General features: G+C 38.1%; 4 protein-coding genes, 1 long non-coding RNA gene and 1 other non-coding gene across 15 annotated transcripts; 1 reads left to right on the top strand and 5 right to left on the bottom strand.

Moving 5' to 3' along the window:
• Window positions 1-224,167: 224,167 nt before the first annotated feature.
• Window positions 224,168-241,917, bottom strand: WNT5A (Wnt family member 5A). 3 transcript variants are annotated; one of them, XM_014072530.2, is made up of 5 exons: window positions 241,183-241,917; window positions 236,620-236,747; window positions 235,321-235,586; window positions 231,212-231,504; window positions 224,168-227,268 (listed from the first exon to the last, which is right to left on the bottom strand). In XM_014072530.2, exons 1-5 carry the CDS (start codon window positions 241,186-241,188, stop codon window positions 226,810-226,812), a joined length of 1,152 nt encoding a protein of 383 aa, XP_013928005.2. In that variant the 5' UTR covers window positions 241,189-241,917; the 3' UTR covers window positions 224,168-226,809. The 3 variants fall into 3 exon arrangements, with proteins under 3 accessions (XP_013928005.2, XP_087565170.1, XP_087565169.1); XM_087709044.1 differs by lacking the exon at window positions 241,183-241,917 and adding an exon at window positions 238,895-239,008; XM_087709043.1 differs by lacking the exon at window positions 241,183-241,917 and adding an exon at window positions 236,886-237,252.
• Window positions 224,780-224,885, bottom strand: LOC148047991 (U6 spliceosomal RNA). The gene has a single exon (XR_015696207.1). It is a non-coding gene; the product is annotated as a U6 spliceosomal RNA (small nuclear RNA).
• Window positions 241,918-274,272: 32,355 nt separating the features above from the next.
• Window positions 274,273-882,689, bottom strand: ERC2 (ELKS/RAB6-interacting/CAST family member 2). 3 transcript variants are annotated; one of them, XR_015695894.1, is made up of 20 exons: window positions 882,467-882,689; window positions 863,881-864,694; window positions 777,467-777,490; window positions 776,494-776,910; window positions 712,089-712,163; window positions 701,555-701,710; window positions 695,424-695,591; window positions 636,560-636,727; window positions 611,575-611,712; window positions 606,168-606,308; window positions 604,329-604,469; window positions 601,358-601,393; window positions 589,609-589,802; window positions 567,056-567,191; window positions 518,463-518,623; window positions 447,791-447,938; window positions 424,930-425,061; window positions 418,125-418,191; window positions 359,516-359,703; window positions 274,273-277,432 (listed from the first exon to the last, which is right to left on the bottom strand). XR_015695894.1 is itself a non-coding variant. In XM_087709041.1 (19 exons), the coding sequence occupies exons 2-18, from the start codon at window positions 864,535-864,537 to the stop codon at window positions 418,165-418,167; spliced, it is 2,919 nt and encodes a 972-aa protein (XP_087565167.1). In that variant the 5' UTR covers window positions 864,538-864,694; window positions 882,467-882,689; the 3' UTR covers window positions 404,561-404,688; window positions 418,125-418,164. The 3 variants fall into 3 exon arrangements, 1 of the variants encoding a protein (XP_087565167.1); XR_015695895.1 differs by lacking the exon at window positions 777,467-777,490 and having other exon boundaries at window positions 882,467-882,688; XM_087709041.1 differs by lacking the exons at window positions 274,273-277,432; window positions 359,516-359,703 and adding an exon at window positions 404,561-404,688.
• A 34,481-nt stretch (window positions 882,690-917,170) lies between these two features.
• On the top strand, window positions 917,171-948,713 carry CCDC66 (coiled-coil domain containing 66). Its single transcript, XM_087709040.1, has 19 exons — window positions 917,171-917,343; window positions 921,674-921,738; window positions 924,047-924,072; window positions 925,350-925,791; window positions 926,857-927,007; window positions 927,817-927,917; window positions 929,819-929,889; window positions 931,164-931,337; window positions 932,548-932,679; window positions 933,714-933,946; window positions 934,992-935,076; window positions 936,228-936,389; window positions 937,813-937,960; window positions 939,347-939,499; window positions 940,870-941,345; window positions 944,446-944,480; window positions 944,853-945,127; window positions 945,790-945,911; window positions 948,392-948,713. Exons 1-19 carry the CDS (start codon window positions 917,333-917,335, stop codon window positions 948,476-948,478), a joined length of 2,949 nt encoding a protein of 982 aa, XP_087565166.1. The 5' UTR covers window positions 917,171-917,332; the 3' UTR covers window positions 948,479-948,713.
• On the bottom strand, window positions 940,329-944,438 carry LOC148047990 (uncharacterized). Its single transcript, XR_015695893.1, has 2 exons — window positions 943,448-944,438; window positions 940,329-942,718 (listed from the first exon to the last, which is right to left on the bottom strand). It is a non-coding gene; the product is annotated as an uncharacterized LOC148047990 (long non-coding RNA).
• TASOR (transcription activation suppressor) lies at window positions 945,906-1,009,509 on the bottom strand. 6 transcript variants are annotated; one of them, XR_015695891.1, is made up of 26 exons: window positions 1,009,029-1,009,509; window positions 1,003,569-1,003,714; window positions 1,002,572-1,002,664; window positions 1,001,050-1,001,122; window positions 1,000,193-1,000,284; window positions 999,506-999,673; window positions 995,658-995,779; window positions 994,452-994,483; window positions 992,784-992,889; window positions 991,007-991,110; window positions 989,710-989,813; window positions 989,484-989,556; window positions 989,300-989,374; window positions 986,903-987,583; window positions 985,810-986,213; window positions 984,168-984,315; window positions 979,863-979,919; window positions 974,934-975,895; window positions 974,511-974,633; window positions 973,898-974,057; window positions 972,420-972,528; window positions 971,888-972,066; window positions 971,637-971,792; window positions 950,724-950,841; window positions 946,422-946,508; window positions 945,906-946,035 (listed from the first exon to the last, which is right to left on the bottom strand). XR_015695891.1 is itself a non-coding variant. In XM_014065584.2 (25 exons), the coding sequence occupies exons 1-25, from the start codon at window positions 1,009,393-1,009,395 to the stop codon at window positions 971,024-971,026; spliced, it is 4,605 nt and encodes a 1,534-aa protein (XP_013921059.2). In that variant the 5' UTR covers window positions 1,009,396-1,009,509; the 3' UTR covers window positions 970,891-971,023. The 6 variants fall into 6 exon arrangements, 4 of the variants coding, with proteins under 4 accessions (XP_013921057.2, XP_013921058.2, XP_013921059.2 ...); XR_015695892.1 differs by having other exon boundaries at window positions 946,422-946,505; XM_014065584.2 differs by lacking the exons at window positions 945,906-946,035; window positions 946,422-946,508; window positions 950,724-950,841 and adding exons at window positions 970,891-971,042; window positions 971,265-971,316.
• Between the last annotated feature and the right edge of the window lie 5,395 nt (window positions 1,009,510-1,014,904).

Raw genomic sequence — 1,014,904 nt, 5'->3', positions numbered from 1 at the left:
AATTTTAGAAGTGCTGTTTAGAAAGTAAAAGAATAATGCCAGGTGAATGAATAATTTTAAAACGGGTTCTTTAAAAAGCTAATAAAAAGAAAAGGTAGAAAAACATCAATCTATTAGCTCTTCACTGAGGACAGCAAAATGTGAAAAGATAAATATAGTGAGTATCAGAAGTCAGAATAGAAAAAAATCTCGCCACCCCAAAGGTATCTCAATTTTTGATGGAACTCTTTATTATATTGTTGAAACACTGAGAATGTACTTTTAGCAAAGCTATGATATCCCCATGACATTCTGATTAGCTGGGTAATTTACATGTGGCTTGCTGACATGACAAGTAAATGAATACCAACCTGGTTTTAAAATTATACTCAAAGGATACTCATCAATGGTTCCTCATTAGATTGGACAGGTATCAAATGAGGTGCCATAAGAATCAATCTTCGGTTTGCTAGTCTTCAATATTTTTATTAATGGTTTGAATAAAAGTGAAAGAACTGCTCAGGTTTCCAAAAATCACAAAAATGGTTGGGATAATAGCTGAAAAGAATTAAACTTCAAAACAATCCTGAAAGGAACAGAATGAAATATAATGGAAAAAAGTGCAAAATTATTACTTATGAACCAAAAATCAAATGAACAGATATATAGGGTGCTTGACTTAGTAACAATGGTTGCCATAAACAAAAAAAAAATAGATCAATGTGGAATGGCTGCATAGAAAGTAAATGCAAGTTTAGAGAACATTAACAGTTGTACAGTTTCTAAATCTTGAAAAATAATTAGAGAAACCAGTTGATATAAAGTCAATGAAGACAATCAAGAGATCAGAAATTAAGTCTAAGGAAGAGCGACTGAATCAGCTACATTGATTATATGATAATACTTTTCCAATACTTACTAGGAACTGTTCTTTCTTGTTTCAGAGGGCAAGATCCAAAATAATGGAAGTTACAAACCAGCAGAGAGAAAAACTTAGATTCTGACCTTTTTTTTAAAGCTTGGATTAGCAACATATCTAGGTGTACATATATTGTTCCTCTCCAAATTAGTAATTTCTATTGTTAAAGTACACATGAAGTTATATTTTTTGGTTTTTATATTTCTAATATACAGTCTTAGTTCAATAAGTTACACATTTGTATACCAAATTTTTGTAGGGTTTTTTTGTGGCTTAAATATTTCCTCTCTTACTTTACAGTACATGGATGCTCTTCTCAATCACTGAGTTATTAACTTTCTTTAGGCACATGAGTAGTACTTTCATCTTCTCTTCTTACCTTACAGAAACAGAAAGATGTTTTTTTCTTTTTTTGAACTTCATGGGAATGGTCATGTTTTCCTGGACTGTCTTCTCTGGTTTAGGCCCAGTCCTTTCGGCAAGGAGACGGCTCTGGAGATCTTCCTTTCTGATTCTGCTTGTTCCTGTTGAGTTCCTCAGTCATTTTTCCTTCTTTCTCCAATGATCCTCTCCCCTTCTGTCTTGTCTGCTTTCCACCAATGATTTAAGTCCTCACTCCTTGAAATATACGGCACTCCAGGTCACCCAGAAATATGCAACAAAAACACAACTTTCCTTGACAAATCTGTTCCATATAAATGTGCAGTAGGAGACAGATGTTCATGCTCAAAGATGTCTTAATTAAGAACCTTCTAGCTAAGTACAGCACTCTTTTCATGCAAAATGCAGACTACAATCCTAACCTTGAAATCAATTACAATCCAGGTCCAAGTACAGCAATTCAAAGCCTTCCAACATCATGATTCTGCAATGTCTGCTAAATTCTTCAATACTTCACATAGGTAAGATAATAGCTACAATATATGTAAGCCCTCTAAACATGTCACATTGCTTATCTATTTTCTCATATTTCGAACTAAGACAACCTTCAGCCATGTCTTTTCAATTACCAGGAGTTATGTCCTTTCTTATTTTCAGACTTGTACTGAGTTGCCCAAATGTCTTTTGCAGCTGTCTCCCCACACACCCACACATTACATGCAGACACATTCAAACATCTGCCAATGACCATTTCTGATTTATGATCATCAAAACAAGTATTGTAATAAATAGTAACATATGCAAAACAACAACTCCCCTAAACTCATATATTCCAATGAAACTGTGTGCTTTACTTTATGGATTCTCGGTGTTCCTCAAAACATTGTAAATCAAAGCATCTTGTTCTCAGAAGAGGGTTGTGCTATTTTGACAGCAATGGAAGGGGGAGAGGGGACACTAAAATTCCAAGCAATAAAACTGATCCACTTTATTGTCACTTGAATATTCAGCATTTTGGCATTTTCTTGTAATTTTGGAAGAGGAGAAGGAGATGATAAAGAAGGAAATGGTGAAGAAAATGTTACCCCTCTCCAGTATTCTGCCCATTTTTGCCCATACTTCCTAAAAAAAAAAATTCCCCTCATGAGAGAAAGCTAGTTATAAAATCTTAGACTTGGAAAGGATATCAAGGGTCATCTATTCAAATAATCTTAGTGCAGATCTAACTAGAGGATTTCTGACAGATGATCATCTTCTGCTTGATGACCAGAGGAGAAAGGATATCTGAGGGGCTGCCACAAAGAAGAGGGAGTCCAGCTATTCTCCAAAGCACCTGATGGCAGGACAAGCAGTAATGGATGGAAACTAATCAAAGAGAGAAGCAACTTAGAATTAGGAAGAAATTTCCTGACAATTGGAACAATTAATAAGTGGAACAACTTGCCTCCAGAAGTTGTGAATGCTCCAACACTGAGACTTTTTAAGAAGAGATTGGACAACCATTTGTCTAAAATGGCATAAGGTTTTCTGCCTAAGCAGGGAGATGGACTAGAAGACCTCCAAGGTTCCTTCCAACTCTGCTATTCTCTTCTACTTTAATTCATCACTACCCTTGGCAGCTAGCTGGCAGTTCATACATGCAGATGTCACTCCTCAGCTCTAGACAAATCTACTAATAAGAGTTTAATTCATTGGTTCTGAATTTGCCCTCTGCTATAACAGACAATAAGCTCATTCCTTCTTCTTTCTGATGACCTTTCAGTTTTTTGAAGATATGCTATGATATTTTCTCTCAATCTTCTCTAGGCTAACCATACTGAAACCTTTGAATCATTCTGCCCAGGAAGTTGCTTCTGGATCCTTTACCACTTTGATAGCCTTCTCCTGAAGTTGGCCCAATTTGTCACTATCTTTTCTGGACTCTGGTGCCCAGATCTGATCAGGAACAGAATAGAGTGGAATAGTTGCTACCAGAGATCTGGCTTCTACGCTTCTGTTAGCCTTTGCTTTTCAGAAGCTACATCACCCTGCTAGCTCCTGATTATTTTGTGACTGACAAGAGTATCCAGATTCCTTTCACATATATTACTGTTAAGCCGGATCTCTCGCATCCTATACTTTTGCCTTACATTCTCCTTACCCAGATACAGAACTTCAAATTTCTCCCTGCTAAATTCCATTTTCTTCATTTTAGTCAGCTCCTAAAAAAAATAAAATGTTGAGTAACTGTCTAGAATTGTCCTGATTAATATCACATTATCAGAGACTCAAAGGCCAAGATTATGAGTGTGTGTATGTGTGTGTCTACGTATATATGTATGTGTGTGTGTATATATGTGTGGATGTGTATGTATGTATATGTATATATGTATGTATATATGTATGTATGTATATATATATATATGTGTGTGTGTGTATATATGTATATGTGTATATGTATACGTATACGTATACACACACACACTGTGGAAATCTACAGAAGTCTCTTGCTAAATTATGATGATGAAGTGCTATTAACAAACTAAAATGAAATGTGGCATGCATATGTGAATTGAAAATAAAAGACATTTAAATTCTTAATCAGATGGAGATGGAGATAAGTGGAGATGGAAACAAGAAGTATTTTTCAGCAAAATGACAGCCAGTATTTTAATACATTAAAATCATTGAGAGAATACAGATCATCACACACACAAAAAAGAACCACATAAAGCAAAAAGCTAAGGGCAGCATTTAAATTCATACAAGAGTGCCATAAAAGCTTTTAGTAATGGTTCACTTTAGATTCTTAAAGAGGGGTTTTAGAGAATTATTGGAGGGAGAGAAATGAGTATGTGATGATAAATGTGGAAGGATAGAAATGAGATGGTTCAACTTTCTCCCAATGAAAGAGTAAACTTTTATCAAGCAATGCAAAAGGATAGTTCTAAGGTATTTTCCAAAAAAGGTGAAGAGATTCACTTAAACCCTCCGTAGAGAACCACCTAGATTAAAGAGTTGTCATACTCACTTCCAATTCATTGCCCACATGCTTCAGTGTCACTTTCTTGAGAATGACATCACTAGGCACATTGTCTGAGGAAAGGCACATTGATGTATGTAAAAATGGGATTGTGTCAGGTGTGCCTTCTTCAATATCCAAGAAGGAAAAACCTCAACTCCATTTGAATAGAGATAAAGGTACTTTTACTAGATATGAAATGAAAGCAGCAAAAGAAAAGCAAGATCTGAACCAAAAAGGCCTGAACATGTACATATCAAACGTTTACCCAGAACCCTCCCCACAATTACCCCAACCCAATGTCCAATCTGCAACTCCTAGAAGTGTCATGTGGAGTGCATCTTCAAGAGGCCTCATTCAGTGGGTATGCAGAGATGGTTGACCTTGACCAAGCCCAAACACGAGCCATCAGCATGCACAGAAGATGGTGAGAACCAAAACTCCATCATGATAACTCCTCCAGTACCAGCAATTCCCCTCTCAAATACCACAAGTCACCACCCTCCCCATTTCTATGGCAGCCGATAGCAATCAAGCAAAAGTAAAGGCTGACAAATTGCATTATAAATCTTGTAGGAATGGGCAAAAAGGAAAAAAAACCCAATGAAGACTGCTCCTTCCTGACTTAGCAGACCACTGGCAAGAAGAAGGCACTCCAAGATAAAGAGCACTATAGCAGATAGTCTAATGCCTACTTGGAAAAGAGAACATTGTAAGAAATAAAGGTAAGTTATTTAACTGACTTCAAACTGCGCTATGCATGCTTGACTGCCTTCCTTGGCACAAAGGACCCTCAAATCCACACAGAAAGTCCAGGGTGCCGATGAAAAAAGTCAGGAGGGCAGTTATGACACTATAGCCAGACACCCCTTTGCAGCCCACAAGGAGGATTTTGATAACACAATCACAGATTCCACCTTTACTTTCTTTAGAACCCCATTTTTCCTTCTGAAAGCCTCGGAACATAAATAAAGTGAATATACCCTTACAGTACAGAAGAACTAAATATTCTAAGTTGAGTTGGTCAAGTGTCTTCGGACTGATGCGAGCACTGAGCTCTTTTTAAAAATCAGTTTAGGAAAATACCCTGAACTCTGATACCACAGACAAATCTCAGACACGCTCTTCTCATTTTGTTATTTTATTATTTAGTACTCATTCCTTTGCAAAAACATAACTTTCAACACCATAAAAGCCACATGATTGGAAGACCCCAGAGCAAGTAGGAGAGCAAAAATACTACAATACTACAAATACATGGTAAAATTAAGAAGCACTTCATACAGTCTTTCCTGGTAGGTTTGTCAATACCTGGGTCAAACAGAGTGGAAGGAACAAACTGCCAGGGTGTTACAAGACAGAACTGAAATAAACAATGAAATGCTCTGAACACACCTTGCTCACTGATCCACAGAGAATGTTTTCTCACCTGCTTCCTTCCAATCATCCTCTCCTTGGAGCGTGACATTTTGCCTGTTCTTTGTACTGGGTGTGCCCGGATCATTCAATCATACTCCAGCTAGAACCATCTGTCTTCAGAAAACACAGGGCACACCGCAAAGGGTGAAGATTGTCCCACAGCTCAGGAGCCATATCTGGGTCAGAAAATTTTGAACAAACCCAAAAGGCAGCTAAACAAAGGCTACTTATTTGATGCATGATTTACCAGCAGCAATTCTACTTCCTTACGGAAGCTCCATATACCAAAAAAAGGAAAGTTATCAGCCAGCTGGGTAAAACTCCAGAATTTGTAGAAACAGAAAAATGGTGACCAAAGAAAACTAAAAGTTGGGTTACTGTGGGCAGTACTTGCTTGTTGAACTCAAAATGTTGATAAACTGCTGACAAAGACCACGATCACTTGGAGGGGGAAGGGGGGACACAGGGAAATGGAGTGAATCACCCTAAAAAAGTATATTGATTCCTGGCAGATTCCTGGCAGATGATACCCTGAAACAGATATTTCATAAATATCTATCTTCTTGCATGTTTAAATTGTATATATTTAAAAGATGGGGAATAAGGGAGAGAAATGAAATGGAGACAAACAAAAATGTGCATTTACTATCCAATTTAATACTGATTCATATGCTGTCAATATGCTGGGGATTTTAGGGCCCAACTACAAAGACTACAGGCCAGATCCCCTGCTTTCCATACCACAACACCCTCCCTGCCACTTTATGAATGGTAGGAAGAAAAATGGCTTCTTGTGCTGTAGAGCTTTCCTAGTTTTGCAAAAAGAATTTAGGGGAGTCCAACACTACTATGACACTGTATTCTTTCAGACTGTATCACAGAGCTTTTTGCTACCAATTTCAGTTTTTTCCAGAATAGAGATCACCTGGGACAAACTGAGCCAAGGAAAGCAATAATGGTTTCATTGTTAAGAAACTAGAAAAGTTTGTTTCCGGAATAGAAATCCAACAAGGTCTTAGCATTTTTAGTCTTCCACTTTTCTGATTTGGAGATTAGGGTAGAAGACAGAATAAGAAAATACCTACAGGGTTATATTTCATTGGTTTTGTTTACTCTCCAAAAGACATTTTTAAATATCTTCATTCAGAATTATTTGCTGTACAGCTTGATCCCTGTATAAGTGCATATGTATAAACAATGCACACATTTCATTTATTTTATTACCTTTATAAGACATCATAATCACCAGAAACATATATCATGAAAGAAGAGAACAGAAACCAAGACTAATTTTTTTTTTCTTGGGGAATTACAAAAAGTAAATCAACAAACCTTCATCTTTGCCATAGTGAACAGTTCTTAAAGTTTTCTTAAAGACCAGCAGGTTGAAGGCCAGATGGTCCATGATAGATTGTGGGTGGTGGTAGTGGGATACTTTTCCAGATCCTAGGGGCAGTGACAGAGAAAACAGGTTCCTGGAGTCCCTAAGATGACACAAATTTGTTGAGGGGATCTGGAGCATGCCAGTCCTTCTCAATGATGGTCCTGCATATTTTTCTCCATGATGACCCTTTACAATATGTGATGTTTTACTAACAACATAATACACAGACTTACATATACATGGCCATTAAAGAAAAAAATAAGAATAATCTCAGAAGACCTTACAATGTTACTTTGTGGCTGTTTTATCACCAAATATGCCCAGCTTGTTTAGAAAAGAAAATGGAGAACTTAAAAATAAGATAATAGACAAGCTCCAGTTTTGGAACTGATAAAAAAGGCCATATTCTGCATGACTTGCAAATTTAATTTGGATTCTATTCTTGGGTTTTTCCAAAAGATTCTTTCGATATTAGAATCAATTAATTAAAGAACCAGCCATTGTGTGGAGATTTTAAAAGACCTAAAGTGACGAAGAGATTCTTGTTCTGGAAAATAGCTAAAATTTGCAAATAGGTAAAATTTAAGTATCCACAATTTATTTTTTAAAGAAAAGATTTTCTATTTTTGCTGTTCTGTGCAATCTATGTTGTTCTTGCAGTTTGGTAGAACAGGCACCAAGATAAAATATTTTGTGGGCAATAATAATTCCCCCACTCCTCAAATGCATGCACATATACACTCTTCCTGTCCTAGTGGGGAAATTGTAACAGCCTAGGAAAGTGTTGAATTTGTAGGAAATGAAAAAAATAACATTTTCCAAGTCTTACCCTTGAGAATCCTCATCACAGGCTCTTTTTTCTTCTTTTTTTTAAAAAAAAAGTAATTTAATTTTTTTTTACATATGGCAGTTATTACATCTCTGAGTCTGTCTGTCTTTGAAAGGAAAGACATGTACTGAACATATTTAGCACTAATCACTTATGGTCTCCTTAAAGAGTAAACAAGGATCTTAAATAGCCTTATGAAGGATGTAAATGATCTGCAGTTCAGGCACCTTACTTCCAGCTCCGTCTTTGAGGCCTCCAGGCAATTCTGTTTCAGATTAGAACCTAGCAGGAACCTCCAAAGATGCATTTCACTTGACTGGAGAAAGTCTGAAACTCATAGCCGTGAAGTCAGAAATGTGCCTGTTCAGTCTTTTCCCTTCTCGTTGGAAAGATCTGGCAGATTTAAGGTTAATATAGACAGGATACCCTAAGGAGATGCTAATGGCCTCAAAGGGAAAAATGAAGGGACCACCCCCGTCCCAGGCTGGCCACCAATTATATTATATAGGTACAGAGGGAAGCTTAGGTTACAATTTAGCCCAACAGAGAAGCAGTGCTGTCTGGTGGCTTTTCTTTTTAATTATTTATTTTCTTCCCTTCGGTCTTTTAATGGCTAAGGTAGTGGCTTGAATCTCCGGAAGAAAACAAGCTGATCCTTTCAGAAAGGATTAAATGTAAGAAATCCAAAACAAAAACAAAGTAACAAAAAAAAGCTTTTATGGAAACAGGGGGTGGGGGGAGAAGCAATGTCTTGAAATAAAGTTCCGGTTCCTCCAGGGAGTAGCTGGAATGGATACAGCCTAAGTACAGAAGCAGCCGTTTCAACAAACCTTTCTTGAGTCCACAAACATCTCTTTTGTGGAGCCAGGAAAGAGACACAGCACTTTAATTGACCAAAGTGAGCAAACCTGCTCAGTGGGACCACTGGAGCCCATTATTGAGCAAGCCATGTATTGCATCGATACCAAATATGGTGCAACAGTATGTTCTTGTTTTGAAATTGTATACTATTACAGACTACTTGAAAATGAATTATTAATATGCCTTGTCCATATTTTACTATGCAAGATGGATCACTACCTGGAGTCATAACTAAGGTTCTCAACTCATATTCATGCCCACACAAGATGGCTTTTGGGGGAAGGAGGAGGTGGGGTGCAGCGGTGAATTTCACATTTTGTTACCACTGGTTTGCCTTCCGCGCATGCACCGGCCTGAAAAATGTACCTAAATAGGATGGAATAGAGACAGGGCAGGTGGGCCAAACCACCAGCAATTTCCGCTACCAGTTTAGCCGAACCAGTCTGAACTGGATGAATACCACCTCTGGTGGGATGTTGTCTTATTGACAAACAGCTTTCACTCTTGCATAAACTCTTATTTTCTTCTTATAACTCATATGTCAAAAAGAATAGCATATTCTATCCTTTCTGTGTAGTGGTCTGAGACATGGTTATACTATAATTTATTACATTTCTATGCCTTCTGACACCTAACAACTCTGGATGGCTCACAATGAAAGTATAATATAATTAAGATTAGATAAAAGAAGGCAAGTGTGAAAGACCAGAATGAAGCAGAAGGTCTCTCTCCCTTTCTTCCTCTCTCCCTCCCTCCCTCCCTCTCTCTCTCTCTCTCTCTCTCTCTCTCTCTCACACACACACACACACACACATACAAACACAAACACAAACACAAACACATACTCACTCACTGGAGGCTGGGCGGGAAGATCCATATTTTCCTGACTCTTCTGAAAAACAGCAGAGTGGACACCATTTGAATCTTGGGGAGGACATCATTCCAAAGGGTAAATGCTGCTGTGCTGTTTCCTGGATCCCAATAGGTGACAAGGTTTAAATGAAGAAACCTGAAGTGTGGCAAACTTGCAAGTTCAAATTGTCCAGGCAGATATTATGGGAGTCAGTGGTCCCTCAAATAACCAGGCTTTGTGCAATGAGGGGATTAATACTTTATGATCAGCACCATGACTTGCATCCAGAAGCAAACTGGCAACCACTGAAGTTCATGAAGAAGAGTGTTACTTAGGCATACTGAACCATACCTATCCCTGCTTGTATTGCTGCATTTTGGACCAATTTAAGTTTCTGGGTGTTCTTCAAGGGCAGATGCATGTAAAGCATGTTTTAATAGTCAAACTATGTGTTGTGTTATGTTGTCATTTTTAAAATCCTGAGATGTTTATCCATCTGGTCATAGTAACCTACCCATTCCATATCTGCAATCTGCCACAAGTCTATCATATTGTATCCATGCAGACTTCCTTTCCTCTGATTGGTTCTCTTTGTCAGTGAGCTTTCAGCACTTTTTCAGAAATGTTGTGTTTATCTTAATAGTGCTCTCATGATTATCGGTAACCCATGGGTTATGTGGGTTATTTCACACCATGACTTTCTTATCCCCGGTTCATATCCATTCTCCTTGTCTATCAGTATCTTTAGTCTTGCTTCAACTTATTTGAAAAATTTCATGCATTTTTCCCAAGCATTGAGTAAAATAACTTACCCATGACCTATACTTAGTGTAAGGTAAAGGTCCCCATTGCACATATGTGCTAGTCATTCCCAACTCTAGGGGGTGGTGCTCATGTCCATTTCAAAGCTGAAGAGCCAGCGCTGTCTGAAGACGTCTCTGTGGTCATGCGGCCTACATGACTAAATGCCGAAGGCTCATGGACCGCTGTTACCTTCCCACCAAAGGTGGTTGTTATTTTTCTACTTGCATTTTTTACATGCTTTCGAACTGCTAGGTTGGCAGAAGCTGGGACAAGTAACAGGAGATCACCCCATTATGTTACGCTAGGAATTTGAACCTCCGAATGGCTGAACTTTCTGATTGACAAGCTCAGCATCTTAGTCACTGAGCCACCGTGTCTCTTACTTAGTATAAATATACTAAATTATAACTTGCCCTCTAATTTTGATAATATTTGCTACTGGCATCCATAGTACATAAAGAAATTCTGATTATATATGAGAATTTTTGTAGTAATCCAGTCAGGCTTTTTTAAAAACATGTGTTAACAAATATAAGTAGCATATACGTTAATTTTATTTCATTTCTCAGCACCATTGGAAAATAAGAAGAATTTGGTATTAACTATATTTTCCACTAGTGGGGAAAAAAATAAGAGTGTTTATCCCGTGGCTTGGTCTCCATTAAGAAGTAAAATACTAAATTCTCCTTTCTGCAAAATTGCTATGTAATTGGCTGCTGCTGTTGATGTTGTTTAGTTTTTAGTTGTTTCTGACTCTTCATGACCTAAGAGATACCAGTTCACCAGAATTGTCTGTCAGTTATAAAAAGCTCATGCTGGTGTCTCAGTGATAATATCTAGCCACTTTATCTTCTGCTGGCCTCTTTTCCAATTGCCTTGGGATTTTTCAAACATCACAATCTCCTCCAATGACTTTTGCTGATGTCAATTTTGCCGTAATATTCAGATGATGGAAATTTTATCTAAAAGTACCCAGAAATTGTAGGGAAGGATGCCACTCTTGTCTAAACAGTAGGCTTATTGTTTGTTCAGCTAATCCATCTTGAATTCCCTACTCATATCTTCTCAAAACAACAAGAAAGAGACCTTAGTACCCAGAAAGGGGGATTACATATCACTAAGAAGGCATTTGTACAAGGTTGTAACTAAAAGTAGAATTACAGTAGATGCGCAAGGTCATTTGAGTTCTTAGACAGTAGATATTTTATGCTCTAAAACAGATTTGTTACTGAAATGTTTAACTGGGAAAGTAGGCCCATGAATGGTTTCCAATTCCAGTGAAGACAGGATTTCTTTTGTGGAGGTTGGCAAGGGCTGGGCATTCTTTTGATACAGGTTTCACTGCAATCCCTATAAGAATTTGAAAGCTGCCTTCGGAAATCAGTCTAATAACCAGCCTTCTGCCCAAAATGACTTTTTAAAATAACCCCCAAAGCTCAACATGCACAGAGCAGCACAGATTCATTTCCAAAAGTTACGATAACAACATTATGGCAGAATATATAAAATATGGAGAAATTATGGAGGATGTGATACTTTCTTCTGCTACCGCATCCTTTACTGACCTGGAATGGGAGTTTGGTTCCTTCCTAGTTTTACCCTGATGCTCTGTACACTGAAGGGTTTAGCTTTCCTGGGGTGCTCCACATTCAAAGATTTTGGCATTGTTTGGCCAAGTGACAATCCACTACCGGTGTTCAAGCTGTATTTGAAACTTTTCTTTCCCATAATTTATGCCATCTTCCTTACCTCTTTCCCGCTTGCTCTCAGCTAATCAAAGTTTGCTAAAAGGCAGATAGTGTCATTTTTGGATAGCAGAAAACAAATGTTGCTTAGACATTGCCTCTTTTCCAGAAGTTGTTGAGATGAAACAAGGTAAGAAAGGAGAAAAAATAAATTTTCTTTTTGTCTAGATCATTGTTTCCCAACCTTAACCTCTAAAATAGATATCTGGACTTCAGCTTCTAGCATGTCGGCTGGGGAATTCCAAGATTGCCAAAGTTGACGAACATGGTCTAGGCAATTAACTGTCTTAATACAGCGGTTTCATGGTTTACTGTGGTGGGGAAAAAAAGTATGTTTGTATGGATTACACAAATGAAAACAATTTTTTCATTTAAGATTTTCATTTCTAGCTAGGAATGGGGAAGAAACTCATTTGCTTTGCATCTGAATATCTAAAAAACACAAATTTCTTGTCAAAGAAACAGTTACACAATTTTCAACATTTTTCAATCCACTTTTCTAATAAAATACATACTGTATATATAATATAAAAGTCGGCACAAAACTAATCTATTCATGAAAATATTATATAAAAAGTGCAATATTTCTGAAAATTGTTTGCAAAATCTATATACATTTAGGAAAATGTTAATAAACATGTTAATATGGAAGAAATACTTATTCAAAATATACATCCAAGTTTACCCTGTCTGAATTAAAAAAAAACCCAAACAAGTTTTATTTTATTTGTAAAAAAATAGCTACATGTATATCACCTAACTGAATAAAATGCATTGATATATTGATTTATTATATAAGTGTACATTAGGATACATTTGTCTCCCCTTGTTTAATTTTCTTCAGATTGAAAAATTATTTTATTTTGAAATAACTTGAATAAGCTTAGCACTGATTATTGAATTCAATATTTGTTAGTTTTTCCTGCATCTTAATGCAGTATTTTCAGCCCTCCATATGAAAGATCAGATTTGCTATTCCAGAAAGCACATTTTTAGTCTAGATAACTCATGTTGCAAAGAGGGATTTCTGTTAAATTGTTTTTGTTAATGATAAGAAAAACATAAACATATTTTCTGTTTCTAATTATTCCTCATTATTTTAGACAGCAGGACTTTGGTGCAATAATTCACAACATAAAGACTTTCCTGATGGCAAAATCTCTTTCAATCTTCTGCAACCATTTTCAACAGAAAATATTATGCTCTTCTTTTTTGCATTTTGGTGCTATATTTTAGAAAGCACTCGATGATATTACTTTAGGAGTTATCAAAGTTTTTCACCACTGAAACAGTGGGGTTGAATGCTAGAAGTATGATTTTGCTAGGAAAGTAGTTGGAAAAAATGGAAGAGAATTGTCATGGGGTGTGAAACGTTTCCTACCATTTGTAGAAATTTCTTTGCAGTTAGCATTCTTGTCCATTGTTTTTGGATACTCCACCTCTGTTCTTATTTTATTTATTGCATTTATATAAATTCTCTGGGCCATAAAACAGATTAAAGTGATAATTAACAAGCAAATAAAGCAACAAAGAAAATTAAGCAATCATACAGAAGCAGAGACTTAGCAAACAAAAATATCACAAGAAGAAACCGTAAATGCAAGTACGGAAGAAAACTTTCCTCAAAATCTATCCAAGATCCTCATTTATATATGTTCGATGGCACCTTCGGTGATAATCCTGCACTTTATAACTTTTTTTAAAATTAGCTATATTTAACTATAAATTAGCAATATTGAACTGTATATTTACAGAGGACTGTATGATATTGAAAAACTGATTGATACTTACTAATCGTCAAAGCTTTTGCAAAGTTTTGCTCTTCCAGTAGCTGTTTTAATTACTTTATGTTCTCATTTGAAAGGATACAAACATCAATGTTCCTTAAAAGCCGGGCAAATCTTGATTTGCTTTTTTAAATCCCCTTCTTCCTGATTCCAACTTGGTCTGATCTTTTATCTTCCGCAGCATCCACCTAATTTGGAACAGATTCTGATTTACTCAAGGCAATGCTGTAAAAGCTGTACCAGAAAGAAAAGGTTTTCATTGTTTATGTCACACATCATGGGAGCAAGGAAGAGAAAATATTAGATTCTATGATTTACAAGAACTAACCCCAAAATATGATGCTTTTTTTTCCAATCAGGTCACCACCAATAACCAACTTCTTTGGAGGGAAAGAGGTTTTCAAAAGTCAAATGGATCCTTAGTGATTTCTGTTACTCCACCATTCTGAGTATAAGGGATCCACAGTTTTATTGTTCAATGCACCTTCTTGTGAGTGAGGAATCGAATAACCCCAGTATCTACTTAGATCAAACTGAATCCTATTTTAAAAATGAAACATACTGTATGAACCCACGTCTCATTTAGAATTTAGAAGAAGACATCCAAGGATTGGAATTCTTCTTAAAAGGCTGTTAACCAACTTATAAAGAATAGGGGTGCATAGTTTACTTTGACCCAGATCAAGAATCTTTGGAGAGATTATTACTGGGATCCCCCCCCCCCAAAAAAAGGCAAACTGAGACTGCATGCATTGAGTGCATGCAAACTAAGTACAAACATGAGCATTACTAGACATGTGTCCAAAGGTTCTCTTAATGGTGGGATGATATGCACAGTCTGGATTGTTAACTTAATGCAATGGGTTGGTTTTGTATTTAACCATAAACTAACCATGCTGGCTTTGTTCACAAAAGACCATGAGCCGCAAAACCTCCATAGTGCATTTAAGCCTAACATTTTGTATAAGCCCAGCCTCTCTAAGTTTTGTTATTTGAGAAATAGTTATTCCTGCTTCACTAATTTGGAAAAAAATAGCTCAAAATTATACTCAGAATCGCTAGAAGGGGAGTAGAAAGAGCTGAACAAGCATACCGCAATCATTTATTTTTAGAAAGGAAAAAGATTTATATGATCTGAAGAAAAACCACAGTGATTGTTGCCGAGTTTCCTGTAATAGGTTTTTAGCACCCCTTATTAAAACTTTTCCTGGGTTACCAAATGAATTCTGTGTTTGTTATCTTTTATCTGAGCAGCACTCAAATAGTTTTAATGTAGCCAATATTTCTGTGATGGCTTGAAGACTCTGCCTGCAGACAGTTAACAGCTGATTAATTTAACTTTGGTTATTCTAGCTTAATATTTGACACTTTTGGGGGTATTCTAAATAAATGCATGTCCTTTGGCTTGATATCAATTTTTAGTGTTTTTATTCTTCTCTCCTCCCCCTCTTTTTTGATTGTGCAAACACAGTTTGTTCTTCTTTAGTATGGTTTATCTGCATATTGAATAGTGTAATTGCAGTAACCATAATGAAAAGTTGAAGTGAATTTTAAAAAGAAAGAAAATGGTATGGCTGGCTTGCCAGACTGTAATTCTTCAGCCACACTGCTTCAACACATACTTTGAAACCCAGGACTCCAAGTCATGTCAGAAAAATACATACAAATGAAAATGGGGGAAAAAATATTTTCATCCTAGAAATGTGATGCTTGATTTTCACTATGGACATTCAATTTTGATTGGTTTATGCTCCAATGTGTTCTGGGAATGAAAACGTGAGTATGATAAAGGCACAACCACCTTAGTACCTCCAAAATCCCTGCATCATCTGATTGTTTTAAAAAAACATTTGATTTCTTTAAAAAAAATAGAAAAAGACTGCTGCAAAGCAGTTTGAAAAATAGCTTTTTGGCTAGGTAAGCGAATGGTACCCACTTTATGGGCACACCCATTGTGTCCTCATTCAGATATGTCTCTCATCTTAACAAGACGTATTCCTACGAGTTCCAAACCAAAGCATTTCAAAATTTAATTTCAGGGTAGTCACGGGAAATATTTTTCTTCAAATAAAAATGCATATGCTTATTTTTTTTCACCCACAACTGGAATAAAAACCTATCTCAAAAGATCAAGCTTAATTTTTCCCATTCCAATTATCTTTGGTTATGCTAATAATTTAATGATGTAAAATCTATTTGCCTATAAAAATTTCTAAAATATTAGAAAATAACCGGGTAGGCACTTAAATGTGTACTACTTACTTACTTACTAAATTTATGTACCACCCATCTCACATATATGTGGTTTTCCTGGAGAAATAGGAAACCCTGAAAAAATGTTTCACAACTCCCCTAAATTGTTTACAACCACCAACATTACAGCTATACTCAATGGACATTCATCACTTTATTTTGGACACGTGGAAGAGAGCCATGCTATGCCACGGAGAGCCGTGGTGTTGCAATGATTAGAATGCAGTACTGCAAGCTACTTCTGCTAACTACTGGCTGCCAGCAGTTTGGCAGTTTGATTGTCACCAACTCAAGGTTGACTCAGCCTCCCATCTTTCCAAGGTTGATAAAATGAGGACCCAGATTGTTGGGGGCAATAAGCTGACTCTGTAAACCACTTAGAAAGGGCTGTAAAGCACTGTGAAGCAGTATATAAGTCTAAGTGCTATTGCTATATGCTAGCCTACAGGCAGTCGTTTGGTGGCACCTTTTTAGACTAGCAAATGTTATCAAAGACATAGATTTTGCAAGTTCCTTATTGTTCTTTATTGTATCCTTTTCATTTATGGAAAGATTTTAATCGTTTTAAAAATATTATTGTTGTCAGTATTAAAATATGCACTTTATGAACACAGTTACGGTAGCATTTAAATGAATTTTAAAAAAGTCTACCTTTTTTTATAATCAGTAAAAAGATTTAGGTCAAACTCTAAAAACTTTTTCAGTGTTTATACATGTTCATTTTGCAAACCAAGAGAAGCCATTTAAGATTCCAAATTCTATGGGTGCTCTGTCAAAATAAATAAGGGTAGCCTTAGATTGTCATTAGATGTTTGCCAGTGTTCTCAAGCACATGGTGTCTTCTACTATCATATCACAGAAGTAATGCAAGAGAACACATGGTTGGTTGTATTAAATATCGTTGAGAGACCACAGAGAAACAACAGGGTGCTTCTTCTTTTTCATATCATTATAAAATTATCTCCAGACTGGAATTAAATGACATATTCCTCTAATAGTATTTATCTTGGTCTTAAGCACCTTCATCAAGAATGAAGTATTTGTAAATGAAGGGTGACTAATGCCAAGGCTTCTTTCTTTAGGAAGAACTGCTGTGCTGTACAAACCAACTTTTGTTTCCTAGATAGTAGTAAATCTTAAGGATCTGAAACCATAGATCTAGTACTTTCAAAAAGGTTGATTCCATTCCATATTAATGGAATCCTTCTGACTATATTTGAAGATCTGGGACTTCTGTCTTGTTTTTTTTTTGGGGGGGGGGGTATATTCAACTTCTTCCATTTTACCACTGCCATCAATCACCCAATACTGAAGTTCAACTGGGATTAGTATCACGAAAAGCAATAGTCGAAAGGCATTGTCTACTTTTACCTATTGGTAACATTGAAGACCAAACAACTTCTTCCATTGGATTTATTACAAATGTCGTAATTTTCTGCATTCTTGATATTCACAGTGAACTACAATTCAACAAGTAAGCAGTCCCATCCCTACTTATCTTCTGAACCCAGGTAAGGTTAGCCAGCTGCTGCCATCTGTTGGTTCCCAAATCCCATTATTTTAACATAAATCCATCTCTCTCTTTCTCTCTCTTTCTCTCTCACTCTCTCACACACACATGGGTTTTATAGGTTTTATACTCAGAGAAGTGTGCATAGTACTGCAGCCTAAGTGCTTTCCTGGATTGCAGCCTAATTGCTGATGAGAACAGATAAGTTCCTAGTTTTATAAATGTTTTCATGTATTTTCTTCTAAGATTAAATCATGGCAGATTGTTTCTGTTTTGATTTGGTTTGACTGGGTACTTTTTTTTAAAAAAGGAATTTTATGAATGGGGCAAAAGGCTTTTACAATAAACTAATTTTGTTATCAAGCTGTTTTCTAAAAGGGATACTAAAATATTTTGAACCTACATTGGAAGGCATTTATCAATACCATCAGCTTATCATGATGAACATAGGGCATTTCAGATGTTAAGTGCAATTCAGCCAAGGGAGGGGAAAAATAGAGAGCCTTAACTGTAAAATTTAGCAGCAGGGCTTCTAGAGTACTCTTTTCCCAAATAAAAGCAACAGCAGCATCAAGTCTGCATCGCCTACAATTCCATTTCAGTGGGAAAGCAAATGTATTTGTTGAGGGACAGATGGAAACTCCATGACAGACGATCCCTTCCAGTCAAAAGCTCCATCCGCTCACAACAGCTAGGAAAAAAAGGTTAGTGGGACTTCAGTATTTCGCGAGCAGGAATAGCAAAGAAGACCTTGTTGAGAATCATGTCTGGGTATAGTAAGGTTTTAGATCCTGATCATTTAAAACAGTTCCAACACCCACCTTCCTTGCTATGAAATCTATCAAGATCAGAGGATTACTTGCAATGGGGTGGGTGGGTGGGTTTCCAGTTCTGCAGCAAGGCAGATTTCTGGATACACATACATCTGTGGTATCTCAACAGTCCTGGTCACCCTTCAAGTAAATCAGAGGTATTTCCACAGAGCCATCAGAATCACCTTTCAAACTATCAGAAACAGCCTCTCACAACCCTTCTGAGCATCTGCATCATTGCCCTAGTCATCGGAGACATATCTCCCTACCAGGTGGACAGAAGCCTCTCCCGGTGGCCAAGGCTGAGGGAAAAGATGTAGAAGTGGCCGAAGCTCTAAATTCTGTCCTCATTGCTCCATCAATGTTGATATGGGCCAGTGGATTCACTGCTTCATTTACCTTACAAGGGAAGGGAGGTATTAAATGGTTAGATGTTTGTAACTGTGATCATAACCTTTAAAAAAGGATTTTTAAGGACAATCATATTGAAAGCTGCTACCCTCCAAGGGTACCCTCAATTATCATGATCCCTAGCAAGCACAATGTGGGATTATAGATGTTGGCTGAAAAACTCTGGATATCAACTCCCAAATTCTAGAATCTTAGCAAATTGTAATTTTGTAATTTTCAAGATGAATACTAATTGAAACCAAATTTCCTATTGGAAGCAAAGTAAATTGCAAGGAGTGAGGAAGCAATCAATGAGGTTTCTACTCATTTAGTCAAGAAGAGGACCTGCTCTGCTTGATAGAGATTCGAGAAAAACAAGAATGTTCTGATTCTCAATGAGAGAATTTGAAGGGTCCAGAGAGGAGAGGGAGAGAGAGGAGGGTGGGGGGACTTTCTGCCACAAGATAATAATTTTTTCTCACAACTCTGGAAGGAAAGCTGCAGTGTGGCTTTTGCTTTGTTTCTTCTGGAGCAGTAGCATGATGTGCCATCTGGGAACAATTTGCCACAGCTCCAGTTCATTTGCTTCTTTTTGCTCCTTGTGTGTTACCAAAGGTATTGGTAGGACTTTGCAAAAAAAAAAAGTTTTCCCCACCCCAGCCTTGAAAATTACTCTTCTTTTGTGTTATTTACTGATATATAAATCCTGAGCAAGTGATCTCAATGTTATAATATTTTTGTTCCTTCTTATCTATAAAAGGTGGGAAAGTTAGACAAGTTGCAATAAATCTTTAGGTGACCTATTAAAATATTTATATTTGTAACAGAGAATCTTAGTTTTATAAATGGAAAGTTTTTCATCTTTTTTCCCATCTTTCCCTCTCACATCATGGGAGGCAAATACGACTCTTACAATTGTCAAGTTCCTCTTTACTTTATCAGGTGATGTTTCTCACTATAGCTATATTGACAGCCATGTTTTAAAATGGAGAGGGGTGAAGAAAAGAGAATTCCCTCCCTTTTAACTCTCCTCAGGAGCTTCAAAATGTTCAACACTCTGCCTGCCCGTAATAGCTAATGTGTCTTACCAGTTTCAAAGCCAGAAACAAAATAGTTACAAAATGGATTAAGAATGCATGGAAAAAGTGATGGAGCAGGGAGTGAGGGCAAAATTAGCTGCTCTAATTAAAGAAAAGAACAGTGTTGTTTCTACTTGGAAACCACTTCTGGACTTTATCCTTGAGGAAGAAAAAAAAGGAAACTTTGATCTTAGGTTTTGATAATTAGATTAATTTGTTGTTATAGAAAGAGCTAGAATTTACTAAATATAAAACACAAAACGTTGATGTAACTGTATTATATATTCTACTACACCCCAAAAGTTGGAAGTCACTGCTTTTTTTTCTTTTTCTTTTATCTTGAAACCCCTTTCCCTTATTTTCCATCCCCTATTCCATTAATATTTTTGTTTCTATCTGCATTTTATATTATAATAAACTTTAATAAAATTTTAAAACAAAATGGATTTGTTAGAACTATCGAGAAAAGGCACTGAGCAGATTGATTTGCAGTATTTACTCAAGACAAGTCACTCATTTGGAGACATGAAGGCATATACTGTGTGAAACTAAAGATAGTTGTGGAATGCGGTACACACAAGACAATTAAAACAATCAGATCAGGAGTGGACTCACAATACTTTAATTCTATTGTACTTTGGAACAATAGTCTTGTCTCAGCAGGTTGAAGTTTATCCAAAAGCAGAGGTATCCAAAAGACCAACAAACAAAACAGGGCTTTGCCTACTGTTTGCACAGAAAAAACAGAAAAAAGTGAAATTCAAAGAAAACAATTATAATCATCCTTCATCAAGATACTGTCAGCATTCTGAGTAACGCACCCAAAGAAATCAGAACTCCAAGGCAAGCATGTCCTTCAAAGACCCTAACCCTAACCAACTTGGAAGTTTGCCATGTTAATACCATAATTAAAAGAATAACTCTTTCCCTCCCCCAGTGAACCAAATCATATTGTCCAATTAAAATAGTCACTGGCTTCCCTGGTCACTTCTCTCCTCCTTCAACTGCCACCTGTTGGGATGGCTTTGGCTCCCACAGGAAGGCTCCTTATTTTGTCTATGAGACAGTCTACCTACTTCCCCAAGTACATGGAAACTATGAGTTTCCAAAAGATGGCTTCAGCCAGGGTTGATTCAGAGTTGAGAGTTACAGTCTTCCAGTTACAAAGGTTGGATGAAATGCATTTTGTCAGGGGTTTCAATTAGAGATAGCAATAGCAATAGCAGTAGACTTATATACCGCTTCATAGGCCTTTCAGGCCTCTCTAAGCGGTTTACAGAGAGTCAGCATATTGCCCCCAACAATCTGGGTCCTCATTTTACCCACCTCGGAAGGATGGAAGGCTGAGTCAACCCTGAGCCGGTGAGATTTGAACCGCTGACCTGCTGATCTAGCAGTAGCCTGCAGTGCTGCATTTAACCACTGCGCCACCTTGGCTCATGCAAAGATCATGCAAAGACAGGATATTTTGGATAGGAGAACTGCACAGTCAGTGTTCAATGGATTGTAATGGCAGACTTTTCAGTTTATTTAGAAACATTTACATAAGGAAGTGAGTTACACTGGCTACCTGAGAGACCGCCTCCTGCCAATTACCTCCCAAAGACCGATTAGATCGCACAGACTAGGCTTTCTCCGGATTCCATCTGCCAGCCAATGTCAGCTGGCGACTCCCCAGGGGAGGGCCTTCTCTGTTGCAGTTCTGGCCCTCTGGAACGAGCTCCCTGTTGAGATCCGGACCCTTATTACCCTTCCGGCCTTCCGTAAAGCTATTAAGACCTGGCTGTTCCGGCAGGCCTGGGGCTGTTGAAGTATCCAGCCCCACTTTAAGTTATGAATGTTGCTGTACATTTACATTGTTGTATTGTCTTATACGTCCCCCCTCCCTTTTTATTGTAAGCCGCCCGGAGTCTTCCGAGAGCGGGCGGCATACCAAACTAATAAATACAAATACAAATACACTCAGCAGATCATGTCTCTCACAGTCCTAGCCTATCTTCCCTCCCTGCTACCTAAGTGGCCAACATTTGGTCAAGGGTATATTATTGTCCCCCAAGGATATCTCAGTTGTCATTTTGTAATACCAAGTTTTCCTTGCTAATGTATACCATCAAGCAGCAAAATATTTTGAGCCACTTCTATTCATGGTACTCAAAAATAAGATGGATTGGGGTCTTTCTTTCTTGGAATTTCTATAAATAGCCATTTAAAAGTTATTGGGAAAATATTTTAGAATTACAGTGCCTGAGCATGTGGGATTAATTACTTCTCCAAATCATGTGAACTACTGTATTACTAGCTGCTTTAGCTTCCCTGTAGCTAATGAACCATATCATTAATTACAGGCTTTCCAAACAGGGGGAAAATGCTGCAGGGCATGTCCAATACTGTCAATAAATGGAAGGGTCAAGAAACTACAAAGTAGCCCCTTCATTCTAACCCAATTGTGGTTAATATTTACCCTCATCTTTCTTTATACTTAATTGGAAACAGATGGGATGATTTGATACATCAGGTGTGACAGCTTCACACAATTTCCTGATTTTATTGGCACTTGGTAGTTTTCTGCAAATGGATACTTTTTCTCTGGATTTAAACCAGTTAACTCACAAGACCCTGGTACTTCCCTGGTTTGACCAGGTTAGGGTCAATGTTATATGATGATTACTCAAGATGTTTTGACTTTTTAAAATCACTGTTATTAATATCCCAGCAGTTTGGAACCCTGCCCTTGTAAAGTCAGTATCTGAAAGGGTCAGGTAAATGATTCTATTCAGTATTTAAGAAAGCTTACATCAACCAAGTTTACCTCTTCAGTAGAATGCTTTAATCAGTGGTGGGAAACATCTGGATCCTAGCATGTGCTAGTTCCTAGCATCTCTTTTCTTCTTTTTTCTTCTTCCAATTGACCCACAAAGTCTTTTTAAACTTTGTGCATCGAAAGGACACCAGTACTATTACTTGGGTTAATGAACCTCATGTTCAATAAACTTAGCATTAGCAATAGCAATAGCACTTAGACTTCATATGCTGCTTCATAGTACTTCTACACCCACCTCTAAGCGGTTTACAGTGTCAGCATATTGCCCCTGGTAATCTGGGCCTCATTTTACCAACCTCGGAAGGATGAAAGGCTGAGTCAACCTTGATCCAGTGAGATTTGAACTGCCAAACTCCAGCTAGAAGTCAGCTGAAGTAGCCTGGAGTACTGCACTCTAACCACTGTGCCACCTTGGCACTAAAAAACAAATGGAAGATCTTTACTTAAGGAAGGGGGGAAATCAATGTGAGGATCATACAGATGTGTAGGATAGATATCTTTCTTAAAACATGAGTGCAAATTATTCTATTTTATCCATTGATTAAATGTATTTATTTAACATATATAATATCCCACCACCTTTTAAAGAGTCTACTCGAAGACTAGCCAACATCCTTAATTAAGGATCTCCTTTCCTTCCATCAATAATTCAAATGTTGATGTTTTAGATTACCTAAATCTGATCAAAGTAGGATGCTTTGTGATTGAAGTTAGTGTGAAGTGATAGAATAATTATATACTTATAATTAAGTATAAGAAGAGAAGTCTCCTTGCCAAGTATGCAAGTACTTGGAAACATTTATTTACAATTAAAATGAATTCTACAAATTGTTCATTTTGCTTTGTTCCCATATTGAAAACTTTTTTTTTGTGCAAAATTGGTAGCATTTTTGTCATGATATGAGTCAGAAACCAGTGAAAGCAGAGAATACTCAGCTAACATCATGATGGACAGGCTCGGGACTGTATTTCTTTTACTGATGTTTTTTTGGTGCACACACTACAGTTTGGTAATGGCAATCAACTGGGACCTGGCATTTCTCCTCTCTTGGCAGCTGTGTGCATAGCAGGAATTTACATAATTATAGTTCTGTCCATTGTATGCATAAGCTTTCCTTTTTAATGAAAAAAACCCTATCAAAATGTGTGTGCATGTTTAATGGAGTTCAAAGGACCTGTTCTTGTACAATAACCCAAATATAGACCAGACATTCAAATACATTCTAAGGGTTAACATGTATTTTGCTCTCTATTTGGCTTTGCATGAATACACACATAGATATATTTGGGCTTTTTCTTACTGATTGATATACCCACGTGAAATTTGCTGCCCCTCTCCTCCCTCTTTTATGACTCATTGCTATCTTGATTTTGCATATTCAATATGTTTCAGCCCAAATTATTGAGCATTCTAGATTTACTTTCCTGCTTTCCTCCATTGGCGGAAGAAGCATCTACCAATCCCAGCATTGCAACAGGAAATTGATAGGTCTTTATTTATTACAGTGCTCTCATCCCTCGTTATAGCTGGTGTCCCACTTCCTACTCTCTATTTTATCTGAATTGAATAAAGTTTTCCATCTGCTAACAGATTGGTGTCCCCCCAAAAAATCTGAGTTACAAGCAGCACTCTGTGTTACAATTTATTTTTCTTTCCTTTATTCAGGCAACAGATACCAACTTCCAGATTTGTCTATGTTCTGATTGGAAGGCAAGGAACATGGAGTGGGTTCTGTCATTCCATTATTTGTTATTTTAGTCTTGCACTAAACATTGATGTCCATGGAGTTAAAGCCTTTATAGTTCTTTGGCTGATAGTTCACTGGAATTGTCTGCTGTAGCCAACTCTTTCAGAGAATGGTGAAAGATGAGCCTAACCACAGACTGATGGGGAGAGAGCTTGCCACTAATGTGCATGGCTTTGTTCACATCCTTAACCAACTGATTTTGCTTCTGATATAATGGGTGGAGAAGTGTAACAAATTGTACACATCTTGTGGCTATCCTTGGCCTAAGGGGGAAGCCACTACCTTAATACTGGACAGATAAGGGCAGCTGTTTGGAGAAACCACATTGTTCAGAATACAGAAAGAGAGTATGACATGTCTCTATATCTGTTTCATTTATGCAGCATTTATATTATAAGAATGGCTCAACAAGAAGAGATAGGAGAATCAAAATAGGAAGTCGAAACATTAGCCATTTGAGATATGCAGGCAAGACCACTTTGCTAGCTAAACCGATACTACCCTTAAAAGAACTTGTTACGAAAGTTTAAAAAAAATACAAAGTGGAAGAAAAACTGGGTTTAAGTTAAATATTAAGTCAGATACAATACCAACAAAAATGCTTAGTGAATTTGCAGTTGATGGTGATGAAGTGGAAGTGGAAGTGGAAGACAGTTTGGTTTTCTTGTCCGAAGAGTAGATAAAAACTAATGTAACAGAGTAATAAAGAAGAGATTAATCCTAGAAAGGAAGACAATGACAAACTTAAAGTCATGAAGAATTAAGTATATCTCTATGACAACAAAGATCAAAATAGTTTGTCTTTCCCCTAGTAATGGATGGCTGCGAAAGCTTCACATTGAGAGAAAGCAAGAGAAATATACAGTATAATGGATTTTGAGACAGTTACTTGTGAACTGCAAGAAGAATGAATTAGCCAGCCCTAGATGAAATAATGACTGACTATAGCCTTGAGGCAATGATCAAACAGCAGAATTTCATGTACTTTGGACATGTAATGTAAGCAGACAATTGACTAGGGAAAAAAACCAACAATGCTTGAAAGAACTGAAGTTATTGCTTGGAGACAAGTCAAGATGGCAAGCATTGGTCCATGCAGAACAGACCATGAAATCAGCTCCACAGGAAGCTTTAAACTACTTTTATTGAGATTGGCTATAATAACAGAACTTTGCAAGTGTGGTTGTGCTGTATGTCCTCCTCCTCATAGTTCAGCAAATTAGAAAGCCATTTAACCTGAGCTGCTTCCAAATGTTATCTGGACGTTCCGGTCTTTATCCCAAAGGTGCTTTTTCCAAAAGGCAACTGGATTTTCTTGGGGTTTTTTCTTTGAAAACATTTTTCTTCTTGTTCAAAGAAGCTTCCTTCAGTTCTGAAACACCTTTGGGACAACCATGACCTGGGTGACTGAGAATCCCTATAGACGTTCTGGTCTTTAAAAATGGCTTCATCCTCTTTCGTCTAGGCAACCGTTTCACATATCTCTTTTTTTGTCTTTTATTTTTCTATTTTGAATCAACCACTCATGGTGGTTTAAAAAACATTGCCAAAACAGTATGGCCCTAATAGTTCAATGTCTACAGAAAATATGGATTAAAACAACTAATACCTACAATACAAGTATAAATTATAGTAAGTATAGTAGTAATGAACATAATACAAGGTCAAATGAAATAATATCTATCTATCTATATCTATATCTATATCTATATCTATATCTATATCTATATCTATATCTATATCTATATCTATATCTATATCTATATCTATATCTATATCTATATCTATATCTATATCTATATCTATATCTATATCTATATCTATATCTATATCTATATCTATATCTATATCTATATCTATATCTATATCTATATCTATATCTATATCTATATCTATATCTATATCTATATCTATCTATCTATAGATATAGATATAGATATAGATATAGATATAGATATAGACATAGACATAGACATAGACATAGACATAGGAATAGATATAGGAATAGATATAGATTAGATATAGATTTGATTTAGATTAGATATAGATATAGATATATAGATATATATGTTTGTGTATGTTCCAGAATAACTCTGGAACGCCTCAAGCAATTTCAACCAAACTTGGTACACAGATGACTTACTCTCTGGAAATAAATACTGTGGGAGTAAGAGACTCCTAAAACCCCTCGGGGTGGGTGTTCTGTTGAGATACAGCCTGTTGTGGCTGAAAATGGATTTTACTGTAGTGCCGTAAAATGGCTTCTACTGTGCAGCACAGTGGAGTTGCCATGGTAATGGCTTCACAGTACTGCACAAGGGGGCTCCCTTTGGTAAGAGGGAAAATCCAACATTAGAAATTATGTTTGGTCCAGATATTTTCCCCCTATAAATAAATACCCAGGCAATACCGGGTTATCGGCTAGTACTTAAATAAAAACAAAAAATTCAAGAAGACAAAACTGAAAGATGGTGATAAGAAGTTCTGTCTTCAGTGGCTACCATAACTATCCAATGCAAGTTTATAAAAGCTATCCTAGCAGGTCTGTGATGCAACAAGAATGCTGCCGTGGGGTTAGAGGCAGATTTGGTTTGCATGGCTGCCAGATTCCTGCTATTATCTCATTAATTTCTGCCTAAAATTATTATTTTTTACCCCTGTGAGTCTGGCCCCACTGATTTTCATGGACCATTATAAATCAGTTTTGCTAAAAAGAGCTGATAGCAAGCACCAGTCTTTAGGTCTGTCTTTGGAAACCCTCTACCTCTTAGGGTACAGAAACACCAGGAGTCATCTTAACTTGCATATCTAGAATATTGATTTGCAAACTATTCTAAGCCTATTATCTAATGTCACATTGGAATTTTTAAATTGGCATACACCACCATCCTCTCTTTCCTCCATCCCTCTTCTGAAACTTGGCAAAACTTCACTGTGGCCACGTTGAATGCACTACTGAGGTCATTAAAAAAGATCTCCCTCTGCATAAGCATAAATGCCCTTGTGGAGAAATCTCTGGGGAATGCATGAGCCACATGGTGCTCTGTTTGTTTTATAGGGAATATTAGATGAGAGTAATCCATTCCATTTGGAAGAAATACCCTGGCAAAGAATAAGAACCTTATTTATCTCTTCTTCTGTCTGACCAGGAGCCTGATGTACTTTCCCAGGTTGATTGATTCTTGTCTAAATTGTTTTACTTGTCCCATTTATGACTGAATAATAATATTAATCACGGTAATCACCAGGGTTATATGCATTATTTGTTCTATTACTTTATATAATTTTACCTTTGGGGTACAACTATATATTATAGATGTACATGATTCTTTATATATCTAATATACGTGTTGGATATATATTGCATTTTCCATCTTTAAAGCTATAATAAAGGTTAAGAGCTTCCAGAATGATAGAAGAGATAGAACAAGTATTAATTTTAAGGGGTGGGTATTCCATGAGGTTGAGACAGCAGCAGCAGTTCTGGCTTCTATTCCCCTTACTTCATAAAATATGATATGACCAAAAGTTGTTCCTGAGAAGAATGCACTGAATGAGCTGATTCAGATGGGAGAAAGTGGTTCTGTAGGTGCCTAGGCACCAAGCCATAGAGGCTTTTAAAGGTCAAAACCAATCTATTATTGACTAATATAAGGCCAAAAGCATACCTACAATGTGCTTTTGGTAGGTAACACCTCCTACTACCTGCGTCGCTGTGTTTTCCATCAATTCAGGTTTCCAGGAGGTCTTCAAAGACAGCCCCATACAGAATGTATTGCAGTAGTCTAGTCAATAATGTGATAGGTTCCGTTGCATTTGGAAAATTCTTTTACTATTACTTCCTACTCCTCTTTTTAAAAAACATCTCAAGTTTTAGATACTACGTGAAAGAGAAATTAAAAAGAATTATAAGTAATTTCTTACACTGGTTTTAATGTTCTTATTTAAGCCAAAGTGGGAGATTGTTATAAGCCAATTTTACAAAGAGTAAGCATTTGCGTGTTCATGAGTAAGTATACATATATTTGTATATTGTTTTCACCTGGAGTTCTTGTTTTGATTTCTCTGTTCTGTTTGTTTGATTGGACTTTTATGGTCTTATTTTTCAAAGTTTGAATTGGAAAGAGTAAAACCCCAGCACTTGAAGCATAGGAATAATTTGTCATTCCCAAATTTACCTCAATACATCCTGTTAATGTCACCAGAACTGGTTACTAAAAGTTTCTGTTTCTCATTGAAACAGAACGCTGTGTGACATTTGGATGGTAAATAATTTATTTCCTAAATCCAACGAGATTTCCCAACCTGAGAATTTGGTTTTCTTTTAATTTAATTTCCTAAATTCACCAGAGAATAAGTGAAAGAATAGAAAATACTTTCCCTTCCTTTTTCAGGATTTTAGAAAGAAGATTCCTGCCATCTAGGAAGGTCTGTTGCTGTTCATCAGGCACACATCCCATCCCCCTTCCCAATCTCTGCTTTTTTCCTTCTTTAGAATAAATTAAGGCAACTTCCCATGACATCCTAGCCAGCAGGGCAGTTACATTTTGCCCTAACTTAGTCCATAAATCAATTAACCTCTTTTCCATATGTCTTTTCTTATTTTTTTTTCACAATGGGCACATTTGCAAAGCCTCCCACATTTTATTCAACTAGCTACACATAGTTAAATTGGATCCCAGTTCTGTTTTAAGTTGTTAGCATCCTTTTTTTCCCCATCGTATGTCTCAAAAGCTAGACAATCCTTGGTTTTACTCCTAATTTCTCTCTTTTCTACAATAAAGATTTCCTCTTTCAACTTATTATTATTATTTTTATTCTAATTCCTCAAATAAATTAATATCCTTAATTTAATATGTAAATTTGCTTTCTCCAATGGGTGTTTTGAATTTGCTTCAGTTTTTCTTTAGTGAATATAATCACTATTTCCCATAAATTTGCTTAAGATCTTTTGGAGTGAGGGCAGAAGACTTTTTAAGTGACCATGGTTTAACAGTCTGCATGTTGTTCTGTATGTGTGCATTCAATTTACAAACACATAGATATGATTTAACATATACTGCTACACCTGCCACACAAAAGCCTAACTGAACTGAACCCCATAATCCTGGACCATCAGCTTGAACTTGCTTTAAAGAATGTAGTAAATCTTGAGAAAATGGTAATGTAGCATTTCTACAGCCCTTTTGAACCTTCTGTCATCCTGATTGCTATTCTGCTGTAATTAATCATCATTGCTTATATATTCTTGCCATTTTTCTTTGGTTATACTGATGGGATTAATTCATTGCATCAAGGAATTTCATTTATGATCTTTGCGTGACTTTCTAACAGTATTCCTCTCATTCCTGCATACGCTGCTTCACATAATGTCTCTCTTCACCATAGCCACCTCTCTGAAAGGCAGATCAGTTGAGATATTGAACATATGGATACCAAGCTAGTGCCTTTTCTCAATGGAAATGAAAACAGGAAAGCACTACATGCTTTCTTCATTACATTTGTAACTTTTTAGTGATTGAAATAATGGAGATAGTAGGAATGATAAGGGTACACTCTACATTTATTTCAGGAGATAAAATCAGCCAAAGACATAAAACATTATGGCTATAAGAAAACAAAATAAAATGCCCCATTTTACTATGAGTCCAAAATGTTTTCATTTCATTCCTTATTATGTTAGGGACTATTTATCCAAAATTCAAAATTATTCATATACATGGAGAGAGGGGGGGGAGGAATGGAGGGAGGGAGGGGATATGGGGGGGAGAGAGAAGGGGGAGGGAGGGAGGGAGGGAGGGAGAGAGATGATATTTCAAATAGGCTTCTAAGTCAATGGCCAGAATCCAGAAGAGGGTTAGACATGCTTAATATCATTGAAATAAAAACATTTAAGCATGCCTAACTCTTTACTGGATCCTGGCCAATGTATTAAAGATGCTAAGTGCTGAATTAAATCCAAACGTTTCTTTCCTGTAATTGCAATCCTGCAATTGGAGGCGGCATAGTTTTAAATAAAGCTGTGATTCTGCTTAATTTTAAACTCCGAGCTGCAATGCTCCCTTCATGAGTGGGATCTGTTTTAATGCAGACACATCAGGCAGCAGTGTACCAAAGGTGAGGGTATCCATTTCAATTGCAGGCAAAGATGGGGTGCTGCCAGTGACAACTAGTGTGGAATTGGTTGTTATTGGTGGTATCTCAATCTGCTTATTAGTGGTCAGCGTAAAACATTTATGCCTTCAAATCAGTTTTGACTCATGAGAACTATCTTTGCATTCCTCTTGGCAACATATTTCAAAAATGACTTGCCACTGCTTTCTTCATAGGGCTGGGAGAGAGTATCTGGCTTCAAGATATCCCCCACCCCCTGCAAGCTGGCTTTGCGCCTATGGCAGGACTAGAACTTACAGTCTTCTTTTTTCTAGTCTGGTGCCTTAAAAACACTACATCAAACAGGATCTTGATTGTGGAGGAGGGGGTGTTAACAAATGAATTGCTTTGGGTTTCAGATTGGATGGGTCCCAGCTTCTTCTACTGCCGGTTCACTCAGCGACACACTTCAGGCCCACTCTTGATGCATGCTACACGGGCATGCACAGTAGTAAAAAAAATAATGCTCCTGTGAATGCCTATAGAACCAGTTTGGGGGTGTGGCAGGCAAGTTACTACCTACTTATCCGAACTGGTAGGTTCTTCTAAGACCTTATCTTTTAAACTCTCATTGGCAATACCAAAATGGCAAAGAACCTTAACCTCTAGACCAAGGTTTGATGGCCACATTGCTATAGCAACTCAACATCTAACAGTCTAAATTGAATTGACCTAATTTCTGAATTTGGTCCCAGATTACCTCCTGTGGTCTGTACTCAACTCTAATATTACCGTGGCTACAAAATTCAATCATTAGGCAAGATTATCTGAACAAATTGGCCAAATCCAGTTGGTTAGTGAGAATCCAAGAACAATGCACATTGATCTTGTCCATGCATAGTACTTATATTGTTTGCAAAAATATGCAAAAAAAAATCCCCCAAACCTATGATTACCCCCAGTTCTCTTTATTCTAGATGATAGAAAAGTCATCTTGGAAATTGTATTTCCCAAAAGGAGAAATGAATTAATCTTTTTTAAAAAGATAACTTAAACAGGTTGTAGCTCCCTTGTCTTTTCTCATTTCTATTAAATCCCAGGAGCAGATATTTCAAGAAAACTTTTCTCATGAAGATTTCTTTGCTTGTTTGTTTGGTATGAAAAATAGGGGCAGCTAAGGAAATTTCAGAGAGCAGAACAGAAGATAACAGAAGATAGTAACAGATCATATTTATGTAGGGCTACCAGATGTAAACTGCAATAATCTAACTTGTGGTTCATGTGTTGTCTTGATGTTGAGAATATTGTAGGAAAACAGAAGCCTCTTTCGCATATTTGAAAAACTGAATGGCAAATTTCAGCACAATTATTTGTTTTTTTTCTTGGCATTTTGCTTAAACCCAATGATCACTATTTAGCATGATGTTTGAACTAGTATATGATGGCTTAAGGTTGCATCTAATGCAAACTAATGTACAACCCCTATTATAGTAGATGCTCAAGGCAAATTTCCTTATTTCTAGCTAGTTGTTATGCAATGTGGAAATATAGGCCCCAAACAAGTCTGCACTCTGAGTGAACTCTCTTATTATATTTGAAAGACAAAGGTGAAAATTATCTTTAAGTTTGCTCCTTCTTGCAGCTATGCTATATTAAAATAGAACTTCCTAGCAAGAGATCCTCTTTAGGGGCTCCTAAATATGTTTTGCAATCCAGAAAGAAAAGAGATCCAACAAAGTGTGGAGGCTGATATCTCCTCCACCGCCCCCAATTCTGGCTTCTGCTTTGTTAGCAGCAATGCAGTGCTTTGTTTATCTCATTTTGGTATGTTTTTCAAGCCACTGCGTGGTCTTGCCAGTAATAATGGTAAATAATAAAACAACTGATTTTCACTGTTACTATCACATATTAACATCTGTTAGTGGTACTTTTTTTTTAAAGCATTCCACATCAGTTTACAACACTTTCCTAATTATATTAGGAAAAAGAAATAAGAAAAATGTCCATGGCATGCATTAGATTTATTTATTAAATTTATGTGCTACCGTTATCGCTGGTAGGGCGACTCTTGTTGAAAATTATGACTATAATGCTTATTTCAGTTAAAGAAATATCATTTTTAGGTTTCTTCTTCAGTTAAAGGAATAATTTCTACAGATTCTACTGGGAAGACTGTGTATTACTAGCTTTTGACATTTTCCTCTCTATACATAAAACTTACTTCATAGAAGGAGCTAAATTAATGGGTCAAATGACAAAATTGGGGATTTTCCCCACTGAGAATTTTAAATAGCTGAGGGAAGGGTTTTTCTCACCAGGAAGGATAATTAATGGAGACCTAATTGATGTTTTGCAGTATTTGAAAAGGGCTGATAGCATTGATCTAGACAAATTTTCCCCACTGGCAAAAACTCAGAAAATGAGATGACATTATGCACGACATAGGAAATTAGGAGCAGATAGAAACTTAACACAAAACTACTGTCTCCCATCCAAGGAGAAGTTCACATATTGAACGGTTTACAAAGAGTCACCACTAAAGCTGGCAAAATCAATTCATTAAAGAGATAGCTAAAGAGTTGTAGACAGAGGGCACAGTCCACAGCACACTCCAACTGGACATCTGCAATGAATTTAAAACTTGCTGCCGCTGGTCTCATACACCACATCTGTTCAAATGAAAGGGGGCAGGATTGGTGGCTGTGAGTCAATTCTTTATTAGTATTACCATGGAGGAAATAGTAATAACCTTTTGAACATTCCTTCAGGAGTAAAACCTTCTATTTTATTTTTCAGTCTTTCACAATAACACAGAGGGATGAATCTGGAATATCTGTATATTTTCTACTGACACTAATCTACTTATGACACTAATCTCCAAACCAATGACAGCTACAGAAATTATGGCACTTTAAAGAAAACAGTCATCAGAGTTATTCATGACTACTACAAGTGTTTATCTCCACAGATTTTAAATATGAAGCCAAGGTACCTGGAAGTTGAAGAGCTAACCCTATCCAAAGCCTGATTTCAATCATCGCCAATGGGAATAAATGCTTGGCTGATCATAATTATGTGCTGTCCAGGCAAAGGAGGATTGGAATAAACAAATTGCATTACTTCTCATCAGATCATCTGCACTATCACACACAAAAAAATTGGAAGCATCTAGCTGGACTGGTAACAAGTTTGAAATAAAATAAGTCATGCTTTTTGGAGACACCAGCAAGAAACACAGCAATTTGGTGTTGCAAGTTTTTGCAAACCACATCTGCAAAGTGCTTTTAAATGGACAACCGCCATATCCTGTTTTGTTCTAGAGAAATAAATATTTCTTCCTCTGTGAGAGCAAAATATTGGATTCATCTCATCACTAATAGAAGTTCAAGGTGGGCATATCAGGGAATTCTTTGACTCTGAGCCAACATGTAACCAGTAAAGAAGCTTTGCCTAACATTCTTATGGACAAAATTCATACTGCATGTTTCCCTTTGCCAAAATTCTGAAATTCAACATAATACCTATCATTTTTATGGATAATAGTAATTTCTTTAATGGATTCATTGTGTTATTTTTGCTCCATATTTAGTACCCCTTTTAAAATCTTGACATTAATAGAAAATGCAAAAATCTTGCTTTCCATGGCACTTTAACCCTTTTATATCAATATAAAAACATACCACATTAATATTTCAAGTATTCCTGATATATGATTTGATAGAGTGAGCTATAGCCTTCTGGTAGTAATCTGTGATTAAACATTTGAAATTGCAATATTACATTGTATCTGTTTCCGTTTCCTTTTTGCGGTTGGGAGTGGGTGGGCAAAGTAGCCTGTACGATAAATGGTTATGAAACTCAATAGCAAATCTTAAAAATGCTGAGGCTCTTTCTTTTCTTATTATTTTCACATGCTGACTGGGGAATTCTGGGAATCGAAGTCCATACATCTTAAAGTTGTTAAGTTTGAAAAACACTGCTTTAGAGAATGTGTTTCCTCAGAGCGGTCCCTTTTGGAAATGCAGAATTGTCTTATGTTTTGCCACCCTGTTTTTGCTATTCAAGGACAAATTAAAGAGACCAAAAACAAAGAGTCAGGGTCTCTTACCACCAGTTCCTGCCCCACCCAACCAGAACTGTCCAAGTTTATCATGGTTTCTTATTTTATTCCCCCAAGGAGAATTGCAAGAGAAATGCCAAAAGAGAAAATGGAAAGCATTCCTGGATTAACCATTACAAAAAATAAGTATGTGCTTGGGGCACTAAATGAAAGGGGGCATCCCAGAGCTATTATGACCTTAACCATTTCACTGTTACATTCACCTCTACTTTTCAGCATTTGAGTTTTAAAGTTTTGTCAGTTAAACAATGTAAGGGCTGAGGGATATCAGTAATCCTTAATCTATCCTGGACACCCTTTTTCTTTCTCCTACATGAGAAATCCTAAACTAGTATCCCATAAGCAATATAATCTGCCTGGAGACATCTCAGTTATGAGAGGTGGAATTCCAGTTTCCAACTCTTTCAGGGGACAAACTGGAAATAAAAATGACTGCTTGAAAGTTTAATAGAATCCCAAATAGATAATAGGCTCAGGGCAAATATTCTGACTTTAGCATGACTCGAGTACATTTTTCAAGGACAAGTAGCTACTGTATCTTCCTCTATGCATCCTCAGACAAACAGGAAGGAAGTCTTTGGTCATCTTTTTCTGTTGTATATCAAAAGTTTTCTGTTTTATGTCTTTTGCTGGCTCATATGAGCTTCATTTTGTTATAAGTGAATAGCTTCACTCCAATTAGTTATTGTCATGCCAAATGACCCTCCCTTCCAGCTATGGTCATTCCTATGCTCTCCAGCCCTTAATTTACAAGTTCACCAATGGAAGGTGTAAAACTGGGCTTTGTTGTGGCCTGCTGGCAGCCTGTAGAGCTCGCAGCAGAGTCAGACAGTGAGGAGTTTGGGGGAGGAACATGGGCCAGTCTTGAGGACTGAGGAAAGTTCAGATGAGGGCTCTGCATTAGAGGCAGAGAGGAGCTAGATAGCAGCAAGGCAGAGGAACAGCTGGAGAATGTTCCCAGGGTGTGCATGCGCAGAGCTGCCAGAAGACAAGAACAATTAAGAAAGCAGGGTCGAATTAAGAATAAAGCCACACCTTTGAGGTGATTGGCTCCTCCCATAGGAAACAAAAGAGGAGCAAACAGGGAGTGGGCTTTTGCAGAAAACAATAAGTTTATTTGGTCATGTCAAGAGAGAAAAGTTCTGTTTGTAACTATAAGAGACTCTGTGTCAAGTTTTGCCTTGCCCTGCATTTGGAACTAGTTATCTGGCAGCTCACCAAGCGAGATAAGGTTCATATTTGATAAACAACCCTCTTAAAGACTGTTTGCTAAGCCTTGTGGACTGTGAATGAAAGGAGTTCACAGTCATGTAAATAAAAGGGGGTTTGCTGGGACTAAGACTCTGCTTCTTGCTTGTTAAGGAAGCTTGGGTCAGAACAGGCTTTTTAAAGTAAACCATTTACTGTTGAGACAGTGAAGTTAGATCCTTGCATTTCGGTTTTTATTACTGGTTCATAGATAGAATAGTGGATTGATGAAAGTTTAATATAACCTTTTTCTTCAACACCCAACTATGAAAAATTGATAAGAATTCTGCCATTTCCCCTTTCTAGCCCAAGTGAGAGGAAAAATGGTGAAACTGTGCACTTTTCCTGATCCATGAGGGATAGATGATAAAAAGAATTCAGCAACCAAAGGCCATGTAAAATAAGGTTGGATCTGGAAAAACATAAGGCCACCAACATGACCAAAGTGGAGAAGAGACTGAAATCCAGAAAGAGAGTTCTTAAGGCAGGTTTACTTCCAGACAGTTAATGCACTTAATATTGCAATGTGGAAAAACCCTTAGAGAATAAGGATCAGGATTTGTTAAAAATAGAATTAAAATAAAGGCCAAAAAAAAAAAAAGGTTGAAATAATTCAGGTAAGATTTTCACCACGTCCCAAAAATTTAAAAACAAACAAAAAACAATTTTCTGTCACTTGATATCTGATTGTTCCTGCATCTAGAAGTCTGAATGCATTGGATTTCTTTTGCTGTCCTTGAAGATTTAATTCCACAATGAATGAAGTAAAATGAATGAAACTAAATTCCTTCCATCCCTTGCAACCAACTGCTGCTCTCCCAGGAAGATTTAAAAAATAAAAGCATCCAGGAAATTCTTCCAGTAACTTAAGGGAGGTATTTATCTAACTAGAAATAGAGGCTATAGGTTCACAGGTCATATGTAGCTGTGCTGCTGCTTTAACAGAAATATCTGTAGCTTCCACTTCTAACAGAGTGAAATTTTTGACTGAACAGGATCTATAGGTAAATAAAAATAAAAATAACCTTTCCCATATCATCTGAAGTGAATTAATGTACTCAATATGTTTTTGAATTTGCGTTTACATGGTATAAATTCTTTTTTGTCCACATATTCTAGCAGCATAGATTTACACATTTAAAATGGGATAGATCAGAGGTGTCAACTGGCAGCCCCTGGGCTGGATGCATCATGTGCAGGATATACTCAACCCAGCTCCATGAAAGGAAAAACTGTTGCAAAACATCACATGATAGCAACATGATGCTGCAAGTTTGACACCCGTGGGATAGATGAATGATAGATGGATGTGTGTGTGTGTGTGTGTGTATGTATATGTATATATGATAGATAGATGACCGATGATGCATAGATAAATATATAGATGATGATGATATAGATAGATAGATAGATAGATAGATAGATAGATAGATAGATAGATAGATAGATGGATGGATGGATGGATGGATGGATGGATGGATGGATGGATGGATGGATGGATGGATGGATGGATAGATGGATGGTGTGTGTGTGTGTGTATGTGCATGCGCGTGTGTGTGTGTGCATGTGTGTGCATATGTGTGCATTTGTGTGCATGCTTATATCTGTTTCTCGTGGATCTGCCCCTGGACCATCTCCAGATGCAAGTTTAGAGTCCAGATTGGGAGTAGCTGTTGTCTGTTAGTATTTGGCTTTGGCTTAGCATGATCTATCAACCCAATCATGTGCATATAATTGTTCAGAAATTTCCATGTTTTATGTAATTCTAGCCAATGGTGGCTTATTCAAAAAAAAAAAATCAAGGTTGAGAAAACCATGTCATTATTTTGTATGAACACAGCCTCAGGAACTACCCTTCCTTTAAGGTGCCCACTTCAGTCTAAGAGCTCCTACACATTCTGTATCTCTGAATGGTTGCCTTCAGAACCCCTGAAGATGCAGAGTAGATATACTGAAACATACAATGGAATAACTTCAGGAATTTGCTAAATTTAAATTTGTGCTCTATTCGCAATGGAGAGAAAGTGTGTATTGGAAAGATCTTCATATCCTATCCCCGTTACTACAGTTTATGAACCCTTTTTTCAGAACAAAGCGACAGAAATCTGGCTTTTGAATAGCTTTGCAAACATCAGACCACAAAAGTGAAACCATTCAGGTTTAAGGTTAACAATCCACATAGTTTGCACACCACGGTGGTTTCTTTTTTTCCATCATGGTATGAGTTTGGGATGATTTGTCAGGCATTCTGTGGCTTTGGGATGGGGGGTAGGAGATTGTATAGCTATGTGGGATGTGAATGAAATCTTTTTTTTTCAATGTTTTATTAGGAACATTATTTGCCATCTTTCCATTCAACCTTGAAAGTATTGGCTAAAATTCAAAACCCTCCAGTTAAAACAAGATCTATAGTACGCTGGGAGAAGGGAAATTATGATATCATTTTAGCTTATATATATATTGAAGTCTTTAGTCATGTTTCTACATTTGATATTTGGCCAATTCAAATGAAACCAAAAGTTTATGTGTTGGAATCCAGATTTGGAGATGGTAGTAGTTCTGGGGAATGATAAAAATTGAAGGAGATGAGCAATGCCAAACAGTGTGAATAGGCAAAAGCCCTGAATTGAAAGTGAGAGGTGTTTGCGTATGAATATTTTGGTAGATGCCAGAAGATGGAAGTAAAGAGCAAAGAGGATGTCTTTAAAGGAGACAGAGAGAGAGAGAGAGAGGAAAACCATTAAAAAGACAGAAGGGAGAAAATAGATGAAGCCTGGACATATAGAAAAGTATGCAGAGACATGTCCCTAAATTCACAGTTATAAAAGGAAAAGGAGTGCAATCAGTCTTGCAAGATTTAGCCAATATAAATAAAAATAGTTTTAATCTAAATAGTCTAAACTAGAAATAATCTTTCATTTATTTAGCCTAAATAAAAATAATATTTAGACTAAGTTAATTTCATGGTCTGGTCTGCCTCATAGGGATGCCAGTGGCTGCCTATAATCTGCCAAATAAAATAGAGCTTCAGTTGTCATGGTCAACATCTTGAATTTATTGACCATATCTTGAGGACACTTTTTAGTGTAAATCAGGAAGTGATAATTGCATTTTATGGTTTTCTACCCATCCTGTCTAAAAATCCCTTTCCATACTTATTAGCTGTACTCCAAAGAAGAGTTTGCACCATGATAACTGGTTCATTATTTAGGTGACATCAGACTCTCTATGGCACTTCCTGCAGTGACCACCTATCTGTAAGTTTACCTCCAAATAATGGGGATAATTTTTCATTTATTCTATGGTAAAAAGAAAAAAATGACTTCCTTCCTTCCTTCCTTCCTTCCTTCCTTCCTTCCTTCCTTCCTTCCTTCCTTCCTTCCTTCCTTCCTATAAAAATCAAATCCTTATAAAGGTAATAACTTTTTGATGCCATCTGCAAACAAAGGTTTACAAAAACAGTTACAATTTATGCAAATTCTTCATCCTGTACGAGAACAATCCATAAATAAATACAAAGAAAGATAAAAGTGGGGGAAGGGTAGCTGGAAAAGGAATATAAAACTGGGGAAGGTATTGTCAATGACAATGAATTATGTAGAAGCTTTTGGAAGTTTATTTTCACCTTAAAGGGTAAGACAATAAGCCTGTAAACAATCTGGAAATATTTTGGAAACAGCACATAGAGGGAATGGTAGTGAAAGCCTCACTTCTTCCTGTATGACTGCTTTTCTGTTTGTTTTTGGACTTGTTTGCTTTGGCTAGTTTGAGATGAAATCTTGCTGATAGAATTACTTTGACATGGAGATAATTCCATTTCCTGTGTCTCCTTCTGTTCTCCTTGTCACTAAAGCCTGCTGGGCTTCTTTAGATTGCAAGTGTATATTTGCACATGGACATCTGCCAAAGCGAGTTACAACCTTGAGATTTGCTGGTAAGCAGCAAATGCTAATAGACTGATCTTCTGTTTCAAAAATAAGCTCCTTGTCCCCACCCATTGTTGTTACATGTTGTCAGTCTAGAGTTGAAAGGCTGTGCAATGGGAAATTTGCTTCAGCATTCCTTTTGATAATGCAGTAGACTGACATAAGCCACCTGGTCTTCTACTAGGGAATAGTTAAGTTTCAATTTTCTCTGCATTGGAGTTTCTTCTGCCTAGACAATATTTTGATGCAATATGTAGTACTACTTTCTTGCATTTATGTTAAATTCATAAAATTGATTGATTCATCTTTGCTATAGCTTTACACCCAGAATACCATATTTGCACACAAAATTGTCAACTGTCCACAGATTAGTTGTCTCAGTAGGATTTGGGGGATATCCTTTAGTTTTAAGTAAATAACTAGTCATTCCTGGGAATGTTAATTTATACCTCAAAACATGTATCCCAACCTTTGGAATATAAAATAAAGAAGAAAAAATATGTAAACCATACAATTTAAAATTATATATAAAAATTATATAAAAATTATATAAAAATTATATAAAAATTATATAAAATTATATAAAATTATAAAATTATATAAAATTATAAAAAATATATAAAATTATAAAATTATAAAAAATTATATAAAAATTATATCTAAATTAAAAGGAAGAAACAGCTGAGATCTCACATTGCTCACATTGCTCCTGGAAGCACGAAGCCTGAAGATGATGAATGAGACTTCATCGAAACGTTGCCAAGATACCTCCAATTTTACGCGGGAGAAAACCCGAATAACCAAAGACCTACATACTAACACCCGCGAAAACCTCAGAAAACACACGCACGCGTGCGCACACACACACACACACACACACACACACACACACATATTTTCTGAGGTTTTCGCGGGTGTTAGTATGTAGGTCTCTAGTTGTTCAGGTTTTCTCCCACGTAGAATTGGAGATGTCTTGGCGACGTTGCTGTTGCATCTATTTTCTCCCTGCAGACAGAGCGGGATTAATAATATTAATATTAATAATGGTCATAGAGAGAAGTTGAATCGATGTAATATGTAATATGTCTAAAGACATGTAAAATTAGAAATTCAACCTTGGAACTGTGTAATTTGAATCTCATGCCCACTCTAATTCTTTTTGCTTTTTATTTTTTTTTCTTATTTTTTGTCTTCAAGGCACTATCAACTTGTGATCTAATCCCTGCACTTTTCTTGGAAAGATTTTCATTACTGTTTTCTATTGTCTCCTTCCTAGGGCTGATGATGAGTTACTGGCCCAAGATCACCCAGCTGCTTTGCACCTAAGAGAAGACTAGAAATCGTGGTCTTCTGGTTTCTAACCAGTACACCAAACTCTGGAAGCATTTTTTGTGTCAAAGAAATGTAGTCTTCCACTCTCTATTTTGAAGATGTATGTATGTATGTATGTATGTATGTGTGTATGTGTATGTGTATGTGTATGTGTATGTGTATGTGTATGTGTATATGTATATGTATATGTATATATGTGTATGTGTGTACACACTCACAATATTATGTGAAGAACAAAATAACAACAACAACATTACCAAAGCTTTTTAGCTTGCTTTAGGATTAAATTAATGATACATATGTGAGAATCAGTTACTGGTTAAGTTATTGGGCTACAAAAAGGGAGACTGTGAGTTCTAATCCCACCTAAGGCACAAAGCTGTTGCTTTTTTAATTCATATTTATATTTGCTTCCTCGGAATTTATTATTTTTCTTATTTTACTCTTTGAGACAATACTTTCAGCAGGAGAGGGAAAGGGGGGGGGGTGATCCCTGATTTTGGATTGAATTGGATTTCTGTGGACATTTCCATATCTGTGGCACTACCTTTTAACTGTCTATAAAAGTTCCTTAGAAATCTTGTGGTAAAACAAGTAACCACAGATGGAAACCATAGTTAAGATATCCCCAAACCTTCCCACATGAGCTAAATCAATAATGTCAAGATTAATTGCAATTTTGAAAAAATATGGCTTTCCTAATAGCACTCTTGAATCCAGACTTCAATTCGTGTAATGCTTTCAGAAAACTTTGCTATCAGCTGAATTAACATTATAATAAAGGTTATAACAAAATGGTAAAAAATTTAATGACCCCTATCAAATTCAAGACATTTCTGTAGACTGTTCCCTGCAGAACTATTTCAGAATAAATCAAATCCAGCAATACGATGTTGTATTGTTTGCTTTATTTTAATTTATCTAAAGATAGCTTTACATTAGGTTTCTCTATGATGTTTCTCTTGGGCCAAGATATGGTGGATTATTAAATAATGTAAAGTAATGTTGTTTTCCCTGTATTGCCCCAAATGCCACTGTCTTAACACTACGATTATGAAGGAATCAACATCGGTTCATAGATTCTGGATATAAGAGGGGAGGGGGGAATAAAGAAAATGTTGCTATCCTTACCAGTTCATTCTCTTGAAGGAAGGCACACTTTTGGCAGAAAAAGCCAAAAGTGGGAATAGGGTAGTCTTTGCTCTTAAACATCAGGAAATCTCTTCCAATTGATGTTACAGACAGCTATCAAGCCAGAAAATGAATTCCCAAGCACACTTTTGATAGCTGAATAATATCCCAATGATAATAAGAGATTCTGGGTGAGGTGATAGAAACCTGGAAAGATCTTTGTCTAATGCTCAACATTTTCCCCCACAAGATGCATAGTTAAGGACACAAACATGAAATCTCTGTCCTTTACAAAGAAAGAAGGGAACAAATTCCTGGCTATCTCTGTAGAAAGACCAGCTGCATCATTGCATTAAGGAGAGAACACTCACCGGAATGGGGGGAAAATTACCTTTCAACTTTACTAATATTATTTAAATTGCTTCCTTCTTTTAAAATGAATGGTCTACAGTCAGGAATGTGAGAGCTAGACCGGGAAGAAAGCCATAAACATGGGATGGTAACAGCTGAAAAGTGTCACTAATATTTCCGAGACTAAATCAGATGCAAAACATTTGGATAAGGGGTAGAGCGCTAACAAAAAACAACCTTAATAAATAAATAGTTTCCTCAGCAGGAAGCTATGTCATTTATGTTTTAAGGTATTTCTTGTTGTTAGTTGCAAAGTCATATCCGACCCATTGCGATCCCATGGACAATGTTCTTCCAGGGCTACCATCCCCTGGAGTCCATTTAAGCTCACACTGACTGCTTCAGTGACTCCATCCAGCCACCTCATTCTCTGCCGTCCCCTTCTTCTTTTGCCCTCAGTCTTTCCCAGCATCAGGCTCTTCTCCAGGGAGTCCTTCCTTCTCATTAAGTGGCCAAAGTATTTGGGTTTTAAGGTACATTTACTAATAAAGGTCTTATCTGGTTTATCTACTATGATTTAGAATACATTTTATAAAACATACATGACACTTTTCTGATGTGTTCTTCTTTAAGCTATTAGGGCAGGGATGTCAAACTGGAGGCCTGTGGGCCGTATGCATCACATACAAGCCATGTCTATCCCAGCTCCACAAAGGGGAAAAGTCATCGTGAAACATGCACTACTGCAATGCGCTCTACATGGGGCAGCCCTTGAAGAGCATTCGGAGACTTCAACTTGTCCAGAATGCAGCCGCGCGAGCGATTGTGGGTGTACCTCGATACACCCACGTTACACCTATCCTCCGCGAGCTGCACTGGCTTCCAATCGGTCTCCAGATACGCTTCAAGGTGCTAGTTATTACTTATAAAGCCCTTCATGGTATTGGACTTGGGTACTTGAGAGACCGTCTGCTGCCAATTACCTCCCACAGACCCATTAGATCTCACAGGGTTGGTCTCCTCCGGGTTCCATCCACCAGCCAATGCCATCTGGCTATGACCCAGGGGAGGGCCTTCTTTGTTGCAGCTCCAGCCCTTTGGAACGAACTCCCCGCGGAGATTTGGACCCTCACCTCTCTCCTGGCCTTCCGAAAAGCCGTTAAAACCTGGCTGTGTTGGCAGGCCTGGGGTTGATGAGCTCCCTTCCACTCTCGACAGGTGTGGTTGTTGGTTATTTTAAATGCCTGTTTTGTATTTGTATGTTCCCTTTCCCGTTTGAGTTGTTCGCCGCCCTGAGTCCCTATAGGGAATAGGGCGGCATATAAATAAAATAAAACTTCAAACTAAAACTTCAAACTTCAAACATCAAATGACATGACATGGCGAGTTTGACACCCATGTATTAAAATGTATAGTAGTACAGGTAGTCCCCAATTTACAACAGTTCATTCAGTTACCACACTGAAAAAGTGACTTATGACTTTCACACTTACAACCATTGCAATATGCTTGGCAACTGACTCATATTTATGATAGTTGCAGTGTCCCAATGTCGGGTCATCCCCTTCTGCAATCCTCTGACAAGCAAAGCCAATGAGGAAGCCAGATTCACTTAAGAACCATGCTATTAACTTAACAAGTGCAGTGATTTCCTTAACAACTGTGGCAGGAAAGTTTGTAACGTAGGGCAAAACTCAGTAAACAAATATCTCACTCAGAAATATTGGGCTGAATTGTGGCCATAAGCCAAGGACTACTTATACACCACTTTATGTTGAGGACACATCTGGGGAAGCAGGAAACCATTTAGAAAATGCAACACTTGAGTTCATCTGAAGCACTAGTGTATTTTTTCAGTAGGCAACACTTATCCTTAATTGCCACATCCTTCCGTAGTTCCACCAGCTGACTCACCTTTCTCCAAGCTGCCTTGATCTTAGCCTCCAACCTTATTTCATAGGGGATGGTAGTGGTATGTACTGCTGTTCTTGACTGTGTAGCCAAGATCTCCAGGATTACAGCACATGGCAGCTATAGAATATACCAGCTTGGTTTGAGTTATGGTGGTAATAGGGATTGTTGTGAGGGCTCTATTGGCATCTTCTAGGATACTATCTGATGGTAATCACCATTCAGCCTTGGTGATCAACCTTGACGGTTGGTTGTAGCTAGCTTAGGCATGATCTTATGTCTCATATCAGCTGCTTTGCTCTGTACTGGAAGGGATGACAATGATGTTCCAGCTTCAGATGTGGGCTTACATCCAGTTGTGCTTCCAGGCCTTTTTTAGTCCTTAATATAATGTGTAATTGATCTAGATCAAACTGGAGAGCAGCTTCCTCTTTCACAATGTTGAAAAGTTGGGCAACTAGCTGTTTTTCAGTTAGTGTAGATGAAGGTCTTCTGTCCATGCATAGTTCTGTCATATGTTTTCTATATCCCCTCTCACTGGTCTATTGTTGTAATAGCAATCCCAGCAATCTCGTATCTCTTCCATGTATAATTTGTTCCAGTAGCTGATGTACCATCTGAGTGTTCTGGTTGTCCAACATCAATGTGGACCTTGTTAATCCAGGCGACATCTGAACTGGCATGACTCTCTTAGTTTGTATCACTCTCATATCTGAGATAAGTAAGCAAGTGAGTTAGGGGGTCTTTGTCGAAGGAGAAAATTGGTAAGGCAGATATCAGTTTAGGATTTGAACTCTGGTTTCCTGTATCAAAGGGCAATGCTTCCACTACAATGCTATCCAGCCCCACTCTTTTAAATATACATGTGTATACATGTACACTCACATAATTGCAAATTAGGTTTTCTCTACCTTCTATTCTCAAATTTAGGAGTAACACAAATTGTCCTAAAAAGCGCATCTAGTGAAATAAAATGTATCTTTGTCTATGTGAAAATATTGTTTCTAACACTGTGTCTGGTACTTATAAATCTGGATCACCAGAAACAACTTATAATGACTTAAACAGTATACCAAACAAGAAATTCTGTGGGGTGAGGATTGGGATATAATGTCAACTCTTCATATGGCTGAACCGTCTGCTTTAGCTACTGCAATAATCTGGTCAGACATCCGTAGTGATAATGAGTAAAACTGTATTACACTACAGTCAAACAAAAATTGAGGCAGAAAAAATATGAACTTGATTGCTAGGAGAAACATTGACTTTCTTGATGGACAAAAAAGGTTTTTTTTTTTTAAAAAAAACTAAGAGTGTTGGATATCTACCTATTGCCTGTAGTATGGCAACCAGCTGTTCTCCTATTACCAGAGAGGGTTTATAACTGATTTCCTTTATCATATGGTTTTTATCATTCTGCAAAAGATCAAGTTTCTATATTACATCACAAAGACTAAAGCAAACAGTTGCCTACTTTGCTAATGGAATCAGAGAAATACGGTAGAAGATCCATATATTGTAGCATATCTTAAGAGAATAACTCGGAAGGGATCTTGAAGGTATTCTAGTCCAAACCTCCTCCACTAGTATTAGAAAACAAAAATCTAGCTAGAATTTTTACTGGCATTATGTCATTTGCAACGCAGAGAACAAAGCTTAGCTGGAGGAACATGTCCTTATATAATGTGCATGGAGTTGTGTTTGATGATGATGATGATGGTGATGAAATGTGTTTGTCGTAGTTCATTAATATGTTTAACATATGAACAACTTTAACAAAATAGATTAATATACTCAGAGCTTTTCTGCTAGCACATACAAGAGCAATATAAAAGCTACCATACAGCTACCAGCTTTCTACTCAATGTGCCAGAAGCAGTTTTGTGTTGCTATGAATATCCTCAACGTTGTTGTCCTTGTGTTGTGCCTGAATCCCACAAACTGACTAGAACTCCATCCAAATGGCCAATGGGAGAGTGCCAAAGTCAGCTTCCAGCCAGCATCCCTCTCTCTCTCTCCATCATTGCTTCACTGTCATTTTTTCAGCCAGTGTAAACAGAAGTCACTATACTGGGGGAGGAGGGGGGAAGAAACACTAAAATAGTGGGTCAACTTTATGGTGTCTTACTTTCAGTGATGAGGAGGAAAGAAGGCCAAGAAGCTAAGAAGTTGAACAGTGTTCCTCACTGAAGGAAAACAGTTTGCCTAACAATTTCAGAACAGATGTCACAGCACAGTTGTGCTCTTGTGCAGCTACAGAGCTCAGTTGCAGAAAGCCAACAACGCTGGGGGAAAGAGGCGGCATGTCACAGTGGTTAGACTGGACAAGTATGACCTGTGGACGATGTCCTAAGACATCTGCCTTGTGCTCCATGTTACTTTGTGCTAGGCAAGGCCTGTATACATTATTTATTGCACTCAGAGGATTCTGCTAACAACATACATACACACTGTCTTTCTTGCTCTTTCATTTCTCAACATTCATTTTTCATGGTCTGTCAGCTGCTTGTAAGTAGGGAAAGAAGGAAGGAAAAAGGAAGGAAGGAAGGAAGGAAGAAAGGTAAGTAGGTAGGTCCAGGTACTGAAAGGACACATTAGTTTTATATGGCCACAAGGTATTGTACATTTCAATGACACAGATAATAAGTTTATCTAATCTTCTGCTTCTGTCTGGTTCTTTTATTCTCATTAATGTATTTGCTCTCTGGTGCTGTAGTATCGGTATAAGTGGGACAGCAAGAAGATTGGCTCTGTATCTGTACCACAATGGTAATGGTAGTAAAGAAGAGGCCGAAACGAGAAATAAATGACAAAATATCCAAGATGGTTGGAGAAGAAAGAAAGAAAGAAAGAAAGAAAGAAAGAAAGAAAGAAAGAAAGAAAGAAAGAAAGAAAGAAAGATATTAAATAAGGTAAAGAAAATAATTGGGAAGCCAGGTCAAGCCATGTGAAACCTTCTATTTTGTTCTGGACTCAACCATCAGTATGCCGAAGCTTTTTCTTACAGGAGTGTGTGTGTGTGTGTGTGTGTGTGTGTGTGTGTGTGTATGTTAGGATGCTATTCTGAAAATAAATGTTTTCTGAATTATTTCAAAGGCAGAAGGTGAGCTGAGCAAAGACAAGTATGGAATGACAAAAATAGGGGAAAGAGGGAGGGGCAAACTAGAGGAGCTTCACCTGACAAAGGAAGATCAGGGGTTTTGTTAGAAGTCTATGGCTCATGGTCGTTGTCAGCCATTCAGTCATGTCTGACCTTGGCCACTCTATAGATCAGCACTCTCCATGCCCCTCTGTCTCACCACCTCCTTTGGATCTGCCATGGTCAGCCTGGTATCATGCTTTATAGCAGTGGTCCCCAACCTTTCTGGCTTGGTGGTCCAGTCGGGGGGGGAGAGGGGGTGGTTCGTTGTGAGCAATAGATGCATATGCACATGCACAGCTCCATTTGCATGAGCCTTGAGTATGGACACCTGGCGCTTGCACAAATGGAGATTTGCACATGAGCACAAGCTCCTGCCGCTCACACAAGTGGATCTGGGCGTGTGCACATGTGTTTACCCATCATTCGTGCAGCCTGGTTCCAAATGGAACATGGCCCACTAGTGGGCGGCAGCCCAAAGGTTGAGGACCCCTGCTTTGTAGCATCCAGTCAGCAAGTATTAGGGTTGTCCCTTCTCTTTTTGTTGCTGATCACTCCCAGCATAATTGACTTTTTCAATGAGTCAGCTCTCATGACATGACCAAAGTATGACAGCCTCTATTTGGTGATTGTGGCTTCAAGTGATATTTTTGATGAGGTTTAGTCTAGGACCGTGATGACAAACCAATGGCATGTGGGCACATGGAGGCACATGAGCTGTCACCCCTGCTCTGTTCCACTTTGCATGTATGCACACCAGCCGCCAGCTAGCTGGTTTTTGGGTCTCCCACACATGCATGGGAGGTGGCCCACATATGGGGGCAGTCATGCACACATGCATGCTAAGGTGAGGGAGCACAGAGGTTCATGCGCGCATTCACAGGGCAGGATGTATGTGGGGAGCAGGGGTGGGTTTCAACCAGTTCGCGGCGGTCCCCGCGAACCGGTTGGTCGGCGAACCCGGAAGTAAGTAACTTCCGGGAACGGCGAAGGGTGCGCCCGCCAGCCCACGCTCCTTACCCGGTTTTGACGAGTTCTGCGCTTCCACGCATGCGCAGGACGCATACAGCACCTGCGCGATCCTCCAGGAGCAGCTGGAGCGTCGCGCAGACGCTAGTACACATGCGTGCACCGCGGGCGTGCACGAGGATGCCGGCGGCCCCGTTCCAACCGAACCAGTTGGAACGGGGTGAGAAACCCACCCCTGGTGGGGAGGTTGCATGCACATACACCAGGATTGCATGTGCATTAGTGAGGGGCACAGGGGGAGCTCAGGGGGTCATACATACATTCGCAGGGCACAGCACACAGGGGGTTCACATGTGCATGCACGGAGAGCAGGGTGCACAGGGGGTTGCATATGCATTGCATTATGCGCTTTCGGCACGCAGAGATGAAAAGTCAGCCATCACTTGTCTAGGACTTTGTTATTTGTGCTTTGTTTGTTCTTATCTCTGCCTAGCAGGGTGTATTTTAAATCCCCTGCCTACCGACCATTCCAGCATTCCCATTTGACCCTCCCCTTGGTTTAATATCTTCCACCTTGTCAGATATCCTGTAAGGTATTCAAAACCTTCTTGCTTCTCCACTGTGGTGTTCAAGTCAGGAGCAACGTTTGGTCTCTGCTCCAACTCTTCTTTTTTTGGCTTGCACAAACATAATCCTCTACAATGGTTTCAAGAAGGGTTTTAAGCACCACCCATCTTCCATTTTTCTTCTTTCATTTCTGATTCTGCCTGATTTCAGAGTTTCCCCCCTCTCTTTTCTTTTTTTGTACTTTAAATCTGTTCTTGTTTCTTCACTACAATTCCCCTTCGTTCCCCCATCTTTGACAAGCCCATCAACTGCAACAGTCTGCATTCTTCCATTCTAAATCACACACAAACTTTAAAGATGCTGTTAGTTCGGTGTTGACAGAAGCAGTCGTCTATCCTAATTTACCTTCTTTCTCTGTTTTTATTAGAGCTGTGAGAGCATGCATAAACCAAGTGGGAGGACAATCTCACCAATCTCTTCCTTCCCTTCCCCCTTTCGCAGAATTTAAGCTTTCCCGGTTGCTGGAGTGATATTGGGAGAGTGGGGGAGGGAGGGGGAAGATGATATAGTAAATTTCATGGGACATTTTTGGCAATACCACTGGGAAACTTCTGCCCATTTATTATCCTAGTTTGTGCTAGATTTTAACCCCTGCTTGAAAGTTATAATAAAATTATATATGGAAGAAAAAGAAAGAAAGAATGCTATTTGGAATGGGAAACATGATTGATACAAACTCAGAGTTGCTAACCAGAACCTTCACACCAGGAGTGGGTTTCAAAAATGTTTACTACCAGTTCTGTGCTTGCTTGGCTTCTGCCCCCTCCCCCCGGAGCTCACAGGCAGCAAACAAAACTGCTGCCTCCTGCCTCTGTGCATCGAGGAAGTGGGAAGGTGTGATCCCACTTAGGTGGTGGTGATTGTGAAGCGTAAGGGCTCCCTGAGCAGCCCATGCTGCTTACCTGTGTGTAGGCACTAGGACGCTCTTGTGTGGCTCCACATGGCGAAGACGAATCAAGCCGAGCGTCAGAGCGAGCCGGTTCGGGGCCATGGCCAGCCAACCAACCATCACTACCGGTTCAGCGACCCATGCCCAATTACCACTACTGGTTCTCCCGAACTGATCTGAACCAGGAGCAATCCACCCCTGCTTCACAAGAACAGCAAAACCTGGCAAAGACCTAAACAGAATTGCACAACGAGGTCCTTGCATCCTGCTGTTTGGTCAGCATTTCATCCAGAGAAAGATTTGCATTTATGGGACTGCTGGGAAGAGGACTGTGGATTCCCCCCCCAAATTCATCTAATTCACTGTTACAAAACAGAATGCTGGACTGTATGAACCTTTTGCCTGGTTCAACAGGTCTTCTCTTTGGTTCTTCTGTTATTTTGCTAAGATGATAGGTGCCGGCAGGGGTGGGATGCTGAGGGTTTGCACAGGTTCGGGAGAACCTCTAGCTAAGAATCTGCCCAGTTCGTAGAACCCAAAAAATCCCAACCCTGGCTGGTCCCTCCCACCCTGCCACATCCCTCCCACCATGCCCCTCTTAGGAGTCCCCATGTGGCCTGTTTGGAATGGCGGGTAAGTACAGGGCCTGGGGAGGGTGAAAAACAGAGCTCCTGGAAGTTCTGGAGGGCCAGAAATCGGCCCGTTTCCAGCCCCCGGAGTGACTCCAGAACCTGGCTAAGGCCTCATGGAGGCCTGAGAAAAGCCTCCAGAGCCTGGGGAAGGTGAAAACACCCCCCACCATGGTGCACAAGATCGACTAGGCCACACCAACCCAGCAACAGGGCAGAGAACCTGTTGCTAAACTTTTTGAAGCCCAGCCCTAGGTGCATGGGTCAAATGAGCTACATCTGTGATGAATGGCCAGTTTTCCCAATCTAGTAATGGCCAGCAAAGTATCCAAATAATTAAAAGAAGGCACTGTAGTTTTGATGTAGTGGCTAAGTCACCAGGTCAAGTTCAATGATTTGGGACTAGTCCTTCTCTCCTTCAGTCCTAGCAAGCAGTCGAGGGCAAACCGCTTCCAAGGATTTTGCCAAGAAAACTGCAGGGATTGGTCCAGGCAGTTGCCAGGAGTCAACACTGACTCAAAAGCACCGAAATAAATAAATAAATAAATTAACATTTTAAAAAGTTTACTCATTGCATAGATTTTTTTTAAAAACACCAAAACTCTAAAAGGGCAAATGAAACTTCCAATGCTGGAAAAGGGAGTCAGGCAAGAAGACATTAAAATAATAACTGTAGAAGTTATTATGATGAGTAATGCCTCCCATCCCAGGTCATACCACATTGGTGTCTCTCCCTGGAATCTCCTTTCACCATGTCAGCTGCAATAACAACGACTGTGCTTTCTTGGAGGAGAATCAAACAATTCCCTTTTTCCCCCTTTTAGTGCATAATAAGAAAGCTTTGCTATCCTAGACTAGTTTTTCTGGAATCCAAGTCTGGATTCCGAGCATTGGTTTTCAATTTGTTGCCACTATATGACGTTTTAGGAAAAATGTTCCAACTGGTAATTATTTGTAAATATCGTCATTTACGACTATTTTATTCATTATGCTTCTTACCTTTTTAAAAGGGGTAACAAAGAAGTAATTATACTACAGTTCCAACACAACTCCACAAATGCCATAGAGTAATGACTCCATTTTCCACACATAATTTGCTTTTGGAGCAGTCAGCCAAACTGATTAATAGGTGGGCTTCATTGGGGTGGGCTGAGGGAAGCCCCCTCTCGGATCAGTGCCTGCCTGAGTTCTGGTTTGGCATCAGCCACAAAACCCCAGATGAAAGAGAAGAGTAGCAATTGTCATCTGGACAGCTTTGGTGACTTTCAGAGGCTCTATAGGACAGGTAACAAGATATGAGACCTTCTGGTCAACGTTGAGCTCTGGAGACCTGTCTCCTTGCTATGCAGTGGTTTCTGCTTCAGCTGCTTGATTCCATCACTGGGTCAGCATATGACTACCTGATTAGCTTTCCCCTGGGTGTATTGAGTCTGGGGAACCTCAGATGTTCATGGCCACCATGACAACCATGGACCTGTCTCAAATAACTGAAACTCTGTTGTCGTTGTTAGCTAAATCTTTTATAGATTTTTCACTTGCTAATGTTGCCTTTGTTCCTGTTGGCTCAGCCTAATATAGAATAATCCAGAAAAATTCCGTTCTTTATTTGCATACATCCTATCGACAGAATCTTGCCAGACTAAACCCTTACTATTTTCATCTTAATGAATATAACCTAAGGAATGACCATCCTAACTCTTTCCCTCTATCTCCTATCCAGATCCAGGCTGTGCTGCCTCTTCTCTCTCCCCCTTCCTTGGAATGTTCTCTCTCCTTCCTGGGAAACTGCTGCTTCCTTGCAGTCCATCACACCCCATCCTCCTCCACAGGCATCTTTCCTCACAGTTGCCCCATGCCCTTTCTAGCAGTTAGATAGGCTTATTGTATTTCTCTGCACCAGGAACTCTAGAAATTTCAGAGGGATTTTGGAGGTTTCCTGAGGATCTGAGAGGCTTCATCTTTGATGCCATCGTTTCTCCCTTGAATGGATAGTGACAAGGTTCTTCGATTGGACTGCTCTTAAGTAGCCTCTCATTGTACATCAGTCCTGTAGGAGCTGCTTGGTTTTTCAAAGAACTTCAAGAGATGAAACGTAAGAATAGATGTTTAGAACATTATTGGTGAAAGATAAAGTGTCAATCTGACCTAGCACATGTAAGAACCCAAAGTAGAGGTTACATTGTATAAGAAGAGCAGTAGTTATTTCCTACTGCATCTATTGACAGCCAACCAATGACCATTCCTTCTTGGGAAAATTATCAACCTTTCGGGATGGTATGAGGATTCTGGGTTGGAAGGTAGGGGGTTAAAATAGAAAAGCTCCAATTTTTATAAGGTTTGGTTGTTAGATCATCTTTATCATTTTTTTTCTGCATGCGTTCTAATTTCTCGATATTTTTCTTATTTCAGCCAAACCAGAATAACATGGTACCCTCAGTCCCTATAACCTTAATACTGTATTTCTTTGATGCAAACTACATAGAATTACATTTAGGTTTTCTTTTATTATGTTATTATGTCATGTCTGAGTGCTTAGATTAGGAACTGACTGAACACTTTGTGAGATCTATGCAGTCTCCAGCCCATTTTTGTGGCTCATGAATCCTCAGGACCTCAGTTTTGAAACAGTGGCAAAAAATTTCTGCAGCAATTTTTTTTAAAGTGTTGCAATGCAGATAGGTGTATTACATTTCCTCTTGGATTAATGAACTGATTCAGGATATCATTGATATCCTAGCAATAGTCTCCAAATTTCAACTCTAGTGATCTCCAAGGCATCAGCCAAGGCCATCAACCAAATGCCAAAAACTAGAACTAATCAGGAGTACTCTATTGAGTTATATAAGTACTAGCTGGATACCTGTGCTTCACTACTAAACTATGTGATCGAGCTTGATACATTGACACTTAAAGCTTGAAAATTAATGTAGAATGTGTAACTCCTTAGCATTAGAGCATGTTAATATAAGGCAACTGGGAGTTGGAACAGAGTTCTTTTCAGGTGGGGAGGGGGACTGGAACTCCCAGCCTGCAGGCCAGATGAGTCACACACTGGTCATGCTCATATAAGGCAACTGGCAATTGGAACAGAGTTCCTTTCAGGTGGGGAGGGAGAGTAGAACATCTAACTCCTTAGCATCAATGCATGTTAATATAATACTGTATAAGAAATTCAGATAATCTGATGGTCATTTCAAAAAATACTTTCTTAGTAAACACCTAGAAGCCAAGAGGAACATATGTGCCAAATTTCAAGTTTGTAGGCTTTACAATTCTGGAGATTTTGTGATGAGTGAATGGCATTTGGCTTTTATATATATAGATTGGGCTTGGGTGAAGAAACCTGGGTTTATATAATCCTTATATATACTGACATTCAGTAGGATAATCTTGGATCAGATGCTACTTTCACTCTATCCTACATCATGCTGTTGTTATAAAGATACGAAGAGCAATGTCAATTGCTAAGTGCATTGGATGTTTCTTCATAATTATGATTTAAATGAATTTCAAATTCCACACTTTTAAGAATTTCTAGAGCAAAATAATATTTGGGAGGTTTCTGAACGAAGCAACTGGATTATATGGAGTGAAAGAGACCCTATAGGTCAGGGCTGTCAAACCCGTCGCCCACGGGCGGGGTGCGTCACATGATGGCCATGCCAGTTTCGCAAAGGGGGAAAACATCCTGATACGTCATGTGACACTACCGTGACATTGCGAGTTTGACACCCCTGCTGTCGGTGCTTCAAAGCCTTTATTATTTACATTTCATGTTTCTAGACCATCCATTACTCTTAAGGAAGGGCTCTAAATGAGATGTTTTGGAAAAATACATGTGATAACAGCAAATCAAGCAAAGGGAATCTACTGCAAAGATAGTGCTTAAGCAAGGTACCTGGACTACAGACACTCAGCTCAGATCCATCTTCACTTATAGAATGAATTACACTCTCTCACTCCAACTTATTTCAAGGACTGTTGGGGAGAAACTGGAAAAAATCATAAATACACTGCCTGGAGCCTCAGAGAAAATTCAGAATATCAGTTGATAAACCATTCTGCTCAAAATTTGTGTTAAGAAAAGAACTGAATGGAGCTCATTGTCTTTGTATGGAAACAAACACTAAAGAGCCAAGCTGGCGCAGTGGTTAGAGTGTACTCCTGCAGTCTACTTCAGCTGACTGCTAGCTGCAGTTTGACAGTTCAAATCTCAGTGACTCAAGGTTGACTCAGCCTTCCATCCTTCCGAGATGGGTAAAATGAGGACCCAGATTAGGGGGGGGGGCGGAATATGTTGACTCTGTAAAACTGCTTAGAGAGATCTGTAAAACCACTATGGTATATGGTATATAAGCCTAAGTACTATTGCTATGTGAATGTCCATATGTTATGCAAGCAACATATAACCCAAGCATGGAGTTATTTCTGTTGTTCAAAGGGACTTACTGGAAGAGACATCCTGTATAAAAATTTCATTTAGTGCCTGAGAATGGGAGGAAAATTTAAAGAATAAATTAAAAAAGAATATCAATGTTTATTTGATTGAGTTGCATTGCTTCCTAGAGGGAATATGGTAGGTCTATTAATTTTTTTCATTGCCCATAGATGCTGTTGCATGTGCCTCACATGTCAATAAATGACTAATTTCCAACAACTCCCTTTCAACATTTTTTGGCATTTGGATAAATTCTTGTAGATAAGATCCATAAACTATGCACATTACCTCACCAGGCAGGAGAAACAGTAGCATATAAGTCAGTCAAATGGTTCTCCCTTTTTCCTACTTCTGCATAACATGAAGGGTGGATTTATAGCAAGACAAATGCCTGGGTTTCTATATATTTGAAATGCCCATGGAGATTCTGTGAGATCCAAAAATGATTCAACACAGGAATCCTGGAAGCTCAGACCAAATGATGGTAACTGGAGATAGCACCTGGCTTTTCTCTATATTAGTCAACAGTCAAGAATAATATTGTGTTGGGAGGAACAGTGGTCAGATATGATTTGCAGATCTAGTGTCTGAATGTTGGCAGGGAATTTATAGTTGCAATAATCTTGAAACCTGAGCTTTTAATAAGTGTATGCGAAAGAGATCAACTGTCAGATTTGGGTTTGTCTCTGCTGAAACCAGCTGTGCTAATATCATTGAAAATATTAGGCAACTGTTGTGAGTTGTCCAAACCTCAGCTAAAAATGATTTTCTCCCAATAGACATAGTGTGAGAGTAATCACTGCCACCTTTGCAGAATTAGGATTAAATATCTTGACTTCTCTGTCATTCACTTTCCAACAAGTAACAAGAAAATAGGTTAACTCTTCTAAATGAAAACATAAGCAGAATCTGTGACATTTCATAGAGTCACATAAATAAGAAATCAAATATTTCATGAGGAAACTGGTTCAAAATGAGCAGATGGATACAAAGTAAATGGAACCAAGATGGATCGCTTCTGCATTTGTGTATTCTTGAAATGTTTTGTTTTGTTTTCCATTTTAGATGGAGTAAGACAGACTTCCTTGACTGGTCTTATGCTTTCATATGATGCCGTACAACCTTCCAGATGTTGATCTACAACTGGCAGAGTTCCCAATGGTCATGCTAGCTAAACATTGTGGAAGTTATAACGTAACATATTAAAAGAACACATATTTGAATTTAGGCATGGATATCAGATAGCCAATGCTTGCAAGGCAGATCCAAGACTAATAGTAGGTGAAATGTTGCTAGTTTGGCCTGGTAGTAGTGGTTCAGCAACATCCAGATAAGTGAAGGATTAGATGAGTAGAGAGACAAATTCTTCTTTTGCTCAACTACAGTTCAAGCAGTAGAAGCATCATAGTAGAACCACTCTATAATTCAGTCATCACTGTATTTTCAGCAACATATCTAACTGAAATATATACTTACAGAATTGCCAGGAAATATATATTAGCTGAAAGTAAGGACAATGCCAGAAGTCTCAGCAACTTCTGACCATGGAAAACATCAAATAAAATATTGTTCATCTAAACTCTGAATTTCTGAGAAAAATAAAAAAGGCAAGAAGTTGATTGATTATGTGCCCTTATTGACGTTGATTCATAGCAACCACATAGATAAACTTACTCCAGGATGATCTATTCCCAATCTGGAACTTCAGATCTTCCAATTGTGCATATACTACCCCTGTAATCAAGTCCATCCCCCTCATTGCTGATCATCCCCCCTCTTTTCTTCTACATTTCCCAGAATTGTAAACTTTTCCAGAGAACTAGGTCTTTGCATAATGTGTTTAGAATATGATACTTTGAGCTTGGCCATTTGTGCTCCAAGTGAGAACTCAGGATTAATGTGTTCTACTGACATGATCTATCAGTTTGTTTTCTTGGCTACACATGACAGCTCAGGAGTTGTCTCAAATATAAATTGGATCAGTTCTGTTTTTACCCTTCAAAGTCCAACTTTAATTTCCATAGATCGTCACAGAGAAAAACAGTGTCTGAATGACACTGATCTTTGTAGAAACGGAGATATCCACCAGATGTGTGTGTGTGTGTGTATGTTTGTGTATCTTTCTCAAAGTCTCCACTGCTGTCCTATCAATTGCTAGTCTATGGAATATGTCTTGATTGCTAGTCTCTTTATTGTTGAAAGTCAATCCTACAAAGGCAAATATATCTGCCATGAAGGCAAAATGCTATCCTGTTTTTGAATAAACTTGGATATTGTATAGATTTACTCCTCCCACCATCATTGTCTTTGAAATCAGTACACTAGCTTGAGTTATAAAAATAAAGATGGGATATAATCAAAATAATAGTAATCATCAAAACCTGTCCCCTGGCATACTTTAATATACCAAATTAAGACTGAATCCCATTCTTTAGAGATTTTGGAAAACTTCCCTTCTTTTCTGTTGGTTTTCATCTTTTTTATCTTTTCAATATCACAGTAATATTGCTTCTTCCTCTTCTGTGTGTTATCTAAAATCCTTTGTAAAGTTTCTTCCTGAGATCTTTCTCTTTCTTGGCTTTGGCTTCTCTTCTGGCAATTCCCACTGTCTGTTTTGATATCCAGTTTGTTTTCTTCTGTTTCTTGGTCTTTGACAATCTCTTTTCACATTCTTCGTTAACAACCTCTTTGATTTCATTCTGTGATTTCTCTGGTTCCCGATCAATAAGGTTCAGGACTTATTAAAGTGATTGTTAGTGTTAACCTGGAAGAGATAAGTATATACTCGCGAACTATCATGGAAACTGATTCGGCTGATTTGGCTCTTTAGTTTGACTTGGAACTTACAAATGAATAGTGCGTGGTCTGTTCCATAGTTGATCACTGGCCATGTCTTTGTTATTACAGTTGAGATGTTCCATGCTCTTCCACCCAGCATATAGTCAATTTAATTTCTGTGTACTCTTTCTGATAATCTTCATGTATATAGACATTGTTTTGATTGAAGGCTGTGTTAGCACTAGATTGGCAGAAGCTAATGTCACCATTCTCCTTCATTTCTGGCCAGCCAAATGCATTTCCTTCTTAACATTTCCAACTTGTGAACCACAAGCAGCATATCTTGTTTGCCTGTTATGTTGATTTCAGATCGAGTTTTATTGTAAAACCTGTCAATGTCTTCTTCTTCTGCATCAGTGTTTAGACCGTAAACCTGAATTGGATAATAAAGTTTTGTCCATGACATCTAACTTATATTATTTGATTATTGACTGCAAATACTTTCTTTACAATATCTTTCATGACTATGAAAGTAACACCACTCCTTTATTATTCAAGTTCTAAGAAGTAAACAAGAAGATTGTCTGACTTCCTATCCAATTCCGGTCCATTTCAATCCCCTAATGTCAACGTGCAGTCAATTCATTTCATCTTTCGCTATGTAAAAGTTTCCTATGTTGGCAAGGAGAAAATAAATAAACAATGCAAAGAAGACAAGAATAATAATCAAATGCCTGGAACAAGAGATGTATTAAAGAAAATTACAGAAATCAAAGAAACCGTTTATGCAAACGTGAGCATGAAAAATTCAAGGAAAGACATACTGGGGAAAGAAAATATAAATAAGAGGTAGTAAGCATGTACATAAAATTTGTACATAATTATTTCCAAATCAAGGCTATGTACAAAGGTTTGATCACCGAACTAGAACCAAGCATTCTGGAAAGTGACGCTCTTGAAAATATTGCTAACAACAAAGCCACAGGAACTGATGAAATATCTCTTTGAGACCTGTTTTGAATTTTAAAAAGGATGCAGTTAAAATGCTGTGTATATTTTGTAAGCAAGAATGGAAAACACATCAGTGGCATAGAGACTAGAACAATCCATTTAAAAAAAGAAACTTGGGCAATTGTGAAGAATACTACTGAAGTATTGCACTTATCTCATATGCCCATAAGATAATTTTGCAGTTTAGGATTTTAATGATATATGGAATGAGGACTACCAGATGTACAGATTGAATTTAGGGTATTCAAAGATGCCTGCAGTCGCATCATTTATATGTGATGGATTATGGTAAAGGTCAGGGTATTCCAAAAGGAACTGTATTTTAACTTTATGGGTTATATAAAGACTTCATTGTGCAGACATAACAAATGATCAATAGCCCTTATCAGATCACCTCATCTGCCTATTGCATAATGATCAAGAAGTAACAGAACAGAATACAGAATGACTAAGGTTACTTTGGAGAGTACCAAGATTGTAATTAGTACAAATGAAATTAAATGTACCTCTTTATGATGTTTTGTGAATATATGTTTATTAAAATACTACATCTCTGTACATTTTATTCACTTATGATTTATAGGGGGTTGGTTGTATATGAGCCAGAAAGCTGTGTGTGTGTGTGTGTGTGTGTGTGTGTGTGTGTGTGTGTTATATAAAATCTCACAGACAAACCAAATCTATGGTAGAATAAATTTCTGAGACCATAAATGAAGAGTATGGGAAAAATTCTTTGTCCATAGCTGGGGGACTTACAGGTCAACAGTCATTGTCATCAATCATTGCATTGTTCCTTAACTCGGTCCTTTCAGATTTGCAGGGATTCAATCCCAATTAGTACTGCCACACTGGCTGACAATGATTAAGCAATCATCCATTACATTTAGGGAAGATCAGGTTAGAGAAGTCTTACATAGAAGAGTAAATATTGTTCCTAATGCCAACTTATTTACTAGAAAGATCACTGACTCCACTAAGCAATTGAAGGAGCCTATGGAAACCTGCCTTGAAATTAATATGTGTGTAGCAGCAATACTCTCAGCTTTTCATATTTCTAACACTAATTGGTTCTCAAAGAAATTGCATTGAACATAGCAGTCCATAGTGTGCTTTAAAAGGAAAGTAGTTGTTTCTGTGCAGAAGCTCATAATGGCCCTTATGGTCTAGGATTCTGAAATATTTAATACAGCTTTAATCCATGCCATTAAAAAAGTAGAGTGACCTCTTGTGGCCAGCTCAAAAATATGTCAGTTCTACTTTATCTCATGAATCAGGTTGTTTACATAGTAAAATGTTCTTTTATGGTATCTTCTTTATAAGTTTTAAATATGTTATATATTCTAACACTATCCCTACATGTTTGTTATCTTACTTAGATGCCTTGTCCATCAAAACTCAAGTCTAGAGAGCTAAAAAGAATAGTATTAAATGTGATGCAATTTCAACTGTATTCTTAAAGGCCAAAGTAATAGAAGAAACACAGTAAAATAAACAAATGCAATAGAGGTAGTTCAGTTTATCCATACCCTTAAATCACATAATGAGAAATTTAGGATTGTTTTTCCCTTAAAACATCTTCATTGAAATTATATTTATGAGTATACAAAAATGTAAGGAGGTAGCCAATTTGTTTGTCCCCCTTATTATTGTCCATTCCGACTGGTACACAGTTTTCCAAAGTTTCAGAGAAAAAGTTTTCCCAGCACCTGCTATCTGTTCTTCTACTTGGAAAGGTCATGAGATTGATTTGGGATTTTCTGATTACCAGACTTCTCCAAATAATAGATGGTTTAGAACAAATCCCACATTTCTGGGAATTTAAAATGAAGATATGTTTAAGAGACTTTATTTTTTCATTGCATATCATGAACAGATGCTGATATTTCTTGAACTCGATAAGAAATTGTGTAGAGCAACAGTTTCAGCCAGGTATGCATTTTCTTTGCCTCGTTTAACAGTTGGGGCAGGCAAAATATTACTTAAGCACTATTGGAGCATAATTAAGTATTAATTATAATTAATTAACCAAAGTACAAATATGTGGATTTAGGCTGCTGTCCATCAAAATAATAGCAATAGCACTTAGACTTATATGCAGCTTCAGAGTGCTTTACAGCCTTCTCTAAGCAGTTTACAGAGTTAGCATATTGTCCCCAAAAATCTGGATCCTCATTTTACCAAAATGGAAGGATGAAATAGGAAGGATGGAAGGCTGAGTCAACCTTGAGCTGGTGAGATTAGAACTGCTAAACTGCTGGCAGCCAGTAGTCAGCAGAAGTAGCCTGCAGTACTGCATTCTAACCACTATGCCACCACAGCTCAAAATGCTTATAGTTTGATTTATTATTATACTACAATTCTTTTTGTTTTCTTTTTACAATCCTGTAATCCCCTAATTTGGGGGAGAGTCAGGGTGACTGAATGGCACCGAGCATTAACTAGCCAGATGCCCATCCTAATGCCTACATGGAATTTGTAGCAGATATTTTCTGTTTATACCCCAAGAGAGAAACATCTGCTGCTACCTAGGATTGAACTCTCAACTTTCTGAGTTGGAGACAAGTGTCTTTACCACTAGGCCACCACACTGCTCATTATACTATAGTTCATTGTTCTATGCTTGAAAGCCAATTTTGTCTAGTGTTTAAAATGATGGACTATGAGTAGGGAAACACGCACACAAACACACACACATACACACACACACACACACACACACACACACACACACACACACACACACACGATAAACTTTCCTATCTTTCACTTTCAGTCCTTTCCAGGTGAGACAGAACAGAATAAATAATCAAACAAATAGCAAAATCATAGATCCAGCAATACAACCTAATCCTCAGAAGTAGTTACCTGCTATAACTACTTCATTTCTTCCAATATATCTTTTGTATCCCTCAAATGCATCAAAACTTAGTTTCAGTTAATATTTCATATCAGGGGTTTCAATGCATTTTTAAAGTCAAATGTTCAGGATTAAAAGGGTGATTTAACTTCACTAACATCTAGCAGGAAGTTACGACAGCACTGAGAAATAGCCACATGTCCATTGAACCCCAGTCTTCCCAAAGAGGAAAAGCACTAGCGGACCATATTTTGACGAATTTTCTGTTAGAATTCAAAAAAGAATAAATGAAAAAAGAAAGCAGGTATTTTGGAACATATGATCATAAATGGCTAATTTGAGAGACAGAGGAGTGGACTGAATAAATATAGAAGGGATTTATTATAAAATTCTTTAGTGTTGTTGGCAACAGAATCAAATTGCTGGGCAATCTTATATCACCAAAATCCAGGAAAAAGCACAAGCACCAAACCACGATATTTTCAATGACAATAATGAGAGACGCTTTAGCATTTGGTTGGCATAGCCAGAAACAGCACATGTTGGCATGTTCAGGAGCCCGAATGATAGATTTGCTGTTCGACACTTGTAATTATTTAATCAACTCCAGATTGTGGAACCTGGAGGAATATCAGGCATCTTTGTCAAAGGAGCAAAAAAGGAAAACGAAACCAGAATATCTTCATAAGGATGGAATAAATTGTTCCCCAGGGTGTTCACTGTCCCGCATGTGAAATTGGTGGAGCGATAGCTCGGCATTTTATTTTTTTTCCTTTGGGTGATTTTTAGGGTTTAATATGGTAATGTATGTTAAGTGTTAATGAAAAAAGGGGGTGAAAAAAGAAAGAAAGAATGCTTGGCAACTGTTGCTGTATCTAGATGTATTTTTTTTTTTTTTGCAGAGTAAATGAAACACTCAAAAAAGAACATTACTCTTTTTAAGCAAGGAGTTTGTAAGTCTCACAAGGAAAAACAAAACAGAACACAAGCAAGTTGTTTCAGATTTCCCAGGATGATATTTCATTACAGCAGTGGTGTATTATAGCACTTTTCATCTTCTCTCTTTAAATACAACAGATATGTACTTTCAGAAATAAATAACTGCAGTACTGTATATTTTCCATTTTATAACAAACAGGAGAATTTGCACGTCTGTTCTGCTCCGAAGCCATGATATTCTATTTTAGAACACTTCGATGGAGAAGAGTAAGGTTTTTTTTAAAAAAAGGCAAATATATATTTTAAAATGTCAAAAAGTAAAAACAAATTGGCAAATTACATTAATGTTGGATATATTCCCAGAATTTTACAGAAATAGACATTGATTGCTTCGTCTATATTCTTGGTTAATATTAATATTAGTACATAATCCACCAAACATTAAGTCTTTTATTATGAATCCATCTCCATCTCCTATTAAAATTACTGAGATTTAAAAATACATAAAAATGACCTTTCAGATAAAATCCTAAAAATAACGAACTGCATAGTATAGTTAACAAAATACATTTACAAGATATTTTCTCCCAAGCTACTCAAAATTTAATTTTCATGAGTTAAATATAATTTATGTGTCCATATTTTACTTCATACTTGCAATTTAGTTATGATAGCTGATCCTGATCAATTTTGGATATTTATTTTTTTATGGATTGAACCTTTGGCAAATGCTGAAAATGAGCCTATTGTTAATGCATTTATCTTTTATTTATTGTATTGCTTTAAATTGTGACAAAAATAAATGTAAAATATAAATAAAAATGCATATATTGGCAAAGGAAAGAAATTTTAAAGTGTGTTTTTAAAAGAAAGTAAAAAAACCAAAGGAAAAAGAATATAATAATATATAATTTTAACAATAGTTACAATTATTTTACATTAAATTACCTGAAAAAATTTAAGTATTTAACTTTTTAAAAGTTTAATATTTTATACAATTAAAAAAATATTTCGAGTAGCTTTTTTGGTTTAATAAACAATTCGCTTGCATTATCTTTTTAATAGATCTCATTCTACATTCATTTATAGCTTCACAAGACTGCATATTTCTCTAATAGTTATTTCCATTTGCACTTTTTAATTAATATATCATATAAGTCACAGACTAATTCCAGATATTAAACAAAAGCTGTGAAATAGTGGTCATTGTAATTCATGTTAAAAACTAATCTGAAAATTTAGGGATTTCATACTTACAGTAAATGCTCTAATTGGAGTTTCCCACAAGAACATAATATTAATTTTGTACGGTAGTTATAATATTTTGTATGGTAGTTTAAATATTTGGATAATGAAAATGTTCTGGCCAAATGTACCAAATCAAGTATAATTTTGCAATTACATAAATCAGTGAGCTGTTCACTGGCATACAATTGACATGTAGTCACACAATAAGATCAAATTTTGCCCATTCACACTGAAAATAATTGACAATATACACTTATAGCATATTTTAAACAAGCCTATACAAGAATACATTCCATATCTGAGTTAAACTAATTACCAAATAATTTTTTAGGTAGAATGCTTTTTCAGCTAAATCTGTTTTTTAATGATATCCTTGCATCTGAATATAATTACGTATAGACAGATATAATTATATATAGGTAGTTCACTTAATTGTGGAAAAGAAAACTATTTAAATAAATAATGATCTTCAGTGAGTAGTTCTGATCTTGTTATATGGAAATTCTTATTAACTCTTTGTTATCGAACCTAATTTCTTATGTTTTCCCTATTCATTTCCAAGTTTTAATAACTCCCGTTCAAAGGTACAAGTTCAAGCTGGTTTGCTTATGCTCAGAGCTAGGAATATTCTCAATATTTATATTTGGGATATTTCCCTTAGGTTTTAATGAAAATATTGTTACTGCTTCTGAAAAGGATTTCATCTCAAATAATTTAAAACTCCTTTCTATAGCACTAAATCAGATCGGTATTCTGTATCTGAGCCTGTTCAGAAAACGATAGGTTTTTTTTTTTTTACTATTTGAAATAAATGAATGACACGAGAAGAAATACTCAAAGAATAAAGTTGTCTAATAACCAGCCTAAGATAAAGGTAAAGGTTCCCTTTGCACATATGTTCTAGTCTTTCCCGACTCTAGGGGGTGGTGCTCATCTCTGTTTCAAAGCCGAAGAGCCAGCGTTGTCCAAAGACGTCTCCATGGTCATGTGGCCGGCATGACTAAACCAGAGGTGAGTTTCTGCTGGTTCGCCCTAGATCAGGCGAACTGGTAGTGGTGGTGGCGGGAGGCTCCATCCACCCACCCAGACACATGAGTGAACTCGTAGTAAAATAAATTGAAACCTACTGTTGAACTAAACACTGAAGGCACATAGAACACTGTTATCTTCCTACCAAAGGTGATCCCTATTTTTCTATTTGCATTTTTACATACTTTCGAACTGCTAGGTTGGCAGAAGCTGGGACAAGTAACGGGAGCTCACTCCATTATGTGGCGCTAGGGATTCAAACTGCCACACTTTCTGAATGATAAGGTCAGCCACTGAGCCACCACGTTCCTCTAATAACCAGCCTACTTCTATCTAATTATCAAGACCAATCAACTTTAGTCAGGATGTCTAGCAGAGAGGGATGATAGCGAATTATAAACCATCAACATCTGGAGAGCTCCAGGTTGCTCCTCTTGTCCTTTAAAAATGCAAATAGGAAGGAAAAATAGAGAAGCAGACAGGAAACCCCAAACACCAAGTCTACCAATGTGGACTCTTTTAAAGTAATTCACATTGTCTCTGAAATAACATCTCCAACCTATCCCAGAAGGAAATTTACCTCACTGTTTTTTGGAACATCTCTTTTTGGGACTAAAATATTATGCTGCTCAATAGTGCCAGCATTAGTTATGCTGTTTTCTCTTAAGACTTAGTCAGTGCCGAACAAGGCTGCCTTTGCTATCTGAACATGCATTAGTTTACGGATCTTTGTAAAGATGATGACCTTCCCTTAACCCCAAATTCTCCTACACAAAATGATAATCCTTGATTATATTTGTGGGATAGCTCTGAATGTCTTTTTGTCAGCCAACAGTTGACCCCCCCTTCCCCAAAATTAGGCAAGGTAGGCAATGATTGAAGCACATTAATCCTCCTTTAGTTATGGCTTCTGCTGGATATTGAGGCAGGGATCATGACTGGTTCAGTTACAACCATCCAGATTGACAAGATGAACTCCTTATCTCTGGAAGGCCTTCCAACTTGGAAAAGACTTTTAGAAATCAGCCTCATCCATTGTTTTGCTCAGGTATCATTTAGGGAAGGGAAGTGAGAGCATAACAACTGGAGATAGAGGCACAAAGCTAAATAATGCTCCCCTTTCAACAACATCATTAGCAAAACAGCAGCAATTTCAAAGTGGATGAATCATCTCAGTTGTCTCCAATCTGACAAAAGCTAGCAAACAAAAGGCATGTTCAGCCTAAAAGCTCTGCCCAAACTTGTTGATGGGTAAATAAATGATTGTTAGATACCTCTCAATAAAATGCAAACTCGTTTTGGGAAGTGCTGCTGAAAATGAAAGATATTTCCACTGGGAAAACTTAGCTAAGAAGAATTAATTTTACTGAGGATTCTGTTGATAATTTTTTCCACAGTTTCTTTAAGGAGGAGAGTTTGAGTCATTCAAAAAGGCTTTTGCCACACTAAGAAACCACTAATGTTCAATAGTAATGTTCAAAATTCAAACTTTAACACACACAAATAAATGCTATTAAAATGTTATAATGAGGAACATTATATTACTCTCAATTCAATGTCTGCAGTCCTCAACTTGATACTTCAAATAAAAATAGGAACTGCTTAGCCCAGGTCCTCGTATTTCTCACCCTTGCTACTCTTAAGATGTATATTATCAAGATCAGAACGGCATTAAGTGCCCCCTTTTCTTTTAGACATCTCACAGCATATTGCTTGTGAGAGCTGATTAATGTCGCTGTTATTAGCAAAGCATCTATTTGACTCTATTTTTATCAAGGAAGAAAAAAAAGATGGAGTGTAAGCCAACTCCCGACAGCCAACACACTTTGGCCAGCTCAACATCGCCAACTCACCACAGCGAACTCACCACACGACAATTTGCCATGGCCAATTTGCCACGGCCAACTCGCAATGAGACAATTTGCCATGGCCAACTCACCACGAGACAATTTGCCATGGCCAACTTGTCATGAGATAATTCGCCATGGCCAACTCGCCATGAGACCATTTGCCATGGCCTACTCGCTCCAAGTCCATTGGCCATGGCCAACTCACCATGGCCAATTTGCCATGGCCAACTCGCCATGAGACAATTTGCCATGGACAACTCGCCAGGAGACAATTTGCCATGGACAACTCACCATGGCCAATTTGCCATGGCCCACTCACCACAAGACAATTTGCTATGGCCAACTCACCACAAGACAATTCACCAATGCCCTCGCCACAAGACAATTTGCCATGGCCAACTCACCACGAGACAATTTGCCATGGCCAACTTGTCATGAGATAATTCGCCATGGCCAACTCGCCATGAGACCATTTGCCATGGCCTACTCGCTCCAAGTCCATTGGCCATGGCCAACTCACCATGGCCAATTTGCCATGGCCAACTTGCCACGAGATAATTCGCCATGGCCAACTCTCCACGAGACAATTCGCCAATGCCAACTCGCCATGAAACAATTTTCCATGGCCAACTCACCATGGCCAATTTGCCATGGCTAACTCACCATGGCCAATTTGCCATGGCCAACTCGCCATGAGACAATTTGCCATGGCCAAGTCACCACGAGACAATTTGCCATGGCCAACTTGTCACAAGATAATTTACCATGGCCAACTCACCACAAGACAATTTGCCATGGCCAACTCACTATGAGATAATTTGCCATGGCCAACTCGCCATGAGACAATTTGCCAGGGCCAACTCGCCGCAAGACAATTCGCCATGGCCAACTTTCCACGAGACAATTTGCCATGGCCAACTCGCCATGAGATAATTTGCCATGGCCAACTCACCATGAGACAATTTGCCATGGCGAATGCACCATGGCAAATTTGCCATGGCCAACTCAACACGAGACAATTTGCCATGGCCAACTCGCCCCAAGTCAATTTGTCATGGCCAACTCGCCATGAGACAATTTGCCATGGCCAACTTGCCACAAGACAACTTACTGCAGGATAAAAGTTACATAATATTGAAAAAAATTGTAAAATAGAATCATTAAAGAAAGAATGAAAAAGCAGGGACAAAATTAAATTTGAATGACAAAAGTTAAAGTAGTTTTTAAAAATTATTTTAAATAATTAAATAAAATTATTGAGTTGTCCTGCAGTGAGTTTTCCCGTGGCAAATTGGCCACAGCAAATTGTCTCATGGTGAGTTGACCATGGTGAACTCTCAGTGTTGAATTGTTTGAGACAAATTGGCTGTGGCAAGTTGTCCCATTGTGAGAAAGATGAATAAATGTAGGAGGAGAAAGGATTGGGATACCCATTAGTTTTATTAAATGTGATTTGCCATTATTTAAATAGAAACCTGTAGCCTATATTATATTATAAAATAATTATGGGCTTGGACCTACTTGTTCTAATTTCTACACATTTCCTTTGATATAATAGGAATATCCATTTTTTAATTATTATTATACAATTGTATCACAGCGGCCAGTTGTTTCGCCGGATTTGGCATTGGTTATTAGTCGGGTTACTTGGTTGGTTACTTATCAATTTTTAACTGTTTTAAATGTAATTCCCGTGCTTTTGGAATAGCACCCTGTGTGCCAATTACCACTGGAATTACCAATGCTGGTTTGTGCCATAGTCGTTGAATTTCGATTTTTAAGTCCTGGTATTTTGCGATTTTTTCATGTTCCTTCTCGGCGACCCTGCTATCACCTGGTATTGTGATGCCTATGATTGTGACCTTATTTTTCTCAACCAGTGTGATGTCTGGTGTATTATGCGCCAGTATATTGTCCGTTTGTATACGGAAATCCCACAAGATCTTGACCATCTGATTTTCAGTGACTTTTTCAGGCTGATGTTCCCACCAGTTTGTTGCTGTTTTAATATTATAATTTTTGCACAAATTCCAATGGATCATTTGTGCTACTGAATTGTGCCGCAATTTATAATCAGTCTGCGCAATTTTTTTACAGCAGCTGAGTATGTGATCAACAGTTTCATCAGCTTCTTTGCAAAGTCTGCATTTGGCATCATCAGAGGATTTTTCGATTTTGGCCTTAATGACATTTGTGCGGATAGGTTGTTCTTGCACAGCCAGGATTAGTGACTCTGTTTCTTTCTTTAATGTACCTGTTGTTAACCATAAGTTATTATTATTATACAATTGTATAATAATAATAATAATAATAATAATAATAATAATAATAATAATAAGTAGTAGTAGTAGTAGTAGTAGTAGTAGTAGTAGTAGTAGTAAGCATTCCCTTTTCTTTATGAGAAGTTTCATTTGATTTATTCCTACTGCATTAGAATTACATTTTTTCATTACAATTTTTTTTTCAGTTCCTAATTTGTCTTTTGTTTATCATTGATTTTAATAGAAAATCCCACTTGTCTTCAAATGCCTGTTGGGTTAACATGGCATCATTTCAGAATTCGTAATCTTCACTGATGCATCAGATTTGCCAGATGACCTAAGAACAGCACAACCATCGCTCATTTTATAAGCTGTCTTGGAAAATTATTCTCTTTGTAAACCATACCTGCTGTTCCAGGAGGTTTGTAATAGAATTAAATGAGGAATGAATAGGATTTCATTTAGCACTGATGTGATTGAATTCAATCAGTTCCACAGGAATGAAATGAATGAATTTATGTTTAATTTTGCATTCATTAACAAAAATAGAAGAGACATATACTGTACCAGTTACAGCTGGGCATTTTAGAATACCTTTTCCATTCTTGAAAACAGTCTAGGGATTTTTTCATGAATTTAAGTCTTCTTGTGGAAACCTTGATTGCAGTAAGCAGTTGTTTCTCCAGAATTAGATGTAGTGTCAACATTTTACTAATATAGAAGCTAGACTGGGCTTTTTTGTAGCTACTTCAATCCTTTGAAAAACATCAATACGTTTTTATTGATTTAAGAGATGCAACATGGTTGGATCAAAGCTCATAGAATTTCCAAATGATTACCCAGCCCATCAACATCTAGGTTGGCATGAACATGCTATGACCTGCTAGGGCTGATAAGTATTCATTACACATCACACAATATAGGTTGGGATATAATCAACCAGGTTCATTACTAATGCTCATTGTTTACACATACACACATATGGTTTGCCTCAAGTGAACGTGTTTATCACAGGTCTAGGAGAAGTTTCAAACTCCGATCATGATCATGACAATGACATAAGTTGGGTCGCAACACAAGTCTCATGTCTTCAACTCAATGAAGCGGTGGACGTGATGAACCAGGGCCTTGAGGCCGTTAAGAACTGGATGAGAGCTAACAAACTGGTACTCAACCCAGACAAGACCGAGTGGCTGTTGTGCTTCCCTCCCAACAATTTGGCCAGCGTTCCATCACTCAGGCTGGGGGGTCAAAATTTACACCCCTCAGATAGGGTCCGCAACTTGGGAGTCCTCCTGGACCCACAGCTGACTTTTGACCATCATTTGTCAGCTGTGACCAGGGGGGCATTTGCCCAGGTTCGCCTGGTACGCCAGTTGCGGCCCTACCTGAATCGGGAGGCCCTCACAACAGTCACTCGAGCCCTTGTGATCTCTAGGCTGGAATATTGCAATGTGCTCTACATGGGGCTGCCCTTGAAGAGCATCCGGCGACTTCAGCTAGTCCAGAATGCGGCCACGCGAGTAATCGTGGGCGCACCACGGTTCGCCCACATAACACCGATCCTCCGTGAGCTGCGCTGGCTACCTGTTGATCTCCGGGTGCGCTTCAAGGTGCTACTTACCATTCATAAAGCCCTCCATGGTAGTGGATCTGACTATTTGAGAGACCGCCTTCTGCCGATTACCTCCCTTCGTCCCATCAGATCGCATAGAGTAGGCCTCCTCCGAATTCCATCCGCCAGTCAGTGCCGACTGGCGACTACGTGGAGGAGAGCCTTCTCAGTAGCAGCTCCGACGCTTTGGAACGATCTCCCCGTGGAGATTCATACCCTCACCACCGTCCAGACCTTCCGCACAGCCCTCAAGATCTGGCTATCCCGTCAGGCCTGGGGATAAGACCCTAATCTCGCCCCACCCGAATGCTGAATGAATGTTGTGTTTTATTGTTTTATTTTATTATACTCCACATTTTCTTTTTGTGTTTTGTCTTGCACTCCCTTCCTACAAATTGTAAGCCGCCCTGAGTCCCCTCAGGGAAAAGGGCGGCCTATAAATGTCAAATAAAATAAAAAAAATGAAAAATGGCCAGAAAGAAGACTATTATTTGCTTCTATCCCTACAATTCAAGTAGAGGTGGCATCTTCTGTCCAGGAGAGTTGCCTTGTGGGAGTTCTTGTACTAGAATGTGCAGAATCTGGGGAGAAGAATGTCTTTAGAATTCAGCTGTAATCAATGTACACCAGTGGTTCCCAAACTTGGCAACTTTAAGATTTGTGGACTTCAACTCCAGAGCTCTGCTGGCTGGAGAATTCTGGGAGTTGAAGTCCACAAGTCTTAAAGTTGCCAAGTTTGGGAACCACTGATGTACACCATAATAATGCTAAGTAATCATTCATTTTTAAAAAATTTGTCCTGATAAAGATTTGAAGTCACTACTTTATTATTTCTTTCTTTATCATATTCTTACTTTTTCTAAGTACATCCTTTCTGCACTTATGCACAGCTTGTATCAGTCCTCTCAGGAGCCTTTGTTGCCCCCCACCACCACTATGGTACCTTCATGCTCCTTACCTGGGACTCCCAGTGCTTCCCAAGTAATGACTTGCTCATCTTGGCATTACAATAGCCAATGGTAGGTTGCTGCTGGTTTTACTACCAATTCGCTTCGCACACATTTTGTGCACACGCGCTTGCTTTACTTGCGCCTACGTGCACAGTTCAATGTAAATTGTTCTTTGCGCATACACAGAACAATTTACAGTGAACTATGCACCCACAGTCACTACAAAAGAGCATGGCGGTGACATCAGCGGCAGCGATAAAACTGGTTCGGGCATGTGGCAAGCCTAGGTCGCTGCCGGTTCTGCGACCCAGAAAAACACCATTACTGGTTTGACTGAACCAGGCCAAACTGGGAACAACCCACCTCTGGATTGCCAGGATTGTTATTGCTAAGTAATGCAATCACATAATATCTCACATTATTGATGGCAATCCTAGTTCCCATTGTAACCCAAGGACTACCTGTATAGCATTTTTCTACTCAAGAAGCTTGATTCCTGAAATTTTTATCTGAACAAGTCAGATGGTAGAATAAACAGCAGAAAAGTACTGTATTACACAAATGTAAATTCCAAAGTATCTCTTCTGCATCTTTTTGAAAGCATATTCATCAATAATAGTTCCATTCTTTGGCATATGGGAGCTTAGGAGACTACTTGTGGGGCAAAGAACAATATAACAATGGCCTTTAAGCTTATTTACAGCACTCCCTGGGTGGTTTACAATATTGAAGCATTACTTGCATATTGCCCCAACAATCTGGGTCCTCATTTTATTGACCTCAGAAAAATGGAAAGCTAAGTCACCCTTGAGCCCCATCAGGATCGAACTCTAGGTTGTGGGCAGAGTTTGCCTGCAATGCTGCACTTTAACCACTGTGTTGTCTAAATTTCTCCAGGGGTTATGTGCTAATGTAAACATACTAATCTTGATTCCCTTTTTACAATGTCTCAGTTGGAAAAAAAATTAGCAAGGTACTGCTGGGGGATTTTTTTTTTAACAAATTGAATAGAAAACAAATTGAATTGCAGATAAACTAGATAGCTTCATGCACCGTAATATATGTGAAGTTAGTCCAATGTTGTATTATGAGCAGTGTCTTGTTTCAAATATCCAATCCTGCTCTTGAAGGGCTGCTATGAAAAATAATAAGCTGTTTTCTTCTTGATTGAAGAAATGGCCGCTAATTCTGGATCTGTTTCCCAGTGTAGAGATCACATAAGCTAAAAAGTTCCAAAGTTTCGTATAAACAGTTTTGTATAACATCCATTCAAGTTGGATAAGGATTGGGAAAATAGTTATAAAGCTATTTGTGTAATTGCCACAATTGCTTACAAAGAACGGTAGAATGAAATCTCCAGCAAGCAGGAATGGTATTTTTGTCTCTTTTGGTGCAATTGCTGGGGTGTGTGTGTGTGTATGGTTTGGGATATTTGTATTATGAGCCTTGTTTGCTGATGCAAGTGAAAGGGTAAAAAAGAATTGGAAACTAAGTGTAGCAGCTGAGAAATGCAGGCAAATGGTTTATGGCATTCAGAGTAAAATGTACTCAGTATCTCAGAGAATAAATTACATTTCAGAAGAAATCTTATGCACACACAAGCTACTTAATTCTGCCAGCATTTATATCACAGTTAATTTCATTCTTAGCATGGCAAAGTTCAAAATGTGTAAGCTCTTAGAAATGTTTTTTTTTTCCTCATAGTTCTGCTTTGGCATTTCTTTTTCCAAATTATATGAGAATGGAAATCTCTCTTTCCCTCTCTCCCTCCCTCCCTCCTCTCTCTCTCTCTCTCTCCCTCTCCCTCCCTCCCTCTCTCCCTCTCTCCCTCTCTCCCTCTCTCTTTCTCTCTCCCTCCCTCCCTCCCTCTCTCTCCCTTTCCGTCTTTCAACTGGACAGATCTCTGTTGTTTGTTTTATTGCTTTTAACCTAGCCTCCTTTTTACATTTACCATTTAAAAATCAGAATAGGAAACCCCTTCTTATGGCAAAGCCTCCGGTAACATGAAAGTGTTTTATACTGAACATTTGATTAAGAGAAAATGGGGTTTGATGTTTTACAAGTTGACTGGAAGGCAGGGAAAAATTAAAATACAGGAGGAATATTGAATGAATGAAAAACAGACTTATTTTGGAAGATGCCCGAAAGCATTGTTTCATCTGTAGGGATCACTCAGCACCATATAGGGAAGTTACATACCTAGTGTACATGTGCTCCTGTAGAACAGACTTGGTTTCTTTTTTTTTCCTTCAGCAGTTTAAGTGGCAAAAATCCATCTAATTTCTATAGCTCATTCATTTTTTTTCTAAGGGAATAGCCGCATTTTAATAGTCATTTATCCTTCTAATGTTGATACTCATGGGACATAGGGTAAAATGTACTTTGTTAATAGGAGCATGTTGAGCAAGGGATATATACTCATTAATTTAAAAAAGTGTCTGGAACATCTGAACTGGGCCTGTATAAGAAGAGAAGAGTTTTCATAGGCCCATGACGGTGGACCTATGGCGCATGTGCACAGGTGGCACACATTGTCCCAGCTCAGCTCCAACATGCATGTGCGCAGTCTTCTCACCGGCCAGCTGCTTTTTGGGTCTCTGTCACATATGCGCAGGGGGTGGGGTGCATGTGGAAGATGTGCGCACATGTGTGGGGGACACACATGCAGGGTCACACATGCATGCACAGAGGACACAGTACGTAGGGGACATGGAGGGTCACACATGCATGCATGGGTTTTAAGCGTGCATGCGCAAGGGGGCAGGGGTCATTCACACATTTCATTATGGGTGCATGTGCATGAGCACACTTTTGACATCACTTTCATGGGCTTTATTTTCTTTACTTTTGTTACTTTCTAAGGAAATATATAATATGGAACTTTAAAAAAAACACCCTTGTCCACAATCCAAGTCTTCACAAAGTTATCCACATGGTTTTCTTGGCAAGTATATAGAAATGGGTGTCACTGCTGCCTCTTGAATTGATTTTAGACTAACCTACAACAGTGGTCATCTCCCATTCAAGTAGTACCCTGGTCTGATCCTGCTTAGCTTTTCGAGGTTAGCCATTGCACTTACAATCTGCAAGTGCTTATAAATATTACATACAGGACTCCTTGAGTTACAACTGTAATTGAGCTCCACAATTATGGGCATGGGTAGTGACAGTTATAAAGCAAGTCATCTTATCACAGATTCAATTGCAGAGATTATTAAGCAAACATGGCAATCATTCAACAAATGTCTGCTATGGGTGGGCTTTGCCAGAAGTCAGAAGTTATAATGTGAGGACCACCTGATATGTACTGTATTCCAAAATGGTGAACGAACATACATACATACATACATACATACATACATACATACATACATACATACATATGATTGCAATGGAGCAGTTGAGCATGAAAAGCTCTTGTTTGGATAGGGAAAATATTTCCATTTTCTCCAGCTGATGCCGTTTAGATATGCAAGTCCCGTTATTCTCAGGAACATAGCCACCTCAGCTGTGTTGGTTTGAAATTTCGGAGTCAACAAATCTGCAAGGCAACAGGTTGGGAGAAGTTGGCTTAACTTTGACAGCATGGCTGAAAGTAGCTGCTGGAAGAGGAATTCTTCTGCATTTTACCGCTGCCAGTTCTCATACAATTTGATGAATTGCTTTAGAAAGGAGAAGAGTATTTTAGACAAATTCCTGTGGGCAGAATGCGGTCTACTTGCACCTATTTAGTTAAGAAGTGGTCAAAGGGTGTGTCTTGGATGATATAATTATCTCTCCAGCAGTCTACAGCCTTTCTGACTTCCTAGGCTTCAATTATATCCCAGGGAAAGACCTCATGAGGAAACTTCTCTCATGGGCTTTTTTCTTAGTAGTGGTGCTGAGGCTCCTATGGCTATGGAAGAGGCTGCCCATGAGAAATTGTTGAAGAATATATTCAGGCAATGGAAACTTTCAGAGAAATCACCCATCCAATTCACAGTTCTGGCATGGCAGAAGAACTGAAAAGAATCAACCAAACCTCAGCCAGCACTAGATAATTTGAGATCCTAGAATGGAACTTGTCTCTTCCTTTTCACTCTAGATAGCTACTTTTGTCATTTCTTTGACCAGAATGATCCTGCTCTTCCTCTTTTCCCTCTTCTCTTCCCAGTAGGTAAAATATTTTCTCTATAATTTTCTCCATCTTTCTTCTCCCAACCCAGTTAGTATGAAGGAGCACCTGGTTTCTGATATTCACAACCATCATAACTTTGTCCTTTTTTGCTTTAACTCATGGGTGTCAAACTCATGTTGTCACATTGCCATCACATGATGTTTCCCCTTCACAGAGCTGGGGTGGGCGTGGCCTGTGTGTGTGACACATCTGGCCTGCAGGCCACCAGTTTGACACCCCTGCAAACTGAACAATGGAATGATGACCAGATGTCAGGCAGCCATGCTTCCATACACAGTATTCATTGGTGCTGAAACTGTTGGGAGGTGTGGAGAGAGCAAAGAATATTTCTTGTAAGCTCAGGATTTGTCACTAGGAAGTGATCATAATAAAAGGAAGAAGCCAGCAAAGGCAATCATAACAAATGTTAGAAGATGATAAAGAGGCAATAGCAATAGCAGTTAGACTTATATACCGCTTCATAGGGCTTTCAGCCCTCTCTAAGCAGTTTACAGAGTCAGCATATTGCCCCCAACAACAGTCCGGGTCCTCATTTTACCCACCTCGGAAGGATGGAAGGCTGAGTCAACCCTGAGCCGATGAGATTTGAACAGCCGAACTGCAGAACTGCAGTCAGCTGAAGTAGCCTGCAGTGCTGCATTTAACCGCTGTGCCACCTCGGCTCTTTTTAAGTGGCAAAGCTTTGGTTTCTTAAAAAGGCTGACTCCTAATGCTTAACACATATTGGCCAGACTAACACCATCTTGCACACATCTTTAGATTAAATCCGCAATGGTGCAGTGAAAGAGCCCATTTGTACAGCGGCTTATCCTATGTTTTAAATAAGACCAATGCATTTTGCGCAGACATTGATTAACAAGTACCATACTGCTAAATAATCACCAAGTCCATGAATGGACTCTAGGGATATTATCTGTGCAATGGGAGCTGGTGGAATGTTTGGCCATTGATGAGCTATGATGATGGTTGCTGACCTTTTCATCCAGACACAACAAAAACCTTCCAGTTTAACCGAGCAATAGAAAAGCAAGCTGGACAAATTGTGGAAGCTATCTCCCTTTGAAATATGCCAGGAGGTTAGTGAAATAGTTTTCTGACATAATGGAGTAGGCATCTCATCTCAACTTCTCAGATCTGTTCTAACTTACTTTACTCTGATTCTGCGAGAACAGTGCCATACTACAGTCTAGATGCCCTGGGAGTACAGAATTTTGAATCCTGCTATTTATCTGAATGATATCATTTATATGATTGATGGCAGATTCTGTTAAGTGAGTCCAATTAGACTCTGGCATTCTGTTTTGAATACCGATGTAATATATTAGTGTTACAATACAGCCTCCATATTGTCATCTTCATAGATATGCTGAGACTCAATGTCCTTCCAGATTTTCAGCCTTCATCCTGAGCACGTAATAAAGCTTTATTCCCAAGTATTTTAGCTGCCCCAGACAAGAATATCAGCATTCTGCTCAGCCAATTGGAACAAAAGATCGTGTGTGTGGCTAACTCTGTAGCCAATGCTCGGTCCAGATGTTCTCCCAAAATAATATATTGATGTGAGCAGACAACCAGGGGAAAAAAGGTTCCTAGTCTGTGGTCAAACTCAAAATGACTTTTTGGTGTCCACAGCTGGAAGCCTGCCTTGGACAATAAAAAGGAGCAGAAAAATCTTGAGGAACTAATTGCATAAAAATGTTTACTTTTATATACTTTTGTCTCTCATTGAAGCACACATGACATTTCCTTTCGGAAATCTCCAAACTGTTTTCAGTCCGGCATAATTATAGACCCATCGTTCTACATGCAAAAGGACATGTTTATATAGATGTGCACATCTGTAGCCAAACAAACATATAAAGAAGGTTTATGAACGAAGCGATTCACACACTTTTAACACAATGCTGGCCCACTGCTGCAGCAAGGAATACACTTCTTTGTACTACAGAACCTCCATTTATGGAAACAGACAATTGCTGTAATATAGAATCAAAAGTTGGAATTGAGACTGCGGGAAGAAATACCAACAACCAAAGATATGCAGATACCACTCTAATGGCAGAAAGTGAAGAGGAACTAAAGAGCCTCTTGATGTGGGTGAAGGAGAGTGCAAAAGTTGGCTTGAAACCCAACATTAAGAAAACTAAGATCATGGCATCCGCCCCTCTCAATTCCTGGCAAATAGATGGGGAAGAAACGGAGATAGTGACAGATTTCATTTTCCTGGGCTCCAAGATCATTGCAGATGGGGACTACAGCCAAGAAATTAAAAGATGCTTGCTCCTGGGAAAGGAAAGCTATGGCAAATCTAGACAGCATACTAAAAAGTAGCAACATCTCCCTGCCAACAAAAATGTGTATAGTCAAGGCTATGGTTTTCATAGTTGCAATGTATGGCTGTGAAAGTTGGACCATAAGAAAGGCTGAGCACCAAATAATTGAGGCCTCTGAGCTATGGTGCTGGAGAAGACTCCTGCATGTCCCTTGGACTGCAAGGCAATCAAACCAGTCAGTCCTAGAGGAGATCAACCCTGACTGCTCTATAGAAGGCCAGAGCCTGAAGATGAAACTCAAGTACTTTGGCCACCTAATGAGAAGAAAAGACTCACTGGAGAAGAGTCTAATGCTGGGAAAGATTGAGGGCAAAAGAAGAAGGGGACGACAGAGAATGAGGTGGCTGGATGGAGTCACTGAAGCAGTCAATGTGAGCTTAAATGGATTCCAGAGGATGGTAGAGGACAGGAAGGCCTGAAAGAATGTTGTCTATTGAGCCGTGATGGGTTGGATATGACTTTGCAACTAACAACAACAAAGCTTTATAGCACATTCAGGATAGATATCAATTATGTTCCAAGCAGGCAGGCTCTTGCCTCAAGGATTAGTTTACTTTTCCATATCCTGCTAAGCCATAGCTCAGTTAGCAAGGAAACGGTTGAATTGCTAAACTTCATTCATGGTTTTCAAACTGCAGTAGCTTGGGTTAGTACAACATACAGAGCCAATCCAAACCAATCATATTATAGCTTGGGGTGATGTGAAGTTTGGAATGGTTAGAAAATCCCTGATGTAGCATTATGAGAATTATTTAAGTGGACCAGAGCACTGTTTGAGTTGCAGGTTGAAAAAAAAAACTTGCTGACGTTTTTTCTCAAAGGAAGAACAGGGTACTAAGATAGCAATAACTGTGAGACTGACATCAAGGGAATTTGCAGGACAGTTTGGTCTGCTAGCTGCTACATCTGTTTGGCCTATTTTTTTTTTTTTTGGACACAAGTGCCTTTGAGGCAGATAATCATTCAAGGAGATGATCATTGCGTCTTTGTCTACCGTAGCTAGTGGTTCAGTGGTGAGTTATGACCGGTACTCTCACCCGCCCACCCATGCTCCTTACTGGTATTTCAGGTTTGGGGGGTTTGGGGGGCTTCCACGCCTGTGCACCGATCATACGGCGCCTGCGCGATGCTCCGCTGAGCAGCTGGGGCGTCGTGGAAAGTCGCGGGTGGTAAGTACTCATGCGCATACGCTGCGCATGTTCATGTGGTGGACACGTGGCCCCGTTGCACCGTATTGGTTGCAACGGGATCCGGAACCCACCACTGCTGTGGTTTCTCTGAAGAGCAGACTCTTCTCCAGCACTTATTCCAACTTACATACCTTGGGATTTGGAAACAATAGGACAGGAAGAGTGAGCAATTCAATTTCAAAAACTCTAAAGGTGTATGTAGATAAGAAAGTCTGTTAATCATCCAGTGCAGAGGAAATGAACAAATGAAGTTGCATAGTCTTTAGTTTGGTTCAATGACCCCAATAATATTAGAATATTATTAAATTAGAATTTAATATTAACTTAACACTCAGAGTTGACAGCTTTTCTTTCTTTTATGACATAACTTCCTTCCCTGACGTATAGACATGCAAAAGGACTATGCACATTCTCAGATTTACCTGACATTGTTTTGACAGAAAATGATGAATGGCATCATTAGAAGCAAAATGAATCTAGCACCTTTAAAAAAAAAAAGGTGCAGTTGCAGCAATTACTGCCAAATTACTTCTAAATTATAGCTTCCAAAGCCACAACTGCAGGCAAACAATTGACAGCAATGGTTTTCTGGAGCCCTTTTCAGTTGTCTCCATGCCCAGGGCCTTCCCTCTACCTAGGGATGCCCTGACTTCTAAAACCGCTTCCAGAAGTCAGTGATTAGATCCCAACGTTGGGGAATAGGGCATAAATGTTCCTCGCAGCTCAGCATTACCTTTCTCTTGTCTATGGAAGCTGATCAGCTAGATAAGCTTAGAAGAGCCGAGGTGGCACAGTGGGTAGAGTGCAATACTGCAGGCCACTTCAGCGACTACTATCTGCAGTTCAGTGGTTTAAATCTCACCGGCTCAGGGTTGACTCAGCCTTCCATCCTTCCGAGGTGGGTAAAATGAGGACCCAGATTGTGGGGGCGATATGCTGACTCTGTAAACCGCTTAGAGAGGGCTGAAAGCTCTATGAAGCGGTATATAAGTCTAACTGCTATTGCTATTGCTATAATAAAATGGATCTTAGCCCTGCTGAGATTGACACTTTTGGTAGCTCTTCGCTACTTCTATGTCATACTGTTTTATCCTGGACTTATTTGAAAATAAAGGGTGCGTGGGCAAATAGAAGCCACTCATGGGACATATACACTAGAGGTGGGTTTCACAGAAGTCTAGCACCAGTTTGCCACATGCTTTGTAAGCATGGCTTCGAAAACATGGCTAAATAGGATGGCATAGAGCTGGGGCGGGTGGTGTCCCCATGGGCCCATTCACAGGTTGTCCCTACCAGTTTGCCTGAATCGGTCCAAACCGGCTGAATACCACCTGTGATATACCAGCATCAAAATCTTTTTCTCTTTGCAGCTGGCCTTTTGACTAATAGTTTGCTCCTAGAATTCCCCCCCCCTTTTTTTAAAGTAAGTGGTTTCCTCTTCTTAGGTACTGTTTGTTTAATGATGGTTTTCTTCCTATTCTTTTGCAGAGCCATAACATGCCTGGATTGCAAAGGTAAGGGTTTATTGCTATTTCCCTTTTTGTCTCCAAAACAACTTCCTGTTCATTAATTTTATTATTTGTGTTTATTTTTAAAAATGCACTGGCATATGGCCTTTTAGCTGTCTTTTCCATTTAAAAAAAATGAACAAAAATATGAATGATCCATTGCTTTGGCTACAAAGAGAAAACAATCTGTGTATGAGCAAGGAGCTGCCACTCCATCGGTCAACCTTTCCAAATGAGGTCAGAGTGAAGAAAATACTGTGCAGCTGAAACTGTCCTTTGACTTCACAGAGAATGTCAGATGAGAAAGTCTTGATCATTTCCTCCTTTTCCACCTCTGCTTTGTATACAGTGAGATACCAGAGAGCTTGATGTTTGCCTTCATCTTGATATCTGATCATCAAAGAGAAGGACAAGGATAAATAAAGCAAAGCCAGCCTTCTATCTAGGGAAGCCAAGAAATAGCTAAACAGACTTCTTCCGTCACAATGAAAAGAGGTTATTGGTTTCCTTCTTTTCTGTCATTCAGTGGGTGGAAAGCAGTTGGTCACTCTTGGATTGTCTGAATGGAAACCCAGACAAAACATTCAGTTCAATTTCTCATTGTTAGCTTTCTTGGAATTATTTTTCATACGTTAGGAAAAGAGGTGATGAGGAAGGTTGCAGAGGGATGAGGGGACAGGTGTCAAACAAACCAATGCTTCAACCCATGTGTAAGGAAGCCTTTGTGTGTACACGAAGGTTCCCCAGAACTGATTTTGCATTGTGTAGAGGGATGTTTGGTTCCTTGTTGATATCACAGTACTACTTGCTCAGAGTGATCAGTCTTCTTGATAGGTTGAGCCAGAGGTGGTATTCAGCAGGTACTGACTGGTTCTGGAGAACCGGTAGCAAAAATTCTGAGTAGTTCAGACAACTAGTAAATACCACCTCTGACTGGTCCTGCCCCAGTTGTGAAATTCATTTTTTTAGTATTGGTTCTGTGGGCGTGGCTTGGTGGGCGTGGCAGGGGAAGGAAACTGCAAAATCTCCATTCCCACCCTACTCTGGGGGCAAGCCAGAGGTGGTATCTGCCAGTTCTCGGAACTCCTCAAAATTTCTGCTACCAGTTCTCCAGAACCTGTCAGAACCTGCTGAATTTCACCCATGCTCTGCCCCCATCTACTCTCTGCCTCCCGAGTCCCAGCTGATCGGGAAGAAATGGGGATTTTGCAGTAACCTTCCCCTGGAGTGAGGAGGGAATGGAGATTTTACAGTATCCTTCCCTTGCCATGCCCACCAAGCCATGCCCACAGAACCATAGTAAAATCTTTTGATTCCCACCACTGGGTTGGGCTCTACATATACAATTATGGGCAGATATATGCATAGCAAAGGCTGCACATGGCTCATTTTTTCATCTAGACATGCATATGAAGTTTAAAGTATAATAATCTGCTTTGAATTGCACATAATTCTATCCTAGTTTAAAGGGTTAAAAAAACCCAGCCTCAGTAGCATTTCTCTTATGTAGTCTTAAAAATACGTCCTATTATTTAGCCAATATATACTGTTCTCTCAACTGTAGAGCTACTATGTTCGCAGACCATCTTCCTGATGGAGAAATGTTCTATTCTAACCCATCAGCCTTTTTATCTCCTTTCCTCTCTGGTTTCACAGGGGTATGATATTTCATAAGCACCTGGTGATTCAGTTAAAATAAGGAACCGGGTGCTTTTTACAAGCTAACATTCTTGAAAGCTTGGCATTCAGATACAAAACAGATGTTTAGTGTGCATCTCGGGGAGGGCAGGCTGTCTTTCCAGGAAATCTTACTGGCACAATCCCGCACATTCAATGCTTTTTATGTAAAATGGCAGATAATTTTTTTAAAAACACAGTAGCATGTAAGTTTGCCTCTTAAATAAATACTCCTCTTCTTGGAGAACAGATCTGGGTAGGGACGCTAAGGTTCGAGTGTTTAGAAGTGTTTGAATCAGACTTCTCCTGGAGGCTTATTGCTTATTAACAAATTTAATAAAAGAATTGCTGATTGATGCAAAGCATCTGTCATGCAGAGAACATTTAAGATTTACCTATGCCTTCTGGAGCCTAGATTTACCAATGCCCAATGTGCATCAGGCAGGTAGCCCTCCCAAGCTCTGTTTTTGCTGGCAGAGGCACAGTGGGCCGGTCCTTCGTTATTTCTAGGACAGCCCCACGGGCCAGATCTAAGTACCCCGTGGTCTGGATGCGGCTCCCGGGCCTTGAGTTTGACACTCCTGGGTTAGATGGAAAGGAACGAACATCCATGCACTTATGCATCTGAAATGTGTCTGGACCTGATTAACATCCCTTTAATATTTAGGAGCATTTATTTTTTAGCTAGACAATTAATATGAATGGTCCAATAGCTTATAAAGCCATTTTATATAGGAAGCTATCAGTCTTTTAACAAAGGCCAGGTCAAGACAAGGCACTGTATGGCATCCAGGAATACTACTTTATTTTTACAGGGTGTGTTAATAAAATGCTGCAGAGCCTACCCTGCTTCCTTATTAAGGGTAATAAGTGCCATTGGACATAGACAGTCACTAAATGAATGGTTGTAAGTTGAGGAGTAACTGTAGATAAATACCAAGTATATTAAACATTTGCCTTTAAGAACAAATTAAACTAATAATTATAGTTGCATTTCTATATATGCTTTCCCAGCTCCGTTTTAAAAAAATCTTTTAAAACTAGATTTATACCAGAAAAAGCAATTGTAAATTTAAAAATGTATCTGGTACTTGAATTATTTAATGCACCATATAGAACAAAAGCAACATTTTTTGTTAGCTTGTTACTAATGTTCTTTAGAAGAAATCTCTACCAAAGCAGAGGGCTTAAAGGGTAAAGAGAGTTCCATCTTAATTAAATCCAATTTTAGATATTCTTCATCCTATTTTCTATCCATACTTTTTTCTATCCATACTTGTCTGCAATCACAGTTCCATTAAACCCAGTATATGTATCTTACATCCACAAATGCACTTCAGACCCATTTCCCTAGGTTTAGAATATTCATTTTACTGCTTATATTATCACTTGCATCTACTCTGTTTCCCTTAAAATAAGACTCAAAGGGAAAATAAGACCTAGTATGATTTTTCAGGATGCTTGTAATGTAAACCCATACCCCACAAATAAGCCCCAGTTAAGATTGTCAGCCGGACAGATGCATTTAGTACCTGCATTTAGTACCATATTTTCACAAAACTAAGACCTAACTGGAAAATAAGCTTTAATGCATCTTTTGTAGCAAAAATTAACATAAGACCCAGTCTTGTTTTGGGGAAAACATGGTAGCATTCAGCCACTGACTTATTCATATGTTCCTGATTAATTGAACATGGAGGCAGCCAAAACTAAGTGATTGGTTTGGTTTGGTTTGTTTGTTTATTGGATTTATATGATGAATGGGTTCACTCTGATCAGGAGTGGGTTCTGAATTCTTTTACTGACGGTTCGCTCAGGGACGTGTTTTGTGCGTGCTTGATGCGCATTCTTGATGCATGCTACATGCACATGCTCAGTAGTGGAAAAATTGCTTCTGTGCAGGCATAGTCCAAACCAGTGGGAACCCATCTTTGCCTCTGATGGTGCAGATGGGGACATGATGGTGGTAAGCAGACCTTTGCACATTCTGGGAGCTGAAAAACACACAAAGAAATGGACTAAGAGTTAAGCAGGCTCTCACCAACTGAATGCTGGCACACACGAAGAGGCTATTTTAAGGAGCAAGCTGGCTCTGATCCATGAACGTGAGGAGGCTGCAAATCATCAGTCATCCATGACTGCACTTGAGGATCACAAAGTTGAAAATAGCTAGTTTCAGTGGCTAAGGATGCATTTAGTTGGAGTTGAGAGATCAATAAAGGAGAACCAAATAGGGGCTCCAGGAATGTTTGAGGAGGATTATTTTTTATTTCGTTGTTTCTTTTTTTACACTGTTAAAACTATTTGGAAATTCATTGTGAGTATGTGTATTTAATCTCTCAAACTAACAGGAAGTTGTGATGCAATATTCTTGAATTTGATGTGGTTTCAACAACCATAAAAAGCAGTTCCGACCCACATATAAATTAAGTATCCGTCTCTTAACTAAATGTAGCATGCAGCTAATGTTGCTTCTTTTGGCAAAGTGAACACTTGCACAGCATGGGCAATCAGTTACTCACCTTGTTGACTGACAATGATTTTCAGGAGTTAGAACTGTAGCTCTATGGGCTTTCAGCAGCCCATGTCACAATCTGGCATTGGGACAACATTCTAAAGCTGTTGAGAATCTTCTGATCTACAATTGTTAGTTGACTTAATGCAACTCTTACTCAATAACTCATTAAAAGTTTTTTTGAATAGTGCCTTGAGGCAACAATTGAATAGCTTTTTAATACTGCATATTTACAACCTGTAGAACATACAATCAAGTTCTTTGTATAAAATGGCTTTCCCTGCTCTTACATATTATCTATTTTCTTTCCCAGTTTAGCATCTCCAGAAGCACTGGATTTGGGTAAACCAGTTTAAAGGGAAAAGGTGGAACTATCTAAATTTTGTTCTGTAGCAGAGGTGGGGAATGATGGTCCTTTTATTACTTGTGGACTCGAACTCCCAGAATTCTGAGCCAACCATTTTTGCTCAGGAATTCTGGGAGTTGAAGTCATAAAGGGACCATCGTTCTCCACCCCTATTCCAGAGGAAGGGGATTTCCTACTGTGCCTCACCCAGATTCCATGTGTGAAGGACAACTGCCTATTCAAGAACAGGATTATCTATCATTCTAGCTCTCTGAGTCATTGGAAATTTTTTACTTGGGGAAATAGCTATAACCAGGCTCCTAAGAACTCAAGTAGGGGAGATGTTAGGATGGAGATCCCAGTGAGGGGTTTGGCAGGCCGATGTGAGTGTTGATGATGGACAATCCACTTGTATATTTTCCCTGCAATGTGAGCTTTTTTTGCATTCAGCTGCAAACTTCAGTTTTTCTAAGTGGTAGGTGATGCAAGAAGGGGAAAAAACATACCTCCTTAAGACCAACTACTTTTCTATGTGCATAAACCAATACTAAACATCACCTCAAAACATCTGTCTGAACACACAAAAAGGTATCTACTCCCATAATGATGGATCTCAAAACAATATTGAAAATATTACATATAAAATTGGACAACATGGTTGAATTTGAACAATATTCTTAATATTGGAAGGATTAGAGTTTCCCTGCAAACATAAATTCCAGTCAGTGAAGCGGAAGAATCTTAGGCTTAACCCTGAAAAGCCTGGCATAGCAACAGCACTTAGACTTATATACCACTTCACTGTGCTTTAAAGCCCTCTCTGAGCAGTTTACAGAGTTGGCATACTGCCCCCCACAATCTGGATCCTCATTTTACTGATCTCAGAAGGATGGAAGGCTGAGTCAACCTTGAGCCGGTGAGAATTGAACTGCTAGCAGTTGGCAGAATTAGCCTCCAATTCTGCATTCTAACCACTGCATCACCATGGCATTGTTGTTGGTTCATCTCTCTCTCTCTCTCTCTCTCTCTCTCTCTCTCTCTCTCTCTCTCTCTCTCTCCTCCTCCTCCTCCTCCTCCTCCTCCTCCTCCCTCCCTCCCTCCCTCCCTCCCTCTCTCTGTGTATACTGGTTCAAATCCCAGTAAGGGTATGGCTAGCTGATGAGAGCTGAATAGCTTAAAATAGATCTATACTAGTCTCCCTTTATTTATTTATTAGCACAAATGCAACACAAAAATGGTTTCTTGCCTGGAAAACTCCTAGGGTGGAGCTGAAAGGCAAAAGGGAAGCAGTATGCTCCCTCTCATATTTGGGCATACCAGGTGCTTTGACATAACAGAGAGAGAGAGAGGGAGAGAGGGAGGAAGGGAGGGACGGACGGAGAGGGAGAGAGAGGGAGAGAGAGAGAGTTCACCAGCATGACCTAACAAGCTGTTTCTAAACCCAGTCAATAAGGAAAGTAGTTTGATAGAGAGACTGGCTGAAAAACTCCCTGCCAAGGTCAGGCAGCAGAGGGCATACCATTCAAAACCCCAAGCCATGCCTATTGTTGTCTGATAGACAATTGAGAAAGGGGCCACTGCATTTTTCTGAATTTTTCTTGATGCTTCTTAGTATAAGATATCAGGGAATGGGCTGGAAAGCACGGTTGCTTATATCAATTATAACCCAGAATTACAAAGCTGGTATCCATAAAGTTGCACTCGTAACAAATTGAGATTGATGAACGATGCTAATGCTAGCTTTCAAAGCAGCACTCAACTCTTCAGAGCCTTAATCCTTTATTCAGTTCACTTGGATGAAAAATCTCAGATATGACTTGGCTAGAATAAAATTTTTACAGCAGACAAGAATGAGATCTTCAGTGCAACAGTTAATAGCCTACAGCCTACTGCAGAGCAAAGCATTTAGAATCTTGGCCTAAACAGTTGGGTTTAAACTCTATGTTTATTTGTCTAGCTTTCCAAAAAAGTAGACATGTAGTAGTATAAGTCACCAAGCTAGACGATGGGATTCTCTTCATTGTATCTTTCCTTGCAGAGAGTATCAGGATTCCTGCATTGAACAGTAAGGGGGCTTGATAATCCCTTCCAACACTAGCCTTTTTCTGATTCTATGGCATGACCAAGATTTCTTTGTTCCCTTAAAATGGCAATTTTTAGCCAAGGTTGTTCAGACTATATGCACCTGAGCAGCCAAAGCTATATGACTAGGTAATTTTTTAAAATTATTATAGCATACCTCCGCATACCAACTGAAGACTTTTAAAAATGCAAAACACATTGAGCATAGATTGGAGCCTAAGAGAAAATAATTTTGTTTGTGCTATATGATTGACTCAAAATGTTTTATATAAAAAGAAAACAGTATACAGGCTGTTTTTTGCCAATGTGGAGCTGATTCCGTGTTGGAAGTTCTGCTGTCAATTAAGCTTCCCTAGTATATTTATGAATATGCAGAGCAGTAGGTTTGCGTACATTTTATATATTATTTACAGAAGGTTGCCATGCCTGCTGAAGAATTGCTGAGTGGAAGCAGTAACTGGCATATGTTCTGGATTGAGCAATGTCAGCCTCTCCCCACATACCAGTCACCACCAGAGGCATTGAAATTTAGCCTGCATGTCCTTTACTTTAGAGTTGTTCTACTCTTTCGAATCCTCTGACTTCAGAGTTGGGAATGTGAGGATCAGAGCCCTACATTCACTTGATGCAACCCATTTAAAGTTTACAAGTATGACTGCTCTATCTCTTCCAGGAAGGGAAATTAAAGAGCAAAGGAAGAATGTGACTGTTCACTTCTTTTAGTTTATGATGTACAATAAGATGCAGGCTTCTCCTAGTCCCTTGGGGCAAGTCACAAACACAGATTAGCAAAGCATTGATTTAATTGTCTCTTCCCCCAGGAAAACTGCAGCATGCCTGTTTAAAGTTAACCTTAACAAGGATTCTTATATCAAAGGAGCATCACCCCTACATTTACAGAGTACTTTTGAAATATTTTACAGATGGATCAAAAAGGCCAAGCTAATGTTGTTTAATAAGCTCTCTGACTTTTGAAGTTTCTTTCACACAACTGAGATTGTAGCTAGATTTTTGCTCAAATGTCAGAGTCTGTAGTAGGCTTTTCAGAAGTAGTGTTATACATGCACAATATTCGGTATTTGTGATAACAGTTGTTCTTGTAGGAAGTGGCAAGGGATGAGTGGGCTGGCCAAGTGGTGAAGTGTGTGTTTGTGTGTTGTTTTGTTTTATTTATTTTATCAAGCATGAATTAGATAACAGATGTAAGTATAAAGATGATTATGAATACACAAAATGGATATGAAAACAAGGAAATATTAGCACAGGTGTACTAAGGCGTACTAAGCACGTTGGTGTGCTTAAGTGCGCACCTTAAAGACCTCTTAAGAATAGGGTGAATTCAACAATAGACTGTCTAAGGTTAAAGTTTTGGGGGTTTGGGGATGTAACCACAGAGTCAGGTAGTGCATTCCAGGCATTGACCACTCTGTTGCTGAAGTCGTATTTTCTGCAATCAACTTTGGAGCGGTTTACCATAAGTTTATAGCTATTGTGAGCTTGTGTGTTGTTGTTGAAGCTGAAGTATTCATTGACAGGTGTTCCTTATATTTCTGTGTATACCATAGTGCAAGTACAAAAGGATAAAACTTGCATCACAACATCATGACATATCTTTCTACATTTTTCTCATTGTGGTCAGGAACAGACACCTATGATTCCATTTTTGGAAAGGCTCATAAGCTAAACATAATAGCCCATTTGATATTGTGGATGAATATCATTTAACTCCAATGTTTTTATAGTTCTTTTTTCAATCTGATCAATTCTCTTTTTAAATACTATGAAATTCAGCACTCTCAACTCTGGAACTATACTACTTATCTTGGTTTGGCTGATAGCCATAATAGGCCAGATCAATAGCATATCTTATTCCTGTAATAGAAGAAAAGTTTTGGACCAGCAGACGTCCATTTAGGTTAATCCAAAGAAGAACTGGGGTATAACACCAGATTATTACACTTTTTAAACTACTCATGCTAATGGAATGCAACTGTATTTTTAAAAAGTCTCTCTCACGCAGGCATATCAAGGAAGGGGTGTTGGGGCTAACTAGTTGTTGGAATAGCTGTTTATTCTGGGACTAGTAAGTGGTTATATTCATTTTTAAGGTGGATTTATCTTTGATAAGAAACTGTTAATGAGAGGTAGAGAGTCACCTATCAAGAATGGTGAATCAATTTAATTCCTGTATCAGCATGTTGATTTCAGGACCTTTAAAATATCTTTTAAATAGATGATCTTATAACTAACTTCCACCTTAGTTCTATTTTTGTACCCACAATTCATTCTCATTTGGATTCTTATGATCTGCATTTCTTTAAAAAAAACCACCCAAAACTTTATTTCCTTTCTAAAGAATATTCTACTGTAAGCATTTTGCACTCCTTTCTGGGTATTTTTTTTAATCAACTACAATTAGTTGGTTGTAGTTGACTTTGGAGGGGGGGGGGCTTTCTACTTTTCTTTTATTAATCTTGAATTAGGGCAGGATAATTTTAGAGTATTTTATTTATTTTTTATCCCACCATTATTATTATTACAAATAACTTAAGGTTGCAAAATATACTTAATATTGCTTCCTCCTCTGATTTTATCCACTATAACAATCCTGTAAGCAGATTGGGCTGTGACCAATCAGTTTTCATACCAAAGGCAGGACTAGAAGTCATAGTCTCCCAATTTCTAGCCTAGTGCCTTAACCAATGGGCAAAGTAGAAAAGATATTGCTAGATGCTAGAGTGATCAGTGTAACCAAAACACAGTGTAATTATTCTCTTCTATTGTTACTACAGTACATACGGACATCAAACATGTAATTATTTAGTAAAAGCATATTATATGTGATCAGCTTGGAAATTTTTAAGTGATGTGCAATGCATATGCATATACTTTTCTGTTGCAGTTATGTGATTCTTAATATTTTTACTAATTTGCAAATTTGCTTAATAAATACACCACACTCAAATTTGGTCCTAATCCAAATATATTTTTAAAACTTAAAATATTTTTAAATTTTTAAGACTAAACTTTATTTCTGACTTTTGAGAAACCCTTAGGAAATCTATTCTTCAAATAGCACTAAAACAGTACATAAATCTACTATGTGGATGCTAAATTTCAGTTACATGATTGTTCCACATACATATAATATCTGTTTTGGGGTTGGAGGAAACATGTTAAGACTTGCATCATGATGATACTCTATGTTGTAAAATAATGTGGACAGCATGTCACAAATTATATAATCCTATCATTTTTATGACATCATATGTGTCACTTTAATGTTATTATGCCTATAGTATGTACATCTATGGCAACTATTGCAGTAATTTATTCACTGTAAATAAAATTTAGTTCAATAAGTAAAGTTGGCCTGCTATTTCTGGCCACCCATTATTTTTGAACAATTGGCAAACTCTTTATTATAAATGTTAGGAATATAATCTACCGGTTGGGTTGGCAATATATAAATCATGTAACAATGCTGTACCTGTTTCTTTAAAGCATACTGTAAAATGTGATTGGTTGCTGTTTCCTCAATTGGCCATAAGAGGGAGCCAGAATCACTGTTAGCTGTCTGTTTGTTAGATGCTGGGCTGATCTGATCTGAGTGTTTTGGAAGCTGGCTGTTAGAAAGTGCCGTGAGCTATTGAAAGTTTTTGCAACTGCTAGCAAACTTTGAGTACTGAACTGATTATATGATACTGGACTATGTTATTTGGATTATCCCTTAACTGAAAGACATAGATGACTGTCTAATCCGTGTATGACTTGGACTGTTTGATGGACTCTGATACCTCTATTTCCACGAAAGTAAAAGTCTATTTAAATTGCAGTGTCTCTGAATGCTGGTTTGTGTGTTTTCCAACATAACTCTCACAACGCTTCTCTGAACGCACTTGCTCTCCCAACGGGGAGCTCACCTAACAATAAAAACAAATGAAATATTATCCTTGATCTGAAAAACAAATGTATAGAAACTGCAATGCAATCAGCTATACTTATGCAAAGTGCTATACATAAGATATGTGGAAGATACCTTTGATATGTTCCTGTTTATATTGTGCAGGTCTTGACAGATGAGCAGTCAAGCTATCCATTTTTCAATCCCAGGATTTAGATTCTTCTTACTAGTGTTGGATTTAGAGCATCAAAGGCTTCACTGTACTGAGTACAGTTTGGATTATTTAAAACACGCACATAGATGCATTTTATAGTTGTACTGGTGTAATAGGTCCCAAATAGCAGGCAAAATCTTCATATTTTAGTCACATTCAGATCTATTTAAACTGTGTAGACCTGAAAAACTTTTTCATAATTTGAATGGGCAAAACTGATTTTTAAAATGTTAAAAACATAATAGAGCCTGAAGTCCAAAGTATGCCGTATTTATCAGTTGATCTATTATAATTTTAGGAAATGAATATTAAGAAGTACAAATAACGGTACAGTTATATACAACTAAAGACTTACAAGTCAACTTGCAAAACATCCTTGGTCTGCTCCCGAGTTACAATTAGGGCATCTGTCAGAACAGACAGTACAGTTGTGATTTGTAAATCTTCTGTTCCCCAAGATTCCAATAAATAGAAATCTTGGACTCAGTTTTTTGGATCTATAAAAAAATCAATACTCAGAGACTCATTATTTCCCCAAATATATGGGGAATTACGCTTAGTAGCAATTATAACAGATACACTGACTTAATGCAACCCAATATTTGTTCTAAAATATGTTCCACTATATTATAAATAGGAAATATTTATTCAATAGTATCCACATTGCTCTGGACATCTATGGAAGATCTATTATTGCACTTGTTGCAAGAAGATCTGATCTTCCAGTGACATGGAAAGTAACATAAATTTATCTAACCCAAATATCATGGGTATTTTAAGTTCACTTCCTTATCAGTATGTGCACTTAAATCCAAGATGATACTTATTTATATACCATGATATATAATCTGACCATCCAGTCATACAGAGTGAGTTTCCAAGTTTTCTTTGTGCCTATGTATATTTTTGTATTATTAAAAATACTGTGCATGCTATTACAAAAAGGAGTGAAGGCAAAATTATAAGGTTAAAAAAGAAATAACCAATTTTAGAAATTAAACACAAGAGCTCAGACCACCAGAATACAAAACTATCCCTTTGGCTTTGCCAGAAAACCTATTTTGCAAACATGAGCATGAATGAAGCTAAAAGACCATTTGATTGTACACTGGAAAAAAAAAATCATGCACATGTACAAATCAATACTGCTGTATCAGAGGAATGGTTTCCTACAGAGAATATGCATCTATATACAGAAGCCACTGTGTGTGTGCACACATTGCATGAAGTATAACAGCAGAAACAGAGACCCTCAAAATACACCAATACTTTTCTCTTATACCCATGATGGCAAACCTATGGCACAGGTGGCACGCAGAGCCCTGTCTGCAGGCACGCAAGCCATCGCCGCAACTCAGTTCCACCATGCATGCACGCAGACTTCTCACTGGCCAGCTGGCTTTCAGGTCTCTGCTGTGCATGCGCAGGGGGTAGGGGGCATGTGGGAGATGTACATGCATACATGGAGGGTGGAACACACATGTGGGGGTTGTGCGGAGTGTCACACGTGCATGTGTGGGTGTCATTTGCATGTGTGTGTGGGACTGTGGGGGGTCACGTGTGCACGCATGGGAGGTGGGGTGCACACAGAGGGCAGGCATGCATAGGGGTGCAGGAAGTCATGCATGGGTGGATGTGCATCTGCATGCTGTAATGTGCACACTTTTGGCACGCGATGACAAAAAGGGTAGCCATCACTGTCTTACACCAATGTCTTCCTACCCACCCATCACACTAGCCTTCACATTCAGTCCTCATCCCTTGATGGCATCCTTGAACACCTTAACCATTCATTACTATTGCTACCCCCTCCCTACTTTTCCAGAGGGTTGGAGTTGGAGGGGTCCCTTTCCTGGCACCTGGAAAGTTTTGCTTCCAATCAAACTTACATCTAAAGAAACACTCTGGTCTCATCTTGATGTGAAAGACATTAACGGGATTTCATGATGAAAGGTGGAGGATTTGGTTGCATTTAGAAGACACCACTGCTCATTGAAATATTTGGGGTTTTTCCTTTATACAATTTGAAAGCTTAAAAAGGAAAGGGACCCAATGACTATTCAGGCATTGCTACCTAAAGCATATGTATTGCGTATTTCAGAGGCTTCAGTGTATCACATACAGCAAGCAATGAATGTAGAGAGCTACGTGAGGCCCAGCTTTCTTGATCTGAAGACATTTCTGAATTTATGTAAGATTCATATGTTGTACAATTGCCATGTTCAAATAAGAGCTTTCAAATAATGATCCATATTTGTAACAAGATCTCTTGAGACACTAGAACACAGTTGTAGGGTATTCAAGGACATTCTTAAACCCTGTTCTGAATCATACAGTACTTACTGAAGCAGTGTAACTACTAATAGGGAAAAAAAAATCCTGTCCTCCATTTCTCTTTTATGAGCTGCCAAATACCTTAGCCTGTGGGTCTCATTTGTTTTTGTTTGTGTAATCATTAAGTGTTGGCCTTTTTAATCCTTCTTTAATCAACATGGCAGAAGTATCTTCATGCTACATGTGGTACTCATGTGCTGTCCTTTCCCTCTTCCATAAAATGGAACAAAACAAAATGCCAGCCAGACAATGGAACCAATTCAAGTTCAGCTGCACAAGTTCACCAATTATGTTGTCTGTACACTATCCCTTTCTGTATCAGTGCTTCAGTGCTTCTCAAACTTGGCAACTTTCAGACCTATAGACTTCAACTCCCAGATTTCTGGGACCAAAATATACGTCCTCATTCAACTATATTACCATACTCAGTGGTGGGATTCAGCCAGTAGCACTACTTTGGGAAAACTGGTTGTTAACGTTATCAGCAGTCTAATCATTAGGGCAGAGAACTGGTTGTTAAATTATTTGAATCCCACCACTGGCCAGACCTTTAACCTGAATGCAGAAGATCCCATCTTAAATATAAGCAGCTGATTTCTTTAACTACTTTAATTCTTTGTTTAGGCATTAATGTATTGAGGCGTTCATCAAAAATGATGATCATTAGTTGACAGTGGTTTATTTGCTTAGCAGCCCTGATAATCAATCATCAGGTTTCACCACTTGTCTTGTGGCATTTTATTTCATCACTAGGTACACTATGTAATAGTATAATTCCTTACACAAGTTTATTAATGGCATATTTATTTGAGTGGGTTCCACTATAAATAGAATCTATATATTTTTTAGCAAGAGGGTTTATTATTCCATTAGCTGTTTGCTTTCCTTTCCAAAAATCTCAGTCAAAGAAAAACTAAGATTGGGGAATCATGAAAACAGTATTCTTTCTTCCTTCCCTAGAATAGCTGATCTTTCAAGGTCAAATGAAGGGCTTTGGATGAGATATTGCATCTGTCCTTCTAATCCAAGAGAACTTGTTTACCTTCGGCCTCATCTGACTTGTGCACAGAGATACTGAAACTATTAAAATGCTGCCACATTACAGTAAATAGATATTTGATACTTGGTATACTCGTAATCTCCACTTTGATTATTTATGGGATGGGGTCGAAAAGAAGAGTCATCATCAGTATTTTATCATTCATCCAATGGTTGCAGCCAAAGTAATAGAAGATCCTTTGACAGACTTCACACATATCATTTTGCTAAATCAATATAATATTATCCGTCTATCCATATAATTTTTAATCTACTAATTGATTTCACTTCTATTATTCAACTTCTCTGTCTTCATATCTCCTCCTTCTTTAAATACTTTACCTCCATATCTCATTTTTTGTTTTACTTTCTCAATAAAATACCCCTTTCCTAAAAAAAAAAAAAGATTGGCTATATTTACAGTGTACTAATCCTAAAGCCAAAATGGGACTTCTATAATCACATAACAAGTTATGTTCAAACAATATGATTTAATATGATTATCAAGTTGTGCTTGGGCACAACATGGTTGATGTGATAGTGTTTGGGTTCTCACAGCATGCAGAACCAAACACTTCCCAACCCATTTTAGCCTAAGCTAGCAATTTGTGTGAGCCAGGTCATTGTGTTTCTTTCTCTGGCTCCCTCATGAAAAACCTTACTAGAGCTTCCACTCTTTGATAAAATTATCAGAGCTGCATTTCTTAACTTTTGATTTTCCTCCCAGGTTTAATTCTGAAATATCAGGACCACAACATCTTGTGTTATTACGAGCAAAACCAGCTCAAGAGAAGTGAAGGCATCACCCAGACTCATATAAGTAGCTTTCAGAGACCTGTTTTCAGAGTAGGTGTGGGGTCTTGGAAGCCTTGGGATGTGAGCAAAGATGCAAATTATACTAGTCCTTATTGTGCTTGCCTGGCATGGATAGTGCCATATATATTCTCAGCAGTGAGACTATAATTTCTGGTGGAAGTCTCTCCCTTCCTGTGATTGAATTAAGCTCAGATCACAGAATAAAAGAGATGCATTAAAAACTAAGAAAGAACATATGTTTGGAGGCACAAGGCCCATATACAGCTGAACTGTATATGGGCCTTCACATACTTTAATAATCCTAAGATTAGAAATGGGGGAATTCCACTGGCAGCTAAGAACAAATATCTGCTTGTAGAATGCAAGAATATGTTATATACATATTAAATAGAACATAGCTGCTAAGGGCAGTGTAAAGTTTTGTAGATATCATTAGCATGCCTTGGCCCTGTATTTTCTTCATCTAATTTTGTCATTTCAGATTTTACATTCAAATGTTGGGGAGGAAAAAAATTGGTGACTTATTAGATCTTAATATGATCCTCTATGCCTTCGGGCATATTTCAAAATGTAAATTTCTATGCTTTTTAATTCTGAGCCTAAAACCTTTTTCCAAAACAAATGGTGTAGCTATTGATTGCCCTGAGTCAACCACATACTGTATACTCATGATTAAACTAGGGTTTGGACTCTTAAAAATGCAAAATTTAGTCCATGAATAAACAATAATCATGCACTTTTCTTCACTAGAGTAGCTTCATTTACAGCACAGTAAATTAAGACAGAAAACCTAAGTTGGATAAATGTTATTAATAACCTAATTTCTTAACTTTGTGCGAAATGTTGTACTGTAAGACGGCCTTCCATTACCTCAGCAGGAGCTGTTCCAGAATGTCCGAAACAAGTAAGAGACCATTAAGGTCATAATTTGTGTGCCTGAAATCTTTGCTTGGCTGGAAATATGATAACTTCCACAGTTTTATTATGATAGCTGCAACATTACAATGTGCAACAAGTCCATCTTGTGGAAATGGAGAGGTCTCCTTTATTAAACTCTTCTTCAAGCCAGGGACTTATCCTTGAGAAAACACTAACTGAATTAAAAGTGTAATATTTTTAGGTCCAGTATGACTGATTCTGTATAATCGCACTGCTAACACATAGCAAAAAAGGTCAATCACTTTATTTGGCAGAAGTTAACGTGCAGAATGGCAAACTAAATCTACCCACAGCCTGGAGCTCATTCCCGACGGGGCTCAAGGTTGACTAAGCTTTCCATCCTTCCAAGATTTGTAAAATGAGGCCTCGGTTTTTGAGGGGCAATATGCAAATAATGCTTCTACATTGCAAACCACCCAGTCAGTGCTATAAAGAGCTAATGGATGGTATGTAAGCCTAAATGCTATTGTTAGTGCTATTTCTGATTGCTGATCCAGCGTTAGTGGAGCTAACTCATATTGTTATGATGAACTGGGTTTACTTATAGCCAGGATGGTTTCTTCAGATTGAGTTTTCTGGCTGGAACTGCCAAAACTGTAGCTCAGGAAGAATTTGAAGGCCATATCTGAGTTACTGAAGTGGCAGATGAACATTATTATGACAGACTATGAATTACAGTTCATTTCTTCCACTCGGCTGAGCCTTAGATCCTACTATTTGAAATCTCTGGACAGTATCAACTACTTAAAAATGATACTTCTTGCATATGTACAAAGGCTTCCCATCACTTCTGTCCTCTTTTATCCAGACTTGAGTTTAGATTTAAGATTTCCAGAGACATTGGTTTAACTTTAAGATGGCCTTAGGCAGTAATAGATATATCATACCAAAAACACATTTACTGAGTCAGGAATGCGAAGGATTTGCCTGCTATGATGGAATCAAATAGTAAAATAAACAGGAGGGTGCTGCTGAAAATGGCTGCCCTGTATCACATTTCTCTTCCATTTGATGCTTGCCATAATATACAGTACCTCACATTTTGGCAATGTTCCAATGTTCTAGTTGTCAACAGCAGCCAATTATATGGACATGTGCACAGTTAACACTGCAATAATGTCATCTGGGGAAAGTTGTCTTAGACCACTTCAAGCCTACATCTGAAAGGTTACAGATATGGCTGTGGAAAGCTGTCCTAGATATTAGAGAAGAAAGAAGACAATTTAGCACAGCTTCAGCATCATATAGGAGAGGAGGCAACAAACACATACTGTTTGAAGCACACCAGTTTACTTTTGATCTCTGTATTTCAGGAGTAAAAGATAGTTCATAGTTCAGTATTGAAGGAAAACATTGCAGTTAATACATGCCATAATGTTTATTTCCATCTGATTGAAGCATAGTATATTCAATTCCCCCTCCTCTTCTTAATCAATTTATTTAGGCAAGCATTACATAATTATCTTTACCTTCCAACAAGAGTCATATACAGCCTTTCATTAGATTATGACTTCTGAGACAGTGACTTGCTCTTCATAATGACCTGTGGGATGTTATAAATCTGGCTATAGTTATACAGTCACCTTGTCTGACTGAATTTAAATTTTGAAAAGGCTGGCTCCAGTTAATCATGTTGACTGCCTCTGTTTCCTATCTGTTTTCATCATAAGGCAGCACCTGTTCTCAATAAATTATACAGAGTATCTCCTTGAAAACAGCCCTCTCTCCCCACATCCCTGTCAAACATTCATTCTCTCTCTCGCTCCCTCCCCCCTCCATCTCTCACACACAGAGAGCGAGAGAGCGAGCAAAATGCTATTGTCTCAAGCGCTCGTTATCATTTGGAATCTGATCTGCAAAATTATTTAGAGTATTAATATACATGCACCTAAGAGCAGAATAGAAACACCATAAGAGGGAAACAGTTCATGCTAAATATTATGGAAAAAAAGTTTTCCTTCTATACTCCAATCAGATTTGGTTATGTGACAGGCTAATATAAACAATTAATACCCTCTAGATTTGCCAGCCATTGGAGGTAGGCCAAGTGAAGAAACAGACACCACATGGAATCCTGGAATGCTTGATTGATCAATTAATGCTATTAAGTCATTTCTGGCTCTTAGCAACCATATAAACAGATTCTTAATATTTTCTATCCATATGGTTTTCTTGTTAAAATAGCATTTGCCATTGCTTTCGCTCTGTATGAATTTATGTTTTTGCCGTTATCACCAAAGTGATCATCCCCCTCCCCCTCCAGCATCTTCTTACAACATAGGCCCCTGCTTGCTTTAGCTGGGCAGCTGCTTATGACCTTCATATTGTGGATGATTCTGCTCAGAATATATACACTTGGCATACACTTGGCATACACTTCCAATGCTTTTTTCCCCATCCCTCCCAGGAACAAACTCTCGTCACAATGAGACAGTATAGCAGATACTGGTAGGGAGTGGTTTGGGGGGGCTGGAATTCTACCTTATTGTTGTAAGATATAGTAGCAGAATCTTGAAGTTCTGTCCACGTTCTCTGTCCCATCACATACTAAACAAAATCTAGGTGAGGTTATTTTGAGTTTCTTTCTCAAGCTTCATTCACTTCTTAATATCCCTTCTTAACAGCTTATTCCTTTCCTTTTCCTCCCATTAATCTTTCATACATGCCCCAAGGTAATCTCTAAATTTCTTTACAAGATTGATCTACTTTCCATTTGAAGGTTGTGATTCTTATACCACACAGACAAGCAGATGGTGTCTACAGAGGCCACCTGATTGTGTTTAATCAGAACTCCGGAAATGGGCCACTCTTGCTACGTATGATTGATGGTGGAATCTTGTAGTCATTTAATCATAGTAGAAATCAAAGTTGGGAGTATTAGGGAGAGAGGAAACTAATGACAGGTTGCCTGAAGAAGGGGGTGGTTCCATTTACCTTGAAAGAGATGATAGTGCCTTCTCAATAAGACTTTGCTGAATCCAATGATTCTCAACAACTGTTGAAGGGCTTCAACTTTCCTTTCTGAGGAAGTGACTGGGAAAGTAGCTGGGTTGCAGTTTCAGAGAATCCTGCATTATCTACAGCTTTTTAATTTGGGTTTCGGGCTAGAAGGTAGTTGCAGAGCCTGCACTGATTGCATTTATTTATGATCATGAAGGAGCTGAGATTGAGCCATATAGCCACGCTGGCCTTTCTTGGATTCTCAGTAGATTTTTGATGCCATAAATCATGGTATACTTCTGGACTAGTGGGAAGTCAGAATGGGAAGCCCTTGCCTTTTGTTTTTTGGTGGTGGTTGTCTCCAAGTGTGCTTTGAGTCTATGATGATAGGAGGAGAAAGATCAAGTCCAAAGTTCCTGATTCTTCACACTCTTCCTATTTAACATCAATCTGAGGCTGCTGGTCAAAGTCATCTCTTGGTTCAGACTCGGGTATCAGCAATATGTAGAAAATACTCACTTGTATATCTCAACTTCAAGATGGCCAACTGATGCTTAGCAAGATCAATTCTAAGAAGACTGAATAGGTATTGGGGGGGGGCTGATCTGGAGAACTTTCAGCTTTAGTATTGGATGGGATCATGTTTCCCGGTTCAGTCTTGTTCAATGAGCAGGTGATAACTGTAGCCAGAATGGCCTTTGCACACACCTTCTGTATGCTAGTTATGTTTATTCCTCATGATCACTGTCCACCCCTTTATTATGTCTTATAATGTGCAGAGAAGAGTAACAAAGATGATCAGAGGACTGGAGGTTAAAACATATGAAGAACAGTTGCAGGAATTGGATATGTCTAGTTTGATGAAAAGAAGGACTAGGGGAGAGATGATAGCAATGCTCCAATATCTCAGGGGTTGCCACAAAGAAGAGGGAGTCAACCTGTTCTCTAAAGCACCTGAAGACAGGACAAGAAGCAATGGATGGAAACTCTTCTTTTTAAGAAGAGATCGGACAACCATTTGTCTGAAATGGTATAGGATTTCTTGCTTGAGCAGGGAGTTAGACTAGAAAACCTCCAAGTTCCCTTCCTACTCTGTAATTCTGCATTCTGTATGTGGACTACTGCAACATGCTCAACATGGAGTTCCTCTTGAAGATTTTGACCTGAGGTGTGTGAAGGGATATTTTGGAATGGAAAGGATTGTGGGCTCTCCTTCCAAATATGTTTTTCTTGATTTGTAATTTCATGCTTTTTTATTGTTGTTTATTACCCATAGGAGATAGGCAGCATTATAGAAATAATAAACAAACAAACAAAGCAAAACAAATAACAAAAGAGTATTGAAATAAATAAAGGATTTTTTTCTAAAAACACTGAAACTGTTTTCTACATTGCTTGACATATGTGTATGCTTTGTCTTGCTGCCAGATAAAGCCAGGCCCTTTCATTGGTTATTTGTATGTGGTTATACAAATAACTAAATAAAAATTATTCACAAATGTGTTTCTTTTGACATCAATACAGAAATGCAAAAGAAAAGTCAAGGCTTTGGAATGTAAGCCTAATCTTTCTTTGCCCCTTTTCAAAAGGTTTTCATTCAACTTGCTATTTGATTTATATTTTATTGAGGAAAAATGCACACCTGTAAATTAGCACTTGTGGTCAAGAAGTTTTATTAGCAAAGGAATGTCTGACTAGTTACTGGAACCCCATATGAATTTCGCCATGTTTTTGTGTTAAAATTCCCCCCTCTCTGTGGTATTAAATCCCATCAAATTGCTTGATGGTAGGGCAAGGAGGGAGAGTTGAGAGAGAACAATAAGACTGGTGTAAAGAGCCTGTTAAAATATTCCTAGGGTTTGTTTGGTAATTTCACGGAAAGTGATTGTTAAAAAAGAAAGTAAAGTAGATTTATTAGGGATGTGACTTTGAAATATTGAGTCAGCTTCTGTTTTCTGTATGACAATCTGTTCCTTACTGTGAGAAAAAGTGAATGAGCCTTAGTTGTATCACTCAGGAGGAAGAACAAAGAATTAGCATTTGCTGTGATATGTCCATATGGAAAGTTTACTATGAAATGGTCATGGGTCCCTCCTTCATTCTTATTTGGCATCTTCACAACTTCATTAGAAAACCATTTTTCTCTTTGTAAATTTTGTTGTCTCCTTCCAAAGTGCAGATAATGAAACTTTGGTGGGGGAGGGATGAATAGTAATACAATCACCACTACTATAGATTACCTGTTTCCAATCTTTCCTTCATTTAAGGATATTGATTTTTCTTTTATGTATTTCTGGTAGATGAGTTCACCATTTCTGTTGAAGCCTTAGCACACTTTCATCAATCAGCTTATTGCCTTTATTTATTTTATTTATTAAACCTCCATTTTTCTACATTTTTAACAATGAAAACTGTTCCTTTGTTGAGACATTAAATCAAGTACACATTTGTAACCTAACCTTTCTTTTAGTAATATATTATTTTCTATTACTAATATCTATGTGTGTGTATTTTATATGTGTGTGTGTATTAATTATATAAGAGTATGTGTGGGTATAGATGAATGTGATATATATATATATATATATATATATATATATATATATATATATATATATATATATATGTGTGTGTGTGTGTGTGTGTGTGTGTGTGTGTGTGTGTGTGTGCGCGCGCGCGCGCGCTTTCTAAGGTATTCATGGGTGTTAGTATGTAGGTCTTTGGTTATTCGGGTTTTCTCCTGCGTAAAATTGGAAGTGTCTTGGCGACGTTTCGACGAAGTCTCATTCGTCATCTTCAGGCTTCGTGCTTCCAGGAGCAATGTGAGATCTTGGCTGTTTCTTCCTTTTAACTGCCAGTGGGGGTTTGAGCTGATTGGGTGGGAGCTTGGCTGTGTTCTGATTGGGTGGAGGTGTGTTCTGATTGGTTGGGGGTTTGTGTTTCATGTAAGGATAGGAGGGGTTTAAAGTGGCTAATGGTGAAGTTGCAGTCTGGCTTTTGGTCCTTCTGACTGTGGGCCTGGTGTCATTCATCATGTTAGGGACTCGTTTATCAATAAAGGCAGGCTTCCAAATGGCTGGCAGGCGGGAACTCACACAGCATGAACAGGCGGAATGATATCTCCCGCCTGCCAGCCATTTGGAAGCCTGCCCTTATTGATAAACAAGTCCCTAACGTGATGAATGACACCAGGCCCACACTCAGAAGGACCAAGAAGTTTTTCCCCCAAAAAAACCTGAGACACAGAACAGGACAACGGCATCGCTCTCCTCCCTTACATCAAAGGCACCACAGATAAAATCAGCAAAATTCTCCACAAACACAATATCAAGACAGCCTTCAACACTGACCAAAAAGTAGCCAACATCTTAAGAAACCCCAAAGACAAAATCCAGCTAGAAAACCAAGGAGTCTACAAAATACCATGCAAAATCTGCCCCGCAACATACATCTCCTTCTATGAGCAGGCCTTGACCAAGGGAAGGGATTTGTGTGGGTAAATGAAATTGTGGACTATGTTGTTAAACATGTATATATCCAGAAGGGTCACCAAAGGTGAAGTGGCCATAACACAGATCACATTGACCAGTATGGCAGATTATAGTCTATTCCTTCAACATATCAATACAACCTAAAAAAAATGGCCCTCATTCCTTTTTATCATTTATGATGGTAAAGCAAAGAAATTTTGGAATAAGATTCATATTGTAATACAGAAAATTCTTAATATGAAGATAAAAATGAAACCAGAAACTTTTCTTTTTGATTTAATGGAAAAAGACTTGGAGAAAAAATTTGGAACTTTGATTTTATATATCTTGACAGCAATGACTACTGTACACACAAAAATGGAAGGACATTTTGATTCCCACCATGGATGAATGGCTGCAGAAGCTGATGGAGTTGGCAGAAATGGCTAAACTGACCATTTTGATTTTTAAAAAAGAATATAAGTACCTTTGTGGCCACATGAAGACTGGCGACCGCGTCTGGACTTTTTCCTTGAGGTGGAAAAAAAAATGAAACTTTGGTTTTGGGTTTAACTGATTAGATTGATCGGTGTTTATAGAAATGGCTAGTTTATATTACTATGGAAAAGCAAAAAAAATGTGGTTTGATGTTAATGCTTTATTTTACTGCAACAGAGGGAGTTGGAAGTCAGTGCTGTTTTTTTTCTTTTCCCCAGTCTTTCCTCACGTCTCTTCCCCCCCCCACTGTCTTCCTATTTACTTTTGCATTTTGTATCATTTTAAAACATAATAAAAACATTTTTTTAAAAAATGCCCATCATTCCTCAGAGGCCCTAGCACAACAAGCCATGGCAGTGGGAAGACCTGCCCAAAGGCAGAGGGTGCTAAGAATCACAGGGCTAAATCAGGCTGCCTTGGGACTTTGGACATAGGAATGCTCAACAAGCAAGTATTGCATGGCCATCTAGCAAAGGAAGCTCAAGACCATATTGGCTAGAAACATGCAGGAGAGGCTTTCATCCTGCAGTGGATAAACAATGGCTGTAATGATGACGATGACATACATATACATGTATGTATGTATGTGCTGTTTTCGCCCCCCTTTGGAGCAGAAATCCTTTGCTAGTCGTCACTTATAAAGCCCTTCATGGTATTGGACCTGGGTACTTGAGAGACCGCCTGCTGCCAATTACCTCCCAAAGACCCATTAGATCACACAGGGTTGGCCTCCTCCGGGTTCCGTCTACCAGCCAATGCCATCTGGCTACTACCCGGGGGAGGGCCTTCTCTGTGGCAGCCCTGGCCCTGTGGAACGAACTCCCCGCAGAGATTCGGATCCTACCTCTCTCCAGGCCTTCCGAAAAGCCGTTAAAACCTGGCTGTGTCGGCAGGCCTGGGGTTGATGAGTTCCCTTCCCCTCTCGATTTGTGTGTCTGTGGCTTACTTTTAAATGCTTGTATTTGTAGTTTTTGTGTTTCCCTTCCCCGCCTTGGGTTTGTGAGCTGCCCTGAGTCCCGCTGGGAATAGGGCGGCATATAAATAAAATGAAACCTAAACCTAAACCTAAAGACAGGGTTCTCAGGTAAAGACAGCATAGGTAGTCCTCGCTTAACAATAGGTCACTTAGCAACCAAAACTATGACAGACCTCTCCAGAGCTACTTATGACCCGCGTTCAAAGTTTTAGCAGCCACAAAACCCTCCCATGGTCACATGATTGCATTTTGGTTTCAGTATTTTATGAGTTAATCAAAATATAAAATGCACAGATACAAAGAAAAAAATGAAAATAATGGGAAAACAGGAGGAAAGGGGGAGGAGGAAAAAGTAAAGGGGAAAAGAAAAAAAACATTGACTTCCAACTCCTTTTGGTGCAATAGAATAACCTCAACTTTTTACTTCTACATAATAATAGACACTAGCTATTTCTATAACAACAAACCTATCTAATCAGAAAAACCCAAAAACAAAGTTTCATTTTTTCCACCTCAACCACAAGATCCCAAAGCGGTTTCCAAGTAGAAACAAAATCGATTGTATTCTTTTCTTCAATCAAAGCTGTCAATTTAGCGCTCTCTGCTAAGTCTATCAAGTTTTGCAGCCATTCATCCATTGTGGGAATCAAGTATCCTTCCCTTTTTGTGCATAAAGTATTCTTGCTGCTGTCAGCATATATAGCATCAAAGTTCAATTTTTGTTCAAGTTCTTTATCCATTAAGCCTAAAAGAAAAGTCTCTGGTTTTATCTTTATATTCACTTTAAGAATCTTCTGTATTAAGATGTGAATCCTACACCAATATTTCTTTGCTTTGTCACACATCCACCATAAATGGTAAAAAATCCTCCTTTACATTTACATTTACAACATACGGTTGAAGTACATAAAATGTACATAAAGTACATTTATACATTCTTGTCAATTTATCCAGTGTTAAATACCAGCTACACATCATCTTACAAATATTTTCTTTTAAATTATAATTTAATGTAAATTTTAAACCTTTTGTCCACATGTTTTTCCACAGTTATTTGCCCTACAGTTCTTTATGTACTCATTCTCCAAGTTAATTTCAATACCAATTGATAAATCTTTGCAATAATACTTTCATCACTACCACACCATAAAATTTCCAGCTCATTTTTATAAGAACAAATCCACAGGTTTTTTAAATCTAGTTTACTTAAAATATTTCTTTTATTTGTAAATCTGGCAAATACATCCTTTAATTCCAACTCCTCTTAGATTTGAGAATAAGTTCACCATAATTGAAAAATATGATTTCACCATAAATCCACTTAATCTGGTCTTGCCATGGTTTCTTTTCAAAAGAAAAGCTTTCAGTGGGTGACACTCAAGGAGGCCTCTTCACAGAGAATCTTATTTTGCATTTATTCCAAACTCTTAGGATAGCACATCTAACAAAGTGGTTGTCGAATTCAACATTTACTTTAAATAGGCATGCCATTTGAATCTTAATTCATTGCCATCCAGCTCACATAACGTCTTATTTTGGAGAGTCACCCACTCTTTTGGCCAAACTGTTTTGACTGAGGCTTCCCAAGAACATGAAGCAAACTCCTGGTCCTGACAAAAACCTCTTTTATTAATTTCCTGTGAATTCTGTTCATTCACAGACAGCAAAGTCTTTCAAGGGAAAATTTACATTCACAGACTTTATCTGGCATAGAGAGATACCAGGCCAATATCTCCAAACTTGACAAGGAGTCTCGGAGAGTCACGAGCCAATTAATCGAACTAACTGTGTCCTGCAAACTTCACTCCCTTTCGCTCCTCTTGTATTTCCTCTGGGAGGGGCCATTCATCATCCACCTGTGGCCTTACTCCCAAGCCGGCCCCTGTTCTTTCCCTTCATCTGGCAACTCTGCATATGCACACACTGGGAAAAGGCTCGAGCTGTTTGTCTGCCTTAGACTGATGTCTGAATCTGAATGCAGCTGATAACTAGCATATGGCTCTGACCCCCTCTCTGCCTCCGACACAGATCCCTCATCAGAGCCTTCCCCTGACTCCAGGACTTGCCCATGTTCCTCCCCAACCATTTCACTATCCCGAATCTGGTGGGCCACAACACAAACAACAGGCATCAAAATACAATTTCAGATCTGGCAAACTTCTTTCTTTAGCACATGATTGCATTTGGGGAGCATGGCACATGCTTTTGCCAGAGACTGCTATTGACTCCAAATTTCCAGTCAAAAACAAAATCCATTGCATGCAATGGGGTTTCTTAATAATCACCACAAAAAAGGATCATAAGATTGGGTGCAGTGATATGGTGACCCACTTAATGACCAGCATAACTTTTAACCATAATTCTGAGCTCAATTATGATCATGCATTGAAGGATACCTGTATTTTCTCACTCAAGTCTCAGCAGTGAATGCCATTTGCCCCATTAAATCAATCAGCCTTGTTTCTGGAGGCTTTTCCAGACAACCAATCTGGGCGTCTGCGTGAGTTAAAAATGCAACAAACTCTGTACATGCCAGAACAACCCAAGGGGAAAGAAATGATAGAGGAAGTTGTGTTGCTTTGTGAAAGCTTCTGGTAGGACCACTTTGCTCAAAGCATCATTGAAACAAAGCAGCCCTTCATGGCTCTGCACAGATGTAATCCTGAATCTCCTTGTGTGGCATCTCTCCAGTTGTCTGCAGCCTCCCTAGCTTGCAGGGCTTCAGTTAAATCCCAGGGGAAGACGTGGCCTTTTAAAAATTGAAAATGGGAAACAGCGTCAGCCAAGAAGGCTGTAGGATAAGGAAATGTATTGGAATAGGGGGAAAAAACAGCCAGAACTTCCAGTCCCTTGAGACAAAAAAGAGAACAAAACAAAACAGGTAAACACAGTTAAAATCTATTATCAAACATCCTGAGGAGAAGGTAGAAAACAGAAACTTCTTTTTTTTTTTTGCAGTGGAACAAAATTGTAAAGAAGATGTAAGATTTCAGTACAAGAATAGATTGTTGTAGATCTGTAATACTTTGTTTTCCATATTTCATGAATTACAGAGGGTATGTTTAAATATTTGCTTATCACATTCAAAAGTAGACTATCCTGACTGGAAGACTGCTGTGTTTCCTTATGTTTCCATTTTAAGTCAAAAATAATCCCCCTTTTTAAGTCTGGCCTCTCACAGGATTGCATGACAAAGAATAATTTCCTATGTATGGGCTGATTAGTACTCTATCTCGATAACATTTTGCCTCCTAGTACCACTTTGAGGTTCTACTTAGTCCTTTGGTTAATCACCTTTTTTGGCTTTTATTTTAAACCAAGTGCCCCCGAGTCAGGAATGTTCAAATGAAATCCTGTGTATTTTGTTGCTCTTGAAACCTGGTAAATTAATTATGGGAGGTATTTTCTTTTAATCAAATCCTCCTGTACAGTAGTTCTCAGACAACTGCACAACAACTAAAGCTTCTGTTTGGACAATATATCAAAGAGCCAAGATAGAAAAACTGAGAGAATTTAAGAAGCCGAGTACAGATTGAAGAAGGAAACCTTCATACATATGACAGATTTGAGGAAGGAGAATTAAAACAAGTAAACAAATAAACATATCCATAAGAGCCTCAATTCTTGTTTTTGCTTGAACTTTAGCCTTCCAGTGAAGGGACAGTGAGAATCCCTTTACTGTTTGTGAGCTTCTCCCAAATGTTGCAAAAACATTGGGTGCTTCCAAAATATTTCCCAATATGTTTTTCACCAGCTACCTCCAGGGGCTTGTGCCTCCAATGCTAATGATTCTCCAACAACTCTGAAGCTGCATTCCTGTTACTCTTACCCTAAGCTTGGCATTTGAATTGGCTCATGGAAATGTCTACTGCTTCAATCTGGATCACTACAAGACAGCTCTGCCTCTGCTTCTCTCTGGCTAACAGGTCACTAATTAAATTACAAAGCAAGTAATAGACTGTGAACTTTTGAAATCTTAGTTATTCTATTATCAGGAAGTTTATGACATGGTAATAAAGCCTGCCTCAACTGGTACAGGGTAGATTTCTTCTAACCCATATAAGAAGGGGCTTTCCTCCTCTCTGCCTTTAAATCCTAAACAGAGACTCTACAGGATGAACATGTGCAGTTAATGGAGACCTTTTTCAAGTTGCCCAGTCATATTGATGGTTTTTTATTCCATGAAAACAAGTCCATTGTTTTACCCCTCTTCCTCCCATCCATTATACGAAGAGAAATTAAATGGATCTTTAGAAATTAAATGGATCTAGTTTCTAGCATTCCTGGACATGTTTATATAAGTCTTCTGCTTGAAGATTTTCTAACACTGGTCAGATCAAAATAAGATTCATTAATTAATTTGCTATCTGGACCAGCAATGCAGTAGGCTCCTGTTCTGCCGCTATAACAAAACCATAATTTTAATGAGCTTATAAATAATTAAAATTAATGTGTGAATATCCCATCAAGACTTCCTCTACCAAGCATATCAATAGCTACATTATGGGCCTATCATCTCTCTCCCCTCTCCCTCTCCCTCTCCCTCCCTCCCTCCCTCCCTCCCCCCCTCTCTCTGTGTGTGTTTGTGTGTGTGTCTCTGTCTGTCTGTCTATCATCTACCATATACTTTTACTAACTAGACTTTAGTGTATCAAAAACTAACACAGGTGTGCGTGTGAGAGAGAGAGGGCGGGAGGAAGTACTGCTTCCTATTTATTTATTTACTTATAGAATCTGTTGACCTGTCTAAAATCTTGCCATAAAACATCTATTACTAACCATAATTTATTGGTTCTAATTATTTTCCTTCCCCCCATATTAGTCTTATTTCAAAAGATCAGTGATCACAATAACCAAAACCAGATACAGAGGATGTATCAAATATTTATCTTTCATTGTGGAATCCAGTTTGCTCAACTCCTTCTACTCATATTTTGCTTTTTTCCCCCTCCTTCTGAACTCTTCTGGATATTCTTACATTTTACTAGACTATTTAGGTGACCTTTCCACATGGAAGTCCCATAATCTAGCTGTTACCTTGTCTGCTAAGTTTATATAAGCTTTCATAGCTCTAATAAAAATACCATACATGAGGGTATTGCAAAACAACAATGGTTTTGCTGTAAAAATGCCATGTCTGTGCTTTTAGGTATGGGGGTGTAAGGGAAGATCTTCTTGTATGTGTGGAGTCACTTGTATGCAGGGAATATTTCAATGCAACAAAGGAGTCAATGAAAATGCTTGCACGATCTGACAGTTCCATAATCTACTTCTCTGGTTACACATCCTGATTCCATAAACACTGGAACTGCAGTTGTTTGTGCTTTGCAAAGCTCATTTGGCATTATTTATCTGTCTGCTCCAAGGGATACAGTTGGAGAATTTTAAAGCTCTTAAATCCTTTGGTAGGTGTACCTTGTCAGTCTCCATAAGCATTTTGGATTTTTTTTTTAAAGGAAATCTAATTGCTCATTCCAATTTGTCACTAAGCACTTATTAACAGAACTCTATTTTGTGTGACTTGCATACTGAAGAAAATCCTAAATGGTGCCATCACAGCAGGGCATAGAAAGTCAGTGAACAAGATATAGTGCTCTAGTGGTTGAAAAAGAATGTGCATTTTCAGTACTACTACAGACACTCCTAGTTTAGAAACTATTTTGGTTAACAACCATTTGGAAATATGACTATAATGGAAAAAGAAATTAAGCAATCCATGCATTTACTGCCAAATTGGGTGCCCCTGACAACAACACTCACCAAAATGAGAGCAACTCTGGCATAGCTGTATGAGAGGGCTTTAACTGAATAGCCAGCAACCACTGATCTCTCAGTCACTTTGTCAGTCACATGTTCACTTAATGACCATTTTGTTTAATAACCTGATCGTTGGACAAGAACTTTGGTTGCTAAACAAGAGTAGTCAAACTTAGATTTGGCAATACCAAATCAAGGTTCTACATCTACATGTGGTTTAATAACACAGTACAGCATGGCACATTCAGGCTACAATCCCTTGTTTTTATTATATTTCTAAGAAAGCAAAACAACAACAAGAGAATTTATCAACCAGAGGGCCACTTGGCATTATTAGCTTCAATAGACCAAGCTGAACATTTCTACAAACAGGTACTCGAACAGCCAAGCCATAAGCAGTTCATCTAAATAGGCCAGAAGTAAAGCACTATTTACTTGTTGGACAAAGAGAATAGTGCAAATATCCAAGATATGAGTTGTGGCATAAATGTATGTGATGGCTTTCTCAGGTGCTTCTCTGGATGCCTTTCTGGATGCCAGCATGGAGGAGGATGAGCTACTCCCAGACATGTCAGGTGGGGGAGGCAGAGCATGCTCGGAGGTGGTCAGTGGCCTCAAGCTAGGATCAGCAAGACCATGAGTGATGGAGTGGTAGGGGGGGGGGAATGACTGGATGAGCAGCTCATTGAGTGTGGGATAGTCAAGACACAGCTGCAGCAGAACTGCCCTCTCTGCCTGATCTAAGAGTATGCAAAGTGGTGAAAAGACAGGAGCAATGGCGTTCAGCCCAGCTACTTGTGAGGCACCAACCTCACCCCGCTTGATGGACTGTATCAGGCAATGACTATTTAGTGTAGCAAAATTAGGGGAACGATACTGAGAACAATGTGTCCATTTTGGTGCCTATACTTTTTGCTAGTTTCTTCACTTATGTATCTGACCCAGACTGTGGACTTAGATCCTGGATTTGACTCTTGGATCTACTTCTCAGACTTGCCTTTGCCTTAGACCTTGATGATAGACTTCAGTGTGTGTGTGCCTTGCTTGCCTGTACTTTTATCCTTGCCATGTGAATTGTTCCAGCTTCGTTGATTAGTGCGGGAATCATTTTGGAACTGAACTGGGAAACTCATTGGGGGCCCCTTGTCACTGGACTGGAATTCCCTGAGGAAGATTTTTCGAGGGCTTCAAAAGCCTCAATAAACCCCTTGAATCCTCCATGGTATGTGCATTGTGAGCAGAACAATGTATTTTTTTTTTTGCTTCAATGAGCTGAACATCAAACATTATTATATGGCACTCTTTATTAACATCAGGAATGGGTCCACATTATCTGAGGAACTGTCTCACTGCAATGGGATTGGCCAACCTTGCCTGCTGCGGCAAAAGGGGAATGCTATGGACCTTGTCAGTCAAGGAATTCTGGATGGTGGGATCCAAGAGAAGAAACTTTTCTGCCATGGCTCCCAGCCTTTAGAACATTGTGCCTCCCAAGGTGAGATCCACACCCACCCTTTTGGCATGAATTGGTCTGCCAAATGGCTTGAGGCCCCAGTGGGAGCTTGTTTTTCTGAAGGTGATTAATGGATTAGGATTAATCCCAGGGATTCTCCCTGTGTTCATCTGCCTTCCTTTGTCAATTTTAAATAGATTTTTGTATAACAATTTATGATTTTAATGTTTCATATTGTTATTTCTATTGAATGTAAGCTGCCTAGAGTTGCTTCTAAGAGAGACTGGAAGCATATAAGTGTAATACATAGTAAATAAATAAATATTGCCTTCCCACAGACTGCGAATAGTGGAAACCCCACTCAGTTATTCCTGTTATCTTTATGGTGTGTAATACCTACTCCTGGACAAGGCAAGGAATTCTTTTTTTGCATCATAACGTCTCAAACTAAAAACTGTGGGAGGGGGGAGCTACATCATTTATCTGTTTGTTGAAATTGAGAAAGTTTGAATAACATGCCATGGATACTTCAATCTGTTAAAGGTTGCTAAAAGGCAAAAAATTATGCCCACTTTCAAATGTTTGTCAATAAATTCAGAGATGGAATCTGGGACCATTCCAGTGTACGAAAATACAGTATGTTGTATGTAAAGAAAAAGCTATATGAATGATAATAAATATGAATGAGATGTGCAGTTATACATATCTATTTGATTTTTTACAGGAGCTGGATATTTATCCAATTTTCAGATTCTGGTCTTTTAAATAAAATGAATATTTAAGTTCACTAGATAAAACATTAACATTTATTTTGGCCTCATGATTTGTTTGCATGTCTTGTCCATTCACCCCTAAGGAACAGCTCATGAGTGATTCAAAAAGTTATTTTTAAAAAAAAAATGAAACCAGATGAAACGTGATAACAAGTACAAGTTTTTCACTTCATATTTCCACCAAATGTCACCAAATGTCAGCCAAGATGAAAATAAAAGAAACATTAAAATCTTTTACTGTTCCAAAAACCTACTTAGACTAAGTCATGCACTAACCATTCTGGTGAGTCCTTCTTATGTACACTATGTCATGTGTGAAATAAGCAAAGTGTGTGATCCCCATTATTCCCAATAATTAAAATCCTAGAACTCTAACACAGCAGAAATAGGATTCCAAGTCTCATTTTGTTTCTATCCATGAAACAGGATCAAATGGAACAGTTTTCCATAAAGCTACTATTTTAGATGGATACGAGGCCAAGAGAGATTAAATGTCATTGTGGTTCTCTTCAACAATATTTAGTGAAGATCAATCTATAAATGGCTAGCATTCACAATGCCTGTATTGTAAGTCTAAAAGCAAGACAATACATATTTGTATTTATCTGCTTGCTTAAAAGGCTGCTAAAGCATCTGGGTGACAAACAACAACAAAAACCAAGGTAATAAAAACCAAAACTACACCTCACTCTTCTTTCTTCTATGCATGCAGCAAAATTGCATCTGAGCTGTGACCATCCCTAGCCATTTGACAATTCCCTAGGTGCTGAAGAGTAGCAAAGGAAATATACCAAAAAGAATAATCATCCTTCTCCTCTGCTTCTGAACATCCTGGGTGCAACTGGCTGGCCACTTTGTGACACAACATTAGCCCACATCGGAGCCAAATTTGGTCAAAATGACCCACTTTTAAATTGGGAAAGGATATGACTAGATTGAATATTTTACATGTGGGTAAGCCTAATTGAATCTGATAGAAGTTAAAGTTCTGAATGTCAAAGAATTACGATATAAGCAATCACAGCACTTTCTATCCTGTTATTCAGAAATTAAAGATTTATTAAAAGTTTGTTCAGTTTAGATGGTGGCCTGTTTGCCAAATGATTCTGTCATTTGGAGCAGATGAAACTGTTTGCCACCCACATTTTCTCATTGTTAGCTTGTCTTTTCACAGCATCAGTCAGCCTTTTTTGAAGTGATATTCAGCCTGTACCATTACTGTACTATTATTTTGGCAAAACAATTGTTGGATGATTCTAAAAGATGCTGTAAGTCACTAGTGGGGAAATGGCCAAAGATAAGCAATCCTCTTAGGGATTAATAAGTGAATGCAGGAAGAAAATCCAATGATGAGACAAGACTCAAAGGAAAAGCTTCCCTGTTGATAGAAAGCAGCAGAGCTATTAATTCCAGATCATTCTTCCTCCTTAAAAACTATCCATTCTTGCTTGGACCATGCATGTATGAATATCTTCGGATCTGAAAAAGCCTAAAATGTTTGAAGAGAACTATTAGCATGCATGTTTTAGCTTAATGTCTTTTTCATGTTTAGCTCTTAAGAGGGAAAGAAACATCATATTTTGATATAAACATCTGTTTTATGTTTCCCTAAATGCTCACTTAGCATGATGAGCATTAACTCTAGAGGATTCTGACTATGCAAGATTTTTAGACCAACCCAGATAGATACATTATTATGGCACCAACTGAACAGATGACTTATGCATGTTGAAACCCATATCTATATATTGTGGAGAAGGAGGGGAGTAGAATGATGATGAAAAGATTGGAGAATCCTCAGACATTTGATTACATGACCTCCCTGAACATGCTCAAAAGGCCAATTTCCTGCACTCTTAAACATTTAAAAAGGAAGAAAATGGGAACTGAATCATATATGTCCCATCTACCACCTCCAGCCTCTCCTCATAAAAATCAGTTCTGCAGCGTTAACATCTTTTTCTTTGTGTTGTTGTTGCTCTGTCTGCCATATTCAATGGTTTAAGCTAACCAAGCAACTTGTTTTTTACATACTGGAACTCATTAATACAGGGAGTTACCCCATGCCCAATAATTCTTGCTCAGTTAATGAACAAACCTTCTTTGGGCCAGAAATATTTTTTGCACATATTATACATTCATATTATTGAACTGCGATACCGGAGGATGGAAGTTAAGAATACCTGTTTTTCTAAACCATACACCCAAGAGGAAACTCAGGAATTGAGAGTTGAAGTCCACAGATTATAAAGGGGCCTAGTTGTCAACCCCTGCCCAAGAGATCCAACTAATTCTTCTTCTTTTTTTTGCTAAGAATTTGCTCTGTGGTATCATAGCAATTATGATGCTTAAACCAATGCAACCTTCAGATGCATTGAATCATCAATTTCCAATTTCACTGTCATATTACCAACATCAAGTGATGAAAACCATGAGAACTGTAGCCCTAGTACAGCTGGAAGATGCCAAGTTGCCTTCCAATGGCTTCCCAAACTATATAGAAGGGTGGTGGAAAAAGCTTCTTGGTTCTTGGCATTCTTCAGATCAGTGGTGGGCTCCTACTAGTTCAGCAAAATGCCCTCCCAGTGAGCTGGTAGTAAACCAGTTAGGAACCCACCACTGTTTTAGATGCCAAAATAAAGAGCATCTCGGCACCAAAAAGCTAAGGAAGCTGGAAAACAGGGGCCAGTTTTGGTATAGGCTAAAAAGTAGAGTAAAGAATGCGAAGCAATTTCATTTACAATGAATAAAATGAGTTTTGGTTAATATGATTATATTGTTCATATTTTTCCTCAAATTGCAAGTTACAATTTGGTGACAAACTGAGGGAAGAGGGGGCATGTTCAAAGCAAAATTTCTGATGTATCTGTGCAAGTCTCAGGTTTTGTACCTGTAAATGTATTGTCTTATCCATCTTGCTCAATAATTGCCTAATACAATTATAAAAAACTCTATCAGGTCTCTAAAAAAAAGTTAATTATATTATCTGATATCTGATTGTTTTAATCAAGCCCTTCTGCACGGCATAGGGAAAATTCAGAGGTTCTTCCTTTCCATCCATATTCTTCTTTTTCTAATAGCCTTGTCCCTGTTGCTTCTTTATAGTATTTTAGATCTTTAGATTTCAAATTAATATTTCAACTGCATATTTTTTTTCATGAACTGCCATCCATGACAATGCGGCATCTACTGATTAGATGAACCGCAGTCTTCTGCAGAGGCAATGTTTCCTTTCCTGATGGTCGTGATTTTCCACTCCATACTTATTTCTGTCCTTGCTGTTGTCTTATACGTATTCTAGGTTCTTTATGTCATTGTGCCGTTAAATCTTATAACAGTAAGATAAAGGTAAATGTTCCCCTTGCACATATGTTCTAGTTGTTCCCAACTGTAGGGGTCAGTGCTCATCTCCGTTTCAAAGCCGAAGAGCCAGCGCTATCCAAAGATGTCTCCATAGTCATGTGGCCGACATAACTAAATGGTGCATGGAACACTGTTATCTTCACACCAAAGGTGATCCCTATTTTTCTACTTGCATTTTTTCATGCTTTTGAACTGCTAGGTTGGCAGAAGCTGGGACAAGTAACAGGAGCTCACTCCGTTATGTAATGCTATGGATTCGAACTGCTGAACTGCTGATCTTTCTGATCAACAAGCTTAGCATCTTAACCACTGAGCCACCATGTCCCTCCCTTATAACAGTACAAGTCCCAAAATAATTTTGCTGACTGGTCCTCACAGGGGGTAGCTTTACACTTAATTTACTTTTACATGTAAGTCCCATCAGAATGGCTGCCAGCTTTACTACTGAACCTGCCAGCAAGTAATTTTTTTGTACTAAAGTGTAGCATTCTACAACTCATGATCTTCCTATTGAATAAGCCAAAAATAACTCTAGAGTGGGGACAGCCAGAAATGGCAGCTAGCCACATCTCTGACCCCTTCTTTATTCTTTTGTTCCTGCACTGGCTTTTCAATGTGTTTTTTTAAAGGGGGACATAAGAAAGACTCCCCTCCAAGTGGTCAGAAAACCATGAGGTAGCAAAGCACAGAGCACTTTGCTTCAGACAGGTGGGGACATTCCAGGAGGCTCGGCTGGGTGGGAGTTCCTGCCGACAGCCTCAGAGTCACAGAGGAAAGATTGCAAATCTCTTTGCTGCCTGTTCTCTGGAACAGTAAATTAACTGAATCAGTGTACAAAGATTGACATAAAAACCATGGTATCATAGGGTTCAGCACCGCTCTGGCATGCAGAAGAGGAATAATAACATTAATGGTGTGAAATAAAAATCCTCAGTCTCCTTTTTAATACAACATGCTGTGTTGAGCATTTGGAAATGAAAGAAACTACATTCCAAATGTGCAGATTAACACTCCTTGTATCAGCAGTGTTTTATTTTGCAATGGTCTGTCTGTCTGTCTGTCTGTCTTTCTTTCTTTCTTTCTTTCTTCTCTTTCTTCCTTTCTTCTTCTTTATTCTTAATTCTTCTTTCTTTCTTTCTTTCTTCTCTTTCTTCTTTTCTTCTTCTTTATTCTTAATTCTTCTTTCTTTCTTTCTTTCTTTCTTTCTTTCTTCTCTTTCTTCTCTTTCTTCTCTTTCTTCTCTTTCTTCCTTTCTTCTTCTTTATTCTTAATTCTTCTTTCTTTCTTTCTTTCTTTCTTTCTTTCTTTCTTTCTTTCTTTCTTTCTTAAAAACAGGTAACATAGATTGTCTTCAAGGACTTTAAGAGAAAATTCTTTTTAACAAACAGAACTGAACTACCATTCAGTCTTTGGGCAGAGTGTTAGTGTGATTGTGATTTGTTATCATTGTTGCTGTTCTGGCTTATCACAACTGACATATTTCCACTTGGTTTCACCCCTCTTTCCCTTGTGATAAATTGAATTTGTGTGCCTTATGGGGTAGGGAAGATTCTGAAATGATTTTCAATAAGTCGTCCAGTGGCTGCCTGCCAGCCTGAAAAACTCCATGAATGTAAAGCAAACCTCAGTGGTCTCCATAACAGACAAGGCAGAATCCAAAAAGCATTTTGTAATATTTATTTATACAGTCTGAATGAGAAAAACATTCCATAATGTGGTGATGGGGCCCTAATTCTCCATCAAACAGATAGATATTCAGGACTTCTTTCCTCCACCCCCTCCCCATGTGGTCCTATTGTGCCAGAATAGTCAAGGGAAAAAGAACAGAGTCTTTGGTTTATGCACCATGTAAATTATAGGAAATGTCTCTGTTTAATTTGCATTATGTAATGGCTTTTGGGAAAGTGATATTAGCTTTATGTCACAATGTAACATTTTAATTTAATTATTAGCAGGCCTAAATTAAAATGTAATAAAAAAAGGACTGAGAGTTACCCACAATTCTTGGTTTGGTCTCTTCCGTTGGCCAGAAGAGCACATTGAGCCAAAAATGAATTTAGGCTGTGGCTTGAGGGGAGTTCAAATATCTGTATGTTGTTGAAGAGCAGTGAGGACAAAGGTTGTTGAGTTTGGCTTGCATTTTTTTTTCCAGTTGAAAAGAACTGGAAGGGGGTGAGAAAAGGGGGGAAGGGGTGAAAAGTCTAGTCAGAGAGACTACTCCTGGAAGAAGGTAGAATGACAGCCTTTTAAACCTTTGAGAAAAGGCTTATACAGAGAGCAAGAGAAGCCAAGCAGCCATTTTAGGGCGCACAATAGAGGTACAATAAGAAAGATCTCTTCCTGTACTGTAAGGATTCTTTTTTAAAAAAAATGAAAAAATGTTAAGGCACAGTTTATATATAGAATGAAGTGGAAAGAGATGGTGCATCATGTCTTTGGAGTTTCCAGGTTTATCCTTGCTTCATATATTTTTGGCTAAACTTTTATCTTTCTTGAACTACAAAACAGACACTTAAATCTGCCAGGAGACATGATTAGAAGTTAGATAGGCTAGACAGAATTTTTTTTAATAAAGTGTAACATGATTAAAAGCTAGAATAAGTGATAGAAATAAGAGAAGGGGGAATATTAGTGTATACACTTTATAATAATAAAATAATAATAACAAGATATGGAATAATTGAATAATGATGGACCATAAACTAATATAAATGTGTATTACTATTAGAAATACATAAGTTGACCGAATGTAATAATTATAATACAATACAATACAATACAATACAATAGCAAGTTGGAAGGGACCTTGGAGGTCTTCTAGTCCAACCCCCTGCCTAGGCAGGAAACCCTATACCATTTCAGACAAATGGCTATCGAACATCTTCTTAAAGACTTCCAGTGTTGGGGCATTCACAACTTCACAACTTCACAAAAAGCTGATTCTCATCTGCTATTGAAACAACAATATTTCACTGGATGCACAAATGTCATTCTGCAGAAAATGAAGCTTGTTTAATCAAGAAGACAGACTGGGCACAAAGTCTAATAGAACTTCTATTCTGAATCTGGGACATTTCATCAAGTGGAGAAAAGAAACCATGGACACTTGGTCCTTAGCTTTTAAACTGTATCTAGAAGTTATATTGCAGCTCATCTCCACATAGCGATTCTGGGTAACTGACAAACATATCATGTCTGTATCTCCTGAGGTAATTCTATCTTGCCTTTCTCTAAGAAGCTCAAGGCTGCATAAAAGGTTCTCCCCACCCCCCACCCCCATTCCCTCATTATAGCTCTACAAGGCAGGTTTGATTATGCTATAGTGGATATCATAATAATGACTTCCTTGACCCTCTTTCTTATGAATGGATGTAAACCTTTCCAGTGAACAGCATAACTGTATGATGCTTTGAATCTATACAAGTCCTACTCTGGCATTATGATAACCCACACTCAGAAAATCAGATTTCTGGGTTTTTTCCCCCCCAGAAATGTTATAAATATTTTTATAATCTTTTTCTTTATACTTATAAATAAATGGAGAATGAGGCATTTTTTGAAAAAAAAATCTGTTGTCCCATATTATTGTCATTGGGTAATATTTTCACAGAGTTAATAGTGAGTATGAAACAAAGGACATTGAATACTACTGAGTGCAAATTTACTACTTATTTGTAATGCTGGCAGGTATTCAACATTTTTATACTAGCATAAATGACTAGACAGAGACTTCAATAAAACAGATATGAATTGTGTTTTATTTTGTGCTTATGGAGCAAATGCACTTTAGAAGCAAATTACTCATTACACCATTTTTATTAGACCCCATAGGCATAACATTTATTATGTTACTCATTTTCTTTCAGAATGGGAAATGCTGGTTCTAGTTTCTCTCTATATTTGGGTTTTTATGAGTGTTGTACTTCATTAGAGTTTATCCGGAAAGAAAACTTTTATTCTAAGTTTATTTCTTTTAAACAGAGTAATGAAAGTGAGTGGCTTGTAATAAAATTCTCAGTGATGATTTCCCATAAGTTAGGTTCAGATGAACAAAATATATATATTTATAATATAAGAGCCAAGGTGGCGCAGTGGTTAAATGCAGCACTGCAGGCTACTGCTAGATCAGCAGGTCAGCGGTTCAAATCTCACCGGCTCAGGGTTGACTCAGCCTTCCATCCTTCCGAGGTGGGTAAAATGAGGACCCAGATTGTTGGGGGCAATATGCTGACTCTCTGTAAACCGCTTAGAGAGGCCTGTAAGGCCTATGAAGCGGTATATAAGTCTACTGCTATTGCTATTGCTATTGCTATAATATGAACCCTTCCCATCAGTTCAACTACAGTAAAATTAACATATTACAAGATTAAACACCAGTTCAAATTGCACACAAAGAATGAAAGCAATGCATTTACCATTATAGCTATTGTACCATAAATCTGCTTAAGATCTTCCTTTATTCATGTAATGTACAGTAAACCACCCTACTGCCATCCTGGGACAATCCTAAGCCCTGTCAGCCGAAGGTCTTTAGGAAACCATGGAGGAAATTCTGCCTCTCTGTCTTCCACATTTCTGATCCAGATTAATTGAAGAGATAGTCTTGCTTTGTCAATATAACACCTCTGCTGGATACTATAAAATATTTGATATAACAAATGTCATTTAGACTTTACAGTGAATATAAGTGTATTAAGTTGTAAGAGAAGGAGAATACACAAATGCTGTTGGCTTGTGGTTTTTACACTTCTCCCTAATACAAAAACCAAGCAGAGCTGCTGGGGCAGAGTTGCTGGTAGGCAGTATTCCAAGACCACACTTGGATTATTGCATCCAGTTCTGGTCACCACAATATAAAAAAGATGTTGAGATTCTGGAAAGAGTGCAGAGAAGGGCAACAAGAATAATTGGGAGCTGGAGGCTAAAGCATACAAAAAACAGTTCTAGGAATTGGGTATGTCTAGTCTTATGAAAGAAGAACTAGGGGAGACACGATAGCAGTGTTTCAATATTTGAGGGGCTCCTCCAAAGGCAAAAGGTTCAAACTATTTTCCAAAGCACCAAAAGGCAAGATGAGAAACAATGGATGGAAGCAACCAAGGAGAGAAGCAACCTAGAACTAAGGAGAAATTTCTTAATGGTGAGAGCAATCAAGCAAAGCTTGCCTTCAGAAGTTGTGGGTGCTTCATCATGGGAGGCTTTCAGAAAGAGACTGGACAACCATTTATCTGAAATGGTATATGGTCTCCTGCTAAGAAGGAGATTGGACTAGAAGATGTCCAAGATCCCTTCCAACTCTACTATTCTATGTTTTTTGTATAACCTTTCTGACATCCACATTGGCAGCTTGGTTTAGTTTGGGGTTTCCTGAAGAGCCAGGAGCACCTTTATTCAATTTCAGTTACTACACCAAGTCCAATTCTGGGAAACTTATTTGATCCCAGTAATTATCTCTCATTTTGCCTGTGGTGCTCTTTTATAAAAACCTTTGAGATTTCTTTTCTTTTATTGGGAAGCAGTACAAATGGCTTAAAAAAAAGCTAACACAAAACTCAATGACTGCACTGCTATATGGTGTACCATTTATAAAACCTGCAACGTCTGTTTTAATCTATTATCCTGACTTCCCATCTGCCTCCAAGTCTAGTTCACTAAAATGCCCAGTGTGGCTCTGGATTTAGATGGTTTTCTCTCTTTCTTTCCAAAATGCAACTTAACCAAGGAACCTGTTGCTTGTCTCACCTATGAAGAGAAATTAGAGAATAAAATTACTAGAGATGGATAGTTTTTTTTATGTCAGTACCCTTCACCTTTACTAATCGCACCAGGTCTTTGAAGGATTTGAATACAGCTTTCTAAATTATCTGTAAAGATATTCAGTTTTGGTTTTCATCTTGTTATCGAGATGTTGTAATATTATTATACTCCTTTGTGTTTTACATTGACCAAAGACTCCTGGAGGTACAAAAATGATTTCTAGATGTTATTCATTCTTGCATATATGTCTGTGATTGAAACATTGCATCTTCTGGTCACATTGAACCCAGGGTTGCAAATCCTAGTGCTACTAGTTTACTCTTGCTCGTGCATGCACTCATGCATGGACGCAATATTACTGCACATGCGTAGAAGCGTCCTGGCAGGTGGGCAGACCCTCCCGAAGCTGCCACTACCGGTTTGCCCAAACCGGGCTGAACCGGGAGCAACCCACCCCTGATTGAACTTTTATAAAGTAGCACACTTAGGAAGGCAACAAATATTTAATCTGATGCAGCCCATGCGTGTTCTTTTTTATTTCCTACAACAAAAACTATGCTTTAACTGGTCTTTGTCCTTCGAATATATATGCTGCGTGAGATCATAGCAAGAAGCCTTCTTAAATGTTTTCTCAACAAAAATAATTTTAATCGCTGTTTGATTCCAAGGTATTGTAGTGAATTCTAAATGGGTTGCTGCTAAACAATAAATCTATTTTCGCCTTATAAATTCCCCGAATTTATTTTTGGCAACCCAAATCTAGCATTTTCAACTCAGGGGAAGCTTGCTTGTTTAAAAAGAAGCAGCCAAGTTAAACTGAATAGTTAGGAATTTTAAAAAAAACATTTCCTTCTGTTTGCAAGCAGCGGGTTGGTTCCTTTGTGGATATTGTATGAAACATATAGTGAAGTGCAGTGAAGTCTAACTTTTTCAATAAAAAAGAGGAGGGGACCATCCACACAGATTATGGAAGTCAGCAGGTTTCTTAGCAGCTAGACATCCTCCTTAGAGAAGTTGATAATGCCCAAACACTCTTGATTCAGTAATGCCAAATCATAATCCCAGAACAGACTTCTATGGGGTGATTTGAATGGATCCACAGGAGCCTATTCCCTGCTGGATAGAAGAAAAGGAGGAAGGAGGCGGCAGTGCAGGGGAGAAAGCTTTCTCTTAAAACATTCATTCTGGATTCAAGAATTAAACATTGTCTCTGTTATTTGAGATTCCAAAATGAAAAGGACAACTATTGAGTTCACCCCACATTTCAAAGAGGTTCTCTAAAGAGTTAGCTGCATGCTTTGGCGCAAGCGCAAAACATGTATCAAAGCCTAGAAAAAGCACTATAACCAGAGTTGGTGAAATAGTGTTACACCCTCCTTTCTGTTAACCAACACAAGCCATCTGTGACTACAGTTTGGGATGCCCCACATGACATTCGTGATTTATGTGGTGACTGTTTTTCCTAGGGAATACAGGACACCTATTTTTACAGCAGCTGGGGTAGCCTGCAGGGTGTTCTGTGGTAGAGTGATAGAACAAACTGTTGACATAAGGAACTGTCCCGGTTCAATCTCTGGCTGTAAAAACTTCTGCCTACAGTCCTGGAAAGCAACTGCCAATACATGTTACCAATAGCAGGCAAATGGACAAATGGTCGCTGACCCCAATCTAAAACAAAACCCTAATCAGCATGCTGGTCATGAATATAATAAAATAGAATAGAATTCTTTATTGGCCAAGTGTGATTGGACACACAGGAAATTTCCCTTTGGTGCACATGCTCTTGTTGTACATAAAAAGACAAGATGCATTCGTCAAGAATCATAAGGTATAACACTTAATAATGGTTGGTTGGTTAGTCATAGGCTACAAATAAGCAATCAAATCATACCAGGAAACAAGCAATATAAATCATAAGGATACATGCAACAAAGTTACAGTCCTGCAGTCATACTTTGGGTGAGATGGGTGACAGGAACAATGAGAAGATTAATAGTAATAGTAATGCATTGAGATTTTCCATTCCCATCTGAGCCTCCCTGCTCTTTAAACTCTCTCCAGAGGTGCTGTGCCTGAGTCTGCACTTAGATGAAGGAAATCAGTATCACAGAATTACAGCTGACCTTTCATTGGTCCTTCTGCTCTTGTGTGAAAATTCAACAGGTTTTGAAATCAGCCTTTCAATGGATGTCTACGAAGGTTCTCATTCATGCAGCTCATAATTGTCCCAAAGGGGCTTTTATTCCAGTTCAGTTGCCTTTAAAATAAAAGGGCCTTTCAATGGATGTTTCTTTATATTTTAAACTCTGCAGATAAGTTGTGCAACTCTCTTTCTTACCAAAACTTGATGTTGGGATTCCTTAATCATCATCATCATCATCCCTCCATTCAAAAAAAAAATTTACATTTTATCCAGTGGTAGGATTCAATTTTTTTTTACTGCCGGTTCTGTGGGCATGGCTTGGTGGGAATGGCAGGGAAGGATACCCCATTCCCACCCCACTCCAGGGGAAGAATACTGTAAAATCTCTGTTTTCCCTCCCCTCACTCTGGGGAAAAGTTACTGCAAAATCTCCATTCCTACCCAATCAGTTAGGACTCAGAGAATAGGGAGATAGAATCAGAGGTGGTATTTACTGGTTCTCCAAACTACTCAAAATTTCCGTGGCACAACATAACCGTGAACGTCAAAAGCGCGCCGACAACACTGCGGCGCTAAAACCGCGATGTCAAAAGCGCGCCGACAACAGCACGCCGACAACAGTGTGCCGACAGAAGCGCGATTTAACTTAAGGTAAGGTTTAGGGTTAGGTTTAGGGTTAGGTTTAGGGTTAGGGTTAGGGTTAGGTTTAGGGTTAGGTTTAGGGTTAGGTTTAGGTTTAGGGTTAGGTTTAGGGTTAGGTTACAGCGCGCTTCTGTCGGCGCGCTGTTGTCGGTGCGCTGTTGTCGCGCGGTTTTGACGGCGCGGTTTTGTCACCGCGCTTTAGTCACACGCGCTTTAGTCGACTGCGGTTTTGTGGTGGAACCAAAATTTCCACCACCAGTTCTCCAGAACTGGTCAGAACCTGCTGAATACCACCTCTGATTCTATCTCCCTGAGTAATATGTTGACAGTAGAAGAGTAGATTGTAAGCCCTCTTTAAATATAATCTGAAAAATGAATTTACCACCAGATGCTTTAAAGAAAGGCTCTTAGAAAGGAGAAGGAATCAAGCAGAGATGTCTTAGGAAAGCTGTGGACTTGAAACACAAAAACAATGTGATTGTTAAATGAAGACATACAAGTGCTGGCTTTCATTTCATATAGCCTGTTGGGTTAATCCCAACATTTCTTGTATATGTGGATCTGTGGATCTGTCACAGGGAGACTCTATTTGCCAAATGTTTTGTTCCATTGCTTTGGACTAAGGACTCTGTAATAGCTACCACAGTTATTGAATAGACTGAAGTTTGGACAGAAGCTATATATGACTTTATACCTCCTGTAGTTTCATACACCACCTGAAAATGTTTTGTGCTGACAACACAGAGACATGCAATCGCCATTACAGAACTATTGATGGACTAGCCTGTCCAGAGCAGATAAAACTGCCTCCATCATGGCCATAACTTTGGTAATGTACCCATCCATTACACTATTTTATTTCGGTACAAGCAATGTTATGTAAAAGACAGAAAAGGAGCAGGGATGCCAAAGAAGACTATATTTCTCTTAATTTAAAAGAAATAGTCAGACTAGTTATATATCAGTATATTCATTATACTTTTTCACAGCTTTTTATCCTTTCAAAATGTTATTGCTTCCACCACATTCATACATTTCTTCACATGTTGCCTCTACCATGAACTTTAAACTTTTGATCATTTTCTCTTTCAGGATTTTATCAACTCCACCCAATCAGTCTTCCCTTTCCTTTCAACCCATTCATATATTTGTTATGCAATTCTGCTTCCTTTATTTTGTCCCTATGACCTAACCACTTCAACATACCTCTTTTATATAGGTTATATATCTTTGTATTCGGTCCGCATTCATTCTTAAACCAGTTTCTTGTTTGACTACACACACCTTAGTTATTCATCCACTGCATTCAACTTATTTTTAAGCTGACACACTCAACTCTTACTTCCATATAAGGAAAAAAATCATGGTGTTATATACAGTCATTTTCATTTCTTTCTGCAAACATTCATTCCTTGCAATAACTCATATACAATTCATTATGTTCTATCAGAATTTGGCCATCTTAAGTTTCCTGTGTACATTTTCTCACCTTAAGGAAACATTCTGCTAGATACATAAATTCATATATAGTACATGCTTTTTACAAATATTTATGTACAACTTTTATTTCTTTCCTTCATTTTAGGTTAAACAAAGTTTAACCTTGCTCTTTGGTACAGCAATTGTCAGAATTTTACTTTCTCTAGGATAATCAGAGTTTGGTCCAATGTTTGTTGCAAATCATTTGTGTTCTCAGCCAATAACATTGAATCACTTGCGCACAAAATTATATATAACATTGCATCAATCTTCCTTTTTACAATTATCAATAAATATATTAAATAGCCAGGGGAACATTCTTCCCTCTTAAGTGTTTACCCATTTAAGTAATTCAAATTCAAATATTTTTATCATACATTTATTGCATTTAGGAATCAAACTTTAACACCATATATCCAAAATCAGGCTTCATAGATAACATCAGGATCATACACAATCTATTATATAAATTAAATTAAAAATCTGAATTGCTTGCATTTTCTTCTAAGCATTTTCTTACTTGATGCATGACCTTTGAACTTTTCTAAGTGCATTATTTTCTCTGAAAAAAAAATGAAACGAAACCTATTCTTATTGGCCTATGGGACCTGTCTTTGAATATATCTTGTTTAAAATGCTTTGACAATACTACAAAAAAAGTTGTTACTCACATTCATCATTTCCCATTCATCTCCTGAAGAGCAAAAATATGGCATACACACATGCCATACTTAGCATAATGCCAAACTTCATTTTGCTTATTGTTAGCTCTTGTCCCCTATATAGAGTACAGAGAAGAGCAACAAAGATGATTAGGGAACTGGAGGCTAAAACATAAAGAATGGAAGCAGGAATGGGGTATGGCTTGTCTAGTGAAAAGAAGGACTAGGGGTGACATGATAGCAATGTTCCAGTATTTGAGGGGCTGTCACAAAGAAGAGGGAATCTATTTATTTTCCAAAGCACCTGAAGGCAGGACGCAATTGATGGAAACTCATCAAGGAAAGATCCAATCTAAAACTAAGCAGAAACATCCTGACAGTGAGAACAATTAATCAGTGGGATGACTCCAGAAGTTGAGGTTTTTAAGAAGAGATTAGACAACCATTTGTCTGAAATGGTCTAGGGTTTCCTGTCTGAGTAGGGGTTGGACTAAAAGACTTCCAAGGTCCCTTCCAACTCTGTTATTCTGTTATTCAATCAGAATTATCCCAAACACGTTCCTAGGCACACTCACTAAACTTAATCTTTTTTATTTATTTATACTATTATCCCCATTTATTTATTTAATCTTTCCTCATGCCATCATTCTCTTTAACTATAAGGGCATTCTTTTAACCACCTCACACAGATGCAATCTTCAGACACCGTCACACAGTCACCATTACACAAGCAATTCTCCATTATATACCACTTACAATTGCAGCCTTACCATTTTTCAACATTTTTTCCAGTTTTTGTGGCTTCCTTTTCATTATTTCTCTTCTTGAATAATAACAATTATTGCATTTATATCAGTCCTACTTTCTGTCATATAATCCCCATACAAAATTTCTAAAATATTCCTTCTGGACTTCCATCACTTCAGTCTCATCTCAAATAATTCAATTGCCTTTATTTTTAATTCCACACATTTTAATTCCTGGAAGCTCCTTTTCACGCTCTTTCAGAACATTTTTAAAAATCTTTATCAAAATTCCTTTCTAGATTCTCTGTCCCTTTTAATTTTACCATTCCTTGCTCTTTGTGACTATATACTATATACTTTTCTCTATAAATTTATTATACAATATTTATGGTCATTTTGATTTTTTTTTTTTTGCAGGAATTATTTTCTTATACAGGTAGACTTAGACTCCAATCATTCATTTTCTGATTTGTTATGATGGCCTTGGAAAAAATGACTTACAATTTGTCCTTGCACTTATGAGCTTGTAACCCCATGCAGAGTTCACATGACTGCAATTTGGGCACTTATCAACCACCTCACATTTATGACTGGTTGCAGTGCCCTGTGATCACATGATTGTGATGTTTCTACTTTTTTCTGGTGAAAAAATGCCCATTAGGGAAGCTGGGTTTACTTAACAACCATGTGATTTGTTTAAGGTTGGCATGATTTACTGAACAATTGCTGTAAAAACTGTCACAAAATCAGATCTGACTCCCAGTAGCATATTGCATGGTTAGTACTCTCTAACATACTTGTTTTTACTCTGATCCAAGCAACATTCACATCCCCTTTCCTCACAGGCAGCTTCCATTCGCTCCATCTTCTAATATTTTTTTAATATGTGTTTTGTGCTTTCTGTGACTACAGCTGTTCTGCTTTTACTCTAATTTCTTTCACTTGTTTCATTGTCTTTTGCATCTTTTTTGTAAGATTGTCTATTGACATGTTGTGGTCTGTCCTGTAGTCAGAAACTCTCATCAGTCTTATATCCTTCATTAATTTTTTTTCAACCTTCCATCATACATAATCAAATTAATCATATATTTAGTTTAAAATTTATTCCTTTGCCATGTTCACATATAAATAGATTTACCCTTAAGCTATACATTCAAAACAAATGCTGTTTTGGACTTCTTTTCTCTTCACTTTTTTTAACATTGAAGTTATTTTAAGCAAACTCCCCTGATTGTTTTTATTCACATTTGGCAAAAGGGGAGCTTTTCAAACACAATATGTGTATGTGTTTGTCATAAATAAACTACACATGGGCAAAATGTAAGTCTCTTTAAAAAAAACCAATATTTTTCATTGTGTTGCATGCATGGTATATTCTTGATCTACATTTTCTGTCTGAATTTACCTAAAAATATGGCTGCTCTGTACAAAGCCTTAGTATAAATCTATGCCCTTGCTTTTATAATCATGCATACCTTAGACCTTCTACCTTTATTCGTAAAGAGCCATGTTGAAATGTTCAGTTTGCAAAAAAAAAAAAACACCTGGATTCAGCGTTTCCTCAAGGAATCTTCTGAAATGGGGTGATTTTTGCCAAAATGTCATGAAGATTTATGGCTTAACATTTGTGGATTAAATTGAGGACAGGTGGGAGAACATTCAAGCATGCAGAAGAATGATAGCAAAGCTATACGTAAGAAAAGGGTAGTTATTCTGTTAGATAAATGGATACATGTTTTCCCTGGGAAAAGCAAAGGGAAAACACCATGCTCAAAAAACAACACTTCAACAGACAGATAATTACCAGTGAGCCAGTCTTTCACCAAAACTAAAAAGCACACCAGATCTGAAGACACAGTCTGTATTCCACATAACCGCAAACGCTAAAAAAGCCACTCAGATGGCTTTTAGCTCTGCTGCACAGATGTTTCAAGGTAAGTGAGCCGCTGACATATTGCATCTCCAGAGCTCTGGTATCCTACCACTATGCAGACAAATACTGATGCTCAACTGATATCCCAGTTCTCAAGGAAACCTGAAATATGGAGACAATAAATTGCATTTTCTTTGGAATTGTATTTACAGGGTATTTGTTTTTAATGTACTTTAAAAAAACCTGAACTTTTTATGCTGCATTAGTATAGAAGGCTGCTTTTGCTTGCCCTCTGCATGGGTTAATCCAGTGTTCCTGAATAGAAATGGAAAAGTTTGAAATGTCCATTTCCTATGTGGGTTAATATTTCCCATGTAGCTTTCTTTCTTCTTAGTTGCCCTTTGATCTTTTATGCCTATGATGGACGATGGTTTCTTATGAACTCTCCCCAACATGGTGTTCCCCAGATGTTCTGGACTACAGCATCTATAATCCTCAGACAGCATTAGCTACTGTAGTTCAATAAACCCAGAGAACATCAGATCATGTTAATGGCTTATCTCCTCTATTATCTGCAATTATTTATTTGTCTCTATTTTATGGCTCTGAAGGTTGGACCATAAGAAAGGCTGAGCACCAAAGAATTGAGGCCTTTGAACTATGGTGCTGGAGAAGACCCCTGCCAATCCCTTGGACAGCAAGGTGATCAAACCAGTCAGTCCTAAAGGAGATCAACCCTGACTGCTCTTTAGAAGGCCAGATCCTGAAGATGAAACTCAAATACTTTCACCACCTAATGAGTAGGAAGGACTCACTGGAGAAGAGCCTAATGCTGGGAAAGATTGAGGGCAAAATAAGAATGGAGCGACAAAGAATGAGATGACTGGATGGAGTCATTGAAGCAGTAGGCGTGAGCGTCAATGGACTCCAGAGGATGGTAGAGGACAGGAAGGCCTGGAGGAATGTTGGCCATGGGGCCGTGATTGGTCGGACATGACTTTACAACTAACAACTCAATTTTAAAGAAGGATATTTAGATTGATCTCCCCACATCTTTATCTTTAACACCATATGATTCAAAAAAGTTAGACTTCATTGCACTTCACTATATGTTTCATACAATATCCACAAGAGTTGAGTGTGTCAGAACTATACATCACACCAAAATTCAAAGGGCAAAATATAATTTGGAGTATTACTTAGCCCCATGTATCATTTACACATTTATTTAAATGGCTTCCCTTCCCACCACAGAAATTCTGGGTGGTGAACAGCATGTAAAATTAAAACAATACTATACCTAGAAAAATGCAACATATCATCAAAGAAAAGAAATGGGAGCCAACAACAAAAGTAGAACCTTAGAATAATAACAAACCACCCAGGTTTTCCCTAACTTCCCGACCTCCCACAATAGGCCTTAAGTGCTTTTTTTTTCTGAAGGACCAGGAGGTTTAGGACCAATTTAATCTCAGGTAGTAAGGTATTCCCTCAGTAAATCAAGGATATCTGCAACTGGAAGCTGATTTGAGACAATGTTTAGTCTATATCTTTTGTTTTTTCATATACTGTATAAATCCTACAGAATTATCACCATCATATGGGGATTATGCATAGAGACATTACTGATATACATAAATTAACTAAGAAAAGATTAAATTAGTCCTCTCCAATAATTCCCCCCCAAAACCATAGAATCCTTGAGTGGAAAAGGAGCTTGGAAGTCTTTTAGTTCCACCTCCTACCTAAGGCAGAATCTCTCAGATAGTCCGGTGACTGCTCAACTTCACTTGAAAACCTCTACTGGTGGAGTACCAATGACTCCAGAAGGCAGTCCCCTGCTTAACAACACTCACAATCAGGAAATTCCTTTCTATTTTGATTCTGTTAAGTTTCCACCCATTGGGTTTTGTCCTACTATAGGGTAGTCCAGAAAATAAATCTACTTTTTCTCCTCTATGATAATCCTTCAGGTATTGGAAGACTGCTATCAGCACTCCTCTTAGCTATCTCTTCTTTAGGAATTGTACCCAATTCCTTCAATGATTAATTTTGTAGGTTTTAGCCTTCAAGCCTCTCACCATCTTCATTGCTTTTCCCTGAATTCTTTCTACTTCCTCGGCATCAATGTTTTATTGTGGTGATTAAAACCGGTCACAGCATTCCAGGTACAGTGTGACCAGATCACAGCAATCACTTCTCAACATTGTTCCTTTGTTAATTCAACCCAGGATTGCATCAGCCTTTTTTTTCTTTTGATAGCTGCAGACACTGGTGGGACATGGTTAATCTATGGTCTACCAGGATACTCAGATCTTTCTTATAAGTACCCACTGCTGAGCTTATATTTTTACCTGTACACCTGCTTTCTCTTACCACTAAACAGGTTTTTGCTGTATATAGTCTTATCAAGATCCTTGATTAAGTTCATTAAATATCTTACCAATATCTAGATACAGTACATCTGCAGCATCCCTTGGTCTATGATTCTGGTTGCTTTGTAAAAAAACATGAATGAGATTTGTCTGGCATGACCTATTTTTTAACCAACCCATAGTAATCATGATGTTCCTTTCTCAAAGCTTGAAAATGCATTGCTTGGTTGTCTGTTCTAGGATTTTTCCAGGTAGCTGATTGGAATGAGCTGCCCCCAGAGATCCGGGCCCTGCCCACTCTCATGGCCTTCTGCAAAGCTATTAAAACCTGGCTTTTTTCTGGCAGGCCTGGGGCTCTTGACCCCTTGACTGAGGTCCAGCCCCCCCCCCCCCCCCCGATTGGGTGTATGTCGTCCTTCTTTTTAACTTTGTTGTGTCTCATCATTTTTTTAATTCTTTTTTAATATTTTCATTTCTGTAAGCCTAGAAATTCAATAAATGAAATCAAATGAATGAATGAAATTTCCCTTTATAAAAGATTGGAATAACCAAATCTCATAAAATTCTAATTTTCTGATACTTCTCCTGTGGGCCAGGAGTTTTCAAAGATATACTGAAATCACATTCTAATTCTAATTCTGAATTCTAATTCTTAATTTCAATACATTATGTTAAAACCAGATTAATTGTGAAGTGTTGTGCGTGGCATCAGTTTCTGACTCCTGGCAACTGCCTGTACTAGTTCCTGAAGATTTCTTGTCAAGGATTTCAGAAGTACGATATTTTGCTGTTGTCTCCTGTCTAGGGCCAAGAGGGAACAACTGGCCCAAGGCCACCCAGCTGGCTTTGTGCTCAGGAGAGACTAGAACACATGTTCTCCTACTTCCTAACCTGATATCTTATCCACTGTACCTAACTGGTTCTCAATTCTGAAATAAGCTGAACTTTTTATTCTTTCACGTATTGATAATAATTGTGGTTGTATGCATTCTAGTATAGTCAAATATTATACAGTTGATTGGGACTGATGTCCTTAGAGAAAATGTTTATGAGTTCTTTCAATCTTAGGTCAGTTTCTTCTGCAGATGGACAAAGAGTAACAAGTTGAGTGAGGGCCCTTTATAAATAGGATTTGTAGGGAATTAATGATTTGTTTAGATAAGTTAAAGTCAGAAAGCCAAGAGGAATTATAATATGACTAAGGACTTAAACAAAATTCTGTTGAAGAAAAAATACAAATGAGACTTCCAAAGTCAGATTCTGATATTGCATTTGGGTAGTATCATGTTCCATTTTCCAGATCTCAGAGCATCAGTAGAGAATCAAAAGAAAGTGTTTGCATCAGAATGTGATCTTGATCACTTATTCTACTTTGTTCTAACTTTGTGGAATGCTGTATTATAGTCTTCCCTTATCCCAGATCCCATTATTTCCAGCCACAGATCTGGAAGACATTATCTTGGGGAAAAATAGCCTTCAAGAATGTTCCATAGGCTTTACTTGCAATTCGGTTCAGATGCTAGATGTAACAAGTACCTACGGCAGAGTAGACAACTCTTTCTTTATCTTCACTTGACCTGACATACCTATTTTAGAGGAAATTGTTGAGAAGGGAGATTAGAGTTGAACATCTTAATGCATTCTTATGCTTTCCCCGAACCTCTGAACCAAATGAGACTCCACATGAAGGGGTACAATGATCAGGGTCTCTTTTTAACTAGTCAAGCAATGCTGTACCTGAGAAGGTATTCTCTCAAGTATCTGAGCCCCACAAATGTGTGTGTGTGTGTGTGTGTGTGTGTAGGTATGTCAGGGGTGGGTGTTCCGGCTTCTTTTACTGCCGGTTCACTCAGAGACGCACTTCAGGCGTGCGTGCGCACTTGATGTGTGCTATGCGTGCATGCACAGTAGTCAAAAAAATGCTTCTATGCATGCGCCTAGATGGCGGCGCCTAGAACTGGTTCAGGTGCGTGGGCGGCCGACTTACTATCTACTCAGCCGAACCAGTACGAACCGGTAGGAACCCACTTCTGATGTATATGTGTATGTATATGTTAGGGATTAAAGGGAGATGGTACCCAGAACAGTTCTTTTAAGATATGGTAGCAGTTTGGCATACCCTTCAACAACCTTGCCCATGTATTTTAGATATGCTGCACAATAAGTACTATGCTTAAAGACAGCTCTACATAGAGCATTGTAGCAAATTAGGTTTGGCATTCACAGTGACCATCCTACTACTACTCCAGTCAAGTTGTTAAAAAGTGTGACTTGGGCCTGCAGACCTGGGCTCACTGTTATAGTTCTATGAATGCCACTAAGCAATATACTTTGTTTCCTTCAGGAAAATGCAATCCAGGCTATTCTCTGATGACAGACAACTAGAACTAAGTGACCTAATGCTACTGACGGCACAAAACTCCAAAAGCTCTAAATAATATTCAGACCCAAGTGATACCTTGTGATTCTTCTTGGCACAATTACTTTTGGCTGTAAGATTCACCTGAGTCTTTAATATATTACTCCATTTCTATTGTGATCATTCATTTTTTAGAAAAGATAGAGCTACAGGTTGTGTTTGCATACAAAAATCTTCCAAGATCCATGGCAAATTAAAAGATATGTCCCTCTATTTCCTTATTGTGTAATTTTTACACAGCTATCATTTTTGTCCAAAGACTCTTATGTAACACCATTATATTTTTCTTCTAATATACAGATTCTTATTTTTATGTTGTAGGAAGTTATCACCCACCCTCTCCCAGAAAAATGAAATATCCTAGGAAATATTGAAAAGGCAGAATATTATGTTTCCCTGGATGTGAAAAAGCAGAAACATTTTAAGAGAAACATCCCGCAGCTTCTTGTCCCCACCCATTTTGTCAGTGGGCCATTAAGAAGGCCAAGCCAGTCATTTACATAATAAAGAGTTCTCCCCTTCAGCTCCAGGGGAATGGGATTAAGGGATGATAATATTGGTCCTTTACTCAACTGACCACATGGCATCTGAGAATTCAACCAAACCTGGACTCAGCCTAGAGAGTTGCCCCTGCATGGCCCCATGTGAGTCTGACAACCAATCAGAATACATTTCTTACACAGGAACAGGAAACAGATAGGTGGGGCCCCTCCCTCAGCCCTTTCTTCTTCTTCACCTAACACCTGGAAGCATGTGATCACCTTTTCCCCCAGGACCTCAAGCCATGTGGTCCTGTCCACCATTAAACATTAAACCATCTTTCTAAGCAGCCTCCATGCCTCCAGTGTCTTTTTCGCCACTTGGAAATGAACCCAGAAGGACATTTCTTCCAACAATATCTTATAATGTCCTCCCAGATTCTTATTTGTAGCATGAATTTCCTTCATCTGTATATTTTTCCTCTCTCATCCTTACACCTACTGTTACAGTGATACTTAGTCTGTGGTCAGGTATTCCAATTAGTATTTTTTTCTCTTTTACCATAAATAACATAAAGTATATACTTTGTTTCTTAAACATAGCTTTTTGTGCTAACTTATCATAATTCTAGACATTATCTATCCACTGCAGGATGAAGGCCTCTTCTGCATGTTTCTAACCAATATGGTCTTGAGCTTTGCTTTGCAGCTGGACCCACAATACTTCCCATGTCCAAAGGCAGCCTGATATGGCCTGGCAATACTTAGCAACCTCTGCCTTCATGCAGGTCTTCCTCCCATTGCCATGGGGAATTGCCCTAGGACCTCCAGGGAACGAGGCCTGGTTTTGAGATTGTATTGATATGTGGAAGGAGAGCGGTGCAGTGGCCTAGAGGTGGAGCTCTTGCCTCACAATCAGGAGGCTGTGAGTTCGATCCTGGTAGAGGCAGATATTTCTCTCTCTGGGCACAATGAGAATATATCTCCTCAAAAAAAATCTTCTGCATTGATGACAGGAAGGGCATCTGGCCAGTAATCACTCAGCTCCATTCAGTTGCCCAGACTCCACCCCTCAAGGGATGATTGGGTCATTAAAAGAAGATTGACATGTGGAAGGAATAGACTATAATCTGCCATGCTGTGGACAGATGTGATCGGTGTTAATTTGGGGTATCCATCATGGCCTGTTCACCTTGGATGATCCTTCAGGACATATACAAGTCCAACATCATAGCCTATTATTCATTTACCTACACAAGTCCCTTTGCTTCATCAAGGCCCCAATCATAGAAAGGGTTTTTGAGCTAATTATTGTGAGAATTATTCCCCGTTCTACAGTGACATGCAGTGAGGTTTATGGCTAGTGAGGCACTGACGCAGGGGTTTCAAATTTTTTTAGACTTATGGACTTCAACTCCCAGAATTCCACAGCCAGGCATGCTCAGTTACAATTTAAAGCGACAGCATTTGTTCTCCTTTACAAAATAAGTTTTCCTTCATTCTTTTTCTTCTCCCTCCCCCTCCTTCCTCCCTCTCTCCCTCCCTCCCCCCTCTTTCAAACAGATACACGCAAACAGAGAAGATGGATCCCTCTCTCACTCACTCACTCTCAAACAAACACAAGCACAGAAGTTGGATTGGATATATTTTCCAATGGCTTGAAAGCAGCTCCTCTGCCATACCCCCCTCCTCCCCATTCCCTGCTGCCTTCTGATCCGAGCCTTTGATTTCAGGTGGAGTCATGTTGCCTTTTCAAACTTGTAATCAGTGAATCTGGGCTTATATACTTTTATCCAGGTTTGTGTGTGTGTGTGTGTTTGAAAAGGCAACATGGCTCTGCATGCAATCAAACTTTTGAATTCCTCCGCCCTCCCCACACGCACCTTTTCCAGCTGTTTCAGAGAGGATTTCAACTCTGCTCAGCCTTTTTCCTTTTACATTTTTTTTCTTTTCATGATGACAGTGGTGAGGCTCTGCCTCCCCTGTCTCCCCTGACTGCACGTCCCTGCCGTTCTATTGAAATACATGTCATAAATCCATTGCATATATGCTCCATCTCATGGGAAGTATTCTCTCTTCCTATATTCAACATGATTGGTTGATTGGTTTATTTATTTACATGTGGATTAGGATTTACAGCAATAGCAGCCAGCAATATCCAGCAGCCCGTGTGGGCTTCATAGATTTGTAACCTCACAATACATTTATTGAGGACACGATAGAGAATGAACTGTAAAATTCCTTGACTGAAAGTAGAGGTTTAGGGTTTTGGAGTGGTCCTCTAATTTCATTTGATTGTCAGCACTTCTTGGAGACAGCATTCTGAACATTAGCTGTGAACTGAAGACTGCCTGCAGACACCATATGCCTTTATTTCACTTTCTGGTCATTACTTTCACTTAGTAATAGTTCCCAGCCAATTCTCACTCACTAGGCAGCAAACATAAATTATAGTGTCTGCTGGCTGCTGAAATACAGATAAACTTTCTAGTTGGGCTAATACAAACAGACCCCTTGTCATACTGCTGAAGAATTAGTGTTCATTGCTCTTACAACTGAATTCTTTTTGCAAATATTTACCAGCATTCTCATTTCAGTCAAGTACATGCAAATTATGTAGAGAAATAATTGGCATAAATTTCAATTGCCAGGGTTTGTCTGAATTCAGTGAATTTGGAGGAGCCTGCCAAGACACTCCATGAAATGTACTCTATGTAGTTTAAAATGTAATACAGAGTTATGCAGATTTAAACCACCTGATATTGGTCAATTTAAGATCACATAATTCTATGCTGGCTTGAAGCCATGATGTTTCTACACAGATCATTTATAATTTCTTTTTTCTTTTGTATGTAGGGCATGGTTCTCTCCCCACAGATCAACTGGCAGAAAGGCTCCCCCCTCTCCCCATAATTAACCTCACTTCCTTCTAACTCCTAATGTTGCACAACCAGAAAAGCAACTTATTTGTCTTCTGTGGACAAAAAAGAGTGAAGTGTTTGAAGATAATGAACATTTTTTTAAAAAAAAAGTCTACCTTTTTTGCAAATCTTTTTTTCCCTTAAAGAACTATTTTTTATCATTCGATAAGGAATGCTTCGTAATGATGCTAGTTTAACTTTAGACAGATATACATTTTGACTCTCATGCAGTGCCCATTAAATTGTATTTAATTTGGATAGAGAGATACATTCTGTTCTGGAGTTGGACACCAAGCATTATATTGGTTCAATATAAAAATACAGCAAAGTCCAGCTGCAAATGTGATGCATGATATTACATTTCATTGTAAAAATATATTTTGTCAAATGTATTTAACAGAAGTTTTGAACATGTTTTTAAAGCAGTGTCTGTTTATCAGGGGCACTTTTTTGACAGAAGTTGTCTTTCAAATAAGTTCTAGAGTGCTGGAGAAGATCTTAACTGTCTATCACCTCTCTCTCTCTCTCTCTCTCTCTCTCTCTCTCTCTCTCTCTCTCTCTCTCTCTCTCTCTCTCTCTCTCTCTCTCTCTCTCTCTCGTATCTATCCGTCTCTCTTCTATCTATCATCTGACAGTCAAAAATGGTGTCTCACAAACATGAGCTATTGATCTTCCATGGATCACCATGTCTATATATATATAGTGTCACAACCCCTGGTAAGCCCCAATTATGGGAGGAAGCTAACTGCTTCCATTATCTGTCAATCGGCTCGTCACAAGAGTCCATCACAACAGAAACCCAATATTTTTACTGTTGCCTTTGTTATATTAGTGTTTTCAGCACAAATAAAACACACACACACACACACACACATATATGCATGTGCATATTTCTGCAACAACTAGATATGCCTAGTATCAGTTGCTCATACAAATATGTCAGAGATTTATTTCTGGTAAAGTCTTTGAAATGTGGTTACATACAAAGCATTTATAGCCCCTCTAAACTTCAAGAAGATATCATATTCATGTTTGGTTTAGAAGTTAGAGTCAAATTCTGTTCATGTTTAATATCTGTTCATGTTTAGAAAAATCAGGAAAATTGTACATAAATGATAAAAAACACATATATTTCAATGAGTCATTTTAATCCCCATGGATATAAAGGATATAAAGGTTCAACATATATGATGACGGAATAATAAACAGTGAGAATATATTTGCTTTATATTTTACTGAGATGAGTAATGGATAACTCTAGGCCTTTATAGTTTGGATGCCAAAGATTTCTCACTATTATTTAATTACTTTGTTTTTCTTGCAAAATCTACCAAATTCTGGTGTGTGGAACCAGAAATTATAGCTGGATCAATGTCTTGAACTCCAAAGCAAATACCTTTTGGGATTGTTTCTACACACGTAATTGCATGTGATTTATAGTTGTATACATACATTTATGATAAAACCTCATTAATCACAAATTCATCAATGCAAAGAGAAAAAAAATGGGATAATGTTACAAACTTTAGGCACAAATGAAAATGGAAAGAAGCCAGGATCCCCATCTTTATCTGGCATCTACAGTTACATAAATGACCGAGTTGTCACATCAATGGTTTTGTATGGAAATATAAACACTACTGTAATCTCATATGCCATCAATGGCTACAGCTCTGGAGGATTTAAAATTACCAAGAATTGTATATGAGCACTGCACATCCATGAACAGAACAAAACAGCTGTACAATTTGTGCAACACACACTGAAGGTTAAAATAGTGGGGATACACTCAGCCACTAAGATATTTTATAGACTTGGGCAAGGTGCATTATTTTCTTGTTTTGTGAAAATTCTGCAGTTACATCAGTGAGTAGTTCAAGATGAAAATCATCATCTTAATAAAATGTGCATTTAGGAACCTTTAAATGCACATGTACTGATCTGTTCTTTAATACAACCTAAAATGGCCCAAATGGAAATGATCAATCTAAACACAGAGTCATGTGTCAACTTAGAAGTTATCATATGTATAATGTCATAAACATGGATTAGCACTGTATTATCATCACAACCAAATTGATTGTGCCCAATTGGATATTCAGCACAGATCAGAAGTCAGATTATAGCAATGCTATTGTTATACTCAATAGGAAATGTTCATTTGTCTCCGTTGCCTGTCTATATAGAGCCAAGGTAGCACCGTGGTTACAGTGCAGTTCTGCAGGCTACTTCAGCTGATTGTTAGCTGCAATTCGGCAGATCAAATCTCACCAGGCTCAGGGTTGAGTTAGCCTTCCATCCTTCCAAGGTGGGTAAATGAGGACCCAGATTGTTGGGGGCAATAGGCTGACTCTGTAAACTGCTTAAAACGGCTGTAAAAGCACTGTGAAGTGGTGTATATAAGTCTAAGTGCTATTGTTATGAATAGTGCTTTTATTTGGTGTTGTGTGCTCAAAAGAGACTGGGAATTTTGTTGGGTAAGAACACCCACTACATTGCTCTGTAGCTTCCCCATCAAGGCTTCTTGCTTAGGTTCCCACAAATAGTGAATCTGGGATTTCAGCATCCATGCTGGAAACCCTTAGGATCTATTTTTTTTTTTGTAGAGGAGGATGTTCACAGTTGTTCCCTTTTCATGAACAGGTTTCAGAACAGCTACTAATCTATGTGTTAAGATTCTGTTAGGAAATCAAGAACGGAATTCTGAATACATTGTTCTTCCTCATCCTTGAGCTTAGCCTGATGATCCTGCATATGCACTCTTTTAGATCACCATTTGAATTTTTTGCAAACTTCTCAAGTTCTAAGACAGGAACACAACTGAAATCATGTAATTAAATAAATACATAAATAAAATCTCTAATGCTCTGCATACAGCAGAAATTTAGAAAAATGTGTGTTTCGTTGGCAGGTGAATAATAAAATGGCTGAACTAGTTACTAGATTAGGTGGACAAAGATCCTGACCTGATGAAAATCATTTTTGAACATGCACTTTTGTGCTTGCTGCTTTTCATTCTATCAGTTTCCTTATCTTGAACAGCTCCACATCTTGCATCATTCTCAGCCTTGTCTATTTGAAATGCTTAGGAATGCTACTGTTATAATAATAATGAGTAAACTCTGGAGATTTCCTTCCCTTCCTCAGATATTTGTGAAAAGGAACAGGGCAGCCAACAGGCTTTAAGGGGGTGAAACTAATTCATTAGAATCAGCCCACCCAGGGAGAAAGATCTATGACATTTGTTATTTGTTCCCACCATTTTCAAACTTCATTCATTGCTGTATTGGAGATAGGACAAACACAAATATACCAGAAACTGCTATTTTAGCTGTGGTAAGATACACTAGCAGAAAAAAAAGATGAATCTCTCAAAGAGAAAATTTTAATTTCCTTAATTTATCCACAGTTTTCCTCAGTGGAGATGTAACAACTTACTTGGCACACAGGAAAGACCTGGAAGGCATCTGAATAGGACGCTCTGCAGTTTCTATTTCCATCTTTCATGCACTGGGAAGGAAGAAGGAGCCAGAGGGTTAGGTGGAGTAGGGAGTCAAAAACATCAAGATGATGATTCTGCCTATACAACTGAAGTTCATTTTTGTTTTTCTTTTAACATCGTCATTGCTGATTGCCTTGCCCATGTCTTTTGAAAAGAATGACAAACTGATCAGAATGACATCCCTTGATTTCAATTTCCCTTCATTCTTAGAGAACAATTTTGTACTAATAAAACAATTCCTACCTGCGTGGATAACCGTTGAGGACAAGCTTATTGGCTTACTAATGTAAACCCCTGGACCCAAGAGTACAGGTCTTTTCTATAGATTTAGATCCATCCAGGGATACCACAATGACTCTCTTTTGGAGGACAATATCACAGCAAGACTCCAATCTGGTGCTGCTATTGATTTTCTCTGTTTTCTGTCATAATGTAATGTAACCAAAACATTAAGCACATGGACTCAAGTTGATGAGATACTTGGATGGCTCTCTATGGCTGGTACACTTCCTTGGAAGGGTCCTGCTCCAGGAAGAGGAGCACATTCAACAAAATACAGAGTAGGAGACAGCCAGATCCAGGACTCCATTCCCATGTTCTATGGATGGACTAGATGGATAGGCATTTTAACTGAAAAGAAATCAAAAAAGGCCTTGGAGACCATCTAAAGGACTTGGTCTCTCTGACTAAATCTATATGCCACTACAGGTTTAATCACAATTCATGGGATTACTGAGTAGGATTGAAGTTGTGACTCAGTGACAGTGTTAGCGCAACACTGGGAAAAGATCAACCCCCATAGAACTCAAACTTTATTGCAGCTTGAAAGTAGTAACACATATGTTCTCTTTGTCTAAAACAATACATAAAAATCGTGTTTTTTTTTTCCCCACTTGCAGTCAGGTAAATCTCTCTTTTTTATTTATACACCTATAAATGCTTAGTCATGGTGAGGGATTATGAGAAATATTCCTATAAATAATTACTCATGTTTAAGATAATGCAGGCAGGAATGTGCTTCCAAGGCACATTTGTGACAATCTACCACTTTTAATTATAGCTTATATGGACATAAAAAAAGATAGGATTTTGTGACTACTCCTCACACAAGCTCTTGATAATCCCTGTGAACTTTTAAATGTCAAATAATGGGCCACTCCCTTTCCAGCACAATTATATTCCCTTGTCAAGGAAATAGATCTTTAAAGAAATTATGTTCCTATCCCTTTTGTAATAGGTCTTGTGGTTCTAGGTTTTATACCAGGAGGCTTGTAGGGGGAAAAAAGAGAAAGACTTGGTGGCTGTATGTGGTTTTCAGAACAGGAATGCAGCCAAAATGTTTTGCTACGCTGTCTTATTTTATCAGGGTTGAACTCAGATGGAGAGTAAAACTATTTTATGGACAGATGTACCTATATAAATGTCAGATTATGCTATCAAGGATCACAGCTGTAATCATTTGGAGTGTGTTTGCAGGTTTAGCGTTATCTAGTCTAATAAACAGCACAGTCAGACTTATCAACAACTCTGTGTGAATAATAATTCCACAAAACCTCAATGGATAATGCTGTACTGGAAGGCAAAAGTGAAAACTATTTCAGAATATATGTGTTCTGAGCCCTTAAGCTGCTCCTGTCCCGTGTTAATGCTAGCCTAAACTTAAGCCATTTTAAGAAAAACCTGTGCAGAGTCAGTGGCTTTGGCAGTATTGACAGTTCTGTTGTCCTACCTTCTCGCTAAACAATCTAGACACAAAGTGCAAGCACAACACCCTTTTTTAAAAAAATAAAAAATAAAACTTGCATTTCCCAACTTTTCTTCAAAAAGGTCTGCAGCTGTCTTGTAGAACCACCAAACTACCAGGAAAGATCTCTAACATTTACCCAACACACTGAACATCACTGAAAATCAAGCAACATTTTTTTCCAATTGCTATTTTTTCTTTCCTAAGCTATCCACTGTTGCACTGGGATCTTTTTTATAAATAAAAAAAAAACAAGCCTACTGAGATATTGTTCCATTTTTTTCCAGTGATGTCAGAGGAACGCTTGCATAATCATAATAGCTTACATAGTTAGCATAGGCAGTTGGACCTGCATCTGAAAAACAAATAGATGTAATAACTAGGAGGTTATACCTTTCTACCTGCCAGTGCTTTCTGATATCAAAGGAACGCTTAATTAAAATCACCATCATCCAATTAAAACAAAATGCTACAATCATGGATTTGATCTGAAATATTTCCCCCCGCACACACACACACAATTCCCTGCATTTGAAAATTCCATATGATTCAGTAAAGTGTGCAGGGTATGCATGAACAAAAGTATACTGGACTTCTAAATTTGTTCTCAATCTGATTCTAAGGTGCCTGATGTCATTGAATGTGCTTTGAAGATGTGACTCAAGGGACTGATTGGCTTTTTCAAACGAAGCCTTGGCTGTTAGCCAGCATCCATTATTTTGTTCCAAAGATTTCTATGGGCTTTAGGTAACACCCTAAAACATTCCTGTGCGTAGAGACAATACAGAGAGCTACTGCCTTGTTTTGGAAATTTGTATCTGTTTGAAAGATTAATGTAAGAATTAAAATCGGTTGAGAAGTTGGAACCTGGAAGGCAGCAAGGGGAATATCCGCAGGCCCATTTAGGCAGATGGGCACCACATTGCCTACCTCTGAGCTATAGGAGGATCGACTTTTAAGCCCCTCCAACCAGAATGTATAAACCTGGCTGCAAATCTGCAGTTCATCTGGCTAGTAGGCAAGATCGATGGAGGTTGCTTCCAAGCACATATTTGTGATTGAATAGCATTCACACAAGCAGTCCAAGCTGCCAGGAACTTTTCATCAGCCTTTTGCAGAAAAGCCCGTCAGCTTGATTTGTTGGGCCTTGAGCCAAGTTGTCAGGTTTTGGGCCTCCAGCCAGACTGTCATGGTCTCAGGCTGGTAGCCAAGCAGTAACTTTGAAGTTGAAAGGGTTAGCCAACTGGTATGCGAGGGTGGCCTATCTGCTTAGAAGTAATATACCACACTCAGAGGTTACAAATCTGGAACTGAATCTGTCTGTTGCGTGTCCTTAAATTTAAGGTGTGCATGTTAAATTGTGTTGCTTTTTTTGCTTTTTTTTAAAATATTCAAATCATTCCAGTTTGGCTTTGTTTATGGTTTCTATGACACCTGCTTTTCATTAGGCAGTTCAATTAGTGCATAAAAGATTTTCTGTTTCAGAATGTTCAAATGAGCATAATTGTTCAATTTATGAGATTACAATGCTTTTATTTAATGAATACTGCAATAAATACCACTCCCTAATGAGCCCCATACTTGGGAGCCATTAGCTATTCCATAAATTTACAGCATGAAGTATTTTTTGTGTGATCAAGAAGATAAATACAACTATTTAAATGATTATGGTACAATTATGATGGGAAGCAGCAAAGTAGCTTTTTTCTTCCCATTCACTACAGTTGTAGTTGCAATTATGAACATCTGGAAACTTAATAAACCCTATTTGTTTCAATTACTGCTTTCAGTATGAATCTGTGAAGTTTGCATCCCCATAATGCATCTTGCATTCTGGGGCAGAAAACAAACATCAAGCTCCCATCCCTTCTGATGTGAAGTCATGTTGGGCACTCATACAGATTTTGCTATGATTTATAGGACTGTGGACTTTTGCAAACAATCACAAGGAGAGGGAAATTAACCCAATGAGATCAACCTAACCTCTCACATGGAAGTCAGTGGAGATCATTTAATTCTATGGCAAAGGGATGTTCATTGCAGACATCTATATGGAATCCAAGAATCAAGGGATTCTTAGTGTAGACCTCCACATGATAGACATAAATGTCATAGGCAACATGCCAGGAGAGATGAACCTATCTCATAAATTCTGAATAGGAGAGGAAAGTGGAGGGAAAGAGAGAAAAAAGAGAGAGGACATAAAGGAAAAAGGAAATGGGTGAGAGAAGGATTTCAAACAGCATTTTTCTGCTGTACTGTTATATTGGGTAACATTAACAGTCTTATTTTTGTCTTCTTTTCTCTTTGATACTGACACAATCGTATTGGTGGTCCTCAAAGAATATTACTTATTAGCTCTTGACTCATTGGGTTATGCATTGAGGGAATCAAAATGTTGTTACTTCATCAAATGCATGGATAAAAAGAAGATTCATCTCTATATCAGCAGGTCACTGAAAGAAAAACTCCTGAATTTGCCTAGTCCTGACTTTGCAGTATTACTCTATGTGTCATTCTAATTAATGATCAGGATTCCATCAGAATAACCAGGAGCTCAGAAGTGCTTTCTTATTTGAGGGCATAAATTTGATTAAATGTTTCAGCCATAATTATACAGTTTTCTTAGCAAAAACTTTATAACTGTTGGCAAAAAAAGTCGTTTTGGTCATGTCTATATATTTAAAAACCTTGCCAAGAATATTTGCCATTGTCTTATTGTAGGTTTGATTACGGACGTCCTTATTCCTACTTCCCTCATAACTGCAAAGTCTCATTTGTCCTCAACATAGTTGCGGATTATCCTTAGTTTCATTCCCTTCTTCTGAGCTTTAAAGCTCAAAAGAAATCCAAAGTAGTTGTCAGTGTTGTTCTCAAGTTTATTGGGCTGTCCTTAGGAGGCAATATCCACAGCCACTCAGTCTTGTCAGGATTGAGTGCAAGCTTGTTCACTCCCATCTAAAGGATATAAAGCAGATATACAGCATCTTATACACTAAATAACATTTCTTAATCATATGCATCATTTGAAAGTGTGTGTGAGTATGTATGTATGTATGTATGTATGTATGTATGTATGTATGTTGAAAGTTAATTATTTAACTTTTGGCTCTGGATATTCTCTGAAATTGTCTCCTCTGGGAATAAGTGGTTTCTGAATTTCCCTCCCCACCCCCACACCATGCCCCATTTTGGCTTGCAAAGGAAGTTGTCCAGGCTAAAAAAGGGATGGAGGGGGCTTCACACATGGTCCAGGGGTGAAATCCAGCAGGTTCCGACAGGTCCTGAAGAACCGGTAGTGCAAATTTTTGAGTAGTTCAGAGAATTGACAAATACCACCTCTGACTGGTCTCAGAGTGGGGTGGGAATGGAGATTTTACAATATTCTTCCCCCAAGAGTGGGGAGGGAATGGGAATTTTTCAGTATCCATCCTATGCCATGTCTACCAAGCCACACCCACAGAACCGGTAGTAAAAAAATAATTGAATTTCACCACTGACATGTCCCTCCGCCTCCTCTTTTTGGCTGCCAGAAGCAGGTCCTTTGCTATTTCAGGTCAGCCCCACAGGCCAGATTTAAGCAGTCTGCGGGCCTTGAGTTTGATACCTCTGCTTCAGACCCACTTTATCTCCTGGGCCAAATTTAATCTCAGAGAAATCCTTTTTATGGACCGCATTCATATTTATTTCAATGAAATAAGTTGCTTGCTCATTAATTTCCCAGAAATAATTCCATCATTATTTATATAAAAATCTGTGAAACAATATCCATCAAATATCCATTATATGTGCTGTGGATTGCAATTTTTTTTAAAATGATGGTTCACATTTCTCTTTGAAAGGAGAATATATTTTACTTCAGATTTTATACCGTAACATGACTTTGTAGTCAGGATTTTTATCACTTGAAAAGGTATTGACTCAATATAATTAACTTTTGCTGTAATTTGATCTTGAAATTAAAAAGAATATTAGCAAGTGCTAAGAAGAAGCTTCTGTTATATTTTTTAAAAGAAACCAATCCTTTGGCAGTCTGTGTGACTAACTATAGAGTTCTTAGACTGTTCCACATTCCTAAGTACACCTGAAAAAAATGTTTAAAATGAAATTCCTCAGGAGGTCCAGCCACCTGTTTTTATAAATACGCAGGAAAGGAGGAGGGGAAACAGACTCCTGTTGTGCAAAACTGAATTGTGCCGTCGGTTGGTGTTTTATTAAAGATGAGTAATATAACGGCAGTGTCACATAAATGTTTTAACACCAGTCTCCCTCCCTTCCTCTTCTCTTTCTTTTCTGAAGGATGTTTGAATAACAACACGCTTGGTTTCAAACTCTGTTGATTTACCCCAGGAAAAGAAGTAGAGCAGGTTTGAAATATCTACCTTATGAGCTGGCTGATGAAAACATTAAAGATGAGATAAAAATTCAGCAAGCAAGCTTCTTTGGGAAGCTAGTTGCTGCTTTTGTTATGTCTGATTAGTCCAACTATCATAATTTTCTAAGGCTTGCTGGAGAATGTGTCTCTGAATTCATTGCAGGCAGTTTATGAACTTAGATATGACCCTTTTAATTTGAATAATCTACTTAAAACTTTCAATTTCAATTTCAATTTCAATTTGTTTATTTATAGGCCGCCCTTTTCCCTGAGGGGACTCAGGGCGGCTTACAGTCACAAAGGGAAAGGAAGTGTGGGACAATAACAAAAAAGAAATGTGCACAAAGTAAAGATTAGATAATAAAACTCAACATTCACTCAACATTCGGGGGGGGCAAAAACAAATTATCCCCAGGCCTGACGGGCTAGCCAGTTCTTGAGGGCTGTGCGGAAGGCCTGGACGGTGGTGAGGGTACGAATCTCCACGGGGAGATTGTTCCATAGTGTCGGAGCCGCAACAGAGAAGGCTCTCCTCCGAGTAGTCGCCAGTCGGCACTGACTGGCGGATGGAATACGGAGGAGGCCAGCTCTATGCGATCTGATGGGGCGCAGGGAGGTAATCGGCAGAAGGCGGTCTCTCAAATAGCCAGATCCACTACCATGGAGCGCTTTATAGGTGGTGAGTAAGACCTTGAAGTGCACCCGGAGACCAACAGGTAGCCAGTGCAGCTCACGGAGGATCGGTGTTATATGGGCGAACCGTGGTGCGCCCACGATCACTCGCGCGGCCGCGTTCTGGACTAGCTGTAGTCTTCGGATGCTCTTCAAGGGCAGCCCCATGTAGAGCACATTACAGTATTCCAGCCTAGAGATCACAAGGGCTCGAGTGACTGTTGTGAGGGCCTCCCGATTCAGGTAGGGCCGCAACTGGTGCACCAGGCGAACCTGGGCAAATGCCCCCCTGGTCACAGCTGAAAGATGGTGGTCAAAAGTTAGCTGTGAATCCAGGAGGACTCCCAAGTTGCGGGCCCTTTCTGAGGGGTTTAAATTTTGTCCCCCCAGCCTGAGTGATGGTATGGTGGTCAAATTTTTGGGAGGGAAACACAACAGCCACTCGGTCTTGTCTGGGTTGAGTATCAGCTTGTTTGCTCTCATCCAGTCTTTAACGGCATCCAGTCCCCGGCTCATCACGTCTACCGCTTCATTGAGTTGGCACGGGGCGGACAGATACAACTGAGTATCGTCCGCATATTGATGATATTTTATCCCGTGCCTTCGGATGATCTCGCCCAGCGGTTTCATGTAAATGTTAAATAGTAGGGGGGATAGGACCGACCCCTGCGGCACCCCATAAGTTAGGGGCCTCAGGGACGATCTCTGCCCCCCCACTAACACCGACTGCGACCTGTCCGAGAGATAGGAGGAGAACCACTGCAAAACAGTGCCGCCCACCCCTATCTCCCGCAGTCGTCGCAGAAGGATACCATGGTCGATGGTATCGAAAGCCGCTGAGAGGTCCAGGAGAACCAGGATGGAAGCATGGCCTCCATCCCTAGCCCTCCAGAGATCATCAGTCAATGCGACCAAAGCGGTTTCTGTGCTGTAACCGGGTCTGAAGCCAGACTGGAAGGGGTCAAGATAGTTAGCTTCCTCCAAGGTACGCTGAAGCTGGAGAGCCACCACCTTCTCAACAACCTTCCCTACAAAGGGGAGGTTGGAGACTGGACGATAGTTGTTTAAAACAGCTGGATCCAAAGACGGCTTCTTCAGGAGGGGTCTTACCACCGCTGTCTTAAGCGCGGTGGGAAAGCACCCCTCCCGAAGAGATGCAGTAACAACCGCCTGGATCCAGCCTCGTGTCACCTCACTGCTGTTGGCAACCAGCCAGGAGGGACACGGGTCCAGTATGCAGGTGGAGGCACTCACAGCTCGCATAGCCTTGTCCACATCCCCAGAGGCAACTTCCTGAAACTCAACCCAGAGATGGTTTGCCAAGTTTTCTCCCTGTGTCTCGGCTGGATCTACTGGGGTGGAGTCTAGGTCCGCTCGAAACCGGGCAACTTTGTCCGCCAAGAACTGGACATACTCCTCACCCTTACCCTGTAGGGAGTCCCCCGTCTCCCTCCTATTTAGGAGGGAGCGGGTTATCCTAAACAGGGCAGCTGGGCGTGACTCGGCGGACGCTACCAAGGAGGCAATATATGTTCTTTTTGTTGTTCTTAAAGTCCGAATATACTCCTTGGTGCATGCTGTCAAAAGTGCCCGTTTCGACTCGGACCTATCAGACCTCCACGAGTGCTCTAGGCGTCTCCTCCGGCGCTTTACCTCCCGGAGCTCCTCAGTAAACCAAGGAGGCCTCCGGGGGCCGCTGACCCGGAGGGGCCGTAGCGGCGCAATCCGGTCAAGAGACTCCGAAGCTGCCGAGTGCCAGGCAGCGACGAGGGTCTCCGCCGAACTGTGGGCGAGGGTATCAGGAATAACCCCAAGCTCCGTCTGGAACCTAACAGGATCCATCAGTCGCCTGGGGCGGAACCAGCTGGTCGGTTCCTCCTCCCTACGGTGGGGGTTTGGCCTCCGGAAGTCTAGCCTCAGTAGGTAGTGGTCTGACCACGACAGGGGTATGATCTCATTACCCCTCAGACCAAGATCGTAACTCCACTGCTCCGAGAGGAATACGAGGTCAAGCGTGTGACCCGCTAAGTGAGTTGGGCCTCGAATTACTTGAGTCAAGCCCATGGCTGTCATGGAAGCCATGAACTCCTGCGCTCCATCAGAGTGTTCACCGAGCGAAGGCAAGTTAAAGTCCCCCAGAACTATAAGTCTAGGGAACTCAACCGCTAGCTCGGCTACTGACTCGAGGAGCGAGGGGAGGGCTGCTGCAACGTAGTTGGGAGGCAGGTACGTAAGCAGCAACCCCACTTGACCCTTGAGGTCCAGCTTCACTAGCAGGGACTCACACCCGACAAGCTCCGGAGCAGGGATCCTACGAGGTACTAAAGACTCCCGGACTACAATAGCCACACCGCCACCCCTTCCCTGGGCTCTCGGCTGGTGTAGCACCTGAAATCCGGCTGGGCACATCTCGACGAGGGGGACTCCTCCCTCAGGGCCCAGCCATGTTTCAGTAATACATGCCAGGTCTGCGCCCTCATCAGTTATCAAGTCCCGGATGAGGGGGGCCTTATGAACAACAGACCTGGCATTTAGCGACAGCAGCCTGAGACCAGGGTCCTGAACACCCGCGCCATCTGACCTTGGAGTGGGACTCCTAGGGCCGGAAGGAGGGATCTCTATGACACAGCGAGCCCTCCTTCCCCGATGATGGCCTGCCCTAAAGTCCCCGCCATATCTGCCTCTCCCTGTCATGACCGCAATGCTCCGACCCTCACCCGTGGGCATAGTCCCCCCAACCACCCCAATGGCCCCCACTTTCCCCGCCAGGTCCTCCGAATCAGACATACTCATTCACTCACCCAAGCAGTCCCCACATAAAAGTTAAAACATATAAAATACAATGGTAACAAATAGTAAAAGTGGGACATTCACTCAATCGCATACAATCTCATGCACTCATCATACCAATTTAAAAATTGCGCAAGAGAGGGGAGCTTAATATTTCGAACTTCTCCTCTGTAGAGTCCAGCGACAGGGGGCAGAGCCCCAGAGTTTAAAAAAGCTTAAAATAGTTAGAGGACTAATGTCAGTTGAGAGAAGGTGCCAAGCAGGCCCCCCTGTCCATGTCCTATTCGTCCCCTGCCTTCTTCTTTCTGCAAAGTTCAAGTGCAGGATGGTATACAGGAAAATGACTGGGAGAGATGGATTCAAATAACCCAGTTTGTTCCAAAATATTGGTCTTAAGGGTGAAGGTAGGGGTAAAGCCAATCGAAAGGCAAGGACAGTCAAGCGTCTAAGATGGGGGTTCCTAAAGCAGCCACGGATAGCAGCGGCAACAGCAACATAAGCCAAAGAACAGGCCATGATAGTCAAAAGTTCAAAGGGTGAAATGGAAGAGGGGGTGCGTTTGGTCGGCAACAGTAACAGCAACACGCCAAACCTTTCAGCCCACGGCGTCTCAAGAACAAACTCCCCAACCACCCTGAGGACAGTTCACCCAGCGTCTCAGCAACATGAATAAAATAGGACCATGACAATCTGGGTCCAAAGCTGAGCGCTGCATCCACGATGGAGGGTGGAAAAGGGGGGGGGGGGCGTCCAGTTCGAAGGCCCAGCGGCGCCACGCAAAACAAAGGCAGGACCGCAGCAATCTGATAATACAGCGCTGGAACTGCCATCCACCAAAAACCGCCGTCCACAGAAGGAGGGAGGGGAGGCTTCACGTTCCAGCAGCTCCGTTGTTTCGCACGGGAAGGTAAGCTGCGGCGGTCCGTCAGCTGGAAGCCGCCGCCCACGCCGTCTGTAGGGGGGGGGGGAGACCGCCTGCAGGCTTCTCAACACCACCCGATATCGCGTCGCCCACAGAAGGAGGGAGGGGAGGCCTCACGTTCCAGCAGCTCCGTTGTTCCTCCGTTGTTTCGCATGGGTAGGCAAGCTGCGGCGGTCCGTCAGCTGGAAGCCGCCGCCCACGCCGTCTGTAGGGGGGGGGGGAGTCTGCCTGTAGGCTTCTCAGCACCGCCCGATATCGCGTCGCCCAAAGCCGTCCGGGCAGCGTTTTTCCAGGTGCTCGTTTTTCCAGCACCCTCTCAAGATCCTCATATCCAGGCTTCGCCCTTCAGTAGTCTGGCTACAGAAGAGGGTCGATTTTTTTCAGGTTTCTTTCTCCTCAAACCCCGAGCGAAAAACTCAGGAAGCCATCTTCCTCGCACATGCGCACCTCACATTTCGTCACATTAGAATGGCCAATGTTAAATGTTAAAAGCCCCTCAGCTTCCATTTTGACAGGTCTCCATTTTCAGATATTCGGTAATTTGCTGCACCCACATCCATTTTATATGATATTTCAGTCATAATTTAAATTGTTAAATAAGAAAAATAGTAGCTAACAAAAACTAATACTTAGAATAAAGCGAAAAGACGAAAAGAAAGAACTAAAAAGATAAAATCAAACATTCGAAAGAAAGAGAAGTCGCTTATTTTTTTACAACAGCTATCGATAAAAATGTGAATTAACCTCTTACTCTATGGTTACAATATAACTTACATTTTTTTCTACAATCCACTTTTTTTCAAATTATCAAAACCATATGTCAAATTTCATTTTCTTTCTTTTTTTTTTACACAAAAAGTCTATAAGGGGTTTCAGTCAATATTAAACTTAGATAATGTCTTTTCTCTGATCAAAGCTGTCATTTTGGCCATCTCAGCAAGTTTGTTTGTTTGTTTATATCCCACTTTTATTATGCTTACAAAAACCTCAAAGTAGCAAACATATCTAACACTTCCTGGTCTTATTTTCCCCACAATAACCCTGTGAGGTGAGAAAGAGTGACTGTCTCAAGGGTGCCCACTGGTATTTGTAGCTAAGGCAGAACTAGAACTCACAGGCTCCTCTAGCCTGATGCTTAACCACTAGACCAAACTATGTCTCCAGCATGTTTAGCATCCATTCCTCCATTGAGATTAATGTCAGATCTTTCCACCTTCATGCATATGATATGCTCACTGCCATTATCAACAAAGTCCAATGTCTTTTTCCCAACTGTTTATTGTCAGTCCCAAAAGAAAATTCACTGGTTTCAATTGTATATTGATTTTAAAAATCTTCTGAATTAATATATGTAATTAAGTCCAAAGTTTCTAACTTTTTGCACATCTCCCAAGCATGGTAATATATCTTCTCATACTAATTATACTTCCACAAAACTGAAGTACCTTTGTACATTCTAGACAATTTTTCTGATGGGATTTATCAGCAGCACATCATTTAACTAAAATTTATCTTTAAAATTATAGCATATAAATTTCAATCCTTTCAATCACATATTATCCCACTGTTACATTTCTGTATTGTAGCCAACCAGTTCTTTCATAATCCTTTCACTTTTTCTTTTTCTGTTTCAAATTTCAGTCAATGTTTATTCATTTTAGTGATGACATGTTCATCATTTCCACAGTTCTGTTTCAAACTCACCTTATCATGTTCAACATCAAAAGTTATTTTAGCTAATTTAAATCTTTCTAATACATATAGATTAGAAAACCATTGACAAGTATGTCCTTTTTACATCAGTTCTTCTCTTGATTTTATTTTGCAATCTCCTTGACAAGTTCTAATATGTCACCATAAGTGAGACATTTGTGTTTACTTACCATTCCTGTTCTATAGTATGCTTTTTATGCTGAGAGCTATAATTCGTTTTGGGGCTGGGATTTAGTAAGAGGTAGCTTCTAGTCAACCTTGGCTGATTCAGAAAAAAGTAAGTAAGCTTGGTCACTGCTTGGATGGAGAACTGCTAGGAAATGATGCACTTGCTGTTCTTGTCTTTCTTTCTTTTTCAGGAAAGACTTTCAGTCATGGCATCTTCTTAACCTTGGCTACTGGCTGCCATTTTTTGTTTAGGAAGTTTCCAGTAACTTATGTAAAACTTATGTCTTCCCTCAGACATACCCCTTCTTAGTATATGTGCCCTTGCCATGGACTAAACAGCTCTGGTTATTATCCATATCTGAAACAAGTCTCTTCTGAGCCTCATTTCCAAATGGTTTGCATATGACACCTATAGGCAACATATATCATCCATGAATACTGTTGAGTTCAATAAAACACAAATTAGGCCGATACCCATTATGTAGAAAATATACTGATTATTGTTTTAGTTACTTTATGGTAAGATTGCACTCATATTTCTACTGGTTAACTATTACAATTCTGATGAGCATAACATATTATAAGTACAGACATAAAAACAAAAAACTAGATCCTTCCTTTATTGCTCTTCAACCACTTTCATTTTTCTCAAAAGATGACTAGGGTAGAAATATCTCCAAAATAGAGTTCATTGTGGGATATGCTAGAATTACCCTTTAATCAGGGATACAAAATCTACTTGTGTTCCCTCAGCATCACTTTTATTTCTCCAGAACTCTGTTTCTTAATCGGTGAGCAAACAATTTCATCATTTATTATGTTTTGGAATAGGAGATGGTTAAAGAGAAAACTTGTCCTACGTCTTGCAGAGATTTAACACACTCATTTCATTCTGAAGCACCTAAAAAAATATTGTTGGCCCTGCCAACTTCTGGGGTACAGCCTTTGACATGCTGCACGAGGCCTGGTGTGCACCTCATGCTGACTGAAATTGCACATTCCTGCTGTAAATCCTGTTCTGGTTATGTATTTGAACTAGTCAGGTCAACTTCATTCTGTTTAACTTCTAGGCCTTGAAACATGAAAAAAGATATATTACATTTTTGGTGAAACAAAATTCAACATAATTTGAGAAGTATTTACAGTATTTTTGCTTCAGTCTTCTGTACTGCAAGGAAAATGAAATGATGTCATTAATTATACTAAGTTGTGGAAGATGATTTGAAGGACCATTGTCTCTTAGGAATGTATTTATCTTTTAAAAACATGTTTTAGAAACTTCAGAAGTGTCTTGCTTCCTCTAGATTCTTCCTATCTTGACAATTTATGTTCTTGTGTAACTTTCTTACTGATTGGAAGACATCCAACCCCCAGGGGTGGTGGCACTGTTCTATGCATGATCAGCTCTTCTCTCACATTGCAAAGAGTATCAATTTTGGAGTGATTTATAATACAATCCTTTCATGTTCCTTCAAAAGTAAGCTCTGGTGGAAATCTATAGGACTTGTTCCGAAGTCAGTTTGCATAGCATTGCAGCCTGGGGCGACTAATCTTCAAAGTCAACACCTTATACCATATCACAAATGATAACCCTAGAGCAATGTTGTGTTCGTTTCTAAACTTCTTAATAAAGAAAACAAATTTGTTGGCAGCTGTTAAAAACAAAATTAAAAGATAGGGTGATAAATCCAAAGGGTGGCTGGCTGGGGGAAGGGAAGTAGTACAGATAATGAAACTATTTTCCCTGAAGTTAGATCAGTTCATCTATTTATCTTTCTCTGCGGTTTAATTTCAATTATTAAGTCAATATAGGAAGATCTGAAAAACCATGTGTGTCTCAGATAACAAACTCTTGGAGATGAGCAGCAAAGCCAAGTGAATTAAGATGGGAAAATAATTTGTGTTGTCTGTTCAACTTATTCCAATGGATTACTGTAAACTAGAACACTAAGGAATTAGGGAAAGTGCCTCCTCTTCACTCTGCTACAAATTATTCTTCAGAAACAAACAAGTGAGTGTTTTGCTTTTTTTTTCTGGACACCATCACATACATTAGAAAGGACACCCATCCCCTCAAGGAAGCAAAGCAAAGCTTCTCCATTCCTCAAGACACTTCATATGCAGAGATCTTTTTCCTAGCCAGCTGAATTCCAGGCATACACTATACAACCCAGGCTAGTGCACAATTTGGCAGAGGGGACCGATTGAGTAGTCATGTTTTGCCCAGTGCCCTGAAGGGCAGCAGCTTGAGATTCCTTTTCAACTTAGGTGGTAAGGAAATACTAGAGGCAAAAGACCTACTTAAAAATGTGTGCATGTTACATCTTGTTATGGTATTAAAGATCAAGTTTCGCTATACATTAACACATATGTGTACCCACATTATTTAAAAAATGAATTATTAGATTTATGATTTACTTCAACTGCTTTGAGATGGACGTTCCTGGATTTGGGATGGATTGTATTCCAGTTGTTATGACAGATTTTCTCAACTTGGACAACTTCCAGATACGTGGACCCCATTTTCTTAAAATTATCAGCAATAGTTATTACAGAATGACAGATTCGGAAGAGAGCGTGGAGGTCTTCTAATCAGAACTGGCTGAATACCACCTCTGGTATTATTCTTCCCTTGGTTTGCTTGTCTGCATCCTATTACCTGGGAAAGCAAATATCTCTGACTAAAGGGACGGGATGTTCAGAATCTGGTTATGTGTAGAATTGAAGTAAGCCTATAAGGAAAGGAAAAGGCAAAAAGCAAAAATCATTCTGAACTTTCTAAAGCAAATAATTGAACAGTTTTAAATGGCTAGGCTCAGGTGCACTTTGCTCCTGTATCCTTCTGCAAAGAAACCCAGATAATTGGCTTGTTTCAGTATTCAGCAGCTGCAAGGATTGGCCCTTTACATGGAAAAGCAGCCTGATGAAATGATAAGCACTGGAATGTTTCATAAGAGGAAAAAATGGGCACTGGCAACAGGTGTGCATTAATACTGAAAAAGGGCTTGGATTCCAACATGATCTCAACACTTTTGAGACATCCTCCAGTTTCTCACTTTTCAGTCTTCCCTCCTCCTTGCTATTTTTCTCAATGCCTCTCAGTCATGCGGTCCTTGTAACCATGCAAAACCCACATTTGCTAAGGAATCTCAATTCCTCTTGGGTCCAGTAATGTCTTTCTTGTATTCCGTGTTGTACATTCCACTGTAAAAAACCTGGATAATTCAGCAATAGATTACATAAAAATTATTATATTTCAGATCTGGATTGTATGTGAACGATGTACATGTATATGGAGAAATATTTAGTGAAGGGTGACTTTTCATAAAGCACCCAAATATATTATATATTTAATGACTTCTGCATGACCACAATGTTGCTGAAGAGTTGAATGAAAAGATGTCCCACATGGCTTTAGACTAGTGATCATAGCAAATGAATAAAAAAATAAGCACACGTCTTCTGGATCTACTCACAAGAACTACACACTGAAATCTGCACACAAGATTATTTAGGCAGGGTCATGGGTTCTAAACTATTCATAAAGTTATCTGGTGTTAAGGAATCTTTGTGTCAGCTTAATTTCATTATTATGACAAGAGTTGTGGTGCTCTTACAGCATGTGAGAATAAAATGCAGGCATGCCACAAATACATAAGTAGAATTTCATGATGCTCTCAAATCTTGTAGGAAAATAAATACTGTTGTTCTTGGTTTTGATTCACTACCACAAGTTCTGGAAAAATGTGTGATTCAAAAGGTTTCTTAGTTGAGCTGATCTATGATGTCATATTGTCAAGATTGCTAAGAATTTAAGTGATTCATATGTTGCAGATATTTCCATCATTTAAGGATATACCACATTTCCCCTAAAATAAGACTCAACCTGAAAAAAAGCTCCAGCATGATTTTTCAGAATACTCATAATATAAGCCCTACCCCCAAAATAAGCCTTAGTCAGCCATGCGGATGCATTTAATACCATATTTTCCCAAAATAAGACATCACCTGAAAATAAGTCCTAATAATTCTTTTGGAGCAAAAATTAATATAAGACCTGGTCTTATTTTGGGGGAAACACTGGTAGTAGTTAACTGTTGTGGCCCAGCAGGAGCCGTTGGAGCTGCCGCCAGACTCCGACAGCAAGGGGTCTTATGAGTCGGCCCTGGAGGAGGTGGAAGACCCTGGACAGGGTGCCGACTCCGAGAGGGTGAGGAGAGACTGGTTGGCTACTAGGTGGTGGCAGAGCCTTGGATCAGAGGGAGTGTTCAGGAAAACACTTGTGAGTTGTTTCAGGATGCACGCCGTCGAAGGACTACTTGGGGGAAGGAACAACTGTGTAATTGTAGGAGATGATTGCCCTTAGCTGATGCTGATTAAGATCCTCTCCTGATTATAAAAGAGATTGTTTGTGCCACGCCCTGTTTGCAGGATTCAACGTTCACGATTCAGAGAAACCAACTTGGAGAAGTGGTTTGCTGTGAGAGCTTGTTTGCATTGCCTAGGTTTGTAAGAATTACTGCCAGAGTGCTTATCTCTTTGTTTATTTTGGGCTTGCAGCCAACGAGAGTCTGGACTGATTAAAAGTATTCTTATTTACGTTTGCTTGTGGCTTTCGTTTCTGGATGGAGAAGAGGGGTCAGAACAGTTAACTATCATTATAAATGTTGGATAACAGGTTATGGATTAGAGCAAATAAATTCATAAATAATACATAAGTGATACAAGCAGTTCTAATAATGATGAAAATCAGTTTCTATATACTAAGCATCTAGCATATATGTAGATGTAAGTTCAGAGCTTCTTTTTCTCATCCTTTTATTGAAGCAAGTGCTTGCATCCCATTTCCCTACCTGGGATGTTGATAGCATCAGAAAAGGCCTTAAATTTTCTCAGCTGTTTGTTCCCTGCTTTGATAGTTCCATCCCTACACAAAATGTGTAACTTCTTATTCAACTTCTTGAATACAGCTCTTCTGTCTGGAACCCACACTGCATATCAGACATAAATACAATCAAACAAGTCCGGAGATATTTCACAAGAAGAGTCCTCCACTCCTCTGCTCTCAGCAGAATACCTTATGCCACCAGACTTGAAATTTTGGGCTTAGACAATTTAGAACTTCGCTATCTTCAATCCAAACTAAGAGTAATACATAAAATTATCTGCTACAATGTCCTACCTGTCAATGACTTCTTCAGCTTCAACCACAACAACACATGAGCAGAGAATAGATACAAACGTATGGTAAACTGCTCCAAACTTGTTTGCAGAAAATATGATTTCAGTAACAGTGTTGTCAATGCCTGGAATGCACTACCTGATACTGTGGTTTCTTCCCCAAATCCTCAAAACTTTAACCTTAGACTGTCTACTGTCCTCACCCCATTCCTAAGAGGTCTTTAAGGGGCATGCATAAGTGCACCAGCGTGCCTACTGTCCCTATCCTAATATTCTCTTGTATTCATATTCATTTCATGTAAATCATGTCTATACTTATATCTGTTATCTAATTCATATTTGATGAAATAAATAAAATAAAAATAAAATAAACTTCCCAGTTTAGCTTATTACTAAATCTCACTTTCCGAATCATTGACCATTCTTGTATGAACAAGAGCCAAAACTGTAAAAAAAAAATGTGCTCTTTTCTCAAGCTAAAAACCCTAGAGATTTTGAATTAAAACCACTATAATTTCCAGCTGTTATGACCAATAGGCATGGATGTGGGTAGCTGTGGTTCATCATTTTGAGAAGTACTAGCTTGGGGAAACAACACACAATTGTCATCTAATTTCCCTGAACCAAAAGTTAAACATTTAGTGCCCACCTGTTGTTTCTTTTCAACTGAAGGATGGGAAAGCATCAAGTTCAAAGCTAACCTTGAATCTTTGTTTTCTCCTGTGAAATCTTTGAGAGGTGAATTCCTGTGATTCAAACATGGCTTCAGTACGATCTTAAAATTAATACCGGGTGAAGCATGTCATGCTTTTCAGATACACAAACATATATTTGGAATGAAAATAACAAAGAGCAAACATTGAAAGTTCATGGTACAGGGATTATGTAGAAACAAAGTATTAAAGATATACAGTGCCCAAGAATTTCCTATATAATTTATTTTAAACAATGTTCTCCCCTTACAGGAAAAGAGGGGAAAAGTTATAGCTGGTTAAAAAAAAATCCTCCGTTTTATGTCTCCTGGAGTCCTGACATAATCTTCACAGTAAAGGATTTGACTGCATGCCCCATTAAGTAAAACTTGATTATTTGTACAATCCCATCCTGACCCACCTATTCTAGGCTGCACCATGCAACTCCTGACTTACTTAACCCCTATGAAGTTTTCCAGCACACTTTCTTAAATTTGAATGCCAGCTGTCTCCAACATGGAATTAATACAAGCAATTTAAATAATCTTAACAGTAACTAGGCAGAATAAATGCTTGAATAGATATGCAGTAACAGAATAGGGCTTAACTCTACAGTTATACAGGTGGGTTATAATTAATGTGAGCTTGAGTAGCAATATTTGATTTAGTGCAAGTTATAAATTGATACCATGTTTTGTTTATTGCAAGTCAAAATTCAGTTAATGCAAGGTTAGCCAATGTGTGGTCCAGGCCAGCACTTGCATGGTGTGCTTTTAAACACTAATTGTCATGTGTGCAAAATGGAGAAAAGTTCTGTCTGAATAAAGTTTTAAAAAGAACAGGTTCAGTTTGAAGACCTACAGCGAAATGCAGTAGAATACAAGACATAGCAGGTACACTTTGGATATTGGTTTTAGAACTTCTTTTACTTTCATTTCATTAATAAATGTATAAAAACATGTGTTTAAAATTTTTAATTGCCTATTTCCATCAAGCTGCAAACAACGACCCTATTTTCCATGGAAATATCACATTGAATAATGCAAATTCAATAATGTGACCATTTCATGGGATTCATTAACCACACTAATTGAGACCTGACTGTATAGAGGATCTCAGCAATTGTAGAATTTTTAGTAGGGAAAAAAATCTTTTTTTTTGTCTTCTAGGCAAAAATCATTAAAACAGTAATTACAACCCTCTCCAATTCCATGAGAAGTTCCCCATCTGCTTCTGTTCTTAAAACACATTATTCTTTTAAGACCAGTCATATGCACTGCTTTATTGTATGTGGGAAGTATATTTATTAAAGTATATTTATCAGTCCATCAACCTCAGCTTTAGATTGAAAGATTGAGAGTTTAATTATCATTAAGAGCTATACATTATAATTCAATTAATACTTTCCCAGACACTGTTTACAATTTAATTACAGCAGAAATATTTGTCTGAGGCCAAAATACAGGTTCTGTCTAAAAAATTAAGAAGCTACATTATTTTTTAATGATTTCTCAATTATTTCTTCACAAAAAATGTTTATCCTCTTCCTTTAAAGTAAAAGTTCCCTCAAGACAGTTTCCAAATTAAATTAACCATAAATTCCAAACATGAATATGAATCAGTGGGTTGGGGGGGGGGAGTGAAACTAATACATAACCCAGCAATTTTATCTGCTCAATAAAACCTCTCCTATGTAAAGGGGACAGAAAACAAGTTTTCAAGATTTTTACAAAGGCCATAAGATGAAGGTCAGCCGAGCACAGGTGATGTTGCATTCCACAAATGGAACTGTCGCAAAGACAACTATTTCTTTATGTTCATAAACCAGGTGCTCTTACTGGCAGACCAAGAAGGAGGTTCTCACCTGTTGATCTTACAAATGTGGACAGAGTCGTATGAAGAAGGAAATGAGGGCAGTTATTTGATCTGAAACCACAGAAGATTTTAAAGGTTGAAGATGGCACATTGTTGTGCTGAATGGGGCATCACAACTGATTAACTATACAATAATAATACAATAATACAATAGCAGAGTTGGAAGGGACGTTGGAGGTCTTCTAATCCAACCCCTTGGCATTTCAGACAAATGGCTATCCAACATCTTCTTAAATACTTCCAGTGTTGAAGCATTCACAGCTTCTGGAGGCAAGCTGTTCCACTGATTAATTGTTCTAACTGTCAGGAAATTTCTCCTCAGTTCTAAGTTGCTTCTCTCCTTGATTGGTTTCCACCGATTGCTTCTTGTTCTGTCCTCTTGTTCTGCTTTGGAGAATAGTTTGACTCCCTCTTCTTTGTGGCAACCCCTGAGATATTGGAACACTGCTATCATGTCTCCCCTAGTTCTTCTTTTCATCAAACTAGGCATACCCAATTCCACAACTGTTCTTCATATGTTTTAGCCTCCAGTCCCCTAATCATATTTGTTGCTCTTCTCTGCACTCTTTCTAGAGTCTCCACATCTTTTCTACATCGTGGTGACCAAAACTGAATGCAGTATTCCAAGTGTGGCCTTACCAAGGCATTATAAAGTGGTATTAACACTCACGTGATCTTGATTCTATCTTCTAGCAATAACTAGTCAGCCACCTTCTTCCCAGTTATGACTTCTGAACCACCCTTGGTGACTATCCTGCAACAACTGTCACTAGTGGAAAGATAAAATTAACCCTAACCATTAAAAAGTGCTGTCTGTTACCAAAACCACTGGATCTTCCCCATTTGCAGGGAAAGGATCTTGATGGTACAGTTAAAAAAAAAAAAAAGTAAAATAAATAGGCAAAATTTTTATTGCAGCTGCAGGGTTGAATTTCACTTTACCTTGAAAACCTCCCTTCCCAAAAGCAAAAAGGTTTTGGGCAAAAATGAGGTATGTGGTTAGAAAAATGTTAAAACAGCATATAGATTTTAATCCAGAACTATGTTTGTTAGGCATAATACCAGAAAAGGTATGACAAAGAGAATGTATATTTGATACTACATGTTTTAACAATGATAAGAATTGTATTTCCACAACATTGGAAAAGCAAGGAAAGACCTAGAGAAGAAGATGTAATTAAAAAAATATTAGACTGTGCAGAAATGGACAGATTAACACTGAAGATAAAAGAAAAAGAAGACATAGAATACTTTCAGACTTGGGAGTTATTTTATCAATGATTGAACAATAGAGAGAGAAATTAGGAACTTAAATGAATTGACCCTCTCTGCTCAATTGGCATAGACCATATTAGTCTGCAGACATTGTCTCTGCCTTAGCTTTGTATACATGATGAGGGAGAAGAGAGGATGAGAGTACCATTTAATCCCCTTCCTTCATTGGTCTTTCCACTTACTAGGGAGATTGTTTAAAATGAAGAATTTCTACTTATGGAATCCCTTTCTTTCCCTGAGGTATAAAAACATTATTCTGCTTTCACTTGTAGATAGTTGCCAACTATGGAATGAGGATAAAGAAAAGATGAGATGATCTGAAGCTAGTAGGCTTGTTTCTGTTTACCCTTTTAGGTGAGCACACATAGCTTTTGTATAAATCCCAGAGAACTTCAAAATTGCACACTTGGGCCTTTGGGGGTGTGCTTTGCCACCTAAGATAAGTGCTTACTTCTCTATCCAGTAAATTTATTTTCTCACATCATCTCCATCTGGTGTGAACTAAATGGAAAGTTCACAAAGATCAGTAAACTCCTTTGAGCTCCTGGTGCCACAGTAGAGTTATGCAAAAATTTTATTTAACCAATTTTGTTGTATTTAAGTACAATGACAATAAAGATTATACTTATACTTAAACACAGTGTAGCTTTTTAGTTTAGATTCTATGGCAGCAGCGTTGTCTGATCAATGTGTAACACAGCCAAGCAGTTTTGATGCAGAAGTAGTACTACAGTGTTTCTCACTTGTTTAAGGACAAATTTATTTTTAGAAATAAAAGGGAACAGAGCGTTTCATAGAAAAATGACAGGAAGGAAAAACCACCACAAAATGGCTGCCCATCAAAACAAGTTTGAGATGGAGCCTAAATGTAATTTGCTCATTTTAAAAGTCAAATAGTCTGACTAGAAAGAATTGGACTTCAATGTGCATAGATGTAAAGTTCTGTGGCAAGCTGGGGATTATATTTTAAAAGTTAGTAGGACCTTGATAAAAATTAATACAAATTTTAATTTAACATTAAATAGTCAGTTTAATTAATATAAATTGCCCAAGTTCATATCCCATGAATTACAAAGTATGATAGTTGATTATAATATATAACATTATACTATATAGTGCAATATTTTAAAAACATATTTATTTCTTGACATGTAGAGACACTCATTCAAACATACCACCACACAAATATCCTAACTGTAGAATAGCTCATGTCATGGAGTGTCAGTTTGGTGAGTTCTAGCCTGCCTTAGCTATGAAAGCTGGCTGGGTGACTTTGAACCAGTTATTCTTTCTCAGTCTATGATGTCAGGCTCTGGCAACAAACCAGTCAGAGAATTCCTGTCAGAACCAATGGATCAAAAGTCAGCTGATGCCAAAAAATTGGACTCAGGACTTGTGGGAAAATGCTAGGAACTAACATAAAAAGAATAGCTCACCACATACATACCTCATAAAGTGTTTGCAAGTTTCTATGGAGATTCTCAGTCATCCAGGTCATGGTTGTCCCTAGCTTTTTCAAGAGACAACTGGACTTTCTGGTTTTTCTTTGAAGATGTTTCACTTCTCATCCAAGAAGCTTCTTGGAAAAACCAGAAAGTCCAATTGCCGCTTGAAAAAGCACCTTTGAGATGGTTGTAGTTTTCACCTAGTAACTGTCTATAAATCTCACAATGGAAAACCAATTATTATTTAATTGGTATGATATGAATAACATTGATGTCTGTCTCCCTCTGCCTATCACCCTAACCCTAACCTTTAAAATAATCTGGATGAGAATTACATATTTCTGAATGGTGAAAAATACTGTGCTAAAGTAAATCCTAGGATTTGACAATATAACTCTGTATGATTCAGAACAAAATAATCTGTACGATTCCAACATTCTTTCTGTTTTCTGCTTGGAATACCTTGGGAATGGCCAAATAAGAAACAGTATAGTTTCTTATATAACCCTGAGACCCTTGGGAATAGGGCGGCATACAAGTATAATAAACATATAAACATACAACATACAATATGAAAAAAATCGCGAAATACCAGGACTTAAAAATTGAAATTCAACGATTATGGCACAAACCAGCAGTGGTAATTCCAGTGGTAATTGGCACACTGGGTGCTATTCCAAAAGCACTGGAATTACATTTAAAACAGTTAAAAATTGACAAAATCACCATCAGTCAAATGCAAAAAGCCACATTGCTTGGATCTGCACGCATATTACGAAAATACATTACAACGTCCTAGGCCCCTGGGTGGCGAAACAACTGGCCACTGTGATACAATTCTGTTGTTGCGAATAATAATATAGTTTACTAAACTTTATATGGTATTCTGAGGGATGAACTTCAAAAATACATGTGTGTTTTTCCTTAAGTAATAAAATGACAAATAAAATATTATGCTTTTTAAAAATGTTACATTACTTTTGTGTCTGGAGCTTTTGATAATAGAAAAAACTTCTTCCACCTACAGTATATTATGAAAGACTCTTGGGCAAAGGAAAGGGATGTACTGCATATGATTTATAAGCCACACTTCTCGTATCCTGACCTTCCATAAATCATTAAGAGATGTATTTCAAGGCTTTAAATTAGATTAATCATCTATATGCAGATAATAGCCAATCTAACATCTCATTTCTCTCTAACTATCCATAGGATTTTATGAAACTTTTAAATAAATGTTTGGGAATTTGTTTAGGATAGTTAAGTACAAAGTAAGAAGTCCTGTAGATTAGATAGAATACTGTAGGAAGAATAAGTATTCTAGATGGAATCTTACAACTAGCATTGGATAGGATTACATTTCTTCTAAAATTTCATATCAGGGAGGCTTTGTGGTCTATCCACAGAAAACCCAAGCAGTTACATTCAACATGCCTGCTTTTTACCATTAGAAGCTGCTATACCAACGTCTGCCCAGTTTTGTAAGAATGGACTTCCTTTCCTTTATGTAGGAGATTGGATAGTGCTGCCTGCATCACTTGTTCAAAACATTATATCAGATCTTTGCTTATAATAATTGCTGTATATTTCATGTTGTTGTTTTATTTGGTTTGGTTCTTTTGCATATTGTGAGTTCTAATTCTGGAGGGATCCAATAACTTCAATAAAAACTCCAACAAACTAAAAAAACGGACTCAGAGCTGATGTTTCAGACATTTTATTTTGAAAAGCTATGCCAATCTGCAAGCTAACATCTGCATCAGATTAAACCTGTGTGTCCTACATGTGTGTATGGGTGTGGCTGAATATCCTGATTGTGAACTAGGAAAGGAAGTATTTATGTGCTTCTAAACTAGAACTTTATTCTAATTTCCTTTTTTTCTGCCACTGAAAGAAGAAAATAGGATTTGCTAAGGGTGATGTAATTATGAACAATGGAACGTGATTACACTTGGCAAATAAAAAAGGGAAGAAATGATTATAACAGCCAAAGATATAGCTTCCAAATACACACACACACACACACACACACACACACATCCTTACTCTCACAATATAATTGTCCTATGATTATCAAAAGTTATAGCATGGACCTCCCCAATTTTGTGATTACCCAATGTTCTGGACTACCTATTCCTTTCATTTGATCTACTATGAACTACCCTTGTTCACTTGGAATTAAATATATATAATCAAAACTCAGAGGCTAATAGTTGGAGGAGGTTTGTTTAAACTATGGCTTTAAACTTAAACACACAAAATTAAATGCCAAATTTGTCTGTATTGCTTACAAGCAGTTTTGGAGTAATCCATTTCCTTCTTTCTTTATTTTTAAAACTTAAACTAAAAATCTTACACTGTTATTGTACAAATATTGTTTCCAGATTCTGATAATAAGAAAGAGGTATGCAAGAAACAATGGCCAAAAAAAAGAGAATGCATTCTTGCTAAGAATCAGTTGAATGTATTTTTTTTCCTGTAATAAAATTACACCAATTTGAAGTCATCATCTTAATGCATTTAATACTTTAATGCTTTACTGGTATGTAACTTTTCACTTTAGGTAATAGAACCTAAATCTCTTTAGTGGAAAATAGGGGATGGCCTGCGTTTTGGATCTAAAGCTATGAAAGTGATTGTGCACACCACGGCAATGACAGACACAATATGTGTAGTCATACCCATTCTAAACCATCTTTTCAGTTTTGGTTCCAAAGAACAGTACATTCCTAGTAGAAAAGTAGGTATACATACTTGAATAAATGATAAACTCATCCTTGCTTTTCTGATTTTTCTTATCATTCTGTGACAAGGTTATTCAGCCAATGTATTTTTGTGTAGCCAGAACCCACATACACATGGTTTTGTGTTGTACATTATTTTCTTCAACACACATCCTGTCAACCATACAAAATGGATTTGAATAGTCTCTTTTTCCCACTTTCCCACTCTAGTTGAAAGCACATGAATGCTTTCAACTAGAGTACCTAAAAGAGAAATAAAGGAACAAAATCATCAAAAACTCTCAAGGATGTATAATAATGTGTATTATCAGGAATAAATGCTATTATTTAAATTCATAAATAAATCATTTAATGTAAGTAGGCACTATACCTGAAGCCATGAGGAAGTCTGTGAACTTTTACTTTCTGAGTTTATTTCTGTTCATGGATTAGCTGCTGGTGAGCAGCTTCAAGATCCATTGGAGTGTTACTACATGGTCACAAAAGAACATAATGGCAAGTGAAAATAGGGAAAGAAAATTACTGGTGTCAGAACTGTTGTAGGATACTTTGCTGATGCCAAAGCAATGCAGCTATTTTCTGTCCCACACCTGTAGTTATATATAGCTTATTTCCATTTCATGTTGCATTGTATTCCTATGGCTGTGTTCCATTAAATGTTATGTATAGTACATACTACGAAGTATGAAGGCTTCTTCATATGAATATGACATTTTGTCAGAAGTTTGGCACATGCAACTCAGTAGGTAGTCAGGTGGCTGAGAACATGAGCAATAGGCAAGCTCAAAGATATTCTGTGAAGGCACACAGTCAAACACCTGATTAAATTAAGCATGACTTGGTACAAATGTTATTGAGCCATATACTACCAAGGAAACTTTCCAATTATTTGAATAAAGGCTTTAATTCTATTCTGGGAGAAAGACGTAATGTAAAAATATTTTAAAATAGGGATATTTATTGACTTCAGAGCTCAACACAATTGTTGAATTCTTGGCTAAATTATATAGTATGTTATTCACAAGTTTTAAATGATCACTTTTGAATTGAAGTATTTACTTATTAAATGTGCCTGGCACCTGACTCCATATGAATCTGGGCAGTTCCCAACAATCAAAATAAAACCAATTAAAAGAAATGAAAAAAGGGAAAAGATGGCAAGAACGACAGACCATATGGAAATCAAGCAAAAGGTTTCAATCTCCTTCATCAAAAGTCTGGAAGATGATCAAGTCTCCATGGCTCTTCTAAGCAAAAGCTGTGTAGAGTCCATCAGGATTTCAAGAATAACCTCATCCCAGAGGGAGTAAGGCTAGTATGGCCTCCCCCTTTGAATGCCTGTTATTTCTGTCTACTTCTGCCTTACTGAATTGCATTAGGAGATGGATCTGGGCTTTTCTAAATACACCTCTCCTTAGTATATTTTGAGAAAATTGTTTTTCTATAAAGCTGTATTACAAAAATGCTGTTGGCTTAAGTCCCATTTTCAGAAGAAAGGTAAAAAAGCTGTAGTGTGATATTTTTCTTCAAGATGGCACTATAAACCTTAAGTGTGCAATAAATAATGGAATAATGGAAAATGCTTATTGGGAAATGTTAATTGGTGCCCACTGATTAATTCACATTGACCTGCTGAATTTAAATCGATATTGGTCCACCAGGTATCTGTGGAAACTTTTCACTTTGTTTCGCTGCAACCGCTCCCTAATCTGCTCCAAAGATTTAATTCCTTCTGGCAGCAAATATCAAGCTGGGCTCAGTGATGTTGGTCTGCAAAGCTTTGTGAAACTCCTCCATAGTTCTTCCTTTCTTCAACCAACTCTGCTGAAAAGCAAAGCTGACATGCAATACTTCATCTCTTTAGAATGATCTCCCTTCATCAGTGTATGCTTTATATAATAGACATTAGGCAATAATCATCATTTAAAACAACAACACTTATCATACCTTCCCAATACAAACATGACATCAAGCAATAATGTTTTCGACAAAACTTTAATCCTAAATTAACCCCATGTTACATGAACTGTTCAGTCCTCACCAGAATCTACAATATTATTATACAGTATTTTCTTTTCCCCCCCTAAAGGAAATCAACCCTAACTGTTTGTAGGAAGGGCAGATACTGAAGATGAAGCTCATACTTTGGGTACCTAATAAGAAGAGAGGACTCATTGGAAAAGGTCCTTACATTGAGAAAGGAGATGGAGACAGCAAAGAGTTAGATGGTTAGATAGTCTAATCCTGTGATAGGAGCCCTCTCTGCTGGAACATGAGCTGTCACCCCAGCTCAGCTGCACCACGCATACGCGTGTGCCTCCCACTGGCCAGCTGATTTTTGGATCGTGGTCACCCATGTGCAGGGGGAAGGGCACATGCAGGAGATGCAAGCTCATGAGCGGGAGGGATGGTGGCACAAGTGCATATGTTTGGGGAGTGTGGGAGCACAGGGGGTTGCACAGGCATGCACAGGGGGTTGCGCAGGCATTGTATTATGGGTGTGGACACACAACAACAAAAAGGTTAGTCATCACTGGTCTAATCTATGCAATGAATTTGGGCAAATTCCAGGAGAGACTGGAGGACAGGAGACCATGGGGTGCTATGGTGCATGGGATTGCAGACATGACTTAGGAAATGAACAACATCAACAACAATACTTTCCTTTTTTTACTATTATAGTATATAAAAAGGAACATAGTAAGTAGAAAATATGTGGACCCTTAAGAAATTTATGAGTTGCCTAGAGAACCTATAGAAGTCAGCAAGAATACTTTGCAAGGATTATGCTATCACAGTTAGCTATATCTACTATTGTTTCTAAATGAATGGAGAGTAGATTAATTATACAGCCTACATTACGGAGAAGAGAACTGAGTTTGGAGGCATAGTTGGTAGCTGATCTTGACTAAGATAACTGTGAAATTGGGAAAAATTATGCTTATCTGGAAGTCTTTAGGAACCTTAGGCAATCCTAGTAATTTAAGTTGGACTGGGAAGTCAAAATAACCTGGAATGCTGCCTTTATTGCTTCTGCCTTCATTGAATTGTCTGATCTCTGAGGACAAATGGCATAGCTTCAAGCTATGATATGTTCTGAAAGATCTACTACTTGTGTACAACTTGTTTTATGAAATATTTAACAGGTTAAATTTAATTATTCATATGAATGGATGATTTGGGCAGCTTTAGTGTAAAAATCAGTTTATCTTGCAAAGTGCTTTTACCACCAAAATTGGACTTTTAGTAAAAAAACTTACTTTTAGAAAGTAAAAGAATCTTATGCATTATTTTAAAATAAGGAAATCTGATTTCTAAGCCTTGAATGTAATTCTTGACCAAATTTTAACTAAATCAGGGCTGCTATTATCCATCTCTATAAACTGAAAATACACTCATATTTTCCAAATCATTTTCTTGCTCTTAAAAACATCCAAAGAAAGTACAGGAGAAATATATGAGTAATATGTTAACTTGTTTTTATTAAATAAAAAACCTTTTGTAGCAAAAAAAAAACACATTTCCATCAATCTTATCTCTGATTTAAAAAATGTGTTTGCAGTGGATAAAACTGCTTCACTTTGCATCTGTTTCACATACACAAATGTGTCAGGCTTACATAAACCATCCTGATAAAAATGAAAAATAAGGGAAGAAAATGATAAAAATTGCACATACTGTTTCAGTAACACATATTTTATTATAATCATCTGTGATACAGTTTCATTCCTTCTCATTATTTTTCTTGTCTATTTAACACTCTTAGGTTAAAGTAGAAGGCTCAGGAGCAAAAATCAATGCAAAACAGAGATGGTTAGCATTTTTTTCTGAAAAAACACATTTTAATAGAAGTAAACTAATGGAAGTTGCAAAAATTTGTAGAATCTGACACTACAGTTGTACATACTGTATATGTTTGCTGAATAAACTGAATATAATAGATTCAACTTTTGTAAGTTCAAATTAGTATACTTCAGATGTAACCAAGAGTCTGTTTATTTCTATTTTATTTTTCCTCCTTTACTAGTTCTCTTTTTCATTTTACTACTAACACTTTAAATTCTCTCCCCTCACCCACCCTTCAAAAAACCCTATTTCTGTTGTTGTTGTCCTTCAGAACTATTAGGTTTGGAAATTGATATAAAGAGCAGTTGGAAAGTAATAGGTTTTTATGATTTGAACCAAATTTCTTTTGAACTTTGCTAATAAAACCAGGCCATTGTGACTTAATCTACATCTATCCATCCAATGTCCCATGTTTTGCAACTAACACTTTAAAAGTGTGGAAAGTGGCTTAAAGACACTATTCCTTTTAAGGCCATTGATTATTCTGAATGAATGCTGGTTCCAGCCACCCAGGCTGCCAAACCACAACTGGTTCGGCCAAACCAGTCCAAACCGGTAGGAAACCACCACTGGTCCAGTTTTTTAATGGGTCTCCTCTTGCGCATTACCTGATTCATCAAGTGGAATCAATCAAAAAGAAGCAAATTGTAACTCTACCTTTATCATTGCATTGAAGTTTCTGTGGAATTTCTTTAAGTACCCTTTACCATAATGATCTCCCCATTCTTCCTGCTGGAAAAATAATATTTTAGATTTAGCAGTCAATTTTGAGTCCCACTGAAAGCTTAATGCAGAAAATTCAGAATATATTCTTTTCCTGTTTTCTATTTATGCATCCTCATTTGTCTCTTTTTGCTGAATTGCAAGTTTCGGCAGAGACATTGAGGTATTTCAAAGCTCAAAATTACCTTCCTTCCTGCAAGGCCCCTAATAATAAATGCTTCCCACTTCATTAGTTGCCACTGAGGTGGATAAGAGTCAAAGTAAGTACTTCTTAATGTTACAGCAACCACAAGACCAGGATTAGCAATGGGTATTCCACCTAATGAATAACAATTACTCTTACTTTTTTATTTTGATTTTATCTAAGATTCCTTTGATCTTATGCATGGCATTGTATTCCTTATGTTGTTCCCATGAGAGAGATTCTATCAGCAGATCTTGAATTTTCTTTTTAAGACAATTTAAATTTATCTTAATCTTTTTGTTTCTTTTTCATCTTTGTCCATCTTTTATTAATACTGCATAATATTTTATATCCCAGTCAACATATTATGTTTAATATCCTCTATATTAAAACTTTAATTTATGATCAGATTTATATATCTGTTCACAGCTTTGTCCACATTAGACATATTATTTTCCTATTGCTTTATGCATAATTTATGCAAGTAATTCCTAACATACTGTCACCTAGATCTACAACCATTGTGGCCAGCTTAATCATGGTGATTGGGTATTATAAGAATGAAACATAACAGGTGGGAGAAAATCACCTCACTCTTCAGGCTATATGTATTAGCAACTTTTATTTCACATATTCAAGGGTTCTACATTATAGATTCTGCAAGATTATGTATCCCCAATTAAACTTACATAATGTTGCAGTCTTAAGTGTGCCTTTACTATATAATATATAGTGTTCTATCAACAAATGACAGTAACAACCACAGAAAAGTTTGCCATGATAACTATTTATCAACTGCAATGTGCTACTCTGTGAATTATTACAATTAAATAGCATGTGTTCAGAATATATCATTCTCCTTTGTCAAAAGTCTGCAAAGTATTATAAATAAATTAAGTATCTACACCAATATTTTTCTGAATAACATTTTAATTAAAACATTTTACTATGCTACATGCTTCTGGATATCAGTACAAAAACTTGGCACAAGAAACAAATATAAGAGGACACAGATAAAATGAAATATTAATATTTTGGTAACGAAGTCATGCGTACTAAGTTATTGACTGTGCATGACTTAATGGTTACTCCCCTTTTTCATAATGCTTTGAGTATCTGGCATAGTAAAAAGCAGTTTATATCCAACATTTGCAATTACAACTTAAGAAACATACTTGCTGTCATGAGAAACTCCTATATTATTCCATGTGCTTTGAAAAGAAATAGAATTAGATGCAGAAATCATTTTCAAAAATTTAGGCATTGCCTGTCTCACATACAGTATCATCCATTAATAACAATAGTGCATTATTTTGGCTATCACCATATTCTCTTAAATTTTAAAAGAACATTGGATTCTAAATTAATTCTCAATCAAAAAAATAATGAATAAGTTATGAATCAAATCTATGTAATATGTGCATGCAATTGCAATCTAGATTTTTATAAGTTGCCATATACCACCAATTGTGACATACAAGCAGTATTCCAATTCAAACTTAGAAAGTGCTCATCCTGATATAAATGAGTGTTACTATAACAGTAGCGATAGTCAAAAGTAGATAAATAACTTATTTATCCACTGGGATTGCTCCAAGAGATTTTGCTGTCCTAATCATTAGTCAGTGATTTTCCCATTCTCCAGTGGTGGATTACTATCCAAAGTTAATGAAATTAATTTATTATCTGATGCAAAATAGCAGTAGACTTGTGTCATGGATAGCCATGAGCCAACAAATTATATATTTATATAGTTAGTATAATTATTATTATTTATATAATTAGTATATAATTGGGTAACTAGTATTTTGTTGCTCATTTATGATACCAAAAATTAGCAACTTCAGATGTTTACTCATATTGCCTCATGGTAGAAATATCCCACATATCTGTCCCTGTGAACAGATGAAAATAATTTGATGAGGCATATGACTCTTTGGGGTCCTCTGATCAAATTGAAGTAGCCACAATTGCTTAAAGACTCAGTGTAGCTACCTTGAGGTTTTCTTGAGGTCAATTGGGTATAAAAGAATTTGGTTTCTTTTCCTGTTACATACAATGGCTTCCTCTAGATCAGGGGTGTCAAACTCATGTCATTATGTGACGTAGCAGACTTTTTTCCCCTTCACTAAACCGGGCATGCATGTAGGCATGATCAGCACACGACACATCCGGCCCATGGCCTGGGAGTTTGACAGCCCTGCTCTAGATGCTACAATGATTAAATCTAACATATGTGATATAATTATTTCTCTAGAATTTCTACTCTAGTTTGAATAGGAAAGAAACATGAGGCAACAGTGAAAAGACATTGAGGGGAAAGTATTAGCTGCTAGCAAGGTAATGGTTGTTACAGCTGCAGATTTCCACTTCAATTTATTGGCCATCACACTTCTTTCAGAAAAGATATCTTCCAAGGAAGAGCAGGCTCTGGATGAAGATAAGAGTCCAATGAAACTGATAGTCAGAAACCAGGCCATGGCTCTGAGGCCTAGCATAATCACTTTTTTCCTACCACTGCCATCCTCAGTTCCGATTCTGAAACAAGTGCACAGTCTCTAAGCTGCTCAGAGCACTTCTGCCTCCAACTCCAGCACCACAGACCAAAGACAAAGAATGCCAAATAGCTGGGAAGGCTGCCTTGGAAGAAGTGGTTAACTTGGAAATAGCCTATTGCTGCTGAGTAGGCTGTGGGACCAAAGTAGCCCAACAACATCCATCCAACCTAACCAGCAGCAGCTGTGCTTGGAGGGAGATCAGAAGCTTCTGGGATAAAAGTCTTTGTCTAGGCTCATTCAAATACTGAAATAACATTTGCAATGGCTTGATTCAGACTATTTGATTCTTAAAACCAGCCTTCGCTTTTACTGCCAGAACTTGGACAGTGTGTCCTTCCTAACCTTCTAAATGTTACTATATGTACTGGAACTATTCTCCTTGAACTCTTCCTCAATGTTTCCAGTTGTGTTTTTGATGTTTCAGGAGCTGCCCTTGCCAAAATTCATTTAAAAATATATAACCATAAAATGAAATCGGAGTGTTGATGTTGTCGCTCTATAATGGGCCTGTTCTCATATCCAGGACCTAGCTAGTTCCCGACCCAATCAACTTTTCTTATTGTTGGACTTCTCCATTTATCATCCCAAAAGGAAGTGATCAGAGAAAAGGTACAATTAATATCATGGGAACTCCCTCAATTGCCTTCTTTGCAGGAACCTAATGGCCAAGACCAAGAAGCACCAAGGAGCTGGCACAGTTGCTATATTCAGAACAAATCCAGACTTTGCTTCATGGAGTATTGCTGTAGCAGTATTCAGGAATCTTGACATTTCTGATGTCTGAATGGGAAGCTCACACTTTAGTCCATCTGTCTTTGATGTCAGCATGGGTGCTACAATATATTAGGGCTAGTTGGAGACTGCTTCTGCAGCGTGGACATCACTTAACTGGTGACTTTTACTAAGGTCTACAAGTCCATACAGTATGCAAAAGAATGAGAGAATGAATGCTTCTAGATGTCTTACAATATATTTAAGCACCTGAGAGAAGTCTCACTCTAAAGGCCAACTGTAGCAGCAGCCACCATTCCTTCCCTTTCCCACAAACATAGGAGTGTGCAGCTTGCAGAATGGGGCCTAGATATGGGTAGTAGATCGATGGCACTTATCTCTTTTTTTCTTCTGAAATCTCTCTCTCTCTCTCTTTTCTTCTAAGCTCTCTTTTTTTCTGAAAACGTAACGTCTTGAATTAATCTTCTCAAGTGCTGCTGCCCATGGGGTCTCTTATGTTGGTGAGTTGAGGTTGCCTCATCCAATATTGCTTCAGACAGTGCATTCTGTTATTCAGGCTCTAACTTCTGTGTTTCTGTCAGGCTGCTACATGATCAGGCATGCCTAACCTGTGGCCTTGAGTGACATGTGGTCCTGGACAGCTAGTAATCTACAAATAATAGATTTTTTACATTAGTATATGAATTATATACATTAACTATATTTTATATGTGGCCCAAGATAATTCCTCTACACTCAGTGCAGCCCACGGAAGCCAAAAGTTTGGCACCCATGATCTAGATAGATAACAACACTATTCCTTGTGTTAAGTTTACTATATGAAATATGGAAATCTTTGGTGCTACCAACTATAGAGAAATGACTGGTAAAGTTAACAAATTTTGTTGAAAGGAAAAATTGACTTCTATATTAGAGAAAAGACATTATCAACATTTATTGGTGACTGGAAGCCTCTTATGAACTTTTTGCGGAAAAATAAAAAAATGAACATATGATCTACGGTTTTGATCATTAGTGAAGACAGATTACAAATAGATAAGTAAAATGATGTAACTTTAGAGAAAGAGGTTAAAATATTTTTGTATTTACAATGCAGCAAAGAATATCGGAAGCTACCTTTTCTATCATTTCTATTTTTCGTCAACTTTTTTTCTTTCCTTGCACTTTTACTTTTCCTTTTATTTCTTTTTTCTTTTCATTTTTCTTTTTCTACTTTACGTTACTTGATATTAGTTATTAAACTTGTTTAATAATTTTAAAGCAAATTATAGAAAGAAAAAAGTGAAACTGCTGTTGGTGTATAATGTTCTCTGCTAAGCCAAGATTTGCACAATGTTTTCCAAGGCAAATTGTCGATCGCAGAAACCAATGTGACTTTGAAAGAAAGGAAACTAAAGACAAGTTCAGCTAAATGTATACCTTGGATGGATATCCCAAATGAAAAGTAGACAGTCTCAATAGGTTAGCAAACTGGCCAGAATGTAATAGAATGAAATTTAACATAGATAAACATAAATAAATTAAATGCATATTGACTTTGCAATTATACCGGTGAAAGAGAAGGCAAGCTGATTGCAAATAGAATATGATTCAAATGAGTAATGTAGATGCACAAAAGGCAAATACAGTCCAGGCTGCTTCAACAAGAAGAACATGCTTTGCAAATCCCAGTAAGTCATATTTCTATTTTATTCTACCTTGATCAGACACCACCGTAAGCAGTGTGTACAGTGGAGAAAATTCTCTGAAAAGATTCCGTGGGATGCAATAGTATTTTTCAAATGCCTGAAGGACTGTAACACGGAAAAAAGCCAAGATTTATTTGGTATTGTTCCAAAGCATTATTATCCATGGGTGGGATGAAATGGCATGGTATGGAATAAAAATACTGCTAGTGATCATGGTTTAGATTCTTATGAACATTGATTTATCTGTCTCTCAAGAACCGTTTAGGAGCATCTGGGAATTGTGTGATTATTTCAGAGAGTTAGGCATGAATGGTTCCACTGGGAGATTTCCTTTTTAATTTCACTGCTGGCTGTAAGTCTCTGTAAGAGTTTCACTGATGAGGACTTGGTTGTTCCTGTCGGCAGTGGTCATTTTGGAGAGATATTCAGTAGTTGCAGAATTCCAACTATGTAATTCTAAAGAATGACTGGGGCTTTTTCAGTTACTCCATCTCCTTAGCTTTTTTTTTCTTGAAAAGCTATGTAGGCAAAATTGATTAGGTTTAAGTGTTTCAAAAACTGACTGATAAGTTAGTTAAACGGTTTAATGTGTCTGTGTTCATTTTGGGTTAAATTTAATCCCCTAGATTAATTGGGTGAATTTTCTTTTGATAACATAATAACTTTTCTTTCCCTGTATAGACCCAATTAAGCATTTCATTCTTCTAGGGTCAGAACAATCACACAACTAATTTGCTTGAAAACATCTTACTGAAAGTAGCATTGCAGAGATGGTATTCAGCAGATTTTGACCAGTTCTAGAGAACCGGTAGCAGAAATTTTGTGTAGTTCGAAGAACCGGTAAATACTACCTCTGACCGACCCCACCCCCATCTATTCTCTGCCTCCCAATTCCCAAATGATTGGGAAATGGAGATTTTACAGTATCCTTTCTCTGCCATGCCCACCAAGCCATACCACATCCACCAAGCCACACCCACAAAACCGGCAGCATAAAAATTTCAATTCCACCACTGCTGCATTGCTATATAACAGTAGAATGTTACTTAAATCTGTGCCTTTTATATAGTTTGTTGGTTGCTACAGTGATCATTATAGTAGTCATATGATTTTCTAAAGACTGTGGAGGCTGATAGTTACAGAGAATCAGCATTGCATGAAAGATATACATTAGAGTTCCTCTTATAACTACATAAGTTATGGTTGGAGCTCCTTCAGAGGCTGACCTTGCCTAACTCTTAGAAAACACTGTACTCCTATAATGAAATTGTGAAAATTACAACTTCAATGTCTGAAAAAAATAGCTGAAAAAAATTTCAGTAGATCTTGAGGTTTCTGCTACTTTGAGCTTTACTGATATATCTTTTTGTCTAGTATATTCCAAGGACCTATAATATTTTTCAGTACAAAGGATTTAAGCACTCTGCAAATGTTGCTAAACTAAAGACAGTTTGGATAATGTAATCCAAAGTCCAACAAAGAAATAACATGAAACCAGCTAAAGAAAGGATATGAAGATGGAGAAGGGAAGAATGGGAATACGAACAAGTAAAATCCAGCAAAAGAAACCACACAAGCTGCAGGGAAAAACTGACAAACAACTAATTCGTTGACAGTTGGCACAGGGATAGAGTGCATTCATGTCAGTGGGATGCATTCAGATGGATTTGGGAATTCCTTTTAAGTAGGAGCCCAGACAGGCAGTTAACTGTCAACCTGACATAAATGACAGAACTCTGAAGAGAAAAAATGTTTAAATGATAAAGAAATTAGCTCCATCTCAAAGGAGGTAGGGTGGAGCCAGTAGGTTTATTAAAGGTCTCTCTTCCTTGTCCCTTATTATTCAAGCACTGACAGGAAATCAACAGCTCCTTATATAGAAGCTTTCACCAACGTGTGTTGTCCCATTGTCATCAAGGTACAAGCCTCGGCCCCACCTGCACCGCCTCCATTAGCAAAAGGGAACTGACAATACAGCATTTGTCTTGCTGCCGAGTTTCTTCATCTTTAGTGGCAACAGTATTTAATTGGGGAAAATAACTCATTCTTGCAGAATTTAAATAGAAACTATAGGAGCTGAGACCTATCTGAATTGGAAGCAGAGTAAAGGCCAAATCTAGATCAAACCCTCTGCTGTTTTTGAAGTGATGGGAAACAAATGAATATTGTTTTAAAGCTTTAAAATAATTAACAGGTTGACTCTCACTGGAAAAACTTTAGATTGGAATTTGAAATTTTAGGAAAGCATTGAGATCCTCCACAATGTAGCTAATCTCACTTGGCTAATCCATTGAGGGAATTGCTAATAGTTGCCTTGGAAAAATCAAGATCAACTCTTATACCTTTTTAAATAATACCTAGATTATCATTTTCTCTACTGTATTTATTGCTAAAAAATCTCAACTGTATTTATTCTCCAAAAATAGATATGAATTTTTCTTTATGGGGAAGAATTTTTTTTTAAATGGGAGAAACCATAAGAAACCATCCATATAGATGCCCATATTTTTCTCTTTTAAGGTGCTATTTTCCAGTACAAAGTTTTGACACAAAAATATTTTTCCCCTTTCCAAATTATTTAAATAAGTTGAAATGCCTGTTATTTCCCAGTGTTTCTCAATATTGGCAATTTTAAGATGTGTGGACTTCAACTCTGAAAATACCCCAGGCAGCATGCTGGCTGAGGAATTCTGGGAGTTGAAGTCCGCACATCTTAAAGTTGCCTAGATGGACAAACCCTGCTCTAGAATCAACATGTCAACTGCCAAATAATGAGTGTCTTTTCAGATATTATTAAGTTATGCCCCTTGTCAAATGATGTCAAGTACTATAAACATTGAAAGGCAATTTCCTAAATAAATAAAATATTAGCTATCAAAGTATGTTGACTGCAAATGTCAGATAAAAATATATTGCCAGTAAGTGGTTTTGAAGGCAGAAGAGGGCTCTACACCCCAACCGCAGATAAAGCAGCAGAACCATCTTCTAGGAGAAGCAAAACTCTGATTACAAACCTCCACTGCCTTGTGGCTATATCCACTACTGGAAAAGGCTTCAGGAATTAACCTCGAGGCAAAATCTGGAGCCAGAGTCCCAGAGCAGTTTGTGACCATGTTCTTGTAACTCCTGTGATGCAGCTGGAACCAATCATATCGGCTCTGTCATTGCATTGGACTATTTCAGTAATGTGGAGAGGGGGGGGGATCTGCTGCTTGGTAGCAGTCTATGCTCCATATAAATCTACCCAGGCTTTGTGCTGGAGAGGACACTCCAGCTTTGACTTCTTTTCAGAGCACGATACCATAGTCTTTTGAGACTGAAAGTGCCAATGAAGTGGCAAAATTTTCCCAAACTCACTGAGGAAGGTGGGATGTAACACAATGTCATTCACTTCAGTTCCATTTTACTTTGGATTATAATTACAATTAATTTCAATTTGAAAAAAAAAATATTAACCTGGTAGATAAATTGGGTTATCTGCTTAAAAATAAGTTTACCAAAGCTCTGCTTGTGGAATATTCTTTGGCAAACTTAAAATGGAAATAGATGCTTTCCTGATCTCACATATCAGTCTGCTGAAAATATGAGTGCTGAAAATTTTACTGATCTAGTTGCATAATGAAATGAAATTGATGTCAGTTGCTAAAGGGCTGCAGAGAAAGGAAGACCTAGTTTGATTTGCTGTGACCTTCACAGAAACATTTGGCTAACCACTATTAGAAAAAAAGCATGATGGACAGAACCAGGAGTTGCTCTAATAAAGCAAAGTGGCTGGGGCTGTTCTTTTTCTTTGACAGATTGATTGTTACTTTAATCCAGTCATAAAGCATATCTTTATTCTGTCCACAAAACACACCTTTATACTGCGTAGAATGGTGGGGAGAGATGATTTAGTATATGTGAAGTCCACTAGCTGTTATACTTAAATTTTCTCCTAAAATATTGTGGTGCAGATCTTCAGCAAAAGGTATATATGTAGGGAGAATCTACATGAATCTATAATGAAGAGACACATGCTTGAAAAATATGTGTTTGTTGGAAGAAATCACAAATTGATGCAGAAACAAGAACATTAACTTAAGACTGGAGAAATAAGAAACCCAAACTTACAAAAACTGACAGATTTATCCACCTTCAAATGAGACATGAGGCAAATTCACCCAGGGAAAAGTGGTTTTCCTCATGCAGTCTATCATCTTGTTGTTCACTGATTTCAGAAGTTGAATCTTGGAGAATTTCTTAACTTTTCCAGAACTCCTTTAATAACTCGCACCACATTTTACAATGTAAGAGTTGATATTTGATGCAACCTTCAGCTACGGGACAGCTGGTTCTTGCCAAAACCTGTCAAACTAAGTTGCTTATTCACAAAGTGATTATACAATGGCCACTTGAAAGCAATTTATTCTAAGTTGTTCTCTCCATAATGTGCTGTCAGTAATGCACCCTGATTCTCCCCTGAATAACCTCGTTCACTTGCAGCTGGGAAACAAAATCCAAGTTCTTAGTCCTCTTTCACGCTTATACTATATACTTAACAGATCATTCTAGTTCAAACGTTTTTCACTTCTGAACAGTTTCTCCTCCATTCCCCAAGCCTTTAATGGTAAAATATTTTGATATAAGGGCAAACTAACTTCTCTTTTTAAAAAGTAAGGTAAGTCAGGAGAAAGAGACTATCAAATTCCCAACAGAAAATAATGTTTGGGGTGTTAAAGTATAACAGATAGTATTAAAATCCAGTCTTTAACAATGGTTTGACTTATCACATTCTCTTTCCTACATTCTCTCCAGCTCTGTCTTCTCTGATAGACACAAATTCTTTCTCCAGACAGTCCTCTTGTTGACTTCCCAACCAAGATTTTGGCTTATTTTGTACATCAGCTCTCATAATAAAAAGATCTACAGGGATTTCTTATACATGGTCACCGACTGAGAAGAGGTCTGCATTTATCATCATTCATTTTTGTATAGTTTGAGAGTTTCTAAAGGGGTGTTGTATTTCTTTAAAGGGAAGTGCTGACAGCTGCCTTAACCATAACCAGATAAAGTGCAGGAAGGAAGGAAAGAGTCATAGAGGTGGCTAACAACTGCTACATGAGGACTATTTTTGCCAAAATAATAGTTCTTGGACTCTGGCAGGCTCTATAAATTGGATGACCAATATATTACAAGATATGTTGTCAGAAAGAGTGACATTTTCCAACAATCCTCTAGTAATCCATCAAACCTGAACAGAGCAATATCCAGTCAAGTTCCAAAGCAAAATAGCTCTCTGAGAATTGCTGTACTGTTGTGTCTCTCAACCTGCCAGACACAAGCAACCAGATCCACATGTGTAGAGTTCAAGTAAACTATTTTATTGTATTCTGCCTATAATACAGGAATTTTCCACAGACTGCTTGCCAACCCTTGGGAACAGGTAGCTAAAGTTCCATGGAGCTGAGGGGGGATGGGGTAGATCCTGAATCTCTTGTGGCGACGCAACAATTCAAGGTTAATTCCTCACCTTATCTCTACTCCTTGTCTGGTTGAGCATTTCCCAACACAACCTCAGCAATTTTAATATGTACAAACAGCAGGTCTCAGAATTCTCCAGCCAGCTAGTTGGAATCCATACATCTTCAAGTTGCTGAGGTTGAGAAACTACTGTAATGGGCACATCATCATCAAGATCAGCTCTCAATCCTCCCAATACTACTTAAGCTAATATTTCATATTGTGACAGCTTTTCTTTTAACAATAGGCTCCCCCACACACACACCACTTTTTCAAGTTGTATTTTAAAATGTTAGCTTATGTTTCCTTCAAAATAGACACAAAGTGAGATACTGATGTAAAACTTAACTAATTAAAAACATACAATATTAAAAGAGAACCATGTAAGTAGCAAATACGATGTGGGTTTGTGATAAAATTAGCCTGTAATTGGTACCAAAAACTCATAAAATTTGGTTTCAACCACAACTAAACAGAAAGCCAATTCTATAATTTTGCTAAGCATATCAAAAGTAACTTTTTGGGGATTGATTGCCATACCACAAATTTCCGAGGCAAGAAAAATTGTTTAGCATCACTCCCATTCATTTTTAATAAATGAATATGTGCATAACAGAAAAGATACTCTCTCAAAAATCACATTATGTTGAGTGGTTGTATGTCCACATACAGATCATTCGGCATCCACATCATGTTGAATAATTGCATGTAGCAGGTAGTCCTCACTTAATAACCATAATTGGAACGGGAAACTCCACCCTAAGTGATGTGGTTGTTAAGTGAGACATTGTGTAACTTGCTATTTTGATGCGAGCTTCTCCATTGACTCTGCTTCTTGAAAGCTACCTGTGAAGATCATAAATGGTGATCACATGGCTGCAGAAATGCAACAACAGTCATTAGTGCAATTGTATGGTATTGGCCAGAGTTAGAATTAAATAGGTTTCTTTGAGGACCTCTGAAAGGAAAATGGAAGAGAAGCCTATGGACATTCCACAGTATCAAAAAGATTTGTTTGTCCCAGTTATTTGGAGCATTTGTAGAATTCCTCTCCAATGAGCTGAATTTACAGAGATCAAACATTTTCAAACAACCTCAAAAGGCCTGAACAAAAACAATGGGATTTTAACCCATTTTAATTGTAAACCAATGTCTCCCTTTTCTGTTCCCCTTTTGCCCCTTCCTTTCCTGGTCCACATCTCTATGCATTTTAATCCCACCTCACATCAGTGAAGTCATTTTGTGCATTCCGTGGTGTTATTTCAGGAAACTTTACAATTTAACATAAAAATAAATCAGTCTAAGGAGTGCTACAAGACTCTTTCTGTCGTTTCTGATGTTTGATGAAAAGAAAGATTTGGGGTGACATGTTAGCGGTATTCCAATATTTGAGGGAATGCCACAAAAAAAGAAGGAGCCAAGCTTTTCTCCAAAGCACCTCAGGGCAGGACAAGAAGCAATGGGTGCAAACTAATCAAGGAGAGAAGCAACCTAAAACTAAGGGGAAATTTCCTGACAGTTGGAACAATTAATCAGTGGAACAACTTGCCTCCAGAAGTTCTAAATGTTCCAATACTGGAAGTTTTTAAGATGTTGGATAACCATTTGTCTGAAATGGATTTCCTGCCTAAGCAGGGGATTGGACTAGAAGACCTCCAAGGTCATTTTTTTTTGAGACATTTTATTAAGATTTATAGGCCGCCCTTCTCCCTGAGGGGACTCAGGGCGGCTTACAATCATGAGGGAAGGGGGTGCAATAACGAAAGACAAACAATAAGTGAACAAAATAAAATAAAATGGTAAAACACAACATGCATTCAACAGTCAACACTCGGGCGGGTAAATTGGAAACCTATCCCCAGGCCTGCTGGGAGAGCCAGATCTTGAGGGCTGCGCGGAAGGTCTGGATGGTGGTGAGGGTACGAATCTCAACGGGGAGGTCGTTCCACAGGGTCGGAGCTGCAACAGAAAAGGCTCTCCTCCGTGTAGTCGCCAGTCGACATTGACTGGCAGATGGAATTCGGAGGAGGCCCAGCCTGTGCGATCTAATCGGTCGGAGGGAGGTAATCGGCAGAAGGCGGTCTCTCAAGTATCCAGATCCACTACCATGGAGTGCTTTAAAGGTGGTCATCAGTACCCTGAAGCGCACCCGGAGACCGACAGGTAGCCAGTGCAGCTCGCGGAGGATGGGTGTAATGTGGGCGAACCGTGGTGCGCCCACTATCACTCGCGCGGCTGCATTCTGGACTAACTGCAGTTGCCAGATGCTCTTCAAGGGCAACCCCATGTAGAGCCCATTGCAGTATTCCAGCCTAGAGATCACAAGGGCTCGAGTGACTGTTGCGAGAGCCTCCCGGTTCAGGTAGGGCCGTAACTGACGGACCAGGCGAACCTGGGCAAATGCCCCCCTGGTCACAGCCGACAACTGATGGTCAAAAGTCAGCTGTGGATCCAGGAGGACTCCTAAGTTACAGACCCTGTCTGAGGGGTATAAAATTTGACCCCCCAGCCTGAGTGTTGGAATATCGGCCAAATTATTGGGAGGGAAGCACAACAGCCACTCGGTCTTGTCTGGGTTGAGTACCAGTTTGTTAGCGCTCATCCAGCTCTTAACGGCCTCAAGACCCTGGTTCATCACGTCCACCGCTTCATTGAGTTGGCACGGGGCGGACAGATACAATTGTGTATCGTCCGCGTATTGATGGTATTTTATCCCGTGCCTCCGAATGATCTCGCCCAGCGGTTTCATGTATATGTTAAATAGTAGGGGGGATAAGAACGAACCCTGTGGCACCCCATATGTTAGGGGCCTCAGGGACGATCTCTGCCCCCCCGACCAACACCGACTGCGACCTGTCCGAGAGGTAAGAGGAGAACCACTGCAAAACAGTGCCTCCCACCCCCACCTCCCGCAGTCGTCGCAGAAGGATACCATGGTCGATGGTATCGAAAGCCGCTGAGAGGTCAAGGAGAACCAGGATGGACGCATGGCCTCCATCTCTGGCCCTCCAGAGATCATCGGTCAATGCGACCAAAGCGGTTTCTGTGCTGTAACCAGGTCTGAAGCCAGACTGGAAGGGGTCAAGATAACTAGCTTCCTCCAAGGCCCGTTGAAGCTGGAAGGCCACCACCTTCTCAACAACCTTCCCAATAAAGGGGAGGTTGGAGACAGGACGATAGTTGTTTAAAATGGCTGGATCCAAGGATGGTTTCTTCAGGAGGGGTCTCACCACCGCCGTTTTAAGTGCGGCGGGGAAGTGCCCCTCCCGAAGGGAGGCGGTCACGACCGCCTGGATCCAGCCGTGTGTCACCTCACTGCTGTTGCAACCAGCCAGGAGGGACACGGGTCCAGAATACAGGTGGAGGCACTTACAGCTCGAATGGCCTTGTCCACATCCCCGGAGGCAACATCCTGGAACTCAACCCAGAGATGGTTTGCCAAGTAATCTCCCTGTGTCCCGGCTGGATCTACTGCGGTGGAGTCCAAGTCCGACCGAAACCGAGCAACTTTGTCCGCCAAGAACTGGGCATAGTCCTCAGCCCTACCCTACAAGGGGTCTCCCACATCCCTCCTATTAAGGAGGGAGCGGGTGATCTTAAACAGGGCGGCTGGGCGTGACTCGGCAGATGCTACCAAGGCGGAGATATGCATTCTTTTGGCAGCTCTTAGTGCCCGGATGTAATCCTTGGTGCAGGTAGTCAGAAGTGCTCGGTTCGCCTCGGACTTATCGGACCTCCACAGGTGCTCTAGGCGTCTCCTCCGGCGCTTCTTCTCCTGGAGTTCCTCAGTGAACCAAGGAGGTCTCCGGGATCCGCTGACCCGGAGGGGCCGTAGTGGCGCAATCCGGTCAAGAGACTCCGATGCCGCCGAATACCAGGCGGCAACCAGAGCCTCCGCCGAACTGTGGGCGAGAGCGTCAGGAATTACCCCAAGCTCCGTCTGGAACCTCAAGGGGTCCATAAGTCGCCTGGGGCGGAACCACCTGGTCGGTTCCTCCTCCCTACGGTGGGGTTTTGGCCTCCGGAAGTCAAGCCTCAGTAGGCAGTGGTCTGACCATGACAGGGGTATGATCTCATTACCCCTCAGACCAAGATCACACATCCACTGCTCCGAGAGGAATACGAGGTCGAGCATGTGACCCGCTGTGTGGGTTGGCCCCCGAATTACCAGGTCTCTGTTATTCTATTCTATTTCACTGTCAAAAAAAAAGAATTAACAATAGTAGCATTATTAAACTGTTGACCTATAGTATTCCTCCTCAACCTGCATTTTCCACTTGTATTAATTTGCTACTCCCAATGATCATGGTCAACCTCTGTAGTGGTAAGGAATAATAAGTGTTAAATTCCAAGGTTTCTGAAGATCATCTGACTGGGGAAGGCTGGCTTACACATGCAGAATTATGTATAGTATATAATTAGAACTATTGTGGAGTCAAATGATATCAACAAAGACTATCCCAACTGAAGACCTGGATGGTCAACAGTCCCTTAACATTACCTACTTTAGATAGTTTTTGGAAAATAAATAGACTTCTTCCATGCCCTTTCTCTAAGTGTTTTTGACAGAATAAAAAAGAAAATAACTATCAAAGGAGAAATATGTTTCACCTTATACAGAAGCCGTATACACAGAAATCTGGTTCTACACATTAGTTGCCCTTATTGTTCTATGGATATTATGTGAAAACTGGTGCTATTAAATGTTATAGGTGTGTATTGTATACTTAGCTCTGTGCATAATTATAGTTTACAGTGTACAAAAGAAGAATGTAAATTCAAGTGTTACCATTTCTCCAGATACGATGGAACTGAACTACCCACACCTAACTTACTTTAGGTTTTAACAGATAAGAAGATGTTCAACTTTCATCACTTCTATACTTCTCAGTCAATTACCAAATTTTAGGCTCAGCTTGAAATATTGTAGTGTAGTCCCACCCTGGCTCCCTTTTTAACAAAAATGCAAAACTTGCTAAACAACAGAGACCTGTAGACTGCCAAAAGAATTCAATAATATTGTAAGTTGACACTGGAAAGTGAAAGTGGTACACCTTTCTCATTACATCAGTTGTTGCTAAGGCTGTCACTATCACCTTGTCTTAGTAGTGGATCATAGCCCTAAAAATCAAAATTATTGCATCTGAAACATTGGAATGGAAATAACCAGTTCTAAAGTCAGCCCCTTATCCTGGTCTAAAGTCCAGCCCCCTGGAAATGATCCATCATTAACTTTGGTCATGAGTGTCAAACTTTAGACAGGTTCTAATCAACTTAAATACTTTACTGCAACATTAATCTTTTTGGAGGAGAATAAAATTAAATTCGACTTAAAACAAATGGCCGTATCATCTGTTGTAGGACTTCCAGGAATAATTATTGGAAACCTGAGGAATAAGAACCCTTTCACTTTTATGACCTAATGTCCCAAATTTACTAAACTCATCTCACCTATAGTTTACAGTGTAGAAAATGTAAATTCAAGTTTTACAGTTTCTTCAGATATGATGGAACTGGAACAATCATAATAACAATTAATAATAAGTAAAATAATATTTTGCACTGTTGTCAGTATATGATAGAGTTCAGCCTCCTTATCTATTTAGTTTTTTAAATAATCTTGGGTAGTAGAAAAAGGAAAAGAATATTTTAACGTACACTGACATGTATTTTATTAAATATAAGAACATATGCATAAGATTAAGTAATGCAGCATTTTACATTATAGAGAAAAATTGTGGAATGATACGGTGACTAGGTAAAAATTATTTTCTTCATTTATTAAGTTATAGCAGCCACATTTCTGCATCACTGAAATTCTGCTTGAAATTATGCAAGGACTTTTTCTCCAAGTATAGAGAGATTTTCAGGATGTTCATGGGAATATTCATAATAACATTAATGATTGCTCAGCTGTTTGATGGACAAACTATTGTAGGAAGTTAAAATCCACCCCTCTCCTAGAAAATGAAATATTTTAGGAAATATTAAATGGGCAGAATATTTCCTCCTGAAGGGGAGGCATATACTCAGCCTCTCTTTGTCAATGGGCCATTAAGGCCTGAGCCGGTCTATTCTACATAACAAAGATCTACCTCCTTCAGGCAGAGCCATAATAGGAATCCTAAAGCCCTTTCATTACATCATCGCCCAGCAACAGCTCAACCAAACTTGGGACTCAAAAGACAACCTACAGTTGCCCCTGCATGACTCCATGGGAGTTTGACAACCAATCAGAATATAAATTCAAATCCAAAAGCTCAGAGAGGGCATAAAACCCAGGGACTCTCGGCATCTCTGCCCTTTTTCTTCAAGATCTTCAAAGCATGTGATCCCTTTTTCCCCAGGACCTCAAATCATCTGGTCCTATCCACTATTAAAACCAACTTTCCAAGTAGCCACCATGTTTCCCGTGCCTTTGTCCCCACTTGGAACTGAACCCAGAAGGACATCTCTTCAAATACTATAGACTTGCACATTGTCATATGGTACTTTCTAGCAATCTGTCCTATCACTTTAGCATTAAGCATCATCTGATTTTCTGCAGAGAAATCTGGACTGAATCACATGAAAGGAAAACAAATCTATTGTAGCATGAAATACTTTTAAAAGACTGTGTCGTGGCAGAAAACATTCATTTTTACTTCCACCGAATCTGTTAAATATAATTCAGTGTAACTGTTATGAGCTGTGAATGGGCAGATAAGTGTCTCTGCTCTGATTAATTTGTTTAGATTTAACTTGGAATATCAAAGCTAGAGGCATCATAAACACAGGCTTCTTCCAGTAATTTACATGTTGGCCAGGTTTCCAATCTAAATCTAGCTAGAAAAAGTCTTGATTGGGTTCATGCATTGTGGCAGGCTGTTTCTTCCCTGCTGCTCTAAGCCTTGAACAGAACTTTCCAGGGAATGAAATTGGACTTTTAACATACCGGTATCCACAAATGTGTTTTCTACCACTGAATTTCCATATACTAGGATTGTAGAGGGGGATTCTTCCATAACTCTGTTGCTCTACCAAATTCAGACAGCAAAAATATACCTAAAATGAGATCCAATGTGAGTACAGATTTCCTTCTCTTTGGGATTTCAAAACCTGAAATTTTCTTGCAAGAATTAGAGATTCATGTCTTTGGTAGAGATATGGGATCTGGGTGTTTAAAAAATGCACTAGAGAGCAAAAAGTTGGTTGCTTGAATCTCTTTGCTGCCATCTAGTGATTATCTGGATTTGTGCACCCCATATCTACTTTTTGGAGTCACTTATATAAATCAAGGAGATATGGTAGCTCATTGGCTAAGACGCTGAGCTTGTCGATCAGAGTGAGCTCCTGTTACTTGTCCCAGCTTCTGCCAACTTAGCAGTCCGAAAGCATGTAAAAATGCAAGTAGAAAAAATAGGAACCACCATTGGTGGGAAGGTAACAATGTTGCGTTCGCCTTCGGCATTAGTCATGCCATCCACATGACCATGGAGACATCTTTGGATAGCACTGGCTCTTTGGCTTTGAAATGGAGATGAGCACTGCCCCCTAGAGTCGGGAATGACTAGCACATATGTGCAAGGGGAACCTTTACCTTTTTATATAACTCAAAGTTGAGCAAGCCAAGGGGGTCCATAATTTATATCTTGGGTTGCACTTCATTCTGCCTCAATTAACCAGACTGGAAGGCAATAAAAGAGTTATAAATTTAAATGCCTAAATATTCATTAAAAATAACAACAGCCTATTCCTTTGAACTGTCTGAAGCCAAGAAAACTTATGCACCACAGGTGTTTTCCTTTTCAATCCAACTTTGTTTCAGGAGAAAAAGAAATCTGCACCTGTGAAATGTTTGCATTCCTAAAAGGACTGAAGACATTTCTTGCTTGGATCACTGTCTTCTTAATTGGCCAAGCAGCAAACAGCTTGTCTGAACTGCCTTGGAAATGCTTATCTAGAACGGAGAGGTTAGCCAATTATCTGGAGGAAATTAAGGATGTTTTCTTAAAAAATAAAAATCCTACTGTTGAAAAAGAGTTGTCCAACACAACTTGGCCTCTTTTTAAACAGCAGTCTCAGTTCCATGCTCAAAAATAGGATTGCCTTTGCTACTGTGGTTTTAGTTGCGGCTTGGAGAGAGATTGTTGATCCAGGCTTTAGTCTTTGGTATTTGGCCTGCAGGTGTGTGGGGAGCAATCCTTGCTTAGATCACTAGACTCTGCGAAGTAGTGGGTGGCAATGGCCATGTCTTATTTGATCTCAAGCAACCACCTTATTTTAGTCTGAAAAACCACCTCTTTGTGGTTTTCAAATTACGGAATGGGCTTAATTAAACTTTAAAACATTAAGCAGCAAGAGGAAAGAGGATATCGGTGTGGGAACAGAGGGGGAACAGGCAGTGGCCTTCATGACTTGGACAAAATAAATATAAACTGGTGGTAAAAATAAACTATTTATTTTTAGTTCCACCCGGTGACCTTCTGGTTGACATAGGTACAAATTGTCTCCCCCAGAAAAGATTCATCTTAAGGCCACATGAAAATTAGTGTACATAATCATCTACAGTTATGCTCTCTTTTCTGGATGAAATGGACTTATCTGGACTGGACTGTATTTGTTCAACTCTGTTTTGATACTTTCAGAATAATTATCATCTAAGATATTAGCAATTGGAAACATAGAATTATAGTTGGGCACACAACCAGATGTTTAGACTGCATTTGGCATTTTTTGTCCACCTATCAAGTCCCTCCAAGAACCTGGGATAGGCAGATGTTTGATCCAGTAAAGCTGGATTCAGTAAAGCACTAAAGCTGTCCAGTCCCCACAAGGAAGGAAAGTGTGGAATTGGCACATGTTTATGTTTATTTCCTAACAGCATAAACAGAACTTTAGATCTGAAACTTGGATTCTCCTTTCCCATTCCCATAAGACTAACTACCGTATTTCATCCATAATTAGTCCATGTGAGATTATTGTCAGTATAGGGACAGAGGCATTACCTTCTGGATTAAACCAAGACATATCTAAATCAATCATCTTTGTATGAATTCAACCAGGAGCATGTAGTTGCAAAGTTGTGTCTGACCCCATCGTGACCCCAACATTCCTCCAGGCCATCCTGTCCTCTACTATTGTCTGGAGTCCATTTAAGCTCACACCCACTGCTTTGGTGAATTCATCCAGCCACCTTATTCCCTGTCATCCCCTTCTTCTTTTGCCCTCAATCTTTCTCAGCATTAGGCTCTTCTCCAGTGAGTCCTTCCTTCTCATTAGTTGGCCAAAGAATTTGAGTTTCATCTTCAGGATCTGGCCTTCTAAAAAGCAGTCAGGGTTGATCTCCTCTAGCACTGATCAGTTTGATCGCCTTGCAGTCCAAGAGACTCACATAGTTCAAAGGTCTCAATTCTTTGGCGCTCAGCCTTTTTTATGATCCAACTTTCATAGCCATGCATTGCAACTGGGAAAAACATACCCTTGACTATATGCACTTTTGTTGGCAGGGTGATGTCTCTGCTTTTTATTATGCTGTCCAGATTTACCATAGCTTTCCTCCACAGGAACCAGCAGTACACTGCTACATAATTCATTCTAAATTAGTTACTGGTTCATCAGAGCAGCTCATCTAGTGCATCATAATATTCAATCTGTTATGTTAATGTAAGCATAATGTCCTAGGTATAATGGGTTCATATTACAGAACCATAATGTCTTTTTAAACTCTGGTTTCAAAAGAAAATTAAACATTATTCCTTTTAATATTGCTTGGGACTCTGCATGTTGTAACAAGTGAAACATAAATCACATTCTTAGTTATTTAATTGCTGAAGTGTAGATTCTAAAGACTTTCACATCATGCATAAACTCACCATATGAATTGGCCAAATAGATCCCTTAAAGAAGATAAGTTTATTTATTTATTTAACAAATTCCCAAGGTACATTGCAAGGTGTGTTGCAGTCAGGTGCAAAAAAGAATCCCCATCCAAAGTTCTGAGAAGAGGCTCTGCATAAATTAGATTTGCAAGAAATGTGTATATTAATTTCAGATGAAAATGGTTTAGAAAGTATTCAGATCAGAAAGCAGTAAATTTGTCTTCAGAATACTTTCTTTAGTCTCCACTACAAGACACCTAAAATATTAGCTTTTTCATTACCAAGTGGACAGATGAAATTTGGTAATATTGTTGCATTGCTTGAAAGTCCAGGTTCTAAGCTACTAAAAAATAAAAAGGGATACAATAATTAACTAAGAATTATTTAAATAATTAATAATTAATGCCTAGACTCTACAATAATATGCCTGTAGATGTATTTAGTTAATTAAGTAATGTCAATATTTGTCGCTTGCTCAATTGTCGACATGGGCATCCATTTCTAATCACAATTATGACAAAATATCATATCAAGATGACATTGCCATAACATTAGTCACAATGCTATATTTAAGAGCCGAAGTCAGGTGTATAGTTTGTTATTTGCTATCTTCCACCCTGTGGGCACCTCTGATGAACCAATAAATAAATAAATAATATAGCTATGCACACTTTGAAAATGATTTGGAAGTGCTTCATACAAACACCCAATCTTCTTGCTATTCATTTAGAGGATTCTGACTGCATGTAGTTCTGAAAGAAATACATAGACTATATTACCAAAAGTATTCGCTCATCCATCCATATAATCAGAAGCAGTTGTGAGCGAATACTTTTGGCAATGTAGTGTATGTAGGACGGGGGTGTCAAGCTCGCATCGTCACGGTGGCATCATGTGATGTATCTTGACTTAAGCACAACAATGATGAGAACTACCTTGAATGCATTTGGGTCAATATTAAAGGTTGGGGGAAAATGACATTGCCATAGGTCTATACTACATGCCACCAAACCAAGCAGAGGAAGTAGATGAACTTTTTGCTAGTCAGCTAACTAAGGTATGTAGTAAGCACACCACAATAGTAATGGGAGATTTTAACTACCTTGACATCAACTGGGAAACAAACTCTGCACCAAGTGGAAGATCCAACAGGTTCCTAACAAACCTAGCAGACAACTTTGTTTCCCAAAAAGTAGAGAAGGGAACAAGGGGATCAGTCATATATATTGGACTTAATTCTCACTAACAGAGAGGAAATGATAGAAGGTGTTGAAGCCACAAGAAACCTGGGAGCAAGTGACCATGCAATATTGGAATTCAACATTATGTAATTACAAGTAGTAGAACAAAGTCAAACTACAGTCTTGGATTTTAAGAAAGCTAATTTCAAAAAACTTAGAGAAAGCTTGGGAAAAAATCCATGGATGAGAATCCTCAAGGGGAAAATAACTAAAGAAGCTTGGGAAATTTTGAAAAATGAGATTACAAAAGCCCAGTCTAGCACAATACCAATGAAGAAGAAAAACAACAGCTCCCAAAAGAAACCAGCATGGCTGCATAAAGAACTCTCTGACAAATTGAAAGACAAAAAAGATAAGTATAAAAAGTGGAAAGAGGAGGACATAACTAAGGCAGAATATCAGCAAATAGCCCAAGCCTGTAAAGATGAAGTGAGGAAAGCTAAGGCTCACCATGAATAAAGGCTTGCCACAAAAGTAAAAATTAACAACAAAAAAAGCTTCTTCCAACATGTTAAAAACAAGAAAAAAGTTAAGGAAACAATTGGTCCATTGCTGGGAGAAAGTGGCAAGAAGGTGACAAGCAACAGGGAGAAAACAGAACTATTTAACTCATGTTTTGCATCTGTCCTTACACAAAGGGATAAAACAGTCCAACCTAGCAAAAACAACACAAAAATCAGATTAGGAACACAAATTGAAATAGGGAAGAAAATGATAAGTGAGCACCTGTCTACCCTAGATGAGTTCAAATCACCAGGACCAGATGGATTACACCCCAAGGTTCTGAAGGAACTGGCAGACGAGATCTCAGAACCACTGAATTATATCTTTCAGAGATCCTAGAACACTGGGGAACTACCAGAGGACTGGAAAAGAGCTGATGTGGTTCCCATCTTCAAAAAAGGGAAAAAAATAGATCCAGGAAACTACAGACCTATCAGCCTGACCTCAATACCAGGAAAAATTCTGGAAAAAATAATCAAGCAACGAATTAGCGTACACCTAGAAGCAAACAAAGTAATAGCCAAAAGCCAACATGGGTTTGTCAAAAACAGATCATGCCAGACTAATCTTATTGCATTCTTTGATAATGTGACAAACTTAGTGGACCAGAGGAATGCTGTCGATATAATTTACTTGGACTTCAGTAAGGCATTTGATAAGGTAGACCATAACCTACTACTAGATAAAGTAGAAGACTGTTGGTTAGACAGCATCACCACCAGATGGATTCGTAATTGGCTGACCAACCGCACTCAACGTGTAGTCCTCAATGGAACTGCATCTACATGGAGGGAAGTATGCAGTGGAGTACCCCAAGGCTCTGTTTTAGGCCCAGTACTTTTCAACATCTTCATCATGGATGAGGGAATAAATGGGGAACTTATCAAATTTGCAGATGACACCAAGCTGGCAGGAGTAGCCAACACTCCAGAAGATAGGCTCAAGATACAGAAGGATCTTGACAAACTTGAACATTGGGCACTATCTAATAAAATGAAATTCAACGATGAAAAGAGTAAGGTTCTACATTTAGGCAACAAAAATGAAATGCACAGGTACAGTATAGGTGGTACGTTGCCCAATAATAGTAACTGTGAAAGGGATCTTGGAGTCCTAGTGGACAACCATTTAAATATGAGCCAGTAGTGTGCAGCAGCTGCCAAAAAAGCCAATATATTTCTAGGCTGCATAAATAGAGGGATAGAATCAAGATCATGTGAAGTGTTAATACCACTTTATAATGCCTTGGTAAGGCCACACTTGAAATACTGCATTCAGTTCTGGTCGCCACAATGTAGAAAAGATGTGGAGACTCTGGAAAAAGTGCAGAGAAGAGCAACAAAGATGATTAGGGGACTGGAGACTAAAACATATGAAAAACAGTTGCAGGAACTGGGTATGTCTAGTTTAAGAGAAAGAAGTACTAGGAGAGATATGATAGCAGTATTCCAATATCTCAGGGGTTGCCACAAAGAAGAGGAAGTCAAACTATTCCCCAAAGCACCTGAGGGCAGAACAAGAAGCAATGGGTGGAAACTGATCAAGGAGAGAAGCAACTTAAAACTGAGGAGAAATTTCCTGACAGTTAGAACGATTAATCAGTGGAACAGTTTGCCTCCAGAAGTTGTGAATGTCCCAACACTGCAAGTCTTTAAGAAGATGTTGGATAGCCATCTGTCTGAAACAGTATAGGGTTTCCTGCCTAGGCAGGGGGTTGGACTAGAAGACTCCGAGGTCCCTTCCAACTCTGCTATTGTATTGTATTATTGTATTTGTGGGCATGGGCAACATGTGATGCATTCAGCCCACGGGCCATGAGTTTGACAGATCTGATCTAGGACCTCATTCATAAATGTAACTTTTAAGGCAGCAACAGTCTTCTTCCCTCAAAAGCAAAAGTAATAACCCCATCCCAATCAGTGATGTCATATTATTACATAGACTCTTTCATCTCTCTAAAATATTAAGAGGCTGAATTGCAAGCCCCACTCAACATATATCCCAGCAACATATATCCAAAATTGTATTGTATTGACACAACTTTATTAATTGTAGCAAATGCAAGTTTGGATCATCCTAAAACCAGATTCAAATTCTAATTTGGCAGGTATTTTGTTCCCCTGATGCATGCAAAAACTAATCTCAGTCTCTTTGCATTTTTGTGTCCCTCATCATTCTTCCTGGGCAAGCAAATCTGACTAAGGTGGTGTACAATTTTGCAAATGCAGCTTTCATCTCTCAAAGTTCCAACATAGCTACAGCTTTAATGTTGGAGAATGAAGCATTATGTAATGTGCGTTAGAGAGAGAGCAATAATTAGGGATTATTATAACTATAATACAAGGAGATTTATTTACAGTAAATACATGTTAGATATAAGCATACTACTTAACAAAACCAGCAGGGGAGCCCAACAGCACGTGTTCCATGCATGTGTGTCTCAGAAGAAAGGCAGAAGGAAATAAAGATAGATTATAGAATGATAGACAAAGAGTGGTCACAGAGTAAATCCTTAATGCTCTAGCCCATGGGTGTCAAACACAAGGTCCACAGGCCAGATCCGGCCCATGATGTTGTAGGATCTGGCCAGCAGGGCCATCCTGGAAAATGTAAGGGGTTGGCCCACATCATTTTGGGCCAGTCTACCCAATGCAAAGAGGAAGCATGTCAGCAGTTTGGAGAGTGTCATCAAGCTGGCAATCCCCATCCAGTTGGCCATGCCCAGTGAGTGACATCAAGTGGGCCATGCCCACCCAGTTGGCCACATCCACCCAGCTGGCCATATCTGCCCAGTACCCTAAGGTCAACCACAACCCTGATGAATGAAATTGAGTTTGACACCCCTGCTCTAGCCCTTTATGATCAGAATTCAGTGTCAACATTTAATAGTTACAGCCTTCTGCTCATCTAGGTTATTCTTACTTAGGTGAACCACCAATGTATTAGAAGTGCCTTAAATGGGATTAATTGCCCAATCCAGATCTGTAATTTCACCTAACAAACTGTGCATGTTAATCACATAACCCCCCAATGCAGTCCATCTAACAGTTGGCCTTCAAGCCCAACAGAAAATTCTATAGCCACATTTCAATCTCTAGGCAGATCATGCCTAGGGATACCAGGTGGGGGACAACATGTTAGCAGTAAGTGGTTAGGATTGGTTGACGTGATTGCTAGGCCTCAGAGTACAATCTGAGCTCTTATGCAACTGCCATGCAACACAGATTCAATGTGAATACATAGGTAGCTGTCCCCTTCTAAAAGTATGAATACCAGATTGTTTTACCCCAAAACCATTTGGTTGCTATGCCAGTCTGAAAAATTATCATAAACCAAAAATCCAGTGAGGGAATGAATATGTTGGTAGATTATGAAGGGACCATGTCGAATAGGCAATTTGAAATGAATGTTCTGGTCACCTGAATAAGGCAAGGCTTTCAGATGAAAATGAAATAATAATTATGTACTGTACATTCTTTACCCTCTGCATGTTGTTTTAGAATGGATCATCTGTCTGTCCCATTTTAATTATACATTATACTAAACTTCTAAGGCCTAAAATTGTCTTAAATAGAAAAAGCAGTTCAAGAGCTTGTTTTCCTGGTTTTAAGTTTAATTTCTAAAACTGAGATAGTGAGTGAAACATACTTTACATAGAATAATAAAATTATAGAAAAGATGTAAGCATTACATAGGAACCCCATTCTTTCTATGATAAACACTAGAATATGAAATAATGAGTTGCAGCTGACCATGAATTTGACATTGGTGAATAGTGAAATAGTTCAGAGCTTCACAACAGCTTACAAACAAAAGCAATTTTAAAACCGTTTGATTAATTGCCAGTGTCGTTTTCCCCTTTAAGTACATTAAACACATATGTGTCATAAGAAACATAGCATTTCTATTTTGTTTAAGCTGTGTTAAGACCACAATTTTCCCAACCTAAACAAATACATAGCCATCCTTATAAGTAGCTTCAGTGTACTTCTTATAGTTTCATCCTTACCTCCATGAAGGTAGATGATTTAATAAAGAATTTACAGGAATAGTTTACAAATTGCACTCTTGAAAGAATGAAAAATAATGTAATTAGAAAGATAATTAGGTCTTTTGGGTCTTCAGCAAGGCTCCTTTTGTCAATTCTATCAAGGATACAACAGTCAATTTTCAAACAAGCATTGAAAACAAACAAGGTGATTACCAGAAGCCAGCATATAAAGCAAAAATCATGAAAGATAAATCTTATTGTTTCTATGACAGTGTGACTAGGTTAGTTGGCCAAGGAAATGCTGTAGATTTGGTATACTTAGACTTCAATAAGGCATTTGATAAAGTAGATTATAGCCTCTGATAAAATGGAACAATGTGTATGGTTAGTCTCGCTACCAGATGAGTCACTGTTGGATGAACAACCATCTTCACACAGGGTTCTATATCCACATGTAGTAGGGCATCTACTAGCATTCAGTGTTGGACTCTGCACTCTTCAACATCTTCATAAATTACTTAATTAAGGAATACAAGGAGCGCTCATAAAATGTGCAGGTTACACAAAGCTGGTATGCAAAATTGATTTGTAATATCTTAGAAGATAAGCTGAAGATTCAGATCCTTGGTAAATTTTAATGGTGAGGGCGCCCCAAATGTTGTTCAAAGGGGAGGAATGTAAAATGTGGGCCTAAATAAGAAAAATCAGCTGTACAGGTACAAAATAGGTGATATCTGTAATATTTGTAAGAGAATCTGTGTGCCTTGGTGGGCCACAGATTAGGCATGAGCTAGCCATATAACACAGCTGCCAAAACAGCCAATACAGTTTTGATCAATAATGGCATAGTGTAAAGACCTTGGAAATTGATACTATGTATGTATTATGTCAGATCACACTTATAATACTATGTCAGGTCCTGTCACCAGAGTACAAAAAGAATGCTGAAGATCCACAAAGAATGCAAAAAGTGTGAAGGATAATAAGAAAGTTTGGGGCTAAATGATACAAAGAAAATTTAAAGGAAAGTTTAACCTAAAGAAAAGACTCAGAAGATAATGATGTTGATAGCAGTTACCCCATGATAGCAGTGTTCCAATATGAGGATGTCACAGAGAAGAGAATGTAGATTTATTGTCCACAGCAATCAAGATAAAGCATTAGAGGAAAGCTTTACAGGGAATGTTCCAGTGGTGGTTTGCAGGCGGTATGCCCAGGTATGGGCATACCGGAGCCAGCCCAGAGCACCAGATACTGTTCCAGTATGGTGCTCCAGAGGACCCACCTGCCCACTCTTGTTTCTTACCAGGCTTTTATGTCTTCAGCGCTTCCGCGCACGTGCACAGCACATACAGCACCTGCGTGATGTTCCGCTGAGCAGCTGGAGCATCACGGAGGGTCGCAGAAGTGCCAAGATGCATGTGCGTGTTGCACGTGTGTACACGTGTGCTGCATGCATCCATGTGGATGCCAGCAAGCCCGGTTGGAACGGAATCTGCAACCCACCACTGGAAACATCCAAAATTGAAATAAGGAGAAATTTCATGAATGAGAGCTATTAAGCACTGGAACAGCCTCTCGCCTAAAGTTATGAGTGTCCCATCACTGGATGTTTTCAGGAAAAGATTTGACAGAGATATGTCTGAGATGATACAAGGATATCTGCTGTGGGTACAGCATTGGACTAAAAGACTTTCAAGGTCCTTGCAACCTTAGGTTTCTATTATTCTAGTACAAGGCCTGGAGGCCGGATATGGCCCGCGGGATGTTTAGATCTGATCCACATGGCTGTCCTGAAAAACCAAAGGACTAGCCCATAGTGCCTCTGCCAGTGAAAATGGTCTCCCGCGCTCCATTTTTGACTGCCATAACCTGCAACCCTCTGCCAGCGAAAAGAGAACTCAAGAGGACTGCATGGCCCTCCCGAGCTCTCTTTTCGCCGGCAGAGGGTTGCAGGAGGCTGTCAAAGGAAAAAAGGAGCTTGGGAGACTGTTTTCACTGGCAGAGCGCTTGGGCCACAATAGGTACCTCTGACACAGTGACATCAAGGTGGCCATGCCCACCTCCGCCATGCCCCCCACTCCCCCCCCAAGGTCAAACATAACCCTAATGCAGCCCACAATGAAATCGACTTTGACACCCCTCTTCTAGTAGTCCTTTTTCTAAAGTAATTTGCCACTTCTATGGAATAAACTGTTGCTGTAGCTGGTGCTTGCTGCTACTTACAACTTAGAGAGAAGCTCAACACATTTGTATTCAACTCCCTAAAGTTTTAGAAAGTTTTAGGTTGCTATGTAGTTTTCACAGTTATACTGTATTTTCATAAATTCCCCAGATCCTTTCTTTCATTCATTCATTCATTCATTCATTCATACATACATACATACATACATACATACATACATACATACATACACACACATGCACACACATACAAGCACTAATCATCTTCTGCTATCTGTCCTTGTAATTCTTTGCCAACACACATTCTTTTTTACTACAACTACACCCTTATAAGGACATAAGGAAAAAGCTTATAGATCCACTATTTCTGAGGTTTCCAGGAAGAAATGACTTTTTTAAACCTGCTGTTTTCCAGATGTGAGCCTGGATATAACTAAAGAAGTTGCAATGGCTTTTTTTTCATACTGCTATTAAAAAGATAATTCAGTCTCTGTTAAACCAGCCACACTGACTATGTTAAGCTAATTTTATTTATTTTAAGACAACACTCTGATTGTGATATTTATTATATTTGCTGATTGGCCAGAGGCCATAATAAAAATTCATTCACAGTCATAGATTTGTAATAAATAAATAAATAAAATCTCCTCTATGCTCATTCATGCAGTTTGATTTTTTAAAATAATAGCTCAAAAATACGTCTAATTAAATTCAATGTTGCTTCCTCCAAGCTAAACATGAAGATGATTGAAGTCTTAGAATATTAATGTGAGTTCACAAATAATGGATAAAAGCTGTACCATTTCTATTTCTAAATGTGTGTGTTTGTGTGTGTTTGTGTGCCAAATATTTTCAAAGAGGTCTTGAAGAAGGGGTCTTGAAGAGGAATATGTTATTTGTATAAACCTGCAAGAATCCTTCAGCAGACTATTTTCCTTTCGTGTTTCTGAACACTAGGAAGAACAAGCATGGATAAAAATAGTGGTAAATAGTAATATTTGTGTTTAGCACAATTCTCCAATCTTGCACTTCTTAAAGATCAGGTTAACAACTGAAACAAACCTGCATTTCCCACATATAGTGTAATTAACATTTAATTTTTCATAGTACCCAATCTTTTATATACAGAGCAGACCATATACACTGATCCAGATCTTGCTAAATTTTAATTTCCATTATGTAACTGATGGAATCTGAACTTCAACAGGATGCTACCCTCCCAACATTAATAGAATGAAGGTTAGGATCCCATTGAATTTCAAAAACTAATTACAGTATACACTAGGAAGAAGCAGAGTTGGGGAAACTAAAAGCATACATAATCTATTTTATATCACAAATGTTTTTTACACAGTTATGCAAATACTGTGCAGAGCGATTTATGTACCGCATATAGAAAGTTGTCATTGTTAAACAGATGGTTTGTACTTTCTTTCATACTGTGTGATTAAACATTGAAGGATTGAATTTTATTGAAGGACTAAGCTCCTAGTCTTACAAAGTTTGAGTACAGTCTACAAGATAAAAACACTGAATGTTTGTGCAGTGATTGGGAATTAGCATTCTCTTGATAGTCAGCAAGATTAATAGGAAGACACAAGTAGGTTTTAGAGGCAAGTTAAGTAGGTGGATAGAGAGAGAATGAATGCCAAGAAGGAAATTGGAAAAAAAATAACATTTGAGGTGATGAATATTAATTTCATTTGGATGAAGAACATCATTTTTCCTAATATCATTTTGATTTCTAGCTTTTGTGCCATCATAACAGTTTGGGTGGTTTTCAAAAGCCAGTTAATTTTTTTTCTAAGTTAAACATAATTACTCAAAGTAGCAGCTTTGTAAAAAAAAAAATGAAATTAAAATAATGCATTTGATGTTGTTATATTCTTATTTATTTCAATTTATATGTCCACCCATGTCATTATTATGACTCTGAGCATATAGCGTAATATTGTTCGAAACTACCTTCCTTAGAGAAAAGAGTGCTGTTTTCACTTAAAATTGGTATTGTCAATTGTCAATAATTTTGACTCCTGGAAAGCAAAGAAACTTGAAGTAAGGGCAGGGGTGGGTTCCTGCCAGTTTTAATCTCTTCTATAGAAGAGGTTCCACAATTCTACTATGTCGTTTAGAAGCGGTTCCAGCTCCCTTCCCCTGCTCGTCCGCAGGAAGAATATTTTGTTCAAGGTGAAACCAATAAGAGTATTTTAATACTTTACATAGTTAAACGACGAGAGAGATGGCAGGCTCTCCTTCATTGGATCTGGTCAAAGGGAGGCTAGACAGCCATCAATCTTTGATGCTTTAATGTTGCTCCTGTACTGAGCAAAGAGTTAAATTCAATGGCCTTCTAATTCCATGATTTTTGTGATTGCTCAATCAGATTTATAGCCAAATAGCCACAGGAGAATTTCATTGTCCATTCTTACCAACATGCCATTTTTGCTGTCATCAAATATCATTGAACCAAATGACTATTGTAAGGAAGCAAAAGCCAGTTATTCAACTTCACTTAAGCAGAAGCAAATGCATCAAGTTGAAAATAAACAGATCCCCTTAGTCTCACCAGGACAATTTGGAATAGGTCAATAAAGGAAGAAGAGTTTAACAGGAAGATAGATTGTATTTCCAGATGGGTGATCAATGGGGGAAATGTGTTTTATTGCATTCTCTTGGAATTAGACCTGCAGTCATTGGCCCGAAGAGTTGATCTGATATAGATATATTACAAAATGAATCAGTTCTGAAATAAGTAATAAAAAAGAGGATATGCTTGAAAATAGAAATGTACATTGTTTCAAATTGAATGTGTGTGTGTGTGTGTGTGTGTGTATACATACATATAGTTATATATAAAGTTAGTAAAAATAAAAAATTATATGACTAAAAACTGGTGAGAAAGAGTGAGAGAAAGAAGAGAGTTATGTTTAAGTAATTGGAACTGAGATCATTATTAAATATGGGAATGGCTTCTAAAAGCATCATGGGCTGCAAAAACCAAAAGTCCCAATCAGTCTTCAACTATTTTAAGTATGTGACTATTCCTTTAAAAATAAAGAACAAACAACTAAGAAAATAGTATGGGTAATTTTTATTGGCTGGGAAAAAATGGCTAAAATGTAACATTTACAAAAGTAAAAGGAAGAAAAGTCAACAGGATTAAGTAAATTATAGAACCGAGCTATATTCACTGATAGTCTCTTTTTAAACGAACATCTTGTGTTTAGAGTCTGCAAGACAAACTGTCTAAGGATTTATATTGCAGATGTTTCACAGTCAACAACTTTATCTATATTGATCAAATAGTCTGAAACTTAAAATTAAAAAGTTTATAGACCCAAAGTGCAAAAGTTAAGTTTATACTAAACAATCTATGATCCCTTGGGTCATTGTCAAAAATAAGTCAATATTTACTTATATAAACAGATAAGCAAAATCTGTCACATGTGAGCAAAAAAGTGGAAGAATGAACAACTTCCAACTTTCTGCCAGATTCTTCATTGACTTTGCTTGTGAGAAGTTGGCAGGAAGCATTGAAAATCACAATCACGTGACTGAAAGAATCTGCAGTGGCCACAACCTTGTGATTAAAAGTGATCTGAAGATTCTTGAAAATCCAGTGGAGTAATATGTCCTGAGTTTTCACATATTCTTTAAGTTAGTGGATATCATATACCTTGATTCAAAAATTGAAGCTCTATGATGCATCATACATACATACACACACACACACACACACACGTGTGTGTGTGTGTGTGTGTGTGTACATATATATATATATATATATATATATATATATATATATATATATATATATATATATATATATATATATATATATATATATATATATATATATATATATATATATATATAGCGAAAGCCCATAGAGTGGGATGGAAATATTATTCATATTTTACCACTTTTCCTTTTGAAAGTGCACAGTATCATGCACAACCCTACCCAATAATATTAAATATATGTAACAGTCAAAAATCAAAGTACACACCATAAAAATTAAATAAACAAAAAAAATGATAATTGAAATAATTAATCTTACAAAAGCAATCTAAAAGATTGTCACTGAAGCAATTGCTACCCTTCAAATGCCTGGTGAACAAGTATATTACCCGTTGTTATTTAAAATAATAAAACATGGGGGCCAACTATATCTCCCTTGTAGAAGACCAGAATGCTGCCACCAAAAATCTCTCGTTCTTACACATTGGATCTAGTAGTGGGACCACAAGCAAGATCTTTACAATTAACTGGAGTAAGGATACAAAGCATTGTGATTTTATTATTTTTAAAACATTGTATATAATAATTGAAAGCATAATGGAGGTTTTTACCATGTGACAATACTTCGGTAATTCACAATGAAGGACATGCAGCTTCTGAAGAAAGATTTTCTGTAGTGAGAGTTTCTGATGTTCATAAAGTGATGTTTGTTTTACTTTAAAGTTTGATTTTTTTAATGTTGGCATTTTGCACAACGTCATCTGTGGATTATGCTCTCCAGTGACATTTCTGTATCAAATATAAATGATTTGGGGGGGGGGGGGGCAACACTATGAAATAAAAAGGCTTTATGTCATTGCTAAGTTAATTTTTCCTGACAACCTGAAGACAACAATTATATTGTACAGATACAATTCTAATTTAGACCCAACATACAAATTGGCCTCAGAAGTCATTGAGAGAATCAAGATACCCAACCATATTCCATGAACAAAGAGGATAGAATTGTTAACTCTGCCTCCATAAGAACTTTTAGCTACATCTACTTAGTCACGTGGTGGCTCAGTGGCTAAGACGCTGAGTTTGTCGATCAGAAAGGTGGCTCGAATCCCTAGCACTGCATAATGGAGTGAGCTCCCATTACTTGTTCCAGCTTCTGCCAACCTAGCAGTTCGAAAGTACATATAAAAATGCAAGTAGAAAAATAAGGACCACCTTTGCTGGGAAGGTAGTAGCGTTCCATGTGCCTTTGGTGTTTAGTCATGCTGGCCACATGGAGACATCTTCAGATAGCGCTGGCTCTTCACCTTTGAAATGGAGATGAGCACCTCCCCCTAGAATTGGGAACGACTAGAGTGCGAGGGGAAACCTTACCTTTACTTTATCTAGTCTAATATGAAGATACTAGAACTTCAATTCTATTTCTGAACTGGATATAATAAAAGATGGTTTGGAATCAAAAATGAAACTTGTAACCCATTTTCTCTGAATCAGAAGGAAGTAGGGGTAAGAGAGGAAAAGGGGAAATTTGGAATCCTCTTGAAAATTATGAAGATTAGTACAAAACCAAAGTTTCTCTCCTATGGATACTTTCCAGCAGACATCTCAAATCTAAAAATGTTATGCAGGCCATTCATTGCAATTCAAACAGTTCTAAATATAGTAAAGTTCTTTGGTCTCTCAGAAAAAGAAAGATGTGAGGGAGGGCCATGGGGGGGGAGCATCTAACAAAGCCAAAAAAGGCATTAAGAAATATTGTGATCTCATACCTTAAAAATACAGCAAAGTCTCCACATGGACAGCATTGTAAAGGAAAGGCAGAATGGACTGATATTACTTTTGAAGTAATATACTTCTGTTGATCTCCTCCATATATCTCCTATAAATGATTTCCTCAAAGTCAACATCTTACTAAAGTCATGGCCACAAATCTCCAGCCAGGTTTAAGTCCCTTCTGATTTGAAGGAAAGTTATTCTTATGCAGCTGAGTGTGCACTGTTGTTAACATTATTATTAGTCCTCTGTTCTTATTATTAAACCATTTGGAAAAAGTGTATACATGAATACACATTCTTTCTATGGTATCTTAGTCAGTGTTGAATACTACCCATCTGCTGTTTTTACTATTTATTTATTTTTACTACAATGAGCCATAGTGGGACAGTGGTTAGAATGCAAAATGCATTATTGCAGGTTAATTCAGCTCACTGTCAGGAGTTCGATCCTCACTGGCTCAAGGTTGACTCAGCTTCCATCCTTCTGAGGTTGGCAAAATGAGGACCCAGATTGTTGGGGGCAATATGCTGGCTCCACTTGGAGAGGGATGTTTAGACTTATATCCTGCTCTATGAAGCGGGATAAAAGTCTAAATGCTATTGCTATTTAGTAAAATTATATACCGTAGTAAATCTTATATTCTCAGGGCTGCTTGAGCGATGGCTGTGGATGTTCTGTTCTAGTGCCTGGAGGCTATCAGGCTCTCGTTGAAGTGCAATGGGCTTGTATTGTAATTCAACACACTACTATTCACACTTATAATATACTGTTTTTGCAGAATATCTGCATTCAAGTATTGTTTTTATTTCTCACTATTATTCAGAATTTATTCAGTAATTGTCTCACTGATGACAGTTGTGGTTTCACAAAAAGAGGAATTTATATACAATAATTTTCTGTATAAAACCGCTTTTTTTCTTACATATGACTGGTGCCACAACAGAAAATGTCTTGCCGGATGGAACTTAGAACATGCTCCTCCTGCCAAACCTCCTGAGACAGATAAATGTAAGCATTTTAAATGGTGGCGTCTATTATATTTTGTGAATGGGTGTGTGGGTGTGCGCATGCACATGCACATATGTGTTTGTGTGTCTGCCTTTGAGTCACAGTTGACTCCTGGTGACTGCCTAGAGAAGTCCCTGAAGTTTTCTTGGTAAAATTTCAGAAGTAGTTCGGGTTCAGCTATTTCCTAGGATGAGTGAAAGTGACTAGTTGGAGGTCCTCCAGCCGGCTTCTTCAGACCCATGTTTAACATTCTCTCATCAGTACTCCTGCAAGACAGGTATAATAAAATCCCCATAGATGAGCGAATATGTACATGTGGCAATATGGAGATTGAAAACATCGGACATGTTTCATTACATTGCAAGTATTATAGGGCTATTATAACGGTATGCATCCTCTCCCTAATAGAGAGATTTTCCAGGGAGAGCAGATAATGTGTATGTGAACCATCTTTTGCAAGACTTAAATTCGTGCCATCACTCGTGCCAAATTTTATGCTGCTGCAATGAAAATTAAGCAAAACCGTTTAAAGAACTAATGGCCCATATTTTCATTAATATCTTCTTTTAGTAATTTTTGGAAAATGTATATCTTGGTATACAATTTAAATATATCTGTCTTATTAGTGTTTAGGTGAATAAATACAATATCGTTATAAGAGGCTTGTTAAAGGTATACTATATTTGAGCTACTCACAGGGGGCATCTGATTTCACTTGTTATCTTTTATTTCTTTTTGTGTGTTTTATGTTGCTTGTCACTGAGCAAAATAAATCCCTCTCTTTTCTTTTCCAGCTGGCTTTGTTCTTAAGGTGGGACTTAAACAGTCTCCCAGTTTCTAGCCTGGTGCCTTAACCATTATACCAAACTGCTTCTCATATTATTATTTACAATAGTGGAAGAGGTTCAAGTGTGGCCAGCTTAGCAGTTAATTTCCATTAACAGAAATTATATATATATATAATGTATGTATGTATGTATGTATGTATGTATGTATGTATGTATGTATGTTTGTATGTTTGTATGTTTGTATGTTTGTATGTATGTATCACCACCATTCACACTGATGTAAAAATATAGCAGCCAGTTCACCACACTAGGTAGAATATTCCCTGATGCTTTCCTTCAAAATGATGTATCTACCTTCTCATACAATCATTTTTGTTTTGTCAGCCATCACAATGTGTGCATATATTTTTCACAATCATATTAAAATGTCTCTTTCCCCATATGTTTGAAACTTGTCTTCTATGTAGTCCAAACTATATTTCCTCTCCTCTCACAAAAAACTACAGTAGGGTAAGATGTTATCTTTAATATCTTATTCAATGTATTATTCCAACTTCTCAATGAAAAATGGGCTGCTAATTCAATTTTCTAGCATTACAAATCATTTACCTTTTGTAATGAAAATAAAATCCAAGGCCCCAAAAACCTCTAACATACTGAGATATGAGAAACACAGCAGGAACTGAGGCAAATTATGAAGGCTGACAGAATTTCACCAGAAATGATTAATGATAAAAAGAATATGTCCATGCAAGTAAATTATAGCCTGAAATGACATTGACATAGAGCTATTGTAAATATTTCTTTTGCTAATTAAATATTTTTTGTTGCAATACAAAACTCTACATAAAGACAGTTTTAAAAAAAGAACCCACACAGACTGAGATTCAAAGAGTTACAGAGTGTTTCAACATACAGAATCCTTTAGAGGCATTCTCTGTAAGATTTGACAACTGTGTCACAAAGCCCCAAGGGATATTCTGGGTGGCCTGAAGACTTTTAAGTGAGGAACAGTTGTACAAAGATGGGATGTCTTCAGATCCCAGACATTGTTAGCCATCAGTTGAGTGCATTTGAACCCAGCAACCAGAATTAAAATCAATAGCATACAGTGCACACAATTTTTTTTGAAGATCCTGTTGCACAGCAAATCTTGCAAGGATCCAGGGGAAATTTTAAATCTAATTCAAGAAATTCAGTTTGTGTAGCTGACATCATGGTCAAGGCCAGAACTATTTCAAGAAGAAATAGTTTTTTTTTTCAAAGATACTAGCCCCTTCTAGTGTTCTAGGCATTCTAGATATGGAATTCACTTTATGTCCAGTTACTGTTGGCATTTAATTTATCTGAGTATTCACTTCTGGTTCTCCCAGATAGTATTTATGACTTTAGTTTATGCTGATATTAACACAGTGTGTTTCTGGTGTTATTAAAGGTAAAAGTTCCCTGCACATGGATGCTAGTAGTTTCTGGCTCTAGTGGGCGGTGCTCATTTCCGTTTCAAAGCCAAAGAGCCAGTACTGTCCAAAGACGTCTCCATGGTCATGTGGCTGGCATGACTCAATGCTGAAAGCACACAGAACACTGTTATCTTCCCACCAAAGGTGGTCCCTATTTTTTTACTTGCATTTTTTATGTGCTTTCGAACTGCTAGGTTGGCAGAAGCTGGGACAAGTAATGGAACCTCACTTGATTTCGCGGCGCTAGGGATTTGAACTGCTGAACTGCTGACCTTCTGATTGATAAGCTCAGCGTCTTAGCCACTGAGCCACCACTGGTGTTATAGATAGGACTTATTTTCAAGTTTTGCACTTTAGGATCTACCACCAATAGTAATACAACAAGTACTCAAGAAATATGAATATCCCTCAGTAGATTAGCCATAAAACCTTTGAAAATGAAATATATTTTCACAAACATTTGAAAAGATATTCAAATGTGGTGATTTATCTATATCTGCAAAAATCATAAATGTTCAGGTAATGGTGTTCACTTTAACTTCTATGGAAGCAGAATAGGAAGTGTATTTATGCTTTTGAACTTTAGTGTTGGAGATTACTATTAAGAATACTACTGATAGCCAAGAAAACAAACAAATGCTGTTCAAACAAATTAACCCAGAGATTTCACTTGTGACAAATAAAATCAAACACAAATAAATTATTTTGGACACATTGTGCAAAATATCTCCCTGGAAAAATCCATTTTGCTGGGGATGGTGGAAGAAAAGAGAACAAGAAGATGTCCCATAGCAAGGGGGAGGGACTCAGTTACAGTAATAATAAAGGTTGCACAGAGGATCAGGCTAAGGATAGATTGTCATAGGAAAAGAAAAAATATTTACATGGTCCCTAACAGTCAACGCCAAGTTGATGGCACATAATAAATTAATCAATTGTTATACATGAAGCAATATTGTGTAACCATGATATTTGTTATCTATCCTTTCTTCAGCAATTCATGAAATGACCAGCCATTTGTATCACCAAGTTCTTTTTTCTTGATTTGCTATATTCAGGCGGGAAAGAACCCAGTACATTTACAGTATAGAAAGAAGTATTTTTTGGAGTATTTTCCCCCCAAAAAGTGGTGAAAATCTGGGTGCATCTTATACACTGAATACAGCATTTCTGGCCTTCTGAAACCCTCCCCCTTTGCAAAAATGGATGTGCAGAGGGTTGGGGAGGCTTGCAAAGTGCTCCTGGGGGCAGGGGAGGGCAAAAATAAGCAAAAAATGGGCTGGTTTGCTCATTTTTGCCCTCCTCCCAGCCCTCAGGAACACTCTACAAGCCTCCCAAAGCTCGCATGGGTTTTTTTTTTTTGCAAAAAAGGGGCCATTTTTTGCTCGTTTCCCCCCTCCCCCAATCCCCCAGGAGCACTCTACAAGCTTCCCAAAGCTCTGCAAACCCCTTTTTTTTCCAAAAAAACCAGGCATGCAGAGGGTTTGGGAAGCCTGCAGAATGCTAAAACTTTTTTAAATTTACCTCTTCAAAATCATGGTGCGTCTTATACTCCGGTGCATCTTATAGTCTGAAAAATATGGTATATATTGGAACTTGTCTTCTTATAAGCAATTTCTATTTTTTTCAAGGCTTTTCCCCTATCCCCCAGCTGAATTAAAGTGCTTTCCACTCATTTTTGAGTCAGCAGAAAATTATACTGGGATGAATTTTGTTATCCCAATTGTGGCACCCATCCTATGACTGTTGCTTTCATTATTGGGCAGTCTTGATTTCACATGTGCACAGTTAAGGGATTACTTGATCTCTGGGATTGTGTTGTCCATTTTCTTCTGTAGAACAATTACTAGTGGCAAAATTCCATCAACGTTAGCAGTGCAGCAGGAATAGGGCAAGCCTAACCCTAGTAATCAGTCAGTCATTCAATCTATCTGTCTGTCATTGATAGACTGCTTCTTCTGCCCCTCCTTTTCTGCCCCATCTTGTAATCCAAGTTAAAGTTGTCGAAAAACAAGAGGAAAGTTATGGAAGTTTTTTATAGGGTGCCATATGAACTAACCCTGGAGAATTCTGAATGCTGTGAAATGCAGAAAGAATCAGTGTTATCGGAGCAGAGGGTTGTTTCAGCTGTAATTATACATGGAAAAGGATGACATTTCCAAACATCATGTTGTGGGAAAGCAAAATTATTCAGATAAAGCCTTTCCCATAGGAAATCTAATCTGCTTACAGAACACACCCATATGTCCCACTAGCTTTTTCTTCCATGATGCGTCTACCTGGAAGCAGTTTGTTGAAAGGAGCTGAAACATTTGTGAAGTGCTTTCGCCTTAGATTTAGATGGTTTAGAATTGCCTTGGGCCCGGAGAAACATATTTTTGGAAAGCTTTTAAAGAACAGGGGAAGCTTTGAACTTTCCATCTATATGCAAAGCCTAAATTAAAGCCAACCAGTAATGATAGTTTGCAAGACTTAGTGTACTTTGTTTTGACAACTATACTTCCTGAGCATGCATATTAATATTAATAAAATACAGCAGTTTAATGTTGCAATCCTGTGTGCTTGCTTAGCTGGGAGTAAGCCCCCTGAATACTGTCTGGCTTCTGGATAAAATGCATAATATAGGTAGGATTGGCTCTTCAGCAGACTTCAACTCGAAATTTAAGGCACTCCCCCCCACCCAAGAATCGGACTGGTGCTGATGGACCATTGCTAGAGGACTCCAAATTTTGACAAATGATATAAGAGGAGTATAGAATGATATACTACTAATATTCATGGTTTAAACTCCCTTGTTTTACTATGTTAAGGCTCTGTCAGTAACATCTGTGTAATTCAGCCTTACTGAAAGTGGCCCATAATAATATCAAGATCACCAATTAAGAGGAAGATGTGTTGGTATAATTTAAAGTCATAAAAAGGTCTCATATTCATTCAGCACTGTAATGAGTTATTATGTGTGTATTTATCCTTGTAATTTACTGAGGCATTCCAAACTATTGCTGTGATTTATTGCTGTGGTAACACTGAAGATCATACTGGTTAGAATTTAGTATCGGGCTCTTGAATAAAACATCAGCTGCACCATGATAGTGTTGCCAGTTCAGATTTCCCTGCTATTATTTTGCTGTCTTCTGCCTGTAAGCTATCTAACTGGAATTGGCCCAATGAACCTGAAGGGATTTTTCTTGGGCACCATATTCTGGTGCTCAAGAATTGAAACAAAGGAGCATGAAGGGGAGCAACAAAGATCCAGGCAAAAAATAAAAGTTTTGCAGGAGAAAGAGAAGATAGATGAGGTCTTCAGATAGACTAGTTTGGTCCCTTTTAACTTCTGGGAATCTAGTAACTATTTGTTGAGAGTGGCGATTCTCCGAGATAGTAAAATGGAAACCGAAGAACAAGTTTACCACTCAGGCTGAGTGCACATTATACCATGGCCAGGAGATCAGAAGGAGACTTCAGCAAGGAAGCATGGTCCAATGTCCCTTCACCTAAGCAAAATGAAATAGTTTGTCACAGGTTCTTCTGTCTGCCCAGGTTACTGTGCTCCAAAATCTCAGAAAACCAATACAGCCTCCATCTGGCCTCTAGGCAAACAGACCCACAAGTACCCAAAGGGTAGGACTCCCAGTTTATAACATATTTCCCTAATCTACTTCAACTCCGGTTCCTTCACTATTTCACTTTGTGAGTCCTACTTCCTTTTATAGCCACCAGTGCTGGGCTGGCTAGGGAGAGATCTTAAAGGGACAGGGCACCAGGTGCTGGCCATTTTGCAGGCAGCCTGTCCTTTCACACAGGGCTTGTTTCAATTTATTCCACAAACCAGTAAAGCTTTATTTAGTAATTGTTTTGGGGTTGTTTTGTTTTGCCAAGATCTTTCCATGGAAGTAGCTCCCCATGCAAATCCATGAGTTTTGCTTAAAAATAAGCATGTGTCTTAAAAAGCAAGACAAGTCTCCCCCCTCCCACTCTTTTTTACCTCTACAAAAATGCTGGAATTAGCCTCACCCTGCTTCCAGGCGCTGGTACATACAGCTTTCCATCAATTCCTAACTAGCAAATAATTGTATTTAGTAGAATGGAAAACTACTAAGAAACAACTCCCAACTATTTATTCTTTGTTTTGATTTATATCTATGGAAAATGGACAAATAGTTATATTCCTTCTGAATATACTGCTGTCGATATACAGCTATTAGTAAAAGGAATATTTGTCTACTGCAAATTACATTTGTTTTGCTAAAAAAAGGCTCTCCTCTCCTTTTGTTTTCTTTTAGTTATACTTCCAGTTTGTGAGTCTGTATGTTTGTTGGTTGTTGTTGTTTTAAAGATCTCTTATTTATTGGTGTACTGCAGTGGTGGTATTCCAAAATTTTTGGTTTGGTGCGCGTGGCATGGCTTGGTTGGTGTGGCTTGGTGGGCATGGCAGGGGAAGGATACTGTAAAATCCCCATTTCCTCCTGATCAGCTAGGACTCGGGAGGCAGAGAATAGATGGGTTGGGGACAGTCAGATGTGGTATTTACCAGTTCTCTGAACTACTCAAAATGTCCACTACCGGTTCTTCAGAACTGGTCAGAATCTGCTGAATACCAACTCTGGTGTACTGGAAATGAGAAAGGGAGGTATTTTTTCCCACTTTTGCAGCACAACCAAAAAGACTCACAAGCAAGTCACTGTGAAGATGTAACCACCAGAATAGTCAAGGACAGCACAGCTAATGTGACTGAAAAAGAAATCTCTCTTGATCCAGAGCAAACTCTAAAACAGAACAAGAATATGGTATTTACAGTAGGTTCTTATCTGTCTTGGAAGTTAGGCTGATTAAACTCAATTTAATGTACAGTTGGGTAGACATGTATTGAATCATATCAAATCAAATTTATTATTACTTTCCTAAAAATAGATAAAAATAAATAATAGCAGTATCACATCTGTGTATATGTGTATAGGTATATGTATAACAAAAACAATATAGTAAAATCTAAGAACAGTTCAGGACAATGATATTAACATACATTCAAATAAAAATACTACTATAAGAAACTCTAGATCTAAATAATAGTATTAAACAGAATACCAGAGTTGGAAGGAACCTTGGAGGTCTTCTAGTCCAACCCCCTGCTCAGGCAGGAAAGCCTATACCATTTCAGACAAATAGTTGTCCAATCTCTTCTTAAAAACTTCCAGTCTTTGAGCATTCACAACTTCTGGAGGCAAGTTGTTCCACTGGTTAATTCTTTCAACTGAAATTTCTCCTTAGTTCTAGGTTGCTTCTCTCCTTGATTAGTTTCCATCTATTGCTTCTTGTCCTGCCTTCAAGTATTTTGGAGAATAGGTTAACTCCCTCTTCTTTGTGGTATGGCATATCGTACAAATGCTAGCACAAACTGGGTGATATGGGGGGTTATTCTCAACTTCCTGTCTGAAAAAAAACCTAATATTTCCCTTCCTGGAAATTTCTTCACATAAGGATCTATCAGATCCCTTATATAAGGAACAGCATAATAGCATATAGCTTAGAGATTCCATTCATGATTCAAAGTTATCAATATTATATATTGCTGGAAAAAAAGACCTGACTTTAAGTAGGCCTTAAACATTAGTTCAAATATGTTTCATATCAGCTGTGGTTTTAATAATACATTTCATGACTCTTGTGTGTTAAATAAGAAATGGGTGATACCATGAAGCGGCATTATCAACAGAAAATACAATGTTGTGATTATTTTCAGTTAAGCAAATAAAGATGTAAACTACTAAAACAAGCAATGGATATTTTAAAATTATGAAATAATATCTTTGCTTTCTTCATCATGAAAAGGTTGAAAATTCAGTTTTTTCATAATTTACAATATTCAATAGTACAATCAGATAAAGATAAAGGTTCCCCTCACACATATGTGCTAGTTGTTCCTGACTCTAGGGGGTGGTGTTCATCTCCATTTCAAAGCCAAAGAGCCAGAAATGTCCGAAGATATCTCCATGGTCATGTGGCAGGCACGACTAAAAGCCGAAGACACATGGAACACTGTTACCTTCCCACCAAAGGTGGTTCCTATTTTTCTACTTGCATTTTTACATGCTTTCAAACTGCTAGGTTGGCAGAAGCTGGGACAAGTAACAGGAGCTCACTTCATTACATGGTGCTAGAGATTCAAACCGCTGAACGGCCGACCTTCTGATCGACAAGCTCAGCGTTTTAGCCACTGAGCCACTGCGTTCCTGAGTACAACCAGATAGATGTGATTAATTAAAACTCTCGTTTTTATTTACCAATAAATCTAATTTCTTGCCTATTTCTTTTTCTGAGTCTCTAGCCTTTCTCATGCATTAGGAAATAAGAAACACTTCTCTCTCTCTCTCTCTCTCTCTCTCTCTCTCTCTCTCTCTCTCTCCCTCTCTCTACCCCTCCCTCCCTCCCTCTCTCTCTCCCTCTCTCCCCCTGATGTTATAGTTTAAGAAAGAAATGCATGACAGAAAAAAGGACCTTGGATTGCTAAGTCTAGCCTCTGAACTTCTGCCTTACTAGCAATCAGTTCACATTTGATCAAAGATTTATTGAAGTCTGCCAGTTCACCTTAAGGAAACTTAAGATATCCAAATACTGTTTGTTTAGTTAGTAATATCTTTGTTGCTGTTAGGATCCAATGAAAGCAAAATCTGCAAAGAGGAAAATGAGACTAAGCAGTTTTTCAGTGGGAAGAAGGGAAAGAGATGCATTTACCCAGTCATAAAGGATCAGAGCCAAAGCCCCAGGACTTTAACATTGCCAGAATTTTTTTAAAAAAACTGTATCAAAATAACACACTGAGTGGGGAAAAAAGAGGCAGGAACGTTATAGTAGGGATATGGAAACTCAGCCACATGTGCACAGGATCACATGATCCGGTGTACGGCTCACTTCCTAATCTGAGACAAGACCATAAAATGAGGCACTGGGTAATACAACATTCACAATTAAAAAGAGAAAAATATTAAACTACAATATCCAAGAATTCTAGTAGAATAGCAAGGCCTTAATTCTTTTGTCCACCTTCCCTTTTATTATTTACTTTTTTCAAAAATCATTTCACACAATTGCTGATTACATGAAAATCAGCAACTTCAAAAAATAATTGAAGAAGCTAGTATGTCTGTAAATCTTGCTGTGTAACTTGCTTCTTAGTTTAATTTGAATATTAACTCCAATTTTAATTGGATAGAATTTAGCTTTGCTTTTTTTCTATCCGAGAAAAGCATTTGTTGTTGAGCCCAAGTACTCTAATTAATTTTACACGGCTGCCTTGAAACCTGTCCAAAAGCTGCATCAGTTTTTCTGTCTGAAAAAATACTATATGGGCCTTCTGAAACCAACCAGAGCATGGTGTCATGTCTCTAAGCCATCTTTTGCACTGGGCCTTCAGGCCTGCCACATTCAATGCTGTGGGAAAATGGGATGATAACATCAAGCAGGTTGGTCAGGATATTCAGGATTTTTTTTTCTGAGGCAAAAAATTGTGGTACTTCCATTTCATATACAAAAATGGACTAGAGGGGAAGGTAAACCATTGGTAATGAGACAGCATCTTCTATTATTGAAGGCAGCATGGAGACCCAGGACTTGTCTAATGACTAATAGACTGTATCTTCCAAAATCCTGCTTTAATCTTTCTCTATCTCCTAGCTTTTGCCAAGTGAAGCAAGCATCTCATTTTGTATAATGGTGGAGTCCGTTTAGGAATCAGTGCTCAGTTTGTTTCAAAAAACAGTTCAGTATAATAGTATCAAATATCAGGTTCTTTGGATCTCTGTGTCTCAGGGAATCTTCCTCAGAAAGCCTCAATTCTCACTTCATTCCATAGAATTTGGGGGGAGGGGGGGATTTCCCAGGCATGGAACACATTTGTTCCTCTTTAGCAATTTCGTGAACACATCAGTCTTGTCTGCCATACTTTGAGGAATACTTAACTACAGTATGCTTTTTGGTGGCTCTTCCTTCCAGTGATATACCCATCCTTCCAGTGATATGGAATAGAATAAAGGTATTCTTCAAAGGCAGTGTCTTATTTGATTATACATCCATTTATAGCTGCCCAATAGGCTATTGAAATAAAAGAAGGCATTTGGTCCCCGTTCAAGCCTTTTGAAGCAATTTTACATTACTGCTGGGTCTTGTCTCCTGCCAGTAGCCCTTCTTCTTTGTTGACATTATCTGTTAAAAAGAAAAACAAAAACAAAAGAACCCTTCCACCTAGCCACTGTGAAAGGGGAGCAGTAAATCTGCTCCTGGGAATTGACGAAAAGAAGGCATAATGGTGACAAGACAGCATGGCCCAGCAAGGGGATGGGAGCAAGAGTGAAATTCAGGAGGTTCTGGAGAACTAGTAGCAGAAATTCTGAGTAGTTTAGAAAACTGACAAATACCCCCTCTGGCTGGCCCTAGAGTGGGGTGGGAATGGAGATTTTGCAGTATCCTTCACCCAGGAGTGGAGTGGGAATGGAGATTTTGCAGTATCCTTTCCTAGGAGTGGGGTGGGAATGGAGATTTTGCAGTATCCTTTCCCAGGAGTGGGGTGGGAATGGAGATTTTGCAGTATCCTTTCCCTGGAGTGGAGTGGGAATGGAGATTTTGCAGTATCCTTCCCCTGGAGTGGAGAGGGAATGGAGATTTTCCAGTATCCTTTCCCTGGAGTGGGGTGGGAATGAGATTTTGCAGTATCCTTTCCCTGGAGTGGAGAGAGAATGGAGAATTTGCAGTATCCTTTCCCTGGAGTGGGGTGGGAATGGAAATTTTGCAGTATCCTTTCCCTGCCAGGCTCACCAAGCCACACTGACAGAACTGGTAGTAAAAAAAAATGAATTTCACTACTGAAATGGTAGGACTTGGAGGAGAAACAAAATATAGCAAAGTTAAGAGTTCCTTTCTATGGGAAGCCACCCACCTGCAGATCTAGAGGAAACACTGCAAAATTATCTTCACAGCATTTATTCTGGAACAGGAGTGGGCTGGTATTTAAATGACTCAATTTTCTAAGATGAAAGACATTATGGGAACACAGGGACATAGCCGTGATCTCAGACCATCCTATCATTAAGTATAGAAATAACCCAATGCAATACTGTAATCCTTTTGTTTTCAATGGCTGTGGTAACAGTTTTCAGCACCTATAATGATGATATAATCACATCATTTTGCAAACTTACCTAGGAGTGCCAAAAATTGCAAAGAGAATTCTAACATAATTGCCTTCATAGAATCTAGAGTTGAGGATTTCCCAAAACCTACATATGTTACAATTCTGTGCATTTCGCTTAGATCCATAATTTTTTCCTCCTAAAATAGCATGTTGGAACATCCAATAACAATAACATTACTTACCGTAGCTATTACAATTCAATTCAACTTTTTCTTAACCAGATAATATGGTTGTTTGTGCCTCACAATCCATGTTTAGGGGAAGCCCATAGCTTGGTGTTTATTCTTTTCATAAAGAAAATCGTACTCTCATTATTTAGAATATTAAGATCAAGAAAAGACTTTCTATAAAAATTCTGACAGTACAAGGCAATGGATTCCAGAGTAACCATAGTCCATCACTGAAACTATTATCAATCCAAAAACTGAATTCTTGCCCAAGATACTTTCTGAGATATAGGAGAGGTTAGAGAAACACTCCTTCCATTCGCAATCCTTCCTTTTCTTCAGCTTACTACCTGGTCCCTCAGGAAAGTAGCACCCTGGAAGTCTATGGAGATTCTCAGTTATCTGGGTCGTGGTTGTCTCAAAGGTATAGGAACCATTTGCGCTTCAGTTTGAGATGCAGACAACACAACATCATCTCCAACAGCCCACGCCTGTGTTCAACAGTGAAGGGACAGAGGGCAGAAAACATTCTGAAGAAAGCACAGTTCCACAACAGTCCTTTCAGCAGTTCCAAGGCGGCTCCACACCCATTTGCAGTAGTCAGATCATCAGACAAACCTCCAAGTGGCCTCAACCACTCTCTAAGAGAATGTAAATGATCAGCTGACTGCAAAGAATATAAATCCTTCCATTCCCCACCATCCATCAGTGCTGAAGTAGCTTCTTGGATGAGAAGCGAAACATCTTCAGAGAAAAACCAGAAAGTCCAGTTGCCTCTTGAAAAAGCACCTTTGGGACTAGCAGCCTGGTAAAAATTGGCCAGAATTATGGTACTGCAGGGCAATGAAGTCTAACCATTTCCTCAGTGCACCAATCCACGCTGAAGCATTCATGACAAACAGCTGTCTGATCTAATTTGAAGATATCCAGTGACTGGGAATGCATCTCTGTGTAATTGGTTGGCAATCCTTCTTGTACCCCAAGAAAATTAGACAACATTCTCAGCCTCTCAGAAAAACGTTTGCCAGAATGGTAGGATATTGTGGGAGATTTCAAAGGTTCAGAAGGAGATGATTTCAGAGCAGGGGAGGACACTCTAAAAAAACATCACTCAGTAGGGATCATTCATTTCCAAAAGCCTTTTAAAAGGGAGTTTCTACAAATGAAATGGCACAGAATCTTTTGCTGAACCAGTTGGTTTTTGAAAATTATTTCAGGCTTCCTAACTGCCCATTCTTTATCGAGCTTTGGCTTAACTAGCCACAGTGTTGATTTCAAACTAATTTAAGGGCAATTCCCATACTTCTTTTTAACATAGCGGTTTTAGGATGAAATCAACATAAATTGAGTTTTTCCAGGGGATTTTGCCACAATGAACTAAGCTTGTGGTTGAATACAACACTTCACATCTTTTAAAAAATGTTTGAGGCCAGAGATGAGCTGCATTGTTACACTCCAAAGATTTGCTTGCTCTACTGAGAGAAAAAGAGAAAAACCCTTTGATAAAAATGAATGGATGGATGGATGAATGAATGAATGAATGAAGTTACAATTATTAAACAAATCTAATTTTTAGTTTATTCTCTATTACCCAATGTTATTTAATTCACAGCCCTATCAGTATAATAGTACAATATATATACCAAATCAGCCGGGGCTCTGTTATAGTCAGCTTTGGTAACTTTTACTACATAGTTACAAGAGGTAACTGACATTGACAGCTATCAATATTGATGTAAACTGGAGGAATGGAATCTTTATGTGAGAAGCTGCAGCATCTCCAGGCTCACTGCTTCTGTCAAAAAATCCCGCTAGAACAGAAATTCCCATCATAGCAGGGACCAAGACAGTTTCCTGGGACAGTTAGCTAGAATTGCAAAGATGAAAATTTCTGCCTTAGATCATATACCTACCAACACAACTACATAACAAAAATGCTGAGTCAACTTTGAACTTATTATATTATATACAGAACCATACATACAGTACATTAGTCAATTTTTCAAGCAACTAATCATAGCCATGGGAGGAAGTATAACACCACATTGATTTTCTGTAACAAAGGCAGGATATTAATTAAAAAATATAGAAACACTCAGTGGAATTTACTTACAGGAGATAATAAATTCTGCAATAGAGCTATCAGATTTGGGATGCAAAATTCTGGGTGATCCATAGATTGCAGCAAAAGGATACAAAAACCTCTCACTCTTTGGTGCCATCTAGAGGCAGCCTAGATATAGTAACCCTGGTTTATAAACTTCTGAGACTGACAGTTAGTCTGTGTGGGGGGGGGGAGGGACGACAGAGGGTGGGGGGAGATCTTATGTTCACTGAGAATTAAAAGAAAGGTGGTGTTGAAATTTGAGGAATTATCAAGAGGTGTAAATGGCCAAGAACATTACTGTTACATGAAGAAGGAAGTTTAGCTGCTCTTTGGGAGATAATGGCCTAGTAAATTTAACCCTTTTTGTCATACCTATACAGGCAGTCCTCAACTTATGACTACAATTGTGCCCAAAATGTGTGTTGCTAAGTGAAACATTTAAATGAGTTTTGCCCCATTTTACGGCCTTTCTTGCCACAGTTGTTAAGTGAATCACTGCAGTTAATGTAATAACATGGTTGTCAAGTGAATCTGGCTTTCCTATTCACTTTGCTTAACAGAAGACCAGAAAAAGGGGATCACATCAGCGGTGGGTTGGTACCGGTTCGGCCCGGTTCAGCTGAACCGGTAGTGGTTTTGCAGTCTGGGTCACTGGAACTGGTAGTGACCCAGGCCTGCCATGCCCCTGAACTGGTTCTCCGGTTTGTTTTTTGCTTCTGCGCATGCACGGAAAATGTTTTATTGTTTATTTTATTGTAGTGCCTGCTGAAACCTATCCCTGGATCACATGATCCTGGCACATTGAAACTGGCATAAATATGACTCATTGCCAACTGTCTGAATTTTTATTGTGTAACCTTGGAGATGCTACAATGGTCATAAGTGTGAAAAATGGTCATAAGTCACTTTTTTCAGTGATGTGACTTTGAACAGTCCCTAAATGAACTGTTGTTGGTCAAGGACTACCTGTATAACCCCCCCCCCTTTAGCAAGTTTCTACTTTGTGTGTCTTCTCCATCCATTTTATTCTATATTCCCATGTAGATACTCCACTCCTTCATCCCATGTCATTCCTCTCCCCATCCTTTTTCCTTCCAACTGCTTCTACTTTAAGAGGGACAATGTGTTCATGTGTGTGTGTGTGTGTGTGTGTGTGTGTGTGTGTGTGTGTGTGTGTGTGTACAGAGTATATATAGTTATATACTCTGTGAGACAATGGTGAGTGTATGCAAATATGAGATCTATTTTTTTTTGTAAATCATAAATTGGAAACCTTTTATAGACAGCCCTATATGTGCATGTATTAGATGGAGAATTTGGGGAATGGAACAAAATGATCTCCAGGGCTGGCTTCAGGTTATTTTCCACACAGGAGCAAGGGTGTTAGTAACAAGGTGAGCAAACTGGGGACTCCACAGAATTATGACCTCTTCCCCCAATTTCACCTTTTTGGGGAGCGGGTAAAATTTAGGAGTAAATATGGTAAATATATTTTAACTTCCCTGTTATTGGAAAGAATTTCACCATATTCCACTCCAAAGAAATGCTGACCTATACAAGTGGAGGTCAGAGTTTTAGCAATAAAGAATACTGGTCAATATACAAGTGAAGGAAAATGAAACCATATGTGAGTAATTAGACCACAGAAATTGCATTTACCCAGAAGTGCTATTTTAAAGCATGCTCCATGTTGATCTTCTACTTTTGTGGCATATTACATTCTTGGCACCCAAGAAGAGATTCAGTACATTAAGCTGGCCTCTCAAATGAAAGAGAGCGTGCAAATAAGCAATCTATTACATTTGCTGATGTTGCAAAGTTTTCTTTGATCAGATGTGATTAGTCTCAATTTCTCCTGGTATTTTTTTATTACACACATTGTTCAATAAAATCCACTTTGTTTCCTGACTGTATTCTGTCCAAAAAAAAAGGGGGGGGATCTCTTATGTTGTCAGAAATGCTGCTTTCCAAAATATAAAAATTGCCTCAAAAGTCAAAGGACCTGTTTATAAGGCAATACAACTCACCTGTGGATTCATGTGGTTTCTGTATTAAATGTACTTCTTCATACAGAGCATGGAATTTAGTTGGGGAAAACAACAGGGAACACAAATCAATACCAAAACACGAGCCACTTTGATTTATGAGATTTGATCAACTGAGTTGCTTCTGTCTTTTTCCCTCACAAAGGGCATCATTCCCAAATGCTGTGAGGATATAGCAGCCAAATTAACTGCCATTTCCTCTTGCTGTTCTGCTCTTATTATTAGCTAGATTTCCTTTTGCCTTCTCTGCTGGAAGGATTTGCAGGACCATCTGTTCAAATCACCTGGGTGGGGAGGCTATATGGGAACAGCATGATTTGAGTGATCAACAAGTGGCAAGGAAAGTCAAGCTAGGCCAGAGAAGACAATCCTCCAGCTTTTCATTTTAAGGAAATCTGGATCATCACTGGCCACCAAACTTAACAGGCCTCTTGGAGTTGTCAGCAATCCATTTCTGCCCCAAGAGGTGGAAACCCTAAGAACTAGCATCTGAACTGACTTTTTCTTTGTCTTCTAGCCCTGGGCATGCAGTTTGAGCCAGGTGAGTAGCCGCTGCCCTTTTTAAAGTCACCCTGCTTCTGAACTTCATGGATTTGACTCCTCTGTCTGGGTCTGCAGGAAAAATCCAGGCTGACATGAGGCTATACAGCACAAAGGAAGGAACTGCTTGGCATTGTTGGTGAAGTGAGAACAGCATACAATTGTACAATATGAACACATTTTCTGGATTTTCTTTCTCAAAATCTTGGCAACTTTTAAGTCCTGTGGACTTCAACTCCCAGAATCCCCCAGCCAGCTGGGGAATTCTGGGAGTTGAAGTCCACAGGACCTAAAGTCACCAAGGTTGAGAAACACTGCTCCAAACCAAGGTCTGAACCATTTCCAATGTTTAAGGGATGCCTCTGGTTTTTGAGAATAATTTACAGGGTTGCACATACTTCAGAAAGTTAGGAGTGGTTCAAAACTGAACTGCTGTTAAAATTAATGAACATTTAAGCATTTTTATGAAAACCTGTACGGATTTTTCTCTTCTATAACTTTCAAAAGTACAAGTGGGTGAGAACTTTTTCAGGCTCCTTCCAACTAGTTTTGGGTGGAAGAAAAGGTTCTTAATTATATGCTTGAGTTCTATATACTTGTTTCTATCTTATAAGCCACAGTGTTAGCTTTTTGAAGAGGTCCTTCCATGAGGAGGTTAAATACCGCAAGCTGACAGCAAGGTTTTAATTGCATCAAGGCTATATCAACTTTTTTGACCCTACCCCCATCCTGTTAACAATGCTCCTAGTTAATAAAATAATGGAGCCCTAATGAATACCCTTGATTTTAAAGCGGAATGCATTATGATCCTTCCCCTTTTATATTTTAAAATATGGCTGTTATGGCAGTGTGGCCTTCCTATTAATAAAATGGCTAACAACAACACCTATCACAAATCAGAAACACACATTTAATTGAAACATGTATGCTTTCCATATGAGTAAGGGATATTAATGACAAAACACGTCACATTGCAAACACTATTTCTTTCAAGCTTCCAAGTGAAGCTACAATGCAAATATTAAATAATAAAAAAATAGTTAGGGATGACCTCTGCTACTTTTTGTCTTATCCCTGGCTTCAGTCATTCATGAATTATTTTCTAAGGATACCTGTAAGACCTATGTGGAATGAAAAAGTCTTCTCAGGGTTTTGTTCTGTTAGCTTTTTTGCGTAAAAGCAAAGGGCTTAGAGATATCTACTTAACTGCGTATAGATCTTTTGGAGAATATTAAAAATGAGAGTTCAGTATTATCAATATTTTGTAGAACTTAATTGCAGCTTCAAGCTTCCATTAAGAATCTCTATACTTATTGTTATACTGATAAAGAATCCATCTGAGAACATTGTCTGCTTTACAATAAAACTCTCAGCCTCACCCACCTCAGAGAGTTGTTGTAGGAAAAAAAGGAGGAGGGATGAGCATTAAAAGTAGGTTTGCTGGCTTGATTTATTTATAAAAATAGCACAGGCAGAATAAAGTATTTTTTTTAAAAAAAAAACCTCTCCTGAAAGAATTAAAATAATCTCCCCATATATAACCAACATTTTATTTTATAGTCTATCTTCCAATATGGCATAAGCCTTTAAAAAACCCAAGGAAATATACAAATCACACGAGACAAAATTATGTACATTAAATGTACAGAACGAAGAGAACATAGTAGATTTACATAGTATCTGAAGAATATAAAGTGAAATATTTTACATTAAATAGCATCTCTAATAGCTAGGATCATTTGACCTCTCTGCTCATAGGCAGAAGTCATGATAAAGGATAAGTGTTCAACATAATTTTAAAATGTGGTTTTTGTATAATAAAAACCAAAAGTGACGTATTCAAGGAACTAGTGCTTTATTTATTTATGAAAGTTATTGTCGCCATTGGTTTGCAAATACTAGGAACCATGGAAGTAAATATTTCCTTGCACAATAAATTAAGAGCAATCATCATTGTAAAAGCTGATAATCATGATGGCATTAATGAAAAAGCTCACAGCCCGTGAGAAATGAAACTTCTGGTATGTTAATGGAAGGTGGAAGTCTGGCATTAATTCAAATCTGCTTATATTTATTGGGGTGGGTGAATTTGGGTGAGGTCTTGGAAGCTGAAGAATGCATTAAATTAGTTTCAAGGGAAAAAAGATTCTCTCCTTACATGAAAACTAGCATGTTATCCCTATACAACGGGCCATACTAATTTTCTCTGTATTGTTCCAATTCTACTAAATATCTTGCCAAAACATGCTTCAATATCACATGTACTAAAATTGAAACAATACAGAGATTTACTATAGCTTCTGTGCCTGTATAATACGCTAGTTTACCACAAAATTTATTTATTTATAAAAAAAGAGGAGAAGGTATAATTTGTCTTAAGAAAACTTGTTTCCATTACTAGCAACAATGAACTTGCAATAAATCTGTTTCAGCTCATCCCAACTAAGTGTTGGGCCATTAAGGATAGCATAGTGTCGGACATTAGGTTGAGAACCAGGCTGAGCAAGGCTGTTATAAACCATACATTAAACTTTCTAGAATTTTGAGCTCAAGTGCACAACCAACAATTCAGATCATGCCAAATCTTTCACTCAACCAAGTTGAAAAATCCAATACTTTCTGAAAGGAAAAAGAGAAAGTTAAATTGTGATTGACTTGCCCTTCAACAATTTTCAAGCCCTAGAAAAAGGAGGCCAGCGTCCAACCCAAATAAAGCCCCTTAAGTGAATTGACAGTGTTTTTAAAAATGGGGGAGGATAATAATATGCTTAGTCTAAACAAAGAAACTGTCTGGTAATTTGAACAGACTTTATGTTCTTTTTTTTCTTAAAGAAATCATTGGTTTGTAGTTTGTACTGACAACATATATGTATGAGAAAAGGTTTGAGATACTAGACACCAACAGACCAGAGTTTTCCCATATACAAGTAACTGCTCGAATATAGTCTGAGCAGTTTGTGCATAGCCACAATATATTTTTAAAGCATTGTGTATTAAAACAAACAAAAGTAGCACAAGATGATGAAGAAGATATTGCTTGCCACACTGTCCATTTTTAAATTATCAAGCTGTTCTACAGGACAGCCAAGAGTTCTCAATTCCACAATGCTATCAGCCAACTTCCATTTCTGAAAAGAAATAAACTACTACCCATAGCGCTTTAAAAATAAAGAATCTTGTCTTTGTAATGCACAATAGATTCAGTTTCCAGCATTATTTAGCACACACACTTCAGGAAATCCCGAAGTTAATTCATTAATATTCTTTTAAACGAAGGCAGAAGGCTGTCTAAACATGCATGTGACGTGCTTATTTCACTGCAACTTGCAGTATTCCAAATATTGCTTTGATCTACAAAGAGTAGTTAAAGTAAGGTTTTTTTCCTCTTGATTTTGTTTGTAATTTTTAAGAAATGGCATTTGTTAATTCAAATATTTTATCTTCTGAAAAATGAATTATGTGAATGATGGTGAAAGAACTGCATGTTTCCTTCCTAGCATCTTTACACACCCAGTCCTCACTCAGTGCATGTTCATATGTAGGCCAGAATAAATGAACAAACTCAAATTGATTTAATGGATTTTTTGAAGTTACCTAGCAGCACAACAGTAATTTAGGGACCTTATGCTTTTACCCATCCATGCAAATAAATTTGAAGAATGTTGTGCTAAAATTTTACAGATCAACTAATCATTACCATTAGAACATTGTTGTTTTTATTATTTTTGGTCACTAAAGTTATGAACAAAAGCCTTGTTCAGATTTTTTTATATTACCAAGTCCAGTCATGCTCTGATCTAAAGCATGTGACACAAATACCTCATATCTACTGCATTTATACCATGTTTCTTGTAACTGTTTTCACATAGAATGGATATCCTTTTAAGCTATCCTATTTTCATTGCTATTGTTAAATCTTAATCCCAAATATGCAAATAAATATTCGGTCAATTCCCTACCCCCCCCCCACCCCACCCCATTATTGCAAAAAATATAAAACTATGCACAATCAGAGCTGGATGTAACAAGATTTCCCCATCATTTCTCTTTGCAAAAGATTTAACATATAAACAAGGAAAGCAACCCATTGGGCACTATAAATAAGAACTGAGATCATTTAGGGCAATTCCCCTGCTGGTGGACTGGAAGAGGTTCTCCTACCCAGCCCACTTATTTGCAGACAAATTGGTCCACAATCTCTGTGCATTTCTTGCATTTCACGTAGCAGCACCAATGGAACTTGCAATGGCAGCGTTCTGTCTGCACGGTCTTGAACTGGTCATAGCCCCGGCCACAGCACATAAGTTCACAGCCATCCATGCCTTCTGAAGTCTTATTGCAGAGTCGGCCCTGGGTGCCCAGAGACCCAGTGCTCTCGTTGCGCACGCAGTAATCAGGACTAGGGTCAATGTACACCAGGTCATAAATAGTCGGTGCATTGAAGCGGCTGTTCACCTGAACCAGTTTGCCACGGAGATTGAGCTTCATAGCGGCAGCACTGTCATATTTTTCCTTCAGAGCATCGCCCACCTTGCGAAAGTCAGCCAATTGCAGCCAACAGGTCTTCAAGCTGCATGATCCGGACACACCGTGACATTTGCAGGCTACGTCTGCCAAGTTATACACTGTCTGTAGGAATCAGAAGAAGAAAAGTGAGTCCTATTGTCGCAAAATATAAACAAGTGTAAAATAAACAAAACAACTGCTTTTCTATGCACTAGCCTTTGGGGAAAGAACTGCAAATGACAGCATCTCTTCACTTCCTCATCCTCCAGAATGCCTATCTGCTTTGAAATCTCCTGTTAGCCTGCAGCTAAGTCACAATTTTCATTATTTTATTTATTTAATTTCTGAAGCAGCTCATCTCAAACAAGTGATTCTGGGCAGCTTACAAATTCTAAAACTATAAAACAGTTAAAACAATTTAAACCAATAAAAGTTAAAACATCCAGAAAACACTCATTTGGAAAGCTGATTAAGATTTCATTTACCTTGTTTCATTGTGTTTTCCCCCCCCAAAAAAACTCCCCCAGACTTAACGGTGGGTTGTCACATCATACCCAATATAAAAAGAATCTTTTGACGGATTTGTCTGACAATATATTTTATCTGCTTCTTTATTTATAGGACCATTTATCATTTTTGTATAAAAATGGAGGAAAAGATACATAAAATATAGACGTCCAAGTTACTATGACCTGCACCTCCATATTTAGTAGAAAACCTTCACACCATTATCAGTTACAAAATTAAGAAAGTTACTTTAAGCAGCAATGTTGACAGTAAAATATTTTTAAAAAATGCTGAAATATAAAGACTGCCCTATCAGCACTGATAAAGAAATCTGATTAATTTGATATCTTACCAACATTCTATGACATGATACTGCCACCTCACAAATTTCATTAAAAATGAATCTACGAAAAGACAATTGTCCACAGCAATTGTATGCAGTTTGTGTTGTTCAGTTGCTAAGTTGTGTTTGATACTTTGCGACCTCATGGACCATAGTATGGCGGGCCCCTCCCCCCATTCTCCACTGTCTCCGAGCCTGCCCAAACTCATGTTCATTGCATTGATGACAGTATTTAACCATCTCATTCTCTGCTGTTCCCCTTTTCCTTTTAATCTTTCCCAACATTAATATCTTTTCCAATAAGTTCTTCTCACTGGTGGCCAAAGAATATATGCAGTAGTTCATTGCATTAGTTGAATGAATTTTCCCACATCTCTGGAGTTTTTTCTTCTTAGGCTTTTTGATTAGCATTAAAAATATGGAAATCATTCACTCACTCACAAATTTTACATGCAAACTGGAACTCTTTTTAATGTGTAAATGATCCCAGAAAGCAACAACACTGGGATAAATAATCATGGTCATCTCTTTATGTCATCTCCAACTTGTCTGCAAACAGTTCACCATATGCGGATGATCAGGATCAAAGAATATTCCATCCTATGCTACAAAATTATACTAAGCTAGCAAGATCAGAGAGTATGAAGAAGTGCTAGCAAAGTTGATGGACCCACTTACACCTGTAGGTATTAATGAGCTTAAGTCACCATCGAACACTTTGTTGTGTTTGTTCAAGGATATTATGTAAGATTAAAGATTGTTTTATGTTTCCTTGGCATGCTGGATGGGACAGGAAAAAAAGAATGCAACCTGATCACACTTTTCAAATCAATACCCATCTGTGGCTGCTGAATAGCCACAAATGTCTTAGAGTTAAACAAATTATACCAGTCTAAAATCTCATATGCTCATACCTGATCCAAGCATACACAGATCTCCAATTCCAGTCCAATAATATATCAGTTTTATCTCAGTCCTCCTACATAACTGCATGAAGCAGCTTTCTGGATATTTAGATTTTTTACAGTAGGTTAACCTAGATAAATAGCTTTCTCTCTTTCAACAATGGCTGTCCATTAAATCCTTAGAATTCCATCTTATTTTATCTGAACCACAAATAGTCGCTTAGATATCTAATATTGGCTGATTCCAAAAAAGTTGAGAAGAATGAGGCCTAGTATTGATGAGAGACTACCCAAAAATTCCAAGGCTGTTAGCCAGAAGAAGGCAGTGGCACACTTATTTCCATGTATATAGTCCAATAGGAGTTGAGCTTGATTTGAGGACATCTTTGCCTTTATTTTAATATTATTTGAAACTATTTCAAAAACCAGTACAATAGGCAAGAACTTGAAGAATGAAAGGATTATTCTGAGCAATTATGTTTCAGGTACATAGATTTTGTTTTTCTTCTCTTTTCTACTTCCTGATTTGCAACAACCAAACAATGCAGCAATAACAGAAAATGAGCAGGATCAGAGGCCACTTATCCATGGCTGATAAATGGGTCGTCATCCTCAAGAGAGCACAAGCCCAAGCTCACTCCTTGCATAAATACTAACTGGTGTCGCCTATCTGCATCACTGCCTCCTGGCTCACCAAGGTGACAAGGTATCCAGTCCCTCCCTTCCCTATTCAATTCGAAGTTTCTTGGTGCCCAGCAATCTGCAGCTTTGTGATGTCCACTCTCCCAATAACAAAAAGAAAGAGCGATAGAAAGAAGGAAACCAACTTTGGCAGGTAATATTTCAAGAAGGAAAACTGGAAAAAATTGAACCTATGAAAAGCCAGATTTCCAGCAAAAAAAAAACTTACAAGTGGTATATACAAGTTGGTTTTACCTACCACCTTTAGACTGAAGAGGGGGGATCCATGATACTTGACTAATCAGTTGACTGGTTCATTGATAGTAGAATTGCATCAGATTTTTCTTTTCAACCCCCCCCATTTTCATACTGGAAAGATGTTCTGCTCCTAGAGCACATTTTCCATTCCAGTTCAGCATCTCCCTCCCACACTAGTCTCTATGCACAGCCAAGTGACTCCATCCAAGAGAGAAAACCCCAGAACACCTCTGGGTGGGGGACAAGCCCACACCGCAATATCCTCTTTGTAAAGTCTTGGCAAGGAGACCTTGATAATTTACCCTGTATAAATAGACATGAGTCAGTGTTGACACAGTCCCAAAAATCCTGGGGTCTGACACATTAGGTAGATGCTGAATGCCATTTCCACCCAGCATTAAAGAGGAGGGAGTTCAAACCCTGCCAAATGGCAAGGCAGGAAGGCGGCTTAAAAGGGGTGGTAGCAGGGAACCACTCAAAGCCAACACAGGCAACTGTGAAAAGTCATTTTTCTTCTTTCTAGCAGCAAGTTGGCCTTCCCAAGGCTTTCAGATGCCTTCTTGTCACATTTAAATGTTATTAATTTTCAATTATCCTTCATCTTAATTCACCTTGAAACACAAGTGTAAAGTCTCTAGCCGATTTCTCCTGGCACCGTCAGTTGTAGGAAAAATAATGATTTTGGCTCCTTCCACTTCAGGGCAATAAAATTAAGTTTACACTCATTCGTTTAAAAGATTTTGAAGATTAAAAAAGCCATAAAAACCAACTTCCACCACAGAAAAGCCTGTTCTCTAATAATACCGAGAGGGTGGCACCTTTTTTTTTTCCACAGCCTTATAAGGAAGACTGAAAATAGTCCCACACAAGAACATTTCGCTCTAGTAAATATGCTTCTTCTTTCGTCCCTTCCAAAGAAAACTGGATGAGTAGGAAATATAATCTAATAAAACTCTATTCTGCAGAAAATTTACTGTGACTTGCACAATTTTACCAGGAGAATCTGAAAAAGTATAATTTCAGTCCCATGTATAGGAAAGAAATCAAGCATTAGCTGTTGCATTGCCATTCAGATTGCAAACTCTTGGTTGTTTTTTTAGTTAATTAAAATGGGCTATTTGTCTTTATCTAAATTGAGATATCCTGTCTAGTCTACCTCGAGCAGTAGTGATATTAATAAAGATTATAATAATCATTTCTGCACTTATTCATCAGGTCAAATACAAAAACAAGACTGCTTAAGGGGAAAAAACAATGTATGAATAGGAATTAATGAAAAGTCAGCTTTTCTGTAAATTATGCAGCAACACTAATGTTTACAATATCAGTTAAGAGCAAATAGATGAAAAGAATCCCCATTTGAGCTACTTACTCTTCTTCCTGCCTCATTGTTATGTATGTTCATCAAAATTCTCGCGCTCTCATAAGATCCTTTCTGATAAATCCGCTCTCGCTCACGGGCATCCACAAACTCCTTGGCAAAACGGTAGCCATAATCAAGGTTATCTCCACAGCCCCCCCACAGCCAGTCCCGAGGTAGATCTTTTGGCCGGGCAGCCCTGCTGCAGCCACAGGAAGAGAGCTCTCCCTCTCGGCAGGCCCGGCTCATGGCATTCACCACGCCAGCAGCACTGACAGCATAGGTAAAAGCAGTTTCCCGGCTGCCTATAAAAGAAGAAAGGAGAAAGAGAAGCTGCTCAGCATTGGAGACCGGGGTGCATGTATTTATTTGTCAAAGAAGATATATTACTTTTACAATGGAAGAACTTTCCCCAACGGATTAATGTACTTTTGAAAAATAGGATATATCAAGTGAATGTTAAGTATAATATTTGACCAAACTTGTTGATATTGGATGAAGTTCCTATTTTTTTTTTAAAAAAAAAAAAAACTTTGGGAAAATCCTTTTGACTTGCTCCAAAATTTATCCTTTTGAGGTATCTGATAAATTAACAACAATTTTATACTGGAAAAGAAGGTTCTGATCTAATGACGAGGTTCACAAACCGATCAAGAAATGGTTGAGATGTTTTCTAGAAATGTACTCTATACAAATTGTCCTGTGTGAAAAATGTAAAAAGTTTAAGGGATGCTTTCAAGGCAAGTAAGAGATTTATGCTACCAAAATGAGCTAGGTATTTGAATAGCCTGAAGGAAAATTCATTAGTTAATAGGTTACTCAAATCCATAGAGACTTAATAAAACTGGCAAGTCCCATGCTGATTTCTTCCAAGTTTAGACATATTGGGCAACTGTCTATAACTTTTTAAAATTATAACTAAGGGGACTGTCACAAAAGATAAAACACGGCCTTACAAAATGATTTGAATGTCAATCCTTTACAGTGCTGTGTCCTAAATTCTAAAATCCTCTCATTCCAGGTTTTTCCAAATAAAGATTATTTAGTTTAAAAATATATAGATACATTTTTAAAAGCCAAAGGATTATATTTAAAACAAAAGTTTTAAAATTATATTATCTCAAATAAGTTTGCTGTCAGTTTTGCGCCAGTCAGGAATTTATTCCAAATTAATTTTTTGTAGTATGCTAAAATCTGATTTATTTTAATATACCTATATGAATGAACGGAGAAGCCCTATGACTTTTACACTAGTATGGTTCAGATTAAGTTCATAAACACTTTACTTCCTTTTGCATACATATGGCGATTATATATATTTTAGTAGCATTTAGGTTTTATGTTTTCCCCCAAAAGTGTATTTTAAGAGAAAATTTTCGACTGTGGCATGGAAAAAAAAAGTCAGAGATGGTATACTTTAAGAAAAACAACAGATGGAATAAATTTATTTGTGGTATGTTTAAGACAAATATCATCAACTTTGACAATATTAGAAATCTCTCTGCCAGCAACAGAGTGTTGGTTTGTTTGGAAGTTCTCTATCCTGTGCTAAGCATAAACACAATACCTTTTACATCAGAAAAAGATGACATGTTAATCTTTGTCCATTTCAAACAAGAAAAATCCTTTCCTCCATATACGTAATTTTGAAAGAAAGTCTTCAGACCAAGTAAGAGCATTTGCTTACATGGCTCAAAAGTTAGTTTAAAATGTAATCTTACTCAGAGTTTAGCTTTTTAAATACCACTGATTTAGTGGTTTCCATGATTTAAGTGAATACCAAATACAGGACTTTTTTTAATCATATACTTTTATTCAAGTATATGGTAGGGTAATAAGCTATATTGATTTCGAAGAACATTCTCAGCTCCCGACAAAAAGACCGCTTTTTTAACTTTTGGAGATCAAGTCATAGACAAAATTTTCAGAAAATGTTTGGTTTGCTTTTAATCTAGTATTTTATCTAGCCAGGGCGAAACTACCCAAATATTACACAACTAACTTTCCAGGATTGTTCAGAAAACGAAAAAATACTTGTGCCAGCAGTAATGTATGCTGATTCATATCTCATTGCACTTAATGCCAAAGCTTGTGCTATTTCACAAATAAAAATCATAATGTAAGAGATATTCTACCCTGAGAGCCAACTCTTAAAGCGACACCACCAATATACTTCATCGATATCTGATTTGTTAATTTCAGCAATGAATATATAAATCAAATCATTAGACTTTTACTCTTTACTTAAACTTAGATAAAGAAATATTTTAATACACTACAAAAAATCTTCGAAGTATTCTTTCAAGTCAAATCAGCTAAGAAATTCTGAGAAACACAAAGAAAGAGAGCCAATAGGCTCTATCTTTTGTAACAAGTACACTCATTGTAGCTGGATTTATAGTACGGTAGAACAGTATTTAAGCAAGAAACAGGTGTCTGGATAAAGAGAAACAACAACCTATCTTATAATTCACTTGAAGTAGGCTGAAGTATGAAATGACAATTTCTCACTGCCTTGAAGACATTTCTCACACTACTTGTTCTCACTAATGTTTTCATGATCTGAAAAGTTGGATGCACACATCCTGACTTGTAATTAACCTAAACAGGCTATTGCCATTTTAAATCAAATGAAATAAATGCAGATATATTATGAGCAGGAATCAAAGGCCTGAAACTAAAATGGGAAGTAGTTCTAGCACTGATGGTTGCAAAATTTGTATAAAGAGGTTGTGTTAGCTCAGATATTATAAAACCAATCTTCAAGTGCTAGACACATATATCTATTCTAATATCTGAAATAAATTTCAGGCTTTTAGCACACCTTATCTATGGAATACATACCATAGTAGTCCAAGCAGAATACTAACAATTAACTATTTTATTCTAAGCCTCCCTCAACAGCAATTATAATGCAAAGCTGCAGGAGAATATTTAAGTCTTCAAAAGGCAAGTGTTTCCACTTACTTCATTAAAAAGGGCATGGAAAAGGTTTGAGATTTTGTAAAGGTTATTTTACATAAAATTAACTTTTAGAGTAAATGTGACTTAACAGCATCCCTTCAAGCAAAGCAGAAGCCTACTCAATTCTTAAATGAAGTTATTTTTAATCTAATTTTAAAGTCATTCCAATCCTTTCCTATCCTGTTTCAAAAAGAGGAATGTAAAATTAGATTTAGATCTCAGTATTCTGAAATGATATTATACACAAGCTGTGAGTTAAATGGGGGAAAGGGCTAGACCGGAGGTACAGGCTTAGATATTCAGATGTCATTACTGCAAGCGGATAAGGGGAGAAAACCACAATCCACCAGTCAACCAACAGCAACTTATTATGATGATGTGAACTGAGCCCATCAAACTCAATGGGGATATCAGAGGTAAGACCTCTGTAAAGCATAAAATGGAATTCTGCTGATAAGTTTGTCAGCAAAATATATATCAAAATGAAATTGACAAAAGATATACTCCTACTAAAGAGATATTTTATGAAGATAGCAATTGCTTAAGTATATGTATCATCTATGTATCTATGGGTGCATATACACACAGACACACATTTGGCCTTATTCAAAGTATTCTGACTGCAAACACCAACGTAATTCACATCATAGCTTAAATTTCTTTAATGAAAATTAGCTTATTTTCAGAAAACTATAATCCTGAACTTGCTTTTCCTGAGTTCCTTTAAATGTAATGGATTTCAATATTAGTATATATACAAGCTTGCATTGAGAAATTATGTATTAAAATAATAATCCAGTAGACTTGATATGATATGAAAAATTAAGGTGATTAATCTAAAGACAAATCTCAAACGTTACATGGTTTTGATTTGAAAATGATCCTAGGCCAGCCAAATGCTACCTGCTTCTAATCTCCTGACCTAAAAACAGGTTTATTTTAGGGATGGGATGAGAAATTTAGCATTATTCTTCTTTTCTATATAACCGTCAGTCTCACAATGGCTGCTTGCTTGCCAAAAGGATTATGTTTTTTTGCCAAAGGCATTTTAATGTTTCCATTCTTGATAATTTTCAGTGGCACATAAAGAACCTGGCAAAGTTTCCTAGCACATAACATACAGAAATACTTCATGTAGATTCTAAAGCACTTCCTACCTATCTGCATGACTCTGCCAAAGACAGAGTTATTATCCACAGTACTACAATTCCATCTTCTGTGGCGGAACTGATACTGGCATTCTTTGATCCCTGTCTTTGCACCTTCTCCAATATATTGCATGTGATCCTGGTACAAATGGCAGAGTTTCTTTTGTCCTTGAGACAGCCCTGCCAATTGGCTACAGAGAGGTTGGGCTCCAATTATATACACCTCTGGCATCTGGACAGGGTTCATAGGATTCATGTGGTTCATACCTAGAGACCTGTAAAAGGAGAAGAGTTATATTAATAAGAGGCAGTTCAAATACAGAAACTGAACATGCAGGCCCCAGTTTTATAGCAGGTTTACTTGGAAGTAAGATTCAGTGATATTCTAGGCATAGGGGCCAAAGTCGATAGAAAGACTTGTTGAATATTTGAAATACTAAAGTAAAACCATATGCACGAAGTTAGGAAGACAAAAATCAAGTTATGCATTTATCTAAATACATATTCCCCCTTACCTGTAAAATATTGCGCTCTCCCTACATTTTTGAGAACCTATTAAACACACACACAGACATACTCTGAAGGTATTTAAATCCAAACCTACTGTACCATATACTTTTTAAAACATCCTGTAATATCAGTGTATTACTACCTAAAACATATTGAATAGCAATAAAATTAACAAGCAACACAAAATATCTATTTTGTATGTAAACTAGTGAACTATATGAACATATATCTGAATTACACAATTTCTAGGGGCATCATGAAATAAATGCCTTAATTTAACATCCACAACTTCAACCAAATATTTTTCTAAGTCAACTGTGTGTTTTAATGATAAATGTCTGTTAATCAGACAGCAGAACTGTTTCCAGAAATTAAATTCCATAAAGATCAACAGGGCTTACCCTTATATGTCTACAGAATCTTGTATTCTTTTGGGGAGAAAAAAATAACATAAAGTTACTAAACCCATTATTTTAAAGTAGTTCCCATGATTCACTTTTGTGTATGTGTGCTTATGTTGCAAGCTGAATACTCTCATTTCAACTTCACATTTTATTTTGTTTCTACTAACAGTTGATTCCATAGAGAATTCAAATTATTACATATATGTGGCAGAGTTCACTGAAGGAACAGAATGAGAAAAAAAATTGTTAGGGATTCATAAATCAAGTAATTACATTTTCCAGGAACTATCTGGGCCTTCCTTCTTCATATTATCTGGAAACTGAAGACAGACATACCTATATATTGTGTGTATGGATGATTAGAAAGTGATAAAAATAGAATTAAAAAGCTTACCACCAAGAGCTGCCTTCTATCATGATTTGGAGAAGCGAAGAGAAGATGGTCAGACCCAACAAAAGGTAGTTGGAAGTCATTGCCCCTGTCCACAAAGCTCCACTTTGCATTATTGCTCCCATGGACTTCTGTAGGGGAGGAAAGAGGAAAGAGACTGATTTGACTGTTATTGCGTGGCTCAGATCATTTCAAAAGTGAACAAAGTCCATGGGGGGGGGGGGTTCTCTGCAAAGCAGCAGCAGCCCTTCTCCCCAATGAGTTCTTACAGGGTAATGGCCAAGCCACTGCTTGCTGCTGCTCCAAGTGCATTCATCCGCCCAAGTGCCCCACTGTTGGATCTCAGTGTTTGACTAACTCTCAAAGCAGCCCAGATACTGAAGGAAAGCTGAGCGGTACCCAGCCCACGGTCCTCCCTCTCTTCCTCCTCCTCCTTCTCCTCCCAGACTCCAGTAGACTAGACCTTGGCTTTGGGGCACAACCCAGCCCTGCCATGAGCTGGAGGCTGCTGGGTTCCACAGCCGGACATCCTGTCAGGAGAAGCAGGTGGGCTGAGACAGGGAAGAGATTAAACAGTCAACAAATAGCCACACCAGCACTACACAATCCTTCAAAGAACCCCAGAAGGAGGGAGGGGGGACAAAGCAAATGCTGTCAGAGTAAGCAAAGGCCTTACTTTGAGGAAGAATCCTCAAGTGAATTCTGGAGTGATGGGGTAGAAGGAGTTGGGCTCAAGGGCTGTGACTAGCCTTCTCAATGGAAGGAGAGGAGCTCTCCTCATTTCTGCATCACTGGCGGGAACGGAAGACAATGTAAATCTCCGACGGCGTAACCGAAAGCAATTAGCATCCCTTTCCCCACTTGCAGAAATGTCACGAACGCTTCTATCCAGATTTTCGTGATTCACGGCCAGAAGTGACTCCCTCTCGTTTTTCTGGCACGCTTTAAATCATTTACACCGTAGCAATTCCTGTGACACCGGATTTGAGAACCGGGCAGCTTCAGAGCCGCTCCCCCGATGAAGCAGAAAACTCCCGGAACCACCTCAGACCGCGCCCGTGGAGGGCTGGTGTGCCTTTCACGCGCAACCTCGGGCTTCCGCGCGCGCAAACGCCGCGAATTCGTCGGAGGGCGCCGAGCGAGCAACTTTCGCTCGCTCGCTCGCCGCTTAGGTATGACTGGGTTGGGAAGGCTCCTTCCGCGAGTAGTCTAGGAGGGGGGGGGTCCGAAGGGTTTCAGGCATACCAGTTGGTTTAAAAACGGAAAAAATAGCCCTTCGACGGGCATTTCCATTTGCAAGTTTTAAAAAAAGAGCAGCACAATCCAGGGTTGCTTCTCTGCACTCCCGGGCTAACGGACATTGATGTTTCCAACCTGGTCGGTAGGGTTGCAATATTATTGTCCTGAACAGAACACAATTCCATTCACCAATCTTAACCGCGTCTACTCGGAAGCCCATTCTGCAGATTTCCAATGGGATTACCCCCCCCCAAAAAAAAACCCGGTCTGCCTTTATCTACCACCCAAGAGATTTGGAGGGGGGGGGTGTAATACACTCTGAAGGTAGAGTGGTCCGCCAAGGAAGAAGGCGGGAACGCGTTTGGCACGTCTCCGACTGCAAATCTCCTTCAAGGTTTGACTTGCAAAAAGCTCTTGGGGAACTTTTGGTTTATTCCCCTGGGAAGGAATCCCCCACCCGCTCGTATTGCTCGGCGGGCTCTTCCACACAGGGATTCTCCTCGGCCTCGTGCTGGGTAAAAAGGAAAATGGCTTTCCAGACGAGCGGGCCAGAACGGCTGCTTCAAGAAGCGGGGAGATGGAGCTGGCCCGCGAGTCACATTTTAACACGCTTGAACTCTCGCCGACGGGAGACTTGGCACCGGGAATTCTCCCGGAGGACTTATTCTGGCCCATTCCGATCCCCTTCCAGTTTGCCCTAGCGCCGCTTTGTTTTGCTTCAATCCCACGGAAAACAAGGCGCGCCCCGCTAAGCGGTCTCCCTAAACGCAGCGTGACAGAAGGCTGTTAGAATTTCGGGGGAAACAACCGGAGAGGCTAATGACGGACGCCTGATTAAATTTCTCCATCAGACTGAAGCGCCCCATAAAGCCGTCCACGCTCCAGCAAAAGAGGGGGAAAGAGGCCGGGGAGACCGCGAAAGCTATTGCAGAGCCTCCCCTCGTCGAAGGCGAACAGCGTGCGGACACACCCGAAGATGGAAAGGAAGGAAGGCTCCGTTAGCCATTGCCCATCGGGGCGATTTAATCGCTTCTCCTACCTCCGACCTAAAGCTTCCCGTGTGGCCTTGGGCCCGTTCCCTTCGTCTCGTGTGACCTTTCGCTGTGGTGCATCCATGCAGCTCGCAGCTCAGGATTTCAGGCCGCAGTTTCGCCTTGCCGCTCGAGAGCTGCTGGGCTTTGCAAGGTGCAATTTGGTGGTGCTAATCCAAGAACAAACCAGTGGCGATAAAGTTGAATCTGAGGGTCACAGCGGTCAGGATCTAGGGCGGGACATTTCCCGAGGCTTATTATTAAAACGCGGAATGGGGTGGGTCAAAGAAGGGCTTTTTGGGAAAGGGGGTAAAGTGCCAATGTTGAAAATCCCAGACGGTCCGATGGAGCTGCTTTTTCTGATGCAAACTTTCGATTGTACTATTTTGCTGACACCGGGGGGGGGGGAACCTTGTTACGACATCCTACGTCCTTCACTGAATGCTCGCAATATGATTCATGCAAACTCCGCTAGCAGAATCCGCTTGCTTTACTGCATTTTATATAGAAAACCCCTTTTTTGCTGGAAAATAAGCATAAGGGACGAAGGAGTTCCACAGGTCGAAGAGACGAGAGCTTTAAATACCTTAGGCACGGAAGTCAGTCGCCTGGCTAAAGCTCCGTCGAGTTGCTCTAAGGAGGCATTTTCCTCCTTCCCCGATAGAGGGCGATCGCAACCGCGAAACGTAAGGTCCAGACGAAAGGCGGCTGATCTGGAGTTGTCGCCTTCCTCTCTCGGCTTTTGGGGACATTCATTACTTTTGAGTTTATTCAGGGCGCCCTAGCAGAGCAGGAAGGACCTCAGAGCAGAAGGGACCCTCCCCCCAACCCGGGCGAGGCACCCAAGAAAATTGCCCCGCGCTCAAGCAGATCCTTCCACTCATTTCGGGACGGAACCGTTTTCTGTATCTGCAGAAGGGACCGATATCTTGGAGTCGAACGTCTTTGGGGCACTGACGAAGATGAACCTTTTTAAACATTTTCTCCTCTCTGCAATGGAGCGTGCCAGTCTCCGAGCTTCTCCTCTTGCGACCTTGTCTCGTTTTTTTGTTGTTGTTTTTTAATGCAAGGGATCTGTTAAGTCTGTTAGTGCATCTAGTTTTATGGCCGCTGCTTTAAGGCTCAGTCTGGGCTACTGGGGGTAAAGCTTACAGACTGGGTTGCAAAATGCAGCGAGAATTGCTGCGAGGGGCCGGCTCGGATTTTGAGGGCCGATACTAGACAACCCACCAATTGTCCCATAGGTTTGATGGGGATATATTTAAAAAAAGGCGAAGCGACCCAAAGTTTGATTGCAGTAGCTTCCAGGTTTTCAACAAAGGGAGCAAGTGAAGCGCTGCAAAGCAGACGGTGGGCTAAAGCGACTGTTTCGGCTAACCCAAACGCAAGAAAATCGCCGGACTTTCTCTCGGTTTATGCAATTTGCCTACCCCACCCGCCGGGAGAAAAGGCTGAACTTTTCCTTGCTGAAGCTGAACTTTCACTGACCCCACGACTGTAACTAATTTAGCATACAATTGACAATTAAAAACAAACATTACTTTTTGAACACGGAACATTTGGAGCATCAAAGGGCCTGGGGGAGCGGGTGGAGACAAAACCCTTCCATCCTCCCTCGCGAGTAAAAGCGGGACCCTTTACAGATGCAAAGTGACAACATGCAGAACCCGAGAACAAAAACTGAGGGATCGAGATGGAGTAGGAGGAGAAAGTCGTCCAGGGATTTATTTATTTTTTACCCACTGGCCACCAGCCAAAACCCCTTAAAGGTACAGGCCTTTCCAAGGCTGCCATTAAGTCCCGTTTCTTCAATCCCCACGGATTATAAAGTGTGACATAAATTGTCCTTTTAAAATCCACTAGACAGGAAAAGCATGTGGATTTAGGGAGGAATTAAAACAGCTTTCCAAGGAAATCGACCACTCACTCCAAAAGCAGAAATCCTTTGGAAACAACAGGTTTCTGAGAAAACTAAAAGTTTTGATTGAGGCGCGCGTGTCCTAACGCATAATGCATTTAATATTATGAGAGCAATAGAGAAAAATATGCTTTACCCTTTCTCATCAGCTCCACCATAAACCTAATATTTTTGGGGAGGGGGAATCAAGTAGCTCTGGTTAAGCTCTTCTTTCCCAAGAAGGGAAAAAAGTTATGTTTTCGTCTCAGATTTTCCTGACCATCCCTAAAACCGGGATGGTTGGGAAGAAACCATCATTATAACCATACCCCTCCCCGTGTCTCGAGCAAACGGGCTCCAAGCAGAACCCCCCCCCTCTCATTTTCAAAAGCTACTTACCTCCATTGTGGGGAGGAGGGGGAGGGAGGAAGAGACGACGACCGAGGGGACCAGAAGAGAACCAGGAAACTGTCTAGTTTAGCAGCCAAGTAATCCAATCGAGGAAGCCCAAAACTCAACTTCTCGTAATTTTCTCCGGCGACAAATGACAGGGTTGTTCTGGTCGGAGGGGGCAGGGGGGGAGACCCGCTCCAGCGCTGGAGCGAACAAGCCTCCTTCGCAAGGTCCATCCGCGATCGAACCGGGACAATCGCAGCGTGTTAAGCTTCAGATCAGTCCAGCCAGGTAGCGCTGCCACGGCGCCTCCGCCTCCCGCGCGAGGCTCGACGCCTCCCGAACACGCCTTGCAGACTTCCTTCCCCTGCCGTCTACCTACCCGCTGCCACGGGTGCCCGGCACCGGCAAGCTTTGCCCCAGCGGAGCCCCTCCATTGCGAGAGAGCGAGCGAGAGACGGGCAAGGGGCGAACAACTCCTCCGGCATCAAAGCGCAGGACGGTGGCGGCGGCGGAGGCTACGGCAGCTGCTCCAATCCATGTCCCGCGGTGGCGCAAAGAAAGAAAAAAGTGCCGTTCTCCCTTGCCCTTCCCCTCACAGTCCCGGCTTCATTCTGTGCCGCGCGGGCACAAGGTAGCAGCTCCTTTTCTCTTTTTCCTCTCCGCACTAGTTGCTGCGCGGCCGACGCGGGCGCGCTTCTGCTCCCCTCGCCTGGCGCGAAGTGCGAGAAAAGTTGCAGAGGCGACGGAGTCTGCAGGGAAAGAACCGGGAGGGGAGGAGGGAAGAAGAGGAGGAGGAGGCGAAGGAAGAGCTCGCGGAGACGCGCCTGCGCCGTGTGCTCAACCTATTGCAACCCAGAGCGAGCTTTTAAGCTGCACCTCAGGCGGCAGCCTCTGGACTCAGCGCCCGAGCTGCTGGCTGGCTGGGTGGGATAACGCGGCAGCGCCAATGCCAGCCAGCCAGCCAGCCAGCGGAGAGGGCGGCATTCTTGGAATTTACACCCGCGTGAAAGGACGACGTTAATCTGGAATTGCTCATCGCCCCGACATCTGTTCATTGTTTTCCACGCCCGTAGAGGGGGTGGGGGTGGAGTCGGATTTGTACTTAGTTAGACTAAACTTGGGGAGGCTCGAGTTCGAATCTTTCGCTCGGCCTTGATGTTCACTTTAGTGCTCTCGACCAAGTCTGTCCTACACAAACTATTGTTGGGAGAGGAAAGTGTCTTGACCTTCTTAAAAGAAAATAATAGGAATGAAACTCCACACACACACACACACACACACACACACACCCGCTGGCCAATCTTCAGGTGCTGCACTTTTACTTTCTGTTGTCCTGTCCTGAATAGAGATGACCACGGTTCGCTTACTTTCAGCACAAATTCATTTTAGAGCCAGAAATCACACTATTCAATTTTTAATTCCTCACTTTAAAAAAAAAAATTCGACAACATCGTTTGATTTAGAACCCGCCTAACTACGTAAATTAGCAATAGATATAACTTCTGTTGTGTTGTGCAAGTTTTTCTCAGAGGGAACCTTCGTTTTTTAAATTCCAGCTTGCAACGTGGCTGTCGGGTTTTGATTTTGGTGAAAGGCAGAAATATGGCTTTCTCTAAAACGGAGATTTGCACGAGATACCAATCTTAGGTCAGGGTAGACCAGCTGTGCAGACTAGTCTATTCCTGTGCATGTTTACTCAGGCTGGCAATGGCTCAATAGGCTTTATTCCCAAATAAAGGAGTGTGCATATGATTTCAACCCTACAGGCAAAATTGGAGTGAGTGTATGGGCTCGGGTCCATGGTTTCATTAATGCCAAAATTCAGCGCTGCAACTCACGGAATTAATAAAACAAGCCTCTGCGCATGACCAGAGTGGCTTTATCTCGATATATAACGACGCCCGCGATCAACACAGAGGCATGACGTTTGCAGTTTAAGTTTAGAGCTTAATCCTGTTCTGCGCACGATCAAATGGACGGGGCTGACCGGGACCTTCACGTGGCTCTCTCCTATCTAATAATACTGTAGTTGGGATACTGAGCTGACGAACGGCTCCAAACAGCCAGCCTGCAAACATTTAAACGTGTGCAAATGAACACTCGCTCCCTCTCATGAGCGGGCAAAAGAAGTGACAAGCTATACCGTATTTCTACAAGGGGGAAATATCTCTGGACAACTCGCAAAGAAAACGCAACCCAAAGGAAAGCAAACTTTTCAATAACTCATTCCCCGTATTTAGTCCCCCTTACAGTTTCCTGGGGAATCAGTCAGCGAGATTCCATTAGGTAGCCCGCCCCATTAATAGACCATCAATGTGTCCAAGTTTTAAAACGGCTGCTGAATAATATGATTGCTTTATAATTACTGTCAGACATAAAAGGTTATTCAAGGAACCTACCCAGATGACGCCTGCCCCATTCTGCCAGAAATGATACTTCTCTGTTGCATAGAGAGAAGAAAAACTTTGTGGATAGTTTAGGAAGTCTCTCGGGAAACCTGTCAATTTCTCCCGATTTCAGAACGGTGGTAATATACATCTAACTTCCTAATCGGTCTTTAACTCCATGCAGAGCGCTCGGTCCTAGCCTCCGAGGATACAAGAAAGTCCAAACCTCCGTAATTTATTATGTTTATGAGTGCCTAACTTGTTGCCTTCTCAGTGAATTGGGATTCCCGGAATCAGACGAAAAATAATGGAAATTAGACTATAATCTCAAAACATCTGGAAAAATACTAGATTGGAAATGCATCATAATCCAAACAAGAGTTCGGACAACGGCCAAAAGCAAGGTTGGAAACTTGTAGCATTGCAGACATAACTGGCCGACGACGAGAAACGTTAGGAATGATGGTTCAGCAACATCGGATTGTTCCCCCTACCCATCCTATGGGCTCATATCAATAATATAGTAGTTTCTCACTGACGGAGGGTATTGGACTTTATCACGAGCTACGGGGAAGCAGCTGGGTTTTCTTAATATAATAATTTTAAATTAAATAATTAAAATATCTTTTTAGCCGCTCATTAGAGAAAAACGTTTAAAGGAGGGAGAGAAAGGAAGCAGGAAAGAAATATTAGAACAAATGAGGATATGGTGGAAATCGCTTATTCAAAGCACTACTTAGATGCCTATTCATACTACTTGCATAGAAAAAAAAAACTTTTCGTACGGTGCGAATCCATCAAGGTTAGCTTAGCGGGCTGCGCTCCTAAACACACTGGCGAAGAAGTCAAGTTACAAGTCCCAGCCTTGAACTCCCTGGGCCTGCGGAGCCAAAGTGCCGGAGAGCTATCCCCACCCACCCACCCGTCCACCACCATCCGCCTGAGCTGGAGATCCTTTTTTCCGTCTGGCAGTATTATTTCAACTCAAACTTACTTCGATCTCAACGCGCGGTCCCCTCCCCCATCTCTTACTCGATCTTCCTTCTCCTTCGAGTCCAGCGAAAAGGAGCGAGTGAGCCTGCGAAGGTCGCTCTTGGCAGAGGCGGCCGATTCAGGACACGGGCAGTTGTGCGGGGGGAGGGGGGCGAGGAAGGAGATTTTCCTCCCCTTCGGGCAAGGATGCCTGCCGGCTGGCAGGGGCTGCTCGCCTGCTCAGACTCAGCGGGCTTCCGTTGTCAATTAGGCAGAAGGATCTGGACGCAGGGTCCTTTTGTCCTCCTCGACCTTCAATAAGGCTCTCCCAAAGTCATTGTCAGCTCTTTCTCCCACATGGTGCCAGCAGGTCAGAAGGAGAAGGACCAACAGGCCTCGAGAACACAATCTGCTTTGAGTCTCCGGGAATCCAGCCCATCTGGATCCTGCTCTTCAACCCTGCCAAAACGGGAATTAGGGAGAACTGTCTCCTTCCCCAGCCAGATGTTCTTCAAATGGTTGGATCCCAACTCCCATCCACCCCAAACTATGGCCATGCTGTTCAAGAATGGGGATTATTATCCCCATAATAAGTCTGGTTTACTGCAAGTGGGGAAAAGCACAGTTCTCTAGATCCAGTGGTCCCTTTGCAGGAAATAATGTGACCTGCTCCCAAGTAAGTGTGCATGGCAGCCATTTAGTTTGAGTTCGCAAACTATACAGTGATGGGTTCACCAATGGACAGCCATAATTCTAACATTATCAACTAAGGAAGCAATCCCTTTAGGGCCTTTTCCCACTGCAGAGTTAGTACTCTTCACCCATGGAAGGGGTGGGGGAGAAATGCACTGTCTTTATTTCCACTTCCTGACCTGCCTTGGACCTTTTGGTCTGACCTGCTAAGAAAAGGGGGAAAAACAGTTGATGAATTCTCCATCTTTGCTGACCTTCATATCACCAACCAGTGGGACAAACATTTGCCAATCATGAAGTTGTGACAAAAAATTAAGTGGGCCAGGCTGCAGGAGTCTCTAAGCTCCACTCTATCCTTCTACTGCTTAGGAAGTTGAAACACAAGCAGTACTCTTGCTAAGGATTTTTCCCTCATATTTTCCTTTCTCTGCATAGGTCAAATAAATGCTGACTTTCAGGCTTCTTTGTAAGGGTTGAGGGGTTTCCTATACATTTCGCCATGTTGCTCTATTACCCTTGCTGATAAAAAAGTTCCTACTGATAAAGCACTTACAATTCCACTGGCTGAGTAGTTTTTAAATTACAAAATTTTGATAGCTATTTTCACTCTTTAAGAGACAACAGAGTATTACTATTATCTTCGGTTGCATAGTCAAACAGATACTTAGACTGGATTTGGCATTTTATCCCTCTGTTGAGTTCTTTCCAAAGACTTAGGATAAGCAGATTGTGTTGTTTGATGGTGTTAAAGGTATCCACGCAGAATGTAAGCCTTTTTCTGAATAAAACTGCCTTTTGCAATTGACTTGAGGTGATTTTCGTCAATGCCAATGGTATGTAAGCAGTTTTCCATATGTTTTCGACTTACACCTAAGGGACTGCACCTATCACTATTGGTACTATTGTTATTATCATTATAACTTCAAATAAAAGTAACCAAGAGACTGTATGTATCGGATTACATCTGAGTGAAATTTGATACACCACTTTGATTTTGCTTCTGACTTTATCTCCCATCCCATATAGTTACGGTACAAAACATCACCTATCTTACATACTTTGTGATGAGGCTGTGGCTGAGATAACATTGTCATGAAAACATGACAGAAAAAAAGATGTTGGTAGGTCATCTAGGTATTATGATTGGATAGTAGGGTGGGGGAAAGAAAAGATTTTGGATATAAACCAAAGAAAATGTTGAGTGGATTATTGTCTTCTCATCCATTAATTCATTTAGATAAGATGAATCTTACTGCACCAGCAAGAAAAGTTACTCTGTGTTTTTTAAAAACATTTTGTTTTAAGGCAAAATGCAAGTCCTTTAATGTTAACAACTATGCTTGTAAAGCAAAGTTACTGTTTTATAAATGTACATTCCTGTGTGACATTAACATCAGTAAAAACAATTAAAGCCTGTTGGCACAAAGACACAGAAAAGTGCTTTGGTCTAAACTGAAGCAGATTAGCATCCATTTCATCAGGTTCAAGTAAATGGATCTGTAAATACATTAAATATGTTTAAGATCGTTGAGCCATTTATTAAGATCTATTGGTCCCCCTGATATTGATGTAATTGCTTACAAATTAAAAAGGCTGAAATGCAGTCCAAACAATTTGAACTATTCTGATGGAAACTCTACACCTGACCTTATTCTTGGTGTGGATATCTTCAGAGGCTGTGATCCAGAGACTTTAGCTCAGAAGTAATACACATGGTTCCATCTCTGCCCTTACACACACACACACGTTGTGTGTGTGTGTGTGTGTGTGTGTGCATACAGTGTATATATACATAAGTATGTATGTATATGTATATATGTATGTATGTGTGTGTATATATATATATATACATACATACATACACACACACACACAGTATACATATACTGTACGTAAGGGGAGAGAGAGAGAGAGAGGGGGGGGGAGAGAGAGAGGGAGAGAGAGAGGGAGAGAGAGAGGGAGAGAGAGAGAGAGAACCCTGCGTTGCCCAGACCAAACCTAATTTGTAATGTTGGATTTACCAGAAGGAACCCCCTTGTGGATTACTGTGAAGCCGTTACCATGGCAACTGCACTGTGCTGTACAGTAGAAGCCATTCTACGGCAGTATAGTAGAAGCCATTTGAAGGCACAACAGGCTGTATCTTAACAGAGCACACACTGCGAGGGGTTTTAGGGGTGTCTTACTCCCACAGTATTGTTGCCAGAGAGTAAGTCATCTGTGTACCAAGTTTGGTTGAAATTTCTCAAGGCATTCTAGAGTTATGTTGGAACATTCACACACACAGCCACACACAAAGAAAGTGATTTTAAACCAGTCCTCGCACTTATGATCACTGCAGCATTCCCAGAGTTATATGCATAATCAAAATTTGAGCACTTGGCAACAGATAGTTGCTGTGTCTTGGGGTAATGTGATCACCATTTGTGTCTTTCTAGGGCACTTTTCAATGGGGGAAGCTGGATTTGCTTAACCACCAGGGCAAAAAAGTCATAAAATTGTGTTTGATTCACTTAACAACCAAATTGCTTAGCAACAGGAGTTCCAATCCTAATTATGATCATAAGCCAAGGACTACCTGTACCATACATCTCATTGTATTTATTTATAACATCTACATAATGAATATAAAATCTGTATGTATTAATCTTAAGTACAAGCAACAAAACACACTTGTATCACTTCTCTCCTTATTCCTGCTTCCACTTCCTCTTACTCCCTTTGTCATTTTTTTTCTGCCTTGTTTTTTTTGTCTGCAAGCTCTTTGTTTGAAGGAGGCAGAGGCCTGTTATCTTATATTCGGTGCTGTTCCCAGCATATTTACTTGGAAATACCCATAGACCTCTTTGCTGTCAGGCAGCTGGTTGCGTTTCCCACAGCTTTTTCTCTCTGTGCCCTGCTGCCATGAACTGTAGTTTGAAATCCAGGAAGAGCAGTTGAGCCCACTGCACACTTGGCACAAGGCAGATTTAGAGGGCCCATTCAAACAGCCAAGATCCCAAGGCCCACCAGTTTTCCCACCTCTCTTCTTTAGTTTTCCAAACAGGTGTGGCTGTCTGAGAATCTAGAAAAGTGTATTGAGTGGGTGGCCCTGACTTTGAATAGGCACTGGTACCTTTCTACTTTGTGAGCTGCTTGAAATGTGATCGCAAAGATTAGCTTTTGCAGTTCTACAATGGGCCTCTCTCTTTTGTGTCATGTTCAAAGGGAATGTGCAGAACTACAATAAACATCTCCACAAACCCAGGGATTGGCTGAGTCTCTAGCCTGATTCCTACAAAGAGCAGATGTGGTTGGGAAGACAAATATTTGCAAATTATGCCATTTTGGGCTATAGGGCTAAACCATTAGAAAGATCATGTTCAGTTTCCTCAAGGCTACAAGGAACTCTGCAAATTTTACAAAATCCCAATTTCCTTCAGAAATCTACTTCTTTTCCATTTCTGTTTTTTCTGGACATTTTCTGACCTGGGTGGGATTCACGAAACCAGTATCTTTGTTTGTTTGGGCAGGTTGGTCCAGATGTGCTCTAGGCATCTGGAAAGCTGTTCATTTGTTTTACAACAGCAATAACACTTCCCCCCCTCCCAAAATAGGAGGGGAAAATGAAGAGAGGTAATGGGGGGATAAACATTTGTGAGAAAAATCAACAAACCAAATTCATTTAATTTTAGTATTGAAGTCCTGAACTGAGAAAGGATTCCAGAAGGCACCCTGCTCCTTAATTTTATATACAGGTCATTCTTGCACATTTGTTATTCCATTTAAAAGGTTATAATATACAGTTTGGGTTGCTTTGTTTACTATTCCATTTGCCTGTTTTAACACCACCTTATTTCTTTTCTCCTTCCCTCCCTTCTCTACTTCCTTCCTTCCTCCTCTCCTCTCCCTTCCTTCTTCCCTTACATCTCCCCTACTCCTCTGTGTATATGTATACCTAAAATTGTATGTAAGAGAATTAAAAAAAAACTTTTCATAATTTTATATATATATACAGGCCCTTCACACCCAGCCTTTTAAAATAGATTTTGGATTCTAGTAAAATAGCAAAAAAAAAGTTGACAAGCCTGGAGCTGGCACTTCCCCTAATCCTGGTTTGTTCAGTTCTCCTGGCTCAAACTAAGCCGTCTTCTGCCAAGGAGAGGAATCCACCTCCACCCAAGGAAATTCCTCACCTGAAATCTGAAGGGATCTTGGAATGTTGGTCCTGAAAAGAAAGAGAAAGGCAACCTCCTGGAATCACCCAGAGAAAAATGGGAATTGCCAACCCTGAAAGAAGAGAGAGGAGGGAATACAGAAAAAGACCCCGGCTACAGCCACCCTCGATATGTGTTTAAATCCCCTGCCCTCCCCCCCTCCCGTACGACTCTTAAGTACAGCGCGAGCGCCCTTCCTGTTTGCACTCGCCTCTTTAAGTGCAGGATCAAACGAGGCCCGCCCAATGGGTCAAACCGCACAGCTCGTACATTCCTGGCTGGATGAGGCTCCAGGGACAATAAAATCTTCCCGATTGCCCTTCCCCGCCTTAACTCTTATCTCAGCCCCAGAGCGGCTTCTTATCGGGACATTTTATGTATTTAGCAATCCTCCCCGGGGTGGTGTGTGTGTGTGTGTTGGAAACGGAGGATCTTCTCAATCCCACAACAAAGAGCCCGCAAAGGCGATCAATTTGCATCCAAGAGGAGAGCCAGAGTGTTCCGAGCAGCCTTCGCTTCCCTCCCCCCACCGCCTTCCCAGCTCTTCGGAGGACAAGAGTGACGGTCAACAGGCAACGGTGAAAGTTGGAGAGCAGATCAATCAAAGGGAAGGTGCGAGTCCTCCCCCTGGGGGAAACAATTCCAACGGCATCACGGATGGGGATGGGCGGGGGGGACTGGGTGAGGTACGGGGCAAACTCCGATCACACATGCCTCGGTTCTGTCCCGAAACCGGTGGCGCTGTGCCATTGATTGTTCAGGTGAAGGCAAGCAGAAACTGAAGCCACCATCCAGCGAAAGTTGGGCATTTCAAGGTGAGCTCCAGACATTGTGGCACCAAAAGTATAAAACCCAAATGGTTCTTTTAAAATCATATTCATGAAATCGTTGGCCATTTGCAAGCTTTTGAGGGCACTAGAATTGGAATCTAGATTTCAATGTTCCTCTGATGGGTGCTTCAGCAATTTAGTTCAGACTTTGGATGACATGGTCAACAAATGTTATGGATCAGCCACTGGGAAAATTTGCTGCCTTCATCAGAGAATAAAATAAGAGAGTTGGAAGGGACCTTGGAGGTTTTATAGTCCAACCCCCTCTCACGCTTTTCTGTGGAGTGGGGCAGTGGCCTGTCAGACCTGGAAGTCATCTTTTACATTGGGCCTTCAGGCCTGCCACATTTTCTGCTGTGGGGAAATGGGAGGTGGGATTATATGGAGTATGGATGATATATAATCAAAGTAACATTCCTTTCTCAGAGAATCAAAGACATCTTGCTCTGCAGCTGCGATGGTGTGACTGGGCGGCATCTCCAGTTTTGGATGGGGCCTGATTGGATCATGTGATAGACATGTGGGTGCTGGGCATGGACTTGAACTTTCATTTGGGTGGGGGAAACCTGGAAACTTTCAGACGTGAGTTTTCCCAGATGTGCCAATATGACATCTCTAATAAAATGGAACTTTGAGGAAATTCAAGCCTCGGAGTCTTCTTTCGTTGGGGGTGTTACTTGGAACTCTGACACAGAAACCGGCCTATACCATTGCAGTTAGGTGGCTGTCCAATCTCTTCTTAAAAGCTTCCCCGGAGGAAGAACCCACAACTTCTGAAGGCAAACCCTTCCACTGGTTAATTGTTCTCACTGTTAGAAAATTTGTCCTTAGTTCTAGGCTGCTCCTCTCCTTGATTAGTTTCCATCCATAATTTCTTGTCCTGCCTTCTGGTGCTTTGGAAAATAGGTTACCCCCTCTTCTTGGTAACAGCCCCTCAAAGGACTAAAAAAAAGCCCTTAGAAGCCCCTCAACCTTGAATTGGTATCCAATCCAAGGCACAAATCACATCTTGAGAACCAATTGATAGCTACACATGGCCAGCTGTAGGTGCTAAAGTGATCACCCCTAATCTCATGGTGTATGAGCTTGCCAAATGGAATTGGAACCCAATTCAATACAACAGCTAAAATACATGCATTTCTCACAAGCACAAATGAATCTGCTGTTAAATGTTGCTACCAAGGAGCTGCTGGGTTCAACAATCAAATTGTCTATTGATTTGATTTGCCCATGGACTCTGTTGTTCTAGCTTCATGTCTAAATTTCAGTTGTGTTTAGAGCGCACCCAGGGTTTGTGCATTTGTAATGTTTAAATGCTTTCTCAGGCAGCTTTCATTTTTCATATAAGCATTATATTTATTTACTAGTTATTTCATTTTAAACCCTGCCTTCCTAACTACAGGGCAGTCAAGATATTAGTCATAAACAAAAATATGAAATACTTAAAATCTAATAAAAAGCTAAACTTATTGGTCATTTATACTCATTTGCTGTATAATATCTACACATCTGTGATATTCACACCATGCACTGTACAAATAGAAAACAGTGAGACCTCTTTTATGATTATTGACAGATCTACCTTAATTGTGATGAATCCTATCTTTGATGCCCGAGTGAGGAACACACACCAGATGGGAAGAGGAAGATCCTATTCCATCCATTTTCTTTCCTGCATTTTAATAGTGTAGTAATCAGGATATACCATCTACCAGAATCATCAAACCAACTAAAACTAAAACATTTGTGGAGCAATTCTTTTTCTGTCACAATCCCAAATGACACAGCCTTATGTTACAAGTTTGGACGGAAAGGACATAGTTTGAGGAGAATTCAATTAGTTTCTGTTATGGCTAAACCACTGTTTGAACTCCATGAACTCCATGGAGTTCCACATGTACAGTGCTTTCTGATGTGTGTGTGTGTGTGTGTGTGTGTGTGTGTGTGTGTGTGTGCGTGCGTCTCAAAAATTAGGAGTCTGGTAGCATCTCTTCAAACTAACTACTTTTATAAAATCTTACAGCCTTTTAATAAAATTGGTTAGTCTGAAGAAGTGTTATCAGATTCCTTTAGATGTTTGGCTACTATAAACTAAACAATTATCTTCCTATAATATTGTGGTAATTGAGGGGCACAGTAGCTTAGTGGTTAAGATGTTGAGCTTGTTGATCAAAAGTTTGGCAGTTCGGTAGTTCGAATCCCTAGTGCCGTATAAGGGGGTGAGCTCCCATTACTTGTCCCAGCTTCTGCCAACCTAGCAGTTCGAAAGGATGTAAAAAATGCAAGTAGAAAAATAGGAATCACCTTTGGTGGGAATGCACCTTCGGTGTTTAGTCATGCCAGCCACCTGACCACAGAGACGTCTTCAGACAGCGCTGGCTCTTCGGCTTTGAAATGGAAATGAGCACAGCCCCCTAGAGTCAGGAACGATTAGCACATATGTGTGAGGGGAACTTTTACCTTAATATTGTGTGAGAGACAGGGGGGGGCAGGGAGGGGGAGGGAGGGAGAGAAAGAGATCCAGTTAACTTTGAAGAAAAATTATCAAACTGGAAGAGGCTACATGCCTCCAATCCAATACGAGAGATTCTTCCATGTCTACTTAAAGACATCATCTTCTCTAGATAATTAGGTCTATTGTTTCACTGCTATTGTTGTAAGGAAGGTTTTTCTAAGATCCATCATAAGTAATAATCATTAATAGGAGCACAATAAATCCAACTTTTGCAAAAAATAAAATAAAAGGTTCACCTGGGATCTGTCTTACAGCACCCTGTGCGGATACAGGACAGTCCAGCAGAAAGAAACTTCTGGGGTGGTCTTATACCTTTCTCCTCCGGGTCTTATTCTTTGCTTCAAAAGCAAAGAGGTCGTGGCCTCCTTCTGTGCGACTCCCTTCAGATATATGTCACAAGAAGCGGGCACCAACATCCTCTCTTGGTCTTCTCAACTCAGCCAGTTCAGAATTGCGCTACCCTTACAACAAGCAGTTAATTTGAGATCATGTGAAAGGAAATCCAAAGTTTAATTATTTAATTTACTAATAGTGCATTTTTACAGTTGGAGACAAGTATTTCTGTGGGATCCAAGCACAAAGGTGCCTTGAATTCCAGCGCCGGTTCAGAATAGAGAGGTATCATTTGCCTTGGCTATCAAAATAGTTCCACCATGGAGACTTAAAAATACAAAGATTCCACACTAAATGAAGTTTTTTTCTTCTTAAACTTCTACTTAAAAAAAAAGTTCATTAGAAGTAGATATAAATGATGCTCAAGAACAATCAGTTATGGTTTGAAACAATGCCCTTCCTACTCCAGCTCAGACGTGGCCTCTGGCATACCCATATATAGGCATATGAGAAATATACTAAATTATAATCTGTGATATTTCTGTGAGAGGCAGAAAGATAGGTACTGAATTATATGTCTCATATATATAATGTTGTGGATGAGATGTTAAAATACTCTGGTTATGTGCTTCATGGGGAGTAAATCGAGCCCTATATGAAGCTTTTATTCATAGAAATCATGATAAAAATGCATAAATTAAGCTATCTTTAAAAGAGGGAGAGTAATTTTTCTTTTCTTTTTCTTTCCTCTTTTCTTTTTCTTTCCTCTTTTCTTTTTCTTTCCTCTTTTCTTTTTCTTTCCTCTTTTCTTTTTCTTTCCTTTTTTTCTTTCCTTTTTCTTTCTTTTTTTCTTTTTTTTCTTTCCTTTTTTCTTTCCTTTTTCTTTTCTTTTTTTTTGGAGCAACCCAGGTTTAATGCCCAGTAAATGATATTTTATTGTCTTTCCTTTACTGTGGCATTTCAATGATCCCCTTTAGGAGCCTGCAAATGGCACAGGTTAAAGGTCATTTCTCAAATCACTGGAATTAGTAAAGAATCGCAAAAAAACTGTAAAGAGGGGGAAGGGTTGGGGCAATAAAACAAGCCAGCCTGCCTGAAATAAACCCATAAAGAGTCTGTTTGCTTGGATGTTTCTCAGGGTGTACCGTAATTGACCAATGCCATTGGGGGAAAGGAAAACACCTTTGGGGGTGGGAAGGAAGGCCATCAACAGGCAGGAGGAAGGAGGCCAGCAGGCGCAGGATATTTATAAAAACAAGCCCAGGTTTCATCTTAAGGGGGCATTGCAAGCTGCTCCTTTTCCCCCCATTTCAGAAATGTGGGGGGGAGAGAAATCACACACACCCTCCCCCCCCCCTGGTCATTTGAAAACAAGGCTCATGCAGGAGAACTGCAAGACAGGCTTCAAGATTGGGAACGTTTCCTTAGCAATCCCACCCCCACTTGCCCCAATGTCCCCTTCCCATTAAAACAACTCGGGAGGCAAAAGGGGTGGAGAGAAAGGGGTCAATAATGCTTCAAGCACTCAGGTTTCCATAGCTTTTGTTTTCTACCTCTTTTCTTTTATTAAAAGGGATGGGGGGGAGGAGGAACTGAGATCTGGAGTAACAGAGAACTCATTTTCCAGGCTTTAACTGCAGAGCTTTCAAAGGGGCTGCAACAGCAAAAGTGCTAATTAAGGCACCAGGACAAAGAACTGCCAATGGAGGGCTGCATTTCATTCTTTTGATATCATTTATTGTCTAAATAACAATAAAACAGAAACACCCTACTATATATACATTTGGACCCTGGTCTGTGTTGATCAACTGATCACTAGAACCACTCTGGGCTGATTGTTGGGGCTATTCCGACCACAAATAAGAGTGCCAAAAGATGCCAGTCCACACCAGTGAGACTAGGATTCAGCTGACTTAATAGCCAAAGGCTATTCACAACAAACTAAACTAGTCCTTGACTTACAGCAATTCACTTAGTGACTGTTCAAAGGTACAGCATCACTGAAAAAAGTGACTTATGAGTTAGTATTTCAATTTTTCACACTTGCAAGCATTGCAGCCTCCCCCCCGGATGCATGTTCAAAATTCAGATGCTTGGCAACTGACTCATATTTGTGAGTTTGTTTGTTAGATTTCTATCTCACTTTTCCTCCTTGATAAAGTATATTGTCACCCTTCTCCCAATATTATCCCTTGAACATTGTTCAGTTTGATAGAGAGTAACTTGGCTCAAGTCTCCCAATATCAGTATATCCACATGGCTGAATTTAGATTAAACATTGGGTCTTTCTCAGTCTTACCTGTTTTTCTGTTTAGACAAATCATTGGCTGCCTCATTTGCCAAAGCAACTCAAAGCAGTGTGCAATATGGAATTGAAATAGGCTAAAAACCAGCACATTAGAAAAAAAATCCAACAAAGGGTGGGAGTGATAGGGGAGAAGAAATAACTGATTACACATTGTATAACATTTCAATCTTTGGTTTAATATTGACTTATCGTTTACACATTTACAGTACTTTTATCATACTGTTGAATATCCTGTGAATATTTACATTAAGGAGAAGCATATAAATATTATTATTTGATTTAATGATTTCATTATTTAGTCTAGGGCCATAAAATGTTGTTGTTGTCTGTTGTTCCAGTTGTGTTATTTAACACTCACAATGAACAAACTAATGGACATCCATGAGCCTTAGCACTTCCTGTTAATTTGTCATTGGATTAAAGGGCTTTGTGTTTTCAGAACTTGGGTGGAGAGGGGAAAAAACCCAGCGATTATTCTTTATCTCCAAAAGCTAGGTATTATCTGCCAATGACAACACCTATTACTGACTAATGCATTTATTCTACCATCCCCATCCTGATTCTGACTTTGAACTAGATATGACATGGCTGATAATTCTTGCCTAGGCTTTTGACTTTTGCTTCTTTCCACCCAATATCTTGGGTGATAAAGAGATCTACGAGTTTTGAAAACTTAGAACCATTTTCTTAGCCTTAAGAAAGTTATTACCTTACTATGTAATTGTGTGTGTGTGTGTTTGTGTGTGTTTGTTCTTTTTCATGGCTATTTTAAAAAAAGAATTGTAATGTTTGCATTAATTACAAATTTGGCGTCTGTGATGGCTTCAGTCCAGAATAAGTCATACCAAGATTGAAAACAATGAGACTTAAGTCACAACTAAGTTAATTTTTAAATGATTTTCATGAATAAAGTTAAGTTTGGATATATTCCATGTTTGGTCACTGATTTAGAAAGGCTCCTTTATGAATGGCAATGCTCTCTCTGTTTTCAACAGCTAGTCCTGGAACCATACCATCTAGTAGCCCATTGTTCTTCAACATGCAATCTCTTCTTGCAATCTCTTCTTGCATTCATGGAATCCTCTTGGATGCATTTTATTACAAAGGAGAGCAATGTGTGGACACTGCTCCCCTTTGCACTAACTCTTATTGATATCTGTTTGAGACTAGAGTGGAAGTCAACACCGGAAGTTCCACATGGCTGAAGTTAAGACTATTTTCAGAAAACATACAATGCAGCAGTCTTGCTAAAGCTACATATATTGTATCTGGGAAGTACTGCATTGTATCATCATCATCCATTATTCTAGCCATTGTTTATCCACTGCAGGGATGTATGGGGTGGTGAGGGAGGAGTAGCAGCTCTGGTATAGAGGCATGTCATGTCCTTTTAGGGCAGCTCATTTTAGGGCAGCTTTTTGGGCAGCTCGTCCACCTTTGGTCCCCACCTGTCACTCAGCTCTCACCTGTGGTTCCTAATAGCTATAGTATGTGTAGCAGCCACTCCCCAGGCAACAACTTCAACAGGTTAGCCAAACCAGGTTGGGAGTAGCTGTTGGGTCATTGACCTTTGGTGAAATAGGGACTTGTCATGAAGATGGTCTCTGCAAGTGATATTGTATGCTAAGAGCACAAAAGACAAGACACAAAAGATGCCCTGGTCAACCACTGCGTCCAGCCCATCTCCAACTGTCTTGACTCTTGTCCTGTTATTGGAGCAAGATGGAATCTGGGAAGAGACAGTGAGGCTCATTCATTTCATTTCATTTCATTTCATTTAATGAATGTATAGGCCGCCCAATCCTGAAGGACTCCGGGCGGCTTACAACAAGTACATTTTAAAAGTAGAAAGTTAAAAAACCGAGGAAACACAGATTAAAAGAAAACCACACCATGCACCCAGTCTAATCGGGGCTGGACCTCAGTCATGAGGTCAACAGCCCCAGGCCTGCTGGAATAGCCAGGTTTTAATAGCCTTTCGGAAGGCCATGAGAGTGGGTAGGGTCCGGATCTCTGGGGGTAGTTCGTTCCATAGGGTCGGAGCGGCTACAGAGAAGGCCCTCCCCCGGGTAGTTGCCAGCCGACATTGTCTGGCTGACGGTACTTGGAGAAGGCCCATTCTGTGTGATCTTATCGGTCGTTGGGAGGTATGTGGCAGAAGACGGTCTGCGCACCTCTCCCTCACTTTAATCCAATTTACGCACAAGTCTTGACATGCCAGATGTCAAGGTCCTCTTCAAATACGATGGACGAACATCATCATCCACTGCAGGATGAAGGCCTCTTCTGCATATTTCTAACCAATACAGTCTTGATCTTTTCTTTGCCAATTGGGCCTGCAATATTTGCCAGTGTCATCGCTCCATACTGCATTGTATGCATTGGAAGAAAGGAAAGGCCAGAAATGTGGTAAATAATATTGTATGAAAACAACAACAACAACAACAGTTTAAAAGCTGTAAATGAAGTACTTTTATAAGTGGATATGCAATGTATTTTCTGAAAGTTGGACTAGGTGGTCATTCAGGTGTCTTCTATTCTAGGGTGCCAAAATAAGTATGTAAGTGTTCAGGTACTGCAGACTTAGAGAAAAATGAAACATAATTAAACATATTTTCCCATTCTGCCTCCCTTCCTCTCCCCCCACCCCCGTTTCCTTCTTTGTGTGTGCTTTATTGGCACAGGTTCCACAAGGAATAAAATACTGATGATGAATAATTTTCTAGCAAACATACAGGTTTTTTTGTACTGAGTATATTTAGCAACCTTGGGAATTGGCTGTTTCTCATTTCTTTTGTCAAACTGCATACAAATCCATTAATAATATCAAATCCCATGTAACTATTTTAGCTGTGACAGCACTACAAGCAATGTGTTCTGTTATCATGGTTTAGCTAAAGCAGAATCCCAAGACTTTGACAGACAAAAGCAAGGTGAAAGTCTGTGCTTTAATAAACAGTGCAGTTTTCTCTCGATAGTACAAAAATGCTGGATCAGGATAACATTTGGTAGTTATGTAATATGAGGTTCATATAATGTGAAACCATCTTATGTCCCAATAAAGGTATATAACAGAATACACACAACGCCCAAAATATTTTCTTTTTAGATTATTTTATATATATATATATACACACACACACACACACAAACAAAAAGTGATGAGTATCAGAGTATTTCCTTTAGGAGTAAGCAATATGTACAAAGGCCCCATTTCCTGACTGTATTGCTAACAGTTCTTAATGATCTTGTGTATCTTGAATTGGATGGTTTTGATATTTTTTACTGGTTTCACTGTTTTTATTCTTTTTAAATGTTTTCAAAAATTTTAATTGTAATATATTTTATGAACTGTAAGTTGCCCAAGTCATTGATTGAGATGAGCGGCCATAGAAATGGAATAAATAACAAAATAAACAAACTCCACCCAACCATGTCATTTTGGTCTTTCCCTTCCTCTCAGTCCAAAACATTTGTTTTGGAATCCACTTCTTATTTTGTATGGCCAAACCACTTCAACATATATCTTTCACACCAGTTACTCTTTTTGGTATTTAATATGCATTTACTCAGCACTGATTTCTTGATTATATATCTTCTCTCTGTCTGTCTTCCTCTCTTTCTCTTACCTCCTCCCCCACGCACATCCCATACTTCGTAAGGACTCTACTATCACTACTTTTAATTTTTTCTTATGTTTCTCTTCACCTATCCAATTCCCACTTTCTTATAACAAAGTGGGGAGAAGCATGTTTCAGAATTGACTTCTTTCAACAGACTGTATATTGCCTATTAGTTTTCTGTTAGAAGTAAGCCTAAAGTGTCCACCCATTTCTCCAATCTTTAATACATATTTTCCATTATGTATTTATATATGTATATTGTGTCACAACCCCTGGTATGCCCAAATATGGGAGGAAGCATATTGCTTCCTTTCTCTATCGGCTCATCCCAAGAGACCATCCAGACAGAAAGCCATTATTTTTACTGTTGCCTTTTTGTTACATTTGTGTTGCATTTGTGCTGATAAATAAATAAAGGGAGACTAGTATAGATCTATTTTAAGCTATTTAACTTTCATCAGCTAGTCAAATCCCAGTAAGGAAATATCTAGCTGATGAGAGCTATGTCTTATTATTTTTGCAAGTAACTCAAAGCAATGAACATATGCAATACAGCTTCCTCCTCCTGTTTTCACCACAACAACAATGCTGTGAAGTAGGTTGGGCTTTAGGTAGGTTGGGCTGAGAGAAAGGCCCAGAATCACCCAGTATATCCTAAATAAATAGAATACAATTTTTTAAAAAGAATTTAGCTCTTTGAGCAAATTGCTTCTTTACTTAAGAAGTGTTTCTGCTGTGTACATATCCCACACTTCTGGAAATGATGCCACATTCCTATATCGACTTAGAGGCATGCAGATATGAGAACTGGACCCAATATGCACTTCATCCTTCATCCTTCAATATACACACATTGTTGTCACGGTACAAAAGGCTTTAGAGGTATAAAATGGCTTTTATAAGGTATAGTATGGATGCTCTTTGGACAAAAATATTCTTGTTAAAATTATCCACTTGGATTACTGTAATGAATGATAAACAAATTGAACAATCTGGGGCTTCCATATATCCAAAACAAAGTAATAAGGTCACCAAGTGGAACCCGAGGTGGTAAACTGCACAGAATTGCATGATTTCATTCTGAAATCTGCAAAGACCTGGAGTTTGGCATATAAAGTTAACAAACTTAGCAAACACGGTAAATAAATAACTCCCTGTTTTCATTGCACCCCAATGTTTTAGTTAATATAGGCTGTTTCAAATCCACTTCAAAATGGTGATTTCAGCTTATAAATTTTTAAACTAGATTATAGGAAGTCTTCATTTTATTATCAAATAATAATCAATTTATTTCGTGTTGATTCAACTTGACCATTATCTTCAGGGTTTTTTCTCTGAATGAAGTTTGTATGGCAGCAGAACAAGATGAGACAAAAGGCTTTTTTTTGCAATTTTAACTATAATACTTATAGTCTTTTTAGCACTAGGTAAAGGTCTTTCTTATACTGTATTTAAAGAGCTTTAAAGTTCATTCTGAAATCTGCAAAGACGGGGAGTTTTAATTTTCTGGTAGAGATAGTGTTTCATTTTTGTATTTTAAAAGAAAAGCTGCATTGTCTTTTGTTTTCCAAGGTTATGGCTTTAAATTATGTGAGGACTCTGTAAAGTGCATAATATATGTGTTGAGAATAAGTACTGTATATGAATATACAAATATGAATACATGATTTCATAAATAAAAAATTCAAAGGTGGAAATAAATATTCTTATGGGAGATATGTTGGTGGGGTGGAAAGCATGTTGGAAATGATCTCATGCAGGTTACACAGTCCAGAATTTCTTACCAAAGATTTATCATTCATAGTGCCATATTTCAGAGCCTGAGAAGTAGCAGGAAGAGACAAAGTAGAGTGATTGCATGCCAGTTGCAGCAGAACTCAACAAAAACGGTGCTCTTCTTCTTCTTCATCATCATCATCCCTCACCCCCAGGGATGCAACTTGGTAAGCTATGCATGACTCCATCTAGTCTGGGTTCCATCCTCCCTTATCCCCTGGCCAAGTAAGTGATTGCCTAGGGTTACACCATATCATTGTAATTCCTGGCTTACATTAAAATAGAATAGATCATACCAGACTGGTGCTCCTTAATTCTACAACTCAGTGTAAAACGGGCAGGGAGGAAATACTCTAGAAATAATGCATACATCTAATCCAGATGTTAAATCAGAAGTAAGCCTTGTCATGTGTGCATATATATCCTTTTATTCCAGTGGGGAGATCACAGTCTATGGGATTTGTTCTATTCATTGGAGTATCTTTCTTTCTTGTCCTTAATTTTTTAATATGAAACTAGTTGATAACATGGCATTGCCTGGGTATTTATTTATAGGGAGGAAATGTCCAGACCAAGCATAATTTCTAATGTTGCATTTTCCCCATTACCAGAGAGAGGCCCCTTGTGGAGAACTGTGAAACTGTTATCATGGCAAATCCACTGCGCTGTATAGTAGAAGCCATTTTATGGCAGTACGATAGAAGCCATTTTAAACATAACAGGCTGTATCTTAACAGAATAAACCCCAACCCCCAGGGGGGTGTTAGGGATGTTTTACCCCCACAGTATTTATTTCCAGAAAGTAAGTCGTCCGTGTACCAAGTTTGGTTGAAATTGCTCGAGGCATTCCAGAGTTATGCTGGAGCATACACACACACACACACACACACACACAGCAATACACACACAAACATACTGTGTGTGTGTATGTGTGTATGTTGTATTTGTGCTGCTAAATAAATAAAGGGAGACTAGTATAGATCTATTTCAAGCTAGTCTCCCTTTATTTATTTATCAGCACAAATACAACACAAATGTAACAAAGGCAACAGTAAAAATATTGGGTTTCTGTCTGGATGGTCTCTTGTGACGAGCCAATAGACAGATAATGGAAGCAGTTAGCTTCCTCCCATATTTGGGCACACCAGGGGTTGTGACACACACACACACACACACACACACACACACACATATACATATACATATATACATATATACATATATACATATATACATACATACATACATACATACATGTTGTATTTGTGCTGAGAAATAAATAAAGGGAGACTAGTATAGATCTATTTCAAGCTATTTAGCTCTCATCAGCTAGCCATACCCTTACTGGGATTTGAATATATATATATATATTGTGTATGTGTATATATATATATATATAGTGTATATATATATATATAGTGTGTATATATATATATATATATATATATATATAGTGTGTATATATATATATATATATATATATATATATATATATATATATATATATATATATACACTGTATATATATATATGTGTGTGTGTGTATATATATATATATATATATATACACACTGTATATATATATATATATGTGTGTGTGTATATATATATATATATATATATATATATATATATATATATATATATATACTGTATATATATATATACTGTATATATGTGTGTGTGTGTGTGTGTGTGTGTGTGTGTGTGTGTGTGTATTTGTACAGTATATGTATACGTATACATATACGTATATGTATACATATATGTATGGATCAGTATAAACGTAGTTAGCAATCAATACGGCGCTCATACTGGGGTATTTCCCAGATGCTTCATCAGTTGCTCTCTAGTTGCTATTTTTATATGTTGGCGTCTTTGACTCAGTCCTTGACTAGTCCCTGCAGTTGACAAGGTTTCTTGGAAGTGGTTTGCCTTTACCTCCTTCTTAGGTCTCAGAGGGTATCATCGGCCCAAGGTCACCCAGTTGGCTTTGTTCCTAAGGCAGGAGTAGAATTCATGATCTCCTGTATCTAGCCTGATACTTTTAACCATTACATCAAACTGGTCCTCTTCTTCCTCTCTGCTTCAGTATATAGTGATTTGGAAAGCATTTGCTTTCACAGACAAAATGTGGTGGACATGACCAGCTCTTGAATAATAATATATTTGGAGGCACTTCATCTTTTTTTTAAGGAAGACAAAGCAAGAAAGCAGGAAAGAAATCAAACTGAAACTGATTGAGCGTCATTTAAAAAGCTGCCAGTAATGTATCATTTTTTTCTTTCATTGCTCAGCTACTTAAAAATGACGTAAAAATCTGCAGGGTTCTGTTGCATTCCCCTGCACCCCTCTGCATGCCCCCCTTCCTTCCCAGACTGTAATCTAAAAGCTAACCTAAAGTGAAATCAGATTGCTTGAAACATTGGTTAAAGTTTCTTCCTACCAATGTGGTATTCATTTGGACTTGGTCTCCTGTATTTAATCATAGCTGTTAAGCTGCCCTTTGTAGTGTAATTGCAAAATTGTACTAAGAATCTCTACTGGGAGGGAGGGGGAGGAGGAAAGTTAAGTGTACCTTGCATTTCAATTCCTGCAGTGTAAATCAAAATGTGTATAAGATCAAAACTGTCTCATTGGCTATTGACTTTCGGCTAACATATGGATTATGCAAGCTGCTTCCAAATATCTTGAATATGCAGATAGGACAGAAGTTAGCAGAACAGTTGAGTCTTTAAAGTCTTTCTTTCAAAACTTAAGATACTTCCTAACTCTACACATGGCTGAGCTGCATAAAAACACAAGGTTTTTATCATAGCACCAAGTGAAGGCATGATGCTTGATTGGTTTCATCTGTTTTACCTAAATTGAAATCGAATAAGCAATTATTTATCTTATCCATCTGTATTTTCAGTGTCTTTGATTTGGAAATAAGCTGTGCTTTTACTAGAATTGAGAATGCAATCTTAAATTCAACAAGTCACTATCAAGAGGGAAAAATGCCTTCCCAGAGCAGTCAGTTTCTCCTTAATTCCTCTTTAGGGATTTCTAGTTGAACAAATGGATGAGGTCATGTGTGTCACAGGGAGCATTTAGAAGAAGTAAGGATGAAGAAAGGGGGATGTAATCCTCAGAACCAACTGATTAGAAAATGAAATCCTTTGAAGAATGGCTCTTTCAGAATAATCTTCTTGGAATCCTGTGATGTGCTTCCATCATTTTAGACACCTTAACAAATAGAACATAATCCCTTTGTCCAGAACATCAAACAGGCACGGTACTTAGAGACCAGCCTTGGGAAGTGTTAAGGACCCTTTGCTACTACTCCTGCAGATGGTTGGAGCAGGGAGCACTCCCTCAACAAAAAATCCTAAAGCAATCAGACAATTTTTTTAATGCAATAGCTTATTAGCTTAATTGTATTATCAGCTTAATATAACTATCATCAACTTGTTTTACTACTATGAATATATTCAGTTTATGTAACCTTATTTTCATTCATTATTATTTTCATTTACATTACCAATGTAGGTATAGAAAATAAGCTTCCAAAGTATTGGTTGTTTTGGCCCAAATTCATTTGGAAACCTTCTGTATATGTGTTTTCTTCCAACATCCCAAAGGCTAAATGCCTAAAATGCCTTAAATTTTAATAGAGGCAGGATAGATAGGATAGGATAGGATAGGATAGGATAGGATAGGATAGGATAGGATAGATAGATAGATAGATAGATAGATAGAGATAGATAGATAGATAGATAGATAGATAGATAGATAGATAGATAGATAGATAGATAGATAGACAGACAGACAGATCAACAGACCTATTAGATCCCACAGATTAGGTCTCCTCCAAGTTCCATCAACTGGTCAATGCTGATTGGCTACCACCCGGAGGAGGGCCTTCTCTGTGGCTGCTCCGGCCCTCTGGAACGAGCTCCCTGTGGAGATTCGGACCCTCACCACCCTTCAGGCTTTCCACAAAGTCCTTAAAACCTGGTTGTTCCGGCAGGCCTGGGGCTGACGAGTTTCCCCGCCCCCGCTCAAATTGTGTGGTTGTTGAGTGTTTTTAAACTGTTGTAGTTGTTTGTCTGTTTTTTTCCTCCTGTTTGTATTCCCCTCCCCCTTACTTTGGTTTGTGAGCCGCCCTGAGTCCTTCTGGGAATAGGGCGGCATAGAAATGCAATAAATCAAATCAAATCAATCAATCAATCAAATCAGATAGATAGATAGAAGCAGAGGCAGAGGTAGATAGAGATTTAAAGATAGAGATACAAATGTATTTTTGGTAGGTGGAGTCTAAGGCAGGATGGGCATCTATGGCACCTTTATGACCTGTGGACTTCAACACCCAGAATTTCTGATCCAGTGCTGGCTCTGGAATTCTGGGAGTTGAAATCCTCAGGTCATAACAGTGTCATAGTTGCCCACCTCTGATCTAAGGACTTCAGTGAACTGACCTCTAGACTTGGAAGTGAGGTATTTGGCTTAGAGGAGGGGACAAGCTTCCAAATTATGCCCTTCCATCTCTTGTAACCACCCACAAAAATGTGTGTCCAACCATATTAGACTGGGCGCATCGCTACCAAATTCTGTTCATTCCATTCCTCTCCTATACGGCCCCAAGCTACAGTATATCTCTAGTATATTGTGTAGTCCTGTGGCTGCACAGGACATATACAACTCTGATCCAATGTACATATATAAATATAATCCAAACCATTAAACCATAGGTCACATTACCCTTGTTGAATTGGAAACCTGATCAAGTGACTCTAGCCCATGTACCAGTCTTTCAAAATAGGAAGCATGTAATGCTCATCTCTTACATTTATTAGATTTTTAAAATCTCATTTTTTATTATTTTATAAAGAATTCGAGGTGACAAACATATATCATTCTCTTTCTTTTTCTTCTTTTTTTTCCACAACAAAAACCCTGTGAAGTGGGCTGAGAGAATGCAACCGGCCCAAAATCACCCAACCAGTTTCATGCAGGATTAGAACTCTCAGTCTCCAGCATCCGAACCACTAACTAAACTAGCTCTCTTAAACCTATGTTACAGGCGACCTCATAGGATTCATTTAGTTAGTTTGACTATTGATGAAATGATAGCTCTTTAGTTCAGTGGTTGCTACTAATGTTGGCTGCGTTTGGGATGTGTGTTCAGACTACTTGTAGAAAAGCAATTATGGGAGGGGATTGTTACATCATGAATGCTAATGTCACTGTTCAATATTTTTTGTTCGATAAGTATAATTCCTTTTGCTTATCGATCTCAGTTTTGGAGGCTGCTAATTTACTTGGGAAATATATTATATGTTATTTGTTGTTGCTGGTAGTTGATCTTTTTTTCCAATGAGACACTTCTCTTAATATGCAATTAACAAAATGCCTGTAAATTAGAAACTCATTTTTATATTAGGTCCCCCCTTATTTCTTAATATTTCATATAAAACATTAGACACAATGACACTGTCTTTTCTTTTACAGTTAAAGTATGCCATATTATTAAGATATGGTAACATAGCATCTATTGTTTACATATCCAGGGAATTATATATCACAGCACACTGATTTGTAGCTTGATGGTTTCAAACTTATAATTCAAACATAATTCTGAAGCGCCTGATTTAAGAACGGAAAGATTAAAAATTGAAATCTTTATGAAAAGCAATGCTAAAATATACTAATATAGGCTACCTTTCATTCCTATATTCCATTCTACCATTGTTTAGCATCTTCCTCCCTATTAAAAATTTCAGTTCTAACAGCTATGCATTGTTCCTATTCTCTCTGTTCTGTGGTGAATTTCTTGAGGAGATCTATGTTCTTCTGCTCAATAACAAAAACCTCATTTTTTGATGCTATGCCTCACGGTCTTCAACAAACACCTCACGGTTCCTGACTTTTAACTGATGTTTGGAGAGACTCCTGGCTTCTGCAATTCCTGAGAAGGCAATGACAAATCACTTCCAGGTTGTTGCCAAAAATACTTCATGATCATGTCCATGAAACAGTCAGGAGCCAAGCCCAATATAAACTCTTGCTTACGGTTATTTTGTGTGGCTCCCTCAACAGCAGCCAGAGCGAAAAGCCAAACAAACCAAGTTGAACTTTCATACTGTGGTTTTTACACCAGAGTTTCCATATTTCATCTGTTTTACTACGTATGTTATATAAAGTCTAAGTGAGATGTCCTCACTTCACCTTGAGGTACTTCACCACATGACAGTGTCATTATTGACATAATGAAGACATAAGGCTGCAATCCATCTCATCGAAATATTTTGTGTTGCTCTGAGACCTCCTCAGGCACTTGCATCGGCATATATGGAAACCTATTCCAACTTTCGAAAGTGCTGGAAAGTCCCCAGAAGCTTTGCTGGATTCTTTAGAAGCAGAGAGAGACACATGTGCTTCATAAGGCAGCTTCAAAGCCCTGCTTCACTTGAAGCTTCATTGAAATGACGAACTCCAAGGAAGCTACTTTGTAAAGCAATGCCACCCCCCCCCCTCCTCAGTTGTTAAAAACAAAGGAAACTGCCAGCTTGCTTTGCTTTGCATTACCTAGGTATTGTCTGGCTGTTCAGCTGCACCCTTCCTTTCCCTCCCGGGAGCAGAATGTAATTCATTGCCAAGGTGTTTGTCTTGGCTTCTGGCTGCAATTGAAGTCACAGTGATATATGTGAGCAAGGGTCATCATCATGCCACAAGTAGTCTCTGCCACTAGCGGGATAATGGCAATGTGGAGCATACCAACAAAAGGGTAGGAACATGCTCATAGCAGTCACGTACAATTTGCTTTTCAGGAAAAATAAAAGACCCATAAAAATGTGCCAGCTCAGGCCTTTCCGTTGCCTAGCAAGATGGAGCCTGCCTCCCAGGCTCCAAACAAAAGCTGACTAGACTGGCAGTTGACTCTTTCTTTAACACTGAAGATGAATCAGAATTCTCGAGAACACCTGAAGGAAAACAGGCTCTGAGTGACACACACACAAGAAACAGGTGTGTGACCTGTTTCTTGTGGCTGCCATCTTGACTTTCTTTTAAAACCCATTCCCCATTGGCACCCCTGAAGCTGGTGTGCCACAAACTAGCTCTCTACAGTTTTGGCTGAATTGGTGCAAGCTCATCTTCTGGGCTTGCATCTATTGATTGGATAATTTAGAATTACGGCTTTCAAGCAGGCAGAGGGGTAAGAGTACAGAATCTCACCTCACGAAAGTACAAATTACTCTGTTTTTTCCTGATCTGTGAGGAAAGACCGGTCAGTCTTCTTTAATTCAACAGCATTAGAATGAGGCTTGCAAAAGCGGCCTCTTTATCACCTGCTGTTTTGTTAACCTGGAACACACTTCTTATCACCGGGGCCAAGCAGGTCTTTCTTGAATTTTTCAAAACCCAGTGTTTTTTTTTTAAATCAGGTTCTTTGCTTCCTGCTGGGCTGGTTTAGGAAGTACAATCAGTAGCTATTCAAGGTTTTCCTTCTTTCCTTGACAACATTCACTGAGGAAATTTATAGAGCTCACCTTTCAGATATAAAGGGGAAAATGCTATTTAGCTTGACAGAGAATAAATTCTGACATGGGAGAGCAGCCCAAATTTAAACACATGATTTCAGAGCTAGCCATTTACATGATTTAATAATATGATTTAATAATTACAGTGTCACCTTTGGAATTCCATGCTACAATTAGCTGGTGGCATACCGAACTTGAGAAATTCTACTTTGAAAAATTCTATAAACTCTGCTATTGTATTGTATTACATTGTAATTCTTAGAATTTAGTGGGGAAGTTGTCATGATATCACCAGGGGTCTCACATCCTTGCTACTGTAAGTGAATTTACAGACAAAAGTATCTGGTGCTTTATTATTTAATATTAATCATATCTTAGAATAGAATAGAATCAAATAACAGAGTTGGAAGGGACCTTGGAGGTCTTCTAATCCAACCCCCTGCTTAGGCGTGAAAGCCTACACCACTTCAGACAAATGGATATCCAACATCTTCTTTAAAACTTTCAGTGTTGGAGCATCCACAACTTTCCCTTCTCAATATATTTATATAGTCATATTAAGAACACATCACTTTTAATGTGTTTGTGGCAGTGGTGGGTTCCAGATCCCATTGCAACTGGTATGGTGCAACAGGGCCGCGCATCCACCACATGCACATGTGCATGCGTACTTACCGCCCCCAATGCTCCACGACGCAATGCTCCAGCTGCTTGGCAGAGCATCGTGCAGGCACCGTACGCTCCATGCGCACGCGTGAAAGCCCTGATCGGCTCAAATACAGGTAAGAGTGCAGGCGGACGAGCCCTCCGAGCACCATACCGGAATGGTACCTGGTGCTCCCAGCAGACACCAGTATGCCTGTACTCCACCACTGGTTTGTGAGAACAATTATTCAGTGAAAAGACTTACCTCCAGACATTATGAATTCTCCATCAGTGGAGATTTTAAAGACGAGATTGGACAGCCATTTCCCTGGAATCGTATAGGACCTTCTGCTTAAGCAGGGATTTGGACTAGAAAATCTTCAAAGTTCTTTCCAACTTTGTTATTCTGTTTCTGTTATTTTATTTATTATTTATTGTGAAATTGATTTGCCGCCATCTCGTATCCAACAACTGTGGGCAGGTTATTCTTGACTATCTTATCAGAGGGATCAATCCCTACTTCCAAATCCAGCAAGCATGAAGAAATAATTAAAGGGGCAAAATTGGGATTCATGATTCATAAATACGTAGTTTTAATTTTCCCTGACATAGACTATCTTATAAGAACTCGCTATACAGTGATATGAAGTTTATCAATAAAAACCTGACAAGGCCACATAAGATGAGCATTGAATGGCCACATTTTCCATTTTCCAGAAGTCAGTTTCAAATTCCCAGCCTACTGCAATTTTCTTCGTATTTCAGCTTCAGATTTAAACTTCCACAGATAAAGTGGTTGGCATTAGAGGCTGGTAAAGCATTATTGCAACATCTCCTGGCATTGAGGATATCCTTTCCTGACAGGCACAGCATCCATATCTTTATCTTGTACATGTAAATTATCAATCTGCATCTTTCTTGAGTTTGAAGATCATGGACAATCATGCTCATTAACTGATATTAATTAATGTAAACTCACTCAATTAAAAACAAAGTTTAATTTGTACACAAACTATTTGTCTTGAATAATTTTCCAGTTGGAAACATAAAGTAGCTCCCATTTTGCCGATATTTTTATAATTGTCTGGAAATAGGCAGGCATTCTGTTTTTACAATCATATGTTCAAAATGTAGACAGGAACTAAAATGTGTCAAAAATTGTGTAAAACAACAAACAAAAATCATTTGTCATGTTCTTTGGTAACTACCTGCTTATAGAACTATGTCCTAAGAAAAATCTGACTGTTCCAGTCTTGAACTGGTTTCAAACAGGCAGCGGAGATCTTTGTTTTGCCCACTTTCATGCTTGTTATAGGGGGGAAAATTCCCTTCAAATTAAACACATTTTAAACACTTTCTCGACTTTATATTTTACTGTATATACCGTATTTTTCATAGTATAAGACGCACTATAGTATAAGACGCACTATAGTATAAGACAAACCTTAGTTTTTGGGGTCAAAAATAGGGGGGGGGGGATTCTGCCTATCAATTATTCATCTGGCTAACGTCCTTAGTCTGTTCAGCTTCAGCACATAAATTTGCTGGTTTTGAATATCTGCACATGCACTTTTTCTCCCTGCTTGGGGATAAAAAAAACAGCTTCTAAAGCACAGCAGATCATCAGAGAGAGAAGCAAAGAGAAAAGTAGGCAAGGCACGAAAGATCGCTTCACTCGTTAGCGCCTCATTAGGGCTGAAAAAAAAGCTTCAAAAAAGCTTCATTTGGAGCACTTAAATTTTCAGTCTCTTTTAGGGAGAAAAGTGTGTCTTATATTCTGAAAAATACCGTATTTAACAGTTTTTTTTAAAATAAACAATTAAAAATTAAATCTGAATCATTCAGCGATACATTATATTCAGGTCTAAATTATTTTGGGACAGACATAGATAAAACAGCTTTCTGTAATTTTTATATAGCTTCCCACACAAAATGAAGTAAAACTAAGGGGGAATTTTTTAAAAAAGCCCACCAAAATGGTGGCTGAAAATGTGGGTAAAGCCCAGTTCCTTTTTTCACATGGGGTCAGAGATGTGAAAGTAAGGGACACATTGAATTATATAGTTATGGCTGACATCTTGATTTTTTTGACCATCCTCCCACCTCGTGTGATGCCATGTCTAGTCAATTTAGTGTCTTCCAGAGTTTTTCAAAGATTCTGAAATCCGAAGGCCAGAGCATTAATTGGGATACTTTTCTGTCACCTCTTCTCTCACTGCATCTTACACAAATACCATTTTTCTCCACTTTCTTTTCAATTGAAATCAGCAGTCCAGCATGTAAGAGTTCTTGGAAATATCTTAAAGAGAATATTGACAATTTAATTAATCCATTAGTTTTAGTAGTTTGAATTAAAGTTATCAGTCCAATAGTTGAATCTCATTTTGAATGCCCCCTTTCCCCCTCCATTTGTTTCTATTGGTACCCCTACTCTTGGAAAAGTTCCTGGAGCTTTCTTCAAGTTGCTAACTGTTCCTTCCCATGCATTCATTTTTACATCTGGAATTGCCAGATTGCTCATCTTTGCATCATAAGGAGAATGAAGACCTAGTATAACTGCTAGTGCCAGAACATCTGGAGACCACTTACTTCTTTGGGATGGGAACCTGGAACAGTTTTTAAGCAGCTGGCCTTATGGCTTCATTGTTCAAAATTGTGTTTATCTAGAGTTGTTAGGTTTTTCACACAAGAGCTTTCGATGTAGCTGAAAAGGGACTATACACTTCTCCATTCCAAATTTACACATCACGGGCATTGACCTTATATCACCTTTAAAGATCTCATAAACAAATTTCTAAACAAGTGGTTGGAAAACTTTAAGACTGCAGGATCATATTGCTGTTTGAGTTACTAGAATTCTGTTTTGTCACTCCCATGGCATCTAAATGTTACACCATGTCATTTAGGAGGAAGAAATGAATAAGGGAGGAAAAAGAAATGTGTAAAGCTATGCTTGATGTGGAAAGATTGGCCAAAGGCAAAACCTTTCTCCCCGTCTCACAATATTAACACTATGGATCATCCAATCAAAATAGGTTGTGAGTGCTGTGATGGATAAAAGGAATTGCTTTTTGTACAGCCTTCAGCTTAAACTATGGATTTCACTACCACGAGTGATTGTTAGTAGTGACTAGCAATTTGGACAGTTTTAATTGGAGAATAAAGAAATTAATGACCATCATAGTTATTAGGATTCCATGGGACTTTCAGTTCTGAATAAATTATAGCACAGAAATTCCATATTCATCTTAGATGTAACACTGTGCCCTCTTTTAACTATCAGTGGTGTGAGTTTTACAAATTTCGTCTAAGTGAGAAGCTGCCAACAGCATCTGGCTGAACTCTGAGACAATAAAGACCTGGACTCGCTATCGTTTGGTCTGACCCAGCAGGATCCTTCTTATGTACTTAACTGATGCTGCCATTTGTTTCAATGTCTCACATATTTTACCCTCAAAGATATTTATTTATCCTTAAATTATCCTCTTTTTTTTTGCTATTCATCAATTTAATCCTCTCCCTCCGCATAGGTCAATTATAAGCAGAAAAAGAGTTTTATGGCATCCACCCAGTAAGTTTTTAATCTGCTTTCACAACTTGCTTTTTTTTTGCAGAATTAGAAAGCATTTCTTTCTCTGCCAGGAATTCTGGGAAAATGAGAGAGAGCTATTGAACTTTGTGGTGAGAATAAGAGCAATCCTGTTGGATCACATCAGAAACCCAATTAATCTGGCATCCAGCAGTGGTCAAATGGGTTCTTCTGGAAAGCACTGGAGGCAGCAGCGTTGTGCAACTGAATAGAGATAGCCTACATAGGACAAAAGATGTTAGGAGGAGGTGGAGTTCCCAGTTTTCCAATGACAAGAGAAACAACCCTCCATATTTCTACATGATTGGAAAGGCTAATCATGCACAACCAGGGGTCTTTTTGAAGTATGGGAACCAGAAATAATAAGTATCTGTTTGTGATTCTCATTTTCTTCTTGCAAAAAGTTTGAGAATAATTCATAAACACAGAGAAAGTTTGAATAATTCATAAACACAGAGAATTTCATGGGGTTTTTTTAAAAGAAAAAAATGCTTGATATTCTGCTACAATTCTGAAGGATCAACTTATTTATATAAAAATTACTCAGAAATTCATCACTGTGCGTGGAACATTCAATGACTAGACCAGAATTGTATCTTATCCATCAAGCTGGATCTTGTTTTAGCATAACACAAACATAGGATATTTTCAGACTTGAATAATGTGACGAAAATAAAGTCCATATCATGTGACTATGATCTGTACACATGTACCTGTAAAAATGCTTTTTGTATATGTTGTGGACTTGTACTGAAAATTCCTTATTGTGGTATCAGATTCTTTGACCGCAAAAGAATTTATCTTTGAGTTGATGTTGCATATCTATATGTATATTTTCTTCATATTATTATGTAGAGTATTTTGGAAGTCATTCTGAAGTAGCTAGCATGTTCTGGTAAGAAGAATTCTGGGATTTCTGGTATGGAAAACAATGAGGAGTATGGTAGAAAATTATTCTCCTTTTTCAATATAAGAACTTTCAAAGATCATTCTTTGAAGATAATCTTCCCTCCACTCTGCCATGAATTAGAATGTTCTGGTCAGATTACAATTGTTACATGTAGGAAGACTAGGGCTGTTTTGAAAAAAAAGTATTATTTTCCCCTACATCCATGAAATTTGCTGCATATGGCCAACAATTAAGAATCTTTATATTAAGCCATGGCTGGTGGCTACAAATACCCAGCAAGCACCTGTTTTGCAGGTGCTTCCTAAAAGATATCCAGCTTTTGCCACCAACATTTAGAAGAAAAATTGCTGAGTTTCATCCATGGGATTTTTTCATTTTTTTTTAAAAAAAGCAAATGTTTTCATTAAATACATGAGACATTGGCTATGCTTCTTGTGCTCTTTATGAGCAAAATTGTTGTGTTAAGGTGCAGTCTGTGTTTGTAGGAAAGTATCCAACTGTCCAACTCTTTTGAACTAGTCAGGGAGTACTCTGCATGGCTAGGAATATTCATAACTGTAGATGGGCTTCAGGAGCCGAGGACATAAACCATGACTAGCATTTCCTATTGAGTAACAGAGGAAAAATAAATAATTTGAAATGATATTGCACATTGTTCAGAAAGAAACCAGATTTATTTGATGAATATAAACAAGCCAATCAACATCAAGCACTTCTCATACACATGATAACAGTGTTATACCGTAGTACTTAACACTTCTACAAGACATTAATATTACAATGACTGCTCTAAAACATGCCCACTGATAATTTCTAAGGATTCCTTAGTTTCATATCAATATCCTTAACCACATGTCAAGTTCACAATCCAGAACATGCCGCTCACTTGAAGAAAATTATTACAAGAAGCACTATCAAATGAGGCTCAAAGATAAATAGGGAACACGGACCCCTTGTTGCATAACATTACATTCAAACAATCACTCTACACCAAAGGAAAATACAGGTACATGTTGTGACACGTTGGAAGTCTTTTTAGAGTACTACTTCAAAAGAAAATCAAAACCCACTTTCAAATAAAGGTCAATGTGCATTTACATGCATACTGGTTACATAAAATTCATTTAAATACAAAATTCATTCTGTACATGTAAATGAAAGAATGTGCAGTACAAGCTTGATCCTACAAGAAAACAAGACTACTCTTAAATATTAACCAAAAGGTTTGATTTTTTAAAACATTTTAAGGGGGAAGTAAACTACCAAACATTGCTCAAATAAAATCTCTGTCCAATGTCACAGTGTTTATTGTAAACCCAGAGATTCTTTTTATATATATATACATATATATCTGAAAAGATCCCTCCCCCACATTGTAGAATTCCATGACAAATGGAAAAAAAACCCAAAATAATACGAGACAAAATTTTCTTACACTGGGTCTAAGTCTTAGACCTTGATAAAAGTTAGGATCAATAACCCCAAATAATATTTGAGACAAATTTGGCACACACACACACACGCACACACACATACATACATACATATATGTATATATAAATATTTAGCTATACAGTTTTGTTTTTAAGGACCCTATGTTTTCCTAGTTTATTTCCTACTTCAAGTATTCAGTTGCAGATTAAGGTAAAGACCTGACAGTAAAAGACCGAGAAGGCACAATTTTCCTTAAAGCTCTTTGTGCACACGGCATAGAAATAAGTATTCTACTTCATAGTCTTTTTCTTCCATTTACTTGGTGCAGGTACCAAAGAACATTGCAGAAGATTGTGTCCAGACCCTGGTCCCTTACTAGGACAACAACTTTGTTAAAAGAAACACGTTGAGTTGTCCAAGTTCACAAGTGCAACATTTGTCATATGTGCTAAAGAAACTCTCAGGAGTTTTGTTTTTTGAACAAACAAACAAACAAACTCAAACAGTTGAAAAATTCATTGGTAGTTAAAGGACAAACTTTTAAAATCATATATGAACATGGATTATCTACGCTATACAGATTTTGTACAGATTTATTATTCCATGTTATTAAATGGAATGAAAATCAAGCAGAGATTCTACTTGCATTCAGTGGCTCCTTAATTTCATCAAGAATGATGGTGCAACCAACTAATAGCTTACTGTTTTCTAGAGAAATCATAATGTCTAGAAGGATTGTTAGTATGTATGGCTCATACAGGATACATAGATTTAATTGCACCAACCATTCAAAAATAATGCCAACATATTTTCTAAATTCAGTGCAAGGATTTAGGAATATCCGGTTCAGAAACTGTTTTCCTCAAAGAAGCAGAGCGAGAGAGAAAGAAAATAAACCACTAAGATTTAAGGCCACACATGTTTAATTTCATGGGGAAACAGCCTACCAAGCATGACTGCTGCATGACTTCCATTCATTTTAACAAAGCCCAGCACATATCATATGAAATGAATGGAAGTTTCACAACAGATGTGAATGGTGGATTGCACGCTTTTTTTAAAAAAAGTATCTGTAGATAGTCAGTATTCACTTAACATGAGCCATGAAATGTTCTTCCCACTGGCAAAAAGGTGTGCCAGCCAATGAACTAAACGTTTGCCTGCACATATGTGCTAGGTAGAAGGAATATGTTCGTTAAAGAAAGAGCTTTACTTTGGGGATTCAGCACGTATTTAACCATAAATAATAATCTCTCACTACATAAAATAGTTTCAAGGTGGGTCCTTCAGCCCACCTTATTTCTCCCTCCTGGCATGTGCTTTAACATGTTCACATCTATCAAAACCCGTTAAATGATGGAGATCCATTTTAAGTTAATAACACTTTTTTTTGTCAATATTGAAAATGCACTATCAGTTATGAAAAGCATTGCTTCCCTTTTTCATGAAACAATGTGGAATGCTCCTTTCTGGTAAAGGAGACTCACTGCATATATTTAAATAATCATGATTTCCTTATTTCAATTATAAAAAGTAAGAGTCCCAGCTTTTATATAAAAGACTGTTGTGCTGTGCCTTTGGATGACTAAGGGTTGATGTATCTCCTTAGATGCTTGTGCATAAAAGTATGCACACATGCTCCCTTCAAGCTTCTATCATCCAGGTATACAATGACCCCCTGCATAAATAATTTTTCACCAGCTTAACTGACAATCCTATACATGATTCTCTGGAAGTAAGCTCCATTCAATTCAATGGAAATTACTTCTAAATAGTTATGTATAAGGGTTTCATTATTAGATGCTCCATACATTGTAAGAGACACATACCATGTTTGTATGTATATATTTTTCATTTCCAACCTGGCCCAGAGCTTAATACTGGCGGTTACAGTATCAAAATCGGTAACTACAATAAGAAAGAAAAGGAAAATAAAAATATAGTTTTTGTTACCCTGAAAAACAATATTACTGGGCACATGATAGTTTGAACATCATTATGCAACAGTTTTCTAATACTTATAATAATTGAATGCTAAATGATACTCAAGAAGAAATCAGCTAAAGATTTCAACAAATGAAATTTGCTACATTACAAATTTCATTACAACAAATGAAATTCTAACTGCATATTAAAAAAAAATAGAAATCAAATGAAACCTCACATCTCAATGAACTGTTTTAGTAATGTTCAGAGCAGATGGTAACTCAGTTAAAAATAGTGAAATAATTCATGTGACCCCCATGAAAGGAAATGAAGTTCTTCTGGTTTCCGATCAAGCCCCTTAATTGTTTTCCAAAGTATCTGACTTCATAGTAGATTGCAAGAAATAATGGAGAAGACATTTATTTATGCAGCATATTTTTAAGGGTAACCTTTTGGGCTCCCTCCCCACATCTGTAGTCTTGCTGTGACAGTGTTCCAAAAGTGGCATTCACATCCAGAATCTGGTAAATCACACTTTTTTTCTTCTTATCTTTCAGTGCTGCATATGCTTCTTTCTCCAGCTCCTCTGATAACTGTAGGAAAACAAAAAAAAAATCATCCAAAATGTTAGTTTTCATGGTGTTGAATGATTTAGTTGCCGGTTGTCTTCTGGGGGCGATTCAAGGTACTAATTATGACCTTTAAAGCGCTCCATGGCTTAGGTCCAGGCTACCTGCAAGACCACCTACTGCCACCGGTAGCCTCCCATTGTCCAGTGCGATTCCACAGAGTTGGCCTCCTCTGGGTGCCATCGGCCAGTGTCGGCTCTAGTGTCAGCTAGTGACACTAGAGCCTTCTCTGTGAGAGCGCCTTCCCTCTGGAATGAGCTGCCCCCGGAGCTTGTATAATCCCTGACCTCCAGTCCTTCCGACACGCCCTAAAAAGTTGGCTTTTCCAGCAAGCCAACAAAACAAAATAAATTATTGATCACTGTTAATTTTAATTCACATTTTTTTTTCAAAAAATGTCATTGTCAATTTTAATTGGGTTTGGGATATTCTATTTTTTTTAAAACTTTTGTATTATGTGTTTCTTTTAATGTTGTATGCCGTCCTGAGTCCTTGGAAGAAGGGCGGCATATAAATCTAATAAACCTAAACCTAAACCTAGTTCAGCATAGAGAAGGTTGTCTGAAGCTGCAACTTTACATAACTTACATTTGTCTCTGAGTCAGATGGGATTGGCCATTATCATCATGTAGGAATTTATAATGAATATCAGCAATACCCATAACAGAATTACAGAATAACAGAAGGAACCTTGGAGGCAGTGGTGGTATTCAGCTGGTTTGCACCGGTTCTAGAGAGCCGGTAGCGGAAATTTTGAGTAGTTCGGAGAACTGATAAATACCACCTCGGATTGGCCCTGCTCCCTTCTATTCTCTGCCTCCCGAGTCCCAGCTGATTGGGAGAAAATGGGGATTTTGCAGTAACCTTTCCCTGGAGTGGGGAGGGAATGGAGATTTTACAGTATCCTTCCCCTGCCACACCCACCAAGCCTTGCCCACCAAGCCACGCCCACAGAACCAGTAGTAAAAATGTTTTGTGCCAACAAAATAAACCTTCAATGATAGAAATTATTAACTTAGAAGAAGAATCTGTAAAGTACTCTTTAACAAAGAGAAATCTAACTTTAAGACTAATCTTCACAACTGATGTTCACTGAGAACAGGAGAATTTAACATAAATTAACATAAAAAGTATTTTAATAAGTTGTTAATCTGTCATACAGAAAAAGTTCAGCCTCATCATGTTCAACAGTAGCAGAATAACTGTAATTCTTTGTTTCATTTGTTTGTTGTTTTTAGACAGAAGGAATATATGTTCCTTCCACAATTTCCCGACGGCTTTGTAAAATACAGAATATGCATGACTAAATCATAGTTTAAGAATATATCTAAAAGTAAATGATTAGAAAGCTGAGGAATTTTTATTTTTAGGAGAAAGCACTTGCAGGTTGAAATACATACATTTAGTATAGAATGGATACACTATATTAGATTCAATGATAGAATGAAGTTAGGCTGTAATCTCTGAATACTTATGGTTCAATAGTGAACACTCAAACTGCAATAAATGCTTTGGTGAAAAAGACTAGTACTATTAACTTTGGGAAGGCTGAAGACACAAACACCAGTCAAATCTGTTGATAATTTTCTCACTAATAATTCCAACACATACTGTGTAACATATTGCACAGGATTTATTCAAACATATCTAGACATCACTAAACTCTTGTTGTCATTACCTTTATCTGAGTGAAATGGTGCATCATAGGGCAACATTTTTTGAATCAAGGTCCCTCAAATGAGGTAACTTACATAATGTATCCAAAATACATACTCATAAACCCTGAGGGAATGAAATTTGTGATGTAGCAATAGCAATAGCAGTTAGACTTATATACTACTTCATAGGGCTTTCAGCCCTCTCTAAGCGGTTTACAGAGTCAGCATATTGCCCCCACAGTCGGGGTCCTCATTTTACCCACCTCGGAAGGATGGAAGCTGAGTCAACCTTGAGCTGGTGAGATTAGAACCGCTGAACTGCAGATAACATCAGCTGAAGTGGCCTGCAGTACTGCACCCTAACCACTGCACCACCTCGGCACTGCTTCAGTGCTACTGGATTCTGCTCAGGGGTAGGATTCAGCCAGTTCGGACTGGTTCAGGCAAACTGGATGTTAATTTTACATCTGGTTTGCTGAACCAGTAGTTGTAAGGACTGGCTGGGACACCCGGCCCCTCTCAGAAATCTCCACGCAGCCCGTTCATCATGCCAGGTGAGTTCAGGGCCCGCATGGAAGCTCTGAGAGGGTGAAAAATGGGCCTCCTGGAAGTCCCGGAAGTCCTGAAACAGGCCTGTTTCCGGCCTCTGTGGGCCTCCAGAACCTGAGGGAGTTTTCACCCTCCCGGAGGCTCAAAGAAAGCCTCCAGAATCTGGGAAGGGTGAAAACGCCCCACCCCCAGCCATGGTGCAGGAGCAATAGTAGGCCATGCCTTCCATGGGCAGAGAACTGGTTGCTAACATTTTTCAATCCTATTTACAAAAAAATCTATCTCTGTAATACCATCCTAAATTATATCATATAAATTACAGTAACATCTATTCACAAATCCATATCATATATTTCTTATACATTTTATACTATACATTTTATATTATACTTTTAATATTTATACCTTAAGTTTTACATTTACTCTCAAGCCAGGAATACTATCTATTCCAAATTTGATAATACTCAGATTCTTCCCTCTCCTTCATTTCCATAGACACTCTATCCATTTCTGCACATTCATAGATTTTCCTTCTTATAATTGGGTCTGGAGGAGTATCAGCTTGTTTCTAGTTCCGTGCTAAAATGATTCTACTTGCCGTTAATATATGTAATGTTATGTATTGTAATTTTTCCCCCATTTTCCCATAAGAAATACCCAATAGAAACAACTCTATCCTCTGTTCAGTTATCTCTTCCAGCCATCACAGCAGGGATTCTAAATTGTCCTGAGTTGCGAATGGCAACATACAACATTGTGATTTAAAAAAATGATTAAATGAAAACATCATTAGCATAATTGTGCCATAGTGGGGAGAGAGGAGGGAGGTCATGATCAAGAGATGACACCAACATCATTGGGATGTAGCAAAAAGGAGGAGAGATGAAAAAACGAAGGAATGGAAGGGGTGCATGTCTTCAGAATCAAAAGGAAATGTACAGAATGAGGAGACAAGAAAAGATGGAGGAAGAAAGGGAAGTTATGTGGCAAACACTAATTATTGCAACAATTTTTTGACATAGTAACATCTGCCTTCAACAACAAAACTTCAACAGAGGAAGAGTTGCAGAATGCAATATTTCTTCTATGTGGTGCCACGGCCAAAGTTTTCCTTCACTAGCCTGTGTTCTATTCCTTAAAGAAGCCACCAGTTTTGCTGTATGAAGGGTAGTCAGAATAGGCAGGTTGCAACCTAATGAACTCTTCAATTCTGATAGCAATGATGAACCTGTTGCAAATGAGTTCTAGAAGAACAAAGAATTGTCTCTTCAAATGACATCCTTTGATGCCAAAGAAGTCTTCCAACGAGGAAAGGTTAGAATCCTTCTATGATTGTACAAGGGCAAATTCAACATTACATCAGACCTTTAATGCCAGATCCCAACCTGCAAAACAAATGTATTTAAATTTACTTCACGGATTCTCAAGACAGTGCAGAATTGAGAATGGTATGTTCTGCAATGATGGAAATTGTTGAATTGTTGGAGGAACTACAAAGACAACAACATTCTACCTTACATCCCTTTTACTTGCAAAATAACAAATTTGAGACATGCCAGAGACTAGGATTTAAATATGAGAGAAGATTTAATGCACAAATTGCCAGTGGAATCATCACAATTACACCAAACAACACCAAAACTGACCCAATATCAGAGCACAATATGCTGAACAAACATTGCTCCTATGACATCTTTCAATATACTTTTCTTTCCTCTTGGAGCTTATGCAGAGCTTATCATCAGCTCTGAATGAGGAACAATAAGAAACTAACAGCAATGTCCACAGTACACATATACATCAATTAGTCTGTCCATGGAAAGGCTGTATGTGTACACCCTTATCTTTTGTCCCTGATCTATCCAAGTCCATAGTTTAAAATATCTGGGCCTATATTGATGTTAATTGCTTTTGTTGGAGTTTCAGATTGGTTGGGAGTTTCTAAAGTAGATCGGATTACTAGTTCTGGCACATAAAATCTTTTCAGGCTTTTTATGAAAACTGTAAGTCATGCCTTGCAGTTTGTGAAGGCACATAGCTCCCATTCCTTTGTGTGCTGTGTATTGCTCAAAGAGATATATAGACACAGGAAGCCCTCACGTGAAATAACAAGAAGCACATGTTCCAACTATAAGAAGGATCTATGAGCCAGTTCCCGACATTTTGGCACAGGTTGGGAACTAAATAAAACTGGTTTACAATTCCCTGATGTTCTTGATATTTTACCATGTGGACTAATTCAATAACTTACACTCTGATACTGTTAACATTAACTTTCTTCTCAGCTAAACAATCAAGGAGGTTATACAATTGCAATTGAAATATATAGGTTTATGCTTCAGCATTCTCACTAGCCTCAAGAAGAGTGGCAAAATTGTTGTTGTTTTGCAAAACTCTCCATCATTTGATTCGTTAATCAGGGCATAGCATAAATATTTTTATTTTTAAACAAAAGAAAACAATTCTTAGAGAAATGAAGGAGAAAATGTTTTCCACCTGCTAAAATTGAACGACACATATTTGTCTTTTTGAAAGTACAGTATAAAGAACCTACCTATACATAGCCATAAACACAATCATAGCCATGAACAATCTCTATCTATACAGAGAGAGCATTTGTCTGAAAAGTAACTGCAACTCTAAGTGCAGTATTCTCTAAGCATCCATACAAAAGCAGAATATGGAAGCTGAATTTAAAAAAAAAATGAAGATATGACACAAGGACTTTAAAAAAATCTTTTTAGCTCTTGGATCACATTTCCATGGATAGCCAAGAGATCCTCATATTGGCTAGGATTCTGGATTTTATTTATTTATTAAATGTACATGTTGCCATATCACAATGGAGCGATTCTAACTAAGTAGCCACTATGACTCTTAGGTCCTTTGAAAGAATCCAAAAAATAAATACCACTAGAGGACCTAAAGAGGCAAAAGATTTAGTAGTTTGTAACTATTTTTTGGGTTGTTTTTCTTTTGAGTGAAGGCCTGCTACACAGACTTTGACTTCCTGCCCTTCTCCTTTCCAGAGTGATTTGCAGAAAGACACTGAGAGAGAGAGAGAGAGAATCAACAGAAAGGGCAAATGGGGAAACTGTTTAATAACGGTAGTAAAATGCAAGCTATTTTTGACATCTGTGTTCATGTCCATTTGGTTCCAGATGCTTTCCAAATGTTTGCAGAAAGCACACGGGCTCAAAAACATATCCACTCACCAAATCTTAAAGTGCTCCTTTTAAAAAAAAAAACAGGTTTCACATGGACATGCAATACAGGCAAATAACTGACATAATATGATGAATGTGTAAGAGAAGAAAAACAAGAGAAGAATGAGGAAAAAAAAGAAAGTGGCTGCATTCGGAAGATAATATCTCCCCTTCATAAACTGAACTATGAATGAGATCTAGGCCAAAGTATGCAACCTTCTTATTTTGCCCTTAAAACTTCTTTTTCTTCTTTATTTCCTCTTAACTACTTCAGGTATCGAGAGTGATACAAAGTTCTGGTTTTTGCTCCTTAAAACACCAAGACTTAAAAAAAAAAAATCTAAAGATCCTTACTCTCGTCTTTATCAAAATGGGTAAACAATAATTACCAGCCTGCTAATAAGCTACGGTTGTTCTAATTTGGTCCACAGAGTTTCCAGTTTAGAGAGCTCTAGATTTAATTCTATAGAGTACTACTCATTCTTACGTTTAAATCATAAAATCATTGTGTTCGAGATCTGTCTCTGAAAGACATGGAAGCAGAACAGGGTCTTACTTATCTAATAGACTGTGTATCTACAGTTTAGTCTCTTGCCCAGGTGCCACTCTCCTTTTATTCCTCCTACCAACTTCTTCTAAGGCATGACCTGATATAACAGTGTGGAATATATTTCAGTGGAACCCCAATATTGTCATTTAAAACTTCCTGCAAGTATTAGGGAGAAAAATGGTCCTCTTGGGGTTTTTTCACCAATCCCTTTGTTTTTTAAAAGTTTCTCTTTTTGTAATCAAATGGGAATGTGTTGAATCTGGCTGGCAATTTTGCACCAGACCTTAATTCTGTCAACATTTCTTGTTAAACCTCTGGTTGTCCCTCTTCACTCAGCTCCAAAGCCATCTGTTTAAAGGCCAATCATTTAAAGTACCTAGAAATTTGGTTTTCTTTGTCATGGCCTGGGCATTAATGTCTCAGTCTAATAAAAATATACCATCAGAGCTAGATATAATCAGAAAAGGGTTGGCCTGTGCGGAAGCAGATAGGCTCACTCTTGAACTTAAAAATAAAGGGGAATCAGAATATTTTGAAGACTGGAACAGATTTTATGATTGGTATAAGACAAGTGACAAGACTGGAACAAACTGTATATATTGTGATTGGACAGAAGGATAGACAATGTATTAAGTAGGCTAATTGTTAATGGTTGAGACTAGTTGTACATAATGTGAATGTATGGTCAGACTTCGCAGTACTGCATTGTTTTAAATATAAAAATAATAAAAATATACTCAAAAAATGTCTCAGTCTAATAATAATTGAAGTCCTCTATTATTAGAAGATCCTCTTCTTTATATGCTTCCCTAAATACATTCACCTCAAATTGTATCCAATTAAGGAGAGCTGACCAACTCCCTTGGTAATTGTTTCTAACTTGTAGAAACTTGTAGAAATGTTTGCATTTTTGTAAACATTCAAACAGAAGCTACCTTCATGTAAATCCATTATTTCATCCCTTGATTGGGGGAATGTGGCATATCACATTCACTTTCTTGACAAAGTTTATAATTCCCTTCATCAGTCATAATTTCCTGACGTTCACCATACCCAACTCCTCTGATCTCTGTTCATGGGATTTAGTGTCTAGTCCCCAATCATCCTTCTGGCCTTTTTAAAAATACTGTTTCCAATTTCTCTGAATTTTAAAATGTGGTACCCCAATTTTGATACAGTTCTCAGAATAGTACAGGTAGTCCTCAACGTACAACAGTTCATTTAGCGAGTGTTCAAAATTAAAATGGCATTAGAAAAAAAGGGAATTATGATAGTTTTTTTACACTTAATGACCGTCGAAGCATCCCCATGGTCAAATGACAGAAATTCTGACAAGCAAAGACTATGGGGAAGGCAGAGTCACTTAACAACCATTTTACTAATGTAACAATTGCAGTGGTTCATTTAACAATGGTAGCAAATTGTAAACGAGGCAAAACTCTTTAAAAACATGTTTGATTTAGCAACAGAAATGTTGGACTTAATTGTGCTCATAAGTCGAGGACTACCTGTACTAGATAAATTTGTAAAATGTATTTATATTAATAATGCAGCCCAAACTTGCATTTGACTTTTATCAGTTTGTGAGCAACTATAGTTTCAATATTCTACTGACCCAAACTGTTTCAAAGCCAAAGGTTAACATCATGTTATCTATGCCTTTCATTTCTCCTTTGAACTTCCTTACTAAAGGAGATTTGAGGGGTATGAATTTCAGGCCTAAACTTTATCATACTTGACACCTACTTCTCATATGATGAAGAGGTCTAGTGAAGCACTTCTGAGTGCAGTTTTCAATTGTGAATTCACCCAATATAGCAAATAGATTATTTGGCTCAATACTTAATAAAAACAGTATGTTACAGGGTTAGCAAATGCTGTGCTGAAACCAATATAAGCCTACAGAATTCTCACAGTCCATTAAAGAGCTTGCTTTTTAAAAAGGTGTAAAAGTTAGTCTGCCAGCACAGGTAATTCTGAGGTTGCAATGGCAATTGACCAGGATTTCTGTCACCGACTGATTTTTAAAAATTAGTTTAAAATAAGTTTCAAATTAAGCACAACTTTTGGTTATTCTGCCAGATATTTACAAAGTTGCTGAACCACTGCAGTTATGCATGACATACATCATAGTATTCTTAAAAATAGTTAATTAATTTTTTTTGTCTTCATTATACAAATTTTATTGTCTTAAATCAGAGTTCTCCAACGTTTCTGGCTTTGTGGACCAGTGAGAGGGGAGAGAAGATGGTTCCATGTGAGCAGCTGGCAAGTGTGTTTGCGTCTGTGTGTGTGTGTGTGTGTGTGTGTGTGTGTGTGTGTGTGTGAGAGAGAGAGAGAGAGAGAGAGAGAGAGAGAGGAGCTCGTGCAAGTGGAGTGCACATGCATGCACTTGTCCACTGCTTGTGCAAGGGAGGATGTGGGTGTGCACATGTGCTCACCGGCCATTTCTGAAGCCCAGCTGCAAACCTCTCATGGATGACTGGTGGTCCATGACCAACAGGTTGGGGATCTTTGCCTTAAATCAGGGGTGTCAAACTCAAGGCCCACAGGGTGCATAGATATGGCCTTCAACACCATAAAGGACCAGCTCATGGTGCCTCTGCCAATGAAAATGGTGCTTGAAAGTTTAGTTTAGTTTTAGTTTAGTTTTATTGAACTTGTATGCCGCCCTATTCTCCCGAGCTCTGTTTTTGTCTGCAATGGCCTCCTGCAGCCCTCTGCCGACAAAAAAGGAGTTTGGGAGGGCTGCGCACAGTCCTCCCAAGCTCCATTTTTGCTGTCAGAATGCTTGGACCACCACAGGTGCCCCCAACACAAGTGTCATTGAGCTGGCCATGCCCACAGTCCTCCGACCCACCGAGGTCAAATATAACCCTGATGCAGCCCTCAATGAAATCTGACACCCCTGCCTTAAATGATTGCCTCCCATTAGAATTTGTAATGAACGAGGAACATTGTAACAAATTCATGCCAAATATATTTAACACATTTTTAACAAGGAACACTGGCAAGAAGCCAATCTCCTAGACGGACACTGAAAGGATACTATACATTTAAAATGGATCTTACCTTTTCATATAGCTCACTAAGTGTCTTAGATGTCTTTGGCATCTTAGTATTTTGCAGCTTTTCCATTATAGTGCAATTGCAAAGTTTATATATTTTCACATTCTTATTTATGGCTTACTCAATATTTTTAAATGTCTGTGACCTGACAATGAGCTCTAATAATTCATTTGAATTTTGATTACAGTCTCATTTTCTATTTTATATATATTTTAGAAAACCACCATAACAATTGTAAAGTTCTGGCTATAGCAAGCAAAAAGTTCACTGTGACTTATTGTGTTATATCATAAATTGGTATTATAAAATTATAGTATATTTGTAAATATTATCATTACATTAGTATAATCATGATATTATTAAATGGTAATTTTTCTGGGGTGTTCACAGCAATACATTTCTTTTATTAAATCTTCAATGTCTGAAACTATTTAAACATTATAGTGTTAATAAGTTTAACCAGCACTGAATAAATAGCACTATATCAAAATAATATTTAATTTTTTGTCACAAAATAGTATTTGAAAGTAGAGTTTGCTTTGGTGGGAATACTCCTTCGCTACTCATTAGTGATAATGACGGTTAAAATATGGCAACTTTTATTTTTCAACATTAATTGACAATTTGGATGAAGAACTGCTTCTCAGATTTTCCAGACTTATAGCAATAGCAATAGCAGTAGACTTATATACCGCTTCATAGGGCTTTCAGGCCTCTCTAAGCGGTTTACAGAGAGTCAGCATATTGCCCCCAACAATCTGGGTCCTCATTTTACCCACCTCGGAAGGATGGAAGGCTGAGTCAACCCTGAGCCGGTGAGATTTGAACCGCTGAACTGCTGATCTAGCAGTAGCCTGCAGTGCTGCATTTAACCACTGCGCCACCTTGGCTCTTATAAAATTAGATGGGACAAAAGGCCGACATAAAATTACAATGAGGAATTAAATAAATGAATGAGATAAAAATAAAACAAAATGTAAATAAAATTCATCGATAAATACAATTCAGATAGATAAACACAAAGTGGTTATACACATGAAATGTCCAGCTACAGAATGGGGAAATCCAGCTTGACAATACCATGGCTATGTCAGAAAAAATATACTGCAAGAGTGGTTAATCACAAACCGAATATGAATCATATAAACTGTGTCTAGTTCTAGGCATGACACTTTAAGCAGGATTCAGATAAGGATGATTCAAAGACCACAAGGATAATCAGTGAATTAGAAGCTAAGTCCAATGAAGACAGACAAATGAATAAAGGGATGTTTACCTTCGGAATGTGGAGAATGAGTTAAGATATGACAGTACCTGAAAGGATGTCACACAGAAAAAGGCCAAGATTTATTATTTATCATTCCAGAAGAAAGGATACAACAATAATGAATGTGAATTGCACAAAAGTGCATGCTGACTGAATGTTAGGGAAGTTCCCATCTGTAAGGGAGTAGTTTGACAGTAGAATTAATTACTAAGTAAGTTGGCAAGCTTTCTTCCTCTGAATGTGTACAAGTACAGACCAGGTAGCCACTCTAAACTCTGTATCTCTACAAAATATGGAACCAGTAATAACTAGCTATGTAGCTTTTCATTTTCATTTTCATTCATCTGTATAGACTTGCAATTGACTTCTGACTGCTGGATATCAGACATGTCCGCAAATCTATTGGATGAGTCAGTGGTATCTCAAATCTTTCATGAACTTTTATGGAATTAAAATAAAGAGTGTTTTCAAAATATATTTTGTGAATGGAAATTGGTAATTCATCTTCGGGTTTTGTTATAACAGATAGCAGACAAAGGATACTTGACATGGCCTACATAGATAAAGGTAAAAGTTCTCTTCGCATATATGTGGTGGTTGTTCCTGACTCTAAGGGGCGGTGCTCATCTCTGTTTCAAAGCCGAAGTGCCGATGCTGTCCGAAGACGTCTCTGTGGTCATGTAGCCAGCATGTACACATAACACTGTTACCACCAAAGTGGTCCCTATTTTTCTACTTGCATTTTTACATGCTTTCAAATTGCTAGGTTGGCAGAGGCTGGGACAAGTAACAGGAGCTCACTCCATTATGCAGCGCTAGGGATTCAAACCGCCGAACTGCCAACCTTTCTGATTGACAAGTTTAGCGTCTTAGCCACTGAGCCACCGCATCTATATAGGGATATAAAAAAGAAGGAGTTCCTAAATCCTAGTTTGAAGCTTGAAACTCAATATAAATTAATGTGGTAGATAAACCATATCTTTCTAAATATTTGGATTAACAAATGATCATAGTCGCACAAACCCAGTGTGCCCAATCTGGACATACACTATCCCACTTCGTTATTTTTGTTTTGTTTTATTAAAATACATGGTGCAATAATGTTTGTCTGCACAATAGATCTAAAACTGAAATTGCAGCTGGTGTCTCAATTACTGTCTAGATTTGATGAACTTCCCAGCTTGCCAAAAGAGTTAGAAATCACTACATAGACTTACAAATAACAGCAAATGCCCCAAGGATTCATAAAAGGAAATGGATGAACCCTTGGGGTAATGAGTGTCCTTGAAAGTTACCATACAACACCATGACAGGCCTAGATGAAAATGTTAACTCTTGTCTATCTAGACAGGATGCTTCCCCCACTGAGAATGGCTGTAGATCAAACCTGCAAAATGAATACCCATTTATTTTATCTCTTACATTTATATGTATATATCAAGGGCCTGAACACAAGTCATGGAAATGTTAGCCGTTTCAAGGCATATTTTTCAAGATGTCATTTTCATGTTGAATTCCAAATGGAAGTTTATGTTACAAAACCCATACATTGGTCAGAAGGAGCATGAATCGGATCCCATGATTGCTCATGAAATGTCTCTCCTGGTTTTCCTGTTTGCAGGGCAGAATGAGGAACAAACTGTGTCAACAAGCAATCATTTATATTTCTCCCTTTCACCATATGGCTTGTTTATCAATGCATCAACCTCTCCTCTCAAGTGTTAGTGGATGAAGGGTCCTAGAATATATTCCTAAGCATGGAGCTCAAAATGAGTCAAATAACAAAGCAGCCCCTTCAGGTTTCTGAGAAACAAGTCAACATTACTAATCACTTAATGAAATCCGAAGGAGGCTCTTCCCTCCCACCCCATCCCCTGTTGATGTGGAATGCCATTTATTCTCAAACTAGGAGTTAATTATGGAGCTTTATGAGAACATCAAAGTTTTGTGATCTCTGCTTCTCAATAACATGGTTGGCCTGGGTGCCACTTGGGATATAAGTAAGGAAATTCTTTTTTCACTCCTAAACAGCAGGCACCAGTGCTGTAGGCCAAGGCAAGCGAAGGGAAACCAGCAATATCCAAGTCTGTTAACCACTTCAGGGCTGGCATTCCATCACCAGAAACTGTGCGCTGAGCTAGCCACCAGGCAACCGTAGGAGCAAATTCTTTCCCTGTGTAGCAAGGATACTATGACCAGAAAATCACAAGGGGCCCTAGCAGACTTTCATTGAAGTAATAAAAAGGTTCTTTTGTTTGGGGTCAATTTTGGAATTGCAAGCCATAGTTATATCTGGAATCTTGAGAAGGGAAGCGATTAGATCAATACCTTTGTGGAGCCCTGTTCCCTTCTTACCTACTTCCATTTAGTAAGTTTTATTAGGAAGTGGTGATGCCCTCTTTGCCCTGGACTCAAGCTTGTCTCTTCCAGGAAAGAGATCCTGCTGGGACCTTTGCGGTAAAACTGGAGGTAGGGAAGTCTGCTATACTATACTCATACTATATGAGCCCTGGCTTGGAGCAGCCAAAACAGCAGGAGAACTGAATTGCAAAGAATTAGACATATAACAATTTAGTAAAAGCACAGGCAGTGATGGAGGTTGGCCCTTTTTTGCTGTTGACACATGCTGGCCCCTGTAGGTTGTGGTCAGTAAGCCCATTAGAGCTGCAGCGTGGCAACAGCTTACAACACGAGCACCATGTGTTTCTGTTTTATTTCCAAATACTGGGCAAGAACGGAATGACACAAGTCTGAAGAAATGCATCACAAACACAGCGGTGATTATCAGTGAAGCACAGTTAATTCTCAAACTATTTTTGGCAGATGGGGGGCAGAATTTGCAATGCACACTGTGTGTGTCTAATTAAAAAAAAAAAAAGGAGAACAGCAGCCCAAGTATAAGGTTTCCTTTTGTAGGACAGAAAAAGTATTCAGTTTAAAGTGATCCTAAAGTTACTGGAAAACAAAAAACAGAGAGCAGGATCCCACTCAGTTCTCATTTACAGTCAACTCCTGCCACTGGCAAATGTGGTAATAAAATCCACACTGTCCAATGACGGGGGATTTTGCAGAAAAATTCTCTATGGGGGAAGAGGAAACAAATGTAGAGAAATAAAAGAAGCAATTAGGAAGACAAAGGAGATAATCAAATCAATCCAGACTGATGAAGTTAATCTCCCCTCCCCACCCCCAGCTCTCTCTCACTCTTTATTTCAAAAAAGAGCCCACGCTTGAAAGCAGACACCACATTTAATATTTCTATTCAAAACTGTTTATTTTCAAGCTTCTTAGGGATCATATAGATTGGGAATAGTAGCAGTTTCCTCTTACCTGACAGTTAGGGCAGTCATTCCTATAAAGAGGGAGCATTCTGTGCATTTCGTAGGTATGTGAGATATACTGTATACGCTCGATATTTGGCCCCATATTCTGAATGTATTTACCATGGAGAACCATTAGCCAATTCATCTATGCAAGGCAATTTATTCTTCAGAAAAAGCAATTCTCCAGAATTGTTTGTTTGTTTGTTTCCCCGCGACTATTCTTCAGCCGGGATTGCTGAAGGTCTGTCGTACATTTCTTGCCATTTTTGAAATGTACAAAAATTGTAGGATGAGCTTGAAAACAGATGTAACAGATTAAAAAACTCAGCCCTTTTTATGTTTGCAATATATTCCTATCTCACAAACATAAATATATATTCTACTCATCCTGATGTAACTACCGGCACATTTTTGGAGATAACCAGAATACATTGTATGAGAGTGATTCTGCGAGGATAAGAAGATATTTACATACCAGTTGTTAAGAGTTTCAACAAGCACCTGACCTATCAGTATAAAGTAGTAAAAGTGGCTAAGACTCTTGTAGTCAACTCTCTTTTGCCTATTTTGAGTTAAGGTTAAAATGCTTGTGAAGTTCTTATTATGGAGATCTATATATGCAAGTTCAAAAATTTAAAAAGTAATGTAAAGTTTGCTTAGGATCTAATTTGACCCCTGCTGACATCAGACATATCCAAAGTTGTTTTCTTGGCAATGATGTTGAAGAGGTTTCTATTGCTCTCTGCCAGAACATTCATGCAACTACGCAATATAGTCTACAGCCCTATAATTCCTTAGTGGTTCCTCACCAAAGTACTGTGGACATTTCTTCGTGTTTTCAAGTTCTGCCAAGGTCAGCTAGGTAAACTTCCTGGTAGATCACATTTGCATCTTTACATAAGTTGGCTGGATTGCCCTAAAGACCTCAAGTAAGCTTCATCAGTTTTCTGCAAGATTCTTTAAATGGTGACTACAGTATGTAAATAAAATGGATTCTCCTTTCTTGGTTTAATGCCAAGTAAAAGGGATCTAGGAATCCTAGTGGACAATCACTTAAATATGAGTGATGTCAATGCCAAAAAGTGCCAAGAAAAGTCAATACAGTCCTAAGCTGCATTAATAGAGGATTAGAATCAAGATCACATTAAGTTCTAGCGCTGCTTTACAAAGACTTGGTAAGACCATACTTGGAATACTTTATCCAATTATGGTCACCACAATATTTTTTTAAAAAAGTTGAAATTCTGAAAAGAATGCAGAGAAGTACAACAAAAATAATTAGGGAGCTGGAGGCTAAAACATACAAAGAGCAGTTACAAGAATTTGGTATGTCTAGTCAAATGAAAAGAAGGACTAGGGGTGGGGGGGACATGATAGCACTGTTCCAATGTTTCCAAGGCTTCTACAAAGATGAGGATGTCAAACTAGTTTCCAAAGCATCAAAAGGCAAAATAAGAAACAATGGTTGGAAACTAACCAAGGAGAGAAGCAACCTGGAACTAAGGAGAAATTTCCTAATGTGAGAGCAAATAAACTAATGGAAAAGCTTGACTTCAGAAGTTGTGGATGCTCCATCACTTTCAAAAAGAGACTGGACAACCATTTGTCTGAAAAGGTAGAGGGTCTGCTGCTTGAGCAGGGGGTTGAATTAGAAGACCTTTAAGGTCCCTTCCACCTCCATTATTCTATGTTCTATATTCCACTTCTGGAATTCAAAAGTGCCTTTCTTAACATGCTTTCTATTATTATTCAGTGATCATTTTAATAAAGAATGTGTTAATTTTAAACAACATACATATTATACATTTTAACCTTTTCCTTCCTTCCTTCCTTCCTTCCTTCCTTCCTTCCTTCCTTCCTTCCTTCCTTCCTTCCATCCATCCATCCATCCATCCATCCATCCATCCATCCATCCATCCATCCATCCATTTGTTTTAAACAGCCATAAAAACAGTGTTTCTTTATTTGAAAGTTCTTTGGTTGTGGGTTTCTATTAAGAATTAATGATAGCATTAAATTATGAAAATTATACTCTCTCTGTTTCTCAGTTCCACTCTATTAGGAGAATTTCCTTCTGCTTCAAATGTAAGTCTGCATTACAACATTTCAGTTGATGTTCTTGTTGCTCCAAATGTTAGGTAAATTTTCAAGGATATTTTAGTGACATTTGTATCTATAGAGAAAAGCTTTTAAAAAAATCCTAAATTACTTATATGCCAACAATCAAATCACAAGAAGGAGTAATTGTCATAAATTTTTGAAGATTAGAAATCAGTTTTAATCCTAGGGAGTCTGGATTCCCCCCCTCCCCCCACAAATCTGTTGACTCACTTCCAAGCTAGTGCCAATAAAATATATATTCTTGAACAGTTTGTTTTGGCTAAGAACAGGGAAAAATATTATGATTTCTCCTCTTCAGAAAAAATGAATCATATAAAATAACCAAAGGTAACTTACAATATGCCAGATTCTATGATACCGCGTTTTCCCCAAAATAAGACAGGGTCTTATTTTCTTTTGACCCCCCAAAATAAGCACTTGGCCTCATTTTCGGGGAGATCTTATTATTTTTGAGGGGCAGGAGCATGGCGGTGAGCATGGTCACTTCATGGCTGCTGCTGTGTTGCAATATTTTTGGGGAGGACTTATTTTAGCGCATATGCTCAAAAACCCGATTGGGCTTATTATCCAGGGAGGTCTTACTTTCCAGGAAATAGGGTATTACAGGAACCTTTGTGTCAGCCAGTGGTGTATTAACCATTAAGCAGAATAAGTACGTGCTTAGGGGACCAGGCCCAAAAAGGACACCACAAAGTTGAGAAAAAAAATTAATGAAGATTTGTACAGTATATACAAAGGAGGGGGGCACCAAGATTTGTCAGTGCTTAGGGCACCAGTGAGCATTAATCCGCCATTGCTTTGAAGGACTAATGCTTGGACTTTTCGGTGGGTGAATGCAATTAATTCACAAGAGGAAAATAAAGAGGTTTTTTTGTGACAAGGAATCTGTTTCTTATTTCTGCTAAGGCTGGATCAGAACAGTAAGAGAAATGGTTAGATTGATGTTATGCAAAATAGAAATACTTGGCTTTTCAGGTCATGTGTTGGAGGTTATGACATAATTATGGTTTGTGATGAACCTTGTGAACAACCTATATATATATATATATATATATATATATATATATATATATATATATATATATATATATATATATATATATATATATATATATATATATATATACAATTTTTCACAATTCATAACGCTTATTGATCATTTTGGGGACACAGTGGCTCAGAGACTAAAATTAGATAGGCAGTTCGGCGGTTCGAATCCCTAGTGCTGCGTAACAGAGTAAGCTCCCATTACTTGTCTCAGCTTCTGCAACCTAGCAGTTCGAAAGCACATAAAAATATAAGTAGAAAAATAGGGACCACTTTGGTGGGAAGGTAACAGCACTCCATGCGCCTTTGGCGTTTAGTCATGCCGGCCACATGACCATGGAGATGTCTTTCGACAGGCTGGCTCTTTGGCTTTGAAATGGAGATAAGCACTGCCCCCTAGAGTTGGGAACGACTAGCACATATGTGCAAGGGGAACCTTTATCTATTGATCATTTGCAGTTCTTGGAAGGAACACTGATTGAACATAGTGAAAAAGCAAGACAGGCATTCCCTATAACTGATAAAATAACATCGCTAGCTAGGAAGCAATTCCAAGAAAAAGAAAGTTATTTTTTTTCTCCCCCAAGTAGTTCACTATTCATTGATCATTCATTTAATTTAGGAGATGCCTCTGCTTAGCCTGTAGATGGCTAGACAGATAGACATAGAATGACATGCCTCAGTAGCTTACTGTGGTAGATCAACATCAGGCAAACTGACATAAATTATCAGGAAAAGACATCTGGAACCACTAGGCAAATTTTACTGAAAAGATTGGGACATATTTTTCAGAAACATTGTGGATATGTTTTATAACATTATTTAGATTTATATTCCACACTGGGGATTTATTTATTTATTTTCCCTCATAGCTGGGAATTCATAATCTAAGTAATATGGTTTGTAATGTGTTCTTTCAATTGTCTTCCAGCACCTTTTTGACAATGTTTCTATAGTGTAGAAGGTTTTGTGCCTTTGTTCTTGTATATGAAGGTTGAGTTAAAAGTAGATCTCTTGAAATCCTTAGTGGTTGGCTCACATGCTTCCTTATTCCATGAATTAGAAGAGATCTAGACATGCTTAATGTGGTTGGATTAAGGGAGACCCTGGCATAGTGAACATTGGACATGATGTAGAACATTTGATCAGTAAAGCTTCCAGCTGTTCATTGGAACTTATGAAATTCATTGCTGAGAAAAGCTTTTAACTTTATAAAGGTTTTTATCCATTCAAGATGCATAAAAAATGTGCCAAGATCTTTCAAGATTTATGATTGTCCTTTCTTTTGTCACAAACTTTGCAGACAATTGCCATTTTTCCCTATTTTTCTTTTGCAAAACATTTCTAAGAGAGTGGCACTGCTGTACTGTAGAAATATTTGCTTTTGATCTATGATCCGTTAATTAGTATTTTATGAGTAGGGAAACAATGAAGTTGAGCCTCCCTTTTCCCATTTTTAAAATATGGTTGACATTTCAGAACCATTACTTCCACTTCTAGTATGGTTGAATAAACAGATTATGAAACAACAAGAAGTGATCTCTCCTTCATTAGTTGTCAATTTTTTCAAATATTTGTACCCTCAAACCCCCTGCCAGAGATTCTAGTTCCTGATTCCAAGCTCCTGAGTTAGGTCAAAACATACATTTTTTCCAGATATTTAAACCTAATGTATGTTTTATATATTCATTAGTGTCTAAATAATATTCTGAGTATAAATTCACTACAATGTTCTCCATATGAAAGTTCTAGAAATTTCACCTAGAATAGCAGTCCTGAGTGATGTCAGTTCAGATATGTTTTGTTCATCCCATTATCACCAAAAAATGGACTTCCCTTATAAGTGCAGAGTGAAGATGGAATTTTGGACTTATTTTATTAAATAAGTGAGTAATTTTACACCTTGACCATTTTAATGCAGAAGGGCCTACGTGCTATATGCAATAAAAAAGGATTATAGAATGAAATTGGGAAAATAGGAGTTGAAGTTAAAACCAAAGATCAATAGACATGATATGAATTCTCTCCCCCCCCTTCTCTTTCCAAAATAACACAAAGCCTATATGCCTTGGCACAACTTAAATCTGTATGCATAATTTAGGGCTATGACCCATGAAAACGTTCAGGGTGATAGAATGAATTTTAGAGGAGGGGGGGCAGCCACACATCTGTTCTTATTTATAGATTGTGGTCCTAGCCAATCAGGAATCACATAGGCATTGCCATGTAATAATCAAAACCATTCATTTTTGGCTATGTAACATTTTTTTTAAAAAAAAAACTCAAACAGGAAGGATGGTAATGCTTCCTGATTTCTTTGAACAGGTAAATATTTTCAACTCATTTTTATAATTTCATTTCTCTAGTGTAGTAAAATAAATATATGTGATGTTACGAATAACCCTGCTTTTACACTATGACCTATGGTTTAATTCAAGCCAAAGCACCCCCTATTCATCAAGAGATTTTATTTGTCAATATGTAGTTTTTAATTCATTAGCCAATGTAAGTTAATTTTGCTTAGAAGGTATGACACCAATAAATTAATTTTGTTATGGAGCCTTTAAAATGTTTTAAAGTAAGGGTCCTATAAGGGACTTAACTTAGCTCACTGCATGAATGTTGTCATTTGGGTCATACACCTGATTGTTTGGCATTGTATATTATATAGTTTTTAGTTTTTCTTATATTTCTGTATTTTGCTTTATGTTTTGCTTTATTTTAAGCCACCAAGAGTCTGGGGGATTGTGGGACTTTAACTCTAATAAAAACCCAAATTATCCAGGAAGCTCAGCAAATTCTGGATCTACATTTATAGTATTGAATATAAATATTATTAGTTGATTTGAATTCTGTCTGCTGGAATGATTTTAAAATATTTTGTTTTGTTTTGTTTTGACTCTACTGAAGATGTTAAACTTCTGATTCAAATAAATTTTGGCAAAAATTTACTAGGCTTACACTGCAACACATATAATTCAGGTCAGGCATTAAACAAGTCAACTATTCTTTCTCAGTGGTTCTGGAAATATACAGCTTGCCTAACTCAGGGTCAAAAATTACAATTGCGGTGGAGGAAAAAAATCCTTACTCGTTTTTTTCCAGAAATGTCTGGTATCTGAAATGGTATAGGTCAGTGGTGGTGTGCACTTGTCTGGGTTACAACCCAAAAAAGGAGCTGTCCAGAGGGCATGTGCATACCAGAAAGTGAACTTCTGGTTTCTGGCACACGCACGCGCACCAGCCAGCTAGTCTTACGGTTACTGGCACGCATGCGCACATGATAATCAGTTGGCCGACACACATGCTCACACCAGAAAATTGAAGACCAGCTCTTCCAGTTTCCAGCACTGCCACACACACAAAGGCTGGCTGATTGTCATGTGTGCATGTGTGACATAAACCCAGAAGAGGAATGGGGACGATGCACATGCCAGGCAACATGGCTCCATGTGCCACTTCGGACATGCATGCCATAGGTTCACCATTACGGTTATAGGTTCTTCTGCTTGAGCAGAAGACCTCCAAGGTCCCTTCCAGTTCCTATCCTATCCTATCCTATCCTATCCTATCCTATCCTATCCTATCCTATCCTATCCTATGGTTGACAACAATGCCTTTGTAAACTTTTTCCAAGGTGCTCAATAAGCAAAAAAAAAAAGTTTATTGAATTATTCTCATTTTAAGATGATAGGAAATATATGTGCTGTTTTAAATCCTGTGTTAATATGGAGAAATCCACTTCTTTAAAAAAAAAATCTTGCAAATCACTTATACCCCGTTTACCAATATGTTTTAATTGCCTATAAAAGGACACCATGGATTTTCAACTGTACAGAACACATTTGGATGCTGAAAGTATCTCCTGAGTTTTAGATATGGCTAGTGTATTTGGAAGAATCAGTTTGATGGTATGATTAAGACATGGAAAACAGGAGAGCATGAGTTCTAGTCCCATTTTAGGCATAAAACCATCTGGATAACCTTAGGCGAATCATTCTCTCTCAGCCTTAGGAAGGCGGCAACCCCCACCACCAAACATTGCCCACAAAACTGCAAGGATAAATGTAGACAGTCTCCAGGAGATAAGCCTAACTCTGAAGCATAAAAAAAAAACAGATCTTAGGCCACTTTATTTTGACATCCCATCCCCTCAAAAACATATGCACAGAACACATGATTTTTTTAAACAAAATCTGGGTAGTTACAGTAAATTGATACTAGACTTTGCTTATTCCTATACTACATTTCTTGTAATTAAATGTTCTTGGTTATAGTTATTAAAAATGTGTCACCATTCACTGTTCAAAACTAGATTCCCACTCCAGAAAGTTCATAATCATCTGCAAATGTTTTTCCCTACAACAGTAGGAATAGGACAGTCATCTGCTCATTCAGAGCTTTCTAACACTTCTAGCAGAATCAGTGAATGCATCTTTCAATCATCTGCAGGAAGTTCCAGAAAAGGTTTCTTCTAGATGGTGATTGGAAACACAATAAAAGGTGTCAGCCCCCCTCTCCCCTTTTTGGCTTCTGAATTGCTAGATGAGATTTTAAGGTGACAAAGATACCAGCAACCCTCTAGGGTTTTGATAGTTGAGCAGCTACCTTTGGTCAAGATAGCCTTGACAACAGCCCATTTTAGTCCCTCTACATATCAAGCAAAAATGTTATCAGGATCACGGACATGTGAAACTCAATCCATGATCAATGCAGATGCTATTCCAAGGAAGTCAACACCCCCTCCAAAAGAAAAAAAAAAACCAGGACAGCACGGCTAATATTAGTCGAACTGCTAGAATTACCATTCAGTGCCTACACATAAAAAGATCTAGAGCTTCACTGACAAGTTTATTCAAGGATAGATGTGAAAGGGTTTTTTTTTTTTTTTTTTGCTTTCTGACCTAATCAAATCTCACTCAAGGGAGGGAAGATAAGAATCTCCATTCCTTTTAGGGAAGTTTGCAGCAAAATCTGAGCAGTCTTCACTACAGGCTAATACATGCAGTTTGTACTTTTGATCTTTGTCTCCTTTTGCAGAGAGAGTGAGTGAGGAAGGGAGGGAGGGAGGGAGAGAGGGAGGGAGGGAGGGAGGGAGAGAGGGAGGGAGGGAGGGAGGGAGAGAAGAATTTAGGAGGTGCCATTCTGAAGTTTCAAGCTCAGATCAATGGCAGGACAGAAGGTTTTGCAAGGAAGCATTGAAAGATTAGCCCTCTGAATGAAAATTAATCAAAATGGCAGCAGCATGGTATCATATTTTTCTTTTTCTAAAGAGTTAAATCTGTTCTTAAACTGATAATCATTCTAACACAAAGCAGAGGTGGGTTGCTACCAGTTCGCACCAGTTCAAGTGAACCGGTAGTGGTATTTTGGCTTTGATTGCAGGAACGGCAGCGACCCAGGCTGGCCACGCCCCCAAACCGGTTCCCTGGTCGCCGCTGCTGTTGCCAGCATGGTTTTTAGTAATGTTTTCATGTTCTGTACATGCACAGAACTATTTAAAGTCAACTGCGTGCACACGTGAAGCGTGTGCAAAGGGAACTGGCAGCAACCCAACCCTGATCCAAATGAATAGTTTTGTTCACTTTCTTCTCTTCTGGACATTAAAAAAACAGCAACTGTGACCTAACCTAAGCATTTCAAAACTACTATAAGAATTATGTTATCACTCAAGCAAAATTCTAGTGTCCACCCCTCCCCAAACCTTTCTCTTCATAGCTAATAATAAAAACTTGAGGGAAATCCCCCTACAGCTGCTTTCAGTTCATCTAAGTCAATGAAACCTATATAATCCTGCAATACAGTCAATTGTTTCTTTTCTTCTCAGCCTTAAGGACTCCAGGCTTAGAAAGAGAAGAATTACTGTTTTTCTTTTACAGACCTATTAATATTTTGCCCCTCTGGCATTTCATATTTTCTTCTCTTCCCTTTGAAGGTTTCACCTCCCCCCCCACAACATTAAGTTTTAACAATTAAATCAAGCTGAAAGAGATTTGAGGCGATCGAGACAATTACTTATTGGGTAGAAGAACAGGCCTTTAATGTAAATGGGAAACATCTCTGAGTGATGGCAAGAGAGCCCCACAACTAATTACATAATGTTTTGCATCTGAGAAAACAGATGAGAGAATGCAAATAAAGACACTTGTAATACCAGCAAGAAAAGCTGGGTCTCTAATATCAGCCTTTTATCCAGGAACACAGGAGAACCTAAGGATCCTAGGTCATTTGCTACTAAATTTTCATCGTGTGAAAGATTTACTTTGGCCACACCTAGTTTAGAGTCTCCAAAACCAATCTCCAGAAAAGGTGACAAAAATACAATTGCTGTGTGGAGGTTATTATGCTGGGGCTTTGTCATATACAACTCACACAAATTTCACCCCATACAACAGCTTCCCATAACCTAGCATCCTAGAGATAGTGTATATTGCAGTATGACTAAGATAAGCAAAATCAATGTTGTGTAGAGCACAGAAAAAATATTATGAAATGGTATATCAAAGGAATTAAGAGAATGAGGAAGGACACATAGCTAATTTTTGTTAATACTATTTATGATTACCTTCCCATGTCTTTATATTCTTGCAAACTATCCTTGCTTTCATCGTATCCATATGTGGTCTCATAAACTGCCTTTTACTCTTTAAACCCCACCTCTCTTTTTGAGGACTACATTAACCCCATCCAACTGTGCCTTTTCAGTTTTACTCTTTACTTTTGACTTCCTTCCAGAGGTGGGTTCCTACGAGTTCACACCTATTCGGTAAAACCGGTTCGTCAAATCTACCGAACCGGTTAGAAGAGGTTCCACCAGTGGACCCGGAAAGCAGGCCACACCTACAGAAGAGGTTCCAAACTTTTTTGAAACCCACCACTGCTTCTTTCATATATATGTGTCCATCTACATATACAAGTATACACCTATATATATGTACTCATAATCAGATAGTCCTTGACTTACAACCACAATTGAGCCCAAAATTTCTGCGGCCAAGTGAGACAGTTGTTAAATTTCAGCCCATTTTACGATCTTACTTGCCAAAGCTGTTAAGTGAATCACTGTAGTTATTTAATGCAGTAACATGGTTGTTAAGTGAATCTGACTTCCCCATTGACTTTGTTTCTCAGTAGGTTGCAAAAAGTGGTCACATGACCTCAGGACACCACAACTATCATAAATATGAGTCAGCTGTTAAGTGTCTGAATTTCAATCACTTGACAATGATCTGCAATTATTGTGTGAAAAACAAATCACTTCTTTCAGTGCTATTGTAACTTTGAACGGTCACTAAATGAACTGCTGTAAGTTGAGGGCTACCTGTATATTTGCTACTATATATACTATATACCATAAACTATATACATATTATACAGTATGTAGTAATGTAGTAGTATGTAGTGGGTAAGACGCTGAATTTGTCGAACAGAAAGGTCAGCAGTTCTGCCAACCTAGCAGTTCAAAAGCATGTAAAAAATGCAAGTAGAAAAATAGGGACCACCTTTGGTGGGAAGGTAACAGCGTTCCATGCACATTCGGCGTTTAGTCATGCCAGCCACATGACCAGACCACGGAGATGTCTTTGGACAGTGCTGGCTTTTCGGCTTAGAAACAGAGATGAGCACCGCCCCTTAGAGTCAGGAACAACTAGCACATATGTACGAGGGGAACCTTTACATTTATCTTATGTATATATACATACACATAATATATTGTACACACACACACTCACACACACATACACACACACACACACTCAACTCCATGTGGTCAGCTGTCCAGAACCACTCATGTGGTTCTGTTTCATCATTAAACCATCTTTCTAATCAGCCTCCAGCCTCCATTTTGTCTCCAGTACCTTTCTCCCAGCTTGGAACTGAACCAGATGGATTTTTCTTCCCACAATATGTCTGTTCTTGAATTGAATTTATTGAATTGAATTTATTTAGCTTGTATGCCGCCCACTCTCAGAAGACTCAGGGCGGCCCTTCCTTCCTTCCTTCCTTCCTTCCTTCCTTCCTTCCTTCCTTCCTTCCTTCCTTCCTTCCTTCCTTCCTTCTTTCTTCCTCCCTCCCCCCTTTGTGTTTATTTTAAACAGATGCTATCATCAATAGCATTTTTTTTTTATTTGAAAGTTCTTGGGTTATGGGTTTCTGTTAAAATTATGAAAATTATACTTTCTCCATTTCTCAATTCCACTCTACTAGGAGTATTTCCTTCTGCTTCAAATGTAAGTCTGCATTTCCTTCCAAAATCTAAAATATATATTTCTATCTAAAACATTTATTACTTGGGAATACAGATAGAAATATTCTTTATTAGCCAAGTGTGATTGAACACACAAGAAATATATGGATACACAAGAATATCCAGAGATTTCATCAAATTTTTACACAAATGCTTGTCTTTCATTCTTAAAATACGAATGTCTGCCCAGCTGTTATACCAGCACTGCCAGTCTGTAAATTAATTTTTTTTTAAACCCACTCCATTCTTTCTGTGCCAATGAATACTGACATCTGCTGGTATCAGAATATCTTGAGGGGTTTTATATTCAGGGTTTTGGGTTTTGAGGATTGTCAAAATGATCAAAACAAAATTCCTGTGTTAATTTCCAAACAAGCCACATTTTCCTCACAGGTGTTTTGTTTGTGTTAAAAATGTGTGAATGGGCAGTTTAACAATTCTAATACTTTGGATGTTTGTACATGTTATTGCCCTTTCTAGAAGAAAAGCAAACTAATGAAATATGGTAGAACTACATGTAAAAGTTATTAAAAACAAATTATACTTTGCCAAACATCAGAAATTAATTTGAACTCAGGAAGAGAATATTAGATGTGAAAAAGTCATTATGTTGTTGAATATCACTTAGCTGTTCCATTATTGAGCTGGGAATGAAACATCCCAGCATTACATAATCATATTTTTAATATGATGAAAAATGGTTTTGGCTAGAAATTTAAATTCCATCAACTGAGAAAACAAATCACTAAGAAGACAAACAGACTACTACACAGTAGATATCTAGCCAAATAAAAATTAGTATCACACATCCAAGAATGAAAATCCCTTGTTATATCTAGAAGACACCAGTAATATAAAGGGCCTGTGCTTCCAGTGTTTTCGTATGATTATCTTGACTACATGAGAGTTTCCTATCAATGTTAACTAAGTTACTGTGATGTCACAGGATGTTCTAAGCATCTTGATTGCTAAGACAGAAGCCTTTTAGGATAGAAAAAAGCCACTGATTAAGCTTAGTTATGGCTGTTTTAAATTATAGGAAAGTTCTAAGCATTGTATTCTTTAATACTTAGAACTTTACTCTATCTTAGATTTTCCTATAACTATAAGAATCGGTTTGAAGTTTGGATGATTTTATGATTTCTGGACAGACAGGAAACACAGAAATTAAGCAGAAAGACTGTGGAAGAAGGGAAAAAATGTCTGCAAATAGCAAACACGAGGATGGGATGACTAAAAAAAATGGCACATTCCATGGGCGATAAGGAAAAAAAAATTCTTCTAAAAGTGAAAAGCAAAATGAAAAAAAGTTTGGGAGAAATAGGGGGTATTTGGGTGGTGGGGAGAGAGGTGCAGACAGGCAAGCAGAAACTATTTTTGGTGAATCCCAAAATCTTTGCTGGAGCAGAAGGATCTTTTAAAAAATGCATATCTATTCATGTGATTTTCTGAACATCTTTAATGGATAAAAGCCAACTCAGTGTTGAATTTGATGCTGCTGCCAAAGTCTTCTACAGTAATGGTGTATTGCAGTGCTTATAGATAACAGGTAGTATTTATCCTTGTTAATGAGGATGCCAACAAGACTGTGATAAATCTTAGCTGGCAGACATATTTCCCTCTCAGTTCCTTATGCTTATCCTTATTATCTGGGAATGTCTTCTTAACAAAACATTATTAGAAAGATACAGCGGCCAAACCATTCCTATTTTATACTGCATATGAAAACACATTTCTTCTCTTTTTTGTAACAATAAAATAAACTAAATAGATGCATTAATTCCATGTGTTACATTGAGTTGATTTGGAATTTCATTTTGTTCTCTGGAATGATCTAAAATGATCTGTCTAGCTCTTCCATTGAACCAAATCACTGGAACAGAAAGAAAGATTACTTTAAATAACAGATTTCGGCTAGCATTGAAAAATAATACATTTTTAATGATCAATGTATTATTCTTAATATATGAAAGAATATGTGTTATTTTTATTCTTTATTGTCCAGGTGAGAAGGAGATTCTTGTGAAATTCTTTTCCTGATGTCAAAATAACTAGTTTTAACCTTGGGTGCTATATACAACGATTTTGTGTATGGCAGGAATGAGAATGGGGAGAGACACCATTTGCTATTCCATCTTAGGAAGCAAAATATCTGCTGCTGGCTTTATACCAATTATTATTACTTTCAGTTTTGGAATTTGATTGCACAGAGCATCCTTCTGTAACCTAGTTACCTTCCAGATGTGTAGACTTCAACACTCAGAATCCCTATTCAACATGGCAATTGTGAATTCTAGGACTTAAATTCTAGACATCTGCAGGGCACTCAGGTTGACAGTAATAAAGGCAGGAAGAAGCAGCACTGCAGGCCATCTGCTTCCAAGTGACTTGAGGTATTTTTTTCTAGAAGCCAAGTTTGTGGTTGCTCACCTACCTCCACTGTACTAGCCTTGAACTTGGCAGTTGTGCTGGATGGTACTTGTTAGAAACTAGCTTTCATTAATATCTGGCACTGCTGGAAAATCTAAGGAGGAAATATTAATATAGCAATAAATTATTGCCTGGTCAGAATAAACCAGCGTAGTATAGTGATAAATAAACCACAAATTGAAAGAGCAAAGTGCCTATATCCTAGCTGAAAAATATAGTGGAAGCATCATTTTAAACATTTTCAGCTAACTGAAAATAATGAATAAAAATATACTGCTGAATCTGATTTCAAATTAGGGTACTTTGTACCACCAACCAGAAGAATACAAATACTACCTGCCAGGCAGAAGCCCAAAAAATTATTTTTTGGGGAGAGGGGAGGAAATGTGATTGTGCCCTATTCTTAGCTGAATATTTAAAACAGACTGTTTCACAATAATAAATAAATCATAAATCCAAGATAATGGATCCTTGCTCCTGGGAATCATACCACTAAAATTCCGTGGTAAACCATCAACCACAGAGAAAGTTCTCAAGCTTTTTAAAGAAGAAAATCAAGGTATGTAAAGCTTTGAATTGGCTCACCAGACTTCTTTTAATATAGTCCTCAACACCTCCATTAAAAGTTGACATTATTGTATCTTGTTTCCACTCTTCTACTTTAAGGATGGGAGAATTCCTCCTCTTCCATTAGCAGCAGTCTGTAAATTACCCCCTGCACCTTCTCACTGTGCAAAAATGCTCCATGGCTGCAACTGGGCAAAAAGTCCCAAAGGTGCTTTTCAAAAGACAACTGGACTTTCTTAGTTTTTTTTTCCTTGAAAACATTTCGCTTCTCATCCAAGAAGCTTCTTCAGTTCTGAAGAAACTTCTTGGATGAGAAGTGAAAATTTTAAAGAAACAAACTAAGAAAGTCCAGTTGCCAGAAAAAGCACCTTTGGGACAATCATCACCTGGATGATTGAAAACATCCATAGTCACTGAACAAAAAGTGTAGTAAGATTTAACTGAATCCTTTGTTGTTCTACTGCTGCCATTTCTGTTACTGCCTCAGTTAATACAGCAAGAAGAGAACAACAAAGCTATGAAGCCCTCATTACTTCTTTAAGATGGCCACCATGTTACTTCCTGTGTCCCAAAACTTAGGTAGGAAGAAGAAGCCAAGAAGAAGAGAACAAATCATTAGCTTTAAGTTAATCTGAAAGGTGGGCGAGAGAAGTGATGTTGGGGAGAAGAGGCCCAGGAGAGTCAAAACCATGTCAAGTAGTATATATTGGCTTAGTTCACACAATAAACCTGCATTAACAAACTGCAGTTACTTGTTCTCATCTCCCAAATCAATCAAATTTGTCAGATTTAAATTATAAATATGAGTGGATTGTGCATATTCATATATTGTATATTTTGAAATATTGTGTATTTTGAAAATACATAAGATGCAGAGGTGGGATTCTATCTGTTCCGCCAAGTAGCTTCGAAGATCAGCTGAAAGCAAACCAGTTAGCTCCAACCTTCAGTTGTGCCTGCCCACCCCTGGGCTATACTTACCTATGTTTCCTTGTTTTTTAGCCCAGCAGTTGTTTTCCTGTAAATTAAGCACATGTGTGCAGCGCACCTCAGGCATGTTTGGCACACACATGAGCGAAGCTACCATGTGAGCCAGTGGTTGGTTCCGGATCCCGTTCCAACCAATACAATTGGAATGGGCCCGGTGTTACCCACATGGACACGCATGGTGTGCGCATGCATTGTACTTGCCTGCAACACTTATGCAAGCCTCTGTGATGCTCCAGCTGCTCGGTGGAGCATTGCACAAGCACCGTATGCACCATGCCCGTGCGCGGAAGTGCCAAAGACTTAAAGGACAGGTAAGGAGCTCGGGCAGGCGGGTGGGCCTTCTGGAGCACCGTACCGGAATGGTACCTGGTACTCCATGCAGGCTCCAGTACGCCCGTACTGGGGCGTACCGCCTGCAACCCACCACTGGTGCGCAAAGTGCACGCAAAGCGAACCGGCTGCTAAACCAGTAAGATCGCACCCCTGATCAGATGTATTCTTAAGATCTCAGATAGGATCAGAATGTGCTTGAGGGTGCTCATTCAGCTGCAGTCTCTTGCACCATGTGCAATTTAGTTTTGGGAGATTTCATAACCTTTGCCGATAATTTATCAGAGAGAAAAATGGAAAAAGATCATTTCTCTACAGGGAAAGTCATCAAAACCCCAGAGACAAACTTTCCAGTGTGTTATCCTTTGGCTCTCTGCCAGATATTTCAATCAGCTTAATAGCAAGGGGTCAAAAAAGAGGTGGACCTGACGTGGATTAAAGATGATCTGGATTCAGCATCGTAGAATAGCCCGCTATTGAAGATATACACCCAAAGCATTACCTAATTTTTTTATCATTAAATAAATATTGGATTGAGATTAAAACTGCAAAAACACTTTTGGAGTATATTAGGTTGTCATCATAATTAAAAAGTCAAAATTTGGCTGGCTCTGATGAACTTTGGCAGTACAGTAAGGAAAAAGTTGGACTCAGACTCATGCATTTCACACTGCCAGATTATAACAACTTTTGGCAAGAAGGATGTAGATGTTTTAATTTGCTGTTAGAGACCACCTGCTCCTTTACAAGCTTTTCTAGGCACTCTTCCTAGAACATGGGGTTTGCTGGAAGATGAACTTCAGCTTCACAGATATTTTTTTGATGCAAAAAATATCTCCTAATATGATGTTGTTAGAAATTTAGTTATTCTCCACATATAAAAGTCATGCAGCCCAAATTGATGAATGCTAAATTTAATACTGCTCAAATTCTGTGGGACTTCCTATCAACTAAATATTTATAGACTGAAATGGGCACATTTAGTGTATTACAAAAATAGAAATCTTGGGTTTTAATCAGTGGTCGGATTCAATTTTTTTTACTACTGGTTCTGTGGATTTGGCTTGGCTTGGTGAGCGTGGCTTGTTGGGGTGGCAGGGGAAGGATACTGTAAAATCTCCATTCCCTCCCCATTCCAGGGGAAGATTACTGTAAAATCTCAATTTCCTCCTGATCAGCTGGGACTCAGAGAATAGATGGGGCGGGGCCAGTCAAAGGTGGTATTTACCAGTTCTCCGAATGACTCAAAATTTCCCCCACAGGTTCTCCAGAACTGGCCAGAACCTGCTGAATACCACCTCTGGTTTTAATTAAAATTATTTGAATAAATGTTGGCATTAAAAAAAAAACATTTTTGCTTTATTAGTAGCCGCTGCTTGTGAAGTAGTAAGGTCTCCTCTGAGTCAGGAGGAAGTCTGAATGATTTCATAGATGTGACCATATAGATTCAATACCTAAACTAGTTTGTCACTGTTTTCTTCTGGATGACCTTGTTAACATTTTCTAGTGTAGTCTATTTCCTGGTGTATTCCTATGCAAGTAAGAAACAAGTCTGTCTCTGCTCAGCATTTTCAAGATCAGTCAAAATCCTTGTCAGCCTCTGTTTCGCTACTTGCTTTCAGCTGCCATTGAAACGGGGAGGGGGAGGTATGGTATTTGGGAAGGGAAGTTTTAAGTACAGGAGAGATTATGGAAAGGGAGTTTTGTTCCCACCTTCTACTGCGCATGCTGGAGATAGTGATTGGGCCCGCCAAGGCCAATTGTCCTGCATACCAACCTGATGATGCTTTTGGAAGATGGAAGTCACATGACACCTGAGGGATTTGCAGATTGGACTATGGGATGGGATTAACAGGGGGAGGGGGTTGGGTCACATATTGATATCTATGATTTTGCACGCTTTTCCCTCAGATCTTGCTTTGCTTAGCTGCTATCTTTTCATAACCAGTAAAAGTACTCTTAATTCTGCAAAATGGAGTTAAGTGGTTTCTTTCTTGGTTGCTGAGGGAGGCTGGCTTGACAGGTATTGCCAAATGATGTGACTAAGTAGAAAAAGAAGGTTATTATTGTGACATACACACACACACACACACCAGTGGTGGGATTCAATTTTTTTTACTAACGGTTCTGTGGGCATGGCTTGGTGGGTGTGGCATGGCTTGGTGGATGTGGCTTGGTGGACATGGCAGGGGAAGGATACTGCAAAATTCCTATTTCCTCCCTCAGCTGGGACTCGGGAGGCAGAGAATAGATGGGGGCGGGGCCAGCCAGAGGTGGTATTTACCGGTTCTCCGAACTACTCAAAATTTCCGCTACCGGTTCTCCAGAATTGGTCAGAGCCTGCTGAATATCACCTCTGATACACACACACACACACACACACACACACACACACACATTTTGTGTATTCCAAAACATTTCTAAGAATTAAACTGAAAATTAATTTACATTCTTTTTATGTGAGTGAAGGTTACTTTTTTAAATTTCTTCTAACATTCTTGCTAAAGAAGCAGTAATGAGAAGCTGCAGTCTTAATACATTACTGTACAGGTGTAGGGTAGAAATCTGGATATTTTTATACCCTGATTCTGCTTCTTGCTTTGGCATAGCAGTTAAGTACTTCCTTTTGCCACAAACTTTCCTCAAGGGGGCCTTGGTGTACCTGACATCCACTCTATGGCATCCATTCCCTAACCATGAAGATTGGGCTGTAACAGCCTGTGCTGTCTTTCTAACAATTACAAGGAAAAACCACAAATAATAATTTCATAAGGCTAACTTTAGATCATATAGCAGAGGTGTCAAACTGGTGACCTGCAGATACATCACACACAGGCCACGCCCATTCTGGCTCTGCAAAGGCAAAAAAAGTCACAATATATCACATGTCATCACATGACGTGATCGAGTTTGACATCCATGTCATATAGCATACTGGAAGATGGGCTAGAAGACACAGGGAGTAACAAAAGTTGGGATGCAAGTATAAAAAGCCAGAATTTACATTATTACATTGCAATGTATATTTCCCCATTTCCCCATTATTACAAATGTAAGAAATGCCTATGTTTAATCTCATGAGAGATAAATAAAATGAAACTTTATTGAAAGTACATCATCTGTCTGTCTACTTTTAACTTGAAATAGAATGCAAATATTGTACTTTAAAGGGGGGGATACTGAGTTGTTTAAATCACAGGATAGCAACTAATAGAAAACTGCAAAATAAAATGTTGTGTTCTCTGTGGAATAGAACTTTCTGGTGGCATGGTATAAAAGGTGTGGTCCCTACTAGAAACTCAGAAGAGATACTAGACACAAAGGGAATTGTAAAGAAAATTTCTTTCTCCTTGTACATGCCTGAAATATATCCCCAGGCTAGAATTACACATAGTTCTCTAACTTGTACAGGAAAATACAGAACATTAAAGGGTGACACTTCAGCACAACTTAGAAAGAAGATGCCTTTTGCAATGCACATGTCTACTGCTCCAAGACACCTGCAAAAGAAATTGTATATCTATTTCAATTACCTGAATTCCTTCTGCTTCTTGGAAATTCAGCTATATTTATTTACCTGAAGAAGGGGTGGGGGAAATCCTGTTCTTTACCAGCCTCTCTCCAGGTATCCCTTTAAGTTCTGTACTTTGTTTTTAAATGACCAAACTTTTATATTTACAACAGGGAAGAGTTGAGATAACAGTATCTGACCAAGGGATGTAGAGCCTCTCCAAGCCTATAGCTAGCACGAGGAGATATGTATTTTGCCCAAGCTTATCATTTGACAAGAAAACAACACATATACACAGACTGCCAGTTCAACTTCCCAGCAGTATCCTTTATAAGAAATGAGAAATACAATTCAATAGGACTATAAATGTGAGAAGCCTTCCTGAGCACAAATATACACAATTTAATGTACTTGGAGCAAATTTGCATCTTCTTACTCATAATGGTCAGGTCTTTGCAGGAGCTGAACCCAAAACATGTCTGAGAAAAAAAAGCATACTATTGAAACTTTACCACATTTTAATCCAGCTACTGAGGGGCTTTGGAAGGATGATAAATTTAATTAGAATAGGAATAACATTTCCTTTTTTAAGATATTAATTAGCATCACACAGAACAGTTATGGCTAACCTTTTTGTTGTTTTGTGCTTAAAATGTGAGTACGTGTGAGCAATAGTGTGCACGCATGCCGGCACCAATAATGCAAAGCGCCCCTCCCCCCACATGCACATGCATGCACAAACCTCTCCCCACGCTCCCCCCCCCCACGTGCCCCGTACTACTCGCTTCTAACCTGAGCTTGGTATTTCCTCCGAAGGGCTGGGGGAGGCCATTTTCACCATCCCTAGGCTCCAGGAAAGCCTCTGAAGCCTGGGAAAGGTGAAAAATGGGCCCAAAGGGCCTACCAGAAGTTTGGAAATGATCTGTTTCCGGCTTCTGGAGGTCCTCCTGGTGGCCAACGGAGGCCGTTTTCACCCTCCTCAGGCTCCGGAGGCTTTCCTAAAGCATGGGGGGAGCAAAAACAACCTGTGCCAGCAGATATGGCTCTGCATGTCATCTGTGGCATGCGTGCCATAGGTTTGCCATCACAGACACAGAATATGTAAGCCTCACTATCCCAGTGTAATATAGACAGCAAACTCAAGATGGTAATAGGTATGTTTAGACTAGTTCTAGCTTAGCAAAAGTAGGTATTACCTATTATCTTTTAAGCTTTCAGAGTGATATTGTCCTAACAACTGAATTAATGGGACTTAGCTGGGGAGGTACCGTGTTTCCCCAAAAATACGACAGGGTCTTATTTTCTTTTTATCTACAAAATATGGCTTGGGCTTTATTATGGGGGGAGGGTTTATTGTTTTGGGGTTGCTGGGCGGCTGCTCTCTTGCGAGCGGGCTCCCAAAGAGCCGGGCACAGCCTCATGGGTGTTGTGTTGTCACACAACAGCCATGAAGCGACCACACTCACAAGCAGCCACCCAGCAAACCTCCTTTGCAGCTGGGCACAGACCTAGGGGTATTGCCAAGCCAAGTGAGTGCCTGTTTGCCGCCGCCCGGCTCCCGCAGCTTGATGGCTTCCAAATGCCAGTGAATGGCGCTCTGCACGGCTGGATAGGGGGGGGTTGCTCGAGCGGCTGTTCCGCTCTCACTCATCCACATCCCAGCCTCGCGATGCATGGCCCAGCTCTCATTACGGAGCCAGGGCACCTCTGCTGCCGCCACCATCCCAGCCTGGCTTTTTCCATGGCTTCCAACCCGAGTCTTTCGGCAGTGGCCACTCTGGGCGCATGCTCTATGGTTGTGGGCCAGCTGCCTGCAGAGCGTACAACCATAGATCGAGTGCCCAGAGTGGCCATTGCTGAAAGACTTGGGTTGGAAGCCACGGAAAAAGCCAGGCTGGGATGGCGGCGGCGAAGGTGCCCTGACTCCATAATGAGAGTTGGGCCATGCATCGTGAGGTTGGGAGGTGGGTGAGCGAGAGTGGAACAGCCGCTCGTGCAACCCCCCCCCCTCTCCAGCTATGCAGAGCGCCATTCACTGGCATTTGGAAGGCGCCAAGCTGCGGGAGCCAGGCGGTGGCGAACAGGCACTCACACGGCTTGGCGATACCCCTAGGTCAGTGAATGGCGCTGTGCCTGGCTGCAAATAGGGTTTGCCGGGTGGCTGCTCGTGAGCGTGATCGCTTCATGGCTATTGTTCAATGGCTGTGTTGAATGGCCGTGAATGGCCGTGAATAGCTGTGAATGGTGAATGGCTGTGTTGTGCTGTTGTGCAGAGCGCAACGCAGCCATTTGCTCATGAGGCTGTGCCTGGTTCTTTGGGAGCCTGCTCACAAGAGAGCAGCTGCCCAGCAATCCCCTTCTTCAGCTGGGCACAGCGCTGCTCACCAACCTAGTGGTATCCCGAAGGTGCCAAGCAACGCGATCACCTTTGCCTCCCCTCAGGTTCCCACAGCTTGGCACCTTTGGGATACTGCTAGGTTGGTGAGCGGCACTCTGCCTGGCCGGAGGTGGGGGGGGGGTTGTCCAGGGGGCTTATATGCAGGGAGGGCTTATATTTTTGCCCACCAGAAAAATGTGGCATGGCTGTATTATGAGGACATATCGTATTTTCGGGGAAACACGGTAGTCAGAAGAATAGGTGAAGGCAGACTTGGTATTTAAGTAATATATTTTCTCATTTTGATTAGAGTACCATTACAGCTTGATGTTCTTGGCATGGTTAGCATGGTATACAATGTGGATTTATCTCTGTTCACAAATCAAATCTTTAAAGTTCTGGCTCTTTATTTGATATTTGTTCATGTTTGGCTACACAAACTAAGTGCCCAGTAACAGAAGAGAAGCATGAGGGATAATGATGGAGAGGAATTGCCATAATTATTCTCTAAAATATTTTACAATCCAGACACCATTCACAATCTGTTCAAGGGATTCTAGTAGTCAGAACAAAACACAAGAGAAAATAAAGTCAAATATAAATCATGTCTGTTGTTTTTGGACAAGTTGGTCTGTATATATTTGCCAGTATCTGATTTTATTTCACTATCTAAGCAACGAAGAAAAAGCAAAGGAATATTTGACACTCAGCAAACAGAAACTTTAAAGAAACTTTGGCTCTCTTTTTGTATTTTGTTACACCTCTTTTGGCATCAACATTCAAACACTGCTTTCTCCAAGTAGCAAAAAAATATCTGTATCAGCAGTACTTAAATGTGAGCTTTTTGTCTTACGTTTTTTTTTAAAGAATTTCCAGTTTATAATTTATCCTTCAGCTATCAGGCTCAACCAGCAGTCCACTGTAGGAGTCTGGATTTGCAAACCGTTTTCTCAACCATTTGCAAACTTTTATTTGCCCTTATCTCTAGGATGGATGTGTGCCACTTTCTGTAAGAAGACACTTAAGTATGCATCTGCCTGGCAATGAAACAGCCCTTACTAGAACTATAGTATCATGCTCCTATCTTCCAATTGTTGGAAACTCTTAATTTTAGAGAATAGATTCACTTCAGAGATTATGATTCACTTCCTAATGAGCATACCTATGTTAATTTGCTTCAACTTTGTTTTCTTCTTATGGGAATATCCATACTCAGATGACTGCCAATTTGTCCATGTGATAAAGGAACCTGATTGGTTCTTTAGCTTCCAGGCATCAAAGTTCTTTAACTTTGCTACAGCCTTAATTCATCTCTCCTGAATCCTATCTCTGCTTTTATTTCTATAGACTGTTATAACTGTTTTTTCCCTTATGGCTTGGTTTATATCCTTTTGGATTATTTTTATCTAGATTTAAGGCTCTGCGTAAGAGTTTTGTGTTCCATTGTCTTTGTGGTTGTTAGTCTACATTTCTAGTGGTCCTTGTAATCAATGTTCATATATTCTTGGATGAAGGCTAATATCCTGAGCATATTGTGGTTGTGTTTGGCAGCCCGGTGATTTATTCAGTCTTACTGGTTTCCACGTGGATATTAAGCTTTGGTTTGTAGCTCTGATTTTTATCAAATCTGCACATTAGGTTATGTCTATCCAGCTTTTGGATAGCAATGATTTTTGTGTTTTATGAAATAAAATACAAAATTATCTTTATGCTGGTCTATGACCATAATAAAGATGTGATTGGAAATTATCCTGTTACTCTATTAAAATTGGATAGATCAAAAATTATCCTTTTGTTCTGCTGATTGCCGGCTGCCAGCAGTTTGGCAGTTTGAGTCTCATTGGGTCAAGGTTGACTCAACCTTCCATCCTTCTGAGGTCAGTAAAATGAGGACTCATATTGTTGGGGGCAATATGCTGACTCTGTAAACCACTTAGAGAGGGCTGTAAAGCAATGTGAAGCAGTATATAAGTCTAACTGCTATTGCTATTAATCCTTTCTCTTATATTATTAAAATAAATTTGTGCTTCTATGTTTCCTTTCTTCTAACATATTGGCTTTCCTATGTGGGAAGTAAAACATTTTGGTGTCTTCTATAGATCTCCATGTTCTTTTGCATTAAAAAGAGAAACCATTTTCTTGTGCATGTTCCATATTAATCTTAACAGTTTTAAATTTTAACATCATTTCAAACATTATAGCAACAGGATCAGATTTAACAATGTTATAGGGTGGGGTGGCAATTTAGATATGCTTAATTAGTTTATATTCTCAGATTCTGTAGATAAATGCTGCAGGAATATGTTTGAGACCCCGTATCATTTGTTTCCATGACCTAAAGACCTTGAATGGACCTCTCTGAATGCATATTGTATATTTTTTTATCTGGAACTATTTGTAACAAGGAAATATAATACAGCATATTATGTTATAAAAAGCTTTTCTACATTGTTTGTAAGTGTAATTTCAATTAATCGACTTGTATGGTTCATTTATGTTTGCGTGTCTCCTGTTAAGTATATCAACATTCAATGACCCTATACCATACTCACATATATTTCCTAACCTGGGGAGGGGATTCCTTCCATTTTTGTCCCTCTCTCACAGCAATATGGGGCACAATTCCTTCTACCTGCTCCTGTTTGAAGCCTACCAATCATTAGAGTGCAGAGTGATTTAGTCCATGGGGGGTATAACTCTAATAGATGCTGGTCACTCCAGGGGTGACATGTAGCCTGCATGCTTTTGAATGCCTGTGAAAGACTACAAGCCAAATTCCCAAGTCTCTTTCATGGCGGGTATCCACATAATATAACTGGGAATTGGTTTAGTCTGAAGCCAGGAAAGGCTACTGCCTGTTTAGATGGACAAGGCAATGCTCCCCAGATGTTCTGAACCACTCTTCTTGTGTCTGGAATTGGTCATGCTGTCTGATGCTCTTGGAAGGGATGATCCAAACTTTAGATTATGTTGAAGGTCCCTACTGTTGAGTATGCAGAGCAGTGTGTATCAACTTTTTAAAGCTGAAGCTGCACAAATAAAATGATGATCATAAAGGAACACATCCTCTGAGCTCAGAAGCAAAGTTCAAACACTGAACCAGCTACTATCTCTGGAGCAGTAACTCATGTTCATTTAATACAGATGTTGCATAATACGCAACAGAATACTGTAAGAGCCTTCAATGTCTTTCCTTCACACAATGTCCATCTGAAAAATACTAATTAAGATATATAACGCAATATGATAAACTTTAGACAATTAATGTATTTTAATAGGAGGCCTAAAACCAACTTTTAATCCGTTAAAAGAAAACTTTCCTTGTTTCAACTGCTGAATGCAGCCAGGCATTTCATGTGACACAAGCAGTGGGAAGCATGACTTCAATAACATGAAATGTGCAAGACTTTAAAAGTTTTTGCTTCTTTGTTTCATTGCAGACCGTTTATTTTTATAGCTTATTGTTGCTGAAGAGTTTCTTTGAAACAATGCCTCTGGCTCCCACGGCATCTTTATTCAAGTTCCCTCAAGTAGGACATAATGAGAAACATTTTCAATCTTTCCCATTACAAAAGAGATCTGCCTCAAAATAATTAAAACTGCCTAATCCCACCTAGACCAGAAACAGCACCACCCTGAAAGTTTGTTTTAAATGATAAAATGAAAGGCAGAATAGAAAATAGTAGCAATGCAGAAGAGCCTTCCTCAGACTATTCCCTCAATTCACGTTGGAATATCAGGCCCTAGGTGCCAATTCTTGGAGATGCAGTGCCAATATTTCTTAAGTCTACGAGGGTCAAGAAAGCTTGCCTTGAGGTACAAGGGAACCAATTCTTCCATATTCGGAAGGAGTTCACCCATTGTCAGGATAATGATTTAAGAGCTGACCAGCTGCTACAATGTTGTAATGCTCAGAATGAGTCAGGAAGGTTTTTGTGTTGCTATCACTTTAAGAGCCTGTCATAAGAAGAGGCCCTGTTGTGGCATATCTCTCTCTCCATGTATGCTTCTGTGCTGTAATTTCTGATTGCTATTTGTTTGAGGTCTGACTAAAGTACGTGTAGTTATATATTCATTGTAGATAAAACTACTATTTAAATACAAACCTGTATTTGCTCCTAGGTTGTCTCACATATCATACTGTGCGCTCTCTGACACCCATTCTATCAGCAGATTTTAGATTTGCTCCTAGATCTTTAAGAAGTTTCTTTCTTGCAAAAGAAGAAGCTTTTTAAAAACACTGAAAAATTCACAATTAGGTTATTCAGAGACCAATATATCCAGGATTAAATTGGGGAAAAAATAGCCAAAACAACAAGCAGTGAAACAAGTAATTGTTTGTCTGCCTCTGTCTGTCTGTCTGTCTGTCTGTCTGTCTGTCTGTCTGTCCATCCATCCATCTGTCTCTCATCTATCTGTCTGTCTAATTATCCATAGGTATTTCCATCCCAAAACCAGAGGAATTAATGCTTTTTACAAGACTGTAAGAACAACTCTTATTCCTGTGATTCATTTTAATTATCTAGCATGTTGGCCAATCTGTCTTAAAAGAAAGCTCTGGAAACCACACTCACAAAGGGGATCTCTGTGCAGTGAAAGCAACAATCATGTTGTTATTATTTTCCTGCCCTTGTATGTGTTCCCATTCAGGATGTGCTCAGGATAGTGCCAACAGTTTCTGGGACATATCTAGAGGGAAACAGCCAATTCAGGACTCACTCTAAAAGAAGCTGCCCTTGCTTGAAGGGAAGGAACAGGAAGAAGAATTGACAATAACAACATGATTGTTAAATAGAGAGTCTGAAATAAGAGAAGAAACAAGAGAATAGTTGGAGACAGTCTCAAAAGGTCAAGGAAGAAGCAGACAAAACAGTTTGAGGAAAAATGTACTGGATTGATGGGAGAAATATTTCTCTTGTAATCATTATACATTTTAATAACATAAGAAATTATAGTACAATTTAATAGAACAAAACTGTGGAAAGTCACTCTATCTCAGACCTAGGATGGAGGCAATGGCAAACCACTTCTGAAAAACCTTGCCAAGAAAATTGTGGGAAATTGTGTCTGAGAATCAGACATGATTAAACAGAAGGAAAATCTTGATTTTAGATATTCTATGTAGTCACATTTTCCTTTTAACTGTTCAGAGTGGAAGACACAGAAAATATAAGCATCTTCTTTAAACCAAGTCTAACTATTGGTACACCTAGTTCAATATTGATTAGTAGATTCCCTCCAATGTTTTAAAAAACAGCCTTATCTGGAGAAGCTTCACAGTGAACTTATGTTATATCAAACCCATGTTGCACCATTTATCATATTCAACATAATAACAGAGGAGCTAAATATAGGTAAAAAACTACAGTAGAATCAAGAGAAGCACTCAATTCTAGATGGAAATGTCCTCTTGAAGTTGGTAAAATCCAACAAAATTAATTGTGTAGTGTAGAAGGTAACTGAAACCAGGACCAAGGATAGCTCCACCTGTTAACTATTGGCTGGTGGTTGAAGTCTCCTCTTGCTCCCTCCCTCAAGAAATAAGAGGAAGGTGTCTCAGCAGGCAGCTAAGCTGTTTATATCAACACTATAGTTAGTATCACCCATGCAATCAGAGTTTCTAGTTATAGTCTTTAAAAATACCTTTGCAGGTTTTGCAGATTCCTATGCAGTCAGAGAGATCAAGATTCTACTGATGATTTATCCTCTGACTTAAAAAATATCAAGGCCATATCTTATCATGAAAAAGATGTGACTACGGAGTTCACCAATTTTCCATGAATGGAATTGCTTGAGGTAATTCGTCTGTCCAGAAAAGTCCATGGGTACATCTTAGCTACAAAACTTCCTTTAGAAATATTGAGCATCCAATTCTCCTCTTTAAAACATAATGAAGTTGAAAGTCAGCCAGCTGTTCCTTTTTCCAGAATAACAATATTTAAATAGTCCAATCATGTGGTTGAAGTATATTAATATTAATTACAGGAGAGAAAGATTGCTATGGCAATGGATTGGGTTGAATAATTTAGTAGTGACTAAATTAAATTCTTTTTAGAAATATAATGCATCCAACCAAATTCTTCACATTCCTATTTTGCTTCCTTCAGTTTATGTCAAAAGGAGCCAAAATAGTGGGCAAAAAGAGCAAAGAGAAAAACAGAGATACTGGCCTTTCTGTGCATAGTAAGAATTCTTATTTCATCATCTTAATTATATTGGTTTGGTATGCTTCCTAATTAACAAAGAAAAATCAACACTAGGAATATCTCAAAAAATACTATGAGATTTCATCACTTGAAACTTTTCCAGGGGGACAGATAATATATCCCATGCAATTTTTTTAAAATAAAAAAACAGATGAATTGTAGTGACACATTCACATTCACACTCTTCGCTGGAGTATTTTCCATGTGTAAAGCTTTAGTCAATCAATTGTATCAAGAAACTGTGGGTGTCAGCCTCAATAAAAATAAAATAAGATAGAGTAAGGTGAATGAAGTCAGATAAGATAAGATAAAACAGAGTAAGATAAGATAAACTAAAAGATAAAACAGTGAGATAAATTAGTATGAGTAGATAAAATGAAGGCGAGAGATAAACTAGTGTAAGAAAAATATACTTCAAAAGTATAACATAAAATGAGTATTAAATACAAAACTGTGTGCTTAGATGATTACCTTTAAATGCTCCCCACTGGATTCTATAAATATATATTTTCAGGTGAACAGCCCTGACTATAAATTTAGAAGTTCTAATAACTACATATATGATGTGCCTGGATATAGTGTTTTATTTCATTCTTTTGTATGGTTCTGTCACTCTTTTGTATGGTAGCTGTAAATACGGGGCCCTTGCTGGAGCTTATAACTGGTGCATACAGTTGCTGACACATACAGTTGGAAGACCTACAATGTCTTCAATGCTTGGCCTTCCATATACACAGGTTCTCTCAGATTTGGTAGAATTATTTAACCACTTACTCAAATCGTGCTTTGGATGGTCTTCTGTAAAATCCATTGTTGGACATTTTTCTGTTTCAAAAGATGTTTTAGTTTTGCCAAACCATTCCAGTGGCCTGAGGTTTGCAGGTGATTCAAAACTGGCTTGGGCAGACTAACATCCAAGATGCTTTTTAAAAAAATATTGCCTTGGCCTGATGCCTGCCTGAAAGTAGTATTCTATTGATAGAATCAAACAGTGAGTTGCTTTTGAGAAGTCAATATATTCATGTGGTAAGTTGAAAGTGATTCCAGATTTCTTCTTGATTACCAAAGATTGAATGACATTGCCTTCCAACCAAGCCACAGCTTCATAGCATTCCAAGTATCTTTAGCAATGGACCTCTAACCGTGATGGGGAACCTATGGCAGCATGCCGGAAGTGGCACACAGAGCCATCTTTCTGGGCATGCGAACCATCGCCTGTTCCCTTCTGTGTTGCAGCATGCTGGCCAGCTGGTTTCACACACAGAGAAGCATCAGAAACCAGAGGAGGAGCTGCCCGGCGCGCATGCTCTTCCGGTTTCCAGCACACGCATGCACACCAGCCAGCTGGTGTTTGCTTGCACATGTGTGCCAGAAACCAGAAGACCTGGTGACCGGTCATGCACATGTCAGAAACCGAAAGAGCAGCTGCCCGGCACACACATGCGCAGCGGGCGGCTGCTCTTCCTGTTTCCGGCACGTGCGCACACTCCCACTTGGTGCTGAAAAGGTTTGCCAACACTGCTCCATAACTTCTGTTCATTCATGTGTTCTGCTTGTGGAGGATGAGGCTCAAAGTGCTTGGAGCCCCCTGGGGTGGCAGCAGAGGAGGAAAAGGACAGAATGGCGCCCTCCATTTGGATAGATGTTGGTAACCCAGGGCTGTTAATATGCTGAATTTGGATCTCAGAATATCCTCCTTCCTTTTGGAAAAAAAAAAGTGAAATAGAAGCTGCACTTGAAAGGTTCTTGAGAATAATGTAAAAATATCATATTAAGGAGAAAAAGGAACTGCAAAGTATGTCGGAATGATAAGATGATTTGACTTTGGCAATGAATCAAGGGGCCGAAAAGCAGTTCTGAATGAAAAAGTAAAATGTACAGTATAATGCAGGAATTTTTAAACATCCATCCTCCTCCACAAACAACTTTGAAACACCGAGAGTGCAGAAAGTGATAGCGAGAAAAAGGTTCCAAGAATGTTTGTTCAAAAAAAAAAAAAAAAGGAAAAGGCAAAAGAATTCCTGCATGCTTAGCTGGAAGATGGAAGTCCTCCCTTCTAAACAATTAATCTTGGTTGATGAAGGAAGAGTGGCATGAGGAGTATCCAAAGAGCCAGTAGTCAGCCAAAGATATGTTTGCTTAAGTTTTATTTGTATGGGGGACTTCATAAGAAATACTATAGTACTAATATGAATTCTTCCAAAATATGTTTCTGTTCTTCAGGGAATAGAGCCGGGAGAACTGTTGATTTTAAAAGGGAGGATTACAACACTGCAGACTATTTCTCTTCATTACAATATCTTCTGCAGAACAAAGTTTCACTGTTGTGTTAAATACTGCAAGGAGCTGTTCTTACTCCCCAAATTATATTAATTCAAAGAGATGGAGCAAATAGTGCATGAAGAAGGATGGGGAAGACCATATATATAGGGGTCCGGAGAACAGTTCATAGGAGAAACGGTTGGAAATGGGGCTTCTAGGTAGCTGTCCATTCTGAGTTAAGAGACAGAGTTCTATAACTTTTGCTTTAGTAAAGAAAACCTAATAACAAAAAGTTGTTAATGGTTCAAGTGCATTCCTTCATTGCATGCAGACCAGTAACAAATCACATCATCTGAATTAGGAATTAACACTATGAATTAGCTTTATGCAACATTGGCATTTTTAAAAATGAGGAGGTGTAGCCTGGAAATGTTAGAAAATATTCATTATTTGTTGTGTTGTGAAGTGTTAGAAGCCTGGATTGTGTGAAGTAGAGTATGACATATGCCCCGGAGAAGGAAGTGTCACTGTATTGATGAAGGCAAATGATTCTCCAGGAAGTCTGAATAGAAATATCAGTAATTTTGTCAATGCAGATCATTTCCCTCCAATATAAAAATTACTAACAAATTTGCAAGTCCAAATTATGCTATTCCCCTGATTAGTATTAAAAAAAAGTCTTTCTGAATGCATGTGGTTCTGACTTTTTTGATTTGCCAGCCATGTGAGTCTCGACAACCACCTTGAAATCTGTAAATGCAAAATCTCAGGGATAGATGGATGAAATTATTTAAGGTGGAAATATTTCCTTCCTGCAACCTCCACCTCTGAGCTATACTGCCTCTTCTCACACCAAGTAAACCCCACCCTGGTTCCCAGTGTCTCACATGGTTTTTATATGCCATTAAGGGGTATTACAGGTGTCCCTGAAATCAAAGGCAACATTTGTTGATTTTGGTGCATAGGTCTATGGCATCTGCAATATAATTTCCTCCAAGTACATACATTCTCTTTGGATCTTTTGTTCTCTTTCAGGAAGAATGTTACTGATTTTCATGGTGAAGGAGGTGGGTGAGGGGCTCATAAGCAAAGCTGCTCCCCCCTTCAAGAATAAGCTTGCTCCTGAGATCATGATGAGGTTAGAAAAGCTACTATGAATTTATTTTTCTTGCTAAAGATGGAAATAGGCCATCTTACAATTTGCATGTCCACTTGCATTTGGTTTTCAGTTTCTATTTTAATTCTAAATTAAAATGTAATCTGTTGAATTGGGTGGGAGTATCACATATTAATTTATTGAGCTTTAGAATTTTAGAGATATGTCCATTGGAAAGAAAAATCTTGCATTAACTAGAATCAAGGGATTGCACTGTATCAGTCTGTCCAAGTTATTATTTATTAAATTTTATTGTTTAGTTTAATATAAGCATAATATACGACTTGAAGAATTTTTAATCCTTAATTTATGATTTAACTGAACTTCATCAATATCTTATTCATGCAACTTGGAGCTTGTGAATTCTTTTAGATTCCTGTTCCTAAAGTTAAAGCTGTGTTTGTTATGATATGAAGATTGTTATTAAAAGGCATGACTCACATTATTCTGTAGACAATAGGAGAACAAGCAAACTATAAAACTGATTGTTTAAAAAAGTCCCAGAAAAAAACAGATTATGGAAGAGTGTTAAAGCTACAATGCATTTCATGCAGTCATGCCTTAGAACCTATCAGCTAGAGTGTAATTTCTCTTCCATTAACTTATCAAAGAATCCTAGCAGTGTTCTAAAGAAAAGAATCTGAGGTCTCTGGAATCAGTCTGAAATCAAAAGTTTCTGTGTAGATTGCTCGTGCTTCTGCTCATGCTAAGAAGAGAGTCATATGAAATTCTTTCCATTTTTTCAGGCAATTAAGCATGAACAGTTTACTGAAATTGAATCCACATCATTTTCTCCAGCTAAGTAACGGATAGAGATGTAGTAGGCACATACATCAAGACTGCATTTTGCAATGAAAACAATTCAAACACTGAGTTCATACACTGGAATGATAGTTTTAGAATATTGCACTATAAGAATGCATTCATTTTAAAAGTAATTGTTTGTCCACCTGGTGGGCCCTATTCGTAACTATGTAAGAAGATCCTCCCAGGTCTGATCTCTCTAGCATTTTGTTTCCATAGTGGACAACCAGATGCCTATGTGAAATCTAGGAACAGAGTTAACCTGTTCAAATAAGTGATCCCAAGAGATAATATACCCACTTTTGTTGGAGGTAATTTATATTTTATTTTATATTCATACTTTTAATTTTTCAAATGATGATTGTTACTTACAATTATTGTTTTAATTAATTGTTGTGCACCAATGCACAACATGCTTTGTGAGATGTGTGGCCATATACATTTGATAAGTATAATCATTCTTCTCAGTTAATCACGGGTTTACCATGAATTGTCTAATCCCCCTTTAAAGTCATCCAAACTGATGCCATCATTACATCTGGTGATAATGAATTCCATAGGGTAATTATAGGCAGGCTGAAAAAACGCTCCCTTTTTCTTATCCTGAATCATCCACAATACAACTTTACTGGGGTAATTCTGGAAAACTAGGTTGCTCATAGAGGCAATTATGTTCTTCTGGATCAGTTCAATTGGGAGCAGGTTGGGAGCGGGTGGGACAGTACTGTGCTGGTTAGGGTTAGGGTTAGAGTTAGGGTACCACTTAGTGTTGACTGAGAGCGAGAAGTCCCACCCTCCAATGCTACAATATAGAATTCTGCAAGGAGTGGTATTCTTTCCATTGCTTGGTGAGATCATTCATAGCCATGGTGTGAGGTTTTAGAGCCTGGAGGCAGTGATGTGTGTGTGTGTGTTGTGTGTGTGTGTATGTAATTGCCATTTACTTGGCAAGACTGAGTGGCTCTGAGCTTTCTGGATCTTCACACTGGATGGAGTTGCACTACTCCTGAAACACCAGGTGTGCAATCTAATGGTGTGTACCAGCTGTGTAATTCTATACTCACACCTTCTTGAGAAACAGATGGCAGGCAAGGCTGGGAAGGGCTTTGCACAATTTCATGTTTTAGGCTAGTTGCGCCCTCTCCTGGATAATGAGGCCAGACTCACAGTTACCTAGTCACCTCCAGAGGAGATTACTGTAACATGCTGTACATGGGGCTGCCCTTGAAGAGTATCTGGAAACTTCAATTGATGAAGAATGTGGCTGCACTAACAGTCATGTGCCCACCCAGGATGGCTTCCAGGTGCAATTCAAAGTGCTGATTTTGACCTATAAAATCCTGCATGGCATGGGTCCATGTTACTTGAGGAACTGCCTTTTCCCAATTACATCTACCTGTCCCATCAATCAAGCAGGAGAGGTATGCCGTAGGTACTGCCTGCTAAGGAATCCCCTCTGGTGAGACCCAGAAGTCATACTGAGTCCATTGTGGCTTTCACCATGTGGAGTATCATTCCCCTGAGATGAGTTTAATTCCATCCCTGGTAGCCTTCCAGAAAGTCCTTAAAGCTTGTTTTTTTTCCCCCAGCAACCTTGAGGATCCTATGAAAATGCTGCAAAATGGCTGTATGATGTCCAGTGATTGTTATTTCCCTGAGAATTTGGTTTGGCTTCTTCATGTTTTTATTTTGATTCAGTGTTTTACGATTGATCACATTGTTTTTAATGGTTGCTGTGTTTGTATACCACCCAGAATCATTTTATGTGAGTTGGGCAGCCATATATATTTGCTAAATAAACAAGAAGGAGAAACAACTTAGTCACATCCACTTTCTTCAAATGATACATCATATCAGAGGTGGGTTCCTACCTATTCGGTCTGGTTTGGCCAAATAGGTAGTAACTCCGGTGGACATGTGACTGTATCTATTCTATCGTCGGTGGCAGCATCTTGATTTTCTGTTCTGCACATGTGCAGAACAATCTTCACTGAAAAAAATGTAATTGTTATTCCTTTTTTAATGTTGTGCACATGCACAGATCATTTTAAGTGCAAATGCACACTTCTTTTTTTTTTTTACTACTGAACTGGTAGTAATGGCAGCTGGAATGCACCCCTGCATCATATTATATGAGCCTACTTTTTTACCTCCTAAGTTAATTAAAAATAATCTTGAATTCTATAAGATTTCTTTATAAAGAATTGCTCAGGTCCCTTATTGTTTTGTTTGCCATTTCATATTGTAATATAAATGATTTATCTATAGAAAAAACATGGGAATTGATACTGGAAATATTGCTGATTAGTTGCAAGCTTGTTCCTGCTATTCCTCCCTATAGTTAATTAGTTAATTCTACTTGAAATGTATTACAGATTTGCATGTTACAATTATTCTGATCTCTATATACTTATTAAAGAATAACACAATCCTGGATCTGCATTTGTTATTCATGTCTCTGCAATCTCATGGCACTTTGTATGATATAAAAATGCTTTGGATATATTCCAGCACAAAAACTATCTAGCTACATGTGCTATACATTCCAGTTCTTGATTCAATAAGCTACCCATTAGTTGTGCATTACTGCTGTGTATGATTAGTGAGCAGCTTTGGTATTAAAATGGTAAGAGATATGTTTATCATTGTAGCATACCACTTTGGAGAAAAAATATTTTGGTGTATGGTAGAAACAAACACTTTATTGCTACTAAATGATGCCTGTATTAAGTAGCTAATAACTGGACAGTTTCTTCAGCCCAGATGTGGTATTCAGCCAGCTCTGACAGGTTCTGGAGAACCGGTAGCTGAAATTTTGAGTAGTTCGAAGAACCGGCAAATGGGCTGGTCCCACTGCCTCCTAGCCTCCCAGCTGATTTTCTTCTGTTGCCCTGAACAGGAGAATGGAGTTGGAAAGCAGGTTGAGGGGGGAGGGAATGGGGATTTTGCAGTAACCTTCCCCCAGGAGTGAGGAGGGAATGGGGAATTTGAAGTATCCTTCCCCCACCACCACCCCCAAAGCCATGCCCACAGAGCCGGTAGTAAAAAATTTAAATCCCACTGCTTCAGCCACATATATTTCATAAAAAGCAGAGGATGAAGCCATCTCCTCCCGACATTTCCAGTAATCATTAGTCTAGCTGTGCTTCAGAAAGCTAAAATTTAATCTTGTAAATGGTCCCTTTTGGACATCCTGACTATTTTTCTTCCATTAAGCATGGTTTCTGTTTCACACACCATTTACAAGCTCAAATTAAGCGACATGATAAAACGTTTTCATTTTTAAAGGCACATTAATTGTTGTCTGGAAACTTTCTGCATGCAACACATCATCACCCATGGATCAGTTTTTGGCATTTGCTTTGCAAACAGACAGTGACTAAACTGCAAGAAGGCAGTTTCAATACAAAGCCTAGCAACGGCCAACAATGTGTACAAACTTGAGAAACCTGCAATCATCAGAAAGACGCTGTGCCAAATTCAGATTTGGAAGATCACCACATGCAATATCCTGCCTGGGCTTTGTTTCATTTGTTTTGTTGTTTTGTTGCAGTCAAAACCCACAAATATTGAGAAATTATGCTTATTTAGAAGATTCTTGCAAAGTGATAAACATTTCTGAACACTAGCGTAAGGCTATAAATCACATTGGTCTCTTTGAATTCATTGTTCTGTTCTTTTTCTTCTGATGTTGGGTGTCTCCATTTAAATTTTGCAAAAGTACAAGCATAATTCATTATGTTTTGGTTTTTTTCCCCTGTCTTTCTGCCTTCTTTAAAAAAACTAATAAGTAGCAGACTTGTTTGCTCCTTTTCTTTCAGACACATTTATTTTTCATGCCTTGCATGCCGTTACTTGTGACAGATAAGCCTTAAGAGTTATTTAAGTTCAGCTAAGCTCTTAAAGATCTGGACAAATAAATATGGATTATCTGAAGCTTGCATGTTTACCAATTATTTATTTTTCATTTGCCTTCCTTTTTATAACATCGACTTTCTTTAGTTGCTTTCTCAATCCAAAAAGTACAAGTTGATATTAGGAGCCAACTGTGTTTATTCATCCATAACTGAAAAAGTGATTCATAATAGTCCTGATCCATAATGTCATTATAGCATCAACTGATTTCATTGTTACTGCTGCTATTTTCAAAGACAGTAAGCCCTGAGCTAATATTCCTGTTTCATCATATACTTTATGGTGACTTTGTTCAGCTTTGGAATCCAGTCCAACAACCAATGTAAATCCAGCTCCTGGCTGGACTAGAGTTGAACCTATACCTCTGTCACAATACAGGTTTATCAAAATAGGGAAGCTATAGAATTCTAATAGATTCAAGGAGGCATATATTTCCCAACTGCCTGCACATAATATCATCTCCCTCTTCTGTTGAGCATCTAAAAGATTAATCAGACTATGCTAAATGACAGAACCAATGGTGGCTCCAGATTTCATTATGTTGATATAACTAACCATTTTTCTGAGGAAAGAAGGATACATATGCAATACACCCCAGGCCATAGACCCATATTTTTGTACCTTCTTTGGGATGCGCCTGTGATCATGGATCCATTAATACTGGATGTAAAGGATCCATTCTGTGCTTTTCAACTGTTTACCAAGTTAGAAAGGTAACAACATAAAACATCCAATTTATCCAAATCATGTATTTGGCTGAAGAACCCACATCTGCCCTAACTGCACTAGATCCAAGCAGTGTGTTGTTACTCTCATAAGAAGGGATATTTTTCTATGAGATGGTAATAGAGGGAGATGTGCATATGCTTTCAACAAACCCTGAACACCAACTGAAAGCAGCAAACTAGATTATTCAGACTTGATCCTAAATGATCTAAAGTGAGCCATTCCCCAAATCACAGAGGAATCTGCTTAAAAGAGATATATTTGACCCTCTATGATGCAAGCTGCCAATAAACATGTTGAATTTCCATAAAAAAAAATACAAAGTGATAGAAAATAAATGATAATAGCTGATGAATGTGAGCCTCTCTTAAACACAGAGGATGAAAAATAAAACTCTGTTTAGGATGATAATTTTAATCAGAGATCATTATAATATTCTTTGAGGATAGACCTTGTTAAAGCAAAATGACAGATATTAGATAGTGCTCTGTCTTTCTCTCCTTTCAATTAACAAAGGTGCTGTGGTAACCTAAAGCCCATTTCAATTATTCCTAATTTTCAATATGTTGTTTTTTGGCTGAAGATAGAATTTCACCATTCTCCACACAATAACCAACACAATGGAAACCATCTTTCTTTCTTTCTTTCTTTCTTTCTTTCTTTCTTTCTTTCTTTCTTTCTTTCTTTCTTTCTTTCTTTCTTTCTTTCTTTCTTTCTTTCTTTTCTTTCTGTTTTACTTCCCCCTCTCTTTTTTCTCTTCCTTCCTTCCTTCCTTCCTTCCTTCCTTCCTTCCTTCCTTCCTTCCTTCCTTCCTTCCTTCCTTGTAATAACGTCTTCTCATTATTCTCTTGCTCTTATCTGTGTTTTGTGGATGGAGGATACTTTGTCCTGCCTAAATCATTGGCCAGAGAATGAGATAAAGTCAGCATCATGAGGACACAATATAATATTAGAATTGCCAAGATATGACTACTCCCCCCCCCAATTGTTAGGTGAATATCGGAAAATATCCTGTTTCATCAATCTGGGTTCAGCATCAATAGAGTGAATTTTACAGCTGTAATTTCCTCTCGTGATGTTCATCATTGGTTTGTCTAAAGATTATAAAATGAAGTAATTAAGGCTTCTTCCCTGTTGTTTATCCTTAAAATGAGAGTGGTTTTTTCCCCCCTTTCTACCTTTGTTTACAATTTTCTGAGAATGTTCCTAGATTAGACATTAGATAGCCAAGACACTAAACAACAGGAGAATATTAGCTTTCTTTTCCTGTTCAATAATACTGTTAAAAAGGGGGGATGAAAGAGGAAGAGATCAATCACACTAGTTTGGTCACATATGTTTGGACATATTGTGCATTCATTATAAAGCATGTGAAAATTATCTTATTTTCAAGTGCCTTTGTCTATGTTCATATATGTCTGTCTCTGTGGGTGCATGCATGTGCTTATGTATTTTCTCAAGTTATTTTTCCCCAAACTACAAGCATTATCCTAAAATCCATACTTTTACATATATTTTGATACTTTTTAAAGCAAAATTTAGAAGTATAACCCCTATAGCGAAGCTATTTTCTAGTGATTTTGGATCAATTTGGAAAGTGTAACTCATTTAATACTATTATTGGCCTTGGATCTTAAACAAACACACTTTTATTTCAGTAAAAAGTTATCTTCTTCTGACTTTGCCTGATTTTTATTATATTTGATATGTTTTTACTTTGTTTTATTCTGGAATAAGTTTATGGCAGCTGAAATTGCTTTAAGTTTATCTGTGGTAAGAAATCGTATAGAAATATTTTAGTAGATAAATAATAAATAACTAGAAATCCAAACTTCGCAAAATGTGTGTGTTCCTCTAGAAGATGCAAGCTGCAACTGCTTTCCTATGCTAATGCGACAGGAAAAAAAATAATTAGGTACTGATGTCCTAAAAAGCATCAACAGTCAAAAACGTCCAACCAGATCTTCAAGGGGGACATTTTAAATTAGTGATTTTTAAAAAAAGCCAATCCAACTCCTATAAATAAACTTAGAAAATATTAAAAAGTTCAGAAGTTTTACGAAAGAGAATGGGAGAAATGTAATGCACCGACTTTGAAAAAAAGAATCCATCCTAAAGCATCCACTTCTTCTCGTTCTGCACTTTTAGTCCATGATTAATTTCTTTGCTAGATTTGCTAAAAGAGATTTGACCAGTGTGTCTATCTTTTTAAAGAAAAACAGATGTGCCTGAGAAAGCCATTAGCCCTCTGTAAGCATCCTATGTCCAATAAGCAAACTGACCACAATAGGCTTCTAACTATTCTGATTAAACAAATAACACAGAAGCACAGACCTATGGTTTTCTGTACTAACGGGTTTAAAAGCCTTCTTCAGAGATCATTATCTTGGGCCAGATTTGTAAAGAAAATCTTTGCAGAGCCTAATAATGCAATAGAAGTAAGCACTTAAGATATTCATAGTTTCAAAGAAGATCCTGGAATGGATGGAATCTTTTGTCAAGAAAAGTACTCTAATTTGAGGATTGAGGGAGGGAAGAAGAGAGAGATAACCCAGAACCCCCTGAAAGAATTTCTTCTTTGGTTCCTTTAAAACTTTATACATATTCAAATTAGCTAAGAATAATTATCTAGATAGTAAGATAATCAATTATTCTTCAAAGTTATCAAATTAACAATAGAATTTTGTCAAAGGGAAAGTAAAATAAAATCAAGAGAAGAACTGGGGGAGATGGATATAGTTGTCAATGGGTCTCTTATTTACAACTATTAGAAAGAATTAAAATAGACAAAAGACTTTACGATTTTGAAGATGGTAAGACTGATTTTGAAATAGAATTGTGTACAAATGATGAACATATAATTGCTAAAATGTATGAATGTTACTGAGATTTGAAAAACAAGTAAAAGGATGTATGCTAAAGTTTGGTTGGATGGAACACAGATGGAACAATGGAAAAATATGTGGCTAAGAGAATTAAAAATTATATTATAATGAACAAAAAAGGATATTGTATCATATTTGGTACGTGTGTAAAAACTAGATATTCTGGATTCAAACATATACACTGATTTAGAGGATTTTAAAGATTAGCATAAAATTGAAAACAGAGGTTTTTCTTTGGGGATTGATGGACAAATAAGTGGGAAAAAGTCATGGACCTTTGTTTTTATACATGATAACTCCAGCAAGATTATTGTACAAAGATGGAAAAATTCAGCACTACCCACATTGGAGGAATGGTTGAGGAAGATGATGGAATTTGCTGATATGACTAAATTGACTTCTTTGATCAAAGAAAAGACAATATCTACATCTATTGCTGACTGGGAAACCCCTAAGAGACATTTAACATGAAACAAAAAATGAGCTTGTAATTCTTTTTTTTTTGATGATTATACAGAAAAAAGTTATGAAAAAGAGTTAGGTTGTAAGAAATAAGAAGTAAATGTACAATTGTACTTATAATTGCTATAAATAAGATTGGAAGTTACTTTTGTACCTTTTTTCTATTCTATTTCTCTTTTCATTTTTTCATTTTTTGTATTTGTAACTTTTTCTTTGATGTCTCACCTTATATTAATTTCTATTAGTTTTTAACTTCTTTTTTTTAAAAAAAAAAAACTTGAAAATTGGAAGAGGGTGATAATTCATGTTATTTACCTCCCCAAATGTCTTCATATCTGTGATATTCAACAAAGTTTTTTTTCTGACAGTTTTAGTTTATTGTAGTCATTTCTTATTTTGGCATGTTACATAAATACTGATTTCAATTAAGTCAAAGATATTTTTTTTAAAAAAAAATCAGCCTATTCATTATTCTCTCGATCTTGCACTCTTTTAAAAACATGGCAAATTATTAAGTGCTATGATTGTGGTTTCTTGTTTTCAAATGCTATTTTGCGTACTGAAAAGGAAATGCTGCCAGCATTTTGTTGCTTTTCTGTTGTTTTTTCCCTTAATCTCCTTTGGGTTTCTGTGCTACTCTGTTCACACTATAATAATAAAATTTAAAAAGTGTGCACAACTAATACCCATAGGAAGGGGATGCATATTGTTAATATTATTTTTATTGACTTTAGTCTAGGGTTAGACAAAAACTTTTTTGGTAGAAATTTTGGAGTCCCCCTAAGGATAAAAACTACTTCTATAATTCATTGTTCTGCGTAGCCTAAGAAATGTGTATTAATCTACACTTTTGTGCTTTATTAAATTTTTGGAGCTTGCTGTTCTGAAGTACTGCTTCTCACATTCTTCCTCTTAACTCAGAAAATAAACTCTACACATTTTAACAGTTGAAAGTAATTATTTTACACTACTCTGTTGGCCAATATTTTGCCACACGGATAAGAAAGTGTTACCATTAAATTATGATTAGTAAATATGAGATTGAACTCATGGGCTGGTTAAAAAAAGGCAATTTGTCTGATTTCAGTTGTCCTGATTCCAATGAATCAGGAAAACGTAAAAGACTTCTCCGCAAAGGAACTTATTACCCTGTCTTGAATCTTAAATGTATCTGGGGGAAAAGTGGGGAAATGACTTCTTCCCTGACCTAGCCAAACTGAAGTGTTAAACAATATATACTTTCTCCACTTTTCTAAAGCTCCTGGTACTGTTTTAAATTGGGGTCAACTATTCTTTAAAAGTGACTACATACACTCAAAAAAACTTTAACAAACGTTTTGCTTTCACTTCAATCATGGAGAAGTGGAGAAAAGGTTCCTTAAAACTGAGCTGAAGATTCAAATCACTGTCTTCATCCTACCTCATTGACAGAATGGAAGGTTGTTGTTGTTGTTATTATTATTTCCAAAGAGAAAAGTAAAGGGAGGAACATTCATTTAAGCCTTCTCTTCCATTACAAGGCAGAGTGTGATGTGATTTATATTGTCTCCCAAGTTTGGGATTTGGTTGAATTCCCCCCCCCCCCCCAAAAAAAATTGAATGAATCTCAGAATAGAGGTAAAAATACCCCCCCCCCCTCCACTGCCGGACATGCACAAAACATACAAACAATTTTCTATGAGGGATTGGAGGGACTGGAGGAGAAGTTGGAAAGCCCTCTGGAATGAAGAATTAGAAAATGAGAGGTAAAAAGTGAAAATGACAGGAGCACTTCTTTCTTGACCCCCACCCTGTAACATTCCAAACAAGTAGTCCCCAGAACATAAAAGGTTTTGTTTGCAAAAAATCACCCTGGGAAAATAGGAAACACAAACAAAAACAACAACCCTGAATGTACATTAGATGCAAAGAGTACAATATATGGAATAAGTCACTCCATCATTTCATTGATGGATTGATTTCAATCAATCAATTTAGGAAAACGAAGCTATTTATTCTTTTTAAATTACAAATATTTCCATTTTCTAATACCCTAAAAATGCTACGTACATATAAAGAAATGTCCCTACTTAAGCAAAATGGAATGTAATATCAGTAAGTGGTCTACAGTCCTTTCCTGCCCAGTCCTTTCCTGGATTTAATGACTTAAGAGGGTTTTGGAAGAAGATATTTGTTTTTACATTTTAACGTAATAGTGTTCCAAATGGGGGGAAAAAAACCTACGTGATAAAATGGACAGTGATATTATCGAAGTCATCAGCTCAGGTTTCATGTACCTTTTATCTTCTCTTATTGCCTATATCTAGATGGTTGGGCAGAAAGATTTTTCAACGAAATAATGCAGCAAAAAAATGAAATTGTTGGAGATTATCTAATTTATGTTGCAAGCCAAAGTAATTGGTTTTGATCAGCTTTAGGAAGCATCCAATTCCATTTTGGCTTATGCAAATAAGAGAATGACTAACAGTATGCACAAATTAAGTTTTTGTGCAGTAACTGCTGGATAATTTGGATGGCAATTTGAGGTTTATCTATCTCCATTAAAAAGAAATACATGTGGGTTTTTTTTGATAAATGCATACCTTTGCCAGATAAACTATTAAAACTTATATTCTATTTTCTTCTTTTATATTTATTTGTTTACAAATAAATGAGTGCTTTATTGTCAAACTGGTTGAGAATTCTAGGCACTACAACTTCAACATTCTGGTCTCAGATGAATTTTGTAGATCAGGTCTATTGGAGGCTAAAATATACAGCACCTGCATGGAGGGTACCTTGATCATTTTGTATATACTATTATGAAACATGAATTCCTGGTTCAGGATGGAAGGACCTCAACTGCACAAACTGTGAAACTCACTGGGTGGTCTTAAGAAAATTATCTCATTATCTAAACCTTGGAGGATTGTTATTGTATTGTGAGACTGTAAGATTGTTTTGATTCTTATGATAATCTTCATAAGAATTTGTGTTACAGATTGTCTGTAACAGTCTTTGATACTCAAAAGAAGATCCTGTGCTAGAAAGATTAATTCTAACATTATTCTGAAGTTTAGTGAAGGTATTATATTATATGGATATAAAATCGATCTGTCTTTCAATTCCTGTTTCCACAGCCACACATTTCATGTTAAGCTCCAGTGTTTAATTTAATGCCAGGTATGGCATTTTCTGGTGTAATTACAATAAAAGTGATGTCTGACTGCCTATGGTTGATAAGGTACAAATGTGCATACTTTCTAACCATTCTGTGTTTTCTGATTGTGGATAACTGAATAACTGAGGAATAGTATTATTTTATATTTTAATTGGAAAGCATTATGGGAAGAATTACTATCACACTCAGCAATCTCCTTTTCAAGAATGTGAAGAAATGTAGGTGCTATAAATTAATGGTTGCCAGTTTGGAGGGGACCAAAGTTCTACCATGAAGGAATTTCTGTCCATTTCATTTCTTGTTCATTTCTAAGAAAGGAAGAAAGGAAGGTCCAATTTCACCCCCATATCCTCCACATACAGTTATGGTACATAGTATACAAAGCCAACTGTGGTACTCTGAGGCAGAAAATCCTACAAATATTTATGTCTGTTCCCGAGCATAACATTACAACTACAATTTCAACTAATTGTTGAATAGTCATCAACTACACAAATACCACCACCAATTAGTTTATTAATATTGCTGTTCCTGGAGATGCCAGAGTCGAAGAAAAAGAACTAGAAAAAATCATGAAATATCGCAACCTGGCCATCAAAACTACACAGCTATGGATGAGGCATGTAACAGTGATACCCATTGTCATTGGGGCACTTGGCACCATGTCCAAGAATTCTACAAGATACATCAACAAATTGCAGCTTCCTGAAATAACTGCGCTACTCGGAACATCTTATATTTTAAGAAGGTACTTGGTTGATACATAGGACGCTGGCAGCAAACCTTATCAACCATTAGCACCAGTCACTGGTACTTGTAATGCATTTTTGAATGTTCAGTTGGCCGAGATTCATGTTTAATGAATAAAGCATATCAGACAGGTCTTAGGTGAAGGGCCAGACAAAATTTGCTCCACAACCCAATCAAATGAAATTTATGTCGGCTGAACCGTCGCCCGGATTAACAAGGGTTCCGTTAGATGCTATGGCTCCTGGGCATTCTGTGCAAAATGAGCTACAGGGCTCAGCTCCCTCTGCTAGGCAACCAAGGCATGAAGCTGACAAGCTAATGGAAGCAAAAGTGAAAAACCGAAAAATCTGGACCAGGGAAAAAAATATCTCTATTATGAAAGCTGAGCCAGCAAAACGTGGATTTCAAAAATGAATGTATCAGATTTGGAAGGTGAACCACATGTACTATGATATCAGTGAACAAAGGCTAATGGACCAACGACGTGTAATTCTAAGCCACAAATTTTTCACTACAGCAGAATTAATAGGAATCGAAGAGAAAGCAACTAATGGTCTGAGTATACCAACAAAGAAGAGTAACATCAAGAATGATTTGCAGACTCAAAAGCAAATTGAGGAAGAAAGGGAGGAAGAGAATGCTGAAATGGATGAAGATAAAGAACAAGGAAGCATGGAAGAACAAACACCAACAGATATTGCTCAATTAGCTGAGAAAATAAAGCATCAAATGGAAATGCTGAAAGAATATGTTTGCCAAAGCTGAACCAAGTGAACTGGAAAGAATTGAGAAAGGTACTAAAAAAGGTCAATGTGGCTGTGCAAACCATTCAAACAACTACATTAGCTGAAACAAACTGGCTGATGTACGCAGCAGCCTTCATAACCACCAAAGAATTGGGTTTGAAAATACAAAAGAACCAAAGAGCCAAGAAGAGGAAGCCTAAATCGAAAATTCAGTTGGAGTTGAAGATCAAAAAATTTCATGGAGACTTGAGTAACTTGAAGAACCTAAGGCAAGGTCAGCTAAAGAACAAGCAGGTCAAAAGCAGCCTGGAAGCAAATTGCAATTTGGAGAATAAAGAGATTGCGATAGTAATTGAAGAGCTGAAGCAGAGGGTTGTTGCCGTTGCTGAAAAAGTTAAAAGATATAAAAACCGAGTAACTCAATTCAAGGAAAACTCACAGATCAAAGCAAATCAGCACCAGTTTTATAAGAGCTTAGAAAATGGAGATGGAGTAACAACAAATGAAAAGCCTGATAAAGAGAAAGCTCTGAAATTCTGGAAGAATTTGTGGGAAAAGAACAAGAAGCACAACAGAAATGCAAAATGGATCAAACAGAATGAGGATTCTATTAAAGTGCATAAAATGGAAGATGTGAAAATAACAAAAGAAATGGTGCAAAGACAGTCAAGAAAAGTGAAGAACTGGAGTGCACCTGGACCAGATGAGTTACATGGCTTCTGGTTAAATGCACTTACAAGTGTGCACAGAAGATTGGCAGCCCAAATGAACCAGCTCTTAAAAACACCTGAAAATGATGAATGGATGTCAACTGGAAGGACATGTTTGATCCAAAAAGATAAAGAAAAAGGAAAGGATCCTGGAAACTATAGGCCAATCACCTGTTTGCCAACAACATACAAGCTCCTTGTTGGTTTCATTGCAAACCAAATTTATGAATACTTGGAAAGAAATAACTTGCTTCCTGTAGAACAGAAAGGATGCTGCAAAAATTCAAGAGGAACAAAGGACCAACTGCTGATTGACAAACTAATCCTAAAGAATTCAAAGAAAAGACAAACCAACCTGTTCATGGCTTGGATAGACTATAAGAAAGCATTTGATTCGGTTCCCCACAGCTGGATCAAGAAATGCCGGAAAATCTTTGGCATCAGCAGCAACATACAAAAATTCATGGAAACGTCAATGAACCTCTGGAAAACGACGTTTATAGCTAATGAAGAAATACTGGGTGAAGTTGAAATCAAATGAGGCATTTTCCAGGGCGATTCCCTTTCACCCCTACTTTTTATACTCTCAATGCTATCACTGACAATCATTTTGAAAGAGATGAACTATGGATACGAACTTGCAAAGAAAGGACTGAAAATTTCACACTTAGTGTACATGGATGATTTGAAGCTGTTTGGTAAAGCAAAAGCTGAACTGAATTTATTAATTGAAAGCACAAAAGAATTTAGCCAACACATTGGTATGAAGTTTGGAATTGACAAATGTGCAACAATAGCAACCAAAGCAGGCAAGGTCATAGAAGATGATGGAATAGAACTTGAGAATGAAGAAATGATAAAGGCAGTAAAACCAGAAGAAGGCTACAAGTACTTGGGGATTTTAGAGGCCTCTGACTTAATGCATAATAAAGTCAAGAAATTAACTTCAGCCAAGTACATTCGATGAATTTGCAAGATATTAAAGTCCAAATTGAGTGGAGGAAACATCATAAAAGCCATAAATACCTGGGCTATACCTGTGATTCGATACTCTGCAGGAATAATTGACTGGACCCAGATGCAGTTGGACAATTTGGACAGAAAAACAAGGAAGCTTATGACAATGAATCATGCTTTGCACCGATTATATCTACGAAGAGCAGAGGGTGGTCGAGGACTCCTACAAGTAAAACAGACTGTGGAAGAAGAAAAACACAGCTTGAATGATTACATCCAGAAAAGTGAAGAACCAATGATTAAGGAAGTAAATAAAGGAGGACTTTTAAAAACAACTAAGTCAAAAGCTGAATATAAGAAACAAGTAATTGAGAAGCAAGCTGAAAACAAAGCTATGCATAGCCAATACTTGAAAAGTATTGAAGGCTAACTTGGAACTGGTTAAGATCAGGAGCACTGAAAAAAGAAACAGAAGGCTTTATTTTGGCAGCTCAAGAACAAGCCTTAGCCACAAACTGCATGAAAGCAAAAATTCAACATGTTACCACCAACAGAAAATGTCGCCTTTGTAATGAGAAAGACGAGACAGTCAACCACTTGATCAGTGGGTGCAGCAAATTTTCACAAACTGACTACCTACAATGCCATGACCGTGTTCCTAAGATCATTCACTGGAAATTGTGCCAAAGTTTGGATTTGAGTACAGCAAAAACCACTGGGCAAATCAGGTTCAGAAGGTTTTAGAGAATGAGAAAGTCAAGATTTTGTGGGACTTCAGAATTCAGACTGACAGACACTTGGCCCACAATACAGCTGACATAACAATAGTTGAAAAGAAAAAAGTATGGTTCATTGACATTGCAATACCTGGAGATACACGAATTGAAGATAAACAACAAGAAAAAATCACAAAGTACTGGGACTTGCAAATTGAAGTTGAGCAACTGTGGAAAAAGAAATCGTGTGTTGTCCTGATTGTAATTGGAGCCCTTGGAGCAATACCCAAAGGGCTACCCCGCTATTTGGAAATTTTAAATTTATCAGACTTGAACATTCTGATTCTACAAAAAACCACCCTACTTGGAACAGCTTATATCCTCCTTACCTTAACAGTTCCTAGGTCCTTGGTTAGGACTCGAGCTGTTGAGCTACCAACCAGCCCCAAAGGCTGTGAATCTCACCAAATATTTAAATAATAATAATAATAATTAATAATAATAATAATAATAATAATAATAATAATAATAATAATAATAATAATAATGGGAATTGAAATGCCCAATGGCCAACTAATTAAATGCAATGAAAATGAAGCCTACAAATATTTAGGCATTCTACAGTTGGATAACATCAAGCATGGAAAAGTAAAAACTATTGTCAGGCGAGAGTACACCAACAGAGTTAGGAAAATTTTGAAATCTAAATTGAATGGTGGAAATATAATCAAGGCCATAAATACCTGGGCAATACCAGTTATAAGATACACAGCTGGTATAGTTAACTGGACACAAGCTGATTTGGACATTTTGGATTGAAAAACCAGGAAACTAATGACAATGCACTACAGTTTACATCCACGTGGTGATACTGATGGATTATACCTGCCCCGAAAATCAGGTGGCAGAGGATTATTACAAGTGAAGCAAATAGTTGAAGAAGAAAAACATGCACTGGCTGATTATTTAAAAGAAAGTCAAGAACATCTATTAATCGAAGTAAAGAACAAAAATCTATTGAAGGTCCAACAGATGAAACAAAAATACAGAAAAGATGTGATAAAATCAAGAATGGAGAGTTGGCAGAAAAAAGCATTGCATGGCCAATTTCTGGAAAAAATAAAAGATAAAGTGGACAGTGAAAAAACTTGGTTATGGTTAACAGCAGGTACATTAAAGAAAGAAACAGAGTCACTAATTCTGGCTGCGCAAGAACAAGCTATCTGCACAAATGCCATTAAGGCCAAAATCGAAAAATCCTCTGATGATGCCAAATGCAGACTTTGCAAGGAAGCTGATGAAACTGTTGATCACATACTCAGCTGCTGTAAAAAAATCGCGCAGACTGATTATAAATTGTGGCACAATTCAGTAACACAAATGATCCATTGGAGTTTGTGCAAAAATTATAATATTAAAACAGCAACAAACTGGTGGGAACATAAGCCTGAAAAAGTCATCGAAAATCAGATGGTCAAGATCTTGTGGGATTTTCGCATACAAACATACAAAATACTGGCGCATAATACACCAGACATCACACTGGTTGAGAAAAATAAGGTTACAATCATAGACATCGCAATACCAGGTGATAGCAGGGTCGCTGAGAAGGAACATGAAAAATCACAAAATAACAAGACTTGAAAATCGAAGTTCAACTATTATGGCACAAACCAGCAGTGGTAATTCCAGTGGTAATCGGCACACTGGGTGCTATTCCAAAAGCACTAGAATTACATTTAAAACAGTTAAAAATTGACAAAATCACCATCAGTCAAATGCAAAAAGCCGCACTGCTTGGATCTGCACGGATATTAAGAAAATACATTACGACGTCCTAGGCCCCTGGGTGAGGCCCGACTAGTATCAATGTGAACTCCGGTGAAACAACTGGCCACTGTGATACAATTCTGCTGTTGCGATAATAATAAAAAACAGTGATACCCATTGTCATTGGGGCACTTGGTACCATGTCCAAGAATTTTATAAAATACATCAAGAAATTGCAGCTTTCTGCAATAACACCAGCGGAACTGAAAAAATACTGCACTATTCAGAACATTGTACCTCTTAAGAAGGTACTTGGTTAATACTTAGGAGGCTGGCAGCAACCTGTATCAACCATTATTAGTACCAGTCAATGGTACATGTGATGCATTTTTGAATGTTCAGTTGACTGAGTTTCATGTTTAATGAATAAAGTATATAATAATAAAGATGTTGAGACTTTGGAAAAAGTGCAAATATGATTAAAACATATGAAGAATGGTTGCTGGAACTGTGTATGTTTGTCTGGAGAAAAGAAGGACTAGGGATGACATGATAGCAGTATTCCAGTATTTCAATGGTTGCTTCGAAGAAGAGCAGGCCAACTTATTTTCCAAAGCAGCAGAAGGCAAGACAAGAAACAATGGATGTAAACTAATCAAGGAGAGAAGCAACATGAAATTAAGGAGAAATTCCCTAACAGTGAGAACAATTAACCAGTGGAACAGCTTGCCTTCAAAAGTTGTGTGTGTGCTTCATTACTGAAGGTTTTTAAGACATGACAGCCGCTTTTCCGAAATTGTATAGTGTCTCCTGCTTGTTCAGGGAGTTGGATTAAAAGACCTCCAAGCTCCCTTCCAGATATGTTCTGATTGCTTGATAATGGAAGGAAGTGGCTAAAACATCAGTAACCAATCAATCAAAGAGTTAGTCAAGGAATGAGTAAGGACCGTAAGGAGCTTTTGCTGGACAGACTGAATGACTTGGTGGACGAGCAAGACAGAAGGACTCCCTTTTGTTGTTTTCTTCTCTGTTTTCCCTTTTTTCCTCATGGAAGTCTGAAAAATGTTTGTGCTGAAGGTTCTGATTTTCATACTGATGTGACAAATGTAAATGTATATTAAAATTATGAAATGAATTCAATATTTCCCTGTTCTTGTTTGTAATTTGTTTCCTGTAATCTGGCTTCTATTTGAAAGAAACCAAACCAATCAATCTCTTTGATTTAATGTCCTCTTTTCTTTAGACCCCAGTGAAGCAGTCAAAGCACAGATTTACAGGACTTTTGTAGTTTAGTAAAGATACTTTGTTTTTGCCATGTTATTTGATTTCAGCATCTCTTCACCTCTTGCCAGACCAAAAACACAGTTCATAGTTTAACTAGATGGATAATACTTATGATTTACGTTTTGCTGCAATGTTATGTTTCATTTACATTTATTTGGTATTAGTACTGAACCACTAATCTATAGAACCCTAAAAAGTATGTGTAACATAAAATTCATGAATATTTAGAGGAAATTAGAGGGTTTTGGTGATGATTTCAACCACCCCTTAAATCTAACTCAACTATTCTACCAGAAAACGATTTAGCACTGACACAGCTTGCTAAAACATTTAAAACGCACATGTGTTTTATTTAATATTGCCGAATTTCTGGCCAAGCCTTCCAAATTCCTTCAGATTGCTTTGCAATTAGAATCAGATTTGGCACATTTCTGTAGCAATACTTGGAAAAAAATTAAAGAACAAACCATATGTATATCAAACGAATGTAAGGTTTACTCTAAATCTGGGTTAGTTAAAGAAATGTATGTATGCCACAAATGATAATGTGTTCATTTTTTTATAGGCAGTTTGGTGACAAGTAAACTCAGATAGATCAAATATCAGTCCATTCCATTAAAGGGCTGCACTTAGCAATGTTTATGCCATTAGCAGCTTTGCTAAGGATATCTGTAAAAGTAAAATGTGTTTTATTTGTCCATAAAAAAGGAAAATAGTAGAATAGTTTTGCAGAACAATAAGAATCCTAAACCTGAGGGTTTTTTTTCAGAAAATCCAGAGTTGGAATCAATGCCAGTTTCATTATTTTGTTTTACTAAATAATGTCAATATTTAAATTCTAACATTTACACAGTATTTTTTCTGAAGCAATAAACATTGCAGCTTGCAATTGCAATTGCAGAAATGGCAATTGAACTGTGAATTAACAGAAAACATGACCGGGCCAAGCTTTAGCAGAAAAATTTCTGTATTGCATTAAGAAGTATTACATCTTATTTTATTTATTGATTTTTCAAATTTATATGCCATTTATCTCACAGTCTAAGGTGACCCAAAGTTGCTTATAACATAATGAAACATATTGAACAAAAACAAAACGTATAGAACAATTACAATAATTACAGATTAAAATTACAGGAGATTAAAACAAAGATTGGCCAGAAATTCAGCACTATTTAATAAAACAGAGATTAAGAACAGCTTCTCTGTTACTACACTAACCACCTCTCACCAACAGCTTCCCCTTCAGGCACCATGCTAACTGGCATAGCCAAGTTTCAAGGCATTTCCTGAAAGCCGGAAAGGTGGGGGCAGACCTCATTTTCTGCAGCAGGATGTTTCAAAGTGCAGGAGCCATAACAGAAAAGGCTCTTCTTCTGGATCTCACCAGCCACAATTCTTTGGCTGATAGAATCCACAGTAGGTCTTTTCTGCCATGGTGAGTGAGGTGGACCAATCCCATTGGGGCAAGACAGCTCCTTAGATAGTCTGGAGCTACATCATAAAGGATTTTAAAGGTAATGACCAACGTATTAGATTGGACTTTGAAGCAAACTGGCAATCAGTGCAGCTCATGTAACAGTGGTGTTACATGTGCTATCCTAGAGGCCTGCAAAGCTATACTGTACATCCTGCCACCTTCTGGACCAATTGAGACTTCAAAATATTTTCCAAGGGTAGCCCCATGTAGACCACATTGTAAGGATGCAAGTGAGTGGTGACCAGGGCGTGAGTGACTGAGCCTTTACAATTCAGAAAAAGGCATAGTTGGTGCACAATTGAATTTGTGCAAAGTGTCTCCCAGACATGATTGCCACCTACTCTTTGAGCAGGAGTTGTGACTCAAAGAGAAGCCCCAAACTATGCAGTAGATCTGTCTGGGGTTAGTTCCAACCCATCCAGAACTAAAGATAATAAACTTTTGGATCCTGAAACTCCATTCATCTACAGCCACTCCATTTTACAAGGGTTCAGTTGAAGCTGCTTGTTCCTTATCCAACCATCTCCGGGCATTGCAAAAGGGCACTACCCCATCCCAGTCTCACCAGAGATCATCCACAAGTGTGACCGATACCATTTCTGTTCCATAATTCGGGACTGAAACCTGACTGAAAGACCATAGGAATGGTTCTGCCTTCAAGAACAGCCCAGTAGAAAGTAAAAAACATAGTCCATGGGTTGTGACTATGCCATAAATTATATCTTAGTGAACCTTTACTTGATTACCTTCCATTTATGGGTTTAATTACTTTGATACCACAAGTGAACCTTCAGCCTTAGGACCACAGTCAGCACTTTTTATGATTTCAAAGCTTGCTCACAATTAGTTCCCAAATCTTGACTTTTAGGAACAAATAATTCTAACATTAATTCAGCTAGGTTAACATTTGATTCTTGAAAAGAAAAAAATTGCCCAAGACTTTTCCATGCAATAAGCATATGAAGACTATCGTTCTACCCTTGTTGTTTATACTGTATCTCTCAAAACTTGGAGTTAAAAATGAGGAGGCACATCTAGTGAGATTATCACTGAAGGAGTGTATCCTTTCCATTTGCACAGCCCTGACTATTGTATTAGTACAAACAAAAATCCTGAAAAGTTTTACATGAAAGACAATAAGACAGAAATGTCTAGTCAATGAATTAATGCAGCTTCCCGGAAATTCTGGGATGATATGACTGTTAGAGTTGATATTTGTGAAAATCAGAAACAACTGTGAGCATTCAAATATTTCAGCAGTAAAATAAGCTTTTTAACTCAAGTGACATTTGTTACCATAATGATCATTTGCTGCTTGATTGGAATATGATAGAAAGGGGAAATGAATTATCAAATTTCTAGTTTGAAATTTGCACTGAAACATATTTTATATTTATGAAAAATCTGACCTACTAATTAAAATCAATCCTATTTGAATAATACCCACTCAGTTTCAAACATTTAGCTTTTCTCCTGATAAATAATGAATACAATAGAGTACCTGATACACTCACTGAAGAGTTTGGTTGGTGATTGAGTAAGGTGAAATGAGTATTATTCTAAGGCTATTCATAAAGAACAGATCACCAAATATTCCTTTTACCATAGAAATATGGTTTTGGAGTCAGAGTTAGTGTGGTGTCCCGTGCATAGTGGATTCCAGTAATATTTTGCACAAATACAAAACAAAAAAAATCACAGAAAGAAAGAAGATTTCCACTTGATGATCATAGCAATTGTTCCATCCTTTAACATTCTTTATCTGTTTACACTACTGACTGTTAGCAAGTGCTGGAAATGAAATGAGCTGCTAGTGTTCTTTTTTTTTTTTAACAAAATGTGGCATTTTATGACTTCAATGCACTACAGACTAACCTTGCTCAATCTGATGCTTTCCAGATGTGTTGGACTTCAATTCCCATAATCCTCCAGCCAACACTGGTTGGTCAAACCCATTTTGGAAGGCAACAATCTGAAAAAGGGTGGTCAGAATAGATAAAGACTCTTTTTTTAAAAAAGACCCTTCTCCTCTCTTCACTAGCCAAAAATATGTAAACTGCTTTGGCAACGTTTGGATTTATCACGAATACTTGCTTTTTCTCTTTTCTGTCCATTGAGAAAAATAATTAAACTTATTAAGCTCAGCAGGGGGAAAAAGAGAAATATTAATCTAATAAACATCACAAAAGATTATCCAAAGCAGCTGTTTTTCTTTTCTGTTCATTTGGCAACATTTCCTTCTTTGTGGAGAGATGGCTGCCATTGGGTGTTACTTCAACACTGCAAGCAATTTGAGTGTTTGTTCTTTGCACAGGAATCCTTTTCTTATGCTCTTTCTTTGATTCCCATGTAGAAAATTGTGGTCCACAGTTGGATGCAATCTTCTCAATTTTCTCTTTCCCTTTATTGCTTAAGAGTGGTTCAAAGTGTCATAAAAGGAAAGACAGCAAGGTAATGCCTGGGGTTAAGTTAAGCAAATAATTTCCCTATATTTTATGGGCTTCCTTGTACCCTTGGCAAAGAAGGTAAGCAGTCACTAATAGCTTGTGCTAAAGGAGATTCTTGGCGGAATGTTAGGAAAAAAACTTTCTTATGGGAAGAGCAGTTGCGCAGAGGAACCAGACAATTACTGAGCAGCATGGCCAGCTCTCTTGACTAAGATCCTCTCCACGTCACCACCATTGGGATTTCACAGAAACATCCTGAAACTGAACCATTGTTGTCCTTGATGGAGCCAATTGCAAAATATTGAGGCCATTCATGACCCAATCACTGTTTCTACCATTGCCTGAAGGAAAAACATTTTATTTTACTTTGTTTTCTTTGGTTTGCTTTATCTAATTCCCTTTCTCTACTGGTTGTCATGAAAGGCAGAAGCTCAATGGTTATGTATGTCTGCACTATCCAGTATTAGTCATTCTTAAGCTTGGTTCGAATATAAAATAAGATGTCAGCATTCCAAGTCATGTACCTACTGAAAGCAGAACGCTGAGGCAGGTAGATTCCTCAAAGAACAGTTTATTGGATAAGTCATATTGGCACAACTGGTGAAAACCAACTCTGAAAGTTCCTGCAGTTTTTACCTAATTAAAAAGTGAAACTTCCCCTTTCCACCCTCCTCAGGTATCAGTCATATTGTCCAATGAAAATGCCAGCCAGTTGCACGGTTACTCTACTCCTCTTCCCTGCCACCTGTTGAAATATCCTTGGTTCCCACAGGAAAACTTTTGTTTTGACTCCATGACCCCAGCTAACTATTTTCTCCCCTTCCCCTCCCTTGTGACAACCCTGAATCTATAACGATGGCCTCGGCCAGGTTTGCTTTGGGGTTGACAGAAGAGACATGATGGCACCATGGGTTGGGTTTATACAATAACGCAAGACATAAACTATGACTTAAATTTCAAAAGTAACAACATTGTGCCCTAGTATGATATGTGAAATTTATAATTATCAAAAAGTATGGCATTCTAACTAAAGTCATATGTCGCTTAACTTTTATTGTTTTTAATGGACTATTTCATATAATTAATAGCAATAGCAGTTAGACTTATATACCGCTTCATAGGGCTTTCAGCCCTCTCTAAGCGGTTTACAGAGTCAGCATATCGCCCCCACAGTCTGGGTCCTCATTTCACCCACCTCGGAAGGATGGAAGGCTGAGTCAACCTTGAGCCGGTGAGATTTGAACTGCTGAACTGCAGAACTGCAGTCAGCTGAAGTAGCCTGCAGTGCTGCATTTAACCACTGCGCCACCTCGGCTCATTAAGACTGCAACCCTGCATAATGGACTCTTTCATATAATTAAAACTGCAAAAGAATTTTCTTTTGGGCTGCTATAAACCTGAGATGAAATAAAAGACAGCCGTCTGCTTAAATGATGCAGAGTTCTTGTCAGACTGACAATCCTACAACTTCAACCAACTGAAAAAGCAAAGCAAACATTGCTCTCTGGCAAATAATTAATAACGGTGAATAATAAATAATTAATACACGTAAATGAAAACTCTTAAAAATCCCCAAATACATAACTTGCATTGTTCCGTATATTTTATCTTCTTGATTTATAGAGCAAAGGGCATAGTGGCATATAAGCCACTTCAAATTGTTTAGTAATGGATTAAACTTCATGCACTGTTCAAAAGAACTTGTTCACTATTCTATCTCAGTAGATAGTGAAAATAAAACAAAGAAAAGGGGTTTTATCTAGGATTGCTGTTTAGAATATTAGTTTAATGCATGATCCTCTCACAAAGATCCCTCAAAAGAGTTGGCTTGGTATATATGGTGTTCTGTTGACTTCAAGCTGCTCTCATTTGTTAACAAAGAAAAAAGGGACAGGAAAGAAAAATGCGAAGATAAAAGTGAAAGGCAAAGAAAAAAATTATTATTAAAAATATTTTTATTTTTCAAAAGCAAGTGAGGCTATCTCCCAAAAGCAGCATTATTTTGTTTATACAACTTATTAAACAGTAATGATGAAAGTGAATGTGTTTCACCCTGTGGATATAATGAAATCATTAGCACTGGGTAAAGTCTGTATACTCCCAGTTGTACTCGAATCAGTTAACATGACTCCTCCCTTTTGGAAAGTGAATTCCAAACAACAAGAACAGTTCTCGAAAGCCAACCATTCCCGCCCAGTTGTACCTTCCTGAGGAGATCTGTTTTTAATTATTTTTATTTTTATTATTTGTGAAACTGTAAAATTGGTTTCCATTATTTCCGAAGGACAAGAACTCAAAGAATGGGAAAAGTTTGGCCTTCTCATTGTAGGTTGCTTCGCTTTCCCCATTCCTCTTTCATTTCCTTTCTTTGTGCAAAAGCTCCGTTTTCCTATTCTTTCCAGGTGTTCCTTTCACTTATTTGTGCCTAAATTCCTCATCCCCTTAGATTTGGGCAGAACAGTAGGGGCGTGCATAAGTGCACCAGCATGCCTAACATCCCTGTCATACTGTCCCCATTTATTTGTACCAATTTCCTGTGTTTCATATTCATGTTTATTCTTATTCCTGTTATCTTACACATGAGTGACAAACTAAAGAAATAAATAAACAAAATAAATAAATAAAACATAACTGGCTTGGTTCAGATATCCCACAAAGCCATAATGTGGTTTGGGTATTTAAATTGTGCCTCTTGTATGACTCTGCTCTTGTAGGATATGGTTCTGTGGATTGCACAAACCGACATATACAACTATTTGTAGTTGAAAAATGGCTTAAGATAATGGATGAACTCCAATTAGTATCATGGAGGAGAAGAGGTTGAGAATATACATTATGACTTTGTTTCCAACCTCTATCTTTTCAAAATTATTACTTTCATGTTCCATCTGCAATCAAAGTGGACATTGAATAAGTACCATCTGAACACAACCACAACTGCTGATAATCATCTTTATTTGTTCATTTACATCCTGAATGTTTTGGATAAAAATTAAACCTCTTGCCAATCAAAGAACATTTTGTGGGACAAGAAGTTTCCAGCTCTAGTAAAAAATATCCTACTAATAGAAAGAGAGGTGTCTTTACTGAATCCTCAAGGCGTACTGAAAATCTGCTCCTCTTCTTTTCCAGGAGAGCAGAGACAGGAGAAGTCAGTGTCCATGGAAATCTCTATGGGGAAGGAAAAATCAGCCAAGATTACTTCCCCTTTTCACCCCAAGTAAGATTTAGAATTGGATTCCCTTTAGCAGCTGGTGGAGCAAAAAGATGAATTTAGCAGTGACCTGGCTGAAGATGAATTTAGCCGACTTGGCTGACTATCTCAGAAATCTATATTTTTCTCTCTTTTGCTATCATTCCTGCTTCTACATCTGTTGCTCAGCATTTAAGTAACACTTATAATATGCTAAACAATGTGCACACACAAAAGCAGCCATAAAAAAGAATGCATTATAAGGAAAAGAGTGTAACTGATTTTTGTCACCAATCTCTGCTTCTCATCATCATACCAAGAAAGGTTCAGAAGGGATCAGTGTATGTAGGTGAATAGAGGATCTGAGAACATGCTATTCCTTTTTTTTCTTTTTATTCCTTGCTTTCTGGTTTGACCCCTTCTCCCCCGACTCCTCACACTAGTATAAATGTTTACCTAAGTTTCTTGAGAGCTTATAATAGCCAAAGGAGAAAGTGGATATTAGAAATCTAAAGATTGATTGGGAGCTAACAAAGGGTAGCAGGAATGACTAAAACCAAGCAAACATTAGTGGTAGTACAGGAAGTTAAAGAGGGCGAGAAGAACAGATCGATGGACAGAGGCAAGGCTGCGTCAGATCTCATTTTCATCTAGAATTATGGTTATTTTAGATGCGCTGATTCCATTCTGTTCTTGTCAAACAAAACTAGTAAAGATTGCTTTTTAAAAATCAAATCCACTGAAATAATAAGGAAATTAAAACAGCATGTCTCCCAACTAAAATTTTCATTAAAATATAGTAAATCATTTCTAGAAAAATAAAAGGGGCCTTCCGATGAGAAACAATTCTTGAATGCCTAAGAGGAAGGGAAAGTACCGAAATAATTTTTGCTCATTTTTCTGAAAGTAAACCCCATGGAACTCATTTTGAATATTTATTCATGCATTCAGTTCATAAACTGTTGTACTTGTGTAAATGACTAAGAAATCAGAAAAGCAAGAAAAAAATCACATCCTGTAATAAATGAAAGAGAAAAAGGAAGGAAACATCAAGAATGAAGTAATAAAGGGTGGATATCAGCACAGGGCCACAAATTGTCTTGCCTCAGGGCCTACTAGGCAAGTCAATCGTTGTTTTAGGGTTTTTCCTAAATGAACTCAGGCTCAGGCCATGCAACCTGGGAGGGCTGGGGAATAGATATTACATTGTCTTGTGATACCTTGATTTACAGCAGCAAAGTTGTAATCGTTCAAAGTTAAAACAGCATAGAAAGAAGTGGCTTATGACCAATGTGACCGTCATGTGATTACAATTCAGGAGCATGGCAACCAGCATTTACTGATGATGGCTAATTTAACAACAACAACAACAACAACAACAACAACAACAATAACAACAACAACAATCTACCACCTTACTCAGAACTGCCTATATTCTCAGATGTTACCTTAACAGCTCTTAGGTTTTTGGTTAGGACTTGAACTGTTAAGTTTTTACCTTTAGACTCAGACTGTGAATTGAATTGAAGATTAAATGTTAAATAACAAATAACAACCCCCCCCCCCCAAAAAAATAATAATAATAGAAAGTCATAGAAAATGAAGAAGTTAAATTGCTCTGGGACTTTACAACTCAAACAGAAAGACACCACAAAGCAACCCAGATTTAACAGTTGTCGATAAGAAATACAAAAAAGTCTAGAGAGTGGATGTGGCAGTGCCTTGACACAGCAGAAGAGAAGAGCAATAACTAGAAAAGATTAAAAAATGCAAAGACCTACAAATAAAAATAGACCAACTGTGGCATAGACAAGCAAAATAGTACCAATAGTAATAGGTGCCTTGGTGCAATCCCAAAACAACTGGAGCACCACTTGTACATCATTAGCATTGACAAATTTACCATCAGTCAATTGCAAAATGTGGCTTTACTCAGATCAGCTTCCATTCTGCGATATCGGAAACACCATCAAACATCCAGATCTGCCTATCCCAAGTCCTTGGTAAAGACTCAATAGGTAGACAAAAATGCTAAACCCAGCCTGAACATCTGGCTGACTGTGCAATTATTATTATTGTTATTATTAACAACAACAACAATCTTCCCAGTCAGCTTCTGACAAGCAAAGTCAGAAAGATGGATTTGCTTAACAACCATGTGATTCATTTAACAACTGCAGTGATTTGCTAAACAACTATGGGAAAAAAGAATTAAAATAAAGCATGATTCACTGAACAACAGCCTGAAATTCTGGTCCCAATTCTGGCCATTTCTCAAGGACTCCTATATAACTCAACCATTCAACTGCACCAACAAGAGAGATAACATACTATTGTATATTATGCCAAGGTTTATATTCATGACCAAAGTGATACTTGTCATAGAAAAAATATTCTCTAATACATTATGACAAAATTATTTAGAGATTTGAAAAGAAAAACAGCACCTGGAATTAGCTTAGAAACAAATACAGTAGCGAATGAAGTCACTTCAAATTTGGTACAACATTCTTTGGCTGACTCGTATTCTTTCCATTTTAACCTGCAAGCAAGTCATTGCTAGTAAAATGGTATTCTGGATCACTGTAATTGCTGTTCTTAGAGTGGTTTCTACAGATAAAGAATAATGCATGCCAGAACATAGATTTCCCTAGACCTTTTTTTTACAGTACCAAAAGTGTCTTTGTTACATCATTTGCACCAGCAAAACAACAACTGGAACAAGCCTTCTCAGATTCCAGAGTAGATTCCCAATATGTTACATCCAAAAATAAAGACAGGAAGAAGCAGCTCCCGCTCCAGAGCTGTCAGTGAAGAGTGCTTTATGCCTACCTGAATAGGCGTCCCTTCGTAAGCATATATTGTAGCTCCATCCAATTCATGCTGCCACCCACGGGAGGCAAAATCAATTTCAACTTCAGCACTAACTTAATAATTGACTTTTTCTGAGTGGCCAGCAAACAGCTGCTTATGTGCTTATATGAATATGGCAGTGTTGCAGAAAGAAGGATTTATCCGCTTTCAACTCCAGGGAAGTTGAAATTAAGCTCACAAAATTCCTACCCATCAAATCTAGGGAATACAACTGTCCAGGAACAGAAGCTTGGTTGACAGAAATGCAATAATATTTGATTACTCCAGGACATAGAGAGACACCATATTGTCACGATCTATTGCTTGGCCCCTCTATGAGGCAGATCAGCAGTTAAGAAGTATGATATAAATAAATAAATACTTTATAACCATTTGTCTCTGAATTTTGAAGAAAAGTTTTCTGGGCCCAGAAAAGAGATGGAGGTGGAAATTTAATAACAGAGGGAGAGTGACAGAAATGGTGAGTGATGTTCCTGGATTTTTGCAGGCATGTGACGAGATAGTTGATGAAAGTACATTTGAAGAAACAGATAGGACCACACTTCTATTAATTCCATTTTCAGCCCTTATAAGAACAAAAATATTAGAAGGCAAGTACAAAGTCTCATCAGGTTGCCTGCACATTTTGCAGGACAATGAAATGATTCTCAGAGCAGATGGAAAAAATGACTTCAGAACAGAGTTGTAGAAATATACGTTAATCCATTTAGTTGAATTCCTGCCCTTCCTCATGCCTTTTGTTTCTTAATGCTGGCTTTGATTGAAAAATGTTAATGTACTGAATGAATTATTATACAAAAAGGCAGATCTCCACAAGCCCTTTTGCAAAACATTATTTCCAGAAGGGAAGCTTGTTGTCATTAAGTGTATTTTAAATCTTTATGCCTGCATCATGCATTCATGAATGTATAATTCACTTCCCTTTCTCTAATCACTCATTATTATGGAATTCTGCCTTCATGAGAAAAAGCAGATCTGCACAGAGATTTACCAGTGTAGCACTCAATTAGAATCTTAAATATAAAACTGGTGGTGAAGCATCCTGAAAACTTAATAGTGGCTTGACAACTACATCTGGGCACAATCAAGAGTGGCAAAAAATTTCTTTCACATGAGGGTACTTGAAGCACAATATTTTCCAATAGGAGATGGCTTATGTATCTGGCTGTCAACCATTGACTGCTCATAAATGACTCAGATTCCCATTCTATCCAACCTGTTGGAATAGCATAGGATGAGATATAAGTGCCTTTCATCAGCAAGCCATCAACAGGAGATGGTTCCTGCAGTTCCATACAGATATGGACAAAGACACGGGTGTTAATCTGCCTCACTTGATGTTTTATGATTTTTTTCCCATTTGCAGAGCTGGATGGGCATGGCCTGTGCATGATGCATCCCGCCCGCGGGCCACCAGTTTCACACCCCATGTTGGTGCCATGTTTGGAATGCAGTATGGTAGGCTACTTCTGCTAACGTCTGGCTGCCAGCAATTTGGCAGGTGAAGTCTCACTAAATTTTTCATCCTTCCAAGATCAGTAAAATGAGAACCCAAATTATTGGGGACAATATGCTGACTCTGTAAACCACTTAGAGAGGGCTGTAAAGCACTATGAAGTGGTATATAAGTCTAAATGCAATTGCTATTGCTAGTTGCTAATATTCTTATAGATAGCACTGCATAGAAGTCTCCAAAACTGAGTGTTCCGATTGCAAGATGATGGCAGCTTAAAGAATGCTCAATTGATTCCTTATACAGTATATAAATTTATCCTCCAGTTATACTCAACAGAAGATAAAGTTCTTAAATGTTTTGTTTTTGTAACTGGTCCAAGCCAATATAACCTTGGATGAGACAGTAGATCTGTTTGCCCCATTTCTTCCTTGTCCTATTCTGGATCTCATTGTTATGACAATCTAAGTTATGCCTAAACAAGCATAAATCAACTCCAAAGTGATTTAAAAACAGTTTTTTTCGTATTGTCTGTAGAAACACTTTTCCTGGTTAATGACAGTCTTTTTGACTCTTAAATGCTTGTATAGTATATTTATTTATAGAATTTATAAACATACTGCCACAGACTGGGCTGGGCTGGAGTTTGCAAGTTAGAAATATAATAAATAAATGCACAAATTTAATTACAAGAATCTAAAGGACTCTGTCCTTAGATCTGCAAAAGGATAAGATTATTTAAGACCCAAACACTAAATGTGGTTGAATTTAATATTATTGGCATAAATACCTTGACTTTTTAATACTTTCTTTTAAAATGATGAATTGGTGTAATAACAAACATACTTAGAGGTACACATGTGCAGTTAAAGTGTGAAATCATTGCCAGTCTGAAGATTTAAAAGAAAACTTTTGCTGTTTATTGCTCTTAGGAAGCTTTGTGAGAGGAATCTATAGTGCATTTTTCAAAGATCCAGTCTGACTAGTCAGTAATATTTCTTCATGGAAAATGTCTATACACAATCATTTTTATTAACTGTAAAACAATAAACACATATATTTCCTGACTTCCATTATTCCCTACTTACTTCCATTTAGGAACAATCTCATCATACTTCCCCATAAACCAATTACTGTTTATTCTATTGCTTGAAAGCACAATTGAGGCACCTTCACTGAAGCAAAAGTAGAAAATTAGCTCCAGATTCTCCTGAGCAGATTCTGCTGTTTCTGAAAAGGCCACTGACTTCTCTTATCTCAAAGTCATTAGAGATATAAAATATGAAAATCAAGAGCTAATCTGCAACAGCAGGCAAAATATATATTGTATTTTTGTCCTACATACTCATCCCTCGAAGGACAACATTTAGCTAATGAATAGAATATTCTAAAAGCCCATCCCACCCCCATTCTATAATGAAAGCTTTTCCATGTTTGAGGTACTATATTGACTCAGTTTAAATATTTATGGGTGCAATGTATATACAATATTGAACAAAACCAGATTCATTCCTTAATGAGTGAAAAGAAATGGACTACTTACACAACTAAATATACCATAGTGTGAAGGGGGCAGGGAAGAACCAACTAATACTTTGAAAGAAGCTTCCTAGCTACTGAGCTGAAGAAAGTAAATTCAAGTAGCTTTTGTTCATTTATTTTTGCTCAATGTTTATATTCACATTAAAAAAAAAGGTCTTAAAATGGAGAGAACATCTTCAGCTACTTTGAAGTTTTATGTTTTACCAGGGCCTGCAAACCCATCTGCATTTCCATATGTCTAGGTTCAAACTGTTTGGCTGGAAGTTTGTAGGTTATTAGGGCCACACTGAAGTGCTTCTTCAAGTCATAAGTTTATTCACCAACAAGAGTTGCACACTAGGAAAATATCTTGGCTTTTAATAAATAATAGTGAGAATATCACCATCTATGAATTTCAAAAATTAAGAGCATTGCTAAATGTTATTATTGCATTCTGTAGGGATACATATAAAAGTGGCTTTGATTGAACTATTGGGGGCCACCATTTTACTTTTTAAAATCAAACTCTATAAATCTAGTTGTATTTCTTCTGCTGTACTTTCATCAGAGAATAAGCTATGTTTTTAGCTTCATAGTCATCCTGAGAGGCAAGTGGATCTGAGATATAATTTCTCAAGATGACTTAATGAGTTTAGTGCTAACTAGGAACAGGAACATAGGACATGGACTCATACACTAGAAGGGACCTTGGGGGGCTTCTAGTCTAATCCCCTGCCCAAGACAGGAGCTTTACACTTTCCCAATCAAATGTCTGGTCTATTTTTGAAAACCTCCAGTGATGGAGTACCCACAATCCAGGAAGACAAGCTATTCCATTAATTACCTGTTTTCACTGTCAGAAAATTTCTCTTTACATCTAGGTTGGATCTCTCTTTAACGAGCTTCCACCCATTACTTCATATCTGTGCTCTGGTGCTTTACAGATTAAATCAACCCCCTTTTCTCTGTGATAGTCCCTCAAGAACTAAACAGTTATTATGTTGCCCCTAATCCTTCTCTTTGATAGGCTAGAAATACCTACAGTTAGCCCCCTCAACCATTCATCATCCAATTTAGCCTTGAGTTCTTTTATAATTTTTGTTGCTCTTCTCTGCACACTTTCCAGCATCTCAACATATTTTTTTACATCATGGTGACCAGACTTCGATATATACTAGTGGTACTATCACTTCCTGTGGTCTTGATGTTATCCTTCTCTTGATGCAGCCTAGGACTGTATTGGCTTTTGTTTGGTAGCTGCCACACATACTTAATTCATACTTAAGTAGTTGTCTACCAGGACACCTAGATCCCTTTCACGGGCACTGATGTTGAGCCAGGTACTGCCTATTCTCTACTTATATATCTGGGTTTTCCTGCTACGTGTAGGACCTTACTTTTCTCACCAATGAAGTACATCTCGTTGGATAGGGCCCAATACTCAAGTCTGTTAAGATCCTTCCAAATCTTGAGTCTATGTTCCAAAGTATCAGTAATTTCCCCCAGCTTGGGGTCATCTGCAAACTTGATGAATGTCTCTTCAATTCACTCATCTAGATCTTCATGAAGATTTTGAAGGACACTAGGCCTAAGATAGACCCTCAGGGTACCCCATTGTAGGATTCCCTCCATGTAGATGTTGTTGAGGATTACATACTGGGTGGAGTTGGTCAGCCAATTGTGACTCCATCGGGATTGAACACAAAAGATTTCCGCTTCAGCCCAAAGTTATCATTTTAAATATTCAAAATTGCTGTAGCTCTTTATGATTTATGATACCTTTATCAAAAACATGTTTGCCACTTGAAAAGAAAAACAAAAATAAATTGGCTTAACCACAAGAGCTATAATACTGGAACATGTGCACACAGATCTAAATGATGCTAGCATAAGACACATGTCTAACTGTCTTTGAAGAAAAGAATCAATATTCTAGCTTTCCAATATTCCCTATGGAAGAGCAACCGAAACACCACAAAGCAATTTGGTATTCTCTGGGTAACTTGGACTAAATCTCAGCAGTGTAAGTAATATGGCCAATGGGAATAGATTATAGAATTAATAATCTAAAATATCTGAAAGGCACCAAGTTGCCTAATCCATAAAGAAGCGGACAGAACAGCAGGCAAAATGCTTGTTCCTCAGGCAGGTAAGTTATGAAGCAGGAGAAAAAACCACCAAAAAGACCCCAAAACCCCTACCCTCTCTTCAACCCCCACCTGGAGTGCAACATCTGTTACTGTTTGTGACATCAATTCAAAATTCATAATAGATTCCAGAAGCCTTCTAGTGGAGAAATGAACATGTCAAAATTACCTTGCAAATGGTCTCTTTGTAGATAATCTCAAGAGAACTACGGACAGAGGCAGTGTAAGGACAAGCTCAAGCCTAACTACAAGATTTTATCCTCACCCTTCTGACAACTCTATCCTCTGAAAAGTATACTCTATACTGCCATTATTAGTATTAGATATTCATGTCACTTTTGTATAATGTGCATCTGCACTTCAACTCCCCAATTTACAGGTACCTTTACAGAGAATAAAAGTTATGTTGTTATCATTGTCCCCCTTTTGAACAGTACAATTCATGCAAATCTCACATTACATTTATCAGAACATATTATAGATATGTGGTTGATAGGGTGCATCAATACTTAGGACCAGAAAATGCCCCAGGAGACCTTAACAATGAATTTGGGCTCTAGCATAAGCCCCAAAGCTTGGAAGAATAAAACTTTGGTCCCAAGGACTGACTCAGATTGGATCCTGCAACATTATCCCAGGACACCTATATTTACCTTCATTCCAAAGCTTAACAAATACTTGAAGCTATATTCAGACTATATTGTAAGGAAGTGGAGACTTGGGTTTCATATAACTCATTCCCAGCTACATAGACATTGGCATCAAAGGCTGTCTATTGCAGGCGGTGGGCTCAGTGTTTTAGGGTTGCTTATAATAGTACAAAAAATATTTAAGCACTTTTGAGTACTGATATAACCACAACAGGGAAAAAACATATACAATTACCTGTCCACAACAGCACATTGAGAATACTAATACATTCTACACAAACCAGTGATAATACTACTTTAAATCCTTACCCTAACATCATTTTTCTTTTCCAAAAATAAAAGAAAGTTATTGCAGTATGCAGCATAAGTTAGTGTGATGGAAATACTCCAGGATTATTGGGATAGCAAAATGTCTTAACACATTGCTTGCGTCATGTTATAAGATTAATTTTGATATTACTGTCATATGTAAATAAATGAAATAATCTACAAACTAACAATTTTACAGAGCAAAAGGGTGCCCTGTGTTCTATTAAGATAAACCTATTTGTTTATAAAATGTATATAGCATATTTTTACTTGTTTCTTAACTATCTCAGCGCAAGATCTGTTGTATGTTCAGCTCCTTACGGGAAGGGGATAAACTGACTCACACATTTCCTAATGTTGTAAATCATACTATATAGAGGTAATAAAGAGCTACAGTTGGTCACTGTTTTATCATGTGTAAACATGTCAGCAAAGCATATAACACTGTCAAGCAGCCATAATCATATTATCTATACAAAAACTATATGATTATTAATTTGTCAACAATTTCAGCACTGAAAATACATTAAATTAGCTTTCATTTAAAAAATATTAAAGGGAGGGGGTGTCTCTGAATCTGTTTAGTCCAATTGAAAGTAGTGGAATTTGCCAGTTGTGGCTATTTCCTTGATTTCATTATATGGCTAAAGCTGAATTGGATCCAGATCCAGTATATGAGTTACTGCGGCTACTGAATAGGAAGCTACCTAAATGATTACAGCTAAAAAGATTATCCAGAAATTTTGAAGATTATGTACATTGACATAAAAATAGAAAGAACTGCAGGGCACTTCCTACCTGTGTTTACTCAGAATTAAAACACAATGAGATCGTTATATTCAAATAAGTATTGACCCTGATTCACTAAAGCAAAAACACCTCAGCATTATCAAAACGTTCATTTCCTTGTCCAAAATTCATTGTGCTTGTTCTTGAGAAATCATTAGTGTAACTTTTTTATTCTTGTTTGCAACTATCTGTGATTTCCATTCATGTGTTGCAACCTCATTGGATAATCCCAAAAAAGTTATATTGATAAATATTAATAAATTCAGTTTAATAACAAGGGCCATTTTAGGTCTGACACTCATTTCAAATGGCTTGAAATTTTAATCTTAACAAATGGGAGAATTCTTATTAAGTTTATTAGAAAGTAGAATACATAGGTGCATGCATAATGACACACGCACATGTATGTATGTGTGTGTGTGTACACTGTATGTGTGTGTATGCACATGCATACACACACACACACACACACACATATATATATTCAACACAACCATTTGTCATGCCATCTGCGTGAGCTGCATTTGCACAACAATTTTTTACACATTGAAATAATTATCTCTCTGAAGTCTGCAGCTGGTCTTTCAACTTGCTGATGGGATGGTATCAGTGGCTCAGTAGGCAGCACTTTTGCCTCTGGCTGCCAGGGTCAGGGGTTCACCTTCTGCTAAGAAAAAAAGCTGGATATATTCCAGATTGTGGGTGGGCTCTGCTAGTCTCCTAGGGGGCAGTCCTTAAACCAGTAAGTGAAATTCCCAATGCCTTGTCCATATCAAATCTCTCTTCCATGTGGTGAAAGAGAAAATGTGCAAGGAAACTACATTTCATATGCTTCTAGAAGCTTGAGAGAGATCTAACTTTCCAGTTGTTCCAAAGGTGCTTTTTCAAGAGGCAACTGGACTTTCTGCTTTTTTTCTTTGAAAATGTTTCACTTCTCATCCAAGAAGCTTCTTCAGCTTTGGATGAGAAGCGTAACATCTTCAAAGAAAAAAAACCAAAAAGTCCAGTTGCCTCTTGAAAAAGCACCTTTGGGACAACCATGACCTGGATAGCTATAGCAATAGTACTTAGACTTATATACCTGCTTCATAGTGCTTTTACAGCCCTATCTAAGTGGTTTACAGAGTCAGCCTATTGCCCCCAACAACCTGGGTCCTCATTTTACCCACCTCGGAAGGATGGAAGGCTGAGTCAACCTTGAGCCTGCTGAGATTCAAATTGCTGAACTGCAGCTAGCAGTCAGCTGAAGTAGCCTGCAGTACTGCACTCTAACCACTGCGCCCTCTCGGCTCTTATGACTGAAAATCTCGATATAACTTTCGAGTTGCAATCACAGATTGGGGGACTTCCTGGAAAAGGAATGTATACGATTACAAGGATCACCTGCAAATAAAAGTCATTATGTAGGATATTTATAAATTTTGGATTGAACCTGCTCTGGTGTTAAAGCTCTGATGCTTGGTTATTTCAGATGACTCCTTCCTCCTCTTCTTTAAGACAGATAAAGTTGGATCTCTTGAAGGAACTGGGGATCACATTCTAGGCAAAGGTTGGACTGGTGATCAATGTACTGCATGTGATTTTGCCGTGGCCATGTGCCTCCAACAGTGACTGGATCATCTAGTCAAGAAAAACAAAGCTGACATGTAACATTTTGCCGGTGCATGAAACAAAGCAAAACAGATGCATAAAAACAGAAACAGTATAGAATACACAGGACTGAATGTAAACCTGGGCAGGGGTGTCAAACTGGTGGTCCGTGAACTGGATGTATCGTGCATAGGCTATGCCCATCCTGGCTTCACAAAGGCGAAAAATGTTGTGATATATTGCAATATGTCACATCACGCGATCGAGTTTGACACCCATGAGCTAGGGTTTCCTGCATTCACTGTTTCATTGGTTGGCAAATGATTTTAAGGGTATTGCATATGCTTTCTGACCAGATATCAAATAAAATATTGAGAAAAAAAATCAGTCTATCCAAAACTTGAATAAAGTTTGCATGAGCCTACACTTCCACACTGAAGTTTTTATTTCCAAGGGATTTCTTTACTCTGCCTGAGGAGAAATACTGTATATTCCAGATCCCAAGGCTCTTTTTCACACATCCACAAAAGCATATTTACCTGTTCTTTCTGAAGTGCGGAGGGAATTACTCTTGAAGGAATTACATCAAAGAAAAGCTTTGAGGAAAAAGGAATAAATCAGTTTTCCAGGACGAAATGAGTCCTTTCCAAGTTCAGCTGCCCCTAATACTACATTTCCAGAGTGCTCTTAGCAGCAGAAACACCATCATGAGAGGGAAAAACTGCAAGATAGTCATACATATCTGAGACTTGGAGCTTCTTCGGGTATTTGGCTCCAGGGTTCCTCTGTGTGACATATGAGAGTGATAATGAGGAGCTGGCTTAAGTTGCCATTGTTGATGCTACAAGGAGATATACTTTGTGCTTGTAAGACTTAAGAAAGAAAACCAGTTGTTTTACTGATCTTAATACCGGTAGATAGGAAAACACTTTTCTGTGATGACTGCACATGTATACAGATGTGTGCATCAGTGGTGGGATTCAAAAAAATTTACTACCAGTTCTGTGGGCACGGCTTGGTGGGCATGGCAGGGGAAGGATACTGTAAAATCTCTATTCCCACCCTACTCCAGGGGAAGGATACTGTAAAATCCTCATTTCCTCCCAATCAACTGGGACTCGGGAGGCAGAGAATAGATGGGAACGGAGCCAGTCAGAGGTGGTATTTACTGGTTCTCCAAACTAGTCAAAATTTCCGCTATGGGTTCCCCAGAACTGGCCAGAACCCGCTGAATACCACCTCTGATGTGCATGTCTCTGTGTGTGCTTCTGTGTGTGCATCTCTCTCTCCCCCCTCTGTGTGTGTGTGTGTGTGAGAGAGAGAGAGAGAGGGAGGGAGGGAGGGAGGGAGGGAGGGAGGGAGGGAGGGAGGGAGAAAGAGAGGGAGAGAGAGAGAGACTCCCTGCTCTTCCAAAGAAAATTTAACAACTGGTTTGTAAAAACTGGACCAAGCCAGCTTGAAAACATCCCTGGGAAACCATTCTTAAAACTATTACATTTGTTTGGCCAAATTATATGTTGTATGGGAGTTCCTTGAGTTGAGAAATCTCTCCCACAAAACAGACCCTGAGCTGGAAAAAGAATTATTGAAGTTCCCAATAAGAGAAAAGTGTCAACAACACTGTGCATTTTAAAAGGTGGGGGGGGGGGCGGGGAAGCTTCTCCTTTGATAGGAATATGGCGAGAAGGACTGAAAATACCTGCAATACTTAGAAATGGGGTAGCTTTGACATAATCAAATTGGCCAGTAGATGGGGCATTTTGCTGAGAGACTAAAATGATGTCTAAAAGGGCTCACGTAACTGAATGGTCTGGTGATTTTTATACTTATACAGCAACTTACTTTTTTGGCTAATCACAATTCCATATATAACAATACAGAGAAAACTATGAAATATAGGAAGCAAATGGAAATGGTGGCTTGGGACAAAGCTACCTTACATGGAGGAGCCCTTAAAAAATCATTATTCAGTATATAATCCAAAATTCATCCAAATATCTTCTGGATCATCTAAAAGCCATGTCTGTTGAAATCTGCTTAGGTTTCAAAACCACTATTCGATACACTGGCTATATTTACATTGCAGTCTACTTTATATGGTTTTAAAACAAAATAGAAAATCAAAACCACTAAACAAATATATTTCTTAAAGAAGTGGAGCATATCCTCTTAACCTGCAACAACAAACCTATTTATTTAGCTTTCTTCTTAGTATGAAAGCAATTAGTTTTTTTCTCCCAATAAAAATATCCTTCTGCATTTATAAACACTACAGCTAATTATGCAATTACCTTCCCCAATCATGTTAAATTGCTGTCAGTTAAGTTCCCACCACTGATTAGCTACACAGCACACTAAATCTAAATTAAGCCTTTACTACACTGCACATAAAGGTATCTCTGTGATTTCAAAAACTGTAACAGCACTATATTATTTGGTATAATCATTCAGTGTCCAAGGTCAAGGATAGCTCTCACTAAACATATTGTGTAAAATTCCAAAGAAATACAGACTTATTTTTAGTTTTTTTTTAGAACATCTACATCGAATAATAACCTTTCATTTTCACATGTTTAAAATACCATAATTATACCATGAAAATGAAGTGTGGAACATATAAATTTTGATTCTGCAGGATCTAGCTCAATTTGTTCAGCAGCTTTGGGAGATTTCATATTACAAACTGAAAGAGCAAAGCTCAAAATCCAGGAATGGAAGAACTAAATGTTAATTAAATTAAAGCTGTCAAGTCAAGGGATCATTGACATGTAATTTAATATAAAATAAATCCAGAGATAATTATCTTTTCATTCATTGATAAAATACTGAAGAACCTTTATGTGTTATAATTGTGATAAATACTACCATTTAGAAATATTATTGCTACTGATCTATGACCACCTGAATGAGAGAACAATTAATCCATCCCATCTATATATTCATATACTGCTTCTCATCTGCAAAATTCATAAAATACATAATGTATAAAAGCATAACAAATATTACCGTGTTTTCCCAAAAATAAGACAGGGTCTTATTTTCTTTTGGCCCCTGAAATAAGCACTTGGCCTTATTTTCCAGGAGATCTTATTATTTTTGAGGTGCAGGAGGCAGTTAGTATGGTCACTTCATGGCTGCTGCTGTATTGCAATATTTTCAGGGAGGGCTTATTTTAGTGCATGTGCTCAAAAACCCAATTGGGCTTATTATCCCAGAGGTCTTATTTTTGGGGAAACGGTATGAAATAATATACATAATAATATAATATATATACTGTAATGCTTATAATTAATGCTATCATAGAAAATGTAGCAAACAATTGCTATTAATGTAATCATAGTGAAGCCATTACCATAATTATCTACTTTGCCTAAGTTCATGTGACAATTAATTCATTTAGTTAATTAACATACAAGTTGTCACTGCACAAGAAAAGGGGTGTGTCCCAACAAGAGAGCTATAAGATGTGTCAGGGTCCTCAAAGTTCCATTATCTAAAATGTTTAGTTTCTACATAACATGAGAACAAGGGTTGGACTAGAAGTTGTCCAAGGTTCCTTCCAATTCTGTTATTCTGTTTTTCTGTTATTAGGTTTAGGTTTGGTTTATTAGATTTATATGCAGCCCTTCTCCCAAGGACTCAAGACGGCGTACAACATTAAAAGAAACACATAATACAAAAGTTAAAAAAAATTAAATAGAATATCCCAAACAAACCCAATTAGAATTGACAATAACATTTTTTTAAAAAATATTCGAATTAAAATTAACAATGATCAATAATTTATTTTGTTTTGTTCAGGCCAGGCTGGCTTGTTGGAAAAGCCAACTTTTTAGGGCGCGTCAGAAGGATCAGAGGTCGGGGATTATACGAAGCTCCGGGGGGGGGGGGAGCTCATTCCAGAGGGACGGCACTCCCACAGAGAAGGGTCTCCCCCTGGGGGTCGCTAGCCGACACTGTCTGGCTGACGGCACCCTGAGGAGGCCAACTCTGTGGGATCACACTGGACGATGGGAGGCTACCGGTGGCAGTAGGTGGTCTCGCAGGTATCCATTATTCTGTTATTCTGTTAAAAATGTTGTGGCATGGCAGCATTTTGATAATTTAAATCCTGCTCAGAACACTCTTAAAATGAGCATTCAAAAAATAAGCTCCATCCACTGCAGACTTTGATTAAAGAGTGCCAGTCTTCAGCAAATAATCCACACTCAGAGCAAATGCATGCAGAACAAAAGAACAATTATATATCTGTTGGCTTTTAGGCAAATAATATTGTTGGATTTCATGCAGAACTAAAGTAATATTTATACACACATAGTTTCAGATAAGACACTTTTTCCTATTCAATATAGTTCAGATCAGCTTTAATCTCGTGTCCATCTCTATCCTGCCCATCTCCCTTTTTGCAAATATTACCAGCATGTTCTATATCTACATTCTTTAGGAATTCCAGAAAGTAACCACTATTGATAGTGCTGTCATCAGGACCCATTTCCAAACTTTAGCACTCAGATTTTTAGCATAGGCTTACAAGATAGCATGGACAACCTAAGGCCTTCTTGCTTTTCTAGTTCAGCCACAACAAGGTAGAAAAAGCATTAAAAATGGCTTTCAGAATGCTTTGCAGTCTCTTTACTAGTCACAGCTATAGGTAATGTTTGTATTTTCTTTTGTATAACAAGGCAGTATCTCATGTGTGTATGTGTTTCTGTTTTGTCAGGATGTTCTGTTGGTGGGTTTGTATGGGTGTGCTATGAAGCAAAATGTGAGCTACACATTTTCCATTATGGTTAGGTGAGCAGGAAGAAGGAAGGAAGGGCTTAGAATGGAGAACTCAGCAACATTTCGAGTCACTGCCCAACCCACAGGACTTTATTAAGGAATTTTCTCCTTTAAATAACATTCTTTGCAGCTGCCCGGCAGATTTGAAGTATTAATTCTGTCTGACTGACTCTGGGGGAGTGGGGATATTGATAAAAACTTACCTCATATGGGAGAAATGCAGCCTGGTTATATTTTGCAAACTACCACAGCTTTGAGTTCATTACCCATTTCATGCAAATTGCTCAGACTTAACTGTCCCTTTTCTTCTCAAAGATAGAAATTTCCAAAACTGCCCTTAAAAAATTGGGGCTTCTCTAAGATTTCTGCCTCCCATCTCCATAGTCATGTGGGGAAGTGGGGAGAAATGGATACAATGGAATGGTATAATGCCCCAAATTCTGATTCTGATCATGCCATGGTTCCCCCCACCAAAAAAAACCATAAACCCAAACAAGAAGTTATCTTTATGACATCTAAAAAAATATGTTCAATTCTTGATGAGTCAAAATGATCCTCAGCTGTTGCCTGCTAGAGTACAGGGTTAAGTAAATTGCCTAGGTTATAGGATGACTCAGTATGAACATTTGATCTAAGTATGGTCAATGTGTAAATTGAGACAGGGAATTTAGAGAGACACATATATTTTCTTTTTCCATTTTCTTCAGTATTTTTACCAGAACCAAATAAATTACAGTTACTGCTTAATGCAGTGAAAGCCGCTGAATCTTTCTTTAGGCTTTCCCCCTCCTTCTTACTGTGCTAGAATTAGTTCACTTTCGAAAAATCACAAATCTTCCTTAACTATATATAGAATGTTTTCTGACTCAGTAAACTCAAAAGAGTAAGAAACAAATGCTTTACATAAAACATCATTACCTCCCAAATCTTACAATATGAGGCTATATAATACAATATATAACACTATGTCACAAAAACTATACATGAGAGAAAAAAGATTCTGGATTATCTCAGTACATTTAATTTTCTCAGTACATTTAATTTTCATTTTTAAAATAAAACCTGCATAGTTCATATCATGTGGCATCTCAATCATAGTATGTTTTACTGTGTTATAAGTTATACCAAAAAGGAAATACATTATATAGCTAGAGAAAATCCTTTTTGGATCAGTAGAATTAGTATCATAAGTTATTGTTTCAGTTCTTTGGATAATTTATATAATATACTTCATTTATGGATGAATGAATATTTTTCTGTTTTCTAATCAATTTGATTCATTTCATTATACATCCTGATGCAGTTGTATTTAAAATCAGTTCAGAAAAAACATCTATATTTAAGAATGTTGTTATGTTTCTTTAGTTTAATTCTTTATGTACATTTGCAAGGGATTATTCTTAAAATGCTTTGTTTCTTATACGCTCTCCATGTGTACATATTCTTATATACAGTTCTTGAGGGGCAAACGTCATCATACTTCATGGAGTTGAAACAAAAATTGGGCAAGTCTACATCAATAGGTAAACCAGACCAAGTTCAACTCCATTGCATCGTTATTTTCTTTTAGCAGGACCCTCAAAAGGCTGACATCAATCTTGAAAGTCTAAAGGATTTCCCCTTCTCTCCTCATATACCAAAGAAAATCCAAGTGGGACAATGTTGAATTTCTTTCTCACCCTTTCTTGTTTTTTCCAAAAAGAACATATCTATCATTTCTCAGCCTTTTGGTCAAAATCAATTGTGTGTTTTTCCAGGTTGACTTCATGTTTTAACAATCCCACATATTTTCTCCAAGATCATCTCTGGGTTCCTCTAGAAAAAGTCCACTGAATCAAAATTATTTTCAGAATCTGCCTATAGATTCCTGACCCTTTTACCTTCATGTGCTCAGAACTCCAAGCATTTCTTCTTTTAACTTTTCAAAGACAGTTCCAAAGACATGTGAAAGCTGAGCAATACAGGGCTCAGCTTCTGTATTGCTCAAAGTTCCATTACTTTGGATCATACTTTCATTCCATGGTTTTACTTCCATAAAACCATACTTCCATAAAACCATACTTCCATTTGAACTTGGAAATCTTTGGGCAAATCGATGCAAAGATCTGATATTTTGCTGCTAAAATATGTTCTGTCCGTTAGCATCAGGCATGTTGTATTTTTGACTAACTATTGTTTCTGAGTTATTTTCTGCGCCAGCTTCATGTACAGTGCATTAGAGTAACGTAAATGTGTGATTAGGTGTGAATCACAGTGTTAGGTAAGCTCCTCATTGGGAGAGCAAAAGCGTTCAGAGAAGCATTGTGAGAGTGGTGTTGGAGAACACATAAATCAGCATACAGAGACACTGCTGTTTAAATTTACTTTTGTGGAAATAGAGGTATCAGAGTCCATCAAACAGTCCAATCATACACGGTTAAGACAGTCAGTCATCAATGTCTTTCAGTTAAGGGATAATCCAACTAACATAGTCCATAATCATACAAACAGTCCGGTACACAAAGTTTGCTAGCAGTTGCAAAACTTACAATAGCTCACGCTGATCACTATACGGCACTTCTAACAGCCAGCTTCCAAACACTCAGATCAGATCAGCATCTAACAGTGATTCTGGCTCCATCTTATGGCCAATTGAGGAAACAGCAACCAATCATATTTACAGCATGATTTAAAGAAACAGGTACAGCATTGTTACATGATTTATATATTGCCAACCCAACCGTTAGATTATATTCCTAACACGCAGTCAGCAGTTAGTTTATCAGATTGTAACCTTTTCATTCTAATTTTCAGTCTACAGAAAATTATTTATATTGGCAACCTTTTATGATATGAAAATTCAAAAACCCTTCCTGGGAGGTTCAAGGGGGAAAATCAAGGAAAAATGATTTGTTTAAAAGTCACCTCAAAGAGAAGAACAATGTTGTAATACAGGTGTGTTCAACCTATGGCGCACCAGATGTTTCTGAACTACAATTTTCAGTAGTCTCATCCAGAAAGTCCAATAGGGAGACATGCCAGGAAATGTAATTCAGCAACGTCTGAAATTATATCCATGCTTTTTCAACATGCTGTATTCAATGTAAAAGAGGTAAAGGAGTCCATGTGGATTTTACTCCACTAGTCATTGCTGACTATAGGGCTGTGTGTGTGTGTGCTCATCTCCATTTCAAGACATTAAGCCAACGCTGTTCAAAGACATTTCCACAGTCATATGACCAGGGTGATGTCATGGAGCACTGTTACCTTCATACTGAAGTGGTACCTATTTATCTACTCACATTTACATGTTTTTGAATTGTTACATTGGCAGGGGCTGGGCAAGGATGGGAACTTACCCCTTCATGTAGTGCTCAGGTCTCGAATCTTGGCTGCCAGCTTGCCAGCTAACAAGCCCAGCATCTTAACTGCTAAGCCACTGCACTACCTTGTATTCTACATAGTAAATGAAATCAAAATTAAATGAGACATAAAAGAGATATCTATATCACAGATTATAAAGGTCATGCCTACAAATGGTAAGAAAAAGGAAAAACAAATTCAAATATAATACAGGTACTAAAATGTTTTAACTACATAAGACTAAATGGAATAATAACTGAAAGCACAGGACGAGAATCAACTATAGTTATTCCTCTCTGGATTAGAGTTACTTGAGAAATTATGCCTTTCTTTATCCCAATGCAAACAAAACATTCCTCTTTTCATGAACCAGAAAGCACATTAAAACATAATTATTTGTTTTGTACTTTTCATTCCCAGAATTCCCAGCCAACAATTCTTGTTGGATATGTTGGTTAGGAAAAGCTGGAGAGTATAATACTAGGAGATTTCTGATCTAGAACAGGACACACAAGTCTTAACAGCACCAGCTTAAACTTTCTGCTGCTTGTCCTCTAAAACTAATTGTCAGGCCTGCAGCCATCTTTTCTTTTGGGTCTTTGGCCTGCCACACTTTCTATTAATATGCATTTTCTATTGTGGGAAAATGGGACAGGGGGGGGGGTTGTAAGGAGTCATATACTATGTAGCCACAACATACTTTCTAGAAAGCCAAGATCATCCTTTGTCTCTGCACCTGACTGGAACTGGATGGGTGGAACTGCCAGCATGGCAGTGGGAGATTGGACCATGTGATGGACTTGTGGCTGTGGGGGCAAGATCTTGAACTTTAAACTGGGTGGGGAAAACTGGGAAGCTTTCAGATTCAGGTTTTCCCAGATGTGCCAACATGACTCTCTTAATAAATTGGAACTTTGAGCAATACTTTGCCTTGGACTCTGATTTACTTTTGGATGCTATTTGGAATCTATTTGACAATTATACTATGTCAGACCTGGACATTTTACAGCCCCTGGGTCCTTTGGCTGTCCCTGTCCAGCCACATGGATTGTTTCTATTTTGAAGGTAACTTTTTCCCCAATTTATATATGTATGAGCCTATGCTTATGCACCTTCACAGCCTATTGGTTTAGCCCTCAATAGTAGTCCCAGTTTCTCATATGGTCCCTTGGGAAAAGTAACTGCCCACCCGAGCTTAATATTTTTTCTTTAAGATTACATTATTCTTCATTCATTCCAAATTAGGAAGAATGAATCTTTCAAAATATAAGCCTGTAGGATTAATCCAATACATTCACAGAGTTTGTAAATCAAATCCTTTTGGAATATAAAGCATGCATTTATCAGCTAAACATCCTACCTCATCCCCCATTTTGCTTGCAATATGTCACTCATGACTGCAAAGAACAAGATCCTGCTGTTTTTAAAGTTGAACTCCTGCTGCTATTCTGTCGCAGTTCATCTAATCTAGTATTTTTCAATATCTCCATATTTGGATTCCTGTGCAAATTCTTTTTCTGCTCTATGTGTGAGGTTTTGTAAGCTGGAAATTAAAGATGTAATGTGCTCTTTCAAAACCAAAAAGGGATTTATCCTCAAAAGAAAGTTAAAGGAATCATCTACAGCTCCTCTGATATGAAATTCTTGCATGGCATGCTGCTCTGTTTATGGTCTGTGGATTCAGCATGTAACGTTAATTATTTCTTTGCTCATAAAATAAAGTCAGATTGTGCTGGGAATTTGTTATTAATTAGTCTGCAGCTCAGTGGGTTTTCAGTTCTGTTTTGTCAAATGTTGAGGTTTGTTTCACTATCTTCAAGTACAAAGCATTTGGAAAAGATGTTCTAAGAAACAATAAAAAATAAACTATAACCATTATTCCCTTTTAACTTGTTTCTGCTTGATTTTGCATACGTTGCAAAATCTATCTAAAGATTAATCCATGAGCTAGGCTGTAAGACCTGTAAACTTCCCTTATAGACATGTTTCAACTTAAACTAAGAAACCGTCCAAATTTGTTGACCTACAATGATCAGGGCAGGGACTGTAGTTCTGATCTTGCAATGTGTGTGTATGAGTGTGACTGTGTGCGAATGTGAGAGTGTGTGTACCTGAATTCGTTTAACAAAGGCCTCAGAAACCGACGCCATGGACCAACTATATTGGCCTTTCAAGATCCTTTCACTCAGATAACCACCAGTATCTCTCTATCCCAATCTCAGAGACAGCTAAGAGTTAGCATACATCTGAAGGGAATCAGAGGTAGGTAGTGTGAAACTGAGAATCAGAGGCAATATGCAGTAAAACGGGAGGATAAATGTTCATGTGTAAAGACAAAACATGTTTCACAGATGAGCATCTTCACTGGACAAGTAAGAAGAAAGTAGAGGAGCTGGCAGAAGGAGATAGGCATTGTCTCAAATTTCGGGGACATGTCCTATTTGTAGTTTGTGCCACATATCTCTAGAACACAGGTGTCAAACTCATGGGATCATGTTGCCATCATGTGATTTATCATGACATTTTCCCCCTTCATGGAGCTGTGATGCATTTGGCCCATAACTCACCAGTTTGGCACCGCTGCAGTCTAGAAGAACAAACTGTTAAGGTTAACAGTTAATTGTTTCTGATACTTGTCCCTGTTTGTTTTGGGACAGAGACAGATAGATCCAGATTTATTCATACAATGAAGAAGACATATCATTATTCAACTCCAAACAAACAGGGACAAGTAGTAGAAACAAGGATGATATTATTTTGCTTATTGGGGAGAGTAAGAGAACATAAGTGGGCAAGAATAGCTGAAGAACCACAGACAAACTGGACACAAGATATGACAGATGACATCACACTCTTACCCACTGATCAGCCAATTGGCAAACAACATTTAAGGAATAAATCAGTAAAATAAATGAGACACTCCATTTTTCCCCCTTTCCAGGCAACCTTACTTAAACAAACCGTAACAGAAGGATGAGACACAAACAGCAACACTGCTGTCCTCCTACCCACCCATTGATAGGTAGGTTGGGCAGAGGTGCTAAAACTTCATTAGCCAGTTATTCATGTCATTATTAGAGAACCTATGGTGTAATTTCATTCATTCACACACACACACACATTGATAAACATGTGTAAGGAAAATTGCAATCCCACAAAAACTGACTCATGAAACATTTAAAACATTTTCAAAATCACCGATTATTGATTCAGTGCCTCTGAAATTTAATCTGAAGGTGTACATCATGGAATATCCTTTGAATCTAATCATCTTTTTGAATTTCATACAGCCAAGTGATCAAGTATCAACATCAGTTGCATAAGCCAACCACACTTTGCATGCATTTTGTATGCATATTAGTAAGACTCAGCTGACCTTTCTCTTCTGTAAGGTTCCCAAAGAGTATTCTGTTGGAGTAATAACTATGCAGTAAGTGAAACTAAAGCAAAATATGGCTGAGACTAGCACCAACAGTATATGGGAGATCCATTATTTCCCAAAAATGTTTTGTTTTTTCCTTTCCTAGTAACCCGACTTCAGGAAAAGTTTTGAAACCGAGCTAAAGACTACATGAAATTAGACTATGAGTTAGACCCATGCAATAAAAAGATGCCTTTTTAACAATCCAATTTCACATGACAACACAAAAGCAAGTCCTACTGAAGTGTATATATTAAAGTAAAGGTAAAGGTTCACACATATGTGCTAGTCGTTCATGACTGTAAGGGGTGGAATTCATCTCCATTTTTTTTTAATAAATGTTTTTTAATTTTAGTTTATCCATTTTAAAGCCAAAGATTCAGCACCATCCGAAGACATCTCCGTGGTCATGTGGCCAGTATGACTAAATACCAAAAGCGCGCAGAACGCTGTTACCTTCCCACCAAGGTGGCCCCAATTTTTCTACTTGCTTTTGAACTGCTAGGTTCGCAGAAGCTGGGACAAGTAATGAGAGCTCACTCCATTACACGGCACTAGGGATTCAAACCGCTGAACTGCCAACCTTTCTGATCGACAAGCTCAGTGTCTTAGCCACTGAGCCACTGCGTCCCTTAGCTGGAAACATATATTGCAAAAGTGCAATTCCTATTTGCCTGCAACCCATGTATGTAAGTAAGTAAAAATATACATTATATGCAGAAGTTGGTCTATCACAAACAGAATTTTATATATATATATACCTTTCTGTAGTCTTTTTTTAAATTGGCCCTTGAAGGAGGACAGTTGAAGTGAGATACACTAACCTTACAGAATCCAGAGGACTTTGTCTTCAAAAGTATTACTTATAATTTTGTGCAGATTCATCGCTTTTTGCCTTATATAGTATTCTGCCTCAATTTTTGGATTCTGTATAATTAACTTCTTGACTTACAAAACACAAAACAGAGTTATCCTCATTCTTATTAGATTTGTCTTTACTGTGAACTGAGGCAAATTATTTTTGTTTGGTCTACTCTATGCTGACAGCAATTAATCCTAAAGCTTCAAATATAAAGGGATACAGCTGACACATGTTTTTAATCTGTAAGCAAGTTATCCAATTATTTTAGGTAAACTTTATGATTGCAACCATTCTATCTACCCTGATATAATGAATTATTTTCTTGCAAACAGTCTTAGGAACTCTGTATGAAGTTTTCTAGCAGATATCTATGGTGTCCCATTTGCTTACCCAACACATTGTTTAATGAGTTTGCACAATATTTTTGGAAGTTGGAAAGAACATACCCAGAACATGAATGGAGACATTTTGTAATGTATTGGAAGTATAATTTCTCCTTATGAATTGAAGTTATGCAAGTCTTATGCAATGGTGACTAATATGGTTGATTTGACACAAAGAAATATAAGGGGAAAATAAAATCAGACTTTCAAACATAAGTTTCAAAGAACTTTTGATCTAATGGCCAAAAGCACATAAACTTACAGGACTGAGAATTACCATTTAACATTGCCATTATGCAATGAAAGCTACACCCAAATTTTGTGGTTCTGTCAGAAAATAATTGGCTGAAACTTGAAGACAATACTTCAAACCATATGATTTCCCAGGGCTTTGTACAGATATGCATTAGAAGGTATGCCAATGAACATTGCTGGAGTGCCCACTGCACTTCTACTGAGATTTTGCCAAACTCGTTGTATATATATGTTCAGCTTTACACAAAGCAATTCAAGGTAGTTCAGAGGTTAAGACACCCAGAAACAACTGGCAAATAAATTGATGAATTATTTTAGATTGCTTTTTATTGAAACACAAGGAGATCTAGTTTGTGTAGTCTAGAACTCTGATGGAACACAGATTGACTAGTTTTTCATAGTCTTCTTCAAAAAAATAAATTACAGAGAAGGCGTCGTGAAAATAATATATTCACATATCTATAAACAACCACAATGATTTTAAGTAATGTATGCCATGATGTAATTGTGCAAACACTACACTTATATACTGAATGGGGATCATTTGCATGTTTCTAGTGGTCTTGGAAGTAGAATAGAAATCACCGTGAGTCACAGACTTCATGTGATGTATTTCATATGATCAGGTCATGCAAAAATGATATTATAGGATTAGAAATACACAGTCACCAATCAAGCCTTGACTTTCTAGTATACCTTGCTTCCTAGAAACATGCAACAAAAAAGAGGCAGGAATGTACTTATCTATACAGAGGTCTGTTGGACTGATGTTAATACAAGTGTTGAAAGCCTCTGGTTTAAGATAAAGGGGGAACCTAACAGAAGATGTATCTCAAAAAGAGTCTCCTAAACCCCACCGTCATCAGAAGTGGTAGATGATGAAGGTCTCAAAAAACAAAAAACAACCATGAAGTGATAGTGATGGAGACATCTGTTTGAATACTTTTGCCAAACAAAAGATGCCATATAAATTATTGGCTTGTATTGGTGATGATTATCTTTTTCAAGAGACACTAGGTAATCCATTACTTTGCACTTAGACCTTGGTAACTAGAAAAAGTTCTTGAAGGTATTAAATAATAGAAACATGAGCATAAGTGATCCCATGTTGTTCTTTTTAACAAAAGTCTTGGTAGTAAAAATAGTCAAACACAACTATCGAGTTTAGAAAGGTTATTTTTAATAAACTAAGGTAAATAGTAAGGAAGGTATCATTGGGGAAAAAAACATAAATACAAAAGTGTTGTATCCAGCTGGACCTCTTAAAAAGGGAACTCCACGTAGTTCAATCTCAAAGATTTCCACTGAGGAAGAAAATATTTACAGAAGCTCAAGTGGTTAAATCAGAAGAACTCAGGTCAGATGCCACTTAACTGTAAATTTCTTCAAGATAGATCAAGTCAATGGGGAACCAATTGGGAATCAGCTTTCTTTTTTTGTGATTTGTGATTTTATTGACATTTGTAGGCCGCCCTTTTCCCTGAGGGGACTCAGGGCGGCTCACATAAAATCGGGGAAGGGGAAATACAGACAATAACAAAGACACATATAATAAAAACAGTAACCAACATGCATTCATCATTCGGGAGGGGCAACTATCTTCATCCCCAGGCCTGACGGGCTAGCCAGTTCTTCAAGGCTGTGCGGAAGGCCTGGACGGTGGTGAGGGCACGAATCTCCACGGGGAGTTTGTTCCAAAGGGTCGGGGCGACTACTGAGAAGGCCCTCCTCCTTCTGTGACATAAACTAATAGCATAGCACGCATGTCAGAAACATTGAGACGCTTCTTGGTTGAAAGAGTCATCACCGTTGACTTCACCGTTGCCTGGGGGGACACCCAGTTTTTCATGTTCCCAGCAGAAGCTAGAGCAAAGGACAGGAGCTCTATCTCACCCCATGGCAGCACTTGGGTCTCGAACGTGGGCTTGCTAACTTCCTACCCAACATCCTAATCACACGAGCCACTGCGCTCCTTACATAAACCAATGAGAAATTAACTTTTCAGATTCAAATATAAGAGACCAGTGTAGTTGCCTCTGAGCTGTCAAGAGGTATACAAAGCAGCTGACTCTATTTTTGAAGATGTCAGCCATAGCTGCTGCTGAAACATCATGCCCATTCAGGGCAAAAGCTCAACATTGACTCTTTGATGTCAGTTGTGAAAGTCTACATCAATATATAGCTCATAATTAGTCTGTTCCCTGGTCATGTCTTTTGCTGTTATGAGAAAGTCCTTCCACTACCTGGTACCATTAATATAGGATTCTCTGATTTCTGTATTTGCCATCTAGTAATGTCCATGTATATAGGCAATGTTTCAGTTGTTTGAAGAATGTGTCAGCAATGGGAAAAATAGAATTAGTAGAAACAGATACATCATTCTTCTGTTTCGTTTCTGTTTCTTAGACTGTATAAATTCAATGTTTTCCACTACTATTTCCAACTTTGGCATTTTAGTCTCCCTCCCACAAGCAGCACATCTTGCTTGCATGTTCTGCCAATTTCATATTGAACTTGACCATAAAACTCATCAACTTCAACTTCGTTTGCATCAGTGGTTGTAGCATAAATTTGGATAGCTATCATGCATGATTGATATTATTCAGTCATTCTGTATTGTATAAGTTATATCTCATAGTCCCAAAGGTGCTTTTTCAGGAGGCAACTGAACTTTCTTTTTTTTTTCTTTTGAAGACATTTTGCTTCTCATACAAGAAGCTTCTTCAACTCTGGTGGAATAGTGGGAAACGGAAGTATTTATATTCCTTGCAGACAGATGATCATTTGCATCCTTTTAGAGCAGGGGTGTCAAACTCAAGGCCTGGGGGTCAGATCCAGCCCACAGGGTGCTTAAATCTGGCCCATGGGCTCTCCCTGGAAACAGCAAAACACCAGCCTGCAGTACCTCTGCCAGGGAAAATGGAGCTTGGGAGGGCCACAAGCAGCCTTTTCGAGCTCCATTTTCACTGGCAGAGGGTTGCAGGAGACTGTTGCAGCCAAAAATGAAGCTCGGGAGCCCATTTTCACTGGCAGAGCACTTGAGCCCCTGACACTAGTGACATTGAGGTAGCCACACCCACCCTGGCCATGTCCACCCAACACACCCCAGTTGTGACCCTCAATGAAATCGAGTTTGACACCGCTGTTTTAGAAGGGTCCCACCTTTGGGACAACCATGACCTGGATGGCTGAGAATCTCTACAGTCTCTTTTATAGCCTTCCTAATTATGAAAGCAGCCCTGTCCCTTCTTTGCTTGAGTAAGCTCTTCTGATAGAAGTGTCCAATTCCTGTCCATTTTTATTTGCTGATACCTAAAGAAGTCAAGGTACAGTTCATCTTTCACCATGTTAAGCTTTCTCATCTTCATGTTTCTTATGTTCCATGTTCCCACAGGTTTTGCAGATACTTGAAGGCTTTAAACTAGTCTCACATCCTAAACATAATTAATTCTCATGAATGAAGGCAAATATAGGTGTCCCAAGATATGTTGCAAGATCCAACCTGGACCAATCACCAGGACCAGAGGTATACTCTTCTGAACATTTGGACATGTGCTGGAGGTCATCTTCAGGGAACTTCTCTCTTCTGTAATGTGTGCTTTGGACTATTCTATGAGTCATATTTATGTGGTACCGTCCTCCTAATTAGTTCTCCTAATTATCACCCTCCTAAAGGTTCTCAACCCTTCTGCAGTAGCATAACTGTAGAAAACTGAGGGAGAACATGAATGAAATCAGTGTTCAGGTATGTAAAAATCTGCCATAGGTAGGAATAATTTTCCATGTCAGAGAAACTGAAAATAACAGGTACAATTTGCAGCTGCCTAGATTTCATATAAATCAGTAAAACTTCCAGCCAGTGAGATCTTTATAACAAGGGAAAAGCTTATCTAGGGAAGGCGAAAGCACTCCATTTTTGGAAGCTTTTAAGTGAAGATTATACAGTCATCTCTTGAGAATGGTTTAAGAGCTATGTTATTGCAGAAGATTGGACTAGATGATGCTTGTTTGTGATTCTTCCGGTTCTATGCTTCTGTTGTTGCAGATATGTCGGTCAGGATGCATGTATTCTGACCTCATAATATATGCATTGTCATCCTCCTCTGCTTGCCCTTTGACACTGATGTGATCAATTGTCTTACTTCCAGAGGGGATATATTGTATCAATGCATGCATTTAATTTATTTGTCTTTTGAGCTGGGGAAATCTGTGTAGGATAGCTCATGAAGAGGCTCCTATATTCTACAGAAAATTGTAGGCTTAAGTTTAAATAAAACCTCAGCTCAGTTTAGACACCCTAAAATTAGCTATTAAATTTGGAAGGGGATTTCAACCACCATTGTTTGCAACCACTTCATAATCAGCCAGGAATGCTGAAAAAAAGATTCCTTTATTTGAACTAGACAACTTCTATTATCTTATTTGGTGGGTCCCTCCTCAGACCAAATGGGGAATTCATGGACTGATGCTTTGGGAGACTAATTCCTTTCCTTACTCCAACTTTTTCCCCCCAAAGTCCATGGCTGCTTGCCATGACAGTGATATATGTGGTCTGAAAAAAATTGGCAGCAGTTGGTTCAGACCTAGCCAGTCACCTTGATGGATTAATAGGGATCTGAACTTGGATATCAGTGTTTCTCCCAGACTACAGACTGTGCCCAAAATTGCTGTATTTGCTAACTGAATCAGGCTTTTAATTATGTAGAATTATTTGCTGAGTCCTCGACTTACAACCAGCACAAATTCATTGACGTAAAACAGGCGCTGAGTCCTTGATTTACGATCTGTCAACCTTGGCAACTGAAGGACGGCGCCCATTGGCTAAGACGCACCAGACAGAGATCGGGAGATTGCTGAGCTCTGATTGGCTGCTTTGCCTGACAGCTAGGGTATAAATAGCTGTCAGGCAGAATGTGATGCTGAAGATTTTGTTCTTGGTTCTTTGCTCCGCCAAAGTTAATAAAGTGTTATGCTTAATGCCTGAGTTGCCTCCATTTCTCTAGCCTGTTCAATACGAAGCATTAATCTAAGATACCTTTATCAGGTGGAATCAGATCTGACATGGTTAATACTTGGATGGAAGACCACTGAGAAATCTCAGGGCAATAATTTAAACTGGAGCATCAAAAAATCCACTCTGGAGGGAGGCAATAGGAAACCATTTCCATAATTTTGTCAAGAAAACTATAAAAAAATCATTCATTTCGGTATCTTTTTATTCCAGGATGTGTGTTTATATGAAGCCAACCAGGATTTAATTACATGGTTTGATTCTGACTTGACAGAACCTAGGAATTTTAATTTAACAATACCTCCTCCATCATTTTTTATTACATGCATTTGCTACTGACCCTGTCAGCATATGCATGAAACAGAATAAATCTGTTAATTAAATAAGTAATAAAAATTGGCTGATTGTACCTTATGTTGCATTTGTTTGGCTACATTCCTGTATTTATCTTTTGGAAAGTCATACTTTCTGTTGACTTGTCAAGAGACATGTTTACATCCATTCATTTGTCTTTTAAAGAATGACCTTGCTATATATCCTGGCTATCAAATATTTGAACTGGGGAGTCAAAATTCATATGTCTCAGTTTTGTATCCTTTTCCTATAATCTTCCTGAGTGTTATAGGATGCTCTTAATCAGAAGCAGACTATTCAGCCGAGAAAGTCCTTGAGCAGACTTTACAAAGAAGCATGGCAAATTAGTTGCAGAACAGAGAAGGTCATCTTGAAAACAAAAGTTGATGAATTACTGTGAGGTCCTGAAGCTAATGCGATACGTTGCTCCTACATGATGTTTGTATAATCATTTGGCCGGAACCAAGGGCAGGTTTCAAGAAATAGAGATGTCTTCTGAGAGTTGGGTTTACCAGCTCAGGGTATCATTTCAGCACTATGCCACTATGTACAACCTCCCCACCTATACATCTGGGAGAGGCAACTGACACATTCAAAAGTTTGTATGAGAGAAACAAGAGTATAAATATTCATATGCATACGCATATAAGGGACGTGGTGGCTCAGTGGCTAAGACACTGAGCTCGTCGATCAGAAAGGTTGGCAGTTTGGCGGTTCAAATCTCTAGCACCGCATAACAAAGTGATTTCCTGTTACTTGTCCCAGCTTCTGCCAACCTAGCAGTTCAAAACTGTGTAAAAAATGGAAGTAGAAAAATAGGGACCACTTTGGTGGGAAGGTAACAGCGTTCCATGCACCTTCGGTGTTTAGTCATGCTGGCCACATGACCATGAGGCATTGTTGGACAGTGCTGGCTATTTGGCTTTGAAACGGAGATAAGCACCTGCCCCCTAGAGTCAGGAACAACTAGCACATATGTGCGAGGGGAAACATTACCTTTACCTTATGCATATGCAGAATAAAACCAATTGTCTTCAAAAATATTTTTTTCAATGTGAGAACTGTTTCCATTGGAGAAAGGTGCTTCATTTAATGGAAGAAGACTTTATCAGATCCAGAGATTCAGTGGAGAAAATTATTTCCGTTTCTCTGGATTTGACATGAAAATGAAAACCTGGCTGCCCTTTGAACTCCCAAGAAACAGTTGACCCCACAGTTAATGCACAAAAGCAAAAGTTTATGTCTGTGAGATCTCCTCTTATTTCTTCTGACAAAAAACAGCACACTTTACAAATGGACAACTTCAAACTGAGTATTGCTTTGGGGGAGGTTGCCATGTGAGGCCTCTCTGTTCTGAAGTACACCAAGTAGGTGACCATAACAGTAGTCCATTTCTCTTCAGACACTGGTCAAGATGATTCTAACAATAGCATCTGCTACGTACGAAGAATACCTGCATGGCAGGATTTTTCTTTTCAATCTTACTAGGGTTTGGCAGGTTCTCAGTACTTGTTCTTGCACTCTCCCAGCCTTTTTCCTCCTTTTCCTTTCTTTGCATCCACAAACAAAACAAACTGGAGCAGACTTCACAGCATTTCACCCCTGATCTGAAGGGTGGTCAAAAAAGTTAAGAGAGCAGCCATGTCTATGCAGTAAAAGCCGTACTTTCTCTGAGCTTTACTTTGTGTCACATGTGAGTGATTTCACTATGTCGTATTAGGGCAAATTTATTTAAATTAATTATTTAAATTTATTTAAATCAAATTTAACCAAAGGGTAATTTCAGTGTTTGATTATACCATAATTTTTGTAATATGTGTTTTCTTTTATGTTGTACGCCGCCCTGAGTCCTTGGGAGAAAGGCGGCATATAAATCCAATAAACCTAAACCTAAACCTAATCAGTTATGTACCTGAATTAAGCATTCTTGCTTAATCTCTTTGTTCATTTATTTGCCACTGTTTGTCATCTAGAAAAAGGAATTGTCTTCTACATCTTTCCATGCCCATTTAAACCTTCACTTTTCATGGTCTGGGATGTTAAACATGCAAATTAGGAATTTGCACAATGTGGCCATCTCTTATCTATTGTTGAAGCTTTCAGTTAGAGTTTTACTTTGGTCAAGCAAACAAAAAAGAGAGATTTGTGACTAGCGGATACTACAAGAGTTCAATACTTTTACTGCTTGGACAAGATCAGCTTATTACAATCAGATGAAAATATTGCAGTCTTTGTGGCCAAGGCTAAGCCGGTTTTAGTGCAGGCATGATTTCACCCACAGCCTTTAATTACAATATTATAATCTAATATATTTGTCCTAATACTAAGTCTGTATGAGTTTCTATTTGTGGAGCGAGGAAGCACAGAATACCAACAAGGAAAGTATTTGAAGGCTCAGTTTTCAAGTAATTTGAAGTATGCATTCTGTTTATCCATTACATTCTGCACAATTTAGTGACCTGAGTTTTTACAATTGCTTTTCTCAGTCTTGGACCTATAATTGTGAACAATTCTTTCCACTTTCCAGAAAAATGTTGGGAAAGGTGAGAAGTAGTAACAAAATGATGAACTTTCTATGGTGTGATATTTTTTATGAAATGGCCTCTCCACTCACTGCCACAGCTCAATAGCAATAGCACTTAGCAATAGCACTTAGACTTGTATACCACTTCATAGTGCTTTACAGCCCTCTCTAAGCGGTTTACAGAGTCAGCCTATTGCCCCCAACAATCTGGGTCCTCATTTTACCCACCTCGGAAGGATGGAAGGCTGAGTCAACCTTGAGCTGGTGAGATGTGAACTGCCAAACTGCAGCTAGCAGTCAGCTGAAGTAGTCTGCAGTGCTGTACTCTAACCACTGTGCCACCTTGGTTCTTACAATACCATTGTGTTTCAGATTTCATTTATAATTAGTTCACCAGATTAATCATGAAGGTCATTTTTCTACAGCTGAAGTCAGGATCTTCTGAAATAGATGTTGTATCTTCCTCCCACTTGCTCTTATGTTAGTTTCTATGGGAGTTCTACCTTAATTTTCAATTCTGTGCTACTGCAATTTTGTAAGAGCCTGTTCCTTTGGTTTCAAGCTACATAATGTCTTCAAGAAAAACAATGAAAACCTCTTAGTAAAAATATCATCCTGAGAATATATTTTCTCAGGAATAACTTTGGTTCCTTAAAAAAAATCAGTATACTAGCATCATATGGACTATTACTGTTTTTTTTTACTAATATGTATTCAAAATATAATGATGTTAATCCTTGCAGAGATGTTAATATGCTAATCCCATTTTCATGCAACACTGACCATGTTGGCTAGACTTCTGAGAGCAGGCATTCAGTAACACCTTTAAGCATAGATACTGCATATCTAGAGAGCTGTGGTGGCACAGAGGTTAGAATGTAGTACTGCAGGCTATTTCTGCTGACTGCCGGCTGCTTGAAATTTGCCAGTTTGAATCTCACCAGGCTCAATGTTGACTCACCCTTCCATCCTTCCGAGGTTGGTAAAATTAGGACCCAGATTATTGGGGGCAATATGCGGATTCTGTAAACCACTTAGAGAGGGCTGTAAAACTCTGTGAAGCGGTATATGTCTAAGTGCTAGTGCTATATCCCTGATACATAGCTATGCATATTCATAAGCAGGAGGGAATAAGAAAGAGTCCTGTGACCTGCTATGTGGAGAGAAACACAACTTCTCACTCAAAGACAAACACATCCAGTTATGAACAGAATCAATACTTCCATCTATACTAGAACAGTAGATGGTAAAAGGATTGAAAAGTAACTAAGGAATCCTGCCTTTCTCTCCCGTTTAGCAATAGTAATCTACAAAGCAAAATAGATTAAATAATGCCAAGGACTGACTGGTGTGTCTGAATTTCTCTCCCAGAAATCTCCTTAAGTTGGCCACAAAGACAAAAGGCAAGATCAGGCTATATAAGTACCTCCAACAAGATTCTGGAGCTGTAGAATGTGATACCCCCCCAAAAAAACAATTTTATTTGTTCTGAAAGAGCAATCCCTCACTTTGATTTCTCTCTGCTTTAATTAATATATTTAGTTAGGAACAGGCTTGCTTAAACTTTTTGGCTACCAGGGATAGTAACTTTATTACCTATGTGAGTGAACTTCAGGCAACACACTCGCTTAGTTTTTAAGGCAATAAAGAGAAAAGCTTTGAAAAAAAAGATCTCTCAATCAACGGAAACTATCAGCCTGGATTCTCACTGAATCTGACTGAGAACTGTTAGGCATTACCAATAATCCAAGTAGTAAAAAAGTATCTAACTCTGCCGTAAAAGAGAAGGGATACAAGTAGTAAAAAAGTATCTAACTCTGCCGTAAAAAAGAAGGGATAGCAATAGCAATAGCAGTAGACTTATATACCGCTTCATAGGGCTTTCAGCCCTCTCTAAGCGGTTTACAGAGAGTCAGCATATTGCCCCCAACAATCTGGGTCCTCATTTTACCCACCTCGGAAGGATGGAAGGCTGAGTCAACCCTGAGCCGGTGAGATTTGAACCGCTGAACTGCTGATCTAGCAGTAGCCTGCAGTGCTGCATTTAACCACTGCGCCACCTTGGCTCTTGTTAGATACCTGTTAGTCCGATTTTCCTGCTGATGTTAGAGAGGTAATTTAGATTCCATTAGCCAATTGCCAAAAGGCAAATTTGTTTGCCTCTAAAAGAACGAGTATAAGCATTCTTCTGCAAGGGAATTCCAAAAGAAATGTGTGTGTGGGGGGGGGGGGGGACTTAATTGGAATTTCTTTTTAACTCTGCAAGTTTTGACTTTTTAGACCATCCCATTCCTTTCCCGGTGCAACAATTTTGCCAGTATTGTCCCTCTGATTCAGCTTTAGAAGTTTATTCTAACAGAAGAAACATATAAGGGGGGGGGGGGGACCAGAGCAGCTTATAGGCAGAATCCCAAGGTTTATGGGAACACCCCCCCCCCAAATAAAATTATATTAAGAAAAGAATTTCTGAAATGAACTAGAATATGTATGTAGGCAACCAGCCTTAGATGAGAACCCACTACTGTCAAATTTTCATAATTAAGATCTAATTTCTTATGCTGATTTTCTATTCGAAACCTACATAAAGTACATGTTCAGAAAACCAATACTTTACAGCAGAAAAGAATATACATAAATATCCAAAAGCTGTATCCCATTGTAGAGAAACTTAACAGTAGGTCAAAGTAAACATGATGTGTCCTTCACACCAGATTTCATGTGCGTCAGACCTTGTGCGTTCAATTACTTGCTTTCATTGGTTTCTACATTTGCCTATTCCATAGTTTTGTAATTTTTTTTAAAGAACCTGGAGGCACAATCTTGGACAATTGGTGTAAGGAAAGCTGAACTAGGGCAAAATAAAAGCTAAAACAAAACTGAAAACATGGTTTTCACTAAACTGGATGGTTATAAATCATATCTGATCATATGAAAGATTCTGGTCATACGTTTGAAAATATACCAATTGGCTCTTCTAAAAATAAACATATCTAAAATGCAGTCGTGATGGGTCGGACATGACTTCACAACTAACAACAACAAAATGCAGTCCTATGTTTTTTAAGATAGTGTCCCAGATGACATAGGAATTTTCCTCTTTAAATTATAGTGAAAGCTCCAGATTTGAAGGCGGCGCATCAACACTGAACTTCCATTTCTGCCTATCACACTTTCTGCTAGGTTTTTCTGAGGTCTTAATATTAGAAAACTCCAAAATAAGACATATTGTTTGGTGAGAACAAGGCAAGCACACGGCTGGATCATCTCCAGATGAGATGGGCAGTGGACAAATCGAACAAATGAAGGAACAAATGACCCTGCACCTTATCTCCAATGACAGGGATGGGGTGGGGTGGCAGGTATAAACTACTTTCTTGAGCTAGCTATGAATTAACAGAAATATTAAAATAGGAATTCCTCTGCATATAATTTGGATAAAGGCTGATATCAAAAAAATAACCTGCTTCTGAATAAACATATACACATTGCCATATAGAATATGTTTATCCTATAAACATATAGGATTCTGCTATTAGCCTTCCAGATTAGGGGTCTCCAACCTTGGCAACAAGCTGGAATTCCTGAGAGTTGAAGTCCGCCAGGCTTAAAGTTGCCAAGGTTGAAGACCCCTATTTCAGATGAAATATTCCACAAAAGAAACTGAGATGTAAAGACTAGATGTTCTGTCCTGTTTTCAACAATAAGTAAAAATTACACTGATAAAAACATCAACTGCCTCTTACTTTAGTTTTAGGATTCTCTTCATTTTTTCTAAGCAATGATTTAGATAAAAAGCCACACCTAATGTAATTAGAGAATTAGCATTTCCTTCATCAGCATGTAAAATGAGAAGTGTAAGGAACAAAATATATTTTCTGATTTAACTGTAGCCATCGATAGCACTTGGAGAAAGAAGAAACAAGTCTACTGAGGAAAAGTAGCTTTTTTGAAAAAGAGCTACTGTATTTTTTCAACTTCAAGAACTCCAGCAGAGATATCTAACCTTTATATAAACTTATCTAAAAAGAACAGGAGAAAAAATTATGTATCTTTTTACATATCAGTCTTCCAAAACCTGAAGGCAATTGCAAATGATGGTTGCAAGCCATAAGCCGAAGCAACAAGATCAGTCCTATTTAGGTCATTCAACCTATGTTTGTTATCATTCATGGTTTACAAAACTTCCCTGCTCATAAGGGAACAACTCGTGTTCACAAGCAGTCATTCTATCAAACCCCTCTCCATCTTTTTAAGGCATGCTATGATCACTGAACACATGACACAAATAGGCTTTCTCCAGGAGTAAGTAGCAGGATACAGAACAGAACTTTATAAATGCTCCTAAGAACAATTTTAAAGTGGGAAAATTTTCAACTGAGAAAGTGGGTTAAAAATGCATTATTCCAAATACTTCTTTTTTAAAAAAAACCATGCATTGTTTAACAAGTAGCAATCTTAAGAAAGAGTTTGTTAGTGTTATAGCCACCAACAATCACAAAAAAGAGCCAATATGGTGTAGTTGTTCAGATGTTGGACAGGCACCCTGTGAGCTGCAATTGACAAGCATCTGGGCAACTGTAATTTCTCCATCTTTCAATCACAGGATTGTAGCCTAAAGGGTGAAGACGAAATGGTTAACTGAAAGAACGAAAGGCACTTTACATTAAAAGAGCAGAAAAAAGATGGCATTTTCTTCCAGTGCCTGTATGGTCAGCAACATACGGTATTAATATGCATTAAGGATGCATTATTTTATTAAACTACTGAATTAAATTTAAAAGTTTGTATGGATGCCTCGCAGTTGCTTTTACAGAACATTCCTGTGGCCTAGTTATAGAAGTTTAGTCCTTTTTACATTTGCACCGTATACCTCAGTGGAGTCTATAACTGTATGCATCTGAGTTCACTTTATTTATTAAAGAATGTTTAAAATAATCTCATTTGTAGCAGGTTTTCTTACTCAATATAAACAGATGCAGAAATGCACAATATTCAATTGAGGCCTGTATAGACACGGAAAATGAAATGCAATTAAGTATGAGCCAGAATCAAATTCTTTCTAGGTATTAATTCCAGCCTTCCATTCTCCGCTTGCATTCTTGCCCCTTTTAAAATAGTCCTTGATGTTTAGGAGCTGGAAATCATATGTCCATCTGTTAAGACACTAAATATGTGGGAACAGAATTTCTGGGCAAATCATTGAATTAAAAAAGAAAAGAGATCAGATTAAATTCCGGCTGCTGAATTATGGTTTTGTTTATTTATCTTATTTAGCTTAGTCAATGGGCAACTCAAAAACTCTGGACTAATGTGACCCACAGTGTGTCATGAATTAGTGTATGCATTATTTTATAGATTAAGAAAAACAGACACATTTCACTAAGTATCAATCCTACGGGTGGGAGTGGGGGGACACAACATTTCTAATCTTCACTGTATATTTATTTGTGCTAGAAAAGAAAAATAATAAAAGTGGAAACTGTCACAGCCTCTTGCAAAATATCTCTTCTCTTACAAAAACAATGCAGTTGGATTTTGAAGGACTTGGATTTGTGGGAAACTTGGATAATTGGAGGAAAAGAAGAAAATACAACATTTTTTCTTCTTGTGCCCTTTGGAATAGGCTTTCTATTCCTATATGAACAATGGAAGGCTTAGCTTTGGCCCCACCCCACATGGAAAAGAGAAAAAGAAGGCTTTGATCATGTGGTCAAACCCACCATCTTGATTTTAGTTACCACGTGCAGAACCTCATAATTTAAAGTTTCTAATAATCCCTACAAGCTTTTTAAAATGTAACTGCCAATCTTCACAGCAGCCAAAATGCCCCTCCAAAGCGCATTGACAAAGACATGACACAAGTAAAAATCCATGTCCTTTGATCTACCCACAAATTTAGTGATGATTTTCTGAAGTCCCTAACACTCATTCTTCTGTCACTGCAGAAATTTTTAAGAAACATTTTCCATTTTGAGAGAATTATGTATCCTTTAGCAATCAATTTGACATGGGTAAAATTAACATTCAACTTTATATTAGCCCTGCTTGTGTGTTTTTTCCTCTCTTCACTTATTTCTGGGGAGAAGGACAGCTTCAGCAAGCAACACTAACATCAAGTATGTTCCTTGGTCCAAAATATGATGTGTCCCGCCCCCCATCAGTGGTAGGAGTTGCTTTTTAACCATAGTTATACATGATGGCTTCCCTTGGAAAACTTCATAATTCCATTAAGTCCAACTTTTAAGACAATCCAACTGAAGAATTGCAGATAAATGACTAAGTGATGATTGAATCTCACCCTTTTTTTAAAAGAAAAAAAAAAGCTGAAGATCTGGTCCCCAGAACAATATTCTTTGTCTATGCATGAATTCATGTCTACAGATAACAATTGTTAATAGGCACAAAGTACGCAGGGGTGGGATAGTAGCTTCTTTCCACAGAGTGCAGCAAAAATCATTCATTCTTTGATTGTTATAAGACACCAATACGCAAAATACTAAGTGATGCATTCTGCCCACCCAACAAGCACAATGATGGCCACATGGACAGCATTTTATTATGCCATTTTATTATAACAGCCAAAGACCAACCGCAGAGAACTCTGCATCAGTGTTTATTGTCACCAGATCCTAATAGTTTGGCTGATGCTTCCTTCTCTTTGTCTTTAGATTTCAGTCTTTGAGTCCTTGCGTTATTTCCTGCATAATTCAATCATGATGATTCCCCAGCATGAATGGGGAATGGGGTGATGAGAATGCACAAACAAGTCTTGTAGCACAAGCCCCACCTCTTTATGCACACATTGAGATGTTGATTCACTTGTGTAAGGAGTGCTTATCATCTTGATTAAATGCTCATTCTGATTGAATCTTTAAGTGAAATTATAATGTTGCCACTAAAGCTTGTTCTTGAAATGCCACCAGACCTTTGAGCGTGTAGTATATAAATGGTTATATTAAGTAGTTTCTTTTTCCTTTTGGAATATTTAGGTTATACCTTCTGCACTATCTGGATGAATCAGTTCATTTAACCTCAATGTACTGCCCCATAGACTTGTTTTCAGTGTGTAATAGCCAGATATCAGCTTTATGGAGGTTTCCAAAAAGGCAGGAATGAAAGGCGTAGGTCTTGGTATCTGCAACCTGATACAGCAAAGCTAATGCTGTTTCTACATATGTGTGTTTTGTCTACACACGTAATTCTGCCTCCATGCTTTTAATGAAAGTGCACGTACTTAACAGAGAACACCCAAGGGAATCAGCACTCTGACGACTCATAGCAGAGACTGTAACGCAGTGTCTAGAAACCATAGCACTCTGACACATACAATTCAAAGTACGGATCCAGTATATAGACAACACTTTTGTCATAATAAAAAAGGAGCAATGAAACTACGCCAAACTACCAACATCTTCAAAGAAATAAAATGCATAAGGGAAGAAGAGAAGAGCAACACTCTGCTCTTCCTGGAAATCCTCATCAGCAGAGGAAATGACAGCAAATGCAATTCTATCAGAAAACAACCCAAACTCTCAAATAACAACTCAAGGTCCCACAAAAGGAACCTGGTAAGAACATTATTCAGACAAGTACAAAACTACTGCAGCAACCTGGAACACTAGAAAAATGAATGGATACACATAGGGCTTTGTTAAAAAGTACCTGACCACTCAGTCCAATACAGTACAATCAACACACCTACGAAAAAGATAACACTACCATACATCAAAAACAGTTCAGAAACATCCCAACGTAAGCTCAAGACAAAAAATATCCAAACATTCTATTTATTTTTTTCTGTAACTTTTCCCTAGGAACTATGCTTTTTTTTGTAAGTTCATTCTGTATGGATAAAAGCAGTTTGCTTCTTCCACATTTGTATCATATGTTATTAATAGTGAAATGGGAGCCTTTCCCCCTCTTTTTGATTCCTTAAAGTGAGAATGTTTGGGTCCGTTATCAAATAAATATTTTAATTGATCCTTTGAGAGTTCTAGGCATATTTAGGACAGATATTTTTTTATACTTCCATGAGTACTTATCTTTGTTCAACCATAAACCATATCTTTGTTGGATTGACTCCTTCCTTAGGATTGAGAGAATGTGACTGGCCCAATGTCACTAGCTGGCTTAGAGTGAGGCAGAATTAGGATTCATATTCTCCTGGTTTCTATGCTAATGTTTTAACCCAGCAGTGAAATTCAATTATTTTTACTATCGGTTCTGTGGGTGTGGCTTGATGGGAGTGGCAGGGGGAGGGCTTGGTAAGAGTGGCAGGGGAAGAATACTGCAAAATCTCCATTCCCACCTCACTTTGGGGTCAGCCAGAAGTGGTATTTGTCAGTTCTCCATACCACTCAAAATTTATGCTATTGGTTCTCCACAACCTGTCAGAACCTGCTGAATTTCACCCCTGCTTTAACCACTACACTAAACTGCTTCTCAATTTTTTTCTTAGTTCAGGCATAATACCTTCAACATGTTGTTCTTTTTCTGATTATTTCCCCCCTACTTTCTAGAATTCGTCAGACTAATGAAGGATTGATATGAGAAAAGAAGCTTTATAGCTCTTTTACTCTTCAAATCAATCTTGGCACTGTCTTATGGAAAGATAAGGACATAAGAAAGCCCCATATAGTTTTCCATCAGGTGGGTCAACAGACAATAAATGGCAAAGGAATGACTGAACAGTCTCTTTTCTCCATATGTGTAAAAAGAAAAGCTTAAAGACTTCTCCACTTACAGATACTCTGCATCAAATATCTCCTTAACAATAAATCAAGTGGCACACATCTTTCAATATATAGATAAACCATTAAGCTTCTGCTGTTTTAAGTTAAAACAAGGCAAAAAGTTGACTTTCTTCCCAGATCCTAAAACAGAATGATGAATCACTTCTTCAAGTGGAAAATCAGACCTATCTAGATTGCCCATCTAAGTTGTTTTTCCACCCATTTGAAAATACCAGCATAGTTAAGGACACCTTGGATAGGAAAATGAAAAGAATTTAAGCCTCAGCTCTGAATCTATACTATGCAGGCACTAAGTCTGGTCACTGTCCTGCCACACTTATTCAGCTATGTGAGGTGCAACAGGCCTGCCCAGTAATATAACAGGCAAACATTGCTAGTACTGTCTTTTACTTGGACTATACCATTCTTGGTAAGGATATGGGATCTTTTCCTCTTGATCTTATTCCTTAGCCAGCTTCAGATCTTGTTAGTTAAACTGGCAACTTTAAAGAACACTGACAAGGCTAACTATTCAGTCTTGGTATCACTATGCCAGAGAGCCATGTGAATTACTCTTAAAGATCACCACATATGATAAACCACATAAAAGTTATGTCATTATGACCCCAACCTGAAGACAGAAAACTAAACAACAGAATCAATAACTTGAATGTTGAAATAAAGAATGTGAGACCAAATACAGAAGTAAATAGTCCTCTGCTTATTTTGCCGGAGTTCTCCAGATTCTAGAATATTTTTCAAAAGGAGCTAGGCAGATGGACAGTCCCACCTTCCCTCTACACTTATCATCCATTCTCCATAAGCTTCTGTTAAGTTAAGCCTTTTTTACAGCCGATAAAGAAAGTTTGGGCTATCCCATTGTTTTCTTGACAAAGGGCCATCTTTCAGTTACAGGAATGTGGGTTCTGGGTCTGAGCCCAAAGACTGGGATGCAGACTATGTTCATAACTTGTATCAATTTCCACACTTTTCCTTTGTCCGATGCAACTATTTTCAAGTCTAGACCTAGATTTGATTGGACTTAAAGTTTTCTTGTTAAAAACATATCTGTTAATATGCATGTTTATACAACTAAACCTTGTGCTTCAGGAGTCTCATAAGGTCATGAAGTATTTTTGAGAAGAGTCAAAAACCTTTCATTTATAGTTTTCTATAGTTTTAGACCTTGGCTGAAGGGGAATGTCCTGTGTAAACGAAATAAGAGCTTTCCAGTTAGGTAGATCAGAAGTTGTTGTGAGGTTCATAGTTATCTTTTTGGGGGGATGGGGGGAGTCTAACAAGGATTATTTAAATTACATTTCCTTTCAGGTTAAAAGATCTCTCTCTCCTTCTCTTACACATACATTTGTAATATGGGTATTTCAGACAAAGCAAACTAACAAATCCTAATAATGTGAGTTAATTAGCATGTGTATATTTAGAAATTTGTTGAAAAGCCGCTATGCCAGTTTTAACCATTACACTGCTTGCAAAGCAGAGGCAAAGAGCCTGACAGGACCATTATCAAAACACAGTGCAGGTTGGCTCCACATTCATGGCCAAGAAAAAAATGGCAATAACTCTATTATTTTATTTTTATCTGTTCAATTCATTTTAATTCTTCAATGACTCTGGGCACTTTCCAATTAAAAGGAAATGACCTATATCTAACTGAAAGACCAATTCTCCCCCCCACCCCCCCTCTCCCCCCCATAATTTCTTATCCAATACATACACACACATGTGGGAACAGCAAGGAGCAATTTTGGAAACAGTTGTGCACCTGTTTTAATAATTCAGAAGGTTCCTCATACTAAAACATATTTTCCCAATGTTTCCCAGAGGTCTTATATGTATGATTGTCTATTTGAGTTTTCTGTGAATATATAATTTCTAGATTTTGATCTGGGAGGTGCAGATTCAACCCCATTTGACCTTGTTGCTCATTGAGTGATTTGAGGCATTCCCACTCTCTCTGAAGTCTAACTCCCACGATTATTGCTAATGCACTGGAAGAAATTACTGACATGCTTTGCAATGAAAAAAAACACCATCAGTCTAAGACAGCTAGGTTGATGTTGTAACAAAAATATGTTGCAAGTGAGCTTATTTGACCTCTGTCCTGAAGAGAACACTAGAATGGACAAAATCTGCCTCCTTCAGTTTTGCAAGTTTGACCAACAAAATGAAGACTCTAACCTACGTTCATGTCAAATCCAGGATTACGTTTATTCATTAACAAAAATAATTAAAAAGGGATCATAAAGAAATAGGTACTAGGCTAAACCCAATTTAAAACAAGTGATCCAAGGAAAGGCTTTTTCTCAAGCTAGCAATAAATGCCTACTTCTTCCCTTCAAAATCTTGGCCAATTTTCTATCCTGAAGTGAAAAAAATCAGCGTGAACATGTGAGAAACAAAGACAGCTGAAACTTTATTTAGGATATAGCCTTAAATTCAAGGCTTGAAATATTATCGCCCTAACAGAAGCATTTTCAGCTTTATCTAGTCTGCAGAAGGATACTCGGAACATTTTTCTTCATTAATTTACTATCCTAGCTACCTTGCTGTATTGCAGGATAACAAACATAACTCCATCAGGAAATGAGATTACAGGAAAGAATGAGACAGTACATCTATCAAACTATAGTCACATAACTAGAAGAGGAGGGTGCTTTATAGAATTGACTCAATTACACACACATTGGCAAAAAAATGGGAAATCTATTTTGCACCTGTGTCTCATAGATTGTAATCAAGCTATTTATATTGTGAATTCTTCAGCTAAAAACAAACTTGTGAAACTTTGCTGTGCTCAGCAGAGATAAGGTGTTCAAAGAACTGCTAAGAAAGCATGACCTTAGTTTAGAATCTGTTTTCTTTTTATTTAAATTCTCAAGCCTCAAGGGACACAATGGAATTGCCTGTCCAACAACAATTAATTTGCAACGTTTTACACCCTTACAGTAAATACATTAATCCCATGGAACTACCTTCTGAAAACAGCATGTAAAGCAATCAAATTGTAAAATATACTTTAATATTCCAAATTATTTTTTTCTTTTCTTTCATATTAATCAATCAAAAAGTCTTAGTAGCGCACAATACATTTCAATCTCAAAGATCCATGGAATTCACCCATTAAGAGACTTGAGAGACCGCCTACTGCCAATTACCTCCACTAGACCGATTCGATCACATCGATTAGGCCTCCTCCGAATTCCATCTTCTAGCCAGTGCAAACTGGCAACTACCCGGAGGAGAGCCTTCTCGGTGGCTGCTCCGACCCTCTGGAACGAACTCCCCGTGGAGATTCGGACCCTCACCACCCTCCAGTCCTTCCACGCCACTTTAAAGATCTGGCTGTCCCGGCTGGCCTGGGGTTAAGATTGTAGCCCCACTCGAATTGTGCGATTGTTGTGTTTTCTTTTTAACATGCTGTATTGTCTATTGTTTGTCTTCTCCCCCTCCCTCTTTTGAATTGTGAGCCGCCCTGAGTCCCCCCAGGAAAAAGGGCGGCATACAAATAAAGGCAAAACTAAACTAAACTAAACTAAAATAAGTGCTAATAACAAAAATGCTTATATACATTAAAATAACTCAAATACATACATAAACAGTACAGAAGACTAATTGGCAATCAATCCCAAAGAGCTTAAATTAATTATAAGTGGAGCAGGCTGCTCTTTGGCTCATTCCGGTGTTCCCCCAACCTGGTACCCTCCATATGTGTGAAGCTACTATATTAATGTTGGTTGATATTATAGGAACTGATGTCCTGCACATCTGGTAGGCATTGGCATCTGGAAGACTGCTACTGCTTGTGACTGTGGCCTTAGTGATTGATTACCATTATAACCAATAGCTAACTAGTGAGCTAAATGGCAATACATGTGCAAAACAAGTTAGAAGGCTCCTTTCAATCCTTCTGTCTGACCTTCAAATAAATGCTGGCTTCATGCAGAGGCAATTTCCCCTTGCTATTAAACAGTTACTGAATGGAACTTCTTACTTCCTGTCCTTGACTCTGATGACTGCTTTTTGCCTCATATTTGGTCTTTCATCTTCTTTTCCAACAAACGCAGCAGACAACAAAACAAGGTATAGATTACTATTCCTTCTCTGATATGTCAAAAAGTGGCACAATTAATGTTCTTCAGTTCTCTGTATTGCTCACCACTCTCTTGCTCACAACACCTTGGTTCAGCCAGTGCAGACAAGAATGTGAATACAAAGGGAAAGGAAAACCAATGGCTTCTAAGAATTAACAGCAAGCCCTTGGCAAGAATTGCATCTCAAACAGTGCCAACCTTTACTGAAAAAGAAAGCTATTGTTTGAAGTACTCCTCCTTTATGATATTTCATAAATGAATTTATCGCCATGTGAAGAATAATCTTATCCTAATATTTAAAAATAAGAGTTACCCATTATATCACCAATAATTGCACAATTACATATGATTTCTAAATATCAGCATCCTTGGAAAGCAGGAAATCACTTCAGAGTTCACAGTTCTAGGGACCTATTCACTTCCTCAAGAGGAACTGACTCAAACTCCTCTCAAATAACAAGGCTCGTACATTATTCTGTCTTCTCCAAAGGATTTCTTCCCTCCACTTGTGTTCTGGACCCAGGCCCCTCCTGGTTGGTCAAGGCTTGGGAATTCTTGGGATGTGGCACATGGCTGAGTCCAAACAGTGATTAACAATTCTTCGTGTGAGGAGGTAGCAGATTCTGCCCTGAAGAAAGCAGTGCCATCCTTGGGGCGCACAGTATTAGACAACTTTTGTTCAGTCTTGAATCTTCCTTTTTTTAGGGAATGTTTTTGAGAGGATGCTATAGCTACAAAGGGCCCTAAATGAAACAGATTATCTGGACCCTATTCAGACTAGATTCATGTTGGGGCACATCACTAAAACTGCATTAGTTACACCTGTCGATATCCTTTGGAGGACTTGGGATGGGTGTTGTGGAATCATTCAGGCCCTACTGGACCTTTCAGCAGTTTTTGATATCGTTGACCGTAGAATCCTTCTCGACCAGCTTCAAGGCTTGGGAGTAGGAGGCTCTGTATCACTGTAGGAAGGTTCTCCTCCTTCCACCATGGTTTCAGTGATAGGAGAGGAGAGGTGAAGTCTAAGGCCCTAGAAAATGGGTGCCTCGGGACTCAAGCCTTTCACTTCTCCTTTTTAACATCTACATGAAACCACTGCGGGAGGCCACCCATCAATATGGGGTTTAGTATTATTAGCCAGACAACTCAGAGAGATGGAGATAGAATTGGTCTTTCAGTTAAATATATGACATTTCCTTTTAATTGTAAAGTGCCCAGAGTCATTGATGAATTAAAGTGAATTAAATAGATAAAAATAAAATAATAGAGTTATTGCTATTTTTTTCTTGGCCATGAGTACGGAGCCAACCTGCACTGTGTTTTAATAAAGGTCCTGTCTGATCTCAGGCTCTTTGTCTCTGCCTTTGTAAGCAGTGTAATGGTTAAAACTGGCATAGTGACTTTTCAATCAATTTCTAAATATACACATGCTAATTAATCCACATAGAAAGAGACATTATTAGGATTTGTTGGTTTGCTTTGTCTTCCACTGTCTGAAATAACCATATTACAAAATTGTCAGGCTCCACTGTAACATAACCCGGGCTGAATTTCAAGTGCAAGATGTAATCTGGATGAGCTATTTGGAATCATTTCTAAAAAAATGTAAAAGGTGACATTCTTCCAGAGGAATGAATAAATATGATAAAAATGTCCAAAATAAGAGCTTAATTTGTGCATAGGAGGAACTGTCAGTAGAACATTCACTTACACGGCAAAATTAAGTTATCTTTATCAATCATCATTAGCAAGACCAGTGAGTAACCATTCAGTAAAGGTATCATATGTCAGAGTGCACTTTAAAATCTTTAGGTGGAGGGAAAGAAAATGGAAAAAAAATTCCTCTCTTTGCAATCAAATATTGCTTCTGATTCACCATACTGCTGCTGCATGCAATGCACTTAAATAAGTACAGTTGATTCCTTCTTTAGTAGTGTTATTGAAATATAAATATCAGGCTTGGGAAGCTAGAATTATAACAAAACCAATTGAGTAATGGAAAACTCAGTAAGAACTAAGAATTCAATCCTCAGGCGGGCAAGCTCCATTATTCAATAGGAATTCCTTCCTATTGCCATCATCCCAACATCCATTTGGGTTTATGTAATTTAACTGGATCATTCAAATGTCTTTTTAATCAACAACTACAGTTGATGGTCAAATGCTGGCTGATAAAGTTGGTACAAATCCAAACAGAAAGAACTGTTGTGAGGATGCAAATTAGGCAATCTTCTCTGGGATAGGGCAGGTGAGAAAAAAAATAATTGCATAAATTTGTTTTTTGCAGCTATTCACTTTTTTAAATAAAAAGACTATTCTATATTCTTAATTCAGCAAAGTTAAAGATTTACTTCTTAGATTAGAGCTGATTTTGCTTTTGAAATAACAAATTATCTCCAGCTTTTGAGATATTGTCTCTCTTAGACTCCCATAACACTTCATATATATTATAGCTATCAAATTCTCCATTGGTTAGAATTTTAGCCATTCAAAACACATGTTCTACATTTTAGAGTTGAGTTTTAAGGACATAATAGCTATGAATCTTCCATTTTTTTCTTAATTGATGCATTATAAACCAAATGTCTACTGATCTCCATGTACCTAAGAGGTTGCTAAAATCTATACTTCCTGTGAGAAGCAGCTGGAAGTATCTGATTATGCTCTTTATTAGCAATCAAGAGCCTTTCTTTTATTTGCCAATCAGGGCTTATGAGCTGATTAGCTTTTATTGCATCACATTTATTCATTTAAAACATGACCAAAGATAGTCTAAATAATTTGAATGAATTTGTACAAAGAGATGGAATATTACAATTTTTGAATATGGGAAAGGATTATTGTTTCTTTAAATGAAAATTTAATGGCATATTTCCAAGGTCCTAGCTATCTGGAAATCTATGGGTCAGTTTTATTCTATTCTATTGCCACAGTTATATTACTGTATACCTGCCATGTGAAGGGCATTTCTTTACATTTTTACATTTAATCTTCCCTTGTCACCAGTTCTCAAAAGCATTTTTATTTCAAATCATTAGACAAATGTTGGCAAATGTATGGATCATAGGAGTGTGGAAAGTGAATAAGTTATTTTCTTGCTGTTGTTGTTTTAATGGAGAGGTATGAATATAGAGGCAGCTATAACCAACACTAACTGACATGGCCATGATTATATTGCTTTGAATATCAGCATACTTCTGAAAAGGTTAAAAAAAAGCTTACATACATTATGAAGGCATTTAAATGCATTCTTGGGGGACAAACATGCTCACCTTCTGGGAAATCTTTTAAGTGTTCCCTCTCTGGAAAAAAAAATCACTTATTTGATTACCTAACTTGCAGCAGCTTTTCTTCACATCTTTGTCATGGGGGCACCCAGGTACTCCCACGTTACACCCCTTTTAGGCGGCCTGCACTGGTTGCCGGTTGTCTTCCGGGTGCAATTCAAGGTACTAATTATGACCTTTAAAGCGCTCCATGGCTTAGGCCCAGGGTACCTGTGAGACCACCTACTGCCACCGGTAGCCTCCCATCGTCCAGTGCGATCCCACAGAGTTGGTCTCCTCAGGGTGCTATCGGCCAGACAGTGTCGGTTAGTGACCCCCAGGGGGAGAGCCTTCTCTGTGGAAAAGCCTTCCCTCTGGAATGAGCTGACCCCAGAGCTTTGTATAATCCCCGACCTCTGTTCCTTCTGACGTGCCCTAAAAAGTTGGCTTTTCCAGCAAGCCAGCCTGGCCTGAACAAAACAAATTACTGTTAATTTTAATTTGAATTCTTTTTTTAAAAAAATCTCATTGTCAATTTTAATTGGGTTTGGGATATTCTATTTAATTTTTTTAAACTTTTGTATTATGTCTTTCTTTTAATGTTGTACGCCGCCCTGAGTCCTTGGGAGAAGGGCGGCATATAAATCTAATAAACCTAAACCTAAACCTTTGTATTTCATTGTTCTTTTATTCTTTCCCCCCTAAACAGCTGTTTTATCTCTCTTTTTTGTATAGAAAGGGAGAGTGTGACAAAATAGTCAACTTGATCTGCAGGATGAAGAAATATGCAGGAGTAACAATATTGAAGAAAGTTAAAAAAAAACGACTTGAAATTGTCCTTTGATTTCCAACATTCATTTAATACATCCATTGTAATTAAAATTACAAATTACATTGTAATTACTTGCACTGAGTGAAATGAATTCAGAAGGAATAAATTCTCAGAATTAAGAGTTTTGGCTGAGGTTGCATCAATGGAAGACAGTGCTGGGACTATTGATTTATGTTAAGCATGGTGTGTTGAACATGCTACCAGTGGCTTGGTTCAAAGATAATATAAAGACATAAGCTATGGTTTACACGCCACAAAGTCTTGGTTCACATATCATGCTAAGCCAAATACAAACCAACCACATTATGGCTTAAAATGATGTATGAGCCTAACCACCGAATGGGAAGCAGCTTTGCATATGGAAAGGAACAGAAGCTAAACAGAAGTTTTAATACTGATTTTAAAAAATGTGATATTTTTGTGGCTGCCCATTCATAAATCAGAATTGCAGTATTCACAGAAAGGGAAGGGAGCGGGATACAAAGAGTAAACCTTGTCAATATTCTACGAAACTGCAAGACAGAATCTCTGTAAAGATCAGTTCCAGGTTTTTCTTGCAATCTAACGCCTTCCTCCCTGGGCATTTTTCCCCCTTAGATCAAAGACTTTTCAGACCCTGACAAATGAATTTGATGAAGGCTGAGCCAAGATATCCATCCAAGAGTCTCCTTACTATAATGGAGCTGAGAAGAAAAACTGGCTACCTATAACAGAGCAGTTTCTATGACACCCCACCACACACACACACACACACACACACACACACACCAAGGGTTGCTTTCTAATGTTGGAAGAAATGTCCATTTGGGTTCAGTTCCAAGTGGGGAAAAAACACTGGAAACATGGAGGCTCTTTTGAAAGATGGTTTAATGTTGGACAGGATCACCTTGCTTGAGGTCCTGAGCAGAATCACATGGCCGAGAACCTGAAAGTCCTTGGGTTTTATAACCTCTGTTGAGCTCCACCTCTTTGTTTCCTGTTCCTGTGTAAGAAAGGCATCCCATTGGCTGTCAGACTCCCAGGGGAAGTGGGACTTTGTAGGCTGTGTGCTAAGTTTGGTTGAAACTTGGTGGGTGGTGCAATGAAGGGCAATGAGATGGGTAGATCTTGGTTATGTAGAATAGGCTGGCTCAGGCCTTAATGGCCCATTGACAAAGGTGGTGGTAGGGGGGTAAAAGTGATTCTGTTTCCTACCTAAAAACATGTTTCTCTGGCTCGGGCCTTAATGGCTCATTGACAAAGGTGGGGGAGCTGTGACTGAGTGGGCATGGCCAACTTGACATCACTCACGCACATGCACACTCTGTCACATGCCCCCCCCCCACTTAGCCACACCCACTGAACCAGCAAAAAAATCTGTTTTGCCAGCTCAGAGGCTGGCAAAGAAGATTCCCTTTCCCCACTGCCACTGAATGGTCCATGGCCACCCCCTTTGAATTGATGCCACAGGAGGGAAGGAAAGAAGCCAGTCTTGAGAGGAACCTTTCCTCCCCTTCCAGAGAGCCCACGTGGGGAAAGGGAGTGGTTGGTTTGAACGTGGGTGGGTGGTTTGTGGCCAGCACCTCTTTCGCTCGTTGGGGCAGGCGGAGAAAGAAAGGAGGCACATAATAAAGCAGCCCACGCCACCAAGGGTGAAGGGGAACATCTTTGCCGTCAGCTGTCACGCATAAAATTGACAGGATGCCTCTCCCTACCCTAGGAGGCTGCTACACCCTGCAAGAGATTTTCTAGCCTGAGATCCCGGGAGAAGCTCATCTGCCTAGAGTTGCCAATCCTTCTGCCAGTCCAAGAGGAAGCTTTTGCTGCTGCCTTTATAGACTGGGAGCATCTGGGCGGGAGATACTGTTTTTTTGCAAGGTCACCAGAGAAGGAGAAAGCGCTCTTTGCCCCACGTGCTCTTGCCTTACTCAGGCTGCTGCCTGGTTGGTTGCTTTGCAGCCAGAGAGAGAATATCCAGGCATGGCGGCATCCCCAAGGGCTCTAGATCCACCACCATCAAGGGAAAAGTGGACGGAAAGTTGTGCGTCTCTGTAAAGGTGGCATTGAGCTGGGCTGCAGGGCCGGCTGGGTTCCATCCTGCATGTTGCACCCTCCTCCCAGCCTTCACCCGTACCTCCATGTCATTTTTGGGTGTGCAACAAGTGGGGGTTCCTAGCTGCAGCTTACTCGTGAGCAACATTGGCCAGGAGAGGCAGAGAGAAAGGCCAATGGTTCTCATGAGTAAACTGAGGCTCCTAAGTGGGATCGAGCCAGAGGTGAGTTCTGGCTGCCCCTACTGCTGATTGCTCTGTGCATGCGCAGAAGGCAAAAACAATATGGCAGCGCCTATGGTGGCGCTGAGAAAATCAGTTTGGGGGCATGGCCAAGCTGCCATTGCTACCGGTTCGGAAAGGTGCGGCCAATTTCTACTCCCTATTCAGCCGAATGAGAGCAAACCGGTAGGAACCCACCTCTAGCAGGGGATGAGTTTCTGCTTCTTTTTTAGGGGAAATATTCTGATCTTTCAATTTTTCCTAAAATATTTCATTTTTCCGGGTCAGGGGTAGGTGCTAATTTCCTACAATATTTTGCGGATTGTCCTGTATATACAGAAAAGCTAAATTTAGGCAATTTTTAAAAGTATCTTTTAAGCCTCCCTTGAGAATATGGCTTATTATCCAAACATAAAATAACTTCCTAATATATTATCCTACTGTTAATTATTGATTGTTATAATGTACATTAACAAGACTCCATTTAAAAAAATAACATCTGTAGTTAAAAGGGGAAAAAATACCTACTATAGCTAGTGCTCAACTTATAACAATTCATTTAATGACAGTTTTATGTTACAGTGGCACTGAAAAAATGATTTGTGACCATTTTTCACACTTGTGACCATTGCAACATTCTTGCAATCACATGATCAAAATTCAGATGTATGTGAACTGACTTGTATTTATGATGGTTTCACAGTCCTGGGGTCATGTGACCACCTTTTGTGACCTTCCAACAACGTCAGTGGGGAAGTCTGACTCACGTAACAACCATGTTACTAACTTAACAATTGCAGTGATTCACTTAACAACTGTGGCAAGAAAGGTTGTCAAATGGGGCAAAACTCACTTAACAAATGTCTCCCTTAGCAATAGAAATTTTGGGCTCAATTGTGGTCATAAGTTGAGGACTACTGTATAAAGATTTTTCATAGCTAATACTTTAAGTCTTACAAATGATTAAAAAGACTGGGAGGGAAGGCCCACTTGGCAGCAGCTGTGAAAACTGAACTGAGCTACTTGGGGATTAATTTGCTGCTGAATGTAGTCTTACAAGTGCAGCTTTGGAAGTGAAGATAAAAGCAAGCCATGTTGTTCAGCTACAAATCACTTCAGATAAAAAAGGAGGGAAATGCGGGGAAGGCCTCATAAACCACCAAAAAATAAAATTAAAATAAAGGATGACAATTAGAGGCATTATAGTATGATGATAATCAAAAGTCAGATGTTTTCCCTGCTTATAATTTCAGTTTGCGGAGCTGTACAAGTATTTTGTTGGGTGACAAGCAAAACGGCAACCAAAACATCCTAAAGGTAAGTTTAAATATATCTCATGAGATTACAATTCAAACTGAGCATAAGGGCTCAGTTTCAGCATTCCATAAGGGCTCATAGGACTACAAAGGCAAGCAAATGTTGAGGTAAATCTGCTTTGGAAGTAATGCTTATCTGATTCCAACACATCTTTCTTCATGTTTCAATCACTGAGCAGCTGCTTTCCTTCCAGTGAGAAATTAGACAGCCTAAACGTTGAAAAAATGAAACACACTCATAGCTATTGATTCACATTTTGGTCAATGAAGGATAATCAATCTTTACTGATGGCATGTTGCCTCTCTGTGTCTTTTTTTAAAGTGATTTATTATGTAAAGAAAACAAAACACAAAAAAATGGCTCCAGTATACTTTCTATGTACTTATGTGTTGTTTTTTATTGGATGTATACACAAACACACGTGTAATGGTAGAACACAAAAATACTAGGGTCTTTTGCTAAACTATGGTACTTATAGACAACAGCAAGATTAGTTATTATTCAACTAAACCAGGAATGGAAATTTAAAGTTACTGGGGTGGGGGTGGGGGCGGGAAAGTGACTTTATAATCCAAATCAAGTGGAGTCTTTAACAGATTACTTATACTTAATTCCAGTGTTTGTTCATTTTGTTTTTGTTCTATGGTTTATTTCCCTCTTTTCCCTTCTTTTTCATCTAATAGATGTTACCCTTGCGAAATGCACTGAAAACATGCCCTTTTATCAAACATCTTCTGCAGTGATTTTTTAAATATAAATTTTGCTGACCAGGATAGTTAATTATATAACAATACCTGTTCTTCTGATAAATGTTGCAGATTTGCTTTTGCAAATAGTAGTAGCTGGCACTGACAGTAGTAGTAGGTAGAAAAATAGAAGGTAGCAATTTTTTTCATTTTTCATTATAGACTCTTTATAATATTCTAGGTGGAACACGCCACTGGTAAAATGGGTGATTTGAGTTTGAATTTAAAGGTGAAAGATAGCATTGATTTAAAATAATTTTGTCACAATTTACACAACTACAGTCCTCCAATAGAAGGCTACCCTGTTTAAACATCTTCTTTATCATGAAGATAATTCTACATTACTTATGGCTAAGCTTCAACCAATCTGATTTGAAGAGGTGTTTTCATGACCAAAGTTTTCAGATTTGGTTTTGCTCATTTCCTCACTCTGCTTTTGTCTTTACAGCAGATAATATTGCTGATTACATTACTCAAATCACTTAAATCTGCCTTCTGATCTTTAATGTGAGTTATCATATTCCTAGTAATCAATCTCACTCACTATTTTAAAATTTGAAATACCATACAAGCATACTGGAAAAGTGTGGGAAATCAATGGAAAATAAATGAGAAAAAACAGTTCCTGTGAAAGATTTTTATCTGAAAACCAACCTCTGTCATTCCTTTTTGTTTGGTCAAATTCAATTTGAAACATTTTACAATTATTCCTAATTGTTATAACAGTCAAGGCAATATGTAAAGGCACTTGCTGCAAAACCAATTATAATGGCATTGAATACAAAATAAAGTGGGTGGATGAGGAGTAGTGGGAATAACCTTGAAAGCAATGATTAAACAATAAGCAAATTAATATTTATTGACTTGAGATGTCAAACATTGTAATTTGTTTCTTAGCAGATGCTAGTACTTTTACAAAACTTGTTTTCAATTTAGTTTGGAAGGAGGGGCCCTTTTCTAAACAGAGGTTGGAATTGCACTATTTCCTGAAGACTGTTCTTTCTTTGCTCTACTTGATTCATACCAGTCTAAAAGCCAGTTTTGTTGCACTAATTTGCTTGCAAGAAACATTTTCCAGAGTCTAAACTATGATTCAGCTGCAGCTGGTGAGTTAATAAAATAGTTTTATGTCCTTTTAAAAAATAAATCACTAGTTGTTTGTGACTAAATGGATTATATTTTCTGTATTTTAGTGCATTTTTGTTTCAACAAAACCTTCCCATAAAAAATCTCTACAGTTAATGGCTCGCCAAGACCACAGACAATGAGCTTATGGATCAGAAGCTTAATATGAATGTGCATTCCTTGAGAAGGGCATGTTCTTGCTCCTGAAGTGGTGGTTTCTTACGTATATAGAATGATGGCTTTGATTTACTAAGAGAAACTTGTAAAATGGTTCAATAGGAAATGACAGCAATTTACTTTGGACGAATTTAGGGTGTCACACTGATGTTTGGACCAACGTTCACTTTAAGGTAAAGTCCTTTCGTAAAGCAAACTGAAGTCTGAGAGTTGTAGATTATTCTTTTTACCTCTCTGCATGGCAAATCCATAACACAGAGAGTGGCGGGGGGGGGGGGGGTACGGACAGAGAGCAAGAGAGCAATATTAAATAAGGGGTCAATGTCAGGAGAGGCTGGCAGATGTAATAACTGTGCAAGTTCCTCTCTAATAGAAATGCAAAGAAGAGATGGGTCCAAGGGAGATCTTTGGGACTGCCCAGCTACTTATGCCAACAAACGTTTGACAACTGTGACATCACGTCAAGGGGCAAATGTCTGGCCCTTTTCACAGGGTCTGAGAAAGTGTATGGTAAAAAGGAAATGGAAACAGTCCCTTAGCAGCCTGATCCCACAGAGAGCTACTGAATCTCCCCAATATTGTCAATAAGGCTGAAGGCTGGTTTATTGGGCACCCCATCCTGAGCCTTAGCACTTCTTTTGTTATGAAGTGACAGGCCCTAATTTGCTACTTCCTCTTTTACCAATGTGGAAATGGTCACAAGGTGAGCAAGAGGAACCCACAGGGGAATTATCACTCTACTGAGAGATAGTTCTTTGAGAGGATTTAGCTTCCTTTATAACCCTGAACTTGGAAAAGGAATCGCTTCCTCTCCGCCTCCTCCTTTCTTTTAAAACTGCATTCCGGATAAGTGAAGTTTGCTTTCTAGGTGCTAAGCAGATACTTGCTCCCTCCCCCCCTCAGTCAGTGGCTTTTACAAGAGAATTTACTTATGTGTTAATCGCCTGCTGGGTGGTGGGAGAATCTGTCCTTTGATCAAAAAGAAAAATACTGGTTTTACTTTACATCCTGTCTCTTTTTCTCTCTCTCTGTGTCTCAACTGGGCAATAGCTGGAGGGATATATATATTCCAGGGCTTCTCTTTTATTCTCAGTATTTTGTTACTTATTGCATGCTACCACCCAAGGCATCAAGGCAAAAACCAAATATGCTTTGTGGTGCACCCACATGACAGGCTTCAAAATGGAAATAATATTTAAGTTAAACCTGTAAGATCAGATTTTCCCCCAAACCTGGCAACAGGGGCAGCTTTTGGAAACTTCAAAATAAGATCAAAGTTTGCCCAGCAAACTGAAGTAGTATGACAAAAAATAAAAATTGAATCGCTTGTGTATTTTGTATTAAAACATGTGACTCTTTTAGTGAAGGTAAAAAATAATCCTGGACAGCAATTATTTAGATTTCCAGGTGTGAAACTTTATTGCACATTTTAGTTGATAGTTGCTTGTCAGTTTTCTGTTACTCTACTTTGCTGACATCAGGGAGACAGGAAAATGGGAACGCTTCTTTATCGTCAACCCTGCTTAAAGTTAAAGAAATCATGCTTACATTTAGCAACAAATTCTTCCTTCTGCTGAGTTGATGATTTTTGCTTAGCTGACAGTATTTCAAAGTGAGGCATTCTTAGAGGACCAATCTGGTTTCTCTTAATAAAGTCCTTCCAATATGAAAAAAAAAAATCCTTAACCAAAAAGCCTAGCAGAAGATGGTATACTCAAGAGATACTACCAATCAGCTAGGTGGATGCCAGGTTGAAGGATCCCCTTCCAGCATTGCAGTTGCTACCAAAATTGCAGAAACCAGAAACTGCAAAATCTGAGTTTTCTGACGCTGAATTCTCTTGTGTTGAGAGCGGTTCCTACATAGACTTGGTAGGTTGCACTTGCTTCAGAGTCTGAATCCAGGGTTCAGAATAGTGTACTTGCACTAGAAGTGGATTTTGTCAGAACCTTAAAGCTAGGCCTTAGTTCCTCAGGTTAATCTTGCCAGATTCTTTATATGCATCAGATTCCTTTTCCAGCTGTGAAATTGGCATGATAGCGGGCATGTTTCTCAGTTCCCAGGCTGGAAGGGTTTTCTATCTAAAAACACAGTCTAGCAATTAAAATAATCACATGCATGTATTTCCTTTTTTAAATTTGAGGCTGAAAAACTAAACAGCTAAAATCCATTCTAAAGATTACTTCATATTTTGCCAAGCAACACTGTTCAATTATGACTTCCTTCTGCAAGTTCCTATCCTCTCTGTGGTTACAGATGAGAAACTAAGCATAACATCTACTGGAAAAGGCAGAAATAGACTAAACACTATTTATATGTAAAACAAGTTCAAAATTATAACATAAAGGACAATTCTAGATGATGCCTACCAAAGACTATTCTACCAGCTGAAATTGCTTATAGATATAATGATAATGAAACATATCATTATAAGTTTCATTTGCATAAAAGGTAAATATAAATCTCAACTGGATAATCTCACAAGGACCTATTTTATTTTTGTTTTTAATAACCTACACAAAATATAGGTAGTTGTGAATTTCCCAGCAATTCTTACTTGGCAGCATTAGCCTCTAAATAGCAAGAACAATTAATAAAACTTTAGTAAATTCTTCCAAAACAAAAAACATGGATGTGAGAAGGAAAAAAATTCAAGCTATTTTGTTGGGCTTTGCCATCTAAGGATTTTGTTCATAGTTTCAAAGATCTGAATGTGCAATTGAACTGAGTGCAATTTCTATCATCTAATGAATCAAATCAAATGAATAAAGCCCAAGTTTGATTTTTAGGATTAAAAAAATCTAGGATTGTCCTTATTTCCAAATTTAAGAGAAGATGCTATGGTATCCTCTGTTAACCTCTACACTACTCAATATTGTGTCTATGGAGATTCTCAGCCATCCAGATCATGGTTATCCCAAAGGTGCTTTTTTCAAGAGGGAACTGGATTTTCTGGATTTTCTTTGAAGACATTTCGCTTCTCATCCAAGAAGCTTCTTCAGCTCATTCTTTAAAATGTCTTCAAAGAAAAACCAGAAAGTCCAGTTCCCTCTTGAAAAAGCACTTTTGGGATGCTCAATATTGTGTTTCAGTGGCATATATCTTGCTAATCAATGATTCCTTGTCCTAAATTGACTGCTAATTTACAAAGTTTGTACCAAGAAGTTTGAAATGTGCCTAATGAAGAAGAGTCTCATCTCCGTTTCAAAGCCAAAGAGCCAGAGTTGTCTGAAGACATCTCCGTGACCATGTGGCCAGCATGACTAAATACCAAAGGCACACAGAACGCTGTTACCTTCCCACCAAAGTGGTCCCAATTTTTCTACTTGTATTTTTACATGATTTCGAACTGCTAGGTTGGCAGAAGCTGGAACAAGTAACGGGAGCTCATTCCATTATGTGGCACTTAAGCAGTGCTTTTTGTCAATTTTTTTGTGAAAATAATTGGGAAAAATTAACATTTTATAAAGAATCCTATGATTCGCTGTCTCTGTTGCCTTAATTTAAATTGTGGCAACATAAAAATGTTTCAATTCTGAATGGCAAGATTTAATGGCAAGATTTTTCATTATTATTAAAACTTACCATATCTTGAATTAATGATATCTAGAAATATAGGACATTTCTTTATTTGAAAAACTAATGTAAGAGCTCTGAAAAACTCTAAAAGTCAAATTTAAAAACCATGATTAGCCGTATTAATAAAAACTAGATAAGTTTAAAATGGGGAAATAAATGTTAAATAAATAAATGTTGGCATTCTCAGATCTGTCAGAGGTCTTTAGCAGGAGAATTAAAATTTTGCTCTGAAAATCTTTTCAATCAGAATTTCATTTATAATTTAGATTAAGCAAATTTTGCAATTTTTAAGTAATGAAAATGTACTCTCAGAGTTGGTACCAAAAGATCACAGCAGTTAAATAAAATGTTTTGTACATGAAAAGTAACTTTTATGTACTTATAAAACAAATCCTATTGGTAATTGTAATAATAAATGTTTTCAGATTGCAGTATCTCAATAGTAAATTATCAATATAAAAATTGCAGAATATTTGAAAGTTACACACTCTAAAAAGTCTTTGGGCTCCAGGCAATGAAACAACAACCTTCTGGCTAGCTTTTCTATAAACTTAACATGCTCATATGCTATATAAGAAAACTAAATTAAACAGTTGACATAGAATCCTCTGATCTACTTATTTTTTTATTCCAAATTCTCATTCTAATTTGGTCTTATCTTTTTCCTAAGCATGCACTAAACAAAAGTTTCAGACAATAAACTTTATTCATTTTACATAGTACAATTAACTGGCTAAAGCAATTAGCTTTGTTCTTTGTTTTTCATAGGATGGATTATTATGTAGAAATTGATATGCATAGTTTCATTTTAAGGCAAAATCGCTTTTAAAATTTTAGAGACACCTCTGTGTCATGCCTACAAGCCATATTTTCTTTATGGACTTTAGGCCTGCCACACTTTCTACTGCGGGAAACTGGGAGCGGGGATTATGTGGAGTTGGGTGATACGTAGCCATAGCAACATTTTTCTTAGGAAGCCAAAGCCCGTGGCACGACAAAACCATGGTGATCAAAATAGCGGTGATTAAACCGCGTCGCTAAAGCCGCAACGTCATCACCGCGCATCATCACCGCCGCGACAACAGTGCGGCGACAGAAGGGCGTTCTACATGCTTCGTTCTTTGCCTCCAAAGGTAGCCCTCCTCCTCCAGCTGACAGCGGCAGCGGGCATGAGGCAAAGCGGGCTGCCCAGCAGCAGCAGCCCGTGGGAAGGGTCCAGCTCAGCCGCAGGGGGCAGCAGGAAGCCCGCGAGGGGCCCGAGTGAGGCCGCCGACGCCGCCCGCCCTGCCTCTTCCTCCGGGGGAGGTGCTGGTGGTGGAGGAGGATGCGGCAGCGGCGGCGGCTGAGGCTCCCCCAGGGCTGGCGAAGCGGGCTTGCCCGGCGGAGGCAGGCCGCCCTCTTCTTCCTCAACAACATCTCAACAGCCGCCGCCATCGGGCAAGCCTGCTTCGCCAGCCCTGGGAGAGCCTCAGCCACTGCCGCTGCTGCATCCTCCACCGCCGCCGGTGCCTCCCCCAGAGGAAGAGGCAGGGCAGGCGGCGTCGGCGGCCCCGCTCGGGCCCCCTGTGGGCTTCCTGCTGTCCCTCACGGCTGAGCTGGACCCTTCCCGAGAGCTGCTGCTGCTGGGCAGCCCACTTTGCCCCGTGCCCCCTGCCGCTGTCAGCTGGAGGAGGAGGGCTACCTTTGGACGCAAAGAACGAAGCATGTAGAATGCCCTTCTGTCACCGCGCTGTTGTCGCGGCGGTAGGGTCGTGTTTTTCTTAGCGCTTTGGACGCCGCGGATTTGCCTCCGCACTTATGTCGGCGCGGATAAGGGCTTCGCGGTTTTGTGGTGGAACCGCCAAGGCCATCCTTTGCCTCTGCACCTGGCCAGAACTGGATGGGTGGAATCTGTCTTTGTGGCAGTGAAAGATTGGACCATGTGATAAACTTGTGTGTGCTGGGGCAGGATCTTGAACTTTCAACTGGATGGGAAAACCTGGAAGCTTTGAGATTCGGCTTTCCCCAGATATGCCAACATGGCTCTTTTAATAAATTGCAACTTTGAGGAACTTCTAGCCTTGGACTATTATTTGTTTGAGGATGCTATTTGGAACCCTGACATTGTGTCTCATATAACTAGGGCTGCAGCCTCTGATGATTTCCTTAGAAGTTTATTGAACTCAGTCTGATTCTCCCATTCAGTAAGCAGAGGGTCATAGTCCATGCATCATTTTAAGAGCATGGGCTACCTGTTGCATGCATCCCACGTTCTAAATCATACCTTTCAAAATCAAAACTGTTCCCCTGAAGAAAGAGGCATTTCCAAAGTTTAACTAAACTTCAGAAATCTTGCTCACTCCAATAAACGAACTGTGCTTAAAAAGAGAGTCGGAGAGAGTGTCCTGCATAAACATGGGAGCACTTAAGCCTACAAGATTTCTTTGGGAACCACAACCAACGACAGCTTAATCAAGAACACAGAGCTAGCAAAAAAAGCAACACATGCCTAAAATCCTTGCACACCTTTGTACTTTTATCATCAAAGCAGCACCTTCCCTGCAAGCCTCTCACTGATAGCATCACACTAATTCCAGAAATTGCACACATGGCTTTCCCTGTAGTTGTGGTTGCAACTGTCTCTGTCCCAATTTAGCCTCATTTCCCAAGGCCAGTATTCTAACACACTTCACATTTTCAGGTTCCAAGAGAAGATTTCATTTTCTGTATTGCTTTGTAATGCAAGACTTGTAACTAGGATCTCTACTTCACCTTTCTATATCATCTCTCTTATTTCTGGCAGCTAGCAGCACTGATAAAGGTGGGGATTTTCTTTCTTTTTATTTAGAAATAACATGAGCTGCAATGCACATCTTCATTCTCCTACCCGGAAACTAGATGGTTTTAGCTCTCAACAGGTAACATTACAAGTTTATTGAATGATTATTGAAGTTTTTAAAAAAATCTTACAAAGTACAGTATTAGAAGTACTACAGAGCCAAAATGTCTTTCTATATATATTTAATTTAATTCTAATCATGTTCTGCATCAAAAACATGCAAAAATATTGCATTCCATTTCAAAACATTTGGAATAGAACAAAATATGAAATGAATAGTTACGCTTATGTTGTATTAGAGGATCAAATGTCCATAGTTCAAAATAGCAGAAAAATGCTATTTATAAATCATTATGTAGTATTTCTCCAATACTGAAATTCAGTCTTGTCTGTTATTATCACATTAAAAAATAAGCTTGAAATGCTATAATGATCTACAGAGTTTCCAAAATCCAGATCTGTAATTTTTATCCTTTAGAAAACATACTGTAAATTGACTGGATAGTTGAGATATTGCCTCAAAAGAGAGTATTGTTAAATATAATTATATATAATTCCCCTCAAAAATCTCATTAAAATAATTTTTAATAGGAGGGTAGAAAACACAATGAACTAATATAAAATCTAATATGAATAAATAATAAAATGAAAATCAGTAAACTATATGTTTATTTTCTAGTTTGCATTTGATGAATGATGGGGTATTCTGACATTTTGAAAGGTTGTGATTTTAAATAATTCATGAAGTGGCATATATATAGGAAAAATAAGGAAATAATTCCATGCCAACGTCAATTAGGAAAAATATGATTTCAATTTCAACTGAATTTTACTGAAAATAGTTAACAAAAGGGTTAACCACAGTTTGACAATACTCAGGAAGTGAATTCTTCCATCTTTCTGAGTAAAATGAAGACCCAGATTTCTGGGGAAAATAGCCTGACTCTGTAAACCACATACAGAGTACTGTAAATCACTATGAACCAATATGCTACTGTGTTTCCCCGAAAATACGACATGTCCTCATAATAAGGCCATGACACATTTTTCTGGTGGGCAAAAATATAAGCCCTCCCCCACAAATAAGCCCCCACCTCCAGCCAGGCAGAGCGCCACTCACCAATCTAGCGCTATCCCGAAGGTGCCAAGCCGCGGGAACCGGGGGGGGAGGCAAGATAATTGCATTGCTTGGTGCCTTCGGGATACCGCTAGGTTGGTGAGCAGCGCTGTGCCCAGCTGAAGAGGAGGGTTACCAGGCGGCTGCTCTCTTGTGAGCAGGCTCCCAAAAAGCTGGGCACATCCTCAGTGTCGAACGGTTGTGTTGTGCTGTCGCAGCAGTGCAACACAACAGCCATGAAGTGACCAAGCTCACAAGCAACCACCCAGCAACTACCCTTTCCAGCTGGGCACAGTGCCATTCACTGACCTATGGGTATCGTCAAGCTGCGTGAGTGCCTGTTCGCCGCCACCCAGCTCCCGCGACTTGGCGCCATCAAAATGCCAGTGAATGGCGCTCTGCACAGCTGGAGAGGGGTGTTGTGTGAGTGGCTGTTCTGCTCCCACTCGTGTGCCTCCCAACCTCACGATACCCTGGCCCAGCTCTCCCTGCAGAGCCAGGGCACCTCTGCTGCCGCCGCCGCCACTGCCATCCCACATAGCTTTTTCGACAGCTTCCAAATTGAGTCTTCTGGCAGTGGCCACTCTGGGCATACACTCTATGATTGTGGGCCAGCTGCTGGCAGAGCGAACAACCACAGAGCGTACGCCCAGAGTGGCCACTGCTGGAAGACTCAGTTTGGAAGCCGCAGAAAAAGCCATTCTGGGATAGCGGAGGTGCTCTGGCTCTTCAGGGAGAGCTGGCCCAGGGCATCATGAGGCTGGGAGGTGCATGAGCGAGAGTGGAACAGCCGTTCATGCAACCCCACTCTCCATCCATGCAGAGCACCATTCACTGGCATTTCAAAGGCGCAAAGCCATGGGAGCCGGGCGGCGGCGAACAGGTGATCACATGGCTTGGCGATACCCCTTGGTCAGTAAATGGCACTGTGCCCAGTTGGAAAGGGGCTTTGCCAGGTGGCTACTCATGAGCGTGGTTGCTTCATGGCTGTTGTGTTGCGCTGCTGCGACAGCGCAACACAACCGTTCGCCCCTGAGGATGTGCCCTGCTCTTTGGGAGCCCGCTTGCAAGAGAGCAGCCACCTGGCAACCCCAAAACAATAAACCCTCCCCTCATAATAAGGCTCAAGCTATATTTTGTAGGTAAAAAGAAAATAAGAACCTGTCTTATTTTCGGGGAAACACGGTACTGTTATTGCTATTGGATGGGGCATCTTCTCTGATATATGTTTGGCATTATTATTATTATTATTATTTTAGTTCAAAAGTTTTATTTCTTTTAAAACAAACATTTCATCATTCCTCAATCAGTAAGACATCGAAGTACAATTTTTTGTGTGTCAAAATAGTTCTGGTTTCTAGCCTAATATTCCCTCCCTCCACCCTCCCCCCCAACCCCCCTCTTCCTCCCTCCCCGACTTCCCAGAACCCGTACACGGTATGGATTTTTAACAAACACAGTCTAAAATCTATTGAGAAAAAAGAAATGATATATGTTTGGCATTATTGACTGATTCAAACAAACAAACAAACAAACAAACAAACAAATAAAAACATCTGCTGTGATTGGCTCTCAGCATTCAGACCCAAAATGATCCTCTTGGATAGCCAGCCACTGACAACTTAATGACAGAGTTCATTGGAGTTGGGTGGTGTTCATGAATTTGAATAAAGAAAGCAAAATAAGATGACACATCACCAGCAGCCACTATGCCTGGCTAAAAGCAAGTTCTAAAGTCCTAGAATATTGTGACTCGGTGGCCAGCAAAAAGTTGAAAACAAGTTGTTGGTAATAATAAACTTTTTTCCCTTATTTTTCTCTAGAATAACTTAAACCAGGTTGAGATAGAAATAGAAATCATAGTTTTGCTACTAGAAGAAAAAAGAAAGAAAAAGCTATTAGAGCCACATAAGAAGCAAATTTAGTGATCTGTCTTTGCTTTTGTCTCAAATTTACAACCTAAAATTCTCCGTAGTGGAACTATAACCTGTTTTAATTTCTCTTCCATGGGAAGGTCATTTACTGTATACGCACTACAATCCGGAGAGATGGGAAGCATTATCCAGTCTGAACACAAAACTCAAATGGATTACATCTCAAAACACCATTCCAAACTGAATACGCCACACCATATAATTTAAGAGGCCAAACTGGTGGAAGCATTATAAAATGTATCCTCTTTATCCAAACAGCTCCTTCAGATGTATAGTCTACATGCAGCTTTAAACATTGTGCTCTACTTCAAAAGCAAAACCAGTCACCTCTGAAACAGCATTTGTGCAGCGTATGTGCCGGCAGCAAACAACATATGGCAAATGGGAAACACCCTTTGTAATCACAAAGATTTCCATGGCAGGAGTTTGTAAAGAACATTGTTCTCAGACGTGCAATCACATCGGAGTTCAAGGTGAATGAAAAGCAAAGCAAAATAAGGAACACCAAATGCAGGACTTAATTCCAGCGTGTCCGGAGATTCACGGCATAGCTGGAGAAGTCCCCACACTGCTATTTTCCTTAGCTGAATATCAAAAATAAGGAAATAAATAACATGGGAAAAAGAGTTTAGACATGGCTGAGTTTAGAATTTAACCCTGTTAATTTTGATCCTTTAACCTTCAAACAATTAAAAAGAGGCAATTTTTATAAGAGAAGAAAAACAGTAAGAATATTTGCAACCTGTTTTACAATTTTGACGAACGTGCGTGCTCCAGGAAGTAAGCACAATATCCAGTGCTTCACAGAATTAGTTCTCTATAATGCAAAGGGCCAAAACAATGGAAAATTACAGAGATTTACCAAAACAGGCTTATAAGTGACTGGTGAGTCTGGAAAGGATTAAAACTCTCGTGAAATGTGTGAATGGCAAGTTGGCAATTCACGCTGTGGCTATAATTCTCCACCCCTATTAGCAACCATTATACACCCTCTAAAGCAAATCAGAGTAACTGTAATATTACTGAGCCAAATTATCTCAGTGTTGTTAATTCTGCATTGGGGTGAAATGGAATTGCAGAGGCTGCTTTAAAAACTTCCCCGCACCATTACGTTTTATTGTAAACCATCCAAAGTCACTTAGGTGAGATGAGCAATGTAGAAATTTAATAAACAAATGAACAAACAATTACAGTTATCCTGGAGGCATTTCCAGAGATGTATTAATTAGAAGAAAAATACAATTGCAGTCAACATCAGCCACAGTGAGTAGATATAATTTAAGCCCACTGAAAGTAGCACTTTTATGGAAAGCACATTCATTTCACGTTATTTATTTTCTAAATTCAATTGGAGAGAAGATGCCTGCACCTTTCAAAGCAATCCAGTAATTGTTGTGATAATGTAACATTAACAAGTACAAGCGTTGCAACCTTACAACCATAACTAGAAGATAGTAGAAGATGTTGTATGTTACGACTGAGTTCTAGTTACTGAAAAAAATGACAAGATTCATCTGGGCATGAAGCTGGCATCTACCCAAACCTTGGTTACGTTAAAGGAATAACAGGGCAATGCAAAACAAATATAACAAAGTCTGATTATTAATAACTCAAGTATCTAAGTTAGAAATAAAAGTTTAGCCCCAAACTCCAAATCCCCTCAAGTGCTTCTTTTCAACTTATCCCATAAAAAAGAATGATTGCCTATTGCTCTTATGGAGAACTTCACTGTTAAGAAAGGAAATTCCTCTTTCAATTCAAGCATAGAAGCACATCTGGATTTAAACTAACTAGAATCTCTCTTTACCCTAAAAACTGAGGGAATTATTTAAAAGATAGGGATTCTAACATGCCAATTTGATCCAGCTTGAAACATACTAAGACTGTGAAAATTCCTTGAAAGGGTAGTATTGAAGCACCACTTTTTCAATTGGTAAAGCAGGTCTTTTTCTAAATTCCAAATATGTCAGAAGCCATATTGGCATGGAGACAGAACCAGCATCAGTTTTGATAAACAGCTGGGCAAATATGGACAATTTGTGCACCATCTCATATCTCTTTGAAAACATTTGCACAGCCTAGTAAATGTATTCTGCTCTGTTTTGACCTAGCATGTTGTGTGAGAATTATGATTTACTCAGTAAGCCTGAATAGGTTTAGTGCTCTATGTAAACCCATTGATTGCTGCTTCATTTGAACCAGGCAATTGATGCCATTGTTCTACTGAAAGTAGAAAACAAGTAATACAGAGAGGGAGAGTCCAGAGTTTTTCATATCTCATTAACCAGTGGTTTGGCGTTATGGAACAAATAAGCTTGCCTAGCTGCCTCCATTTTCACAGTTATTTAAAAGAAAATAGTTTGCATTGATTTTCAATTATTTATAGCACCTGCAATGCTATTTTTAGAAATGCACTTTGGGTCTTAGAATCTTCTACAAGGAGTCAAGAAATGTCATCCCTTCAGGTTAGACCAGATAGGAAACCAATGCCATGTAGCTGGCCCATCTGCTGGTATTTTTGGCCAATGACAAGGCCAAGAAGGTGACTTCATTTTGCCAGTTTAAAGTTTGATCTAGACAAGGAGGAGGAGGAGGAGGAGGAGGAGGAGGAGGAGGAGGAGGAGGAGGAAGAAGAAGAAGAAGAAGAAGAAGAAGAAGAAGAAGAAGAAGAAGAAGAAGAAGAAGAAGAAGAAGAAACTACAAGATAGCTAACAAGAAAGCATGGATGGAAATAGAGGACTAAATGTATTTTTCCCCCTCTTCTCATCCAACTGTTATTGAATTCCAATTTGGGAAAGATGCTGTTTGAGGAATATGTCATCATGTGCAGCATTTAGCTAGATTCTTCTTGTATCCATCAAGATGAACCTTTTGTCTTTTTAAAAGAGACTCAGGAGGTCAGGATCTAGAACAGACTGAGGAGTCAAGAACAGACCATTTATCTGTATGATTTCCATGTGGAAAGTTTATCGAAAGTTTGAAGAAGGAAAGGCATAATGAAGTTTTGCAATGTAGCAACAAATAGCCAAGAATCAAGAAAGTGTTATTTTATAAGGAAATTCCATTTTTATAATATTCTAACAATTCAATTTCATCTTCTTTCCCTTTTTAAAAAATTCCTTTCTGAACTAGATGAAAATGAAAATGATAGATTCTACACTTTATGTTAATCCATCATTTATTAAACTATTGATGGATTTCTGAATTATAATTGGCTGGACTCAGATATTGTCTTAAGTAATAGTTAACTAACTATGCTTACACAATATACTACTACAATATTCAATTTTCTGAACTCGGAACCAAATGGTTCAGCAAACTTAAATGGATAACTGTTATTGCATAACACTGTATAGCCACAATCTGGTAGGAAAAAGAAGTATAACTTATTTGAGCTACATTTTCTTCGAAGCTAAATTACTGTATTTTAAAGGTAAATGTTCCATTATTTAATGCAGTAATGTGAGTGGGTAGGGGAATAGTAAAAATCTATTGTTTTTCTTTCTTTCCCATTACTCTTTTTAATGTAAACTTATCCCTGCAGTCAGATAAAAAAATTCTGTCATTCAGATAATATGAACTGAATTTAATTATACACAAGACACATTTGTTTCTCAGAGTCTCATTCTATTCATTGGATTGGAGAAGTATGTGGAAATTCATGTCCAATATATTCATGAATCCTGAGAGATTTCACATTTTAGAAGCTGAAACCATCTGTTCAATTTAATACTCAGTATAAGATGAGATCCAGAAAGGAACACACACACACACACACACACACACACACACACACACACACACACACACGGTTTGTGGATGCACACCTATGTTTCCATCAAAATTCACTATTAGAAATTTACTTCAAAGAAACAGTGCCTTGCCCTTTGAACTTTGACAGAAAAATGCCATTATGTCTGCCTGCCTGCCTTTCTATCTAGCTATCTATTTACAGTAGACAGACAGATGGCTATTCTCTCTCTCTCCCTCTCTCTCCCTATCTATCTATCTATCTATCTATCTATCTATCTATCTATCTATCTATCTATCTATCTATCTATCTATCCATTATCTATTATCTATCTCTATCAGTGACTTATGACCACTTGTCACAACCATTGCATCATCCCCATAATCACATGATCAAAATTCAGATGCTTAGCAACAGATTCATATTTATAACCGTTGCGGTATTCCAGGGTAACGAGATCACCTTTTCTGACCTTCTGACAAGCAAAGTCAATGGGGAAGCCAGATACATTTAACAAGTGTGTTACAAACTTAACAACTGCAGTGATTCATTTAACAACTGTGGCAAGAAAGGTCATAAAATGGGACAAAATTCACTTAACAACTGTCTTGCTTAGCAACAGAAATTTTGGGCATAAATCAAGGGTTACATGTGTTCTATTTTGTGTTTTAAGTCTTTGCATAATGAAAAAAATTGTTTGATCTAAAATATGTGCTTAAAATTAACCCAGTATCAGCCACACTGATGTTTACCACTTTTATATCCAGTGAGTCTGGAAGCTAAACTGAGTCAGTGCTCATTAGTACTCAAATGGAAAACTGCGGTACTGAAGAACTAAAAAGGAATAAGGCTTGATTGGGAAATGAAAAAAAAATCCTGTAATAAGGCAAATGCAAATTTGAAATCTGTATTTCATTTAAAGCCAAATCTTAAAATATTGATTTCATCTGAAATATGAACAATGGCCACTAACATATATGTATATCCAATCATGGCATATAATCAACTATGGACAGCAGGAACTGTGCCAAAATATTAATAAAAATAACTTTGAGGACATATGCTACTTAATTTATACTTTAGCAATAAATGTTTTTGTTTCTGTTTGACAAATTATAATAAATAAAATAAAATAAATAATCTTATATTGTGTTTTACTTTTTAAAATTGGCTAGCCTTTGCTAGCAAAAACGGAGCTTGGGGAGCCCATCTGGGCTCTATATTTTGCCACAATGGCCTCCTGCAGCTCTCTGCCAGCAAAAACAGAGCTCAGGAGGGCCATGCACGGCCTTCCTAAAGCTCTGTCTTTGCTGGGAGAAGCACCATGGGCTGGTCCTTCGCTGTTTCCAGGGCCACTCATGGGCCAAATCTAAGACTCTTTGGGCGGATCTGGCTCCCGAGCCTTGAGTTTGACACCCCTGATGTAGAAGTATTTTACAGTTCTTTTAGCCCCAGAACTTTCTGATGGTCTCTTACTCAAGTATTAACCATATCCAATTCTGTATAGCTTTTAGCTCAATCAGGCCCAGGTAGGTCCATGTCACTGAACATCATAATATTTTTCAACTCTCTTGAATTGCATAGGATATGTTACAATGGGAAAAATTGCCATCCTTTAATGGTAATAGAAAATTGATCAGTGGAAATCACTATCTCCACTTGCTTATTTCTCATTCACAAGATGTACCCATTACCACAGTTAGAAATTACAATAATCAAGCACTGCATCCAAATATAAAATAAAATAGTATCTCACCCTTCAAAACAAAACTGGAACTTTGGTTTATAGGAACTGGTTATGCCCATATGCCTTCCTCATCATCCTGCCAGCCAGACAGTAGGCGGTAGATTGAAGTTTTAGCATTGGAATAAAAGAAGAAACAATTAGTTACCTCAGTGCAGTTGAACATCTATTATTCTTTGGTGATGAAAGTTCATGTTCTCAAATACATTGGAATGAAATGTAAGCAACAACTATTTTCCTTCCTAGAATTTTTCCCGCACGGGCAGGTCCCATGATTAATCAAGTGTTGTATTTCAAAAGGCACAAATCCAAAAACGTAGTAAAACATGACTTCAACAGAATTGCAATTTTGCATCCAAAAGATTTTATGAACCTGTATAGGTAATAACAAGAAGATAAGTTCATAATTCTTTCGGAAAACACATTGCTAGCTATACCTATCAGTATTATGATTTTTCCATTGGTCTTATTTCTGAGAAGGATTTTTTTTTTACTTAACATGACTATTTAAATAAATATATCAGTAAGTATTTCAATGAATCATTTTAGTTTTGTATAGCACAGAAATATAGACACCAAAAGAGACACTTTATTGAGGCAAATAAAGAAATAGAAATAAAATTATTGATCTGGAAGGGAACTTGGAGGTCTTCTAGTCCAACCCACAATTCAAGGCAGGAGTCCTTATTCCATTACAGATAGGTGGTTGTCCAAACTTTTCTTGAAAATCTCCAGCAATGGAGCATCTGCGACTCTGGAAGGTTAGCTGTTCTATTGATTAATTGTTCTCATTGTTAAGAAATTTTTCCTTAATTCCAGGTTAGCTCTCCCCCTGACAAGCTTCTACCCATGCTCCTCAGATGCTTTGGAGAATAAATCAACCCCCTCTTCCCATGACAGCTGTTCCAAGTATAGGAAGATGGCTATCATGTCTCCTTCTCTTTGTTAGTCTAAATATACCTAGTTCCCTTAGCCCTTCATTCTACAATTTAGCATCCAGACCCTTCCACTCTTTTTAGGGCCTCAGCATCTTTTTTGTATCATGGTGTCTAACTGGCTTCCTGCTACAGCTGTATGTCTCCTCCCTCACACATATCCTTTGACTCCAAATGCTTCCTCTATGTCTAAAGATAGTAGGGAACAAGTGAAGGATGGAGCTGAGGCAGCAAAGATGGTGCAGCCCTTAAAGAGTGTACTTTTATAGAAAATATAAATCTAAAGCAGTGTTTCCCAATGTGGGACCCACGCTACACAGGGGGAAAATTTGACTTTTAATGGGGGCAATTTGAACCTTGCTTAAACCAAGTTAATGTCCTTTTAGGCTTCCTCTGCGTGAGTAGAGTTCATTTTTTGAGTAAAGTAAGAATTATATGTCACGGGGGAGGGGATCAGTATTTTAGAGAAGCTTAGGTGGAGCATGGCAAAAAAAGGTTAGGAACCACTGATCTAAAGGGACTTTACCTGATATGGAGCATGCCTCATTTCTCTCAAGATGCCAACAATTTTCTGCTCCAAGTGCAATTTTATGAGCTTCTTTTTATGAGCTTCTTTTCATGTACTTCAAGAATTTTACATAAAAATTTAGACAGAATGTATTTATTTAAAATAAATTCCGTTCCAAACTACCCTAACATGAATGGGATCCTGATATATATTTTTGATATATATTTTTTGCTTCATTTAAATTGAAAATTTACTTCCACATTTACAATTACCTTGCTTTTTCTCTTTTTGTAAGGATTTTATTTTTATGTGTGTAACATAAAATAGAAACTGCCAGAATAGTATTAGTGGGTAGAATTAAATTAGTGTGGTTTTGAGAACAAAGAATTTTCTGGCTGAGAGATTACTTGATTTAAAAAGGAAAGGAAAGAGAAAAGAAAGATGGCTTGAAAATCCCTGCTTTTCCAGGATAAATCTGTTGAACACATTTAGATAAAGGAATTGCTGTGTTCAATATTAATGATCATGGATTCTACTGAATTTTTCTCAGGCAGATGGTAATTGTTCTAAGCTAATTCTTCCGCCTGGGTTACAAGTGCAGTCAGATGTTGAATAATTTCCCAGGATGGGATCAAGTCTTTCTAAGCTGTGAATGCTCTCTTTCTGGAATGTTTGCCATGCAACATCATGTTCTCTCTTCTCATTGAAAACAGGTGGAGTATGTTTTCTCTGAGGAAATGGTTAAATGCTCTATTCTTGTTCACCTGTTCAAGTAATTCTTCAGAAAACAGTTAGTGTAAGCCACTGGTAAAAATAATGTACATATTAGATGATGAAAATGTTGTTCTTCAAGCATTCTTCAGTAAGAAAAGAGTTAAAGATTCCCTCTAGGTTAGGTCAACTACATGCTGGTTTGTTGACTATCCTATCTATCTTATCTTATCTTATCTATCATCTATCTATCATCTGTGTGTATGTATATATTACCTTGATAAAGGTAAAATAAATGTAAAGGTAAAGGTTTTCCTGTCCCTGTCTGACTCGAAGGCATGGTGCTCATCTCCATTTCTTGGCTGATGGAGCCAGCATTGTCTGAAGACATTTTCTGTGGTCATGTGGCCAGCATGGCTATATGCCAAAGGTGCATGGGATACTGTTTCATTTGCATGCTTTTGAAATGCTAAGTAGGCAGGAGCTGGGGCCAGTAATGGGAGCTCACCCCATTGTGTGGCACTTGGTTCTCAAACCCAGGTAACAAGTTCAGCATCTTTAACTACTGAGCCTTATATTATTTGCATAGCATAGCATAGCATAGCATAGCATAGCATAGCATAGCATAGCATAGCATAGCATAGCATAGCATATAGTATAGTAGTATATACTATATTCCTAATAATACTATATATACTTCCTAAAGAGCATTGATATGTCTTGATGGTTACCTATCCAAACAATAGGCCACTAGAGGCAGTTCCCTTGCTGAACAAGACAGAGTAGAAAACAAATACATTTAGATGTTTTGTTAGGACAGAAAGAAAGATTCCCTTTCTAAAAAACATTTGAAGAATTTCTTGTCCTTTGAAAAACCTCAGTAAAACGTCCATCTCCTCAGTGTCTCTGGTCACAAATAGGACACAGAATCTGCTGACATCTTAGATGTTTTTCAAATAAAATACTTCTGGAATATTTACTAGGACCTAAGATTAATTAAAAATACCTTACAACACAATCAGCACAAGTTTAAGTGTTCTGCTTCTCTTTCTTCAGTAAAAAAAAAAAAAGCTTGCCTGACCAGACTTGTAATAGATAACTTTCATGTCCTTGAGCACAAAGAATTAACATCTCAACTCAAAGTAAATCTAGTGAAAATAATGTACTCATCTTATGAAATAGTGTTTATTTTTTCTCTCCCAAAAATCATGGTGTAAGGGAACTAGAATAAGGCATCCTATTCTTGTCTTCTTGACTGCTGCCTATAACTGGTGGTTTGAGCTGTCAGACATGTTACTACTGGCCCCAGGTCTGTGAAAGCTTTTCTACCACTTGCAGACAAATTTACTTTTTTTAACACAGTGATTGCCACACAAGGGATTTCATCTCTTGCTCACTGTGACCTGAAAAGACTCCAGTTTTCTATCATACATAGGACTTTTAAAAACAAAATCTCAGAAGGTGTTAATCTTCAATATACAAGAAACAATAAGGTCTAACAGAATGAAGTAAAAAAAATCTTTCATTCATTTGGTTTATATCCACCTTTCCTCAAGCCAGCTTACATAGAGACTTACTGCTTCATTTTATTCCCACAAAGTCCACCTTGTGAAATAAGTTGTGTCATGAGAGAATGACCACCCAATCTCACCAGTAGCTTGGCTTGGGTCTTCCCAGTTCTAGTCCAGTATCTTAACTACTCTATTCTACTGGCTCTATCTATGAATTTTATGAATCTCCTGGAATTTTTCGTGATTTTATACTAGTGTTAGGAATTAAATCAGTCCAGAGATTTTCGTATGAGACAGACTAGTATAATAAAACTATGGTACAATCAGTTGACAATAGCTGTAAAAAAAAGATATTTAAACTTTGGCACACCAGTGTTTAATTTGAAGTTTGATTGATTCCATTTGCCAGTGGTCAGACTCTGGCTGACTGTATACCATAGTTTTCCAATGGCATAATTAATCTCTGTTTACTTCCTTCATTAATCAGATACTGCTGTATACTCCACTCCCTCCGTCACTTGTTATTCTGCTCTTTGTCTCCACGATGTTCTTACTATTTAAGTATCACTTGTACTATTTATTTAAGGCTACTTTTTGCCATCAACTTGATTGCCAACAGTTAATGTAGATAGTTTTTAATTAAATAAAAATGCCCAAAGATATGCAAATATTACCTTGGGGAAACCAAGACATTCTGGAAATATGTCCTTATAAGAGACTAATTTAGTCCACAATATTCACATTTTACCCTTTCTATATACAACCTCCTGAAACATCATCTAATAACCTCTAATAAAATTCATCCACTTTTTAACTAGCTAATAAAAAAGCTCTGAAATACACAATGAAACTCTCTTTCTTTATTTTAGATATAAATCTAATTTTCCTATTAAGTGTTTGTGTTTTAATCTTTGTGTTTATATCTAAACACTGATCCACTTGTCATTTCCCCCACCTCCTCATTAGATCTCTATTTTCAACAGCATTCATTTCTCCTTAAACAAAAATATTTTGTCTTATTTTTATGTCCATTGGACCAAGCAAATCTGAAGGACAATTTATGTAGCTACAGCTGTTATCCTTTTCTCCTACTTTCCTCTAATGTACACTTCATTAGAAATTTTGTATGTTATATACATTTTTAAACATGCTATTTGTATTCATTTTTTAAAGATATCTGCAACATTCTTGCACTCTCCACGTGCAATCCTTCAAGCCTAAATAGAATTTTTTTAAAAAAGGATCAGCCTGAATTCCAATTCATAATTTTGCTTGGGGAGTGTTAATTAGACCAGTTGCCATTAACTTGTGCAATTCAATACATTTTCCAAACCAAGCCCTTCTTCAGATGAATGGAATGGTGAGCTCATCTCATAGTTCTGTTAAAGGAACCTTTGACTGTTTGTTCAAAAGTGAGATATCAACATTGACCAGTAATCAAAGATGAATAAAAAGGAAATCCTTGCCAAGAACTCTTTGAAACGTGTGTTCAGAGCGTGGGTGGGGTATTACAGAGCAAAGTGTGGAAAGTCATTCAGTGCACCAGTAACAAAAGTTTTATTTCATGTTGGCCAAGATGAGGAAATGACTTTTCCATGAAAGAATATCTCTCTTTCAACACCTATCACCTTTCTTTGTTCAGTACTGGGTTCTTTCTTCTTTTGAACAGACTCTGCAGAGAATAAAATAAGGAACCAATATGATGTAGTGGTTAAGGTGCTGGATAGAACCTGGAAGACTCAGGTTTAAGAAAAAACCCACCATCCTTAAAATCACTCTTTCTTCACAAAAATTAACCCCACAGTGTCATTGTTTGGGATACAGTTAAAGAAGAGAGTATTCTGTATACTGACTCAATTGCTTAGAAGAAAGTGAAATGAATATCTAACAAATAAAGCAAGATGTTTTTTTTTTTAAAAAAAATCCTCCCTCACCGGATTGCAAGGCATACAGTGGCTCACTTGGTTCGGGCATTGGGTTGACAAGCAGCAAGCCCACATTCGAGACCTGAGGGCTATGATGTGATGGAGCGAGCTCCTGTGATCCTCTCCAGCTCCTGCCGACCTAGCAGTTTGAAAGCATGCAAGCTCGGGTAGATGGATAAGTACCATTTTGGTGGGCACATTAATGGGGAAATGAAAGGAGCCCCCAAACAGGTGCCCCCTGACATGCGTGGCATCACCAGCTAATCCTTTCCACCCAGAAACACCTTGGTGCTTCTGACATGAACATGAGTGACCAGATGCCATGGATATGATAAGTCTTTTCATCTCTTTTTTGCAGAATTTGTATTCTTCCCATAAACTCAGCTCCTCACTGTTTTTTTACTTATCTATTTGTGAAAAAGCTAGACATTTTATGGATAATATAAAAACCTATCCTAGAAATAATTGATATGTAAGGGCATGTGAGAAACAAATAACATTGTTTTGCTGATTTAACATAAAAGGACATAACTTAAAGAAATAAACCTTTTGTTAATACTGATTCAAAGTTGAATTCAACACATTCAATTCATTTAATTTTTTTAGAAAGCTGAGTGTATAAAACAAAATAATAATAGATTATATTTGTGTGGATCAGCTGACTAAACAACCATCTTCTCCATCAAGAAACAATTATTCAAAAATATTTTTTTAATAGTTACACTGAGCCTCATTAAAACTGCTATGAAAAGAAGAGAGAAGAGAACCATAATAAAAGGGACTGAGGGGAAATCAAAGGAGGAAAGAGAAGGAAAATGTTTGGCTTCTCTAAGTGATGGAAACAAATAAAGTCATTCATTTCAGTTCAAAGAGCAGATAATTTGTATAGTTTTCTTTTTCTCTTTGAACCTTTATTGTAAGAGGGTAAAGTAGCAATAGCAGTAGCAATAGCAGTTAGACTTATATACCGCTTCATAGGGCTTTCAGCCCTCTCTAAGCAGTTTACAAAGTCAGCATATCGCCCCCACAATCTGGGTCCTCATTTTACCCACCTCGTAAGGATGGAAGGCTGAGTCAACCTTGAGCCGGTGAGATTTGAACCGCCGAACTGCAGAAGGCAGTCAGCTGAAGTGGCCTGCAGTACTGCACTCTACCCACTGCGCCACCTCGGCTCTTATAAGTATGAAGTATAAGTATGAAGTTAAAGCAAGAAGAGTGGTGTCTTACCTGTTCTGGAGAGGGTCTATGGTTGGAGTGTGTCCTTCCAGGAGATCTGTGGTGGTGATGGTGATGATGGTGGTGATAGTGATGATGGTCATCGTCATAGTTGTCTGCCATCAGTTTCATTCTATTCTGAGTCTGAAGGAAATAAAAAAAACACTGAATTCTAGACTGCAGAGACCACATTAGACAACATTTCTACTGTATGAGACCAATATTTCTCCATACAACAAAGTATATTATATGAAATATGTGACAGCTGATATCAAGGATTATAGAAGTGGCAAGATTTTTGTGCTTAATAACTTGTTATGGATCCACCAACGGATTGACTTTCAGAGTTATCTCTGTCATGATTTCCTGTTAAGCCCAAGAGCATATTGATCAACCATGTTCAGCAACACTTTTGACTTTTTAGCTGAAAAATAAACTTTGTTCCATGATAACTAACAATAGGCAACTATTACAACTCATCTAGAACAACCCTCAAGAACTGAATGAGTAAGAACATGATATAGATAGATAGATAGACAGACAGACAGACAGACAGACAGACAGACAGACAGACAGACAGAGACAGACAAGGGATGGATAGATGGATGGATGGATGGATGGATGGATGGATGGATGGATGGATGGATGGACAGAAAGACAGATGGATGGATTGATAGAACCAGTCACCCCATGGAATCAGCAGAAATACCTTACACATAAACCTTCATGGACTGAAGATGCACACTTTTCTACAAATTCTACATCCATCCATCCATCCATTTTAATACTGAACCATAACACATAAATTAAGATAGATGTGCTTCATAGATTGAATGTTTATTTACAGGGCGCCATACTTCTAAAAACTACGTATTCTACACTATGCACATAGTCTAGCCATGGATAACATCTATTTTATTGTAAGTATTGCCTTTTGTATTTCAGATTCACCATTGTATGAATGCAGTGTAAAGACTTAGAACAAATTAACCTAGTAGGTAAACATGGGAATCAGAACTTTCTAGCTCAGGGATGTCAAATTGGTGGCCCACAGCTGAATGTCTCATGCACAGGCCATGCCCACTCCAACTCCCAGCTTTTCCCATGGATGGGAAAAACATCATGAAAAATCACGTGATGGCAATGTAATGTGCATTGGTGGGATTCAAATTTTTTACTACCAGTTCTGTGGGTGTGGCTTGGTGGACGTAGCTTGGTAGGCATGGCAGGGGAAGGATACTGTAAAATTTTCATTCCCACCCCACTCCAGGGGAAGGTTACTGCAAAATCCCCATTTCCTCCCGATCAGCTGGGACTCGGGAGGGAGGCAGAGAATAGATGGGACGGGGACAGTCAGAGGTGGTATTTACCGGTTCTCCAAACTACTCAAAATTTTCATTACCAGTTCTCTAGAACTGGTCAGAACCTGCTGAATACCACCTCTGGTATTGCGGTGAGTTTGACATCCATGTTATAGCTCTACACATATCACCTAAATAGTTGATGAGTCCTCCTGGCCAATAATCTAGAATATGCAGCATGTGTGGGGTAATAAAATAAAAATATAACACATTTATTAAACTTAAACCCTCTTTTAATATGAGTGACATCCTAAAGTTGTGCATTTATTGGGGGATTTTTTTTTATAGATTTACAGTCATAAGCTTTTATATGGCCTGAAACATAGCTCCCAATCATATAATGAGAAAATCCCTTTTCAATATACACAACATCTAGTAGATTTCAAGGATTGGCCTTCTCAAATAAGTTGTCTTTGTCTAACAAAGCAAAGAAAAACAAAAATTTTTAGAAAAGGAAGAAGAGGAAAAAATGATCTTACATTTTTAGCAATCAGCTTTCTAAGACAGAGCAATTCTAATCCTTACCCTATTTCTTCTTTGCATTTTTAAAACATTTTATTTGTTTATTTTTTTATTAGTGAACAGCCTTAAATTTCCTACCTTTCAACTGTATCCTATAAAAATGCACAAGTTAAACAAGAAGATATATGCAATCCTGAAAGTGTTTCCTGTAATGAGGTGTTGGGGATTAAACTTGTCATGAAATAAGAACTGTGAATGAATGATGCCATATTCTTAATATAGTGCTGAAACCTAAATAAAATACCTTTAATATTGATTCCTGCTGAATCTAAACTAGTGGCAAAGCAAACACAAAACTACGGCTAATGCCAAGTGTGGTACTCTGTGTCGGGCATCTATATAAATTGATTAAATGAATAAACATTAAAATATTTCACGGTATAATTATCCTTCTGAAGCCTTTTTGCAGTGTAACTGCATATTGTCTTTGATTAATATCAAATTATGTCAGAACTTTCTGAAGAAAAGAACATTGTTTTGCTGACTTACACATTGGCTAGAATAATACAAAATTTAAGGTCACCTTTTGGCTTCTCTTATGACATTCTCATAAGAAATATACATTTATATTCATGACGCTTAACTTGAACATTACATCTTCAGTGGTTTCAAGCTTCCAAGTGACACAATCAGATGTCTTATTTTAGAGGATGAGATAGGAAGAATAAATCCATCTAGAAAATATGGTATAATTATATTTTTTTTAAAAATCATTTAAATTAAATACTGTGAAATATTGAAGCCCTGACTAATTCCTTTTATGAGTCAGAAGACTTAATAATGCCAGGTATACTTTATTTCAGGAAGAAATTAATTAACTAGATTGGAATTTGTCCAGGACCTCAAGGGCTCTACACTTGAGAAACAAAAAAGCAATGGAACTTTTATTGACCCCATATGTTTAAAAGCTTGGGGTGGGGGGGAAATAAGCATGCTTCCAACTGTACTGGGTGTCTTGGCAATGTGATGAAAAACATTGATCTGGAGGGAAGAGTGCCACCTACTGATTTCTTTCTGCCACCATTTCCTGTAGTTTCATGAATTTCTTTAATATATATTGAAGTTCATTGTTTCCAGTTAGCATTGGACAGAATAAAATTAAGCATTCTAGCAATCTTGAGTTGGTGATATATCTATGAACATATACTTTGGTATCTTTTTGCTTGTATATTTTGGAAAATATAGTTAATCAAGATCAGGTTAACTACTTAAAATAGTTTCCTAACTAATTGTTAAGTACAATGATAGATGGTTCAATAACACTGTATGTTTCTTCAATACATTTTGACTTCAGCTTGTAAAACTTGATTTCAGTTGCTTTAAGTATAATGACAATTTTAATTCTAAATTTAACTTCATATTTTGTTTTTGCATTTCAGCATTAGGTATTTCATTTGCACAATCGGGAAGTGACAACAATATTGCACAGAATGAAAAGGCACAAGTGGGACACATTATTTCCCTAGGAATAATATCTGACCAAATGCTTATGAAAACTTGCAGTAGGAATTACGCTCATGTAGTAAGAGGAATAAGGGATCAGATACATAAGCAGTTATACTAGGGAAAATGTGCTTTTGAATAAACAATTCTTCCTTGGCAACATATTCTCCTGCCTATATTTAATCTGTTATTTCACTTAGCAGAGCCAAATTATAATAAAGAGATTGAGCCTTAAGGATTATCACTTCATGGAGCAAGTCCCTGGATAATACATTCTGCAATTATCCTGTTAGCAACCAAACAATGAAAATCATATTGTAATGTAAGCTTGGCTCTAAAGACCATCTTCAGACGTCATATGTTTAGTTCAGGTCCCATTAGAAAAAGGTCTGAACTAAAAGTCTTTGATGATCATGCCAATATTCTTTAAATATCAGATATATGAAAAATCCGTCAGAAAACTTTATTGTAGAATCTTTCCCTAAGAAGGTATCCACACAATATTTATTAAAAATTATGTTTTGAGATATTAATTCCAAATAATGTAGCCTAGTCAAACTATCAATCCACCCAAATCTGAAAGTCACAAGGAGTAGAGTTTGGAGTGATTCTGAAACAACTAGAAGATAATAATAAAGAAGCTTAAAAGGATGTGGAGTGTGTGAAGGATTTTATTAGATAATAAATATTGATACAGTAGTTCATTATTTTATCAATGAAACTATATACCTTCTAGGGCAAAAAACAAATTCTCTGTATAAAATTTAAAAAGTGATAACTTTTGAATGATTTGTGATAGTCTAGCCCCTCACTATTTGATTTGTCTGGAATATAATTTGTGTCTATGGAAGACAGGTGCATGGGGTGCTGGAATATTTATGTGCCATTTTTAAACTTATTTAAAAGAGCAATGAAACTGCCGTCCCAATCTCCTAGAGAATATCTCTTACAGATTCATAGTTAGAGTAAGAGTGCAGGCTAAAAGCAGAGTATAATTAATTTCAAAAGAATATGCAACTGGACAATATTTACACTGGCAGATCATTTCTCTTTCTAACAAATCTCACTGAGAAAGTGGTCTTATATACCGCAGGAACAGGGGTAAAACTTTTTAAGTTTCTATGTTTTTTGAAAAAAAGTATTATATCAAATTCAGCCAAGATCCTGTTGATTGTAGAATGCTAGTGAAAAAAGATCCCTAAGAAGCAGTTTATTTCAGATTCTCCTTTTCGTTTTCTATAACTGCCTGCTGAGAAAATGTCAGTTTCACACTTCAATTACACAGAACAGAATTGTACAGTCATAGACCAAGTGTATGATTTGCTAGGTTGGCCATTCACCTTTTCTAAGTATAGAGAAAAATGAGCATTGGTTGTTTCAACCACTGCTGTGATTGTTTCAGATTAATTGCAGTATCTACAATAAATCTACAATAAATTATCCTTTCCAAGTCCATGTTCTTGAGTACTCAAGTATTTTTAGGAGCCAATCTGAGTTGGTCACTGGGACAAGAAGAGGTTTTCTCTTCTGAGCTTTTGGACTCATGCTGGAAGCCATCCTGGAGAAATTTCTCTCCCACCACATTCTTGTGAGAGAGAAGTTCCCTGAAGATGGGCTCCAGTACGAATCCGAAAGCTCAGAAGACTGAACCTCTGGTCCCAGTGACAGATCTAGCCTGGATCCTTCAAAATAATCCTGGGACCTGTATATTTGCCTTCATTCACTCAAGTGTTTGTCTAAATCATCTGTCTCTAAGTTTGGGACTTTGAGTATGAATATAATTCATCACAAGTATCACTACAGGTTGGAAGGTTTTTTTTGTGGAGATAATATTTCTCAAAATCATGTTGCATGTGAAAAAAGTATCCTAATCATCCCTATGGATCTCAACCATAAAGTCTGAAAGCCTGAAACAACTATCCTTGCAAAAATATTCCACATCAATATTCTAATATCATAGATAGTCACAACCAGCATTTTTGCCCTGTAAAGTTCTGAAGATTTTTCTGTTCAGTAGGCTTAAAGAAGCATAATTTTTTTAAAAATTCATTCTCTCTGGGAAAGCTGAGACAGCCATATAACCTTCTGAATTTCTCGCAACAATAAAATGGAAAGAAATCAAAAGCTTGAGTTGACATTCTTACCAAGCAAACAAAAAAAGCAATATGCAGATTAGAATTGGAACACAGAGACATATTTTTTCAATTTTCCTAGTAACTTTCTTATTTTTGTTATCTATAGCAGATTAATACTGAAACATTGGCACATGTGATATAAATATGAAAAACAGTTAAAGCACATTGTTAGTGACAGAAGATGCTATTTAATATTTAAATCTTTTTTCTCCCTCTGCCAGCAAATGTCATGTTAGTATGCTAATAACATTTTGGTGAAGCGATATTAGTAACGTTGTCCCTCAGCTCTGGCTCCTCCAATAATATATAAGAAACACATGCAGCCAAATATATGCACCCATTCAACAATGTGCCATTAGCTGGAAAGTTAATCATGTGCAAATATTACTCAAACACATTTCAAAGCCATATTCTTGGCCTTAAAGAGATCCTAACACAGGGTATTCAAACTCAAGGCCTGTGGGCCACATCTGTCCTGCAGGGTGCTTAGACCTGGCCTGTGGGACCACCCTGGAAACAGCAAAGGACTGTCCCACTGCGAGCGAAAATGGAGCTTGCATGTGCAGCCCTCCCGAACTCTGTTTTCAGTTGCGATGGGCCACCTGCAGCCCTCTGCCAGCGAAAACATCAGTGAAAACAGTTTTGCTGGCAGACTGTTTGGACTACCACAGGCATCCCTGACACAAGTGACAACAAGCTGGTCATACCCACCCTGGCTGTGCCCCCTCCCACCGAGGTGCAACACAACCCTGATGTAGCCCTCAATGAAATTGAGTTTGACACCCCTGTCCTAACAGATACGCTGCATAAATGCAATATTGTAAAATAAAGGTGGCAAAGCTTTTCACGTGTTACTGACCTCTTTCTCTCACAAGGATTTTTCAAAGGCTGCATGCTATTTGTATGGCCAAATCCCTCTTCCAAGGGGGAAGCAGAGATGCCAATGATCTTGATATTAACCCCAGCCAGATTATTTCTTTCTTCATTTTTATACATGCATTTCATTACTTCATTTTGTTCTTACATATATAACAGATAAGGAAACAATTCCAACTAGTTACTCATATCCAAAGTCTTATCCTTCCTATACACAAACACACCTTAATTTTTTCCCTTCTTCTTTGCTCACTGTTGCCTTAGAGCAGAGTCTGAAAACTTGGCTCTGTTGCTTGGCCTGGGGCCCAGACATAGGCATGCTGTGTTGGGGGTTGCTGATGGGTAGAGAAAATCTCCACCCCCAGACCACCAATCATTTTGGCTTTTAGCTTTCCTATTTAACTCTCCTAATTAAAATTGTCTTGTATTGCCTTTTTAAACTTGTCATTCTGCTCTTCAGAGATGCTGTGAGATGGGTGGCACAACATTTAATAAATACATATTTTTTTTCTTTTCACTTTCTAGCTGCTTGTATTAATGAAAAATCTCCTTCACATGGCAATTATGTGGGGTGAAAAAGACACACCTATTGGCATAAAAGGAAGGCCGCAATTTTTTTTCTATGTAGCAAGAAGGCAAAAACCATTGTCTAGATCAGAGGTAGTAAACTCAAGGCCCACAGGCTGCATCCATCCTTAAGCACTCCTAAGGGATGCTTAAAGGTGACCCATGGGGCTACCATGAAACAATGAAGGACCGGGCCTCAGTGTCTCTGCCAGAAAAAAATGGAGGTCAGGAGGGCTGAATGCGGCCCTCTCTTGCTCCATTTTTGACTGTGACGGCCTCCTGCAACAAAAAGGGAGCATGGAAAGGCCATGTGAAACCCTCTCGAGCTCCATTTTTGCTAGCAGAGCGCTTGAGCCACCACAGGCACCCTCAACATGAGTTATGTTGAGCTGGCCATGACCCCTGACCATGCCCCCCCACCATGGTCAAACACAACACTGATATGGCCTTCAATGAAATCTAGTTTGACAGCCCTGGTCTAGATAGACAGATGACATGGGTTGAATTTAAAGGAGCTGTGGCCTGGATTAGGTGGACAAGTTGGTGATTTCACTTTCAAGCCATAAAAGGATCTACACAAGGAATCCAGGAGTTCTATTCTTTCTGTAATCTGAAATGAGAATCCAAGTTCAAAGAAAATCCAAAGTCCAATGGAACACAAATGACAAGAAACTTAAATTTAATATACACTGAGATCAACCATGCTAAAAATAGCCATGACAGTTCACATTTTCAATTTGTATTTTTTTGTACTTTCATTATCAATAAGAGTGTGATTTCCTTTCTAGAACACTGAATGTAGCAGTGATAAAGTATTGGGAAGTATTTGCAATAATAGAAATATTTGTATTCATAAAAACTGCAGTAAGAAGTAGTTTATACAGGGCAACTGTCATTTCATTTGTAAATTGGGCAGAGGTTATATATAGTACATATATAGAAAATCCTGGAAACTTACTGTTTTCCTTATTGCTATTCTGTTAAGACTTCAGTGAAGCATAAAGAATACAAAGAATAAAATCCTTTTCTTCCTCTAGCAATTACAGAAATTTGTTAATTGTTGACAATGCTAACGCTTGAGCTTTTTTCACAATATGTTTGCAAGATAGTTGGAGATTATTTATAAAATAAAATATTGGACCATTTTCTTTTGAAAATATAGTTCTTAGGCATCTACATAAAAATCCTAGTAAAACTGCACGCTGAATCTAGACATGGACTGGGATCAATCATGATTAAATTACTCCATTGATTTCAAAGGGAATTAATGTTACCCAATCTAAGATATACTCTTAGGCTTAGTCTTTGTGTAAACTTTATTGAATTCAGCAATACTTACATGAAGATAGAATACAATTTGCTATTTAAATTCCAACCATATGAAAAACACTTTCAACTTGCTAGTATTTTTTATGAAAGAATCTGCAGTAGAAAAGACTTGATGAATCTTTTCTATTCCTGCAGATTCCTTCTTCTTCCTAGGAGGACACTAAGGGCACTTATTTCACCTAAAAATGAAACAAATAGTGAAATTATTTCTATATGATCAGAAATTCCACACTGATTGCATTCAATTGAATCATTCTATAGTTTAATGAAATAAAACTTTACAGGAAAAAATAGATTGTTAGTTTTAAAAAAAGATATAATTACTAGTGAACTCGTATTTGTTGGAGATGGCCAGACTGAGCCTGAGGGAGGGGTCAAATCAGTGGTAGGTTCCTATTGGTTTGGATCATTTCGGCCAAACCGGCGATGGTTTGGCAGCCTGGGTCGCTGAAACTGGCAGCAGCCCAGGCCTGCCACACTCCCGAACCGGTTCTCCAGATGGTGCCATGGGTGCTGCCATCTTATTTTTTGCTTCTGCTCACTCACAGAACAATTTTCATTGCACTGCACATGTGTGCACAGTGCTCATCAAATGCGTTTGCGCGCACGAAGCATTCACAAGCAAACCAGCAGTAGAGACTGCCGGAACCCACCCCTGGGTGAAATGTACTATAAGTCATGAGTTCCTGCACGGCCACAAGAGATCTAAGTTCACTCCATCTTGAATGCCTCTCTTACCTCCGACTCATTTCCCTTAACTGGTCAGATTCTTGTGGAAAGTTTAGAATTGCAATAAATCTTTATGCTCACTTGAATTGTATGAATCTCCTGATTTTCATGGTGCTTGATAGTATTAGGTTGATATGTATATATATATATATGTATTTATATGCCTTCCATATATTTGCTTTAGTGGATGTGGACCAAATAAACCTTCCTTGATTGGGGACAGGGCAAAATGTAAAGGCAGACTTTGCTCAGATCTTTCCTAATCCAGGCATAGTCTCTTTTCTGCAGCCCCAAAGTAAAGGCATCTTGCAGCATTTGCAAGATACCCAAAGTGAAAGATAGGAAAGATGCCTCCAAAATATAGTTCTGCTGGAATAGTTGCATTTTCTTACCCTCTCTCAGTGAAATACAAAACAAATAGAGAGGAAGACAATGAAACGAGTTTACACAATAAGGCAAGGAGCCGAGAGATATCAGAATGGTCCTTTAAAATCCATTCTACTTCAGTGTGAAATGTGTCTGAAAGTAACACAATCAAAGCCTTCCAGATTGCTGGAAATGATTGTTAGATCACTTTGGCAATTGCCTTGTCAACTCTTTCAGTTGACTCATTTCAACAGTAGCAGACAGGCAGTGCATTTATTTTAATGGATTTAGAATGCAATTGTCATTTAATTGATGGCAACAACTTTGACACCTGCCATTGTACAGTATTACAAAATGGACTTGGTTATTCCAAGCACATAATACAGCTCCTTCTTTCAAATCCTGATGGGTAATTGTCCTTTCACAAACACCAGCTGGAATATTAGACACTTAACAGACTGGCAAGCACCATGTTTTAACTGCCAAAAAGACCCTTATCTAAACTATTACAAGCAAATTTCAATTTCCATGGCATCTGTGATTGAGTAAATTTATGCTGACAATTGACATTTCTCTTATGATCATCACACATTTGGGATTTCTGCTTCCTAAATGTCTGCGACCTCTGGGGGTTAAAAAATGTAGCAGAGCATACAGGAGAGATGGTACAGAACAGTGCAGCAAGAAATGTATAGGCTGCACTCATGCTAAAAGTATTTGTCTCTGTTCTAAATAATAAAAGTGGTAATTACATGGAAGGATGTAAGAACACAAATACAAAGAAAGGGGCTCAACTATATAATTAGCATTTTGAAAAGGGAGATGTCTGGACTCTGCAAACATTTTAAACCAATGTATGTGGGCAATATAAGATGTTCAGATTGCTTTATTTTCTGCAGAAAAAAAAATAACTCATTGAACAGACAACTTTCTGCAATAATTATTTAAGAAAACAGATCCGGGAACTATTATTATACTATATTAAGAATGTTAATAGAAAATATATGCAACAATAACCACTACTACTTTTTTTTTAGTCAAATGTTGAAATGTAAGAAGTACAGGATATGCTTTTTATTTTTTTCCATCTGATTAATGGACTGCAATATGAACCATAATTTTCCTATTACTAAATACTTTATAGCAAGATCGGAGAAATGTCATTCTTACTAAGAGTAGTAAAGAAGGTTCTGTTTTGTAATGATGTTAATAAAAATGAATAATAGGTCTTTGGTGGGGTTTTTTTTGGTGGGGATTGTAAGAATCAGAGCTTACGAGTATTGAGAAAAACGAATCCAAGAAGTTGGACAGTATTTAGTCAATACTGACTGATCTTAAAAAGCTAAGTTAGGAATTGGGTGGAAAACCTCTTCAAAATCCTAAAGCTATAGATTAATATATCAAGTTAAAAAAAATCCATGAAGAAGGCAGTGGCAAAAGCAACAATTGTCAAGAAACAATGTATGTCCATGTGGTCACCTAAAGTCAATCTTGATTTGAGGGGATGAACAATTGATATATTCCATAGGACCATTTGGACTCCAGAACACGTTATAAATGTGTTTTTCTTGTTTCTATCTGAATCATGGCAATAGAATCATTAAATCATAATTTCTCAATGAAATTAACAGATAGAAAATCATAAAATCACACCATAGCTCACATCATATCATAGATGAGGAAAATTATTGTAATATTTTATGCAGGTGATAGCAATAGCATTTAGATTTATATATTGCTTTATAGTGTTTTACAGTCCTCTCTAAGTGGTTTACAGAGTCAGCATATTGCCCCCAACAATTTGGGACCTCATTTTACCCACCTTGGAAGGATGGAAGGCTGAGTCAAACTTGAGCCTGGTGATATTTGAACTATCAAACTGCAGGCAGCCAGCAAGCAGCAGAAGTAACCTGCACTACTGCACTCTAACCACTGTGCCACCATGGCTCCTAATTTTTCTTTCAAAGAAAAATTATAGTTGAATATAAAAACAGTCCAGTTTCATTTTCTAAGTTGAATGGGACTGAGGTAAAGTCCCCAATTCTTTTGCATATGGGAAGACATAATAAAAAAGAGGGCTGCCACAAAGACTGTAAGCAAGATTGACTAACAATTATTGGAAACAGGATATTCAATACTGTATTTCAGAAATCAGCATCCTAAGTAGTGAACCAAGACTGATCCCAAGACATTCTGCGGCTTGACCAAAAGACTCCATAAGTCCACTTGCAGAAGCCAACTGAGCAGCAAACATTTTTTTTCTTCAAATCTAATGTGACCGTGTGAACTTTAGCCAAAGAAAGCAGTTTGCTAAAAGTTGCTGGCAGGTCACTGGAAACAGAGTCTTATCCTCCCAAATCTGGCTCTGCTTCCTCCCTAATCCACCTTTCTCCATTCTTGTTTCTTGACCACTGAGAGCTACACATTCTGCAACACCAATGGGGACCATTTATGTGGTCTCTTCTAAACTAGCCTGCTACTTGTGGGGGTTACCTGGGCTTTCAATATACTGGTTGGGGTTTCTCTTGCAGGCTAGGTATTATCAATTTAACCAATTTCGTTGTATTTATTTTGTACAATGACAATAAAGGCTATGTATATCAAGTGACTTACGAAATCAGAGGAACAGCCCCGATCAGAGATTGTGACAGTGGTATATTGCTGATCATCCTTCCAACTGCAAGCTCTCCATGTCTAAATCTAATAAAGCTGTTGAGCTGTACAAAGTACTGAAAATGCTCCCCCCCCCCCTTACAAATTCTTATAGTCTTCTTGTTGCAGTCATGGAAGACTTATGAGTTCAATTATTTGTTCCCCCTCTGCATTATTAATTACTCCTTTGCTGGGACTGCATACAGCATAACTGAATTAAAGGAAAAGATCCCAAAAGACAACATTTCCTGATCTTTCACATGCTAGCTTTTCCTTAGACTTCTATTAATCAATAGTTCTGTAGCTGAGTTACATCCCTGTAGAATGTGTGTCTGCTACTTTTGGATACATTTCCTGGATGCAGTTGATGAAAGAATGTTGAAATTTAAAAAAGAGAGAGAGAGTCCATTTTTTCTTATTTTTTATGCACTTCCAGTGTCTTAAGACATCAATGTAACTTTACTGATTCCTAAAACTTTTACAAAATAGCGAGATAACGAGTAGTGAAGATTGCCAAACACTAACATTGTCTCTGGCTGATATATTATGGACACCTGTGGTCTTGAAGTAGCTGGAACGCTTCTACATTGAAATTCTTGCAAGCAGTTTTTTGGCCAATTCTGTTTACATTTTTGGCTGGCCATCCTAATAATGAAAAGGAACAATTGGGAAATTCATCAGTTATTCTTAACAATCTTTGGGGAATTTTTAATTATAGCTCTCAGGCAAGTTATTTCAGAGAGGAAATCTGACATCACTGTAAATATTTCACTAACAGCATTTATCTTGTGGTTTTTTTTAAACTTTCTAACTAGAAATATTAACTTGTTCAACTGCAAGCAAAGCACTGGATTTCTTTTAATACAGTGCTGACATATTCCATTTTTTTATTTATATCAGGTGCTTCAACATGAAACAAGCTTGCTAAACAATTAATGATTCTAAACATCCACATTTTGTGTACATTGCAGTTGTGTTTTTGTTCTCTTTAATGTGTAGTATTTTGTCTTCTAAAAATAACAATTCTTAAAATAGCCTCAGATTTAAAAATGGTTGAATTATCTCCAGTCCATATCCCGTTACAAGCTTTTATAAAAGAACAGCCTTCTGCAAACCAATCTGATGCTATTCAGATATGTCAGAAGGTCAATTCACTCAAATGTCCCAAATTTCAAACTTAGCTAAGATGACTTTTTAGATGCATTTAGGGATCAATTACCATGGCTGCTGATGGAGGGGAAAGCATTGAGGTTCAAACCACTTTTTAGGAAAATGCAAATTTGAGTCTTTGTGAAAGAGTAGAGTAGTCCTCGACTTACAATAGTTTGCTTAGTGACCATTTGACATTACACTGAAAAAAAGTGCCTTATGACCATTCTCACACTTGCCATTGCAACAGTTCCATATTCATCTGATCAAAATTCAGACAATTGGCAACTGACCCATCTTTGTGATGGTGGCAATGTCCCAGGATCCTGGGATCACCTTTGTGACCTTCTGACAAGTAAAGTCGATGGGGAAGCCGGATTCACTTAACCACTATGTTACACAGTGGTGGGATTCAGCCAATTCGCACCTATTTGGGAGAACCGGTTGTTAACTTTCTAAGCAGTTCGGAGAACCAGTTGTTGGAAGAAATCTTATTTTGTTTTTTCCACTTTACAGGGCTAATCCTGTAAGGAAAGCAGAAAGGAAGCATTCTGGTGTTGTTTCTAGCCTAATCTTTATTGCCCTGCTTACAGAAACTGCCTCTCTGGTTAACCCTTATTACATTGTAATAATGCCCATCGACCTGAGTGACATTGAGTTGGCTATGCCCACATGGTCACATGACCACTGAGCCATGGCCACCCAGCTGATCATTAAGGCAGAGAACCAGTTGTTAAATTATTTGAATCCCACCACTGAATTGTTATTAACTTAACAACTGCAGTGATTCCCTTCACAACTGTGGCAAGAAAGATCGTAAAATGGGGCTTAATAAATGTCTCGCTTAGCAACAGAAATTTTGGGCTCAATTGTGATCGTCAAGTCAAGGGCTACCAGTACAGCTCTGAAATGCAGCCCGTTTCTCTGATTCTTGGCTTTCTAGTATCAGCATCCTTAATTGAGAGAAGGAGAAAAAATATTTCTGCAGTTCTTTCCAAGTAAAACATTTAAACTACTTTTTTAAAAAAAAATACTTTTTTTTTCTCCAAAGATTGCAATTGCGTTAGTCAAGAGCCTAACTCTTCTTGAGTTGCCTACTTTAACTCAGGGCTATCATTGTGATCATGAATATATTTAATAATGGTCTTCTTGCTAAACGTCCCTAAAGCTTGTCCAAAACCAGTTCTTGCTCTTCTTGGTGGACTGCCAGACTGCTACTTCAATGAAATGGGTGCTTCAGTATAATATTTTGGCCACAAGTACATTAACTACTTTAATACATGGAATTCTGGAAAGGTTTTGACTTTGGCTGCAATGTTTCAGAATAAGTCTTTTATTGATGCACAGCTACAATATATTTGATTTATGTCGTCTTTCAACCTGCTCTCTTCAGACCCATTCCCTAAGACACCCTCTGCTTTCTTCATTACATTTTTTTCCTGTGGTTAAAAGAACAGACTAAACGCTGACAGGCATATGATTTAAAGAGTCTTAAATACATCACATTTAAAAGTATCCTCCAATCACATTGAGGTTTATCAGACCTCCCCAGTTAAGTTTGCCTAGAATATTTCGGGTTGCAAAGTTTTCCCCATGTTTCCTATACGTGATGCAATATTGAAACTAAGGGTTTAAGTATGTCTAAGAAAGGGCCTTTATTGACTAAAAGTGGATTTTCTCTTTGATTGCAATAATTTCTCAGTAGTAAAGTTTTGCAGAAACTTCAATTTAGCTTTTCATATGAGCAATGCTCCCTCCTCAGTTGTACTATTCTGAACATATTTATTGGGCAGCAGATCTCACTGTCTTCTCTGAATCTGAAAGATAATGCACAGTAGAAATGCAAATAAATTTCAGTAAAACAGAAGGACATCTATCCACCCTAAATAGTAGGAGAATTTAAAAAGCAGTTTTATATAATGGATGGAATGTCTAACTTGGATTCTTGTCCTCCTTGGAAATGGAACTGGTTGTTATTTTTCTTGGCAAAGAATGTATGCTAACTCAAACCTCTTGGAGGAAGGTCAGATTTAAAATATAACAGGCTTATAAACATGCAATAAACAAAAGAGACCTGTACGTATTTGCTGAACATTTATTCCAAAGTTCCAACAAAGAACTCAAGGTGGCTATTATAATAAGAATAAAAAGAATAAAAGCAGTAAGTGCAGTGACAACTCACTTTGCTTGCCCAACTAAAAGCTAAACTAACTTAACAGCCAACTCACTTATCTGCCAAAGGTCTGCGGGAATAAAAAGAAAATGCATAAATAAAATAAGACAAAGTACATTTGCCTTATTGGCCTATCAGTAGGAGGAGAAATGGATGGAGCAAGCTTAAGCTGCACTGGAAAAATGAAGAACAGCAATCAAAGAAAGGATTGCAAGAAATATATCCAGTGTTAGTGGAATTGAGGGGGGGACGGGACTCACCCGCAGAATCTAAAACCCACCCAGGCTCATAAAGAAGAATGGGGTGATGTAGGTAGCATGGTCTCAAGCCCTGCAGCAGGCCTGAATGGGTTGCTAATATCCCTAGAGCTTTTTTTTTCTGGAGGAAAAGTGAATGTTGGACTTATAGCCTAATGTAAAGTGTGCTACAGCATCTGCATGGGAGATAATTGTGTCTTAGAGTACCTATTGTTTAAACTCCTGTCCTGTCTTATACTCATACCAGCTTGATTCTGAGCCAGTTTTAGAAAATTCTGCTCCTGCACACATACACATACAGAGATAAAGAATCAATATGCACATACTGTACCTGCAGGTTCAGGCAAGGCTGTTTTAAATCCCTTGTACCATAGGTACTGGGCACATTTATTTTTGTAGTTCCTTGTGATGGTTTAATCATCCAGATGTTTAGGTTTATAAAGATATTCCTGGACTCAGGTTTTTCAGAGTTTTTGCAGGTTTAAAGACCAGCAACTTTTTTAGAAGACTTGCAGGAGTCTTCTATGGTGCTGGAGAAGAGTCCTGGAAGTCCCTTGGACTGCAAGGCGATCAAACCGGTCAGTCCTAGAGGAGATCAACCCTGACTGCTCTTTAGAAGGCCAGATCCTGAAGATGAAACTCAAATACTTTGGCCACCTAATGAGAAGGAAGGACTCACTGGAGAAGAGCCTAATGTTGGGAAAGATTGAGGGCAAAAGAAGAAAGGGACGACAGAGAATCAGGTGGCTGGATGGAGTCACCGAAGCAGTAGGCATGAGCTTAAATGAACTCCAGAGAATAGTAGAGGACAGGAAGGCCTGGAGGAACGTTGTCCATGGGGTCACAATAGGTCGGACATGACTTTGCAACTAACAGACATTTTTTAAAGTGCTATCTTTCTTTTCCTGGGCTAATTAGTCTTTGTTTTTTTTAAAAAAAAACCTGAGATGCACCATTTTGTTATTTTTCCTAGCATTTGAAATAGAAGTGTTTGAATCAAGTTAACTCTAAATGTGAATGGAGATCATGATTCCTGCTTCTGCATAATAACCAAAGAATTACCGGGATTAGCTTGCAACAAACTAAGTGCATTAGTGTATCCAGGAACCCTAGAGATGACATAACATGAAAAGTATGCCTTTAAAGTAGACAATTTAATAGTGATGGGTTTTTTTTTTAATAGAGAGTGATATCCATTTTTGCCCTTCAGAAACAGTTGGTGGCTCAACCTGGCAATGAGCAACCAAACAGGATAAACAAGATCAATATTATTTTTTTTTTTATTAACTATGGTCATTAAGACTTAATACTGATTTCATGATGCATAATCAATCTAAAGGAGGTATTTCAGAAATATAAGGGAAATCAAGGTATGTTTATAATTTGGCACCTGGAATATGTACTATACATCTTTTCTTCTCATAATAAAAGTCATTGTTCTCAGGAACTTTAACTAGTGTTTAACCTTGGAAATACCTTTAAAGAAGCATGTAGAAACATAATACAGAGGCAATTAAGATCTACCTAATAGACAATCCTTAATACCCTACCAAATATTATGTGAATGAAACAAACCTAGACATATTTGGGTTTTGGTAATTCAACCTCAGTATATTGCTGTGATGCATTACACATTCTGATGGAATCAATCCATTTGGCATTAATCCAATCACAACTAACTGCTTTGAATCAATTTGTTATATTGAGGTAATCCACAAGGTGTAATAGCATTGCCTCATGTTTTAAGTCAATTTATGCTTCACTATATCCTGTAGATATAAAATCAAGAAAGACAGAATGAATATTGCATACAGAAATCTTGGTTCGTAACATAACCAGAGGTGATATTCAGCCAGTTTTCACCAGTTCTGGAGAACAGGTAGCGGACATTTTGTTTAGTTTGGAGAACCGGCAAATACTACCTCTGGATGGCCCCACCCCAATCTATTCGCTGCCTTCTGAGTCCCAGCTGATCAGCTGGGCCTTCTTTTGTTGCCATGCGCAAGAGAACAGAAGTGGAAAGCAGGTTAGTGGGGTGGGGAGGAAATGCAGTATCCTTCCCCTAGAAGTGGGGATGGAATAGGGATGGAATAGGGATTTTGCAGTATCCTTCCCCTGCCACATCCACAAAGCCACACCCACAAAGCCATGCCCACAGAATCGATAGTAAAAAATCTGAATCCCACCAATGAACATAACAGTAAAATAGTTCTTCTTCCTCCTATGATCTAAATAATATTTTCAGATGACAATTGTTTATGGATTTTCTCTTAGTAAAATATCTAGTACACTTTAAACATACAACTGAACAAAATTTGCATGTCAAATAATTTGCTGGTTAACAAATTATTTTGGAAATGGACTGATTTTCTTTTTAATCTTTCCACTTTTCTCTATTTGTAAAGCACAATTTATTTTTAAAATGTGTGTGAATTACTCAAGCATTATTTGTATACATTTCTATATAACGGAATAACAGTTGTAAGAGACTTGGAGGTCTTCTAGTCCAACCCCCTGCTCAAGTAGGAAACTTATACAATTACAGATAAATATATGCTTATCTATCAACAAGTAGCTAGACACTTTATGTATTTTTCAGTGCATTTGCAGTTTTGTACATATATTTTTATTGAAATTTTTTATTTCAAAAAATAAATAACTGCCAAAATGGAGATCGATTCCATGCCACTTGCATGACCTTTGAAAAATGCTAATTGGGTTATTTTGCATTACAGTAATAGGCAAACAAAACAAAATTTGCTTATTCCTAAATTAACTGCTACAAAGCTGATTAGATGTGTATGACAAAAGTGGTTCCATATTCTTTTCCATAAACATGTTTATGGAAAGTTTAAAATTCCAGTTGGGTATGGTGAGATCTCTGAAAATCCCTAAAACAGGTCATTCAATTACTTACTATATAAACAATTTAATGTAAGGGTGATTTTAAAAAAAATAAGATATCACACTAACATTATACAGACAGAAGTATGTCCCTAAGTATTATGTCTCCATCCTAAATAAATAATACCTGAATTTATTACAATTATTAACAAGTGTATTTTATTTTGCTGACAATTACTGCAGCATTATTTTGATTTTTCATGGATTTATTCTTATAATGTCCATGTGGGTTTCTTTGTTAATCTTGGTTGGGCATTGTAGCATTTGAAAGAATACTTTTAGGCCCTCATTTTTGAAATGTTGGGTGATCCATAAATATAAATTCCACCCATCATGAATCAGGATTCGGTTCCTGACATCAGTAGTTACCTTCATAATAAAAATACTTTATTTTTTTAAAGGAAAAGAATTAAGAGCATTAGGAAAAGGAAGCATAATTAAATACTGTCTGTCATCCTAGATTTTTTCTAATCAGAGAGAGACCAACATTTTTATGGCTTTCTTCAGTATGATTTGCAATGCAAACAAAAACAAGTTCCTGTGAGATCTGTTTCATCGATAAGTGGATAAACAGAAGTCTTCAAATCACCAAATCCTTCCAGAGAAGGACATTGCATTGCTCTTAAAGAGTAATACATACTAACCGTTTACAGAATTATGATACTTCAGCAACATTATTCTAAGTCACTAATGCATCCATATGTTAGAGGACATGTATTTCAATCTGAAATATCACTCATGTGAATACATTAACAAAAATCCTACAACTTCCTGTCTGAAGATTTAAAACATTTGATACCACATTTAAATTATGTGTTATGGACTTCGCAAATAAAAAGAGTAGGAAACTTCCTGGTAATAATGATTGAACAATCTTCTACTCATCATTTCAGAGAGGGGTGAGTGACTGGATTCTGATGGGTATCCAAGGAGGATGGGGAAGGAAAATGCATTTATCTTGTACTTTCTTTCTCTAGAAAAGTATCTACAGATGCTTGCAGACAATGTGGCTCTGTGTAAGGATAAACCCTTCTTCCCACAAATGTAGTTGATGGGACATGCTTTGGGAAATAGGAGTAGGCAAGCCCTTAATATGACACAGCTCTTTAAAAAGATGAAAATAGTCTCTTTTACCCTTCCCTTTCCTCTTCTGAATCTCATCTGGTATGGAGGGAAGTTAGCTTTACTTTGTCTTCTATACATGCATTTACAAGTATGGACAGTGATCATAATTTGCAAGTGAATGGAAAAAAACCAGAAAAAAAAAGCCTGATCCACAAGTCCAAAATTCTGTGTCAGAAACAAAACAATGTTGTGATACATTACAAAGCTGATCTGGGAGGAATGGCCCTAAGTTTTAAATATACAAACCTTCAGTATTGGGAAGTCTAAGTTTGCTAATCATTAAAATAAATTATTATTCCTTTTCGCACGTTCTCAGAAGAAAAATGAGATCTGCCCTTTATATGACAAATCTTTGGCACTCAAGTCCATCCATTTTTCATAAAGGAAGCTTTTCAACAATCGGGATTTTGGTGACTACTCAGGAAGGTAGACAATTCCCAGAAAATTAAATGTTTAGAACAAGGCTGTCAAAACTCCCAGCCCATGAGCCAGATGCATCCCACGCTGGCCACACCCATGCCCAGTTCAGCAAAGGGGGGAAATTCCTGATACGTCACATAATGCCGCCGTGATGACATGAGTTTGACATCTCTGGTCTAGGACATAAAGTGATCTATGGAAAGTTATGTAGCACAAGAAAACAGATAAAAGTAGGGAAATGATATGTGTCTTGTTTAACACAGGGTGGGGCTTTTTGGAGGGGTTTATCATTGTTTTTAATTTCAGGCTTTCTATACTTTTTAAATAGTTGGGGCAAATTTGTACAATTCAACAATGGGCTTTCTTGCATGCAGATTAAATTCTATCCATACCTTCATGGCATCAATGTCAGTAAAAGGTAGGCCACACAGACACAAGGATAATTTTAGGATTTGCTTTCTATTTACTGGCATTCTATTTACTAGCAATAGCACTTAGACTTATATACCACTTTGCAGTGCTTTACAGACCTCTTTAAGTGGTTTACAGTGTCCGCATATTGGCCCCAACAATCTGGGTCCTCATTTTAACTGCCTCGGAAGAATGGAAGTTTGAAACAACCTTGAGTTGGTGAGAATTGAATTGCCAAACTGCAGATAGCAGTCAGCAGAAGTAGCCTGCAGTACTGCATCCTAACCACTGCATCACTACAGCTCTAAAAAGTAGGGGTGTATATTTTGCTTCTAAATGACTTGTCATTCATGGGAGATATTGTGAAAGGCATTGTAGAGTGAGAGCAGCAACAAATCATATAACTTCAGCATAGGTGTGAACCTCATCTTATTTGACACAAATAAAGAGAAGTGGAGTACTAGAGGTACTAGAAGTCCAGAAGGTGCCGCATGGTGCTCAAGAAGCAACTTATATCTAAATACTAGTAAGACAAAGGAGATGGTGCTAGATTTCCAGAAGCACAGAAAGGAACGTGCCCTGCTGTAAATGAGGGGGGCTGTGTGGAGAGGGTTTCCTCTTTTAAATTCTTGGGACTGCTTATTAGTAAAGATCTCACCTGGAAAAACAACACGTCTCTGGTGATTGGAAAGGCCCAACAGAGACTTCAGTTCCTTAGAGTCCTGCGAAAAAATCAGGTGGAACAACGGCTGATGACCTTTTCTATTGGTCCACCATAGAAAGTGTCCTTACATATTGTATGCTGGTTTAACATGAAGGCATTACAGAGAGTGATCAATTCGGCACAAGAAACCATTGGTTGCCCTCTGACACCACTGGATGACATCACCAGATCTCGCTGCTTTAGCAGAGTAAGGAAGATACTCAGAGATGATTCATACCCTGGTCAGTGTCTCTTTGCACTTCTACCATCAGACAGAAGACATCAAAGTATGGCCAGCCAAACAAACAGGTTTAAAGATAGTTTCTATCCTTGGGCTGTGAGACTTTTAAATACAACCACAATCACTCCATGCACACACTAGTTTTTGTTCTTTTTCTTTCTTTTTTCATTTCTGTTATAATTTTGCACCAGTGAGGTTAAAACCAATTTCATTGTATTTAAGTACAATGACAGTAAAGATTATACTTATAGAGAATAATTTCTGAAATCTATATTGGACTCTTGGTACAATTGTAAATGGAGAAAAAACATTATCCCAGGTATTTAAGAAATTTCTGGTGATGTAAAGATAACTGGGATGAATCCATGAATCCTGCATGACTTCAGACTACCTGAACAAAGTAGGAAAGGTCCCAGGAACATCTCTCTTGCAACAGTGAATTTCTCCCTGTCTGAACCTATCTAGAGGTCTCCATCCTGGAGGCTTTCATCAACTAGGATGAACACGGATCTAATTGACAGGTAGTTGTGCTGATAGCACTGAGGACTCTGTCCACTTCATCAAGTCCAGTAGGATGAAACTGTTTGAAGACAACTGGGTAAGACCATCTTACCAGGCATCTCTAATAACCTGATGCTGTCAGCCCAAGTACCTGTCAATAGATCCATGTCGCTCCAGGTTGGTGAAAGCTAATGATTATAACATGGATAGTAGTTGAAAAATATATAGTGTATTCCCAACAAAAATTGAAAAAATGACATGATAAATTTGTTTGTTTGAAATGAATAATTAGTTCTTATATTTTTATCCGAAGGCATAAATATTCATTTTATTTATTAATTTGATTAGTAGTTAATTTGCTTTGAGTTCTCACTTATATAATCTAGGTAAGGTTATGACATCCTAAATTCAGGTTCCTCTAGTTCAAAATTATTGAAAACAATAAGTCATATTGCACAGAGGGTAGTAATATTTTTAAACCGTAAGGGGAAAAACCGGAACATATTTTGTTAATTAATTGCAAACAAACATTGGGGACAAGAATGAGTGTGCATGCATATACACACAGAGAGAGATGTGCAACTGGTAATTAAAACTGAACCAAATTATAGCTAGGTTTGTGCTGAAATGCATATACATATATGATTTCCAGATAAACCTGGAAAATGTTCACAATTGGACCATCCAAATAAGCAAATAATGCAATAATATACAGGAAATAAAGTTAGTGTGATTCTGTATGAGAAACATATCTCAAAATCTTAGCGGCTACTATTGTATAATCAGTAGTTAGATGTGGAAAAAAGGGAAAACAAGATATATATGGAATAAGTTAACACTACGTTCAGCTAAAGACCAGTAAAATAGTAGGGAGATGACATGTATTTTGATCCCCACTTTTCCTCCAGCTGTCACAAGGTTTGTTTTAAGGCTTAACTTAAAGTCAGAAGAAAACTGAGGGAATAATCTCGGAGTCCCTAGAAAGAAATGGGGAGAAAAGATTCCCAACCTGTTGTTTTAGCTGATGGACCAATCTGTCTTTTTCTCTTTTCAAAGCCATCACTTCTTCCTGCGTTTTCTTTTTCTTTGAAGCGGACAGCTCAAGCAAGGCAATGTTTGCATCTTTTTCACTAATGGCAGCAAGCAATGCTTCCTGTCTGAAGGAAGGAAGGAAGGAAGGAAGGAAGGAAGGAAGGAAGGAAGGAAGGAAGGAAGAAAGAAAGAAAGAAAGAAAGAAAGAAAGAAAGAAAGAAGAAAAAAAGAAAGTCAAACCTCTGGGCAAACACTTTTTAGAAAAAACTATTTTATAAAATGTAGAACCAAGAAGAAATCACATTAAGCTTCTTGAATACATGTTGAATTTTACTTGTATATACATGGTACCCCCAAATATATTTTTTTCTGGGTTGATTTGTATAATATACTTGTAATTTAATTTATGACATTATTGGCAAGTGAATATCGGATATTTTATAAATAATGGTGCATGAATACTACTATTTACATGTATACCTGGTGCATATATGGAATGTGGTATAAATTTAGACCATTTCTGAAAAACCATATGTGAACCGCAAGTTTTCTTGGGACAGCAGAATTCAAGTTCACTAATGTTCAATTGATATATTACCCTGATCTAATAAAGAATCTAAGGAACTCAGTTTAAATCTTGCTATTTTCCATATTATGTTAGAAAACTCTACGGCCTGCCTCAAGTTGCTTAAGCAATTACTTACCAGTTTTTTATTATTAAAATATGATTTTTGAAGTCTGTTTTTACGAGTTTAACTACAAACATGTTCATCCATCCCTCAAATGCAAGTTTTACCATTTTACCCCGGGTGATTAGACTTTTTGCAAATTATTTTACAATGGTACTCATCAACTGTGCATAAAACATGATCAACAAGTTATCAACTCTGCCATCTTTTTCAATGGTCTTCTTGATTCTGTACCGACTAAATTGCAAAGTTAGTCCTCATAAATCACTTAAGTGAAGTATTCATTGAAGGTGACAGCAAAAAAAAAGTCTGTTTCAAGAAAGATTGGTTCTAATTCATTGCTGCCAATCTCCCAAACCAGGAGTAATTGTAGCTATGATGAAAGCAAAACTTATCATGGTCTTTTGAAGGCAACCAGATTTATTATTTAATAAATCTTAGTAATCAAAACCACACTAGAATACTAATTGTTCCCTTTCACAGGTTCCCCTCACCAATTCCTAATAACAGTTTATATGTATGAGAATATAATTTTAAAGACATTATTCCATTTCTAGTAATACTGTGAGATATAATAAATATAGCCCAAAGGAGGCGGCATCTTAAATTCACTACTCAAATTCTATAATCTGTAAAAGTTTTTATACCAGAAGAGGTTTCATCAACATAGGATGGTAGTGATGATTGATTGATACTATTATTGATACCCACACTCAGACCAAGGAATTTTATCAGAATCTTGAATTCTGGAGGAATGTTGTAGCAAGGTACAATATGAAAAGTCTCAATTACATAAGTGAGTACAGAAATGCAGTTAACAACAGATAATCTAGTTTAAGCACTTGAAAGTACAATCTGTAAAATTCAAGAAACCCTCACATACTACATTTCTTTGCTTTTTCATTTTTGCAAATCTGTGTTTCCTGCTACTGATAACTGTCAGAGACGGAAAAGCCCATCATTACCTTAACAGTACTTTTATTGTTACATTTTTCCACATATTCATAAAAAGTACTAAAATTCAGTGTGACAAAGTTTGTGTGCATGTGATGTGTACACCCAGACAAGTGTTTAATGTATTGGGTTCTATTTTATAAATTCATGGCTGAAATAAACACAGCACACTCAAACCCTAAAACAGTTTTAGTCAATATACTGTAATTGTAAGATATATACAGCTTTCAGCAGAACCCTACACTAGCTTTATATAAATATGGAATATGAATTTTGACCATATCTAGTCTGTAGATATGGTCAAAATTCAGAAAATGTGTGCACTCAGCTCTATGAAAACCCATGAATATAACAGCAGTGATAGAAAAAGCAGGTTTGTGATCAGATTTGAAAGACTATTTTAAGGGCTAAATCATTCATTTCTACAGGTTTAGAAAAAATTGGAAATGATCATGAGATCACTATAAAGATGCAATAAAGTCCCAATAAAATGTATTTTATCTCCTGTCAAACACACAATGTATGCCTTTTATTAGAGCCATTAAAGAGATTTTGGTCCCAAACCAGGATGAAAGCTTGTCTAGAAGTTATTGCATTGATGGCTTAGCTTTTTGGCACCGAGTGTCGAGTGCCGAAAAGGGAGTGTGCATATGCACATGCTCATTGGGGTTGTGACCCAAAAGAGAAGTTGTGCAGTGGGTATGCACATGCTGGGAAATGAATGTCCAGTTTCCGGTGCATGCATGCACTCTAGCCAGATAGTCTTCCAGTTTCTGGTGTACGTGTGCATGCAACAAATCAACTGGCCGGCGTGAGCCAGAAACCAGAAGACCAGCTCTTCTGATTTCTGGCACTGCCGCATGCATGAAGGGCAGCTGATTGTTGCATGTGCATGCGCACCAGAAATCCAGAAGAGGAACTGGAGACCCCCCCTGAGTTCTAGGTGATATGGCTCTGCATGCCACTTTGGGTACGTGTGCCATAGGTTCGGCAACACTGAGTTATTGCAAACATTTGATGTCATTTAGAACTATCTGGAGCTGTGAAGCAACCACATGCTCTTGATATTAGTCCCCAAGCAAGGAATGCATGCATATTCCCATTGCTGTCACCTAAAAGAAACAAAACATGGGAAATAATATATTTATAGGTAATTATAAATAGGTTAGAGATATTAGTCTCAAAATAAGGGTTAAAATATTAGAAACAAAACAAAAATAAGAGACATTTAACATACACTTGACCCTAATTAACAACAGATCAAAACATGCACTAAATCAGATTTAATAACCTTACACAGCATTCAGTTTTTAGAAAATGAAATAGACAAAAATGATTTTAGCTTGCACTGAAAAAAAAAACTATGTGTAGAACTAAACAAATGTTTGGTGTTGATTGCTTTACTGGCAGTTTATTAACTCTCTTGAACAGTCTCCCAGAAGCCTTGAAGAATAATCCATTGCCATGGTACCTCACAGTCTATTTAAAATGGAATAATGTAAACACTTCGGCTTCATTCCCCAGCTTGATTAGTTAGAGCACAGTCTTCTAAGCTTTATCAATAGCAACTAAGTTTAGTAAATGGAAGAGTGAGGTGATGCAATATGAAGACTTCAATATTTCTAAAAGCAAGTTTTCCCCATGTATAATGGCCACCAATATAACCCTACAAATATACTTACAATAGACATTGTCAATATCTATTGACATTGTCATAAATATATAATTATGTGCAAAATAACAATGAACATATAATTAATACCACTTGAAGTGGAACATATATATCTCACCTTTTATGTTCTGATCATGTGAATGGAAAATAAACTACTCAATCATCCTGTCACTTTAATTGTTGTTTTCTTTCCCTTCTGACCCTGAGCATTCAACTTTAAGTTCCGTAGGAGGTGATTTCAGAAAAACTGTGATGAGAGATCCCATTTGAAGCAACTTCTTTCTTTCATTCACCTTCTGCCCCCAACCAAACATGCTCTTAATCTACTATGGATATAGATTGTTTAAACAAACAATACAAACTCTATTATCTGCATTGAATGCATATTTCCTTTTTAAAATAATATATTATGTCACATCTGCACAATTGTCCCCAAATCATAATTTGTGGAAAAATTCAATATGACATTCTAGATTTATGTATTGTGGCACTGGCTGACAGAAGAATTTCTCAGGAATGGATTCTGGAAGCCCATCCAAAAAAGAAAATAGTTACAGCTCCTGGAGCTAGCACTTCTCCACAGATTCTTCCCAAATGCATAACAATATATGGAGGGGAAGGGATCATACCATGCTCTCTCCTCCAAGCTGGCTCCTACTCCTAATCTTTCTACAGACAACCTATGGTGTGTAAGGACCTCATATATCATACTATTTTCCTACCATGCTCTATTGCACAAAAGTCAGGGAAATCTGATGCAATGCTGATCCATGCAAAGGGAAGTAAATACAGAGAAGGTACAAGCATAGAACCACGCACTGAGAGATTGTTTTAATTAGTTTCAGACACTGTGATGTGATATAGAAATATAGCCATGCACCACATTGGCTCTCTTAGTCCTGTTTAGTCATCTTTTAAAAGCTGGAAAAGTTGATGGGTCAACTTTTGACCCATCAGTGGTGGGTTTCAAATCCCGTTCCAACCGGTACGGTTGGAAGAGGGCCGGTGGCATCCTCATGGATACGCGCAGCATGTTTGCACACATGTACAGCCATGCATGCGTCTTAGCACCTCTGTGACACACCAGCTGCTCCATAGAGCATCGCACAGGTGCTGTACATGTCATGTGCCTGCGCGGAAGTGCAGAAGCCTTTAAACACTGGTAAGGAGCTCGGGCGGGTGGGTGGGCCCTCCGAAGCACTGAACTGGAATTGTATCTGGTGCTCCAGGCTGGCTCCAGTACACTTGTACCAGGGTGTACCGCCTGCAACCCCCCACTGATGGAAGGTAACAATAAAACAGTGGTGTCAAACTGGTGGCCCACAGGCCTGATGCATCACGTGCAGGTCATGCCCACCAAGCTCTGTCAAGGGGAAAAACATTGTGATACATTATGTGATGGCAACATGACACTCTGAGTTAGACACCCGTGCACTACAGAAATGTTACTACTGAAGATCTGATGTAATGTGCTTTTTAATGTGCTTGCTTGCTTACTAATTGCTTCATTTAGCAACTACTCAAAGTTACAAACATGCAAAAGAATTAACAACTTTGTGACCAATTTTTACATTTCCATCATTGCCACATCCCATGGGCAAGTGATCACCATGTGGTCAAGTAGTCACAACTATCTTGTGACATGTAGAGTTAATAAAGAAGGTCATGGTCACATGGTTACCTGCTTAGCCATTAAGTTACCAATCCCAGTTGTAGTCACTAAATAAGAACTCCCTGTATCAAAAATTAATCCATTCTATGTATATATTTGCCATTTACTCTAGCTAGTCTTCAAGAATTGTACCATGCGGTCAAAATACAGGTCCTACTGCAAAGTTAGGAATGCATTGGCAGCAGATCAGCACTATAAATGAGTTAGCAATTCAGCTGAATTTAATGAAAGTACTCTTGGCTAAACTTAAAACATTTTTGCACATAGATTTAAAGCACAAAACCATATGTACTCACAAATACACATGGGATAATAATTGAAAAAGCAGATACAGAAATTCATGGATAATAAAACTATTATTTATTCTCAGTTTCAACGATCAAAGAATATAATTGCCTGGAATAGCCTTCATTAAGATGTGTTCCCAGAAAAATTATCCAGAAATAAATAATTCTGGCAATTCCCATTCCAACACATGAAGAAGATGCCATAATGAAAATGATGAATATGAAGCACTTGAATTTGGCTAGGAATTGTATGTATTACACTAATTGAATTTGAATGAGAACCACAACAAAATAATGGTTTTGAAATCATTATTTTGAAATCATTTGTCAAAAGTAATCCTTTTAATTTAAAAAGAGATTGGATAACCATTTGTCTGAAATGGCATAAGATTTTCTGCTTGAACAGGGGGTTGTACTAGAAGACCTCTAAGGTACAACTAGTACAAAAGGTTATGAATGGAAAGAGTCCATTTCTTGGTGGATAGGAATGGGACTGGAAGAAAAAAAATACATGGAAGAAAGGGAAGAAAGTGAAAAAGGCACTTTTGTGAAAAGAAATATAATGCAGGAAGATAAACTACATGACCTGTATGAAGAAATATTAGAAGACAGGTCAATCTCATGATAAATGGAAAATGGACTTAGGATGAGTAAGATGACCAAACAAAAATAACATAAATTGTAACTTTTTATTTATGGAAGTTTTACTAATGGAAAATATGAAAAAAGATGCTTTATAAGAATAATGATTTGGATGAAAAATGCATATAAGAGAATGATGGCAAAAACGGAGAATGAGATAAAAATGTTGCATAATGTAGAGACAGACATACAGACAGACAGACACCCGCCCCCAAAAAACAACCCTCAGCGAAAATTGTTAAGATTCGTGATAGCCCTACTAAAGTACTTGTCATTCTGGGGAATTAACAATGGAAGACTTTTTTTTAAAAATCCATGAGACCATTATTTTAAAAAGTCTAATTTGAATCTGATCTTACACAGGAATGGAGAGTAGGGATGAGAATAAAAAGATTTGAGGTGGAAAATTGATAAAGGATACCATAAAGAATCAATGAAGATAATCTGAGTATCAGCACATGTCCACCAGCATGTAAATTACTTGCCTGCCTGCCTTCCCTCTCTTTTTTCTACTTTTCATCTTTTCCTCCCTTCTCCCTTTCATTCCCTTATTTACTGAGAAACATATACTTCTGAATCTCTTCAATTTTATCTTTAATTAAGTCATCCTCACTTCAATAAGTATCTTGGGGTTTGGTTTTTCTTACCATGGTAGCGAGCAAAGTATTTTCAAAATAACAAACCAAATTCAGCAGGAAATAAATGAGCATCTTATACTGTTATTTGCATCCATCATGCTTTTTACTCTTAGGCTGAAGAGTACTAATGAAGTTATTATACAAACAGCACTGTGAAAAAAAATTTTTTTTAAACTCCTTGCTAACTTCTTTAAGCCAACTCTCCCAGCTTTAATTTAAAAGCTATATGGTGTCAAACTGCAGCAAATCTGAAGGCAGAACATTGCTGGGAGGTGAGGGAAATATGGAACAGATCCAAGTTATTTCAAGAATCGAGGAGAGGAGAAGTTCAGACAACAGCACACAAATATTTCCTTAATTAGCAGTTTAAAGATAGGCATGAAAAGAAGTCAGATACCAGATTCATGTCGACTAATTATGACTTCCTTGTTAAAAGAACCGCTGCAGGCATTTCCAGGAGCAGGAATGTCAAATTTGAGCAGGGCAACTGACTCATTGATCTTCTTTGGTGGGTAAATGTTTTCCAAATTTGTTACAGACAAGAAACCAGCCTTTACAAAAGGCAGATGAAAATATTTAGAAAGAGGAGGTGCACTGATCACCAACTCTAGAGAGTTATTAAACTGGCCCTGGTTTCAAACAGGCAGAAACACACACAGGGAAACGGACCTTCTCAAACGTAGCTGTGAGAGAATGCTTTCCTTGTATTAACTAGACTAGGAAATTATTTAATGTTTACTAAAGTTCTTTTGGATACTGTCCAAAAATGACATTAAACTCCATGTATTTTTAACCTTTCTTCAATAATAAATAGATATGGTAAAATTACCTTCCTGTTTTCATTGTAACCTTCTAATGAACATTGGGCTCCCCAAAATATAGGAAGTATACACAGGCTTTATGAACTAGGAATAACTTTTATTTGGCTTAGGGAATCAACTGAATTTTGTGTTAATTATAGCCAGAGCATTAAAAAGGACCACAATTGTAATCTAAAACGCTGAGCATGAAATACTGGCATTTAAAGCAAATATAATTCTACTTTAGCAGCTGAAACTGAACCATTCGTGAAATGTATTTGCTCTAAACTCACTGTGTGCTACATAATCAATAAAGAAGTGAGATCGTATATATTTAGCTTTGCTAAGCTAATTAATAATATCTTCACTGTTTTGGACAATGTTTGGATTGTAAAAATTCTAAAAGCGAAGTTTCCCAAAAGTATACTGAAGTGAGAACTTTAAGTTTAAATTAAATTTTAAAAATTAAATTTATGTTTGATTTAGAAAAATAAGGTTTTACACAGGTAAGAAAAACCAAATGAACAGGTATGGAATAGGTGGCACGTACTCAGCAGCAGTAACTATGAGAGGAATCTAGGTGTCCTAGTGGACAACCACTTAAGTATGAGCCAGCAATATACTGCAGTTGCCAAAAAAGCCAATGCAGTCATAGGCTGCATAAGTGGAGGAATAGCATCAAAAATCACATGAAGTATTATTACCATTATTATATTCTGCCTTGATGAGATCTTACTGAAATACTGCATCCAGTTCTGGTTACTTCAATACAAAACAGAGTGCAGAGAAGAGCAACAAAGATTATTAGGGGGCTGGAAGCCAAAACATATAAACAACAGTTGCAGGAACCGGTATTTCTAGCCCCATGTTGGTGAACCTATGGCACATGTGCCAGAGGTGACACACAGAGCCCTCTCTGTGTGCATGCGTGCAGTCTCCCCAACTCAGTCAACTGGTGATCGGGTTTCTGACACACGCATGCGCGCTGGCCAGCTGGTCTTTGGGTTTCCGATGCATGCATGCACGTTAGCCAGCTGGTCATGGGATTTCTGACATGTGCATGCCTCCTGGCCAGCTGGTTGTTGGGTTTCCGGCGCTCCAGCATGCACGCACCTTCCAGTTTGATCACGCTGTGCCTAAAAGGTTTGCCATCACTGGTCTAGCCTAACAAAGGGAAGAACTAAGAGTGACATGATAGCAGTCTTCCAATATTTGAGAGGCTGCCACAAAAAAAGAGGGTGAAAACCTATTCCTCAAAGTACTTGAAGGCTAAACAAGAAGTAACAGATGGAAACATATTCAAAGAAAGATCCAATCTAGAACTAAGGAGAAATTTCCTGACAGTTAGAACAACTGGCCAGTGGAACAGCTTACCTCCAGAAATTGTGGACGCTCCAACACTAGAGGTTTTTAAGAAGAGATTGGACATCCATTTGTCTGAAATGGTATAAGATTTCCTGCCTAAGCAGGGAGTTGGACTAGAAGACCTCTAAGGTCCCTCCTAACCTTGTCATTCTGTTTTCTGTGCCTGGGGAAAAAATCATCACAAGTCTGAGCCCTAATAGAATTTTCAAAATAAAGATTGAGGCATATTTAAGAAAGGAATTAGAATAATGGCGTTCCTTTCTGAAATTAAGGTCCAGAGCAATGTTTCTCAACTCAGCAACTTTAAGTTGTGTGGACTTCAATTCCCAGTATTCCCCAGTCAGTATGGGTGGGACAGAGTTGAAGAGTTGAAGCCCACATAGCTTAACATGCTGAGATTGAAAAACATTACTCTAGAGAAAATACCAACATTTGTTTATTTGGGACACATTATTAGAAACAGCAAGTTTATGTCTTAAATACCATTATAGCAGCCCAAAGGAAATTGTGTGGAAAGAAGAGAATGTGGGATATGTTTATTGTTAAGTGTTTTTTTGGGGGTGGGGGTTGCTGAGTGATACATTATTCTACTGTTTCTGTGAATAGCTGTCCTGGCAAATATATTATCAAAGCTACTATGTGCATACAGTTGACAGTTTTGTATTAAAGGTCCTATACATTCATATTTCCTAGGTATGTTAATTTTGTATCAGTGACTTTCAGTATCCTAGCTATGAATTTATAACTTTCTCATGAATTTAAATATTTATTTACAAGATTGATATAGTGTGCCCAATTTGAAACTCTCCTGAAACTTTCCAATTGAGCCTATTTCCCTAATGCAATGAGTGTCCGGGGGGGGGGGGGGGAGGAAGGGACTCTGTTAAAAAATAAATAAACACATGTATGTATAATTATTTACTTAAATAAAATCTTAGCCTTGGCGTTCATTGTAATGTTTTTACTTAAACCAGAAAGCTCTATTTTTAATTATATTATGTCCACACTGCCTGGGAAATGCTAGCCACTTGGCACTGATTATGGAGTGCCACATGAGTAACAAGAACCATATGATGAGATGCATTTGAATTTGGATCATATGTCCAGTCTTACTGCCTAGATCCACCTATAAACATACAACATTTGAAAAAGGATGCTGTAAACAAAATCTCCTGTGAAATCTCAGACAAAGTGCAGCAATCCCCTGAAAGTCCTGGCCAGTCCTGAATAACAAAGAAGTTTAGGAAGTGCAAGAGGGGAGTTAAGCCCCAAGTATTTTACCACCATCAGAAGGGGGCATTTTCTCCCCCTGCCTGTATGTATTTTTCCCTTTCACCCATAAACTGTTGTGTTTACTTTATGGATGCCCATGCACTGAGACAGCGATTAATTTGGGGTGCCAGCAGTGCTGGGATTCAACTAGTGTAACAACCAGTTTGCTGAGCATATACTTCACGTAAGCACCAAATATGCACTCCGCGTGCACACAGTTCGTTTCAAAACAGCTCTAAAACTTACTTTCTACTGTAGCCCCAGTGAGTAAAATAGCTGAGGCATGGCAATCCGCTGGGGCTTCAAACAAAGGAAATATGGGACAGACTAGCACAGGGGCTGGTGGGCGGGGCAACTGATCGCCAGAACGACCACTTCGCCCGAACCGGTCTGAACTGGCTAAATCCCACCCCTGGGTGTCAGGATTTAAAGAGGTTAGTTTTCCTGAATTAGCGGACACTTTAATTTGGAGATTATTAGTTTTTCAGTAGGTGCAGATGCCAAGAAATGCTTCAGATGAATGAAATTTTCTTCAAAGTCCATAGAGCTACAGTATATTTCCTTGTTAAAGAAAGGAATTGAGGAACAGATAAACAAGTATGCAAATACCGGATACCAGCTATATTTTGTTGTCTACATTCTTGATTAGATGTTCTGGAGGCCTAGAGTATTTGGTAGGGTATGGGGGCTGTATGGGTACACAGCTGATTATATTTTGTTCTCTCCCCTTGAACTGCTTAGAAATCTGATACAATGGTTTATTTTCTTTTCCTGCCCTTATAACTGATTTAGGGCTTAATTCTCAAATAGTTTGGTTTAGATCAGCCTTCTCCAAATTGTTACCAATTAAATGTGTAGAACCTGCTGGAGGACCCCAGGTTGGGAATCTGAGATTCGGGGAATAGAATAATAGCATTAAGAAAGGTATTTTGCAAGTTGCCAATGAATGATAATATACTTTATTTGGAGAAAAGATTTCCCACAAAATAGCAATAGCAATAGCAGTAGACTTATATACCGCTTCATAGGCCTTTCAGGCCTCTCTAAGCGGTTTACAGAGAGTCAGCATATTGCCCCCAACAATCTGGGTCCTCATTTTACCCACCTCGGAAGGATGGAAGGCTGAGTCAACCCTGAGCCGGTGAGATTTGAACCGCTGACCTGCTGATCTAGCAGTAGCCTGCAGTGCTGCATTTAACCACTGTGCCACCTTGGCTCAAATGGCTCACTGTCAGATTCTCTCCCTTTCTTCAGTACCCAGAATGAAATTACTAAGCAAGCATCAGACATTTCTGCATCAAGGCTGTGCCTTTAAGGCTTACACAGGCACTATCCTTGATTCTTTTGCTTTAAAAAGTTAATTGTATTTCACAATAATCAGTATATCCTGCTATAGTGGCCAATAAATGCCAACAGCAAGGAAATGGCAGAAGTTTATATTGTATACAACTTACCCAGAGAATCCAAGTTTGAAGAATTTCATTCTGAACAACAAACTAATCATTGAGCATTCAAAAGAACATAGTAGACTTTTCATTCAATATTTGCAATTTAATAAATGTTGATTGCATCAATCTAATACATCTCTAAAATGCAAAATTTAGAGCTTGTGCAAAAGTTACAGGCTACTAAGAGCAAGAAAACACATCTAATTGGGCATTGGCAGTTACCTCAGGGGCCTACAGTTCCTAGAATTACTAGCCAATATGTTTATTATCTTGGATTTGTAATATATATCCTGAGTAGAAAAACTAGGTGAACTAGCATAAGGCAATTTCCCATGATTCTGAACAACTTTTGCCTGAACTTCGGGTACGACACCGAATAAAATATTATGCCAGCCAGAGAAGAGAATCTGCTACCTAATATGACAATTGCATTAAAAAAAAACCTAACATTGCAAACTTCAGAGTATTCCCAGTCAAGCAATGACTGACAGATATGTATCTAGGTAGCCGCAGTCTACATAGACTGCAAAAGAAGGCTCCACACCCATTTGCACTACTCAGGTGACCCTAAGGACTCAGATAAACCTCCAAGTGACCTCAATGTCTCTCTAAAAGAATGCAAATGATCAGCTGTCTGCAAGGAATATAAATCCTTCCATCGTCCACCAACCAGTCAGAACTGAAGAAGCTTCTAGGATGAGAAGCAAAATGTCTTTCAAAAAAAAAAACAACCCCAGAAAGTCCAGTTGCGTCTTGAAAAAAAGCACCTTTGGGTTTTCCCTTTTCAAAGAGGCAAACCAGGCAATAAACCACAGGCATAGGTTTAATTCAGCCTTTCTTTTGTAGGAAGTTAGCACCCACCCCTCTCCTAGAAAAATGAAATATCCTGAGAAATACTGAAAAGGCGGAATATTATATTTCCCTGGATCAGAAATGGAGAAACATGTTGGTAGGCAGGAAACAAGTTCACTCTTAATAGTCCCCACCTATGCTAATGGGCCATTAAAAAAGCCTGGGTCAGTCTATTCTACATAACAAAGAGTTCTCATCTTCAGCTCCAAGGTGATGGGATTAAGACATGATAGTATTAGCCCTCTACCCAACTCACCACATGGCATCTGGGAACTCAACCAAACTTGGACTCAAAACACAGCCTAGAGAGTTGCCCCTGCATGACCCCATGGGAGTTGGACAACCAATCAGAGTGCATTCCTTACACAGGAACAGGAAACAGAGAGGTGGGGCCGAACAGAGTATAAAACACCCAGCAAGTCCCTTTTTTGTCTCTCTTTTCTTCTTCACCCAACATCTGGAAGCATGTGATCACCTTTTCTGTTCAAGACCTCAAGCCATGTGGTCCTGTCCACCATTAAACCATCTTTCCAAGCAGCCTCCATGTCTCCAATGTCTTTTCCCCCAACTGGAGCTGAACCCAGAAGGACATTCCAACACCTTCAAGTATGGATCAACTCCAGCATGGGGAAAATAATCAGGCACGCTGAGTAACTTCCCAACCACAAATGCAAACCTCCACCCAGGCAGCAGAGCTTGCCTTAACCGTAGTTCAGCCACTGCTAATGAGGTGACTTCCAAGCAAAGTAGTTAAGATTTTACTGCTTCTGTAAACTTCTCTAAACTGAAGTTTAAAGTAGAAATGTAATCTTCGACTCCCCAAGCAGTCTAGTTTGGCTACGAAAGGTGTTGTTTTACATTTCCCAATGTTTTTCCCCTTGTCACTCCTTTTTTATATTTCAGCCTTCAGGTTTGTGAGCATTTGTTTCTCCCAGCACACCTCCCTCTGAATGCTGAGTCTTGGGAGGCATTTGTGACTAACTGCTAATGCTGCCTGCCAAACAAGAACTCCCTGCCAGTGACATGACCACCTAGTGACCTTTTAAAAATGTTTTAACAATGTGAAAAATATCTCCCTCTCGTAGGAAACAGCCATTCTTTTAAATTAAAAGTACATTGGACGTTTGCTTAGATACAGATAAATGGTATTCGGAGTCACCTTCTCTGTTTCCAATTTTGGCCTTTTGAAACCCAGCCCAAGACTAAATAAATAAACACTGATACTAAGAGGAAACTCAGAGCTCTAGAGCCGTGTGATTTCGCAAACAGCTTTTTTCCATTTTCTAAAATCTAAATGTTAAGCCAGACATAGAACAGGTAATGAAAAGAAACAAGGGTCTGGCAGCCCCTTTCCGTGGCTCTTAGCTGAAAAGAGATCAAGCCAAAAGAAGGGACTACAATTTGGCAGACTTAACATCTTTCAAAGTCTGCCGCTTGCAAGGCTAAGAGTTAAACATTTAATGTTTACCAATTGAAACACGATCTCTGTGTTGAAAAGACACAGTGGCATACAGTACTTCCAGCATCCTCATCTCTGCATTAGCTTAGCGAGGTATACAAATTTCTGGGGTCTGGAGGTAAGAAGAGAAGCATTCCTCGCTAAAATCCATAGATGCTATTCTGAGATGCTGTTTTATGCACGTATGGTGCACGTGTGTGTGTGGTTTAATCGGATAATTGCCATTCCCACAGAGCTAAACACAATCAAGGTCTGAATGGTTTGAACAGAGCCTCAGCGCTTCTATTCACAGAATAGACATTTAATGGTCTTCTGGCTAGCTTCCCGAGCTTTGTCTGTTTCCCTTGGCAAAAGGAAGGAAGAGAGAGGTTTCTATTGCTACAGTTAAATGCTACTTTATTAGAAGCATATCTCATGAGTTCTCAAATTTAGATGCCACCTTTGCAACAGACACATTTGGAGAACTGCAATACACTTTTGTTTTCCCCTTTTGCTTACTTATGCCAATCATCTGTCCCGAGGCCCATCTCTTTTACTGCTTTCCCACCTTATGAGCTGTCGTGGTGCAGTGGTTAGATGCAGTACTGCAAGTTACTTCTGCTGATCACCGTCTGCCAGCAGTTTGGCAGATCAAAGCTCACCAGGCTCAAGGTTGATTCAGCCTTCCATCCTTCCGAGGTCAGTAAAATGAGGACCCAGATTGTTGGGGGAAGATGCGGACTCTGTAAACAGCTTAGAGAGGGCTGTAAAGCACTGTGAAGTGGTACGTAAGTATTGTTATTGCTATTATTCTCTTTTACGTCCTAGGAAGGACATGTCCTTGTGATCTAGTGAATGGCTCCAGTACTGAAAGCACCTGTACCCTGTTAGATACCAGAAACATTGGTAATGGTTTACACCAAGGTCCTCTGTTCCGGCGGGAACAGAGATTCAATCTGATTGGTCGAAGGGTCTGACAGCTCCCTATAAAAGGGCTGCTGTCAGACTGAACCTTTGCTGGATTGTACATAGTTGACTTGTGCTAATAAAGAGCTGTTTGTTACTCTGAAGCCTGAGTGTGCCTTCATTCACCCGATCTAACATACCCATTTGACAAATCTGAAGGAGAGAACCACAAATTTAAATCACAACCACATATGGCAAAGAGATTTTGAACATGGTCATCAAGCACTGAGTAGCATTAACGTTGTTATCTAGATTGGGTCATGAAAGATCTTCAAAAAAATTAATAAGCTCAGGAAACACCAAAGACCCCTCATTTCAACCCTGAGCTACAAATACTTTAATTTACCAAAAACAGGATCTGCTAATACCTTTGACAACCTTGTTTTATCATCCTTAATTTCAGCCAATTTCATACATTTCCTTTCTAATATTCAGATCACTTTTCTCAGAAACCTGTCCTAAGTACTATGGCTGGTTCAAATGTCAAAAAACAATGAGACAGCCACGCCCACCTCACTGTAAAGTTGTATGTAGTCCATGGCCCTTCCTCCCATTTTTTTGTGATTTTTTTTGTGAAAAAATCATCAAAGCAGTTTTACTGTGGAGAGAATGAATAATAGTCAGTTTTCTTTTCCTGGACTCTGAGGTTTCTTCCTAAACTTAATAGCAGGGTGTGCAAGGATGGGGTAGGGGTGCTAATCAGGTCTTTGGGAGAAAGGGGGGCTGGAAAACAGTTCAGACTTCTCAGCCTCCAGATCTGCCCTGGTGCCTGGAACAGAACAAATGGGCACTTACAAGGAATGTGAAGCCAGGTACTCTTTTCTCCATGACTAAGGAAGAGATACCAGCAAACAGTTATTGGTAGGCTAGCTATGGCTTCTCTTTTACTTGATTTTTTTCTGAGTATTAAGTTCTTTCTTACACATTTCTGAAGAAAAATTAGAAAAGCTGTCTCTGCTGAAATTCTCCTGGGCAAATTATTGAAAGTTTTGGTAAACTCTTCTCCAAAAGCAAAAAATCCAACTTATCTCAGCTAACATATCTTCTTCTTACAATTCATTTTGTATTGTATAATACAGCTATTAAAGATAGAGAACCTGAGAGGAATAAAGAGGAGGTAAGCTCTAGAAAGACTCTTGAAAGTGCAGAGAAGAGCAACAAAGATGATTAGGGGACTAGAGGCTAAAACATATGAAGAACTGTTGCAGGAACTGGGTAGGTCTAGTTTAATGAAAAGAGGGGGAGACATGATAGTAGTGTTCCAATATCTCAGGGGCTGCCACAAAGAAGAGGGAGTCATGCTATTCTCCAAAGCACTGGAGGGCAGGACAAGAAGCAATGGATGGAAATTAATCAAGGAGAAAAACAACCTAAAACTAAGGAGAAATTTCCTGACAGAACGATTAATCAGTGGAACAATTTGCCTCCAGAAGTTGTGAATGCCCCAACATTGAAAGTTTTTAAGAAGTTGTTGGAAAACCATTTGTCTGAAATGGTGTAGATTTCCTGCTTAAGCAGGGGGTTGGACTAGAAGACATCCAAGGTCCCTTCCAACTGTTATTCTATTCTGTTCTATTCTATTCTTATTCATCCTTGGTTGGATAGATAAGATTTGTCAAAATGACAATTTTAAGAGCTAAGAACCCTGTGCTCAACTGGGTAAATCAGTTCCTCATTTCTCAGACATTTTTTTGCTCCAGTTATGGGATTTAAACAAAATCAATATTACAGATAAGACCAAAATTAATTTGTAAACCTACATTGAACTGGAGATAATATCAAAACGCTGTTCTTTTTTATGTTCTTTTGATGATCTTAAAATGTGTACATTAACAAGAATATACCAGGAGTATCTTCAGAGGCTGCCTAACAAATAAAATCAAGTCTGCACATAAAAAAAATTCCATGTACAAAACGGGGCAAAATTTCAATCTCACCATCTCAAAGGCCATATTGTCTCTTCTTACAATACCATGCAGACACATCTGGGATGTTTATATTCTTTACAAAAATACACAACACTAAGATGATCTAATCATACGCACAAATTTTTTTGAGGAGATATTGAGAATGAAATATACATAATTCCCTTTTTATGGAGATATTATATTGTTGTCCATAAATATCAATTATTATTGATATTAACTGTTCAAATCATTTTGTCCCAAATATCTATATTTATAACAGAAATGTAACCATTTAACAGTGTGATGGTTTCTTTTTTTTATTATTCTGAAAGAATAAAATGTGTAAAATACATTATATATAAGGGATGGGAGGATTTGCGTGTGAATTTTACTGGAAGATATAAAGAAAGGGTTTTTTTATCACAAGATTCTTTCAAATGCATTGAGTAGTTAAGTACTTAATTTAGTATAAGTCCTTTCCGGCACATTCCTTTTTGAATTACCTGAATGATAGACACTCTGAGATTTTATAGTTCATTATAAACAAAAATGCACTTAAAGAGAGATAAAGTCTATTTTCTTTCTTTAAAAAAGGAAAACAATTCCGCTTAGGTTCAGCTAGTTCTTCTTTGTCAACTATTACTAAGTGTTTCTTGCCCATATGTTTAAAATGTAGTAAATCACACCAATTACATTCTTTAGACTGGAATACTTTGTTTCAGGAGCAATAAAACGTGTTCCCAATCACTCACCTAAAAGAGAAACAGCTTAAAGGTTATCAGACTATTGGAGATAATAGATTCACTCAGAAAAAAAAAATTAGATTTTGTGTTGTTTTTGTTGTTCTTTACAAAATGGAATGGGGAAAAATAAAACTGATTCAATTTCATGGTCTGTAGAAGTAGATGAAAAAGCAGCTAAAACAGGCAGAATAGCTACCTGAGACGATAGATTAGAGTGATAATAATAAATCCTGTCAGTTTATTGTGACCAGAACAGAAGATAAGCAGGAAAAAAATGTTTAAATTTTAGAAAGATAAGGAATACATTCTTTAGCCCTGAGACTAGTATAGTATAGATGAATTTGGAGGTTGGAGAGAGTAGGTTGGTGGAAAAGGGGGGCTTTGCTGGATTCAGATCCAGCCAGAAATAAGTCCTGTCTCTTTGATGGGCAAGGTTTTGTAGTTAGGGTTGTACTCTAGAAAAACCAGGATGATGCTTACAGTTTTCCTCTGGTAATCTCGCCTTCCTTAGTTCTGTACTTCCCATTTCTAAAAGAATGCTGTTAATTTTTAAAGAAATATATCCACCCCCTAACTTTATGTCTATTTGGGCTTTGAAAATGATAATTTAGGATGTTATTGATGCTCAAAAGTTGATCTGAGGATTTTCAGCTGTAAAAAATAGCTACTCAAAAAAATATCAGCATGAGAAAAGCTCATGAAAACCATGAATTCCTGCAGATACGTATGCAGTTCTTGAATGAGATTTTTTTTAAAAATTATACAATAGCTTATTTGTTGCTTGAGTGAACATTCAGTAAGTGTTAAATTGCAGTCTTAAAACCACCTACTAATCTCTTACTTGTGAATAAGCAGGCACGGGATTTCATAGTTAAAAAAAAAAAAGAATCAGGAGAGGAGGAAAACAATCCTATCCTCTGTAAAGCAATCTCCAAACCAAAGGAGAGTACAGCCAAAGAAAATGAAACAAATGCAACAAAAGTATGACAGAATTTAAATTATCACCATATTGACCAGAGGTAGATAATGAAAGTGGGCTACATTGCCATTTCATTCATTTATTCATTCGTTTATTCATTGATTTATTTTTTTATGGCCACCTATCTCACTTCTACATCACTCTAGGTGGCGTACATAGTTAATACACAACTAAAGTCATAATCATCTACCAGGAAAAGCATTTAAAATTAATAAAAAGACAGAGGAGAGTTCATTCTAACAATATAATCATTTCACATATTCCATACTTCCTTGGAATACCTAAGTTTTAAGGGATTTCCAGAAGGTTAGAAGGGTGGGGCTATATTCATAATGGGGGAATTGTGTTCCAAAGGGCAGGTGCTACAGTAGAAAAGGCTCCCTTTCTGGATCCTGTCAAACAAAGCTCCTTGGCTATGGGGATCCATAGAACAGTAGAATTGGAAGGGACCTTGGAGGTCTTCTAGTCCAACCCCCTGCTTAAGCAGGAAATCTACACCATTTCAGACAAATGGTTTTCCAACATCTTAAAAACTTCCAGTGTTGGGGCATTCACAACTTCTGGAGGCAAATTGTTCCACTGATTAATCGTTCTGTCAGGAAATTTCTCCTTAGTTTTAGGTTGTTTTTCTCCTTGATTAATTTCCATCCATTGCTTCTTGTCCTGCCCTCCAGTGCTTTGGAGAATAGCTTGACTCCCTCTTCTTTGTGGCAGCCCCTGAGATATTGGAACACTACTATCATGTCTCCCCCTCTTTTCATTAAACTAGACCTACCCAGTTCCTGCAACAGTTCTTCATATGTTTTAGCCTCTAGTCCCCTAATCAACTTTGTTGCTCTTCTCTGCACTTTCAAGAGTCTTTCTAGAGCTTGCCTCCTCTTTATTCCTCTCAGGTTCTCTATCTTTAATAGCTGTATTATACAATACAAAATGAATTGTAAGAAGAAGATATGTTAGCTTAGATAAGTTAGATTTTTTGCTTTTGGAGAAGAGTTTACCAAAACTTTCAATAATTTGCCCAGGAGAATTTCAGCAGAGACAGCTTTTCTAATTTTTCTTCAGAAATGTGTAAGAAAGAACTTAATACTCAGAAAAAAACCAAGTAAAAGAGAAGCCATAGCTAGCCTACCAATAACTGTTTGCTGGTATCTCTTCCTTAGTCATGGAGAAAAGAGTACCTGGCTTCACATTCCTTGTAAGTGCCCATTTGTTCTGTTCCAGGCACCAGGGCAGATCTGGAGGCTGAGAAGTCTGAACTGTTTTCCACCCCGCCCCCTTTCTCCCAAAGACCTGATTAGCACCCCTACCCCATCCTTGCAACCCCTTGCTCAAGCAGGAGACCTTACACTATTTCAGACGACACCTCTTCTGTTGAATTTGATGACAGCATCTCTTCCGCTCGTCCTTCGAGATCTTTCAAATGTACCACCACACTGGCAACCAATGCAGCTCGCATAGCAGAGGTACAATGGAAGCAGTTCTCGGAGCACACATAACTATCAAAGCCACTGCATTCTGTACTACACGAAGCTTCAGGTTGCTCTTCAAAGACAGCCTTATATAGAACCCAGTACTATAATCTATTCAGGAGGTGTCTAGAACATAAGTGACTGAGAATGGGAATGGGCACAACTGACATACAACCCAAAGCTATACAACCCCCACCCCCTCTTGCAGCTGCTGCCACCTGCTATTTGAGCACAAATCATTAATCCAGGATTGCCAGATTGCACACTGGATCTTTTTGTATAGTGCAATCCCATCTACAACAAAATATGGTAACTCCTTTGATCCAGAAAGTCCCTAAACTCAAACCTCAATTTTGTTAAGGTTCAGGTTTTTATCTTAAACTAATGAGAAGAAAGCAGCTGTCAGTCCTGCCTTAGCATAGCATAATCTGGCATGATGGCATTGGGAAAGCTCAGGAAAACAAACCTCATCATCTGCTCCTATTTTATATGTAGGCACAGGATCAACTTCTGCAACATCTTCGTTGATTTGAGACTAGTTTGTCCCCCTATATGTCTACCATACTCTCATGGTCCACTAACGTGGTATCTTTTCCAACTATTATAATTTTTCATGAGCTGTGTTTTTAAATAAATATTTCATCTTCCTCTTGATGAGCTTTATCTCACTAGATTGGGCTGCTCAGATAAATTATCTGATAAATTCTGAATGAAACAGCCAAGAATCTGACTCTTATCTCATCCATGTAGATTTTTTTTGAATTCAGACACATGTTGAGCTGCTTTGCTAAAGTGTTGCAAATGTAGCTGTTCCGATACATTTTGTGCATTTTGTGGTTAGAAGGAAGCCATGGTACAACTGATTCCATTATATATAACTATACACATCCAATTATATACAATTTGTTTGTTTCATTTTAAAAAAAGTTCTACATGAGACTAATATCCTAAATACCCATTCTTGAAGCTGTAGGCAATTCCATTGCTTTAATAGCACTTACTGAGCTAATTGCCAGAATCAGTTGACTGAATGTAAACTATTCCAACCAGATGCTTTGTCCAGCTCTGTATCTCAGAGATGGCGAATTTTCTGCTGACAAAATTTATAGGGATGCAGTGATTCAATATTAGAACCTTGTGTTAACAGGCTGTGTTCTTGATGACCCTGCTCTTTGCTCTTTCGTTATTTACATTTTCCTCTACAGTATGTCCGTAATTCCTAAAACGTCCCCAGAGGAATTTCATTGTTTTTAAAGTTGGATTGACCTGCTGAACTTTACCAAAAAAAAATCATATGAACTAGCAACATTGGTTATTCAAATTTCAGTTAAATCTATTACATTTTTGCAATTAAAGAAATAAGGTAGACACTTATTAGATGCAAAAGAACTATTTTTCCTGTTAGTAATAAACAACTACCCTTATGTATTATTATCCCTAATCTCCCCTGTAATTATGTACAATTGTTCATTGCCATGGTATCTAGGAAAACTATACAAAATTAAAACGGCATCTTAAAAAAAAATCAAAACAAAGCCAGAGTAACAAACCCTAAGCACAAAGAAAACAGGCCAGCTGGCAAAGTACTCAAGATCTCACAAACCTCATTCAAGGGCAAAGAGTCTTGTAGATGTCTGCTCTCTGCTTGTTTTCAGACATTCTGTCTACTATTTATCTTCAAGACTGTGGAGAGTGAAGACAGGCAAACTTTGCTTTGTTCCTTCCCCTGTTCCTCTAAAAGAGGCCCAGTAATATAATTACAAAGGCTAGGTTTTGCATGACACAGTTGTTAAATAATACTTCAATAGACTGGAGGGTTTAAGCATCAGTGGGCTCTATTTTTTAATTACTACTTATCATTCTTTCAGACTATCTATCACACTTATATACCAGTTTTCTTTTAAGGATTTCATCGCGGTATGCTTAGAGATTATCCTTTTTATCCTTGCAACATGGAATGGGCTGGGAGATAACAATCGGCTCAAGATCACCCACTAAGCTGCATGTCTGATAAATCCATACCACTAGCTCTGGCAACAGCAGTGTGTACTAAGTGCTAGGCCAAAATTAGAGGGGGCAGGAAAGGGGGCATCCTAGCTCAGAAGTCCAGCATCCTTCATTAGAAGAAGACAGATACAGAAGGGAGAAGATGGCATGATGAATTCGGTAGAAGGATGGAAAAGGGTAAGACAAAGAACCTCAGAACAGGCTGGAGACCAGATGGGAAAAGCATTAGAGAGAAGTGCTTTGGGGTTCTTTACTTAGGGAGTATGAAGTCATAGATGAATGTGTTCAGAGGCAAAGAGTAGGAAGTCTCTGTCAACGATATATTAATACAAAGCTTTTCTTAATGCCCATATGTCATATATTCTCCACTGACACAGAATAATGTCTAACTTAAAAGCACTTATTCCTGAGTAGCCTCAATGACTCCACCAAAACATCATAACTGTGGCTGAGCAAGAGTTATACAGGTATGTATTAACATACCCATATTCAGTGAGAGGTTTATACCAGTTCGGAGCGGTTCGGCCAAACCGGTAGTGGTTCTGTGGCCTGGGTCATTGGAACTGGCAGCGATCCAATAGCAGTAGCAATAGCAATAGCAGTAGACTTATATACCGCTTCATAGGCCTTTCAGGCCTCTCTAAGCGGTTTACAGAGAGTCAGCATATTGCCCCCAACAATCTGGGTCCTCATTTTACCCACCTCGGAAGGATGGAAGGCTGAGTCAACCCTGAGCCGGTGAGATTTGAACCGCTGACCTGCTGATCTAGCAGTAGCCTGCAGTGCTGCATTTAACCACTGCGCCACCTTGGCTCTTAGATCCAGGCCTGCCACACCCCCGAACTATGCCATGCCATAGGTGCTGCCATCTTGTTTTATGCTTCTGTGCATGCGCGCACATGAGTGAACCAGCAGTAATGCCAGCTGGAACCCACCCCTACCCATGCTGTATGTTATATGTAAATATAATAGTTGAATGGATATTTAATATCTGACATCTCCACTACAACTTGATTTCGACTTAAAGAATACCAGCGTGCTACTCATTATAGTAGGTTGTAGGCACTTCCCCTGAATCAAACATAAAAATAATAAAACACATCCCTGTTTAACTAATTAAGTCTTCTCTAATTTAGGAGTCATAAACTATAAATCAAAATTATTTTTCATCAGTTTCTTTTTCAAACCTGAATGCTCATCACCGAATTCAACCTGTTAAGTCTTTCAAATGCTGAAGGAATGTGGCTGTAATTTTCTTTTCTTTTTAAAACTTCCTATAGCCATGATGGTGAACCTATGGCACGCCATCACCCAGGTCAGCTCCACTGCCCATATGTGCGCGCCTTCTGCCAGCCAGCTGATTTTCGGGTCTCTGCTGGGAGATGCTAGCAGGCCTTCCTGAAGCCTCCTGGGACCAAAAATGGGGGTGGGGTGCAGCACGCTCCCTTTCCACCCCCATTTGGGTGCTAGCAGGCCCCCCAGAAGCCTCCTAGGACCCACCCCAGGACCCCCCCCCATTCACCCCATTTTTGGTCCCAGGAGGCTTCAGGGAGGCCTGCTAGCACCAAAACAGGGGTCACAAGAGCATATATGGGGGCGGGGCCTGTAGGGGTGCATTGCATTATGGATGTCGGCACACACATGCTTTCGGCACCCAAGGGAATAAAGGTTAGCCATTACTGTGCTATAGCATATATTTTTTATAATAATAATAATAATAATAATAATAATAATAATAATAATAATAATAATAATAATAATAATAATACGTTACGACGTCCTAGGCCCCTGGGTGAGGCCCGACTAGTAACCAATGCCAAATCCGGCGAAACAACTGGCCGCTGTGATACAATTGTACAACAACAACAACAACAATAATAATAATAATGTTCAACACTGATCAGTTAGTTCCACTGATTTTTTTTAAAAAAATAATATTAATAAGATGGAAAGAGATTCATAAAACTAATGGATAACAGGAAGTTGTCTTCTTTTTTATCTAACACTTATCAGTTAACTTTCATACCTATAAGCTTATTACAAGTGGACTGCCCTTGAATGTCAATTCAGGATTCCAGGGGTACCAAACAATTGCTGAAAAGGATCATGTCCCAAAATTGCATACATCAGAATAACACTGACTATGTAGGGATAAGTCCCATAGCTAAACACTGTTCCAACATAGGTGGCAGCGTCTGAATATCTATAAAACCAAAGAGAGAAATGATACTCTTGGCTGACTCTCCCGAAAAAGGATCAAATGAAACATTAGAAACCAGTGATTTCAATGTCAATGTCATGGTTTTTAATAAAGGATCCTTGCTTTAAATGCAGTTATTTATTTATTAGATTTGTGCCTGCTCTTTTATTCAAGAACTTATGGTGGTATGCATGGTTCTCTCTGCTCTTGTTTTTCCACACAACCATTGCTCTATGAGTAGATTGAGGTAATAGAGAGTGACTTAGCTAACCTTCATGACTGAGTGGGACTAGAACCTCAATGTCCTTGCTCCTTGTCCAGTATACTATACTACTTTAGCTTTCATTGTTCATTTTTTACTACAAAAAATTACCACTGTTTCCAAATCATTTTGAAAGTTTTGGATTGTTAAATCCAACTCTAGCTTTAATTCTGGAGGAATCTTACTTGGGATTAAAATACAGGACCTTTAATGTCCTTCCACAGAAATACCTGACAAACACCAACCATATCTATCACATACTCTACTCCATCCAAAGAATGATATTTGTAAGTTAGGAAGATCAAGGGATAAGGACAGATTTAAACTTTTTCAAAAAGTGCCTGAATAAACAGCTAGGCCTCATTGTAATTTGTTACAAACAGAGCATGAAGAAACATTAAAAGGATCTTCATCAAGACATATTGCCCTGGAAATTTCTAGAATGTCCCTTCTTAGAAATCTGCAAGCAAACATTAAATATGTGTACTCAAAAAAAAATTGGGGGGTTTAAACGGAACTCCCACACACTGAAGGAATATTTGGAATCTCAGACCCAGTGAAGTTAGTTTTAATGTATCCATCTAGAACCTTAACCATTTCCAGAAACAGGGAGGAGCTCAATTGGACTCACATCAATTAGAGAATTAAACCAGAGTTGATTCATGTAAAAGAATACAGAAATCTGTAATATTTTAAGATTGGATCTAATCTGTATTATGAACTAAGTTTAGAATATTATGTCTTTGTTGCAGCTGTAGGGAATGAGATCATTTTTTTCTTTGCAAATTGAGCAGAATGTCTCCCAACACAGCAATTGGCTCATTGCTCTCCAGGAAGTGGAACAATTCAACTAATTAAGGTGGATCCCAGGCACCCTTGCAGAAGAGACAGAGCCCAAGTGTTCAAAAGTTAAAGAAACACAATTATTTCAGATAGTTAAAACCCCAGCCAGAGAGGTGTAGATTAATGTGAAAATTGTAGCTGATCTGCTTGGGTAGAACCAGAGATGGTATTCAGCTAGTTCTGACAAGTTCTGAAGAACCAGTAGTGGAAATTTTGAATAGTTCCGAGAACTGACAAATAGGCTGGCCTCACCCCCGCTGCCTCCCAGCCTCCCAGCTCATTTTCTTTTGTTGCCCGGAACAGGAGAATGGAGTTAGTGGAGTTAGTGGAGTGGGGAGGGAATGGGGATTTTTCATTGTCCTTTCCCTGCCATGCCCACAAAGCCACACCTACAGAACTAGTAGTAAAAATTTTAAATCCCACCACTGGGTAGAACTGAGTCACAAATGAATTTTTAAAAGATGGAATACATTCTAATAAATGCATGTATTTCTATCTATAGCCATCTTTCTATCATTTATATGTCTGTCTGTCTGTCCGTCCATCCGTCTTTCATCTATCAATCATCTATCATCTATCATCTATCATCTGTCCATCCGTCCATCCATCCATCCATCCATCCATCCATCCATCTCTTATATATATCATATATCTATCTATCTTTTATATATCGCCTATCTCTTTCATCTTTCATCTATCAACTGGGCATATCTATCTTAATAGTTGCCCACTTTGGGAGGTAGTAACATTGATTTCTAAAGGATAATTTAGATAATATGCAAAAATATCAGCGGAAATGAAGACAAGTTGCAATGATCCTAGCGCCTCCCCCAAATCCCAGTTTCCCCTTGAAGAAAATAAACAGCCGGCGTTGACTATATTATCCAGAACTGCAATTTATTTTCAAGAATTGCCATTATCTGATTCAGAATGTGGCTTTAAGTAAGCCAGTAAGTAATCACTACTTTTGACATGAAGTTAAAGCACTTCAAGTTAAAAATGTTTGCTCTTCAGATTTAACACATATACATGCTATTCGAATTTAGAAGATGTATTACAGCTTTGGTTTATAAATTTTGCTTTGTGAAATATAACCATAGCATGAATTTGAGGTAAAGATTTATGGAATAGTGTTGAATTGATACAAGTAAAGTTTAGCATACTTCTTCAGCAAAACAAAGTTGACAGGATGTCTGGTGCAAATAGCCAGCAGCATTTGTTGTATGTTAAACACATAAGTTTATTATTGCTACCCCTAATATAAGAATCTAGTCAACTAAAAGTCAAAGCTACATTAGCATCAGGTAAAGGTCAATGGAATTCATGGCAGGCTGGACAGGGTCTCTTGTGGCAACACAATGACTCCAAAATCATGATACATTTAACCCAGCCTTCTAACTCAGCTTATTCTTCTCCAACACAGCAATTCTTATAAACAAATCAAAATAAGATGTATTTTCTAATCTAAAATGTTATATTATAGAAATATACATCAAATTCTACTTTGTAGGTCTTCAAAAAAGATACAAAGTGACACATGTTTAGACAAATCTATCTATCTATCTATCTATCTATCTATCTATCTATCTATCTATCTATCTATCTATCTATCTATCTATCTATCTATGAAAACTGTAGACAGGGTCCTGATCAAGATAGCATATTGCAATTTATTTTTCATGAGACTTAACTCCTTATTGCACCATAAGGTCATTGTTTCACTGAACAAAGCTTCTCTAAGGGGAGATTATTTAATTTCAGCTTGTCAAGTTTTCCCTTTTCATTCATCAATTTATAATCATTTACAAAGATAGATTTCTAAGTGGTGAAGGAAAGAACAATTTGGTTACATAAGAACCTTGAAGATTCACTCTGAACTTGATCATGGAACTATTTCATAAATGATGAATTTGCCACAATCAGTTCAGTGTTTGAAGGACACCGTGTCTTTTCCTTTCATTCATAAGACACTGAAATATTTATTCAATGCACTGAAATTAATAGTTAGAAATCATCTAATTTTGCAAAACTGTATGCGCAAGTTTGCAAAATTAACTCAGTCTACCATTATGTTTATTTAGTATGAATGATGATGATAATGATGATAGAAGTCAGTAGGTTCAGTTTGTAGCTAGTTTTATACATTTATAGGATGGCATCTAGATTTGTTTATGGCCATTGCAATGACGGCATCAAAGATCATCAATAGCCAGACTGAGAAAGACAAATTGTTTCTCAGAAGGACAATGGTGTCTACTGCACAATCAGGCCCAACCATTTTGTGGCTCTCAGACAGAATAAGCTTGGAAGTCAGACATGTGAAAAACTAGTTCATACAAGACTGGCCTCCAAATTTGATTGATTTGCATGTTATAGGATAAAATGATTGGAAGTCACACAGAGTTGGTTAAGATGGATAGTTATATAAATGTTACAAATAAATAAAGAATGCTCAATTGATTTTCTTCTAGTGCTGAGTTTTAAACAAAGCAATATAAATAATATACTTTATAATCAAGGTTCGTTGTTATTGTATAATAGCTTATATTCTATTATAGCTCTTTTTAGGTGTTTGCCAAAACTTAAACTCATAATAAAATTATAAGTTATAGGTATATACCTTATATTTAGTATAACTTATGCCTGTATAAGTTACAAAATATAATAAATACCTCTTATAAATAAATGTATGAGATATAACATTTTGTTCTATTGCAACAAATGGAAAGGGAAAAAGTGTGAAAGCTATGTAGTAGTTAGCTGGCAAGATATCTAAAGTGGCATTAAATTGCCAGTTTGGATAAGGAAGAATGCTGATTATATAGATATGTTTAAGGTTGAACTCAAGGATTATTGAAACAGAAAATGAAGTTTTGGAACTTGTTTGTGCTTTGAGTCCAGATATCATTAAACCATCAGCATGGCTACTTCAGATTCTGTATTATTTTGCCAGAAGGTCATTCTGCCATTTCCACATCACTTAAAATCTTCATGATTACAACTTTTAAGTCAAAGCACATATCACCTCCTAGCTGACATTGGCTGCCTTCAGAAAAACTAGATAGTATTATGTCTGGTTTTTATTTGGATGGTGAACTATCAAGAAATACCTCAATTAATAAACAATGCCTAAGATGTGAAAATGCCTGAAAGTGGCCATGGCGTATTTTCCTATAGGTTATTATTAGGCACCTTTGCTTATATTTATCTATATATTTCATATTTTGCTTTTTAAAATCTGAAATGTGATTAGAAACACATTTAGAGCAGTGTAACCGTAGAAGAAGAATATAATTTCAGCTTGCGCATTAGTGAATTAAGTCAGCCTATATTAAAGTGTAAATTGAATGAGTTCCTTTAAAAACAGCTGAAGATGCAGGTGTTTACAAAGAGTTTTAAAAAGGCTGGACCATGAAATATGCACCATATTTCTAACATTAGCCAGAATGAATTAAACGATTCTCCAGGGAGTAAAATACATCACGTGAGTATAAACTATTGTAAGTAACATCTAAGCTTCAGTTTTTTTGACTGGTTTAATACTGCTTGTAAACTGAAGAATGGAGAGATCAATAAATTTATAGGACAACAATGTCTAGTATTTCCTCCCTCTGAATATAGTACTGCACTTTTTCTCAAGATCCTCACCCACGATTGTGTATGTTAGATATCCATGCACACAGAAGATATAAAAGGCATGTCAAACTCACAAAAAGTAAGTTATTACAAAAGAGTAGATACTAAATTTTAATAGAAGTCAACAGACAAACATACTATTTCTAGTATACATTAAATATACAAGGCATAATTCAAATCAATTAAGTTTACATCTTTTTAGTCTTTGGGGTTTTTTTGTAAGTCAGGTTGATTCAATGTTTCATATTGTTATCAAATTATTTAAACTTCAAAAAAACTTTAACTTAAAAAGGCACTTTAAAAAAATCTGCTGGCTTTCATGTTTGATCAATTTTAAGACAAAAACAAAAGGCAATAAAAGGAACTTTCTTATTGGAACATGACATATTGTTCATGAAACCTAGCAATGAAGGCAATAATCCCAGGTATTATTTAATAAGCATATACAATAACATATCTCATTAATATGTTAAAGATATACTTCAACATATAATATAATCAAGAGCAGAACTGCTCCCATCTTTTCCAAACAATTATTTATCAACCAGCCATTTTCAGTTTAGTTTGGTCAGATAGGTATTTCTATGCACTAGAAAACTGATTTTTTATTATAGAACAATTCCATATTCTATGAATATTGTATATTACAGATTTATGCATATGTGTATAATTATTTTATACAATATATTGCTGAAACAATGTGCAGCCTTTCCCTCCTTGTATTGCTTTTTTTAAAAAACAACAAGGAAATAAGCCTTTCCTTATAATAAGTCTATTATGAAATATTGGTAATGATAAAATCAAAATTGGAAAATGTTGCTTCTACCTTTGTTGCATCTTTCCCCTATACTTTTGGCATCCACAAAATATTATTTACAATATCATTTGTTAAATGGTTGTCCGTTTATGATCACTGCATAATAAGTAGATAAACTATCAAATTCTCATATAACTAATTAGAAGGGAAACATGGTGGATAAAATGTCCACGCTTTGCCTGTTGGCCTGATGGGAGGGGGACACTTTGCCTGTTGGCCTGATGGGAGGGGGGCATTCACCACTGGAGGTGGCTAACAGAGTAAGAGAAAGTTCCATCTTTCTCTTAGTTCTTTATGTTTTGATTTTTGCACAGTTTTTAATAATATTTTAATTTGTTAATTTTAATATTTTAATTACTTCTTACCTGTTTTATAACTTATAAGCTACCCAAAGTCACCTTGTAGAGGAGAGGGCAGCATAAAAGTTTAAATAAAACATAAAAAAACAAAACAGGTCCTAAATCTCTTGAATTCAGCTAGCATTAGATATCAATAAAGAAAATTTCCCCAAATTCAAGATTTTATTGATTCACCCAATCTATTGAGTAAATGACCAGATTCACGTTATATACCCATCTCCTCATTTCATCTCATCTCATTTCCAAACTGGTTTTTGTTTTTGTTTTTTTTTAAAGGGAGAAGATGGAACATTCCCATGTATTATCTTCTTTTCATGAGTCCTGCATTGCTTTTCTTTTTCCTGCTAAGCTAAAGCACACCCCATGCCTTCGTACTTTAAAAGACAGAGTTAAAAAATAAATATTTACTTGTATACGCAAGCATTTGGTACTGGAAGGCAAGCCATATTTTCAAAATGTTCTACAAATTTCTCATTCACTTTTTAACAGATTAGATTAGATTATTAAATAAGTGTTTCCTTATCGGTGCAAACAGACTGACAGCCCAAAAAAATCATTTTCAAAGTCAAAATGAAATTAGCTCTTTCTTTCTTAAGTAATTTATTTTCTATATTGTCCATATTTTCAAGCACTTAAATCTTGACAAAGGCCATGATCATGACCTACCCTTGGGAGGGTAGGCAAGCAAATGCTTAAGAGACCAATGCTTAAGATTTTTTTAAAAAATTGATAAGCCACTTGTCCATTATCAATTTGATTTCATTGGTGGTTTTTTTTTTACAAAATACATTGTTCATTTTATTATTAATATTTTAATGTTTCTGGTTTTTGTTGCCTATGACCTCAGGCTACTTTCCCATAAAACAGGTTCAAATTTCAAAAACAAAAAAGTGAAGAAAGAAAAATTCTGGCAAGTATATCTTCTTAGATCTCCTTGATATCAAATTCATCAGAATTGCGTCTGTCGTGGGACTTCCTATCACTTGAGATCATTGCAAATTAAGACTTCAAGAGGCAGAACATGTTATGTTGGTAAGGTATTTCCAAAAAAGTAGACAAAGAAAAGAAAGAAAGAAAAAAAAACACAACCTTTTTACCTCTAGAGGAAAATTGTACAGTTTCAACTGTCAGTATTATTTAATTCATAATGAAACTGTTCAGGGCTCCATTTGGAATATTGCCTCTCAGTGTTATTTTAATTTTGTATTTGAGCATCAATCGTAAATAGTCATGGCTCTTTCTGGCACTCTATTGTCAGAGCTGGGTATCTGATTTAATCAGTCAGGTGAAAACGTCTAATGATGTCAATTTGGTTGATGTTAGCCTCATTTAATATGGAACTTAACAGTGATTGAAACCTCTAAAATATTGGAATGTAGATTATGTGGTAGCCCAGTATTTGTATTATTACAGGATAGGTCAGCAATCCTTGAACATGAAAATTATATATAATGACTCATTTCCTGACTGGAAGATTGTGTAACAGAGCTATTTCCCATTATAATAAGTTATTTTTAGTGATTAACTTAAGTGAAATATAATTGCCCCAAATAGGAACCATACAATATGCTACAGTAGTTTATTTACCTACACATTATAGATATAATCCAGCTATAGTTAGGCACTTCTAGCCTTCACTGATGGCTTAAATCTCTCACTTTGAAAACTAGTGGGACCCTTTCAAATGCCTGAATTTGATATGTGTATGCTTAGGGAATATCACCCATTGGACAAATCTTGTATGTTATCATACTCCTCAACCTATTGAAAACATGACAATAATCCTTACAGTAATTGGCTTTCTAGATCGGCGAATGATATTTGAAAGGTCACTGACACAAATGTCTGGCTTTTATATGTTCTCGTGGCAACAAAAATTTTGCTTTTGTCACCGGGACCATTTAAGATTAATATGAAGAATGTAGCCGAGTTGCGAAGAGAAGAGGTGGGAAGTGAGGAGGAAAAAATAAACAGGAAACTTAAACACAGCCACATGTTCCAATCGAATCTTTCAAGTTGCTCATAAATAAAAAGCTGAAATAACTTCCTGTACTTATTAGCTAATTAAGTCCTTCTAGCATGTACTACAATGGCCATAATAAAAGTGTGTTTATTACAACCTCTAGGCATCTTGCATTAAGACTGACATTCCACACCATCTTACTACAGGGTACTTAATTGCTTTGCCAACATCTGTGCAATCTCTTCCTTTATAGAAAACCTTTATTTTTTTCAGTTATTGTTGAGAAAATACCACAGAGATAACTTGGGATCTTCTCAGGACATCAATGACCAATTGTCAAGACAATTTTAAATCAGTAATGCATAGGTTAACAACACGCAGAGTAAATGCTGCCTATTAGGAGTTGTGGGTATAGCTGTGTTTTTAAACATGACATAAATTAAATTGAAATAAGTAACCTTTCTATTTATGAATGAAGCTCCTTGTTTTCATTAAACTAGAGATACTCAGTTCCTGCAACCATTCCTCATACGTTTTAGCCTCCAGTCCCCTAATCATCTTTGTTGCTCTTCTCTGCACTCTTTCTAGAGTCTCCACATCTTTACTACATTGTGACGACCAAAACTGAATGCAGTATTCCAAGTGTGGCCTTACCAAGGCATTATAAAGTGGTATTAACACTTCACGTGATCTTGATTCTATCCCTCTGTTTATGCAGGCTAGAACTGTGTTGGCTTTTTTTGGCAGCTGCTGCACACTGCTGGCTCATATTTAAATGGTTGTCCACTAGGATTCCAAGATCCCTCTCACAGTTACTACTATTGAACAAGGTACCACCTATACTGTACCTGTACATTTTGTTTTTCTTGCATAAATGTAGAACCTTACTTACTCCACCCATTGCTTCTTGTTCTGCCCTCAGGTGCTTTGGAGAATAGTTTGACTCCCTCTTCTTTGTGGCAGCTTCTGAGATATTGGAACACTGCTATCAAGTCTCCCCCTAGTCCTTCTTTTCATTAAACTAGACATACCCAGTTCCCACAACCGTGCTTCATATGTTTTTTTTTATTTAAACAATTTTTATTTATTTTTTAAACAAGGACAAACAAACATAAAAATAAAAATAAAAACCCATTTTACATTACAAATTGTAGAAAGTGTGTCATTTGGTTACAGTATTTCCATGCCTCTTCCATAGTCATCACCTGCTTTTCATATCAAATCACATATTTTAAATTCACCTATATTCATGTATATCATAATTATTATATCTTAACCTTAATTTGACTATACTTGTTTTTACATCCTTTTATATATAATATTCAAAATCTAGAATAGAATTGTATGATAACATTCCATTAAAACATCCTAAAATCATCCAATCACAATACATCTTTATAACACTTTACTTTTGTGGCAAGCCTTTCTTCCTCACTTCATCTTTACAGGGTCAGGCTATTTGCTGATATTCTGCCTTAGTTATGTCCCCCTCTTTCCACTTTTTATATTTATCCTTTTTGTCTTTCAATTTGTCAGAGAGTTTTTTAAGCAGCCATGCCTGTTTCTTTTGGGAGCTGTTATTTTTCTTCTTCATTGGTATTTTGCTAGACTGGACTTTTATAATCTCGTTTTTCAAAATGTCCCAAGCTTATTGAGTTGTTTTCCCCTTCAGGATTCTCATCCATGTAATCCTTCCCAAACTCTCCCTAAGTTTATTGAAATTAGCTCTCACAGTCCAATACTCTAGTTTGACTTTGTTCTACTACGTGTGTTTGCATAATGTTTAATTCCAGTATTGCATGATCGCTTGCCTCCAAGGTTCCTGTAGCTTCAACACCTTCTATCATTTCCTCTCTGTTAGAGAGAATTAAGTCCAATATGGCTGATCCCCTTGTTCCCTTCTCTACCTTTTGGGAAACAAAGTTGTCTGCTAGGTTTGTTAGGAACCTGTTGGATCTTCCAATTGGTGCAGAGTTTGTTTCCCAGTTGATGTCAGGGGAGTTAAAAAAAAACATTACTATTGTGGTGTGCTTCCTACATACCTTAGCTGACTAGCAAAAAGTTCATCTACTTCCTCTGCTTGGTTGGGTGACCTGCAGTATAAACCTTTGGCAATTTCATTTCTTCCCACCTTTAATATTGACCCAAATGCATTCAAGATAGTTTTCATCATTGTTGTGCTCTATTTCTGTAGAGATGTAGTTATTTCTTATATATATAGTGAAACTCCACCTCCTCTTTTATTTGGTCTATTTCTTTTAAACAATTTAAATCCTTCTAGCTGTATGTTCCAATTGTGGGTTTCATCCCACCAAGTTTCTGTAATGGCAACAATATCATATCTGCCCTCATTTACTTTGATTTCTAATTCATTCTGTTTATTCCTCATACTCTGTGTATTGGTGTATAGACATTTGAGTCCATTTTGATTGACCCTGTGTTTACTGTCTACATAACCTGTGTTATGCCTGACTGACCCTATTTTCCTGCCACTTGTATGATTCGTGCACATGGTATAGCACTCACTATTAAATGCTTGGTTTTGCTTGACAGCAGGACTGATAATCTTACCCGCACAAACATCTATGTTACATGCACTGACAACTCTATGAATGTTAGATTGCTGGGGACAGAAATGTTCTGTATCAATTACTTTTCTGTCCCCACTGTTTAGTTTAAATGTTTATCCAGAAAATCTGTAAATTTAATGCCAAGTAACTTAGTCCCTTTCTTGGATGGGTGCAAAACCATCTCTTTTGTACAGTTTTTCATTGGACCAGCTGCAGGCATCATGACTAATAAAACCAAAGCCTTCCCTTTTAAACCACTCCTTTAGCCACATATGAAACTCTGCTACACACTGGTCCTTCCCTTTTTGTTCCTTATATATTGGTATAACCTCTGAGAAGATAAGCCTACAACCTATACTACTAAGTTCATACCCCAAGCTCTGGAAATCATTCTGCACAGAAAGTACATCTTTTTGGGACAGATCATTTGTGCCAAGATATATAATAGCATCAACATCACAGTCCTTACTTTCATTCTTGACTATCTTAAGAATACGCTTCTTGTCTGTGCAGGCAGTACATTTTCAAGAATTTGAATAAAAAGTAATAGAGTTACTGATAATAACTCCCTCTCTTAATTTCTGGACAAAAATGACCTTTTTCCTCCTTAGTTCCTATGCTGAGATGGAATATATCAGCTGAACAATTTTTTTCTTTTCTTTTACTGAAAAACAGCCATTATGCTTTTTTTTTCTTTTTGGTATATTTTAGGTTCCAACTCTATTAGCAATTTTTTTGGGGGGATAGTGTCATTTTAGCTACGTAACCACTTCATAGCATGATAACTGCAAATGTAGAAAATAATAATCTAGAAAAATAGCCTTCTATATACTGAACAAGTTGAAGTATATTTTTGCTAATGTGTTAAATTATTATTTTAATTAGCAACATTAGTGTGTTGAAACTGGCTTGATTATTGGTAGATTTCACTATATACAGGTAGTCGTTGACTTACAACCACAATTGAGTCCAAAATTTCTGTGGTTAAGTGAACATTTGTTAAGTGAGTTTTGCCTCATTCTATGAGCTTTCTTGCCATACTTGATAAATGAATCACTGCAGTTGATAAGTTAGTAACCAAGTTGTTAAGGGAATCTGGCTTCGCCATTGACTTTGCTTGTCAGAAAGTTGCAAAAAATGCTCACATGACCCTGGGGATACTACAAAGTTCATAACTGTGAAAAATTGCCATAAGTCACATTTTTCAGTGCCTTTGTAATTTTGAATAGTCACTAAACAACTGTTGTAAGTCAAGGACTACCTGTAGTTAAGAATGGAAGCAATAATTGTTTCAAATAAAAATTCTGAATACAAGTGAATACCCTGTTTCCCCGAAAACAAGATTTCCCCAGATAATAAGCCCAACTGGGCTTTTGAGCGCATGCTCCTAAAATAAGCCTCTCCTGAAAATAAGGCCAAGCACTTATTTCGTGGGTCAAAAGAAAATAAGACCTATTTTCAGGGAAACAGGGTAACAGGAAACACTGTATATATTCACCATTCCCTTTTATTCTCGTTATTCTTACAACAGCTAACCACAAGAAAGAGAAACAGAAAGAAACAACAAAATAAATATTGCACAATTTATCCTATGATGGTAGATTATCTGTGCTTTGATTAATTAAGAACCATACAACTCATATGTGGTATATTCAAAATAAAAATACAGTCCTTTTCAGAAAGACTGTTGAAATTTCTTTGCTTGATTCAAAGGCTCTTAGATATTTCCGTAGAATGCATCCAAATGTCTGGGGAAAAAGTCATTAGTCCTTTATCAGCATACACCCTCTTATTTTTAGCAGTCATCTGATAGATATTTCCTTATTACTTCCAATTTTAAGAAGATAACAGCCCCATTGAAGAAATATTCAAATCTATATATAAAGCATGGAAATGGAATTTGCTCCTAGAAGTATTCTTAACTAGATCTGACTTTTAAATTTAACATTTGAAAGGTTAATCAGAAGTTTGGTTTATCTAGTTTCTCATTTTTTCCTCATTTTTATGTAATCTGAAATGGCTTCATTTGATTCTTTTGGCAGCTTGTGATTTTTAAAAACCTTTTCCTGAAAATTCAAATGCATACATATGCATGAATTTCATGCACACGTCAAATGTGTCCATTTCTGGTGCATTTGTAATTTTGCCTTAGATATAATTTTTGGCAATTAGGTTTGCCTAGTGTAGAGTGTTTGGTTTCATATTTTCACAAATAGGTGTAGGAGCCGAGGTGGCACAGTGGTTAAATGCAGCACTGCAGGCTACTTCAGCTGACTGCAGTTCTGCAGTTCGGCTGTTCAAATCTCACCAGCTCAGGGTTGACTCAGCCTTCCATCCTTCCGAGGTGGGTAAAATGAGGACCCGGATTGTTGTTGGGGGCAATATGTTGACTCTGTAAACCGCTTAGAGAGGGCTGAAAGCTGTATGAAGCGGTATATAAGTTTAACTGCTATTGCTATTGCTATTGCTACACATATTTCTACCAAATATATGATTTTTGAAATCATTTTGTACAAAAACCTTATCACAAAGTTCAGCAAATAAAAATATGAATGTATAACTGCATTTTTATATAAGAATTAATTGGTTTGAGGAATGAATGAGATATGTGTTAAAAAGTGAAATGGATAGATATTAACCATGTATATAATAGAAATTCAGCAATGTCATCATTAGCCATATTTGAAGTCGGACAGGCCATGGAAGTGAGTTCATAAGTATTGGGAGCTACTGTATAAAGCATGTTGACTGAATGGCATTGCTGCTCAGTTGATGCAGTGATAGGAAGCTCCAAGGTGTACCACTTGGCTGGTACAGTAACTATAAGCCCCATATACATCACTAAGAGATGGGAGATTCCAGTACACATTAATTAGTAGGTTGTTTAGACAGACTGCTACTCAAAATACTCAATATAGAAGATGATGATTGCAATATCTTGTATTTCTCTAATTCGGAACATTTAATCTGGTATTTCTTGAAATGTTAGTAACTCATTAAATGGAGTAAGAAAATAAGATTTTATAGATATTTAAGGTTACAGGTCCATTCTCTGCTAAGAATTAGAATTTTCTAAACATATGCCTGATCAATGCCTTCAGTACCTAGTGAGGGTATTGGTTACTGTGAAATCACAAAATCCTTTTATTTGTAAATTTATATTGTAAAGTTAGTCAATGTTCTTTGTGTGTATTTTTATTTGCTTTTTCTAAACTTTTTAAAACATTTTAACTCTTCGCTGCCTTACTCTTTCCCTGGTATAAACATTAATTTTGCCCAATTTTATTTTTAAAATTAACTTCAGTTATTGGCAGACCTGACCAATCCATTTGAAAAGATTTTCATCCTGACTCACAATAGTCTTGAAGCACCTTCTGATATCAGAGAAAGAACTCAAAGCAGATATGCTCAGAAAATCTGAAAAATGAACAGAAAACAGAAGGCTTCCACTTCTTGGGATTTCAGCAACGATGTGACAGATCAACTTCCTTCTTAACTCAAATGCCCCCAAAATGAAAGGCCATCTAAAAAATAGAGTGTTTGAACAATTTAGTTGTGAATCAAGAAAACAATTTGATTGTGGAGGCAAATGATTTTTTTAGACATAATTATTAATACAAAGGAAATTTGCATTTTTCTGTCAGAACTGTTTAAGTGCAGTTATCAAAGTAGACTTTGCATATCCAAAACTGTAGTTTATTACAGAAGTGAAGGCTGAGAAGTCTCAGATAACAGATGTAGCTAAAGGTCACCTCCTTCTCTACTTCAGCAAATGATCACATTTATTACACCAATTAATATTCTGATTTGGAGATATCTGTGAAGTGAATCCAGAAGGCTTTTGAGTAGGGGAGCTTCATCTGAATAGCACAGATAACTGTCCCATGAGACACTACAGCATTAGGATGTCAGCATACAATAAAACAAACAGATAACAAAAGATTGGAAAAGGTTTAGGAGCACAGCTTCACCTGAAAGCATTAATGTTTCGCAGAATCCTCGGGGGGGGGGAGAGAAAAGCAAAAGCTACAAGAACTAACATGCGGAAACTGTTCATGATTTTCTCCTACATTTTTCTTAAGCAGAACAAAGAAGTGAAAATTAAACTGAGAATGGCTATCCCTGCAATTGATGTCACTATAATCACTATTACTACAGTATTGTGATTAATGCATGTCACTATATGAAATCTCTCTCTCTCTCTTAACACAGTGCTGTATTTTAGTAAATTTATATTTGTGCCTTTTGATGGGATTTACTTACTTCTTGATTTATTATTACATTTATTTCAGGTAGTTTTACTTCAGACATTTAATAGAGACACCTCTGAAGTGTTTTCAAATAAACACTGTTCAAAGCAGGAACTGCCAAAGGCACATAGTTTTCTTTCAGTGTTCCTGGAAAGTGGTTTGCTAAGCCATTGTTCTCAATAAACTACTCCTGTGTTTGTTCAGCACAATATGGGTCGTTGCTGTGAGTGAAAGATTCCCTTGACATGGTAAAAACCTTCAAGTGAAGCCAGTGGTTGCCAAAGTCTCTTTTAAGCAGATGCATCCCAGTTTTGATTAGCCGGGCCCAGATCCACCTATGATACATTAGGATAATTTTGCTCTTTTTTTTAGGAAAGGCATTTAATCAAGAAACATACCTATCTCTATGCCTACACTATGCACCCTGTGCACCACACAATTAATTTAAAACTGCAGTTCATGTCAACTTCTCTGACCTTTAACTGCTTAATCTTAAGAGAACATATGCAATACCAACTAAAAATAAATGTAATAAAATATTTATTTTGGCAGATACAGTAAAGACTTCGTAGAGGGACATGTGGTGTGGAGAAATTTTGTACTACACATACATTGAGCAGAAAAGACCCCAGCTACATTCCTCATTTCCCACTTGTGGGAAAACTTCAATTGGATAAGTATAATAGCAATATGGGAAAGACATGTGCCATATTGGAATGTTGTTTCAGCTTCTCTTCTCTGCCAGGTGGGAGTTTGGGCTAGTCTTATTTTGTGTAATGCAAAGTTAGCACTGAGCACAGCAAAGGTATATATGCATGCTTATGAAAATTACATTAAAAATAAATAAATTTGCAGTTTCTATTTCACTAGAAATTCAGAAGAGATGGGTTCATTCAGCTCAAATTAAGGAATGCTATGTTTCTTCCTTCTAGTAAACAACAATAACAATCTCAAACCAATAAGTACCAATTGCATTAAATGACACTGTTTTTCGGGTTGTTGTTGTTTTTGCATGGCTGGGATAAGAACTATAAGAGAAAATACAAGTATCTCAACAGCAAACGTAAAACATGAGATGCAATCATAATATAGATATTTCATGCAATAACTTAAATGTAATGCTTCTAACAAAGCCCAGGAAGATTTTAAAAGTAGAAGACCCAGATTCAAATTTGCAGTCAGATATGAACAGCATAATTTTAGTCAGATGGGGTTGCAGCAACTTAGGTGATCATTAGATGATAGCAAAAGGTTCCAAAAGGTGAAGATTCTCTCTGTTTGTTTCCAACTTGTGGTCAACCAGATTTTTTCATGCAACATTTTTGTTATGATGATAGTTATAGATGAAGAACTATCAACCATGTATGTCTCTCTTGGCATAATGGGTAAAAATGTTAATATAGAAACAGAGAAAAAGCAGCATGTCTTCATAGTAAGTTAATTTTTGAAACTGCTTCTTGAATTTTAGAACAATTATAATGAGATGTGTATGAATATTCCAGTGCTTTCTCATCAGGGTAAGACATTGCTAGGAGACCAAACTCTGTCTCTTAATGGCAGCTCTTTGTCCAGGGGAAAGGGGGGGGGGGGAGTAAAGATCAAGTGGAAATCCATTTGCACCATATTTAATTGGAAAGAAAATATTTGATCAACCAGAACACCTGGAAAAATAATGACTTTCACCTTTTCTACTTGGTACACAATAGGAGTTTACCTTTATTTAACAGTTGTAGAATCCTAAAGACTGTTTCTTCTCTATCTTACAGATGGGTCATTAATGACTTGTAAGTGTGCTGCAAAATTTGTGTGCTTTTCATTGTATTCAATTGAAACGTTGATTAAAGTATCTTTACTGTAGTGACTTTTCTGTTTATTTTATGCAATAGTACATTAATGCATTGTACAAATACTAGTATGTATTTGGCTTCAACTGTGGGGTATGAAGTATATTGATGATTTTTAATCATTTTCCAATTATATTACTATGCTTGGTTTAGTTTATTATTATTATATTCATTCATTCATTCATTCATTCATTCATTCATTCATTCATTCGCAGCTAGTTAATATTATCAGATAGTATCAGATATTAATCTAACTATCTATAATTATATCCTGTCTGGCTAACTGTATCTTAATTCCTGGGTTTTTCTAACCTACACTTTTCGCCTTGATCTGGTATTGTTTGCTTAGTTTCTTTCTCTCTTGGCTGCTGATCTTTGATTTCCTTCTTGTAACGCCTCTCCTCATCTACTCCTTATGACTTGTTATGACTCCTGTGAAACAATATTGTTTCTATATCTGCTGGCTTCCTGAAACAGGTAAAAGCAGACTTGTCTCCAAAAAAATTATCAGTCTTAAAATTAAGACTATATGTTAGAAGGAATGCATATTTTCAGAAGAAAACTGAAAAATAAATAACGAAAAATGCCCACTCATCTCCACTGGTCATCTTCAGTAGATATAAATAATTCCACATAAAGAACGTTATGTTGTGTCTGACTGCTACAGACTTGTCAAACAGGCAAGCAATTTGGCAATTCTAATGAAGAAACCACAAAGATGGTTGAATACATATTTAAATACAATTTAAAGATAGACATTTAAGAGCACTCAAAGTTTGATGGATACATCTGCAAATTTTGCTTTCTGTGCATGATGACAGGGGATATTTTAAATGAATGTGTGTGTTGTGATAAGCCTTTTCCTCCCAGCAATACCAATACATCAAATAACATTCTTCTTCAACATAGAAGAAAAGGCAAATTTGCAACTGCTACATTTTTCCAATAGTGTCCATAGGACTCTATATTTTTTCTACTACTTTGGTGAATACTTTGGTATTGGACCTTTGGTATTGGGTACTTGAGAGACCGCCTCCTGCCAATTACCTCCCTACGACCAATTAGATCCCACAGATTATGCCTCCTCCGAATACCATCCACTAGCCAATGTCGACTGTCGACCCCTCGGGGGAGGGCCTTCTCTGTGGCTGCTCTGGCCCTCTGGAACGATCTCCCCGTGGAGATTTTGACCCTCACCACCCTTCAGGCTTTCCACAAAGCTATCAAGACCTGGCTGTTCTGGCACCCTGGGGCTGATGAGTTCCCAGCCCCACTTGAATTGTTGCGACTGTTGCGTTGTTTTAATCTGTTTTTTGTATTTGTTTTTGTCTTTGTTTGTTGTTGTATTCCCCCCTCCCACCTTGTTTGTTAGCCGCCCTGAGTCCCTCGGGAATAGGGAGGCATACAAGTGTAATAAACATTGAACATTGAACAACATTGAATAAAATAAAGTATAAAATGACTTTTTAGAAATGAGGAGGAGGAGGAAGAGGAGGAGGAGGAGGAGGAGGAGGAAGAAGAAGAAGAAGAAGAAGAAGAAGAAGAAGAAGAAGAAGAAGAAGAAGAAGAAGAAGAAGAAGAAGAGAAGGACCTAGTCACTATGGATAAAAAGTAAAGGTTCCCCGTGCACATATCTGCTAGTCATTCCCGACTCTAGGGGATGGTGCTCATCTCTGTTTCAAAGCCAAAGAGCCAGTGCTGTCTGAAGATGTCTCTGTGCTCATGTGGCTGGCATGACTAAACGGCGAAGGCACACAGAACACTGTTACCTTCCTACCAAAGGTGATTCCTATTTTTCTATTTGCATTTTTACATGCTTTCGAACTGCTAGGTTGGCAGAAGCTGGGACAAGTAACGGGAGCTCACTCCATTACATGGGGCTAGGGATTTGAACCGCCAAACTGCTGACCTTATTTTATCAAGCAGCTCAGCATCTTAGCCACTGAGCCACTGCATCGCTTCACTATTGATATAGATATCCAAAAGAAGTAAACATAGCCATGTGGTTATCCAAAGTTCCACTGTTGATTGTTTAGTTGTTAAAATGAAATAGATTTATGCTTTAAGTGTCCATTTTTCTATGTTCATATTGTTTCTGTTGAGGTCTAACTGTCCAACTGTCTTTAAGGTTCAATATGTCTAGCAATTGCTTAAGTACTTGTAAACAACATGCATGTTTCCTGGTGCCTCTTTTGATGCTTGGCATAGCTGTAATGTTTAAGATGGAAATTTAAGTCATTATGAAAAGATAGCAGATAATGATCTGCTCTTCCCTTTTGTTCATTTGCCCCAATTTATGTATAATCCCAACAAATGCATTTGATATCCTCTCTTCCTTTGACAAAGACATCCAACTCAACACCAGCAGCAATTGTTTTGAGTCTTTCAAGATCCCAGCCCTCCTCCACAACAGATATCTTTGATCTGCCTACTCTGTCTGTATAATTGTAGGAGAGCTCTTGTACATTTTAATTGTTTTCTTGTAATTGCTATTATGCTATATACTGCCCTTCCTCTCAAAAGGATCTACAGGGATCTCAGACAGACGTGGGTTGTGTTTACAAGCCTTATCAAGACATGAGATTATGCATCAGTCCCTTTCAAGTTCCCAGCCACCATTGCTGCTGCTTTATCTGAAGATTGTACAGTCTTATTTTGACTCTGGGGCTTCAAAGAAGCAGAGGGTGTTGGTAAAGGGAATTGCTCCAGTTCAGAATCTGATAATATTTACAAGATCGCTAACACATCTCAGTAAATTTCAGAGGATTGTAGACCAACCTTTTGCTCTATCACCTCTGGGACAACTTAACCTTCAAGGCCAGGATGGCTATTGTCCACCACAAGTCTGCATAGTGCTGGGTTGGCTACAATCCCCAAGGAAAACATTCTCTCTGGGAAAGGAAATAGCTCTTGTCCTGTGCCCCAAGGATAAAGACATGTCAGTCTTGTTAAATCACTGTGGGAAGAGAATTCTATAATCACACACCCTCTGCTAAGAATATCCTGCCACCAGATGTGTAAATCTAGGGGTTGTGCTCCCACACCAGATGATTACAATTGCTTCAATAGGACAGGCTACTCTTTGGGCTTTGTTGCTTGAATAGAAGTATTGTCCCTTTTGGTTATGGTTGTCAATATATTAAAGCAAATTTCACTTCTTAGCAGGAGTCCCAGACTTCCCTTTCAAAATAAAGAGGAAAAAAATTAACCAATTTGTTGGAGTTGTTAAGGTATTATAAAGATTCCATACAAAACAACTGAGAAAAACTGGTGGGGGGGGGTTCTTTTTTTTTACAAATCATAATTTGGCTAATAGCAGCAATTCTGCAGGAAGCATCATGTCCAGATATACTAAAGATATATTTTAGGCATCTAGCAGATATTACACTTAGCATTCTTGCATTCTTACAAGAAAACAAAGCCTGATTTAAGAACAGAAGATTGTTGATTTAAGAACAGAAAATACAGAAAAGCTGTATTTTCCCATGCATCAGAGTCTGATACTTCTTTGCAGAGATACAAAGGAAAACCATTAAAGGTTCCTTGATATGCAAAATACATTTTTGGTCTAAGCAGATTTGACATAAATTTGCAGACCAGTTCATTAAAATCACTGTACAGTTGTGAAGGAAATGTATTCATTCAGCATATATTATGAGAAGCTAAACAGGAAAAATATTACTGGGAGAATTACATAAGTTGTGTTCAAGTAGTCCTCAGCTTACAGCCATAATTGTGCCTGGAACTTTTCTCACTAAACAATGTGGTTCTTAAAGGAATAAGGCCCAATTGTAGGATCTCTTTTGCTTTCATTAAGCAAATCGCATGATCATTAAGGTAAAGGTTCCCTTCGCATCTATGTGCTAGTCGTTCCCAGCTCTAGGGGGCGGTGCTCATCTCCATTTCAAAGCTGTCTGAAGACTTCTCCATGGTCATGTGGCCAGCATGACTAAACGCCAAAGGAGCCCAGAATGCTCTTACCTTCCCACCAAAGGTGGTTCCTATTTTTCTACTAGCATTTTTTACATGCTTTCGAACTGCTAGGTTGGCAGAAGGTGGGACAAGTAATGGGATCTCAGTCCGTTACGCTGAGCTAGAGATTAGAACTGCCGACCTACCGACCTTTCTGATTGACAAGCTCATCATCTTAGCCACTGAGCCACTGTGTCCCTAAAATGATCATTATGTATACCCAATTTCTCTAATTGACTTTAGTTATCAGAAGCCTCTGGGAAGGTTGTAAGTAGTAATCATACCAAGACACTGCAACTATCATAAATACATATCAATAGGTATGCCTCCAAATGTTGATAATGTGACCTTGGGAATGCTGCGAGGGTTATAAATGCAAGAACTGATCATAAGTAACTTTTTTTCAGTCCTATTGTAACTTAAAGATTATTCAATCTTTAAAAAGTGGTCATAGGTCAAAGACTACTTGTATTAACACGGATATTATGTGCATATGTTAAAGAAAGATATTCCAAAATTAATACAACTGTGGCTAAAGGTCCCATACCATGGATAGCATTTGGAAAAAATGTGGACTATTAGAGGCCTTTGCAAGGAGTTCACAGAGCAATAAATAAGAGAAGCTGCACCCTAATGGTGCAGTTATGCACAAAAGTGCACATCACAACAATATAACATGGCTTTCGTTGTTTACATTAAATCTTTCAAACTTATAGAAGCCTCTGTAATATGGAATGAGATATGGATAGATAGGGCAGAGAATGGACTTCCACAGTTCATCACATTTCTAGATAGTATATGAGGCTCCTACGATTCATCTACTTTTTTCCCCTTAACAAAGCATCACAATGGCAAAATGCTAATAATGAAGCTTGGATAACAGCCAAACAAAATGAAGAGATCTTTTTCCAGGGATATAAGAATAAAAGAAATTGGATGAGATTGTGTGGAAGTAGTATAAGTAACTATCTTACTATCACAGTATTTAAGAATAGACAGACAAACCTGAACTATTTCAATTAGCTTTTCATATTTCAATTTGCACAGCTGTTTCAAGCCGTTTTGTCTATATTGCTTATTTGATTTTCTGAATCTGCGTATTTTTCAGAATGCTACTATTATAATGTAGTGCTTTAATTTTGTTTATGTAAACTATTATGAGTGTTCTATGAATAAACTAGTATAAGATAAATATTTTCAAAATTATTATTTTACTATTATCTTTACATTAACTGAGTGATGACTGGTTATGTTCCCACTAGTTGATGGGACGATGTCCCCAATTTGATCTTCCAAAATTGCATCCATCACAGCTGTGATCTTGTTGCTGATCCTCCTCTTTTTCTCCTTCCTTCCAATTTTCCTACCACTATAGACCTAAAAAACGAAAGACTTTGCATAATGTGTACAAAATAGGATAGTTTAAATGTAGTCTTTTGTGCCTTGATTGTGGATTTGTTTGTTTGTTGTGTGATTATTTGTTTGTTTTCTTAGGTTTCAATGGTATTCTAAATAGTCTTTTCCAATATAAAAATTCAACAGTGTCAATAATCTTTCTATTCACTTTCTTCAAAGTTCATCTTTCACTTTCTTAGACTATCACAAACCATTGTCTGAGTAATTCTGTTTTTTTGGGGGGGGGCATAGAAAAATTCCAGCATCTTTTCCTTCATTGCTATCCTATCAAATATTACTCTGCAGCACCTTCTGACCCCTGGTTCCTTTACTGTGGGTAAAGATAAAGGTTCCCCTTGCACATATGTGCTAGTTGTTTCCAAATCTAGGGGGCGGTACTCATCTGCCTTTCTAAGCCGAAGAGCCAGCTCTCTCCGTCTTCTGCCACATACTTCCCAACGACTGATAAGATCGCACAGGGAGGGCCTTCTCGGGGTGCCGTCAGCCAGACAATGTCGGCTGGCAACTACCCAGGGGAGGGCCTTCTCTGTAGCCGCTCCAACCCTCTGGAATAAACTGCCCCCAGAGATCCAAACCCTACCCACTCTCATGGCCTTCCGTAATGCTCTTAAGACCTGGCTATTCCGGCAGGCCCTGGGCTGTTGAACTCACGATTGAGTTCCAGCCCCGATTAGATTGGGTGTATGTTGTGGTCTTTTTAATTTATGTTTCTGTGTTTTTAACTTCTATTTTTAAATGTATTGTTGTAAGCCACCCGGAGTCCTTCAGGATTGGGCGGCCTATAAATTTATTAAACATCAAACACATCTGTCCGAAGATGTCTCCGTGGTCATGTGCTGGCATGACTAAATGCCGAAAGTGCACAGAACACTGTTCCCACCAAAGTAGTCCCTATTTTACTACTTGCATTTTTACATGCTTTTGAACTGCTAGGTTGGCAGAAACTGGGACAAGTAACGGGAGCTCACTCTGCTACGTGGCACTAGAGATTTGAACTGCCGAATTGCTGATCTTTCTGTCAACAAGCTCAGCATCTTAGCCACTGAGTCACCTCATCCCCTTTTACTGTGGGTAGGCATTCCTAAAAGACAGAAGTTATCCACAACCTCAATACCTTCATTGTCAATTCTAAGCCTGATTACTATACCTGTCATCATTACATAACAGAATTGAACAAATATAATCGTTCTTGCTATGATTGCACCTCAATGTAACTACTGAGGATCAAGAAGCACTCTTGGCCCTGGTCTTTTAGGGAACATTCAAATTTCCGGAGAACAAACAGAATCGCTATGCCTGGATATGATTTACCTATTGATCAATAACACTTCTATTGCCTGGATTAAATTTTCCCTTATTTTTTTAGCACTGAACACATGATCAAACCTAGAAAAAGTATTGGGTTTGAGGTTTTTTTTTTAAAAAAAATTAGATGCCAAAGAGAGTAGAGTTAGGTACCTTCGATGATAGGTTTTTGGCAACCTCATGAAAATAATAACTATGTTATTTAAATTGGTAGGTTATCAAAGGGGGAAAAAACCTTAGTGAAGTTAAAACTAAGTTTCTCACATTGAACAAATTAGTTATTGGTCCTTGCCTGATATGGTTAGGAGTATTGTGCAGACACTGACATTAAATAATACAGGGGATAAGACAGAATCCTGAGGGACATTATATGACAATCACCAAGACGTTGAACAGTAGTCCTCCAGTGCCACCTTCTGGATGCAAATTGAGTGGGAGGACTGGTACCATTGCAAGTAGCCTAACCTTTTACATGGTCCAAAAAGATATCATCCTCAAAAAAGGCAAAGCAATCTCATATCCACCTAAGTGAAGTTTCTTCAGATAATCAGTACCCTTCAGATATAGATGGAGAAAGGAAGCCAACATCTTCTCTAGGAAGTTAGTTGGTTAATTTCTATACTGCATTCCATGTGAAAGAAAGCCTAAACTATTTACATGTGAACTGGACCTATTACTTATATGAAGTCCAAAATGCTAACATGTAACCAGGGATTACTTCCAACTTTGTTCCTGAGCATCCTTTTGTATAAGGAACCATACAAAATGAAAATGCTTCAAGGAGAATTGTTCCATCCCCCATTATACAAGCCTTCACAAGGGGTTCTAATTCACCATTGATTCAAGAGTTACTTCCTGTATTGCCTACTTTCTATAGAGGTTAATATTGGACTATCAACTACTGAGAGGCAGAAGTGATAATAAACTGCCATTGATAATAATTTTTTGCTATATCAAAAAATAAATAAGAAGGATCAGAGAGCAGAGCCAATTTCAGTGCATGTAAATTGTCTTTCTTAAAAGGTAAACTAGAAAATGCTTGTAAGAACTGAAGCAGGAGACGATGATTTTTTTTCCTGAAAATTCGAACTTTTGAGATGATCACTAGTAGTGTGAAAAAGAAGTGGCAGCTATGGCTCTAGTTTGCTATGCTGTTTATTTTGTTCTTGAGATCAGTAGTGCAGTTCTAGATAGGCTCTAGAGCTTACTTGGAAATTTTACAGAATGCAGGTGCTGGTATACACCTGTGTTGCTGTACTGTGTGATGCCCATGCTTGCCGGAGGTCGGTTTCTGCCGGTTTGCCCCAGATTGGGCAAACTAGTAGTGGCAGCAGCGGGAGGCTCCGGCCACCTGCCCAGACGCTTCTGCGCATGAGCAGAAACATTGCATGCGCACAAGCAAACCAGTAGTAAAATAAATTGAAACCTACCACTGATGCTTGCCATTCTTTGCAAGTCCCAGGTAAACTGTCAGCTTTGATCTCTGGGTCTTAAATATTAGCAACAAATTACTTGAGGAATTATCCTCAACCATGTCCATATGACTGTGTTTTAGGATCAAGAGTGGAAGCATCCCAAGTTACTGCTGATAAGAAAAGTCAGTTTGACAGAAAGATGTTCATCAGAACTTTAATTCATCTCTGATTTCATTTTGACAAGTCCCCTGATTATCAGCTCTTAGAAGGTCTTCAAAGAACTATTTGTATATAGAACAGGTACTCTTACACTTTAGCTGGCATGATTTTTTCTCTATTTATCAACTGACTTTATTTTATTGTTTTAAAGGTGCCTTGAGAAGAAAGTTACAGGAGGAAATTTTAGTTAAGTTAGAACAAGTGTGATTTTTTTTCTTTTAATTATAAACATGTGGGCAAGATATTGATTATTTCAGTAGGTAGATTTCTGTGTAAGGCGTTTTGTCCAATCTCAGTTTCTTACTGTAACATTTATTTTAAAATGTTGGTTATATCACGTCTCAATTAACAAGCCACATGGAATGCCGTATTCCTTTGAACCTCAGTTAGCAGGGTCATAGGAATGCCCATATTTCATTAATGAGCTGCTGGAGAGCACGTCAATCAGCCATACTAATCACCTTATCCTCTGATTAAAGGGTATTAGATTGTATATCCCACATAATCTATTATGCTCACAAGGTTTCTATGGTGCACCCACAAAGATTTGATAGAAGAAAAGGCAATGAGAAGATAGTTTGAAAATCATTTGCCTAAATAACTGGGGCAAATCATAAATACCCCTAACATTATATTAAAAAAAACTTTAAAAAAAACCTTAAAAAAATATCTGCAGTACAAAACAACTATGAACCATTTCCTATGAATTTGTGCTCTCAAAAATTTTTGTTATATGATGCACAAAGTTCACTAACTTTAGTCACCCAGTGGAGCTTACATGAGATTCTCTAATAATATGAAGTTTAGGAGGGAAAATGCCTGTTGCAATTCCACCTGGATTTTTTGAAACTGAAATCCTGCAGCTGTGGCTCAGACTGTGCCAGGTAGGAGTGAACATGATGTAATTTTTGTTTAGCTTGAAGTCACCTATTCATAAATACCATAAAATTTGATTTAAAGAGAAATGCACTCAATCCTTCCCTCCTCTCACTTCCTTTGCATTTTCATAGAAGATAAGTATAATACTCTTCTATTTGTAATACCTAGGTGAAGTTAGAATGGTACATAATTCTATGTACCATCCTATGTTGGGAAACATTTGGTTTTTTTTCTTTAAATAATAGTTATTATCAGTAAAAATTTAAACTTTATTAATAACAGAATGAACTTTCACTAGCCAAGGAACCAATATCTTGACATGATTCTTGTTTCCACGGTTATTTTTCTAATCACCATACTTTCACTAATACAAATATGGTAAACATGCAGACTAAATAGTCAAAAATACAATGATCAACACTTGTTCATAATCAACCCATGGTCTAGTGCCGTGATGGCAAACCTATAGCATGCATGCCTGAAGTGGCACGTGGAGCCATGTTGCCTGACATGCGGGCATTGCCGTTCCTCTTCCAGATTTCTGTTATGCATGTGCATGCGACGATCAGATAAGCTTTGTGCATGTGGCAGTGCCAGAAATGGAAGAGTTGGTCTTCCATTTTCCAGTGGGACCAGCATCTTCCTGGTCATAGCCCCGACTAGCGCATGCATGGAGTATTCCCTTTTTGGCACTCGTTGCCCCCTGCCCACACACTCCCTTTTCAGCACTCAGTGTCGAAAAGGTTCACCATCACTGGTCTAGTGCATACACAAACTTAGGATGCAGAGAGGTTTGTTTAGTTTTGGCTTATTTAACACTATGGGAATTTAGCCACTGTGGTCTGTAAACATGATTTATAGTTAACTGTATAAAACCAGCTAATTATGAGTTACTTAATAAACTGTAGTTTGGAACACCATAGTGTAGTATGATGTGTGAATTGCTGATTTTAGCATACATCTTCTACGTAGGGTGAAACACATATTAGGATATTTTATTCTCAAACTTTCTTTACTAACTGGAGAATATCCATGCCTCTATACAAAAGTGCATGGAATTGCATTTATTTTTAATAATTGCATTCAGAGGTGGGTTTCACTGGTTCACTGTACATTTAAAATGTGAGAGAGCACCTTCTGCGCATGTGCGCAGCCACTCTCAAGTTGCCACTACCGGTTCGCTCGAACAGGTCCAAGCCGGCTGAATACCTCTACTGATTGCATTATTTTTAAGCTTTTCATGGTCTTTCTGTACAGAATATCATGATTTAGAACATTTACAATATTAAGCTGCTTTTCAAAACGTTAGACTAGTATTATGGCTTCCTTACCATAATGAAAACCCATTCTAAGTAGGCTACATGAAGATCGGAAACAATCTAAAGAAAAAACAAGTCATGAGGAGAAAAAAGCTCATTTTTAAAATATTCCAAATTGCAGCTAAATAATTCCTCACCAGATTGATTTCAAACTATCCTGTTAAGTGCAGGAAACATAAACTGAAATCAGAATGGCTTGTTTTTATTCAATGGACACTCTTGATCTTAGTACTATTAATATGAGTTGTTGCCAAATGCATTTGAAAAATTCTTAACAAATGTATAATTTGGGGAGTACATGTCATCTAGGGGAAAAAATGAATGACTATACTATTTACAATACTTAGCAAACACTATACAAGAATTAGCTGAAATACAACTTGTCCAAGTGGGCTTAATCCATGAAAGACATAGGAAACCAGCTTAATTTGTCAAGATGGCAGCCATTAGCTCTGAAAGGTTATGCAAATAGAGAAGATGGATGATAAAGTGCAGGCCACCCCCATTGTGTCAAACATAAATAAACTCTGCACAAAACTGACAGGTAGCTAATTTGTTTTGCAGGGGAAACAGGTAATAGGACACCTCTGTGTGTCACAAGAGACTGTATTATATCTTAATACCAGCAACTTTAGCTCAGTGTCACCACTGGGGAGGATTCATTATCTACCACTGTCATAAATAGTTATTTAATGCTAAGTATACACTTCACAAAAATATTCAATACAAATTGTACAAAAGTAGAAAGTGTTGGCTGTCATTCATAGGATTCCAAAACATGAATTGCACTAGCTAACTGCTAATTTTTATTATTACTTAACATCAAAAACTATGGTCTGGGGGAATAGAATACTATTAACATAACTATTCACAGAAATACATATATATATTTCATGAAAAAGTAGAGAACCCTATAACATTTGTTGGAGTTGGCAGTGGTTTTAAATAGAATACAAGTTTTTTTCTGGCATACTTTTTAAATTTCAGCATCTGTATTTCAGGCAAAAATTCAGTAGGTGAATTTTTACTAACTCCATAGAAGAACAAAACCTAACTGCTTTTAGAAATGTGACTGTATTGAAATAAGGAGTAAATTGAATCTGTCAAGTTTCATCCTATTGCGTGTGCCAATTTTATAGACTTTTCCCAATTTGTCTTTTTTTTTCAAAAAAAGGCACAAAGATCAAATGCATCTATTCTTTGTGATGATATGCAGAGTCTATATTTCCTACAATATGCATTTTTACAGGCAGTACACTGCACATACATCTTTGCATGAAAACTGTATCACAAAATTCAGAATATCATTGAATTCCAGTTTATGGGTTGGATTCATGATGGACCAACTGGATGACAAACCAAATGCAAATCCAGGGGTTCATTTTCACTAGCTGATATTCAACCTTAATCTCAGAAATTTGCCCTAATCTCTTTACTGCCCTAAATTTATTAGGGCAGTAAAGAGATCTGGAAAAAGACATAAAGTTGGAACAACCTTAATATAGACATTGGTGTTTCAGGAGGGCAAAAAGGGAGGCCAAGCGATGAAATGCAAAGTCTTCCCCCATATAATGGTATGTAATTTTATTACAGACCCTGCAGCAACAAAACTTCCCAGCATATAAATACATCAAAAGTGTTGATTAATTTCAAGATTCTTAAAGCACCGGATTGTGGCTCACAGTGTGTCTCTGTCAAAAGAATAAACAGCACAAGCCTGTTGCACAGCTCCATTGCTTTATGTCTTTCAAATATGCTCTAAAAGATTGTGGTTCTACAATGGAGAAGCAGTGAAATGACTATTATAAAAATATAAATCCCTTAGTTTTAAATTTTATGTCTTCTGGTACATTGTTTTATGCCCATACTGTGAATGTTCCAGAAATATCAGATTAGATGCAATAGGAGACAGAAAGTTAATACGATCCAGTGTGCAAATCTCAACTATGGTCACAGTAGTGCAAGCCCTTAGCTGCATGGAAGCTACAATCCAGGCATTCTGAATATACATTACCTCAACACAACCACGGGGTCTACATATTCACAAGGGTTGTGGCATGCTGTGGGTCTCTTATAAAGTCAAATGGCTCAAGTCCTTCCATCTTTGCTGAAGAACAGCTCTGGAAAGGGTTTCCTCCACCTTAATCCTGAGTATTTGCATTTTGACATTTAAAACTTCTAGATTAAATTTCTTTTTTTTAAAAAAAATGCTTTTTAAAAATTTAATTCATGTCTTGTAAGATTAGTCATTTTTTTATGGAAGGTAAGGAAAAAAGATGAATGCCTCTCATTGTACACCTCAATGCTATAGCAGAGTGTGTCCTGGCTGGGGAATTCTGAGACTTGGAAGTCCTTGAATCTTACAGGTGCTGAGGTTGAGAAACACTGCTATGGGGTCCCAAGGGTTGAGAGGCATAGGGAGAGCAAGACCAGTATGTCTTTCTTATCCTGGGTAAGAAGAGGACATCAAGAAGAGTGGTGACATCCCATCTTTCATCTGTGTCACTACATCTAGCATGTCTGAAAATTGAGTCATGGCAACTGGACATTTCTGTTTGTTTGTTTCAAAATGTTTTGCTGCTTATCCAAGTAGCTTCTTCAGTCTGAGCAAGTTGGCTAGGGGATCCTACTCATTACTCACTTACTAGTAATGACCTTATTTAATTAGGTGAGAAATGAAACCACCTTGGAGGACATATATGGAATCTCCCTAACCAACTTGCTCAGATTGAAGAAGCTACTTTTGAAGTGCAATCTTTAATACCACTTAGACAGTACTTTCCAGCCTCCTCTAAGAATTTACAGAGTCAGCATATTGCCCCAACAATCTGGGTCCTCATTTTACTGACCTTGGAAGGATGGAAGGCTGAATCAACCTTAAGCAGATCAGGATCAAAATGTATTCTAACCATTGCACTACCACTGATAAACAGCAAAATGTTGTTGTTATTGTTTTAAAGTCCAGGTTGCCATGACTCAACTTCCAGACAACTCTATCTGAATGACTGAGAATCTCCATCAACATACATCCAAAATCTATGATTTTTCTTATGGATTGTGCTGAAAGCAATAATCCCCCCATATTGGAGACCTCTCATTCCGTCATTGGTGGTAAGGAAAAGAATGACAAAACTTAACTTCCTGCCAAGCCAAGCTGCAATTCAAGCCTGCCTACTGCATAGCTACCTACCAGGATGTCATTTTGGGAGTTATTGAACTCTGTGGTTTATCCTTCTTGGGGAGGGTGTCTGAAAAACTATTTGGAACAGAGTAAGTAAGAACTTCTCTCTTCTGATTATGTTTGAGCATAAATTATTTTGTGCAATTTGAGGTTCAGTTTCCTTCCTTCCTTCCTCTGTTGTAAACACTCTTCATCTTGTTATAGATGTGAGTTAGCCACCAGCTGCTTAATCCAGAATAGTTTTTCCTATGCATGTTTTAGGACAGTGGTTCCCAAACTTGGCAACTTTTAAGACTTGTGGACTTCAACTCCCAGAATTCTCCAGCCAGCAGAGCTGCCTCGAGAATTCTGGGAGTTGAAGTCCACAAGTCTTAAAGTTGCCAAGTTTGGGAACCACTGTTTTAGGAGTTCAGTGAGGTCTTTTCTTATTTATTTATAGGAATTTCATTTCCTTAATCCCATTAATACTTTCTCAGCATATAAACCGGGATATTAGTGACTTAGATATGCTATTATTTAAGCAGTAGCCAACAAGTTGTGCATTTTTACTATTACCATCATTACCGCAATCCATGCAATCCCACTTTCACATAGTACCATGGCTGCCTTGTTAGCTTATAAAGAAGATGACAGATGACAGATTCCATTTACATAATCATCTTTTCCTTTGACTATCCAGTAAAATTCACAAACAAATGTATTGTTAGGAAGGCGCATTGATGAACTTGGAGTGAAACCTGGAGCATGGAGGACGGAGCACAGAAGAATGAGAAAAATGAATAACGAAATTTTAACCCTTCTGCTGAATGTTCCTCAGTCACATGTTTCCTCCTTTGGGAAAAGTATGCAGCTATTCAACACAAATAATCACTTTTCCTAATCGAGAAGGTGAGTAAGCTATACAGCAGGATACCATTTGCTTCCTATGAACTTTTGTTGATGAGGACTTCCTACAGAGTGGTCAGAAAAGGATACAGTACCAAAGGAAATATGCCTCTGGAGCTTCACTTGTGAAGAGAGGATCCCTCGGCTTTTTCTGCTGTTATGTTCAATTGTGTTTTTATGAGCTGATATACTTGTCTTAAGAAAAGAGACAGACACTCTTCTGGCAGATTAGCTAGCTCTTTACAGGATCTGCTGTTAAATTTGATCGCTCATTTGCACATCTGTCTTTGCCCAACTGTGACATGAATGTAGCTCCTTACCGCTAAGTCCATTTAATCAGAAGCTTGTCTTCAATGAAATCTGTCAGCTTGTTTGACCTCTTAACAGTTCAGCATCTAGAATTACCATCGAGTTCAAAGTCAGATCTCACATTTCCAGCAGCTTGGATAAAGGGAGAACTTTGGCATGTAGAATCTGGGGCTGATAGCTCTTGACCTCTTGGCCACCCCCATTCACCACCTCCTGAGACTTGGCTTTTCAAATGGGTATTTTGAGCTCATGACAGGCACAGAGATAATGTTCAGGATATGATAAAGTAGAAATTGTGAATTATGTTGATACTGAATTGTCTTTAAATACTTTGCATTTCATTGTACTTTTCTCATTTTCCCAGTTCTTGGGTTGTTTGAACATCTGCCAGAAGAACATATCCTGATATGTTTAATCACTCATCTCTGATTACATCTCCATAATGATCTCTGAAACTTTCAGAATGTAAAAATGTGTGTCTGGGTCTATAGATATACAGAGAGACATGCACAGAGGTATATACAGTATGTATGAATACACATATACAGAGTCCTTTAAATACAAGCATACAGAGAGACAGTTTATCTGAAACAATCAAATAAAAACATTTGAAACATTGGTTTAAACTTTTTCTGCCATTCCACGAGGTTAGTTATTCTATTTCTTTTTGTCTTTTACAGGTAATGCTCAATTTACAACCACAGCTGAAACCAGAATTCCCACTGCTATGCACTTAAAATTGTTAATAGCAATAGCACCTAAACTTATATACCGCCTTATAGTGCTTTTTAAAGTACTCTCTAAGCGGTTTACAGAATCAGCATATTGTTCCCAACAATCTGGAAGAGAGTCACATCCAATTTTACAACCTTTTTTTGTTGTGGTTGTTAAGCAAATCACTGCAATTGTAAGCAGTGGTGGTATTCAGCCAGTTTGCACCACTTCAGGAGAACAGGTTGTTAAGTTTCTGAGCAGTTTGGTGAACTGGTTGTTGGAATAAATCATTAGGGCAGAGAACTGGTTGTTAAATTATTTGAAACCCACCACTGATTGTAAATGAATCATAGTGTCATTCAGCAAATCCAACTACCCTCATTGACTTTGCTTGTTGGAAGTTGGCTGGAAAGATCACAAATGACTCTAGGATGCTCCAATGGTTGTAAATACATGTGGGTTATCAAGCACTCCAATATTGATCACATGGCGCTGGGGATGCTGCCTGGGTCATAACTGTGAGAACCTATTGTAAGTCACTTTATTCAGTGGTGTTACATCTTCATATGGTCACTAAACAAAGGGTTGAAAGTCAAGGATTATCTGTACTACACTAATAGATATACAACAGCAAGCAAAAGAAATTTAAATATAGAATAACAAAAAAGAGAAAAAAGACAACAATTTGTAGCTATATGAAAGTTAATACAACTCAGTTTTGAAGCAACAGACTGAACCTTGACCAAATGTGATCTCATATTATCCTATCTTTCCTTTGTCTGATAAAGAGGCAGTTCAAAGACTAAGAATCAACACATAAGGTCCAACTAGCTATTGTATCTGTTATCTGGTACAGAAGTATATTTCTAACACATAACCATCTTTTGTGCCACATTCTAGGCATCATTGATTCAATGTGCTTCACAAACATAGAAATTCCAAATTTGTGAATATACTTTAATGTGTTCTAAGATTTCTTTAATATATTAGCTCTCTTCCTAGAACTAACTTCTGAATTTGGAAAGTTGAAGTACATATACTTTAAACTTAGCAAGGTTGAGAAACAGTGTCTTGAGGAGACATTTGTATCAAGGATACCTTGAAGTTCTGCTGACATTTTCACAGTTAAAATAATCTTAGTGATCATCACTGCAGATGATAGTTTATGATGATTAAATAATTCAATATTTACTCAGTGCAATATTAAATGACTGACTATCCACTGGATACACAGATTACTATACTGCTAAATATCGCAAAATTTGAACATCAGTCAAATTGATTGCACCCACCTATGCTTGGAAAATCCGATCATGCTGTTAAAATCTACCTACAGATTTCTAAATATATTAGATATAATTATAGAGTTTTTACAAAGCTGTTGAATATTCTTTTTATGAAGCATTTCTATAAATAAGCTAATGGGAATGTTAAGACTCATATCACCCATTCATCTAATAGCAGAATGTATATAAAAACACACATATAGAATAAAACAGCTCTTGCTATATCTGTGGTAGAGCAGGACATAGAGAATTTTGTGGGAAATATTAGAAAACTGCTACCAATCAGTGCACATAATCCTGAACTAGATTTACAAAGGCTGGCTTTGTTTTCTGACAGATTCCCTATGTTCCTTTGGAACTTGCCATTTTTCTCTGCTTCTCAGTAGCAAAAAAGGGAAAAAAGTAACTATTTGAAAGATAGTTTTGTCCTTCTCATTTGCCAACAGCTAACCATGCCTAACATCAAAAGCTATTTACTTAAAATATCACCCTAGAACAATTTGATTCATTTACAACTAACTGAAACTAATAAAAGTCTTAGAGAGTCTTTATTTTATTCCTGAAAACCAAGAGTTGGTTTTTGAACCTCAGGTGAGTAAACTTTCATAAAATAGGATTGGCATAGTATGAAGACACTTCCAATACCTGAATGAGACCACACTATTAAAAACTATATACAGAATATGTAGGCTTTTCCAGGCAAAATACTAACATTGCTGTGTAATGTCTGCTTCTGCCCATTGTTTTATACCTGCCAATGCCATTAAGTAACAAGAAAATTCATTTGAAGAACATCTGGAGAACGTCTACACCAAATCTAAACAACCAACGGTAAAAAAAAAAAATCAGCACAAATGATCATTTTATTATATTTTCTGGAAAAACTGACTTTGGTTATCATTTACAATAATTCTAATGGATGTATTGCTAATTTGGACATCCAACTCTCCCCATCAGTTTAGAGCAATTTAGGTCTACTATATAATTGAAATTGGTATATAAACAGAGAACAAATTTCACTCCTTTGTAGCACTGAGGATGTTATCAGGTTGGATAATGAAAGTCTGAAAAAAACAGACAGCCAACATCCATCATACAGAATTGGAGCAATACATTATTCAGTGTAAATGCCCCTGTACACTTCTCTCAAGTATGACAAGGAACAATTGATGAGCACACATTGGGTATGACTTTAAAACAACTATAAATATATTTAATTGGCATGCCATCCACCCATATTTGTTTGCTAATCAGATGCTATGAAGTACCTTGTTTAATGTCATTGAAGTTAATATATACAATGTGGCAGCATTCCAATCTAGCAAGGAAATTGCCTGATCTAATATGAGATTTATTAGCATTGTTACATTTTCAGTGACTGGTATGTTAATTCCAGTGGTGGGTTTCAAAATTTTTTAGAACCTCTTCTGTAGGTGTGGGCTACTTTGTGGGAGTGGCTTGCCAGGCATGTGACTGGGTGGGAGTGGCTTGCCAGGCATGTGACCGAGTGGGAGTGGCTTGGCAGTCATGTGACTGGGTAGGCATGGCCAACTTGTAAAATGTGGTGAAACTCACTTAATAACGCACTTGCTTAGCAACCAAAATGTTGGCTCAGAAACTCTGATATTGAGTGTGCAAGTCTTAAAGCTGTCAAGTTACAAGACCCTTGCACCACTAACCCTTTAGAAAAAAACCCCAGGGGTGGTCAAACTTGACAGCTTTAAGACTTGTGGACTTCAACTCCCAGAATTCCTCCTCCAGTCATGTTGGCTCAGGAACTCTAGCACTGAAGTGTGCAAGTCTTAAAGCTGTCAAGTTACAAGACCCTTGCACCCCTAACCCTTTAGAAAAAAAAACCCCAGGGACATTCAAACTTGACAGCTTTAAGACATTAAGGTTTAGATAGGACACTTAGAGGTGGGCGTGGCAGTTGGTGAGCCAGCCAATCAGTGAGCAGTGGGCAGGGCAAGCATGGTGCGGACGGGCAGGGGGAGGCAGTTGGAATGGTTCTAAACGGCATGGTAGATTTGTGGAACCTCTTCTATAGGAAGAGGTTAGAACTGGCAGGAACCCACCTCTGGTTAATTCTTTTATTTCATCTCCTCTGAAATTATTTAGGGAAACCCTTTTTGTTATTACTAGCATTCTTTGCATCTCCCTTAACATCCAAAGTTGTAAAAGAGAAGTAGGAAATAGGAAGTAGGAATAAGGAGGAGGAGGAGGAGGGAGGGAGGGGAAGAAGAAGAAAAAGAGAAGGAGGAGGAGGAGGAGGAGGAGGAGGAGGAAGAGGAGGAGGAGGAGGAGGAAGAGGAAGAGGAATAAGAAGAATTTTTTGTTAATTTCAGCTTCTTTTGGAATTTCATTTTTCCAGCATTCACGCTACAATTTCAGACTAACTTTTCATTTCTAACCTTGTCCTTTTTCCATTTCTATATCTGCTTTCCTCTCAATCCTCTTCCCTAAACATTTTGTGAAAGTACATTGGTTTCTACTTACATTAGCCATATAAATAAGAGTACTAAATAATACCTATATAGTTTTTGTTTAAAAATCTGAAAACTTTCTTGCAATACAAACTGTACAATGGTTGAACAGTCTACCTCTTGTGCATTCTCCATCTCTGGACACTCACCTGTCAAGGATGGTTGAATTGGTTTTCCTGCACATTGCAAAAGGTTGGACTAGATGAATCCTTCCAACTCCACAATTCTATGAGTGTCAATTTTTCCCTAAATTGGAATTATTTGGAACTTTTCATTTAGTATATCTTGTATTAGGAATTCCTCCTCAACTTGCACTCATATTCCCATTTTTTAAATAGTTTCTTTGAGTTTTTGGAGTGTATTTGGTCTTGAGTCTTAAATAAATCTCGATTGATTGATTAAAGTCCTTTAGTAAGGTTGAACATTCTCAATTTGAGTTTTCTTTAAAATCAAAAACTCTAGCATTACTTTATTTCTCTACTTTCACTTCTTCCAATAGTCATCCAAAAGATCTTTCACTAGGAAACTAACTTTGCTACTGACATCAGTTAAAAAAATTAAGTATCAATTCATATTATTTTACACTATCCTTCTCTTGTTACCAAAATGCTATTTTATTGTTCTGTGTTTTTTCTATAATTGCAAACTCATTTTTAATGTTGATATTATTATCAAAGGACGGCAAAGTGTTATATAAAAATTAAGTAACTAATTAAGGAACAAAAAGTGTAGCATTACCATTTATACCCTAACTATGCTTTTGGATAGAAACACAATGTTGTGTTAATAAAATCATCCCTCAAGTAGGCAATCACTATTTATTACATGCAATAAAATTTTGTATTTACTCTTTACTTCTGCTTTTTTTTTTTTAATACTATGGAGCAAAATAATTCCAAATAGTTTCAGAAAAAAGGACTGGGTTTTTTGTTCCCCTTTATGGAAACAATAACTTGCTTTAAAAAAAAAAATAATTTTACCTCTTCCAGCACAAATGCCATTCCATCCTGGAATTTTGTCAGTATTTCCCCAATGAATAACTGATTTCATTCAATTATTGAATTAATTACTGCATATTCTGCGGTAACAAAAAAATCTATACTTATGCTTTATTTGAACTTTTTCCCATTCATTTGTGATCGAAGCACTATATGCAGCTCAACTTCTTTCTCCTATCCAGCTTTAACCTAGGTCAGTTTTAGCTGGTCAGAACTGAAATTATGTTTGCACAGTACTTCAAAGGAGTGTTATGTTTAAATAGAAATAAATTATAAGTTCTTGACTCACACCTAAACTGTATGCTAAATTCATAACCATTAATAACATCTACTTAACTTATTATTTCTTTACAAAAACTGTAGGCTACTTCCATCTAAAGCAACCTATGCAATGATAGTTAAAGTATACAAATACCTATTTAAAACAAACACAGGTTGCCATAGAAATAACGAGGAGTGATCTTGCAGCTTTTAGGAGTAGTGGTGGGAAAGAAAGGGAAAGAAACACTATTGGGCTCTGCCCCATTGACTGGTTCATATAAACCCATGATCCAATATTATCCCATATCTTAAAATGTGATGTCATGAGAATTTATCTCCATACAATAAGTGGACAGGATAAGAAGCATGTTCCCCTTAATGTTTATTACTCCCTAAAATTTAAATTCCTTTTAAATAACCATATTCTTTACACACTCTAAAAATTCTTTTTCTCATTTTTGGTGCACTAAATGTTTGGGAAGGATCTGGAATGCTATTATATTCCCACACTTTCCTCTTTTCAAGTGTGGCTTCTTATAGGAAAAAATAGTTGTTACTGTATAGATATATATGCATGTGGGCTTAATATATGTCTATCTGGGACACAGTGGCGCAGTGGCTAAGACACTGAGCTTGTTGATCAGAAAGGTCGGCAGTTTGGCGGTTCAAATCCCTAGTGCTACGTAATGGAGTGAGTTCTTATTACTTGTCCCAGCTTCTGCCAACCTATCAGTTCAAAACCATGTAAAAATGCAAGTAGAAAAATAGGAAGCACCTTTGGTGGGAAGGGAACAGTGTTTTGTGTGCCCTCGGCATTTAGTCCTGCCAACCATGGAGATGCCTTTGGACAGTGTTGGCTCTTTGAAACGGAGATAAGCACCATCCCCTAGAGTCGAGAATGACTAACACATATGTGCAAGGGAAACCTTTACTTTTACCTTTATCCAATAGACAGACATGCAGTGGTAAGAAATACTGTTCATTAATTTGAGTGTTGTGTTATTGTATTTTTAAAACCCTCCTAAACAAATGGTAATATTTTTTTATAATTGTTCTGAATTGAAATGATACTTATAAACTACTGAAATGTGTACAAATGCCAAAGAATGAATAGCTGTCCATGCTACTAAAATATTAAGAGTAGAGTGACCTTAAGTTTCAAAGCCCACTATGAGACCAGCCCCGTAACCTCACTCTGGCTTTCTTAATGAATAACAAATGGGCTTTCACAGTACAAGCTGCCATTACAACTCATTCTAGTGTGTGTTTTTTAAACTGCAGTAATGCATCATCTTGCCTGACTGTATGTCATCTTCTAGAAGGTCAACAAAAGTATGTAACCCCTCCCCTCCCCATGTTTAAGTTATGAGGAGAAAAATTGACAAAGCATGAAGCAACCAGTTTTCTTTTATTCTTACCTCTATCTTAGACTTACCCTCCTGCAACATAAAATATCGAATGGTTTCATGAATCCGGATTTAAATTAAAAATATGAAATATATATAAATTACTGAGTCCTAAAACAAATATAACCTTAGGCTTTTTTCTTTTCTAAAAAAACAATCTGTGGCCCAAAGGATAGTCACTTCAATCTATTTGAAATGCTTGAATGAGCATTACAAAGGCTACTACTATTTACTTCTTTTCACAGGTATTTAGAAATGTGCATTATGTTGCTGTGGACAATTAGTCTTTTATCCAATTTTACTTGATATTTTAAACTCTCCCACCCTAAGGTTTTAATTATCCCTCTTAGCCAGCATTCTTAGGTCTCAATTCATGCGCCTGGAAATCTGCCTCCGTGATGTTATAACCTTGTTAACGTAACAAAAGAGGAGTTTACTTAAAACTGTACTGACTATGGACTTAAGCCAAATTTACTTGAAAGAGGAAAGAGACTGTCAAAAATCCTACAGTAAACATAGAAAAGCAGTTCTTTCATAACCTTCACCTTAATTCATAGAGACAAGTAATTTACATGTAAGTGGATTCAGATGGTCTATAAAGAGGCCTCTCTCTAGAATCGGACTGGTTTTGTTCCTTTTCCCTATCCATTCACTCTCTCTCTTCCTCATTTTTTTCTCTTCCTAAGACATGGCTATGTTTGCCTGATGACAAAGCATCTGCAAAGTTTGAATAATAATAAATCATAAGGTAAACATTTATAAGTCATCAGCATCAATATGAACTGAACAAATTTCATAGAGCCATTTTTAGTTTTAGTCAGTTCTCTGTCAAAATTTACATACAATAAATCCTTTTATGTTGGCAGTATAAAGTTGCATTTCTAATGTAGTAATGATTACATTATTCTTAAGTGCTAGTGGGCTTGTCAATTATAGATCATATTGCCACTGGAGCTTTCTAAATCCAACAATTAAAATCACTTTTATTTTATATACCACTATTTTACATTAGTTAGACTAAATAAAACCTCTCCGTATGTATGAATATGAAGCTGGGATCGCAATCCCACTTACTGAGCTTTAATTTCCATGTTTTATTTAGAATCATAATGTAAAAGGGACACAGATGCAATTCTGGTTCATAACAATCAGTGCAGGCTTTGTATTTGCCTCCAGTATGAAAACCTGATTAATGGAAATCTGAGCTGACAGTTCATATGATAGGGTTGAATGCCAAATAAGTGAACTCAGAGTATGAATTTATCAGACCAATTCTAAGTGGTTAATGATACCAAACTTCCCTGGTTTCTTATGTCTCTGGCATAGACAGTTGTCAAGTGTGGGGATATCAGGAAATTCAGGCAGTTCAAATCAATATAAAGATTTATTGCAAATTCCAGCTCTCTACAAGAATCTGAACTACTAAAGGTCAAAGCAAATCTGTGGTAGGTAAAGGTCTATGGAATTCAAGATGGGCTGGTCTTAGATCTCTTGTGGGCATGAAGGGATTTGGGACTGATAATGTGCTTGATCCTTCACTCAGATTCAACCTGGTCATCTCCTACAACAGTGTAGGATATACAGTAAGCTGTAAATGATTATTTGAAGGTTGCATATATAGTATTTGATATTGGTAATATGAGTTGACAAAAGTCTTTTTGAATTCGGTCCTTATTAGCTGGTCAGCCAGTTTTCTTACAATACAAATCAAAACAAATGTAATTCTAGTGTATAAGACACACAAATTATTTCAATCTGAGAGATGAGTGTACATGTTTCTTTAAAACAAAAGGGAAAGGGGTAAAATTATATTATGCCCAGTTCATCTCACAGGATTGCTAGGGTAAAAATGGAAAATGAATACTGAATATGCTGTCTTGAGCTGCTGGAGGAAAGGCAGGATATAAATTCAACAAATAAATAATTTACCAATAAATCTTGACTAATTTAAAAAGAAGGCTGTATGTAAAAGCCAATATCTCTGACAGCAAGTAAGATATGCTAGTTTGGCCTAGTGGTTAAAGCATCAGGTATCAACTGGGAGACTGTCAGTTCTAGTCCTACTTTAGCCACAAAATGTGGCTGGGTGACTTTGGGTCATTCTCTCTCAACCCAATTTACTTCTAAGGATTGTTGTACTAGTAGGGGATGAAGGATCAATTAATCAGAATAGAATTGGAAGGGAACTTAGAGGTCTTCTAGTCCAACTCCTTGCTCAAGCACCCTATACTATTTCAGACAGGTGGCTGTCCTGTCTTTTCTTAAAAACCAGTAATGAAGCACCTACAACTTCTGAAGGGAAGGCATTCTAATCATTATTTGTTCCCACTGTTATGAAGTTTCTCCCTAATTCCAGGTTGCTTCTTTCCTTGATTAGTTTCCATCAATTGCTTCTCATCTTGCCTTCTGGTGCTTTTGAAAATAAATTGACCCCCCGCTTCCTTGCTGCAGTTCCTCAAATACTGGAATACTGCTATCATAGGAGTATTAAGTATGTTCATCATTTTGAGTTAGTCATAAAAATAACAAAGGTGGCATATAACTAAATAAATAAATAAGTATGAGTAAATCCATTCTTTAAAACTTGTTTTTCATAAAGCAAACAGGACTGAGGATGTTATTCTGTATTAGCTGGTTCAAATTTTGACTGAAATGCTGACTTCATGTTTTTTCATCACTATTAACTTTAGCTGGATTGCGCCCACTATTTATATAATCTTTGTTAATGCCACTGCTCAGGCAAGCAAAAAGATGGTGTGATTCTAGGACCTTCCTGCTGTTGAGAATGTCGAGGGTGACTTCCTTCTATTTAGACACATCTAGATCATTCTAGATTTGTATTTGGCAAACAATATCAGAAAAAGAAGAAGAAAAAATCAGAATAAAGCATTCCAAAGCTTGCATCATTTCTCCATGCTATATGTAAATAGGCATACACATACCCGAGGTGATAATTTAGTTTCTGTTAAAATGAATTAGCTTATTCGGCTACTCTGACTTATATATGTGGATCAGGTCCCACTGGAGAGATCTTCATTTTTCACAGTAAAATTGTATTGTTTTAAGCATATTTGCTTTTTAAATAAGGAGAAAACAGACCCATTCTATTCTGGAACATCTGCTAAATTCATAATCAGTTTGTCAGCTGAGGTTAGCAATGTAGAATGCTGCAGTTGATCAGGCTGCCCTAGGTGTCACTGAGGCCTCTGGGAATTAAACTAAGAGAGTTTCAGTAGACAAGAGGGTAATTCAGTCAGCCTCTTTTTAAAAAAAGTAAAAAATAAAAAATTGGAGGGGAGGGGAGAGAGAAATTTCTGAAAACAGAAGCTGGGCTTTCTTTTTTCCTTCTAATGCTCCTCTCCCTCACCGCCCCTGATGCCTTTATAGTCATTTATACTTCTGACTATCAAATCAGAGATGGAGGCCCACACATTCCCTTGCTGGCTTTAGTTCAATATAAATATGATCCTATTTTATCGTCTTGATCATTATTATTTTCTCAGTTAATAAAACTTTGAGAAAGCATTTTCCAATGATATATATAAAGTTTTGGCTGAGATCAGCCTTAGGAAAATATATAGTATATAGTGGCACAAACAAGTGATCAATTACTAATCCACTTATTTTGATTTCATGTAACCAACAAGCTTTGGAATATCTTTCTAAAACAATACATTCATTCCTGTGTATGTGTGAGAGAGAGAGACAGACAGACAGACAGAGACAGACAGAGAGACAGAGAAAGAGGGAAGGAGGGAGAGAGAGAATTATCTATAGAAATAAATAATTCTAAATCTGCTGCTTATATTTGTACTCACAGACACTCCCAAAAATAAATACACTGAAAAAAAGAAAAAAGATATAAATTTCTAATGTATTTCATTATTTTCTCTTTTTCCTTGTTTTTAGTGTGTGTGTGTGTGTGTGTGTGTGTGTGTGTGTGTGTGTGTGTTTCTGTATGTTATATGTATGTGTATTTAGATATATGGACAACTGATTTATACTCTGCCTTTGAGAAGCCAAATTGGCACACATAACACTCCCTTCTCCAATTTTGCCTCACAGCAACAATTCTATGAGGTAGGCTGAACTGCAAGTGACTGGGCCAAAATCCACCATTGAATTTCCATGCTTCTAACTTCCATTGAATCAGAACCTGGGTCTGTCCATTCCTACTTTAACACCTTAATCACTAATCTATATAAGATGTCTTGGAGTCATGACTTTCATCTTGTATTTGAAGCCAACATTGGATTTGCCTGTATATTTAATATGTCTCTGTGTGTAGAACTGTTTAGAAATAGCAATAGCAGTAGCTATATCCTGCTTCGTAGTGCTTTACAGCCCTCTCTAAGAGGTTTACAGAGTCAGCCTATTGCCCCCAACAATCCGGGTCCTCATTTTACCAACCTCACAAGGATGGAAGGCTGAGTCAACCTTGAGCCACTCAGAGTCAAACCCTTGGCAGTAAGCTGAATTAGCCTGCAATATTGCATTCTAACCTTTGCACCACCACAGCTCCTGTCACTGACATCTCTAGGAGCCCACAAAAAATTGATGAGAAAAAAGTTTCACTCTCTTCTTCTAATAATAATACGACTCACAGATTTATCCTGTGGCAATACCTTTAATTCCATCAAACATCCATATCTGCCTATTCCAGGTCCTTGGGAAGGACTCAATAGGTGGATAAAAATGCTAAATCCACTGAATATTTGGCTGATAAGTGCAAGGAACCATAATAATATGCAAAAGTAGCCACTCCATATCTGGTTGCAAAACTCTGGTAATGGCACAGCAGCTAGGAGATAGAGAACCCTTTAGTGCCATCATGTGGTTCTCCAGATGTATGCACCTCAAACATGGTATTCTTATTCAAAACTAGCAGTGACTTCCTGGATATTCCCATCATGCTCCACTGAGCAATTCTGCCTAAGGGAGAGAGGAAGTCCCACTTTCTTAGAGAAAATATCCTCAGAGATGGATAAAAACACATTCTTTCCAATCTACATCAGTTTCACATTTGCAGTGCTCATTCATAACTGTGCTGTCATGTTCTCGGCTATTTTTTTAAAAAAACCACAAAATAATATTTAATGCATTTTTTCATGAAGGGTAACATTCTTAACATGTTTTGACCAAATTCTGAAATTTAGCATAGATTATGCTAAAATTTGTATTAGTTTTGGGGTTAGTTTAAGCCAATAGCTGCAGCACCAGGTTCAGAGAAATGTAAAACTTAAATAGATTTAAGATTCTCGAATCCACTTGTTTTGCATCAGAGTTGCATCTACAGCAGATAGAAATATGAAGAAGGGTATGCAGTTGCTTTGATTTACCAAATGTGAATGTTTCAGACTTAGCTTGACTAGTTATCTTACCTTTTATAGTAACTCCTCAATTAAGTTCTAAATTGAAAACATAACACAAAGCATATGCCTGCATATTGGTTCACCTGCTATAGTTTCTAGCTTTATGCCTGTGATAATTTAAACAAAGCTGAATGTCTTAAGAATAGATTGAACTATTTCAGTTTGATAAGCAGACACAAAATTACTAGCAAAATATTGCTTGACATTAACCATAACATATACATTTAAACTGATGACAACACTGCTCTAAATTAAATAAACTATTGATAGATAAGTTTATTGGCTTTTGTTTCTTTTTCTGTCTCTCTTCTTTCTTTCTTTTTAAATAAAACCTCTTCATTTTAGTGAAGAACAAAGCCTTTGATTCTTCTAATCTTTATGGTGCTAGCAACCTGGTGTCAAAAAAGCTAGTCAAGATGTGTTGTCTTTCAGATCTATGGAGCAGAAATTGGAGTCACCAGAGAATTTCTACCCAAGTTCCAAGAAGGGCACATTAACGTCCTAACTACTTCCCATGGAAATCACAGTTGTATCAACATCCTGCTGTTTTGTTTGCATTTAATTTGGGATATAACTCTCTATGCTCTCAGCATGGATCCCATCGTTAAATAAAAGCACACCATGGGTTGTAAAATATCAACCAAGTGTTCCACTTTTCAAAGGTAGGTTTTGTGGAGAACATAAATAACACTGCATATTTACTGCAGATTATATAACCTACATAAAAGTACACCAATAAAAGAAAGAGAAACAATTTTTGCAGTACTAGTGTTGAAATAGTTTATAAAATGTAGATATAAAATAGATTTAGCCAGAATAATTTATTTATTATTCATACATACACACACACATACATCTGTACAATAATCACACTCCTTTCTCAAGTGCCCACACTCACATATGCATATATTCAAAATGTCACATGTAAATTTGACAGAAATTATAAAAAATTCCATCTCTTACATATGGACATCAGCAGGTGATAACACTTGCCCCATCTTGCTGGGCTCAGAAGTAAGCAAAATCAGGCCAGGCAATTATTTGGATGGGAGACTTCAAGGCAATATGAGTATTGTAGAATAGAGAGGAAGTAAATAATAATAATTCCAAAAAGTGGAAGTGGAAAATCATTTCCATATTGTTCCCTCCCCCCCTCAAAAAAAAGCTGCACAGGGATATTCATGATATCACCAGGAGCTTGAAGGAGATGGTACCTTTACTTTACTTTTATCTAATATATTTCCCTCTCAATATTATGTAACTCGGGTCAAAGCCAACTAATTATGACATGGTCCCTTTGGTAATCCATGGAAATGATAGTATACTAAGGTTCTATAAATTATCTGGAAATTTGGGGAAATGTTTTTCAATTGTCTTTGCTTCTTAATTCAACTAGGGCAACACTGTACTACGTAGTTGGTATGTAACATAGTTTTTTCATTAGGAACATGATATTCTTCCAAATATAAGTTTGTGGTTGGAGAAGAAAGAAAGAAAGAAAGAAAGAAAGAAAGAAAGAAAGAAAGAAAGAAAGAAAGAAAGAAAAATCTTTTTGACAAATTTTAGAACTTAGTCTTCATAGTGTGATAGGCTATTTTGGAACATTGATATATAGCACAATCTAATAAAACAATCACATAAGGAGAAATGTAACAACTATTTGAATATACTGAGTTCTTTCAAGCATGCAATAAGTATTTCTGAAGGAAAAAGAAAAAAAATAACCCCCCCCAAAAAATATTATGTATGTAGTGGCAAAATGCATCTTTTCAGAGAATAGAGAATATCAAAACTACCATCATCGCTGGTTTGGAATAGTATTGTTTGAGAGTTGCCTATCCCTTGACCCTACTATCAAGAATTTGATAGTACTCATCATGTAACCCAACATTACAAGAAGTAACTAAACCTGGCCAAAGAGAAATTTCAATAGCATGATTATCAAATAGGTTTGATGCATCACTTATACCTAGATTTTCATTGGATCAATAAATGAAAAATGTCATTTATTTATTTATTTCTGTAGTTTTCGACTTTATTTATCACTATTACTCAAGCTAATAATAATGTATCATCTTCACAGAACTATTTATTTCCACTTAAGTGAGAAATAAAGGAAGCAAGCTCATGTCCATGTGGGACTGAAGTTCAAGAGAAGATTACTAACATATATCAATGAGTGAAAGCTTGCATGAGAAAGTATATGGGTGGGTATTCAACAAGGAAAAAAACTTTATTGGAAATATAAATAGTGATTTTACATCCTTTGTAACTTCAGATAAATTGTGACAGGTAAATAATGTTGTATTATGGCATAGAATTTTACCTACGAATCAATGTGTCTCAATATCAAATGCATGGCTTCCTTTAATTAAATAATACTCACCATTTTAGCACTAAATGAACCTAGTTTATTTATTGTGCTTAAAAACTTCTTGGCTGCTTGCTTACTTCAAGTCTGCTTATACATGCATATCAAACTAATTTTCAAGAAGTGTTTCCTTCTATTGCCACCTGTAAATAACAAAATATTCTGACCCAACTTCTGTAGCTCAATATTATTACTTACTGTCATTTAGCTTAATTCATTTTCATTTTGGTAAAGCAATCTTCTGTCTATAAAATAAAGAGCTATGAATATGTTGCAAACTGAAATGAAAAACCAAGAGACATAAATGCACTTACTTCATTTCCAGGATCTCCTCCAACTGTTTTCTCCGTTCTAGTCTTAAATTGGCCAGATGTGCTTCTTTCTCACCCAGAGACTGCTGTGTTGAGGCAAGGCGAGCTTTAGTGGCATCCAGTTCTTGCCTGGTCTTATCCAATGCATTCCGTAATTCTTCTAACTAAAAAGCATAGATAAATTCAGGTACTCACAATTAGCAAATGAACAAGAAATTGTAATGGGTAACCCCACAGTCATTAAAAAACTACTCTCTTCAAGGGAACATAGTGAAATAATCCTGAATTGTGTGGCTTAAGTAATACATTTTAACAGCATGAAAAGGAGATATATATTGCATCTGATTAAATAAAGAAGAATAAAAGTATTTATTACAGACCTATGACCAATGATAATAGTTCATGTGCCTATTTTTAAAGAAGGATAAAACTTCTCAGTTTCATTTCATTTCACATGCAGTGTGTGTGTGAGAGAGGGGGGGGAGAGAGAGGGAGAGTTCAGGCATTTCAGAATATGTCAGGGTTAGGCATCCATCCTGACTTTTCTTAATTATGTTGTGAGCAAAATAATGATATTGGCATTTGCTGGAGCAAAATCCATACATTGATTGTGAGCGGATGTATCAGAAGTGGAAGAGAACGTATTCAGAACTCACATTTGTAACACTGATATTACCTAAGATGGCATTACTTAATTAACCAAACTGCAAGATGAAACTTCAGCTTATTATTAAGGGATTTAATCCATTTTGGGTTCTCATAATATCCTAAATCATAAACTAACCAAAGCAAAAATACAGTGGGCTCACACAGTGTGCTAAACCACAAACACACTAAGTGTAATAGGAAATATCACCAGGAATTCTTTCACACAATGAAGGTTTAAATTAATTGGTATATCCATATTGTAAACATTCACTTAAACACAATGAAAGAATAATGTAAAAATGTAAATATTATTTACATAGACTATTTCTCTTTCTATTTTCATCTTTCACATAAAGCATACTCTTCCCTTGACAATTTTACAGGTCCCCAACTTTTTAGCTATCCAGAAGCAATAGCACTTGGACTTATATACTGCTTTACAGTGCTTTACAGCCCTCTCTAAAAGGTTTGTAGAGTCAGCATATTGACCCCAACAATCTGGGTCCTCATTTTACTGACCTTGTCAGGATGGAAGGCTGAATCAATCATAAGCCTGGTGAGATTTGAACTGTCAAATTGCAAGCAGCCAGCAGGCAGCAGAAGTAGACTTCAGTACTGCATTCTAACCACTGCGCCACCACAGCTCATAAGCCAATAATGAGCTGGATCTTCCCGGGATGCTGGGGGGGGGGCTGACATAGAAGCGTGTAAATGGTGTTGGGGGTATCCCAGGAAGTTTGCTATGGCACTAGGGTTTTTGTCTTTTTTATTGTTTTTTTTAAACTTTTTGTGATTTTATTGTTGTCGTGAGCTTCCTATATTTATGCTCTAAGACAGAGGGCAATACAAATCTTTTAAATAAATATGCTTCTATGAATTATGGAACAGACTAAGGGGACCATTGTAGTGATCCTTCACAACTTGAACCAATAAATTATCTGCATTATTAGAAAAAGTGCTGTAGGTCTTGTAGACTGAAGTCCACTGAGCTCGTGGTCAAGAGTACTAGTCAGTGGGAAAGATAAGAAGATAAAATCACAGGAAATAGAAGAATGATGATCTTTAGACAGCAGGAGACTCCAAACCTGGCAACTTTAAGACTTGTAGACTTCAATTCCGAGAATTCCTCACCAGCTATGCTGCCTGGAGAATTCTGGGAGTTGATGTCCACAAGTCTTAAAGTCGCCATGTTTGGAGACCCATGTTCTAAAGATTCTATAGACAAAATATTTATGATGGAGTAGTCAAATTCTCTGGGCTGTTGAATCTAAACAGCTTGTCTGGTTGTCTTAGGATAATCAAGTTTGAGAATGTATCTTTTAACCTCAACCACATTTTGCTTCTTTAGGTTTAAGGACAATCACTGGCCAGCAAAAGAACATGCACATGTTCACCCAAGTACATATCCTACAGCAAGAATCTATATTGTTTTTAAAAACAAAGAGAATTGTTAATTATTTTCTCCTTTCAGAATTACAGCGCCACGTTCAGTCTTCAAGAGAATTTTCTTATTTTTCAGGACAGTTTACTTCAAAGACAATTCCACTCGATGGAAAACAATTAGGCTTGTGATTCCCCCTATCCTTCTCCGCCCCCACCTCCAGACACTGCTTTAAAGAAACTCTGCAAGTGCAGCAGAGCAACTCTTTAGGCGGTGCTAAAGTATGTTGCTGTCAGAGTGGCTTTTCTGGTTAATGTCAATAACACTATGTATAAAAGGTGACCAAAGTGTGTACAAATGTTGATCTTTGGAGAAAGCATGCCTATAATCATACACACATCCACTATTTCATCCACCAGGCTGACTGCAAGGAGAAAGGGCAAAGTACATTTTTTAAAGACAAAATACAATTCCTAGACACTTGCTAGGTTGTAAGTCACAAGGGAACTCCTCTGCGATGTGTTGAAATGATGAGGCTCGCCCAATACATTTTTGTAAAGCATCCAAAAGACCAAAAGAGTAGTTACAAAGCATATTATTATCCTTACAAACAGACCCTCTATACAGATAGTCCTTGACTTACAATAGTTCATTTAGTGGGTGTTCAAAGTTACAACAGCACTGGGAAAAGTGACTGATGCCCATTTTCCACACTTATGACCATTGTAGCATTGCCACGGGCATGTCATTTACATTCAGATGCTTATCAACTGATTCATATTTATGATGGTTGCAGTGCCCAGGGGTGATGTGATCCTCTTTTGCAACCTTCTGGCAAACAAAGTCAACGGGGAAGCCAGATTTACTTAACAACTGTGTTACTAACTTAACAACTGCAATGGTTCACTTAACAAATGTTGCAAGAAAAGTCGTAAAATCGGGCAAAGCTCAATCAACAAATTTCTCACTTAGCAACACCAATTTTGGGCTCAATTGTGGTTGTAAGTCAAGGACTACTTGTAAAGCTAGATTCGACATTTGTGGACTAAAGATGTAAAACACAGTGCAGCAAAAGGAGATTTCATAAGTGATCTACTTTCCAATTAAACATGCATTTATAGTGACAATAAAATAAAATCTATGTTAGAAATGTTATGTTGCTGTGATTTGAATAAGAAAGAACCTTCTGTGTAATATTAAGCATTTCTCTTATTTAGTCTTTCAGCACGATTGGAATAAACTTGTCTAGTTTATTTCTGTGTGATAACCCCATCAAAAATGACAGTAATTCAATGAATTGTGGGTCCATGGGAACCATACACACCTGTACTACCGGTAGTTCTATAGACAAATATTTCTTTTTACATGTAAACCAAAAATCTAGCAAATAAAGTAGTATGTTACTATACTTATTCCATGAAAGAAAGATATGTAAATTGTACCATCTTCACAGAAATATCAGAAGCTACAAAAAAGCACAAGGTGTTCAGCTTCTGAGTATTAATACGAAGTATCCATATCCTGTTGCGTATTCCCAACATCTGATATTAAAGCAAATTCCATCCATGTGCTGAATCTGTTTTCTTTCCAAGCAGGGCTGGACAAACATCCAGCTGTTCACTTTGAAAATGATTACTACTGAATGCAACTGTGCATCTCAGGTGTTACTGATGCTTTTAAGGATATATTTTTTTGTCTCCTCAAAGATTTGATTCTAGTGGTTGAAGAGCATAGTGGATGGCCTCAAAGTTCATCGCAAAACAACAACTGCAATAAAATTGATAGCATGATAGATGATGGAAGCTGACTTGGCTTCTTATAGGCTGTAAGTTATTGCCAAGCGTGTCCTTTTTCAGCTAGACATGATAACCTTATTGATAGCTTGGTAGATAAAATGTTCAAAAGGTTATTTACACCAAAGGAAAGTCTTCCAAATTCTTTCCTATTAAAAAAAATATTCGGCCTTAACTACCTGATTGCACTAAAGCTTCCTTTAGCTCTTAGAAGAAGGAGGAAGTACAGGAAGCAGCAAGAGACAAAGTAAACCAGGGACTCAGAATAAATTGGATTCAGAGAGGCTTCAGTTAACATGATTCTGATTTATGAAACTGAGTGAAGAGTACTCACATGTTCAAGCACCCCTGCTTTTAATTTCTCACCCATCTGTACATCCAGACCACATGATGGTGTGTTCAACTTCTAATACTTCCAAGCATTTTGAGAGGTGGATAGGTTAGGGTTTTAAACCAAGTACTGTAACCTGAAACCTCACTTCTATCTTGACTCAGACTAGCTGAATTGAATCAGAGATTTTTAGAGAAAGTCTAAATGTGAAAGGTAAAATGCCCCCTCCCCCCAAATCCACAGATTTGAAGGAATTCAGCTTTTGACATTACTTTTTCCTCTTGCTAACTGAGGTGTTAACAGCCTACTGTATGAAAGACACACCTGCAGCTTTTAGAAACTCCATGGAAAAGATAATTACAACCATTGCTAAATCTGAGCTTTGAAATGCAGAGCCCCCCCAGGGCAGAAAGAAGAATGCAAACTTTCTCTCCATAGCTGGGAGGTCTCCCTTTTATTTCAGGAGGGGCCTTAGAAACTTGCCTGAAAATAATAGGTCCCGGATTATGTTTAAAAATGTATTTTCTGGGCAGAGGGGCATACAATATCTCCAGGCAAAATAATGGGCTACTCCACAATTTTTATTTTCTAAGGCCTTTTTATAAAGCCTTAGAAAATAAAAGTACAGGCATTCTTTTTGTATTGTATATTTTATTTTATTCAAAACAAGGTTAAAATTCAAAATTCTGAAAAAAAATTCAAAAAGATGAAAAAAAAAAAAAAAAAAAAACACAAAACAATCAAAACATTAAAAAGGGGTATCAAAAAAAGGCCCACATATATACATATTATCCCCTCTAGATGAATAACGTTACTACAACGTTAGTTTGTAGGGGCGGGAGGACTCTAAGACGTTTTTGAAAATATTATTTTAGAAATAAAAAATAATTGTTGCTGCAGCTTACCACTTTCTTTTTCATATTTCACACTAAAATACCAGTGGGTAAGATGGTGAGTTTGTCGATCAGAAAGATCGGCAGTTCAGCGGTTCGAATCCCTAGTATATGTCTCCTGCATGAGCAGGGGGTTGGACTATGTGACCTCCAAGGTACCTTCCAACTCTGTTACTGTGAAAAAAAGCGTTCCAAAAGAGGGTCTTTGTAAACTTTGGGATGCACTCCCACTGTACTGGTGGATTTCAGATTTAAATCTTCATTAACTAAAATATCAGTAAACTTTGTCTATGCCAAATGTGTTAGTGTCTCTGCAGTTTCTCTTGTACTGAGCAGGATTAACAGAACAACAGCAATCACATTGTCTATGAATGATATAGATTCCTCAAAAATATGTCTTGCATCATGGGATGCAACACTATGAGATGCAAGACTTCTAGCCACACTATGCTGGCATGATAAATGGCTGGTCTAAGGCCTGGCTATCCGAGCTCCACTGAGGCACCTCAGTGCTGAATTATCATTCTGTTTAGGGGGGATTCTAACTTAGATGTGTTCAGTCATAATCAGCAAGCCACATCTAATCTATATTTATCTTAAGAGATATTGAGAAGAAACTTATCTGCATATGCCTGAATATTCTAAATCTGGTCAAGAATATTAAGCTGTTTTGGTGCACGTTGATTTCTTCATAGAAGAGCAATGAAGGAGCTCATGCTATGAACCTGGCCTGTAACTGCCGCGCAAGATGCATTGCATTAAATTAATTTGCTTTGAAACATTTCATTATAGATAAATATAAGTGAAGTTTGATTTGCCCCAAGCTCAACGCCTAAGGAAGTCATGAACTTATTCATATAGTTTCCTGAAAACAATCCAGGAATGGTTTGCTATCATCTTCTGGGATATGTTTCGTACTCCCAGTGAAGCATACAACCTGGCAATTTTTTAATGGTCAAATCAATTGTAACCAGCTTGGTTTTTGACCCAGCTTGGGTTTGTTTTTTTTTAATCAGCAAAGGAGTCGGTGGGAACAACCTGAAGAAAGAAGGTAAAATCACAGATCATACAGACTGATGGACTTTCTTTTTTTTTTTTTTTTAAATTATTTTTATTTTTTGGTTACATAGACAACAATGGGAAAGGGAGAGGATGGAGAGGAAAAAAAAAAAAGGGGGGGGGGGAGGGAGAGCCCATCTTCACATACAATATGTCGTTTAATCACAGGTGCATCCCTACTAAGTTTATACATCCCGTATCTCTCTATTGTATATTTAATAAGCACCACAATAAGCTAGAGTTTAAAAAACAAAAAACAACAAAGTAAAACAAGGGAGAGAGGAAGAGGAAGAAAAAAGAAAAAAGAAAAAAAAAAGGTGAGGGAAGGGGGGGGAGGCCAAAAAGGACAAAAAAAAAAAAAAGTTCAAAAAGAGAAGGGGAAAAAAGAAAAAAGAAAGAAAAAAAAAGGGTGGGGGGAGGGGGGAAGGCCAAAAAGGACAAAAAAGGTCCAAAAAGGAAGGGGAAAAAAAAACAAAGAAAACAAAAAAACAAAAAAAAAAGGAAAAGGAAAAGGAAAAAAAAAACCATCATCACATGCAGCATGTCGTTTGATTACGGTTGTTTTAACATCTACATCTTCAAATAATGTTTACCATCTCAGATATTTCCTCTAATGTAACTAAAGGTCTCATTTTCCTTCTACAATATATATTCAGTTAACATTAGCATTGTTTTCCCCCAAAGAATATACTTCTATTCATTGTTAACCTTGCATTTCATACCTTCAAACAGAGATCTTATTCCTTCATTGTTCAACAAGGCATCGCTGCCTATATATACCAGTTTTCATTTGTTCCCCTACTGGAATTACCTTATCAGCAGCGAAATATCATTATAATAAATTCTTAACCTTATACATTATATCACCAGACCTTATATTAGTACTTCCTTATGTCATTGTTGAATTATTTCACAGCATAATTATATCATCATTTACTTTTTCCAATTAAAGCATAAGTATATCATTTTTCATTTCCAAAATTTTGTTCTTTTTCCCTTAGCCATTGATAAAACAGGTCCCATATCTTATAAAATTGTTCATCTTCTTGCTCTCTAATTTCAAATGTCAATTTACTCATTTCGGCACAGTCCATTATTTTTCGAATGATTTCTTCCTCTTTTGGTATTGTTTCATTTTTCCAGTTTTTTGCAAATACAATTCTGGCTGCTGTTACAACATTTACAATCAAATATTTTAAGTCTTTGTTGTAGGTTTCTGGTAAAATTCCCAATAAAAAGACCTCTGGTTTAAAGTCTATTTGTTTATGTATCATTTTCTCCAACCACATGTGGATTTTAGTCCAGTATCTTTTAGCTTCAGTGCAAGTCCACCACATGTGGTAGTATGAGCCAGGTATCTGGTGACATTTCCAACACTTTTCTGATTTATTCTTAAACATTCTTGCGATTCTGGTCGGGGGTAGATGCCACCTGTAAAACATCTTATACAAATTTTCTCTATATGCAGTAGACATTGTCATTTTGTAATTTTGAGACCACAATTTCTGCCAATTCTCTAAATCAATCCCATACTTAAAATTTTTCCCCCAAGCAATCATAGTTTCTTTAACTTGTTCTTCATGCAATTTAAACTCCAATAAATATCCATATAGTTTTTTAATTACTTTTTCATCGGTACCTGTTAGAATTTTATCTAGCTCAGTCATTTTATTATATAGACCTTTAGTTTTTCTATCTTCATTATATCTAGATTGTATCTGTACATATGAATACCAGTTCATTTCCATCCCTTCTTGCTTCAACTCTTGACTAGATTTGAGCTCACCCTCTGCATTCAATAATTCTATATATCTAACTGTTTGTTCCTTTTTATGTATTATCGGATACGAGAATGCTTCAATTGTTGATGTCCAGACTGGAATTTTTAAGTAATGTAATTTTTTAATCTTTTCCCAATTTAACAACAATGCCTCCCTTATATAATGTCTTCTAAAGTAACCATACGGTTTAGTTCCCTTATACCATAAGAAGGCATGCCATCCCAACAGCAAATCATGACCTTCTACGTTCAATAATCTAGAGTTTTTTAATGATATCCACTCCTTAATCCACATCAGGTTTGCTGCCTGATAGTATAGCTCCCAATCGGGTAAAGCAAAAAAAAAAAAGCGTTCCAAAAGAGGGTCTTTGTAAACTTTGGGATGCACTCCCACTGTACTGGTGGATTTCAGATTTAAATCTTCATTAACTAAAATATCAGTAAACTTTGTCTATGCCAAATGTGTTAGTGTCTCTGCAGTTTCTCTTGTACTGAGCAGGATTAACAGAACAACAGCAATCACATTGTCTATGAATGATATAGATTCCTCAAAAATATGTCTTGCATCATGGGATGCAACACTATGAGATGCAAGACTTCTAGCCACACTATGCTGGCATGATAAATGGCTGGTCTAAGGCCTGGCTATCCGAGCTCCACTGAGGCACCTCAGTGCTGAATTATCATTCTGTTTAGGGGGGATTCTAACTTAGATGTGTTCAGTCATAATCAGCAAGCCACATCTAATCTATATTTATCTTAAGAGATATTGAGAAGAAACTTATCTGCATATGCCTGAATATTCTAAATCTGGTCAAGAATATTAAGCTGTTTTGGTGCACGTTGATTTCTTCATAGAAGAGCAATGAAGGAGCTCATGCTATGAACCTGGCCTGTAACTGCCGCGCAAGATGCATTGCATTAAATTAATTTGCTTTGAAACATTTCATTATAGATAAATATAAGTGAAGTTTGATTTGCCCCAAGCTCAACGCCTAAGGAAGTCATGAACTTATTCATATAGTTTCCTGAAAACAATCCAGGAATGGTTTGCTATCATCTTCTGGGATATGTTTCGTACTCCCAGTGAAGCATACAACCTGGCAATTTTTTAATGGTCAAATCAATTGTAACCAGCTTGGTTTTTGACCCAGCTTGGGTTTGTTTTTTTTTAATCAGCAAAGGAGTCGGTGGGAACAACCTGAAGAAAGAAGGTAAAATCACAGATCATACAGACTGATGGACTTTCTACAGCATCTGTAGACAATATATCTAAGGCAGGATAATTTTGTTCATATTAACAGTTTGGGCACCTCATTGATAATCAGTGTTAATAAACCTCTGTGCCCATAAAATAAAGATGTTAATGTTTGCTATACTCTAATTTAAGCCCTTATATTGGATAGCAGATTCCAATTTAAATTAACCACTGTACTTATTATATTTTGTCATGATAAACTATTGCTGACTCCCAGAATTATATTTATATAATTATAAATATATTTCATTATATTTATATAATTGGTAAAGTAGAATTATATTTCTTTGGTACTTGTCCTCCAGATTTTTAAAAGATTTTTTAGAAGAGAACGTAGTAAAAGTTTCATCACTGAACAATGATGACACTGTCATAACTCAGCATTAAAGCATATCATCCATTTGCCAAAGGATGCCAATGATATTCAGATACATTATTTGAAACACTTACATAGACATTATTGAAAGCAGGATTTATCACACTATCAAGGAATATTGTCATTCTCCTTCTCTCTCTCTCTCTCTCTCTCTCTCTCTCTCTCTCTCTCTCTCTCTCTGTGTGTGTGTGTGTGTGTGTGTGTGTGTGTGAGTGAGAGAGAGAGAGAGAGAGAGAGAGAGGTTAAAGGTTAAAGGTTAAAGGTTTATTGCATTTATATGCCGCCCTATTCCTGGAGGGACTCAGGGCGGCTAACAAACCCGGGGGGGGGGGGTGTAGTACACACAAGGTAACACAACAAACAAAATACAGAGAAAAATTTAAAAACAATCAACAGTCAAACAATTCGAGCGGGGAAGGGGACTCGTCAACCCCAGTTGACGAGAGAGAGAGAGAGAGAGAGAGAGAGAGAGAGAGAGAGAGAGAGGGAGGGAGGGAGGGAGGGAGGGAGGGAGAGAGAGAGAGAGAGAGAGAGAGAGAGAGAGATTTAATATAATCCCAGGGAATGAGGCTAATCTAAATATTACATAGCTGCACTGGAAATAAAATTTATTTCACAGACAGCTGTGACCCTGCTGATGGCAGAAGCAGGAATGGAATGCATAGATAATTATCTTTAAGACCAGTCAATGTTTCTTAATATCACCTTTTAGATCCAACCAATACATTCCAGTCTGAATCAGAGTTTATTTATTAAAGGATTTAGCACTTTAGATGCCATATTGCCTGGAAGCCCACCAATTTCCATTCCCAAATATCCAATTTCTCCAATTTCTAGTTGCATGAATAAAACCCTTCAGGATCACATCTGGCCAATAAGAACAGGCACTAAAATACTTTTTTTTTCTTTCATTGCCATAATTTCCATTGAAAACATTCTCAAAATAAAATAAATATTGGATGATCTTGAATAATATGTAAAGTATTGTTCCTTTAGCTGTGAACGGCAGGAAACATCACAAGCATTTATGGCTGGATATTTTTACACTTGCCTGGATTATGATCAATTAGGGCACAATTCTTTTAAGTTACTGAATTTTCAAATCAAACAGATCAGCCACAGATATGGTGCCCATTTTTCTTTTAGTATGACCTAAAAATCATACATTGATCTTTTTTTTCTTATTTGGCTCTTTTCAGTATGCACTAACGTTTGATAGATGATTGTGAATTGCTTCAAGTATAATTTGTCCAGTAACTGTACACTTTCCTTACAAATTCATGATTATTATGCCAAAGGTTACATTAAATACGAAAGTCAGAGCCAACCAAGATATGATGAGAAATGCATGATTACATACTGATCTTTCTGAACTTTAAAAAAAAATATAGTGTGGGGAAAATTCTGATCAAGATCATATTGCAAGTGGAAAACAAATAGCATTGCAAAAGATGTTTTTCATCAGGAATGTGGTATACAAGGAAAACCTCAGTTCCTTCTCAATACACTACAATCAGTATCCAGCTCTATATGAATGCTGAAATTCTTATTTAAAAGAAAAAGAAGTTGCAGTCATGTGCTTGTTGTCAAGTCTAGTTTGGTCTTTTCTCTTGAATATCTCTTATAACATTCAGATGTTAACCCAAACACTTTAGTACAATAAATGGCAAAGTCTTTACATTGGACCAAAGTCATCACAGCATCCTAAAGAGTTACACTGTTAAAACAGCATAGCTTATTATATTATATTATATTATGTTAGGTTCTGACCACTGGGCTTATATTCCTCTGTTTTTCTCTACCCCTTCCAGGGCTCCTCATTTTCTTATTTCATTGTCAAGGTTTTTAAACTGTTTTTAATGTCCATTTCACATAATAAGATTTCAGTCCTTTGTAGATTATCTACAAAATAAGTTGGAGAGTGGAAGTTCCTTTTTCACAGCTTGCAAAATAAATTTTCAGCATGTCCCTTAGAGAACACAATGGCTCATGTGATTATAGGATGCTGGTATGGAGATTTATCAAGCCCGTATTGGAGACCTGAGTGCTACTGTGGGGCAGGATGAACTCCCATCCTATGCTCCAGCTCCTGCTGAAGACATAAAAGGAGCCCCCAACTGGGTGTGTCCCCCATGCAATGGTGATGTCACCAACTCATCCTTTCAACCCGGAAATCCCTCAGTGCTTCTGACATGTGTGGGATGTGAATGAACAGGAACGAACAGTAAAAAAAAACAAACTCTGCTGAAAAAAATATATCACGAGGAAGGTCATCATCATACAGTTATTTAATTTACTTACATAGCCATCGTCTAACAACACTAACTCTGGATAGTGTACAAAAATTAAAAGCCAACCATTAAAACCAGTTACCCATGTGCATCAGCTAATAACACTTTCCAATAAGTAAAAAACACATCCTTTCATAGCAAAATGCAACTGCATGGCTGGGTTGCATGTACAAGGTCTATTCAATGTGGGGAAATGAAACTGAAGTCTCTAAGTCTTTCTGGTGGCCTGCATTAATTGATTGTATCCCCTCCAATACACTCACTGTAGTTTCATTGCAAATGCTTGATCTGGAAAAATCAAGCTGAAACAAGGTCTTTGCACTTGGAAAACCAGCACCTTTATTGCCATGGTTTCATAATATTATAACATTGCAGATTTTGAAACTTCCCATGGGATTGTATCTAAGAATGGTAAGGCAGTAAAAGTTTATTTTTTAAAGCATGTATTAACTACAAGTATGTTTTTAGAATGAAACAGTCAGAAAAATCATAGCATTTGTTTAGCAATTTGGACTAAGTAGCATTGCTTAGTTATTAGGTTTTTTTTTTAAAGCTCCCAAGTCTTTAAGGAATCTCACTTTGTGATTTGAGGGCTATTTTCTCTAAACCTTACTAGGTGGGGCCTCTCTGAAGTTACTTCATGCAGAATAAAATAACATTTTATATCTGTTATGGGAATGCTCTAATCTAGTATAAGAGCCTGGTGTTTAAAATAGATGTATAGCTGAGCTTCATTACAAGTTAAAACCTGTTTAAAAGAAAGGTTAACATTATGTAGTTATTTACAAACATTTTGTATCCAGAAAGGGATTTGCATTCCCTTTCTTTCTTTAAACTCTACTGCAAAGCAGAAATAGATAATGAACTAACTACATGAAGATCATAATAGAAAATGAACATTAGATATGCATGAATGCAAATAAATCCTACACTTTCTACAATATGCTGAAGGTACTTAACAGATAAAAATAAATGCACAAGGTGATTTTGATTATCTACACTTTTCTTAAATCTAATAAACTGTGTCTAATGAGTGCTAGCATATATTTTCTCTCTGAAAATGATTCTCAGCTACATACACTCATTGCATATGGATAAAGTTCTGCAGAAGGTATTTAGTAACTATGGTTTAGAGACGCTACAGGCATTTGATCTTTGTGGATTCTAATTTGAACTGATCTGATCTGTGCCTCGTGGACTAATGTGGAGATTACAAATTAGTTATCCATCAACTTAATCACTTCTTAAATGTTCCAACGTTCCTAGCCATTTTCAGGTATTTTGAAAATTAGTTTGACAAAGGAAGATGGAAATGCAATATGAGAATAAAATATGATATGATCATATTATTTACTAAAAAAGGAAGAGCAGTAGGAGATCCTAGCCCCTGAACATTCTGAGAAACATTTTGATTATCTAATTGTCATCAAGCAAAGTTGGCCATTTCTTTAGATACTTCTGTGAGCATCAGTGAATTTGACTGCATGGCCTAAAAATCTTGATTTGACTTTATAAGACTCAATAATGGCAGTGGTGGTGTTTCAGCCGGTTCGGGCCAGTTCAGGCAAACCGGTCGTTAAATTGCTGGCTGGCCCTCCCCTTCCTGCCCCACCCCTTCCAGGAGTCCCCCTGTGCCCTAATGTGGCTCCCTGGTAAGTGCAGGAAGGTCTACTAAGGCCCAATATTGGAATGCATGGGTGGGGTGCCTCCCTGTGAGCGATTTTTGCTCCCAGGAGGCCTACTAGAGAGAGGGGCCTACTAGGCCCAAAATAGGGTGTGGGGGGGGCAGGGGACCCCGCAGCCCATTTTTGCTCCAGGGGGGTGCAGGAGGCCGAGTGCTGCCTGTCTCACCCTGGCCATGCCCACTATGGCCACCTAGTCAGTCAGTAGGGCAGAAAACTGGTTGTTAAATTATTTGAATCCCACCAGTGCATAATGGCATTAAATCACTTTTGATTCAGCATAATCTTCTGCCTCAGTTTAGCAATCTATTTTTCCTCATGAATTTATTTAATTAGATCCGTATTTTGCATTAGCACAATTCTTGAACAAAATAGATTTCTTGCCACCTCTCCACTTCCAATTTCCACTTCCCTTTGTGGTGTTTCTCTAGCCTATGAAAAACCTATTGACAAAGTTGCAGAAACATCTGCCATCACAGCAAGGATGAAAAGGAGTCACTTTTCTCCCTTTTCTTTCTTCTGTGGATACTTTTACTGAACCAATCGTTTAAAAAATAAGTATGAGTACTTGTATGAACCACAAATTGCAAGTGCCATAATAAAGAAGGGATTTATTCTTAACAGAAATACTTCTTCCAAGATATGATTGAATAAATAAATACAAGCACTAAAAATGAAAACAATATAGCTTTTGCTAAAATTGCTCTTAATTTGTATTCAAATACAATTGATTACTCTGCCAATAAAGTCCAAGGATCTTTACTTTTGTTTTTCCCCTACATAGACAATTTCTTGAAAAAAGCACTATCCATCCTTAGCAGAAAAGACAAATATGTTGAAAACTCATCTTCCTCTCTGGATATGACAATTTTGAAGAATCCAATGTACTGGATTGACATAATAGCTTCTATCTATCTGAGTTGGAAATATGGGGAGTAACATTGAGTAGATCATACCTTACTTTCAGTTCTGAAGCTAATATGCATAAGTATACTTCAAATTTGCATTTTAAAAATATGAGGAAGTTCTTCCACAAAATGAGGACAAAAATTGGGTAGAGGATCACAATGGCTGTCCTGATCAAAAAAGGATAATAATAATGTTATTTTATGGAGTGTAGCTTGAAAAATATTTCCAAATAGAAATGTGCATTAAATGCATACATATTCTTGTGCAAATCTAAGGTTGGAAAAACATCCTGAGCAAAACCAAAATTGACAGATTTGTCCATCCTTAATTTTCCCACAATCTAATCATATACCCAGTGAAATAGGATCAGATATAAAGAGAAATATTTCTAACTAAAAATGAAAATGGGAACAAAGCCCAGTTTTATAGTTCATACTAATCTTCTCCAGACATTGCCAGTGGGGCAACTTTATAGGATAATGACATCCTCAGAATCTTATGACAAGCATGTCCAGCAATGCATTTTTTTCAAGACACAGAAAATACTACTAATTTTATCACCAGTGACAATTTGAAATATGCTTCAAGGAACATTTGTTAAATGGAAAATGATCCTGTATCAAATATGTTCAATTATTGATATCATTTTGAATATATAGCACATAATATTCAGAAAAACAAGGCAATCCAAAATCTACAACAGGATTAAGATAATCCATACTGAGTCTAATGTGATTTACTTCCAAGAGAAATGTAGCCTGGGGAAGACGGCAAATGATTGAAAAGCTGTGCTATAATTCATACCTTGACGAAACAGAAGCAACATTAATCTTTTATGTTAATTATTAGTTCTTTAGTAGTCTTAGTGAGGACAGTAAAGAATAAATCATGACTTTGAGAAATATTTGACATCAGACTCAATTGCTCCATAGAAGAATGGATTTGAAAATATCATACAAAACTAGTACATGGATAAATTAGTGAATATAGCAAAGCTACGGACCCTGTAAAATTTTACATATCAAGGCAATTTAGCAACTCCATGCCTGCAAAGTCCTACCAATACATCTTGCGAAATGGTAATGTTTTTACAAGTTTACTTTCTATGTGTTTAAGTTTTTGATTGACAAAATAAATATCCCATTTTAATGCTGTGATTCCCTGGGGCTACTGTGTTATATTGTGACAAAACCCATTTATTTGTTTCAGACCCTCAGCCTAGTATGATTTAGATCCAGGCATTCTTTCCATTTCTTACTGCATTAGTGAATACACTGGATTGTTTTAATCTGAATGTAATATTGCACATTCTATCTGGACTGCTCCTTGAAAACAGTAAAAAACTTCATTTGGCTGCATAAATAATATAATAACTATAGGCCAGCCAAATAATCTATTAATTATTTTCCCATGTAATGAAGATGTTGCTTGACAATTCAGATTTCAGGTTGTCAGTGAGTGATTAGTATTATAAAGGCACTAAACTGATTATAAAGATAAAGAGCACAGTGGTTAGAATGCAGTGTTGCAAGCTGACTCTGCTCACTGCAGGAGTTCGATTCCTTTGATCCTGACAGGCTCAAGTTTGACTCAGCCTTCCATCCTTCTGAGGTCAATAAAGGCCCAATATGCTGATATTGCAAACTGCTCAGAAAGTGCTGTAAAGGACTATGGGTGGTATATAAATCTAAGTGTTAGTGCTATTATATTGCCATGAAAGAACTTTTCTTTCTCCACATGAACAGGAATACTGAGACATTTTTACCTAAGAAATGTTCTCAGTTTTCATGTCTCCCATTCTACCATTACCATCCACTAGATATTCATGAAAAAATTATCTTGGTGTGTACACAGCACATGGCTACTAGGTGTATTCTTAAACTAAAGGAAACCACTGCAGAATTATGGTTTCTTCTTCAGTTGTAATTTTTCTGTACAAAAATACAGACAGGGAGTCTTTGTTTAATGACCGGTCACTTAACAATTGTTCAAAGTTACTACAGACTTCAAAAAACTACTTATGTGCCATCCTTGAAGTTACAACTGTTGCACACTCACACCCACAGTCACATGACCCCATTTTGGGTGCTTGTCAACCAGCTTGCATTTATGATTACAATCAGTTGCAGCATCCCATGCATACAGTTGTGATTTGTAATACTGTTTGCCATTTTCTGGCAGAAAATGGTAAAAATATCCAATTGGATATGCTGGGTTACATTAACAACCATGTGATTTCCTTAACCATCACGCTGACTTGCTTATTGAGCATTGTAAAAATGATCATAAAATTGAACCAGGTCATAGAGTGACCCATTTCATGACCACAATGACTTATGACCAAACATCTGGGCTCAATTGTGCTCACAGGTCAAGGACTATCTGTACTAATATCTTTTTTTAAAAGAATGTTCAATAAAATATAGTCCTGGCAGTGCCAAAGTTGTCATTTATGATCCTGAAAATTCTCCCCAAGAATTTAGTAAATGTATGGAAGTTTTTATATGAAGCCTAAGGAACAATGAGAAAAAATAATTACATCAGATAGTCTTGAGAATTACATCTGTCAGTTCCAATAATGTTACAGACATTGTTTGATCCTCAGAGTGTTCTCTGTTATCTTTCTGATAAGCATAAGTCCTTAAGGAAACTGGTAGTTTAGTAGTGTCATTATAATAATCCAGATAAATATCTTGAGAGATACTGCTTATAGCTGCTGAAGACATTTAAGGCATGCTTTGTACCAACTGCCTTGAGAATATTTGCACTTGACATTGGAATGTAAATATTCTAAGGACAAGCCTTATTATACTCCCCAAGGAAACTATGTTTTATATGAAGTCTTAAAGTCAGCTTCAAAATCTGCAGAATGAATTTGAAAACATAAATTGTTGATGGGCCAATAAAGTGAAATTCTACTCTGGCTCACATGGACTAACGTACCAGAAGATATAAATTGCGTATCAGGTATTATACATTTTAATGCCTTTTGAATTATAATGTTTTTAGAAAGAGTCAGACTCAAACCTATGCAAGTCGAGAAATACTGGCATAAAATCTTTCTTTGATTGTAACTAAATCATGCTGCTAGGACCCTGAAGCAGCTGCATGACCTGAGTCTTTGCTCGAGGCTACAACTGCATTCTTTCCCAACCCAACACCACCTGTCTGCTGTACTGTTGCTGAATATTGGTAGGTATCAAATCCCAGTGGAATCTTTAACGATCACAATGATGAAGTCCATTACACACTGCCCGAAACATCATCCTGACACTTTCCATAAACATGCACTTGTACAGTGTGGGAGGTGGTAAAATCACATGCGGCTGGAGAGCTTATTTTATTCTCCGATCAAAAACTGAAAGCAGATTCTAAGTACCTAAGAATATATAGCTAAATACTGCCACTTTGTAAGGATGTAAAATAATTAATCCAGGTTTAAGGCATTGACGATATAGGGAATTACAAGTACAGTATGCCTAACACTGCTTCCTGTAAGCAGTGTTCTATTTTACCTTTCTTCCAAGTTTGAATCTAACCACAATACAATAGAATATTGTGCTAATAATATCTGAATGAGAATCATAAAGAATACCAAAGTATCTTAAAGAATCACATATTTAATATAGTAAAATCTTGTAACGAATTCATCAGATCACTAGAAAGATAGAGAAGGTATTTTTATGTCCTGAACATCTGAATCATTTTAGTAGTTCAGAATAGTATACAAATCACTTTTATTCTCTATCATCTGCACTCATGGCTTATGCACTTCTGAGCCTTTTTCAAATTACTATTGCTGCCTTAGAAGGCCATAAATGGTTTATAGTTCAAGAATTCACAGAGCATCTTTTTTCAATCTATGAAACTGATCCATGAGATCTCTGGAAGGCAGTGTGCTTACAGTGGCCACCATAGACAATGTCCGAGAAAGAGGTCTGCCTATATAAGAATTTCTTCACTTGCAGTTTGTTCACTTAAGAAATTCTGCCTTTAAAGGTGCCACAGTTCACGTTTGCCCAATGTTTAAGAAGTAATTTAAAAATCCATAATTTGTTGCATTTGCTATTTTGACTTTACTACAGAGGGTTTTTTTAAACTGTTTTGATTATGGATATATTTGTATTGTTTGATCAGAGAGAGATGACTTGAATATGACATCAAGAGGGAAAAGAAGACTATTTACCCTAATTGTGAGTCTTGTAATATTACTCTATAATAAACTTTAGTTAAGGAAGTGAAAATATGAAGAAAATTGGCAGAAAGTAGGGTTATAATGAGAGCCAGCTTGGCTTAGTTATAAAGCATCAAGCTAGAGACTAGGAAACTGTGGGTTCTAGCCCCACCTTAGGCACAAAGCCTTCTGGATGACCTTGGGCCGGTCACTTTCTGTCAGCCCTTGGAAGAAGGCATTGGCAACCACTTTAGAAAAAACCTTGCTAAGACAGCTGTATGTATTTGTCCAAGTAGTCTCTGAGAATTGGACATGACTGAACAGAAGGAATTTTAAAAAGGCTTGTAATGCAGGAGCACAGCTAAATAGATTTGTTGAAATTAAAAAAAAAAATAACCTTCAAAAACACAAAGCATTGATAAGCAGGATATCACAACAAGAGAATTCAAAATCAGTAAGAGTTCCTAACAAAAGGAAAAATAAAATAAAATTACAGAAAATTCCAATGATGGGGAGAAATACAGACTAATGGGAATATCCAAGGTAGCTACACAAAAATCTATTTTACGTTCTGGAGAGGAAAAAAATATGGGAAATAGTAAGACAGACAGGTTAGAAAGGAAGAACATTGACAGGTAAGCCAGAATTGCAAATCTGGTTTTGGGAAAGCAAAAACCCAGAACAAGCTGATAACAAAAGGGAAGCTTTGAAAATAAAAGTAAATAAAGTAAATAAAAAAATCAATACATCTCTCAGTGAAAATGACAATATGCTAATGAAGGAAATTCAGATATATTCATTTTCTATTTTAGTGTAGACTTCTCTGATTAAAAAAAGTCCTGTTCTATGAGGAAATTATAAAAGCATTGAAGCTTGAGATTCAAAGAAACATGGCCAAAGAGTATTTCTTTGCTTTTAATGAGTGCAAAACTCCAGGATGAGCCTAATTTAATTCAAGGGTAATAAATGAACTCGCTAATGGTGTGATCAAACCAGTCTGCATTAGCTTTGGGGGGAAAAAAACATGAGAAATGATGGAATGCTTTGGCAAAAAAGGGAATAATTGAAGATCCAGCAACTACAATCCAGTCAGTCTGACAATAATAGCTGGAAGGTTTAAAAGCACATTATCAAGAGATTTATCTATAAGCATGATGAAGGCCATCCATATTTAACCACATAGAAAACCATTGAGAATTACAAGAGATCAACATGAAAATTTGTGAAGAACTTAATATAGCTCGAATTCAGCAAGGCATTTGATGAAGTATCCCATGACATGCAGATTAGCAAACTAGTTAAGCATGGTATGGATGGCAATGAATACATAGCTTGCTTAAAAGTTGCACCCAGGCGTTCTTTATCAAATTCAAAGGTGGTTTCAAGAGGGTGGCATAAAGCTCAATTTTAAAACCTTCCATTATTCAATGTTTTTATTAATGTTGGGTTGAAGAGGTTGGAAATAATGCATATCAGATTTTCAGAGAACAAATAATATGGTAGAATAGAAGGCAGAAACCAAATTCAAAACAATATTGACAGAGTAGAGAGATGTATAAGATTAAGAGATGCAGTAGAAACAAGGGCTAAGGTTTTCACTTAAACACAATGTTAAAAAATAAAAAGTTTTTCATTTGGGAAACAAAGCATAAAATAAACATAGCATAGAGGATACCTGGCTTGGGTTTCAAATAAACTGAAATCATTTCAGAAAGGGACAATGAGAATGGTCAACAAAATAGAAACTTGAAATATCTGAAAATATGTTAAACTTTGCATTCCGGAATGGTAGTGACTTTGATAAAGTACTGTGTGTGCATTGTGATGGGAATGGAATATGTCTGTAACTTCAGGGAACTCTTTCAAATTACCACCTGCTCCTTTCTTTTTAGAACTGCATTTCCCTGTGCTGTGTGATTATTATTTCTGTCAGATTCAACAAAGTCAGTCTGGGTCAATTTAGGATTGTTAAAGCAGTGCAAGCAAACCATACACTAAGTAGTCATGATGATTTTTTAGACAGTTGGCTTCGAATTTTAGAAGGTGTTATCTTTCAGAAGTGATATAAAGACCATATTTTATCATTGTTAATCCCTTGGTTCTTTCTTTTATAACAAAATGTTAATCCCAATGACCTGGATTAATTCCAACTCCTGTAATTGCTGTGCATTCTACCCTCCAAAATTCTATCGGCAGCCTAAATTCGATACATCTTAATTTTTCTCTTCCTGACCTAAGCATCACTGACATGCTGGTTTGTAAGATTAAACAGCTGATGACTTCAGCTCAGAATTATCTGCCTTTACATGGGATAATAACTAACATTTATCAGCTTTGTATCATGAAAAGTTGAGACAAATTGTGGCATACATTATAAAGCCAGGAAAATTCCCTAGGTTACAAAATGTTACACAGTCCAATTGGGAGTGGAGGACTAGGATCTGTGCTCACAATCTAATTTATATATTAGTTTGACGAAAACTGGTCTTTCTCGTGTTCTCTGTGCTGTATATAATATTTCCACAAGAGATGAAGCATGACATACCTTAATGGATGTACTGTACCGATAACCTAGACCTCAATTTACAACCACAAATGAGCCCAAACTTTCTTTCTTTCTGTTGTTAAGTGAGACATTTGTTAAGTGAGTTCTGCCTCATTTTATGACCTTCCTTGCCATACTTGTTAAGTGAATCACTGCACTTAACTAAGTAACATGGTTTTTAAGTGAATCTGGCTTCCCCGTTGACTTTGCTTGTCAGAAGTTCACAAAAGGTGATCACATGACTTTGGGACACTGCAGCCATCATAAATATGAATCAGTTGCCAAGCATCAGAAATTTCATCACATGATCGCAATGGTTGTAAGTGTGAAAAACGGCTATAAGTCACTTTTTTCAGTGATGTTGTAAACTTTGAATGGTCGCAAAATGAATTATTGTTGGGAAAGGACTACCTGTATAAATGCTTTTTCCTCTTGACTCCTATGCCATGGAACTAAGAGAATGGTATGATCCTGGTAATGTCAATTTATTTATTTGATCAAAGATGAAATTACTCAGAAAAATCATTTAAAAAAGAAGTATGACTTGCAAGTACAGAAAATGAAGGAGAATAATACAGATAAATGATAATGTAAGCCTCTATGTCCTTTAATAGGTTCTAGTACAATCTAATAGCAATAGATAAAAATTTTGCAATTCTTTTAGTGATCTGAGAGCATTCACCCAAGAGCAAGAGGTGGATAGAGCCCATACCTGTTCTATCAGATATATTAATTAGAAGAAGTTACAGGTAATCCTCAATTTGTGACCAGTTGCTTAAAAACTGTTTAAAGTTACAATGCTCTGCCCCAAAAGATATTCATGACCAAGTTCCCAAGTTCTGATGGCATTTTGGGTGCTCGACAACCAGCTCATATTTACTATCAAATGCAGTGTGCCATGGCCACATGACCATGATTTATGACAGTTTTTTCTGGAAACCAGATTGCCATGGAAACCCATGGCAAACAATGAGTAGACTTAATAAACTATTGTTTGTTTTATAAGTGTTGCAAAAAAAAGGTGTAGAATCATAGCAGTCATGAGATCATAGAACATAGAATCATCAAGCTCAAATGGACCTCAGAGGTCTTCTAATTCAACCTCCTTCTCAAGGCAGGAGACCTTATATACCATCACAGTCAAATAGTTGTCCAGTCTATTTTTGAAAACCTCCATAACTCTGAGGCACAAGCTATTTCATTGATTAATTGTTCTCTTTGTCAGAAAATTTCTTATTTTTAGGTTGGGTTCCTCTTTGATCTTCCATCCATTACTTCTTATCCTGTCCTCTGATGCTTTGGAGAAAAAGTCAACCACCTCATTTCTCATTTGTAACATATAGCTGTGAATCGTGGATCGCTTAGAAAGCTGAATGGATAAAAAATAATGCCTTTGAATTCTTATGCTAGAGAAAATTGTTAAGAATACCTTGGGACTACAAGAATTAATTCTATAAAATAAAACCAGAGTATTCATTGGACACACTATAAATGAAACCTAAAGCCCAAATATCTTGGACAGACTCACAGGACAGGACATTGCTATTTAGAAAAATTGAAGGTGATAAAAAACAGAGGGCCAACAGAAAACTAAGTGCCTCAGTGATATTACTGATTATATCAGCATGAAATACTTATTTGTGACCAAAGCTATGATTGTGCATTGCATGATTTCAAAACGTGTAACTGTTTAACAGAGTTTGAAGGGACTTTGCCCTTCATGGTATTGGACCTGGGTACTTGAGAGACCGCCTGCTGCCAATTACCTCCACTAGACCGATTAGATCCCACAGATTAGGCCTCCTCAGAATTCCATCCGCCGGCCAGTGCCGACTGGCGACTACCCGGAGGAGAGCCTTCTCTGTGGCTGCTCCAACCCTCTGGAATGAACTCCCCGTGGAGATTCAAACCCTCACCATCCCCCAGGCCTTCCGCAAAGCCCTTAAAACCTGGCTGTTCCGACAGGCCTGGGGCTAAAGAACTGTTGCCCCCGTCTCGAATTGGTATGACTGTTGTGTTTTAATTATGCATTGTTTTTTGTGTCGTTTTAAATTTTTTGTTTGTATCCCCCTTCCCTGGTTGAGTTGTGAGCCGCCCTGAGTCCCCTTGGGGGGAAAAGGGCAGCATATAAATAAAATTAACATTCAACATTGTAGGTCATCTAGTCCAACCCTCCTGCCCAAGCAGGAGACTTTACACCATTTTTGACAAATGGCAATCCAAACTTTTCTTGAAAGTGTCCAGTGATAAAGCTCCCACAACTTCCGAAGGCAAGTTGTTCTCACTGTCAAAAAACTCCTCCTTATTTCTAGATTGAATCTCTCCTTGATCAGTTTACATCCATTATTCCTTGTCTGGCCTTCAGGTCCCTTGGAAAATAGCTTGATCCCTTTCTCTCTGTGGCAACCCCTCAACTATTGGAACACTGCTATCATGTCTACCCTGGTCCTTCTCTTCACTAGACTAGCCATGCCCAGTTCCTGCAACCGTTCATCATATGTTTTAGCCTCCAGTCCCCTAATTATCTTAAATGAATTGTAAATTACACACACACACACAAAACTTGCTGTGAGACCAACAACAGTCAACATAGTATAAACAGAGATATATTAAAAATTAAGTATCATGAAACTAAGCAATATATCAAGATAAAGGGAGTTTTACAATGAGACCTTTTGTCTGCACAAGAATGTATCCTATATTGTTTTTCAGCAATGAATGCTAATTATACAATATGGATAAAATTGAGATCAACAGTATTTTAATTTCTCTTCCTCCTCCTCTAACAGCATATAATGTTTCTGAATATTTCTATGATCCATTGTCTCCAATGCGATTCATAGGCTCTCATTCATAGGCTTTTTTTAAAAAATCTATTTTTCAGGGACAACATATTTCCTTGCTTAATACAGGCATGCATCTGTTTTCCTATATTCATTTATAGTCAATTTTTATAGGCTTCTTCTAAGCTGTAAATCTATCTTACATGCTTTCTTCATTTGTTTGCTAGACAAACTGCCCTTGAGAGTTGTCCCTAAATTCTTCCACTGTCGGCCATAAACTATTTCAATGCCTCCAAACAAGCAGAGGAGTAGGAAAAATGGGGTTTGCAGAATGTGCTGTTGCTCAATATTAAATATTTTCAAAAACAGTCAACAGGATGCCAGAAATACATAAGCTTTCTCTATTAAAAGAAATGCCCCATAATTTTCCAAATAGATTTTCAGCTGACAAATAGACACGAACCCATGCAGGTTCCCTTCCCTTCAAGAGGGGAACACCACTTTTTTTTTAAAAAAATTGCCGCTTTCAAGCCACATGTTGGGTTTGCTGACAGGCCTGAAGTTTCTACTCGTCTAGATAATGTCTCTGTCTCTGTTCCAGTTCTTATCTTCAACCAATGTAATAACAATAATAATAACACTTCATATTTTCAATTGAGGAGATAAAACATTCCATTCCAGTCTTTTTCAAGACGGAGCCATACAATGTGTTAGTGCTACAGTTCCCAAAACTCATAGCCAGTATGGCTGAAGATTTAGTTTCTTCCATTAAACTACATATGGGTGTAAAACCAGTCATTTAGATATTTCCTTGACCTTTAGTGCCATAAATTAAATCAATAAATCAGCTGCAAGCTATAGTTTCCACTAAATAGACTTAAATCTTGATTTTTTTTCAAAGTAACATCAGTTATCTGACATGCATCAAAAATATTAGCTAAAAAAAAAAGACTATTCTGGCAAAGAAGCTCCTAATAAGATGGCTTGAAGTCAGCTGGAAAGGATCGCTGGTTCTGTAAATCCTTAAACAAAACAAAACAAAAACAGAGAGGGGAGTGACGTGGGAGCCAATGAAAACATTTTCTGTAGAAGTCAGTTGTTACTATTCACATTTCATTGATAGAGAACAAAAGCCAAAAAAGATGCTTATGTTAAATGCTCGTTGAATCCAAGACTGAGTTAGGACTAGGACAAAGGGGTTTCCCCCACCCCCCACCCCCAAATATGAATGTATATGTCTTGCTCTGCTGGACAACACCAGTTCTCCACAGGCAAATGTACGGAATGAAATTTATAGTCAAGCTGGCATCGCCTCCCTTGTCCAAATCTATCTTGCGGATGACAATTCCAAGTCTGCGAGCAGCTTTTCTAAAGACAGCGGATATATGGAATTTTGTGGAGATATATACAGTTAGCTTTATACGGCAGGTATTAGGGATCATTCTTCTGCCAAAGGCACCCCTTTTTTCTCTCCCTGACACTTTTTTTTTTGCTTTTTCCAGAGAAAAGGGTGACGGTTCTTGCCAGACATTTAAACTGATGGCTGAGAGAAGGCTTTCCAGATGAGGTCAAGGGCTACATCTGGCGTTCAGGCAACAGATTGCCCACCCTTACAATGGTATATTTCATATTAATGTTCGTCCATTAAACTTTCCATACTTGAGTTGCATACAAATAGCAGGCAAGGTAAAGCTTGAACTTGGCTGGCCTGATTTGAAGGATTTGGCTAAAATTATGACTTAAATGTCTTTATTCTTTCAATCAAACTTTCTTAAGAGGTCCACCACAAAACTTTTATTTTTTGAAAAACTGTTGACAGTCTGAGCATAAGCAGGAGATTTTTTTTTTAATGCCAGTAGGATGCTTAAATATAATACATAAGTACATATACGCACAGCACAGAAAGAGAGAGTTACACACACATCTATGCAATCTGTACTTACATACCAGATCCGTGACTAGGACTTAAAAGCAACAGAAGTTATTGCATTTTACTGACATTTAAAGAATTACAACTTGTAATATTGGGATCACATTATGTTTATAAGGTTAATATATGACCAAAGTGTTTCTGTGAGTTCTGTTTCCATCACATGGCACATACTCAGGAGCAAAACACATGTTACACTTCATGCATACCCTTTCATTTTTGTTTACCTTATTGACAGATAGGGTGTTACAATCCAGAGCAGGGAACCATATAAACAGACAGAGGAAACTTAAATCTTATGCCCCAGTTGCTTTTTTGGAGAATAACCCTGCCCCAAATTTACCCATAGGAAACTCTTTTTTTCCTCTTCATCTGGGTGGGAAACAGATTCTGAAATGAAGCAGGTGAAGACAATTTAAGCCTCCAAGTATCATTTCATGGCAGCCCTGTTCTGGACTGGAATTCTATACTTTCACAGTATAACCAAGAAAAAAAAGGGTTAGTTGGATGGCACTTAGCAATAGCAGACTTATATACAGCTTCACATTGCTTTTACAGCCCTCTCTAAGTGGTTTACAGAGTCAAAATATTGCCCAGAACAATGTGGGTCTTCATTTTACTTACCTCAGAAGAATGGAAGACTGAAACAACTTTGAGCAGGTCAGGGTTGAACTCCAGGTTGTGGGCAGAGTTTGCCTGCAATGTTGCATTCTAACCACTGTGCCATCACAAATGCTTTATTAGAATAGTAATATGCTTTGTCAGTGAGGGGTATACCATCAAGTGCCTTTCGCATGACCCCTTGCAGAATCATTCTAACCATGTTTCTGATCAGAGGCATGGAGGACACCATCTTGGATCAGATCATCCAGGCTACTTCTATCCCCATTAACCAGGAGCAGCTCTCCAGGGTTATCTAGTCTTTTTCAGAGATTAAAATACCTGGGCTAATTTCTTAAGAAATCTTTTCACAATAATAGATAGCTGAATTTTTAAGCTTTGTGTTTCTTTTTTAAAAAGTAATTAAATGGGGGTTCATTCTTATGGCTCCGTGGTCGAGAAAATAATAGGAAAGGATGATTATAATTAGAGCTCTTCTGAACAAAAACAGAAATGTAGGCTGTTATTCTGTAGGCTGTAGGCTGCATTTTCATCATCCCCCTCCTTCCCTCCACTCTTTCTTGGATTCCCCCCTCCTCTTCTTCTCTCTCTCTCTTTTCTTTTTGGCCATCATACTCTTCTTAAATATTGCTTTGGCTTTTCAAAGCCAATACTCAAGCTGAATCTTAGCCAAAAATGAAACTGTTTTTCCAGAATTGGGGTCAAACTATGCAAAACTCTTGAATTCCTTGTGCAACCATAAATCAGCACAGCATTGTCAAAAGGCCACAAGCTATTCGGTATATCTGGCTGAAGCTTCATTTATCACAGTTTGTTAAAGGTCTAGTCATATTCATTTTTCACTTACAATTCCCTCGCTTTCTCCAGAAGACGCCAGTTTAAAATCACCGAGAAATTGAATTTTCCACAATTTCCGTTAAAAGATGGCAAAGTCCCTAAGTTAAGAGGGTTGGTAATCAGGGTCTTTTGGGCCCCTTGATCATTACATTTCAGTACTTGCATCTTAAGCCAACTAAAGAGAAGTTGGGTTTTAGAAAAGAAAAACCTGTGCCAAACTAGGAGATACAACCACAGCTTCATGAATGAGCATGTAGTTCATTATTGGGTTCCCATATTTGGGCAATAAATATGATAATAAATATAATGGCTATGGAGATTCTCAGTCATCCAGGTCATGGTTGTCCCAAAGGTTCTTTTTTCAAGAGGCAACTAGACTTTGGTTTTTCTTTGAAGACATTTCACTTCTCATCCAAGAAGCTTCTTCAGCTTTGACTGGAAGGTGGGATCCAGTCACAGCTAAAGAAGCTTCTTGGATAAGAAGCAAAACTTCTTCAAAGGAAATCCAGAAAATCCAGTTGCCTCTTGGAAAAAAGCACCTTTGGAACAACAAATGTAACAGTGATAATACTGCCAAATCCTTAAAAGATAGCTGACTGCTTACAAATAAATTTCAGAGAGAGAGACAGAGAGAGGGGGGGGAGACAGAAAGACAGACAGACAGACACACACACACACACACACACACACACACACACACACCAGAGGTGGTATTCAGCAGGTTCTGACCAGTTCTGGAGAACCAGTAAGGGAAATTTTGAGTAGTTTGGAGAACCGGTAAATACAAGCTCTGACTGGCCCTGGCCCTGTCTATTCACTGCTTCCCGAGTCCCAGCTGATTGAGAGGAAGTGGGGATTTTGCACTAACCTTCCCCTGGAATGGGAAGGGAATGGAGATTTTACAGGATCCTTCCTCTGCAATGGTCACCAAGCCATGCCCACCAAGCCATCCTACGCCCACCAAACCACGCACACAGAACCGGTAGTTAAAAAATTGAATCTCACCACTGACAGACACACACGTACATATATACCATGAAGTCCACAGTGTTTCCTGAATTTAGCAGTTTTCTTACAGAGATTTTGTTAGATGGCTAGGTAACACTTCCCAGGATTGTTCTTTGAGAGAAATGAGCAGTCTCTAAATATGATAATTAAATAAAATTTTCAGTGCTGGAGAGAATGGGGTTTGCTCTCTATTTATATACAGTCATTTGCCTTGTCAATGTTGTTGGGGGTGTTGCTTTCTCATTGGTAGTTCCTTGATTAGCATATTATTTACTGCTTGATTGTTTATCTAGTTTTGCCCATGGTGTTTAACCCCTGCTTATCTGGATGTTAATTGCTGAGGATGAGGTGTTCAAGTCATTTTGTTTCCTTTTTAGATTTCCATTATCTTTTTGAATGGTTTAGAACTTTAGAAGAAGTTCTAAAACACAGCTTCTCCATGTGCCTGTTGATGACTGATTTGTCTGAGTGCAAAGTGTCTAGGAATTCCCTAGCATTTTATACAAACAAACATAAAAATTTATACACACAAACACATAAAGCCAAACAAACAAAATAAATAAAGATAAATGGAGACTAAAACATATGAAGAACAGTTGCAGGAACTTGGTATGTCTAGTTTAATGAAAAGAAGGACTAGGGGAGTCATGATAGTAGTGTTCCAATATCTCAGGGGTTGCCACAAAGAAGAGGCACCTGAGGGTAGAATAAGAAGCAATGGGTGGAAAGTAATCAAGGAGAGAAGCAACTTAGGACTGAGGAGAAATTTCCTGACAGTTAGAACAATTAATCAGTGGAACAGCTTGCCTCCACAAGTTGTGAATGCTCTAACACTGGAAGTCTTTAAGAAGATGTTGGATAGCCATTTGTCTGAAATAGTATAGGGTTTCCTGCCTAAGCAGGGGGTTGGACTAGAAGACCTCCAAGGTCCCTTCCAACTCTGCTATTGTATTGTATTGTATTATCAATTATGACTCCATGATTTTAAACTGGGAAAAGACCACTGTAATACCATTAAGATATTCAATCAAAATTCACTGTGCAACATCATCATCAAAAACAATATAAAAATGGATAAATCTAAGTATCCTCAGAATAACAGACACTGAAAACTATGATCATGAATCAAGAAGAGTAAGAGAAATAAGAAAAATAAGATCCAGGACTGGACCCGGAGGATATCTATAATAAGATGCAATTCCCAGGATTGTAATGCATCATATGATACTGCAAAAGACCAAAAGGGCTTGAACCAATCAAACCAATGAATCCCAGAGAGTACTATCTGGTGTAGATCAATTGATGATATCTGGTATAGATCCATTGCTGCTTTCCAGTCCAAAAAGTTCATTACCAATGTATTTTGGAATTTGGCCACCAGAACTCCATTTTAATTGATTGACCTATTCCAAATCCTGACAGATAGGGATCAAAAAGGCCACTAGGACAAATAAAGGAATCAATTTCAAAACTGTGTTCAGTATGTCTTCATTTAGAAAAAGGGTAGTTTTTCAGCAATTCAGCCTCCCGGCTTTTAAGTAGCTCTCCTTTTGGAAGACTTTCAAGTGGAAGAAGGAAAAATATTTTCTGCCCCCCCCCCTCCCATTTAGACATTACTACTTTTAGCAGTGCATTGTTTTCATTCATCTTATGGTTTGTTGGAGAGCTCTGTGAAGGATTTTCTCTCAGCAGTCAGAAAGTGATTTCTCTACAGAATCATAAGCTATTTGTGAATCAAAGAAATCTTTCCATTTATGAGAAGCGAAGTCTAAATGTAAGCCATTTTTTCTAATTTCAGATTGTACTTCTATTACAGATCAGAAAATTGTGCTAAATGAGAATAGATGGAATAAACATGGTCCCCTCTAAACTTTCTAATATGTATTTTAAATATTTTAAACTGAGAAATAAGTGTTAGGTTAATATTTGAATTATAACTTCACAGGCTTTGCGTGTGACATATAAATCCTGAAACACTTTTGCAGTAGCTTGTAAAGTATTCAATCTAGATCATAGATTATTATATCCTTCCATAGCACAATTCCCACATTGGGGTATCTTCGCAGATTCCTTTTCCACAAAATCAGCTCAAATATATATATTTCTTTGTATGTATTTATATAAATATGATATACAAACACACAAAGTTAATTAAAATGTTTGAGAAATTAAAGCATCAAATGCACATACATGCAGGAATAACAACTAGCAGGTATAACAACTACCACAACAACAGAGAAAACACACTTCTTGGGTCCTAATAGATGGCACTGTTTGAACAAGGGGACCTGGAGTGCACCCACTCTTCTGTCTAAGGAGATTTTCAGTAATCCAGGTTATGACTCTCCCAAAGGTGCTTTTTCAATAGGCAAGTGGACTTTCTTTGGTTTTCTTTGAAGATGTTTCACTTCTTATCTAAGAAGTTTCTTCAGCTCTTCAGTGAAACATCTTTTAAAAAAAACAAAGTCCACTTGCCTCTTGAAAAAGCACCTTTGGGATACCCAATCTTCTGGCTCTTACTTGCTCTGGGCGATAGACAGCACATCAAATAAACAGGATTTTATAGACAATAAACAGCACCTTGAGTCACACATGAAAACATACTGATAACCAATGCAGTTCATGAAGAAGGCATTCGACGTGGAAAACTGAGGCATAATCATTATTGCCTATACTGTTCCGTATTGGATCTGATGATGCTTCCAAATGATTTTCAGGAGAAGCCCCATGTAGAGTGCATTGCAATACATAAGCTATGAGGTGGTAAGGACACAAGTAGTTGTGTGAATGGGTTTCCCTATCAGGAAGAGGCACAACTGGCAGACCAGATGGAAATCTGTAAAAGCCTTCATGTCAACAGCTGCCACTGTTCATTGAGCAAAAACTGTACATTCAGAAAGATTCACATATTGCATCCAAGAGTACAGATGGAAGATTTCTGGAACTAAGTCATTCCAACATCTATAGCCACTTGGTCTGGAAGGATTGAGTTAGAGTTGGTTTTTCCCCATCCAGGCCCGCACAACTTCCAGACACTGGAACAGGACCTCAACAGCCTTACTGTGCTTAGTTTGACTGCTATTAGAGCTATTAGATAATCTCATACAACAGTTTCATGTACATGGCAAACAGGAAGGGAGATAATGTGGATCCTGTGCCCCCCCCCAAAGATGGACCTGTCTATTTATTTATTTTTAATTTATTTGATGCCCATCTCATATCAAAATGGCTCTGAGCAACCTGCAGAATTAAAACATTAAAATCCTATCAGGCAAATATTTCTAAAACAATAAAAAAGGAAGTGACCTCTCTTCTTCCACCAATGCCAGTTGGAAATGGCACCCAATGAAATGACCTCTCCTTTTCCCCCTCTCCTCTTCTCTCCTCTTTCACCAACTCTAATTGGAAATGCCTCCAATTAAGAGAACTATAGAGAAATGGACTCAAGTACCAAACCCCAGGGCCAGTTCAAAGCATACCTTGGCTAAGAATATCAAAAATCACTTAGAGATCAAGAAGCACAACGGCAGAGGTGGGACTGCTGCCAGTTTGGACCAGTTTGGAGGAAATGGTAGTTCCGAATAGCAGCTAGGCCCACCCACCCACCCCAGCGCTATCCTGTACTACATAATCGGTGTTTTTTTGTTGCCATGTGCATGTGTGGAGGGCAAGAGAGAGAGTGCAAAGAGAGTCTTGACAATGTTTCTGTTGAATTTCAGATATGTTGCAGGTTTGTCCTCTCATTTCTGGGAGGTGGGGTTGAAATATGTAGTACCCACTCATATTTTCAATTCTGGGCAAACCGGTTGTTACATTATGTGATGCCCACCTCTGCACAAAGGTGATTGCAGCTACTTTGCTACTACACTTTTCTCAAAAAAAATATATAAAATAAATCCACAGGTGCACCATTTCACCATTTTTCAAGTCATTTAAGGAAAAGGGTTTCAGTCTTCCAAACAGTCAGTTTCAAAACAAGATCAAAGCAGGTTGTTTCAAAGAAGATATAACACAGGGATATTCAGACAAAAATCACATTACTCTTTGTATGTTTCTAGAACAATTATTGTTTTCTTTCTTTTAAAAAATATAAGAGGCATTTCAAGGCGCTAAGAGAAAAATCTGTCAGATACTTTATGGAGATGTCCTGAAGTAAACCTGAGGATGGTGCTGTGCACTACAGAATTGACCTTCACACACACTTTCAGTCTCATTTACACACCAAATAAAATACACTTTCTCCTATTTGTAAATGTATTGTTTGATTTCCCCCTGTCCACCTTAAATGGTCTAAACAGGAACAAACAGGAATTTCATGAAACCTTTTCTTTATAAGTTCAGGAAAACAAGTGCTCCCTGCCTTCTCCATGCTAAATCTTATAAGAAATCTGCAAGGTAAATGAAGTTGAAAAACAGCAAAAGTTCAAGTCACGTAATGAACTCCTGATGAAATAAGGATTTGAACCAAATTGTATACATTCACACAGGAAATCCCTGATGGTTTTGTATGTTTTCTGGGCTGAAGTAGTCATTCTTTATCAAAATATAAATCACTAGAAAGCACATTATACAATTTATTTTTTCTGAGGTTTGATAAGGAAGAATACCACTTCTCTTTAGTAGAAGCATATTAAAGATGTCGCTAATATGTGGTTGTTATACAATTAGTGTAGAACATGCTTTCTCTTTAGATTAGGTTTTTTTTCACTGTGACCAGTTTAAAATAACATATTACAAAGTACAATATCATTTAGCAAAATGGTGTAGGTGACACCATTTTGCTAAATAATATTTTACTTTGCAATACCCTGTTTTAAACTTTAAGAAAAGTTCCAATGAACATGTGGCAAAACATGTAATGGGAAAATGTATATTTCTACACTAATCTACAGCATAGTTACAGCTTTAATCCTCATGCCTGAGTAAGGATAATTAAAAGTTTAACTGAAGATTTAATCAGCTTAAGAGGGGAGTATTTCACTTTAAAAAAAGTTCCCTGAAACCTTATGCTTGCTCAAGTATTCAGCAAACCTTTGAGGATACTGTTCATCTGTGAACTGTAATTTTCTGGTTTTTCATAAAGCTTCTTTCACAAGGAAAAATGCTAACAAAACAAATCCAATATAATGACATGAGGAAGCAGTATGCTTCATTTTCCACGGGTCTAATTGGCTTTGACAGTACAGCAGTCATTTTGTGCGCTCAAATCAGTGCTACATATTTCAAATCCCCTTCCCAGATATGAGAGGACAAACCTGCAACATATCTGAAATTCAACAGAAGCATTTTCAAGACTCTTGAGAATGAAGTTCTATGCTGGAGTTAACCTGAGCGAAAGGGTTTAGGCTCTTGAAGAAGTCCCGCCATACTGCTTGAAAAGGGAGATACGCGCAGCTAGACTCACAAGCAGATCTTCTCTATTATGCCAAAAGATAAACCACCAGCAAAAAGACTAAATTGGAGGACGCAGCAGGAATAGCATGGAGGTTTTTCACATTTACACAAAGTAAATAGCAGTAATTATAATTAAAATAATGATAAATATAAATAAAGCTTGTAACTCTTCAGTGCAGAAATTTTTCAATCAGTTAGTGAGAGCCAACCTCCAGTTTTTAAAACAAAAACCATTCACTGAAAGTCCTCAACTAGGAAGTGAGAATAGAAAAATCAAGATGTACCTGTAGTAACAACTATGCAATTATAAAAATACTCTGTGGAGGTCATATTATGCCTCCGAGTAAAAGGTGAGTTAAGACCCACTTTCCCTTTGATGGACTCAAAACCCTATTTTCCAATTGTCTTCTATGCAGTGAATCACTGCATGATGGTGCTTCAAAAATTTATATTTTCTTTGTTGTATGTTCCTTTCCTACATGGTTGCAGTTGTTTTGTGCAGGAGAACTGAAAAATTGTTTATTAGTTTATTATTATTGTATGTTTGGGGTTTTCCAAATTCTCTCAACTTCTTAACCAAGATAATGATGAAATTTGCACTGTGGTGTTTTTGCCTCATCTTGGACAATTACATTCAGTCCAACAACTTAATGATACACATTTTTGAGGTTTTCGGATGGAATGGTTTGTTTAGAACAGGGGTAGTCAACATTTTTATACCCACCTCCCACTTTTGTATCTCTGTTAGCGTGGCACGACAAAACCGTGCTCTTCAAAATAGCGGTGATAAAACCGTGTCGCTAAAGCTGCGACGTCATCATCGCGCGTCATCACCGCTGCGACAACAGTGCGGCGACAGAAGGGCACTTTAAAACAGCGCGGCGGCAGAAAGCCGATTTAAATTAAGGTAAGGGTTAGGATTAGGTTTAGGGGTTTGCTTTAGGGTTAGGTTTAGGTTTAGGTTTAGGTTTAGGGTTAGGGTTAGGGTTAGTGCTGAGTGCTTCGGAAAGCGCGGATTTGCCCTCCGCGGTTATGTCATCGCAGTAGGGTCGCGTTTTTCCTTAGCGCTTCGGACGGCGCGGATTTGCCCTCCGCACTTATGTCGGCGTGGATAAGGGCTTCGCGGTTTTGTGGTGGAACCCTCTGTTAGTAGTAACATTTTCTAATCGCCCACTGGTTCCACAATAATGGTGATTTATAAAATAGGGAAGTCAATTAAATTTTAAAAGGGAAAGTGCTTCAATATCGGACAAAACCACCATGAAAGCTGGAATGCCTACTAGTGGGCGATAGGGACCAGGTTGACTACCACTGCTTTAGAAAAACATTATCAGATAAGGACAAATAAATAACTCTGCTCATGTTGTCAATATATTAATTGTGTTATTGTGTTAAATTAATCATGAGAACATATAGTAAGTTGACATTTTCTATCTTGGAGGAATGGCATTTATCATACATTGACTGATTCTTTGATTTTAGTTTTAATAGCTTTTTAATGTGGCTGGATTATCTTTTACATTTTGAAATTTTGTAGTATCAAACTAAACAAAATGATTATGGATTTATTGACTTAACAGCTATCAAATAAATAGGCAGCACATTCTAAAAAGTTAAACATTATGTTCTTCCAAAGAAAGCAAAGTAGTTTGCATTATTGCTATTTATTTCAATATCTGAGGCATTTTTCACTTTGACTATCCTAGGAGCTGCCTAGTAAATTTATCTAATTCTCAACGCGGCTATGTGGATCTTTCTCCAGAGGCAGCTAAAGCGAGACTCAGCTAGTGATATAGAGACTATCTGTCAGCATCTGCTCATTAGCAAAATGCTTTATTGTCTGGAGCAATAGAAAAGGGTATAAAACAATGTGCATTAAATACCTTCTTTTGGACATTACTTGCTGCTGTGAATTCTAGACACATATTTTATTATTACTTTGCACTACAGAAAAACTACTAAAAGAAATATGTATCTGCACATTCTCTGTAATGTTTTAAATGTTATTTCATAATTTCAGTAATATTTGTTAGAATATTAATGTGAAAGAAACAAATGATGGTAGTGCAGTGGTTAGAATGCAGTACTGCAGGCTACTTTTGCTGACTGCCAACTGCCGGGAGTTCAGCCGTTTGAGTCCTATCAGCTCAAGATTGACTCAGCCTTCCATCCTTCCGTGGTGGGTAAAATGAGGACCCAGATAAGTCTGAGTGCTATTGCTGTGGTATAACTCCAGTGTGTAAAACGTATGTTAAATGAAAACAAGCTTATTAGAATGGGACACTGATCCATATACTCTTGTACTATCTGTCCTTGTATTATCTGGTGATAGGCAATCCTGATGCTGTAGCTCTCCTGTTGTTTCTAGATTACAATTCATTTGAACACTAGCCATTCTGCCATCCAAATTTAAAGGCAACATCTGTCTTAGTCTAATCAAATCCAATGAAATAGTATACAATATTACTAACGCAAATATACAAATAAATAGATGAAAATTAAAATCTTTCTCCCTACCTTAACCCTTTAATCAAAGAAGCCAGAAGTTCAACCAGGGACTTTTAAAATTCAAAATTCTTTGCTCTATACTATTTATAATCCATCGTTCAAACACAAGTAGCTTTGGAAATAAATGGTTCAGCTGAATAAGGTTGATGAGCATGTATCTATATTTTGTTAACAGCGTCTGGATGCTACTGCCTTAAGTAATTATATAGGCTTAGCAAAAGCTCATCCAACAATAGATGCTGCTAAGACAATTCACAGGTGGGTGACTTCTCTTAAAACATATTGATGTCCTCCTCTTTGTTACTGAACATTCTTTGAATATTGCATGCCAGAGGATAAGTACTATTCCCTTAATAGTATTAATTTCTAGAAATTAATACTATTAAGATTTAAGTTATTTCTTGTTCCATAGACAGTTAATCAACTGTGATAAATCTGTCAAAAAATCACTGATTAGTTCTAGATGTGCACGCCTAGCAATATTAAAACAGGCCATCCTACCTATAGGTAATTACCCAACATATTACCTATGGAGATTCTCAATCATCCAATCATGGTTGTCCCAAAGATACTTTTCCAAAAAGCTACTTTCTTAGCTTTTTTCTTGAAAACATTTTGCTTTTCATCCAAGAAGCTTCAGTTGCCTTTTGGAAAAACACCTTATCCCATATGTTCATTATTTCAAATGTGGCCAACATAACCTATTATTTTCAGTTACTAGTTCTGGTTATTTTCAATAACTTTCCTTCCTCCCCCCCCCCCCACTTTTTAAAAAGAAGATTTAGGGGGAGAAAAAGTGACAGACACAAAAAAATTCTTCTACTTCTCCAACAGATTGTTCCTTTGTGGAATGTATTATTTGAAGCACTAAGAAAAGGCCAAGACTTCCTTAGACTGTATCACCTCCAGGAAAACTGATCCCTCTCCAATAATTTTTTCCTGAATAGCAACAAGGGCTTAAGAAGCCTGATAACGTATTACAGGCAGTCCTCAATTTATAAGCAGTCACTTAGTGAACTTTACGATGGACCTTCTAAAAGGTACTTATGATCTAAATTCCAACGTTCCAACACTCTCACCAAGGTCATGTGGTTGTATTCTGGGTGTTCAGCAACCAGCGCTATGCAACCACGTGACTATGACTTAGGATGGGGCTTTTTTTGCCAAAACCCAGCATTTATCAGCAAAAATGCCTCATACCAAATAATGGATTTGCTTAAGAATACCATTTTCACTTAATGACTACTACATTTGCTTTATGTTTGCTTAACAACCACCACATAAAAAGATTGTAAAATTGGGTTGGTCATGTAATGAACTGCTTTACCGCCATCATGACTTATGATCCCCATACAGAGGCTGAAATTTGTGTAATTGTTCCACTGGTTTGTAAAGTAGTACAAATACATTAGAAAGAACAGAATAGTTTTCCAATGATAATTTTCCCTGATACGTGTTTGTGTGGGGGGGGTGGGGGTGGGTGGGTGGGGGTGGGGGGGTGGGGTGGGGGGGTGCATGAGAGAGAGAGAGAGAGAGAGAGAGAAAGAGAGAGAGAGAGAGAGAGAGAGAGAGAATATAATGTGTGTGTGCATCAGTGGTGGGATTCAGCCAGTCTGCACCTGTTCAGGAGACCTGGTTGTTAACTTTCTAAGCAGTTTGGAGAACCGGTTGTTGGAAGAAATCTCATTTTGTTTTTTCCCCACTTTACAGGGCTAATCCTGTAAGGAAGGAAGGAAACATTCTGGTGTTGTTTCTAGCCTAATCTTTATAGCCCTGCTTACAGAAACTGCCTCTCTGGTTAACCCTTATCACATTGTAATAGCTAAGGCGAAACGCCCATCAACATGAGTGATGTTGAGTTGGCCATGCCCACATGGTCACATGACCACCGATCCATGCCTACCCAGCTGGTCTTTAGGATAGAGAACCGATTGTTAAATTATTTGAATCTTATCACTGGTGTGCATGCATTGTGTGTGCACACTTATGTATCGGAGTACTTATGTATTAAATACTCCAATAGACAACAGGTCATTTAACTTATAGTTGTTTAAGGTTGTTTATCTATAGCTAAGGAATGAGCTCTATGACCTGACTGAGCAAAATTTAGGCCAAAGCTTTGTTTAACTACTGATTTGGTTAATGCAACTGATAAAGGTAAACTGTACATTTGTGCTATCACCCCTTAGTGGTTCACAACTGGAAGCACTGGTTTAGAAACTACTTTGGGATCTGGTTCAAGATGGATGAGGGTAGTATCACTAGAAACCATGAAACTAGTGATTACTTCACTTTACAGCTACATATATTTAACATATGTTTAACAAGTATTCATACATATATTCCAGTTACATTAAAATAAACTTTCAAGATGAATATAAGCATTGAAGATACAAGGAAGATCCTTAGGCACAATGGCATTCAGTAACTGGATCAACAAGTTATATGTATCAGTTCAGTCATTGTAATAGGTTATAGCTTATTTGATAACATGGGTGTGTAAATATGATTTCATATAACTTGTAAATTATTTTATCTTCTTTACTTGCTTTAAGCAGCCATATAGTGTCTGCAAATCACAAATTATATTGACTGTTTAAATCATGTTTCATCATCATCGTTTTAGCCATTGTCAACCCACTGCAGGATGATGGGCTCTTCTGCATATTTCCAACCAATACAGTCCTGAGATTTCTTTTGCCAATTGGGCCTGCTGTACTTGCTGATGTCATCGACCCATCTTGTTTTAGTCTCTTTCGTGGACACTTTTTATGCAGTAGGACCCATTCTATGACTTCCTTGGTCCACCTGCCATCTGTTCTTCTTCCTCTGTGACCAGCCCATTTCTATTTCAATTCTTTTACTCTCTTGATGATATTGTATACTTCTGTTTGTTATTTAATCCATGTGCGGGTCTTTCTATCTTGTCTTGTAATGCCGATCATGTATCTTTCCTCTTTGCACCACTCATAGCTTTTTGTACTGTTTGTGAGGTTAGTGTCCCTGTTTCACCACCGTATGTTAGTGCAGGTAGCACACACTTATCAAAAACTTTTGTCTTCAGGCATAGTGGGACTGTTCTTGAAAATTAGTCTTAGCTTGCTGAATACTTGGCCAATCACATTTAACACAACATTCAATTTCCTTTATTGTATCACCTTCCATTGAGGCCAAAGTATATGTAATGGTCTACCATGTCTAGTTCTTCTCCAGATATATATTTTTTATTTCTTTAGTGAATTTATTAAACATAACCTGGCTCTTTTTCAGGTTTATTTTTAAGCTAAATGGTTCTCCTGCTTTGTGCAGTGCCTGAATGTGTCTTTGTAGCTATTCGGGATCTTGTGAGAAGATAACATCATCATCTGCAATCGTAAATGATTTAAATAGGCACCATTGATTTTTATACCATCTTTTTCCCAGTCTTGTTTGTGAAATACTTCTTCAAGGCAGGCTGAGAAAAGTATAGGTGATATTGTATTGCCATATCATACACTTCGTTCTATGTTGATTTCCACATTAAGATCATTAAGGCAAATTGTTTTTATATATTGATTGTAGTAAGTTCATGAAAGCCGTGTCTACACCTCAGAGGAGCAATGCATTAATTATTGCTTGCTGGAATATTGAGTCAAACGCCTTTTCCTAGTCAATGATAGCCATACACAGAGGCATGATGAACTCGTTGTGCCGTTCAATGACTTGCTGAACAACCTGAATGTGATACATTGTGCTGTAGACAATTCTGAACCCTGCCTTTTCCTTTGGCTTTGTATCATTTAATGGTTACAATATTCTTTTTACTATTATCTTGGTGAAGACCTTGTAGATGACTGAAAGAAGGTTTATTGGGCAATATTTTTTTAATCATCTTGGATCCCTTTCTTCTGTGTAAGAATCACTTCAGCATTTTTCCATGCATTAGGTATTTTTTTCTTCTCTGAGGCATCTCAAGTATAGTTTTGTTACTATCTAAACTGTGACCACCAGCTTTCAGCATTTCAACTGTAACACAGTCATTTCCTGAAGCTTTGCCATTTTTTATTGGTTTTATGGAACTTGATACTTGCTCCACTAGGATATCTGGCATTTCCTCTTTTGTGGATGTTGTTATTTTTGAGTGATCTTGATCTTTTTAGAGTTCTGTATAGAATTTTATTTATTATTTCTAACATTTCCTGTCTTGTTCTACACACAGAGCCATCTTCATGTTTTAATACAAAAGCCTTCTTTCTTGTATTTATAAGCTTGTATTTTGCTCTACTAATCCCTTTATTTTCCTCCATTACCTTTTTCACAAGTTTCATGTTAAACTGACGTGTTTCTTCTTGGATAAATTTTCTTATTGGTCTTGCAAAATTCAATGTACACCAATTTATTAGTGAAACTTCCAGTATTCTTCACTGCCCATTGTTTTTTCATTAAAATAATAGTTTCATCCGATATTTTGACTGTATTGAGTATTTTTCCAGTTGTGCTATAGTTTTTGCATTTATACTGTGTTGTAAAGTTGTGATAATTACTTCTGGATTAGAAAAAATGTGGTTAATAAAAAAAGAAAGAAAAATGCTATTTTTAAATCTGTGTTGAACAGAATTATGCTCAAAACTACTACAGGTGTGGATTCTTACATAAATACCAAAAAGATGAAGACAATCATATGATAACTTCTTGGCATTTTTGTTTTATTTTTCCTATGATCTATAACTCTTGGAACATTTGATCATATTTATTTATTTATTTTGTAAGGCATGTGGAAAAGCTCTGGTAAAAACCAAAACCATATCAATAAGAAAGTTAGGGCTACTTAATGAAATGAGATTTATTATTTTTAGTGGTTAAAGCTTTAAAATGCATAACATTACCAAGGTTGTTACAAGGTCTATATATGCTTGATTCTCATATAAAATCTTCCAGATATAAAGCATTTTTTTTCCAATAAACTAATTCATTAATAAAGAACAATATGGGCATTAGAAAGCAACCTTCTCTGGAATTTTCTTTGTCCTGAGCATCACTAAAATTTGGGTGCATTTCAAAAACACTGCATCAAGGAGCGAAACTCAGAACCATCTTCAAGATCTTCATATAGATACAAGGACAGTGAATTTTGAGATATTGTTTTTGGAGCTGTCCATGGTCTGAGAGATCATGTTTCTAGCTCTTATCCTCTAAGTAGCTTCTTGCTTGCAACAATCTATTTCCTCATCAATCTTCTGAACATTGCCCATGTCAAATTATCTTGTCACCTAAGATTTGGCTCAAAAGTTCAATATTCTAAGCAAGTGTAACATTCACTGGAAGAGATTAGAACTCTCAAATGTATGTTTTATATGAATATCTTCACATAGATTCATGTGTAAGTAAAGTTTTTCCATTGTTTATTATTTATTTATGACTTCCAGAGAAAAATCCAGGAGAAAACTCAACTCCAGAACTCAACAATGCAATGGATTCCTTGACCATGCAATCCATGCAACTGATCTGACTTCAGTTGGACTTTCTCCAGAGAAATGAATAGCTAACTTGGAATAAGTCCCATAAAAGGACATTACTTTATTATGAAAGTAAAATGTTAATTTTATATTTCCTTGAAGAAAATAACATGAAGTGAGTATTACACGAGTATTACATTAATGGAGTCCCTTTAATTCTGCAAAATAGCATAAACCTGCAATATTCAATCAAATAGTATAAAACCTCAAATTTGGCTCTTGCTTTCAGTCATATCAATCAAATTCTGTGTCTTTAGAACATTTATTAAGTCTTCCCTTCTATTGAAATCAGTGAAAGATGTTTCTCCCACTACAGTAATACTACATTGGCAAAGGTTTTATACATAAATTAATGGAATTTAATGGAATCTTTACTGGCCAAGAAAAGAAAATACTTTAATAGTCATCTATGGTAAAAATCAAATTCACATTTGACTATGATATTCACATATATGTAAGTTATCATGTTTAGCTATCTTTAAATGAGCTAAGTTCAACTTCTGATTGTCTATGTTTTGTAATTATGCTAATATTTTTAAATCTGTTGAAATAAATCATGAATGGCAAGAGTTTGCTTTTCTAAAGAAAACTTAATCAGAGCTTTAAGACAGACTGACAAAGGAAATGAATACATTAAAGCTAATTTATATATACAGTTCTTTTCTTATGAAGAAAAGATAAAAAGATATGCTAAATGTAAAACCACATGGACAAGGCTAACAAAAAAAAATCCATTATGCATAGAAAGAGAAATCTCACTGAAGTATATGAAATTAGTAACATACAATAGCAGTGCTTCTCACAACTTTGACAAATTTAAGATGAGTGGACTTCAACTTTCTTAAATTCTTGGAGTGGAAATCCACCCATTTGAAAGATGTCAAAGTTGAGAAATGTTGCACTATCAAGGATTTTTGTGTTATTAGTAATTTTTCCTTTCTTGGAAAAAATTAGGTAGTCCCCAACTTATCACCATTTGTTCAGTGACCATTCACAATTATGGTGCTGAAAGGACTTATAACTTGTACTGAAAGTCATGGCTGCTACAGCGTCTTGGCTGTCATATGAACAAAATTTGGGCGCTTGGCACCCACCATTATAATCAACCAGTTTCTACTTTAGCCCAAAAACAATCTTTGAAAAAGATAAATGGGCCAAAGTGCGATGGGGGGAAAGGCCCAAGGGTGTGGGATCCAGCAGAATGGGAAATGCAGCATGGAGTGCCTCAAAAAAGGTCCAGGGGAGGCTATGCATGATTTACGGAGATACTGCAATGCATGCTTGGGCCTGCACCAGGTTTCCCAGAACTTTTCCAACCCCCAGACTTCAAGGATTGTGGTCATTAAGTGAGGTGATCACATGTGTGGCTCACTTAACAACCAGCACAACTTATAAGCATAATTTTGGGCTCAATTGTGGTTATAGGTCAAGGAAGCAATAATTAGAGAAGCAAATAATCACAAGGGTACACATTTTGCTGATCTGTCATGTTCTTTTATTCTTTCTCCTTTGTTTTATTTAGCATGTATGGAAATCTCAGTGGTCATTTTAACTACTGGAAAAAAACTAACCATATTATCCCCAGGGATCTTTTGATTTGAAAATGAAAGCATTCCAAAATATACTTTAGTTTGTCAAGCTAATCATACTTTATCTTAACCATGAGAAAAGAAGAAAATGTACTATCTCCGAGGATTTTATTTTTAAAAAATGGAAATATTTAAAAATATACTTTAGATTTTAGACAATGAATTGGAGAGAATTCTAAGGATATTTTATTGGCATAAAATATTGGCTGTTACATTTCTTCATATGTTGTTTCATTAATTTATTATACTGGGGAGAGAGAAGCATTAAAATGGAGCTTGACCAAAAATGACAATCGTTGTCTATTTGGATATAATATGAGACTGAATTTCCAAAAAGAAAAAGAAAATTTGCTGAAGACAGAAAAGGTGTTTGAGATTTAAATAAAGAAAACTGAGTGTGCAACTCAGCCAAATATACTGAGTATTTCTGTGTGGTCTGTAAGATCAAATTTAAAGTTCAACATCATAATACATTAATATTGCATGGAATATCATAAATGTTACAGCAAATGTAGCAGAAGATTTTTTTCAAAAATGATTTGAAAAAGGCTTCACCTGATGGTTTACCACTTTAGTTAAAAAGTAGACCCATATAAAACATGGTCACCCATCAACTATGGCGAAAGGCCAATTCCATCAGATTTCAGCTATTCCTCAATTATCTAAGTCACCAGGGATAAACTAGAAAAACAGGAAAGATGAGTAGCCAACATAATATTCTCATCTGCCTTGAGTTTTCCACTTGTATCACAATACAGAGAAGTAATGGCAAAACTCCCAGAAGTACATAATCATAGTTTAATTGTAGCAGCTTACTCAATCTTAAATTATTAGGTTTGTGAGTAGCCAAAAAAAAAACCACCCTCATTGTGTGTATCATTATCTTAAATATTACTCAGTGACAGTAGGTTCAAAAGCTTCATGGTCTTTACATCTGCACAATGCTGATCATCAATGCTATTATGTTATGAAAAAAACCTTATTTGAGCCACGGTGTTAGAGTGCAGTACTGCATGCTACTTCTGCTGACTACTGGCTGCCTGAAGTTTGGCAGTTTGAATCTCACCAGTTCAAGGTTGACTCAGCCTTCCATCCTTCTGAGATGAGTAAAATGAAGACCCAGATTATTGGGGGAAATATGCTGACTCTGTAAACCACTTGGAGAGGGCTGTAAAGCACTGTAAAGTGGAATATACTTCTAAGTGCTATTGTTATTATATATATCTGGTGAGCCCTGTGCTGACTTTGAAATTACTCTGTAATCAGTTTGCAATTATAATCAGTCTAATATCAACACATCAAATTGGGAAAGATGCACATTATCTAATTCATCCAAAGAATATGGATAAACTAGCCAGGAAGTTTGCATCCCACCACCTATTCTCTGGACCTTTTCCAATTATGGTTGATAAACGCCTCCAGGCCAAAAGTGAAGAACTGGTGACTTGGAACAAATCAATTATATAGATTTATCCCACTCTCTTCATAATTCTGCTTTGGAATGGCCTTCATTTGTTCTGCTAACTTACTGGATAGTGAGAGTACAAGTCCTAATTTCTAATTGGCAGCTGTTACTATTTATCACCATCTCTTCTTCCAACATCTGGCCTGAGTTTAGGAAGCACACTTCTGATGTAATCTGTTTCAAGAGATGTTCATAGTAGAATTTCTCTTCTTCAAGTGGCCTTTGTCTAAGGCAAGCAAGAATCCCAATCCTATTCAGTTTTAAATGAATCCGCCAAGAACTGCCTAGAGATGGAGATTTCAGTGTTATTAAGTTGCCGGTGACAAATAGGTCTCCTTTTCTGTTTTTTACCACCATTCTTAGAAAGGTTAAGAAACTCTTAAACAAGTGTCTGGAATTGATTCTGAACTGAGTGGAAAAGAGGAAGTGAAACTTAATCTTGGAAAAAATACCGATGCACTGGATTGAGAAGAAGCTGCTCTGGATAATAGCATACAACAGACTTGCACTCCTCCTTTGGCCAGGTGTACAACTTGGAAATGATCCTGGATTCCTTACTGATGGCTGAGCCAGATTTGGCAGCAATGACCAAAGTATTGTTTGCAAAAATCTGATTTGCATGCCATCTGGAGAACTAGCCCAAATGACCTAAAGATCTGGCCCTTAAGATCTGGCTCTCCCAGCAGGCCTGGGGATAGGTTCCTAATTACCCGCCCGAGTGTTTGACTGTTGAATGAAAGTTGGGTTTTTATTACTTTTCTGTTGTTCACATATTGTTTTGTTTTTGACCTTGCACCTCCCCTCCCTTGTCGTTGTAAGCCGCCCTGAGTCCCCTCAGGGAAAAGGGCGGCATACAAATCCCAATAAATACCTAAATACCTAAAATACCTAATTATCCATTGTTCTCTAAATCAGACTACCGAGATCAGTTATAGGATTGCCCCCTTAAGATATGTGAAGACTAATGCTGATATAGTAAGTCACTTATCTTCATATGGTAGGGTGCCAAAACTTTGCATATAATTCCAATTTTATGTCACTTGTACAGAATAAGAGCCAATAAGCGTATTTCAAAATGCTGATCTTAACATTCCCTAAACTGTAATGATTGTTGAGGTTATCTAAAGTCCACCTTCTTAGATCTTCACATAAGCTAACTTTTAGATGGTGTTTGGATATCTGTGTGAGGGGTCCTTGGTGCTCCCTGAGCATGGTTGTTTTCTCACAGACGTTTCATTGCCCAAACTAGGTAACATTGTCTAGCACTCGTGATGATATCTAGTTTGTGTACTGAACCATCTGCAAGAAAACAACGAAGCTCAGAGCACCATTGAGCTAGAAATATTCTCCTTTATTGGATGTCTGTGTTTTTATTTAGGCGCATGGCTCTGATTAGTAGCAGTAGTAGTAGTAGTAGTAGTAGTAGTAGTAGTAGTAATAGTAGTAATAGTAGTAATAGTAGTAATAGTAGTAGTGGATCACGCAACAATAAATCAAAATATGAAATCTAACATAAACTTTATATGAATAAAATTAATACAAATATCATTAAAAGTAAATCAACAAAATTGGACAAAACAGTGATATTTTCCCATGTTGTTAAATACTGGAAAAGTGGGAGTCTAATGAACTCCCTGAGCATAATATTGTGCCTGAGTGCCACTCAAGAGAAGGTCAAGTAGTGGAGCAACTTGAAAGGGCCTTATCTCATCTACTCATTGGGCATGTTCACTAGTTTATGTTAAGATTTGCAAAGTTAATTCAATCACTTTTTTCAGAGGCGGAAGCTTTTGAAACTCCTTCTAAATAGACATATACATTAATGTAATGTGGGATAAGGATAAAGATTCCCCCGCATATGTATGCTAATCGTTTCCAGCTCTATAGACAGTGCTCATCTCCATTTCCTTGTGTTCACAGATAATGAACAATGTTTCAGGCAGCTGGTTTAAAATGTTACCTAAAGACAGCACACTGATGGTTAACTAACACTGTTATATTTTTATTTTCAAGAAGGGTAGAACATACACAGAAAGTATTTTTAAAACAGTGCCAAATTATCTAAATAGCTTTGAATACCATATACCTTTAATTTACAAGAAAGAGGAGATGGAGCAATAAATGGGTCAACCATCTTTTATCTGGGGAAAGTTTTAAAGATCTACTACTGCAACTGCAAGCAAAGAATGCCTAACTTGAAGACAGAAAAATAGACAAAATATGCTGCCTGAGAACCAAACCTTCTGATCTAAGATTTGTAGACCACAGATATATCAACCTGCCTAATGTTTTCAGTGAACTAGAGACCTATGTTTTAGAACTTGCTCTTAAATTGAGATCTTTCTTTGCATGTTTGTAAACCCAACCCTACTATGGACTTCTACCTTGTCTTCTTGCTTGTGAATCCCACTTGTTATCCATGGATTCATACCAGTGGTGGGATTCATTTTTTTTTACTACCGGTTCTGTGGGCATGGTGTGGTGGGCATGGCATGGTAGGCATGGTGTGGCTTGGTGGGCATGTCTTGATGGGGGTGGCAGGGTAAGGATACTGTAAAATCTCAATTCCCTCCCCACTGCAGGGGAAGGTTGCTGAAAAATCTCCATTCCCTCCTGATCAGTTGGGACTGGGAGGCAGGGAATAGTTGGGGTTGAGGCCAGTCAGAGATAGTATTTACCAGTTCTCCGAACTACTCAAAATTTCTGCTACTGATTCTCCAGAACTGGTCAGAACCTGCTTAATACCACCTCTGATTCAGACTAATATTCTCATAATGTATTTCACTGGCCTTTCAGACCAAGATCTATCTACACTAGAAGCTTCTTTTACTTTCTTTTAAACCATGTTTTCCCTTCCACAGAATAAAAGCTTGGGGTATACCCAGAGGTGGTATTCAGCAGGTTCTGACCAGTTCTGGAGAACTGGTAAACACCACCTCTGAATGGCCCCACTCCCATCTATTCTGTGCCTCCTGAGTCCCAGCTGACTGGGAGGAATTGGGGATTTTGTAGTAACCTTTCCCTGGAGTGGGGAGGGAATTGAGATTTTACATATCCTTTCCCTGCCACACCCACAGAAACTGTAGTAAAAAAATTGAACCCCACCACTGGGTATATCCCTGAAAAGTTTTGCACATGTTAAAGAAAAAGAAAAAGAAAAAGAAAAGAATGGGGTCTGGACTGCAAAGTGTGAAAAACCACCAGATGGCAATAAAAGGGAGCAAAAATTGCTATCTTTTTGCTGCCATCAAAGGTCTGTAAGATCAACTACCTCTAGTTTTCATAGATAAATGTTCTTGAATCATGGACTGATAACTACACCTTGCAAAATCCTCCTCTTTGACTAAGGTTAAAGTTATAGGAACTAATCTCTTAGAATATAATATATTTTTTAAAATTGGATTCTGCTTTTTATAAAACAATTATTGGGAGGGGGCAGGAAAGTAATAAATATCTATACACCTCCCAAAGTCACTTTGGGGAAACAGGCAAGTGTATAAATTGTCTAAATAAACAAAAAGTCTGCATCTTTGCTACCATTTAGTGGGGCGCAGATTTTTATGTACCCCACTTAACCAATTTCTTAGGTAAGATCTGTGACAAATCCAAGGATACAGAACTTTTTCTTAAATAAACAAAGACAAAAGATACCAAAAGATTTATATATGGGATATATCGGATCCATGTAACCAAACATTTGCCAATCAAGAAAAAGCAGTAGTTTATCAGTCACTAGCAATGAAGTATTTGTGTTATTTGGATTGACAGCCCAGTCATGTGTAGACACACTGTAAAATATTTAGTATGGTAGGTTTTTTTTGTTTTTAAAAAAGTAAAGCAACCTACCTGCAAATGTTGGGCATTGTCTGTCATACTGTCTTCACGCCTCCGAACTTCTTCTAGCAATTGGGCATTCTTCTTCTTTTCTATTTGTTGATTGTGCTTCAGGTTGGCCACCTTCTTGTTTTGATCCTTCATGTGTCTAAGAATAATATGCATAGGCTTGTTAAGTCTAATGGGCCTAGTAACAATGTAAGAGAGCAAATGTATAAACAACAGTATAAAGCTTATCATCAGGCAGAACTGTTTCATTACACATTCTAGGGTATGTGTCTATGACACAGGAAGTCAATGAAAAGTCAGGGTGCTTCATGGCAAATACTGAATGATACTGCAGATTAGACATGCATGAAGCAATCTTTAAGACATAAATTCAGTATTTCGTAGTTTAGACTAGCTTATTTTAGACATGAAAACTCCAAGTATTTTTATTTTATTTTATTTTGTCAACTGTGTATTAGACAACATATATAAGCATAAACATGATTTTGGATACATGAAATGGATACGAATAAAAAGAAACATTAAGACAGAAACATTAGGACTTATGGTGCACTTATGCACGCCCTTTACAGATCTCTTAGGAATGGGATGAGGTCGACTATAGACAGTCTAAGATTAAAGTTTTGGGGGTTTGGGGAAGAAACCAGAGAGTCAGGTAGAGCAGTGTTTTTCAACCACTGTGCCGCGGCACACTAGTGTGCCGTGACATAGTATAAGGTGTGCCGTGGGAAAAACACCTTATATATAGTCAATATAGGCACAGAGTTAATTTTTTTTAACATTTTCTAATGGTGGTGTGCCTCGTGATTTTTTTCATGAAAAAAGGTTGAAAAACACTGAGGTAGAGCATTCCAGGCGTAGAGCACTCTATTGCAGAAATCATATTCTCTGCACTCAAATTTGGAGCGGTTTACCTTAAGTTTGTATTTAGTGTGTGCTCGGGTATTATTGTGGTTGAAGCTGAAGTAGTCATTGAGAGGTAGGACATTGTAGCGGATAATTTTATGTACTACGCTTAGGTCAGACCGAAGTTGTCTAAGCCCAAAATTTCAAGTCTGGTGGCATAAGGTATTCTGTTGAGAGCAGAGGAGTGGAGGACTCTTTGATTGTATTAATGTCTGATATGCAGTGCAGAGTTCCCCATCTCTATTTTCAGGACTAAATTTTAAAACAGGGCTCATAACATTTCATTACTGGTGCAAATCAATGGGTTCTTGGTTTTACAACTCTACTATTTGATTGTCTGCCTGGACTGAAATGTTTAGGTTGTACACCTAGCTATTCTCAGAAGGCTTGGTTCCCCTTTTAAAGTCTCTGGGTAAATTAAATCATCCATTCAAAAATTGTTTTCCATGCCAAGAGTTTATTCTAAAAATCAATTCCAACCTAAATTGATTCAAAAATACATCCAACATTAATTTCAGAAACAAAATTAGTCCACCACAACTTAAGAATCATGTCTGTGCATCCAGAAAAGCCCACATATGACCAATTAAAACTTCTCAACGATGATAAGCAATTATTTAGCTTTATTTTATAACTGACTAATTACTATGAAAGGCTGCAGAAGAAATGTGAGAACATAGCTGTTATCTGCTTGAGTTCTTAGATATTAATTTATTTGACTCTCTCACGATTCTGAGGAATTTTTTTCTTTTTATCTATACTATATAATAATAGTCATGTGCAAATTCCAAAAGAGATTTGCACACTAATCTTTTTTGGCAAAAGAAAGGATATTTTCTAATGTCCATAAGATCATGCAAAGTTTTTAAAGGATTTGGTGAGATGGAGGCAGTATGTATGACTGTAGGTTTTATTTTAAAATGTTATTTCCTTGTGAATATTTAGTAAGTAAAATGTTATATCCTTAGATATTTATTTCAGAATAATAGTATAAATTATACTGATAGTGGAAAAGCTCCCTAATGGTTCTAAGCCAAAAAAGAAAAGCCCCCAAGAACAATCCTGGAAAATAAATATTACTAAGTCCACTTCGCATAGGAAAGTAACTACCATTTTACAATCTACAACCAGTTTTGTAATTGATATGACGAAATATGATTCATATAGTTATAATGTAGAAAAGAATGTCATGTTTTCTATATCCAGTGAAAAAAATATAGAAAATGGATGGGAGATCCAAAAACATAATTTGCACAATAACAATATTAATTTTTCTTTGAGTATTTCTTTCCCCTCCTTTTACTGCAACTATAACTGAAGTTTTTTAAAACTGTTCAATTGAGTTATAATTTTTAAGTGTTTTTGAACCATTTTGGGACATTGTTCTCCAATTACTCTAAAACGAGTTCCCACTGAACTCTTCTCTTAAAAACATATTATTTATATTATTCAGAAAACCTATTAGTCTCAGCTCATGGATGCTTCTATCAGAGAACTGGATTGATTGACTGATTATGTGCCATCAAGTCAGAGCAATCACACAAATAGATTTTTCCCAAGGACAATCTGACTGGCCCTTTAAGTCTCCCATATGTGCACCCAATATGGAGATTAAAACGATGCTGGGAACATGTCCATTTCCTTGCTGTGCATTCTTTGCTCACTGTGATTCTTGCCTTAATTGCTGGACTTAGACTCTCGACCCTTGAACTTTAGGTTTTGCCCCTTGAACTCTGGACTTGTCTTTGCCCTCTGGACTGGCAAGAGATTTTCCTTGAATAGCCTATTGGACCTTACTTGTGGTCATGCGAAGTTTCTGAGGAAGACTATTTAGAGCTTGGAAGCCTCAATAAAGACTTCTAACACCCATAGTGTATGTGTGTGTGAGAGAGAGGGGGGCGGGGACAGGACACACAGTTCAGATATTTTGCTTAGTACGTATCACAAAACAGCTATATATTATACTCAGAGGTGGCTCATAAGTCTAGAGTTATATATTTTATTTATTAGGTGAGATGTGAATTATTCAGGGCCATACAGCAGAGTAATAGATTTGACAGGTCACCTGTACATGTACCCATGACAGCTTATAAGTATGGTGTCTATTCCACAATAGCATGCGGTCTAGGATGCAGATGGGCCAAGTTCAGGAATGTTTTTGATAAAAGACTTTCTAGATGTGAATCACTAGGCTAGAGTGACTAAAGCATTGTTCAAAATTGTTAGAAGAATCTCAGTGCTTTATCTAACATTTCATGTATTCCATTCTAAGAGGTAGAATTATGGGAACTCTAAATGTAGATTTGACATGTTGAAGAAAAGTTAACAATTATGGCAATGTAACAGGATTGTGTTCCACTCCTGACATCTTTGTGTAATCCTGTCAATAATGCCTATCTTTCCATCTGATGATCCAACAAAAAACGATAGTGAAATGGAGCTATTTTTATTTTCTACAAGTATGACTGTATCCTCTATGTAGTAAATTATTTCATTTATTACTATTAAAGCAACCACAGCATGTCCAGTACTATTGAATAGACATTGTTGCTCTTTGTAAAAATATGCCAGTTTATAGAGTGCACTAATGTTGAAGAAACCCATCATGGCATATAAAATAGAGCCAGTTTTAACTTTTAAAATAGGGAGACACATTCGCAAACAAAAGGCAAGAACTAACATCCATTCTTCTTATCAAAAGATACAGAGCTTTCCAGAGCATGTGGATAATGAACACAGGTAGTTCCTAAGGGAGTGTCTTCTGCTTATTCTAGCCCTAACTCTTGTTTGTAACATAACAACAGAAAGAAGGAAGATGGAAAATAGGACACCAAGTGGCCCTTCTCTACTCAGCATCTTAAAAGAACAAAATGGACGAGGATGATGTGCCCAATATGTTGAACAATCACATACTACTACTTTTTAACAAATGTCTTTCCTTTCCCTACCAACAATAAATACTGACATATGATTACTGAAATAAATGCAACGTAAGCACATTATTTAATCTATTCCAATTTAACACTTGGGAAAGAAGTTAATTTTTAGTTAATCTCAAATATTTCTTTGTTTGTTATCTTATCTATTCTGTGTTTATATATCCTGTCTACTTTCCCTCTTTCTTTCACTCTTAGCGTTTTTAAACTTATTTATATCCCTTAGCTAATGAATACCATTGCCTTTATTTGACTCTCCTTTGATCTTTCACAAATTGAATGTTTTGGTGCAATGAAGTGCTTTGAAACAACAGAAGAAGAGCCAAGTTCACTGCTCTCAAAGTACAATGGAGTTCTGACATGTAATCTTGTTTGACAATGCTATGTTCAGTAGTACTGGAGCAGGACACATTAAATCTTAGCAGTTTGCTCAGAAAGATGTCACCTTGGGACGGTGGGTTTCAAAAAAGGAAATAATGCACAGCACTCTTGTGATTGTTTTAGTTTCACACTCCTCTTCCCCAGAAAGATAGCTTATTACACTTCTTTGTTCTTTATCCGTTTTAGTAACTGTTGTTTTCTTTTCAATGATGCTGTAACTTCTCCCTTCTTGTCTGAAACTCCCACTTGTGAAAACAGCATTCTTAAAGCTTCACTTCATCCATATCAGATTCTCTGCTAGCTTAACAAATTGCTGCCCAGGCTATCATCCCATTGTATGTTCTGGTGGCCTTCCTACTGAATAGCAATTGCATCTTGATGACTTCCATTTATACTGCAGCAAGATGCTGCCCTTCTGATTAAGGGAGAGTCATAAGGGAACATTCTCAATTAAGGCCAATCAAACTAAATAGGGAAGCAACATGAACAGCATTGATATTGGGTAGCATACTGCCTGTTGTATATGATAGAAAGTAGACCCTTATTCCATAGTAGACAATTTATCTGTAAGCCGCCCTGAGTCTCTCGAGAGTGGGCGGCATACAAATCCTAATAAACCGTAAACCGTAATTATGGAGTTAATGAGCATGGCTACCTATTTAGTTTCTATTGGAGTCCATGAGAAGCACTATGTATTTCTATGACTCAAAGTTACTTCACATCAGGAAACGGAAGAAAGTGATCTCTGAAACCCCCAGAACAGATTTTGAGAGATGCAGGAAGGTTATATGGAGGAGTGTTATAGGAATGGATTTCCACTTGAATATGAAGGCATTCTGTTCAATCTACCCCAATCTATTTCTGGTGGATACATGGTGCATGGGTGCAAATAATGAACGACTTTGTTATATTCCCCAAGTGGAAAATTATTTGGAACATATGAACACAGTGAAAATATCGCCAGCCAAGCATCATGGTCACATTTGTGTATACTGAAATGCATTTAAGCTATGGATTCATGTGTTTTAAGTTTAATTTCTAAACCAGCAAATCATTCGTTTATTTATTTATTTAGCTTTCCGTTTTTGTATACTTTCTTAATCACTAGGAATCTGAGCAGTGCACAATAAACAAAAACAGAAAAAGAAATCCCACTAACAATTTCATATCTCAGGAGAAAGAACATCTCAGGGGCTGCCACAAAGAAGAGGGAGTCCAGTTATTCTCCAAAGCACCTGAGGGCAGGACAAGAAGCAATGGATGGAAACTATAGGAGAGAAGCAACCTAGAACTAAGGAGAAATTTCCTGTCAGTTAGAACAAATAATCAGTGGAACACCTTGCCTCCAGAAGCTGTGAATGCTCCAACACTGGAAGTTTTTAAGAAGAGATTGGACAACCATTTGTCTGAAACAGTATAAATTTTTCTGCCTGAGCAGGGGATTGGACTAGAAGACCTCCAAGCAGTGATGGGTTCCTGTCAGTTCGGGCAGGTTTGGCCGAACCAGTAATGGTTTGGCGGCCTGGGTTGCTTAATTATACACAAATATGAACTAGAGTTTTGCAGAGAAAGTGAATTTCTTGAGATTGACAAACAGCTCTAGAAACTCTGCAGTCTTATTACTACGTCACCTTAGGTTTACCACCTGCATATAAGCAATTGTTCAGGACTCTAAATTTTATGAGAAAATTTAAACCCATGTTTGCAAAAGGCAGGTTGCTCTCTTATTTGGCTCACTGTTACAGTTTATTGGGCTGCTCTAACATCTTACAGAACAAAGTCTTCAAAAGACGACTTTGGGGCTACACAAAAGGGCTACAATTAAGAGACTCATCATGTTTAACTCTCCAGAAACATAATCTCTTAGTGGGAGGAGGATCCTTATCTGCTTAGAAGGTCTGGTTTTCTGTCATAAATAATAGCAAAAATACTAAGACTACTTGTTACTCATCCAGCAACAAAACTAAAACCTTTAATCAGCCATCTGGGTCACTTTCTTTATTTCATTTTATAGCACTGTAAATTGCATAGAAGGACTAACATGAAAAAATACACAGATTATTGTCTGCTTTTAAGAGGAAATTACTTCAATAGGCCTAGCAGAAATAAAAGCCAGCATCCAACCCTTGAAATTCTTTAGAGCAATCTGAAAAGCAGGCAACAATACTTGCAAACCTCTCGTTGCTCCCTATGAAATTAATAGCTCTTTGTTAGACTTTTACTTTTTACATTAAAAAGTACAAATGATAAAGCAACGAGGTGGGAACAACATTTGGTGTCTTTGCTATTGCATTTTACATATATTCTGGACTTGTTAAAGAATCACACTGATCTGTAAGACACCCCTACCCCCCCCACACACACTAATATTAATTAAATTAATTACTGGTAATTAACTAATTTTAGGGGCAAAGTAATGCTTTCCCCAGAACGGAGGTAGGGTCATGTCTAGATTGGGAATATATTGGCAACAGTTGTAAATTATTTGGTCCAAATTTCAGGGTACTTTATCCTCCCACTGGACTGGACCTTGCTCTCATGAATTTTTGTTCTAGAAAATTAACAGAACAATTGCTTTCCCTTATGCGACTGGCTCTTACTGTGCAGATATATCTCCTTTCTATGGGTAGGACATATACTATGTATGTACATAAATACAGAATTATATAGGTAGGTAGTTTCAATTTACAATATAAACTATATATAGTGTAGGTAATTTACAATCACCATTGAGACCAAAGTTTCCATTGTTAAGCAAGGCAGTTATTAAGTGGTCATGCCTGATTTTGTGATCTTTTATGTCACAGTTGTTAAGTGAATCACTGCAGTCATTAAGTGAACCATGCAGTTGTTAAGCAAATCCAGCTTCTCCCATTGACTTTTGTTTGTTGGAAAGTGGCTGGGAAGGTCACAAATTATGACCAATGACCTTTGGAAGCCATTATTAATCCATGCTGGCTGCTAAGTGCCGAAATCTAGATTATGTGATGGTGGGAATGCTGCTGTCAGCTCCTCTCCATTAATTAATTAGGAAAGAAAGACCACGAGACTCCATGTGTGGAAATCAAGTGTACTTTTACTAATTAAGAATGATTAAAGGCAAAGCGCAGCGAAGTCTGATTAATTAGGCGCGAAAGCGATTGATATATAGAATAGCCCATTCCCCACCCCTTGGCATCATAGTCCCAGTCCAATCATAAGTCTTCCAAGTGTCAGGTGTGAGATAACTTCAAAAGGCATCACGAAGATGGAATGTCGGTGCCATTAGTCCTGGCGGGAAACACCCACGCATGCGTACTCCGATCAGTCAGGGAACTCCAGAACCTTCCTCCAGCACATTGAGTAACCCCTCCCAAATACCAGGCCCTCCCTCCCCGTTTCATGGCAGCTGAAGCGACAGCAAAGCAGAAGCTGACAGCTGCAATGGTCATAATCGTGAGGGCCAATTATAAGTCAATTGTTTTAAGTACCACTGAAATTTGAACAATTGCTAAATGAATGGATTAATGTTTACAGGTAGTCAAGGACTACCTGCAAAAATAAGAGAGCCAGTTTGGAGTAATGGTTAAGGCACCAGACTAGAAATTAAAAAAAACTGTGAATTCTAGTCCTCCCTTACATAGGAAAGCCAGCTGGGTCATTTTGAGCCAGTCACTTTTTCTCACCCTGAGGAAGCAGGCAATGGCAAAGCATTTCTGGAATCTTACTAGGAAACTCCAGGGACTTCTCCAGGCAGTTTCCAAGAGTCATCACTGACATGAAGGCATAAAAACAGCAACAATAATGCCTCCTACATACATAAATACAGAGTTATATCTATCAAAATGCAAACATTGGCAGACACTGCCACCAGTTCAGTGGTGGGTTTCAAAAATTTTTAGAACCTCTTCTGTAGGTGTGGCCTACTTTGTGGGAGTGGCTTGCCAGCCATGTGACCAAGTGGGAGTGGCTTGGCAGTCATGTGACTGGGTGGGCGTGGCCAACTTGTAAAATGTGGTAAAATTCATTTAACAACGCTCTTGCTTAGCAACCAAAATGTTGGCTCAGAAACTCTGGCATTTGAAGCACGCAAGTCTTAAAGCTGTCAAGTTACAAGACCCTTATATCCCTAACCCTTTAGATAAAAAACCCCAGGGGTGTTCAAACTTGACAGCTTTACGACTTGTGGACTTCAACTCCCAGAATTCTTCTTCCAGTCATGTTGACTCAGGAACTCCGGCATTGAAGTGTTCAAGTCTTAAAGCTGTCAAGATACAAGACCCTTGCACCCCTAACCCTTTAGGAAAAAACCCAAGGGTGTTCAAATTTGGCAGCTTTAAGACTTGTGGAATTCAACTCTGAGAATTCCTCCTCTTGCTCTTCATCTTGATGATGTGCAGATGGGCGGGGGGAGAGAGCTGGAACCGGTTCTAAATGGCACTGTAGATTTGTGGAACATCTTGTATAGAAGAGGTTAGAACTGGAAGGAACCCACCCCTGAATCAGTTCAATATATTGTTAAAAATTCATATCTTGCAAACTCTTGCCTCCACCTTAAAACCGAAGTTCTGCAATAATGTACTCATTATAACAGTGTCCTAGCATATATTGCTGGTTTGAAATCCAACTGAAAGATTATTTTTAAACTGTATCCCCCCCCCCCCAGCTGAAACATTTCATGTTTCTCCAGCCACTTCAAACGAAAGAAACATCCTTTGGGTTCTTTTAAGATAAGAATTGAAAACTTTTTTTGTCTTCAAGTAAAAGGGACAGAAACCCTTTTACCACAAGTGAGGGAGAAGTGATGAAACACTTGTTGGCATTAAAAAAAAAAGGAAATAGATACTCTGGGAAAGAAAACAAGTAATGAAAAAAAAATCCTGTTGGATTTTCAACCAGCACTATTGTATAAACTAGATATATGAGCCAAGGTGGCGCAGTGGTTAGATGCAGCACTGCAGGCTACTGCTAGATCAGCAGGTCAGCGGTTCAAATCTCACCGGCTCAGGGTTGACTCAGCCTTCCATCCTTCCGAGGTGGGTAAAATGAGGACCCAGATTGTTGGGGGCAATATGCTGACTCTCTGTAAACCGCTTAGAGAGGCCTGAAAGGCCTATGAAGCGGTATATAAGTCTACTGCTATATTATAACTGTAATATAAATGTTATAATGAAAAGAAGAACTAGGAGTGACATAATAGCAGTCTTCCAATATCTTAGGGGCTGCCACAAAGAAGATGGAGTCAATCTATTCTACAAAGCAACTGAATGCAGGACAAGAAGCAATGGGTAGAAACTAATCAAGGAGAGAAGCAACCTAGAACTAAAGAGAAATTTCCTGACAGAAGAATCAATCAGTGGAACAACTTGCTTACAGAAGTTGTGGGTGCTCCAACACTGGAGGTTTTAATATGAGCTTGAACAACTATTTCTCTGAAATGGTAGAGGATTTCCTCCTTGAGCAGGGGGTTAGACTACAAGACCTCCAAGGTCCCTTCCAACTCTGTTAATTCTGTTATTTTTATGCAACTGCTGGATTGCAACAGGAGATCAATTAAATGTAATTGTAGTAGACATCACAGATCTTAGCAACCATTAACTAAGCTGAAATATTTTTCCTGCCTGAGTAAAGGATATGCCTGTCTGCCTGTCTGTCTATACTACAAATGCTTATATGTGGCTTCAGTCACATGGCTCTAAACAGATTTGTAGTAGTCAAGTGCAAAGGATAGCTCACCTGACAAATCTACTCAAAGCTTATTTTTAGCACAAATGACCAGGATCAAATTATCCTATTGGAAGACCTGACCAAGTTAGGGATAGTTCATCATGCAGAAAATAATCTATGTAGTTGCTAAGAATTAGCAATGATTTAATGACATGTACTGTAATGGCATGTAAATAGAAAAACAGCATTTTGAAAAATGAAGCAAGAAAACACGCCTGAAATGACAGAAGAATACAGGACAGTGCCATCCATCATTCCACTATTCTAAAATGGTTGCAGGCAATGCAATAACCCAGCATTGCAGATTTACTCAATGTGATGGTTATAAGCTTTCCATATTCTTCAACTACTTTTCTTTAAATGTCATAATTTTGTGTACTGTAGATATTCTGATATATCACTCTTGGTGCCAGGACCACAAAACTCAACCGTACGAAAAAAGAACCTTGTTCCAAAGTTGGATTTAACATTCCCCTGGCTCAAAAAACTCACCAAGTTTTACTTTTCAAAATAAAACAGGCAGAAAACCATCACAGGATGGTAGGAAAACTATTTGTATGTGGTCAGTTATATCCTTATTTGTAGTATTGGCCTAGATAGGAATTCTAACTGTAGCTATTGATTTTATGTTTGTTATATTTTACATCTCGGCCTGTATAGAAATTATCCTGAGGTAAGATGGGCGGCGTATACATTTTATAAATAAATAAAATATTGTTATGGAAAATACTGATTCATTAAAATTCAGAAAAAAATAATTAAAGAAACTAGAAAACCCTTGAAATTATAAAGAACCATTCCTTTTTTTAAAAAGACAGGCATTAATGATTAATTCAAGCTGAGAAAATTTAACACATTGTTGGCATTCCCTAGTAAACCAAATTATATAATCAACTCCACTGCAGAAGAAAAAAAATGGCTGGATTATAAGAACAGATTTCTTTAATTAAGCCTATAATTTTGCTAAGCCTATAATTTTGCTACACAAGAATAATAAAATTAGGCTTCTAACATTTAATACATGAGCAGATAATGTACATTCATTTTTTTCTCTCTCATTCTCTTTCTGGGCACATATATCTATAGCGGTCAAGATTTAGCAGTAAATCAAAGGAGGAGGAGGAGAATTAGGATTATTTCAGACTGATCATAATAATATATATTAAAACTTTAATTAAAAATAATAATTTCATGCTGCAAAGCACAATTTTTATCACCAAGTTTGTTCTAGTCAGAGATGCCAAAAACATTCTGATAAAATAAAAATGGAGTGCAGTTGTAACGTAGCACTTGATTTTAAAAAAAATTCATTTGCCTAGAAATAAACAATGCATTCTGAAGACTATTGTCAAATTAACCCGATAGGAAAACCTTTGACCTGAGACCAGTATCTATTTGGTTTATTGGTAGTGACAGCATTATAATGAAAGGCAATTTGAATATTCTGGTGACAGCTTACTCTAAAGTGGTTGTTATTTATCAGTTTTCTTAATTAAAGGGAATAAAAGAAAAATCTCTCATAATCCTAATGGCTGAAATTTCTTCTCTGCTGCACAATATCAGCATCTGGGTAACACATTATCATAAGCCTAGGAATGGAGTTTGCTTTTATCAATCCTCATCCTCATCATAGTATTTGACATAGTGTAGAGTGTTCCCTTACATTCTTCTTCTTTAAGCAAACAGGGAAAGAACTGAAATTTGGATAATCCTTTCATAATGTTTTCCATAAATAATAAAATACATTGATACAAATAGAGAATTTTAGGCAGAAGCATATTTCCTGTAGTCCCTGGAGATTAACGCCAAATGTGAAAATGATTCCAGAAAAAAAATTCTCATCTGATTTTTTTGGGGGGGAATAATTATTTCAAATTCTATAAGTAGTCTGGGGTCAGTTCTCTTTTGCATTGTCTGATTTCTGAACAACTTATAAAGATTCAAGAATAAAAGAACCATTAAAAAAAGTGTCTCCCTGCTGCTCTCTTTCATGTTTTAAGCTAGAAAGTAACTTCTAAGGTAAACACAGCTAACTTCTAATACTTGTAAGCTTTACCAGATGAAGCAAAGAAGCAGACAATGGACTAGTATTAAAAATATGGAAAATATTAGGAGACAAATATTCATCTCAGATTTTTATCTAATTTATTAATGCATTTCCATAGGATTTTAATCCATACCTCTATGTTTCCAGACCATTAAATGTTCTTTATATTAGTCCATAAGTTTCTAGCAGGGCTTATATGTTCATTCATATCTAACCATAGAAAAAAATGAAAGAAACTGAACTTCTGTCATAGAAAAAAATGAAAGAAACTGAACTTCAAAACTGTAATTAGCCATTCTTGTTGGTGAAACTAATGGTGCCATAGTAAAATGATTTGCTGGTGGCTACAGTCTGTCTCATTTTAAAAAAAGTAGTATTCACCAGTTTTCCCCAGGTGATTATCAGCAATCTGTAAGAATGCTACTGGCTGAGTTTTAATTTACACTGAAATATTTTATATTTATGCAATCATACAAATCCATAGTATGCATAGATCTTAAGTTAAATAAATGTGACTTGGAATCCTGCTGGCAAATGAAAACACAAGATAACTAAAATTATGCACCTGGGGAACATATGCAAAAAGATATATTACTTCTTTTATTTCAATCCAAAAATTAAAGAGCCTCTGGATGATTTGTTAAAAGGCATTCTTTTGTGAGGGTCCTTCTAACAGCAAAAGACATCTGCTCAAGGTAAAGACCAGCAGAAACTAAATTAGAAATAAAATTACAAAATTACAACAATCTACCATAGCAGTAAATTAATCTACTTTCACATATTCATATTCACACATTGCAAATAAATTTACATTATTGTTTATTTGCACATTTTAGTCATCCAAATATTATTTGTTATTTTGCTCATATTGATAGTTAGTCTGGATATTAATGGAGGGGGGGGGGAGATTGAATGACTAACAGGAAATTTGAGTCAGTTTAGAAGGTGGTAAATAGGACATTCTAATGTAACAGAATAACAGAGTTGGAAGGGACCTGGGAGATCTTCCAGTCCAACCTCCTGCTATAACCCTATAGCATTTTGGATAAATGGTTGTCCAATCTCTTCTTAAAAACTTCCAGTGTTGAAGCATTCACAACTTCTCTGAAGACAAATTCTTCCACTGATTGATTATTCTAACTGTCAGGAAATTTTTCCTTAGTTCTAGATTGCTTCTCTCTTTGATTAGATTCCACCTATTGCTTTTTGTGGTATCTTCAGCTGCTTTGGAGAATAGGTTGACTCCCTCTTCTTTGTGGCAGCCCTCTAGATATTGGAACACTGCTATCATGTCACCCTTAGTCCTTTTCATTAAACTAAATATACCCAATTTCTGCAACTATTCCTCAAAAGTTTTAGCCTCTAGTCCCCTAATCATCTTAGTTGCTGTTCTCTGCTCTCTTTCCAGAGTCTCAGCATCTTTTTTTTTAATATTATGGTGACCAAAACGGATGTAACATTCCAAGTGTGGCCTTACCAAGGGATTATAAAGCAGTACGTAATTTTGATTCTGTCCTCTGTTAATAAGAAACTGAAATGCATTCAAAGAAAGACAACCAGAAACCAAATTCCATAGGGCAGTGAGAAAAATAAACAAACATGTTTAGCTTGGAGAAAAGTCATGAAGACAAATGATAACAGTTACATACTATACATGAGAGGCTGTTGATACAAAAAAATGTTCCATATTTATCTATCTATCTATCTATCTATATCTATCTATCTATCTATCTATCTATCTATCTATCTATCTATCTATCTATCTATCTATCTATCTATCTATCTATCATCTATCTATCTATCTATCTATCTATCTATCTATCTATCTATCTATCATCTATCTATCCTAGTCTTGTAGGTCTTTTCCCATCTAAGATTGAGATTGTCTTGACAACGTTTTGGCGAGGTCCCACTCGACATCTTCAGAGTGTTGTTTTCGGCTTTCTATTTAAAAAAGCTGCCATATTTCTCTAAATCTTGGTGGAGGGGTGTAGAGTGCTGGTTTTGTTTCAGTAAGTGGATTGATTGGCTGTGTGGTTGTATCATGATTGGTAGATTGGTGCTGGCTGTGTTGTGTCCATTGTTGTTTTGTGTTGTAACAGCCTGGGTGGGGGTAGGGCTTGTTTGTTGACTAGGTTTCCAGATGTCTGGTAGGTGGGAGGTATCGTCACATTTATTCATGTTGTGGGGGTGTTTTCTATTTCGATAGCTTCCATAATTATTCTCTTGTTGAAGTTTTGGAGATTAATTTGGTTCCTTCAAAATTAATTTCATGTCCTGTAGCTTTAAGGTGCTGGAAAAGGGAGGAAGTTTTTTTCTTTTTTTCTTACTGCGTTCTTGTGTTCTGCGATGCATGCATTTATTCTCCTGTTCGTTTGTCCTATGTATGTTGCAGGGCAGATTTTGCATGGTATTTCATAGACTCCTTGGTTTTCTAGCTGGATTTTATCTTTGGGGTTTCTTAAGATGTTGGCTATTTTTTGGTCCGTGTTGAAGGCAGTCTTGATATTGTGTTTGTGGAGAATTTTGCTGATTTTATCTGTGGTGCCCTTGATGTAAGGGTGGAGGGTGATGCCCTTGTCCTGTTCTGTTCCCTTCTCAGTTCTTGGGGGAAGTCTCCCTTTGGATTAGGTTGATAATTGTTTTTCTTTGGAATCCGTTGGAGATTAATACATTTGTGAGAGAGTGTAATTCAGTTTTCAGGTGGTCTTTGTCAGCTAGGCGTTTGGTTCTGGAGATGAGGATCTTGGCTACAGAGTTGATCTGCGCAGGGTGGTGATGGGATTGTGCGTTTAAGAGCAGTCGGTGTGCGTTTTTTTTCCTAGTAGATGGGGTGTCCTAGGGAGCCATTGTTTTTTTTTTGCAGATTAGAACATCCAGAAAGGAAAGTTGGTTGTTTGCTTCCCATTTCCATAGTGAATTGTATTTTGGGATGTAGGCTGTTGAGATGTGTGAGGAAGTTGTCCAGTTTTTATTTCCTGTGTGGCCAAATCACGAAAGTGTCATCAACATATCTAAGCCAGAGTTTGTGTTTGTGTTCAGATTTATCTAAGGCGTTAGTTTCAAAATGTCCCATGTATAAGTTTGCGATGATGGGTGAGAGTGATGATCCCATGGGTGATCCTTCTATCTGTTTGTATCTTTGTCCATTATGGATGAAGTATGTATTGATTAGGCAGTGGTTGGTCAGGTCCAGGATGTGTATAGAGGGGTTGTGTTTGTTTTGTATAGCTGTCAAATCTTTGTTTATAGGCACTTGGGTCAAGAGGGATATGACATTGAAGCTCACAAGTAGGTCACTGGGTTGTAGATTTTGTTTCTTTATTGTTTCTATGAAGTGGAGTGAGTTTTGTATGTGTCAGGTGATGGATTTTGTGTAGGGTTGGAGTTGTTTGGCGAGGAATTTGGCAAGATTCTGTAGAGGTGAGCCTATGGAGCTGACTATGGGTCTGAGTGGTCTTCCTTCTTTGTGTATCTTGGGGAGGCCATAGAGTTTGGGGCATCTGGAAGATTTCTCTCTGGGGATGATTCTTTGCTGGATCTCTTCACTGATGGGAGAGGCTTTTATTTTGGATTTGGTAGTTTTTTCCAAGTAGGTGATGGGATCTGTGTTTAGAGATTTGTAAACGGGATCTTGGAGTAGGTTGGGTAGTTTGGCTTGGTAGTCAGGCGTGTTCATCACCACTGTGGCATTACCTTTATCTTCTGGGAGAATGATTATGTTGTTGTCTTTCCTCAGGTTGGTGAGTGCTTTTTGTTCTTCTTGCGTAAGTTGCTTCTGGGTGGATTACTGGAGCAAAGGATGTTGGTGAGTGCAAGTGTGATTTTATTGGCTTCGTCTGGGTTGATTTTGGTGAGTGTAGCTTCAATTTCACATATGATGTCTTCAGTGGGGAAGCGTTTAGGGGTGACTGCAAAGTTGAATCCTCTGGAAAGGACATTGGTTTCAGTTGTGGTGAGGGTTCTGTCTGATATGTTGTGTACTGTTTGTTTCATGAGTTGCTGTGGAGGTCACAAGATTTTGAAATACCTCCCACCTACCAGACATCTGGAAACCAGCCCTAGTCAACAAACTAGCCCCAACCACCACCCAGGCAATTACAACACAAAACAACAATGGACACACAGCCAGCAACAATCAGCAACAATCTACCAATCATGATGCAACCACACAGCCAATCAATCCACTTACTGAAACAAAACCAGCACTCCATTCCCCCACACAAAGATTTATAGAAAGATGGCAGCTCTGACTATGCTTTAAGCCGAAAACACCAGCCTGAAGATGGCGAGTGAGACCTCACCAAAATGTTTCCAAGACAATCTCAATCTTACACAGGAAAAGACCCGAATACAACAAAACCAGCATACCTATACCCATGAAAATCTAGGAAAATATATATATAATATTTTTTGCAGTTTTATTCATACATGCATGCATGCATGCATGCATGTATGAATGAATAAAACTGCAAAAAAGATTGTATCCTTAAATTAGAAAAGACAGATAGCAGCAGAACAGAATGCCAGACAAAATACTGACATCTGCTTTAATGGAAATAGTGAAACAATTTGGATGCCAACTCCTAGGAATAATTTATCCTATGTTCCTCCTTCATTATTTACTTATCAATTGTATTAGCTGGGAATGAGCTTCTACTAGAAGATATTTAACTTCCCTTTCTAATTCAAGGAGTACATTTAATGAAGATATGAGTTGTGGGATTTTAAAAGAACCTCTTTAAAAAAACCTATCACACTTATTGAGTACAAATCCTCACACAAGAGTACTTCATCATATGTCCACATACACCAGTGGTGGGTTGCAGGTGGTATGCCCCGGTACCGGAGCCTGCCCGGGTGTACCGGAGCCTGTCCGGAGCATCGTATATCATTCCAGTATGGTGCTCCAGAGAGCCCACCCGCCCTCCCAAGCTCCTTATCTGTCTTTTAAGGCTTCTGCGCTTCTGTGCATGCACATAACGCATACAGCGCCTGAACGACTCTCTGTGGAGCAGCGGGAGCATCACCAAGGCGCTAAGATACATGTGCGCACTGTGCACATGTGCGCGTGTGCTGCACGCATCCATGTGGATGCTGCCAGGCCCATTCCAATCTTACCAGTTGGAACGAGATCCGGAACTGACATACACACACGGGGGGGGGGGGACACTCTGTAGAGAACAATTTATTTACCAGAAACATTTACTATAAAATTTCACAGAAACTCTTTTTAATCTATTAAGAAACTATGAGAGGTTTAGAGAAAAAATGGAATGTAGTGTTATCTACAATGCATGTTGTCAAATTCTCTTTATATTCTGATCCAGTGGCAGCTATCTAGCTGTAACTAAATAACAGATACAAATGCATTGACTGAAATTGATGGAGCTCAGTTTCAGAAATTACAGATCTTCTCTAGAGATATTTTCACTCTGTCACACACTATTAAATATTTCAAAATCTTGTGACTGATGTTACGCTGTGCCAGGGGAACACTCCTGTACGTTCCTTATAGTACGTTAATTTATAATGTTGAATTTGTACCATATCATTATAAAATGCTTGAGATAATCATGAAGTTCTGAGACAAAGTCTATCAACAATAAGAAGAAAAAGGGGAAAGAAAACAAAATCAGGTTGCAGAGTACAAAGGTCCCTTCCTGTAACAAAGGATTTTGTTATTCTTTTAAACACTACCAGTTAGAGGGAAGTATATTTAAAGAATTAGGGAACCTGCTAAATGAATGGAATAATTGGAAAACGTATCAATAGTGATAGATAGATAGATAGATAGATAGATAGATAGATAGATAGACAGAGAGAGAGAGAAACTTTAGTTTTACAACATAAAAATGAGCAGTTACTATATCAGTGATCTACTTTTTTAGAAGGAAATCAAGACAGAATTGTGTGAAAAGTGTATAAAAGCAATAGCTTTTCTACTATGAAAAAGACTGCCTCAGACACACTTTTCCTGTCCAGGAAACCACAATGAAGATGGTGGCAACTACAAGGCCAGGTGGTTGGCAGGAGGTATTCTTTCTTGGAAAGCCTTGTGCGGACCAACTTGGATTTCGGATGACTCATGTGAGCAAGTCATCTTCACCCATGAAAAATAAAGGAAGTTAAACGGCTTGGCTTCATGTTCAAAGAATTCTTATGTTGCTGATTCTCAAGTACTGATCACTTACACTGATCAAAGACACTCTTTTTCTTATGGAAATAGAGTTCTTGCTAAAGCTGAGAGCAATCTTGTTCAGTCCCAAGAATAAGACTAATACTTCATCGCTGAGAATATCCAGATGTCTGATAACTTATTTTCTGCAAAAATATTTAACATGTCCTTTCAATTAGTCAAAGCAATATACAAACTCTTATCTAAGGCCAAAGTAAAATAATCCCCAGAGACATCACAGGTGCACATTCCTGTACTACTTTGCAAAAGATGATTTATTTACTATTTTAAAAAAGATGGGGGAACATCAGAAACCATTAAATACCTATCGGGTATGCTGGTTTCTTTACTTCTTATTCTTAATTTCCTAGTTTTCCTTTAGCAGAACTGTCTGGTTAGTTCATTTAACAGAACTATCTGGTAGCAGTTCAACTGCAACCCTTTCAACCAATCATATTAATGGAAATCTGCATACTGAAACCACACAGATTTTATATCAAGTATGAGCAAACAACAGCCAATGAGCTTTACAACCTCTGCAAATTACACCTATCACAGCCCTTGAAGAAATGGTCCATTTCTTTAAGATTTTCATTCTTCTGCTAGAATTAGAATGCCTGACTTAAAGGAGAAAGATGTCAGATATAGTCATCATCTGATGATTGTGTATATTACTTTACATTAACTACAGAGTATCGATATGTTATACAGTAAAGGAAGTTTGAGAAGCATATCAGTCCCCAAAAGAGACTAATATTGATAAAGAGCCTCACCAACAACCTTGCCAGCCCAGAGGAAGAAAAAAAGTGAAAAGAATATAGTAGATTTTTTAATTCTCAGTAAGAATACTTTTTAAATAATTCTTAAATAGCTTCATTGTAATGATGTACTATGTGAAAAAAGTCTTGCTCCCATCAATTCTGCCTTAAGTACATTTAATTTCAGTGAAATGTTTTAAGCGATGCAGGAGAAGAAGAAAAATTGTGCCTATTTTCAGTGCTCTGGATCTTTTTCTGAAGCTCTCTCCTGTCTCCCATTATCCTTTTTCATTTTGAAAATAAACTTTATACTAAAATAAACAAATGAACTACATTTTGAAAATTCCTTTATTTTCCAATGATGAGGAATAGAGAAAACTAATTCATCCAAATATTTTCTTTTGTTTAATTGAAATCATAAAACTACAATACTGTGATCTTTTCCTCTTAGCTGGAGTAATTTGTAGTTCCTATTTCTTCTCTAATAGACAGCTAGTTTGTGTTTCTCATGATAATAGAGTCTAAGAACAACCTGATATACATGCAAGAAAAGATAGTACTACAATGATGTCAGAATGAATCTGATGTAGTTGTAATTACTTGGAGAAGGCTCCCAAGCACACATCTCCGTATACTGTAGCACCCCTAAACATTATTTTATCTCTTTATAAAAAAAAATTAAAAATTGTACAAGAATTAAGAAAACGATTTAAAGGATAACTTAATCTGTAAGATCTCTGAATTTCAATAAAATCTTGATTTAATTGATCACCCTTTTAACTGACTTCAGATGCAATGGACAAATCATCTGTCTGGATACAGCCATGAAAAAAATGGACAGCTTTCACCTTTGAAAAAATCCAGACCAGCCATTTCAATTTACTTTCAGTTGAATTAGATTTACCTCATTTGCATCTATTTATGCCATTTCTGTACGGATGTCCTAATTCACCTGAGGTGAATTGCCTCAAAAAGCATGCATTTGCATTCCACTCCCAATGAATGGTCCATTAAATCAAGGCGTTACTATTCTACAATTCTCCATCCAATGTAAATGTCACTTTCTTTTCTCCAAAAATGAAACAAGATCCCACAGATCCTACACAATAAGGCATTAAAACTTTGGAGCAGAAAACAATATTTTCATTTCTTTACATGAACCTCCGTGGTTTAAAAAAAAAGTATTAAAACATCTGCAACGTTTGTACAATGCTTGAAGTTTGGAAGCGTGCTTTAGAAGCAAGAGTAATATTTAAAAATTAAATAAATAGATGCACAGGATTAGAGATTTTGAAGCAGTAAGAGACTCTATAGATGAATCCAGCAATAATCTTCTAGCCTAAAAAAACATAGCATTGAATTTTAGCATATACATTTTTTCCCAAATTTCTCAATTTTCCAAATTAATGCTTGGACAAATTCCAGAAAAATACTTCCCCCTCCCTTTCTTTTTGAAGTCTTTTAAAATATGCACACATAATGCCTTAGTCTCTTTCCTTTTATGCTTATAAAAATAAATTAAATGTTATCTTTTCTTTCTCTTTTGTGCCTTTGAACTCTAATGTATTACCTACCCGGAAGCATCTTTTACACATACAACTAGTTGGCAGTGAGTGCCATAGCTGGAAGTAAGGGCAGTTCCATAAGTTATGAGTGAGTGAAGCCTGTCTGTTCCTGCCCATTCAAAGTCACTATCACCAATACAGGAAACCAAACTCTGGCTCTTTTGCCCGATGTGTCAGTTCACAAACAAGAATGTATAGGTCACTAGTAGATTGTTCATTTATGTCAGCAGATATTAATCAATTTGGCAGCCAGTGAAGAGGCTGATTTAGACACTGTGGAGAAGCTTTAAAATGGCCATGTGGGGAGAACCTTAGCCTATTAATAGAAGACACTACAAGTAATCCTTGACTCACAACAGCTTGTTTAGGGACCACTCAAGTTGCAACAGCACTGAAAAAAGTGAGTTATGACCGTTTTTCACACTTACAACTGTTGCAGCATCCCCAGGATCAAAATTCAAATGCTTGGAACTGACTCATACTTATAACATCCCAGGGTCATGTGATCCACCTTTTGCGACCTTCTGACAAGCAAAATCAATGGGGAAGCCAGATTCACTTAATAACCATGTGGCTTACTTAACAACTACCGTGATTTACTTAACAACTATGGCAGGAAAGGTTGTAAAATGGGGCAAAACTCACTTAACAAATATCTCAGCAACAGATATTTTGGGTTCAATTGTGGTCATAAATCAAGAACTAATAGTATAAAGATGGGAGACAGTAAATCTGCTTAAGGTGAGCCAAGGTGGCGCAATGGTTAAATGCAGCACTGCAGGCTACTGCTAGATCAGCAGTTCAGCGGTTCAAATCTCACCGGCTCAGGGTTGACTTAGCCTTCCATCCTTCCGAGGTGGGTAAAATGAGGACCCAGATTGTTGGGGGCAATATGCTGACTCTCTGTAAACCGCTTAGAGAGGGCTGAAAGCCCTATGAAGCGGTATATAAGTCTACTGCTAAGTCTACTGCTATTAATTTCAAAAATACAGAGATCTAATCTGGTAACCAAGAGTGCATCAACCACAAGAAAAAGAAAATCCATTTATAAGTACCATTTATAAATTAAATATCATAGTAATGTGTACATTTCTATTTCTTTCTTACTTTGTTTTCTTTTTAAGTTTTTATTTTTAACCTGTGAAGAAATTGAACAAAATTAAATTGGAAAGCTGGGAAGAAAAGGGGGATGTAAAAAGAAATGAGAAAAAAACCTAACTCTTTATTCATTGATTCTGGAAAACATTATGCTAAATCTTGGTTGTATTTTTATAACTGAGCATCCCTTATTTTCCAAGATTAGTTGCAACATCTAGTTTTAGTTGCAACATCTAGTTTTGATGCTAGAAAGTTGAGGTTTTAATACTGTGGCAATAACCAGTTGTAAGACAATTACTAGCAAGATGTGTATATTTGTTTATTATAGGCAAATAAATAAATGTTCATAATCATACTTTTTATACAATCTAATTTTATTTGTGTACTAGTGTGCTTTTATTAACACAAGATGTGGATTATGTTGATTTAACATGGCCTCATTGACCCAATCATAACACAATCCTTTGATGCAAAAGACATTTTTTCAAGTTATCAAGTGTTTCACTACTTTGTTCTAAGTACAAATGTTAACTTCTAAATCATTTTACATTCATAAGCTTTTAGTGTACCATTTCTGTTTTTCTATTTTTTTATTTAGTTTTACTTCATTCTTATTACATCCCAGTTTCTTTCAGCCAAGTCTGAGGTCCAGGTTATTTTCATTTTTTTAATCCTACTACACTTTTTCTCTCTCGTCTCCTTCAATTTTGCAAAAAAAAATAAAATGTTAATGCAGTCTCCCCACCCCACCGACTCCTGGTTCTCTATAAAGGAGCTGAGACTTTATTATCGTAGTGAATCTTCAAAAGCATTTGGACAAACGATTTACACAGAACCATATTTTTCTAAAAACCCTGTCGTATCCCGTATGGTGCTGGTCTATTTCATTTGCTTACTCCCGTGATGCATTTTGCTATTTCTTTTCATCAAGCAGGGATATAGAATGTATTTATGAGAAAAGACAGACAATAAGAAATGTACCTTTCCAGCTCAGCAATTTTCTTATCTTTGTCATTTTTTTCATTCTCTACTTCTTTGAGGATTTCTAAGAGCCTGTCCACCTCGGCTTGGGTTTTGCCACATTCCTCTCTATAGTAGGCAGCCTCTTTGTCAAGCTGCTTCAATCGATCAGCAAATTCCGGATTCTTCCGAGCTTCTTCCTCAGCTTCGTGAGCCTGTTAAATTGAAAAATAAATCAATCACTAGCCTTCCCCCCTAGTTTATAGTGTTGTTCTTTGCCGCTAAGCTCTTTATAACAAAAGGGTTACTAGGTATTCTGTGAGTTGGTGACCTTTTCTTGCTATTGGGCAAAAACTATTTTCCTTTAACTTCCCATTATTTGGGGAAGGGAGGAGTAAGACCACAATTCTAAGTTCTAGAAAGAACATTCTTCCTGGAAAAATCACATTGAACAAGTTAACTTAAGCCTACACCTGATATGGTTTGATTTAATAACTACTTTAAGCAAATCTTGAACAACTTAATGTAAGTTATTTATTTCAGGCAAGATGTGAATGCCTGAAACCAATAGTTTTACCCCAAATCCCCCTTTTCCTCCCTTATTTTATTTCATTCTGCCAATACTTAACCTGAAACATAAGGAGAAAGAAGCCCCTCATGGAACAGCACAAATAAACGTACCTGGCAAACACATGCATGAGTGGTTGGTCAGTTCACAAACAAGAAAGAATGCAATGAACACAACAGAAAAGAAAAGTGCAAAGCCCAGTCTTGTTCCCATTAAAGCTAATGGCAAAACCTCATTAATGTCATTGAGAGCATGAATGGGCCAAAAGGGTTTAAAACATTACACTGAAATAATCACACACAGATGTAAACAAGAATGCACTGCAATGCTTAGCCTACCCCTTGTTTCCCATTATTCCTAATTGGCATCTTCAAAGAGCAGGCAGAGAGAAAACAAGTAGTTTAACTGCAGTGCACATTAAAGACACAATTCAGAGAACAGTTTTTCAATGTACACAAATACATTTTAAAGGTTTAAGGATGCTTTGAAAGACTGCATGTTCTGCTGCTAGTTAATGATACAGTACAAGTTTCGGTGTTGGTTCTATTATTCCTTGCACATTTATTACTTCAGAAAGTAAACTAGCAAGAAAACAGCGACAGTCTAAATTACATCTCGGATAAAATATCACATTGATATCTACTTCTTGAAGGTTAACATGCTTTGCAATGACTTTTTTTCAGTTTTGAACAACTCTTGAGTTTCAGGAAAATATGAAGTAATGTACAAAAATCAAGTTATTAATGAATTAATGGTCAGGGCAATTTATCTGCATGTAACATATTAGTCAAGCATGAGGATAATCAAGACAGGTTTAGTCTGAGTGGATCTCTTATTCTCCCAGAAACTTCTGAGGACATTTCAAAAGTGGCAAGTTTCCTACATAGACATATTTTAAAACTCTAAACAAATCATAAGTGCACCATTTATCCATAAAGAAATTGAGCTGTGTGACATTTGTTGCCTATATGTAAACGTTTTAATATACAATATACTTTCTAAATGGAAAAGTTAGAAATACAAAATTTTTGCCATGATTGAAAAAACTTAAGATTAAACATGAAGGGAATAATTTTCTCCATAATTCAAATATAACTTAGACCATTTACAAAATACACAGTTGTCAAGTATTCCTGTAGGCTACCTCCATTAATTTCAGTGCAAATTTGTTCAAATCCAAAATAAGTATGCCCTAATAGTAAAATGTAAATTGTGACTTTTCTGAAATTGCATCTTGGATAGTCTAGTAGCGAGTGCCTTAGAACCTAAAAGCTGCGAATACACCCCCTGAATCTTATCTAGAAATCCTAAAATTAAAAATTCAATAATTCTATGTCTATTATAGGATATGGGACAGAAGAGGGTAAACATTAGAAAACAACGCAAATTAATTAGCTATGGTAGAATCCGACTTGTGGGACATATCTACGTACTTAGTGAAACAATAGCTAAATAGAATTTTGGAAGACTTGGTTGAAAGTTATTTCATAATACAGTGAATAAATTGTGACATTTCTGCACCTTAATAATTCATGCTAGATTTTGGGGTATCACTACAAAGGATGTTGAGGTTATGAGATAAAATATATTTCTATGATATATGCTGAGTTGATACTATAGTTGTTCCTTTAAAGAAGTTCTTGATATTTGGCAAATAAAACAAAAGTATTATTTTTAGAATTCTGAAGAGGTTTTTTTTAAAAAAAAAAATAGCTGAGATGTTGAGAGTTTGGGCAAATGTTTGTTCCATTTCCTATACTTACTTTTTCTTTAGAGGGGAAAAATGTGAAGGCTTATATGGTCCATTTCAAATAACAAATAGATGTGGAATAACAAAAATCAGTAGAAGAATGAACCAGAAACTTTGGTGAATAATGTTTTTGTCTGTTTTTTTTCAGATAGGCTTTCATAAGTAAAATCTTCATTCAGTGTAATATTGAAAAGAAACAATATGGAAACATGTTGTAGATTGTGGAGAGGATTTCAGACAGGACAAATGGTGACACACCCCCTCCCCTCCCAAAAAGTTCATTTTGTGAGGTGTCAGCTTCATAAAAGAAAAACAGGGGTTATTATTCTTAATATCTCTGTGGGGATTCTTGGGATATCTGGAGAACCATACATCACTTCTTTAAGAGAGGATTACAACTGAGATAGCCAAGTAAACAGCAGCAGCAAAATAAGTCTTCAAGAGGGAGACAGGTTGTAAACGATTGAGTCTATAAGATTTTTAAGCATTATCATGAGCATCCTGAATTGGACTCAGAGGATAACCAGCCAACAGAGAACACTTAATTCTTCCCATGTTGTTAAATAAGAAGTTAGAGTCAATATATTAGTATAGGCTTTTATGGCTAGTATGTGTGGAGTTTCAGGGTTTAGTGACTATGGTCTAAGCAACAGATTTCCCAATGTTTCGCAGGCAACAGTGGCTGGCGGTTTCAGAGGCACCGTGGTCTGCAATCATCTATCTAGACCACAGTCACTAAATCTTAAAGCTCAACACTACCCCAATTATAGTTAATGTCATAAAGTATAATGATCTGCCAAGGCAGCCAGGAGTATAACAACATCACAGTACTCTGTCTGGCAACAAAAACGAAATGCACAGGTACAGTATAGGTGGTACTTTGCTCAATAGTAGTAACCGTGAAAGGGATCTTGGAGTCCTAGTGGACAACCATTTAAATATGAGCCAGCAGTGTGCAGCAGCTGCCAAAAAAGCCAACACAGCTCTAGGCTGCATAAATAGAGGGATAGAATCAAGATCAAGTGAAGTGTTAATACTACTTTATAATGCCTTGGTAAGGCCACACTTGGAATACTGCATTCAGTTCTGGTCGCCATGATGTAGAAAAGATGTGGAGACTCTGGAAAGAGTGCAGAGAAGAGCAACAAAGATGATGAGGGGACTGGAGACTAAAACATATGAAGAACAGTTGCAGGAACCGGGTATGTTTCGTTTAATAGAAAGAAGGACTAGGGGATATATGATAGCAGTGTTCCAATATCTCAGGGGTTGCCACAAAGCGGAAGGAGTCAAACTATTCTCCAAGGCACCAGAGGGAAGAACAAGAAGCAATGGGTGGAAACTAATCAAGGAAAGAAGCAACTTAGACCTGAGGAGAAATTTCCTGACAGTTAGAACAAATAATCAGTGGAACAGCTTGCCTCCAGAAGTTGTGAATGCTCCAACACTGCAAGTCTTTAAGAAGATGTTGGATAGCCATCTGTCTGAAATGGTATAGGGTTTCCTGCCTAGGCAGGGGGTTGGACTAGAAGACCTCCAAGGTCCCTTCCAACTCTGCTATTGTATTGTCTTTCCTATTTTCAGCAATCAGCAGGATAACTGAGGCCATCTGCCCTAGTTATCTTTCGATGTCAAATCTGCATCTAACCCTAACCCTTTTAAAAGGTTCAGAATAATCCTTTTGATTTGAGAATTGCTGGACCTACAATAAAATATAAATGTGATCAGAATTACATTAAGATGATGGCTAAAGAGCCATAGTGACACAGTAGTTAGAGTGCAATATTGCAGGCTACTTCTGCTGACTGCTGATTGCCAGCAGTTCGGCACTTCAAGTACAACGGGCTCAAGGTTGACTCAGCCTTCCTTCTTTCTGAAGTTGGTAAAAGGAGAACCAAGATTGTTAGGGACAATATGTTGACTCTGTAAACCACTAGGAGATGGCTGTAAAAGCACTGTGAAGTGGTATATAAGTCTAAGTGCTATTGCTAAATCAGAACATGGCTTTGATTACATATAAATAGTCCTTGGTTAATGACCATTCATTTAGCAGCTGTTCGAAGTTAGGACAGCCTTAAACAAGGGAATTTACACAGGTCCTCAGAATTGTGGTAACTGCAGTTACATGATCAGGCTTTAGGCGCTTGACAATTGCCTCACAATTATGACAGTTGTAGCATCCTTCATTCATGTGATTGGCATTTCCCACCAGTTTCCAACAAGAAAAGTCAATGGAGAAGCTCACAGGGGGGTTGCAAATGGTGATCACATGATGTAGCCATGTCACTTAGCAAAAGAATTCCCAGACCCAATTACTGTCATTAACCAAGGAGTACCTGTAATTCTGATCACCATGTTGACTTTTTTATTTCCCTCTTCTATGGACATTCCTAGTGGGGGGGGGATGGTCTGCTATACAAAATGTGTTGAGCTCTTTGTATGGGTTTCATACATTAATTAGTTGCATGTAGGGACTGGTTCACATTCTATGGCCCACATACTGCACATCTCATGTATATGCTATTGATATCAGTGCTTTATACTGAAAAGACCAGAAAGAGTAGCATGGGGTGGCCTAATTCTGAGTGTACTGCAATATCTATCATACAGAACTAGAATGTTCATACTGAGCAAGTCACCTGGAAAAGTGACTTAAGATATACACTCCAGATAGGCTATGGTTAGGGTAGCAATATGTATATTAACTCTGCTCTCAGAAATTTGTTTCTTATGTTCCATTCAGCTTCATGGCATTAAAATATATTTATACTACACTGTATTAAAGATAGGATCATACTAGTAACTATAAACAATAATCTCATATTAGGTTGCTTGGAAATTACAAGAGAGGAGATCAGAACTTTCCTCTTTTTTATCCTTTTCATCCTTTATTATCCACTCATTCATTTTCAAAGACCATCAAAAGGATAAAGAAGCTACCTGCAAACCTCTTCATACTTTTTATTCAATTTCTATCTACTGGTCTTTATTGTTTAATAGTGCATTCAGTAGACAAAGTTAAGGATTAAAATATCTCTACATTGAGCAAGGACTACAAGATCTCCAATGCTCCTTCCAAGTTTCTTCCCATTCTATATTCCTATGAACGTTTCAGTTTGGAAAATGTAATTTTGATGTCCACCAATTATGTAGTTCACATTTTGTTGGGCTATATTAAAGACCGCTTCATTTTTTTTCTGCTTAAGAGCAGGCAACCAGATACTGTATACATCTGTGGTTCAATGAGTAAGCCCAAAGAACTGTACAACTGCTCTATCAAAGCATACTCAGGGGAAGATACATAGTTGCTTCAGCCTTGCAGGTCTTCAAGGCCAAGCAACACTTAGAGTATATTTTAGGTCAACTGTCTCTGCTAGTCTTGATGGATTGCAGTAGCAACATAGTTTAGCTGTTTTGGGATCATATCCAGGATAAGCTTAAAGAAAAGGAGATCCATCCATTATTTTATACAATCATAATTACACTCATGCAAATTGATTGTCTCCAAATATTTATGGAAAACTGAATGAATTATAAATTAACTTTTAAAAACTGCTAGAGCATGAGACTTATATTGTGTGGAATATCCGTGTGACAGTTTATGAACTGTCAACTAGTTTTCATGCTTCTGCATACCCACAAAGAGAGAAGGGGCTGAATTTAGGAGGAAGGGGAAAGAAACCTAATCAGGTTTTATGAAGAAAACCAGTCTTGCATTATTTTTACTTGTTATTCCAATTATTATACACAGAAATATTACTTTATCATAATGAATGTAAAAAAGTGAAAAGGTGTACATTATTTATTATCATGTTATATGCATCATTTATTCTTCCAACATTGGTATATAAGCATAAGAAGAGCAATACATGTTTATTTAGAAGAGCCAAAATATGAGTGATTAATAAATGAGACAGCAAAAAGACGCATGCAAGAAAATACCTTAGATCCTTCAAATTGGATTTAATAACATCATGCCATCAGAGATGGCGCAATTCCAGTTATTAGTTAATATCTGGGATTGATTGGAGGCTACAATTGAGAACTGTCCTCTAAACTAACTAAGATTGTTTGCTGTTTGCCATTGTTTCTGCAAACATTTAGATAAACAGAATCCAGTGGATAGTGTTCCTTTAATGCAGAAAACAAAAACATTTTATACAAAATACAGATAACCCCAGAACAAACTGAAAGATTCAAAAATATGATCTTTTAGCATAACATTATAATTCACAAACTATTTAAGACAGAAACTATAACCAAATTAGGTTACTAGATCAGGGAATGGCTATTTTTTATATGATGTGTTTTCACAAAAACAAGTACCATCAACTGAAAAGCATTGTGTAACTATGCTATTTTGTTTTCTTTAATGGAGTTCCTCTGATAAGAAAAAAGACTGAGGCAATAGGATTCAAATAGTAGAAAATACCATCAGAATTGAAGAATACATAGAATAGGATGAAGTTCCACAAGAAGAGCCTTCTTCGTGATCCCACTAGATTGATCATAACCCTCCTTAACAGGGAGGACCCATAGCATTCCCTGCCTCCCTGCCATGGTAAGTCAGATAGATGTGATGAGAAAAGGACATCACATCACCTGATTTACCAGATAGTCACATAACCTGGTCCCAAGCCATGTAGGACTTTGAAGTGAGAAGCAGCACCTTGAATTGGATCTGGAAACAAACTGGCAGCTAATGCAGCCCCTTGCAGGAGAGGTGACATATGTGCACAGCTACACCCGCACACAATAATGCCGCCCACTGCATTTTAAACCAACTGAAGCTTGGAAAGCAAAGGAAGTACGAGAGAGCTATCGGGCACACAAAAGCACAGATCCTGACTTTGTAGGGCTCATATCCACCAACACAACCAATGATCTAAAGATGTCTTCCAGAGCATAGAATACATATATAGAATGAATTCTCCTTTTATTATTTTTCAAAGAAATATAAATGCTTATTATAAATCCACCAAAATCAATATGTTCTTTAATATTTTCAAGTGCCTCCAAATGCCATCTTTCAGGAAATTAGCTTGTTTGTTTAATAAAAGACGAGAAACATCACAACAATAAAAGAGAATAATAGTTGACCACAAGCAATAATAAAAACTATCCTTCTCACACAACACACAATCCAAAGGGGGCCTAATAACTAGCCCAAGGCCTGAGGGAAGATGCAGGTTTTTTAAAACTCAATTACAATGCAGAGGAGCAGTGTAACATATTGTACTTATTCAACTTAAAGACACTGTCCAACTGCAATCAACTCTGGCCCACTCACAATTGAAATCTCTGAGGAAATGTTGTTCCAGAGGGTAGATGCTATGCTACAGAAGACATGCTTTGTGGGTCTTATTAAAAGATATTGTTTAATTGATGGAAACTGGAAAACTCTGCCTGATCATACAGGATGGTCAGAAACCATGGGAGACACAGTTCCTTAGACATCTAGGCATGATGTTATCTGGCTTTATAACAAGAAACTTCAATTCCATAAAAAAAAGTCTGCTGTTATTATTAAGAATAACAATCCCTGCTGTTAAGCAGTACAACTTGTAGATCACAGATGTTATATGACAGGGGGATCACACTCAATTTCATTGAGGGCTGCATCAGGGTTGGTGTTTGATCTCAGGGGGCCAGACTGGATATGACCAGCTCGACGTCACTCGTGTCGGGGGTGCCTGTGGCGGCCTGAGCACTCTGCCAGCAAAAACGGTTCCCAAGCTCCATTTTTGGCTGTGATGGTATCCTGCAACCTCTGCCAGCAAAAACGAAGCTCGGGAGGGATGCACACGGCCCTCGCGACCTCTGTTTTCACTGGTAGAGGCACCGCAAGCCAGTCCTTTGCTGTTTCCAGAGTGGCCCTGCAGGTCAGATCAAAGCATCCCGCAGGCCAGATCCAGCCCATGGGGCCTTAAGTTCGACATACCTGTCATATGGTTATTATGAAACCTGCACATAACTGTTCACACTACTACATTCTGGGCCAAGAGCAATTTCTCAGTAATATTGGAGACAATCCCCTATAAACCACATGGCAACAGTTCGTGTACAAGGTTTCCAGAATAGTTAACAGAATCTCACTGTGGAACTGATGTTTCAAATCACTAGTTAAGAAATTATTGGAAAGACAGCATAATGCTCAGGAAAAAAAATCTCCATTTTAAATAAAATTATTTTGCCTTGAGGTAGGATGTTGAACTTGATGACTTCCTGGATTATATCATTTCAAAATAGTATATTGTAATTACTTGTGCAAATCTGACGCAATTTGATAAATAGGAGAATATCCTGACTAAGAACTTGTCTAAAAACAATGTATTAGATATGTTATCTCATTGCTCACCTTTTGCGGTGGCAGCTTCCTGAGCCAAACTATGTTTTATTTTAGCCATAGAACTGCTAGTGAAAAATGTCAAGTTCTGGTTTTACGCTCAGATAATCAAATAGTGGCATGCAGCCTCTCAGCCAGGATGGCCTCTCTCATGTCTATGTCACATTGACCCTATTTCATAGCAATACTAAGCCAGCATAATTGAATTTAAATCCGGGTAGTATTTTTGGAAGGATTTAAAGCAAAAAAAAGTGGGGGGTGAAGAACTGTGGAAACTATAAACAGTTTCCAAAATATAAGTTCCACTAGGAGCAACGTCACCCACTACTCACGGGATCTCTAAAGGTAACGTTTGCAGGTCACACTAACTTTCAGATTCTTAAGGGGACATTTATGTATTTATGCGCTGAATCACACTAAGATTCTTTGTCGGAAATAGTATGTAGGCAGGCCAAATCGTGCTGAATGCCTTTCTATAGGCCATATAACAAACCTGGGTCATGTGTATTCATTTTCATAGTGGCTTCAGATAGATTTCATATTTTAGATAAGATGATGGAAATCTTATTTAAATGAAATGGGCCTCAGAATGCTTCAGAGGAGGTGTAATTTTAAGCCCACTTTACTCTGTAGTTTACAAACATTCCAGTTCAGAGATTAGTCCTAGATGAAAAATGACCACATTTTTATCTTATGGGGGCAACCACACCCATTTGCCATTCATCAAAGTTTTTCTTGTTAAAAATCAGCTTTCTGTTGGGGAAAAAAATCATACTTCATTGATAATATATTTCCAGCTTAAGCCTGGAACACTTGAAGTGACTAAAAACAGCTGACCCACCCAATCAGCAGAGAATAATAAAAATAATTCCAGGTTTTATATGAACTTAATCCTACCCAATACTTAATATAATTACAGGGTAGATTTGAATAAGTGAACGTTTGCAAGAATCTCTTATTTATTCACTCAATGTTTTCATTACAACAGTAGAATTTGCTCCTGTGTCAAGAGGGAGTATAATACTTCTGTATGTTACACATAGCTTGTTTAGATACAGGTCCGACAGGAAATACATTTTTTTAATAAACATAATTTTATAATATAGGAGACTATAACATGATGTTCTATCATTAATAATATAACTCTATTGCTTTCATGAATATATGTAACATAAACACACTTTTTCCTCAAAAATGATTTTCAGATTTGGAACGCTGATTGATTTATGATGTATGCTCTCCTCTTATCCACACTGCAATCTATGCAATGTGTTAGGCACAAACAAAACCCACAGACGCAGAGTTCAAGCTAACTACTTTATTTTGTACTTTTATAATACAAGAATCTGGCAGCCCATTGCTGGGAATAGTTAGATGAGTTTCCAAGAAACTTAGACGGGATTGGCCCTAGCCTTTTGTGGTTGCATAGTGACTCCAAATTAGCCCTGTGCTTGATCCCTCCTGCCTGCCAGGGCGGATGCTTCCCAAATATCGGAACGGGAAAAATTGCCACAGCCAACTTGCTGTGGCCAACTCACCACGGCCAACTTGCTGTAGAACAACTTAACAATTCTATTTAATTATTTAAAATAAATAAAAATGGTTTTAATTTTTGCCATTCACATTTATTCTGTCCTCCTTTTGTATTTAACGATGCTATTCCACTATCTCTTTGACGTTAACGTAATTCTTGTTCCATGGTGAGTTGTCCTGCTGGCTGTGGTGTGTTGTCCCACAGCAAGTTGGCGGTGGCAACTCTCTGTGGGACAACTTGCTGGCCGTAGTAAGTTAGTCATGGCCAACTATCATGGACTCTCCCGACATCTATCACATTAATGGCTTAAAAAGCCAGACAATTCATTGGTAGTTTTTTTTTTAAAGCTGCTGAATACATAAATGTAACACTTAAGTGTTTAAAAGGAAACAAGATGGCATTTCTTTGGTTGAAATAGCCACTGATTATTTCATTCTCTCAGCTTTGTGCACTTCAGCAAAAGCCTTGCTGACATGCTTACACTTGTGTCTTAAAAGAGTTTCTGAAAGATTGCAAGGTTCTGAAGAAACATTGTGCTACCTGCAGTAATGAGAGCTCTTTCAGAGAGGGACCATGTGAAAAGCACACCTGCTCATGTGGAATAGATCCAAGCATTATCGCTTTCCTTATGTATTTTTTATAGAGATGCACATGTACATTTTGCAACCCTATTATTTGCAAGCAAAGGTATTTAACGCAAATAAAAGCAAAGTTATTAGAGAAACAATACATTTCTATCTTCTGCCATAAATCAGGGGTAAATCTAGTAGCACCTTTTTTTAATTAACAGATTTTATTAAAAGGCATCAGTCTGCATGAATTGATGGCTTTTAATAATTTTTGTAGCCAGAAAAGTTGCTATCAGACTCCTCCTGATTTGGGGCTACCATAAACTAACAAGATTTTCCTCCTACAAAATATAAGTAACATATAATGGCCTGAATGATGTCTTGAATTACCAATACCATTTGATTGTATACACCTGCTTGTTTATTCTTATATTATATTTGTAATCCATTTTTAATACCTTTGTAATTACAGACTTTGCCATGGGTATGTAACTATGGTCAAATGATTGAATTGAATTATATTAACCATGCTGGACATTGATTTTCTTTATACTTAAAACTCAACTATCTACCAACCAATGCCATGTTATATTATATCACTTGCTCCAGGATAACAGCATTTATTAACATTTTAGAGAAACGGTGAATAACTTCCCAAAGCTTACGTTTAATTTGAAGGATCTAATAAAGTATGCCATAAGCATAGCCGTAAAATAACAATAAAGCTTGATATTTTCATGCTTTCTTACAATTAAGCAGTTGAGGACCTGAAGGCAATACAAAATTTGAGTGCAAGGTTTATTTGCCCAATTTTTAATGAATACCATTTTAAAAAAAGAACATTGGCCTTAAAGTCCACAGAGCCCACTTAATTTTATACAATGCAAATGAAGCCATCATAGGTTCAGCAAAGCGCTACAGAGGAAGAATAGAACATCATGATGGGTAAAATAGATCCTCATGCTTTCATATGTTACAGTGGAGACTTTCTGAAAGGACTTACGGGATTGTACATCTGATTGAACAATTGTTCAGCTTGCTACATTGCAAAGGTGGGAAGAATGAAGCACAGACAGGAAAAGAAGGAAAGATCCAGGAAAATAGTATTAGCTTAGCAAAACTGGCATATTTGCACAGAAGAACTTGGAATTTAAAAAAGAAGAAGAAATTTTAAGTTTCTAAGCATTCCTTACTGAATGTGAGAAGCTCTAGGGAAAAATAACTGTTGATTTTGGCTCATAGAAAAGAATGGCTAGAGTACAAAATCCAAGGACTGTGTTACTTTTCCTTTCTCAAATGAAATAATCCATGAAATACAAAAGCTGTCCACTGCTGATGATACATTAAGTGCTGGTTTCTAGCAATGAATCATTAGAAGTGTTTTTGGCCAAGGCTGCAATTTATCATCAAAGGTTCAAAGATGGTAATAAGAAAGATTAATTAGACTTTATTGTTAAATGTAGAGCTTTCTTTTCATATTAAGATAAAACTTAATTTCCATTTTATTTGAATATAGAATATTGTATGGCTAAATTAGTAGTGGCCACATCTAAGAAGTGATGGAAAATTATTGCTGATAAATAGAAAGGCAGTGATATAACATTGGAAACAGAGACACCTTCTGAAATAAACATCAGCAAGTTATTTTTTTGTCATAACCTCCTATGCATGTATCAACAGTGCTTTCACAAGTATGGTACCACAGCCCAGTGCAAGGATCCAAGGAGGGTCAAAAAAGTCAAGATTGAAGCCATGAACATCATGCCCCTTTTTGTGCATGTTAATTGTGTCATCCCAGACAGCTCTGTCACCCAAATTTATTTTTCCAGTAACTAACTTTACATTAGAAACATTCTTCAGGATTTCCACTTCAACTTTTAGATCCATGCTTCAAACAGGAAAGGTGAAGCCTCATAATTTGGTGGGTCTTGCTTTCATAATGTTATCCTAAGATTAATTTAGGTTCCATTTGATTGTTCCTGGTTTCCCAAAATAAAAATATGGAACTAGCAGGTGTGTGTGTGTGTGTGTGTGTGTGCGTGTGTGTGTGCGTGTGTGTGTGTGTGTGTGTGTGTGTGTGTGTGTGTGTGTGTGATACATTTCTTCACTTTAAACTAACTCCAGAAAGTTTCATTTTTTATTTCTTATAATCATAATAATTTCTCCTTTTACAACAGATAAGCAACAGTTTAGCTTCCTCATACCTTTAATTTCTAGACCCATCAGTTTTCATTGCTCTAAGAGATTTTTTTTAAAGGGATATACAGTATGTTAGGAATTAAACATTTGACTGTTGACATTATCATTAGAAACCAAATGTCCCAAATCAGTGATTTTCTTAAAACTGGAATGCCTGCATTTCAAGATTTCAAGATAACCATTTTCTTCTAAAGGATTACTTGAATTTAATGTCACCAAATAAAATATAAATCAAAAATTATCATTTGTTGATAATTATTATTCACAATCTATGTTTTCCTTCAAGCAATGTAGATATTAGCTTTAAGATGTAAATAACATGATGAAATGTGGGGGCGGGGGGCATTCTTAAGCCTTCTTTTTTCATTCAGAAAAAAAAATCTGGAGAAAAAACAACTTCAAAAAACAAAACAAACCCCTGATCTGTCTCTAGGTTAAAGTTCTGCAGAAAAATGATGCTGCTGTAAAATAAATCAACCAAAATGTTACAAAAGTTGAATAAGGCAAAAAGGCTTCATAGATTAATATTCTGGTCCATTAATGGTCAACAAGTGGTCAACTTTAACCAAGTATGAACAGGGGTACCATCTACTCACATTCCCCACTAGCTATATCCATTGTCAATAGTTTGCTAATTTCACAAATTCCTGGTTTATTTCTGAAGCCACAATTGGGACCTGAGTTGTAGGCAATACTGGTTTAAATAAAAAAAATATAGACAAGAATTTATATTAATTTGAAGTGGACAGTCTAACACTTTAAAATCATATTTCGTTTCCCAAAGCTAGCATGGTATAATCTAGCAAGAAGAGTTCTGAAGACCTTCCGTGACTGCAGTAACATGCAAATTTCTAAGGAAGAATAATTGCCACACATAATTTAAATATAGCGTTAAGGGCCCAAATATGTTATGGATATCAAATCTATAGTGGTGCACTAGATGTATTTTGTGCTATATTGAGTTTACCAGATTACTTCATATCAAAGTTTAATTGGCTGACAGTGATTAGGTGTATTGCTATATTTTGTTTTTAGTATGCTATTTTGAACTGCAAAGCATCAACTGCAGTTTAAACAGGAGTAGAATATTCTTTTATTTTGTACCCAGATACCATGTACAATGTGCATAAAATCTTAAACAGTATCCTTGTTTTTAATGATTACTCACATTATATATTTCTTTCCAAGGTATCATGAAAGCCAGGAAACAGCCAAATTTAAACATTAAATTCTCCCTCTTCAGTTAAAGCATTGTACCTTGATTAATTCATTGGCAACATGGCTATTTACAAATTGTGAAACGCAAACATGATACTTAAATCAAGAAATATGCCATGAGTTTGTCTTTCAACAAAGACTACATATAATAGTAACTGACATATGGATAAGTAAGGTATGATACTAAATGCATTAATATAATTCTAAAAATTATTTTGATAATTATTAGTTCAAATGTGATTAGATGTGCTAGACAACATCCAATATTCAATTATATATCAATAGTTTTTTCCCTTATGAACAAATCTAAAGCACTACTAATAAAAAAAAAGTTCTTCTACTTTAAGCTTTTAACAATCCTTTGATAACAATACACGAGATGCAAACAGTTTAACTAACTAAAAAGACTTTTTAGTGTAAAAATTGATAAAGCATCATGTCAACATTTCAAATCATTAATATTTTCAGCTTTAAACTAACAGAAGCTAACATTTCTCACTACAATAAATGCCAACATGGAACTAGAGTAATAATCACTAATATTCCATCATGCTTACCTTTTGCAGTTGTGCTTCTAGCTTACTACACTCTTCCTTCTTTTGCTCTATGGCTATTTCTAAAGTCTTTAATTTGGAGTCTCTTTTCAGCCCTGCTGAAGCCAACGATGATGCATGTTCTTTGAGGTCAATTAAGCTAGACTAGGAAAAAAAAGATATGGGAGACAAATTGAAAGTGGGGATTACCAGAAGATACTAAATTGATTGCAATTGCTAGTAAATCTGTCATGGTAGATTTGGACTGTGAGAGATATAGTTTTCTGATGAGTAGTAGTGCGAATACCTCAGAATCTAGTGGTTGAAAGCAAGAAGTCTACCTACAATGTATTCACATGGAGGCAGAACTTATAGATAATCTTCTTTGGTTTTTTTATTAGTCAAACAAAAGAAATAGAGCTTCAGTTCCATAATCAAAGCCACCATATACACTTGTTCAACACTACTCTGTATGATCCTTGCCCACATTGCCCCATTCTGAACTACCTAACTAATTAACCATCAAATAGACCACAAAACAGCAGTGGAACCAAATGCCTAGCTATGTCATTCTAGAATTCCTTAGAATCACAATTTTTTTCACGAAGGATAACAATTAAGTATTCCCTCACCAAGTATATTTAAGTTGCAAGAGTGAAGGTTCCCTACCATGGTGGAGAGAAGGGAAAAATAGGTTGCAAAAGGAAGTTGATTGTGTTAAAATGCATATTTCATGTCCAGTCAGCAACCTCATCCTAAATTTTGAAACCAAAATGTAATTTATTCTGTTTTTCAGCAAAAATAAAAACAAACTTTCCCACCTTCATCTCTGAGGATAGGATTCTGCAATCTTAAAAAGGTAACACTGACAAGATATTTCACTCATTGCTATCTTTAAAGGTGGTCTCTATTGATAACATCAAGGCTTAAATAGAAAAAAGTCCTCTTTCAGATACCACAGTCCAAAGAAAAAAGAAGCCTTTTGATTTGGACTGGCAAATGTTGCAAGAACCAGTAGAACAATATTACAAAATACTACTATGAAATATAACTAAAATATAAATTGCAACTAATTGCAAGCCAAGATTTTAATTTGTAATATAGACAAATTCGGACCTAATCAAAGCTTTTAGAAACAGCCCCATGCATAAAGTCTTATAGTAATGCTGGTTAGAACCACAAGAAAAAATAATGGAATACAGTCATTGATTGTGTTGGCTCTTTTAAGACAGCTCTTAAACCATTATCTCCCTTCCTTCTCTAGTCCTGTGCAATCTCTATAAAATCATTTACACATTTATGGGACCTTTTTGAAAAATATAATAATAGCATAAAGAAGGTAGTGAAACGAAGTGAAAATCATCCCTACTTCTAATTAGTAGAATCCATGCTAAATCCAGACTAATTGCGTTCAAGGAAGAACACATCTACCCAGTAGATAAAATAGCAAGGTTGTTCTACTTTGCTTCAGTTTGACAAATCTGTCACCAGGAAATATCTGTGCAGCACAAATAGCTTTTTCAGCATTGGTACAGAAAACGATTTCTTCTTCCAGATTATTTTTTCAACATTACAATCTAGTCTATGGCTCTAGAATACCCTATGGTCTTCCAACGGTGTCCTCTCCATATTTTACTATTAGCTTTTGCTAGAATAGCCAATGTTGGTTGGATTCCACCATATCCTATGACAGTGTTTATAAACAGATGCGTAAAAATGGTAAGATTGCAAAACTATTCAGTTTGAAGTACGATAAATAGTCTTAATAACCAACGTATAACATTTACGTTGCTTGTAAAGGTTTGATTCTTTATAAAACTAGAATCCCTACAATAAAATGTTTTATTAGTTGCAAATACTGACCTCTTTTTCTGTCAGCTCTGCTTGTAAAGCATTAACTTTTTCTTTCAGATCTTTGTTTTCTTTTTTGAAGGATTCAACCTCTTCAATTCTTTCACGGTCATCTCTCTCCCTCTGCTCCTTTAACCGCTCTATAATTCTCTCCTAAAAGCATAAAAGGGTGGCTATATTTTAAAACAGAAGCAGCAGCTTGAAAATTCTGTGAACATAAATGAAGCTAAAAATGCACTATATTGCATTTTCAATAGAAAATCAAGCATGGTACTCAACAGCAGAACATACATAACACGGCCATAATAGAAGCAATTACACATTAAGTCAGAATTTCTCCAGTGTCACCCACCAGGCTCAAGTGCTGATTAACAACTAAAATGTTGGATGAGGGAGAATTCAGGTGCTTGAGAATTCACGTTTGCTGTCTAAGACAGGTAGAAAAAGCAGGCAATCCACTGAGCTCCTAGTAAGAGGCTATGCAAAGCTGGGTAGTGTAGAATTTAGAACTTAGGAATGGACTCTTGATTGAGAGCCGAGGTGGTGCGGTGGTTAGGGTGCAGTACTGCAGGCCACTTCAGCTGACTGTTATCTGCAGTTCAGCGGTTCTAATCTCACCGGCTCAAGGTTGACTCAGCCTTCCATCCTTCCGAGGTGGGTGAAATGAGGACCCAGACTGTGGGAGCGATATGCTGACTCTGTAAACCGCTTAGAGAGGGCTGAAAGCCCTATGAAGCGGTATATAAGTCTAACTGCTATTGCTATTGCTATTGCTATTGTCTCTGTAAATAACTTCTAGTAGGCCATTTTTGATAATTGATGGGTAGGGTTTATTTAATTAAAGAAACTTGATTAATGAAATAAATGGGAGAATGTAAGAATAGATTTGAAAGAATGTAAATTTAACTTTCTATAATTAATTCTACAATGTACCATGTTTTCCAAAAATAAGTCAGGGTCATATTTTCTTTTGACCCCCGAAATAAGCGCTTGGCCTTATTTTCAGGGAGGTCTTATTATTTTTGAGGTGCAGGAGGTGTCAAGCGTGGTCACCTCATGGCTAGTGCTGTGTTGCAGTATTTTCAGGGAGGGTTTATTTTCAGGGGAGGGCTTATTTTAGCGCATGCGCTCAAAAGCCCGATTGGGCTTATTATCCAGGGAGATCTTATTTTCAGGGAAACAGGGTAGCTCTTCACTTTTCTCGAAGGAATAAATAATTATTGTCAGTGTGATGATATTCCAGACCAAACTAACATGCTAAAGAAGGAACCAAGCAACAGTCCCCCTCTCAGAAGCCAAATAAGCAATATACTCAAGAGGGGAAAAATACATACTTCACTTGAAAAGGTATACTCTTAAAAGAGTGTGCAAATATTTGTGTTTCCCTAATAACCTTAGCCCTTTTCTTCTGTAGTACATTATGGTACATCACACAAAAGTGCTTTCTGTTTGATCAGTACTATGGCAAAGCTATGTATCATACTAGATGTACAAATATATAACTAATGTTAATATTATTGTGAGATTTTTAACATTCAAGTGAAGCCATTTATTTAACCAACTAATCAGGTCTCAGTCAAGGGACTTCCCAAGTGTACACACTGGGAGATTTTTGACATAGAAAAACAATCATCTCTAATACCAATGATCTTGAAATAAGAATGTTGATACAGAACGGGCATTATTAGCTACTGCATTTTAAAAGCATTCTCATAGAAAGGCTGAAAATCCTTAGATGGATAGAAATGATGAGCTGCACTAATTAAGGCAACCATACAATATTGGCAAATTTAGATATTACTTGCCTATCAAACAGAATGCAAGAATATTCACTTATTATTGGTTATTATTGCAACATTAACCCCAATCCCACCCTAACTGAATAACTAATAGTCATACTTACTTCCTGTGTCTAGAGTTCCTGGCAGTACAATTATAAACACCAAATTTGCTGCACCCATATTTAATTGATATAATCAAGGAGTCTTCATTTTTGTTAACTATCTTTACTGTCCACTCTTTTAAAGGTTGCACTAATACAAGTTTCAACAGCATTAACTTTTTCAAGATTCACTTTATCCAAAGAATAAACACCACAAAATAGGTACACCTCTATTGTCAATGCCTATATACTAATACACCATACAATATAGTAGACAGTGACAACTACTGTTCCAAATGCTTATTGCATCTGCTTCTTGCATCTGTTCCCAAAAGATATGAAGTAGTCATACCCTATCAAGATCTCAGCTCATCTAGATAGTTAACTTTGCCAGTTTGCTTACCAGTAGTGTATATCAAAGCTATTGAGAGATATTCCAAAATTCTGATAACCTAGGAAATTTAAATATTCCTACTTTATCTCTAAACCAAGGTTTTCCATTATATTTCTTATCAAACAATCTACTGGCTAACATATGTATTCTACAGATTCTGTACCTGGAAGATGGACTTGATACATCAGCAATATCTCTAAACAGAAATGTCGGTCTCACTTTGTAATCCTTCTTATGAAAATTATTGAAGTGGCAACTGAATTGCTTCTCCAGAAGATATTGCCCTTTAACCAAGGAAAGTTCTACATTGAACTGTTCCAGATATGCCCCTGTTTTTATTTATAAAATGCTGGAAGAATTGGATGCATGTGAGTTGGGCAGCCATATAAATATTTAATAAAGACATACATAAATAATGATTTTCCCAAATGTATTGTGGCAGATAATTTATTTGGTGAAATAAATTTAATGAAAAAAAATAAATATTTTATCCGAATTTATTTTAGAAAATATTTGAAAATTTCATTGCATATGCCAACATGATACATCTGGATACAAGAAATACTTTGGGGACAGATGTTAAATTCTCATGTTTATAGGGAAGATCAGTTGATAACGAACAATTAAACTTTATTTAGCATTATTGTTATATAGATACAAAATCTAAGTCATAAATTGTTCATCAGCAAAAGCTATATCAAATTGCAGCACTGTAGAGAAAATCTGCCACCATCTCTTGTTATGTCTTTGTTTTGTCTTTGATAATAGCTTTCTTTTCCTTTCAATTCTGTCCAGCACTCAACTGCCCCTAATATTCCCGGTTTTCTTTTATTTCTGCTTGTAGGAAAGTGATCATTTTGCATTCTATCCAAATACAAATTATCCTTACATCACATTTATTACTAAAACAGTGGAAATTTTTAATTTTAAGTGTGAAAAGTTACTGTAGATTAATTTGTTAAGAGCTTCCCTTAACTATAGTTTGAGAATGACCTTTTCTGGACTGAAAACGATAAAGTGATAAAGTTCATAAGACTGTCCAATGAAAAGACTCTTGTAATACTTAACATTACTTGTTACCATATGTAAAATAATTAGGCTTTGTGGGGAAGGAAATAATGAGAACTTCTTGTAGAAAAGAAAAAATGAAGACAACTAAAATAAGAACATGTGCAAAAAAGTATATAGGCACTCTCTTCTTTTTTGCTAACTTGTAAAGCTTTTGTTTCTTGGAGAAGTGAACTGTCAGAGAAGATATGGGTCAAATGGGGTAGAAATACTAATCCTCAATTGTCTAATTAAAGTAAAGGTTCCCTTCAAATATATGTGCTAATCATTCCCAACTCTAGGGGGTGATGCTCATCTCTGTTTCAAAGCAAAGAGCCAACACTGTCCGAAGACATCTCCATGGTCATGTGGCCGGCATGACTAAATACCAAAGGTGCACAGAACGCTGTTACCTTCCCACCAAAGGTGATTCCTATTTTTATACTTGCATTTTTATGTGCTTTCAAACTGCTAGGTTGACAGAAACAGGAGCTCAATCCGTTACACAGTGCTAGGGATTCTAATCACTGAACTGCCGACCTTTCTGATTGACAAGCTCAGCATTTTAGCCAGGGAGCCACTACGTCCCTCAATTGTCTAATTATATTTTCCCAATCTATTTCTAATCAAATATTTTTCTAACATATTTCTTATCAACCACACTATTGGCTGTTTTAACTATGCTATCCCAATATTTAGCATCTGAAAAAACGTTCTTGACCCACAATAATGTGAAATAGCTACTTGAGTCTGACTTGGGTCCCTGTGATAGTCCTCAAGAAAATCAGGGCCAAACAGAAAATGAAACCCATCCACTTAAACAAATTTCTATTTCATCCCTTCCCCAACATTGCAACTATTTTCTCTACCTCATTGTAATCTTAACATGGATAACTAAATCCTATCTTTTGACAGTGCAGTATTATGGAAGAGCAAAGACAAAGGACAGCATTTCATTCACATTTAGGCACAAAATGATCCAATTTGCACTCTTCAAAGTTATACGCAAACTAGGATACAGTCCTTGCCAGATTTTTTTTACATTTTGTAATGCAGCTCACAATTTTGTAACCTATACAAATGTATAGGTTGTTGAGAGAAAATGCATGCCAATATAGGCATATGAGAAAAATTACATAAAAGTTTGTACATTGAGGAAAAAATTATCCATTTGGGGGAAATGTATGCAACAATGCATATACAATGTTATGTGGCTTAAAAAACTATTAAAAAGAACAAAAATTAGAATAGGAAATAAAAAATAGAAAACTAAGCACAATGGAAAATAGCAAATTCTCCGGTCCATATGGGGGGGAAAAAACCTCTCACAAAATACTATGAATGTCTGTAGGCAGGTTTAAAGTTATCACTTAAGATTAATTTGACAGCGACACTTGTACATTTTAGTTATTATTTTTCCTAGTCTATTGACTGAAATCTAGTTCTGCTGTCAGTCACACATTCTACTGAATGCTGAACATCATAATTCACCAACACAAAACAAAGAGGACTTGAGCTGCAGTATCTCTGAGCTAGGTGGTGACTACACTTGTTAAAATGCTTTTAGACATCCTGTTTTGGATGTTTAACCACAAATATAATGAAATTGCAACAATGTAGCCTTTCTAGTCTTATTTTGTTTGGCAAGCATTCCTGGGTTTATATCTCTCTTCTTACAAGTCTAATCTAATGTCTTTTTCCCCCACAAAAGCAAACAGGAACTAAATCACGGAGACCAAAAACTCTGTATCAGGATGCATCAAAGCTGTGACTTGCAACAACATCAGCAATTCAAAATTTTTACCAACATGAAACTGTTGGGCCAATCAGAACTGTGGGTGAGAATGCCAAAGCTGTAATCTTTTAGCTGTCCAGGGGCTTACAAATACAAGTTTGGCACCTTAGGAAATGAATTCCTTGTGTTTGAAGACAGAAATCTCTACTAACCCAAACAGGATCGATGAATCCTGAAGATCTTTATAGTTTTTGTACATGATTCATCATTTAGGAGAGATTTCTGTGTCCAAAGGTCCAGGCGGTGGAACATTCTGAGCCAATTCTAAAAAGAAACTGTAGAAGAAAACAAGAGAACCTACCTTCTCAGAGAGAGCTTCTTCCAGGGTAGCTAGAGCTGTATCTGTGTTACTGGAATCTGTCTGTAGTGATTTCACACGATCTTTCAAATTAGTTAGTTGCTTGTCTTTATCTCTAAGTTGCTCCTGAAGGTTTTCGATCTTTGTGGGGAGAGGGGGAGAGGCAAGATAATGAAACGTTTCTTTATCACAGAAGGCACGGTTTAAGATTTCATGCTATCCTAACAAAACAAAGCATATGTCAGATGCTTCGTTCTGGAAACCAGAACTAGAACATGTAGTCTGAAATTTATATTTAAAATCAACGTATCATCCTTTTTGGTCAAATATACTGTAAGGAAGAGACTTGCATTTCAACCTGATTTAGCACAGCGTGTTTTTTTCAAGACCGGAGCTAAAATAAGAGTGCTGTAGATCTTTTGAAAGGTGATCTGGCTTTGCTAGATTACCTGGAAAGTTTTCTCCCTTTGTGCCCCTTAGTCAGTCACTAATTAAGTGCAGAGTTATTGCTAGTTAACATTTCCATATATCTTAATTAAATAGAATGATTCACCCAAAATAAAAAAAAATATCATTATCATTTAGCATTATCACAGTGCCACACAACCTTATGATGATACATGATGCAGCTACACCAGGGGTCAGCAACCCGCATGTGGCTCTTTCATCCCTCTGCTGCAGCTCCCTGTCACCGGTTGGCTCCACAACTGATAGGGCTTTTGGTTAGGACAGGTGCAGGAAAAAGGACACCATGCTAAGAGGAGACTCTAGGGTGGGGGAAACCAGACTTCCAGTCGGCAGAGGAAAAAGGACACCGCGCTAGGAGGAGACTCTATGGTGGGGGAACCGGACTTCCAGTCGGCTCCAGAATTGAACAGGGGCTTCTGGTTAGGACCTTTGTGGCTCTTTGAGTGTTTAAGATTGCCAACCCCTGAGCTACACCAACAGTTGATAATAATCAAAGTATATAGAATCCAATGAAGAATATTGAATTCACATACAATGTGTCCCTCTACAGTCATTTGTGCTTTCAAATTTCACCTAGGGTGGTCCCATATAGCTATTAAATACCATAAAATTATCTCCCTCAATTTGGAACCCTCCAGAGATGTGATACAGTGTAGATCAATGGCGAAGTTATTATATTCTAACTTGTGAATGAGATCTACAGTACCTTAAAACTTTATTGCACTGGGATGGTTGCATAGTTAGACTGTCATTGGCTACCTTTGCTTTGCAGTTTCTTTATAAGCTTTTATATCCAAGCTGAGATATAATGAGAAAGTAAAACTAGCTTCACATTCTTAGCTGAAAATAATCTGATTGCAGACTTGAGTAGTATTATTTTGTCAATAAATCATTTGAAGGAATATATTAGGCAGAAGTATTCCTCATTTGCAATAAAATATCCACCCCATCCCAAATGTCATATACTTTCTAGATTGCAATGCCTGACATAAATTGCAAACATATGATAGAAATTATTTTGGGAATCCCCAAGAGACAGAATTGTACCATGTCATGAACCTATAAGTTAAAGTGATGGGGGGCAAAGTAGAAGTTGCATCTATTTGCTGTACAGTTCAAAAGTAAAAAAGGTTGGGATACAAGAAAAATGTCTATAACACTCCAATAGAGTAAAAAAAAAAAAGAACTAAGTAATATAAGTAGTGCATTACTACATTTTATTTTCAACAGTACATAATGATTTTTTAAATTTAAGCAGATTTCTTTATGTATTTGGGGAAATGGGACAAAAAAGAAGAAAAAATAACAGAAACAATGAGAAAATGGAGCACTTAAGTAAAACAAACTAATATTGCCAAAAAAAATCTTGATCGATGTAAAGAACATTAATGACAAATTCAGGTACTCCTCGACTTACAACAGTTAATTTACTGACTGTTCAAAATTACAACTGCTATGAAAAAGTGACTTATGACCGTTTTTCACACCTACGATGGTGGCAGCATTTCCACAGTCATGTGATCAAAATTCAGATGCTTGGCAACTGACTCATATTTATGATGATTGCAGTGTCCCGCAGTTATGTGATCATTTTTTGTGACCTCACAAGCAAAGTCCATGGGGTAGCCAGATTCACTTACCAACCATGTTACTAACTTAACATTTGCAATGATTCACTTAACAACTGTGGCAAGAAAAGCCATAAAAGGGGGCAAAACTCACTTAACAAATGAATCCCTTAGCAACCCATTGAGCAATTTAAGGCTCAATTATTGAGGACTATCTATGACAAGACTGTAATGATAACCTATTCAAAATAATTGCAGTGGTTCAGGAAATTATAGAGGTACTGCTACTGTTCAATTTATGTAAATCTGGTTATTTTTTTATTTTATTGTAGTTTTTGTCATCATTAAGGAAGGAGATCTCTAATAGAAGATAAGAATTTGAATGAAAACATTTGACAATATAAGCTATCAAGTTCATTGTCCTATCAAATGCTGTTCAATAAGATATATAAGAGAAAATAAACCATCCCCAAAATGTTGCTCAATATTGATATATGAAATATAGCTGATCTGTGAGCCTATAATCATTATTATTTGAATATACAACTCTGTAGTTTTAATTGTACAGTTTTGTGTATTTTTTTAAATTGACATGTTAAGCATATGAATCACAAAATAAATGCAGAAAAAATGAATTAAAAATAGGCTGAAGAGTCTCTTTAATATATATTCTACCTCCACCCTCCTCTGGGAAAACAGAAAAACTAAATGGATCTATGTATCTGCCAGTATAAAGAACAGATGCTTTTTATGAAGGAGTCTGTAAGTTCTTGTTTCTGTGTACACAACAGCCTTATACGGAACTATAGAAAAAAAGGCAATCAGTAAATAAATTAACAGTTTCCTTTTTTATAACATTATGCATTCTCTGTTCTCAAATCCAATGCTAACTGGTCTTCCAAACAGCATACTTCATATTTCTTTCATTTCTATGATGGATTTAACAACTATATTATGACACCCTGTGGAATTCTAAAGACACTGCACATTTTGATTCTGTCAAAATATAGATGTGAATAAATATAAGCAAAGCAATCAAACAAACAAAATGGAGCAGGGAGGAGAATATAATTTGTATACAAAGTTTGGGAATTTTTAAAATTGTCCCTGGCTATAATACATATAATAAACACCCTAAATTAATACCGTCTCCTGAGTGTTTATCTGAATTCACATGTATTTACTTTATATCAGTTCTCTTAGAAATCATGATATTACTACAAGCTTTATCTGAAACTGTGGGTCTTAAAATGTTGCACTTAGCAAAAATGCTTTCCTTAAATTTAAAGGATACGGACATTAAATTATGTGCATTGCGCTGTGTATTACACTTCCAAAAATACAATGATGAGTAGAAGATTTAGATGCTATTAACTCCAAGTTTTACATTCTTTCAAAACATCTGAATAATGTTAACATTGCTTTTTTTCCACGTACAACCTGATCTTGCTCTTAAGTTAATATCAATAAGATGGAAATTAATAAATATATCTTTTGGGGAAAAAACATTCAGATGCTTTATCATTAAAAGGACAATACTGCAATTACATATCAAGAATATTTCTTAATTTAAAAAAAAAACCTGAAAAACTAATTAGATAGATGGGGGGGGGGGGAAACCATCAATTGTCATTGCACTGGTGTTCAATGTGCTTCTAACCAGCCTATAGCAGACATGACCAGACAAGCTAAGTATCATATGTATAATCTCCAGATGCCTTGTCTGCAATCAGATTGCACAATTGTCTATTAAAATGACTTCACATAATCCTTTGGTATGTCCATAAATGGATATAAACACATTTAGAACTGCCACTCCATCTATTAAAAATCATTAAAATCTTTCACATGCAATCTTTTCAATTATGTGTCCTGTCAATAGGTTTCTAAGTGGTAAACCTGTCACTTTTCTGGCAAACATTTCAGGAATGCTTCTTAAATGCTCAAGGGATTTAACTAAGTCTCACCTGAATACAAGTGTTACAATTTGATAGAAATTTAAGAACCCAAAAACAAAACAAAACAAAAATCCCTTGTCATTTAAGTTTTAAAAAATAGTGTACTGGAAGCTACAAGTGGTGATAAAACACAGTAATCACCAATAATTACAGATTCATGTTAAAGACTTCTTTTAAAACTTTACTTAAAAGATTAATTGGAACTTTCTCCACATACTTTTTTATGAAATCTAAAAAAAAAAAGTAAACTCAAACCATAAAGGAGAATTCAACCATGAAGTTGATTTGATCTCATTTTAACTCTTCTGAGATTCAAAGTTTATTTTCAGACATAGTATTAAATTATGCAACGAATTAAGCAACTTTGAGGAAAATGTATTCACAACTAGCTATGATATTAATTAAAAAAACTGCTAAAAACATAGCATCATTTTCCATAACCTCTTTAATTTTACATGTTTAAAAATAACACATTCTCAATTTTTTCCCAGGTAACATAAAAACTATATGTAGAAAAGGGATAGTAGTTCCTACAAGATCTAATATATGGAGATTTAACTTTCTCCTCTCTGTCTTCTTTCCAGTCACATTTTTCTTCCCTAAAATAAATATTCTGCTTGTTCAGTCATTTCATTACAGTAGAAAAGTATTTTATTATATTTAATAAAGCACCTTCACCTTACTGGAGGGGCAATATTTTAAGAGTGGCTAAAGACTGAACTAAGAATCAGCACAGTTTGTATGGCCCATAAGCTTACTGAATTATCCATATTTCTTCAGATATAAGTTCCACTGAATTCAGGGAAAATTGGTATCTGGTAACTAAATAAAAGGTTCCTGCCTCCATAGCTTAAAAAAGACACTGTTGGATACAAACAATCATAATATGTCTCTAATCTGGAAAGGAAAGTCATAAATTGACTACTCTTCTGGAGATTTTAAGTACACCAGAGTTGGACTGGACAGGAAGCATCTTCACTTTCATCTATATCTATAAATATATTTTACTATTATTAAGACTTGCACCCATTCATTTTCTAATCTTGATTATTCAAATCTTTCGTTCCACATTTCAGATATATGATTAATGCTAATCTTCAACCTATTTTTAGATTCCATTTAGTCCATTTTTTTGTTTCATGTTATGCATCTCTTAAAATTTCTAGAATTTCAGGCAACTTTGAAGCCCCTATGGCATACTGTTTTATTAATACATGTTTCAACTATGCATAGTGCCAAGCATAAGCTGTTAGCAAATCATAGTCCAAACATAATATCTCAAAAAATTTAAAATAATCATTATAAGTCAACCAATTTAAGGTATTTATCCTGTGTTTGTATAGTGGTATATAGAAATAACCTTGGGAGACTGGAAAAAGAGAAGCAGCCAAGGGAAAGGTCAGATAAAAGATAACTTAACCCACAGCAGGAATATGACCAGGGCAAGGGACTCAGAAGGGATCGCCCCTAGTTTCCTGAGCTGTAAAGTTTGTTGGGGGGGGGAGGAGTATACCTTCAGAATTACAAGATTGTTGATGTAATTTTACAATAAAGTAGAATTAATTCATCTATCCATGTTTCCTGTCTGGTTTACCTCACAAAGCTGACACTTTGGTCTAGGGTTTCCAATTAAACATCTTCCTGATTAACTTCAAATCTGAAATATTCTATCGTGTCAATATTCATATTCTGACTGAAAACTTAATCACTTATCTATTAATAACCAAGTACTTGTATATGTCCAGCAGCTTTCAAGTCTGGAAAAGAAAATCCAGGTTTATTGTATCTTGATTCTACTACTTGCCAAGATTTCAAAGGTTTCATTAACTTATTATCTAATTATACCCAGTGCAGGCAATACTCAGAAAAGTTTCTCAACAATTTATCTACCTATATAAAATATTTATTAGGAATTAATATTGGAATTCTTCTTAGACTATACTTTTCCTAGCTGGTGGTATAATCAGAAATCATATTACTTGTAGCTTCAATTAGATTTGGCAATGAATTGAAAAATTATCCACAATACCTATGATATCTTTATCCATAAGAATGGTTGTATTCAATATCAATATCAACTATCATCAGAACCTGCGTATCTTGACATTGTCTAATGAAAGAAGCTATATATTCAAGAAGTTAAGGATTAGAGAAGACATGGAACATCCTTGATTAGTGCCATCATATTATTTAATGATTGAAAAGACAAATATATTTGCAATGACTTTATCCACAATAGAAATATCAAATTATAATCTAATTGACAAAAATTGGTGGTAGTTCACATCTGTTTACTAGTCCTTAAACTGGAAGAAACTTCTCATATGCTAATTCCAAGTATTTTGGTTTGGGTAGGCTTATGGGACAGTATCTATGGAAAATAATGCATTTCATTTTAAAGAAAATAAATTTGATTAATAAAGAGGTACGTTTTGTTCATTCTAAAAGTCTGGAAATAATATAATCTCTTGGAAGACTAGGAAATACTTTTCACAAATTATCACTGATCTCAAGCCAAACAGACTTCTCAGTTCCATGAGTGATTGAATGTGAAGACAAAAAAAATATTTATGTAAAATACATTTCACAGTCATCCAGTAGAATAAGCTGTTTCATGATGTGAATCTGTTCCCCTTCATTGGAGGTCTTTAAACCTTCTTCAGAGATTGGAAAAGCCTTTGGTTCAAAATGCTTTGTGCTGAGCAGGGAGTTGGACTAAATGAACATTGAAGTCCCTTCCAAATCCATGATTCTGTAGTTCTAAGACCCTGTGATTATCAGATTGTTGGCAACAAATAAATGGACGTGTTCCAAGAACAGAAAAACACTTAACTCTTTTTATAACCCTGATTATGTTCCATAATGGGACATGGTTTTAATTTTACACAATATTCATATGTGTATAACTTGTTGCAATAAGGTGTCATCTTAATATAGTGATCTTGCACTTTAACACACTTTAATTCACAGTATTAAATCCCTGTTTTTATCATTTTCACTTACAGTCTGTATTTCCTTTAATGTGAGACTATGCTAAAATATTTTTTTCAAAGTTTCACAGGTCTTATTTAATTACCATGAATGCAAGAGTTTCACAAGATAAAGAAAATGTTGTGCTGGCTAAAAAGAAAAAGGAAGCCACACTAAATCCCTGTTAAATAAATAAGTAGCAAAGAGTAGTCAATGGTCTCTTCTATTGAGATAGAAGAAGCTTTGTAGAATAAAATACATTTTGATCAACAACTTAAAAGGAAGGAATGAAATCAGAAGGCAGTGGGAGGAAAAGAGTGGGAAGGCCACTCAAAGACACAATGTAGAAAGCAGAAGAGGAACAAAGTACACACTGAAAACTTCTAAAGAGAGAGAAAAGATTCACAGATCTAAAGAAATGTCACTTAGCCAAATGTTCATAAGCACTATTGTAAGTAATAAACATAATTAAAATGTATTGAACAAATTAATTGAACAAAATCATAAGATTTATGTGTTTGCATTCCTCAGTATTACAAGCTTCCGTTTTCTACTTTGTAAATAAGTCAATCCTAATTCATTGCTTCTTTTTACAATATCTTTACAATAATAGTAGAATTTCACTGGTAACTTCCTTTGCTTTCTCCTCCAATTTCCTTCTTCTAAAATACCAAGATTGTGTATTTCTACATTAGGTTACCAAATGCACCAGGAAAGTTTGAATGGATAGGCTACGAATGAACATATATATAGGGGGGGAGGAGGAGACAACAGCCCATATTACAAAATATGTATAACAGGGTCATACAATAGGAGCAGAGTAGGATTTGTTTACATTAATGTAATGCTACTGAGGATATTACTCTCCAGCTATCCATGACAAAGACGAAATCCAATAGAGTCTATGAATCCAATCCAATCTATGAAAACAGAACACTCTGGGTGCTTTGACTATTTTGGATTTCATCTGAAAGAGATAGAAATGGATACAATGTTGCTTTATCAACAAAGATGGGTCCACATGGATCTAAATGGTGTTCTTCATGGGTTTCCCTTGAAGACTATTTGGGGCTTTATGACCAGAGGTGGGTTTCACATAATTTTACCACTAGTTCGCACCAAAACTGTCAGTGTGTGCACCTTCCAGTGTGACTTGCACGCATGCACTCGACTTAGAAAATGTAAATAGGATGGCATAGAGCCGAGGAGGCTAGGTTGCCACTACTGGTTCACCCAAACTGGTCCAAACCAGCTGAATACCACCATTGATTATGACTCTTCTCTTTAACAAACTGTAGCAAACTCCCAGGTGCAATCCAAGTTATGTGCTAGTTAGTGCTAGTTATGACTTACAGGAAAAGTCCAGTTATTTGAGGGATTTTAACTGAAAATGATATTACAAAATTAAAATATCAGTGAAAACCAATGAATAACCAATGAACCAATGAATAACTACATTCCACATGTCTTTGGGAAGAGCTGACTAAATCTTTTTGCACCGGAAATAGAAATATCACATCTCCAAAGCTCCTTACTATATTTCAGCTGAAACCTACACACAAATACATACAAGCTTTGCTTTATTTTGTCTCAATTATTTCTCACAAGAATGATCAATTTTGCCCTTAGAAGAATACTATCACTTTTCTAAATATAAGATAGGAATTATTACCCTAAATTTTGAGCATCATTTATGAATGAATGACAATAGAGTCAATGGCATTTCAAGAGAAACACGACCCTTATCACCCTGAAAATTCTAAATAGTAAGCCATCTCAGAAACCCAATCAGCATGTCAATAGGATGTTCCTTATTCAATATACTTATAATTTGCCAGATAATTTCATGTTGGATCATGAGGAGTGCAAAACTAGATGAAGTAGTTTGTAAAGTCATCTTTTCTTCAACAAGGGAATGAACAAACAGATACTCCAAAAATGTGTACTCTTTCATTAATGCATGCTATTATGAGGGTACCTAATCAATCAATCAGCCACATGATTCTAATAAAAGGTGCCAAGCTACCTGAATTCCCTTCCAGAAGGGAAAAAGCAGAGTTCATCCAGAAATACATTTCAGAAGCTTCCTTACTAAATCAAAGTAAGCCAGCCAAACCAAACCAGAATTTACAATCACAGTCACTAAAGGAAATCTTAAGTTTGGTGTGTGAGGTGTGACTTTGGTAGAAAATTCATTTCTAGGGCAACCCTTTTGACAAGAAAGAAAGTTGCTCAACTGCTCTCAAGATTTTCCCCTTCCTTTTTTTCTGTTCTTGCATTTAGCCAAACTGTGAGGTCAAAGACAATCAAACTGAATAAAGACAAAGCAAGAAGGAACTTTATGAAGAAAAGTCTGGTTGAACAAAGAGGCATATTTATCTTCATTCATTCTTAAGTTACTTCTCAAAAGAAACTTGTGAGACAGGAAATTAATAGAGTTTCCATACTCAGCCTGCTCTGCAGGACTTAAATTCAGAGTTATTTAACCCTAATTCAAGATAGTACATTCAAATGTGCCAACTAAACAAAGACCTAATAAAAAAAATCAAATAGTGTTTTTTAATAGCAGATACAGTATAACCAAATGCTGACATGATTATCTCCAGATATACTTCCATTTTCTAGTGGGAGTAAAATTCAATAGTAAAACTATAGTCATGAACAGTGAGAATAATAAGCACACTTTATTGCATGCTGCTAAAAGATTAATAATCATTCACATTGCACTGAGAATAAGAGGCAATGTATACAACACTGCAGTTTGACCTGATAAAATGCCATTTACATTGCACATTATTTTTTTCTTTCTTTGGAGCCATGTGCTAAATTAGACCCCTTATTTTTCTCTCTAAGCTTCCCATGTGACAAGTTAGACTGAAAAATTACTCCAAACCGACGTTTGGAAGTGAGCCAGGATTTAAATCCCTATCTCATAAACCAAAGTATATTATTCTATTAGTCCTATACAACAATTTCTTCATTCCCCAGGGCAAAATAATTGGAAGGGAGGGAGGGAGGGAGGGAGGGAGGGAGGGAGGGAGGGAGGGAGGGAGGAAGGAAGGAAGGAAGGAAGGAAGGAAGGAAGGAAGGAAGGAAGGAAGGAAGGAAGGAAGGAAGGAAGGAAGGAAGGAAGGAAGGAAGGAAACATTATTGGGTGAAAGCTATTGTTATTTGCTTATAGGACATAATTTTTAGTATTAAGGTACTAGATTGAGAGATAGTGTAGAAATAGAAAGGAAGGATAATTTCATACTTTGGTTACTTTTGGTTTACCTTAAGCTAAAAAGTTGAAAAAATTAATTTATGAGGGATGTATGTAATGCTTAATCTGACACAAGAAGAACCATTTTAGTTTGCAAAACTGCAGCCCAACAGAAAATCAAGGAATATTGTAGAGCAGGGGTGTCAAACTCTAGGCCCACAGGCCGGATCTGCCCTATGGGGTGCTTAAATCTGGCCCACAGGACCAGCCTGGAAATATTAAAGAACCAACCGACGGTGTCTCCGGCAGCTAAAATTGGGCGCATGTGCCCCCCATGCCTCATTTTCACCCTCCATGGCCTCTGCCAGCCAAAAACACCCAAAACAGGACTGAAAACAGCCCCAAAATGGCCCCAAAACAGGCCACACGTTGTCTATTTTGTCCAGCAAAGATCTACAGGAGGCCATGGTGGAAAAAACAAGGTGCAGGGGGCTGCATGCAGACTCCCTTGCCCTGTTTTTGCCAGCAGCGTGCTGCAGAAGGCAGCCATCCCATAACCCCTCCCCTCCCCACCAGCCTGTGGAGGAGAACTACAATGCTGATCCAGTCCTCGAAGAAATCCAGTTTGAAATCCACCCCTGTTCTAGAGTATAGGATAAATATACTCTAGCTATCTTATGGTTAAATAGCTAACTTCTATCCTACCTGCAGACAATGTAGAAGGTGAATTGCAACCACCTCTTTTAATCACAGCGTCTTATCAATGGTAGTAGGTTAAACTTCCTGAACAATTACCACGAACAAGTGAATAACATCGTAATTGTGCAAAAGAGTCATCATCATCTGAAGGACTAAAAATGCTTTCTCTTTATTAGTTGCTTTCTCTGTGCCCTCCCTGGCTGTGTGGCACTGTGGCTCATTGAGCTAACATGATTCTTTTGCCTTTGGTAACTAGCTTCAACCATGACAGCAACACAAGGGCAACTTTCCAATATGCTCTATCTAGCAAATGATAGGAAGCATTTCTAGGAAGGACCAAACTTGCCAATTAGCTATAGCAATTTTCACCTCATAAATTCTATGCCACCCCAAAAAGGTATCATGCCAGCTGGTCACTCCAGATAAGCCTTCAAGGTATTTTTGAAAGCTTTATATTTTTAAGATGGAGATTATGCCAAGAATATTTTCACTACTCTTTGTTGGACAATTTGGAGCCTGCAACCCCATACTTCCTTTAGCTCCACTATCTCTGCCTGAAAACATGCATACAAAAATATCAGAAGGAAGGAAAAGGAAGAAGAGGAGCCACTGCATTTCATCCCCATTTTAGTCTCTGGCCAATTGTTTCTTCAATAATATCGCAACACTGCTTTGCTTGAATCAGTTTTTCCCTGTATCTTGAATCACAACCTCTGAATCACACCATCTGTGAAAGTTGAAGATCCAATTTGAATGGAACAGTGCTGATTCATACCAGCCTATGCTTCATATGTATTTGTTAATGGATACATCGCTTTGAGAAAATAAGCTAACAAAGATGTTAAACGTTATTCCATTATTAAAAACAGAAACATAATTTTCCTGACTCTTCTTATAAAAATAATTGAGATATATGTTTTTCTTTCCTAAAGAATGTTGGGACACGAATCCTGCAAGCAATTAATCCCTGAACTATATCATTGGTACACTTTGTTGAGCAAGGTGCAATAATTTGGCTGAACACTCCCAGAAACACAAAGAAATGCAGTCCAAGGAAGGAGTAAAGTTTACTGCCAATATTTTTGGGTCTGCGATCATGAACCACAATACTGTGACCTTGTAGTAAAACTGAGTCTGAGTCACAAATTCAGGAACAGTCAAGGATGCCTCCCTTTTCCTCTTTTCATGTTTGCATAGCTTCATTTCAGCTTGTGCAATCCGATGATTTGATCAGATTCCTGGAGATTCAGAAGTTTATTACACATGTACTTGACACTTAACCTTCCTGGATTCTGTGATCTGCCATAACAGAACTCCCTTGTTTCATGATGCCAGAGGGTTTGGTCCTAGCAGCACTGAAAGAGGCCATTTTTATGACTTCAATCACAGAGACACACTGTATATACTTAGATAGCTTTGGGCGTAAGCAATGTAATCCCAAAAAACAGAACAAGAGATAGTATGAAAAATAAATTACAGTTGTAAAAGAAGAAAAAGGAAATAAAATATAGCTAAATCTAGATTATTCCAACTCATTGCACTTCTCCATAAAATTCTACCCTTGCAAAGCATCCTTAAACCTAGTATGACCATACCCCGTGTCATATATTGCCTTTTATTTCTTAAATTACATCTTCCCCTTTCTCTACATTTCCCCAAGTCCATTAAAATACAGTTTTCTCCATCTCTCCCCTTCTTACTCAAATACTTGTTTTGCAATTGCGTTCTCATTTTCTCAATATGACGAAGCCACTTCAGTATACCACTTTCATATTAGTGACTCGCTTGTTGTATTCCATGGGTGTCAAACTCGCTGTGTCACGTTGCCATCACGTGATGTTTCATGATGTTTTTCCCATTCACAGAGCTGGGATGGGTGGACCCTGTGCATGATGCATCTGGACCATGGGCTGCTCATTTGACACCCCTGTAAAATCCATATTCCTTTAAGACTTATGTATTCTTGGTCTTCTTGTTTTACCATTGTACTTAATAAATCCACTGCTTTCAAGTTATTTTTAGTTTCTCCTGACATATCCTGTTCTCACTTCCATTTAACACATTGATTTCACTTTCTTTTCCTCCATTCAACACCCAGTGATTTCACTTTCTTTCTTACAATAGACCACATACTACATATCTAGCAACATCTACTACATGTACAGTACACACAGGGTACACATGGCCATTTATTTTCATGAGCCAAGGACTATCTGTATTTCTTTTCCTGAATGCTGAATGTTAAAGCACTTTAAGTGCTGAACCAGACTATCACAATCTACATTCTGTAAGTAAAAGCATTTATTCTTAACAGGTGACCTGCACTTAAAGGTTAGGCGGGGGTAGGGAGGGCAGAAGAACCTTACTAATCCATTTCCAGACTTAAGCACCAATTTATATAATCAAATATATTTTAAAAATATGGTTCAAACTATTTTGCTTTTCTGAGTAGTTCTCAAACCAGAAAGACATGAAAAGAACTTGCCTCAAGCCAATTAGACATTTTTACAAGATTATTAAAGCTGCTCTGGGGCAGACAGTTTAAAGAGAAAATAAGGGAGTCAAAGGAGTAAAAGTTATTTTTCTTGTTCTTGGACCTGGCTTCAATCTGATTAAGGATTTGAATCATATTTAGGAATATTAAAAGGAACTACCACAGTATTTGTTTCTCTTCTATCACTTCAAGGTTTTGAGATGTACTGTCTCAATTTTTGTACCAACACACATCCATAAACAACTTAAGCCTTGTAAGTAAGATATCTGAACAGATTGTACTGTATTATTTAATTCTAATGTGTCCTAATTATTTTACAAAAGAGAAGTCTTGCATGATCCTCAGAATTTGTTATATTTTCTAACACCTCCTACCACCATCGCAACTTTTGCTAGTAGTGGAAATTGCTCAACAATCTGCACACCATATCTTTGTTTTATGATGTTCAGCAGCTTAACCCAAATTTAAGAACATTATTAACAACTGCACAATACCTGGAAACTCTTGACATCTGGTCCACACATCACATACTCTTAATCTGAGCAGGACACTACCAACAAATTCAGTCTGTGCATACCAATTACATTACATTGTAGTTCACCTGTTGCTGACATTGATTGGCTTGTAACTTGTATTGTACTTAGTAAGTTATATGCCTTCACTATTAAACATGAAAACTATATTAATTTTACATGGAAAGTTTTGTAGGTGAGCCAAGGTGGTGCAGTGGTTAAATGCAGCACTGCAGGCTACTGCTAGATCAGCAGTTCAGCGGTTCAAATCTCACCGGCCCAGGGTTGACTCAGCCTTCCATCCTTCCGAGGTGGGTAAAATGAGGACCCAGATTGTTGGGGGCAATATGCTGACTCTCTGTAAACCGCTTAGAGAGGGCTGAAAGCCCTATGAAGCGGTATATAAGTCTACTGCTATTGCTATTGCTATTATTTTCATCCTCTTTTATCACATACCTTTCCTAAAATCTGCTTACAGCTTTTTCCTCAACTTTAATAATTTCAAAAAAGAACATTAGTAACATATTTTCTACTTTCAGAAATATCCACATGTATGCATCTTCATTTCAACACGCTCTAGGAAATTAAATAGATTACAAATAAATCAAATCAAGAACTGAATAAATCATCAGATATGCTGGGACCCCAGGAACAAAGCACCGTTATAATCATCCTAAAACACTGACATGATCTTGCGTTTAGGTGCATTCCTTGGAAGTGTTGCCAGATTTTTTAATAACCATAAAGTAGCATGATATTGGGGAATTATATTGCTCAAAGGTGCACTAAGAAATATTAAAGCAGCACTTTAACATTGACATTTACAAAATTATAAATTTATAATATTTATCATATTAATGTGTCCCTTCCTGATGTCTTCAAGCTTGTTGAGCTCCTTAAACTTGCAATCCTTTCAGGTTTTAACCCTCTTACATTTGGGAGTGGGCTCAGGAATTGCTCAGAATTGCATGGCTACCATGACAAACAGATAATCCAGGCTGGCAACTAATATCTAGCCTGACACACACATATCCTTGATGACTGAGGGTTCTGTTAGCTCTTTGTGAAATATATACATTCTCCCTGTCACCCATAAGCTTGTAGTCATCCCTCCCTATGGAAGTTATACCAGTTAAGATGTCCTGTCTCAATTCCTTTTGGATCTAGTCAATCTCCAGTGACTGCTTGGAGATTTTCCCAAAACCCAGGGAGTAAATCTGTCATATCTCAAGATTTAGAGGGGGATATAGCAAATTATTCCTGAGCAGCTTTCTCTTATGTACAGAGGATGTGCCATACTTTACAGAGAAACCTATGGTCTTCTAAAAAGTTAGAGAACTGGGTTTTTAGAAAGGCCTTTAATGATTAATTGCTGAGCCAACATCACCAAACTTAGTTCTATTATACTGTCATATGCATTCCCAAAATAATTATATAGGTGTGTGTACATATGTATTTGTTTATATAATTAGCAATAGCATTTAGACTTATATACCATTTCACAGTGCTTTTAAACACTCTCTAAGAGGTTAACAGGATCAGCATATTGCCCCCAACAATCTGGGTCCTCATTTTACTGACCTTGGAAGGATGGAAGGCTGAGTCAAACTTAAGCCGTTCAGAATTGAACTCCTGGAATGAGCAGTGAGTTAGCCTGCAGTACTGCATTGTAACTACTGTGCCACCACAGCTCTTTGATGTATATTTATGTACATGTGTCTGTGGATACACCTATCTGTGATCTATCATCTATCATCTATCTATCCATTCATCCATCCATCCATCCATCTAATCTATATTATACACACACACACATTATCAGTCTGATCACAATCAGGCAATGTATAAATTTATAAAATAAAATATAGCCTTTCAGGAATGAAGCAACGAAATAGACAACAGCAGTACTGATAATGAAAATAAAGGACAACTATAATTTGATAAGAGTATGAGTGCACTTTGGGTCCATACTCTGGCAATACAGGTAACAAATCATAATTTCAATTCTGGAATGAACTCCCCGCAGGGATTCGGACCCTCACCTCTCTCCAGGCCTTCCGAAAAGCCGTCAAAACCTGGCTTTGTCGGCAGGCCTGGGGGTGATGAGTTCCCTCCCCTCTTGACATGTATGGTTGTGCGACTGTTGCCTACTTTTATTATTTGTATTTTGTCTTTTATGTTCCCCCTTTTTTTCCCCTTTGAATTGTTCGCCGCCCTGAGTCCTCCCGGAGAAGGGCGGCATACAAATAATAAAATACCAATACCAATTTCTCCTGTGCCCTTATGAATCTGTGAGTGCTACCCGGTGGCCATGTTTATGTTGGGGGGGGAGAGGACTCTTTCTGAAAATTGTAGCACTCCTAGTATCAGCTATTTCTCACTGAAATATGATCAACTTCTGTTCAGAAGGAGCCCATTGGCAAAGCCAACTCCTCTTAGTTTTTCCTAGCCATGGGTAAGAATCAGTGAAGAGACCTGAAAAATTATGAGACAGAAATGGAAGAGAAAAAGCTGTCTTGTGCTGTAACTAAGACAAATGTTTCCTTTCATTGTAGAAAATGTTAAACTTTTTATTAGCTCAGATTTGATTTCCAAAAGGTGGAACATGCAGATATGAAGACATAGCATCTAACTGGAAATCTTTAAAAAGCAGCACAGAGGAGGAGCCAATGTCGTGATGAGATGGTTGTGTGGTCTCAATGCTCTGAGACCACAGCCAACACTTTTGCCACTGGGTGGTCCAAACGGACCTAAACCGTCCCGAAGAGACTGTGAACAGGAAGAATACATCTTGCTGATCTAGGGGATATCGCGAAATCCTCGAAAGAAGCAAGAGAAGTTCTTCAAGCCGGTGACAAAAAATCCAGCCAAGGCTGACAAAGTCATGGCAGCTCCAAAACGGAAGGATATGGAAAGAGAAAGTGCTTCCAGCTGGTGAGGAATTTTTATTGTTTTAAAAAAGAGACTGCCTATAAAAACTCAAAAACCAATTTAAATTAAAGAATAGAAGAATCAAGCAGTGGAATTGAATTTGGAATGGTTTTGGACAGTGGTTATCTTACTTTTTAAATGTTATTTACATGGATTGAATCTATGCAAACCTTTTGAAATGGATGGATTGTTTTCTTCTTCTACCTTCTCTTTGTGACTCTCCGTAATTTACAGACTAAAGTTTTCCTCCTTTATTGCTGTGGGTATTTTTCTAATTCATTTAAAGATTGGACTTCTTTTTCTAATTTGATATACAAAAAATATACAAAAAGAAACTCTTTAATAGTGTCTCCGCTCCAGAGGCTGGGAGGTATTGTTGATTGGAGTTTTGTGTATTCAAAATGGAACTTTTTTTTCTGTCACAGATTGCTTTGATTTGGCACCATAAGGCTTTACTCTTTGGCTACAGACTGAGAAGAGCGCACAGATGTCCCTTTGAAGTATGTTTTCGACCAGAGAGAAGTGAGAGCAGCATTCTTTGTGAATCTATGCTTTAATTTGGTTGATCTTTCAAGCTAGAGTAGCTGTGTTTGTCAGAATGACACTATCCCAAAGAAAAATAGAGGTCTTGACTTTGCAAAATATATTTTCAGAACTACAAAAATTATCAAATATAGTAGAGAAAAAACTGGAATACCTAGATCACATAACAAGAAAACATGATGAAAAAATTGAAAATGTTCATCAAATGCAAAACGCGGTGATTGAAACTCAAAAAACCAAAGTGGATAATGAATATAAAGAGACTAAACCTGCTGATATCTATGGTAATTCGTTTGTTCCTGAAAATGGAAAGAATGGAATACAGAAAGAGGAATTAAATGGAGAGGAAATCTATTTCAAAGGTCAAGATATAGAAAAAGATAAAATTAAAGAACTATGGACTTAAAGAAAGAAATTCCACTAGCAAAAGTTTTGATAACACTGCTGACAATCAAAGACAAACTGAATAAGGAAACAGAAAGAGGACATCAAGATTATATGAGAGATTTTATAAGCAAGGAGTTGCTAAGGGAAGTCCATACAAAGCTGATAAAGAAGATGACTAAAGGATTGGTACCACAAATGGCAGAAGATATGAGATTGTTTTGTTTCTGGAAAGATACAGGTTGATAGAAGAATATAACTTAAAACTAGTTAAACTTAGTGAAATTTAGTGATAATAGATATAGTTAAAGAAATAATTGATAATGATAATAATGTATACAATGGGTAGTGTTAAGATAAGTAATAATTGGATATGAATATTGAATGGTACCCATGAAAGGAAGATTAGAAATCATTTTGGATTATATACAAAGGTTAATAAAAAAAGAACCAAGTTAGATACAGTTAAGTTTTGATTATTAGGGGGGAAATGTTATGATACAGGATATAGTCAAATAAAGGAGGGATAATGATGACAACTTATATATATGTATGGGTACAATATAAGGAAACTGGATGAAAATTGCAAACAGTGATCTGGAAAGGAGGATTAGAAAAGTTTGTTATTAAATATTATGGATGTTTAGCTAGAATAGGACATAATGAGTTATTGGAGGATTTTAGAAATATTAAATGAAATGCCAGTATGTGGTTATGTATTAAATCTTGGTATATTTTATGATGAAGGACGTTTAAACAATTATAGTCAAATAAAAATGGATGTATAAGGGTAACATGTATAAATATTTGAGTTAAAATACTTGAGTTAATATGAATTATGCTTGATGACTGTGGAAGAGATGCACGAAAACCTTTTGTAACCAACTGATACACTTTCTACAGTATGTAAAGAAGGAAGATTTTATGTGTTGTGTTTGTTTTGAAAATAAAAATAAATTCTACTTTAAAAAAAGCAGCACATTTTCCCAGGATTATCAGCAGCAGCAGCAGAGCTGGAAGGGACCTTGGAGGTCTTCTAGTCCAACCCACTGCTCAAACAGGAGACCCTATACTATTTCAGACAATTGGATATAAAATCTCTCCAGTGATGGGGAATCCACAGCCCATGAAGGCAAGCCATTCTACTGGTTGTTTTGTTCTTACTGTCAGAAAATTTCTCCCTTGTTCTAGGTTGCTTCTGTTCAGATGAAATATAGCTCACAAAAAGTTATGATTTTTAAATAAAGAGGATTTCTCTATAGTACTTTCTAGGCAAGCTAATATCATTTTTTGCATAAACAATGAATGGCCTTACAGAATCAGCATGTGTCAGATAAGTAATCGTACCATATAAATGCGATTTGTATGCTAGAAGCATGGATTTGAATCACGTAGTCTTAGCAACACTAATGGATAACATCCTATTCAAATGTAATGGGTTTTAGGACTAGTGGTGGGATTCCAAATCTTTTCCTATCAGTTCTATGAGACCGTGCTTTGTGCGCGTACACAGCACTCAAAGACCATCCTCGGTGTCATCGCTGGTGATCTGAGCTGTTTTTTTACCCAGCTGAGGCGCAGCAATCTGCTCTGCAGCGCAAATCAGCTGAGCTAACAAACAAAGGAATATAGGGAACAAAGGACAGGGAACGACAGGGGCAGGAGCGAGGGCCCAACCAGAGGTGGTATTTGCCGGCTCTCTAAATTACTCAATAATTCCACTACCTGTTCGCCTGAACCAATCCAAACCAGCTGAATACCACCTATGATTAGGACCCACCTGAAGTCTCCATTGTGGTGACCTTGGCCTGAGCAGCTTCTTTCACAAAGTAAATTACAGCATCCTTCTCAGACCAAAGAACAAAGTGCCATCAATTAAAAAAAACATTTCCCCCTTCCTATAGTGTGGCTTTAATCTTGGAATATCACAAACTGGGAGGGAAATCTTATTTTGAAGGACAATCATTAACAACTCTCTCCTCCACACTGATTAAGTGAGCCATAGAGAACAAGAGAATTAAGGAATCAATACTTAGTGTTCCTTTCTCTGGCCTGATACAGCCACTAACATAGATAGCTTAACTGAATAACTTCATACATAACCCATTTAACATGGGTTATTTTTCTCAAAGATTTATTCTGATGGCCTTCCGTAAAAACTTGGCAGTTCCGGCAGGCCTGGTACTGTTGACCTAACTGTTGAGGTCCGGCCCCGACTGGAATGAATATATGAGGGGTGTCTGTTTTAAATTGTTTTGTCGTTATGTGTTTTTCATATTTCTTGTAAGCCGCCCAGAGTCCTTCAGGATTGGGCGGCATATAAAAACTCCAAATAAAATAAATAAATAAAGATGAATAAATAAATTTAGTAGGTCCTGACCGCATTCTTCCAAATATTAGTTGCAGGGAAATAATAGTGAGAGAGGATTATGTCTTCAATTTATTTACAAGTGCCCCAGAAACAGTTAGTGCTATAAGAAACAAAATTCTGGGTAAAATGCATCTCATTCTGATCCAGAACAGAATGGATCATTAGCCTAATCCAGCAGAATTATGTGGGTAATGTTATACTTATGTTATATCTATTATTTTCCTGCCGAAGTGGTGCCTGTATATATAGTTGCAGTTTTACATGCTTTTGAACTGTTAAGTTGCCAGGGCAAATAACAGGAATTCACTTCATTACTCAGTGGTAAAACTCGAACCTCTGGAACATAGTGTTCTGACCTAGGGTTCACAAAATCATGAAACAGACTCCTTGTCCTGACAAAACCCATTTTTATTAAGCTAATTCTCTCATTCACATCCAGCAAAGTTCCGGCAAAAAGATTTTCAAGGGTGAATTTACAACCACAGACCTTATCAGGCTTGGAGAGCTGCCAGGCTGATATCTTCCAAACACAATGCTGTACCAGAAAATATTTGGCAAGGAGTCTCTGAGAGTCACGAACAAATCTTCACATTAATTAAACTAATTGTCTCCTGCAAACTCCACTCCCCTTTCACTCCTTTTTATTCCCTTTGAGAGGGGCCATTCACCATCCACCTGTGCCTTTACTCCTGAGTCAGCCCTTGTTCCTTAACTGTTCCCTTCTCTTGGCAGCTCTGTGCATGCGCACATTGGGAACAGGCTTCAGCTGTTCTTCTGTGCCACTGATCTCCAACTCCCAAGGCATCTGATAACTCTCAGATGGCCCTGGTCCCATCTCTGCATCTGACACAGAGCCCTCATCAGAGCATTCCCCAGACTCCAGGACTGGCCCATGTTCCTCCCCGATCTCCTCACTATCTGAGTGTGCCACCAGCTCCACCGGCCACTGGCAGGCCACAACACATAGACCTTCTCTATTGTCTGTTAAGTCATGAGCCACCATGCCATAAACCAGGGCTTTTCAAACTCCCAGCCCGCAGGTGAGATGTCTTATGCACTGGCTACACCCACACCTGTTTTAGCAAAGGTGGAAAAAGTCCCAATATGTCATGTGACAATGTGACAATATGATGGTGCGATGAAGTGATGACGTGACTTTGACACCCCTGCCATAAGCTCTGCATTGTGGTGTGATATCATGCTAGCCACATGGTCTTGGAATTTTCTTTGGACAGTGCTGGCTCAATGGCTTAAAGAAACACACACACACACACACATACACACACACACCAAAGTTAGCTACGACTAGCAGAGTAAAACCTGCAGGGACACCTTTATGCTATATCTATTTCCTAAGAAAACAGAAGTTAGGAACATCTGCTATAATTGTGCGGTGCTTCAGATTAAAGACAAAAAGTATTTCACAACTCACAGAAGAATAAATATAGCATCTTTCTGCAACTACTTAAAGCAGACTCATGTTTTTTCCAGGATCACTATATCTTCTACATTTGTTCTATTGTTTAGGGCAGGATTCCCAAACTGTGGAGTGTACTTCCCTTGGGGAGGTGCAGACCGAGTTCAGGGGGATGCGAAGAACCTTTTAGTTATATGTTGTTACATTAAACCCACCTCTCCCAAAGTTTCCTTGTATTTTTTTCAGTCTTCATATGTGTTCATTCTGGTCTTTGGAGTTTTAGGTGATATTGCTGCATTAAAATTACACTGAAGGGAGGGGTGATGGCAAAAAGCTTAAGAACTACTGGTTTAGGTCAATTTTTTTTTAAAGATCACTAGAGTGTAAGAGCATCAGGAACGGAGTAAAGGTTAAAACAAGAAAGCATTTTAAGAATCTTCCCAAAATGATATCATAAGCCACAGGGATCCATGTACAGTATACGCATTTGGACTCAACATTAAATAGACAGGGAAACTTTTTTGCCATTTCATGAAAGGACCAAGAGGAAGTAATTTACCTGGTCCTGGAGAAAAGATAAGATAGGCCTCTGGATAAAAGTAAATAGAAAAGGCCTTTAAAAAAGGAAGGTATGCTCTACAATTAGTTTATGCTTATAAACTTAATAAGAAGACCATTTTTAAAAAGACAGTTTAAATGGAAAACCCAGTGCCTAACTTGGAGGCAGAACACCAGACCTAAGGAAAATAAACAGTGAACTTTTTCTTTATAGTATAATGATATGAATTTACTTAAACAATTGGAAGGGAAAAAGGATAGTGTTTCAGTTAAAACTTTCCTCAGATAAATCATCTGTGAATGAATTTATCACACCATCTGTTGGAAATAAATCATGCAGTCCTCAAGGCCACAGAGAAAACTACAGCCATAATACCAACTACAGGTATTTAAAAAGAAATAACTGGTCTCAATCCCTTAATCCTTATAGCACTATTTACCTTTACACTTAGAAAAAATTATTTGATCTTGAAAGCGAAAACATGAATTATTTTGTGCTTACAATTATGAAATCTATTCTAGAAACCCAGTGTTAATCTCCTTCTAAAACATATAATCCAAAAATTACATTAGGTATTACTAGTACAAACTATAACACACATAATGAATTTACATGGAATTACTTTCAAGACAAATTTGATTTCAATCTGCATTTATTCATTAGAAATTGATATTCAAGTATAAGACCTAATTAACTGGGCAAAAAATATTCCTCATCATACCATTCAATTCTTTTAAGTGAGAAGAACCTAAATCACATATAACCCAACCAAAACAGAATATTCTACACATATATAATCATTTGCTTTTTACTAGCAGGTATACTTACCCACTGATTTTTAACTAGATTATGTAGCCAAAATGTAATTATAAAAATAGGAAATATGCATATTAGAAAAAAAATCCATTATCTATCCACCACTTTCGCCAGTCACTTTCTGATAAAATATTTGTATGACTACACTCAAATATTAAATTATTAATTGTTTATGTTGTGTTCTGCTATAGATCTTCAGTATTCTGTCCTTGTTTCTCAGTCTGAGTTTCTCAGTCTCAGTGCAACTGCAACTCAGTTGCAAACCCATAGCAATTTATCTTTCTTTATGTTTTCCAGTCAGTGAAAATGGGGAAGCCTGAGAAACTAAAGACTGTTGGTGTGAATATTCTCCAGTAATTTTCCACAGATGCCTTTTGGCTCTTCATAACTAAAATTGATGAAAGGGGGTCTGAAATGTCACTTGAATTTAAATCTAAATTATTTTCCATGAAATAAAATGAGAATGATTGTTGGTTGTTTCAAACTTCCGTCTATCCTTCCATTCTAGAATGTCTTACCCGATCCAATCCTGCTTAACATCTTCAAGATCAAGCAAGATCAGCTAGGTGATAACAGAGTAACGGAATAACAGAGTTGGAAGGGATCATGGAAGTCTTCTATACCCTATTCCTATACCATTTCAGACAAATAGTTGCCCAATCTTTTCTTCAAAGCCTCCATTGTTGGAGCATTCACAACTTTTGGAGGCAAGTTGTTCCACTGATTACTTGTTCTCACAATTTCTTAGTTTTAGGGTGCTGCTTTCCTTGATTAGTTTCCATCTATTGCTTCTTGCCCTGCCTTCAGAGAATAGATTGAATCCGTCTTCTTTGTGGCAGCCCCTGAGATATTGGAACACTGCTATCGTGTCATCCATAGTTCTTCTTTTCATTAAACTAAACACACACAATTCCTGCAGCTGTTTTTATATGTTTGAGCCAGCGGTGGGATTCACTTACCTTCCCTGCTGGTTTGCAAATGTGAGCGCATATGCCATGTCTGCGCAGGTGCACCACCTTCTGTGCATGCACAGTGCTCACGCCTTATGTCAGTGCAGGTGGGTGGAGCCTCCCGCAGCCACCACTATCAGTTCACACGAACTAGAGAGAACCGGCTGAATACCACCTTTGGTTTGACCCTCTAGTTCTCTAATAATCTTTGTCTTACCAAAGCATTATAAACTGTTGAGCCAAAATAGATCAGGCAGAGTGGCGTGTTCACTCGCACCTCTTCTATCTACTCCCACTACGGTTCGGGCTGCCAATCCTAGACCTGTTTGCAACAGTGGACAACAACCAAGTCCCCAGGTACTATTCAAGGTTTGTGGACCCCAATGCAGAAGGGGCAGACGCTCTCAGGTGCCAGTGGCTCAGGGGCCTCCTATATGCATTTCTGCCACTCCCTCTCACCCAGAGGGTAGTACAAAGGATGTTGGAACGGGAGGCAGAACTCTTAGTCCTGGCGCCCTACTGGCCTCGCCGACCTTTGTTTGCCGACCTCGTGACACTGTCGATCTCCCCTCCATGGCGCATTCCACAGTCACTAATTTCTCTTCATCAGGGGTCAATCCTACATCCCAACCCCCAGTGGCTGCAATTAACCGCGGCAAGCCTTAACAGCTGATAACATCTCCCTCAATGTCATTGCTACTATTCAGGCATCTCATAGAAATTCAACGAACCATATTTATGATGCCACGTGGTGAGCATTTGCTGTCTGGTGTTCTAACCTCACTATTGTACTAACACTTCAGGTGATCTTGATTCTATCCCTCTGTTAACATGTAGATAAGATGTTTGAAAGTGAGACATATGAAACAAAGGAAGCTGTTTAAAAAATAAGCTAATGATGGTGCAATACCTAATCCAATGGAAAATGCTTCTGAATATAGAGATCTTATTTCCTATATAATTTCCTGCTTTTTCAGTGTATGACCCTTATGTATTAAAGATCTCTCTCAGTCTTAAAAAAAAGCAAAGGAAAGAGTCAGTAAAGTTTTTTAACAAAAAAGAGAGGAAAAGGCATTGGCTCTCTCTGATCTGTCTTGTGTATTTCTACTGATGTTCAATTGTAACGGTCCTTGTCATAACACATACCTTTTTCTGTAGAACATTAATTTTTCTTTCTTTAACTTCTAACATGTCCTTCATATCTCGAATTTCTCCAGCCAGAGTTCCTTTTTCTTCTGTGAGGTCTTGCAGTTGTTTGGTTTTTTTATTAAGAAAACTTTCTTTTTCTTCTAAACGTAATCTCAAGGCATCAACCTATAATAAAATATGAATATATAAATATACAGAATAATTGCAAAATATCACAACAGTAAAGCCATTTTACATATGTAGTAATTTTACAACATACAGAAAACAAAAGCAATAACTCTTGGTTGTAGATTTTCAAACTGGAAAAAACAACCAATAAGATAATGTTGCAAAAAATTGGGGAAGTACCATTTTTTAAGCATTCCAAAAATGAAATTTTAACCCATGATTAATATGGAGAAACAAAGTATTCTGTAATCCTGTATTATCTGGTATAAATCTAGAGACAATAGGATCAAAACTTTTATCAACATTTTTTAAATGTCCAGTTTTGAACTCAGTGTGATCATTTATCCATATTTATTGTAACCATCTTGAAATAACGTACAATGTTAAAGGATCATTTGAATTACAACCATGTCATATTTTACTAAATAATAACTGCGCAAGATGAATTTCACATGCTTTGTTAAATGCTTTAATAAACAAGTCAATGCTTCCATGGCACAAAAAAGCAGACCAGTAATGCTATTTATATTAATTATATCTTCTTCATTTTGGGAACAGCATGTTGTATAGAGAGAAAAGTCTGTGAATAAAACTGATTTATTCTAATTTTTTGCATTGAGTTTTGTAATGCTAAACTTGTTCTGGGAAAAAAAAACACATTTCCAAATCTATTTTTGCAAATCAATTTGGGACCAATTAGGATGATCTATTTGATCTCAAGATGCATGTTCCTTCCTGTTCCTGCAATGGCTCAGTTCATCTCGGTACTCAAGGGAAAAGTTATATACTGAGTTGAATGGAATTTAAACATTTTATTATTAAAGGTCCCTGACAAGGACATCATCACATGTGAGCAAGAATCATTTCTTCATTTTTGTTATAACAGGGAAAGAAGTCCCAAAATATTGACTTTAGAAGACATAAAAATACCATCGTTATTATGATGAAATGAGATTGACATAAGTGATGATCAAGAAGCAAACAGGTGAGACTGCAAGAGGAAAGATAAAATGTATTCCTCAAATAAAGTGAAAACATGAACACACTGCCACTGAAAATGACTAGCCAATTATTTTCAAAGCTATTGCAAGCCTTTAATTGATATTTTTCCCTAAAAATTGAAAATCAACTATTCTAAATTAGTCACTTATATCCTTTTTGAAGTATGCCATCATTGGAAAAAGAAAAAAAGAAAATTAAAAAATTGATTAAATACATTTTGAAACATTTTTGAGGTTTAATTGACTTAAGCTCTAAAACAAAAATACTTCAGAGTGTGTTTTTTTTTCGTTCATTAAGTTCTCTGCCTCCCCCCACCCCCAATCTTCCTTTAAGCCTAACAACGATGGGCTGGGTTCACCAACCACATGAATTATGGTTTGCTTTAATCATGATTTGAATAAGTCATACTGGCTTATGTCTTGGTTTATATATTACAGTAAGCCATAATATAATAAATCAATTAACCACAATGTTTGGCATCACACAACTTGTTAATTCAAAAGTAAGGAAAATGTAGTCTTAAGGCAATGTGTCTTCCCATATGCTGTTCTCAAGTAAGTTCAGGTTATTTACAACCTATTGTAAATCTCTCATCAAGAATAATCAGTTCAACAAGGAACTCAATAGATTTTATTTTTGTAAACAAATATAGATTTTTAAATTGTAGTATTGGTTTAAAAATAAATGGTTCTCTAATGAAGTTTGACATTGCTGTTATGGAGGCATTTTTTAAATGTGAGATCTAATCTTCATAACTGCACCAATGTTTAAAGCTACTACTCTTTGATAAAACTCACTATTACATTACCATTGTTGCACTCAACTCTTAGATGATATTTTTATTTATTACTTTTCTTTGCATTACTTTTTTTCCCAAGAAGATAGTAGGGTGAAAAGGCTATTTTTAATTGGGTTTTTCCCTAAACGCAACATGAACTGGACTTGAAATCCATTTCCTAGTTTATGTATCTCTACAATTGGCCCAACCTTTACTTACTTAATTTCCCAGATGTAAAGGAACCGAAGACCTGTTGCACAGTTGCTTTCCTAAAGCAATATAAAACTAAGAGTAGTTCTGCCACAAAGATATGAAGCAACAAGTAAGGCAGTATCACTAGGGAACAGTTAGCCTATATGCAGACTCTTGTGTGTGGTCTAGCGTGTGCAGACATATATTTCCATGTACAAATGAGACGTGGAATGCTAGTTATTCTCTCAGCCTATAATTTCTCATACAACTCTGTGCAATGGTGTGTGTGTGTGTGAGAGGGAGAATGGGGGAGAGAAAGAGCAGGAGAGAGAATGGTTTTCCCAGCATCCAAACCCTTTTTTGCCTGAACTGTATCCAGCCATCTCCAGGAGGGAAATCAGTTATATGCTAAACAAGCATTACATCATTTTTTAAATTCTTCACTGATGAAGGAAAGGTAAAAACTAAAGAACAGCTGAAAATGACATTTTCATTTTGTAAAAAAGGGGTGGGGGAAGCTTTAATAAGATGCTAAGCATAAAAAGAAGAAAAAATCTAATGCTGAATTCATTTTCAGCTACAAGTGGGGTAATATGGGATCAATAACATATATTAATTCTTAAACATTAATAAAACATTCCAACACCAGTTTTACTTCCCTGAACTTAGCTCACTTTTAAAATACTTGCTACAAAATTATAGATGTCATTTGTATTTTTAACAACAGCAAAAAGGAAGTAGGTCATTTGTAAATCAGTGTTATTTTACAATGAAATGATTGTAATAAATGTACAGTATTCAGAACCAAATTTTAAAATGATCAATCAATTATAAAAAGTGCAAATAAAACACAAATATAAAATACTTCCATTCATTGTTTTTTTAAAAAAAAATCCTTAAACCCCTTATTTGGAGTTAAACTTACTAAATGCCAGTTCATTTACTTTTAGCACACAGGGATGGGATGGTGTGGGCTGTAGATCAGAGGTAGTATTCAGCTAGTTCTGACAGGTTCTGGAGAACTGGTAGTGGAAATTTTGAGTAGTTCAGAGAACCAGCAAATAGGCTGGCCCTACCTGTCTCCCAGCCTCCCAGCTGATCTTCTTTTGTTGCCCTGAACAGGAGAACGGAACTGGAAAGCAGGTTAGTGGGGTGGGGAAGAAATAAGGATTTTACAGTAACCTTCCCCTGCCATGCCCACAAAGCTACAGAACCAGTAGTAAAAAAAAAATTGAATCCCACCACTGCTGTAGATGTAAATACTACTAATCCATTTCACACTAAAAAAAAACCCAGATATTTTCTTTTTTTAAAAAGAAAATTGATTCACATCTTTAAGCGAGAGAAAAAATCCACAGAAGAACTGGATTTTTTTTTTAATGCTTGCTATGTCTGTGCAAAATTGTAAAGGATTACCTCACTTTCATGAAGTTTTGATAAGCTTTTATGACCAGACCTGGAATGTGTTGAACACAAGGCAGCCTTTGGAGACCTTGCAGAAGCTACCGTTGGTCCAGGACACAGCAATGCAAATGGTTTTGGGAGCATCTTGATAGGCTTATGTGACTCCATGGCTTTGCAGACTGCACTGGTTATAACTCACCGTGGTGGTTATTATCTTCAAAGCCCCATTTGACATAGATTCTGCCTCCCTGAGGGACCACACCTCTACAATAGTTTCTGTCTGTCAGTGGTCTATCACAAAGCGTTGATCCCATCAGTCAAACACTATCAGAATCCAGAAATTGTGCTACTGTACAGTATTACAGTGCCTCCACTCTGGAATGGGATCACCCCAGAAATTGTGTGTGTATTTTTTCTCTGTGTGTGTGTGTGTGTGTGTGTGTGTAAAACTAATTATATTTCCTCAATTATTATATGATGTTTAACCTCATATTAAGTTTAATATTGTTGTAGAGAATGTCTTTTTTCTTTTCCCATGAAACCCAAACATATGCTTTTATTGTTTTACATCAGCAAACTTGATCTGTGATTTTTCATATCTGACTTGAGAATCCCAATTATATACTGCCTATTTTCATCCTATGTTCTAATGCTAGTTGAATTATTGATCCCAAAACTGCCCCTCTCTTAATATATGGTATCATTACCACATTGCAGCTACTTAAATGATTGCCCCATCTCCACCCCATCAAACTAGTAATATTATGCCAAGAACCAAACTACTGTATTTTCATTGACCAAAAATAGGATCTGTACATGCCATAATGCATAAGTCTATTTGCATGCAGAGAGGTGATTCTGTCCCTTCAGTTACTTTTCTATTTGATGACCATCCAATATTTGCCTACAACTATAATATTAAGTCTATTTTACCAGATGATTTGGAGAAACCTGACCTTACTCTTGGGCACTAACCTTAATCTCACTCTGGCAGCATAAGATTTATGGTCCTTAGTGAAATTTGCCCCAGATATAAAATATCTGAATAGCCCTACTTTTCAGCTAAAGATAAAACATATGCAGGAGTTGATGGTGGATTCAAGGCAGTCTCCCCTCAGGCAAATTCTACTGCCTGGAACTCATATTTTGCTCTTCTATCATCATGAAAGAGGCTGTCAGAACATTCAGCTGCACTCCACAAAGAGACAGAAGGAAAGGGCATTCAGGAAACAGTTTTGGGGCTGATGAGTCAAATTGCTCTTAGGTTTCACATGACACCAAGACAGACCTGCAAATGAATCTCTTCTTTAAAATCCCCAAAACTGGAATTAACACATGCCACAAATTAATCTTAATTGTCATTGTGTGTATAGTAAATAATGTAGAAGTTGGAAGATATGGTCTTAGTAACCATTTTCCATTTTAATTTTTACAGATTGATATGCTTAAATTTCTTTCTTTTTTTAAAGATGAAAATGGCATTCATGGAAATCTCTCCTTATTTTATTCCCACAACAGTCCTGGAAAATATATTGGGTTGAGATGAGGGATTGTCTGGAAATGACTCTTTGAGATCCATTCTCAAGTCGCTAACCTCAATTCCATACTTACGCTAATTGCTTGGCTGCCAGAAATCATAACATTTGGAGGGGAAAAAAAACTACTGGGATCCCAGTGTTACAGGTTAGTTAAGCATCCAGCTGTCACACCGATATTATAATATACTCTAGGACTTTAACATGAAGGATTGATTCCAACCCTACATGAAGGTACTGCCGGAAGTGAGGTCATCAAACAGTTGGAACTGAAGTCTTGGATTTTCCATGAACCCTACTCAATACAACTTTTAATCTATCATTTGCAGCATCCAAACACATATCTGAGTAGATTTAGTTTTCAGAGCATGTTGGAGCAAGTGCTCGCACTCCAGACTGTAAAACATGTTGATTATGAAAAAGAACAGACACTCTACAGTTAGCTATGTAGATGCAGTTTCATGTTGCATCTTCATGCAATTATTACTATTTATGTATACTTTCACAAATCTCTATATCTTGGAAACTACCCTATTTTTCATTTTAGTATGGTTGCCCCTTACCAAGATGATTCTCTAAGCAATAAAAATAGATTCTGCGTCAGTTAACAATAATCTATATTGTCTTTTGACTGAGTTGAGGCTTATGTTGTAATGTTCACTTATCTAAAGGAGAAGCCACATACTGTTTGCTTTCATAGGCTTTTATTATATTACTATACTCCCATATGCAGGAGAATTTCCAAAGTGGTTATACTGAAAACAGCTTTTCCCTTGTCTTTCCAACTCCTAATCTCCAACCTTCAACAGTGAAAGTGTAAGAAGCTACAGTAATCCCCATAAATCCCTGAGAACTGGGAAAAGCCAAAATAGGCTACAAAGCCTCATGCCTAAAAGTAGCTGACATACTAGCTGGTTGATCAAATGTGTTCATCTTGTTTAACCATGTGTACATGACCCAAGAGGCCCCAGCTTTGTTATAGAGTTTTGATTTGGTTTTCCACTGTTTCTGCTATCCCAATTCATGGTACTGCAATACTCATATCAAGTACTAGCAGCCCGCGGCTTCTCAGCTAATGAGCTGGGGTTAGAGTGCAGTACTGCAGGATACTTCTGCTGACTGCTGATTGCCATCAGTTTGGCAGTTCAAATCTCACTAACTCAAGATTGACTCAGCCTTCCATCCTTCTGAGATCGATAAAATCAGTACTCAGATTGTTGGGGTCAATATGCTGAATGTGTAGACTGTTTAGAGAGGGCTCTAAAGCCCTATATAAGCCTAAGTGCTATTGCTATTCATTGGGCACTATACCAGAACTGCAGGAACCAACTATTCCAACAAACCCTTCCTTCTCTCTTCTTAGATACATCTAAGGAGATATGACTCAATAAATCTTTAAACTTCCTTTTCTGCTAAAAGAAACTGAGAAAGAATAGCAAACATGGCTATTCAGAAAGATGATGTCTCCCGGTGTTTTCTTCCTATTGAATTATATCTATAGAACAAAAATAGGCATAATCTCATTGATAAAACTAAACTTGGGCTTCCCCAGGGAGGGTTTCTGACTTGTTTATTCATACCACCTTCTTGTCTCTTCTTTACTCCCTCATCATCTGTAAACATAAGCAAAGGATGGGAAAGGATGCTTTGTAAAATTATCAACCAAACAAAAAGTCCTGTTCTTTTCCTTGCACACTGGATGAGGTTTAAGAAAGGAAACAGTCAAAAATTGCAGTTAGACAACAATGACTCAGCTTCACAATCATCAAACACCATACACCAAGAGTCCATTAATTTATGTGGAATGAAGATAGAAATATAAACCACTACAGTAAGAGCATAAGACATAATTTGCATCTTTACACCTGCAGTGAGGGGGATAATATCAAGATCACAAGAAGTGATAATACTGCTTTAGACTGCACTAGTTGAGGTCACATTTGGAATATTGCATACAGTATTCTGGTCTCTGTGATACAAAAAGATGCTGACCCAACACATGTGCAAAGAGCAACAAAAATAATAAGGGGTCTGGAGACTGAATCATATGATGAATGGTTGAGGGAGCTAGGCATGTCAAAAATAAGGAATTGGGGGGGAGCATATTAACTGTTTTCCAGTACTTGAGAGGCTGCCACAGAGAAGAGGGGATTGACTTATTTTCCAAAGCATCAGAGGGTAGAACAAGAAGTAATCGATGGAAGCTTATTAAAGAGAGATGCAACCTGGAAGTAAGGAGAAATCTGACAATATAACAATTAATCAGTGGTCTTACAGAGTTTGTGGATGCTTCATCACTGGAGGTTTAAAAAAATAGACTGGACAACTATTTGACCAAGATGGTATAAAATCTCCTGCCTTGACCAGTGGGTTGATCTAGAAGATTTCCAAGATTCTATCAGGCTCTGTGACTATATGTTCTATGAAAGTGATTATTTGAATGGAGATAGACAACTGTAGCCCCTTTCAGTACCTCTTTGCACCCTGATTTGACACTAGGGCCATCTGTGTTTACACTGATAGCTGTTCTGAGAGAAGTTGGAAGGGACATATTTCTGAGACCAAGCAAACTCAGACTAGAGAGTTAATTTGAGAAAGCACAGAGTACTTTAGCTTTAACGTATGGCAGATACCTTGGGCATGTCTTGGAAAAAAACCAGACATGAGCTGTGATTCCAATTTCAGACATGAAAAGTGGATAAGCCATATTTCTGATGTAATGTTTGCTTGACATAGAAAAGGGGAAGAGAAATGCCAAGCCATTACATTATTTGATTCCTGGAAAAGTAGAAAATGTGTGAAAGACCCTCAAAACAACCCTGCCTTGACTCTATTAAGTATAAGTTGAAGTAGAAAAAAAACTTTGACAGATTTCAAGATTCTGTTACAATACCCTAACCCCATTAAAATACATACCAATATTCCTAATGTTTTCTGATCTTGCCTAGCTCAACAATAGTTCACTATGAATTATGTTATGCTTCATAAGATAATAGTACATTATGATTCCAAGTGACTGCCTATTACTGAAAAATAAGCCCAAATCTCTGGCCAGTAAGTTTAGATATAGCAGTAGACTTATATACCGCTTCATAGGCCTTTCAGGCCTCTCTAAGCGGTTTACAGAGAGTCAGCATATTGCCCCCAACAATCTGGGTCCTCATTTTACCCACCTCGGAAGGATGGAAGGCTGAGTCAACCCTGAGCCGGTGAGATTTGAACCGCTGACCTGCTGATCTAGCAGTAGCCTGCAGTGCTGCATTTAACCACTGCGCCACCTTGGCTCTTGATATGTAAGCACAATCACAATTCCACCAACCATCATACACAAACACACCTTAAAAGGTAGTAAACAATCACATAATATATTAGCATTATTTTTGATCATTTTAAGTCATATATATTGCAACATAACCAACCCAGAGAATTTTTTGTTTATTGGGTGGATAGCAATTATGAGAAAAAAATTATTTCAATTCTCTTTTTTTGGTATTTTGGAAGAATTGAATGGAAATTATTTTGTCTTTTAATTTGTAAAACAATTGCATGCCTGAACCATTGAGTGTTTGAGTGACAGTAAAAATGTATCTTCATTAGTGAACTATCAAGACAAAACTATCAACTTCATGACATGCTGCCTTCCAGAACAAGTACATCAATCAGAATTTATGTGAAAATAATATGCTTTGCTAAGGCTTGACAAGCAACCATTTCAATAAAAAATACTGTAAGGAGCCACAAAAGCTCTCAGTTGTGCTCCTTTGGTTTGTGGAAAAGAAATACCACATTATATAATGAACACTACAAATATTATTATTACAGATCTCCATTGGTGCTTCCTTTGAAATCTATCTTTCCATTTCCATAACATTCTACAGCTACCCCAAAATGAATTTAGCCACAGGAAGAAACATTTATTAATGATACATAAACTGCTGCTTCCAAATCAAGAAATAAAGGAGAGCCAGATTCCAGTGCCAACCACCTATAAAAAGATAACAAACCATCCTGTGCAAAAGCTTCTCAGAATAATATACGACAGATGTGAGCAAGGGTTATCAAAAGATCAAAAATGTTTGCAGCCAAAAACCGAATCACCAAGCTGAGATGTGCCAGCTGGAATCATTGGTTTCACAACTGATAAAAGCAACATATGAGCAGCCCTGGAGAAGTGGATACGGACATACGAGTCTATCAGAGATAAAACTGAAAGGGAAGGATAAATTTCCAAAGAAATTAGGTGATGTAAAAATGACCTACTTTTGTAAATTAAAATTGATGACTTCATATGATCATAGTTTTGTTAAAATTTCATGTGAACATAGAAAAAAGTGAAAGCTGAAACATTCCCAAGTCAGAATCCACCACAAAGTATTGCACCATGCTACGCTTCAATAAAAAGTAGTATGTTACCATATATTTATCAACTGGAAAAGAAGTATAATTTTCTTTATGACAGATTAGCTATTTTTGCCATTATGACACTTACTTTTGTTGCAAGACAAAAATACATAATAAATAAAGACAAAGAATTTTTAGGAGAAAATGTTATATAGTAAGAGTTTCTAGATATTCCTTCCAACCAAATTGCTGCTGCTTTCATCTGCCTATTAGAGGAAATTGTGTTAAATGTTAGCATGAAACTTTTCACAATTTTCACAAATTCCCCCTTTTTATTTTATTCACCAAATCGTATAAATTGTATAAATAGCTCACATGGTCAAAAAGTATTCCACCAAGGGGGAAAAAAAACAATAGATGGAAGGGAGAAAAGTCCTCAGACGTGAACGCTTTAAAGTTGCCACTCATGATGATAATATAATTGTCATCTAATGTTACAGTGTTGCATCATTATCATCATAGTGAACATCTGATCATTTCCAACGTTATCTTCTAAAGAAGATAATGGGGAACTTCTACATCTAGAGGAATTCTTGCACATGTATGAGTGTAGCTCTGTGTGATGATACAAAGGACCCAGATATAAATGAATGATTACAATTTGTGTTTTAGGAACATTCTAGTTGGATTTTCCATCATCCTTTGCTTTGATGACTGGGTATTTTTTTCAATACATTACTTCCAACATGAAGACCTGACAAAAGAAAATTCATACCGCCTCTTTGCCACTGATATAGAGCCAACAGGAATTCAGAGTAATTTGCTTTCCCACAGTTACTTAAAATTAAATAATGTGTATGAAAAGAAAAAGAATAGAAATAACAGGAGAAATCCTCTACCCAACCATTACTATTAGAGGGAAATTTGGACTTTAATAGCATTCACTTTTGTGTCCTCTAAAAATTATATGGACGCTGATTATATTGTTAGTTAATACAGTATGGACAAACCATTGCTTTTAAAAAAAAGTCATGGACTATAAAAATGAAATACTGGAATGCCAAGGATTATCCTCATAAATTTATTTTTAAAATATTCCATCACTGAAAAACATTTCAAATCCCAAATTTCTTCTCCCTAGAAAAATCTAAAGTCCCAAATAAAAGTTGGAAGTAATGTAATGCATTGGGTAAAACCACTAATATGTAAGCATTACAACATTCCATTTAACTGTTAATCAACTTTTATTTTCAAAATATTATATTACATTATCTAGTCATTGGCTGATGGTGGTAATAGATCCAAAAAGGTATATTAAAAATTGATTAATAGAATGGAAGTCAATGAATTCTCTTCACATTTTAATGCCCTCCCACCCAAATTGTAAGCCGAGTTGTAAGCCGCCCTGAGTCCCCCCAGGGAAAAGGGCGGCATATAAATAAACTTCTCAAATCTTCTCAAATCTCAAATTATCATTTTACTCTTCTCTAATTAATAATCTTTAAAAATTATCCAAATCTGGCAATAATTTATGTAGTTCTAGTTACAGGATATAAGAGTCATTATTCAAAAACCCAAATGTCACCTGCAAGAAGGACCACAAAATTTAATCTACCAGTGGAGAAAGGAACAGTTCTTAGCATCATCCCAGGAACAGAGATATCTGAAGCTAAGATGCCAAAGCTCTCTGAAAACCAAGGCTCATGAATCTGGACTTAAAACCATGGTTCCTGTAGCTAGCTGAAGCAATGAGCTTTATTCCCAGTTTCATTATGGTAATGTATCCTAGAAGGTAACAAACTAGGCATGAGAGCTGAAAAGAAAGGATGCAAGTTCCACACCCAAAGTCCTTCTTCAGAGCTCCCTCTCTCTCTCTCTCTCTCTCTCTCTCCCTCCCTCCCTCCCTCCCTCCCTCCCTTCCCCCCCTCTCTCTCTCTCTGGTTGGTAAGGGGAGAGTCTACGAAGGAGTCTGATGACAAAACATAAGAAAGTGGGTTTAATTTAGTATCAGCCCTATGGATCACCTCTTACTCACTGCTATCCATGGTACTGCAGTGACTAGCTGGATTTGCTGTCTGTCTTCTTTAAAGCATCTTTCAGCCTCAGAACTGGACATGAACCACATAGCATAGCAACATAGAAATGACATAAATCCTTCCACATGGTTTTGCTGATGAAGTGGGAAAAGAATCATCCTTTAGCTTTACTTCAGAGACCTGATTAGCGCCATTCATTTGAGGAAACTTTAAAACTAATTATCTCAGTAGCTCAGTATGTGGAAAAAATGGCCTCAATTTAAAGCAGAAAGACAATTACGCACTAGTTTATTATTTTACTATATTGCTACATTTAGCACGAACATGAACTACATTTTGTAACTGCGAATTCTCAAGTCCAATCAGAGAAATATGCAACTTGTGAATTCCACATTCTACAGAAATGTGATAATGTAATTGGATGTCCTTATTAAATTATTTGTTAAGAACATCACTTTGGATAAGGTTATTTAATTAGGTTATAACTCAGTAATGTAACTGATAGAAAATATTCTGTAATACCTTGGGACTCTTGACTAATTAAAAAGATGGTAACTGAATTGTCAGAAGGACTTTCCCTAATGATATAATGCCAAATCAGAATTACTCCTCTTTTCCTAACTTACTTACCTGAAAAAACATGCAATTTTCTTTTTCAAACTGAAAGTAAAATATAAATACAAAACCTGTACAATATAAATGCTGAACTTTCTACCAAAATGGGTAGAAGGTTAAGGATTGAAAAAATAAATAAATGCTCATTCTCAAGAAAGTATACTAGCTTTGAAGATGAAGCTATTTGCTTCATCTGAAAATTAACTATTTGGCTAATTAAATAGATTCATATTTTGAATGATGCAGCAAGGATAATGTCATTGTTTAGAAGAGTATTACACTTACTTTGAATATTACATTTAAAGAAAGTTTGTATAAGATATTTATCACTGACAATACCACAAGTTTTAATTGCTCAAATGAATAACATATTTTCTAAAATGGTGGGAATTATAATTAGTAATGCCAATTTCAAATTCAAATATGAAATTAATTCATATTAAAATGAAAGAACTTTTAAACTTCTCTCAGCAGCTTTTTATAGGGTTGACCATGGTATCCTTTTGGATCAGAGATAAAATACCGGTAGTTCCCCCCCTCTCTCTCCAGCTTCTCTTAATTAGGGTTGACACATGGAGAGATCACAGTTGTAGAACTTTACTTGGGGGGGGGGGACTTTACTTGACCAAGCAATGCTATTGAATGCCTATCTCAGACTTGGACGCTGTGTTGGCTTGCGTGGAGATAAACAGATTCATCACAATCCTCATGAGTCTGAGTGGCCGTGCTTGCTTGGGCCCCCTGGTTCTAGGATCTTCCACTGCTAATTTTTCAGGGGCTTGCACTTCTCCATTCTAGATTCCATTCAAGATTGTTCTCGATTTGCAACTTCTGCTCAAACAGCAGATGACAGTTGCGACCAGGAAGGCTTTGCAAAGATACATCTTTGTCTATGGTGATTCTCAGTCATCCAGGTCATAAGTGTCCCAAAGGTACTTTTTAAAGAGGCAACTGGACTTTCTGGTTTTTCTTTGAAGATGTTTTGCTTCTCATCTAAGAAGCTCCTTTAGCTCTGACTGGATAGTAGGGAATGGAAGGATTTATATTCTTTCCAGACAGCTAGTCATTTGCATTCTTTTAGAGAGTCATTGAGACCACCTCAATGATATTTTTTCTGTATCGTCAGGGTGACTTGAGTAGTGCAAATGGGTGTGGAGCCTTCTTGGAACTGTTGAAAGGACTCAGATCTTTCCACTTCTGACCATCTAGTCAGAGCTGAAAAAGCTTCTTGGATGAGAAGCAAAATGTCTTCAAACAAAAAAACAGAAAGTCCCCTTGCCTCTTAAAAAAACATCTTTGGGATATCTAGTAAGCCAGTTGTTCCCTTTTCTAGACCAGTGATCATTCCAACAGTCGCTCATGTATGCAGTATAGTCTGCTGTTGTGACTCAGCAGATGTCTGCTGTCAGTCTTTGCGGGATACAAAATTCATTATGCAGCTGGGGCTTGTGGGAGGCAGGTTTGGAGATAAAAGGTCGGATACTGCCACACTCTAGTTGCAGGAGTCAACATACATTCCTTCGTGGGTTTCTTGGTTCGTACAACACTGCTTGTTACACTTGGATAAGTGCTTTCTTTTTCTTGTAACCCTGATTCAAGGCTACACTGGAGAAGTGCATTGCTTGTAAGAGTTTTGTTTTGCATTCTTGTTGGAGACTTGTATTTATGTTATTTTTGGGCTCGAAGCCAGTTTGAACTGAGAACTGATAAAGAAAGTTTCTTTTAAGTTTATTTGTCTGGCCGTTTGTTAAGAGCCATGAAGGGGGGGACAGAACAGATTGACTCCTGCTGACAAGCTTTAATCTCAGTAATTATGGAGCAGCTCATGGCTGAAAATAGATTAATGGCGCAGCAAATAGCAAATTCAACAGTTGCATAGAGCTGCAAACCTCCCCCCCAAGCCAAGGAGGAAGTGCCCAGTAGCCATGCCAGATAAATATGATGGGAGTCTGGCTATGTTTGCCGCGTTTCTGGGACAATGCCAGCTGTTCCTGAGCCTGAGAGCGGAGGACTTTCCCACTGACCAGACGAAGGTGGGATTCATTATCAGCTTGCTATCAGGCACAGCTGCCCGTTGGGCCACCCCCTTGTTAGTGCAGCAAAGCCCTTTGTTGGATGACTTCCAGGGCTTCTGCCAGTCTTTCAAACGGATGTTTGAAGATGTGATAAAAGGGGAAACAGCTGCCAGAAGTTTGAAATCACTGCAGCAGGGGACTGGGTCATTGCAGGACTATGTGTCTGAATTCAGGCTACGTAGCCAGGATTCCACATGGAATGAACCAGCTTTAATGGACATGTTCCAAGAAGGATTGTCTGAGGCCTTGCAGGATGAACTGGCGAGGGTTGACAGGCCACCACGTTCGACGCATTGGTCCACCTGTGCCTCCGGATAGACACCCGGCTGCAGAGGCGAAAGCCTTGCCGTGTATTCCAGGAGACCACCAGCATGCCGGTTCAGCAAGAGACTGCAGTGGATTGGGCTTGGGGCTTGTGGGAGGCAGGTTTGGAGATAAAAGGTCGGATACTGCCACGCCCTAGTTGCAGGAGTCAACATATGTTCCTTCGTGGGTTTCTTGGTTCGTACAACATTGCTTGTTACACTTGGATAAGTGCTTTCTGTTTCTTGTAACCCTGATTCAAGGCTACACTGGAGAAGTGCATTGCTTGTAAGAGTTTTGTTTTGCATTCTTGTCGGAGACTTGTATTTATGTTATTTTTGGGCTCGAAGCCAGTTTGAACTGAGAACTGATAAAGAAAGTTTCTTTTAAGTTTATTTGTCTGGCCGTTTGTTAAGAGCCATGAAGTGGGGGACAGAACAGTCTGCTGTACACTTGGTTTCCTTGATAACCATCCAGAAGCTTGGAGCAGAATGCAGCAGCAGTGATGGGGATGCTGCATTATGCTTACATGACTCCATGCTTTGTAAGCTGCATAGGTTCCCAAATGGATTCCAGATGAAATTCAAGATACTGGTTATCACTTTAAAGCCATTCATGGCCTAGAATCTAGTTAGCTGAGGAGCCTTCTATCTCCAGTTCTTTCTGCCCATCTGGTATGATCAAGCAGAATGGGTGTGCTCCAGATATCACCAACTATCACTGTCACTTTACAGGACCATGAACCTTCTCTGTTATACCGTCTGTCCTCTGGAACAACTTTCCCTACCATGCTCAGAGTTTCATACAATTCCTATCCTTACCATGTATAGAAATCATGAAAACCTGATTGTTCTCCTATATCTTGGGACAGGGTAATTGTGTGGAATCCCCTTTAGATAAGTTTAATTTTATAGCTATTCTTCTGGTCAGTTATGATCTGTTTTTATAGGTATTTTCTTCATACTTCTAAGTTACCCAGTGTAGTCAAGAAGTTGGATGGCCTTAAAATTGGGTAATAAATAAAAGTTTGTTAAAACTGATATTCTTATTCAATGTTACCAAAACCCATATTCCTTCTAAGTGCACTGAATTAGCTTTGTATATGTTAATGGCTGCAATGATATTACATGGATTTGGTTGGAAAGGTTGTCTGATTCATTTTTTGAAAGAATGGTTAACCAACTTGTGGGATTCTGTTTTGATATCTAAAATTACTTTATCCTTAAAAGTAAATCTGACACGGAATTTAATTTAAACTGAAACTATTCCTGGACTACAATTCAATGCATGGATTTGTGCCTCATCCCAAATGTGGCTTTCCAACACATACTGTTTATATTTTAATTTCATGGTAGATTTAGATCAGAACATATTTTAATTTTCCACTCAATCTACTGCATTCATAGTTTTGCTTGGTGATTCATCCAGTGTTGACCATAGTTGTTCTTATTTATCCTTGCTTAGAACTTTAGATTTTTAGCTGCTTAAAGAAAAATAATTATCCTTATACCATATTTTTCGGAGTATAAGACGCACTGGAGTATAAGACGCACCAAGATTTTGAAGAGGTAATTTTTTTTAAAAAAGGTTTTGCCCTCCCCGGCCCCCAGGAAAACTCTTCACTCTGGTTTTTTGGGGAGAGGGCAAAAATGTGACACATGGGGGCTCGATCTTCCTAAAGGGTAAGGCTTGTATCGATCTCAAATTCACTTTTCTCTACCTTCCCATGGCAGGGCAGGACTAAACATATCTCTCTGCGCTTTATTTCCCCCTCTTCCCTCTGACCAGCGACATGGAGCCGCACGGCCCAAGGAGCAGCAGTTGGCTCGCTTCTTCTTTTCAGTGAGGAAGGAAAGACATGTGGGGCCTGCTGAACGACCACCGCAGCACTCGACCAGGAGCACCCATTGGGCGAGAAGGTGTGGGGATCCCTTCCATTTGGATTAACAGTTCCTCATGGTGGCACCTCAGTGGCAAAAGGGAAGCCCAAAGAAAACAATCTGGCAAGGCTGCCTCCTTGAACAACCAGGCTTGTTCACAGTGCTCTTGGCAACCCTGCTTCCTTAGTCTCAGGGCAAAAGCAGGTGCCAGGCTGCAGGGAGACTGGCATTCCTGCATTCTGAAGTTTCCTTTCCATCCTACACTTCTTCCACTAGCCAAGATCTCAATGATGCTAATAGCTTTTCCCATAAAGTGAAGATCTAGCATCTTGAGAAAAGACTTCATGATGAGGAGATTGTTTCTCTTCCCTTCCTCCATACAAACACCCCAATCTGCTTGGATCTGTCATGCAGCAAAGAGGTACGATAGCTGGGTGCAATAGCAGCAATAGCAATAAACAGATCTGAAGAGATTGGGGGTAGGGGTGGAGAACGCTAGATTGGGAAGTTAAAAACCTGAAATGGGGACAATCAAGCTTGATTCAAAGGCTTTGGCTCCTGAGAATCAGGAGTGATGGGGGGGGGTGAGGAAGGGAAGGAAACAATCTCCTTTTTACGAAAGCTTTTCTCAGAACGCTAGATTGGGAAGTTAAAAACCTAGAATGGGATACAATCAAGCTTGATTCAAAGGCTTTGGCTCCTGAGATTGCTGCGCTGCCACCCAGAAATGCTATTACCATAATCTCTGCCGCCTGGAACCACCCAAGAAGGGGCGGGTAAATTAGGAGCTGCAGAGATTGTAGTACCAGAAGTTTTTGAATCAAGCTTGTTTGTACCCCATTTCAGGTTTTTAACTTCCCAATTTAGTGTTTTGAGAAATCTAGCATCTTTGAGGAACCTTTCGTTTGCAGGAGGAGGAGGAGGGCAGCTTAAAGCAGTGCATCCTTAAACCAAAGCCTCTGAGTAACTGGGAAAGAAAGCTGTGCTTTTTGGGAGGCAGTTTTTGATTGGTTCCAAGCATGGCTTTCTTTCCCAGTTATTCAGAGGCTTTGGTATACTTTGCCCTCGCCCTCCTCCTCCTGCAAGCAAAAGGTGCCTCAGAGATTAGATGGGCATCTCAGTGGAGACAATGGCCACAATGACTTTATTCCCCAGCAATGTGAGGAGCCGCTACCACCACCGCCTAAGCCCTCCTGGGAGCCGAGCCAAGTGGGATCCCGAAGGCGAAACTTCTCTCCTTTCCAGCCATTCCACAATCTCTGCAGCGCCCGCTTCACCTGCCCCTTTTTCAGACGACCCAGGTGGATACATTCAGAGTATAAGACTCACCCAGATTTTCACCCTCTTTTTTGGAGTAAAAAGGTACGTCTTATACTCCAAAAAATACGATAATTATAATTAATAATTAATAATCATAATCAAGTAATTACATACTGAGAATGTATAACCTTCTAGATGCTTTTAAATCACTTGTTTACTTACTTGGGTCTTACTTTTCTACTCCCTTTATTTTTTTTTAAAAAACTGTATTTTTATGTATCTTATCTGAAATGTTTAACTTTTCCCATTGACATTAATTAAGAAAGAATCTGAATGCAGCCCAATGCCCAATAAAGTTGGTGCAAGATAGGAAAAATTAAAGTTGTTCAGCTAAACACTAAGTTCCTGTCAAACAAATAGTCAAAATAGGGAGCACCCTATCAAACCCTGCACCAGTTAACAGTGGTGTCCCCCAAGGCAGCATTCTAGGACCCATACTCTTTATACTCTACATAAATGACCTTTGTGATAAACTTATAAGCAACAGTGTTCTCTTCGCTGATAACATAAAACTATTCAACACCATCAATAATGCTACTGCCCTTCAAAGCGACCTTGACTTTGTGTCTGAATGGTAAAAAAAGTTGTAACTCCCAATCTCAACTAACAAATGCTCTGTCCTACACATTGGTAAAAAAAAAATCAGAACACCAAATACAAACTAGGTGGATATGACTGTGTAGATGACTCTCTTGGAGTACTCATATCAAATGATTTAAGCACTAAAGCCCACTGTAACAGCATCACCAAAAAGGCATTAAAAGTTGTTAATCTAATCTTATGAAGCTTCTCCTTCAGTAATATTGTATTGCAAACTAGGGCACACAAAACCTTTGCTAGACCAATTCTCAAATACAGCTCATCTGTCTGGAATCTGCACTGTTTATCGGACATTAATACAATTGAGCGAGTACCGAGGTATTTCACGAGAAGAGTACTACACTCCTCTGCTTGCAACAGAATATCTTACATCACCAGGCTTGAAATTTTGAGCTTGGACAACCTAGAACTACACCACCTATGGTCAGACTTAAGCGTAGTACGCAAAATTATCCTCTACAATGTCCTATTGGTCAATGACTACTTCAGCTTTAATCGCAATAATACAGGACCACACAACAGATACAAACTCAATGTAAACTGCTCCAATCTTGTTTGTAGAAAATACAACTTTGGCAACAGAGTGGTCAATGCCTGGAATGAACTACCTGACTCTGTTGCTACATCTTCAAATCCCCATAACTTTAACTTTAAATTGTCTATTATTAACCTCACCCCATTCCTAAGAGGTCTGCAAGGGGCATGCATAAGTGCACTATTGTGCCTACCATCCCTGTCCTACTGTCCCCATATTTTTCATACCCATTTCATTCATACTCATGTTTATTATAACTATTATTCTGTAAAAGATTGATAAATCAAATAAATAAATAAGTTTCAATTTGTAGGAAATAAGAACTAAAAGCTGACTTGCCCTTCCTCCAAACCTTCTGGCAACCAGCTCCCAAGTAATCAGGAAGCTGGAGGAAATATAGAATGGATGGAAAAATGCTAGTTTTGGAAACAGAAGATTTAACTTAGAAACATATGTAAGACCACAAGGGAAAATAGAAAGGAAAGGGTTTTATAAATAGCAGAATAGGGAGTCACCTCTTTGCAGGCAGAAAGACATCTTGTGAGTAAGTAGAAAAAGGGAGAGAAAGCATAAGGCTTTACCAGAGCACTTTGCACCACTGGATATTTACTCTTTTCAGCTAGTAGGGAGAGAGAGAGGCTATGCACAGGCTATGTAAGCTATGCAAAGGCTATGTAAGAGACCAATTGACAATGTTGGCCAGAGGTGTCAAACTCGCAGCCCATGGACTGGATGCATTACATGCTGGCCACCCCCACCCCCAGTTTAGCGAAGGGGAAAAAATTCATGATACATCACATGATGAAAATATGACGCCACGGGTTTGACACCCCTGGTGTAGACAATAGAATAATAGAGTTGGAAAGGATCTTGGAGTCTTCTAGTCCAATCCCTGCTCAAGCAGAAAATCCTATAACATTTCAGACAAATGGTTATCCAATCTCTTCTTTAAAATTTTTAGTGTTGGAGCACCCACAACTTCTGGAGGCAAGTCATTCCATCGATTAATTGTTCTAACATACAGAAAAATTCTCCTTAGTTCTAGGATGATTCTCTCCCTGATTAGTTTCCATGCTTTACTTCTCTTTTTTGTCATTTTTTTAACATACATATGATATAATCCAAAGTATATTATTACATCTTAACAAACATTTTTTGAATATTCAATAATATATAAATTCCTCTTTCCATAAAGCCTTTTCAATTTTTGGTTGCTCTTCTGCTTTCCATACACCATATTATAGTCTATTTCATCTTCAGCTCTTCTCCTTTCCCTCTCTCCTCCTCCCTACCTCCTTTCTTCCCTCTGCCATCTCTCTCTTCTCTACTTCTCCTTGCTCTCCACTTCTCCTCTCCTCTCTTTCCACACCTTCCCTCTCTCCTACTCTTTCCCTCCCTTCTACTTCCCTCTCTCCTGTTTCCTTCTCTCTCTTCCCCTCTCTTTATCTCCCTTCTATTCTCTATTTTACGTGGTGTATTTCTGCCTTTTGGCAAACCCCATTTAATATCGGTGGCATTAATAATTATATTCCAAAAGAAAAAAGAAAAAAACTATTTTCCATATTACTAATTTTTCTTTTAAAGGTATACCTTTGTATAAATTCCATTTGTTTCCTCTCTCCCTGTCCCCCTGGTAAAAACCTCTTTTTTGGGTGAAGTGCAAGACGGATTCAAGTTTCCAGCTATCCTCATAATACTGTTACATGTTTATACATCATTAAGTGCCCATATTTTAGTCTCATATTGTAACTTTAAATATATAATGTTAGGCATATTTCCAAGTTCTCCCTTCATTTTTTTCCTCTCCTTTGGTAAACATGCATAATCATTTCACATTTCATTATTAATACATATCAACTGGCCTACTATCTTTATTCACCTTAATTAAGCTATCTTTAATTTCTTTTTACTTGCAATTCTTTCTATACCATACACACATATTACATTCAGTGTTACAGTTAATTAAAGTTCAAATAATATATTCTTTACAAACGTCTTCTACCTTTCCTGACCCCTAATTATTATTTCCCTTCTGCATATTTCCCTTCTTCTTCTCATCTATCAATTTTTATTTTCACTTCCAATTATTTTATAAAGAATCTTAAATCCCAATCTTTGAACTTCTCCTTTCTCCCAATATTTTTTAAGACTTTTTGCTGTACCATTCATTGTACCCTCTTCGGGATTTTTTTTTGCCTCCTCAGCCTATTTTCCTTTTTTCTTTTCTTATTATATTTTCCCTCTATAATGAACTCTTTTCTTTCTGTTATCATGCTGCCTGTCTGCTCAATTCTTTTCTCCTCTTTTCCTTTCTTTTGTTTTTTTATTGGGACACGCTCTTCCCTTTTCATTGTGCCACTGTTAGATCCAATGAGATCCTTTATCTGTTTATTATTTCCCTCACTCTTTCTTGCTTTTCCTATATTTTGGCTTTTATTTCCACTTCTTTCCATAATCTCCAGCCTTTCATCCTTTTTCAGCCCAAATGATTCACACATATTTTTCATCATTTCATATATTTCTTTAAGATCCCATCCCTCCATAATTCCCAATTTTTAATTTGCTATTTTTCTTCTTCAAATCATATTGCAATTCTTTACACTTCAAAACTCCCACTTTTTTCTTATCCACCAACTCAAGTCCAGTTTAAATGTTCCCCTTCAAACAAAAAAGGGGGGAAATTTCATTATAAAAAGTCGTAGTCAAACAGCCTATGCTCAAAGTCCTCACCATCAAAATCAGCTCTTTCGTTTTCTTGTTTCTGACAGATAAGTGTTCTTTCTGTTAGAGATGTAAATGTAGTTGAGAAGCGGGGGGAGATTATTTTTCAATTTTAAGTCATAGGTTTTTTTTCTCCCCCCACTTCAGCTCCTTTGTAAGGTTTCCATGGAGTTTGAAATTTATAAATTACCCTCTATTAAAGTAAAGTCTTTCAAGATTTCAAATTCAACTAGAGAAAAGATTTTTCCCCTATATTATTGAAATATCCAGTCCTTTTAATTCTGCCTCCTAAGCTAGATAAACAGCCCATTCTCTTTGGGCTTTAATGTTTTTAAGCCACCATCTTTTTTCCTTTTCTGTTTGTTTCACCATGCAGTTCCCAATTACTACGTTTATGCTATTTTATGTTTGACTTCTCTCCCAATAACAACTCCATTCTTATTCTATCAGTCGGTTTTAAATCTTCTCACCCGGTCTTGTCACTTCATCCAGCCAACTAATAGAATAAGAGCGGTTAGCCCAGTTGCCTCCAACTTTGTGGCAGACATTTTGCAACGCCTATCTCCCCCATCGCCAGGATAGAAAGCTAGTTTCTGGCTTTCGAGGAATCAGTTTCTTCCCTGTTGGCCGTTCGAGACATCACTCTTTTTTCTCCTTCTCTTCAAGAAGGCTCTGGTCTGAAAGACCCCCCCCAGCAATGGTTTGTCAGTTTGTCTATATTTCACGGGCCCTCGGGAGCCTGCTTTTCCAGTCTGTCTCATTGCGGTGCTAACCGGAAGCCCCATGCATTATTTCTTGTCCTGCCTTCAGGTGCTTTGGAGAATAGGTTGACCCCTCTTCTTTCTGGCAGCTCTTTAGATATTGGAACAGTGCTAACATGTCTCCCTTAGTCCTTCTTTTCACTAAACTTGATATGCCTAGTTCCTGTAATCATTCTTCATAGAGAGAAAATATCAAGCTTTACCAACAAACAAACTACTCAATAAGTCAACTATAAGAGATTCAAAGTTTGGACAACCTGAAAAGAGGAAAAGTAGACTTGCTTTGAATGGATTACATGGGAAGGAAACATAGCTGAGAAGTGGCCTTAGAGATTTAGAAAGAGAGTGACGGGAGAATTGCTATATAGAATTCAAAGGCAGTTATATAAAATGCAAAGGCAATTACAGCAAAGGTTACTAGAAAGAATGAAATCTCATCCACAACCAGAACCTACCTCTGCCAGGAATAAGAGGACAATTGAGTAACCCAGTAGCATAAGCCTTCCTCCTTCTTAGGCTTCTCTTATTTCATTTTCTATCCCAAGATCATCCTACACATTTACATTTGGGAAAGACCAATAACAGGTTCTTTTCTCCAATACTAAATTAGTTTTCCAGGCTTACATTTTATACACACAGGAAGAGATTTGAGATTTCTGGATTGTTTGCCACTAAGCCCTTAGGACATCTATAGCAGGCAAGTTTAAAAAAACAAAACAAAACTTTGTACCTACAAGCCTGCAAATTATTAGGCCAAGTAACATCAATACGGTATTTTTTTCTTCTTTTTTTCTTTTAATGGATTTGGAGTGGGAAATCTATTAAACCTCCAGCTGGCTTTTTCGTGTTCTAATGAACAAAAAATTCTTTGCCTATTACCACCACAATATGCAAGTAGTAATATTCTTGACGTCAATGCCCAATAAATCATTTTGACCAACTTATTGTGATCTCAGTGGGTCTTATTTTCATGTGTGTCTTTTAGTAACAGAACTACTTGACTGTTTAAAGCTAAGAGAGTAGAGAACGTTATTCTTTCTGTAAAATAAAGAATCCTGTCCTGCTCAAGGTTGATTCAGCTTCCATCCTTCCAAGGTCAGTAAAATGAGGACCCAGATTGTTGGGGGCAATAGGCTGACTCTGTAAACCTCTTAGAGAAGGCTGTAAAGCACTGTGAAATGGTGTATAAGTGCTATTGCTATTCTCTTCAATCCGAGCTCTAATTTAGTTCTAACAGAAACTGTTCATTCAAGGCATTCTGTCTTGCCCAACAACAAAGTGCATCTACACACTTTCTGGTTTTGAAAGAGAAACTGACTGGCCTGGTGATAGAAAAGTTTTCAAAAGCTTAGCTATCATTTTCTCTTGCGCAAATTAGAGCCACTGGATGACTGAGAAAAGTGTTACTTTTTCTTCAGCTGTTGACGCATATGGATTTCATACCCAGATTGAGGGTCACATGTAAAAGAATTTAGGGTTCTCTGAATTTGGCTCTGTTTGGCATCTTAATTTATATTTTTGTCATAAATTTGTAATCTCTCAAGTGTTAACTGTTCCATTATTCTTATCTTCTTTTTAGTTCATTGGCAGGAAATTCTGCTTCTTAGCCCTTAATCTGATTGTACATAGTAATCTAGTCCAGATGGTTTCTCATAGATTTTTACATTAAAAAAAGAAAATTGATATGATAATGTATGTAGGACTTAAACATATGTAGGTGGTTTTTCAAATATTATTTGCTGGTGGGAGAAGAGCATTATGAATAAAATATGATCTTGAGAGTTTTCTCTGCCCAGCTCAGCTATGCAACATATCTATATATTTAGAGAAATAAATTTCAATTTTTTGGAACTGAAGAAATCATATCTGAAATTATAATCATGTGAAATATCAGAAAGAAACTAAAAAAATTCAAATGTCCTCTCAACAAAATAGTTACAAGATCCAATGTAAAACAAAAAAACAGGTGTATCATTCTGTTCAAAGCTTATTCAATAGATGCACTGGTAATCATCCATAAAGTATAGTTAGAGTTGTACCATATGCCTTATGGTCTCTGTAGAATAGCAAGGTAATTTACTGGAATGGCGGGAACTGACATAGTCCTTTCAAAGTCAATGCTGATCTTGGTCAGTGAACACTGTAAGCTGAACCAAGTAACTATTTGTCCAGAGATCTAGTCTCCAAAGGAAGGAAATGAAAGCTGTAACAAGTTTAACAGAATATTACTCTCCCAAATCTAGGCCTGGAAGCTTTGCTAAATGGTAATGCAGGTAGGGGAAATCCAATGCATGAAGAAATTAAAAGTAAAATCTATGGAGATTCTCAGTCATTCAGGTCATGGTTGTCCCAAAGGTGCATTTTCAAAAGGCAACTGTATTTTGTTTTTCCTTGTAGACATTTTGCTTCTCATCTGAATGAGTACTAATGAGCAGATGACTGCAAGAAATACTTCCATCATCCACCATTCAGTCAGACCTGAAGAAGCTTCTTGGAGGAAAAATGAAACATCTTCAAGGAAAAACAAAGTCAAGTTGCCTTTTGAAAAAGCACCTTTGGGACAAAATTGAAAGGAAGTTTATTTGCCTCTTTCTGAAACCTTCACAGAAGAGGAAAATCCTCTTCTAACATCGTTGGCATGCAGAATAGACATGAGAGGCAAGTAACAATGCCATTGCCTAAATTCATACAAGATGTGAATTAACCTAATGTCACAAAGTACAAAGAATTATACTGAGTTATCATCGTTAAACATGCTGGCAAGCCATTTTAAATATTCTAAGGAAGAGGAAATAGTTTATATAGTAAGCCAAATCACAAGCATTCCAGAACTTTTTGAGAGTAAATAAAAGATATAAGCATCATCTCGACTATCCTCTTTGCGTGGTGTTTGTTTAAGAAAATAAATCTTATTTTTATGTTCTCTGTGGTTTCATCAGTCTATGAAGAAGGCAGATGGGACAGAAATTCAATACACAGGAACCTGAAGCACTATTAATTATAGAAGTTGTTCCAAACTGATGAAATTAAGTTTCTCTCTTCCCTACCAGATTCCTCTCTCCTGATCATTTCAGTTCAAGAAAGCATAAATTCTGAGGATTCCAGGGAAGGATTTCATGCAAACAGAAGACAGCTTTACCAAAGTACAGCCAACAGTCACAGTGGAATGAAGACCCAGTGAGTCAGTAGTGTGATTCAAACATTTTTACTACTGGTTCTGTGGGAGTGCCTTTGTGGGCGTGGCAGGGGAAGGTTACTGCAAAATCCCCATTCCCTCCCCATCCCACTAACCTCCTTTCCAGCTCCGTTCTCCTGCTCAGGGCAACAAAAGAAGATCGGCTGAGAGGCAGCAGGGGTGGGGCCAGCCTATTTGCGGTTCTCTGAACTACTCTAAATTTCCACTACCAGTTCTCCAGAACTGGCTGAATACCACTTCTGCACTGAGTAGACCAGCTCTTTTTAATTCCTTTCCAGAGAAAGGGAGGACTTGAGCCCACCCAGAAGTGCTCCACACAGTTGCTCCTCACAGGGATACTATAACACAATTGTCTGCAACAGGTTTAGAGCCCTGAGACGCAAGGGAATAGCCATCTTGCTCAAACCATTTAAAAATACACAAGATTTGCCTACTACTTTTTTGTTAAATCACTTACAGAAATTGCTCAATAACTGTTTATTGCTTATTGTTATTAGGAACCTTTGGATCGAAGAGTCTGAAAACACAGCAATTGTACTGAGAAACGGTCAAGTTCATGGCTACATTAAACTGTTTGCTCTCTCTTTTTTATTCTGAATGTCACTGAAATTCTTCTTAGAGGACATTTCTACTATACACTTCCAGAGAAGAGCTATCTGGGGTCCTGCTGTGTGCAAATGTGATACATCCTCAAATATTTAACAGCATCTTACTATAATCACTGGGGGAAACCAAAAGCAGAATGGCCAGGCAATCTGAACAAATGTTAGATTCTTTATAAATAGCCTGATTTTTAAAAACCCTAAAAATGATAACAGTGACTGTGAATGTTGTTACTTAGCAACAAGTGTTTGCAGCAATGGTGTATCTATTAGTACAGAGCAGTGTATATTGAAGTTATACAGTACTAGTCATTATATATTATGTTTTCATATAATAACAGAGTTGGAAGGGACCTTGGAGGTCTTTTAATCCACCCCCCTGCTTAGGCAGGAGACCCTACACCACTTCAGACAAATGGCTATCCAACATCTTCTTAAACACTTCCAGTGTTAGAGCATTCACAACTTCTGGAGGCAAGTTATTCCACTGATTATTTGTTGTAACTCTCAGGAAATTTCTCCTTAGTTCTAGGTTGCATCTCTCCTTAATTAGTTTCCACCCATTGCTTCTCGTTCTGCCCCCGGGTGTTTTGGAGAATAGTTTAACTCCCTCTTCTTTGTAGCAACCCCTGAGATACTGGAACACTGCTATCATGTCACCCCTAGTCCTTCTTTTCATTAAACTAGACATACCCAGTTCCTGCAACCGTTCTTCATATGTTTTAGCCTATAGTCCTCTAATCATCTTTGTTGCTCTTCTCTGCACTTTTTCTAGAGTCTCCCCATCCTTTTTACATCGTGACAAACAGAACTGAATGCAGTATTACAAGTGCGGCTTTACCAAGGCATTATAAAGATCACTTCACGTGATCTTGATTCTATCCCTCTGTTTATGCAGCCTAGGACTATGTTGTCTTTTTTGGCAACTACAGCACACTGCTGGCTCATATTTAAATGGTTGTCCACTAGGACTCTAAGATCCCTCTAACAGTTACTACAATTAATATAAAGTATTTTGTAGATACTTTTATGTATAAGACTGTATTTACTTATCTACCGTATCTCTCAATACAACACATTTCTTTCATTGGGATCCCAAGCAGTGGGTAGCAAAGGAACATAAAAGATTGAACATAGTTTTCTATAATCATCCTATTGCACTTTCTTTGCATTAACTTTTTTTTAAATAAATAGTGAAACATTTCAAATGACATGTAACCTGAAATTCAGATGTAGAGTTTTGAGCAACAGGATTTAGAATTTAGTGCAACATTCACTTAGGCGAATGAGACTCCCCAGTTTAATGCAGTACTCCTAAACTCTGGTAACTTTAACATCTGTGAACTTCAACTCCCAGGATTCCCAGAATTCAGCAAGTATCTCACAGCTAGGCATGCTGTTTGGGGAATTCTGGGAATTGAAGTCCACAGTTGAAATCCATGTAGCTCAAGGTTATCAAAGTTGGGAAACACTGGTCTAATGGATCTTGCTATGTCTTCTCAAGGCCAGGAGCATTTCCATATCACTTTCCTGGATTCTGAAGGAAGCCTTGCTTAGTTTCAATCCTAATCATCATTCATTGACAGGCTACTATTTCAATTATTTTATTTGCATTCTTATGCCAATTTTAACTATTTAGCATACTTTTCTATTACTGCTTGATCATTTTATCCACTCTAGTTTTATGTGGTGTGATTCTTGAATGAATCACAACTATGCTTTTTATTAGTGTTACGGTTGTTAATCACTTGAATGGAAACACAAAATATAGTAAAGATTTATTTTAACTACTCTGTAATAATTCTTGTTAACTAACCCTGCATGTTGGAAATGACATTTTGATGCTTCATATATTTACTTCGCGGGAAGAAATTGAGAATAGTTTTAGATTAAGTCTAAATTTTATATTTATTCTAATATGATTATATGCTTATATTGTGCAGAAAAGGGTATTCTCAATAAACATGATTCTTCTTTACAGCAATGTAACATTAACTTTTGCAAATGCCAGAAGAGAATCTGTATGTTTTAGAGGCAAAGGATTCCAGGTTCAGTTCTTTGCTGCATTTATTAAAATGATTGAGCAGCTGGTGACACGAAATATGTTTTGCCAAGATCCCACCACCAAACTAAGTATGCAGTACTGTGTCAATTTATTTGTATATGTATATTTGAGTGTAGACTGATTTACAGTGAAAGTCCAAAACCAGCTAAACCAAAAGGTTATTCTTTAAAAGTGTGTGTGTGTGTGTCTACATCTGTGTATATATTTAAAAGAGTTCTTATGGTTCAGTGTTGAACAACATTAGCAATTGAATACAATTATACTGTTTTCTTCTTCTGAACTTCAATAATCATGAGGTAATGAAAATCCAGCTTCTTGAGAAGTCCTTAATGCTTCATAAAGGTGAAAAGAAAGGAAAGGAAAGGAAAGGATGATCAGAAGCATAGTGGATGGACTAGAATACGTGGGCAATAAGTACATTAGCAGAAGACCTGAAAGGTGAATTAGGGGACAGGTTATCCTGGAGATAGTCCATCAATGTGGTGACCATAAAGCAATGCTGAAGTGATGGTGCATGATCAATTAATCAAAAAGTCAGCACAGCAAGTGATAGACAGAAAGAAGTGCAAAAGCATTTGGGAACCGGATTCAAGTTGCCCTATAGAGCTATAAGTATGCACATTTATGCCCTGCAGGGGTGTCAAACTGGCAGCCCGTGGGCAAGATGCATCACACACAGGCCACACCCACTCCAGCTCCGCAAATGGGAAAAACATCACAAAACATCAGAGGTGGGATTGGGCAAACCGGTAGTAGCGGTAGCAGGAGGCTCCGCCCACCCACTGCATGCGCAGAAGCTTTACGCACAAGTGCATCCACAAAAGAACCGGTAGTAAAAATAATAGAAACCCACCACTGCAAAACATCCCATGATGGCAACGTGATGCCGTGAGTTTGACACCCGTACCCTGTAGCTCCTGCCTTCCTTCACTCTTTTTAAACAGTGCTACTTGCCGAAACCAATCAGGTCAGCAGGCTAAAGAAAGGAATGTCAGAGAGAGGTGGGATCTTCTTTGTAGTTGGATTACATTACCAAGCTGTAGGTGGGCTTGACGCCACCTTAAATGAAACCTACCACATCCCCAGCAGACAGGGTGGGAGATGGGTGGATTTAGAAATGAGGTGATGAAGAACTAGGTAGAACACTGAAGATGAAGAGTAATTGGAGAACAGAATAGCAAAGCTACTGCTGAATTCCTAAATCTCACTTCCACTTCCACCGAGGTGGTGCAGTGGTTAGGGTGCAGTACTGCAGGCCACTTCAGCTGACTGTTATCTGCAGTTGAGCGGTTCTAATCTCACCGGCTCAAGGTTGACTCAGCCTTCCATCCTTCCGAGGTGGATAAAATGAGGACCCAGACTGTGGGGGCAATATGCTGACTCTGTATACCGCTTAGAGAGGGCTGAAAGCCCTATGAAGCAGTATATAAGTCTAACTGCTATTGCTATTGCTATAAAACTAGGCCCTCAAAAAAAGATCAGGAGAACTCTGGTAATACCTTTTCCATTTTTTAAAAAATACCTATGATGACATGAACAGAACAAAACTGTGTGCTTTTTAAACAAACATATTAGTAAAAAAAAAAGAGGGCTATCAAATTCCTGATTTTTTTTATTTTTTTTCTTCTCCTTCTCCTCCTAGGTTCTCCCAGTCCCATCTTGTTAAAAGTGTGAGAGAATTTCACTTTAAGTGCCAAGATGATGATCATGACAATGACCAGTGAAAGTACATTTCCATGCCTATGACTGGCATTAACCCACTTCAAATTAAATCTATTTGCTTAGTATGATGAAAGCCTTTATCAGCAGGCATGGTCAAAAATTACATTTTAAGGGCTGGTGCTCTCATGTGTCATAGTGCATTAAATGCTTTTAGTTAGATTTCCTTCAGGAGCTCTAAATGGCATTTCATAGTGCTCCCTTCTTCAATTTTCCCCCACAGTAGCTCTATGAAAAAAGTCTGAAAGAGTATCTGGCCCAAAGATGCTGAATGAGTTCCTATGCCTAAGGCATGCATTTGAACCCGGTTCCCTGAATCTGGGTTTCCTATTCCTACATTGAGAACTAACTATTACAGCACACTGGATCTGTTTGAAGACTGCACGGCCTTCTGAGGAAAGCCATTAACTGGAATTTATCAGTTAACAAATGATATTTCCAGTCTCTGTGCCTCTTTCATACGTACAGGATAGGGAAGCAAGTGTTTCCTAGTTGAAGATTTAAAAAAGGATGTCTTATCCCTGGAGTACATTCGTAAGCACACTTTTTTCTCCCTTATTTAAATTTGTCTACCTATCTATCAATTAAAACTCAAAGTGAAGCTGCAATATTCTATAACTGACTAAAGGTCTCTTCTCTGATTTTGACAGAAAATTAGTTTTACATGACTCCTGAATTTTTCTTTGCACCATGACAATGTTCAGTCAAGTGAGACTAATTGCACATTATGTGAAAAGTTCTGGAGGCTTTTCTATCAAGCTTTAGCAACAGATGTTTGATTATGACACTATAACAAACATCTTTGAATTGTTTAATTTATAACAGTTAAAGCTTTAAGATATCTAAATATGTCATTCAGAATGCAACGTTTTTCTTCCATTAATTTTCTGAAAGCTTACAATATTTCTGCTAATTCCCTGTAAGAAGATATGTTCTGGATCTATTCTCAGGGAATCTGTGTAGAATAGACATTTGAAACATCTTAAAAACCTAAGCAAAAACATCTTTCTATTATGCTGCAAGGCAAATGATTTTTAGATGTTTTGCATTTTTATGCTAAATAGAGCAGCTGCAATTGATAAAAGGCAATCAAGCTAATTCAAGTCAATCAAATCCAGCAGGTTCTTGACTCTTGTTTAAAAATGCTCTCAGCTTTGTATTTCTTTAAAACATTTTACCGTACATTGTGGGGGAAGAGTTTGTTGGGTTTAAGCTGTGATGATTTAAACTAGATGTTATATATTAAGACAATGTGTGTGTGTGTGTGTGTGTTCTCATTGTACTCATCAAATTAAGTAATGCAACTCTGAGTCAGGGTTAATTCACATTGTCCATGAAGATGTATTTACTATGTTGCGCATCTATCACCAAGTGTAATGGAGGCAGTGGTGGGATTCAGGCGGTTCGCACCTATTCGGGAGAACCGGTTGGTAACTTTCCAGGCAGTTCGGAGAACCGGTTGTTGGAAGAAATCTCCTTTTGTTTTTCCCCACTTTACAGGGCTAATCCTATAAGGCAGGAAGGAAACATTCTGGTGTTGTTTCTAGCCTCATCTTTGTTGACCTGCTTACAGAAACTGTCTCTCCGGTTAACCCTGATTACATTGTAAAATCTAAGGCAAAGCACCCATCGACAGAAGTGACGTTGAGTTGGCCACACCCACCCAGTCACATGACCACTGAGCCCCACCTACCCAGCTGGCCATTAGGGCAGAGAACCGGTTGTTAAATTATTTAAATCCCACCACTGAATGGAGGGAACGTTCAAAAGAACAGAGTCAGAATTACCTTTCCAATATATAGGCATCCACAGTTCATCTACGTCAGGGGGGGGGTCAAACTCGATTTCATTGAGGGCCTCTTCAGGGTTGCATTTGACCTTGGGGGGCCAGGGGAATGTGGCCAGGGGGAGCATGGTCAGCTTGACATCCATTTTCAGCCACAATGGCCTCCTGCAGCCCTCCATCAGAGAAAATGAACTCAGGAGGGTCACACACTCACCCAGAGCTCCATTTTAGCTGGAAGAAGTACGGTGGCCCGGTCCTTTGCTGTTTCTAAGGCAGCGCCACAGGCCAGATCTAAGTAGCCCACAGGCCTGATCCGGCCCACAGACCTGGAGTTTGACACACCTGATCTACTTTCTTCATTAAATATTGCAGAGGACTTCCCATGTTATATATGAATTATTTTGTATGTGAATACAAATGGAAATGTTGAATATAACTAAGACTACCATATCTTGGTTGCAAAAGCTGAGACAGGCACTATAGGGGAGTAGAGAGTTATCGTACTATATTAGATTTTTGCAACCCAAATTGGAAAGCCCTAGGTTTAATATTAATATTTAATATGAAAATTAAAAGCTGCTAAATATAAACCTATATCCATCTGGTTCATTTTACATATTACTTTCATTTATTATACTAGCATATAACTTTGGTGGAACAATGCTTAGCAGTTCTTCTGCCACTCTTTTAATAATAACATCACATTATGCTAACAGATTGTGGTTTTAAAATTCCCAGTAACTACCAGATTGCCAGAAAGCATTAAGAGTTTTTGGTATGGTTTTACAATAATTTAGCAGTTATCCAGATTGTGGAATAATCTAGTAATTTTGCAATGCAGCTCTAATTGGTTGGAAATAGAAGTTCTCATTTCAGGAACAAGACATATAAGACATAAACTATTTTACTGAAGTCAATTATCTGCACTTTAAAAAAAAAACTAAAGAGGCACTGGTCTGCATATACAGTTTGTCTATCAATTTAATCACCCAACATTTTTCACAGTGACAATGAGCATGTTTTCCTTGCAATAACTGACTACAGCATGCATTTATCTGCTGTGATTTGCCCCTACCAGAAAATCTGGCAATAATAGCTGCATAAAATTTTATAAAATGAGACCTCTGTCATTTTACACACAGATCAGATGAGCACAATAATTTGAAAATCAATCTGAAAAATCCCCATACAAAAAGAATATTAAAACCTCTGAATAATAATATTGAAATTATTATTATTATCTTTTATTCATTAAACATGAAATTCAGTCAACTGAACATTTAAAAAATTATCATAAATACCATTGACTGGCTCTGATAGTTGATACAGGTTGCTGCCAGCATCCTATGTATCAACCAAATATCTTCTTATTATATTAATACATATAGCAATAGCAATAGCAGTAGACTTATATACCGCTTCATAGGGCTTTCAGCCCTCTCTAAGCGGTTTACAGAGAGTCAGCATATTGCCCCCAACAATCTGGGTCCTCATTTTACCCACCTCAGAAGGATGGAAGGCTGAGTCAACCCTGAGCCGGTGAAATTTGAACCGCTGACCTGCTGATCTAGCAGTAGCCTGCAGTGCTGCATTTAACCACTGCGCCACCTTGGCTCTTATTAATATTATATTAATATTCTTATTATTCTTATTTATTAAACATGAAACTCAGTCAACTGAACATTAAAAAATGCATCACAAATACCATTGACTGGTGCTAATGTTGCTGCCAGAGTCCTAGGTATGAACCAAGTACCTTCTTAAGATGTATGATTCATTATTATTATACAATTGTATCACAGCGGCCAGTTGTTTCGCCGGATTTGGCATTGGTTACTAGTCGGGCCCCACCCAGGGGCCTAGGACGTCGTAACGTATTTTCGTAATATGCGTGCAAATCCAAGCAGTGCGGCTTTTTGCATTGACTGATGGTGATTTTGTCAATTTTTAACTGTTTTAAATGTAATTCCAGTGCTTTTGGTATAGCACCCAGTGTGGCAATTACCACTGGAATTATCACTGCTGGTTTGTGCCATAGTCGTTGAATTTCGATTTTTAAGTCCTGGTATCTTGCGATTTTTTCATGTTCCTTCTCGGCGATCCTGCTATCACCTGGTATTGCGATGTCTATGATTGTGATCTTATTTTTCTCAACCAGTGTGATGTCTGGTGTATTATGCGCCAGTATTTTGTCGGTTTGTATACGGAAATCCCACAAGATCTTGACTATTATTATTATTATTATTATTATTATTATTATTATTATTATTAATAATAATAATTCATAGAAAAGAAGTAGCTAATGGAGCAGGTAAGGTATCTGATAGCCAACATAAATATTCAAGATAATGTGTGAGCAAACCAATTACTCTCAATCCCTCCTAATAAGTCATTTTCGCTCCCAAACTTTTGCAGCAGTGTTTCACAGATATCCAGGTACATTTGCATTATAGGCAGGGGTACAGAATGCCACCGGGGTTACAGAACAGCTTTTTTACTTTTAAGATGTCACAGAATGTCTCATGCAAAGGCACAAGAAAAGATGCCTTTAAATTAAATTAATTAAATTATTAAATTAATTAAATTAAATTTAAAAAATGCCATTAGGCTTGAAATTTTGGACCTAGACAACCTAGAACTATACCACCTACGGTCTGACCTAATCTTAGTACACAAAATCATCCGCTACAATGTCCTACCTGTCAATGACTACTTCAGCTTCAACTGCAATAATACATGGGCAAACAATAGATACAAACTCAAAGTAAACCGCTCCAAACTTAATTGCAGAAAATACGACTTCAACAAGAGAGTGGTCAATGCCTAGAATGCACTACCTGACTCTGTTTGTTACATCCCCAAACTCCCATAATTTTAACCTAAGACTGTCTACTGTTGGCCTCACCCCATTCCTAAGAGGTCTGTAAGGGGCCGTGCATAAGCGCACCAGCGTGCCTACCATCCCTGTCGTACTGTTCTCATTTTTTTGGTATCATTTCTTATGTATATACTTATACCTGCTTATACTTATATGTTTATATGTTATATTTAAACTTAAACTTGTTTTCTCATACATGCTTGACAAACCAAATAAAATAAAAAATTAATAAATAAATAGGCAAGCAGGGTGGAAAGTCCACAACTATTTTTTTTTAAAAAGTTTAAATACTATACTATTCAAAGTCAAAGAAAGATCTGTGAACTTCTTCCATGGTCTAACAACATGTAGACCAACAATTCAAATAGCATCCTATACCAGCAAGAATATTTATAAATCTGTGCTGCTTTGCAAATAAACGCACAAACCTGTTCATCCAATCTTGCCAAAATAATAAGAAAAAGACACAAGCTTGTTTCTCGATATCTCTGTTGCTTAGTTGTATTAATGAAAAATTGAATAAAATTATTTTAGAATAGTAAAATAACCCTTCACACTATTCTCTTTGGTATAAACAGAGTCAAGGAAAAATAAGTAATCAGCAAAACAAATTAAAATTAGGTTATAAGACACACCCCAAAACTCTTTAAATTAATTCACTGTAACTCTTTGTAAATTTGCAAATCATCGTTGCTTTCATCATGCCAATAATACACCAGTTCATACATTGCTTTTTAAACTTCTGAATTCTCTGTTTTTGAGGTTCCAATTATATCTACCTAGCCAGGATATTCTCAGTCATCTCTTTCTTCTTAACCATTCAATATTCTTCTTTCTTCTTGACCATTCAATATTCCTTCTTTCATTTGTTAACTTTGTGCTTCACTCACCATTAATTCTCTCAATACAACCCAACCACCTCAACATAATTGTTTCATATTATTGATTCACTGGACTATTCGGTCCACGTTGATTCAGTACCCATTCATTCTTGACCCTATTTCTTCTTTCATAGTAAATATTCCATTTGCTCTGCACTGAACCCATGGTTATATTTCTCCTAAATACTCAAACGTGCATACTCAGCATTCACATCCATATAACAAACTGGATAGAACCACTGTCAGCTCCGGCCAGCTCACAGGCCTGGAGCTGCCATTCAGGGGAGAAGACTGGGCCAGCTGCCAAAACTCACCGTCCCTCCTACACAAACTGAAGAAATTCATGCTAACAATCCATGATTAATTGCAGCCAGGGGGCGGGGCGGCTTATCTTAATTACCATGTAGCTATAAAGGGTGGTGGGGAGCACTGGGTGGCAGCCCTGACAATTTATTCATTGCCTTAGTGCTTTGTTGGTCAGTTCGTGCCAAAGGAAGAATACAAACTGCATTTTAAACCGTTTCTGTGTTTGGCTGGTTTCATTAACCCTTCGGAACCTGACAACCACATTCATATACAAAGTCATTTTCAATTGTTTTGAGAAATATTCATTCCTCAGAACAGATTTTACTTCCTATGTTTTTACCAACACAAATAGACGTAAAGTTTTCTACTAATATTCAGCTTATCACCACAACTGGGGCTGAAATTCTGGTCGTAAAATCATTGTGGTCATAGGTCGAGACACCAAAATGACCAGACACAATTTTTTGACCATTTTTTACAGCAGTTGTTAAGTAAAACTCATGGCAGTAAGTCCAAATGATGGCTGCGCATGTGCGGAGATCCGGAATGGCGGCCGGGGCTTTTCCGCGTTAGTCGACCTAGCGAAAAAGCGCCCGGGAGCTTGTGGGACCGACTGCTTGCTGCTTTTGGGAAGGTCCCCCAGGAGGATGGAGATTCGGGGGACGTGTACGAGCCAACGGCTGAGAGAAACCGGTGTCTCTCGTCGGCTCGGGGCTTCGGACTCTCCGGCGTGGCGTGGCGGCCTCGGCAGCGGGAGCGGCGACGGGAGCGGCGGCCTTATAGTGGGGGCGGAGGCGAGCGAAAGCGTCTGGCGGCGGCTCCAGCAGCTGTGGGGTTTTCTAACCCTCTTCTTAAAATCTCTCCAACGTGGTGAGCCTACAGCGACTGTATTAATCGCGCTGATTAGCGACTGCCATTATTTAGACCTGGGGGATTGGGCTCCTTTTCGGATTAGGCGAACCGGGCGGCTGGCTGTGTGCGCCGTGGCCGGAGCCTTTTCCGGAGGCCCCCCCCCTTATATTTGGCTTGGCTTTTCCATCGATGCCACCTTCTCTAACAGAGCTGTTTTTCTCACCAATGCTGCTCGTTCTATCAACACTGACTTCGTGACCATCGCTGTTCTTTGTCAGCAATATAGCCCCCCCCACCAGTACTGCTGTTTTTACCGACACTGCCCCCTTTTCCAACGCTGCCCTCTCTACCATCATTGGTTTCAACGTTATTCTTTGAATCGATACTGGTTGCCTGCCACTCTGGACTTTGACTGTTTGACTTCCCCTGCCCATACATTCAGAGCTTGTGACCCGGTGTTTCTCGACCTAGACTGTTACCACCACCATTATATTGGCTTTATCCCCAAAAAGAAAGTTCGGACCTGGGCTGTGGGTGGACAGACGATGACAATATCGTGTGATTATACCGAACCCCCACAGGACCTTTTGACCAGCAACTCCACAAAAGAAAAGAGGGGTAACAAGACTCTCCCCCGTATATTTTATTCGAACTGTAATCGGCCCCTAGCCATTTTAATTTTGAACATTAACAGCTAATTCGCCAGCTGAACCCGCACCTGAAATTTTAAACAACTGCGCAATTCTTGTAATTTCTTGCTTTTCTTTCATCTTTCTCTTCCTTCTTTGTATGGGATATGCATGAGATTCGTATGAGATGAATGAATGTCCCACTTTTTATATCCATATTGTTGTAAATTTTCTGTGTTTTAATCTTACGTGGGGACTGCTTGAGGGAGTGTATGAGTATGTGTGATTCGGAGGACCTGCCGGGAGTTGCGGGGGCCACGGGGGTGGTTGAGGGGACCAGAGACACGGGAGAGGGTCGGGGTATTGCGGTCGTAACAGGGAGGGGCAGATACGGCGGGGACTTTAGGGTAGGCCATTACCGGGGAAGGAGGGTTCGCTACATTACAGAGATCCCTCCTTCCGGCCCTAGGAGCCCCACTCCAAGACCAGATGGCGCAAGTAATCAGGACCCTGGTCTCAGGCTGTTGTCGCTAAATGCCAGGTCTGTCGTACATAAAGCACCTCTCGTCCGGGACTTAATTTTAGACGAGAGGGCAGACCTGGCATGTATTACTGAGACCTGGCTGGGCCCAGAGGGAGGAGTCCCCCTTGTAGAGCTGTGCCCAGAAGGATTTCAGGTGCTGCATCAGCCGAGAGCCCAGGGAAGGGGTGGGGGTGTGGCCGCGGTTATCCGGGAGTCGTTAGTTCCTCGTAGGGTCCCTGCTCCGGAGATTGTCGGGTGTGAGTCTTTGCTGTTAAAGTTGGACCTCAAGGGTCAAGTGGGTTTGCTGCTAACGTACCTGCCTCCCAACAGCGTTGCAGCGGCCCTCCCCTCGCTCCTCGAGTCGGTAGCCGAGCTGGCGATTGAGTTCCCTAGGTTGATGGTCCTGGGGGACTTTAATCTGCCGTCGCTCGGTGAAAACTCTGATGGGGCGCAGGAGTTCATGGCTTCCATGACAGCCATGGGCTTGACTCAAGTAATCCGAGGCCCAACCCATTCAGCGGGACACATGCTTGACCTTGTATTTCTCTCGGAGCAGTGGATGTGTGATCTTGGTCTGAGGGGGAGTGACATCATACCCCTGTCGTGGTCAGACCATTGCCTACTGAGGCTCGACTTCCGGAGGCCAAACCCCCACTGTAGGGAGGAGGAACCGACCAGGTGGTTCCGCCCCAGGCGTCTTATGGAGCCAGTAAGGTTCCAGACAGAGCTTGGGGTTATTCCTGATACTTTCGCCCACAGTCCGGTAGAGACTCTGGCTGCTGCGTGGCATTCGGCAGCGTCAGAGGCCCTCGACCGGATTGCGCCACTGCGGCCCCTCCGAGGCGGCGGATCCCGGAGACCTCCTTGGTTCACCGAGGAGCTCCGGGAGATGAAGCGCCGGAGGAGATGCCTAGAGCACCGTTGGAGGTCCGATAAGTCCGCAGTGAACCGAGCAATGGTAACCACCTGCACCAGGGAATATACTAGGGCACTTAGGGCAGCCAAAAGATCACATATAGCCTCCCTGGTCGCATCCGCTGAGTCCCGCCCAGCCGCCCTGTTTAGGATAACCCGCTCCCTATTGAACAAAAGGGAGGCGGGGGAACCCTTGCAGGGCAGAGCTGAAGAATATGCCCAATTCTTAGCGGACAAAATTGCTCGGTTTCGGACGGACTTGGACTCCACACCCGCAGTTCCAGCCGAGACTCAGGGGGACCAAGTTCAACAGCTCTGGGTTGAGTTTCAGGAGGTTACCCCCGGGGATGTGGACAAGGCCATGAGAGCTGTGAGTTCCTCCACCTGTGCTCTGGATCCGTGTCCCTCATGGCTGGTTTCTAACTGCAGTGAGGTGACACGAGGCTGGATCCAGGCGGTTGTAACCGCCTCTCTTCGGGAGGGGAACTTCCCCGCCACACTAAAAGCGGCGGTGGTGAGACCCCTTCTGAAGAAGCCATCCCTAGATCCAGCTGTCCTTAACAACTATCGCCCGGTCTCCAACCTCCCCTTCCTGGGGAAGGTTGTTGAGAAGGTGGTGGCCTTCCAGCTCCAACGGTCCTTGGAGGAAGCAGACTACCTAGACCCCTTCCAGTCAGGCTTCAGACCCGGTTACAGCACTGAAACCGCCTTGGTCGCATTGATGGATGATCTCTGGAGAGCCAGAGATGAAGGATATCCCTCCATCCTGGTCCTCCTTGACCTCTCAGCGGCTTTCGATACCATCGACCATGGTATCCTTCTGCGAAGACTGCGGGAGGTGGGAGTGGGAGGCACCGTGTTACGGTGGTTCTCCTCCTACCTCTCGGACAGGTCGCAGTCGGTGTTAGTGGGAGGGCAGAGATCGTCCCCAAGGCCCCTGAAATATGGGGTGCCGCAGGGTTCGGTCTTATCCCCCCTACTATTTAACATTTACATGAAACCGCTGGGAGAGATCATCCGTAGGCACGGGATTAGATACCATCAATACGCGGACGATACTCAATTGTATCTGTCCGCCCCGTGCCAAATCAATGAAGCGGTTGACGTGATGGACCGGGGGCTTGAAGCCGTCATGGACTGGATGAGGATTAACAAGCTTGTGCTCAACCCGGAAAAGACCGAGTGGCTGCTGTGTTTTCCTCCCAAAAATTTGGCCACTAATCCAACACTCAGGCTGGGGGGTCAAATTTTACACCCCTCAGAGAGGGTTCGCAACTTGGGAGTCCTCCTGGATCCACAGCTGTCATTCGACCACCATATAGCGGCTGTGACCAGGGGGGCATTCGCCCAGGTACGCCTGGTGCGCCAGTTGCGACCCTACCTGAACCGGGAGGCCCTCACAACAGTCACTCGGGCCCTCGTGATTTCTAGGCTGGAATACTGCAACGTGCTCTACATGGGGCTGCCCTTGAGGTGCATCCGGAGACTTCAGCTAGTGCAGAACGCAGCCGCGCGAGTGATCGCGGGTGCACCCCGATTCACCCGCATTACACCTATCCTCCGCGAGCTGCGCTGGCTACCTGTCGATCTCCGGATGCGCTTCAAGGTGCTACTGATCACCCATAAAGCCCTACATGGCAGTGGATCTGGATACTTGAGAGACCGCCTTCTGCCAATTACCTCCCTACGACCTATAAGATCTCATAGATTAGGCCTCCTCCGTACTCCATCGGCCAGCCAGTGTCGGCTGGCAACTACAAGGAGGAGGGCCTTCTCAGCAGCGGCCCCGACCCTTTGGAACGAGCTCCCCGTAGAGATTCGTACCCTCTCCACCGTCCAGGCCTTCCGCATAGCCTTGAAGAACTGGCTCGCCCGTCAGGCCTGGGGATAAGGACCATTACCCCGCCCGAATGTTGTATGCATGTTGCCTATTATTTTATTATGTGTTGTCGTCTTAGCGTTGTATTCCCCCCTCCCTGGTTTTCTGTGAGCCGCCCTGAGTCCCCTCAGGGAAAAGGGCGGCCTACAAATAAAATCAATTCTCAATTCTCAATTCTCAAATCTACGTTCCCAAATGGGCATCTTTTGCCATTAAATTACTGGTCAAAAGTCAAGGACTACCAAGGTAATCTTTTCAGCATTTCCTCATTTCCCCCAAATATTTTCATCATATTCATTCTTAAATCAATTCATTCCACTGGAAGTTCTTTGTTCCATCCTCTTTACCATGCCCAAAACATTTTTTTCTAATTTCCATCAATATCAGTCCACATTTCTTCTGCTTATTTTAACTATTTTATTTTATTTGCCATCAATTTCACTATCAATGTTTCTCTTAACTGTTTTGGACCTTCTTTGATTCCTTTCCTTGCAACTATTGTTTTCTGTCTGAAGATATTTTACAAAGACTGAAACTCATTTATCATTTTTGTATCATTCCCTCATTTTCATTTTTTCATATCAACAGTCTCTTTGTTCATATTGTTCATTTATTGAAATGTATAGAGTTGCCCATCTCACATGACTTTGCACTGCTCAAAAGTTAAATATCTTTTCTTTCTATTAGCCTAATTTGAGAACTTCTGTGCTTTTTATGGCATATTTTTATTGTGTTTCAAACAGCTTGTGCATTCTCTTTCCTTTTGCATACTTTCCATTTATACTATTTTAGGATTCATCTGCCTTTTAATACTTATTCATAAAAGGCATATTTTTTCCATATTCATTTTTCCAGGATCTAATCTAGATACTACCAAAATATGCACTTTTCTATATTTACAACCTCTTGTCACTACTGTATTATTCACTAATTTTCTCAATTTGGTATCCTAAACAAAAAACATTAATCCTACTTTTAGATTCTTTGTGTACACATCATTAAACATATGCTTAAACTACATATTCTAAACCAACAGACTATTTTTGGGTACTCATACTACAATCATTTTAATTTAATGATTGTGCTTCTCTATCCTAATGACCAAATCACTATTAATGTATTATCTTCTCTCATTCCCATTCATCCAATTTATAAAAATAATTGTTATACCTGGATATAATTTATTTAAAATGTTGCCCAATATTTCCCCAAATTCATCTTGTTCATTCTCTGAAATGTAACATGTAATTAGCAATTATAAATGGTTATTCTCACATACATTAAAAACAATGACCTGAATGATCTTTTCTAACATGCATGAAATCTTCTTCATTCAAAATTCAACTACAATTTCACTTGCTTTTATCAACTCTGACATCAGATCACCTTTATTTCTTTCTATTACGATTCTGAATCAAAATTTAACTTCTTAGTTTTACAAATACAAAGTATTTTTATTTTCTTTATTTTTTTAATGTATTAGGTCATGCTCTTTACCAGCTATTCTACATACTATACATTCCAAGTCACAATTTTCCATTTGCCATAAGTGTCAGTAGATGATTTAATCAATATTGACTTCATCAACTACAGTGGCTTTGTGTTCACGTTTTTAGAATTATTTTCTGTATCACCATCCTTAGTCATACCAATGTCATACACAATAAGGAGACAATGCAAGTCATTTTGGGCACATTTTGGCCAGAATGCCCCAAGCACAATCAAAGTTTCATACTTAGCACACTATTCTCTGTAAACTAGGATCTCTAATCTAAAAACTACCTTGCAACCAAAGCTTACTGTTGCTTACATCCCAGTAATAAGGATGTACCTGACAATGGCATCCACAGGATTCTTAAGACCTTATTAGAATATGACTATTAATAAATTGCTAGAATGTAATAATATAATCATTTTACAGATTTTTTCATAAGCTTAAGCATTGCCCGAACAGCACAGACTGAGTTAAATAGAAAAGAAAGCTCTTAGTATATTTTATAAATATACCATCAATACGCGGACGATACTCAATTGTATCTGTCCGCCCCGTGCCAAATCAATGAAGCGGTTGACGTAATGGACCGGGGGCTTGAAGCCGTCATGGACTGGATGAGGATTAACAAGCTTGTGCTCAACCCAGAAAAGACCGAGTGGCTGTTGTGTTTCCCTCCCAAAAATTTGGCTACTAATCCAACACTCAGGCTGGGGGGTCAAATTTTACACCCCTCAGAGAGGGTTCGCAACTTGGGAGTCCTCCTGGATCCACAGCTGTCATTCGACCATCATATAGCGGCTGTGACCAGGGGGGCATTCGCCCAGGTACGCCTGGTGCGCCAGTTGCGACCCTACCTGAACCGGGAGGCCCTCACAACAGTCACTCGGGCCCTCGTGATTTCTAGGCTGGAATACTGCAACGTGCTCTACATGGGGCTGCCCTTGAGGTGCATCCGGCGACTTCAGCTAGTGCAGAACGCAGCCGCGCGAGTGATCGCGGGTGCACCCCGATTCACCCGCATTACACCTATCCTCCGCGAGCTGCGCTGGCTACCTGTCGATCTCCGGATGCGCTTCAAGGTGCTACTGATCACCCATAAAGCCCTACATGGCAGTGGATCTGGATACTTGAGAGACCGCCTTCTGCCAATTACCTCCCTACGACCTATAAGATCTCATAGGTTAGGCCTCCTCCGTACTCCATCGGCCAGCCAGTGTCGGCTGGCAACTACAAGGAGGAGGGCCTTCTCAGCAGCGGCCCCGACCCTTTGGAACGAGCTCCCCGTAGAGATTCGTACCCTCTCCACCGTCCAGGCCTTCCGCACAGCCTTGAAGAACTGGCTCGCCCGTCAGGCCTGGGGATAAGGACCATTACCCCGCCCGAATGTTGTATGCATGTTGCTTATTATTTTATTATGTGTTGTCGTCTTAGTGTTGTATTCCCCCCTCCCTGGTTTTCTGTGAGCCGCCCTGAGTCCCCTCAGGGAAAAGGGCGGCCTACAAATAAAATCAATTCTAATTCAATTCAATTCTAATTCTAAATGGTAGACAAAAATGACATGCAGTTTAAGGAAAACTTCAATGCCAGCCATTGTTTAATCAGTGATTTTTCTTATAAACTATTTATTTCATGGTTAAGTGCAAAATTAACTTTCTTTTCAAAGAGGTTTGATCATTTCTTATATAATAAATACAGCCAAAGGTAGTGAGCTCTTTGCTTTTGAAGATTTTCCTTACTGTGGGTTTGTAGTACAACTATTATTTTAATAAAGTTACTCATTAACTCAAGTCTCCTTTCCACAAACAAGGCATTAACAAAAGCAGTATTTATAACAAGGTGTTACTGTGCACAGTAGCACTGCACTATGCCTTTTTTCTCAAATATACAACCACAACTTTCATGGCTCAGTGTGTTCAGCAACTGTAATTACTTCCCACAGCAATTCCAAGCTAAGAAAATTGTTCCCGCATGTTAGTGCCAACTGGTCCACAGGCTTTTTTATTTACTAGAAGCCTTCATGGCAGAGTTGCAAAGCAGCCATCTGCATCCGAAACACGGTTGCATTGGGCACATTCATGGGGCTCCGTTAAATTCACCCACAGAAAATTCTTTGTTGCTGAAAACAGAGAGTGAAGAAACCCACAGTAGTTGCAGTCCTCATCAAGTTTCTAAAGCCTTTAATATTGTACTCAAATGTGCCTAAGGGCCAAACTGTATATTTTGCCAGGAGATCTGCAATTGATTTTCTGACTACTTACGTTTTTTTTTCCTTAGAGCAGATGTGAGGGGCAGTTTATTTGGGGAAATGTGGTGGTCACTGGGGATATTTAACAGTCCTCCCTGCATCAATCTAAATTCTCTGCTCCTGTTTCCTTAGGTGTGGGAGGAGAGAGGAACATGGAACAGACAGTTGCACTCTGCCACTGTGGCCATAGCACATCATTAAATGCCCCTCATCCGAATTTGGAATCCTTGTATAGTTGGGCACAATTGTAAAATATTGAAATTTGGGTCTTCTCTGTAGCCTGTACAAAAGCAGATGTAATTCCTCTGAAGCAGATGTTGAGAGCATGACAGATCTGCAAATCAATAAGTTAAATAAGAAGATGAAGTAGAAATTATCTTTCTGTTTATTTAATAATAGTGGAATAAGGTAAAGGTAAAGGTTTCCCTCACACATATGTGCCAGTCGTTCCCGATTCTAGGGGGTGGTGCTCATCTACGTTTCAAAGTCAAAGAACCAGCGTTGTCTGAAGACATCTCTGTGGTCATGTGGCCGGCATGACTCAACTCTGAAGGGACACAGAATGCTGTTACCTTCCCACCAAAGGTGGTCCCTATTTTTCTACTTGCATTTCTTACGTGCTTTCGAACTGCTAGGTTGGCAGAAGCTGGGACAAGTAATGGGAGCTCATTCCGTTATGCAGTACTAGGGATTCAAACTGCTGACCTTTCTGATTGACAAGTTCAGTGTCTTAACCACTGAGCCTCTTGAGCCACCGCATCCCATACAATAGTGACAAGCTGAATTGGATATTTGTTTTAAAAGATGCTTGGTCTACTCCTAATATCCTAATATGCCAGATTTTTTTTCTAGGTTTTGTACATCTTCAGAAAAAATTTCCAAATCCCAACTAGATCTTCCACACTATTGTGTAAAAAAAGCAGTACAATTGAAATCTTGGTTCCCAATCTTTATTTTTTTAAAAAAAAAAACTTTATTTAAATTAGCCTGAAAGAACAATTTCATCAAGATATATTTGTTGTGAATACTTTCCTTCTACTTCTGTTCAAAAGTTCACAAAGCAGTTCATACAGTTACTGTGATATGAGTGACTTACCATTCATTTAATACGGTTGAAAGTTACAATGGCCTTGAAAAAGTGACCGATGACCATTTTTCATACTTATGACCATTGCAGCGTCCCCATAATCATGTGATCAAAATTTGGACCCTTGGCACCTGAATCATATTTATGATGGTCGCAGTGTCCCAGGATCATGTGATCACCTGTTGACCAGCAAAGTCAGTGGGGAAGCCAGATTCACTTAACAACTGTGTTACTAATTTAACAAATGTAGTGACTCACTTAATGAATGTGGCAAGAAAAGTCTTAAAAATGAGGGAAAAACTCACTTAACAATTATCTCGCTTAACAACATGCATTTTGGGCTTAATTGTGGACATAAATCAAGGACTACCTGTATAACCTGCATTTAGTAAAGACGTTCCTAGGCTCACTTTTTTGAATAACATTATTTTTTATTTCTATAGTACATGATTATCCATACGGATTTTGCTTATCTTGGGAATAAACCTTTCCCTGCCTGGAATCATCTGTTCCTACTCAAGAAGGTCAAATTCAGAAATGGATTGAATGACCAGGCCAGGTAGGGCCTCACATAAAGTACCATACAATTCTTCACTTCATAGAAGGTGAAATCACTACCAAAACTTCCTAACGGAGTAGCCTCTTTTCTTGATGATGGCAGTGTCAGTTTGTTACCAGGGCAAAGAAGCCTAGAAAGACAAGTCATTCAGATTAGATCCAAGATCAGGACAGATCATCATATCCAGGCCAAAGGGATGAAAAAAAAACAATAATATATGTAGTCATGGTATCCATCTTGCATGAAACAATTCATAATCTCCCCTGAAAATTGTTTCTTATCACACCAGCGGAATACTTAATGACAGAATAGACCTTCTAGGAGTTAAAAATCTCCATCAAAAAAACGACAACTGTGCCAAAAATCGACTGTCTACCACAATCCCATTAGACACACACACAGGAATCAAACTGAAATATTCCCATAACTATGTGTAATTAGCAATCAGAAACAAATTACATTTCTCTGAGTCTGCCTGAATTGGCTCTTTGTTTATTAAAAGTACAGTTGTAAGTGATCAGGCAGGCAAGAGCAATATGAGCTGCGTTTTCAGAGCTTACAAAGAAGAGAATGGCTTAGACTGTTGCTAATCTTTACAGGAAAATTGCCCACCTGAGGGCAAAGGCACTCAGGCATAATAAAATAAATAAATAAACACATCAATTCCAATAGAGAGAGTAGAGTTTGGTGTAGTGGTTAAGGCACCAGGCTAGAAACTGGGAAGCCAGAAGTTCTAGCTCTGGCTGATTGAGTGACCCTGCACCAGTCTCTCTTCTTTAGCTCTAGTGGAAATCCACTTCTGAACATTTTGCCAGGAATATTACAGAGAATTGTCCAAGCAATTGCCCAGAGCCAACAATGAGTTTTAGGCAAAAAAAAAAAAAAAAAAAAAATTCCAATTTATTCAATATAAAGGTTGAGAGCTAAGGTACCAAAATGAAAGTACCAATGTTCTGACATTAAATTTCATGCATCAGAAAGGATGCCTCCCCCTCTTTATTAAATTCATATGCTGCCAATCTTACTATCCAAAGTGACTCTGGGCCTTTCCCTACTAGAGAATTAAGCAATTCTTTGGTGCCATTTAGATATTTGGATAGAGCTAAGAACTTTGGATAGTGAAATGGCTGGCATATAAACCTAATAAATAGATAAGAATAAAAAGGAAGAATTGGGGGTGGATGGTCAATAATGCAGCTTGCATTGGACAAAACAATGTCACAAATGTGGGCAGGGGAGTTGGAGCTTCATTTTGTTCCCTTTGGGATTTGAGAGGAGATTTCTTTATTTCCCTAATCTAAATGCGATCATTTTAACATTTTGTTACCAATTTTGTGTGCTTTTTGTCTTCAAGTACAGATACAAGTACAGGGAACGTGTTGGCTCACTGGCTAGGACACTGAGCTTGTTGATCAGAAAGGTTGGCAGTTTGGTGGTTCGAATCCCTAGTGCTGCACAACGGAGTGAACTCCTGTTACTTGTCCCAGCTTCTGCCAACCTAACAGTTCGAAAGCATGTAAAAATGTAAGTAGAAAAATAGGGACCACCTTTGGTGGGAAGGTAACAGTGTTCCATGCACCTTCGGCATTTAATCATGCTGGCCACATGACCACAGAGACTTCTTCGGAGAGCACTGGCTCTTCGGCTTTGAAACATGGATGAGCACCGCTCCTTAGAGTCAGGAATAACTAGCACATATGTGTGAGGGGAACCTTTACCTCTACCTAGGCCAAACAACTCTCAGTCACCTTTTGCTGACTTCATTTATCAAAAGGTAGAAGAAAAGAGAAAGTCCTCATCTCCTGGACCTTACCCATAAGGAAGCTTTGGTTGAAGAAATAAAGGGATCAGAACCTTGGAAGAAAAATACCACATTATCCTTGAAATAATACTATCAAGGTGAAGAGGAATAAAGAACAGTCAGACTTATAGAAGAACAGATTCAGAAGAACCAATTTTGATCATTCACCTATTATAAACACAATTTCAAACAATTTATTCAAGAAATTAAAAAGAGAGAGCATCTAAAGAGACAAACGTAGATATTCATACAGGTGCCCCATGTTGCAACTGCCCAATCTCACTCCTTAGCAGCAGCAAAGCTCAACTGTGAGTAGTACAATTTATGTCAACATACTTTCTACATGATTAAATCATGGGAGGAAGGCATGTTAATACAGGTATTGGGAAATGCCCTGACAGACTAAATTGTTCTGTTTCCTGTCATTAGTAAAAAAAAAAAAAAAAAAAAAAGGTAAAGGTTCCTCTCGCCCATATGTGCTAGTCATTCCCGACTCTATGGGTCAATGCTCATCTCCGTTTCAAAGCCAAAGAGCCAGTGCTGTCCAAAGACGCCTTCGTGGTCATGTGGCCGGCATGACTAAACACCGAAGGGGCACAGAATGCTGTTACCTTCCCACAAAAGGCAGTCCCTATTTTTCTACTTGCATTTTTTTACGTGCTTTCGAACTGCTAGATTGGCAGAAGCTGGGACAAGTAACGGGAGCTCACTCCATTACACAGCACTACGGATTTGAATCACTAAACTGCTGACCTTTCTGATCAACAAGTTCAGCGTCTTAGCCAGGGAGCCATCCTGTCATTATTGTTATTACATCCTGACATTACTGGCAGTCAAAAACTAGTAATTCAATTTTAAATTCTGACAATTGCATAACTACATTAAGGATTCCTTGTGTCTTTCAAGGTAACACTATTTGTGGCCAAGAACTGTTTGAAGTCACCAACCATGCCCATCCAGGATTTAAAGCTTAAGGTAGATAATTGTAAAATATTTTCTGGCCTTAATGATACAGTTTCTACACACTTATCTTGACAGCTACCAGAATCCCCACTTCATCTGAGTGTAATTTTAATGACTTTTTTATTTTACAAAAATGAACTAATAGGACGGTAACTTGTCAGAAAGCAAAGAGCCAGTCTTTAGCATTATCTTTATTCCCGAGATTCATAGAGATCATATAAGTAATCAAGCATCTCACAGCAAGGCATGATCAGGGAAGCCAGAGTTACACAGACTTTAATAAAAGGATTGTGTCAGAGTTCTAAATAGCATCCTCCATGAAATAAGAGTCCGAGGCTAGAGATTCCACAAAGCTCCTATTTGTAAAAGATGGCTCCCAAGCGTAACAGATTGTTTGTTAGTTTTTCATTCATTCAACTTCTGTAGCCATTCATCTCAAACAAATGCCTTTGAATGACAATCAATCATCAAGCAAAAACAGTTATAATATAGTACAAAATCATATATATGGCAGTGAAAGAAAAATGTCACTAAAGATGTCAATATAGCCAAGAAATGGAACCATTCAAGCTCTGGAACAAAGCCAGGTCTTCCAAGGCCTTACAAAAGCTCAATAGGGTGAAGGTCATGGAGAGTCCCATTAAGAGTGTGTTGCAGTAATCCAAACAAGAGATCAAGAAAGGACGAGTTGTTGATTAGGAATCTAATGTTTCTATTGAAAGTCTTGAGGGAGCATATGTGCCAAGGTCACCATTGCTTCTGGAGGCCTTCAAGGTCATGGAAAGTTCCTCAGGAAATACCGAAAGTACCTGAGATGACACCCAATGTCCTTGGAAGATCTCCGAGGGTGTTGAATAGCTATTTCTGTACTTCTTTATCTTATCTAGAGTATGCCAGTTTGTCTGGGTGGAATGTTCCAGTGCTTCTTTGTGGAGAAGTGGGCAATGTAGCAAACATATAAATGTAAGTGTCAAACTGTGTTCAGGGTTCTCCTTTGCTAAGAGGGAAAGAGGGAATCACAACTGAAAATAACCACCTTTCAATAATAGCCCCTTGCCCATCACAGCTTCACAAAGATGGGAACACAGAGCTTTTCCTCCCAGATGACACAAACTGGGTGAGTGTCAGGCCTGCAGTCATATTCTTTTTAGGATCTTTGGCCTGCCACACTCTCTATTATTTTACTATGCTGTTTCATTAGTGGGGTAATTGGGAGGGGAATAGTAATGAGTAAAATATGTTGTTGTCAAAATAAAACATTCCTTTCTAGAAGCCCAAGGTCATTCTTTGTCTCTGCACCTGACCGGAACTAGATGGGTAGAAATGCCAATGTGGCAGTGGAAGATTAGACCATGTGATGGACTTGTGGGTGTGGGACAAGATCATGAACTTTCAACTGGGTAGGAACCCCAGGAAGTTTTCAGATTTGGGTTTCCACAGATGTGCCAATATGTCTCTCTTAATAAATTGGAAGTTTGAGGAAAGTTCTGCCTTGGACTCTGATTTAATTTTGGATGATATTTAGTATGCTGACATTGAGAAGATTGCACTAGAAAAGGGAACTCCTGAAAGTGAGAATGCTGTCCATTTAATCATGTCTGACATTCTGGCTGATGTCTACTTTGATGGTGTCTAGTCACTGTGTTTTTTGGTGACCTCGTTTCATTTTATCACTGGCCATCCTGAACATAACTGCCTTTTTCAGTAAGTTCAAATTATATCACTGGGCTGAAATAAGGAAGACAGAACTATGTGATTTTGCCCTCCAGTGATATGTCTGGATTTATATGCTCCAGTCGTTGCCTGTTTATCACCTTTGCTGCCAAGGAATGCACACAGAAGCCTTCTCCAACACCACGGCTTGAAGGTAATGCGGAATAAATGGCTTTAAAGATGATAACCAGGCTCTTGAAATGGGCCCAGAAGACAATGAGAACCAGTGCAACTCTCATATCATTATTCTGTTTATACTGGTTTGATAGTTTATTCTACTAAATTATTTTCTGTCAGTTGATGAGGTTTTTTTGCAGAGAACATTGCAGGAATTTGCAGTAGAAATGAAAATTAAGGGATGTTCTTGGCAGATTTTATTTTCAGCCTTTTTGCTCCTAGTTGTTTGTTTCTGAAGAGACACTTCAAGTGCTACTCAGCTACACCAAAGGCCTGGATTTATTAATTAACTTTTATGGGGCTACAACCCTTTTCTACCAGGTAAGGTGTTTTTTGTTTGTTTGTTTTTAAGCAAACACAAAGGCCTTCCTTCTACTGAGGCCAAGTATGTGAATTTTTGTTATTACTATACTTTCACTGGCTAAAATCACTGAAAAGTAGAATCAAGCCTTTATTTAAAAAAACAAAGGGGTAGAATATTGACTATATCAGTGATGGCAAACCTTTTTTGGCTCTTGTGCCAAAAGCGGGAAGGAGTGCAGTGGGGTCGTGCACGGGCATGCCACACATGTGCATGCTTGCCCCCTCTGCATGCATGCGCAAGTGACTAGCACTCCCCTCACACTTTTGGTGCTCTTTTTTCGCCCTCCCCAGGCTCCAGAGGCTTTCTAGGAAGCTGGAGAGGGCAAAAACAGCCTCCCCGTCCCTCCTGGACACCCTCCAGAAGTTTCAGGAGCTTCCCTGAAGCCTCCAGAAGAAAAAAAACCAGGCTTATGGGAAAACCGGAAGTTCAAGAACGGACTACCAGTTTGCTCGTAGGGCCGTTTTTCACCCTCCAGAGCTTTCAGGAGGCTTCCCTGAAGGCTCCGGAGGGCAAAAAAAACAAAAAAAACCCTGCAAACTCCCACAAAAAACCCCCTGCAATCTCTAATCTCTAATCTGTAACTCTAAGCTATTGTCCATGGCTTGATTGGCCAGTGAGATGAGTGGATTCCAAAAGGAATCTGTTCATCCATTTAGACCCTGGACAGATAAGATTTATCCCTAAGCAGACATAGTTTTCATAGGGTTAAAACAATCCCCTTAGTTAGTTGTATCAAGGGGACTTTTGACCATGGGGTTAATTAATCAGTTTTCTGTCCCAAGATGACATTGAAATTGCAGAGAAGCCAAGTAAAAATGAAGCCACTACGACTGTTCTTTTCCATCTCCACCTCCAACTATATGAGCATATGACAAAATGTGCAAAACCAAATCTACCTTAGACTGGGAAAACAGAAGGATTATTAAGCACAGCAAACATCAGCATGGATAACTGGGAAGATATATAGGACATGCTTTATTGTAGCTTACTATTCTCTACAATGTGATGGTAAGATATGTGAGATATCACATTTTGGCAAAGCGTTTCCCCTGCTCAGCTGCCATCATTGTCACCACACCCACTCTGCGTGCTTGCCCGGCACCCGGGCACCGGCCTAAGTGGTAGCGAGCGATGGCAGCGGCCATCTGGGCTAGCCATGGGACACACTGCTTGGTGGGCAGCAACCCAACTCCCCCGCCGCAGCAGCAGCAGTACCTCTCGCTCACAGAACCGAGGCAGGGAAGAAGATCGTAAGATGTAGAGCCACAGACTCTCATTCCCAATTTCAGTGGTGAGCCTAAATATTATGTGTGTGAATTTCATTGAAACCTGCCTTTTAAAAAAGTAATTTATTCATTTATTTAAAACTATTTATCATTTTCATCACTTAAACAGTACCAAAATGTGTTTTAACTCATAGGATAAAATAGTAAATAATAATTATTATTTATACATTTTTATTTATACTCTGCCCTACCTCGTCAGAATACTCAATGTGGTTTCTAACAACATCCCCTCACACACAAACGCAAAACAGTTTCAACTGGCACAGAGCAGAACATATGTGTGTAGAGTAGAGTAGACCTAGGAGCATCTAAGGGAACATGGAGGTAATCTAGTCCAACCCCTTCCCAAGGCAGGAGTCCTTCCTTCTCTTTGAGAGCCGTCAGTGGCAGTCTGGCAGACATGAGGGAAATGGTGTGTGTGTGAGAGAGGGGGGAGAAGGAGGGAGAGAGATAGAGAGAGAATGAAAGAATAAGAAAGAAAGAAAATTGGAGAGAGAGAGATAAGAAGGAAGGAAGGAAGGAAGGAAGGAAGGAAGGAAGGAAGGAAGGAAGGAAGGAAGGAAGGAAGGAAGGAAAAGAAAATAAGTTGGGGAGAGAGACACAAGAAGGAAGGAAGGAAGGAAGGAAGGAAAGAAGGAAGGAAGGAAGGAAGGAAGAAAGAAAGGAGAGAAAGAGAGAGAGAGAGAGAAAGAAGCCCAAATTTTGATTGCTAAGCAAGAGTGTTGTTAAGTGAGTTTCACCATATTTTCCACCCCACCCAGTCACATGGCCGGTAAGCCACTCCCACCTGGTCACATGGCTGGCAAGCCACTACCACCCAGTCACATGGCTGGCAAGCCACTCCCACAAAGCAGGCCACACCTACAGAAGAGGCTCTACAAAATTTTGAAACCCACCACTGTGTCAATGCCTCACCAGCCATAAACCTCACCGCATGTCACTGTTTACTTCACATCTCAATTTCTTGAATCTGTGTCTCTAGTTGAAATGAAGCATCATCCTTCTGATTTCATAGTTCCTCTCTTCCTCTTAGGTTTTGTTTTTAAATCTGGTTTCCAAATCAGAACAGAGTTAGCATTTTGAAAAATAACAGATGCCGCATATATTAGTTGGAGTGGAAAGATCACAATAATTAGGAAAAAAAATGTGTATGTTACCATGACAACTATTTTGACTATCTGTAGCATCTCTGATATAACATAGTCACTGGATTGATTCAATCAAATTTGTGTAGGCACATATTTTGGAGTTCATAGCACTAACAAAAGCTAAATCGGCACTTCTGAAAAAACTTTTCTTTTTACTTGTAGACATTTTTTACTTTGGCCATTTAAGAAATACATAGATTCAGAATCTTAATTATCTTGCAGGAATATTTTCAAACTGAATCGCTACAGGTGCATATACACACAGCAAAAAAAAAGCTGTCATGAAACTCATGATCATGATAAGTAACATTAACAATAGTAGATCAGAAACAAGGCGCAAAATGAAGGGATCTGAGTTTAAAGGAAGCCAGATCTCCTCACCTAAATATGTATGGCTGGATTTTAATAAATTTACATCAGTAAGTGAATGAATCATTTCACCAATCACACTCAAATGAATGTTAATGGGTTTTATTGTTTTTAATAGATTTTAATAGTTTTTTGCTGGCTTTTTATTATTTTATTGCATTGTGTTGTCTTTTTAACCCTGTACACCACTCAAAGCTACAAACGTGAGATAGGTAGCTGTATCAATTTACAAATAAATAGGTAATATGATGATCAGCTTGTAAATAGTACTTAATAGGGGGAATGGAACAGCAATAGATTAAATAGTAAATATGAGCCATAGTAAATATGGCCACAAAACAGGCAATTGCAAATTTTAGCCTGAATATCCTGAGGCATATTTCCCAAATTCTAAGAAACAACAATTTCCAATGCAGCATGTTTCCCACAGTGGGTAACAAGTGGCAATGAGAAGGCCATGCACGAGACTTATAAACTATGCCTTTTTGTGCAATTGCTTCCTATGGACTGGTATTCAGAATTTCATGGTCTTTATCTCACATATAATTCAGCAGTCATCTCTGATGACCACATTCCCAACTTCTAAGGAGAGAGGTGCTAGGGGCAAACAGTGGAGTTTTGTTAGAAGTCACATTTTACATGAAAATTTTATATTTCATTTTTTTTAAAGAGTTCTAGAGATGATAACTACCTGGACTGATACTATGTAATTTTTAATATTCCAATAAAAAGATCTGTCTTCTTTCTGTCTTTACCCAGTGATCCACTTGCCTTCATGCCTTGTTTACTAGTTTTAAAAATTGTTAAAAAGAAATCTCATTTTTCTTGGAATTTACAGAATGTTTTAGAAATAAATAAAAAATAAAGAAATAAAATCATGCGTGGGTTTTGTTTATTCCTTTTTGTGGTTTTTTTATTTTGCATTTATGCAGTTTGTGTTTTATTTTGTTCTCAGTTGGGCAGTTTTACAAATAAAACTTTCTGACCCTGTGATAATTTCTTTGTTTTGATCCCTCCATCATTCTGGCATCCTTCTTGGTAATATTTTTCATGGAATGTTTACCAGATTTCAAATGCTTCCACAGGTATTCTGAGCGGTTATGTCCCTTCTTTACTTCATTTTCCCAGATTCCTCTTCATCAAGTTTCAATTATTTGATACACAATTCCTCTTCTGAAATCAAGTGCTCATATGTACAATTTAAATTTGAGTGAACCCGGCCTATTTTTAACAGCTTCACAACACTTATACATAATATCATATCCCTAATTATCTGAACCAGTCACACACAAATAGACACACCCCACCAAAAAAGATTAGTATTTGTTATTAGGAAAAGATCTAAGCCCACTGAAACTCATTATAGTCCTATCAAGTTAAATGAACCTAGTACTGAAGGAGTGGTGTTATGATTAAGGTGTATTCATGCCTTTACATACTCTATACCACCTCAAAATGTTGCACAGCCTTCATAAGTTTCTAATACAGATAAAATTAAATACAACATGAAAACCATAAAAAAGTAAAATTAACCTGGCTGGAAAATCTTATGCCTGTCTTGCTATTATTACTGACACACTTGCTGCAGTATTTGATGGCTAAAAGAAAAAAAATATTGTTAAAGTGTGTATTATGTTCACTCCCATGTCTTGTCTGCTGCGTTGATTTTGAATTCATTAAAAGAGCTTATTTTACATCAAATCCCTCTCATATTATTCTCCTATGTTCAATAAACCCTAAGAGACAGCATACTATACATGAAATTCCTGTAACTGTATATTTAGTAAATTGTGGAGCCGAGTTTATCCAATTAACTCAGTTTTTGGACTTGAGTAATCACATACAATAAAGGAAATAAAACTATTTAGAATGAAGTGTAGTTGGGTATTTGTGATTAAGGGTGTCATGTAGAAACAATTATAGTTATGATAATATCCTTAAAAAACCCTTTTGTTCTTTCAGGGTTTTTTTTTAACCTTGCTTTGGGAACAAAAACCATTCTTGCTACTACAGATATTTGCAGATATCAATTCAATGATTTTTCCATGGCACATCATAGTGTTACACATATTGTTTTGAATAAAAAAACAGCAGCTGCACATTTTTAAAAACCTACATTATTTTAAAATACATTAAAAAATAAAAGAAAAAACCCAGCTCACTTACCAGCAGGCAAGTCAATCCAGAATGATATAGATGTTAATACAAAGAGCTGAGCAAATTAAAATGGTGAAATAGTCCCAGGGAAATATTTTTCAAAGAAAAATGAGGAGCGGGTGGCATACAAATTCTAATAAACTTGAATAAACACCATTTTTCCCCACACGAGCCGACCTCCAACCTCCGTGTCCCTCCCCTCTGGAAAATCCAGGAAGTAACACTCGCGACCTCTCTAACCAAGTGTTTCCTGCAGCTCTATGGTACTTGGTCATTTTTTCTTATAAAATGAGGTAAAAGGGGCGCGGGGGGTTCCGTTTTGTTGCTTTAACGTTTTAATATCTTCAGTGAAAGTACTGAGGCAGAGAGAGAGAGGTTAGACTTTTGTCTTGTCCCGGTTAAGATTTCTTAAGCAAATCCACTGGGTTTTCAACATGAAGCCAGAAAATCGGGACTTTTTTTAAAACGGCCCGGGACACGGGACAAATTGTCATAAAGTGTGATTGTCCCGCTGAAATTGGGACGTCTGGTCACCTTAGTTATGATCCAAGATCTTTAAAGCATATTGCAGGCAAATAATTTTTTATCCTGTAACCTTGACTGACACAACACAAGGAAGTGAAACACTGCAAATTCAAAAGGTCCCAGTTTACCCACTTTGTGGTGTTTACTCATACAGACATCTGTTTTCCATTGAATTGATTCAAAAGCTGCTTTTGATATTTAATAAGTTTAACATTTAAATTAGATTTGAGAAACAGCCTTCTCTGCACTTCTGTTTACTTGTTTCGTACAAAGGACAGCAAAGTAACTACTATGTAAAGAAAAGTTTTCATTTATTTAAAATCAAGGCAACTGAAACTTTATCTTATTTTCAGTTTCAGTTTTATTTAAAAAATCAATATGCAGTATACATCAGTAATTCTTCACAGAATTATGGAATCGTTTTCATTAACTTCAGTTCCTGACAAGGCCTGTTTTAACATTTATCACATTTCCTTTCCAATGACTATTCTCACTTGGTTTGTTGTGAAATGGTTCTGTATTTTTAAAAAGCTACCTCTATTCTAATGAAGAAATGTCAGAGATACTCTACAAATTGAAACTGTGCTTCAATTGATTTCCTGCTTAATTTGCTATAATGATAGTTCTTATAATTACTCAGACTGTTTGCAGTAATTAATTACTAAATCCCTACAGACTGCTTAAGAAAACATAGCCAGCAATTTCACATTGTTTGTCACCAATTTTAACGTATAATAAACTAAATGACTGTATCAGCATGATCTTAAAATAAGAGATTAAATGTAATTTCTCTTATAAAACAGCACAGAATTGTGGGTTAAAAATCCATGTCAATGCAAAGGGATAATTGCAAAACTATAATTAACACCCTCAACAATGCATGGAGAGTAATGGGATTTTCAATTTAGTGGCCTAGTTTTCTTAAAAATTTCCACATCAAATTTAAAGCAACAAACACATTTGCATTTGCATCTTTTAGTTATGCCAACATGAGAGGAAAATAAAATGCAGACAATAGAGTCAATGAACCTCAATGTGATTTTTAATTCTGTCATGATTTTTTTTGTTTTGCCAACTGTGCTTATATTCTAAGACATGCGGTAGGCTGATTCTTCTCTCTAAGCCTACTGAGCATGACCGTTGCTTTCTTCTTTCTCTTTCTGTTTTGCCTGCCATGAGGAGGTAGGCTAGGAACTTTACCAGAATGTAGTTATTAGCCAGTAAGTTTGTTTGTTATTTATTTTATAATAAAAATATGTTTCTTAGAATCTACCTCAGGTTTATTTTACTTAATCATAAAGTATGCTCCAAGGAAAAACCACGATTCACCCCTCATCAAACACAGGGCTGAATTTATAACCCTCACAAATACACTATTTTCCACTCCTAGTCCTAGCCATTATCACAGCCACTAAAGGAGAACAGGTATCTCTGCTGCACTTTTGCTACTTGTCAACTTCCTTACCAATTGAACTAAGTAGTTTCTGTTGCCCTTGGTAAGTTATTATATGATTTTGGAAATTAGATCTTGATATATTATGCCATGAAAACAATGCACATGTAAACCCTTGCAACTGGTGAATAATTTTATTCAAAGTGCCCATTTTACTCAAGATTTTGCAAAATTGAAAAATAAGATATATCATAAAGGAGACTGAAATTTAGCTGATGAAAAGCAACAGAGTTTGGGGGAAAGGGGAAGGGAAGAATGCAACAAGGAACACAAGTTTTTAATATGCACAGTCACATCTTCAACAATAAATAAGTCATCTTGGAGCCAGGAGAAGGAGAGTACTTGAATGATTCCTAAATGATTTTATTTTTCTTCCAAATTTCTTTCCTGATGCAACTTTTCTCAAAATAAGGGGAAATGTTAAGTCTACCTTATGCAATTTCCCTTTTAGGAGATAGAAGATGGACAGCAAGGGAACAACACTCTCTTCGCAATAATAGCTTTGAGCAAATTCAGAGATAACCTATTGGAAATATTAACCTTTTTAAAAGTCAAAAGAATCTTTCCACATTAATTAATCATTTGGCTTCCTTTTGAAAATTTTTCTTACAGTTTTTATACTCCTACTAATCTGTATATCCTTCTGAACTATGTGCCAATTCCAAAGGTTTAACTGAAGCATTCCTATAAAAGTGATAAATGAAAGCAATTGTATATTAGCAGCAAGGGGAAATAAAATTGTAGGTACATAGACTTATTGTGGTTTTCCTGCTAAAATCTTCTAATTTCAACCAATCCCAACCCCCCCCCCCCCATCTACTATCAAGGTTAGTAGAAAATATGTACGTATTAGAGAGATGATCTGGGCATCATATTGTTTTACTATTTTGGAGCCATTTTTTTTAAATTAGATTTTGTCTTTTGCACAGATTTGCAACATGAATGTCACCTTTAATTCTGACACACTCCATTAACTAAACATTTGTCCTGAATAATTATTAGATGCTAAGAAACTACCTTACCTCTGTCTGAAGTATGGCAGCTCTCTGTTCTTTGGCAGTAAGCGACTCTTTAAGCACTTCTATGTGTTGCTTGCAATCTGAATTCTGATTGCTAAGGGTTTCAAGCTTAGTTTGTAAGGCAAGAAGTTCTGATTCTTTCTTTGAAAGCTCCTGCTTCAACTGGTCAATCTGCAATAAATGAAGGGCAGAACAATTAATTTAACAATTAATTAACAATTAACAAAATACTATATTTCCTTAGGGGCAGTGGAGAAGCTGGCAAAAGCACATTGAATCACATTCAGATGGACAACTTATAGATGCACAACTTCAGGATTGCTGTTCATCATGATGTGAACAAATTGGAGGCAACATACAACACGAAAGTAAAACATTACAAAATAATAATCCTGGAAAAACTATGGTTACCTTTATGTATCAAGGCTATGAACAAAGCTCATTTAGTAAGAGGGGGAAAAGGAGCCACACTGCTCTCCAATTGGTCAATATCCAACTGTGAAAAATGGAACTCTGATTGGGGAAACCTACAAATAAAAGCCTAGAGAGAGAGAGAAGTTTTCCCAACTCAAATATCTATGCTCAACACATCTAGGAGGAAATGCTAAAAATATTCCCTTTCAATGTTTGTGCATTATTGTATAAGAATTGGTGGTCTTGTCTTGGAAATATATAGTAATATTGCCTATTCTGTCCTAAGCCTGTAGCAATGGTGGGTTCCGGCTCCCGTTGCAACCGTTACACTGCAACGGGGCCAGGCGTCCACCATGTGCACGCGTGCAGTGGATACATGTGTACCCACTGCCTGCAACACTCCAGCTGCTCGGTGGAGCATCATGCAGGCGCCGTATATTCTGTGCGCATGTGCAAATGCTCCGGTCAGCTCAAATAGAGATAAGGAGAGCGGGCAGGCAGCTGGGCCCTCCGGAGCACTGTACCAGAACAGTACCCGGTGGTCCCAGCAGACACCGGTATGCCCGTACTGGGGCATACTGGACGTATCCCACCATTGGCCTGTAGGTATTTCTGGATGCGGAAATTCCACCGTGAAGTCAATGGAAGCCAATCAAAATACTGTTACCCTAGTCCCACACAAGACCCAATCACTGGCCATTACATGGAACAAACTAATTAGTATTAGAACGTTATAATAACCTTAACCAACTATTTAGGCCACCAGTGCAGGAATACAAGTTAACAGAATCTCAGACAGATGGCTGTCTAGCCCTTGCTTGAACATTTCCAGCAATATCCTCTTGTCTCAGCAATTTGAACCCCCCTCAAATGCTTTTATTATCAGGACATTGTTTTAATATTCAGTTGAATGGGTACTTAGTGTAAGGCCAAGCAGCTCCTGTGACAATTTAGCAGGTATATGATTCATACGATTCTGACAGTATTACCAATACTGCCTCTCAGTACAATGACCTTTTTGAATAATGGCCTGTACATGTGATGGTGCTTTAAATATGAAATTTCAAATGTCTTTATAGAACATCTGTGTAAATGTGTGGTTTTCCCACTGTTTAGAGTCTTTACTCTCTTGAAAACCATGAAAAGAATATGGAAATTATCTGAATGATACATGTATAGTAGGCAATATACAACGATAAAACATATACTACTAATGTGCGGAAGTTAGTACTCAAGACCAAGAAGAATATTGCTTGAACTCAATATCTCCAGTTATTTTGCTTCTCATCCAAGAAGTTTCTTCAGTTCTGACTAAAGGGTGGGAAATGGAATTCATATTCCTTGCAGTCATCTGGTCATTAGCTCTCTTTCTGAGAGTTATTGAGCAGGGTCATGTGAATAGTGCAAATGGATGTGGAACCTTTTTGGAACAGCATATAGGAAATGCTTGAAGCCATCTTTCTCTAGTTGTGGATTTCATTCATTCTACACTACATATTGAAAATGGAAAGGGATTTAAAATGAGAATGGTAGCCAAAAAAATCTGGAATTTAATCACAGATTTATAGTGCTGAGACCACATGTCCAAAATTAATAAAGTACAATATTTATCAGCTTTAATACCACCAACTCACATTAGAAGGAAATGTTTCTTATAAATTCCTTACTGGTTTTTTTTTTTTGTTCACTATACGGAATGAATTCTTTCAGAATTAAATCCAAAAGGTATAGTATATCTACTTGCACATGTGGAACATTTAAAGAAAAAATGCAAACTCACATATCTACATCAGAACCATTATCCTGCTTGATTTTTAAAAAATTTATAGAATAATTTATGAAGATTACACATGATTAGGAATGAAGTCTCAGTGCACTTCCCGTATCCAGAGACGTTCAAACTAATTGAAGGCAGATTCTGCCCAAAAGAACTACAGAAAAAAAGGAACAACTAATTGGGATCAAACATAACTATGACAAAGAAGCATTGTTAAAGAATAAATTATTAAAGGATATAATTGAACCATAATATTCAAATGCACAACACTTTAGAAATGTTTCATTTGGAGAAGTGAAAATGGATAATATCGCCAATGCATGTATGACAAAACTGACAATCCTTTATGTGTCACTACAGACAAAGAGCCAAAATTGGAATAAAAAAAATAAGGTGAGAGTAATATTACACAATACAAATGGAAGGAAAGTTGACACCAGTACATACTGCAGCATGTGGTTTATATTAGTCCCAGATGATATCACACAACCTAATCTCTATCAAAGGATCTTTCTATTTTTATTGATGATTCAACTCACCAAACTCTGATAGCCAATTGTTCAACGAATATGGAATCATTTTCATTTCAGGTATGCTATATATTTCTTTTTATTCTCAAAATGATTTGCAAGCTGGTAAAGAGTTTTGCCATTCACAAAATAAAGCATTTCAGATCTACTCTGATTAATCTTTCCTGCTTCATACAAGATGGTAAAATTCTTTTTAATAAATGTTTCCTGTAACGTCTCTAAAGGGAGAGCAAATGGTAGATTTGGGGATGTAAAAATGCCATAAAAATTCTCTGGGATACTTTTTCTGTTTATTTTTTCTTTCTGCCTTCCTTTCTTCATTGCTTGTCTTCATATTTATTTGTTTATTATTTGCAGGCCAATCCAGTTACCTGATTCTGAGAAGCGTGCAACTCTCCAATGAATACTTAGGACTAAGTATAATACAAACAAAATGTAAAAACAAATTGCATGGTATTGTAATATAAATTCTAACAGAATAAGTTAAGATGTTCCTTTCATAAACCACAGCTAAATCAATTTAAACAACTCTGCTTTCCTCTTTCTACAATGCTGGAATTTCATAGCACAATCTCATTACAGAGAAGTCTCATGTAAAGTGATCTTGAACATGATGCTGTCGGCATGTCATAGCAAGAAAAAAGTAATATTTTCTGCATTCATTCCAAAAGGGCAATTTTAAAAAACAGAAGCATCCAAGTAGTCTCCATGACTACTTTTTGCTACAAGATATATTTCACTTCAAATAGTGGAACCAAATAAGTCTTTAAAAATTATATGTGCTACAGTACTAGATTTATTTAAGAATTCATTGCCTCCATGCTATTAGGAGGTTAGTTGTTTTCTTGCAAAACTTTCATTGTCCAATTAAGTAACACCATCCATTCTAGAACAGAAGGGAGCTTGCTCTCTGTTTATATACTAGTGGCTTGTCCTGCCAGTGTTGATGGCAGTGGTCTTGGTAGTTCCTTGATTAGACTGTTGTTTATTTTTTGATTGTTTGTCTGAGTTGATAGTTCCTTGATTGGGTTATTGCTTGATTGTTGGTCTAGTGTTAAACTTGATATTAATTTCTGTTCAATCTGGGTGTTGATGGTTAGTGAGCAGATGTTCTGATCTTTTTTAGGTTTTTTTATTGTTTCTATTCATTATGTCAATCAGTAAACTGGTGTGGGAAGTTATCATCCAGCCCTCTCCCAGAAAAATGAAATATCCTAGGAAATATTGAAAAGGCAGAATATTTCTCTGAATGTGAAAAGAAAGAAACATCTTTTAAAAGACAGAATAGTTGCCTGTAGCTTTCTGCCCATCCCCAGTTAATGGGCCATTAAGACTAGCCAGGCTAGCCCACTTTACATAATAAAAACTTCACCAGCAGCTACAGAAAGGCATGATAATATACTCAACTGACCACAAGGCATCTGAGAACTCATCACAGCCTAGAGAGTAGCCCCCTGCATGGCACCATGGGAGTATGACAACCAATCAGAATACATTTCTTACACAGGAACAGGAAACAGAGAGGTGGGACTAAACAGGGTATAAAAAGCCTAGCAAGCCCCTTCCTCAGCTCTTCTCTTCTTCTCCATCAACATGTTTGTGATCACAAACATGTGATCACCTTTTCTGTTCAGGGCTCAAGCCATGTGGCCCTGTCCAACAATAAACCATCTTTCCAAGCAGCCTCCATGTCTCCAGTGTTTTCTTCCCCACTTGGAGCTGAACCCAGAAGGACATTTCTTTCAACAATGTTAATCAGTTAACTGGCAAACAAACAGTTAATTGGCAATCAAAGAGTGCTGCAGCTTTCTCCTCCAAAACCCAATCATTGTCTTTTTTTTGCAAGTTGCTTCTTGACTTGTGTGTGTTTTGCTAACTCCAACATTTCTTTCTCTTAGAGACAGCCTGCAAAGACAAGGCGAACCCTATATTTTCCATCAGAGCCAAAACCAATCGTGCAAGATGAAACCAGAAAATTACCTGCTCCTATTTTTCCATTCTTTTCATTTCACCTAGACATTTGGGGATCTGGAAGATCGTGTTTGCTGTTAATGTCTTTGATTTCTGTACCTACCCCCCAAACTTTGATGTAACCTAGTTTTTCAGGGAAGTTAGCAATGTTCCACAATGGATTGCCTTTAGCGACATATGCCCCTTTTCCATTTAAATTGTAAAGAACTTAAATAGTTATTTCTTAAATCCAGGCTTTTTCCTCCCAAAGAGTATTATAACACCTTAAGTTGTTGACCATGAAAAGAGCTTTGTTCTACTGTTTGCTATCAATCAGAACTTACATTTATCAGGTTTTCTTTATCAGTGATCTCAGGTTGGACAGATGGGGTATAATGAGATCTCCTTGCTGACAGCATTATAAATATTTTTTCCACCTTGAAAGGTCCTGTGATGAATGGCAATAGTATGATCTTTTGCTACAAATCTCAATTGTCAGAAAAAGGACAGGACTGCTGACAGAGGTTAGTCAGGCTTTCATCAGAATGAGGCACAATTATCCAACTACTGATCAGATGGCTGTGACCAACAACCATAAACAAACATTTTTCTCTATAAGGTGGAAAAATCTATTGCATTGAGTCTCTTATTCACAAAATTATTACAATTTTCCTCTTTATGTTAACAGAATTCCAATTAATATACAGTATAACCCTCAGAATTAAATGATTCCTTGTAAACCATATATATAGTAATGGTTTTGGTTTATATAGCCTATTAATGTATTTGTTTATTACTTGGGTTGTTTAAAATATTTATACGACCACCCATCTTACACAGTATAAATCTGAGTGGTCCACCACAATCACAAGAGTTTTGTGTATCAGATCTACCAGACTTCGCTCAAATGTTTTATGCCTGTATTTGCAGTCATTTTATTCTATTTGCATCATATTTTAACTTGAAGAGTTATAAATTGCATTGCTTCCTAACATTGAAAACAATTGATGGTTGTTTGTTGCAAACATGGAAAATCTCCTGAAGGACCTATGAATGATTTCCAGTCCCACAGGTGCCTTTGGTGTAATTACTCAGCAAGGAGAGATGGCCAAGAACTGATAACAGGAATGCCATTGTCACGATTTTTTATTCAAAGAGACAAAAGTACTTGTTCTGTGGCAATTTAATATGGTTTACCCCAGGGAATGTCCTCAAAATAAGGCACATTTTTCACACTGGCTTGACATGGCTCTAACAAAGGTTGCCTCTGTACCTGAGATATAACGGGGAAACTTCTTTCACCAAGTGAATTACTAATGGGGGAAAAAATCTACCTGGTTTACCAGGAAATTTTTCTTTAATACTAGATACTCCTCTTCAGATCTTTTGTTGACACAGTACAATCACCAATCGCATTCAAAAATCAGAATTTTAATAAGTCTTGTTTTCTTAGCTGCACATACCTTATTTTTCATGAACTTGGAATGACTCTTGTAAACTTCTATTTGTTTGATCTCTTCTTCTCGATCTTCTGTGTTCAGAACTCCATTTGTCTTCAACATCTGTATTTCATCTTCGAGATCTCTGATATTACGTTCCAGGGAAGCTATTTTTGTGTCCTATTTTTTTGTAAAGAAAGTGTTGGTATGCAATTATTATACAAATTATTTATATGAAAAGCAGACATATAACTGGTGATACAAGAGCAATAAATCTAAAGAACTAAGTTGGCACAAGGAACTGAAGCCCTTTCTCATCTAAATAGCACTGAGATAAGTTCAGTAATAATTATGTAGCTGAATAAAAATATATGCATTATTGTCAAAATCTTCACTTGGCTAAGCCACTAAACAGCACTCTGAATGTGCTATGAATAGAAAAGTAGGCTGCAATGCAAAATAATAAAAGAACATAAAATAAAATAATGAACCAAAAAATGCCAAGAAATCTGGGTCTAGCTATACTTTTATTGTGCAGTGAGAAAGCTAAAGTTTATAACCTTTTTAAGACATCTGTTTCACTACCACATCTGATATAAAAAGCCACGGTCTCTTCAAATAAGATAAAACAAGAATGGAATAGATCCAAACCAAATGAAAGCCACCATTATACCATACTTATTTCATTACTTTCTAACGTGGAGCCAACTAAGAGATGAATGGAAATATTTTAAAATTCCTTCAACTTGGGTGTGGAGTCTTTCCCTACCCGCCTATACAACACAGAAAAATAAGTATCCTGTTTCCAGCTACTGTGAAATTAAGGATGCTGGTACCCACTGCAACAGGCAGAAAAGTAGAAGATCATCTGTTCTCTTATCTTGGGCAGAACAATTGGTGAATGTGTAACTAATTTATTCAGGCATTGGCCTGAAAATATGAGTGCTCCATTGTTGCAGAAAATCTATATTCTGTCAAGTTTCCATACAGTCAACCAGGAGGACTAAAAGAGTGCTGTATGAATGAGAGTTTAGGTAGTCCTCGACTTGCAACTCTTCATTTAGTGACCATGTGAAGTTACAAAAAGTAACTTATGACAATTTTTCATTGCAGCATCCCCATGGTCACATTATTTACTTTCAGATGCTTGACAACTACACTGTTTTGGCTAGAGAGATTGAATTATCTGACCATAAGTACAAAATGGAGAAAAGCAATGAGAAATAACAGGTAGGATTCAAGATTTCTCAGATAATGATGTAAAGAAACAAAAGGATAAGAATAAAATGAAAACCAAAACTGCTGACACTATCTGAGATTCATTTGAAGATTTCTTTAAACATAGCAATAGCACTTAGACTTATATCCCACTTTACACAGCTTTACAGCCCCCTCTAAGTGGTTTACAGAGTCAGCATATTTTCCCTAACAATCTGGGTCCTCATTTTACTGACCTCGGAAGGATGGAAGGCTCAGTCAACCTTGAGCCTGGTGGGATTTGAACTGTCAAATTACAGCAGCTAGCAGTCAGCAGAAGTAGCCTGCAGTACTGCACTCTAACCACTGTGCCACCACGGCTCCTCAACATACTGTTCATATTGTTAATACTGAAACAACTGATAAAAATGTGGTAGTTTCAACTTTTTCTAAAATTTCTATAGCTATATCTTTGTGTCTGTCAGACATTTTTTCAAAGGTTTCCCAGAAGTGGCTGATGTCAGAGGCTCAGTAGGATTAGTTCTAGATAATATTAGGATATTGGATCATATGGGAAATCCAGATGAAATTGAATACAAAATCCATTCAACTTTATTTCACTGGACTGCCATTTCCTAGAATGGGAGTAGATTAAAGCTATTTTGGAAAAAAAATATTTTCATTAGTTCTCTACCCTTCATTTTTAAAAAAAGGAAATGCTTTTCCAAACAGTTATTCTATGGGCCTACGGGCTTCAAAGCTTTCTTAGAATCCAAACTGATATGCTACAACATATAACTGTATCTCCTCTTTGTAGCAACCTGCAAGTCCTGTATCTTCTAGAGAGTCTTTCTGGAGGACAGTAGATGTTAGGATGCCAACCAGGAATAGGAAATTACACTAACTTTTCTTATGCTAACTGGGCACTGAAAGTACAGTAAATAATGTGTCTGCATTTAAATCCAGTCCAAATTGCTTAGAAGCCTCTACATTTTAAGAGTTTTGAAATGTTTGCTATAAGTGGCATTGGTATCAGTTGACATACAGTATATCCAGGAATTTTTTTAAAAAATACAAATCTTTTATTTAAATAAAATTTCTTCCATCATCTCATATTTGGTATCCATACAGTTTTACATTTCCCCCTATTTAGGCAGTAGCCAGTTTACCCCAATTTGTGTCACAGAGCTATGCATCCCGTCTGCTACTCCAGATGCTCCACATGGTTCTACAATTACATTCACAGCAAGAAGATTTCATGTGCAAGCAGATTTTTGAATGTGCAGCTTTGAATCCAACTCATTGTTTAACAAAAGGAAAAGGCATTCTGCTGAAGATTCAGAGTATTTAAAAATGACATTGCCTTATTCCAAGAAATTTATTTTGGAGGAACTCAAAAGCTATAGAATAACTTGACTCTATCAGACTCTATTATGTACTTTTTACTGGAACATGCTGAACATACATAAGGAATACATTGGAGGAAGATTATGATGTTTCTAACCTATTGTATGCTGCTTTGAGTCATTTCAATTAAATGATGCAATAAATGGAATATATTAGTTAATTAATATACATGGTAGCATCTTCTGGAACCCATCTCAAAACCATCTCTGGTTCCTATGAGACCAACAGGCAGTTGTTCCATACAAAACATTTTAATAGAGGTTCTAAGTGGCCTGATGGGCTATATTTTATTATTGTATACACAATAATGTGAAATCACAGCTGCCAATTCTTTAGCTGGTGTTGGCCTTCAGACACATCAAGTTTTTTCCCAGGAACCCAGGAAGTGCAAATGTATTGGCATAATATAATTGCAGATCCAAGCAGTGTGGTCTTTTATAATTGACAGATGAAAATTTTATTATTGTTTTCTGATCACAACAATGTGAAGTCACAGCTGCCAATTCTTTAGCTGGATTTGGCCTTCATAAACATTAAATTATTCCAAGAACCTAGGACCTCATAATGTATCTGCTTGATATATGTGTGAACACAAGCAATGTGGCCTTTTACAATTGATAAATGAAAATTGTGTCAATGCACAGATTTTCTAAGTGCTGTCCAATATTTTTTTGCTATGGCACCCAGTGTTGATAACCACTGGGCAGGTTTAGGCCATAATTTTTCAATTTCAGTGTTCAGCTTTAAAACTTTGAGATCTTTGTATCTTTGTGATACTATGTGATCTTCCTCCCTGTTGTGTTTTCTATACTATTATCTGCTGGTATTCAAACATCAATTAACCACACTTTCTCCTTTTCAACCACAATTACATTTGGTGTGTTATGTTTATTATGATTATTATTTTGTTTACTTTTAGAAATATATAATCTTTATAATAAATATAAATGATAGCAGCCAAATAAAACACCTATACTCTTTAAGGTAATATTTTATTTGTATAAAGAACATGAAATATGAGTGATATAGTGCTGCAATACCTTATTTACATTTTTTCTAGGGGAGCCCTGTATGTAATTCTGAATTGCAAGAAGATTTTAATGGGCAATGATAAAGTAATAAAAAAACTGAGGAAGCAATCTTGAAATCATTAATTGTTGAAGAAATGTAGCCTAACCACTGGATCTTCCACAGCATTGCTTCTAAATCTAATGATCTTCAAAAAAAAGTATGACTGTAAGCCTCTGCTTTCTTCTAAGCTCCTAAAACAGGCATAAAGATTTAAAACATTCAGGAAAAAACAGACTTAGTTCTATAAGCTTTAGATAGGGAAGTTTGATATTGTAAGAGAGCAAAAACACACAAAGCATTCACAGAAAGGGACACTAAAGGAAAATCTCACATGAAGCACATTTGTAGTGTAAGGTCTAGAAGGTCTATTGAACTAAAAATGTTATATACAAAAAAGTATAATGTCATTATATAATTGCAATTATTGCATTATTATATTTGTGTTATTTTGATATATACATATTATATCCATGAGAAAGACACCATTGCTAATAACTTCTTATAGAAAGTCCATAAAAGCTAAGATGTCCATCAAGATTTGTTTGCTTGTCAAATTTTGAAATCGCCTATTTCTCTCACAGAAAGACTTCTTATTTTCTAGAAAATGCAAGGTGTGCATAGTACAGAGGTTGCTTCCTCAGCAGTAAAGTTTTAAAATAGTTTTTTTGTTCTAACCTACACAGAAAACTTGCTGAAGTATCTAACATTAAATTATATTGGATAAAGATCAATTTAATTTAAGAAGTTGTGAGGTAAAGCTAAACATGTCGACAATAGCAGGATCTGTAGATATTCTCTTAGAAATCAGGTGAATTCCTGCTTGTATAGGCTAACTAAAAGTTTATAAATCTTGTACAGGAGGAGCTTGGAGCAAATTAACCATTGACATTTAGTCTGAATCGTACATGGTGATGGGTGTCCACATTTGATGAAACGAGGGGCTAGGGGAAATTGTGAAAGTTCAGTGGATGCTGGAAGATTCATGTTGTTTTAAGAAAACCTTAAGATGATATATTTTTCTGTATTTGGCAAGTTGTAAAGTCGTACTTCTTATAAGTTGCCCTATATTTTAATTGGCCCATAACAATTTGTTTTACTCTAATTGTATTTGCGCCATTTCATACAGAGGGAAAGTGTATCATGTGTTCCCCAAATTTTATGCACTCCACATTCAGTTGTCCTGATCAGGTAAAATTATATATTTTCCACTCCAAATTCCCCTTCTAAGTAAATGTGTTCATATTGCAACTGTGAGACAACCTAGAAATTAATATAAAACTAGAGATAGAAGTGGCTAATACAAGGAAAAGCTATGCCGTGCACACTACACACTCAGATTTCAGCAGTAGTGCTGTAACATACCTGAAATACCACAGCAGGATCAATATATAAAGATGGTTGTGTCTGCAAGAAGCAAGGGGTAAACCAAAAAACAATTCATTCACTTAAGAATTTTGGATATGCTTACTTCCTGTCCTGCAATATGAAACCCAGTTTTTGTATCGCTATTTATTTTATTTATTGCACCTACATTAGAAGGGTGTATAATAAGTTCTTAAAATGAGACTACAAAGTTTCCCTGACTATGTAAACAGCGTACAATTCTTACCTTACCTTATCTCCTCTCTACTTGGGCCTCAAAGAGGCACCAAAATGAAAATGAAGTGTTTGATAACAATGCAACATTTCCTGTTAAGATTTTACTGTAGCTTGCATGCAGTCCCGGATTTAGAATATGCATTGATATCCGAGAATATGCATTGATATCCGAGATCAACATCGAAAAAGTAGAGCTACCTCAATTATTTTATACAGAGTGTATCTGATCCAGAAACGGGTTGCTCCCGGTTTGGCCAGGTTCGGCCAAACCAGTAGTGGCGGTTGCGGGGGGCTCCGCCCACCCATCTGGATGCTTCTGTGTATGTGCAGAAGCATCGCATGCACAGCGAACCGGTAGTAAAACCACTGACCTGATCGTATTGCACTGTATATCTAATGAGCATGTACAGGAGAGAAAGAAAAAGGGAGGCCGAACACAGGAACAGGTAGTCCTCGACTTACAACAGTTCATTTAGTGACCCTTCAAAGTTACAATGGCACTGAAAAAGTGACATGGCCGTTTTTCACAGTTACAACCTTTGCAGCATTTCCCATGGTCATGTGATCAAGATTCATAAATTTGCCAAGGGGTTCATATTTATGATGGGTGCAGTATCCCAGGATCACATGATCATCTTTTCTGACCTTCTGATGAGCAAAGTCAATGGACAAGCCAGATTCACTTAACAACTGGGTTACTAACTTAACAACTGCAGTGAATCGCTTAACAACTTTGACAAGAAACATCGTAAAACAGGGCAAAACTCATTTAACAAATGTCTCAACAGAACAACAGAAATTTTGTGCTTAATTGTGGTTGTAAGTCAAGGACTACCTGTATTTATGGAGTAATTTTCCCTTCCATTTTATTTTCTATTTCTCTACTCATTTGCTTTTGAACTCTTTGTTCCTAACAGTTGCATGTGCATCTGTTTGATAATTTACATTCAGTGCCCTTTCTCATGATTCAATTAACTATTGAACATGGTTCAAGTGAACTATTAACTATGTTGTAGAAATTTAGTTTTCCCATTTAGGAATAAAGTAGCAGCAGGAAAGTACTTCTTGGTGCTTAGGCTTACACAGTTTAATCTGTGTTCTTGTGAATTGCAATAAAGCAGGTGTATACCTGTGACACCACCTACTGCCACCGGTAGCGTCCCACCGTCCAGTGCGATCCCACAGAGTTGGCCTCCTCAGGGTGCCGTCAGCCAGACAGTGTCACCTAGCGATCCCCAGGGAGAGAGCCTTCTCTGTGGGAGTGCCTTCCCTCTGGAATGAGCTGCCCCCGGAGCTTCGTATAATCCCCGACCTCCGGTCCTTCCGACACACCCTAAAAAGTTGGCTTTTTCAGCAAGCCAGCCTGGCCTGAACAAAACAAAATAAATTATTGATCATTGTTAATTTTAATTTTTTATTTAATTTTTTAAAAAAATGTTATTGTTAATTCTAATTGGGTTTGTTTGGGATATCCTATTTAATTTTTTAAAACTTTTGTATTATGTGTTTCTTTTAATGTACGCCGCCCTGAGTCCTTGGGAGAAGGGCGGCATATAAATCTAATAAACCTAAACCTAAACCTAAACCTGTATGCATGTGTATAAATATATATTCTCAGAGAGAAATGTACATGCAACATACAAGTGCTCAATTCCTACAGTCGTGTGTGTGTGTATGTGTGTGTGTGTGTGTGTGTGTGTTTGTGTGTCTGTCTGTGTGTATTAACTTCAAGATTAAAAAAACCCATAGTTTCAACATCCAAGAAAGTGTAATTTCGGGTTATTCTTTTAAGTATTTCAGCCAGTTGTTCCCATATTATACTAACAAGAAGTTTATAATAATGTGAATTATAAATCCATCAGAAATTCCAAAGGTGTATGTGTTAAAAGTGATTATCAATGAGTTATAGACTTGGGTTTTTTTCTGCCTACAGAAATGGTATTCTAACAGAAATCTTTGTAATAATGAAATTGGTTGAAAATGTGCCAAGCTTGAGTTGTGACTTCTAAATCCATAAGAGCATATGAGCAAAGTCTATACAGTTATTTTGTGTAGATATTAAACTTACATTTACTAACATTTGAAGAATAACTAGAAATCAGAATGAGCCTAATACTCATTAAGATGAGTAAGATAGATTGTTGATAGGTAAGTAGATGGGTAGGTATTCTATGTAGAAGACAGATGGCAGATGAAATAGCCTTTCCATAAATTATTTATGTTCTTGAAAATTAGCTTTCTGAAAGTGCAGGGAAATGCTTCCTGAAACTGAATCAGATGCCATTCTTTACGTACTGTATGTGATCTTACCTTATGTTTGTGAATGTATATATCATTTCATTGAGGATCTTAGTAGGTAATGTTTTGCTTTGATTTAAGCATTCTATTCTTATTGTTAACATGGGCTATACAATGGGGTTTTAAATCCTCTGAGGAGCAGGGCTACTCAGGATCAAAGAGGGGAGATCTGATTCTCATAAAGATTATCTGTGGGGTTTTTTTGTGTTTTTCCCATTGAGGTAACTGAATGGACTCAATGAGATAAACATCAGGGAGGAAATTCAGTCCAGGCAAGTATGGAAAAATCTGGAGAAATGGCTGGGTAACCAGAGTAGAGGAAAAAGAAGTACTAAAGATAATCTTGCAAGGTTGTAGGAAGAAAGGAAATGGATGGGGAGGAAAGCCAGTCTGTAAACTGTCATTCTAAAGTCTGGAAAATACAAATAAAAGATGTAAATAGGAATGGAATTATAAGTAAGCAGGAAATAAGAACGGGAAAGGAGTAAAGTAAGTCAGAGAGCCATTCAAACCACATACTGTATGTCAAGGAAACTAAGTCTTCCAAGATATGAGAAACCTCAAGGAGGATAGTCAATCTCCACAACCACAGGTGAAGAGAAAAGGGGACAAAGCAACTGAGAAGTGCATGAGGAAGTGCATGTGGGTGGTAACAAAAGGTGGTAACTGAAGCGGTACTATTAGTGTTTGGGGGAATTCGTTTTTCTGATTGCTAATAAAAAAATGAGGAGATAGCAAATAAAGCAAAGACTAGAAAGAAGAATTAGTGGAAATTCCACTACATTCCTAACTAGCCTGTGGTGGCAACAAGGAAAAGCTGCAGCCAGTTGTGGCCCGCTATCTGCCAACAGAGCTGCTGGCAGACTCAGACAATGAGGAGGTTGGGGAGGAACTTGGACCAGTTCTGGAGCCTGGAGAAGGCTCTGGTGGATGCTCTACGTCAGACAAAGAGATAGAGCCAAGGTCATCTGACATTTCCCAGCCACCAGAGGCAGCTACCTTTGGAGGCTGATATGAGTGAGGAGGGCAACAGAGAACAAGCAATCTACTCAGAAAGCAAAGCACACATGGACACTGAATGGCCCCTCTATGGCTGGGGAATAAATAGAAGGAAAGAGGAGTGGTTATCATAGGAGACAACAATTCGTATTTCTGAAGATTTTGCTCATAGTGTTTCATGCCACAAAGACTGCTTACCAGAATTTAATTGCAGGCTTTCATCTGGGAGCTCACAGCCTTGAAATTATTGCAAGGAACTGATACGGTCTGTTAGCAGTTAACTCCTTGAAGGACTATTGCCTGGACTTTTCGGAGAGTGATTGCAATTAATTCACAAGAGGTATATAGGGAGGTGTTTTTGTGACAAGAGTCTGTTTCTTGCTTCTGCTAAGGTTGCGTCAGAACACAACCTCATCTGATGTCAGTCCTTTGAGGTAGACCAAACTCAGATACCAAAGTTAGGCATGCTAAAATTAGTTTTATTACAGAGTTATAGAACAGGAACAGACTTTCAGATACAGTGGTACCTTGTTACATCATTAATTGGTTCTGGGAGGTAGGATGTGAACCAAAAACTATGTTTAACAAACAGATTTTTCCCATTAGACGTGTAATATGTCACAAGGCAGCCAACACCAACAAGTTCTAACTTGTTCATTGAATAGCAAACTAACAATGAGTATCAGGACAAAAGTTTCACATCAAAATGCATTGAGTACCAAATCTGATGAGTTTCAAAGCAGTTGAGTACCAAGGTACCACTGAAACAAAATAACGCTGTTGGGACTTATGGATAGAAAAGATTTTATAAATCGTAGTGGGGCAAGATTATTATATTCATAAAGTTGGAAATATTTGGACATACTACAATGGAGGAAAGCTGACAGAATTTTCAGGAATGGCAAAATTGACTTGTTTGACTAGGCAAAAGGAAACAAGTACAATTATTAATGACTGAAAACTCTTTATGGTGTTTTTTTTGTTTTGCTAAAAATGGAAAAAAATGAATTGGTGATTTATGGGTTTTATGACTAGAAAGCATAAAATATGGAAAGAATGGAATCAAGATAAAATCTTAAAGAATGAGGACAGGAAATAAAATTATTTTTAACTGCTTTAAAGAGGTCTGGAAGTTTCTTTTTTATATTTCTTTTTCTTTTCTTGAGTCATCATTTTTCTTTATTCTTTTTCTTAAAATTGTGTCTCTTTTATTATTGTAGAAGCTACTGCTGCATAAAATTCTTCAATGAAAATCATTTTTTTAAAAAAAAAATCATACTGCAGGCCATTATTTTCATGACCCAAATGTCAGTAGCACTTATTCAACCACAATCCCTTTTGTGATGATTAATAGAAGTAGGAAGGGATATCATTACTGAAATCAACATATAACTTACTGTCATGTGATCAGACCTGAAAGTTGCTATCTTATTCAATATCCCTTTACCTAAACTTGGGGCAACTTGTTTCATAATTTATGGATGTAATATAGCACAGGCTATATTCAGGACAACAAAAGTGAACACAATATAGAATGAAGAAAAATTTACTTGCTTTGATACCATTCAAAATGGCTAAAGAGATGGTTAATATAAAGAAAACTGCTACCGTCCTTTAAAAAATCTGCAAAATATTTACTAACAATGTATCAAAAGCAAGTTGTTTAGAAAAACAGCTATATCTATCAAGCAGAATGGGGAAAGATTGCAAAATGTTAAAAATATCTCTTTAAACAAACCCTGTTTCTCCCAGCCAAGTATTTTAGATATTTGTCACACGTATTGTATAGGAGACATTTTAGAGTCTGACAAATTTGATTGACACTCTCTGGGAAACAAATGATGTGATTGCAACATGACATACACACATATTGCACAAATCCATGTATTTTGTACAATAAAAGCAAGGGACAATTCCATGATCCATCCAACAAGCAATCACCAAGGTCATTGCCTTACATGGAATAAACATGGGAAAACATCCATACCTTCATCTCTATGACTGTTTGAAGAGCTTTTGTCTTTGCTGGCTCAGGCTGAAGTTGTGTCCTTCGGTGCAATTCCTGTGGAGGGACACGATAAAAGTAAGCTTGACGACTCATCTTTTCATGATTTGATCTACAAAACAGGTTTCTCTTTCTTTTCTTTTTTTTTTTACATCTTACAACAGTTCAGGCATACAAAAGCCGAAATGCTACAGGTACATCCTTTCCCGCAAATCCTTCTTGCATCTCTTTCTTATGTTACAGGCAAAAGCTCTGAACACATGCGCTATTTCGGAACTCTTTCTCAATAATTAATGTCAGCAGTCACAAAGGCAGCATGTTGCATTTGGATGAAGAGAGATTATGATACCTCTCTGCCCAAGCATCGAATAATAAGTCTTTCAATTGCAGTACATTATGTTGCTAATTAAAACACATACAGAGAGAGGAAAAGACGTGGGGGGGGTGGAAGAGAGAGAGAGAGAAAGAGAGAGAGAGAGAGAGAGAGAGAGAGAGAGAGAGAGAGAGAGAGAGAGAGAGAGAGAGAGAGAGAGAGAGAGAGAGAGAGAGAGAGAGAGAGAAGGGAAAAAAAGAAAGAAATGTCATTTAAAATTTCTGCTCAACTTTGCTGCATTGTTTTTCTCTGATGCTGGAACCAAGTAATTTATAGACATTGCATTCAGATTTGACATTTCCAGAATAGTAATTATATAGTAAGATGATGTAGAACTGTCTAATGTAGGTTTTGTATGTTGGTTCATCTTTTTTTCCCTCCACGATCTGATGTTTTATAAAATTTGCATTTCACTCCTTAGGAGATTTACGTCCACATTAGTCCCAATAGTTCTAAGAAGAGCCAGGTGTACATTAAGAAGCAGGGTTTTGATAAATAGTTTAAAACATAATGCAAGATTATCTGTACTACATAACAAATTAAACAACAAATGGATTTTTAAAAATATTATGGGGAGTTCTTATCTTCAAATTCATTGAATCAAGTAGAATACAAAAGGGCATTTATTTCCCTGGCCCTTTGTGATAAACAGTAGTATGAATTTGTCTTAAACAACTGATTATAAATATTTTCAAATCCCCCCCCCCCACTCTATGTCACTGAAACTCTCCTCAGAGAGGTAGTTATTGTACTAGTAGTAATAGCATAAGCCACAGAGCATCCTCACACCTTGAAAATTGGCTTTTTATTACTACATAACATTGTGAAATTCAGTCAGATGAAATGAATTTCAGCAAAATTCATTTCACCTGATGCATGACAAGCAGTCATGGAATTATAGAATTAGACATGGCCATGCAAACTGAATTGAGTTCCCCTGCTTGTCCAGTTGTCCACCTTGAATTCATATAGGGAAGGATAGCCCATCACCTATCCCGCTAAAGAGTTTCACTGTCATGCAGCTCTTGCTGATATGACATTTTTCCTTACTAAAAGTCCTGTGTTAGAAGCGTAATGCCAAAGAAATGATGGAAGAAAGACAAGAAATTACACAAATTATCTATAGACAGTGTTAAAGGAAAAGATTCCCCATGACCAGTTGTTTCCCACTCTGTGGGGTGGTGCTCATCTTCATTTCTTAGCTGAGGTAGCCAACATTGTCCAAAGACATTTCTGTGGTCATGTGGCATGACTATATGCACATTGACGCTCTTACATTCCCACTGAAATGGTACCTATTTACCTACTTGTATTTGCATGCTTTCAAACTGCTAGGTATGTAGGACAAGAATGGGAGTTTGCCCAGTAATGCAGCAGTCGGGGCTCGAACCCAGGCTGTCAACTTTCCAGTTTAGAAGCCCAGCATCTTTAACCTCTAAGCCATCACACTTCTTATAGATGGGGACAGTCAATATAATAATAATAGATGTAATACAATAGAGATAATATTGCATTGATCAGATGGTTAAGTTCTGTGTTACAATAGAAAAATGTGATCTCTTTTTAATTTTTGATAAAACTGAGCAATCTCAACTGAACATCTATGATGGAGAAACCATGAACATATTGCATCTTCCTAGCTACAAGGAGAATACCTAAGGACTATGATTCACTTCTTGTTTCTTTCCTAGTCATGAAGACAGGCATGAGTCAGCCAATGAGGAGCACTTCCTTCTTCAAAGTCAGTGGCCCCCAACCTTTTGGGCAACAGGGACCGGTTCCATGGAGAAAAGTCTTTCCACAGACAGGAAGGGACATGGTTTTGCATGCTGCCTGCATCCTACAAATGGGACTTCGCTTGTTCGCACAGCCTGGTTACTGTCATGCTGCGGATCGGTACCAGTCCACACACCAGGGGTTGGGGACCCCTGTTCTAAGTGGCAGATACAAAGAGGCATCAAACTGCACTTAAATGTAGCACTGTTCTCTCCCTTTGGCCTACCTAAAGAATAACTGGGCCTCCCATTTCAGGAGATGATTCAATTGTTAGGCCTGATGGAAAGGCACCCTTTTCACAAACCAGTTTCCCTCCTTAGGAATGAAATATTTAGGAGATTTGCTGAAAACTTGATAAGCTGGAAAAAAATGCTTATTCAAAAATATGGCTTGGTTTTAAAAATACAATCTACCATTTCAGGAAAGGCCCATCTTTTCTTGACTAACATGAAGAAGGAGGCGGCTTCTCAGGTCAGAAACATCATTTTCCCCCAAATTGCCAGCATCTTCTAATTCATTGGTCAACAACCACAAGTTTTGTTTGGTAGAGTCACTTGGACTGTTTTCCTAATCAGGAAAAAAATTGTTTGGGCTGAACATGTAAAATTCTCCCTCATCTTGTTTTCCACATAGGATCAAGTTCATTACTAAGCTCCATGGCAACAACTAGTATCTTTTACAATATCATATTCTTAATGGTTTGCTTATTGTTCTGAAGTATTTTAAATGTTTTCAATGCAATTCCAAAATCTCTGTTTAAAAATATTTTTCAATTACCCTTTTCCCTTCATTATTTGAAGCTTTAAAGTTCATGTAAGATAAAAAAAATGCATACAGTATCAGCTAGGCTTCAGGATCTCAAATAAATTCTGTCATTAAAGGCAGAAATGCATATACTATGCTTGGAAGTTGACTTTCAAGTAGCTGTAAGTGAAAGAGATTACAACCCCATCAAATTACATGCGGACAGTATTTAACTCTTTCCATGCTATGCTGTTAAGAAAAAAAAAATCACAAGCACTTATGGAAGTAAAGTTGCCATGAAAAGTCTCTTTTCAGAGCTAATGGCTCGGGGATCAATTTTCATATAAATGGAAAAAGAAATATCTTTAAAAATACAGAGGGAGTAATCTTAATTTATGAGATAACTAAATTTAATCTACATTTTTCTAAACTAATGCAACATGGATTTAATGTCATGCCTACTTTGTTTGCACTTTGGTTCCAATTTTTTTTACATGGATATAGTTACAAAGCTATAAATTCCATTAAACAAAGCAGAATATATTTTGAAGTAAACATACTGGCTGGGGCATTCTTGGAATTGAAGTCCGGACATTTTCAAGTTGCCAAGGTTGAGAAACACTGATCTAGTTAATTAGTTAGCTAGCTATCTCTATCTATACTATCTCTATCTAATCTATTGTAAACCGTTCAGAGAGGATTGTAAAGTACTAGTACTTTGGGGTGGTATATAATCCTAAATGCTATCCCCTCCTCTCTCAACTTTCTTTCTATCTATCTATCTATCTATCTATCTATCTATCTATCTATCTATCTATCTATCTATCTATCTATCTATCTATCTATCTGTATCTATCTATATCTAGCTGTCTGTCTGTATCTCTGTCTATCTATCTATATCATCTTTCATCTATTTTTCATCTATTAATATGGTAGGATTAATTTTTTTTAATCTACATTTCCATTGAAACTAGTAGAGTTTAAAAGTGCATAATTTTCCAAATGATATTCTTATTCTGCTAAATCGAAATACCAAACCTGACATTATTTTAAATTCTAGGAATGCAAATGACTCACCATTTTGATAATTCCTATATTTTAGAATAATAGCCAAATGACTCTTAAAGTGGTAAATGTCACAGTTGATGGGATTTAAACATAAATATATAATTTGCTTTATTATTATTAAGTGGTTAATCTTTGGTGAGATTCATTGCCTTTGGGGCCAGTTGGTAGCTCAACAGCTTGAGTCCCAACCAAGGACCTAGGAAATGTTAAGGTAACGTCGGAGGATATAGGTTTTTCCAAGTAGGGTGTTTTTTTGTAGATTCAGAATGTTCAAGTCTGATAAATTTAAATTTTTCAAATAGCGAGGTAGCCCTTTAGGTATTGCTCCAAGGGCTCCAATTACAATCGGGACAACACACAATTTCTTTTTCCACAGTTGCTCACCTTCAATTTGCAAGTCCCGGTACTTTGTGATTTTTTCTTGTTGTTTATCTTCAATTCGTGCATCTCCAGGTATTGCAATGTCAATGAACCAAACTTTTTTCTTTTCAACTATCGTTATGTCAGGTGTGTTGTGGGCCAAGTGCCTGTCAGTCTGAATTCTGAAGTCCCACAAGATCTTGACTTTCTCATTCTCTAAAACCTTCTCAACCTGATATTCCCAGTGGTTTTTGCTGTACTCAAATCCAAACTTTTGGCACAATTGCCAGTGAATAATTTTACCAACGCAGTCATGGCATTGTAGGTAGCCAGTTTGTGAAATTTTGCTGCACCCACTGATCAAGTGGTTGACCTGTTGTTGTTGTTGTTGTTGTTGTTGTTGTTGTGTGGTTAATCTTTGGTGAGATTCACAGCCTATCGGGCTGGTTGGTAGCTCAACAGCTCGAGTCCTAACCAAGGACCTAGGAACTGTTAAGGTTAGGTTGAAGGATGTAAGCTGTTCCAAGTAGGGTGGTTTTTTGTAGAATCAGAAAGTTCAAGTCTGATAAATTTAAAATTTCCCAATAGCGAGATAGCCCTTTGGGTATTGCTCCAAGGGCTCCAATTAGAATCGGGACAACACATGATTTCTTTTTCCACAGTCGCTCAACTTCAATTTGCAAGTCCTAGTACTTTGTGATTTTTTTCTTGGTGTTTATCTTCAATTCGTGCATTTCCAGGTATTGCAATGTCAATAAACCATACTTTTTTTTTCAACTATTGTTATGTCAGGTGTATTGTGAGCCAAGTGCCTGTCAGTCTGGATTCTGAAGTCCCACAAGATCTTGACTTTCTCATTCTCTAAATTCTTCTCAACATGATGGTCCCAGTGTTTTTTGCTGTACTCAAATCCAAACTTTTGGCACAATTTCCAATGAATGATCTTAGCAACAAGGTCATGGCATTGTAGGTAGTCAGTTTGTGAAATTTTGCTACACCCACTGATCAAGTGGTCGACTGTCTCGTCTTTCTCATTACAGAGGTGACATTTGCTGTTGGTGGTAACATGTTGAATTTTTGTCTTCATGTAGTTTGTGATTAAGGCTTGTTCTTGAGCTGCCAAAATAAAGCTTCTTTTTTCAGTGCTCCTGATCTTAACCAGTTCCAAGTTAGCTTTTGGTCAGCTTTGCCTTCAATACTTTTCAAGTATTGGCTATGCATAGCTTTGTTTTTCCAATTTTCAGCTCGCTTCTCAATTACTTCTTTCTTATATTCAGCTTTTGACTTAGTTGTCTTGGCCTCCTTTATTTACTTCCTTAATCATTGGTTCTTCACTTTTCTGGATGTAATCATTCAAGCTGTGTTTTTCTTCTTCCACAGTCTGTTTTACTTGTAGTAGTCCTCGACCACCCACTACTCTTGGTAGATATAATCGGTCAACATCACTTTGCACTTAGGGTGCAAAGCATGATTCATTGTCATAAGCTTCCTTGTTTTTCTGTCCAAATTGTCCAACTCCATCTGGGTCCTGTCAATTATTCCTGCAGAGTATCGAATACAGGTATAGCCTAGGTATTTATGGCTTTTATGATGTTTCCTCCATTCAATTTGTACCTTAATATCTTGCGAATTTGTCGAATGTACTTGGCTGAAGTTAATTCCTTGACTTTATTATGCATTAAGTCAGAGGCCTCTAAAATCCCCAAGTACTTGTAGCCTTCTTCTGGTTTTACTGCCTTTATCATTTCTTCATTCTCAAGTTCTATTCCATCATCTTCTATGACCTTGCCTGCTTTGGTTGCTATTGCACATTTGTCAATACCAAACTTCATACCAATGTGTTGGCTAAATTCTTTTGTGCTTTCAATTAATAAATTCAGTTCAGCTTTTGTTTTACCAGACAGCTTCAAATCATCCATGTACACCAAGTGCGAAAATTTCAGTCCTTTCTTTGCAAGTTCATATCCACAGTTCATCTTCTTCAAAATGATTGTCAGTGGTAGCATTGAGACTATAAAAAGTAGGGGTGAAAGGGAATCGCCCTGGAAAATGCCTCTTTGTTGTTGTTGTTGTTGTTGTTGTAGTAGTATCAGAGTTTTGAAATGGGAAGGGAAAATATCTGGCCAAAAACAATAAAGCTAGGTTCTCAATAAGTATTAAGTTACTTTTAAAACTGAACAATCCCCAAAAAGTGGGGATTGAAGAATGAAATTGGCACATGAACTGGGTGCTTATCCATCACTCCTGGAAAAAAGCCCAAAATTCCATCCCTTTTGTCAAACATGTATTTGCTGTCAGAGATAAGCATTTCTAAATTTCTATCATAATAGGCAACCATGCCTTATTATATTTCTCCTGTTTGCAACATAAATCAAATTTCTTAAAAGTGCTTTCTTTCTATTCCTTCTGGTAAAATGCAGAGGCCACTGGCATTCTGGAGAAGATCAGAAAATGATTTACAGTTTATTACTCTGTCTCTTCCAACCTTTCCAATGCATATGTTACAAACTGAGCCCTTAAAGAAAAGTGTTGTTTGTTTTAATGAATATTCATTAATTGAAAAATGAGGGACACTTTTCTCCTTCAATCCTACAATCTTGGAAAAGTTCCTACTTGAAATAAGAAGCATACAAGTTTTGTTGCATCTTCTTGACCCGTTTGAAAATATGTTAGACAAATTTTGTCTAAAAGTCTCCCCTTATTGTCTCGCATTGCAAGATAGCATATAGATGTACACTTAGACTACCAACAAATTTGGACCCATCCATATAGAATAGAACAGAACAGAATAGAATTCTTTATTGGCCAAGTGTGATTGAACACACAAGGATTTGTCTCTGGTGTATATACCCTCAGTGTACATAAGGAGAATAATATACATTCATCAAGAATAAAAAGATGCAACACTTAGTGATAGTCATCAGTTGCTATTAAGCAATCAAATTATACTAGGAAACAAATCAAACAATATACATTTTAAAGATACAAGCAACATGGTTATAGTCATAAGTGGGAATGGATAGGTACTAGGAAGGCAGAGAAGAATAATAGTAATACAGTCTTAGTAAATTCTTTGACAGTGTTGTGGGAATTAGTTGTTAAGCAGAGTGATGGCATTCATGGTGGGAGGAGGGAATCTAGCACAATTAGAATTTCAAAACTCAAAGATGACATCTGAAGATTTTTGAAAAAGATCAGAACATCAGTACAGGTACTTGGGTACCTAACTTACATGGGAGATTGTGTTATAAATATGCTTACATTTTTATTGACATTGCCTCATGCATTGCTATTAATATTTACACTAAAGAAGCTGATATTCACAAGCATCTTCAGTTCATGGCACGCAACTCCTCTTTAATGCAAGTCTGACTACATTTGATTTCTTAATTTTTTTATTCCAAGAATGCTTTCATTATATTTGGATTAGAGTCATTAAGCAATGCAAAGAATATAGACACACAGCATCGTCAATATTATTTTTTTGCTTGCTGATGTTTTTTTCCCTAGAGTTTGAGTTCTCTCTTCTCTCACTTATCAATATTATGCACTTCCAGATGAAATGAGGCTTAAACATGAGATAAAGACACAGCAAGAGAGTTGCACATGAAGAAACAACAGAAAAACTGATCTTTTTTTTTATTTCTCATTGCTATAAGTAGCTGGATTTGCTCCTGTTCAGAATGATTGTTAAGTTAAAAAGAAAAAGAAACATGAATATCTGCTGTGGGGACAATCATCTCATCTGATTATCCCTCAGAAGATGATTTCCATCAGTACATGGTGTGAAAAGGAGGAAGTAGCCACAGTGCATGAGAATGCAATTTTCCTTGGATTCTCATAATGCACTTGAGTATCAATTTGAATTGTTTTATTAAAAAGTTTGGTTATAGTAGTAAAATGTAATACAGAAACTGAAGACTAAAGAAATAAAAGAAAGGAGTGCAAGGAAAAAGAATAAAAAAGGAAAAAAGGAGGGAGGGAGAAAATAATAAAGAAATATATAAAAAAGTGACTTCCAAACTTCATCACAAACTTCATCACAACAAATATAAAAAATAGTATCTATTTATTCTGTTTAAGATTACAAACATGGAAAGATTCATTCCATATCTCATATTTTATTTACAAACAAATCCAAGAGGTTTCATCTTTTCGGTCCTGGTGTCAGCAGAAAGTTCATAAAGGCTAGTTAGAAGTAATAACATATTTTATTTTCACCTTGATCAAATAAATTGATTTTGTATTTCCTTCTTTTACTTCTAACAGTCTTAATATTTAGTTTGTTCAAATATAGCTGTGGGATTTGATTTCTCTTCATCTTTGTCCCATCACAGAGAGTTCTTCGAGGCTTTAACAACCCGCTTTTGTAAATCCAGTAGTAAAAATTATACAGTTCTCTGTCTTGGTTTGTCATTTTATTTCCCTTTTAAATTTTAAAGCCTCCACTAATTTTTTTGGAGATCCAGTGAAACACAATCATTTCTAAACTATTTTCACTTTCAATAACACCTCTGTCTTATCAATTAAAATTTCTTCTGCATTCTACATCTCTTCAATAATATCTCTTGGACATAGTCTATCCATAGAAGCAGACATCCTTATTTACATTGTTGATATTGTGACTATTATATTTTGATTCCGTTCTTCAAAAGTCTTCTTCAATATTTTTATTCTTGCACTACCTTGCAATAATGTACAGTATATCTTTCATCTACCTAAAATCTTGGGTCACCTCTAGTGTCTAGTTTTTGAAATTATGAAATTATTTATCTACATTATGTCTTGTAAAAATCAAAACAGGATCTGTATCTCATAAAGTTTGTACTTGATATTTAATTCCAAAATCTAATCATAAATGTTTTTGATAAAAGTCCCAATATATATGGATTCCTAGTTTGTTTATAACTTTCTAAGATCAAAATCTTACTTATCGTTTTGCTGTTTATTTCAGATTCTTTGACTTCTTAAACTTATTTTTTAAATTTTTATTTCATTCAGGATTAAAGAGTGACCTACCTGACATTTTCAAACTTGTCATTCCAAAGATCTCTAATAGGAAGTAGTTGATGGGCAACTTTTAAAAGTTATTAGAAAATGCGATTTGTGAATTTAGAGTCTTTTAAAAGTTTTTGTCATAGTTGCAAGAGACATGGCTAATCCTATTGTCTCCCAGAGCTCAAACCCACAGAAAACCAATCTCTTTATTGGAAGCAGCCATCCGGAGCATATGTTGGCAATCTCCTATCCTCTCTATCCTGAGAGATTGTCTTTCCTGGGGTTTTCAGCTACACTTTTGCAGAGATATTTTTGGTTTGTCATGTCTACTTCAGAAGCCAAGCATTAGCATGAAATGTTGATGACCCCTCCAGTCCAAGACCACCTTACTCTTAATCATCTGACCCTATACTTTCCAATGCATGCATCTATACAAACGTAGGACTACTGGGTAAAAGGATTGGAAAGATTTTCACAAGCCGTGTTCATACTTTCCTTACCTTATTTATGTTTAACTAAGCTGCTCAATAGATATTTTCATCTGGTCAGAATTATAAATTAGGGCTGTGCAATACTTTAGATTCAATCTCCAAAAAGTGCTTTGGAACACATGACATAGTGCCCATTTGCAGCTCTTTAAACCAGCTGTGCATTTTCCCAGGATTAAGAATTTTGAAGCACTTTTGGAAATCAAATCTACAGTGCTGCATGTTCCTAGTATAAATGTTAAATGTAGCATTTTAGCATCACCACAATATAGGTAGTTTTGCTTAACCCACTAAAATATATTAAATGATACTTTTGTGAAAATATGAAGTGATTTTTAAAATTCAAGGTAAATATTTTCCAAAAGCACCTGTAGGCAAGATAAGAAGCAATGGATGTCAACGATTAGATTTATTAATTATAGTATAAATTATGAGCCTAGGGATATGCTTTCATACAAAAGTACTCCTTAAAGTGGTGGAAAGATATAAATTCTGCTGGTATAATTCTAATTATAATTACTGAAATGCCACATTGTCCCAGACATGTCTTAGATGAAAGCAAACAAAAATTTGGCTGCAGATCAATGCCAACCCACAGACAGCTGGGAAGAAACCTGCATCTGAGTCAGATGCCTAAGACAAGAGAAGATTGAGAAAAATGATCATAGCCTACCTTTCAAAGAAGAAATAAGCAAGCTAGTGCTTCTGGGATGTATTTGATCATAGGCACTAGAATCCAAGGCCATCTTATCTTAGTTTTAAAGAGAGAGATGATGCCAGGAAGAGTTTCTATAGGTATATGCCATATGTCAGCTCTACTAAGTGGTGGATCAGAACAGACAACAAATTAGGCCAAGCCCTCTGGTAGAGACACTTGACTGTATTCTAAGCAACCCACCAGAGGCCAGCAGAGCTGGCAACAGATTCAGACAGTGAGGAAGTTGGGAAGGAATGTGGGCCAGTCCTGGAGTCTGGGGAAGGCTCTGATAAGGGTTCTGCATCAGAGGCAGAGATGGGGCCAGGGCCGTCTGACAGTTATTGGCTGTCTTTGGAGGCAGTCGAACAGCTGGAACCTGTTCCTAGTGTGTGCATGCGAAGAGTTGGCAGACAAAGGGAACAGCTAAGGAACAAAGGTCGACTTGGGAGTAAGGCCGCAGATGGATGATGAATGCCCCCCCCCATAGGGAATAAAAGAGGAACGAAAGGGGGAATGGAGTTTGCAGGAGACAATTAATTCGCTTAATTGGTTCATGACTCTCTAGACTCCTTACCAAGTTTTGAAGATATTGGCCTGGCAGCTCTCCAAGCCAGATAACGTTGTGACTGTAAATTAAAGACTTTGCTGGATGTGAGTGAGAGGAATTCACAGTAACTTAATAAAAAGGGTTTTTTGTCAGGACAAGGAGTCTGCCTCATGGTTTGGGGAAACCTAGGTCAGAACAGCCATGTGGTTCTCCATGATGCTGCCCCGTAAACCATATTACAGCAATTGCTTTGGGAAGGCCTTCAAAACAAGACAGAAGATTGCAAATTGGGTCAGAAACATCACAAATATTAAATTATTATTTTTCTGAAAAATTGGGTCTTGAGTTGTTTGATATCGTATGTTTCTTCACTCTGAATAGAAAAAAAGATATGTTTTACTATGTTCCCTCTGGTATTGAATTAATGAATCAGGCTGAAATATAACTACGACCAGCATTTTTTATATAATATGTCTGAAGTCCTGAAAAATATTTTAAAATGCCTCTCTTCAATGCACCACTTATTTAGATCCTACTGAGAATCATTCTGATTTCATTTCAACTTCCTGCTTTACTTTTTAAAAGTACAATTTGATAAGGAAAATAACAGCAACATTCCTGGGCTGAATTGTTGGATTCTACAAGACAAAGTAGGCTGTCAACAGTGTAATCTTATGATATGTGAATGATTCGTGCTTGGCAGAGGAAGACAAACCAAGGAAGGTCTTGGAAAAGACTGACCTTCCAAAGCCAATCCAAGCAAAGAGGTTGAGAAGAATCAGACTCCCATGAGCCACTCTCTCCTCTAACTCTGATCCAGATTTATGCCTATGAACAGAAGAATGCAGAAATACTGGTGTGAGACTAAATGATTTAGAAGGTACAGAACTCCCAGGTCACAGAAAAACAGTTCTGTAAAGTGGCCTATTTAAGAGTTGCTTTTCCTGCCAATTTTGCACCTTGAGCAAACCTGGCTTTAGGTAGAGAATTGAGACTCCAGTATGAATCTCTCCATTTAAGACCAGCCCAGTGCTAGAAGTAATTGTGCACTCCTATTTCTATGAGTAGCAATCTGGAAGCTTATTCTAGGTCCGTGATGGCGAACCTATGGTACGTGTTTCTGAAGTGGCATGTGAACGGCCATGTCATGCGCGTTGTCACCCATTCCTTTTCTGGGTTCTGGCATGCATGTGTGTACGACGATCAGCTGGCCTTCGTGTGTGTGGCAGCGCCAGAAACTGGAAGAGCTTCCATTTTCCTGCGTGAGCATGAGTGCTGGCTATCTGATTGTCACGCATGCATATGCACCAGAAACCCAGAAGACTAGCTGGACAGCATGAATGCATGTGCCGGAAACAGGAAATTCATTTTGGGGGGGGGGCACTCTGGGCAGCTCCTCTTCCGGGCTGCAGTCCAGACGAGCGTGCTCCCTCCCTTTTTGGCACTCGGTGCCTAAAATGTTTGTCACCAGTGTTCTAGGTCATACTCTTAGTTTCTTTCACTGGGATGAAAGATTCAATCTCTTATTTCAACTATGTTTTTTTTTCATGGCCCTTAAAACTGTACTTTAATTGATATATTTGGCTTAATTTAATAGTGTTCCCTTAACCCACTAACTAAGTACTATGAGAAAGATTCTGAATCACCTTTTTACCTGAACTTTCAGCCAAGGACAGGACATGCTACCTTTCATGAACACCAGTCTGGTCTTTAAAGAAATCTCATTGAGATTCTTCACTATCATTCAAGAATCTAAAACATCACAGAATATTTAGACTTTTTCCAACTTAATGTTTTCCAAATGTGTTAGGCTACAAAGCTGGCTGAGAATTACAAGACTTTAAGTCCAAATTCCACACTGAGAAAACTTTCTAAAATATTTTTTTTAAATCTACTTTTATTTCTGTAGCTGCTCCTCTTGCCACAGCAAACAAAATTTAAATGAAAACCACAGTATTAAATCTACATACAATGATAAACATATGATCCAAAACAAAATCAGCAGCCAAAAGTAAATAGCAATATAATATAATATTTCCTTACTAATTTCACAATCAGCATTTCTAGGTAAAAAAAAACAGACTTTCCAGAAATCTAGCAAGTCAGGACCAATCTGATCTTAGGTTCTAAGGGGTTCCAGGAGGTGACCGAGAAGAGAGGTAACATGAATGTCAGTTAAAGATGACATTTTTAATTGATGAGGCCCAAATCATGTCCTTCCTGCTAGATCTAAGGGAGAAAAGAGATAATCAGAAACAGAGAAAGTTCCTCAAGTATTCTAACTGCATGCTATGACGAGCTTTATAGGTGAAATCAGCATCCTGAATTGTAGCCAGAGGTCTAATGGCAGCCAGTGCAGTTCGCTTCATAAAGGTTTAACATAACTAAATTAGGAAAAGTGCATTAATTGTCTGTGACGCTGTATTCCAGATTGTGGTTTCCAGATGCACTTCAAGGATAGTGTAGTGTAGAGCAGGTTGCACTAAACCATTCATGAGGTAACCAAAGCAGAAGGGACATGTGCAGTGCCTCCCAGTCTAGGTAAGGATGAAATTGGCATACCACACAGAGCTATGAAAAAGCTCCCCTGGCTATTGCTGTCACCTAGTCATCCAGCTGGATGACTTTGGGTCAGTCACTCTCTCTCAGGCAACTAAGAGTTTACAGGGTTGTTGCTGTGGGGGGAAAATGGAGGAAGAAAGAGTATTAAGTACGGTCACCAACTTGACTATTTTGTAAAAATAATAAAGGTGGGATACCACATCTAAATCAATAAAAAAAATAACGTGAATAAAAATGCTTCAACTGGATTGTAAACCAAATCTTCAGCAACAGCCATAAGCTTTCAATGGAACCCAAATGGGACCAACAAGTCCAGCTTCCAGAAACTGTTGTCACTGAGGCAGAGGAACGATGACTTTTCCCCAATTCCAAAACATACTTAGTGTCTTGCTAATATTTTAGTATCAACCTGTAGAGAGTAATGAAAATGATCTTGATGGACATAAGCTAAACTTAGCCAAGATGGTGCAATGGTTAGGTAGTGCAAGTTACTTTAGCTGCAGTTTGGAAGTTCAAATCTCACCAGGCTCAAGGTTGACTCAGCCTTCCATCCTTCCAAGGTGGGTAAAATGAGGACCCAGATTGTTGGGGGCAATATGATGATTCTGTAAACTGCTTAGAGAGGGCTGTAAAAGCACTAAGAAGCGGTATGTAAGTCTAAGTGCTATTGCTATTGTTCCCAGAGCAGTAAGACAAAAAAACACAATTCAATCCCAAAACAAACTGAAGGGTGTAGAAAAGAGCTCAGAGGTAAGTAAGAGGAAAGGAGAAGTAAAGCACTATCAGACTTATAAGATTCTGTTATGGTATTATAGCCAATATAATAAAGCAGATTTAAAATTCCCTTAGAGCTAGTTTTTTGGTTAGGATAGCATAGCTGATACAACCGAGTAGATCTCTAATTTTATATGACTATTTTTAAAAGAAAGTGCAGATTGAATGTATTTCATATTTCATGAAATTGAATAGGCTTATTCTTATTTGCAGAGAACAGCACTGAATTGTTACAGCAAAGCAGCTTTTCTCAAGGCTCATTAAATAAGCTTAAAGATACAAGCTTCCATTCTGATCAACAGCACAACCTCAACAAAGTTCAGTAAAGGATGCCCAGATGAAGACAATTCCTTTAGTTGGATCAAACTGGAAGGGCAAAACAGAATTAATGGCATTTTACTTTATCTACTTGGTTGGTATGTGATATTCAATTATTGTGGCATTTTTATTCTTGAAGTCTTATGTACATGACTCATCTCAACAAAAATAGTAGCCTAAAACGTGAAAACCTAGTGATTTTTTTTCTCCCCAAAAGCCAACTCTTATGAATATTCATGAACTGTAAAAGGGAAATGATCAGCTTATTCTGCTGAAAAGGTAAAACTGCACATTACAAAAATCCTAACTTTTAAATATGGAGCATACTAAAAATTTTGATCAAAGAACTGCAGAGCTGCTGTAAGCCTCATCATTGTAGACCATTAGCTCCACATAAGGCTAACACTATTTTTACTGAGATTGGATATAACAGCAGAACCTTGCTGGTTGAACCATGCTGTACCTGCTTTCCCATCCACCGTTCTTTTACTCCAGTGACTCAAAGAAGGGTTTGTCTGAACTGCTTCTGAATATTGTATTGTTTCTCAGGGCTTAAAAATGTTTCAGCATCGGAGGACCTGCTGGGGAACGCGGGGGTCATCGGGGTGGCTGGGGGGACCAGGGATACGGGAGTGGGTCGGAGCATAACGGTCACTACAGGGAGAGGCAGATACGGCGGGGACTTTAGGGCTGGCCATTACCGGGGAAGGAGGGTTCGCTATATTACAGAGATCCCTCCTTCCGGCCCTATGAGTCCCACTCCAAGGCCAGATGGCGTCAGTAATCAGGACCCTGGTCTCAGGCTGCTGTTGCTAAATGCCAGGTCTGTTGTTCACAAGGCTCCTCTCGTCCGGGACTTAATTTCTGACGAGAGGGCAGACCTGGCATGTATTACTGAAACCTGGCTGGGCACAGAAGGAGGAGTCCCCCTTGTAGAGATGTGCCCAGAAGGATTTCAGGTGCTTCATCAGCCGAGAGCCCAGGGAAGGGGTGGCGGTGTGGCTATTGTTATCCGGGAGTCTCTAGTACCTCGTAGGGTCCCTGCTCCGGAGCTTGTCGGGTGTGAGACTCTGCTAGTGAAGTTGGACCTCAAGGGTCAAGTGGGTCTGCTGCTAACGTACCTGCCTCCCAACTGTGTTGCAGCAGCCCTCCCCTCGCTCCTCGAGTCAGTAGCCGAGCTGGCAATTGAGTTCCCCAGGCTTATGGTTCTGGGGGACTTCAATTTGCCATCGCTCGGTGAACACTCTGATGGGGCGCAGGAGTTCATGGCTTCCATGACAGCCATGGGCTTGACCCAGGTAATTCGGGGCCCAACCCACTCAGCGGGTCACATGCTCGACCTCGTATTTCTCTCGGAGCAGTGGATGTGTGATCTTGGTCTGAGGGGAAATGAGACCATACCCCTGTCGTGGTCAGACCACTGCCTACTGAGGCCTGACTTCCAGAGGCCAAACCCCCACCGTAGGGAGGAGGAACCGACCAAGTGGTTCCGCCCCAGGCGACTGATGGACCCCTTGAGGTTCCAGACGGAGCTTGGGGTTATTCCTGATACTCTCGCCCACAGTTCGGCGGAGACTCTGGCTGCTGCCTGGTACTCGGCGGCATCGGAGTCTCTTGACCGGATTGAGCCACTACGGCCCCTCCGGGTCAGCGGATCCCGGAGACCTCCTTGGTTCACCGAGGAGCTCCGGGAGAAGAAGTGCCGGAGGAGACGCCTAGAGCACTTGTGGAGGTCCGATAAGTCCGAGTCGAACCGAGCACTTTTAACAACTTGCACCAAGGATTACATCAGGGCACTTAGGGCAGCAAAAAGATCTCATATTGCCACCTTGGTTGCGTCCGCTGAGTCCCGCCCAGCCGCCCTGTTTAGGATAACCCGTTCCCTCCTAAATAGGAGGGATACGGGGGAACCCTTGCAGGGTAGAGCTGAGGATTATGCCCAATTCTTAGCGGACAAAGTTGCTCGGTTTCGGTCGGACTTGGACTCCACCGCAGCAGATCCAGCCGGGACACAAGAGGATCACTTGGCAAACCATCTCTGGGTTGAGTTTCAGGATGTTGCCTCTGGGGATGTGGACAAGGCCATTCGAGCTGTGAGTGCCTCCACCTGTATTCTGGACCCGTGTCCCTCCTGGCTGGTTGCCAACAGCAGTGAGGTGACACGTGGCTGGATCCAGGCGGTCGTAACCGCCTCCCTTTGGGAGGGGCACTTCCCCGCCGCACTAAAAACGGCGGTGGTGAGACCCCTCCTGAAGAAACCATCCTTGGATCCAGCCATTTTAAATAACTACCGTCCTGTCTCCAACCTTCCCTTTGTTGGGAAGGTTGTTGAGAAGGTGGTGGCCTTCCAGCTTCAACGGGCCTTGGATGAAGCTAGCTACCTTGACCCCTTCCAGTCCGGCTTCAGACCCGGTTACAGCACAGAAACCGCTTTGGTCGCATTGACCGATGATCTCTGGAGGGCCAGAGATGGAGGCCATGCGTCCATCCTGGTTCTCCTTGACCTCTCGGCGGCTTTCGATACCATCAACCATGGTATCCTTCTGCGATGACTGCGGGAGGTGGTGGTGGGAGGCACTGTTTTGCAGTGGTTCTCCTCCTACCTCTCGGACAGGTCGCAGTCGGTGTTGGTAGGGGGGCAGAGATCGTCCCTGAGGCCCCTAAAATATGGGGTGCCGCAGGGTTCGGTCTTATCCCCCCTACTATTTAACATATACATGAAACCGCTGGGCGAGATCATTCAGAGGCACGGGATAAAATACCATCAATATGCAGACGATATGCAATTGTATCTGTCCGCCCCGTGCCAACTCAATGAAGCGGTGGACGTGATGAACCAGGGTCTGGAGGCCGTTAAGAACTGGATGAGTGCTAACAAACTGGTACTCAACCCGGACAAGACCGAGTGGCTGTTGTGTTTCCCTCCCAACAATTTGGCTAATGTTCCATCTATCAGGCTGGGGGGTCAAATTTTATACCCCTCAGATAGGGTTCGTAACTTAGGAGTCCTCCTGGATCCACAGCTGACTCTCGATCATCATCTGTCGGCTGTGACCAGGGGGGCATTTGCCCAGGTCCGCCTGGTCCGCCAGTTACGACCCTACCTGAATCGGGAGGCTCTCACAACAGTCACTCGAGCCCTTGTGATCTCTAGGCTGGAATACTGCAATGTGCTCTACATGGGGCTGCCCCTGAAGTGCATCCGGAGACTGCAGTTAGTTCAGAATGCGGCCGCGCGAGTGATAGTGGGCGCACCGCGGTTCGCCCACATAACATCCATCCTCCGCGAGCTGCACTGGCTACCTGTTTATCTCCGGGTGCGCTTCAGGGTGCTGTTGACCACCTTTAAAGCCCTTCATGGTAGTGGATCTGAGTACTTGAGAGACCGTCTTCTGCCGATTACCTCCCTCCGACCGATAAGATCGCACAGACTGGGCCTCCTCCGAATCCCATCCGCCAGTCAATGTCGACTGGCGACTACACGGAGGAGAGCCTTTTCTGTTGCAGCTCCGACCCTGTGGAACGATCTACCCGTCGAGATACGCACCCTCACCACCGTCCAGGCCTTCCGCGCAGCCCTCAAGACCTGGCTCTCCCAACAGGCCTGGGGATAAGTCTTTAATTTGCCCCACCCAAGTGTTGAATGTTGAATGCATGTTGTGTTTTTACTACTTATTTTGTTTACATATTGTTTATTTTGTATTGCACCCCCTCCCTAATGTTTGTAAGCCGCCCTGAGTCCCCTCAGGGAAAAGGGCGGCCTATAAATCTTAATAAAAAAAATAGATAAGACTAATCACAGTGAACCTCAAATGAAAAGAAAAATGGTGCATAGAGCTGTTATCACTGGAATTTTAGAATGTTTAAATGTTCTGAACTGCATCTACAGCTAGCTTCCTAAAAGGGTCTAGGACAACTCACCATGGCCACCCAACCACAGCCAATTCATGGTGACCAAATCACCACAGAACAATTCTCCATGGCCACTCGACCACAGGACAACTTATCACAGGACAATTCAATACTGTATTAGTTGTTACATTTAGTAACTTTTATTATTGATGACCAAGTTTCCATCAAAATTATTGTAACTCTTGTATTTTTGGATTAACTTTATTATTATTATTGCCACAGTTTCATTGAAATTAATTTAACATTTGTACAGTATTAGTTGAATTGTCCCATGGTTTAACATTTGTACAGTATTTGTTGAATTGTTCCATGGTGAGTTCTGCAATGTGTTGGCCACAGTATGTTGTCCCACAGCAAGTTGGTTGCAATGAGTTGGCCACAGCAAATTGGCTATGGTGAGTTGGCTACAGTAAGTTGGATATGGCAAGTTGGCCATGGTAAGTTGGCTGTTGCAAGTTGGCCTATTCCATCCTAAGAGAGGTGATTTTCCTAGGAAAGTGCCTCTCTAGGCAATTGATCTACTTAGAAATGAGTCCTACTGTCCTTCTAATTATTGGTTCTAATCACATATGTACAGAGACGGCTAGATAAGTGGGTATTTCAACTGCTTTTCCAATAGGAAAGATGGATGGATTTCAGGCAACAAAGCACAAGGCCTACTCAAATGCAATAGTTTTTATGTATGGAACCAGAGGACAGTGCAATAATGCAAGTAAACCATAACTACAGTATAAACCACCAAAATAAATCAGTGCACACAAAAATTCACCCAAATAGAGTACATAATCATGTTCTTTTTTGCTGCCAACTTTATACCCTCTTCAGCACCTGACATGCACTTAATTGTACCCAGACTTGTTATTGAATTCAACTATTCCTTCACTATGTTCCTTTGACTGCTTGCCAGCAACTGGCAATGATTTCTTAAGGAACATATTTTCAGTTTATGCACTGCAGCCCAATTGCTTAAATAAGAGACACACACAGAAAATAGCAGGACGCTAATGAGCTACTGGATCTGCCTATCACTAAATTTGTTTATTTGTTTATTTAGATACACTCACAGCATCATTCATCAAATAATGGTGATGGAATGGCAAGATTGAAAGTGCCTGGTGGCAATCTTTGTCTTCTTGTGATGATTTATCCCACATGAGATAGCACATGTGGGCTTAACAAGGAGAAGTGCTGTTAACAATGATCTTAAAAAACATAAGCACAACTCTACCAAAGGATTTGTATCTGCCATTATTACATATAGCTAATAATTCCAACCCCAACTGGGACCTACAATTCCATCACTAAGTGACATAGTCATAACTTGCAAAGTCAGTTAAGGCTGTGCTCATGAAGTGAATCATCTATGGTCATTAAGTGGCATTGCTGGTCAGAAGCCATCTGATCTGAGATTCCATTTTTTTTCACAGTCCTTTTCATAGTGATCTATAAAATTAATGGTTTTTCTTTAATTAATGAAGAACATATTGATTTTTGGGGTATCCTCTGACTTTATCAATTATACAGTAGACATCAACACTAATGTGTTCCTCAGATTTTTCAAAATCCAGCTTGAACATCTGGCATCGCTTTGCCCATGTAAGGTTGTAATTTGTATTGAATGACCCTTAGCATTATTTTGCTAGTAGTTGAAATCTGGAATAGCCTCTCAGTCCATAAATATTTTCTATTGTAAATACATTTGATATTTCAAGAAAAGAAACAATAAAAGTTATATTATAGTGGCAATCCTATTCACAATCACTAGGAAATAAAACCTGCTGCACACAGAGCTTGTTTCTGATTAAGCACCCAGTATTATAGGCAACAGGTACATGTATGGCTGTCAGGATGTGTTTATAAATCAGGAACCAGTGTTATTTTCCAGAAGTCAAAGCTGTCCAAGCAGAAACAGACCTTGGCATCTGTTTCCATCTTTTCGTATATTCCATTTGAAGGAAAGTTCTCTGTTGTTCCTAAGGCCTATACCAATGTTAAATATTATTACCAGTGGTGGGCTTCAAAAATTTTAGAACCTCTTCTGTAGGTGTGGCCTGCTTTGTGGGAGTGGCTTGCTGGCCATGTGACTGGGTGGGAGTGGCTTGCTGGCCATGTGACTGGGTGGGCATGGCCAACTCACTTAACAACGCTCTTGCTTAGCAACCAAAATGTTGGCTCAGAAACTCTGGCATTTGATGCACACAAGTCTTAAAGCTGTCAAGTTACAAGACCCTTGCACCCCTAACCCTTTAGAAAAAAAACTATTGTTCAAACTTGACAGCTTAAAGACTTGTGAACTTCAACTCCCAGAATTCTTTCTCCTGCTCTTCATCTTGATGATGGGCGGATGGGCGGGGGGAGGGAGCTGGAACCGGTTCTAAACAACATTGTAGATTTGTGGAACCTCCTCTATAGAAGAGGTTAGAACTGGCAGGAACCCACCCCTGATTATTACCTATTCTTTACATATTCTAGATCTCATCATTGTCACTAAAGATTGATGACTATTAAATCCTAACACAAATTAAGTTGCAAATGCATTGTTTCTGGTTCACAAAATAAAGAATGACTGAAATAAACAGCGATTATTTAAATTTCATTCTTTTGAGTCTTTCTGAGACATGTTTATTCTGGAAAGGCTATTGGATTTTTTTTCCCACCTCCCTTAAATTTTCAAATTTAACTGATAGGATTGCTCCAAGTTTAGTATATTTTCAGTTGAACAAAATCTATATTCCACTTCTCAAGTGTACCCTTACTTCCCTTCACCTAGTATCTATAGGTGGGTAATGTATATATAAATATGTAAACATGTAATATACATATATATATATATATATATATATATATATATATATATATATATATATATATATATATATATATATATATATATATTACAACAATATGGATTACAACTTCTTTTTGTAATTATAAAGGGGTAAATGTTCAAGGAGCAAATATTTAAAATAATACTTATATTTAAAAAAATATTCCAAAAAAGAGTAAAATATTTCAGTGTAGTATCATATATTGACTTGAACGGTCCCACCAGGGCATTTATGTTAGTAGATGATCAATAATAATAATCAATCAGTTTTATTTTTTCAAGTTACCACTTTATCTTGTCTTATGGAAAAATAGAATCCAGAAATCTATACGGACAAGTTCATGAAGTTGAGCATAAATATTCTACTCTTTACTTTAAGCCCACTAAAGTAATATCTTACAAGCATCAATGCATAGCTTATATTCTTAAACCTTTTGCAGCCAACATGCCAATGAGAAGGATATATCCACATAGTAGTTAAATTATTTATTTTTGTATTTTTACTAAGCCTGGACATAATAGCCACATAACTAATATAGAACTTTATTCCAAAATATCATAAATATGAGTGTTCTAGAGACATTTCCTTCACCTCAAATCTCACACACTGAAATTCAAATGTAGATGAACAATAATTATCATATTTTTTCATAGACTGTTACATTGAACACATTAAGAAATATTAATCATCTATTGTTACATGTGACATTTGCTATTGAAATAAATGAGTGTTATTGTCCTTTCTTCCTTATTTAAAAATGCCTAGAAGCCTTCCAACTTCCTACAATTCAAAATATTTGGCATTACAGTAAAAAGATTTGTGGAAATGTAATATGTGTTATTAGCTTTATCAGATCTAGACAGCATAAAATAAATGGATGCTCTTGTAAGCAAAATGTTCAATCAATCTAGTACATAATGGTTTTAAACAAGGTCAAATTTCCATTACTCTGCGTATTATAGCTCATATCATTAAAGTGTCAGGATGGTTGCAACTAACATTAAAAGCTTTTTATCACGAATCTTAAACCAATATTTCCACTGTGACAAATTTTAAGTAAAAAAACATTTTTAAAAGAGATCTTTAAACACTGACATTCACTTTGACCCATTGGCATGGTCTAACTCCTTATTACAAAGTTAGCAATAGCCAAAAGAGGACTTTAATATCATGTTTTTGGGACATTCGGTGATTCAAATCAATAGTCCATTTAGCTCAATAGAGACCATCTTGATAGCAAACATTTTACAACCTTTCCAATAGATATTATTACTAACATTACTTTGAGATCCATTAATAAAGGACAAGAATACACAATTTTGTTTACCACACAACTTTAAGTAACTTTTTGGAGCCTGACAATGTCATGCTTTCTCCCTGCATCATAAATACAAAGGTTAAGAAGAAATATATAGAGATTTTCTGCTTGTTGGAAGGCCAAACAATTAAGTATAAATTCAATCTACATGGACTTTCTTCAAATTAAACAGAGCAGAATAAATGTAAACATAGTTTTACGTGCCAATATTTTATAGAAAGGGAGTAATGGAATTATTAATGACATTACATTACATGGGGGAGGAGAGATAAGATATTGTGGGGAGTCGTAATCTATCAACAACCATTGAATATCAATTCAAATGAATGGATCAATGGCCCAAGATAGTTTAGATTGAATTTTAGACAAAAATGTGGTTTGTCACTGGGCTACAAGTCAGATTTAAAAAAAAAAAAAAAAAAAAAAAACGGTCAGCGGGTGAATTTACACATTAATTGTGAACTAGAACCAAAAACCTTTTAGTTTATAGCAATGTATAATCCAAAACCACAGGTTTTTTTCTTAATCAGAATAGTTTTTGAAACAAACTATTTGCCAATAATTGTCTTCCTTTCCTCCTCCTCTAATTTGATAGGTAATAATCCTGGGAGTCCTCCTGGATCCACAGCTGTCCTTTGACCATCACCTGACGGCTGTGACCAGGGGGGCATTTGCCCAGGTTCACCTGGTGCGCCAGTTGCGACCCTACCTGAATCGGGAGGCACTCACAACAGTCACTCGGGCCCTTGTGACCTCTAGGCTGGAATACTGCAATGTGCTCTACATGGGGCTGCCCTTGAAGAGCATCCGGCGACTTCAGCTAGTCCAGAACGCGGCCGCGCGAGTGATCGTGGGTGCACCTCGGTTCACCCACATAACACCTATCCTCCACGAGCTGCGCTGGCTACCTGTCGATCTCCGGATGCGCTTCAAGGTGCTACTAGTCACCCATAAAGCCCTTCATGGTAGTGGATCTGCGTACTTGAGAGACCGCCTTCTGCCAATTACCTCCCTGCGACCAATTAGATCTCATAGATTGGGCCTCCTCCAAATTCCATCTGCCAGCCAGTGCCGGCTGGCAACTACAAGGAGGAGGGCCTTTTCAGTAGTAGCTCCGACCCTTTGGAACGAGCTCCCCGTGGAGATTCGTACTCTCACCACCGTCCAGGCCTTCCGCATAGCCCTTAAGACCTGGCTAGCCCGTCAGGCCTGGGGACAAAGATAGCCGCCCCTCCCGAATGATGAATGAATGTTGCTCATTATTTTTACTTATGTGTGTCTACATCATTGTTTGTATTCCCCCTTTCCTGATTTTATGTGAGCCGCCCTGAGTCCCCTCAGGGAAAAGGGCGGCCTATAAATGTTAATAAATATCTAAAATATCTAAATATCCTGTGTTAAATCCATGTATACCACTAGGGTGAAAAACAAAACATAGAGGTTATCAAAACAGTACGTATTAAGCCAATAATGGCACTCTGTCATTGAAAACTGTAAAACAAATATTATTTCTTAAAGCTGCTGGTTGTGCTTTACCCAGTTTCAAAGTTTGAGAGTGCATTTTTAGCAACAAGAAGAAGTTATGGGTTTTATGTACTTATTATTCTTACCTGAGTCACAGAGAATGTATCCTGATTATGAGTGCATTGCATATAACTACAAGTCAATAGGAAGCAGGCAGTTACATTGATTTGCACACTAGTTTCTGGATTTGAGCTCTTAGCTTGTAGAGAATCATACTGACTGGTTTTCGATAAAACTGGACTTTAGTTACTCACAGAGTACATTGGCCAATTAGTCCATTGCATTAGCAGAAAACGCCAAATATGGCTGAAATGCTTAGAGTCACCTGTGCCTTCTCTATTGTACTAAAAACAATATATGAAATCCTCAATTGATAAAAGCAAGTTGGTCAGCACAGGTCAATATCCCCAGGCCAATCTAGAGAATGGCCATGGGATGTGTAAGATTGTGATAGAAAGGAAAATAATATATAGTTACTAAGAATGTAGTCGGAAAAGCAAGTCACAATTAAAAGAAGCAAAGAAAATGCAGAGCAGTTTTGATGGTAATTTAAAAAAATGTTTTGGAAGAGGGTGAAGAGGGCTAAACAAGCAGGGTGAATGGGAATAAAACAAAAGTGATGAAAAGATTTGGGACCAAGCCAAAGTGAGGGAATTGTTGGAAGGAGCATTTTAGAGATTTATATGGAAACGATAGCGATATGTTGAAGAGTGGAACTGAAATGAATGCTGTAAATGTTAAAGTCCCAGTAAAAAAAAAAAAAAACTATGAAAAGGAAGTCGTAAACACTCTGAGAATGCTGAAATAATGGAGAGGACAGTTGTATAAAAATAGAGGTGTAACTAGAGAAATCTTAAATATGATATGGTTTGCTTATGGAATGGCTATGAAACCTGTTTGTGTGTAGGAAAATTGTACTGGCGTCTGCCAACTGGAAGAATGCCATCATTGTTTCCATAAAGGGAAAAGCAGAAAGAGCACAGTGTGGCTTTATGCCAGGTACAGGGTATACAAACCAGATTTTTGCTATTCAGCAGCATGTTGAGAAGTGCACAAATGTGATCAAGTTTATTGCATGTTCATTGATTTAGAGAAAGAATATGATAAAGTGATCAGGCTTGATTTATGAAGCCCTTTGTCCAGGTATGAAGTTAAACCTCGGTTGATGAACGTAGGAAGAGTAAAATATGATCGAAGTGAAGCATATGTGAGAATAGACTGAATCCTTAGCAAACCTTGAGAAAAATTTCCATGTTTTCTTGAGTTACATCAAAGAACACCCAATGAAGCTTGAGTATAATGAAATTCATGGAACTCCTTGCTCTTCAAAGCAATTCTGTTTATAGTATAGTAGTTTTTACTTGATTATATCAAAGAAATTATATAGAAACATAGACACATACTTTATTCCAGAGATCTGCTTTTAGTACCCAAATTCCTATTCTCAATTACATGCAATAAATTGCAGTATTTCATTGTGACACTTTCCCAGGGATTTTAGAGGATGAAGATTCTCTGAATTATACTTCTTAGCAACTGTAATATGACAATAAATGTAAGTGCTTAGGTTAAACCTGTAACAATGTCTCTTCTGAAAAGTTTTCTTTGGCAAAGTTCTTAAGAACATCAAGCAGCTGGAAGTTTACCCCAATTCCCAATTCAATCCTACAATCTGTCCGTATTTGACAAGTTTGTGTTTAATTGATAGAGAATTAAACTAATTAAGTTACTTTTTAAATATATTGTATAGTATTGGAAATAATGGATTGGAAAGAGCAGCAGACAATCCCATTCCTTGCTCCAAAACTATTAAAATAACACTCAGAACTATTAAATCTGAATTCACAGTTTATGCCCACAGTTGACAAACTGTAACAATTACGAAGTGTTCTCCCTGAAGCAATGAAATTTTTAAATAATTCAGAGAAAAGTAGAAAATGTTCAAGAGATTGTCAGAAAACTATTTCCTGAGACATTTCAGCTCAACTTTAATATTTTTTTCCTTATTTTTCTGTTTCCTTTGTAACTTTAAGGCTACAGGTACGCATTAGAAAACATATAATTTTCATCCTATTTGAACAGCATTAACCATGAGTGAAATCTAAAGCCCAAAATTATATGTTTTCAGTTCTATAAGGATCTGTAACCCAGATGGCTTGAATGCTTCTGTCTTATATTTTACTCACATTAGTGCTACATGATATAACATAAGTGATGTCATCTACTTTTTCGAAATAGTAATTACAAATAAATTCAGCAGCAAGGACTGCATATATGAGCATACAAACAAAACTGCGGGTGTTATGTCTTCGTGGTGACAGAATAAATATCCAAAGGGGGGAAAAACTACCCAGTGGCGAATGTCTGATTTGCAAAAGCAGACCTTGACACAAGAGTCTACCATGCTAACAGCATTTTCCATTGTATTTACATTAACAGGGTCTGGTCTGACTCCTAGAAATAAAAGGAGTGGAAGAGATCAGAACTTTTGAAACTTTTCTGGTTCAAACTATATAATACCAGTATACAAACATTCCATTTGCTGAATGCTTACCCTATACTATTTATAATGTAAGTAGAATTTGTTAGGAACTATATGTAAATATAAGATGTCTTTATTTAATTTAAGAGTGGCTTAGGGAAGAAGAAAATCATTCCCAATTGCTAGACATTTTCTTCCCATATTTCAAACCAAACACTGATAATAGGCATGTGTAGCTCTCTCTCTCTCTCTCTCTCTCTCTCTCTCTCTCTCTCTCTCTCTCTCTCTCTCTCTCTCTCTCTCTCTCTCTCTGTGTGTGTGTGTGTGTGTGTGTGTGTGAGAGAGAGAGAGAGAGAGAGAGAGAGACAGAGAGACAGAGAGACAGAGAGACAGAGAGACAGACAGACAGATTTTTAGATTTAGATTTTAGATTTTATTAATATTTGTAGGCCGCCCTTTTCCCTGAGGGGACTCAGGGCGGCTCACATAAAATCAGGGAGGGGGAATACAAACATTGACATAGAGACATATAATAAAATAGCAAGCAACATACATTCATCATTCGGGAGGGGCGCCTATCCTTGTCCCCAGGCCTGACGGGCTAGCCAGTTCTTAAGGGCTGTGCGGAAGGCCTGGACGGTGGAGAGGGTACGAATCTCCATGGGGAGCTCGTTCCAAAGGGTCGGGGCTACTACTGAGAAGGCCCTCCTCCTTGTAGTTGCCAGCCGGCACTGGCTGGCCGATGGAATACGGAGGAGGCCTAATCTATGAGATCTTATTGGTCGCAGGGAGGTAATTGGCAGAAGGCGGTCTCTCAAGTATCCAGATCCACTACCATGCAGGGCTTTATGGGTGACTAATAACACCTTGAAGCGCATCCAGAGATCGACAGGTAGCCAGCGCAGCTCGCAGAGGATAGGTGTTATGTGGGTGAACCGAGGTGCACCCACGATCACTCGCGCGGCCGCGTTCTGTACTAGCTGAAGTCGCCGGATGCTCTTCAAGGGCAGCCCCATGTAGAGCACATTGCAGTATTCCAGCCTAGAGGTCACAAGGGCCCGAGTGACTGTTGTGAGAGCCTCCCGATTCAGGTAGGGTCGCAACTGGCGCACCAGGCGAACCTGGGCGAATGCCCCCCTAGTCACAGCCGTCAAGTGGTGGTCAAACGATAGCTGTGGATCCAGGAGGACTCCCAAGTTGCGAACCCTCTCTGAGGGGTATAGAATTTGACCCCCCAGCCTGAGTGATGGAATATTGATCGAATCTTTGGGAGGGAAGCACAACAGCCACTCGGTCTTTTCTGGGTTGAGCACAAGCTTGTTAACCCTCATCCAGTCCATAACGGCCTCCAGGCCTCGGTTCATCACGTCTGCCGCTTCATTGAGTTGGCACGGGGCGGACAGATACAGCTGGGTATCGTCCGCATATTGATGGTATCTGATCCCGTGCCTGCGGATGATCTCTCCCAGCGGTTTCATGTAGATGTTGAATAGTAGGGGGGATAAGACCGAGCCCTGAGGCACCCCATATGTTAGGGGCCTAGGGGACGATCTCTGCCCCCCCACTAACACCGACTGCGACCTGTCCGAGAGGTAGGAGGAGAACCACCGCAACACGGTGCCTCCCACTCCCACCTCCCGCAGTCGTCGCAGAAGGATACCATGGTCGATGGTATCGAAAGCCGCTGAGAGGTCAAGGAGGACCAGGATGCAGGAATATCCTCCATCTCTGGCTCTCCAGAGATCATCGGTCAATGCGACCAAAGCGGTTTCAGTGCTGTAACCGGGTCTGAAGCCTGACTGGAAGGGGTCGAGATAGTTTGCTTCATCCAAGGACCGTTGGAGCTGGAAGGCCAGAGACAGACAGACAGACAGACAGACAGAGACAGAGACAGAGACAGAGACAGAGACAGAGACAGAGACAGAGACAGAGACAGAGACAGAGAGAGAATTTGACTGGGTATATGATTTTGTTAGCCCTGACTAGCAGATTGCCTGGAGTAATCCCTGCAGTTTTCTTGGCAAGAAGTGGTAGAGCTGAGAGAATGGCCAGCTGAAGGTCACTCAGTTGGCTTTGTGTCAAAGGTGAGAGAACAACTCTCTTTCCCAAATTTTAGCCTGGTGACTTAACCACCACACCAAACTGGCTCCCTGTAACTGTTCTTTACCAGTTAAAAATTAAGGACTAGGTCTGATGTAACTTGCCTATATTATTCCTCAAATAATTTCAAATCAAAGATGTTTATGAAGACATAATAATTTAGATAATAATCTAAAACTGTTGACAATTGAAATAAAAGATATTTAGCTTTGGAACAAGACTGTCATGAATGTTTAGGAACTTCCACATGGCCAGTAGGATGTAATGCTGACCTGTTCACAAGCACAGCCAACTAAATTACTATGATTGCAGTTAATAGATATTCTCCTTGCCAAAGCCATTTTTTTTTAAAATGGCCAAAAGTATTACAGCATAGAAGCAGAATTCAATATACTTATAAGTACAACCAGAATCATTCACAATAAAAACTACAGCTAGTACTGCACACTAAGTATGGTTTCTGGGTATTGTAAGAAATATGTTCTTCTACATTCCATTATCCTTTCTTACTATTTCTCCCTAAAAATGAAGGATAATCTGAAACCAACACTATAATACTTACCATGACTAATTCATTTAGATTTTATTCCCCAGTGTGAGAAAATTATAAGTAACAACCATCATTGTAGATATGTTTGGTCTAACTCAGTGATTTCTTTCCCCCCCCCCCCATCCTCTGCCTTTTGGTTAAAGTATCGCTTGTCTACACAAAGAGAATTTTAAGGCAGATTTTGCCCAAAATGGAGAAATTGTCCTCCAGTGTAAAGGTGATGTGACCTGCAGGAATGGATAAACCCTGGGTAAACTCAGAGTGGCTCACTGTTTCTATTGCACTAAGTTTAATTTGAAGATTTCAGATAGGATTTAATTATGCTTTTAATGCATGCTGATCTAAGTAAATATCTGTTAATTAAAATTGTCCCATTTGCTTGTAATACTTAATTCAGCAACTATTTGAATGAATCAGTTTCCAGAAGATATAAAATATGACAACCCAGACATCAATAAACTGAGGGTACTCATTTTCTCTGAACATCTGGGCCATAGACCTAGTATTCAAACTAAATACTGTACCCAATAATAACCCAATAACATCATTTTCATAGCATGGGAACTTCTACAGCGATTTCTTTCTTGATGTTCAATTCTTAAAGCAAGTTGCTTCTAATACTAATGCTTGTTATGTTAAAAAAAATCCCTTCGATTACTAACCATGTAATTTATTAAATAAGCAAATTCCACTTATTCATATTTGTCTCTTCCCATGGTCTACAATGATAACCTCCACCCTAAATATCACTAGCTTATCTGCCTCAATAATTTATCCACTGTATGGTTGGTAGTAATGAGATGGCAACATAAAAGGTAAAAATAAAAGTAAAGGTTCCTCTCGCACATATATGCTAATCATTCCTGATTCTAGGGGGCGGTGCTCATCTCCATTTCAAAGACAAAGAGCCAGTGCTGTCCAAAGACATCTCCATGGTCATGTGGCCTGCTGTCTGAAGACATCTCCATGGCCATGTGGCTGGCATGACTAAATGCCAAAGGTGCAGGGAACGCTGTTACCTTCTCACCAAAGGTGGTTCCTATTTTTCTACTTGAATTTTTTACATGCTTTCGAATTACTAGTTTGGCAGAAGCTGGGACAAATAATGAGAGCTCACACTGTCATGCAGCACTAGGGATTCGAACCGCCAAACTGCAATCTTTCTGATCAACAAGCTCAGTGTCTTAGCCACTGAGCCACCATGTCCCTGCAATATAGATGGCAATATAGAAAACACAATAATGCTTTTAGCTTTGACTTTTACTTCTTTTATCTATAGCTTTGTTTTTAATAAGTAATCCATGACATTATCGTTCCAATGGGTGGAGGAAAAAAATCTTTAGAATTCTGTCTGAATGATATAAAGGGAGATAAATCAAATTTTTAGATTTTAAAACAATGGTGGAGGCAATGAAACTAGCCATTTTGTACACCACTACAATACCAGCAATGAATGAAAATGAACCTACTATCTGTGGTATCTTAGATGTGAAATACAATTGTTGCCTACTCCGAGGCACGTAGAATAAAAGAATCCTCGAGCTGAATGTTTCTTCCTACTTTTGTTATTATATTTATTCCTGTAGCATGTACATGATTAAAAACAGGCAAGTTACACAATCTGATGGTTCACTCAATCCACCGTGTGACAGAATGCTTGCAGTGGGTGGTGAAGTGCACTTTAATTGTTGCCAGATTCTTTTCATTCCCATCTTGCTCAATCTTCTGAAGGCAAAAGGAATGCTTCTATATAATGCCATTTAAAACCTACAAGGATAAAAAAAGCTTATTATTCTAATGCTTTTACAGAACCTGTAAATTCAGTATTTAACTATTCAAGGTCTCATCATTCATCTGACTCATTCATCTGTTCCCAGGCAGCCTTAAAGCATAGAGCAACAGCACAAACCTTCCATCAAAAGCAAAGAATTGCAATTGTACCTGCCTGGGTTAGAGTCCTTTAGACTGAGGTCTCTTAATTGCCTTTTTAGACTTTCTCTCTCACAGTATAATTCCTAAGAGATGATACAGTATTCTGGAAGAGAAATACAAGAGACTCTAATCCGATGTTCTGTTCACTTCTTCTTCTTCCATCTTTCTCTCCATAAGAATAATGGCAAGGAAACTAGAAAGGAATGGCAAAGGAATATAGTGAAGGAGAAAATAAATGGATCTTTTGGCAAATATGCCACTGTGTTCTTTTTTTCAATAAAAACATGAGGGCTCTGTTTATTTTTTAAAAAAACTTACTCATGAGGACTTGCTTAGATTTCTGTGATCTTGTCCATCATCAGGGTTCTTCAGTTCATCCATTGGCTGGACTGTGCATATATTTAAGATATCTGTAAATGCCCCAATTGTCTTGATATTCAGTAGCCTTATTTCCCCAAAGTGTAACTATTGAACAAATATGTATTGGGCATGCCAACTTCTTGTTTTATTTATAATATTGATCACCTGTCAATTTGAAGAATAACATGAAATCAGATGCTATATTTTAGTAAGGATCATCAAACCAGTACTCAACTCTTAATTTTTTTTGTTTTTTTTGTGAGAGAGCTAAATGTATATTAAATTCATCGTTTTAGAAACATTTGCCTCCCACACTAATGAAATAATCCACAAAATCAGAATTATTTGCCAGTCTATATTGAAAAATAATACAATATTAAAATCACATCAAACAACCATGAGAAGCAGTAATGGCAGCAAATGGTTCAAATTTAATTGTTCAATAAAATAGACAAACTTAACCCATAGAAACAAAAGCTCCTTTGGGGTCCTCCATAATTTTTTTAAGTGGGAAGGGGTGTCAGGCATGCCTTCTTCAGTAACCAAGAAAAAAAAAACCCACTCCATTGTTTGTGAAATTAAAAACTACTTTTACTGGTTACGAAAAGAATGCAGCGAAAGTAAAGCAAGATCTGAGTCAGAAAAGCACAAATCAATACATACATTTACCCAGCCCCCTCCCTCTAATGACCCCAACCCCATTGTCCAATATGCAACTCCCTTAGGTGTCATGTGGGTTGCATCTCCAGAAAGCATCATCAGGTTGATATGCAGGATGGTTGGCCTTGACCAGGTCCAAACATCGGCCACCAGCATGAACAGAAGATGGTGAGAAGAAAACTCCCTTTTCCATATCAACTCCTGTACCATTTCTTCCCATCCCAAATATCTTCCCATGCTCCCACCCTCCCTGTTTCTATGGAGCCGAAAGCAAGTAAGTGAAGCAGAGGCTGACAAGGGGTACTGAGGCAATAAAGAAACAATGTTCTGACTTACTGCTCTGAAATATATTTGTCAACTCTGGCTAATTTCTTACTTTTCCAGACAGTTTCCAGGACCATAACTTGATAGTAACTAGGCATGCTTAAATGCATACTTTATTTTATTAATATGAGCTAAGGAGGTATATAGAAGAGGTGATATTCAGCCTTTCTGACAGGTTCTGGAGAACTGGTAGCGGAAATTTTGAGTAGTTTGGAGAACCGGCAAATAGGCTGGCTCCAGCCCCACTGCCTTCCAGCTTCCCAGCTGATCTTCTTTTGTTGACATGAACAGGAGAATGGAGCTGGAAAGCAGGTTAGTGGGGTGGGGAGGGAATGGGGATTTTGCAGTATCCTTCTCCTGCCATGCCCACAAAGGCATGCCCACAAAGCCACACAATGCCCACAGAACTAACTAAAAAAATTGAATCTCACTGGTATATAGGAAACAGTTGGGTTTTTCTCTCTCTTTCACACACACACACACACACACACACATGCACACAGACACTCACATTCATAGAAAAAAATCAAGCATGGCTTAAAATAAAGGCTTAGCTGTACTTCTTATGTAGCCTACGTATGCCAACCTTTAGTTCTATTCATGCTTTTTCACTCCTATGTCATTCTCGCTGAAAGCGCATATGCTGTGGTTTTGTGGGATCTTGCCAAAACCCAGATGTGGAACTGAATATTTGACTTCTGACATCAGGAAAAAACCAGAACAGGGACTCTCTATCACTTCTTTGTTCCATATTACCAAATGTCATCACATCATTTTTCATAATAGCACTGTGCCCAAATTAATGGGGAAACCCATTTAAAACAATTCAAATCTCACATCTTCCCACAAGATTTGGCCTTCCTGTTCTGAAATTCCTACAAGATTTCAGCATTTTCATCCAAGGTTCTCTCTCGATTTTGTGTGAGAAAACTGAAAGGCAAGATCTGGCAGTTTCACAATATTCAGCCATTTATTTATTCAGGGCTGAGGGATTTCACATAGAACTGTCCCAGGTGACATAAATGGCTAAAGGCATGGCATTGCTGATCTCTGGCATAACCATTTCATTCAGATGTGCCTGTTATTCAGAATAGTGAGTTCAGCTAAAGAAGCCTGATATTATTAGACTAAAAGACTTTGAATGTTGTAATATGTTCGTATTTAACTGAAGAATAATGAGATCTATAATTTTCGGGTGACTATAATTCAGAATTGTGGGAGTAAATAAACGTTTTGTGGTCCACTCAGGGCCTTCTTACATTGCTTGTGAATAAATTCATAGATATTTCCTGGCAAGATGATAGGATGGTAAGATTTTGCATTACATAATTCATGAAGCTGGCCCCAAAAGAGATGTATTTCAAAGTAATCTCCCAAAATAGGCTACAACAACTGGTATTTTTTTTATTTCTTCTCTTTTTTTGTACAACCTCCACAAGTCTTATTTTTTCCTCACTAGCATTTTCAGTCAAGTAGCTTCAAAGTTCTTTTCACTAACCACAGAGTGCCTAGTTATTATCACCAACCAAATATCACAATATAACGATAGTAAAGAAACTGCCAGAAGAGGTGTTTCTAAAGCAATGATTATCTCTGAAGGTGAACTAATTGTCCTTTGGGAGGGGGAGAGGGGTCTGTGCTTACTTAAATTCTTGCTCAAAATATTGTGCACTGTCCAGAAAAGTTTCCGAAATCCATGGGTGAAAAAAAGTACCTTAAAAGTCACCACCATATTTGGCAAAGAATGCCTTTTGTCCATCCTTGCTATTTTTAGGTTATAATATTTCATATTAATAAAATTAGCACCATACTCATAATTTTACTCTAAAAGATAAAAGTAAAGGTTCCCCTTGCACATATGTGCTAGTCATTCCTGACTCTAGGGGGTGGTGTTCATGTCCGTTTCAAAGCCAAAGAGCCAGCATTGTCTGAAGACGTCTCTGTGGTCATGTGGCTGGCATGACTAAATGCCAAAGATGCACGGAACGCTGTTACCTTCCCACCAAAGGTAGTCCCTATTTTTCTACTTGAATTTTTACATGCTTTCGAACTGCTAGGTTGACAGAAGCTGGGACAAATAATGGGAGCTCACTCCATTATGTAGTGCTAGGCATTCGAACCGCCGAACTGCCAACCTTTCTGATTGACAATCTCAGCATCTTAGCCACTAAGCCATTGTGTCCCTGGCATTTTACTTTAGATTAAGGCAAATGAATGCTACCCTACAAAGCTATTGTTCTTATGGAAAAGTGCTGCATATAACCCACATACAACACATACACCTGCTGTCCACCTGAAATGGCCTCGCAGAGGCCGCTACCCAAACCTAGCTACCGTGCCCCTTTGCTTAGTGGCGCTGCAAAAAGCGCAGCAGGCCCAGCAATGCTAGTGCTGACAAGAGTGTGCCAGAAACAGACACACAACTTCCGGCCCTCTCTGAATCAGCTGATCTGCGGGCTGAGGTTAAGGAGCCTCCTGCACCTCAAAAATAATAAGATCTCCCCAAAAATAAGTCCAAGCACTTATTTTGGGGGTCAAAAGAAAATAAACTCTCTCTTATTTTCAGGGAAACACAGTACGTCATGTTGACTCTAAAATTTGTTTTGTTTTCACAGGCAGCAGTTCTTGTAGTTTCAGCTGATGGGAAGCCAAAGCAGGGAGGGGAAGAGAAATGCCTTTGTGCTCATTTCCTGCGTCTTCCCTTCTAATTATATTGCACAGTAGGCAGAATCAACCAACTCAATATTAATTTTATTGACAAAGGACAAAGCCACATAGAGCAAGACTAATGATGAATAATGTTTATGTTAATAGTTAATTGTAAATAGTAAACAATGAAATATATGTTTATTTTTTAATAAACATAATTTACCATAGTTTTGGACTTTGACTATAATTCAGCTTTATATATTAATTATGGTAGTGTTCTTTTAGAAGGAGTTAATTTGTTATTGTATTGTTTTCTTTCATTGTCTAATTTAACCATAATGTTTAGTTGATTTCCATATAGTTCACTGCACAGGGCTCATACTTAAGCCATTATTTTTGACACCAAAAGGCAGGATGTAAATATTTTAAAGAAAATAAATATCCATGTCATCATCTCAGGAGATACCACAACTATTTGTGCATATGAGGGAAAGAGAGAGAGAAAGTGCCTTATCTGGAGTGGTGTGTTTCTAGGCTGCCTTCCCAATTGAAATTAGTCAGGCTTTCTCTATGAGTCTTTCACTAAAACTTAAAAGACAAGTTTACTTTAAGTGGTTTTTAATGTGCAACACTTGTTTTAATGCTGTCTATTCTAATTACTGCCTATTCTAACATTGGGTTCCCTTTCTGCTGGATTTATGCTGCCTTTGGTTTATCTGAAATATTGATTGCATTGCATTTTCTTTCTCCATGGTTTAGGATAGTATCTGTTTTCACTAACTATATTAACATAATGTATTACATTTCATGCCTCTACACTATTATAACTGCATAACTGCATCTGCTGAGTATATTCTATTAAATGTAGTTATAAAATATTTGTTTCCGAAGAAACAAATTAAGATATATAGGTACTTTACAATTTTCAACTACTCATTTAATGACTGTTCGAAGTTACAACAGCACTGAAAAAAAGTGACTTATGACCAGTGGTGGGATTCAAATAATTTAACTGGTTGTCGGCCCTAATGATTTCTTCCAACAACCAGTTCACCAAACTGCTCAGAAAGTTAACAACCGGTTCTCCCAAAGTCGTGCGAACTGGCTGAATCCCACCATTGCTTATGACCAATTTTCACTTACAATCATTGCAGCATCTCATGGTCACATGATCAAAATTTGGTAACTGGCATGTATTTATAACACTTGTACTGTCTGGGGCTCATGTGATCACCATTTGTAACCCTCCCAGCTGGTTTCCAACAAGCAAAGTCAACAAAAGATGCCAGATTCACTTAATGATCACATGATTCCCTTAACAATTGAACTGATTCACTTAACAAGTGTGGTAAGAAGGTTGTAAAACAACTCATTTAACAACTGTCTTGTTTAACAATGGAAATTTTGGGCTTGATTGTGATTGTAAATTGAGGACTACCTGAAATAGCTATTCAATTTTGTCATCCACCATACTTAGTATTTTCCATTCTCTGACAAAGGTTTACCTTTACAAGTAAATGTCATGTTGGTCTATGACCCTAAATAAAGATCTGGATTAGGTTTGGGTTGGGTTGAATTGGAAATCCTACTAATCCTGGCATACTGTAACTCATCCAAATACCATAGGAGGATTTTAGAAATGCATCCTACCTTCTTTTTAATGTCTTCTCTATGCCTTGAGGAAGGACACAGGAAAGCAGCCATTCAAGCAATTATGCTATGAGAGTAAGAAAAGATTCTAGGTGAAAAGAACAGTATTACATGTTCAATGCTCAATTCTGAACCCATCCCACTGAAATTGCATTAAAGCAAGGCTAGGACAGAACTGCAGCACCTAACTGCTCCTGTCAACACTGATAAATGACCAGCAACATGGGTTGGACTTTGGCAATATTTGATTACATCATTCGGTGATTGATTAATTTTGTCATAAATAGTTATGACCTTCTGCTGCTATACCAGATGATTTTGTTAAAGATGGAATGAAGATGTTTGTTTCTGTAATCACCATATAAAATGAGATTTGAGTATTTTTTGTTAATATTCTAAAACCCCAAAGTTTCATCATAACACTTAGAAGAAAAAGAAAGAGAAACTGATGGAGAGAAAGGATAGATACAGGAAGAGATTTTGCATAGTAAGGGAGGGAAGGAAAGAAAATTTAAGCAGACTTTCCCAAATGTGCCCTGAAGAAATCTATATTTCAACCTCTAGAATTCTGTAGTCAGCATTGCCATTGCTGAGAATTTTGGAAGTTAAAAGCCACAGTTTGGGAAAAATCCTGCTTGGAAAAAAATAGTCTAATAGTTAAATAGTTAAACATGAAAAAAAAGGAGTAAGGGAGAAACAGGTCCAGATAACTGAGAAATTTAAAGTCAATGAGATGGCTCAGTGAAAGAAGATGTTCACTCAGAACAATTGCTGCTGTCATCATCATGGGACATGGTCATAATGTTGAATATATAACAGTAAGAACACGTATATTAACGGTTAATTGTGAGTGTTAAAGACTTAACATAGCTATAAAAGAGAAAGGTAGAATTAATATATATGTGTATATGGTCATGATCTGAGGTGGATTGCTGTCGGCATTACTGCCGGTTCGCTTAGTGCACGCCACACGTTGTTCGTGCATACGGAGTTGCTTGTTAATTGTTCTGCATATGCTCATTTTACTATGAGTAAAAACCATTCCGGCAACAGCATGGATGACTGGGGAACCAGTTTGGGGGCATGGTCAGCAGGCCGTCCCTATCGATTCGGTGACCCAGTCCCAATGTCCACTACCGGTTCACCAGAACTGGTGCGAACTGGTAGCAACCCACTTCCGGTTATGATAATTTACATTAATTTAGGGGAAAACATATTTTTCCTAAATATAGGATCGATATTTTTTATATTAATCCAATTAATCTTTCAAGGTAGGTTTAAGCAGATCAGCATAAGGCAGAACAAGTTTAGATATGTCAGTCCATGAATGAGGTACCAGCCATGGAATTCTAGTTAGCCTGATGGCTAGCGCGAATGTTGACTCCATTTGGTGTAGTGATTAAGGTACTTGGTTACAAACCAGGAGATTGTGAATTCTAGTGCTTCCTTAAGCAGAAAGCCCATCTGTGATGGAAAAAAAATAAAAGATGGAAGCCATAAGTATGTCAACTGTCTTAACCAAAAATAAAGGCAGGATAAAAATTTATAAATAAATAAAACTGGTAAAAATTTGTTCCCAGAAGTATTTTCCCAGTGTTTTAAAGTCATATACTTTTTAAATAACTGAGAGTTTTAGGCAACATTTAGAAAAATGGTATAAGCATCTTTAAAATGTAGAAGCATGTGGTGATTATAGGGCCCATTTCTAAAGAAAACCACAAATCATTATATATCTTGCTTTGCTTTTACTCATCATTAAAGGAACTACCACTCTAGTTTTAAAAAAATTAGCATACAAACCAAACGAAAGAATAGAATAGAATAGAATAGAATAGAATAGAATAGAATAGAATAGAATAGAATAGAATAGAATAGAATAGAATAGTTGGAAGGGATCTTGGAGGTCTTCTAACCCAACCCCCTGCCTAGGCAGGAAACCTAGGCAGGAAAACTAATAAATCTTTTCAAGTGGTTAGTAATAGCAATACCAGTTAGACTTATATACTGCTTCATAGGGCTTTCAGCCCTCTCTAAGCGGTTTACAGAGTCAGCATATCGCCCCCACAGTCTGGGTCCTCATTTCACCCACCTCGGAAGGATGGAAGGCTGAGTCAACCTTGAGCCGGTGAGATTAGAACCGCTGAACTGCAGATAACAGTCAGCTGAAGTGGCCTGCAGTACTGCACCCTAACCACTGCGCCACCTCGGCTCTTAGTATGAGGCATGACTGGAATTCTATACAATTACTTAAAAAAATCATTGAAATTGAAGATTCCATTGCAACTAACTGCATAGGCACTATCTGATAAACACAACCAATTTTAACTACAGATCTCTGGCAGCTGAAATGCAAATGTAAGTTTTTACTACAAATGCAATATTTGTAGTAATGCCACATGACCATGGAGATGTCTTTGGACAGTGCTGGCTCTTTGGCTTTGAAACGGAGATGAGCACCGCTCCCTAGAGTCGGGAACAACTAGCACATATGTGTGAAAGGAACCTTTACCTTTACCTTACATACAATTTTAAATAACTTTTACGAAAGAGGAATACTACCAAACAAAGCAAAGTGTCACCTAGCTTGTGTTTAATTTTTATCCTGACTCCTTGTGTTATGCATAGCTTCAAGGTTTCATTATGTCCTCCATTCCGGTCTCCCATTCTGAAAAAATTCCCACAACTATTTCCCATGTATTTCTCCTCTACTGGATCACTCAAATTACCCAAATCCCCAGAGTCTTGTCTGAACTAACCCCAACGCAATAACTGCATTTTGAAAATAAAATATAGCTAATTTCAATCACAGGATCTCTTTTAAAAAAAAATTAGAGCTATTGGTTTATCCTTGGGCCAACACATCTAAGAGCCACATGGGGTGGGAAATTAGAGACCTACAGAATATTCTTTTTAAAAGGAAAGGAGACTGGAGGTGGTTGAATCAGAGCATTGAAACGGCAGTGAAGATGCAAACGCCATTCTGTTTACAGCATGTGATCTAAATACCTACCCATGTCTGAAGTTCAAATCAAATTTCTATCAAGAAACCATGTGCATAATACAGAAGGACGACAAGCTGTTCACTAACCTAGTCTGAACTTTACTAAAATCCCTTTTCACCTTTTAAAAAAGAACAGAGAAGAAAAGCTCGTAAACGTTCCACTATCACAAGGGACCTCTGAATATATTGTAAGTTTTAGAAAGCAGGACTGAGCCAATCCCTTCCCTATCATGAAATGCAGAAGTGAAACTGCCTAGCATATAAAAGCGTTAAACAAAACCTGCCCACTAGGGTTTTTTTTAAAAAAAAATGAGAGAAAGCAATAGCAATAGTTAGACTTATATACCGCTTCATAGGGCTTTCAGCCCTCTCTAAGCGGTTTACAGAGTCAGCATATTGCCCCCAACAACAATCTGGGTCCTCATTTCACCCACCTCGGAAGGATGGAAGGCTGAGTCAACCTTGAGCCTGGTGGGATTTGAACAGCCGAACTGCTGAACTGCAGTCAGCTGAAGTAGCCTGCAGTGCTGCATTTAACCACTGTGCCACCATGGCTCATAAAATACACCTATTGTGCATTTTACTATTGAAAATATTTCTAAGAAAGAAATAAAGCACAAAATAGGTAACATGAAATCACTAATCAGAATTGTAGTGCCAACTCCTTCCACTAATAAGTAATCTTCCCTGTTTTGTTTTCTAAAAGAAAGGTCATCCCTTCAGTTTTCTAGTGTTATTTTAACCTAAACTTTAACTGAAAGGGCCATATGCCTTCAATTAACAGTGCTCTGGCCTTAGACTGACAGAAAAAATGGTTGGCATGACCTATTCCCATAGATCCTATTCTTTGTTGCCAACAGTTACCAGATTTTGGTTAACATGAGGACCCTACCTTCGAAAGGAACAGAGGTGTCAATAGAATGCACACATTTTCACCTCTTTCCACTGTTAAGAATGCCCCCCAAAGTTTTAGAGCATGCCTGATGACTATTAAAAAGGATTTTCTTTTAAAAAAAGAAGAAATGGAAATATAGCTGGAATAGGAGGTTGATCTCAAACACCAGAACAAACTAGTACTTGTTCTCATCCCTGTTAATTGGTGTATAAGAAGAAGTGGCCTTGTTGGGGTGTGCCTGATCTTCAATGCACAAAATGAATGGGCTTCATTCTGTGGCCTCAGGTTTCAGAATCCCAGCCTTTGATTAAGGCTAGAACTTTCAGACCATGACAAATAAGCTTTAGAGTTCAAACAGAATCCAGAGGGTGGCAAAAGAAAAGAAAAGCCCCAGCTAATTCTAACCAGCACCTTTGCCTTTAGAGACGTAAACTCAAAACATCCACACACCTGCCTTCACATTCAGCACATCAACTGAGTCACAAGCATCTAAAGGCAATGAATACTTTGGCTGTTGCAACCCACTTGCAAGAACTTCCTACTCCAGCCTGGAGCGTGACATTTTTGAAGTTTCAATCAAGATTCTGCGTTTATGAAAGAAATCCATTAAACGAGCCAAAAACATCAAGGGCTGCATGAAAGCTAATCTTCAACATGAGGAATAGGTTACTGCACGGAACAATCATGAAGACTTGTAAGAGTAACAAATATTTGTCAAGATTAAGTAGTTTTAATAAAATATTTACCATTTTTTGCCAGCTTGTCATGTTTCGTTCTCTCTTCTATCCAAGTTCAGACCCAGGAGAAAGGGAGTAATTATACCCAGAAGATATACTTCCTCAAAAGTCCAAATTTCTTTCTTCTTGTGATTTTTTTTAAAGTGGAGGGGGGGGCGGAGAAGCAGCTATATCCACAGCTTAAAAGTCCTTGGGAGGAAAGCTCATACTGACACCAAGATCAATCCCCTTTTGGAAAGCTGTAAACTTTAAAGGGTAGGGGAAACTGAACAGGTCATTCCACCACTTCTGTTGAGGCCAAATGACATTTGGCTTCCCTCTGGCAGCCCTGCACTCTTCAGTGGCCATGATACCCAGCTGTAAAACATTTGTGTGATGTTATAAAGGTTTTTTAAAAAATCTTTATATCTTAAATAGTGCACCAAGTGTCATCTGGCACAGTTGAGCCAAGCCTGCTCATCTCAGCCAAATGTTGAAACATTCCATGTTTGCACATTTACCCTCACAAGGATCTGCCAATATTCTTCTCATCACGTTGGATGTCTATCTTGGTCCCCCATCTGCCCCTGAATCAATGTATTATTGCTCAACCGTGTGCCCTATTTGCCAATCAGCAAAGAGACAGATTTTCTTGCAGCTGAAAGGCTCCTCCGAAAGGAGATGTGGAGTGATTTAAACACAGATCCTCTGAGGCCATAATCTTTTGCCTCTGCTTCTTTCATTTTATCAACCTTCTCTGCTCCAACCAGCCAAAGGCTTATACTCTTATGTGGCAAAGACTTCAGTTGGGGGAAAAATGATTCAGTAGAAGCACAGCAATCATAGTTCACAGATTAGGGAATTAGAGGAAAATTAATCCAACCTTTATTTTCTTAGTGAAGGAAGATCTATCAGTGATAGAAATTAGGCACTGGCAGATGCTACCTTTCTCATTTCCCTTTTTAAATGCACATAGATGCATCTTTTTTATTATAAAGAGTGATTATTTATACAAAAAAAGAAAGAAATTGGCTAGTAATCACTTTTATTAATAACAGTGAGATTGTGCAGCTATACCTAATTGCTATTTTTTTTCTGCCTATATAACCAGTTGATCAATTGCAGCCTTTCTGCAAGATTAGCAATATAACTAAGGGAATTCATTTGTCATCCCTTTGAGTTATTTCTATCATGTATTCTTTTAGAGTAATTAGCCTTTATTTCTGAGACAGCAGAAATGGTATCACATCTAAACTTTTCCAAAAAGATGTTGAGACTTTGGAAAAAGTGCAGAGAAGAGCAATTAAGATAATTAAAGGCCTGGAAAGTAAAATATGAAGAACAGTTGCAAGATTTGGGTTTGGCTAGTCTAGACAAAAGAAGGACTGGGGGGAAGGGGGCATGATAGCAGTATTCCAATATTTGAAAGGCTGCCACAAAGAGGAGGGGGTCAACTTATTTCCCAAAGCACCAGAGGGCAGAACAAGAAACAATGGATAGAAACTAATCAAGGAGAGAAGCAACCTGGAATTAAGGAAACTTCCTAACTGTGAGAACCATTAACCAGTGGAAGGGCTTGCTTTCAAAAGTTGTGGGTGCTTAACAGTGGTGGGTTCCGGATCCTGTTGCAACCGATACAGTGCAATGGGACCTGGCATCACCACATGAACACATGCAGCATGCACGTGTGCGCACGCAGCATGCGTCCGCATGCGTCCTTACTTCCTGCAATGCTCCACAACGCTTCCGTGACACCTCCACGATGTTCCAGCTGCTCGGCGAAGTATCGTCCAGACGGCGTACTCTCTATGCACATGCGCAGAAGCGCAGAAGAGCTCAAATACAGGTAAGACAGGCAGGCGGGTGGGTGAGCCTCCGGAGCACGGTACCAGAACAGTACCTTATGCTCCTGGCAGGCACTGGTATACCTGCAACCCACCCCTGGTGCTTCATTAGTGCAGGTTTTTAAGAAGAGACTGGACAGCCACTTATCTGAAATGATATAAGGTCTCCTGGAGGGTTGGGCTAGAAGACCTTCAAGATTGAGCAGGGGGTAGGAGTAGAAGACCTCAAAGGTTCCTTCTAGATTCTATGCTCTTCTCTTCTCTTCTCTTCTCTTCTCTTCTCTGCTCTTCTCTGCTATGCTATGCTATGCTATGCTATGCTATGCTATGCTATCCACTGCTTTCTGAAAATCATCAACCCAAGGAGAGACTGTTTTGATGTTTTGTTCTAATGTCAAACTGCAACTATAATCCTCCAGTAGCACCTCATAAACAAACTAAACAAGCAGCTTTATTCCTTCAAAGGAGTTACTATCCCAGCAGGTTTTGGGGAAGTGGAAACGTGTCAAAGAGAATACATGTTTCCTTGATTAAAAAAATAATAAAGATAATCATAATGAAATAACTCCCAGGATTTCTTTGTAAAATGAACACACACAAAATACACACATATATATATACATACCTGTGGGAAATATACTTTATATCACAATGCTTCACATCAATCCAATGGATTTCTTGTGCCCATTCAAGTGAAATGGAAATTTCTTGATATCCTTACGATCAGGATTTTAAATAATGCTTGAGAATTTTATTATGCTTTTATCTGGATTTAAAATTGGCACCAGTGCAAATCTCAAGCTACAACTGGATAAATCATCTCATATTGAAGAACTGTACACCTATCCCACTTGTTTTGGGGCTCTCTTAAGAAACAGACTGATCATGTTATAGTTCTATGAATTAAAGATAATGTTATTCTGGGGAATATGTAGCTAAGGAATATGCAATCCTTTGGGTAATGAACTGTTTAGTAGACAGGCAGAAATAGTCTGACAATCTTTATGAATTGCACTGGTGCCAATGCAAAATCCAGGTAAAAGCATAATAAAATTATTGAAACCGTTTAAAAGCAAAGGCATCAAAGTAGTAAGCTTTGAGGAAAGAGGATATTATGACCATTGGTGTTATAATAAAAGGATAGAAGGAAGGAAGGAAGGAAGGAAGGAAGGAAGGAAGGAAGGAAGGAAGGAAGGAAGGAAGGAAGGAGTAGAAGAGAGGAGAAGATGGCAGAGATAGCAAATGAAAGAGCCAGGGGTTTTGTGAAAGGTGGATATCTTTCCTTTTTGCTTTTAATAGCAATGTAATGTGAGAGAATTAAGCAAATAAAGCTTCCTGTTCTAAAGATAAATAGTTAAAAGTTCATTCCTGCTTTGATATTTTTATGAGGGCTGCTATTAAAGAGATAAATGTAATACTAACATTTGCCTCCCCATTTGGCTATTTTGTAATGCTAATAAAAATCTAGATATCTTTTCCTCCCACATTCTTGATTTACCAGATTACACAATCCTAGTCTGTAGCCAGTATTTTTTCCAAGGAGCTCTCTTTCTATCAGGAGTTGCCAAAATTTGGAAGGAATATACCCTACCTCTTACAATAATTTTATACCTGAATGAGTACACACAAAACAGAAAATCTACAGATCAAAGTTGATCAATCAAAATATTGTTCTCCTCAATGGATGTTCAGAGAAGGTTAGGTGCTGTTTTTGTTATGCTGAAGATGACATAAATTTAAAGGAATGATAATCGAGATGCAGTCATGTCTATTAATAGGTGCTTCAACGAGTATTATAACAGCGATGAACCATCATGTTGCAAATATTAAATATTAAATCAAGGATTAAAGATATTAATGCCTCTATTTAATTATATAAATCTACAAACTGTCAATTTATAAAGACCATTGGATTTCTTGAGTTTGGGCCATTGCCAAAAGCATCATAACATATTTTATGGCCATCACTTGGATACCAGCTAGTAAATGCTGGCTTTAAAAAAGATCTATTAATTCTTGGCCTTTGAGTCATTTTTTCTTTGCAAGAAAGAAAGACTGCAAAAGGTGCTTTTATGTCACAATTCAATCTCTTTAAACATTGGGCTATAGTAATGCTCTGAACATTATATTTCCATTGTAGTAATATAATACTTCCAGGACTGTATATGCCTACCCCCCCACCCCCCCAGAAAAATTAAAAGTATAGTCCTAAAGGTTTTAAATTTTATCATTAAATGTTAACATGATAGAAGTGAACTATTAACATGTGAACAGGCAATAATTATGTCGGCTTCACTGAATTTTAATCATTTGGTAATTTGCTTAATAATTTCAGTAACTGTTTACATTAGTTCTGTGATGTTTTTATGTCTTTATTTTTATGTTGTACTTTATCTGATTTGCCTTAGAACTGCAATTAACATTGATCACCAACTATAATAAAATATATTTATTATTTGATCAAATTAATATCAATTAAATGTATATTTAATTTAACATTTGAAGTAAGGCCATAGCATTCCTCTCAACCCAGAAACTTTATGATCCTTGTCAAAGAGTAACAAAAGTTAGCATATTTTTTTTCCAATTTACTGCAGAAACTATAAATGTTAACATCATATTCCCAAAATCTCCATTTCTATTCTAACATTTTTTTTCTCTGCTTATCTTCTCTAAAAATTCTCCATTCTTAAGAACTCTAAATTTAAGTTGCTCAATACTTTAAAAAAAAAGTTCTCCATTTTTCTCCTTAATTGACTTTCAGTTGTTTCTTAAATCCTATCTTCTAAACGCAAGAGACAGTTAGTGTATTAGTTACAGGTAGTCCCTGCTTAATGTCTATTCATTCAGAGAATGCTCCAAATTAGGATCACATTGAACAAAGGGATTTAGGACAAGTGCTCAAAGTTCCACTATTGCAATGCCCCTCACAGACACATGAACAAAATTTGGATCCATTTGGTCCTACCTGCATTTATGACCTATCTGCTAAGTCAGCTGCCCCCAACAACTAGCCTACTCACTGCTGCCATGTACCACTATATAGCCAGAGGTTTGAACAACCTTTTTCCATACCAGGGCTTCTCTCAAACCAACATAGACTTGATTCATCTAGCTCACTACATTCTACTATACTAGATCAGAACAGCTCTCAAATGTTACGTGCAATCTTCTAGATATAATACTTGATGATTGATGGATTGACTGACTTGATATACCAATCACTTTCCAAGTTTCTCAGCTTGTGCTCCACCATTAGACTATAGATTTTCCATGTAGATCTGCTACACAAGGAGGTACAATGGCGCTTAGCAGCATGGCTGGCCCTGCAAATGGCATCTTCCTTGCTCTTTTCATATGTCATTTTTAAAAACATCCATATTACCAAAACGTCTCCATTGTGCTTTTGATATAAAACCAGAGGGACTGAAACTAGATTGTACATTCTCAGATTACCAAGCAGTATGTTTAAAAGTATGCTGAAAATGGTATCAAACACTTTTTTAAAATGATCTGTTTTTCCCACAATTTAATTTAACATATAAGCCTGCTGGCTTTGCACATATTTACAAATGAACTAAATTGGCTTCTTGCAAATATATGCTAACTCAACATCAGTCCAATTTCTTCCTCCCTTCAGATTGGCCCATTTTAATTTTCAACATAAAAACAATTGGAAGAGAAACCTGAAAGACCAAATTAGAGACAGATCATCATGGAGCAAATCTATGTTGCTAAAGGTCAACACTGACTTGATAGCACATAATCAGTTATCAATCGATCAATCAATGTAACATAAAAATATAATTAGCCACAATGAAGTACTTGCAAATATTTTAAATGGAGAGTCCTATTTAGCTACACAGATACTGTACATCTATATTTATCTATTTATCTATACTGAAAAATCTTACCTATATTAACTGCCTGATAGCAAATAGTTGCCACAATGGCTTATATCACCATGAACAAAGCCAAATAATACTGTGTAGGTACGGTCAAAAAGTTAAAGGCTGCACATATGGCAATCGGTTTTAAACCAGTAGAGAAAGATTCATTTTAATATATACTGTAATTGGGCAGTATATACAATCCACCCTTTAAATGCGGCAGAATAAAAAGATATTTGCTTTACTCCAAAGGGAGATTGCAATAGAAATCAGGGAGATCTCTGAAAGAAATCTTTTTCTATAATGGAGAGGATGAGTAGAGGTACCTCCAACAAGGCAACTCGCCTCTTTTACAGTTAATCACATTTGAGCAGTTAACTTGATTGCATGTGTTAAATTTTCATTGCTAACCATATCAAAAGAGCAAGAATACTAAAAACAGGAGTGGAACCTCATATAAGTCAAGCTGCTCAATGGGATGATCAGTTTTCTGTAAGGAGGAAAGGCAGGGCAGGGCAGGGCAAGGTAAGGCAGGCATGAAGGGAGGAAGGAAGGGAGGAAGGAAGGAAGGAAGGAAGGAAGGAAGGAAGGAAGGAAGGAAGGAAGGAAGGAAGAAAGAAAGAAAGAAAGAAAGAAAGAAAGAAAGAAAGAAAGAAAGAAAGAAAGAAAGAAAGTTTTGAAAATATATTGTTGGAAAAGTAATCCCTCTCTCTCAAACAACAAGAAAGATCTATGACCAAAACAGCTCCTTGGTGCATGACTGTAGATTTTATAATATATGTCACCCTATAGCTATGGGGATGCCAGTATGTACATATATATAAACATACACATAAACTCTACATATAAACTGAACACACAAAAAAGGTTTTTGTTCATTTTAGTCATTTATTCAAACCAGATTTTAGATGTTATTTATTTTCATGAGTTTTAGACAAGATCTTTTTAGCACATTACAGAATCCCGGAGGGGCTTCCTGTATTAAAGACAAAGTCCAGTACTGTAAATGCTAAGTATAGTAAAGGAGTGTTTTGAAAAATATTGCCAAACATATTTGAATATGCAGCAATCAGGCCAAGAAATCTTTATGTTGGAAGCTAAGAGCAAAACTGGCAGTTTGGTTTCTTATCTGGCTCATTTGTTTTCAAGTCTGTGCTACCTTGTGACAACATGACCTAGTCTGGCTTTACATGACAAAAATTTAAAACCCAAATTCTGTATACTTTTTGCATATATCCCATCCCATTACTGTCACGACATTTAGGAATCATACATTTCTAACAAAATTATTTAGTCTTTCAGTTTAAATTCTGCAAATGCCTATCTAGATGTTTCGTCCAACAGCCCAAAATAAGTACATTAAAAACAATGTGGCTGGAAGGGAGGATTCTGGATTTTTGTTTTGTTTTCAAAGTAGTTCCAGTTCATTTTATTCCAAGAGAACAGCTTCCCAAAAGCATTTTGCAGTGTAAGTGAATACAGATCGCTATGGGAACATTAACCATTTTAGATGAGGTGTTAGAAGCCAACAAAGTTTTAGACCTACAACATTCTTATTTCCTAAATCTGCTAAAAAAAAAGAAAAAATAGAATTTCTTTAGGGCTGAAATACATGGGAAAGTATCTTAAACTAGCTTATTGGTACTCCGTTTTTAAAAACTGCAACCATTGATGTGCTGAATTCTAATAGTCTGCAAAAAGTGCACTAAAACTTCATTTAGTGCTTGATCTTACAAAGTATTTTTTTTCCAGAATATGAAGAATATATCAGGCAATAATCATGAAATACACAGACTCATTGTGTGGTCCTTAATTAAACTACATCTATGCTTAGGGAAATAAGGAAGAAAGTTTGTGGATGGATTCCTCAAAGGCCCCAGTGCTCTTGAACATCTTCATAAATGATCTAGATGTGAGGATTGAAGGGTTCAAGTCAAGTTTTCAAATGACACACATAGGGGGAACTGCTTATGCTATGGAAGATAAACTCAAGATTCAGAAGGATCTTGAAGGACTTGAGCATTGGGCCCTAATCAACAAGATGTAGTTCAGTGGTCAGAAAAGTAAGGTACAGGATAGCTGGTACCTGGCTCAACAATAGTGCCTATGAGAGGGATCTACAGTAGATGTCCTGGTAGACCACTGCTTAAACATGAGTCAGCAGTGTGCTGAATCTGGCAAAATAGCCAATGTAGCCTTGGGATGCATAAACAGAGAGACATGAGGCAACATTTGAAATATTTTGTCCAGTTCTGGTCACCACAATACAATAAAAATGCTGAGGCCCTAGAAACAGTGCAGAGAAGAACAACAAAGTTGACAAGGGTTCTGGAGGCTACATCCTATGAAAAACAGATAATTAGCGGAGAGTTTTTCAATACTTGAAAGATACTACGGGAAAGAGGGCATCAGTTTATTCTCCACAGCACCTGAGGATAGGAGAAGAACCAATGGGTTGAAGGTCTTCAGAGTGAGATCTAACCTGGAAATAAGAAGGGATTTAATGTCAGGGAGAACTATTAAGCAACAGAACAGCATGACTCCCAGATTTTGGGATGTGTCATCATTGGAAGTTTTCAAGAAAAGATTGGACAACCATTTGTCCAAAATGGTCTGAAGATCCTGACTTGGGCATGGAGTCGGACTAGAAGACCTCAAAGGTCCCTTCCAACCCTATGCTTCAATGATTCTGTAAAGCTTTTTCTTCCTCCAAACAAATACACATTATATTGCAGCCTCACATTTAAGAGGAACAGGTTGATATGGTTTAGCTGCTCAAAATCAAAATCTGGGTTAAGATCTAGATTGTTTTATATCAGTTGGTTTGAAAGTTAAGGGGAGACTTTTAGATGCATTCTTTTACAATTCTTTACATTTCTTCATTTTCACCAGGTTTTATTTGCACAGTTTTATAGTAATCCTATAAGGGAGGAATCCTAAAAGAAGGATTCACTGGAGAAGAGCCTAATGTTGGGAATGATTGAAGGCAAAAGGAAAAGGGGACGACAGAGAATGAGGTGGCTGGATGGAGTCACCAAAGCAGTAGGTGTGAACTTGAATGGCCTCCGGGGGATGGTAGAGGACAGAAAGGCCTGGAGCAACATTGTCCATGGGGTTGTGATGGGTGGGACACAACTTTGCAACTAACAACAACATAGTGATCTTGGTTTTTCTTCTGAAATTGTGACTGCAAATTGCTACAGCTCTGGTCAGCAGCATTAGCCATTCTTTATTTACCTTCACTAGGTTTGAAGTAATAAGATGTCGTTCATTCTTTTAAAAGCAGTTAACAAAGCTGAAATTATTGATCTCACCTATCTCTTGTGCCAATTAACTTGAAAATCTGCAGAGAAGGCTTAAATGCTCTTCATTTTTTTAATGCTATCTATGTTTCCATTATCCTAAAAAATTCCCTACAAGTTTCACATCTATTCCTTGCTTATAACTGTGCTGCTTGTAGCCCCCTTTCTTAAACACATTCAATTATATTGCAGCTCTCTTTCTGGAAATGCCTTTATAACCTAACCTAATTCCTCTTTATCGAGTATCAGATTCTAAGATGATTAGATATGCATTCCAATTTATGCACAAGTGTGAAATCATCACAAGGATTATATACCTTATTGCTGTAAGACAAATAAATACAATCACCTGAAAATCACATATTTTTAAAAAATGATTGAATATGATTTTCTAGTAATTCTTCTCACATAATCATCTAATATTGGTCCAATGTTTTTAATTAATTCATCTTTTTATTCTGTTTGAAAAAATAATATTTCATCAATACTCATGGAATTCTACTATCCATTTGATTTTCATATAATAACTGCTCTCGTTGGCCATTAGAAAGTGCCATCAGACAAATAGGAAATCAACTCTTAATCATTACAACATTTAAAGGTCTGTTAAACTTTCATGTTATTCTCTTTAGAGGAGTGGTGGTGGTGAATTGGTTAGAATGCAATACTGCAGCTACTTCCACTGCCTGCTGACTGCCTGCAGTTTGGCAGTTTGAGACTCACCAGGCTCAAAGTTGACTCAGCCTTCCATCCTTCCGAGGTGGGTAAAATGAGGACCCAGATGGTTGGGGGCAATAGGCTGACTCTGTAAACTGCTTAGAGAGGGCTTTAAAGCACTGTGAAGCGGTATATCAGTCTAAATGCTATTACTTTAAATAAGTAGGCCACAATAGAGCTACATAGGAATTGCCCAAACCTTGGAGGTGAGCTCTCCAAAGTTGTTACAAATCATAATTTTTAATCTGACAGAACAGGATACTGAGTAAATTATAGTTCATTGTAACTAAAAGTAATCATAAATTAAATCAAATTAAGCATGATTTTTGCCCTCCTGTAATGGAATGTGACAACAACTTTGGAAGATGGGGAGAAGAGATGCTTCTAAGAAACTATCAAACAAAAGGAGGAGGAGCCAACCATCGAGTAACAGGCAGAAGAAGAAACTTAGAAAAATTCCGCCCTAATTTATCAGGTAGTAAAAAGACACAGCTTGTACTTTCAGACTTATCAGATTCTGTTACAGTAGCCTTACAATAAAGTGGAATTAGTTCATCTTGTTGTGTTTCCTGTTTGATGTACTTGGGAGGCTGATGCTTGACTGACTGTTTTTATATATAGTTCTCCACACACACACAAAAAGTCAATATGAGGTTGAAAAGAAAAGGTTTCAGAACTGTTCTTAAAAAAATATTTCAATAATTTTTAATATTTGCTGTATTGGTAAATTATTGTTAAATAAATGAATTAACTTACTATCATTGCCCCTGAAGTACTACTGAGTCTGCCGAACTAAAAAACCCTTTTGTTCGATTACCAATAGTTATTTTAAAGTTTAACTCAGACTAATCATTTTTAAAATAAATATACTATACAGCAGGTAAGGTTATGAGGCATTTCATTAAAATAAAATATTGCTGTGCTTCGGTGATACATCTGCACATGATGTATTTTTGGAGCCAATCAGGTAACGTGAGGCTTTTCCGGGGTTCTGGAGCTCTACTTATAAACCATCTGGTCTGGTTTTATAGCACTGAAACTGCCGTTTTAACTGCATACAGAAAAATAACTTTGGAACATTCTGATTTCACAAAATGTATCTGCTCCACTTTGAGCATTCGTCATAAATTGATTTTATTATATTTTATCTACTCCCTTAAGGCTGCAAGCAATACAGATACACAGGAAAAGAGGTTTGGATTCCACACTCATCTGCTGCAACAGAACGACACAGATTTATTATGAGGCGACTTTATTTTTAATTAAGATGGCTCAATTTCATGTAGCAATTTCATTTTTTGTAAAATCCTAAATTCTGATTAAAAGTTCCCAGAAGAGGAGATAAGTTCTTTAAAAAAAATAGAGAGAGAAGGGGACTTTTGCAAACAGGGATCAAATGTTAACCAGGTCCCGATAAAAAATCACCCATTAGTTTATCATTCCAGAAGTAGTTCTTAGAAGTCATGTATTACAAGGGTTTGAGGAACTGTGGCTTACTGGGTTGCAAAAACAGTGAAATCTTACAATCCTCATTCAATAGTGCCATCTAGTGAACCTATATCATTGCAGTCTTACCATGACTATCAGCTGCTCTAGGCATGATTATTTACACTTAGATCAATTTAACCTTTGCCTCCAAGGAAGTAAAAAAGGCTCACTGGACATCCACTGAGTAAGAAAAGATGGATTTTAATTGATTTAAAACCATAATCCAAGCTACTGGGAGGACCCTAAAAGGCAAATCCATGTCTTGAAATACAACCCAAGTCATACCATCTGTTTATATATGTCTATGTGAATGTATTAAATGTTTCATGATGAATTTATTTTTTCACCAACCAGTTATTTCCTGATCCAAATCTTCAAGAGGCTCTTGCTGCTCCTCTTATAATTAAGACAGAAAAAATAAACAGAAAAGGAAAAAAGATATTTGGGGAAGGAGAAGGAAAAACAGTCACATAGCTGCTAAACCTAGAATGGTAAATGGTAATGACACACCTTTAGGCTACGTTCCTAATCCTAAACACACATAAAGAGCAAATTATTGTGGGGCTGGGGAGAAATAATGTTGGCATATCTTCTTGCACATTCCAACATTACCACTTCGTGCTGGCCAAGGCCAAAAATGTGCAATGTGAAAATCGTGATATTACTAAATGCACCCACCCGTCTCACATTAGCAATATGGGATAAATTAACTATGCCTGATCCATGGCTGGTATGGTTGACTGGCCTATATTAGATTAACTACAGTAATAGAATGACTTTGGATCCAGTGGATTCAAAATAAACAGATCTCTTCCTAGAACATCCCATTTATTGATTCTTCATCAATATATTCCTCCCTGGCAGCAATTGGGGTACCTCTATAATGAAAGCCCCATTTCTAGAAGTGTTATTTTTTACAGGTCAAAAAACAATGCAAATAATTCATATCCTAATCGTCTCTCCACCACCATACTAGTAAATAATTCCCATTATGTATATTTATTTCTAAATAAGTGTATCTCTATTGGTAGTTTAAATCTTTTTCTTTTACTTAATTTCCAGCTTTTCTATTGCTACCAAGATAGCCAGTACTCTGAATGCAATAATATACAGTATAAAGCCCATAAAAAGCATTATTAATCCTACTAAAAAGCTTAAGATAGAAATAGCAATAGCACTTAGACTTATATATCGCTTCTTAGTGTTTTATAGCACTCTCTAAACAGTTTACAGAGTCAGCATATTGCCTCCAACAATCTGCGTCCTCATTTTACCAACCTTGGAAAGATGGAACCTTGAGCCAGTGAGCATCAAACTCCAGTGTGTGGGCAGATTTATCCTGCAAGACTGCATTCTAACCATTGAGCCACCATGGAACATAACAATGTAATAGAAAACGTTTGTAAAATGTATTTTCCTATTTTGAAGGTATTTTCCCATTTATCTAGGATAAAACATGCAAAACCCAAACCTCAGATGTGATGTCTTCCAGAATATTCCCACTAAGATGCAAGCAAATGTCAGCATAAATCTCTGCAGATACTACTCACCTGATCCAAATATTTCCCCATTGCATTTTACAATTGAGATTATATACTGTAAAACTAAGCTTCAACTGGGTAGGTTGTATTTCTGTATTAGTGCTGAATCTCAAGAAGAAAATCAGCAGGAGGTACATTAAAAACAGCAACAATATGATACTGAATCATCATATTGCATGTGTTTGGCAATTATATAACTTCTTAAGGTTTTACTTTTTTTAAAAAAAATCCAAGAACCTGAAGTACTTAGATATAATGCAATCAGTACTATATTATCCATACAGGATTATAAATTTGTCTACTTAAATGTTAACAGAACAGTATTTTAAAGAATTGGAGATTTTTATTAATTAAGGAAAAGGGGGGAAGACATTTATACATACATGCACACATGCACACATGCATAAATAATGAATGTTTTTAGATAAGAAACTAACTACCTCTATTCTATTCACTTAACTATTCACTAAGGCTGCATTACTATTACTATTAGTCTTCTCATCGTTCCTAGCACCCATCTCCTCCCACTTATGACTGCAAGACTAACTTTGTTGCTTGCATCCTTACAATTTATATTAATATTGTTTCCTGATTCCTTGTTTGCACCCCATGACTATCTTTAAGTGTTGTACCTTATGAATCTTGATGAATGAATCTTGTCTTTTCTGTGTATATTGAGAGCCTATGCACCAAAGACAAATTCCTTGTGTGTCCAATCACAGTTGGCCATCAAAGAATTCTATTCTATTCTGTTTTCCATTTCTCACATCTACAGACAACAACTGAAAACTCACCTATTCAGACAATATAATATTGCAAAATATAAAATGGCAACCAAACTACCAAAATATAACCCCCACTAAACTAGCCACTAATGCCTTGGGAAAGGGCCAGATCTTAATGGATTTTCCTGAAAGCAACAAAATACAAGAGTTATATGAGGGGGGAATGAAGGTAATCATTCCATAGAACAAGTACAACCATTGAAAAGGTAGGCTTTCTAGCTTCCATAAGATGACAAGGTTTGAAAGAAGGAACCTGGAACAGGCTCTCCCTCTGGGAGAATATCAGGTAGAGAGATGTTCTTGGAAAAAGTCTATGACATGAAAGGCTTTAGAGATCAAAAACAGCACCTTGAATCATATTTGGCGGCCTTTTGAGAGCCAGTCAGTGGTGGGATTCAGCCAGTTCTTCAGACCTGGTTACAGCACAGAAACCGCTTTGGTCGCATTGACCGATGATCTCTGGAATACTGCAATGGGCTCTACATGGGGTTGCTCTTGAAGAGCATCCGGCGACTGCAGTTAGTCCAGAATGCAGCTGCGCGAGTGATAGTGGGCGCACCACGGTTCGCCCACATTACACCCATCCTCCGCGAGCTGCACTGGCTACCTGTCGGTCTCCGGGTGCGCTTCAGGGTATTGATGACCACCTTTAAAGCACTCCATGGTAGTGGATCTGGATATTTGAGAGACCGCCTTCTGCCGATCACCTCCCTCCGACCGATTAGATCGCACAGGCTGGGCCTCCTCCGAATTCCATCCGCCAGTCAATGTCGACTGGCGACTACACGGAGGAGAGCATTTTCTGTTGCAGCTCCGACCCTGTGGAACGAGCTCCCCGTTGAGATTCGTACCCTCACCACCATCCAGACCTTCCGCACAGCCCTCAAGACCTGGCTCTCCCAGCAGGCCTGGGGATAGGTTTCCAATTTACCCGCCCGAGTGTTGACTGTTGAATGCATGTTGTGGTTTACCTTTTTATTTTGTTCACTATTGTTTGTCTCTCGGTACTGCACCCCCTCCCCTTGTGATTGTAAGCCGCCCTGAGTCCCCTCAGGGAGAAGGGCGGCCTATAAATCTCAATAAAATGCTTTAAAAAAAATGCTAAATGCAGTTCGCACCTATTCAGGACAACCAGTTATTAACTTTCTAAGCAGTTTGGAGAACTGGTAGTTGGAAGAAATCTCATTTTGTTTTTTTCCCCACTTTACAGGGCTAATCCTGTAAGAGAAAGCAGGAAGGAGACATTCTGGTATTGTTTCTAGCCTAATCTTTATTGCCCTACTTAAAGAAACTGCCTCTCTGGTTGACTCATTACATTGTAACAGCTAAGGCGAAGCACCCATCGATGTGAGTGATGTTGAGTTGGCCACACCCACCCAGTCACATGACCACCAAGCCACATCTAATTAGTTGGTCATTAGGGGCAGAGAACCGGTTGTTAAATTATTTGAATCCCACCACTGGAACCAGTGCATCTCTCACAGTAGCCATATTATGGGTGCATAGGGAACTGCACCCATAACTATCCATGCCACTGTATTTTGGATCAAGTAAAGCTTCCAGGTGGTTTTCAGCCCCATGTAGATTGCATTGCAACAATCCAATCAGGAAGATACCACGGTGTGATTGACCATATGCCGGGCCCCTCAATCCATGAATGGGTACAACTGGCATGACATGACATTTCCATTTCCCTGTACTAGCCCAAAGTCAACAGATGACTTTGCGTAGGAAGGTTTCCTTCAGTGATGGTATTCAGCCGGGTCAGGCCGGTTCAGACCGGTTCAGGCAAACCGATAATGGCACCCTGGCTATGCCCTATGCTGTCCCATTTAGCCACATTTTCTAAGCTGCACACATGCATGCAAGCCGCACACACTCTCACATTTTCGGCGTGTGGCGATCCGGTGGTAAGATTACGTGAAACCCACCTCTGGTTTCCTTTCTATGTAAAAATATAAATATTTCCTTGCATAGAACTTCAATTTAAACTAGAAAAGGAAGCTTGGCTCTGCTAGGGGTATGTTGTTTGTGTTTCAAAATAATATACTGCAGATTTTTCATTAGGAAAGACTCCACCAATTTTTCGTTGTTTTTGCCAACAATGAATTTAGCACAGCCATGGCTTCCTGCTGTTTTTATTACTTGGAAAGTGCCATTTTGAGGAAGCTAGAATGAAACTGGCAACAAAACTGCCCACTTCCCATTCCACTCAGTAACAGAAAGACTAGCAACCCCACATCCAAAAATAGTATGGCTACCAGGGCAATGGATGAAAGATGGAACAAGAATGAAGCAAAAGTGAAGGCTTCTCCAACCAAACATCAGTGAGCTGTGCAGTTTTGACAGGAGTTGCTAGTCTTACAGAAATAGTCCAAGTGATAAGTCATTTAGGTGACCAGGTAGGTGAGCAGAGCACCTCTGTACCAGTGAGCTGTCACTTAGACAGCATTAACAATGTCTGTCCCTTTTCAGCCAACTGTCCATATATGTCAAAGCCCATCCAGGACAGTGATAATCTTATTTTGTCTGATAAAGCTAGGTGAGAAATAGCCCAACTTCTGTTCTTAAACTGGTCTGCAATAAATCTACAAGCACAGAATAATTTGCCAGCCTTGTTAGAGCCCATTTGGGCTAGCAGAAACTTTGTTGGCCTAGTTAATGAAGTCACATATGCTCTCCTAAGAAATGGACATGTCAGGCCTCCTAAGATATGTCATTATACTGTATATTTCGGAGTATAAGACACACCTTTTCCCCAAAAAAATAGAGGGTGAAAAACTGGGTGTGTCTTATACACTGAATACAGCATTTTTGACCTCCTGAAACCCCACCTTCTTTCAAAAATGGATGTGCATAGGCTTTGGGAGGCCCGCAAAGGATTCTTGGGAGCTGGGGAGGGCAAAAACAAGCAGAAAAATGGGGCATTTTAACCTGTTTTTGCTCCCCACTCAGGCCCCAGGAGCACTCCACAAGCCTCCCAAAGCATATGCATGCCCCCCTTTTTTTGCAAAAAAACAGGGGTGTTTTTCCACAAAAAATGAGGCATACAGAGGGCTTGGGAGGCCTGCAGAGTGCAACACCTTTTTTTAAAAAAAATACCTCTTCAAAATCTTGGTGCGTCTTATACTCTGGTGCATATGGTAATTATCATCACTGAATCTAGATTGGGAAGGCAGGGAATGGTGGTTTTTACCTGTTGTCTAAGAATGCTATGCTCCCAGGGACAGTGTGAATGATGTGATGAGTTTTATCTTCTGCTGGGGAAGAATTGGGCTCCACTTGCCTTCATTATTTAAGTTAAAACGCTGTGATAAGCATCCCACACAGCCAGTAGGTCCATGCAGCCCTCATCTCCTTTTGCACTCACTTGCAACATAATTTCCTGGCACCTTTTGACATGGGTTTAAATAAAATAGGTTATTAGTTTTAATTTCCTATAATTAAAAAAAGATGAATAGAAGAAAACTACATTGGGGGAGTTAATGCTAATAACTTGTCTTTCTGTAGCTGGGCAGAAAATTAAAGCAATCTAAATATGAAGACTATTGGACGTCATTTTCCATATCAGTCCCGCCTCCATCGCCCTTTTGTTATAAAGGCACAGTACATTTTCAGTTATTTAATTTACTTACTTGTAAGTAAGTTACCATAAAGAGTCAAGAGAAAGGCACTTGTATCATGCTGTGCTTCAGGTAGCAAAAAAAGTTTGCCCTGCCTTTGGGCCTAATATTTTGGCTGTGGTAGTGCTTGAGGCAGCAAAAATGCCTTCAGCCAGCCTTAAATATAATTACTGTTTTCAGGAATATAATTGGAGTGAATCTATGTTTTCCTGTCTGGGGTCTGTGCCAAGATTATGAAAGCTTCCTTCTCCACACCTACGAATTCGGTCCAAAATATTGTATTTTAATTTATATACAGAATTTTAATAAAATACAATCGCCTTTTTGATAGGGTGGTATTCACAGCATGCACGAACACATATATACACAAAGAGAGAAATGTTACATACCCACATATTGAGCTCATGCAGTTATATTTATACCATATCTGCATATATTCAAGCACAATTCACAGTTTGTGAGCTTTTCTAAAAGAAGTCAAAATGAGCCTAATAAAGAGGCTGGTGTTGGAGTGGTTGCTAATCTGTATAACTTCTCAAAGGGATGGAGAAAGAAATGCTTGGGGTTGATAAAAGGTTTCCTTAGTAAATTATAACTGGCTCCAATGAAAGGCATTTACAATAAACACAAATGTCTGCAAAGCATCTGTTTCACAGAAGAAATGTTACTCTGTGAATAAGTTCTAAAAACTTTGCCATAAATAATTCATGTCAGCAGTTCAAGTTCTATTATCAGTCCCCATCCTTCAGTTGGTTATTTGCAGACAGAGAAGCAAAGTTTTTTCTGGTTTAAGTTGTCCAGCATTTGAAACAGTTACTTGTATAATTATACACTTACATATATCACCACCCTATTTTTCAGTTTAACAAAACAACTTTGATAGAAGCCTCGGTTAAAAACTGCACATAATGATGACATCATATTCTGCTTTTAGGGAAAACGCATTAAATGTATACTCGGTTTGTGAGAGTATATGTATACATAAAACACTTAGTGGAACTTTACACTTTATTAGAGATGTATCAACTAAAGAGAAGATTTTAACAGCAGTAATAAAAAAATATTTAAAAAATCCTTAAGGTACTTAGAGTAAAGCATGTGAGGTCACTACATTTAAGAAGTAATAATAAGCATCTGTGCTAGATATCCACATGATTAATAAAGGATGGTATGTTTTTTTTAAATCACGTGTGACAAAATTTGAAACAGGAAAGTTAATTAAATATATTATATTATTTAATATAATAACTATAAAATATAGTTATAAAATATAATTTGCTGTGTACAAATATGGAAATCTGAGTTGAAGTATAGACCCATACTGGCTCCATCATAAAGTTGAAACAGCATGATTAATACACTGCCTATGTACAAGTACGATGTTATTTATGAAGTGATTTTAAACTTTATTTTAGAACACCTTTCCCATTTTGGGTCAAAATACTGTAGCCTCCAATTTTCAGTATATTAGCAGTGCTGACTTCTGAGAGCAGTTTGCTATGGGGGGCATTACAATTTCACCTATTCAACTCATAAATCACTTCCCCAAATTCTTTTAAGGCAGTTTGAAAAAAACAGATACAAAAAAATAACTTGTTATAAACATTGGAAAAACTGCCTTTAATCACAAATGTTGCCCAAATACAAAAGTCTACAAGTTGCTCAAAGTGTAATTTTAGATGAATATGTTTTCTTTGTGAACCGTCCAGTCATTTATTTAATAGAATAAGTAAATAAATTTTAATTTACACAATTTAAAACCAACGTAGGTTCTTTTGCCTACATTTTCTCTTTACTAATAATCCATGCTTACCAAGGGTAATTGGAGCAAGGAATCTGTCGCTATGCGATATATTCATAAAGTATTATATCACTGCACCACCTGCAACAACAGAGCTGGCTGTCCTAATGGTCGTTGTTTGGTAAATCCTTCACAGTCACAGTGTCCGGCATTCCCATGTTCAACATATGCAACCACCTGCCAGCTCCCCATCAACTTTGCTTATGGAACACTGGCAGGGAAAGCCACCAATGGCAGTTGTGGTACTGCAGAACACTGTGGCACCTTCATTGCAAGCCACTTGCCGAATGTTCAGATCATGATTAAGTGACCTTGGGGATGTTGTAATAGTGTAACAGCCACAGCTAAAAGGACCAGTCATAAGTATGCCTTGTTTGGCACTATTGCAACTTTGGACAGTTGCTGAGTAAGTCAATGTTAAAAGAGGATTACTATCTGGAACAGATGCAAGATGTCCAGTAACAACCAGAACTTTACAAAGGCTTTTGCCGATGCTTTGAATTGTCTGAAGGCTTGGAAAGTAAACATTTTAAGAAGAGTGGGAAAAAGTTACTGTCCAGGTGTTCACACATTTCCTCCCTAAATCATACAGTTAGTGTAAACTTTGTTAAGAGATTTTACAGAGATTATAAAAATACTAATGCTGCGGTTTCTGGTTACTCCAAATCTAATTCTATTTGGATCCACTGATCTATAAGAGAAAGTTTGGGAATCCTGGTTTTGAAATAGCTGGTTGCTAATCATGTGTAAACTTTGCTTGTTCTTTTGCTATTTTATTGTCAAAGGACTAAACATGTTCTACTCATTTTGGGAAAAGCTAAATATTTGAGTGTATCCAGAATAACAGAGTTGGAAGGGATCTTGAAAATCTTCTAGTCAAGCCCCTTCTTAGGCAGGAAACCCTATACACGACAATTTTTTTTAGAATAGAATAGAGCTGGAAGGGATCTTGGAAGTCTTCTAGTCCAGCCCCCTGCTCAAGCAGGAGAACCTATACCATCTCAGACAAGTGACTGTCCAGTCTCTTCTTAAAAACCTCCAGTGATGGAGCATCCATGATTTCTTGAGGCAAGCTGTTCCACTGATCAATTGTTCTGTCAGGAAATTTCTCCTTAATTCTAGGTTGATTCTCTCCTTGATTAATTTCCTTCTATTGCTTCTTGTCCTGCCTTCAGGTGTTTTGAAGAATAGGTTGAATCCGTCTTCTTTGTGGCAACTCCACAAAGTAGTATTGAAACACTGCTATCATGTCACCCCAGTCATCATTCTTTTCATTGAACTAAACATACTCAATCCCAGAAACCGTTCTTTGTATGTTTTAGTCTCCCGTTCCGTAATCATCTTTGTTGCTCTTCTCTGTACTCTTTCTTTACATTGTGGCAACCAAAATTGGATGCAGTATTCTAAGTGTGGTATTACCAAGGCATTATACAGTGGTATTAACACTTCGTGTGATCTTGATTCTATTCCTCTGTTAATGCATCCTAGGACTATGTTGTCTTTTTTGGCAACTTCAGCACACTATTGGCTCATATCATTAAGTATGCCTCTTATAATGCATATTATTAATAATATTAATATAATGCATATTATTAAGTATTATTAAGTATCTGTTGAACATACAAAGCACAATAACACAAGGTATTTGTAAATAACCTTTGCTCATAGTCAGGCAGTATAAAAATATCTTGCAATGAAAACTGTAGGAAGGAAAGCTGCCATTCAAATAAGAATGCTTTCACTATTAACATTTATTTGTTCAGGAATAACAAAAGCTACCTTCAATGACTACATTTGGAGACAATTTCTGCACCTATCTGTCTTTATGAAAGGAATAATTATTTTTTAAACAAAACACACTCCATTTTACTTCATTTTTCTCGGAGGTGTAAGCCTTCACATCAAGAAATTCATCTACATGCATTTATTTGCAAACATCAAAATGGGCCTCATGCAGTCTGATTACTTTTTGCTCTGAATAAAGGAAGTTTTTAAATGTTTTCCAAAAAGCCATTGCTTATTCTATGTTTTATCACATAGCTTAATCACAGAGGTATCCTATTAAAGCTAAAAATCATTGTGAAGACAACTGGAAACTTTAATAGTAAATCTATTGCAATTTCCTAATAAGTATGCAAAATTGACCATTGTATCCTGTTAAAATCTGACTATCCCATATACAGTACATGCATTTCAATGTCTCCTCATTAGCTGACATAAACACAGAAAAAGAAAAGAAAGGTACAATCCATAGTGACTTTATTGTACATTGTCTGAGATCACTTGTATAGATTCACATCCAATCAAGCTGCCGTAATAAGCTACAAAAGGCAGAATTGATTAAAAATGGCCCCAAAGCTAGAAAAAGACTGACAGAAGTATTGACCCATCTCTGTGTAACATAAGGAATGAAATGTGCTATATTAGCCTGAAAGCTTCTTGTTCATCTCTTGTTTTGGCATGAAATATGCAGCTTGAATAGCTGAGACAGAATTCCAGGAGGTAGGAGTTACCTTCTTTTGGCATCTCTTCTTCACTATCACATCTGATTAATTCTTAGTAAGCTTTTGCTCCATTAAAGCTGGCAACTCTATAATTTCCCTAAAACCCACATTTCTACAAAAATGGTGCCAACGTTTATTATTTGCCCCAAATATACCTCAAAAACTTTACTGCAAAACATGCTACAAAGAATGATGCTTGGGCTGTAATCTGTACAATTGCTTTATGATTTAATCAAGATTAACTCTTCCTAGAAAAAAATAGTTTCGGGAAATTAGAATTCTAAGAATTAAGCACGTTAGCATAGGAATTATCAGATAAAAAATTGGATCAAAGGTCAGTTAAGGCAGGCATGCCCAACCCTTGGCCTACGAGCCGTATGTGGCCTTGCACAGCTACTAATGTGCCCCACAAAATCATAAACCTTTAAAGAAAATTTGTAATTTATATACCTTAACTATAATGCATATTTTATATGCAGTCCAAGACAATTTCTCTTCATTCAGTGCATTGAAGGCAAGCTGAAAAGTTAGACACTCATGAGTTAAGGATTGTATGTATACTTCAATATGGCACATTCTAGCTGGAAGAGGAGCCATGTGTGAAAATGACAGTGTTATTCTTAGATCTTCTTAGTCCAGTTGGGTCCACGTTTAACCCACGATCAACAGTGTCTATTCAACCCAGCCACTTTTTGGTGATCTTTAGACCCTCTTTTGGTTGTACTATTAAAAACCAGCAGCAGACCCTTAAGCAAGACCAATTTTTGTACAGTAATACAGTAAAAACAATATTAAGCCTTGTATAGAAAAGCTGTTTTTCAGAAATGCAAAATCACCTAGTAAAAAAGAGCCAAAAATTCCCCCTTCAATAAATGTAAGATGCAACATTCAATTAACATGACAAGGATCCAGAATTCAGCTCTACTGCTGGCTGCTTTGCATAAACTATACGGAATGACTGGTAGGCCCTGTGTGAGGAAAGGAGTGTACTATGACATGCAGAGACATCCATTCCCCAAAGTAAACATCACTCATATAAAGTATAATAGTTTACAGTTAAGTTCCACAGAACTACTAGCCAGAAGTTAAAAATAGTGTTGTCGAAGCATGGGGATCACTTTCAAATGTTTACATTCTACTTGCCACTTGGGAAGTGGGTTGGAGAGGAAGACCACTTATAAAACTATTACAGAAAGTAAGATTGCAACCATCCTGTTTCCATTTGTTTTTTAGACTCTGCAAAAACCGCAGCGGAATTCTATTCAAAATGAGCACGGTTTCCTTACCTCTCTAAGATGGATGTTTTCCTTCTCTTTCTGGTCTAAGATCACTTCTAAATGATTAACCTGAGATTCCGCTTCTGCCATCCTCCGAGTTCTTTCGTTTTCATCATCCATTCCTTTGGATGGCAGCCCTTTGCTTTGCAACATTTCTAGAAGCTTCTTGATGGATTCATCTCTGGCATTCAGCGTCTGCTTTTGGGTCTCTATTCTCAGCTCCATTTCTTCCAAGGTTTTTCTCAAGAGAAACAACTCTTTTGCCTGCCTGTCATGCTCAGCTTGAAGCCTTCGGAAATTCTCCTCCGTCAGTTCAATCGTAAAATGCTCAGCACCTCGGTTACCACTTTCTTGCTGAAGGAGATGGTTAAGGTCCCTCTGGGTTCGAAGTTCATCTTGGAGTGCCTGGATTGTTAGCTGAAGATGCTGCAATGAAAAAGAAACTTCTAAGTAAAGATTTGATTAAAGAAGTAACACTCCAAACATTAGTAAAATTTCTGGTGAGAATCTACACATGAGAGTGATAGTATTTGTTATGATGCTTCTTGGCTGCAGTTAGAAACCATAGAGAGAGAGATGAATGAAAAACACAAACAGTACAAATTACACATACTACCCAGAGTGAACCACAAATCTTATGACAAGGAGGTGAAAAGAGCAGTGTTAAAAATGTAAATGTTAAAGACTAGCATTCCATAACCAAACACTGTATCTAAAAAGCCTTAGAAATCAGGTTTGGTTGGGGGTGTAGGAAGGAAGAGAAGCTTAGACATTTTCATACAGTGCAACTGTGCAAGTGATTAGTGCTAATCACGCCCGTATGAAAGTAAAGGGGTTAAACTGTTGGATGAGGTTGCTAATGAAAGCTATGAGCCACTTTATTAAGCAGGATTGTTGCAGCTACCGAGATAAGCATATCAAAATCACACATTAAGAAATGCTACATTTTGCAAACAAAACTGATTGCAAAAAGTGAACAAACCTTTGTTTTCCTGGCATCCAAAACCTGAACAGCATGAGAAATGGAAAAAAAATGAAGCAAAATCAACATAAAGTTTAAATGCAAGCTAAAGCGATTCAACCAAAAGAACTAAAACTCACTTAAAGCATCCCCAGCAGAAAACAAAAACAGTATTGGCTTATGCAATAGCATTACAATTTCATAATATTAGCACATGCACCCGCCCCTTCATGCAATCAAAAATGCAGTTTTGCACACAGGACCAAAAGAACTTGAGTTGGATTCAAAGTCTCCAACTTGGATAACTCAAAAATCATCTCCAGCAGTGTTCTGCACATGCCCTTGACAATGCTAATGGATAAATCTGTAATCATCTTTCCTGATTTGTCTAACTGTGACAACTTGCAACAGACAGGGGCATCTGTGAGGATGGGGAATCAGAAAAGTCAAGATGGGGGAGTGACTGCACAGCTGAAGACCTCTCCCTTAAAGAAAAGCAGAGCTTTCAACTACAGAGCTACAACTGCCATCTTCACTGTTATCCCGCCCCACAAATGTCCCATTTACAGGTGAAAAAATGTTTTTGAATCTTATTTTGCTTTTCCATGCGGCATATTGGGTCTAGTATGCACAAGACACTTTTAGGATCCAGAATTGCAACTTTGGATTCAAGTTATAATTTATGCATTGACCAAATTATTTAGTCTTAGTACCAATCTTCATCTATATTAAATTCAATCTGGTATTTGTTCCTACAGTACCATCTCAAAATACATGTGTTGGGTTGAATGTTCTTCCTTCACAAAAAGAGCCGGCATGTCACATAATCATATTAAATACTGGCATATAAACACTGAACATCAATTATAAACAGGATTTATTTTCATGTTAGCTATGTTTCTAGACTTCGCAGTCTTGGATTGTATTTTACATACTGTATACAGTACTTATTGTTTAAAATTAACTTTCATGTTTAAGAATTGATTATACAAATTAGATTATATGATGAGGCTTTATACACTGAAGTGTAGTTTTGAAAAATGTGCATATGTGTTTATTGTCATCTACTGAATATATATTAGTCCCAGCTTAGACTTTGGAAGATCCCAAAACTCATGCAGTTCTATTATATTTTATTGCTGAACACTAAGGGTAGAAATTGCATCTGAAACCAAAGCTACTGTTAATTTGTTTAAAGATTAATATCTGCTGTTGCTTAATCAATTCCCAAAGCCAGCTGGCAATTACATAAAACCTTTCTGTTATTAGGAAAAATAAGGCAAGTACAGCAGAAATAAAAGGAACATCCTCTCCGCCTCCCAGCCATTATCTGGTTAAATGGCAGAACACAATTATAGACAAAATTACTAACAGAATTCCATTTCCAGAATGTACTACATTCTGTTTTTCACTATTAACCTTGGTTGAAAAAAATTCTAAACCAATCTGAGGGGTCACTCAAAGAAGTATATATTCCTCCCATCAAGGTAGTTTGTTTTTCTGTACTCCGTCCCCTCTGTCCCCTCCATACATAAACACATACACAAAGATCCTTAGGATGACACTGAACATATTTAGGCAGACATTAAATGATGCAACATGGTTTCCAGGTATCCAAAATAATTGATGAGACTAGTCACAAAAAAAATCTATTTTAGAGAAAAACAACTTAAGGAAACTAAAAGGTAAGTCATTTGACTGAGATGATGAATATAAGAACATAGAATAATAGTGTTGGAAGGGATCTTGGAGATCTTCTAGTCCAATCCCATGTTCAAGCAAGAGAACCTGTATCATTCCAGACAAATCTTTGTTTATTCTTTTCTTAAAAACCTCCAGTGATGGAACATCATAACTTCTAGAGATAAGCCTTTCTGTTGATAATTGTTTCCACTGTCAGGAAATTTCTCCTAGAGTGGATTTCTTTATCCTGCCTGTGTTAGTTCTTATTCATTTAACGTTCCAGGTTGGAAAGGGCGGGGGGACGGAAGTTAGTAAATTTATTTACAGTATTTATTTATTAAATTTATATGCCATCCATATCGCTGTCAGGATATTCTGGGTGGCATACAACATCATACAAGCAAAAATGGAATCATTAGAGTTTTAAAATATTGAATGTTAAAACTATGGCAGATGTAGGCTTTGATTGCAATGTTCAAAATCATTCCTTCAAACGTTTTTAGTAACATTTCCTTCCTCATTTACACATTTATTCCACACTCTGCCATTCCTGGCACATAGTATATGTATGCATAAGCTTCACTCTCAGCTTAGTTATCTATGGATATAGATTTTTTATATCCCTACATACCAGCATACACAAAAATCCTTTCTAGAAAAATATAAGGGTGTACACACAAATGTTACATTTATTCAAAATAATTGTGGAGGGGGTGGATATTCTCCCAAATTAGCCATGAAGTGGAGGAAGTATGTTTTAACTTCACTGTTAAATTGAGTAACCGAATGATGAGTATGAACAATAAAAGTAAGTGGCTGAAGGAGACAAGAGAGAAGAAAAAGCTACTTCATTTCAAGAGGGACAGGGAGAGAGATAACTAATCTCACACCGTCTGACTTTTGCAAAGAAAATAACAGAAAGATGTAATAATACAAAGAAATCATTGAATGGGTTGTTTCAAGCAGTTGAATTGAAGAATACTGACTTTACCTTCCACTTGTCAACTTTTCTCATTTAGAGGTTCACTTCATGGAGAGATCCCTCCATCCATGGAAAATTTCCGTGCAAATCAGGACTCAAGAGGAGGTTGATGGACAAAGAGGCTCTCCACTGAAGCACTCAGCCTTAATACATGGAGAGGGATGGCAGAGAAAAGAGCATAACATGCTGGCTGAACAGCACTGCTCATGCTCAGCAAATCTATTCGGATTAAAAACCATAGAACTCAATGGGTCTTTTTCAAGCAAATGTTGGAAGTTTTAGTTTAGCTAAAACCTATATGCCCTCAAATTTATTTGGATATATGTATGTTTACAAGGGCCCAGTGGCTAAGTTGCTGAGCTTGTCGATCAGAAAGATCGGCAGTTCGGCTGTTCAAATACCTAGTACCCTAGAGTGAGTGAGCTCCAGTTACTTCTCCCAACTTCTGCCAACCTAGCAGTTCGAAAGCATGTAAAAATGCAAGTAGAAAAATAAGAACCACCTTTGGCGGGAAGGTAACAGCGTTCCATGCCCCTTGGGCGTTTAGTCATGCTGGCCACATGACAACGGAGACATCTTTAGACTGTGCTGGCTCTTCAGCTTTAAAATGGAGAATCATTGCCCCTAGAGTTGGGAACAACTAGGACATATGTGCAAGGGGAATCTTTACTTTAACTATGTTTACGAGAGTAATTATTCAACCAATGCTTTGAAAAGGGGAGGGGGCTAAATTAATTTTAGAGATGGAAAAAGTGCAGAGATGATTAAAGGCCTGGAGACTAAAACAAAGGAAGAATGGTTGCAGGAAAGTGTAAGTAAACCTTTTTTTATTTTGCTTCTATTCAATCATGTTTGATATTCTCATTGGTGCCCAATGTAGTATTAGTATTCACAGTCTCTTGGTTTCTAATCTGATGTTTTAACCACTTCACCAATCTGGCTCTCTTGTCAATCTAAAGATCCGCTTTTGCAGGAAAATCGAGAAACGAGACCATAATTCTACTTACAGCTCATTACAAAACAGCAATTTTATGGTAGCGCCAACAGGTCCTGGCAGATGAAGATTTCACAGTCTTGGTTAATCCCAGGATGCTAGGAATGGACTTCAAAGCAGTTCCTGTTTACTTCACTGAAGTTTCTCCTATTCATTAATATATTTTTTTTATTGGCAACTGCATACAAGAGTTTCCCACTCATCATATATTTTCGGTTAGACTAAACAGCTCATTTTATTTTATTTTTTACCTCATTCTTATTCGGTAAAATAACTCCTTTGGATCTCCTCCAAGGACTTCTCGGACATTTCTTACAACAAAGCTGCCAAGACCTGCTCGTACTACTTCAGCCTTTGCTTAATTTTGTAACTGTTTAGTTGTTTTTGAACTTCAGACATTGTGTTTGCATTCTACTACAATAGGGTTTCTTTTTTCTTTTGTAAATGAATTAACCCTCCCCCCCTCCCACACACACACACTTTCTTTGTTCCACGCAACATATGCATATATTAGATTTCTAAGGGATCTCCCTGCAAGATCAATAACATAATATGCAAAACCAGTACATTCATTTTCTTCTATGCCATATAACTGAAAATAGCTCTTGTTGAGGGTGGATGCTCCAAACTTGTGGGTTGGTTTTTAAACATTTGATTACCAGACTAAGTAATATCTTCAGCAGAATTTAGAGATTATCAGTGTCGTACATTCCTCTGAAGCTGTTACCTAGCCTGGTAATGAAATGTTTGGCAACCAGCCCATAAGCTCGGAGACCTCTACCCTCATCCTATAGCTACAGATATTCACCACTATCGCACTGTCCCTGTGGCCCAGCTGCAAAATAAGGGATTATTCAGCAAGCATGGTTTCTTCCTCCTCATAAAACAATACTGGAAAAAGCAGAAGCAAAAGGCAAAAAATCCATGTCTCTCTCTCTCTCCCTCCCTCCCTCTCTCCCTCCCTCTCCCTCTCTGTCTCTCTCCACCTCCCTTGCCCTCTCTCTCTCTCTCCCGCTCCTTCTCCCTCCCTCTCCCTCTCTTCCTCTCTCTCTTTCTCTCCCTCCCTTCCCCCCTCTCCCTCCCCCTTCCCCCCTCCTTCCCTCTTGTTAAACATAGATCTTGAAATACTTCTCACTCTTTTTATTCTCTCTTAGAAAGAAACTCCCTCATTTGGACAAAAAGTGTTATAACCACCTTTTCTTATGGGATCAGCTTTCCACTTGCATTGGGTTTTTAGGGAAGTGCTAAAAAGCGATCCCTTCTGTCACTCCAGTTCAGTTCCAAGAACTACTATTTCCTGTCTTTCACAGTACTCTTTTATTCCTGCTATACATGTATCCAATGTGTCAGTGTTTGTGTGGCCTGGAGCAGTCCCTGCAGTTTTCTTGGCAAGATTTTTCAGAAGTGAATTGCCATTGCCTGTTTTGTAGGACTGAAAGAGACTGGCCCAAAGTCACCAGTTAGCTTCATGCCTAAGGTTGGACTAAAACTCACAATGCCTGGTTTCTAGTCCGGTGTCTTAACCACTACACCAATCCAGGAGGCTCTGTATAATACAAATAGCTTTTGAAATAATTTAATTTAAATCTTACATTCCAGTAATATATTTGTATCTTCACTATGAACTATTGTTAGGGATTAGTCTCGGTCCTCAAGTTCAGAAAATCGGACTGAACCTACCCTTGAAAAGTATGTGGAGGTTTCAAATGGTGCAGAATGTGGCCAGAGAAGCTATTCTGGGAGCCCAAATAAGGGCACATACTGTATAACAACTCTACTCCATGAACTGCACTGAGTTCTGGTTTGCTTCTTGGCCCAATTCAAGGTGTTGATCATCTAAATATATATATATAAACAGCTGTGATGTCTTTGTGTGTGTTGTGTGTTCCAGCATAACTCTGGAACACCTCGAGCAATTTCAAACAAACTTGGTACACAGATGACTTAGTCTCTGGAAACAAATATTGTGGGGATAAGGCACCCCTAAAATCCCTCAAGGTGTGTGTTCTGTTAAGATACATCCTGTTGTCCCTTAAAATGGATTCTACTGTACAGCACAGTGGAATTGCCATGGCAACAGCTTCACAGTACTCCACAATACTCTCCCTTACTCTGGTAAGGGGAAAAAACCAACATTAGAAATTACGTTTGGTCCAGACATTTTCCCCCTATAAATAAATACCCAGGCAATGTCGGGTTATCAACTTGTTACCAATAAAATCCTACATGGCATAGGCCAGGTTACCTATGAAACAGGCTTGACCCAAACACATCAGCCCATCACTCTCATTCAGGTAGGGAAGTCATGCTATAGATCCTGTCAGTCAGATAATTCCAACTGGCAGATCAAGGAAGAAGGCCTTTTCTGCCACTGCCCCTGCTTTGTGGAACATCCTGCCCAGGGGTGTGAAAAGTCCCCAATCTTCTGGCCTTCCACAAACCTGGCTGTATAACCTTGCCTGGGGCACACAAGGACCCACACAGCAATTGGACAGGTTGGCCCCATTAGAAATCCCCCCACAACTACTTGTATTAAAATTTTCCTCATCTTGAATGTCTCCATCTCTTTCAATTTTATAATGTTATAATGTTGTCTTACAGTTTTAATAAATTATTTCATTTTAATGTTTGATTGTATTGATTAAATTCTACACTGCCAAAGCACCTCTGTGAGGTAGATATGGACAGTTAAGAAGTTTGATATATAAACAAAATAATAAACCTCAGTTGCCTGAAGAGAAGGTCCCTGAGACACAGAACTTAGACTGGATCAACTAATCTGGAGCTTGATTTAGACACGATCCTGAGCCCTGCAATATATCACCAGTCAAGACAAGAAGGTGAAAGCACTACTTGAAAGAAAGAAGTGTAACTCAGACAATTAGTCAGGCTGGGAAGCAGACTTATATAAAAGAGGTTGGTTTTGTCACTTTTTTTTATATAGCATTTATATTTTATCCTAGAGACTCTCTCTGTGTTGCTTTGGATGGAATACTCAACAGGGATTTGTCTCTCTGGGCTTTTTAAAAAGCATTTTTATCATCTAAGAATATATGGTAAAGGTTCCCCTGACACATAGGTGCTGGTCGTTCCCGACTCTAGGGGGTGGTGCTCATCTCTGTTTCAAAGCTGAAGAACCAGCGCAGTCGGAAGACATCTTAGTGGTCATGTGGCTGGCATGACTAAACGCCAAAGGCGCACGGAATGCTGTTACTTCCCACCAAAGTGGTCCCTATTTTTCTACTTGCATTTTTACATGTACTTTTGAACTGCTAAGTTGGCAGAAGCTGGGACAAATAACAGGAGCTCAGTCCTAGAGGAGTGCTCTTTAGAAGGCCAGATCCTGAAGATGAAACTCAGATACTTTGGCCACCTAATGAGAAGGAAGGACTCACTGGAGAAGAGCCTAATGCTGGGAAAGACTGAGGGCAAAAGAAAAAGGGGACGACAGAGAATTAGGTGGCTGGCTGGAGTCACCAAAGCAGTAGGTGTGAGCTTAAATGGACTCCAGATGATGGTAGAGGACAGGAAGGCCCGGAGGAACATTGTCCATCAGGTTGTGATGGGTTGGATACAACTTCACAACTAACAACAACAAAAAGATATGTACTTTCCAATATGTTAATGTTATTAAATATTTTCAAATGCAATAAATACCAACTGTAACTTGTATGACATACAACTATTATGTATAAGCAAAAATAAGTCCTATTACTCAAAATAAATGTACCTCCAATTACACTTAAAGTTACACCCTAAGTATACATCTCTCTTTCATCTTGTATAGGAAGAGCAGGCTAATTTTAATAAGCTGGATCTCTGGAATCATTTTCTTGAAGAAAATTTTTAAATCCAGCAACTTAGGGAGGAAAAAAACCCTACTCCCTGCCACCCTCTCTAAAAAGTCTGGCAAAGTACAAACAAAACTAAATATGTACCAGTCTGCAACTACAGCTAAATTGGGTTTGTTTCAGTGAGTCAAATCCTACACTGTGTGTATGCTCAAGGTTTCTGTGCCCAGACTTGCCTTCCAGTTTAGACTGGCAACCTCTAAGTAATTGCAGGGTAGAGCTAGTTTCCATTCAAAGTCTGTGAAAAGATTGCCTGACACTTTATACTGCTAGAAATAGAAAAATGGGGAGAAGGAGGAGACAGAGAAGATCAGGACGGCAATCATGACAATAAATAATCATTTGGAGAAGCTGCTTCATCCTGAGATAATAAAACAGATTATTATTAACAGATGAATTGGGAGGACTAATTACAAAAAAAAAAACATCTCAGGTTATAAAAAAAATATTAAGTTAAGTATCTAAATGGAGAAGACTCAAACAACTCCACATCATTTGTGAACTCTGTATTTTTCTCTGTTGTATTCTTCCTTAATTGTTGAGATTTAAGTAACTGGTAGTCTAAAGAAATGCTTGCAAGGTAATTTTTGGCCACACGATGGCATTGCATCCATATCTTGCAAAGACAGGTGAATGTGTGCAGACAAACAATGAAAATACATTATTGAACAGTGAGGTGGAAGCCAGTGAACTATGTTTATCATGCCCATGTGTTAATATATAAAGTTGCAGCCTTTCTTAATTCTAGAGTTGGTCTAGCATCTCCTTGAAAATAAGAATTGATCTAGCAAACCCTCTGTATAATATCAGGTTCTTTGCTGCTTTCCTGAGATTAATACTCAAAATATATTTGAGTCTAGCAAATATGTTGCCTATATATTTCTAGAAGTTTAATAAAATGAATAAAGAAATATTATATAAGATTTAATTGAATCGTGGGGAACCAGTTTTGCAAGTTTTGCAATGTGGACAGTGTTAATATTCTCAAAACCTATTGATTTTTGGCTCCTAGCAACCACATAAATGCATTTTTCCATAACAATCTATCCTAAGCTATTCTTTCAGGTCTCCCAATGATTTATTATAAGTAAATCTATCTGTCATGCCACTGTTCACCCTCTTCTTTTCTACTTTTCCCAACAATAAAGCCTTTTCCAGAAAGTTGTGTCTTTGCATAACATCACTAAAGTAGGATAATCTGAGCCTTGTCATTTGTGCTTTGAATGAGAACTTTGGTTTGAGGGGTTTTTGAATAGGGTGGTTACTTGATTTTTAATGCACATATTAAATCATCACTACAAAAGTAATGCTTGATGAGATAGCTAGTTTTCTCTATAGGCCTAGATACACTAATTGTGACCTCAAGCTACAAGTGACTTTATCAGCTGGGTCAAAAAGCTACTGACATTACTAGTCAATTATAAAGCATTTTTGTAGAGATTTCCTTTCCAGTAAGTAACTGAAATAAAAATATTGAGTTTTATTAGAACTCTCTCTTCCCCTCCCTCCCTCCCTCCCCCCCCCTCCCAATCAAGGTGGCAAATGTAACTGATGCTTTGGCTTCCTCTTTTTCTAACAACCCTGTGAAGAGACTGGACTGAGACAGAGTGACTGGCCCAATGTAACATAGCCAGATTTCATGCTCTCTCGTACAATATAAGGGTGCCGCAATGGCTCAGTAGTTAAGATGCTGGGCTTGTTGGTTGAAATGCCAGATTGTTGAGATCTGAGTGCCGCATGACAGAGTAACACCCATCTTCACTTAGCTCCTGCCTACCTAGCAGCTCAAAAGTATTCAAATGTGAGTAGATAAATAGTTGCTACTTCAGTGGGAAGAGCACTCTAAGATGTCCTGCTGGCCACAATATCCTGGAAATGTCTTCAGACAGCTCTTGGCTTCAGAGTGGAAATCAGTGCTGCTCTCTATTGTCGGCAAAGACTAACAGAGTAAAATCCACAGGGAGTCCTTCCTTTCCTTCCTTCCTTCCGTACAATGTAAAAGAAAAAATTATTTTGGATGATTGAAATGGACATGTCCATGTATTTTTATTGGTGAAAATATGGAAATGACCTGCCATTGTTTTTATCTGGGAAGTTTCCTTCAGCTTCCCAGTTCAGCCTTCAGTCATCAGATATCCTAGTAGTTTCCCATGTAAGCACTAACAGTCTAATTCTCCTTGGTTTATGAGCCTAGGCTGCAGGGGTGGGTTCCTGCCAGTTCTCACCTCTTCTATAGAAGAGGTTACACAAATCTACAGTGCCGTTTAGAACCGGTTCCAGCTCCCTCCCTCTGCCTGTCTGCACATCATCAAGATGAAGAGCGAGAGGAGAAATTCTAGGAGTTGAAGTCCACAAGTCTTAAAGCTTTCAAGTTTGAACACCCCTGGATTTTTTTTCTAAAGGGTTAGGGGTTCAAGGGTCTTGTAACTTGACAGTTTTAAGACTTGCATGCTTTCTGAGCCAATATTTTGGTTGCTAAGCAAGAACATTGTTAAAGTGAGTTCCACCACATTTTACAAGTTGGCCACGCCCACCCAGTCACATGGTGGACAAGCCACTCCCACCCGGTCACATGACCAGCAAGTCATTCCCACAAAGCAGGTCACACCTACAGAAGAGGTTCTAAAAAAAATTGAAACCCACCACTGCTAGGCTGGCAAAAATTTTGTAACCTGCTATAGACTGCACACACAGACCCAATACTAAAGAGAAGATTTTGATTCTTATTAAATTCTTCATCTCCCTTTAGATCATTTTACAACTAGAACTTTGTTGAAATTCAATCCAATGAACTCAGGTTTGCATGTAAACCATGAAGCTCATTTAAAAAGAACTCTCTTGCCTGTGCTATGAAATTGGCCCGAGACATTCTCAGTACTGGAATATCAAAGAAACTAGATGTATAAATTATTTCTGGCACTGCCAACATTTCCTGGAGCCTTGTAGCCAGAGTCACTGTATGCTGAATTCTTTTGGCAGTGATGAAGAAAATATTATGCCTTGACTTTCACAGGTGCATTTCACCTTCTGTTTCTTATTTCAATCCATAAAGTGTTAAAGAACAGCACTTCTGAAAAATTAGGTCACAGATGTTTCAATTAAAGTTTAATTCAAGCTAGCATTTTAATGCACAAATCACAAATATGGAGCAATCAGGTCATCAAAGTCAATAATTAAATAATAATTATATCTGATTTGCTATTCTTAGGGGGATCTTACATATTGGCTTGAATTACTTACCAACCATTGTTTAGAGTCACTAAATTAAGCACTATAATTTTCACAGAAACAAAGATGGATGTAGCCATGACCCATTTCTGACAAATTATTTTGACTACCTTTCAGCTTTGGCCACATCAAAATGTGGACAGACCTGAATCCTACTAACAGCAGAATCCTTCTCCTTTTTGGTTTCCAGGGTGAGGTCTCTGCAACAAAGATTGTTCAAGTACATGCTTAAGAGAAGTGATAGATACTATATATTGCCCTTTAAGGAGCAGCAGTGAATAAATAGGTTAAATGGCTTTGGATAGGATAGTGCAGTGTTTTTCAACCACTGTGCCGCGGCACACTAGTGTGCCGTGACATAGTGTAAGGTGTGCCGTGGGAAAATTACTTTATATATAGTCAATATAGGCACAGAGTTAATTTTTTTAACATTTTCTAATGTGGTGTGCCTCGTGATTTTTTTCATGAAAAAAGTGTGCCTTTGCACAAAAAGGTTGAAAAACACTGGGATAGTGATATTATAGACAGTTTAAAATAATAGATGTGGAGTCCTTGCAGCTTTCTAAGCTTGGTTGCTTTGTGCGCTAGAGGTAATGAAAGCCTGCAGAAAACAACCATGATCAGAGAGCCCTAAGACTTCATAGTTCAATCCTGATCCATAAATATTCTCTTCTATTACAATGACATATCTCAGGCATGGGATGTGGATGTCAAAACTGGTAAGACAATGGGACAGAATGTTGTGATTCAAGCCCTCACTCATTCTGAAACTGTTGAGGGGCTTACATTGTGAAATATTACCCAATATCACCCAATACAGAAGCATGAATAAGTTCCACCTCTTTTGTATGTGTGTTGCCACGTGCTTCACCAAGCCTTTCAATTTTTGTCTCTTTGACCACTTTATGATTTGTTCTGGAATTTGCACTATGAATATATATAATACAGAATTAAAATGCCAATGGCAGTGGAAACATCTCATGAGCTTTGTAAACCCTCGAGTTCTACTTTTGCCGCTCAGTTCAATCCTGGAGTCAGTTATAGGAAACTGAGTGCATAAGAGCCAAGTAATAATTATAGACTTCTACCATCCTAGAGTTTCACAGCCAAAGCATTGTTCTAGAAATTGAAAAGAGTCTATATATTTTGAAAAGAAATAAGCCACCTGGATATGTCTGGCTTGACTGGCAGTACCTAGCCAGCTTTGGTTGATCTCAGCAAAGCTCAATAGAATTCAATTTGATTAGTACTTGGATGTGAGAACACCAGGAAATATTGGGCAACGGGTTAATTAGACTAGACTAGACTGAACAACAGGGAATGGCAAACCACTTCCATACTGTTGCCAACAATATTATATGAACATATCCATGAAATGATTAGAGTTTTAGCTCAAGAGTTTTTATCTTTTCCTATTAAGCAAGATTGGTATGCATGACTGACTTATAAGAGGAGAGGGAATAAATTTCTGATGTTTGTTCTCTTTGCATTGGCTGTTGTGTTGGGTGCTCCAGAACAAATTATACCTTGCTAATTGCAAGTGATATCCTTGTATGCTTGTCTGCAGAGGACTCATTGAAATATTAGGGAACCCATCGAGCATTTATACTCACCAACTGTAACTAGACATCCCACTTAGGACAAAAAAATGTCAATATGCACTGCAGAGTTCAATTTACAGTATGTGTGTTTTACTCTGCATTTATTGCTAACTGTCCTGACATTGCGGGTTGTCATTGAAAGAATTTACAATTAAAATTTCTGCAAGTCCCCCAGACCCATTTAGAGCCATAAAACTTGCACACTTTTAAGACAGCATAGTGAGAAGTAATAGTAGATGGATAGGAGTCCAGCTTTGTTATCTGAAAAGTAGTATTCCAGAAATTTAAAGACATCTTCATAAATCACCAGGTCAGACATTATCCTGGTAAAGGGTTCAAGGTGCCTTTAAGAAACAGTGTAAAATAATTAAATATAAAAAATGCACCATATATTTTTAAAAAATGTTTCCCTGAAAGTCTTCTATATGGGCCCATTCCTCTTTCATCCTTGTCTATTCCACCAGAGAAAGAGGGAGGGATATAAAGTGAAGGAAGATTCCCATGTAAGAGGCTTTTGAAAGAAAAGTGAACTATAAATCTAACAAATATATAAATAAAACTTGTGGCAACTCTCATTGTAATCCCCACCATAGCCCTACTGCACTTTGCTGTTGAAGCACCAGCTTTCCTTCTGGTGGGAGGAAAAAATGGTGCAGTAGAACTTACTAATGCTATGGGTGAAGATGAGAGGATAATAGGTTGGCAGCTCTGCTCTCTGGCAGCTTAAAACAAGGAAAATGCTATCCAACCTGGGGGATATTGAAATGTAGAATGTTGAGCCAAGTTATAGCAATTTACACTCTGAAACATTTGACCTATTGACTCAAATAAAGGAGCTAGCAATATGATAAGTAATTATTCATATGATTAGCGGGGGAAATCCTTAAACTCCAATGCAGCTTTATTTTGGTTTGAATTACGTTTCCAAATGAATTTGTTCAGTCTTATTATTGGCAAATGAAGGAAAACAGGAATAACAAAAAAAAGGTAGAAAAAACTTAAATGTAAATACATATCAGAAAAAGTTAATTTGAACATATAGTTCCACTAAATATCTTTATGCATTTCTCCCAAATTATATATCCTGGAAATGTATCTCAAAATGTACATTTCATTACAAAATGAAGGCTTTTTTTCCAACTCAAAGTGTAGAAAACTGCAAAACCCATATTATAACTATATTCAGACCCATCTGTGATTCAGAGCAAAGATCAAATTCCTCAGGTATGTATAACTGTGCCACTTTCAGTGTAGCACTTCTCTTCTGTATGTTGCTTTAATCTGATTGTGAGACTGCATGCAGTTGCAGATCAAAGGCCAATGTGCTATATGCTATTCAATAAGTATGGCAAGAACTCAAAAAGAATATCCATGTACATGTCATATCAGATATATAGAGCAGGGGTGTCAAACTGAAGGCCCACGGGCCATATCCAGCCCATGATGTGATTGGATCCGGCCTGTGGGGCCATCCTGGAAAATGTAAGGGGCCAGCCCGCATCACTTTGGTCCAGTCTACCCAATTTGAAGAGGAAACATCGGGCCAGCATGGCTTCAGCCCGGTTTACCCAGTGTGAACAGAAAACATGTCAGCAGTTTGGGGAGTGGCATAAAGCTGGCCACGCCCACCCAACTGGCCACACTCAGTGAGTGGCATCAAGCTGGCCATGCCCACCCAGTCAGCCACACTCACCCAATCAGCCACGCCCACCCAGCCCCTCAAGGTCAACCTTGATGCAGCCCTCAGTGAAATTGAGATTGACACCCATGATATAGATAAGGTGACCAGATTTTAACATTGGTAAGAGGGACACCATTGACCGGGGGGGGGGGGGGTTCTTGATTAAAAAATTTAAAAAAATCGGGACTTTTTTAAAACACCGCAGGATGCGGGACAAATTGTTCAAAAGCAGGACTGTCCCGCCAAAAGTGGGACGTCTGCTCACCTTAGTTTTGGGGTTTTTTTCTGATGCTATAGCATTAAACAAAAATGAAATTAGATTACTTTAAAAGAAAGATGGGAACTCAAAATGATATTTTGGAGGCAGTTAATGCTACCTTCAATCCTCATGAAGGAATAATCCAATTGAATTGATTAGGAATAAGATGTTCTGATAGAATAAATGGTCTATGGTTCATTTATTTTTATTTTTATTATTTATTAGATTTTTATCCCACCTGTCTTATTTTTACAAATAACTGAAAGGCGGAAAACATACCTAATCTTCCTTTTAATATTTTCCACATAACAACAACCCTGTGAGGTGGGTTGGGCTGAGAGAGAACGACTGGCCCAAAAGCAGGACTCGAACTCATCTTCCCTTGGTGTGTAGGCCAGCCCTTTCACCACTACACCAAATGGCTCTCATTTAGTAGGAAGACACGGAAGAGGGTTTTTTTTAGTGTAATGAGGGAAATGGGTGGAAATTCGGCTTGAAGCAAGATTTCTGGGATAGGGTCTTTCTTTTTGGGGTTGGTTTTAATGCCCATCTCTTGGCCTTCTGGGAGTTCTGTCCTGGGAAGGAAGCTTTGACAGAAATATATTATTTTTGCTCCACTAGAAAAGGCCAACGTGAGAGAGAAAGGCACTGATGGTGGAGGAAGATGAAAAGTGAACTTTAATCACATTTACTTTTCATCTTTCTCGCCTGCTTAATTATTTTTATTAGTTTATCAGAATATAAAAGACCAAAAAAAGGAAAATAAGGGGAAATTAAGAATGGAAAAAGGGAAAAAGGAGAAAGTGTGTGATAGAAGGGGAAAAGTGGGGGAGGCATTGACTTCTGACTCTTTTTTAGCACAGTAGAAGATAATAACATTACAACCTCAACTTTTTACTTTTACACAATAATATATACTACCCAATTCTATAACAACAAACTATCTAATCAGGAAAACCAAAATCACAATTTCATTTTTTCCACCGCAAGCACAAAATTTAAAAGTGGTTTCCACATGGAAACTAAAATAGATATGTTCTTTTCTTTGAATAAAGCAATCAGTTTAACCATACCTACTTTTCATCTTGCTGTGATAAATAACATATAATTCTGTTCACACCTATTAATCTTTATAGACTATCATCATTTATATTAAAAAGGGGAAAACCTTTTTTTACATCCATTTTAAAACTCTAAACTTTTCTTTAAAAATATTTAGCAAGAGGGAAAGGCAGAAGGAAAATGCCCCCTTTTTCCTGTGCCTTTCCTCAGTTGCTATGGGGAATGAAAGGACCAGGGTTCCCCCCCCACACGCTGAAAAGAGCCCCTGAACAACCTTGTGAAGTGCACAGCTCCATTTTGGTGCCTTTTACTGCTCAGTTTGGTGCCATTTCCATCAAAGGTTTGGAAAAGTTTCTTCTTCTTTCCTTATGCTATAATTTTGACTTTGAGAAGGGTTTGCTGTTCTTTCTGACCTTTAAAATGATACATTTCAGTGACTCTTTCTCTGTGCTTGCCTTTAAGAAGCACTCCAAGTCAATCCAGAATGATGTAGATGTTAATACAAAGAACTGAGCAAATTAAAATGGTGAAATTAGTCCCAGGGAAATATTTTTCAAAGAAACCTTGATAGTGATGAGCTGAATTGTCTTCTTTGGAGTTACATGGGAGATAAAAAATATCTTACTTGAGAGAGATTTAAATGGCCAAATATACTTCCATTGACATGAAGAGATCATGAAATTGATATGAAAAATGGGCTTCTTGTCTGTTAACAGTTGGAGGAAATCTCATTGTTTTGCTAGAGCCGGTGTTTGGAGCAGGTCCTGTCAGAGATACTAACTTATTCCAACCACTTCGGAAGCAACGGAATTTGTATGGCTTAATAAACCGAAGCATGCAAAACCCAAGAAAACGTGAGTTCCATTCATTTATCTACATGTCAGGCTTTCTTTCCCCGGATTGGAAGCCTTGAAGTCTGTCTGAACAGTTGAGGATGGAGATAGCTTTAGACTACTGGAAAAACCTTTGCTAAGCTTCCAAAAGGCATCTGTGCGACCCCTCTTATTCCTTAGAGGAGGACCGAAGAGGGTCTTTCCTCCCTCACCCAAAGCTGGCACGTCACTACCCCTCCCCCTTCCCGCTGCCGGCGAGGGCGCCATGAGGACTCCGCTCTGCAAGCAGGAAAGCCTGCAGCTCGAGGGGCAATCCCACGTCGCAAGGCGAGTGGCACAGACTAAGTACTTACGTTGCTATTGTTGCCCGTCCAATGCACCATCGCTTGGTTGTGAGCCGTGTCCCCTTTTAGGATAAAAGAGGTGCTAAAGAAGGAAGCCGCCTCCAGGGCTCCCACGGCACAATCCCATAGGCCCTCCTCCTCCTCCTGCAGGCTGCTCCGTCTCTCACGGTACAGCCAGTCGTGGGGACACGCTACCTGGGAGGCATCCAGCGCAAGCAGCAAGAGCAGCAGCGGCAGCATTAGTCTACCAATGCATCAGTGCAAGCATTTCATCTACAAGTGATTTGCACACGCGCAAAGTACATGTCAATAAAATCAATGTCGTCCTCCTTGCAATTGCAGCTTTCCCACGTAATGGAAGCTCGCCGCCAAAGAGAAAAGAAAAGCACTTTCAACTCTTCAATTCTACTAACTTCGAATCTGCAAAAAACACCGCGCGGATCCCGTTCAGCCAGCTCCCCCTGCAGCGAACCACGTGGAGCTCCTCGCACGCCACCATTTTTCCCACACGAACCGACCTCCAACCTCCGTGCCCCTCCCCTCGAGGAAATCCAGGAAGGAACAGTCGCTACTTCTCTAGCCAAAGTATTTCCTGGAGCTCTATCGTACTGGGTCATCTTTTCTTATAAAAGGAAGTAAAAGGGGCGGAGGAGGGGATTTCCATTTTATTGCTTTCACGTTTTAATATCTTCAATGAAAGTACTGAGACATAGAGAGGGGTTAGACAGAGTGTCTTTTGTCTTGCCCCGGTTAGGATTTCTTAAGCAAATCCACTGAGCTTTCAACATGAAGCCAAAATCGGGACTTTTTTTAAAACGCCGGACAAATTGTTAGAAATCGGGACTGTCCCACCAAAAGCGGGACATCTGATCACCTTAGTTATAGAGCATGACAACTATTGCTGATATTATTATCTCTTTATTTAAATATTTTTAAAAAAAATCCTTGAGTTGAGTTCAACTGACCATTCATGCAACAATATGGAAATATTGCCTCCTTCTGGGATATGGGTTCTCCCAACCCCCACTTTCCAGTTTCTGGAATTTCTTGGAGTTTTCCTATCATTGTGATACCCCGCTCCAACTGGCTTAGCTTTTTCCTAGTTGGTCAGGTGCTGCCATCCCTAAGTGTGCATAGTCAAAGTAATTATTTTACGCCCAGAATAAAAAACTGAAACCTTCTCATCTACACAGCAGTCCAGTTTCTTCTCTGGCTATTGTTTCTTTAAAATCTCATTGTCAAAATCATTGACTTTCCGGTTTCACTTCCCTATCCTATTGTTAGTATAATCCTGATGCCTGGACTGGTTCCAAGATGTTCTAGTCCACTGATATAAACACATATATTGCTAAACTTTGCAGTATTTGCCTCTGCCTATCAAATTCCCATTGCCTTTTTCCAATGTTCAATTTCTTCAGTCCAATTGAACTATGGGTTTTTCAGACAAAACAATACTTTCTAGCCATTTTTATAAAGCATAAGTGACAGGAAAACACCACCTGCATCACTGATTGTCAAAAGAGCTGCCAAATGTAGCTTGAATTATTTCCTTAAAGCCCCAGATGAAAAAGAAATTCAAACAAGTGGAGAGTGCCAAGAGCTTTCATTTTGATTTCTACTGAACTTCATCCTAATGAACATTTGTTCTACTGAACAGTTTGTTCTTAATGGAAACAAAGCAAATTGTGAGCTTTGTCCTAATAATCACAGGGCACATATTAAACCACAAACGTTTCATCTGCTGCAATGGAAAACAAATACATATCTGACACTTAACGCTTGGCATCTCTTTGCCAAAATAAGTTCATCTGGTGGGAACCAGAGAATAATGTTTGAGTGGTGAGGATAAAAACTATGACAATACCCTCCAAGGGAGGTTGGCTTAAACTCATTCTTTCCCTTTTAAATCTTCTGCTCTTAAATCTTTTATTCTGTAAGGCAGATAAAAGGCAGAGCAGGTGACAATTGGTTGGTTGTGATTTGTTCTTCTTTCAAAAACACCATGGTGGATACCATGTGGTGTGTGGCAGAGAACAAATGTTTGGGTGGGAAATGAAAATAGCTAATATTTATAGAAGTGAGTTAGTTAGTTGAATGTGTGAGAATGGGATAATAATGTGTTGGGAAACAAGAAGAGAAAGGCAAGAATAAATGGGTGCTGGGTGAACATGGGTTCAATATTGAGTGGATGACCATTATAAAAAAAGAACACTGGTGGCTGGGTATATTGGAATGAAAGAGAATCACATCACAAAGAAAATATATGAAGGAAGGAAGAATGGTGCAGTAAGAAAACTGTCACTGCATAGAATTGATGAAATCTTCCAAATAAGAAAGATGGTCAATTTTAAGGACAAATAGCAATGTATTGATCAGGGTGTGGATGTAGCAGAAGCAAGAATAGTTTGCAAGAAAAGAAAGAAATGGAGAAATATAGTGAACAGTGTACGCTATTTAGATTTCCTCCCCCCCCCCTTTTTTTAAATTTACTTTGGTTATGCTCTTTGCATAATGCTATTTGCTAGAAAAAGGTATAGTAAGATGAATATTTTACATTTTTTTAAAAAAATATGTCTGCTCTGGGAAATCCTAATCAGGGTTTTTAAACTGTAAATAAATAATTTAAAACCTACTGTGTGTCATTGCTAGAATTATTGTTCAATAGTCCTTGCGTATGCATTTTAGATATTAAAAAAGATAATATAAACAAACAAGACATATATTAACTGCATTCAAACAGAAATTTAAATGTTCAGTATTACAAGAAAAAACTTATTTTCATCACATATCTCCTACTCTGGCATTGATGCGATCAAATAGTAATCGTAATTTATTATTGTATGGGTATCCTAAAGCTGTAGCTAAACCCAATTGTAATTAAAGCAAGCTGGCTACATAATCTTTGATTTCAATTTGGCTGGTTTAGGTAATCAAAATTATCATTTTTGAGGGTTGCTTCATTGAAGATAAACAAGTGCAGATAAATGAGCATGCATATAGTATGTAAGTACTATATGAGCATGCATATAGTATGTATGTACAGGGAGACTTTGACTTAACAGCCATTCATTTAATGACCATTCATAGTTACAATAGCAGTGAAAAAAGTAACTTACACTTACAACAATCACAGAGTCCCCATGACGATGTGATCAAAATTCAGGTACTTGACAACTGGGATGTTTTTACAATGGTTGCAGTGTCCTGGAGTCACATGATCATCATTTGACACTTTCCCAGCTGGCCTTTGACAAGCAAAGTTAATGAGAAAAGCTGGATTTGCTTAATGACTGCGTAATTCACTTAACTGCAGACATTTGCTTAACAACCATGGTAAAAAAAAGGTTGTAAAATCAGGCACAATTCACTTAACAACTGCCTTGCTTAGCAACAGAAATTCTGGACCCAGATGTGTCTTAAGATGAAGTCTACCACAGTGGTGGGTTTCAAAAAATTTCGCTACCAATTCGGTGGGCATGGCTAGGTGGAGGGGCCATGTGACTGAGTGGGCGTGGCCAACTTGATGTCACTCATGCCCACAACCACTCAGTCACATGACCCCCACCACCACCAAGCCATGCCCACAGGAAAAGTAGGAAAATTTTTAGGATTTTTCCCTATCTACCCCCACCCTCCCTTCACCAGTTGCCCCCGTTTCCCCTCCTAAATCCCTGCCCTAGCCCCACTTCTTCCCCCACCACCACCTCTTTGGTTGCTTACTTTACATGGTGGCTGATCCAGAGTCCAGAAGGCAAGCTGACCAGAGTTTTTGGTGCCCCCCTGCCGTTGCTGGGAAGTGGCTGGCTGGCAAAGACGCCTCCCAGCCACCACTTCTTTGGGAGCCATTTTGCAAAAGGCTGGCAGCTGACCTCAGGCTGCTGAAAAGTTCTCCAGTTGGCGAAAAAGCGGCTGATGTCGCCATGTTCTTCACGCATGGGCACCCCATTGCCTTGCAAATCTAAGTGGAGCGAGTGGCAAGCGAGTAGTGACCGGGCGAGTGAGATGAGCAACCAGTGACAAGGGGACTGGTTCAGGGACGTGGCCAGCTGGCCATTGCCACCGATTCTCTGAACTGGGTAAAATTTCTGCCACTGGTTCAGGTGAACCGGTGCAAACTGGTTGAATACCAGCTCTGGTCTACCTGTATCTAGGGGAGACTAAATATATCACGGGTGTTAAACTTGCAATCCACAGTCCAGATGCATCACACACTGGCCACGCCCATACCCAGTTTAGTGAAGTGGGGAAAAGTCACGATACAGCACGTGACGATGACATGATGACATAAGTCTGACACACCTGGAATAGACACTTAACCATTATTATGGACTCCGGAATTAAAATAGTTGGGTGCACAACTAAATTTTTAAGACACTTTACATGTACAAGACAAACCAGAATAGAATCTTGGTTTAATTAGATAAAAGGAAAGGCATCTCTTTGAGTGATTGAACTCAACAAAAGCTGAAGAGAAATAAATACTTCTACACAAAACTTGAGGCTTTAAAACAGGTGCCCAGATGATCTGCCTTGTGATAGAAACACTTCTGGCTTGTGTCATTATTTCTGGCAAAGGCTCTGGATTGATCAATTTACCATCAAAGATTAGCTGATTGAGTAATGACTCAGCTTTTAAGGAAACAAAATGACAGTTGACTGATGGGAAATCTTATTAATTTAAGAGACCGCCTGCTGCCAATTACCTCCCAAGGACCCATTAGATCGCACAGGGTTGGCCTCCTCCGGGTTCTGTCTACCAGCCAATGCCATCTGGCTACTACCCGGGGGAGGGCCTTCTCTGTGGCAGCTCCGGGCCTCTGGAACGAACTCCTTGCAGAGATTCGGACCCTCACCTCTCTCCAGGCCTTCCGAAAAGCCGTTAAAACCTGGCTGTGCCAGCAGGCCTGGGGTTGATGAGTTCCCTTCCCCTCTCGACCTGTGTGGCTGTGTGACTCTTGGCTATTTTAACTACTTGTATTGCACTTTGTGTTCCCTTTCCCCCTTGAGTTGTTAGCCGTCCTGAGTCCCTTTGGGAATAGGGGGGCATATAAATAAAACAAATCTCAATCTCAATCTCTAATAATTGGTGGTAGATAACTAATTGATTAGTGCCAAAAATGTATAAGCATATAGACTTCCGACTCTTTTCCCATCCTTTATGATATTGTCATTTATATTAGTCCTTCAGATTTTCTTAAGCCAAGAAGTTAGAATGTTGAGAGAAAGGAGAAAAGAAAAGTACATGTGAAAGAACTATATAAGAATAGAGTTTGATCTTTGCTCTGAAGGCTATCTACATTTGGACAAAAGAGAAAGAATAGACAGACAAAAAATGGGGACAAAAATAAACAAAGATCTTATTCATTGTTCTTTCAGTTGATACATTTAGGTTTGGGACGTGACAAAGAATTTCCCATTTAAACAAGGATTTAAGCATGAATTATAGCAATATAAAGAAGCAACCACGTTCATTTATGTTTTTTTTACTCAGAAAGGTGAATACCCCAATGAAGCTAAAAGGTATTAGAGAGTCTCAGGTGTTTGAACTTGCCTGCTTTTTCTGTTAAAGAAAGCACCTGTCATATTATTTCCAAAGTGTATATTCTGTTCCCAAGCAACAATACATTTCTGCAGCTCTTACCTTGAACTATTTTATTGAAATTAAATATCTTTCTGCTTTAACTGTTTATCAATTATCCTGCTAAGATTTATAAAAGTTATGGTAGCAGTATAAGAAGAATCCAAGGAGTTTAATTTTTTTTCTCCATCCCTCAAGGTTGAACTGTTTTGAGAAATACTGATTTAAGAATAAATAAATAAAAATAAATAAATAACCTGTTTTCCAAAATAAGATCTCCCCAGATAATAAGCCCAATTAGGCTTTTGAGGGTGTGTCTTCCCCAAAAATAAGCCCTCCCCAAAAATATTGCAACACAGCAGCAGCCATGAGGTGACCATGCTCACCGCCTCCTGCACCTCAAAAATGATAAGACCTCTCCAAAATTAAGGCCAAGCGCTTATTTCGGGGGTCAAAAGAAAATAAGACCCTGTCTTATTTTTGGAGAAATATGGCATAGCCTACAAATTTTTGTATTTGTCACCGTCAAATGGGACAAAAAGCTAACAGCCTTCTTTTACCAGAAATTAATGTACTTGATGAATGCTACTTTCTTTTTACAAACATGAAAGAAAACTGCTGATTTTTTATACATCCCAGACTTTCTCTAATCTGCGTACTGCTCCACTTTTTCCAATAAATTAAAATTCCATCAAATGAAAGCTGAAGCTACAGAGGATCTCTTCCCAACATCCTTGAAATAAAAAAATATGGATTTACCTGGCAGGAGGGAAGTTTTTACCTAGTTAATTTAGTCTTTATTATAATTGAAAATATAAAAAAAGAAAAAAGTCACCTATTGAGAGAGAGTAAAATAAAAATACTATTAATTTTCTTCCTCTATTACTTAGTCATTGCTGTATACAGGTAGTCCTTGACCTACAAAGAAGCTCATTTAATGACCATTTGAACAGTGGTGGGTTGCTGCTGGTTTGGCCCAGATTAGCTGAACTAGTAGTAGCAGCAGCAGGAGGCTCCACCCACCCACCGGACGCTTCTGCACATGCACAGAAGCATCGCATGCACGGGAGCACGCCCAAACTGGCAGTAAAGAAATGAGCAACCCACCTCTGCATTTGAAGTTACAACGACACTGAAAAAAGTGAGTTATGAACATTTTTCATTTTGACCAAAATTCAAACACTTGTCAACTGGTTCATATTTATGATGATTGTGGTGTCTTGGGGTCATGTGATCACCTTTTGTGACCTTCTGACAAGCAAAGTCCGTCTGCGGAAGCCAGATTCATTTAACAACCCTGTGACTAATTTAACAACTGCAGTGATTCAGTTAACTCCGGCAAGAAAGGTCATAAAATGGGACAAAACTCAACAAATGTCTCACTTAGCAACATAGATGTTGGGCTCAATTGTGGTCAATCAAGGATTACTTGTGTTTTTTTATCCTTTATGCTGATTTTAATTGAATATTACATGTAATAGAACATGCATCTCTCTCAAAGGGTCATGAACATTATATATCTTGCAACTGAATATTAGATAGCATCTTCTGTGCAGCTAGCTAAGTGTGGGGAGAATGTACATACACATACATGGCCTTGTGCACATGCACTGCAATGTCTTCATTTCCTGTTTGGAATTTTTGCCTGGTTACTTTTATTGCTGAAGGTTAATGTTACAATTGTTTTCTACATGGAATACACCTGAATACTACTCATGTGACCTGTAGATATTCCGACCTGTAAATCTCAAGTTCTTGCATAAACTTCTGAGATACTTAGACTGCAAATACTGGGAAAGTAGCCATCAGCTTAAGAAAACTTCATGGGGATAGACTCAGTGCTGATATAATAGTAATGTGTGATGACCAAGGGCATGGCATGAAAGCAACACAACCAGAGAACAGCTCTAACTCCCCTTTATTGCTCCACCTATTCCCCCAAATGTCCCCACATTCACTAGAAGTCCTGGAGCAAAGCTCTCATATGCACCTTCAGAAGCCTCTGGCTATGAATAATCCAGTAAGCAAGGTTAGCCCAAACAGTAACCAGGGCCAGCAGTCCAGTAAGCCAAGTTAGCCAAACAGTAACCAGAGCAAGAAGGTCAGTGAAACAGGCAAACCAGGCAACTCCCGAAACAGAGCATAGTAATCTCCAGGCATTGGCAAATGCACAGGAGGCTCCAAAGGTCAAACACTTGTTCCCGAGAAATGCCCCTCCCACAGGCACTTCTTTGCATCTCAGTCTCCAGTGTGTCTTATGAAATGGGGAGGGGCACTCTCCTCCCTCGTAGTCAGCTCAATCTGTGTTAATCTCGCCATCTCTCTTCCCTCCTTGCTCTTGGATCAGGAGGGAATAGTCCTTGCTCTTCTCCTGAGCTCTGCCTCTCCTGCTCCTCCCTGTCTGCAGGCCTTACTAATTTAGAAAGGCCTTGCCTGGACTGACTCTGCCCTTCCCTAGTTTTCTCCAAAGCCAACAGAGCTGCCCCCACAATCTCTGTCAGCTCTTAGAATAGAATAGAATAGAATAGAATAGAATAGAATAGAATAGAATAGAGTTGGAAGGAACCTTGGAGGTCTTCTAGTCCAACCCCCTGACTAGACAGGAAACCCTATACCACTCCAGACAAATGATTTTCCAATGTCTTCTTAAAGATTTGAAGTGTCGGAGCATTCACAACTTTTGGAGGCAAGCTGTTCCGCTAATTAATTGTTCTAACTGTGAGAAAATTTCTCCTCAGTTCTAAGTTGCTTCTCTCCTTGATTAGCTTCCACCCATTGCTTCTTGTTCTACCCTCTGGTGCTTTGGAGAATAATTTGTCTCCTTCTTCTTTGTGGCAACCCCTTGTTTCAGTCATGTTCCCCTGCAGAATCAGGCTCCAATGGGGGCATGACAGTAATGCCTTTTGAAAAGTTTAAATTGAAGAAGGCCTTCAGCCATTTCACCAAGAGTTTTAAAGATAAAGTTTCCTCTCTCATCTGATGAAACAGGTGTCTGTCCTATGGGTATTGTTTAAGACTAGAGGGGGGAAAAACAGTAACACAGAATTGGAAAAATTGCCCTGCCCCAAACAAGCACTAAAATGAACTGAGTTTTTAAGATTGGCAGATCCCAAAGTAGACACTGGAAAAAACAGATTTTTTCTAAGCATTTCCTTCTTGATATTATATGGGGTCACAGGTAGACTCCACTGTTTTTTCTCTCCATATAAGATCAATCTAAGACACGTTGGATAGTTGCTGGCTATGTATTACCCCAAATGCATAATTTATGGAAATGAGAAATGAGTGACCTGGGGGCTGCATCTGATTCATCAGAATCCTCTTTTCAGATCCCAGCATGTTTTTTTTCCAAACGTTTGCACCACTGTACTACTAATGCAACACAAACCCATTGGACCATGGACCTAAATCAGTTGTATATATTGTGTTATCTCTGCTGACTGCTGTTTTCTATTTACACACCTGGTCAGTTTGCTTTTCTGTTTTTGATACCCTCAAGTCCAACTCAATTCCAATGAAGCTTTTTTTTATGCCAAGGATTTCTGATTTGCAAGTGCTCTGGAATTTTCTGGACATCTACCATTCAACCACTAAACCCAAAGCCAGGCAAGGTCAACCCTGTGCTGAATTCATTAGCACCTTTAAAAAAGCAAAAATAAATCCTCACATCTTGTCCCATTCTGTTTATCAGCTGGAATCTGGTTTTCAGTCTGTGAAGAGTAAATATACTTAAGATGTAGATAGCAAGTACTTACTTGAGGAGAAGCAACTATGAGTCATGGACAATGAAGGTAGAGTTTCACTTCAGTTCTTTAAGTTCAGAAAGTTTATACAGGAAGTTCTCGACTTATAACCATTCATTCAGTGATCGTTTGAAGTTACAACAGCACTGAACAAAAGCGACTTATCATTTTTCACACAAACCTTGTAGCATCCCCTTTGGCCACATGATCACAATTTGGACACTTGGCAACTGGCAAGTATTTATGAGGGTTACAGTGCAGGGGTGGGTTCCGGCAGCCGCTACTACCAGTTCACTCATGGCTGTACCCGGCCTGCGTGCACATGCACAGTGCAATAAAAATTGCTCTGCAGATGCGCAAAAGCAAAAACAAAAATGGCGGCACCTACAGCGCCACCCAGAGAACTTGTTTGGGGGCATGGCAGGCCTGAGTCTCTGCCAGTTCCAGCGACCCAGGCCACCAAACCACTACTGGTTTGGCCGAACCAGTCTGAACCAGTAGGAACCCACCACTGTTACAGTGTCCCCAGGACACGTGATCACCTTTTGCAACCTTCTGACAAGTCAAAGGGGAAGCCAGGTTCACTTAACAACCATTGCTAACTTCACAATTGCAATAGTTCATTTAACAACTGTGGCAAGAAAGGTTGTAAACTGGAGCAAAACTCACTTAACTGCCTTGCTTGGGGACAGAAATTGTGGACTCAATTGTGGTTATAAGTCAAGGCTACCTCTAGATGCTTTCTCTAATTCTTCCTAGTCACCAACTCTCACTGGTTTTCATTGCTCCTTCTCTTCAGTACTGTCTTCTACCAACTGTCTCTCCTGTCCTCTTTGATTTCACAGTGCTTTTGGCTATTACTCCCTATTGTTGTTGTTGTTAGTTGCGAAGTCATGTCTGACCCATCATGACCACATGGACAACATTCCTCCTGTCCTCTACCATCCTCTGGAGTACATTTAAGCTCATGCCTGCTTCCAGCCACCTAATTCTCTGTCAACCCCTTCTTTTTCCATCAATCTTTCCCAGTATTAGGCTTTTCTCCAGTGAGTCCCTTCTTCTCATTAGGTGGCCTATTATTGCCTATTGATTATCAGCAAAGGAAGAACTTCTGTTTGGAAACTTCATTTGAGAAGTAGAGACCGTGCATGTTCTACTTATTTTGGAGGAGGGAAGGCTCAGTTTCAAATGAACCTCAATATTACACTTCTTAAGGTACAGCTCTACATATTCTGAAGCATTTCATAGCATTTGGGCAACATATATGTAGGTGAGAAACATCTATACATTTTCCTTCCAAATTGAATTTTTTTAAAAAGACAGTAACAGACAGATATGCTGTCAAAGCAGTTTCACTGTTCCAGAAGTAACTGGAAGCCAGAATAACTTAATGATTAAAGCATTTTGCTCAAATTCTAGCCGACTCTGAGTTACAGAAGCTCACTAGGTGACTCAAGTCAAATTGGAAAAAAAAACACCTATTATAAAATATTTAAAATTGCAGTCATTATGAAGATGTATTGTATAAAATGTGCTGCTTAAAATAAAACTTGTACTTTTTGTTTGTGTTAGGATTAATCTTTACTTCCATCAGTCTTAGAATTCATATCCCATTTATTCTTAATTTCCATCAGATTCATGGTATGTAAAAGTGTTTACTATGAATGGAAGAGAACACGATGTAGATATTCCTATTGCTGGTTTAAAAACTATTCCAAACATCTTTTGTCGGCGGTGGTGTTCAGTTCAGATATTCAGCTGCTTGTGTCTCTGTGCTCTGATGGATGCCATTTAGCCGCATGTCACTTATACTGTTAATACCACCTAATGGTACATTCATTCTGCATTTTATTTCCTTTCTTTTGGGACACTGTTCTGCATGTGTCACAAAGATTTTCAACATCTAAGAATTAATTCTAAGACGCAAATAACAATAAAATTATTCCTTTAGGATATTATGTTCCTAAAAAAGCAAGGTAAGATACTGCACAAATCCTACTGTGTTTTATCTTGTTCTGATCCAGCTTTAGACCTGGAAACTGCTTTGATGGATGATTCAGAGCAGGAGATAGAAAAGGGATGTGAAATAGGGTACATCTATGATAATGATTACCATGGTCTCTTTTGCATCACTGCTATTATATAACTGGGGAGAACCACTCTGTTGATTGCAGGTCCTTCTGCCTGCTTATGTTACCAAATGAGATGATGGAAGACTTTTGCTCTACTTTTGGCCTTGGCTTAGGCTTGCAGGGGTGTCCCGTGACGTATTGGGAGTTTTTTCCCTTTCACTAAACCAGGCATGGGCGTGGCCAGCCTGTGACACATCAGGGCCATGCATGTGGACTTTAACTTCTAGAATTCCTGACACAGCCAATTCTGGGAGTTAAAATCTACAGGTCCTAAAGTGGCCATAGTTGCCAAACCTGGCTTAGAAGGTGTCACTACGTCCTATCTTATAAGCCATTGGAGACTTCATCTTCAGCCCTCACCCTAAGCGTTATTGGCAAGTGGATAATAGCCATTGTTTTTCCCTGCCAGTATCTCCTCAGAATCAACTAATATTCTAACGCACAGTACTTTGACAGTGAGGAAGAATAAGCAAACATCAAATCAGATAGAAATATAGTTGTGTGGGGTTCTGACCATTTTCAGTCTATTTGATGCTGCACTGTAATCCTTTGTAGGATTTGTGTTCACATTTAAAAGGGGTGTCATTCAGCAGGTTCAGACCGGTTAGGCGAACCTGATGTTACTTTTAATCTGGTTTGCTGAACCAGTAGTTGCAAGGACTGGCTGACCTAGTCCACCCCACCCCATCCCTCCCAGGAGTCTCTATGCAGCCCGTTTATCATGCCAGGTAAATGCAGGGCCCACACAGAGGCTCTGGGAGGGTGAAAAACAACCTCCCAGAAGTCCAGAAACAGGCCTGTTTCTGGCTTCTGGAGGGACTCCAGAGCCCAGGGGAGGCCATTTTCACTCTCCTGGAGACTCAAGCAAAGTCTCCAGAGCCTGGGGAGGGCAAAAAATGGACCTACCAGAAGTACCGGAAGTCTGGGAATGGACCCATTTCCGGCCTCCAGAGAGCCTTCATTTTCATCCTCATGGAGGCTCAAGGAAAGCCTCCGGAGCCTGGGGAGGGTGAAAACCCCTACCCACCCCACCATGGTGCAGGAAGTTAACTAGGCCACACCCCCAAGGCTATGCCCACCCAGCAACTGAGCAGAGAACTGATTGCTAAAAATTTTCAATCCCACCCCTGCATTTAGAGGGTAACTACAAGAACTTAAGAAGTGATTTATCTCTGCTGCTTCAATGCTGAGGCAGGACTTTTCTGTTATTTGCCTGGTTCCCTCTTCCAGTACCAACCAAAATACAACCACAGTGGATTGTAGAAAATAAATTCAGTTGTGGTTGCAAGTTTGTTGATCTGTACCTATATAAACCTATTTGGAGCTCTCACAGAGGCACAAGGAGTAGGGTACAAAAGGAAGAAAGCCAAGTGGAAAGTTCAGGCAAGCTAATATTCTAGAGCTCCTTATATAAAAAATATTCTAGAATAATTCACATGTGCATTCATATGTGGTCTCCTCTCCTGTTACATGGATTGGCAATCTCAGTGTTCAAATAGGTGATATCAGCCACTCAAATGGCCATTTTTTAGCAAGCAGATTTAAGAAACATAAGTAGAGAAATTGCCATTATATTTTCATGCCTGGTATTTGCAAACGAGCATATAGGTAGCCCTTGATTTACGACTGTAATTGATCTGAAATTAATTTTTATTATGGTTGCAGAGCAGCATTACAAATAAGTAGCATTAAAAAGAATAATAAAGACAAGATTATATATTACAATTGATGGTGGATTGTCAGTGAGCAGTCAAAGTCTGCCTAATTTTTCAGGCAGTATAACAAGATTTAGCTGCAAAGAAACTACATCTTACTGATCTGATAACAGCAATTCTATGTAAAAAAAAAGTGATGTTTCTGGGATATTTTATCAGGTAAGATGTTATGAAGGGAATCTGTGAGTCCTATTGCACAGTGCAATAGTATGTGAACTGCAGTTTCAATAGCCTCTAGAATTACTGTTGTAAGTTGCTGTGGTCATTAATTAGGCCACCAAACGAGCACACCTGATTTTGTGACCTTTTTGGTACAAGTTCTTAAGCAAACACACCATTTGTTAAACAAACATGCCAGTTGTTAAGCAAATGAAGCTGCCAAAGCCTTTGAAACTTAGAAATTGGGCTGTAAGTACCATTTTGGCGGTGTGCTGTAACTTCAGATGGTCATTAAGCCACCAGTCCTAACTCCTTATACGCATTTGGTACTGTAGAAAGTTAGCATCCACCTCTCTCCTAGAAATATTTTTCCTATTTTGAGAAATATTAAGAAGGCATAATATTATATTTCCCCTAAAAGAGAAAGAGAAACCTTAAGGGAGATCGAAACCCAGAGCCTCAGCATCCTACCCCCCACCCACCCACCTCAAGCAGATACTGAGCTGGGGCAGGTTTAGAAATGCATATTTGTTAATCCATTACTGCCTGAGCAAAGTCTGGCTCTGAATAAAAGTAGGGTTAGCCTTAGCCACAACAGGAATTGTACAACAAGCCCCTTCATTGCATCAGACAACTCAGCTATGAACATGGGAGTCTGATAGCAACCAATAGAATACATGCCCTTGCCACAGGAACAGGAAGCTCAAGGGCAAGGCCCAAAAGAGGGTATAAATAACCCTCACACTCCACCGGTGTTCAGCTGTACCAGGACCATGTGCTTGGTGGTTCTGCTCCATTAACCCATCTTTCCAATCAGCCTCCATATTTCCAGTGTCTTTTTCCACACTTGGAACTGAACTAGATGGATATTTCTTCCAACAGAACTTGGAACTAACAGAAAACAGCAGAACAATGAGATACTTATCAGCCAGATGTCATTTTCAATTCTCTTTCCAAACCCAAAACAATACTCTTTTTGTTTAAAAAAAGTCCATCAGTTTCCCAAAGGTAATAGGCATTTTTATTCCTTAAAAGTAATTTTTGAAGTTTAATAAGCTCAGATGTGAAATATTAGAAATCATTTTCGAATGAGAAAAATACATCCTATACCCCAGAAATTATTTTAGCGAATGTTTTATCAGGGTGAAAGTAATACCTAAGCTTCAATGAGTGTTCAAATGGGAGCAGGCAGTTTTTTCATATATATAATTTAAGCACTGAGTCTTAAAATGTGCTTGCTTGGCTTTTTAAAATTTCTTCAGAGAGGGAGAAATAAAAGGGGGGAAAGACAAACAAAACGGGGGAGGGGGGGAAGGAAAAATAATGTAATGTTGCCTTTTGGAAATTATTCAGATTAATTATAAAACATATCATTAAACCATGACCCTACAAATCTCCCATTACTATTAGAAACAGCAAAAAAAGTGAACCCATATTGATGATTCAAGATTGTGAATCTGGATTCTCGCTGCCATTCCAACACTTCTGAGTATTTTTTTTTCTTTTTGCTGCCCCATCCCCATGCTCAATAAATTAGTAATTCTTCCTATTCAGTGGGATTGTATTGCTCATTCACTGGAATAGAAAATATGGATGTTATGGATTCCTAGCAGTATACAGGTTCCCCTCCATGCTTCCTTAGCTTAGCTAATTTTACATTTTTTTGGCAGTCGATGCCCGTTTTGAATTTATGCCATGCATTACTATATGGCTGTCCCTGTGACAGAATCATATAACTGGAAGCCTGCCATTGATTCCAACCTCCGTCTCAGAACAAGCATCCAAATTAAACCATCCCTGACAGATGGCAGTCCAGCCTCTGCTTGAAAAACATCCAGCAGAGAGAAGAAATGCCACTATCAAACTGCTCTTAGGATACTTTTTTTTAATGATATTCAACTAGAATCTCTGCCTTTTGGTAAGGTATTATTCAATGTTATGCATTCTCCAACAACAGAGAACAGCTCACAAGCTTCTGTATGATACCCTCTCAGGTTCTTGAATAGGTTATTGTATATGGATACAATGCAATGAGGCTGCCATGCAAATCCTTTGAAAGCACTATTCGGAAATGAAATGGCTATGCAGGCAAACACATGTGGAGTCAGCTGGGACTACCTGCTGATGCAGCCACCTGATCCTAGAAAAAGATGCAGCTGCTTTAATGAGCTGCTCCCAGGGTACTCCAAAGTCGTTCTTTCAAAGAAATTGCACAGCCCTTGTAGCAGGGTGCCTGGCTGACCTTCTCACTGTTGTCTTGTTAATAAGCAATATAATCTCTTTCAGTAGATTTTTCTAGCCAAGTAGTTCAAATACTTGCAGCTTTATTTTACCTTGATCCTAATTATTTTTACTGCTGTTTCTTTATATAGATTTTAATTATCTTTTTTTTAAGTTTCCACTTATATTAACAGCTATTTTTGTAGAAAGGCCAGATAAGAACTCAAAGTCAACAAAAAAATATTTACCATGAGGTAAATATTTTCTTGAATGAGCTCAACTCTTCTTCTGATATCAACTAATAACAAAATATTTACATAATGGCTGGGTTATTCTATATAGCATACATATAATACATAATATTATATGTGTGCTATGAACTGTATGGGCAAATCCAACCCTGGAAAATGCAGGCAGCTTTTCAATGCTCTCTAATCCTCAATGTCATGGTTACCACAGGAATTGATTCTCTTCCCAGACAGCTATAATTAAGCAGCCTTAGTGATTCCATTCAGCAATTAATAGGAACCATCTTGCATAGTATTAACCGTGGAAAAATGGTATGGAAATTAAAAGTGTATAATGTTGCATGTCACTATTGTGACAAATATATGATATTGTTGTATGATAATATATTGTGACTATTGTGACTTTATAATTTGCAGGAAGATACATAGGATGTCCATTGTCAAAATCGGAGATAAAACTTATTTAATGAGAATGGGTCAATTTAAAAATGTATGTCTGTTTCGTCACATAGGCTTCTTTGAAGACACAGTTTAGGTTTTCAGAATATGTGTTGGATAATTTAAACAGCAGTCATTTCCGTGATAAAAATAAAATAGGGTTGACTTAAAAGTATGTATGAATGATAGCCAGCATCCTGCAATTTTCAAAGGTCTTTTGAATAACATGTTCTTTAACAATGATGGGAGAAAAAAAGATATTTTGTACAAAATGGCTTCACAATGAGGACTGAATTGTCTTCTCACAATCTGTTTGGAGATTCTATATAAATAAGGACTTTGCAAATCATAGGCAAGACCAATAATAGGAATTCTGTAGTTTGGTGGTTACTTCCAAGAATAAGCACCTCTCTATTACTATACATCACATGTTTACCAACATCATTCAAGTTGGTGGCAAAGTGGCGCAGTGGTTAAATGCAGCACTGCAGGCTACTTCAGCTGACTGCAGTTCTGCAGTCCTGCAGTTCGGCTGTTCAAATCTCACCGGCTCAGGGTTGACTCAGCCTTCCATCCTTCTGAGGTGGGTAAAATGAGGACCCGGATTGTTGTTGGGGGCAATATGCTGACTCTGTAAACCGCTTAGAGAGGGCTGAAAGCCCTATGAAGCGGTATATAAGTCTAACTGCTATTGCTATTGGTACTGCTATTCTTAACTCCAGTTTCTCAACTTAATCCATATAGAAGAGGGGTATCAAACTCAAGGCCCACCGGCTGCATCCGGCCCGCAGGGTGCTTAGATCTGACCTTTCGGGACGCTCTGGAAACAGCAAGGATTGGCCCACAGTGCCTCTGCCAGTAAAAACAGTTCAGGAAGGCCCCATGCAGCCCTCCCAAGCTCCATTTTCACTGGCAAGAGGTTGCAGGAGGCTGTCCCACCTGAAAACAGAGCTTGTGAGCCTGTTTTCACTGGCAGAATGCTCGGGCCACCACAGGTGCCCCCCAACATCAAGCTGGCCATGCCCCACCATGGCCATGTCCACCCCAGCCCCCACGAGTCAAACCCAACCCTAATGGGATCCTCAATGAAATCAAGTTTGACACCCTTGGTATAGAACAATAGTCAGTTTGGTCTAGTTGTTAAGGCACCAGGCTAGAAAGTAGGAGACTGTGAGTTCAAGTCCTGCCATGAAAGCCAGCTAGGTGGCTCTGGGTTGGTCACTCTTTCTCAGCCTAACCCACTTCATAGCATTGTTGTTGGAGGGAAAATAGAAGAAGGGGGAAATATTATGCATGCTCACTGCCTGGTGTTACAAACAAAGTAACAAACAAAGAAATAAATAATTTCCTTTCATGAATAGATCACAGGAGCACCTCACTTATCTGTGTATATGCTGACTTTGTAAACTGCCTAGAGAGTACTGTAAAACATTAGGAAATTATATGCAAGTCTAATTGCTATTGCTATATGTACAAGTTGCAATGACCTATGGTAAGTGCATATATGCTGCATATATACACTAGGGGTACCACTATGCTAGAACACTAGATAATCTGTTTCAACTATTAGCCCAGTTGATAGTAGGACCCTAACACTATAAGAGCTGACCAAATATTAATACAGGTAGTCCTCAACAGTTAATTTAGTGACTGCTCAAAGTTACAACGGCACTGAAAAAGTGACTGATGACTATTTTTCACACTTACAACCATTGCAGCATCCCCATGGTCATATGATCAAGCTTCAGATGTCTGCCAACTGACTCACATTTATGACAGGTGCAGTGTCCCAGGGTCATTTGATCACCTTTTGTGACCTTTTGACAAGAAGACAGATTCACTTAACAACCAAGTTATTAACTTACTAACTCAAGTAATTCACTTAATAATTGTGACAAGAAAGGTCATAAAATCGGACAAAATTCACTTACCAAATGTTTCACTTAGCAACAGAAATTTTGGGCCCAGTTGCGGTCATGAGTCGAGGACTACCTGTAGTTTAACAGATGCATTAATAGCCACGCCACCAAATAGAGGCAGTGCTAGAACTGTGAGTCCCCTTGGGAATAGGGCGGCATACAAGTTTAATAAACAGTTAAACAGTGTCACTGGGGGAATTGCTTTGTGGCATTAAGATTGAAAGAACAGAAGAAAGAAAGATCCTTTTTCTTTTAATCGACCAGCAACCATTACTGAAGTATAGGAACACTTTTTAACAATCAGACCAGGGGTGAAATCCAGCAAGTTCTGGCGTAAATTTTGAGTAGTTCGGAGAACCGGCAAATGCCACCTCCGGCTGGTCCCAGAGTGGGGTGGGAATGGAGATTTTGCAGTATCCTTCCCCTGCCACGTCCACCAAGCCACGCCCATCAAGCCACACCATGCCCACCAAGCCATGCCCATAGAACCGGTAGTAAAAAAAATTGAATTTCACCACTGAATCAGACTTATTTTTGGGCCCTTGTTTGATAACTGAACAACAATACAGCAATCGCAGAGGAAGAGGCACCCTCTGTTACTTACAAGATATAGATTCCAACTGATGTGTGGAAATAATCCACAGAAAGCCAATTGTTACCATACCGATAGCTCTACTATACTTAGCCCTATTTTCTACTACTACAGATCTCTTATGTTTCTTAGCATTACATGACAATAGTGCAAAAAGTACAGTTGTATCCCACATGGGTAATAAAGACATCAAATCATGTCTCTTTTATGAAAAATAGAAGGGATATTTCAGGCATTCTTAGTAATGGGATTCAGATTTTTGAAGCCCATTATCCTAGTTAATTCCCTGACAATATTCGGATGACAGACAAAGAATGTGCTTTTCATGGTATTTCTGATATCTTGCTTATTTTTTGTCATGTTGCTATATTTGTATGAGTTTCCAGTATACAGTAGATGTAAGAAACTCTGAATATATTAGCTGACTGGTAGAAGTGGCTAATTAATCTATAAATGCATTAATACGGATCTGTTGTTCCCATGCCTATTCTATACTTTTCCAGAGTGATGAGATATTTTCATGAGTACAATGTTGGCAACTCTCTTCCTTTGATATCATTTATACTAAAAACTACAACAGTGTGGACTTTCTGTTGTAATCTCAAGATCATTGGGCAATCCCCTCCCTTGCTATTGATGTCATCTATATTCACAATAGAGGACAGGTAGTTGTCGAATAACAAACACAATCACGTCCCAAATTTCTGTTGCTGGGTTAACTGAATTTTGCCCCATTTTATGACCTTTCTTGCCAGGTTTGTTAAGTGAATATCTGCAGCTGTTAAGGTAGTAACAGGGATGTTAAGGGAATCTGGCATCCCCATTGACTTTGCTTGTCAGAAAGCCGCAAAAGGTGATCCCATGATCCCCTTTTTGCAACCAGTCACCAAGCATCCTAATTTTGATCACATATTCATAGGGATGCTGCAAGGATCATAAGTGTGAAAAATGGTCATCAGTCATTTTTTTTTCAATGATGTCATCCCTGTTGAGGACTATCTATATTTGTATAAGATTGAAGGCTGTGGCTCCCTCATTCTTGGTCAGCGATGGAAGCTCTTGGCTTCTCCTGTAGCAAAAATAAAGACACAATTGCAGAGCTGTCATTTTGCTTCTTCTTATTTATTGCCTGTTACAAAATCAAGCAACAGAAGAACAGAATGGCAACTGCTTGCTGAGACGCACCAGCAGACACTAGCAATTTAGAAAAAGGGCATGAATGCCTTCCTCTAATTGATTATGGCACTGCAGTGTCAATGCAACTTTACTCAGCCTTTTCTACTAGAGGAGTTTAACCAAATATTGAATTTAGGATTAGGGTATTCTCAGTTCTACTGGCATGTAAATCTAAATTCTATGGCCAATTAGTTTAATATGGATGGTCTATTCTAAGGCTGGCTGGAAAAACAGATGTTTCACAAGGCTAAGGCATTATTTTTAAAAAAATGTATCTTATTTCACAGGACCCGTATTTATATTTTTATTTTTTATATATTTAAATGTTTTAGCTGCCCAAACCTAAAAAAGTCAAAACCATTTACGATATTATAATATTAATTGCAAAAACATGCCTAACATCCCAGAACTGAATGACAAAAATTGTTAACTGAAAGGGCTGTCCAATACAACCATTAACACCCAATTACATGCCAAAATAAAATGATTTTCTTTGTTTTCTATAGAAAGTTGCTTCTAAAATTTGAGACTGCCATCAAGAAGAAATATCTCCAGGCTCCATTCCCTTCATCTCCCATTCAGTGTGGACCTTAAGACTCTCTTTCCAAGATGTACAGCCAGGACCAGCTGATTCTAGTCACAGGAGAAGGCCCTGAAGCAGTGGTGGGATTCAAAAAATTTTACTACCAGTTCTGTGGGCATGGCTTGGTGAGTGTGGCAGGGGAAGGATACTGTAAAATCTCCATTCCCTCCCCATTCCAGGGGAAGGATGCTGCAAAATCTCCATTTCCTCCCAAGCAACTGGGACTCAGGAGGCAGAGAATAGGGTTAACCTGCTGAATACCACCTCTGCCCTGAAGGTACACAGGAAATGGGCCAGGTAGGGCTTTATAGATGAATCCAGAACTTAAACTTGGACCCCAGAACCTATTGATTAACATGGTAATGAAGTGACTGTATCAAATATGTGACACAATACAGATAGTCCTTGACTTACAACCACAACTGAGTCCAAAATTTATGTTGCTAAATGAGAAATGTGTTGTGAGTTTTGTCCCATTTTACGACTTTTCTTGTCACATTTGTTAAATTTAGATAAATTAGTAACATCTTTGTTAAGTGAATCCGGCTTCCCCATTGACTTTGCTTGTCAGAGGATCGCAATAGGTAATCACATGACCACGGGGATGCTGTAATAGTCATTAGTGTGAAAAACAGTCATAAGTCACTTTTTTCAGTGCCTCTGTAACTTTGAATGGTCACTAAATGAACTGTTGTAAGTCGAGAACTACATGTACTTTTCCCCAGGCTTTGTCTATTGCTGTTAGAAACTCATGATTTCAAGTAGGCTACTAAAAACAGGACATTCATCTTATAGAAGTCTGGGAAATGCCAATCATTTCAAGCTTATATCACCCATTCTCATTGTTCCACACTTTGTCATAGGAATAGGTAACAATAATTACTATGATCTACTCCTTGTCTTTTCATCATTGTTGCATATTATAATATACATATTATAATATGACAGCAATATATCAGTATAATTCCTTGCACAGGACAACCCTAGTACTCTGCCTATAATTTATAACACCCTGTACCTACATTTCCAGAGATTTCTGTAAACGCTCCCTTTTTCAGTTTTTAAAGTGGCCAGATGGCATATCTTTTATTTTTGAGTGACAGACACTTCAACGTTATTACACAGTAAGATTTGGGCAGATTCAGGCAGATGGTATACAAGTATTGCTGGTGAAATGCCCATTGTGTTGTAAAGCCAGCAAGTCATTTCTGATGTCCCAAAATATCTTTATAAGAAAAGTTCACATTTTGATGAAAATTTCATCTTCACCAAGAAGATGAAGAATTATGTTCCAAAATGTGTATAAATGTAAAGGTTCCCCTTGCACATATATGCTAGTTGTTCCCAGTAGGGGGAGATGCTCATCTCAGTTTCAAAGCTAAAGTGCTAGCGCTGTCCAAAGACATCTCCGTGGTCATGTGGCCGGCATGACTAAATGTCAAGGATGCACGGAGCGCTGTTACCTTCCCACCAAAGGTCGTCCCTATTTTTCTACTTGCATTTTTACGTGCTTTTGAATTGCTAGATTGGCAGAAGCTGGGACAAGTAACGGGAGTTCACTCAGTTACGTGGCGCTAGGGATTTGAACTGCCGACTTGCCAACCTTTCTGATCGACAACCTCAGTGTCTTAGCCACTGAGCCACCACATTCCTGTGTATAATCATTAGCTAATGAGGTTTTTTGTTTTTAAAAAAGAAAATCATCACCCCTTTCATGTATTTGGATGTATATCTGTATCATATATATTTATCATATTTTTCCCTTTTTGGGTAAGCAACATTATAGAAACTGCAAAAATACTGATTAACAAAGGGACACTAACTTAAAAGAGAAAAGGCAAGAAAAAGAAATTTAAATCTGATTTACACCATTATCATTAAATGTATCTTTTCATACCTTTCTATCTTTGGAATCCAATTTTGGTATAATGGTGTTCATACTCTCATTCATAAACATTTTATTGTTTTCTATTCTCCTCACTATTGATCTCTCTATTGATCTCATCAACTTCCTCCCACCTTGACTTTCACCATATTCTCCTTCCTTTTGACCCATTAATTCTGCCTTCGTATTTTGCAGTTTGATCCTCATTCATTCTGTGTGAGGAAATCATCTCCATATGCTTTTTAAAAAACTGGTCACTCAGTTTTGTACTCAGTCCATGTTAATTCAACATCCATTCTTGATCCTATCTGTTCTTGGCTGACCACACACTTTTCCTAAATAGCCCCTTCCTGCTACATTTAGCTTACTTCCATGTTTATCTTGAGACATCCAATTTTCACTTCCACATTAAAAACGGGGCAGATGCACTTTCCAGCACAAAGGCATTTTACTTATTTCAACAAATTATTCATTATTTGTAAACTATCACATGCTACTTTCTGCCTTTCTAGCAGAATTTGTACATGTGAACATTTCTTCTTTTTCCAATCTTTAGTAAACATTCTAATAACACATACTCAACTATTTGCTTTAATTTTTCACCACTTATCTATAATTTAAAATCATGTAGTCTATTTTACCTGTCAAATAATCTTTGAAATATTATTTTTATAGCCATTCTCCTCATTGCTCTATATATAATGTATATAGCATTTTGCATATATATTGCTATATATAATGTATATAGCATTTCCAGAAAATCATTCCATTTCTCATCCAATAATACAGCAATATCTGCAGGCAAAAGTACACACCAAAACCCATCCCAAAGCAACTACAACATCACCAGAAGCATCCCTTATATATGTACCCAAAATACATTAAACAACCAGTGGGACATCACCGATCCTTGTCTTACTGTTGAATGTTATATATTCACTAAGTTTTTGCCTTCTTTCATCAAATAGTACCATTTCATTTAGCATTCATCAACCATCCTTTTAATTCTATTTTGCATACTTTTTCAATATGTTTAATGAATATTGAATTTCTGTAGTTCAACAACACAAAACCATATCTCTAAATGACAGCATCACATCTACTTGGTCCCAGGAAATAATTGAAGGCCTAAGGTCTTGGGGCTTCTCTTTATAAAACAAGGTTTTGATAAAGCCTGATCTAAAATGAAATGACTTTGACACAAACTGCCAGAAAGACCTTTTCTCTGTCCCAAATGTATATAGCATTCCAATAAAATCAGTTTAATCGTGTGTGTGTGTGTGTGTGTGTGTGTGTGTGTGTGTGTGTGTTCCAGCATAACTCTGGAACGCCTCAAGCAATTTCAACCAAATCTGGTACACAGGTGACTTACTCTCTGGAAAAAAGTACTATGGGGGTAAGACGCCCCCCCTTGGGGGGGTGTTCTGTTAAGATACAGCCTGTTGTGCCTTAAAATGGATTCTACTGTACTGCCTTAAAATGGATTCTACCGTACAGCGCAGTGGAGTACTCCACAGTACTCCACAGTATTCTCCCTTACTCTGGTAAGGGAGAAAATCTAACATTAGAAATTATGTTTGGTCCAGACATTTTCCCCCTATAAATAAATACCCAAGCAATGCCGGGTGATCAACTAGTCCTATATAGAAATGCCCTGTCAATTGACAGAAGTCTAAGCAATTATCCATATTCTCTCATATTGTTCTTTTTCTCTCATTAGAATACAAACACAAAGATTAGTTCCCTCTTTTGCCATTCTGCTGTGAAAAAATAGAAAATAGTAATCTCATAGTCCATTTGTTAGTGAGGAAAACGACAGCATCCAGAAGCTCTAAAAAAATGTTGCATAATTGCTACTGCAGTATGTTGAAAAGCCATCTTTTTAAACCAAATTCGTCAATTCATTTATCAATATTTTTACTATATTGAGGGTTTATTCTTAAACTATCCAAATGTTTTACCATTATAAAATAATCATTTCAATGTCCTAGTATATTATCATATATCAATCTATGATTGTAACTCTGTAATTTTATCCCTTTCATACAACTTGGTATACTTTAACTTTCAAGCAAGATTTTAAAACTAAAAGTTCTGATCTAGATGTATGGCATGATTTTTTTAAAAAGATTTTTAATGAAAGAAACTCAACCTGGTTTTTTTTGTTTGTTTGTTCTGTGTATTCTTTTATGATTGTTAATGGTTTTTACTTTTGTTCACCACCCCAAGATGGATGGGCAGCCTCATATATTTGGTAAACAAATAGATAACCATCAGGCCAAGCTGTGCTCTTTCTTCACAGAGACATTCCATAAGCAAATGCTATCCATATTTTAACTTTTCCCCCGTTTCATCCTTTACATCTGCAATGCAGCTCACCTTTTTTCAATATTGTCACAGAGTTTAGCGTTCCTGTTTATTTATTTGATTGTTATCCCACCTTTATTACTTTATAAGTAACTCAACCCGGCAAACATACATAATATCCTTAGTCCTTCTATTTCCCCAACACAACAATGTTGTGAAGAGTGTTGTGCTAGGAGAGAGTGACCAGTTCAAAGACATCCAGCCAACTTTCATGCCTAAGGCAGGACTAGAACTCACAGTCTCCTAGTTTCTAATCTAAGGCCTTAACCACTAGACCCAACTGGCTCTCAATTTCACTCTTGATGTATCATTTAGTTCCCAAACAACTCTCCAAAACATCCTTAAATCATTTCTTCACCACTGCACTCCAAATAATTATGGTACATCGATTTTATTCCCAGTTTCATGCACTTTGTGAAATGGATGGATGGAATGAAGGTGCATTGTTTAGCCTTTCCCCAAAAAAAATTTTTCATGAATATCACTCAACATTCTCTCTGCCTCTTATAATCTTAACTATTCCTTTTTTCTCTTTGATTACATTCTTTGCAAATGTCTTTTTCCATCTACATAGAGCATTCAATACATTCTTCGCATCTTCATTTTTAAAACAATCTCTTATATGCTTTTTTCTCATATACAGCCTTTTTCATTTCAGCTTTCCATGAGCATAACTGCACCACTTCTGTGGCATAGTGTCATTAATTCTTTTCACCTTGTTCCAAGAAGTGCCCATATCCTTTTTCTTTATATCCAATTTTATTCTGCTGAGATGGATATATTTTCTAATGCTTTTTCATATAGGAGTCACAAATCCTACAATTATTCTACTTTCATTCCCATTTTTTCACCTCTTCCTTTTATCTCATATCCATTTTCCCCAAATCTATTCTTGGCACTATCAAATAATGGTCTTTCTCATAATCAACATACAGGGGTAGGATTCTATCAGTTCGGACCAGCTCCGGTGAACCGGTAGCTCTGAAGATCCGCTTAGAGCAAACCAGTTCACTCCCATTTGTAAGTGGGTCTGCCCACCCATCCCTGCATTTTACCTACCATTATTTTCTTAGCTGAGACATATGGCAGAGTGGATTGCCGTGACTCAGCTGTTTTCCTTCCCAAACAGTAATCCAGAAGGTAAGTCTTCTCTAAACTGCGCACACATGTGCAGTCCGCGTCTGGTAGTAGCAAAGCGCACGGTCAGCAAACCGGTTGTTAAACCGGTAGGATCCCACCACAGTCAACATCTCTCCCAATCATTCAGTAATGCAAGCTGTCAAATCAATCCTGCTTTTAAATTCATTCCTTTGTTATGTATACATATGAACAGGCTTGTGCATAAACCACATATTTAAAACAAAAAATATTTTGTAGGCATATACTTACTAAACAAATGCACTATATTGCCAAAAGTATTCGCTCACAACTGAGTCTGATTATGTGGATGGGTGAACAAATACTTTTGGCAATATAGTGTATCTATTACTTTTTATTTGCTGATTTGACTTGTTTCCATCTATCCATTCTTATCCCCTCAAACAATTCCCTCCCCTTCCCCATCATTGCATTAGTTAGAATTGCACAATCCCCCTCCCAATTTATCCCTGGTTCCTTCATTATCACTGTGTGCTGCAGTGTAACATTAAACCATCACAGCAAATGAATTAATTTCATGTGCACCTACCAGAAAAGGCTGCATTCAATTCCTTATGTACATTTTTGCAATTTCATTTCTTTTTTTATATTTATAAATAAGATTTTCATAAGATAGGTGGGAATGCCACAGGTCGCATTTAAGAGAGGGAAGATTATGATGAAAATGAAATAAATTGTGTTGCACCACCTCCCGACTGTGGAGCTCTGAGGCATGTGACCAGCTAAATCAATCCCTACTCCCTCTGGGAGTTAAATCAATCTCACCAGGGATTATTAAAATAACCTTTATTTAAAAAACAAAGGAACATGAGAGTAAATTCCTTTTTAACTCTAAGTAGCCACATGCAAAAACAATAAATGTTGAAGGAAAGAAACAGTAATCAGCAGCAATATATCAGCTTGTGTAAAGTTATCACCCAGCCCTCTCCCAGAAGAATGAAATATCCCAGGAAATATTGAAAAGGCAGAATATTTCCCTGGATGTGAAAAGGAAGAAACATGTTTTAAAGAGAGAATAGCTCCCTGCAGCTTCCTGCCCCCACCCACTTTGTCAATGGGCCATTAAGAAGGCCAAGTGAGTCCTTTTACATAATAAAGAGTTCTCTCCTTCAGCTCCATGGAGATGGGATTAAGGCATGATAATATTGGCCCTTTACCAACTCACCACATGGCATCTGAGAACTCAATCAAACCTGGATTTAAAACACAGCCTAGAGAGTTGCCCCTGCACGACCCCATGGGAGTCTGACAACCAATCAGAATACAAGCTCAAGATCAAAGGCCAGAGAGGGCATAAAACCAGGGACTAAGCATCTCAGGCCTTCCTTCTCTGTTCTCCACCAACATTGAAGCATGTGATCACCTTTTCTGTTCAGGACTCAAGCCATGTGGTCCTGTCCACCATTAAAACCATCTTTCCAAGCAGTCTCCATGTCTCCAGTGTCTTTTTCCCCACTTGGAGCCAAACCCAGAAGGACATTTCTTCCAACAAGCTAAAATCATATTAAAGATTATCTCCCGTAGAAAACTACAAAGGAAAAAAGTCATAAAGCAGGTCACAAGTTGGGGTAGAGCCACAAGTAATTTAGGAGCACCTGCTGCACAGAAAACCCAGAATATATTCAAAATGCATGCTTGCATTGAGAAAATAAACATCAGGAAAAAATAACAGCCATAACGATCACACAATCTCTGTAATGGTATGTGGGAATGACCTTGGGATGTAGGACAAAGAGACATGGGGAATGGGGAAACAAAGAGACCAAAGGAATGGTCAGACAAAAGGCAAGTGAGCCTTCAGCAGGAACACAGGTAGGGCAAGAGGCTCAGAAAAGACCTTCCCCAGTTTCTTGGGTTGTAAAGGAGATGAGGGAGAGATGTGCATTCAGTCTTCCAAAATTCTGGTAATGTAAACTTTACAATAATATAGAATTAGCTCATCTGGTTGAGTTTCTTGTTGTAAATGGTATGTTGAACAAGCTGGGCTCGAAACGCTGCCTAGGAAACAATCAGATAAGAGAGAGCATAGTTGGCAGCTGTCTCTTGAATAGGAAGAGAGTAGAGATAATTTCTTTTAGCCAATTATTAAGGTAAGCATCCCTCCACAGAAGAATCCTCTTTGAGACACAGAAATTGACAGTCTGGGTAGCAGTTGTCAAGCTCCTTAAAGCCAGGCCACATCACAACAGAACTTTATGAGCCAAACGTACTGTAGCAGATGGAATTCTGCTGTAATGTTTAGAATAATCAGGCTTATACATAAATTAATATATGCATTTAAAAACATCAATGTGTCTAAAAGACACATTAGACACATTGTTTTTTAAATAAACCTTTAAATTAACCTTTAAATAAAGGTTATTCTAATAATCCCTGGTGAGATTGATTTAACTCCCAAAGGGAGTAGGGATTGATTTAGCTGGTCACATGCCTCAGAGCTCCACACATATATAAGTGTATATGTATATGTATATGTATATGTATATGTACATGCATGAGCCGAGGTGGCGCAGTGGTTAAATGCAGCAATGCAGGCTACTTCAGCTGACTGCAGTTCTGCAGTTCAGCTGTTCAAATCTCACCGGCTCAAGGTTGACTCAGCCTTCCATCCTTCCGAGGTGGGTAAAATGAGGACCCGGATTGTTGTTGGGGGCGATATGCTGACTCTGTAAACCGCTTAGAGAGGGCTGAAAGCCCTATGAAGCGGTATATAAGTCTAACTGCTATTGCTAACTGCTATGTATATGTATATGTATATGTATATGTATATGTATATGTATATGTATATGTATATGTATATGTATATGTATATGTATATGTATATGTATATGTATATGTATATGTATATGTATATGTATATGTATATGTATATTTTGTGTGTTTGTGTGTGTGTGTGTGTGTGTGTGTGTGTGCATGTGTGTGTGTATATCAGAGTTGTTTTTAAAACCGGAAGCTATATGAATGTTTTAAATATGCAAGATAAGCCTAATTAAAGACAAAACTATAAGTTCAGTCAATATTCCTAATTCCAAGTATCAACACAAGGCATTGCCCAAAGCCTATTAACTCAGAGAAGTTGTGCTCAGCTGTATGTTTATATCTGCCTTATACTTTGCACTTTCTTCTTATATGCAAACACCTGGATTATTCCATGCTTGAGTGGGTTGGGTGGGGTGTGGAGTAAGTATATTCATTTCCTCTTCTTATCTGCTTTCTTCTGAAAAGGAAAAATCACTAGGAGCAATAAATAATAGCCTAACCATTTAGTTTCCATGGTAATTCATCTTCTGTAATTCATTGAACAAAAGGATGCACCTAGACAGCAAGTCTGCCATGTTTGAGCAATCCTGCTGAATCATATCCCTTTACTTTTCAGTCATCTCTGTATTTAAATGTAGAAATGTTTGTAATTTTTTGCTGCCACCATAATCTTTTTTAAAAAAATACCATACGTTTGAAACATGAGTTGTGCTGTGGGTGAGCTCTCTCATTCCCTAATTCAAAATTGTTTTAACAGTTAACTGAACATCTAACAGGATTAATTTGCACCTTCAGTTCTAGCTCAATATGCTAAAATCAGGACATCGGAAAAAACAACAAGAAGAGAGAGAAAAACTGCAACTGAATTCTTCTCTCACTTTCACAGAGATTCAATCAAAAGCTCCTAAAATCCACAGGGCTGAACCTTGTAAAAAGCAAGACTAATGAGAGATAAGACAGGCCCTTATGCATCAAATCTTTTTTAGAAATAAACTGTCATTTCCCTCAGGGCTCCCAGCAGCTAAATCAAGAAAGGTTTAATTAAACGCATAATTGCACGTTAGATACGCATGCTTTTAAAGCGCTATAAAAATGTTTTGCCTTTCAGGGTTAGAGAGTTAGGAGAAGGAAAGAGGATATTATCACCAATCCCAAGGCCTTGTGCAGTGATAACTAGGTATCAAATCATATTGAAAAAATGAAGGAACAGACATATAAAATACTGCAATATTCAAGTGCATATATACTGGAATTGTTTTTAAAATGGGAAGCTATATGAATGTTTTAAATAAGCATATAATATAAACTGTGGATGTAAAACTTTTTCTCCTTAGGAATTTTGTTTTTGTTGTTGTTAGTTGCGAAGTTGTATCTGATCCATTGTGACCCCATGGAAAACGTTCCTCCAGGCCTTCTTGTCCTCTACCGTCCTCTGGAGTCCATTTAAGCTCATGCCTACTGCTTAGATGACTCCATCCAGCCCAGTGGTGGGTTTCAAAAAAAAATTGAACCTACTCTGTGGGTGTGGGAGTGGCTTGCTGGCCATGTGACCTGGTGGGAGTGGCTTGCCAGCCATGTGTTCTGTCTGTCTGTCTCTCTCTCTCTTTCTTTCCTTCCTTTTGTCTCTCTGTCCCTTTTTCCTTTTTTTCTTTCATCTCTCTCTCACTTTTTCTTTCTTTTTTTCTTTATTTCTTTCTTCCTCTCTTTCTCTCTCTCTCTCTCTGTGTGTGTGTGTGTGAGTGTGTGTGTGTGTGTGTGTGTGTGTGTGTGTGTGTGTGTGAGAGAGAGAGAGAGAGAGAGAGAGAGAGAGAGAGAGAGAGTGAGTGGTGGGTTTCAAAAAATTTTGGAACCTCTTCTGTAGATGTGGCCTGCTTTCTGGTGGAACCTCTTCTAACCGGTTCGGTAGATTTGACGAACCGATTCTACTGAACTGGTGCGAACTGATCCAGCCACCTCATTCTCTGTCGTCCCTTTCTACTTTTGTCCTCAATCTTTCCCAGCATTAGGCTCTTCTCCAGTGAGTCCTTCCTTCTCATTAGGTGGCCAAAGTATTTGAGTTTCATCTTCAGGATCTGGCCTTCTAAAGAGCAGTCAGGGTTGATCTCCTCTAGGACTGACCAGTTTGATTGCCTTGCAGTCCAAGGGACCTGCAAGGATACTAAGTGAAAAAATATGGAGGAAGGGAAGATGCCAGAGCAAAATGGGCAGTGTGATTTCTTTACTCTCTGTCTCTTTCTCCTACTTTCTTTTGCATTCTTATTCTCAGAAAGCTGTAGGGAAGGGGGTATATCGTTCATATAAGGCCCAAGCTGGTCACTTGCAGAAATAAAATCAAACCAAGGTTGTATGTTGCTGATCTCTGATTCCATTTCATAATGGAAGAGAGATGTTTACATCAGAGATTATCTAAATCTCAGATGATTGTCAGGACAAGATGAGGTGCACTGACTATTTCATTATAGATTATCTAGCTAGCTTCCGCTCATCCATATATTATTAACGTCCACTGTAAATGTCAACTATAAATTAATGCTAAGACACCAATCTTAGCACCTGATACTTTTCTATAGGTTTATTAGCACAATGGAGTATTAATTCCAGGTTCAAGAAATTATGCTTGCTGTGTAGGACTTTTATGCTAGGTAAAATCACAAGATTTTATATGAGATACAATACAATATTGATCTGACAAAACTTATTCTTCTTTGCTTGTCTTTAGTGTATTCAAGTATTGTCTTGATAAAACCAACTTATATATATTTTATAGCCACTTCTTCCAGCAATTAGTAACCACTTAATGGATTGTATTATAAACAAACAATAAATTGTCTAGACGTATCACCATTCAGCACCATTCAGCAAAGACTCCTAGTACTATCAGATACTACAGTCAGACTCAGGCAGAAGTGAATGTGCAGGGAATTTCAAGTGAAAAGGTTTTGTCAAGTCACAATGAATTCTGCTTTCTGTTTCCAATAATCCTGTAACAATTCATGTTCCACAAGTGTAAGATCTAATGTGGCAAAATAGCACCATCCACATAGAAGGGGGAGAAACACAAAATTCTGAGGAAAGGGGCACACTGAAAACAACTTTCTAAAGTATTGGGTATGTAACACATAACCAATGGCCAAGGAAATATTGACTATTATGAGAGGAGAAAAAGAAACCTAGAGAGAGAAGAGGAAGACATGATTAGAGCTGAGGTGGCGCAGTGGTTAGGGTGCAGTACTGAAGGCCACTACAGCTGACTGTTATCTGCAGTTCAGAGGTTCTAATCTCACCGGCTCAAGGTTAACTCAGCCTTCCATCCTTCCGAGGTGGGTGAAATGAGGACCCAGACTGTGGGGGCGATATGCTGACTCTGTAAACTGCTTAGAGAGGGCTGAAAGCCCTATGAAGCGGTATATAAGTCTAACTGCTATTGCTATTGCTATTGTTATTGCTTTGCCTCCATTTTGCAAGATTTTTCTACAAGTCTACTTTCAGGAGAACAGAACAGAATTTTATTGGCCAAGTATGGCTGGTCACACAAGGAATTTGTCTCTGATACATAAGCTCTGATACACAAACAACAAAGTGATAGGTCATAGATCATAAATCATAATTACAATCATTAATCACAAAATACAAACAATAAGTGACAAATCATAAGATACCAATAGGAGAAGATAGTAGGAAAGATGAGAAGATGAGAAAAGATGGGAAATGAGAAGATGAGAAGGACAATAACAATACAGCCTACTTCATGGATAAATATATTTAGGCTTAAGACAGTGTTGTGGGAATTAGGTGTTCAGCAGGTGTTCAGCACTGGGAGTGGGGAACTATCTTTGTGTCTAGTTGTTTTGGCATGCAATGCCCTATATCAGCGGCTTGGGGGATACTACCATACCGTGGTAGTTATTCAATACCCTCTCTCTCTCTCTCTCTCTCTCTCTCTCTCTCTCTCTCTCTCTCTCTCTCTCTCTCTCTCTCTCTCTCTCTCTCTCTCTCTCTCTCTCTCTCTCTCTCTCAATATTTCAACAGTTTGGGATTCCAATATTTATTTATATACTGCTGCTCAGGGGGAAAGGATCTGCTTAATTCTTCCTATCTTAGTCGACATTTTACTGAAAGTAATGCCCAATTGGGCATATTTGATCTATTATCTATTATAGAAATTTTAATTTTATCCATCCAAAGCATTGCTTTTACATCTAGTTGCTAGCTGGAAACTCAATTGAATAGATAATACATGAGACCATTGAAAAAATCTTTATCAGTTTCTACCTGAATCTGATAAATCTCTTCAATCTATATGAAAATGTATTTTTTTAAAAATAGGAATATTCCAAATTTGATCCTTTGGCACAACTGACTTGACTTTCCAGACTTTTGTAAGGGAGTGTAAAAATGAAGGGTGTGAATTTAGTTCAACCAAAATTGCAAACAAGAAGCCAAACTAAAAGCTTTGGATGAAATCTGTAGCTGTAAAAGGCAAAGAAGCTTACCATTCATTTCACAATTTAGAAAGCTAAATGCTGATGACTAAAAGCTAAATACTTTTTTATCTTTTTAGGATGATGTAGAAGAACATGTTGCTGTTTTCTCAGCTGAGTATTGCCCTTTTTATACAACATTGTTTTCTTTTAAGTTTTGTGACACCACCCACATTTGTTCTGAAGTTGGGTGGCCTAGAAATTTGAATGATTGATTAGCTGATTGATAAATTTTACACTCTAAAAGCCCAGATGGGAAGTTAGTAAGGAAGAGAAATGTTGGGCAATTCTAAGAATACTATAGACAAGTCCTTTGGGTACAACAAATATGAATCTAGTGAAAGAAAAACTAAAATGATCTTTACAAGGCACTGATTCATTCCAAATGGAGACAGAAAATCACTGGAGGATTTTAACAAACATCTCCAAATCTAAATCTTTCTCTGAACAACAAATCACATTGAGTTTTGAAGAAAAAAAGTTATTTTTACTTATTTTCCTTACTTATGTGTGAGTTATTAAAGCTTTCCACACTTTTTTAATTTAGCCTCTAGACCAGGGGTGGGTTCCTGCCAGTTCTAATCTCTTCTATAAAAGAGGTTCCACAAATCTACCATGCCGTTTAGAACCAGTTCCAGCTCCCTCCCCCTGCCTGTCTGAACCACGCTTGCCCCGCCTACCACTCACTGATTGGCTGGCTCACCAATTGCTCCGCCTGCCTCTAAGAGTCCTATCTAAACCTTAAAGTCATAAAGCTGTCAAGTTTGAACACCCCTGGGCTTTTTTTTTATAAAGGATTAGGGGTGCAAGGGTCTTGTAACTTGACAACTTTAAGACTTGCACACTTCAATGCCAGAGTTTCTGAGCCAACATTTTGGTTGCTAAGCAAGATCGTTGTTAAGTGAATTTCACCACATTTTACAAGTTGACCACGCCGACTCAGTCACATGGCTGGTAAGCCACTCCCACCCAATCAAATGGCTGGCAAGCCACTCCCACCCAGTCACATGGCCAGCAAGCCACTCCCACAAAGCAGGCCACACCTACAGAAGAGATTCTAAAAAATTTTGAAACCCACCACTGCTCTAGACATACCCAATTCCTGCAATCATTTTTCATATATTTTAGCCTTCAGTCTCCTAATCATCTTTATTTCTCTTCTTTGCACTCTTTCTAGAGTCTAAACATCTTATTTATATTGTGGGAACCAAAACTGGATGCAATATTCCAAGTATGATCTTACCGAGACATTATAAAGTGCTACTAACACTTCACATAATCTTGATTCTATCCTTCTGGGAGTGCTTTGGCTTTTTTGGCAGCTGCAGCACACTGCTGGCTCATGTTCAAGTGATTGTGCACTAGCACTCCAAGATCCCTCTACAGACTACTATTGGGCTAATCCCACCTATTTTATACCTGTGCATTTAGTTTTCTTGCCTAAATGTAGAATCTTACATTTCTCATCATTGAATTTCATTTTGTTAGATAGTGTTCAAGTTTGTCAAGATCCTTCTGTAACTTGAACCTATCTTCTGGAGTGTTGGCTATTCATGCCAGGTTGGTGTTGTCTGAAAATTTGATGAATTCCCTTCTATCCCCTTGTCTAAATCATTGATGAAGATATTAAGGATGGAGAGCTATCCTTCTGCATTAAACAGAAAGTTGGATTCAGTGGAACTGAACTTTCAACGCTATAAAGCTGGTGAGTTATCATCACTATCCAAGAGATTCATAAAAATACACAAGAGTTAATAGCAAAGGAGAAATAACCAGCAAGTCTTTCTCTTCTCCTATTGTGATAAGCCCAAAATTGCTTGTGAATCTAGTACAATCAGTTTTCTACATATATTTCTGGCATTCCAGTAGCCCATTTTAGAGGGTATCAGTGTAGTCTTTCCAGCTTTCTATAACTTCATTTCTGTCAAACCTGCATCAACTTGAACCTCTGAGTAAGAACAATCCTTAACTCCATTAGTTGGTATGCAGCTGCGTTCCATTCCCAGCCAGTTGACCTTGAAGCTGCATCACAGGGAGAGACAGTGAACTTTTCATTTCCCTTGAATTTTCCCCGCTCCCATCGACTCCCCCCAGGAGGCCATGGCAGACTGGCACCGAGTGGTAACCAGGCATAAGCACAAGCATGAGGTGGCAGCTGACAATTTCATTCATTTATTCAATTAAAAGCCATAGACAAAGATACAGTAATAAATAAATGAAAAGAAAAACCATGGATTTTTGCCCCTGGTTCTCTTTTAAGCACCACTATCTCTTTTACTAATAAAGGAGAATATTTGTAGCTCCGGGTTGACATGAAGGGCCCTTGGTACTCTCTGAGGTTGCTTGTTTTCTTGCAGATGTTTCATTACCCAAACTAGGTAATTAATGGTGTTACTTGGTTAGGGTAGTGAAACGTCTGCAAGAAAACTAGCCAGCTCAGAGAGCAGCATCAGTATTTCTTTTACTGGATCAGAATTTGGCTTCTGATCTTAAAGGCGACAAGTAGAATTTCCTCACTGCTAGAGATTAAGATTGACTGATATCCAGTAGTGGGATTCAAATAATTTAACAACCAGTTCTCTGCTCTAATTATTTCCTCCAACAACCAGTTCACCAAACTTCTCAGAAACTTAACAACTGGTTCTCCTGAAGGTGAGAACCTGTGGTTGAATCCCACCACTGCTGAATCCCACCATTGCTGATATCGAGATCTGGAGTTTGCACCTGTGATGCTAAAAGCAACTATTAGCAATGAATAATACAATACAATACAATACAATAGCAGAGTTGGAAGGGACCTTCTAGTCCAACCCCCTGCCTAGGCAGGAAACCCTATACCATTTCAGACAGATGGCTATCCAACATCTTCTTAAAGACTTCCAGTGATGGGGCTTTCACAACTTCTGGAGGCAAGTTGTTCCACTGATTAATTGTTCTAACTGTCAGGAAATTTCTCCTCAGTTCTAAGTTGCTTCTCTCCTTGATTAGTTTCCACCCATTGCTTCTTGTTCTGCCCTCAGGTGCCTTGGAGAATAGTTTGACTCCCTCTTCTTTGTGGCAACCCCTGAGATATTGGAACACTGCTATCATGTCTCCCCTAGTCCTTCTTTTCATTAAACTAGACATACCCAATTCCTGCAACCGTTTTTCATATGTTTTAGTCTCCAGTCCCCTAATCATCTTTGTTGCTCTTCTCTGCACTCTTTCAAGAATCTCCACATCTTTTCTACATTGTAGCAACCAAAATTGGATGCAGTATTCCCAGTGTGGCCTTACCAAGGCATTATAAAGTGGTATTAATACTTCACGTGATCAATAAAAGTATATCTTCCTGGAATTGTATTAATTTACTTCCGAAGGCATTACCTCCAATATAAATTTAGTGCTGCTGTAACTTCATCAATTTCTCCAATGTTTGAATTCCAATCACATGTTCATAATACTATTTTCTATTTAGATTATTCATTTAGCAACTCCCACAATTTGCCATAGAATTCCTTGCCATGTTCCAGTGGTGGGTTCCAGATCCCGTTCTAACTGGTACGGTTGGAACAGGTCTGGCTTTACCCACATAGACATGTGTGACAAATGCACACACGTGTGCAGCGTGCGGATGCATCATACCTGCCTGCAATGCCTCCACAAGCCTCCATGACACTCCAGCTGCTCAATGGAGCATCGCGCAGGTGCCATAAGTGCCATGCATGTGCGCGGAAACGCCAAAGGCTTAAAGGACAGGTAAGGAGCTCAGGCAGGTGGGTAGGCCCTGCGGAGCACTGTACCGGAACGGTATACAGTGCTCTGGGCAGGCTCCGGTATTCCCGTACCAGGGTGTACCGTCTGCAATCCACAGTAATGGTCATTAAGTAGTCACTAATTCTGATCTTGTTATTTATTTGGTTATAGCTAAGCATGTTTTTAGTAATGTGCCTTATGGGCTCCACTTCTACTCCATTCCTTCATATGATTTGATGTTTTGAATAAATATATTGTAAATTAAAGAGACCTACTCTAGTCCTTTAAGTTCACTTCTTCCTAAAGCATCAGTTAACTATATTTCATTTCTGCTTTGACAATTTCAAGTGTTTTCTTCAAGTCATTCAATGTTTTAGTTACATGTGTCCTTATAAGCCAAGGAACCCCTTTTTCAATCCTGGCACCATCTGTGAACAAACTACCTAACCTCCACATCTACTCATGAAAGCTCAACCCTCTTCCCTGTAATTAGAAGACTGCGCTCTTACATTGGGAGTTTCATCATCTGACATACAAAATTCATCAAAACATTACGGCCGTATTCATATAATTTTCTTAGCAAATATACCCATGTTGTTTGCAAAGCCTTCCTCTCTGTATGATTGTGGATTTCTTTTGACTCAAATCTTCAATATATTAAGTGTGTCCCCAGTGGGAACGTAAACTTCTGTTGGGGACCATGTACCAATCAGATCAATAGATAAGAGAACTAAAATAACCTACAACATGAGGGAAGTTAGGAGTTTGCAGACATAAAGATAAACTTATGGAAGTTGGGAATGGGGGACAGAATCTATTATTAAATATATCACCACTGTATCCTGCATTTTCTGTAGCATTGTTTACATTCAGAGCATGAGAACTTTAATTCTGTGGCTCCTTTTCTTTTATGCGCTTCTGCAAATACCAGACTGATGATGGCTAAGAATAATTTCCTTCTTAGCAGCTACCAGATGTGCAAATAGCTGTATATGTATGCATAACAATGAAAATCTAACTACAAAATATATCCCCAATATGTTAACTGTTTGTATGAAAAGCAAAGGCATGCATCTGTTTAATTAACTAAAGTACACTGTTTAATGTTAACATCTGTTTAATTAACTTGGCTAAAGTGTGAATGGGGGAGCGTAGGTTGGTGCTACAGTATGTTTCTCTCAAAAAAAGTGCCTGAGTCAAGAATAAACATTAATACAGTAGTTATAATGGTATTTGTTGAATTTTTTTATTGATTTCCCCCCACATAGAGGCATCCAGTATGACTTTTCTGTCACAGAAGCAATTTCTGCTAACAGAACAAAAGATTCATAGTTGATTCTTCTCTTGATTCATTTCTCAACTGTTTTACATTAGAAGTGATATAGGAAAATTTTATGCAGTGTTAGGAGTTTGTGGTTGGACTGAACATTTCTTTTTAACTTGTTCTACTCTTTTGATCACCACTGCTTCAATTTATGCAATGGTGAGATGTCTATATGTTTGTATGAATGAAGAAATCAAAATGAGACATTTGGGGGAATAAAAACACTGATGGTTTGATATCTAGGGCAGAAAAAATATAATCTGTACTGGACTATGGTTGGCTTTGATCTGTAAACATGAAGGGATTAAGCAATAATACTTGACTGGCCAATTAATCTTGGGTGTGTCAGGGCATATAACATCACTAGTATATATTGTTAGGTAATCTCCCCGTTGGGGGAGCGAGTACGTTCAGAGAAGCGTTGTTAGAGTTGTGTTGGAGAACACACAAACCAGCATGCAGAGACACTGCAGTTTAAATAGGCTTTTACTTTCGTGGAAATAGAGGTATCAGAGTCCATCAAACAGTCCAAGTCATACACGGATAAGACAGTCAGTCATCAACGTCTTTCAGTTAAGGGATAATCCAAATAACATAGTCCAGTATCATATAATCAGTTCAGTACTCAAAGTTTGCTAGCAGTTGCAAAACTTACAATAGCTCACGGCACTTTCTAACAGCGGGCTTCCAAAACAGATCAGATCAGCCCAGCATCTAACAAAACAGAGAGCTAACAGTCATTCTGGCTCCCTCTTATGGCCGATTGAGGAAAACAGCAACCAATCACATTTTACAGTATGATTTAAAGAAACAGGTACAGCATTGTTACATGATTTATATATTGCCAACCCAACCGTTAGATTATATTCCTAACATATATGTAACAAAAAATATAAAGCAAAAGCAAAATTCAAAGTCAATTTTTAGAAATACTGCCAGTTGTTTCAGTCACATATTTGAAATGGTCTCCCACCTTCTAAACTCATCTACAAAGATGAGCAACAAAGATGATAAGGAGTCTATAGGCTAAACCATACAATGAACGTCTAACGTATGTAAGTATTTTAACCTAACAAAGGGAAGGACTAGGAGTGATATGACAATGGTCTTCCAACACCTGAAGGATTGTTACAGGAAAGATCGGGTAAATTTATTCTCCAAAGCACCTGAGAACCAGACAAAAAACAATGGGTAGAAAGTCTCAACCTGAGACTAAGGAGAAATTTCCCAACAGAACCATTTGTAACTGGAACAGAGCTGTGGGTGCTCCATCACTGAAGGTTTTCAAGAAAAGTTGAACAAATAGCAATAGTACTTAGACGTATATATCATTTCAAAGTGCTTTACTCTAAGCAGTATACATAGTCACCATATTGCCCCCAACAATCTGGGTCCTCATTTTACCAACCTCAGAAGGAGGGAAGGCTGAGTCAACCTTCAGCCAATCAGGATCAACTCCTGGAAGTAGTCAGAATTAGCCTGTAATACTGCATTTTAGCCACTGTGCCACCCATCCTGGATAGTAAATGGACTCCAGCCTTGAGCAGGACATTGGACTAGAAGACCTCCAATATCCCTTCTAGCCCTATGATTCTATCTCAAGACAACACAACCTACCTCTTCATCTTTCTGCACAAGGATAATAGATTGAGATTGAGAGATGCTTTATTTGTATGCCGCCCTTTTCCCTGGGGGGACTCAGGGCGGTTCACAACTCAAGGGGAGGGAGGACAAACGAGTCACAGACATAAAAACAATACATCATTAAAAACACAACAGTCATACAATTCGAGTGGGGTTGAAATCTTTAGCTCCAGGCCTGTTGGGGCAGCCAGGACTTAAGGGCTACGCGGAAGGTCTGGAGGGTGGTGAGGGTACGAATCTCCACGGGGAGTTTGTTCCAGAGGGTCGGAGCAGCCACCGAGAAGGCTCTCCTCCGGGTAGTTGCCAGCCGACATTGGCCGGCTGATGGAATTCGGAGGAGGCCTAACCTATGAGATCGTATTGGCCTAGTGGAGGTAATTGGCAGTAGGCGGTCTCTCAAGTACCCAGATCCAATACCATGCAGGGCTTTGTAGGTGACAAGTAGCACCTTGAAGCGCACTCGGAGATCAACAGGCAGCCAGTGCAGTTCGCGGAGGATAGGTGTTACGTGGGTGAAACGGGGTGCACCCACGATCGCTCACGCGGCCGCATTCTGGACCAGCTGAAGTCGCCGAATACTCTTCAAGGGCAGCCCCATGTAGAGCACATTGCAGTATTCCAGCCTAGAGGTCACAAGGGCATGAGTGACTGTTGTGAGAGCCTCCCGGTTCAGGTAGGGCCGCAACTGGTGCACCAGGTGAACCTGGGCAAATGCCCCCCTGGTCACAGCCGACAAATGGTGTTCAAAAGTCAGCTGTGGGTCCAGGAGGACTCCCAAGTTGCGGACCCTATCTGAGGGGCGTAGTATTTGACCCCCCAGCCTGAGATAGGGATAAAGCACTAAGCCATCCAAATGCAATGCTTTGTCCCAGCCTTTCCAAATGTATTTTACCAAAGCTATTAACTATCTCAGAATCAGGCTTTCACTGATTTCAGAAAAGATACTTTAGGATTGTATTTATCATAGGACTTGGAACAAAGCTTAAAATCCATACTCATGAGCAAAGCACTAACCAATGAGAGGTGGCTTGGTGCACTTTGAAATAGCATTACATACCTTTCCATCAATCATGTGCCTCACTCATACCATTGAATCTCGAGTGTGTAAATAGCCAATTGCATCGTTACTGAAGCTTATTTAGAGATTTGTGTTCAGTTAGCATGTTTTTTAAAAAGATGAAAATATTTATAAAAGTAAAGGTTTCTCCTGTCCGATCAGGTCCAACTTTAGGGGCCAATGCTCATCACTGTTACTTATCTGAGGGAGACAGCATTGTCTGAAAACATTTCCCTGGTCAGGTGGAGAGCACAACTCTACCCAAAGGCACACAGAACACTGTTATCTTCCCCAAAGTGGTACCTATATATCTAATCACATTTGCATATTTTCAAACTGCTAGGTAGGCAGGAACAAATATATATATACTGGATTTCTGTCATATGATACCATAAGCCAGGCTGTCACACTCGTGGCCCATGGGCCAGATGCATCACGTGCTGGCCATGCACGTGCCCAGTTTAGCAAGGGGTGGGGGGAGTTGCAATACATCACGCAACGACGACATGGCAATACGAGTTTGACACCCCTGCTGTAAGTTTTTACTGTGATCATGGCTGTAATTTAAATCTTTCCCGGGAGGCAAAAAACTAAAAATTTCATCTCTATCTCTTCAGTGTTACACCCCTGTTCAATGCAGTCATCAAAAACAAATGTAGTTCAAAAAAAACCCTGGTCTTGTCTGAAATTACATTGCCAAATCTTTTTACAGCTCCAATTAAGCTTTGGTTCCAACTAAAAGTGTCGCTGCAACTTCAGAAATGCAACTTCAGATCTGGACAGCTAAAATTATTTTAGCAGCTTGCTAGATTCTGACCTTTTCCGGCTAGTAAATGTTTTGTTTTCAATCACATAAACTTAGCTGGAATAAATAAATACACTTCTCCAACATAGGGCTCTCTTGACACGATTGATTTTAATTCCTAAATTGCCCTGCTCTCCAGTTAGGAAGGCCCAATCAGTTATTGAAAACAATCCACTTTATGCAAATTTGAAATCAAATTGCACAGTATCTGCTTTAAATTGGGAAAAATAGATGTTGAATTAAAGCAGGACACCAGTCCTTTCCCTCTTCATACTGCATTTTTTTCACTGAAATATAAGTCTCAGTTGTCACTACTTGCCTCAAATAATACCTTTGAGATAAGAGCATTTCTTTCCTTTACATTGGAAGAACACAGGGTCTTTGTAAATAATAATAGAACATGTAAGTATATTAGACTCAAGATAGGCTTGTAAGTAGAAAGTTGACCTTGTTCTTTATAAAAGACTTAAAATAAACAAACTCTCCTGTACGAAATAGTAACTGATTGCAATACAATACTTTAATGTTAAAAAAAGAATGCTGCTATCATTGGTGTTGGTATTGACACTATAAATTTGAGACATTCCCTGTGGTAGTATAAAACGCAATTAAATGTTCAAATCACAATGCCAACATCTAATATCATGCCTTTTTCAACATTACTCTGCTAATAATTAATGCATACATTTTGTCCATTATATTTGTAGCACTTATCACATGTTCTGTTTGTTAAGAGTTGTTTTTATTGCCCTTGATCTAGCACTTAAATTATGCTTAATTATCCAAAGGGGTGGGCTTCAAAAATTTTAGCAAGGGGTTCTCTGCCCGGTTGCTCGATAGGTGTGGCCATGGTGGGTGTGGCCTAGTCAGCCTCCTGCATCTTGGCGGGGGGGGTGTTTTTGCCTTTCCCAGACTCTGGAGGCTGTTCTCGAGCCTTCGGGAGGGTAAAAACAGCCTCCCCAGGCTCTGGAGGCCTTCTGGAGGCCAGAAACGGGCCCATTTCCAGCCGTCCTGAACTTCCAGTAAGCCCATTTTTTGCCTTTCCCAAGCTTCCCTGCGCACCCTGCACTTATTTGCATCCAAAATGGGCCGCGTGGGGACTCCTGGGAGGGGAGACATGGGAGTTGCTAGCCAGGAGTAGGATTTGGGGGTTCTCCGAACTGCACAGAATCTTAGCTCCCGAACCCCTGCGAACCCCTAGCAGCCCACTCCTGATATCCACATTGATAACAGTTGACTTTTCTGTGGTTCAAAAATGCAAATTCAAAAAAGTGTATTCAGCCAGTGTTACATAAATCCAGTAAAGACATTTGTTCATTGCAGCCTATCAAAATTATTACTATGAACCAAATTAGTTAAAGAATAATAGGGTATGGAAAAAATTGTAGTGCGGCATTTGCAAAATCCTGAATTATCTGAAAAATATGGACAGGAACCACTTAAAACATGGTTTATACTTTCTTCCTAGTTGTTAGCAAAACAATTTACATAATTAGAATAATAATTAGGTTATATTGCTTCAAATATAGCGTTTATGTTAACCAGAGAAAAATAGTCCATATAGTCACTGTACAATCCTCATTACTATTCCTATGTGTATATAGTATATTTTCTAAATGCTTGCAAAGTATTTATCTTTTATGCTTTGATACAAACAATTAAATTTCTACAAAATCTGCAAGAGGGTGTAAAAAAATATAAAAGATTCATAATCAGGTCTTTCAACATTTTAAAAACTGGAAATTAAGGCTGACTGCATTTTAACTGTATATGAGCCATGATGGTGCAGTGGTTAGAGTGCAGTACTGCAGGCTACTTCTGCTGACTGCCAGCTGCCTACAATTTGGTAGTTCAACTCTCACCAGGCTCAAGGTTGACTCAAGCTTCCATCCTTCCTAGGTGGGTAAAATGAGGACCCAAATTGTTGGGGGCAATATGTCAACTCTGTAAATCGCTTAGAGAGGGCTGTAAAACACTGTAAAGCAGTATATAAGTCTAAGTGCTTTTGCTATTTTGCTTCTATTTATTACTTCCCTATTTACTGCCTTTCTATTAAATAAAACAGACAAAACCAACAAAGCTTAGAAATTAAATAATTCAAGGAATAAAATAAACTTTAAAAAGAATAGAAACTTGGGAACATATGTAATATATCAATAAGTTATATGAAGGAATATGGCAAGCATTCAAGATTGATTTGCTTTATCAAGAATGATATTTCTACAGTTGTTAATCATAGATACACCTAGTCAAAGATTACCAGATTTGGATATTTTTACTCTTTACTATAGGCATTTTCAAGGGATTTCCTTGCTTTGTTAATAGTGTATTCAGACCAATTTCCAACAATTTAAATATCAGTATCATGAGTATCAATGCATTTATTTCATAGTTGGTGGAGTATGTTGGCTTGTAAGAATGTTTTTAAATTAGATATACTATCTGGTGTATCATATATCATATATCATGAACATGCTTTAGGTACAACTGGATTTTTGATTAGCTTATGGTATACACTGGCCAAAGCTGATTGATATTTTGTGTATGCATGCACGCACATACATAGGAGGGGGGAGGGGAAGGACAGAGCAAGATATTATATTCCTGTGAAACTATGAGAAAAGGACATATATAATAGATGTGAATGAATGTGAACTGTTTTTGTAGAATGAATTTGATGAATGCATGCAGGGAATGATGGTGGTAATTATGAATGAGAGTTAAATTATATGTCAGAAAGTGTGAATTGGTATTTTCTAGATTTTTGTCAATACCTAGGAAAAAAATCCATAGGTTGGTGACAGTTAAATGTCATCTTCCACTGAATGCTGATAATAGAAGGGATAACTTGGGGGGAGGGGGTTGTATAGCTTTTTGAAAGGATGTCATTCCAATAAACTGAATGGAAGTACACATAAGCCCTAGAAACCTGAAACAGAGTGAAAAGAATTGTGTTTCACAATGTAGTGTATGGAGTTAAGGGGTATTATGAAATGAAATGACTAACAGAATGGTGGAGCAAAAGGGCTCTATAGGAGAAAAATGCACATGGCAGATAGCTGTAATGAAGATCACAAAGGAATATCTATGAAGAGTCTCAGTCATTCAGGTCATGGTTGTCCCAAAGGTGCTTTTTCAAAAGGTAACTGGACTTTGTTTTTCTTTGAAGACATATCTGATAATTAAAGTATAAAAACCAATGGAATAAATAAGTAACGATTTTACAGATATGATGGAAAACTAGAGCAATCAAAAGCATTTGTGCATATTGACAGTATCTCACAAGAAATTGGGAGATGTGTACAGAAACACTTAATATGTGCAAACAGTCATGAAAAACTATTGGATGATATGTGAATTTTTGTCAAAAGATGCAAAACTCATTGTGTATAAGATGTGCTTCTACCCATTTGGTTATATGGAAACTAAAGCAGGTTATGTCAGAAGAAACAAACAGAATGCAGTGGAAACAAGTTACTTAAGAAATGTATTGAGTTTAAATATGAAGAAATAAGATCATGAACGAATGGGGCTGAATGCAAAACTGAGTAACCAGAATTTAGTTAAAATGGGAGAAGGGAGGGAGGAAGAGAGAGAGAGAGAATTAATTCACAAACATAAGAAGGAAGAACTGCTTGAAGAGAAGGGGGGCGAGAAAAACATTGTATAGACAGGATACAAGTTCATCCTTTTTAATAATGTGGGAAGAGGCTTAAATACAATTTCTAAACATGGAGTGGTTGAAGATATTATTTCCTTTTAAAGAATCTTTTCCACATCAGCCTACCTGACCTAAAACTGCTGAAGTCTTTCCCTCAGCAAGCTTTCTGATGAATAGCTACTTTTCAACCTACATTCTAGTCCAGGGATTACAATTCAGGTCAATTTGCACTGAGATGAAAAAAATATATAAATTCCCCATCCATCCCTACTTCTATCTACGGTGTAAAACTCTTAAGTAGCATAGAATATAGGTGGCTTTCAGGTGAGGATCTGTGATGTGTTAGATGTCCCTGTGAGTGGTTCCACAAGCAGAGAAAACACTGTGATGAAATTGGCAGCCAAGAGATAGGTGCTGACTGACACAAAAATCTCTCCAGAAGAAGGAGATATTTTTGGGGAGGGGGAAATGTCACCCACTTTTGCTCAAGATAATTTTGCCTCTTAAGGAGTTACAGAAATTGAATTTCTTACAGTTGATTGTGAATTGAGCTGCCTAAGAGCTAAGGAAATATCAGCACATCCAAAAGCACTGTGCAATATTTGTGAACATATGATCAGCAAAAAAAAACCACATCACTTTCTTAAACACCTTTGGATATACATAATTTGCAACCTAAGAGAGCTATTCCAAATGGCAGGAATGAAAAGCACTTAGTGATTTTCCTTCTTTGGGGAATTAAAAAGAGAAAGTGGGAGGAAAAGTATCTTCAAGGATTTTAATTTAAATGGAACAACCTTAACAAGATTGTGATTCAAAAGAGTTTTAAGTGGATAAGAGAGACAATATTTTTAGAAAACAGAATATTTTTTTCTGACAGGCATGCCTTTGAAAACAGGGCAAGTAGTCCTCGACATGACAACATTTTTGAGACCAGAATTTTGGTCACTAAGCAATGAGGTTATTAAGCAAATCATCCTATGACGGGACCTAATTTTATATCCATTTTTACCATGGTTGTTAAATGAATCATCATAGACATTAAACAAATCATGTCATTAAGTGAATCACATGGTTATTAAACAAATGTGGCTTCCCCTATTGACTTTGGTCATCAGAAGCAAGCTAAGAAGGTTACAGATCTTAATCCCATGACCACGGGATGCTACAACCATAAACTATTATTGACCAAGTTAAGCTTTGACAGGCAGCTATCCATGTTAACAATGAGAGAGATGGAAATAAAGATAAATTATGCAAAGCAAAGAAATTTTGAATTTTCAAATAAAACATGGAAATGATTGGCATATGTTGTGAAAAGAAAAAGAAGTATTAAAGTTACAAGAAAGAAACTGTGGTAACAGATAATACAAATATGTGAAAAGTGTTTCATTGCTATTACTTTGTATGAAGGTCAAGAAATTTCTTGATAAAAAGTGGATGAATATTAACTGTCAGCTCAGAGGCCTGGAGCTGCCATTCAGGGGAGAAGACTGGGCTAGCTACCAAGACTCACCATCCCTCCTACACAAACTGAAGAAGTTCCTGCTAACAATCCATGATTAATTGCCGGGTGGTTTCGACCGAAAGCTACCTGGTTCAGATGGTCTGTTTTGAGCATGAGTTTTTACAACCTTTACAACAAACAATGAATATTATTTTACAGAATGGAAGATCCGTGGTAGCTAGAAAATGGCTAAAACAGCATTAATAGCTAAGAGGACCAAGACTTAACAAGAAATTACTGTCCGATATCATCACTGAATGTAACGTCTATAAATTCTTTATAATAATTTTGACTAAAAGGTTGAAAATAATTTCACATGAATTTTATTCATGAAGATTCAATGTGGGCTTTTACCTAAAAAGCAATTACAAGATAATATTAGAAATGTTTTGGATATTCTGGAGAATGCAACCTCACAATGAAAAACAAATAGTCTTGCTATACTTAGATGCACAGAAGACCTTTGACAATTTAAATTGGATTTTCTTGTGTAAAGAACACGCAAGGGCATATTTCAACAACATTACTCCTTGTCTGATTACCTATGTCAAAACAGTTGCACATTTTAACAAACTGTTAAAACTGAATCTCTGTTGTAGTGGAGAATAAGGATTCCTATATCCCACACCTATGAAATATAACTTTCCAATTATAGCTTGAAGTTTCTTTTTGCCATCTTAATTGAAGCATATAATCAAAGAGAACCCATTTGGTGTAGTAGTTAAGGGCACCAGACTAGAAATTCTATCCTACTTCTGCTTCAGACCCAACGGGTGTCTAAGAAACAGGATGATTTTGAGCCAGTTCGCTTTCTCTCTTTGCTTATTAAAATATAAACCTTGTATTCAAAATAGCTAATTATATTCATTGAAAGAACTTATTTTAGAATCAGAATTTATAAAGCTGGAAGGGACTTTGGAGGGTGCTAATCCAATCCCCCTTTTCTGACCAAAACTTCCATTTGGATGGCTCAGTGCTTTATCTCTATTGCCTATTGGGCAGAAAGATGAAGAGGTAAGTTGTGCTACCTTGAGACAGAATCACAGGGCTGGAAGGCAACTTTGAGGTCTTTTAGCCAATCCCCTGCCCAAGGAAGCAATCCATATACACTCCAGGCAAGTGGCTGTCCAATCTTTTCTTGAAAACTTTCAGTGATGGTATACCCACAATTCCAGCTGTTCCACTGGTTAATTATTCTCACTGTCAGGAAATTGCTCCTTAGTTCCAAGTTGGATCTTCTTCTCATGAGCTTCCAATCACTGCTTTTTGCCCAGTCCTCAGGTGCTATGGAGAATAAATTGACCCCCCTCTTCCTTGTGATAGCCCTTCAAGTATTAGAAGACGGCTATCATGTCACTCTTAGTCTTTCCCTTTGTTAGGCTAAACATACCTAATTCCCTTGCCCATTCATCATACAGTTTAGTCTCCAGACCTCTTATCATCTTTGTTGCTCTTCTCTGCACTTTTTCTAGGGCCTTAGCATCTCTTTTGCATCATGGTGACCAGAACTGGATTCAGTATTCTAAATAAGGGCTCACTAGTGAAGTATAGAGAGGTGCTATCACTTCTCTTGATTTTGATGCTATCCCTCTGTTGATGTAGCCTAGAGCTGTGTTGACTTTTTTGGCAGCTGCAGCATGCTGCTGATTCATATTTAAGTGGTGATCCACCAAGATACCTAGATCTCTCTCACAGGCATTGCTGTTGAGCCAAGTACTGTCTATTCTTACATGTTCATCTGTTTTTTTTTCCTGCCTAATGTTACTTTTCTCACCACTGAACTGCATCTTGTTGGACAGGGCCCAATGCTCAAGTCTGTCAATATCCTTCTGAATCATGAGTCTATGTTCCAAAATGTTAGCAATTTCCTCCAGCAAACTTGATGAGTGCTCTTTCATCTTGGTCATTTATTAAGATACTGAAGAGCACTGGGCCTAAGACAGGAACTGTGAGCTACTCCACCATGCTCCCCACCACATAGATGTAGCTCCATTCAGGACCACATGCTGAATGTAGTTGGTCAGCCAATCACAAATCCATCTGGTGGTGGGTTAGTCTATCCAGCACTGTCCCATTTTGCTGAAAGGTAGGCTATGATCTATTTTGTCACTAAAGTCTAAATATAGTATATCCACAGCATTTTTCTCCAATCATATTTGCAAAGCATCAAATATATTACCTGATTTCACATGCAGCTGACAGTCTGAAAAACAAAATAGGATTGAATGCATTAATGATGCTAATTCACCTGTTTTTTCTAGCTTCTTTTAATGCACTGTCTGAAAGTAAATCCATTTATTAGAGTGAATTAGTATTCACTTCTAGTTATAAAAATATTTCTATGTTTAATAACTTGCTATGTAATATATTGATACAGGATAACTAACTCTAGGAGCTATTTTTTTTAAAAAGTCATGAAATCTTTTAATTGTTACACTTTTTAAAGAATACTGGGAATGAGGATCTGCTCCAAGAACAATCCCTAAGAATGGGAATAGGTGGTACAAGCAAAATTAGCTCTTTTTTATTCCTCACTAAAAACTCATAAACAAATTCAGATTCTAGGAAAGAAGACATGTGAATTCATGGCCTGGCAACAGGTTAAAAACTTGGGAACAAAGAACAGGATTAAGAGAGAAATGCTCATATTGGGATAATGTACATAATGGCCCACCCACATAGATATTGACAGTCATATCTGTATTTTTTAACTTGCAGGGAAATAATCAAGAGTTAGGACTAAAAAGACAAATGATATACTTGCTGCAGGCAGCCGACTATTCAATGTGGCAAAATCAAAAAGAGATTATTAGGAGCTTCCAGATGTTTCCTCCAAAACAGGCTTATTATGACTGGATTTTCTAGCTATTCTTATCTTAAAAAGATGCTGTATTCTCCATTATTCCATGGGTTAAATTATACACAGAGTTCACTGTCAGCAGTTGTGGTAATGGAAATAGATCCAAAAAAAGTTTTAAGAGATTGGATTAGTGCATGAAAGATCACGTTATCAATGGCTACAATCCCGATGTCAGTTTTCTGTCCCCTGACTCATAATCAGCATGTCTTACACATGGTTCCACCACAAATGCGCGAATGACAAAAGCACGCCTGACTAAACCACGGTGACAAAACCGCGCCAACAAAACCGCGCTGACAAATGAACGCTGAAGCGCGCCGACAACAGCGCGCCGACAGAAGCGCGCTGTAACCTAATCCTAAACCTAACCCTAACCCTAAACCTTACCTTAACTTAAATCGCGCTTCTGTCGGCGCGCTGTTGTCAGCGTGCTGTTGTCGGCGCGCTTTTGACATCGCGGTTTTAGCGCCGCGGTTTTGTCGGCACGCTTTTGACATTCACGCATTTGTCGGGTCACGCTTACACATTTGTTGCTGCAAAGTGACAATGCAAGAAGACTATAAGTATCGAGTCCAGCCCAAAGTATCTTGTATGCATCCAATTAGCCACTGTGAAGTATAGAAGGTTGGATTAGATGGCCAATGGACTGCTTTTGCATAGCTCTTGTTTTTCTCTCTCTGAAGCAAATCTACAGATCTGGAAGACTTATTTCCTTTTTCTAAACACACAATGTGATTGAGTGATAATTTCCAGCTTTGTTTAATGGGTCTTTCTGCACAGAAATTACTACTTCTTTTCAGTGTTTCCTGGATTGTCTTTGTGAATATAGAAGTGAAATCAATAATTTTACAAAGAACCTGATGTGCTTGCAGGGATTGCTCATTGCAAACGATCAAGGGAGGACACTCCATAAATTGCAGGATTCAAGTGCAGTGCAGTGCCTCCTTCAACAGTCACTATTAAGAGTCTAGAGTATTTCCAGGTTTCTCAGACTAAAGAAAGAAAAATTAAAGAATACAGATCTGGAATCCAAATCTGACTGATGTATTTCAGGTGTGATCACCCTCTGCAAAAAGACTGGCTCTCGTGGTTGCTGATACCACCTGCTTACCAGACTAAAATGTTTTTTTGACATATCACTTACCCAATGTTGGTGTTGACTAATTTCAACACCAGCCTACAAATGATTTAATGCTCTGCAACTAACACACTTATTTTCCTAATGTATTTTGTGTTGTTACTGAAAATAAATCTGTTCTTAAAAGTGTTGAGGTAAGTGTTAGGTCTAATTCTAGCTTGTCTTCAAAATTTGTACAGAAGTGATTAAGTACTCCATGCTTCCTCTCCTCGTACCTGAGTCTACGCTTCTGAAAGCAAATGTTAATAGTGACTTAGTAGTTTTTACCCATATTACTTCCCTCCCCATGTATCTTCCTGCAAAGATTCCTGCATAAAAAATTAGAAAATTATTATGACTAGAATCAGGACCTAGAATTAACTGGCATACAACTGAAACAGAAACTTCTGATCAGTATCTCTATTCCCTTCCATGTTACAATTAGCTTCTTCCTTTGACATGACCATGCATGCCATGGGCACAAACCTCTAGATCTAGACACTTTAAAAAAGTGATTATACAAATAGCCTAAGACAATTAATAACCCACTTCAAAATAAAATAATAAGCCATCTATCTGTACAACAGAAATTCTGTTTCCTACTAAATATTTGCATCATTTCTTCCCACATATCCAGTATGTTAACTATCATCTGATTCTTCTTTCCATACTGTTGGTTAGCAGCAGCCATTCCAAATTACAAGTTCCATAATTTATTATTGTCACATCCATACATAGAAGAAAAAGCTCATTAAAAAAAAATACTAAAATTCTGCAAGGATCTTGGTTATGTTTAATTCATATTAGGTCATTAAATAATCAGGTACTTCTAAACTAAAATACCACTAAGTTAACTATGAATCTTATAAAACTCCACTGTTTTAAAATTAGTTCCATATAACAAAGCTACTGATATATTAACACTAGGTATTCCTGGGCCAATTCTTCATAAGCTCTTAGGAACTATATTTCAGTACTGGATGTATGTTACACTGCAGTGTAATATATTGCAAGCAATTACAATAATACAGTCTTGAACATCATGATTTATAGCATTTGATATAATGCACTTAGAAGCTTTGTGAAAGAAGATTGCATTGCCTCCACATCCCTGTTCCCATACTCATGATGCACAGAGGGTTGGGGAACCCAGTGAATGTGATGAGCTTTACAACTGGAGTATGAGAGTCAAGACAACTCTCCTTAAAAGTTTTCTACAAGCATAACTCTCATTCCCTTATCAGGTTTGCCCAATCTTCCATGAAACATCTGAGAATAGTCTATGGTTCCAGAAAGAATTCCTATCCTGTCTGTCTCTTATTTAAGAAGAGGGAGTCAAGCTATTCTACAAAGAACCTGAGGGTAGGACAAGAAGCAATGGGTGGAAACTAATCAAGGAGAGAAGCAACTTAGAACTAAGGAGAAATTTCCTGACAGTTAGAACAATTAATCAGTGGAACAACTTGCCTTCAGAAGTTGTGAATGCACCAATACTGGGAGTTTTTAAGAAGAGATTGGATAAACATTGCTCTGAAGTGGTGTAGGGTTTCCTGCCTAAGCAGGGGGTTGGACTAGAAGACCTCCAAGGTCCCTTCCAACTCTGTTTTTTTTATTCTATGCTATTGCTTGGAAGGCATGTGAGAAATGCAAAGGATATAAAACAATGATGAATTGCCTTGTCAGTGGTGCAACTACTCCTGGTTTTAGTATAATTTTCAAAAATGTTAATCTGGATAGATTTCATATTTTAATATATTTTAATAATTGTTCTATTTATTTTATAATCTGTAAACGTCTCAGAGTCACGTCAGAAGGGAGTAGGTGGCATAAAAATAATTAGTTAATTAGAATGAGGAGATAATGTAATTGGCTTCTATTGACTAATTATAGATGTCAGATCTGATTCCTTTCAATTACATCAAAATCATGACTTACAGTATCTTTAAGATCTGCTCATCTTTTTGCTGACATGAATAACCCAACTACCCCTTTGGATACTGATGACCTAAAAGTTGATGTTGTTCCCAGCCCATTTTTCTCTCTCAAGAAGGACAAGGTTCAGTAGAAGCTAGAAGGGCCACTGAAGAGGACAGAACAGGTAAACTACCAATCTTACCAGCTTATCCAGTATGCAGATTCTCTAATGAAGAGCTGTACAGTAGACAAGGCTTCCTTTCAATGCCAGATCTCCAGAAATGAATTGTTCCCTATGTTCTCTGATACAGAGAAACAGATGTCTCCCATCAAGACTCAGCCAACCTCCGTTTTCAGCTTGCATTAACACAATAAGGTCATGCAGTTAATGAATAATTATTATTTTCTACCTAACAACAAATATCATTTGATGTCACTCATTTTGTCTCTGAATTGCTAATGATGTTTATGTGCCATCAACTTGGTGTCAACTTTTAGCATCCGCAGAGCTAGATTTTCTCCAGGAGGAAAAAAACACAAATGCAATTCCGCCTAAAATAAAATTCTCTGTCCATTTGTGTTTAAGATTTGTAAACTAAGATATTCTGATCAATGTGTTGTTTCACAACTATTAGGATAGGCTTGTTTACCAGTTTGACTGACATTCCTTATCAAAAAATAATCCTCTTGCTTAAATTTAACATTTATTATGGAGGATACACAAATAGCAAAGATAAATTTTGGTTGTACTGGTATTTTCATCTGCAAGTATATGCTTTATATGAATGTCTCATGTTTTTATAATGATATAGCAGTGGAAAAAATAAATGAATAGAGGTATAATAAGAGTATTATTAGCAAGGAATACAAATATCGAATTAGCATTCTATCTTGGCATGGACCTTTTTTCCCATTTAAAATATCTTGACAAAGCATTCTGGTTCAATAAAACCACCTTGCTGTAAACAAAAGAGACAAATATAAGAAAATAGTAAGAAAACTAACCAATATGACTGAGCTGAAAGCAAAGCAAATCTTATTCCTTCATGACTTGACCATCTTCATAGGACAATTAATGCTAAATTTATGCATCCCTTGTGCTGTTCATTACACAGCATGTTATTCTTAATAAGAACATGCAGACATTAATTCAAACTTACCATCCTGACTAACATTTCCCAAATCCTTACAACTAAAGCATTGAACAGACATTGAACAGACATTGGGAGTAGGCTTTCTTAAATAGTTGCAATGTTGTTTTTCTTTTAATTGTGAATATTTTTTATTTCAAAGGGCCAATGAAATATACAAAAGCTACCAACATTTCTTTACAGAATGTAAGAGCATTTTACACTACTTCCCAAAACTTTCAAAAGGACCCCTAAAGTTCTAAAAAAAAAGTTTATGGAGACTATAGAGTGGAAGACAAAACTTGATGGCTAAAGGGTTCTGCCTATTTGTTAGATATCGTACTATTATTTTATAAATAAATAAATAACTGGCCCGCGGTGCCTCTGCTACTGAAAGTGGAGCTCGGGAGGGCACCGCGCTGCCTTCCCTGGCTCCATTTTGGACCATGACTGCTTATGACTGTGAACAGGGAAAATGGAGCCCGGGAGGGCTGCAGGAGGCCATCATGGCCAATAACAGGACCCCAGACATGAGTGACATCAAGCTGGCCATACCCATCCCAGCCATACATCCCACGCCCCCCCCCAGGTCAAACACAATCCTGATGCAGCCTGATGCACAATTGAGTTTGACACCCCTGATTTAGCAAAAATCTGGAGTGATGGGTTTTTTGTTCCAGTGACAAAAAGGAATCATGACTCCCCTTAGCATTAAAGCAGAACACAGTTCTGTTATGTAGCATAGCTTGATACAGAAAGTTAGCAAATGAGGGTCTTCACACTTCGTGATTCCAATCTGGGAAATAAATTCCCTCTGAAAATCTAATTAAATTGTTTGAGTAATCTGTTTCTACAGTTAAGAATCCAAAGTGCTTCAAAGTTTATTATTAACAGCAGAAAAATAGTTGTAGAAGGGTACATTCTATTGTAATATGAGCTCATTGAGGCTTAGGTATGAGGTGTGAAATCTGTCTCTATGTACTGTATATCAAGATAAAATATTATCTGTTCACCTGATTCTCATATCTCTGCTACTATGAGTTCATCTATTCCTCTCTTCCTTTCCCCAAATATTTTTACTACATGCTTACTCACACAAAAGATTTTCACACTTAGATTTTATATTTTTTGTTAAACAAATATTTATAGCCACCCAAGCCACAGGTAGGTGACTCCAAGAGGTTTACAAACATTTTTAAAATCCATCATATAATAAATAAAAACCTATTTAAAAAACCTTACTCCCTCGCCTGATTTGCCCTCAGTGGTATTGACTGGAAATTCAATTATATTTCTATCCAGACACTGAAACTGAAACAGCTGCACTGTTCTATCTATCACACTTGGAGGATACAGTTAATCCTGTCTCTGCCAGCACCAATAGGGAACTTAATGCTACCAATTAAATGACCAAGAACAACTAGTCAATGGAATAGCTTGATTTCCAGAGTTGTGGGTGCTTCATCACTGGAGGTTCTCAAAAATAGACATTTGACCAGAATGCTATAAGGCCGTGATGGTGAACCTATGGCACGCATGCCACAGATGGCATGCGCAGCCATATCTCCCGGCATGGGAGCTATCATCTCCAGCACGCATGTGCGTGCCAGCCTGCTGATTTCACCCTCCCTAGGCTTCAGGAGTTTTCACCCTCCCTAGGCTTCAGGAAAACCTCTGGAGCCTGGGGAAGACTCTGGAGACCCAGCGTTTCTGAACTTCCGGTAAACCCATTGGGCCCGTTTTTTGCCCTCCCCAGGCTCTGGAGGCTTTCCTGGACCCTGGGGAGGGTGAAAATGGCCTCCACCAGACACCCGGAGGAAATACCAAGCTCAGCTTGGAGATGAGTAGTGCAGTGCACATGGGGGGGCACACTTTGCATTATACGTACATGCGCATACTTTGCATTATACGTACATGTGAGTACACTCTCACATTTTTGGCATTCAACAACAAAAAGATTAGCCATCACTGCTATAAGGTCTCCTGTCTTGAGCACGGGTTTGGACCAGAAGACCTCCAAGGTCTCTTCTAAGCCTATGATTTTGTTCTATATTCTTTTTTTATATATTTTGAAGACAGTGTATTGTCCAGCATTTCGTTTTACAAAAAAAGAAAATAACAGATATACTGATAGTGATAATAATAATACACATAATAGCTATAACAATATTTATAATTATATCAACTTATTTATGATCATATTCATTGTACTAACATGCTTATAATTATAGACAACATTCACATTTTACATACACATAACAATAATCTTTCTTCATCTAACTTATACCTCTAATCACTAACCATTGATAAAACCTATTCCACATTGTATAGTACTCTGTATCGCCTTTATCTTTTATTTTCAATGTCAATCTACCCATCTCTGCACTGTCCAATATTTTCCAAATTATGTTTTCATCTGGTGAGGTGTTCCCAGTTTTCCAATATTGTGTGAATAAATTTGTGGCTGCTATCAATACATGTAGCATTAAGTATTTAGTCCCTTTATCATAGCTTTCTGGTATTATGCCTAACAGGAATAATCCTGGCTTTAAGTCTATATGCTGCTTAATTATCTTTTCCAGCCACATATGTATTTTCGATGAATATTTTCTTGCTTTCACACATGACCACCATATACGATAAAAAGTACTTGGAGTCTGATTACATTTCCAACATTTGGCGGACGTATTTTTAAACATTTTTGCTAGTCTTGCCGGTGGCAAATGCCACCTATAAAATATTTTATAAAGATTTTCCTTATGTGCTGTAGCTATTATCAGTTTATAATTTCTATCCCAAAGTTTTTCCATTTATCTTTTGCTCTATATTCTAAAATCTCTAGAAAGGTGATGAAATGTTGAACCATAGAAGTGGCTGTCGGAAATAATTGGGTCTGAATTTAATACAGATCTGTGTACCTTTCACTGTGAATAAGTGATTTATTTATTTACTTATCAAATTTGTATAGCCATCCCTCTTTCAAAATGCAACTCTGAGCAGCAAAACAATCCAATAACAACAAATATAAAATCAGGCAATATAAAAATATAAAATCCAGTTGTTGTTTTTTTTTAAAAAGAAATTATATAAACAAATATACCAACCCTATGCAAAAGGAGGGTAAGAATGAGCACTACAGAATGGAGACATTATTTAAAGTATTTTAAAGTATTCTATAGGGCAGGCATGTCAAACACCCAGCCCGTGGGTTGGTGTGTCATGCACTGCCACATTAAGGGGGTGAAGTCCTGATACATCACAAGGTGCTGCCATGACAACGTGAGTTTGACACCCCTGCTATAAAGGCTCTAGAATGGCACCCATTAATGTAGACAAATTGAATAAGACCTGTTAACTATATGATAGGAAAACTAATAACACCAATCCCCAAATCGTAAGACATTATAATCAGGTGCCGTGTCCAACACAGCCAAAATTTCTGAAGCTATATCTAGTTGAGGTAGGTTTGATCCTCTACTACATTTCTCCCTTTTTCCTCTGGAAAAAGTAATTTCTGCTCTTCCTCTAGGCAACAGGATGATGTAAAGGTTCAGAAAGATAGAATAGAACTAATATTCGGAAAAATAATATGGAGTAAATCTCCAGGGCTGTATCACAATCACAGAGGAACCAAAAGAAAATTGAAATTGTTATTAAAGACAAGAAAGCCTTTTAATGTAAAATACTGCAATATTAGGCAGATAAATAATTCATAAGAATACATCAACAGCTTAACGCTGTGTTCTTCCATATAATCCAAGTAATCACACCTTTCAATCATACCTTTCATCACACAATTTCTATAATCTGCTTTGTATGTTTATGCTAAGGCAGATTTTAACCACGGACAATCAAATAAACCACAATTGGCTAGGAGTATATATTACAATAGGCCACAGACCACAAACCTTACTTTAGAAAACTGTGATGACTGAAAGTGTAAAATGCATTAAAACAAAAACAAATAACCATTATGGTGTGGGATGATGGGTGAGCTTAGTTGGTAAGGAATAAAAAAGCCTTGCCTGTCAAATGACCTTTAAACCTCCCAAATAAAAGAAGAATAAGATTGCAGTCTTATACTGAGATAAAATATATTCCAGGGCTCTATAAAGGAATTTTACACAGAAGTGGATTTGATGACACTGGTGGGAACATTGGAACTATTGTGGCCAGTGGAGCTGGCAGCAGATTCTGACAGTGAGGAGGTTGGGGAGGAACATGGGCCAGTCCAGGAGTCTGGGGAAGGCTCTGATGAGTGCTCTGTATTGGAGGCAGAGATGGGGCCAGGCCAGGGCCATCTGACAGTTATCAGCTGCCTTCAGAGTCAGACATCAGTGAGGCACATGAACAGCTGGAACCTGTTCCCAGTGTGCGCATACACAGAGTTGCCAGATGAAGAGAACAACTAAGGAGCAAGAGTCGACTTGGGAGTAAAGCTACAGGTGAATGGTGAATGGTCCCTCCCATAGGAAATAAAAGAGGAGCGAAAAGGGAAGGAAGGGGGTTTGCAGGAGAAAATTAGTTCATTCCTGCATTCTTGCCAAGTATTGTGGCATCTGAAAGATGTTGGCCTGGCTACTCTCCAAGCCTGATAAAGGTTGGCAACTGTGCACTATCTTGAAAGACTGAAGAATGGGATGTGCTGGAGAGGAATCCACTGTAAATTAAATAAAAGGGGTTTATCGGGATGAGGGCTTCGTGCTGCTGGGGAAGTCTAGGTCAGAACAGGAACAATCTTCCTATAAAATTGGTAGGTTCTCTAACTTTGGACGCGAGAGAGATATTTAAATAGAGATCACAGATATTTTAGATGGTTACCTTGTATATCAAAAAGAACTGGGCTCAATGATTCTTGTGGTCTCTTCTAACTCCTCAATTCTGTGGTGATGAATTACAATTCAGAAGTTACCTGGCCTACAGAATTCAGAAATGATATGCATATAATTTAATACCTGTGGGCAAGATGTGCCCCAAAACTTCAGTTTCCCTATCCTAACTGGCTTTTGTTTAGAATCTTTTAATTATAGCAGACATTAAATGGGAGATGGGCAGGAAAAACAGCAAGCGTCAGTTTCTTTTTTATGTTATACAAGAATGCTGAGAAAGCTAGGAAGTGTCCTGAGGAAAACTAGAATAAAGAGGCTACCAGTCTGCCTTCTAATAAGGAGAAAAATTATGACCATGATACCATTTTGAAGAGGACTACTTTTCTCAAAATGTTATGTTCTAAAAACTTTACATGTTTGCCCACCAACCACAAATTGCCCATCTCCTACAAAAGCAATATGAATTTTCCTTTCTACTTCTTGTACTTTTCAGAGGAATAGTTTCTCAAATAATTTATCCGGAACATGAAGAGTCATAGAATTTTGTAATCATTTTTCTTCTATTATATAAGAAGCCAAGTTATGTTACAGTAAGTAAATAAATAATCATATATACGTAACTTTGTCAAACATGAATGGGGCCATTTAAAGGAATAAAAGATGATGTAAAAAGAAAAATATGATTTTTCAACTTTCTATTCATAACTGTTTTATAAACACACACACGTATTATGAGCAGAAATTTGAAAAATCACATTTTTCTTTTTACATCACCTTTTATTCCTTGTCAATGAGCAAAATGGGACAAGTACAATTTGGCTTTATGCCAGGGAACTCTTGTGCAAACCAGATTTTGATTTAACCACTGAGCCAAGGTGGCGCAGTGGTTAAATGCAGCACTGCAGGCTACTGCTAGATCAGCAGTTCAGCGGTTCAAATCTCACCGGCTCAGGGTTGACTCAGCCTTCCATCCTTCCGAGGTGGATAAAATGAGGACCCAGATTGTTGGGGGCAATATGCTGACTCTCTGTAAACCGCTTAGAGAGGGCTGAAAGCCCTATGAAGCGGTATATAAGTCCACTGCTATTGCTATTCATCAAGTTGTGGAGAAAATTATGAATATGAAAAAAGAAAGTGTACGTGGTATTTCTTGATGGAGAAAAAGTGTGTGATTGATTGATTGATCTAATTTATATAAGCAACCTTTTCGCCAAGGTAATTCTGAGCAGTATACAACAAAGTGAAGAACAATGAATAAATATGCAAAACCAGTGTTTTCATTAATTATAAAAACATTTTAAAAAATAAAAAAACAAAGCAGACAAGAACATAATAGATATAGGGATGCTAATGGAGTCATACCACAGAGTCACAAAGTCACCATCCCCAGTCCTGCTGGCACAACCAGGTCTTAAGAGACCTGGAAGGAAGCTTAGAAGTGATGAGATCAACGCAGAGGTGATCAAGTGAATAAGCTTGATTACGCTTTGCATAAATAAAGGATTGACTGATTGCTGACTATTATTAAAAGAAAAGTGTGAGAGAGAATAAATGGAACACTATACAAATAGTTCAGCACTGAGCAGGGAATAAACAAGGCTGTCTGATTGTTTGATTGTTTAATGTATTTATGGATAAATGTATAAGAAATGGCTCTGCTGATTTTAAGAGCTTTATTGGTTGAAGGTGTGGATGGCAGCATAACTTTTGTATGCTCATGACCTTATATCTTTTTCCTGAGGTAATTCTTACTGGATGCTGTGCTTTTTTAGTACATTTGTATAGGATTGTGCTGTTGGACCTCAAACAAACCACAATAAGCCTCATTTTAATACAGTAGGACTGAAGTCTGATTAATCTTGAATGAGATTATATTATGAGGGAGGAATGCATTTACATTTTTTTTAAAGAAACATTTTTCTATACCACTGTGTCTATATTTGCATGACTGGCATATGGTGTTTGTTATTCTAGAGAATCTGTATTCGTTAGTTTAGTGATCAAACACTACCTATAACTACAAGTGTATGATTCATTGCCATTGCCTCGAAACCAGAAGAAGGTGTTAAAGTCTACATTTGAACCTATTCATATTTCATATTATCTTTTGCACACTTATCTTTCTTTAATCACACACAGATGAAGTGATAGAAGAAAATTTAAAATAAATGATCAGATATGATGCAGTTCCCAATCCAAATTAGCCATATATCATTACCAATAGAAAAACAAGTCACTCTTAAGACCAATTACTTCATTAACTCAAAGCTTCTTTCCTACATATAGCAATCAAATAAATTACTGTACATAATGATGCATTCCCACAATTATTTTTACATATCTATCTGGCATCTAATGCCACACGATAATGTTTGTTTATTGAGAGATGCTACTAGGTGATTTTTCATTCATTTATTCAGAGTAAATCTAGAGGGATTTCCTTATCTTTCCGTGTTCCTTGCCAGAGTTTTACTTTTGCAACCTGTTGCCAGAATTGTAAATTTAGGAGGTGAGGAGAGAAAATAGCCAAATAATGTTGCTACTGTGGTTGCCATCAATAACATACCCCGACCATCCCAAAAAAGAAAAGAAAATCCTATATCATGGTGTGTAGATGAGAAGAGAGATGCGCTAATAATGCTGCTTTTTTCATCATTCATTTAGTCATATGGCATATATGTTGGAGACACAACTCTTGCCATTTTTAACATTATTTGAGTGTATTGAGCACTAAGCCATAAAACTGAATGTAATGTACGTGCAAATTAATTAATCATATCAATTTCAGAGCAGGCTCAGGAAAAGACATTTTTATGTACCCATGGTAGTACAAGCTGAAAAAAGAAAAGCGAAACTTCAAGCCAAACTATATCCCAGAAGCAAAGAGGTTCCGGAACCTGAATGTGTTGTCAAGATGTCCAGTCGCCCACTATCTACTGCAGAACACAATATCCTCCAGAAAGGTCTCAACTATAAATAGATAATGCTAATCAGTGAGAATTCTTTGCAGCCTTAGAAGCAGCATTTAAAACCACAGATCCTACAATAAAAACCCAAGAAAACATAAAGCAGACAATAATCCTACAGATCAGAAGAACACAGAATCAGAATCAGCTCAAAGCAGAGGACAGACATGCACTCAAAAATCTAAAGAAAGACCAAACCATCATCATCATCACCATCAGGCAAAGGCCAATCCACAATTGTTATGGACAGCTCACAATATACACAAAAAGTCAAAGAATTAATAGAAGACAAATAAATCTACATCCCTGCATGCACCAACTTGGTACAGAAATTTGATAACTTCATTAAGAGAACCCTTAATGAACTAATCATGAAAGTCAGATAGCAAAGAAGAACAGTAGCAGATGAAAAACAATGGACCCATTTTCCCACTTCAGTGGATATCCAAAAATACACAAGCCCAACATACCTCTTTGTCCAATTGTATCATTGCCAAGGCCCCACAACAGTCAAAGAATTTACAGTAAACTTGAACATCTCACAGAGGAGAGGGAATATTCTATCAGCGTCCGACTACAGTTCTTCCAGAAAATCAAAGATCTAATAATAATAATCTAATAACAGAAGATAATAAAATAATGGTTTCTTTTTAAAAAAAATTTTTTATTGAAGGTTATAAAAAAAGGCAAGATTTACAAAATACAAAAAAAAAACCTCATTACATATTTACAGTGCAGACGGCACTGTTCATCTCACATAGTTCATCTCACCTTGCCTAGTTACTAATTCTATGCAGGTATTTATAACGGATTTTTCCTATCAGAACATCAAAGTTTTTCCAACACTGCAGTCTATTGGTATTACTTGTAGGTGAATTCTCACCTCTAATACATTCCTTATCTCATTTGTCATAATGGTTTCATTTGATGGTAAGGTGTTCTTTATATCCATAGACCCAGAACTGGTGAAAGAATTTATGGCAGCAGTACTACACAACACATCCGACTTAACTAAATGCACATTGAACTATCCAGAATCATGGACTTTATCAAACTTTGCCTCACTGCCTATTTTCAAATTGATGGACAATATGCCAACAAATTAGAGGAATATCCATGGAAATCACTCTCAGGATTCATAGCAGAGATTGCAATGCAATGTCTAAAAAATGACATCTTCAGCATAATAAAAAAATAAATAAAAACTACAGAAGACACATGAAACAAGCAAAATCTTAAAAGGAATGAAATTCACAAGGAAAGAAAAAACAACTTCCTGGATAACCTCATCTGCAGAGGCATTTATGACAAATTAGAAACACGATCCAGGTACTTCATTATCAAAATAACAACCCAACGTCTCACAAAAATTGCTGTGGAACATTATTCTGATGAGCAAAAACACACTGCAATAAGCCAGAACACCAGAAAACTTATGCAACAACATTTTTCAACAAACTGGATATCCTCACGTCTTTATCAAAAAGAACCTGACCACTCAGCCCACTACAATGCAACCAATACAAGCTGTAAAAAGGATAGCACAGCCATACATCAGAAATATCTCAAAAACAACCAACAGACTACTACAACCACAAGGCACCACCTTACTGCACAAACCAACTAAAGCTTTCCAAAATGTCTTAAGTAAACCAAAAGGCCCAGTAGCCCAAGAAATAAAAACCAGGCATTATCTCCAACATGCAGTATAAAGACTAACAGTAACTATGTAAGACAGAGAGATAAAAAATTAGCAGAGCATGTCCATGAACATCAACTAGCAGTTAGAAGAGACTATGAAAACTCCTTAATCTCACAACATATGGACAGACTCAACAATAGGGGAACTGAAAAACTGCAAATAACTTAGACCAACTAAATCCCAAAATGCAAAGGAATGCTTGGAAGCTTGGCACTCAGACAAATCAGCCATCAATGGACACATACAGATGAATCATATTTACACATCATTCAAAAGAGACAATAAAAAACTCTAAAAACGAAACAAAAAGACCAGAACACAATCTTCTTCTATATTCAACACCAAGAGAAACAGAGATTAACACCTGACAAACAATCAAGCAGAAAATAATAATACCCTAAAGCAGGAAATACCAAGGAGGAAACCATACCCCCACCAATACTGGAAGGGCATGCTACTACATACATATAAACCGAAAATAAATCCAACAATCACTAGCACTAAAAGTGTTTCCTAGTCAAATAATGAAACATCTCCAAGCAAATAACTCAAAAAATTTTGCCAGAAGATCCTTTCAATCTAACACTTCGTACATATTTTATCCCCATTTCTAATTTCTGTTCAGAAAATAATTGTGTACAAAAATGATGTAGAAAAAATATTACCACAATATTTTTCAACAAATTGCATTAGCAGACTTCTCTCTGGAACTACCTAGATAGGGTTTTTTTCCCAATAGGCTACTGAGTAGTATATTCCAAGTCATGACTGCATAACTCCCTAAACCATAAATCATGGTGCACAAGTTCAGTTCACACAACACACTGGTGCACAAACAAGGATATCACATTCTGGCACTAAACCTAGCCAATAATTTAAAAAGTCTATTAGACAATCCTATCCATAAACTCAAAAATGGGCTCAAACTATATTAATATGAAGGATAATAAGATAACTATCTCAGGTAATATGCAAACCAATGAACTTCTATTAAGTGAGAGGATACAGTTATTCTACTTGGAATCTTTCACTCTTTCCTTCTAGGTATGATTGAAAAGCATGCCAAACAGATGGTATTCAGCAGGTTGTGTCCAGTTCTGGAGAACTGGTAGTGGAAATTTTGAATAGTCCGGAAAGCCGGTAAATGCCACCTCTGACTGGCTCCACCACCATCCATTCTCTGCCTCCCAAGTCCCAGCTGATCCAAAGGAAATGGGGATTTTGCAGTAACCTTCCCCTGGAGTGGGGAGGGAATGCAGATTCTACGGAGGGGATGTTCTTTGAAATTGATACCTCCCTTAACATGGAATTGCCAATCTGACTTCACATATTTAGTGGGGGATTAGTTTGTTTCTCTCCCCCATTACCTTTCTCCCTCCTTCTGCCAAGCTCTGGTAAGGCTGGTCCTGACAACACAACTCCTTGGTCATGTGGAACCTCATGGAGATAAAAGCCAAACATTGACTTTCATAGTCAAATTGTCTTTAAAAGAGAGAATTGCCTTACCACAGATGTTCTTATGGATCATTTCCTTTCAGCATTTGAAATTTGTACAGAACAAAGCACTAACTACTATGAGTAAAGTATATATATTTCATAAGTATTACATAACAACGTAAGGGCTAAACAGCTGCAGAAAGAAAGAAAAAACACTCCCAAGAAGTACTAAGCATTAACAATAGTAGACTGATTTGACACTCTTCATGTTAACATTTTCTTTTAACACACAGCTTAACTAGTTGGGTACAGTAGAAATCTGAATCAAGATTATTATATTTTATTTTGGTTTTACTTTATTTTATTGAAGGACCTTCCGTGCAATGGTTTAATGCTTATAATTCTATTCATCAAAGACAATTGTTGAGCAAAGCAATAACAATATTTCAGCTCTGGGAAAACTGCTTTTTTTCCCCCCAATAGTGACAATTGCAACATTTTGTTCCTGAGAAAGCACTGCATCTCTTTCTCACCCAAGCTCTTGTATAATTAGCATACCAAGCACAAGAGAGAGTGCTATGTAGGGCTAGATGGAATGAAAAAAAATGTATGGGATGGTAGTCAGTGACTTATGATCACCATTGGACTGGAATTTCCTTTGCTGAGCAATGCAGTCATTAAAAGGAGGTACACCCAATTTTACAAACTTTTTTTGTCATGGTCATTAAGTGAATCTCATGACCATTAAGCAAATCTGGATTCCCCTAGCTCCATGATGGCGAACCTATGGCATGCGTGCCACAGGTGGCACGCAGAGCCCTCTCTGCAGGCATGCAAGCCGTCGCCCCAGTTCAGCTCCAACACACATGTAACCGTGCCTCCCACTAGCCAGCTAGTTTTCGGCCCTCTGCCGTGCATGTGCGGGATGCGGGGTGCATTCAGGAAATGTGTGTGCATGCACAGGGGCGGTGGGTATTTGGGGTCATGTAGGAAGTGGGGAGTGAGGAGGGTCGCACGTATTGCATTATGGGTGCGCATGCACACACTTTCAGCACGCCACAACAAAAAGGCTAGCCATCACTGCTCTAGATCTTTCTTATTGGGGAGATTGCAAAGAACAATCACATGATCCCAGGACATTGCAATCTTTATAATTACATGCCAGTTGCCAAGCATCTGAATTTTGATCTTGTGACTGTGAGGACCCTGCGATGGTCATAAGTGTGAGGACCAATTGTATATCATTTTTTTCAGCATCATGGTAACTTACAGAGGTTGTTAAAACAAGTGGTCATAAGTCAAGGACTACCTGTATTTCCAATTAAAGTATTCTAATATTCCATCTTATTTTTCACTTTTGAATTCTAATGTTTATGAATGCATTGCTCCCTAGACATCACTGGACAGGGGAAACATTTACCTTTACCCATATACAAGAATCTGGTCAGCTAACAGTCAAATTGGCACTAGATAAGGGTCAACAGAATTTAAGGAAGGCTGGACTTAAGTCTCTTGTGGAAGCACAAGGATTCCAAACTGATGATATATTTAACCACACATTCCAGCCCAGTCTGCTTATCTCCTACATCTAGCTAATTTGGCAATGATTATTCTTGTGATCTGATACATCTTTGATTAACACACTACATCACTCTGAATCTGGTTACAGTTATCCATGCCTGGGTCATATCATGTGCGGATTCCTGCAGTACTCTCTATAAAGAGATATCCTGGAAAAGGATTGGGTCATGTCCTCAATGTGTTAGTGTGATAAAGAAAAGTCTACACCAGTTGCCAGTCTGTTTTCCAGATTCAGTTTATATTTAAGTATTAAACCTTTCAGGTTTCATTACCTAAGGGAGTGCTTCGCTTCTTATAAGTTTAACCAGAAATCAGTTTTGATTTTATGTGGGAGGGTGCGTGCGTGCATGTGTGTGCGTGCATGTGTGTGTAATATATAATTCTTGTAGTACTCAATTCATAGTTAGTGGTTTCTAGTGTTTTCTGGTTTGAAAGAGGGGTCAAAGAAGCCATCTAGGTCAAAATTGAGCAGCTCTTCTCAACAGAGGGTGAGAGATATGACATCATCTATCTCCAGTCTATCAAATAGTCCTTTCAGCAGCTCCAAGAAGGCTCCACATCCATTTGCACCACTCAGGTGATCCTGAGGATGCAGACAAACCTCCAAGTGGCCTCAATGACTGTCTAGAAAAAGTGCAAATGACCAGCTGTCTTCAAGGAGTTTAAATCCTTCCATTCCCCACCATCTAGTCAAAGCTGAAGAAGCTTCTTGGATGAGAAGTAAAACATCTTCAAAGAAAACCAAGAAAGTCCAGTTGAAGAAGCACCAGTTGAAGAAGCACCTTTGGGACTGGTTTCAATCTCTCACCTTCTCAGAAGTTAAGTCACATCTCTTTAATTGGGTTTTTTAATTATTTTTATTGGTTTTAATATTCTGATAAGGTTTCATCATTATTTTGTATTGTTATTATTATCATCTAATTTTCTATGATTTTTTAAAAATATTTAATGTATATTCTATGTACGTACAAGAGCCTGCAATCTGGCAGTTTGAATCCCAACAGGCTCAAGGTTGAGTCAGCCTTCCATTCTTCCAAGGTGGGTAAAATGAGGACCCAGATTGTTGGGAGCAATAGGCTGACTCTGTAAACTGTTTAGAGAAGTCTGTAAAGCACTGTGAAGCAGTATATAAGTCTAAGTGTTATTGCTATTGCCTTTGTGGTGCTTATGGAATGGAGAAATATAAAACCACACCCAGGGATGCTGACCAAAAGCTTCTACCCTCCACTGCAATGTTCAAGATAGCATCTCATCCTTTAATTATCTTAAATTACAATATACTTAGTTTTGAAAATGTCAGTATGTCATGCTTCTTAATAGTAGAAGTTCCCCATCAGTCAATAACAGTGTTCCATGAATCTCACAGTATATTCATGCTGGCCACATAACCACAGATGTGTCTTTGGACAAGGCTGTGTCCCTTGGCTAAGAAACAGAGATGACCACTGCCCCCTAGAGTTGGACATAACTGGACAGGGGAAACCTTTACCTTTACACTCAATTTAAATAAAATTTCCCCGTAATATTTTAATTTCCTTTCCAGATCCAAATACAATCATTTTGCATCTAGTCAGAACCTCATACACTTTTGTGATTTTTAACCCAGAATCAAACGCAAACATCATCCACTACTAACTCCTTCCAAGCAATTATTTGGAGATCTTATTTCAGAAGAGTCCATAGTTTTCTTGACTAGCTGCCAAGTTTTCAACAAAAATACGGCCAAAAGATATAAAAGGAAATAATTTGTCTAATTATTCAGCATTTCTAAAGAAGCTTATTTACTAAATATAATAGAATAATTCAGAAACATCATCCATAATGACATGTCAGTTCATGGAAATCATGTTGTCATGAATCTACTGTACGTACTTTCCATTGAAATATTCATATGTGTAATCAAGGAAATTGGACAAAATCTGTTTTTGTCAATAATACGATCCTGTCCAGGTTGTCACAGGAAGCAATTGTCTGTTTCCAATTCCAACATTAACGTCATGAAACTGTAATAATAACAAGTTACCAGGACTCACTAAGATTTATTTATTTATTTATTTATTTATTATTTTATTAGACTTATATACCGCTTCATAGGGCTTTCAGCCCTCTCTAAGTGGTTTACAAATTTTTTAGCAAATTGAGTCAGCAACTTGCCCACACAGTCCAGGTCCTCATTTCACCCACCTCGGAAGGATGGAAGGCTGAGTCGACCTTGAGCCGGTGAGATTTGAACCGCTGAACTGCAGATCACAGTCAGCTAAAGTGGCCTGCAGTACTGCACCCTAACCACTGTGCCACCTCGGCTCTTAGATGATTTCTCTGCCTTTGCTTTCTCATGCCCTTGGACGGTGTTGTAATAGTAATTCAGATGAATCTTCAGTTTTATAACTCTAGGCCAGTGATGGTGAAACCTTTGGATTTGGCATGTCGAAAATTCAAAAAATGCCTAACTCGATTCTGCTACACATACCCAAACAAAAGAGAAGCAGTTCTTTATCTCTGCCACCCCCTTCATCACCATCTAGGTCACCTTGAACAGCAGCACCTGATGGCAATGCCAAGGGTGAGTCTGAAGTAGAGGCCCGGGCCTCAGCTTCAGCCCTATTACCACCACTGCCATTCAGAAAGACCACCTCATGCCATTGCTCAACAGGGAAAAGCCTTGGAGAATGGTGTAATTGCCCTGCAGCCTAGTGGCCCCCAGGATCTGCCATGTTCTTTTACCTTCAGGCACTATTCTCTTTCAGTTGACAGGGCCCGTGGCCTACCTGAGATTGCTTTTGGTCATACAAGGCTTTTCTTCTTGCAGAACAAAATTCCTGCAGCACTCTTGCAGAATGCTCTTCTGTGGCCTCTGACCTCCAAAAAACCACATGAAACCTGTTCTTTCATGGTTTTTGGAGACTCGAGTGGCCACACAACTGCACACCCGATTCTCACAATAACTCAGAAAACCACACAAGAATAGGGAGTGCTTTCAAAAATAGTTTCCATCAGATGTTGAACTCTGGTGTGTATCACCCAAAACATAATGATGTATTCCCTTTCCAAGAATTGCATATCATAGGTTTGCCACCACTAACATAGGCCTTTACTCATAAGAGATCATTTACTAAGTCACTTCAAAATCTAGAATGAAGTGAAAAGCAACTATCAAATGAAATATGTGTTGATGCAATTCAAAGTACAACATCATGTTTTGACTTTTTTTACATAAATGAATAGTTCTAACTGCCCAGCAGACACCTATTTCTGAGTATGTTCCCTTAGCCTGGTAAAGATGTATATTTATGCATTTATAGAAGTTGTTGAAAATAATGCAAACTAAAGAGTGATCAAGTATCAGTAACAATATAGATGGCAACCATATCAAAGACATACCCAGTTTTTCTGGTTTCACAGGAACAAGAAATATCACTAAGGAATACCCATGTAAGTAAATTAAGACATGCTACTCAATTGATATATGTTATTATTCCCTGTTCATTGCTTACCTGATTCTCCTCATGAGAAACCCTCATTTGTTCTTTCAAAACAGACATTCTGGCTGCTTCCTCTTTGCGCAAAACTCTTTCTTTTTTAAGCTCTGGACTCCAGAAGGTCTTGATGCTATTCATGGAAGAGCCAAGCTTGCTATCCTTGATGTCTAGCTCTTTCCTTAGAAGGTCATTTTCCCTTTGTAACTCCTTCAGTTGAGCCTGTAAATCTAGCATGGTGCTGTCTCTTACTTGCCTCAGCATGGAAGGAATTTGATGATGGTGATGATGTGAGGAAGTGGTCAACCCTCCATGCTGATCAGTATAAGAAAGGAGATCTGAATGGGAGAGGCCAACAGAAGCAATATTAGGGCTGCTTCCCATTGCTGTAACTCGTCCACCGTATACAGCTCGATTTGTAGCCCTTCCAAGAGTCATTGTGCCCTTTGGGAAAGTAGTAGATGCCACACCTTCATGGTCACTCAGATACATTGGTCCAGATGTTGCATAGGCAGCATTAAGTGACTGAATGTTCTCCATTGATAAAGTTTTACCTGTCCCTCCACCTCCTCCACTACTTGTTCGCCGATGGCCCAGGCGAGGTGATCTTGGCAAACGTGGAGATCTGGCAGGGCTGCCTTCCAGGTTACTGATTGTTCTTGCACTTCCGTACATTTTGATTTTACTGTGGGGTACTACTTAACAAGAAACTATTCTTCTCTTAAGTAGGATGCCTAGCATTAATTTTCAGTTGAAAATGTTGGCAAACAGCTTTGCAGCACTCTTCCAGAAGGCAACACATTCGTTGAAATCAATTTTCCAGGTTCAAGATCTGAAAATAAAACAACAGTGTTATTGTTGTGCGAGTAACAATATAGCAGCAACACCTGGGAGAACTAATTTATGTCATATATCAGATTATATAAATTGCAAATCCCACTCACTGAACTTGGTAATAATTTTTTTAAGTCTTCATATTTATATTTTTTTTCAATTAGTAACCAGAGGTTAGAAAAGAGGAAATGCTAAAAATACCATATTACACATCATGTTAAAAACTAATGAAATGTTGCATTGCTAGAAATTCTCCAGGTTGTGTAATTAATCCTGAGTTTCAAAAATAAGTTGAGCATTTAGTAAATAATGCTTAATTAAAGAATGTAAGCTACCATTGTACCAAAGAATATATTTTATTATTATTTATAGCTTTGCTTCATTCATATGTTATGAAATCCATATGGTCACTGAATACACAGAACTAATAGTCACATGGCCAGAAACATGATGGGTAATTTCCTACTCCCAAAGCAGCAATCATAAAGATTAGATTCTATTTATTTATTTATATTTATTTCTTTAAAGCATTTATATTGGCACCCATCTTTCAGACAACTCTGGGCAGCTCTCAATCCAAGATTAGAAGACCTTTAAAATCATTTTAAGAACTAAAAAAGTGCTACCAGTTAAAACAAAATATTAAAATAACAAGATCCTGGTGCCAATCTGTGCTGTGTGGCACAGTCTGTGTGGCATCATCTGATCTTCTCCCAATGCTTGATGAGAAAGCGGGGTCTTTAAAGGTTAGGTCTCCTCCGGATTCCATCTGACAGCCAATGTCGGCTGGCAACTCCCCGGGGGAGAGCCTTCTCTGTTGCAGCTCCAACCCTCTGGAATGACCTCCCCATGGAGATCCGGACCCTTACTACCCTCCCGGCCTTCCACAAAGCCACCAAGTCCTGGCTGCTCCAGCAGGCCGGGGGACTTGTGAAACATCCAGCCCCACGGAAACTGTGAATGATGCGTTTTTTAAAGTGTTGTCTTTGTCTATTTATTCCCCTTCCCTTGTCTATTGTGAGCCGCCCGGAGTCCTTCGGGAGTGGGTGGCATACAAGACAAATAAACTAAACTAAACTAAACTTACAGAAAGTTAAAAGTGTGGAGATATGCCAAACTTCAGAGGGAAGTGTGTTCCATAGGAAAAGCGCTGCCACAGAAAAGGCAATTAGTATTACAGCACTGGCAATAGCACTTAACTTAAATAGAGCTTCACAGTGCTTTACAGCCTTCTCTAAGCAGTTTACAGAGTCAGCATATTTCCTCCAACAATCTGGGTCCTCATTTTAATGACGTTGGAAAGATGGAAAACTGAGTCAACCTTGAGCCTGGTGAGATTCGAACTGCCAAATTGCAGGCAGCCAATAGGCAGCAGAAGTAACTTGCAGGACTGCATCCTAACCACTGTACCATCTCTTGATAAAGTACTATGTTTGTCTTAAAATATGTAAATGCGCTCCTCCTTATAAAAATATAACAGATGAAAAAATTATCAGACATCATGAAGAGGTAAATAACTCATTTTAAATTGTTTTAAGTTGTCTTAATTTAATGCTTTCTAACACTACCTTTCCTCTATTTCAGATTTTCCAAAACCTTATCTAAGGTTCCAAATACAGTAAAATAAATGGAGAAAGGTATTAAGATTACTGTTCATTCTTTAGTTTTAAAAAAATGCATTGTTTTCCCAAGCATCTCTTTATCAAAAAAACAAAACCAATTCAAGTACTACCTGATAACTCCAGTACTACCTAATTGGTTGTTTCGCTCCAATCAGAAATTACTTGAAAAAATCCCCATATGTTTATTGAAATAACATACCAACCTCCCTCTTTCCAAAAGGACCTCTCATCAGTGGTGGATTGCAGGCGGTACGCCCCAGTATGGGTGTACCGGAGCCTGCCCGGAGCACCGGGTACCGTTCCCATACTGTGCTCCAGAGGCCCCACCTACCCACCTGAGTTCCTTACCTGTCCTTTAAGCCTTTGGCACTTCCACACACACGCATGGCACATACAGCACCTGCGTGATGCTCCACCAAGAATCTGAAGCATCACGGAGGCTTGTGGAAGCATAGCAGGCAAGTAAGCCACATGCGCACACTGCGTGCGTCCATGTGGGTGATGCCGCTGTTGTTCCAACCGTACCGGATGGAACGGAATCTGGAACCCACTACTGCCTCTCATTATTTGTGATTTATGGATCCCTGTTGGCTACTAAATACTTATATTATGGTGAGCACAGAACACTGTTAAACCAACAAATTTCATTTATTTATACCTAATTAAATGCAAACTATTTTGTGTCCAAATCAGGCCATTATATCCAATGTATTCATTTTTCAACTTTTAATTATAAATGCTACAATGGCTCTTTTCTTATCATCTAGAATTGTGCTTACAGGGAAAGGTCACATATAATAAATAGTAAAATACATTGTGAAGTGGTTGAAACATAATTATGAGTAGTAATGAGGTTTCTTAATATAGTTTATTAAAATTCTACAAAAGATAAAATATAAATAGCAAACAAAAATTATTAAGAAGGAAAAAGATAGGGGAAAGGAGGGTGCAAAGGAATAAAGATGAAAAGAAATAGAGGAAAAAATAGCTTTCACGTTTCTTTGAAGCAGTTACAAATACAAAATATATTAACCTTGCAATCTAAAATTCAATTGTTCCAAGTAGTTCTGTAAGCTTAAACATTTCTAATAGTCAAATTCCAAAATTAATGTAGCATTTTTTTCAGTTTCTCTCAAAAAGTACAGAAGTGGTTTTCACATAGAAACAAAGTAGGATGCCGTAATGAGGTAAGCATGGAAGTCCATTCTTACAATTTAGCTTTGGTTACTTCCAATAAAAATGGAAGTGAGCCTCAGGTGAAATTAGAGTTCATCAAGTTATTAAAAACTACAAAGTAGAGAATGATTAGGTATATATTAGGAATAAAAGAGAATTTGACAACTAGACAGATTATTTGGGTATTAAAGTTTCTTTATCATGTGGAATGGGAAAAAGGATTAATGACCCTTAAGATTAGTTGTTCTGTTTGCTTCACCTAACTAAAACAAATGAAATAGGATATTGGTACCAATACCCACTGTGGGGAGGTAATTGAGTAATGAATGTCCTGTCTCTGTTTTGGGAGATTGTGTACGAGGCCTACATGACACAGGAAGGGGGTCTACATGACACAGGAAGGCCAGGTACTTTGGGATGATCAATATGTTGGCTAAGAGTATAAAAGACTGTAAACAACTGCCCTTCAAGGCTCAGATTTTGCTTGCCCAATAGCTACTGAACCTTTGTGCAATAAACCTTTCCCTCTGACAAAGAGCTGGTCTTGACTCATTTTCTGCTGCAGGAATAATACAGAATTAGAACTTTCTCCACTATATTCACTCATTTTATTGATCTGCATCAAATTTGTTTCTAATAATATAAATTTGGATGTATTGATTTAAAATTAAAACTATACTCTTAGTTAGTAGCAATGTATTTATACTCTTCCTTTCCATTCAGAAATCAAATAAAAGCTTTCCATGGTGGTGAAGACTACGCCCACCTGCGTATTTTCAGCTTTCAATTCTCATCCTAACTGAACATGGACAATGTCAAGCATTTTATTCTCTTTATTTCTGTTATTTGTTTTTAAATGAGATTTATGCCAGAGGACTTTTTAAACACAGGACTGAGTTCTGTGGCTTAAGCATCTGACCTTCACTACTAATTCTCTTACATACAATATAAAAAGTTTGTATTGTACTGTATGCTGTGTATCCATAACAAAAATATATCCAGTGATCAACGTTTAGCTCATTTTTAGCTCTTCCTTTTAATAAATATGCTTATGACCTTGTACATCAGAAGGCTTAAGACTACAATCATGGAACACAAAGATAATAACATGCTAATATATGGGTAACTACAATAGGATTCTCACTGAAAGATGGTTTTAGCCAAGGTTGAATAACATGTGCTTGGATTTTTTAGCACCCTATGCAACTGCGGGTAGTCCTCCACTTATAACAGTTCTCTTAATGGACATTCGAAGTTACAAAGGCATTGGAAAAAGGGACTTATGACCATTTTTCACACTTATTACCGTCGGAGCATTCCCATGTTCATGTGATTTATATTCAGATGCTTGACAACTGACTCACATTTATGACGGTTGCAGTGTTCCAGGGTTAATGTGATCCCCTTTTGCAACCTTCTGGGAAAGCCATATTCACTTAACCACCATATTATTAATTTAAAAACTGCAGTGATTTACTTAACAAATGTGGCAAGAAAAGTTGTAAAATGGGACAAAAGTCATTTAACAAATTTCTCATTTAACAGCATAAACTTTGGACTCAGTAACGGTCATAAATTGAAGACTAAGGTCCTATGGTTGAGTTGGATTATTTTATTTTTATTTATTTATTATGCATGAAGAAAAAAGGGAAGAAATTTACAAACCATGCATGATAGATAGATAGATAGATAGATAGATAGATAGATAGATAGATAGATAGATAGATAGATAGATAGATAGATAGATAGATAGATATTAGATTTTTACAACCCCTGGTAAGCCCCAATTATGGGAGGAAGCTAACTGCTTCCAACATCTGTCAATCGGCTCGTCACAAGAGTCCATCACGACAGAAACCCAATATTTTTACTGTTGCCTTTGTTATATTTGTGTTTTTTTGGTTTTTTTTTGTGCTGATAAATAAATAAAGGGAGACTAGTATAGATCTATTTCAAGCTATTTAGCTCTCATCAGCTAGCCATACTCTTACTGGGATTTGAACCTGGGCTATATTACATACTAGGCAGACTTCTTAGCCATTAGGCCACAGGCTCTTATCCGTTATCAGCGAAGCCAGGGTGAAAGGTATCTATTAGATTTTTACAACCCCTGGTAAGCCCCAATTATGGGAGGAAGCTAACTGCTTCCAACATCTGTCAATCGGCTCGTCACAAGAGTCCATCATGACAGAAACCCAATATTTTTACTGTTGCCTTTGTTATATTTGACATCACTCGCCACGAAATATCATGGATTGGATAAGATGTGGTGAAGCTCTTGCTTAGCAACCAAAATTCTGGGCTCAATTGTAGTCATAGTCAAGGACTATCTCTGCCTTCCTCTGCATTGCAGCCTTGTCCTAGTAAACTTCTTCTCCTTTCTGGCAATTTTCCTCTCTGTTAGCAGCACCAAAATAATCCGGACAATACAAGGTTCCCTGATGCAGCAGGGGATTGGACTAGATGACCTCTGAGTAGCCTTCTAGCCCTAAATTGCTGTGCTGTTTTTCTTTCTTTCTTTCTTCCTTTCCTTCTTTCTTTCTTTCTTTCTCCCTTCCCTGTGTGGGAAGCAACCCCCCCACCCCAAAATAATTGCTGAATGTCACTTTGCAAACCTGAACAACTTTTCAATTTAAAGCAGGACTCCAGTTTGCAGCTTTAGACTTGTGGACTTCTAGAATTTCACAGCCAGGCATGCTCAGTTCCGATTTAAAGTGACAGCATTTGTTTTTCTCCTTTGCTGAATCTCCCAGAAGAAAAGAGAGTTTCCTTCTTTCTTTCTCCCTTCTCTTCCTTCCTCCCTCCCTCCCGCCTTCTCTCTCTCTCTCTCTCTCTCTCTCTCTCTCTCTCTCTCTCTCTCTCTCTCTCTCTTACTTTTTAAAGCTTTTTTCCCCTTGCCTAAAGCGGCAGGGGAAAAAAACCATTTTTTAAAAAAAATTCTGATGAAGCTTCTGATGGGAGAACAGGTTCGGGGGCGTGCCCAAGCCACTATTTTTACTACCGGTCCTATCTAGTATGCCAGATTTTCACTATCTCTTCTGGCATACTGGGCCATATAGGAAGGAACCCACCTCTGACACACACACATACACATTGACACACACACACACACGTGTGTGTGTGTGTGTGTTGGTGTGTTATACAATTTAATTAATATTAATTATTATTATTAAACTCAGTTTGCTTAACAGACGGAAAGTAAACATTTTCCCCTAATGCCAAGTAAATTAATTTAAGTACAAAAAATGGAAGATTAAGTATATAAACTACTTTATATACAAATTTCCAGAGCTATAAATTGATTTCTTTTATTAGAGAAAAAATTATTGACATTTATTGGCAACTGGAAGCCTCTTATGGATTTTTGCATGAAAATAAAAAATAAATTTGTGATTTATGGTTTCAATGATTAGATAGAATAGATTACAGAAAGAAAAGCAATATGATGTAACTTTAGAAACACAAGTTATTTGAACATCAGAAGCCACCTTTATTTTTTTCTTTCTTTTCTAGTTTTTTTTCCTTCTTTTCTTGCACTTTTTGATTTCTTTCTGTTTTTCTTCCTTACTTTATATTATTGTATTAGTGTTTATCTTCTTGCTTAAGAAGAACCTAAACTTCTCATTTAAAAGTTTTAATTAAAGTTATATACCAAAAAAATCCTAAAATGCTTTACAGACCATTGTAAAATTGATAGAAGAGCCTTGAAGGTTTCTAGTTTCTTGCTATTATAAACATGCTTGATATATGTTCCTCTGGACTTTGAAAAAAAAAGAAGAATACATCGTTGATATACTTTCAAAATTATGAAAAGCTGAAATCCCTTTTCTCTTTTGTTTTCCATTTCTTTAACAGAAGCATCTTTCCAAAGGAACCAACAGGGATCAGTCTGTTTTAGAACAAAGCATGATCTAAATTAAGAATTTTTATTTTCAACATCTCAGCCCTGTCTCGTTATCTGAACTCTACTGAGAAAAGCATAATGAGGTTATGTTGCCTGTGTTATTTATAATCTAAATAGTGTTTCTCAACTCTGGCAACTTGAAGATACAGTATGTGGACCAACTCCCAGAATTCTCCAGCCCCATCCTAGCAGGGCTGCTAGGGAATTCTGGGAGTTGAAGTCCATGCATCTTCAAGCTGGCAGGCTTGAAAAATGATGGTCTAAACCATAGGCAGAGTTCAACTTTTTTTAAAAAAAAATTGAAAATTAGCCTTTTAAAAAGTTCTGATATTGTTTTTGAGTCTAGCTTTCTGCTTCATGTTGCAGCTTCTGTGATCTAGACTTAAACTTCCTAAACACTCGAAAAAGAGATGATACAAACCCAAGGGGAGATCAATAGCATCACAAATAGCAATCAATATTTAAACATGCTGAAAACGTGAAGAAATATTGGTAGAGAAATACATTTGAGATGTTGTAAGCAAGAAATAAGCTGAGAGCCTTGGAACAAAAGAAAGCTAACCACTGCAACTATAAAGATAAATGGCAAAGCCTGAAAATTGCTTCTTACTATGTTTTTTTTTTTTGTGTTTTATTGCAAATTTATATGCCGCCCTTTTCCCTGAGGGGACTCAGGGCGGCTTACAACAATAAAGGGAAGGGGGTGCAAGACAAAACTTAAGAAGAAAAAAAAAATCGTGATTAAAGGAAATTGGTCATAAAAACACAACATTCACTCAACATTCGGGCGGGGTGAGAGTAATCCTATCCCCAGGCCTGACGGGATAGCCAGTTCTTGAGGGCTGTGCGGAAGGCCTGGACTGTGGTGAGGGTACGGATCTCCACGGGGAGGTTGTTCCATAATGTCGGAGCTGCAACTGAGAAGGCTCTCCTCCGCGTAGTCGCCAGTCGGCACTGACTGGCGGATGGAATTCGGAGGAGGCCTACTCTGTGCGATCTGATGGGACGCAGGGAGGTAATTGGCAGGAGGCGGTCTCTCAAATAGTCAGATCCACTACCATGGAGCGCTTTATAGGTGGTAAGTAAGACCTTGAAGTGCACTATTTCGTGTATGTTTGCACTAGTCCCTGTGGTTTTCTTGGCCAGATTTCAGTAGTGGCTTGCCATTGTCCTTTCCTAGGGCTGAGAGAGTGTGACTGGCCCAAGGCCACCCAGCTGGCTTTGTGCCTAAGGCAGGACTACTGCAAAACTCACGATCTTCCAGTTTTTAGCCCAGTGCCTTAACCAATGTCTATGGAGATTCTCAATCAGATCATGGTTGTCCCAAAGGTGCTTTTGCAAAAGGCAACTGGACTTTCTGGAGTCTTTTTAAAAGACATTTCACTTCTTATCCAAGAAGCTTCTTGGATGAGAAGCAAAACTCTTTCAAAGAAAAAACAGGAAGTCCAGTTGCCTCTTGAAAAAGCATCTTTGGGATGGCCTTAATGAACACACCAGCCTGGTTTTCTTCTTACTACCTACAACAATTAAAATTTTCCGTACTTTACACACTCCACAGAATTAGAGATGAATGAGATCAAAGATAATTCAATTCGATCACAAAACATTCGCCATAATATCCATAACCCAACACAGCATGACAATGAGTAAAAAGCGTTTGCTGAACCCTGGGCAAATAGATCCATACCAAATGTCTCAAGCATGGCAGCCAAATAACACCAAATCCAATTCAATCTAGGATAAAATCGTTTCCCCATATCAGCACTTGTACTTGAGATGCCAAGCATGAATGCTGACGCTGACTGAAGTATAATTGAAAGCTATTTTTAAATCCTAATTAGCATGATCACAGTTAAAGCTAGCCCTCATACATTCCTTAACTATATCTGACACAGGCTAAAAATCACTGGACAGACTTAGAAATATGGTAGTCAGGATTATCTCATTCAACCTCCTATCTGGAAGCAAGATGTTTTTTAATACTCCAATCCTTGATGATACAAAACCTACCTAACCAATAAAGCAGGATGAAGCTACTGAATTATTGTGCTTTGAAAATTTCTATATATAAAACAGATTTTTTTTTAATCCTGGTAACAAATGTCTATTATTAATTGATGAGTAAAACCACTCGTAATGGCACACACTATATGTTAGAAAAAATGTTCCAACTATTCCTTTTTGATTCTGTATTTAGCTGTCCTCTCCTTCACCAGACAGTTCAAAAGTGTTCTCAACCATGAATCATAACTCAGATTAAAAAATTATCAGCTTCAAGACAGCAACTTTATGCTCCTAAAATATTTTAAATAGAGAGAAAGTATCAGCAACCATTAAATTTCAGTGAATATTAATATATATCACATCGAATATACTAAAACTGAAGGAGATGGGTAGTTGAAAAATATCAAAAGTAAATAAATTAATACATAAATATTCATTAAATTTCAAACGATGGACATTCAATGACTTTCTGGTAATTTAGGAACACATCAGGGGATATCAGGAGTCACCAAAAAAGGACTGTAAACATGCAGAATCTTCTCTGAAAAATAGGTGGCATCTACCAACCTTTGGGGATTATCTCTGTTAATCTAGAAGCAATGCAACAGGATATTGTTTGGAGCTGATCATTTTACAAAAAGCATTGCTGTTTGTATGTTGCAGTAAAATGACAAAACCCTGAGCTCCTTTAAAAACTGATCTATGGCATTAGCTGGCATGCTCGCATCAGCTGAGACTCAGAAGATGCAGGTCTTGGCTTGTATTGCTGCAGAACTCTTTGGTATACGCTAGCACTGCTTGTGGCTTGAGCTTTATTCAGCATTCAACCAAAATACATTAAGAGACAAAAGACACGGAAGGCTGGGGATGGCTTTGCACAAGCTCTGCTTCTTCTTTAAATCCTTTGGATTTAAAGTCCACACATCCGAAGAGAGATTTTGCACATGTTTAATTTAATCCTAAATTTCTCCTTTATGCGCTGTGAAAGGAAGAAAAGACTCCACATTTCATTCAGATTAAACCTGGAATTAAGAAATGCCAACTGAAATAAATCCAAATTTACCAACATATTTTAAATTAAGGACATCGTCTTTGGGGCTAGACTAACAACTTGGGCAGCAATAAAATAAAAAAAAGTATCTTTATACTGTATTGAAACTAAAACTTTGCTTTGTACCAAAAGGACAAATCCGATTTTTAAAAAAAATCTTTGAATTGTTTTTCCTATTTCGTTATTGTTTTTCCTAAATTTTTTATCACCTGGTTTGTGACTTCACTCATTTCTGCACTGTGTTTTCGTACAAAGCTATGAATGTGACAGAAAGATGTGACAGAAGGTTTTCTTTACCAACTAGTTGCTGCAGAGCCGGATGGTGATTAGGACTGAGAGGAGTAACTGGCCTAAGATCACCCAGTTGGTTTCTGTGCCTATTGGTGGCGGGGGGGGGGGGGGGCTAGAACCTGGCTCTTCTCACTCCTAGTCCAGCACTTTAACCACGCTGGCTTTGCGTCAAGCCAGAAGATAAGTAAACAAACAACAAAAACCCTAATTGTATCATACACTGATTAACTCTGCAGTGTAAAAATAAGCAGACCAGATAAATGCTAAAGGGTAAAAAACCTTGAAAGTTCAAATAATTCTTTGGAAGAATTTATTCCAAATTATTATTTATAATTACACATTTAAATGCTATATGGTGTTTATTTCTAAAGAAGGCAGAGAACAAATAAGTTAAATTACTGTATGTTGTGACCACTATTTGCATGTAATTCATACATTATTTTCCATGATTAAATACTATATACTTGAGACTCTATTAAATGTACTTTATATTTTGCTAGTGTTTTGAATTTCAATAATTCCTTCGTCCCAGGTGCAGAATTTAAGGCATGGTTTGTCTTAAATGCCAAGTTTTTCTTTTGATAGCTTGCTTTTGTATTACATTTCTTTACTGTTGTACTGCAGCTTTTTACAACATTCATTTTATCTAGCATTAAACATGACTGGCTGTCCGGGGTTCAGTAAAGCAAGCACCTCACTGAATTTGGGGAAGGGAGAAAGTGTGTGTGAAAAACCCTGTAATCTACATCGCCCTCTATGGGCTGTCATTTTTGACATTTGCAATCAGTGTGTTAGTTTCTAAAGTGCCACAAGACCCCTTGCTGTTTTAAATTAACCCATTCTTTAAAATTCATCTTTCACATTTTCATTTGGATTTATTTTGCTTTGCTTGCCAAAAATTAGAATATACAGACAATTTCTTCTTTAAGTGTCACACCTAGGAAGACAATTACCATAACCGCTGCCAGGTGCAAGCCTGAGATAGGCCAACATTTGGATGGTGAAGCCTAACAAAAAAAATCAGTCACTGCATTTTGCTTTTGCAATTTTAAAAGCAGAACTGTCATCAGCTGTATATCTGGATGATTAGCTCCACTGTTTGGCACAAATCATCCATTCATACATATTGAAAGAAAATGGTACAGTACATAATATACAGGAATAATTTAAATGTGTGTTACATATTACAATTTTGTAATTTACATATAAGTACCCACATTTGTTATTATTTATTGAATAAACAATATTTTCATAAATAGCATGTAATCTGAAGAGGCCAAATTTAATTTTTTCACCTCGAGCATAAGATTCTTACTTGAGATGGCGTTTGCTATTTCAAGTTTTAAACAACCTTGAAATGAAAGATGGAAAAACATTCTAAATTAGAAATATTTGTGGGATTGTTAGCACAGAACAATTTTTAATTTATTATTGGGTGTGTCAGCTTTCCTGTGTTTTAAGATTACAACTGCTAGAACATCTAAAGACCACCAGATTGTCAGGAGCAAATATACTTAATGTTCACAGAGCACAAATATATTCAAGGTTTTTACAAGTAAACATTTAAAGTGGAAGTAAAAAAAAAAACATTCTCTCTCATTCAAGGATCGTAAGACATTTTATTACGTGAGCAGAAGAATCCTAATATTCTGCCATAGAATAACTGCTGAAGAAAAATAACGATGCTGCAAATGAAATACACAAGTATTTTCTGTTCAGCTCTTGTGCTGAATCTACTTTTTCTTTCCAGATTTTGAAAAACAAAATGCTCTCCTAAAGAAGGAAAATGCACTAGGTCAGTTTACATCAACACCTCTTATTTTAGTTGAGAATTGGGGAGTTCCATTCTGAATGGGGAAAGGGTGGAACGCCTCAGTAGCTTTTAAAAATTGATTTGACACATTGACAAAAGCATTGTGAGCTGTAATGCCCTCAGAGATCAAACCTCTTTCTCTGTGTCAGTTAATTTCCAAAAAGATCCTAAAAGGCTAGGAATAGAATGTCCTGCAATGTACAGGGCAGAAGCACCTAGGTGGGTGTCAACAACAAAGTCAAGATGGCGGTCATAATCAACACCCCTTTATTATGGCCTGTTACACAATCTGCGGTAGTAACAAACTGCACTGCAATTTAGCATTTAAAAAACAAACAAATCTACCACCAAATTGCAGGGGAAAAAATAAGTGGGACATATTTCCGGGAATCCTACTGTTTCTTCATGTCCTCAAGCAGAATTTGTTCGAGTCAGATCAAGAATGATAATACCTAGAACATGTGAGTTCTTGTCCTGCCTCAGGCATGAAAGCCAGCTGAGTGACTTTGAGCCCGTCATTCTCTTTCAGCCCAACTCACCTTGCAGGGTTCTTGTTAAAGGGAAACTAGAAGGAAGAAGGGGTATTAAATACATTTGCTGCATTGGGTTATTTATACAAATAATAAAAACAGGAAATAAATAACACATACATACACACTACCTGATGGCACCCTCACCAGATAGTAATAGAAGCTAATTGCAATCTTCTTCAGTGGGTCAGCACATATAAGCTAAAGTTATGCAGATGCACAGGTGATTCACACATCAGGCTAGGTGCAACTTCCCTCACTATTAGCCATCCTGATGAAAGATAAAGTTCTAACATTTACAGGGTAACAAGACTATCTTTCCTTGGTAGAACATGTCACATCTTTTGGCCCTGTTGATGGTAGCTTCCATAGCACATAACATCATACCTTGAGTTGATCTCACTTTTGGACCATTGAGCACTAAAATTAATATTTTGTAGGGAGAAACTATACTATCTTATTGCTGTGTTCCCTGATCCTTAAAAAAAAAGTAAGATTATCATAACTATTTTGTTTGTTTTATTGCCACACCTTTTCCTCCCTCGGGTTTATGAGATGTTTTTAAAATGGATAAATGTCAGATAATGTTTATAGAAGATATGGGTTAAATTATTCGAAGTGGTTCATAGGAGAAGGAAGAGAGGGAGGAAGGAAGGAAGGAAGGAAAACACTTTTATCCTAGTAACTTTTTGTATGTCCCTGGAAATTTAAAAGTATCCATTTGGGTCATTTTAAAAAATGTCAAATTTATAAAAAGTAGTTGAGCAATAAAAATAAAAAAAGAAATATTTTGCCTGGCTAAAAGTTGTGTTAGTACAATGTTTTTAAAGCATGTTGCTCAAGGAAATTAGAAAGTAGGAAGGATTAAGATTAAAACATACATACAAGTGTGAATATCCTAAAAATTATTGTTAATGGTATCCCTATCAGATTTATAGGTTGCAGAAAATATATTACTTTTCAAATAACTTGGAATTTAGCAAGAAGAATTTGAGAAGATTGTTTTACCCTGAATTGACTTAATATATCACTACCTTATTGAAAAGATAGCAAGTGAAACATACATCTATCGACTATTTTGAATGAGAATAAACTTAATGCCATTTCCTATCTAAAGCAGTGTTTTTCAACCTTTTTTGTGCAAAGGCACACTTTTTTCATGAAAAAAATCACGAGGCACACCACCATTAGAAAATGTTAAAAAAATTTAACTCTGTGCCTATATTGACTATATATAAGGTGTTTTTCCCACGGCACACCTTACACTATGTCACGGCACACTAGTGTGCCGCGGCACAGTGGTTGAAAAACACTGATCTAAAGAACCTAGATCACAGGTAAGTGAAATAGAATGGCTTTGAAGTACCTCTGGTTCTATTCACATACCTTGCTAAACCATAGTTAATCTTGGTTTTTTAAATCTATCTGAACTCCAATTTGTCAGTGTCATAGGAATAATAAACAATCAAACAAATACATTAGAATCAAAGGAGAGATAAAAAAAACCAATTCTACCAGCTGATTCTTTTCTCAATACTTCAGCAACAACAAAGCTTTTTACTTCCAAATCTGTGGCGGAAGTCTAGTCCAATCTGAAATATGAAGCCTGCTACTTCCCTATGATTTATTTATTTTCCACAGCAGTACTGTAATAGATTATTTTGTCTTCCAACTCTGGGAAGATTTCACACAGAGTGTGCATAAACAGTGAGGCAAGCATGCCTTCCTTTTGTGCTCATAATACTGTATACATACATACATACATACATACATACATACATACATACATACATACATACATACATATATACATCCATGAGAGCCATAGCACCAATCCTTAATATTTCTTACACTTATCACAAAATTATTTAAATTATTTCTAGGCTGCTTCCTAGTTTGGAAATGCTGAAAACAATAGACAATATTTATTCAGCCAACAATAAGCAAGTTAAAAAAACAGAATAAAATCAAGGTAAAAATAATCCATCCAAATAAAAATGTTAGGTGGAGTAAATGGCTAGAGAAGGATAACATTGAAAGTGGGAGTTAAAGATGCCTAAAACACATCAACCTTGGAGCTGCTATATAGCACAGGGGAGGCCATTCCACATCACGGTTAGTGCCACCATAGAGAAAGTCCATTCTCTTTCCCCAGCAAGTACTAGCAAGTAGGTTTAGCTCCCAAAGAAATGGGAGGGCATTGCCATTGGAGAATTCTTTGAAACATCATCTCCAACTTTATTTCCTCTCCTGCATGTGATGTTTTATAAGAAATTTCAATGGAACACACTCATTCACGTTGCCCCCATGCCTGGGAAAAAAGCCAGGTCTTCAAGGCTTTCCAAAAGATGAACAGAGTCAGTGCCAGCAGAACCTTGGGTGGTATGCTTATCCTAGAGAGAAGACACAGCTACCAAAAAGGCAGGCTGTCTGAGTTTCGCTGGATGACAAGCCTTAATCAATTGGGATCCAGAGAATGCCTCCTTCTGTCTGATTTAATGGAACAGTAGAAATAATGGGAGTAGGGCAGTCCCTCAAATACCTTGGCTCCTTCCCATGGAGGGCAGAAGCCATGCTCATCTAAAAGCCAGCATTCCAACTGCACATACATGCTTTGAAAGAGAAATAAGGTCCCTTTCCAATAAAAGAATAGGATGGAAATGCAAGGAAGACAATAGTTTCAGGAAAACCTATATGGAAGTTAAGTTTGAGGAGAGATCTGAATCAGGAACAAAAGCCAGAGAACCAAAACAGTGCTGGGTAGAGCAAGCAGCAGAGCAGAACATGAAACAGCAGAAAAAGGAGGTAAAGGAGCCAGAAAGGAGTAGATGAAACAACAATGAAATGTCAGGTAGAAAAGGTCTGAACAATTAGAAATAAAGGACTAGAACTTAGGAAAGTCATTGCATGTATGTGAATGGGTGACAGCTCTGAAATTTCATGGCAACATGATCAAGCATTTGTTTATAAAACTATTAGACTAAAGGAAAAAGAAACAAGAGGAGGGAGTGTCAGCAAATAAAGAAACTATATTACTACAAATATATAGATAATGACCAAGGAAAGCTGAGATTTTGAAGATTGCGTAAAGCAGAAATAATAGATATGGAGCTGCTGAAGAAATTTAAAATGTTGGTCATTGCTACCCTAGATCAGAAAACAAATGTGGAAAAATTGTTTATAACTCCAACAAATGCTTCAATTAGGGGTAACTAGCTTATCTCCTAGAGAAACAAAGATACAGGTATTGAAGGAAGAGAACACTGATATTAGTCATAAGAGTTCGCTCACATATTTTGTGTAAACTTCAAGCTTTATCTTTAGGTGCCTGAAGCAACCTCCAAATGCATGCAGCCAATCTTTAGTGTAATCTGGAGAGTCAAAACAATTTTATTTCAGTACAATATGTGTAAAAGCCTTTTTTGGAAGTGAGATATAGATGTGGTAGATGTTAATGCTATCAAAGCAGTCAGTTTGCAGTAGATGCAAATATGACTTCCATTATATTTTGTTCAGAAAGCATCTGATATATCTATCACAAGTGCAATGAATAGTTTTATCATCTTAAAAAACCATCTGAATTGACTCTTTCTAGGTCATACATTTTTAGGTTTGAAACCGTCACCGTTTTCCAAACTCTCGGGTCAGTTCCTGGCAGGCAAGCGTGCATATTTAAAAGGAGATTTGCCAAAGGCCAGGATTCTGTTGCACATCTTGGCAGATACAATCTCTGTTCCAAATGGAGTACATCAAGATGTCATCAAGATCCTTCTCTGATCCATCTTTTACAACTACCCTACTCCATTCACGGGTAAATGGGAGGGAGAAAATCCCTTCTTCCTAAATAAAGCGGGGAGGGGCAAAAGTGGCATGCAGCAAGATGCAAGAAGGGGTTGGGGGAGGAAGGGTAGTCACAGGGAAAAGCTTAAAACCTTCCACATATGCTCCTTAAGATCAGGAAAGTATGACAGAGAAGTAAAAGCCCCCCCCCAAGCTGGAAATACAGGGCAACCAAATTTAAGAAAGCTGGATCTGTGTCCAGCTCTTGCCATGCCTCTACTGTAGAGCGGCCCTGACATGATTTTCTCCTGCCTTCAAAATAAATATTTTTCTATTAGGGAATAGAAAAATCAAGCAGAATCTCCCCAGGGCATTGTCACCTTCCTTTATTTGTTGAGCATTAAAATATACTCTGACCTGCACCCGGAAAGAAGAACACAGTAGCTGCTCTTTATCAGGAGCCTCAACCTCTGGCAGAGGCCTGGGAAAGGGCCTGGTTTTTTTTTTCTGGAGGTTTAATGCTAAGTGCAGAAAACTCCCTTCTGGCTTTATTTCACTGCCGAGAAGAAAAGCGCTCAACCAACGGTATGCGATACCAGTGATTTAAAAAGTCAACCAGGAAACTAACCCCGACAAAGGGATTTGCCCTCCTCCGGCCTGCACGGGTTGGCCGGGCTCAACGCAAAGCGCTCGTTCCTGCCAATGCAAGTGGCCCTTGGGCTTGTCCGTCAAACGGGAAATGTCAGCTCGTAGCGTAGGGAGTCGATTCCCTTCGGTTCATTCTAGCTTTCGCAGGTAGCCGCCTAGAAATCAGTCTCTGCTACTCAGGAAACCAGGACCCGCTTCCTCCATCGCGGTATTTACTACACACATCTTGAGGCGAACTAGGCTGAGGCATCCACGCGCAAAATTCACAACTCAACGAGCCACGATGCAGCACCACTCGACACAGGTTACATCTTCTCTTCCGCTGCCTAAAACCATCTTTCATTCCCCCCCAAAAAAAGAAATGGGGGAAATCCCCGCGTGCCTTTGTCTTTATATAGCTGCTAATACACACAGTCTGGTTTTTTTTCCCTCCTCCAAATCTAAAGCGCGAGGAGGGGGCGCGCGAAAGAGAAGGCAGCCTCTTCTCCCCACCCCCACCCCCAATTTGATAAAATCCCCAAGCTTAGCGCATCTCGTAACTGTTACAGAGCGAGGCGTTTTCGGTTCTTCTAAAGTCGAGCCAAGACCCCTTTAACAGTGATATTAATGCCGAATCGCTCGCTCGCCCAGGCTCTCTGGAATCTGATTTCTAAAGGAAACGGCCAAACGCCTCTGGCCGGCTATTCTCTATGGGAGAGGCGTTCAGCACCACAATCCTGGACAGCGGCGGGCGCCTGGTCACATTTACCACCCGCATCTCTTTCCACTTTCCACCCGGTTCCCCGCCCTTGCCGATCCCCGAATGCTTTCTACACCCAAACACATGAGCGTGTGTGTGTGTGTCTGTGTGTGTGTGCTTGTCTGTGGCGCGCGGCGCGTGTGCCCGCGCGCCCCGTGCGCGCGGCTAAACTGATGCATACAAATCCATAATGGCCATATTAGGATCCTCACCTTTCAAATCATTGCGTCCGCCTGGCGCCTTCCTCGGCGGGGCTTCTACGCTCTCATCCTCGCTGGCAGCCCGTGGCGAGGAGGAGGCGCGAGGAGGCGACGAACAGGTCCGAGGCGAAGGGAGGCGAGGCGAGGCGAAAACCTGCGACAGTCAGCAAAAGGCTTCAGCAGTCCCTGCCCTCGCCAGTCAGCCCCTCAGTGCCAGGCTGCCTTCCCAGCCCGGCTCGCAGGCTTGCCAGTCCTTGACTCAACATTCCCAGAATTCCCGAGCAGCTGCTTGGACGCCGGGGCGGAGCGACTCTCCGCCAGGGGCGGCAGCGAGCTTCCTTGGAAGAGAGGCCGGGTGCGAGCTGGACCTCCCGCGGGAGCCGCCGCCACCGCCTCCTCTTCCTTCCTTCCTTCCGGGCATCTCTCTTCTCTCCCTCCGCTCAGCGCAAGCCGGGCAAGTCCCAAACCCCACCCTTATAAGGGTGTCTGTGTGTGTGTCTGTGTGTGTGTGTGTGTGTGTGTGTCTGTGTGTGTCTGTGTGTGCCTGAGTGTGTGTTGTGTAAAATAGAGTATGGGGTGCCTTCAAGAATTGTGAAAAGACCCAAATTTCTTCCAATTCTCTGTTTTGGAGCAACTCCGATTTTTTTTTTATTGTTTTTAAGGAAAACCATTGAATGGAGGAAATGTGAAAAATAGTCACATAGTGCCAAAGTTTTAATTCCTCTGTATAAAAGGTTGGGGGGGGGGAAGAATGCAAACATAAAGTCTCAGTTATTAATCAAAGGTCCTCGTTTAACTTGTTTTAGGAAGCTTTATTAGAAATTAATATCAGGTTTTAACATTACAAGCAAATGATATATTTTATACAATAGTTCTTTGTTATTGCTATGATTTGGTTTGATTTCAACATGACATTGTAAGCTGCTCGGGCAAATCATAATAGTTATTTCAATCATATTAATTCCATTAATCCAGTAACGAATTCTGATGTACATGCATGCCAATTATGTGTTTTATGTGTGCATTAATATAAGTTAAGTGACAATCCTATGGAAGGTTGGTGGGAGGGAGGAATTAAGGAAGGAATGAAGGAAGGAGGGAGGGAATGAGGAGAGAGGAGGGAAGGAGGGAAGGGGGAGGGAGAGAGGAAGAAAGGAAGGGAGGAGCTGGTTGATAAGTTTTTGCATGGATGAAGTTACAAAATGTAATAGAATTTGGGCTAGTGGAACCAAATGTATGGTGTGTTCATGTTCCAAAACAGCAGATTCATTGAAATGCAGCTATTAAAGTCCATATTTTATAAATAAATAAGATGAGTAGCATCCCAAAGGATAGGCAGACTATTATGTACTAGGTTTTCTTTCTAAGGCATAGCCTGCAATCCAAAAGCAGCAGTTCAGCACTTTGGACAGGTCTTTGATAGACATCATTTGTTGCATTTCTAACAGAGTGGAAATGCCTCTGATAATGTACACTTCCTGATTTGAACTAAACTATGTCTCCATGGCTCCACCTCCCCTCCCCTCCCCACCCCACTATTGTGCTGTGAGGAGAAACTTAAGGAAACAAATATGCATATGCAACATGAGAAAGAGAGATTGGCAAGTAGAAAAGTATTCTATAGAATACTTTATCCTTGGATAATCTTGCTTTCTTCTTACCACCATTCATTTAGAAATATGGATCAAAATGACTGCAAACTGTACCACAATCTGGTTTTTTGTTTTTAAGATGAATGAAATTTGCTTTTTTAAACATTTCTTTTCAGTTTTCTTTCCTTCAAAAAGAAGTAGAAGATGATTCTGTTAGTCATATCCTGATAAAGCTCTTGTGAAGCTATCGGAAAAAGTATACCAACTTAAAATAGGACCTTCTTTTTTAAAGAGTAACAATTTTTCTTCAAATGACAAATGAATCTCTTAAGATAATAGTTGCAATCAGTGTCCAAGTGTGTATAACAACAGCTTTTTCTAAGCTAATTTAGATGGCTTCAAAGTACTCAGCATGAAGCAGAACACTGAAGTATAGAAAATTCTTGTTTGCTAAATTCTTATGACATCTTGTTTTGCAGGAATTGTTTCTTTAGAAAATGCTTATTTTTTCATTGAAATAAGAACCGGAACTGCCTACATATTTGAAGATTCAGACTATTCTAATTCATATTCTCTCCATCTCTCTCTCTCACACACTCTCTCCCTTTCCCTCTCCCCCTCCTCCTCTTTCCCCCTGCCCCTGCCCTCCCTTTCATCCCTCTCCTCCTCTCCCTCCCCCTCTTTCCTCCTCCCCTCACACTCTCTCTCTCTCTTTCTCTCTCTCTCTCTCTCTCTCTCTCTCTCTCACACACACACACACACACACACACACACAATTATATTGTCTCAGATACAATAAAAAAATTCCTGGTAAAAATCTCATCAACTTACTTCCGTGAAGCAGAAGCATTTCATGAGTTCATATTCTCCACATTACAGACTTGTCCTAGGTCTTCAGAGACCCAACTCATATGTGGGGGGGGGTTCCCATGTGAAATCCTCTTTCCCACTTGGAGCAGATATGATGTGGCCTGAAAGTGGTAGATACTTATTGTATTTTTGGAGTATAAGACGCACCTTTTTCCTTCAAAAAAGAGGCTAAAAATCTGTGTGCATCTTATTCACTGAATACAGCATTTTTTGCCTCCCAAAACCCCACCCCTTCACCAAAATGTCCATGCAGAGCCTGTAGAAGGCTTTCAGAGAGCTCCCGGGGGCTGGGGATGGCAGAAATGAGCAAAAAACCAACCCATTTTTGCCCCCCAGCCCCCAGCAGCACTCCATAAACTTCCAAAGGGCTATTCATGCCCTTTTGGGGAAAGAAAACAGCCCCATTTTCATGAAAAACGGGCTGTTTGGGGGAGGTTTGCAGAGTGAAAAAACTGTTTTTAAAAATTTTCCTCTTCAAAACCTTGCTGCGTCTTATACTCCAGTGTGTCTTATGCTCCGAAAAATATGGTACTTTAATTGCTATGCAGTTCATTGTTGTTACCAAATTCTGCAAGGATGATGCACCTATCCATTTGTTCTGTTCAGATCCCTAATGGCCCCTCTAAAAGGTACTTGGGATTTTTTTCCAAGCCTATGATGGGCAATCCTGTTGAGGCTTTAGTGAATCCTAAAATATGGCAGTAATATCACCCTTGAATAAGATTGCATCTGAGTAGCCACTTCTTATTCAGTGATCCAGAGAATTATAGTACTTTGTGTAACATGGAGTCCAAGAGAGAAAGTAACAGAGATTACTGAAATGCTGGTGGAGAAAAGGGAAGAACAAGACTAGCAGAACATGAATGGGAACAGTATATGTACCACAGCAATAATACTGGCAAAATGACAGTATTGTCAACTCAATAATCTGTCCGCAGAGTTCTGGCCAACAAATTCAGATAAAATATATTGGAATCTTTTAAGGAAAGAAGAACAGTTACTGGACAGAAGAGCTCTTATTAAGAAGATCTATCTTACATCTGTGAAGAATTTGAGGGGCAATCAGCACTCAGGTTTGTTTTGAGATACACACTGCCCTGGACAGATTTTATTTATTTATTCATCATGTTTATATAAAGGTAAAGGTTCCCTTCACATATATGTGCTAGTCATTGCCAACTCTGGGGGGTGGTGCTCATCTCCATTTCAAAGCCAAAAAGCCATCGTTGTCTGAAGATGTTTCCGTGGTCATGTGGCCAGCATAACTAAACATCGAAAGCACACGGAACGCTGTTACCTTCCCACCAAAGGTGGTCCCTATTTTTCTACTTGAATTTTTATGTGCTCTCGAACTGCTAGGTTGGCAGAAGCTGGGATAAGTAATGGAAGCTCACTCCGTTATGCAGTGCTATGGATTCGAACTGCCAAACTACCGACCTTTCTGATCGACAAGCTCAGCGTCTTAGCCACTGAGCCACTGTGTCCATATTCATATTTATGTAGCCACCATAAAAACTCAAATCAGTTTCAGAAGTTTGATGCAAGCAATAACTCAACATTCGTGAGTGTGGGATAATCCCCAAGCACTTTCCTTTGCTCCCAGTTACTTTTTAAAGATTTTTAAACTAGAAAAAAGCAAAACAAAACACCAGTTCCTAGTATCATTTAAAGGAAGCTTTGCAATACATGAAGCTCCCACTGGGATGGAAGCGCGATCCTGAGAGATTACAAGTGGTCCTCATTTAATGACCACTTGTCCACGACCATTCAAACTATGATGGCACTGAATGAGTGATAGTTGCTACCAGTCCTTACATCTCTTTCAGCATCCCCATAATCACCTGATTGTGATTAAAGTGCTCAGTGCCCAATTTGATTTTACACCATTACACTGTCCCACAGTCAAATAATCATAATCAAGGCAAAGTCAATGTAGAAACTGGCAGGAATTCAGAAATTATAGTAACATGAAATCCTTGCTTAACAATCTGTGTGAATCTTGTTTAATACCAGTAACCAGGACTGTTGTTTAATGATTGCAGCTAGGCACAGTTGTCCCAATGGTGCTTTTTCAAAGGGCAACTGGACTTCCTTTGTTTTCCTTTGTTTTCCTTGAAGACATTTCACATCTCATCCAAGAAGCTTCTTTGAAAAAGCACTTTTGGAACAACCATAACATGTATGCCTGAGAATCTCCATAGACATTGGGCACAGTTGAGTTTTTCAACTTGCGATTACATGTTGCTTAGGTTTCCACTTTTAAGCAAGATGTAATTGCAAGATGAAACTAACTAGTAGAATTAATTAATTCCACTAGTTAATGTTGTTAAGTGAGGACTACTTGCAGTTTAAGGTAAAGGTAAAGGTTCCCTGCACATGCATGCTAGTTATTTCCGGCTCTAGGGGGCGGTGCTCATCTCCATTTCTAAGCCGAAGAGCCAGCACTGTCCGAACACTTCTCTGTGGTCATGTGGCTGGCATGACTAAATGCCAAAGGCACACGGAGCGTTGTTATCAGGGGTGATATTCACTTACCTTCCCTACCGGTTCTCAAATGTGAGTACATACTCATATATCCATTGCCAGGTCTTGTTGTTACCTGCTCTGCCTGCTAGTATTTTTATGTACTGGCCATACTTTGCATTGCCAGGTCTCTGGCAAAGGTTTGCCTTTGTCAGGCATGCTATAAGGTCTCCTGCTTCAGCAGGAGGCTGGACTAGAAGACCTCCAAGGTCACTTCCAACTCAACTTATTCTGTATTCATTTTCTATCCTTAATTTTATCTTTCTTGTAGGCCAATTTGGTCTCTGGTATTCAGTAAGCCTTCATGGTATGTAACTTCAGTGCATCTTCTTAACTGACTTTCAGATATTCTTCCAATGCCTTTTCTTCTTCTTCAGCTGTCTGGTGTACTTGCAACAGTTCATGCCCATCTAAACTTCTTGGTAAATAGAGTCTGTCAACATTGCTATGTGGATGAAGGGCATGATTTGTTGCCATTACTTTTCTGCTCTTCCTAACTAGGATATCCCAATACTGCTTGAGCCCTGCCTGATATTCCAGCTGTGTATCCTATGACTAAAATTGCCCAGGTGTTCATTACCTTGATTGTATTTCCTCCATTGAGTTCAACTTTAAAATGTCTTCTTCACTCTCATGATGTATTCACTACTAACCTACCTCTTGAATTCATTGTGCTTGGTATGTTCAGTTTGAAGGATGCCCGGGTATTTATAGTGATCTCCTTAATCCAAACTTTTGGTGTTATTTCCATAAGGCAACTTGATTCTTTCAATTTTCTCTATTTTTCCTGGGTTGTTGGTAAGGGTGGCTGGATATGCAGATGTTTAGAATGGATGTGGCATTTTTGCTCCATTATTATTATTTTATTATAGACTGTGTAAGTAATCTAGAGTAATTAATGAAGGGGATGGCATTCACATTTCCTAAATAAATGATATAGATTTTCTGTGCAGTTGAGTTCCGTTGATATTTCAGTCACATTGATTTCACTTGAAAATAGGAAAGTGATTTTTCTTAAAAGATGGAGTAAGGCTTTTGTTGCAACACATTGCTGCTTGTCTCTTTTATTAAAAAGATACTTTAGTTGGGTGCAAATGATTAGCAAAGAAAACTATCACGGAGGAAAGTGGTCTAGCTTGAGCCACAAGTTAGCAACACAATGCCCTGTCACATATCTCAATACAGTTGTGGTCCCATCATGTCATTAAACACATAAATTTACTTTCTTGTTTTGAAGCCAGCAACCATTCTGAAGGCCACCACTCAATATCTTTATCTCCCTTTCTGTCTTTTTTTTATACATCTAACAAAGCTCCTTTGTCCATTGGAAAGGAATAGCCTGGAAGACTAGTGTCCTTATATATTTCTAATTAAGGTTATCTAATTCAACCAAGCTTTCTGAACTGACAGAAGACGAAATATAGCTTTCTTTATTCTTTATTCAATGGGCCTATACCCTAGTATGTTATTCCCAATCTGGAGCAAAACCTGATTATCTCTCTACTTTGAGGAATAAAAGAAAAGAGAATTCAATTATTACTTAATATGACTCTTCCCTCATTCTATATATTTGGGAAAAAAACATATCTATTTAATTTTTGGAAATTGAAAATTGTGAATAAAAGCCAATGACAGCAGCCAAAATAAGAAAGCTACACAGCATTTGCCAAGTTTTTCTTGCTAAAATTACTCTGATTACTAATTTCAAACCAAATCTAAAATGGATTTAAAATAACATATTATTAAGAAAAACATTTATTTTTTAAAAAAAAGACAAAAGTAGAAATGCTTGCAAAGCACCAAGATTTAGAGGCTTAATTTGCATATTGTACATGGGTATCATTTTCTGCATTTTCTATTCCTTTTAATGAAGAACAATAATCTATTTCCTGCATCACAAATTGTAGGATTTTTTCAAAGATTTGAATTGGTTACAAAAAGGCCAGGCAGATATTATCACATCTAAGTAATTAATTAGATTTAGAAATTAAGTTAACTTTTCATCTCTGCACCTCCTTTATTTCCCTTAATGTAGTCACCTACTTTTACACTATATTGAAATTCTAAATCAAACCCACCATTAAAGTGTAGGAGGATCCAGATTGTTGGGAGCAATGTGCTAACTCTGTAAACCGCTTAGAGGGGGCTGTAAAGCACCGTGAAGTGGTATATAAGTCTAAATGCTATTTTCTCCCATGTTTTCATTGCAAATGTTATTGGTATGAATATGACATCAAAATGCATATCTTAAAAGGAGAGCCAACAACCATGCAGAATGAAGAGCAGGTCACTAGACTGACTTTCAATAATTCCTCTCTAGATAAGGAGAGGACTTGATATAGATGGTCCTTGTGAGAAGACCATAAGACAGGAGTCTCCAGTGGGTTTAGAGCTCTGGGAGATAGCTATCTTGATCAGACCATGGTCAATGCCTTCAAACCATGATCAGTGCCTTCAAAAAGGACACTGGGTTCACATACTTCTTTTTCTGATCAAAATAACAGAGTTGCAAGGAACCTTGGAGGTCTTCTAATCCAACCCCCTATAGGAAATTAACCATTCTCTTCTTGAAAACTTCCAGTGTTTGGAGCAACCACAGCTTCTGGAGGCAAGTCATTCCATTGATTAATTGTTCTAACCATCAGGAAATTTCTTTTTATTTTTAAGTTGGCTCTCTCCTTGATTATTGTTTGTTAGCTGTTTGTCAGCTATTAGGAACCTTTGGATTGATTGATTTTACAGCACTGGGTCTGTTTCCTTCAATCCTTGGTGAAATAAGTTTTAAATACATATTTAAGGACTTAATGCTTTTAATAAGCAGCAAAAGGATGATTAAAACCTGGATTTTGAAAAGTTACAGATGAGTTAAAAGTCCAAATAAAGTTGAAATAAGATTTTGGAATGTTAAAAAATGCAATGTTGTACAAGTGGAAATTTATTGGACCCCAAACCCTGCACACTTGCTAAATCCCCATTCCTTTACTGTAGCTTTCTCTCTAATTTTACTCTGATTTTTATTTGGCATTTAGTTCAAACTAGTATTTTATAATCTGGGGTATTTTACTTTTAAGGCTGAGTTTAGTCACATTTAGCATCTTGTAATGCAAGCTTCCTTTGAAGGCTTTACCTTTAAAAGAAGCATTGACTGATTAAGTGCCATTAAGTTGGTATCAACTCATAGTGACCACATAGATCAGGGGTGTCAAATTGGCCCATGGGTTGCTTAGATCTGGCCCGCGAGGCTACCCTGGAAAGAACAAAGGACGGGCCCGCGGTGTCTCTGCTAGCAAAAATGGAGCCAACAGAGGGCTGCAGGAGACTGTCATGGCTGAAAATGGGGTCTAGAGGGGGGGTTGCATGCAGCCCCCGTGGTTTCCAGCTCCATACCCTAGAGCAATGATGTCGCACCTTTTTCTTATGGCGTGCCAAAATTGTCTGCACGCACGCATGCCCACACCAATTCAATCCACCCCACCCACCTGCACATGTGTGCATGACCCTCCCTGTGTGCATGTGCGCACAACTCCTCCCCAGACTCCTGAAGCTTACCTGAAGCCTGGGGAAGGTGAAAATGGCCTTCCCCGGAAGCCCTCTGTAAGCCGGAAACAGATCTTTCTGAACTTCCATTTGGTCCATTTTAGCCATTTTTTGCCCTCCCCACCTCCGAAGGCTTTCCTGAAGCCTGGGGAGAGTGAAAACGGCCTCCCCCAACCCTCCGGAAGGCTGAAAATCAGTGTGCCAGCAAATATGACTCCGTGTGCCACCTGTGGCATGCGTGCCATAGGTTTGCCATCATGACACTAGAGTTTTGGCTATGTATGAACATTGTTATAGCTATGGTCTATCCCTCTTCCTATTTAGAAATAAAGAAGGGTAGTTATACTAGCTAGCATTCCTTCTTTCTAAAGTTAATAGTTATCCTCCTGTGTTCTTTTTTGATTTTCCTTGAAAATCTGTTCAAAGGTAAATTTTCTACCAAAGTGGCCCTTTTTCTTCAACTGGTCTCAGATACTGTTCTGCTTCTTAAGTCTTTTCCAAACTTCTGCTCAAACCTTCAGCAACCAGCCCTCTGCCAGCAACCAGTGTTGCTGGCAGAGGGCTAGCAGAGCAAACTAAAAACAAAACAAAAGGAGAAATGTTTCACCTTTTGCATTTGAGAATGCAAGAAGGGACGGGAAAGGAGAAAGGGAAAGAGAGAAGATGGGAAGAGAGCAAGGAAGGAAAAAGAAGGAAAGGGGAAGGAAGAAGAAAGGAGAATGAAGAGGAAAGGAAAAAGAAAAGGGGGAGGGAGGGAGGGTGGGAGGGAGGGTGGGAGGGAGGGCGGAAGGAAGGAAGGAAGGGAGGGAGGGAGGGAGGAAGGAGGTCCTGCCTTAGCACTTGGTCATCAGAGGTGCCCCCAGCATGAGTTATGTTGAGCTGGCCAAGCCCACTCTGGCCATGCCTACCCCAAGGTCAAACACAATTCTGATGCAGCCCTCAATGAAATTGAGTTTGATACCCCTGGCATAGATAGATTTTTATGAATAAAGGCAAATATACATGTTCCAGAATAATGTTGCAAGATCCAATTTGGGTTGGTCACTTTGACCAGAGATTTAGTCTTCTGAGCTTTAGGACTAGTTAGATTTTCCCCATGGCAATCTGTCCCTAATCTGGTCTTTTATGGCTTCCAATGATGTAAAACAGCATAAATTAAAATGCATTCTGAATTTGATTCTGGATATGAATCATGCATTTCATATAGTTATTCTCAATGTGAATATGTAATCATTAAAATACAGCCTTGGAATTAGTCAATATTAGTGTGAAACAGACATTATTTGTATCAAGTGGTTTTCAAAAGACCAAAGAATAGCTATGATTTAAAAAAAACAGAAATTAAATGGATAAGACTCAATAGAAATGTTTAGTCAGGGCATGTTTTAACACCCATTTTAACATGTTGTCTTCCACTTCAAAGGTGTCATGAAGTGTGTGTGTAAACATAGCCTGTCTCTGCTTGGCCTCCTTAACAAAGTCAGAGTAGTGCTAACAATTTACTGCAGAGGAAGTTAAAGGGAATGATTGGTGAATCTACCACTGGTTTTTTTTTGTGGGGGGGTTCAAGAGGCTTGAGGGGAAAAGGCCGTTTTAGACAGATGGCTACAGAATGTCAGGCCTGCAGCTGGTTCCTTTTGGGATCTCTGGCCTGCCACACTAATATTCTATTCTGCTATGCTGTTTCATTAGTGGGAAATTGGGAGGTGGAATAGTAAGGAGTAGAATGTGATGATGTCAAAATAAAATTCCTTTCTAGAGTCCAAGGTCATCTTTTGTCTCTGCACCTTTGCACCTGACCGGAATTGGATGGGTGGAACTGCCAGCATGGCAGTAGAAGGTTGGGCCATGTGATGGACTTGTGGGTGTGAGGGCAGGATCTTGAACTTTCAACTGGGTGGGGAAAACCAGGAAGTTTTCACATGGCTCTCTTAATAAAGTGGAACTTTGAGCAATACTTTGCCTCGGATTCTGATTTAATTTGGGATGTTATTTGGAACCCTGACACAGGAGTGGATTTAGAAATCAAATGCCTGATATCCAAGGATGGGTAATAGAGGCTACCTTCAGGGATGGGGAGCGGGGAGGCTTTCCTGTCTTAATGAAAAGTCCAAAATACTGAAGTTATATAGGTTGAATGAATTTATTTCTCTGCTAACGAAAGTCAGACACAAAATATATCTTAGAGTGATGCAAACTTAATGAGCCGCATTCATCAGAAGAAGCTATCATTTGGCATTATTTTTATGCAGCTGGTTAAATCTGGATGCTTCATTACATTTTTCTCAGTTTTTCATGTTCAGAGCATTTTTTTTTCAGCCTTAGTGAATGCAAATGCCCTTTTGACACAACACAAATTCTTGTAGAAAGAAAGATGAATGCAGTTGGGAAACCCATATTACTTGTGCATACTTGCAACAATGCATGGCTAAGGAGAAGGATTTGCAAATGACAAGAAACACTGAAATGATTTCTTCTTCTACATATTTTTAAACATTGAATTCTGCCCTCTCTTGGAGATATTTTAAAGTGCAAGTAATATCTGTGCTATATTTTTTTTCTTTAACAAACCCTAGTATCTCCCACCTTAAACATTAATTTGGGGAATTTTCAAAATATTTCAGATTAATGCAATTATTATACATTGGCATTCTGGTGGTCACTGTTGTACTATTATATGACGCAAGTATCCAAAGCATCGGCCTTCTTAAAATGGACAAATTTCAGATAAGATTGAAACTTCGAAATGTTCCTCTGAATATCTACTTCTGTGTTCTCCTTGGTAAGGAAAAACAGGTCATATAAAGACAATATTCCATGCACTAGTATTTCCTAATATTAGTCTGATGCCAGAATATTCCAGTTCTTTTGAACCCCGATAAAAACAATATAAATTGATGGCCATCATGGAATCAATGATAGTACATCCCACAATTTAATACTGCATTGTGTGAGTCTTTTGCATTTTGCTGTTTGCTTGCAGATGTTTCATTACCTAACTAGACAACTAACTCTTCCATGCTAAAAGAGAGTGGGATTTGCTCTATATATACAGTAGCTTGTCCTGTCAGTGTTGCTGGTGGTATGGAGTTCTCCTTGATAGTTCAGTCTTCAATCGCTTGACATTGATCATCTGAGTTCTATCATTTTGGGAGAAAAACTTACCATTAAAAAAAAGGCAAATGTATGACAAAGGAATTGATGTCGATGTTCCCCTCTGGGGCACAGCCTTATCTCCTGCTTCACTGGAAAGACATTGACACAGGATAACAGAATAAGAGAATTGGAAGGGACCTTGAAGGTCTCCTAATCCGACCCCCTGCTTAGGCAAGAAATCCTATACCATTTCAAAAAAAAAAAATGGTTGCCCAATTTCTTCTTAAAAACTTCCAGTATTGGAGCCCCTATAGCTTCTGGAGGCAAGTCGTTCCAATGATTAGTAGTTCTAACTGTCTGGAAATTTCTCTTTATTTCTAAGTTGCTTCTCTCCTTGATTAGTGTTCATCCATGGCTTTCTGTCCTGCCTGCAGGTGCTTTGGAGAATAGGTTGCCCCCTCTTTTTTCTGGCAGCCCCTTAAATATTGGAACACTGCTATCATGTCAGCCCCAGTCTTTTCATTAAACTGGAGATACCCAATTCCAGCAATGTTTTAGCCTCCAGTCCCCTGATCATCTTTGTTGCTCTTCTCCGCACTCTTTCTAGAGTCTCCACATCTTTTTTTACATCGTGGTGACCAAAACTCCATGCAGTATTCCAAGTGTGGCCTTACCAAGGCATTATAAAGTGGTATTAACACGTTATGTGATCTTGATTTCATCCAGAGGTGGTATTCTGCCAGTTCGGACCAATTCACCTGAACCAGTAGCAGAATTTAAAGGTGGCTCTGCCCACCCGCCCGGGCTCTATCCCATTTAGGTCCTTTTTTAGGCCAAAGCACATGCATGCGGAAGGTTAAGCACATGCATGGACGTGACATGTGTGAGCGATGGAAGTGTGCGCAGGTGCTCACATTTGCGAACCGGTAGAGAAGGTAAGTGAATACCACCCCGGATTCTATCCCTCTGTTAAAATGCAGCCTAGGACTGTGTTGGCTGTTGTGGCAGCTGCAGCACATTATTGGTTCATTTTTAAGGGATTGTCCACTAGGACTCCAAGATCCGACTCACAATTACTATTATTGAGCCAGGTACCAGCTATACTGTACCTGTATATTTGGGGGTTTTTTTCCTGCCTGTTAGATTTCAGATGTCTCCTGGGAAGCATAGGATTGCTCCCCATAATTTATCATTAGGTAATGCAAGCCAATGATTTGGGGGAAACAGCAATTGGATTTTCAGCTTGAAATAATAAAATATCTTGTGTTAACTTTAGTGAAGGAAAGATTAGTGCTCATTTCCTAAAATTTCTGTCTTAGCTGATTGGGAGACAGGAATGTTATGGGGAAATAAAATAAATAAATAAAGACAAAATAAATTTCTCAGGAGGCAGAAACAATAGAACTTTGAAAATTGTTTATTTTCATCCATTGATATGCCACCCTAATCACAGACTCCAGGCATATTATAGGCATGAAGGATTTTTTTCTCAAGTTAAAAGCAAACAAACAGAAGCCTTTCTTAAGAAACCAGAGTCTTCGTTGCTATATAGCTTACATGCTTAGTTTTTAATCATCAAACAACCAGTTAAAAATGTGATGTTATGCTGGCACCTGATTGCATAAAGCTGATTGTTAATTTGATACATTTTCTTATTAGAAAACAGTTAATGGGCATTTATAGTCCTTGACTTTTAATGCGAGCTAAGAGCAGAATATTCAAATGCATTTAGAAATACTTTAAATATTTGCAGAATTGTGCTGAATTGTGCTGAGTCTCATGGTTCTACGGGTGTCTTAGTTGGCTTCTGTAAAAGGTACTGATGGAAGAGATTCCTAGAATTGTGGCCTGAATTGTTGGAATGAATTATATTCTACCTCACAGAATTGGTTAAAAAAATGTTTTGGCCAAGCCTTAGTGGATTATGAGGGCTTTAAGCTGAATCCCCTGAGGTTTAGCGATGAACACTCTGAAGTAAAGACACCAGATAAAGATGTGGGCTATAGATAAAAGTAGAACTGTTGCTGTAATGATGGGGGGAAAAACAAAATGTAAATTGGCTCATAAAGTTTATGGCTTTCATTGTCTATACATTGTTGAAAAAACATACTGGAATAAGGCCACAGCAAACCATGTTCATATTGCTACCAATAAAAATAAATTGATATATATCCGGGAAGTTATCAACTGCCAAGCTTGATTGAAAGACATATTATTTTATGGAAAAATAATAATACAAGTTTGAACATTTAGCATAGGAAGACAAATAAGACTTAATAGGTATAATAGCAGGGATGAGTCCTAAAACGGGAATATAGCAGTTGGCAATCACAATATGTTGAAAAGGAACTGAAGTAATAAAAATTAGGAAGGAATTGCACTGTATGTTGCAATGATCCATTTTTGATAAAAGCAATCCAAAGTAGAGAAACTAATAGCACTTATGATGTTCTTGGTTATCTGTTATTGCCTGCCCACTCAAGAAGACAATATGGCTGATGCTTTCAAAAACAAACTGCAGATACTCCGAAGAAGCATGAGGTCATAGTGATGGGAGATTTTAATTATCCAGACATCTGTTTTAAAAACAAACTCTGCCAAGCTTGGTCCTTCCAAGGAATTCATCGCTTGTCTTGCTGACAATTTTCTTCTTTAAAGAATGGAGGAAGGCACTGGAGAGTAAACCATTGCTATTATAGCACCGTAATGGCAAACCTATGGCACGCAGAGTCCTCTCTGCGGGAATGCGAGCTGTCACCCCAGCTCAGCTCCACCACGCAGGAGCACATGCCTCCCACCAGCCGTATGGTTTTCAGATTTCTGCAGGGCATGCACAGGAGGCAGGGCACATGCGGGAGATGCATGTGCATGTGGGGGGTTGTTCACGCATGCGCAGAGGGTAGGGGAGCACAGGGGGTCATGCGTGCATGTGCGTTAGTGCAGAGGGAGCACCACATTCCCGGGAGGTGGGACGCACATGTGGGGAATCACACACACATTGCATTATGGGTGCATGCGCGTGCACGCTTTCAGCACGCAGCGATAAAAAGCTTAGCCATCACTGTTATAGTGTATGGAAGTGCAGATAGCAGGAACACTGTGGGGAAATGATCATACAATGCCAGAGTTCTGAATTTTAAGGAAAACTAAACTAAGCAGAACCATAGGTATAACTGGGCTTTTTTAAAAAAAATGTGCTGACACATAGGATTTTGTGGCAAGAAAGTCTGAGGAGAAAAGAGTTCAAGATGAGTGGGATGTGGGAAAATCTGAAAATTATAAAAGGACGCGCAAAAGAGGTGAAAGGCAGCGGGTCACCACAGAAAAAATGAATAGTGGAAATTGGTATCAGTCAGATTGACTGAATTGGAAGAGACCTTAGAGGTCTTGTAGTCCAACCCCCCTCCTCAGGCAGGAGACCCTGTACAATTCTGGCCAAATAGTTGTCCAATATCTTCTTGAAAACCTCCAGTAATAGAGCACCCACAACTTCTGAAGGCAAGCCTGGTTAGGGTTAGGGTTAGGGTTAGGGTTAGGGTTAGGGTTAGGGTTAGGGTTAGGGTTAGGGTTAGGGTTAGGGTGCATTCACTGGTTTATTGTTCTCACTGTCAGGAAATTTCTCCTTAGTTCTAGATCGCTTCTCTCCTTGATTAGTTTCTACCCATTGTTTCTTGTCTTGCCTTCTGGTACTTTGTGTTAGGTAAGCTCCCCGTTGGGAGAGTACGTTCAGCGAAGCGTTGTGAGAGTTGTGTTGGAGAACACACAAACCAGTATACAGAGACACTGCAGTTTAAATAGGCTTTTACTTTCGTGGAAATAGAGGTATCGGAGTCCATCAAACAGTCCAAGTCATACACGGATAAGACAGTCAGTCATCAATGTCTTTCAGTTAAGGTATAATCCAAATAACATAGTCCATAATCATACAAACAGTCCGGTACTCAAAGTTTTCTAGCAGTTGCAAAACTTACAATAGCTCACGGCACTTTCTAACAGTCAGCTTCCAAAACACTCAGATCAGATCAGCCCAGCATCTAACAAACACAGAGTTAACAGTCATTCTGGCTCCCTCTTATGGCCGATTGAGGAAAACAGCAAGCAATCACATTTTACAGTATGATTTAAAGAAACAGTTACAACATTGTTACATGATTTATATATTGCCAACCCAACTGTTAGAATTATATTCCTAACACTTTGGAAAAATAGGTTGACCATTGATCCTTCTTCCTTGCAGCAACAAAGAGGTGAAGGACTTTTTCATTCCTTACTGCTCCCTTGTGATTATCTAGCCTTTTCCAACCCTGCCAGTGCTGCCCTACCCCCAACCATTGCTACTGTTATTCCTCCCTAAAATACTTTTAAGCATGCAAGCCCCATGCACCTGAACTGACTTTGTTGTTAAATGCAACCCCTAAATCTTAACTTAGTGATTTGGTTATATACATATTGTGTCTTGAAAAGAAGAAACATTTATCCATATTAATGAGGGAAATCAGGAAGAAACAGGTGATAGGGGTTGACAATGGAGAGTGAAGGGGGAACGGCTAGCCAAAATTCCTGTTGAGGCACTTTTAATAGTCAGCTAACAATTTACATTTGAAAAATAAATAAATAAATAAAAGTGATGCTTTGCAGAGACCATTCCCCTGATATTGGCACATAAGATTGGGTCCTATCCAGAGGTGGGTAGGTAGTAACTCAGCCTGCCACGCCCCCGAACTGGTTCTATTGGCAGCACCGTAGGTGCCACCATCTTGTTTTCTACTCCTGTGCATGCACAGAAGCAATTTGTTACTGCTGCACATGTGTGCATTGAGCATGCGTGTACCTGAAGAGCATCCCTGAGCGAGCCGGCAGTAGAAGAAGCTGGAACCCACCCCTGGCTTGCATGCTTAGTTTTTAATCATCAAACAACCAGTTAAAAATGTGATGTTGTGCTGGCACTATGCATGCGCATGCGCAGAAGCAATTTTTACTACTGCACATGTGTGTATAGTGCGCATAGCATGCATCAAGCTTGTGCGCATGCATGGCACATCCCTGAGAGAACCAGCAGTGGCAGCAGCTGGAACCCACCCCATGTCCTATCACAAACATCTGCAGCTACTCAGGATAATGCGGTGCACTGTAATATCACAAGACACATTCTGCCCTTTCATGTTGGCATCAGGACATTGAGCATAACGGCATAAGGGATGGAGCTTGCATCCCAACTGCAACACATACTTCATTAATGTTTGGATGCCCATGGCTTTTACAATCACAGATTGTCTTCAACTTATTGCTAAGTGAGACAGTTGTAAAGTGAGTTTTGCCCCATTATATGACCCTTCCTGCTGCAATTATGAAGTGAATCACTGCAGTTGCTAAGTTAGTAACATGATTGTAAAGTGGATTTCCCATGGACTTCCTTTGTCAGGAGGTCTCAAAAAGTGATCACACATGACCCCAGGCTACTGCAATGTCACAAATCTGAACCAGTTGCCAAGCATCTGAATTTTGATCACCTGACCATGGGGATGCTGCAATGGTTGTTAGCGTGAAAAACAGTCATAAGTCACTTTTTCAGTGCCATTGTAACTTCGAACGGTCATTAAATGAATGATTGTAAGTTGAGGACTATCTGTATACCACTTATGCTAAACATTAATTATGTAGATGGGTTGAAAGTAATACATCCCTGTGTCACACTAACTTCATTTGAATGGTACTCGGAAACCTAAAAGGGAAAGAACACAGGCACTGAAGCTACCACTAGTGATCATTCTAGAGTCAGGGGAATGGAAACAGATGTCAATTATGGGGACAGCACAGCAGCCAATGTGGCTGAAAACAGAAGCCACTGTAGGGATATAAAAGGGATCAGAAACTACTGCTGGTGTCCTTGCTAAATGGAAACGGAAGCTGTGGATGAATCAGGGAGCAGTACAGTTATCAGCTGGACCACACGCAGAAAGATCTTTGCTGGAACATATATAAGAGATAGACCTAATTACCTTATCAGTATAAACAGAGGCCAATGTGAAAAGATGTATATTTGCCTAAGGCCTGTGCAGAGCACCAGGTAGCTTTCTTAGACCTCAAAGCTACCAAGGAAGATGGAGTTATTTTGGTGTTAAGATTTCTTAGCAGGTAGCAAAAAATGAACTGGAGTTGCCAATTCAATGGCTCTATTATTATTAATCATTTTCTAAACTGTACATAGCAATAAATGTATGCAGTGCTGGTTATTTGGGAACCCTAAGAAACAAACTCCTAAGACTGCTCAAATAAAAGGGATTCGAAAATGGAAAAAGCATATAAAAGCTGCAGGCATGTGAATGCTGACAGGGCCATATTGAATCATGTATCGTCTGTCACCAGGGGAATTGATGAAGTCAGTGAAAAATGAATTAGGCAAGGAAAAATGGCTAATGTAATATTTACTACAGCAGTGGTCTATTTATCTCTTCTAGCTCACTAGGTGCATTTGGGAGACGTCAACTTTTTATGAGCCTGTTATGAAAGGACTGCTTCAGTTTGTCAAATATTTGATCCCAGTCGTCCAGAATAAAACAATTGCCATCCTTGCCAAATATGTCCAGGAAAAAAAAATCTGTGGAAATTAAGAAAGCCCAGCTTTGCACTATAATGATACACTCCATGAGGGACATATTGAAACAGGAGTCGGATCTTTAGAACTGTTGCCATGGTACAAGGGTCAATTATTGTGAAGACAAATGATAAAAGATAAAACTGCATTGAAAATTTCTAGGGTTTCATACAATTGTTGATGCTGCTAACACAGGATTGGAGAATTACATCCTTGCCTGTGCTGAGAACAAAGGCTTAGAGTTGATTCAGTGTCATGGTCAAAGGTATGATGGTGCTGTAGCAATGAGAACAGTGATTCTCAACCTTGGCAATATTAAGATATGTGGCTATGCTGGCAGTTGAAGTTGCCAAGGCTGAGAAACACTAGAAAAAATTATATTCAATGTATTCATATTCGGTACATTCAGGCCAAATCTCAAGGAAAAAGGAGGAAGCTCTAGTGTGTTCATTGTGCGTATATGGAGCTATAGAATAATGTAGGATAGAACTTTCCAGTTTTGTTTCTGTCTTGCCTTTGTGTGAAAACATTTGCTGAAGGTCTTTTCTGTCATCATTTTCACTGATTTTTCCCTCCCACTGAAACAATTAAAGTTCTACATGCTGGGCACCTCATTATGACTTGTTGATTGCTTGGCATTTTGTCCTCATTATGAAAATGTTATCTAATATAATTCTATCTTCCTCAAAATTCAAGAAAAAGCACGGGCAAGATGGTCAATAGGGAAAAAAAGTAAAGTTTGTTCTTAAGGGTTTCTTTAAACAAAAATTCCTGGAGAGTATCAAAACTGATTTTGGATCTGCCAAGGACATTACAAAAGCATCCTTTGGAGAAAATAAAACAAACAGCAGCCTGATGTTAAATATATATTTAATGTGGAATGTTAACAAGTCAAACCCCATTTTGATGACTTCAGCATAGATGAAAAATTGGGGAACCTTGAAAACAGTTTTAAAACCATGGTGTTTCATATATGTATCTGCATTATTACAATTTGGCTTCCTCATAGGATTAGTGGAAATAATACTTTTATTCAGTAATTTTCCATGCATACGTTGATCTACGTCGTTTCCTTTGCATCCAGTGACAACTGATTCAAGGCTGAATCAGACCAGCCACAAAAGGACCAGATAAACCTATGTAAATATTTTCCTAGGCAACAGGTAATCTTTATGTTCTGTATTTCATGAAATATGTACATAAATCATGGTTAAGGGCTATAGCCTATATTGAGTTTTTCTGCTGATTGGTTTATTATCATATAACGACTAATAAAATAATAGCAGGCTTTATCTTCCTAAACTTAAAGGTTAACAGGCATGGTGACTATGATCATGAATTAATGGGATGTTTGCTTTATGGGAGAAAGACTAAGACAAAACTAGCCAAAAATTAAATTGCAGAAACATCCTACTGATAACAAAAGCCCACAAACTCCAGTCTTTGTCATTTTAGAATCGTTTCTAAATTACAGAAAATCTAAGTTCCATTTTATTCTGCAATGATCAGATCCCCCATGTAACAGGAATGTCTACATCGAGGCCAGCAGTTTCAGAAGGGCTCCCATGAATAAGAAAGCAAGGGTGGAATTGCTTAGTTTAGCAAAATAAAACTCTGATCTATAATCTTAGATAGCAAGTCTTGGAATGCTAACTGCAAGCTATAGGAAGAAATTGTATTGGTAAGCACAGTTTGGCAGTGGAACCAATCACTCAGAGAGTGGCTGAGCTCCTTTTTACTAGATATATTCAAGCAGAAGTCATCTGTATCCAGGGGTGGGTTCCTGCCAGTTCTAACCTCTTCTATAGAAGAGGTTTCACAAATCTACCGTGCCATTTAGAACTGGTTCCAGCTCCCTCCCCCCACCAGTCTGCACTACGCTTGCCCCGCCCACCACTCACTGATTGGCTGGCTCACCAATCACCCCACCCACCTCTAAAAGTCCTATCTAAACCTTAAAGTCTTAAGGTGTCAAGTTTGAACACCCCTGGGGTTTCACCACATTTTACAAGTTGGCCATGCCCACCCAGTCACATGGCTGCCAAGCCACTCCCACTCAGTCACATGGCCAGCAAGCCACTCCCACAAAGCAGGCCACACCTACAGAAGAGATTCTAAAAAATTTTGAAACCCACCAGTATCTGTATCCAATGTTTGGATCCAATTTTGGGGTACAGAACAGGGATTGGACACCATAATCTAAACAGGTCTTTCCAGTTCTATGATTCTACCACCCCTAAAGATTCAGGGTTTTGCATTTCTGACTTCTGACCCCACAAATGTGCAGCAGAGACCCAATGACCAGCTGCCCAGCAGGAGGCCATACACATGCATGGTGGAACTGAACTAGGGCGATGGCTTGCATGCCCACAGAGAGGGTGCTGCGTGCTACCTGTGGCATGTGTGCCATAGGTTCGCCATCACAGCTCTAGATAATTCACAATGCAGAATGATAAAATACAAGTATAAACAAGTGTAATAAATGCATATTGCAATAAATGTAATAAAGAAGTGAAGCTATCATGATTTTCAAATCACAGACTTAAAAACTTGGGTTTTTAGAGACTTCTGGAAGGCCAGGAGGATTGTGGTTGATAGGCTTTCTACAGACAGGCTATTCCACATGCCAGACGCTGCGATGATTGAGAGACAATATGAAATCTTTTCACCAAAATTTCTAAAACTTCTCATACATTTAGAAGGTACTGAGGCTAATTATTCCACTGCACTTTGCAAACAAGTATTTTTCTTGTTGCTTCTATGTTTTGAAGGTAAAATTCCTACTCAAAAGCCAATTTAAAAAGTAAATAATAGCAAAGAGAACTTTTCAAATTAGTTCCAAATTGGCTCTGTGGCAATATGTCACTTATTAAAAATAACAAAAATGCTCAAAATAAACTCTAAAATAGATAACTGTCTTCCTACTTACATCATATATAAGGAAAATACATGCACATTTAAAGAGTTAACAGGAGCTGAAAAAGAGCTAAATATGGGAAATTTTCAGTCTGCTTAGTTTTGTACATAATGAGCACTAATCTTGGAAAGCAAAACCCAAGGGGGAAAGAAAACCCTCTTTTTTAATGAGATAGTTGCAATTTAGCCAAATACTTGCAACCAATTTGCAATTAGTATAAATGAAGCAGATGTTGCAGGATAAAATGTACAATGTGGATTTGAACTCATATGGTGAGTTCCTGCACTGATGTTGATTCATGCATCAATATACACTGATTCCAGTTTTGTTGTATTTCAAACAAACAAAAATTCTTTCAGTTTGAATGATGGAAAGTAAGGCCTGCATCTGGTGAAGAAGACATGGCACACTGTAGAAGAAGAAGAAGAAGAAGAAGAAGAAGAAGAAGAAGAAGAAGAAGAAGAAGAAGAAGAAGAAGAAGAAGAAGAGGAGGAGGAGGAGGAGGAGGAGGAGGAGGAGGAGGAGGAGGAGGAGGAGGAGGAGGAGGAGGAGGAGGAGGAGGAGGGGGAGGAGGAGGAGGGAGGAGATGAAGAAGAAGAGGAGGAGGAGGAGGAGGAAGGAGACGGAGAAGGAGAAGGAAGAGGAGAAGGAGAAGGAGAAGGAGAAGAAGGAGAAGAAGAAGAAGAAGAAGAAGAAGAAGAAGAAGAAGAAGAAGAAGAAGAAGAAGAAGAAGAAGAAGAAGAAGAAGAAGAAGAAGAAATGTTTATGAAGAAATGCAAGAATTGTTATAAGAAAGATGAGTAAAATTAATAGAGGTTGTCAAGATACTAGAATCTGCAGCAAAGGGAAAGCGGGTCAGACTGACAAAAAAAAGGATGCACTTTGCAATGCAACCCCTCTCTGATGGTATCACAAGATGATGCTAGAAGTTCCTAGAAGGAAAAAGGTTGCATATGTTTATTGGGCACACTCATGAGAGAGCCAGGAAAATCTGCCTGATTTGGCTTATCCAGAGGGCTTCAAACTAAAATTGGAAAAGGAGGGTGGCCAATCTTTAGGACCTAATCCAAAGCATAAACCCCAAGACAACCAATCAAATAAGGAGGTAGAGTGGGGTAGAAGGAAGCAAAACTCAAGATATGAAGTAGTAGTTGTGGGAAGTAAACTCATGATCAGCCATAAAGGACTCAGATGCCCATATGAAGGACTCAGGAATAAATCATGGCAGGGTTCGTCCAAAATGTCTGTCTGCCTTTTGCAGAGTTTATTCTTTTTATACAGTTTCAATAAGCAAAGAAAGAGCATAGATAGCAACCGCATTGTTATTGGCTTATTCCAGTGGTGGGTTGCAGGCGGTATGCCCCGGTACGGGCGTACCAGATCCCGCCTAGAGCACTGGGTACCATTCCGGTACAGTGCTCCGGAGGGCCCGCCCACCCGCCTGCGCTCCTTACCTCTGCTTTATGCTTTTGGTGCTTCCAAGCATACGCACAGCGCGTACGGCGCCTGCACGATGCTCCAGGGAGCATCTGGAGTGTCGCGGAGGCTTGCGGAAGCATCATTTGATGCTAGACCGCATGCACGCGTGCATGTGGATAACTCCGGGGCCGTTCCAACTGTACTGGTTGGAACGGAATCCGGAACCCACCACTGGCTTATTCCTTCTTATTCCCCTTGTCAATCTCTAAGAACATCCCACCCAGGATAGAGTCTCCCATATCCAGATGGTTCCCAGTACTGCCTGGTGCTACTAATTAGGTGAGATCATAGGTTGAGGTAACCAGTTCCTGAGATCATGGCAGTTTGCTGCGCATGCCTCTACGTAACCTTTCCTCTATCCCTACATCTCACTCTTTTCTATTTTGTAAGAGGGGTTAGTAAAAGGATCATAATCAGGAGAGAAACATCCTTGCAATTGCTTATACAGGGTATATACCTGGCCCTGAGGTAATGTGGAAGGGGGTTTAGGGCAAAAAGCTGTGATATAAATATATTGCAAAGGGAAGGAAACGGATCAAGCTTATAGAAAGCAAATTTTCCATATCATACAATTCAGATAAGCAAAAGACATCATTTTGTGTGATGTTAGCTAGCTACACTTATAGGTTTTGCTTCATTCTCTGTTCAAGCGAGTGTTTGGGTGAGATGACAGCTGCTGTCACTAGAGGGCAGCAATTAACAATCAAACATAAACAAATGATGATAAACAAAAGTTCTCGGGCGTTTGCTCCACTTGTTGCTGTTGTAGCACTTCCTGTGTTTGGTGGTCAGGGTTTTCACATCTCCCCACGTCACTGGACGGCTGATCTGACAAGATCGTATTGGCTGCTGCGCCATCTGTAGAGTCACCTTGGCCATTTCTGGAATCAGATTCGGGGACTGGTGCCACGACATCCTTAAATGGGCGGACACAACGTGCTGGAATCCACAGCGGCTCTGTAGGAGCAAGAACAGCAGCATATCCTTGTTCCCAAGTAATCAAAGGGACTGGCCCTAACCATGTTTTGTCTGGTAATGCCCAATAATATACTAGAGGGGTCAAATTTTGAATAGAGACATTCAATTAATTTAAGGTAAATAATACTTTTTTTAACCTAATGTGTTACCCACGACAAATTGGGTACCCAAGAGCCCTCCTTTTTTATTTGTTTGTGAAGACAGTCCTTACAGGACACATTAGCGCATTCCACGATGGCTTGACCTGTGGAATTGTAGGGTAGCCCATGAGTTAGAACTATGTTCCAATTTGTACAAAATTGCAAAAAGGCCGATGAAGAATAGGCTGGTCCGTTATCAGTTTTTAAAGAAGAGGGTTTGCCCAAGGCAGTAATGGCTGAAAAAAGATGAGAAATGACATGATTAGCTGTTTCCCCTCTTTGAGGTGTGGCCCAAAGCACCGCTGGACAGGTATCAATAGATAAATGAATATACTTCCAGGGAGCCAAAGAGGGAACATGTGTGACATCCATTTGCCATAGTTGATTAGAGGCAAAACTACAGGGATTTACTTCCATATTCCCCGAGGGGGATGCCCCAGAACATTGGGGACAGGATGAAACAATCTGCTTAGCCTGGTTGGAATATGGCAAGCTTGTGCCAGCCCCCTGGCATTTTGATGGAAAAAAGAGTGACTTAAGAACGGATCTGAAAACAACGTAGGTAAAACATGCACAGCTGAATCTATGTAACTGTTACCTTCAGAAAGAGGTCCAGGAAGAGACGAGTGACTGCGTATGTGAGAAACAATGTATAAATGATTTTGGTCTTATAGTAGCTGCTGCAAAGTTAAAAACAAAGCCATGAGATTAGGGTCAATCCTGGGTGTGATGTAAGAATGGAACATTAAAAATAAGTTGACACACATAATGAGAGTCAGAAATTAAGTTAAAAGGCTGTTGAGAAAAAGTTTCGAAAGCTAAAATAGCAGCAGCTAATTCAGAACGCTACGGGGATGAGTATATTGCAGTATAGGAGAACTTTCAGGTATTATCATGAAAATCCTTGTAAGCAATCACTCCTCTTATTCAACCTCCATCTGAAAAAAGTAAAAGCTTGCGAATGGGGAGAAGACGAAAGCAATGGATGAACAGGGAAAGTGGAAGTCATTAAGCAGGCAAGCCAAGGATCTTTAGGCAAATGGTATGCAACACAGCCCACATAGTCAGTTAAAGCACACTGAGTAGGTAAGTTATTCTGAAAATAAAATTGAAAATCAGATTTCAGAATAGGAAGAACAATATTAATTAAATCGGTCCCATTTCTGTGACAAGCTCGAGTGCATCCTAAAGTTATTAATTCAGCTGTAGGCAGCTTACTAGTAGGAAGCATCAAAAGAGTTAACTGATAGTCTCTATGAGAAATACGATCTACAAACTGAATGCTCAAAACGTCATTAATTTTCTCAACTGCGGCAAGGGCTGCAAAAGGAACCACAATGAAATCGCCAGGCTGTTTTCCTTTGGTGAATAAATCAAATAAGGGACTAAGTAAATGTGTCGGCAGAGAAAAATACGGACGAACCCATTTAAGGGTCCCCAGCAACTGCTGTAAATCAATCAGCAAAATACCTTTGTGTAAGTTTAAGCAAGGAAAAACCAGAGCAGGAAAAGATTGTAACATTTCATGCAGTTGTATTTTTTCCAGAGCAATCTGCAAGACATAAGACACTTAAATCATTTTGTATTTCTAAAAGCCAATTAGGTGGTATCTTTGGGGCTCCAATTAAAATATCATCCATATACCAAAGCCAATGAATGCCGCTTGCGAAAAGAATGTAATGCCGAAGCAACGTAAAGCTGACACAACATAGAACTGTTTAACCTTCCATGGCAAAACATTCCAGTGAGAACGTTTATTAGGTTCTGAATGGTTTACTATTGGCACAGTGAAGGCAAACTTTTCCTGACCAGCGGAGCAGAGGTGAACAGAGAAAAGAAATCCTTTATATCAATTACTTCATGATCTTGTGGAATCAAATTAGTGAGCAAACAGGCAACATATCTTCTATATCTCCCCCCATCTTTTGCTATTTGTTCCTCTAAAATTTGCCTCATGGGGGTGTACAATGACCGAAGAGAAGCAGAAGAGTTAACCTCTCCATGAAGAGCTGAAAGTCCAATTGAAGATGATTTCGGGGGAATAATTTTTACTTGATCGTAATCAGGTGGAGGTTTTGGAGTCAATTGTTGTCCTGCTAAAACATCAGAGCCAAATTTTTCCACTGTTTTGACGGCATTGAGACCATAGATGTAATATATTTACTGGAGCCAGGGGTTCAAGTTGTAAAGTATGCCCTATCTTTGCCCAATCTCGTAAACAAAGTGTCCCGTGCTCCGGATACCAGGGACAATGTTTCCCTATCTCCCCAACCAGCTTCCTTATGTCTGCCTCAGATGCTGTAACACCTGACTTCTGTAACAGGAATTGAAGTTCCTGTACATGTTGTTGCTGTGGGTGAGACAGATTGCAACCCATACTTACCTCTGAGGGGTCCTAAAGGACGAAGATGCACCTTGGGGTCTATTCCAGATGAAGGTAAGTATGGTGGCTGTTGCTTCCCGCGGAGGGTGTCCCACTTTGGGCTCCAGATGGCTGTTGCTTCCTGCGGTGTCCCACTTTGGCGCCAGATGAAGGACTCAGGAAAAAATCCTGGCAGGGTTCATCCAAAATGTCTGTCTGCCTTTCGCAGAGTTTATTCTTTTTATACAGTTTCAACAAGCAAAGCAAGAGCATAGATAGCAACAGCATCGTTATTGGCTTATTCCCTCTTATTCCCCTTGTCAGTCTCTAAGAATATCCCACCCAGGGTAGAGTCTCACATATCCAGATGGTTCCCGGTACTGCCTGGTGCTACTAATTAGGTGAGATCATAGGTTGAGGTAACCAGTTACTGAAATTATGGCAGTTTGCTGCGTATGCCTCTACATAACCTTTCCTCTAACCTTACACCTATACACTAGTGCTCAGAGTGTGATGAACAAACAAGGTGAATTTGAGGTCCTAGTAGTATCCTAGGCATGATATATCATAGTTGCCTAGTCATGAATGGAATGTATTGCTAGAAGGATAGAAAATGTTTAAAAGAAAAAGACCTAAAAAAGAGGAAATGGAGTTGCATTATATGTAAGAAATCACTACTTCTCTACAAAAATGTATAAAATCAAGGATAAAAGCCTCCTTGAATGCCTTTGGGTTAATATGAAAGGAAAAAAAGAATTATATTACCATAGGTGTATACTACAGTCACACACATCCCAACCAACCAGAGGAAATAGAAGCTTCTGAATATTATCTCGCTTCCCAGGATTTCAAGAATGTTTCAGCCCTGTTTGCTTATATAACAGTTTTTGTGTATTTCTGTCAAAGTCACCTCCCTTACTCTCTACCGGCCAAAAGAACAAATTATGTGACAAAAACCTATTTGGATTTCTGCCAAACTTTGGATTATTTCATTATAGGAGTCTTGTAACTAGAGAATATGTTTTCATGTGTGGTTTTAGGACTTGGGCTACCAAGGCATGGAAAATAAAAGAGAAAGGCTGGACAATGACCATATTGATCAAAGAAGAACTAGATCCGAAGAGCCTAGAATCTTAATGTTAATTCACCTGATTTCTTAGCTGTTAAATTTAAAAAAAAACCTCCTGAGATCATAATGTTGAATATTTATATCACCCAAAAAATATCTATTGATTATTCTTTTGATATATTGGTGAATTTAGAAAAAAAATCTGACTGAGATCATTCCGACAATTCCTAAGGTAATTATCAGCTTAGGTTATTATAATATTGTATGGATGGGACCATCCTTACAAGATGATATTAATGCCAACAATATAACACAATGACTCTTATTTTTTATTATACTTATGGTCTTTAAGGAACCCGAAAAGATTTACTGCTGTGCACCCTAGTATACAAAGGTAACTTGCAAACTTAAGAAGGGCAAAGATCAAAGCTTTGTTTATCCCTTTATTTATCAGAAGAGTAAAGCAAGCATACTTTAGGCAGGACTGGGCTTCAAAAATTTCAGCAATGGTCTCTGCCCGGTTGCTGGGTGGGTGTGGCCATGGTGGGCGTGGCCTAGTCAGCCTCCTGCACCATAGTGAACCATTTTTGCCCCGGCTCCGGAGCAGGGGTGAAATTCAGCAGATTCTGACAGGTTCTGGAAAACCAGTAGCGGAAATTTTGAGTAGTCAGGAGAACTGATAAATACCACCTCTGGCTGGTCCCAGAGTGGGATGGGAATGGAGATGTTACAGTACCCTTCCCCCAGGAATGGGGAGGGAATGGGGATTTTGAAGTATCCTTCCCCTGCCATGCCCACCAAGTCACGGCCACAGAACAGGTAGTAAAAAAATTTCACCACTGCTCCGGAGGCTTTCCTCAAGCCTCTAGAAAAGCAAAAACTGCCTTCCCCAGGCTCCGGAGACCCTCTGGAGGCTAGAAACAGGCCCATTTCTGGCCTTCCAGAACTTCTGGGTGGCCTATTTTTCCCTCCGTGCGGGCCCTGCACTTACCTCACATCCAAAACGGGTGACATGGAGACTCCTGGGAGGGACAGGGAGAGTGGGGTGGGAGGAGCCAGTCAGGGGTGGGACTTGGAGTTTTTTCCGAACCAACCATAATGTTAACTACAGGTACTCCCGAACCCGGGCGAACCTGTAGCACCCCACCCCGGACCTTAGGTTATATTTGTATTGTGATTACAATGGCTTTCTTTCCTGTGACACCTATGTAAAAGAGAATAGTGACCCATCCACCAGTTCTCTAACTTTTTATGGAGACTCAGAACTTGGATCCCATAACTCCGATGATTGGTAGTCTTTACTTCATTCATTCAGTCATAGCTACTTCGCCTGAGAAAGGTGTTGATTCTGTTCTTATAGTCTATGAAAAATTGGGGAGCAGAATTAAGAACATTTGAACTGAAGAGGCTTTTCCCAATAGGTCACAGTTAATACGAACTTTATTGGAACAGCTTACATCCTGTGACAATATCTGTAACACCATCAAACATCTACATCTTCTTATCCCAGGTCCTTGGGAAGGACTCGATAGGTGGACAAAAATGCCAAATATACTCTGAACAGGGACATGCAGTCACTAGAGGCAGGGGAGGCGTGGCCTCACCAGTCATGAGGAAAAGGAAAGAATTTTAAAGAATTTTTTTAAAATAATTAAAGCCAAGGTAGTTGCTGCCAGATTCCAAGTCACAGTGACTTGGAACAGTGCTTAGTGTTAACCATAGGAGGAGGCCAGAGAACTAGGGGCCTCCTGTGCATAAGCAATGTTTCGCCTTTTAAGAGTTAAGCACCGCCATCTTGTTTTTTGCTTCTGCGCATGCACAGAAGCATTTTTTCAATACTGTGCATGCACACATAGCGCACATCAAGCATGTGCAAAGCACATGCATGGCACATCCCTGAGCGAACCGGCAGTGGCAGTAGCCGGAATCCACCTCTAGTCTGACTGATGTCATATATCTTTTGCCTAATATTCAAGACTAGGCAATTGAAAAGAGTTTATTAGTAAAAGAACAATCCGGTTTGAGACCTCACTAGTCTACTGTTAACAACTGATTCATTGTACGTTATCGTATAGAAAAATACAATTAAGGAGTTAATTGTTTACAACTTCTATAGACTTTGGCACAGGCCTTGATTCAATAGAGACATACTCTTGGGGAGGGGGAATGTGGCCCTGAACATGAAACCTAGATTCTGTGTCTCTCCAAGGTTTGAAATTCAAGCTCTTATTTACAGGTATTTATAGGCATACAAGGCTCTCAAAATGGGGAAATTTGCCCTTCTCCCCACAGAAAGAGATTGAAGAAAAAATTTCAAAAGAGTACTGTACAGTGTTTGCATAGCTCAGCCATCGTTTCCAACCCAGACTGTTTTCAAAGTTTAGGAGAGCGAACAGCTTGCTCTCTTGAAATCTCTCTGCAATCTTTCTGCTCTGTAAAAAAAACCACAGGTCAGGCACAGGACAAGGCATACTGACTACAATGGTGATCACATGACTGAGGGAACACTGCAATGGTCATAAATGGGCCATAAAGGCAATGGTTATTTTTTTCAGCACTGTCATAACTTTGAATAGTTGCTGCACAAATGGTCAGTAAGCAAATTATGAACAGAACCATGTCCTTTATATCAAAGGACCCCAACCTCCAGTCCATGGACTAGTACTGATCTGCAGCCCACTGGGAACTGGGCCAAACAAGTGACAGACGTGTGTGCAAGACTCTATTTCAGGGGTGTCAAACTCGATTTCATTGAGGGTCACATCAGGGTTGTGTTTGATGTGGTGGGGTATGGTCAAGGTGGGCATGGCCAGGTAAATGACATTCGTGTCAGGGGCACCTATGGTGGCCCAGGCAGGGGTGGGGGGATCCTTCTGCAGCCTTCTGCCAGTGAAAACAGAGGGCTGCAGGAGGCCATCGTGGCCCTCCCGAGCTCCGTTTTCTCTGGCAGAGGAACATCAGTCCAGTCCGCTATTTCCAGAGTGGCCCTATGGTCCAGATCTAAGCAACCCGCAGGGCGGGTTCAGCCTTGAGTTTGACACCCCTGCTCTATTTGCATATGCGCAGGATTTGGTTGTGTGTCCCTCCCCCAACTGCTGTTGCCAGGCCACAGAGCCAGAAAGTTTGGGAATTGCTGCTTTATATCAAAGACTATCCAGGAGAGAGTAGAATTTGATGTTTATTCCCCAACTCTGGAATCATCGAAGTGATCCTTGAGAAAAAAAATCACATTTTTAAAGCTGCTAGAGAAAACAACTCCACCCAGATGACACCCACCCACCATCACCAATCACCATGACCCACACCCTCAGCCACACCCCCACTCATCATAGCGTCTTTCCTGGTTAGTCACATCTGAGCAAAAGAGTTACATCAGAGTAGGTAGTTGCACCCGAGTAGAAGAGCCACATGCAGCTACAGGCTCAATCGATATCAGAGAGGCAACATCAACATGGCAGCGTTAGTGGCATGTAAGCATGGCCAAGCAGGCATAGTGATGGACAGGTTCCCCCTGGATGGCAGCCTGAGCATTGACATGCCACCCCCCACCAGTGGAGAGGATTCTGGAAGACAAAAAGCGCTATTAGCAGTATCCTCTATAGGTTTATCAGAGTATCGACGATGGAACCGGGAGATCAGGCTCAGATGACCTCACCCACGATGCGTCTGTAAATGGGTATCCCTTCCAAACTACTAAATACTGTAAAGTGCCATGATGGTGACGGGAACCTACTATCTGTTCTATTTCATAATGGCGTTCACCATCAACCTGCACCAGAAACGGTGGTGTTGGAAGATTACGCAGCCCAGTGGTGGTCACCGGTTTGAGTTAACTGCTGTGAAACACCGGGTGGGTTTTCCCCAACATGGGAGACAGCTTTAATTCTACCGTAACCGGATTAATTACTCTGACAATTGGGAATGGACCTATGAACATGGGGCCCAGCTTACGGCAGGGCACTTTAAGGCGTATATACTTGGTAGATAAAAATACCTTATCCCCGACCCAAAACGTTGGTTGTGGACTGTGTTTCTTGTCGGCGTGTCTCTTGTACGTGTCTGCTGCAACCCGCAATGCTTTTCAGACATTTTCCCACACTGGATACATGAAGTCTATCCATTCCTTTATAGTTCAGTGATCAGCAGTGGCTTGAAGACGTTCAGGTATATCCATGAAATGGTTGCTTCCAAATCAATAGCAGAGTCTCCACTGCTATTTCTTTCCTACTTTAAAACTGGGCAGTGAAGATACTGTATGTCAGAACCATTGGAAATCTACAATATCTTCTCATTGCTGTTATATAAATCCATACAAAGCTGGAAACTAAGCCTCAAAATTGAATGCAGCGTATATCTTCCCTTCAAATTCATTTCTTTCACAAATGCAACTTTACACACCCAAAACCACACAATCACACATACAAATATACGGCAGGATAATATTACTTCCTTTATTTTTTTAAAAAAAAATCCATTTATTTAGCTGCCTGGTTATCAGTGGCTATTAAGTTAAACATGTATCCAAAAATCTGAAATATTGTTACTATTAAATTGTTCTTTGTTGAGCTATAGAGCAGATATCAAAACTTGACTATTCTGCCATCTACTGATTGAAATAAAATTTATAAGAAACTACTATTTTGCCATTAGACAAATAAAAGTAAGTTCTGTTCTTGAATTAACATTATTTTCAAGCGTATTTATTAATACTGTACTCTTTGTAAAGTAGAACTAGGGATGTTGGAATCAAGATGTTGGACTAGAATGGAAGAGCCATACATTTCTACATGAAACTCACTGATTAACCCTTGTTCAATTCATCTCACAGGTGGTTGTGGAAGGATAAAATAATGAGGGATCTCTATACAAATCACATTGAGCTTGACTTCCCAGAAAAAATGTAGAATATTGTGTAAATCTAATAAATAACTAAGTCAATCAATGCCTGTGGGTTTTAGGAGGAAAATAACCTTCTTAAAGCATCCACTGTCAACCACCGTCTCCTGAAGCAAAAACAGCCTCCCCCAGCCTCCCAGAGGCCCTCCAGAAGCCAGAAATGGCTTCAGGAAACCCTCCGAAGGCTGGAGAAGGCAAAAAACGGCACCAACGGGCCAACTGGAAGTTCAGAAATGATCCATTTCTGACTTCCAGAGGGCCTCTAGGGGGGCAGGGGAGGCCTTTTCTGCACTCCACAGGCTTCAGGAAAGCCTCCGGAGCCTGGGGAAGAGGGTGTATGCGCATGCACGGGGTCGCGTGCGCATGGTCATGTGCGTATGCACGTGGTCATGTGCACATGCACAGGGTCACATGCGCATGCACGGGGTCACATGCGCATGCACAGGGGTCACATGCGCATGCACGGGGGTCACATGCGCATGCACAGTTGGGGAGGGAATTGAGTGGGCACACGGGGGGGGGCAGTAGTGCCCGCACATGCAATTCTGGCACACTGTAAAAAAAGGTTCGCCATCACTGTCGTAGAAGAATAAAATATTCTAGGAAATATTAAAAAGGCAGAATATTATACCTCCCTGGATGAGAAAAGGAGATACACGCTTTTGAAAAGCAGCCCCCAGCCTTAGGACATAATAGGATTAGTTCTCTACCCATCTCACCACATGGCATGTGGGAAGATTACATCACCCAGCAAGATTCAACCAAGCCTGGGACTCAAGACAACCTACAAAGTTACCCTGCATGGCCCCATGGGAGTCTGACAACCAGTCAGGATACATTTCTTGCCATAGGAACAGGAAGCAAGTTCAAAGCCCAACCGAGGGTATAAATCTCTCTCCCTCTCCCACCCATGTGCTCATTTTTGCCCAGGACCCCAAAAACCCACGTGGTCCTGTCCACCATTAAACCATCTTTCCAAGCAGTCTCCATGTTTCCAGTCTCTTTCTCCTCACTTGAAATCCAACCCAGATGGACATTTCTTTCAACAGAATGTATGTATGTATTTATTTATTTTGTCACATTTATGAAGTGCACATTGGAGGTGAAAACCCCTTTGAGAGCTGTATGCAATGAAATTTCATTTTAATGTATACCGATCAGTGTACATTCAAAGTGACAATAAAGTTAGTCTAAATCTAAAGGGGCTTGGGATTCTATATACCTGTGTAGGAAGTTATCACCCAGCCCTCTCCCAGAAAAATGAAATATCCTAGGAAATATTGAAAAGGCAGAATATTTCTCTGGAAAAGGGAGAAACATTTTAAAGACAGAATAGCTCTCTGCAGCTTCTTGCCCCCACCCACTTTGTCAATGGGCCATTAAGAAACCCAAGCCAGTCCCTTTACATAATAAAGAGTTCTCCCCTTCAGCTCCAGAGTGATGGGATTAAGGCATGATAATATGGGCCCTTTACCCAACTGGCCACATGGCATCTGAGAACTCAACCAAACCTGGATTCAAAACACAGCCTAGGAAGTTGCCCCTGCACGGCCCCATGGGAGTCTGACAACCAATCAGAATATAAGATCAAGATCAAAGGCCAGAGAGGGCATAAAACTAGGGACTCAGCATCTCAGCCCTTCCTTCTCTTCTTCTCCCCAACATTGAAGCATGTGATCATCTTTTCTGTTCAGGACTCAAGCCATGTGGTCCTGTCCACCATTAAACCATCTTTCCAAGCAGCCTCCATGTCTCCAGTGTCTTTTTCCCCACTTGGAGCCGAACCCAGAAGGACATTTCTTTCAATATCTGTCTTTGGTCAGGATAACTCCTGGAAATCTGAAAACAAATGGGCCAGAATTGGTGTGGCGGAGAAACCAGCAAAATAAAATTCAAGTTGAAAAATGCAGCCAATCCAGCCACAGCCAGCAAAGAAAAAAAAAAAGTCCTAAAACAATATGCCCAACACTTCCTAATGGAAAGTCAATTGTCCAGCAGTTTGGAACGTTGCTGATTTCTCCACTCGAAGGCTGCACTTCCTCCTTCCCAGTCATGTGACTAAACATAGAACTATCATTAAGAGATTGGAAACAATTCCAGAACAATTCCAGAATCTCTTCTCTGAATCTTTTCTGTATTTGTTCCAACACCTTCCGGCTTGGTTTGTTTTTTAAACTCATGATGTAATTCCTCCATGCCCCGCACCTAAACCGCAGGGATGAAATTTCTCTGGTAGTCCAAATCAGCCTTTCCCCTACTTGGTTGTCTCCTGATTGTGGACTTCAACTCCCAGAATTGCTAGCTGGCGGGAGAGAGGGAGTTCTGGGAGTTGAAGTCCACACCTCTTAAAGGTGCTGAGATTTGAGAAACATGGTTCTGAAGCAACCCTGATGCCTAAAGGACCTTTTAGAAAAGAAAAACGGGAACGCTCAGCGCTGTTTTGCCTCCGCTTCGGAAAAGCGTGCCCGGGAAGCATTTCTATCGGCTCTTCCGCCCGCTGCTCCACAAAGCGCCAGCGAGCGAGAAACGAGGTCCTCCTGGACTACAACTCCCACAATGCTTCGCAGGCGGGGAGCGCTACCCGATAAGCGAGAGCGGAGCTCATTGGTGAAAGAATCAGGACAGCCACAGGCCTATCAGCTCGTCTTTCATTGTGCGGTGGCAGCAACCGACATACACACATTAAGCCGTGAGCCGTCCAAGAGGTGGGGGAGTGCTATTCGTGCGCCTCTTATTGCTGCTGCTGCTGCTGCTGCTGTTGCTCGCCGCCCGCCCGCCCTTGCAGACGGGCTTCTGCGCTCTTCCGCGGAGCAGAGACGCAGCCATGAATCTGGGGTAAGGAAGCGAAGCGCCGCGGCAGTGCCACGTTCTCGGGTGACCTCGTTCTTTGGAGTGAGAGCTGGCGGGAGGAGGCGAAATCCTCTGCCCTCCAGCCGCAGCGATCGTCCCTCTTTGAAGCCTGGCGTGGCTTACCCAAGGGGTTGCCAGGGCTGCTCCTGTCTAGCTCTGCCCGCCTTGGGAGCCCGTCCGTTTCGCGTGGCAAGTGTACTGAGCTCGGTTGGTTGTGCGGTGTGTGTACGTGTGTGTTTCATCAGCCTTGCAAAAACAACGCCGTGCGTAGTGATGTTGAGGCTTACTGGGTAGGGATGCCGGGTGCCCTAATCCACCCCAGGAGCTGGACAGTTTCAGCTGCAAGTTTTTCTCTAGGTTGTCCCAAAGGTGCTTTTTTTTTCCAAGAGGGAACTGGACTTTCTGGTTTTTCTTTGAAGACGTTTCGCTTCTCATCCAAGAAGCTTCTTCAGCTCTGACTGGATGGTGGGGAAAGGAAGATGGGAAGCAGTGAAACGTCTTCAAGGAAAACCAGAAAGTCCAGTTGCCTCTTGAAAAAAAGCACCTTTGAGACAACCATGACCTGGATGACTGAGAATCTCCATAGACGTTTCTCTACGTGTGACGTTTTTGATAACCATCAGATATTTGGAAGTAAATCTTATTGAGTACTGACCAGAGTCCTACAATATAGAATTTCATTTTTTATCCCCCCCTCCCGCTGAATTCAGATTGTATTCTTTTTATTAAGGAAACAAAAACACATTCCAAGGAAAATAATTGCTCTGTCTGACAACAACAATAAAATATTAGTGCCAGGAAAGAGGGAAAGCATTTACACAGAAAAGGGCTGGGTTAAAAAAAAAATAGGTTCCATAGGCTGAGGAAGAGATGTTAGCAGGAATCTCATAAATGTGGAGAAGACAGCAGATCTGGCTGTGAGCAATTGCAGCCACCAAATTTCATCACATGTAACAGACTTTCTCTTATTGGATGTGGATAACTTCCTGGCTGCCAACTACCAACATATTCTTTTTGAAAATGACAAAACAAGATTGTTCATAATAATATTAATAGTTGCAAAATGATACTATCTAGACCCCTTGTGAATGAGGCAGGTCATTGTTCTGTAATACATTTGTGTGCAAACATGAAAGAGGTTTGTAGACCTCTTTTCCAAGGAATAGAGAAGGTCATTCTGTTGTGTGACTTTCAGTTGTTATTAGGTCCAATATCACGTTTGTCTCTTCAACCTTGATAAGGGACTTTCCTCTAATTTGATTACTGGATAAGTACTTTATTAGATTAGGACCTGGCAGATTACATTTATGCCTTTATATCTAAAAATATGATTATTGTTCAAATATAGTATATGTTAGTTTGGTATTAAAGACTGTGGCTTCCTTTCTTGCAGAAAGTAATTATTTGGAGCACATGATTATTTGGTTATAGATAGCTTTAGATTTCCCAGCACAATTCAGGTCATGTTTAACTGTGATCCTTTTGTGACTCAACAAATAGGTTGAGCAAAGATGTGCAAAAATGGACATCCAATCTGTTATTCATAGCAACTATTAGTAGCTCAGTTCTGGTTCACCCCTATGTAATTTGAAACAGCTGTGAGGTTCTATAATTATTATTTTTCTTCTTCTTCTTCTTCTTCTTCTTCTTCTTCTTCTTCTTCTTCTTCTTCTTCTTCTTCTTCTTCTTCTTCTTCTTTCATATCCTTCATTGCACGTTGGCGATCATGTTGGTGATCCTATTTTTATCAACAACTGCACAAAAAAGTGCTGCTGAGTTTTGTCCAAACCAGTCCCTTAGATTTTGAAGCCATTATGTTCGTCTTCTGCCTGGACCTCATTTGTCTTCCATATTTCTTTGGAGGATTAAGTGAAGTATGCTGTATTTTTCTGGGTGTTGCATCACATGTCCAAAATATTCTAACTTTTGCTTTTTAATGGTTTTGATGGTTTCCCTTGGCTTTCCCAGGCGGCTTATCACCACCTCATTTCTGATTTTGTCAACCCAACTTATACGTAACAGCCGCCTGTAAATAAACATTTCAAATGTTTTTAGTCTCTTCAAGTGGCTTTCTGTCAGAGACCAACTCTCTGCTCTGTAGAGCAGGATAGAAAAGATGTAGCATCTGACGAGCCTGATTTTCAATTTAGGCTTATATTTTGACTACAGAAGACCTTCAGTCATAATGATGACTGGAACCTTCTTTCTCCTATTCTGCAGATTTACAATTATATGCAGAGGCTTTATTCTGAGAAAGGAAAGATAAGAGACGGCTATGTTTACACATCATGCTAAGCTAGGAAGTTTTAGCTGCACTTTGTTAAACAAACAAAGCTGTGTTTTAATACAATGTGTAAACCCAGCTACAAATTCCATAGTGAACCATGGAGACCAAATGTGTTATGTAGAGAGCTTGATTGTTGCTTCTTTTCCAAACCAGTCGATCTAAAGTTCTGAAATAAACTTTATTGTGAATAAAAGTATTTCAGAACTTACGCTTTATTTCCTTTCTCCACCCCTATGTGGAAGAATTTTTTTAAAGGCCTGTGATACAGTCCAGAAGTAGACATATACAGCATAGGTGATGATTTTCCTACTTCTCTTCCCATAAGGACTAGAAACACATAAGCTTAAGGATCAAAGGTTTATGCCTTTTTCACTCACCTCTATGAAATGGCTTTTGGAAAGCTTGATTCTTTTTTAGCTTCTGTGAATTTTTAAGGCTAAATTTGCTGGCGGCATAATCCCCACAGTTGGCAATCTATTTTCTGATAAGAGAATGATCACAACAACCTTTAGTGGATAATCAGGGTTTATTATTGATTATTATAGTGTTGTGAGGGTTCCAACTAACAGCCCCCACCAAAAGAAATCTCCCAGGCTTGAGTTTCCTCAAAGGTCCACTTTATTTGAGATGTCATATTGGCACATCTGAGAAACCCCGAATCTGAAAGTTTCCAGGTTTTCCCCACTCAAGTGAAAGTTCAAGTCTCTTCCCAGCATCCACATGTGCATCTCATGGTCCAATCAGGCATTGTCCAAACTGGAGATGCCTTAAGGCAGTGGTCTCCAACCTTGGCAACTTTAAGACCTGTGGACTTCAACTCCCAGAGTTCCTCAGCCAGCTTTGCTGGCTGGGGAACTCTGGGAGTTGAAGTCCACAAGTCTTAAAGTTGCCAAGGTTGGAGACCACTGCCTTAAGGTGTCCTTGACTCTCTGAGAAAGAATGTCATTTCCACTATATATCTCCCATACTCCATATAATCCCCCTTCCCATTTTCCCACAGTAGAAAATGTGGCAGGCCTGAAAGCTCAATGTAAAAGATGACTTCCAGGTCTGACAATTATCCTTTGTTGACATTTTAGTTATGGCAATGTGCATATATATTGTAATATGCATAGTAAGGTTAGATTTGGTGTTAAAAGTATGCCATCACCAAAAACAGAGGATGTTTTTATCTAATTTTCAAATATGTTTTCTAGTTCATAGCCAGGTAAATTTATTCCTTCTAGTTAAGTTACACATGCTAAAACTGGATCTGAACCATTTCTTAAAGATTGCTGTCTCATTTGAGATGATATATACATTTTCAGGAATATAGAAGTTCTTGTGTCTTCCCCTGTTACAGTAATCTCTGTGTGTACGTGCGTGCCCTTTATCATATATGTGCTCAAAGTCTTTCCCCCAGTAAAGCAACAACATAAGATTTCAAAAACAAGTTAAAGCTTGCAAATAGGAGTTGCAAGAAATGTTAATGAATCAGTGTTGTGCCTTGCATTTAAAAAAAACAACAATGCCACATCTGTATAAGCATCTGAGAGTGGTAAACAGTTCATTCTGTATAATCTAGTATTGTTTTTTTAGGAATTTAAGGAAAGAGAGGTAACTTTAAAAGTGGAAAGGGAAAAAAACTAGAATATAGCAATAGCAGTTAGACTTATATACCGCTTCATAGGGCTTTCAGCCCTCTCTAAGCGGTTTACAGAGTCAGCATATCGCCCCCACAGTCTGGGTCCTCATTTCACCCACCTCGGAAGGATGGAAGGCTGAGTCAACCTTGAGCCGGTGAGATTAGAACTGCTGAACTGCAGATAACAGTCAGCTGAAATGGCCTGCAGTACTGCACCCTAACCACTGCACCATATGTCAAATTGCATGTAGTAATCACTTTTCTTTAAGATCTTTATTATTTTTTTCTACAAACAATGAAATATACTTTATTGATTTATTTAAAAATTATGCTCCATACCATATTTTTTCCAAGCTGATTTCAATTATAGAAACAGTTAACCTTTTTTTCTTTTTTGATTACAGGGATGGTTTAAAGCTTGAAACTGAAATACTGGATGGAAAACCTAGACTGATAGTGGCTCCTTGTGGTATGATTACTCTTATATACAAAATTAGTTCATATTAATGATCACCAGCACTTTTTTGTTTGCTTCTTTTTAAAAAAGCCTTCAATTTTTAATCACCTTAATCAGATACAATCTAATTGTTTGAATTATTTTTCACTGATTACTTCTGAAAACAGTAATTTTTCCAACTTAGTTCCTCTACTGATATGTGGACTTCAGTCCCCCAAATTCTTATCAATTGCTACATCATAGAAGAGAGTATTTGTAGCTCAAGGTTGAACTGTGGGATCCTTGGTGCTCTCTGAGTTTAGTGGTTTCCTTGCAGATATTTCATTATCAGTTGTTACCTACTTTGGTAATGAAACATTTGCAAGAAAACCACCGAGCTTGGAGGACACCAAGAATCCCACAACACCATGTATACTCATTGTGTATATGGTGTGAGTTTCTAAAATCTTATCTGTTCGGAATGTGTATGCTGGGGATATGGATATGGGGGGCAAATGTGTGTGTGAGTGTGTACATATGTATGTTCTGGTGAAAGGGTTGAAAGGCCCCCAAACTTGGCAACTTTAAGACTTATGGACTTCAACTCCCAGAATTCTCCAGCCAGCATAGCTGGGAATTGAAGTCCACAAGTCTTAAAGTGGCCAAGCATAAGGGCTCAATTATGGTTTGATTTGACATAAATTATATATAGGCCTGTACTGTTACTAGAAATGTCTCTGAAAAGTTAGGAATATTCTCTTTTCAAATTGTTTTATCTCCTATAAACTATAAGAACTGTCTGATTTACCGAAATTTAGGGTTAGGGTTAGAAGCTTTGTATTTCCCCTTATGTAGTATGATTGGGATTAAATGTAAATCCTTTTTTTTTTTTTTAAACAAATGGGGGCTGCCCCATTCCCTTTCACTTTAATTGGCTGTAAACCTGAGCATGTTTCCACTTTAGTGAATAGTCTTAAGAATAAAAAAACTGTATTAGAGAAATATTGTACTTGATACATAGAGCATATAAGTAGTCCTCAACTTATGACTGTAATAAACCCCGCCCATTACAGTTGTAAGTCATGATAGTTGTAAAGTGTGTCATCACATGACCAAGGCAATTTTATGACCTTTTTTATGGCGGTCATTAAGCAAATGATTGTGATTCTTAAGTGAATCTGTTGTTCAGCAAACACTGTGTTGCTAAGAGAACCCATTGTTCACTATGGGGCTTTTTTTTTTTGCCAAAACTAGAAGCAAAGATCAGTTTTCAGCAAAAATATCATAAATTAGGGTCATGTGACTGTGAGACATTGCATATGGCTGTAAATGAGACCACAGGGAGATGTTCATCAGAAATATGGAACTGGGTTATAAGTACCATATTTTTGGGAGAATAAGACACACCTTTTTTCCTCAAAAAAGAGGCTGAAAATCTGGGTGCGTTTTATACACCAAATACAGCATTTTTTGCGTCCTGAAGCCCCATCCCCTTCACCAAAATGGCTATGCATAGCCTTATGGAGGCTTTCAGAGAGCTCCTGGGGGCTGGGGAGGGCAGAAATAAGCAGAAAATGGGCCGTTTCCGCCCCCTCAATACCCAGAGCACTCTATAAGTCTCCATAAGGCTATGAATGCAATTTTGTTTGATGAAAAACAGGCCTGTTTTCACGAAAAACGGGCCCTTTTTTGCTTGTCTTTGCCCCCCCCCCCAAGCACTCTGCAAGCCACTCCAAGGCTATTCATGCCTTTAAAAAAAATGGGCCGGTTTTCTCAAAAATGGGCCATTTTTGGGAGGTTTGCAGAGTGCAAAAACTTTTTTCCCCCCTTTGGGAAATCTCTTTTACTGATTGATGAGAATTACATTGATCAAGTGCTGTGCCAGCAGAAACAAAGTCTTAGGTGCTGCAGATTGTCAGCAATTTCATTCTCCAGCACATGGATAAATACACCTGGAAACATCTACCTACTCTCTATCTCTCCCTCCCTACCTACCTACTGTATTTCTCTCTCTCTCTCTCTTTCTCTCCCTCTCTATCCCTCTATCTACCTACCTACTTTAAAAAAAATTGCCTCTTCAAAACCTTGGTGTGTCTTATACTCCGGTGCATCTTATACTCCAAAAAATACGGTATCTGTTTGGGGAGGGTTCTGTCAGAACCTCGAGCGTTTACAAGTTAAGGATTAGGATTAGCTGTATTTATAGATGGAAGAATATGCTTCATGTTCACTTAAATTTCTAGCCTTTTTAGTGTCACTAGGATTTTGCCAGTCAAGTTGAGATGTAAGTTAAAATTATCCTGGACCTTTTTCTAATGTGCTTTTTTTCTCCTTTTCATAGTAAGTAACTCGAAACCAGGCATACGGGTAAGTCTTAAGTCCTGCTTATAATGTTGAAGGTGTGAAATCATTCTGTTTAATTTCTTTGATTGCAAAATAAATTGTATCTACATGTATTGAAATTTCATTTTACTAAGAAAGAAAAACTGGTCAGCAACATGTAAAATCTCATTTTTGCCGTTAAAGCCCTAAAAGATTTGAACCCAGGCTTTCTTAAGATCTATGTTTTCTTATAAAAATGCAACTGGCTTAATTCCTTGGATTTTCCAGGCAAGATGTAGGATTTAGCTATCACTTCAGGAACCTTCTATTTAATTCCTTTTGTTTAAAGGTGTATAGTTTTTTTTAAATATAAAAAATGGCTTAGGACAGCAATGGCGAACCTCTTTTAGCTCACGTGACATAAGGGAAGGAGCACAGAGGGAAGGTGCGTAGATGTACCGCACCCATAATGCAACGCGTGACCCCCTGGTGCGCATGCGTGCATGAGAGGCGCTCCCCTCCATTTTTTGCATGCTTTTTTCACCTTCCCCAGGGTCCAGAGGCTTTATAGGAGCCTGGGGAGGGTGAAAAGAGACTCCCCCCCCCAAGAGGCCCTCCGGAGGCTTCAGGGACCTTCAGGAGACGTTCCCCTCCGGAGGGCAAACTTCCGGTTTGCCTATAGGGTCGGTTTTTTGCACACTGGAGGCTTCAAGGAAGCTCTGGAGGGCCTCCGGGGGGTGGGGGGCTCTTTTTGCCCTCCCCAGGCTCCTATAAAGCCTCTGGAGCACGGGGAGGGCGAAAAATGGCTTTAGAAAAGGCTGAACTCAACTGGCCAGCGTGTGCTGGCCAGCTGACAGGGCAACGTCTCGCGTGCCCTGACAAATGCCTCCTGTGCCACCTGTGGCCCACATGCCATAGGTTCGCCATCCCGGGTTTAGGACATTACTCTCTGAAGAACAAGAATATAAATATCTTACATATTTTCAGTTTTTGGTTTTGAAATGTATATTAAACATCTATGGAGGATTGGGTAAGGTAGGTGAAAAGCTTTCTATCGTGTTTTTTATTTACAGACACAGACATACACACATTGTCTGTCTGTCTGTCTGTCTGTCTATCATCTATCCATGTATTTCTATCTCATTATGTACTGGCACTTCATAAAGCTTTTTTTTTTTTTTTGTAGAGGTTGAGGTAGGAAACTATTTCCATTAAATTTATTTTGAAAACACCCTGTTTCTTTAGTTGGGGAACTAAAACATTTGTACAGCTTAAAACAAATTCCTGGAGGAAATAATAATAGTACTGTCTCTGTTCCATAGATAAGTAATAAAAACAAAATTTTAAAATACACGACGAGATCAAAACCAAATGGGCATATTCTGAAATCTGTGCAAACACCCTGTGACAAGAATGAATGTTTAACAAAACAGAAAACCGGATCAAGACTTTCACTGGCTAAAGGTAGTAAACATCCTGAAACTGTGATGTTTACCAAGGATTTATCAAAAGGACCCTGTAATAAAGATGATGCTTTTATCATCCAAAAGGACAATACAACTTCAAAGCCAGATAATGTCAGAAATTCAGTTAAGAAAGCTTTGGCATCCAACAAGAAATTTAAAAAGCATTCTCTTTCTGTTGAGGATCTCAGGGACAATTTGGTATGTTTAACACAACAACAGCTGGAGCAGATTTTAATGGCAGTAAAAGAAGGAACCCAAGGAGCCACTCAGGTTCTGGATGAAAAGAAAAGAGATACAAGTAAGGTTTTTTTCTTTACCCAATTTTTGGGCCTTCTTCGTGGGGAGAGGAAAAGTGAGAAAGCACATTCATGCCTTCATTTTAGCATTGCAAAGCAAGAGAGACAAAGCAAAACAAACAAAAAAGGGCTCTTTAAAAATGTGCATGTAAATTAATTTCTTTTAAATATCTTATAGTGACACTTGCTGAATTAATTAACTAGGTTCATTAAGTTCTGTTAAGCTGCAAGAGTAAAAATAATAACTTTAATTACTAACGTATTCACCAGTGATACAGCTTTTACATAGCTATCATTAATTCCTCCTTGTTCTTTTATGTATCACAAGGTAGGTGCTATTTCTCTGCAAGGGCCCACATTTTAATAAATAGTTACGTTGCGTGACTCTGCAGTGCTAAACATTTTGGTCTTTTTTTCATTTTGGTGAATTTTAGATTATGTGGGTTTACAAAATTAGAGCTTTGATATACCGATTTTAAGGTTTAAATCGTTAAATCACGCTGTGTCAAATTGCCATTTTGTTGTTAAGTTTGTTGTTAAATTTTAGCAATAGCTATAGGAACCACACAAACACATCTTGGCAAAAGGCAGCATGCTGTTGTCCTTCTCTGATTTAACAAGAAAGTTTCAGTTACCAAACAGCTGTGACATTTTACTCTGTATGGTTTTTAAATTGTTTTGATGTGTGGCCCTTTGTAAACTGATTCAAGATGCTTTTTAGAATAGGTAGAGTAAAATATTACCACAATAATAATAAAAACTATGCATATAATATTCAAAAATGCTTTTGGAAAAGAGTATTCAATAATGACTAGGGTCTGAAGAATCTTGGCTTGTTCCAATCTGAAGTGCTGCACAGTTCTTCTGAATATTTTGGAAATGTTTATTCAAATTTCATTCACAAATTGGTCACAATTTTAATTTTAAATATATAATCCATTAGGAGAACTAAAGCAAAGGATGGTGCAATTGTAAAGCTTCTGTTACTGCTTTATTGCAGCAAAAACAAGGAGGAATCTACTGCTTCTGCTGCTGAACTAATATTAAATCCTTTTATTTTCATTCAGACACCAAAACTCTTGATGATCAGACTTCAGAAGAACATGTAATGGGATTGCTTCAGAAAGTCAGTGATGCTCCATCTCTTTCAAGTGAAAGTAGTTTCTGTTCAAAAAAACCTCCAGGAATATCTAGACATGCTGAACAGAAAATAATAATGTAAGTACATCTTACCAGTCAAAAATCCTGATTAGTTTAAATTTTGCTTTGGGATGCTCTTGAAAAAAAATGTTCATTAGCATCAGGATGAATGGAGAAGGGACCTTTGTGTACTGTGTATCAGGCTAGATACCTCTCCACTACTGAGCCAGTAGGCGCATTGGACATTTTGAGGGCACATTGTGCATGTTCTCGGAAAGTGGCTGCCATGTGGGAGTTGCTTGTTTGTTTGTTTATTTATCCCTCCGGGATTGGGTGGCCTATAAATTTAATAAATGAAATAAATGAAATGGATTTATGTGCTACCCTTCTCCGTACACATCTTGGGCATGCGTACCTTGCAGTTTATAGGATTTGTTTCCCTTTCTCTTATTTTTTTCTGGGCAGGCAATCCCATTTCAGACAAGACACCAATTACTTCCTGATGTAGATATATATATATTATATACATGATATATACATTATGTAATATTATATACAGAAACATGCTTAACATGCAGTGAACCCTAGAGTGCTTCATGTGCTTAGGTTATCCAGTGCAAAAAAAAACCAACATTGCTTTAATCTGTCAATTTAATTTGTCAATTTCATTTTTCAGTCAATGTTCAATTCGTTTATTTAGGGAATGCCTTTAGAATGGAAATATAATTTTCTTGCACAAAACGAGTTGTTTGGTAAAATTCTAATGAGCAGAATGCTTGGACTTCTTTCTGGTCCTAATAGGATAACATGATGTATGGATTTCTAAGTCATATTTATTTTAATATTAGTGGGTGGTACGTAAAAGTTTGTTAAATTTTCTTCACCAGGAATTCATGGAAGCCAGCTGACATATTTAGTACTCTGGGAGAACGAGAATCAGATAAAACCTTGTTAGATGCTAAGAAATCTCAGTGGAAGAAAGAACTAGGTACTGTGTAATTTGCTGTGTTTCTACATTATGCAATTGATAATTGATTAGCATTTAACCTTAAATATTTTGTTTCTGAAGTAACAGGGGGGTTATGCTTGTTCTAGTAGTACTGATTTCATTAATCAGTGTTTAAATATTTCAATATGTAAATAATTATCTAAAATACATGCATCATTTCCAAGTCTTTTTTCCCCTATGCTGCTTTCTAATAAGATATAAAAAATGGGGTGGAGTAGTTTCTAGTTCTATTTACTTCCGTTCTAGATGTGGCATCTCTTGTAATAATAAAGACAGTCCCAGTCAGTTCTGGCACATCTTATCCAATGTGCTGCAAGTGCGACCAAATCCTCACCCTATTCTATGCCAGCAAGAGAAATAAAATGGCACCAGCACATGTGTTTTTAGATTAGAAGGAAGCGTGTCAGCTAGGTTTTGTTTGCACGTTTTATTTATTTAGAATTTAAAGAGGGTTTGTGTACTAGAACTGGTATTGAGGATTGTTGGTTGCCAGGCCTTACTGTTTGTGATGCTTTGAATTGTGTTCTGAAGGATTACTGAAATGAAGGAGCAGAGTCTAAAGATAACAAAGTGCTGGCTGTGAGCCCTATTTTATTGCACCCATGGTGTTGTGGAGGACTAGAGGGACAGTGAGCTGATTTCTGTGGTGCTGAAATACCATAGAAGTTGCATTAACCTGGTCAAAGCTGGTTGTCTTGAGGGTGCTTGTATCAATGGATACTATCTTTTGGACCCCACCTTGGAAGATAGCAGAAGATTGATAAAGCGCAGAAATGATTTTTCATCAAGAAGTCAAAGTGGTTGATGGAAAACTGTTAAGTTTTTGATAAAATGGCCAGAGAAACATGGCAGAAAAAAACTTTTGTTAGAGATATCATAGCAGAATGTAAGCTATTTTGAGCAAAGCTGCATTTTGCAATTGACTGATGGATGATTTTTGTCAATGCCAATGTATTCAAGTGGTGTTTAAATAGTTTTGGAATTGCGCCCAAGATGGTTGTTGTTGTTGTTGGTATTAAATAAAGTACAGTATATTGTTGACAAGGCTGTTCTTATAAGCATTTTTGACTGAAATGGTAAAAAAGTTATAAGATATCTGTAATCTAGAGACCACTTGGACCTCATCCAGTAACTAGGTAGTACATTGAAGAAAATGGTATATTGATATGGGAGAAGCAAAGATGATATACAAGGATAAAAAGAAATAGAGAGATATAGTGAATGGTTGATATAAATTAGATTTAGCACTATTTCCTTTCCTCTTTTCTTTTTTTTCCATATCTCATACTTTAAATTCATTTGGCTTACTGTTTCTTACTCCTTTATCCTAAAAAAGAATGGTGTGATTCTTATTTTTCACGTAAATAGAAAAAAAGAATGATAGTTCCCTTGTTTAAATTGAATTGAGTGATTGTATGTGATCTCTGTTAACCAATTAAACTTTTTCCATTTCCTGGGAGAGAAAATAATAACTTCCCGATGAACTTGTAAACGATAAAATAAAATCAGATTAAAATGCATTCTTAAATTCCATCTGTGGTGCAGTTGAAGAAATGTATTATTAATTGAAACGTCTGTCATCACATGTGTTACTTCTAGTTCCTGTTTATTGAACTAAGCCATTTAAAATTATGACTTAAGAAATGGACTTCTTTCACAACAAATGCCAATATAACTAGAGTTTAGGACATGAGTGTAGGCTAAATTACATGTAATGTTAATAAAGAATGTTAAAAGCTCAAGTCATCATTGGAAGGAAGAGTAATATATACAAAGCTAAGGACATTTCTAGTCTCACTTCCATCGTGATCAACCATTATTTAATGTCATGTAATGAATGTAGCTGATAGCAATTGCAATGATTGTTTCTGTCTTTAAAGATGAACAGGTAGCTTTAAAGAAGAAACTAAAAGAAACTTTGGAAGCAGAGTCCAGATACCACCAGCGGCAGGTAATTGATACAGTGAAAAGATGCTTAGAAAAAAGACAAAACAGTTATCAAGTAAAGATAAAAAAAATAAAACATGTTTACTATATCCACTATTGCTTGTAAGAAAAATGCTTATATTTATATTTCTTTCTCTACTGCAGAGATGACGAACCTAGGGCACGCATGCCACAGGTGGCACATGGAGCCATTTGTCAGGGCACGCGAAGCATTGTTCTGTCAGCTAACGTCAGCCTTTTTTTGAGGCCATTTTTCGTCCTCCCCAGGCTCCAAAGGCTTTATAGGAGCCTGGAGAGGGCGAAAACAGACTCCCCCGGAGGTCCTCTGGAAGCTTCAAGAGCTTCCCTGAAGGCTCTGGAGTGCAAAAAACCGCCCTATGGGCAAACCAGAAGTTCAAGAATGGACTTCCGGTTTGCTCGTAGGGCCTGTTTTAGCCCTCTGGAGCCTTCAGGGGCCTTCCGGAGGCTTCCCTGAAGGCTCTGGAAGGTAAAAAAAACCAACCTTACGAGCAAACAGGAGGGCCTCAGGGGGTGGGGGAGGCTGTTTACACCCTCCCCAGGCTCCTATAAAGCCTCTGGAGCCTGGGGAGGGCAAAAAAAGCACCCAAAAATGGGGGTGGGGAGCACAGGTCATGCGTGCTGGGTTCGCACATTGCATTGTAGGTGTAACACGCCCAGCACAATCCCCCGAGCCAAAAAAGGTTCACCATCACTGCTCTACTGCATGCTGTTAAATAGAATAGATGCTTCCATTTAACTTGCATTTACTGTATTTTTCAGCGTATAAGACGCACCTTTTTTCATCAAAAAGAGGCTGAAAATCTGGCTGCGTCTTATACACTGAATAGAGCATTTTTTTGCCTCCTGAAGCCCCGCCCCTCCACCAAAATGGTTGTGCATAGCCTTATGGAGGCTTTCAGAGAGCTCCTGTGGGCTGGGGAGGGCAGAAATGAGCAAAGAACGGGCCGTTTTTTCCCCAGCCCCCAGCAGCACTCTATAAGCCTCAAAAAAGGGGCCCCTTTTTGTGAAAAACTGGCCTTTTCTCCTCGTTATTTGGTGGGCCACCTCCCTCCCAGGAGCACTCTGCACTCCCCCCAAGACTATTTATGCCTTTTTTTAAAAACAGGCCTGTTTTTTTCAAAAACGGGCCGTTTTCGCAAGGTTTTATTATTTTGTGGGTGAAATTAATTACATAATATAGGATCGCTTGTAATGTATTTGGTTTTAACATTCTTCTTAATGTATAATGTTTGAATTCACCAAAATACCTTGATATAGATGACATCATCAGACAACTTGACTCCAGCAGCAGATCATCTCCATAGTCACAGAACTTCAACCGCTGAGCCTAGTGAAACTTCTCCCAGTGTGTCCAGTGGTCGAACTGAACAGTTCTCTAGTTTCAGTTCTCCTGATTTGCCGGCTGCTATCCGAACAGCATTTGTCTTAGGGGTAAGAATGGATTTCTGAGCATTGTTCTATATGTTTTTTTAAAAATTATTCATGGAATGCCTTTCCTTGGCAGTTTCTAAGAGATTGGTTTATGACAGGGGTGTCAAACACAAGGCCCGCAGGCCAGATCCGCCCCCAGCCTAGAAATATCAAAGGACTGGCCCACAGTGCCTCTGTCAGACAAAACGGGGGGCCTCTGCACGGCCCGTTTTTGGCTGTCAGAGTGCTGTAGGAGGCGTATGTCCCATCTCCTCCCCCGGGCCCGCCTGCCGGCCCGTGGAAAAAAGCTACAATGCTGATCTGGCCCTTGAAGAAATCCAATGTGACACCCCTGGTTTATGGGATGTCACCTGGAGTTGCGTTGGTATACTTTTAAGGCAAATCAAATGAATCCACTTCGGGCCATACTTTTCATGGGTACTAATTTAGTTACAGTTAAAGGATGTGCAGAAAAAGAAAAACGTAATTAACTGCTCCTGATATTGTTCCTACCAGTGGAAGGGAATGGGCCAGGTCCTTGTGCATCCACACTGCATCACTCCCAAGCCTTCTTTAAATGTCTCTCAATCTTGTGAAGATTGAGAGACATTTAAAGAAGGCTTGGGAGTGACAAAAACTGGAGGAAAATGAAGAGAAAATCCTATTACATTAGCAAACTTTTACTTGTTTCAGGTGGATTTCATTCATTGTTCATTTCATTCACTATGCTTGTCAAAAATAATCTCCAACTTGATTTTATTATAAATGGTCAAGATGTAAGTTACTAAATGTATGTAACTTTTCAAACCATCTCCCCCCCCCACCTACCTCCCTCCCTCTCTCTCTCTTGTATACATATATATACACACACATCAAAAACCACTCCACATTGATTGTACACTATTGTGAATTCTTTATTTATTTTGTGCCATAAAGTTCCTGTACCTATACAGGTTATTCAGATACATAAAAATGATAGATAGAGATACAGATCTCTAGGTAGTCTTCAACTTACAACCACAATTGGGACCAGCCATAACTTTTTTCAGTGCCATTATAACTTTGAGTGGTTGCTAAACAAATGGATGTAAGTCAAGGACTGCCTGTATATTCAAAACACACAATAATTATATACTGAATTTATTTAACTTCTTCCTTTTTTATGTAAGTGTATGTCTACTTATTGATGAAAGTAAAGGGGTAACGAAAATAACCAGTGTTCTTCTTTTAGGAAGCAACACCAATAGAACATCCTTTCAGTGCTGTGAAACGTGAACAACAGAAAAAATGGCTTGAAGAGCTTGATAAGCAAAAGGAAGCAGACAAGTTGCGAAAAATGGAAGAAAAATGTAATTTTTTGAAGGTAGACATGGTTATAAAGGCCACTTTAAGGAAAAATGGAAGCTCTAATAAAAATATTTATCCAGCTGTTTTCTTAGAAAACAGAATTATAGCAACCGAAGTACAAAACTTGCATGTTCAAATTGCCTAGTGAAAATAAGGATTGCAGTTAGCAAAGAAAATTTGAACCCTGGCTACTCAGTTCAACAACCCTCAAAATAAATGGTCCAGTGAAATCTACAAATGATTCTCAACAATTTGTCAATATATCAAACATCCCTGAACTCAAAACAATCCTTGCTTGGCGTGAAGGATGCCTTTAATATATTTTGGTGGCATTTTTGAGATGTAATTTTATATTGTCCAGAAATTCAATCCTAATTCCCTTGCTCCTTGGTTCAACAAAGTCTGCCTTACAGCTAATCAGATGTATTGGAGTATCCACAACCTTTAAGCTACCTAATGAACTTACTTTATATGCGTCCTGTAGCAAGACTATATAGCCCTATGGAAAAAGAGAAAAGTGGAAATATAAAAGGCTGTTTGGAAGAAATTGGCACAATCCATATGAAAAGTCCCAGTGTTTTAGTGGCATGTTATCAAACAGTTCCCCTAGATTGAGTGTTTAGTCCCATTCAAGATGGGATGCATATTTCTATGGCCCTGTTTAATATCCACTCTAGAGATTCAGATCTCTTGCCCGTAATCTCAGAGCATCATCCTGACTGGCATCCCGCCACCATTTCAGAGACCTCCCAAGTTTAGGGAACAATTGATAAGTGAAAGTTCCCAGTGGCACTTCTGAAATCTGATTTAGATTTGTGGGGTCTTGGCTTGGTCTTCCTGTTTATCTATATTGATAAATTCTTGCAGGTGTCTAAAGAACAGGGCTGATCCCTCCTAATAGGCCAACATTTAAGAAAGTTTATAAACTTCAGTCTAAACTGCTAAGCACCCTGTTCTGTGCTTCTGTTGTGCCCCTAATACTTTTGTTCGAGGTTCATAAAAGAAAATGTGGACATATATTTAAATATTATTTTCTTTGTATTTCTTTAGGGTGAAGAGCATGACAAATGGACAATACATTTTGATTCTTTCAAGAATCATATGAATTCGTTTACACAATATCCTTTAAATACAACATATCAAAAGACTCCTGAGACCATGCAGCTCTCCCACGACAATACAGCTTGTTCATCTTCAGCTTTGTCTTGTCTCACACCTACAGAAATGGAAATTCCAGGAAAAGCAATTGGAAACTATATTTCGGAGTCAAATCAAAAAGCCAGGTGACTGCTTAAACTTTTCCTTCCAGGTTCCAACCTGGCATAATTAGCATAACCTATATAACTGTTCTTTCAATAAATTAATTTTACTTGTACTTGCAACTCTATGTGCATAAATGTAGAATATCTTTTTTTCTTGAGATTTGTCTCAACAAATATATACTTCTTAGAGAATAAAGCTACTTGTGTGAAGAGCCGAGGTGGCGCAGTGGTTAAATGCAGCACTGCAGGCTACTTCAGCTGACTGCAGTTCTGCAGTTCAGCTGTTCAAATCTCACCGGCTCAGGGTTGACTCAGCCTTCCATCCTTCCGAGGTGGGTAAAATGAGGACCCGGATTGTTGGGGGCAATATGCTGACTCTGTAAACCGCTTAGAGAAGGCTGAAAGCCCTATGAAGCGGTATATAAGTCTAACTGCTATTGTTATTAAATAATTTTCAATATAATATCTAGTCTCCTGAAATGTCCACAGGACCTTTTTACAATACTTTTGAATGTTAGTGTATTAAGGGGGTTGCAAGTAGCTGATAAATCCAAGCATTTCATTGTATTTTCCATCTTCTCTTGGAGAAAATTCAAACTGGGAAAGGAAATTAGAAGTTTATTTTTCTCCACTCAGAGCTGGCTGCAATTTGTTAAGGTAACAAGGACTATAGAATTGAATTTTCTGATTGAAGCAAGTATATAGTCTCCTCTGAAAAGTCTAGGAAACTTGAAATCAGTAAGGTAAATTTGTGAGGGGAAAAATATAGGCAGGTTTTTTTTTCCCAGAACTGCTTTTTTCAGTGAATGTAGTTTTATTTTTGCTAACCTTATCTCTGTTTCTTTGTCTGTTGATTTCTAACAATTTTATGTACATCTAGGCCTCCTATAATTTAATTCAGATCTCTTAGTCCCCTAGTTAAAAGTGAAAAAGTGACCCTGGAATATATTGAAAGGGGGGGGGGGTGTAGGAGGATGGAAGATTCTAGGAAAAGATGTGGTGATTTATGACAAAGAGCTACAGTTCGTTTAATTACATGTCTTTCCAAACTCCCCTCTGCTGATAGTTTCCTCCGTTCAATGACTGCTCTTCTGGATCCTGCTCAGATTGAGGAACGAGGAAGACGACGCCAAAAACAATTAGAACATCAGGTAAAATTATTACAATGTTGCCCTTCTGGTTTATTGATCTATGTTTCTCCATAAGTAGAGAAAGCATTAGCATTGGATTTTTAAAAAACCACAAATGGAACAAGTAATGTGAACTGTGCCAATAGAATGAAGTTTAGCATGTGATTAGGACCATGAGACAGCTTTTCTCAACCCAAATCTAATTATTTTTAAATAAGTTTATTTATGACAGATACATTTCCAATCTCTTATCTGTATCATTTCTTCTTTGAATTTTTAAGGGAGCCAGATGGTATCAGTTTTTATAATTTTAAAAATGGAGGTACATTTTGAAACCTATGACTTCATAATCTTTTTGTTGTTTATTTGTGAACCACCACGTGACCCTTTTCTCATGCATCCATTTAAAGCAGAAATTGTCCTAAACAAAACGATGGTAACTGTTGTCAGCAGTAGAAAACACCCTCTTCCAGTTGTTGCTCTTGACTTCCTTTTTGAGAAACCCCTTCTAAGCTTGCTTGAATTGGAGAAGCCTTCCAATTGAATGCAACAATTTTTGACTCCCAGTAGCTTTACTGTATATGTTTTCAGGAGTAGGCTTCAAAAATTTCAGCAATGGGTTCTCTGCCCGGTTGCTGGGTGGGTGCGGCCAGGGTGGGTGTGGCCATCGGCACCACGGTGGTGGGGTATTTTCACCTTCCCCAGGCTCCGGAGGCTTTCCTTGAGCCTCTGGGAGGGCAAAAACTGCCTCCTTTGGGCTCCAGAGTCCAGAAACAAGCCCTTCTGGAACTTCCAGGAGGCCTGTTTTTCCCCCTCCCCAAGCCTCTGCCCGGACCCTGCACTTACCTCGCATCCAAAACAGGGTGCATGGAGACTCCTGGGAGGGGTGGGATAGACGGGGCCAGCCGGGGGGGGGGGGGTTGGAGGTTTTACGAACTGGCCATAATGTTACCTATGGGTTCTCCCGAACCTGGGCAAACCGTAGCAGCCCACCCCTGTATGTTTTTTCTGTATATGCTGTATGTTAAACCAGTTATACCAAAGACCGATACAAAGTTTTAATGACTCGGAGTCAAAAAAAAAGAAAGAAACCTAAGCAAAACAAATTATGAAGATAGGAAGATAGAAGCTTTTAATGTAGATTAAAACATGTTATAAATTTGGTTTTCTAGAAAGCTATAATGGCTCAAGTGGAAGAAAAGCGAAAAAAGAAACAGATAGAAGAGGAACAAAGAAGACTGGAAGAACAAGAAGAAGAGCGCCGGCTTGCTAGAGAACATGAACTGATGAAGAAACAGTTTGAAGATGACCTGCTAAAGCAGAAACAAAAAGAGGTAAACATTCACATGTTCCATGGCAATAAACTACCAATCCACACCAGCCTCAAATAAGTGGCGCAGGTGGTTAGAGTGCTGTACTGCAGCCACTTCAGCTGACTGTTATCTGCAGTTCGGCTGTTCAAATCTCACCGGTTCAGAGTTGACTCAGCCTTCCATCCTTCCGAGGTGGGTAAAATGAAGACCCAGACTGGGGGCGATATGCTGACTCTGTAAACTACTTAGAGAGGGCTGAAAGCCCTATGAAGCGGTATATAAGTCTAACTGCTATTGCTAACTGTTAAGTGAGCAATAGCAGTTTCAGCCCTCTCTAAGCGGTTTACAGAGTCAGCATATTGCCCCCAACAACAATCCGGGTCCTCATTTTACCCACCTTGGAAGGATGGAAGGCTGAGTCAACCCTGAGCCGGTGAGATTTGAACAGCCGAACTGCAGAACTGCAGTCAGCTGAAGTAGCCTGCAGTGCTGCATTTAACCACTGCGCCACCTCGGCTCTTTGGTGCAGATGAGAGCTCTCTGTTTATTAAAAAGCATAATGAAGGGAAGGGTTCTGTTTCAATGGCTTTATAGCTATGAAGATACTTTACGATAAAGTCTAGTGAAATTGTAAGGATTGGGGAGATTTTAAAAAATTATTAAGAAATCCCCATAAGATTGGGCAAAAACAGTATATTTATGCCTGCCTGTCAGGTTTCTATTTAAGCTGGGTTTATTTACCCTCAGACTGAAGAAATATCAAAGATTAGCTGAAATTGAAAAATGTCCACTTAAGCCTTACTCAAGCAACAAGATATCTCTGAATTTTTCATTTTTGGTTTTGCCCCCGTTTGCTTCTTCACTGAGGGCTGAAATCTAGCAAGGCCAGAATTTAGCCCAAACAAAACTTAGCAAAAAAATCTGCAACATTCAAGGCTTAAAAATAGATGACAAAAATCCATTACTACTAATGGTCAAGAGAAAGAGATGCAGGATGTGAACCCTGGTACTGACTAATTAATACGGCTAGATTTCTAGATTTTGTAGGTGATGTTTTGTATTGTAAAAACATCTTCCATATTGTAATAAAAACAACTTACCTCTTCCTTGAATCTTCTGTTGCTAAGCTCATGATGTGTATGTGCATTCATAGAGAGGGGTTTATTGCCATGCCCAAGATAATGCTCTGATATATTTATTTCACTTAGTTTCTCAGTTCTGTCTGTCCCTTTGTCACTTCTGATTGTTATTTACCTTCTGCCTCCCTTGGCAGCATTGCGTTAGAAACATCTTAAAAAATACTTTCTCTCTTTCAGATACTCATACAGATTTCTCCTTTGAAAATCTTACAATATTCAAAAAAAACATACAGTGTTTTAAACAGGCTTAGTATTTATTTTTACAGTACTCTTGCTGAGTATCTATACCTCTTTTATCCTATTAGGAAATCATGACCCTTAAAACAAAAGAGTTGTATCAAACAATGCAGAGAGCTCAGGAATTTGCTCAAAGATTAAAGCAAGAGCAGCGGATTAAAAATTTGACTCAGAAAGGACATGACACTTCAAAACTGCAGAAGAACCTTGGTGGTGGTTAGTATCATACTTAAAAATAACATAGGGCTGAATTAAAATACATTTCTATGTTCCTTGATGTGGGAAACGTCTTTAGAATACATATTAAAAGATTTCCCAACAGCAGATTTTTGAAAATGTTTTGGAAAACACTGTGAATACAGTATCTTACTTATGCTGTATTTTAACTAAATTTAAATGCATGTAACCAGAATATTAAGTTTTTTTCAATATAGCACCCCCTCACTTTTTCTCCTCAATTTTTTTCTTTTTAGAATATACTTTTGTATATTTTTATTGAATTCTTTTATTTTACACACATGCTGTTTTGGGGTTTTTTTAAATGCTGATTTCTTGTAATATGTACTGTGTTTCCCTGAAAATAAGAGCTAACCTAGCCTTTTTAAAGCATGCTCCTAATATAAACTCTACCCCAAAAATAATTATAATCCTAATATAACCTCTATCCCCAAAATAATTAAGGTCATAATCCAGGGGTTTGTGTGGGTGGGCATGGCAGCACTGCAACGGCGAAGGTACTGGCTGCACTGCACAGGCCATGGGAAAGCCAAGAGTCAATGAGCTGGCTGGCGGCCACATGGGGCTCGTCTTTGTGCAGCGGCAGCAGGCGGAGGCAGAGTCATGGGTTGGAAGCGATCCCAACATGTCGCACAGGCTACCGACAAGCCAAGAGGCATGACACATCGGGATCGTCTGCCTTTCCCCCCCTGCTTCTGCCTCTACCTGCTGCCAATGCGTGAAGACAAGCTCCCACAGCCACCTGCCCGCTCCATCCCACTGTCCCTTGGCTTGTCTGCGGCCCGCAGTGTACCTCTGCCTGTGCCTTGCCCCCGCACCTCTGCCTGTGTCTGCTGCCAGTGCCACTGCATGAAGATGAGCCTCTCACGGACGGACGGTCACTCTATCCCACCAACTATCAGCTTTCCAGTGGCCTGTGGAGTGCGTCCGGTTGCTGTGCAACCCCATATTGCACCAACCAACGGGCTAGTGGGCTGCTGCTATTGCCAGACAGCGTCTGGCCCCATGTACTTGCTGCCTCTGATCACCCTGATATCGTGTTTTCCCGAAAATAAACCTTAATGCGGTTTTTTTGGAGAGAGACAAAAAAATAAGACGAGGTCTTATTTTCAGTGAAACGGGGTACACCTATATTGGCCCATCTTTTTCGTTTGAAGAAACAGATATTGGGCTGATATTTTCATAAGTATGCATGTTAGTTAATGCCCATGCACATATATAATTTCCTTCTTCCTACTCCTCCACCTGCCTTACTAAGTAGCATTTATGTTAAAAGTGTTAACAAAAACAATGGTTTGAATTTAGCATTAAACTGATGTTAAGAAATATAGAGTTGGAGTATTCTTTGACTTTTTTTCTCTTTAGGCGATGCAACAAAGGAGAATGATTACACTGACTTGAATGGGATTTTAGAGACTCCTGATGATCAGAAGCACTGTTTTTCAGAGACTAACAATGAAATAAAGGAGAGAAAGAAAACTAATTTCTCTCCTCAGAAAGACACAGCTGTGCAGACAGGTACGTTAATTCATTATGCAACTTTTTCTTTACGTATTTCTCCAGACTATATTGCCTTTGGCAGACTCTTGTTCAGGGCATTACCCATATCCTTTTGCTAAGTGTAGCAGACTCACACATTACTGGGACACTTTTGCAGATTTTGTAGCTAACAAAATATTTTGCATTTGTTCGGGGCTGGACTGTCTGCTGAAATGATCTGAGAAATGTTCGAGAGAGCATCTGGAATTTTTTCAAGTTTGTAGAACCAGAGGAAGTAGATAGGGTTCCCTTAGCATGAGCCCTTCCTGCTCTGGATTGGATTTGTGCCCCACCTGTCTCCTTTGGGGCAGTTGGATAAAGGGTGACGGCTGAAACTTTTTTGTGATAGGCTTTTTTCCCCCAAAAGTGGGAAGGTACCCCCTGCCATTAAAGCAGTTGTGTAACCAACCCCTCTGAAGGAGCCATCTGTGGATACCTTGCACACACTCCTCCTCCCCCCTTCTCCTCAATTACAATGGCTCCTAGAGAAAACCTGTACTCTTTTCAGCTTGAATTCATACGTAGGCCAGATGACCCTGTGCGAATGGATGGAAAATTACTCTTTCATAAAATGTATCAGAAGAATCATAAAAGACTTGAAGTCAATGACTCTTACTGCAAGGCCAAATAAAAACCATGAATAATAAAAGAGCTAAATCACTGTGTGTCAGAGCGATCTGAATGTTCAAGGAAGTAAGCCCACGCTCCGGACAAATTGTAAAAGACAAGGTAAGGTAGATCCTGTTGTAACTAGGCAGGGATAATCACACTTGTCATGAACACAGAATGTAAGGGATCTTAGCGCATGTTGTGATGTTTTAAAATCTCACAAGCCTTTATTTGTTTCTTTCAATGAATAAACAGTCAAAATAGAATGAGACAAAGCAGTGTACAGACAATTAAAAGTACATCACAGAATGCATTAGAAAAACCAACTGTGAGGGAACTAATCAAAACAAAACATCATGTCATGTGCAATAATATATCACAATGTGAAATACAGAATAATAATTTGTTTTTTTCTCCTGGAAGGAAATGTTGCTTTGCCAGTTCTATAAGGGAAACTCTGTTAGACTAGATTTATTACCAATATAATGTAACTCTCACTACAGTATCATATTGGAGCTGATTTCCATTGGATTTAGTGGTCATATACTCACTTTGGATGAGATCACTTTAAGAATTTGAATAAACATTCCCAGTTTTATTTATTTTTTTACTAATGCTGATTTTTTTTTTCTTAGCTGGTATTCAGAGTAAAAAGTTTAAAAGAAGTGTTAATTATTATGATGGTGTTTGAGTAAACATATTGAAGGAATTATTTAAACTTTCTTTCTTTTTTTTGCTAGAGTTTGCAATCACTGATTTTCCCACCGATTCTGAAATTTCCCCTACGCCAGCTGGGGAAGGAAGAATGGACTGTGCCTCTCCAGATGTTGCTGTAGAATATATAATGGACCTCAGCAATAAAAGAAGCAAGAAAGAAGCACAATATCTAGATAAAAGGATTTCAGAAAAAGAGAATATTATCAGCTGTTGCAGTCGCTATGAACAGTGTTCCCCAAAGCAGAAACATCCCAAGGCAGTGGGGAAAAATGGGAAAAAGATGGACTGGAACATAAACAAACCTTGCAAAAAATACATTCCGGCCTCTGAGAAATATCCCAGACTCCAGCAAAAGCAGAGGGAAGAAAAGAAAGCACACCGACAAATGGCACTGCTTCAGTTGGTTGAAAGAAACAGCCCTGGTAATCTTTGCAAGAAAAAAAGTGTTTCTCCAGATAGAGCCCTCTCGCCTCACCAGGAAGATGAGATCAAAAGTAAAGTAAGTGCCTTCAAAATGTGAGGTTGGCCTAATCATAAACCATTGTTTCAGACAAGTATAAATACTTGCAGCAGTGGTGAAGTAGAATAGAACAGAACAGAATAGAATCTATTATCATTTTAAATGTACACTAATTGGCATACTTTAAAATGAAATTTTGTTGCATACAACTCTCAGAAGTCACCACCTCCAATATACACTACATAAACATGATTAAATAAATACAAAATTATGCATATACCCACATATATTATATGACATGGAGAAACAACACAGACTAGTTTGAATGTATACATGTACATGGCGAGATAAACAAATCTTGCAAGTTTACCAGACAGGTGGCATAGGAAACAAAGCTGTTACAGAATCCGATAGACCTGCTAGAAATACTTTGAAACCTCCTTCCAGAGGGCAGCAACAGAAACAGACCGTGAAATGGATGTGTAGGGTCTCTGACAATGCTTTGAGCTCTAAGCATATAGTCCTTATGAGCAGTATCCTGAATAACAGGAAGTGAGCTTCCTATAATCATCTTGGCTGTCCTTACCACTCTCTGTATAGACATTCTGTCTGAGGCATTGCTACCAATTGACTGTTACACACTGAGAAATGGAGAGTAATTGAAAACACCACAAAATCAGCTATAAATAATTGGATTACATTTTTGAGAAGAACAAATTAATAGAGCCAGTTTGGTGCCATAGTTAAGGCGGCAGCTAAAAGGACTGTGAATTCTTGTTCTGCCTCAGGTATGAAAGCTAGCTAGATGACTTTTGGCTAGTCACACTCCCTCAGCCCAACCAATCCTATTGGGCTGCTGTTGTGGGGAAAATAGGAAGAGAAAGGATATTATATATGTTGATGTACCTATGGAGTAATGAAGGCTGGATAAAAACTCTAATTAAAAAATGCAAATTCCTCCAACTCAACCTCAGAAGTATTTTTAAGAATTATTTATGTTGCTGTGCAGTGCTAAGTATGCTACTGGTGCTACACTACACCAATACCTCTTCTTCTTCGTCCTCTCCTTCCTGTTCTCATATATGAAACTACAGTGATTAAAAGAAGAAAAAAGAGCCATATATTAGTATAATAAAATTATTCAATTTATCCAATCCAGAACACATAGAAATGCATTGTTGCATTTTCTTATTTTTACAATCATCATCATATATATATATGTTTACTCTCTGGAAACAAATACTGTGAGGGTAAGACATCCCTAAAACCCCTTGGTGCGAGTGTTCTGTTAAGATGCAGCCTGTTGTGCCTTAAAATGATTTCTACTGTACTGCCATAAAATGGCTTCTACTGTGCAGCACAGTGGAGTTGCCATGGTGATGACTTCACAGTACTCCACAAGGGTGCTCCCTCTGGTAAGGGAGAAAATTCAACATTAGAAATTACGTTTGGTCCAGACATTTTCCCCCTATAAATAAATACGGGGCAGTGCCAGGTTATCGGCTAATACACTTTTAAAGCATTGATAGAGGGATAAATCTTGAAGGTGTTAACATCAGGAATATTTTTCCCCATGTATGGTCAGTAGAGCCAGGGTTGTTAATACACACTTCATTTTCTGTTGAATTTAATTGATGTTAAATTGATGTTGAGATATGTTTTTTATGTTTCTTGAAATTTGGACCCATTGATTTTCTAAAGTTGGATATTTGAATTTCTCGTTCCACATTTCAAACATATTACCAATGTTTACCTTCATCACATTTTTTATTTTGAATAAAATTGTATTACTGATTTCACTTCAAATACAGTGTCTCAGAGAGAGATTTTAGAATTCCAAGTATCTCTGAAACTGCTAAAGTATCTAGATTATATTGTTTGATCAATATATATTTTCATTATATGTATAGCCAAGCCAATAATTTAGCTAATTTATTTATACTCAGCATAGTCTGAAATCTTTAAAATGAGCATTATCCATAAACTGGTGTAAGGTATTTATCTCTTGTTTGGCCCCAAACTTCCAATAAAACAGTTTATCCTCTGTCTTCAAATTAGGTTCAGATCAAATTTCTCATGTGGATTTAGATTAAAAGTTAGCCACTTAATTTAATAGTCAAAGTTAGTTTAATTTAACTCACCAAATATACCTGGCAGCTTTCAAAGCTTGAAAAGACAATCTCAGTTGTCTCTGTTGTGACAAATTTCCTTCTAATCATCCCAAAGTGGATAATGTTGGAGAAAAAAACATTCTCATAGGCTGTAAAATAAAGATCTAGTTTTAAAGTGGAAAATGTGAAAATATAAAGCATCAGCATCATGGGACAATTTAGGCGAAGAAATTTGAGCATCTTTATTTGGTCTTAGAATTTTCATTATTATTTATTTATATAAATTGAATTAATATTGGAATCCTTCTAAAGCTCTGCATCAGTCTAGAGCAGACCTGTCAGTGGCGGTCCTCGGGCCGAATACATCACGCACAGGCCACACCCACCCCAGCTCTGCAAAGGCAAAAAAACATCACGATCCGGCCCGTGATGAGATCAAGTTTGACACCCATGGTCTAGAGGTACAGATGGGCCATGGGTAAACCACCATTGTCCGTTCAAACCTGCTCTGAATGAGTGGTAATTATGACCGGTACTCAGAGTTCTAGCCATCACAGTGTCTCACAGTCATATGGTTGTCATTTGCAACCTTATTTTCCAATTTCTGGCAAGCAAGCTCAATGGGGAAGTCAGCAGGAGGTTGCAAATGACAGTTACGTGACATCTTGCTTAACAATTACTTTCTTAACAATGGCAGCCAGGATTGTTGTTTGCTAAGCAGTGCAGTCACATGACATCTTTATTTACAACTGTGTCATTTAGTGACAGCAATTACAGTCCCCGGTACCATCATTAACTACTGTACTACCTATAGAGACCTGGTTTGTCCCAGACTCCAAGAATACATTTAGTATAAATAAATGTGAATTTATTCATCTCCTTGCCTGCAGCATAGCTATTAGCAGAGTGCTAAAAATAAGGGTAAGAACAAATATAACAAGTAGATCAATTTCAGAAGGTAAAATAAGGGTTCATTATAAAATACAGTGTGATGGAAAATAACTTTCTTTGTTTTGGTCTTATTTTAGGAAGAACAATTCTCAAAAAAAATATTTGACCAAAGGTTGGTATTAGCATGTCTTTCGCTATTGGTTTTGTGTCTGTGTTTACATATAATCAAGTGCTTAAATTTTATGACATTGTATTTAAAAGTAAAATTAGCATAAATTCCCAAGTTTTGGCTATTCCTGTTAGGGGAAAAAATTGCACTGAGAAATCAAATGTACATGAGTTTGTTATATCAAATATCAAACAACTTCATCTTCACTCATAGCTCTTTTGGATTACCCATAAACAAAATAAAGACTATTCGTGTGGAAGATCTGCATTTTCAAGATTGCATTTAAATATAAGCAGAAATTAATAGTAGATTAATAAAATGAAGAAAGCTCTGGTTGAGATTATTTTCTGCAGCTTTATTGTTCGTTTTAAACAGATCTGACTCTCCACCTGTTCCAGCAGTTAAAAACAGATTACAGCAACAACTAAAGACCTCTGATTTCCCAGTTCATAACAGCAAAAATGGAAGCCCAAAGAGTATTTCTACAGATCAGCATCGGAATGAAAGGCCTCTTCCAACTGCTGAAGCTGAAAGGCCGCCTTCATCTCATTTTGTTCCTTATGTGCGAACAAATGAAATATATTACCTTGATCCAGATGCACCCTTGACTAGGCCCTCCACGCATGAGCCACAATACCAAGAGCTGAACGGTATTGCAGTAAAGAGTTCAAGAAATGCTTATGGTTATTGAATAAAGTTTTTAATGTACTTCTTTGTTCTACAGTGCTGTTTTAATTCAGTACTGAACAAAATGAAATATTTGTTTAAGAGAAAATTATTAATTTTAAACCTATCAATCTAAACATAAATATATTTATTTGTAATCAAATGTTGAAAGAGAAAATTTATCCATGGGGTCACTAACAGTTAACCACATAGATCTCATGTTGAGCCCTGGTGGCACAATGGTTAAATTCAGTATTGCAGGCTAACTCTGCCCACTGCCAGGAGTTCAGTCCTGACTGGCTCAAGGTTAACTCAGCCTTCAATCTTTCTGAAGTCAGTAAAATGAGGACCCAGATTGTCGGGGGCAATATGTGGACTCTGTAAATCTGTTAGTCCTGTAAAGCACTGTGAGGTGGTATATAAGTCTGTGCTATTGTTATTGCTGTTCTATCAGTACATGTAGAATACTGCTTCTGTGAAACTTTTTTTGAGATTGGCTAAAAGTAAACTAAATTCTTTAGAAGGCTATATATACATTCTCTTTCCACACAAATTTCAAGCTATATTATAATTTATTCATGCACAATATTAAAAAATGACACTAACTGTTTACAGTACAATTAATTGTATCTATATTTATCTTTAGATACTTACCATAAACCACGGCAGATTTTTAGCTCTGATCACATAAGGGATCCTCTTTTTAATCCTAATATGGTGAGAGACAGGCAGCAAGCCATACTCAAAGGACTTTCAGAGCTGCGAGAGGTAATAATTGACTTCAGTGTAGTAAACTTGCTGTTGACTTTTTCATAAAGTCCACTGATATCGCATTGTTTACCATTGATCATTTTTGTTGAATTTTTCACTCTTAAGATTGCAATGTTTCCAACTTGTAAAAAAAAAAGGATAATTTGTTTTCATTAATTGGTTATTATAATATGTTTACATGTAATGTGCTTCTACATAATTCATATATGCTGCTTCTGATTAACTTTTCTAAAGCTTTCACAAAACTATGAGATTTAGACTCAGGCAAATTGGGAGGAAAATTGCTTCTACTACTGGACATAACAGAACTGTTCCTTTTATTTATAATCATGTTTCTACTTCTCAAACTGCAGAAATTATTCATAGCTGAGAGAAGATTGAATTCCATCGCATATTTACTAAGAGACAGACACTATATTCACAACCATTCTTCTATGATTAGTGAGGTTGAATATTTAAAATTGATCTCCATTTGTTGAAGAAAACCCTTTTGTGGTACATACTTACAGATAAAACTATGCAGTGTCCTTGTTCCAAAAACTGGTAGAAATTCCTTCCACAAATTTCCTTTCCCTGTTGTTATGAGTTAGTCTTCTTGAATAAAAAAGAAATTATAAATATGTTTTATTATTGAATCTAATGTCACCTTTCGTATTTCTTTGGAAATGTCTAGTTATTGTATTTTAAAGCTTAGCAATATTCTAAACTTTGAAATATCTAAATTTGTAACAGCTGTATTCACATAACACATCAAGCCATGGTCCCATCCTAATCTCTAATTGAATCCTTAACTCCATTATTGTTGAATATCCTCGATCAGGGTGTCAAGCCTGCCGCCCAGATGTGCCACACTCTGGCCACACTCATGCCCAGTTTAGCGAAGGGGGGAAAGTCACGATACATCACTTGATGATGCAAGTTTCACACCTCTGTCCTAGATCATATCCATGGCAAAAAGTGTGTCAGGAAAGATGGAAAAATGCAATTAGTCTTGCAGAAGAAAGGATTCATGACCAACCTCTAGACTTATATTTGTATCATCTTAATGGAAGATCTCACCAACCAGGGAGAATGGAGATCCAGATGTAGGTAGTCTACATTTGCATAGAATTCTGTCAATTTCCTTAGAAGTCATCTGCTTAAAAGTTCTCCCAGATAGCCTTGCAAGATATGTTCATCACCTTTCTATGGCATCTGTCCAGCTGAGACCAAATTCTCAGCAGATCTAAGTGACCTTATCTTCCAGATGTCTAGAAAATTCCTCATAGCCTCCCTTTTCTTTCTAGCTATGTTCACTCAATGGGATCTTTAAAGGGGCTGCTGGGTACAATTCTGCAGATGTAGTAACAACAGCTCATCAATATTTAGATTGAAACCTGAGCTTTTCCTGCTTGGTATGATTAATTTTCCACCAGCATCCTTCTGAGTGTTTCATCAGCTGCTTCATCATCCAGAGTTCACCAAAGAGTTCCCTTGGATTGGAGATCTGGGAGATGCTGCTTAGGACAAGGCCACTTAAGGCTTTTTTCCCAGTGAGGAAATGAAATCAGATGGACTGGCCATTAGAGCTTTGGGAAGATCCTCAAACACTTTGAAAATCAAGAAATTCCTTAAAAGCCTAGAGAAAACTGATCAAATGGGATCTCCTTGTGGAAGTTGGTAGCACCAGTCAGTTGCGAAGCAATCAGAGCATGATCCAACTATGACAAGGACAGGTGATCTTAGTCTTAGATCATATCACATCTGTCCTCAAATGAAAAATGTTAGGTGTTGTAGTCTTCCATGTGTCAAGCTCTCAATGATATGATTCATATCTATGTTATGGTGGCAATGACCTCTTAGGCAGCCTCTGACCCACTTCCACCAAGGAAGGCATATTAAAATCTCTCAGGACTTTAAGTCTGAGAAATTCTACCATCCATTGAGGAAATCAATAGGTTTCAACATAACAGGTAGGAATGCTGTTATAGTAGAGCAGTCCCAATCTGCCTCTAGAGCTCAATATTAACAGGGCATTATCTGCAACACAGTCTCCTAAGTGCTGTCAGTATCCTGAATGACAATAGCTATTCCACCTGAAACCTAATTGACAGTTTCCTCAGAGAGAGAAATTTTCTTTCGTTCATTTAGGCTCTGCAATTAAACTTGCAGTGAGAAGGGTTCTTGATTTTGTTTTGTTACATTAAATATTTGTACAGAAATATGCAATCTACTTTGTTAGGGGTACCAAGAGATAATTATGCATAATTTTATCTTCCAGGAAAAGCACCTGATCTTTAAATTTCATTGCTATCATTTTCTACATGACTGAAGAATTTACTTCCTAATAAAGCAAATATTTTAAAAACTGTTTAGCATAACTCTTTTTTAGGGTAACTTTACTGTTACAGCTATCTACTGTAGGTTATGTGTAGATTTATGATTGCTGTTTAAAATTGTTCAGTGTTTTGTAAAAGCATATTCATTTATCTTTCCAGGGGCTCCTCCAGAAGCAGAAAGAACTGGAGACATGCCTTATTCCAAGTCTTATGTCTCAAGAAGAAAACTTTACTTTACCGCTTTAAGAATTTCAGCTACAATGAATGGATGTTTTGCTGTGTTGGCACTTTATACTGTAATTATGAACCAAGTTTGTAGAATATGGACTTTTGTATATTTAGGATAAACTTTCAGTAATGAAGAATTTTATTTCACATGAAATGGTATAATAATGTGACTTGTTTACACAATATTTGTACACCTAATTTAAATTTTATGTGGGTATTTAGCATGAGAAATAAAATACTTGAATTTCCTGGCTACCTGAGTTGCATTTTAATTGACAATGTAAGCAGTGATTCAGATACATCAACCCATGTTTAATAGCTGTTCCTATAAAAATCTTACTTAAATGATTTTAAACATAAGCCGTATTGTGTTCATATGGAGTTAATAAGAGCCCAATGAACTCCCAGGCTGTGACCTATATGTACAGAACCATAATGAATGCCATATAATTATTTTACATTAAAATGTTAAGCCGCTTTATAAACATTGCATTTTACATGTGTCATGCCTTACATATATTTAAAGTGAACAAGCAGAAATCTCAACTCAAATTTAACTAAAATGGGTTGTTTTAGTAACATAGTTCCTTTCCCCCCTGGCAATAAAGGTAATAATTTAAGAAGAATATGACTATACAATAATGTTCAACCAATTAATACTTTTTTGCCTGAATAAAAACTGATAATGTGTATATTATCTTTACTTTCTGCACCTAAATATTTATTGCAGAATAGAATTCATGACAAGTTGTTTCGATTAATTTCTTCTCTTAAATCATTAATCCCTAATTAAAATCATGGCTTAGCATTTAATCTGAATCAAACATGAAAATGACACCAATTAGCAAGTATCACATACAGTATACGAAAACCTAAATGCTCAATTCTGCAATCTTTCAAGATACCTGTCAGATTTCTTCTAAGAGCAGCATCTTATTTGGAAGAAGAAAAACTAAACTTTCATCTTTCATCAGCCTCAAACAGTCTTTCACAACCCCGGAAAGTCACTAGAGGGGCAGGATTAAACCTTTCACCTTCCATCATCCGCCCCCCAACAACAACAAAAAAACAACTTCAAAACCATCCCAACATGGAACAAGGGATTGAGTACTTCAGATGCAATGGACATAACATAATAGACATAACAAAGTACAAGCAAATAATTTCCATTTCCTAAATCTGTCTTTAACTCAATTTAAGTTCGGATTTGTACTGCCTATTAATGGAGGACAGCATTGTCCTTCAAACTGACCTAACACCTCCAGGAACCACTGAAAACAGGCTGTATATTAAAAACATGCAAATTCATCACCTTGTTGGCTTGAAGAAGGACACATTTGCCATTTTTAATCAGACAGCCTGTTCATATGCAGGGATTATTTTAAATTAGACATTCTTAACTCAGAAATTGCCTGTATATTGCCAATGCCTTAGGATTGCCTGCAATGGTTTCTAAATTTGATATAAAAATGAATAAAGTAATATAAACCCACTCTTGATTCAGAAATGGAGAAACAGTAAGATTTTTCATAAGCTTTTCTTCAAATGGCTTGCAGCTTGCATTCAAAATTCTATTGGCAGAGAACCAGTTTGGTCTAGGCAGCTTTGGGCAACAAGCCTCTTGGTCAATTCCTGTCACAAATGGATTAGCATTACCCTGTTTCCCCGAAAATAAGACCTCCCCGGATAATAAGCCTAATCGAGCTTTTGAGTGCATGTGCTAAAATAAGCCCTCCCCAAAAAATAAGCCCTTCCTGAAAATATTGCGACACAGCAGCAGCCATGAGGTGACCCCCCCTCACCACCTCCTGTACCTCAAAAATAATAAGACCTCCCCGAAAATAAGGCCAAGCACTTATTTCAGGGGTCAAAAGAAAATAGGACCCTGTCTTATTTTCGGGAAAACACTAAGTTGATCTTTAAAAAAGTGGACCCTCCACTTGCATGAAAATGCCAGTAATAAAACAAATTCTGTAGAACTGGTCTATTATTTTACTTTACAAACCTGCATTTTCTGGTGGAACTATATCCAGATAACTTAAATACTGAAACATAAATGCTAAATTGCAAATGTAAAAATCAGTCATTTGGACAGAGTTCAAAATCTGAAAACCAAAGTTTTAATTCAGACTACTTCATTTTAACTATAACCAACACAGATAAAACATCTGGTATTCAGAAGCTTCTGGTATTTCAGCATTCTTTCACAGCACTATTGCATGTATACATTCCTTCCGTAAAAACCAGATTTTAATCAACCCACCTTTGACTGAGCACATGCCATCAATGCTGTCTCCTAGCATCCACAAATATACTTTCAGATCATCTTAGTAGATTTATAATAGAGGCTAAAAAGAGGAAGGAACATGTTGCAAACTTTTCTGCAAAATAATAAAGATATAAACTTAATTTAAACAATTATCAGATTAAGAAGTGATAAGAAAAATAAATAAAAGTACCTAAATATTTCTGGTAGCAATTATTTTATAGTTATTGATTTAGAAAGTTTGTATTTATGGTTCCCCAGGCCTGCTGACAGAACCACATCTTTAGGGACTTCCAAGAGAGTGTTAGAGTGGGGGCCAGTCTAATCTCTGGAAAGATGAAATTCCATAAAGGGAGCCACCATAGAGAAGGCCCTTCTGGGTCCTGCCAGATATATCTCCTTAGGGGACGGGACCCACAACATTCATTGCTTTCCCACTCTAGTGCAGTGGTTCCCAAAGTAGGCGATACCACCCCCTGGGGGCGGTGGGATGGCTTAGGGGGGCGCTAAGAGGCAAGGGGCTGCAGGGGAGCACTAAGAGACTAGGGGGCTGGCAAAGGAGTGCTGGAGGTGGCCCCTTCTAGTGAACCATTTAGAACTAGTTCGCTCACCCCTCCCCATCCAGAAGCTACTCGATCGCTCGCTCCCCTACACGTCCACACTATGCTAGCCCTGCCCACTGCTCACTGATTGGCCTGGCTCACCAATTGCCCTGCCTGCCTCTAAGAGCCCTATCTAAAACCACTTACCTTTTTTTCTGCTTGGCTTTCTATCGATAGGGCTCTTAGAAGTGGGCGGGGCAATTGGTGAGGCAGTGCACCGAGGCCCCTTCACCTCCCTTTGCTCCCACTTTGTCTTGATGAGGTCACCGCAGCTGCCAGGCACGGATGGATAGAGGTAGCCAGACTGGCGGGACAGCCCGGGCAGGTGAGCGAGAGAGCGCCTGCCTGGGCCGCTCTGGCTACCTCCCTCCATCTACACCCGGCAGCTGCAGCAACCTCATCAAGACAAAGTGGGAGCAAAGGGAGGTGAAGGGGCCTTGGTGACCTGCCTGATCCTCCTTCACTCGCTATTTTGCCTGCACGGGGCACCTTGGAGGAAGCCCTTTGCTGGCGGCCCGACCTCCCCTCCCCAGGGCAATGGGCAATAGTTTGTGTGGTGCGGCCAGCGCCTAGGAGGTAAGCTCCTGCTGCCGTCCCCACCCCCACGACCGTACTTGCAGGTGGCCATGCAACCCTGCGCTATAAGCAAGCCAGGGATCCTTGCAAGGCTGCTGAATCCTAAGGGAGATGCGAATGAGACCAAAATTTTAAAAACAGGTGAAATTCTTTCTGGAGACCAAAAGCAAATAGACACGGACACACACGCGCGCACACACACACACACACAGAGCAAAAGTGTCTGGTTTTGAATATAATCTTCCTTGGTGCTTGGAGAAAAAATAGAGGAACATTTGGATATACATTTTGAATTAACTTGGGAAGAAAATTGCTAAGATAACTTTTAGCTGTGTTCTGCATTAAGGATTCATGCAATAGCATTTCTTGTTGAATTAGCAGAGTAATATTTACAACAGCCAGCTAAGATAGTTTTATCTGTCTTATAATGTGCGTGGATAGAGGACCTAAGCATAAGTGCAATGTTTGCCTTTGATTATATAATAAATTCACAGCTTATACATTTGAATTAGATGTTTTTCAATTCATGTTTAACCTATACTTGATATACTTGTATTCAATACATAAGGTGTTAATTATGTCAGTGAAAGAGATAGGAAACTGCATTAGTGATATATATATATGTGGAAAAGGTAATGCAGTTGTGGATGACCCTTTGCATGAGTTGTATTGGAAAAAAAAAATCTAATAATAATAATAATAATAATAATAATAATAATAATAATAATGACTTAAAAACAACAAAATCATAGATCGGCTAATCAGAAGATATAGATTGGATACAAGAAACATCAATGAAGCTGTAGAGATTGTAAAACAGCAGATAACAGCAACAGCTAGAAAAATTGAAAGATATGAGGCACGAATCATCCAATATAAACAAAATCAGCAATTTCGATCAGACCAACGGCGTTTTTATCAAAGTCTTAATGTGAATGGTGACACCAAAAGTGAAAAACCAGAAAAGCAGGCCACAGTTGAATTCTGGAAAGAATTGTGGGAAAATGCAAAGGACTACAACAAGGAAGCAAAGTGGATACATGACTTTGAGAAAAGCATTGGCAACAAACAAATGCAAGTATTAGAAATAACAACTGAGATGATCAAAAATCGAGTTAAAAAGGTAAAGAATTGGACATCACCTGGAAAGGACCAATTACATGGTTTCTGGCTCAAATATCTGACCAGTTTACATGCAATATTGGCCAGGCAACTGAATGAAATTTTACAAAAGGGCCAAATTGATGAATGGTTGACAACTGGAAAAACATACTTGATTCAGAAAGATCCAACTAAAGGAACAACACCTGAAAACTATAGAACAATAACATGCTTGCCAACAACCTTCAAATTACTCACAGGCATTATTGCAGATAACATGATGGATTATTTGGAAACAAACAACATCTTGCCAGTAGAGCAAAAAGGCAACAAAAGAAGGAGCAGGGGCACAAAAGATCAGCTTCTAATTGATAAAATGATATTAGAAAATTGTAAGAACAGAAAAACGAACTTGAATATGGTCTGGATTGATTACAAAAAGGCATTTGACTCACTGCCACATAGTTGGATCATAAAATGCTTAGAAACAACTGGCATTAGCAAAAATATTACATCCTTTACTGAAAAGGCAATGAAACAATGGAGAACTGAGTTGGCAGTAGGGAATGAGATCTACGGAATGGTTAATATCAATCGAGGAATTTTCCAGGGTGATTCACTTTCACCTCTTCTCTTCATCATCGCAATGATCCCACTATCAGTAATCTTAAAAAAAATGAAATTAGGCTACCAAACAGCCAAAAAAGCTGAAAAATTTTCGCATTTACTATATATGGATGATTTGAAACTCTATGGAAAGTCAGAAATAGAAATCCAATCATTGACAAATACAGTCCGAGTATTCAGCACCGATATTTCAATGCAGTTTGGCATGGAAAAATGCGCCACTGTATCCATAAAAAGGGGCAAAATCACTGCATCTGAGGGAGTTGAAATGCCCAATGGCCAACTAATTAAATGCAAAGAAAATGAAGCCTACAAATACTTAGGCATTCTGCAGTTGGATAACATCAAGCATGGAGAAGTAAAAACTATTGTCAGACGAGAGTACACCAACAGAGTTAGGAAAATTTTGAAATCTAAATTGAATGGTGGAAATACAATCAAAGCCATAAATACCTGGGCAATACCAGTTATAAGATACACAGCTGGCATAGTTAACTGGACACAAGCTGATTTGGACCTTTTGGACCGAAAAACCAGGAAACTAATGACAATGCACTACAGTTTACATCCACGTGGTGATACTGATAGACTATATCTGCCCCGAAAATCAGGTGGCAGAGGATTATTACAAGTGAAGCAAACAGTTGAAGAAGAAAAACATGCACTGGCTGATTATTTAAAAGAAAGTCAAGAACATCTATTAATCGAAGTAAAGAACAAAAATCTACTGAAGGCCCAACAGACAAAACAAGAATACAGAAAAGATGTGATAAAATCAAGAATGGAGAGTTGGCAGAACAAAGCACTGCATGGTCAATTTCTGGAAAAAATAAAAGATAAAGTGGACAGTGAACAAACTTGGTTATGGTTAAAAACAGGTACAATAAAGAAAGAAACAGAGTCACTAATCCTGGCTGCGCAAGAACAAGCTATCCGCACAAATGCCATTAAGGCCAAAATCGAAAAATCCTCTGATGATGCCAAATGCAGACTTTGCAAAGAAGCTGACGAAACTGTTGATCACATACTCAGCTGCTGTAAAAAAATCGCGCAGACTGATTATAAATTGCGGCACAATTCAGTAGCACAAATGATCCATTGGAATTTGTGCAAAAATTATAATATTAAAACAGCAACAAACTGGTGGGAACATCAGCCTGAAAAAGTCACAGAAAATCAGATGGTCAAGATCTTGTGGGATTTCCGTATACAAACCGACAAAATACTGGCGCATAATACACCAGACATCACACTGGTTGAGAAAAATAAGGTCACAATCATAGACATTGCAATACCAGGTGATAGCAGGGTCGCCGAGAAGCAACATGAAAAAATCGCAAGATACCAGGACTTAAAAATCGAAATTCAACGACTATGGCACAAACCAGCAGTGGTAATTCCAGTGGTAATTGGCACACTGGGTGCTATTCCAAAAGCACTGGAATTACATTTAAAACAGTTAAAAATTGACAAAATCACCATCAGTCAAATGCAAAAAGCCGCACTGCTTGGATCTGCACGCATATTACGAAAATACGTTACGACGTCCTAGGCCCCTGGGTGGGGCCCGACTAGTAACCAATGCCAAATCCGGCGAAACAACTGGCCACTGTGATACAATTGTATAATAATAATAATAATAATAATAATAATAATAATAATAATAATAATAATAATAATAATAATAATAATAATGGAAAGTCTATGGAAAGTCAGAAATAGAAATCCAATCATTGACAAACACAGCCCGAGTATTCAGCACCGATATTTCAATGCAGTTTGGCATGGAAAAATGCGCCACTGTATCCATAAAAAGGGGCAAAATCACTGCATGTGAGGGAATTGAAATGCCCAATGGCCAATTAATTAAATGCAATGAAAATGAAGCCTACAAATACTTAGGCATTCTGCAGTTGGATAACATCAAGCATGGAGAAGTAAAAACTATTGTCAGGCGAGAGTACACCAACATGGCAGTGGATCTGGATACTTGAGAGACCGCCTTCTGCCAATTACTTCCCTGCGACCTATAAGATCCCATAGACTAGGCCTCCTCCGCATTCCATCGGCCAGCCAGTGTCGGCTGGCAACTACAAGGAGGAGGGCCTTCTCAGCAGTAGCCCCGACCCTTTGGAACGAGCTCCCCGTGGAGATTCGTACCCTCTCCACCGTCCAAGCCTTCCGCATAGCCTTGAAGAACTGGCTCGCCCGTCAGGCCTGGGGATAAGGATCGTTACCCCGCCCGAATGATGAATGTATGTTGTCTATTATTTTATTATATGTTGTTATCTTAATGTTGTATTCCCCCCTTCCTGGTTTTGTGTGAGCCGCCCTGAGTCCCCTCAGGGAAAAGGGCGGCCTACAAATGCTAATAAACCTAAACCTAAACCTAACAGAGTTAGGAAAATTTTAAAATCTAAATTGAATGGTGGAAATACAATTAAGGCCATAAATACCTGGGCAATACCAGTTATAAGATACACAACTGGTATAGTTAACTGGACACAAGCTGATTTGGACCTTTTGGACCGAAAAACCAGGAAACTAATGACAATGCACTACAGTTTACATCCACGTGGTGATACTGATAGACTATATCTGCCCCGAAAATCAGGTGGCAGAGGATTATTACAAGTGAAGCAAACAGTTGAAGAAGAAAAACATGCACTGGCTGATTATTTAAAAGAAAGTCAAGAACATCTATTAATCGAAGTAAAGAACAAAAATCTACTGAAGGCCCAACAGACGAAACAAGAATACAGAAAAGATGTGATAAAATCAAGAATGGAGAGTTGGCAGAACAAAGCACTGCATGGCCAATTTCTGGAAAAAATAAAAGATAAAGTGGACAGTGAACAAACTTGGTTATGGTTAACAACAGGTACATTAAAGAAAGAAACAGAGTCACTAATCCTGGCTGCGCAAGAACAAGCTATCCGCACAAATGCCATTAAGGCCAAAATCGAAAAATCCTCTGATGATGCCAAATGCAGACTTTGCAAAGAAGCTGACGAAACTGTTGATCACATACTCAGCTGCTGTAAAAAAATCGCGCAGACTGATTATAAATTGCGGCACAATTCAGTAGCACAAATGATCCATTGGAATTTGTGCAAAAATTATAATATTAAAACAGCAACAAACTGGTGGGAACATCAGCCTGAAAAAGTCACAGAAAATCAGATGGTCAAGATCTTGTGGGATTTCCGTATACAAACCGACAAAATACTGGCGCATAATACACCAGACATCACACTGGTTGAGAAAAATAAGGTCACAATCATAGACATTGCAATACCAGGTGATAGCAGGGTCGCCGAGAAGCAACATGAAAAAATCGCAAGATACCAGGACTTAAAAATCGAAATTCAACGACTATGGCACAAACCAGCAGTGGTAATTCCAGTGGTAATTGGCACACTGGGTGCTATTCCAAAAGCACTGGAATTACATTTAAAACAGTTAAAAATTGACAAAATCACCATCAGTCAAATGCAAAAAGCCGCACTGCTTGGATCTGCACGCATATTACGAAAATACGTTACGACGTCCTAGGCCCCTGGGTGGGGCCCGACTAATAACCAATGCCAAATCCGGCGAAACAACTGGCCGCTGTGATACAATTGTACAACAACAACAATAATAATAATTAAAAAAAAGAAAATGATTCCCCAAAGAGGTAAAAGTCTACATTTGCTAGAGTTATTCTTTGCTTCAAACTATTGAGGAAGGGGACTGGACTCCATTGTCTATATTTCCCTTTCCATCCCCATGGTTCTTTAGTGAAAATTATGACCCAAGAATATATAGATCTGTTAAAATGTTCCCATTCTCACTTTCCATATTGGGAATCCCTAGGTACCATGCAATAATCTCATCAAATAATTCAACCAAATGTTGGTGACATTGAGCTGAAGCCAAAGTTCAAGAAATTGTACCAAGAGTTTTGGTTACAGAAAGAAATTTCTGATCGCTATCCTGTACTATGGACAGTGGTTAAGAAGCTCCTTGTTGCATTTCCAACATCATATTTGGTAAAATGTGGCTTCAGTGCGGTCATCCAACTTCTCTCCAAGCAAAGAAATCGACTCCAGATTACTGAATGTGGTGATTTAAGACTCCTGCTAAGTGACTTAAAACCAGACATTGGGAAACTGGTATCGCTTCATCAAGCCCATCCATCACATCAAGAATTTACTGAACAGTGAAGTAGTTACTAAATTTTATTAAGTTTACTAAGTTACAAATCACTAAGGTTCTTGAAAAATGACTATCAGACTTTGAAAACCTGGTATCACTGGATCATGTTCAACAATTTTGTTGAATTAACATTAACTACAAAGGTTTTTAAATTGGATTTTGAATAAATGTGCAATTAATTGTTAACAGTTTTGAATTTTACTGTTACTATCTTCCTTCCGTCATGCAAACCGCCCAGTCACATTATTCCCCCAGTCACGCCCACCAAGCCACACCCACAGAACCAGTCATTAAAAAAAATGAATTCCACCACTGGGTGGGGGCACTGAGGATCAGTTTGTAGCACCAAGGAGGCAGTGGACTGAAAAAGTTTGGGAACCACTGCTCTAGTGGTTGGGTAGATGTTACCACCAAGAGAACGTCCCTTAGATAATCTTGTCCCCAGCCATGAACCATGTAGGCCATTGCATTTTGCACCAACTGGAGCTTCCAGATGTTTTTCAGGGGCAGCCCCATGTATAATGTTTTTTTGCAATAGTCAAGACTGGAGGTGACTAGGGCATGAGTGATCATGAATACTGCACAAACTGTAGTTGCACAAAGGATTTTCTGGCCATGACCGCCATCTGCTCTTTGAGCAGGAGTTGCAAGTCCAGGAGAACCAAAGAAACTCAAACCAAGAGCTACTTGTTCTTGCAAGGATTCAGTTTAAACCCATTGCTCCCCATCTAGCCCCTACCGTGTTTCCCCGAAAATACGACATGTCCTCATAATACAGCCATTCCACATTTTTCTGGTGGGCAAAAATATAAGCCCCCCCCCCTGCATATAAGCCCCCTGGACAACCCCCCACCTCCGGCCAGGCAGAGCACTGCTCACCAACATAGCAGATCTTGAAGGTGCCACATCGCGGGAACCTGGGGGGAGGCAAAGGTGATTGCGTTGCTTGACGCCTTCGGGATACCGCTAGGTTGGGGAGCAGTGCTGTGCCCAGCTGAAGAGGGGGGTTGCCGGGTGGCTGCTCTCTTGCGAGCGGGCTCCCAAAGAGCCGGGCACAGTCTCATGGGCGAATAGCTGTGTTGCACTGTCGCAGCAGCGCAACACAACAGTCATGAAGCAACCACGCTCATGAGCAGCCACCCAGCAAACCCCCTTTGCAGCCGGACACAGCGCCATTCACTGACCTAGGGGTATCGCCAAGCCGTGTGAGTGCCTGTTCACCACCGCCTGGCTCCCACGGCTTGGCGCCTTCCAAATGCCAGTGAATGGCATTCTGTATGGCTGGAGGGGGGGGCTGCACAAGCGGCTGTTCTGCTCTTACTCACCCACCTCCCAATACATGGTCCAGCTCTCATTATGGAGCCAGGGCACCTCCGCCACCGCCACAATCCCAACCTGTTTTTTTCTGCGGCTTCCAACCCGAGTCTTTCGGCAGTGGCTACTTTGGAAGCTGCGGAAAGACCCAGGCTGGGATGGCGGCGGAGATGCCCTGGCTCTGTAATGAGTGATGGGCCATGCATCTTGAGGCTGGGAGTCGGGTGTGCGAGAGCGGAACAGCTGCTCCCGCAACTCCCCTCTCCAGCCGTGCAGAGCGCCATTCACTGACATTTGGAAGGTGCAAGCCATGGGGGCTGGGCGGTATACGCATTAGGTTTACCCCAAGCTTCCCGTGACACCTGTGGAAGACGAGCAGCGCGTGAGTGTTATGCACCTCACCCTCTCCTTACCCAGAGGGGGTCTCTAGCGGGTTATGGGCCCAGAGTGATGGGATGCTGGGACTCACCAGCAATACAGACTACATTTGACAGTAGCCCAGGATGAGTAGCCCTCTTCTTAGGCCAGGTGTAATCGTCACAGCCATATGTATACGTCGCAGTGAGACATGGTGATGGCCATGATGGCAGTGATGGACAGAGAGGCTGCTGACTGGGTGGCTGATATGTATTGGGATCATGCTGTGGAACTCACGGTCATTGGTCTGTTCCTGATGGCACTGTGGGAGAGGTTTGAAGATACCATCAGGATGCAGCAGGCAGAAGCAGAATTGCAGGCTACAAGACAACAAGGGAAGCCAGTAGCTAAATACATCAGAGTGTTCCGGCGTCTTGCCAGCAAAGTGTGGATGTGGCCAGAGAGTTTGGTGGTGTATTACTTTACGACTGGTCTTGACCGAACACTATGCCAAGCCTGCGTCTACAGAGGGCTGCCACCTAGACTAACTGCATGGTTCCAGGCCGCCATGGAATTAGCTATAGAATTCCACAAGGATAAGCCAGGAAGGGAGAGGAGTAGACAAGGACAAAGACTGCAACAAATGCGTCATATCAGAGTTGCCCCCCAAACCCCGCAACCCACAGCAGTTTCCATGGGGCAATCTTCATCCCCGATGGCAGCTGGACTGACAATGCCCATCCGACCACCCATGTTTTTGATGCCGGAGGCCGGGGCATAGACTGGCAGTCTGCCATGAGACCGGTCCTACAGCATCCATGAGCACACCAAGGAAAAAAAGGGGTTGGCCAGGAAGAGCATGAGGGATAGCCAGGAGAAGTCACACAGGGCAGGTCAACCAGTTCCTTTACCAGTTGACTCCAGCCCATCGGGTGATATGCTGAATACCGGTGGAAGTGACTGGGGGGAGGGTTCCGACGCAATGATAACTAAGCCTATCAAACCATTTTTGATACAGGTAGTGGTGGAAGTGGCCAGGCAATGGCAATGTACAGCTCTGATAGATTCAGGGTGCACTCAGTGCTTAATGAATGCCACAGTTGCTGATAATCTGGGGGTGGGCCTCAGGAAGTTGGCTAGGCCAATCCATTTCAAACAGATGGACAGGTCAGTATTGGGGAGCCAACCAGCCACACATGTATCTGATCAGGTGGTATTGCAGATAGGGGCCCATCAAGAGGTCTTGTGGTTTGTAGTTGTTCCCAATATTAGGGAGGAGATTGTACTAGGCCTGGCATGGTTGGACAAATGAGGACTCACGATATGGTGGGGTGGTGGTAGTAGGCATCTCAGAATAGGCCACAGTCCTGACCCCCCTCCTCATGAGGAGCAAACCACAGCCCAGGGCCCAGTGGGATTGCAAGCTACAGTGCTGTCGGTACATACTGTTGGGGAGGAGTGATTCCCTCAGGTATATGCAGACTTATGAGATGTATGCAACGAACAGGAATGTGATACTTTGCCCCCTCATCGCCCCACAGATTGTTCCATGGAACTGCTCCCCGGGGCTAAAATGCCAAAGCCCCAGATATATTCTATGACCCCGCAGGAGCTAACAGAGATGAGGGCATATGTAGAAAATAACTTTAAAAGGGGCTTTATTCAGCCAGCTAGACCAAAGGTAGCCACCCCTGTTCTGTTCCAGGAGAAAAAGGATGGCGGCTTATGCCTCTGTGTCGACTTCCGGGGCCTTAATGCTGTCTGTGTAGAACATCTATACCCTCTTCCTTTAGTGAAGGACATGCTGGCTAGGTTAGTGGAGGGACGTATATTCACAAAATTAGATCTCAGGGAGGCATATTATAGGGTGCGCATTTGGGCCAGTGACAAATGGAAGACAGCCTTCAATTGTCCTCTGGGCAGTTACCAGTTCCAGGTTATGCCCTTTGGACTGCAAGGAGCCCCAGCTGTGTTCATGCAGCTAATTAACGAGGTGCTGCATGAGCATATATATCAAGGGGTACTTGTCTATTTAGACCAGGGGTAGTCAACCTTTTTATACCTACTGCCCACTTTTGTATCTCTGTTAGTAGTAAAATTTTCTAACCACAGACCGGTTCCACAGTAATGGTGATTTTATGAAAACCTAATAAAAATGTTTTTAAATAATGCTATGACATTTTTTTTTAAAGTCAATTAAATTTAAAAAAAGGAAAGTGCTTCAGTATCAGACAAAACCCCGACCGCCCACCATGAAAGCTGGAACGCCCACTAGTGGGTGGTAGGGACCAGGTTGACTACCACTGATTTAGACAATATCCTTGTATGTACCAAGACCATGGAGGAACATTTAATTCTTGTACGTCAAGAGCTTAAAAAGCTGCTGGACGCACATTTATACATTAAATTGTCTAAATGTGAATTCCACAGGACGCAATTGGATTACCTTGGGTTCTGGATTTCACCTAAAGGGGCGGAGATGGACCCTGCAAAGGTAAAAGCGGTATTTGACTGGCAGGTTCCTAAAACCTGCAAGCAGTTACAGAGTTTTTTAGGGTTTGCCAATTTTTATCACCAGTTCATCCTGTCCTTTGCCCAGGTGGCCTTCCACTAACCGACCTCTTATGCACCAAATATCTCATGACAAACCCTCGACCGGGAAGCCAAGTTGTGTGGACAACAGCATGTCATCAAGTGTTAGAGCGTCTGAAGTCCCTGTTTGCACAAGAGGTATTGAAACAACCAGAGGCCACTAAGCCATTTGTGGTTCAGGCAGATGACAGTGATGTAGCGGTGGCTGCAGTCCTCTTATAAAAGAACAATGAAGGAGTCTTATAGCCGTGTGCCTACACCTCAAGGAAGTTGACAGGGACCGAATGCAACTGGCCCATTTGGGAGGAGGAGGTGTTTGCAGTCCGGTGGGCCCTGTTGATGTGGCGGTATTTACTAGAAGGGGGAAGAATGCCCTTTGAGGTCTGGACGGACCACAAGAATTTGGAGATCTCCAGACCCCACAAAGATTGTTGCCAAAAGAAGTTAGATGGGCCTTGTATTTTTGGTGATTCAAATTCCAATTAAAATATATACCAGGGGGCAAGAACTTCCTAGCTGATGCCCTCTCCCGTAAACCACAGTATCATAATAAAAGGGAGGATCTAGTACAGGCTATCATCCCGATCTCACAGCCGAGGGTGTTAGCACTCAACAGGCCCCATCAACACCAAACCTGCATGCCTGGGAAAAGACTTCTCCAGAGCAATCAAAGCAGTACTCCCAATAGACCAGTGATTTCAAGAAAATCAAACTTTATTAACACAGCGAAAGGCCTTTGCCTGGAAAGGGTTGAAGTTATATGTATCAAGTGTGGTATGGGTGGCCATGCTGCGGCACTGCCACAACATTCACTCAGCTGGATATTTTGGATTCCTCAAAACTCTGCATTTAGTAAATCGCCAGTTCTGGTGGCCCCACATGAACAGGGACATAGAGGAATATATAAGGAGTTGTGTTGTTTGCACTACCATGAAGGCCCAGCCTGGCCGGCCTCCTGGTCTTTTATAGGAGGAGGCAGATCCAATTTGGCCATGGGAACAGATAGCCATGGACTTCATCATGGATTTACTGGACAGCCAAGGGAACAAGGTCATTTGGACGAGAAGAGTCCTGTTCTCCAAGCAGGCTCATTTTGTAGCATGTATCGGCCTTCCATCTGCTAGGAAGCTGGCCAAACTGTTTATTGCCCGTGTCAATAGACTCCATGGGATCCCCAAAAGGATAATTTCAGACAGGGGAGTGCAATTCACTGCCCGGTTCTGGCGTAGATTTGTGGCAATGGTGGGGTCTTCACAGGGACTTAGTACAGCCTTCCACCCCGCAACAAATGGTGCAGCAAAGAGGACAAATGTGATGGTGGAGCGCTACTTGAGATGTTATGTCCAGTACCAACAGACAGATTGGGCTGAACTCTTCCCCTTTGAAGAAGTTGCATATAACAATGCCATGCACAAAAGTACAGTCCCGTGTAGCCCATTTCATGTGGCTACAGGGCAGGAGTTTCTCCCAATTCCAGAGTACTCTCAAGTGCACCCAGATGACACAACCTCGTAGGAGTAGATAGCCCGTATGCAAAAAGTTTGGAAAATGTTGAGGGATGCGTTATGTCACTCTTTTGCCACATATAAAAAGAGTGCCGATAAAAAGTGGAAGGCGCAAGGACATTTCCATGTAGGCCAGAGAGTATACCTCTCCACTAAATATCTCGGGTTGCCGTTGCCATGTAAGAAACTGGGGTCCAAATTCATTGGGCCTTTCACAATCGTGCAAGTTATTAACCCAGTCACAGTGCAGCTAAGACTCCTCCCTCTACTGGGGAAAACACATCCAGTCTTCCACTGCAGCCTGCTCGATCAATTCAGGCCTCTAATATCAGAGGAGACCCGCTACGGCCACAAGCCCCGGTTACTGTAGATGGGGAACAGCACTATATAGTGCAAGATATACTAGATTCCAGGTGGCACAGGGGACGGTTACAATAACTTAATTAATGGAAAGGTTATCCCCTGTCAGAGGCATCTTGGGTTCATAGCAAGGACTGTAGGGCACCCCATCTGGTAGTGGGATTCCACCGCAAATATCCCACAAAACCGGGGGAAAGGGGTCCTTCAACTCCTAACTAACTGTAATTCATAGCTCCCCAGATGCTGTCTCCGTGATAAAGGACCACATGTCAGCTCCAGCCAGCCCAGAGGCCTGGAGCTGCCATTCAGGGAAGAAGACTGGGCCAGCTGTCAAGACTCACCATTCCACCTCCACAAGCTGAAGAAACTCCTGCTAACAATCCACGATTAATTGCTGGGTGGTTTTCGCTCTGGGTCACAAAGTGATGGGTGTGCGCATCCATGGGGTGCAGTTTAACTTAATTACCAAGATAGCTATAAAAGGTGGTGGGAAGCACAAGGTGGCAGCTCTGACAATTTATTCATTACCTTAGTGCTTTGTTGGTCAGTTCGTGCCGAAGGAAAAATACAAACTGCGTTTACAAACCGTTTCTGTGTTTGGCTGGTTTCATTAACCCTTTGGAACCTGACACCTTTGGCACGCATGCCACAGGTGGCACACAGAGCCATTTGTTAGGGCACGCGAGGCATTGCCCTGTCAGCTGCAGCATGCATGCGGGCGCTAGCCAGCTGACTTCAGTCTTCATTTTCAGCCGTTTTTCACCCTCCGGAGGTTTCCCTGAAGCCTCCGAAGGGTGAAAAACAACCCAACGCGCAAACCGGAAATTTGGGAATGGACTTCCGGTTTGTGTGTTGGGCCGTTTTCTCCCAGGAGCGCCTCTCTGCTATGCTTGGTTTGTTGGGGTTTTTTGTTGTTGTTGCAGCTTGGCCAAGGCTTTGCTGAAGAGAAATTGTCTCTGGGGGTACAGAAACCCCAGAAGTTCTGGGAAGAGAACGAAAACCAAGGTCCACTTCTTCAGGCGCACCCCGGGAAGTCTTTTGCCCACCAGCCGCCCTTTCTCCTGCTCTCTGCGGACGATCTTGCAGGCAGAGAGATGCTTTGGAGAATCAGGTCCTGTTGCCGCTTGCCATCTCTATAGTACGATTTTCAATTGACTTGGGGCGTTTTTGTCATAATTCTACCGTTTTGCCCCAAACCTGGCAATTTTGCAATTGGGGTCAAGGCATAACATGCCTTATTGGCCTCTTCTCTCTCCTATCAAAAGACAAATAAAAATGAAAAGATGTGATTGTCTCATGATGCCCTTTGCACCTAAGTGTCAAAGTCTGATGTTTGGATACACCCCCAGTCCCGCAGTTGGTGAAGGGGACCCGCCGGGGATCGGCCACCCCCATATCAGCTACAGCCATGGAGGAAGAAGGCGGCCAGCCCAGATTCCACTGGGATAATTGGAAGGCATGGGTTGCCCTTTCCACAGCTGAGTTTGTGATCATCCTCATTTTAGTGGCTGGACTAGCGCACTTGGCAATTCGACAAGAAGGGGAGGACTGGCCAAATGGAGGCATGTTGTTCTCCTTGCAGAAAGCGAACCAAACCATCCAAGTGGCCGCAAAGCACTGGGAATCTTGTCAAAATCACACGGTAGGGCGGATTTGGATTGTTGGAGTGCAGTGGGAATCGGGGAAGGGAGCGGATCCTGGAAATGTGCAGCCCAAAGGAAACATGGGTCTAAGAAAGTGAATTGCACTTCCATTATGTCTATTCTTTGTACCGCAAGCCAAGTTTCGGTTTCTTTTCCCAAAACTCCTGCTGAGATGTGTTATGATGCACTCAGTTAATTAACTGCACATCTGAATATAGCTATCTCCACTTATCCTTGACAAGACATTGGCTTTTCAGTTTTGAAAGTATTTTTCTTTACATGTTTACTCAGAAATAAGCCCTGGTAAAATCATGTGGGGTGGGGTGGGGGGTTTACTCTCCTAAAAGGGTGCAAAGCAATCTAGTTTTTTTCTTTAATGTTTAAGAAAAACGGCCCTATGGACAACCCAGAAGTCTGTTCCTGAACATCCACTTTACGTGTGAGGCCGTTTTTCGCCTTCCCCAGGCTCCTAGAAAGCCTCCGGAGACTGGGATGGTGAAAAACGGGTCCATCCTACGCTAAAAGTCGGGGGAGTGGGTGTTACAGTGTGTTGCATGCCTAGAATTATGGGTATGAGCATGCCCGTGTACAACCCCCCCCCCCCTGTGCTCCCCGTTTTTGGCAGGCAATGGCAAAAAGGTTAGCCATCACTGGTCTAGGCTATAAGAAGATTGCCAAGACCCTGAAATTGAGATGCAGCACTGTGGTCAAGACCATACAGCGGTTTAACAGGACAGGTTCCACTCAGAACAGGCCTCGCCATGGTCGACCAAAGAAGTTGAGTGCCCATGCTCAGTGTCGTATCGATTTGCTTTGGTAAATAGATGTGAATGCTGCCAGCATTGCTGCAGAGGTTGAAGATATGGCGGGTCAGCCTGTCAGTGCTCAGACCATACGCCACACGCTGCATCAAATTGGTGTGCAGGGCTGTCGTCCCAGAGGGAAGCCTCTTCTAAAGATGATGCACAAGAAAGCCCACAAACGGTTTGCTGCAGACAAGCAGACTAAGGACATGGATTTCTGGAACCATATCCTGTAGTCCAATGAGACTTAAGATAAACTTATTTGGTTCAGATGGTGTCAAGCATGTGTGGCAGCAACCAGGTGAGGAGTACAAAGGCAAGTGTGTCTTGCTTAGTGAAGCATGGTGGTGGGAATGTCATGGTCTGGGGCTCCATGAGTGCTGGTGGTACTGAGGAGCCACAGTTCATTGAGGGAACCATAAACGCCAACATGTTCTATGACATACTGAAGCAGAGCATGATCCCCTCCCTTCGGGGACTGGGCTGTAGGGCAGTATTCCAACATAACGACCCCCAACACACCTCCAAAACAACCACTGCCTTGCTAAAGAAGAAGATGGACTGGCCAAGCATATCTCCAGACCTAAAGTCTACTGAGCATCTGTGGAGCATCCTGAAACAGAAGGTGGAGGTGTGCAAGTTCTCTAACATCCACCAGTTCCTTGATATTGTCACAGAGGAGTGAAAGAGGACTCCAGTGACAACCCGTGAAGCTCTAGTGAACTCTATGCCCAAGGTGGTTAAAGTAGTGCTGGAAAATAATAGTGGCCACACAAAATAATGACACTTTGGGCCCCATTTGGAGATTGACATTGACAGGCTTGAATCCTGACTGGGATAATCCATTTCATCCAGAAACCTCTGGAGCTGCTGTGCAACCACCTTCTCAATAACCTTCTTCAAAAAGGGAAGATTGGAGACAGGTCAGAAATTACCCAAGAGGGTGGAATCCAGCAATGGCTTCTTGAGAAGAGGGCAGACCATAGGCTAAGTGCTAAGTCACCCCTGTAGGGAAGAATTAATCACTGGCAGAGTCCACCCACCTGTCACCTCCTGGGAAGCTTTCGCAAGCCATGAAGGACATGGGTCTAAAACACAAGTGCTTATGTGCATACTCTAGGCTCCTATCCACTTCCTCAGGAGCAACAGGATCAAATTGTTCCCAGATCAGGACAAGAACTTGCCCGGGGCCTCCATTGGACCAGCAATCATGCCAGCATCTAACTGGGAACGAAACTGATTTTGTCTTCCAGAAAATCCACATGTTCCTCAGCGCACCCCTTCAGGTGAAGCTAAGTCTCCTCCTTTCCTGGGAGATGGATCTACTTCAGCTCTCAAGAAACTCATTGCCATCAGACTGTGATCTGACCATGACAAGGGGGCCAAAGACAAGTCTAATTCCATAGGCACTGTTCCAACACCAAATCGGGTATGTAACCACTACTCTTAGTCGGGCCCTGGATAACCTGGGACAGGCCAATGGAAGTCATGGTTTCCATGAAATCCCGGGCTACCTCTGACCCCACCCCCAGGGATGGCAGATTGAAGTCCCCCAGAACTATAAGCCTGGGGACCTCCACTGCTAACCCTGTGGTGAGGTCCAAGAGATTGCATAGGGAAGTTGCCATACAGCAGGGAGGCTGGTACAGCAGCAGCAATCCCACCTGATCCCTTAAGCCCAACCTAAGAAAAAGGGTCTCACAGCCAGTGATTCTCTGGTAACAACAGCCACACCCCCTCCCTAGCCCAGAGGTCTAGGCTAGTGCCATGCTCCATAACCTAATGGGCACATTTCTAAGAGGGAAACACTCCCTCTGTGCCCAGCCAAGTCTGTTATACAAACCAGATCTTAAACTATCATAATTTTCATGAAAGAATATGCACAAGTTTCCTCAGATCTTAAATTTCTAATTTAAATTTTATACAATTTATAAAGTGACATTGCAGATGTTTAACTGCAACAATCTAGTTGCTGATATCGATATATTAGTAGTTATTTATAGCCTAATATTAAACTTGCTTTCTCTAAAGAGATCAAAGTAGCAGCATAATTTCTCCTTTACTGCCAAGTCTTTTATTGTACTTATGAGACTGATGGAGTTATACATCCAGCATGAATTGGAACTGGTTTATTTTATTTAAAATATTTGGCCATCTATTTTAAACACGTCTCTGGGCAGCTCAAAACAGTAACACCCAGTAACTAAAAAAATAATAAACTATAAACGCAAAAAACTTTTTAAGGTTTTCTAATTCTAGTTCAATTATCTAATCACTATCTCACAGGGTTTATCGTGTTTAAAAATCATGTTTAAAGATAAGCTTCGTGCCAATTACAAGTGGCTAAATCTGTAGGAAATGACAAAAATCAGAATTATCCAGAATCATACTCTTTTGTGACTTGTAACATGATGAGCGCTTCATCCAAGAATCTTCAAAGAGCAGGTTTATGTATCTTCTTAATATCTCTGGTTATTTTGTGACTTTAACCAGTTACTTAAATATTGCCCAGACATGTTCAATTTTATCTTCTGTAAACTAGCCCTTCATTAGACTGTCAATTTAATACCTTGTCCCTGTTCCTCTAAATGTTTTACAGCTTGCATTCCAAAGCTATTCCCAACATAACTTTGGTTGTTGTTCTTAAATGTATTCACTCCATTGTTTGGTTAAAGGCTGCAACTCAGGGCTTTTTGCTTAGATTTTTTATTTGCCAAACAAAAGAAAGGTGATCTGGGGAATAGGATAAGTATACTCTTATCAATTTGCCTGCTGCCTTCTCCATCATTGTAACTATTTCATGGTAATCATTTTGTGAGTGAATACAATACACCCCCCCCCAAAAAAATGAAATGTGATCACCATTTAAAACACATGGGAACTCCTGCTTTAAAGCTTTAAATTATTTATGTTCTCTACATCAATTCCTATTTTCCAATCAACTATATAGCAAAAATAGCATATTTTAGCCCATTTTATTTTCTATTATACATGACTTTAGGTGCCATTTATGGCAGATCAATCCAAAATTAATTCTTCCATGTTATGAATTAATTGCAGTCCTACATTATAATAGATAACAAAATGCTGTAATTTCTTGAAAGATTTTATATGCAGTTAACAGCAAAGCACGGTTCATATTCATGAAGTGTAAGATATAATAGCAGCATTTTATTGTTATGAAATGTTTTAATTTTAAAAAATCCAAATTCAGGGATACAAGAGTATATTATGACAGTAACTCCACACAGAGCTTATTCTTAACTTCCTTGATGTCAATGAAGCCAGTTCATCTACATATACATAGAATTGTAAGTTTTCTATCAGAAATAACCTGATTTAGTATTAATATGCTGATTAAAAAGAGCTCTGATAACTCTGAATACTAATCAGAGTATTACATACTTTTAGTAAATGCAGAACTTGATGGCAAAAGTTAACTTGATTGATAACAATAAATAACCATCTTGGCTGCATCTATTTCATGGAAACAGATGACACAACAAAATGCAACTTGCTAATAAGTCCTCTCGGGGCAAATTCTTTTATTCATTTCAAAACAAACTGCATCTACTGTTTATTCTAAGGTATGTAACCAAAAATCCAGGATATTTGATGAAGGAACGAGTTGACTTTAAAGCTATAGAAAGAATTTATACAAAACATTCACATATGTACATAACAGCTATTTTAAAGAAAAAGTGGTTTCACTGTCTTTTTATACTTTACATTAAAAATGATCCCTTCCCTCTTTCACATATGGTTCAGGCAAACATTCAAATTACATAAATTAGATTTCAAGTTGATAATCTTAATTACATGTGAACTACAAAATGTAAAACTTAAGAAGTGCCAACAAACAAGTTCATTCAAGTACATATATGTTAAAAATATATATATTTATTTCAAACTTCAGGTGCTTTATCTGATACAGACCATTCATGATTTAAATAAACATGAGAACATCTGAGATAAGAAACAAGAAATGTTTAGATCGGAGACTAGAAATACTTAATTCACTTTTTTTCTAAAGTCCGCAAGAAATATTTTTAAAAAAGACATTTCTGCTTTGCTCAATTCTGTTTGGGAAATGGCCTCAAAGAATCACAACTGATATCCCAATTATTGGATGAAGGTGAAGAATGCTCCATATCCATGTTCTGACTGTAAGCAGTCAGAAAGCAACTTCTACTTTCCTGCTTTTGACTGGCAGACATAGGGTACGTTGTTCCCAAAAACGTCTGGTGAGTGAGAACATTAAAGTGACTGAATTGATGAGGCACACTTAATTGTCTATTGTACATCTGAAAGCTGAGAGGAATTTGTTCATCCGAATTAGTCCTCTCCCCTTCAGCACAGCAGGTAGATGAAACAGGAGTAACTGGCTGTATATCTAGCATGTCTATTTTGGAAGTCTCTTCTGTCAGAGAGTAGTGTTGTTCTTCAGAAGACAGCAGTGCTTCACTTTGAGATTTTTGCCTAGAGTCTGTTCCGTGTGGTCCTTTGGCCTCTGTCTGTAAATCTTCCAAATGGGAATCACAGTTTGAGGCATCATTGCAAACTTCTATTTGTGATGCTTCATCCTCTGAATCCAGAGACATGTCCTCCTCATCCTTTTCATCGTTTTCTATAAGAGCTACATTAAGAAGAGAAAAATCCTACTCTATTGAAATGGAAAGTTTATCTAAAAATACTATGCACTACTCACACCGTTTTAGGCTTCAGGTCTCAAAGTCGCATATCACTTAAGGCTGGTCTTCTGTTATTTTTGTTCACTTACTCAACACACACATAACCCTCTTGTGAACGTCCGGATATTCCGATGCTAAAAGCTTCCGTGAAATGTGTTCATGCTTACCGTTGGGAAACCCCAACTTCCAGTTCCAAAGGATTTAATGTCAAAACAGCATCTAAAGTTATACAGTAGGTCAGAATTTTGTACGAAAATTACCCATCACAATTACCGACACGCTCACTCACTGCTTGTTTTCTACACTTCAGCTCTGTCATCTTTATCCTAACCCTTTTACATTTCATGGAGTTTCTTGAACACCCTATCAGACCAATTTCATATTAATATGGTGTACAACACTACGATTCTCTTTCTTACTTTTATAATGTGTTCTACAGTTTAGAAATATTACATTCTTTACTTATACTGAAGCATTAGATTCCTCATTTCAAGTAATCTAGCTAGATACACGTGAGATAAATTAAACTATATTATTACCTGTTTGTTTGTCATAATCAGTGGGAGAAGGCAGGCTTTCTTCAGTAACTGAGTTGTGGCAGCCAACTAGAGTTTTGAAGTTGTGCATAAACGAACTGACAGTAGTAACCACTATTCCATTATCAGCATAACTTGCAAAGGTTGACACATTCTTTTCTAAGCAAAGAGGGGGGAAATGTTCATTATATGATAACATGTTTGTGTAGATATATGTATATATGAAAATTATGAAAATCATAATTATTTTCTACCTGTCAGAAACACCACATGCCTCTGCTGAATATTCTGATATTGAAGTTTTATGAGACACTCTAATTCTGGAGTAGTTCGTGTTTGAGAATCACAACTATGGTACGCCAGAATCTCAACCATGTGTTTCTTTTGATAAGCACTCAGAAGTGCTAGCAAGTTCATGGCATTTTTATTTGTTCTGTTGGAAGAAAAACAATGTATGATCTGCATTTATATAATATAAGCTTGCAGACAAAATTACCAAGCCAATTTCTAATTTTCTACAGAAAAAGCAAAAATTAAGACTGTAGACATTGTTTAAAACAAATGAAAGCTATTAAATGAAAGCATGGTTTTGAAGTATACAAAAAAATAACTTTGCATTTTTACCTTAAGTGGGGTTTTAAAAATGAAAATAGAAAACAACGTTCTCATAATAATTGGGAAATGGTAGGCAAAAAAGAATTTTAACAAATATAAAGAATGATTGATGTAGCTACTACCAGATCAATTTCAAGTTATCTTTTTTAAAATACAATAATTCTTGCATACCTTACAAGCTCTTTTAATTTTTTCTGTATTTTACAGTGGATTTTCCATTGCCACTTTTCATCTGGAGTACTCAACTCTTCAAGGAACTTCAGAAACTCATGAAGTTTATCTAATTTTGAAAACAGAATGTAAACCCTAGCTTATATTTTTTAAAATAAGAATTAGATAAAATTTGTACAAGACACGCAGCACAAAGCTTGAAGCTTTTATTAGTAGCATTCTGCTAAAACAACTCCAGGAGAAAATTACTGACTTCAAGTAAGACTCATAAGAAACATGACTTTCATTTGGAAATATTAATCTTATTTTTAAAAAATCAATTAAATTTAAGAGTCTCTCCATTATGTTTAGTTATGATAATCAGTAAGCTAATTTTACAAATATTACAAAGAAATTCAAAACCAAATGTAGTATTAAAAATTATAGCTAAATTATTTTTATTAAATGTTTTATGCAAATTACATTTACGGAAGATACTATAAATAATAAAGTATTTTAAAAAAACATTAATAACATTCCCAATTATGTTTTATTCTTTCCTGTTCCCCTGCATCCACCTTTCATGCTAAATTTTCATAACAGCATAGTATTACCAGAGTTAACAATAATACAAAACTATGATTAATATAAATCAGTATGTGATGGATTGATTTGAGTCTCTAGTAACTGCTATTGTTATTACTGATCTACATTTAAGTACAAGACACTGCAGCTAATTACAAGTAGTCCTTAACTTACAACTATTTGTTTAAGGACTGTTCAAAGTTACAATAACATTGAAAAAGTGACACGATCTATCCTCAAAGTTATGACCATCATACTACTCCCACAGTGATAGGATCACAATTCAGACACTTATCAACCAGCTCAGATATACGACAGTTGCAGTATCCTGTGGTAGCAATTTGCAATCTTTCCAGGAGGTTTCTGACAAGCAAAGTCAACGGGAAGAGCGGGATTCACTTAATGATTATGATAAAAATGGTTATAAAACCGGGTTGGGTCAGGTCATGTGATTAGTCAATAACCACACAATTTAACAACCAAAATTCTAGTCCCAATTTTCTTTGTAGGTCAAGGACTATCTATAAAGTCATAAGTAAATAATGGACCCAATGAATCAGAGATATTTCAACTGAGCAATAATAAAAAATAAAGTGGAAATGTCTGTGGATTGAGGACATTTATTCCTTACTTCTGGACAGCACTTCCACATGAATTGTTTTACAAAAATTTCAATTGCTGAGCAGTATTTTCACTACTAGTGAAGATTTTTAAAGTAACATAAGAATTTTTTGACCTAAAGAACAGAATTTTACAGCATTATTTTATAACAAAATTCTCAAAGGGTTAGAATAAAGCAAAAAATAGAACCCCAATTATAAATTTATATTTTACTATATGAATCCCTTAGAGCTATTAGGAACATGAAATAATTTGAAGAGTGTGCCCTAAGCTTTAGTTAATATGAGCCTTACCAACACTGACAGTTTCCGGGTTGAGAACAGATTCATCAGATACAATGAAGCCACCAGAAACAAACAAGTCATTGTAAGTACGATTTTTCACATCATCCAAACTTTCAACACCAGCAAAACTGACACATGGGAGTCTCTTCAAAGATACTAAACATGGTATCTATTTAAAGAAAGCAAATAAAAAGAATTAGACACTGGCACAATAGAATAAATTAGTTAAAATTAGACACTTGTTAACAATAGCATTCCTTATTTATATTATCTTGCATTGATAGTGTATGGCTTACTAGTCTCCTTACATTTTAAAGAAGATTAACAAAAGTCTGTGCATAAAACAGAAAAAAAAATGATTTCCACATGTGCAATTTCCTGCTCTTATCCTCACCCAACCATTTTTGCCCTAGACAACTATGCTTTGTATTTTGGGGGCAGGAGGGGAGGAGGGAGAAACCAACACTTTCAGGCCTTATACAGACCAACTTGTTGTAGTCGAACATTTCAGTTTTGCCACAAATTACCCCAAACCAGCTGTTGTTAACATAGAACATTCAAAGATAATATATTCTATACATTATGAAAACCACTGCAGTGTGCTTAAGTGCATTTCATTTACCTTATGAATTAGATGAGCAATATCTTCATTTTGAATAATTACAAGCAATTTATCCAGCTCAGCTCTTCTTCTCAAGAATTGCTCAGGATGGCACTCTGTATTACCTAATTTAGTAAGATATTCCTAAACAAAGTACAGAAAATTAAGTTAAAGTAATACTATTAATATTAAACCTAAAAAGAACAATTACAAACAGATAAACATTCAAAAAATGAAACTAAACAAAGTTAGCTACAATACAGTATTCTTTCACTGATCTTGCTTAACCACAAACTTTTTGAAAGACCTGTTTTAATACACTATTCTCTTTGTACATTATTATTTTAAACTAACTTCTCTTTTGGGGGAAGAGAAGGTGCGTCTTATACTCCGAAAAATACAGTAGATGCACATAACTGACATACCTGCATGTACAAAGCTTACCTTTATTTCTTTGCAAAGCAAACTTTCTTGTTCTTCGTGAATGTAGAATTTCAATGTATTTTTTCGTACATCTTCAATAATTTTGCAAATGCTGTCAAACACTTCAGGTCTTAATTGGCTAATAAAACCAGCCAGAGCAGGTTGCTTTGTAATATCTGGTTTATCTACAGGCTTTGAGATCTTCTCTGATTTTGGCAAACAATCAATAGGTGATCCTTTTGGCTCAGCTACTAACTTTCCCTCTATGTTAGCATTCACCGGCTTGTGTTCTTTTTCTTGTTCTTTTTCTATATCCAAAACCATTAACTGATTCTGCTCATTAATGGTTGCATCTCCCTCTACACTGCTACATGCTGGCTCTGAAAGGTTTTCTTCAAAATCATTTGAGGAAGACACAGGATCCTCCAGTGGTAAATTCAATCCACTGCTGGTAACAGAATTATCAACTGGTCTAGCACTTTGAGTAAGGGGCACATTCTGGACACCATATGAACATGATGAAGCAACACTGTTGAGCTTTTCACTTAGTCTTTCTACATATTTATGGACAGCAATATCTGATGCTTCTAAACATATAAATTCAGAAAGTCTCATAATTCTTTCCTGGGCTGAAAAGACAGGTTTTGATATTCCACTGACATACACAATGTTCTTCTGCTGCAAAGTTTCCTGAATCTTGTTGGTAAAGATGTTATACTCTTCTAATATGGCTGTTTCTATTATTCCACTTACTGAATGTTTACTTGTCACATAATTATTTGTTTCATAGTCACACTGTTCTTCAGTTTTCACCTCTTGACCTGTATGTACGTTATCTTCTATTCTTTCTTTTGGTAGATCTGAAGAGGCACAGTGTGCAAATTCAGAACCAGAACTTCTTGGCCTGTTTATAATGCGGGGATCTTGTTCACAAGCATCCTTTGGTACTGAATAAGCAAACAATTCACTTGAAGACTTTAAGCCTACACAAGAAAAGTTGGTAAATTGAAAATATGCACTGAATAAGTATATTGTCAACATCAATGTACTCTGAGTGTCACTTTATTTGATACATATTGTAAAGACCATTCATTATTATAAGCATATGTCAATATATTACCCAAGACATAGATATTGAGACATAAGCAACAGCATGTTGGCTTGCAAAGTAGTCTCTGGATTACAGATTTTTCACATAAAATATTGCAGACATGCTTGAAATAAAACTATTTGTTTGTGCAAACAAATTTGGCTCACCAGCCAAATCTGCAAAAGTGATCAGTGCTATTGATGCCGCTAAATAATATGCATTCAGCATAGATACGTTCAAAAAAAGGCAGCAGAGTCAATGCTTTCTCTACTAAAACCACTATATGAAAGCCTTGATTGGCGAAAGGCTTCAGCAGGCTCTCTCCTCTCCAAGATGGCTGCTGAAGGATAAGGGATTTTTTTTCTTTTACAATCTGCTGCGTTTGCCGCCAGAGCTGGCTCTTTGGCAGTCTTGCTCCCTGGATTTGAATGGGGGCACTTAGGAATGACCCAAGACAACTTTTGGGCAGCTGTGGACCCACCCACCCAGGAAGGTGAATCTTGAAGATTGCAGCTCCTAGTGGAAGCAGCCAGAAAGTCAATGGTCTTTTTTACATCTCTTCCTAACAGCAATACATTTCTATTGGGATATTGCTCTGGTTTTTGTGCTTGAAATAGAAATTTAAATTTTAGTTTGAAGACAATTATTATAACCTAGACTTTAACTATACAATTATTAAATGGTAATGTAAAAAGTTGAGATTATAAATGTTAGTATTTTTTACTCTGTTGAAAAGAGTCAGTTTTTCTCATCTAGGACTTTTTAGAGGTGACGTGTGTATGTATGGGGGGGGTGCGCGCGCGCACGCACACACACACACATATATAGAGAGAGAGAGATCACCTCTGAATTAAATAAACAAATAAAATGTATGGATGGGGTGGAAGCAAGAATGTTTTGCAAGGAAAGAAAGACAGAAACGTTAAAGGTAATGGTGTTTTAACTACTTTCCCTTTCTTTTTATTAATTTCCCTTAATTTATTCAGCTTTCATATTTTTTCTAACCTTTCTCATTTCCTTACCCCAAACAAATAGCATAATAGGCATATGTACATATTCACAGTACATTTTTTTCAAATTAGATATCACTTACTTTTTCAGTATTATATTGTCTTATAATCTGTACATTTGTAACAATACATTAAACCTAATAGATGTATCCTAACTAATTTAGGACCCATCTCATGTGCAATATAACTGCCTATAAACATTTCAATGACACCACAATTTCATAGTTCCCGCTATTATAGTACTTTCAACAGTGAAAAAAACTTATTAATGCAATGCAATTCCTTCTAATAGCCAATGATTTAGTACTCTAGAGTCTAGTAGCCTAGACTTTATTAACAAGGCATTTATATCAGGCAGGGAATGCTAATTCTATGGCACAAGATAGAATTATTATTGTCATTTGATGTTTAACTTATTTATCAGCTAGGTTTAGCACACATTACTTTAAAAAACCCAAACAGGAAAAATACATAAAAATATAAAGCCCTCAGTGCATAAAGTTGCCAATTTCTATACTAACAGAGAGTAAAGAATTAAAGCACCCAGTTTATCTGCATTTTCTCAGCACCATGAGAAGGAGATGAGGGATTTATTTTACTTTGGCTATTTTACAGAAAAAGGAAAAAAGAAAGCAACTTTCCAAATTTAATTTGAAAGGTAAGAAAATCTTATGTTGCTTTCTGGATGAAGTACTGCTTGTTGATTTGCAAAAATGGAAAGAGGAAATAGTTCTACTTATTAAGTCCCATGGAGCATACTATTAGACTTTCAGAAGTTGTCCAAAAGTACCCCACAATGGAAGCTTCTCTACGAGAGTACTTTGGAGGAAACTGATGATCAACTCTCAGATGCTGAACTAAAGATTTCAGGATATCCCAACAGTAGCAATAAATTTACATGGGAAAAAGACTATAAACTTAATTAAATCTAATATGACATAGTACAAATATACATGCTGCATAAGCATTCAAATGGAATTTTTCATTAAGATGCTCCCAGACACTTTCATCAAGTTAATTTTTTGCACATGCAAATGTTTTTTTGGTATTTCAATAAATTTTCCTTCAACTTTATGATTATTAACTTAACAGATCATTAGAAGAATCCATTTTCAAAAACCAAAAGGTCTTATAAAATTTCCAGGAACAAACTAATATATAGTGTATTTCTAGCAGCCAGTACAGGTAGTCTTCAGCAAATGGTGCAAAGTGACATATAAACAGACACAAACATCCAGACGCATATAGAGAAACATTGCAAACTTCGCAATATATAAAAATAATGGCATAATGAATCTGGGCTGCCAATAACTGATCAGTTAAGGTAAGTTGGATTAATGGCAGATAACTTAAAAGAAAATTTCATCCTAAAGCAGGGGTGTCAAACTAGATTTCTTCGAGGACTGGATCAGCATTGTAGTTCTCGCCCACCAGGAAGGGGGGGGAGGAGGAGGAGACGGGACAGATGCCTCCTGCTGCACTTTGCCAGTCCTTTGCTATTTCTAGGCCGGCCCTGCAGATTTAAGCATCCTTCAGGCCGCATCCGGCTCACAGGCCATGAGTTTGACACCCCTGTCCTAGAGTGTGAGTGCTATCAATAAAACAATTCTAAGCTTGGAAACATTACAAATTAAACATATATGTTTAATACAGTAAGTCTCTTATGAACATCTACACCTAGAGCATTATATACAAATCCAAACAGAATACTGCATCTGAAGAAAGATATTGTAGAGAAGGTGTCCCCAACCTCGGGGCTGCGAATTAATACCAGTCTGTGGTCTGTTTGGGAACCAGGCTGTGGAATTGTTGGGCGAGTGCATGAAGCTTCATTTGCACACGCACGAACCCATCCCTGCTCCCCCCTGCTGCTGCTGCCACTGGCACTGCCAGTCCATGGAGCTAGAAAGGTTAGGGACCACTGTTGTATAGCTCAAAAAGGTGCAAAGAAAAGCAATAAAGAAGATCAAATAGATATGATGACGATAATAACTCTTATACAAGTAGGACTACAGCATTTCTTAGAGCAGAGGTAAATAGAAAGGAAGAAATGGCTAGATGACCATATGAGGATCAAAACAAAATTCTCTCCCTTCTGCATAAACTTATAACTTGTGCAAGTAGTTCTCACTTAACATTGGTGACTTAGCCACCATTTCTTAGAGCTACTTATGCACACACCGATGGTTTACATGATCACATTTTTAGCATTTGGTAACCAGCTCACATTTAGATGCTAGCAGCAACCTGAGATCACATGACCACAATTTTCAGTAATTTTTTTGCCAGTTTCCTGAGTTTATTTTTGGTTTCCAGCAAAAAGTGCCCATTGAGTATAATACATTTGTTTAATGACAATAGTGTTCACGTAACAAACACACAATAAAAGGTCATAAAATCAGGCAGGGACATGAGGTGACCTCCTTCCAAACAGAATTCCAGTTTCAATTCCAGTTGTAAGTTAAGGAATATTTGTAGTTGATATTTCTAAATGCTGAGTTTCAGGACAAATAAAAAGTATCTCTGTCTATATGTACTAAAAGCCTTTGCAATCCCCACATAACCTCCAAAAACTGCAATCAGAAATACTTTTTTTATATGGGACGATTGCAACTCCTACAATAAAGAGACATGCCACAAGTGCAAGAATGAGCATGGGTGTTTTAAGTGGGCTGCATTTCTCAAGTTTCAAACTCCGAATATACTTGCTTCAGTGGATTAATTTCCCCAATTAAGTGTTTAACTGGTTGGTTGGTTTTCAGTCTTCCGAAAACTTAATGCTGAGAACAGGCTTCTTTTTCAGCTACCTGGATAGCAATGGGCATATGCAGTAAAGACCATCCTTCTCACCTGTTTGGTTATCTCCAAGCTTTCTCAGTTGATCCTCAGGAACTCTTCCTACCCCTCCTGAGGGAGAGCAGCAGTTAGCAAGTTTAGAGTTTCTCAATATATATATAAAGTACATCCTTTCATACTTTTTTGTTCTATAAACCAATTTAAATAATTAGCCATTCGCTCATATCAGAAAATATAAAAGTAATGTTATTAATTTCAAGTATTTTTGGATCTCTTGGAATTTTTTTCATTCAAGATTTTAATTCCAGAATTTATTATATCTATAAACACTGCAAGAACAAGCAGGCTAGAAATTCCCGTGTTAATCATTTCTGGTGTACTAGAGGCTTGAGCTACCCAACCATGCTACTGCTGCTTTCTCACCCATATTACTTTAATAATTTCACATTTTTCATTAAAAAGATAGTTTTCATTTAGTCCATAAAATTAAATATGGAAATTACCACTAAAAGCAAGTAGATCCAGAAATAGCACAATACAGTGCTGTTAAGTTTTATCTCTTAGTAGCAATGTAGTGTTTTAGAAGAAAACTGGGCTTCAAATGAATTAATGTGATGCAGCATTTTTTTATGTTGAACAAATTGCATTTTAAAAAGAACCCTTGAGAAATTAGCCTCAGAAGAATTCATATCATCTTTCTTTGCATAAAGTAGCATAACCATGATTTTACATAGGTCTGGAATTTTTTTTAAAGTTAAAATGAATTGCTAATGATAGAAATCTCATTTTTTAAACATTTTTAGAGTCAAAAGTTTCTATTGGCAATCTGAATTCAATATAGTGTTTACAACATTATTGGAACAGAATTTATCTATAAATGTTCTGCCAAGTTCCCTCATTATCTTAAATAAGTACAGATATGCTATGTCGTGATCACAAAAACTATCTAGTAAACAAATGCAGTCAATTAAGCGATTATATTCAAAATTGCTATTCTATGACAAATTGCCCCACCGGTTTCTTCTTTTACTATGGAATAGAACCCACCACACTCCTAGAAACTATGTAACTTTTTTCATTTTTTATAAATTCTAAGTCAATAGTTGCATATATACTCATGATGGCTCTTGTTACTTGTAACACCATGTTATGTTACAGCTGACCATCTTTATAGCAAAAAAATAAATACCAAAATACGATTATTAACCTCCAAACAATATATTAAATCCAACATAAAAACTAGCTATTTATTTATTTAGATTTATACTGCCGCCTATTCGCACATGGTGATTCAAGGCAGCTTACAAGAATATAAAAATATCAATTAAGCTAAGAACAGATTAAATAATCAATATGATTGTAAAATTTAAATGTAGGCACAAAATATTTGTACCCAGATCACACACTGTTTAATGGAAAATGGATTGTTTATATAAAAATAAAACACAAAATTTAAAGATCAAAAGAAAATAAGAGAGAGACTCATATATAATAAAATAATCTCCTGCCCCTCACAACACATCATACAACCCATTTAATGGGCTCCAGCCTCCCTCCTGCTCTGCGTTCTCCAAGGCCACTGGCAGAACCAGATCTTCAACACCTCCCATAAGAGTGTTAGAGTGGAGGCCATTCTAATCTCTGGAAGGATTATGTTCCAGAGAGAGGGAGCCAACAAGGAGAAGGCCCTTCTTCTGGGTCCCACCAGGTGCATCTCCCTAGGGGATTGGACCCACAACATTCTTTGCCTCCCCACTTTCTCCCTGCTGAGTCGGGTAGATGTGACCGGCAAGAGACAGTCCCTAAAATAACCTGGTCCCAAGCCATGAAGGGCTTTAAAGGTGACAACCAGCAGCTTGAATTGCACCTAGAAGTAAATTGCCAACCAATGCAGCTCCAGTAGGAGAGAGGTGATACATGTGCACATCGAGATCTGCACAAAACCATGTGGGTTGCTGTATTTTGCACCAACTGGCGCTTCCAGATGCTCTTCAAAGGCGCATTGCAATAGTCAAGATAGGAAGTGACTAGGACATGAGTGACCGTGACTGGAGATTGTTGGTCCAGGAAAGGGCATAACTGGCGCATAACCTGCAGTTACTGCACAAAGGCCCTCCTGGTCACAACTGCCACCTGCTCTTTAAGCAGGAGTTATGAGTCCAGGAGAACCTCCAGATTACGCACAGGGTCTGTTTGGGGCAGTGCCACCCCATCCAAGACCAAAGGTGGCAATTCTCCATGGGCCAAAGAATCCCAAACCCAAAGCCACTCGGGTTTGTCAGTGTTTAATTTTAACCTGTTTCTCCCCATCCAGCCCTAACAGTCTCTAGGCACTGCAAGAGGAGGACACAGCATCACTTAACTCACCACGGGCTGAGACATGTTGATGATACCTCAAGTCCATGGTGGCGGATGATCTCACTCAGTGACTTCCTATAAATGTTGAACAGGAGCGGAGACAGTACAAACCCTGTGGAACCGTGCAAAGAAGTGGGCGAGGACTGGATCTCTCCACTCCTATCAACACTGATTGAGAGCAGGTGCAGAGTAAGGAAGTGAACCAGGATAGCACAGGACCCCCCACTCCCATCCCCCAAAGCCACTCCAGAAGAATACTATGGTTGATGGTATTGAAAGGTGCCAAGAGGTCAAGTAGAGCAAGGATGGATGCACTATCCCCATCCCGCTCCCGCCAGAGATCATCCAAAAACATGACCAATACTGTTTCTATCCACATACAGGCCTGAATCCTGACTGGTAGGGGTCTAGATAATCCACTTCATCCAGAAAGCTCTGGAGCTGCCGCGCAACCACTTTCTCAACCACCTTCCTCAAAAAAGAAAGATTGGAAACAGGTCGGAAATTATATCCAACTGGGTGGGATCTAACAATGGTTTCTTAAGAAGAGGGTGGACCACAGCTTCCTTAAAGTGCTGGGGCACTATCCCTCTTGTAGGGAAGCATTAATCACTGGCAGAGGTCACCTGACTGTCACCTCCCGGGAAGTTTTCACAAGCCAGGAGGGACATGGGTCTAAAATACATATGCTTGCGGGCATAGAGAATGAAGTCGAGCGATTTTGTCTTTCAAAAAATCTGCAAATTCTTCAGCGTGTCCCTTCAGGTGGATCTCAAATCTCCTCCTTCCCCAGGAGCAGGTGCTCACCTTAAAAGAGAGCCACTGGGCGATTATCTGCAGATGCAATTAGTGCAGAGAAGTATTTACACTTTGTTGCACAAATCACCATGAGATAGGCCTTAATAGCAGCTCTTGCCCTGTTCAATCGACTTCATCCCTTGTCTTCCGCCAGCAGCACTCTAGACGTCTCATCTGTTTCATCCCTCTCATTTCCTCTGTATATCATGGAAGGCAGAGAGGTCTACGGGTGAGGAGAGGTCACATGGGTGCAATGTTATCCAGAGCCTCAGTCACCTTCCTATTCCAGTGACTAAGAGTTCGGCTGGACTGCACAGATGATCTGTAGTTATAACCCCCACCTCCTTCTGGAACCCATCAGGGTCCATTAATCGACAAGGGTGGACCAATCTAATAGGTCCTGCCTCCCTGTCAGGGTGGGGGGAAGACGGCACTGCACAACTCTTGAGAAACTCATTGCCACCAGACTGTGATCTGACCATGACAAGAGGGACAAGTCCACCAATTGCCAGTCACATAGGCACTGCTTCGACAAAAACACCAAATTGAGTGTGTGATCACTATTCCAAGTTGGGCACTGGATGACCTGGGACAGATCCATGCAAGTCATGGTTTCCATGAAATCTCAGGCTACCTTTGATCCCGCCCCCACGGATAGCAGATTGAACTCTCCCAGAACTATAAGCTTGGGGAATTCCACCACCAGTCTGGCGGCAAGGTCCAGAAGCCCAGGTAGGGAAGCTGCCACACAGCAGGGAGGCTGGTACAGCAAAAGCAATACCACCTGATCCCTTGAGCCCAGCCTAAGAAAAATGGTCTCACATCCAGGCACTTGTGGAGCTGTGCCCCTGGAGGCTGCTAGAGATTCCTGCTTTAATACAACAAAAGGACAGATTCATAACCTGAGTCTCTTCCTCAGTCATAGAATTCCATTGTTCCATCTCAACTGAATGCTGCAGAGCACCTTAGCTAAATTCAAAACAGTATTTAAAAACATGTTTCCAAGAACCAACAATATAAACAAAGGACTCAAAATAATGTCTCCACTAACAGAAGTTGAGATCAGTCTGTTGTAAACTGTCATGAACTAACTGAATAGCCTGGAAGTAAAATATTAAAAATATTCCATATCCTCTATGATATTTATAATTGGATATCTAAAAGATATAAAGATTTGAACTTTATACTTATCTTATTACTCACCTGTGATGGGAATCAGTTTCCAATGTATTTCAGTTGCCTCAGAATTGTTTGAGTTGGAACGTTGTCTATGATAATTCTGTTCAAGGGGTGTGCTAGGACAGGGACTAATGCAACCATCAAAGCTACTTATGCTTCCTGTGCTTGTTTCCTAAATAAATACATAGTATTTCAATTGTTAATTATGTAGTGCTCTATATATTAATATAGCATATGGTAAATGCATGTGTTTGTGTCCATGTACATCCATGAGAATATTTATACACACATACATACACAAATGTTAGCACTGTTTATTTTAATCCTTTCAATATACAGTCTTCAGAAACTAAAACTTTTTTGTACTATATTAATTTAAATCATCAATTAAGCACTAATGTGATATCCCTATCTGTATTAACTGTGGCTCTTATTTTCAAGATAGTCAAGTACAATAATTTGAATTAACAGATTTACTCACACACAAGTCACTTTCAGACAGGAAAGAAAAGCAATTGTCAAGGTTGCCTAGTGATAGCACCAGCAATACTTTTTAAAAGTTATTTACTATTTAAGATATATTTCAGCTGGAAGTGTTGTTTTGTTTCAGCTGGAAAGAAGCATTTATAGAGGAAGTAACCCTTCCCAGGCTCCCAAGATCAATTTTATCTTTTGATCTCTTCCAGTGAAGGAATGGTTATGCCCTCCCGATTACCCTCTGAACAACCAACACAAACTGCAGTCAAAACAGTACAAGAGTTTAAAAAAAGTCATCTTCAACTCTCAAATTGCCAGTACATGACAAGCATAATAAACCAAAGAAGCCCTAGTCAAATGTTCGCTTGTGCCTATTTTATCACCACCTCTATAGATGTTCACTACTTTAAATCTACTGACAAATATGCTCATGCACTGAGCATTCAAGCCATGTGTAACTTCAAGGGTCACAAGAATAAAGGAAGTGCTTTTTACCGAATTAGATTATTGATTCGTCTACTTCCATGCATGAATCACCAGGATTTTTAACATAGACCTGCCTAAACTTACCTATCTTCAATTCAAATACAACCCTTCCTAAAGGAATTCTGCTCTTTAAGAAGACTCCACCAAAAAGGAACAATAACATTCGTTTATGTTCCTAGGCACCAAGACTGAAATAGTAACAAGAGACTTAGTGGTACAACTACAATACCATATGGACAGCCAGTCTGATGTAGTGGTTAAGGCCTCAGTGTAGAACATGGGAGACCATGAGGTCTAGTCTGGCCTTAGGCACAAAACCACCTGGATGACTTTGGGCCAGTGACTCTCTCTTAGCCCTAGAAAGCAGGCAACAGCAACTACTTCTGAAACATTGTCAAGAAAACTGCAAGTGACTTGTCCAGACAGTGCTAGAAATCAACAGTGACTTGAACATATAAGTGAACATATGCATGTGCTTATATAGAAAAAGAGTTATTTTACTAACTTTTCTTCAATTGAGTTAGATTTTCCCACTGAAAATAGCATTAACAAGGGTAACACAATTGTTCAATATAGCAGTTTCATGATACCCAATTATCTTAAGCTTCACTAATCTGATCTGCTCCATTTTGTTAACTGTGAGACTTTTAAATTACTCTTAATATTAAATTGCAACAGATTTGCAAAACAGAAACATTCTTACTTTTAATGGTAGTATATGATCTGGATCCGTTTCAATAGTGGAGGCATCAATAGAATTGGGCAAACATGTTGCACTTTTTTCTATCATGACTGGGCTTTGGGGATCCTTGAATTGAGTCTTTTCATGTGTAGTGTTAGGAAGTTCGGCTTCTTCCTTGATCTTTGGTGGAATGGGATTGTATTCAACTGTTTGCTTTGAATAATTTTCTAGTGAAGCCTGTTTAATCAATCTTGCTGTTTGAAAATCCGTATTAGTAAGCATTTCCGTAAGTAATTTAAAAACACCAGATAGGTCAGTAATTGGAGGATCGGCAACGTTTTGTTGTCTTAAATCAGTATCACGCCCACCGAGATCAGCTATCATTGAAAGAAGTGATTGTGGTGCTCCGTCATGTAGCAATCCAGCTGGGGTAGGGATAGAAATATACAGAATACAAATATTATGCTAAAAACTTTTGACTATCCATTCATCAATTGATGGATATGATACATACAAGGAAACACATTTCTAATATTCTACATTTTGAGCCTAGTGAAAAAAGCGTTAAATGGCAAAAAACGATGTAGTCTTTGTATGAAATATCAGCAGTTACATTTATACCGATCCTCAAGCCCAACACCTTGCTCGGGTATTTTTAATGAATAGCCAAGCTTGAAAAATCTGACCTGGATAGTACCTAAAGAGAGACCAACAGGAAAACTCACATTTGCTGACTAGACTTGGAAATCAAAACAAAATCTCCAAAAGGCAACAGTCGCAAAATAATACAGTTTATTATTGCCAGTATATGGATATTTTCGGGCAATACTCAGGAATTGTAGATTTTTACTTACTTAAATGTCAGGGACTTGAATCTTCTGCACTGCAAAGTTCCATACCCAGAAAAACTGATAGAATATGCTTGATGCCAAGCCACATAACAAAAATGCTGAATTTGTAACTAATATAAGCAATAAAAACTATGAATGTAAAATGCAAACATTCAATATGAGTAAGTTTTTATTTGCATTAATATTCAAAGTGCAAGAAACATGCTACAAGCTATTTTTATATTTATTTACCTAAACTCTACAGTTAATACAGAGGTTCTTACCTTCATAGTTTTCTAAAGTATTGCTCATTTTTAACTGTTTTTGTGGACTCTCTCCTTTACTTCCAGATTTTCGTTTCCGCCTGCTTTCTCTATTGTCTTCTGAGTCAGAGTCTCTGTCTACATTTTTCTTTGTATAATGAATTAAATTAATCAGATCTTCAATATTTCCTCTATCACGATTTCCAGAATGAGCAGACTTTCTTTTTGCAGCTACATTTTCATATTTTGATCCATTTCTTTTTCCAGCTTTTTTTCTTGTAAGATCAGGATCATCTTCCAGGGGTTCATAATCTGAAACAGGACTGAACTGCTGAGGTTTTCTATTACTGTCCATTATTTTCTTCACGTTAGAAATAGGAATCTGATATGTTTCTGAACCAAAAATATAGGAATTCAAACAGCTCTCAAGATGGGATTTATTTTTAGGACCAGGATATAGAAATTTTCTCTCATCCAAGTTTCCTTTATATTGATGTAAAACAAATTCTTTATATTTACTGTATCGTTTAAAATAGTCATTTATATATTTTTCCATCAAAATATTCAAGCCAGACTTAGAATTGTTGCGAGAATGTACATATGCATAATGCAACGACTGGATAAATCTTGGAAGTTCTGGTATAACTTCATGGGTTTCATCCAATAACGGCGTATTTTCATTTTTCTGATCATTTTTTTGCACTATGTTCAGAATGGGACAAAAAAGGGGGGGATCAGTAAACAGCATTCCTTGAATAAAGTTATACAATATTGTCTTTGCTTTGTGGAATCAACACTTATATTTTTCCCCTCATCATTTTACCTTAATAGCAACTAAGAAGAAATATAACATGCTTGAGATCTATTTTGGAATTACTATTCTGCTTGTACTTTAAGATTAAAAACCTGAGATATTTCACACATGTTCATCAGGAAGGATAATGAGGATGGTAGGCATAGAAAAAGGGGCTTTTTGAACAGTATGCTTAGTACTTTAAACAAGAATTTAGCAATATTACCTTGAAGAAATGTATAACAATTTCATGAATCGTTTTCTCTTGTGCAATTACTTTTGTACTGATTAATATTTGCATTTTGATCTGTGATTACATTAATTAAAGCAGAAGCTTAGATACAGACATTTTAAATAAATAAATTACAAAATAATTATGAGAGATTGTCCTAAACATGAAGTTTAGGGGATTTAATTCTGAAATGTCACTTTTTTCTTTTTATAAACTTATGATAAAGCAGGGGAGAGGTGATATTATTTTATAATGACAATTTATCATTCACAGTGATAATTCCCTTTCTTTAGTCTATCACTTCAATTCCAGTAGGAATTTTTAATATAATAAATTTGATTCAGAGAGCCATTGATGAAAGTAAGGTATCAGGGATAGAAATCAAAAGACCATGAGTTCAAGTCTACCGTAAGTAGGCATAAGGGCAATTGGATGACCTCAAATCAGTCATACCATTTCATCCCAGGAAGCAGACAATAACAAACATTTCCAAAATCTTGCCAAGAAAATTGCAGAAACTAGTTCAGGCAGTCAATAAAACGCTCTCTTTAACTTTACCTCTTCATTCTTCTGAACCCATTTGGATTCTGTCTCCCTTTTGCTTTTCACAGAAAACTAAGACTAGATAGCATGTTCTTCCTTGCTAACTGAGATAAGAGAAAGAGTGAGGCTCCTCTTGAATCAGTGTTTAATTCTTCACATGTTCCACACAAAATTGACTGCATTCTAGCCATTTTAAGAAGTAATCCCCTTTTCTCATAAGAGAAGACTTTACTGCAGATTTATTCTAAGGATACCACACTAACACTTTAATTACAGAGTCAGGAAATTATACCCATAATCCCGTAAGGAGGAAATCTGCTTTAGGAAGGATGGGATTGGTTTATAGTAAGCAAACTAGTTAAGACACATTTAAATACAGCAAATTCAGGATTTAAAGCACAGATATTCACAGGAATTAACTAGGCTAGGTTTGTTTCTTTCAAGATTTCATCACTTTTTTCTCAGGCCTTAAGAGAAAGGAAACGATAAGAAAATGTTTTGACTAGTATTTTTCTTTACTGTAATTTATCAGTACCAAGGGCTTTACCACCATCAATTTTATCAAACCTGTGTTCAAATACCAAATGTTTTGAAAGCACACTTATTCTAAGAGAGGTCAGTTGCAGCTATAATCTTTTGATAGTAAGTAAACAAATTTCCTGCTTCCTGCCTATTGCTAGGCTAGCACTCATGGCCATTAGAATGCCAAACTACTTTAGAGATGAAAATAAAGTCTGGCTTTATTATAACCCAAGGCTGGATCGGCAACTTTCATTACTGTTATTGTGTCTGAAATACAGCAATAATTAACACTGGACATACCTCCACATTAAATACTGAAAAAAATTACCTGAAGTCATTAAATTTCTAGGCTTCCGAAATAGAAACAATGCTTGCAAAACCCGAGGCCTTCCTGTTCGATTATCTGATTAAAAAATAAAAGGGAAGAAGAATAAAAGAGAAAATAAAAGTTAAAAGGTAGCAAAAATACTCACTCAAACCAATTGCTCAAGAAAGACATAGTATTTGTATACCATATGGGGAAGCCATTTGATAAGGAGAAAGAAGCAAGAGGTGTCCTCCATCGACAAGTGGTTTTAAAATAACCTACAAAAAAGATATTTAAATTAGGAATGGAATTAAGTATAGCACAAGTTTTGTTCATGTTGTAATTTCAAAAAGAACAGGCGTGATGTTTTGAAATTTCCAGTACTACAAATATGCATATAGTAAAATTATAGGGAAAAAAACCATACTCACTAGGTTGTCTGTCTCTAGTTTCTGAAGTAAACCTTCCAAATTGCTCCCTGATCTAGTCTTTTCCACAACTTCGAACAGACTACAATACATTCCATTCTTAAACACTAAGAATACAGGAAAAAATAGCTATCAATAAGCCATCTCATTAGAGAAAAAGTTAGTACAGTGAGTCCAAAAAACATCAGATAAAATAATTTTGCTCCCCTTTCATCCCTCAATAAGCAATTCTATGGGAATAAATTTAACAAACAAACAAACAAATATATCTCCTTGGATAGGACTGGAAGGAAGGTACTTTTCAGCAATGGAAAACTACTCATTTTTTCAAAGAACTGTCCATTGCAAGTTCTATTTTATATTGGCTCACAATGGCTCATGTCTCGCTTCTCTAACCACACAAGAAAACAAGAGGTTGGATATATCAAATATAACTCAAAGTTAACTAATGTGATGTTGTGGACTAGTCATTACTAAGGTGTTCAAAATGGTTTGAGTTCAAAACAGCCATCTAGAACATTTTAAGCCTGAAACAAAACTGGATTTTTTTGAGAATTTCAAATGATATTCGTTTAAGTGTTCCATGTGATACTAAGCCATGCAGTTGGAATGTTGTTGACTGATTTTTTTCCTGTTCTAAACATTATAGAAGGGGAGGATAATCACATTCCTGTTATTACTGATGGACTGACCTAGTAGTTGGAGTTTAGAAGTGAAGCAATGGCAGCCCATGACACTGTAAGGAAGACATTCGAATCTGAATGCTACCAATGTTTAAGATTGTAATTAGCTGGATTGTTCCTCACTGCAACATTCTCTGTTGCTGGAAATAAGTACACCTGATTGCTGATCTCCAAATTAAAACTCATTGAAGACAACTGAAATCTGATCTTATTTTAAATGATAGCATAATGAAATATAATGGAATTGGTGAGGAGTGGTGTGAATTTTCCACCACTTTCCTTGATCTTCAAATGAACTCCTTAGAATTTGAAAGTACACCCCCCCCCAAAAAAAAAATCAAATAAAGAAAAACCTGTTTGGAGGTAATACTTTTTTTCAGTCCTTACAATGATCGCTTTTTAAGCAAATGAATGTCATTAAGCACTCCAATTATTTGCCACCAACTCCAGTTTATGACCAGTTATACTCCTCCCTCCTACTTGAGTTTTCTCCATTTGTGCTCTAACAATTATAATACTGCTCGATTATTCTAAACTCTCAATTTGACGAGTAATCTTTTAAAAATAATAACTATATTGGTAAATCTTGCTTTCCTTAACTTAAAAAAAGCTCTTACCTTCCCTTTCTCCTGAATATGTTTCTTTAGCCAATACACGAGATGATAATTTCTGTGCCAATTTTTCAAAGCTCATTACCATTTCAACATCAAGTTTTTCAGGACTAGTGGTCATAGAAGGAAAAAAAAAGATTTCATTACTCGCTTTAGTCTAAATTAGGGACATCAAATTCACATCATCACAGCGGCGTCACGTAACCTATCGGGGCTCCCCACCCCTTTGCTAAACCAGGTGTGGGCATGGCCAGCACGTGACGCATCCGCCCTGCAGGTCGGGAGTTTGACAGCCCTGGTATAAACATTTCCCCCCCTTTCATATCCTAACAAAAACCTGGAACTGTGCAAAAAGCTTAATTGTTGACCAAGAATCAGATTAGGAAAAAAGTTGCAACCAGACTTATGTAGAAAATGTGCGGGTAGCAAGACTCAGTGGACATAAAAACAGTCTGAGGCAACTTGACTGTGGGCTCTGAATGCAAGATTAACACCTACTGATGGATTGGGGAACAATTCGTGAATTCTTCTGAAAAGGCAAAACAACTGACAATGGATGCCTGAGAATCATAGGAGCCTAAGATCTCAGGAAAGACATACTGGCTGGTATGTATAATTAGATCTATACCTAAAGCAAATTATGTCATAGAAATTAATTCATAATTAATCCCAATCCCAAAGACCATAACAGTAGAAGTCTGCATCTGTAGCCACTAAGGCAGTGTTGGCGAAGCTTTTTGGCACTGAGTGCCAAAATGGGAGCATGTGCCCTGGAAATCGGAGGAGCACCGCTGGGACGATGATTTTCTGGTCTCTGGCACGTGCATGTGCACCGGCAAGCTGGTCTTCATGCACGCATGCATGCCACAAACAAGTAGATCAGATGGCTGGTGCGCATGCACACATCGGAAACTAGAAGACCATCTTCCCGGCACGCACATGTGCACTGGGCAGCTGATCTTCTGGTTTCTGGCACTCCCACGCATATGAAGACCAGCTGGCTGGCACACCACAACCCGGAAGAGCAACAGGCGACGGCTCCAGTGCCCAGAGATGGCTCTGTGTTCCACTTCCAGCACCTGTGTCATAGGTTTGCACTAAGGTATAAAGGTTTACAATGCTGGACTTGGATTGCAAACACTCAGCTTCCAATCCACCCTTTGCCATGTTGGGTGACCTTCTTGTTAGTCACTTTCTTTTAGTCTAATAAACATCTCATAGGGCTAATTGGGTGAAAAACTGGATGCCACCTTGTTTTTCTACAGGAGAGGTGGGATAAAAACAACAACAAAATGAACATATGGCTCTACACTATGGGGTATTAGCCTGGTGAGCCAACACAGAACAGTCAGAGTAAGATTGGGACGTGTCCTTAAGCAAAGAGTTACTCCTCAGATTGTCATTGTATATGCATACCTTCCAAGCTTACTGATTGGACTTGCAAATACATCACTGATTGTTGACTATATATTACAGAGTATTAATGTATCCTATTTTTGTTGATCCTGTATTGTATATCCTTTATAGGAAGCTATATTTAGGTAAGGCATGTATGCATATGCTTATTGTATTAATTTCCTCAATGAACTGTCTTTATACATTGTTCTTGTATCTTATATTCAACCTGGGGAGCATTGAAAACTAAGGAAGCTAGCAATGCATTTTAGCAGTTAAAAATAAAATTACTAGTGCTGTGCAGATAACTACAATGTTCCAATCTTTCAAGATTTTAGATAATCTAGTGCAATTCAAACTGACTTCAGGTCTGGTTATGAATACTTACAGTTTGCAGGGAAGCGTAGGGCGTTTCTCAGATATCAAAGTAGCATGACAAACAAGCTTTCCTTTGTTTAAAAGTTGCCCTTTCCATAAAGCATAACTTGATTTATCTACAATATAAAAGGACAAAAATATTCAAAATGTTAATGTAATGTTTCTAAAAGGGGGGATTTTAATAATTATCAAGGCAATTATATGCAGTGTCAAAAGACCTTTGCTAACTCAGTAAGAATAGATAGCCTTGAATTTAACTCACTTGATAATAACAATGACCAGGAATTCTATACAGATAAGCTAGCATGGAAGAGACTTCCTACTCTGTCCAACCTAACCTTAGTTTTAGTTTTTGTACAAACAGGGAAGAAACCTGTTCAATGAGCTTATTTCTGCTTTTACTATTGAATAAAGAAAATAGTAATGATGTTTACTGTGTGTTAGTAAGTAGAAAAAACAATATATCTTCTTATGAAATATTTATCTTATTGCCAACAGCAGCCTTAGCACAGGCGAGAAGCAGACAGAAGGACATTTCCTCCCACTTTCAGGGTTTTATCTAAAATGAGACAACATGGTGATGGGCATGAATATAACAATCTTTGTCCACTAAGTAAATTGAATATCCTTAAATAGTTTCTTTTTATATCAGTAGAATGAAGATAGTCATATTCAGATCCCATATGGATCTATCTCTAGGGAAGAAACTAGTGCAGGATTTTCTATTTAACAGCTTCCATCACTAATGTTTACTTTACTTCACTAAAGTATTTTCCATATGCTACTTATCACTGTCACTGTCAAAATAGCCTATCTGAACCACTTAAAGCTTTAACAATCACTGGAATGGGAAAGAGCAACACCCTCTTTCAAGTTTACATTTACATTCTGGCCTAATTGCAGCTCCCATGTTTCCTATCTTTTTAGAAAAGAAGACTCTTAACACAAAGCCTTCCCGGAACTTCAGTCCAGGAACCAGGCCACACAAGCAAAGGAAACCCCATCCGGGCATCCACCCCGCGTCTGTGGAAAAACTGTCCTCCATGGAACCATCCTGGGGCTCAAAATGTTTGGGGACAGCTGGCCTAGAATATATATTTATCTTTAAATACTTTTAATAGCTTAATTCTACCTAGAAAAAAAAATCAGTAATTGAGGTATTTTCTGGAAGGCATAAAATGTTTCAGTATATTTAAAACAGATGAGCATTCATTACTTTGCAGAAAGAATGTCACAACTAGAGATAGCCCACATTTAATAACCTGACTAGCAATACCAATGCTAAGTGACACTGTTAAATGAAACATCATGTGGCTGTGACTGACTTTAATATATTCTATAACCTCTGCTGCAGTCATCATTGCAACTTAGTCGGCTTTCTCACTGACTTTGCTTGTCAGAAGTTGGCTGCGAAGGTCATAAATGGTGATCATGTGACCCCAGAGTGTTGTGTCAATCATAAATATGCACCAGTTGCAAAGCACCTAAATCACAATCATGTAACTATGGAAATACTGCAACAGTCATCAATTTGAAGACTGGACATGAATCTATTTTTCAACACTATCACTAGTTAAAACAGTTGCTGAATGAAGTAATCATTAATCAAGGACTACCTGTACCCAAATTAATATTTCAGGCAATAGCCCACAATTTTATTTAGTAATTGAATTCTTACCAGAACTCTTATCCATACTAGAAGTCTTTGATCTATAAGCAAAGTAAATACAGTTATAATTTTAAAAAATTCATTTTTATTGTATGTAATAAAATCTAGATGTAATAAGTAACTGTATATAATTTATAAAACATTTTTCATGTAGAAAAGAGGAGAATATTCATAGCTAGCACTTCAATATTCCAATGACTGCTCACAGCCCATCAGCTGTTTCTACAGCTGATGGGCTGTGAGCGGTTTTTTGGATAAAGGTCATGTTAAAATTATGTATTTTTGAACATTATAGTCAGGTTGCCTTAAGTCTTAAGTCACTTGCAGGAAAGAGCAGTATTTCTTGTTTCCCTACTAGGCAACAGCTGAAACCATTTCCCTCATTATTTCTAACATATACCCAACTAATCATTTTTTAGAATGTCAACAAAACAACAAATCCCAAAGTGAAACTATGGAATACTTTAAAATGGCATATACAAAATTCTCCAGATAATTCTACATAAATACACTGCATTAATCATGAAGCATTAAATATGAGCAAATAATATGAATTATCTTTTACATAGGGATGTTCCAAACTTAACATACCAAGCATCTCAACCACATCCAGCCAAAACAAATTTATATAACTTGAAGCCTCCAGAGGACCATTGGGGAGGTTTTTTTCATCCTCCCAAGGCTCCTAGTAAGCCTCTGGAGCCTGGGGAGGACGAAAAATGTGTCCATCCCCCAAAATGGGAGGGGGTGTTGCGCGCATACGCGTGGGGGGGGGGGGGTGTCACGCACATAGCATTATTAGAGCCAAGGTGGCGCAGTGGTTAAATGCAGCACTGCAGGCTACTGCTAGATCAGCAGGTCAGCGGTTCAAATCTCACCGGCTCAGGGTTGACTCAGCCTTCCATCCTTCCGAGGTGGGTAAAATGAGGACCCAGATTGTTGGGGGCAATATGCTGACTCTCTGTAAACCGCTTAGAGAGGCCTGAAAGGCCTATGAAGCGGTATATAAGTCTACTGCTATTGCTATTGCTATTATGGGTGTGGCACACCAGCGCATGACCCCCTGTGCTCCCCCCCACTTTTGGCACGAGATGAAAAAAGGTTTGCCATCGCTGGAATAAGGGATGTGAATAAATGGTTTGATTAACTAAAGGTCATACATTTTAACTACTATTTTATACAGTACTTTTAAAATGTAAATAAAGCTTCACTCACCTTACTTGAGGCAAGTACTTTAGCATTTTTTCATCCTTGTACAAAAACGATACAACAGCATATGGACACACATGCCTTGGTCTTTGCCTGATCTCATGAAAGTGATATTCATAGAAATAATACTGGAAACAAATGCATAACAAGTGATATTCATAGAAGTAATAATACTGGAAAAATGCATAACAAACAACTTTGTCTGACATTTACTGGGCTCAACTCAATTAGATGATCAGTGAAATATAGTTCCAGTTTTGTTGAAATTTACATCAGTGATGAGCAGTCCAGAGTCATCTTATCAGGGAGATGGATGGCACATAAATGTAATTAATTAATAATAAAAGAATTTTGGAAACAAAAAACCATTTGCCAAACACAACTCTGTAATTTTATTTAGGAATACATTCAATTATTCAAGTTAAAATAGATTTAGATATATAAAGATAAATGGACAGATATAATCAATGACATTATTTTATCTTTAAGATAAGCTGAATTATTCACAGAGCAGAAAAACAGTAGAAAACAATAATATGAGAAGAGAAAATAAAGGTAATACTTAACTTACAATCACAATTGGGACTGAAATTTTGGTCAATAAACAAAGTGAAGTGTTTAAGTGAGATGTGACATAACCACTTTACTGACAGTGGCCATTGTTAAGTGAGAATCCCAAGTCTTTAAACAGATGGAACCCCAGGTAAGCAGTACAGGGCTGTTGGGGGGGAGTTGGGGCAGATAGCGAGGTCCTGAGAGCTGAGGCTACATGCTAGTTGGGAAAGGAATATTAGTGTGGCCCCAGCTCAGCCATTACTATGACTTGCAAGATTGATGTCAATCTTCTCAGTCAAACCAGACAGAAAACAGAACTAAATGAACTCATTCTACTTTACTCTAAGACTATATTGACAGAATCTTGAAAATCTAAAAGTACAAAGACCCGCTTGTCTGATTGTTTACTAAGTACCATTTCTGCTCAACTTTTCTCAAGACTACTAATGCATTCCATTAAAACCAGAAACATTCCAAAGGATTACAAGAATGGGATTCCAGCTTGGAGAAGGGTCGGGATGCTGGCTTGGAAAACAGCATAGCCTATGAAGTACAGGACATTGGGGACAATTGGGGTTTTACACAATGGTGGAGTAGCTGTATGGGGCTTGAAGTGTTATTTCTCAGAGGCTGCAACAACTGAAGTATAGGGTTGGGGGTAGTGGCAGCTTGCTGAGACTGCTGAAGTCTTCAGGCTTTCACTTCAGCTCAGCCCTGATTGCTACAACAGAGTAGTTTGGAGGAGGGGAGATTGGCAGGTAGAAGTAACTGCAGTGTTTCTTAAGGTCATAAGTGTTTGTAGGCTGACAATAGTACAATTTTGGTCACGTGACCACAGGGGTGCTACCACAGCCATAACTTTAGATAAGTCCATATTTTCAAAACCATCACGATTTTAATCAGTTGCTGAACAAATGATTGTAAGACAACCTGTATACCTAAATCTAAATTGCCCCACCTCATTCAACACTTTTTATATTTTTTTATTCATGCAGATCATTCTTGTTTCCATTCTTGTAATTATCTATAATTACTTCACACTTGTACTTTGTTCTTTGAACCATTTGTTTTCTCTTTTGAGATCTATCTGCTCCATTCCCAATCATGACTTCCTTATTCTTTCTACTCCTTTTCACTGATCAACTCTTCCTTTATATATTGTTTTGTATTCAGTTATTCATTCTTTCCAGCCAAGCCACATAATATACTTCTTTCATACTAGTCATTCACTTTTGTATTCAGTCCACATTAATTTAGCACCCCAAAGTATTGCTCTTGTTTCCTAATTTACTACAAATGCTTAATTAACATACTTCCATTGTAAAAAAAAATTATGTTTCTCCTGACATATTTTCATTTCCAAGTAATAAAATGGGTAACTATTTTTATACATAGCTATTTTTCTCATCGACATTCATTCCTCACAATGTATCACATACTTCCCACAATTTTTTCTATTAGTATCTGCATATAATCAAACTTCATCCACTTTTCCTGCATTAGTAACTTTTTACCAAGATACCCAATTCATCCGATTATAGTTCTTTGTTATCTATAGTAACTTCCATTTGTTCATTGCATTTTTTGTTAAAATGCAAGCCACCTTGGTTCTTGATGCACTAATTTTCAGATGTGTGTACTTCTTACCGAATCTTAAAATCTACATTTGCTCCAAATTATTTCAGTTCTTAACTAGTTACATGGTAGTTTCTGCGAAGAAATATATGCACTCATATTTCCAACCAATACATCTCTAGTGACACTGTAAGAATTATCCTTGAATACAATCAAGATAATATCATGCAACTGTTTTATTTCTTGTTCAATTAATGAACACTTAAATTTATTTTCAAGCATGCTTTCCTTCCACTATCTGCAATCAGCACCATTTCCCAAATGTTGGTTGTTGTCACCTTTGTAATCTTTTGCAATTCTGCCAAACATTCTTAAGCAACTTCACAAAATAAAATCAATCATTTCTTCTGCCTTTTTATTATTAATCTTTCCTTATTCTATGTCTTTTTCCTCATTTTTATCCTCAGTAGCAATTATTCACTGATATTTGCATTATTTCTCATTTATAGCATTTTAGGGTTCTCTGCTGCATGAAGCATCTTTCATGGTCCCTGCTAGTGTAGCTTTACATATTTATGTAACAAAATTCTTTTTACTATGTCCCAAGTAGCTCCCACATCTCCTTTCTTGTGTCTACTTTCCATTCCTTTTATGGGGAAATTATGTTCTAGCTTTTTATACAGGACTTTGATTTCTTCAACACTTTACTTTCATCACTTCTTCATCACTCTTTCATCACTGTACTTTCAGTCTCAATTCTTTCACATATTTCCTAATCTTTCATACCTGCATTTTCTTAAGACCCATTCTTGCTACTACCAAAACCAGTCTGCTTCACTTTTCGAACAATTTCTGCATCTTTTACTGATCCTCTCAACCTTTTAAATAATCAATCAAATCATTCTCTTCGAGTTACTCCTTTTCCATGTGTGTATTTGAATAGTCTTGCTTGTAATGTATTCAGAACGAATGAAACTTGTACTAGTCAAATATTCATCAATTAGTCACCATTCTCATTCAATTTCAGGCCTCCAAATGGCCCAATAACTTTTTCTCCCCATTTTTTCCCTGAACAGCAATTGTTTCGAATGATCAATAGTTTTCCACCAAAGTCTTCTCTTTCATATCACTTCACTAAAACATAACACACAATCTACAAGCACGATACCAATACCGGCATTTTCTGATACATATTTTGATTTTTTTCATTCTTAAGTAACCATCCACTGTCACTTCACTTATTCACTGACTTCTGTCCACATCAACTTTTTTCATTTATTACAGCCTTCCATTTTCTTAGTTTCGCATTTATAACTTATGTACTTTTCTTTCAATCAATTGTGCATTTTATTCCTCTTGCATTCTAGGTTGCAAAATTCCACATAGTACATCAGATGGGCTCTTCAGTTAAGTGAGCCTTTCATATAACATTTTTTATCAAGGCAGAAAAATAGACTACATTATCAGACCTAGTTGTATATATTTGCAATGTTCCCAGCTAACAGAAAGGACAGTTATTAATCAGTTGTGGCACATATTTGCCAATATCCACAAGTACAATCAAAACCTAGTTTCACTCATGCTATTCTGTGAAGTCAGGATTTCTCATCTATAGAATATTTCACAATCCAAGTTATTGTTACCCAAATCTTACAAATTAGAAGGCACTTTTCTACATTAAATTAGGAAGTTAGGGCAGCCATGTTTTCCAATGTTATTATTACCTGTGTACGTTCATATGCTCTGTAACTACGGCCGGATGTAATTTTGTTTGCAGTTTTTGAAACATGGCATTCATGTTTTGGTGTAGGATCCAGTGCATTTTTTACAGCTGAGTCCATTGCGTTTACTGTCTGGTTATCATATTTATCATATATAGTCTTCATTTTCCCCTAAATATTAGGAAACAGTTATTAATATTATTCCAGGTACAATGCAAGTTCACAACATTTTCCACCCCATAAAGTCACACACAAAACAATAGAACATTAATGTTCACTTAATCAATATATCCCTCAGCTTAGTCAAAGGTGATTCAACTAGATTTTATCAGAAATGGCATTAATATTTTTCTAAATAATCAGTGCACTTTTTAATCCTATGGAATTAACTCATAGAAATATACAACCTCTTTTAATAATAATGTGAAAAAATATATGTAGGGTTGAACTGTGGAATATCTGGTGCTCCCTGAACTTGATTGATTGCATGTTTCATTTCCGAACTAGAAAACGTTATCAGTGCTTAAAAAATGTTTAAATTTTAAAATATTGTAATCACATTTATACAGAGAAAAGTTATTTAAAGTGTTTTATTCACATACATTATTGCATTAAAGACAAAGTGCTATATTGGTTTACTATTCTCCTTAAGACATAAGATGAACCCTAAAAAAAAACCTCAAAACATACCTTTATTACTTTAAAAATAATAATATCACCAGTTGCATTAGCCTCCAGAGGATTAGTCTGTAACAAGTCAGCATATTTGGAAAGATATACACCTGTAAGATGTGCAAACATTATGTCAACAAATGACATTTACATAATTATTTTTGGTGATATATAAGAAACGTCAAAATGGCCATTCCACATAATGTATTTCAATATAGTATAAATAAAATTCAATGTTATCTTTCCAATAACGAAAGGTGTTTCCAATGATGGAATGGTGGTAAATTTGGAGTCTTCTGCATCCCAACCAAGCTAAGAATGTATGTGTGGTGTGTGTGTGTGTGTGTGTGTGTGTGTGTGTGTGTGTGTGTGTGTGTGTTAGTTATTCTCCACTTTAAATTGGGTTTTGGAACTGTGTTGAGGAATATGAAGATATCTTTCTATGTAAAAGGTCATATCCCCTTATGACACTTGAGTTTATCCTAAAACATTCCATGAAACTACTAACACCATCCAAGTGAATAGCAGCAGTTATATTTTTAATCTAGGAAAAACAAACTTATTTAAATAACATGTACACCATCCACTTCCTGAATATGTCTGCAAATAGTAATCAGATTATTTAATATTAATACATGAGAAAATTATGAGTCACCAAAGTTATTTTTTATTTCTATAAGGATTCTCTATGATTACATATTATTTGGATTAAAGCAGAAAATAAACAACCCAAGCTGATAACTAATTTAAAAATTCAGAATAGGTCAACTGGATGAAGTTGGTATCCTGGTTTAAAATGTATTAATCAGACACAATACATTTTCTGCTTTCATATTTCTAATTGCCACATATTTAATAAAAAAAGACATAGTTACCCATTGAAGGATTGCCGAGAACTGTTATCTTGGAATGGCCCACCAGTAAGCCATTTTCACATATATTTTGGACCTAAAATTAAACATTATTTAATCTACCAGAATGATACAGAGTTTTGTGATACTATAATGATTGACTGACCAATCACTATTATTGTTAGTTTTTGTGTTTGCTTTGCTCTTATCTGCTTTTTGAAATAATTATGTTAGGACAGGAAGCTTTAGAAAGCATAGTTACAATAAGATGACTTGTTATTTTTACACAGTATATTTTTAATTATACTAATTCCTTGATTTAATGGAGGAGTGGAAGAGAAAGATTGTCTTTTTAAAATTAATGTCTACTAAATGGTGAAGCAGACCCAAAATTATGAGACCCAAAATATACTCCTACCCAAAAAAAGATATCCAAATCACAGCTGAGGAGCAAATGCTGTAGGCATTCACATGTGAGCACAAATGATTGTACTCTTGGCAACCATATCCATGGCTGATTAAATGCCGAAGCTCCACCATATTTATGGTTTGTCCATGTTACCTTCAATCAAAATGCCTTTGGCATAATCTTATAAACTTACCTATACTGTATTAAACGTCTAGCATTGATAAGCACAGACTGTTCAATAATATTTAAAATACTCAAAGAACCCATCAATTTCTGCTTCTGGGAACTTTTGATGACAACCTCTTACCATATTACAGAACAAAATAAACTATCTTGTGCTTGTCATGTTAGACACAGTATTTTAGTAATTCAAATGACAAAGCAAGATAATTAAAAATTCAACTCTCCTTCTTTGATGGATACAAGAGTGGCAATATCGGACTTTGCTTTTCTGCTTAATAGTAAAGCAGCACAAATCCTGCAAAAATAGTGCTTTAAAAAGTGTGGAACCACATAAACACACACTTTCCAAATAATGAAAAAATAGCATCTTTTTCAAGGTTTGCAATTTGCTGAAGTCACAGCATATGGAAAGATGCTGTTAACAATTCAAAATAAATTGGTATTAATATTACTAAATGTTCTAAAGCACATCTTTCAAAGGATTTGCACATCTCTCCTACTCTGATATTCCAAATACCAAGGAAACACAGCCAACATAAACTTCTAACCCAAACCTCACAAGTTCCATAATGTATAGATAAAAAATTGAAGGGGATCATTTTTGCCTCAGAAAATATTTCACCCTAATCCAAACTGAAATGACAATTAGACTTTGCCTAATTCCATACTTTATTCCAGAGGTACAAGATTAGAAAACTTGCCAATGAAACTTGCAGCAGTTTTGTCTAAGTGCTAAACAATCATCACGTACCAATTTTCTGCATCCTAACATTTGTCTTTCATAGCAGTATTATTTCATCTTCTGGTCTAATAGGCATTAACATTAACATCTCAATATGAAGAATTTTCTTAACTTTCCTTTCAGATATGCAAAGAGATTAATTTCTTCTATGCTTCAATTCTATTGATTTGAGAAAGCCAACAACAGTTACTGTACAAAAATTACATTCTTACCGACAAACGATCAACCTTTAGAAATGCATATGCCTCAGCAAGCTCTTTCTCTGACCTCCCCTCTTGTTTCACTTCTTTTCGTTTCTCTATGAACTTTCAAGAGAGAAAAAAAAACTAATATAATGAACAAAAACTGGCACATTTCATAACATACATGTAGTCCTCAAGTTACAATCATTTGTTTGGCAACCATTTGTTATTATGTTATGATATTTCAGTTATGATGGTCATAGCATTGAATAGATTCAGAACTGGCCCTCAAAGTTGCAAACTCCCTCATGCAATGAACAAAATATGGGCACTTGACAACCAGTTTGCACTTTCATGATCACCATTGCGACCATTTCTACTGGCTTCCAATAAGGAAAATTAATAGTGAAGCTGGCAAGAAAATTTCAAGTTATTAGGGTAACTCTCCCCAACACTCGGGGCCTTTCTTTGTTCTCACACATCATGCCCTCCTTCCCACATAATCATCAGAATAACTCTCTGCCAACATCTTAAGATTAGATGAGACATGAAATCTCCATGGAGGACATATATGGTGGGGTCCCCTAACCAACTTGCTCAGATTGAAGAAGCTATTTCGATAAGCAGTTAAATGTTTTGAATCAACAAGAAAAGTTCAGTTGCCATGACTCAGCTTCAGACAACTCTATCTAGATGACTGAGAGTCTTCATCAACATTTTTTTTCTTTGGCATTTTTTTTTCAAAAGTGGTTTGCCATAACCTCCTTCCTAGGGCAGAGTATTTGTGACTGGCCCAAGATTACCCAGATGGCTTCATGCCTAAAACAGGACTAGAAGTCAAAGTCCCTTAGTTTCTAGCCTGGCTCTTTTCAATATGTACAATACTAAAAATTAAAACCTTTCAGAATCAAAATGTTTTTTATAACTTTTCCTTTACTTTTACATTACTGAAGTATACTATCATAACTTAAATCATCTGAAATTTCTACATGCATAGTGCTTATGTACATTGATAATATATACTTACATCCTTTTCCAACAGTTCACTATGAACCAGACTGGCTTTTTTGTATGTGAATCTGTCCTTTGAAAGGATATCTAAATATGACGAATGCAAAATGTTCACAATATCTTCAAATTCACGAGATTCATTTGTTATGGGCTGAAAAAGAGCTACCAAGAAAGAGAAAATAGGAAACTATCAGCCTTGATGCCTACTAAAGCTATAAAACTTTAGAAACAGTCAGTAAAACTCCAAGGTAAAGATTAAAAAAGTAAATCTGAAATTTAACTATTATTCCAATAAAAGCTGTTTCTCCTACACCATTATTCATAATAGAAGAAAACTGTGATTTAGCCTGGTTTACAACTAATAACAAGTTAATGCTAACTTGTTCCTTTATTCTTTCCATTGTGTGGTGGAACTTGAGACTCTGGATCCCCTTAGTAAATTCTAAAAGCAATAAACTACTTTATTTTTGGCTTATATATTTTGGATTTGTTTTGAAGTATGAAATTAATGCACTAGGTTCAGCAAATATTCTTTTTCTGAACTTCGTTATTTTAACAGAGTGGAAAAATACACAAACATGATGGATCTATCCAACCAATCAGACTAACCCAACTTTTCTGGTATAGTGCTACAAAGAATTCTGAATGTTAATAAATCCAACATATTTCAATTACATATTTTGCAGTTTGAAATAGTCCCAATGTAGCAACTATTAAATGTATTAGAAAAGTATTTTGCAGCATTAATGCTGATTATTAGTTCTAATATAGTAGTAAAAAGATTCCTTTGAGCGGAGTTTAACTCATGGTGATAAAATTTATAGTAATTTCCTTGTAGCAATAATTATCGCCTTCTAACAGGATGTTTTTTCAACTTTCCCATCAATTCTATAGTTCTGAATTTTTCTGATGTTCTTGTAAGAACATTGATGAATCATTATGTTCTTGTAAGAACATCGATGAAGTAATCATTCAACTTCATAAATTTATTAGAAGTGTTTGATTTCTTACTATTTCAGTTTTATGTTTTATCTGGGTTAGTGGTTTCGTAGGTCTGTAACATATTTGATTAGATGCAAGTTTTTGTTTTACTATATCATAATTGTTTTAATGTGATGTGCAAACCATTTATTGGATAACAATGGTAACACATCCAATATTAACTATAAAAATTAACTATCACCTGAACATATATTTTAATATTTGACAAGCTTGCATGAATATCCACAACTTAGTGTATTTTATTTAAGTTTAATTATTATAAAAAAAAATTAAAGAGGGAGGATAGTTATTTTCTTTCCTCTTCTTTTTTATACAATTATGTTTAACTTTACTTACTGAAAATCAGTAGTTCATATTCTATGTTCAACTACATAGTAAAAATCTAGAACCAGTAGTCAGTTACAATGTGATTTCAATATGCTAGGAAAATCTAACATCAGAGTCCAAATATTAGTGAGTATATATTTTTAAACCTCTAGCCTTTTTCTGGTTTTATTAATATTCACCTCAATGAATACTGAACACAAGGTTCAACAATAATCAATACCTATTTTTTAACACACTCAGTCCCAATTGCGGCATTATCTATTCAATTGTATATATTATTTCAGCTCAAGTTTCACAAACTTCAGATATTATATACAAATATTCAGCACGTTATTAGCCACACACAGTGATGGCTCTACATATCTTAGATTACAACTATCAGCATGAATAAGTCAGAAATGATAAATTTGTAATCTAAAACACCTGTTTTAGCATGTACCACATTGAATCAGGACAGAGCTGGGTATGTGCACTGGGTGGAAGGGTGGAAGGTGAACAATCAAAAGTTTCATTATGCAAGACTTTTGTTTTACTTTGAAAATTTTGAACAGTGCTTTTTGAATTCTTTCTCTATAACAGGTAGCATAGGGAAGAGATGTAGTTAATGTAAACTGCAGGTAGGCTGTGGAATTGAATGTTTATCCTTTTTCAGAATTAGTACAATTCAGGACAATGGCATAGGCACCAGGGTCTACCATGTTCTCAAAAATTGATAAATAGCTCAACATCAAGGGATACAGGGAACTCAGTTTAAATAGAACAATAGGAAGAAAAGGAAAAAGTGAGGAAAAAAGGAGCCATGACTGTTTAAAAATTGTATTCCAGAAAGAAATGTGGTGAGTCCGTAATATTTAACTTTATAAACTTTAAAAAGTGAAGTAATTTATTTTTTTAACAACGGCACAGCTACCAAAGTTCTGTGTCCAAGTGTATAATTGAAACCACAATGTCCATTACATATTATATCAATGGCATAATAACCAAAGGTCAGCATAGAATTTCATTCAACTTATCTCATACATATTGATATTAGAAATCTGTCTAGAAAAGAAAAACATGTCTTTGCACAATAAGAATTAGTTTTAGATAGTTTTCCATCTTCAATACAGCTACTTTCACATAATATAAAGGTGGGGAATTTTATATATAGATAGATAGATAGATAGATAGATAGATAGATAGATAGATAGATAGATAGATAGATAGATAGATAGATAGATAGATAGATAGATAGATAGATAAAAGACCTTGTTCATTATAGCAAAGAACAAAGGAAAACAGTATGATTAGTATAAATGAAAAAAAGTATCTGAATAAAATAAGGGTTCTCAGATTTGTAGCCTGGATTCCCAATTTAAAGAATTAGAATAAAAATATTAAGTTTCAGATGAGGACTTTTCTATTTTTTTGAAAAAAATCTTATGGTTTCTTTTGAAGCATAGTTCAATGTTCAAACTATTAAAAACCTGATGAATATCATAAATTTGTTGATTCAGATGCCTAATCTAGAATACCAGAATCTCAAAATGGTGGATATCCTATCTCATGCTGTAAAATGGACAAACCGTAAAGTGATGAAGATTTAATGTAGGATTGTTTTTATAAAATACATTTTCTAACAAGTGAGCTATGGTACAAACTGGGATGAACAGATATTTTTCCAGCTATATGAAATCAATGTTAACGATGCTTCAAACTGCTTCCTCAGAAATACATGTACTTATTTTTATGTTAAGTTACTCCATCCAAGAATTCATAGAAATCTTCTCTATATGTATTATTTTTCTACAAATTCCTCTAATTACTGTCTTCCTTATATTAGAACTTCAAAATTTAATAATCCCAAATTAAAAATATCTTCACTTAATGTGGCTTAAAGTTTGAACTGATACTTATGAGACAACTCCATTCTATCAAATGGTCTCAAACATTCTTGAGTTTGGAGGGTTTTTTTTTTTAATAAAAAAAGTCACATTCCAGTTCTTTTTCCCCCCTAGTTTATTCCTCTGAAAAAAGAAAGTATTATTTTCCTCTCATTCTCCAAGGAGTTCTAACTCGCCACAATCAATCTCTGGCAAGAGACTAATTACATAATCACTCTTATTAGCTTCTTCATTGCTTTGCTCATTTTGAGGCAAACATTTTTTTTATAATTCTCTGGACAGAATGGTTCCCACAATATCATATTCCACCTCTGATTAGACTTCATTTGCTTCATTTTTAAAAAAAATGATAAGATGGTCATATTTATCCTCCACTTTTCTTAAAATATTCTTAAATAACTATGTTGAACAGATGTAAATTTTAAAATATTCTCAATTTAAAAAATGGGACCAATAGAAATATGCTTCCAAAATATTATACATGGTTCCAATTCTGAAGATTTGGCAGGATAAAGTCTATGAAGAATTTTTCTTCTCTACCTCTTGGAAATATGGGATTCACAAATCATCAAGAATTTGCCACAGAAGACATATAAATAATGACAAAGAAGTGGAATTTTGACCCAAACCCTTCTAAAAAAAATATCAGGATTTTAATTTTTAAAAATAAAATTAGGCTACTTATTTCATTAAAAAAAACCTAAGTATATAATATCATATCTTCCCTAACTATTCCATCATGGAGCGATCATCATGAAGCATCTGTGGCCATTTACAAATTGAGTAGACATTTGCAAGGAGGACTGGATCATCCCTTTATGTAATGGCACAATTTTCCATTATCAAGGCTTGACAATGGGCTGAGTTTTCCCAGTGTTGGAATAGATTAAATCAGAATAATGTTTAAGAGGAAAAAGACTCTTTTTAAAGAACTTCATTTGTAAATCTGTTCAAATCAATGTGTTCTTAAGTACACTGTTAACAAGTGGTCAATACAAATAGCAAAAAATGTTGCAGTGATTAAATTTATCTTGAAGAACTAAAGATCCTTGTACCTGCTACAAAGAATACACAATGGCAACAGAGTAAAAAGTGGCACTTAAATCTATATTTGAAAGCTCAAGACTGATTATTTGGAATAGAACCAAGACTTTTGATATGTCTGTAAAAATAAGAATTTGGATTGCTCTTCCAAGTTTTTCCTCAATAACATTCCCGAGACTACAATTTTTAATTTTAAAAAGCATTGTCAAGATGATAAATAAGGAAGACTCTCCACCTAACAGAACATTTGATTCACCTGTGTTATATAAATCAGAGATCTGTTTCAAGAAGAGGGTCAAATTAACCTACCTTACCTACAAGTCTATTCTAACATACTGCTTAAGTTGATGAATCGTCTCCAAGAATTTATTTATTTATTAGATTTATAGGCCGCCCAATCCCGGAGGACTCCGGGCGGCTTACAAAGAATGAGAAACAAGAAGCCGTATTTACTAAGAACAGATTTCCTCCTCTCCCTATCTTTACTGAGGTTTCAGAAATAATCCGCTTTTGAAGAAAAAAAGGATCGAAAGTAGATTTCCAACGAAAGCTAGGTCAAGACACGTTGTGTGAGTTGCCACGTTCACAAGGCAGGATCGGACGCGAAGAGAAGAAGTCTACGACTAAACTCCCTTTGATGAGGCACGTGTCAGAACTTCCGTTCTTAAAACACGCGGGAGAAAAAGCGCCTCGTGGGGAAGGATGAAATTCACTTATTCTAAAGCATCTCACGGAAGAGATCGCGTTTAACGGAGTCATCCCGCCTAACCTCTCGAAGCAGAGGCCTTTATTCTATTCGCAGAGAGAGAGCGCGCGAGAGGGAAAAAGAATGAGCCGAGGCCGAACTCCCTCGAGAGCCACCATGTATCTTCCCGCGAGCATCGGACTTCGTCGGCGGCATCCTCCAGACTTTTTTTCCCCGGCCCCCCGAATCGCAATTCGGATTATAACAGAGCCATTTGAAACCCAAGCGGGTCGCGTTTTCCAAAAGCCTCTCTCTCCTTTTTTTTTTCTTTTCCTTTCCTGCGAGGCACAATTCTGCGAGGCTGCCTTAGAGGCGGGCTTTCTTCCACGCCCGCCAACCAGCTGCATGCAGGGAGTGGGAGATGTCAGTCACCATGTATGCGGAGCGAAAGGAGGAAAGCGGGAGCGAGGGAAAGGGAGGGAGGCGGGGGGTAGGGAAGGGTGTGAGGGAGGGGTGGGGGATTCGAAGTAACAACCTTTCTTTTCTCGGCTCTTCCTGGGAATCTGAAAGTTTTTCTTAAGAGGCAGATCTTCGGGGGCTCTGAGGAGCGAAGCCCCCAGCCCCTCGCTAAAGGGCTGTGCCAGGGTCTGCTCGAAGGCCGCAGAGACCCCGGTCTTGCGGTGGCCACTGCGCGGGGAGTCCCTGTCCTCTACGGCGGCAGGGTCTAGCAGCGGCGACTCATCGCTTCGGCTTCTTTGAGAGTGGGCGCCATTTTGTGTGCAGTCCGCTTCGGCTGCTGCAGCTCCGTTCTCCACACCGAAGAGGCCGCTGCTGCTATCCTCCACCCGTTGAGCGGGCTCGGGCGTTTTTTCGCCGCCACTCATAGCCGCGGCATCCGCCATTCAAACTGCGCAACGCAGTCAAGAAAGAAACGACCCCGCGCTTCTCCCACAGCGAGACCCCCCTTCCTCAACGCCATGCAGGGAGCCCGCGCCGCCTTCAACGCTGCTGCCGCCGCCGCCGCCGCCGCCGCCTTCTCTATCTACAACAGCAAGCCACCACTTCCCGCTCCTTCCCTCCCCGCTTTCACTATAACATGGCGCTGGGGCGTCAGGAAAGAGGAGGGACTTTTTCACTTCCCCTGGCAGCCAATCAGCGTCCAGCGCTTCTGATAAATTTTTGAGGAGGTGGGGCCCCCTCGCGTTCTGCCCGGGGATGGGGAAGGGCGTGGCAGCTAGTGGAGTAACGCGTGTTCACGCTTGAAGTTCGACTTCGGTGTTCTACGCAAAATATAGGCTTTTTTTTGTTTTTTCTCCTGTCCCTCTCAGATGTCGTTGCAAAATGGTTTCTTAACGGCGCCTTTAACTTGAAGGAAACCGATTTTTTAGCCAGAAGAAAAGAAAGGTTTCCCTTGTTAGATGTTTTAACAGGGAGCAACTCGGTGCTTATTTTCTCCAAGATTTGAAGTGCCGTACTTATGCGCGTCAGTTTTCAGTCCCTAAAAATGCCTTAGCTTCGCGTTTGTCGTCTTTTCCTCCCTCCTAACCCAAAATAGTGCATCGCTATCAAAAAGTTTAGCAAGATGGGCAAATTAGCGTAGAAAAGAACTTTCGCTTTAGTAATGTAGATTGCAGTTTTAGATATGAAGGCATATACAACGCTGCTTGTTCATGGACCCAGAAAACTGAGCAAACATTGAACAAAACTTGTATTTCAAACTTTATTATTGCAAAGACATTATTTTTAACTGTCCCAGCTATTCACGTATTTTGATACACATCTTGGGTAGCTTACCTGTTGCTTTTTTCATTGTCAAGCTTTTTTCATTGTCAGGACATCTTGGTTTATTTGATTTCTAAATAATACTCCACTTTTGTCTTAACACAGAAAACGTTATTATGGTTAAGGTGTGAAAGCATGTATCTCAATATTTTGAGGCAATTAAATTATGCACTTATAGACCATATTGACTTTGTTTCCAGTTGAAATTAAAATGAATTCTCCCATTCTGAGGTCTACCTCACCTTACTGAATGCTAATGTAATGTGAGAGAACCCATTTTTTCTTAAATAAAAGCAAACTATGCTAACTGTCCACAGAGCTTTTTGTATTAACAATGTAGATACTAAGCAAAAATCATTGTAGTTTCATCGTTGTTTTAAAAAATCCTGATACCTGTTTTATTTCAGTTATTAAACGAATACTACATTGATAGTGAAATGAGAGGCTTTCTATAGCAATAGCACCTAGACTTATATACCACTTCACAGTGCTTTACAGCTCTCTCTAAGAGGTTTACAGAGTTAGCATATTGCCCCCAACAATCTGGGTCCTCTTTTTACCGACCTCTGAAGGTTGGAAAGCTGAGTCAACAATCAAACTGCCAAACTGATAGCAGCCAGCAGGAGTAGCCTAGTACTCCTATAATACAATTATCAATTGGAGAAGAAAGAAAAGTGTACAATACAAAAGAGTAGGCAAGCTGCTTTTGATTCTGGGAGCTGTGGTGTTACGTTACATACATACATTAAGTTTGGTTTTAGTTCCATCAGACCAAGCCAGTATGGCCAGTAGCAACGAAAGTGTATACAGTAGATACTTTCCATGCTACCAAAAGACAATTGAAATTTACATTCTTAGCAGTTTGGTTTGGATACCATTGGATTATTTTTCCACATGGAGATCACCACTTGAATCTTTCCATTGTGGTTATCAAACACTTTAAAACCAAAAAAAAATTCATATCAACACAAAGTATATTATACGAACCTTGTTTGTTATTAGTTAACCCTAATTGGTTAAAATTAATAATACAGATGTTTGACCTGCTAACAAAAGCCTGCTACTTTGCTTGTTTGCTTGTACTATGTAGTTACTTACATACTTGATGGTTAAACCAAGAATAGGAATTATTCTTAGAATGGAAGGAAATGTATTGAGACAACCTCATATAGAATTTGGGATCAACTGTCAATAAGGCTTAAAAGAAATAATGTGATTAAAATTTCATAAATTTTAGGTTTCACAGAACTTGTCACATTTTTATTTCACTGAATTCACTGAGTAAATTCTGTCTCTTACATTTTTCTCCCAGAGGAGGAAAAAAAACCTGCTTTTGATTTACAGGTTAATGAATGTAAGAATTGAAAGTTGGTACTTCAGTTGCCTAGGTAACACTGCAGAGGAAAAGATCAGTGCTCTGGATTTACTACATGTATGCTTAGATGATCATCCTAAGTGCAGCAATTCTCATCAAGATAATAAAGTTTTAAAGGATAAGCTTTCATAAACTACAGCCTGTAAAACATTTCTCACAAAAATGTGGCAATATTCAAAAATTATTAGGACAATATTACATCATTGCTGGCTTTTGAATGAAAGATACAAAGGCTGATTTCATTGTAAAAAAATGAAGCAGTTAATTAGTGAAGAAGTTTTGTTTAGGATTATATCTGGTTTGTTTGGTTTAGAGTTTAGTCTGAACATAATCTCTGAAAATATCCATTACGAGTCTGTTTTTATTTTTAAAAACAATCTTTTATTTTTAAAGACAAATTTTTCATTTTTAAAGATAGTTGCAATATTTCAAAGATCCTTGAAGGAAAACAAGGAAGAAGGAAGAAGGAAAGATGCATTAAGAAGATACAAAATATTAAAAGAAAAAGAAAAAATATTCCACCATTCTTACAAGTAACTTTAAATTGGAAAGGGAAAAATGATAACTGTTAGGTAAGCTCCCTGTTGGGAGAGCGAGTGCATTCAGAGAAGTGTTGTGAGAGTTGTGTTGGAGAACACACAAACCAGCATACAGAGACACTGCAGTTTAAATAGGCTTTTACTTTCATGGAAATAGAGGTATCGGAGTCCATCAAACAGTCCAAGTCATACACGGATAAGACAGTCAGTCATCAATGTCTTTCAGTTAAGGGATAATCCAAATAACATAGTCCAGTATCATATAATCAGTTCAGTACTCAAAGTTTGCTAGCATTTGCAAAACTTACAATAGCTCACAACACTTTCTAATAGCTAGCTTCCAAAAAACACTCAGATCAGATCAGCCCAGTATCTATCAAACAGAGAGCTAACAGTCATTCTGGCTCCCACAGTCATTATGGCCGATTGAGGAAAACAACAACCAATCACATTTTACAGTATGATTTAAAGAAACAGGTATAGCATTGTTACATGATTTATATATTGCCAACCCAACCGTTAGATTATATTCCTAACATTAACCCAAAGTTTGTCCCAGATGTAAAGGAACTAAAGTAGAACACTGGAGGTTGGGAGTTCTAGTCCTGCTTTAGGCACAAAGGCAGCTCTCATTCAAATTAACAGAGTTTGAAGGGACCTTGTATGTCATCTATTCCAATTCCCTGCCCAATCAGGAGACCCTACACCATTTCTGACAACTGGCAGTCCAATCTCTTCTTGAAAGTCTCAAGTGATGAAGCTCCCACAACTTCCAAAGGCCAACTGTTCCATTGGTTGATTGTTCTCCAGATTGTCAGAAGGTTCCTCGTTTCTAGGTTGAATCTCTCCTTAGTCAATTTCCATCCATTATTCCTTGTCTTTTCAAAACACCTGGCCTTCAGGTGCTTTGAAAAATAGCTTGACCCCCCTCCCCTCTGTGGCAGTCCCTTAAATATTGTAACACTGTTATCATGTCTCCCCTGGTTCTTCTCTTCACTAGACTAGCCATGCCCAGTTCCTGTAACCGTTCTTCGTATGTTTTAATTTCCAGTCCCCTAATCATCCTGGTTCTTCTCCGCCCATTTTCTAGAGTCTCAACATCTTTTGGCTGGGTGACCCTGGGCCAATTCCTCATGAAAATAGAGGGAGGCAATGGCAAGCCACTTCCAAAAATGCCAAGCAAACAGCAGAAACCTATCCAGACAGTCACCAGGAGTCAATACTGACTTGAAGGAACAAGACTAAAACCAAATGAAACTACCCTAATGATCACATGTTAGTTTGACACTTTAAAAACTAGTATTATATATCAGAAATTGAAACAGATAATACTTACTTTACTTTATTATACGTATATACACAGTTTACACATACAACGAAATTCACATAATAGCCAGAGACCAGTCCCAACACACATAACAATCCCCAAACATACCCCACCCAAAAAAAAAAAATCTCTGCCCCTAAACCACTCAAGCATCTACACAACAGACTAATTAGTGCTGTTCAATAGCTCACTGATGGTGACATTCATTGTTGAGTGCAATTATAGCTCTGGGATAAAAGCTATTCAGAAGACGTGTGGTCCTAGTTTTAATTGTTCTGTATCTTCTGTCAGAATTCAACAGTCTAAAAAGACTGTAAACAGGATGGAAAGAGTCTCTGTGAATGTTGTGCAACTTCCTTAAACAGCAAGATGCGAAGATGTCATCCAGGGCTGGTATCTGGAGCCCAATGATATTCTGGGCAGTTCTGTAGAGCTTGTTTTGTCCGCTGCAGAGCTGCTCCCATCCGTATGTCAGGACACTCTCAATAGTGCTGCGATAGTGAGGCAGGTGGGAGAAGATGAATCCCCTCTTACACTCTCTCTTTAAGCCCCATCTACGTTCTGGTGAGGCCTGGATCAGAAGTTACCTTAAACTGTCAGATTAAGGGAAACATAGGAACTAGGTGGTATATAGGATGGCTGAAGGCAGGACAACCCATTACCAACTCTGCCAATAGATTGGTTGTTAAGGAGCTCTCTAGTAAGTCCAGCAACCTGACACTTCAGGCAGTGACAGCTCTTGATGCTGGACGTTACCAATGTCAGGCAGGTAATTCCCAGATGATAAAAACCATGGAAATTGAGGTTTCCATCCTTGGGTCTGCCCCCAACACGGATGCACCTCCCCGGCTACATATCCCTAGGGCAACACCAAGAGGAATACCTCCAAACCTCAAGCAGTGTACCCAGTGCATTCAGGGTACTAACAAAAATACCCTAAAATTTAGAATGGGAACACCCAAGTCCTGTTAGGATGGATCAAACCATCCTTTTTCCTCCTGCCTATCCAATCAAGGCAGGTATTGGGGGTTCCTATTTATGATCCGGTCGGTCCCAACAAGCAGAAAAGGGACGTCGACACAGTCTTTTCTAACTTCCCCTGTAAGGAACTCGCTGAATATGAAACATCCACCTTTTGGAGCGCTGAACATATTGTCTGTACTTATGGAAAAGCCATGTGGGCTGAAGACGGTTCTTGGGGATACCGCATCCCTATTTACTTGCTCAATAGGATTATTAGAGTGTAAGCAGTCTTGGACCTTGCTGGACAGAGGTTAGAAAAATGTTTGAATGTTTTGTCCAAAGCCACGGACAAACTAAGGACCGGCCGTATATCAAAATAGGCTGGCTCTGGACTATATTCTGGCAAGAGGGAGATGTTTGTGGAA

This window comes from Thamnophis sirtalis, unplaced genomic scaffold, assembly GCF_051295495.1.
Source record: "Thamnophis sirtalis isolate CommonGarterSnake01/CBP01778 unplaced genomic scaffold, rThaSir2_p1.2 scaffold_3, whole genome shotgun sequence".
NCBI classification, from domain to species: domain Eukaryota; kingdom Metazoa; phylum Chordata; class Lepidosauria; order Squamata; family Natricidae; genus Thamnophis; species Thamnophis sirtalis.
Note: the sequence above shows the minus strand (reverse complement) of the source record. Positions and strands in the feature narration are given on the sequence as shown.

Coding starts and splice junctions, on each gene's coding strand:
- WNT5A (XM_014072530.2), bottom strand. Junction 235,587..236,619: donor ATAGAAGGCAGCTCTTGGTG/GTAAGCTTTTTA, acceptor CTCCTTTTACAG/GTCTCTAGGTATGAACCACA. Junction 231,505..235,320: donor TGGCAGAGTCATGCAGATAG/GTAGGAAGTGCT, acceptor CTTCTTTTATAG/GCAGCCGGGAAACTGCTTTT.
- ERC2 (XM_087709041.1), bottom strand. CDS start 864,537: ATGTACGGAAGTGCAAGAACAATCAGTAACCTGGAAGGCAGCCCTGCC. Junction 777,491..863,880: donor TTTCTCATGAGGAGAATCAG/GTAAGCAATGAA, acceptor CATGCTGTTCAG/GTTTTGGATGCCAGGAAAAC. Junction 636,728..695,423: donor CTGCCATACTTCAGACAGAG/GTAAGGTAGTTT, acceptor ATTTTATTATAG/GTTGATGCCTTGAGATTACG.
- TASOR (XM_014065582.2), bottom strand. CDS start 1,009,395: ATGGCGGATGCCGCGGCTATGAGTGGCGGCGAAAAAACGCCCGAGCCC. Junction 991,111..992,783: donor CCTACGCTTCCCTGCAAACT/GTAAGTATTCAT, acceptor TATGACCACTAG/TCCTGAAAAACTTGATGTTG. Junction 987,584..989,299: donor TAGAAATTTAATGACTTCAG/GTAATTTTTTTC, acceptor TTCTGAACATAG/TGCAAAAAAATGATCAGAAA.
- CCDC66 (XM_087709040.1), top strand. Junction 929,890..931,163: donor CCAGATACCACCAGCGGCAG/GTAATTGATACA, acceptor ACCTTGATATAG/ATGACATCATCAGACAACTT. Junction 945,912..948,391: donor GACTTTCAGAGCTGCGAGAG/GTAATAATTGAC, acceptor TTATCTTTCCAG/GGGCTCCTCCAGAAGCAGAA.